This window comes from Chrysemys picta, chromosome 2 (assembly GCF_011386835.1).
Source record: "Chrysemys picta bellii isolate R12L10 chromosome 2, ASM1138683v2, whole genome shotgun sequence".
In the NCBI taxonomy this organism is placed as follows: domain Eukaryota; kingdom Metazoa; phylum Chordata; order Testudines; family Emydidae; genus Chrysemys; species Chrysemys picta.
Window position 1 is genome coordinate 89,764,438 of NC_088792.1, and position 1,113,094 is coordinate 90,877,531.

Consider the following 1,113,094-nt stretch of genomic DNA (forward strand, 5'->3'; position numbering starts at 1 on the left):
AGGGAGCTGTTTGAATTCAGCTCACTGCTGAGACTGGTTCCATCCAGCAACTCTGATCCAAAACTGGAGTCAGATTTTTTGTATGGATTCATTTGCATTTATTTGCCGTTTCCTTTGCATAGATGGATCCACACAAAGAATCTAAAGTCCCTGTACAAGTGTACTATGATTTGGCTTTTAAGCTTAAGTTTTTGCTTTTGTTATATCTGTTTCAACTTTTTGGTCTGTTACACTAATTTTATTTGTTTTTTAAATGCTTTTTATGGGAAAACACACCTAAATGTCTAACTTTTTCACTAAAGTGAAGGCCAGTATATATGTAATAACTGAAATATAAATGTGAAGGGCTTTTCAAATACGAAATGTAATTAAAATACAAAAACTGTTTAGCTAACATTAAAGTCAAGAATTTAAACACTCAAGTCAGGAAACTCAACAGTTAAGGTTCTTGGAGTAATGTTTGCATGACCCTCCCATAGATTTATAGTTTACAGTGAACAACAAAAACCAAAATCTTAAGATACAAATTTAAAAAAAATTAACGGACTGAAATTTCAACATGCAGTATGTGCAAAATAGCCAAGAAAGTTACTGAGAATCTTACCTTTGTTATTCTTTGACTCAAGAGTATTTAAACACTTGACTTTAATGTTACAGGAATATAGGCTTTAAAATATTAATATTCCTATTTGTTTGGCAGGGTTGGGGGAGCTAAGAAGAAAACAAAACACACCTTCAAGGTTACTAGCTGTACACGTGCACTAGATATACAGCCCTGAAAGCTAAAGAAGGAGCACACAGAGTATGGGCAATGACAGATAGGTTTTCTCCCAACTCCACCGCCTCGGCACCTTCACCCCAGCCTGGATGTACCACACTTAGAGCAGAACGAGTAGATCAGTTTTCATGACCATTCCCAAGTTGCCAACTGTGATAGTCTCTGATGGGATGTGGACACCACCTCAGAAAAAAATCAAAATGAGACCGATCCACTCATTTCATAGACCACACTGAAAATGCCATCGGATAATACATTTTTCTTCTTGTGATGGATGGGTGGTTGGTACTTGATAGATGGCTATTATTGCTGCCCATATTGCCCAGGTCCACGCTGATGTTTTGCTTTTATCAATGCAATGCATCCAATTTCCAAAGCAATGGGCCCAGGGGCCCAGAGGAAAATGCTTAGGTAGCTACCAGGGTGAGTGATGGGAAAAATAGAGGGTCAACTGTACCAGGGCCCCTGCGGTCAGTACCCACCCCCCAAAAAAGTCTAATGTCTATGTAACCAAAGTGAAATGGGAGAGGGATCATGAACCCTATGTATCAGGGCCCCAAATTTCTCTTGACGGGTCTGGTAACTACTAAAACAATTTGATATGTGAAAACAAAATAGCTACCTTTTCAAAACTAAATATCTCAGCCACATAGTAACACATAATTATTAAAAATACCAAAAACATCCTAAGAGTATATAACAGAGATGTGAACTGCCAGAAATTGCAGTGGTGGTGAGCACCATTACACATTCTGTACTTTGTCCCAAATACCGCAGCTCTTTTATATGAGCAGTTCTATACGGCCCTTGCACAGCAATTTAAAAAAATGACACAACATCAGGCTATAACATCAGTCTTGTTGGCTTTATAAAATGTACTACATGTAAAGATTTTTTTTTGGCAAGTCAAATCTATAAAATAAGTAAAATGTATAAACAATCTTTAACTTTATAGAATCATCAGATGTTTTTGATATGTACAGAGCATAATCAAATCAAGAACAAATAGGAAAAAAAGACTTCTTGTCCATATCTAACTAGAGATGTATACAATGGTGATAGAACACACATACAAATGTGTTTAGAACTCTCTGTACTCACCATTCCTGACTCTGGAATTAATAGAAGAGATATTGCAAGTTCCCCCAAGGAGATTTAAGTTCCTCCAAACATGGCTAGTTCACCATGGCTATCTGAAACCATGTCCTCCAGGGACAAGCTGTCTTGGACAGTCCAAAAAAAAGATATTAAAATCCTCCAAGAAAAAAAAATCAGAAATCATCTTCCTCCCCATGAGTGTTCCAGCTCAGCAGGATGGCAAAGATGCAAATTAAAAGCAGGAAAAGGAATAGATGGAGAAACACCCCTGAGTAGAGGCAGAAAAGTGCTATTCTTTCCACTGGCTCATTTCAAATTAGTAAGGCTACGTCTACACTAGCACTTTTGTTGGTATAACTTATGTTACTCAGGAATGTGTGGGGGGCGGGGGGAGGGAGGAGGAACACCCCTCTGAGCAACGTAAGTTACACTGAGAGAAACACCAGTGTGGACAGCTGTATGTCAGTGGGAGACGCTCTCCCACCCACATAGCTACTGCCGCTCATTGGAGGTGGTTTAATTATGATGACAGGAGAGCTCTCGCCCATCGGCATACAGCGGCTACATGAGCGATTTTACAGCTGCATCGGTGCCGCTGTAAGCTTGCTAATGTAGACATGACTTAAGTTACATGCTGGCGTTTGTCACTTCTGAGTTGCCCATTTGGTTCTGCCTGAAGTTTGTCCTGTTGCAGTTTATTTTTTAAAATACATAAATTTATAAAATAACTTCAAGCAGGTAGGTCACTGTTCCCCCACAATAAATGATTAAAAACAATCAAAAGTAAAAAATCTTTGCTGGTATTTTTCACATTTTCCCCCTTGCTGTCCCTATCCCGTTATATTTTTTTTCTATTAAAGCCTTTAACAGTTTTATTCCTAAATTACAGAGGTACAGGGTGGGATAGTCATATGCATATTTTTCAAATTATTATTTTCTACGTTTTCCTTTTTTTCTTGAAGACTTTTTAGGGATTAGTTCTTCAAAAGCTGCCATTTCATCCTCTCCTTCATTTTCAAAGTCTTTGTCATCTGCAAAACCTATTTAAAAAACAACAAATTGTTCAAAAGTGTGTAAGATTGAAACTTTCTTTTCCTAAAGGCATTACCAAACCCACACTATAGCCATTTCCTATTCAGGCCCCAATTCAACAAAGCACTTAAGCACAAGGTGGTATGGAACTTGTGCTTAAGACCAACTGACTTCAAGAAGACCTAAGCATGTGCTAAAGTGTGTTGCTGTATAAGGATGAACTGGTGAACCAATCTTATATAATAAAATAATTTACAACCAAATAAATAAAATCAAGTTTAATGAAATACCACTATTAAAGCTAAATATGGGAGGGGGGAGGCAAAGTTTCTCTGAAAGCTTTCCTAGCAACAATAGTTTCTTAGCAGTTTCCTCTTGCATATTTACATTTTATGATTGCAAAATTAAGAACAAAAGCATCTTAACCTAAGTGTTAAAATAATTACCTTTCTTGAGTAGACTCATTAGCTTCAACCAATGAATCAATTACAAGTCATTTTTTGGTATGAACATTACAGTCTCTGTTGCTTCGATATACCTTTTGCATTGAAGACTTAATTTTATTTATGATCATGACTTCTTTTTAATAAAGTATTTTTCCTCTATTAAGTTTTGACGTGAACAGAAGAGCATATCTTAATGGCTAATCTGTGAGTCAAAGTACTTATTTCTCCCTTGGATACCTTCTGCTAATGGTGGACAGACACTCAGGACCGATTCTGCTACCACTGGAATCAGTAAGCATTTCCCCATTGACCTCAAAAGAGAGCAGGAATAAGGCTTTAATGCTGTTTGTAGAACTAAGAGCTCACTCATACTATGTTTTAATTATCTCTTTCTTTGTATTGTCAGAGGATAACAGGATATGTAATGGTGATCAAAATCACTGGTCTAAAACCACAGCTTTAGATTAGAAAAACATGACATTCAAGAAGCTTTATTACTGGATACTGCCTCCTTTCTCAACATCATTATTATTGCCCTAATCCAACACTTAGGTGCATGCTTAATTTTAAGCACCAAAGTACTCCCAAGGAAGTTAGTAGAACTACTCCCATGCTTAACGTTAAGCTTATGCTTAAGTGTTGTGATGGATTAAGGTACATATGCAAATCACTAGGTCTTATAGAAAGAATATTTTACAGGTAGGGATCTTTTTATTTCCCTTTGACTTGTCTTTCTTCTGTCCTGTACCCAGATGAAAAGAGAACGTAAAAAAATGGTTAAGAACAATCACTCCTATTAGAAACCACTGACCTAAGAACTTGGGGTTATACAGATACCAGTCCATAAACATACTGATGCTGTAAAGTTCTGAGAAACAAATTCCCTAGTGTTTGGTGAAGAAGGTTCCATTTCCCTTCCCTTTTAATAGTTATTTGTTCTGTTCTGAACAGCGCACCTGACCCACCACTACCTGCGTACACAGCTTACTCAGTCCTCTTTGGCTACGCAATAATGGTAGGGGCCTTGATAAAACCTAGAAGGTGAGTACCTCCAAATTAAAATATAACCACATAATTTCTGTGGATATGGAGACTTGCATAATTTGATGACGTACCTTCCTCCTTTACCATGTGTGACTCGGTGCTCTTCAGCCATTTACAAGCATCACCAAGATTAACGGATAAACTGCTAACAGGCTTGGCCATTATTTCTTCAGCTGAAATAGATAAATTGTTAAACATACTAAGGTCGTGCTTATTATCTGAGGGCTGGATAGTGACTTAGAAAGACAGCCCACTCTAAAGGAGAGGTGTTATAGGGCCATGCTGCGCTGAAAACTCTAGGAAGGATTTTGTCTGAATCAACAAGAATTCTTCCTGGGGGCTTCCAGAAGTACATGCTGTAGGGGAGAGAGAGACCACCATGGAAGAGGATAGAGAATGCACTCCTCTCCGCATCATCAATCAACTCTGCCGGGGGGGGGGGGGGGGGAGAGAGAGAGAGTGGTCACAGCCACACCCTCACCCTGTTCCTTTTAGAAAGGCCATGCACAGCCTAAACTCCCCATCAACATTATGGCTAGCTCTGTGCAGGGTGCAAACGTGAAGATTCCTTGAATTCTCTCCTCAATCCCTTTAAACTCTACAGGTTCATGCACAATACACTACAAATGTAATATTACAGACTTAACAAAAACACTTTAAAAAAAAAAACACTTCAGAAGCAAAATATAAACTTGTATGTAAAGTTTCCTCCAGGATGGAAAAACAAAGATAACAGGTACTGAGATCTTGCAGCTAAATCTATCATTAACAATTAGGTATGTGAATAATTAGTATTACAATAATAATCAGAATTTTTATTGAACAGAAGTACTCTAGTTGGCAGATGACTTCTTAGACAAATAACCGATGATAGGTTTGCTACAGTTCCCAAAGAAACAGCTGTGTTGACTTCACTGGAGCTATGCTGACTTACGCTAGCTGACGTTGTGGCCGACTACTTAATTATGTTAAAACAGAAGTCAAAACATGTCAGGGTCTGTTAACTAACAGAGATTTTTGTACTTGAAATAAAGGACTCCCAACCTGAAGTGAAATCTTCAGCTTTCCGCGGTTCTGTATGATGCTTTCCCGCAGGGGAAAACTGCTTTGACATCTGTCAGCCAAAATCTGCAGCAGTGAGAGATGTTTGTATTTCCAGTGCACATAACAATACATCTCTCTGCTACTGCGAAGATTGTGTATATTAGTTAAATAAATAAATAAATAAATAAATATAAAATAAAATTATCTAGTAAGTGTAAAAAAAACAACAACCCTTAAACCATGACATTTGAATATGGTTTGTTCTAGATAAAAATCAGCAACTTTCAACAACGTAAAGTCACAGATAGGCAAGCCCATAGCATGTGTAATAAACTGACTTTATGCTCTTTACATCTTTGTCTGTATATAGCAATTTTCCAAATAGTATAACATTCCCAAGAGAGGAGTAACATAAGACTTATGTAACACACTGGTGAACACAGGCTTATGAATGACACAGTCTTGCAAAATTCTATTCATCACAGCAAGCAGGGTTTTTTTGATGGGTGAGTGAAATATCATTCGTTTTTTCATTATAAGTCACCTTAGACAAGTGGATGTTATGCCACAGTTGATGAACTGCCATGATGCTTTTGAAGGCTGGTCTAGAGTTAATGGCAGGGTTTTGGTTTAAGGTGCTAGTTTTTTTCTAGGAGCAGTTAGTCCATTCTATTCTGTTCCGAGATCATCCACCCACTCATTACTAATTTAATTTTTCCTTGCCAGAGACAGTGCAAAACATCAAATATATGTAAACAAATATGAAATAATATTTGTATCAACATATTTATTTCCTAAGATATAAAATGTAATACAACTCCTGTTCAGTCACTGTTAGCAATGCTTTTTTGCCTTGTCCACACTGAGGATCTTTAGTAATGCTCCCACCATTGGTCTAGCATCAGTGTAGCTAGCATTGTGTAGCTAGCAACGTTGGGGGTAAAAGTGGAGACTAACTGCAGGTGTTCTTACCCAATGCACAGTCTAATCTTGACACTACCCTAACACCAGTGCTCCCATCTTGCTAGCACTAGTGGAGCTGCTATACCAAAAACTGAAGAATTCCTAAAACTTCTCAGTGTAGACATAACCTTAGAGGTGTTTCTAGAAGTACACTTCAGACAAGTTAGAAACTACCACAGAAGCATGACAGCAGCACCTGATCATGTATCTAAAATATTAAAAAAGACTTTAACAAAGAGCTGAACTTGAGACCCTATTAGAACTATTCATTTTATCTGCTGATTGTATTATTTAAATACTCTTCTGTGTGTTCATGAAATATAAAATTTTAATAAATAAAATATGACTGTCAATAGCATCCTTAATTTTAACTCGTTTCATTTGGCAAAAACTGAGAGGCAGTGTAGATCTTTCTTTACAAGCAGACTTTAACAATATGGGCCTGATTCTCCATTCACTTGCACTAGGATAAATCAGGAGTACTTCCACTGAAAATCAGAATAAATAAAAGGAGAAATCAGGGCCTATATTATTACCGCTGCACAAAAATATTTATAGACACTCCCATACTTATATCGTTGAGACATCATTCAAGTGTTGGAGGAACCTAAAATACAAGACCATACAAGCAACAAGCAATGATGAGATGGCAACACAACAAAAAAGTCTTACCATCAGACCAAGCCTTTCTCTTATAGACGTCCTCTACTATGTCAGAAATCTTCTTAATGTTCTCTTGAATTTTTTTTTGCACCATATTGGAATGTTCTTTAAATATCAAGTGACTTGTGAACCAGGTATTTTGTTCAATTGTGTCCACTACATCTAACCCTTCACGTAATTTTGGATCCACATTTCTTTTGAAAAATTCAAAATAATTCTGGTAGGCAGTGTATTTATTTCTATGCTCATCCAGGTATATGTGCTTTACATAAGTCTCACTCGCCACAACAGTTTCACTCCTTTTCATGCTCTCCTTTTCTCCCTGATCAGTCTCTCTTGGTGTCACAGCTTCAGAAGTTTCTCTCTCAAAGTCTTCGGTCTGGTTAAAGTAGTTTTCAGGACCCTGAATAAATTTGACTCCACAGAGGTCACATTGTGTTCGGTCAATATCTGCTTTTTTAAAGATTCCTGATACCAATTCTTTCATTTCCATCCCACTGGGATCTGCTTTTGAACAGGAGTTCCTCTTCCATTTTATGCAATAATAGGCTAAAAGAAACAAACGCCACAATTTCCGCTTAGCATGAGCTTTCTGCTGTTGTTTCTGCTGCTTTATGGATGCTATGGCTGTTAGGGGATCCTCTCTCTCTTCCACATACAGATCCCTTTCGAGTTCCGTTTCTGGTTCCTCAAAATATTCCAAAGGATCCAAATATGACTCAAATCTATCTAGGTTTACTTGCTCATAAAAGATGCCCCGTATACTTGCTCCTTTAGCATACATAGTGTCCCACTTCCAGTGGCAGTCAGCTAAGTACTCCTCATCTCGTTCAATCAGCAGCTCCTGCAGGCCTTCTGCTATTTTCCTCACATTTACAGCATCAGTCACTCGTTCCACAATTTTAACCAATCTTTCAGGCACTTTGGATGGATAATCTTTTTTCATATTTATCAACTTTGCCTTGATTTCAGGAAAGTGTTCATGTAAAAGGGATTTACATCTAGGACTAAGCACTTGATTGGCATTGACTAACATCACTAAGCATAGCACCATTGTACGCTCTGCTTCCCCTGACGTAATGCAATCGCTGTCCCCAAAAGCATCAAGAAGAACATTAAAATTACTGTTTTTAGCGCCGCACAAAACTTTTGCAACATAAAGGAGATGAAATTTGAACTCTTTCAGAGCCTCATTTGTGTCCTTTGGTTTGTACTCCTGTATAATGGAAAAGATGTCTCTAATCTCTCTCTTCTGGTCTCTTTTTCTGAACAAAAACTCCCAGTAATGAAAGAGAGCGATGTAACTTTTCGGAAGACACAGAGTAATGTTCTTGCAGAGGCGCATCAGGACAGCACAACAGAGAATATACTGGAATTCCAGCAACATCACTGTATTTCCTATGCTAGGAATCAGAGGTTCAATGCATTTCTTCACCAAGACATTCATAAAACGGAAAAACATCCACTTACAGTCTTCTGGGTTTCTGTAAACATAGAGCCGCTCTAGTGAATTTTCAAGAAGTCGAATGAAACACAAGTGTGTGTTTTCTGCATTTCCAGAATACTTATCAGGTATCAACATGCCATATCTGCCATCTACCCCTTTGGGTCTTCCTCCTCTGCCTCTATCCTCCTTTTCATATTTTTTAGCTTCTAGTAACTTCAGTTCTTTGTTATAATCATCTTCCTCCTTAACAAGGAGCTTCTCAAATTCTTCAGGATAACTAGAAGACAAGCTGAAAACTTGCATTGCCCTGAGCCATAAGTCGGTTGATTCTCTTCTATTTATGGCATTTTCACTTTTAAACTGAAATATGATGTACTCCTTCAGCACCATCCTACAGGGTTTAGAAAACTGACTGAGTCCCAAGATATCTTTGCATGCCTTTGGGTTTTCAGACACCACTCTCAGATGAAAATGTTTAGGGAAAACAAAATCTAATAGGGATTTGCATAATGCATACTTATCTGCAGTCAAAATTTCATCAATGTCATTAAATTCATGCAACAGCTCTTTTGGGAATACTCTCTTGGCCTGTAACAACAGTCCATTTATTGCTGCCAGATGTATTTTACACTGAAGTATAGATTTTGCCTCATGACGCAACAAAGGTCTATGGAAATCTTTACAGGTTTTATCCTCACACTTCAAGCCAGCAATGAACTTCATGCAAATATCAGGGTAACTCTGCTCAAGTATACTGCATGTAATTGAACACAGCCTGCTTAAAAAGTGCTTATTCAGTGCAGACTTTACCTCTTCCAGGCCTACAAAGAAGTGATCTTTAGTTTTCTTCTCTTTCAAACTAGGATTATCGGGCAAGAATTGAAGAATATGTCCAGCTTCATTTTGAGACACCTGGCAAACACTGCCATCTATTGGCAAAATCCCAAAATAATCAAAACATGACCTGACCATTTCTTTCTCAGCATTGGTGGTTGCTTTTTGGAGAGCTCTGACCAGATTTAGAAGGGCCTCTAAACCACATGATGCCAGAACAAAGATGTCCTGGCTTTTTGGTTCGCAGTGGGTTGATTCAAAGAGCGCTTCCACCACACCAGCATAATGATTCAAAGGCGAGAACTTGTAGAAGGCCTCTTCAAGCTTTCTAAAATCTTTCTTTAGAACTCCCTGCAGAAAAGTTGCCTCAGCAATGCTGGATTTTTGATTTGTTTGCTTACAAAGCTCTAAGGCTTCTTCCAGGATGGTGTCTCTGTTTTCCAATTCTGAACAGCCAGTTACGGTAAAACGGACCGCAGTAAGCAGACATGATGCTCGAAATTCCTTTTTGGTAGTAAGCTTGGCTGCTTCCAACACAAACCCATGCTGTTTCATCAGCATAGCAGCCTCTTCCTCTCGACCCTCCCTCTTCAACAGGTCTGCTGCTTGGACCAAGCATTTGCGTGATTTCAAGAATACAAGCTGGTCCTCGGTGTCAAGTCTGGAGAGGACTGCCATCATTTCCTTGGTTTTGTTTTCACGCAAGTATTTTGCAGCTGCTTCCAAATAAAACTGGTTTGCAGAGTATGAAAGTTTGGAAACTGGTTGCCTTTTCATCCTTAGTATCTCTTCATATCTGGAATAAAGATACATCAATGTCACGTTACTACCATATATGAATGAAACAGACACAATCTAGCATTTTTTAAAAGATCACACAATGTCGAGCAAGGTAATAATTCTGTGCCAGTCAGGTCTACTCCAGACGCACGTCAAATGTTGTGCATAATGATAAGAGGTCTCAGAAATATGAAAAAGTATCACAGTACTTTAAAAGGTCTATAAATCATTTCATTACAATTTAAAGCTGTCTGAATTAAGACCACTAAAATTTCAATCAGGAATCAGATTAGAAGCTCAGATCATCAGTGGGTCTTGCTACAAACTGCTTTAAAATCATGATGAAAGTGAGATTAAAGTAATTCAAACCACAGCGGTATGAACTCCTATTAAGATACATATGATAATTATGAATCTGCTACATGAACAGTCAGAATTTTGAGACTAAGACCCTCACATTATCAAATATCATTCTTCAGGGGTCAAACTTGGTAAATCCAAACAAAAGCTTACATCAATCACTGATCACTTTATGATTAACAGAATACATGTGCACCATAGTACGGCATATAATATAAATCTTTCTCCCATTTGTTGCTTCTGAGTGGCAGATCAAGGTTCCTTTTTCAACATTAGTTCTGACATTCAGCTGGTTAATTACTGTTATATGATGTCAATAAATTAGTAAACTTGTTTCATAGCCAAACTTCAACCTTGCAATAGTCTTCTCACCCACTCACCGAGGGCAAAGAAATGTTTTTTGACAGGTGAGTAAGTCATCATTAGCTTTTCATTATCATTTTTTTCATGGTAAGAGTGAAGGAGTAGATTTTGTGCCTGGGATGGTAAATTTGCATATATGATTTTGCAAGGTTGATTTAAAATAAAACATTAGATGTTAAAAATAATTTTAAGACTTCCAATTTTGAATCAAACTATTTCTATACATTTGGTAAATGCGATTCTTTAAAAAAAAATTCCCAAGTACAGTGGGAATAAGAGTTATTTTCCAAATTACCACATTATAGAACATAAGATTTCATGCTATGTCATACAGAATATGAACATTAACTATGCTGTTTGAGGAACATACATACTTTACTGTGAAGTTTTAAATTGTTAATTAAACTGTGGAAGCTCCTTCACTGGAGGATTTCAAAAGGAGGCTGGATAGCAATCTATCTTGGATGATTTAGACTCAACAAATCCTGCATCTTGGTAGGGGGCTAAACTAGAGGACCCTTGAGGTCCCTTCTAATCCTATGGTTCTAGGTGGGGCAGGCAGCACTGTCTATTATTAAGGTCCATCACTAGCACTTTTTAGATGGGATGTTTTTCTAAAAGATATGCTCTACTAACTATTTTGGGGGAGTTCTATGGCCTGTGTTATACAGGAGATCAGACTAAGTAATCTCAATAGTATCTTCTGGCCTTGCTATCTATGTATCCATGAAGGTTGCCCAATACTTCCCATCGTAAGACCCTGTTTTCAGTTGCTCATAATTCTGCCAAACTTTAATCATTTGGGCTGAAACTTTTCATGCTGGGTATCTGATTCAGGTTGAATTTTATTTGAAAATTTCAGCCAAAAAGGTTCAATCATTTCCAAGAGCAAAGCTGGGGAAAAATAATATGTTTTGTCCATGTTAAAACATCCGGGAAAACATTTTTTTTTTAAAGGTCTAGTGTCCCCACCATCAGTGTTCCCTCTAATTTTTTACATCCATGTGCGGAATGAATTTTGTTATGTGCACCAATATGAGGTGATGTGTGGCAGGGGTGAGGCCGAGGGGTTCGGAGTGTGGGAAGAGGCTCGGGGCTGGGGCAGAGGGTTGGGGTATGGGGGGTGAGGGCTCCAGCTGGGGGTGAAGGCTGTGGGGTGGGGCTGGGGATGAGGGGTGGGTGCGGGTGGGGGTGAGGGCTCTGGGGTGCAGGCTGCCCCGGGGCTGCAGCGGGGAGAGAGGACTCCCCCCAGTCCTCTCCCCGCTGCAGCTCAAGGCCGGGGGAGAGGCACCTCTCCCATGCGGCAGCTCCGCCAGGTCTGGGCTGGTGTCTCTCCCCAGCTGCAGCAGCTCTGGCTGGGCCAGGCCAGGGGAAGGGCGCCTCTCCCCGGCTGCGGCAGGGCTGGGCTGGGCCAAGCCGGGGGAGGGGTGACTCTCCCCAGCCACGGCAGCTCCGGCTGGGCGGGGCGCTTCTCCCAACCCATGTGGCCCTTGATAGCCCGCTGTGCAGCCGGGCAGCTTAGAGGGAATTTAGCCCACCATATTTTTGAGCAGTGACTTAAAATTTGGCAGGGATGAAACTTTTGCTTTCCCTATGAAAATCCGTTAAATTTGGCCAAGATATGAACCTGTTGTGAAAAGTTATAAACCAAGTTATGAAAAACTGCAGTTCACACATGCATAGAAGATTTCTTCAAGTTTAGCTGCTAAATTCCCCGAAGATTCTGTCCACGTTGGGCGTGGAGTAGATGACCTCCTGAAGTCCCTTCCAACCCTGATATTCTACGATATTCTATGCTCCTGCCCAGGGATGAGCAGGACTTTCCCTGCAATTGCAGCCCTCGGCTGTGTCAGGTTGGGCCTGGGCACCTGAACTGACAGCAGATAACCCGTCTTCCCTGAGCTCTCAATAACTCCTCCTGCTGGGCTCAGGCAACATGGAAGAGAAAACTGCCTTACTCAGATGCACAAGGAATAAGAGCAGGACCTGTTGAGGAGAGGGTGGTAGGGACAAGGACCCTGGTAAAGGGGAGAGACTGGTCTAGAGGTTGGGAGGTGAGGGGAGAAGAATATTGGGACTGGGAGTCATGATGTATGAGGTAGGGGGAGGGGCTGTGACAGGTTAGGCAAAGAGACTGGAACTGGGAGCTGGGAAGAGAAATGGTAAAAAAGGACTGGGAGCCAGCAGGTGTGTATAGGAAGAGAGGGAGCAGGGGGAGACTGAGATCAAATAAGGAGCCCAGGGAGGAGTGAGGGAGAACACTGGGACTGGCTGAGGAAAAAGACTGGGATTGAGAACCAGTGGGGTGAGGAGAGGGAAGGGGAGTCAGATCTGTTGAGGAGCTGGGGAAAGAGATGGGATCCTTAGATAAAAACAAGGAGGTCACGGAGAGAGTTTGGGAGTGGGAGCCAGTGGGGATGGGTAACTAGAGGCCAAGGTGATGGAGAGAGACAGAGTGGATGAAGAGCCAAGGGAAAGGGGCACTAGGACTGGATGGGCAAGGAGACTGGGAGTTGGGGACTGGTAATATGAAGGGGTGAGACTAGAACTTGCTTGACAAGGAGACGGGGACTGGGATGAGACGCCTGAGTGATGGCAATTGGGCATGGCGATGAGAAGAATGGGACTGTGACAATAGGCAGGGGTAGGGAAAAAGACAGGACTGTGACAAGGACAGGTTAGAGGGATGGGATAGAAAGGTCTGTGCCAAGTAGAGCACATTCCCCTCCAGAGCCTTCATGCATCTCACCATTCCTCTGCTATCTGCAAATATCTGTGAAACCCATCAGCAAAGTGCTCCATTTCTCTCTTGTCTTTATAGAGGATGACAATCAGTTACTCCATTAGCTCAACTGACAGAAGTCTGTGTGGTGGATCTAAAGCTTCTATGTGGTATCAATCTGATGCCACATGATGGAATTTGTTTTTTCGGTTTGCTTTAAAAACTAATAATAAAAAAATTAAACCTAGAAAATTGCACACAAAAACCTATGTTAAAATAATGTCATCAATGTTGCAAAGTCAAGCACTAAAAGTCAGGAAAAGCAAGAATTAAGGTTGCCTGTGCAAGCTTAATTTGGTGCCTCCTTATGCAGTCTTTAATAACATGACTGTATACTATGTTTTCCTCAAGACCCCTATGTCATTCAGTGCACAGTCCTGCTCCGGGAATTAATCAGGGTAGTATAGTGAAGGAGGCTGTTGTCTTTAGGACCCCTGATTCATATCTTGCAAAACTGGAATGTGTGTAGTGAATGAGGCAAGAGACTGCAGGAAGAGAAATGATGATCCCACGGTCGAATGCTACCCTGGAGAATTGGATTTTTTCCCTGCCTCAGCTAAACAGCTTCTACATAATGCTAGCAAGTCACTTAAACCAAACTTAGAGGTGGTAGCTAGTTGTGTGCTCCTCATTTTCTGGGTGCCTGACTTGAGACCCTGGGGTCTGACTTGCAGAAGTGCTAAGAGAACTCACAGCTGCAACTGAAGTCTTTGGGAGTTGCGCTTTGAACATATGAAGTGCTATAAAATGATAAATACTCTGAAAAATAAAGGTCCCAATCATCTCAGATTTGGAACTCAATATGAATGGATGCTTTTGACCTTAATCTCTGTGCCTCGGTTTCCCATCTGTAAAATGGGAAAAATACCACTTCCTGATCTCACAGGAATGTTGTGAAGATAATTCCATAATATTTCTGAAGCATTCAGACACTTACAGAGATGAGTGGCATAAAAAAAAATCCCATGAAGAAATTAATAATTCTGTCTTCAGAGCAGAGTTTGAATTGTGTGCAGTAAAAAAGGCCTGAACATTAAGAAGAAAACAAAATATTGAATTTTCTCATTAAGGCTACGTCTACACAGGGATAAAAAACCAGCAGCTGGCCCGATCAGCTGACTCGGGCTTACAGGGCTCGCTCTCTCCGGGGCTGAAAAATTGCTGTGTAGATATTCAGGCTCAGGCTGCAGTCAAAATTCTTGGACCCTGCGAGGGTGGAGGGTTTTTTATCCCTGTGTAAACATACCCTTTGTGAGCAATCATAACGCATACCCATAAGGGGGCCAAATTAAGGGGAATGAATCTGTTATTTTCTTGAATCTTTCTGTGATATCTACCTTAGGGATCTAGTTGAGGAGACCAGTCCAGATGGAGAACTGAAGATCTGACATGGCTGACATTAAGGGAGTGAAATAAGTCCTGGGAAAAAATCAAGTTCTCTATTACAGTTCAAGCTGGAGGGAGTTCTCATAAACCAAATGAATTTGATCTTGGTGCAAAAGTAATGTCATCAACTAAAACCCTTGTCAAAATCCGTGGAGAACCTACTTTACTATGCTCAAGCAGCACAAGGAAGAAGAGAGATTTTTTCCTCTGCAGCATCCTCTTTATGAACATACCTTTCCACTAAAATAGCTGCTTCCTCATACAGTTCCTCATGGCAACACATCTTAAGCGCAAGATCAAACTCCTGGATTTGTTCATAACATCTGGATGCATCTCGGTAGCACTGGCTTCTTTTATAGAAATACGCAGCATCTTTTATCTGCACCATAATAACTCTTATTAATATTGCAGTCTTCTAAATATTTGAACAATACCAACAGAAAAACCATGGTATTTTTATCCATACAATGGAGAGAGAAATGGATGCAGCCAGTTCCTATGACCTTCTATTGATAAATCTATTTTAACAATATTATCTGAATGGGAATGGTTATGTTTGTAACGATAAATGTATTAATTAAAAATAATCAGAATTAGAATGGTGAATTGTTTTAAAAACTCAAACATTTTAAAGACAAGAAATTGGAAATTAAGGTAAAAAAATATACTAGGATTGGATTTTCAAAAGTGCTCTGCATTGGCTGAACTCAGTGGTGGGCAACCTGCAGCCCATCAGGGTAATCTGATTACAGGCTGTAAGACATTTTGCTGACGTTGACCGTCTGCAGGCACGGTCCCCCGCAGCTCCCAGTGGCCGCAGTTGGGAGCTGCAGGAAGCGGCAGCCAGCACGTCCCTGCGGACCACTGCTTCCCGCAGCTCCTAGTGGCCGCACTTCGCCATTCCTGGCCAATGGGAGCTGCGGGGGGCTGTGCCTGCGGACGGTCAACGTCAGCAAAACATCTCATGGCCCGTGATCAGATTACCCTGATGGGCCACGTGCGGCCTGCACGTTGCCCACAACTGGCCTAACTGTTCCTACAGAAGTCAATGGGAATTTTATCACTGACTGCAACGGAAGCAAAGTTAGGCTAACGCGGAGTGTGTTTGAAAACTCTTATTTTGAACCACAATGTTTTGGTTTTTTTTAATTACTGAGATATCGGAGCTGCAACCTGGTTTTTATTTGGGGTGCATTATTCCATCACACAGTTTGAGGTGTTTCTGCACTTTTCCAGCAAATGGATGATGACAGAGTTCACAGGCAATGGTTTAAACCATAAAATTATAATAATTTGTATAACTCTACATTAGTAATGGATTGTTATTCATGTTAGACCAGTTCAGGCAGAAACTGTCCACTTGGCACATAAATTGCTGACACCAGCAACACCTGAATGGTTATATCAAGTAATAATTTCAGTCTTAACTATCAAACAAAAATAAATTTTTTCTCCTTCCCCCGTCCACTGGACTGTATGGAGATAAAGGTTTCCGAGTTAGAAACACCAACAAAGCCAAAGCAAGAATGACTACTCTTTGGCATTGTGGGGAATGGTAAAGAAACCTAATCTTTGAATGCCGAGTCCCTGCTATTGCCTCCTCCCTCCTCTTATTTCTGTTCTGTGATGTATGTTGCTCTTGGACATACGATCCACCTGAAAAACACTGTATTTTACTTATCAGAGGGGTAGCCATGTTAGTCTGAATCTGTAAAAAGCAACAGAGGGTCCTGTGGCACCTTTAAGACTAACAGAAGTATTGGGAGCATAAGCTTTTGTGGGTAAGAACCTCACTTCTTCAGATGCAAGAAGAAGTGAGGTTCTTACCCACGAAAGCTTATGCTTCTGTTAGTCTTAAAGGTGCCACAGGACCCTCTGTTGTATTTTACTTATGAGTCTACCAGTATGCCATGGAAGAACATTTATCTAATCTCACCAATACTAATATGAGATAACGAATACAAATTTTAAAGCGTCCTGTCTAGGACCATGATGTTTAAAATCCCTACATAGATCTAAAAATCCCAAACTGGGTGGGGGAGGGGGAAGAGGATTTTAATACCTTGCCTAATTTTTCACATAGTTCTGCACAAAGCTGAAATTCTTTTGCGTAAATCAGACATTTCAGGGATAGTTTTGGTTCTCCACATTCCAAATAGGTCTTTGCCAGGTACATATAGTCCATCTGTTTTTCTCTATTTAAAACAAAAAACAAAAAAGATCACATATGCACAACCAACCCAATTTAACATTATTTTTTACAAGTCTGGTATACTAGCAGTTCCATCAACAAGAACATGTTGTTCCCTGTATTTTCCAAGAAACACTACTAATAAATTCAGTTATATTTCAGCACTTACTTGGGGCTGCTTTTCTTTGATTGCACATTAAGTACAGCATCATGCGCTAAGGCCAGTTTTTCCTTCTCAATTGCTCCTCCTTTTTGGTAACATTTGGCTGCCACCTGAAATTAGATAAATGACATGCACATATATGTATGTATGCATTCATGCATGTGTCCCTTAAAGCTTATCACACATTCATACAATTTTCTTGGTGGAACAACCCATCTACCTAAAAAAGTGTTACATTTCATTTTACAGTGACATCAAGGGAAACATTAACATCAGAAAAGCACCTGGAGGAAGGGGAGGGACAGCGTTTGAGTACATTTTTAATATGAAGACAAGCTTCAAAATAAGTTCACGCACAATTTTAACTAAGAATGTTTTTACAATTAACCTGAAAGCAGGGAAAGCTGCATTTCGGGTGGACTGGCAACACAAACAATACTTTCCTACTATATCAGACTCTAAAGGGTTAATTGATATGTCAAAGGGAACTAGCCCCATTTGCGTAAGTCAGTAAACCCTTCCTTGCATATTTCCCTGCATCATCATGGGCCCTGGGCTAAACTCAGATGTTCAGTATTCACAACCATATAGTTAAAAAATATTCAACACATGCAGTAATTGATTTTTCAAAACATACATAGGCAATATGAACTGCCTGAGATTAGAAGCTGGTTCTCCAACATTTAAACTATGCAGAAAGCAATTCACACAAAGTTAGGGAGGTGCTGCCTAAAAAGCACTTATTCAGTTCGATCACTGTAGGATGAAAAAAGATCTGTTCAATGTAGAGCAAAATCACAGAACATGGGACTATTTGTTTACATACAAGGTTAATATACCAGTACTGTCCTGTGACAACAACAGGGGAGTTTGAGAGGGAGATCCCCTGCTGAAGGAGGAGTGAGCACTAATTCTTGGCATGAGTGGGCAAGTTTGTCTGTCTGGTTTTTCTTTCAGTCTGTTAAAATGTATAGTGGTGGTCTGTCGGTGACTATGTGAGAGTGTGGGCCAGAGGCCTGCTAGTTGAGTGGTCACTAGCAAGGCTCTAGCCTTCTGTCCTTTGAACCTTGATCATCCTTGTGATCACCATTCCCATTTGTTAACGAGGGGGAAAGGCTGACTTAGGAGACGGGGCTTAAAAGCCAGATGCTAAGTGACCACGGGGAGCTAGCCAACAGAGGGCAGCATACAGAAGAGTCTGAGAGGGAGCTTGTAGGAGGGAGAAAGAATCAAATCAGCATGGCTCGGAAAGGCTCCACCGCCAATGCTTCTGGCTCCTCCACCTGCACCTGTGTCCAGACAGAGAACCCAACCATGGATCTCTACCCAGGTCTTGGTATGGATTTGCAGAGACCTTGACCTGCATTTCCCCTCACAGAAAGCCAGGCTGGGAAGACCATCCAGTGTGAAAGGTGTCTACTGGTAGAATCTCCCAGGAAGCATATGGGAGAGCTACAGGAGGAGGTGGCTAGGCTGAGGAGCATGTGTGCACAGGAGGAAGACCTCCAAGGTGAAGGAAGCAACTGGCTGGAGAGGACTGCAGTACTATCACCAGGAAAGGAGGAAATGGCTTCTTCACAGGGATGAACCTGGCTGCTGGTTACTTCTGGCAGCAGGCAGTGCTCCACCCCTGCTCCCAACCTACTGTCCATATTTAAAAAAATGGTACGCTGCCCTGGCAACAAGGGATTTAGAATCTCCCCCAGACCACTGCGGGAGGAGGAGAAGCCATGTACTTCCAAGGCTGAGAGGATCATGACCACCACTCCCAAGAGGAAACAGAGGGTGGTGGTTGGTGATTCCCTTCTAAGGAGGACGGAGGGATCAGACTACCTGTACCTGTCAATAATGGGGGGACAGAGTGAGGGCAGTGGTTTCAGCAGATGTTACTGAGCATGCTCAGTCCATGCGAGCATGCTCACTACAAGCAAGCAACAACTTGGGGGATGTGACCCTGCATGCCCCCCCACACATCGCCTCTAGGAGCATCCACCTGTTGGCCTGACCTGGCATCCTGGGAGTGCTCCAAAACAGCCTCCTGAATGCAAATCACTCCCAGCTACGTCTGTGTGCACCTGCAGCCTGCCAGTCACACCTAGGCTCTTATCAGCCTCGGTTATACTGCAGGGTGACCCCAACACACTTCTAGTCACAGATTTCCTCTCGGAAAGGTATGTCCTGTACTGCCCAGCCCTCTCCTGGACAATACAAGCTTACATAAAGTCCATCATTTAATTAATAGAAATGATATGTAGGAGCTTCAAGGATCTCTGTAACACAGTTGGCACCAATGTCTCCCGGGTGCCTCCTTTCTGGTAGGATATAGTCTCTAGTTCTTTCTCATGGCCCTGGTATGGAGCCGTAGCACCAAAGCTTCCTTCCTGGAGGCACTGCCTTCTTTAACAGTCCAATAGGGGCCCACCTCAGTACCCTCAGTTGGCATCCTTTTTGGCAGCCCTCCCTGGGCTCTGTCTTCAACCAGACCCAGCAGGGCCCATCACGATAACCTCGCCTGATCTGGGTAGGTCCTGAGCTCAGTCCTCCCTGCAGTGAGCTGTCCACAGTCCTGACGCTCTTTCACCTGGCCAAGCACCCAGTCTTTAGCAGCCTTCCCTGAGCTCAACCCTTCCTGCAGTGAGCTGTCCACGGTCCTGTCCTATCCAGCCAGGCACTGGTTCTCCCTCTTCAACCTACAGGCAGCAACTGACTGCTCTGCATCTGCTGCTTCCTTTTATATGGCTCTTCTGGCCCCTGATTGGTCACTCCAGCAACCCCTCCTCAAATTGGCTGCTCCCCTTCAGCTACTCTAGGCTGCCTGGAGGACTTCTCCTCTGCTCTTTACTGGGGCAGGGTGAGGCAGAGCTGTGAGGCCTCCAGCAGGGGACCTCCAGACCTCCTCCACCCCATCACAATCTTCCCACATTTTCCTTTGCTTTAAGTTAATCCCCTTTCTTACAGCCAACCATTGTAGCCAGAGATATGGAAGGATCTTCCGCTAACTTCCTCACTGGTCTAAGGAATCAGTATTGGATATAGATAATCCCATTCCTTCCAGAACACACCGTCTTTATCAGATTAGGAAGATTTTTTGTGTGTGGCCTGTATGGCAGGAGTACTGAACACACAGTTTGTGCTTCCATAGAATTTTTTTTTTAAACAAGAACTCTATATGCTGCTGTCTTCAGGAAATGTAATGCACCATTCTGATACCCATCACAGAAACTTAGTCTTATAGTTATTTACTTAAGAAATAGTCAGAACATTTCCACATTATCAACTGACCAGACAGATCAAATTTGGACGATATTAGCTAGCAATCTAGCAAATAACAGACTTTAAAAGTCAAGAGTTCTAACAGGCCTTTTTAATAATATTGTGCACACTTTAAAATGATGGTTTCATTTTTTATTATTTAATATTTTATGTGGACTTTTGTATTGCAGCAAAATCCTTTGGTTCTCAGATATTACTGCTAGAAAGAGATTAAATAGATACAGACATAAACCACACTGTGACCTTAAAAGGCTCTGGGCTCATCACCCAGATCATTATGCTTCCAAGAAATTGAGTGTCTTGCCTACAACACTGTTTCCTGAAATAAAATTTGAAATGGTTCAAAGTCACAACTTTCAACTGACTCATATTTTTGTTACTGTAAAACAGCCAAACGATTCTAAAGTGACTTTTACGGATACAAAGAGAACAGGGTCTCAAAACTGAGATAACATGACTTATCTCAGATAAACATATGACTTTACCTTCCAACACTGATGCTTAGCATAGTATTCTCCTTGTGCAATCCATTCTTCTGGGGTTGAAGTTTTAACAAACATGCTATCATCAAAATCTGGGTAGTGGAGAAGATGGAAGACAGTTACTTTATGTTCGTGATATGGTATAAGAGAAGACACTTAATATATGTCAAAGCTAAGGATTATCATCATTTTACAGTTTTCCAAAATCCCCATGATTTACACTCAAATCAACTGATCACACCAAGGGGTAAATTAGATTTTTCCTATTTTTTTACTTACCTTTAAAATTGACAATTCAAGTTTTATTTTAAAAGGCCTCTAAAAATTGTAATTACTACACAGGCAACAAAGATTAGAGTAACCTTACTGTCCCTTAATAATAAATAGGTTCTTTCATTTGCTAACAACAAGTAGTTTCATTTAACTGAGTCAGTTTTTCATAATTAATATTCAGTGTTTATAGGTTGGTTGCATACCTTCCTCACTTGTACAGGAAAGATAACAATGAGATGTCTCACAAATATTGCAGATATTTTAGAGCTAAGAAAAGTATAGTATTTTACTCTTAAATGTACAACATTAGATGCAAGCAAACACACACACACACACACACACACACACACCATTCATCATATTATGATAATTCAAAAGCTAGAAATATTTGCTAAGAACATGGGAATTTTAACTGGTTTAAAACAAACAACAAACATTTATTGGATTATCTTGTTTTCAGAGTTTTTATAGGAAGTTTTGATGTAGCTTTTACCTTTGTTTTCATCTATTTTGACAACTTGAACAAATTCCCTTTTGATGAAATATTTAAAAGCCGGAGCCCGCTTGTCACTGTTTTCATCAAAGATCCAAAGATTGACCCTGGCTCTTGTAATGGCAGTATACAGCTGCTTCAGCTCTCCATTGAGCATCTAGGATAGAGTGATTAAATAAGACAAAATGACATGATATGTGCAGGAAATTATATGAGTGCATGGTAAAAGGAATGCTATGAGTACATACAGAATTAACTATTTAAAGTAAAGTATCTTAAAATAAGCCACTTTAAATATTAAGGGCCTGATTTTGAATTATGCCTGCAAAAATGCATGTGCAATTTTGCATCTAATTTGTGTGCAATTACTTGTACTGCAAGTTAGATAGTTTCATACACAAAGAGCCAGTTTTGTGTCTAAAAAACATTTACAAATGAAGTCATTTATTTTTTGCACACAATTATGGACACTTCAAGTACAAGTTCAACATGCAATTTCTCTCACAATTTTGAAAAATCTGGTATTAAGAGTCTGGTTCACTACTGCATCCCTCATGTAACTTCATTGCTTTTAATAGTTACAACAGTAAAAGATTGGAATAACAGAGGTCAATTAGTCACTAACTCTTAATTCATTTTTTAACCATAACTACTACAACTAAGAGTTAACTATATAAGATCTTTGCCTTCCCACCTGCTATATGTCCAAAAACATACAAACTTCTAAATCCTCCCAAGAAAATCATGTGTTCGGTAAAAGCCAGAAAAAAGAAAAAATATTGATGGATCTGGGATTAATTAATTACAGTATGTAATATTACTATATTATTGAAAGAACTGTTATACATGAAAATGCCAAATAAGATTTATTAGGAGTCTTTCTTGAACTTTGAGATTTTTCTTAGTTTGTTGTGTGCTTGCTCTCTCCAAACAATGTGTTATAAAAAAAACCCCAGAGTGTATCACCTTGTACATTTCTGGATTAAGCACCAGAGATCTGCTCTGAGTAGCAATATTTTTCTCTAAAGGTGTTTCGATCACCAGCTTGCTTTCTCCTAGTGAATCAGAGGAAGGGGTAAAAGAAGAAATGATCTTCCACTCTTTGTAAGCCTATAATTTGAGAAACATACAAAGACTTCAGGTTAGCTGATTCTACTGTGTACCCAGGCCTACATATACGTACACATATGTAACATATTTTAAAACCCCATGCACACACATCCAAGATTTTGCATGCAGCACTCTACCTATATCCTAAAAGTTGTGGATTGGGGCCTTAATTTGTAGAAATACCATACATAATTCTCAACTCAGTGGTTTGAGCATTGGCCTGCTAAACCCAGGGTTGTGAGTTCAATCCTTGAGGGGGCCACTTAGGGATCTGGGGCAAAATCAGTACTTGGTCCTGCTAGCAAAGGCAGGGGGCTGGACTTGATGACCTTTCAAGGTCCCTTCCAGTTCTAGGAGATAGGATATCTCCATTAATTATTCCCACAGTATTCTTGCCGCCAAGTTAAAGAAGTATGGGCTGGATGAATGGACTGTAAGGTGGATAAAAAGCTGGCTAGATCGTCGGGCTCAACGGGTAGTGATCAATGGCTCCATGTCTAGTTGGCAGCCGGTTTCAAGCGGAGTGCCCCAAGGGTCGGTCCTGGGATCGGTTTTGTTTAATATCTTTATTAATGATCTGGAGGCTGGTGTGGACTGCACTCTCAGCAAGTTTGCAGATGACACTAAACTAGGAGGCGTGGTAGATACACTAGAGGGTAGGGATCGGATACAGAGGGACCTAGACAAATTAGAGGATTGGGCCAAAAAAAAAACCTGATGAGGTTCAACAAGGATAAGTGCAGAGTCCTGCACTTAGGACGGAAGAATCCCATGCACTGCTACAGACTAGGAACCGAATGGCTAGGTAGCAGTTCTGCAGAAAAGGACCTGGGGACACAGTGGACGAGAAGCTGGATATGAGTCAACAGTGTGCTCTTGTTGCCAAGAAGGCTAACGGCATTTTGGGCTGTATAAGTAGGGGCATCATCAGCAGATCGAGGAATGTGATCGTTCCCCTTTATTCGACATTGGTGAGGCCTCATCTGGAATACTGTGTCCAGTTTTGGGCCCCACACTACAAGAAGGATGTGGAAAAATTGGAAAGAGTCCAGCGGAGGGCAACAAAAATGATTAGGGGTCTGGAGCACATGATTTATGAGGAGAGGCTGAGGGAACTGGGATTGTTTAGTCTCCAGAAGAGAAGAATGAGGGGGGATTTGATAGGAGCCTTCAACTACCTGAAGGGGGGTTCCAAAGAGGATGGAGCTCGGCTGTTCTCAGTGGTGGCAGATGACAGAACAAGGAGCAATGGTCTCAAGTTGCAGTGGGGGAGGTCCAGGTTGGATATTAGGAAACACTATTTCACTAGGAGGGTGGTGAAGCACTGGAATGCATTACCTAGGGAGGTGGTGGAGTCTCCTTCCTTGGAGGTTTTTAAGGCCCGGCTTGACAAAGCCCTGGCTGGGATGATTTAGTTGGGAATTGGTCCTGCTTTGAGCAGGGGGTTGGACTAGATGACCTCTTGAGGTCCCTTCCAACTCTGATATTCTATGATTCTATGAAAACTAGGCAAATCTTTAGATGAGTTGATGTACCCCCTGGAAGACCTCTTTGGTACCCCCGAGGGTACACGTACTCCTGGTTGAGAACCACTGCTCTAGCCTATACTGCTGGTCTGTCACTTTCCTGAACCCAGCTCATATCACAGAAAACTTTTTAAATGAGAAAAATAAATACCAGAAATAAACCAGTGCAACAGAAGATGCAGCAACCCATGTAGGGATGAGCGAGCAGTAGCTCAATTTGCTTACTGGTGAGCCCCGAGTCCTATTCTGTAGTGGAACTGACGATCTCTATAGAGAACTGTATATATTTCCTCAGCTAGGATAGTTAGACCAACAGGAAGAAGCAAAAGGGGAAAATAAAGTGCAATTAAATACCTCAGAATCTGTGAAAAAGTTGTAAAGGAGGACATCATCAAATTCCAAGCCCTTTGCTTCATAAATTGTTAGCACAAGTGCTAAACTAAGTTCCTCTGGAATCTTATCCTTCACCATTTCATTCGCTACCAATATCACCTGCCAAAACATAAATGCATTAGTGACACATGAATCAAAAAGACAACATATTTCATTTAGAGAGTGGAAAATGAGCAATTAGTTATTGCAATGCAAAGTTATCTAAGAAGTAGACTACAGTAGGTATCAATGTTGTATTAAAACTATGTTAACTCCATGGATACTTCAGCACGTTCCAGAAAAGGGGTTGCTAAGCTGCTTTCTGGCTGCCAGAACAGTGACACACTACCTATTATTATGAGACAGATGGAGTATTAGTGGAAGAGAAAAATCTGAATGAAAAGTGGGGCAGGACTGAGCAGAAATTACAATGAGAGAAAGTCAAATATACCTGTTTTTAAAAAGGTTCTGAAGCAGAAATGAGAAAGGTAAGTCCTGAATTTGTACATTATAATTTATCAGGGAGCAATATGGACACCAAAAGAATGTTGCAAGCAGTCAGGGGGTTGGTCCTTAAGAAAAGTGGATTCTGCTATTACATCTGGCTACAAACCAAAAAACTCTATATAAAACATCATAAAAAAAAGTAAAGCCAACCTGATGTGCTCCAAATTCAATTGGCTGTGTTTTTCTTTTGTTGCCTCTCAGTAAAATTGCCAGGTCACTAACACTACAAGACTCTAAGACAGTAGGTTTAGGTCCGTCAAAGAGGCCAGAATCCCTAGGAAGACGATCAAAAGATTCTGGGAAATAGTACTGAAGTAAATCAACCACCCCAGAGGCCAGATGTAGAATTCCTGTGATGATCAAAAATACATATTACAAACGTAATATATACCTCACATAAACATAACTATAATAAAAATGAATGTTGTTCAGATTGCACAGAATCTGGAAATGCCAGAATAAGATTGTGATTAGGAGGAGACAGCAGCTGTAGGATACACTTTGAGCATCTCTGATTTGCAGGGCCACCACAAATCAGAACATAGGCTACGAGACTAAGCAAAGGTTAAAAACGTGAAAAAACCATCAAGAGCAGAAGTAGGCCACTTGGCCTCAAAATTGTGAATTTTGGGAGGTGTGGAAGCAGCAATTTAAGACAAAAATATTAAAAAAAAAAATCATCCTAAATGGGTCAAATACCCCAAACAAAACATTCAGTGAGGAAAGACTTTCAAGAGTGACTGATGATTTTAGGAGGCTTCATTTTTGGGTGCTCAACTCAGGATACCTTAAAGGGATCAGATTTTCCAAAAGCGCTGAGCACCTGCCCGTCTGAAAATCAGTTCCCTTTAACAGTATCTCATGTTGAGCACCCAAATATTGAGACATCCACAATCACTACTGCCTTTTGAAGATTTTGTCCCCAAAACAGAACATAGTAATTTCTCTACCTGAATGAGATCTGTAGTTCTGATATAGCTGATATATCCTTTTAGGTTTTCTAACAACACATTGTTTCTTGTCAACTGAGTTCTTGCTGGCGTAATGGAATAGTGACCTCAGATCACTAAAACGAAAAGCAACTCCCTTCATTATGCTTTGTGCAGTGTCACCAGTAAGGAACATTGCATTAGGGTCATTGATGCATTTCATTAGCAGTGCTAGCTCAGCTTGAGTGAAGTCTTGAATCTCATCACCATAAAGCTCATGGATGGACCACGGTAGCTCCTCAAGCTTAGAGAGTCTTTGAGATAAATTATATAGGACATCTTCCTCATCAAAGTAACCTCTCTGTGACCTTATTTGCTGATAAAGACAAAAGAGATGATAGATTTCACTCCGGTCTTCCTTGAAGTTTGGTGATCTCTTCCGCCCTAGTTTTTTGTACTCTTCTTCTGTAAGTTTACCCTGAGGACAACTTAGTGCTTCAAAAGACCCTTTCAAAAAAGATTTTATTTCTTTCCAAACCAATGCAGGGTTATAGGAGTTTTTGCCTTTCATCATTTTTGGCCACATTTCATTAGCGAACACATCATAAGTCACAAAAACTCGAGGGTCATTTTCTCTTGAGTGAGCTTCTGCAGCCTTTTCATCCTCACCATATTCTACTTCAGCGTTACCTTCTTCCTCTTCATCTTGCCAATTTGGTATGACCAAATCTTCTTGAGTGGACCAACCAACAATGGTTCTTTTAAGACTTCCATCTTCATTCCTAAGAAAAAATGGATCTGGTATGGATGCATCGAGTAATAGTAACAACTGTTTTGAGGTGACATACAATGGGAAATTTTCATCTTTAACGTCTTGTAGCTTGTAAACATTTGGCTCAAGTGGCTGGAAATGACTTGTTGACTTAGAAGACTTACTGAGCTCAATAAAATTCCTCTGAACCTCTTGGCACAGAACATGATTTTTAGTAACAAAGATCTGATGCAAGTGTTCCAATTTGTCCGATTCTACTGTGCTATGCTCTTCCTCCTCTTCACAGTCACCTAATAAATTCAATTCAGCGTCATCTGCACTTGAATATTGTTCACCTTCATCATCTTGTTCTTGTTCATCATCTATGCTTTCCAACTCAGTTGACTCACTGGAGTCATTGTTGTCTTGCTTTTCATCATCATCCTCCCCTGTGCTTTCTTTTTCAGATTCAATTTCAAACTTTCTTCTCTGCCACATTTGTCTAACCAGCAAAGGGGCTTCTGCCAACTGTGCTTTCTCCCAGTAAGAATGGAATTTCTTCCATAGTCTATATAAGCAACAAGTAGTCTTTCCTGTTCCACTCCGTCCAATTAAGATTATTGGCTCCATGGGTTTGGGACTGAGGTCAATCACTGCATACTCTAACTCACCAACTCTGAAGGGGTATTCAACGGCAGAATTCATATCATTTATGATGTTAAGTGCCATGTTAGTACTGAAGCTGTGAAATTTCATTATATTATATTCCGTTTCCACTGCGCTGGCTGGAGGGAAGTATTCAGGTATGATGTGTTCTTTTGTTTTTTCTGCCTCTGTGTCTTCAACATAACAACGAGGAATGCGCTTTTGCATTTTCAAGTTAGAAGACTGCTTGATTTTACTTATACCCTTGAGTTTTTTCCTCAAGATGCAGGACAAGCCACGGTTGTACGCAGTACATATAGTGCTGATAGCACGGTCGAGTTTGCAATGATCAAGAACAATGTCCCATATTCTAATGATTTCGGTGTAAACTCTCCCAGACTTCTCTAGAGGATGTATAGACTGTTCTGTCTCTATAATCTTTTCTGCAGCCTCACTACAACGGGGAGAAAAGTCTATTGCAAGCTCCCATAACATCCTTGCTCCTTTGTCCAGCTTAGCTTCGTACAGCTGAATATCAGCTTTCAAATGTTTTAGCCGCTTTTGGAGGCCCTGGGTCCATTCTCCATTTCCCAGCTGCTGAACTGCCAGTATAATTTTCTTTTTCATATAATGAGGTACAGCTTTGCTGCCTAGCTTCTTCAGCATTTCAGAAGTGCACTCTATTTCCCATGTCATGTTATCAAAGTCCTGAATATATGCCTCAATGTCCTGAATCTGCCCACTAACTTCCATTGTTTCTTCACCTACGCCATTAGGCATGGGCATGTCAGATTCACCACACTCCTGAGTATCCTCCACTTTCTCAGGGTCAGCACCCTCTCCTTTACTGTGAGCCAAACTCTCATACCCACAGGTTTGCTGGGGCTCGCTCTTTTTACCTTCAACGCCGGCTGGTGCTGAAGATGGGTTTGATACCTGAGAATTATCCTCTATCGGGTTGTCACCCAATTGAAGACACTGGATTAAATCTGTGATTGCTTTCAGTAGGCTTTCCCGCAGAGTTAAGGGCTTATTTACTTCTCCAGTTTCTTGCTTTGTCAACCGAGCATTGTCTGCTTCTTCCCAGTTATCAGGAACTGGCTCTGTATTTTGGATATTAGCAGGTGCCGAGTTGCCAGGTGACGCTCTCCAGACAGATGCAGATGACGAATGAGCTGTGCTTTTTGGCTGTGATGTGTTACAGACTGGAATGGATTTAGGCAGCTTAACTACCTGCCCTACTGTATCTTGCCGGCGCCTCCTCTTCTCTGACACAGCTGTATTCCAAGTGAGTAGCCGAGGGTCATTTTTTTTTATTCTGTGCCTCACATCTTTTCCTAATTTATTTTTCAAGTTAAAGTTAATGTCAAACTTTGCTAACGAATCCATTATTTTCTTAACCTGCTTTGACTGAGCTTTCTGAAATATAATATGCATCACTGTATTTCCATTCTTATCTTGGCTGTTTGGATTAAGGTGTGGGAAAGTGGATGGGTTTGAACCATAGAGATCCAGTAGATAGTTCAGAAAGCGTAAACCAATGTCATCTGAAAAAAAATATAACAACAAATCACTAACTTAAACATACTTTCTCCTGAGAACCAGAAAATGTATATTACTAATCTCTTTGCTGCTATTAACTGAAAATAAATGTCCTTTACAATAATAAAGTGAATTTAGTGCTTCTAACACATCTCATTTTGATAGCCCTAAAAACGGAGGTTTTCTATTTATTCAGAAAAACAGGCACAACAGCAGCAAGGGCAATAGAAGATTTGCCACATTCCCCCCACCATTGTGCTGAATTTTTCTTTTAACCTTCTTGGGTGAGAGACTTGTTTAGTCTCCATGTCTGCTCAATTAACAGCTTCTCCCCATGCAACTGCCAACAAAAGTGCCAGCTCTTTTGATTTTTCTGATGTTGGACATTTGTCAGCTTGGTAATGAACTATGTTGGGTGACCTACTGAAACGAACAACGTCTGATGTTGGTAGCATTTGGTCACTATAAACCGAGTCCAACTTCAAACCATTTTCCCAAAGCTGAAGTTTCCTGAGCCATCTACATGCCTTCCAGAAGAATAGAGATATCAGATATTCTATAGCTTTTTTAGTCTTAGTCAAGTGGCAATTTGAGTACACATGAATTTTTTTTTTCTAATTTGTAAACCCTGGATATAGCATGACTGCCAAAATTATTATTAAAAATTTTCATCTTAAAAAAATGTATACAATTGTAAGAAAAACTTCAGTAAAGACACTGCTTTAATCCTTTGGATTTACAAAACCATTTTTATACAAAACCTGAATTTTGAACCTAACAGTTTATCGGAACATAAGAAGGGCCATACTGGGTCACAACAATGGTCCATCTAGCCCACTACCTTGTCTTCCAACAATGGCCAATGCCAAATGCTTCAGAGGGAATGAACAGAACAGGGCAATTTATTGAGTGATCCATCCCTGGTCATCCAGTCCCATCTTCTGGTAGTCAAAGATTTAGGGACGCCTAGAACATGGTGTTGTGTCCCTAAGCATCTTGGCGAATAGCCACTGATGGACTTATCCTCCATGAATTTACCTAGTTCTTTTTTGAACCTCGTTATAGTTTTGGCCTTCACATCATCCCCTGACAATGAGTTTCACTGTGTGTGTGTCAAGTAATATTTCCTTTTGTTCATTTTAAACCTGCTGCCTATTAATTTCAGTGACCCCTGGTTCTTGCATTATGTGAAGGAGTAAATAAACACTTCCTTATTCACTTTCTCCACACCAACCAAGATTTTATAGACCTCTATCGTATTCCCTCTTAGCTGTCTCTTTTCCAAGCTGAAAAGTCCCAGCTTTTTTAATTTCTCCTCATTTGGAAGCTGTTCCATACCCCTAATCATTTTTGTTGCCCTTCTCTGTACCTTTTCCCAATCCTAATACATCTTTATAGAGATGGGGTGACCAGAACTGCATGCAGTATTCAAGGTGTGGGCGCATGGATTTATATAGTGGCATTATCTATTCTTTTCCTAAAGATTCCTAATACTCTGCTAGGCTTTTTTTTTTTTGGACAGCCGCTGCACACTGATCAGAAGTTTTCAGAGAACTATCCACAATGACTCCAAGATCTCTTTCTTGAGTAGCAGCAAATTTAGGCATCATCATTTTGTATGTATAGTTGGGATATTTTCTAATGCGCATTACTTTGCATTTTCATCTGCCATTTTGTTGCCCAGTCACCCAGTTTTGTGAGATCCCTTTGTAACTTTTCACAGTCTGATTTGGACTTAACCATCTTCAGTAACTTTGCATCGTCTGCAAATTTTGCCACCCCACTGTTTACCCCTTTTTCCCATATCATTTATGAATATGTTGAACAGCACTGTTCCCAGTACAGATCCTTGGGGAACACCATTATTTAACTCTTTCCATTTGAAAATGACCAGTTATTCCTACCCTTTGTTTTCTGTCTTTTAACCAGTTACTGATCCATGAGAGGACCTTCTCTCTTATCCACTGTCAGTTTACTGTGCTTAAAAGCCTTTGGTGAGGAACACTGTCAAAGGCTTTCTGAAAATTAATATATAACAAAATATAAAATAATCTGTATTATTTAATTTATATTAATTTCTTTTGGACCAAGCTCTAAAATGTTTTACTCAGTTTTTATTCTGTTCTTATTCAGGCAAAGTTCCCATTGAAGTCAATGAATGCTTAGCTTGGTAAGGACCGAATAAAAATAGAGTAAAGAACTTAAGGGGCGAATTCTGGAGAGTCAACAGTTGTAACTCAGTTTTCGACATTTCTCTTCCTTTTCTGACCCTCCACATTTTTTTGGTTCCTATACAATATTAGTCATTATGCAGGTGTAGAAGTAGAAATAATAAATCTTCCTTCCTATAATAATCAGAATAAATTAACATTTAGGTGGACCTGCGCACCAAAACAAAGACTTACCTCTTTTATCTAAGCAGATGGAAACAGCAGCATGCAAAGGAGTATCGCCTTCGACAAGAGAAACACTCCGAGGATCTGCACCACTGCTCAGCAGCAAATAAGCCAATTCAAAATCATTATTTTTCAAGCACATCTGCAGTGGTTTTTCAGGGATGGCTCCAGTCCCCTCAGGTGAAGCTAGTGAAATAGATTGGCATATTTAAGATTAAATTTGATACAATTGATCTGTAAACTCAAAAAGAGCATCAAATGTAAGACATCAGCTTCAGTTGTTGAGAGAGTAGATGTTAAAAAAGAATATACGCATTGTTTAACCAGCTGATCACATTTATACATTTAACAGACTATTAAGGAAATTCAAATATTAAGCCAACCTCATATGAACTCTCCCAAAACTGAGTCAAATTAAAAACAATTTCTCTCTTCAAATATAAAGGCCAGGATTTCCCTCAACATACCTGTTTCAATAAATCAGCGTAGAAGTCAAATATTTGAAGAAAAGAATGTGAATTCTTCTGGCTTCAGACATACACAGAGTTATAACGCTGCTTGTACACATTAGTGGTACACACTAAGACTACTTTCCCCTCTCCACTTTTAAAAATATTAATTTATCCCCACTGCATTGGTCAGAGGGGGAAAAAAACATGTCAGAGTAATCCCAATTTTCAGACCTAGCAGAAGCAAAGGACTAAAACAGAATAGATCCCAGAGTGTCACAACTACTAACTGCTCCTCTTCTCCAAAAGCCCTCATATCTGGTGAGACATAATGGCTATTTCATCTCTTTTCTCTCTCTTTAAAACTTCAGCTACTTGCATTGAACACTCTTTGGAGAATGGAACTTGTCTTCATGCTTACCTTAAAACACCTAGAATACTGTATAGGAAGGTGTGTGTTTATATAAAAATGCATTTTGCCATGAAAAACCTTAAGGAAAATAATATGGGGGTCCAAAGTGAGGTTAACTGTGCTTATTTACATTCAGAACAAAGAACACAAGCTCTTTACAAGTATCAGAGGGGTAGCCGTGTTAGTCTGAATCTGTAAAAAGCAACAGAGGGTCCTGTGGCACCTTTGAGACTAACAGAAGTACTGGGAGCATAAGCTTTCGTGGGTAAGAACCTCACTTCTTCAGATGCAAGTGATGTCTTGCATCTGAAGAAGTGAGGTTCTTACCCACGAAAGCTTATGCTCCCAGTACTTCTGTTAGTCTCAAAGGTGCCACAGGACCCTCTGAAGCTCTTTACAGTTCTCCTCACCCAAAGTGAGAAAAACTGATTTCCCATTCAGATTTAAAGTGGAAACTTCAAAATGGATAAGCGTGGTAGTGTCTGCATGAAGAGCCTCCCAAGAAGTGAATAGCTAAAGCAACTGTGACACACCAAGGCAATGATGTCAATTCTGCTCTTTTAAGCAGGAAGAAACTGAGGAAAGGGAATGAGGAAGTAAAATAAATAAATAAAATAAAATACAATTAAAAAAAAATCAAGCAAAGCTTACGGCAAAAATAATACTTGACCATTTCCCCCCAAATACAATCCTATATCCATTTCAGATCAGATTCTGCCACACTTACTCAAGCTAAGTAGTAGCTTACTCCACAATCAATCTAGGGGATAGAATCAAGCCTTTAATAAAACAGCTACTGCATTTACATTGGGCCAGAGAGTCAGGTTGTGATATTTCTAAACTAATCTGTTTCAGTCAGCAAACAGAAGTTTCAAATCTTTTAGGACATTTTAATATCTGTGAGTTTTCACCTCCTCTTTTTAGCAAGCATCTTACAAGATGCACCCGTCGCTTATCCAATCTGTCAACTTGTTTGATAACACTGCCAATGTTGAGGTCTGAAAGACTGCAGTTTCTGATGAGTCCACCACATGATGGCATTTCCCCATTGGCTTTCCGTGTTAGCAATAGCAAAACTTCATGCCACATTTGCTTCTCCAACAAAAGCTTTATGAAACTGCTAGCACAGGTATCATAAATGTCACAAACCATTTCTTCAGGAATTTCTGCAAGGAAGCAAAGCAAAAGATAATTAAATAGAAGCAGGGTAGCAATAAAATAATGACCAATGCAAACTGATTCCAGAATCAATGACTGAAAAAAAAATCCCCATTAAAATACAGTATATGTAACTGGCAGTCTTGCATTAATACTCTATATCCAGCACCATGGGGGAGGGGGGGGGGGAGATAAACAAAATCAATGCTACCTTAGGTAAGCAAGAAGGTTCTTTTCTGAGATCAGCTTAGGAGGCTTGAAAAAATATGGTCAAACTGCAGCTTTATCATGTAGTTGATGGCCTTCTAAGGGTGGCCTTTGTTATCAGGACTTCAAACCAGATGTTCATAATAGTCCCTTCTGGCCTTAAAATCTATGAATCTAAGAAACTCCATTATTTAAATTAAGGTTACTTAGATTTTTTTTAAGACAAAAGATTTAGGACTTCATGAAGGACTTCACAAACTAGTGGTAAAAGAGTTGCTATTTTAGTACCTCAAGGAAACAAGAAATCACTGGATAACTCAAAACTACCAATCAGACAATTCCCATTCTTGGAAAACGGCAAAGCAGTAACTTGGGTTGTTATTCCCTGAATGGAAGGTGAGTTGTAAACCACAATGACGCTCCAGATACCTAAAACCTTCTCACAAAGAATGAAAGGACTGACTGGACGTGGTACAGACAGAGAATGCAAAATCAGACAGCAACTGCATCTAATTGTCCCAATAGTGCAAGTTCTTGACACTTGAAGAAAAAACCTTCATTTCAGAACAACTCCTGGTGTCAGGAAAGGAGTCTTCATCAGGCATCAAATATGCAACTGTGGAATCTTCACTGTTAAAGATTAGTTAATGTAGGAGCCTTTGGAGGAGAACCCAAAGGGTTACGAGTAAAGCACCTTTGCTATTAAACTGTCTCAATCTACATACAATGGTACTGAATATAGACGGGGCTTCCTATACTGAGATCAGATAGCAGGTAAAGCCAGATAGAATTGGACCAATTAGTTTGGATTTAAATAAACCTCCAAAAAGGAAGGGAGACCTGAACACTGATCAATATAAAAATCAAGAAAAACTAACACAAACAAAAACTGAAGGCAGACACAGACTCACTGTTTCCAGGTCAGAAGAGAGTTCTAATTACCGCTTTACAGAAATAATTCTACTTTGCTTAACAACATGTATCACCAGAAGCTGCTTGGTTCCCTATGAGAAGAGAGTTGGTCTCCGTCCACGTCTTAATGGATAAGGGTGTGCACGTGACAATATATCACCACAAATGTCACTAACTCTCAACCAGTAGAGGACAAGGATTCATAAAGGCATGAAGAGTGAACTACACTTTTAGTCCTAAAGGTGACAGTCTCCTGGAAAGGGCTGAGGCACTTGGTGAGGCAGTATTGAGAAGTTTGCAGTGCTGCTGCCTCTGCTATATCTGTTAAAGGACCTCCATCTCTGGGGCTCTCAGTCTGGCACCTTTATCAAAAGGACTAAATTCATGGGAATAAAAGAGCTTTATTCTCCTGCTCTCATCCCTCAATTTTCTGAAACAAACCTCAACTGCTGCACTCTTCTGGACCCTTTTTATCCCCTCCTGTCCTTAGGACATCATTTCTCTTACGGATTCTAAGCTTCTCCCAGCAGAAAGTGTGACTATGCTAATGGACATCAACTTTTCTTAGGGAAGGTTCATCACAGCTATGGCCAGACACCTTCGTCTCTAACAGAGAGATCAATTTACTAGAGTCCAGACATAGACACTTAGGGCAAAACCCAGCCCCCTTAGCAATGGAACTGGTGTGGTTCTGCTGTGCAGAGAATGTGACATACATGGTGTATGCACCGCACAGCAACGCACAGCCCCACACCACTCAAACTCCCTGTGCAGCAGTGAGAAAGAAAAGGGCACAGGGCTTCATCAGGAAGCAAGGCTGCTGCAGCAAACACGTTCCTGTCCTCTCCATTCCCATTGGGGCCAGGCAGACTACTTCATCCCCCTCTTCCTTACAGCTGCTCAGCCCAGGACCCAGGCTCTGGATTTAGATCTTAACACAGTTCTATTCTGAAGAGTGACTCTAAACAATATAGCAACGTGGGATTCCGTGTTTGCCATCCACCAATTATTTCCAGATCAAATTTGCTGAGTTTATACAAGTACGTACATGAGTTTTCTGACTGCCAGCTCAGAAAGATCTGAATAAAAGATTCTGCAGACTAAATTCTGCTCTCAGTTTTCAACTGTGCAATTCAGTTGTCTTCGAGTTCTTTAATTGGATTGCTCTGGTGTAACTGTGGGCAAAATTTGTCCCTATGGTAGGAACTAATTTAAATAATTCTGCTGTAAGCCAGAACAAAACAGTTTCTTTCCACTCTGTTGGCTTTACAATTCTAATGCTTATTTTTGTCACTAACAGCACTATACACAACTCTGACACAGGGTGCAGCTCTGTTGAATAAGAAAATGCCATCATTTTTATGCTCTCTTTTCTGAGAAAAAATTTACTTGAACGTGTTCACAAATCTTGAAAGCCTTGGACTCTTTTGGAAATTTTTTAAAAAAGGGGGTTTAGAAAGAACCTACTCAGGAGGAGACTGGGCACAATGGAAAGATTCTATAAAAATGAAAAGAGTATCCTGAAAATCTGCGTGAAGAAGAGTAGAGTAGAGACTCAGTGGCATGGTCATGAGTGAAGCATAAAAGGCTAGACAGATAAAGAGTAGACCAGGGATTACTCACCTTTTTCTGATTACAACTGATTACCTTTTTTAAATGCCCATTTAATCACAATTCCCTTACAGGCTTTCATATTTATAACAATACATTTCAAAACATGCTGGGGATTACCCAGTTAGAGTAGCAGAGCCTTTGTAGCATTCCCATCACCAAATTCCCTTTCTGGTCTGACTGACTGCTTGCCAAGCAGTGTTCCCTCTCTCACACATCCAGCACGCAGCCATAGGATGTGCACAGCTTTCTAAGATCAAGATAGAAAACGGTTTGATCAAATGTTAAGTTTCTAGTTTTTGTAAAGATGAAAAAATTTCCCATTTTTAAATCCCATGATCCTTATGCTGAAAAACTACCATGATCCGCCACCTCTCACCCCCTATGGTATCCCAGCATATCACCTACCCAGCACTGAGTTCCAAAGTTTGGGAAATACTGCAGAAGGGAAGAAAAATTAAAAATGCTTTTATCTTTTAGAAAGCAACTGTTAGCCAAGTGTTGAGTTTTAGGGGGACATGTGATAGCCCTTAAAGGAATAACAGATCTATATTTTGCTTTGCCCCCCAGGGAGATTCAGAGACAGGTGGCAAGATGCTATTGGCAGCATCAGCAATAAACTTGGTACATACCATCTTAGAGCTGGGCTAGAAGGCACCTCCATGCCTGCCATAAAGCTATCACTTTGGGGACCTGTAAAACAGGGATCTGTCAAGGATACCTCAGGGAACCTGGGGCAGTTTGTGAACCCAACCTCTTCCAGGATGGACATCCCTGATGCAGAGGCATCGCGGTGAAGATAGCATGTGGAGACCAGCACTCCTTGCAAGCCCAGCACTATGGGCTGAGTCACCAGCCATGGTCAGTCCGACTCTTGAGCCACGCCTCAGGGTTGGTCTGATCTGGTAGCCATGACCTGGCAGGGGGCGGAGGCCTGGCAGGCTGTGAACTCCCCACACCCAGGGATCAGCAGACAGCAAGGTCGTGAGAAACTCAAGTTCAGCTAGAACATCTGTCTGCCTGTGAGCTGAATACTGGCTCCCCATAGCAGCTGCGGTGGGAGGGGACTGAAGAGAAAAGTCCCTCAGAGCACACACCTCCACTCATCCCTTCTAGACCCAGCATGTGATTTAGAGAAACCTATGCGGCCTGGAGAGGGCCAATAGGAGCTGCGAGAACTCAAAGGAAGCATGACACCATTCAGACAACAACACTGTTTGATAAGCAGGTGACACAGCCAACACCCCTTTCTATTCAAAGCAGGAGCCCAGCCAGAACTCTCTAGCCTGAAGGATCCAGATTTCTAAAGGCAGAATCCAGGCTATTTCTCTTAAGTGTCATCAGGAAGGAAAGGTGAAGTAGGGCAGCACCTGAGAGAGAGTCAGCAGCTTCTGAGAACAGGGGGTTGTTGCTACTGAGGAAAGTCCGGCAGTTGCACATGTGGTGGGGTGGGGCTCACATAACTGGCGCAGGTAGACAAGGAAGAACATACGGAAGGGGTGCCTTGCGGTCTCCACACAAAAGACAGAAGATGGGGGAGGTGCACTGAGTCAGCAGGGGAGAAGAGCAGCTCTATATTCCCTGCCACGAGGATAGTGACAGCTGCTCTCCTACAAGTGTGCACAACTTAACAGTGGAAGCGCCCATCTCCTGTCAGCCCTCACCAACTTCTGCCATCCTCCCTGTTATCTTTGGCCCTCTCTCTGCTATGGCTAAGCAGGTGGAGGTGAGCAGAAAGTGGCTTCCTAGCACCATGACACCCTTCCCCCCTTAAGCCTTTACATTGCATCCTAGGCTCACTCTCCTCCAGAGGAAGTCCCTGCCTGAAATGTGTCTTCTCTATTCCACGGCTTTATTCTCAAGAGTCCCAACCTACCTCCCTTAAATCCTAGTCATTTAGGGCTTGATCCAAAGTCCACTGAAATCAATGGGAGTCTTTCCATTGACTTCAATGTGTTTTGGGTCAGGTACTTAGAGAAAGGGAGTCAATGCAACTCCCCTTCCATTCCAGACATAATCAACAGGGCTTGGCCACCGCTCCCATAGCCATTGTTTTTTGTGTTTCAATGGGAAAATACTCGAGCTCTGAGTTCGGTCTTCACAGTGGTAATGCCGAAAAGCATTACCTATAGGTAGGTTTCAATATGTATGTAAAATACTTTCTGTGGGTAAATGATCTTTGGGTTTACAACTCTGAGACTTCATCTGCACACCAGATAAACAAAAGCAAATTCATTTAAAACAGACTGATATGTACCTCACTCAAACATCCATGGGAAAAGCTTTTACCATTCTCCAGGGGAGGGTGTTAAGACAGGTTCCCCTCCACAAAGAGCTTCTCTTTCATTACCCTAAATAAAGTTAACAAACAGTTTTCTCAAGCAAGGAAGCACCCTGAAAATATGATAACTTGTATTCAAAATGATGTACGAATCCTAACTTTTTTCCAGTTCTTCTCTCTGCTCGAGAAATCCCTTTTACAACAATGGCTGGCCACATAAAATGACCATTGACCTGTATCTGAACTGGTAGAAAAGATTCTGTAATACTATCAAACCAGCTTTCCAGGATCAGGATCATTTCCAGGATCATTGCAGGGGAGTTATTTCTCCTTAGAGGCTGCTACTTCTGATGCTCACATCGACGCTCTCAGGGTATAAATCTACACTTTGAGCTGCGAGGGTGTAAATCTCAGATCAAGGAGACATACCCATGTCAGCTCTGATCAAGCTGATGTACCCCAAGTACATATCTGTACTAGGCACATAGTTGGGCTGCTAGCCCTTCCTGCAGTGGCTACCCTACTATTTTTAGTGCACTAGTTCAATCAGAGCCCTTGTGGGTATGCCTCCTTGAGCTGGTAATTGCACATCCAGCTCAAAGTGTGGGCATTCCCAGTGTCACAACAAAAAGGCAAAAGGCACACACTTCTTCCTTGTTGAGGTCGATACATTTATAAATTTTTAAAGAAAAAAATGAGATGTGCATCTTAAACAGGTTTCATACCAGAGAGTCTAACATTAAGCAAGTTTAGTTAACCACAGAAAATGCCGAAGATGTTACCAACCATCAGCTAACCTGTCCTATGTAATTTTTTCTTGCCAGAAACTACCATAAAAAGCAGAATATATGCATAAGTCTTTCTGCAGTTCTGAATACAAAGATCTGACCCTCTCCAAAGTCGGTATATTGGAATTAGTAGAATAAAATTAAATCTTCCAGCAAACACCCTGGAATAGGTACTAACAGGTCATTAATAGCATAATGTTTAATAAGCAGAAAATGGAATGCTAGCGCACCTCCAGTTTATTTAGTATGATTGAAAAAATTGTCAAATGAAGCTTTGATTAAGGTAATTTACATTGATGACAAAGTGGTGGAAAATACACTAATATTTGTTGCACATAGATGCATTAATGCAGTTATGATGTAACATGGCACAGACATGATATAATTATTAAAACAACACCTTTTAGATTTTATTTGAAACTAGTATACACAGGATCATGCACTGGCCCTTTCCCCGTGTCAAAATTAAAAAACAAAAACAAAAGAAACCCACAACAACAAACACCACAGGAGTTAAAAGCATAAAAGAACAGACTTGGTATGTTTACATTCTTTTGCCATGGCATTAATAATGACTGTATAAATTTAAGTATCTTTTCATTGTACTGAGATTTTTTTTTTGTTTCTGTATTCTTCAAAACGTTTAAATTAAAAAAGGCAAAACCCTCCAACAAGAATAGGAAGTAATATTTTTTCTGTAATTATTTCTCTGTTACAGATACTTGCGGAAAGCACTCTACGTGTTAACATCAAATATATTTTTCACATCTATTAAGTTTGTGAAGGGGAGAGATGGGAATTCACTTTACCTTTTACAGTAGACAAAAGCTTCAGAAACCTCTGAACCGTCTCATGCTTCAACAAATTTTTATGCTGTGCTTGGTTTTCAGGACTGCAAAACATCAAGAACTGATCAAAAGCATCCAGAAGAGAGCTGATTTCATCAACTGAGGCTTTGCTTTCGCTCCTTCCTGAAAAAAATATCATTGAAATTGGTAATTCTGTTACTTATTTGTTTTTTGTTGTTGTTGGGGGGTGGGGGGGGGTGTTAAAAATATTATATAATACATTTTATTGGCAGCTTATGGCGTGCTAGCATGGATAAAAACACATTTTTAAAAATAAAAACATAGTAATGTAATACCTCCCAATTTATCCCATACTCAGGATAATGTACAACGACAGTGTGGTTTACATTAGTTAACAAATGCCCTAAAAACAAAAGTCCATACTCAGCATGAGTTTGCCAGCAGCTTTGTGGAATGTAACTTTGTCCACATGACAGACCACATAAGAATGACAGCTGGAGACAGCCCGAGAAAGCTAGTCTTCTTCCAGGAGATCCAGAAGGGAGGTCAGACAGTTTGCCACAAAGCAGCAACTAAGGCTTAGCTCACCTACTCCTGCACTAAGCCCAGAAAACCTTGCCATTCAGAACCAGGCCCTTCAGAATGGGAATGAGGTGTAACAGTGCCAAGGCAAATGGAAAAGAAATTTTTGAGAGGAACAGGCAACCCTGGACCAAACAATGCATCATATAGGACCCCAGCTCAATAAACTTATGCCCATTGTTACTACAACCCAGGCTGGAGGAATTAAGTTGATCTTTTCATTCTGAAGCCACCAGCATAGGGCCAGGGAAGACAATAATACAGAGAGAGAAATGTAGGGACCACTTTTCCAGGAACCAGAGATAGAGGAGATGCATGTGAAAGTAAAACCCAGGACACTACATTATCTCTCTATACGCAGGCTTTGAGGTAGGCTCAAGCCATGACTGACTTTGCCCAGGTCAGAGCTGAGACATGTCTCCTCTGTTTCTGAATCTTGTGGTCCTTAAGGAACTGCTTGCTCACTTAGGTGTTCAGCTGTGCTCCCAGGTAAATGCCCATAGTGACCTCTCAAAGGGCCTTTTAGTACTGACACCCCACCACCACCACCTGAAGAGTGTTTTCGATGGCTTTCCAGCAAGCTGTTCCACCTATTGAGACAGGAAACAAAACTTGAGGGCTTCGCTGGTTCTGATCTTTTTATTTGGGGCCATTATCACAAAGTTTGTTTTCCCATCTTCACCCGCTACGTGGAGGATGAAGTACCCACTATTTGGATTGACACATTTAGACACTAGAGTTTGCTACTTTCATTACTAATAGTTTAGCAATTATTTAGAGAGAGATCTGTTATTTGACTAAATTTATCAAAATCTAGTTTTAAGTTTTGTTAAAAATGGGAAAGTCAGAATTTCTGTTAAAGCAGGTTGAAAACCAGTTTATATACTCATTTCCTGGAATTTCACATAAACATAGTCACAAACATCATCAGTTTTTTTAGCAAGACCTTTTTCCCTTAGCAAGTTGTCTAGAAATATCAATTGTGATTAAAAACATTTTAAAAATGCATTTCAAAGTTCGAGCATGGTAACAAGTGCTTTGTACTATGCAAACTTAATTTTAGCTCCACTGCTTTGGTGTAGACAATAGTTTTATTGTGATACTAAACTTTGCTATTCTTTTTTGCGTTATTGTATGCAGTAGTTAAGACTTTCAGAGCAGCGCAAGGGATTTAGCCATACATCATCCATTAAAATCAGAGCTGGTCAAAATTTTTGAAACAAAGTAGAGCTGTCAAACAATTAAAAAAATTAATCATGATTAATAAACAAAAGAATACTATTTATCTAAATATTTTGGATGTTTTCTACATTTTCAAATATATTGATTTCTATTACAACACATAATATAAAGTGAGCATTGTACACTTTGTATTTATTTTTTATTACAAATATTTGCACCGTAAAAACCAAAATAGTATTTTTCAATTCACCAAGTCTTGTAGTGCAATCTCTTTATCATGACAATTGAACTTACAAATGTAGAATTATGTACCAAAAAAAAAATCTACATTCAGAAATAAAACAATGTAAAACTTTAGAGCCTACAAGTCCATTTAGTCCTACTTCTTGTTCAGCCAATCGCTCAAACAAGTTTGTTTACATTGCAGGAGATAATGCTGCCCACTTCTGGTTTACGTCACCTGAAACTGAAAACAGGCATTCACGTGGCGCTGTTGTAGCCAGCGTTGCAAGATATTTATGTGCCAGATGTGCTAAAGATTCATATGTCCCTTCATGATTCAGCCACCATTCTAGAAGATATGCATCCATGCGAATGATGGGTTCTGCTCGATAACGATCCAAAGCAGTGTGGGCTGATGCATGTTCATTTTCATCATCTGAGTCAGATGCCACCAGCAAAAGGTTGATTTTCTTTTTTGGCAGTTCGGGGTCTGTAGTTTCTGCATCAGAGTGTTGCTCTTTTAAGACTTCTGAAAGCATGCTCCACACCTCATCCCTCTTAGATTTTGGACGGCACTTCAGATTCTTAAACCTCGAGTTGAGTGCTGTAGCTATCTTTAGAAATCTCACATTGGTACCTTCTTTGCATTTTGTCAAATCTGCAGTGAAAATGTTCTTAAAACGAACATGTGCTGGGTCATCAACCAAGACTGCCATAACACGAAATATATGACAGAATGCGGATAAAACAGAGCAGGGGACATACAAGGAGTTCGCTCACAAATTTAATTAATGCATTATTTTTTTAACAAGCGTCATCAGCATGGAAGCATGGTGGAATGGTGGAAGAAGCATGAAGGGGCATACAAATGTTTAGCATTTCTGGCACAAATACCTTGCAATGCCGGCTACAAAAGTGGCATGTGAACGCCTGTTCTCACTTTCAGATGACATTATAAATGGGAAGCAAGCAGCATTATCTCCCGTAAATGTAAACAAACTTGTCTGTCTTAGCGATTGGCTGAACAAGAAGTAGGACTGAGTGGACTTGTCAGCTCTAAAGTTTTACTTTGCTGTTTTTGAGTGCAGTTATGTAACCAAAAAAAAAAAATCTATATTTGTAAGTTGTACTTACACGATAAAGAGATTGAACTACAGTAATTGTATGAGGTAACTGAAAATATTATTTCTCTTGTTTACAAATATTTGCACTATAAAAATGATTAACAAAAATAATAATATAAAGTGAGCACTGTACACTTTTTGTTCTGTGTTGTAATTGAAACCAATATATTTGAAAATGTAGAAAAAGTCCGAAAATATTTAATACATTTCCATAGGCATTCTATTGTTTAACAGAGCAATTAAAACGGCAATTAATTGTGAATAATTTTTTTGAGTAATCATGTGAGTTAACTGTGATTAATCAACAGCCCTAAAACAAAGTGTTTTCATCAAAAGCAAAACACAAATAGCCAACACTTTTTGTTTTTCAAGAAAAATGTAAATTGTCCCCCTTTACCATCACCACTTTAGTGATGACGACCACTATCACTCTCTTCTTCCAGCCTATATAGGAAAACATCCTGACCAACAGCATTGGGTCCCCACCTATCAGCAAGTAAGCTGACTAAAAAGGGACTGCTTGACACTGCTTGTATAAATAGCTCAACTCTACTTCCAAAACTGATACAGATCATATACTCGGGATGGTGGGAGGAGGAGGAGGAAGGTAAGGAAAGAAATACAAGAAATAATTACCAGCAGGTAATACTTCCTTGTCATGTGTCTCTTCTTCCCCCAAGAATTGGGGAAGGGGTTATTTTAAAGAAATACTTCAGAGAGTTTTGATGTGTTTTATTGGAACTACTGTTTGTATTTTAAGCCTGTCAAAATACGTGCTGTCAGGTTCTGTACTTAGCACGGGTCTGATTCACATTGCTCGGCACCTTGCAGCGCCATTCCACTGCAAAGTGAATATAAAGTGCTACCAAATCATAAAGAATCAATGAGGATGGAAGAGAAGCTATCCTGTCTCTGCTGTCTATACTGATTTCAAAAGAAAGATTTTGATCCTCTGGTTTGAAAGAGAAACCACTTTAAAGGCAGAGGAAATTGGAAAGGTAATGTAAGGCAACATCTTAAAACGTCTCCAACTGTGCCAGTTTTCAGAATTCCGTCTGTCTTGGAGGGAAGTACGCCTCACCATGAATCTGAAATTTCTTGTGTGTTTTTCAAAAGGTCAAGTCATTCTATACTCACTCCTCGAGCTAGGAGAGATTTCCACCCACTGTGTTTTCTCCCACAGCGCCAGGGCAACTTAGGTAAACTTCAGACTGACAGACATCTGCAATACATCTCACATTTTTGGCTAACTTCAAGGAAAGGGGGCATCTGTAAAAATCAATACCCTGTACTGGAAGTGACCATCTGTCCTATAGTTTAAGAACTATTACTTATTTAGTGCCTAGTGTCCAACAACATATATCCAATAAGGAGCCACTAGGAAACATTTGATCAGATGAGAGGTATATTTTCAAGCAATGATTATGTAAAGGATTATGCAGTGTGACATAAATGTTGGATTTCATATTATCTCTTAAAGTACTGTGGGGTGCTGCTCTTTCTCAATTTCATAGTATACAGAGCTGGAAGGGACTTCGAGAAGTCACCAAGTCCAGCCCCCTGTGCTGTGGCAGGACCAAGTAAACCTACAACATCCCAGACAGGTGTTTGTCCAACTTGTTTTTAAGAGCTTCCAATGATGGGGACTCCACAACCCCCCTTGGAAACCTATTCCAGAGTTTAACTACCCTTATAGTTAGAAAGTTTTTCCTAATCTCTTAGCTAAATCTCCCTTGCTGTAGATCAGGGGTCAGCAAGCTGATTTTCAGTGGCACCCTGCTGCCGGTCTGGGGTTCCGGCCGCCCGCACCTTGCCAGCCGGGGTCCTGGCCGCTGGCCCCGCTCAGCCTGCTGCCTGCCTGGATGGACATAACCCCAGGCCAGGAGCGGGCTGAGCGTGGCCGGCAGCCAGGACTCTAGCTGTCAGGAGCTGGCGGATAGAACCCCAGACCGGCACCAGCCTGAGCCGGTCAGTCCGCTGCCAGTCTGGGGTTCCATCTACCAGCGCTGCTCAGCCCACTGCCGGTCTGGGGTCCCGGCCACCAGCCCCGCTCAGCCCGCTGCCAGTCTGGGGTTCCAGCCACCGGCCCTCTACCAGCCAGGGTCCCGGCCACCAGCCAAGCTCAGCACACTGCTGGCCCGGGGTACCAGCCGCTGGCCCAGGGCTCTGCAGCCAACCCCAGCTGTGGCCCACTGGCCTCAGCCTGAGGCAGTTGGGGTGCAGACAGGGGCAAGAGGGGGCACAGCTCAGCACCCCCCCTTAAAAATTGTTCCAGGCCACTGGGATATTTTTAAGTCCTGGTTTGCTGCTTATATCAGACCACGTGGAACAACATACTGCATCTGACCTTGTGCGTGCCCCCTGTTGCCATTTTTTTTTCCCACTGTGAGTTGAGGGGTACATTTGACAAAATGTCAGCTCCTAAGAAAGCAAAGTTAGATGTCCGTTCATTTCGGCCTTCTTGGACAGACACATTTGGATTTATTCAAAAGAAGGATTGTGCTGTTCGCGCTCTCTGTTATGGAAGTGTTGTTTGTCGCACATCAAGTGTTCGACGACGTTTTCAAATGAAGCACGAGAAAACCTTTCTTCACAAAGCAGACAAGACTGAATCGATCAAAAAGGCAGTAGAAGGATCAGAGAAGCAAAGCAGTGTTTTTAAATGTTTACGTGTAGATAAATATCAAGCTACAGAAGGAAGTTACAAGATTGCACAGTGCATTGCAAAAAATGGAAAGCCGTTTACAGATGGGGAATATATAAAAAGTTTTTCTCAGCAGTTCGGAGGTTTTATTCAATGATTTGCCAAACAAAGATACGATCATATCTAGAATAAAAGAACTGCCTGTCTCTACCAGAACAGTTGAGAGACGCATACGTGAAATGGCAGAAAACATTAAGCAGACGACTGCATTAAAAGGCACAGCAGTGTTTAGCGTTGCAGTTGATGAGAGCACGGATATAAACGACGTCCCACGTTTGGCAGTTGTTGCAAGATATCGTGCTTCTGATGAAATCCAAGAGGAACTTTGTTGCCTAAAACCCCTGCATGGCACAGCAAAAGGGGGAAGATATAATGGAAAGTTTTGTAAACCATTTTGAAGAACGAGGCGTTGACATCAGAAAAATATTTTGTGTGACAACAGATGGTGCTCCTGCCATGGTCGGAAAACAGAAGGGATTTGTAAAGTTACTTGAAGATCAAATTGGCCGCCCGACAGTCAAATTTCACTGTATCATCCATCAAGGAAACCTGTGTGCTAAAATTTCTAATTCAGAGCTTAATAATGTGATGAATACAGTGGTGCGAATAGTCAATTTCCTTGTTGCTTGATCTGCTTTGACTCACAGACAGTTTCAAGCACTGCTAGAAGAGATGGACAGTGCTTATAACGACATTCCACTTCACAGCAACATTCGGTGGCTAAGTGGTGGCAAGGTTTTGGTGTGCTTTGTAAACTGTTTTGATGCAATCGAGGCCTTTTTGTCAGAAAAAGGACAAAACTACCCCGAACTGGAAGATAACAGATGGCTGAATAAGCTCATGTTTCTAACTGACATCACCGCTCACCTAAACAAACTCAACCTCTATCTCCAGGGTGCAGGGCAAACGATTCTGGATCTTTATGAAGCCTGGAAGGCATTTGTTGTAAAACTAGCAGTTTTTTCCTCGGGATATTCGAACTTCTACTTTCCGCTACTTCCAACACATAAAAGAGCTATTGACACGTTGCCCTGTCAGTGTCGATGAGATTGGAATGTACATGCAAGAACTGGAATCAGAATTTTCTGACAGATTTCCAGCGATTTGGCCCAATGCTTTCTTTTCTAATTAAACCTGAAAAGTCCTGCCAAAAAATTTTTTAGAGGAGAGCTTGCTGAAGCTTATGAGAAGACAGACCAGAGACATGAGGGACCGCATAAGCAGCAGCGACATTGGAACTGATTGCAAAAAAGAGCCACAGCACTCCTAGAGGGAAGCTAACCAAACCATTGAAAAATCTCTCACCAGCAGCAGGAACATCTTCTCCCCAGTCTTGTATGTAACAAACTCTAAGTGAGGAGGGGAATTCAAAACTGACTTAGAGGGAGGAAAAAAATGTTAAAAAAAGAAATATAAATATAAATATCTACAAATATAAAAGGCCCCCTTTCCAAAACTCCACCCTAGCTACACTGCATGGCCATTGAAACAGGCATGGGACTGAAGGGGCTGTATGCATGCTAGCCTCCAAAGCAGGTATAGTAGCACACATTTCCAAGATAGTCAAGCAGGATCAACCTGAGGACATCTGGAATGCGGACCATTTCATCTTTGTATTGGTCGAAGTGCTGAAAATAGCTGTAGTGCTATTGGACTCCAAATGCTTCTCCTCACAGGATCCTTTCCCTAAATATTCTCCAAGTTTTTCTTTTATAGAAAGCCCGGCTGAGTTGCACTAATGACTATGTGACCCATTATAGATTACCTAATTTTGCAAATTAGCACTATTTTTTTTAAAAAAGCAGGCTTTGTAACATAGGATCTAATAATGGGACCTGCTAATAAATCTGAGTGGAGAAATGGAATTAGATCCTTTAATTCTCACTTGGCTAATCTGTAATTTCAAATGAATTTATTTTCTCTCTCTCTTATTATCATTTCTCTCTCTTCCTCTTCTAGCTGGAACATGTACGTGAAAAAGGAAATGAGGATGAGAAGAGTACAAAAAGATTTGAAGAGGAAGTGTGGGGGTTAGGCTATGAATACCAGCAGCAGAACTCATCCTTTTGGTCCTTCTTGCTCCCTAGTAGATGGAGGTTACAGGTCAGGATGTTTTCCTTTATTGAAAGGAGAATAGTCAAAAAGATCCAGTTTTCTTTCCCGTTGTTAACAGTATGGAATGGTAAGGTACTGCTCTAGAGTGTTAGCTCCTAATCAGATATGATTTTTATTTTACTAATTTTATATTGTAATTATGTGCATCTTCTTTATCCAGACATCTAAGTGAATTTAATTTGGCAGGTCCCAACAGCATCTGAGCCTATTCACTGATGACAGGTCAAACTGAGTTCCAATCTTGGAAAAATCAGCTACAGAACTGGCTCACAGAGGCACAATAGCTGAATTTACACATAACAGAGAACAGGAATGAGTCCTTAGTCTCTACTCTTAGCCTCAGCTTCACAAAACCATCACATAATGACTGGCACAAACGATAAGCCATTGTATCTCATTCCATCGCTATTTTAGGACTATAAAAAAATTGAAGGTTATCACTTCTACAGCACCCAGGAGCACAGTGGACACTTTATAATAAATAGGAAGACATGACCCAAAAGAGTTATTACAATATTTAAGCATATATGTAACTTTAATTAGATGAGTAGTCTCACTGATGCTTAAAGCTAAGCACATAAGTAAGCGTTTCTCAGGACTGGGGTCTGTTTTTTGCACAGGAGGCAATGAGAGGGGCTGACTAACATTAGAGAAGGGAAGGAACATGAAACGAACAACAATTGCAGCAATAATTCAGTTTGGATGTAAACAACTTGGTGGTAGAATTTTTGTTTTTAAATAAAAACAATGATGTTAGGATTCATCACAGAAGCAGCAAGACTTAAGGAGGAATCTGTACAAGGCCAAAGTAATAATTCAGCAGGTCAAGGCTAAAAGGGCATTCTGTGCATCAAAGGCAGTTTGAAAAAAACACAGAGATGGCTGTGGGAGAAGCAGACAGCAGGGCATCGAAAAGACATCACTGGCAGAGCAGAAAGGCTTCGGGATGCTGAAGTTAGAAATGTCAGCGCGGGTGTTATGTAGGCCTTTGTAGACATGGACAAGATGTCTAACTTGATGCAGAAGACAAAGGGGAGGCAGGGTGACAAAAATAGCACACTTTGATACACTTCCACCAGAGAAGAACCCTATAAAAACTTACCTATTACAACCTATGAGAAGTGTAACATTTCTGTACATAAAGAATGTCATTTAAAACGGGGAAAGCAATCAGTACCTGGTGATTCCTTAGAGGAAGCAGCATGTCTTGCTAAGTGATTGTTGATTATATCTACTGCCTTGAAGTTTTTGTTTTTTTTCAAGATATCTGCGGCACACCTTGCTTGTGTGTCTGGAATAGTGGGGTCCACCCCAGCATTTAGGAGCATCTGCACATTTTCTGTCTGACCTGAAACATAAAATAAATACAGTAGAGAGTTAGCACTATCCTCTTGTCCAGAATGAAAGAAAAATCACTGCCATGGTTTCAAATGCTTTTTTAATCAAAGAAAGAACAGCTCAATTTTATAGAAGCTGTTATACTTGGAGTTGGTCCTTACAGGAAACAAAGCATTTTATCAATTTGTTTTGGGAGGTGTATTTTTGATGCTGGGGTTTTTGTTGTTGGTTTTTGTTTTTTTTGTTTTTGGTGGGTTGGTGGGTGAAAGAGGAAAGCATGTTCAAAAGTATCTAATATACTTAGCCTGAAACCACAGCTAGTCACTAGGGGTTTTTTTCATATCAGGAGTGGCATAAAAATATGATTACCTAATAACAAGCTTTGCCACATACGTTATCTCCACTTCGATAAATATGACAGTAATACCAGTCTCTTCAATGGAAGCTAGTATCCTAATATAACTGCCTCTAAAACACTGCAGAACAAACCTAATTGGCCAAACCCTAAAATATAAATTCTGATTTGACGCTTGACACAATATCTTCAATATACCACAAGGCTCTATACTCCTGTCTCACTTTGTCACATTCCATTATGATGGGCATTGTGCTACCCTGAGAGAAGGAGATGTACTCTCTTTGCCTCAAACAGCTGAACATGTGCTATAAATCCTAGTCAAAGAACAGCAAGGAGGAGCATCGGAGAATCAAAGGATCAGCCAGGCAAGTGAAAGGAGCATAAAATGATTGCTAGGAAAGCTGCATCAAATTATTTCCACTTTCCTCAGATACAACTGCAAGTTTAACAACTTGAATCGCTGTATGTGTCCCGCTTGCTAGAATACCAGGCAAAACTTGGAGAAGAAAAGGTTGGGAAGAAGTGAGACACCTTTACACACAACACAGTTTTCTTGCTTTTGTACACGTGTGCCTTGCCATTCATGTTATTTTAACTGAGTTTTGTCAGCAAGATGGCTCTGAAATGTCTTCCATTATCTGCTCTGCAAGAACTGTGCTCGCTGTGCAACAGATGGGACAGCAGTGAGAGAAGAAATGTGACTCGTCTACAGCAAAACTAAATTAAATAGTATGAATGAAACTCACACAGATAATCAAAGGGAGGCCCCAGAATGCCATTGTGTATAATGAACAAAAAGCCTAGGATAACTTCAGGACTGATGCTTACTTCCTGTTTCCACCCAGTGGATTTATTAAGAAATGCAAATAAAAAGCAAACCAGGTTTCTATAGTTATAAGATAAAAGCATCCACAGAGATGGCAGAGCTATTTGACCCCCACAAGAAAGCTAAAGAAAAGCAGCTCTCAAAGTTTACATGTCTAAGCCAAAACACACTGCTACTGACATCAAGGGAAGCTTTTATTTGGTTCTCCTCTACAAGGGAGAAAAAACTCAGACTAGTTTGAGGCCTAATTTTCTTCTAATTTCTGAGAGCATCAATACATAAATGGACCAAGAAAGATATAAATACATTGCAGCAAGTTGTGGCTAAATCTTAATCCACCAAACAAAGTAAAAGACCGTACCCAGAGTAACTATGCAAAATGACACAAATTGTCCACCAAAGCAGTGCCCTATAATTTTTTAAGTTCCGCTATATTTGCTAGTTATAAATGTACACTGAGCCTGCAAGTCTTTTGTCATTCTCCTTCTTGGCATGAAATAAAGAATATCAGTGTTTGGAGTTTTTTTCTTTCGCCATAAAAAACAGAAGTCCAAGTTGATGAAAAAGTCCATTTGGAATTACATACGTTTCGTAGGATATCCACTGGAATGAGAGGCCACGACATGCAAGACTGTGCAACCATCCTGGTCTTGCTGGTTGATACTACCCTTCAAGTCTGGTATCTCATCTAGTAGCCATCTGAAAAGATGGTTCCCTTCTGAAATGATTATAAATTAAAACCACATGTTATTAAACAGCACACTTTGTCCTGTTAGGACAGGATAGGGGGAAGCATTATTGCTCCCCCGCACCCCTGCCAGAGGTGGGCAGACAAGCTATCAAAGACTTTCTCTTTAAAAGTTAAGGGTGACAGAGAGGAAAGTATAGTGTAAAATACCAAGCAACAAATGGTGTCAAGTGCCAGCTGCATTGTCGGAGATAAACAACCAAATTTTGCCCTAACACATGCAGCTCTGAATTTGGACCGCAAATTTTAAACATGTACCCTGATCCCCAGACAGGTTTTTCAGAGTTGACACATTCAGGGTCTGAGATGGTCACATCAGTTACCCTTCAGGTTTGAATCAAAGAAGAGAGGGTCATTATTAGGCTCCCAGGACTCCCAGGTACACATGAACTGAACACATTTTTAAGAGTAATGACTAAAGCTGTGTAAGTAAAATATATACTTTAGATTGTTAAATATGAGCTTTATCTGCAAATTCTCTGTAGGTTGACTACGGTTGCTTTTGTTTTATACTGACATGAGATGTCACTCACTTGCTTTGATACAGAGGTTGATAATTGCATGAAGTGGGTATGCTCCAATGCTCCCAACATTTGCTCCAATGGTGATCAGCCACTCCACCAACTCTGGTACCCTTTCCATTCTCTCATAATGACCAAACAGGACATATTTCTGATAACAAAGAAATAGAGAGATATATTACAGTTATATTATTTTATATATGTGAAAGAAATCATCTTTTTAGTCCTGTTACCTTTTCAGCCCAAGCAAAGTTTTTGACTAACACTGGGAATTCAGTGTTACAAAGGCAAAGCAAATGAATAAATATTGGCCACTTTCCTTATCCAATATTAAATTTAATTACACATATTTATATTACGGTAGCAACTAGAGCCCCAGACCAGGTTCAGGGATCTGTTCTGCTCCATCCCTGCTCCAAAGAGCTCTCAATCTAAAGGATTTTTTTATTTTTATATATTATACATACGTACACACAGAGTATATTGTATATTATGCATCTCTATTTATTCTTTTTTATATTTATTTCCCATTTTTGGTTTTTAAATAGTGGCCTCCACACATATTGCAGACATCTGCAACATTAATGTTTAAGAATTCTGATTTGCAAGAGTTACTGTTTGTGCAAAATCCAAAGTGAAAATGTTATATACACCTGCAAAAACAAAAGCAGCACTGAAAACTCCAGCAGAAAAAGGCACTTTTTTCTCTTATTTCCTCCAAAGGAAAACAACATCTGGGAATTTTCCATCTTGAATTTTTTACCCTCTTCCACATATACAAAAATTCCATAGGAAAATTTCAGGAGCAAAAATTGGTAGTATTAGAGTTAAATTAAACTAAACACTGTGTACTTTCAGTCCTCTGGTGTCCGTGCCTTGTCATGGCGGAACAGCTTGCATGCTCTAATGATCCCCAGGGGCTTTTTTCTCCTGGTAGGTTCAACCATGCTGGATTGGTCTGTGGGGGAGGGGCCAGACAAAACAGACACCCTGGTTCTCCAGGTTGGGAGTTAGGCAACAACCCTGTCTCGTAAAAAAACAAAATATGTTACGGAAAAAGTGACAGAGAAATCAACCATTACTGTATGTGATGGCCTTCAGGAGTCAATGACCTGTATGACTGCCAGTGGTGAGAGCCGAAAGGAAGCCACTGGCATGAAGACTGAAGTGCTCAACACCAAGACAAAAACCAAACTTGGTTTTTGGAACATACAGACAATGTACGAAGCAGGGGAGCTAGCTCAGGTCATAGCAGAGATGAGACGCTACAGCTTCCACATCCTGGGTGTCAGTGAGAGTAGATAGACGGGATCAGGAAGATTAACAGCAGCCTCGGGAGAAACTTTGCTGTTTTCTGGACAGGATGATGGACAACACCATGAAGGTGTTGCCATCCTTTTGAAGACATTCCCTGCTTGAATGGAAATCCATCAGCAGCAGACTTATTATGTTTGCCTTTCAGCCTGGCTCTCATATCACCACCCTGATTCAGTGTTATGACAGTGATGAAGAAATAAAGGACAAATTCTACCTTACACTACAGGCAGAGTTAGAGAGTACCACACCATGACCTAACTATCCTCATGGGAGACCTGAATGCCAAGATCGGTAAGGACAACGCAAACAACGAAAGAGCAATGGGAATACGTAGGTGTGGCACTATGAATGAAAACGGAGAAAGGCTTGTTGATTTCTGTAATATGAATGACAGTCATCGGCGGAACCCTATTTGACCATTGTGAAATTCACAGACTGACACTGTGTTCTCCAAATAGCAGAGATAAGAACCAGATTGACCATATCATGATCAATGGCAAATGGCGATACTCACTGACAGATGTGAAAGTAAGGGGTGCAGATGTTGGCAGTAATTACCACCTTGTGACAGCCTTCATCAAGCTAAAATTGAGAAGTGTGGGTCCACCAAACAAGGGACATAGACGTTATGATATTGACAAGCTAAAGTCCCTTGAAATACAGAAAGCCTTCGTTCGGCAGTTAAAGAACAGGTTTCAAGCACTTGCAGACCTTGATGAAGAGGAGGGAAATGCAGATGAGGAGATCAACAAGAGGTGGGACAAAGTAACAGCAATTTATAAACAGAGCGGTGAAGCCTGTCTAGGCTACAGGCAGAAGAGAAGAAAGGAGTGAATTACACCCGGTACATGGAACACCATAGAAACCAGACAAGCCCTGAAGGAAAAAGTTTTAGACACAAAATCCCAGAAGCTAAAGGACAAATACCACGAGCAGTATAGCAAGGCACACTGGGAGGTCAAATGCCTTGTGAGAGTGGACAAATGGCATTATATTGATAATCTGGCAACACAAGCAGAGGATGCAGCTGCTTGTGGTGAACAAGGAACCATCTACAAAATGATGCAGCTTATCAGTGGTAAACGGCAGACACCAACAAACACTCATCAGGAACAAACAAGGACACCTACTAACAACCAAAAAAGAACAAGAAATGCACAGAGCATTTCAAAGAATTGCTCAACAGGAGCCACCTAAAGAGGACGGAAACATCCAGGAGGCAGAAGAAGATCTTGATATCAACACAGACACCCCAACTAAGGAAGAGATCATTCAAACCATCAAATCCTTAAAAAATGGGAAAGCTCCTAGCAAGGATAACTTGAATGCAGAATTGTTCAAGGTAAATCCTAAATTAGCAGCATCTATCCTGGCACCTCTATTTACATCAGTCTGGGAAAGGGAAAGTGCCAGATGAGTGGGCCAATGGGGTTATAGTGAAGATACCAAAAAAAGAACTTTCAGCGATTGTAATAACTAGCGTGGTATCACACTTTTATCTGTGCCAAGCAAAGTATTTTGTAAGATCATAGTCCAGTGTATATCAGAGGCAGTTGATAGCGTTCTCAGAAAAGAGCAAGCTGGTTTTCGGAAAGGGCATGGATGCACAGACCAGATCTTCACTCTACGAAACATAATAGAACAGTGCTTAGAATGGCAACCGCAACTCTACATAAATTTCATAGACTTTGAGAAGGCTTTTGATAGCATCACAGGACCAGCCTATAGCACATTCCGTGGGCATGTGGAATTCCTTTCTGTATAACCAACGTCATCAAAAGCGTCTATTTCAACTTTTCATGCAGTGTTGATCACAGTGAGCTCAGTTTTGAAGTCAGGAGTATGTCAGGGGTGTGTCATGTCTGCAATCCTCTTCAACATTCCCATCAACTGGGTAATGCGCCACACAACAGAAGACATGCCAAGAGGCATTAAATGGACACTCTTCTCATACCTTGAAGACCTGGACTTTGCAGAGGATGTCACTCTCCTATCACATACCCAACACCATATACAAGAAAAAACAACTCGACTCAACGCATTCAAACAGCAAACTGGACTGAAAATCAACCGCAATAAGACAGATATCATGACCTTTAATATTGCCTCACCATCACCAGTACGGATAGAGGATCATGTTCTCACCAATGTAGAAACATTCACATACTTGGGCAGCACCATCAGCCAGGACGGTGGAACAAGCCAGGATATCCAGAACAAAATCAGTAAAACCAGGAACACCTTCAGGAGCTTAAATACACTCTGGAAATCATCAAAATACAACACCAAAACCAAACTCAAGATTTATCAGAGCTGCGTACTTTCAACACTACTTTATAGTGCAGAATGCTGGGGAAGGAGGAAGTATGACAAGTCTAATTCCATATAACCTGCTGTATCTTTTGGCCCAGAACAATCTCAAACCAAGATCTGTTGACACAGTGCAGCCAAGAGGATCTGAGCACCATCATTTCCAGCAGGCGCTGGAGATGGATCAGTCATGTGCTTCAGATAGAAACGGATTCCATCACCAGAGTAGCAATAAGATGGAGGCAGGCGAAAACGAGGCTGCCCGAAAACAACATGGTGAATTGCTGGGGAAGCTGAGCTGAAAAACCTGGGGCACAGCTGAGGAACCATTGAAAGACTTGCCAGAAACAGACAAGAGTGGAGGAGCTTCGTTGCTGCCCTAAACGCCAGAGGCGTAATAGGAACATGATGATGATGTGTACTATTATTTCATAAGGACAATCATGCTAGTAAGGAACACAGCCTTATAAGGTTTACCAGCATCTCTTTGTATCTGTAGGCTTCAGTTCAGCCATCTGAGAAGTATGGCTCCTAGATCATGGGCCTTTTATAAGAGTCTTCTGCACCATTCACATTAATTAAATACAGACAAGTTTTTTCCGTGGCAACTAATAGCTACGATTAGCCAATGTGGTTAAATGTCTTTACATTTAGTTTTGCCTTCCCTTCCTTCTCAGAGCTTCTCCTCTTCCCTGCACCATCCATGGAACAGGTTTCCACCAACAGGAGTAAAAAACAGCCCCAGTTTCAAAGATGTACAGTAAAAATACTAACTGTGCTGTTGAATTACAGGATATGTGGCAACCTGTCACATTCCATCAGATATGCCGCCCTACTACAGTGTTAAACTTTTAGCCAGTAAATGTAGCTGTACAGAGCTTACTTTATAGTCCCCTAATTTATATATTTTCTTATACTTTTCAATATCTGATTTCAAACCACTGAAGATGAGGCATTTAACAGCAGTACAAAGAGAACCTTAAGCATAAGCTCACTGTAAAAACTCACATCAACAGCAGATTCAGTACAATTCCACAGCAGAAGGTTTTTAATCCTCTTTTAACATCATATTGCACAATTTGCACAGAACAGCTATATGAAACATAAGTGATCTGATTTAGGTTAAAAAAAACAAACAGAAAACCTATGGATGGCTAGTTTCATAATTCAAAACAGATTCTGTAGTCCCTGTTTTGCCTTTGCAATTGCAACTCATTAATTAGCACCTGTCATATGACAGGGGATGTTAAATTATGCCCTCTTGTGGTTTCTTTGAAACTGAGATAACCTATGGACAGGGTCTGATCCTGCACTACTAAAGACAATGGGAAAGTGGTCATTAAAGTCAACAAAAACAGGATCAGGACTGCAGAGTTTATGTAGGCAGAAACCCTCCCTGCGGCAATAAAGCTTTGAAAGACCTCAAATGCAGCAGAATCTGTGGGATTTCACAAGGAAGGGAAGAGCAAGTCTATGGAGATGTCATATGAGGGTGAGGGCAGCTGCCACACTCTCACAATAGATTTAGCAACTTGATTGTATAGTGCTGGTTACCAAAGCTCATACAAACAAGACTCCTATTTTTTGTTACAGAATTAGTGTATTATACTGCTCATTGAAAACATTCTAAATTTTTTGACAAAAAAGGGGGACAATTTCAGACAAAATGTTTTGACCAGCACTAATGACATATTTTTACAAACTGATGTTTGTTTAATCTGTGCTCACTCTTATTCACAGAATATTAAGTCATTTAGTAAAACTGTGAAAAAAAAAGAAAAAAGACAGTCAGTCATCTTGTTAAATAAAATGTATGCGACAGCACAGTACCTCAAAAAGATCCTTCAGTGATAAATGAGTGACTCTCAGCTTTCTCGGCAACTTGTCTCTCTCAGCTGCCACCAACATCAAGGACTAGGAAAAACAAATATTTATGAGCCTACAAGCATTCAGATACTAATTTTAATGTTTGTTGATGCATTTAAACGAACTTTAAAGGGAAAAATCTGACCAGTGCTCTCTACAGATATAATTTTTTTATTACTGCCTATCGTTTGTGATAACCTATCAGAGTCTCAAAACACTAAAGCTTCCTTTTTCTTCTCATTCATTAAATCCTTTGCCAAATTAAACACTTTCCCCCACCTGAGCTTCTCATCAGGCACAAGTTACTACAGTGCTGCAGCATTTGCCATCATGTTTATGCTCCAGCATCATCAGTGACAAAAGCATATCTCTGGCAACATGTGTTTGCTTAAGATTCAGCTAGTGCTCTGAAACAGGAAACAGTGCTACTCAGACCTCAGTGGTTCAGAAGCCAAATTAGCGATCAACATTACGCAAAAGAGCCACAGTAGTGTGACTTCATTGTTTCATTTACTATAGTGCTATATATTCATATTTAAGCAGTATGACAGGGGAAATATTTAGTTTATGTATATCATTCTCACAGCAAAATGACTGACCAAGTATTATTCTTGTATCAACTACAATTGGTTAACAACATAGCAAAAGCATCCTGACTGGTTAATAATTATATCACACAATGTTTTAATATCATGCTACCAAGAGCCACTTGCAGCTCACGAGCCTCAGTCAGAGTATCACTGCATTACATGATCTGTCTAGATGGTTATTACATCATTCAGAATTTAAAGAAGTACCATCAACTTCAAATCTGGTCAGTTAAAAAAAAGTGAGACTTAAATTAATTTCAGACACTAATCACCTGCTAGTGAGTTTTCTAGATAGTTTTTGTGGTTTAGCAATCATATATTCCTATTTTTGTTCTCCATTTCTCTGTTGCTTGGTTAAAGACCCATACAAATCAGAAGACTGACTGGTCATACCAAAGAAACAGTAAAACTGACCATAAATGTAAATGAAGATAAATATTTTTTCTCTCATCTCTTTCAGAGATTAGTCATTTGAAATGTCTTGTAACCACAACAAACAAAAGGAAACAAATAAGTTTTTGAAGTTGACTGTGTTCCTTTCAAAAGGGAATGAGAATTTTAGAAACTATTTTATACTCAGTTTCTATTTTTTCTAATTCTAAAAATCAAGACATTTGCACAAGAGAACAATAATTTCAGATTTTAAAAGCAATTTAAGAAAATTAAAGCTTATTATTGAAAAAAAATCAGATTAACTAATATTTCTGGCACAGCAATAAACTTACCTGCCACATTCCTTTCTTGGCTAATTTTTCTATTACCACCTGCCAAACTAATGCATCAAATCTTTCATCCAAAATGTTCTTGAAAATGGAAAGAAAATATGGTGCTATATATTTTTCACCTAAAAAAATAAAAAAAGAAGCTTAAGAAAAGTGTTTAGCACATGCAACTTTTACAAGCTGTGCTCTCCAAGTACTGCAATTCATTTCATATGGTCAGTTCTTCAGTAGTGATTAATACATTGAAACATTTTAAATTAGAACATACAATTCACATAACTAATACTAGTAAGATGTCTATTTAATAATTAGTAAGGGTGCATTATTTTAAGATGCCACAGATTTCACGAACAATGTGAAATTAACCATTTGCTTTTGAAAAAATCTCTGAAGCCCAAGAAAATCTAAAACCTTCCACCAGTTTTTCTACTTATGTGTATGAACAGAATGATGTAAGTGACCAAACTGACTAAAACAGGAATGAGAATGCACGAAGCAAGTGAGAGAGAGGCATTGTCGGAAACCAGATGGCATGCCCTTGGGCTCACTCAGGCAAAGCTTGTAAACCAGACCATTGAGCAACAGTGGAGGAGGGAATGTAGGATCTTAGGAGAAAGGGGTCTGACTCTGCCACAGAAATAAGTAGTTAGTGGGATGGGAAAAGCCGAGTATCCTTTCGCATGTGTTTTTTCCCCCCTCTTCCCACTGCTGCCATCACAGGCCTTTCTATAATTTGCTCTGGGAGAGTATTCCACAACTTAATACATCTCACTATAAGTTTTTCCTGATCTTAAGCCTAAAATGTTCTCTTTCTTCATTACTCCTAGCTATTCCTTGATCTGCCTCACTGACAAGGAAAGTGCGTGGGCTGGAAGAAACCAGTACAGCATTATGATTCAGATGGTCCTAAATTCTAGGCGTGGCTCTTCCCGGACTTTTTGTGGCCTTAGGCAAGACACTTCACCTTTCTGTCTCACCTTCCCCATCTGTAAAATGCTGGGGGGAGAGGGATGTTGTATAAATTTATCAGTTAATGTATGGTGCTTTGAAAATACCGTAAAAATGCTAAGTATTATTAAATGATTACTCTGCTTCCCTGGTGCTTACATCATTCATATATGTGAAGAATTTATATCCCCACAAGTCTTGCTTGACCAAGATATACATGTTCAGTTCTTTTTATTGTTCTCCATACCTCCATGTCACCTCCGCTCCATAATCATTTGTAATGTTCATTTATAAATTCTCTTCAATTTGTCACAATTTGTTTGTGTGGGTGTGTCACACCAGCAGGGTAGAGGACTATTCTCCAGCTCTGTGATATGACTTGGAGTATGCAGCCCAAAATTGAACTGGTGCTTTGCTACCAGATAAAGATTGCAAACTCAAGTCTAATTGGCTGCTCACTGCCACTGCAGCTCCCTTAGTATTAATGCTTCCCACTGAGTGAGCATTTCTAATTATTTTTCCCCGGACGTGTTGGCTTACATGTACTATATAGTGATCTTATTTTGAGATTTTCTGCTCATATTTCTTTTACTCTCCAGGTACTTTCTCTGTCCTAACTGTGTTTACAACTCAGCCCATTTTTGTAACAACTGCACATTTCACTGACATGCTGTCATTCCTTCCCCCAGTCACTAATAGAGACGTTAGCCAAGACTGAACCACACTACAATCCATGTTACAACTGTTGAGCAACCATAACTCCAGCTGACATCAGTGGGAGCTGTGAGTGCTCAGAACATCAGAAAAATTAGGCCCTAAATCTCCAGACTGCACTTAGTTAAATTCATTGCATATATTGTTAAGCCCTAAGACCCATTAAATTAATCGAAAGATTCCCTTTCAATGGGCTTTGGATTTAGGTTTTTTGGTCAGTTTTTAATACACATGACAGTATTCGTTCCAAGCCATTCTGAATTAAACTTACTGCATTCTTTACATCCACTAATTTTGTAATTCTGTCCAAAAAGGCAAGCAAGTTTGCCTGGGAAGATTCATACTGCTCTTGGTTGTGTTTCCTTTTTAAACATTTTGTGATTGTTTCTCTTGATATCTGTTCCATTGTTTTACTAGGGATGGTAGTTAAAGTTAAAAAGTGGCAATTGAGAGGATCAATCTTCTTTTTTTTATTGCAAAATCAGTACAACATTTGCTTTTTCACCAGCTTTGTGCTGTCTCCCAGGTTATCCAAGTTTTCTGAGGCCCAACCAAACCATATTATAATTAGAGCTGGCTAAAACCCACTATCACTTCTCCTCCTTTACCCTCTCACTAAAATAATGGGAATTTCCAACCATTTGAAAACATTTTCCTTCCAATAGTGTTGTAAATTGACTGATTTTTTTTTAAATCTACAGAATTATTTTCAAACGATTTTTCCATTTTTTTAAATCTAACTTTTTTTAAAAAGGAATTTTTTATATTTTGAATAAATCCCTCAACGTGGCTAAGGTGACCAATCAAAATTGGCAACAAACTAAAAAAAAAAAAAAAAAAAAAAAACAATTGACTAAACTTGGCAAAGGAACAACCTGAACTGTTTTTGTATACATTTTCCATCAAATTTTTTCAATTAGCAGGAAGTTTTTAAAAAATTTAAATGGTTTCATGAAGTTTTTCCTCTTCCACACAACTTTTCATTTTTTAATGAAAAATTTCAACCAATTCTAACTGTAACACAACTGGGGCACCTGTGTGTGACAACTCATTCATCTACATGGCAGTGGTGGTGTTTTGGGAATGTGGATATTCCTCATCTATAAACAGGATTAAGACTATCCATCCCACTGTACAGCTATCAGATGTTAACAATTTTCAAATCTGATCCTGGTCGGTAGACACCAAATTAACTATTCCAGGAAGAATGGCTCCAAATCCCATACACAAGCCCCTCAACTGTCCTGTCCCTATTAAATGAGTCTAAATAAAATACAAGCCTCCATTCCAATTTACCGTTAACACTTGTGAAGATTCCAACTATAAAATCAGCAATTTGAGATTGGTCCATAGAACCACACAGAAGAGTCAAACCACGAGAAAATGTAATAACTGCATCACGAGTTCTCGACAACTGCAGCAGTGAATAGCCAGATCTATAGTAGCCCTAGTGGGAAAAACACAACAACAAAATTGTCATCAAATCTTGTTACTTCTAATTTTAGGAGATTAGGAGCCCATTTCTGAAAGCCCTACAGAAAACTATCAGTAACTTTACTATGGGACGTTTTCCCTGAATAAGACTTGCAGGATCTGGTCTAACTGCATACAAAAAGTTATCAACATTTTAAATAGTTGAGAGAATTACTCACATATCTACAGAAAAAAGCTGTAAAATATTGTGGGCATCTGAATATGATAATGTTTTAGTCTCCTGAAGGCCCAATATTTTTTGAAAATTAAATTAAATATTTCTGCAAACAAAATTATTATTAAGCTAAACATCATTTTCTAGTCCCAAATTACTAATCATGCTCCAAAATGTACCTCATGTATGGGTTGTAATACTACTCTCTCAGCTCGTTACACTCAAACTCAAAGAATTCTGTAAGAATAAATACACCTCTACCCCGATATAACGCGACCCGATATAACACGAATTTGGATATAACGCGATAAAGCAGTGCACTGGGGTGGCAGGGCTGCACACTCCAGCAGATCAAAGCAAGTTCGATATAATGCGGTAAGATTTTTTGGCTTCCAAGGACAGTGTTATATCGGGGTAAAGGTGTATGACATTGGCACTCATTGGTAGGGCCCCGAGAAAAATCACAGATTTTTTTTTTAATAAAATTCACAGCAGTGTCACAGGCCAAGTAATGAATTTCACAATATATGCATGGGATTCAGTCAGCGAAAGCAACAAGGCACCTTAAAGACTAACACATTTATTTGGGCATAAGCTTTCGTGAGTAAAAAACCCACTTCTTCAGAGGCAATGAGAGATCACTGTTGCATTCCTTCGCATAAAAATCGACTGCCGAGTTCCCCCCAGACTGCTGAGATTTTTTCCAACAGCGGAGAGGCAGAGGTGGGCATCCGTGCATACTGGTCTCGTGCCGATGCAATTTGCAGCATGTGTTCCAAGGGGCAGTGTAACTGGCTACTAGGCCTCGCATAAAATTGGCCACAGGCCACACCAAACATGAGACTGTTGCACGCAGATATCTGCTATTGCCTCCACCTCCCCGCTGAGGTAGTAGCAGTGCTGGCTACCAAGCCTTGCATAAAACCGGCCACCAAGTCCCTGTCAAACTACTGCTCTGACATGATGCTATGAGCCACACCGAGCACAAGACTGTTGGGGAAAGGGGGGGGGGAGGAGGGAGGAAGAGAGGCTAAACACAGGTTTATGCTCATTAAAGTGTCTAGAAAGAAAGCAGAGAATTCTCAATCAAGACTTTGAAAAATAACCAAAGAACAAAACTAGCAAATATATTTCAACCCTCTCACAGTGCAGCAAAACTCTTGAACACGTGCTTATGTCAAAAATCTAGTACCACTTTTCAGTATCTGTTGAAGTATTTAAATGGCTTCGACATAGGGCTTTAAGCATACATTTAATTGCTTCACTGAATTGGGGTCATAGTGAAATCATTTTTCACAAGACAGCTTGCTGTACTGGAATTTGCATAGTGCAATGAAACAACATGGGAGTTTCATTCTACAACACTTAATTATGGTTTCATTATACCTGGGTTCATGGTAAGCTAGTTCCATGTCATTCAAAATACAACTGCCATTGTAATTTTTTTTTATGTCAAAAAATATATTCGGCTACTGATTAGGGACCCTGAAGTTACTATTATTCTTCTTACAAGGTGGTGTATTTGTGTACTAATCTTTTTTAAACTAATTTTGAATCTTGTTTAGAATAATAAGGCTGGCAAGCATTGCTGAGCTGTTGGATTAAACATGCCGTACCTTAACATAGGACAAATCCCACTGGAGGCTCTCCTTGGCACAGTGATATGCTTCTTCCCACTTACCAAGGCTGTAAAAGGCATTTGATTTGTTGCACAATAACACAGCCACATCTCTCTGAGAAACCCTACAAAAATTAGCAACATTAATGTTTAATCAATTTTAAAGAGATAAATGGTACTTTATAGTGAACAAACATTTGACAAAACTCTTCAATTTATTCCACCAAACAGAATTATGGTACAAAAAGATATCCTCTGGAAAGAAAATAAAGATCTTGCAAATTCAGTTAACACAATTCCATAACTTATAGCAATATTCCACAGGGGAAAATACTACTTTAAAACAACATTAATGTTACAAGGTGAAGTAAAGAAATACAGTTATGCTCATACATGCCACCATAACTCTATCCCACCCTTTTCGGGATATGCATTAAATACAGTCTATTTTATGACTGCATTCTATTTTTTTCATTTAATCTCTGAAGGAAAATATTGAAAGTACATTGGTTCAATTAAACAATTTGGATGGGTTCACGATCAGGCCCAAGGCCTGAGTGGAACACTGAGGGTGTGACCTGCAGGTGGTAAGGAGAGCAAATGTGCTTCAGCAACCAAGAAACGCTAACTAAAAATACAGGGCTAAATCCTTGGCTGATGTGAGCTGGCATAACCCCAGGGAAGCCGAATTTATACCAGCTGAGGATCTGGAAGAACATTGATTTAATTCTTACTTGGTTTTTGAATATTGATAATTTGAATGGTGGGGATCTGACCCAAACCAAGACAGTATCTAGGAAAATTTATACTAAAGATCCTGAACTTAGACACCAAAGCATTGGACTGGGTCGGAGGAGGAGCTGAGATACAATCCTGGCTTTGTCACAAAATCTCCATGCCTCCATTCTTTACCTCAGAGGGATAGTGAGATGATAAATTCATTAGTTTGTGTGAGGGGCTGAGATACTACAGTGTTTGGGGGCTGGGATGAGCATAAGTACAGCAGATAGACTCGAAGACTTTAAGACCAGATGGGACAATCATGATCATCTAGTCTCATCTCCTGCGCATTACAAGCCCCAGAACCTCGCCCAACCACTCCTATAGTAACTTCTGGCTGAGTTACTAAAGTCCTTAAAACTTGATTTAAAGCAGGAGTTCCCAAAGTGGGTCGCGACCCCATTACAATGGGGTCACCACGACTGATGTTAGACTTGCTGGGGCCCGGGGCTGAAGCTGAAACCCGAACCCAACTGTCCAGGGAGGAAGCCTAAGCCCAAGGGCTTCAGCCCTAGGCAGTGGGGCTCAGGTTACAGGCCCCTTACTGAGGGGTGAAGTCCTTGGGATTTGGCCATCCAGTCCGGGGCAGTGGGGCTCAGGCGGGCTCAGGCTTCGGGCCTCCCTCCTAGAGTAGTGTAGTAATTCTTATCAGAAGGGGGTCACGGTGTAATGAAGTTTGAGAACTGCTGGTCTAGCCCAATGCCAGTAGAAAGAGTCAGAGTGAAAGAAAAAACGAAAAATAAGTAAGTCACAGTAAATAGTAAAATTCAATTGAATTAAGCTTATTTTAATTTACAATAATTCTCAAAACTTATTTTGGGCTTGTTCAGGTAATTTGATTAGTATCATGCCCATTTTACAGATGGGGAAAACAATGAATCAGGGATGTTAAGTGGCTTGCCAAAAAACAAAAAAAAAAGAGTCAGTATCGGGCTTGAAAACAGAGCTCAAGAGTTCCTGATTCCTGCTATCCTCAGATAGCTGGATCACTTATCTTTAAAATTCTCTTATCATTTACTCTGTCATACATTAGCTGAATACTTACATCCCCCACTGGAATAACTGAAAGAGCACACGTATGGCTTCATCGTAGTTTCTGATGGCCAAGAAATAATTTCCATTTTTAAAGTTCTCATTTCCAGCTTTTTTCATAAACTCTGCATAATCCATGGGATCCATGCTAGTTGAAAGGGAAAAAACAAAACAAACAAATGAAAGCTCTATGCTATGGTGCTCCTCCTTCCCCCCCGCCCCAAAAAATCACAAGAATAAGCCTGTTTCCTTCATAAAGGACCTAATCCTGAGAGGTGATAACCAGCTTGTAAGGACTTCAGTGAAAATTATGGATGTTCTTGGGATCAGACCCAAATTCTCTTTTGCAACAACAATTCACTTTGGTTCTGAAGCCAATTTAATCTCATTTTAGGTAGCAACTTCTCCTCCCACCAGACATTAGGAGCAGGACAGATAAAAACCATCTTTCCTATCCCAGCAGCTGAAGATGGTGAGGTGAACTTGGACCATAGCACTGACTTGAAATTTACCCTCTTAATTTTTGTCTCAACCTTTGGCTAGCAGATTTAGTCCTTTGGCTGGTAGGTGCTTGGTACATTTCTCAAATCTTGTTGGAATCTTATTTTTAAAAATGGTATTTAAACTAATTTATTTAAATGGACACACACATATACATACACTGGAAAAAACTGAGACAACTACAGAATTGGTTAAAAAAAATCAAATTGAAAGTTTAATTTTAGTTGGTTGAAAAAACAGGAAACATTTCTGAAAAAAACAAAAAACCTGTTAATTCTCCTGGGGTTTGACCAGCTTTTCTGGTTATACAGTTAGGCAGACAATTACACAGCAAAACTGCATAACAATCTGACTACAGCCTGAAAACATTATCATACAAACACAAGAGATATACCCAGCTCAGAAGAGATCAAAATCTAATTTAAGACAAGATACAAGAAAAGGGGGTAACAAACACGCCGAGGGAACATAAAGGGGACAATGACAGGAACCAGAATCATTTTTGCAATTTAAATTGCAAAACAAAATTACTTACACAGAGAAATTAAAATAGTCACAACATCCAACATGTTTGGGGAGAAGGGATTCAAAAACATTAAAACCAAAAACATTTACTTTGAGAAATGTTACTTCCAAAAAAATAAAAAATAAAAAAATAAAATCTCAAAAGTGAAAGAGAAAAGCAAGTTTTGAAGCTTCAAGTAAAATCCTTTCCCAAGAATGAACTACCAATAAACAAAAAAGTGTTGCTAATCATTCCTATCAGTTTGGAAATCTTGCATCAAGAAAAAGCAGAAAGCCTACGAGGAGTGGAAGATGGGAGGGATCAACAAGGAAAGCTACCATATTGAGGTCAGAACGTGTAGGGATAAAGTGAGAAAGGCCAAAAACCATGTAGAGTTGGACCTTGCAAAGGGAATTAAAACCAATAGTAAAAGTTTCTATAGCCATATAAATAAGAAGAAAACAAAGAAAGAAGAAGTGGGCCGCTAAACACTGAGGATGGAGTGGAGGTTAAGGATAATCTAGGCATGGCCCAATATCTAAACAAATACTTTGCTTCAGTCTGTAATGAGGAGCTTAGAGATAATGGCAGGATGACAAATGGGAATGAGGATATGAAGGTAAGACATTACCACATCTGAGGTAGAAGCCAAACTCGAACAGCTTAATGGGACTAAATCGGGGAGTCCAGATAATCTTCATCCAAGAATATTAAAGGAACTGGCACATGAAATTGCAAGCCCATTAGCAAGATTTTTTAAATGAATATGTAAACTCAGGGGTTGTACCGTATGACTGGAGAATTGCTAACATAGTTCTTATTTTTAAGAAAGGAAAAAAAAGTGATCTGGGTAACTACAGGCCTGTTAGTTTGACATCTGTAGTATGCAAGGTCTTGGAAAAAAATTTGAAGAAGAAAGTAGTTAAGGACATTGAGGTCAATGGTAACTGGGACAAAATACAACATGGTTTTACAAAAGGCAAATCATGCCAAACCAACCTGATCTTCTTTGAAAAGGTAACAGATTTTTTAGACAAAGGAAACGCAGTGGATAGGACCTAACCAAGTTTCTAGAATTATGCTAAAGCCTTAGACACAAATCAGAGAAACAGATGCATTCATAGTGAAGATGGAACCTTAGTTTCATTTCCCAAGCTGCAAAAAAAATATTAAAAAAGCAATAAACTGTGTAAATAATAAAAACGAGTAATATTTTAAAAACCAAATTCTTACCTATGTTACAAAAAAAATCCTTAGACTTTTTCAATTCTTTCAATTTTAATCTATGATTTTTAATCCACGTGTATCCCTTTAACATCAGGAGCAAGTAAAAAATGATTACAGGAAGAAAAATATATTCTGAAACAGGTTCAGCTACCGAGATGTTTTCTTAATATGCATTGTGCATGTGTGTTTGGTTCTGTGTTGATCAGAGTACATATAACGCTTGATATAGCTCATCTTATCAAGGGTGGACTTTGACTGTTGTTGTTTTTTCAAGAATTAAGGTGGAGATTGTAGTGAGGGTGGGGTCTCTGGCTTTTGCCCAGAATTAAATTTGGTTATTATTTTAGGTCCGTTTAAAATAAAAATCAACACTACAACCAAGTTTCACAGACATGTTATGGAACAATATAGTGAAAGATCTTTGGTTACAACATTTGTTTGCTTTTTGTTACTGATTTTTCTAATAAAATACAATTAGAAAGAAGGGGGGGGGGACGACAACCAAACATGAGTATAATGATTACAGCATTTATCACAAGAAAGATCAAATTTAGAAACCAACAGAAATTTTAACCTCTTTTCACAAGACAAGAAAATGAAAGAGGAAGTATGCTGGTCTGTAGGACCCAATTCTGATCTCACTTGCACCATTTTACACTACTGTAAGTTACTCCTGATTTACTCCAGCATAAGTGAAATTCCCCCAGAAAGAAAAACAGTAAATGTAAAGAATGGGAGACTGACCAGTTAAAGTCAAGAGGCTGAGAGGAACACAACTATCCTTCCTGCGTGAAAAGCAAATGGAGACTTCACTCTCATCAGCCCAGCTGGAGAAGGGGAAGGTGTGGAGATCAGAGCTCTCCCTTTGGTTTCAATCTACTCGGTAGAGCTGACCCAAAATGTATTCCTCGACATTAACCATTGTTTGGCATTTGCAATAATTTTACCATCTTCCTCTGGCCAGTTTTTAATTTTTGTGATCTCCTGCATTTCTGGATTCTGTCCAGAAGAAGTAGTGATGAAATACAGCAAAAGAGTCTCTTCATGCACTACTCCAGCACAACCAGAAGCAGAACTAAAAAGCTTGTGGCAAAGCCTATTCTTTTGACCTTGCCAGCCAAGGGCCTAAAACAGATACTAATGAAATCAATGGGATGATTGCTGTTGACGTCATTGGGAGCAAGGCTGGGCACAAGAGCCAAGAAGTTTGGATATCAAAATTTGACAGCTGAGTGCTTATTGAAACAGAACCACTGAACTAACTGCCAATTGCTACATAAAACATATTGCTCTAACTTCTTCCTGAAGCTTAATTCTCTCTCAAAGAAAGCTAAATATCTCTCCATTCATAAGAGTTCATAACAAAGATATAATCTATTATTCTGGCTTGAATGAGCATAATTATTTATTTCATGCAACATAAATGGGCAAAATCAGAACCATAAGAACATACAATCATAAGTAACCAAAGGCCTTGGCTTTCCTGCTGGCAAAGGCCTTGGCTTTCCTGCTGGGGAAATACCAAGTCCCTCACCGGGTGGAAATCTTCCTTAAGTCACAGAAATACAGAGGTCTGGGGGCAGGGAAGCCACAGAGACCCTTCTCCATGCTTTCAGAATAATTGAATGCAAATAACTACATCAATCTAATATCAAGACCCTGATCCTGAAAATAATTAAGAATGGGCTTAACTTTTCTACTGTGAAGAGACCCAATGAACTCAATGGGACTACTCATTATAGCAAAATTAAGCATGTGTGTAAGTGTTTACAGGATCTGGACCTAAGTATTGTATACAATAGTAAAATCACTAAGGTCTGATCCTATTCCTATTGAATCAAAGGGCAAAGCTCCCATTGACTTCAGTGTTGCCAAGTCTTTGGATTCTGTTGAGACTCTCATGATATTTGGTGTTTCACCAGTTCCTGGAGATGTGATTACATGAAAGTCCCAATTTTCTCTCTCTCTTTTTTTTTTGGGGTGGGGGGGGGGAGAGGAGGTGGAGAGGGAGCCTTGTGGTTGTGGAGAAAAACTTGAAACTGATCAGAGTGAATCCTAAAGGCTCAATTAATTTTTTTTAAATAACATCCTCTTTAAGCCAATCTTCTTTTTTTTTTTTTTTGGAGGCCTGACTTGTGATTTTTGAACTTTTGGGGTTAGCAATACTGAGAACTGGATCCGATAATCAGGAAATGTGAAAGTTAAAGGCCCAGACACATTGTTGAGCCTGCATGTTCTGGGGTTATACATTTTGTAAGACAAACAATATGTTAAGCTACTTATTTAATGAGAAAAACTAGAATAGCAATCTACATTATGTAATGTGGTTAACTTAATGCTGCTGTTGCAAGTTTATCTAGAAGCTTCACCTTATAGCGACAGCTGCTAGGGAGAAAGTGCCTTTTCTCCCTAAGGCATGTCACTTCCTCCAAAATCCAGGGAGCAGGGCTACACATATTTTTTTTTCTTTTTTTTAAATGAAAGATGTTTTGGGGGAGGGGAGATGTTATTTACATCTGGATGATAACGTTATCAGCAATGGTGGGAAACGAGAAGCCTCTCTCCCAGCCTGAGGAAATTCATCATCCAGAAGTCTTTGTGGTCACCCTTCCTGTCATGCAAAAAGAATGCAACTTCTTACCCCTGTCCTCAAAGACAGACATCACCACGTCAGCAGAAAACACAAACAATCAAACTGTAGAAGAGTGACTGCCAACACCTTCAACAGCATTCAGAGAGAAAGAAAATAAACCCATTCCAACAGGCTACACGAACATTTGCCAAAGAAGCAGCCTCTCTTCCTTCCGAAAGCAAACACTGCAGCTGTCAGGCAGAAAGATGGAGTCTTCTCCACAGACAGATGGAATGCACTAACATCAGGCCCATCGAATGTTACTGTTGCACTGAAAGGTCCCAAAAACCACCCAAAGGAGGTTGCAGCCCTTTACACTTTGTTCCCTGGATGCTGCACAAAGAAGCTTTCAGCCTGCATTGAAATAGTTGTTGTGTGCGAAAAGTCAGAAAACAAAATAGAACTTTTTTTAAAAAATGTGATTTGGCTCCGCATTAAATGGTAAAGATGGCAAAAAAATCTTAAAATTGCAGAATGTACTGTTATTTTTGCACCTGTGATGTTCCAACATTCTGGCTCATAATGCTGGCACTTAAGCCTGGTCTACACTTAAAAATTAAACCGCCCCTAGCTATGTCGCTCAGGGTTGTGAAAAATTCCATGCCTGAGTGCCATGGTTAGGTCGCCCTTACCCCAAGGGTAGGCACAGCAAGATCAACAGAAAAATTCTTCAGTTGACCCAGCTACTGCCCCTCAGAGAGATGCATTAACTACATCGATATAGGAAGCGTCTACACTGCAGCGGCGTAGCTGCAACGCTGTGGCTATGCCATTGTGGTGCATGTAACGTTTAATGTAGACATAGACCAGTGTTTCTCAAACTGGGGTCGCCGCTTGTGTAGGGAAAGCACCTGGCGGGCCGGGCCGGTTTGTTTACCTGCCCCGTCCGCAGGTCCGGGCGATCGCGGCTCCCACTGGCTGCAGTTCGCCGCTGCAGGCCAATGGGAGCTGCTGGAAGCGGCAGCCAGTACGTCCCTTGGCCAACGCCGCTTCCAGCAGCTCCCATTGACCCGGAGCAGCGAACCGTGGCCAGTGGGAGCCACGATTGGCCGGACCTGCGGACAGGGCAGGTAAACAAACCGGCCCGGCCCACCAGGGGCTATCCCTACACAAAGGCGACCCCAGTTTGAGAAACACTGACAGACTATCTAGTTGTGACTCAAACAAATGAAAATTTCAGGCACAGGAAAAATAGACTTGTCAAGTTTGGACAGGGCCTTCTCTCCTGTTTAGGCTAGCAAAAAAAAAAATTTAAAAAAAAGTGTTAGGGAGCACACTTTAATTGCTATTTAAAATACCTTTAAAAATGTGTTAGCTGGTGTTTATCAGCCCAAAACTCACCCATAATCTTGAGAAGATCTAAATTTTTTGAGATTCTGTGCAAATATGTAACATGCAGGGCCCCTGGGTGGCTCCTGGCAGTCCACGACTATTCTTTGACTGGCTTTGTCCACCCTCCCACTTCCACATCACACACAATACAGTAGAACCTCAGAGTTATAAACACCAGAGGTCAACCACATACCTCATTTGGAACCGGAAGTATGCAGTCAGCAGAAACAAAAAAATAAATAAAGCAAATACAGTACAGTGCTGTCTCAAATGTAAACTACTAAAAAAAAAGGGGGGGGGGGGAGTTTTAATAAAAAGATTTGACAAGGTAAGGAAACTTTCTGTGCTTGTTTCATTTAAATTAAGACAGTTAAATGCAGCATTTTCTTCTGCATAGTAAAGTTTCAAAGCTGTACTAAGTCAATGTTCAACTGTAAACTTTTGAAAGAACCATTATGTTTTGTTCAGAGTTACGAATCACCTCCATTTCCGAGGCGTTCGTAACTCTGAGGTAATACCGTAATTCAAAAATCAACCCAGACACACAAGCTAAAAAGTAAAGGAATATCAAGACATGGGGGTAGGAGGAAAGCATGTGCCGGTAGGGAAATTGTGTTGTTATCCCACATGTGTGTTGACAGAGCTATCCACCTGAAAAAAGTGCTGGGCCACGGGCAGCCCAATCCCAAATACATAGTCCCTGATCCTGTGCATGACAGCAGCATGACTTGCACATGCATGACAGTCCATACTCACACTATTACCTGCAGTATCAGTCAGTACATTAGTGCTCATTTTCAAGAGGATGTACAGACACCGCAATTTAAGTGCCAAGTATTATTTTTCCTCTGTCTAGGGATGACCATGACTTTAGGATCCTACAACAATAACTTAGCTAACTTTTTTTGCCCTGAAAAGGAAGCAACAATTCTAGTCCTTTCACAGCTAAATTAATTATTCACATCCAACTCAGCATTGTGTTGCATTCTTTAATGTGACTTGCAAAGATTCTATTAAAAATTAGGCTTGTGCTCTTTTGTTTTATCGTGTATGAAAGTGCATGACCCAAAAGATTCTGATCTCTCCAATGCTAAATGTACCTCTCCTCCCAGCCAAAATAATAATAATAATCAAGTTAATTTCTGCTTGTTTAGTACCTTAGAAATATCAAGATTATCCAGTCTGATCTTCCCCAGTATTGTGGGAAAAACTGCTGTATATCTCAAAGCATGTATTTCACTAGTTCGTGTTTTAGTTGAAAGAATAAGGGTACTGAATCTTTATTAAAGACATATTCTATCTAAAATGTTAGTCATTTACTAAATTATTTAATTTGTTAAATAAGTGGGCTTTTTCAATAAGTGGTTGAGATTTTTTAAAATAAAAATAAAAACTAAAAATTAAGGCTGTTGATTAATCGCCGTTAACTCACGCGATTAACAAAAAAATTAACGGTGATTAAAAAAATTAATTGCGATTAATCATACTGTTAAACAACAGAATACCAATCAACATTTATTAAATATTTTTGGATGTTTTTCTACATTTTCAAATATATTGATTTATATTACAACACAGAATACAAAGTGTACAGTGCTCACTTTATATTATTTTTATTACAAATATTTACACTGTAAAATGCTAAACAAAAGAAATCGTATATTTCCATGCACTACAGTACCTGTGTGATGTGAAATTGCTTTATCATGAAAGTGTAATTTTTTTTTGTTACATAACTGCACTCAAAAACAGAATAATGTAAAACATTAGAGCAAGGGTCCGCAACCTTTGGCATGTAGCTCGCCAGGGTAAGCCCCCAGCGGGCCGGGCCGGTTTGTTTACCTGCCGCGTCCACAGGTTCGGCCGATCGCGGCTCCCACTGGCTGCGGTTCACCGCTCCAGGCCAATGGGGGCTGCAGGAAGCAGCACGGGCCGAGGGATGTGCTGGCCGCGGCGTCCCACCGCCCCCATTGGCCTGGGACGGCGAACTGCGGCCAGTGGGAGCCGCGATTGGCTGAACCTGCAGACACGGCAGGTAAACAAACCTGCCTGGCCCACCAGGGTGCTTACCCTGGCGAGCTGCATGCCAAAGGTTGCCGACCCCTGCATTAGAGGCTGCAAGTCCACTCGGGCTACTTCTTGTTCACCCAATCGCTAAGACAAACAAGTTTGTTTACATTGACAGGAGATACTGCTGACTGCTTCTTATTTACAATGTCACCTGAAAGTGAGAACAGGCATTCGCGTGGCACTTTTGTAGCCAGCGTTGCAAGGTATTTACATGCCAGAGAGGCTAAACATTCGTATGCCCTTTCATGCTTCGGCCACCATTTCAGAGGATATGCTTCCATGCTGATGATGCTCGATAAAATTAATGCGTTAATTAAATTAGTGACTGAACTCCTTGGGGGAGAACTGTATGTCTCCTGTTCTGTTTTAACCACATTCTGCATATATTTCATTTTATAGCAGTCTCGGATAATGACTCAGCACATGTTGTCCGTTTTAAGAACACTTTCACAGCAGATTTGACAAGACGCAAAGAAGGTACCAATGTGAGATTTCTAAAAATAGCTACAGCACTCGACCCAAGATTTAAGAATCTGAAGTGCCATCCAAAATCTGAGAGGGATGAGGTGTGGAACATGCTTTCAGAAGTCTTAAAAGAACAACACTCTGACGTGGATGCTACAGAATCCGAACCACCAAAACAGAAAATCAACTTTCTGCTGGTGGCATCTGACTCAGATGATGAAAATGAACATGCGTCGGTTCGCTCTGCTTTGGATCATTATCAAGCAGAACCCATCATCAGCATGGACGCATGTATTCTGGAATGGTGGTTGAAGCATGAAGCGACATCTGAATCTTTAGCGCATCTGGCACATAAATATCTTGCTATGCCGACTACAACAGTGCCATGCAAACACGCCTGTTCTCACTTTCAGGTGACATTGTAAACAAGACGTGGGCAGCATTATCTCCTGCAAATTGTAACCAAACTTGTTTGTCTGAGCGATTGGCTGAAGTAGGACTGAGTGGACTTATAGGCTCTAAAATATTACATTGTTTTATTTTTGAGTGCAGTTACTTTTTGTACATAATTCTACATTTGTAAGTTCAACTTTCATGATAAAGAGATTGCACTACAGTACTTGTATTAGGTGAATTGAAATATACTACACCTCTACCCTGATATAACGCTGTCCTCGGGAGCCAAAAAATCTTACCGTGTTATAGGTGAAACCGTGTTATATCGAACTTGCTTTGATCCGCCGGAGTGCACAGCTCCGCCCCCCCGGAGCACTGCTTTACCGCGTTATATCTGAATTTGTGTTATATCGGGTTAGAGGTGTATTTCTTTTGGTTTTTTTACAGTGCAAATATTTGTCATCAAAAATAAAGTGAGCACTGTATACTTTGTATTCTGTGTTGTAATTGAAATCAATATATTGAAAATGTAGAAAACATCCAAAAATATTTAAATAAATGGTATTCTATTATTGTTTAACAGTGCGATTAATCGCATGATTAATCATGATTAATTTTTTTAAGCACTTGACAGCCCTACTAAAAATCCTGCAACACCATTTTACTAGTTCTCCAGTCACCACAGACTCTTCCAAGTCAGACAAAATTTGAATTCCTAATGTAAAACAGAACAAGAAAAATAATAGCATAACCATAGGTGCTGGAACTAGGGGTGCTGCTGCACCCCCTGGCTTGAAGTGGATTCCAGCATATACAGGGTTTACAGTTTGGTTCAATGGCTCTCAGCATCACCACTACACAATGGTTCCAGCCCTCCTGAGCATAACCCTACTTTTTGCCCCGCCCACTTTCTTTGCAGCTCAGTTTTAAACAAAGATTCATCTGGAAAGAGGTACATCATTTGGACATTTCTCATACCACAACATAACCTATTAGCTGTCCTTGCAGCCCGCTGCTTCCCGCAGCTCCCATTGGCCTGGAATGGCGAACTGCGGCCACTGGGAGCTGCGGGGGGGCCGTGCCTGCGGATGGTCAATATCAGCAAAATGCCCACCACTGTCCTAGGTGTTATCTGGGAAATTAACAATGGGAGGGATGGTTGGGGTCACAGAAATCAGAGCGATAGGGGGCATAAGGGATTTTGAGATGAAAAACAGCCTGGAGGTTGAGGCACTGGACTGGGACTCAAGAACATCTGGGCTCAATGTCCAGCTTTGGTACAGCCATCCTGTGTGACCCTGGGCAAATCACTTAGTCTCTCCTTTCCATCTGTACAACTTGGATAATCATCTTCCTTTCTCCCACCTTTTATCTGTTGTGTCTGTTTAGACTGTCAGATCTTCAGGGCAGGTCACGTCTCTTACGCTGTGTATTTAGTGCTTAGTGCAACGGGACCTCAATCTCTGTCAGGGCTCCAGGCACAACTAAAATGCAAAAAAATAAATACTAGATAGATATTTAGTTGATTTTCAGACAGGGAAGACAATGAGTGAGGGGAAAGCAAAACAATAAGGAAAGATGAAAGCAAAAGCAGTTAGTGGCAGACAGATGCCTTCAGATCCCCTGTTAAACCACAAATCATCTTTGTTACTAGTTCTTAAAGGACGGGAAGGATGGTTTAGTGATTAGGGCTCTAGCATAGAATTTGGGAGACCCAGATTAAATTCCCTGTTCCGCCACTGACTTTCTGTGTGAGTTTGGGCAAATCACTTAGCCTCTCTGTGTCTCAATTCCTCATCTGTAATATGGGGGTAATAGCACTTCCCAGTCTCACAGGGATTTTGGGAATTGCTGAGATCTACTGATGAAAAACTAGCTTGTGATATCTCTACATATGCTAAATAGCACCTATGACTGATTTGGAGCTGCTCTGCACTAAATTATGAATACTGTGTGTTGACCTGCTTATTGAGATGTTTACTGCATAAATACCAGTTTAGTTTAAGATGGGTGCGGTAAGGAAAACAAGCAGGAAGGAATCAAAATGGCTGAAGATAAGCCACTTCTCAGCAAACACTTAAGAGCTGTTAAAAGACAATGCCCGAACTATTAATTTTGACAATTCAATCTCCTGACTCCAGCCAATTTACAAAACTGGTTTTAATGAGTAGAGCCAAGATCTGGGAACCTGAAGATTGAAAAGCACTATAAGAGTTGAAAAATGGACTCCCTCAAGAGGAAAAATCAGAGTAATCCTCAGGACCTGCTGGAGTGTCTGCAGAAGATACCATGAGGGATGGTAAGTCTTAGATAAGATAGACATTTATGTAGACTATTTCAAAAGTCTTCTTCTCTAAATGCTTTGTTCCTACTGTTAAACAACAATTTGGTTTTAAGAGTGCTGTCTGACCACTATACACACATACACTCCTGAAGAGAAGAACTGCAGGTGCTGGACCTGTCATACCCGCTGTGTGAGCACAGTCAATACACAGGGTACTGTAGCTCAGAGCCTGGTGCATGGAATTCCATGATAGAATTCTCTATCATGGAATTCCACCCCATGATAGAGAAGTAAAGGTTGACACTTGCGGGGCTGCACTCAGAGAGACAGCAAAGGAACAGAGGTGCAGGTAGCTCTGAAACCATGCCAGGACCTTACATCATGTAAGAACTGTGAAAAATCACAGATTTATTTTTTAAATTCACAGGCAGCAGCACAAGTAAAGTATCCATTTTCACAGAATATGCACGGCCACCAAGTCCCTCCTGAACTGCTATGATTTTTCCAACATCAGGGAAGTGGAAGTGGGCATCCTTGCACATCGATCTTATGCTGGGTATAGCTTGTAGTGAACAGCAGCGTTAGTTGGAGCAGTAGTTCGGGGTGGGCGAGAGAAGAATTGGGAGCTGGTTTTATGCGAGGCACAAGTAGCCAGTGCCGCAGCTGCAGCTTAGAATGCAAACTAGCAGCTGCACGGAGCTTGAGACCAGAGAGCACAGATGCCCGCTTCCACCTCCCACAATTTTGCCAACAGCATGTCTTGGGCTAAGTTCACTATTTCCACCCAGTCCGTGAAATTGTGATTTTTCACAGGGCTCTAACCGTGAAATCTAGGAAACTAGTCACAGAGTAAGATACTACTCAGTATGAGTGAAGGTATCACATCTGTCCCTTTGAGATTACTGGATGAATGGGGCTTTAGATGTGGGAAACCCTGATCCACCACAGATCAGTTACGACTCTATGCTCCTACCCTGTCTTTTAATTATTTAAGTTGTATTCATCCCATTTAGACTATAAACTCCACAGGACAAGTACCTGTCTAATAACACATCTTGGGAAGCCCCTTGAAAACTTATAACACTTTACAAGATAATACACCCCTACCTCGATATAACGCGACCCGATATAACATGATATAGCAGTGCTCTGGGGGGGGGGGTGCGCACTCCGGTGGATCAAAGCAAGTTAAATATAATGCGGTTTCACCTATAACGCGGTAAGATTTTTTGGCTCCCAAGGGCAGTGTTATATCGAGGTAGAGGTGTACTAGTAAAATTCACAGTATTGCAGCTCCACCATTTAAATACAAGAATTAAATGTGTATCTGATTAATTTAATGGTGTAGTTCTTTGTCACAGAACAAGCCAAGAGCCATTGTGGGTTTATTTAAAAAGATAGATCTGTGCTTCACATTCTTCCTCCTCCCCTCCCAAGCCAAACTTACCACTATCATATGTGGCATGGACCTCCCTTAAGTTAATAATTACTTTTTTACACCTGTGTTGAATTTGGTCCTACATATTATCCAAAGTAGTGTTATCCTATCATTGTAACAGAATAGGATTTTTCCTTTTAATTTCCAAGTTATCGCCTCTTCCTCCCTGTAACAAGGGCAATAGCATGTCTTATCTCCAGGAGGATGGCTGTGTACATAAACCAGAGTTACACTCTAATAAGCAACTTTGTATTTATCTAGCATTTCCTGTCTCCATTAGGGAAATACTACAAATTGTTAACTCTGGTTTACAACCATGAAGGGGGAGGAAGGGGGACAGCAACTTTGAGAATCCTAGTGTAGAACAGCCACCAGTTCCCATCACACTTTAAGCACCACAAGATGTGATCCAGCGAAGAAAAGATCAACAGGGTACTTGAAACGCAGGTAGCTGTTTATACAAGGTTTCCCAGTCCTGCTGGCGGAGCTGAACTAGTATAAGCGATAGTGAGAAATCTCTGCAAGATTTCCCTGGTGTAGACAAGACCAGTGAGTCAATATCAGAGCTGGGAATACAACTCTACAAATCCTGGCTCCCTCGCCTATGCTTAGACTATATTCAGCTCTGAAGAGTCCAATGTATCTGTTTTCACAGACCCATGGGAAAACCATTGGACTCCTACTAACATATTTTCCAGGAGATTTGGAAACCTTTTACCACTTGCAATAAACCTCAATTATCTATTTTTGCAATATTGCAAAACTGCTAGTTTGTTTTGGAACAAACAGCCAAGAAAAGGATTAAAAGAAAAACAAACATTACCAGGATAAGCTATTACCAAAGTGCAGAGACCATTCACTCTACTTTTTAAACAAAAAACTTCTCAGTTCACAGAGAGATCAAAAAGCAGCTTCCTGGTGCAACAGTAAAAGACTTAATCCCAGTGTGGAAAGGGGTCCAACTCCATTAGAAAATGTGCTCATTTCCAGACTGCACTAAACGAGTCCCCCCACTTTTAAACACAAATCCATACAATCAGTCCCTCTTTTTAAGTACTCTTTACATGAGGGCACCACAAAGCACACACAGTCCAGCCCCCAGGTGAAAGAGCAAAGATGGCCTCATAATTCACCCCACATGCAGGCAAGCCTCTAAAATACTTATAACTGCACCCGTTATTTTGCAAATGTTGAATATAACAGCCCTTCCCTTAAAAGCAACATGGACCCTCCCCTGCATTCCTTGAGCACCCCCACTAGCTTCATGGAAGTTTTGGGTGTCCAACGAAGGTGGAATTGGGGCCCCTAAAGAAACACATCCTTCAATGCAACGCAGCCCTGCCGAATGCGGGAGTTGCAGTAGGGGTGGCTCTGGGAAGGCGATCTCTGGGCTCTCTCTCTACCTTTCATTCTGCGGGAATAAGGGGGGGGGGAAGGCGATGGGTTCGTGCATTAGCCCCGAGTGCACTCTGACTAAAGAGAGCTGCAGGCTGCTTTCTTCTGTAAGAAGTTCCCTGGCTTGCTGCACCGCCTATGGATGCAATGGCGACATGCACCCACCTACCTGAATCCTGAAGGGGCGGCAGCACGCCAGCACACAGAGGCATTTGCCGCTGCAGCTGCTCTTTGCTCCTCCATAGCGCGCAGCTCTACACAGCGGCCTGGCACTGCTCAGCTGCTGGCCGTAAACAAAACCCATCCTTGCGGGCGCACTACGCTCGCTGCACACCGAGGCCCGGGCGGGCCACGTTCTAACCACGCCCTCCCATCGACGTCATTTCGGGGAAACGGGCGGCTCGCGCTGGGGATAGAACCCTGAGCAGCTGAAACGTAGAAAATCGAAACCAGCCACTGGGCTGGTTTGAATCGGGACCGGGAGTGTCTGGCTGTCGGCTGAAGGCTACCGGGTTCGGGCAGCCCCCATGCCTCCGGACCCTGCGCTGCCGGAGCCCCGGGGGGGGAGTGTCTGGCCGGCGGCTGGGGCCCGGAGGCAAGGGGGCTGCCCGAAGCCGGTAGCGCTCGGGCAGCTCGGCTCTTAAACAGAGCCGAAGAGTCAGGGTAGGAGCAGAGCAGCCGCGGGAGGGGAAGTGCCCGGCCTGTATTTTCCCGGACATGTTCGGCTTTTTGGCAGTTCCCCCCGGATGGGGGTTTGATTACCAAAAAGCCGGACATGTCTGGGAAAAACCGGACATATGGTAACCCTACTATAGCACCACATGTGGGGAATTAGCAACTTTGCTATCACTGGAGATTTCTACCACCACATCATTTAACTCTGATCAGAGAAAGTCTAGACAACACATTGGCAAAAACACCTTGTGCATAGTCTACACTAGTGCTCCTGCAATTGTTAGGATCAGTGAAGCTATATCAGTGCTAGAACAACAGAGGAGAACTTTAGAAACTATTCGGTGTAATTTTATTTATATATATTAAGTGAGCTGAAGAAGGCGAAGTCCCTGGTTGAGATGCAGCAGTTCTTACTCGGGTAAAACTCGCACTAACTGGACAAAATGTATATAAGCCTGTTGCCGGGGGCTGAGTAATGGAAGGCTGGCTCATAGAGGTGAAGGCCAGTTCACTTGGAGTTTGGTGCAAACTGGAAACTAGACATCCATTCTGGGTCATCACACTTAAATGCAGGCACACAGTTTCACTTTACCCATCCCACATTAATTCTGATCAAACTTCTTGCAAAATTCTGCTACAGAATTCAGCAGGAACTACGACCTGAAACACCCTCACAACACACATGCATTACGGTATCTCCAAGAGAATAGTCAGACATTTGAAATGAGTCACGATAGCAAATGAAACTTAGTTTGTTTCTTTTTCTTCCACACCCAGCTTTACAAATGAAACTTGGCAGGATGCAGAATGATAGCCTATGTGAAGTCTTCCCCTCCCACTGAAAGTGAAAGGAACAATTCCAAATGCTGCAGCCCTACTCCACACAAGTATGCGAGGCTTCTGTGAACTGCTGAGTTTCACCTTTAAAGTTGAGTGTGGAAGAAATAGAAATTGAATGGAGATGGACCCTTTTATGGAAGCAGTACTGAGTGTCCAGAGGCACAGGCATGCTTGCTAGCAAGAATGGTGGTAGTGGCAACATTTTGCCAGTATAGCTTATTCCAGCTTCCCTGAGCAAAATGAACTATACCAGCAAAAGCATAATTTTGCCAATATACCTGTCTGCACTAGGGGGTTTTGCCAGTACAGCTATATCAGTCACAGATTATCCCTCGTCCACCCCTAACCAACATAGTTACGTCAGCAAAAAATTGTCATGTAAATCTGGCCTATGAGGCACCTAAATACCCATATAAGTGCATCCACAATAGAGGTTATACCAGCATAACTATTTCAATAAAAAAAATCATAACCCTAACTGAAATAGTACAAAAACTATGTATAAACCAGACCTAAGTGACTTTATAATTAGCACCCTTTGCTGGGGAGGGGGCTTTCACTCCCCTTCGGTCGGCCTGCACCATGATTCACAGCCATCTTTCAATGTTATTATTCATATTTGTATTGTGGCAGCACGCACAGGCCCCGGTGAGGACAGCCCCTACCCCAAAGTGCTTGCTATTTAAAAAGACAAACCAAACCAAAAGTGACAGAATGGATATGGGAAAGCAGTACAAGTTACTAAATGATCATGGTAGTTTTCTCTCTTGTGTGTTAACTTATTTGTTTCTATTTGTTTTGGAGAAGAGATTGTTGGAGTAAGAACAAAGGGCGAGGGAGACAAGTGAAGAGGTGGAAGAGACTTTGCAAAAAGGAAGAGAAGCATGGTGGTGGGGTCTGGGAGGATGAAGCAGGGTAGTTGAAGGGCAGGAGAGAGGGCAACCAACAATCCATGACTACAGAAAATGAGAAACAAAAATCCAGAGTCCACAGCAAATTAAGAAAATTAACAGCAGGTATAACTATATTGATGCCATTACAACAATGTAAATGTCATTCATGTAGACAGGGCCCTAATTTCAACTTTGAATGGATGATGATAGTGGTACGTCTTATGAAAACTCCTTGGCTACTGCTGTTGCTCTTCCCATAGAAGACTGCTGAGCCCAGTGCCCATCCAGTTCCTCTGACTCCAGTTACTCCTGGGGGAATTTTGTGTCACTGCGCGTGCGCAGAATTCATGGCCCCCACAGATTTCTTTGCTTCCTCACAGAAGCAATGACTTCTGATGGAGAAGCAAAGGGAAGCCGCAAGACCAGTCACACGCCCCTCCCCAGCAGTGCAGGCAAGTCAGTGTGGGCGCCCGTGTTGTACTTAAAGTACTGTGCAGGATCTTTTCAGGGGGAATAAGGCAAAACGCCACATTTATTAGTAATACATGTATTTATTTACACTGTATCATATGCATATAATATATTACACTTACACTCACACACACACAAACACACTCCGTCTTGTTGTTACCAATTAGTTGCTCCCCTTAACTTCACTGGCCAGGTGAGTTAGATGGCGGAGGGGGTGGAGTTGGGCTTCTGCCGATCCGGATCGATGCTCCCATGTTGACAAGACAAGACCCGGGGTCCTCTGCAAGACACCTCACTTTTATAGCAGCTTTTCTCTTATGCAAATCTATACCAGATTCAAACTCTGTGTCTGTGTCCATTGGTCCTTTGTGCTGCTTTCTTTTGAGTGTTGTCCCAATGCTGCAAAGAGGGTGTTTCCAAAAGAAGGTGCTTGCTTCTAACCCCTGAGGCCTTCAGTATGTCTGCTTGTCTTTAATGAGCCCACTTGACACGTTTTATTGTCCTTGGGTCTGGCTCCCAGCCCCTCTCCAACAGTTGAGGCTGTCTGGAGGTGCTGCCTTCCATGCCTTGCTCATCCACACCTCGTTCATTCAACAGGGCAATTGATTAAGAGTGCGGGGGGGGGGGGGGAGAGAGAGCTCTTGTTCTACTGCTAGCAAAAAGAATTTTTTCTTCTATCTTATTCTATCCTTAGGGGCTATAATATTATACCAAGGGCAATGCAAAGTTTCTAAATGAGGCTTTGATACAAAGTCCCATGAAAACAGAGGTCACACGTGGGGTAGACCCACCACAAGGTTATATGAAGAGGTACAATGTAAAGTCATATGAAAATTATCAGAGATTTATCTACACCCGGAGCAGCCGGTAGAGACATAAATCACCACTGGGACGGGAGAGCTGGCAGTCATGCGTGTGAGAGAAAGAGACACTCTGTCCCTCGCGCTCGCTATTACGGCACGCTTGGCGTGGAGGGGCAAGGCTTTGGGGTGTGTCTGAGGAGGTAGGCATGGGGCAGAACAGAATGTAGCAGCCTGCCTACTTAGTGAATTGTTCCCATTGTTCTTAGTGAATTTCCCCAGGCGTATAAAACAGGTGTAAAAATTCTAAGGCTCCTTTGCATTGCCAGAGTGGTGTAAAAGAGTCTTATTGTAAAGGACAGTGTGGACTTATAAATGCTTATGGTGCTTTAGTGATTAGAACTGGTCTAGATTTTTAGACTGAAAAAATTTCCTATCAAAATGTGCTCCATGAACTGTTTGCTACTGACCTGTCTGGAGATGGTCAGTAGCTAATATACATTGTGAGTTTGAGTCCCCAGCCCTCACTTGCTCTTCAGTTGCCTATGCTGTAACACTGAGCATATGGCTGCATATATTTGTTGACTAATAACTAGAAATAAAGGGTCAACATTAGGTACATTACTATTAGACAGAAGGGGTTTGGGGATTTCCTCCAATGCTCCCCACTCCCATTCTTTATCCATTGTATTATAGTCTAAATCAGGAGTCTCAAACACGCGGCCCGCGGTGCTCTTGCGTGTGGCCCGCCAAGCTCCCCGCCCCTCTGCCTACCCGGGGGATTGTCCCCTGTGGCGTTGCAAGTTCCGCGCCGCTCTCTGAAGCAGCTGGCAGCACGGCCCTTCGGGCCAGAGGGGAGGGGAAGGAGGCAGAGGGCACCTGCATTGCCTCCTTCCAGGCACCGCCCACCACAGCCCCCATTGGCTGGGAACAGGGAACTGCGGCCAATGGGAGCTTTGTGGGAGGTATCTAGAGGCGCGGCAAGAGCAGCGCACACACGGAACCCTGAGGGCCCCCCCGCCCCCAGGGGCTGCAGGGACACGGTTCCAGCTGCTTCCTGGAACAGAGTGGCATGGGGCCGGGGGCCAGGCCAGGGAGGCAGGGAGCCTGCCCTGGCCCCAGTGCGCGCCGCTGCCACCCCAGAGCTGCTCTAGATAAGCAGCGCCGGGCTGGAGCTCGCACCCTGCACCCCTGCTGCACCCCAACTCTCTGCCCTGAGCGCCCCCCTGCCACATCCCACACCCCTCCTGCACCCCAACCCCCTGCCCTGAGCCCCCTGCCACATCCCACACCCCAAATCCCTGCCCTGAGCCCCCTGCCACATCCCACACCTCAATTCCCTGCCTTGAGCCCCCTGCCACATCCCACACCCCTCCTGCACTCCCTGCCCTGAGCCACCTGCCACACCCCTCACCCTCTTGCACCCCACCCACCAGTGCCCTGCCCTGAGCCCCCTGCCACACCTTCACACCACCTGCACTTCAACTCCCTGCCCTGAGCCCCCGGCACACCCTGCACCCTTTTTGCACCCCCGGGGGCAAAGTTAGTGTGGGGACTTCGGGGAAGGGGTTGGAATGGGGCAGGGAAGGGGTGGGTAGAGGTGGGACAGGGGCGGGGCCTAATGGAAGGGGTGTAGTGGGGATGGGGCCAGAGGCAGCGAGGGGGGGTGTCAGTGATGCGTCCCTCGGTTCAATGCACTAGTCCTCATGTGGCACTTGTGATCATTTGAATTTGAGACCCCTGGTCTAAATAAATTACTAAAATAATTGAAAACAGCATGATTATACTTCGTTATTTTAACAAATAAAATATGCAGAATTTTAAAATATTGTGCGCAGAATTTTTAATTTTGTTGGTGCCAAATTTTTAATTCTGGGGGGCAGAATTCCCCAAGAGTAGTCCACTGTAGATGGGCATGGATATAAGGCACAAAGGATTTTTTTTTAATTCCTTGCCAGCCACAACACGTAGCCTACAGTGAAGTTTTTTTAATAAACTACCACACAATTTGTTAGCTTATTATTACTAGTTAAACAAGACTAAATAGGTGGCCATTGCTGTCCTTACCATCACAGGTGGGATAGAACTAACTCGTCAAAATGAATGTCTTAGCACTGTTCCTGGTTCTATTCTAGTACTTACCCTGATACTTCCACCAAACCTTGACCTGTCAAACATTTATGTTTCCACATTTGTTAGGGAAGCGAAAAGGGGAGCATCAGGTATAAACCACTATGAAATGGAATAAGCTGCAGTTGGCAACAGGGACCGTCCCTCCTAATTTCACCAAGTCTTATAAAGCAGCCCCCCAAATATCCCTCCCCTACAACATAATATGGATGTGTATGGGAAAGGCAGTCTTCTCAGTCCTTGCAAAGTAAAGGTATGGGTAACAAAACTGTAAGGACTTGACTTCATGAGAAACTTGCACCGTTTAACTAAAGGCACGATTTTGAACTAGTTTACTTAAGCCAGTGCAAAAGCCTGTGTGGATGTGCTTATTTCAGTTTAAACCAACCTTATTTCAGTTTAGCATAAATCAACTGGGAACAGGTTTAACCTAAACCAAAATAAGGCTAAGTCTACAGTACCCGCCTGAATCGGCGGGTAGAAATCGATCTCTCGGGGATCGAATTATCGCGTCTCGTCAGGACGCGACAATCAATCCCTGAATCGATGCTCTTACTCCACCAGCAGAGGTGGGAGTAAGCGCCGTCGACGGGGAGCCGCGGAGGTCGATTTTGCCGCCATCCTCACAGCAGGATAAGTCGGCTCCGATACGTCGAATTCAGCTACGTGAATAGCGTAGCTGAATTTGTGTATCTTAAATCAACACCCCCCCTGTAGTGAAGACCTGCCCTAAGCCACTTTTAAACAGAACTAAGGCTATGTCTGCACTAGAAACACCACAGCTGTGCCGCTGTAGCATAGACACTTACTACACAACAGAAAGAGTTCTTCCGTTGCTGTAGTAAATCCACCTCTTCAAGGGCAGGTAATTAGGTCCATGGAAGAATTCTTCCATAAACCTAGAGGTGTCTACCCCAGGCCTTAGGTCAGCTTAACTACATCACATGGCATGAAATTTTTCACAGCCCGAGCAATGTAATTAAGTCAGCCTAACTTTATAGCATAGACCAACCTTAAGTGTCCACACAGGGCTTTGCACTCGGTTAACTAAATAGATTTAAAAAACAATTTAAGTTAAACTATCAATTTCATAGGCAGACAAGGCCTAATTGTCTAGATTTACCTACATAGGGAATTTTTGCACTGGGGTAGCCACACTGGAGGAAACCTCTAGTGCAGCCACACCGCACTTACATAAAAAGTGATACCAGCGCATCCTACCAAGTGTCAAACTGAAGTAAGTTGTATGGGTGTAAGTCACATTTTACACTGATGCAACATGTTTACAGTAGGGGTTGCACCAGTTCAGCTCACCTCAATGTGGCTACATCAAGGCAAAAAAATAAATAAAAAATCAACCCACTGTAGATAAGCCCATAGGGATACTATACTGCACTTTGGGCATATACACCTATGTAAAGTGCTACCAGATCAGAATGGTAGCTTTTCACACCCACTTTACAGAAGTATAACTGACTGCACAAGATACAAAGTAGTGGAGAATCTGGCCCATAGTTATATATTTTTAATAGTATTCTCGTCTCCCTGTCTTATCTGAATACCAACTTTCACATTCCTGACTTGGAACCTGATCCAAAGCCCTGTGAAGTCCATAGAAAGACTCCTACTGATTGCAGTGGGCCTTTGTCCCAGGAACCACATATAGATGGGAACAAAGTAAGAACACCCACCTAATGTAGACCAACACTTTCAGAACCCAAAGTTAAAGTCATTCACAAACTCAACAGTATTATGCCCTCAAATAGAGTTTTACAAATAATGTCCAGATGGGGCAATCTGTTTTTTTGGGCTGCCATGTCCTGAAATTCTTAGTCAGTTTTTACCATCCCTTGCTCAAGGTGATCTGAGGTAGGGTGACCCTATTTCCTTATTCTGAATATGGGACACCTGATAAAATTACTCGTATTCAAGCAAGTTCAACGGCAATCAATCAGAACTATGCAGTACAAACGTTCAAATTAACATCAAGTTGACTGAGCCCCTGTTAAAAAGAAATACTGCATAGTTGGATTCTTTTTATTTAACTTCTTATCTTTAAGGCTTTAGGGTTCACACAGGGAGGAGTGACACACACACACCTACCCCCCCATCACACACATGGGGAGAGGTCACACACACACACACACACACACACACACATTCCCGTACACATCTCTTAGATGGGGGGGAAGAGACCGACCAACCCAACCCTCCCTGCCTGGCACTCTCTGCCCTCCATGCCTGGCTGGGCACCCAGGATGGCCACCTCTCCTGGTACCTGGCGCCACGTCTTCCTGAGGCAACCCGGTGGGGAGGGGGGGCACATAAGGTCACATGCATTCCCCCCCCCCAGATTTCTGCCAGAGTTCACACCAGAATGTGGCCAGCTGCAGCCTTTTGGCACTTGTGCAGGAGGGAAGGGAGGGAGCTACTTCCAGCCGCAGGGGAGGAGGAGGGGGGGACCTGGCCCGTGTCTTTACAGAGCTCATCTCTTCCTCTCCTCTCCCCCTCCCCGCCAAAAAAGCTGGAAGCAGCTTGTCCCTTCCTGTCTGCACTGTGTCGAAAGGCAGCTAACACCTCCAGGCTGCTTCTGGCCACCAATATAACCCAGATGCCTCCTGTCCCCCCGGCTACAGCGCAGGCAGCAAGGGGTTAAGCCCTAAGGATGCATTAAGAAGAACAGGAGTACTTGTGGCACCTACCAGGGCCCAGTGAACCTGACTGTAGGGGGTTCAGCCAACCCGCCCGGAGAGGTGGCTCAGCAGGGAAGAGTAACTAGCCCCGTGCTCCCTGGTGTGTGTGAAGAGGGTGCTAAGCCCTTGCCCCAGGGGTTGCTGTGGAGCCTGCAGGTTCAGGGCATGAACAGGCTGGAAATCACTCCACTCTGTCCCCACTCCAGAGCTTAGCTGAGGGGCGGAGAGGCTTCCCCGTGGCAGCACTGTGTGGGGTTTTGGCACATGTAAGGCTCAGCTCCTCCTTGCCAGCATCTTGGACAGGAGAGTCCAGGCTGGAAGGACGTCCAGTCCGTGAGTGGAAATACCTGAAGTTTCAAGCTGCAGACCAGTGCTGTTGGCATTTAAGACTCTCTGTAATCTGCCTGTGACAATATTTAGGGTGATAAATTACTATTTGTAGCCAGTTTCTTTAGTGAATCAAGCTTAGTTTGTGTGTTTTGTTTTATTTGCTTAGTAATCTGCTTTGTTCTGTTTGCTATCCCTTTAACCACTTAAAATCAGCCTTTCATAGTTAATAAAATGTGTATTGTATATTATTAAACCCAGTTTATGCAATTTCTAATGGGGGGGGCAAGGAGCTGTGCATCTCTCTCTTCACATTGAGTTACAGGATGATTTTTTATGAGCTTGCGCTGCGCAGATTTTTCTATACAGTGCAAGACAGTATTATTTTGGGTTTATCTCCCAAAAGGGGCATGCACATGAGTGCTGAGTGAGTCATCTCATACAGAGCTGACTTCAGTCTGTATCTGCAGCTGGGTGTAGCCCTACTTGTGTGTGTGTGCTGCAAGGGCCAGAGAGCCAAATTCAGCACAATAGGAAGAGGGAATCCAGGCTGGTGGAGTAGGAGAGGCTCAGTGAAACCCAGTACATCAGGTGGCATCCCGGATGGGGGGGGGGTCCAACCCATCACACTATTGATATGTAATGGGCTCTGAAGACGAACAAAAAGTTAATGATCCTGCATACCAAGTAAAACTGGAAGTGCTAAAAGCAGATATGCCCAAACCCTGTACCAAAGCAACTGACTGGAGATGAGTTATTGACAATCCTCAGCAGGCAATAGAAGTGGGGAGCAATAGTAAATGCCCCAAATGGAATGGAAGAAGAAAAAGTAAAGTGATGTGTAATTCTATAACTTTCAACCCTCTGGAGACTGGCCAGCCTTACTTGAGGGAGAGAACAAAGAAACCTGGTTGCTATAAGAAACACAGGACAAATCTACATAGGGAAATTTACCAGCCTAATTATACAGGTATAATTTTACCACTATAATTATACTGGTATAACTCCTTGTTTGGAAACTCTTATTCCAGAATAAGAATCTTTTTCCACTTTAGTTTATACCATTTTGGTATCTCACTGCGTTTGTACAGTTTTGGACTCACCCACATTTAGTCCGTTAGTGTCTTGAGCTAGTTAAAATTTCCCTGAATGCTTTGGAGTCATGCTAAGCTTTATGGTGGAAATTTACTAGCAGTTAAATTGTTGTAACATTTGTTCTTTTCATTTGCAGAATTTGTCAGATGCAAGATGTATGATCTGTTGAGATTTGTCAAATATGAACTGTGTGCAGGTACAGTTAGTGCATGTGTCTCTACGGTCTAGTGAAATCTGGAATGTTATTAAGGTTTGCGAAATATGAATTGTGTGCTAGGTACAGTTAGCGTAGATGTTTCTATTATCTGCTGCCATCTGGAATGTTATGTACAAAACCTAGATAAGAAAAGATGTGTAAAATTGGTGAATCTTCTACCCGTCATAAACAAGAGGAATATAAATATAAGCATAATTTGGAACAGAGTGAAGATGTAACCACTGAAAGACTGTTCTCCAGTTTGGTAATGTGGGGACCTTTCTGTATTAAGCTGACTTTATTTTCACTCAATAAATAGATTGAGGCTGATTATCTGACATCTTGCTCACTTACCATGGAACCCATATAGCCGACAACTCAGATTTTGTATTTATTTTGATTTCTCTCTAAAGTTCATACACAGTCCCAGTATTGTCAAGCCCAGCAGTTCAAAATTCATGAACTAGGCCCCTAGAATTCATGATATTGGCCTAAATATCATATGATTTTTTTAAAATAATAAATGTGGGTATATTTGTTATTTATTTACCTTCTGGTTTCTGATATTTTAGGTGCATTTGCTTCACATTTTCAAGCTTTCTCTGCAATCATAAGGGCTAAAAACTTACATTTAAAAAAAAATTAAACTGAGGTTTCTCACGTAACCAACCTTTTCTAGGAGGTGGGGCTTTAAGTAAAACTTCAAATATAATGAAACTCCCAATAAAATTCTGAGAGTTGGCACCACTGCATTCTCAGGAAAAAGGAAAACAAACTTGATCTTTTGTGGGAAGTGGAATCAGGGAACTGGATGTAAAAAGGTATGTAGCCTAGGGCATTCTCTCAAATGCGTGGGGCAGAGTGGCACCTTTCCAAAAGGCTGTTGAGTGCTGACTGTAGTCATCTGGAATGCTAGAAAAAATTCAGTGACAAACAGGGAGTGGTAGACACATGTGAGAATGTTGAGGACAAACTGAATGAGAGTTTCATCTGATCAAAGTCCTCAGAAATTTGGCCCTATGAGAACAGAATGGACAGTTCTTGACAACCTGTGCCTGAGTTCAAAAACCAAACTAACCAGTTCAAACATGGGCACAATCTATAACTTTTAACTGAATCCATAACAACTTAGTGGTATGATTGGCTCTAAGTGCAGTTTGTGCCCACTTAGGCCTTGTTTGCATTAGAACGGTCAGCAACAGTGTGGCTGCATTAACGAAAGCAAGAGTGTAAAAGTGCTAGCACAGACAGGGCACAAACATTTTTAGCACCATGATATGAAAACTGGCTCTGAGCAGGTCCAGCTCATCATGTGTCCAGCACCGCAAGGAAAAATGCATCCTTCCCCCAGACATGTCAATCACTGCTCCTATTCATTGGGACATTCCAAACAGAGCTCTGAGTAGGTTGTCATGACATGGTGGTAAATAAAAAAAACAACAACCCCCCACACAAAACAAAACAACCCACACAAAACTTCTGAACCCTGTCTATCTTAGCACTGGCAATGTGGCTACTCATAAGTGTTGCTGCACCATTCCTGGAATGAGAGTATTACATTTTTTATGTAGGCAATGCCACTGAGGGGAGAAAAAATGGGTTTGGACCCTGTTCGTTGAATCTTTAACTAATATAGCCCCTCTGTCAACTATTTATAAGGCATTTGAGTTAAATCAACAACAAAATCATAAATGCTTTTTCTACAAGCTAGTAATTGCAAACAAAATGAGCCCCACATAGCCCCAAACTCCGCTGGAGAGGATGGGGCAACGGGAATACCTTTATGGTATTCTTCCTCCTCAAAGCCCAAGTCACACAACAGGAGGGATACCGAGGGATTTATGTTTAATTTTTCTCCTCTAGGGACAATCAATATAGCAAATATGTAGCTGGTCAATAAAACCCAGGATCTGTCAGTAAATAAGTTCAGAGTGGTCAAGGTTTAGCCCAATTGTACATATCCTGTCAATATCCCTCTCCTTGTTACAGCTCCACCAATTACAATACTTGCCAATAATCTGTGGCTCACGAGGCTTTTGCATGTACAGTTTATAGCCCTTTCCATCTCCTAGTTAAACCCTTTGCCAATATGCAATAAGGTCACAGCAGGAAAACTTCTACAGGTCTGTCCCTCTGACAGTGCATCAGGGAACTTAGCTATTTGGATCCAGTATCACCAGTAGGAACAGCCAGATAAAGACACAAAATATAAAAACACTTCCGGAGTGGGTATTTGCAGGTCAAACATATTTGCCAATTCCCAGGCTTCTGTTATCTTTAGATCCTGCTTCTGAAGACTCACAAACCAGAATTCTAGGACTATATGGTATGTCATCTCCAGTCATCAGATGCCCCTGTCTGGGTGAGCAGAGAATAGGACTGATGAAATTATAATTTCTTTAGCTCAGGGATGTGCAACACAGTACTGGTGTACCATGGACATCTGTCTCAGTTCCATGACAAACTTGTCAATGTTAGACAAACATTGGTGTGGTTTGTGCGGTTGTACAAAATATAGATTTCTCCAGCTGCAGTTCAAGCCATTTCCTGCAACAACTGATCTGTCATGAAACTTCTAGCACATCTGTCAAGCACCACAAGACTCTGAAACTGAGGTACAGAGAAATGAGTGACTTACCCAAGCTCATTTGACAAATCAGTTGCAAAGATGTGGACAGAACCCAGGATTTCTGTCTCTCACTCCAGTGCCCGGTCCAGTGGACCATGTTGCTTCCAATTAAAGATAGTGATAAATGCTGAAAACATGATGGAGAAAAAGGTATAATTGTTAAACATGGTTTGGTAATTCTAAACACTTTGGAATGACATAATGGCAGAATGGGGATGCACCAGGGATAAAATTGGTCCGTTAATATTAATTCCTAATGCTAATTCCGTTTGCAATTACTAGCTTGTAGAAAAAGCATGTATGATTTTGTTGTTGATTTAACTCAAACATTGAAATAGCCATCAACATGGAAATAGCCATCTTGGCTCAGACCTGAGGTCTGTCTAGTTCAGTATCCTGCCTGTGAGAGTGGCCAGTGCCAGACACTTCCCAAGAAGAGGTGAGCAAAACTGTAGTGGGAAATTATGGAATAACCTGCCCAGAAGGAAAAATTCTCCCCAACAGTCATCACTTAGTGATTGGCTTATATCCTGATGCGGAGGGTTTTTTATCCTAAGGAATAAAACTATAGATGTTCTCATGCATATAAATAAGTGTCTACATTTTGGGGTGATAAAATGACCTTGTGATTAAGGCACAGTACTGAAACTTAGGAGAACTGGCTTTGATTCCCAGCTTTGTCACATATTGCCTGTGGGACCATGGACAAATCACTCCCTCCATCTGTGTGCTTCAGTGCCCTGTCAGTAAAATGGGCATAATAATACTTCTTCTTTGAATAGTTGGTTCTCCACTTTAGGTGTGCACACATCTGTGCACTTTCAATCAGAGAGTTTGGGGAGTGGTGCAGTTGTGCCCTACTTCCTTGTGCTCTGATCTGAGGGCATGTAGAGGAGGGCGGACCCAATGGAACTCCTGTTCCTTCTCAACCACCTACAGCTAGAGACAGAGTGCTGTGGTGTCCATTAGCTTCCTAGTTTTGGCAAGCTTATTGTTTTATTCTTACCTTTTTACCTTTTTATTTTGTCATTTTATTAATTTCCCCACACACTGTGTGCTTTTCAGGTCCCCCTTGTTTTTCCCCCACGGTTGCCCCACCCTTCCAATCTTGGTCTGTCTTTGTCTACGGCCTTCTCTGGTTTGGGGTGTGCCCAAAACCCCAGACTTCAAAGTCTCCCCAACCTGTAATAGAACTTTTCCCCTCAGCAAGGAACATTCCAGCTTCCTCCGCTGTCTTGGAGAGTTCTACATTCCGTCTAAGTGCAAGATCTGCACTGATGTTAAGAGCAGATCTAGGAAGCTGAGGGAAGACAGACTCAAGCTATTCCTCATGGACAGTTCCCTGAGATCAGCTACCACTTCTGACTCTGATCCCCCCCGAACCATATATCAGCTCAGACAGCATGAGCGCACTGGTGACTTCTACTGTTCAAATGATTGGAGACCTAAGGACAGCTTCAGAGACCCTGAAGACTTCTAAGAAAAGATCAAGATTCCCCTATAGAGAGACTAAGAAAAGGTAAAAGTCTCCCACAAATCAGGTAGCAAGGAGACCTCATGTCCCACTATGAGTACTGCTGAGGATCCTACATCCTCCGGTACCAAGCTCCACATACCATCAAAGAAGACCTCCAGCATGGTGCGCATCGAGAAGTCTCTCACAAACAGCCCCACTTGACACTGACGTTGGTATGCCCCTTGGAGTCCTCCAGGCACAGGGACTTCTCAAAGACACTATCTTTGGTCCTGACCCCAGCACCCACTTCTGTGGGTCCAGGGCATAAGGACCATATGGATGGTCCAGCTGTACCATCCCTGGTACCGCCAGTTGCATCGCAACCACCACTCAATGTCCTGTTTTGCCAGTACCAATTAGATTTATTTTGCAAGAGAATCTTTGAGTGTTGGAAGAACTTGAATCCCCTCTACTAAGTATCAAGAGGGATCTTCTGCAGATACTGCCATAGCTCCCAGATGCTGCCACACCCTCAGATGAAGGTATCGTAGCCAGTACCAACACAACTGCTGGTACTAACACAGCCACTGATGCAGACATCTTTTGCCCCCCAACTCCTCCTGCCCCTGCCTCTATAGGAACAGGAGCACATACCTCCTCAGACTCAGATGTCCATCCAAAATTTCACTACCTCCCTACCTGAGATGTCTCCCAAGGAAGAGACCCCATGAACCAGACAATGACTGATTTAACAACCTCTCTGGCAGGAGCACCCTTGGGGTCCCTCCCCCTTCCCTTATGCCTTTCTGGAATCCTTGGATCCTACACAGAGGCCAATTCTATAGGATACCCTCATGCAAAAGGTTCCACAAAGGGGCAACCTCTGGTACCACAGGACCCCCTCCCCTCTTCAAGAGGACCCTCTAGAAGAACAAGAACTCCCATCCTATACAGATAACTTCAAAGTCTTCCAAGAACTTATGAAGAGGATAGCTGAATCATTTCAGGTCCTTGGAAGAGGTGCAGGAACCACAGCATGCCCTAGTAGACATCTTACATATCTCTCCACATGGCAAAATAGCCTAACCTATAAATGTCACCAGCTTGAACAGTATGGCAAATACCAGTCACTATCCCATCTATTTGCAAGAGGGGTGGACAAGAAATACTGCATACCTGCAACGCCTCTTTTTCCAGCCCACTCCAAATTCTCTGGGGCTCAATGCCATAAGGAGAGAAACAGACAACATCACTCCAGATCTGCTCCTCAGGAAAAGGAGCTCAAGCGTCTGGTCCTTCTTGACCACATTACAGTTCAGGTTAGTTAACTACCATGGCCAAGTGGCAAAGTATGACTACACAAATTACAACAAGTTATCTCATTTTATTATGTGCCACAAGACCAGAAGGACCAGTTCCAGGCTTTCATGACTGAAGGTCAGATGATTGCCAAAGCCCCTTTGCAAGGCTCACTGGATGCAGTGAACACAGCTTTTTGTTCTATGGCAGCTGCCACAATTATGCACCGCCCTTCCTGGCTGCAGTTCTCTGGACTCCTAAGGGAGGTCCAGAATACAATAGAGGATCTTTGAGGCCCCACGCTCTTCAGCAGGGCTACAGATGAATCCCTTCACTTATCAAAGGATTCTAGAGCGATCCTCCAATCCCTGGGCATCTACATCTCTGCAATGAAGAGAAAATTCAGAAGGTAACAGACAGCACAATGGTTTCAACCTGTCCAGTACCAAACCTTCCAAAGAACTGTAGAACCATGCAAGAAGAGGACTAGATTCCTCAAGAAGGGCCCTGTCACCTCCCAGTCAGCAACTTCTTCTAACCAGCCGTTTTGACTCTTCAGTCAAGGTTCATTCCGCAATCTCACCTCCCCCTCCACCCGACAGGGATCATCTTCCTCATTTCTAACCTTCTTGAGAGTACATCACATCAGACAGATCGATACTAGAAGTCATTACATCAGACTATGCCATTCACTTCAGGTCCATTCCCTTCCATGCCCCCTTCCCCTTCACTTTTCAGGGGACCTTCTCATGAAGGTCTCTCAAGGCAGGAGGTACAATCCCTCTTGCTCCCCTGGGGGTGATTGAACCAGTTCCCCTCTCTTTCATTGGGAAACAGTTCTACTGCAGGTACTTCTTGATACCCAAGACAAAAGGAAGATGGAGACCAATCAGGGATCTCAGGAATCGGAATACATGCATCCAAAGACACATTCAGGATGGGAACCCTAGTAGCAATAATATTGTCATTCGATTCAGGTGACTGGTTTGTGGCCCTTAACCTTCAGGATGTATATTCTCATATAGCAATGCATCCAGCTCACAGATTCTTCCTGCAGTTCATCATTGACAATGGCCATCATTAGCACTGTTCTTCCCTTTGACCTTTCCATTACAGAGGTCCTCTTTGTTGTCGCAGCCTATCTGTGGCTGCAGTAGAGAGAATGAGAGCCTAGAGCACTGGGCCTGGTGCAAGATTTGAGGCCTGAACCACTGTCAGCAAAGTCAGGCCCTGTCATAAAGCAGACACTTGCTTACATGTTCACGGTCTGGTACGTGAACTTGGAAAAGGTACAGCAAGTACTTGGAAAAGGCACTCCTAATTACTGGATATCTATGTACACACATTCTTGGGAGATGGTACAGGAACACACTGACCCCAAGTAAGACAAGGATAGGAGGACAGAATAATGAATGAATAATGAATGTTTTGTTCAAACCAGCAGGTACAAGGTGTAGGGTTGGTAACTAACCACATCAGGAGTGTAACATGTAACTTGCTTATATCCATGTATCAAAGAGAAATCATGGGAGGGGCACTTTTGTCCAGCCTAGAGGGCAGCAGAAACTCTCGCTGCTGACTCAGCTGGTCCATTGTCATGAACATACATGTGGTAGTGTACTTGTAACCATGGAGTCAGGGCACTAGGATTGTGTTTTGTCAACAATAAACCTGGCCAAGCGCCTTCACCACTGAACCGAGTCTGTGGTCTTTCTGGGTGGTGCTATTGAGGTCTGCTGAACCACTTATCTGCGCGGGGATGGGACTGTATACCGAGAGAACACACACACACCCAACAGACAACATTGGTGACCCCAACTGCTGATTTTGGTAAGTGGCGAGCTGTCCGCTGTAGGGGTTGCAACCTAACATGGTGTGATTAATTTGAACAAGAGTGTTGTCAAGCTTAAAATGAACAACAGTATTGCCAGTGTTAGGCCTAAAACTTCTGGAAGCTTTAAAGAGCAAGCTTTGCAAAATTAAGCTGCAACTTGTGGTCAAAAGACACCTGCAACTAGACAATGTTTTATGCTGACTCCTATATGGTAAAATAGGTCATGCCCACGGGTTCGGCTTATTAAGACCACCTTTGAAACTTGTGGTTAAGAGATGCTGCGCCAAAGAATTGATTCCTATGTGGTTTTGAGGGGCTAGGCCTTCAGGCATAGATTATCAAAATAACCTTACCCACAATCAAGACAATAGCCCATTTAGAGATAAGTTATATCCTTGTAACCTAAAAAACTAAAGCACCAATTGGCTATTAGAAAAACCACAGTCGAGACAATGGGCTATATGGAAATAAGTTATCTCCTTGTGCATAACTTATAAAACTAAAACACAATTGGCTATCAAAACAACCACAATAATCACAATAAAATTCGACCTTCCCTAATTGGTTGACCTGCTTCAAAACATGGCGGGCAGATGAGATTAAATGTGTAGAGCCTCAGGTGGATTTGTGTGTGTGTCTTGGTCTAAGAGGTTATTCTCTTTGATCGGTCTGACCCACACCCCCTGAACCGAGGAAACCTGAATCACACTGACTATCTGTACCTGGCCAGTGCAAAGAGCTGTCGAATAAAGGGTAACGTATTCTCGGTAGGGTAAGGCTTTAAGGTAAAATAGTCTGGTTGCATGCAGAATAAGGTAACGGAGTAAAGAGGTCTGGGTTGCTCGAGCTGATTTGATCTCAAGTTGTACTGACACTATAGTATTAAGAATGGTAGTGTAGGGATAATTTGATCTCAGATTATATTAATGCTGCAGTATTCAAAATAGTAGTAAAAGCTTAATACTAGTGTTAAGTTGTTTAGAAATAGTAGAAAGTTATTAATCAATTTATAGTATCTGTTTGTACTTGTGTTTATTAAGGGTAGGAATAGTACTTGTAAGGTTAATAGTTAATGAGTAATAATAGCTTTGCATGTACTCGTGCCTGTCATCAGTAAAAACTGCCAATGTTAAGGACATGCTTTTATAGTAATAAGTAGCTAATGCATAACATTACCTGTACTTGTGCTTGTTTGCAATATAATTTGTCATTTATATTAATCCTTATTCAATGCTGGTCTTTAATTTTTCTTTTCCTAGTCTGTCTGTGTTGCATTTATAGCCGTAAGTCATTAAAAGCCTTTCTTGAGGAATAATCAGTAGTTTTAATTTCTTTATACGGACACCACTTAACCTCATTACAGCTGTGTTGGGTGGTGGGAAGCAGTGATCACCCAGAGCCCCATTTGGGCCCTGATGTGTGTCCTCTTCTTCCTATATCTCTGCACATGACAGAAAACTCCAAGCTAGGGAACCACCTAATGCCCTCCCTGAATATCCTCACAGAGTTTAATAAGGTTTGGACACACTGGGTAACAAAAAAAAGTGATCCATATGAATTTAAAAAACAAAGTGGGGAAAAAACATGGAATGGAATCTATAAGGCTAGGGCAGAGACTGTAGCCCTGAAAAATAATAATAATAAGAGTAAGAAATGTATAATATTGCAAACTATGACCAGGACTGTTAAATGGTTCAGACAACACACCATAAAATTGATGGGGCAAGTAACAGAAACAAAAGAAGGTGAGAAGAAACAACAGACGCAACAAAACACTGGAAAGCACAGGACACAGCAGTAGAGAATCTGCAAAAAAGAGAAGTACCATCCCCCATTATAAATCTTGTTAGGCAACAACAGACTTTGGGTACTTACATAGTGCCTGAAGAATGGGGACAGAAATGGAAAAAGATGGCCCTAGTAAAATTAAAAGATGGAACATGGGATGATTGGAATGGGTGTTGCAATGAGGACACGTGGCATGACCCAGACCAGCCACCTAACAACCCATAGGCAGGGTCCACCACATTGCGACCACCACTGTAGGATAAGAGCCAGGTTCTAGTAAATCCTAAACTAAGACCTAGATTGGTTCCTGTTAGAACAGGAGAAGTAAGTGCACAGGAGCGAGAAGAAGCAAACAATACTGTCCCTGGATTGGTAAATCAGATGAAGGACAAAATGGAACAGTTCACAGAGCACATTAGGAGATAGGAGCTGCAACATGATCGCAGGGGAGTGAATAAAAAAGAATTTCAAAGTGAAAAATCAAGAATGAGCGGTTTAACACCTAGAATTGATGCAGTAACACACAGAGTTGCCCAGAAACAGTTAACTGCAGCAGGCAAGGACACTCCTGCAATCCATTTGGCATGCAGACAAAAACAACAGAGATCAGGGGAATTCAGGTTTTGGAAGAGCTGATAATGACCCCCACTCTCCTCTCAGAGCAAGGATAAAAACCAGGGGTTATGGGTTCCCAACTGCTTTAACCCATGGAGCCCCACTCCTCGCTCAGAGCTAATAATATAACCTTCTTACTCAAATATTTTTACATACTAGTTAAGTTTTCCTTTATATCTTCTCTTAGTTTGCTAAACTGGCTGCTGCTGCCTGTCCTTTAAGATAACTTGATAAAGGTAATGAAGCTCTCTTGGCTCAGGTCTCCCTCCCATCCTAGGTTGCTCTTCCCTCCCCCCACCCCCTTCTCACTTCTGCCCTCTCTTTGTTTTAAAAATTAAATGTTACAGTTATTACAGAAATCTCCATTGCTAAAAAAAAAATGAAGCAACTAAAAACAAAGCAACACAACAAACAGAGAAAACAAAGTAAAATCTTTAATTAAGTCCAGCAAATTAATTATTTTAAGCCTTCAGGAATGCAACAGCTGGAAATACTCCTAACTTTCTTGAAGATATGGTTGCCTAGCAACAGAAATTCAGGTTTCTAATCCTAATCACTGACTGGCCTAAGCACATCCCTGTTTCCATATAGCAGAGTTTTTAAAATAAAGTAATGGAAAATGCCTTCAGTTACTAAATTAATATAGCAAAGTGGGCAAATAACTTAATTTTTAATTATTCTTATTAAAAGTTTTAAATAAAAAGGTAAATACTTGCTTTTTTACATGTTTAACTCTTTTGTTTACTTGTCTGTTTTCTAAAATACATTGCCTTAATAATTTTGAGCTCTTAATGCCTTATCTTGTATAGTTATGAATACAATTCTGGCACGATTCATCTTTAATCGTAAATTTGTCATGTATGTTGTCCTGTGTCCTTGTATGGTGTGACTTTTGTTTTTGTTTTTATTTTGTTGCAACAAAAATCAATTTTATACTTTTTTTTAAATGTAAGTGGTACCACATTATTTTAATATTATGGTTGGGGTATAACCATAATAATATTATTAATAACCAATTAACTTTGCAAACCTCAAAAAGGCCTCATTTATAAATATATGTATACGTATATTTTTGCAACTGCAAACAAAAACTATTTCTCTTTTATTAATCATGGGTTTTTTATTCAAAGAGAAAATTGCAAGGGGAAACCTCAACATTAATGCAAAGGTAATATTAACAAAATGTCAATTTCTTGTTTGGGTTTTTATAAAGTTGTTTATGCATTAAATAATAAGATATAGTTATAAGAAGGTTATAACAAAAATGGTTTAAAATATATTACAATATATACTATGTCTGGTTATGCTGCAAAATGTTAAAGCTAACCTTTGTCTCCCAAATACAACCTAGGGTGACCAGACGTCCCGATAAAATCGGGACCGTCCCGATATTTAGGTATGTGTCCCGCGTCCCGATTGATCTTCGGTCGGGACGCTGCACTCCGCTTTTTTTTTTTTTTTTTTTTTTTTTTTCTCTGTCGGCAGCACTCAGCTGTTCTCGGCTTTTTTTTTTTTCTTCCCCTCTGACTGCCGGCAGCACTCAGCTGTTCTCTGTTGGTTTTTTCCCCCCGCTCCTAAAAACCAGAGGCTGAAGGTATGCATACCTAAGGAAGGGTAAGCATAATCTCCACTGATTGCCTGCAGCCCTGGGCTGTTCTCAGCTCCCGCCCCCGACTGCCGGCAGCACTGGGTCACAGTAGGGAATTGGGAGAGGGAGCTGTTTGTGTCCTTACACCGGCAGCACTCGGTGTTTTGGTTTTTTTTGCTCCGCCAGTGACCCCCCCCCCCCCTTGTGTCCCGATATTTTCTTCCTGTCATCTGGTCACCCTAATACAACCAAGTGTCATAAAAGTTTAATACTCTCAATGTATTTGCATAGACCTGCATTTAAAATTAAGTTTGGTTTACTTTTTATACTCTTTTCTTTTATGTTATGTTAAAAGGAAGTACTGGTTGTTAACGTTTGTGCTTCTAAACAGTTAAAAGTGGAATTGGTATCACAAGCAAATTAACTCTAAAAAGCTTGGATAAAAATTCTGTTACTAATTCCTGCTAAAACAGAGTGCTCAGCAGGAGAGAGCGTTACACCTCAGAAGATTGTGAACATCAATTTTAGCAGTCAAGAAGTATATTTATTATGAAAAATTAATAATGCACATATTAAGTGAAAAGGAATGTCTATTCAACAACTGCAAAAGTATCTAAAACAGATTTATTTGTGCTAAAGAATTGGGAAAATCAGAACAAAAGCATAGCTTGTGTTATAAAAGACTTGGTCCCTATTACATTGTAAACAAACTAAATTAATCTGTGTATTAAATTTGGGTTACCAGAGTGTTGCCGGCACAGCGGGGTCCGTTGCCCGGTGTGTGTCACGCCAATAAACACACCAGGTTGGAGAAGCAATCAAAGTTTATTTGAGATCTCAAAGTGGTGCAAGAAGACAGGAACGTCTCAAATCAAGCACACCAACATAAGCAGCCTTTGTCTTTTATACAGTTTGTAACTAAGCCTTTCCCTTCTTCCCCCGTCCTTTCTCACCCCCCCTCCTCCATTCCCACCTCTCCCCCTTTCTCCCTCTGGCTACATTACACGACCTTGGCTGTGCAGCTTGTTCTCACTGTTTCTTTCTGCAAGTAATCTTGTCCTTTAGCTAGAAGCATGTAGGTTTCCCTTATCACTACTGCTTCCCAGCTGCTGGCCTGTGAGGTTAGTAAAGTTTAACATTCAGGGGCTGTGATTCACTTTGGCCTAGAGTGGGGGGGCTTCATCGACTCTCGGGTCTTCCAACCCCCCGAGTTACCTAGGGTGATGCCTAGTGACACCAACAAGAGAAATATAAAACAAACAAGCAAAAAACTTTATTATGTTAACCAACATAAGCTGTTTAAGGATGCATCCCACAGACTGAAGACAGCAGAAGATATCAGTGCACAGTGAAGAAACTCCTGAGCATCAAGAAAAGAAAAATGAGGTGCTTTATAAATAACAGACTGGTCAACTACACCTTAGTCTACCATATATGGACAATTAAGTAGGCAATCAGCTAGAAACCACTAGCTGGACCAGGTCTAACTGTCATTTAAACTGTATATTATTGAGCAAGTGAATTCACGTGCCTGTGGTTTTAAATCTTTATCACTGAAATATGGATGAATTTGGCAACTGTGTAAAAGCAACTGTAATATTGCTGTATAATTCTTTGTTAATTAATATACTAGCATCTTATCAGGAATGTACACAAGACTCAAGGGCTGGGCAAAAGACTATTCGCAGTCTGGTGCTTTTTCAGGCTGTCACAGAGTGTGGGGGAGTCAGGGCACTGCACCCCCCACTTCCTGCAATTCACCGTGACTCTCAGCCAGCCAGTAAAACAAAAGGTTTATTAGATAACAGGAACACAGTCCAACACAGAGCTTGTAGGTACAGACAACAGGACCCCCTCAGTCAGGTCCATATTGGGGGGCAGGGAGCTTAGACCCCAGCCCTCAGGCTCCCACCGTTTCCCCAGCCAGCTCCAAACTGAAACTCCCTCCAGCCCCTCTTCTGGCCTTTGTCTCTTTTCCGGGCCAGGAGGCCACCTGATCTCTTTGTTCTCCAACACCTTCAGTTGGCACCTTTGCAGGGGAGGGGCCCAAGCCATCAGTTGCCAGGAGACAGGGTGTCAGCCATTCTCTGTGCAGACACCATCCCACTGGCCCTCTAGGGCTCTGCAACAATCACACACCCTTATCCCACCACCTAGATACTTAAGAAAGGCATAGGGGAAACTGAGGAACCCACACAATATTCAGAGAAAACATTAAGAACATTCCCACTTTGTCACACAGGCTAAGTACCTTCATCTATTTCTCAAAATAGGAGACTTCAAAATCTAAGTGGAATTATGGTTACATTTCAAGATTATCTGAATCTGGACTATCCATTTGGAATGAGGGTAATATGAATATATATATATATATAGACCACCAGGCAATGGAAACTGTCTCTGAACCTGTAATTCATGGTATTAAGGTCCTGGGCTACTGAAGAAACAGTATATCACTTATAATGTGCATGACATTGCTGAACTGTTTAACCAAACACAAGAAAAATATCAAGAAACAATTTGCAGCAAACAATATGAAGGCAAGGAAAAAACAAATTGGTAAAGAAATTATTTGTAATGCTTATGGAAGTTACATGGTAAAAAATGTGTAGACAAATTCCCTCTTAGTTGTACCAATCATAATTTGGAGTTAATGATACCGCATGCTAACTGAGGCACATGTTATTCAAAACAATCTTGTTCGATGTCTGGTTACCAATATTGAATCCTGACACAGTATTTGATAAATTGGTTACTGTCCATTCAGTAGGTTATCTGAAAGACACCAGCTACAAGAAACAACTTGCAAACCTAGAAAGCACCGTACATGGCTTGTTATGCCAGGAATGTTGTTGACATCGCAACTCCAGTGTGTGGCCACAATGATTCAGGATGATCCATTAGAACACAGAAGTTAGCTGCTCCTGTCTCCTACCCAGCCAAGCTTACCAGATGGAGACAACCAACAGTAAGGGTAACCTATAACATGGATGGACAATGCTGTGTAGTAACTAAGGGCATAGCTACATTTGCAGATGTAGAGCGCTGTGAGTTAAACCAGCCCTCGGAGACAGCAGCAGGAAAGCGCTGCTGTGAGTTCACACTGTCAGCTGCAAGCGCACTGGCATGGCCACATTTGTAGCACTTGCAGCGGCATTGGGAGCGGTGCTTTGGGCAGCTATCCCACAGAGCACCTCTTCTCATTCTGGCGCTGTGGCTTGTGGGAAGGGGGTGGCAGGGTGCGGGGCATTCTGGGTCCTGTCCCAATGCCCTGTGATGCATCGCTTTGCATCCCAGCAATCTCAGGGATTCCGTCCACATTTGGCGCCATCTTTCAACGTTTTTTGTACTGCGCGCTCTGTCTTCCCTTTCGGTCTGCGGGAATGGAGCCCGAAGTGCTGAGGAATATGCTGATGGGTCTCACCAGCACGTCACGAACTGCAGTCGAGTTACTCGTTAACATACAAACTGACAGTGAGGAGTCCGACAATGATGTCGACTCACATAATGCTTACGACACGAGATTGCTTGTGGCATTCACGGACATGCTTCCCACAGTGGAACGCCGCTTTTGGGCTCGGGAAACAAGCACTGAGTGGTGGGATCACATCGTTATGCAAGTCTGGGTTGACGAGCAGTGGCTGCAGAACTTTCAGATGAGAAAAGCCACTTTCATGGGACTGTGTGAGGAACTTGCCACCACCCTGCGACGCAAGGACATGAGATTGAGAGCTGCCCTGCTGGTGGAGAAGCAGGTGGCTATTGCAATCTGGAAGCTGGCAACTCCAGACAGCTACCGATCGATCGCAAACCAGTTTGGAGTGGGAAAGTCAACGGTTGGAATCGTGTTGATGCAAGTTTGCAGGGCCATTAATCTCATCCTTCTCAGAAGAACCATGACTCTGGGTAACGTGCAGGACATTGTGGATGGCTTTGCACAAATGGGTTTCCCTAACTGCGAAGGGGTGATAGATGGGACGCATATTCCAATTCTGGCACCAGCCCACATAGCCTCCGAGTACATAGATCGGAAGGGATATTTCTCTATGGTTCTCCAGGTGCTTGTGGATCACCGTGGGCATTTCATTGACATTAACGCAGGCTGGTCTGGAAAGGTGCATGATGCACGCATCTTTCGGAACACTGGCCTGTTCAGGAATCTGCAAGCCAGCACTTTCTTCCCAGACCAGAAGATCACTGTAGGGGAAGTCGACATGCCATTGTGATCCTTGGAGAGCCCACTCACCCTTTAATGCCATGGTTCATGAAACCCTACATAGAGAGCCTTGACAGCAGCAAGGAGCAGTTCAACAACAGGCTGAGTCAGCGCAGAATGATTGTGGAGTGTGCTTTTGGCCATTTAAAGCACTGCTGATGCTGTCTGTATGGGAAGCTGGACCGGGCTGATGACAACATCCCCACGGTTATGTCTGCGTGCTGTACCCTCCATAACATTTGTGAAGGGAAGGGTGAAAGATTCACTCAGGCATGGACCTCGGAGGTTCAACACCTGGAGGCTGAATTTGAACAGCCAGAGAGCAGGGCTATTAGAGGGGCCCGGTGCGGGGCTGCAAGGATTAGGGATGCCTTGACGGAGCAATTTGAGGCTGAGACCACCAGTAATGTTTGGTGCCCTGCATGGGAGTGAAGTTCAGTGGTTCCAATGTTAGTAGGAATCTGTGTTTGCTATGTATGATGCACTGACTTGCAGTCCCTGTTGCTTTCCTGGGCTAAGGTATCCTTTACTTAATGCAATAATAAAGAATGTTTTCAAAGCAAAAAAATCAATTTCTTGAAAAGAAAGTGCATTTATTGAAAAGAAACACATCTGCTTAGGAAACAAAAAGGGCAAGGGGATGGGGTGAGGAACGGGACAATCACATATTTGCATATGTCCTGTTATCATACTCAGCCTTCCTGTCTGGAGTGCTGTGCAATGAGTGCTGCACTTCAGGCTGGCTATACTGCATGGCGAAGGGGGTTGAGTGCAGTGGGTAAGGGTCGTAGTTTTCAGGGCTGGGTGGTGAAGCTATAGGTGTTGGAGGCAGCTGGTGGCGATAAGAACCTAGATGTTGGGGAAAGTGGGTTGGAGGTGACATGGAGGCACAAGGGAAAGAGTTTTGGGACAAGGGCTGCAGGGGGGGCAGGCGCGGAAGTGCTCCGCCTGCATTGCTATGAGCGCCTGTATCGAGTCCACTTGGCGCTCCATGATGCTTATCAGCCGCTCTGTGCTTTGGTGCTGGCGATCCGCATTCTGCTGGCAGACCCTCCTTTCACTCTCCTGCCACTCCTGCACTTTTTGATTTTCTTTAAGGGAGTGCTGCATGACCTCATGCAGCATGTCCTCTTTGCTTCTTCGTGGATGCTTCCTGATTCTTTGGAGTCTTTTGGCCATTGATAACAAAGACAGCTGGGATCTCAAGGTTGCATCTGTAAAGCCAAAATGCAACACTTAACAGAGGCAACATTGTTCATACCAGACAGAGCAATGATTCCCTTGTACTTAAGGAGGGCAAGCACAGTGTACACAATAGCAGAAATTGCGCGTTCCAAAGCGAGCGCACGTAACCCACAAGAGCGCCAAAATGGTGAGTAAGCACAGGATCAAGGGGGACTGATTTTTCAGGGCCGTACTGTCCTCTGGCGTTCTGTGCCTTGGGGAGAGCCAACAGCTGCAGGGGGCCCCTATCCTGAACACTGTCCCCACGTTTTACACAGGATGAGTTAGTCCTGGAAGATATCTTGCTGCTGAGGGTGACCTGGGAAGCAAGGGAGGGTCTTCTACTACAATGCAGCTTCTGCCCTGGCCCATATGCAGCAATGGTCCCCCCGCCCGTCACAGCACAGTGGCACGGACATGTGAGCCTTACTGGGACAAGGAGCACAGTAGCTCTGCCAAGGAACCTGCGCAAGTGGATTGCCCAGCTTCCGCATGAGATCTTTGAAGAGATCACTGAGGCCGACCACCACGGTGCGAGAGAGCACATCAACACCCTCTTCTGCATCTAGGCATGCATGCAGCCCCAACCCTCCTCGCCCCAAGAGCCTGCACCGAACAACTTCCTTCCCAAAATAAAAGCCGTTTACCAGGCACCTCCTCTGGTGTTTTTTCTTCCCCAAGCACTGTCCACTGTGACTGGCTACCTTCTTCCTGACTTGAAAACAGCTCCTGGCTGCATGCATCTAGGGATGCTGGGCTGTCTCCCTCCTCCTCAGCACCCTCGCTCCCACTTTCCTCCTCCTCTTGCCCTGTGGAACTGGGCTCTGAAGTGTTGATGGTGGTCTTTGGAGCGGAGGTGGGGTCACCCTCAAGTTTCGCGTCCAGCTCTTTGTAGAAACGGCAGGTCGCGGGGACACCACCAGAGCGGCAGTTTGCCTCTTGGGCTTTGAAGTAGGCATTCTGCAGCTCTTTCACTTTAACCCTGCACTGCAGTGCATCCCGGTCATGGCTCCTTTCCATCATATCCCTTGATATCTGCCCGAAGGTATCGTAATTCCTACTGCTGAGGTGCAGCTGGGACTGGACAGCTTCCTCCCCCCAAACACTGATGAGGTCCAGCACCTCGCCATTGCTCCATCCTGGGGATCGCCTGGCGCGTGGAGGCATGGTCACCTAGAAAGATTGGCTGAGAGCACTCCACGCCTGGCTGAGCAAACAGGAAGGGGATTTTCAAAATTCCCAGAGAATTTAAAGGGCGGGTCTGACAGTTGGTCACCTGAGGGCAGGGCAGTAGACTTCAAAGTGATAACCAGAATGGCTAGAACAGGCATTGTGGGACACTTCTGGAGGCCTATCAGAGCGCATTAATAGACCAGGGTGTCCACACTGGCACCATGGCGCTCCAGCCAGGGCGCAAAAGCGTTATGCCTCTTGTGGAGGTGGATTACCAGGGGCGCTCCAGCTGCAGAGTCCAGGCGCTCTATGTGCTTCGCCAGTGTGGACATGTCATGCGTTAGGGCGCCTGGGGCTGCTTTAATGTGCTCTAACTCGCAAGTGTAGCCAAGCCCTAATTACAAGAAATTTATAGATGAAGCCCTCATTTGTGATGTCACTACTTGAAATTTCTGTTATACTCCTCATTTACATAGCACTGTGGCATAGACTGTAATAGTGCCTATTCCAGTATTTCAGAACAACTCTAAAACTCAACTAAAGTCCTGGACCTAACATTCCCAGACCCACTATATGGGACTAACACAACTGGAAAAAGAAAACTGTCCACCAGTTGTATCAGGGAATGTGAAGACCAAGGGACAGATGGGGCATGAATGTGTGGATTGTAATGTAAGGTGGCTATATAATAGTGGTGTTTAGCCCCTGGGTCATCTTTAATCCATGCATTATGCTTTTCCATGATGATGGGTAAATATCCTCCCCATAAAAAGACAAAAATCTGGGGAATGTAGAGAGAGTCTGAAGCAATGGGGCTGGTGAAAGACCTGAGGCCTGAACCACTGTCCGCAAAGCCAGGCCATGCTATGAGCCAAAGTAAGGCCATGTTATAAAGCAGACTCTTGCTTACAAGTTCACTGCCTGATACATGAATGTGGCAAAGGCACAGCAAGTCTTGCTAAAACACAGGCACTCCTAAGAACTACGGACTGGATATTCATGTAAACACATTCCTGGAGATGGTACCGGAACTCACTGATCCCGAGTAAGACAAGGATGGGAGGACAGAATAATAAATGGGGATGTTTTGTTCGAACCAGCAAGTACAAGGTGTAGGGTTCGTAACTAACCACCTCAGAAGTGTAATACGTAACTTGTTTGTATCAATATATAAAAGAGAAATCATGGGAGGGGCACTTTTGTCCACCTAGGGGGCAGCAGAAACTCCCGCTGCTGACTCAGCTGGTCCATAGTCATGAGCATACATGTGGTAGTGTACTTGTAACCAGGGAGCCAATAAACCTGGCCAACTGCCTTCACCATCGACCCAAGTTTGTGGTCTTTCTGGGTAGTGCTATCAAAGTCTGCTGCACCGGTTATCTGCGCAGGGCTGCAACAGCATACAGAGAGAACACACACACAACTGACAACAGTGGCAAATGAGAATAGTCATTTTCCTCTATCTGAACAACTGGCTCCTCAAAGGTTGTTCCATCCCAATGGTATAGTCAGCAACTAACAAGGTCCTAGCTCTCTTCCATTCTCTGGGGCTGTGGCTCAAAACAGAAAAGCCTACTTGGACACCTGTCGGAAGCCTCAGTTTCATTGGAGCCATGCTGGACTCCGCAACCTCCAGGACTAACTTATCCATGGACATGTTTGTCACTATGTCCAACCTCATCTCCACACAACATCCAGGTCCACAATCCACAGCAGAGGCCTGCCTGCAGCTTCGGGCCATATGGTAGCCTGTACATAGTAACATCTCATTCCAGACTGCATTCCCAGTGCCTCCAAGTCTACCTCAGAACCGTCTGTGCTCCCAACAAGTACAACCTGTCCAAGCAGGTGTATGTCCGTCAGAGATTTCTTGACTCTCTCAACTGGTGGAAGGATCCCCACAAGGTTTGTGGGGGAGTCCCTTTCTTGCATTCACCCCCCCCCCCCACAGAGACCATCACCACAAACATTTATCTAGTAAGCTGGAGAGTTCATCTCCAGGACCTCACGGCACAGGGCAGATGGACTCCTTAGGAGTCTGTTCTCACATCAATATACTCAAGGTTAAGGGTCACTCAGAGTCATGATGGACAAGAGAGTGATCATATATAATATAAACTGTCAAGGAGGAGCAAGAATTCAATTCCTGTGCACGGAGGCAATAAAACTTTGGAACTGTTGTATAACCCACCAAATTGACATCTCAGTGGCACATCTACCAGGTCTGCAGAACATCATAGCAGACTCATTGACAGGAATTTTTGCCAGGACCATGAATAGGAGCTGAGCGATCCTATCCAATGAAAAATTTCTCACCTAGGGCTTCCTGGGGATAGACCTCTTTGCAACACTGTCTAATGTGAAATCCTGGCAGTTCTGTTCAAGGGCATGATGCAGCTGCAGCTCTTTAGAAGGCACCTTCCTCACTCCTTGGGCCTGAACCTTGTTATGTACCTATCCCCCTACACAGTTGCACCTCAAGTTTCTGAACAAAGTAAAGCCAGAGAAATCAGTAATCATCCATATAGCACCAGCTTAGCTGAGGTAGGCAGGACCTAATTTGTCTGTCTCTGCAGCCACCTCTTCACCTGCCCCAGTAGCAGACCTACTAACCCAAGAATTGGGGACAATAACTAACCCCAGTCTCTTAACACTACATCTCAAGGCCTGGCTCCTCGATGGCTCTCAGGCACAGAAACTGATTTTTTCCTAAGGACAGAATGAGCTGTTGAATAGTAGGAAACCCTCCAAAAGAAAGACTTACCTGTAAAAGTGGAAGCAATTGCATTCCTGGTGCACTCTGTGGGTATTATCTCGCTCTAGGTCACACCTCACTAACATACTAGCATACCTGCTGAGTTCTAAAACCCTGGGCTTCATCAAAGTCCACCTAGCTGCTATTACAGCTGTTCACTTACCTGTTGAGGGATTTTCAGTATTCGCACAACTTCTGGGTCGTTAAAGTTTGACCACCCTTTTTCCTCATGTCAGAGAGCCTGCTCTGCTTTGGGACCTTAATTTAGTTCTCAACTTGTTGAGGAAACCATCCTTTGAGCCTGTAGCGAGCTACTCTCTCCTCCATTTATCCTTCAAAGCCTCTTTCCTTGTAGCCATCACTTCGGCTAGAAGGGTAGGAGAGTTAGGAGCCCTTGTGGCAGATCTACCTGACATGGTGTTTTACCAAGGTGAACCCAGATCCCCATCCTGGTTTCCTGGACAAAGGTTCATCAGACTTCCACATCAACCAAGACATTCAGTGCCAATCTTCTACCCCAAACCTCACACTTTAAGAGAAGAAGCTAGTCTTCACACTCTGGATGTAAGAAGAAATCTTGTTTTCTTCCTCAAAAGAACTAAGCCCTTCAGAGCTTCTCCTAGACTTTTTATCTCTTTCGCAGAGAGAATGAAGGGACATCTCATTTCCATCCAAAGAGTATCAAAATGGGTCTTGGGGCATTTTGGCATGTTACAAAGCTTCTGAAGTGCATCCTCCAGGCTAGGGTGACAGCCTATTCCACTAGGGCACAATCTACCTCTATGGCCCTGCTTAAAAACATACCCATTGCAGACATTTATAAACATGGTCATCTGTGCACGCTTTCCCAGAACTATGCACAATACTAGCTCCATCTCCTCTGCACCCACCATAGTAGCTTGGGCACTGCATAGGAGTCACCTAAAATGGAGCACCTGTAGGAACAGCTACTTGAAGAAATGTCAAGTTACTTACCTGCACAGTAACTGGAGTTCTTCACAATGTTTTGTCCGCATGGAGCTCCACTACCTGCCCTCCTTCCCCTCTACTTTTGAATCCTTGCCCCGATCAGTTGAGAAGGAACTGGAGCAGCGGCAGGTCCACCCTCCCCTTTGTGGCCTAGGACTGGAGCATGAGGAATATAAGGCGCAAGCATGGATTCTGCTACCAAAAATCTCTGAAGAGAAGTGCACAGGCGCCTGCACACCTGAAGTGAAGTCCGTAGGGACAAAATAGCTCGAAGAACTACAGTTACTGTACAAGTAAAACATGTTCATATCCATCATGAACAAAAACTTAAAAAGGCAGAACTAGAAGACATGTGTGTTCTTCACCAAAGCAAAGCTGCGCTAAAGGTTCCAAACATGTTTGGAACCTTTAGCACAGCTTTGCTTTGGTGAAGAACACACATGTCTTCTAGTTCTGCCTTTTTAAGTTTTTGTTCATGATGGATATGAACATGTTTTTCTTTGTGTACAAAAACTAAAATAAAGTCAATATGTACAAGTAAGTAACCTCTTCTTTCCTATGTGACTGGCACACAGCTGTGAAGATAAATTCATTAATATTAGTAGGGCACTCAAATATTATGGTGATGGGAGTCATATGTAACCTAGATAGATTTTGAACACTACTATGCTCTCTGCTTCATTGATATCTTGTGGTCATGAGCTACATTCACTTACTTTTCCTCAGAACTTAGTGTTGCTTATTTTAGAACACTGAAACAATGCACTGCAAACCAGATAATAAAAAGTCTTATAGGAGATTATTCACTGGCAAAAACTGATCCTTCAAAATGTAAATGCCCAAACCTATAAATAAAACAAAACAGTATATAGTGTTTTGATCAGCTTTCCTGTCTTTGGGCTTGTCTACACATGGAACTTAACAGACACAGTTACAGCATAATAAGTTATTCTGTAAGGCTGTTGATTAATTGCAGTTAACTCACGCGATTAACTCAAAAAAATAAATTGTGATTAAAAAAATTAATCGTGATTAATTGCGGTTTTAATCGCACTGTTAAACAATAGAATACCAGTTGAAATTTATTAAATATTTTGGATGTTTTTCTACATTTTCATATATATTGTATTATGTGTTGTAACTGAATTCGAAGTGTATATTATTTTTATTACAAATATTTACACTGTAAAAATGATAAACAAAAGAAATAGTATTTTTCAATTCACCTCGCACAAGTACTGTAGTGCAATCTCTTTGCTGTGAACGTGCAACTTACAAATGTACATTTTTTTTAGATAACTGCACTCAAAAACAAAACAATGTAAAACTTCAGAGCCTACACGTCCACTCAGTCCTACTTCTTCTTCACCGAATCACTAAGACAAACAAGTTTGTTTACATTTACAGGAGATAATGCTGCCCTTTTCTTGTTTACAGTTGTGATGGGTTCGGTCACAGAGACCCCCTTGGGACTGTTATCTGACGTGCTGGAATAACCTCTGAGCCCGTTTTCCACTGCCAGCGTGGGACTCCAGAACCCTGCCTTGTTGAGCCAGACATGCTAGTCTGCTGCAACCAAGACCCAGGTCTGGTCCATGCCCCCAAAGCTGCAGTTTTAATGAAAACTGCTCAGCAAGTTTCCTATCTCCAGCATCCAGATACCCAGCTCCCAATGGGATCCAAACCCCAAATAAATCCATTTTATTCTGTATAAAGCTTATACAGGGTAAACTCATAAATTGTCCGCCCTCTATAACACTGAGAGAGAGCTATGCACAGTTGTTTGCTCCCCCAGGTATTAATCATTTACTCTGGGTTAATTAATAAACAAAAGTGATTTTCTTAAGTATAAAAAGTAGGATTTAAGTGGTTCCAAGTAATAACAGACAGAACAAAGTAAGTTACCAAGCAAAATAAAACAAAGCGCTCAAGTCTAAGCCTAATACATTAAGAAGCTGAATACAGGTAAATCTCACCCTCAGAGATGTTCCAATGAGCTTCTTTCACAGACTAGACTCCTTCTTCGTCTGGGCCCAATCCTTTCCCCGGTACAGACCTTGTTCCATCAGGCATCTTAGGTGAAAAGCAGGGGATTCCACATGACTGGGACCCCTTTGTTCTGTTCCACCCCCTTATATATCTTTGGCACAAGGCGGGAATCCTTTGTCTTTCTCTGGGTTCCCACCCCTCCTTCTAAATGGAAAAGCACCAGGTTAAAGTTGGATTCCAGTTCAGGTGACATGATCACATGTCACTGTAAGACTTCATCACCCACTTGCTGGCACACACAGATACAGGAAGACTTACAAGTAAACAGAGCCATTTACAACCAATTGTCCTGGTTAATGGAAGTCATCAAGTTTCCAAACCACCATTAATGGCCCACACTTTACATAATTACAATAGGATGTCAGAGTTTCATATTCCTAGGTTCAGGTACAAGAATGATTCATTCATACAAATAGGATGAACACACTCAGTAGATTATAAGCTTTGTAATGATACCTTACAAGAGACCTTTTTCATGAAGTATATTTCAGTTACATCATATTTACACTCATAAACATATTTCCATAAAACATTATGGTGTGCAACTTCAAAACAAGGTCACCTGAAAGTGAGAACAAGCATTTGCATGGCACTTTTGTAGCTGACATTGCAAGGTATTTACATGCCAGATATGCTAAACATTTGTATGCCCCTTCATGCTTCGGCCACCATTCGAGAGGACATGCTTCCATGCTGATGACGCTCATTAAAAAAATAATGTGTTAATTAAATTTGTGACTGAACTCCTTGGGGGAGAATTGTATGTCCCCTGCTCTGTTTTACCTGCATTCTGCTTATATTTAATGTTATAGCAGTCTTGGATGATGACCCAGCACATGTTGTTCATTTTAAGAACACTATCACTGCAGATTTAACAAAACGCAAAGAAGGTACCAATGTGAGATTTCTAAAGATAGTTACAGCACTCGACCCCAGGTTTAAGAATCTGAAGTGCCTTCCAAAATCTGAGAGGGAGATGTGGAGCATGCTTTCAGAAGTGTTAAAAGAGCAACACTACAGAACCCGAGCCACCAAAAAAAAAAAAAATCAACCTTCTGCTGGTGGCATCTGACTCAGATAATGAAAATGAACATGCGTCGGTCCGCACTGCTTTGGATTGTTATCGAGCAGAACCCGTCATCAGCATGGACGCATGTCCCGCGGAATGGTGGTTGAAGCAGGAAGGGACATGTGAATCTTTAGTGCATCTGGCACTTGTGACACCGGCTACAACAGTGCCATATGAACACCTGTTCTCACTTTCAGGTGATATTGTAAACAAGCAGCAGGCAGCATTATCTCCTGCACATGTAAATAAACTTGTTTATCTGAGCAATTGGCTGAACAAGAAGTGGGAATGAGTGGACTTGCAGGCTCTAAAATTTTACATAGTTTATTTTTGAATGCAATTTTTTTTACATAATTCTACATTTGTAAGTTCAGCTTTCATGATAAAGAGATTGCACTACAGTACTTGTATTAGGAGAACTGAAAAATACTATTTCTTTTGTTTTTTACAGTGCAAAAACTTGTAATCAGAAATAAATATAAAGTGAGCACTGTACACTTTGTTTTCTGTGTTGTAATTGAAATCAATATTTGAAAATATAGAAAACATCCACAAATATTTATATAAATGATATTCTATTATTAACATTGCGATGAATCATGATTAATTTTTTTAATCGTTTGACAGTACTACTATTCTGTTATAGCTATGCCAGAATAAATCCCCCTGCAGACAGTATTCTGCCATAGTTTATTCTGCTATAACTATGCCAGTAACTGTCCTCATGTTGACAAGCCGTCAGAGGATAGTTTTTCAAAGTAAAGAAAGGTGGTTTTCATAATATTTGTCCTGTCTTTTGAAGGTGTTGCTCTACCATTAAAATATATAGCATGCCTTTAATAACACAATTTCAGTAATAGAAACTGAAACACTACGTTGTCCTGTATCTGAAAGTATTTATAGAATTTTTTTCAGAATACTGTAGATATATATGAGGTTTGTGGCTATCGTAGGACCAATTGCCCTGGTTTCAGAGGACAAAGGGTTAAAAAGGGAATGAGCAACACATTTTAGATGTTTATCAAGTTGTCTCAAAAAGAAATACAGAAGTCTATTGAGAGGCCTGTGAACCAAGGACATTCAGCCTCTGTTTGCATTCTTTCAGTTATCTCCTTCTAGCTAATTGGACAAAGAGTAAGGAAGCGCCTCATATCTTTCATGCCCTCTGACAGTAAAACCTGTAGGACAGAGGTGAAATGTTCAGAGCGGCTGACTAATGTTCAATTCAAGATTATTTGGGGGCCATTGAAAAGGCAGGATATGCAGCCCCCAAAGTTGACTGATGCTGGGGATTTTCTGGGATTGGAAATGCCAACCTCAAAGAAGGCAATTGACACTGGAAATTTAAACTGCAAAGCTGCCCAGCCTTCACCTTCAGAACAATAAAAGATTAAACTTTTTGCTGAAACTCTCAAATATCTTCATGCTGTAACTCGATCATATGCCTGGTTATCTGCCTAGCTTATAGTCAGAGAGAAACTCTTAATTGTTTTATCCTTTTAACTGTATTTTTCCACACTTGAAGCTCAGTTCTGTAAGAGGCCTCCCATAGATTCTTACAATTGGTACAATGTCACTTTTCCTGGCAGAGGAAACTCTGCTGCTCATGCCTCACTACTGCTCTGATTTCTTGTGATCTCAAGGTAATAATTAGTGTCCCATGTTTAGGTTGACTTAATTCATATGCTTCTGCAGTGATTTCAGTTTATTCTCAAAAGCCTAGATGCGATTGAAAGCAGAAGAGGCAAAAGCCTGGGGGTTCCAAGCTGTAAAGCAAGTGCAGCTTATCCTTAAGAATCTGCAGCCTGCTTTTATAATCTCTTAGGGTGAGAAACTGCCATTCCTATCTAATCTATTTAGTATATTAAGTTTAGTTTGCATTGTTTATTTGCTAGGTAATCTGCTTTGAGCCTTTGCTATCACTTATAATAACTTAAAATCTGTTTTTAGTAGTTGTTAAACTTATTTCTGCTTTATCTAAACTAGTGTGTGGGAATCATAACTCGGGGGCAAAAAGCTGTTGCATATTCCTCTCCACGTTGAGGGAGGGGGCAAACTTTATGAGCTTATGCTGTACAGTTCCCTGTGCAGTGCAAGATGATATAATCTTGGGTTTATACTCCAGAGGGGGTGCGTGCCTAAGGAGCTAGGAGTAGTTTTCCCATGCAGGGGATGGTCAGAGAGCCTACTTGTAACTGCAGCTGGTGTGTCTCTATCTGTAGGTATGTAGGTATGCTGGTGAAAGTGCAGGCTGGTAGGATTTGTAGCTTGTCACAGCAGTGCAGTGTAAAAGGGAGCCCAGACTGGTGGCTCAGAGAGCTCAGTGATATCTCAGATCCAGGTGGCACTCTGGGGGGAACCTGTCACACCCCGGTGCATCCAGACCTTCCTGCTGAGCCTCATCCTGCCACACCCAGAACCCCACCCTACTGAGTCTTATCCCCTGCATCCGGAACCCCCCTGACCTCAGACTCCCCCACTAAGTCCCACTCCTCCTTCATCCAGACCACCACTAAGCCCCCCCTGCATCCAGACCCCTACCCCTGCACCCAGACCACTCCACTGAGACACCACACTTGACCTCCACCCCGATGTGCCCCACCCCCCTTCACCTGAGCCACCCCAAGGAGCCCTCCCATCTGGACCTCCCACCCCAGTGAGCCCCAACTAGCTGCACCCCACCCCCAGGCCCACTTCCCCAGCACATAGACCTCCCTGCTGAGCCCCATCCCCCCCACATCCAGACCCACCCTGCCGAGCCCCAACCACCTCCATTTGGACCGACTTGCAGATTTCCATTTTCCCTGCACCTGGTATCCCCCCCCCCCCACAAGCCCTTGTGCATCGAGATCCCCCCTGCACCCAGGCCCCCACTGAGCTGCCCGCACCCAGATTGCCCCATACAGAACCCTCTCACTCCACATCTAGATCTACCCAGACTAAGCCCCGCCACACTTGGATCCTGCTGGGCTGAGCCTGCCTGCCTGCCCCACACCTGGTGCACCTGGAGTGGTTTCTGGGGCAGGTCTGGCCCTTGCGGTGTGTCAGGGTCAGGTGCAGCCTCACGGCTGAGTCTGTGTGGGAGGAGAGGAGGGGGCTGCAGGGTGATCTCCCACTTCTGTGCTGCCAGTGGCCTGTGCTCCCCACTGCCATGCTGGAGCCTCCACATTTATTTATTGACAAATAACATTTGCAGAATTTTAAAAGATTGTGTGCAGAATTTTTATTTTATTTTTTGGCACAGAATTCCCTCAGAGGTAATATTCATTGTTTCTGAAACTCTCTGTAATATATCATGGCTCTGGCCGTGCTCTTTTAAACCTGAGGACTCAAGGAAATTTCCTTGTCTATTTCAAGGTTTTCACAGGCACCACAGACAAAGATCAAAGCTGGCTACATCTACTGAAGTATGTGCTGCTGTAATCAATCACAGGGGCGAGAGAAAGAGAGAAATGCTTGCTTGGTACCAATCTCCAGTATGCACTGTCCTATGGTTGTGACTGATAAGCTAACGCTGCTGAAAGTTTCTTCTTATCAGGACACACAAACTCCTCCCTACCATACTGGGGTTCTCCCTTGACAAATGGTTTGCTGTGCTTTACCACATCATATGCCACATACGGGCTAGAAAGCACAGCGGTGCCACTCATCACAGGGCGTTTGTCTTGATCTGCCTTTCCCACACCTTCCCCCTCACACGATGGGTGTAAAGTATCAGAGCGGTAGCCGTGTTAGTCTGGATCTGTCTTAAAGGTGACACAGGACTCTCTGTTGCAATGGGTGTAGTTGGCTCATTTGGTTACATAGTGGCAGCTAGTACGTGCTTCCCAGACACCACTGGCAGACTGGACACTCCATTCCCCATCCCTGTCCACTGTTCCTGGAAGATGCATGAGTCCTGCCGCACCCTTCCTTGCCACAGCCACAGCCACACCAACACCGCCCGCTTGGAGTCGGGCTGACTGGGTCACCAAGCGGAAAGGACATGGCGGGCCAGGCCACCTATAAGTCACCAAGGACCGTGTCATGGCCAGTCAGGGGGAGACACCTTGTGGCCAGAGCCAGGTCCCCATGATGCCAGGCAGGGAACGGCCAGGGCCACCAGGGTGGGGGCAGGGGAGCACCATGGCCAGTCACTGGGGGGCGGGGAGCCCCCCTCCTCACAGGGCGCGGACGGGCGGGGTCTCGAGTCTCAGGCTGCGGCCACCACGCGTGAGCCTCTACTCAGGGACCCCCTGGCCTGCAGCGTCAGGTGGAAGAATCCGGGCCCCGCCCCCAGTCCCTCGCGCTGCTGTTTGGGTCCCCGGCAGCTCCCACAACTACATTCCCCACAACTCTCTGCGCTACTCAGACCCACTCGTAGACCGGTCCGTCAGCCCCCCCATATGGCAGGCCGCGACGGGGATCAGCCAATCGGAACGAGCTCGTTCGCGTGCACATGTAACCACCGCCCTCCTCCCCCACCACTCCCCGCCCCCAGGGTGCGGGCCGGGAACGAGGCCCGCGCCGATTGACACCTGCCTCTTCCAATCAGCAGCTTCCAAGGCTCTCGCCCGCAACTGTTTGGCGCGAGTTTGCTAGGTTCACGACCCTGCTGTGCCGCGCGCCCGCTGGAGCGAGGAGGGGCTCGCGCTACGATCCCCGCCCTTCCCTCCTCCCACTAGGATCTGGTGGTCTCCGCTCAGAGATCCCAGCCCCTCAGCATCTCCCCCCGCCCGATGGCGCTGATGGCGGGCGTGATCCGGCGGCTGGACGAGGTGGTGGTGAACCGCATCGCGGCCGGCGAGGTCATCCAGAGGCCGGCCAACGCCATCAAGGAGATGCTGGAGAACTGGTAACGCGGCCGGGGGACCTGCCCGATACACCCCCGCGCGGCGCACGCGGGCGGGGGGCTGGGCCGTTCGTGCGCGTGGCGGGGGCAGGTGGCAGTTAAGTTTAGCGCAGCCCGACCGCCTCGGGGGGGCGGGGCCGGTTTCGGTCCTCCCGGCGCCTCCCGCCCGCCGGCGGCGCTCCTGGGCCACAGGGCGCATCACTGCGGTGCCCCCGTCTCGCCACGGAAGTTGGGGGTGGCTGGAGGTGGCCGTGAACGTGCCCTGCGCTGCCCTGAGGGGGAAACGCCACCGTCGGTGTTCTCCTTCGCTGCCCCTTACTTCCCCTGGGGCTGCCAACTTCCTACTCACACTAAACCCAGCACCTCGGCCCCGCCCCTGCTCACTCCATCACCCTCTCCCCTCCCTCCCTCGCTCATTTCCACCGGGCTGGGGCACAGGGTTGGGGTGCAGGGGAGGCTCTGGGATGGGCGGTGGGACTGAGGGATTTGGAGAATGGGGGGGGGGCTCCAGGCTGAGGCAGGAGATTGGGGTGCAGGAGGGGGTATGGGCTCTGGGCTGGAGGTGCAGGCTCTGGGGTGGGGATGAGGGATTTGGGGTGCAGGAATGGGCTCCGGGCTGGGGGTGGAGCAGAGGGGTTTGAAGTATGGGAGGGGGCTCCAGGCTGAGGCAGGGGGTTAGGGTGTGGGAGTGGATACGGGCTCCGGGCTGGAGGTGCGAGTTCTAGGGTGGGGCCAGAAAATAGGGATTCAGGGTGGGAGAGGGGCTCCGGGATGGGGATTGGGATGTGGGGGGGGGGGGAAGCAGATGAGGGCTCCATCTGGGGATGCAGGCTCTGGTGGGGGACTAGGGAATCAGGAATTTGGGCTACATGAGGGGGCTCGACGCTGGGACCGAGGGGTTTGGAGGGTGGGTGGGGGATCAGTGGTGGGGCAGGAGGTTGGGGTGGGTGAGGGGTTCAGCTGGGGGTGCAGGCTCTGGGGTGCGGCTGGGATGAGGGGTTTGGGGTGGGAGAGGGTGCTCTGGGATGGTTCGGAGGGCAGGAGGGGGATCAGGGTTGGGGCATGGGAGGAGGTCAGGGTGCAGGCTCTGGGCAGTGCTTACCTCAAGCAGCTTCCAGAATCAGTGACATATCCCCCCTCCGGTTCCTATGCAGAGGCGCGGCCAGGCAACTTTGTGCGCTGCCTCATCCACAGGTGCTGTCCCTGCAGCTCCCATTGGCCGCGGTTCCAGGCCAGTGGGAGCTGCAGAGCAGGCGCTTGGGGCGGGAGCAAAGTGCGGAGCCCCCTGGCTGCCCTTACGTGTAGGAGCTGGAGGGAGGACATGCTGCTGCTTTTGGGAGCTGTGCGGAGCCAGGGCAGGCAGGGAGCCTGCCTTAGCCCTGCTGCGCTGCCAGCCAGACTTTTAACGGCCCAGTCAGCACTGCTGACCACAGCTGCCAGGTTCCCTTTTTGACTGGATGAATTGGATACCCGGCAACCCTAACTTAACTCCTCGGTGCCTGCGGGCGTCACACCCCCAGTGTGCTGCTGGGATTGGAGAAAATAGGCTAACAATCCTCGACAGCGTTAAAGTGTGTAAAAATACACCACCACCACCCCTTGGGCAGCTTTGGGCTGCAAGGGTATTATCAGTCAGAAAAGAAGGAACCGGCTCCCGGTGTCTTTGCCTTTCCGTGACCTGGCTCCAGAATGGGGGGAAGAGAAAAATAAGGGAGACTTGATGCCATGACCCCAAAAACCCTCATAACAGCCATGCTGAAAGGTTAGACTCGTAGTTAGCCGTTTAGTAATTGATATGAGGGAAAGGGGTGTAATATAAATTGCAGTATAATTGCAGACTAAATTTCTTTGGAAGTAAATGTCACTTAACTGGACACTGAGAGATGCTTTGCTTTTTGCAGTTTGGATGCCAAATCTACCAGCATCCAGGTGATTGTTAAGGAGGGAGGTCTGAAACTCATTCAGATCCAAGATAATGGGTGTGGAATCAGGGTAAGTAAACCTACTGGACAGGTACACGTTGGTGTAGTGCTTACTTGTGGACTTTGTTTTCAGACAGTCATGATCAAATTTTCCTTGCCTTAAGAAATTGTGGAAATAGAAATGAAATGTTAATGCGTGTCTGTCTTTCTCATATAGAAAGAAGATTTGGATATTGTGTGTGAGAGATTCACTACAAGCAAATTGCAAAAATTTGAAGATCTGGCTAGTATTTCTACATATGGGTTTAGGGGAGAGGTAAGTTTATGGTTAACAGCTTGTTCATTGCCACTATGCTGTTGTGAAGGGGTGTAGTTAATTTCTGATTCCTGAAGTCATTTTAAAAAGATGGGAGTTCCTTACGAGACTCCATCTTGGCGCCGACTGTGGTTGGTGTGCGTGTAGGGGAGCGTTTAGGGTGGAGGTATAGTGCAAGGAGAAGATGAGTGATGTGGAACCAGGAAGTGTGTGTTAACTGAGTGGGATAGGTAGACAAATCCATTTGAGTGATCTGGCGAAGATTAGTTTTTGGGGTCACTCTGGTCTTCTTCCCCCATTGATATTTGAGCAATAGGGAGCATGTTGGTTCTCCCCCAGAAGAGATGGAGCAGTTTGGTTTGGGGAGAGTAAAGAGGAGGAGACTGTTGGAATAAGACCTAAGCTGTGGAGCAGCTAGAACCCCTGACTGAGATCCCAGGGCTGGTGGTAGTGAAACTGACTGGTTTGCAGAGGTGCTTGGCCTCCTGGCAGAAAATTACAGTACCACCAGCAGGATAATTGTATCTGGGGTGGCAGAATTTTACATGTGGCTCTGTAGGGGGACCAAGTTGGAGATGGATGGATTAAGTGCTGTCAACTCTGAATCACCCCCTCTCCCATTTTGTGCCTATGACCCTGGTAAGTTCCCCTGCCACTGCTTCTTTTGTGAAGGATGTGCTGTGGCAATGTGCCTTCAGAAAGAACAAGAAGTAGTTACACCCTTAAAAATTGCCATCATAGGACCTATAGTGTGTATTTACACTCAGAATAAGACTAAAACAAAACTGAGGAAATATGCAAAATAAAAGCAGGTTATACAGGAAATGCATTACTTAAAAGAGGTACAGTGGTTTTGTTAATGCAGCTAAAAGCTTCTATGCAAAGGAAGGAATAATAATTACAATTTACACCTTGTTATCTCTGAGATCTTAGAGCTCTGACAGCTATGCAAACTGGGAGGGAGGGAGACAGCCACATGTCCTGCTTTTTCTATTCCTTGACCCACACTGTGAAGTTGCAAGCAAGTTAGTCTTCTCCTGTTGGCTTAATTTAAAACTGGCTCCCTTTGAGATCCACTCCCATGAGCAGTGTGTGTTTAAATGGATTCACAGGGAGTTCTTCCCCTTTGCCGACTGGCTGCAAAATGTAATAGTTATCTCTTTAACAAAAGTGATAGCCCTTCTTATCACAACTTAATTGTAATTAGCTCTTCCTAATTCCTTGATCATCCCAGCTCTTTCGAAGATCTAGGGTTTAGCCTTGTCTTTCAATCTCACACAAAATAATAAAATAAAATTAGAAGTTTTGAAAGCATTCAAAGAAAAAGCACTTCCTGTTGTAATGCAAATATATAAATATGTTGTAAGTATATTTGTTTCAAAACACATTCCTTGGTTATTTTCAAGGTAACCTGAAAGGGGGGAGGGGGTGAGATGGGAGTGAATTTATGCCCTTTTTGCTTTATGATGTATTAAGAAGACTATTTCATATTTAAAAAGTTATTTCTAGTGTTGTGAATTTTAAGGCCTGTCTTTTCTGTTTGGGTGGAGATCTCCCGTCAAGAACCCAGAGATGTAGGTTGGGAGCTCTTCAGCCCTTAATTTTTTTTTTTTTTTTTTTAAGTATTTCAGTTTCCATTTAAAAAAGAAAATTAAGACTGTAAAAAGTTATTCCTGAGTAGAATCCTTTAAAGGAAAATAGTGCATTGATTAAGAACTGTCAAGCCTTTAATTATACCAGTGTCACTGGTTCTGTGTTAATACTTAGTCTATCCAGTGTTTGCTATTAAAATGTTGACATCTACCACTTGCAAGTAATTAACAAATAGGGAATATCACAGTAACACAAATTACTTGCAAATGGTAAATGTCTGCATTTTAATGGCTACCACTGTAGAAGTATTAATTCCAAAATTAATATTTCCTTGAGTGAGGTTTATAAAAGTTCATTTTTTCCCCCTATAGGCATTGGCTAGCATAAGTCATGTTGCCCATGTTACTGTCACAACTAAAACTGCTGATGCAAAGTGTGCATACAGGTATGCTGTGTATTCACTCTCTAAAAAGTTTGTGTTGTGTGTAATCAATTATTCTCTTTTTGGAGTTGTTAATAATATGGATGGTATTTTGGATACAAATAAAGTTATGGAAGGGATGATTTTAAGAGGAGGGCATGGACATTCAGGATAGAGGAAAAGGGAGGGAGTTTCAGGCATATAGGTGGCTACAAAAAAAAGTGCAAAGATCAAATGGAAGAAGAATAAAATGGAGCATTGTGGAGGAAGCTGTAGTAGGACCAGAGACAACAAGCATGGGGGTGATAGAAGGAAGTGAGAGCAAAGATATAGGCAGAAGCACAGTTGTGGATTGAGTGCTTTTTATTCAGACCAGAGGTTCTCAAACTGGGAGGCGTGAGAAGCTTTAGAGGGGGAAAAAAACATACTGTGCACATTTTACCCACAGCAATGAATAACTAGCAAAGCTGATTCCTCCAGACATATAAGGTCCTCAGATGGCGCTGTACATTTGACTCTAGATGGTGCTGTGCCTTTTTACAGATTTCTGTTATGCTTGCATAGTATTATACAAAGTCATTGCCATCTGTACGTTAATCCGTTTGCTATGACGCGGTGTGCACATTTAATTGTAAGCATTGATCACGATCAAAATTTTGCTTTGCTCTTATTACAATGGATTGTTGGTTCAGTTTGTATCAATACCTTACTGTTTCTGATATTTAGTGAGAGTTGCCCATGTTGATTTTTTTTTTTTTTTAAATCGGTAAAAAATTGTGTGGTGGGACAGGGGTGTAAACTGCTACAGACAACAAGTAAGTTTTAGAACCACTTGGCTCAAACTATAGAGGTAGGTAAAGTTGCTGGGTTTAACTAATTTAACATAATATTTTTGAACCTTCAAATAAGATGAACAATTCCTTTAAAGGATTTCTATTTTAGAGACCAATCTAGGGCAAACTTTCTTGTCCATTTTTCACCTTCAGATAAAATGATATACGTAGAACTGATTACTTGATATTTCCCATTATAAGACCATGTTTTCATTTGCTTATGATTTTGCCAAACTCTTACCCATGGAAAATTTCAGCCCAAGTGGTTATCTGCCTCAGACTAAATTACTTGGAGAAACTTTATCCAAAATGGTTCAGCTGTTCCGAGAATGAGGCTAGGAAAAAAAATATTTTTTTGTCCGTGTTAAAAAAAATTCTGGCAACCTTTTCTTTGATAAGCTTTGGTGACCCCATGCTTTGGAGCAAGGAGTTCAAATTTGGCAAGGAAGTGGCCTTTGTAATGAGCCTTTTGCCATTCTGATGAAAATCTACCCAAATTTGGCCAAGTTATAAGCCTTTGAAAATATACAGTTTGTATACGCTCACTAGAGACTTCTTAGATTTTACCAGCTAAATTTCCTGAAGAGTCTGTCCACACTGGGCATGTTCCCCTTGTGCATATCAGTTATGATGCAGTCTCTAATTATAGCATTATATTTGAGGCTAGTCAGGGAACAACATGGCTTAAGACACTCCAAATACAGGTGGTTTCTTGTTCAGATACGGTTTTTTCCCCTTTCTAGGTTATGTCTTGCTTTATCTTATATAAACTGACTAACCCTTTTCTTAGAGAGACAAGGTAGGTGAGATAATATCTTTTATTGGATCAACTTCTGTTGTTGGTGAGAGACAAGCTTTTGAGTTTACATAAAGCTCTTCAAGTTTGGAAAACTAGAAGACCTGAAGAAAAGCTCTGTGTAAGATCGAAAGCTTGTCTCTCACCAACAACAGAAGTTGGTCCAATAAAAAATATTACCTCATCCACCTTGTCTCCTTTCTTCTTAATATCATGGGATAAACATGGCTATAACATCACAGCATTAATCCTTTTGTTAACATATTTGTTTTAATAATTATGACCTCTTCAAATAGCTAACTATTCTCTTCCTAATTTATTTTTTCTTCAACTAAAAAAAACAACCAATGCTTTGAGCTGCTGCCCCATCAATTAAAAATCACAACATAAACAAAGGACTGTCTATAAATATGTACACCGTAGCTCCCACCCTCCTCAGCAACCTTAATCAAGAGGGGGAAAAAGATGGGCTTTGCAACACATTTGGGAGGTTCATAAATCTGGGCTCTGGCAAACCAAACAGGAGCAGACTCTACATTGAGGATTCGTTACAGAGAATGCCCTGCCACCAGTCCCCTTTTGTTATGATGAAGGAACTTCTGCTCAAGTCCCTTACCTGCCCTTAACTGTGGGGCTGTGGGACGGGGGGAGAGGTGAATTCTCAGGTAACCTGGTTCCAAGCCATTTAGGGTACCTTGAATTCCACCCTGAAGCTTATTGGAAGCCAGTGTATGTCACAGAGCACTGTCTGATGTTATACCCAAGTTGAATGCCAGTTAATAAAAGTGCTGCAATATTTTGCATTGGGCTCAGCCTCCAAGGTGTAGCCCTGGGAGAGCACATTACAGTAATATAATCTCAACCAAGGCATTTTTACATGCAAAGTGTTTAGAATTAGGTAGTTTTTTAATTTAATAAAGTGATAATAGTTACCTAAATTCTATACCTGGAAAGAGATGTATATTGGTCTGTCCCCCGTATCTTAAAGTTTGTTAAAATTTATGGGAATTTTGAAGAAAAATATCTGGCCACTAGGGGGCAGTCATGTTGTTTGTTCACTTTTTTTTTTTTTTTTTTTACAATAATGAAAGTATAGCAGTTTTTCATCTTTTTGTTTTGCAAACAGCGTTGTGAATATTGTTCTAGGAATACAAAAATGGGACAATTAAGGAAAACCTGTACCAGTTAACTTAAGTGAGAATCTCTCCTGCCATTAGAGATAAAATTTTTGTTATAACTTAGAACTACTGTATTTCCTCTTAACAGGAAATAAGTTTGTCCTATACTAACTATAGAATACATAGGTAGGGACTAGAAACATATACTACATAAACTGATTAATCTGTATAACTCACTAAAGCAATTATATCATTCAAAGATCCTAACTATAATACTCCAATAGTGCAATGAATAAAGTGCACGTGTGGGTTTGTAAGATGCAAGGCAGGTCTGCTCATCTAACTTGTCCCTTGCTGACAGCACTGTCCTATGATCCTTAACGAGGAAATAGCTGAACCTCAAACAAAAAAGAATGAATTACAATATCCTTTGCTGTAGGATGGGGTTGGAAGATTCTGTTTTATTACCTGAGCAGGTGGGAGTGATTGCAAATAGATAAGAGAATAGAATACAATTGTGGCGCTTACTCATTCACAAGAAAAGGGAAAAAAATTGCAACCAGTATAAATTTAACCACATATAAGCTTGATTAATCGTGCAAATTAGTAATTCTTTTCACATTATCCATTTTATTTCCTCTTCAAGTTTTAGAATACTTAAGTTCTCATTCAAAGACTGATATCGGAGCCTAATGTTTTTTTGTATAAAAAAATTCTCAAATATGTGCTTTATGTTCATGTAAATATGTCAGTGACCTAGAAGTTCAAAAAATAAAACTTGGATCAACCTGAAAAAACAAAAAAAACCTCAACCCTGACTGGACTGGCTTATTTCCTGAAACCCCCTTGGCCCCCCCTGATTTTTCACAAGATTCATGTCCCATCTTACCACCCACCCCCCCCACCCGACCCCCAGCTACATCAATGTCTGACAACTATTTATTTTGTTTTCTATTAGAGCAAGCTATTGTGATGGAAAACTGAAAGCGCCTCCCAAACCTTGTGCTGGAAACCAGGGGACTCAGATCACGGTAGGTGGTGGTGGTGATTTGTTACTTGTATTACCATAGTCCTAGCCCAGATCATGGACCAGTACCCTACTGTGCTAGGTAAACACAGAACAAGATGATGATCTATGCCCCCCAAAAGGATTTAGGTTAGTTGTCTTTCTTTCTGGCCTGCACGTCTACAGCTTCATCAACTAAAAATTTATTTTATAATTGTCATGTAGTTTTTATGACCTTGTGGAGTATTTTACAGATTTTTACAACAACATAAGTGCTTTGTGGAATCTGTCCAAAGACTGTAGGGCAAATTGCACAGGCTCCTCTTCCTCTCTAGATGGTGGCACTGTATAGTGACATGGGAGAAATATTTAATTTTGTTATGTTTGGACTTTACATGTAAGCATTCGGAGAGTGAGGTGCACATCATATTTAAAACCATGCAATATTGAATTTCATCATAAACTTAATGTGACACTGGTTTCCAAATCCATTGTTAGGTCTAGTGTGTTAGTTGACGTAATCACCTAAATAAAGAATATGTACATAAAACACAGATCAATATTGTGCAGTAGATGTAGCAGTATGGGAACAGAAGAGTTAGTGTTTTTCCCCATGCTGCTCACACTTGGGAGGAGCTCCCCATGAACATATGTAAAGCTACCTCATTATCCTCCTCCAAAACCCACTTCAGAACTTTTTTTTCTGTGATGCCTACAAAATACTTTACAACAATTAAAGTGCTGGTGTGCTGAGACCACTGCCTATCATGCTGACTAATATTGTTTCCTTGTACTCTGCCAGCTGTCTATCCATCTTTTGTCTCTTGTTTCACACTTAAATTTTAAATTCTTTGAGGCAGGGAGTATGTTCTGTGTTTGTACAGTGTGTTACGCAAAGGTGTCTGGTCCATGATGAGGGCTTGCAAGTGCTATGTTAATACAAATAATTAATAACAATAATAGTGGTAGCAACTCTTATAACATAAAAACAGAAAACTGAACTTCCCCCTAATATTTGTGCCTTTAGGAGTCCAACAGTACGTTTAATGTTAATTTGGTAATTTCATGAAAACCTCAGGTGGTCATTATTTCAGTTGGTCCTAAATTCACACAAGGCACTGTAGCAATGGATCTCGTTACTTAATTTGTGTTGCATTAAAATACACTGTGTCTATAATTGTCAACTGCAATCTAAGGATTTTTACCTCAGAACTCTTCTTTGAGTGTCATTTGATCTGAGGACCAAACACTGGTGAAATTTGTGCCTTCTTGTGAAACATACAGTTATCAAAAGTTTTGTGATACTTCACTATCTTTCTCGAGAATGGCATTTTGTTAGGTGAAACTAAGCAGCTAGAGTACAGCTAGAACATCGAATTTGAGTGTTCATAAATTAAAAAATGTCTAGACCATTTAGGTGATTTTATATCAAGAAGATTGGTTCAAATGAAATAAGTTTAAGTATTATTTAAATATGTGATTTTTTTTTTTTATTTTATTTTAATGCAGGTTGAGGATCTTTTCTACAATGTAACTACAAGGAGGAAAGCCTTAAAAAATCCAAGTGAAGAGTATGCAAAAATATTAGAAGTCGTTGGCAGGTAAAATACTGAAATAAAGAGCTCCATCTTATTTTATCTGTTGGGTTGCTTTTTTGTGTTGGTTAATGTAGAACAATCCCAGTTTATATCCAAATATCTGTTTGATAAATTAGAAACCCAAAATAACAACAGAAACCGTGGAGATTACTTTCATGGTGGTGTCAGGCTGTCATTATATTATATCCCATTAAAGCCAGGTCAGAGTGAAAACTAAGCAAGGACCTTATGTTTTGGCCGATTGTGAATAAATGCATTGGGATTCTCACCTTCCCAGGGATAACTGAACAGGTCGACCAGTTTCCTTCTCCCTTTACCAGAAACTGAGAGTTTATTCCATTGTACTGAAAAAATCACTAAGGGTGAGATGGAGCTTTTGTTGTTCTTCATAATACCAGGCAGTTTGACACTGGAATGCTTTAGCTTTTGCCTAGAAGTGGTAAACTGATAATTTCTAAAAAGAACCTATCATAATTTCCTATACGTGGAGTAATCTAGGTTGATCTTTAAATTTCATGTGGTTTGGATGGGTCAGGTAATAGCAAACTGTTACTATCTCATGTGGCAGTTGGTTTGAACTGAATTTCTTTTAAACAAAGAAACTGTTGCTGTATAATAAGAAATGTAGTTATTTGTTCACATGGACTTGCTTGTTAACTGCTTTAGTAGGGTATGGAGGGACAACTTGTCATTTATTCTTTCATGTACTGCAGTTTTGTTTTGTACTTGTTTTTCAGGTATGCCATCCACAACTCAGGCATCAGTTTTTCAGTTAAAAAGGTATGTAGAACCTTTGTAACTTCACATACTTACATCAATTAAATAAAGGACCTGGCCTTTTGCCATGGATTTTGTAATGGGAATAGCCTGTGAGGTGGTTTTCTTTGCATGTAAGAGAATTTGTTTTTCTGTAATCTGGATAAACTACACATCAGTTTAAAATAATAAATCAAGATAAAAGCTGAGCATCAACAGTTCAGATTTTTCCTTGAGCTCACAAAGCTAACACTTATCCATTTTGTTTTCTGAGATGCTTCAGGGCGTAAACCAGTCTCTAAGGAGTTTGGATGAGACATGGGGCAGGGATAGATTATCCACACCTGCCTACTATGGGGTCTCTTGAATCTCCCTGTGAAGTGGTATTGGCCACTTTAGGGGACAGGATACTGGACTAAGTGGACTGTGGGTCTGATCCAATCTTGCAGTTTCTATGTCACCCCCTTGTTTGACTGCGTTCCCTATTACTGGGATTTGCATGTTTTTTTTGCAGTTATTTCTTTAGGAATTTTCATTTATTGTTACAAATCTCTAAAACAAGAAGTCTTAAATTTTACTGCTTCTTAAATTTAAAATAAGAGAGTATCATATTTTAACTGCTAGAAGCTAGATGTCTTTTTATCCAAATTGGAGTCAGGTTTTTGTAGTGAACTTTTCCCAAATAAGCATTGTCTGTACCATGAAACTTACTTTTTGCTGAACGTTGCCATCAGTAATGGGTACAGCTGAACTGATGCTGACCGTGGTTTAGCTGGAAGTGTAGCCAAAGACAAACCATGTTGATATGATGCTGAAAGTAGCTGCCATTTATAGTCGGGCTTCCAACATTGCTACCACTGGTGGTGGTGTAAAGTTTTTGTTTAAAAAATAAAAATCCCTACCGTAGATAAGATCCTTTTCTTTCAAATAGTGATGCAAAGGAGAAAGGAAAATCAGTCTATAATGAACACTAACAGAAACTTCATAACATTGAGGTCCTGCCCAATACTTCTTTATTAATAAAATCTTAGTTTTCAATTGACAAACACTTACTAGCTGCTTCTAAAATATCTTTGTTCTTGATTGAGTTTTAATTATCAGCCAGCAGATTTCTCAGGATTTGCTTACAAATGTAGCTTTCCTTTAGCTTATTTTTATTTATTTATACTTAAATAATGAAAAAGACTCTTTTTTTTTAAATGGAGATATCCTATCTCCTAGACCTGGAAGGGACCTTGAAGGTGATGGAGTCCAGCCCCCTGCCTTCACTAGCAGGACCAAGTACTGATTTTTGCCCCAGATCCCTAAGTGGCCCCCTCAAGGATTGAACTCACAACCCTGGGTTTAGCAGGCCAATGCTCAAACCACTGAGCTATCTCTCCCTCCATAAATAATGAATAAAGGCTTTAGTTACCCTGACAATTAATGGTACAACATAGCACCAAACAGTGTTTAAAAAGCAAACATTCTGGTAAGAGCAAAACTCAACTTGGTTAACTTAGCTAGATTAGTCAGCCAGCTAGCCAACCAATGACAAAAAAGCTCCTTTCCAGATCTGCACTGTTTTGGAAACATGCTCTCGCCTTTCTCTAAAAATCCTGTCAAATAGATGACTTTCATAGCATGCCCAGAAGGTCATCGAATTCAGGCTATTTTGGACCAAGCACTTATGCTTCTCTCTATATCATTTTCAAACAAAATAAAAAGTAACCAAAAGCCCAAAACCCTTTTAAAAAAAGTTGCACAAGCACATAGGAGCCTCACTCCCATCACTTTCAGTAAGGCTTGACTTTCAGTGGGATTTAAGCTTCTAAGTACCTAGGTCACTTTTCAAAGTAGAACTTTGGTTCTTAAGTCACTTAGGTAACTTTTTCAAAAGCACCTATTTGAAAATGTTACCTAAAGACTATTAAAATATTGTTTATTTGGCAAATGAATAAACCACATTTCTTGCACTCTTCAAACGTGCACCTGGAGCAGTTGCCCATTATCCCCATATTTTGCCACCACACATTCAGGCACTTCAATGTTGCCGTTCTAGCTATACCTGCAATACTCTCCTAGTATAGATGCAGTTTATACTGACAAAGTGCTTTTGTACTGGTTAGGCAAGTGAAATAAGCTATGCCTACTAAGCACTTTCTTGCTGGTATATCCGTGTATCCTAAGGGTTTTGCCAGCATATCCCTGTCCAATAGTGCTAAGCCAGCAAAAGTTTCTACTGTACACCTGACTTAATCTCCTCTTTGCATAAATATCTACAGACTTTTTAAAAAAGCAAACTCCCCCCCCCCCCCCCCCCCAAAAAAAAAAACTTCAGGCAAAACAAAAACAGAGTTTGTGTCCCATACATTTTTTGTCCCAAACTCAATAGAAAATGTCTTGCAGTTGTTATTGAATAGATTTCTAAAACTTCAATAATAATTGTATTTGTAAACATAGACCACTAATTTCTTTTCTCTTTTATTTTTAGCAAGGTGATACAGTGGCAGATGTTAGAACCCTATCAAATGCCACAACAGTGGACAATATTAGGTCCATTTTTGGAAATGCTGTTAGCAGGTATGTTGACCATAAAGTTGTTTTTAAATGAAATCTTATTTTGTAGCTCTATTTAAAATAAATAATTAAAAAGACCCAAAATCTCTGTGATGATCAGAGTATTTCATAGTAGGATGGTGCAGATAAATGTAGTTATTGAGAACGCATACTACACTATTTAAGTTAAGATAAAATAACGTAGGGTTTTACTACACAGCCGAGAAAAAGCTGCGGCTGGCTTGTGATGGCTGACTCGAGCTCATGGGGCCCTGGCTGTGGGACTGTTTCATTGCTGTGTAGACTGCTGGGTTCAGGCTGGGGCCCGGGCTCTAGTACCCTGAAAGGTGGGAGGATCCTAGAGTCTAGACTCCAGCCCGAGCCCGGAAATCTACACCGCAATGAAGCAGCCCTGCAGCCCTAGCTCCACTAGCCTGAGTTGTCTGGTACGGGCCAGCCGCGGGTGTTTAATTGCTGTGTAGACATATCTTTAGTAGCCACTGAGCTGCCCGTGAAGAGGCCTTAGACTGTATTAACTTTTCAGCAAATTCCTTTTAGGTTTAACGAAGATTGGGAAAGAACAGGGCTCTCCTTACCTATATGCAAAGTACTCAGCTGCGTAGGGCACCAGGAAATTTGTGGCACCAAATTTCCTGATGCTCTGCGTAGCTGTGTGCTGCTCCAGACCCTGCTCCACATCTTCCCCAGAGCCCCTGCTCTGCCTCCGCCCTGCCCCTGCTCCGCCCAACCCCCCCCCCCCACTCCACCCCTTCCCCAAAGCCCCCAGACCTGCTCTGCCCCACCTTGACTCTTCACGCACCGCCCCTTCCCCAGCCATGCCTCTTCACGCCCCTGCTCCGCCCCCACTCTCCTGAGGAGTGCTGCAGGGCTGGGCCTGCACTCATCGGCGGAGGGAAGTGCAGCAACCTGGCCCCAACTGTGCCACCGCTGAGTGCTGGGGGGCGGTTCCCCTCTGCCCCCCAAGCCAGTCCTAACCTCCCCCCTACACCCCTAATGGAGACCTGGGGGCCAGCCTCTTCCCCCACCCCCCCACGGAGGGCTGCCCCCTCCGTGGTGGGGCTGCGTAGGGCCCTAGAATAGCTAGGGATGCCCCTGGGAAAGAATGATGCACGTTGCACAGCTCTCTCTAACTCACAGAAGGGTCTTTCATATATCCAAGAACAGGGTCAGGGGGAACTAGGAATATTGCCACATAAGTGTCTGATCTTCCCCTCAATGTGCAGAAAGGGCACTGTCTGTACCTGGAGAGAATCTTCTAAACACTGATCTAGAGGACAGTTTGGCCCAATATCTTCTAGAAGTGCCCAGCCACTTCCTACACTGGTGAATCTCAGTAATTCCTCCTATTACACCTTACTTGTTAGAACTAGTAATTCCTTCAAATGTGCTTTTCTGAAATCTTAAATCTGATTTTGTACAGTGACTATAAATTCGAATGAGAGCTCTCATTGAACAAATCACAAGAAAGGGGTTATAAAAATATCCCCTACGCCAGAAAGTCTCAGCAGTAGTTGTAGGAAGAATCCCTCCCATAAAATGCTTAACTGCATACATTTCATAGAACAGTTTTGCAGAATGCTTTGCTGCCAACTCTGTTGGACTCCTGCCAATACTGATAGGAAGGTCAGTTTGATTCTGTTACTAACATTAGAAGTTACAGCTAAGGAATGGAACTGACTGTGTGACTTTAAAAATCACATTAACTCCTTTCTAGGGAGTTATAATGATAAATTACCTAGGCTTAATAGGATTTCCTTGGCCAATGTAAATAGGATCTAACTGGGCTATAAGAGTTTTACAAACTGTGATGGAGACTAATATAGTTAAGACCTGTCTGCACTGACCAGGGGAAATGTGTTTAAGCGCTCTCCACTCTCTACCAACATCCCATCCCTTAATGCAGATCAGGTAAAAGTGGAGAGTGAAAAAGTACGTAGGTCATTGTTTCAGGAAAAGTAATAATATTCAGTTATGGACCCAGTGACAATTTTATAGTCTCTCTTGGTCTCTCATGTGTCTTTAATCTTGAGAGTACTGAAATTCATGCTTGCCAGTGATGATGTAACAGTCATTCCTGGTCCTTGATAGCCACAGGATATTGGGCAATGTGGCATTTTAATTTATTGAAAAGCTACTCTGGATAATTTGGAGAGACGTTTGAACTTGTTCTTTCTAATTTTACTATCAGTTTGAGGGTACATGGTAAATAAGACTACTTGGCTTCATTATTTGTATGAGTAATAATTGTATGTACCGACAAAACATTTTAAAACTCTTTAAAAGGATTCTGATATTCGGTAATTATCACATAAACAAAACATCTGCACTATTGTCATAGCAGTGTTGTTGTAGCCATGTTGGTCCCAGGATATTAGAAAGACAAGGTGCGTGAGGTAATATCTCTTGTTGGACCAATTTCTGTTGTTGTGAGACAAGCTTTTGAGCTTACACATAGCTCTTCTTTGGGTCTTCGAAAGGTACTTAGAGTGTCACAGCTAAATACAAGATGGAACAGATTGATTAGTGTAAGGAGTTAACATGTATTTCAAAGGACCATTCAAGGTGAAGTGGCTCAGTAACACCCCTCCAGTCACAAGGGCAAAAGGAAGGGGGAGGGGGAACTGCAGTTGTGTGGGGTGTGAGTGGGTTATAGATTGTTGTAATAAACTATAAATCCGTTGTCTCTATTGAGTCCATGTTTTTGCTAGACACTAGAAGTTATGAATTTAAGCTCTCAGGCTCATCTTTTGAATGTGTTGTGCACATTTCCTTTGAGAATAAGGACTGAGAGGTCAGAGATAGTGATCATTTTGTGAAAACTGTTCTCCCACAGGTGATGTGGTGTTTGTCTTTTATCATTATTCTGTGAGAATTCATTTGAGAGTGTAGTGATTGTCTGGTTTCACTCACATAGTTGCTATTGGTAGAGACCTGCGTGGATACAAAATTTATATCTGCGGATGCAAATTGGTATCCGCAGAGCTGCAGGGCTCTACTGGGAACCGCAGCGGCAAAAACAGCAGCCTGGGAGGCTGCTGCTTCCAGGAGCCAGCGCCCTGTGCTGGCAGTTCCTCCAGCGTGGCTGTCTGCCCCCAGCCCCATCCACTCGGGCGGGCACCAGACTCACCTTTAGCTGTCCCTGGTCGTGCTAGTGCTGGGGGCTGTACAGCCACACTGGAGGAGCTGCCAGCACAGGGCACTGGCTCCTGGGAGCTCTGCTTTTGCCTCTGTGGTTCCTGGTAGAGCCCTGCAGCTCTGTAGATACTGATTTAGATCCACAGATATCCGCATCCATGGATATAAATTTTGTATCCATGCAGGGCTCTAACTATTGGGGCATTTAGTGCATTGGATGATATACCACATGTGAAAGGAATGTGCAGGACCCATGGATCGTGAAAGGTATATTGTGGAAGGTGTTGATCATTATAGCATTGGAGATATGTCTACAGGTTTTGCATCTATTGTTCTGGCAGGGTCTGGTGCTGCTTTGAGTTGGTGTGTCATGGTCTCTGTGGAACTTGCTTTTGATGATAAGGTTGAGGAGTTGTTCGAAGGCCAAAAGAGGGATTTCAGGAAAGATTTATTTCATTATGTGGTCCCCATAGAATATGGGTTGTGATTGTTCGATGCCCCGTATGCATTCCAGTGTGAGGTGACCACTAGGGATGTGCAGTCAGAGAGAGGTTTATTTCTGTAATGAAGCAGGTTTTCTCAGGCTATTTGGCCCATTCCATGATGCAATTAACTTCTCTATTGGAGTGTCCTTATTTGGTGAAGGCGGTTTTAAGTTTGTCAAGGTGTATGTTCTGTGGTATCTGAGTGCCTGGCTGCAGATAACAGATTTTTGGTGCGTTTGGGGTGCTTACTGGATCTGTGAAGGTGGGTATGGTGATCTGTGTGTTTCTTGTATATAGTTTTCTGTAGGGTTCCATTGTTGAAGTGGATCATGGTTTCCAGGAAATTGATGCTAGTGTGGTAGTTTAATGGATGGGTAGTTGTGGTGGAAATCTGAGGGAGTTTAGTTCATCTGTCCAGATGATGAAAATATCATCTATGCATCTCAGGTGTATCATTGGATTCGTGGTGTATTTGTCCAGAAATTTTTCCTCAAGGTGGCCCATGAAGAGGTTAGCATATTGCGTAGCCATCCTAGTACCCGTGGCTGTTCCCATGGTTTGGACAAAGTGTGTGGTGTTGAATGTAAAATTGTTATGGGTGAGGATAAAATGGAGCATGAGTTAGGTGGTGTGTTTGTGGTGGATATCTGACTACATTTCCTAAACAATCTGCTCCGCCTTATATTTAGCTTTGACACTCTGAATACATTTCCCAGACTTGAAGAAGAGCTCTGTGTAAGCTTGAAAGTTTCTCACCAAGAGAAATTGGTCCAATAAAAGATATTACCTCATCCACCTTGTCTCTCTATATAACCAAATTCATAATGGTGTATTTCTACTTGCTGGTAATGTAACTATCTTAAACGCATGTCAATAAAACCTTTGCACAGCACTGCATATTTTTATGTATTCTCTTTCAAAATAAATACTGTCTACAGAGAACTGATAGAAGTGGGCTGTGAAGATGGAAAGCTGGCCTTTAAAATGAAAGGCTACATAACGAATGCAAACTACTCAGTGAAGAAATGCATGTTTTTACTCTTCATAAATCGTAAGTGCAAAGAAATGTGTATAGTTTGTATATGCTTTGTTTCTTTTTGCATAATTTTTAGCAGAGTGTACATCCATTTCTTTCTAAAGAAAAGCAGCATCAAGGCTTTGAACGTGCACCTTTTTGAAAATCACATAAGGGTTAAATTCTGCCATTGGTGAGATCTTGTTGTAAGCAGGGAAGTCGAAGTCAAACCAAATGTTTACCTGTCTGCAGTGTTTTGTGGTCTGGAGTGTTATAGAGTGGCTGGAGCCAGGTCCAGACTATGGTAATCCGTACGTACCGTGACCGAGTTCTCTGTGGCTCTCCCTACCCCCACTTGCCATAGCCTTCTCCACCCAGACAGGTAGAGGTATGGGGCCACTTCCTTCTCCCAGGAGTGGGAGAAGGGGCCTTCCTCTCTTCTGCCCCCCATTCCTCTGCCCCCCACAGCAGCAGGGAGGCTTCCCCAAATACTTACTCTTGAACTGGAGTTTATCTGCTGGAGTGGGTGGGCAGATTGGGCCTGCTGTACTTTTCTCCTCCTGTCATACACAGAATCCTCTTCTGGGATAATGTTGGCAGTGCCACCTAGGGTAATGGGATTGTGGAGTTAACACTGCATTAAGATGCATGGGGCAGTTCTGAGTTATTGTTTCTATCACTGCGTCAGTTGCTCAAATCATGTTTTGAGGCTTTACTTCTACCCATAAACTTATTTAAAAAAAAAATGAAATTCTGATATAATCATGTGATTCCAGTTCCTGGTGCCTTAAACACAGGCCTACGGTGCCTATATCTTAATCCAGCCCTGGCCGGAGCAGGGGAATAGGTTTTATTCCTGTCTCGCAAAAGGATTAAACTGTTCCTTGTTTTGGTCACTAAGGGAAGACCGCTTTCTTATCTCCTTGCACCTGAATATGCACAGAATGTCATCCAGGCTAAGTGACAACTGCTTTATCTGAGTAACCTTGTTTGTGCTGCAGGCTAATTTCACATAAGATTAGCTCTGGCAGTGTTCTCCAAAAACATCACATTGCAAAAAGGTCAGAACTCTTGTAACTCTTGTGTTGATCCTCTCATAAAGTCATGTGTATGGTCACCAAGAAGATTGCTTTCAGAAGAAAGCTTTAGGGAACTCGTAACATTCGATGGACTGCTGCATGAAGGTCACTGAAGTGAAAAGCATTTCATGTGTTTGCCTTTAACTTGTGGGATCCCATTTAGGCTCTCCCAGCACACAGCTGAATATGCTACTGCATGAGATTTGGAAAGTGAAACTTAGACCCTGACTACATTGAATGATGAAAAGGAAGTCTGATTATTAAAACTGAAATAATCTTGAAAATTTTACTGTTTGTAACGTAGGTTAAACAAATCATATGAAGGGGGGAAAAAAAGGAAGGGAAACTGACCATATCCTAAGAGAACTAGGGAAGAGCAAGAATGGACTAGTAAATGGAAAGTGAGCAAAATACCTTATGGATCAATTTTTAACTACCGTAGATTTGTATCCGTGCTTAGACACAATGAATAGATGCTACTGGGGAAAAAAACTTCAGACTCTTGTACAGCATGAAGTTTTGGGTACAAGGGAGTACTTATGTAACATATAGTGTGTTTAGATGTGCAGTTTGGACAAGATGTCACAGAATGCTTTCCCACGATTGTCCCCCTTTTATTCTTCATTCCAGATCGACTTGTGGAGTCAACCGCTTTGCGGAAAGCTATAGAAACTGTATATGCTGCTTATTTGCCAAAAAGTACACATCCATTCCTGTACTTAAGGTAAAGTAATAAAAAGTCTTAGGGCTTGTCTTTACTATCCTGCTACATTGGCGCAGCTGCCAATGTAGCATATCTGGTGAAGATGTGCTATGTTGACAGGACAGCACAGTGTAGACAGTGCTTTAAGTCTATTTAACTTACATCGCTCAGTGATGTGTGAGCGACGTAAGTTATATTGAGTTAAGCAGTAGTGTAGACAAGCCCTTAATCTCTAATGCCTGTCTTGTAGGGCAAGTCAGAGTCATCAGTAGCTAGATAGAGGGGATCAACACAGCTAAGGTGGGCTTTAAGCTACAGCATGGGACAGTTTATTCCCAAGCACGTGGTAACTGAAAGTGTGTTTCTTTCATCCTTTATAGACTAGCAAGTCCAAAACACTAAAGAAAAGGCTTGATTTTTCAGAAGTGTTGAGCACACACAACTCCAGCTGCAGTCTGTTGGATTTGTGGGTTTTCAGCACTAAAAATCAGGCTCCCTGACCTTTTCCACAGCAAGAGCAATAGGGAACACTCATTTGTTCTATCCAAAACTCCATCTATCTGCCTCTCTGCTTTCTAAGAGATAGCAGGGAGCAAGAAGGCTCTTGCAGGGCCCTTAGTGAGCAGTGAGGAAAGCTTTTCAGGAACCCCATCCTGGAAAAGACCTTGGATAACCAAAGACTGGTTGAAGAGTCGCAGAGAGGGTGGACATTTTTTGTTTTTGTTGAAAGATAGTTTTGAACTTTAGTTGGGACAAGTGTGACTAAGGACTGTGATCTGGCCTGATAGATGAGTTACCTGACAGAGAAACCACCAAAGTGCTGGAGTGACCTTCAGCAGCGGCGCTAGCCCAGTGAGGGGCTTCTATATGCCAGGCCTTGTCGCAAAGAGGTGGCTAGTGGTGAGTGTTACATGTATCCACTGAAAAAGTGACAGCTTCAAAACATCTTTTAGAAATATCATATAATAAAATTAGTTCATTAATAGGCTGATCCAAAGTAAATGGAAAAAAATGGGTTTTGAATCAAGCCTCTTAGTATTTAATAGATATCTAAGTATCAAAACAAGTAAGACTCCTCTGCAATACCATTCGTTTTGCAGGCCCATTTTAGCTGCCTAAGGTAGACTTATGGCCTCAGTTCTGACACATCTTGTGCTGAGCATATTCACACACTCCTCCATCAGTGGGATATTTTTAGGTTAGTTTTCCTTTAAAATGTTTTGCAGCCTGGAAATAGCCCCTCAGAACGTAGATGTGAATGTGCATCCTACAAAGCATGAAGTCCATTTTCTTCATGAAGACAGTATCTTAGAGAGTGTGCAGCAACATATAGAGAGCAAATTACTGGGCTCTAACTCTTCAAGGATGTACTTCACCCAGGTGAGAATATAACTGTTAAGAGACGACAAGTCTTCACTGTGTTGATAGCCTGTGGAAGCAAGTATTCTAAGTTCAAGATTAGAATCTAGTCTGGGCCAGATACTCCTATTGTACTGTGGATCGTCTCTTGAGAGCTGTGCTGTCTTTTATGAAGTGTGTTTGCCAACATTTATTTTTTAAAGTGACAGTGTCTAATTCAAATCTAGTCAGTTTGGGGGAGGAAGTTAAAAGTAATTTCAGGTACACTGACTTTAAGTCTCCTTGCCATTGTTTTTTCTGTTTTGTTTCTGCGTGAAAGACCTATATAAATAATGGAAATGATTATACACAAAGTGCTGTCAAAAGCACAATGAAAACAGACTGAAAAAAAATATGGAAAAACATTTTTCTTTATCTTTCAGTCAGTCATCCTGGGTTTACAAATAACAACAAGATAAGATATTTTCAGACAGAAGGGTGACTTTAAAATGGACTCTTATTCATGTTTAATCTTTTACAGTATATTAAATTAATGTATTTACTGTTATACATTTGTTTAATTTAATATTTAGGTTTATAATTAAATACTAAATTAAGTAGAAGTATGTATTTATTTAACACTACCAATTTTTGTTTTTGCATAATTTTGTTAGTTTCAAAATATTGTATTTTAGATCAATACAAAATAACTATATAACCTAATAAACACACACACATAGGTTAGGGGTTTTTTACACTTCTAACACCAGGCAGGACTAATACCAAATATAGTATAGCATTGCTAGGGATAAAACTCTGTTTATTATAATAAACGGGCAAATAAAAACATGTTTAAAAAGGGATTGGATTATATTTCTATGATTATAATTCTTATGTAAGTAGACTATTGTAAAATAGTATCTATAGAATAATAATTTTAATTAAATCTCTTTTTCATGTGCTTATTTTTTATAATACACACAGGGGATTGCATCTTCAGAACATTTAAAGATTAACAATTTCTTAACAATAAAGATTTCATTAGGGTGAAATTCACCCAATGCAGAGGGGGCCCAGGCCCCATTTAAGCACTTAAATTGGGCTTAAATGATATTTAAGGGGCCAAACATACAAGGGTAAATAAGCATGTACAATCTCCTGACGACACTGACTCTCTCCTCTCCTTTCCCTCCCCCATTTTTGCAATGAAGACTTTGATCCCAGGAGTTGAATGCTCTTCCACTGAGGTTGTTAAATCAGCAGCAAGCTCCTCTTTCACAGCTAAAGGAACAGGTGATAAAGTCTATGCCCACCAGATGGTCCGCACCGATTCCCGAGACCAGAAGTTGGATGCTTTCCTTCAGCCTGTAAACAAACCCTTGAGTACAGTGCATACAGCGCTGACCCTAGACGGTGGTACAGGACTTTCTGATGGCAGATCCAGACAGCAGGATACTGAAATGGAAGATCTCAATGACTTCGATACAATGGTTGCTGCACAGAGGGATTCAGTGATGACACCAGAGGGACAGAAGGAAAGTGGAAGGCAGACTCCTGAAACAGTCCCTACTAGGTAAAGATGATCTATGCTGGATAGTTGTATTGTTGTGTTTTTATCAGAATGGATAAAAATTGATGTTTTTAAATTTAAAAAAAATGTTTTTTAATTTAAATCAGTTTTTTAAAATTTATATTAATATGTTTAATTTTAAGAAATAAACCCATTGAAAATTACATTTTAAATTGACAACTTATGTTAAGGTCTAAAATGATAATCTGTTAAATATTTTTTTGTATTTAATTTAAAAAATTTAAGCAGTGCCTGCTTGTTGCCAAGTTTTTAAAGAAAGGCAGACCACTTAACTGGTGGTAGTCACTTGCTAAGCACCTGGAATCAGAGTTGTTGAAGTGCTAAACCAGCTTTTGACAACAGTAAAATTTTCTGCAGGTGTAAACAACATTTTCTCAATTTTAGTTTATTCAACTAGTTCAGTTCAATGAGTAGTTACTTCGAAGCTAAGAAACCAGTTGCATTTGAAAAATCAGGAAAGCTCTTTTCCCTCTTCCAGTCTATGAATAAAAACTAGATGTGAGAGGATGAGATCTGCTAGTTCTAAAATCTTGATGGATATGGTGATGAGAAGCAGTCAGTTCAGTTCACTGGCTATAGTTGATACTACTTTTGTTTAGTAAATCCATTAGTTTTAAATGCAAAATATGTTTTTATAAGAGACAAACTTTTTTATCCAGCACATTTAAGAAAAAATAAATGCTGTTTTTGTGCATTTATAATTGAATTTTCATCCAAATAGAGTTTGCTACAAATGGCAAGTAAAACAAACTAATATCTAGTAAATAAGAGAAGTATCACTCACCATAAAAGATAATAAAATTTAGACTCTGAATAAATGTAAGTTAAATTCTATAGTTGCTTAAATAAATGTAATAGGTATAGTGCATCCTCCTGGTTAGCAAAAAAAAAGCACCAAATTTAGTGTAATTAGTTGCAAATCAACATGTTTTAATAGTTACCGACCAATGAGAATCAGCTTTTTTTTGTGAAAATAACTAAAATGTACAAATGCAAAACAATTAATATTGATTATTCAAATCAAGGTTTTCTGGTTGTTGATTTGAATCATTGTTAAAATAGGTGATTTAAATCAGTTCAGCCTGCAGTTTATGCAGGTGTGCAGTCAAGTTTGAGTGCTTTTTTTAAGAAAAAGGGATCAGGAAAGCTATAAAACCAAATATGAACAAATATTGTCTTGAACTTTCACAGAGGAATTAAACTCTTTATTAAACAATAACACACAAGCCTTGTGCTTCTGCTGGAGAATCAGAAAGTGAAAATGACCATTCTCCAAGGTGAGAGATGAATATAAAGGAAACTAACAGCATAAATGGTGAAAAGTAAATAGGGTATGTTTTATTGAAGGTGATCATGTATGAATCATAATCCCGTATGTTCACCTATGGAGGGTTAAGTACAGGGGGGAGGTTACACAGTGTTCCTTCTCCAGTCTTGCACACATTCTCTGGAAAAGATAGTCTGATCTGAGGCTATTTAACTATATGCAAAGCTCTTAAAAGAGGATCCCCAGAGCAGCCAGTCAGGGGAGGCCCTGGTAGTGCTGGTCAACTGGAGCTGCTCTGACAGTTTGTCCAGAGCTACCAGGGAGAGAGAGTATTTTTCATTATATTAAAGAAAATCAAATGTAGTTAAGGAACACACAGGATCTTTTGTGATATCTCCTTTAGGGCCTGGTCTAACTCCTGTTGAATTTGATGGGTGCTGAGTTGGGCCTTTAAACAGTTGATTTGTCCAATGTGATTAGTAATAAGGATCCCTAAATAGCCTTGACTGTTTGTCAAACAGTGCCTTGGAAATTAAACAAAACAATCTTTCCTTTGAAACTTTTTGGAGCTAGCTGGGTTTCCTGATAGCTGTTTAATGTAGGGTTACCACACTTCACTGCTGAGTATATACTTGTATATCATTCTAATGAGAATAGAAAATATTTCCTCTTTGTCTCTGTATTGCAGAAAGAGACAGTGGACAGGCTCTGATGTGGAAATGGAGGAAGATGATACTAGAAAGGGAATGACTGCTGCCTGTACCCCTAAGAGAAGGATTATTAACCTAACCAGTGTGTTGACTCTGCAAGAGGAAATTAGTAGCCAAGCACATGCAAGTATGCAAGCCACTTGTTCCTCAAGATGGTTATTTTTCTGACAGTTAAACACAATTGCTTGGACTACTTAAGATAATTTTATAAAAGTAGTACAAGAAGCCTGTTTCTGTTACACACCAAGAGCCCCAGCAAACTTTCTTTTGTATCTTGTTCATGTTTCTTAGCTTGCAGATTGACCTGCTAAACCAGAGCAGTATTGAATTAATCCAACTGTCTGAGCAAAATGTGTAATAAGTTTTTTAAACCATGATGACCAGCTTCTGCAGACATTTCCCACTTAGACAGGAGAGGTGTACGCTTCATATCTAAGGGCTGGTTTAGCCTTTAGTAAGCCTGCATATTAAACCACATTACTAAACAAAATGCACTAACTTAATGTAAGGCTTTTTTCCATTCCAAATACAGGTATTAACTCACCCCATAGATGAACAGCCTGCAAAATTGCAGCCTAAATACCAAGGTTCTATGTTTATTTGCTCTGGATACAGGGACAAAGTGAGGTTTCTTAAACAATGGAACTTTTGTAAAACAATAAGATTTTTTTCCCCCCTCTAATTTCCATGCATAGATGTTTAAGGGTAAGCCATGCTCACAGGAATTTTTTTTATTGCCTAGTTGCAAGTCTCTGAAAATAGATTTATAATGGAAACAATGATGGGACAGATTAATTAAATTGCTGTAGCTTGTGCACATCATTTTTATTTGAATGAGGAAAGGGGAACCACTTTCGCCGTGTCACTTAGGGCATGGTTACACTTGCAAATGTAGAGCGCTTTGAGTTAAACCAGCCTTCGTAGAGCGCAGTAGGGAAAGCGCTGCAGTCTGTCCACGCTGACAGCTGCAGGCGCACTGCATTGGCCACATTTGCAGCAATTGCAGCGGCATTGGGAGCAGTGCATTGTGGGCAGCTATTCCACAGAGCACCTCTTCCCTCTGACGCTGTGGCTTGTGGGAAGGGGCGGGTGGTGTGGGGCATTCTGGGTCCTTTCCCAATGCCCCATGATGCATCGGTTCGCATCCCAGCAATCCCTCTGCTTCCATCCACAATTGGCGCCATCTTTCAACGTTTTTTGTACTGCGCGCTCTGTCTTCCCTTTCGGTCTGCGGGAATGGTGCCCGAACTGCTGAGGAATATGCTGAAGATTCTCGCTAGCACATCACGTTTGGCAGTTGAGTTATTCCTTAAGATCCAAACTGACAGTGAGGAGTCCGACGATGATATCGACTCGAGTAATGCATACGACACGAGATTGCTTGTGACATTCACGGACATGCTCACCACGTGGAACAGCGCCTTTGGGCTCGGCAAACAAGCACTGAGTGGTGGGATCAAATCGTCGTGCAAGTCTGGGATGACGAGCAGTGGCTGCAGAACTTTTGGATGAGAAAAGCCACTTTCATGGGACTGTGTGATGAGCTCACCCCCACCCTGCGGCGCAGGGACACAAGATTGAGAGCTGCGTTGACGGTGGAGAAGTGGGTGGCTATTGCAATCTGGAAGCTTGGCAACTCCAGACAGCTACTGATCCACTCCAAACTGGTTTGCGATCGGGAAGTCGACGGTTGGAATTGTGTTGATGCAAGTTTGCAGGGCTGTTAATCGCATCCTGCTCAGAAGAACCATGACTCTGGGTAACATGCATGACATTGTGGCTGGCTTTGCACAAATTGGTTTCCCTAACTGTGGAGGGGCGATAGATGGGATGCATATTCCAATTCTGGCACCAGCCCACCTAGCTTCCGAGTACGTTACTCAGAAGGGGTATTTCTCAATGGTTCTCCAGGTGCTTGTGGATCACTGTGGGCGTTTCATTGACATTAACGCAGGCTGGCCTGGAAAGGTGCATGATGCATGCATCTTTTGGAACACTGGCCTGTTCAGGAAGCTGCAAGCTGGGACTTTTTTCCCAGATCAGAAGATCACCATAGGGGAAGTCGAAATGCCCATTGTGATCCTTGGATACCCTTTAATGCCATGGCTCATGAAACCCTACACAGGGAGCCTTGACAGCAGCAAAGAACAGTTCAACAACAGGCTGAGCTGGTGCAGAATGATTGTGGAATGTGCTTTTGGCCGTTTAAAGGGCTGCTGGCGCTGTCTGTATGGGAAGCTGGACCTGGCTGATAACAGCATCCCCACGGTTGTATCTGCATGCTGTACCCTCCATAACATTTGTGAAGGGAAGAGTCAAAGATTCACTCAGGCATGGAACTTAGAGGTTCAACACCTGGAGGCTGAATTTGAACAGCCAGAGAGCAGGGCTATTAGAGGGGCCCGGTGCGGGGTTGCAAGGATTAGGAATGCCTTGAGGGAGCAATTTGAGGCTGAAAGCCACCAGGAATGTCTGGTGCCCTGCATGGGAGTGAAGTGCAGTGGTTCCAATGTTAGTAGGAATCTGTGTTTGCTACGTATGATGCACTGACTTGCAGTGCCTGTTGCTTTCCTGGGCTAAGGTATCTTTTATTTTATGCAATAATAATGTTTTCAAAGCAAAAAAATCAATTTATTGAAAAGAAACATAACTGCTTAGGAAACAAAAAGGGCAAGGGGGTGGGGTGAGGAACGGGACAATCACAGATTTGCGTATGTCCTGTTATCATACTCAGCCTTCCTGTCTGGAGTGCTGTGCAATGAGTGCTGCACTTCAGGCTGGCTATACTGCATGGTGATGGGGGTTGAGTGCAGTGGGTAAGGGTCGTAGTTTTCAGGGCTGGGTGGTGAAGCTATAGGTGTTGGAGGCAGCTGGTGGCAATAAGAACCCGGATTTTGGGAAAAGTGGGTTGGAAGTGAGATGGGGGCACAAGAGAGAGTGTTTTGGGACAAGGGCTGCGGGCGGGGAGGGAGCAGTAGTGTTCCACCTGCATTGCTACGAGTGCCTGGATCGAGTCCACTTGGCGCTCCATAATGCTTATCAGCAGCTCCCTGCTTTGGTGCTGGTGATCTGCATTCTGCTGACGGACCCTCCTTTCACTCTCCCCCCACTCCTGCACTTTTTGATTTTCATTAAGGGAGTGCTGCATGACTTCATGCAGCATGTCCTCTTTGCTTCTATGTGTCCTCTTCCTGATTCTTTGGAGTCTTTCAGCTGTTGATAACAAGAACTACTGGGATCTCAAGGTTATATCTGTAAAGGCAAAATGCAACACTTAACAGAGGCAACATTGTTCGCACCAGATAGAGCAATGATTCCCCCGTACTTTAGGAGGGCAAGCACAGTCTACACAATAGCATAATTTGCCTGTCCCAAAGCGAGCGCACATAACCCATGGGAGCCCCAAAATGGTGAGTGAGCACAGGGTCAGGGGGACTGATTCTTTCACAGCTGTACTGTCCTCTGGGTTTCTGTGCCTTGGGGAGAGCCAACAGCTGCAGAGGGCCCCTATACTGAACACTGTCCCCACATTTTCCACAAGAATTTGTCCTGGAAGATATCTTGCTGCTGAGGGTGACCTGGGAAGTAAGGGAGGGTCTTCTACTAAAATGCAGCTTCCACCCTGGCCCATATGCAGCTTGCCTGTGTGTAGCAGTGGTCCCCCCACCCCTCATGGCACAGTGGCGCAGATATGTTTACCTGACTGGGACAAGGACCATGGTGGCTCTCCCACAAAACCAGCGCAAGCGCATTGCCCAAGTTCTGTCTGAGACCTTTGTAGAGATCACTGAGGCCGATTACCACAATGTGAGAGAGCACATCAACGCCCTATTCTGCATCTAGGCATGCATGCAGCCCTAACCCTCCTCGCCCCAAGAGCCCGCACCGAGTAAGTTCCTTCCCAAAATAAAAGCCGCTTACCGGCTCTGGTATTTGTCCTTCACCAAGCACCGGCCACCGCGACTGGCTACCTTCCTCCTGGCTTGAGAACCGCTCCTGGCTGCATGCATCTAGGGATGCCGGGGTGTCTTCCTCCGCCTCAGCACCCTCGCTCCCGCTTTGCTGATCCTCCTCCTCCTGCCTTGTTGGACTAGGCTCTGAAGTGTCCATGGTGGTACTTGTAGTGGAGGTGGGGTCACCCCCAAGTATCGCAACCAGCTCTTTGTAAAAACGGCAGGTCGCGGGGACAGCACCAGAGCGGTGGTTTGCCTCGCGGGCTTTGCAGTAGGCATTCCGCAGCTCCTTCATTTTAACCCTGCACTGCAGAGCGTCCCAGTCATGGCCCCTTTCCATCATGTCCCTTGATATCTGCCCGAAGGTATCGTAATTCCTACGGCTGGAGTGCAGCTGGGATTGTACAGCTTCCTCCCCGCAAACACTGATGAGGTCCAGCACCTCACCATTGCTGGGGATTGCCTGGTGCGTAGAGGCATGGTCACCTGGAAAGATTGGCTGAGAGCACTCCACGCCTGGCTGAGCAAACAGGAAGGGGATTTTCAAAATTCCCAGGGAATTTAAAGGGCGGGTCTGACAGTTGGTTACCTGAGGGCAGGGCAGTAGAGTTCAAAGTGATGACCAGAATGGCTAGAACAGGCATTGTGGGACACTTCTAGAGGCCGATCAGAGCGCATTAACAGACCAGGGCATCCACACTGGTGTTGCGGCGCTCCAGCTGGGACGCATCAAATGTTATTCCACTTGCCAAGGTGGAGTACCAGGAGTGCTCTAGCTGTGGAGTCCGAGCGCTCTATGTGCCTTGCCAGTGTGGATGGGTCGTGAGTTAGAGTGCACTGGGCTGCTTTAATGCGCTCTAACATGCAAGTGTAGCCATGCCCTTACTTATATAAGGATTTCACTGTGACAGGTAAAATACTATTCCCAGCTTGCAGATTCTTAGGGCAGTTTCCTCTCAGGTTGTTTCTCACTTTGCATCTTCTGCACAGCACAATCCTTGTTTGTTAGTGAGATTTAACTACAATAGGAGTGGCATCCATTCAAACATTCCAGCCCTATTAAGCTGGTCTAAGTATTGGAAATCCTATGGCATGACAGTTTTTGTCTAGCTAACTTTAATTGGTTGGTAACAAGATTCAGGGAAATTCCACAGCTAAGTAGGCCAGCATCTACAGATATCTACGTTGACTGCTAAGGCTAAGAAATCTTGACTCCTAGCAATCAAAAGGTTTAATGATGTTCTCTCTGAAACTCTTCAATGGCTGCTAGTACTGAATGCAAAATGCCATATCCTGGTGTATCTAGTTCACCCGCTCAGTGCTTAAATATGAAGGCATTGCAGTTGCAGCTATTCTGTAGCCACCAAAAAACTTCCCAGAATTTGAGCAACTGTTCCATTTTGTGTTACCCTTGAGAAGAAGCTAGAAGAATGTAACAATAGGCCTTTTTAATAGAATGGGTGGAACGGAGCTTCGTTTGAAGAGTCTCACTTTTTATTATAAGCTCACTTTTTCTAAACCATGAGGACAGAAATTTCTTGTGGGAAAGCAAATAAATAGCTAAGAACCTGATCTGCGTATATACTTAGTATCAGTGGGGAGTATAGCCTGAATAGGAACACCAGCAGGGTCAATTCTTAAATCTGATTTTACTCTGGAGGGTTTCTTTTGCATTACCAACTTTCTCTTAGGCACGTTTGGTATTTATTAATCTTTTTGGACCAGGAACTTCTCCAGTAAAACATGATAAAATTCAAGTAAAATATTCAAGATTTTTATTAATTGTTTTCATTCGTGGTTTGAATTTAATATAAAATTTCTCATTCATACATCATGTTTATCTATTTTAGGATTAAACTATTGGAGTGTTTAGAATTTCCTTTATGGTTTTTAGTGCTTGTTTATTTTGGACTGTTTGGACTGAAGTGTGATTCAAGTAGTAGTTTGAGATTTTCACAACTTGAATAATCAAGATACTTTGCAGACTATAGCAGATCTGGGCTGGGGGGAAGTTATATGACCTCATGTTGTTAGATGTATTATTCCAGGTCTTCAGGAGATGCTACGTGATCACTCGTTTGTTGGTTGTGTTAGTCCACAGTGGGCCCTGGCACAATACCAGACAAAGCTGTATCTTCTCAATACCACACAACTCAGGTAAACACACTGATTCATGCTGTTAGATGTGTTGTCAACAGTTGAAATAGCTGGTGAACACAACTGAGTAGTTAAAAATAAGAGTGAAAGAAATAATAGAAATGAGGTACAAAGGCACTGTGAATGCTGCTTTTGAAATCTAGCCAAATTGGTGATTTGAAGAGCACTCAAATGTTAAAGGCCTCAAATTTTTAGTCTATCTTAATTTTTTGTATTGATCCTGCAAAATTTATAGGCTGCTGCTACATAATTAAAATGCACTTTACTGTGTTGTGTCCCACTGACTAAAAACCCAGAGGATGAAAGGAATTTGATTCTACATCACACTTACCGGTACCATTCATTTGAATAGCTAAGTTATTGAAATGTCAAATAACCTAATTCTTTTAAAATCAGTTCTGTGCCTGATTACAGAGCCTGCAGAATATAGGGACAACACAAATTGTTTGTGTAAACCTACAAAAAACAACTACCAAATTTAGGCCCAACTGCCTCGAGGTGTCAAGTTATGTACTGTCTTTTATCAGCACAGAATCAGTCCTTTTCTCCCAGACTAACACCACACAGTTGAGAGATTAAGGGTTTGTCTACACAAACATTTAGTTCTTTGCAAGATGGGGTGTGAATCTACCCTGCAGTATGCCGATCTGATATGTGATATTTGTTAAGAGTGCTTTGGTCTAGTCCTCGTTGAAATGGGAGTAGATCAGAGTGCATTAATGAACTGTTAACCTGCACCAGCAGGATCCACATGGGTAGTTAGAGCACCACAGGGTTGAACTAAATGTTTATATAGCTCTAACAGGATGTAATAAGGTTCATTCTGCAGCTAAGGCCTTGTCTACACTGGCAAGTTACTGCGCAGTAAAGCAGCTTTCTGCGGTGTAACTCCCGAGGTGTACGCACTTAGGGCATGGTTACACTTGCAGATGTAGAGCGCTTTGAGTTAAACCAGTCTTCGTAGAGCGCAGTAGGGAAAGTGCTGCAATCTGTCCACACGTGACAGCTGCAAGCGCACTGGCATAGCCACATTAGCAGCTCTTGCAACGGCCACAGAGAGCAGTGCATTGTGGTAGCTATCCCAGCATGCAAGTGGTTGCAACGTGCTTTTCAAATGGGGGGTGGAGTGTGACAGGGAGTGTGTTGTGTGTATGTGGGGGGAGAGAGTGGGTTTTGGGGGGGCTGAGAGCATGTCAGCATGCCGCCTCTTTCTCTCACACACAGCATTCCACAGTAATGGTTGCTTTGTCTCGGGGCAGATAAGCAGCCAGCTGTCGGAAACGGAGCTTTGAAAGGGCATTTCCGCATTCCTACATTGATTACAAAACAATGGCAAGAGTGGCCACTTGACTGAAGGGGCGTATGAGACGTTTCCGGAGGCTGATCAGAGCGCAGTAATGCAACACTTCGTTCACACTGCGAGGGCGCAGCTAACATTATTCCACTCGCCGAGGTGGAGTACCAGCAGCGCTGTAGCCGCGGAGTCAGAGCGCTCTAGGTGCCTTGCCAGTGTGGACGGGTAGTGAGCCCGGGGCTCCTTTAATGCGGTGTAACTCGCAAGTGTAGCCAAGCCCTCAGTGCGCAGAAACTCCTCAATTGCAGCGTTGCAAAAAAAAATCACCTTGATGAGAGTCGTAAGCCTTAAAGCATAGAGGCTCCAGCGCGCTATCAGTAGTATAAACACGTTACAGCGCACAAAGCAATCAATTGGCCTCCGGAAGTGTCCCGTAATCCCTCAAGTGGCTGCTCTGCTCATGCGCCCTTCCCCTTTCAAAGCTCTTTTTCTGACAGCCCTTGCATGCTGTGCTGATCTGTCTGGGACACAAAGCAAACTATTAATGTGGAATGCTCGTGCTGTTGAACAGAGGCAGGTGGAGAGAGAGACAGAGAGCTGTGGAGGGAGGCGTGGGCTGATGGGATTTCCCCCACCCCCTGCCTCAGGACTGGTGGCGTCCTGCCACTGTCTGAACTTACAAGACAGCATGCTGACACACTCTGTCCCCCAAAACACACTGCCTCTCCTCCCCCCCCCCCCACACACTCCCTGTCACACACTCTACCCCCCTCCAACCCCTTCAGTTGAAAAGCAGCTGGCAATGTAGGAGGATGTCCATGGAACAATGAGATTGGGAAACCTGCATCATGTGATGCTGTGACTGCCCCATGAGGTATTGCAAACCCTTCCCAAAGCACCCTGCAGCCAGTTGCACAGTGGAATAGCTACCACAATGCACTGCTCTCTTTGCCTTTGCAAGAGCTGCTAATATGGATGCGCTCCACCATCACAAGGAGCACAATGTGGATGCACAACAGCGGTTTAATTCCAGCGCTTTAATAAAAGTGGTATAACTTGTTGTGCAGAAACTTGCCAGTGTAGACATACCCTAAGATCCACATACTCATCATCTTGAAGGTCTGTAAAGAGTGTGTATAGATTTTACTGACACTTATTTGAAAGAACAAAAGCATTCCTCCCTTGTTTTTATAAGGCTGTTAGTCACTGTATCTTAAACAGTACATGTGTATTGTTCCCATTTGTTACAAGATCTGTGGCTAGTACCTCCTCCCCTGTTCTGTTCCTCCTCAGCATTTCTTTGACTTGTAACCTGCAGCAAATGAATATGAAGGTTTAATGTATGATAAATAGGAACAAATGTATAGTAGCTGCATGTTAAGGGTATTTTAAGCTTTTTGCACCAGTATTGTGGAGACTACGAACACTAAGAAACATGCTCACATTTATTTGTGTATCTCATGTGCCTGGTGGTGCTATTGCTAGTTACAACATTTCAGTGACTTTTTTTTCTCTGTCTGTAAAAAAAACAAAACTATACAATGGAAGCTCGTTTATCTGATCTAATTGGGACCAGGCCAGATCAGATAACCAAAAATCTAGATAAACTGGAGAATAGGCAGCTGATGGTTCAGTTAATAAGGAAAGCTGGATAATGGAGGCTTAGTTAAATGGGGGTCTATTGTATTGCCAAAATCATAGTTTTATTAAAGGACAATCCATTCTTATTGTTGTTTCCCATAGGATGTTTTTCTCTCTCCTAAGTATACTGCTTTTTCCCCCACGATTCTGCCATTACAAAGTGGAGAATATGCACATGACAAAAAATTAGACAGAAATGGTCATTTCAATAATAAATTAACTCTTTTCCTTCCATTCAGCCAAGAACTCTTCTACCAGATTCTTCTTTATGACTTCGCAAACTTTGGAGTTCTAAGGTTGTCAGTAAGTATAACTTCCCTTCAACTTTTATATACAGGTTTTGGAGAGAATGATCTGATATAAAAGTTTTAACCTCACATATGTGGGGCTGGTAGCACATGTAATTAGTGACCACCTGTAAAAAGTTGGTCTAAGTGCATCACATAAGAACTCTTGGGCAGACACAGAGCTGGAATTCTCCTGGTCAGCATTCAACTGCCTTAATCATCCTTTCTCTTCCTGCAACCCTCTGCCTTATTCACTACATTACTTTCAAATTCTGCAACAACTGAGGCTGGGGTCCTACAAACAAATGCCTCCTTCACCCCTGATTCATCCCCAGAGCGGGTCCATTCTGACACACATGCACTAGGGGGCTGAATTAAGGCTACACAGGCAACCTTAATTTTAGCATTTCCTAACTATTAGTGCTTGATTTTGCAACTTTAATGTATCTTTTTGTAATTTATGTTCTATATGAAGTATGTTTATTTATACTGGTGACTAGGTCAAACTTCAGATATGAAGGTGGATCTCTGTTAAATGACAACCAGTATACATTTTTAAAAAAATGCATTCCCTTTGTGTGTAATCTCCTTTGCACTTACATGAAGTAGCACATTTTGATGATTCTACAGCTGCTGCAAGTTCTGATAGTGGTTGCTTTATTTATTAGTGTCAGATTCTGTTCCTTAAACAGCTTCATTGATGATGCACTAGATCAGGGGTCAGCAACGTTCGGCACGCGGCTCGCCAGGGTAAGCACCCTGGCGGGCCGGGCCAGTTTTATTTACCTGCTGACACGGCAGGTTCGGTTGGCCGCGGTTTGCCGTCCCAGGCCAATGGGGGCGGCGAGAAGCCGCGGCCAGCACATCGCTCGCCCGCACTGCTTCTCGCCGCCTCCATTGGCCAGTGGGGGCCACGATCGGCCGAACCAGCTGCGTCAGCAGGTAAATAAAACTGGCCTGGCCCGGCCCGCCAGGGTGCTTACCCTGGCGAGCCGCGTGCCGAACGTTGCCGACCCCTGCACTAGATTGTGTGTTAAAACATACCTTCTTTTTTGCTCTGTCTTCATCAGAAATGTATTGGGAAGTACCGTATTTTCCGGCGTATAAGACGACTGGGCGTATAAGACGACCCCCCAACCAACAGGGTGTAAGAGACAAGTTTTGGCGCATACGCAGGGCGCTTCTTTAGCTCTGGGTTTATTCCCAGAATCATTTATTCCCGGCCCTGGCTGCGCGCTCTCATCCATTAAAAGGCGGGATTCCCGCCTCTCTGCTCTCATTTAGCGCAGCGCTTCCCTGGGGCCACCCTGCGGCACTTCCCATAAGACTCCCAGCCCTGTGCTTCCGGAGAGCTGTAACAGTCGGCTCCAAATCAAGCCAGTCCGCCCCTTGGTTACCTACAAGCAGAGCCAGCCGCTCGGGCTGCCCTGCCCAGGACGTGCACCAGAAGAGGCGCGCTGGCTACTTAGGAGCCCTGGAAGCGAGCGGGCTGCGCTGCACAAGCTCTGGCCATGGGCTTGGACTTCAGTAACGTGCCCGGCTAATTCCCCCCTGCCCCGCGCTTCGCCGCAGGGTCGGTGCCGTGCCAGCCTGCACATTACACACAGACTAGAGCAGCCCCCCCCCCCCCAGGGTGCGGTGTCCGGTGCGATTGGGCACGTGGCAGTGCCCTCCCTCCCCCCACATGTGGGGCTGGTTCGCAGCCCTCTGGGCCCCGCGGGCTGGGGCTGCAGGGGACCCGGCTTGCCTGGCTTCCCGCACAACACGGCGTCCGGCGCACTGGCTCGGCAGCTGATAGGGCTCAGCGCTGTCTCTGGAGCCGGGACTGTGTTCGCTCAGCGTGGTCTTAATCAGCTGAGCCTCGATGGTCCCTGGCTCGCTCACTCTCTCTGTCCGGGAGCCGTCACCCCTTGGGGCAAGATGCCCTCCCGCCCCCCGCTGTTCGCCCCGATCCGCCCCTGGCCTGCTCCCGTGCGGATCGTGGCTCCCTTTCCCCGTAGGGATCCCCCCGCCCGGGCACTCCGCGGCAGCCGCAGCTGGTTCCCACGCTCCTGTCAGGGCGGGAGGGAGCGGAGGCAGCCGCAGCAGCCCGGGAGACATATGTGGTGCCGCAGATTCAGCTCGGAGGTTTCAGCACCCGGCGTATAAGACGACCCCCGATTTCGGAGAAGATTTTCCTGGGTTAAAATGTCGTCTTATACGCCGGAAAATACGGTACTTAAATATGCCATGGTATTTTGTAATGGGCTTTAGAGAAGGGCTTGCTGTAAAGATTCTTCTGTAGTCTTAGGGAAAAAAGTAAAATTGACTGCTGCATGAGGAACATCTGCATTTTGAAGGGTTGAAGTGTATGGGTGGTAATGATGATTGTATTGTACCTCGGTCACTTACAGGAGCCAGCTCCACTGTATGATCTAGCTATGCTAGCCTTGGAGAACACTGAAAGTGGCTGGACAGAAGAAGATGGCCCAAAGGAAGGACTTGCTGAATACATTGTTGAGTTTCTAAAAAAGAAGACTGAAATGCTGAAAGACTATTTCTCTCTTGAAATTGATGAGGTGATTACTGCTGTTGCTTCTATGTCATAAGGTTATTTGTATAACTCTTGGGTGTTGGTAATGCATATAGGAAACTGTATTTAATATTTTTGATTTGCTTTAAGGCTAGTACCAACCTGATAAATACTATCACTTACTGTACAGCAAACAGCAGTGTCTTGGGTTTGTAGATGTGTCTAGTAGGTAGATACATTATTATAAGACCCTAGGTATTTCACCATATAAAGAAAATGTTATGCTTACAGGATGGAAACCTTACTGGATTACCACTCCTGCTAGACAACTATGTTCCACCATTGGAGGGACTACCTATGTTTATCCTTCGCTTAGCCACAGAGGTATGGTGCTGTTCAGCAGTTAGTTAATGGGGAAGCTAACTAGTCTGCAAATGTTACCTTTTCATCATTGTCATTTATGAGAAAATGTGATTTTTAGATGTTCTCTAAAATGAAGTTACTAATAGACAGGCATGCAATAATTCAACCACTAAGAAATTCACCAGAAAGTGACGTGGGGAGAAGAGTTCATATATAATGTCATAGACCCAGTTCTGACAGAAGCAGTTGGTGCAAAAGTACAACTGCCAACATTCCTGCCTCCAATGACCACACACAGTACTTTTAAATATCTGCCAATGTAGTAATTATCACATTATAATGGTAATACAGATGCTGACATATGGGCAGTGCTCTAAACTTTTAAACTTCTAAAAGGAAAACTGCACCGATTGCTTAAGTCCATTCCTAGCTAAATATTCACTATATAAGAATACGTTAAAATGAATGTTTAGAAACTTTTGAAAAAATTGTACTTTGAAAGATAGGCAAACTTTTAGACTATTCCTTGCTTTCTCTGTATCCTAACCTTATACCACCAAATGGCCAAGACCGTAGCCTATTTTAAACTTTTAATTAACCGGGAAATAAGTTGACTCTATAGACTAGTAAGTAGCAGTAATGTTCCTTCAAAACTACTATTTCAGATACTGAAACAAATGTTTGCTCTCATCAAATTTCTGTTGTGACAGGTAAACTGGGATGAAGAAAAAGAATGTTTTGAAAGCCTCAGTAAAGAATGTGCCATGTTTTACTCCATTAGAAAGCAGTATATCGTGGAGGAATCTGACTTGACTAGCCAGCAGGTACAGTAACTGTATATGCTGCTGTAGTCACCTGGGTAAATCACTTGTATTGAATTGTAAAAACCTTTAAAGATGGCGTGCATGACTAGTCTCCCACTCTGGAAGTAGGTGAACTGAATAACAGTGCAGCAGGGTTCTGAAAGAATATACAGGCTTATCCTTTGGAGAAGGCTGCTTTTACAGGGCAAAAAGAATGTATGTATTTAGAAAAGCAACAGAGGGTCCTGTGGCACCTTTGAGACTAACAGAAGTACTGGGAGCATAAGCTTTCGTGGGTAAGAACCTCACTTCTTCAGATGCAAGTAATGGAAATCTCCAGAGGCAGGTATAAATCAGTGTGGATTTAGAAAAGTTATTAAATAAGACATTCCTATGTGCTTAGAAAGAAAACATTGTGAGAATAAGGTCTGAAAACATTGCCTCACAGCTTCCATACAGGCTGATTTCTCCCAAAGACTACCTCGTTCGTGTACTTTCAAAAAGTGTACATTCGGGCTGAATCTCTTAAATACCTAATTACTCTTTCAAAGTGCACAGATCAGTATCAACTAAGCACTTGCCAAAAGTTGATCAATCCTGTTGTGTGGAATTTGTTTCCTCTGAATAATGCAAAAGCAATAATAATAATAATACCACCTGTAATTTCACAGTTTCTCAAACCAGAGAACTAAGGCATCTCTAGCTGTTAGGACATTGAGCTGAGCTACAAGACAGCCTAATCCAATTTGGGCCCAGAATTTGTGGAAAAACTGGTGCACATTCTTGCCCCTCTTCTCTTCCCTCCCTCCCGGGCTGTGTATTGTTTTAATAGCACTACAATGTAGTGGATGTACTAACAAGTGTGCTATATAAAACAGGAAATAATTGTTCTGCTCTACTTGAGTGGGGAGGTATCAGGTGGAGTATTGTATCCAGCTTTGCTACCACACTTAGGGATGTGGACTATCAGCCAGAGGAGAGCAACACAAAAAAGTTTAGAAAACACGACCTATGAGGAAAGGTTAAATTGGGCTTGTTTAAACTAGAAGAGATGGCTGAGTTGGGGGATTATAAATCGTCAAGTATTTGAAGGACTGTTATAACCAGGGCTTTGGAGTGGAGCCTGGAGCTGGAGTGCAGAGCAACTCCAGAGCAGTGGAGCTGCAGCGGAGCCAGAGCACAGCTCCAAAGCCCTGCTTATAACAGTCCTTCAACTACTTGACGATTTATAATCCTCCAACTCAAAGTATTTGAAAGCTGTTATAAGCAGGGCTTTGGAGCTGTGCTCCGGCTCCACTGCAGCTCCACTACTCCAGAGCTGCTCTGCACTCCAAAGCCCTGGGTATAAGGATGGTGATGAGTTCTCCATGTGCAGGGAGGGTAGGACAAGTAGTAATGGGCTTAGGTTTGATATTAGGAAAAACATTCTAAGGAAAGGTTAAGCAGTGAAAGAGGTTACCTGAGGTGGCTGTGGAATCCCCTTACTGGAGGTTTTTAAGAGGGTAGGCAAACACCTCTCTACTTCTACTCAATCCTGTCTCAGCAAAGGGGGTGGAGTAGATGACCTCTTGAGGTCCCTTCGAGCTCTACATTTCTAAGATTGTTTCAGTAAAATCTCCACAAAAATTAGATCCTTTAAGTGATTAAAATGGCAGCAGATAACTCAATGGTGGCAGTTGTGCTGATTGTAAGGAAAAATATTTTCTACCTACTTCTTGCAAACTCAGCTTGAGCTGAAGAAGCATGTCTCATGAACAGTCCACAGCCCAAATTATGCTGACATTTGTCAACCCAGTCCCTTGCAAGTGAGTTACATGGGAGTAGATGACTGGACTTTCATAAACCATTGTTTGTACCAGAAAACATAGTCCAGTTCACACTCTTCCCCCCCCTGTTAGCTATGCAAAGTTAATTTCTTCTAGCACTAGCCTAAGCAGATCTGTTACAGAAGGAGCCTTTCAAGGTGAGCACTTCATATAAAGTGTGATAGACTAGTTTTATTTTCACACCCAAACCCTGCACTAGAAATTTTTGAAAGGTATTTTGACTCAACCCTTTTCTCTACCATTAAGAGAACTGTACTAGCTCTAAATTAAGCTAATGGGGGGCTGTCTAGTGGATTTTTTTAAATCAAGATAGTGAACTAATTTGTAAAGACTAAAGTAAATGATTTTATTCCCAGCTACAGCTGTTTTAGCAGGAAAAAGTCAAGGTTCTGAAAAACTTATCCAATCTATATTTCCATAAAATTGGTCTTAAGAATACTTGTTTTTTAAAACCAAACTTTTCTTTCAGACTGAAGAGCTTGGATCTGGTTCATCATCATGGAAATGGACTGTGGAACATGTTATTTACAAAGCTTTCAGGACCCACCTTTTGCCTCCTAAACACTTCACAGACGATGGCAACATTTTGCAGCTTGCTAATCTGCCAGACCTGTATAAAGTTTTTGAGAGGTGTTGAATATTTCAGTTGGATGGACTCACTGGTATATCCCATTGTTACATACGAGGGGGATAAAGCTGGATGACTGTAATGGAAGAAAGGAGTTTGTCAGACTGCCTTTCAGGAAAGAGTATTTCAGAAATAAAACTGTCTGTATTCAACTACTGTAGCTCTTTGCTGCAGTATTTCATTGTAAGTTACATGAGAGACTTTGCTATAGTGAAACTTTCCAGCCATGTTGAAAGCTTCCCTCTCACTCAGAATGCAGCTGTGGTGCCTCACAAGGGAGCAGATTTCCTGATAGACAGCTGTGAAGATCTGTAGGCTAGAGACTTCAGAAAAATAACAATTTTGATGAAGCTTACAGCTCTAAAAGTTAAACCCACCTTTTATCTGTACTTATAACTTAAGGTTTTGAAATAGCAAATGTAAGTACATTTAATGCCCTCCAAGATCAGGAATGTTTACTAGAGCATCTTACAGAATGTCACAGGTAACAGTGATCAGGTTGGTTTAAATGTCTATATAGAGTATATAGCTCCTGAAACACCTTTAAGATTGTATATAAAAAAGCCACTCATTTCTGGCTAGTACAGTGTCCATTTAATGAACTCCTCAGACATTTCCTTACCCCACCTTCCACCCCACACTTAAGCAGCAGTTGCTATACAATTTTACAAAGTAAAACAAAACATCTTCCTTGGTTAAAGTCCCTATTTTTATGTTACGAGTAGCCAACCTAGAACTCAGATGTGCTATCACCCATGCAAAAAAGCAAGTTTTATAATAGTCCCTATTTTATTTTTTATATAAATTTAAATATTACAAAAATGCACCTTTCCATCAAAATTTATAAACTTTAATGAACATAGACACCCCCCCCCCAAAAAAACCTGTATCTTAAAATAAATGTTATCTGCTTCCAAAGGTTAGATCTAACATATTTGAAGTCTAAATTGCACCATATAGAAGGCACTTGTGCTGTGTGATGTCTTGAGCAAGTACATTTGTTAATTTCTAATACAGTGTCCTCTTGAATTCATACAGTTGTCTTCAAGCACCAAGCATCATTAAAGCAGCTGAAAAAAAGTTTAAGTAAACTTGATTCCACAGTTGTGAAAACAAATGGTTTTCTAGTAATAAGTCAATCATACCGCATTGTGCTCCAGCTCTGACTCTACAATTAAACTGCTAAATAAAAATCACCATCATTCACATAGGAATTCAAATTTTTCATTCTCTCATAAGTTACAAAAGGTATACCATTTAATTCTGCAACTAAAATATTACTGAACAGCTCAATGTTCAAATAGTTTGTGCCAATGAAAGTCTGTATTAAAACAAGCTAAGGGCTAGTTACTTCAAGGAGCAGTGCACAATTTGTTCCATTTTCTAAAACTTCTACTGTTGAGATAGAAGCGCAGCAGTTCTGTTTGCCTTCATCTTCTCCAGCCTTTTTACCAAGTGGCTATTGGTCATCTCCATCTCTTCTATCTTGTCCAATGCTGTTCTTAACTAAAAATGAAAAAAAAAAAGTTACATTCTATTTCAGAATAATTGCAGCTGGGTTTCTATTGTTTTAATGTCCTGATGTGAGTAGCACAAATTAAAATCTAAGATGAACTTTGTGTTTAGGATCACAACCCAATTTTCTCTGTTGAAAGTCTTGATTATGTTCTTTATAAGACTGTCAGTTAGGTCAAGAAAAATGGAACCTGGCTCACTGCTAACCATGCAATTGTTATATTGTATCCAAAGGAAGCAGAACTCACTCAATTGCTGATATTAGCATAATCTAGAAACAATTTAAAAATAAAGGTGTATATTCGTTTGAGCTGTTGGGCACTCAGAGCTTCATATTACAACTACTCCCTTGGGGCAAAGTCCTGTGTCATCCTCAAAAACTGAGCCAGCTGATGAGCAGACGTCTGAGATAGCAGGGGTAGGAATCCTCATGCCTTGTACAGCAGCTCCCATTCCAGCCCATGGGCTAGCATAGTTTAATGCAATCTTAGTTGGCTCCCTATACAGTAGGCATTGGAGATTTGCATAGTGGTACATCTCCACACTGTGTACTGGTATGTACGGGCCCCCCAATACTTGAACACTATACAGGGAGAGTTTGCTCCCCCAAAATTTTGACAGAAGGATGAGCTCAGTATGGTAGAACTCTGTACTCCCTCCTGACAAAGAAAGCTTTGCACTGAGTTGTAATTAGCAGGACTCCCACTGCCTACAATTGTCTGGGAGAACATGGGACTTTGAGTAGTTTATCTTGAACACTAAAGGTTCTACCATTCCCCTGATAGCACAGAGTGATCCTTTGATTCCTGCCACAGCATAGCTCTTGATCACCCAACTGGTCCAGGTTAAGGAAACACATTTCACTTTGGGTAAAGGTGAGGTTTCTTCTAAAAATTTCTGGAATATATGCAGTGTGGACAGCAGAATAAAAGCAATACCCAAAATTTGTCTTTGCCATCTCCTCCTTAACAACTCTGAGAACTATCCTGTGCTTTATCTGTCTCCCTGTAGGTAGACAGTAGGTAATTGTCAGGTCCAGAGCATGTAGCCAGACACTTTGAAAGAGGCATGATTCCCAGAGATGACATTCTTAACTCTGAGAAAACACACACTGAGAAATTTGCCCTAACAGGAGGGCTCAAACCCATGCATTTTAAACATAATGAAATACCTGAATACAGTCCTTTTCTTCTATCACTTTTCTTTTGGAGCCAGGAGGGTTTGGATTTCCTGTAACATTTCTTTCTGGTGGTATTAGATTCATGGGCATTCTGAGTTGCAGTGCTATAGCAGTAACTTTGCAGTCCTGCTGAGGAACCATGTGTCTGAGAGAACCCAAGGTGGTGGTAAGATTAAAAAGAAAATTAAGTCTTCCTCCCACTGGAACATCCTTCAAGGATGAGATTGGCAGGCTGACTACAGCCTCAGGAGCTTGTAAAAAACTTGGAGGTTTTCATATGGATATGAGAGCCAAGCATCTTGAATCATAATCTGGGGTGTCATGCTGTGAGGTAAATCAGCTTTAGTCTGGACTATACCAGCCTCTAGTGCAGAAAAAGGGAGCCATAGCCAGCCCCAGCTAGGGACAGCCTTTTGGTTCTGAGTTTCTACAGCACTGAGCTCAACAGGGTCCTGGTTCATTACTAGGACCCCTATGTGTTCTAATACACAAATGATAAATGACTATGCCAAGTGAGTAGTGTGCTAATTGCACAGGAGGCAGTGTAACAGGCTGGAGCCCCATCAACTATCCATCTGAAACTATGACCTGTTCCAGCATCTTAAAAGTGTTGGTTAGTGCAGAGGCTCGTATCACCCCTGAAGAAAATGAAATGGTTACTTACTGTAACAAATTCTTCAAGATGTGATACAAATGTGTATTCCACTTATGTGTGTGTGCCCCTACCACAACAGAGCCAGAAAATTTTGCCAGCAGGACCCTTACAGGGGTAGTGCTCACACCCCAGCCCCTCCTCCCCTGGTTATGAGGTGGCACTGCTACAACCCCCTCAATTCCTTCACACTGAATACCTATGAGATGAGACTCCAAAGCAGAGGGGAAAGAGGGTGGCTTGTGGAATACACGTCTCCATCATATCTCAAAGAACCAGTTACAGTAAGTAACCATTTCTTCTTTGAATAGATGCAGTCATGTATTTCACTTAGATGACTCACAAGCAGTACCCCTTCCAGGAGGTAGGGCTCAGAGTCTACCTAAACAAGGATTGTAGGACCACCCTTCTGAAGGTTGCATCCACCTTAGATGATGACGTAATGGCATGTTGGTTCATAAATGTATATATGGACGAGCACGTAGCAGCCCTGCAAAGTCCAATATGGAAATGTCACTGAAGAATGTTACTGACATTGCTTGTGCTCTCATGTTGATATGCAGAGAAGACACCTGCTTCAACCACAGACCTTTGACTTTCAGTGACTGCAGATATGCTCCCCAGCCCATCAGGGAGGCGTCGGTGACAACAGTCCTGGTTTGTAAGGGCTGGATGAAAGGAATACCTTGAAAAATACTCTCAAGGAGCATCCACCACTGTAAGGAGCTGAGGACCAATGGAGGAAGATGGACCAATCTGTCCAAAGAGCAAAGAGTTGGACAGTAAACTGTTCTGAATCATATTTGAAGGAGGCGAAGGTTGCAAACTGGACCACCTGCATACAAGCAGACATGTGACACAAGAGCTTCAGGCACATCTGAATTGTCATGGAAGGCTGAGACAGGCGGAGCTGGTGAATCTCCTGAAAACAGTCAGCAGAAACACACACACTCAGACTCTATTAGGACTCCAATGAATTCTATTTTTTGAGTCGGAACCCAAGTTGACTTCCCAGTATTTAGGATTAGACCCATATGGAGAGCAAATGCAGTGTACTGTTGAAGTGAGAAAGGACTTCTTCTCTGGATCTGCCTCTCAGTAACAAGTCATCCAGATATGGGTAGATTTTGATCCCTTTCTGAGAGATCCTGTGACAATGGCCATATATTTGGTAAAAACCCAAGGGGCGGAAGAGATTTCGAAGGGAAGCACCGTATACTGGAAAAGGATGAATCAAAGGAAATTTCTGTGGCTCTGCAAAATGGCTACATGAAAGTAGGCATCCTGAAGGTCCCATGCAGCAAACCAGTCTTTCTGAGACAATGCAGGGAAGTTAGTCAATAGAGTGACTATGCAGAATCTCATGTACCTTGATATATTTGTTGAGGCCATAAGGTGGAGAATGGGTTTTACCCCTCCTTTGGATTTGGGCATCAGAAAGTACCGGGAATAGAAACACTGACCTCTGTGATCTTGTGGAACCTCCTCCATCGCCAGCAGAGAGCAAACCTACTCAAGGAGCAATATCTCATGAGTGGGATCCTTGAAGAGGAACAGTGAGGCGCAATGGCAAAGAACTGGATGGCATAGCCCAATCTGATGGTGCTTAGGACCCAGCCGTTGGTGGGGATCGAGCAAATGGAGGGGAAGAAAATGACAACTGGAACATTGCCTTGGACCAAGAAGTCAAAATGGGTGCTTTGGGGAAGAACATGTGGACTGTCTGAATCCCAAACACGACTGCTTCCTTCTGAGGGATCTATGCCCTTTCTGGGGTAGTCCCGCTGTCTTGGGAGAGGGAAAGGCTGCCCAAATGTGCACTGCAGATGATACCGCGGTTACTGTTGAATGCCGTGATGGAATCTCTCCACCACCAGTGTATACACCGCCAAGTACCAAAGAGTATCCCCGGAGTCCTCAAAGGAGTGCAGAATCTTGTTGGTTTTATCCAAGAATAGCTCCTGACCACTGACGGGCAAATCTTCAATGGTCTGCTAGACATCGGGAGTAATGCAAGAATTCTGCAGCCAAGACGACCTCCTCATGGTCACTGCAGAAAGCATCACTCTGGCTGAAGAATCAGTCATATCCAGCACAGACTGCAAAGCCATCTTAGCCACCAAGCAGCCTTTGGTGACAAATGCCCCAAAATTCCTCCCTCGAGGCCTTGGTCAGCTGGTCTGCAAATTTGGACACAGCTGGCCATTTGATAAAGTTGTACTCAGACAGCAATGCTTGCTGATTAGCAATTAGCATTTGCAAGAAAGAGGAGGTGTAAATATTCCTTCCCATCAGGTCCATGCTCTTAGAGTCCTTCTCCTTGGGAGTGGACTTAGAGCCCAACGGGGCAGGTTTATCATTCATAACTGTTACCACCAAGGAGCTTGGGGCTGGATGGAAATAAAAAAAAAAAACCCTGCAACTCCCTGCACAGGAACAAAGCAGCTCTTTTCCATGTGCTTAGCTGCAGGTGGTACTAAAGCTAGTGTGCTCCAGAGGACCTTAGTAGGCTCATAGAGCACAATGTTAACAGGGGGAATGACTCTCCCAGGGGCAGACAGCTGCAGGATATCCACTAACTTGTGGGTGTTCACCTACAGGAACTCTGCTTGAATACCCAGGGAGGCAGCCACCACAACAGGTCCCAATATGCCTTGAAATTCTCCAATACTGAAGGGAAGGAAGAGCATGGCACCACAGAATTGTCTGGGGATGAGGATAAGGCTGTTAAGTATGCCTGAGCCAGATCCTGATCCAAGGCTGACCGGCCTGGGCGAGACAATTCGGGAGGCTCCGAGGTAAAGCCTCGGCAATGCCTGGATCTGTGGCTGATCGATGGTCACCACCACAGACTTGGCTGGTGATCTCAGGCAGGCTGAGGAGCAGGACTTCCATGACTGAGGAGAGTCCCATGAAGGCCACTGGTATAGATAGGGCATTGGTGGCCAGTAGGCACCAGGCCAGGGGCATCCTCCTGACCACGAGATGAACACCAGTCCTGGTACCAACAGTGCTCCTTGAAGGGCCCTCATCCAAGGAACAGGAAGAGAAAGATCTCAACTTGGACACCAAGGGATCCCGGGCTTCCGGGGATGGCTTTGGGACCATCCCTGAGGGTGCAAGCAGCTGGACTGACTCATCCATAGCCCAGAATGACAAGAGGGGTGGTGCCAATGGTGAAAACAGTACTTCCAGCAAAGTGCATGTCTCTGTCACTTCTAGTGCCTGGAGTGGTGTAAACTAGTGGTGGGCAACCTGAGGCCCATCAGGGTAATCAGATTGTGACATTTTGCTGACGTTGACCGTCCGTAGGCACTGCTCCCTGCAGCTCCCAGTGGCCTTTTCCTCAGCACACTCAACAGGGAATGACTCCTCTGTCTCTTCGGAGAGGCACCAGCTCAGAATGTGAAGCAGCAGCACTTCTCACACCTGAGGGCGATCTCTAATCCGAGGAGGGACTTGGTGCCAAAGTAGGCTGCATGGTGTGTTCGAGCAGGTGCTGCTTCAGATAAAGATCCCTTGCCAGTTGAGTCCGTTTCATGAGTAATCTGCAAAGCAAACACTGCTCCTTGACGTGGGCTTTACCTAGACACAGCAAGCACTGTGTGTGGGGATCGTTGTTGGGAATCACCCCCACACATGATGGACAAAGTTTAGATACTAGTGAGGACATCACCAGGGAAAACTTAACTAAGTAACCTACAGGTACTAATTAACTATATACAATCAGAAAACAGAGTCACGAAATAGAGGAATTTGAAATAAAAACCACACAGAGCTCTAACTCCAGCCACAGGTGCTAAGAAGGAACTGGGGGAGGTTGGGGTGGTGCCACCTCATGTAGCCAAAGGAGGGGCAATAGCCACGACCATCACCCCTCTACGGGTACTATTAAGCAAAATTATCTGATGCTGGTGCGCTGGACACGCACACATCTGAGTGGAATACATGTCTGTATCTACTCGAAGAAAATCTTCATGTTAAGAGGTACATAGATGGACTCTCTCCTATCTAAGCACTTTACAAACACTAATGGATTTAATCTCAATTATCTCCAATTAGAGAGGGAATAAATGCACTGAGTGTTTAAATGACTTTCTCCAAGTTACATAGGAAGTTTGGGACAGAGCTAGAAATAGTGGAGACCCTTAAAGTAAACTAAAGAGTATCCTCCTCTCCTGCTGCTACATCTTAGAATCCATTGGCTCAGTTACCCACGCAGACAACTCAGAGGTAAACTGAACTGGTTGATTTCTACCGCGTACTTTGGCAGACATAATGCCTCCCATGAGGAGGAACTGTGGCAGAACATATAAGGCGTGAAGCACTCAGGCAAAGGTTGAAGTTTAGCTTAGAAACGCACTCTGGTCTTTGCTCTGAAATCAAGCCTTTAACACTTCAATCAGATCTCCCAGGAACAGGCTGATGTTCCAGAGAAACTTCCTGAAAGTCCTCTGATCACTAGATCCCCAAAAGCGTCTACACTGTAGCTAGGAGCAAGACCCCCAGCACAGGTAGACAGACTCTTGCTAACTTCACACAAGCTAGTGTGCTAAAAATAGTAGTGTAGGGGTGGCAGCTTGGGCTAACCACCCAAGTCCAAGCCTGCCCAACTCGCTGGGTCCATGCTCCCGGGTACAGTGCAGACATACTCTGAGACCTAATATTCCAGGGTGACATCTCTCACCCTGGTCATTGCCAGACAATGCAGTAATAAAGCCTGCTGCTGAGTAACAGGGCTCAATTACAGTCCAGAAGCTTTTTGAAGTTATCAGGAGGCCTTCTTTCTACCACACCTTAAAATTAGTAACAAAATATTATACAGTTTGGAGCTGTATCTCAAAGAGTCAAGGTCTGGAACTGGAAGAAGACAGTACTTAGTGAGTCAGAGAGAGTGCAATGATGTTCACAATGTAACATGCTCCAGACTGGGAACAAAGCGCAAACAAAGGTGGAGTAAGTCAAGGCCTCAATGAAGACAAGGGCTTCAGAAGCTCAGGAGGTCAAGTATCTTGTTGCTTCAACTGCAGGGGAAAACAATAAAAAAAACAGGCTGTCAATGCACGGATAAGAAACATTTACCAGTGCTCTCAGGTTGGCTTCAATTTGACAGCAAAGATAAAAAGGTGGCAACAATGGAAGTAGATAGAACTCATTCAAGGAACCAACGCAATGAGGAGGATGATAAACAAAAAAAGTATTATAAGGAGCATGTCCAAGAACTTAGAGAAAAGGGTTCAGAGGAGAGGCTGCTGCAGAACAGGAGAGCATTGCTGTAAGCCAAGATAATTGCCAATGAAATGCTTGCAGATCCTGCAGAACTCCTCTGTCAGCTGCATTCAGAAAAGACATGATCGTGAAATACATTGGGCCAGCCTCAGGTGAATGAGACATCATACTGAAGAAAAAGTTCTCTATATATGATCATTTGTAGTTCTTATCCCCTTGTTGAAAGCCAACAGACTGCTCACAGAATTACTCCCATAACACTGCTCTACAACCAAAATGCTTCTGAAATAAATGTAGTCAAACTTTACTAATTCTGGGTCACTTAGAACGAAAATGATGCTTAAAATTGTTGATTGGCTCTAGTTTTCAAGATATGCTATTGGGTCAGTATATACGACCCTTGACTTGGGAATGGCGGAGGATAAGTGAGTTCTAAAGGGAAGGGATCTCAATTTAAACCAGAAATGACTAAAATACATCTTTGACTGGATCTATGAATAAATCTATGACTGGGTTTGGACAGTACTTGCTTTTTAGGCAAAACAATGAATGATGCAATCTGAAGCTGGTATTGCATCATACATGATATGAATTGCATCATGTTATTCCTAGAAGTCATGGATGATGCAATCATAATGAAGCTTACATCACTCTGCTGAACAAACTGCCCTATATCAGCTCTAGAAATCATACAGTGTCGTGCTCTCTTATTTGTCAGTGTTTGATTTTGCAAAGGGCCACATTTCTATTTAGCCAAAGTGAACAGAGATGCCTCGTACTTGTGTGAACAGTGCAGATAACTTCTGCTATGTTTGTGGTGAAGTGACTTTTGCATCACAAAAGTGCAGTATAACCACTATGGTTAAGAAAGCCTATCACCTTTATTTTGGCTGCAAAATTGGAGATCAGGACAAGAGGTGGGCCCCACACATATGCTGCAACACTTGTGCAACAAATCTTCGCCAGTGGTTGAACAGGAAAAGGAAATCTATGCCTTTTGCAGTGCCAATGATTTGGAGAGAGCCAACAGATCATACCAGCAATTGTTACTTCTGCGTGGTGCCTCCAGTTGGGAAAAGTGTGTCAAAGAAGAAAAAGTGGACTGTGCATTATCCAAACATTCCATCAGCTATACGCTCAGTACCCCACGGAGAAGGACTGCCGGTTCCTGATGCACCAGAATCATTCTCACTTGAGTCAGACGAGGAAGAGGAAGAGGATGAAACTTCTGGTCCTGAACCATCAGTGTCACAGGACCCACATTTTCTCCCATCCTCCTCCTCTGAACCACACCTCATAACACAAGGTGAACTGAATGACCTTGTCAGGGATTTGGAACTACCCAAGAGTAAGGCAGAGCTGTTGGGCTCCAGACTACAGCAGTGGAATCTCCTAGCAGGTGATGTTAGGGTTTCCATGTTCTGTGACCGTCAAAAGGATCTTGTCCCATTCTTCTTCATGGAAGGTGATCTCGTAGCCTGCAACAACATCGATGGTGTGATGGCAGCCCTCAACATCGTTCACGATCCAGATGAGTGGAGACTCTTCATCGATTCATTGAAGACAAGTCTTAAAGCTGTTTTACTGCATAATGGCAATGGTTTGCCATCAATTCCAGTTGGTCATGCAGTCCATATGAAGGAAACCTATGACAACATGAAACAACTTTTGAGGTACATAAACTATGACCAACATCAGTGGCAGCTTTGTGGCGATTTGAAGATTGTTGCTCTCTTGCTTGGTCTGCAGACTGGATACGCAAAGTACTGCTGTTTTCTCTGCGAATGGGATAGTCGTGCAAGAGATTCCCACTACATCAAGAAAGATTGGCCACTCCGACAGTCATTGGAGCCTGGGAGGAAAAGTGTTCAGCATCCACCACTTGTTGAATCAAGGAAGCTTTTGTTACCACCCTTACACATCAAGCTGGGTCTGATGAAGAACTTTGTCAAGGCCATTGACAAAACACAAGCAGCTTTCAAGTACCTCCGTGGAAAATTTCCAAGGTTAAGTGAAGCTAAGATAAAGGAAGGTGTCTTTGTTGGTCCTCAGATTCGTGAACTTCTTCGAGATGATGTATTTGACCATGCACTGCGTGGCAAGGAAAAGACGGCATGGAAAGCCTTCCAGTTAGTGGCAATAAATTTTCTCGGAAACAGCAAGACAGACAACTTCAGGTTGTTGGTGGAAAACCTCCTCAAGGCATACAAAAGCCTTGGTTGCAACATGTCACTAAAGATACTTTTTTTCACCGAACTGCGGAGCAGTGAGCGACGAGCACGGCGAGTGATTTCACCAGGACATTGCAACAATGGAGAAACGCTATCAGGGCAAATGGAGCCCATCAATGCTTGCAGACTATTGCTGGACAGTGACAAGAGATGCTCCATTTAATGAATACAAGAGACAAGCCAAGAAGCGCCAAGTAGACACTGAATAGGACTAAACTATGTACATAATAGATTTTTACCTTTTGTTTCATAATAAATTTTATTTATATAACCCTTTTGCTGATTTTTAAAGTGTTACATAAACAGGACAGGTGAAATATCATGTAAAGCAACCATAAACACATGAAAAGATCTAGGTTTACAGTTTAATATACATAGACATAAAATGTAAAAACTTAAATATCTTAGAAACAGTAGCCAGTTGTTTTAATTGTCATATTTGAATTCAGCACATCAAAATACATAATAAATAGCACATTTTATCTCTGACGGACTTCTCCTCAAAAATTGTAGACCAGTGTAACAGCTACAAAGATTAAATGTTCATAGGCATTTGGTTTTATTAATGAAAACTCCATCATGTTTACTTTGAAAGGAAAATAGAGTTGATTACCTCTCGCTGAAGTTTCCTCTTTTCTGCTTTGAGATCGTCTTCCACTTTTTCTGCATTCTCTGCTGCAGATTTATATCTTGTCACCTGTCCTTCAAGTCTTCCAATCTGCAAACCAAGTAAACCACAAAAAGACTGCTGACTGCTTTATAATGGGATGGGCTACCCATCTGTCTGTCCTTCTCCTCTCCCCTATGTGGCACTGTTCCCTGTATTATCTGTGGCACCCTCAGAAGGAGAGAAGGTGGTGAGTGTTAATGTGCAGAAGCAGCTGAGATTGCAGAGAAGGGGAAACATCAGAGTTTAAAGAACAGGGAAACAGGAAGAAGGGAGACTCATGGAGGGTAGAAACACCAGAGAAGGTCCCACTGTCTGTCACTCTTCAGGGCGAAACAGCAGGGAGTGGATTGAGGAGAATGGAATAGCACTGGCAGCAAGGAGAGTGGGAAAACTGGGAGGGGAAGATAGAAGGAAGGGAAAGTAAACTGGGAAACAGAGGCAGTGGAAACAAGAGAGGTGAGACATGGCAATGGGTCAGGGTATGATGTGAGAGGTCATGAGTCCAAGCCCAGCTCTGTAACAAAAGGGGATGGAGCGCCAAACAAAATATGAATAGGAACCCTAGCTTTAAAGCTCACTCACCACTCTCTAGGTAGAATGCAAGAGTTATGACCTGTTAATGTTCTACAACTGTTCAGAGTAATGATATCAAATATGTAGCATAGTGATAAAAAGCATTTACAGAATTGCACTATGTAACTCAATTATTTGCCAAGTGCTGAAGTAATCCCCTTTTACTGAAACACTAAATCGCTCTCAGAGCATTCAATTATTTTGCTATTTATAAACTATGGAAACCCAGAAGAGTTTCTCAAGTAAATTACTGCCTTGTTTACTACATAAGAATATCTAATTTTCTTTATCTCCCTAAGTCAAGGGTACCTTTTGCACAGATAGTAATTTAAGAAAGCAATCCAGTTTACACAGTAAAAAATGTGGTGAGGTTATGAAGTAGTATTGATTTGTAAGAAAATGGTAACACAAGTATCAATTTAGTGCTGCTGGTAAAGTCATTATGGTGAATCACAGAACAGACATGAAGAATCAATTTTGAAATCTACATCTGAGAAAAATGATTTTATAACTAGAGTATACTATGCATAAAAATCTCTGACTGACTTAAATTTACTATATAAAAAAATCTAAAGACAGACACACTTACGTTTTGTTCCATGGTAGTTATATCTTGTTCAGCTTTTGAAAGCTTAAATTTGTATTCACTTATTTGTCTGTTGGCATCTCCTAAATAAAATCAGACATTAATGGATTTCTTAAAGTGTCACTAATAAGCAATTCCTATTTTAATTCAAATGAATTTAAAATATGACTCCATTGAGAAATAGAGGTTACTTACCTGTAACTGGAGGTTCTTTGAGATATGTGGTCTCATATTCCACATGTGGGTACATATGCGCACCATGCACTTGAGTCTGGAATTTTTTTAGTAAGCAGTGCCCCACTGGTCCACACGTGCTGTAGCGCTCCTCATGCTCCAAATCCAGATAATCCGTGAGAGAGAGCAGATAATGGAAAACAGATAGGGACCACACAGCTCAAAGAACCTCCAGTTACAGGTAAGTAACCTCTGTTTCTTCTTCAAGTGATGGTCCCTACCTATATTCCACAGGTGAGAGATTAACAAGCAGTGTTCAAACAAGAGGTGGTTGTAAGGACGCAGATGTGATAGCTAATACTGCTGTCCCCATAGCTGTATCTGTAACAGAAGACTGGACCAAAGTAACATCTTGTGAAGGTGAGCAAGGAGCTCCAGGTAGCTGTCCTATGTATCTCTACCCATGGCATAGGCTAGCACCTGTCCCTTGGCAAATCATGCCTGGCCAGAAGATATAACCCTGATGTTCTAGGCCTTCTGTGCAGGGCCATCTTTGCTTGGTACCACAGAGTCTCCTGAGGAGCTTCCAACTCATTGTAAGAAAACACCAGATCACCAGCAGTACATAACAGTACCAATGATTTTGTACAGAGACTTGCAGGTGGGAGAGGAGGACTAGCCTCCTCTTCTGAAGTAATATCTCTGAATAGAGATGGTGTGTGTGTGTGTGTGTGTGTGTGTGTGTGTGTGTGTGTGTGTGTGTGTGTGTGTGTGTGTGTGTGTGTGTGTGTGAGAGAGAGAGAGAGAGAGCGAACGAGCAAATTAATATGAGGATAGGAGCTTCCCTGGTCACAGTAGAAGTTGGATCCTTCTGGGGCTGTCTCGGTATAGGCACTGCATCAGCTCTGGAGAATGTTTGTCCTGTGCTTTGGACATCGGAACCGGTACCAGAACAGGCATATCTGTACCCTTATGTGCCACTTTCTCTTGCCAAGAAGATTTATTCAGGCCTAAGTCTTTAGTGTCTGTGGCGCAGGCTCTCCTAACTTTGGTGGGGTTGGGGAGTGACGCTCTCTCTTCGGATCAATTTTGGATGAAGACAGTTTATCCCTATACTTATGACCAGGCATCTTACTCTCATCGGAAGCCTTCTCTTCAGGCTTAGAATTCTTAGCTTCAACTCCCAAGCGTGTGCTCAGAGGGATGCTTCCTGTCCGATGAGGCTGCTGTACAGAGGGATCTTCCCAGCCTGGATCTGATTGGGGTCTCATCACCTTTTCTTTTCCTGACTCTCATGAGTTCTGGGGGGGGAAGGAGCAGCAAATACTGTACATTGCTGAGATATGATACTCGCCAGAGGCACACTGATGTTGATTGCTCACAGAAAAAGAGCGAGGGCAGGAAACAAGTTTTGAACTTGGGACAATCTCAGCCTTCCTGGGAGGGGCAGAGGGGGAAATTCTGCAGAATGGGGGAAAAGGGGGGACAACTATCTAACTCTACTATACTGGAGTCTAAAAAGGAGAAGAATACTAAAAACAAACTAATTTTAGTATATTTATAGAAATGAGACAGTAGCAGAAGGAGCTGAGAGGACAGAAGACTCCCTCAGACTTCATGGCAACAAGAGGGAATGGGAGGTGTGTCTGCACTATTCCTTATACTTTTGGTTCAGAGCAGAACAATGCTATGGATGGACACTGCTTACTAAAAAATTCCAGACTTGCATAGCCCAGGTGTGAAACACACATAGAGAGACCACTGCTCAAAGAACACTACTATATTCAGGACTCTCTTGTGGTGTAAATATTCTTTATAGATTCTCTTCTCTTGGAGACTAAAGAAGCTAGAATAATGATCCTATCTTTTACATATGACCACATAACAGACCCATTAAAAGAGACTGAAAACACCAAGCCTGCATTAATCACTTCATAACCCCAAGATATAGACACTTTAAAATGTGCACTTCAGACAGACCAAAATAATTGGTAACATCAACAAACCATCTCACCACCAACAGATCATCTCCTTGAAAAGCAGAATCACTATATTAAGACTGGTTTGAGGACAAGAATCCCAAGGTAAATATAAATTCTGGAGGTTGAGCACAGAGATCTGAAAAAGCATTTGACCAAAAAGCAGAATAAAGCTTGAATTTGCTTGGCAATGCTAATCCGAGAAAGAAAAGAATTAATTTCCTGCAGGTTTGCAAATCATTTTTGGTGGTACTGCTCAGAAATTGCCAATTGACACAATCACAGCTCTGCTTAAGATAGCTTTGGCACATCTCTCAAATGACTGTCCTGTCAATGACTAGCAGCTCTATATGGGTGCGGACAGCAAGGGAGAAACAGTTTGCTTGCTCAGACTCAAGCTAGCCTGATCAGTTTGCATGAAGTGAAACTGAACATGGGGCAGGATTTTAATAAGTTTTGTTTGCTCTCAGATAGTGACAGAGAGAGTCTTTCAGACTGAGTTAGTGGATCAAGCTTCAACACGATAAGAAACCAGGGAAAATACTAGCAAAATAATTCAGGTGAAATTCTATCTAATAATGAAATTTGGCAAATATTTATATCAAAGTTAGGCAAAGTTGTCAACTAAGAAAAATTAACTTGCCAGAAATTTTATTAAGCTCCAGAAGCAAACACAGACCTTTCATTAACTATTGTATATTGAGGAATGCACTGAGAGGAAGTTTGCCAACAAAAAATAAATTTAAAATCGTGTGTGTGTATGTATATATATATATATATATATATATATATATATATATATATATATATATATATATATATATATATATATATGTGTGTGTGTATGTGTGTACACACACACACATATACATACATATAAATATATATAAAAAAATAAATGTATACTTACTCTGCATTTCAATTAACTGCAAATCAGAACCATTCTCTAATCCTATTATATCTGGATTTGTGCCATCATTTTTAGCGTTTTTCTGTCGTTCCTCTTCCAGTTGCAGCTTCAGTTTCCTAATCTGAAATTAAAATGTCATATTATGAAGAGTAATCTACTAGAAGTTATATTGTGACCACAAAACATTTTTCCCTTCATTATGATTCTCAGCATGAGGTGCCAATTGAGCTCTGTGTATGGAATATTTCATGTATATTTTACATTTCTAAAAGTTTACAAAAACTATGGCTCAGATCCCAAGATGTGCAAAGGCATACCAGGGCAAAGCCAGCATTATGATGTATCTCTGTCCCTCATTCCCTGAAGTGATGGCTGCCAAACTGGTCACCTGTGCAGAGTTAGAGTAGTCTCAAAAGCAGCTTAACTTTGTGTTACATGTCAGCAGTTCCTACAGGTATTTCCAGAAATCAGGCCTCATCAGTATGTAAGAAGTGCCCAGCCATGACCCCTATAGTTGGGGGCTGGTAAAGAAGGTAGGAGCTCTTATCTTCGCGCTACACTATTGGAAAATTCCTCCATAGCTGAGTGGAATGGTGTAGGGAGTTTGAATCTCAAACAGGAGTTTACATAAGCCACCTCAAAATAGAATGATTTTTACAACTACCATGCTCTAAAAAGTGATTGTATTTTTATGGTCTAGCCAGTATTTGGCTTCTATTTTGGCTTGAGCCCAAAACATCGTTATTTGATATTCATCTGAATATTAAAAATAAGGTATCTGGTACACTCTCAATGAAAACAATGGCTGATAAGAATGGCTAGATCTGTGTCCTGTGCAGCTATACTCCGTGCCTTGCCTTAGACCACAAGTTCACAAATTGTGGTCTGTGGATTAGTAGTCTAAGGAACACCTGCTGGTGGGCCACTGGTCACTTGCTAGTCACCAACTACTACCTCCTCTTTTCTAGTTGCTAAACTGCATTAAAAGCTAATATTCATAATATTTTCCCTTTAAACTAACTGTAGTTATCACAGGAATATTGTGACGATAAATTGGAAGAATCACAACATGGGAGGACAGATTATCTATGAGAGACTCTATAGTATGGAAAAGTTTGAGTACTCTTGTCCTGGACAGATCTCTCAGAGCACATAACGACCCTGGCTTCTGCTCTCTCTCAAGTCAGCCATACTGGTACTGTTCAAAAATGACTCACAAACCTTGTAAGATTTTAGTAACTTCTTCTTGCTTTTATAAAAAAGCTGTAATGGTAAGATGCAAATGAGTCAATCATACAGCACAATGTTAGTATAAAAAAGGAGAGGTAGGAAGCACCTTCACAAAGATCCATATATACTTCCAATTAGGATCACTCAGAACAACCATAAGGGAGACAGCTTGAAGAATCCACCACTCTAGCTATTGCATAAGACCAAGTTCATGCTGTTCAGGGCACCAATGGGAGGAGCTTAGTAGTTTTTGGCTGACCATCAACAAAGTTGGAAGTTTTATTAAAGCTAATATTTTGGTTTAGTTTATTTTACATACAGGTTTAGTAGCTTTTTATTTATTATTAATGTACTAACATGTTTTTCAGGGGCACTTTTTTAAACCTAACCTATCCCTTTACAGAATATTTATGAAAAACAAGCAAACACATCTCTACCTGTGACAATAATTCCTCCTTTTCCCCAGCCAGTTTTCGTAGCCGAACATCTAAAAGAACCAAGGAAGATTTCAATTAAAAAACAGATGGCTTTAAAACCAAAAATTTAATGTTTATTTTATTTTCATTAAGCTTAAAAATAAAAATATTTTTTAAACTTAGCAAAAGCTGTGAATTTAATGACACTGAAAATGATTATTTGAGTTCTTATGGTTTATTATACTTGCCTAAATGGTAGCAAACATCAATATTTCAAACACATCACTATATTCACAGCAACATGTAGTTCAAATATATCTTTGTAACATATAAAAAGGTAATTATTTTCTTTACTTTTTAATATATAAAAAGTTTAGCAGCAATAAAGACATCTGAGACAGACAATTCCTGGTAGTTAATGAATGGCTGAGGGACAACTGGGGACACTTTATACATTTAATAAAACAAAACCATCTCCCACTTCCTAAAAATACTCACTTTAGTAAAAATACTCAAGACATGGCTAGTTACTACTATAACCATTTTACCTGTATGTGTACTCCTTTCCCCAACCCTTTATTTCTGTCTTATCTTTCAGATTGCAAGCTCTTCAGGGAAGGGACTGTGCCTCCCTATGTTTGTAGAGTACCTATCATGCTGTGTTACTAGAATACAAACAGTAGCTTGGTTAATGGCCTAAACTGAAGCTAAAATAAATTAACTCATCCAGAAGATCATTAACCACTAGAACATACCCTCCCACTCAGTCAGTAATAAAATTAGAACAGGTCTGGCAAGTTCTCAGTTTCTTAGAGAATTATTTTAAAAATAATGTAAACAAAGCAACAGTGTGTGAGAAGTACCAAATAAGAGTATTAACAATTCTTTCTGTCCATTTTAACATGACTGGGCAATATCAGGACTATTTATTAAATAAATGGTTTAAAACAAAAAACATGTAGCCTTCCATTTAAAATGTATAACAATTTGTGAAGTTTAGCTAGGAAAACAAAATTAACCAGGAGCCTGGGAACAGAACCCTAACTTTGTCCACATACAGTAGTTGTTTGACTGTGCTAACTGGAACTAGAGCAAACCTATCTATTCTAAGCAATTAAGAGATACAATCAATTTGCATGAATACAGCATAAAAAATATTTAAAAGGACATGACAGGACACAATATATAGTCCTATTTCTTGTACATTTGACTTTTCACAAATGGGCTCTTTAAATAGTTCATGTTTTTAAAGAAACATTTATTTCATAACAAAGAAAATGTGTTAAAACACTTTACTAATCTTGCATTTTTATCCAATTATTTCCTAGTTTTCTTAGCTCGCTCTAAAGTTACCTCAAAAACAATAAAATGGAGACTGGAACATGAGAATTAACCAACTGCAGATGTCCTCATCGCACCTGCATATTTTTTTTTTTATAGTCAACTAATATGCTGTTAGGTTAGTTAAACAAAGATGGGGCATTCAGCTTGGCAGTGGCACATATTTCATAAGTAACGGAAATATCTGTGTATAGCTCTAAAGTCACAATTTTGGATGTGAATGCTGGGGGAAACAAAAATCCAGTAAAATCTTTAAAAGACATGTATTTAGTATATTTTTACCTAGTGGTCCTTCTCCTGCAGATTCCAAGACTTGAGCAGCTTCCTGCGATACAACTGCTATTGTACCAACCACTGGTTCATGGTTTACATCACCATTTGGAGTACCATCTGGGATTATAACTAACCCGTGTTTCTGAAAAAATTAAAGGAATTTCACTCATACAAAAGAAACCTTTTCTATCCAATTACATTTTACATTTTCTGAAGGGTTTTCAACTTGACTGAAACAGTTGCACCAAACTGAAATGTTCCATTTAACTTATGAGAGGATTGGGGGTTTTGGTCCATATTTGGACCAAGCAGTATTACTTATGTCATTACCAGAGTCAAACCTTTATTTGGATGTATTGGAGTAGTAACATACTGCTTTCTGTTTTGTGTTTACGATGGTTGAACCCCCATTTCTGTATGTGTATTATTGTATACTACTGCTACTGACATACCTGTCCTGTCTTCATTGTTTCCTTCAGGTCAGCCAACTCATCTCTGAGCTCATCTCGCTCATGCTTAATGGAATCAAAGTACTCTTTCTGTCTTTCTAGGGCCTGGGTACAGGCAGATAGCAAGAAAAAGAATGGCACAGAGAGAGAGAGCAATGTGATAGGCAGTAGAGAGATCTTATACAAATAAGGCAAGCAGCTGAATAAAAGTAAAGAAAGGAGAAGGGGGATATAAAATAATTTGTACAACTTCAATAGCTACCTTTTACAGTCATATGTTTGCCTCAGTGCTGCATGCTTGTCATGAAACAATCTACCTACAGTAGGCTCAGCAGACTCTATGCAATCCAATCATTTGATTAATTACACTGTTTACCAAAATGAATACAGTTCTTCCAAATGTGTCCATTTTAAGGCAATCTCTGCATGGTCTTTTCTGCATAGTATTTGTGTCTAGCTGAACTATCCTAGAAAACCCTCAGAGTGGGAACAGCTTAGCGATAAGGTATTTTGACAAACACTTTGGTTAAGTTTAATAAATACCTGCCTCTGGCTTTAAGAGAAACATCTATTTCAGTCCAAATATACATTTATTTACTAAAAATTGCATACTACCACTAAACAGGCCATCACACTACTACTGAACAGTCAAGATTCCACATCCTTCTCACAGGCCAGAATGCTCGGGGATTTAATTAGTAGAAACCGTAGAATATCACATCCATTACACTAACTACTCTGACTTGTACAGGTGCATAGAGTAGAAATCTTACAATCAAGATCTGTATATTTTAGTTCCTTTTATCCATTTTTACTTATCTGCTTCTCTGTTACTTGCATAAATATTTTAGCCATTTGGTTACTAACAAACATTTTTAGAAACACAAAACTAACGACACTACATTAGCACAAAAGGGGTCACAACAGAAAACACAACAATCTCATAGAGCTATGTTACCCAGAGTTAAGCCAGACATTCTCAGCCAATTAGGCAGCACTCCAATATTCTATTTAAGTTAATTACTACATGCACTATAAATAATCCTGAATATGCGACAACTGCATTATAAATAATCCCAAATAAACAACACACATTTGCCAAGAAAACTCATCTAACAAATGTTTTGTCATGCATGAATCTTTAGGAACAGACTGATATAGAGGAAGAAATGAAGGTAAATAGCTTCAAATTGTATTTTCTCCACTTCTCAAATTTACTACAATAGAACCTCAAAGTTACGAGTGTCTTTCATAACTCTGAACAGAACGTTATGGTTGTTCTTTCAAAAGTTTACAACTGAACACTGACTTAATACAGCTTTGAAACTTTACTAAAAAATAAAGGGAAAGCAGTATTTTTCTTCCGGATAGTAGTTTATGTTTAACACAGTACTGTATTTATTTTATTTTTGGGGGGTCTTCGCTGCTGCCTGATCTGTGTACTTCTGGTTCCAAATGAGGTGTGTGGTTGACCGGTCAGTTTAACTCTGATGTTCTACTGTATATTGTATTTTAATTATTATTTATAGTTTCTAGGGAAAGAATAATATTTTATAATGCACTATTCTGTTCATTTATTTATTTCAACTGGAATAAATGAAACATGCAGTTGAACTGGATTTCATAGATGGAAAAATTAATCTTAACCAATGTATACTAAAAATATAGGAGTGGTCTAGAAGCTACCCTCTGATGGATATAGGATATTTAAAAAAAAATCATTTTATTATTTATCTACTGTTTCCTCAGGCACACTAGATTTCTACAACTAAAATTATAAACTTAAAGTCAAGCCCCTTATTTTTTAAACTCTGTGAGTGCTTTAATTAGGGCTTGAAAAGTTTACCTGATGCCTACTAGCCAGAGTGCCAAGTGCCACTGCATGTACTCAAAGGTGCAATCTTTGCATTTTAAAGGAATAAACAATGTTTATTGTGTATGCTACTAAAGTGTAAAATTATCAAATTTCTATTTAATATATTTTTAAACATATATTGTTACATATCTCAATTTAGTTATTCACGTGCAAAAGAGTCCTTAAACATGGAGTTAGGCTTGTAGGCACTCTGCACTTCCCAGGACTCCTTGTGACTTTACAGAACATGGGAGTTTAATTCCCAAAACCCAAATCATTGACAAAAACAGGAAATTCAGAGTTAAGGTTTCCCTGCACACATGGTATAAGGTGGTTAGCATCGCAAAAAAAAAAAACCCAAAACCACACACACCACACAAATATTGAAAAAGAGTTCTGTTACATTTCTCACACAACACAGGCACACAACCATAACTCTGCCTCCCCGCCACCCCACGGGGTTGGCATTAAAAACTGGGAATATTCACTACCAAAAGCTTTAGTAACAGAGGTAGGGTTGGTTGTATTTCACTCACCTCCCGCCCCCCCCAACCATATACCACCAAATTTGCAAAACTACTTCTTCCACAGCCCCTCTTACTGTCAAAATATTTTCCAAGACAGCTGAGCTCTGCAAGTGCATTGTAGAGAAATTTATTAATTAAAAGCAGGTTACTTGGGAGGAGGAAACTTTGCTTCAGAATTCCCTTGACCAAATATCCCCAAATTTGCCCCACAAAGTCTATCCCAGACCCTGATATGGCATAGCAGGTGCACTTTGGAGCACTTTGAATAATAAAAGCAATTCATGGGGGAGGGGGGAAAATGGAGGGAGGAGGGGGAGAGGGGAGGGATGTATCTCAGGAGACCCTGAATAAATGACTAGATAAATTGTACCTCAGCCCTCAAACTGACATATTGAGTTTCAATCTTATTTGAATGTGCCTGTGAATTTGAGAGCACTTTGAAAAATAGACTTGAACCTGACATGCTGTTTCTATCCTGCTTGTGAACCAGATTTCTGGTTTGCATCAGCCTTGCAAACAACTTCTTAGAACCAGAATAAAATTCTAATAACTTACAAAATATAGTGCATTGTACAGCTGCTCAAAGGAGACTTAAGATGGGATACAGTGAAAATAGACCAGTCTTGACAAATCCACTAGAGCTTATCACCGGGGAAGATGACAAAAAATGAAAGCTGAGACAAAGATGAAGTCATGGAAAATAAAGTGCTATAGGATCATAGGGGAGGCAAACAGAGAGGAAAAAGGTTCATTCTCCTTTACAGTGGCAGGGTGGGATTGGACTTCAATTTTGAGACATAAAGGCTAAAAACTCTGTTTTTAAAAAAGTTATGGTTTAGATTCTGTAGACGTTGATGTCACTGGTCTCTACATTCACATAGGCAAGTTTCATATTTGCCATGAACAGGTAGATTTTTCAAGCCCTGGCTACAGGTAAAAAAAAAATTCTTAAAAGTTAAGGGACTGTATGCATGACAAACTGAAGTCTTATGTGCTTAAGTGTTATGAGCGCTTAGATTTCTCCTTTCTTAATAGAAAATGTATAACAAGTTGCTTAATGCATATATAATGCAGTAAATTCAACATCCAAAATGAGTGTAGTAAGCCATATTTTCAGAACTGAATAGGTGGGTTATGTATTTTTCATTTTCTGCTTGAAGTATTAGGCACTGGCTCCTGCTAGATGTATGACGACTGAGTAGATGGCTCCTATGGTTTTATCTTAGTATGGCCAAGCCTACGTTCTTAACCAATTTCTTAGAAGGATAAAATTGTATTTTATCCCTTTCACTTACTGTATATGTAAGTGAAATTCAGTAATATGAAGTGAAGCTCATTTCTTTGTTCCAGCGGGGGCGCCTATGTTACAAATATCAGATTGCAACTGTGTTTAATTGGCTAAAATATACATGGCCTTCATTTCTTTGGACTGTCCAGAATCCTCTAACAATACCAGTCTATTTCTAAATCAATGATCCCTTTCCCCCCGTATTAGTTTCATACCCCAATTTTTTTATCTTTCCAATTAATTGTCTCCTGGAGGTCAAACACCTCTCTGGTTATGGAGTCTATTTTCTGCTGCATGCGTTGATTCTCCTGTAGTAAACGGGAGGAGGAAAAGAATAAAAGAGGAAAAAGACAGACTAGTAAAGGAAACAAAAAACAGATAAAGGAAACTAAATAGTAAAAAAAATCAACCAAAGAGTCTGTAAGGATGAGAGTTTAAAAACATAGATGACATCTTAGGCTAATATGACACCTTCCTCTTTCAATCACACAAGGATATTGTAACTAGCTTTATTTATACACGAATGTTATATGGAGCAGGCAATATATAAAATAACTTTTTGATAATGTATCAGCTGTATCTGTGCATTTCCATGATAGCAATTTCCACATAATTTGGATGTAATATTCTTTCTAGAGAAAAAAATACCTTCATGATAGCTCTTCAGCAGAGATTGTCAAGTATCACTTGGACGTGACCTTGTTTAAAAATTCTTTTCTCTATGGACTGAAAAGTTATTTGGCTATTAAAGATGAGCCCGGAACCACAGGCCTAGGTATAAATTAATGTAACCCCTTTTTATGTTAATGCTTATAAATTATGACAAATGCAATACATTAAAAAAGTTCAATGCCACAAAATTAATGAAATTTAATTAAAATACAGCATTTATGCAAGATATTAGAAAACAGGTTAAAACACTGACTTTTACATTTCCTAGCCTCTGACTTACCCTTGCAGCCTCATTCACCATAACAACAGAAAAAGGTATAAACATAACAATTGTCCAATATCAAAATGTTTGCAATGTATTGGATGCTAGCTATAGAAAGTTGAGAATAACATCTGTACCAGTGCAAAACAAGTGTATTTTGGTTGTAATATGTTTGGGGAAATGTAATACATCCCAAGTCGGTGGTCGGGTATGCAGCAAACGGAATACAAAACAGGATGATCAGGAAGAAAGAGCACGTTCCTTTGAAAAGGTGTATTATTTATGTATTCTGCTTTCAAAACATGGAAACTCTAGGACATAGTATCTCAGACTATGGATAAGTGTTCCATATCTTTTTTAGAACAGTCACACTGCAAGATTTAGGGGTTATTTTTGGCCCAGGACACTTAGAAAGTTAACCAATACATATTGAAGGTAATATGTGAATTAGTGTAAAAATTTCAATTTCAGCTCATGAGGTATTTGTATTAGAACAGTGTTTTTCAACCTTTTTTTCATTTGTGGACCCCTAAAATATTTCAAATGAAGGTGTGGAGCCCTTTGGAAATCTTAGGCATAGTCTGCAGACCCCCAGGGTTCTGTGGACCACAGGTTGAAAACCATTATATTAGAAAATATGTAATAACACAGTAAACATATTAGATATTAATGCCCAACAAAACCACAATTTCTAAAGCAATCTCTAAGAAATATTGCAAAAAGTACTTCTGTAACTCAAAGACCCTTTTCTAACTTTTACACTTGTGTGTGTTGACAGAGTATTAGGTTTATCACCTCATGTTATAAAATGGAAAACAATAGAAAGAAGGAAAGGAAAGAAGAAAGAAAGAAGGAAAGAAAGAATTGTGTATTTAGACAAGATAAAGCATCCAGCAATGAAATGCCTGTCATTACATTCTAGGTAATGTACAGTAGAGTCACATCATAGGCGCATTTAACTTACGCAATTTTAACTATACGCGCTCGGCAAAACAAAAAACAACAATTTAAATACCGTACCTGTAGTGCGGGTGATTCCGCCCGCCATTCCACTCAATGAGCGTTTGACTATACGCGATTTTCGCCTTATGCGCTGACTTCATAACCTAACCCCCGCGGAAGATGAGACTCCCCTGTACTACTGTGATCAGAGGTGGCCTTAGCATTTTTGGTGGGCCTACTAAAATTTTTCTTATGCCCTCAAAATATAACCGATCCCAATCTGTTATAATCATGCCCCTATAATCATGTCCCTGGGCTAGCCTGAGGATTCTGGGGACAATTAGAGAGAATTCTTTGATATCCCAACAGATCAACTCATTTTGCATCTATGAGTGGAGGTGGTGTCTGTGCTAAAATCAACCTTTGGCTGATCAAGGGAACCCCATTGGTTGTGTTAGGTTACGTGCATAATGCCAACATTTAGAAAAGTATTACAATGAATAACTGTCTGAATAACCTGCAAGTGTGGGTGCCCTTTGGCCCCCATTTTGTGAAGTGTCCATATGCATCTGGTGAATATAAGCATTTATGTGCTGTTGCACTTTACAAACGTTAATAATCCAGACCTTCTGAGGCAGTTAAGTATTCCAGATAAAAAAGCTCAACCAGAAAGGTTCAGTGACCCAACTAAGGCCACAGAGGAAGTGTCAGACCCAGGATTAGAATATGCAAGAGATCCTTGCTCTCAGTGCTTAGTACACTACATGCTGTGAAAAGACAGTTACCTTTTTTTGTAACTGGTGTTCTTCGAGATATGTTGCTCATGTCCATTCCATTGTAGGTGTGTGTGCTTGCCACATGCACCGGTTCTGGAAGTTTTTCCCTCAGTGGTATGCGTAGGGGACCAGCTCTGGGGCCCTCTGGAGTGGGGCACATATGCTGTGGTTTAAGGGGCACTGCCAGCAGGGCAGGCCTTTGGGGTGGGCGACCAGGATGGCTGCCGAGGGTGGCTCGCCAAAGAGGGTGACGTGCGCTGGCCCAGTGCTCCACTTGTGTGCTGCGGCCAAGTGGCTGCGGCGCTGGTTCCTCTCCACCCAGCCCAGCCCTGCTCCTCTCGGCCAGTGGGCCCAGGGCTGCCTTCTCCCTTCCCACTACCCCTACCCCCCAACCCACTTGGCTCCTCTTGGCCAGCCAGCCACCAGCTGAGGAGGACTCCTGCCAGTGAAAGGGGTGGAGAGGAGCCCTCAGCCATCGCGGCTCCGCTCCGGCCCCACCTCTTCCCTGCAGAGGCTTGTATCACTTGGTGGACGGGGAGCCTCGGCAGCAGGCCCAGGGGTTTCTGGCTGCCGTGTGCAGAGGACAGTTAAGCTCCCCAATGACACAGCCCCTGCCTCCTCCCTGAGCTCTCAGGCCTCTGCTGGGCCTGGGGCAGTGTTGAAAAGAGGGTGGTGTGAAATGCAGAAAACGTCTGTGCCCGTGGAATATTGATATGTGAACGTAGGCATCCTTCAAATCAAGGACGGCATACCAATCTCCCGGATCCAGAGAAGGAATGATGGAGGCCAGGGAGACCATGCGAAACTTCAACTTCTTGAGATACTTGTTGACACCTCGCAGGTCCACAATAGGGCAGAGACCATCCTTGGCCTTTGGAATGAGAAAATACCGGGAATAAACGTCTTTCCCTTTCCAATGAGTGGGGACTTCCTCTATGGTCCCGACTTGCAGGAGAGCTTGTATCTCTTGGGTGAGAAGTCACTCGTGAGAAGGGTCCATGAAGAGGGGATCGGAGGGAGGGGTTTTAAATAAACTGTAGGATGTACCCCACTGCCACCATGCTGAGGACCCAGCAGTCCATTGTTATTGCAGCTCAAGTGGGGAGGGAGGAAGGAAGGCAGTTTGAAAACAAAAAGAGGGTAGGATCTGTCTGTAGACTGGGATGTCACCCTTGGGAGCAACCTGAAAATGCCTGCTTGTTACCCTGGGGGTAGTGCGAAGAGCCTGACTGGGAGGCAGAGCTGAATTGTTGGCCCTGACGGTGCTTATAGGCCTTGCCCTTCTTGCGATAGGGCTCTGGTCTGGCTTGACTGCTAGATCTAGGAGGTTGTTTGGGTTAAACCTCTTTCTAGTGGGGGCCAGCATGCAGAGGCCTAAGGAATGTAGGGTAGCCCTAAAGTCCTTAAGCCCACGTAATTTTGTGTCTGTTTGTTCCGCGAATAGGGCCCAGCTGTCAAAAGAGAGGTCTTGGAGTGAAAGCTGAGCCTCTGTTACCAGCCTAGAGGACATTAATCACAATGCCCGCCTCATTACCATGGCCATGGATCTTGCAGCCGAATCCACCACATCAGAGGCAGCCTGGAGGGAAGCCTTTGCCACCAATTTTCCCCTCACCCAGGATGGCAAGGAACTCTAGTTTGGACTTCTCAGGTAATGAGTCTTCAAATTTGGAGATTGACTGCCAAACATTAAAATCATACCTCCTAAGTAGGGCCTGATGGTTTGCCACTCGGAGTTGTAGGCTAGCAGACGAGTAAATCTTTCTCCCAAATAAGTCAAGCCTCTTGCCATCCTTATTTTTGTGAGTTGGGCCTGGTTGCCCTTATCTCTCTTTCATTGGCCGCTGAGACCACTAGGGAGTTCGGGGCCAGGTGAGAGTACAAATATTTGAACCCCTTTGCGGGGACATAATACTTCCTCTCTGCCTGCTTGGAGATGGATGGGAGGGAGGATAGGGTTTGCCACAAAGTTTTTACAAGCTTTATCACCCTATCATGCTCGGGGAATGCCACCCTGGATGAGGCCACCGCAACCAAGATGTCAAACAGCCCATCAGTGGGTTGCGCCAACTCCTCTGCCTCTAACCCCAGGCTCGCTGCCTTTTTAGCAGCTCCCAGTGTGCCCTATGGCACTATCTGTGATAGTCCCGCCACTGCCTCATTTGGTGAGGAGGTGAGGGCAGGAGGAGAGGTGACCTCCAACTATGGCTAGGGGAGGCTCGTGGGCACCTTGCTTGGACCCTGCGTCCAAATCCGGGAGCAGGCGGGAAACAGTAGCTGACTTTCTCTCTGACGCAGTACCGAGGGACCCAGTACCGAGGAGGAGGAGGAATGGTCTTGTCTTGGGGACAACTGCGGTGCTGACGTGGCCCTGAAGTCCTCTTCCTGCTTGCTTCCATGACGCTTGTGGTACTGAAGCTCCAAGTCCTGGAGCTGTCTGCTCGGGACACGGTGGCGGAGCTCAGTGGATCGGCAACGGGCATCTGGCGATTGACACCTAGAGCTCTGGGATCGGTGCTGTGAGTCCAATGACCAAGAGCGGGATGGCGAGGAGCGCTGCCTCAACCCAGGTGATTGGTGCTGCGTGTCTGGCAATCTATGCCTCAGCACCAGGGATCAGCCACATCATGACTCCAATGGGGTCCTTTGTCTGGAGACCGGTGTCATTCTGGGAACCAATGATCCGTTGTGGCCCTGTATCGGCCATCGGGTGAGCGGCGCCATCCCATGGGGGACAGTTGCTGAGAGTCCTGCGAATAAGGCCAGGAACTTCAATCGGTCTGGCCAGGTCAGAAGCGCCTCACTGGGAATCGTCACTTTGACATCGACCACCGTGTTGCTAGGGAGCAATGCCACACCAACAGGGACCGTGGTACAGGTCCCAGTGCTGACTTCCCCCTGGAGCCGGCCACATCTTGGCAAGGCGTCAGGGGCACCAGTAAAGACAGTATCTTTTGCAGCCTGGAAGGCCTCCAGTGTGTACAGGACTTCCATGTGCAGGGGGCCTCTGCCACTACCTGGGGTGGGCGGTGGGTCCCTAGGAGGGCTGGTTGGCCTAGCTGGCAATGTCAGTGTCTGGCTGGGTTCCAGAGACTTACTGCCTCGCAAGGGTCTATACTCCTCCCCAGACTTTCCCTTTGCTACACAGGAGGTCGGGGAACGCCTCTCCCCAGGCACTTCTTTTGCTTCTTACCTGGTACAGGGGACTGGGACAGGCGCCGGGAGGCTGATGCCGGGGGTGCACTTTGCACCGATGCTGCCATACTCGGTGCAGAGTCTGATTTTGGTGGCTCAGAGCCTGGCGCAAGGGCCGACTCCATGAGGAGCGCTCTTAATCTTATGTCCCGCTCCGTTTTTGTCCTGGGCTTGAAGCTCTTACAAATGCGATACTTAATTGATATGGGCTTCCTCCAAACACTTTAAGCAACTTTGATGAGGGTTGCTAATTGGCATAGTCTTCCGACTGCCATCACCAGGCTTAAAGCCTGGGGAGTGGGGTATGCCCCATCCCCGGGTTAAGTCCCAGAGGGAACTGTCTAAGGCTGTCTAAGATGGGGCGGGCAAACTTTTTGGCCTGAGGGCTGCATCAGGTTTCAGAAATTGTATGGAGGGCCAGTTAGGGGAGGCTGTGTCTCCCCAAACCTCCCCAAACAGCCAGGCATTGCCCAGCCCCTACCTCCTATCGCACCCCCCCCTGCTTCTCGCCCCCTGACGGCCACCCCATCCGCCCTGCCCCTGCTCTCTGTCCCCTGACCGCCCCCGGACCTGCCCGGCCCTAACTGTCCCGCGCCACCCCATCCAACCCCCCCCCCTTCCTGACTGCCCTCTGGGGACCCCTGCTCAATCCACCCCCACCCTGCTCCCTAACCACCCCCGGAACCCCCTCCCCTGACTGCCCCCCGCTGCCCCATCCAACCCCCCCTCTCCTTCCTGACTGCCCCCCCTGCACTCCTGCCCCATCCAACCACCCCTTCTCCCTGACCGCCCCCAGAACCCCCGATCCCCACCCTCTGACCGTCCCCACCTCTGGCCCCTGACCACCCCCTGAACTCCCCAGCCCTCTATCCAACCCCCCCGCTCCCCGCCCCCTTTCTGCACTGCCTAGAGCGCCGGTAGCTGGCAGCGCGGCTGCACCAGGACAGGCAGCCACACCGCCCGGCTAGAGCCAGCCACGCACCGTGCAGCACAGAGCACCGGGTCAGGCCAGGCTCTGCAGCTACTCTACCCCAAGAGCTTGCAGTCCGCTGCCCAGAGCCCACGGTGCAGTGAGCTGAGGCTGCGGGGGAGGGAGGACAGCGGGGGAGGGACCAGGGGCAAACCTCCCGGGCCAGGGGCCAGGTAGGAGGGTACCGCGGGCCATAGTTTGCCCACCTCTGGTCTAAGCTATCTAGAACACTAACAGTTAAGAAGACAAAGAACTACTTATCTATTTACAACACTAAGAGAAAACCACTGGGAAAGTAAGCGCTTGCCGAAGCAAGGAGACATTCCAGCACTGTCACTGGTGGAAAGAAGGAACTGAGGGTGTGGGGAGCCGGCAGCGCCCTTTATACCATATGTTCACCACTCCAGAGGGCACCAGACCAGTCCCCTACGCATACCACTGAGGGAAAAACATCCAGCACCAGTGCATGTGGCAAGCACACACATCTACAATGGAATGGACATGAGCAAGCCCTCAAAGAACAACCCCTTCTCCTGGCCAGAGGTCATATTGGCTGCATACATCAGTCTTAGCACCATAAGCTGCACCCCCATCAGTACCATATCCTCCCACTACTGATCAGGGGTTTTCTCAAAAGTCTTCTGAGTTTCACAGGACCCCAAAGACCGACCGACCCAGGGAACTGGTAGGGTAGTGGAGGAACTGGGGGACGGAAGGGGGGGAAGGAAAAGAATAGGAGGAATGAATAACTTTCAAATGTTATAGCCTTGATTGGTGTATCTAGTTAAAAGAGCTAGAAACTGACATTCCTTGGACCTACAATTTAATATGGGGTTTGCAGACAAGAAGCTGGCACTGATTTTGAGAACCAGTACCATGCCAACTGAAAACAACACATTCATTTACACCTGCGCAAACATAAGCCACAATGCAAACCTAATTAGAGGTCATTCACAAACACTGAAATTCCCCCCATCCCCTTTTTAAATAAACTGTAAAACAAACGTTTTTGGGAAGGCAAAGAAAGTTAAATTCATTTGAGGCTGGTGTCTGGGATTGGGACAACAGCCCAATATTTGGGTGTGGTGATAGAGCAGGAGTTCGAGCTATGGAAAACTGCCAGTCTATGAACCCATGTTTTGCGAATAGAGGCATTAGACTTGTGTTCACAAAAAGAAAATATTGGTCTGAGGCCCAGTAATTAGATTTTTTTTTATTTTTATTTTTTTAAGTATTTTACCATATCCAATATAAATTTTTGTAAATTTCATAGGAACATTCCTAACTTTTAAATAAATTCATAAAAATTAAGATAGAATGGTAACTCATAAAATACTGATTGGATAAGTTTATGTTCCTGTCACTACAACTGGACTTTTTGTTGCTCAAAAAATATAATCTGATATTTGTGTCTATTTTGTATACGGGAAATACGTACATATCCAAACTTGATATAGTCTATCTACATCAAAACAAAAGAACATAACAGCTATACTGGGTCAGACCAAAGGTCCATCTAGCCCAGTATCCCGTCTTCCGACAGTGGCCAATGCTGGGTGCCCCAGAGGGAATGGACGGAACAGGAAATCATCAAGTGGTCCACTCCTTGTCGCCCATTCCCAGCTTCTGGCAAACAGAGGCTAGGGACACCATCCCTGCCCATCCTGACTAATAGCCATTGATGAACCTATCCTCCATGAATTTATCTAGCTCTTTTTTGAACCCTGTTCTAGTCTTGGCCTTCAGAACATCCTCTGGTAAAGAATTCCACAGGTTGACTGTGCGTTGTCTGAAGAAATACTTCCTTTTGTTTGTTTTAAATATGCTGCCTATTAATTTCATTTGGTGACCCCTAGTTCTTGTGTTATGAGAAGGAATAAACAACAACATTTCTTTATTTACTTTATCCCTCACATATTTCCATAAGTACAGCTATATGACATTGAATGTGTACAAACCTCTATTAGTTCATCTCTCTGACGAAGGCCCTCTTTAAGTTCATCCATCTTATACTGTAGAACATTGCACATGTGTTTCTGCCTTTCCAATTCCTATATTAAATAAATATCAGTAAAGCAGTGCATGCTTTGTTGAGGGTTTGACACATACATTTTCAATATAAATTAAAATAAACATATTATGAACATCAGTAAATAGCAGTATTAGCAATGATTTTCTCTTGCATTTCAGACTCCTTAAAAGTTAAAATTTACAGGTTCAGGGTCTGAATAGTTTTTCAGACACTAAGTAGCTAAATGACTAAACCTACTAGCTGGGAATGTGGGCAACCCACCAATAAGGTGTAAGTGCAATGAGCTGGTGAGAAGCCCACCCAATTATTGAATCTGCACAATGCTCTTTTTGTATTATATTTTCTAGCTAGTGTTGAAAAATTTGGGGCCTGGACCTTTGTGGAAAGGAGGAATCTAAGTGACTGACAAAATAATTATTGCCTCCCAACACACACACTTCAACAGAATATTCCGGTTCTTAATAATTTTCAATCATGATATAGCTTCTCTGTCATATCTGCTTAAAAAATAATCTCAATATTCAAGGTAGCTACTGACCATCAGGCTCTATATTCATTAAAAAAATCAGGCTTTTATATTACAGTTTAATACACAAAATATCAGTACCTTTGACTTCTCTTCATTTTCCCTATAGAATTCTGCCATCTGCTCTTCCCTTTCCTCAATGACATCCTTTAGCGTATCCACTTGATAAATCAAATTGTTTTTCTCATTATCTAGCTGAGCATTAGAAACCATAGCTTTCTTATACTTCTCTTCAACTTCAGATAGAGAATCCTGCACAGATGTTAGAAAAATTAGCATTAATTTAACTGTTTGATGAATCCGTATAAATGCTACCTGTGGACATAATACTGAAGAGCTTACATTTGTTTTGAACTAAAATCATACCAACATTTTAATTTATTAAGTACTGTTTGAGGTCTTTCTGTAGAAATATAAATTAATTACAATAAGTTTCTATTATTTAGTTGATAGTGTTAATTGCACTGCAAAATTGTTGCAAATGTATGCAACAAATTACAGAATAACTTTTCACCTGCATTTTTTCCTGTGCCACCCCCGGAACTTAGAATCTTACTAATATGTCTAACTTTGGAAGATGTAGGAGCTATTGCCCCCTAACCTATGCATTTTCGTTTTTCTGTCAATTTGTGTCACAGCCATAACATTTGTTCAGTGTTTGCAGGTGTAAACGTTTTTTAGGAATTTAGTAAAATTACAAAATTGATAAGAGCTGAAATGATTAACCAAATAAATCACCTAAAAGTATGAAAGAAGATCTCTCAATAATTAAGAATGATTTTAAATGATAAGTTTATTTTGGCAGGTTAAAAATCAGATACTTTAACACATTAACACCACCACAATCACTTATTGTTTTATAGCTCAGAACCTAAGTTTTAATATGGTCACAGACATTTTAGTAATCATCCCCTGTGGTTTTGGAGAAATCAGTGTTTAAACAGTTTTTGTGCCTCTAACTGCTTAGCTCTTTTACCAGTTGTGGCATATGCATCTCATTTACTTTTTGGAGAACTCCACAGTTTTGATTCATATACTTGATACTAATCTGTCTAAATAAGGTCTTTGGCTAAAGAGAAGGTGCATGTGCACAGTCTGCTATGCACCTAGTCAACCACTCTTACCCAATTCTTCTCTGCCCTGAGGGTAAAAATCAATCATGTAAACACAATTTTCAAGCACAGTAGCAAATGTCAATTATTCACATAATAGAGAAACTATTAGCCTACTTGTATCCTTGAAATATGCAGTGATCTCAATACAAGATAATTTTAAAGTGCAAAATCTCAATATAATAGATTCATATAAATTAGAGGTGGCCTGTTAGATCATCAAATCCATTTTCTTGCCAGTGTAGGACTGTTCCCCCACTATACATTCTCTAGTGTTCTGTTATCTATTTTTCAAAGTTGGAACTGATGGCGTTTCCACCAATTCCACTTTCTGAAGGAGATTATTCCATAATCTAACACATTTTCAGTAAGCTGTTCCTTACAGCCCAAATCTTCCTTTTCATAATTTCATCTAATTATGTCTACTCATACCTCCTTTTCCCACTTCCAGGATCCAGAAGCCCTGTGCTGGAGAAATACCGTATCTCAAGCACCCTTCCCAGGACAAAAACTTACAAATGCCATACTGAATTAGAATGACAGTATTTGGAAGAAATTGGTAGATAGGGTCTCAGAATAATCGTGCATGGATAAATTAATAGATTAAACTTGCAGAATATGACGGTTTATGAGCATGATGAAAAAGCATTCATTTGTTCTATGTTCCACCAGAAAATAAAGGACATCTTCAAAGTGGAAGTCATACATATCAGAAGATGGAAAACCATAACAAATAAAAAAATTACAGGTAAGGAAATTTTTCATGTGTCTCTATACTCTGGGAAGTAGCAAAGAGTAACCAGATATTAAAGTCAGAGTGGGACAAAGAAAAACAATTAAAATATAGATAAAAACTTTATACAACTATATACAAAGGAATTTCTAATTTTAGATTAAGAGAAGCACAAACACAACTTCTGCTTAGGTCACTATAACAATTCTGCAATGAATGGTGAAAGCATTAATTGTTGAAAATTAAGTGTCTGCCTTGCAGATCTCATCAAAAGTAGCTCTCATCTCTTCTGCTTATGAAGTGTTTCAGGGTAGCAGCCGTGTTAGTCTGTATCCTCAAAAAGAACAGGAGTACTTGTGGCACCTTAGAGACTAACAAATTTATTAGAGCATAAGCTTTCGTGGGCTACAACCCACTTCTTCGGATGCATATAGAGTGAAACATATATTGAGGAGAAATATATACACACATACAGAGAGCGTGTTTAATTTATCCCATCTGTTCATGCTCTCTGTATGTGTGTATATATTTCTCCTCAATATATGTTTCACTCTATATGCATCCGAAGAAGTGGGTTGTAGCCCATGAAAGCTTATGCTCTAATAAATTTGTTAGTCTCTAAGGTGCCACAAGTACTCCTGTTCTGCTTATGAAGTGGTTGTTCTTCTAGTTGAGTGTGCATTGAGTCCCTGACAGATAAATTTATAAGCCTTAAGGTGTGTTTGTGCCCATGAAAAGAACATTAGTTATTCCATTCCATAGTAAGATCAAATAAAGTTTTATGGCCCTTAGTATTTCCAAAGGATATGTAGATTTGGGGGGGGGGGGGGCAGGGGACGGAGCTTAAATGGAAATTAAAAGGAACAGACAAGAGTGAAATAGCTGCAAGCTGCAAGGAAACGTCTGAAAAACACGATAATGGAGGCTCACACAATATGTACCCCCCTCCCAAAAACCCACACCAAAACAGAAAGAGGACCAACAAAAGAAAAGTACAAGAGGTGACTAGAGATAAAAAAAGGACATTTTAAAAAACTAGAAGTTAAATCCTATTGAGGAAAATACAAAGTGTAAAAATATAATTAGGCAGGCCAACAAAGAATATGAAGACCAACTAGCAAAAGACAAACATTTTTGCTCTTAGTTTTTAAGTACATCAGAAGCAAGAAGCCCACCAAACAATCAGTGGGACCACAGGATAATTGAGATACTAAAGGAGCACTCAAGGAAAACAAGGCTGAGGAGAAGCTAAATGAATTCTTTGCATCAGTCTTCATTGCAGGGGATGTGAGGAAGGTTCCCACACTTGAGCCATTTTTTTAGGTGACAAATCTGAGGAACTGTCCTAGATTGAGGTATCAATAAAGATGATTTGGGAATAAACTGCTAAATTAAACAGTAATAAGTCACCAGGACCACATGGTATTTACGAAAGAGTTCTGAGGAACTCAAATATGAAATCACAGAACTACTAACTGTGGTATGTTACCTATCGCTTAAATCAGATGACTGGTGGATAGTTAACGTAATGCCAATTTTTAACAAAGGCTCCAAAGGTGATCCTGGCAACTACAGGCCAGTAAGCCTAAACTTCAGCACCAGGCAAATAGGTTGAAACTATAGTAAAGAATTATCAGAAACATAGATTAACACAATATGTTGGGGAAGAGTCAACGCGGCTTTGTAAAGGGAAATCATGCCTTGCCAAATCTATTAGAATTCTCTAAGGGTGTCAAATATGTGGACCATGGTGAAATAATGGATTTAGTATACTTGGACTTTCAGAAAGCCTTTGACAAGGTCTCTCACCAAAGGCTCTTAGCAAAGTAGGCAATCATGGCATAAAAGGGAAGGTCCTCTAATGGATCAATAACAGGTTAAAAGATAGGAAACAAAGGGTAGGAGGAACAAATGGCCATTTTTCACAGCGGAGAAAGTTAAATAGTAGGGTCCCCAAAGGATCTGTACTGGGACAAAGTTACAAAGCGATCTCACAAAACTGGGTGACTGGGCAACAAAATGGCAGATGAAGTTAATTGGCAATAAATGCAAAAGTAAAGCACGCTGGAAAACATAATCCCAACTATAAACACAAAATGAAGGGATCTAAATTAGCTGTTACCACTCAAGATAGATAGGAGTGATTGCAGATAGTTATCTGAAAACATCTGCTCAATGTGCAGCAGCAATCAAAAAAGCTGAATATGAAGAATCATTAGGAAAGGGATAGATAAAGAATATATCATAATGTCACTATATAAATCCATGCTACGCCCATACCTTGAATAATGCACGCTCTTTGGTCACTCCATCTCAAAAGATGCACATTAGAATTGGAAAATAGTACTGAGAAGGGCAACAAAAACGATTAGGGGTAAAGAACAGCTTCCATATGAGGAGAGATTAAAAAGACTGGGACTGTTCAGTTTTGAAAAGAGATGCCTAAGGGGGGATATCATAGAGGTCTATAAAATCATGAATGGTGTGGAGAAAGTGAATAGGGAAGTGTTATTTAACCCTTCACATAATACAACCAGGAGTCACACCCAAAGAAATTAACAGGCATAAAAGAAACAGAAGTATTTCTCCACACAACATACAGCCAACCTGTGGAACTCACGGCCAGGGGATGTTGCAAAAGCCAAAAGTATAACGGCTCCAAAAAAGAATTAGACCTATCTTCCATGAATTTATCCATCAGTGGTTATTGGCCAAGATGATTAGGGATGCAATCCAATGCTTTGGGTGTCCCTAAACTTCTGTCTGCCAAAAAATGGGACTGGATGACCAGGGATGGATCACTCAATTGCCCTGTTCTGTTCATTCCCTCTGAAGCATCTGGCAAGGCCACTGTCAGAAAACAAGATATCAGACTAGCTGGACCATTGGTCTGAACCAGTATGGTCCTTCTTATGTTCTCATGTTAAAGTAGAAAGATACTCTATTGGGGACAAATTCCAGAGTGGTACAAAAACCACAATTATCTCTGGAAAAAACTGCAACTACAGGTCTTTAATAAAAGGGGTCCCTTTGTTCACTTATTTTTCTAGTTGAAGTGACTGCTGAAAATTTTTTCTTCTTCTCATCATGAGGAAAAAGCAGGTGCCAACAGAAAAAGAGTTGGTGAGAGCTTGGAGGACCAAAGTTGAATTCCATTGTACAACAGGTTGATTTTTAGTTTCTGATGCCTTAGAGACGAGAAAATCTGCAGAGAAGAGGTTGAAGAGGTGACTTTTCAGACAAAAGAGAAAATGTATTGTTTGTAGAACAGACACCTGGCTTAAAATAACTGAGGCACAGGCCACTTTGAAAACTGGACAACTGAGACATTAGTATTCCTTCTCTAGTGGCCTAAAAGGTGTTTATTGTCCTTTGATCATATCAGGAAAACCATATATTTCACATTCTTTTATATATACACTGAACATGCACAGCTTTCTTGATATAAAGAGGAAATCTACTAGTTCTCTGGAGTAATCAGGTGAGACAAGGCTTCAGTTTTGAGGTTCCAGCTAGGAAGAGCAGTCTCCATGAGGACTTTGATGAATTAAGTCCTTCATAATTGGCAGCTCCCAGTGGTCTGATTACAAGACTTACTAAGGCACAGTCCTCCCAGATATTTTAAATTGTATTTTCTCTGTTGGCAATGGTAAAGTTGAAGACCCATCCAAAGGAAAGAAAAAAAAATACCCATCTTCGAAGGTGGTTGATGCCAGTGTCTGGAGTAAGATAAAAGGACCTGTTTGTTGAGTTGATTTGAAAAGTGTCTGTTTAATTAACCATTTCTGGATTAGAAGCTGAAATTTTTTTTAACTCAGTTTCTATTCTCACAGGAAGAGATCTTTTAAACTCAACCAGTCTGTTTTGGTGGTGGTTCTTCACAATGACATTTGAGGCCCACATAAAACAGCCCAGATTTTCCAGAACTGTAGGACTTCTTAAGGTCTGTCTGTCTCTCTGTTTCTCTCTATATACATCTACACATACATACATACGTGTGTGTGTACACACACTTTTTTGTGTGTGCAAGTAGTGCCTCCCTGCCTGTTGCAATAAGTGAGGGTGAAACCACTCTTTTTTCTGTATGTAGAGATATTTTGGAGATGGCACAATTTTTGGAAGGAGAAACTTGACAATATCCCTCTGCACTCTCAGTTTCAAAAGGTGAAATGGAATGAGTTTATCCTGGAGATCACTGGACTAAGTGATTTCCCATCTCAGCACGGTAGCCAGAGTGGCTTGCCTACACGGTTATGCACAAGGAAGGAAACATGCCACTTGAGTGAGCTATGAAATGGATAAGATAGCCCAATCAGCTTGTTCATACTCTTGTATTGCTAGTTTCAGTTGCCAGGAGGAAGTGCAAAAGAACTCAGATATATTATGGCTCAATGGACTATAACTGCACAGAAGATCATCAGAAGTTGCAGGCACTAGAGGGCTAATACTTAATGGGCTTGGACCACAGGAAGAATCAGAATTGATCTTCTGAAACAGATTCTGGGGTGGCAAGATCGCTATATCAAGTTGGTCACAAACTCATGTTATTGAATTAATCTGGTGGTCTGAAGAGAGTCCCAGGCTATTTCCCTTGTTGGAGAAACATATCAGTACATCATCCAAATTATATGAGATCTGAAATACTCTGGGAGCTGATGACAATCTCAAAGACATTACTACAAATGGGAAGTAGACCTTGAGATTAACTGAACATACACAGCCCCCTGGTGATATCTCCCGAGTCAGTGCTATGGGTTCCATCCAGAAGTTCACCTTCCTGACTGCAAAATTCAGGTCCTTCACTGGACAAAAGCCACCCTCTTTCTTGGAGGCCACAAAACATTTTAAGAAAAAACTGTTCTCCTTACTCCAGAGAAGAGACACAGATGATGGCTTCTACAGGCAGCAGATTCTGTAGAGGTATCAGTATCATAGATCTGTTGGTCAGGTTCAGAAATAATACTGACTTGGAAGAATTTTGGAAGGAGACACTGAGAATTCTAGGGGGAAGTGGGCTGGAAAATGGAAATAATCTACAGGCAACTCAAAAGAGCTACTCGGAAATAAAGTCACCTCAAATTTTAGCTGGAAATCTAAAATGGAGAGGCTATATAAATTAGTCAGGCTGACCTGAGGAGGTCAATGGAGGCAGATTGCACACTTGTAGAGCTAAGTCCAAGAGTCAGAAAGCCTGAAAAAGAAGGAAGGATTCCCTTCAGACTGAGTTGAGGGTAGATGGCACTGGTGGCAGAAGCCACACATAAAAAACGGTTACTCACCTTTGTAACTGTTGTTCTTCGAGATGTGTTGCTCATATCCATTCCAATTAGGTGTGCGTGCGCCGCGTGCACAATCGTCGGAGAATTTTCTACCCTAGCAACACCCGGTGGGTCGGCTGTGGAGCCCCCTGGAGTGGCGCCTTCATGGCGCTGGATATATACCCCAGCCGACCCAGCGTCCCCTCAGTTCCTTCTTGCCAGCTACTCCGACAGTGGGGAAGGGGGGCAGGTTTGGAATGGATATGAGCAACACATCTCGAAGAACAACAGTTACAAAGGTGAGTAACCGTTTTTTCTTCTTAGAGTGCTTGCTCATATCGATTCCAATTAGGTGACTACCAAGCCTTACCTAGGCGGTGGGGTCGGAGTGAGACATCGCTGTGTGCAAAACCGCTGATCCGAATGCAGCATCGTCTCTGGACTGCTGTACAAGCGCATAGTGAGCGGCGAAGGTGTGGACCGATGACCAAACTGCAGCTCTACAAATGTCCTGGATCGGGACATGAGCCAGGAAGGCAGTCGAGGAGGCTTGGGCCCTCGTGGAGTGGGTGGTGAGGCACGGCGTCGGGGCACCGTCCAGGTCGTAGCAAGCATGAATGCAAGACGTGATCCAAGAGGAGACACGTTGCGAGGAGACCGGTAAGCCTTTCATCCGGTCGGCCACTGCAACAAAGAGTTGCGTCGTCTTCCTAAACGGTTTTGTACACTCAATATAGAAAGCCAGGGCCCTGCGTACGTCCAAGGAGTGCATACGCTGGTCTTGACGGGTGGCATGCAGCTTAGGATGGAAGACCGGGAGAAATATATCCTGGTTCACATGAAACGCTGATACTACCTTGGGAAGAAAGGCAGGGTGGGGGTGAAGCTGCACCTTGTCTTTATGGAAGACTGTGTACGGGGCCTCAGACGTGAGTGCCCTTATTTCAGAAACACGCCTCGCTGAAGTGATGGCTACCAGGAAGGCTGTCTTCCAAGATAGATAAAGGAGCGAGCAAGTAGCCAATGGCTCGAACGGGGGCCCCGTGAGCTTGGAGAGAACCAGGTTAAGATCCCACGCTGGAACGGGTTGGCGTTGCTGTGAGTATAGCTGGTCTAAGCCCTTGAGGAATCGGACGACCATCGGGTTAGAGAAAACCGAGGAAGCGTGTTCTCCTGGGTGGAACGCCGATATAGCAGCCAGGTGAACCCTGATTGAAGATATCGTCAAGCCTTGCTGTTTCAGGGATAGGAGATATTAGAGTATAAGAGGAATAGATGCCTGCAAGGGGGGCGTGGCCCGCTGCTCGCACCAACAGGAGAACCGTTTCCACTTGGCTAAGTAAGTGGTCCATGTAGAGGGCTTTCTACTTCCCAGCAGAATCTGTTGCACGGGATGTGAGCATTGTAGCTCTGTCCGATTCACCCATGGAGCATCCACGCTGTAAGGTGGAGCGATTGCAGGTCGGGGTGACAGAGTTGGCCGTGGTCCTGAGAGATCAAGTCTGGGCACAAGGGAAGCGTGATTGGAGTTTGTACCGATAGCTCCAGAAGCGTGGTGTACCAGTGCTGTCTTGGCCAAGCTGGAGCGACCAGAATCATACGTGCCTTGTCTCTGCGTAGCTTGAGCAGCACCCTGTGGACCAGTGGGAATGGAGGGAAAGCGTAGAACAGCTGGTCTCTCCATGGTAGGAGGAAAGCGTCCGACAGGGAGCCCGGAGATGGCCCTTGGAGGCACTTCCTGTTGGCTCGTGAGGCGAACAGGTCGACCTGGGGAAATCCCGACCTCTGAAAGATGGAATAGATGATATCCAGGCGAATTGACCACTTGTGCGTCTGGAAGGATCTGCTGAGACGGTCTGCTAGAGTGTTCTGGACTCCAGGGAGGAACGATGCCATGAGATGTATCGAGTGGGCAATGCAGAACTCCCAGAGTCGAATGGCCTCTTGGCACAGGGGAATCGACCGGGCTCCTCCTTGCTTGTTGATGTAAAACATGGCCGTGGTGTTGTCTGTGAGGACTGACACGCAACGGCCATGTAGGAGACCGAGAAATGCCTGACAGGCTAGGCGCACCACCATCAGCTCTCGAACGTTGATGTGCAGAGCTAGTTGGGATGCGGTCCACAGGCCCTGGGTATGGTGCTCCCCGAGGTGAGCGCCCCAACCTAGAGATGAAGCGTCCGTGACCAGGTGCAGGGAAAGGTTGTGGGGCGTGAAATGGCACTCCTGCGCAAACCGCCTTGTGATCCAGCCACTAGGTGAGAGAGGTCAAGACCGAGTGCGGAACCGTGACCACCATGTTTAGGCTGTCCCGATAAGGACGGTACACCGACGCTACCCAGGCCTGAAGCGGGCTAAGCCGAAGTCTGGCATGCCTGGTTATGTAAGTGCAAGAGGCCATGTGTCCCAACAGGCCGAGGCACGTCCTTACTGTGGTGATCGGGAAGACCTGGAGTCCCTGGATGATGTTTGCGATGGTATGAAATCAAGTGTCTGGCAGAAGAGCTCGGGCGAGACTGGAGTCTAAAACTGCCTCGATAAACTCTATTCTCTGGGTTGGCTCCAGAGTGGACTTTTCTTTGTTGAGGAGAATGCCTAACTCGTGGAATGCTTGTAGTATTATCCGGACGTGAGCCTGAACTTGCTCCCTGGTGCGGCCGCGCACCAGCCAGTCGTCTAGATAAGGGAACACCTGTATCCTTTGTCGACGAAGGTATGCTGCCATGACAGCCATACATTTGGTGAACACTCTCGGAGCCGCGGACAAGCCGAAGGGAAGGACGGCAAATTGGTAGTGCACATTGTTTACCACAAATCGAAGGAAGCGCCTGTGAGGGGGGTAGATTGCTATATGAAAATATGAGTCTTTCATGTCGAGGGCGGCGTACCAGTCTCCAGGGAAGGGATAATGGTCCCCAAGGAGACCATGCGGAACTTCAACTTTACTATGAATTGAGTCCACGTAGGTCTAAAATGGGTCGCAAACCCCCTTTTGCTTTGGGGATCAGGAAGTAGCGGGACTAAAAACCCCTGCCCCTTAACTCTGGGGGAACCTCCTCTATGGCCCCCATAGAGAGGAGCCCCAAAACCTCCTGTGTAAGGAGATGCTCGTGAGAAGGGTCCCTGAAGAGGGATGGGGAGGGGGGGAATGAAGAAAACTAGAGAGCGTATCCCCTCTCCACCATGCGAAGGACCCAACGATTGGAGGTTATAAGGGACCAAGCACGGTGGAAACGGAAGAGGTGATCCCGAAAGAAAGGAGATGGATCCTGGGTAGTGGCTGGCGCACCGTCCTCGAGCGCCCCTTCAAAAGTTTTGCCTAGGTCCTGAAGGTGGCCTAGAAGGGCCTTGGTTCTGACCAGGTTGGGGGCCGGTCGACCTCCGTCTACCACCTCATCCCCGCCTTCTGGGGAAGTCCTGTCTCGGACGAGGAGGAGGAGGGTAGAACCTTTGTGGCTGGGGTCTAAAGGGCCTCTGCTGGGGTCCTGGGACATGCATTCCCAGGGAGCGCATGATGGTTCTGGAGTCCTTGAGGCTCTGCAACCGAGAGTCCGTCTTGTCCGAGACCACAACCCCTGGCCCTCGAACGGCAGATCCTGCAGGGTCTGCTGCAGTTCTGGCGGTAACCCCGAAACCTGGAACATGGCTATTCCAGATGCTAGTGTCCTGGCGGCCGAGTCCGCAATGTCCAAGGAGGCCTGCAAGGAGGTCCTAGCCACCATTTTTCCTTCCTCCACTAGGGCCCCAAACTCCTCCCTCGAGTCCTGGGGGACCAACTCCTTAAATTTACCCATGGAATTCCATGAGTTGTAATTGTACCGACTCAGGAGCGCCTGTTGGTTTGCGGCTCTGAGCTGCAGACCCCCCGCTGAGTAAACCTTGCGTCCAAACAAATAGAAGCGTTTAGCGTCCTTCGCTGCCGCCTGCTGACCATGGCGTTCTCTAGCGTTCACTGAGGAAACTACCAATGAACACGGCGGAGGATGTGTATAGAGGTACTCATGGTCTTTAGAGGGGACAAAGTACTTCCTCTCTACACCTCTGGCAGTGCGAAGGATGGAGGCCGGGGTTTGCCATATGGCATTAGCGTTAGCCTGGATCGTACGGATAATGGGCAATGCCACCCGGGATGGGGCATCAGCTGAAAGGATGCTCACCACCGGGTCCTCCACCTCCACTATCTCCTCAACCTGTAAGTCCATATTTCGTGCCACCCTACGCAACAAGTCTTTGTGGGCACGGAGGTCTATTGGAGGTGGGCCTGAGGCTGTTGTACCCGTTACCGCCTCATCCGGGGAAGATGAGGACGCCGCCTCAGGGAGTAAAGGATCCATATGAGGGTCCATCTCCAAGGGTCCCTGATGTGCAGGATCCCCTGCACCAGGGTCCGGGGCCTGCATGGGTGTCGGCACCGAAGCCTCCATGCCCCCCGGGGGAGGACAGGAGATGGTGGCCTCAGGAACCCTGGGCTCAGAGTGTGCCGAGCAAGAGGCCACTGGTGGAGCCCCTTGACCTTGGTGATACGCCCATGGGGTCCAGAAAGACCAATGCGCAGGGTCCTGTCTAAGGTCCTCTGCCCCCTCCTGCCAATGACCCAAGTCGTCTGCAGCCTGACCCTGAGCAGGGTACGCTGAACGGGAAGCCCGATCTCAAGGGCCAGGGCAGTGCCGAGCGTGGTTGCAGGGACTCGTTCTGGTATGGTGCCGAGCGGTGCCGGTCCACCGGTGAACGGTCTCTGCGTGGTGCCGGTGAACGGTACCGGGATCGAGAACGGTGCCGATGGCCATGTCGGTACCGGGATCCAGATCTGGATCGGGAAGACGAAGACCGTCTGTAGACTCGGTGCCGGGAGCGGCCTCGCAAACGGGAGCGGCGCTCATACCGGTGCTGAGAACTGCGTCTGGACTCCGACTGGTACTGATGCTCAGGTCAGTGCCAAGAAGTAGACCGGTGCCGGGAGGAAGATCTGGGCCGCGAGTACGACCGGCGCCGAGATGAAGATCGGTGCCGGGACTGCGAGTGGCGTCAGGACCTGCTCCGAGACCGGGAGCGGTGCCGCGAGTCCACACTCGGAGCTGGCGGGCGTATCAGAGCAGGCTTGCCCCTGGATTGCACAGAACGAAGGGCATGCGGTGCCGCAGGTTGAGACAGCACCGGCTCCGTGAGGGCGATGAGGTCTTTCGCTGTGGCAAAAGTCTCGGGTGTAGAAGGGAGACAGGGCTCCACCACCGGACGAGGCGGTGAGCCAGTCCGCACCGGACTCAGTGGCCCTACACCCGGTGCTGGAGTCAATGGTGTTGACGAAGCCTGCCCCCTCTGGACGCGGCTCTATCACCGGTGCGGGGGGAGCCGGTGCCTGTTGGACGGCAGCGTTCTTGGTCTTGTGGGATCTTTTATGTCCTGGAGACAGGGACCGGCGCCGAGGGGCTTGCGGCGGACGCGGTGCCGAGAGAGGACGGTGCTGTGGGGCCTTATCCGCGTCTGCTCGCGGTGCAGTACCAGAGGATGCGGCTGGGGCACTGCGCACCAAGGCACTCGGTGCCGGAGCTTGGCGCGCCGAAGGAGGATCTGGGCTAAGTGCCGCCTCCATAAGGAGCTGCTGAAGTCTAAAGTCACGCTCCTTTTTGGTCCTGGGCCTGAAAGCCTTGCAGATCTTACACTTGTCCGTCTGGTGAGACTCCCCTAAACACTTCAGACAAGAGTCATGAGGGTCTCCTGTTGGCATAGGCTTAGCACAGGTCGCGCACAGCTTAAAGCCAGGAACCTTGGGCATGAGCCCGGCTGTGCGCCGGGGGGGGAGGGGAGGGAGAGAGGATAATAGCCCCCTTAACCCCCGCTAACTACTTACAACTATCTATAACTACTCTTCAAACTATTAACTACAAACTACTAATGTAAGAATACACTTAACTATCTACAAGAACTAATAAAGCTAATGAGAGTGGAGAACAGTTATGCCGTGCTCAACAGTTCCAACGACTGTCACGGGCAGTAAGAAGGAACTGAGGGGACGCTGGGTTGGCTGGGGTATATATCCAGCGCCATGAAAGCGCCACTCCAGGGGGCTCCACAGCCGACCCACCGGGTGTTACTAGGGTAGAAAATTCTTCAACGATCATGCACACGGCGCGCGCACACCTAATTGGAATCGATATGAGCAAGCACTTAAAGAAGAACTGATTTAGACTGGGTGGAACCACAATCTGGACATTTTCTATCCCTTGCACAATTTTTTTAATCTGTATATTTCTCAGCTATCCTAGAGATCTTGAAGGGTGAACACCAGCCTTAGGAACAAGAAAGTGGTGGGCTGGCAGGTCATTACTCCTCCAATACTGGAAAAGCACCCATGGGAACTGCAAAGCTGGTATGATTCCCAGGCAGCTCTGAAAGGTGCCCAACAGAAAACTACTAGGCAGAGATCAAGAAAAATAAGATAATTTCCCTGTTAGGAGGAGGAAGAGAGCTACAGAGAACCATTACCTTACAACTGGAGGCAGAGTAAACAGAGAATATAGTGCAGTGGAGAATTTCTCAAGACGACATTTCCTGAGTCTTGAAAGGGGAAAAAACATGTAGTGCCACTGAGCCAAAGCTGTAAGAAGGGCGCAGTAGTAATAGCACGTCAGGGGATGGACATTCATAAGAAATAGGCTCAGACTTAAGAAGTTCTTGACTATAGATGCAAAGATTTCCAAATACTTATGAGAATATTTAGAACGTATATAATAAATATATTGACTTTGAGTTGCAGATCACCAAAACGTATGTCACTCTGAGTATGATCATGCTACTGGAAAAAATCCATTACAAAATCATAATCTTGGACTGGTGCTTAAGTATCTTAAAATTAGATCCCTTAAGGATTCTTAAAATTACAATAGTAATAACAGCAATCAACTTTTTAAATCTGATATCAGTCAAGCAAAGCTTCTAGAATGTTAATTTCTATAACTTGTGCTTTATGGTAAGTGAAAAGCAATCACATTATCTGCAAATAAAACATTCCTAATGATTCATAACATCACTTATGAGATGCAGACAAGCATGCACAAAGTACTTCATGTTTATTAGCATTAAGCCCATTTTGAAAATATTCTTTCAGGTGCCATGCAGAGTTAACAAAAAAGGTATCTTTTTCAAGCTGTTAAATGATAAAGGCCTGTGGATGCAAAGTGTTTTGACAAGATCAAGAAAATAGAGGACTTGTCAAATAATAGATATTTTGACAGTTAAATAAGAACTCCATATTTATATTTGAACATGTAGTTATACATCATTACAGAATTTTTGACATCTGCATCTACGGTAATATGAGTTCTTAAAGTCAGATATCCTCCAGCTCTGCCCCATTAAGGAAATTCATAAGACTGCATCAAGAATTCAATAGGCTACAGAAAAAAAACAAAAAGTATTTTGACCATTTTACTATGAGGCCCATTAATACACTAACATCAAGGAGATACAAATTATGTACTTCATAACCTCAAACCAGCTATTCTGATCACTTATGCACTCATTCTCTGAAAGGGAGATGGGCTAGTGTAGAATAATGAAATGCTGACTTTAAAACGTGTGACTTCCCTTTTATCAGAATATATTACATATTCTCTTTAAATCCCTCCAGAAGGCTACTAAACAAAACAAAAATCGCTGTAAAATGCAATTTAGGTAAGGTTAGAATTCTACTTGATCATTAAGAGCATCTTAAATGGGTGTAAGTGTGTGTGCATGCAACAGAAATAATTACAATTAAGAGCTCTTCATATTTAAATATTACTATTCACAAGAAATTTGAATACAGGCATCTGGATAAGAATATAGTGAAAAAGACAGATCAAATTCTCCTCTGCATCCAGTTTCTTCTGGGCACAGCCGAGAAAGGGGGAGGAAGGCTTCAGAATATAAATTAATTGTAAGTTATTTCTTAAATGAATTAATTGGACAGAAAACAAAGATGAGATTGCCAATTATAAGTAAAGCAAATGGGAAAGTAATTGTACTTAACAATGTGCTGCTTAATATTTAAACTATGACAAAGGACTAGGACAATGAGAACCTTGTGTATATGACAGAAAAAGATGAACAGAGTGCAAACAAAGTATACTAAAAAAATCCACCTCTCTCTCACTTGATACTAGTCTATCAATAGGCCATAAAAGCCTCATCTACTCCTGAATCCAATACACATGACACAGTGTATTTTTTAAAAAATATTTTTCGATTTTTAATTAACATTTTCTGAAATTTATAAGTTTAATTCTTGACAATTTCCTTGGTTAAATTATTTTGTTTGTCAGAACTATTTCCCATTTCTGTCTTTTTTCACACATTGTATGAATTTTTAATGTGCATTTATTTTCCATTAAAATATTAAACCATATATAAGGCTTCAATTAGTTTTCATCTTATTGGCACTTGATATGAAAACTGTAAACATTTAATGCTATTTTAATGTGAGACTAATAAATAACTTTGAATCTACAGGGAAATAGTATATTTTAGTAATTTACACATACAAAAATCTGATCCATCCTATGCATTGCAGGTTAAGCACATGCTTCAGAGAAATATTAAAAAAATCTAGTTAGTAAAGCTGTGTACAGTTAGTGGAACTGATAAAATCTCCAATACCAACATGTGTCCATATAAAATGCATGCTTGGGATGGTGAGCCCTTATACCTTTAGTTCTTTAAGTCCCTGTATGTATCTCCCCTCTACATCTTGTATCTGGTCCTTAAGATCATAGATATCCTGCAGGACATAGGAATGAACCATTGCATAAAAGAGGGAAAATAGTTTACAGTTGAAAATTTTGTGAAGAAAATAGGACTTTAGCTTTGCATATTTTTCAGTCAAATGCCAGAGTGCAAAATAAAATATACAAAACATTTTTAACACAGAGAAATTGAAAACAATCCTCAAATCAGTGAAAAATTCTGACTATTTTGTTATGCAACCATTGTTTGAAAACTACTAGTATTAAAAATTACTCAGTCTAATTTTTTTAATCTATCCAACAATTTCTAATGTTATTAAAATAAAATTTGTTTCAGTACTCAGCTTCCAGTGCCACAAACATTTATATATGTAAGTAGTAACATTGCTATAACATGCATCTATATTTCCTCACCGTCTTAAAATGATAGATCACATTTTATTTTTCTATGTCAAATAAGCAGAAATCCCATCTCCCTCTCTACCGCCCCATCATATTAAACAAACCCTCCTACTTTTTCAAATCAGTAACAGAGTTTACCCGTAATTCACTTAACGAAACATCAGGATCCACCAAACTGCTTGTATCCCCACTTCCTCGTCTGGATGAATTCCCACTCAGAGGAGTTGTACTTGCTGAATTGCGAGATGCCGGCTTAAAAAAAAGAATAAACTATATCAGGATTCATACTATGATATGTTCTGAGGTGGTAGCCTCCCACTTAGTGATATCTGTCACATTTCTCATAATAAATTACTTGACAATTAAAAACTGAAAACATACATTTAAAAAATCCTGTTTTATACCTGACTTAAAATTCGGGTTCTATAATATCATACTTTTGACCAAGGTTGATTTCCAGAATCTAGTTTATATCTTGGTCTGCTGGCTCCATATGCATGCTATGATATATGATCAGTTTTGTTGATGAGATGTTTAAAAAATACTTTGGTTGAGGTGATGTAACAGTGAAGAGAAAAACTAAAATAAGTAGCTTATCATATTTTTACTTATATCCTACAGAAATTTGAAGTTCTATACTTAGGTACATGTTGCTAGTGGGCTTGTTGTGCTGGAACGATCTCAAAGTTTCCACACTTTTAATAGTCATTTTAATCCCTCCCACACAAGGACTTGGAGCAATGTCTGCAACAGCAGTTAAAAAAATCTGAGTTTTTCCAGTCCTGTCCCCTTCATATTCAATCTCTTTGCTCAACATTTCCTGACATATGGGGATGAACTGTATAAATAAAATAGCTCCTTTAAGAGACATTCCCTTCCTATGGGAAATAAAGGGACAGGAACAGGAATGTTAAACTAGGCTTTACACAGAGCTTTACAAGTGTCGTTTTGCAATTAACACTGTCAAAAAGTATTAGGATACAAACACTACTAAAACATATGGCATATAAACTTTTGGAGATATTTCAAAATTGACTATAATTAAAGCAAGAAAATTGACTTTCAATCTTTTAACAAACAAACATACCCTGGTGTAAATTTCAGAATACGGTTTGTCACACTTCTCTTCCAGCTGGAGAGAGAAAAAAGTGATAATTATTCATTTTGTGACTGAACAGCTGTAATACCTTTGTGTTCACCAAGCATAATGAGATGTACATAATCCACAGGATTACAAAGAATGGTTTACAACGCTCCACAACTTAATTTTAATTGTAGCATTTACAAATAAATTCATGATTATAATTAAAAATAAAATATAGGTTATCTAAAATTTCTATTCAGGTAAAAACCTTTGTTAATATTAGAGAACTGAGAACAGAAATTATTTTCAGTATTATAAATCTCAGCATAGCAGTGATTGCGATGGTAAGCAGAATAGCAAACACTAACCTTTTTGGAAGTCTGGTTTAGATCACAAATGAAATCAGTTTTGAGTGTCTTAATCTAGTCACCAGAAAACACACCACACTATTTGTTAGAACTGGCAGTCACATCAAGACAAATAACAGAGGTTGAAGAAGGCATGATCGAAGAAGGCTAACTATTTCCAATAGCTTACTATTTATTTCAGACAATATTTTAATTAATCAAGCTTGACCAGAAACACACACATCTGTTATAGGAAGTCTCGATGTACTAAACTTTTGTGTGAATGTGTTAATTTTATTACTCAGACTTATTTCAACATTTTCTTCAGTCAAAAATCCAAATGAAATGTAAGCTTAAGACATTACAAATCTATACATTTTTAATAAGTATAAGTAGCTTTTCCAGAACAACTTATCCAATAATTGTCTTCAACACAAATATCTAATTCTTTTTGCCCTAAACTAATGGAGAAGAGTTAAGAGGATTTGGCATCACAGCAGAAGCAAAGTTCATACAATTGTGAAGACAACAGTTCTCCATGTCTCACGTTCTTTCCTGGTTTCATCTTTAGAGCTGCCACTGCAGCATATGTTACTACCAGAAGCAGATACCCATTATTAAGACAGTCTACTGATTGATTATCTGATAAGGACTCTGTCTCAAAGAGTTGTAACTTACAACTCCCTTTTCCCACGATCAACTGTGAACCTGCACTACATTGACTGAATCCAATCTTCACTATAGAGTATCAATTAGAAAATTTTAATTATGTAATTTTTATTGCTACCATAAAAACAAGAATTAAGAATCCATTCACACAACAGCAATTCTAGTAAACGAGAAAATAATGCTATTAACCATTCTCAACACATTGTCACGTCCTTGTAACAGAGAACGCTAATATCCGTAAAAGTAACTTTATTTAAAAAATTACAAGCCTAAATTTCAATTTGAAACAGAATGCACACTGCAACTGAGATCTATTCATGCTCTGAACATACTGCTGCCAACAGTGATGGTGAATAACATACATGGTGGTGACAATAATACTGCACTATGTTTTTTTCATCTGAAAAGAAAAAATATTTTGCTAACTTGAAGTGTGGTTCTACTCTTACAAGTAATTGTAAATTGGGTATTGGGGGGACTAGCTGTTCATTGTATCTGAATGATTGGGACAGTCTACTAGAAAAAGGAGGGATTTTGGGCACCAAATTCTTAGCTCAGTTAAATAGGAATAACAGGTGGTAGAACGTGGCCCTGCAATTGGAATTAAGATAATTCTGTCAATATATGAAAAAGGAGTAGAATCCAGTTTATACTCCCATAACTGTGTGGCCATGGGATGGCTACCAGCACCCCAAACTCTTTTTTGGGGGGGGTCACTAAAGCACGCAGATACTCTTTGAAAACACTCAGCAAATAAGGTTTGTGGAATAAAAGGGTGCCAGTTTTGCACAGTAACTTGTTATTTCATACCAAAACCACAGTTTACTCTCAAAGGTTTTTAGGCTTATTATATAAAGGACATCAGACATTGTACATTCCTTACGTATTTATAGCATGCAGTGTTGCTGTAGCCATGTTGGTCCCAGGATATTAGAGACACAAGGTGGGTGAGGTAATGTCTTTTACTGGACCAACTTCTGTTGGTGAGAGAGGAGCTTTCAAGCTTACACAAAGCTCTTTTTCAGGTATACAAAGCACTCATACAAATGGATGCATAAACTGTTAATGATTCCAGTACATGATTATATATTATACACAATACAATTAGATTGTTATAAATTCATGTATAGCTCAGGCAAAGGACAAAATAATTTTCTGAACTGTGTTAAAAAATAGCATTCCAAGGGATAAGAGATTTGTTTTTATTCAGTGCACATTCTGTTATTTTCTAATAAGAAAACTGGCAGTTAGTTTAAAAAACAGCTACAAAACTCATTCACTATTGAGTAAATTCTACTGTTCTGAGGTTTTTTCCTTTTTCAGGCAGTTATTCTTTTTTTCAGTAAAGTAAGAAAACTCATCATTAGTAGCCCGTTGTATTCATTACAATATCATAATATGCATTACACTCACACTATTTAAATCTGGGATACTGACATCGTCCACATCAGAAACAATACTCCCCCTGCGATTGGAACGACTAAAATAATCAGCTGCAGTTTCACTTTGATCAGAAAAATCAGTTGACTTCAAAGCCAGATTAAAAAAGAAAAAGAAAAGATGAATAAAGGGTAGAATGGAAGACATTTTCATTGAATGAAGATAAAGCCCTTTCCACTATAAGGTACAATTATATTTCAATATAAATCAAATTAAAAATATCAACTACTGCAATTTGCTCTTGGCATTTCTCACGTTTAATAATGATACAACGACTCAATTCCTCTTCTTACTGTTTTTGGTAATTTAAATGTTCCTATTTAAAGACTTACACATGTATATTAGTTTTAAGTGCACAATACCAATACATTTGTTTTTGTCAAAAAAGAATGCGTCTCAGATCTACCACTACTTTCCCTGTGACTATTCAACAGTTTGATTATATTCTTAAATTATGATTTACAGCATTTCTAAGGTTACTGATATCTTCCTCTGAAATGACTAACATTTATGAATTTTACCTTCCCATTCCAATTAATTTAAAATGGGTTTTGGCACCAACATTGTGCCAGATATGACGGATAATGAATGACAATTGCAGTTTAACACTATTTGAGATCCTTTTCCCAATCACAATAAAAAAAGAGAGCTTTATAACAGTAAAGAGCAAACTTTCCAATCACAAGTATAGCTCAGAAAACTGTACAAAATTAAGTACAAAGTATCTGCAAAAATAACAAACAGAGCCTGGTAACAGAACAAAGTGTGCATTAGAACAAGTTATAATTATCCACATTACAATCTGGTGGACAGAGCCCTGTGCGGATACAAAATTTATATCCGCAGATGTGGATATAAATCCGTATCTGCAAAGCTGCAGGGCTCTATTGGGAACTACAGTGGCGAAAGCAGCAGCATGTTGGGCCGCCACTCCCAGAAGCCAGTACCCCGCGCCAGCAGCTGCTCCAACATGGCTGTACCACCCTCAGCCCCGCCCACTGAGGTGGGCACCAGGCTGACTGGCAGCTGTCCCTGGTTGTGGAGTCCCAGTGGGTGGGGCTAGGGGCAGTACAGTCATGCCAGAGTTGCTGCCGGCGCAGGGCGCTGGCTCTGGGTAGCAGCGGCCCAACATGATGCTGCTTTTGTTGCTGTGGTTCCCAGTAGAGCCCTGCAGCTCCACAGATACCGATTTATATCTGAGGATATAAAGTTTGTGTCTGTGCAGGGCTCTACTGGTGGATACTGCCCTAACTGAAGTGAAATATTTCTTTAAACTGATAGTATTCATATTAAATGTAATATGTTCAATGGAAAGTATTTCCTTATCATGCGTTCCCTGATGTTAATTATTTTGTCACAGAGCTGCAGATGTGGTCAGAGCTATGAACGTTACATGTGTATAAAGAGTGCTGATATGACTGAAGGTATCTAAATTAAAAAAAAAAAGGTATAAAATACTATTTGATCCAACATGCTTATTCTCTCTTGGTTTGTCTTCATCCCATTTTCACAATTTTTAAAAATAACCCTTGATAAACAAGTCACTGATGTAATCTGACTTCCTTTGTAGTCTGTGTCAATTGCTTTTCTCATTTTATGTTTATGGCCCTTCACATACAATATTTCTGTCTGAACCCCTATGTAGTCAGTTATTTGTGCTTTGAATATTAGAAGCTGCATTTTAGTCATTGCTACACGGAGTCCATGATTTTTATGGCTTTTAAAAAAAATCCACGGCTTCATATCCATGACTTAAACTGCTGGGATTTAATTTGTGAGTAAGTGGGTAGATAATATAACAGTGAACCAATTTCACTGAGAACCCTGAAATCTGTAAAGTTGAAATCTGGACTGTACAAGAGCTTGAGAAAATAGGAGCTCAGGATTAATATGATTAGAAGGACCAGTCAAGTTAACTTTCTGTGAAAAATTTAATGATGATTAAACGTGGTACTAATTGATGGTCCCAATCAATGTCTGACTGCACATACACACTGAAAGACCATGCGCTGGCTCCAAAAAGTTAGCAATCTAAATATCACAAGAACAGACAAATTGCATGTAATTTCTTAGGTTTTTAAAAAAGCAAACCCACATTGGTCATCAGCAGGGTTGGAACATTTAGATCCACTGTACAGACCTCTGACACTTCAACTAACAGAATAAGTGATAGTACTAATAAGTTGTCATCCTCTAGACAGACCAGCACTAAATGGTCACTTTAGTGAATGGAACACACTAAATGGAACACACTTTACCAGTGAGTTTCAAAGACCACCCAATACCTTCACCCATCCAGTCCCAGTCTCTCAACCTTGGGCTCCTTTATCCAATTTCAGTCTCACCCTCAGATTCCCAATCTCCTTGTCTAGCCAGTCCCAGTCTCCTCATCTGGGCTCCTCCAAAAGTCCCAGTCTTTCCTATATCTCAGCTCCTCACCCAACCTATCTCCACAGAACCCAGCTGTGTCTTGTCTTGTCCCACTGCCTTGTCTTGTCCCACTCTGAGGCTTGTTACCACAATCTACTGTCTCCTCTGGTGTGACTCTTCTTCATGTCCCCTCACCATATTCAAGTTGGCTCACTTCTTCCTTCACGCTGCCCGGGTTTAGCAGCATGAGCATTGAGAATACAGGAGAGACAGTCTTCCTGCTTTCTCTTCCTGTATCCATCATCACAGTAGACCAAAACAGCCAGAGCAACAGTGGCACAGAAAGTGCTGCTCATTCCCTGCAGCCTTGTGCTGTAGCATGGTCAGTACAGATGGACTCTTCTGAGAATTTATCTGCTTCATTGTAACAAGTCTCTACTGAGTATATGTGAACTGGGATTTTTTCCAAAGGATTATGACTTGGCCAATTTTTGGTGGCTTTTCATAGGAACAGAAAAAGACATTTTTTTGTTACAAAAGCCATCCTCTGCCAAATTTCAAATCCCTACTCCAAAACATGGAGGTTCTAGAGCAGGGGTAGGCAATAATTTTCGCAGGGAGGCCACTCCACGAATTTTGCTAAGTCTTCACAGGCCGCATATTTCTACTATATTAATGGGGGAGTGCAGGGTCTGGGAGGGAGTTTGGGTGCAGGAGGGAGCTCTGGGCTGGGGCAGGGGATGCGAGGTGCAGGCTCTGGACGGGAGGTGCTTACCACAGGGGCTCCCTGCTGGTGGCGCAGCAGGGCTCAGGCAGGCTGCCTGCATGCTGGGGCCCCACGCTGCCAGGGGTGGCATGTTTATAGAAATTTTGGTGGTGCCCAGAACCCGCCCCTGCCCAAACTCTGCCCCCCACCTGCCCAAGGCTCTGGGAGGGAATTTGGGTGAGGGAGGAGGTCTGGGGTACAGGCCCTACGCTGGGGCAGGGGATTGGGGTGAAGGCTCTGGGAGGGAGTTTGGGGATGGGAGGGGTGCAGAGGGATGGGGTACAGGGGTGAGGGCTGTGGCTGTAGATGAGGGGTTTGGAGTGTGGGGGGCTCAGGGCGAGAGTAGGGGTGTAAGAGGTGAGGACTCTGTCTGGGGCTGGCAATGGGGGTTTGGGGTGTGGGAGGGGCTCTGAGTGACAGTAGAAGGGGGGGCATGAGGGCTCTGGCTGGGACTGGGGATAGGGTTGTCATAACTAGAAAGGGCAGGGTAAGAACCCTCCTGTATACAATACTATAAAATCCCTCCTGGCCAGAGGCACCAAAATCCTTTTACCTATAAAGGGTTAAGCAGCTCAGGTAACCTGGCTGACACCTGACCCAAAGGACAATAAGGGGACAAGAGATACTTTCAAATCTTGGGGGCGAGGGAGGAAGTCTTTGGTTTGTGTGGGTTTTTTAGCGTGGGTTCGCTCTTGGAACTAAGAGGGACCGGACATCAATCCATGTTCTCCAAATCTTTCTGCACAAGTCTCTCATATTTCAAACTTGTAAGTAACAGCCAGGCAAGGCGTGTTAGTTTTATCTTTGTTTTCTCAACTTGTAAATGTTCCTTTTGCTAGAGGGTTTACCTCTGTTTGCTGTAACTTTGAACCTAAGGCTAAAGGGAGTTCCTCTGGGCTCTTTAAATCTGATTACCCTGTAAAGTTATTTTCCATCCTGATTTTACAGAGATGATTTTTTACCTTTTCTTTTAATAAAATTCTTCTTTTAAGAACCTGATTGATTTTTCATTGTTTTAAGATCCAAGGGTTTGGATCTGTATTCACCAGGACTAATTGGCGAGCGGATTATCAAGCCTACCCAGGAAAAGGGGTTTAAGGGCTTGGGGGGCTATTTTGCGGGAAGAGGAACTCCAAGTGAACCTTTCCCTGTTTCTTGTTAAAGCACTTGGTGGTGGCAGAGGAGTACTAGGTTTTAACCTAAGCTGGTAGAAATAAGCTTAGGGAGGTTCATGCGGGACCCCACATCTGTACCCTAGAGTTCACAGTGGGAAAGGAACCTTGACAAAGGTGTTTGGGGTGCTGGAGAGGCTCAGGGCTTGGGCAGAGGGTTAGGGTGTATGGGGGGGATGAGGGCTCTAGCTAGGACTGAGGATAAGGTGTTTGGGGTACTGGAGGGGCTCAGGGCTAGGGTAGAGGGTTCAGGGTATGGAGGGGGGATGAAAACTCTGACTGGGGGTGTGGGCTCTGGAGTGGGGCAGGGCTGGGGATGAGTTTGGGGTGCAGGCAGGCTGCTCCGGGACAGGGGCCAGAGAGGACGACTCCCAGCCCTTTTCCTGCCGGCAGCAGCAAGCTTTGGGGGAGAAGCCCCTCTTTCCTGCCCCCCCAGCAGCACACTGTCACTGCACGTGCTCCTAGGGCCCCTCTCAGGTTCAGGAATCTCCCTCGCCTCCCCCGTAGTGGGTGCCGTGGAGTTCTGCATGTGCCTCCTCCCCTGCTGTTGCCACTGACTGTAGCCTCACTGGGGGGTGAGGGATGGGGCTGCCTCCTTGCCCAGCATGGGGCAGGAGCGGTGACTGCAGGCAGGGAGGCTCTGTGCTGCCAGAGGGTCCTGCCAGAAAAGGGAAGGGTCTGAGGGGGAAGGGCAGGCTCAGAGTCAGTCTGCCCTGGCAGTGGAGATGGGGGGCACTAGGACCCTGCAGCAGCAGTTGCTGCAGGGAGGCAACATGGAGCTGCACAGGGAAGAAACAGTCAGTGACTCTCTGCGGGAAAGGCGAGCGGGGGCAGCAAATTGGTGCCGGGGGACATTCGGTGGAGGCGCGGGGAGGCTGCAGGTGGGACTGAGTCTCCCCCCCCCCCCCCCACCAGCCCCAAATATTGGTGGAGCTGGGCCCCTGGCTCTGAATATTGCTGGCACCTGAGCACCATGTGGGTATAGAACTCGCTGCCTATGCACGCTGCTCCCAAAGCGGCTGTGGCTGGCTGCTGCTGGCACGGTTTCCGGCCAATGGGAGCTATGGGGACAGTGCTGGGGGCGGGAGCAGTGCACAGAGGCGTGCCAGCAACAGCCAGTTGCCTCCAGGAGCGGCGTGGGGCCATGGCAGGCAGGCAGCCAGCCTTCCTGAGCATCCCACTGCACCACGGGACTTTTAACGGCCCGGACTCGGAGATCGCAGAGGAGTCTGGACAGAAATGTTAGTCATGGCGGACTGGACAGAAATGTTAGATGGGTCAGATCCGGCCCCTGGGCTGTATTTTGTCCACCCCAGTTCTAGAGCTTCTCAACAAAACTTTTTTTTTTTAATCTGGTAAAACCATGCATTTCCCCCTAATCTCATTGTCTGAAACAGCTGAACCAGTTTGGCTGAAATTTTCAAAAAATATTCAGCCAGATGCAGATATCTGGCATGGAAAATTTCAGCCAGAAAAGTTAAAATTTGGCAAAGTTATAAGCAATTGAAAACAGGGTCTTATAATGGGAAGTAACGTTTGGCAACCTCAAATATAGGTGGCGCTACCAGTTCTGCCTATAATTATGTTTCTTTAAAAATTGAATTAGCTGAAAAAGCAATTCAAAAACATTCACCCAGTACAAATAAGGTCAGCTGTCTTATTTGAGCTGCATTATAAGACATATATAGAGACGTCATACAACTCTGCCCAAGTAATGTAATGGATTCCAAGAAAACACGACTCAGTGTGCAAACAACCAATGGGTGCACACAAGTTGTAAGTGAATAGGGGTGTCTACTTTCCTTCTCTCACAAGCAGCCCTTCATATCTGTGGAACAGTATGTGCTATAATAAATAAAATAATTAGGGATCTTAAAAAAAGTTAAGATGCCACCAAAAGCATCAGACAATTGCATGCAACCTGGCTCACCATGCTATCACTCCGCCCTCGGATGGCACGATTAGAGGATGTGGTACTTCCTGTTTCATTGTCTGTAAACTACAAAGATTAAAATGCATGTATTTACAGCTGATTGACTGCAGTCCAAACAATTTCTATCTTGAAATAAGTAATTCACAGAATATCAGTGAATGAGGCACACACAGTACATAAAACACAAATTTAAAGAAAAAAGTTACCTTCTCGTAACTGTTGTTCTTCGAAATGTTCTTCGAAATGTGTTGTTCATGTCCATTTTAATCGTGTGTGTGTGTGTGTGTGTGTGCGCGTGCATGCATGGCAGCTGGAAGATTTTTCCCCTAGAAGTATCCGTTGGGTTGGTCCAGGCGCCCCCTGGAGTGGCGCCATCATGGCACTCAACATAGGGCCCTACTGACCCACCACCCCATTAATTCCTTCTTGCCGGGTACTTTGACAGAGGGGTAGGAGGCAGGGTATTGGAATGGACATGAACAACACATCTCAAAGAATAACAGTTACGAGAAGGTGAGTAACTGTTTTTTCTTCAAGTGCTTGTTCATGTCAATTCCAATCAGGTGACTCCCAAGGCTAAGTTCAAGAGGTGGAGTCGGAGTTGTCCACTGACAGGAGCACTGCTCTAACAAAGGCCACATCATCTCTGGCCTGCCGGGTGGACCCACCTATTTGGAAAGGACCAGATTGAGGTCCCAGGTCAGAGCTGGTTATTGAACGTGCGGATATAACCTGTTGATACCTTTCAGAAAACAGCTGATCATAGGGTTGGCAAAGATCGACCGGACCTCTGCGCCTGGATGGAAGGCAGAGACAGAAGCCAAGTGAACCCTTATTGAGGACACGGACAGTTCCTGCTGCTTGAGATGGAAAAGGCAGTCCAGTATGAGTGGTATAGAGGCAAGCGTCAGGCACAAATGGTGCTGTGCTGACCAGATTGAGAATCTCTTCCACTTGGCAAAGTAGGTAGCCCTGGTGGAGGGTTTCCTACTGCCAAGGAGGACTTGTCTAACCGGGTCCAAGCAGGAGAGCTCCAGGGGGTTCAGTCATGGAGCTTCCATGCCGTGAGGTGCAACGACTCGAGGTTCAGGTGCGGGAGACAGCAGTGATCCTGAGTTATTAAGTCTGGGAGGAGCAGCAAGATGCCTGGGGCGTCCATGGACATTTCCACGAGAAATTGTACCATTGTTGGCGGGACCAGGCTGGAGCTATCAATATCACTGAAGCCTTTTCCCTCTGTATCTTGAGAAGCACCTTGTGAATGAGAGGGATGGGTGGGAATGCATAGAGGAGACGGCCTCCCCATAGGAGGAGGAACACATCCACGATGGAATCCAGGCTGAGATTCAGGAAGGAGCAAAATTGCTGGCACTTCCTGTTGCATCATGCGGCAAACAGGTACATTTAGGGAAAGCCCCACCGTTGGAAGATGGAGTTTGCGACATCCGGGCATAGGGACCACTTGTAGCCATGAAATGACCTGCTGAGACCGTCCGCCAACTTGTTCTGTACTCCCAGGAGGTACGATGCTTTCAGGTGTATCGAATGAGCTACACAAATGTCCCACAGCATGAGGGCTTCCTGGCACAGGGGAGAGGAGCATGCACCTTCCTGTTTGTTGATATAGAACATCACCTGGTGTTATCAGTCATAACTGATACACATCTCCCTGTCAAGTGGTCTCGGAAAGTCTGGCATGCCAGGCACACCGCTCTCTGATATTGATGTGGAGAGTGAGTTCCACCTAAAACCAGAGGCCTTGTGTCTTGAGGTCTCCCAGATGTGCTCCCCAGCCCAAAGCTGATGCGTCCATCACTAGTGAGTGGGATGGCTGAGGACCGGTGAAGGGAACCCCTGCACACACTACCTGCGGGTCCAGCCACCACTGGAGGGAGTTGAGGACTGGGCAAGGCAGAGACACAACCCTGTCCAAACTGTCCCGAGCCGGCCAATACACCGAGGCTAGCCATGATTGGAGAGGCTGGAGTATGAGCCTGGTGTGTTGCACCACAGGTACAAGAGGCCATGTGTTCTAGACGTTTCAGGCAATTCCTTGCTGCGACGGTGAGAAACTACCTGAGACTTCAAATGATGTCACCTAGGGCCCGATACCTCGCTTCTGGGAGGTATGCCCTGGCCTGTGTCAAGTCCAGTACCGCCCCTTTGAACTCTATCCACTGGACAGGGGACAGAGTTGATTTCCTCATGTTCAGGAGAAGGCCCAGTTCGTCGAACATCGTTCTTATGAAGTTGACTTGTGCCTCTACTTGAGCCCTGGACCAGCCCTTGATCAGCCAGTCATCGAGGTACGGGAACACTTGTACCTGGCACCTGCATAGGAATGTGACCACGACTGCCATACACTTGGTAAACATACGCGGCACTGCTGACAGGTTGAATGGGAGGACTGAACAGGTAGCATTTGTTGCTCACCACAAACCGGTAGTGTTGGTTGCTCACCTGCTGGACCTCGTATGGCAGACCTGAGACCTGGAGCCAGGAACCCCTTCTCATGGCAACCCTGGTAGCCATCACTCGAGTGGCTACATCAGCCCCGCTCAAAGCGGCCTGCAGTGAAACTCGAGAAATAAGCTTGCCCTCCTCAACCAGGGCCAAGAATTTGGCACGGGAGTCATACGGCTGCAGTTCTGCAAACTCTGCCATTGCCCCATATGTATTGTAGCAGTAGCTGCTGACAATGGCCTGCTGATTAGAAATGCGGAGCTGCAAGCCACCAGTGGAGTAGACCTTTTTCCCAAAAAGGCTGAGTCGTTTCGGCTCCCGATTCTTTGGGGAGGGGGTTTGGTAGCCCTGGTGCTCATGTTGGTTAGCAGCGTTCATGACCAGAAAATCTGGTGGAGGATGGGTATACAAAAGTGCTTGTAGCCCGTGGATGGCACAAAATAGTGTCTTTCATTGCGCTTAGCCGTAGAGGGCAACGAACCTGGGGTCTGCCACACGGTTTTTGTGGTGTCAGCAATGGTCTTTATGAAGGGTAGGGCAATACATGCCAGTCTGGAGGAGATAAGGATATCCACCATTGGATCTGCATCCTCCACTACCTCCTCTGCCTGAATGCCCAGGCCCTGGGCATCCCTTTTCAGCAATTGCTGTAGGACCCTATTGTCCTGCAGAGCCGGGGATACCGAAGTGCCCGCCAGCGCTTCACCCGAAGAGGGAAAGGAAGAGACCCCCTCAAGGAGTGGCTGCTCTCTTCCCTCCACGCCCAAGGGGTCCTGAGGCACTTGGGGATCCTGGGCTGGAGCCGACAGAGTGCAGTGCCCCTCAGTGCTGCAGTTGTATGTGTTGGTGCTGAGGCTGCCGGTGCCGAAGTTGTCGAAGCCGGAACCAATGGTGTTGGGGCTATCGGTGCAGAGGTCGTCTGAGCTGATACCACTGAGGCTGGCGTAGGGGTTGGGATTGTGACGGCAAGGCGCGACGGAGCTACCCCCAATCCTGTCAATGCTGATGGTGCCGGAGGGAGTACGAAAGTGGCTGAGGCACCGATGCCGCCCTGGAATGTGACCGTTGGCTCCACCCTTGGCCTTGGTGAAAGGCCCAGGAAGTCCAAAAGGGCCACTGTGCCAGGGGCTGCCACTGCATAGGCCATGGTGCTGGGTAAGGGTGCTGGTCTCGTGATGACCTGGACCGTCTACTTCTGCTCCTACGAGATCGATAGGAGGCCGACTGACTCCGAGGTGTCCAAAAAGGAGGAGCACGGAGGAGTGGTATTTCGAGGAATGGAGGGTCCGCGTCGAGGGCTCAGGGACCAACAAGGCTGCTGACCCTGTACTGGCGCTGCGGAGCGGTGCACCGGGGATGGAGACTGCCGGGACATAATTGCGGGCTTTCCCCTTGACAGTGCCAAGGGAGCAACCGGTGCCGGTGACCTATCCCGTCTCAGCAGGGAGAACGGTGCCATAAGCTGGAGCAGGTCCCGGGCTGCCTCAAACACATCCGGGGTCGACGGGAGATGTAGTTGTCGGTTCAGCCTTGGCGAGCAAGAAGGCTTCGGATCTGACTGCCCTTCCACGGGGGCAGGAGTCAACGCGACCATCTCTGGCAGTGGGGCCGAAGTAGTGTGGCCCGACTTAGGTCTCACAATGGCCAGCTCCTTGGGTCTAGCCGGGGTGCGGGAACAACCCCTATCTGGCCTGCTCTTCTTCTGCGGCACCGGTGATTAAGACTGGTGCCTGCTTACGGCACGTGAGCCGCGAGTGGAGCCATGACGGTGCTGAGAGTCCTTGTCTTTACTCAGCACCAATCTCTGTGCCGACGGTGCCGGGGCTCTGCGTACCGAGGAGAAGGTACACGGCGCCAGGTCCACTGACCCGGGGTTGGACTGGGGCCAGAGTGCCGCTTCCATTAGTAGGATCTTCAGGCACTGATCTCTATCTTTCAGCATCCTGGGGCGAACCCCCCTGCAGATCCTACAGTGACCCTTTTGATGGCTCTCCCACAGACACGTCAAACACAAAGTATGAGGATCGCTTCTGAGCATACACTTGTTGCAGACCTCACAGGCTTTGAAATCAGGAGACCACAGCATCCCCTAGTGCTGGGATAGAACTGTAGGGGAAACCCCTCCAAAGGAAACTTAAGAACTAAGGGTATGTCTTCACTACCAGCTGGATCGGTGGGCAGCGATCGATCCCCGAGCGCTCTCCTGTCAACTCCTGTACTCCAGCTCTGCGAGAAGCGCAGGCAGAGTCGACGAGGGAGCGGCAGCAGTCGACTCACCGCAGTAAAGACACCACAGTAAGTCGATTTAAGTATGTCGATTTCGTAGCTGAAGTTGTGTAACTTAGATTGATCCCGCCCCCTGCGCCCTCCAGCGTAGACCAGGCCTAAGTAAAGTACCTACTAACTACTTAACACCAACTACAAAATCTAATTAATAACTATATATAGACTGACAAATGTGCTTGTCACGACAAGAGCAAGGGGAAGTTCCAGCTAACCATCACTGGCGGTAAGAAGGAACTAAGGGTCGGCAGGGCCCTATTTTCAGCACCATGATGGTGCCACTCCAGGGGGTGGTGGGACCGACCCGATGGATACTGTTAGGGGAAAAATCTTCCGGCTGCCGTGCAGGCATGCACGCGTGCACACACCTGACAGGAATTGACATGAACAAGCACTCAAATAGGAAATTAGGTTTGTAACCATTAAATTCTAAAGGATAGCAAAATCTGAAAATAAGAAAATGAAAGTTTCATACTGGCATGAAAAGTGAAAGACTTGTAGGTAGGCAAATAAAACTGCTAAACATAAAACTATTTTTGAAAAGGAGTACAATTAAGTCAAAAGGCTGGACTATTAGATATGTTCTCTACATTCACCTACCAGATAATTCTCAAAAACAAAATCAATGGATGCAAAAAAAAATCACTTTTATAGATTTAACAAACATATTACTCTCCCAGCCTCAAACATAATGGGGTACAGTACATGAAGCTGACAATGAGAGCAAAAATGAGTGTTCCAATTTTAATGGTGACCTGCAAAGAAAAAGAAAAAATTCAGCTTACTGCCTTTTTTTGCTTCTCTCTGATGGACAAACGGGGTCCAAATGTTTTTTTATTTTACTTATTTTAAAATAGAAAGGTAGGTGTTGTCTACCCTGGAAGTGTCAATGACGACTGGTAAGAGCATCACAAACACATGCTGAAAACAGCAGCAGGTCTTCCAACCAAGTCACAGATGTCAGACTTGAAATTAAATATTTCTAACTTACAAAGTAATCAGAAAAAACATTTTTTAAAAATCCAAAACAAAGCTACTCGACTTCTAGCTTTATATATATAGTAAAACAACACAAGGATATAAATCCTTTTCTGTCTCCCAGATCCTTTGCATGTCACTTTTGAATTTCACCATGAGTTGTTTTGCCAGGAATTGGAAGTCTTGCTAGCCAGAGACATACTTGTGGGGGTTTTTTGGCTGTTGCTGTTGTTTAAATGGACAATTTTGGGGGGTGCATGGGCAAATAAAATAGAACGGACTAATACTCAGAAAAACACTCAAAGAAAACCAAATTGATAGGCCCTGAGTCTGCATGACAAACATGAACCAAATTCTGCTTTTGGTTTTGCTCTACAAAGTCCACTGAGCAGAATTTTGCAGTTATTCTAAGAATTCAGTATGCCATAGCTAACTTATTTTTATAAAAAAGTTTCACAATGTAGTAAACTTGAAATTAAAATTTAGATTTACTTGATCTATATTTTTCAGCCTCCTAGTTACTATTGAAGATGGTTTTTATTTTAAATAAAAACTCTCTCTCCTCTTAATCCCATCTTTTCTCTAGCTAGGAACTACAGTGAAACTTCAATCCTCCATATAGAAGGCTTACCTAAAATAAGTGTCATATCATCAGTTTCAGAACTACATCTTCAATGCCGGACCACAAAGATACATAGTATGAAGCTGCAAAGTTGCTTAACGATATAAAGGCAATAACACTTCTTTCATATTTTAATCAAACAACCATTTGTCTAGATATTTATATGGCCCTCGTCACCACATTATTCTCAGCAAGTGCTGGAGGAACCAACTAGGGGCAGAGTTCTTCATGACCTGCTGCTCACAAACAGGGAAGAATTAGTAGGGGAAGCAAAAGTGGATGGGAACCTGGGAGGAAATGACAAGGAAGAAAGGAGAGCAGCAAAATACAGACTCTGGACTTCAGAAAAGCAGACTGACTCCCTCAGGGAACTGATGGGTAATATCCCCTGGGAGAATAACATGAGGGGGAAAGGAGTCCAGGACAGCTGGCTGTATTTTAAAGAATCCTTATTGAGGTTGCAGGAACAAACCATCCCAATGTGTAGAAAGAATAGTAAATATGGCAGGCGACCAGTTTGGCTAAACAGTGAAATCCTTAGTGATCTTAAACAAAATAGAAGCTTACAAGAAGTGAAAGATTGGACAAATGACCAGGGAGGAGTATAAAAATATTGCTCAGGCATGCATGAGTGCAATCAGGAAGGCCAAATCGCCCTTGGAGTTGCACTAGCAAGAGATGTTAAGAGTAACAAGTAGGGTTTCTTCAGGTATGTTAGCAACAAGAAGAAAGTCAAGGAAAGTGTGGGCCCCTTACTGAATGAGGGAGGCAACCTAATGACAGAGGACGTAGAAAAAGCTAATGTACTCAATGCTTTTTTTGCCTCTGTCTTCAAGAACAAGGTCAGCTCCCAGACTACTGCACTGGGCAGCACAGCATGGGGAGGAGGTGACCAGCTCTCTGTGGAGAAAGAAGTGGTTCACAACTATTTAGAAAACTGGACGAGCACAAGTCCATGAGGCCAGATGCGCTGCATCCGAGGGTGCTAAAGGAGTTAGCGGATGTGATTGCAGAGCCATTAGCCATTATCTTTGAAAACTCATGGCGATCAGGGGAGGTCCCGGATGACTGGAAAAAGACTAATGTAGTGCCCATCTTTAAAAAAGGGAAGGAGGAGGATCTGGGGAACTACAGGCCAGTCAGGCTCACCTCAGTCCCTGGAAAAATCATGGAGCAGGTCCTGAAGGAATCAATTCTGATGTACTTAGAGGAGAGGAAAATGATCAGGAACAATCAGCATGGATTCACCAAGGGCAAGTCATGCCTGACTAACCTAATTGCCTTCTATGACGAGATAACTGGCTCTGTGGATGAAGGGAAAGCAGTGGATGTGTTATTCCTTGACTTTAGCAAAGCTTTGATACAATCTCCCACAGTATTCTTGCCGACAAGTTAAAGAAGCATGGGGTGGATGAATGGACTATAAGGTGGATAGAAAGCTGGCTAGATCGTCGGGCTCAACAGGTAGCAATCAATGGCTCCATGTCTAGTTGGCAGTCAGTATCAAGCGGAGTGCCTCAAGTGTCAGTCCTGGGGCCGGTTTTGTTAAATATCTTCATTAATGATCTGGAGGATGGCGTGGACTGCACCCTCAGCAAGTTTGCAAATGACACTAAACTGGGAGGAGTGTTAGATACGCTGGAGGGTAGGGATAGGATACAGAGGGACCTAGACAAAATTAGAAGATTGGGCCAAAAGAAATCTGATGAGGTTCAACAAGGACAAGTGCAGAGTCCTGCACTTAGGACGGAAGAATCCCATGCACTGCTACAGACTAGGGACTGAATGGCTAGGAAGCAGTTCTGCAGAAAAGGACCTAGGGGTTACAGTGGATGAGAAGCTGGATGAGTCAATTGTGTGCCCTTGTTGCCAAGAAGGCTAACGGCATTTTGGTATAAGTAGGGGCATTACCAGCAGATCCAGGGATGTGATCATTCCCCTCTATTCAGCACTGGTGAGGCCTCATCTAGAGTACTATGTCCAGTTTTGGGCCCCACACTACAAGAAGGATGTGGAAAGAATTGGAAAGAGTCCAGCGGAGGGCAATGAAAATGATTAGGGGGCTAGAGCACAGGACTTACGAGGAAAGGCTGAAGGAACTGGGATTGTTTAGTCTGCAGAAGAGAAGAATGAGGGGGAATTTGATAGCTGTTTTCAACTACCTGAAAGGGGATTCCAAAGAGGATGGATCTAGATTGTTCTCAGTGGTACCAGATGACAAAACAAGGAATAATGGTCTCAAGTTGTAGTGGGGGAGGTTTAGGTTGGATATTAGGAAAAACTTTTTCACTAGGAGGGTGGTGAAGCACTGGAATGGGTTACCTAGGGATGTGGTGGAATCTCCTTCCTTAGAGGTTTTTAAAGTCAGGCTTGATGAAGCTCTGTCTGGGATGATTTAGTTGGGGAATGGTCCTACTTTGAGCAGGGGGTTGGACTATATGACCTCCTGAGGTCCCGTCCAACCCTGGTATTCTATGATCTGAGTACCTGCCAAAAAACCAAACAACACGATTCTTACCCCCTACCCCCTCGGTTCTATTAAAGGAAGTAGTACTTTTTCTAGTGGCTATGTTTTAAGCTTGGTTTAATTGGAAGCCTTTTGCCAACCCTCAATTATGGAAGAAATCCTTAGTGTTAAATATTAGATGTAATTTTTGTAAAGGCCAAGGCATTTGTTTATATTAGCAACTGTGATCTACAAAAGGCAACAGATAATACACACTGTATCTTCCTGCATCAAGCCCAATTTCATTCCAATCTGTACTAAACTATGTCAGATTATGTTCTAGGACATCAAGCTGTAACATATCAAATACACCACTGAAAGTTGTAATGGTTCATAGGGAAATGTTTATGATCTCACTGGCAATGAACTCTTCCATTTTTCCTCTGAGAAGACAGCTACCAGTTTACAAGTGTAAGGTGTCACCAGCCTATTTCCTTTCTGATGCATAGGAATGCTCTCTCAACCTCAAATACGGGTAAACCGGAGAAATGGGATATCTACTTCTCACAATATGCAGGCACCAAGCCACACCACAGTTCTCTTCCTTATGAAATGTCCCTTTCAATAGAAATGTAATGACTCTGTCACTCCCCTGCTCCAGCTATTATACTAATGTTTATATTTGGCAACACTGTCTTCATGCTTCTAGCTGAACTTTTTAAAGTAACACCTGGTAACAGTGATGGAGTTCTATATATGTACTCTTTTTCAAGATTTAAAAAAAGTATGTCATTCATTTTCAACTTTAAACCGTTTTTTAAGGAAGGAAAACCTTGTACAGCAACTTCTACAGTTGAACTGTTTGAGCAAATACTCATTTTTTAAATTTTATTACAGCTGATTTAATTTTTCTGAAGCAGAAACAAAAATCTACAGTTCATGTATTTATCACTAGAGTGACCTACAGTGCAACTGCTCACGATAATTATTGAGAATTAGTCAAGTAAGAAAAAAAACCCCACAAAATCATGCAAGAGGGCTCACCACAGGACTACTTCGAGCTGAGCTTGCTCTTGAAGAATAACTGTATTCAGATGGCTACAGACAGAAATTATGAGGAAGTAAGTTTTTATAATTTTCAATCATCTTTACATTAGTAACACAAATGTTTTCAGAAAAGAACCTAATTACACTTACAGTGTGAGAGTTATATGAGCTATATAATCCATCGCCACACAATGATGCCTGGGAAACAAAGGAAATGGATCGTTTATATCTAGTGTCAAAGTAATTAAAATGTGACATCCTCAAGTCATACAAGATAATAATTCTACTCCTGTGTAATCCAATTTCATGCTTATGATAGTCAGTTTCCATGCATTTTCCACCAAAGGCTGTACTTTTTGAAAGGGGGTAGGGCCAAACTTGTATTTCCTTTTGGCATCATTTCCTCCCATCATGCAGGGAATTCTCTCTCTAAGAGGAAATATGACTATTCTGTTAAAGCTATTTTTAAATAGTATTTTAAACCGTAACTATGTTTAACCAAAACTGAAAATTTAAAGTGTAATTTAAGCTTATTTAGCTGTTTATCTTTTTGAATTTCACTCAGCTTGAACAAAAACTAGACGAGTGTTTCACTGAAGATGCTACCTATGCCTACAAGAAGGCTTCTCCCATTGGCATAGATAATCCACCTCCACAAGAGGCGGTAGCTATGTTGACAAACGAAGCCCTCCTGCAGTACAGTAACTCCTCACTTAAAGTCATCCTGGTTAACGTTATGTTGCTGATCAATTAGATTGCAGCTGTGCAATGCTCCCTTATAAAGTTGTTTGGCAGCTGCCTGCTTTGTCCTCTGCTTGCAGAAAAAGCAGCCCGTTGGAGCTAGCTGGTGGGGGCTTGGAACCAGGGTGGACTGGCAGCCCCCACTCCCCTAAGTTCCTTGTGCAGCCGCCCAGCAGGCTATCAATTACTAGCAGTTCAGCTCCCCCCACTGCCATGTGCTGCTCCTGCCCTCTGCCTTGGAGCTGCTCCCGGGAGCCTCCTACTTGCTGTGTAAAGGGGGGGGATGAGGGCGGCTAATGTCAGGGTGTCCCCCTCCCCACTGCTCCTGCCCCTCGCTTACCCCATCTCCATAGAGCGGGGGGACAACATGACAGGGCTCAGGACAAAGGAAGCTTTAAATTGTTTGTTTAAAACTTATAGAGTGTGTGTGTGTGTGTGTGTGTGTGTGTGTGTGTGTGTGTGTGTGTGTGTGTGTGTGTGTGTGTGTGTGTGTGTGTGTGTGTGTGTAATATATATAAAGTCTTTTGTCCGGTGAAAAAAGTTTCCCTAGATCCAAACCCCCCCTCCCACCCCGCATTTACATTAATTCTTATGGGGAAACTGGATTCGCTTAACATCGTTTCGCTTAAAGTCGCATTTTTCAGGAACATAACTACAACATTAAGCAAGGAGTTACTGCAATGACAACTTCAAGAGATCAAAAATCATGAGATTTTTTAAAAAGATTGTATTGTTTTTCTTAGGTCAGTCTCTTGATTTTTCAACTGCCCCTGCCCATCCCCAGAGTGTGTGCATGTGACAATTAGTGTTGCTCACTAGATGTACTAGATAAGTTGATTTTGGCCCCTGCTGCAGGAGCTCTCACCCCCACATCTGCCCATCTCCTGCCCAGCAATTAATCCTGTCCTCTAAAAGAACAGGAGTACTTGGGGCACCTTAGAGACTAACAGATTTATTAGAGCATAAGCTTTCGTGGACTACAGCCCACTCCTCTAGTCACTCATCAGTTCTGTCTCCACCCAACTCCCCTCAATTCAGCTCCCCTTCAGTTCAGTTCCCTCGCCCCATCACCACCATCCCATCAGTTCAGCCCCTGACCCCCATTAACCCCCACTGCCATCAGTTCAGCACTCACCCCATCTGTTCAGAACCCACAATCAATACAGACCCCTCCCCTCCCCATGTCAGCTTCCAGGCCATAGCTCCAGCCAGTACAGCTACTTCTAACTAAAATTAATCCTGACTCATGATCTGTAGCTAGAACTCTCAAATGTCAGGATATTTTTTCCTTAGAAATCATGACTCTCACAATTCATTCACGAGAATTGTCTCTCTGCTCACGTTAACAGCACTGTCTAGACGGGCGGTTAGGTCAATATAACTACATTGTTCGGGGTACTATGTCACTCAGACGTCATTATACTGACCTATCCCCCTGTGCAGACCATGCTATGTCAATGGGAGGGCTTCTCCTGTCAACATAGCTTTCTCCTTGTTTGGCTTACAGCTTGTTGCTTATTGTAACTTGTTGCTTTTTTTTTTTTTAAATCAGCTCCAGGCAAGCAGGGGTGGGGGTGGGGGGGAAATAGTGAGGGGTGCCCAGCGGTCCCACCACAGTCCCAGACGGCACACCGGGGGGAATCTAGTCACAGAGTGTTGGGGTTCTTAGGGATTGGCTTGTTTTGGCCTTGTTTTGAAATGGGATTAGCTTGATTTTTGGCTTATTGTGAAAGTCAGGGTGCTTATTTACCACATGAAAGTTGGCAACTGTGCGCCTAACTCTCTAAACAACTTAAACAGTATTCTGATCCTCAGACCTTCTGCGAGGTTATATCACAAAAGGAAAATTTCAGAGTTCTGGTCATATACTGCTTACATTATGCTGAAGAGGAGCTTTTCTCTTAAGATATGTGCCGACATTTAAAACCGCTTGACAGTACTGGAGACAAAGTTTTAAAGCAAACTCATTTTTAGGTTGTGTGGCAGTAACAAGGGAAATAGTAAAGGAAGAGTGTCAAATATCAGAGGGTAGCTGTGTTAGTCGGTATGCACAAAAACAACAAGGAATCCGGTGGCACCTTAAAGACTAACAGATTTATTTGGGCATAAGCTTTCGTGGGTAAAAACCCCACTTCTTCAGATGCATAGAGTGAAAGTTACAGATGCAGACATTATATAATGACACATGAAGAGAAGGGAGTACCTCACAAGTGGAGAACCAGTGTTGACAGGGCCAAGTAAAGGAAGAGTGACTTTCATATTTGGGACCTGTCATCCTTTACTGTGTGCCATTAAATCATTAAAATGACTGAAGAAGAAATAGTTTGATGCACAGCAATTTTGTTTTCCTTTATCTTTGGAATTTCATAGTATTTTGCAAGCTAATAATTAGCCTATATTAACAATTAAGAATATTTTGGCAGGAGGAGGAATGGGGAGAAAGATTAAGGTGACATTTAAAAGTGACTCATTTTGCTCTGAACTGAATGGTATAACAATCTGATTAAATGTACACCAGTTGTGTTAACACACAGTCAAATCACCATGTTAGTTTTTTTTTTTTTTGCAAGGTGATAGTTGGAAGAGATAAATGTGCATCCAAAATCAGGATAAGATCTCATGTATCATATGCAGAGCTAGTGGCTTCGGGAACAAATTAAAGACTTTTAGTTATTCTTTTTATTGTCCCAAATTCTCAAAGAAGCTTAAGGCCCTCTTGTTCTAGGTGTTGTATAAATAACTGAAACACCAAATAAAAAAGTCACCACAAGGTAGAGCAGTTTGAAGTTGTCTCACCAATTTAACATTACTTAGACACACTTTTTTTGTATGTATTATTTAAAGGCGGCCAGCAAAGGAAACAAAATTGGAGGCCTGAGGGGGTTTTCTTAAAGAAAAAGTTAAAAAAAACAAAAACGAACGCAGGGGTTGTGTGTCACTTTTAACACTGGAATTTCATTCTTTATATAGGCAGTAAGATGGGGGAAAAAAATCACTAGAGAACTAATGAAATGTGACATCAAAAGATCAAAAACTGAAAGTTAATCTACTGGGAAAAGAAGATGATCAGGGTTTAAATTTTCTTTTTACGAATACATTAACTGCAATGACTAATTAACATTTTGGATAAAGAAAGGTTTTGTTAAAAAAGCAGCAGCATTGCTCCTTAAATTAAGAGGGTAGAGTTGGCAATTAACATCCCTAACACTCCCTAGCAAAACCAGAACAGATGACGTTTGATATCCCTGATATTTCTAAAGTAAAACACAAGCAGAAAAAAGCCTCCTGCATTCCAGCCTCTCTTGATAAAGAAATGAGCCGCAAGCCCAATTTAAAAAAAATCTTGTGGAAATCACCTTTCAGAACATCTTCTATATTCCTATACATTTCACATTATCTGAGTCATGCAAGCTTTAGCTTTATTTTAAAATACAGCAGGAATGCATACGCAGTATGCTCAAACCACAGTCATTTGAATGCAGGTTTAAGGCAACCATGCAAATGGACTCATACAAACCAAACTAGCACTTCTTATCAAACCCGTGTTTACAGTAGGAGACACCTATAAAGAAAAGCATAATTATTTTTATTTAAAAAAAATTATTAACATACCAAAAGTTAGCCAAAAAGCTTTTCCATACTGTACTAACCCTGTAGGTCTTAGTACTTGCCAAAGGATCACTGTAGAGAGAAGAGGACTGTGATGGGGGGGAAAAAATAACAATTTTGGCTGCAGTACAAAGAAAGGTTTAAATCCATTGTTTTAGATTTGCAATGAAGCTCTTGAAACTTAATGAAACAGGTAAAACTTAGATCTAGTACAATAACATTTTAAATAAACCACACATCTTGACGTACAGAAGTCTATAATATGCTAATTAAAAAGTTACTATTTCTATGGTAAAAAAGTGGCAAGAAAAAAAAAGCATGAAACAGAGGACTGAATGGCTCGGTCATGCAGTTTCTCCCCTTGGTATGAATATAAATCTGACCAAAGTCTACAATAGACAGAAATTATCCTCTGATGGTAGACCAGAAGTTTATTATTTGCATTATGATAGCACTTACAGTCCCCTATCATTGATCTGGGCCCTATCATACTATGCTCTGTGTAGGGCATGTGTAAAAAGTTCCTGGTTTCAGAGTTCTGCTACTAAAGAAAAGACAGCTATCTGTATAGTAGCTGTTTGAGATGTGGGTGCAGACACTTATTCCACTCAGGTGTGTGCACGCCCCATACACAGAAGCTGAAGAACTTTGCCTAGCAGTACCCGTAGCCTCTCTCCTGGTTATTTAAAGGGCAGTGTCACCCCGATCCTCCCAGTTCCTTCGCACCGAGCATCAAGAGATGGGACTCTTATACAGAAAGCACTATGGGTGAGTTATGGAATACACATCTCATCCATATCTCAAAGAACAGTAGTTATCGTCCAGGTAGGTAACCATCTTTTCATCTTTGATTGGTTCAGTCGCAGTATTCCACTCAGGTGATTCACAAGCTATATCAATGGGAAGTGGTCTCAAAATCTATTTAAAGAACAACTGCAGAACTGCCTTCCCAAAGTTTGCATCTGATGTAAATGGAACCATAATAGCATAGCATTTGGTAAAAGTACATACACAGGAGACTAGGTGCAGATGTCCAATATCAAAACATCATTGATAAATATTATTGATGTCGCTTGAGCCCTAGTTGAATGAGCCCATAGTCTTTGTGAAGCCTGAACTACTCCATATGCTGTCATAATACAGGAAGTTATCTGGAAATAGTCTGTGTGGAGACCACGTGATTCTTCATCCTGTCTGCATAGGAGACAGAAAGAAGTTGAACAAATAAATGGTTTAGTCCTCTCCAAATAAAAAGACACCGTCTCTTAGCCAACAAATGAAGGTACTGCTCTTCTGCACTTGAATGTGGTGGCTTAGGAAAGAATACCGGTTATTTGTGAAACTACTTTATACAAAAATTTAGTATGCAGCCCTGGGACTACTGAGTCTTTGAAAAACTGAGTAAATGGGTGGCTCTGCCATTAAAGCCTGCAGCTTACTTACTCTTCCTGCAGATGTGAAAACATGACAGGCACAGGAAAGAGGGAGAACAAGTGCCAAGGGCTCAAACAGAGAACCCATAAGGGCAGCCAGCACAATATTAAGGTCCCACAAAGGAACTGCTTCTTTCACCAGTGTGAAAAAAACAAATGATTTCTTAGACACCTTACCACTACAGAGTTTGAAAAAATTGACTTCCTTTGGATCGGAGTATGGAATGTCGAGATCGCTGCTAAGTGGATCCTCAATGAACTGAGACACATACCAGAAGACCGAAGGTGTAATAGATACTCTGAAATGCCCTGAATGCAGGCTAGCATCAGTTGATTCCCCTCGGCCAATGACCAAACCAAAAACCGTTTCCACTTGGCCAAATAGGTAGCTCTAATGAAGGGTCTTCTACTATTGAGTAGCACTTGTTTAACAGCTTCCAAACAGCATTGTTCTTCTTCATCTAGCCATGCCATGAGCTGCAGATTGCTTAATGCTGGAAAATCAAACTTGACCATGGTGCAGAGTTAGTAGGTTGGGATAGAGAGAAAGAGATATGGGATGTCAAACAGATAGACTGAGGAGGTCGGATAAACAACTTTGTCTTGGCCAACTTCATGCAATAAGAATTAGTTTGGAATGATCCAGCTTCAGTTTGAGAATAAGATGAGAAACAAGTGGGATTGGGGAAAAGGAATACATCAGTGCTAGTCCCCAATTCAGGTGGAAGGCATCAGTTAAGGAGCCTGGACTGAGACCCACTTGAAAGCAAAATTGAAAGCACTTCTTGTTATCTCATTACAAACAGGTCAATAGCCAAGATGCCCTATTCTGCGAAGATGGACCTCAGCAAACTGATCTTCAGAGACTATTCACGATTCTTGGAGAAATTCCTGCTGATGTGATCAGCCAAATGATTCTGGACCTCTGGTAAATGAGATTCCATGTCTTCGCCTCCATATTTAAGCATCTCAGGATGAATGCCATCCAAATAAGGTGACTTCTTGTTTTTCCATCTTCTGCAATGCTTTTTTTACTTCTTCGATTTTTACCTCAGATACATCTATATCTAGGTCTCATGATTTATCATTGTTAAATTCCAGTCTTGTAATTGGTTCTGATTGGTTTAGCACGTCTTTGAGGTGTTCCACCCATCTAATTTCTTGTTCCTTCAGTGTTTTCAACATTTCTCCTTGTTTCCCTTTCCCTGGGTCACTTCTGAATTTTGATCCATATCCTATTAACTGTTTCAGGATCTTGTATGGTTTCTTTACCTTGATTTTTCAGCTTCATTAGCCTTACTTTCTATCCAATTTCGCTTATCTTTTTTGCATTGTTTCTTTACTGCTTTGTCAAGGTTTCTGTAGGTTTGTTTTGTTTCATAAGTTGCATGTTTTAGTACTAGAGCCTTTTGTTTTCTTTTGTCTATAATTGTCAATGTTTCTTTTGAGATCCACTATTCTTTATTGCTTCCTCTCCTTCTACCAATTATCTTTTCAGCTGCTTCTAGCACAGCTGTTTTGAAAAGATCCCAGTATTTTTCCCCTTTGTTTTCTTCAAGATTTTTAAGAGCCTCAGACCTATTCTTGACCTCTATCTGGTACTCTTTTCGTATCCTGCAATCTTGTAGTTTCTGTGTATTGAATAATATGAGTCTGTGTTCTCTCTTTTTAAGTGCTTTAAACTTCAATTTGATGTTTGCTTTCAGCAAAATAGTGATTGCTCCCGATATCTGCTCCTCTGAATACTCTTGTGTCTAACACTGACGTTTTCCACCTGACTAACACAGATATAGTTGATCTCATTTTGTGTACTGCCATCTGGTGAAGTCTTTTTGTGTATGTTTTTGTGTTGGAAGAAAGATTTGCAGATGCTAAGATTATTTTCAGCACAACATTCAAGAAGTTTTGTGCCATTGTCATTGTTCCAGTTGTATGTGGGCCGATGACTGTTTCCCAACCTCCTCTTTAGTTTCCGATCTGGGCAAACGAAAGTAAAAAAAGCATTGCAGAAGCTGAAAAATAAGGCACCTGGTTCGGATGGCATTCATCCTGAGATGCTTAAATATGGAGGTCACGACGTGGAATCACTCAGCTGTGCAACAAAATATGGACGAAGGAGAAAGTGCCAGAAGAATGGACCCTCGGTATCGTAAGCAAGTTACCAAAGAAAGGTGATCTAAACAATTGTTCAAATTGGAGGGGAGTAACACTTATCTGTCACAGGAAAAGTATTAGCAGCAGTCCTCCTGAACAGAAAGAAAGGAAAGATGGATACCATACTACGTGAACAACGATCTGGATTTAGAGAAGGGAGTTCGTGCACTGTCATTATTTTCACCCTGAGACCGATTATTGAGAACACAATTGAATTCCAAGGCAGCCTTGCCATCAATTTTGTGGACCTTCAAAAGACATTCGATAGTGTAAACAGAGAAACAATGTGAAAATTGTGTAATATGGAAGTCCAACAAAATTAATTATGAAGGCATTCTACACGAACTCAAAATGCTGAATTAAAATGGAAAATGGATTGAACAAGCCATTCAACATCAAGACAGGTGTAAGGTAGGGGTGCATCCTGTCTCCTTTTTTGTTTATGCTAGCCATCGACTATGGATTAAAACAATGGCCTAAAATGGAACAATTCAAGGCTATTTGATCTAGACTTTGCTGACAACATCGCTCTTATCAATGAAGATGCCCACAGACTACAAAAATGGACAAACCAAGTAAAAAGTAATGGAGAAGGTAGGTTTGAGATACAATGCAAAGAAATGTAAAGTCATGTTAATGGGGACTATAGGGACAGAAATCAAAATCAAAGACGAGAAACTGGAGAAGGTAGACAATTTTACATATCTTGGAAGTACCATCAGCCAAGATGGTACTAGTTCTGAGGAAAGAAAGAAAGAAGAATCGGGAAGGCAAACGCTGCATTTGGATGACTCAAAAACATCTCCCTCAAAACAAAACTGAACATGTACAAATTGTTTTCACCATCACAACATATAGCAGTGAGACATGGCAATTTACCAAGAAAGATATGCAAAAGCTGGATGCATTTAATCACAAAATGTCTGAGAAGAATATTGTGAACAACATATAGAGATAGGAAGACAAATGAAGTCGGAAAAATTACTGGACAAGGTACCCTCTCACAAATAATCTACAAAAGAAGTCATCAGTGACTGGGACACGTGCTGAGAATGGAAAAAGAACGCTTACCAAATACCGCCCTTGAACGGAAGCCAGAAAACGCAAGAAGAAAGAGAGGAAGACCATGAATAACATGGAAACGAACAGTTCTGAATGACATCAAGTACCTCGACATAAAATGGAAAGATTTGGAGAGAAGGGCAGTTGACAGGCAAGGATGGCAAGTGTGGTTAGCCCAATGTGCAGCAAAGCACGGGATGGACTAAGGTCTAAGTCTAAAGGTAAATGAGTGGCTGTGGGAATGTTGCTCTCCTTCATGCAGCACTGCCAAAATTTTATTGCTTCCTGACAAAGCTGGTTGGACCGTACTCCTCCCTGCTTGTCCACATAATACATTGTGGTGTTATTAGTAACTATATGAAACAGTGTCCTTGATCTGTGACCAAAAAGCTCGGCATGCATTGTAAGCAGGGCTTTGGAGTGGAGCCCGGAGCTGGAGCGCAGACCAGTAGGTTTTTGCCCGGAGCTGGAGCGGAGCCGGAGCAATTCAAAAATTTGATTGCTCCAAATCCCTGACTGTAAGTGGCTCAAAGCTCCAGGATGTTGATACAAAGGGATGCTTCCTGTTCTGTCCACAAACCTTGAACCTTCAATGTCCGCAGGTGCACTCCCCTACTTAGCATGGAGGCATCAATAACTATGGTCCTGTCCAGAGGAGGATGGGCAAAGGAATCACCCTCACCAATATTGATCTGATCTGTCCACTGCTGTAGGGACTTGAGGATGGCAGTGGCACCTGCAGTAGGCCATCTAGATAATACTTAGTCCTGCCATGAGTGCAGGGGATTGGACTAGATGACGTCTCAAGGTCCCTTCCAGTCCTATGATTCTATGATCTAGTAACTGACAATTAAGGCGATATACCAACTTCAACCAGCTCTACAGAGAACAAAGGCGCAATCTTGCAAGCTGGACCATAAATTCATGCCACATTATAGCCTAGCAATCTCAGACATACATGTATCATAGTTGAAAGATGAGAGCAGAGCCACATGCATAGGTGACAAACTTCTTAAAATCGTTCATTAGGCAGAAACACCCTCAAACTCAGATTCTAGTAGGGCCCAATGAATTTGATTTTTTGTGTTCGTATTAATGTTGACATCTCTTTGTTCAAAATCAGATCCAGATGATCAAAGAGATGCAACATGAACTGAACATGACAGAGGATTTGGTCTCTGGACTTGCCCGTCACTAAACAATCATCTAGGTATGGAAAAACATGAATTCCTCTTTTGCTGAGATATTCTTCTACAACAGTCACACATTTGGTAAATACCCGTGGAGCCAAGGAAAAAGGGAAGCATAGTGTACTGATAATGCAGACCGGTTACTACAAATCTGAGAAACCTCCTATGGCTTGGGAAAATAGCCACATGGAAGTAAGTATCCTGAAGATCAAAGGTGGCAAAACAGATATTGTGATTCAAAGTGGGGAGAGTAGTAGCAAAGATAACCATGAAGAATCTCATGTAGTTGATGTATTTGTTGAGACCGCGGAGATCAAGGATAGGTCTCACCCCTACCTTGGACTTGGATCAGGAAGGATCATGAATAGAATCCCCTTCTCCGATTCTGAAGGGGAACCACCTCTTTAGCCCCTGAAGCCTGGAGAGTCTGCACCTGCTGCAGGAGCAGAGATTCGTGAGGGGTTCCCCAATAAGGGACAGGGTGGGAGAGTGGGAAGAAGGAATGGACAGGAATTGAATGGCATAACCCAGAGTGCCTAAGACACACTTGTCCACGGTTATTGACTCGCAAGCCCTGTAGACATGTGATAGCCTGCCCCAAGATGGGAAAGTAATTACTTGAAGCTTGGTAAATGGAATGTAAACCTTGAAGAGTTAAATTGACTGCTTGCCTGAAACTGATTGAAGACAGGCTGAATGGTTGAAATTGAGGCCATAAGACCTTCACCTTCATGATGCGCGTCCCTCCTGTCTAGTGAGATAATTCAACCTAAAGAACCACTGAGGTCAATATTGTTGCTGTTGCCCTGGGAAGCAAAGCCTCTTTATTGCCTGAGTAAAAATCCCCAATGAGCGCAATGTATCTCGAGTCCTAAAAGGAATGTAGTGTTTCATCAATTTTCTCCAAAAACAAAAAAATATCAATCAAAAGGTAAGTACTCAATCATCTATTGAACCTCAGAAGCTATACCAGAGTTCTGCAACCATGATGCCCTTCTCGTTGTTACAGTAGAGGCCATAACTCTAGAGGAAGCATCTGTCATGTCCAAAGCTGACTGTAGTGATGTCTTCACCACTAAATGGCCTTCCACAATGGAAACCTTAAAACTCTTCTCTGGAGGATTCTGGCAACTGATCCGTAAATTTTGCTATCACTTCCCAATTATAAATTATATAATTTTATAATTCGATAAAAGTGCTTGCTGATTGGCAACACACATTTCTAAGGATGAAGTAGAATAAATTTTCCACCCTGAATAGTCCCGTCTTTTACAGCCCTTGTCCTTTGGTGTCGACTTGCATCTCTCCACCTTAACCTCTCATTATCTGCCCTTATCATAAGAAAGTTAGGTGCTGGATTTGAACAGAAACACTCAATTATTCACGGGCATGCAGTACATTTTACTGTGGGTGGTAACATCTCTGGGGTGTTCCATAGAGTCTTGGCAGATTCCAGGATCAGTTCATTTATTGGGAGAGCCACTCTCCCGAGCTGAGGACTGGAGAATATCCAACAATCTATGGGTGTTCTCCTGAACAAACGCAGCCTGATTATCCAAGCCTGAAGCAAGCTGAACCAATGGACTCTCCTGTGGTGCTTGTAACAACGGCTTAGGCTGACCCAGTTTAGCAGGAGCAACCCCCTTCTCTCCTGCTGAACCTCCAGTGCTGCAGCCACAGGCTACCAGCAGAGTAAGTGACTTCACTCTGGATTAAGCCAAGGATCGGGACCTTACTAACCATGGAACTTCCCAGAGGCTCAGAGGAAGCCACTCTGGGTAGGGGTATGGTGTGGGTGGTCATAAACCTCCTCCCTGCTATGAAAGCAGTGCCAATCTCAGTACTGATAGTGATGCTCAATGACCAGCAAGAGCAGTATCAAGAAGGTGAGGGAGTGGAGGAAGATGTCTCTGAGACCAACCCTGAAGAACTTTCCAAGTAGTCCAGAGATATTGGAGGAGCCACACCCTGGAAGGGCCTGTAAATGTCCAGACTCATCCAAAGTTTGGAATGTAGGATGCATCATTACCAATAAAGATAAAGCAGTTGGAGCTTTAAGGAATGATAGAGGCCTCACACTTGGTACAGGAGCAGACATCAGTACTGAAGTTCAAGCTGGCACCAATTCCACAGATGCAGTGTGTGCTGGAGTCATCATCAGCAACAAAGACAGTACCCTGTGCTGACAAGCCCCTGGGTATCAAAAAGGCAGGCAACCTCAACACTACATCCTGAATTGGAGGAGTCGCAGAAGACGGTGCCGACAATAACAAGTCTGCAACCAGATGGGGATGACAACACCAAAAAGCCATCACAGCTTAACATTCCTGAATTAGTGGAGAGTCAGGAACAGACAGGCTAATCAAGTCCAATGCTGCCTGATACACCACAGGAGTTGAAAGAGTCAGTGCAGACACTGACACCATCAGTACTGGACTCAATAGATGCCCCACGGATGATATCAGAGTCAATGGTATGGAGTCCACTTGCTTTCGTCTCAATATCAGAGAGCAGCCCTGCTCTCTCACATACCGGATAAATCATGGTGCCAATCTGCAATCCTCTTACAAGGGGAGGAATCTCTCTTAGCTCTGGAACAGCCCCAGTCTGTTTTATGAGACTGTTCTTTAGAAATACCTGAGGGAGAAGAACAGTCTCTCTTCCTCCTGGGAGAGGAATCCAAAAGTGGCCAAACAGCCCATGTCAGCTCTGATGCCCTTGGGCATGGGAGCTGAAATTGTGGAGGTCCCCAATTTTGAAAGCAGGCCTCATGGCCTGCTCCAGAAGGTACTACTTCAAGCAAAAGTCTCTGGCCATATGCTTTCTCTCGAACTCACAGATGGAACAACTTTCTTTGATGTGCCCTTCCTCAAGGCCCAACTAATAGAGTATTGGGGTCACTACTCGGGACAGTTACTCCACATTACAGGCAGTGTTTAATCCCTGGAGAGGGCATCTATTAATAAACTAAAACTAACGGTACTACTAAACCAAATACAAGTAACTATATATTGGGGGGGGGGGGAAATCACATACAGCCCTGTGAAACAAAGCGTGAGGTAAAAAACACATTGAGCACTCTGATTTAAGCTGGAAGCAGGGCCGGATTAACTCTCCTGTGGGCCTGGGGCTATTAGATTTTGTGGGGCCACTGTATACAAGTCTTTTTCCTAATTTAAAACTAAATGATCACAATTATAGCATCGAGGCTATTAACGCTATACTAAACTTGCCTTTTAATTAACAAAGCCATTCTGTGGTAACATTTCAGTCTTAAAACATGTAGAATGTAGTTAATTCAAAATAGCCTACTTCTTACCTTAGAACAGCTGTTATATTAGTTTCTTTCTATGAGGGAGTTTGGGTGCAGGAGAGCGCTCCAGGCTGGGGCAGAGTGTTGGGGTGCAGGAGAGGGTGAGCGGTGTGGAGTCTGGGAGGGAGTTTGGTGCAGGAGGGGATTCTCACCTGGGGCAGTGGGTTGGGGTGCAGGAGGGGGTGCAAGGTGCAAGCTCCAGCTGGGAAGCGCTTACCACAGGCAGCTCCTGGCTGGCAGCGCAGCAGGGCTCAGGCAGGCTGCCTGCTTGCATGCCATGGCCCCACGCTGCTCCCGAAGCAGCCGGCTGTTGGCATGTCTCTGCGCACCCCTGGGGGGGAAGGGGACAGCATGTCTCCGTGCACTGTCCACAAGTGCCACACTGGCAGCTCCCATTGGCCGAGCTGCAGGGATGGTGCTGACGGTGGGGGCAGCACAAGGAGCTGCCCCTCCCCCCCAAGGGGCCGCAGAGATGTGCCAGCAGCCAGCCGCTTTCGGGAGCGGTGTGGGGCCACAGCATACTGCCTGACCCCTGCTGCGCCACTGGACTTTTAGCGGCCTGGAGATTGTGATCGACTGGCAGCAGCTCCAGGATCGACCCGTCGATTGCGATCGATGGGTTGGTGACCACCGAATTGTATACGACTATGGATTTATTTTTGCCTTAGCCAGAGGCCCTGGGCTGCAGCCCCTAAAGCTCCTGTGTTAATCTGGCCCTGTCCGGAGGCAGTAAGAAGGAACTGAGAGGGGTCAGTGTGGTGCTGCCCTCAAATAGCTAAGGGGCTAGAGGGCACAAGTTTCACCCCTATGGGTATTAGTAGGCAAAGTTCTCTGGCTTTGGTGCGCACATACCTGAGTGGAATACACGTCTGTAACCACTCAAAGCAGCACAAGAAGTGTCACATCTTGGGAAAGTCTGTTGGGCTAGTTACAAACTTGAGTATTAATGTTTTTCCAAGATAAGGAAAGATGAGCAGAAAAGTTTTATTTTTAATACCAATTTATATTTATGAAGCTGTAAAGAGGTTGGATCAAGTAAAATAGACTAATCATAAGGGCTTATGATAAATAATAGAAAGGTTATTTAATTTAGGCACATTTCACAAATCAAAATAATTACTTTACAGAAAATTGTAAAAAATTGAACTTTTTGCCTCTCTTATTATTCTGAATGATTTCCCTAGTTTGCCTGGGCAATTCAGTAAAGCTGGCCTTGAAAAGCAAATAAGTAAACTTAAAACTCAATTTAAAATCAAATATGTAGTAATAATTCATGACCTAAACTACTTAAAATTTATCTCAAAACTTGCAGGAAACAAAACTGCTTCTATGTTATTCATCAAGCTCTACAGTGACAGAGAACAGTCCCTCATAAATTAATCTGAGCAGCAATGTTAAAAACTAAGCAAGCATTTCAAGTTATGCTAATATTAGTTTTAATACTCCAGAATCTTCAGAGGAAAAAAGCATGCATCATAATTAAGCAGAAACCAAAGTACAGACAGACCCGAGTATGGTAGGAAGAGATTGGTTTGCTATGTCTAAGGCTGCTATAATTTCTTTGGTCATGGTAAAATCCACTCTGTAAAAAATAAAAAATTGTACATAAAGTTATTATGAACAAAAATTAAACCACAATGATGCCCAGACATCCCCAAACTTGTAAACAGACATTAAAAGTTCTCTCTCATTTTTTTAGGGCTAGGGCTCAAAATTGGTGCAATTTTCTGAAGGAAAAATGGCACACAGTTTTTTTTAAGAGTACTCTTTAAAAAATTATGGAAAATGCTGACATTTAAAAAATGCCTCATCCAGCCAGGAGAAGAAAATATGGGTTTGTTTTTTGCCCCACGCAAAACCGAGGAATGTCCCTGAAAAACCTGACAAGTGAATAATTATTACTTCAAAATCTTGACAACGTCAAATAATAAATCAGAACACATTTATGCTTATTTGTTTAATCTGTTTCCATTAGATAATTTGTTGAATCAGAATTTGAAAGAGAGAATTCATAAGTATGTAATAGTCTGTATCTTCACTACATCTTCAAAACACTAGTGAAAGTATTTAATAAACCAGACACCAATCTGGCAAACACACAAGCATATGCTTAACTTTACAACTGTGAATAGTCCCACTGACGCTCACTAGTGGAGTTAAATGTGTTAAGTGTGTGAAGGATCGGGGCCTACCTTTCTTACACCACTGTTCTCAGAGAAAAACATATTGAAAGCTTATTGATTACATTTCTGATTATCTACATTGTGGAACTTAGCCCCCTACTTTCTTAACTATAAAAGTGTGTGTGTTTAAAGGGATCAAAAAGCACTGATCTATATTTTCATTGGAATCAGTGCAACTCAATGGGGAATAAAGAACAATATATGCACATCCCTTTGCCAAATTGGCTATATCTGTGTGCATGCACGCACAAAGAGACAGCATGCAAGAGCACATGTATTGGGATGTAGCAAACTGTGGCTCTTTGGAAAGAGTGGTATTTTGAAAAATGTGGCAGAAACTATACATTGCTGTGAAAATAAGAAAATATTTCAGTCGTGAGAGAAAAATATGGATTCAAGGTGGGATTTTTCAAAGGTGGCCTAACTGGCCTAACTCTGTGCCCATTTAATCAATGACTCATTTATCAGGGCTGGGACCTTTCGAAAATACCATCCTAAATATACGTATTTTTTAATTAAAGACTTCCTGTGAATATCTTATTTTTTAAATTGTATACTTGGACATTCTACAGCCGCTTTCTGGAGATCACAATAATCCCAACATCTTTTCAAAAAAGGCACTGATATGGTGTTAAATGTTAATGGCAAACATTACCTGCACAACAGAATTTAAGCTAAAGACACTCCCCGACTTCCGGAACAGAACACTTGCGTAACACCTTGTGTAACTCAAATTTTGCGTAAGTTGGAAACGTATCTCTGACCATTACGCAAAAAAAACCCCACAACCCACTCCTATTTGTAGCTTGCAGAACTTTTTCTGTAAGCTAGGATTTGTGTACATCGGGTTTACGTAACTCGGGGAGCAGCTGTACTCACTACTGATAGATCTACAGGGGGGTAGATATGAAGTAGGTTCCTCTGTCCCCACAGAGCAAATGAAATGAAATCAAATGAAAAAGCTGAAAATAAATTTTCATCCACAAGTATTACTATTGCAAATATTTCCAAAAGCTTAGCAAAGACCTCTTTGTATAGGATTTAAATTCTGCTCTGAGTAGTACACACAATTCTGCTGACATAATTGGAGTTGCAATCAATTCAGATTTGGTATGGGCCAAATTCAGAGCAGAATTTGGCCCATACCGTCACATAGGTCACCTAGATTTCTTTTACTATAACAAAGACATGCATAGCCCCAGTATAGTAAACATATATAGAATTTACTTGTAGAAGACCCTCTGTACTTATTTGGTATATTCATAACAAATAGTGCATGAGAACACTAACCAAGAGTTCTTTATGGGAACTAGAAGACTTCTTTATTCCATGACAGTCATTGTAAGCAGGATTCTATAAATAAAAATTTAGAAAGTAAACACTAACCAACAACAGCATCTTCAACACCAGAGCATAATAAAAGAAGGAACATGCAATTCTTAACAAAACGCTTACTATTCTAGAGGAGCATGGCCATAGAAAACACTGACCTACCTACTGAGAGGAATGAGGATTGGACCAAAATACCAGATGCAGGTTGCTCATATCACTAAACCCAAAAGAAGGGTCAGATGAGTGTGACTGCAACTTTACCTGTCTTGAGTTATCCAGTAAAGACAACCAGTGTTCAATGTTCACAGTACACCTCTACCCAGATATAACGCTGTCCTCGGGAGTCAAAAAATCTTATTGCATTATAGGTGAAACCGCGTTACATCGAACTTGCTTTGATCTGCCGGAGTGCACAGCCCCGCCCCAGAGCACTGCTTTATCGCGTTATATCCAAATTCGTGTTATATCAGGTCACATTATATCGGGGTAGAGGTGTAGTTCTCAAAAAGGTAAAATGTGCAAAATTGAAAAAATAAGCTTAAAACATAAAAGTATATTAAGAGTTTATTCCTTTCACCCACTTAATCTATTTCATAGTTTATTCAAAGTTGATGGGTGTTAATTTAGTTTCTGGTTTGTTTACAGGTTCACGTTAATAACAAAAATGTTTGATTCCTGTCTTTGCTTAAAAGGGATCTGCACAAACCCAGTTCAACATACTTCCGAGCAGGAATGGTAAATGAGATCATTTTTTAAATTAAGGGATCAGAGACCCTGATCCCTGTGTTTGAGAATTTAAGATTTTTTGGGCTTGTTGTATCTAGTCCTTATGATTTTGTGACCCAAATGTAACAGATACTATCTTTTCTTTCTGCATTTACAGAGAGTCTGAATCAAGAGGCATGAATTACTTACAGCCCAAGTCTCAGTAGCAGCAGATCAACTAGTCTTGGCCCCAAATCCTTGCTGCACAATGGCAAGTCCTGACAGGCAGGGCTCTGTGGTGTGTGAACTTCCTCTGTCGTATTTGCCTCAGGATTATTTGCCCCGAACTGATGTATGAAGTGCCTTCCTGTCATCAGAACACCTCTCCTTATGTGTATACTCTATGTACATTTTTTTTTAAAACAGATTTCCTACCATTCCAAATACCACTTCTGTCCCACTGATATAAGCAACTTTGCGAGTCCCAGTGTATATGAGCTGACAGATCACCCCACTATTTTAGGACCATGCAGCAGCCAGTATGGGCGCAGGGTTCTGCCTAGGTGGAACAAGTTGCAAGATCAGGACATTAGCAGCTATCATAAAATAGTATATTTTCATGCACAATAATAGTATATTAGTTTTTGAAAATGTATGTTTCCTCAGTCTAATTTGTATGCCAAGTTAAATGGAAGTAATATTTTTTAAATGGCAGAGATAAGTAGAAAAGACTTTAAAGGACCCCCATATGCCAATACCATGCTCTTCAGAACAGTAATTGTAATACTATTATAATATTACCTTAAAATAGAAAGTAATTTAACAATGAATGACACATACAGATGGTTATTTAGATTTAAAATTGTATATTCTATAACTTCATTTTGTCAAAAGTAGTTATACATGCACCCTTCCAAAATAGTTACATTTGTAATCCTATCCTAACTGAGAACACAGTAGGCAAGATCAATTTAGTGATAATTTTTTAAGAGCTCACAATCATTCAAAATTAATGTGATCAGGTCTTTTAAAAGTAGCCGTTATTCATATAGAGACATGCAAATTATCTACGTACTGAGAGTGAACGTCTTGTAGATCTATCCTTCACCCCATCACACTAAAAAGGTATGGAAAACCAATGGTGAAGAAAGAAGAATTTCAGAATGCCAAGACAACAGGAAATCAGGACAGAAAGAAATAAAAATCTAAAATGGTTATATCAATAAAGCAGTAGTCAAAAATTAAGAGGATTAAGAGAATCACAGATTTACTGAGTACAACAGTCAAAATTCACACTAAGGAATATTATGCATCACAAACTGGCATTTTTGAGGGAAAATAGATTTTTTAAAAATCAGAATGGCTATTTCTTAGCACATTGCTAAAAATCTTCAAATTTCTGAAAAGTAGGGATGTCGATTAAACGCAGTTAACGCACGCCATTAACAAAAAAATTAACTGCGATTAAAAAAATTAATTGCGATTAATCGCACCGTTAATAGAATAGCAATTGAAAATTATGAAATATTTTTGGATGTTTTTCTACATTTTCAAATATATTTATTTCTATTACAACACAAAATACAAAGTGTACAGTGCTCACTTTATATTATTTTTTATTACAAATATTTGCACTGTAAAAATGATAGTATTTTTCAGTTCACCTCATACAAGTACTGTAGTGCAATCTGTCATGAAAGTGTAACTTACAAATGTAGATTTTGTTTGTTTGTTACATAACTGCACTCAAAAACAAAACAATGCAAAACTTTAAAGCCTACAAGTCCACTCAGTCCTACTTCATATGAAGGGACATACGAATCTTTAGCGCATCTAGCATGTAAGTATCTTGCGATGCCGGCTACAACAGTGCCATGCAAACACCTGTTCTCACTTTCAGGTGACATTTTAAACAAGATGTGGGCAGCATTATCTCTTGCAAATTTTAGGCAAACTTGCTTGTCTGAGCAATTGGCTGAAGTAGATTTGTTAGTTCTAAAGTTTTACATTGTTTTATTTTTGAATGCAGTTATTTTTTGTACATAATTCTACATTTTTAAGTACAACTTTCATGATAAAGAGATTGCACTACAGCACTTGTATTAGGTGAATTGAAATATACTATCTTTATCATTTTTACAGTGCAAATATTAGTAATTAAAAAATATAAAGTGAGCACTGTACACTTTGTATTTGTGTTGTAACTGAAATCAATATATTTGAAAAAGTAGAAAACATCCACAAATATTTAAATACATGGTATTCCATTATCATTTAACAGTGCAATTAATCGCATGATTAATTTTTTTAATCGCTTTACAGCCCTACTGAATAGTGAGATGATTTGTGACAACAGTCAGCTAGCCTTACATGACCAGTTTTCATACTGCTTGAATATCAGAACTTTAAATATTTACACAAATTCTGTTACAACAGCTGTATGAGAATGCAGAAACACTCTGGAAAATGACTCCATAATACTATTGTAGTTGTAGGGTTCCGTGCTTACTGTCTCGTAATACCAGACATCAAATTTGCTCAACTTACAGATAAAAAAATATTTTTTTAAGTGTTAGTCTGAGGATGTAAAAGTAAATCTGTGTTCTTTCTGGGTTATAAATTTTTCAAGATTCCACAACTGTAACTTAGTTAACCAATCTGTTGGTGATGCATAAGCCACAAAAGCATCCAGGTCCCTCTTCTATGGATGTTGGCTTTGCAATGCTGTCAGAAATAAAAATTTATTCTTGCTAGTGAAGCAAGCAGATAGATTTTTAGTACTCATAGGAAGCAGAATTCTTGAGAATGCTGGTGTTATTTAAGTGTCACTTTTCTGACTGTACCAGGAATTTAAAAAATGGAAATTGGTTTCAGAACCATTCTGTACACCAGTAGTTCCCAAACTTGTTCCTGGCAGGGCTGGCCGGCTTGTGTACCTGCCGTGTCCACAGGTTCTGCTGATCGCGGCTCCCAGTGGCCGTGGTTCGCTACTCCAGGCCAATGGGAACTGCTGGAAGCTATACACTATTAATGCTACAACTGAAGCCAAAACTTGCATTTTTTTTTTCCAATAAGACGCTTAAACTGCTAAGAGGAGACTTATAAGGATAACCTCTTGGTTGTTAATTTGATTCTCTGAATATATGTCTTCCCACCCAGACTCAGGTCTGTTTTTTTTTTTTTTTTAAGCTGCACCATTTTAACTAAAAAAGTGTTATTTTAAATGCAACACATGGAGACAGATCAGACTGAAGAGTACTGTTGCCATCAAAACCCTATATATGGGATTAAAGTTACGATTTAATCACGGGTATCTTTAGTAAAAAGTCATGGACAGGTCAGGGGCAAGAAACAAAAAGTGACTTTTACCAAAAAATATCCCCAACTAAATCTTAGGTGCTGGGAGGAGTGGGGGGCCAGCCACTGCTGCTCCTGGACCACTGCTCTGCGGCAGCACCCAGGACTAGTGCCGGAGCAGCGGCCGGTGCGGCTGCCCCAGGGCCACACTAGCCGCTCAGGCAGCCCTTGGGTCAGCCGCACCAGTTGCTGCAGAAGTCCCAGAAAGTCACAGAATCCGTCACCTCTGTGAAAGACTCACAGCCTTAATTATAATTAAAGCTACAATTTAATCACAGGTATTTTCAGTAAAAAAGTCATAGACAGATCAGATGTAAGAAACAAAAAAATCTCTCCCCGTGACCGGTCCATGACTTATAAATACTCATGATTGAATCTTTTTTGGGGGGGGATGGAGGGGACGTGCAGCACCAGCTGCTGGGAAGGGGAGAGCCCCAGGGGCCTGCTGCCGCTTTGGCAGCTGCCATGGGGGAAGCCTCAGGGGGTCAGCCACTGCTCCGGCTGCCCTGGGACCACTGCCAGGAGCCACCTAGCTGCATCAGGTCCTGTCAGACCCACGATTGCTGCGCAGGCGGTCCCCAGGTCCAGCCACATCGGCTGTTGCTCAGGCAGTCCCTGGGACCAGCTGCCCAGGGCCACCAGAGTAGCAGCCCATGCAGCTGGCCCCAGGGCCAATGCTGCTCCAGGCGGCCGACTGCAAAACTGCTGCAGTAGCAGCCAGTGTGGCTGTCCCCAGGGCTGCCTGAGCGGCCCAGGGGTCAGCCACACTAATTGCTGCAGAAGTCACAGAGGTCGCAGAAAGTCACAGACTCTGTGACTATCGTGACCTCTGTGACAAACACGGAACCCTAATCATAATTCATTAACAATTCAACAACTTCAGAAAATATTAAAATCTGCATATAAACATTACAGATAAAATTGTCTAAGCTAGAATAATAGTTATCCTTCATTTTCTTATTTCAGCCCAGATCATGGGACTAAAAGTGCAGTATCTACCCCAAAAAGATATGGCTTGAGCAATCTACAAATTGAAGCTTGAAGCAGTCTCCTGCCAAAAGCTCCAGCAGAGAATCTGCATTTAATTTAATGCAGTGGTTTTCAAGCTTTGTCATCTCAACACATTTCTGTTGAGGAACTGGAAGACCACCTCTTCCCACAACAATGTTCCCACATTGGTTTGCTGAGCCAAAACAAAAAACTTAAGCCACAGATTTCTTAGAGCCTTCAAATACATTTTCACTGGAAGAAACCTGTATTATACAAACAACACATTCCAGTAACTACTGTTCTCCATTAAAATAATGTGTCCTAGCTGAAATAAGTGCTCAGTATTTTATTACTATTTTTGATCAGTAGGCACACAAAATGTTATTACATGAACAAGTCAAAACATGCTCATTTCCAGGTTACACACCGCAAGATCTCTCCTTCTGGAGGCACTTGTTCTGCTGCTATGAGACCCACTGACATCCAAAGATGAACTCTTAGGAATTAAATTGTAGAAGATTATGAATTTCAAATATATAAACAGTAAATAAATTAAAAATAAAAAACTGCTTTTAACGTAGAGATATATATAAATCTGTACTCAATGCATGGTGAGCAGCGTAATAAAGCTAATTTTATGCACTAGGAATGACAGTATAATTTAAGAGCGAGTTGTGTGATCACCACTGACAAGTACTATGGATGACCATCTCATGTGCTATTTCTAACCATACTAGTTTGTGCTTTCTTTAATTGTGTTTTATTTCTTAAAGAATGAGAAACAACATGACTGCTTTGAGCAAATTATTTTCTCTTTGGAAAAGATGAAGAAAGGCTAACGTTTATCTATCAAATTAGTTTCTCTAATTTCTGGTGTGGGTAGGTGCATTTATTAATGCTTTTTATCATGGAATACATTCATATACACTTTTCAAAAATACAGCATAAGACGACCTGCATACATATTATATGTGCACGTTTTATTTTATATTAATTTAACATCTAGCATTTCTGTTTTCTCATTAAGTACCTCAATTTCTTTGCCCTACTTATAATCTATAAATACAGATTTACAGCAATTTCATATAAAAGTCCCAGTGACATTTTATACCAAAAGGTAAGTTATACCATATTACAGATATTAACTTTAAAACATGACCAAACATAAAGGAGACCAACATTCTCGATGGTTTTGAATGTAAAATATGCCATTATTAATCTCATTTAGGGCACAATTTAGCAAAGCACTTAAATAGTGTGGTAGCCCTAGCCCCATGAGTATGTAGACCCAGGCTCTGAGGCTCACTACCATTGGCTGCCTAGACTACATGAGCACTATCATAATATAAATAATAAAAGCAAAGACGACTTGTTCTTATTTTCTGACATTTGGTACCTAGTCTTTAAGGTGCCACCAGACTCCTTGTTGTTTTTGTAGATACAGACTAACACGGCTACCCCCTGATACTTGGTACCTAGTCATCTTCTAGCTTCTAATGATAACAACAAGATTTAAGTTTGTATTCCAAAAAGAAGAGTCAGAGACCGTCTGCTTTAGAGAAAAGCATATTGAATATTAACCTCATAAATGAAGTGTTGTTTGCATTAACTGAGGAACCAAGCTTGACTATTCTTAAACTTGAAAGGGATTAGATTTTTATCGGTACATGTCACTAAACATTGATTTCATTGTACACACAAAAATAGACAAAAATATTTCCATCAATATTAATAAAAATGTAATGATAGACAAAGTAAGAAAAATGCTGCTTGGGAACTTATTAGATTTTGATTTAGGGATATTTACTTTGTATATTTTGACATGTGATATTGTCTATTTGAGTTTTAATCGTTAGAAACCTTTAGTTTTTAAGCCTCAACATCTACTATCATTAAATAATTATTGTCTGACCCCCCCATACTCTGACCCTCTCCCATAATTTCCTGCAACTGTGAAAATTAAAATAAAATACAAAATATGCATAAAATTATGACTTTTAAGCAAGTATGAACACAAATGGATAAAACTAGAAAAACAGTTTAAAAACAGTTCTGTTGAAATTATGAAAAGTAAAAATCAAATTCTGCCAACCCTATTTTGTACAGAATTTATGTAATTACATTTACACATATACATACATATGTCTATTATAAGTAATTGATGGAAAACAGGTATATCAATGTATATTGCAACAATACTTTATCAAATGTTTGACTAAAATCCATTTACCACACAGTTATCACTTTCTCAGTAGTAAACTTCTAGTCATTTTTGAAAAATGTCAACTTTCTCTGACAAGATCTGTTCTTTGTAAACTCACATTGACAATTTCTTATGTTCCAGTTCTGTCCACGCAGTAAGTTGCTTTAAAAAAGTTTACTGAGATTGAAGTTAACCATTAGTCTGTAATTAGCCATTTCTCTCCCTTAATATTGACATTACAATGTTCCTCTTTCAGTTTTCTAGAACTCTTCTCTCTTATAGAGTGATGAAAACAGAAAAGCTAATAATTAGATAAATAATTTATTTAATATTACAACTGAGGTGAATCATACTTAAGGATCTTCACAGTATTACTGGATATAAGAAAAGTTCAAAAAAAATCTTTAAGATACAAAATGCTCTGATGGAGAATTGATTTTCAGCTCTAAACACTGCCCCTTTCCTGCTTTTGTCTGAGTCTGGGGGGCAAGTGTCATAAGACTGGGGGGAAAGGATGGTCAAGGAAATGGAAACAGATTGAAGGAAAAGAGCTGTAGATGTTGGTGAACTGCCACACACACACCATCTTTACAAAATTGTTCTTTATGGAGCTGAAGCCAGTGAACAGAATAGCTTGCAAGTCTCTTTTGGGTGGGCTGCTGCTAAAAGTGAATGATGAAGTAACTTAAGAATGCATGTTCTCCACTTCTGCAAGAGTGCAAAAACAGAACATAGGAACACCACACATCTCTCTCTTAAGTGTGAAAGAAAAGCCACCATAGGAAAGAAGGAGAGAAAAATGCAAGGGTAAAGAAGTAGATTTGAGCGGTAAGAAGTGAGTAGAGAACTAGAAGAGAGGGAAGCAACTCTTAGGCTATGGCTACACTGGCGCTTTACAGCGCGGCAACTTTCTCACTCAGGGGTGTGAAAAAACACCCCCCTGAGCACAGCAAGTTACAGCGCTGTAAAGCACCAGTGTAAACAGTGCCCCAAGCTAATCCCCTCGGGGAGGTGGAGTACCTGCAGTGCTGGGAGAGCTCTCTCCCAGCGTTGGCGCCGTGACCACACTCGCACTTCAAAGCACTGCTGCGGGAGCGCTCCCGCGGCAGCTCTTTGGAGTTTTGAGTGTAGCCATGCCCTTAGGGTAGAGGAAGAGAAGGTGAAAGGGAAGTGGAAGGGAAACAAAGAATGAATGAGAAAGGAAAAGGAAGGGGAGAAAAAGAAGATAGAAAAGCAGCAAAGCGAAGAGAAGGAAGAGGCGAGGGAACGAGGAGAAACATTTTTAGAACTACTTTTCCTTCAAAAGCACTACCACCTAAACAAAGCATTCTAAGCAATTATCAAGAGCAGCTTCGAATCTGACCTCAGTGCACAGCTGGTGAGTGCTAGCAGCTACAGACACAGCTTGAATTATCTTAATGTACAGATAACATACATATGCATGACTATGCAAGCTTTATAATTCTCAGCACCTGTTTGGGAGAAGAACATGTGATGCTCAAGTACAATGACTTGACCTAAGTTTTAAATACCGTCTATTTAAAGTTGTACTGTACATGTGCTAACACCAGGATGGATAAAAATCAATGATTTAAAAAAAAAAATCAGATTTTTTTATTTAAATTAGATTTCTTTGATAAAATGCCTTTTGAGGAAAAAACTTATCTAAATAGTTTTAGATAAGACACATTATAGCTCAAAGATATCTCATCATGGAATAGGGATTATAGATTCTAATTCTATAGTATGAGACAATAAACTCATGTAATGTTTAAGAAAAGTTTTGTAAATAAGTTCCACTAGTTCATGAATTAGGGCAATCCTATGAGGCTCCAGGGGCTTCTGTATATATTATTTAGGTTAATCTTTCTATCTACCCAATGGGGCTCAGTCTAGAAGATACCATCAGAGATCCTTAGTTTTGCAGTTCTCAAACTGTGGATTTGTGTCTCCAGAGGTAACAGGCTTATTAACAGCAAAAATGTTTTTAAATACATACATAAATAATATACAGAGGTGAGAAATAACAGACCTCAACCCTATTGTCCTTCTGCAAATTTGTGTACACTGAGTCAATCCCTTACATCTCTCTAAAAGTGCAAAGTTGCAAAAAGTTCAATGAATAGAAGATTGTTGGGGGCGGAACAGATCTGGACAAGGAGAAGTCGTCTGGAGATAAATGTGAGAAGGGAGGGACAGGCAGTAGAAAACAAAAGTGAAACTGTTTGAGCAGCGTATTCCAGAAGTCTTGAGGTCTTTCTGAGTGTAGCCTTCATTGATCTGAGATCTACCATACCATTCTCTCACTAGAAGGGAAAACCTATAATAGCAGCAGGCCGTAAAAGAGACCCAGTTTGGGAATATTTTAATGAAGTTCCTCTACCTGTGGGTAAGACAGGCATGCATGCAAAATGCAAACAGTGCAACAAAGAAAAACTTGAATGTTTAATTAAAATCAAAAATTCATATGCTTGTTGTGTTAAAATATTGTATGTTCGCTGTTGAAGAAAAAATCCAGAATACATAACCTTGTTGTTTTACTTAAATACAACAATATACATGTCTGTCTGGTGATGTTCTCCTCCTAATACAGCATGGCAAGAAAATCCTCCAAATATTAATGAATAACTTGTTGAAATGGAGATAGTTCACTGCCAAATGACTTCATAAACATCTGCTTTGGTAAATGAAATAACCAAACAAGCATTCATTTTCTGATACAGCGGTAAAACTAATCTGAAAAGTTTTCAGAATAAATCACTTAAAAATGTATAGTGTGTACCTTCTAAAAATGAAATCTACATATACCTCTGAGTTGTGAAGAATATGTATTAAGGTTATAACAACCAAGAAGAATGCACTTTTATGTAGAAATACATTATTAAATCAAGTTTTCCTGTCTACTGATTTAAATCAATTTGATCAAATCCACCCTGGCTAACACTAAGTACAGTAACTCCTCACTTAACATTGTAGTTATGTTCCTGAAAAATGTGACTAAATGAAACAATGTTAAGCGAATCCAATTTCCCCATAAGAATTCATGTAAATGGGGGGGTTAAGTTCCAGGGAAATTTTTTTTGCCAGACAAAAGGCATTATATATATTTTAAACAAGCCATTTAATACTACGCTGGGATGGGGGGGGGGCGAGTAGTGTGCACATGCTGTGTGTTTACAAACATACGATACATACAGTACAGTACTATAGTTGGGAGGTGCCCCTGCCTTACCCCACACAGGCACAGCCCACTGGCACTGGAGATGAGGCAGGCAAGGAGGCTGAAGGTGCTGTAGGCTAGTAGAAGCATGTTGTGCAGCAGCAGCAGCTTCCCCTACTCTGCAAGCACCGGGGGTGGGAGAGGGGATAAACCCTCAGCCCGCCTACTCCCCCCTTCCCCCAAACCCCCATCCTTGACCTGCCTCTTCTCCCCCCCCACCTCCTCCCCCGTTACTTCCCACACTGAGTCCTCGTTCCTCCCCCCTCCCTCCCCTCCCTTCTAAAGGCCGCAAGCCAGCTGATTGCCGCCAGCAGGGGAGGGACGGGGAGCCTGCATGCCGAGTCCTCGCTCCTCCCCCCCCGAAACACCGCAAGCCAGCTGATTGCCGCGGGCGGGGGGTGGAGGAGTGGGAAGGCACAGATCCACAGGGTCTGCTAGCTGTGGAGAAAGCAGGCAGCCAAACAACCTAAGAGTGGAGCATTGCACAAGTTTAAATGAGCATGTTCCCTAATTGATCGGCAACGTAACAACAAAACAATATTAACCAGGATGACTTAAAGTGAGGAGTTACTGTATGTGATTTTTTTTAGTTTGCTTTCAATGGAAGTAAAATTATTCTATGTAATCAATATCTGAACTGCTTATGTTTTGGGGCTTATTTCCAAACTCACACTAAGTTAATTATTTTAAGCTACTAAATTATAGTAAAAACATAAGTGTTGGGGGGAGGGGGGAAATCAAGGTATCTCATAGTACAAACACCATGAGATTTTAAAGATTTATTTAAAAAGATTCCGATAAATTGATACAAGATACAATTAAAATGTTGACGTGAACACACTACCCCATTTATATTGATTAAAACAGATAAGTTGCATGTAGTATCAAAGTTCATACAAACTATGTACTAACCCTATAACTGCCAATACTTCGAGCAGACACCAAGTCATCTGCTCCCTGATAACAAAAATGAAAGCAAAATTAAGTTAAATGTTTGTTTGTTAAAGTAAAGCCTAACAGGGAGAAGGGAGAGTTTATAGATTAGCACAAACCAGATAGGAATGACGACTAGACCGGAGAGAATACCTGGCTCTCTCTGAATCTTCCTGAGAAAGAAGAAATGTAAAAAGTTATTTAATGAAAAAAAGATGAACAAAATCAAAGCAAGCAAACAGAAGAGCATGCAGTACTTATTTTCCACACAGATAAGAGTTTGGAAAATCAACTGAAGCAAATGAATCGATTCACGTCAGATGAGCATGGCTTTCATTTCATTTTGACTCTAAAGCAGATGTCTACCACACTACGTTGTTAAGAAAGTGCAGTTGAAGTGATGTATTATTTAATTAAAAGTAAAAAATGGAAAATCTTTTGCTGGTTGGGCAGAAATATGATATATCTAGAATAAATGTAGAAGAATCTCATTAAAGACTAAAAACAAACAAAAGAAACGCAAGAATTACACTCTAGAGAAGTTTGTCAAATCAAGATTGTGAAAGTTGATTCCAAAGTTACTCAAGGATTGGGGAGGGTTTACTATAACCTGGAAATAAGGGAACCTTTATGGGAAAACTGGGAACAAAAAATAAAGGAGGGAAAAAACTATTGTTTTAATTGCCAGAAGCATCTTAAACATAAAAAATGTTTAGTTACAGCAGGGGTTTGCAAACTGGGGGTCAGGACCCCTCAGGGGGACTTCGAGGTTATTACAAGGGGGGGGGGAGGGTCACGAGCTGTCAGCCTCTACCCCAAACCACGCTTTGCCTCCAGCATTTATAATGGTGTTAAATATGTAAAAACAGTGGTTTTAATTTATAAGGGGGTGGGGTGTCACACTCAGAGGCTTGCTATGTGAAAAGGGTCACCAGTACAAAATTTTGAGAACTACTGAGTTACAGGGAATAAATACACTATGAAATTCTGTTTCAGTTTAAACCATTCAGTATAAAACTTCATATTTGAACTGGAACCACTTGTAAAAAACTAAAAGTCCTTCCAAAAAATGTTCTTGCCCTCTCCAGTCTTCCACCTCTCAAAAGGTCATAAAGTGCTAGCAGTCAGACCTCACCTATCAACAGGGTAAAGAAGGGGTCCATTCCAGCAACACCTTTTAGACTGTACATAGAGGTGATAATAGTTTGGGACTTAGGGTCCCTCCTTTATACTACACTTTTAACCAAAGTTTTCAACCACATGGTTGACTCCAAAAATGATCTGTGCCCACATTCAAAATAGATAATACATGATAAGTAACCTATGTGGCTAACAGTGGCCTGCCCTTGGAAGCAGCCAAATGGTTGCCACCCTCCTTAAGGCTTCATAACACTTATTTTGGTGTGTACAAAAAAAACTTCCCCAACTATGCCTGTGCAACTGTTGGCCAACATTTCTTTTCCCTGAGCACTTCAGTAATGTATTCCAGAGTGCATTATCCTACATGTGCTTGGGCATTCTGTGGCAATTTTTACCTCTACATAACCCATCATAAAAGGCTATCCTGCCTACATAACCAAGAAATGGCAAGCAACTGTAAAGTAGTCAGCACTCTCAATCACAGGCCTTAGTGAACACTGCAGTGTCTACTACAGGCAGATTGGTCCTCAACGCGGTGCTCGCGGGCGCCCTGGAGCCCGCTGGGGCATCCATGTGCACCTGCCTACTGGCCGCTGGATTTTCGGCAGCATTTCGGTGCCGATGCCTCTTGACGTTGCCGCTTCATGGTGGCATTTCGGCGGCAGGTTGTCCGGCGGCCACGGTCCTCGGCAGCTCGTCGTCCGGTGCCTGCCACACCGAAAAGGCTGGGGACCACTGGACTAGACTGAATTCTTAGGATAAGGCAGGCCATCACACAGTGGAACAAAAATGGAAATCTATACACGCTCACCCTAGCATGAGACCAGAGATGACAAAGAGTTGGTATGGCAGCACACGTACACTGTTGGTGTTTAAGGCTATGTCATCACCATAGAGTTAACTTTGATTATCTACACTTGAGCTAGGTTAACTAGAGAAGAATTAACTCAAGTGAATGGCCACACTGCAAAACACTTGATCTGCACACAATGATTGTATGAGCAGCTGGTGAGCTGTGCTAACTCTAAATGTAGTCTATACCCCTGGATAGGTTAGGCAACTCTCGTTAATAGCAGCATCACACTCAATTGAAGGATTTGTGTATATAGAGATGGGACTCCTGGTGGGGTTGCACTAGAGTTATATCTCAAGTTAACTCTCCAGTGAAGACAAACCCTAACAAATAAATTAAACAATAATGAATAATAAGCACATGGACCCTGAGATAACTGCTTTTTAAATAAACAGTTTGTGGAGGATTGACAAGATAAAAGTCAAAGTAAAATTAGACTGATTCAGTTGCAATTTCAGCAGGATATGAAGTCAGTGTGATGTTTAATTTGTAAATCAACTTTGAAACTACAATGCATAGAAGCCAAATGATATGGTTACAATATTCCAACAATCAAATAGAGTAAATCCCTAGCCTACAAAATTGTTTGACATTTAGAAGCTAATCAAAGTTTTAAAAAACATTTCTTCTAACTTAATAAAGGTAACTTCCTTTTCCTCTCCAAAACCCATCCCATGCATTATCTCAGTTCTATTAAGCATGTAACAAACTGGGGAAAAAAAATCAACATGGCATCTGGAGAAGTACTCTTTGAACATTAATAGCATAGCAATTTTTATTAATAGGTTACAATCAAGCCAAAAATAAAAAACAAAGTTCATGCTCTTACACCTTTACTTTCTGCAGGGTTTTTTTCTTATTCTAAAGAAATATATTAAAAAGTTAAATGCCTGAACATGTTTCAGTTTTTCTTGTTAAATGGATTACATGCAATTCGGAGTGAAAAAATCATTCCTTCAGGCTATAAACTCAATTTGTAAGGGTTAGCATAAAGTTGTGAACATTTAACGCTCTGAAAACTATAAGACTTCTCTATAGAATTGCTGAAAATATCCCTGATTATGTTGCTGTTTTTCATACTTTGAAGTTACATTCTGCTAAATTATATTTGAACCTGATTTACTTTAATCTTCTTTATACAGGTCATTACATATTAAGAACTTTTCATAAAACAAATCATCATATCTGAATTTTGCTTTTAGAAAAGCAAAGATAGGCCTACAAATTTGTGAAAACAGTTCTCTAATTATACAGCTGAATAAAATTAAACAGACTGAGGAGCACTGTGCTATAATTCAACTCTTATCTCCATGCCATCCCATTTAGAGGAACCAGGCTTGCATTCTTTTTCACCCCAAAGTCCCACTGGAATCAACTGGAAGTTTGGAGTCCAGAATGCAAGAGTAAGCTGCCTCTGCCTGTCCCTCCCCTCTTATTTTTAAAGGTAGAAAGAAAAGTTGAAAGGTACAGTACAATCAATTTTAAATTTACTTTTTGTTTGTTTAAAGAAAGTATTAGCCACTGAAAGATAGCCTGGACTATCTGTGGAAGGAAACACCTGCCAGTCTAATCAAAGAAGAATATAGAATAAGGCAGGTCTACAAAAAAGATAAGGTAAGATGTGGAAGTAAGTTAATGTAGAAACATTTACAATTTTAAAAATAAGCCTTTGCCAACATAAAGCTACTTGAATTCCATTCTGAATGTAATTGTATAAACTTTAAACAAACTCACTGTGAAAGAGAAAATGGCACACTTCCAATGTTTTTTGCCTCTGTACAGTGTCCTATATGTGACCTTATGTAAGGATTTTTTTCCATCAGTCATAAAATGTGTTCACACTTTGCAAACCATTAGTAAATGTATTCCCCTCCAAGTCTATGTTAGTTCTGCAAGTGTAAACAACATGCACAACAGGCAGTCCTGGCCTACCATCCACTTTTGGATACGTCCCCATTTTCTATCATATGAGCGATGAGAAAACTACAAAATGTTTAAAAAAAATTAATACAGAACAGGCATCATAGAGATTACATCATCTTTACAATTTACAATTCAAAATCACATGTAATTGTCCACAGAATATATGAGATCTGTAAATTTATTTTAGGTAATTTAGAATAATTAAAGTGAAATACAAAAGAAGTTCCTCAAGAAGTTCTGCCTTGATTTTACTCCATACCATCACACCAAATTGTCAAATTCTCACAACTCTATGGAAGAATTTGAGAGAGACTGCCATTTTTTAATTCACTCATTTCAAGTGAATGTCATTTTTATTATTATAAATGAAAGAATATCAGAATAGTCTTCAGAACTAACTAGTGTGTTTATTGTTTAACAGACAGACAGGGAGGAATGAAATCCGGTTCTGTTGCAGTCAAAGGGAAAACTCCAATTCACTTCATTGGAGCCAAGAGGCATACAATCCCACAAGAACGCTAAGTGAAAAGGCAGATTTCTGTATACATTTCACCACAGTCTATGTATCAGTTTTAACTAGTGCTCCCATGATACCCATTAGTGTTTTTCATTTTTTCATCCTAAACATGGAGTCTTGTTAAAAAAACTTTTCAATGCACTGTTTTATCTTATGTCCAAACCCTCTTGTACAGATTACTCAGCCAGGTACCATGGTTGTAGATTTGTTCTTTTCATGTTTAAACAGAATACCGTCAACTTGGGAAAAAATTCAGAGAGAACTGCGAATTATTTTTACAAGTAACAACCAGGAATATTATAAATAAGATTAGAGAAAAAATATTTTCTCTATTTCAGTTTACTTTGAACAATTGACAGCATTTTGGGTGCAATCACTCAGATACCGCTGCTTACGGCATAGGTTTTCCACAGCAACAGTAGAGAGAAAAAAAACATCTAAAAACCCAAGAAAATGTCCTTGTAAAACAATATGAAGTATCAGCTGACACAGGGGTAGGTTTAGTATTTTAATGTTTTTTTTTAAATTCGTTTTATAAAATTGTCTGGATTTCAAATTAAAGATGTTCCTTTAATGAAAGCATTAAAATAGCCTTCTTGTATATTCAGAGTTAGTTATATGGGCACTGGCTTTTGCATGTTGCTGTTGTGCTATGTGCTGTTTACTGAAAATAAATTACCAAGTTAAAAGGACAACAGTCCATTTTCAAAGGAAAACATTTAGGTCAGTTTAGGTCTTTGAGCAGTTTTGTTTTTAAGCAATTAATTTATTGCATTTGTTCAAGTTATATTATACAAAACTGTTTATTACAAAAACATTCCAACAACTGGAGTCCCATGCCAAATTAGAAAAGACATAAGTTTCAAAAGGTATTTTTATAGTTGTATCGTAAACAAAAGTGTTACAGTCATATTTAAATAGCTGATCCCCTTTTTCCTTTAGTATTCTTTGTTATTAATGAAGTTTAAAATTAACATTTTAATATGACTACATACATGCAGTGCTATCCACGCATGTGCAGAGACAGGAATGGAGCAAGTTAGTCATTTGACTTCCAACAGTACACTGGAAAAAGCTATAGCAATGGCTACCCTATTCAGGAAATGCTGACATATGGCTATACTATACTGAAAAATATAAATAAAGCTTTTCTTAAGAAACATAATACAAGGCAATTCATTAAGAAGTTTAGTACAAAATAATAAAGCATAGCAAAATTGACATTACCTCTTTCTGTTGTCGCTCCAGTTCTCTCATACGTATGTCTCTTGCTTCTGCTCGAGCAGCCCGTTTGGCTGCAAGCCTTGCTTCTGCCTATAAGTTAATTGAAAGTAATAAAAGTTAGGCAGTTTTTTAATCACTTAGCTTTGTAAAATGTGTTTGAATACCTGATTCAAGAGTTTCCCCACAAAAACAGATCCTGATTCTAATGAACAGCTTGTACATATTAAAAAAAAATTATTTGACAGCAAGCAGCAGTTGTAAGGGCAAGAACGAAACCACAAAAGGGAGTACATATCAGAATTTTTAAAGATACCACAAAACATTTACAACTGAAAGCAAGTGTTGATAAAGGCCTAAGCCTACAAACACTAACAGATTTTAATTTTATACACATGAATAGTTCTATTGCCTTCAATTAAGACTGTTCACATGCATTGTGTTAAGCACAAATGTGTTTGCAGAACCAGAGACCCAAGTTAGCAATGTTTTGAGTTAAAACATAAGCAGTAACAAACACAATTCAAAGACCTTACAACAGATGCATACCATAGGCCAAAGCCCAAATCTCATTTGCAAGGATTTATAAAAAAACAAAGCTTAGTATTTAGGGGGAAATTACCAAAGTCAACTATTATTGAAAAATGCAAAATTCTTGGAGGAAAAGGCACAAGATGAGTGTCCCTGCTGGAGCCCTAAATTAAATCCCCATTTTCCCCCATTTTATTCCTTACCCTTATGGACAATACACTGTAGCATGATTCTAGATGAGTAATGGGGTCTTTTTCAGACACTTAATGCCACTTCTGATTTAATCAGAAGGGTCAATGAATGATGTATTGATTTTCAGGAAGCTAGAGGCTTAGGAGTAGAAATCAAGTTCAAATTTCTTACATTGTTGGATAGTAACATGAAAAAACATTATTCTTACTGTATGCCAGGTTTATCATCACTAGAAATCCCAGACATATCATTAATTGTTTAATGTACAGTTAATTGCTTATTAGGAACTGAAAATAGGTAATTAATTGTATCAGACAACAAATAATATGGTTAGGATTTCTAGTAATAAAAATTAAGTTTCTTCATATATCAAAATGTAGCATTTAACAACAAAACTAACAATTTAAAGCTGAATAATAAAAGCTATCATTCATTCCATGAAGGGAATTAGGTAAATATGAAATGTCTCAAATTAAATTAATCTGTGGTTAACATTTTATTCCCACTCTAATTTTCCCCACCTCTCCCACACCACTTAACATTAACTCCAAAGTTTCCAAGGGATTTTATAGTATAACAGTTAGCTCTTTCCCCTGCAAATGGCATAAAAATACCAGTAGTTACCATGCGGTAGTCACTATTTTGCTGACAAGACACCCTATTTGTAACATTAATCAGATGTGGGACAATCTCATTTTACACTAATTTGTGTGGTTTTAACATTAATATAAATTAATATGAGTTTTGTGTTCATTAAACATTTTGTCTCAAATGTCAAACCTTCAACTTCTTCTAAATGTAGGCAAGTCTAAAAACAAGATGTAAATTGTTATTGGATAAACTTTTACAGAGTCACAGCAAGCTTGATAATTATATATACTTTTAAATAAAGAGGTGATGTATACATGTTTTAATAAAAATTAAATGTGTAATTGACAATGTATCCAAGTTATGGGCTCAAATGTAACTTTTCAGAATGCTGAAGTGAGAAAAAATGGTGCACCTCTCTTTATGGGTGGGTTATAAACACCAGAAAAGTGATTTATAAAGGAAACACCAAGAGAGAATGTTGCTGAGTGCAGCTATATGATCTGAACAGGACAGGGTTATTTTTGGGAAATGGAGTTTAGGTGACCTTTGTACATCTGAACCCACATGGAGTAAAGTTTTTTGTTCGCAGTGGTATACATGAAAGTATTAATCAACTTTCCCCTTGCCCTCAACTCCAAGCTTCCTTCTACATCTGAAGCTGACATCTGCCAGAAATCAAGCGACAGTACTACCACCCAACACATCTCAAATCTTATGGACTATTATTAAATCAACTAGTCTAAAAGTTGTAGACACCAGATAGTTATGTTCATGCAACTTATTCTCAGAGCCTCTTAATGCTGTAAATCCAGCATTGGCAAATTCAGAAGATGGATTCTGCAAGATACAGATCTCTCTGGGCGAAGTCAGTAAGTGTGGTTCTTCAAGATGACTGCCTCTATGGAAACCCATTTTTAGAAGACAGTTCCCTAGAGCACTAATTTATAAATTTTAGCTGATGAAATCACATGCGCAAACACCCTGATGTGACCTGCCAAAATCTGAAGATTGAAAAGGGGACAAGGCCACAAACGCCACTCAGTTCCTTCCACTAATTCAAGAATCAATATCAAGATTCTGAAGAAATGGAGAAGGTGGGTGAGGAGTATGAATTATAATCTGAAGAATTACAAATTACCTGAAGAATTATAATTAGAACGGTTATTCCCCTGGTTTCTTCTTCAAGAAGTGCTAAGTGCTAATATGATTCCCCACTGCTGTGAGAACAAGCAGGTGGGTACCTGAAGAATATTAACTAAATAGAGATTGCAGGACTGTTCTCCAGAATTGGGCATCGAACCTAGAAGCAAAGTCAAGGGAGTAACAGACTACAAAATGACAGTGATGGAAACACTACTAAGGCATGCAATCAATCAACATTACTAAGGCATGCAATCGAGGCACCTCTGGACTTGGTGGCGTGTGTTCTGATATTTTCAGATGCTTGAACTCCTATCAAGGCATAACAAATTAGTATGATTACTTAAATCCATTCAGACAAACTTCTGAAGAGACAGACTAACCCCTGGACCCACATGCCAGAAATTCTTAAGGAGACTTACAAATGGTTAATATTTAAATAATTAAAGGGCCTTCTCTTCAATTCTAGAGTGTGTCGCCTTATATCTTCAGGATGTGAATGAGGTTTAGAGAAAAATACAAAAAATTTATAGCCGGAGATGGAAGTTAGATCACTTTAATAAGGAGTTTAGGATGGGGACGTAGGACCACTTTATCCTTATGAAACTGTGAAAGGGAACACTGTGGTGAGGGTAAGGGTCGCCATCAAGGCTTGGATCTCACTAACCATCCATGCAGATGTTACAGTTGGGAAGAACACCATTTTCACAGAGTGACAGTTCAAAGAAAAGTCAGACAGGAGGTCAAATGAAGGCTCCGTAAGTCTCATTAGTGCAAGGTCAAATTCCATGACAGAATTGGATGTGGCTCATATGTCAGAGGAACTATATGGACAATGCCTTTCAGAAACCTGGTGACTGTAGGATGAACAAAGATAAGTCCTATACTGGAGAAAGAAATACCAAGATGGCAGCCAGATGGAATGAGACAGCTCAATGAAAGTTCAGACTGTTTAAGGGACAGCAAAGAGACCAAAACTGAACAGATAGAAGACTTCTCTTGGTTCCTTTTCAGGAAGCTCAAATAGAGAATCTCTTCCATTTCATCATGCAGATTTTCCTGGTGACATTTCCTGCATCTAAGAGGCTTTTTAGACATAAATGCTCCATTTGTTAAACATTCATGACCACTTTTATTGAGTGGATAAGAGTTAAAGACCTTGTTAGTACTAAACCCTCAAACCAGTATTAATGAAATGGGTCTTCAGAACCAACTCTATCATAAAGAGTTTAAAGCAGACCTCCCAATCCTTTCAGGTTTTTGCAGTGAAGGCAAAATGAATAAACATTTGTCAGAATTATGACTAATTCAATCACTGAATATTGTCAGTGACCAACATGGTGATATTGCAAGGAAATCAAGTTTAAAAGCCTATACTCTTGAAGGTCTTGGTCATGTCACCAAGAGACTCCACAAACTCAAAAGCCATTGTGAAAAAGCATGGAACAGCCTAATGGGGCTGACAGCAAGTGAAGGGATAAACACAACAGAGCTATGTTCACAATGGTTCAGGCAATGAAAAAGCAAGGATATTTTGTTTTGTAAACTATTTATTACAAAATGACTAAACACACAAGCTGAGTGTATGCTCAATGAGCTTTTACTTTTGTCTATTGGCTGCACCTTCTGATCCAAAAATCTTAGGACTTATCTACATGAACATTTAGTTTATGGCAAGCCAGGATGTGAAACTACACTGCGCTAGCATGCTGCAGACTAACTGTCCCTGCGGACCCTGCTGATGTGCATTAAACTGTTAATGGCTAGAGACTTTTTTTTTTAAATAAAAACTTATGCCATGTCTACATGAAATCTTGAGTTTGCGGTAAGCTGAGGTGTGAATCTAGCCTGCTGTGGACTGACTGTGTGAACCCTGCTGGTGTGGGGGGGTTCACACAGTCAGTCCACAGCAGGCTAGATTCACACCTCAGCTTACCGCAAACTCAAGATTTCATGTAGACATGGCATAAGCTTTTATATAAAAAAAAGTCTCTAGCCATTATGGTTATAAAATTGAAGTCTGCCTTGGTCTGCTGGCAGCCTCAAAACAACAGCTCTAACTTAAGTATGAACTACTCATATGCTAAGAGTGTGACCGTTCTGAAGCCAAATTTTAATGCCAGCATTGTTATTGCTGATAAAAGCCTGCAAGGAAGGACTGGAGAAATCCTATTATTAAGATCAGACCAATCTAATGTCTCATCTTATTTTGTCATAATGAAAAACACAGTTTGAAAGAATACCATCAATCTCATCACTGTTTGTAGATGACTTTTAGCAGGTGGTAAATAAACTGAGATTAAAAACAACAAAGACACAGTGGAGTCTTGTTCTAGTATAATATACATACACACACACACAAAAAGCCAAAATGTTATGCAACTCAGAAACAGAGAGTCTACTGTGTAGAATGGTTTCCCAAATAAAACCAATGAAAGATTACTCTAGGGCAACTTCTTTTCAATGTCTAATTTCTCTGCACCAATTTTCTAAAAGTTGAAAATAACATGTTTACTTTTGGTATACCAGTCAGGCTATCTGCAGCCACTTCAACAATTTTCTTAACATAAGGATTATTTTGTTCTGCATTTTTATTATTTGTCCCTTTAACTCATCAGTAAGGTAAAGATTTTGTCACCCTTATTTTTAGTAAAAGAAATGGACAGGTTGCGGGCAACAAACAAAAATTCATGGATGCCCATTACCTGGGTTTTTACTAAAAATAGGGGGTGGGGACTGACACCCGACACCCAGGAGAGAAACTAAACAGCTTCAGGGTCCTTGACAGCTTCAGCCTTGCCGCCCCGAGGCTGAAGTAGAAAATGTTACGAAGGGTCTCTGAAAGTCACGGAATCTGATCTCCGTGACAAAATCTTATCCTTACTTATCAGCATCAGGAAACCATTGAGGAAACTGGATGAATCACAAATCATCCAAATAATTAGATTAAGAAAGTCTTATTCTTGCTTTAAAATGTGATTCACAAACACGCTTTAATACCCTATAACCACATAGACTCAAACAAGTTTATGGTGATCCAGAAACATTATTAAGACAGACAGTTAAAGGATTAATGTTCTAACAAAGTGAGTCTGTGGTGCAGAAGGGTAAGCAAATGTGCAAGGCTTGCTTTTTAACATCCGAAAGCAAATATAAGAAATCATCTGCGAAGGAAAATGGGTATATGTCCTTTTTAAAAAAGTATTTTTTATATCTTGTATTTGGCTATGTGACTGATGTTATTTCTAAGAATACACATTCATCTGCATGGATCTAAGCAGAAAGAATTGGAATATCACGTGAACTGGAAATGCTCTGATTTTTCTAGTGGAATTGGAAATCAAAAAAGGGACATTGCTTACTGTAAATCACATCATCTTAAAAAAGTGTTTAAAGTAGTTCCAGGTATTTCACTTGCCTTTGAATCCCTCTACCAATTTTGTGTTTTTACACACAACAATTTCCTGTCTTTCTTTTTTAAACGCTCCTATTACTGTGTGGAAAAAATACACGGTGTGCTGTCAAATACATAAAGTGAACAATGTAGAAAAATAGGGAATAAAATTTTCTCTACTCAATTACAAAAAAAAGTCACAGTTACAGGTATCAGTAAGCAAAAAAAATTAGGTTGAAGCCTGATTTTTAAATTGACCTTTAAATGTGCCTTTTAAAGTACAGGTAACCCTTTGGTCCTTTGCATTTTTGCACATTTTAATGGCCCACAAGAGTTAATACCTAATCTGAGTTTTGCTCAAATAAATTTTGTAGTTAAATTTTAGAACAAGTTTTGGAATTAATGAGTCTCTGTTTGAATTTTTTAGTACACACTGTGCTCTGGAAGAGGGTTACCAATAATAGAACATAAGAGAAGCTGCAGCTATGCCAGGCAGCTGCTGGTGACAAACTCCCAGCTTGGTGTTGTGAAGAGAATCCCTCCCCCGCCCCGCTCCTTCAGAAGCTTCAAGTATCCAGCAAAGAGATGGAGAGAAGGATGGCGGCAGAGTCCCAGCAGCTAAAGAGACCATCATAACTAGTCCCAGGAGTGGACAGGAAACAAACAGCAGCAGATTCCAACAAGCTGCTAGCTCCTATGATGGAAGTTTGACAGAGTAAAGAAAAACTCTCTAGTCTATTCCAATAAACCAGCTGGCTGATACTAAACTGGATCTCATCCAGACTGAGTAAACTATGCCAGCGACCCTTCAATCTACCAAAAGCACAGCTCTTTTGCACCTGCGGAGCCAAAAGTTGAATCTTTCTTTGGTAATGTCAAGGTGGCCCAATGTATGGTTTCATGAGCCAGGGGAGCAAGGAGTAGGCTGGTTCCCCAGAGCCACTATTGGCATTTCCAACATTGCAAAAGGTAATGCACCAGTTGGGGAAGACTATTCCTGCATGCAGCTCTTTGAAAAGCTGTGTGTTCTTAAAAATGCAAGCATCACGTCCCTTCCATAACTAGCCCACATTAATATCAGTGAAGCATCCTTGGTGAACTACTATTGCTGGCATAACTATAAAAAAAATATCCCTTTGTTGTACTGAATAGCTAGGTGGGCTGATGCCAGAATAGAGATATGTGTGCCATCTATTGCTCCACCATGGTTTTGGAACCCCAATGCTGCAAATCTATCCACTATTCTCTGTACGTTACCAAGAGTCATAGCCCTGTGTAGCAGGAGGCACTTAATGGCCCTACATGCTTGGATGACACAGGCCCCCACTGTGGATTTACCAACTCCAAACTGATTTCCCCACTGACCGATAGCAATCTGGTATTACAAACTTCCAGGGCGTGATTGCCACTCATTTCTCCAATATCAATGCAGCTCATTTTGGCGTGCCTGAACTGAAGGTCTGAGATAAGTTTGGTGCACAGATCCAGAAAGTGGGCTTTTGCGTCTGAAAATTTTGCAGCTACTGCTGGTCTTCTCAAATATGCATTATGATGCAATCCCACCAATCAGTGCTCATTTCTCAGGCCCAGAAGCAGCAATCCACCAACTGCAGCTGCTCCATGAATGCCCGAAGGAACCTTGCTCTGCATCTTCCTCATCACACTCCCTGTTGTAGTAGTACTCCTTCAAGTTCTTCAAACATACAAGAAGCGTACGTCCTGCATTAGCAATGCTCATGATAATTGCACTGAGCTCTACTGGGCCCATGTTTCTGCCAAAGAGACCAAGAAGGAAAAAAGGTGCACGAGACTGTGGGAGTTTAAAAAAAATAAATGGGGAAAGCATTATATTAAGGGACAGAGAAAGTGGCATCGTGGGAACTTGATCCCTAGCTCCCAGAAATCCCTGGACAAATAGCTAGAACCCTGCAAATCCATGGATATCGGCTTTACATCCATGGATACAGTTGTATTGGTCAGCATGTTTGCAGTTCGTGGATTGGATGCAAATATAATGAAATTCCTGCGTGTACTTCCAAGAGACACGAAGTCCTCCTCCCCCAAAAAGAGAGAAATGTGATATAGACCAACACACACAGCGAAGTCTGCCTCCCCATAGAGACTAAATATTCACTCCGCCCCCACTCCGCCATATACATAGAAAAGGAAGGTGATAAATGAAGACAGGCTGCAAAAATCCCCATGCTCCTATCGCCACAATTAAGCAGCCAAGCAATTCAGGAAACTTCACCCAACTTCAATATTGCCGTATCAGGTCAGTTGGAAAGGGAGGCAGATGCTTCTGCAAAGTAAGTCGGTATAGCTTTCTCATTCAGCACACATTATAATACCATACTTGAGCACATTACCAAACCGGGAAACCAGAAAGAGGAAGCAGTAAACCAACCGATACACACAAGCCAAAACCTCATTACTTACTTCAGGAGATCTGGACTTCAAAGCAGACTACAAAAGTCTCTGAAAGGAGATGTAGAGACATGATGGAACAGCAAGCTACTCAAACTTAAGACAATCGAGGAGCAGTGGGACAGAATATAAGACATTTTTACAGAAAAGGGGGATACTCAGCTCATTGATAGCATTGACCACAAGCCCTTGAACATCTTAATATAGTTCCTGAAGCTCTTCAAAGAAGCATCAGATGTGCTAGAGCAGTCATCACAGCCCACTCTCCACTTGGTGCCCATTTGGTACGAAAGGTTGAAAAAGTATCTCCATCGTCTACCACTAATGTAGATAGTCGAAATCTACACAAATCCCAAACCTTGCCATGTCTCACTGAAAAGTTTGAAATCAAGAGACCAGCGGTTTTCCTGCACCAACAAATGAAGGGAATGAAAGTTTTCACTGAAGAGGAGAGAAGTCTTTATCACTTGGGGCGGCAAAAACCCTGGAGCCGGTCCTGAGTGGTTCTCAACCTTTCCAAACTACTGTACCCCTTTCAGGAGTCCAATTTGTCTTGCGTACCCCCAGGTTTCACCTCACTTAAAAACTACTTGCTTACAAAATCAGACATAAAAATACAAAGTATCACAGCACACTATTACTGAAAAATTGCTTACGTTCTCGTTTTTACCATCTAATTAGAAAATAAATCAACTGGAATATAAATATTGTGCTTACAGTTCAGTGTATAGTATATAGAGCAGTATAAACAAGTCATTGTCTGTATGAAATTTTAGTTCGTAATGACTTCACTAGTGCTTTTTATGTAGCCTATTGTAAATCTAGGCTAATACCTAGATGAATTGATGTACCCCCTGGAAGACCTGTGTGCGTCTCCAGGGGTACACGTCCCCTCGTTGAGAATCACTATTTAGAGTATGATCAGTTTCAGTGAGCTCTTTATCAGCATCTCACACTGGATGATGTATATAATTCCCTAGTCTAGGAGACTCTGATCAATTAAAAAACCCAAGCAGCTCACTACAGGAACTAGTACTCATGGCATTTTTTTCCTCAACATCACTGGTAACATATTGCACCACATGCAGCAAACAGCCTTATTGATTGAGACCTAAGTGAGGCATTAAATCAATGGAATATTGCAGACCACAGCAAAAAGTGTTGAGCAGGAAGCTTGGGAGGGGGGAGCAGCAATACTTTGAAGGATAGAGCTAAAATTCAGAGGGATCCTCATAAATCCGAAAACTGGGCTATAGATAACAAAATGAAAATTCAACAAAGGCAAATGTAAGGTTCTATACTTAGGGAAGAAAAACCAAACGCACAAACAAAGAATGGGGAAAAATTGGCGTGGCAGCATAACTGCTGAGAAGGATTTTGGAGCTGTGGTGGATCACAACCTCAACATGAGTCAGCAATGCACCACTGCTGCAAAGACAGCAAACGTAATTTTAGGTTTCATTAACAGAGGCATAGCATGGAAGTCACAAGAGGTGATAGTACTGCTCTATTTGGCGCTGTTTAGGCCTCAGCTGGAGTACTGTTATCCAATTTTGGTCACCAATGCATAGAAAGGATGTAGAGAAACTGCAAAGGATCCAGAGACGAGTGACAAAGATGATCAAAGGGATGGAATGCAAACCAACACGCTCCCAGTGGCCGCAGTTCGCCGTTCTCGGCCAATGGGAGCTGCAGGAAGTGGCGGGGGGCTGTGTCTGTGGACAGTGAACCTCAGCAAAATGTCTCATGGCCCGCAATCAGATTACCCTCATGGGCAGCATGTGGCCAACAAACCGCAGGTTGCCCACCACTGGTTTAGACACAACAAATCCTGCATGTTGGCAGGGGGTTAAACTACATGCGGTACGTTCTAACCCTATCGTTCTATGAGATTAGCTAAAGTGAATGTTAAATTTGCAGTAAATTTTCACCATATATAAAAAGGTTGTGTGTCCCGTTATTTCACATATGGCCATGGCAATCTGTTTTTATCAATCATATTTATTAGGTTGTCCAGAAATATTGCTTATCCACCTTTATTTTTGCATTTTCCTATTGTTTTCTTATAAAAAAAATCCAAGAGATGTAGCACAGGTTGTGGAGCACTGATGTGGTACATTTAGCTAAGGATACAGATAGCTGTGTTGTGCATTAGTTGCAGCTTCTTTAAGTTTCTTATCTAGACCAAAGTAGAAAAAGTTGCAATAGTCCAGCCAACAGGGAATGAATTCTAACCACTGTGGCTGTTTTTATTGTGTCTCCCAGGCATGTACTGAGCCTTTTTGTTTGCTGGAAGTAAAGAGAGGCCCCTCCAGTGACTGCTGCTTTCTCTATAGTCCTTAACAAGTCCAGCAGAACTCCCAAAAGACATTTGCTCTTGACTGAGGAGAGTTGTAGCATTTTCCATCTCACTGAGGACTTGCCTCCTCTTACCTCACTTAGGCCTTTCTAGGTTCCATTTTAAACCAGCTGCTCTTTATTCAGGCTCCAATCGGTGTGTCTTCAATGTATTATTGATAGTGCAGCCCATACCGTCATATTATTCCCTTAAGGGTTGTACATAAATGTTAAAGGATTGAACCCTGGCTGAAAGGCTGTCAAATTTATTCAGTGTTATCAAGTAGGATGAAAATTCATCACAACAGGAAGTCACAGGGTTAGAGGTTGAAAGGAGATAAGCTGAGTCCAAAAATGGAGTACTTGGTCTACTAGTTAAAGTTGGAAGAATTTCTTTTCAAAATTTGGTGAGTGCTATAGTTGTGAAGGAATATCTGCTGGCTTGGGTCATGACAAGACCCTCATTTTATAAAAATTCCTTATGCTGTAATCTGTGAGATTTACATGACAACTGCAGATGAGTTACTATTTCCAGATTAGTTTATCAAAATCAAAGAAAAGAATAGGTGCATAATTATGTTTTTAGAGTTTGATTACACTACAGCTAAAGACAAAAATCATCATCAAATGGTGAAGGAATAAGGAGGCAAATTAATAACTATTTATACTGCCTGCCATATAAAAATGCCATGCCCTAATTTTAATTAACTCTCACCAAGACTACATTTCACATGTTTTACATACTCAGTTGAAATGGTTTCATATCAGTGCCAGCTCCACACTAATAAGACACTTTTCAAAGCAGGAAGAAAAGGTACAGAAAATCTTATAATACAGTCAGTTACTTTTTGACTTAAAGCCCTACTGTGTAAATTATCTGTAAACATAGCATGCAAACACACACAGACTTGGACACATTAGAGAAATCAAACAGATTCAAACAATTACCGGTAATCAGTCTATCAATAGATCTAAAGGGGGGCTGGGCATAATTAAAGAAGTCCGGCAAGAGACCGTACTATTAAAGATAGAAAATTAGGAAATTTACTCTCTCATATCCAGAACTCCCAGTTTTCCTAAAAAAAAAAGTCAAAACCTGACCAAAAAGTGATTTTTCCACAAAAATTATATCCAAAATTCAAGAGAAGTAAAAAAAGAAGTTCTAATTTTCAGTAAGATTTTAAGCATCCTAAGTACTCTGATGTTACCTTGACATTTAATCTGTGCAACTAACCTCCCCTACAAAACTGAAGACAGACAAGTGGACTACTTGTTCATTGTGTAATCTTGCACAAGTTAATCTTGTTGTACCAGTTTTACTTCCTGCAAAATGGGGATAGCATTATCCACTTCTGTAAAGAACTTTGAAATCACATTAAAGTTCTTATAGTGCCAAATATCATGGGAGATATATTTTAATACATTTCTCACAAAACCTAGTAACTTTTAAAAATATTGAAGTTATTTCAATTAAAACAACTGAATGGTGGTTGGTGCGCTTTGCCCTTTTATGCCCTTGACATGAAGCAGGAAGGGCCATATGCATCCTGGAGATGGTGTGAAAGCAGGGCTTCTGCTTCCTCAACTATGGGCCGCTGTTCCAGGAAGAAGCGGTTTGCTGGAAACAGATGGGGTCCACCTGACCAAGAAGTCGCACACTGACTTGCCAATCTAGTCAGCAGGGCTTTAAACTAGGTTCAAAGTGGGCAGGTGACAAAAGTCCACAGGTAAGCATAAAAAAGTGGTCTAAACAGAGGGATAGTTGTTTGGGGTGACATTGAACATTACAATACGGTCACAGGAGCAATAAAAAGGAAATCAGTGGGGGAAACTGCTTAACATCTTAGATGTCTATACACGAATGCAAGGAGTATGGGTAATAAACAGGAACTGGAGCATTAGTTTGTAAAATAAATTGTAATTTAATTGGCATCACAGAGACTTGGTGGGATAAGTTCTATGACTTGAATATTGGCATAGAGGGTTATGGCTTGTTCAGGAAGGACAGGCAGGATAAAAAGGGAAGAGGTGTTGCATTTTACATCAAGAATATATACACTTGTTCAGAGGTCCAGAAGGAATTGAGAGGCAGACCAGTTGAAAGTCTCTGGGTAAAAATAAAAGGGGTAAAAAAATATATCTACATGTCATGGTTGGGATCTACTCCAGAGCACCAAACAAGGAGGGAGGCGGCAGCAGTGGTATTTCTAGGACAAACAGAAATATCCAAAACACAACACCTGATAACAAAACATAAAATTTCCAAAAAGTTCTTGGACTGTATTGGGGACAACTTTTTGTTTCAGAAAGTGGAGGAAGAAACCAAGGGGACTGCCATTTCAGCCTTGATTGTGACCAACAAGGGGGAATTGGTAACAAATCTGAAGGTGGAAGGCAATTTGGGTGAAAGTGACCATGAAATGATAGATTTCCATGATTCTAAGAAAAGGAATGAGTAAGAGCAGCAGAATAAGGATAATGGACTTCAAACAGGCAGACTGACAGACACAGCGAACTGGTAGGTAGGGTCCCATGGAAGAAAAATCTAAGGGAAAAAGGAGTTCAGGTGAGCTGGCAGTTTCTCATGGCAAGAATATTAAAGGCAAAACTGCAAACTATTCCAATGCAAAGGAAAGACAGGAAGAACAGGAAGAGGTCAACATTGCTTCAACAAGAGCTCTTAATGACCTAAAAATCAAAAAGGAATTCTAAAATAGTATAAACATGAACAAAAATGCTAACAAGGAGTATAAAAGAACAGCACAAGAATGTAGGGACAAAATCAGAAAGGCTAAGGAACAAAATGTGTTACCCTTAGCAAGAGAAAGAAAAGGCAAGAAGAAGAGTTTTTTTTAAATACATTAGGAACAAGAAAAAAGACAAAGGAAAGTATAGGCCCTCTGCTTAGCAGGGAAAGAGTTAATAACTAGGGCTGTCACGTGATTTAAAAAATTAATCGTGATTAAAGTTTTAATCACAGTGTTAAACAGCAAGCACAGTGAGCAGCAGGGGCCCCTGGAGCTGTGAGCCGCTGGTGGACCCCACAGCTCTGAGCCGCTGGTGGCACGGGACCCTGGAGCTCTGAGCCCCCAGGAGCTCTGAGCTGGGGTCCCCATAGCTCCTCATTTTGTCATGGATATTTTTAGTAAAAGTCAGGGACAGGTCACGGGCTTCCGTGAATTTTCTTTATTGCCCATGACCTGTCTGACTTTTACTAAAAAAAAAAAAAAAAAAAAATCCATGACAAAATCTTAGCCTTACTGATGACATCAAGAAGGTTGAGGTGTTTAATACCTTTTTTGCTTCAGTTTTCAATTAAAAGCTTAATAGTGACCAGATACTCAATACAATTAATATTAACAAGGGGGAAGGAACACAGGCCAGAAGAGGAAAAAATGTTCAAGAATATTTAGATTATTTGGACATATTCAAGACAGCAGGGTTTTATGAAATGCATGCTAGGACACTTAAGGAATTAGCTGAAGCAATCTCACAACTGTTAGCAATTATTTTTGAGCACTCATGGAGGACAAGTGAGGTCCCAGAGGATTGGAGAAGGGCAAACGTATCTTTAAAAAGAGGAACGAAAAAGGACCCAAGGAATTACAGACCAGTCCACCTAACTTCAATACTTGGAAAGATATTGGAATAAATTATTAAACAGCTTGCAAAAACCTTAGCAAATACAGGGTTATGAGGAACAGTCACTGTGGATTTGTCAAAAACAAATCATGCCAAATCAACCTAATTTCCTTCTTTGAGAGGGTTACTGGCCTAGTGAATAGGGGAAGAAGTAGATTTATATCCCTGCAAGCCCAATGTTTTTCAACTGAATTAAAAAGGTGTGCACGTAGTCTTCTTTCTAAATGCCCCTGCTTATAGACTGTGATATTGGCAGGTACATGTAAACCATATTCATGACCACACTGTAATGTCACAAAAACAAAATGTTGTCTTCACTACAGCATCCATAAGACTGAAATTGGAAGCTCCAGTGCAATCCAAAATATCTGAATTAATATTCTATCAAATTCAGGGCCCCATAGAAGTTGGCAGTTAATTTGCCATACACCAAGCGTGATCACAACTTCAAGTTGACAGTTGGGAAAGTGCAAAACCTCATCTCCAAAACCACAAGACAGCTTAAGAGAAAGGAGGATCTTCTCTAGCTGTTTGCAAAGTGGGACCCGTTTTTCACATATGAGGCCAGATCTCTAAAAGAAGTCAGCTCTTATTTAGGCACCTAAATAAGATTAAGTATATCTTGATTTTAGTGCAGTTCCACATGACATTCTCATAAGCAAACTAGGGAAATGCAATCTAGATAAAATTAATAAGGTGAATGCTTATACAGTTGAAAGACCATACTCAGAACAGAAATTATCAATGATTTGCTGTCAAGCTGGGAAGGTGTAAGCAATGGGGTCCCACAAGGGTTAGTTTTGGGTCTGGTACTATTCAACATTTTCATTAATAACTTGGACAATGCAGTGGAGTGTGTGCTTATAATATTTGCAGATGACACCAACCTGGGAGGGGTTGCAAAAAAAAAAAAAAAAAAAAAAAAAAACCCACACAACAACAACGACGACAACAAAAACCTGGGCATGTTTAGTCTTGAGAAAAGACGACTGAGGGGGGACCCGACAACAGTCTTTAAACATGTTAAGGACTGTTATAAAGAGGATGGGGGATCACTTGTTCTCCAAATCCACTGAAGGTAGAACAAGAAGTAATGATCTTAATCTGCAGCATGGGATATTTAGGTTAGATATTAGGAAAAGGTTCCTAAGGGTAGTTAAGCTCTGGAACAGGCTTCCACGGGAGGTGGTAGAGTCCCTATCATTGGAGGCTTTTAAGAACAGGTTGGACAAACACCTGTCAACCATGGTCTAGGTTTATCTGGTCCTGCTTCAGCAAAGGGAATTGGACTTAATCCTTTCAACTCCTACATTTCTATGACTATATGAATCTCAGGTGGCAGAGAAGGGGTAATGGGTAGCCAGGACCCTGTGCTAGGTCCAAGGAGCCTGGCTGGCTTAGCTCTTTTTACTCCTCCTCCCAGAAAGGTTGCCTTCTCCTGGTATTCCTAGTCAGTTTCTTGCTGCTGCTTTGATGGTAGCACAGCCTTTTAGAATGCTCATGTTCAGTTATTTTAACATGCTGACAACAAGGAACAAAGGGGAAACGGCAATTTTAAAAAGTCTCTCTCAAACTTGAATTGAATTTCATGAGGCCAAGAAAAGGCATGTTTCTGATCCCCAAACTTTATCTCTGCCAAATTTCAAAGGCCTGCTGTAAACAATGAAGGCATCAGAACTTTTCTTAACACAGTCCCCAGAAACTTTTGTAGTGGAAAGTGTTGGACAACCTAAATATAGGAATCACTGTAAGCTCTCCTATTATGCTCATTCACTACCCTACAAGTTTAGGGAGCATTATTTTACTTCAGCTCTTTCATGGCTCAATATTTGATAGTGAGAAACTGCTACTATAGTGCCAAAGATGTGATTATGTAACTATTTTATCTTATTAAATGTAGATGTTGTCTGTTTACTATGGTTTCACAGTATAAAGATGATCAAATTCTTCCCTCAGATTACCATTGCAAACCCAAAGTCAACAGGATTGCATGGGTGTAACTAAGTGCAGAATTTAGCTCAATCTTTCTCTATTCCCTTCTGCACTATGAGCACTAGGGTCCTTGCCTTCCAATAAATCCCAGTTCTTTTCATACTAGATCCAGTCCGAGTCAGTAAATCCTAGTCTCCTATTTATATATCTCCAATACCTGATGCTTGGTAGGACCAAATTCCTCCCTGCATCAACTTCTTCTTAAGACTCCTATCAACTTCCAGTTGCTTGCCTCTGGCAAATATGCACCTCCCCAGTCACCTACAAATGAAGATATTTTCAGCTAACAACTGTGGTCCAGAAAATTTTAAACCCAACCTATATTCCTGAATAATTTTGAAAATTATGAACTTCCCCTGAAAGTTATAACACAAAATTTCACGTGTAATATCCACTAGAACTCAACCAACAACCCAAAGCATGGTATGAATCACAGCAGAGATGAATATAGATTTTCAAAACATTTTTGGACTAACAGCCATTTCTTTGGAAAACACGTAACCAATTACTTAGAATAAATGAGTAACATCTAGAATACACTTTTAAACTAAGCTAAAATATATGACTAACATTTTATTCAAGGTACTACATATTTAAATACTTCATTTTTATAACAATTGTCAAATACCTGCAACTAGTTATTGTTACCACTTTAAGAACTATGCATTAAACAGTTTTAATTTTTATGGTTGCATTCTGAGTTAAACAATTTTCATTTGTACTTTATATGTTAGATAATTTAATATTTACAGACCTCTCTGGCAATGTGACTCAAGGCTTCATCTTCTGCAGAGAATCTATCTTTTACTGGAGTTCTTTTCCTCCCAGATCCAGGAGTCCCCATTTTTATTCTCTAGTTTCTAGATTTCTTTTGCAAGAATGAACTGGTCAAAACTCAACTTTCAGATCTGAAATAAAAAGCATAAATATTATCAGGTTTATTTTTTGATTCTTTATATGTAACACACTCAGCACTTAAGAAGTCTACCTGCCATGGTAAGATTTCTCTGGCATTTTTTTCTGAGGAAGGAAAAGAACAGGGGAATTTCACCAGAAAGTCACCACAGGTCTTGCAGAATCTCAGCTTTCATTTTAGAAAAATGTCTTGCCCTTATGGTCATAGAAACTACATTCTATTTGCAGTCAACAGAATTTTTAAGTCTGCAGGAAGCTCCAATACCTTTGCTGATGCACACAGTTTTTCCAAGCAGCAACTTGTCATTGTCAGTATCTTGCCACATTTCGCTACTACTATTCAGAATCCCATAGGCAGTAGTTAAGCTTTCACAAACATTAATTTCATTCTACTGCTGCTAGGAAGAGTCATAAGCAACAGTAGTTCCAAATATTGAAGCTATTCGCTGAGGTGGGGGAGGTGAAAAAGGGTTAGGGACTAAAGTAGAAAAACTGCTCCCTTCACAACAGGCTAGAAGTAGGCTACTAAACATACACACACCCTTCATTGCAGCCAGAAGACGGGATGAGAAGATAGACATCATGGCTGCTCTGATGATGCAAGAGAAAGAGAACACTGCTTTGTTTCAAGCAGACAGAGGGGCGGGTTTGGGGAAGGGATTAAAGGGGGGAAAGCTCAGATACCTACTACTTATTATATATTTAAAGTTTAAGATTTTTTGGTCAAAAAGTTTGCTCTGGAGCAGGAGAAATTGAATATGCGAAGTAATGGCTCACAAAATATTTAAATTGTAAGTTCCCTTTAGTAAATATTTTTCATTGGAACTGCTGAGATGACCTTAAGTTAAATGTTAAAGCTATCATAAAATCATTGTAACAGGGAAATATAAAATAACATGAACTTTGTTCAAGGGGGTGGAGCATTACATTTCTTAGCTGCTTTTCTTCTATGAATTGCAGGATTAGAGAAGGAACTTTAAACTTACTTTTTATTGTATACAGCATAAATAGTATCCTATAGTATACACCATGACTATAGAACTTGCAGATTAATCTTGTTTTAAAAATTCCTGTAATTCAGATTTATTGAAATTATATGAAAGATGTAATGAAGTTTCCATTTAATGCTCTGATGCATTTAGAATTCAGAACACCTGAATTACTATTTTATATATACAGCATTTATTATAGGCATTATTTGGCTGACTGGCAAAGCTGCATTCCACCTTCAAACCTATATTCAGGTTTTAAATAAGGTGACCTGGGAGCGATCAATCTGTCAAAATAAAGATTGCAAGTGCCAGTAAAGCAAATACAGCAAGCTGCTCCTCTCAACCAACAGAACCCTCATCTGTAATGGCCCAACACGCTTAACTTTTCTGCCCCATTTATTCCATGCCCTGAAATGCTTCTGCAGTTTTAACAAAAACAGAAAGAAAAATCTCTATTAAATGTTAATATTCTCCCATACAGACCTTTTACTTCTACAATGCTTTCATAAAACCTTGAAGAGAGGAGAGGCGGGAGAAGGGGGATAAACTATGTAGCACAACAACAGAACTTTTGGTGCTACAATAACATTCACAGAAGGTTTCTCAAAACAGCTGTACAAAATAGATACTAGTAGCACCCTGATTATATAGATAGCTATTGAATGGTGCTACCACTTCTAACACACAAAGCCTTTAACATTAGAATGTAATTTACTGAGAAGAGAGTTTGCCAAGACACCATGGCATTTTCCTATTCCAGTAACAGAAAGTCTTATCAAGTGCACCCTCAAAGATAACTAGCTTGGCATATAAAAGGGTAACACAAATATCAACTTTTCCCTACAACTATTTCATGTTATCATGTTGTTCATTTCTTTTTCTATTCCTTTACATTCTCTCCTGATATATCTACATGTATACACTTAACCTACTAACACCTTCCACCCCACTTCCCTGGGGAAGAACCCTACTCTCAGTCCCACATACTATGATCTTCTGATTCCAGATTAGACTGCAAAAGCTCTCTTCATGATATTCCCTCAGGATACAAACATTATATTTTAGGCCACACCACTAATCACCTCCAATGGTGCCACCTGTTCTGATGCCTGGATCTATGCCTAGAGATTTGGTACCACATACATGCAAGGCATTTAGATAGTGAGAGCATTCTATAAACAGACAAACCATCACTTGCCTTAACTCTTTTCAGAGAATGCCCCAGGGTCTTTAAATGTCATCTGAACAGAGTGATTTTTGTTTAATGTCAGAAACCCCACTATATAGCACTGGATTGTCAGGATTGTCAGTACAGTTCTTGCTTTGGGATAACAACAACCAGCAACAATATGGATCTCAAGTACCAAGCAGAAGACACAAAAAAGTAATTTGCATCTTAAAAAGGTCGAACCATTCATTCTTGGAGAGCAGAGCTGTGCTATTTAAACATTCTTCACATGGTATGAAGCTTCCTTCCAGCGAAGCCTCGTAGTTGAAGTGTGGAGAGGTTAGCAATTCAAACACAACAGGAAGCAGAACATTTGAACCACAGGGTGTGCATGATCTGTACAGCCTACTGATGCTTTCACCTGTCTAGGTTTGGGTGTGGCGTTGATTTTATTTTGGGTTTGTTTTTGTTTTTTTGAGAAAGACATGTTCATATGAAACCTACATTGACACGTTAGTTTTGAATGTATAGGGAGAGAGTCTGTATAACCAAGCACCTCTGTAGATAAACAAAAAATAAAATTATATTCATAGAGTCATACATTTTAAGACCAGAGGGAACCACTATAATCGTCTCCTGTACAACAGCTTTGACAGAATTTCACCAAGTGATTCCTGCTTTACACCCATAACTTTTGGTTGCACTAAAGCATGCCTTTTTGACATTCATTCTTGATTTAAAAACTCCAAAGAGAACCCGCCACATCCCTAAGTAGTTTCAATAGTTAATTACCCTCACTATTAGAAACGTATGCCATATTCCCCATCTGAATTTATCTAGCTTCATCCTCCTGCCACAGAATCTTGTTATGACTTTGTCTACTAAATTGAAGATCCTATAGCATCAGAAATCTTCCTCCATGTACTTAGACTGATCAAGTCCCCTTTCTCTGGTTCAACTAAACAGACTGACCTTCTTTAGTCTATTACTGCAGCACAGGTTTTCCAGAACTCAAATGTTCTTGTCAGTCTTTTCTGAACTTTTTCCAATTGTCAACATCATTTTTAAAGTGTCAACACCAGAAATGGGCACAGTATTGCAACACTGGTCTCACCAATGCAATATTTAGTGGTAAGAGCATCTCCCTACTTCTGTGATATTCCCCTCAATTATAAATCCAAGGATCACATTTGCTCTCTTAGCCACCCCACCATACAGGGAGCTCATGTTCAGTTGATTATCCACCATGACCCATAACGTTTCTCTTGGAGTCACTACTTTCAAATATATAGTCCCCTGATCCTGTGTGACCTACATTCTTTGCTCCTAGGTGTATGCCCTCACATTTAGCTGTATGACACATAAAAGTAAAAGAACATTACCTCATAAGAAGATGCCTAAACTATGACGGGAAGAAGGTGAGTAACACTCCAGTGATAGCTTTAAAGAAGCAGAATTACAAGGCAAGTATTTTTCCTCTCTCTCTCTGCAGATACCATATGCACCAGCTTTCCACTCTTGCAGAATAACTAGTATGTGGGATGTTCCAAACTAGTGTGACAACAATAGGGCAACAAGTAAACTAAGCAAGACAGTATGGATTGATTTAAATCAAGCAATTTAAATCACCAAGTGGAAAGCTTTGATTTAAATCTATTTAAATCAAATTTTCCATTTGTACTTCAGTTATTTTCTAAAGAAAGATGCATTCTTATTGGTTGATATCATTAAAACATGTTGATTTACAACTAAACAGAGCCTTTACACTAGATTTAGTCAATCTTTTTGCTACCTAGGCGGTTCGCTATAATGATATGTTTATTTAAGCAATTGTATAGCTTAATATTTTCAGATTCTTATTAACTGTATACTTTTAGTATGTTAGAAAATGGTGAACGATACATTGCCTAATTACTAGAAAACTTTTTGCTCATTTGTGTCAAACTGCATTAGGATTTAACTGGAATTAAACAAAATAACCTTAAATGTTTTGGATACAAAACATAATTAAAATAAGTTTCATATTTATAACAATGATTTATTAAACAGATGGATTAACTGTAAGTGAATTAAACTGATTTCAAGTCAGCCTAGGAACATTGTCAAATATGCTTAAGTGAAAGTGCCTGGAGCTTAAGTTCCTGCTCTTTTGAAAATGAGAGCCTCTTAAATTACTTAGGCTGACCTATTATGCCGTATAAAGTTTAACCTGAAAAATTAAATTTTCCCCTGATTCTTTTTTTATATAGAAAAGCAACCTTTAACTCAAAGTTGTTAACAGAGGCTCATGGTTTCAGCATATTTATTTTTATTTAAAAGTTTTAAGAGATAATAAATTTAGTCCATAACAGTTTGTATTAAATTCATATTTCATTTTAAACAGTTTTTAAAAAGAAAAAAAGTAAAAAAATTTCTTTTAAACAAAAAAACAATCAATTTTTATCCATCCTGTTGAATATAGTTTAAACACAGGTGTGGGAGCCAGGACTGGTGGAGTTCTGTTCCCAACTCTGCCACTGACTCTCTGGCCTGATCTACACCGGGGAAATTTTGCAAAGATTTCTCACCACTGCTTATACTAGTCCATCTCTACCAGTGACAACAATGTTGAGAAACTTGTGTAGGCAGCTAACCGCATTTCAAGTACCCTGTTGACTAGACCTTCTCCGGGCTTGGTTAAATCTTCCTGTGCTTAAAATGTGATGCCAACTGGTGGCTGATCTACACTAGGATTCTCAAAGTTGCTACTCCCAATGGAGGTAAACCAGAGTTAATTTGTAGTATTTCCCTAATGGAGATAGGAAATGCTATATAGATACAAAGTTGCTTATCAGAGTGTAACTCTGGTTTATGTATACAGACATCCTCTTGGAGATAAGACATGCTATTGCCATTGTTGCAGGGAGGGAGAGGGGATAACTTGGAAATTAAAAAGGAAAAATCCTATTCTGATACCATGACAGATAATAGGGCCAAATTCACCACTGGTGTAAACTGTGTAATTATTGACTTCAGTGAGGTCCGAGCCACATATGCTAACAGTGAGTTTGGCTTGAGAGGGGGAGGAAGAATATCAAGCCTAGAGACATTTTTTTAAATAAACCAACAATAGCTCTTTGCTTATTCTGTGACAAAGAAATACACAATTAAATTCATCAGATTCACATTTAATTCTTGTTTTTAAGTGGTGGAGCTGCAATACTGTGCATTTTACTAGTATTATATTTTACTTGTAGCATGCTATAAGTTTTCATGGGGGCCTCAGAAGGCCTGTCAGACAAGTAACTGTTCTGTGGAGTTTACAATCTAAACTGGATGAATACAAGTTAGATAATTAAAAGATGGGGTAGGAGCAGAGAGTCGTAATTGATCTGTGGTGGATCAGGGTTCCCTTCCAATATCTAAAGTGCCGTTCATCCAGCAATCTCAAAAGGAACAGATGCGATATCTTTACTCACATTGAGTAGTACTATACCTTACTCTGATTAGTTTCCTTGATTTTAATGGAACATGGTTGGAATTTGGAATTGTGATTTGTCACATGGTTAGAGCCCTCTGGGGGAAAAAACCAATTCCAAATACTAGGTGGAAATAATGAAAACAGCTCAGTATCTACTGTTAGAGAAATTGTGAGAGGTGGAAGCCAGCATCCATGCACACTGGTCTTGTGCTCAGTGCTAGCAGTGCATGTTCCAAGCGACAATGCTGGCTACTGTGCCTTGCAAAAGACAAAAAGAAGAGATGGAGTCAGACAACTTTAGAATGGGGTACATAAAGGGGTCCCTGAGGGCTGTTTGTACCACACTGCAACTTTTCCCCCCACTTGAAGCTGCATGTCCTTCTGCTAGATTGCTTTCATGCAGCCAGGACTCAAGCCACCTGGCTGGATATGCCAGACCTAATAATTTCAACTGTGTCAGTAATCAAACTGCTACTGAGAGGGCTCCTGCACTGGGACAGAATGAGGTACATTTTGGGGATGATCCAAAGCCAGATTCTCAGCATGATGGTATAAGCATGGCTAGCTATAAACACAAAACAAACACACACAAATACAAATCTGTTTTATGGGCTAGCATTGGGCTACGAGGATCACTTAACATTTACCATGCCTGAGCTTTGCCAGAACTTAGCTACCAGAGGTATCTGTAAAAAGCCCACCGGAGCCTTTTTCCACAAAGGATGAAGACAACATCGCCTGTTAATACTTTCTTGTTACAAAGTGCAGAAGATGGCTCAGCCTATTGTTCAAGTCAACGGCTAAGAAATTCACTGTCAATGTGCCCCACTGGAAGACGGTCTAATACATCACTCTCACTGGTCCTGAGACCACTTGTCCTAAATCATGTTCCCTACCACAAGAATCTGTGCTCAGTTTTATGTACCAGTGCTTCCCTGAACTATGCCAGTCTCTGAGAAACAAGGCTAGTCTTTGGATAACTGATCATGAACCCAAGGATACTTGGTATGTGCTGGATAACACAACAAATGACAAGATGCAACATGTTCATAGTGGTAGATTTGTTGCCTTAATAAAACCTGATATACACCGATTAAAGCTTGCCCAATGACTGGTGTCTAAATGAGGGTATGGAAGTCACAATGCCGCAACAATACTGGTCAGTAGGTGTTGAGACTATAAAGGTGTTTAACACACGGAGCTTTTGGCTGAATAAGGTTAAATCTACCATCATTGACCTAAAAAACTCAACCTGGAAAACTGGCTTAAAAATATTCACGGCCCCACATGAAACTCCAGCTCCCATTGGTGCTGTCTGCTGGATTCTAAATTGTAGTTACTGATTAGCTAGTACTCTGACACCCTCAGCTGACAGCACCAACTGCACTAGCAAACCTGATGTGCCAGTTATCTTACAGCTCCACAAAGGCATGAATATGCTGGCATAGCTACAGCAGCAGTAATGTATTCTTGTGCTGAGAGGTGTACAGAAATTGATGTCTTAAAGAATTGGTACCTGGATGGCCACTATCATGTCAGACAAGGTGCAGAGGCTCACTTCACCCAGTGAAATCCTTTATAAACTAAGATGCGATTACAAAGCACAAATACTTTGAGAGAGGCTTGCCGAGTTGCACTTTATGGGCACCAATACTCCATAAGGTGTTAACATAGCAGCAGATCACAGTTTATATTTTACTTTGGGCTCTTAGATTTATTCCTGGAGCTCTGAAGCTGTTCGTGCCACTCAAGCCAAAAAACATACCATGGCACTATTTGAGGCATCTGTGGTTTGATGGGAGATGCAGGGGAAGAAAATAGCTGGAATTTCAAAAATCAGTGCTACCCAAAGTAGCTAAACATGCTGGAGATGCAGGAGAACAGAACTGCCAATACTTTGAAACTCTAAAAGCAACACCAGACTTAGTTCAAGGTAACAGGTTTGTGTATTAAATTATGGACAAGACTAGAGCTTGGGATAGGCACCAGGAAAACTGAAACAAAAGCATAAAACCAAACCAAAAATTAAATTATTCTACAGAATTACATTCTTACAGTAAAGTGAGATTTAATAGGAGATCAGATTTTTATTTCATAACTAAGTGAACAGCATTATAACAACATCACCATCTTTTCACACTCACATTTTAAAAATAATTATCTTCTCACCAAATGACATAAGGGAAAGATTCATTCACTGAAGATACATATTGCTATTACAGACCAAGGCTCTATTGTCTAATGAATTAAAAAAGCAAAAAACAAAAACCCACATACAAAATCCATGGTAAACAGCTCACATTCTGAAACAGTGACTATACAATAGTATGTATTAGAAACAAACACTAAGAGCCTCAACATTTGATAACTGAAGTACTTAACAAGCTCAAAGTAGTTCATTCTGTAAAATGACAGTTAGGAAATTAAATATTTTTAAAATAGTATAACTTGAATTTGTCAGCATCTTTTTATACAGAGAATGTTGGATCTTGGGTTTGGTATGTATAGCACACCCGCATACTTCCCTACTATTTCATTAAATTATACAATATATGCCTAATACACAAGAGCAAAAACTAAGTTATTTCAAATATACCTATCACTCTAGTACCTAGGCACCACTACTAATATGAAATATTTTATCACACTGAATGCACATGATTATCTATATTTTTAAAGGGCTTATAAACAGACTAACTATCGATTACATACATTTACACTAACCTGTTATCTAGTTTCAAGGGGATTTTCTATATGTTGCAGTAAATACTGTACAATAGAGGTATGAATTCCTTTCTTTAGGAGTCATTAAAGTATAATTTTGTAACCACTAAACACAAAACTCTTCAAATTAATCAACTAGATTACTTTCCCCAAAAATTTCCTGGGCTTGGCAACAAAAACCAAAGCTTGAATTGTGACACTCTATTATTTAACACATTGCACCACATTAAACATTTACTACAAGTATCAACCACTATATCAAACCTCCTTTTTGTTTTTCTCCTCCTCCATAGGTTCTACTTATAATAAATACCTGTTCAGCAATATGTCCTATCAAATTACAAGTTTCTCAAGAGGCTGTATCTAGTAATGTTCAGATAACAAGTTGTACATTAATTGTGAGTTCTGCTTTTGCTGTTTATTTTTAAGACCTTTGTCATATCCAAAACTCAGTGACTTGGCTTCCTATCTGAATCACAATTTCCAAAATTCACATGTTAACACACTATGTCATCTTCTATATATTGGCTAAAGAGAATCATGATGAAAATGAATTCTTTCCTTTGAAGCAATTCCAGATTGCTCTAGAATGGACATTACCACTATTTTGCCTGATGCACCTTTCACAGAACTTCCTTAAGTCCTCATACTTAACTACTCCCAGATCCGGCTCAAGAACATCGTCAGACCTGACACTATCAGTGAGCTTCTCTCAATTCCTGTTAATTCTGTATTCTCTTTCTGAAATGAAGAAACAATTATACAAGGCCCAAGTGATACCTTGTATTTCTATAGCACCTTTAATCAGTTCTGATATCATGCAACTAGCCAGTGAAGCATTAGGGAGACAATATTGTTACCACTGCTCTTCAACTGCTAGCTCAAAAGGTATTTTAATTTTTTATTTAGAGGCATAGTAGACAGTAAAAAATAAAAATAGCAGCTAGCAAGTGATTTAACTTACCTCCTCACAGGAGAGTTAGAGATTTAAGACAGTCTCCCAAAATGTTGGAAACTAAGCCCTGCTCCCCTAGGAAAATGAAGTCAATCATATGCCCCTCTTCAACCCAACCATGTGCTGTTAAAGACCTACCCAATATAATTGCACAATCAGATTAGATTGTGTAGATCTTTCAATATCTTCGTCTGCTCTCAAACTTCAGTGAAATACCTGAAATGTCAACAATGCTAACTATCATCATTTAAATGAATGGGGTAGCCTTACATCACACCTTTCATTCCAGGCTCTCTGCAAATACAGGCAGACACTGCATCAGTTACACTGTGGTCACATTTTTAAGGTTTTCCATAACAGCTAAACAGCACACTTTTTTAAATGAAAGCTGAAATCACAAAGAACAACAGAGAAGACTCTCTGAACCCCTGCAATAGCCCTTTGTGCCCACCGTAGGGGGGCAAACTCAACACTTTGGGAAACCATGAATCAGGGTGTGTTGGTAAAGTGCACTGAAATACTCATCTCAGCGGTGCTGCATAGAAGGATTCCGTTTATTAGAGAGAAAGAAATAAATGTAAACAGTAGTAGTAATTTAATCCCAGCACCTCAACACTGAGGACAGCATCTCATGGACAGGGCATTGCCCCCTCCCACCGCACCTGTGAAACCATCAGTGGGCATGTGGCATCTGAATAGCACTTGGGGATCCCACACAATAAATACACATAAGTACATGAGATCTATGCAGTAAACACATATACCAACACCCCAGATATATGTACACATACCACATACATCTAGACTACATAAATATTCAAATGTATTGCAGGCTGCAGTGGGGGTATTTGAATATTTGCCTTCTTTTTCCTCTCAGGTCTTCAATTACCACCTCTCTTCCCCCGTAGGGTCAGGGGCTCCGGGTCCCTCTGCCCCCCCACCCCTTCGCCTCCCCCACAGGAGCGGGGGCTCCGGGTTCCTCTCCCCCCCGCATTCCTCCTCGTGACCGGCAGGGTCATGAGCTCCGGGTCCCTTACCTAGGACAGTCCACCGCAGGTCCCCAGCGCCGGGAGAAGAAATGACCGGGGGCCGCCTGACACCCACCCCGCGAGCCGAGCGCCTCGCTGGTCCCGGCTCCAGCCCAGGCTATTGCCCACAGGAGCCCCGGGAAAGCGGGAGGTCTGGAGCCCACACCGAGGAGCCGCCCTGGGTGAGCGCGGTGCTGCCGGGCGGGGCACCCCAGGCCCCTGGCAAGGAGCTGCTCTAGCCGAGCAGGAGACAAGAGAGAGTAGCGATGCCCAGGTCCCCGCGCCGGCGGTTACAGCCACATCGCCAGGCCACAGGAACAGCGGTTATTTTCAAATCGGTCTCAGGGTTCCATGGGCGGGGGGAGCGCGAGGTGGCGGTTACGGGGCTGCGCCGGCGGTAGAACACCGGCGCTGCCGCTCTAGCAGCTGCACGGGCTCTGTAGCTCCCACCGCGCGCATGCGCGCCGCGCTCCACTCACTACTATCTACAGGGACGGGGTAGTGCCACTACGGCTACAACCGTAGAGCATGCGCACAAGTAGCGGGGCGGGGGCCATGCTTTGCAGGCGCAGCTGCGTAATAGGCAGGGTTTCTGGGCGGTGAGCCTGGGCAGATCCTGCTTGCTGGCATTGCGGAGGAGGCGCAGCTTCTAACTCGGACTCTGCTCCTGTTGGCTGCTGAGTGCACTAGGAGCCGGCTGAGGTGTTGCTGCTCAGCCGTGGCGGAGACTATTGGCAGCGTGAATCGCTGTAGCCTCTATGACAAGTCAGTCATCTGCCGTTCAATACAATGGGGGAGGGGGAGCGTTTCTCTCCCTTTTCATTTGCCCAGCCCGCACGGGAAGAACTGGGTGCTGGGCGGAGACCGGCGTTTCTGGGAGGAGGCGGCACACCCAGCGTGGGCCAGCTTGGTGTGTTTTCCCTCCGCGCCTGTCCCAGGGTAACGAAGGAGAGTGACACTAATGGCAGCAGCCTGTCAAAATGTCCTCGTCACCGCCACTCAGCCAGCTGAGGTTGCACACGCTCCCTGAAAGGGACAGCAGGATCCGCCAACGGCAGGGCTCTGTTACATGCCAGCTGACCCGGGAGATGCCGGGATAGGCTGCGCCACCCCCCCCCCCCCCCAACTTACCCATTAGTATCAGCACTAGACTATATGAGTCAAAACTGTGGCTGGCAGAGGTAGGTTCGTAAATTTTTTCCGCCTTTGGAGGTCATACGAGGTTGAATAAAGTAATCTGGATTATCATAATCTTTCCCCCAGGGAACAATGTACCCCGAGCCTTAATCAAGGCTTTATCCCGTCACCTTGCCCTGCAAAATTGATTCAGCCCTGGTGTTTTCAGTACCAACTTCCCTCTATTTCACTGCCCAATCCTTGAATTCTTTTTCTTCTAAATAGCAGCCCTTCACAAGAGTACTGACAGTTTTGGGGATGTTTGTGACATTTCTCAGGGCACCCAGTGCTGAGAGTCACCTTGTTACTACCTGCCTCCAGCATGAGGGAATCTTAATTGTGCCAGCTGAGTGTTAGCTCCCTACTACAACTAGACTGTCAAGCACTCTCCTATGGACCAGGCCCTGATTTTGCCTTGCTGGTTGACAAAAGATGCACCCCAGGCCCGAGTCCCTTCAGTGTAGCTCCCTGGAGTGTATAGCTCCTGATCACTTGATACCCACACAAATCCCAAATCCTCTATTCTCTAAGGAACAGTGTATCACAGTTTACACCCCTACTCCTGTATTAGGCACAGGACTTGAGTTTAACTATAAAACAAACAAAAATTTTTTTAAAAAGCATGAGATCTATTGGTCCCCCAGCCTCTGTCTGGAGGAGTTGGACTCAAGCCACTCTACTTTTTTGACGTACACACCTAGAGAACATAATTTGTAGTATATAAACATAAGTCCTCTAATGTTCTCCATAATACATCTCACTATGATTATATGACACAGGTTTTCAGCAGACACCTTACATGACATTCTTTTAGTGAACCCAGGGGGTTCCTATACTGTTAGACACCCCATTGCCCTCTGCCAGTTGGCATCCAGAGGTTCTTGGGTCACAGTGCTGGTATATGGGTATAGGTCCCTCACTTGTATTTACATCATATAACAGTTTGCAGAACCCCCAGACAAGAGTGGAGCACCATTGTTCTAGGTACTATACAAACATAGTTCCAAAGAGTTTACTTATCTAATATGACATGTAGGTGGTAGGAGGAAAAGGAACACAGTCAAATATATACCATTTTTATATACACATAGGGCCTGATCCAACACCCCTTGAAGTTAATGGGAATCTTTCCATCCATTTTAATGGGCTTTAGCTGAGCTCCTTACACACTTACTTTACCTATTTACAATAACAAAAACAGCTTGTATCTACTATCCTCATCTGCCCTTCAGCTTATCATTAACTGGCCAATTTCTCATAGGCATCGGACAGATGTGAGGAGAGATCTGGAGAAAGGATAATGATCTCTAATGGATCAGTTCAGCGAGGGCATTCCATGTGTTAAGGGCCAGTGTGGAAAAAAGACATGGGTGAAAAAGTATCAGAGGGGTAGCCGTGTTAGTCTGACTCTGTAAAAAGCATCTGAAGAAGTGAGGTTCTTACCCACGAAAGCTTATTCTCCCAATACTTCTGTTAGTCTTAAAGGTGCCACAGGACCCTCTGTTGCTTTTTATGGGTGAAAGTGCGGAATGGGTAAGTAAATTAAGTGGCAGTCCTAATGATAAGGCCTCAGTTACAAATACCTCTAAAGCCCTCAGTAGAAACATAATCCTGTACCACTAGAAAAAAAACAAAACAACACACAAGAGTAGAATGAGGAAGGGGCCAGAGTAAAGGAGCTTTGGCAGTTACAAAGTCAATATTTACAAAAACAACAAGGAGTCTGGTGGCACCTTAAAGACTAACAGATTTATTTGGGCATAAGCTTTCGTGGGTAAAAACCTCACTTCTTCGGATGCATAGAGTGAAAGTTACAGATGCAGGCATTATATACTGACACATGGAGAGCAGGGAGTTACTTCGCAAGTGGAGAACCAGTGTTGACAGGGCCAATTCAATCAGGGTGGATGTAGTCCACTCCCAATAATAGATGAGGAGGTGTCAATTCTAGGAGAGGAAAAGCTGCTTCTGTAATGAGCCAGCCACTCCCAGTCCCTATTCAAGCCCAGATTAATGGTGCTGAATTTGCAAATGAATTTTAGTTCTGCTGTTTCTCTTTGAAGTCTGTTTCTGAAGTTTTTTTGTTCAATGATAGTGACTTTTAAATCTGTAATAGAATGACCAGGGAGATTGAAGTGTTCACTTACTGGCTTATGTATGTTACCGTTCCTGATGTCTGATTTGTGTCCATTTATTCTTTTGCGGAGGGACTGTCCGGTTTGGCCGATGTACATGGCAGAGGGGCATTGCTGGCACATGATGGCATATATAACATTAGTGGATGTGCAGGTGAATGAGCCCTTGATGGTGTGGCTGATGTGGTTGGGTCCACTGATGGTGTCCCCAGAGTAGATATGGGGACAGAGTAGGCAACGAGGTTTGCTACAGGGATTGGTTCCTGGGTTGATGTAAGCGAGGACTGGCCTGCCTCCCAAGGTCTGTGAGAGTGAGGGATCATTTTCCAGGATAGGTTGTAGATCGTGGATAATGGGCTGGAGAGGTTTTAGCTGGGGGCTGTATGTGATGGCCAGTGGTGTTCTGTTATTGTCCTTGTTGGGCCTGTCCTGTAGTAGGTGATTTCTGGGTACCCGTCTTGCTCTGTCAATCTGTTTCCTCACTTCCCCAGGTGGGTATTGTAGTTTTACGAATGCTTGATAAAGGTCTTGTAGGCGTTTGTCTCTGTCTGAGGGGTTGGAGCAAATTCGGTTGTATCTTAGGACTTGGCTGTAGACAATGGATCGTGTGATGTGTCCTGGAGGGAAGCTGGAGGCATGTAGGTACGTATAGCGGTCAGTAGGTTTCCGGTATAGAGTGGTATTTATATGACTGTAAGTGATGGTCACATAAACACCACAGATTGACAGAGCAAGACGGGTACCCAGAAATCACCTACTACAGGACAGGCCCAACAAGGACAATAACAGAACACCACTGGCCATCACATACAGCCCCCAGCTAAAACCTCTCCAGCCCATTATCCACGATCTACAACCTATCCTGGAAAATGATCCCTCACTCTCACAGACCTTGGGAGGCAGGCCAGTCCTCGCTTACAGACAACCCCCCAACCTGAAGCAAATACTCACCAACAACTACACACCACACCTGTCAACACTGGTTCTCCACTTGCCAAGTAACTCCCTGCTCTCCATGTGTCAGTATATAATGTCTGCATCTGTAACTTTCACTCTGTGCATCCGAAGAAGTGAGGTTTTTACCCACGAAAGCTTATGCCCAAATAAATCTGTTAGTCTTTAAGGTGCCACCAGACTCCTTGTTGTTTTTGTAGATACAGACTAACACGGCTACCCCCTGATACTTGAAAGTCAATATTTGCCAACCCTTAAATCTGCCATCAGCTGTTACGATCTTCATTCAGAAAGTGAGACTTTGTTATAGAGAAGACAATTTTCACACATACTTAAAGGGTAACCTCCTTAGAAGTTTCACTAATGTTTCATACTTTTTCTTTAATAATTAAAGATATTCAGTTTTAAGGAAAAAAATTATCCTGATCCTGTCCCACCCTCTTTCCTCACTTGATCATGCAGTGCAATCATCATGCTTTATTTGTAATATGTTAATTTTTGTGATAATAGATGGTGATCTCACTGCAGGGTGAAGCATGGAGAAAAAGGCCCTCTCAAATACAAAGTAAAAGCAAGAGAGAAAGTGACTGGTCTTGAAAATGATATGTAATTTCTTTTTTGGGGTTTTTTTTTTTTTTTAGTTGATTCCTGTAAAAAAAATTCACCTACCGATTTTGTGGAATTGATTGTTTAGTGGGAGTCTTCATAAAAATATTAAGAGCATTTTGGTTTGGTTTAGCTGGTGAGAACAACCTTCTAACTTCTATAATATCCTTTTTAATATGAGTTCTTCCCAGGTCTGTTTAGGCTGGCTATGTAGAATCTTCTGAAATGTTCTAGCTCTGTGTGGGATGGCTTCTCTGGCGATGTACTGCTAGATGTAGGAAAAAAGTTTTCATTTGTGTTTGTACATTTTTTTATGATGAAGTATTGGTATTTGCGTAATGTTGTTCTCTTCATATCATAGGCAGCACATTTTTCTTTAATGATGCAGTCAAAAGTGTGTCCACTTGAGAGCAGACATGCATTTTTGTGGTTTAAAAGGGGCAATTGTTTACTTTTCTGAGAAGCAATACACAGTATCATATGCAAACATTCTGTAGCGGTATGACATGCAACAATACCAATTCATAATACAATCTCGCTGATAGAAAAGTGGCTGTTCAGCCACCTAACAAACATTTAATTAGAAGCATGCAAATTAAAAGATCATGTTTGAATCTCTGTTTTGAAAAGGCTGAAAATACTGTACAGAGAATGGTCTGAGTCTGTAAAACTTCTCAAATTGCCACTGAAGTAGCTTCCAGTGTTATTGAATTATCAATTTTCCCCCACTAAAAACTGCTGGATGCTCATGCTTAATTGTATGTTGTGTTTAATACTGCCTGTAATTTTTGTGGTAATTTGAAAGGTGGATCTTTGGAGAGATAGGGATAAGGAGCCATATGACCCCCTGGTTCCAAACAGGAGAAATGGGATTCAGCAAAATTCTGAACACTTTCTAAAATATGTTGACTTTTTCACAGAAAGAATATAGCACACTCTCTCAAAAAAATCCTTCCAGTGTCTGGAATTCTAAGTTTCTTTTGTCATCTCATTTAGTAAAAAAACTCAAGAAAGAAAGAAAGACTGGAAATAAACTCGCAGGTCAAACAGCATATCAATTTCTCCCCCCCCCCTTTTTTTTTTTTAATTAGAGATTTTCAAGGTGAACACGTGTCCAATTAAGGCCTTGTCTACACTAAACATTTTTTCTGGAAATTTCTTACTGTAAATACTATTGTTTCATCTCCACTGGGGAGAATTTGAATGTAGACCAACTGCTGCTGGTGTTTTGAACTATCACATCATCGAGGCCTGTTCTGAACAGCACCAGATAAGACAGTGGTGGCTCATCTACACTAGCAATCTCACTTTTGCTACTGCCAGTGGAGAAATTTTAAGTTTAAAAAAGCTAATGTAAAAACAGCTAAAAATACATTTGGAACAAAAACATCCATATGCACTTCTACCACTACATGTATGTGAAGAGCCTAGCTGTGACCCTAAGAACTGCCTTTGGGAGGAAGCTATACTGAACTGCTATGTTCTGTTTAAGCATTTAAAGGGTGAAATCTGCATTCTGCTTAAACAGAAGATCACACTGGGAAAGGTATCCTGTAGGAATCTTGTAATTTGATTAGTGGGATCAGTTTCAGTTATGACTTGGTGTCTGCTTCCTGCAATAAAGTTCTGATCCCATGTATACAATTTTAAAAAGAGACTTTCACAGTGAAGCAATTTTGAATAGAGAGAACATACAAAGAAATACATTTGCCTGGGGTTGGTTTGCTATTAATCAAAATACTTGATTTTGGATGAGGGTTCTCTGTCCCCCTCACTTTGGCATTTCTCTTCTTGCAGTGAAGCTTTAGCTCTGCGTTCTGATGTTATAATTTATTGATAAAGTTATTGTGATGTCACACATTCAATAACACTGGAAGCTACTTCAGTCCAGTCTGTGAATTTGGTAGGGCCCTAATCATTGGAGAGTATGAAGTAAGTGTTGGAGGCAATTACACACAAGGTGAAAAGCTGTGATCAAGATATTATAGATATAACATAAAATCATAGACCAAATATTGGAAGAAGCATGCAGCCTGGTATCTGAAAGTCAAAAGCTGTTCTTTCTACGTTGTGTGTCAAAAGTAAGAGATTTTGTAATTGCTACTCGGTTGACAATTTTATTGATGATACATGAGTCAAAGTAGAATCCAGCTTACTGTTCCATAACAAATCTCTTTAAGGAATAAGTCTCAAATGAGTCTGCAGGACTAGCAGGAGTAAAAAGCAGTAACAACTTATTTTTTTCTCAGAATGAAGCAGACTTGTCTAAACACACAGATCTTTTGAGTATGTACATGATTTTTATTTCATAGTTGCTTTTCAGACCATAATCACACTTATGTAGGAATTTTATTACAACACAGTTTAACCTGGCTTCTCAATACAAGTGGGTTTTAGAATGTATTGAAAGTCTAGTGGATCTTGTTATTAGAGATAGCCTAGCCCCATAAATGAATGTAAGCCCAGTGTAATATAATGACTATATTTTAGTCTTATAATATTATATAAGTCCAAATAATATAAATTACTTCCACCCAATGATGGAAGAGCACTCGTAAATAAACTAATAATCAGCACACACGTAAGATAGTTCTACTGTTTCTTTAATCCCTCCTTTTTGTATCTTACAAATGGACTACTGCTGTACAATTCTCCTCAAGAAATAAGTCTGAAATGCACACACTGTTTGCTTAACAAAATACTCTCAACCAACTTAATTTACTGCCCTTTGATTTCAGTGGAGCTTCCCTCACATACTCCAGCCATGAATCTGGTTGTCCAATGTATTTTACTTTAAAAACAAAATAAATCAAATAATTTTTAAAGGTGTAAAGCTCACCTTAGACAAGAGGATATGTTGGTTTCCCATTAAATATATTGTCCAGGTTACTCAACCTGATTGCTACATGTTGTCTCCTTTTCACACTATATATATCTGACATTAATTTACAGCAGATTCCCTGGAGGTAAGGTAGATACTTCATTTATACATTTGGTGTTAAATTATAGGAGCTACAGTAAAATATTTTAATTTAAAATTTGTCAGGGATTGAAATGCATTTCCCTTGTGAGAAATATTAAAAGCTGAAAACTCCCAGAGGCTAAATCGGTTTCATCTTCCTAACACTCTTGGCCATTCTTCATGCTATAATCATTGGCACAGGTTCAAATGCTTATGGGACTGATTTTCACATGATCAGTAAAGCCAACTGAAACTGTGAAAACTCAGCACACTTGAAAAATCAGGTCATTACAATTGAATGCCCCATTCCTACTAAGAGGTATGTAGGAGTTTAAGCATGTGAGTAATTCTGTTGATTTCAGCTGGACTACTCATGTTAGAAGTTAAGCATGTGTTAAAGTACTTGCAAGACAGGGGCTTTAGAAGGTAAAATTTACTAATAGGGTACATAGGCCAAGGTCTAAGACAACAGCAGTATTGTCAACCCATTATTTTAATACATGTCCTGCAACATTTGATATTTTCTGAAAGTCCCAGCTCTTGAAATTATGTGAAGCTAAGAATTGCAACTTTTTTTTTAATTAGGATGTTTCTGTCCTTCATGCGTTCAGAGAATTGCTGGAAAACATGAACCCTAAAGACTCAAACACCAGAAGTCAAATAAGAAGACCCCAAAATAGTTACTTTAGGATCTCAATATTTTTTAATCTAGTCTCCTGATTTTGAGAGCCTGAACCGTGATTTTTGAATGCTAGGGATTGTCACTATTGTAACAGTAAACAAATGTCAACATTTAGAGATCAAGAGGAAAAAAAAGTCATACATATGATTATTCCTAACACTTTTCCCCATTCCATTTATATTTAATGGGACTTTCAACTTAAGATAAATTTCTCTGTAAAATTTTACCTACTGAAGTTAATATGATATGTTAACCTATAATATGTTAATCTATAATGGTAAACAAAAGAAAAAAACATATATATTGTTTACATTGTTGTGAAATATGCATAGTCATTTTCACTGTTTATTGAGGGGCTTCCCCCAACTACAGGGAAGAGAAGAATTTTTAGAAAACTAGTAAAGTATAATCAAAATACAAGAAGTTTTGGTAAAGGGACTCAAAAACATGTCTAGTACCTGAAAATATTTTAAGCAATTTTTATTGACTAGCTTTCAAGTTGACAGTTTCCCTTTAACTCAACTGAGTATTGAATTATAGTGCCCCAGTAACAGACTACTTGAACTTTTGTATCCAATGAATTTGTGTGTTTATTTCAAGTTGTATCTGTTTGTAGAATTCTCCACCCCTAAACTGGAAAGTATAAAAAGTGTGAGGGCAAGTTTTTACATTCCTCGCTTAAAGTGTAGTTTTACTCTAAAGAATGATTTATTTAAATTGCATGTGGGGTTGCATGTCTATCTTCTCAATTATTCATGTATCAAATGTTTAGTCTGTAAGATGTTTTTTCTAAGTGCCAGCCATGTAAATAGAATCTGGGTTTTGAGTGGTAAAGTGCATTTTTTCCATCTCATGCATCAGCATTAATAAGAGCTCTGTAGGCCAAATTATGTCCTAAATTATATGTATGTATTACCATTGTTTTAAAATCTATGGCCTCACTGACACCTGTGCAATTCCATTGCCTTCATTGAAGTTGCCTATGTGTAACTGATTGAAACTTTTAGTAAAAAAGTCTGATGGTGCAAGAAAAAGGAGCTTAGGGTTTTTTTAGTTGTGTGACAATATTTTTACTGATTTTTATTCTTAAAGCCAACACAAGTCAGCGGATCTGACTCAGCATATACAGTGAGGTTTTACTATGTTTAGTATGATTCTGCTCTGAAAAGTGGCTATGCAAAAATGACACTTATTCAAACTTGCTTTCTTGTTCAAAGAGCTAACTTTAGTGATACATTTTTAATGCTTTTTACTCTGGTTAGCACTGCAGAACCAGCACAACTAAGAGAATGAGTTGGATTATATTTCTGGTGTAGATTTGTTTATCAACTTCCAATTAAAAGCCTATTTGGTCACTTACGCAACTCTGTTGATGGCAATGGAGTTGCACATCTGTCATTGAAGCCATAATTTTTAAACAAAGAGAACGCACAGGTGTAATTAGGACATATTTTGGTCTGCAGAACCTTTATTACAGGTGATGATACATGAAAAGGAAAGAACTCTGCTTGACTCAGAGCCCAGTCTGATTTTTAAAGGGCTGGCAGCTGTAAAAACAGTTTTTTACTTGTAAACAGAACACATCTGATATAAAAACGATTGAGACACACTAAACATATAGCCCTACAATGCTATTTTTACAGTCAATTTTCAGAACAGAACTACATTTTGAGCCAGATCCTAATTTGTCATATATCAGCATGGCTTTACTATTTTGTTGCTATGTTGATTTACACCAACTGAGAATCTGAACTTTAAGTAGGGTTGAGAGCAATATTTTTAGTCTTTGCTTCAGATCACCCAAAAAAGGTTAAACTATCACTGATTTAAGGCATCTTTCAAAGTAGCAAAAATAATCCCTAAGCATTTAAATAAACAGAGCATCTAAATCTTAAGTACTAAAAACATTTTAAAAAGAGGCTTAATATCTAGTGACAAACAATGTTTTAAGCAATTATGCGTACACTCTCTGTGGTTACTCACTCTTTGAAGATATGACAGTATTCCATTGACTACCCATTACTACTTTCCTTGTTTCAAAATCTGCTATAAATAAATTGAATTGTCAACTGATCAACATAAGTAAGATGAAGGCTGCCTGTTCAAATAGTTGCCTCATTTCCTGGAGGTAATGCCAGAGTTGCCAACTCCTGATAACAAGAGACAGCTAGGTTCATTTTTAGAACAACCAAGCCTGCTGTTGTGTGTTTCCTACTTTTGCGTGTTGTGGAGAGGACGTTTGGCTGGGTTGCTTCTAAAATATGATCCCAACATAGCAACTTAAAAAACAGGCAGTAATTCCTGCTTTAAATATGAGAGCTCTGGGAGCAGATTAACTTAAGGTGGCTATTAAGTACATGTATGTTACAATATGGCTGCCATAACTGTTAACTGTGCTCCAATCATTTCTATTACTCTACTCCAATGTATTTATGATCATAAATATCCATATTTTCAACATTTGAACTGAGATTAGGGACACTCTGTGTAGGACAGGGTGGATGGAGAGAATCAGTGGTTCACTCATAGCTATGAGAATGTGATCTCTCCTCAGAAATACAAAAAGGAAAACATAATTAGAGTTAAAAATACCAGTTGAAAGAAAGGGGAAATGCAGTAAGGCGCAGCTAGTTGCAAAATAGCCACTTTAGGGATGCAGCTGCTTGTGTCTGCCAGCTTTAAAGGGCCAATCCCCAGAAAGGCATGCTGGGAGAAAGTTCCTATAAGAAGGACAACCCTGAAATTGAGGGGATTAATAGGGACCAAATAGCTACAAAGGAAGATCCTTTTTCTAAACTACTAATCAGCTGATGATATATTATTAGATGACATAAATAGCTTTAGATACATTTCAGCTTTTCTTATATACATTTATTCTACTTGTTTCTATATTCTTTTGGAAAACTATTGCCATATTAAATAAAAGTTTGAGGGGAAAACTCCTTGCTGATATCCATCGTATGGGCCAGAGCCACAAAAATACTTAGGTACATACCCTCTAGACGTTGGCACCTAAGTCCCAGTTTAAGGCTACACTTTGATCCACAAAATTCTTGCTTGGCTGCTGCTGAACCCTGTAGGAGCCTAAACTCCTTTGACATCTACATTTTCAGAGTAAAAGTGCCTGAGGTGCCTAAGTTTGTGCATCTGGAAATGTGCAGTGCTACCTCACTCTAGGTGTCCAGACTCCTATCTCTTGCCTAAGCCCCAGTGTGATCCACAAACCAGGGAAAGATAGGCAGGTGAACACCTATCTTGCCTGTGGGGTGTGATCCAATAGGCATGCTCAGAGGCAATCTACCAGAATGGGTTCCATTCAGAATCTGTCTGGAGGAGGAGCTGGGAGCAGCAGCACCCCTCTCCCCCGCCCAACTTTCAGCCTGGTGGTAAGTCTGCCCAACCCCCCAGAATGTGGGAAATCCAGGTTCAATTCTTCTCTTAGGTAGAGAGCGAGAAAGTATTTAAACAGGAGACACTGATGTTTGTTAGGAGAGTGCTATAACCCCTGAGCTATGAGGCCTCCCTCAATCTCTCCTACTGAAGCACTTCCATGGTGTGAAAATAATTAAATAGTCTAGTCATTGGAGCAGGGGGACTGGACCCCAGATCGTCCATCTCCCAGGTGGATGACCTCACCATCAAGCTACCGAATCTTTCTTGCACTTGCTCTCTGGCCCAATGACTTTTTAATTATTAAGTCACAATGGAACAACTTCAGCAGATGAAACTGAGGGAGCCCATCCTCACATCAGAATATCCCCTAACTCAGAGTTTAGACCACTCTCCTGTGAGGTGGGGAGACCCCTTTCCAAGAGAATTGAAGCTGGGTCTCATCCCACGTGAATACTCTAACCACTGGGCTAAAAATTATTAGGTGGATAAACCCATGCCCCCCCCCCCCCCACACACACACACACCTGTTACAAGAAATGCCTTAGGCAGCTAAGCTGTCTGACTCCAAGAGAGGGGTTTCTGTTTATGGATCACACACAGAGATGGGCACCTTCCTGCAGCCTGGACTTAGGTGCCTAACTCAGTGAGAGGGGTAAGGGTTAGGACATATCCTTGTTAGTCTCTCCCAGAGGCTAGCTTAAGCAGCTCCTCATCCAGCAATGCCCCTCTGCCATGTACACTGGCCAAACCGGACAGTCTCTCCGTAAAAGAATAAATGGACACAAATCAGACGTCAAGAATTATAACATTCAAAAACCAGTTGGAGAACACTTCAGTCTCCCTGGCCACTCGATTACAGACCTAAAAGTCACAATACTACAACAAAAAAACTTCAAAAACAGACTCCAATGAGAGACTACTGAATTGGAATTAATTTGCAAATTGGACACCATTAAATTAGGCTTGAACAAAGACTGGGAGTGGAAAAAGTAAAACTATTTCCCCATGCTTATTCTTCTCCCCCCCCCCCCCCCCAGTTCCTCATATCTCCTTGTCAATTGCTGGAAATGGGCCATTTTCATTACCACTACAAACAGTTTTTTTTCTCTCCTGCTGATAAAAGCTCACCTTAACTGATCACTCTCCTTATAGTGTGTATAGTAACACCCATTGTTTCATGTTCTCTGTGTATATATATATCTTCCTACTGTATTTTCCACTACATGCATCCGATTAAGTAGGCTGTAGCCCACGAAAGCTTATGCTCAAATAAATTTGTTAGTCTCTAAGGTGCCACAAGTACTCTTGTTCATTTTGCATGCTTGTTTTTGTGCCTGTCATTCTAAGGGACTTATCTCCCCCCATTCATTATATAGGGACCCTAGTTACCTAATTCAGTCTCTATGAATTACACTGTTGTTTCAGTGATTTCCTAGGTGCCTAAAAGTTAGGCATTCCAGTGCTTTGTGGAGGCAGGCCTAAGACTTTCCTTTCTTTTGGACTGATTTGAGTAGGTTATGAGCACCCTAAACTCTTGCAGATTTGAGTCTACTGCTGCTCCCATCAAAGTGAATATCAAAAGTCCCTTTGAATTCAAGACAGAGCTGAGAGTGCTTTTTAAATTCCAGTCATGACTGTTCATAATTTTACATCAATGGAGTCTCAGTAAGTTTATTCTTATGTTCTTATGGCTTTGCTTAGGGGATCCCCACCAGATCACCCTTCCTTTTAGTTGTTCCTTATTTTATCTAGGTTTTGACTAAAATTTATTGCCTTACTTGGCACCATTTCCAGAATCCAAGGTCCTGACCCTCGCTGCCTTCCATCTTATTTCTCGCTGCCTTCCATCTTATTTAGTTATTTCTCATTCTTTGCACTAATTTAGCCAAGGTGTAAATGATGATATGAGATATAGGGAATGGAGAATCGGTCTTTAAATTATTTATGCTGGTTCTCGAATACTGCACATAATATTCTAAGGACTAAATTCTGTCCTCACATGCATACATGAGACTTGCATTGATGTTAATGTGTCTGAGGGCATTATTTGTCCCTATATATGTTATCTCAAGCACCTTGTAAAGAAGAGTAATTTTCCAATACTACTTTTCTTTATGTTCTAAAAAAAAGTGCCTGTTTCGCTGATGCTGAACATGTGCTACTTAACTATACAATCAGAGGAGGGCCAGAAGGACCATTTGGCCTGGGCCTCAAGCTCAAAGGGGGCCTCAAATTTTTTTCAGTTTGCCTGCATCAGTGGCTTCAGGTGAATGCACCTTCAACGTGTTGAAGCAGGTAAAGAACTATCATCGTTCAACTATGGGTCAACAGCCTCTGAATGGGCTCGCCATGCTTAATATCAACAGTGACATTGCACGAAAGCTAGATTTTTTCCTCTCAATAATTAGTGCATTTGCACAGAAAAAGGCTAGATAAGCATTTGTTAAGTAAAAAAATATGCAAGTTATGTCTCACTCTTTTTTTGGTGCCTTATTTTGTTTTAACATGTCATCATTTTTTATTTTTATTATGGCTAGGGGCTCTCAAAAGCTGGAGGTGCCCTGGGCCTCTCTGGACCTCTGAGAGGGCCTCTATACAATTAAGTATCGATTAACTCAGTGAGACCACTCATGGGGAAGGCAATCAGGAAAAGAAAAATACTACATGAAACATTTTCAGTATAGAAAATTAGAAAATACATTCTTAAAATCAAGAATTTGAGTTCTTGTATAGCAGTGTGACAGTGGACAGCTTATATATTCAAACTAACAGTTAGAAAAGCATTTTCTGTTCATATATCTGAGTTTAGCCAAAAGGAAGTTGTGCTCTCCTTACAAGTGATAAAAGGCATATTTATAGTACTGTGATTATGAAATATTGACTGGTTGCAGCATTTTTCTCTGGCCTTCGTTATTTTTTCTGCACTCAGTATGCTAGTAACTAATGAGAAATGAAATGGGAATGGAATTGTAAGACTAGCTTGATACTGTGTCTCATGGCAGTTTGAAATGGATGCATTAGAGATCCCCAGAAGTGTACAAAATTATAACCATTACAACTGGTGTAAAATGTTTTGAGATTTATAGTGGTTTTAATGGGGGTACAGGTGCTAACATAAGGCCCTACCCTAAATGTCACTTAAAATAAAAACTACCAACATTTCCTCTTGGTCTTGTGGCAGGGAGGGGGGTAGAGAGTGAGGGAGGGAGGGCAAGCAGACAAAGGGGGGGAAATCAATATATCCAAAATGAGGATTGCAACAGAAGATTTAAAAGCCATCTACTTAGGTGGGCAACTCACCAACAAACCCAAGAGCTAGGTGTGTTTGTAGGGTACATATGTGGGTATGGTACTATTCCTCCACTTTGTCATTGTGATTAGAATAAGCAGAGAACCACTTATGCAATCAGTCCATGATAAGTGAAAAGATACCAAGGTAGTAGTCCTGAAATGATCTAATAGGACCTCCCTCCTCTCTGGTATCTCTAGAACCCATATCACTTTCCCTTCACCAAGTCCATACTATATTGAAAATGTGCCAGACAAGTATGGACTTTTAGGCCAATAAGTGTTAAGTGGATTTCCTGGGGAATCCCTGGGGGGAGGTTAATGCAAATCCCCCAACTTCAGTTATGCAAAAACCCAGCCTTTTAAGCTATTCCCTGAGGAGAGGGTCATTGTCTGCTGACTACCTGATACAGAAGGCCAAGCTCAAGGGCCCAAGCTTATAAAAAATAGCTGATCTACTTGCAATCTGTTCTGAAGCTAAAATGGATGAATTTGTAACCTAGGGGAAAACCTAGTTGTGGGTTTTGAAGGAGTGACACCCACCAGAGCCTGAAGCTGGAGTTGCAGGGATATCTGGTAAGCATTTGGTGTGTTTTCTCTGTAATGCTTTTACTTTACGAATAAATATGCTTGCTTAGAAAGGGCTGTGTGGTAACTTATAACTGCAGGTAATACATTGCTTTCTCTCTGAGGGCAATGACCAAAGTGCAGATACTGGCCTTTTTAGGCAGTCTGGCTTGCTGGGGATATCACAGTGTAAGGCAGGAGCTGTGCACCCTAGGAAAACCTTGGTCAGGAGTGAGTGAGATGTGGCTCTTGTTCCAGGAGAGATGATGGCTGTGAGCCAAAAGTGACTGCCCTGGGTGGACCATGGAGGGGGATTACAGGTACAGTTACCCAGCATCATAGTTTCAGGGTATCCATTAGTTATTTGCTTATTAATAATATTTTGTGCTTTTAATAACATCTACCATCTCAAAGCACACTACAAACATTAGTGAATTATGTCCCAATCCTGTAGTGAGCTCCACATCGGTGGATCCAAGCATCTGCCAGGGGGGCTTTGCGTCTGCCACAGCCCTCATACTTGGAGCTCAGTGCAGGATCGAGGCCCTTATCGTTGCAGGACCCCTACTAGTTAAGTATTTTATAGATGGGTAAATATGAGAGATGTGCAGAGCGTTAAAGGGCCAGATCGTAAACCCTCTAGTGAGCAGTGACTAAGCGACTTGCACCATTATTTCCTTTGACTTCAGTGGCACTACTTACATAAGTAGCTGCTCACTAGTGGAAGTAATGGGCTCAGAATCTGGCCCCTTGTTTCACAGGAAGCCTTGGCATAGCTGGGAATAGTATCAAACTGCCTGAAACCCCAGTTGTGTGTTTTAGCCACATATAGTATAAATAAAGCAAAACTTCATTTGCTTTTTTATGCCAAGTTAGTTTACAGTATGTTTTAAATGCTGTAGCCTTAAACTGAAACTGGTGAAATTGTCAGCATAATTCTAAGAAGGTATTTTCACAGTCTGGATTTTCTGATCCTGGCCTCTACTTGTTTGTATGCAGTGCACACACATACTTTGAGAGAATGATTCTGTTGCCTTATCATTAGGGTACCTTTCTGGGAGGTGGGAGACCCTGGGTCCTGACCCCCTGCACCAATCATGATTTCATTATTTATCCATGGGGGAACAGCTTCAACAGGGGAGACTGAGAACACCTTTCATCAGAATGTCTCATAGCTCAGTGGTTTGAGCATGCTCCTGAGAGGTGGGAGACTAGCTGTTCAAATCTTTTCTCCGCCTCTGGCAAAAAGAGGGGAAATGAACCTGCATCTTGCACATTCCACCTGAGTGCTCTATCTAGGGGCTAAAAAAGTTACAAGATGAACACCTCCTCCAGTGAGATTCTGAATGAGACCCAATCCGGTAAGTGGCCTCCAAGCACACTACTGGACTGAGCACACACGACTTAGGCAGCTGAATGCCTATCTTCCTGACATTCATGGATCACTCTGGAGTTTAGGAGGGACATAGGCATCCAAACGTCTAGAGGGAAGCAGCAGTGCACATGCCCAGAGGTAGAAACATAGGTGCCTAGGAAACTTGTACCCTGAAAACTTAGGCACTGAGAGAGTTTAGGTGCCTACCAGGTTCAGCAAAAGTTTTGTGGATTTGGAGACAAAACTGGGCCTTGGGTACCTAACTCTGGGGTTTAGGCACCTAAGTACCTTGATCTGAGCCTTAAACTCTGTGCTCAGTTTATCCATCTGTAAAATAGGTATACTATTTATTTCACAAAAGTGTTATGAGCCCTAATTAACTTGTGTTTATAAAGAACTTTAAGATGATCAGATAATAAGCACAATTTTAAATTATTATTTTTACAATACTGCTCCTGTAACAGGTCAGCAGAAGCTATACAATATAAACCAGGGGCTCTAAAGAGACATTTAAAGAGTAGGAGATAGATTTACCCCACACCTGACCCTCCTCTTCCCCTCTGAGCCCACACCCCACCACCAGGAACCTGCTTGTCCTGGCCCAGGACCCCTATACCCACCTCCTCCAAATTTGAACTAGTGGCGTTGTGACCTGGAACATGGGGTTGTAGCATCATTCAGATTTGGCCCAGCTCTCCCTCTGTCATGACAGAGGTACGGCCAGTCCAACTTGAGTGAGTGGTGTTTTGACTTGGTGTGCAGGATTGCAACACCACTGAGGTTTGGCCCAGCCCATCTACCATGACAGAGGAGCAGTGCGCCAAATTTGAGGGAGTGGCATTGCAACCTGGATGTGGGATAGCAGCACTGCTCAGGTTTGGCCAGGCCAAAAAGCGGTTGGGCTGTGGCCCCTTATCTTCTAGTGGCTCTGCAGCATATAATATAAACTATATTTAGCTGCAATATAGGTAACCCTACATTTTATGCAGGAGTATCCTGTGGACCTGTCACCCAGGAATAGATCATAAATGAAAGGAATTTCAGCCTTAAAACCTTTAGATGTATCCAGCTAGATATTTCACCCCACCCAGGAAGATGGTAATGATAGTGGACAAATTTGTAGTAAATACTTGAAGGGATGAGAGCAAGAGGGATGACAGAGGATAAAACAATAATAAGAGTCTCCAGTCAAAAACACGTTTTTAAAATTAAGAGTACCAAGTAATTTGCATGATTGGTAATTTCCAGACTGCAATATCAGATAATAAGGATATCATATTGAATGCTGACAGCTTCCTAATCTGAAACTCCCCAAACAATATGCTGGACTCCATTACAGTCATAGCCTTCTGACATCCTGCCTTAAAGTACTAGTTAAAAATTTTAGGAACATGAGCTTTCATATATTTGTGCTTGTATGGTTTCAGTGTACCTACAGAATAAGATGTTTTTTCTTCAAAAAGCTTTTGTTCTCTATGGCAACAATAGATTCTGTACACTGCAACATATAGGAAAATAGGGTTATATCACTAAATCATTCATTCATCTAGTCTGCATCCATCACTGTCTCATACTTGATACTTCAAAGGAAGGTGAAAATCCTCCTTAATGCACCTTCCTAATTGTACAATGATGTAAGGGGGGGGGGGAATACTTCCTGTCCCTCTCCCATGATAATTTCATACCCTGAAATGTAAAGTTTGATTACCCATATTTTAGTTTAATAGTTACATATGTTGTTGTCATAAAAATAGCCATCTTTTTAAAATCCAGCCATAGTATGACTCTGACTTTCCGCAGCAGTGAATTCTGCTTATACTGGCATTTTCTCTGATGTGGTTTTAAATGTACAATCCTTTAATTTAATTTGTACAATTCCTTTGGCTAAGATAGTTTCTTAGCTCCTCCCAACTGTACTGAGCTCACTATCTCTAGCAGTTAGTATACTTTTGTAGATTCACCAAATGGGATGTTTAAAAAATGGATGGAATAAATCAGCATGGAATAACTTAATAGAAAAAAGGTCACAGTAAGGTCTTCTTTTAAAGAGATAGTATTTATAGCAAGGAATAAAAAGAAGTCAATATAATCAGAAACTAACAAGAATAACTCCCAGCTTGGGGTTCTATCTGATGCTATGACCCTATGGAGACCCAACCTTCCCAAAGGCATTCTCCCAAGCATCCATTCCTGTGTCCATTCCCTAAACACCTGTGCAAGAAGATAGGGAAGCTGAGTTAAAAGTGCATCTCTTGTTTGCTAAGAGTCAGGTAGTGCCCCAGTCCTCTCTAAGTGCTAATGACATTTTAAGTGAATTGCCACTTTAGTTACATTGAGTCACCCCTTGGGCTCACTTAATGTCTCCTAGCTCATCCCAACAGGAAGAGACTACTATCTCTGTGTACAAAGCTCATTATCTCTAGCCATTGGTGTAGCTCCACCTATTCTAATCCCACTGGCTGTACCCATTCAACAAGTTCTTTTGGACTCAGGTCCCTCGCTTACCCCTTTAGACATACATAACATTAGATATTGGCAACTAAAGTTGCTCAAGAGACCCTCACTATTAGCTTAAAGTAGAATCTAATTACTGGCTAACTTCATTGCAGAAGTAAAGGATGTGCGCTCCTTATGGCACCATATGCTTTGTTCTTTATGGTGGTGGCCCAAGGTCAAAGAAAGTGCCGGGGGGACAGTGCAGTGTGAGGCATCACAGGCCTCCAACCCAGCCCCACAGTCAGTGCTCTGACCACAGCCGCCACCCATCAGCATACCTGTATGACTGGAGAAGAGGGGCAGCAAAGCTCTAGCTTGTAAAAGGGCTGCCCATGAAGTTCCTGAGTGGGTGAGACATCCAGCCCTACTGATTGGCTGAGAAGCTTTACTGAAACCAAAAAGAGGCACAGGAAATAGTTTGACTAGAGGAACCCCTGGCTTGCTGCTCTTATGGACCCTGACTCCTAAGCCCTGCCTCCCAGCTTGTTCCTGTCCTCCTTTCCCCTGTCTGTTCCCAGTTCCTGCTTTCCTGCCTCGCTCTAGGTCCTTGCTCCTACACCCTACCCCTGACGCTGATTCTGGTTTGGCACCTGACTCTGTCTCTAGCTTTGACCTTTGGTTTGTCATCTAATTGACCATGGTTCCAGGCCCCCCTGACTGTAACCGTTAGGCCTGACCAACCAGACCTCAGTTCCTACATGCAGCTCTAGTGATTAAAGTAGATTGAAACAGGAGGGAGGAGTCCTAACTGCACTAATCAAGGAGGAGGTGGGTACACCATTTATCCAAGTCAGAGAAATGTGAGGGAGTTGTAAGTTGCTTTTAGCTTTCCTACACACTCTTACTTTAACTTGCACACAGCTCCCCTGCCTCTCCAGTTTGGGGGAGCAATTCCCTGACAGTTCTTCTCCATTTCAATCTACTTTGCAACCAGTGATGGTGCCTATATCCTTGCAGTTCTTAGGATCATCTCCAGCATGCTTAGCAACTTCCATTTTTCTTTTTAGATCTCGGTGTTCTTTGAACATCTTCACAAATACAGCCCTCTTTTTTCCTCACAGGTCCCTTACTGACCTTTATTTAAATGGCCATTAATTAAGCCTTTTTGATCTTTGTTTTTTCCTTTTTTTAAAAAAGGGAATTCACTGCAAATCCACCCCCCACTTTCCCAAGTCTGTGTTAATGCAGCACTGTGGGTGAGAATTTAAATATATATTATGAAATTGTAAAGGTGTGGTTTCCACAGCAAACATTGTCAGCCATATTGTACAGAAATATATGCTGTAGGTTATTGCTAAATATTATATGGTAGCGTGCACACTATATACACTCACAAGGGAGCTGAATTACTATATTTTTACAGTTCATGCCATTAGTATATTTAAATTCTCTCTCATGTTGCCATTGACATAATTTTGCATTTATAATAGTGACAAGGTAAGACAATTACATTCTTCTAAAACACCAGCATCTGGTGGTAGTTTACAGTCACAACACCTAGATATAATATTAAAAATGGAAAGTATGCCAAATAAAACACAAATTCTGTCTTCTTTTAGCTTTGATAATAAAAATCCCTTTTGTTTTGAAGTAGTAAGGCTTTTTCAGCCACCATGAGGTGTTGGCATCCTTTCCTCTGTGAGAGACGTGGGAATTGCAGCCTATGATGTAGATAGTTTACAATGTCTCATGTGACTGAATTACAAATGTATGTATCTTGGTGGGAGCTGCTTGCTTCCTACAGCTCTTTTCTCTTCAAGTTGTACGAGCCAGCTCCTCTTATGGACTTTGATGCCCTGATGGAGAAAATGGCACCACTTGTTACGGTCACTTGCCAAAATTTCCCATTGGTCAGGATGGATTCGAAATTCCTTCGTATCTTGCTTGCATGTGTCTTTGAGCCACAGTATTATAAAAAAGAAATTCCCCAATTTCTCCCATCAGAACCCCAATTTCCTTGCTATTCTGTTTCTCATTTTGTGTGCTTTCTGTACAATTAGTGCCTTAACTGTTTTAATTTCAGTGTTAGAATTCATTTTGCCATACATAGCCTTCATGCTGAAGTAAAAACCAAATTACTTTCCAAATGATTGGAACACAGAGGGTCTGATTTTCCACAGCCTTGCAGCTTTCATGGTCATTTATCCCTTTTTGAAGAGGAGTTAAATACTGCCAAGTCAGAAATGTAGTGTTCTATGTTCACTTTGTACTCACTTACACAGATGTAAAGGACTACACAAACTGGAAAGTGGTGAAGATTCAGGACCAGAGGATCCACAACCTACTCAGCAAGGAAATGTTCTATTTAACCAAACTGTCTTTTTCCTAAATACTACCTAATCTAAGATTCAAATTCCTTCCCTCATTCTCAAATTCGTCACTTTTGTTTACTAGTTGCTTGGTGTAACAAGTCACACTTGTAAACACAGAGTTTTGCTATTGGCTTAATTGTCATCTGCATGCTGATGAAGCCCTGTAAATACGCAGGTTTTCCTTGTTTCTAGAAATTCTATTTTATAATAAAAATAAGACATTCTGAGCAGTTGTTTCTGATGAACACCACCACATCAAAGTATAATATTACTAAGCAGAAAGTGCCCCTATAAAATAACAGAAAGTAGCTGTCTCCTCTGTGCATGTACATATGGTACACTAACCCAGTTTTAATAGCTACAGGACTCTGTCTGATTTTGCACAGCAGGAGTTAGAACTATGAGTATAGAATAAGTATAACATTCCATTAACTGTAGTTATCAAAGTGTGAAAAGAATATTGATTGCAATATAAGAGAGGTGTCACCGGTCTATCTTATTTGGTCAATTTTTGTTTTTTGTTAGGACAGTCTACTATAGTATTCAGTTTCTATTTTTATTTTCTTGGACTGTCATTTTTTCCCTCTTTTCTGGAGTAATTGCTTTAATTTTTAATATTATCCAGCAGGAAAACTAGAGATACTTTGTAAGAGATGAAGTTATTTTGACAACACTCAGAATAAGAGATATGAAAATTAAAATATTATTGATGGCAAATATTCTCCAAAAACTTTCATAACATAAACAAATTACCAGAAATGCTGCATATTCTGTGTTGCTTTTTCTTATGTCACTTCATATTTGCAACAGAAGATTGGTTTGAAAGATCTAGCCTTTAGCAAACTCATACATTTTTCACAAAGTAATTGGAGTTGTGGGTTTGGAAAGCAGTGCTGAAAGCCATATTAATAATTTATATCTATCTCCCAATGAGTGGCTTTCCTGTGATTTCCAGAAAGTTGTTTCAAGTTCAAGATAGTGTTTTTAAAATCAAATTAGACTGGCAGGAAGCCACATGTGTGAATACTTTGCCTACATTAGTTGCCAAGGTAGTAAGTGAAATAGTAATTCTTCCAGTATTCAGCTATACAAAGCCAAGTGTAGCTTGAGACTAACATTAGCACATGCTAACTTTAAGCACAGGAGTATCCCAAAATAGTATTATAGTGTTTAAAGTGTGGCAAATACTTAAGTACATTGCTGAACTAGGACCATACTTTCTAATGTAGCCCAAAGTAAGAAAGTCACTTGTACATTAGTGGTCCAATTCTGCTCCCACTGAAGTACATGGCAAATTGTGACTCATTTAAATGGGACCAGACTTGTACCCTTAATTAGCTGACATGAGCAGTACTGCTTGCAGAGATTTTTTAATTTATCCTTCACAGATGAAGCAATAAATGCAAAAGCTGTATTTGCCTTTATTAGAGCTATTTTAAGGCAAATATAAATGCTGTTGTAATGGCCTACATTAACTCTATTAAATACTGTAGATGAGAGAGATACAAACTTATTGTGAACTCCTTGCCCACATTAAATAGTGTAATTTCAATGGAACTATTTGTGAAGTGAGGTAAGGAACTCACAATCTAACTCCTAGAAAAGCATGAAAATACTGAATTTGGCCTGAGCTAACTTCCTGTTGACTTCAGTAGGAGTTGGATCAAGTCCTTTATTAGTGCATAGTGCAGTATCTTTTAACTACCGGTAAGTCAGGCACTGCAGAATGTACTGCCTTTTACGTGAAAGACTGTTGACATGACAATATGTATCATTTTTCACAAATGTAGAATATTTTCAGATATTTTATACATCATTGCTTTATGTGGGATTACTTTATATTGCTCAAGTAACACACTAGACATGTTGCTGGGTATAATAAAACATTTTATACTAACTTCAGAGTACAGTAATTATAATATTGATGGCATATATGTAGTATCTTTAATCCGAGGCAGTGTACAAGGATTACTTCACCCTTCACTCATACGCAACCTCTCTGTCATGGAACATGGCAACTCTTCAGCTGTGTACAGGAACACTCCAATTAAGAACAGAAAATGATGGCTACCCTATCCAGCTGAAATAATAGGAGGTAATTATCCGAACTGGAATATGGCCAGATAATATACCTACTTTTGTGAAAAGTGCTATAGAAAATATTTTAATAACCACTCTATCACAATACTGGGGCAGCAGTACAACACTGACTCAGAAACAGTTTCTTTCAATGAATCACCGTGCTACTTTTCGCAGCAACAAGTTTCTCAATACAGAAAATAACTTCTTGTTCTCCATTTGCTCTTAGTATCTCATTCTTCTTGCTCTCTGTTCTGTAACCTTCAATCCTACTAAATCCACCCTCTACCTCCAAAATCCCCCAAATCCTCTAAACATTTAGGACATCTTATACAGGAGAGAGCAAGTAACTCATGATTCTGCCAGTAGTATTAGGAGTATTCATCATGCCGCTTTAAAGACACTAGGTCAGCTTTTGCTGTCCTCCTTGTAACTGATATTCTGTTCCCTTCTCTCCATGTTCTACATAGCAGTGTAGAGATAGAAACGCCAATCTAAAGGAGCTGGCCCCATGGCATTGGAGAAGAATGAAGAGCATTACCTACACATGGGGAAATTTGAAGCACTATTTCCCCCCGGACCCTCTAGCTCCAACACACACACAAGCACATGCAGACGAACTATTGGAGCACCAATCTGGACTGTTCCAGCCTATGATAAAATATAAGTTGCAACATAAGCTACACTGTATAGAGGCTACACTTAATATAGACTGCAGTATAATTTACACCTAAAATATGTAGGTTGCAGTATCCATACTCAACAGCACAATTTAAAGGTCGACTAATATCTTTGTGAATTTCTCTAATTTGTATGCACAAGTCACATTCTTAATGAGTTACAAGTGAACAGGGGTCTCATTTCCCTCTCCTAAGCAAAAGAGACCTCTTTCACCTCCCTGATATGTCCTTTCCTAACTTGTACGTGTCAGCCTCATGCTCCCTACTTACCTCACCCTGCTGCTGGCTCCCATCCCAGTTCTTTATCTATCCCCACCCTGAGTTTCCAACACAACCTACAGATTTCTAAGGCCAGGGTGGATACTCAGCAGCAAGTGGAGATGGGCTGCAATTGGAGCAAAAGCCAGGGAAGGGAGTGATTCTAGAAGCAGGAAGATAAGCCAAGTCGGAATGCACTCCACTGGAATTAGGAAACCTTCCTGCCACCCTGCATCCACAAACCTGGAAATTAACTTGTTCCCAGGGAACTGGGAATTAGCCAGTTTCCTAAAGTTCAAGGGTAACATTTTGAGAAGTGCCTCAGTGATTTAAGTGCCTAACTCCCATCGATTTAAATCTAAATACCTTCTAGGATATGGGCCACAGTGACTTTTGAAAATGGGATGTGGCCTCCTAAATCAATTAGGCACTTTTGAAAATTTTACCCTAAGATTCCAAATCAGTAACAGTATTTGTTTAGACTTAAAATTTCCAAATTTGTTTGTTTTCCTTGTAAAAATTGATTACCTCTCAACCCTATACAAATGAGAAGAATGCTGCGGTTGTGAGCTTATCAGCAGTAGTAGGACAATTATGAAACCTGCAACTCCACATCTAGGCCCCAATTCTGCAAGCACCCCCCCTTATCTTCACGTCCATGAATATTAGAGAGACAAGTTGGGTGACGTTATATCTTTGTCACCAACAGAAGCTGATCCAATAAGAGACTTAGGCCTGGTCTACACTACGACTTTAATTCGGTTTTATCAGCGTTAATTCGAATTTACCCTGCAACCGTCCACACAACGATGCCATTTATTTCGAAATAAAGGGCCCTTTAAATCGATTTCTGTACTCCACCCCGACGAGCGGAGTAGTGCCAAAATCGATTTTAACGTTTCGAATTAGGGATAGTGTGGCTGCAATTCGATGGTATTGGCCTCCGGGAGCTATCCCACAGTGCATCATTGTGACCGCTCTGGACAGCAATCTAAACTCGGAGGCACTGGCCAGGTAGACAGGAAAAGCCCCGCGAACATTTGAATTTCATTTCCTGTTTGCCCAGCGTGGAGAGCACAGGTGACCACAGATAGCTCATCAGCACAGGTAACCATGCAGGCCGATAATCGAAAAAGAACACCAGCATGGACCGTGAGGGAGGTACTGAATCTGATCGCTATATGGGTAGAGGATTCAGTGCTAGCAGAACTTCGTTCTAAAAGACGAAATGCCAAAACTTTTGAAAAAATCTCCAAGGGCATGATGGAGAGAGGCCACAATAGGGACTCAGATCAGTGCCGTGTGAAAGTCAAGGAGCTCAGACAAGCCTATCAAAGAACAAAGGAGGCAAACGGTCGCTCTGGGTCAGAGCTGCGGACATGCCGCTTCTACGCCGAGCTGCATGCAATTCTAGGGGGGGCCGCCACCACTACCCCACCGGTGATCGTGGATTCCGGGTCGGGGATAGTCTCATCAGCTACACCTGAGGATTCTGCCGATGGGGGAGAGGAGGAGGAGGAGGAGGAGGAGGATGAGCTTGCAGAGAGCACACAGCACTCCGTTCTCCCCAACAGCCAGGATCTTTTTCTCAGCCTGACTGAAGTACCCTCCCAACCCTCCCAAGCCAGTATCCAAGACCCTGACCCCATGGAAGGGACCTCAGGTGAGTTTACCTTTTAAAATATAAAACTTGTTTTAAAAGCAAACGGTTTTTAATGATTACTTTGCCCTGAGGACTTGGGATGCATTCGCGGTCAGTTCAGCTACTGGAAAAGTCTGTTAACGTGTCTGGGGATGGAGCTGAAATCCTCCAGGGACATCTCCATGAAGCTCTCCTGGAGGTACTCCAAAAGCCTTGCCACAAGGTTTCTGGGCAGTGCAGCCTTATTCCATCCTCCATGGTAGGACACTTGACCACGCCATGCTTGCAGCAAGTAATCTGGTATCATTGCCTGACAAAGCCTGGCAGCGTATGGTCCCAGTGTTTGCTGGCATTCAAGCAACATCCGTTCTTTATCTTGTTGTGTAATCCTCAGGAGAGTGATATCACTCATGGTAACCTGGTTGAAATACGGGAACTTAATTAAGGGGACAGAGGTGGCCGTTCCTACTGGGCTGTTTGCCTGTGGCTGAAAATAAATCCTTCCCTGCAGTTAGCCAAGCGCAGATGGGAAATTGGCCCTGAGCTTTTCGCGTTTGGCTAGCAGGGATCTTCCCTGTTACCAGCCACGCGGTGGGAGGAGGGGTACAGCGATCATCCCAGAGAATTCATGGCAGGAGGGGGTGGGGTGGTTAGTTTGTTTTCTGCTGCTGCTGAATGTTAACAGAAAAACCGCAGCACTCTACGGGCTTTGCTTGGTATGTGGGAAAGGAGGGCGCAGAAGCCGTAAGACAATGGCTTACCATGGCCGCATGCAAGCCGAATTCTGTTGCCCGGACCTGTGATCTCTAGCAGCAAAGCCACAGGCACTCAGTATTAAGAGGCAAAATGCGACCTTGCACAGAAATCACATGTGCTATGTAATGTGAATAGTGTTGGTCACCGTGAAATAGTATAAGCATTGTTCTGCAAAATGTATCTTTTTAAACAATTCTCTCTTTTTTCCCCTCCCTACAGCAGCTGCAAATTCCTCAAGCCTCCCTCCTCCATCGCGAAGGCTATCACAGATAAGGCGTCGTAAGAAGAAGACGCGAGACGAGATGTTTGCAGAAATTATGGAATCCAGCCGCAGTGACAGAGCTCATCTGAATGAGTGGAAGGAAATGGTTTCAAAGTATAGGAAAGAAGCCAGTGAACGTGAGGACAGGAGGGACCAACGTGAGGACAGGAGGGACCAACGTGAGGAGAGGAGAGACGCTCGAGATGAGAGGTGGCGGCAGGAAGATCAGAGGAGGCAGGATGCAACGCTGGGGCTGCTGCCTGAGCAAACACACATGCTCTGGTGTCTGGTGGAGCTTCAGGAACGGCTGCAGGAAAACAGACTGCCGCTACAGCCCCTGTACCCCCTTCCCCCCTCCCCATGTTCCATATCCTCCTCACCCAGACGTGTAGGAACGCAGGGGGGGGGAGGCTCCGTACACCTTCCCATTCCACCCCAGTGGACAGCCCAAGCAAAAGGCTGTCATTTTTTTAACCTTTTTTTAGTGGCCTTTTCCTTCCCACCGATCCTCCTCCCAAATCCCACCCGGGTTCCCTCCCTCTTTTTCTAATCTATTAATAAAGAATAAATGATTTTTAAATGATAGTGACTTTATTTGGTTTGAAAGCAAGCTGGGGGAAGGGGGAGGGTGGGTTCCTTACAGAAAATGAGTCAATAAAGGGGGCAGGTTTTCATGAAGGAGAAACAAACAGATATTTCACACTGTAGCCTGGCCAGTCATGAAACTGGTTTTCAAAGCTTCTCTGATGCACAGCGCTTCCTGGTGTGCTCTTCTAATCACCCTGGTGTCTGGCTGCGCGTAATCAGCAGCCAGGCGATTTGCCTCAGCCTCCCACCCCGCCATAAAGGTCTCCCCCTTACTTTCACAGAGATTGTGGAGCATGCAACAAGCAGAAATAACAATGGGGAGATTTCTTTGGCTGAGGTCAGAGCGAGTCAATAATGAACGCCAGCGACCTTTTAAACGGCCAAATGCACATTCTACCACCATTCTGCACTTGCTCAGCCTGTAGTTGAACAGCTCCTGACTCCTGTCCAGGCTGCCTGTGTATGGCTTCATGAGCCATGGCATTAAGGGGTAGGCTGGGTCCCCAAGAATAACTATTGGCATTTCAACATCCCCAATGGTTATTTTCTGGTCCGGAAAGTAAGTCCCTTGCTGCAGCCCTTTAAACAGAGTAGTGTTCCTGAAGACGCAAGCGTCATGAACCCTTCCCGCCCAGCCCGCGTTGATGTTGGTGAAACCTCCCTTGTGATCCACAAGTGCTTGCAGCACCATTGAAAAGTACCCCTCGCGGTTTATGTACTCGGTGGCTTGGTGCTCCGGTGCCAAGATAGGGATATGGGTTCCATCTATCGCCCCACCACAGTTAGGGAATCCCATTGCAGCAAAGCCATCCACTATGGCCTGCACATTTCCCAGAGTCACTAACTTTCGTAGCAGCACCTGAGTGATTGCTTTGGCTACTTGCATCACAGCAGCCCCCACCGTAGATTTGCCCACTCCAAATTGATTCCCGACTGACCGGTAGCTGTCTGGCGTTGCAAGCTTCCACAGGGCTATCGCCACGCGCTTCTCAACTGTGAGGGCTGCTCTCATCTTGGTATTCTGGCGTTTCAGGGCAGGGGACAGCAAGTCACAAAGTTCCATGAAAGTGCCCTTACGCATGCGAAAGTTCCGCAGCCACTGGGAATTGTCCCAGACTGCAACACTATGCGGTCCCACCAGTCTGTGCTTGTTTCCCTTGCCCAGAATCGGCATTCCATGGATAGAACCTGCCCCATTAACAACATGATCTCCAAAGCACCGGGGCCCGTGGTTTCACAGAATTCTGTGTCCGTGTCCATGTCCATGTCCTCATCATGCTTGTCGCTGCGCTGCCGCCGCCGCTGCCTCCTCGCCTCGTTTTTCTGGTCCTGGCTCAGCATAAACTCCACGAGAACGCGCGAGGTGTTTACAATGTTCATGACTGCTGTCTTGAGCTGAGCGGGCTCCATGCTTGCCGTGGTATGGAGTCTGCAGTGTTCACCCAGGAAAAAAGGCGCGAAATGGTTGTCTGCCGTCCGTTGCTTTCATGCAGGGAGGGAGGGAGGAGGTGAGGCTGTACCCAGAACCACCTGCGACGATGTTTTTTGTCCCATCAGGCACTGGGATCTCAACCCAGAATTCCAATGGGCGCAGGAGACTGCGGGAACTATGGGATAGCTATGGGATAGCTACCCAGAGTGCAACGGTGCAGAAATCGACGCTAGCCCCGGTACTTGGACGCACACTGCCGAATTAATGTGCTTAGTGTGGCCGCATACATTTCGACTTTATACAATCTGTTTCCCAAATTCGAATTATATAAATTCGGATTAATCCTGTAGTGTAGACATACCCATACACAGCTTGCACAGAGCTCTTCTTCTAGCCGGGAAATGTACTCAGAGTATCACAGCTGAATAAGATAGAACAGATTGTTTAGCATAAAAAGTTAACACATATTTCAAAGGACCATTCAAAGTTAGGTGGCCCATTAACATAGCAATAACACTTGTTTCCCAGACCTGAAGAAGAGCTCTGTGTGTAGCTCAAAAGCTTGTTTCTCTCACCAACAGAAGTCGGTCCAATAAAAGATATTACCAGTATCCTGGGACTGACAAGGCTACAACACTGCATGCTATCATTTATAGTCCCTGTGATTTAAATAGTACTACTCATGGTAGTAAAGTTAAACACAGGTGTAAATGCAGGATGGGGCCATGTTCTGTTCCCATTACTTAAAAAATTAAATTACAAGTTAAAAAACATAGTAATAAAATTTTTAAAAGTGCCACCGTGGTTAAACAACAAAGTAAAAAAGGCAAAAAGTCATCCTTTAAAAAATGGAAGTTAAATCTTATAGAAGAAAATAGAAAGGAGCATAAACTCTGGCAAATGAAGTGTAAAAATATAATTAGGTAGGCCAAAGAAGAATTTGAAGAACAGCTAGCCAAAAACTCAAAAAATAACAACAATTTTTTTTTTAACCCTACTAAACAACCAGAGAGGCCACTGGATGATCAGATGCTAAAAGAGCACTCCAAGACAACAAGGCCATTGTGGGCAAATTCCTTGCATCGGTCTTCATGGCTGAGGATGTGAGGGAGATTCCCGAACCTGAGCCATTCTTTTTAGGTGACAACGCTGAGGAACTGTCCCAGATTGAGATGTTATTAGAGGAGGTTTTGGAACAAATTGATAAACAGTAATAAGTCACCAGGACTAGATGGTATTCATCCGAGAGTTCTGAAGGAACTCAAATGTGAAATTGCAGAACCACGATCTGTGGTATGTAATCTATCATTTAAATCAACTTCTGTACCAGATAACGGGGATGCCAATTTTTTAAAAAGGCTCCAGATGCGATCCCGGCAATTACAGGCTGTTAAGCCTGACTTCAGTACTGGGCAAACTGGTTGAAACTATAGTAAAGAACAAAATTGTTAGACACATAGATGAACATAATTTGTTGGGGAAGAGTCAACATGGTTTTTGTAAAGGGAAATCATGCCTCACCAATCTATTAGAATTCTTTGATGGGGTCAACAAGCATGAGGACAAGGGGGATACAATGGATATAGTGTACTTAGATTTTCAGAAAGCCTTTGACAGGGTCCATCACGAAAGGCTCTTACGCAAAGTAAGCTGTCATGGGATAAGAGGGAAGGTCCTGTTATGGATTGGTAACTGGTTATAAAATAGGAAACCAAGGGTAGGAATAAATGGTCAGTTTTCAGAATGGAGAGAGGTAAATATTGGTATCCCCCAGGCGTCTGTACTGGGACCAGTACTATTCAACATACAGTATTCATAAATGATCTGGGAAAGGGGGTAAACAGTGAAATGGCAAAATTTGCAGATGATACAAAACTACTCAAGATAGTTAAGTCCAAAGCAGACTGTGAAGAGTTACAAAGGGATCTCACAAAACTGAGTGACTGGGCAACAAAATGGCAGGTGAAATTCAATGTTGATAAATGCAAAATAATGCACAGTGTAAAACATAATCTGAACTATACATATAAAATGATGGGGTCTAAATTAGTTGTTACCACTCAAGAATGAGATCTTGGAGTCATTGTAAATAGTTATCTGAAAACATCCACTCACTGTTCAGCGGCACTCAAAAAAGCTAACAGAACGTTGGGAATCATTAAAAAAGGGATTGATAATAAGACAGAAAATATCATATTGCCGCTATATAAATCCATGGTATGCCCACATCTTGAATACTGCGTGTAGATGTGTTTGCTCCATCTCAAAAAAGATATATTGGAACTGGAAAAGGTTCAGAAAAAGGCAACAAAAATTATTAAGGGTATGGAACAGCTTCCATATGAGGAGAGATTAATAAGACTAGGACTTTTCGGATTGGAAAAGAGATGACTAAGGGTGAATATGATAAAGGTATATAAAATCATGATTGGTGTGGAGAAAGTAAATAAGGAAGTGTTATTTATTTCTTCTCATAACACAAGAACTAGGGGTCACCAAATGAAATTAATAGGCAGCAGGTTTAAAACAAACAAAAGAACACAACACACAGTCAACCTGTGGAACTCCTTGCTAGAGGATGTTATGAAGGCCAAACTATAACAGGGTTCAAAAAAGAACTAGATAAATTCATGGAGGATAGTCCATCAATGGCAATTAGCCAGGATGGGCAGGTATGGTGACCCTAGCCTCTGTTTGCTAGAACTGGGAACTGGCAACAGGGGATGGATCACTTGATGATTACCTGTTCAGTTCATTTCCTCTGGGGCACCTGGCATTGGCCACTGTCGGAGGACAGGATACTGGGCTAGATGGATCTTTGGTCTGACCCAGTATGGCCGTTCTTATGTACTTCTGACAATAAATTTATCTGTTTCTTGATTTAAAGGGACACTGCCAACTTGAATGTTTTTAACTGACTGATTTTGAAAAAAAATCCAGTTTCTAATAGAACACACACTTTAAATAACACATCTCGAAATTTCTTTTTTTTTTTTTTAAATATGAAGTTATTTTTTCTGCCCCTGACAATGTTCATAAGTATCAGCGGGTAGCCGTGTTAGTCTGTTTCCACAAAAACAACAAGGAGTCCAGTGGCACCTTAAAGACTAACAGATTTATTTGGGCATAAGCTTTTGTGGGTAAAAAACCCACTTCTTCAGATGCATGGAGTGAAAATTACAGATGCAGGCATTATTATACAGACACATGAAGAGAAGGGAGTTACCTCACAAGTGGAGAACCAGTGTTGACAGGGCCAATTCAATCAGGGTGTGGGACTGGGAGTGGCTGGCTCACTACAAATCAACTTTCCCTCTCCTGGAATTGACACCTCCTCATCAATTATTGGGAGTGGACTACATCCACCCTGATTGAATTGACCCTGTCAACACTGGTGTGACGTTGTGCAGTCTATATGGTTTTATAAAAACTTGATAATAAGTCAATATAATGTAACTGAGATAGTTTTAGAGAAAATACGGTAATAAGTGAATGTAAGTAACTGGGATATGCCTCATGCAAAAGGTCTCTTGTAAGGTATCATTACAAAGCTTATAATCTACTGAGTGTGATCATCCGATTTGTATAAATGTACCACTCTTGTATCTAAAACTAGAAATATAAAATGTAACTCTGAGGGCCTATTGTAATTGTGTAAAGTGTGGACCATTAATGATGGTTTGGAATCTTGATGACTCCCATTGTCTGCAGATGGCTGTATTTACCTGTGAGTCTTCCTGTATATGTGTGTGCTGGCAAGTGATTAATGAAGTCTTGCAGTGACATGTGATCATGTCACCTGAACTGGAATCCATCTTTAACCTGGTGCTTTTCCAGTGAGGGGGGGTGGAAACCCAGAGAGACAAAGAGTTCCCATCTTATGCAAAAGATATATAAAGGGGGGAAGAGAACAGAGAGGGAGAGGAGCCATCATGAAGAATCCCCTAGCTACCACCTGAGCTGCAACAAGAGCTGTACCAGGGGAAAGAATTGTGCCCAGGCCTGGAAGGTGTCCAGTCTGAGAAAAAACTTACTGAAGCATCTCTGAGGGTGAGATTATCTGTATTCAGTTTGATTAGGCATAGATTTGCGCATTTTATTTCATTTTGCTTGGTGACTTACTTTGTTCTGTCTGTTACTACTTTGAACCACTTAAATCCTACTGTCTGTATTTAATAAAATCACTTTCTATTTAGTAATTCACTCAGAGTATGTATTAATACCTTGGGGAGCAAACAACTGTGCATATCTCTCTATCAGTGTTATAGAGGGCGAACAATTTATGAGTTTGCCCTGCATAAGCTTTATGCAGGGTAAAACAGATTTATCTGGGTTTAGACCCCATTGGGAGTTGGGCATCTGAGTGCTAAAGACAAGCTGTGAGCTGTTTTCAGGTAAACTTGCAGCTTTGGGACAGGAGATTCAGATCCTGGGTCTGTGTCTGGAGCCAGACGGGAGTGTCTGGCTCAGCAAGACAGGGTGCTGAGGGAAAACAGGAGCAGGGGTAGTCTTTGCACATCGGGTGGCAGCTCCCAAGGGGGTTTCTGTGATCCAACCCGTCACAACTGGTTCTCCACTTGTGAGGTAACTCCCTTCTCTTCATGTGTCTGTATAATAATGCCTGCATCTGTAATTTTCAGTCCATGCATCTGAAGAAGTGGGTTTTTTACCCACGAAAGCTTATGCCCAAATAAATCTGTTAGTCTTTAAGGTGCCACCAGACTCCTTGTTGTTAATGTTTATAAGAGGCTTTTCATGAGAAATTGGCAGACGATGAGGGGAAACAGTGAAACTGACTGTACGCAAAATGCTGTCAAATGCACAAAATAAATAAACTGGAAGGTAAAGGGTTATTTTTTTTGCTAAGTTCTTCAGTTTTAATAATTATAGATGTTACTTGTAACTGTAGTAGGTACAAAATTTTCTGTAGAAAATTTTAAGTTTACTTTTGCATTTGTCCTGCTCTGTGCTTGAGGAATAAGGCTCTGATCATGTTATACATTTATGCACATGCAGAAATTATACTCACATGAGTAGTCCCACTGGCGTGCACGGGCTTAAAGTTAACCATGTCTATAAATGTCAATGGAATTATGGTGGTATGGGAGTTACCACCTCATATTACTGACTTGTGCATTTTAGTTTTGATGCTGCCTTTGTCAATCTGTCTATAAGGAAACCAAAGGTGGTAGAGGCACGACTAGCTGTCAGTCAAACAAAAGGTGATCTAAAAAAAGATTAATTTTACCAGTTTTCCTTACGTTTTACAATATGTAAAATACCAGGCATCTTTAAATACTCTATATATATTTACCAAACACTGGAAGCTAATAAAGATACATGCTGCAGAGTGGAAACCCAGGCCTTATTTAGATTAGAAAATTTCACTGGTTTAACTAAATTAATTTTGAAATGGATCTAGTGAAACCACTGCAAACCCCTAGTATAGATACACTTATATCAGTTTAAAACTTGCTTATGTCAATTTAGTTTATTTCAGTTTGAATTGGTTTAAGCAGATTGATTTTAAATATCAATTTTAATTCACCTGGTGCAATTTTCTAGTTTAGATTAAAGCCTCGATACAATTGGTAAGCAATTAGGGGCAGGGATTGTCATTTTGTTCTGTGTTTGCACAGAGCCTACCAAAGTGGGGTCCTAGTCCATGTCTGGGGCTCCGAGGGGCTAACACAATACAAATAAATAAAAATGGATATCATGAAAACCATCTGAACTCAGTACTCCTATAGAATTCAACTGGACAGTCATGTACACTGAGAGCTTGTAGACTGGACCTTTAAGTTGTGTTAGTGTGACATTCCTCAGGGTACAATCTGGACTGATGGACAGCTGTGTTACCTCAGTTCTCCAGCCTGGGGTGCCTTTTACACTGCTTTGCTGTGAGAGCAACTACTCCTGGTCTGCTCACACATGGCCTCCAGCATGTAAATCACCCCCAGCTAAATTATATGAGTACTATAGCCAGGAGCCATCTATCCATGAATGATGCTGCAGGCAACACCAGCAGACTCCCAGTCCCAGACTTTCCCCCAGAAATGTGCGTCTTGTACTACCCAGCACCCTCATGGACATTACAAGCTCATATGAAGGCTGTAATTTCATTAATAGAAAATGATATCCACAAACCTTGTTATCTCCAATGGAGTTCCCCAAACAAACACACACTGGTGTAGATAAAACAAGATTATTAACCAGAAATATTTATTTTAAGTGATTATAAGTAATGAGGCATCAAAGTCAGAATTGATTACAAAGTAAACAAAAGCTAAAACACATCTAATACTTAACAAGTTAATTGAATTTAAAGCAAAGGTTTCTCTCACCATGTGCTTTAGCAGTCTTACTGGCTGGAATCCTTTCGACCAGGAACTCTCCCAGAGTTCAGTGTTACTTTCCTTGTCCTTCAGGCGTTGTTGATATCATGAGTATTGATGAAGGGAAAGACCTTTTGGGGCCTCTGTTCTCCTTTCTTACTGCTCTCTTTTTCTTTGAAAATAATCTCTAGCTGAGGTTTTGTAGACAGCAAGTCTATGGAGATAGGAACCTCCAGCTATTCGTTGCCAAGATGTAAATTTCTTGCTCACATCCTTTTTCCTGCCAAAGAATGGCCGCTTTCCAGGTGATAGTCCATTTGATTCTGTTGACACTTGGCTCAGGCATCAGTTTGCTTTTTGTCTCTGAGGAATTGATTTGTGGCTGTTTCCCCTGATTTAGAATATGTGTTAATAACATCATATAGTAGAATCATGTAAGTTTACATATAATATTACCACATATATTTTAATAGGACAATAATGATCAGCAAATTATGAGTTTTCAAATGACACCTCACAAGGTATACTTTGAACAAAATCCACAATAGTTTTGTAAAAAGGGTGAGCATAGGGATACAAGTTGTCACAGAGAAAAAAGTGTGTAAGTTACAAGCAGTAGCAAAGTAGGTGTGGTTAAGAAGATCACATACAGTCCATGAGAGATCTAGCCGTTTGGAGTGGTAGGGGAATGTCACTCTTTCCCTATTTGAATGAGAGTCACCTCTCACTTTTGTACAGCACATTCCCCTGTAGTACATACTCTGTGCTACTAGCATGATGCTGACTACAATTGCAGTTACGTTTGGTTGACCCAGAGCACCTATTATAGTAAAGGTGGTAGTGAAATAAATATTATTTGACTATAAAATATTACTATACAAAACCTTGATAGGAAATTCCCCATAGTAAAGATTTAAATGGAGAACTTTGTCCAAAGGTTATAGCAGTTGCAATCAGATAACCATTAATGGTATTTTGTGGGTTAGGCACTCTCTTCTGTCTATATGAAGAATAGCAGAATAGCCAGCTTCAGGGAAAACCGAGTAAGCAAAAATATCTGAGGAGTGTCTGTGTGTTGCAGAGGAACTAGGCAAAAAATGGCCAACACCTAAGTCCACCTGAAATAACCCACATACAGTAAAGAGACTGAGGACCATGTGATTTTGGGCTGAGTGGTTTTTAGAGTAACAGTTCAGATGACAGGTTTGACAGGAACAGGTAGTATGCTGAAAGCAAGAGATAGTAATAGAAAACACTGCTTTCTGACTATAGTGCTAGAAACAGTAGTGACTTACTTGGGTTTTCTGCAAGTGGAACTCCCAGTGTGCAGTTCTTTTGGGTTTGTTTGTTTTTTTAAAACACTACTGAAGGTAACTAGGTGTTGTGTGTGTGTGTGTGTATATGTGTATATACTGTGAAAAATACCATGAATTTGTGTCACCAGTGGGTACCTGACCCACTGAAAATCTCCAAAAACTGCTCTCTCTCAGTAAAGGGTGATACTCTTTTTGTTCTATACTATTTGCACAGGATTTGACAGATACCATCTTATGACTTGGCTGAAATGGTAACCTCTCTGTGGAGCGTGTAGTGAGAAGATTCTAGCTACAACCTGGTAGGTTTACGAAAAATTGAGGAAAAAGAAAAAGGAAATTAAGAGGCACATGGCAAAATACTGTCTACTTTGTCAGGAACAATCAGAGCACAGAGACTACCTCAGGCTTCAATTTTTCCAAAGAAAGAAACATGACTTATATATATATATATATATATATATAATGCAGGAGTGAGGAAAATTCCAAACTTGATAAGGGGGGGAGGAGGAAATGAGGAGAGGAGGGAGAAGACACACAGAAAGAAACATAAAGAAAAAGATATTACTGACATATTGACAGAAAATCCACCAGGACAATCAGGGCCGTCCTTAGGGTTATTAAACTGGTGCCCCTATGCCCAATGGCAGCCCGAGCTCACAGCCCAGCAGGGGGATGAGGGGGAAGGCAGCAAAGGATAACAAGCTGTCCAGCCTGCCTCACAGTGGCAGAGAGTCACGGTTCCCCGCAGAGACCCCGGTACCCACTCCCTCACACAGAATGGACATGCAGAAGGTACTGAAGGGTATGCTTGTGTTCATTTTAAACAAAATGTGATTTAGAAGGTACTTATGCACAGTGATGAGCTGCCAAAATATTAACAACAGGTTCCCTCCTCCTCACCCCTGAGGGGGTCGTGGGCCCCCCCACGGGACCCCTGCCCCATCCACCCCCCTTCCTTGTCTCCTGACTGCCCTCTGCTGCCCCATCCAACCCCTCCTCTGATTCCTGATGGCCCCCCGGGACCCTTACCCCATCCAACCACCCCTTCTCTCTGTCCCCGACTGCTCCTGGAACCCCTGCCCCTGACTGCCCACACCGCCCAATCCAACCCCTGCTCCTTCCTGACTGCCCCCCCTGGGACCCTTGCCCCCATTCAATCCTGTTCCCTGCCCTCTGACCGCCCCGACCCCTATCCAACCCCCCCCACAACCCCCTGGACTCCCCTGCCCTCTTCCAACACCCCCTCCCTGCTCCCTGCCCCCTTACCGTGCTGCCTGCTCCGCTGGGCCGGGTCCGGGCCGGAGCCGCTGGGCCGGGTCCGGGCCGGAGCCGCTGGGCCGGGTCCGGGCCGGAGCCGCTGGGCCAGGGCTGGGCCGGGCCAGGCTGGAGCCGCTTGGCCGGGAATACGGGGCCGCTCGGCTGGGACCACGGGCCCCGAGCCAGGCCGGGACCCAAGCCGGGCCAGAGCCGCTCGGCCGGGACTGGTGCCCGAGCCGGACCGGAGTCGGGCATGCTTGGCCAGGGCCGGAGCCGGGGGTGCTCGGCTGGGGCTGGGACCGGGCCAGAGCTGGGGCGCTCGGCCGGGGCCAGGCTGGAGGGAGCCACTTGGCCGGGGCCGGACTGGGCTGCGCCACGCCTCCCTAGAGCCCGCCCCAACTTACCTGCCTGCTGCTTGTTTCAGGCTTCCTGCGAACAGCTGATTTGCGGGAAGCAGGGGGAGGAGAAGGGGGGCAGAGCGGGAGCATTCAGGGGAGGAGGGGGAAGTGAGCTGGGGCTGGGGTGGACAGCTGCCGGAGCTTTTGTTAAATTTAAAAGCCCTTTTAGAACTGGTTGTCCTGGCACAACCGGTTCTAAAAGGGCTTCTAAATTTAACAACCGGTTCCTGCGAACCGGTGGGAACCGGCTCCAGCTCACCACTGCTTATGCATAAAGAAGCATGCTGTGGCTCACCACCCTAGGAACATTCTAGAAAAGGCCAAGGGGAGGTGGGTGAGCTCAACATGTGGAGTGGAGAAGTATAAGCATGTGATGAACAAATCCATGAATGGAAAGGTTAAATATGATTAGTTAGATTAGCGGTTTGTGTTATGTAACTTATTATGTAACTGCCATGTGCTATAAAATAACAATGGGAGGGGCTCCTTGCTGGAGGGACTCTGGCTGATTTTTGTACCAGGGGCTCTCCCTTTGTGCACATTGAATAAAGTCTTGTTGAATTGGATTGAATTGAATCGAAGACCTTTGATTCTGCCCGGCATCTGACTCATTTGGTTATTATTGGGAACCACAAAATCCCAATAGTACCTAATTAAAAGCACTAAACTTGGGAATAAAAATGTCAGTCACAGGTTTTTTGGTATGCCCTGAAGTTTGTCAGACATTTATTTGCAAAAACTTTGTAGTAAGAGTGAGTCAGCTGTCTTGCTGAATACAACATTAAATATTAGGGAATACATGATGCAGCTCTTCTCTGTTTTACATTTTCTTAATCAGTATTTCTAAGCTGATTTTATATTTTAAATGTACTCTTAAGCCTTCATAAAGTAATCATTCCAGATTACTACATATTTAACTCACCAAAACAAAGACATTATTTTAAATTAATCAGTCACAGAGGTTTAGTGTGTTCATAACAATGTTCATTGCTTTTAGAAAAAGGGAACACTAATTTACTTTGTGTGAATAACACAACAATAGACATGTTTATGAAATTTCACCAACTTTAAAAAATATGTTTCCAAAGATTTTAGGCATAACAAAGGATTTTATATCTTATTAAGGTACTGATTTTGCTGGAGGGTTCTCTTAAAACTAGTTGATCAGAGAGTCAGAAGTAAAGAAAGGGAAACTCTTTGTCCAGCTATCTGGAAGGAAAGAGGTGTTGTCTCTTTAAGCTCTCTCTTTAGTGGGGGCGGGGAGGGGAAGAGGGGGTGAAGGGAGAAAGGGGTGGACAGAAAGGACAGGAAGACTTTGGAAGCAAGTTTTTTTTTACTATAGTAATTAAAATGTGTATTTTAGATAAGGGTGGTCTTTTGAAGGATTTATTTAAAAAACTATTATGTCTGAAGATCCAAGCATTTAAGGCTAAAGATGATTGTGCATCTAAAAATCTATGCAAGGATTTTTTAGAGATGTGATTTTATAATCTTCACCAACACACTAATTAAATATTTTTAAAGCAAATTTTAAACAAAGGTCCTGTAGACTGACATGTTCTGAGTAAATATTACAGTAATGACAGGTTTCAGAGTAGCAGCCGTGTTAGTCTGTATCCGCAAAAAGAAGAACAGGAGTACTTGTGGCACCTTAGAGACTAACAAATTTATTAGAGCATAAGCTTTCGTGGACTACAGCCCACTTCTTCGGATGCATATAGAATGGAACATATATTGAGGAGATATATATACACACATACAGAGAGCATAAACAGGTGGGAGTTGTCTTACCAACTCTGAGAGGCCAATTAATTAAGAGGAAAAAAAACGTTTGAAGTGATAATCAAGCTAGCCCAGTACAGACAGTTTGATAATAAGTGTGAGAGTACTTACAAGGGGAGATAGAGTCAATGTTTGTAATGGCTCAGCCATTCCCAGTCCTTATTCAAACCGGAGTTGATTGTAGGGTGACCAGACGTCCCGATTTTATCGGGACAGTCCCGATATTTCCTTCTTTGTCCCGCGTCCCGACCGATGTTCGGTCGGGACACTGGACAAAAAAGCAAATTTGCCCTCCGCTCCGGCGCTCACGCCCCCCCAACCCCGACTCCGCCCCCTCCTTCCCCCATTGGATCTCTCAATGGAGGGAGGAGGTTACTAGGAGCCTGGGAGGGGAAGGGAAAGTTGCCGCGGCCCCGCCGGGAAGGAGCCGCTGGAGCGCAGCCGAGCGGGAGAGGCGCCGGGCTCCCTGCCGGCGGCGGGACGCGCCGCATGTGTCCACGGCGGGCTGGGGAGCGGGAGGCTCTGCAGGGCTGGGAAAAGCCCTGGCTCCTGCCCGTTGCCCAGCCTGGAGCCCCGGGGAGCCCCTCAGGAGACCGGCCGCTGCTGTGGAGGCAGCAGCCGGGGCTGGCTCTGGCCCGGGTGGGCAGCGTGGGCCGCCGGAGACACGCGGCGAAGAGAGGCTGCGGGGACGAGACTTGTCCCAGGAAGGGAGGCCGGCGGACAGGGGCGAGGGGCCAGCCGGGGTCCCCATAAACTTCCCCGCCGCTGCCAGGGAGCCCCGCACCTCTCTTGCTCGGCTGCGCTCCAGCGGCTCGCCCCGCCGGGAAGGAGCTGCTGGAGCGCAGCCGAGCGGGAGAGGCGCCGGGCTCCCTGCTGGCGGCGGGACGCGCCGCATGTGCCCACGGCGGGCTGGGGGGCGGGAGGCTCTGCAGGGTTGGGAAAAGCCCTGGCTCCTGCCCGTTGCCCAGCCTGGAGCCCCTCAGGTGACCGGCCGCTGCTGTGACGCGCCGCGGCCAGCCCCGGACTTTCTTCTTGTCCCCCCCCCCCTGCCCTCTTTATCCCTAGGCCCCTCTGCATCGGGGCCAGCTTTTGCCCTGGGGTGGGCAGCACGTGCGCCCGCCTGCTAATGCCCCCCGCCCCTGCGAAACTGTTTTTTTTTTTTTTTGCTCCGCCGCCATTTTTTTTTGCTCCGCCCCTCCTCCGCCCCTCCCTGCATCCCGATATTTCATCCCTGTGATCTGGTCACCCTAGTTGATTGTGTCTAGTTTGCATATCAATTCTAGCTCAGCAGTCTCTCTTTGGAGTCTGTTTTTGAAGTTTTTCTGTTGTAATATAGCCACCCGCAGGTCTGTCACTGAATGATCAGACAGGTTAAAGTGTTCTCCCACTGGTTTTTGAGTATTTTGATTCCTGATGTCAGATTTGTGTCCATTAATTCTTTTGCGTAGAGACTGTCCGGTTTGGCCAATGTACATGGCAGAGGGGCATTGCTGGCACATGATGGCATATATCACATTGGTAGATGTGCAGGTGAACGAGCCCCTGATGGTATGGCTGATGTGATTAGGTCCTATGATGATGTCACTTGAATAGATATGTGGACAGAGTTGGCATCGGGGTTTGTTACAAGGATAGGTTCCTGGGTTAGTGGTTTTGTTCAGTGATGTGTGGTTGCTGGTGAGTATTTGCTTTAGGTTGGGGGTTGTCTGTAAGCGAGGACAGGTCTGTCTCCCAAGATCTGTGAGAGTAAAGGATCATCTTTCAGGATAGGTTGTAGATCTCTGATGATGCGCTGGAGAGGTTTTAGTTGGGGGCTGAAGGTGACAGCTAGCCCAGTACAGACAGTTTGATAATAAGTGTGAGAGTACTTACAAGGGGAGATAGAGTCAATGTTTGTAATGGCTCAGCCATTCCCAGTCCTTATTCAAACCGGAGTTGATTGTGTCTAGTTTGCATATCAATTCTAGCTCAGCAGTCTCTCTTTGGAGTCTGTTTCTGAAGTTTTTCTGTTGTAATATAGCCACCCGCAGGTCTGTCACTGAATGACCAGACAGGTTAAAGTGTTCTCCCACTGGTTTTTGAGTATTTTGATTCCTGATGTCAGATTTGAATAAGGACTGGGAATGGCTGAGCCATTACAAACATTGCATATGCATCCGAAGAAGTGGGCTGTAGTCCACGAAAGCTTATGCTCTAATAAATTTGTTAGTCTCTAAGGTGCCACAAGTCCTCCTGTTCTTCTTTTTGCGGATACAGACTAACATGGCTGCTACTCTGAAACATTACAAACATTGACTCTATCTCCCCTTGTAAGTACTCTCACACTTATTATCAAACTGTCTGTACTGGGCTAGCTTGATTATCACTTCAAAAGTTTTTTTTCTCTTAATTAATTGGCCTCTCAGAGTTGGTAAGACAACTCCCACCTGTTTATGCTCTCTGTATGTGTGTATATATATCTCCTCAATATATGTTCCATTCTATATGCATCCGAAGAAGTGGGCTGTAGTCCACGAAAGCTTATGCTCTAATAAATTTGTTAGTCTCTAAGGTGCCACAAGTACTCCTGTTCTTCTTATTACAGTAATGCACAACTGTTTTTGTCAGTAAATTCAGAAACTGACAGTATATACCTGGGGTTTGCCAAATGCCTGTTAAATGGCTTCATTACCCCTTGAATGGCTCTTTAATAGTTTCAATGTTGTGCTAATAGGTTTGGCAGGCTGGAACGCTTTTTCACTTTTAACTACTAGATCCTCTCCCCAGGAAGACTCACCAGGATGTGGCAGCCAGTTGTGGGAGCCTGCAGGAAAGGGATAGGAAAGTCAGGAGGGTGGACACTAAGACCCAGTGGTGCCCCAAATTTTGAGGTGTCCTATGCAGCTGCATATGTTGCCTATGCCTAAGGACAGCTCTGAGGACAATGCTCTGAAAGAGAGGAGGAGACAGCTGCAAACTCCACAATTCCATTTGATACCTCTGGGATCTGTATTCCTTTCAGTTCATGTCTAAGTATCAAGCTTACATACTGCATTTAATAGTTAGATTATATATTGGAATGTATGCAGATTCTTGAGGATATAAGAGAACTTGAGCTTGTACCATTAATGGAACACAAAGATGAAAGCTACCAATTTCTTGGGGAGTTAGGATGTGGTTCTTAGAGAGTCCACCAGAGTGTTCCATGTGCTACTACAAGACCTTTCTTGCTTACGAAAAGTTACTTTGAATTGTATTGTACCTTGCTCGTGTATATAAGATTCATAAGAAAGAGAGACTATCTGGCTGAAGTAAATAATTGGGTGCTTGCTATGGTCTGCAGCAGGCAATGCTGGGCATTGTAAATCAGCTTCTTGGCTCCATAGGTGCCGACTCTGTGGGTGCTCTGGTGCTGGAGCACACACGGGGAAAAATTAGTGGGTACTCTGCGCCCATCGGCAGCCAAGCTCCCCGCCCCACCTCACCTCACCTCCGCCGCCTCCCCTAAGCGCACCACGTCCCAGCTCCTCCGCCTACTTCCCAGCGCTTGCCATCGCCAAACAGCTGTAGCAAGCTCTGGGAGGGAGGCAGGAGGAGCAGGAATGTAGTGTGCTCAGGGCAGGAGGAGGGGGAAGAGGCAGGGCCTGGATTAGCCTTCTGTGGGCCTGGTGCCAAAAATATTTGTGGGCCCCTATGGGGGCAATGGAGCATGGTGTGGGGAGATCGGTCCCCAGAGCGAGGGGGATGTCCAGGGGCATGACAGGGGCGGCCCCGTTCCGCCCAGCCCAGTGCCAGGGCACTATTTACAAACCAGCAGTTGCCAGATTCAGTGTCCTGCCTGCCCTGTGCTGCCAGCATGCCCCTTCCTGTCGGGGGTGGGCCCATGCCACGCCACACAGCTCCCCCGCCCAATACCTGCTCCTGACTCCCTGTGGCCAGCGCCCATCCCCAGACCCTCCTACAAATGCACAGTGCCTTGCACAATATCACCCCTGCACAGCACCCCCCTGCCCACAACCCCACTACTGCCCCAACACACACAGTTCTTCCCTACCTCTCACAGCCCAGCACCCCTCCCAGATGCCCCTCCTCCCCAGAGACCCACTCCCTGCCTCCTGGCTGCACTCACTGGCCCTGCTGGGAGGCAACTGTGTCTGCTGAGCTGGCAGAGCAGCCGTGGCTGGTCACAGGGCATGGAATCATTACGGCCCCTCAGGAGTGGTGTGACTAGCCAGGCCAGCGTCTGCCCCCGCCAGGCTGCCTCAGGACCCACTTGCCTGGAGGAGTCCAGCCAAGCCCCCCACACTGTTGTCCCCCCATGATTGCCAGAGACTGGCCAGGCTTCTGCACTAGTCCCAGGTGGCTCAGGTCTGGAGAGACAGGCGTGGCCCCACGGGTGGCGGGAATCAGAGACTGCCCAGAGCTGGAGGTGCACTGGGGGTTGGCCAGGGGCCAGAGAGGAGCCAAGAGCAAGCCAAGAGGAGCAAATGATGGGCAGGGGAAGCCAGCGGGCTGGCAGGGTCTCGGGGTGCAGTGGAAGCAGAGCAGGCTGGGGCTCCTGCTGAGCATGGGCCCGGCTCCATGGCGCCACTGGCCGGTATTGCCTGTAGGCAGGGCCGGCTTTAGCAAGAGTGGGGCCCGATTCCTGGGGGCTGGGCTTGCAGCAAGCCCCGCCCCCAGGAATCGAGCCGCACTCCGGCCCTGTTCGCCGGGCTTGGGTCTGGCCCAGAGGGGGCCGGGCCGGGCCGGGCGACTGGAGCTGCGCCGCGGGGGCCGGACCCGAAGCCGCGCCGCGGGAGCCGGGCCGGGGGCCGGGGGACTGGAGCCACGCTGCAGGTTGGACCGGCGCACTCGGCCGGAACCGGGGCCGGACTAGGCCGTGCCTCCCCGGAGCCCTCCTCGCGCCCCCCCCCCCCACGTTATCTAGTGCTGCCTGCCCGCCCCTGCTTCTTTTCAGACTTCCCGCGAACCTCTGATTCGCGGGAAGCAGGGGCGGGGGAGGAGCAGGGGGCGGAGCGAGCAGGGGAGGGGAGGAGGGGGAAGTGAGCTGGGGGCGGGGTGGAGAGCTGCGGCGCGGGGCCCAATTCAGCCGAATCGGCCTAAAGCCGGCCCTGCCTGTAGGCTGCAACCTCTCTTGCCTAGCTTCTCAGATGAAATACATAGAAAACAATACCCATTTCCCATCAGTTTTTTCTTTTTTGATTAGTTAAAAATGACAGCAGTTTGTAACCTGGCAGAAGCATCAAGATTTCTGCAGACATTTTTGGAAGTCCATTTGTGGTTGAGGAATGAGAAGTATGACCAGCTACATTTCCAGGAAATATAGAAATAACTGTGTGCAAACATATAATGCAAAGCTTATTTTTAAAAAGGCACACCATAAAGTTTGGAGTGGCCATAAAATTGCATGGTTGCACCAGCATCTGATCATTGCTGACAGAGGGGAGACAAAGTGTTTCTTGTATCAACTAGGCACAAGGCTGGGGACATTTAGGCACCAAATACAGGAAATAGAGAGAGTAGCTGGGTGGATGGATGGATTGTGCTCATTCTACCCAAATGTGGCCAAAACCTGTGTGATAAAGATCCAAGATGAGTGACACTCACAATTATCAACAAAGGAAAAGTCAAGGGCTGCGGAGCCGATTCTTTTGGTGTAACTATTTCTAGAACATCAGTTTCCTGCCTATTTCTCCTTTTCAACAATAAAACGGAGGGGACGCCACGTGCACGGGGAATGCAGGCCCCTTATGGGCTGAAGGGACAGTCAGCTGTCGGGAAGGGTGGGGCTGCTCAGCTATCTATGAGGGTGGATTGGAGGCGTCCGCGAGGAGGGTGTTGCCCATTGTCCTAGAAACTGAAGGTGGGGGGAAAAAAGGCCGATTAAATCCCATCTAGTCCAGATTCTCTTCTCCAAGGGGCTCAGGTAGAACGGTTCCTTACAGGGCATTTCTCAGGGCGTTGCTCAGGGCAGAGGGAAGTGGGGACTGAGCCGCAGAGCGGCTGCCTCTGCCCTTCACCCTGTCATTGCTGGGCACAGCGCGCCCGCCCCTTTGGGAATGACACTAGCAGGGCTGGGGCACGGGGAATGCCCCCAGGCGGTTTGTCCCTCGCTACTCGCCGTAGCGTCCCGTCGTCTCAGCTCCACGTTGGCCGCGCAGGCGCAGTGGCTCTTCTGTTCACCTGCTGGGGAGGGGGATCCGGGAAGGAGCGGAGGTGAAGCGGCGGCGGCTGATCCGGGGAGCGGAGTTACCGGCGCTTGCGGGAGGAGCTCGGCTCCCAACCACCCCTGAGCCCCAGGCTGCCGGGAGAGGGGACGGGGCGCGGGAGGGAGGGAGACTGACGCCCCGTCCCGGAGCGGGGACCGGCAGCGGCTCCCCGTGTTCCCCTTGCCGCCCCCTCCTCCCCGGGGCGCTGGGGGGCCGCCGCCATGTTCAAGAAACTGAGGCAGAAAATCGTCGAGGAGCAAACACAGCCGCGGAGCCCTGGGGGGCGGGCGCCCCAGCAGCCGCAGGTACCGCGCACCGGGGCCCTGCGCCTCCTCCTCCTCCTCCTCCCCCCGGGCTCGGAAGGGGATAAAGCAGCGGGGCTCGGCTCCCCTCGCTGCGCAGTGCCGGTGCGGTGATAACCCCGCTGCTGTCCGGGTGTCACTCGTCACCTGCAGACAGTGGGGCGGGGTGCTCCAGTCCCAGTTTTTCTGCCACCTCTGGAGGAGGCAGCCCCGGCATCGCGCTGTGGGTCTGTCAGAGCTGCGTGCTCACGACTGACTCCTTTTACATCAGTGACACCTCCCCCACCCCCACTCCCTCATTAGTTCCTTTCCCTGGTTGGAAGCTCCCATTTATTATCACAAAGACGTGTTATAACTTCCTGCAGCGCTTCAGGGGACAGGGCACTTCTTCTCTAACTTTATGTCTTGCCCGCTCTGTCCCGGCGTTAATGTAGGACATAAAATACCCAGATCTCTACTTCTTGGTATGATTTTGTATCTTGGATTAAAAGAGAAATCGGATAAAGCACAAAGTCACTATACAAGTTGTGCTTTGGCTGTCAGAAACAGAAACTAGTTCTTATTCAGGCAGGACTCCTATTGAAGTCCTGAGAAATTATATAGAGCTCTATATATAGCACATTAACTGTTGTGCTCTGTTTTTTCCTCTTACAAAGTGAGCAAACTGCTGCCCCCAGATAAATCAGTTATTTCCCAGGAAAGATGTGCAGTGTGCTTTAAAAATAAAAGTTTATGAACTTGGTGCTTTTGAAAGTGAGACACCAACATCTTTACTTGGGCACCATGCAAGGTAGGCACAATGAAAAATCCCCCCCCCCCCCCCAACATACAACATCTGCTGTTGTTATAGCCTTAAATAGGGAGTGCCAGTCATGCTGAATTATGCTAAATTGTGCGATCCTCCTCAAGTCTTCTAGAGACTGCTGAGAACTGATTTTCATGTTAACTCTGTTTCTAGAAGTATCTCGTTCAGTATTCATACAAAATCTTTTTGGTTGTCAGGATAGCGAGAATAATGTGGGTGATGAAGCTATTGACTTTTTAGCGTTAAAAGAATTTCATATGATAACATTTTAGTTTACATCAGATCTCACAGTTCAGCATTGCGGTCATTGGTTATAATATAATATAATAGTATATTCTGCCAATAACCATAGTTAGAGGTGATTAAATTTCAATATAAGCTGCTAATGACATCTAAACTATACAGTGAATTACTTTTGTCTGACTGCATCTTAATGTTGAACAATATTTGATAAATGAAGGAATCATTAACTATTTAAAAATTTATGTCTTCATCCCCTAACAAACCTTGAACTTCAGGCTTTGGGGGTCTGTTTTTCCCCCCCCCGTCCCCATGTATTCCTGGAAGTCTCTCTTCACTAGGGTGACCAGAGATCCCGATTTTATAGGGATAGTCCCGATATTCAGGGCTTTTTCTTACATAGGCATCTATTACCCCCCCCACTCCCATCCTGATTTTTCTCACTTGCTATCTGGTCGCCCTACTTTTCTCCCATGCTGCTTTTAACTTTAAAGAAATTAAGAAAAAAAAAACCCCTGCATTTCAGAGACCATTTGGTTACTTAATCTTAGAAATTGGTACTTCTTGGTTATTTAAATTGCTGTTAATATTACTAAGATTTTAAAATATTATTGGATTATACTTGAATTTTTACATATAGAATATCTGGAGTCTGTGGACATTTATTACATTCTCTTGCAGATTAAACAACTTGACTTTATTTTGTCCAATATGTACTTCAGTAAAGGTAAAGTTATTACAGGATTTTAAAGATTGCATGCAACAGCAATTTGTAAATTATAATAATACAGAATGTATACTTGTCACAGACGGCAATAACTCAAAGGGCAAAACTAAAAAAAATCATTAAGTACATGATAGGCTGTGCAGAATGAGCAACTTCTAGTAAGTATTTTGGGTAGGAATATTTACACTCAATTTCATCCAAGATGCTGATCCTTCAAGTAGGGAGTGATCTTTTTGTTGAGAGTTGTAAACAAAGATCTTTATAAGGTTGTATAGTGTATTATCACATTTCATTTTAAATTCTTTCATATGCCATTAGTTATGGGTCTCTTCACACTTTTGTAGTGGTAAAGGATTGCTTTCATCAGGGACAGATCTGAGGCAATATATTTATATGCATGTTTTCAATAAATTATAGAGTGATTTAGCTATATGACTTCAGTTTAATTTTAAGGAGACATTTCAGCTAAATCATTGTGCATCACACTGAAAATTTTATCCCATTTAGCTTGGGACAGTCAGTATGTATTGAGGAATCAGTACTTATTGTGAATCAATGTTGTGGATAAACTTGTGCCTGAGTGTGGTGGTGATTTTTTCACTATCATAATGTACAGTCTGGCTTTATTTCTCTGTTGAAATATTCATTGGCAAATCTTGTGAAACTGAATCAAACAGTTTAAAGTAAGTTAAATAACACTTTATTTGTTCCATCATACTGTCAGTTTCTGATCTGTCAGTGATCTGATATACTATATTGTCACTTTGAAATGAATTAAAAACCCAAAGCCCCACAATGAAAACAGAATGTTTAGTTTTAACCATTATCCTGCAACGCTGACAACTCCAAAATTGCACCACTGTGTTAGTGTGTGAAATCAGAGTGAAATTTGACTTTGAATAAAACTGGAATTGACTAATGTGCTAACTCTACATTTCATACACCTTGGACAGTGAAAGCAAATGACATAAATCAAAAGAAATGGCATCAGCCCTCAAAAAATTTACACAAGATCTCTCAGTCAGAGTGAAAAGTACACCTCTACCTCGATATAACGCTGTCCTTGGGAGCCAATAAATCTTACCACGATATAGGTGAAACCGCGTTATATTGAACTTGCTTTGATCCACCGGAGGGCGCAGCCCTGCCCTTCCCAGAGCACTGCTTTACAGCGTTATATCCAAATTCGTGTTATATCTGGTCGCGTTATATCGAGGTAGCAGTGTATTTTTTCCTCCCCCACTCTCCTAAAGGAATAAAATAACTGCAAGCAGTTAATTGGATTATATTATGTCAATCAATTTTCGATTCAAGACAACTTAAAAAAAAAGAAACTTACAACATCTGTTGCTTTAGATTTTCTTTCCCTTCATGGCTTCACTCACTTTCACTCTTTTCTTATATCCTGTCATGGTGCATCTTTTCTTGGGCTGTCTTCACTGTCTGCTCTTTCTTTTTTGGCATATTGTCTTTACCTCTTACACTATGTAATCTTTCTCCAGTCTCTCTCTACTCCATTTACTCTCCCACTGCACACACATCTTCTCACCTTGCAGATAAGCCTTGGTGATTTTACCAGTCACTAGAAGCTAGAGGACTAAATATTCTGGCCCAAGATTGATTGATAGGCTGGTGCCACTTATTCAGGTACAATGACTAGGTAAGAACCTATTACTGTTCCTGGGCCTTGCTTTGCAGTTTCATCTTTTCTAAGAGTTGCTAGCTAGGTGTCAGGCATCTCAACTTGGAGACCCCAAATTTCCTCTGCTCCCCAAGTCCCCCTTCTTCCCCCCCCAATTCTCTGGCTGTATAAAGGGAGAAGGAACATGCTCTTGCTGTTCCTCTTCCCTTTCCAGACCCCGCTGCTGGTCTCCATATTCTGCTCCTTCCCAAGCCTGAGGATCCTCCTGTCTAGTGACTAGCTTCAGTACCTTCCTCTGCTGCTGCTCCTTCTAGTTTTCAAGAGCAGCACTAGAATGAAACTGACCATGGTTCTGAACACAGCAGCAAAAACTGACCAGACTTTGGTTAGTTACAGTCTTCTGAAACTTGAGAAATTTATTAGAAGCAGTAGGGATGCTGGAGTATTGTCTGTAGACAAGTAAGATGGCACTGCATCAGATAACACTTGGTTCATGTTTAAAAGATTATTTTTTGCATTCATAAGGACCAGAAAACCTTTTCCTTTAATTTTTTTTTTTTTTTTTTTGCACTAGCTTGGGGAAACTTTATATTTGCAATGAGTGAGTAGATTTTTCATTCTCTATGAAAAATAAATATCTTGAAGTCTTTGGAGCTCAATTTCTCAGCAACATATATTGCCTCCATGGTTGCATGGTCATTTGATACTAAATGAGGTGTTTGACTTTCTAGCAGTTTTTATTGTGAGCTGAGAATATCCTACTTATTTGGTAATGGCAGTACTCATGGCTGTGCCAGAAATTGGAATAATCCATTGTATTTGGTTTGATATTTCACGTGTTGGCTATTATCTATCAGCTCTTTTATATTAGTTGTTCTCAGGCAACTGGTAGGCAGAGTACTATTAGTTATTACTCTTTCCCATCATACTACAGGATTAGACTAGAATTGTGCCAGGTCTTTATACATACAAAACATTAAACTCCTTCCGCTTTCTAAAAATGACTGATTTTACTGGGAACATAATAACTATTTCTTTTCAGTGAGTAGATGTTCTATGACATGGATAGTAGACTAGCAAATATTCAATGCCTGATTCTTCTGAGCCATCCATTTGGAAAATATAGAGAGGTATTGAAAGCAAGATGATGCTACTATCCTCGCATGTTTCTGGAAGTCAAACAGTAAATTTGCGACAAAAGTAATTGTACATTTTTGGTATATTGTCAACAGTAGTTAGACATGTACGATGAGATCTTGTTAATTAGTTTTATCTATAGCATAGAGCTTTTGGTATTTTAATATTTTAGTTAGTTCATAGTGATATTTTATATTTGAGTGTGATGAGAATAAAAAACTACATCTGAGTTGGTTATGGTATAGAGAGGACTCAGGAAAAGTTGTGAAATTTGTCTTTTGATTATAGCCATTCAGTGCAATAAAGTTTGTTTGCTTTGTTGACTTCATAAAAACTGTCTTAAATTCTTCTGCTCACTTTTCCTTGTGCAGCTTCTATTTTTCTCTTGCTTTTTGTAAACGTTCTTGTTTAATTATTTCCTTGTCATCCCCATCCCCAGCCCTGAAATTTCCTTTTGAGCCACTCATTTTTGACTGTGTTGGCAAAAGTTAATAATTGCCTAAACCAAAAAGTTTGTTTAATTTACACATGAAATTTAAGATTTCTTTGCTATTTAGAATTAGTGTACATTTCAGTAATTTTACAGCACTTGCAGCTCTCTGGAGTCGTTAGCCACATGACAGCGTACTTTCCTGACTTTTGCATATATTTACACGTGTAGAATATTAAATATATAATGTGATGGGTTACTCAGCTAACAAAGTTATCTCGGTCTGCAGAAAATTAATAGTATATCCCAATAAAAACCTCCAAAATGATAAATATCTCATATCACAGCCTTAATTAACGTTAATGGGGGAAAATATACATTGAGAGGAAAATAGACTTTTTTATATTTCTTAAAAGATAAAATCCAGAAAAAGTATGAGTTGCCTTTAAAAACTATGTTCATTCAAGTTTAAAGAGAGTTTCTGTACCACTTGTATTTGTGATCCTTTAAACGCATAAGTTAAGGGAACCAGAAGACACTACCCATCAAAATGATTGAATGAATAAATATATACACACACCTCTACCCCGATATAACGCTGTCCTCGGGAGCCAAAAAATCTTACTGCGTTATAGGTGAAACTGCATTATATCGAACTTGCTTTGATCCACCAGAGTGCATAGTCCCGCCCCCCAGAGCACTGCTCTACAGCATTATATCTGAATTCATGTTATATCGGGTCGCGTTATATCGGGGTAGATATATATAAAAGTAGTTTTAGGTTTAAAGGTTTGTGTATATATATCTCTATTTGTCAGGCCTCAGATCTGTAGTACTAAGTGTGAACTGTGGTTATAAATTATTAAAATAGCTAATGTAGCCTCACTGCAAGTTCTTGGGACTGACTGGAGAAGGGTGAACTTGAGTGCCCGGTATTCAGTGAGGATATTGATATAGGCATCTCAGAAACTTGGTAATATGATGATGATCAATGGGACCCTGTAATACCAGGGTACGGTATATATAGGAATGACAGAATAGTTTGTGCTGGTGGGGGTGGAGGGTGGCACTCTATGTGAAAGAATGCATAGAGTCAAATATAATAAAAATCTTAAATGAATCAAACTGTACCATAGAATCTCTATGGATAGAAATTCCATGCTAAGAGTATATCAGTAAGAATATACTACCAACCAGCTGACTAGGATGGTGATGGTGTGAAATGCTCTGGGAGATTAGGAAGGCTATAAGAATAGAAAATTTAATAATTATGTGGGATTTCAGCTATTCCCATATTGACTGGGTACATGTCATTTTAGGACAGGATGCTGAGATTAAGTTTCTAGACACCATTAATGACTGCTTCATGGAGCAGCTAGTCCTGAAACCCACAAAGAGAGAGGCAATTTTTGATCCTAAGTGGAACACATGATCTGGTCCGAGAAGGGAATATAGCTGAACTGCTTGATAATCGTGACCATAATATAATTAAATTTAACATCCTTCTGGGAGGGAACGTATCAAAGTCCATCACACTAGCATTTAACTTCAGAAGGGGAACTACTTAAAAATTAGGATGCTAGTTAAACGGAAGAGAAAAGGTACAGTCACAAGAATGAAATGCCAGCAAGCTGCATAAAAACTTTTTTAAAAATACCGTCATAGAGACTCAAATTAAATATATACCCCAAATTAAAAAAACATAGTAAGAGGACCAAAACAGTTCCACCATGACTGAACAACAGAGTAAAAGAAGTGGTTAGAGGCAAAAAGGCATCCTTGAAAAACTGGAAGTCAAATCCTACTGAGGAAAATAGAAAGGAGCATAAACTCTGGCAAGTCAAGTGTCAAAGTATAATTAGGCAGGCCAAAAAAGAATTTGAAGAGCAAATAGGCAAAGACTCAAAAACTAGCAGCAATTTTTTTTTTAAGTACCTGGTCCTGCTAGTGAAGGCAGGGGGCTGGACTTGATGACCTTTCAAGGTCCCTTCCAGTTCTAGGAGATGGGATATCTCCATTATTATTATTATTATTATTAGAAGCAGGAAACTTGCCAAACAATCAGTGGGGCCACTGGATGATTGAGGTGCTAAAGGAGCACTCAAGGAAGACCAGGCTGTTGCAGAGAAGCTAAATGAATTCTTTGCATCTGTCTTCACTATAGGGGATGTGAGAGAGATTCTGCCACATGAGCTATTATTTTTATGTGGCAAATCTGATTAACTGTCTCATTGAGGTGTCAGTACAGGTGGTTTTGAAACAAACTAATACATTAAACAGTAATAAGTCAGCAGGACCGGAGGTATTCACCCAAGAGTTCTGAAGGAACTCCAGTATGAAATTGCACAGCTACTTAAGCGTGGTATGTAACCTAACACTTAAATCAGCTTCTGTCTTAGATGACTGGAGAATAACTAATGTGATGCCGATTTTTAAAAAAGTTTCAGAGGCGATCCTGGCAATTACAGGCCAGTAAGCTTAACTTCACAGTACCAGGCAAATTGGTTGAAACTGTATTAAAGAACAGAATTATCAGACTCATAGATGAACATGATTTGTTGGGGAAGAGTCAACATGACTTTTGGAAAGGGAAGTCATGCCTCACCAACCTATTAGAATTCTTTGAGGAGGTCAACAAACATGTGGAAAAAAGTGATATAGTGTACTTGGACTTTCAGAAAGACTATGACTAGGTCCCTTACCAAAGGCAAATAAGCAAAGTATGCAGTCATGGGATAAGAGGGAAGGCTCTTGCATGGATCAGTAACTGGTTAAGACAGGAAATAAAGGGTAGGAATAAATGCTCAGTTTTCAGAATGGAGAGAGGTAAATAGTAGTGTCCCCTAGGGAGCTGTACTGGGACCAGGGCTGTTCAAAATATTCATAAATGATCTGGAAAAAGGGATGGCAAAATTTGCAGATGATACAAAATTACTCAAGACAGAGAAGTCCAAAGCAGACTGCAGAGTTACAAAGGGATCTCACAAAACAGGGATCTCAACAAAATGGCAGATGAAATTCAGTGTTGATTAATGCACTTTGGGCAACATATTCCCAACCTATATATATAAAATGATGTGGTCTAATTTAGTTGTTACCACTCAAGAAAGAAATCTTGGAGTCATTGTGGATAGTGCTCTGAAAACATCTGCTCAGCATGCAGCAGCTGTCAAAAAAGATAACAATTTTAGGAATCATTAGGAAAGAGAGGGGTATTAAGACAGAAAATATAATGCCACTGTATGAATCCATGGCACACCCACACCGTGAATACTGCATGCTGTTTTGCTCGCCCTATCTCAAAAAAGATATATTAGAATTGGGAAAGGTATGGAGAAGAGCAACAAACATGATTAGGGGTATGGAATGGCTTACATATGAGGGGGGAGATTAAAAAGACTGGGACTGTGGAACTTGGAAAAGAGAGAACTAAGGGGGGGTATTATAGAGGTCTATAAAATTATGAATGGTGCGGAGAAAGTGACTAGCACTTTCTTATTTACACCTTCACATTACACAGAAACTAGGGATCACCCAATGAAATTATTGGGCATCATGTTTAAAATAAACAATAGGAAGTACTACTTCACACAGTGCACAGTCAACCTGTGGAATTTGTTTCTGGGGCACGATGCGAAGGCCAAAACTATAACTAGGTTAAAAAAAGAATTAGATAAATTCATGGTGTATAGGTCCATCAATGGCTGTTAACCAAGATGATCAGGGATGCAACCCTATGTTCTGGGTGTCCTAAGCATCTAGCTGCCAGAAGCTGGGTGTAAATGGATGACTGGGGATGGATCACTTGATGATTGCCCTGTTCTATTAATTTCCTCTGAAGCAGCTGGCATTGGCCACTGTTGGAAGTCAGTTTTCTGGGCTAGATGGACCATTGGTCTTACCCAGTATGGCCATTCCTGTGAATTGTGGCCATTTGTGTGGCATAGGTTTTGAGTCAAGATAAGATCTGTCATGTAGGCACTGGGAAGAGCTGTGTTTTTCCTTTTAAGAAAATCTTATGGAATGCTTTAGCAAAGCTATATTGAGCACTGTAGTTAATAGTTGTCATTTGAAATATTCCAACACTGGAGAATTGTGTGTGAAATTAGTTCAAACTACTTGCTGATTTGTGCACTTTCTCCATGCAGACTCACTCCAAATCTTCCCCACCACCACCAGGCAACAGGAGCAGAACATCTTCACTTACAGAACAATCTGATGAAGGCACTTTAACACCAGACAAAGAGGTCAGTTCAGAGCTCTGTTTTCTTTTCATAAACTTTTTATCTGTAGCATATTACAAAATATCTAAGTGTATAATCATATTTATCACTTTACACAATACCTTTTTATCTAAGAAGGGGGAGGGATAGCTCAGTGGTTTGAGCATTGGACTGCTAAACCCAGGGTTGTGAGTTCAGTCCTTGAGGGGGCCACTTAGGGATCTAGGGCAAAATCAATACTTAGTCCTGCTAGTGAAGGCAGGGGGTTGGACTCAATGACCCTTCAGGGTCCCTTCCAGTTCTAGGAGATAGGTATATCTCCATTTATTAAAAAAAAAAAATTATTAAGAACTCTTTATTAGTATTCTCAACACCTCATCTGTATATACAAATTAAACTGCATTTTTTAATATCGGTAAAGCAGGGCTTCCTAAACTTTTCAAGCTGATAACACTTCAAGGCTGAGAAATGTTGTGACCTTTTCCATGACTTCTAACCATAAGCAGGTGAGGTTTTGTAACTATAAATGAAGTAACTGAAATTTCAAAAAGTGAGCTGTAATGGTGAAGGAGATGCATTTTTATATAACTCATCCATCACACTGAATTGAGCTGGTCTTGCTGATGAGGTTGAATTGGGGAAATAATCTCAGTTTTGATCAGTGGACAATTACAATATTTCATTTTTATCACAACCACCAAAGAGAAACCTGGCTTAATGGTACATGGAGGAAAATGGCCTAGTCAGTGCTGCTGAGTTCATAGGTTCTTGAGTTGGAGGGGTTGTTGCCAACTTATTTGCATCATTAGATCATCAAGAAAATAGTCCCACAGCTAAATCTGATGTTTCCCTAAAAGATGCTGACTTACAAGTTTCTGATAGTTCCTGCCTGATTCCTTGGTTCCCTCAATGAAGCCTGAAACAAGAGGAAATTACTGCAAATTTCCTTTGTGCTTGGAAAGACTAATTTAAAAGTTTTCCGATTAGTTTGTTTACCTCACTGAATATAGATAGAACAATCCACTGCTGTCCCTAGAGAGAATTTCAGTTCATATGTGCTCCAAAATGTCAGCAACCAGTGCCATCCAAGCTAAATTATTAACGATATCAAGGGGAGTTTTGTAATAATTCAGGGAAAACTGTACTTCTGCTCTTCATGCAGACTGTTCAAGTAGCACATTACCTCGTGAGAGCCACCTCACTCCTACATGAAAGAGGAATTGTTGGCAACTGGAACCCATGTCATCGATGACCAGCGCAAAAAGTAGAGAATCTGTTGGCTGACTTTTTATTAATTAATTTCATTACTCAGCAGCTTTGAATGACTGACACCCGTTTTCAGGCAGTTTCTTAATAGGAGCTTGACAGTATATGTGTATGAAAGAGTGAAAGCATAAGGCATTAGTTGTGGTGATGTTATTTATGTGTGTGACCAGCTTACTAATTTTCCAGTCTTTGACAACTTTATATGGTTCTTGTAATACCTTTAATTTTCTTGTTTAGTTGTGGCACAGCTTTATAAACAAGTAGAACTATCAGAAACCTATTAATGATGAGGCAGCCAAAGTGGGGATGTTGGGCATCCAAAGATAGGGATAATCCCTAGGATATATTATGTATTCTAAACTGAAAATAGACTTTCAAGGAGCCCTGTAATTTTTCAACACCTTGAAGTTATTTCCCTGATGTTTCAGAGTAGCAGCGGTGTTAGTCTGTATCCGCAAAAAGAAGAACAGGAGTACTTGTGGCACCTTAGAGACTAACAAATTTATTAGAGCATAAGCTTTCGTGGACTACAGCCCACTTGCATCCGAAGAAGTGGGCTGTAGTCCACGAAAGCTTATGCTCTAATAAATTTGTTAGTCTCTAAGGTGCCACAAGTACTCCTGTTCTTCTTTTTCCCTGATGTTATTTATCTTATTCTATAGCACTGCTGAATTCTTGTTCCCCTTTCTTCTAACATCTCTGTACAATGGAGAGAAGAATGTGGATGAAAGTTGAATAACCTTTCTAAGAAATAACACCTTGTTGCTTTACTGAAGTTAGAAATTAAGTTAAAAAAATCAAAAAAAATTGAAGATTAATCAAAGTTAATCCCTTTACTGGCTTGAACCCTCTTCCTATCTCAAATTCATGCTCTTCATCCCTCACTCTTTAGACTCTGCACAACTATTTCTCTGCCTCCATCTGTACCCATCTCCTACAGCACCTTCTCTACTATACATTACTCTCATCCAAAGAAGCTTATGTCTACACTGCAGTTACACACCCACAGCTGGCCTGTGTCAGTAGACTCGGGATCACAGGGCTGTAAAATTGCGGTGTAGACGTTTTGGACTTCATAAGGAGGAAGAGTCCCAGAGCTTGGGATCCAGCCCAAGCCCATAAGTCTACACTGCAATTTTACTGCCCCGCAGCCTGAGTCTCGAAGCCCAAGTTGACTGACATGGGCCAGCTGTGGGTATTTAATTGCAGTATACACATACCTTCAGTTACCTGCGGTCTTGTCTTTTTTGCCCACCTTTGACTTCATGTCTTCTGTTAGGCTGCTCTTTATGCTTGGAACAGTATCCAGTTAATGTTCACCAGCCATCCTACCTTTCCTTTAGAAAAACTCTTAAGACAAATTTCTTCCTTGAATCGGCCTAGCTTGTAAAAACCTGTAGCCCGCTTTAGGTCTAATCTGTTTTGTGTTGTGTTTATTACATATCTGTACACTTTTTTTTATACAGCAATTCTCTGGAGCTGGGACTCACTTATTTGACACATTGTACAATGTTGTGTACAGTGCCATGACAATTTAAAAAATAAAGATGGGCCTAAACCAAAACTTAGAACTGATGTTAAGGTATATGTCCAAATTTTGCACCTTGAGCCCATCTCTTAAAAATAATTGAAAATGAAAGCCTCCTTATAGAAAAGTTATTTTTAAAAAATATACATACACTGTCTGGCTTGTAATGTGTTCTCTGATTCATTTCAATGCTACTTGCAGCATTAAGATTGTTCTTAATAGAACATAGAGTCCATCTTGCTGTACTTCATTTAATCAATGTTGCCTTTGACCTTTATTTTCTCCAGTCTGCACAATAACGCACACACTCTACAGACAAATAGGAGAATCAAAGGCAGCCCACAGGATGTGCCAAGTTGCATTACCCATGCTCTAAATACAGTGGTTAAGTCTGGGAAGAGGCACAGAAGCAAGTTAAGCTATTTTTTTGTGTTTGTTTAGGCAGGGAGGGAGAGAAGGGGAAATAGGACAAAGGGACGGGAAACAAAGAGGACCATAAGGGGGCTCAGGTATACGATTGTCTCTCAGTCTAGAAATTCTCATAGCAATTCTGTTGTGAAGCATATTCTGTAATTAGAAATGCAGAAAGTAGAACAGTTGAAAAGAGATAATAAATCTCCGAGATTTATTTAGAACCATTCTTCTTAATATTACATGTAAATAAGTTTCTCTGTAATAATGTACATTAAAGAAGTTATCTCAATCAAGACATTACAATTCATTTAAATATTCATTTTTATGAAACATGATTAACAACAAAACAAGCTTGTATATTTTCATTTTAAGTGTAATTGGACCAGATATTCATAGAATACAGTTTAAGTAGTAGCTTTTATTCTTAATCACATGACTGAAGAATTAGACCAAATTGTACAATTAGTTTTTGAACACACATGCCTGCCTTGGCATGTTTTTCAAGCAACATTTTAGTTTGGCCAAATTAGGTGCTTCTCTTTAGAAAAGAATTGTCAGTGGAGTGTTATTGTAGCTAAATATAATAGGTCAAAATACATTTAGTAGCGTCTGGAGATTACTTTAAAGGAACTTTGTCAGCTAAAATATCTCTTTGCAATACATGGGTCTTAAAATATATTACTAATATCTTAGATTATTGGGAATTGTCTACATTTTAAAATATTGTTCACTATACTTATTCTTTGTTTTGCATTTCTCTGATTTAAAAATGAAAATCAATGAATTAAGTGTCAGTGTTATTTCACCCATCTTGTCTCTCTGATATCCTGGGACCAGCACAGCTAAAATTGTTTGCAGTGTTGTTGTATTTCTAGTCAGTTTAACTTACAGGTTCTCAGTGCTGCAGTGTTCAACTTGCAAACCGTGCATGGGAATGTTTTTATTTAAAACTTCAAATTTTTTGAATCATGGAAATATTTCCAATGTTCATAGGTTTTGTGACAACTTCTTTTGAAGAAATATCTTAAATGTTGAGAGAAATGTAGATAGTCCCTTTGTAACAAATGATACATTTATATAAAGTGTTCTTTAATATTGTACTCTTACATTCCACTTAGTTTGAAGGGATTTTAAGTCTGAGATAATGTTTTGAAATTTTGAAAGACTTGCATACTTGACCAACCACACATTTTTGGAGAGATTTTTACTTTCTGGTGGTTAGTTCCCTTTCCTTTTCAGCCTCCCATTTGGTTAGAGTAGTGGTTTTCAACCTGTGGTCTGGGGTCTGCAGACTGTCTTAAGATTTTCAAGGGAGTCCGCTCCGCCATTTGAAATTTTTTAGGGGTCCACAAATGGAAAAAGGTTGAAAACGACTGGGTTAGAGGGAAGAATTGGCTCACTCTGGATACAGTCATCATTGCAGAGCAGTTTATGATGGTCTAAGGATCTCAGCCTGGTTTTCAGGATGTGTTTTGGAAGTAAGTGATGTCCCTTTTTCTCCCAGCCAAGGAATCTTGCAAATTTCTTGTAGAGTGTAGAAATAAAGCTAAGCCACCACACCTGTACTTGTGCATTTTATTTTAGAGTTGCAAGATGTTTGTGTTGGCATATAATTTTTTAATATTATAATAGGTTTTAGATTAACTGCAGTCTTTCCCAAGGTGGTCTAATAAGAAAGTAAGACAAATGAAACTGGCCTTTCCAATCTAACAAAGGCACCTCATCTTAATACCCTTGCTAATGCTGCTACTTCAGTTCATTCGTGCTCTGCTTCATCTGAAGTGCTTCTAATAGACATTGTCATGCATGGATACTAGGTACTCATATATAACTGTTTTTCCTGTCAAATGGCCAAGTAAAATATCTGAAAATGTTGAGGGATATGTAACCTGGTATTTGTTTGAAACCTAGCAATGTATACTTTTGGCAGTTATGCATACTTATACAGACATGCTTAGAGTGCACACTATAGCACAGGGGTAGGCAACCTATGGCACGTGTGCCGAAGGTGGCAAGCGACCTGATTTTCAGTGGCACTCACACTGCCCGGGTCCTGGCCACCCGTCCGGGGGGCTCTGCATTTTAATTTAGTTTTAAATGAAGCTTCTTAAACATTTTAAAAACCTTATTTACTTTACATACAACACTAGTTTAGTTGTCTATTATAGACTTATAGAAAAAGACCTTCTAAAAACGTTACAATGTATTACTGGCACGCAAAACTTTAAATTAGAGTGAATAAATGAAGACTCGGCACACCACTTGTGAAAGGTTGCTGACCCCTGCTATAGCAGAAACAACAAACCAGAAAAAGGCTGTTCTTGATACAGATGTTTACTCTTTCTGAAACAGAATGCAAAACAAATATACACCCTTCTGTTTTATTGCAGAAGAAACTCTTGATGTATAGATCTTGACTTGCTGGACAACTTGCTTTTTATATTTCCAACAAGCTCAAGAGTTGTCTCTGTATATGTTAGCTGGAGGGCACTTATGTCTTGGAGATAGGTCTCAATGAGAAAATGTGTCTGGTGGGAAGCAGTTCTTACTAATTATGTCATTTGTTTTCCCTTTTGTGGCTTGCCTTTAGAAGGTTTTATCTGTAATGTTATTGCTTTGTTTGAAGGTATGTCAGATCGATTCCTATTCTACAGTTAGGCCATAAATATGACCGTCAAGACACTTGATGTGCTATTGTAACGTTAGATCTTTACGTTTAAGCCCACTGCTAATATTTCAAAATATTATTTTTGAAGTTCATTGTTAGCAGTTAACCTGTCATTCTTACGATCTACTCTTTAGTTATTTTAATTTTTAAATCTCTACTCATTAGAGGTTTTCCTTCAGAAAATGGTTTTGTAATTTAGTTTTTTGAATTTTTTTAGTCCCTACAGGAGTACTACATATAATTAGAAACCTTAGTGGTTTTCAAAAGCATCTATCATAATAGTAATGTCTAATTGTTTTCTTAAAAATCAGTGCTGAAGAAAAAAATTATTACAGTATTTTGAATACTAAACTACAGTGAATTTCCAGTGCAAGGCTTAATGATGTGATTGTGACTAATATGAAGAAAGGGGTTGTAGTAATTTGTATAGTAGATTACATCCGAAAACTGAGTCAAGAACCTTAGAATTAAGAACATTAAAGTTGCTAAGTCAAGCATCAGCAAGTTAGAAAATGCTGGAATTAAAGCTCCCCATGCAAAACTTAATTTGTATGAGTGTGTGTTATGATAGTTTATCTGCATTTCCTACACACCTGTGGTAGAGCCAGGAACAGAACCTAGCTATCCTGGGTCCTAGTCCAGTGCCTCAAACACAAGTAAACATTGTTATAACCCTGAATGAGTTCCATCTAGTAGTCACTAACGAGGTCGCTGAACATGGATGCACCTGCTGTATCCACATGCTCTTAAGCTTTCTGTGCACAGTTTAGGCACTTGCTCACTGCCAAGTGCAGAGCCAGTGTTTGACACCCCTCTTGGACATGGGGACTCCTCAGACCAACTACCTAGGCCCAGAAACTAAAGCCAGCTCTCTCAAGCCTCCCCATAGCCCTTGCATGCTCTCAGAGTTCCACCAAAGCTGTGGAGCTTCCAGTACACAAAGGGACTATGTGACAGTGAAAGAAAGTAACACATAGACTGTACAATGGAATTTGTAAACTGATCACACTTTACTCGCATACAAAAAACAAGGGAGATACATAGGGTGACCAAACTTCCCTGTGCGGAATATGGGACACCTAGTAAAATTACTCATATTGAAGCAAGTTCAACGGCAATCAATCAGAACTATGCAGTACAAATGTTTAAATTAACATCAAGTTGGCTGTGTCCCTGTTTAAAAGAAATACTGTGTAGTAAGATAAATAAAAAGAATCTAATCTTTAAGGGATTAGGGTTTATATGGGGAGAGGTCACACACACACTCCTGTACACTTCTCTCACGGAGGGGGGAGGGAGGGTGACCAACCAACCCCATGGTCTCCGCCCTCCATGCCTGGCTGGGCCCCCAGGATGGACCCACCTCTCCTGGCACCTAGTGTCACATTTTCCCGAGGCAACACATCCGGGGGAGAGAGACGCATGCCAGGGTCACATGCCTCCCCTCCCCAGATTTCTGACAGGGTTCACACCAGAATGGGGCCAGCAGCAGCCTTTTGTCACTGTGCAGGAGGGAAGGGATTGGAGCTGCTTCCATTGGGGGTAGGGAGGGGGAGGGAATGACCTGGCTTTCTTTCCCCCTTCCCCCGCTCCCCTGTGGCTGGAAGCAGCTTGTCCCTTCCTGCCTGCACAGTGTTGAAAGGCAGCTAACACCTCCAGGCTGCTGCTAGCCACCAACATAACCCAGCCGCCTCCTGTCCCTCAGCTACAGCGCATGCAGGAAGGGGTTAAGCCCTAAGGATGCATTGTGCACCAGGGCCCAGAGAACTTGGCTGCAGGGGCTTCAGCGAACCCAGCCAAAGAGATGGCTCAGCAGGGGAGGGTGCCTAGGGGATGGAGCAGCCCCACGTTCTCTGGGAGCAGGACCCAGGGCAGGGACGTGGGGGGTGAAGAGGGTGCAAAGCCCATGCCCGAGGGACTGTTGTGAAGCCTGCAGGGTCGGAGCGCAAACAGGCTGGAAATAGTTCCCTTGCCGCTACTCCAGAGCTTAGCTGAGGGGCAGAGAGGCTTCCCTGTGCCAGCGCTCTGTGGGGCATTGGCACATGAAGGGCTCAGTTCCTCCTGGCCAGCGCCCTGGGCCAGAGAGTCGTGGGCTTTCCTGGGGCGCTGGCCTAGCCAGAGGCAGTGAGGGAAGGAAGGAGCCTGCCAGCCAGGCTGGTGGTGAGCTGAGCACTCCTACCAGAGACTGGTTCTCTACACAGAGCTGGGAGCAGAATGCGCCCTGCCGGGTTGGGGGGGATGAGGAGCAGTGGAGCTGGAGGAGGGATGGGAGGGGCTAAGCAGGGAGAGGACAGCAAGAGGGAGACCATGTAAAGGGCCAGTGGGTGGGTAGCAGAAGCGACACCCCGCTTGGTGCCTGCCTGCACTCACCAGCCATCGCAGTTCACAGTGCACAGCCAGTGCTCGCTGGAAATGGGACGTGGGTGGGGTCTTGCTGGCCAAGAGATGGCACACAGCGGGGGCTGCACTGATGGACCAGCAGGGGGAGCTGCCGGCCCTGAATGTTGCAGCTTTGCCCCACCACCCACTCTCATTGTTGACTACTTGGTGCCCCCGCTCCTCCGCCCACTCACTGCTGGTAAGCGGGCGGCTGGTGAGCAGGGATCCAGCCAACAGCAGGACCTGCCAGTACTGATGGGAGGGAGAGACAGAAAATACGGGACAATTTGCCCGTTTTTAAGAACAAGTCCGGACACCTGCAGGAGGGCTTAAATATGAGACTGTCCCTTTAAAAACGGGACATCTGGTCACCGTAGAGATACAGGTCCAAGGAAAACAATAAAACCTGTATGCAAATTCCTGCCTCAATTTCTTCACTTCTCTGAGAGCCTCTTAGTATTTAGTCAGTGTCCTTGCAGAATCCCAGGACCTTCCTCCTCCTTCTCCAGCACAGCCTTGTCTTCTGGTTCTCGTCTGTGTGTGTGTATGTGTGTCTCTCTCTCTCTCTCTCTCTCTCTCTCTCAAAAAAAACAAACAAACCAACCACCCAGTGAGATCCAGTCTCTCTCTCTTTCTTGCCCCTGCCCCAAGGTCAGGTGGCCTCCCTGACTGACATCAAGTGCCTTGTCAGGTGGCCCATTGCTTGGGTACCAGCTTACCTGAGGGAATTAGTTCACCTAGGCCGCAGTCAGCTCATTCTCCAAGCGTGTTTCCATTTAAATGGAGGATTACCTAAATGTAACACCCTTGTTTGCTCTGCATTATTAGTCCTCTGCCAATTCTTCCTGGAATTCTAGTCCACGATGAAGTAAAAAGACAACAATGAAGGTATAGTGCAGTTTTACAATCAAAATGGTACTCACAAAACAAAATAGAGTTTTGTAGTTTGATATAGAGGCATACAGACATTCACTAATCTATCACATTTGTCCCTTTTCTTGCAAACCTCTTTTTCAGTATCATTCTATGTACTGAATGGCAGGGGTCTGGTGGGGGAAAATTTATACACAATCATGTTATTAAAGACTTTTTCATAATACATATGTATATAGTGACCGAATTATGGCTCACCTGGGCAGCCTTATTTCTGGCATTTCCTAACTATTGAGTAATTGACTTTATGACCTTAACATTCTTTTAACTTAGCTTTTTGTATTTAATTTCCTTGCTTTTGTAAAAAGATAAGTGAACACATTTTTTAATGTAGAATCATGTTAACATCCTCCATGGATCCATCATCATCATTGTAACCCTAAACCTGTAGATTCACAGCTGACATCTCTACCACTTGAAGTAAAGGAGGAACTAATAACAGTAGTCAGCTCTTGTCTCTTTGTGGATCAGCTACTATAAGAAGTTATCTTATACTTAGGCTATGTCTATACTACCACTTACGTTGATATAACTTATGGTGCTCACGGATATGAATAAAACACCCCCCTGAGCGACACAAGTTATACCGACATAAGTGCTGTGTGGACAGCGCTGTCGGTGGGAGAGCTTCTTCCACCAACGTAGCTACTGACACTTGTTGGGGGTGGATTAACTATGTCAATGGGAGAGCTCTCTCCATCAGCATTGGTACAGCTGCGCCACTGTAAGCTGTCTAGTGTAGACATAGCCTTAGACTGTAAACCCTTCTGTCTCTTTGTTCTGTTTGTATAGTGTCTAGCACATTCATTTCCTAATCCATGACAAGGGCCTTTAAGCGCTACCACAATACAAATAAGTACATGACACACAATATACTGGTGGTTTACACAACTATTTGCTAGACAGCAGAGGAATGCAGGTAATCAGGAATCTTGAGTTCTTGTTTTTGTTGGGGGTGTGGTCTAGTGATTAGAAATCGTGCACAATCAAGCACATATATTTGGCACATTCTGAAAGGCAGTGTGGGTAAGTGGAATTTAAGTCAGTTTCTAACCTGATTCCCCTTTATGCTGCTGGAACAGCGTAAAAAGGCATAGCCCCATAGGGAATTACCCCAGTGCCGGGGTAGCATAGAGCTGGTGTACATGACCCTGTGGTACCCCTCCTCACAGCCCTGGCATAAGGAGTGCTATGGGCATGGCATGTTAGGGGCAGGATGGGTATTGGCCAAGATGCTCTGCACTCCAGCATTTCTGGTATTCAGAGAAGACTACAGGGTGCAGGTAAGGCTTTAGTAAGTTAGAGCAGCACCAGCCCATGGATCAGCCTAGAATGTGGGTGATAGAAAGTTGGCTTAAAATAATCTTTGCATACCCCCTATGACTATACTTTCTGTGCCGCACTTTCTGAGAGGTGCAGCACAATTTGTGGTCCCTGGATTCTATTGTTAGCTCTGATAGAAATGACTGTGTTCAACCTCTTAATTACCCTGTCTTCTAAAGTGGCCTTGGTTGGTAATAACAATCAAGTGTGCACAGAATTATTAATGTCATTGAAAGAGCACAGGCTAGAAATAGTGATTTCCTTGTGCTTAGCAGCCTTCCTTTTCTGGCTCCCGGTCAGCAGCGCAGCGGGGGTGCTAAGGCAGCAGGTCCGGCTCCTAGGCGGAGGCATGCAAGCAACTCTATGCAGCTCTCGCTCACAGGCACCGCCCCACCCCAGCTTGGAGCAAGCGCAGTGTGCAGAGCCCCGAGGCCCCTCCGCCTAGGAGCCGGACATGCTGCTGGCCACTTCCAGGGCGCAGCATGATGTTAGAAGGGGTAGGAACTAGCCTACCTTAACCGGGCAGCACCACCAATGGGACTTTTAACAGCCCGGTCAGCGGTGCTGACCAGAGCCAGCGTGACCCAGTGCCTTATGTTCCACGATCCAGTACTGGGTCGTGACCCACAGTTTGAAAACAACTGATATAGACGACAAAATGAAATTCAACAAAGGCAAATGTGAGGTGCTACACTCAGGGAAGAAAAAACAAATGCACAAATACAGAATGGGAGATAACTGGGTTGGCAGCAGCACTGCTGAGAAGGATCTGGGAGTAATGGTGGCTCACAACCACGTGAGTCAACAATGCAATGCTGTTGCAAAAAAACCTAAAGGCATTTTTGAGTTGCACTAACAGAGGCATAGCATGCAGATCATGGAAGGTAATAGTAACGCTCAACTCGGCGCTGGTTAGGCCTCAGCTGGAGTACTGTGTCCAGTTTTGGTCACTGCTGTATAGAAAAGATTTAGAGAAACTGTAAAAAATCCACTGGTAAGGGACAAAGATGAGCAAAGGGATGGATTGCAAGCCATATGAGCAAAGGCTGAAGGAGCTGGGTATGTTTAATTTGGAAAAGAAGAGATTAAGGGGGGACATGATAGCGGTCTTCAAATACTTGAAAGGTTGCCATAAAGACAGTAAAATTGTTCTCTCTTACCACAGAGGGCAGCACAAGAGGCAATGGGTTCAAACTACAGCAGGGGTCGGCAACATTCGGCACGCGGCTCGCCAGGGTAAGTAAAACTGGCCCGGCCCGTTAGGGTGTTTGCCTGCTGACGCGGCAGGTTCAGCCGATCGCGGCCCCCACCGGCCGCGGTTCGCCGTCCCGGGCCAATGGGGGCGGCGAGAAGCAGCGCGGGCGAGCGATGTGCTGGCCGCGGCTTCTCGCCACCCCTATTGGCCTGGGAAGGCGAACCGCGGCCCCCAAACCTGCCGTGTCAGCAGGTAAATAAAACTGGCCCGATCCGCCAGGGTACTGGCCCGACCCGCCAGGGTACTTACCCTGGCGAGCCGCGTGCCGAACGTTGCCGACCCCTGAACTACAGCATAGAAGATTTAGATTAAATCTCAGGAAAAATTTCCTAACTAAGAACAGTAGGACAATGAAACAAACTGTCTAGGGAAGTCATGGAAGCTCCTTCACTGGAGGTTTTCAAAAAGGCTGGATAGCTAGGGTGACCAGATGAGGGGAAGAAAATATCGGGACACATGGGGGGCAGAGCAAAAAAAAAAAAAATAGCCGAGTCCTGCCCCGGCTGAGCAAAAAAACAAACAGTGCTGCCGGCGGATATCGAGACAAAATGTGTCCCAACCAATCTTTTATTGGAACTTCTGGTCACCCTATAGCTATTTGTCTTGAATAGTTGACTCAACAAATCCTGCATCTTAGCAGGGAGTTAGATTTGATGATCCTTGTGGTCCTTTCTAACCCTATGGTTCTGTGATTCTGTGGAAATAGATTACTCAAATAATGCCTTGGTTGAATTTAACTATTTAGTATTGTGAGAAACAAACACCTAATATACCACTACTGTGCAGTCATTATTCAGAACTATCTGATTCCTGAAATTCTTGACAATGTAAAATCAAACTAATCACATTTTAAAATATAATGAATCAACTGAGCTACAGTTAATATACATTTCATTTTGGAAATCTTCATAAATCTTTAATTATTGGCAGTTATTGCTTTCTACTTACAAGTTTTACAATTTGCATTTCATTGTCTTAGCTGATCTTGTATAAGCACAAAAGAGAACTAGTGTAAAGTGTAAAGTCACTTTTCTCTGTGATAGTTTTAGCTCTGCTGGTTATTTATACAAATAAATAAAAAAAACCTGTTAGTGAAACATTGATGGTTGAGATTTTATGCACCCCAAAGTCATGAAACCGTGAAACTCAAAGTTATGGTTCCCACAGCTATTGTAAGTTGGCCACTTGTGCATATGTAATGTTTGCCATTGGTCTTTTTGCACATATATGTTAAACCAGAAGAATTATCACCAAAGTTATGAGGGCTGTGGGAACTGTAACTTAGAATTTTATGCTTTTTGCTTGTGTAAAATCTCACTCATGAACGTTTTCATGTAATGTACCCTTTTCTTTTTCCCTAGAAAGGGAAGATGAACAAAAAAAAAGAGATGAAAGAGACGCTTCCTTGGCTTTTTCACACTTGAATAAGTTTACATTTGAAAGTGTTCTCTAGCAACTCTCTCAAATGCAAAAGTGTATTTAGCTGAATGAATGGGTATTAGACTGTGCTTACAATTGTTTGTGTCCTTCTGGCCCTGCTACTGTAAATACTGTGCACTTTGAGAGTCTTTGCCCTGTAATTTACTGTTTTCAGCATGTGAACTTTGAAATAAGGGTGTCTCATGTCCAAGACAGCCCTTGATAAATCATCCAGTAGGTTACTAGAGATAATATTTATCCTCTATTCTAACGTGCTTGAATTACATCTCAAGTGTGACCAACATTGAGACAGTTGAAGCCTTTACTGAAGTTAGACATTTACAGCATAGTTCTGAGAAGTAAAACTAAGCAACATATTGGTTTCAGAATGAAACCCCACTGAGGCATTGGTCATAGCAGCAATTCACAATTTTCTAAGTGCTGAGTCCTGGTCTCCCCTCCCTGGCTGCAGAAGATCTTCTAGTAGAACCAGTGAGGTTCTGCTATATAGAGGGTGGTATAATGAACTATATGTGTGATTTTTTTTCTTTCTATTGGCTGATGTACTGAGAGGGTAGTGCATCTACTGGATGGGAGGAATCTTCTTTAGCTTTAGGGTTTTTTGGAGGACCAGCATTCAAGGCTCAGCTCCTCAGACTTGTGTGTGATTTGTGTCTCCAAAACATGGATACATTACAAGAGAAGATTTGGGGAGCTAATAACGCAGATGGGCACATGTTGCAGAGTCCAGCTTCACTGAAGCAGATCAGTTGGCTATTCCTCTTGCTTAATGGGAGCCATGAGAGCATGGAGACTACTCCAACAAAGAGATTTAGGTAGTGGTTCTGGTGTTGAAGAGTGGTCTCAGGGCAGGGTTAAGGATTCTTCTCTTCCTCCCTCCCTGCCTCAATTTCTGGAGGAATTCTCCAGCAAATAGTCTGGTTGTTGATCTTTATGATGAAAAGGCATGTACTAACTCAGACATGCACATGCTGGGATCTGTTGAGGCTCTTGTTTATATTTCTGTTGCAAATGTTTGCCTTAAATAACAGATCCAAGGGATGGGAAGGAATAAGAACTAAGCCTCTTGAAATTATTATTTTCCTAGCCCTGATTCATGTTGTAATATCCAGAGACCACCAGATGTACTTATTAATACAATAGTAAGCACGTCATCCATTTTCTGTAATAAACAGTAATTATAAATCATTATGTTTATGTATGTGTTGTTCTAAATCTTCCCATAGATCAAATTGTGTCCTAATTTCAATTATAAACATAGTAACAGGAAGCTTTATGTATCCATTTAAAAAAGATCAGGAACCTAGTCATTTTGCAATGGTGTCTCTCCCTAGAAATAATACTTAGGACCTTGAAATCGAGAAATGGTTTCCTTCTGAACCAGTCGCAAATGAAAAGCCCTTTAAGTGATTCACTCAGCAGATTACTCAAGTCTAGAATTTCTGAATTGATCAATATGGCGATAAGATAGCCCGGCCTTTGGTTTCTGAATGTCAGAAAAAGCCTGAAATATATTAACACATATATATTAATATATATTAATTATAGCAATATATTGAAACATGTTATACCATTCTAACAACATTAAATAATAAAACACACTTGAATTCATAATAGCGGATTTGAATTGTTATTCCACAGTCTCTCTTCATGGATGCTTTTACTTTCTGTGAGTTTACAAACTCATCTCCTAAGCTGATTCAAATATTTTAAATGTAAACACTACCAGTTGAGTTAGCAATTTCTTGTATCATTTTGTAACTCCTAATGATTCCAGTCATTATGTATGGATGTGATAGCTAAAGTACAGTTTTGAACACATCCTACATAATTTAGCATTCCAGGATTTAAGAACTTTTTACAATCTAATTAATAAATCTTAGTGGAAAGATCAATATTCAGAAGTACATAGTTTATTTTAATATTTGTATTAGAGTAGATATAAAAAGTACCGATGTTACTTTTCAATATAAATATATTATGTCATAAGCAAATTAACATATCAGGACAAGATGTTTGTTTTGTAGATGTTTATAAATAAAACTATAGTGTCAATGCAAAATAGTACTTGCTCATGCAAGGCTAAATTAAGGCACACTTTTGCTACCACTTTCTTTCCCCTCCAAATAATCAATATAATAGATCTTGGCTGTTATGACAATGAATGATCTAATATATTTCTGTTCTTGCTTTGTATTCCTCAGTGGGTTACGTTTACCATATTGTATCTTTTTGTAGACCCTTTTAGCACTGTGCAGAAATTGAGATGGTGAGATAAACGTTTGCAACATTCTTTGATTTTTTTCCCCCTTTCTCATTACTTGTGTTTTTCATCTCCCTGCTTTTTGCATTGAATGACACAGCTGCTAGCCGGGATGATAGCAGAGCCTGCTTTTCTCTCTGAGTATACTATCTTTGCTTTGGATCCCAAACGACCTAAACCACAGAGTGACAGTGTGGTGAGTCCTCCTGCCCTTTTCAGTGATGCCTTTAGCAGGGGGAGGAGAATACTGTTAATTCTAGAAGGCAAAACTAGTGCTGCTTATGGCTTATAGTCTCACAAAGGCATCTTGACTACCCTCTTGCTAACCCTGCACTAAAATTCAGGGGTAATACCTGATAGCTCATGGCTGGTGTGCTGTATGATGTGAACTTATTTTAACACAGAAAATTAACATTGTTCTGTTATACAGGAAAATGCATTCTTCCCAAACTTTCAACAAACAATCACCACATAGGTTCGTATGTTCCTTGCCTACAATCCATAAATGCTGCTGTAAGTCACTCTGCTAGTTTTTAATGTCTGTCTTTGGATATTTGAAGGAAAATGGGTATGATAAACATTGATGGTAGTGCTTTTTCTGAAAAAGAACTTTAAAAAGTATGCTATTTGCAGCATATATTGCTATATAGCGTATGTACTCGTTCATAAGCCGAAATTTTTTAATAAAAAAGGGAAGCACCAGAGAAGGGGGTTAGCTTATGAATGGGTATAGAGAGGGAGAGGTGGGACACAGCCACTTCCCCCAACAGAGGGAGCAAGGAGAGGCAGCACAGCAAGCAGAGCCAGAAGGGAAGAGGGGGGGCCAGAGTCTCTCCGCTTCTGGCCATGCTGCTCTCCCCCGAGCCTCCGAAGCAGCTGTAGCTCCGGGGCTGGCAGGCTGCAGCCATGTCGCTTGGCCCCACCCCGCAGAGCAGGCTCCAGCCGTGCCGCCTGGCCCCCCCGGAGCACGCTGAGGCCGTGCTGCCTGGCCTGGCCCGCTGGAGCAGGCTGCGGCTGCACTGCCCAGCCTGCCAGAGCAGCTCCAGCCAGGCCAGAGACATCCTCTCCTGGCCCTCCCCAGATAAGGTGGGAAGGGATGGGATGGGGAGAGTGTGGTGATCCTGGGCTAGGGGTGGGGTCATGTGGGGGGTGGTCACAGGGGTTACTCCCCTAACTCCCAGCTTCTCTCACCCCCCCCAAAAAAGTTTCCCCACCAATTGCTGTCCCGGCTCGTCAAGGTAAGCAGCTGGCACATCAGGACACTTTGTTTACTTAGGTTTACCTCCGTGCCTGCGGATGCTCGAGGTAATCAAATCATCTTGGCCCACCAGCGGCTTATCCTGATGGCCCGGGAGCCAAAGTTTGCTGACCCCTGAATTATAGGGTCAGCTTATGAACGGGTTATACATTTTTTTTCCATTTTTACTTATCCATCTTGGGGGGGGGGGGGGCGAGGGGATCGGCTTATAAACGAACCGGCTTATGATCAAGTATATACAGTATAATGGTAGCAGAAAACCGTTTTCTTACATACAAATTCAGCCATGTCTAACTGGTGGCATGACTGTTAGTGCAATAGTGTGCTATCACTCGGGCAAATACACTTAACTCATACTTTTTCAAATGTATATTCCCTTGTCTTGTGCATTGTAAAAGCAAAGTTTCCAGTCTTGGAGCTGGGTGAAAAGCAAGAACAAGAAGAGTGGAGGAGGAAGAACAAACACACCAAGGAATGCTATTTCCAACCTGAACCAAGGTTTCCTTTTAACACATCCCTCTTCTTTTGACTGTTTCACGTACTTCTATTCCCTCAGAATCAGAAGAATGGCTGCCTTCTATGATCTAGTGTTACGACATTTCTGGATATATAGTGACTGGAAAATATAACATTTTCAAGGGGCTCTGGTTTCCCCATTCTTCAGTATTTACACTTGGCATCCACTGAAATGGCTGCTTTTTGTTCCCCATATAGAGGGGAAAAGAAATATGAGAAGTCACAGAAAGTGTTAGGGGTGAATAAAGTATAGGAAAAGAATTGGGATGTGACCTGCAGCCATACCACTTTGTGCTTTTGATCCTATCTTGCAAGTTAAGCAGGACTGGACTGGAGGTGGTCCTTGGAAGCTTCACAGATATTTGAGTTCTATGTTGATTTAGTATGTGGAGTAGTTCCCTCAGTGTTAGTACTAAATTAGTCCTTTACTATGGTGCTAAGAGGACAGTGAGATGCTGGAGTGGTGCCCTGTTTCTGCTGAGATATAAACCAGAGATGCTAACCAACTGACATTAGAGATCCCATGGAACTTGATCAGTACCTCACTCTCCTGGCCATGTTCAACTCTGGGCCATGTTCCAGTTTAGATACTTTCTGCATATCTAAACTCTCCCTGCAGTTATAATTAGATTCTGTATTCATTTGTGCTTCCAGCGATAGACTGTTGTGCACAGAAAAACAGCACACTATGTAGTATCCTAGATGGGCTTCATTTTGGAGCATATATTTCTGTGTATGCTGAAGTGATGGCTGTACATGCCCTCCCTGGGACCCCTAGCTGCACAAATACTCCCCTCTCCCCCTCAAAAAAAGATCATGTGAGGTTTAGCATTAATGGGTATTGCCAGTGTTTTTAATAATGCTTCATCTGTGGCTCTGCCACTTTTTACTTAATCCTTTTCTAAAAATAATACAGTGTGCCCGTGGGGGGCAAGAATGAGAGGGAGAGGAGGTGATCATGAGAACAGTTTTTCTTGACTCCCTTTGATATAGGGAACGGTAGGGACAAAATTAACAGTTTAAATAAGAAATACTTATTTAGATGAGTTCAGGACACTGGAAACTAAATGTTAAATTAGAGCTCAACTTCCTAGGTTAAATTAAAAATGAAAGGAGAGTGTTTGGATTTTTTAAGGCTATTTAAAGGGTGCATCTGATATAGAAAACTGGAGTATAGTGAGGAAGCTGTGAAAGTCTGGCAGCTCTGAATTAGAGAGAATTCTTTTATTCCTTATGTTCTATTGATTCTGAGAAGGCTGTTCAAGGTGAAATATTATTCTCAGGTGAAATTCTTGTGTGTATGAGAAGTCAGATTGTGGGGGGGAAATGTACACTAACCGCTTCCTACCCTACTCCCTCAATTTCAAAATTTACACACAATCCCCAAATAGCTGGATTTTTCTGAAAAATGACTGGTAATAAGATAGTTAACAATTTAGACACTTAAACTACCTGAACTTTCAGATTTACCCCTCCATTGAGGTATATGGATCAGTTCACACCTCTCAGGCTATATTTTCAGGCTGTCTGTGCACTCAGGCATGCTGCGGTGCATCAGATCACACTCAGGACATTATCTTTGTAAACATAAAGAAACTTAGAGAGAAACCGAGAATTTATTTTTTCTGTGTGCATGGAGGGAAACCTGATTGGGTTGGGGGCACCAGAGAAGTTCCATTAGGATATATCCGATCAATGTGGCCCCCTCATTTATATACAGTGGAACCTGACTAATCTGCACTAATAAAGATGACCTCATTTGTGGGTTAATGAGGTCTGCACACAGAGCTTGGTTTGGTGATGTCATGCTTGCTATGGATCAGTGGGAGAGAGCCCTGGCATATTAAGTGCTGAGACAGGCTATTTGCATTATTACTGCTGCTTATAGGTTCCTTGTATTCTGCTGGTGTTACTTACCTGAAGATGCATGGGTCAGAGTTTCTTTGCTCCTGCGTGATTGTGTTTGAGTCACCATAGGAGTAAATAATGTGAGGGGAGCTGGGGTTATTTGCTATTCGAGCCTGAAGCAGCAGTAGCAGTAATCAAAGTAATCTTGATTCAGAGCTTCAGTCAGTGCTAGAAGTCCAGGGACTGGTGTGGTGCTTCTCCAGTGGCCTGCAGGAAGCCTCACCTCACCTGCACTAAGTTCAAGCCTATAGAAATGTCAGCAGAGCCTCCTTGGTTCTAGTTTTAATAAACCTAAAGTGTTGAAATCCACTAACATTAAAGAATGTTAAGCTTGTGACTTACCAAAGAGCAAAGTTTTGACATAGCACCTTCCATCCAAGGATTGCAATGCACTTTACAGATATTAAGATATGACCCTCAAAACATAATGTATTTAAATTACTGTAACATTAGGGTTACCATCCGTCCGGGTTTCCGGGACACGTCCGGCTTTTTTTAGCTTTAAATGGCTGTCCGGGGGGGATTTCTAATAAGGTAGAAATGTCCGGAATTTCCCCCTTCCCCTCATGCAGAATGCAGCACGGCTGATTGGGTGGCTGTGCCTGATTGAAAGCCGCTCGCAGCCACTGGGGCCTCTAGCAGCCAGAGTCCCTCCCCCGCTCCCTTCTCCCCCGCAGAGCAGCGCCTTATTTGTTTGGCTGCACGTGGAGCCCGCAGCTCTCCCTCGGCCTGGTGCGGGGGAGGGGGGGCAGGCAAGGGACAGGGAACGGGGGGTTAGATTGGTCGGGGGTGCGGGGGGGGCTGTCAGGAGAAGGGGGTGTAGAGAGCGGTTGGGGCAGGCAGGGGACGGAATGGGGGGGTTAGATTGGTCGGGGGTTCTGGGGGGGACTGTCAGGAGAAGGGGGTGTAGAGAGCAGTTGGGGCAGGCAGGGGACAGGGAATGGGGGGGTTAGATTGGTAGGGGTTCTGGGGGGGGCTGTCAGGAGAAGGGGGTGTAGAGAGCGGTTGGGGCAGTCAGGGGACAGGGAGCAGGGAGACTTAGATGGGGTGGGGTCCAGGGGGCAGTTATGGTGGGGGGGGACAGGTAGGGGGATTCTGAGGGGGCTGGGGCGGGGCTAGGGCGGCACCCCGTGTCCTCTTTTTTGATTGTTGAAATATGGTAACCCTATGTAACATGGCACTGTGTGTAGTGGTCCATCTTTTGTCCTTAGGTGGTACATAAAATTAAACCGCTATTTCCATTCACTACTACAAAACAATAATTTGGTGTATATTCTTTGAGGGCTGTGTGTGTACATTAGAACAACCTACAAAAAGGTTAACAGAATTAAGATTAAATTGTTAATTGTATACTGTGATGGGGGATAGCCGGTGTGATGCTTCTGGGGTTCACCTAACACCGGGGGTGTTTCTATGCTCAACAGCTTTGGCTCAGCCCTGGCACCAGCAGCCTGCTTACAGTACACCTTGGCTTCTGCCAGCCTGGTTTCTCTTTGCAGGGTGATACCAATAGCCCTTGCAGTCCCGAGTCTTCCCAAAACTATATCCTTTGCAGTGCTCCACCCCTCCCACTGTAGCACTCACAAAGCCGTATGAAGTTCACTGCTTCTTTAAAAAGACAGTACACAGCACCAGCCTGTTGGTTTGGCCGAGATTTTATTCTTCAGTTTGAAACGCTGCACTGAGATGGTTTTGTAATAAAACATGATTAAGTTTATTAACAAAGAACAGATAATTGTGATACCAAATAGAAGAAATTGGGATAGACATGGGGTTACAAATAAAAATATGCATCTAAGACTAAAATCTAATTTAACAAACTAGAGTCTTCTGTTTTCTCACCACAGTCATTCATCCAGCATGGTTGGCCAATCCTTAGTCAGGCTCCCCCACAGAGCCCAAGGCACATGGTTTCTTTGGGCATCCTTCACCTGAGGAAAAAAATAGATTTCTCTGTTTCTATTTTTAAAATTTCTTTGGTTTCAAAGTCAGAAAGACCTCCTGGGAGCTCAGCTTGCTGCCCACCAAAGAGCTGATGCCATGTTAAATTTTGTAGTCTTCCTGTTGTGATAGTTAAGTGGTTGTCTCCTCCACTTGCTAGTTTGATGGCTTTGTTTACCTAGTATGTACTTTTATTGTCTCTCCTTGCCCAATTTACATTGGAGACACATTCAAGTGGGCAGAACCACATTCCTTTGTTTATTGAGAGGTGATTTAAGCCCCACCTGCCAAATACGTTTTAAGAACGTATTTTCAGTATATAGTTATAATCTTTCATATCACATGTAAATACACCACTCATAATATTAATGACTGGTTTGTTACAAGTTCGCATGTGATACCTTACATGACATCTTTTAGATACAGATTATGACAGCAGTGAGTTGGGGTATGCTGAGTTAGTCAGGCCAGCTGAGCCTCTGTGCCAGATAGCAGTGAGCCCTTTCCCCTCTGGCATTGGGGTGTTCTTAGGGTCACAGTGGTGGTGTATTTTGGTTTCAACTTTGAAACTACATTTCACAATAATCTTTATAGATGCCGTTCTTGTGTCAGTTCATATGTTTTTAATAAATATAAATACCTGATTGAAACTAGTAAATACTGTTGCTTCAATCTAAAAAATGTTAACATACTTGTTTATGAAACAGACATATAAAACCTTCACAACTCTGTGCTAAATCCATGATATGGCCACCAGGTGCATCTTGTATCTGATGTGTGTTGCTTACTTAGGCCAGGTCTACACTCAAACTTAAGTTGACCCAGCTATGTTGATCATGGGTGTGAAAAGTCCACACCCCGAAGTGATATAGTTAAGATGACCTAACCCCCAGCATAGATAATGCTAGGTTGACACAAGAATTCTTCCATCAACCTAGCTACTGCTTCTCGGGGAGGTGGATTAACTATGTCGACAGGGGACCCCCTCCCATCTCTGTAGTGTCTACACTGAAGCAATACAGCAGCATGGCTGCAGCTGTGCCATTTTAATGTGTCAAATGCAGACAAGCCCTAAGCCTGTAAACTCATTGCAGCAGGGATTGTCTGAGCATAGTATTGGTACTGCACAAATGATGAATCAGAAGTTTATATTTTTATTTAGGTCTCCCTAATTACTAGCTTTCTAAGCTAGAAAGTGAAAACTGAGAGCCAGGGAGGCAATTGTGAGTAAAACCTATTGAAAGCTATGACAGCCCCATAAGTGGAATACATAGGGACTGTAGGGAAGCAATAGTTGTCCCAAGAAACTTGATATTTCCTTTAGCAGTGCAGTCATCTTAAGGAGTGCACAGATTTTGTGCTCAGTGTAGACAGAATACAACTTTCAAAACTAAACAGACTTTCTATGTGGCTTTTATTGCTCATTTCACTCAGTGTCAGTTTGGATGTGCAATGTGTATCGCTCTCAGGCTTCCTTGTCTGTTCTGGATTCCCTTCTTCCTTGGCACCCTGAGTCCATCCATCCCTTCTGAATCCATCGGAAGCCCTTTTTAGCTTATAGGAGTACACTTCCTCTTTCCCGTGCTCTTCCTTTTAGTTTTTACAGTAAATATATACAATATAATTTTATTGTAGACATATTGTGTTAAACCCAACACATTTGCAATTATAGTAATATCTGAATACTTTAACTGCCCATGTCTTGCATGTGATGGCTTACGTACAAATGTTTGTGTTAAATTAATCTGCCATACCTTGATTTAAAAATCCCTTTTATATAATTTTAATGTTTCCATTATAATGTAATTCTTATTTTTTGGCTCAGTTTAGATACATTGCAGTTCTTAGCCTGAAAGATCCTCACTTCCAGGTTTTAGCATGTTTATCACTTCAACCTGCATTGGGTTGAATACCAAAGAAGTATTTGAATTTATTCAGGTCAAGAAGCTGCTGAACTCATGTAAACAGAGGGGGAAGGAAAGGAAATCATCTCTTAATAAAAAAAAAAAAATTGCTTTCTGTTGACTTTTCATTTCGTAGTGGAGGAGGAATGTTTATTTTAAAAAGTTTTGCATACCATAACTTTTCTTTCTCTGTACTTAGTCATAAACTTCTGAGTGTATTGATATGAGGGATGGTAATATGGGTATTTGCATACAATCCATGTGGTAATAGTGTAATACTTGTTGCCAGTCAATCACACTTTTCCTGCTATCATTTCCATTTGTTTTTGGTACCTTTGTTAATGAATAAATATTACAAATGTAATGTGAGTAATTTAAGAAGAGATGTTGGCATTTGAAGTTCTCAGTGTATTAATCAGTGCACCCACAGCAGCTTTGTAGTTCTATATATTGCAACAATTTGTTTTTTCAAAACTTAACATACTAGTTGCAGTTTGCATGAAAGCATTTAAAAAAAGAAAAAGTACTAATTATATTTACTAAAAACATTTACAAAGCCACAGAACAGGGATGCTGTTTGTAACAAGTGGGTTTCTTTGTGCTTTATAATGTGTTCCTTTTCTTGTAATATTTTTATTTTCTTCCACCACAGAATGTATCTAAACAAACAACCCCCAAATCCACAGACAAAAATGGAAGTGAACCACCTTCCCCTCAGGTACTTTTTTCTGTAGCATTTTAATTTCATTAAAAATGCTGTTGACTAATTTAGCCTATATTGATACATTCACGTGACTCAATATTAGAGTAGAGGTGGCCAAATATTTTGATGTGTAAGTTGCACAGTTCAGTGATTGCCCGTTAAGTCTGGGCAGCTTAATCCGTTGGATTGCTATTAATAAATGGTAATTTTGTGGGAAATGGAGATTTAGATGTGTGAAGCTGCATAAACCTTTCTTTCTTTTCCAATGGGCCATTTTAATAAAAAGTGGTGACATGTAGGTAGGCCCCCAGTCTTACCCCAAATAGCATGGCTAGTTCAGTGTAGATGGGTATTACTTTCAGGCTTTTGTAAAACAGATTGTGTTGCATGGATGCAAAGTGAGTTTCTACTGGAAGAAAAAGTTTTGGTAGGGTTAAAAAGAATTGTGGTAGAGTACTGACTGAGTGTGCAGGATATGTTTAGTATCATTATAGAACTTCATTTGTATAATTCAGTAACTATACTCTTTTGCGGTGGAAAGTTCTATATTAGAACTAAGTATTTGAAGTGAGTATAAAGAACTAAGACCATCAGAGAGTTAACCAGTGGTTCTCAAACTTTTTTACTGGTGACCTCTTTCACATAGCAAGCCTCTGAGTGCAACCCCCCCATATAAATTGAAAACATTTTAAAATATATTTAACACCATTAAAAATGCTGGAGGCAAAGCGGGGTTGGGATGGAGGTTGGCAGCTCATGACCCCTCCCCCCATGTAAAAACCTCGTGACCCCCTGAGGGGTCCCGACCCCCAGTTTGAGAACCCCTGGAGTAAACACTACGCTTATTTACTGTAGAAGTACTTGTATAATAAACTTACTATGTAGGTCATAGGAAACATACTTCAATATCTTTGAGATGTTTAATGACTTATAAATCTGTTGAAAAATATTGGCTTCTATTTAACAATATCTGTTTGACTTCTTTTGTAACTTAAGAGCAAATATGATATTTATGCAACTATTAGATTTTTGTTGTTAGCTGCTTTTTAAAAAAACAAAGTAACGATCATTTAAAAACCTGTTTAAATGATTGTTAGGATGCTATTAATTTAAATTCTTTACCATAGAGTTCAGTACAGAGGCTTATTTCAAACTGTTTCACTAGATATGTAGTTTTGTTTCAAAGAAAAAGAAAAATCACTATGAAGGTAGTATTTTAGTGTGTATATGTACCTGTATTTTTAATTGATCTTATTTATTGAAGTGCCAAAGTAATCAATTCCCTTATATTTTTGCAGTTAAGTGACACTCAGACTTTTGCACAGAAACTCCAACTCCGGGTTCCTTCAATGGAATCTTTGTTTCGAAGTCCAGTAAAAGAATCCCTGTTCCGCTCTTCTTCTAAAGAATCCCTGGTACGAACTTCTTCAAGGGAGTCATTAAATCGCCTGGACTTTGACACACCTGGTCCCACATTTGATCCACCCTCTGATGTTGAAAGTGAGGCAGAAGAGTCACTGGGAAACATGGACAGCCTCAGCAAAGAACAGCTTTTACAACGATTGCGTAGAATGGAACGTAGTTTAGGCAACTACAGAGGAAAATATTCTGAGGTAAGTAAATGTTTATTGACTTTCCTAAAAGTGGGAGGGAAGAAAAGAGGCTGAGAAGGAGGCAGGAGTGACGGACTGAAAAAGTTGAAGAAATTTATCAGTTCGCTATTCAATAGCTGTGTATTTGGGACCAGGGTATTAATTAGTGGCTAGTAACTTGAAACTTCGTTTTTTTAATTTCTAGATGAATTTTTTTGATTTTGGTAATCTGAAGAACATTGAAATATTTAACTTCTCTTGTTTATAAACAAAACCATATTACCACCAACTGAGTTGGATTAGTTGGGGTCTCTTGAGTTATATGAAAAACATACTTGTGAAAGGTTTCCTGAGCTAAAGATCATGTTGAATATAATTGAAATATTGCTCAAATCTGCAATTGTAATAGTGTTTCACAGTGAGTTTAGCATGGGATTGCGGTTGCATGGCAGTAGATTGTACTTCTCAAGGAGAGCATTCAGAGGCAAAGTACAAAAATGTATGTTTACATGTTCTGATTGATGTATTCCATGTACAACATACAAATGTTTGTTTCTATTTTGCCTCCATTGGACTTTGATTTTAAATCACAACCCACAAATTTCTACTTAAAAGCAAACAAAATTTTCCTTGTTTATATTCAAGGACCATAGATTTCACAGTTTTCAATGAAAATTGATCACCTTCATTTTCTAATGTTGATCTGAAAAGCCATCCCTCCCCATTTTTTCTTTAAATACATTTTTTTTACTCAGAATTGAACATTGCAAAAGTCTTTATGGTTCTCTGAATATACTCTGCCTGTGAATATAGAAATTCCTATGCAAATCTGGTTCCTGATGTGACAATGAAGGGAGTAAAAATAGGCGCATATCTTTATTTTTATTGTTTCATGTGTGTGTGCAGGGAGACATCCTAGTCTCTCAACCTTATTGACCAAATAGATTACAATTAGAATGAACAAAACAAGTCTGACAAATTCATTTTCTCTCCTTTCACTAAGAATCTGAAGGCACAATTATATACTTTTCAGTGTTTTCTAGCTGGTCACTGCAGTATCAACTGTGTTAATATACAATAAACTAAATCCTACCTATGTAAACCCAGTGATCTTTGTATAACTCTAAAGAAAGTGCTACTAAAGAGGTGGTTTTCTTCAGTGTCCTGATTTTGAGTATGGTCTATTAATTAGTTCCTAATTCTCTCTAAAAATCTGTTAGTTTATTCTATGGAACAGATTTCCTTTTCTTCCTGAAACTGTTTTGTTGTTCAGGCATGTACATTGGGATTTCCATACAGCTACAATCATTATTTTTGTGCTTCTAATAATAAATAATTTAAAAGGGGAGTTGGCTTCGTGGGCTACCTATTCCCACAAAATCCTTGAATGGCTGTTGTCATAACTAAATGTGCTTTTAAAATATTATCGATTGTTTTCTTCTGTCCCAAGAGTTTTTTTTTCTCTTAGACAGGACTATCACGTGTGCTTAAAATTGCTAATTGCCGCACATTTTCTCCAGCATGGTATATTAGGATTTCATGTGGCATCTCAGATCTCTGGATGCACACAAAGTTTTGGCTAAACAGAGTACTGTTTAACCAGTTTCAAAAGTTTATGCTCTGGCACCCGAGTGCCATTATGATATTGTAGGCCTGCCAGCTTTGCAAATGGTAGGGGAACATCCCCAAAGTTTAATTAAACTGAGTTGTGCTATTATTCATTAAGTCTTTGTCAATTTACAATGAGAAACTTTGTCCATTTACAATCTTTTTGTCCACCAATTCTGCTGGGTGTATGTGAGGCGAATGGGAAGAAGTTCAGTGCTTCAAGAGCCTCTCTTTATAAGGGTTATATACATTCTGTCTTGTACATCCTCATATTATAAAATGAAGTTTAGTCTATCTGGGGTTTAGAGGCGTACATAGAAGCACAGGGTCGTTTTTCAGGTGTGTAGCTTTTCAGCCATACTCCTTATTCTCTTGTCTGCCAGCATGAAACTTATTTTATCACCTGTGCTTAAAGGCTTTTCTCTGAGGGGACAAATGGTACATGGCATGCTGAGTAACCTTCCTGTTTTGTTTTTGCCATTCAGACTTTGAAACCTAAACACATTTGGTATTGGGAAAATATTTTATTAGAAAACATTCCCCTGCTGAGCTTTGGTATGTATTACCCAAAGGAGGAATGTTCATGAAAAAGGTATCTGTAGGGGCCTGCGTGGTGAAGTGAGGAGTTTGAGAATTTAGTTAAAACTTTATAGTTTAAGCAAGTTAACTTCAAATTAGATAATTCTGGATAGAGCTGGACTTAATTAACCAATATGTTTGCTTTGTATATTTTTAGCTGGTCACTGCCTATCAGACTGTCCAGAGAGAGAAGAAAAAGCTACAGGTAAGAAGAGGTACAATTTTTTCCTGTATTGCCCAAGCATATTTCTGAATTTTAAAATGTTCTTCTCTTGCACAGTAAAATATGTAAGTGTTGTACTAGTAATTAAAGAAAAAGAAGCCAAGCAGCTGAATCTCTTTATTTTAAAGGTAACATTCCTTTTTCTTTTGGCATCTTAAAAATAAGTCATACTAGCACTAAAATATTTTTAATACTAAAATTTCAGATTAGGGATTTTTTTGTGGTTCAATCTTTTCTTCTGTAATAGTTTGAAATGTATTCTCTTCTTTATTTTAAAAAAGGCAAAAAATAGCTCATGCTAAATAAATTGAATAGTCTGTAATACATTTTCTAAATAAAGTGGTACTTGTGTGTATCTTGTATGCAGTATGGATTCCAGAATCACTTAATTTTGTAGTTTTCCTTTCACTATCACATATACCACCACCACCTTTTCTTTAAAGTGTTCTAGGCAGAGTGCTTGTGTATTATATGCTATATTAGATCTAAAGTCTCTCTTACCCCCCTGATTTCTGCAATGTCCCGTTGCTGAATTCTGTGCTAGTGTTAACACATTGCAAAATCTTTCCAGAATGATTTCAATGAAATCCAAACATTTACTATCCATTTCATTACTCTAATTTAGTATTGCCATAATTTTCTGTGTGAAGGGACACAGTAATCATTTCACACACTTATATTTGATATAGCAAAGGAATACCAGGTATATGGGCTCTACAAGCCTCTTTGTTGCTTGCATATGAAGTAGCATTCACAGCTTTTTGAAACCCATATAGCAGGTACAAGAAAAGCAGGGGGGAAATGAAAAGCCATTGTGTCCTATGGGTGAAAAATACTCTTATGAAGGTGTAGGGGTGGCTAAACACATGGAACAGCAATTTGAAAAAAAACAAAAAACAACTTAGACAAACAGTAAACTTAAAGAAATCCTTTGGAGAAAGACTCAGAGGATGTAAAAATGGGTAAGAAAACCTACAGAAAGTGGAAAAATGAGAGGCCAGTGTTCCTTAGGGGACATAAAGTAAGTGAGCATTCTGAAAAGCTAGGGAATCAAATGAGAAAATATCATATTGCAAGGTTAAAAGTTAAATTCAAGTAATAATAATAAAAAAAAAATAGAAACCACAGGTTATAGGGGAATAAAAAGAGGCTGTGTATTTTCAATTGTGACTCTTCAGTTGGGGATGCATGCTACACTTCTGTGTGGTTTGTTTGTTTGTTTTGTTTTTTTAGCAGCCGCAGCCAGGATCAGGGCATAGGGATTTTAATGCTCTGTTTTATAATTTGCTAGTAATCCCTTTTGTACTAATACTTTGACAAGGCAAGGTAATCAGGCAGATTGATTTGGAAGAGAGATGCAGAACATAAGTACCCTCTACTAAAGTTAAGTATCTGTAGCTTCAGTGTGAATACTTTAAGTAAAAATTTGAATTTACTTAAACATATTCTGCTTTTTCTTTTTTATTAAGGGTATATTGAGCCAGAGCCAGGATAAAGCACTTCGTAGAATTGGAGAACTACGAGAGGTAACTTCGATCGATGGTTGAATGTTTTTAAATTCATACAAAATACACTGATGATTTATCCTTTGATGTGCAGTTTTTTTAGTTTGTAGTTAACAAATTCCATAATACCACTGCCATAAACCTGGAATTCCCTTCACCATTTCTGTCCACCTTTTTTTGTATTATGTTCTTTCCTATCTTGCTTATTTCCACATCAACCACTGCTGTCTTGATCTAGGATAAAGCACAGTTCCATAACATTGTGATAGAACTGTGTTTGCCTGTTGACACTATTCTTCTTGTCCCTGCCCCAAATGAGTTAAAACATCAATACCCCCAACTGTGACAGAAAACTGAGGCTAGCATGTGGTTCTTCTTGCAGCTTAGATGAGGCTTAACAGTGGATGAGGATATGAAATCTGTGACTGCTTCAGTGGTTGGAAATGGGATTGCACATCATTTTAGTATACATTTTCCAAAGATGATCTGCAAATAATTTCAGAGAATTTTGTGACAGATTCCTATCTGTTTTAGATTCACTGTGCTTAGTTACTACAGGCATAAGCACTATAGAAATACCTAAAATCACCTTTAAGCAGACAATAGAAAAATATTAAGTTATTGTAAAAAACTGAGTTGAATTTCATAACTTTCTCATACAGTGTCTTTCCCACCTTGATGATTTTTGAAAAGTCATTTACTTTAATTTGTACTCGTTTATTATCCTGCCTTTTGGTATTGAGCAAAACCAAACAATAAGCAGAACCCAGTTGATGAAGAGGCATTATCTTGCTTTAATTTCTACCGTATACGACTCTATTCTTTAAAACCATGCCAGGGTTTTGAGTTATTTCTTATTTACAAAAATATTTTTATCATGTAATATACAATATAATTAAAATCAGGATGAGTGGACATAAATATGATAAACTGATCAAATTAAAACAGTCCTGTCCATTTGAAATCGTGAACCTATGCTGTATATAGTTAAGTAGCATGTTAGGTAAGTTCATTGGCAAGTATGCCTCCTTTTAATTTAACTTACACGGTATTTACAAAGTGTATAGGGATCATGTCACAAGTTTAACCAATATCTGCAACCTGGTAGAGAGAGAGAGAGAGAGCAAGGTATACTGACTGTTTTACAAAACCAAGGTAAAGATCCCTAGTGAAATGCAATCAGAAATTGAAGCGACTTACCACACAGGTATTGGATACCAGAGTGAAATGTCAACTCTGCTTTCACACAGAAACATTAGTCTTCAATTTATACATGTTCCTAACTCTTCATAACAAGCTCCCACAGAAATCTAGACCCCCCCCCCCACTCATTCAAAACCAAACACCTTCTCCTTAACTGCCATTCTGATGTAACTGGGTTCCACACACTGCTTTCATCATATTCTCACTTGTTGCTATAGCTCTCAACACTGTTGCTAAGATCCTTAAAATGTCATTGTATCATCATTCTGATTTAGGAGATTTTAGGTGGTTAAACTCCTATGTTTTTTGCCAAACAAATGATCTAGAAGATTATTTAATAAAGATAAAAGGAGTTTCTCAGGCATAATCTTACTAAAATAAAGTGGCCGTATTTCACATTCATTGGCAAGAAGGGGCTCACAGGTTTCCTTGTGTGCCAACCTTCTTTTAAACTATTTTTTGGCTTGTAATCACAAAGGGCTGTTCCGCAACAATGTGGGGTCTAATTCAGGTGAGTTAGTAGAATTTTAATTGTAACTCTCAGTAATTTTGACTCATGATCACATTCTGTATTGTATAGCAAATTATAATGTTTTTACAAAAGATAAAGGGAGGTGACAAATTAGCTACCCCCTTCCCTTATTAAAAAAATTAAGTTAAATTTCCATGACAGTCATCTTATAACTATCTGAAATGAAACATCCTCATTTGGGTCTCTACTGAGAAATTTAGACAGAACTTTCCTTAAAAGATACTTTGGTTCTTATCATGCTTTTTGTAAAGATAATTTACTCTAAATCTGAGTATATCTTTACTGAAAACCATAGTCATATGCATAGCTTAAGACTGATGATAACCTTACAGAAGGGTTACTAATTATGTAATATTGAATTTATTCAGTGTTTTCCTAATCTGCATCAAATTACATTTGCACCTCTGGAAAAGATTGTCTAAAACCAGATCTTGAAAAAGTCAAAAATTAATAGGAAGCTGTCTGTTGGTCTAAGCCAGTGATGGTCAATTATTTTTTTGTCGAGGTCCCAATTTCTTGGTCAAGATATAGTCAAGGTCCAGAGAAAATAATAATTAAAAAACCCCCCAATAATGATAAGTAAATAAAAAGATTTTGGAGTCCGTTCAAAGGAGTCTGGCGGTCCGTATTTGGCCTGCAGTCTGCCTATTGACCCCCCCCCTTCCCACCCCGCTCAAGCCATCAACTTCGGTAGAGTTTGATTCCTAACTTTCCAAAAAAATAATCAAAGGTGTTACTAGTAATCTAGATATATTTCTTGTAAACAAAATTTGTTTTAAATAAGTGTTCTTTCTTAGAAAGAGTTGCCCCTTACTGTAGAAATGGAGGTTAAATTGAGTCTCCTCTGAGGATAAGTCCACAACATAACAATGCCCTGTAAATGAACACTTCCCTGCCTGCCTTTTCTGTTCTTTACCAGTAATAATTTCAGGGCTTGCAGATACAGCAGAGGAACATTTTATCATCTGTAACTTACATCTATAGCAGTAGAATTCTTTGGCATTTGTTGTCACCTGAGATTTTTTTGTCTTTGCCAGCTTGGAAGTATTGCAGGTGAGACTCTCAATGCAGGGAACAGGGTAATCAATAGATAGTGAGAAATGTAAAGCAAAGCGAGGCTAAAAAAGTGAACTCAGTTGAATGGGAAGTGAAAGGAGCAGTCTGTGTCTTGGAACTCTCCTCTTAAACACAATCCTCCTGTCTCTGCATGGCTCGTATGGTAAGCTCACAAAGATGCTATTCTTTATAGGCAGTTGCTGTTCTCAAAGCTGACATCAGGGAGGGAGGGTTCAGTTATGACATCTGGAACTCATCCATGAAGGTAAGGGGTAAGCAGTAAGACTTAGAGCCTAAAAGTGAGGTTAACAGTATCAAATGGGAGAGTGAGCAGTCAGTGTCCAAGGTCTTGCCCCAGCTGTCTTGCTTTGTCTCCTTCTGTCTCTGCATGGCTTGCACAAACCCAGACTTACAAGTGCAGTTCTCTTATAGGTAAATGCTTTTCTCAAAATAGGCACCTGTGAAATGGTAGATTAGATTCGGTCTACTAGCTCTACCTGGTAAACTTACTTTTAAAATGTCTATCATTGTATATCATTGGGGGCATATATGTTGATGAAAGTAAGTTTTTAAAAACTAAAGTCCTAGGAAATGATTTTCCATGGATGCATGTTTAAATGCATTCATTTCTTACAGTCAACAGAATATCTATTAAGTCTTGCTCCAGTAGAACTGTTTAGCAATTGACCACTTAAAGAGGTTTACAGATGTACCCTTCCACACTTGGAGCACTGTTATACTGTAGTTGCTGCTCTGTAATATAGATCTTGAAGCGTTTAGGAATATTTACTCCTTTCAGAGGAGAATAAAAAGAAACCAAGAGAGACATGATGGCTCAGGGAATTGGTAGTGATGTCCATAACTCTTTGGTGCAGGATCACTGATTAACATTGTCGGAGAATAACACAGTTCTCACTCTTTGTTTGGGTACAGCAAAGTCAGATACTTTATTCTCTCTCTATCAATTGCATAGAGGGAGAGAGTGCACTAGGACACAGGGTCTCCCCCTCCTAGGCAGGTCTCTCAACAGGTAAACAATTACAGCAAGCATTTATACCTTTTTTAACAGACAATGAAAAGCAACAGCTGCATTTTGTTTATACATTGGTCTTTCTGATATCTTGTTTTTCTCACTTATGTAGACTCTTAGTCTACATTCCATATTGTCTGCACATTATCTACACAAGGTCGCAACAACTTCTCACACAGTTCTTTCCCACCTGCCTCACACAATCCTCGCTTTTACAAATCTCGCGTTATTAGGGTTACAGTTAGTCTGACTCTTGCTAACAAACTGTCATTCATTGCAATCCCCTTCCTGTCAGTTCTTTCTCTGCTTCCACAACATTTAGTGTAGGTTAGTAGTCCATTATCTTATGTCCATTCAGGGAAGTGAATAGGTAGTACCAATATAGTTTGTAGTGGCCAAATGTTGACAAAGGCACTGTCATAATTAAAATTAGTTGGTACTCTGTTAGCCTTCTCATTAGGGAGTCAAAGGAGTGGAGACTGACTACTGTCTGCATTAGAAGTGGTAGTTCTCTGGTCAAAGTAGAAGCAAATTGTTTGAGCAGTGAGGGAAACTTGATTTAATCTATGGATAAATTAAGGATTTTAGTCTCATGAGGCCTAGTCTTGTGAGGGCCGTGTGTTCTCAACTCCAAAGGAACTGAAAGTGTGTGGCAGCTTTCAGGAGTGGCCCTAAAGTGATCCCATCACAAGCATTAACTCACTTAACTTTAAAGAGAGGGAAAAACCATGCTCTTACATCAGATCTTGTCTCTTTTGTTAATTTTGAAGGGTGGTACTGTATGTGCAAGCAGATATGCCAAATATTTTACATACATGCTGTATTGTAAAACTGTTAACTTTGGTTCATATTCTGGACACAAAATTGCAGTCAAATTTAAATCAACAAAAACATTAGTACATTTTTAAATATTGTATTGAGATTATTTCATCATAACATTTTGATTTAACTTTTAAACAAACTTTTCATTTTGCATTGAAAACTTTTCTCTGTGTTCCTCAGGAACTCCAAATGGATCAACAAGCTAAGAAACATCTCCAGGAAGAATTTGATGCATCTTTAGAAGAAAAGGATCAGCTTATCAGCGTCCTGCAGACTCAGGTAACATCACTGATCTAAGAAAGAGGCTCTTGAATCAGTTGAGGGAACAAAAGAGAAATGATCGCCCTCTTTCCGAATACTGTAGTATACAAGGTTTTATAAAGAAATGGCATGGGTTCATTTCTTTAATGGTAGCATTTAGTTCCACATGTCAGTATCTTTTATAACAAATAATGTTTGTTATGTTTGTGGTCTGTAAAGCTTCCTGTACACATGTGGTATTGAAGAAATAATACTTAAGGATGTATACTACAGGTGATAAAGAGCAGTTTTGCAAAATCATTCACACAAGAAATGCATTTGTTTTCTAATGGCAAGTAAAATATCAGAACCATCATTATGGGCCTGGTGTGAGCAGATGTTCTTTGAGTGCTTGCTCATATCGATTCCAATTAGGTGTGTGCGCCGGATATATACCCCAGCCGACCCAACGCCCCCTCAGTTCCTTCTTACTGCCCATGACGGTCGTTGGAACTGTGGAGCGCAGCTTAGCTGAGCTCCACCTCTCTAGCTTCTACTGTAGCACTCGTTCATAGTTGTCAATAGTTTTAAGTAGTTGTTATTACTTCTTTAGTAGTAGTTAATAGTTATTGTTCTTAGTGTAAATAGTAGTTTGGGGTAAGGGGCTTCTCCCCTCCTCTCCCTCCCGGTACCCGGGCTGATGCCGAGGTCTCCGGGTTTCAAATCGTGCTCAGCCTGCCTTAAACCAATGCCTACGGGAGATCCCCACGACTCCTGTTTGAAGTGCCTGGGGAATCCCATCAATCTGACAAGTGCTGCATTTGTAAGGCATTCAAGCCTCGGACTAAAAAGGAGCGGGACTTTCACCTGAAGCAGCTCTTTATGGAAGCAGCACTTAGCCTGATGGCCCCATGCCAAGACCCGGCGCTGACTTCGTCGGTTCGGAGCGCGCCTGCGGAACCGGAAGGGTCAGCGCCAAGTCCAGACACCAGCAAAGACTCTCGGCACCGGACGTCTTCGGCACCCCTACCAGCACAGCGTTGCTCCCTGTCTCCGGTACCGAAGAAGCAGCACAAGCAATCTGCTGTCCCCTTGTAGTCGCCAGCGCCACCTGTGCCTCCCTCGGAGCCGCGTCCCGTGTTGGAGCATCTGGCAAAGGCACCAACCCCGGTACCATTGACTCCGGCGCCCCAAGGGTCGTCAAGTCCGGTGCACGTAAGCTCCCTGGTGCATACCGTGGTCGAGCTTGCGCTGCCGTCCACCCTGGAGACATTCCCCACGGTGCGCGACATGATTGCGCTCACCAAGCTGTGACCATAGCAGCTTTTGGTACCGCCGGTATGGGCTGGACCCTCAAAAGGAAAGCCCTCTATGCTCCGTCTTCCGTCGCAGAGTGAGCTAGGACGGCACCGATCCCGGTCACAGTCCCGATCCGGACGCTGGTCTCGTTCACGGCACTGCTCGCAGTCCCGGCACCAATCACCATCTTGGCGCCGGTCGCACTCGCGGTGCCGTTCTGCCTCACGAAGATCTACTTCTCGGTACGGTCGGTACCGGTCCAGCTCCCGGCACCGATCCTGACGCCTGTCTGAGTACCGATCTACTCGGAGTCGATCCCGGCACCGTTCCACCCATAGATGTTCGTCGAGGTCCAGATCCAGCTCCCGGCACCTATATGGCCACTGGTACCGGTCGGAATCGCGGTACCACTCGAGACCATGGCGCCGATCTCCATCTCCACGGCGCAGGGCGGTACCGCACGACAAGGCGACATAGCAAACGCATTCAGCTCCACCTTGGCTGTCACTCTCCGCCTTGAGGTCGTCCCAAGCAGGAAGTGGCTACCATGTCCAGGACTAAGATGTGGACAGTGCTAGTCAATGGCAGGATGAGGGCCAAGATCCTGGTCATAGACCTCCGCAAAGGTCCTTTTGGCCACTTGGGCTTACCATCAGGCCCAGGGTGTCCCCTCAGGGGCTTTTCGCTCTGCCCACTTGGAGCCCTGGGTACCAGAGGCCACTGTGAGTCACCCTCCCCTGGGTGGCTCGGAGGCGACGGCTCTGGCCCCAGTTCAGGCCCATGCTCCTAGCATGGTGGACCTAGGGCAGCTGGACCCTCCCCAGCAAGACCTTCCCCAGGACCCGTTAGCCCCAGGAGTATCCTCCTCGTCTTCACCCGACGAGGCAGTAGTGGGTACTTCCTCCTCTGGCCTCCCACCTATAGACCTCCGTGCCCACCAGGAGTTACTCCGCAGGATGGCACAAAACATGAGCCTCCAGGTGGTGGAGGCAGGGCCGGCTCCAGGCACCAGCCCACCAAGCATGTGCTTGGGGCGGCGCCTGGAGGGGGGCGGCGCAGCGGGGCGCTCTGGCCTGAGAGCGGGGCCGTGACTGGGCTCGCCGCCCTCCCCGCGACGCTCCGGCCGCCGGGAAGAGCAGAGCCGCAGCGGGCTCGCTGCCCTCCCGTGGCGCTCCGGTCAGGGAGAGCGGAGCCCCGGCCGGGCTCGCCGCCCTCCCCCCGGCATTCCGGCCGGTCGGGGAGAGCGGGGCCGCGGCAGGCTCGCCGCCCTCCCCCTGGCGCTCCGGCCGGTCGGGTAGAGCGGGGCCGCGGCGGGCTCGCCGCCCTCCTCCCGGCGCTCCGGCCGCCGGGGAGAGCGGAGAGCCCCGGCCGGGCTCGCCGCCCTCCCCCCGGCGCTCCGGCCGCCGGGGAGAGCGGTGGGTGGCTTTTTTGCCTAGGGCAGCAAAAAAGCCAGAGCCGGCCCTGGGTGGAGGTAGAGGATCCGGTAGTGGACCTTCTGTCTGTCGAAACAGCGACCAGAATAGCCTTGCCCTTCATCTGGACTATTCAGGCTAATGCCAATACGATCCGGCCTCTATTCCTACTACTGCCAAACGGGTAGAGAGGAAGTATTTTGTCCCCTCCAAAGACTATGAATACTTGTTTATTCACCCCCAGCCATGCTCCCTAGTTGTACAGTCTGTTAACGAGAGGGAAAGACATGGCCAGCAAGCTCCCACTCCTAAATCCAAGGACGCTAGACGCCTGGATTTATTTGGGTGCAAAATTTATTCCACTGGCGGCTTGCAGCTCAGAGTGGCTAACCAGCAGGCCCTCTTCAGCCGATACAATTATAATACCTGGAACTTGATGCAGAAATTCAAAGAGCTTATTCCTCAGGAGTCCAGGGAGGAGTTTGGGGCTCTACTAGAGGAGGGCAAGAAGGTAGCCAGGATATCTTGACAAGCCTCAATAGATGTGGCAGACTCGGTGACTAGGACTCTAGCCTCGGGCGTAGCTATGTGCCGCATCTCGTGGCTACAGGTCTCCGGTCTCCCACCGGAACTCCAGCAGACTATACAGGACCTACCCTTTGATGGCCAGGGTCCGTTTTCAGAGAAGATGGACTCCAGGCTTCAGAGTCTGAAGGACAACCGAGCCACCATGCGTTCACTGGGCAACCCCAACTGCAGCGCACCTACCCTAACCCCCGGCTGAGACAGGACTTCTCTAGAAGACGCAGCCGGGGTGGTAGGCAGAGACAGTCTGGTCCGCAGACAGGCCAGAACCAGGGTCCCCCCAAACCATCGGCGGGGCCCAAACAAAATTTTTGAGGGTGCGCCTGAGGGCGGAGCACCAGTCTCCTTCCAGGATCCTTCCCCGCCTTTCAACAACCGCCTCTCCTGTCTACTCCGTGCGTGCTCCCGTATAACATCAGACTGCTGGGTCTTATATACGGTGGAAAGTGGATACCGCCTTCAATTTGTTCCCCCCCACCGCACCCTCCCTCCCCGTCCCTCTTCAGGGACCCCTCTCACGAGCAACTCCTTCTACAGGAGGTGCGAACGCTCCTAGCTATCAGAGCTATAGAGGAGGTTCCAAGGGAACTGAGGGGCAGGGGGTTTAACTCGCATTATTTCCTAATCCCCAAGGCAAAGGGAGGGCTACGGCCCATCCTGGACCTGCGCGGACTCAACAAATTCATGGTAAGGTTGAAGTTCCGCATGGTTTCCCTGGGGACCATTATTCCTTCTCTGGATCCTGGAGACTGGTACGCCGCCCTTGACATAAAGGATGCATACTTCCACATAGCGATTTACCCACCGCACAGGCATTTCCTTTGATTTGTAGTCAACCAACAGCACTTCCAGTTTACCGTCCTTCCCTTTGGTCTATCCCTGGCACCAAGGGTCTTTACAAAGTATATGGCCGTCATAGCTGCCGTCACTCCATTGACATCGGATCCAAGTGTTTCCGTACCTCGATGACTGGCTCATTCGGAGCCGCTCCAGGGACCAGGTGAAATCTCATGTTCCGTTCACCATGAGCTTGTTCAGACAGCTGGGCCTGCTGCTCAATCTCGGGAAGTCCACTTTGGAGCCAACCCAAAGAATAGACTTCATTGGAGCAGTTCTAGATTCGAGACTCGCCCATGCGTCTCTACCACACGCGCGCTTTCAGTCTTTGGTGAGCATCATCCGCGGCCTCCGAGGCTTCCCGACAGTACGGACGTGCCTGGGTCTCCTGGGACACATGGCGTTTTGTACCTTCGTGACCAGACACGCCAGACTGCGCCTCCGTCCACTTCAGGCCTGGCTCTCAACCGTATACCACCCAGGCCAGGACAGCATGGGCACAGTGGTCACGGTACTGCCAGAAGTTTTAACCTCCCTGGACTGATGGCTGAACCCCAACTCAGTATGCAAAGGGGTACCATTCCATGCCCCACAACCCTCCCTGGCCCTAACTACAGATGCATCATCTTTGGGTTGGGACGCTCACCTTGCGGATCTTCGCACACGGGGCCTTTGGTCCACACAAGAGATATCCCTGCACATCAATGTACGGGAGCTGAGAGCAGTGCACCTGGCTTGTCAAGAGTTCCACAAGCACCTTCAGGGCCGTTGTGTTGCAGTTTTCACAGACAACACAAAGGCCATGTTTTATATCAACAAACAAGGGGGAGCGCGATCGTTCCCACTCTGTCAGGAAGCCATTCACCTGTGGGAATTCTGCGTAGCCCACTCGATCCACCTGTGGCGTCATTTCTCCCAGGAGTACGGAACACCTTAGCGGACCACCTCAGCAGATTCTTCCAGGCTCACGAGTGGTCGAGTCGCCTGGATGTCATCCACTCTGTCTTCTGGAAGTGGGGGTTTCCCCAGATAGACCTATTGGCCTCTCGCGAGAATCAGAAGTGCCAGGTGTTCTGCTCTCTCCAGGGACGCTCCCCAGGTTCCCTGTCAGACGCCTTCCTAATACCATGGAAACACCACCTGTATTACACCTGTCCTCCATTCCCGTTAGTCCACAGGGTCCTGCTCAAGTTGCGCAGGGACAGAGCCCACTTAATTTTGGTTGCCCTAGCGTGGCCCAGGCAGCACTGGTATATCACTCTCCTAGATCTGTCGGTGATCACTCCAATTCCCCTTCCGTTCTGGCTGGACCTGATCACTCAGGAACACGGATGACTCTGCCATCCCGACCTGCAATCCCTCCACCTCACAGCTTGGATGCTACATGGCTAACTCAATTTGAGCTACGTTGGTCCCGCTCAGTACAGCAGGTCCTTTTGGGTAGCAGAAAGCCCTCTACCAGGTCCATGTATTTGGCCAAGTGGAAGCATTTTTCCTGCTGACGTGCTCTGAGCAATACTGCCCCCTGGAGGCGCCAGTACCTACCATCTTAGACTACCTCTTGTCCTTGAAACAGCAGGGCCTGGCAGTTTCATCCATCAGAGTACACCTAGCAGCGATTTCGTCCTTCCACCCGGGTGAAAATGGGCGCTTGGTCTTCTCCAATCCCATGGTCAGCAGGTTCCTCAAGGGATTAGAACGTCTGTACCCGCCAATTTGGCATCCGGCCCCTACGTGGAACCTCAGCCTGGTCCCTATCCAGACGCATGGGTACCCCGTTCGAGCCGATGGCCACCTGCTCACTCCTGTACCTTTCCTGGAAGACAGCCTTCCTCGTAGCTATCACCTCGGCGAGGCGTGTGTCCGAGCTTAGAGCCCTCATGTCGGATCACGTATACGGTGTTCCATAAGGAAAAGATACAATAGCGACCACACCCTGCTTTCCTTCCTAAGGTGGTGTCTGCCTTCCATGTCAACCAAGACATCTTCCTCCCGGTCTACTATCCGAAGCTGCACGCTTCTCGACGGGACCAACAGCTGCACTCCCTAGACACTCGCAGGGCCCTCGCCTTTTACATCGAACGAATGAAACCTTTTAGGAAGACAGCTCAGCTGTTCGTAGCTGTGGCAGACCGGATGAAGGACCTTCCAGTCTCCACCCAGCGCATCTCGTCCTGGATCACATCATGCATCTGTGCGTGCTGTGACTTGGCTAGTGTCCCAACTACGCACCTTACTGCTCACTCCACTCGGGCTCAAGCTTCATCCTCAGCTGGTGTTCCAACTACACACCTTGCTGACCCACGGGATGTTGCTAGGGTAAAAATTCTCCGACGATCGTGCACGCGGCGCGCATACACCTAATTGGAATGGACATGAGCAACACATCTCGAAGAACAACGGTTACAAAGGTGAGTAACCGTCTTTTAGGGCTGGTAAGTTTTCACAACGCTTACGCAAAGATGATATTGGAAAAATGTCCCATTTTGCTTCACCACCTATAAGAATGATAGTATTTATATGAGCGGAGAAAAAACAATGATTATTGTGAAATCTTATCAAAGAGAATTTGTCTTTCTATGGTATGGCGATACCAATTTGATTAGAGCTTCTTTCCATTTTGAAAGAAAAACATGTAAGGATGTACATGTATCATAATATTGCTTCATTTTTAACAAAATGGATATTTTATTTAGGTATCTTTGCTGAAACAGCGATTACAGAATGGCCAGATAAGCACTGAATTACCTGAGACAAATACTGAAACTGAACCACAAAGTCCAGCAAAAGAAATCAATGCAGAAAATGTTTTGGAGCCAGGAAGTACTGGTAGGTGTTTTTCAGAGAAATTTTGGAGAGGGTGGGACCAAAAGGATGATGCAGTTATGACAGCGTATCAGCAGGTGCAACTTAGGCTAATGTAATAAAAAAAAATGCTTTCCAGAGGAAGATAGTATGCCTCAAAATATGGCAGCTAAGAAGCTTGAGGAAGTACAGAGGAGTAAAGTCTCAAGTTCAGACATGTTACTTGTCAGTCATCGAAACTTTGAGAAACTGTACAGCTGAAGTCATGTGTAGCCCGATTAATCCAAACTGCCTCAGACCATAGTAGAAACTGCCTCATACCATAGTACTTCATCCATTTGGTTTACTGTGGTTTTTATGGTATTGTTCTTGGATAAGTTTGGCCCCAGGCTTTTCTTTCTTGGCCTTTTGACTTCAGAAGGGACTGCTTCCCCTGGGTTGCATTTGACCTGCTCTTGAGGAGTGTGTCAATGGTTGTACAGGTTCCTTAAGTTCCTGATCCATCTTGGTTTCTTAAAACATTATTGACAGGCCGTTGTTAGCAGGGGGAGAGTGCTGCCCATCCTTATTGTGTTGAGGTCTTCTTTCTGGAATCCATCAAGGAACCCTTTCTGGGATTCTGGAATGGTTGCCAGGTACTACCCTGTGTCGTTTCTCCACTTCCTGAAGAAGGTGAAAAATTATACGAATTTATCTTGCTGCCTAGGTTCATGAACGATCTCCTGATTTGGTTTTTCTGAACTTCTCATCTGCTTTTGAAATGATTGCCACTGGCTTGTAATTTTTGTGACCAAAAGACTGGTTTTCATTTGCTATTTTGGTTTTTATTTTCTTTAAAAATTCCCTTGAGTAATACTGCCAGCTAGATACTTTTGAGCTACATCATACTCCACCCTGAGAAAACAGGAGTCTGGTTGGTTGGAGCTAGAGAGAAGTCCACCACGTGAAGTGGTTTGCTTCTCATTTATATCTCTGTGTGTTGAGGATATTCTACTTGAGGCAACAGGCCAGATTAAGAATCTTGGTGTCATTCAATCACACCATTTGCATGGCAAATCTTGTTGGATGTGGCGCAAATATTTTTTGAACTGTGCAACTTGTGTAAGGTTTGCACCCCTAAAAATCAAAATGTGACAGAGGTGGTCTCAGTGAGCCTTGTGGTCTCTAGAGCATTGTTGTTCCTTTTTCCTCCATTTTTGATGAATCATACCTCTCAATTTAGTTAATTGTTTAAAAACATCTTGTTAAAAGTTAATGATTGCATATTATTTTAAAATATTTTTATTATGTTAAGGTCTCAGGAGCCTTTGTGGAGGGCTGCTTTAGAAATAAATATGTGGTTTAATTATGAATGCAGTGCATTGATGGCTCACTCTATGTAATGAAGGTGCATTCAGCTTGACTTTGTGCGCTTATTACAGTCAATGAAAGAATCTTCACATTTGTCTGATCCAGAATTAGTCCTCATTGTCAAGTGGAAAACTGGAAAAGAGCTTTGAGGAAAAGACTATTTGCCATTTTGTATCTATATGCACATTTACGGTTGGATCTTGAAAGCATTCAGGTTTTGTAGATGGCTAAAAGTAACTCTAAATTCAGTTGTAATGTTGCTGATTTGGAGTTTATTTGAAAATGTACTCTCCTCTCACACTCCCAGAGGAATAAACAGTTTAATTTCTATTTATAGTTAAAAATCACTGTTGCCGCTTTTAGGTGCATTATGCTGCTTCAGTGGCTTTCCCTGTTGTCTGTTTACTTCTATCAAGTAGTCAGTCATTTTAGTATTATTACAAGGAGTCTTGACATGAGAGTATGATAAAAGATCTGTATTTTGAAAAAGCAGTGCTTGTAGTAATGGGGTTATGTTGTCTGTAGAGGGTGATGGAGATTCTGCAAAAACACTAGAAACTCTGATTAAGAGAGTGAAACGTCAAGAGAACTTGCTTCAGCGGTGTAAAGAGATGATTCGATCGCACAAGGAACGCTCTGCACAGCTAACCAATGAGAAAGAAGCACTGCAGGAACAACTAGAAGAAAGACTTCAGGAATTAGAGAAAATGAAGGTATGGCGAAATCCCTAACTCTTGATAGATATCAGCTAATGTAGTGCAAGAGTTCTGGTATCATTTACTTAATTTACACACCTGTTCTGATATGGTGTGGGTCATTAAACTGATTTAATACAAAATACTGTGTGGCAGCTGTGCCAAGCTGCCACAGGAAACAAAGATGTAACTTTGTAACATACAGACTCAGAAATTTTCCTTGTAAGTCAGAAGTTTAATCACTATAATATTTGGCTGAAAGTTCCCCTATTTTAATGTTTAAACAATTGTGTCACTGGAAAAGCTAGACATCTGTGGTAGTTGGGATAGAATACTGCAAAAAAAAACAACAAAAAAATAAAAACCTACTCGTACATGTCTGAAAGAACATATCAAGATATAAAACAAGTGTTTTTAGTAGTTCACTAACAGCAAGAACACAGCGATGTATTAAGAAATATTTTGAGGCTTAGTATAATGAAGGGAACTTCTCACATAAAGATAGCTTGTATGAAGAAAAAAATGGATAGATATAAAGTTCCTGTATTCAAATTTTTTAAACATATCAAAATAAACATGGGATTTCTTAATAAGTGCAGAATGTGTTCATACTAGTTTGCCTGTTTTGATTCAGCATTTGAATCTTGTTTCCATTTCTTGGGTGAGATTCTTATCCTCACCCTGGCATATACCACGTAAAAGGGCTGGAGCAACGTAAACTGGCTTTTGTGCAAAGAAAGGATTCTCCCAGGACAAGAACTGTGGAAGGCAGCTGTAATGTTGCCTTCTTCAGACCCACTTAAGAGCTTTGGGATGGGGGTGGGGCTGGCGTGTCTGGGGTGGGTTTGCATCATGTGGCTCTGCAGATATTCTGGACAACACTGCCACCCACAGGATAGCCTGAGGAGGCTACCATCATTTTAGACCACCCCTCAGAGATGTTAAAACTACAACAGGGACTGGCAAGTTCCTTGCCCTGGCTTGTGAGTTGTATGATGGACTACTTAGAAACAAAGCACAAAATCTCGTTTCTTCTCTGTCTCATATTTAGGGACTTTTGCTTACATTTATCCAGACTTGAAAAAGAGGCAACTTTTTCTTATTGTTGGGAATGCTTTAGCTTTTTTTCATCTCTTGTGGTTTTTCAGGAACTTCACATGGCTGAGAAAACAAAACTGATTACTCAATTGCGTGATGCAAAGAATTTGATTGAGCAGCTAGAACAAGATAAGGTAAATAAGTCAATGTTTTTTCTTTAAACTTTCAGTATGGCTAGCACACGATTTTGGGATAAAATTTGTACAAGCTCAAACTGTCTGACCTCTATTTCTAGTTCTATTACAACTGCTTTTAGTAGTGGTTTGGTTTTATTTTACATTCCAGATTCATAGTGTTTTGTTTGCTTGTTAAAAGTTAAACAGTTGTTAGAAGGCTATATTTTGTAAATGCTTTGGTATGGTTGACTAGTAGTTCAGATTTGATGTTGCAAGAGCTGATTGGGACATGTTTTTAAAAGACAGCTTAGTGATTAGTAGTCTAGGTGAATTTCTAACTAATAGTTATAATACTAGGTTATGAGAAAAATAGTATCTAAAATGTAATTTGGAAATGTACATATATGGTAAAAAGTGATCAGTGAAGAAGTAATACCCATCATGTGCTTGAGATAGGAAGAGTTTTAATAGCTTCTATTTTATATAGGTTCTTATACTGCACTCATCACGTTAGTATCGGAGTGCCTTCCAGTAGTGTATTAAGCATTGTGACTTAATATCTGTCACGTTTTTGTTTCCTCATCCTTTCCCTGGAGGAAGATGTATGCAGTGGAGTGCTTTGGGTTTTTATTTTTACATATATATATAAACACACACATGCACATACACACACATGCTCTGCTATATGTTGATTAGAGAATACAAGGTCTAAGAATGGAAGGTGATGAGGTTTGTGATGATCCAGGATTGTGTCCTGGTGTGTAGTTGTTTTTGGCACATGCTATGTATTTATGTATTAGCCTCACCTGAAGCATTTCTTGGCTAGGGCATGGTAATAGCAGAGACAAAACGACAAATGCATGAAACAATGGAAATGAAGGAAGAGGAAATTGCTCAGCTGCGTGCTCATATCAAGCAGATGACTACCCAAGGCGAGGAGTTACGAGAACAGAAAGAAAAATCTGAAAAAGCTGGTAAGAAATTCTGGAGGTTATTGGCTTTTATGTTTGAATGAGAAAAAGCTTCGGCATGGTCTATCTGCACTCTCTCATCAGTCATCTCATCTTGGTATTAAAACAATTCCCTGTCCTGCCAGTGTTCCTCTACCGCTTCCTACTAACATCACTGCTATGTAGGGGAAGAAAGTTCAATTTGGTCTCTGCCTCCCCAGATAACTAGAGATTGAGAACATTTTATATTGTTTTCTTTAATATCCAAATTCACTAATCCAGTGATGAAATGTTGCTGAACGACAACCATACCTATCCCTTTCTGCACGAGGAAAGATTGCTGTGATTTGGTGGGTTTGTATAGTTTTCAGCAGAGAAAATTGGAGGGGAAAAATATTAGTGCATTTTTGTCAGAAGTGTAGTTCATATTTTCTGTAACCTCAACCGTAGGAGAGAATGTACATATGGGAGTGGAGTGGGGAAGAGGATGAAACAAGTTAGGCTTTTACATTTTTAGGGGAAAACCTATGACTGTGCCTCAAAGTATTAGTATCAGAAACATCCACTAATTTATTTCTAGCTGAACATAAACACAAAGCATAATTTATTTGTTCCAGGCTTTAAACTGTTTTGTTATATAAATACACATATCAGTTTTCTTTACAAGAAAATGGGTAACCTACTAAATGTGTGTGCGAATGTAGTACTAATTTAACAGGCCAAACTATATTCCTTGGAAAACAAAATGCGACCTTGTACAGCATAGCTTATAGAAGGTTTAGTTTTATTTGCATTCAATTTGCTTTCATAATCATTTTGAGAAACCTCACCTGAAAGTTGCATTTAATGCAGGTAATAAAAAATGAATAGTTTAATTTGCATAAAATGCACATTACAAATGTATTCTGTTGCTAAGATCTAATGAGAAGTTCAGATTCAGAAATTTTATTGCAGTTCACTTTATATTTAGGTAAAATTAAAACAGAACTTTACACTATAAAGATGGATTTACAACATGAGTAAATTATGTACGTTCTGAATGATGCAAAGAAACTGACTGAGCATCTAAAGCCAGAAAAGGTAAACAGAAAAGAAATATAATTCCATAGATGGTCTATTGGCAAACCTTTGGAAAACTTGTGAAAACACCAAACATCTGGCTTAGAAAATCCAGTTTTCCAGTTGTTAGTTTTTTTTTTATTTTTAGCTTTATAAAAACCAGATTTCAAAACTAAGCAAATATTAGCTTCAGGGTTTTTTATAAAATTAGCCTCTGGTAATGCAGAGACTGTAATGTTTAATTTGTAGTATTTGCTTTCAATAATGTTTCTTTAAAAATAAGTGCATACAGGTTAGTTGTTAGAATTTTAACTTCTCTTAGCAGGAAAAATGTGCTTTAATTAGTACACCTGTAGGTATGAAGTATTTTACCTTAGCTATCTGAAATAGAACATTGAAGCAATCGAAACCAGTTGCATGTCTCGTAGCATGGAGAATAGTCCATAAATAACTTCTTCTTTTGGCTTACTTAGCGCTTCAAAACAGAATAGAGATGATTCCCTTTGTACTTTGCAAAATTAACTGTTGTGGTTATACACGCGATTTGACTTACGGGGTGTGTGATGCTGACCATCACGTTTTGGGAAGTCGAGATTTCCACCCCATATCTCTTTTTAATCAAAACAACAACAACAACAACCAAAAAAACCACACCAACACCACACCCACAAACCACTTTGATGTATCAGTCCTGTCAGCATCTAAGTACAGTATATGCACCCATTATAGTGACCTTTCTATGGGTTTGAGGGCACAGTGTTCTACACTGTTGAACATGCTATTAAAATAAGAATGGTTTTGGCTTCTGGACCATTTGCTGGGTCATGTTGGATCCTAGTTTTCAGTGATAGAAAGTTAGTAATCAAATTAGAGTACAGAAAATTTCTGTTAGTAGCTCTGAGAGGTGTTTCTGTGCTTTTTCCCCTTTATTCAGTTTTCCTTACTACTGCCTGGCTTTGTGCATTCTAGAAAATCATTCAGAATGAAGACTAAAATCAGTCATGTCGAGATATAGCTTCAGTTTAAGATGAAAGTGTCACACACTATTTAAAATATAGTTTGATTCAGCAGCATTAAATTACTGTAATTGTCAGTTGTAAAACTGCTTTATTACTAATTGTAATAGAGCAATTGACATGGCTTTTAGGCCACAGCCCTCTGCTGTAATGACTGTAATATTACTGTTACATGCATTTATCACAGGCCTCTACATTTTGTTTAGTACACTAAACCCATATCTTACTCTTTTCACCATGTCACCAATTTTGGTGAATGTCCGTATTCCTAGACTTGCTTATCTTCACAAAGTATTGTTACTTTATCAAAAGGGAACGTGAAAGTGAATATTTATGGAAAGAAAATTTGTTTTAGGTTAAGTAAGTTATGGCTAAGATATGTGCAAGCTTACTTTCATTACACTTGGATAGATACTGTATCATTCATAGTGACATTTTATCTGTTTAAATACAGCATGTTATATGTCAGGCTGTATTTTTAACTTACCTGGAATCATAAATCTGTTCACTTTCTTTCCTTTGTAGCTTTTCCTTTATACGTAAACCATCATTTTAATTAGGTGAGCTTGATGAAATGGGCCATTATTTCATTTGATACAAATAACTTAAACTGGTGAATATTCACTATTATGTATGGTTATGTAGCAACATGATATATAAGCTTATTTTGTAAATAAATATTACATAAAATCACAAGTATGTAAATCTCCCTATTTGATCATTACAGTTCAACTTTTTGTATGCATTATATTGAAATCTCACAAAGCATCTTTTTTTGTGCATCCACACATGCCAATAAGTGAATCATGGTGCCTTTCCCAAGCCTTGTATGAACAGGACTGGGGTAAGGGCTCTCTCTTTCTTACATCACACAATGGGTGCTTGAACCAGGCTCTACAAAGTAAATTCTGTGCTTCTCAGGCAATGTCTAACTTCAGTCCTTTTACCTAAATGAATTGTAACTAACTTTCTAAATCCTTGCAATATTTGACTATCAAGTTACAATTTATCAAAAGTAGCCAGGATGTTTGTAAACTTGCACTTGAAAACCTAGGCTCTTACATATTATTAAATACTTGGCATAAATCCTCACTATTCAACATTTTGAACACTGTAGATATTCATTTAATGTTAAAGACGGTAATCTATTTTAGTACCAAGTAGAATAATGCAATTATTTCTGCCTTTATTAGGCAAATTATATTGTGTTTTATTTTGCCATCTCTTTGTAGGCCATACTGGTATTCATTTTGACAACTTAAATAATTCTCCTTTAATTTATCCTTCATGGTTTACAGAGAGCAAGAGCATGCTTAATAAGAATTCTAGTATATGCATTTCTTAATATTAGGTTAAATGCACAAAACAACCACTATAAGTATATCGAGCTTAACTGTCATATTGCTTATTTGAGTTGCCTCTTCTCTACAGTTGCATTTTGTGAGTTGGTTGAAACAGATGAAATTTATATTTCCCCAGTTTGTTTCATATCCATGCTCAGTGCTGTATTCCCTTGTTTTCACCACTTGGTGGTATTCTAGTTGACGATTACCCCGTCAGTACTCTTGAGATATTGGTTATCAGGAACCCTTCACAGTACAGACTGACATTAAATGAAATTTTAAAAAATTAGATATTTTTACCAGGTGTACTAACTGTTGTAGAGCAGTGTTTAAAAAATTGTCAAGAACTTGCCAGTGCAAGGCGTGGTGGTGGTAAAAATAATAAAAGTACCCTACTTTTCCTCTAACATTGATGGCAGCATTGATGGCTTTAGTCATACTGGACAGAAAAGATTCCTATTTGACCAGGGTGAGCAGATGAATTGGATTTTGCAAGGCTAGATTATAGTATTGTTTGCTATATTCCTTGGATTTTTGTTTTGCCAAGATACGTTAGAGAAGATTAACTTGAACATTATTCCAAATGTTTGTATTTTAACATGTCTGTTTTAGCAGTCACTTTGCTAGTGGAGAGAAGGACAAAGATAACCTAGTTTCTAGGTTCAGCCTAGAGATGTTTTAATGAACAAACAAGGCTGCTTATTACAGTTTTATAGCCTCATAAAGTCCTGATAGATGCAAAATTAGTCAGTTTTGTTTAACTGGAAGCATGCTAGTTTAACCTCCTGCTGGTTTGAAATTATCACTTGAGTGTCATATTACACTAGAATTAACTACCTTGAACAAAAATATTAGGTTCTTGCTTAAATACCAAAAGTGCCTGAGATGCATATAATTTCACTTTTAGAGAACAGAATGTCTTCCTGTGAAGTGTTGCTTCTTTGTGCTATCATGTACTCTTGACCTTTTATCCACCAGCTTATCTAACTTTCCCCTCAGCATTGTGCTTGTGCTTACGGTGATGGAGCTGGCCTACTGCATGTTGCTAAACTGCTACATTTTAGTAGTCAGTCCTAGTGTGAACTTGAAACCTTTTATTTGATGGATTTGCAGGCTATGGCAAATGCACTTTTCCCCCCATTAATTAACAAATTGCTTACATGAAATTGCAGCGTATATTACTCAGCCCAAGCGTTGAAAGTGTGAGACGCTCCTATGAATAAAGAGTTAAATAAATTTGAAATTTTTAACAGTAGTTTTTATTTCTGAATCTACTTCTGGTAAAAGCTGTTATGTTTTTAAAAAAGTAATTTGTGACACTGGCAGTGTGGATACTCTGTGTAAAGTACTTACGGACAAACTATAGCCGGCTATACATAGGTTTGCAGGAGAAAGTGAGGGAGATCACTCTAGCCCCTGCAAGTGCACAAGTGAAGCCTGTATCCATACTAGGGTTCGCCAGGTGCCCAGTTTTTTTAACCAGAAAGTCTGGTTGAAAAGGGGACCTGGCAGTGTCTGGGTCAGATGTACTGATCGGATACCAAAAGTAGGTTTACCGTGGGGCAGGGGGAAGCACTGGGTCATTAGCCTGCACCAGCCCCTGCTCAGCCGGGCCGCCTCCTACCTGCAGGCAGGCTCCTTATCAGGCTGCAGCAGCTCCTGTCCGAGCCCTGGAGCAGAGGGAGCCCAGCACATGGGGTGGGGGGTGAGACGGGAGGCAGAGATGATCCAGGAAGCGAGGGAAGGGGGGGAAGGAGCACGCAGTGGAGCAAAGCGGGGTGGGGTCTTGGGGGAAGAGGCAAAAAAAGGGCCATGGCCTCAAGAGAAGAGGTGGAGCTGGGGAAGGGCTTTAGGGGAAGAGACAGGGTAGGGGAAAGGGCCTCGGGGGGTCCATTTACCAGCAGCTAGAAAGGTCGCAACCCTAATCCATGATTTATAGGCACTGGCAAATGTGGAATAGGGGATATGGATTACTGCTGAACCCAGAAGGTGCTTGCCTGGGTGGGCTGCGGGGTTGTGCACTAGCAGAGCTGTTTGTCGTAGAGCACTGCGTACCTTTTTTTAGCAGCGCTGACTGAGCAGAGTGTACGTTTCCACTCTGTTTTATATTGGTTTACTAAATATAAAAAATGCACAAAAAACATCTCCAGTGTTTTTAACGTTTATAATGTATTTAAACACTTCAGTTCTTTTGATCATTAAAGCAGGAGGGAGGTTTTAAAAAAAAAAAAAACTGAGTCAGTGTTTTGCTACTGTGAGGACCCACGAAAAAGCTTCCTCGAGAAATTAACTCCAAAAAGTCATAATTTGGGTGAACATAATTATTTTAAGAAAATAAGTCTCCTGAAAATGCAGGAGTAGGCTCAGATTATAGTTAAAAGCTTTATTTTTAAATGTAATTCAAACACCATAAGTGCAAAGTGTCTTTCACCTTTCTAACTCATGGGCAAGTAAAACACCTGGAGGGTTTTTAATACATAATAAAAATATGTAACCATAAGTGCATAAGAATTGTAACTACTTAACAATATGTAATCGTTTGTGTTGTCGCAGAATAAGAGGCATTGTAATGATCAGTCTGAACCAGAGTAGATTAAGGGTGAACCGAAGAAACCTGGAGAGCTCCCGCCCTGTTGAAAGGAAATTACTATTAAGAGGAAGAGAAGCTAGAACTCTGAATTTTTTGAAAATCATTATCTCTTTATTTCAAAAACGGTATCCACGTATTTAGTCACGCTTGTAGTTGAGCTATAGGCTTTTTTTTTTTTTTAGGTATTTTGGATTAGAAATTTCTGAGATTTTCACCTTGGAGTTGAGTTTTACAAAAGTGCTGAAAAGAAGGTTCTACTAATCTGTACCAACAATTAGCTATATACGAACCCATTTTTAAAATGGGTTTTCCTTTTTATTTGCCTTTGCAGCAGAGAGAGCCCCATACTCATTACCACAGTCAGAAACAGGGATCCCCCCAGTAAAGGCCAAATCCTAATCCCAGTGAGTTGGCTTAATTTACTTGATTTTAAAGGAATCCTCGGCATAACCGGTTGTGATTATTCAGTACTATTGTAGCATTTTAACACAAAAATATGACTTCTTGGTATGTTTAAATTATTATGTATGAAGGAAATAACTGTGATATCTTTGATACTTCTGTGCCTTAACAGTTGGCAAATGTTTATTTTTTAAATCGTGACAACTCTCTGTATTTGGACTATATAACAGATTCAGAATTTGTTCCTGAGAATCAATTAACATGTACAAATTTAAATAACTATTGTATTTCAATATTCTGTGCTGGATGTCCATTGTGGGCATATTTTTAGTATAATCTGAGTTTTTTGGAGGTAAAACATCAGTTAAAAGTAATGTTTTACTCTAATATTTAATTTGAAAAGTTTAAAAATACTTCAATTTTACCACAGATATCTGTTGATAAACTGACAAAAACTCTGTGATAAATGAAATGTACCAGAATTGTTCTTCCTTATTCTAATAGGACAGAACTCTTTCTATGGTTAAATAAAAGTGGATATACATTCCAGTCATTCCTGGCTTTCTACTTATTCTACCAATAATTTTAGTGGAAGATTTCTTTAAAATAAACTGGTGATAAGTTACCTTTTCTTCATGGAGCATTCTTCAGTCTCTTTCATCTTCAGTTAGTCAGGATATGAAGCTAGAGGAAGAGTTGTGGTTTTATATGTTTATAGTTGGTGCACTTCATTCTGATTCTGGGTGAGCAAAATATATAGTAACCTAAATGCAATACTGGTCTAGGAAGTAGCAACTACTGTTCTGTTCTCTTCCCCTTCCCGATTAATGAGCCCATGTGAGCATACGGTGGATTGTTAGGGCCAGATTCTTCTGTCTGGTGTGTAACTTGTAGTTAGTGGGAGCCCTGTATACATGTCAAGGAAAATAATTATTTCTGGAATATCAGATATCTTTGTTTTGTTTCTTGCAGCATTTGAAGAGCTTGAGAAGGCTCTGAGTACAGCCCAAAAGGTAGAGGAAGCACGGAAAAAGCTGCAAGCAGAGATGGATGAAAAAATCAAAGCAATAGAAAAAACAAGTGAGGAAGAACGTGTAATTCTTCAACAAGAGTTAACCAGGGTGAAGCAGGAGGTGGTTGAGATTATGAAGGTAAAAGTTAAGGCAGAGTATGTCTCATTTGTTTTTAAATTAACGCTTTAATTTAACAAAGGTTTGGCTGTAAAATGTGTTAACATATCTGGGCTTGTTTTCAAACTCCTCACTATTTAATAGAAAAAAATAAATGTAAGGAAAAATGTTTTCAGTAATAAAGTATTGCAGTAGTTTAAACCTTTCAAAATTCATCTGTCCTTTTCTCTGGCAGCCTGTGGAAGCTTAAAATAGTATGTTAAAGGAAATGCACACAAACTGCTCAGAACTGACCTCATGGTTGCACACTGTTTAATCAGCAACGAAGAGTCCCGTGGCACCTTATAGACTAACAGATGTATTGGAGCATAAGCATGCGTCTGACAAAGTGGGTATTCACCCACGAAAGCTTATTCTCCAATACATCTGTTAGTCTGTAAGGTGCCACGAGACTCTTAGTCTGGATCTGTAAAAAGCAACAAATACAGCTACCCCTCTGATATTGTTTAATCAGTGTCTCTGGCCGTGCACCTGAAATAGTCACAATAGACACCTCTTTTCTACTGGCTTCTTAAAATATTCCAGTGCTATTTGTGACAAAGGAAAACTAAGTATGATTAACATATCGGTTCTACTTGTCTCTATTATGGTTATGATTTTTAAATAAGTACTTTTTATTTAGCATTTTTAGTCTTAACAAGTCTGAAGATTTTAAAAGTCTGCCACAGTGTGTGCTTTTGTTGAATGTGCTCTCATTCCATCCACTGTATTCGGATATGAATCTGTGTTCCTCCATCTTATTCTTCTAATAATTTTCAATTTGAACAACAATTTCTTGTGTTTATTTGTTACGTTATTAACTTTGCTGTGGTAATAGATTGCCACACTATAGTTCTAATATAGTGTTTTAGGTGAATGGGGTTTGTCGCTGGGGGAGGATTTGTAAACAAGTTTATATAAATAATTTACCTACCTGTGTAGGCCTTCAGATTTGACTAAACAGTATCTCTTACGATGATTTCACCAGTTGAGCTTTGACCTATATGTTGGCTCATGAAACTGACTTACTGAGCATAGAAAGGGAGCTACAAACAGTAGCTTATATCGTAAAGCTGTGAGAAAATTTTCTCCAATTTAAAACAAAATTAAAGCCGTAAATGGATTTGGGAGCACTGTTGGGAGAGACCTCAGAGTTTTTGTTATTCTGTGACTAGCACTATGCATGAGGTGAGAGAGCACGGAAAAGCATTTCGGAAACTTTAAAATAACTTCTTATTGGGATTATTCTTTTAACATGTAATTTTTACTTATGCATGTTGAGTAACATGCTGCCTATTAAAGAGAAGCAATTAGACAATTCCCTTTGTAACTCACACTAGCATTGTTCCGCCACTGTATGAGAAATAATGCAGGGGATGTTTGTTTATTGAAAAATCAGTAATTTCTCTGACTTGAATTTACAGAAGTCTTCAGAAGAGCATGTTGCTGAACTAGTGAAATTGCATAAAAGAGAACTGGCTACCAAAGAGCAGGAGCTAAATGAGAGATTACAGGCTCAAGAAAAGGAGTTCCAGGAGAAGATGAGGGCAGCTCTTGTAAGCATCCCTAAAATGTTCAAAGTTACTTCTGGCAGAGCAGGGTGGGAACAGAAGTCTGTCTGTATGGCAAACCCATGTCCCATCCCCTAAACCTCACCATCTTTCAGTAATCCCTATTGTTACTTCTTCTCATAACACAAGAACCAGGGGTCACCAAGTGAAATTAATAGGCAGCAGGTTTAAAACAAACAAAAGAACACAAAACACAGTCAACCTGTGGAACTCCTTGCCAGAGGATGTTATGAAGGCCAAGACTATAATAGGGTTAAAAAAAGAGCTAGATAAATTCATGGAGGATAGATACATCAATGGCTATTAGCCAGGATGGGCAGGGATGGTGTCCCTAGCCTCTGTTTGCCAGAAGCTGGGAATGGGCGACAGGGGGGTGGATCACTTGATGATTACCTGTTCGGTTCATTCCCTCTGGGGCACTTGGCATTGGCCACTGTCGGAAGACAGGATACTGGGCTAGAAGGACTTTTGGTTTGACCCAGTGTGGCCGTTCTTATGTTCTAAGCTTTTGAGCCACACACAGCCCTACTTCAGGTCAGAAGTTGGTCCAACAAAAGATATTACCTCACCTACCATGTCTCTCTAATATCCTGGGACCGACACGGATACAATTACACTGCATTAACACTCAGTTCACGTTTTTAAGATTGTTTTCTCAATCATAAAGATTAGAAGCTTAATTTTTATTTTAAAGTATAGATTATGCAGAAGATTATGCAGAAGATAAGTATGTTAGCTTGTAGCTATTTACCTGGAAAAACTTTCTATTTACTCCTGGTGTGGGGATTTTGCAAAAGATCTTTAACAAAATGTTATGTTTATATTGCTATGAAAAACAAAGTCGATTGTGGGTACAAAATGTAGTTATATAATCATTTGAAATGTGATTTCCTTTTCTCTTGCTAATTGTTTTGTAGAACCATCTCATGATGTAAAAAGTTATTTATTGGAGGTTTCTTTTGTACAATATTGTTTTATTCATAATTTTTGACACAGGAAAAAAGTCAAAGTGAGTGTTTACAGACAGTACAAGAAAAAGAGCAACAGGAATCTCTGGCATTAGAAGAAATAGAACTGCAGAAAAAAGCAATACAATCAGAGTGTGAGAAGAAACTTCAGGACATGCAGCAAGAAATACAGACATCTAGAACTGTGAGTAAAATTTTCAAAATGTTAACTAACCACTTTTCTGCATATTAACAGCTTCATGCTAGTAGACATGGTTGACTTGTGTGAACTGGCTATGATGAAAGACTGTCACACTTAAAACATATATTTTTGTTACCATGTTGTGCTGCAGTTTATAATTTTGTGGAGCGTTAAATGGCAGAACATGGAAATATACTTTTTTCATGTTCAGGCCTAGGGCATGTACTTGTATTCCCCATGCAGAATTTTTGCATACGTTGCCTAGCACAAAGAGGTCAATCTTTTTGGTTTATGATATAAACCATGATATAAATGTTAACAATAAATAATGATCAAGTGAATAAGACTTTGCTTGAGTGAGAGTTTGAAGGATCTGACCCTTTAGGTCACAAGTAAAACAATTTTATCTACACCTCTAACGCTGTCCTCGGGAGCCAAAAAATCTTACCACGTTATAGGTGAAACCGCGTTATATTGAACTTGCTTTGATCCTCTGGAGTGCGCAACCTCCTCCCTTCCCTCTCCCCCCCCCCCCCCCCTGAGCGCTGCTTTACCATGTTATATCCGAATTCGTGTTATATCGGGGTAGAGGTGTACTTGTTACCTAATGGATATTTTATACATTACTAAACCACTACAGAATTTTTCTAGATTGGGGGTTTCTGCTCAAAGCAGGTCTAGTATTACAGTATCAACAGTGTAAAGGCCAGGAATAAGGTACGTTAGCAGATGTGTGCGAAGACTACTGCGCACCTGTCGACACTCAAACTACTGGAACCAGAGCCATCAGCCTCTGAAGCTCAGAGCAGTTGTGATGAATTACCTCATGTATTTATTAAATTATTTTAAAACCTTTCAAAGAAGTTATCACATCTAAATTTTTAATATAAGTGAAATAGAAGGTCTTCTTTTATTTTATTATTACCATATAACTTAGTGGAAACAAAATTAATAACAAATGACAATACAATAAATGGCTTACATAAAACAAATTGATTGTTTGTTTTAATGTATTGTTGATTATTATTATTATTATTTTAAGTGGGCTACAGTTGGAATTTGTAGAATTTGAATCTGGTAAATAATTAAGCTGGCATTACAATTCTTTATATTAAAAATTGTTTATTCATACCACTTTTAAAAATCTTCTTTCAACAGAGAATTCTGGAATTGGAAAGTTCCCTTGCAAAGTATTCACAAGATGACAAAAGACAATTGGAGGAACTAAGTACTTTGATAGAGTCTGAAAAAAACAAGTATAATAAAGAAATCACTGTAATGGTTGAAAAGCACAGGGAAGAGCTAGAAAATGTGAAGCAGCAGGAGGAAGCACTTTGGACAGAAAAACTTCAAATTTTAAAGCAACAGCATCAGTCCACAATAGAGAAATTGAGAGAGAAACATGAGCAAGAAATGGATATAATGTTGAAAGAAAAAGAGACAGTTTTCCGTGCACACATAGAAGAGATGAATGCAAAAACATTAGAAAAGCTTGATGTGAAACAAACAGAGCTAGAAGCATTATCTTTCGAGTTATCAGAAACACTAAAAATACGTCATGACCTAGAACAAGAGCACTTTGTATTGAAAGATGATGTAGATAAAATAAAGCAGGAGTCTGAGGCAAAACTGGAACAACAGAGAAACCAGTACCAGGAAAAAATTGACTTGATGGTTAAAGAGCATGACATATCTGTCCAAGGAATTGAGAAGGCACGCACAGAAGAAACTAACCAACTCAAGGTACAGTTGGAAGAAAAAGAAAAACATCTGGAGGAATTAAAAGCACAAGAACATAAACTAAAGGAATCACTTGAAATATCTGAAGCTGAACTTAAGCAAGTGTCTGCTAAACTAGGAGACCTCTGCCAGTCACACCAAAATAATTCCAGTGAGCAGGCAAGGGTTTATGAAGGACAGTTAACAGAGCTGCAACAAAAGTTGACAAATATGGAAGCTGAAAAATCACATCTTAAAGAACAGATTGTAAGAGCTGAATCACAGCTGAATGAAGTTAGGACTGAATTAGACTCTTACGTATCCCAGGTACGTGACTTGAGGCAGCAGCTGGAAGAGCAGAGCAGTGAAAATATGCAGAAAATAACCTCTCTAAAGCAACAGTATGAATCTCAACTGAAAGATCTCGGTACAGAGACTGATCAGGCAAAGAGAGATGTGGTTGAGAAGGAAAATCAACTTGAACAACTAAAAAAGCAGCAGAATCAACAAGTGGAAGAGCTCAAACAGAAATTATCAGTCAAAGAGGAGAGAATTAGTGCTTTACAAGTTGAATATGAAAATAATTTAAAACATCAGGGAACAAAGATGGAAAAAATCAAACAAAAAGCAAAAGAGATGCAAGAAATGTTCAAGAAGAAACTTTCAGAACAAGAAGCTAAATTGAAAAAAGAATTTGAAAACAAGCAGTTGGAGTTCAGTCAGAAAGAGAAACATTTCAATGCAAAAATGCTGGAAATGGCACATGCCAGCTCAGCTGGAATAAATGATGCTGTGTCAAAACTGGAAATGAACCAGAAGGAGCAGCTGGAAAGTCTTGCAGAAGCTCATAGGCGGGAACTAGAAGAAGTTGAACAAACATGGGGGAAGAAACTAGATCAGCAGGTTGAAGAGCTCAAGGAAAAGCACGAAATGGAACTACATAAAAAAGAGAAGGAAGTTGAAGACCTGAAGCAGAAGCTAGACACCTTCAGTGCTGAGAAAGAGGGGACTAACATAGAGATCACCCGGCTGAAGGAAGAACAAGTGAAGAGAGACGGATCTTGGAATGAATTGCAAGAACAACTAAAGCAGTTATTGGCACAGGTGAACAGCTTGTCACAAAGTGAAACTGATCTCAAAGCACAACTTGAAAAACTAGAAGATGACCTCAGTCAGTCTCTGAAGGACCAGGCTGTATTACAGGAACAGCTCAGGGAGCAGAAAATAATGGAAGAAAAACAGAAGATAAAAGTTACGGAACTGACAGATATGTTGAAAACATCTGATGAAAAACTCCAAATTCTAGAATCCTCACATTGTAAAGAACGTGAGGATTATGAGAAAAAACTAGAGGATAAACATTTGGCGAGTCAGCAAAAACAAATTGAATTTGAGAGGTTGTCAAGCGAACTAGCAGCACAGCTGGATATTTACTGGAAGGAAGCTGACATTTTATTGAAAACTAAAACCAATGAAGTAATTGAAAAATGTACTGAAAAAATTAATTTAGTAATCTCCAGAATTGCACATTGTCAACATCAAACTACAAAAATTAAAAAAGCAATATTAATTAAAAACTGTAAAATTCCTGAACTAGAAACACAGCTTAGACAAATAACAGAACATCATACTACAGTAAGTAGCTCTTTGCAGGAGTCAACACAACAGTTACAAGATAAGGAAAATGTTCTTATACTCATGAAAGCTGACATTGAAAGACTTGTAACAGAAAAGGAGCTGTTACAAAAAGAAGGCGGGCATCAGCAACAGGCTGCAACAGAGAAGGAAACTTGTATCACACAGTTACGGAAAGAGTTATCTGAAAATATTAATGTTGTGACTTCAATGAGAGAGGAGCTTAAGGAAAAAGAATCTGAGATCTGTGCTCTCAACAAGCTTGTGAATGAACTAAATGTCAAACTTGAAAACAGCATAGGTTTAACAGAAAAAGAAGCAGCCCTATCTTTGTTAAGCAAGCAACACCAAGAGGATCAACTGCAATTATTGAATCAGGTGCAGGAATTATCTTCCAGGGTTGAGTCACTGAGTCAAGAAAAAGCATCCGCTTTGGAGCAGGTAGACCACTGGATGAACAAACTGTCAGAATGGAAGAAAAAGGCACAGTTAAGGTTTACCCAGAATCACAATACTATTAAAGAATTACAAAGCAAGCTTGAATTAAATAATATCCAAGTTGGTGGAAAGGATGAAGAGATAAATCAACTTAAGGAGGAGTTGGATAAGCAAAGCAGGAATTTAGATAGTTTGAAAGATGTAATGGAACAAAAGCAGAGGAGAAGGGAAAAGCAAGAAGGAAAATTAACTGCAGAGTTAAAAATCCAAACAGCGAGAATTGCTGAGCTAGAGGAACACATTGCTCGGAAAACAGCGGAAAATGATTCTTTAATGGAAGAACTTAAAAGGCACAACCAGCGAAGAGAGACTGAGCAAAAAGAGCTTGTTCTGCAACTTCAGCAAGCTGAGGTTGTAGTTGTCGAAAAGGACAACAGGTTCAAGGAGGCTGAAGAAAAAGTGCTAAGTCTTGAAAAGCAAATGGATTCAATGAAAGCTGAACTCGATACAAAGCAGAGAGAATTTGAACAAATGAAAACTGCAGTGATGAAAAGCAAAGAAGAAGAGTTGAAGGTGCTGGAAGATAGGATGATTGCAGAAAACACTACTAAATTAGCAGACCTGAAAAAAAAGGCGGAACAAAAAATAGCTTCCGTTAAGAAGCAGTTTACCTCTCAAATGGAAGGAAAGGAACAACAGTTTAAGCTAGCTATGGAAAATCAGTTAAAAGATTTAGAACAAAAAATGCAGGAAAAAGAGGCCAAAATTATGGATTTAGAAGAAAAAAATAGATTAATAAGAGATTCAGCAGACTTGGAAAGAGAAATGATGCAAAAAGTAGAAAATGTAAAAGCTTCCATAGAGCAAGAAAAAGCCAGTGTGCTAGAGAACGTACGACAGATGTATGAAGAGAAAATAAGTGCAATACAAAAAGACTTAATAGATAAGGATGGATTATTGCAGAAGTATGAGAACGAGCAACAAGAAAGTAATGACTCTAAGCTAAAAATGAAAAGCCAACAGGAGGAACTCTTAAAAAAATTGGAACGTACTGAGAAAAATCTAAAAGAAGAACAAGCTGTGATTGAAAGGCTCCAGAAAGAAATAGAAGAAAAAAATAAGAAATATTCTTTGTTGCTGGATCAACACACAAAAGATGGTGATGACTTAGCAAGTATCAGAGAAGAATTAAAAGCCCAAGTACAAAAACATCATGATATGGAAAATGTGATTGGGGACTTCCAGAAACAGTTTCAAGAAAAGGATAAAGTGAGTCAGTCTTTGGAGCAGAAGATAAGAGAGTTGGAGGATGATACAATAAAGAAGAAAGAAGCATGGAAGGTTGAGATGGCAGAGGTAACTTTGAAATATGAAGAAAAATTGCAAGGGCTCCAGCAACAGTTGGGTGAAAGAAATAGCCAGCTGAAAGTTTTTGAAGAAAATGCAGAAGAAAAGACTAAATCTGATTTGGAGCTGCAGAAATTACTTGGTGATATGCAGACTCAGCAAAAGGACTTGCAAGCTAAACTGGAGGAGGCTGAGAGAGAGAAGCAAAAACTGCGCAAAGAAATAAGCAAGGTGCAGAAGGATTTGCGTACTTTGCGGAAGGAGCATCAGCAGGAACTAGAAATAATGAAGAAGGAATCTTTAGACGAAATGGAACAGAAAATCAGGTATCTTCTATATTCCTTAGTCCATTAAACTATTTTTTTTTTTAAAAAGTGATCTTTAGTTACTTTAACCTGAAGATGAATACATATATTTTTAAGCTTATTTTATACCAATACAATAGAGATTAATATTTTACTAAGGATTTATTTAAAAAAAAAATAAAGCACTTGAAAGTAATCCTTCACAAACAAGTGAAAAATAAGTTTTAGTTCGTAAACCAAAGAAAAGTACAGTAATTTGCAAAACAATATATATCACTCTTGGTTTGGGGTCAGTGATGTTTTTTGCAGCTTTCCTATACAACTTACTCCTGGTGGAATTCTCCAACAAAAAAATAAAAATTCTGCACACAGTATTTTAAAATTCTGCATATTTTATTTTTTCAAAATAACACAATATAATTACACCAGTTTCAGTTATTTTTGGTCATTTATTTCAAAATACCTGTCAGCAAGTATGTCTGTAACAATATAGACACCAAAAAAGATTCGGGAAATGTTTTTTGACAAATAGATTCCCTACTAGGTATATTAATACAGAACTACGAGTAATAATTAATTTAAACTACAATACAAACTATTTCTTGCACCCCTCAGAAGCAGTGCAAAGGCTTTGGAGAGTCAGGGATGGTGGAGGAGCTGAGGGAGAGGGAAGTAAATTGCTAGGAAGGAGCCTGGGTGTGAACTTCAAGGGTTGTTGGGTGTCGGTGGGAAAAGTATGGAACGGGTTTTTTAGGGGTGTGGGGAGGGATGTTAGGGAGCTTCCCCCATGCAGACCTTGGCTGACCCCCTAGCCTCTCCCATTCAGTCAGGCACATCTGCCCCTGTCCCCATGTGCCCTCACCCAGCCACTCCCCTATCCCTATGTAGCTCTGCATCCCTTACCTCATCACCAGGTGTCTCTGTGCTCCCACCCAGCTGTGTAGCTCTGCAGCCTCGTCCCCATGTGTCTCTGCACCTCCTTTACCCCTGTGGCCCTGTGCCTCCACTCCCATTCAGCCCCTGCCCCAGTCTGTCCTCCCCCACTAGCCTTTATGAGCCCCCTGTCTGACCCTCCCAGCAGCCCCACACTGTCTCCCCATAGCCCTGTCTCCTGCAAAGGCAGCTCTCTCTCTTCCCTCGCTGGTGGGGAGCTGCAGCTTTGCTCTGTCACCACATTGCCCTCTGGTGGGGAAAAAGGTGGAACTACACCAACATTTTGGCAGAAGTTTTTTTCTGCACACAAAAATAGAAATCTGCAGAGCTCATTAATTATGCATGCGTGCAATAGTGCAGAATTCCCCCAGGAGTAACAAGTACCTCTCAATACACAGCTTAAAATATACACACAGTTTTAATTTCCTCAAAATGGAGAATGGGGAAAGGATATTAAGAAAACGTGATACTTAAGAAGATTTAGGCAGAGTACAACTATGGGCCTAAATTTGCAAAAGTAATGTGATTTTTGGATGCTTCATCTACCTTCTGAAAGGTTGCCCACCTTTAAGGTGCCTCAGGTTGTACCCAAAATCCAGTTGAGAATTCAGGCAGTGGACTTCAAAGAAAGAGGTACAAGCTGATTTAAAAAAAAACCCAAAACTTCTGTGTTTGTGTGTGTGCACTTGTGTGTCATAAAAACATGGTATACTGTTGAGAGCGCTAACAGTTTCTCAACCCAGGTTTTGTCTAATAACACTGTCTACATGCAGAGCATTCCTGTCTTGATCTTCCCTGAGCAAAAGTCCCAGGGCACATTTTTATTGGTCTCTTCCATTTTGGCAAAACACCTGAGCCTTCCAGGTGCATCCTATAGGAAAGGAGCAAATAGCCTCCCTGGGCCCCAGGGAATTAATCCCAGTGCCAACCTTCCCCTCAATTCAAAACCATGCTTAAGTAAGAGTCTTGGAGAAACTCTAAACTACTTTTGGTCTTTCCTTTATACGCCTCAGATCAGTAATGAATTTCTTGACTTTTTTTGTTCTGTTGTACAGAATTGAACAGGAAGATATTGAACTAAAGCACAACTCCACCTTAAAGCAGTTGATGAGGGAGTTTAATACTCAGCTGGCTCAAAAGGAAAGGGAATTGGAAACAGCTGTACATGAAACAATCAGTAAGTGAAATGTTGTTGTTGTAATCTGGATTTGTTGTTTTGTTGTCTGTTACAAATAAAAATTGTCAACATTTCAGGTTAACTTTCGTAGGGTCAGTTTCATATGGGTATCATAGGCTACATCTACACTACAGGGGGGAGTCGATTTAAGATACGCAAATTCAGCTACGTGAATAGCGTAGCTGAATTCGACATATCGCAGCCGACTTACCCCGCTGTGAGGACCGTGGCAAAATCGACCTCCGCAGCTTCCTGTCGACGGCGCTTACTCCCACCTCCGCTGGTGGAATAAGAGCGTCGATTAGGGGATCGATTGTCGCGTCCCGACAGGACGCGATAAATCGATCCCCGAGAGGTCGATTTCTACCCGCCGATTCAGGCGGGTAGTGTAGACCTAGCCATAGAGGAGGAAGAGTCACAGATCTGAGTAGTAGCCATTGTTGTGTGAAGTTAGCCCTGCCTAGAGAGCTGAAAACCAGGTCAGGAAAAAAACCTGCTTCTGCAGTGGGGAATATTATTCTTGCCTAGGGAGCAATTGTAAAGCTTATAAGATGTACACTGGAAATTTTGTGCTTTTGCAGCTGTTCTTTCTTATACCCAGAGATTGGGTTCCCTAGCTATTGCTGTGGACTTCTGCACCTGCCAGTGTATAAGACACCTGACTTGTGCATAGTTAACTACCTTTTTGGGAATTTCTACAGGTAAATTGTAGGTATGTGAGATGATTTGTATCCTGTTAAATGAGATGAAAGTCAAAGTACAGTAATTGTATTTGATTGTTGAGTTTGCATTTTAAAACTTGTGTTTTCAGCACAACAAACTTATAACAAGCATTAGACCAGGGTGTCTGACTGTAGCCTTTGATGGCAATTGATTAAGAAAATGTATATTTGATTATGAATTGGAAATTCACCCTGCAGCTTTTAGCACTGAGAGTCAGTCTAACTTGTGCCAGCTGAAAATGGTCCCAAAAGGATCACATGCCAGCTGGGAATAGCTGGAGCACAACATGCTTCTTCATCTACACCTTGCCTGCCCCTGTGCCTAAAACTGTGAGGGGAGAGGGAAGCATAGGAACTGGCTATTCTGGCTCTGTGCTTGCTAGAGATGCCCTTGTACCTGGGGAATTGAGACAGGGAATTGCAGGTGTTTTCTGCTCCCTCATGCTGGCAGAATAAGGCATCTAGATTCAGGCCAGGACATGGAACTAAAACTGCTACAGTGGCACTCATGGATGATATCCTGTCAATGGATAGAGGGCAGACCTTTGTTCTTATCCTCTTGTACCTCTCTCTAGCATTCAGCACTGTTGACCGTGAGATACTGCAGTCCTATCCAAGAGAGGTGGCAAGGGTCCAGAGTAATATGCTAAAATGGTTGGGTGTATCCCTAGAGGGACACACCCAACAAGTAATGATGGGAAACTCCACCTCCATCACTAGATCATTCACTTATGGAGTCTCAGAAGGATCAGTTGTCTCTCTAGTCCTTTTCAACATCTACATGCACCCACAAGTTGAACTGGTCATACAAAGTGGACTCAAATGCCAGCACTCAGTAGGTGAGTCATGCAGCTCTATCTATCCTTCACCACATTTGGCCATACCACTACCACCAAGATGATCCAGTGTTTGGGCAAGATAGCGCATGAATGTAGAACAACTGGCTGAAGCTGAATCCAAGCAAGACATCAGTGAGGCTGGTATTTTGAAGAGTTTGAAGAGTATTTTGAAGAGTTTGCAGCTACGGTGCAGTCTCCTTTGGTTGAAGGTACACACTCACAATTGGTCAACTGAGTCTTTAGTTTAGGAGTGCTTCTGGATTCTTTGCTGATGGTAAGGTCTTGTATAGCAGCATTTGTGGGTAACACTTTTGACCATCTCTGGTTGGCTAGGAAAATCTGTTCCATCCTGGTGGATAAAGACCTGGCCTCAGTTATTCTTGCCTTCATCACCTCTTGGCTGGACTAGAACAATCGGATATACCTGGGCACAAAGACTGCAGTGCTTAGGAAACTCCCAACTAGTACAGAATACTGCAGCGCTTCTCAGCAATACAGGCTACTGCGAGCACAACAAACCTGTCCTCTGCTCGCTATGCTGACTTCCCATAGAATATCAAGTCAAGTTCAAGGTCTCAGTCCTTATCTTCAAGGCTCTCCATGGCTGGGTCCTGGGAGACCACCTAAAGCCCTGGGATGAAGAGCATGTCAACGACTTCATTCCCTGGAACAGAGGAACTCTTTAACAAAGGTAAAATTCATCTGTGTGAGACAACTTTCTCGGGGCCAGTCCTGAACTGTGGAATGAACTTCCTGAGGACCATCACAAACCTCACTGCCTTTTTATTGAAATGCAAAGCACACTTCTTTGACTTTGCCTTCTTTAACATAAATACATGTATATATTTAAAAAAAAATCCTCTTTCAAAACAAACACTCCAGGGATGAGAGAACAAACATGCAGCAGATATTAGTCACGTTGCTTAATGCACAACTGTAAGGCAGTCAGTTACTATGTCCGTGTGCATGGGATAAAAGCCTACATAGTATGGTAGCTTTGAATCTGCTGCTAAGTATTGTGACCTTTCATCTTCTTGAAATCTGTTCGGCCCTCAGGCTGAAAAAGAGAGACACCACTACTTTTAGATCATGTATAGCATGAATTGTTTGATTCATGCTTGATTTTGCCTCTTGAAAGATTTTTTTTCTCATACACCTTTATAGAAGTGTCTTCAAATCTTACTTTTTAATCCTGTTCATAATGTGATGTTGTTTTTTATTTGGTAAAATATAGCTACCTAATCAGTTGTGATATTTCTTGACTTTTTTAAAAAAACAGGTAAAGCCCAGGATGTGGAAACTGAACTGATAGAAACCCATCATGCAGAGACAACACAGTTGCATAGAAAAATTGCTGAAAAAGATGACGATCTAAAAAGAACTGTAAAAAAGTATGAAGAAATCCTTGAGGTATCTTTCTTGAGAGTGTTCTGGTTCAGTACATTTCAATTCTGTTTTTTAAACTTCCCAATGGGTCCTTTTAGGCAAAAATTTTAATCTTTATAGGAGATTTTTAAAAACACATTATTATATACATGCTTTTTATGGGTTTAATATTTCAGATTACATTTTTTTATTTAGATCTAAATATTCCCCTGCATTGTTTGCACTTAAAATCTTTCTGCATTTTGCTAATCCGCGAGAATCCCAAAATAAACCTGGCTAGACACAAAAATAAGGCTAGTTTACTTTTAGTGCTCAACTGAGATCTTGATCCGGCAACGAAGTCCATAAACTCCGGAGCCCGAGTAAGTTAATCAGGGCTCTGCTTAGTGTTGGGGTGGCTTCTGACAGCTTATCCACTCAGTAGCCTCCAAGACCTTATCCACTCAGCTCAACTCCGAACTTGTCACTGAGGTTTCTTTATTGGCATACAATCAAGCTACTCTTGAATTGAACAGGCTCAAGCATAGTGGGTGGGTACCAGACATAATACACATCCAAGGTTACACAGAAATCTTTCATTTATATACACATTACACTCACATTCACTATACATTGCATTACATGTTTTGGGACTGGTTTGGTTATTTTACAGGAACCAATCACTATACAACATTCTCTGTCCACTTGCTGTCCATGTTCTTGGACTTAGTAAATGGTTCCCTCTCCCTCCGCCCCCCCATCTTAGCTAGCTCAGACATTATCTGTTTGCTTAGTGACCTATTTACTTATCTTGGCACAAACATTCTGTTTTCAGCCTTCTGATCTAGTCCCCTCCCTAATTCTGTCTACCAAAAAATGAGGCCTACCTACATTTACTTACTCATGTCAAGCCAGGCCTATGCTTTAGGTTTAAAGGTCTGCGCACACATCTGAGTGTAAGAGCAGTTTCCAAAGTGAAATTCAGAAAGTAAACAAATAGTATGAAGTAGCGTGAGGTTTTAAAAGGATTGAAGTTTAATAATCAAAGGTGGTGTTGGTTGCATAGTAGCAATTAAAAAACGTAAATGTTTTTGTCCTGTTAGTGTTCCTTCAGTGACCAATGTGAAGGACTGCATATCAGGCAAAGTTAAGAGGACTATGTTCTATTTTAAAAATAGAAAGGAATCTAAGGGCAGAGGACCATATTCTGATTTTATACCTCATGCATCCTGAAGAGTTCAGTGGACGGGCCACGTGTGTAAGGCAGGGTAGAATTTGGCCCAGAATCACTTTCCCTGATTTCATTTTCTAATTTATAACAATAAAGTTAATCCCTTTGTGTCATCATTCTAATTTTTGTGTTTTGGGAATATTTCCACCTTTTTTTCATCCACTCTCTTATATGGTTTAGACACAACAAATCCTGCATTTTAGCAGGGGGTTAGACTAGGTGACCCTTGCGGTCCCTTCTAACCCTATGTTTTTATATAACTTTTTGTGAATAGGGCTCTACTTTCAAAGTCTGCGTAGAGCTTCTTCAATGTTTTTAAAATTCCTTTTGTTAAAATTTCTCTCAGGTTTCTGACATGCATTGTTCCTATCATGTTTTGGTATTTACACTATTTTGATTGCTGTGCAATTGAAATAAATGAAAAATATGAAGAGCTTTGTGTAGCTCGAAAGCTTGTCTCTTTCACCAACAGAAGTTGGTACAGTAAAAGATATTAACTCACCCATCTTGTCTCTTTAATATCCTGGGACCAGCACAGCTACGACACTGCAGACATGAATTTTACATATCCATCTCTTCTTTTTCATGAATTTTATAGAAATGATGGGTACCACTAGTGTATATAACAGAGCAGATGTTAGAGAAAACTACAAAAAACTGTCTCTGTGTGTTCCAGATCTTAACACCCTCACTTCCAGGCAGCATGGTTTTGCTGTATTTAGCGCTTGAAAGTTAGCTTCCATTACTTTGTTAGAACCAATGAATAAAGTGTTTGCTATCTTGCTTCTTAGATCACTTTTTAAAAAGTAATCATATATCAACAAAATATTAGATGGGGAATGTGTCAACTCTATTCTTCTTGGAATAGGAAATATGGCTAATTAACTTTATAATAGGGAGAAAATGGCTATCCATTATTGCCTATCCATGTTCCCCTTTATTAAATCATGATTTGAGCAATACATTTCATATCAACTTTCTTGCAGTATAAAAATGTGCAGTGTTCTTTAACAGCTATACATGTTATGGTATGAAGACTAAATAAGTTACATTGTTTACTGCTTATGAACTATATACTGTAGAACTATTATGTATGCTTCTGCCTATATAAATCTGTGATTACCTTTTTAAAACTAGTTAGAGAAATTTAGTAATCTCAGTAAAGATTGTAATTTGACATCTGGACAACAAAGAAATAGATCAGTCTACTAAACTTTATATGATTTTATTTACTTTTTATTCTGGCATTTTTCATCAGGTGTCTCCTTATCTTAATGAGAAATACTGTGTGATAAAGGTTTATGAAAGTCCCCCAAATGCGAGGATTTACAAGTCAATGGTAGTCTATAATTTGTGTTCTGTGATCTTCAAAACACAAACTAAAATATCTCATTAGTGGAAAAATTGAATGTTGCACTAGAGCTAGGTTAATCTAGATTTGTGTGAGAGTTAAAAATGAAGGATCTTGTTTAACGTGTGTAATCTTTCATTTGTCATAATGCCTCCCATGTGCATGCAGTGCAGGCTTTGTGGTTAAGATTTGAGAAATTACAATTTTATTGATGTCTTCATCTATCATCATTATGAAATCGGAATAGAATTTGGTTTTTATATTGCCAAAGTACAGCCAGTGCTTTACAGAACAGTGAGACTACAGTGTAGGCTGTGTGGCATGCATAGGGTTACCATATTTAAAAAAAAAAAAAAAAAAAGAGGACACTCCATGGGGCCCTGGCCCCGCCCCTTTCCCACCCTGGCTCCGCCCCTTCTCCACCCCTTCCGTGCCCCTTTCCCAAAGTCCCCACCCTAACTCCCCCTCCTCCCTCCCAGCCACACGAAAAGGGCTGCCCCAACGCTACCAGCTTCACGGTTTGCCGGGCAGCCCCCAGACCCTGCGCCCCCGGCCGGCGCTTCCCCAGCACAGCTGAAGCCCGGGAGGAGAAGCGCCCAGCTGGGGGCGCAGGGTCTGGAGGCTGCCCGGCAAACCGTGAAGCCGCTAGCACTCGGGCTTCGGGCAGCCCCTATGCCTCCAGACCCTGCGCCCCCGGCTGGGCACTTCCTCTCCCGGGCTCCGGTGGCTGTGCTCCTCCTCTGACTCTTCGGCTCTGTTTAAGAGCCGAGCTGCCTGAGCGCTACCGGCTTCCGGCAGCCCCCATGCCTCTGGACCCTGCGCCCCCAGAGCCCGGGAGGGGAAGTGCCTGGCCGGCGGCTCAGGGTCCGGAGGTATGGGGGCTGCCCGAAGCCGGTAGCGCTCGGGTAGCTCAGCTCTTAAACAGAGCTGAAGAGTCAGGGGAGGAGCACAGCAGCCGCGGGAGGGGAAGTGCCTGGCCGGTATTTTTCCCAGACATGTTCGGCTTTTTGGCAATTCCCCCCGGACGGGGGGTTGATTACCAAAAAGCCGGACATGTCCGGGAAAAACCGTACGTATGGTAACCCTAGGCATGCATTAGAACCAAAGTCCCCCTCTTGGTGGTACTGACTGAGCCCAAAGGTTTGGAACACCAAGACATTTGAAAGCCAGTGCAGCTGTAGGAGATGCCAGAGAGCAGAGCTGAATTGCAGTGCCAACTTCCTGCTGCTTTGTCTGCAGCAGATTTGGTCAGGATTTTCTTAGCCATTGGTCATCCGAGAACTGGCGTGGAGGCAGAACACGAGATTTAAGCAGAGTTTTGTGAAGTAGATGTTCTTAAAACCATTTCTTAATGTGGTATTCTACAGGGGTCTGAGGCCCAGATCCCTGCTCTAGCCCTCCATTTTCTTCCTCGTTGCTTATCCCTCCTCATCTTTGCACTCTTCCTCATTGTGTACCTTTGTCCTCCACTCTTCTTTGGGCTTGTCTACATGTGGAAACTGACCGGCTATTGTAGAATAATCATTATAGCTATTCTGGTTTAACTCCCCTGTGTGGACGCTCTCTATTGTGGAATAAGTGACTTTATTCTGTAATAATTGCTCTGTTAATTTTTCTGGAATAAAGTCATTTTTATTCTGGAATAGTGTCCACATGAGGGAGTTATACTGGCATAGGTGTAGCTGAATACATTATTCCACTTTAGCTGTGCTGGTCAGTTTCCCTCTGTAGGCAAATCCTCAGTCTGTCCCCAAAGAAGCTCTTGGCTCCTGCTTTAGCATCTCTTCAATGCTACTTTATTAGGTACTTCTGGGGATGGATAAAATTTCATAGTTTTCAGGTATACTATTCATCCCAATTTTTCAGAGTTTATTAACATGGGTTGTAATATGTTTTCTGTAAATTTGGTTTCAGGACCATTAGTATTGCTTCATGTACTGTTTATATGAATACAAATTCTGTATGAAACAAAGACTATATCAGTTAATGTATCTGGATCTATGGTGAATCCAGTGAATTTAGATTAATCAGTAAAAGCACAGCTCAGAGTTGTGGGGGAGGGGCAGCACTGACTTTGTTCTACTCTGCTGTGTTATTAGCAGTACTCAGGAAAAAATATTGTAAGGGTATGCATAAGCAGTAGCTATTCAGTGAGGTTATGTGTTTTATAACTTTCAGTAGCAGAAGGCTAGTTTATATTTTTTAGGGGGGGTGGATGGGGGGTGGTTGTTTTTTGTTTTTTAAGTCTGGTGCACAGACCCAAAGAGATTATAGTTACGTGAGAGTAGATAAAATTGGAGATGTAAACTTAATCGTTGCCCTTTACTAAATAAAATAGGCTTAAATATTTGTAGTATCTTTTTCCCCCTCCAGAAATTTCTAATCACTGCTGCTAGTTGCAATTTTAGAATTAAGATAGATCCAGTGTGCTCTATTTTTATCTCTTTTTGAAAGAGGAGATACTGTGAAAACATTTAGCCATGCTAAAAAGCCACCATCACTCCATCCCAACCTCAGTTTCTTTCAGCCATACAATTTCTCTGATCCTAATACACCTCTACCGCAATATAACGCTGTCCTCGGGAGCCCAAAAATCTTACCACGTTATAGGTGAAACCGTGTTATATCGAACTTACTTTGATCCACCGGAGTGGACAGCCCCGCCCCCCCCCCAAGCACTGTTTTACTGTGTTATATCAGGATGCGTTATATGGGGTAGTGGTGTACCTTTTTTCCTTGCCTATGCTCTCAACTTTATGTTGCTAGGAGCAACTCTGCACTTTCCAGTGCCATACTACTAATTCTTTTAAATATGGAGATACTCCTTTCATCAGAGAAGACAAGTTGCTTTGCAGTGTGAGGAAAAAATGGAGGGCAGAGCTCAGGCAAAATGTATTTACTGGTATGCAGAGACATAGCCACAAAGTGTACATCATAGTTTATGATACACAATATTGCAATCTTGTCTAGAGTCTTCTCTTGGTAAATTGTTATAATTGAATCCTTGCTCTCATTTTTCTCCCATATACAAACTGTTGCCAAATCCTGTCTGTTGTTTTTGTTTGTTTGTTTTCATTGGTAACATCTCTAAAATACATTCTTTCCTTTCCATCTCTGCAGCTAATGCTTAGTCCATTCCTTGGTTATCTCTTGTCTAGATTACTATAACCCGACTCTCTGGTTTCCAGTTTGTCTCCATGCCCCACTGCACTCTGTCCACAATGCTGCTACCAAAAAAAAGAAAATGCTTTTGTTCTGTGTGACAAGGTGGGTGAGGTAATATCTTTTAATGGCCCAACTTCTGTTGGTGAGAGAGACAAGCTTCCAAGCCACATAGAGCTCTTGTTCAGGCCTGGGAAAGGTACTCTGAACGTCCACTCTAAGTGCACAGTGGAACAGATAGATTAACATAAGTACAGTAAAATCTGTTTTAACCGACATGTTGGGGAAATGGGTGGTGCCAGTACGTGAAAAATGCTGGTTAACTAAAAGGGAGGGAGTTTGGGTGTGGGGCTGGGGGTTGGGGCACAAGAGGGGTTGTGGGGCACAGGCTCTGGGAGGGAGTTTGGGTGCAGGAAGGTACTCAGAGCAGTGGGTTGGGGTGTGGGAGGGGGTGCCAGATCAGGAGGGGTGCTCACCTGGGGTGGCTCTCCGCAAGTGGCAACCTGTCCCAGCTGCTCCGAGGTGGAGGCGCAGTTAAGCAGCGGCCAAGCAGCTCTGCGCACTGCTGTCCCCGCGGCTCCCATTGGCTGCTCTTAAAAATCTCCAATGATGGAGATTCCACAACCTCACTAGGCAGTTTATCCCAGTGCTTAATCACCCAGACAGTTAGGAAGTTTTTCCTAATGTCCAACCTAAACCTCCCTTGCTGCAAGGGGGGATGGGATAGCTCAGTGGTTTGAGCATTGGCCTGCTAAACCCAGGGTTGTGAGTTCAATCCTTGAGGGGGCCATTTAGGGATCTAGGGCAAAAATCAGTACTTGGTCCTGCTAGTGAAGGCAGGGGGCTGGACTCGATGACCTTTCAAGGTCCCTTCCAGTTCTAGGAGATAGGATATCTCCATTACTTTATTTATTTATTTATTTATAATTTAAGCCCATTGCTTCTTGTCCTATCCTCAGAGGTTAAGAAGAACAACTTTTCTCCCTTCCTGTAGTACTTGAAAACTGTTATCATGGCCCCTCTGAGTCTTCTCTTTTCCAGACTAAACAAACCCAATTTTTTCAATTTTCCCTCATAGGTCATGTTTTCTAAACCTTTAATCATTTTTGTTGCTCTTCTCTGGACTTTCTCCAGTTTTTCCACATCTTTCCTGAAATGTAGTGCCCAGAACTGGACACAGTACTCCAGTTGAGTCCTAATCAGCGCAGAGTAGAGTGGAAAAATTATTTCTCATGTCTTACTTACAACACTCCTACTAATACATACCAGAATGATGTTTGCTTTTTTTGCAAGAGCGTTACACTGTTGACTTATATTTAGCTTGTGGTCCACTATGAACCCCAGATCCTTTTCCGCAGTACTCCTTCCTAGGCAGTCATTTCCCATTTTGTATGTGTGCAACTGATTGTTCTTTCCTAAATGGAGTACTTTGCATTTGTCCTTATTGAATTGCATCCTATTTACTTCAGTCCAGATTTACTTTCTCCAGTTTGTCCAGATCATTTTGAAATTTATTCCTATCCTCCAAAGTATTTGCAACCCTTCCCCACTTGGAATCGTCCACAGACTTTATAAGTGTACTCTCTATACCATTATCTAAATCATTGATGAAGATACTGAACAGAACTGGACACAGAACTGATCCCCGCGGGACTCCACTCATTACGCCCTTCCAGCATGACTGTGAACCACTGATAACTGCTCTCTGAGAATGGTTTTCCAACCGGTTTTGCACCCACCTTATAGTAGCTCTATCTAGGTTGCATTTCCCTAGTTTGTTTATGAGATGGTCATGTGAGACAGTATCAAAAGCTTTACTAAAGTCAAGATATAGCACTCGGGCGGGGGCAGTGTGCAGAACCGCCTGCCGTGCCTCCATCTAGGAGCAGCTAGGACAGGTCCCCACTTGTGGGGAGCCGCCCAAGGTGAGCGGCCCCCGGATCCGGCACTCCACACCCTCTCCCACACCCCAACCCACTACCCCGAGCCCCCTCCTGCAGCCAAACTCCCTCCTAGAGCCTGCGCCTTGCACTCCCTTCCACACCCCACCCCTCTGCCAGCCCCACGCCAACCGGACTATAAACCGGAATTTCAATGAAGATCAAAAATGCTGGTTTATAGAACTTTCTGGTTGGTGAAGTGCCAGATAACACAGCTTTTACTGTAGTTAGCACATGTTCTGAGGGACCATTCAAGGTGGAGTGGCCCATTAACACTTCTGTAGTCATACAAAAAAAAAGGGGGAGCGGGTTAGTGGATTACATATCATAGAATCTCAGGGTTGGAAGGGACCTCAGGAGGTCATCTAGTCCAACCCCCTGCTCAAAGCAGGACCAATCCCCAGACAGATTTTTGCCCCAGATCCCTAAGTGGCCCTCTCAAGGATTGAACTCACGGCCCTGGGTTTAGCAGGCCAACGCTCAAACTACTGAGCCATCCCTCCCGCCAATACAGATTGTTCTGTGTGTCAGGCTTTGTCTACACGGGACTTTCGTTGGTAAAACTTTTGTCGTTCAGGGGTGTGAAAAAGCACACTCCCCCCACCCCCAAACAACAAAAATTTTACTGACAAAAAGCGCTGGTGTGAACAGCGCTTTGTCGGCAGGAGAGCTCTACTGCCAACAAAGCTACCGTCGCTCGTTGGGGGTGGAAGGTTTTTTTGTTGGTGGGAGAGCTCTAGGTGACGCAGTTATACCATCCTAATTTCTTCCCCCTCTCCCCCATTAGACAGTCTGTGTCGAGGGAGAGCTTCTCCCATTGATATAGCTATCACCTCTCAGGGAGGTGGATTAGCCAGCCAATGGGAGAAGCTCTCAGGCAGTGTCTTCACTGCAGTGTTAACTCGAGCATAGGTAACTCGATTTAACTCCTCTCAGTAAGCCTAGTTCAGCCACACTATAAATTAATACTTGAACTACACAGACTCATTGGATTGCAGAGTGATTGTATTAGCAGTTGATGTGTTGTACCAACCCTAGCTGTAGCTTGTCTCCCCTTATAGGTTAATCAGCTTGAATTAAAAGCACCACCACACTCAAGCTAAGGGGTTTTGTGTGGGGACAACTTAAGTTATAACGTGAGTTAACACTGCAGTGAAGACCAGCCCTTACAGGTATAAGTGCGTTTTCAAAAGTGACTTAAGCTGTTAGGACCCTAAATCTTATTGAAAGTCAATGGGACTTAGGTGCTTTTTAAAATTTCACCCCATGTGTCTCTTTTGTAAAGTGCCAAGCATATTGGTTAGAGCTGGGTGGGAATTTTCCATCAGAATGGCTTCCTGAAGGAAAATGCCCTTTTTGCAAAATCAAAATTTTTCTCTGGGAAAATTTCAATTAAAAAAATAAATCTATTTTTGGTTAGGAAAATCAAAAAGATAACACATCAGCTGCCTTCCAGGCAGGCAGCAAATAAAGTTAACAAGAGCCTTCCAGGCAGGCAGCTCGCAAGCCAAAAATTCCGTTTGAGTTCTTATGAAATAGAATCTTTTATTAAAAAAAATTTTCTATCCTGTGGAAGGTCCGGAAATGGGACAGCTTTTTTCTGATCCTTAAATTTTCAATGGGACAAAAATTCCATTTTCCAGTCAGATCTAATATTGATAGTATCCCGGGGGAGGGATAGCTTGGTGTTTTGAGCATTGGCCTACTAAACCCAGGGTTGTGAGTTCAATCCTTGAGGGGGCCATTAAGGGATTTGGGGCAAAAATCTGTTTGGGGATTGGTCCTGCTTTGAGCAGGGGGTTAGACTAGATGACCTCCTGAGGTCCCTTCCAGCCCTGGGGGGGAAAAAAAACAAAAAAAAAAACAGTTAAACTATATGCTTCTGATTCTGCCATATTGATAAAATGCTTTGTATTTACTGGCCATCTTTATTGGAGGCAGATTAAATAGTGAGAAGTAAATAAGTGATTTATTGACATTGGGACCATTAATTAAGTCGACAAGCTAAAATCATTAAGGAATTCGGAACAGAAGAGTCCCAATCTTTTTTTCTAAGTTAGTGATGTTCCTTTAATGAAACGGAAATAGTTTTACTTAGTCTATAGTCTGATTCATGCTATCATAGTGCACTATTCTATGACTGCGTCTTTACTGACATTTTAATGTTGGAATTGTATTGTAATATGTATGAGACAATTTCAGACTTCTGGGATACTCACTCTGGGGCAAAGCATGAGGTTTACTGGTGTGTACATCTTGCCAAAAAAAAAAGGGGGGGGGGGTCAGGGCTAGTAGCTAAGGGTGTGCACTGCTACACAAAGGACCTTGAGACTTTTATTCTGCTTTTCAAGCCAGGAAAAGTATTTTGAAACTCATAATAGGGGTGATCAGTTTCACTGCTACACAATGATGTTACTTGTCTTTTCAGTCTTTGGTAAGTGTGATGAGAACAGTTGCTTAATATATACTTAATCCTGCCTAAGCACAATGGGATGGACTAGATCAGCGTTTCTCAAACTTTGTTGCACTGTGACCCCCTTATGACAACAAAAATTACTACATGACCCCAGGATGGGGGGGCCGAAGCCAGAGCACCATCACTTCGGGGGGGGGCACCAAAGCACCGCCACCCGGGGCACAGGGACCAAAGCAAGGGAAAGATACAGAAGTTTGGTGTCAATTTTATACTGGAGCAAACAGATTTGATTGCATGGCTTGATGGGTAACATTTCAATAGCTCATAGACAAAGTCTGGAGCTTGATAAGTGGGGCACAAAAGGAAAACCCCTTTTCCATCAGCAAAAAGTCATTGGAATGGAATAGACGAAACCGATATTGGAGGAGCAGAATGAGCAAGTGGAGAAGTGGGCTATATGGTCAGAAAAGTAAGGGAAAGGAAAAATAGAGAGCACTGAAAACGAAGATGGCAATTTTTAATTAAATTCAGTGGATAGAGAATCATGCAGTCTGAAAAGAGGTCCGATGGTCTAACTTCCTGAATCAAAAATGGCTTGACCACAGCGTTAGGGCCTCATTGAAGTTCCAGGTACAGAGATTTAGTACAACTGTAGAGAGAATTAAAACGTTTGAGACAAGACGTGATTAAGCCCCAGTCTTTGCCAATAAATTGGAGATAGAGTATAGAAAATTTTGTTTGCATGACATGTCACTTTCACAAAATCTCTATTTGCTTACATTGATCTACCTACTGTACACCTTCTAGAAATATTGAATATCATTTAAATGCCTTTTTTGTACACATTAAAGATGTATAATCCTTACTAAAAATTTTCAAAAAGCTAACTCATATATACTCGTTCATAAGCCGAATATTTTTGGTTAAAAAGTGACGCATCAAAGAGCAGGGGCGGCTTATAAATGGGTCTACACCAAAATTTGATGATTTTAAACTCTATGGAATCATTGAATTGAATATCTAATACATTGTCGTTTTGTTTACCTGAGCGTCTGCAGGCACAAAGCCCCTCGGGTCCTAGTGGCCGCGGTTTGCCGTTCCCAGCCAATGGGAGCTGCGGGAAGTAGCGCCACTTCCCGCTGCTCCCATTGGGAACGGCAAACCACGGCCACTGGGAGCTGAGTGGCTCCATGCCTGTGAACACTCCAGGTAAACAGAACGTCCCAACCCGCCAGCGGCTTACCCTGACAGGCTGGGAGCCAAAGTTTTCCAACCACTGAAATACAGGGTCGGCTTATGAAAGGGTCATACAGTTTTTGCTATTTTTACCTATCCATTTCGGGGGGCGGGGTCAGCTTATAAACGAACGGGCTAATGAACGAGTATATACAGTAATTGTTTTTGTGTTTGACAATTGAAGTTTTGCCGGTATTATCTGGTAAGTCCCTAAATGTCATTCTTCATTTTCATGGTAATATAAGTTGAATAGTCCTAAACTTTCAGTGAGAGCCTTCGCATTTCAAGTTGATTATTTTCCTCTCTGTATGAAGCTGAGCTATATTTTAAGTGCTTTTTGTCTAATCCACTGAGAAGGTTTTAAGTGTTTAGACATTAACTGTGTATTATGTAAATTAATGCACTTATTTTTCATTCTGAAGGCTCGTGAAGAAGAAATGACAGCAAAAGTAAATGAGCTGCAAACACAGCTGGAAAAATTGCAGAAGGAATACAAACAAAAGCTCATGGCAGATGAGGAGAATAGGCACAGGGAAGAAGTGAGTTGACATTAATATTTATACTTGTAACTTTAGGCATTAGTTTCACAGTTTTCATGAGACCCTGTAGTAGCTGTTAATTGACGTGGGTTCTATTTATATATCAGGTCTTGGCTTTCTTGTGCAATTCTGAATTCTTTGACCAGTCTGTTTGCTACAAGTTGTGCAATATTTAATTTGATCTTGTTTTAATAGTTTGCTTATTGCTTGTTTTTTCCCTCTGCTCCTTTGTTTTTAAACATTGACTTTACACTGGAAGCACTTGTAACTTGTTCAAGAGGATGCAAAATAGCCCATTTTGATTATATGAAATTTGGAATTGGAATTCAAAAGGACATAAAAATGTTTCTCTACTTCAAATAGGGGCTGATATTAAAGCAATTTTTTGTTCATGGAAAGATGGATGTACACTTCATAAAGGCAGATTAACAGGATCAAAATGTAATTGAGTTATAGAATATAAGTATTAAAACTAGTATTACACTTAATAGGGAAAAATACAAATTATTGAGAGGGACAATTTTCCTTTTTTTCATCTGACAAAAAATGCTCATTTTGCCTGTGAACCAATGGGAGGCATTAGAAGTATTTGATACCTCAGACAGAGCTTCATAAATTACATCAGTGATGTTATTAAAATGACTTTGTGTGATTTTGAGTGGAAGATAAAATACATTTTAATTTTTTCTTTCCCTTAAATTAATTTACAAAAATAGTATAAAAAGCAAAAGGCCTTGAATTAAACTATTGTAAAACAGCCCTATTGCACCTATTTATAGTAATATGCCAGATACCATAATTTTTTTTAATACACTCTTTAGAAAGCCCTAAAGTATTGAAACACAACAGAAAAATGTATCTCTAGGTCTCATGATTTTGTTCATCTAATCCAATGATTTAAATGTCACACAAATATTCTGCAAATAAGCAGTCATTTAATCCTATATAGCAATGGTTCTCAAAGCCGGTCTGTTGCTTGTTCAGGGAAAGCCCCTGGTGGGCTGGGCCGGTTTGTTTACCTGCCGCATCCGCAGGTTCGGCCAATGGGGGCTGTGGGAAGCGGCATGGGTCGAGGGATGTGGTGGCCGCCCTTCCCATAGCCCCTTGGCTTGGAGTGGTGAACCAGGGCCAGTGGCAGCCGCAATCGGCTGAACCTGCGGACACAGCAGGTAAACAAACCGGCCCGCCCCGCCAGGGGCTTTCCCTGAACAAGCGGTGGACTGGCTTTGAGAACCACTGCTAAGCAGTATATGTCATCATGTTAATTTACAGATCATGCAGATTATATCAAATCCCTGTGCCAGCAACTGTGTTTTTTTACTTACATTTATACATTTAACTTTACACAGAAGTGCAAAGATGGCATAGAGATGTAAAATCTATTTTGTTGCAAATTGTCTCTACATAAAGATATACCCACTTAGAGTTTAAAAAAGAGCAACATGGTAAACTACTAATTTTCTCTCTCTTTGGAATCTCCTCCACAGTTCCTCACTCCTTGGAGTTTCCATGGCAAGCCTTGGAGAAACTCAAAGGAGTTGTCCCATCTGTGGAGGAAATAAACCAATTAGGAGAACTCCAGTAGCTGGTAAATAGCCTTGTTGTTTAACCAATAAATAGTAATGTGTCCATAGGAACAATAGTCTGGGTCTTTTTCAAAGTGCCTGTGTAAATACAATCATTGTATCTAAGTTTACTTGCAGAATAAGGATAGGATTTTTAAAGGAGCCTGAGGTAATTAAGTGCCCTAATTCCACTGAATTTCAATGGAGTCTGGGCACCTAACTCCCCTATGCTCTTTTGAAAATCCCAGCTGAATTCTTTTCTGACAATATGTATACAAACTTCATGTTCATCTCTCCAAGCTGATGACATATGAACTTTTTATTTACGTACATATTGGTACATATTTGTTCATTCATAAGTTATTTGCTGATGCATTGAGAGTGAACTTTCATTACATAGTTGTTATCCTGATGGAGAAATGCTACAATTGTTTGTACAGACAACACTTGATGATGATCTATTCAGATGAAGACATTTTAAGGTCACTGATGTTTAATTTTTGTTTTCATGTATCATATTAATATTTGTAATGCCTTCCTTTTGACCTTGTGTAAATGGAGCTCCATTTATTTTGCAGATGTATAGTTATTAGGACACCATTCTTTCACTCACTGTCCCAAAGAGTGGTGTGGCTGTGAGATGTATATTGGGGGAGTGGTTTTTCCCCCTATTTGGTTTAAAAGTTGTTTTGCTGTTGCCCTTTGTTCTTCTTCCCAGCCCCTTTCGCTTTGGAGTTGCTTTCCTATGAAACTAGTTTTGCTGTTTACCTAATGTAATGGTGTACCTTTGCAACATTGAGGGGTTGGGTAAGCAAATTGTGCAGGGCCAGTGGGCCATATATATGTATATAAATTCACATGAATTGTGTACATATTTGCATAAATTTAAGTGGACTTTTTGTCAGATTTATACTCCTCCATGATGCATTTAGAATAAATGGAACCTGGATGAGTAAAATATTTTATGACCCTTACTACCCTTCATTTTCTCTTGCTCTTTCTGTCCTTATCCATATTCTTTATTCCAATTTTCTTTTTTGCTGTTTTTTCTGCTAAGTTAATAAAACTTTTCAGTCTTCAGGTTCAAGTAAGTTAAAACTACTCTTTATTAGGAATTAATATTTGTTAGCTGTTGTTCTGTTGGCTTTCTTGTAACACTTCCTACACTAGGTAAATGTAGATCTAAGCCAAAGCTTGCACATAGCATAATTAGTTTTAAAGTAAGTATAATATTTTTGCCATAACATTTGTTTTTATTCTCTGACATGACAGATAAAATAATTATTCACCAAATGCCAACATCTAAAATTTTCAACTGGGGTGTTTGAAACTTTTAGAAATGAACTCTAACAGAAAAGAGATGGTGCTTGTTCAGGCAGGCTCCTGCTCCTGTTGAGTTTGAGCTCCACAGGGATCACACATTCCCCAAAAGCACATCTTTTATGGAATGCAAAAGGGGAACTTCTCACCTGCAATCTGAATGTTAAGGAATCTTGTCTTGCTGACCTGAAGGGCCCATGAAAGCAGTTGTTTCCCTTCTGCATTCCATCCTGGGGCACAGTTGAAAACCTTATGTACTTATTATGTATGTAAGGGTCATCTAGTGTCCTCTGTATATTCCTACTCTTGGGGGATGTACTGGTAAGTGGAGCTGAGACATTGAAACCTTCTGGTAGAAGTGCCTTTTAGGGCTAGTCTACATTGGCAATGCTAAAGTGGCTTGCATAGTCATGGTGTTCTAAAAAAACCACCTCCACGAGAGGTGTAGCTACCTGCGCTGGGAATGTGGCTACCAGCACTGGTGCACTGTTTACACTGGCGCTTTACAGTGCTAAAACTTGCTGCACTCTGGGGGGGGTGCGTGTGTGTGTGTGTTTTTTCACCTGAGCGAGAAAGTTGCAGCGCTGTAAAGTGCCAGTGTAGACAAGCCCTTACAGCACTCATGCGCCCCTCCCACCCTCACCGTCAGTGTTTGCCCACATTCTGACATAATGGCTATAAAAAAGGATGCGGTGCCTATTGCTGCTCTAGTTGCTTTCACTTGCAGCAGTGAAAGGACATGAATCTCACCAGATCTTGCAGATTCATAGTAATATAAGTGCCTTTTTAGATTAGTTATTGTTAAAAAGTTTTATAGTTAGGATAGTTTTAGATTAGGGTTTTATCTTGGAATAGGAATACTTACTAGTTCTTTTTGGTGGATCCCAGTGCAAAGCAGCATGGGTTTAAGAGGTGTGTCATGCCAGGCTGTCTTTCAGGCCATCTGTTGTCCATGTTTGGTGTCTGAAATGACAAGGTGAGAGTCATTCCCTGGCACGCTGTGCTATCTGCAGCACATTTACTCCTTAGGCCAAAACGAATGACAAAATTGACTTCAAGTCCTTCTTTTACAAGAGGATCCAATAATTCCAAGCGATCTGAAAAGGAGAGGAGAGCTGAAAAAATACAATTTTAAGTGAAAAAGATTTGTTATATGGATGTCAGATAAGAATATTGACCCATGTTCAGCCTCCATGCAACTTATTTTAGCATATTTACTATGCTTGAAAGCACTGGGTTTGTCTGTCTCCTCCATTAAGATCCACTTAGCCACAATAGCAGAGTTTCACACTCCCATTAATGGAAAATCCATTTTCCGCACATGTTGAATTTGTATCTGCCAGTATGGGACAGTCTACTTCCATGAAATTTGAACTTTGAATTTTAATGCAACTAATGTTTCCCCCGTTTGAATCTCGGTGAGCTGCTCTTTGTTACATCTTCTATGAAGACAGCTCTTATGATAGCAATCACTTGTGCTAGAAGGGTTAGTGATCTACGTACCCACATTATACTGCTTTTTATAAGGAAATGATGATACTTAGACTGCATCCCAGATTCCGTCCTAAAGTGATATTGGAGTTTCATGTAAATCAAAATATTAATTTACCAGTATTCTTTCCTAAACCTCATACACCTGTAGGGTACATTCCTTAGGCACAGAAAGAGCACTCTTACATTATCTGGCTACAACTAAAAACTTCAGTTTCTCTCCTGAGTTATATATCTCATATGTGAGTAACTCTGAAGTTCAAGCCATTTCAGCACAGTCTTTTTCTGGGTGGGTTAGACAGTGTTTGAAGAGTGTTAGAGAGAGACTTCACTCTCTCCTCTTGTTCGTCTTAGAGCTCGTTCTATTAGAGTGATTGCTGCATCTGTAGCATGCATTAAACATATTCCCTTACTGAAACATGGAAAGCTGCTATGTCGAGTTTGGTTCACAGTTTTTCGAACCATTATGCATTGGATTTGGCAGCCAGATCTGGCACTCCGTTTGGCAGTGGTGCTCTCGTCATTCTTTAATAAGGACTGATTCTCCCTGCATCCATCTTATGTACTGCTTGCCAAACTTCCTAAGAGTAGGAATATGCAGATGGGGGCCCTTGGAGAAGAAACCAAGGCTATTTATTTCCATGAGTATTTGCACTCCCTGCCTGCCTTCCCCACTCTGGCGGAGTCCTAATTTTGGTATTACTTGGAATTCCACTTTAACAGTGGAAAGAACTGAAGTAGCAGTGAGTGTACATCCCCTCGAACAGTGCGGGTAGGGTGACCAGATCACTGACAGGAAATATCGGGACGCTGGGGGGGGGCAAAAAAAAAAAACGTTTTGCAAGTGCTGGGGGAATTAGCAGGCCCTGGCCACGCCGCGGACCCGCCCCCACCCTGAGCCGATAAACTTTACATGGCCACTTGTGCAGCCCCGAGCCGCTCTCCCCTGCTGGGGTCCGGAAACCCCCGTCGCCCTCTTGGGGGAGCAGCCCCCTTGCCAGCCCCCCTGCCCGCCCAGTGCTCCTACACACCAGCTCCAGGAACTGGAAGCCGGCCACCACCCCCTCCCTCCAGGCTTGCCGCCATTACAGCAACAAGCCTGGGAGGGAGGAGGAATGCCACGTGCTTGGGTAAGAGGCGGGGCCAGGGTGGGGATTTGGGGAGGGAGCCAATGGGGGAAGGAGGGGGTGGAGTCGGGGGGGGGGGGCGAGAGCCCCCAGGGAGGGCAAAATTGGTTGTTTGTCCAGTGTCCCGACCGCACATCAGTCAGGACACGGGACAAACAAGCAAATATCGGGACAGTCCTGATAAAATCGGGACGTCTGGTCCCCCTAATTGCGGGTGGGTGGTCAGAGGGGCATCGGGGCACTCTGATGGACACTGCTACCAAAAGGTTTCATCCTCTCAGCTGCACAGGCTGGCGCATCCCCTGAGAGTGTGAATATGCATCTTGAAGAACTCCAGTTACAAATAACTAACCTTAGTTTTCCTATATTGCCATGATTTACGCTTTCAAGATCTGTATTTTAAAAATTACAATAAATTTCACACACGTGTTGACACCCAGTTAAGGTCACTGACATTTAGTATAACCCAATATGCAAAATGTATAACTAATACAGCATTATCAATTTAAAAAAACCCCTAAGCATTTAAAAAGATTGGAAGTAACCAGCTCAGGTAATTTGCATATCTACATAAATGTACGACTCTCAAAGGTAACAATATTTTGGATAAGGAAGCTATTGTCATATGAAAATTTACCTTACGCGTTTCCAGTAACGCCCTGAGTAACACTGAGCCAAAAGACCTAGTTTAATTTACATAATTAGATATAAATATATCAATAGCATGTGTGTATAAAGTATATAGTATTCCCAGTAAGGTTAACAGCAATTAGAATTTCTTTGAACTGTATTCTATGAGCATTCAGTTACCATTATTACACAGTATCTGTTTTGTAGAGATTGGACATATTAGCTTCTTCGCCTTTACATTAAAATTAAGTTAATTGGCCATAGCTGAATAAATTGGTTATACTCCTTCCAATGTTATTCAAAGCGTAACTTACATTACTCATTCTAGCTACATGTAACAGTAATGAAGTACATTTACAGGATTTTATTTTTAAATTTGAGTATATATGTAATGTTGTGATTTTGATCCTTATTACTGTCATCAGTCACAAACACAAAGAACCCTGATTGGGTGACTGATTAATTCTTAATCAACTGCTACTATCTCTTAACGTCTGTGTATTCTTGTCCAGTGTAATTCTCCATGCTGGCATGAATTCTTTTAGAAAGATATTGTGGTAATTTTATATTTTATATCTAAAGATGCAAATGAAAAGCATTGTGTTTAATTGTGTCTTTTTTGTTCTAGGTAACAATAACAGAGCTTCAGGTAAGGTTTGAATTTCATTGGTTCATAGTGCTATCTAGATGTTTAATTGTGCTCCTCAGTGTCTTGTGATTAGAAGTGGTGTTTTTAGGATTGCATATATTAACTGATGAAGGGGGGGGGAAATGTTTAACAAGAAAAAAATGTACTTGCAATGCAAAAATGTGCAGTGTATGTACAATACTTGATTGATGAATCCCATATGTGGCTTTTCTTTCAGATACAGCTAGCACAGAAGACAACTCTTGTCAATGATTCAAAGTTGAAAGAGCAGGAGTTCATAGAGCAGGTAGGGGTCTTGTTTGAATAAGAAGAAATAGTGTTCATAAAGTCATAGAGTTTAAGCCCAGAAGGGACCACCAGATCATTCAGACTGACCTCCTGTACATCACAGCTAGCACCAGCGCCACACATGCACTAAACCCAACAACCCACATTAAACCAAAGTATTATAGCCTGCAGCAGGCTAAACTATTATGTGCCCCAGGCAGACAGTAGTGGGGACTGCGGTGCACCACTGCTTGAGGCCCCTGCAGTGGCAGGGAATTGATTAAATAAGAACTCAGATAAGTCTGGCAAGTGACCCACACACAGTGCATCAGAGAAAGGTGAACCCCGTACCCCTCCAAAGTCACTGCCAATCTGACCTGGGGAAAATTCCTTTCCGACCCCACATATGGTGATCATTTGTACCCTGAGCAAGAATCAGTCAGATAAACATTTGAGAAGGAATGCTTGGAAGAACCTCAGAGTACTTGCCCACCCCATCTAGTGTCCCATCTCAAGCCATGGCAATTTATTCTTTTTTTCCCTCCCACAGTAGAGCTAAATGCTGTTTAACAGCTAGCCTTAAAATGTAATTTTCATAGTTTTGTACTCTTTAACCTCTGAATAGTCCTGTATGGAAACAGTTTTTAGTGTTTTCTTTCTATACAAACAAAGCATCCCACTTACATGGATGGTTGAGATGTTCATGTTGCATATCTGAAAGCCATTTCAGTTATGTTTAATTTTAATTGTTTATATTCATCACTCGTCCTTTTGTGACTGTTTAGATTCATATACTTAAAGATCAGTTGAAAAATTATGAGAAAAACGTGTATGTCACAGCTGTTGGATCGCCATACAGAGGTAAGGAAAACTTATTTCCCCACATAGTAAATAAAACAGTTCTTCAAAGGAAATGGTCACACTTCACATAGTTTGAAAATGTTATATTAATCTTTTTGTCTAACGTGACATTCAGTAACTGCATAATGGCTGTGCAAGATCCTGCGAGATTTACTATGGAATTTTGCTCATATTTTGTCCTATTAGAGCTTAATAGAGCTGTCACATGATTCCATGAACATTTTGTGATAGTTATATTTATTGTGTCACCACTATAAGAGCTTTGTAACCTCTCTACCAGAGCGATTGAGAGCTTTATTTCTCTCTACAGTCAGGAATAAACAGAACAAAAAAGCACAGTAATCAGTGAAACACGCAAAGTTGAAAGTATGTGATTGTAAATCTATGGTCTGATTATGGGGTGGCATTTTATTATATAGCTTTATACACATGCATGATGTAGTGCAATCAGTAAACCATAGCCGTGCCTCAGGAATCTCGTAGGTTACTTTGGACAGATAAAATACTGAGGTGAACTGGGAAATATTTGTTTTTTTGAATGAATATGGTGCATGTCTTTGTGTTTGTGTTGTTACTTACTATGAGGTTGTTAAAGTAACCAAGCAGGAAAGGTAAAATAATGGTCTAGGTATGGAGCATCCCAACTAATACTCAGATATAATAGCCAGGTTTATAGTGGTGAAGAGGTGACTGTTTGGCCCCAGCCAGGTGACAGCTGTTTTGCCAAGGCGGGGAAGAGATATCAGAGGGAACACAAAAATGTTAGAGGTCCCTAGGTCTAGAAAAGGGTGGGGATTGGATAGCCACAGACTGCCAGGGAGTGTCAGTGAGGGCTGACACTTGGGCAAGAAAAACACATTGACCGAGAGACATGGGGACTATAGCAAGCAGACTGGATTTCCCAAAAGAGAGCTGGGATTAGGCTGGACCTACCTGAACTATGGATAGAGAGGTTAAGTTTAGGTAAGGCCATGTGTTAACCTGTTTTCCTAAATGCTGTGTTCCTTTTGGTAATTAAGTGCTACTTTATTTTGAAGAAGCTGGTTCTGAGTCACTTTAATTAGCTGCTGTCACAGGTTTCTGGAGAAAAAGGCTTATAGGTGCCAAACACAGTTGGGCCTGTTAGATTAACACAGTTGGTAAAGAGGGGAGCTGCAGCCCAGAGCTCTAGTAATAGAACCGTCATAAAGTGTAGGAAGCCAAGCCTATCACCTGACGGATGCACTCAAGACTAATAGGGGTCTTAAAAAACTCAGTAACCATGACAAAGAAAAGGTCAGGAGAGTGGGAGCAGACAAATAGGGGGACAGTAACTAAAGGCTAAACAAAAGGAGAAAAGGAGAATTTTTAGAGGGACGACTCTTCCCAAGAAATGAGGGTGGTATGAAAAAGTTCAGTACTTAGCACTTTCTCGAGTGTGTGAGAAGTAATAGTCACATCCTGTTCAGGAATACTAGAGACATAAAAATGGGCAAAATTTAGGCCTTCTAAGGCCAAGTGCTGAAATATAGGTGGTAGGAGATCTGTGTCAAGCCTTGAGAGTAGAGGCAAGAAGTTTGAATTTCTTGCAGAAGGCACGCCAGTAAAAAAGACTTGCAGGGAGTGATATGATCAAAGTCAGGAGAAGAGGAGAACCACCATTAGATAATTTAATATGTTCTATCATTTTCCATAAAATGTTTTCTTTATTTAAAAAGCCTTGAAAATAATTCAAAGAATTGTCAAACTCCGCTGTGCTAAGCTAAAACTATATTGGTGACATAATGAGAAAAATATACTAAACTTTGTTTCATGTGGATGAGCTAATGAAGCCATGCTACAGCATGGCTCATACATTCTATTATCAAAAAAAGCATCCTTCAGATTAGATTTTAAATAGTTACACTGATTTTGTGGTAATGCGGTGGCCCGTTCCTGTATCAAAATTTAAGAACAAACACAAAGGCTAGAAGTATAAAGTAATAGACTTCAGCATTCTTTTGTCTTAATATGAGTAATGTTTCTTGTGATAAACATCTTGTTCTTCGCATTGGCTGCTTCCTTTTGGATTTGTTTTAAAATAAAATAAAAAAACTTCTTACAATTAAATTGGAAGTAAAAATACACACTTATTTTTTATACATCTGAAGTAATTAGCTTTTTGGAAAGTTGTAAAATATATTTTCACATTTTGGGTAAATGCACAACTCTTTGTGGGTTTCCTGAGAGCTGCTCATTAAACTTGGATATGTAACTAGACAAGAATGATTATTCTTCAAGAATGTAGGTTTTTTCCTTTGTCCTAGATACGGAGATCAATGATTTCTAGTGGGTACACTTTGTGGAAGTTGCTCCTTTCCTTATGGCTCTCTGAAGCTAATTTTTCTGAAATGTCCATTCTGTTGAGCATTTGGGAAAGTGCTGAAAAAAGTTAAGAAACAAGCTGAATAAGAGTGGCATTTCCAAAGGAAGACCTTGCTTGTGTCTAGAATTAGGTCTGGTCTAAGCACACCTTTGTTGTTACTATATCGGATTAGAAATTGATATAGTTAAAGCAATAAAACATCCAGACCTGGATGCAAGTATGCTGGTGTAAAAGTGCTTATATTGATATATCTTAGTTAGACTAATCCTCAGTCTACAATACATTATAGTTTTGTTTTCTAGTCTTTTATCTTTCTTGGTATAGATTTTTGTTATTAAAAGATTTAAGGGAAACGAGTATATCTAGATTTTAAAGATTTACTGATTAGTAGGTGAAGTTTGTAACACAATGTGAACCCCAACCCGGTGTAAAAAGATAACGTACTTTGAACATACTTGATTTTAATGGTGATTATACCAGTATGGCATAAACTGTGATAAACACACACAACTGGTAATTGTGTTACTGTAATTGAGTGGATTTTGCTGTTGTACATTTTGGATTCACTCCAAATGAAGTAATACTTTAAAAATGCTGAGTCAGATTAATTGTCAGATGATGGTGCTTGAAAAGGCACAATTCAGACAATCTGGCACATATCTTTCCTTTCATTATAAGTAACTTGCTCTGTATTTGATTAAAGCCAGGAAACTATTACATTGGAGAAGAAAAGTACTCTAAGTAGAAAGCAAATTTTGAGTAGAGAAGGAATATGAAAATACTGCCAATGCATGTAACCACACTGAGATTGAGAACTTCTACCACTAATGCAGCAACTTAAACTTGATTTGGGAAACATCTGAAAGCAAAGTGATTTATAGGTGTAGACAGGAATATTTTATATCTGTAATGACAAGATGAAGATGCTGCCAACATATAAAGTCTGCAGTTGATTCTAAATACAGACCAATAGGATGTGGGTAAGGTGATCTCCCTGAGGCTCCAGTAAAAACCAAAGCCTATAGGTCTGGTGACACTTAAACAGTAGTTGAGCAGTTAGTCACTATACTATTTCTAATCAGGGGAGAAGCTTTCATCTCTTGGATAGAGAATTTTGACAGATCTACAGTGACGGGAAACCACTGAACAGCTGTTTTAAATAAAGACTTCTTTTAATTTTGATCAGTATTTTGAGTTGCTAAAAATGGTTTCCTTATTCCTTATGGATGGTGAGCATATGGAAAATGAAAGTATTACAGTAATCTTATGAGGAATTCATAGGTGACCATGTGTACACAATTAATAAATTTGGACTAAGGAAGTTATCACCTATCTGCCACTCTCCAATGGCTTTTGCCACACCCTTCTTCTGCATCATAACATATGCCATCATCCCTCTCTTTCCCCCACTCCATTTTCCCCTTCCTGACTACCGTTGCCCCTCTACAGTTCCAACCAGCTCTACCTGCTTCTCTTCGCTTCTCCACCCAATCTTCCCCTCCTCCTTCCATCAGCACAAATGTAGCTCCTACATCTAATAAAAAAAATAATAATAAATTAATGGAGATATCCTATCTCCTAGAACTGGAAGGGACCTTGAAAGGTCATCAAGTCCAGCCCCCTGCCTTCACTAGCAGGACCAAGTACTGATTTTGCCCCAGATCCCTAAGTGGCCCCCTCAAGGATTGAACTCACAAGCCTGGGTTTAGCAGGCCAATGCTCAAACCACTGAGCTATCCCTCCCCCCCTCACCTCGGGTGACATGTGCCTCAGCCCTCCCCTATCCCCACCTCTCCACTTCCCATCACATCTGCCCTCTCTCACCACCATTCCTGATCTCATGCCCGTCTCCTTCCCTGCCCCCCAGCACCTTCCCCTTCTTTTGCTGTCTCTGGAACACCTACTCCATATCTAAAAAGCTCTGTGATCCTCTTCATATCTTGCTGCCTCCCACTCCTGGCTCTCACAGATCCCTTCATCTGACACTGCTTCTGCAGCTGGCCTATCTTACAGCGGTACTGCCCTGGATCAGACCATGATTGGGGTTATTGGGCTTTCTTCCATTCTAGCTGCTTCGACCCTCTGCCCGCTTTTCTCTTCCCACTCTTTCAAACATCACTGCATCAGACTCTTCTCTCCTTTCCCACTCCATGTTGCTTTCATCTACAGTCCACCCAACTCCTCCCCATCAGCCTTCCTCTGATTTTGACTTCAAGTTCTCTCTTCCTCAACTCACAGTCTCCAGCGCTCATCCTCTGTGACTTCATCTTTCATGTGGAGGTCCCCTCTGAGTCTTTAGCTGCACATCTGCTCACCCTCACCTCTTCAGCCTACCTGCAGTCTGGTTCAACTTTTATCATTCATCTAAAGGGCTGTTCAAGAGACTTGGTCTTTACCAAGCACTGCTCTCTCTTTGATATCTGTTGCTGAGTTCTTTCTCGCCAAACATCATCTGGTGTCTTTCAGCATCGCTCATCAGCCCCCTTCCTCACACCTTGTCACCTGGCCTTTCTGTGATTTTCAGTTCATCAACACTGATGACTCCTTGTCTGCTCTTAGCCCTCTCCTCCCTTTCTTCCGTTGATATGGTTGTTAATGCTCTCTGTTCTTCATTCTCCTCCACCCTTGAGTCTTTTGACCCACTCTTTAATCACAAAGTTCACCCTTCCCTGGCTCCCCCTATTCCCCCGACCACCAACAGCAGTTCTTCTTCGAGTGCTTGCTCATATCCATTCCATTACGTGTGTGCGCGCCGCGTGCACGATCGTCGGAAGATTTTTACCCTAGCAACACCGGCGGGTCGGCTGTGGAGCCCCCTAGAGTGGCGCCTTCATGGCGCTGAATATATACCCCAGCCGACCCGGCGCCCCCTCAGTTCCTTCTTACCGCCCCTGACGGTCGTTGGAACTGTGGAGCGCTGCTTAGCTGTTCTCCACTCTCCCTAGCTTAGTTCGTTATTCGCAGTTATAGTTATAGTTTATAGTTAAATAGTTCAATAGTTTTAAGAGTTGTCTAGTTGTTATAATAGTTCAGGGGATTAAGGGGGTCGTCTCCCCCTTTCTCCCCCGGCCGCGGGGCCGGGCTCATGCCCAACGCTCCCGGCTTCAAGCTGTGCGCCTCCTGCGCTAAGCCTATGCCCACGAGCGACCCGCACGACTCCTGTCTGAAGTGCCTGGGAGAGTCCCATCAAACAGATAAGTGCAAGATCTGTAAGGCCTTCAGACCAAGGACCAAGAAGGAGCGGGACTTTCGGCTCCGGCAACTCCTGATGGAGGCGGCACTTAGTCCGGACGCTCCATCTACAAGTCAGGCCCCGGCACCTAGCGCCTCGGTGCGCAGTGCCCTGGCGGCACCGGCCATGACGACCACGCGAGTGGCGTCAGATGAGCCTTCCCGGCACCGGACCTCGTCGGCACCGCAAGCACAGCAAGTGCCTCGGCGCCGGTCATTATCCCCAGGGCATAAGAAAGCCCATAAGACGGGGACCTCCGTGCCGAAGACGCTGGCTCCCCCAGTGCCGGGGGTAGAGCCGCGTACGCCGGTGGAGCACCGGAAACAGGTGCCTCCAGCACCGTCGACTCCGGCGCCGAGGCCGTTGAGTCCGGTGCAGACGGCGTCTCCACCGAGGCCGGCGGTGATACAGTGCCTCCCATCGACGCCAGAGACCTTCGCGGCGGCGAGAGACTTAATAGCTCTCACGGAGCCGGCACCGCCTCAACCACCGGCACCGACGGCACCGTTGCCTCGCCCGGTCCAGTCGAGGGGGAAACCTGCCTTGATGCGCCCTCCATCGCAAGGGCTGGAACCTCGGCACCGATCCAGGTCCCGAAGCAGGTCCCCACGCCGCTCGCAGTCCCGGCACCGAATATCGCCTCGGCACCGGTCGTACTCGCGGCCAAGATCTTCTTCGCGGCACCGCTCTACGTCTCGGCACCGCTATGATCGTCGGCACCGATCAACGTCGAGACGTAGTTCTCGGCACCGCTACGGTCGCCGCTCGACGTCGAGAGGCCGCTCCCGGTACCGGGCATACTCCAGGTCCTCGTCGAGGTCCAGATCCGACTCCCGGCACCGACGAGGTCATCGGCACCGGTCGCGGTCCCGGCACCGATCGCCGGCACCGCGTGGAGATAGATCATCTCCAGACCGGCACCGTGCGGCACCGCAGCCCACGGGAATCGTCTCGACGCTCTCGGCACCGCCATGGCCATCGAGATCGGGGTCTCGCTCCTCGGAGGACCTCTCGAGATCGGCATACCCCCCTCAGGGGCAAGCCGAGGAACAGGACTTGGGCCATTGGCAGAACATAAGAGAGGACCATTCTCATGGCCCATCTCACTGGTCGTTTTGGACCCCGTGGGCGTACCATCAGGCGCAAGGGGCTCCAGTTGCTTCGACCTCTCGCTCCGGTCACTCTGTTAGAAGGGCCCCGGAGTCCACCATCTCTCGGCCTCCGCCAGGGGGCATGGAGGCTTCCGTGTCCGCACCACCTGACGCCCTGGACTCAAGCGCAGGTGATGCTCCGGCCCAGGAGCAGGGAGACCAGGACCCTCCCTTGGATCCTGTTCCACCGGAGGCATCTTCCTCTTCCTCTCCGGATGAGGCAGTGGCGGGCACATCGTGCACAGGTCCACCTCCAATAGATCTTCGGGCTCACCAAGATCTTCTGCGTCGGATGGCCCGTAATATGGACCTGCAGGCGGAGGAGATAGTGGAGGTGCACGACCCTATCGTGAATATCCTCGGAGCGGATGCCCCATCGAGGGTGGCGTTACCCCTGATCCGCACGATACAAGCCAATGTATCTACGATATGGCAGACTCCTGCCTCTATCCCACCCACAGCGAGAGGGGTGGAAAGGAAATACTTTGTCCCGTCTAAAGACTACGGGTACTTGTATACCCACCCCCAGCCGTGTTCACTGGTGGTGGCATCAGTGAACGCAAGGGAGCGCCACGGTCAGCAGGCCGCAGCGCCCAAATCGAAGGAGGCTAAGCGCCTCGATTTATTCGGCCGTAAAATTTACTCAGCCGGAGGGCTGCAACTTAGAGCGGCTAATCAACAGACGCTCTTGAGCCGCTATAGCTTTAACTCCTGGAACTCTATGGGGAAGTTCAAGGAGTTGGTTCCCCAAGAGTCCAGGGAGGAGTTTGGAGCCCTGGTGGAGGAGGGTAAGAAGGTGGCTCGGACCTCCTTACAGGCCTCCTTAGACATAGCGGACTCTGCTGCGAGAACCCTGGCCTCAGGTATCGCTATGCGGAGGATCTCCTGGCTCCAGGTTTCGGGTCTGCCTCAGGAACTGCAGCAAACCCTGCAGGATCTGCCCTTTGAAGGACAAGGGCTGTTTTCAGAAAAGACGGACTCTCGCCTGCAGAGCCTCAAGGACTCCAGGACGATCATGCGTTCCTTGGGGATGCATGTTGTGGGCCCTCAGCGCAGGCCATTTAGACCGCAGCCTCAGCGCTTCTACCCCCCCCGCCTCGTCAGAGACAGGACTCGACCCGGAGGCGAGGGCGAGGTGGTAGAAGAAGGTGGACCGGCCCTCAACCTGGTCAGAACCAGGGGCCACCTAGACCACCTTCAGGCCCCAGGCAGAACTTTTGAAGGTGCGGTCGAGGACGGCGCCCCAGTCATCCCACAGGATCCAGCCCCATCCTTTCGGGATCGCCTTTCCCATTTCCACCGTGCCTGGTCCCTTATAACTTCGGACCGTTGGGTCCTTCGCACGGTGGACAGGGGATATGCTATCCAGTTTTCTTCAATCCCCCCCTCCTCCCCCCCTTCCCCGTCCCTCTTCAGGGACCCTTCTCACGAGCAACTTCTTATACAGGAAGTTTCCACGCTCCTTGCTATGGGGGCCATAGAGGAGGTTCCAGTGGAGTTAAGGGGCAGGGGATTCTATTCCCGTTACTTCCTCATTCCCAAGTCCAAAGGAGGTCTGCGACCCATCTTGGACTTGCGCGGACTCAACAAATTCGTAGTAAAGTTGAAGTTCCGCATGGTCTCTTTGGGGACCATTATCCCTTCCCTCGATCCTGGAGACTGGTTCGCCGCCCTCGACATGAAAGATGCATACTTTCACATCGCAATTTACCCGCCTCACAGACGCTTCCTGCGGTTCGTGGTAAGCAAGGTGCACTACCAATTTGCAGTCCTTCCCTTCGGCCTATCCTCGGCCCCAAGGGTATTCACGAAATGTATGGCTGTCGTGGCAGCGTACCTTCGTCGGCAAGGGATACAGGTGTTCCCGTACCTAGACGACTGGCTGGTACGCGGTCGCACCAAAGAGCAAGTTCGAGCTCACGTCCACATAATAGTGCACACATTCAACAAGTTGGGCATCCTACTCAACAAGGACAAATCCACTCTAGAACCTACCCAGAGAATAGAATTCATCGGCGCAGTTCTAGACTCCAGGCGTGCACAAGCCATCCTGCCAGACAACCGCTTTTGCACCATCACGAGCCTCATTCAAGGGCTCAAGGCCTTCCCAACTACCACGGTGAGGTCGTGCCTTACCCTGCTGGGTCACATGGCTTCCTGCACGTACGTAACCAGGCATGCCAGACTTCGGCTTCGCCCACTCCAGACCTGGGTGTCATCAATATACCGCCCACATCGGGACAGCCTGAACATGGTGGTCACGGTCCCGAACTCGGTCCTGACCTCCCTCACCTGGTGGCTAGATCGCAATGTGGTTTGCGAGGGGATGCCGTTTCACGCCCCACAACCCTCTCTGCACCTGGTCACAGACGCTTCATCTCTGGGTTGGGGCGCCCATCTCAACGAACACCATACCCAGGGCCTGTGGACTGCACCTCAGCTAGCCCTGCACATCAATGTTCGGGAACTGATGGCGGTGCGCCTGGCGTGCCAGGCATTTCTCAACCTCCTACGTGGCCGCTGTGTGCTAGTTCTCATCGACAACACCACGGCCATGTTTTACATCAACAGGCAAGGAGGAGCACGTTCGTCAATTCTATGCCAAGAGGCCATTCGCCTGTGGGACTTCTGCATCGCCCACTCGATCCATCTCACGGCATCGTTCCTCCCTGGAGTCCAGAACACTCTGGCGGACCGACTCAGCAGGTCCTTTCAAACACACGAGTGGTCTATCCGTCCGGACATCATACATTCCGTTTTCCAGAAGTGGGGGTTTCCCCAGATAGACCTGTTTGCATCTCGAGACAACAGGAAGTGCCACGTGTTCTGCTCCCTGCAAGGTCGAGCTCCGGGCTCCCTCTCGGATGCGTTTCTCCTTCCCTGGAAAGACCACCTGTTTTATGCCTTCCCTCCGTTTCCTCTGGTCCACAAGGTACTGCTCAAATTGCGCAGAGACCAGGCACAGGTGATTCTGATCGCCCCAGCGTGGCCGAGACAACATTGGTACACCACGCTGTTGGAGCTCTCGGTTCGGACACCGATCCCGCTTCCATTATGCCCGGATCTCATCTCTCAGGACCACGGCCGCCTGCGTCACCCCGACCTGCAATCACTCCACCTCACGGCGTGGCTGCTCCATGGTTCACCCAGGCAGAGCAGCAGTGCTCGCACTCTGTCCAACAGATTCTGCTGAGCAGTAGGAAGCCCTCAACACGGACCACATACTTGGCCAAGTGGAAGCGGTTCTCCTGTTGGTGCGAACAACGAGCCACATCCCCGTTACAGGCACCTATTCCTCTCATATTGGAATATCTCCTCTCCCTAAAACAGCAAGGGTTGGCGATATCTTCAATTAGAGTTCACCTGGCCGCTATATCGGCCTTTCACCCAGGAGAACTCGCGTCCTCGGTATTCTCTAACCCGATGGTCGTTAGATTCCTCAAGGGCTTAGACCGGATGTATCCACAACAACGTCAGCCCGTTCCGACGTGGGACCTCAACCTGGTTCTCTCCAAGCTCACAGGTCCTCCATTCGAGCCACTGGCCACCTGTTCACTTCTGTACCTATCCTGGAAGACAGCCTTCCTCGTAGCCATCACCTCAGCAAGGCGCGTTTCTGAACTCAGGGCGCTTACATCCGAGCCCCCTTACACAGTTTTCCATAAGGATAAAGTGCAGCTTCGCCCACATCCTGCCTTTCTCCCTAAGGTGGTTTCTCCATTTCATATCAACCAGGATATATTTCTCCCGGTCTTTCATCCTAAACCACATGCTACTCGCCAGGACCAACGTTTGCATTCTCTGGACGTGCGCAGGGCCCTGGCTTTCTATATTGACCGCACAAGGCACTTTAGAAAGACGACGCAACTCTTCGTTGCAGTGGCCGACCGAATGAAAGGCTCACCGGTCTCCTCACAACGCCTATCCTCCTGGATTACGTCTTGCATCCGGACTTGCTATGACCTGGCAGGTGTCTCAGCACCGCACATCACCGCTCACTCCACGAGGGCCCAAGCTTCCTCGACGGCTTTCCTGGCTCAAGTTCCGATCCAGGACATTTGTAGAGCTGCGGTTTGGTCATCAGTCCACACGTTTACAGCTCACTACGCACTAGTGCAACAGTCCAGGGACGATGCTGCCTTCGGATCAGCAGTTTTGCACACAGCAATGTCTCACTCCGACCCCACCACCTAAGTTGGGCTTGGGAGTCACCTAATGGAATGGATATGAGCAAGCACTCGAAGAAGAAAAGACGGTTACTCACCGTTGTAACTGTTGTTCTTCGAGATGTGTTGCTCATATCCATTCCAAACCCGCCCCCCGTCCCCACTGTCGGAGTAGCCGGCAAGAAGGAACTGAGGGGGCGCCGGGTCGGCTGGGGTATATATTCAGCGCCATGAAGGCGCCACTCTAGGGGGCTCCACAGCCGACCCGCCGGTGTTGCTAGGGTAAAAATCTTCCGACGATCGTGCACGCGGCGCGCACACACCTAATGGAATGGATATGAGCAACACATCTCGAAGAACAACAGTTACAACGGTGAGTAACCGTCTTTTTCCTTTGCTCCTGTGGTCACACTGAAGAGCTTCTTCGATGGAAATTCTGTGACCAGGCCGATTTCCTCTGCTACAGATTCATTCTGCCCTCTTTCAATTCTGCCATCTTCCTAGCTAAACAATTCTACTTCTCACAACTTACTTGAATCCCATGTCCTCAGTCCCAGCTGCCTTTTTGACACATTTGACTTGCTCCTCAACCCTTATTTTATCCTGCCTCTACTTCTTTCTCTGCACAAGATCTTGACTGTATCCCACGAAAGCTTATGCTCAAATAAATTTGTTAGTCTCTAAGGTACCACAAGTACTCCTATTCTATTTGCAGACACAGACAAACCACTGCTACTCTGAAACTCATAACCTGGGCATTCTGTTTACCTTGGGTCTCTGTCTAGGTCTTCACATCTATTCTATGTCTAAATCTTGCAGATTCTTTTTGTATAACATCTCTAAGATATGGCATTTCCAATCCATCCACACAGCTAAAACTGTTATCCAGGCTCTCATTGTCTCGTATCTCAATTACTGCAACATGCTCTTCTCTGGTCTTCCCAAATGCATTCTTTCCTCCACTCATATCCATTCAGAATGTTGCTGCAAAGATTATTCTCCTAGCCTGTATCTTTGCATCTGTCTATTGGCTCCTCTTTCTCTATTGCATCAAACATAAAGTGCTTGTCTTCGTTTTCAAGGCCCTTCACTACCTATCCACTGTCATTCACTGTTGAAATGTTGGCTCCCATCTCCATCAGTCAATAATATCAGCTTCCATTACCAATTATTAAATTTTCAAATGAGCACCTTCATGCTCTCTTGCATGCTCCTCGTGCTGGGGAGGTGCTCTCCATAAACATCCACAAAGCAACCTTGTTATCCTCCTTCAAATCTCTTCTTATGACTCTCCTTTGCCATGATGCCTACAAAAAACTTGACAATGGTTAGGCTGCTGGCTTCCAGACACCACTGTCTTTCACACTGACCAATATTGTCTCCTTGTTTCCTTGTACTCCCCTATTGATTTATCTGTATCCATCTGTTGTCTCTTATCTTATACTTACGTTGTAAGCTCTTTGGAGCAGGGATGATGTTTTTAATTTGTTTGTACAGCACCTAGCACAGTGAGATCCATGATTGGCGCTTGTAGGGAGGGAGATGTAATTGGAAAGAATATTAAAAACTGGAGATATATTCTGTCTGCCTGGGTGGGAGGGATAGCTCAGTGGTTTGAGCATTGGCCCACTAAACCCAGGGTTGTGAGTTCAATCCTTGAGGGGGCCACTTAGGGATCTGGGGCAAAATCAGTACTTGGTCCTGCTAGTGAAGGCAGGGGGCTGGACTTGATGACCTTTCAAGGTCCCTTCCAGTTCTAGGAGATAGGTTATCTTCATTAATTTATTTATTTTATTAACCACCCCGTCACCTCCACTTCCTCAGCCTGTTTGCTCGCCCTTTTAAATTACACAATTTTTCTATATCATCTATATGAAATAAAACTAGGGCTGTCAAGCGATTAAAAAATTAATCGCAATTAATCGCACTGTTAAACAATAATAGAATACAATTTATTTAAATATTTTTGGATGTTTTCTACATTTTCAGATGTATTGATTTCAATTACAACACAGAATACAAAGTGTACAGTGCTCATCTATATTATTATTTTTATTAGAAATATTTGCACTGTAAAAAACAAAATACATAGTATTTTTCAATTCACCTAATACAAGTACTGTAGTGCAATCTCTTTATCATGAAAGTTGAACTTACAAATGTAGAATTATGTAAAAAAAAAAAATTGCCCTCAAAAATAGAACAATGTAAAACTTTAGATCCTACTCAGTCCTACTTCTTGTTCAGCCAATTGCTCAGACAAACAAGTTGGTTTATATTTGCAGGAGATAATGCTGCCCACTTCTTGTTTGCAATGTCACCTGAAAGTGAGAGAGGCATTCACATGGCACTGTTGTAGCGGGCAATGCAAGATATTTAAGTGCCAGATGTGCTAAAGATTCATATGTCCCTTCATGCTTCATACAATTCTTCCCCAAGGAGTTCAGTCACAAATTTAATTAACACATTATTTTTTTAATGAGCGTCATCAGCATGGAAGTATGTCCTCTGGAATGGTGGCTGAAACATGAAGGGGCATACGAATGTTTAGCATATCTGGCATGTAAACACCTTGCTGTGCCGGTTACAAAAGTCCCATGCAAGCTCCTATTCTCACTTTCTGGTGACATTGTAAATAAGAAGTGGGTAGCATTATCTCCCGTAAATGTAAACAAACTTGTTTGTCTTAGCGATTGGCTGAACAAGAAGTAAGACTGAGTGGATTTGTAGGCTCTAAAATTTTGCATTGTTTTATTTTTGAGTGCAGTTATGTAAGGAAAAAAAATCTACATTTGTAAGTTGCATTTACACGATAAAGAGATTGCACTACAGTACTTATATGAGGTGAACTGAAAAGTACTATTTCTTTTATCATTTGTACAGTGCAAATATTTGTAATAAAAATATAAAGTGAGCACTGTACACTTCGTATTCTGTGTTGTAATTGAAATCAATATATTTGAAAATGTAGAAAAATATCCAAACATATGTAATAAATTTCAATTGGTATTCTATTGTTTAACATTGTGATTAAAACTGCAATTAATCGCGATTAATTTTTTAATTTGTGATTAATTTTTTTGAGTTAATTGCGTGAGTTAACTGCGATTAATTGACAGCCCTAAATAAAATCTTTGCATTTAGAGGTCTGATCTTGTGAGGTACTGACTAACCCAACTCCCAGTAAGATCAGAACTACAAAAGCTTGTTTGAGGCCTTTAAGATTAAGAATCCTAGTTAGACTAATTTATTCAGATTTTTAAGTAAGCAACTAAACTGGTATAGTTTCTTGATTCAGATGAGCTGACACAAGCTTCTGAATTTAATTGGAAGGGAGGAAGGTAGCAGCAGCAATCAAGCAAATTCTGTTTTAAATGTATCTATTGCTGTATGTTGGTGTAGAAAAAAGATCAAGGAATGTATTCAAAAAACAACTTGAGAAGTGAATATCTTCTATATAGATGTTCTGGAATATTGTACATTCAGTTACAATTAAATTTTAGGCATTTGACACAATTGTTCAGATTAATAAAATGTTTCTCCACTTGACTATATTTTATTCCAGTCATTTTCTAAGCAAGAATAATTTTGGATTATATGAGTGACTGTCAGTATAAATATAGTCTTATTTTTGTTTACACAGATGGGAATCTCTGCCATGCTGATGTCTCTCTCTTTGGAGAGCCTACTGAGTTTGAATACTTGCGGAAGGTGCTGTTTGAATATATGATGGGCCGAGAGACAAAGGTATGGAATGCTATATGCTGTGATTTGACATGTGGCTTGAATTAGAATTGAATTTCTCACTCTTGCTGTGTAGGATTTGAGCACTATGTATTTGCTATTGATGGAATGCTGTGACGGTAGCTGATAGTGTGTAAAGAACTGGGTTTCAGTCCTGTTCAGAGTTTGAATGATAGATCTTTGTTGTCTTTTTTTTTTTTTCTTCTCGTGAACCTATGACATTGTTTTGACACCAAATTCCAGCAATAACAATTGTATTGAACTATATCTTGTGACTAGTTTTGAAGGTTCAGAAACATCTTCCCCAAAACCCCAAGTATCCTATTTCACTAGGGCATGTATCTTTTCTGGGTGGTGTTTTTATTTTTTTGATGTATTTTGAGTAATAGAAGAGAGTGACTGAAAGCCAACTTTGTCAGTGTAGAATGTCAGCTAGTGAAATCCTTTTTCAGTTGGAATTTTAAATAACTAGTATGAGTAGCTATATGTAGAAATTGGTCTGGTTTGAAAGAGATAATGTCATAATGAGGTTTATCATCTAAGCAAGATGTTTGTGTTATTTAGATGAAAATCTTTCCTTCCTGGGCAAAATACACCTATCTATAATACTTCCACTCTTCCAGTTACATCTTTCAAATGGGGCTAATGTTAAGCACTACAGCTCTCAGTATTTCATTAGAATTCTAAATGAATCATATTTGTTCTAAAGTTTATTGTTGGATGTAATGGGCGTGGTTATGACATGTAACAAACAAGCACAGCCTAGCTTTGAGACAGCACCAGACAAAAATCCTGCAATTTGAGTAACATGCCTGCATTCAATGAAGTCTAATTTGAAACATCTCTAGACTAATTTTAATGTTAAACTATATTTAGTAAGGCTCCAGTTCTGTGTTACTGATTAAAACTGTTTCTTGTTAAGTGTCCAAAATATCACTATACTTAAATTGGGACTTTGAAATTGCAAATGTGAGTAGTTTGGTAGTAGTAACACATTAAAGCTGGGGTTCTCAAACTGGGGAGTGTCAAGGCTATTACATGGGGGGTCGTGAGCTGTCAGCCTCCACCCCAAATTCCACTTTGCTTCCAGAATTTATAATGGTTAAATATATAAAAAAATGTTTTTAATTTGTAAGGGGGGTCACACTCAAAGGCTTGCTATGTGAAAGGGGTCACGTACGAAAGTTTGAGAACCACTGCATTAAAGCGAAGCTTAGTTTCAGCAATCTTTCTAGGAAGAAAAGAAGCCACAGAAGTTTTGGGTGTAAAAGTGAATAACCATATATATTGCTTGTGATCTGAAGTAAGAACAACATTCTCATGTGACATGCAATCTGCATTACTATATAGACATTAAAGTAGATTGACTTTAAGGGTCTGGCTTCCATCCAGGGTGCAAGTTGCTTCATTTAAAAAAAAAAAAAAAAAAAAAAAAAACACTTTTGAAAGTTGCATCCTCTCTCAACCAAAGACAGAGTTAGAAGCCAATCTTAGAGGTGGTTTTCTAAGATTGTATACATATCCAAAATGAAAATTAAATTGCACTGAAGTAAAGACAGATGTCTAGCTCTTAAACTTGCTTAAAAAGGTATTTTTATTTTAATGGAGAGAGGCATTTTATTCAATGCAAATAAATGAATGAAGAGAGACATTTTCAAAGGTTTTAAAGATTTGGTAGCTACTTTTAGATTTGATAGGTGATGGGAAATTGTAGAGTCCTTTTAATGCAACTTTTTGCAAGTGTCTGATTGTGCTCTTTCTTTAGTATTCATAGTTATTTGGTTGTCTGTTAGCACCAAAGAATCAAGGTAGCAGGACTAACAGAACATAAACAAAATTTAAAGAAGTGATAAATTTCTGAGACAGCCCATGCTTTCCTCATTAACAGTTCAGATCACAGTAGTAATGGGGTTGATTTATTTTATGCGCTTGAAAGCTAACCATGAAAATTAGACTGTTAAGGTAAAAATCAAATGAAACCTGATATTCTCATTAAACATAGCAATGTTCTAGTTGTCTCCTCCTTGTGCTTCAGAAAGTACATGTAGTTTGCAAGGATATCTCATCTACTCAGTTTGCGTCAGTCATGAACTCGATGCTGATAAAAATCTCTCGCCCACTCCTGCGTGGCTTCCCTCCATCTAAACCCATGTCTCAGCCTGGTTTCTTTGACCGCTGCTTCTGGATGGCTTGCAGGCAATTTAACATGGCCAAGCATTTAATTTTTCTTTCCCTCCAAAATCCACTCCTCACATTTTCTGTTACCATTGATAACATCACATCCTCCTTGTCACCCAGGCTTGCAACCCAGGAATCATCTTTGACTGATCTGCTCTTCATATCAGGCAGTATCCAATTCCTATCTCCCTTTCATCTGCAACATTTCCAAGATCTAATCTTTTATATGTATCCAGACAGCAAAATGTCATCCAGGCCCTAGACATCCCCTATCTTATTTACTGCAACCTCCTCTTTCTCTGATGTATTTGTCACCTCCATCATTTCCCTACCCCCCAAATATAATGCAGCAGCTAAGATCTTCTTGGCCTATTGATATGATCATGCTCACCCCTAATTTGAATTTATGCATTGCTTCACATTCAAATTGTGCTTACTTTCATAGCACTATATAACACCCCCTGCCTACTTAATTAGCCTAGGCTTTTACCACATTGCATCCTACTACCACTTTGCTAATGATACCCAGTGTCCAAATTGCTCACCTTGCTCATAACCACCTATGCACCTTTTGCATATCATGCCTTTATGTGGAATGCCTTCCGCTAAGTGGTTTGCCAAGCCACTAGTCAAATCCCACCTTGTGAACACCAACATAGAAATGGATCTTAAGTGAATTATCTAAGACATTTTATTTCATATAAATAAATGTATATATCATATATGTATACTTAATAATGTATATTTCATATTTATAAGTACCGTATATACTCGTTCATAAGCCGAATTTTTTAGTAAAACAGGGAAGCACCAGAGAAGGGGGTCGGCTTATGAACAGGTATAGAGAGGGAGAGGTGGGACACAGCCCCTGCCCCCAACAGTGGGAGCAAGGAAAGGTAGCACAGCCGGCAGAGCCAGAAGGGAAGAGGCGGAGCCAGGGTCTCTCCGCTTCTGGCCATGCTGCTCTCCCCCCAGCCTCCGAAGCAGCTGCAGCTCTAGGGCTGGCAGGCTGTGGCCGTGCCGCTCGGCCCCACCCCCCAGAGCAGGCTGTGGCCGTGCTGCCCAGTCTGCCGGAGCACGCTGCGGCCGTGCCACCCGGCCTAGCCCGCTGGAACGAGCTGCAGCCGCGCTGCCTGGTCTGGCCCACCGGAGCAGGCTGCAGCCGCACTGCCCAGCCTGCCGGAGCAGCTCCAGCCAGGCCAGAGACATCCTCTCCTGGCCCTCCCCACATAAGGTGGGAAGGGATGAGATGGGGAGAGTGTGGGGGTCCCAGGCTAGGGGGTCATGTGGGGGGTGGTCACAGGGGTTATTCCTCTGACTCCCAGCTTCTCCCCACAAAAAAATTTCCCTACCAGTTGCTGTCCCGACCCGCGCCAGGACACTTTGTTTACTTAATTACGTGCCTGCAGATGTTCCAGGTAAACAAACCATCTCGGCCCACCAGCGGCTTATCCTGATGGCCTGGGAGCCAAAGTTTGCTGACCCCTGAATTATAGGGTAGGCTTATCAATGGGTTATAAAAATTTTCTATTTTTACTTATCCATCTTGGGGATCAACTTATAAACGAATGGGCTTATACGGCACTTGTTCAAAACTACAAAAATAAATTGTTCAGTCACACTACACACACCTTTGAGTAACCAGTGTAATTTAACTGTCTTCCTACCCTACTTAATCTGGTGCCTCTTTACTGTGTCGTGAAATTACAGTGTATGTTTTTCTGGGAACACACCTTGTTAAGTTTATTTGTACTGTGAGATGCATAGCACACTCTATGGTGCAGTAAAATAATGTTCTTAATCACCATGTGAATAACTGAATTAACCAAAAAGAACAAGGAGTACTTGTGGCACCTTAGAGACTAACAAATTTATTTGGGCATAAGCTTTCGTGGGCTAAAACCCGATGAAGTGGGTTTTAGCCCACGAAAGCTTATGCCCAAATAAATTTGTTAGTTTCTAAGGTGCCACAAGGACTCCTCGTTCTTTTTGCTGAATTAACCAAGTATACTTATACTGCATCTTTAGGACATTGTGTTGATGTTTTGTTTGTCAAGCACGGTAAAAGCCCAGTTCTTACAGAAATCTAGAGCAGTGGTTTTAAAACTTTTTTTTTCTGGTAACCCAGCTGAAGAAAATTGTTGACGCCCACGACCCAACAGAGCTGGGGATAAGAGGTTTGGGTTGTGGGAGGGGCTCTGGGCAGGGGCATAGGGTTGGAGTGCGGGGGTGAGGGCTGTGGGGTGAGGCCAGGAATGAGGGGTTCAGGGTATGGGAGGAGGCCCCGGGGTGTGTGTGCAGGCTCTGGGGTGGGGCCAGGATGAGGGGTTTGGGGTGCAGGAGGGTGCTCCGGGCAGGGGATTGGGATGTGGGCTTACCTCCAGTGGCTCCCGGTCAGCAGCACAGCCGGGGTGCAGAGACAGGCTTCCCGCCTGTCCTGGCACCACGGACCCCGCTCCAGGCGCCAGCTGTTCGGCGGCAATTCGGCGGACGGTCCCTCACTCCTGCTCAGAGCGAAGGACCTCCTGCCGAATTGCCGCCACAGATCGCGATCGGCTTTTTTTTTTTTTTTGGCTGCTTGGGGCGGCCAAAACCCTGGAGCCGGCCCTCCCTGGAAGCAGCCAGCAGCAGATCCGGCTCCTACACGGAGGCACGCAAGCGGCTTTGCACGGCTCTTGCCCGCAGACACCAGTCACCCCCACCCCCAGCTCGCGTTGGCTGGGAACTGGCGAATGGGAGTGCGGAGCCAGTGCTCGGGGCAGCGCACGGAGCCCCGTGCCCTCCCCTCTCCTAGGAGCCGGACCTGCTGATGGCCACTTCTGGGATGCAGCGCGGTGTCAGAACAGGTAGGGAGTAATTTGCCTTAGCTGGGCAGCACCGCCTATGCTGACCAGAGCCGCCGCGACCCAGTGCCTTACATTCCACGACCCAGTACTGAGTCCTGACCCACAGTTTGAAAACCACTGATCTAGGGCATTGCTTTTACTGATGCTCAGACTCACAATTCCATTATACAATTTGGAGTCTGTTCTAGAGTCAAATTGCCAATCTGTGTGGTGTTTGTCTGCCTCGGATGTGTGCAGTTCATGTGTTGGTTACATAGGCTGCTTTGCAAATATTGAAATGGAAGGGTGGTCTGTCATAATGATTCCAGATTTTGTTGATTTCCAGCCTATATTTCTGAATTAGTTAAATATATGCAGAGCTCTCAGGGAACCTAGACATATTTTTCGCTGTTACTGGCTTGTACACTTAAGCATGGGAGGTGGATAGCCTTGGCAATCATACTGAATCATGTAGTAACAAATAGTGAATTGTGTGACAGCATGGGACAGTTATATGCAGCTTTGCGGTGAAATTTGTGGGTTCTGCTTGTGAGCAGCAATATTGTTCAAATTATAGAGTGCCTTGATATCTTTAAGAAATATCTATACTCCTTGAAAGAATTGGCAGTAAGTAGGAATGTAAACAATCAGCTCTTTTATTAGAACTTATTACTGTGTATGTGAGTATATGAAAGATAGGGATTATTATTATGCTTCACCTGGATTTTTCTAGAAAAATATAATCAAGATAATAAAGGCATAATCAGGTAAACACTTTGTAAAGCATATAGTCTTAAATTCCAAAATGCTTGTAAGTTTCATTCACGTTATTTGCAATCATTTGGACCTGAAATAATTTTATTTCTAAATCTCCCTTGTGACTGCAAGAACTTGAAGAATTTCAAGGCAATGCTAGTGATAAATTACAAAACATACATTTTCAAGAAAGAAGGTTTTAAGAATGTTTGTTTGAGTTGGCACATACTACATGAAAATACATATATGTATTTGCAATGCATGTATATTTTTTTAACTTACTTGTGCATACCATTGTGTCCTGTTGAAATTAATAGTGAGGGCTTCAGAGGTAGCTGTCCTGTAAGTGTGGGTGTACGTTCCGAGTTCATTGCTTTGTGATCTTTCAGTCCTAAGTGGTGAATGAGGGGTTTGACAAGAGAAATTAGAAAAGTTTGGTGCTGATTTGTGTTATCAGAGATGTTCCTCAATATCTTTCAGCAGTTCTCAAACTGAGTTGGGACCCCAAAGTGGGCCACAACCCTATTTTAATGGGGTCGCCAAGACTGGCATTAGACTTACTGGGGCCTGAGCCAAAGCTGAAGCCCAAGCCCCACTGCCCAGGGCCAAAGCCCAAGGGCTTCAGCCGTGAGTGGCAGGGCTCAGGTTACAAGCTCTTCCCCTGGGGCTGAAGCTCTTGGGCTTCAGCTTTGGGCCCCACCCAGGGCAGTGTAGCTCGGGCTTTGGACCCTCTGCCCAGGGTGGCGGGGCTGGGTGGGCTCAGGCTTCGGTCCCCCCTCGTGGGGTCGTGTAGTAATTTTTGTTGTCAGAAGGGGGTTGTGGTGCAATGAAGTTTGAGAACCTCTGAGTTTGAATCATGAACAGTAAATAGCTTAAATTAAGCTGATTGAACAGAACAGTTAGCAAGGGGAATTCTTTCAGTTTTATAGCCAGGTAGAAGCTATATCTAAATATACATGAGATGAATTAATCTGGACTACCCTTTCATCTTTATAATGGTTGTGGTCAATTCTGTCCTCCAGTTGCTTCCTTATTGTTCCTGCTGTCACCTCTTCACTCAGTGATCTGTGTGGAGCTGGTGGGAAACAATAGCAGTAGATGGGCAGCAATCTTGTCACCACTGCATTGTGTGAGAGCTGCAAGTATGACTCTTATAGCACATTCTGTTAGAGCTGTACCTACAGCTGTTGCAGCATGTGGGAAAGCACCTGAGATTTCCTGCGCAACCACCTGACCACCTATATTCATCCATGTTACTGCACCTTCTTCCCCCTTACCTTCTATTGTTGCTGACCAAAATGAAAATGGAAGCGTTGGTCCTGTTTCAGGTGGGAGCATGTTGGTGGCTAAAACATTCAAATGAGAGTTACAGAGGGTCCTGTGGCACCTTTAAGACTAACAGAAGTATTGGGAGCATGTTAGTCTTAAAGGTGCCACAGGACCCTCTGTTGCTTTTTACAGATTCAGACTAACACGGCTACCCCTCTGATACTCAAATGAGAGTTGTAATCCTGGCTCTGCCACCTAATGTGTAACTATTGATATGACCTTTTCTGTTTTGTTTTCCACATACAAAATAGAGGTAATTCTTACCTACCTCATACAGATATCGTTATAGGTTAAATTAACATTAATAATAATGCTTTCTACTTATGACTCCTTTCATAAGAGGATGTCAGAGCACTTTGCTGTATCAGTGCAGCATACTACACACCTGCCAATAATGTTTCCACAAATGAAGTTCTGCTGTTAATCTTGGAACCTGCTAGTGCAGTAGCTTATTTGTCTGGATGTGTTTTACAAGATGTCAGGCTGATGTGAATGCAGTTGAGCTGTAGAACATTATTTCATGTGACTAAAAAAATGTATCATGTAGTGACATACAGATTAGATTGTTTATAGGAAGAAATCTCAGGAAGGGTTGAATCTTTTGCAACAGTAGTCAGTAGCGCCATTTTATGAAAGAGGTTAATGTGTTTGAGCTTTGTGCTAACTATAGAGCTTATATTGCAGTTTGTGATAATATAAACTGAAGAATCTTCCATAAAATTCACATAACATGCCATCTGTCAAGCAAATGAGATGTGAAACTAATGTGCATGTCTGACTTTTTTTGCAATGGCTTCCATTGACATTACTAAAAACATACAGAACTTTGATAAATGAATACATTTGTAACTGTTAAACAGCAGTTTAATCTTTTCTTATGCGTGTTAAGTTACTTACAGACCATTAACTTTTTTTCTTTAGACAATGGCAAAGGTTATAACCACAGTGCTGAAGTTCCCAGCCGACCAAACGCAGAAGATCTTAGAACGAGAAGACACTCGACCATTGGTAAGCCTTATAAATAGACTGGATATATGAACATGGGCTGCTAGACATAGGTGGGTGAAACTTGGATGTTTAACATCCCTCCCTTCCTCAGGAGAATTTCCCATTGTAGAAGTAGGCTTGAGTTTATGACAAAAGAAAAAAGTAAGGGCTTTGTCTCCACTAATATGTCCCACCATTGGTCTAGTACTGGAGCAGTTCCACTGGTGGTATTGACAATGGGAGCACTGTAGCCAATGTGCAGGCATTTTTGCCACTGTGCCATCTATCCTTACTAAAAGCAAAAATGGTAACAACTCCTGTGCCTACTTGGCTTTGCTTAGTGTGTACAATAGCAGTTCTGCTGATAGAGCTTTCCCCTAGAACAACAGAGGGGAAGAGTGCTGAATATAGCCAGTATAGCTGCATCCTTGATGTAGAGTAGAATGCCTTTTTTAAATTGACAACAAATATTGAAAGCCTGCTCTGCTCTCCCAATATTGGATATGTCATGTGAGCATAGAGAAGTCTAGATTTTGGGAGGGACAGAAAGGAACTCATACTATACTAGTTTCTTTAATAGTTCCTCAGGGCTAGATTTTCAGTTATTTAAGGAATCGAGGGGTGCTTTGCTTTACAAAAAAATTTCCAAGTAGATGAAATGCAAGACCAGGAGCAGAGTACTTTATGCTCTCAGGGAAGCAAGATACAGTGCTAGTCAGAAAAAGCACTCTTTGCACAATGATTATTTTATAAGTGTAAAAGGCATTTTATTAATTGAAAGGCTGTGAAACACAATATCTGTACTCAGTAGGATTATTCATATTTTTGTGGGCCAGTAAAATAAATAGTTAAGAGTTTATTGTAGCTTGTACTTCCCCTATTGGTCTTGTTTCTTCTCTCCTTCCCTCCCTACTGGTCTTGGCTATCTCTGATCATTTTAGAGGCAGATAAGATTATTATTTTAGGTAGTTGTATGTTTCACTTTACGAAACCACACAAACACATTGATCTCTTTGAAGCAAACTTTAAAAAAATCTTCAGTTACTGTTAACATAGAGTTGAACACAACAAGCAAAATTATAGTTTTTTGTTGAAGGTATTTTGTTTGAAGGAAACTATACTGTAAAAGCAACATTGGTATTGATAAGTATTCTATTCCAGTCCAGGCTCTTGGCCAGTCCATCCCAATCTCCAAATATTTATTTAAACTCGTAAAACAAAAAGAGTGTAACTTCCTGTCCCAGCTAAGCAGTCCTTGCACTGAAAGTCTCTGCACTCTGTTCTCTGAAATGATTAGCAACATGCTTGTCTTCAAAGGTAATTTAATCAGATATTAAAAGAAATAACCATTACCTTTTTAACCACTTCCCAAGCCTTCAAAATTAAACATTTCTAACCAGTTTGTTGTTCTTTTTATTAGCTTATTACTCTGCCTGGAGTAGCACCTATTTAGATGTTTACTAAACTTTTTGATGTACTTGTGTGTAAGAGATGAACAGATTTAGGCTGCTGGGATTAGACTAAACTATCCAAGCATATTATATTAATAATCAGTTGATGTAGGGCTTCTCCCTATTTCATAATAGAGTGATGGTGGTATTTGAAAAACATTTATTAAACACTTACATTTCCTTTCTAGTGGTATAAATTGTCTAAATTAAAGCATAAATTTATATATATTTTTTAAACAAGTCAGGAATGCGTTGATTAGTCTGATAAGGAACAATGTGATATTCCTATTAACTTTTGCCTGAAATATTTACAGATTATAAAAGTATAAATTGTCAACTTGTTTTGCTACTGAAATAAAACACATTTACATTGTAGTAAATTAAGGATACTTGTCAGTTTTATTTACCATTTTAGTGCCCAATCTTTCCCTTACCTATACAATGGGCATATATCTAAGTCTCTCTTGAAAGTTTAAAAACAAATCACAGATAAATTGACTTGGGATATTGACCTTGGTATATTAGTATTTACTTCAGAGTGTTGTTTCTGTCTAATCCTCTCAGCCTCATATATAAGCACACGATGTCCACTGAGCTCAAATTTGTGCTATTAATAAAATATTCCAATAAGGTGTTTTCTTCCTGGCTTTGTAGTTTACCTCACCTCGCAGTGGTATCTTCTGAATATTCCATCAGTCTGTGCTTAGTTAGCATGTGGGTGAGTGAAGCCTAATATGTGTATTGTGTTTTATTTGAAGGTCAAATCTATAGCATGCACTTCATTATCCTTCTGCTAGATTTTTCTTTCTCTCCTCCCTGGTTTTGTTCATAATTACTGAATGCTCTTTGCAAGACAAGCTTGTAATATACCCCTAAACTAACTGTTTATCTTGTTTTGCTTTACAAAGCTAAGTTTGTAAGAAGTAAGCCTCCAGTTTCAAGATTAATTTATTTTCTGATCTGAGGACAGTTTGCATCTTTTCAAATACTGATTCAGAGCTGTACAAACCTCAGATATGTCAAAAGGGAGTAGAAAAAGATTCTTAATCAAATAACCTGTAATACAAAATATATTTAACTTGGCTTTATTCTATTTGTGCTTCTTATTTGAATAAGCAAATAGGTAAGTCAAATTACTGGAATATGCTCACTTACTTTCATGCTTAAAATGGATCCTAATGCCATATAAAAATCAAAAGGGATCCTAATTTAATAAAATACTTAAAATGAAATATTGCATACATGGGCCCTGATCCAGTAAGGCACTTATGCAAGTGCTTAACTTCAAGTTGGCTTCAAATTAGACTTCAAACCTACTTAAAGTTCAGCACATGCTTTAATATTTTGCTGGTTCAGGGTCATGGGTTGGTAGTAACAAGATGACAAAGCAGAGATGGGGAGGAAAGACCTTTTTGATTGGGGACATCACAATATTTGTTATTACACAATTTGTTACAAATTAGTTTGGATTCATTAATGAACCTGTGCACAAATAACTCTAGTGTTAGAGACAAAGTGGCTGGGTTGGCTTACAATGAAAAGGCTGCATCAGACCACTCAAGGTAAAAATTAAAACAATAATGATCCACAGTAATAGGACATGGAAGTAAATAGTCACAACATTCTACATAATCTAATGTGATTAGCACTCTGATTGAAAATGTATAATATTTCAAAACAAATTCTGTGGGACATGTTGAGCTTGCCTTAATTTTTTTTCCCCCTTAAAACTAAAACCAGACAAAACTTGGATGCAAAATATATCTGAGTTCTATAAAGAGGGAAATCTATTCCTCTCTACCAGTCCTTAAAGTTTCTTCTCTTATCCGTATTTCATACTCTCTTAAATGTTGCATTCTAAGCCCAATATCTGAAATGTCTGTCTGTCCTCTGGTCCTTACTTTTTTGGGATATTAGCGTCAACAGACTTTTCCTTTGCCATGGCTGAAAATGGTTGAAGGGTCAGTATCGACAAGGTGAAACTACTTTCAACACCATTATAGAAAGTATGATTGAGATGTAATCCCTGTTACTCTTTCTGTGGCCCTATTGAAAAAAGGTTTTGTCCTTTCTATCAGTAAAACAGTTTTCAGCATCATTTCGGAGGAGCAAAGAAGGGGCTTGACGCTGACCATGGTGTCAGCAACAGGTCATTTTACTAACGTAAATGAGGTCTGTGCATGTAAATCTTGTATAATCTAGTAAAATCTCGTTGCAAGAGTAAATTGTGCTGTCCTAGTTTTTCAAAGCTTTAGTGGATTGTGGCAGTTTATTGACCTCAAATATGACATTCTTGCCTCCAAGCAACTTATGATCAAGCTGATGCTGACTGCATTGCGAATGTGAGGTATACACTTCTTGATTAGGTACAAGGGATTTATGTCCATGATTGGCCAAGGCAGGAATTGTTTTGAGTTGAGGTATTGTTACTTTCCTGTCATTTTAACTAGATGCCTTGATAGGAAAGAAGGGGGAATAACATTTTGTCTCATTCTAAAATTCAGTTTTGTATTTTACTTAACTAGGCACGATGCTCAGATGCAGTATGTAGTTTCCAGTGAGATCTTACTCTTTTACTCAGCTTCAGTTGTGTTGTCTGAAAAATATAGAAATTGAATTACTTGCCCAAGGTCACAGAATAAGTCAAGTCATTCAGCCTGACCTCAAATCCAAGTTCTTTCTGTCTCCTATTGCTTTTCTCCAGCAATCAGATTCAATTGCTCTCCTGATTGATTTATTTAAATACTAAAAGTGCTTGTAATTTTCTCTTCACAATGTAACATTCATTTACTGGCCTTTTTTTTTTCCTCCCTAGTCATGGCTACGACCATCTTGAAGAAATTGTGATAGTAAGGTCTTATGACAATGCTGCTTAGAAATACATTCATATCTCCGTTCTCCGTTGAGAATGGACAAGAGGAAAAACTATTATTCAGGGTCCCAGATGGAGCAGCAGGACAGAAAAAATCAACACACACTTTGGACCGTGAATATAGTTAAAACTGCCTTGAGAAGAGATGCTAATCAGTGGTTATCTGGTGAGGAGTCTTTTTTCTCCTCATATTGAATACTGTCTTCTATTTTGTGTTAAAGGTTATTTTTTTAAAGGGGAGAAAAAAGACTGTAACCTAGAAAGACTTTGCCCCACTCTTGTATCTCAGTACAGGTTTCACTGGGTGTTTTTAAGAGTTGAACTTAACGGTTTGTATCTTCTATTTATTTTTGATTTCTTGACTGAATGAATTGTGCAATACATTTTTGGGTGGGTAGCAGTTAGTGGGTGATTCCTGGTGAATTAGGCAATTTGTTTGAATATTTTCTTCCAATTTGATCTTTTGATTGTTTGCTAAAGGCTATTTCTTTAAGCTTTTGCTTACAATAAATCCAAATTTTAGTACCTCATTTATTTACTCTTAGCTTTTGTACTTATATTTTCTGGAGAAGAAATACACTACTGTAAATTGTAAATAATTAATACATAACTGTATCATATGCTGATCTGTGACTGGCAATGCTAATCTGGCAGGAGCTGAGATGAAATAAAGTTTTATTTACTATACAGTTTTGGAATTGTGTGTATTTTTTTTATATTATACATATTTTTATGAGGAGGAGCCACTTTGTACTTGACCACCGAAAAGACCATAAGGCAACGTTTGCTTGGAATGTTTACAATCTAAGGCCATGATCCTGCGAAGACTCATTTAACTTCAGGCATGTAAGTAGTTAATGGGGTCACTCCAATGCATAAATCTTTGGAGGATCATAGCCTCAATGACAGACGTAGAAAACATGATGAACTGGAAAGCGAGGGAGTCACTTGGTATATTTTCTTATACCCATATGGTTATTGGAATTCAAAAAGGGTCTTGATCCTCTAAACCCACATCAAAGTATCCCCATATGGGTAAAGATCAATTGTCCTCTATTTATAGGGGTATCAGGCACAGTACTGTAGATCCAGATGAAGGTGAAACTTACACCCCCAGTTCCCCATCCCAAGTGTTTATAGTTGTGGGAATAATTCTCATCTGTACTTTGCCAATTAGTTTCTCTCTGCCAGGATTACCTCTAACATTCCGTGCATGTAGGTAACTTCAGATTTTTATTTGTTTTTTAGCTCACCATCATTATAAGATACATACCATTTTACTTGCTAGAGCAGTATTTGCACCATGGCCCAAGATGGGACACTCCTCAGTCCTGTACCAACAGTGGGTAAGAGCTGATTGCTTGTGATGCATCAAGACTACAAAAAAAGAGATTTAAACCATACTTGACAGCTGCCATATAGAATGCCAGCAATACAAGATGCACGTTGGAAGCCCTGTTAGACTGACATATTAGTCTTTATATAAGGAAAAGTTATTTTCTAAAAACTTCGTTTTTTACTTTCACTTCAAGGCTTGTATAGCTGGACACACAGTAATTAAAGAATTCTGATTTTACACGTAGAGTAAACCAATAATTTTGTATACTGCCTAAAATATTTCTGTAAAACACATCATACAGCACCTACCACTGTGGGTCCTGGTTCATGGCTAGGGCTCCTTGGCACTATCATAATAGAAATAACATACAGAATAAATGATGGGGTAGAAGGAGGATTTTAATGGCATCAGTTTGGGGTGGTCTCGTAGCTTCATTGTTCATGAGTCATGCGGAAAATGTGTAATTCTCACGCACATGGTGGGACTCAGTGCATGCTTTCCAACATAAACAACATAGTGCAGTAGTTTAGGAGAGAAAATGAAAAGTGGCTTTTTTTCACCTTGGGGGCATTTTTGTAGGGCAGAATGTAATTACCCACAGTTGGAATTAAGCCAAAATCCTTTGAATATTAAATCTGTGGGAAAATACTATGAGATCTTTAATGACCTCAAGTTGTCAGAGGACCTGTTTTAATCTCATCTGAGAGTCCGACTTTAGAAACATAGATGCATACCCTACCTATGAAACAAAAACCTAGAATACACAGACACATTTCTACGTTACAAACAAATGAAGGGGAGAGAAGATCAGTCCCTCATTGGTTTGGTTTTGACAAGTGATTTTTCAGGGTTAAACGAAACATTTAAAAACATCCTCGCAGTGTTTTCTGAAGTTGAGTAGTCCTTTTAATAGCCTTGAAAGATATTACTGAGGATTCTTATTCAACTAAAGAAATCGATGGCAAAATGTTTGCAGGTAGAAGGAGACCCTGTTATGCGGTGTTTAGTTGCAAGAAATGCACTTTGCATTCAGTTCATCTTCAAAATTTTGTACCCTAGTGCAATTAGGAAAACAGCAGAGATCATTCCATAATGTTCACTATTATACATGCTTAGATAGCTAGTGGTGTCCAGAAGAGCTCTTGAATCCTTCTCTTTTGATCCTGAACAATCAAACATGACATGAATAGAAGAGTATTTCCATGTTGCTTGCTGTGGTAAATCTCTGATACTCAAACACCCAAAGTCAAATATCTCCAACTCTTCTGTTACCAATAGACTCTCTGACTACACTGCTGCTTCCCTTTGTTCTTTATAAGCTTTTCCTTCTTTGACTGTATATGATATGCTTGACACTTTCTCACAGAAATATTCATTTTAGTAGTTTCTCTTTTAAGAGTCTTTTTTGGCTTTCTCTACTGTATGTTCTGTATTGTGTATGGGAATCTTGTCCTCCAGAATATTGGCTGCTGCTCATCAGTAACCTTGAACAGGTTTCAGATTTGTACGTGTGGATCTGTACAATGTATGTTCTATTCTTTCTTGGCTGGCCTTCTAGGGGTTTGTATAATTTTGCTATCAATACCATTACAAAAAGTTTAAAATACACAATTCAAGCTTAGGTTTCCATATAAGGTATACATCTTATGCCATGGGAAATTAAATGCATTAACAGCCTATTACCCTGACACTGAAGTTTATAACCACTTGTATTTTCCAGTGTCTTGTCTCATTCTTCACCATCTGGACATTTTTCATGAGGCTTTGATCACATTTCCCCCCCCTTTCTCACAAGATACTACATCAGGGCAGTTATTTGTCAACCATGATTCGAGTGCAGTGAACTGACCTGAAATTGATAGTCAATATACAATTGAAACAACATTACTACAGCTTGGAGCAAATACATTAATTCTTTTTTTCTAACCTCTGTTGCTATCACATCTTAAGTGATCTTATTTTTTTTTAATTACATAATTACCATCCAACTCTCAATTATTTACAGAGGAAACAAAAATGCTCCCAAAATTCACTATTTTTGAAAAGCTTAAAAAAAGTTCTATAATTCTTCACTCATCAGACAGCTATTTCTTAGCATAATGATAATAGAAATGGTGTTAAGCACAAGGCTCTGATACAGTTTGAGTTTATAATAAAACTCAAGAAAATTAATTCCAGAACTTTATAAAAGAATGTATAAACATGCAATTATTTTAGGATTTTAAAAAGAAAAATGTATACGGAGCATGAGTGTGGAAAAGGTGCTGCCTTGAGTGTTTCACCTTAAATGTGGTGGCGTTTGTTTTTCTTAGAGCATACTAAAACACTGCTAGTAATGCCAATGTAGATATAAATTACCTTGGGATAATGGATGATGGTGTAGGGTATGAAGACTTTCCTCTCTGGGCTACAGGTTCCAGACCAGACCAGACCAGGTCAGTTGAGACCAAAAATCACTACCTGGCTGTGAAGTATGAAATGAGTTGAAAGTCTCTGTTCAATTCCTACTCTGCTGATGTCCCCATCACAAAAGCCAGCACTACACTTACACTCGTAACCAATGTGGGGGGGCTAATGATCTCAGCAGAGAGACCAAGACTTGAATGGGCATGGAGACTGAGCTACCTCCATCTCTCTTGTCCTCCCCCTATAGGCTAGGGTTGAAGCATGTTGGCAGGGCTGTTTTGGAGAAGCCTTCACTGTTGGACCAATATCTCTCTTTGTGGCTACGTGACTTTATTCTCAAGTGCTTTTCACAAGCATTTAAATTCACTAAAATAAAAAGGGGACAAACAGGGCAGCATATACCATATTTACCACTGGTTATATGATGGCAGCTTTATTAGCACTAGAAAGGACTTAGCCCTGTGTTATCTAGAATCTAGATATCACATCTAGAATTTCTACCCATTGTCTTCAAGAAAAATAGCTCTTGCATTGAAGGTATTATTCATTGCCCAGCTTTGAACAGAAGCACTTAAAGGTTGGTTTTTTTCACTAGAGTCAGGCAGTATATCTTTTACAGAGTAATCAAAACAGTCAAGCAAGCAGTATTTAGAAGCTTATAAAAGTCATTTTCTATGCACCAAAGTTAGCATACATTTATGGTTAAAAACTTTCAGTTAATGACCTGAAGAAATTTTCTGCAGCTTTTTATTGAACTTGCTGATCTTTCTCACATCGATCTGCTGTTTCTGGAATACAATAATTCATGGAGAAGCTGTGCTGAAATTTTAAAATTGAAAAATGAGGATTTGAATGGGGAAGAAATGAATTGGCTAAGTAGGAAGTTTGTACAAAGGGAAATAGAAGTCAGGATAAAAGGTTCATATCATGGCTGATCTATAAAGGTACTATGCAGAAAAATTTCTTCCCACACGGACTGAAATATTGTCATATTGGATCAGACCAGTGGTCTATCCATTCTAATAGCCTGACTCTGACAATAGCTGTTACTAGGTGCATCAGTGGAAGGTGCAAGAAATCTTGCAGAGTGCAATTATAAAATAAGCAACCTCTTGGGGAAGATTCCTCCCAATTCCTTCCAGTCTGGTTTATGCCCAGAAGTGAGTTATTAAAAATAGTATCCTATCTAATGTAATTGTTGGTACTTTGGTCTGTTTACATGTCTAATCCTCTTTTTGAATCCTACCAAATTCTTGCTGTCGGTGATGTCTTGTGGTAAATTGTTCTGCAGATTAATTATGAGATTAAAATCAAGGACTCTTTCCCCTACATCTTGATATAAAATTCCTCTTTTCACTTCAAATAGAACTGTCCCTAGGATTTGTGATACTTTACTGAATTAGAGCAATTAAGTAGATGCAGATATTGTTCCTAAGCAAGCACAGGAGGAAGTATACCACCCAGCACATTATATACAATATCTGCAATAGTATATACTGTCATTGTGGGTGCTTAGTGCGTCACATGTGTAGTAACATGCCCTTAAAAGAATGGAAGAACGGCCCTCCCCATAGTGAAGGCTGGGCTCAGAGACCAAAGGTGGCACTAAATGGAGAGTGCAAGAGGGGAGTGTATTGGAATTGCTATGTAGAAAGGTCTTCTTTTAGTAGTGTCCCTGTGGGTGCTCCATGTTAGGATGTGAGTGTGCCCAGGCAGTCTTGATGGGAGATTTTTGGCAGCAATGTCCATAGGTCCACATCTGCACCCTAGACACCGTCATGCTCTGGTACTAGGGCATACAGGGACGGGTGGACCTGCTGCCACTCCAGTTCCTTCTCAGCTGCCTATGGCTTGCAACAGTGTGTCGCAGTGTTCACTAGCTAGCCTCACCACTACAATGTCTTTATTTTCTCAGTATTTTTGTTTAGCATAATTTGTGCTTTTGAATAGGTTCTCCCCCATCCCATCCCCGACCTTCCTTTTGCCTGATTGAGGCTTTTGATCCCTGGTCTTGAGCACAGGTTATGCCCAAGACACTAGGCTTCAATCCCTGCCAGACGTGCCATAGGTCTTTCCCTGCAGTGATAGACATGCAAGCTGCTTCCGCTGCTTCAGAGAGTCTCACATCCCCTCTAAATGTAAGATCTGCCCAGGGTTTGAATAGATCTAAGAAATTGAGGGAGGAATAATTTCTAGTGGAAACTCTGGATGGTCTGTCCCTTTCCTCAAACTACAGGACACCAAGTAGGATTTCACTGCACTCCCTTTGGAGCCTTTTAAAGCTGTCCTTTTCCAGGCAGAGGACACTTATCTATGGGAAGCTCACCTGCTGCAGTGCTAGTCTCTTTGGCCTTATCTATACTGACTTTTGTCTTTAAGTATTCTTCTATTGCAGAACCAACTGCTCAGCTCCACTGGAGGGGTAGCATTACTGTAATCTCTACTATAGAGAAGGTACTGGTGGCCACTACTGTTCTACCACTATATCATTTAGGCTTTGAGCGGAGTTAGATAACATGGTTGTCAAAAACGCCAACTCCTTGTCTTCTCTAGAACTCCTACCTTTGTTACCACTAGTGGAGTCGCAAAGGTAAGAAACTTTAAGAAAAACTCTGAATAGACACAGCCTTCCATTTCTGGGAGCAGGAAATTGAACTTAAACCTCCTGCATGGTGGTGCAGAGTCTCTGAGGAACTAGTGGTCATTCTAGAATTCTCCCTTGGGACCCAAATGGTCTCCTCTCAGTGAGGGCAGTGCAGCCCCAGGCATTCGTTGGGTAACAATTGACTTTCCATTCTGCATGCATTTATAGATAACTGTGACAAAGTGTGGATTTTCTCTTGTTATGTTGTATGTGAGTCTTTACTGTTTTGCATGAATACTGTGTGTGCCTCAGTTTCCCTGTATGCTGCACCAATACCTCGGTGGTGGGAATAGGGCTGACTTTGGCTGAGACCGAGGAGGGGGATGCGACCAGGTGACTCTTTGCCCGGGAAGCGAGACAAAGACAAGGAGGAGGAGCAATGGGGATGTCTGAGGTTGGGTTGCTGGAAGCTGGCAATCTGCTTGTGGGGACAGGAAGAGGGAGAGTCTAGGGTTTCTGGCCCAGCACTCCCCAAGATGGACTTGGCTGAAAGTCACTGATTTCTGTGAGAGGTACTGCATTCAGACCAACAGCTGTTTTCCAACCAACCTTGGCTCACTAACTGAGCTGTCCACTGGGTGAAGACGGGAGCTGGCCCTCCCATCAGGTGTTCCGCATTCAGAGTAACAGGAAACACTGCCCAGGCCCTGGAGGGAGAGGTCAGAGACATACTGGCTTTAGGGGTGATCCAGCCATCCACCAGTCCCGGGGCTTCTCCCGTGGTGCTTGTTCCCAAGAAAGATGGGTTGATCCGATTCTGTGTGGCCTATCGGAAGCTCAATGCCATCACCATGTCTGGTGCCTGCCCCATGCCTAGGCCTGATGAGATCCTAGACAAGTTGGGGGTGACTCGGTACCCCACAACCAGGGATCTCACCAAAGGCTACTGGCAGGTGCCTTTGGATCCAGATGCCAGATTGAAACCTGCTTTTGTCACCCCTTTGGGGCTGTACAAATTCCTGGTCCTACCTTTCGGCCTCAAGGAGCTGCTGGTCACCCACTAGCACCAGGTCGATCAGTTACTGAGGGGGATGGAGAATTTTACAGGTCATTAGCCAGACCTGGGAGGACCATGTGTCCCAGGTGAAGAGGGGGCTGAGTCGCCTCCAGGATGCAGGGCTGACTGTAAAAGCTGGAAAGTGCAAGCGGGGGATGGCAGAGGTGTTGTACTTGGGCCACAAGGTGGGGAGCAGCTGCCTAAAGCCAGAGCCGGACAAGATGGAGGCGATCAGAGACTGGCCTGCTCCCCAGACTAAGAAACAGGCCCAGGCCTTTATTGGGATGGCAGGGTACTACCAGAGGTTTGTGCCCCGCTTTAGCTCTGTGTCAGCTCCCATCACTGAGTTATGCAAGAAGGGTAAACTAGACAAGCTGGTCTGGACTAGGCAGTGCCAGAGGGCTCTCTGCATGCTGAAGGAGGATCTGGTCAAGGGCCCAGTGCTGGGAAACCCAGACTTTGACAAGCCATTTATGGTGTTCACCCATGCCTCAGACACTGGGCTGTGCGTGGTGCAGATGTAGGGTGACCAGATCACTGACAGGAAATATCGGGACGCTGGTGGGAGGGGAAAAAAAAAAATGTTTTGCAAGTGCTGGGGGAATTAGCAGGCCCTGGCCATGCCGCGGACCTGCCCCCACTCAGGCCCCGGGCACATGCAGCACATCCCACCATCCCGCAGGGAAGGAGCCGCTGGAGCTAGAGGCGCGGGGCTCCGGACCCTGGCAGCGGCGGGGGAGAGCGGCTCAGGGCCGCATGAGTGGTCACGTAAAGTTTATCGGCTGGGGGGGGACCCCGGCCGGCTCCTCGCCCTGCGCCAGCATGTCTCGCCAGCCGCCGCAGGCCAGGTAAGGAGCCGAATCTCCCCTCCCCCGTCATCCCGGCTCCTCAGCTGAGCGGCATTCCTCCTCTCCCCAGGCTTGCAGCTGGAATGCCGGCACAAGCCTGGAGTGTGGGGGGAGGGTAGCCAGCTTCCAGTTCCTGGAGCTGGTGAGTAGGGGCACCAGGCGGGCAGGCAGGGGGGCTGCTCCCCCAGGAGGGCGACGGGGGGGCTCAGCTGAGGAGCCAGGATGAGGAGGGAGGAGTGGACGCTACCCCCCTACAGGGGCGAGGAGCTGGCCGGGGTCCACCCCGAGCCGATAAACTTTACATGGCCACTTGTGCAGCCCCGAGCCGCTCTCCCCTGCCTGGGTCCGGAGACCCCCGTCGCCCTCCTGGGGGAGTAGCCCCCTTGCCAGCCCCCCTGCCCGCCCGGTGCCCCTACTCACCAGCTCCAGGAACTGGAAGCCGGCCACCACCCCCTCCCTCCAGGTTTGCCGCCATTACAGCAACAAGCCTGGGAGGGAGGAGGAATGCCACGTGCTTGGGTAAGAGGCAGGGCCAGGACGGGGATTTGGGGAGGGAGCCAATGGGGGAAGGAGGGGGTGGAGTCGGGGATGGGGGGGGGCGAGAGCCCCCAGAGAGGGAAAAATTGCTTGTTTGTTCAGTGTCCCGACCGCACATCAGTCAGGACACGGGACAAACAAGCAAATATCGGGACAGTCCCGATAAAATCGGGACGTCTGGTCACCCTATGCAGATGCACACTGATGCAAAGCAGGAGAAACACCCCATCATGTACCTGAGCAGAGCTATGCGGCCATAGAGAAAGAATGCCTGGCCCTGGGGTGGGCTCTTAAAAGGCTGCAGCTGGATCTATCTGGGTGCCACTTCGCTGTGTGCACTGACCACTCGCCCTGCTGTGGCTGCACCAGATGCAAGCTGCTGGTGTCAAGCTCCTGAGGTGGACTCTGTCCCTCCAGGAGTATGAGATGGAGGTGGTCCATGTTAAGAGGAGTGCAAATGTTATAGCTGATGTTTTGTCCCGGAGAGGGGGGACTGAACTTCCCCAGGCCACTGGCTAAAGCGACCCCACTCCGTTCCCTCTCAAAGAGGGGAGAGATGTGATGAAGTGGGGATTTTCCCTTGTTATGTTGTATGTGAGCCTTACTGTTGAGCCTATGTGAGTTTTACTGTTTTGCATGAATACTGTGTGCGCCTCGGTTTCCCTGTATGCTGCACCAATACCTCGGTGGTAGGAATAGGGGTGTGTGACTTTGGCTGAGACCTCTGGGGCAGGTGAGGCTGCTCCAGCTGCCTGCACGTATGCTATGACCGGTGCCCTTGATAACCTGAGACCCTGAGGCGGATGCAACCAGGTGACTCTTTGCCCAGGAAACGAGATAAAGACAAGGAAGAGGAACAACGGGGGTGTCTGAGGTCGGGTTGCTGGAAGCTGGCAGTCTGCTTGGGGGGACTAGAAGAGGGGGAGTCCAGGGCTTTTGGCCATGGGCTCCCCAAGATGGATTTGGCTGAAAATCACTGATTTCTGTGCTAACAAGTTCTGTCCTATGCTGTGTTCCTGTTGACTAATAAACCTGTTTTACCCGCTGGCTGAGAGTCACATCTGACTGCAGAATCTGGGTGCGGGACCCTCTGGCTTTCCCAGGAGCCCGGGCGGCCTTGCTGTGGGAAGAGCACGGTGTAGACAGCGATGCTGAATGGTCCAAGGTCAGATTCAGGAAGGTCGAAGCTGTGTAAGCTTCTTGTCCTGGTGACAGTATGCTCAGAGAGAAGAGGAATGCTCCCCCAGAGTCCTGACTGGCTTCATATGGAGTAGTTCCAGAGCATCTCCCAGTGATTCCGTGACAATAACATAGTCATTTCAGTTGGTATTTTAAACACCATTTGAAATTCAGGTGTCTATTGTTTTATATTAAATGTTCTTTGCTCTTTCTCCTCTTTGACTGTTCCCAGTGTTTGTGTCATCATCACACTGGAACAAGCAGTTGCCCGAGGAGAGGATGGTATGCATAAAAGCCACAAAACACAGCTGCACTGCTGGGTGCTTCATATAGTGGGGAGAGACTGCTAAAGAGGGGAAATGCATTCAGACATTATTGACTGAGTTTTAGGTTTAATGTAAAGGATGGGAGAGATGCTGACTGGGAGGAAGCTGAAGTTGGTCTTTACTTTAGATAAGCTTTTCTATTGACTACTAGCAAAATTCAATGTATGTATTGTTATATACATCCTTCTGTGGCTGTGGGAGCTTGATGGTTTCCAGCCAGCCCCTTCAGGAATGGAATTATAGTTAAGGAACTGAATAAACTCAGTAGACAAAAGGAGGTAAAAATAACTCCTGTTCATGCTCTTTTGACAAGGTGAGAATTAACTTGTCATGTCAATGCTGTTGCCAGCTAATCATGAGCGTGGCAAAGTTTGTTTAATATCACGTGTTGGGATGGACGTGAGCCTAAACCAATTTTTCATTTTGCCAGGGAAGTAATTAAATGAATCCCCTGAAAATAGCTTCATGGACGTTGTTACTAACTGTGGCCCTGATCATATGAGCTGTTCTGTGCAGAGGTCCCTCCCTTCCACTGAAGGTGGAAGCGTGGCATGTGGCTACCATGCCATAGTCTGGGATATGCAACTTTATTAACCACACACAAGGAGGAGGGATTGATTGCAGGCACATCATTTGTCTAAACTGTAAAGGCTATAGAGTCAGTGATTGGGCTGGAGTTTGAGCCATTTGTTGTTCCCTGCACCTTGGTGTGATAGTCAGTGGCTGCATTTTGAAACGTTTGCTTCAAAAAACCTACCTTTGCAGCTGCCATTTGGGAAATCTCCACAGAAGCAAGTGGAGGATCAGAGGAGGTTCAGCTCTGTTTAGTGTTGCTAAAAACATGTCACTTGAAACAGGCAGACAGTACTGTTTATTTTCACTTTGCACTTTTTGGCCCATTAGTGCACAATCCCATCTTCTATTCTATGTAGAAAACCCAGGCATTTTCTGAACTCAGATTTAAAAATTTTGTTCAGACTTAAGACAAATTTCCCCAGCATAATGTAAAAATCCAGTTTTAATTTCTGTGTGAAACCGGACATTATATGAAAGTTTCACAAAAGGCAAAATGGCTGGGCACACAAAATTGCAACCTTTACCCAAAAATATTTGTAATTTTCTTGCACCACTAAGCTAGTCGTCGTTTCCTCCCAGAACATTGCTTGTCTCTCTGGGTAAACGAATCAAAATTGGAGGTGAGCTGGGAAAATAGATGCTACAATTGGATTATAATCAATGCAGTTAGGTAATACCCCAGAGAAATTGCAAAATGGTTGGATCTCAGAATCGATCCTAGGATCTATATTTCACACTGCCAGCGGTGTGACAACATCTCTCTTAAATTATAGTCGATTATATGTTTTGCACTTTTCCTAGTTCCCCTCACACTCTTTGCCTATATGTATTTTATCATGGGTATGGTGAATAGGGTATTCTGTGCTGGCATAACCTCATTGACTTTAGTGGATTTACACCACTAGAGAATTTGCCTCTGGAGGTTTTCTTTGCCACTGATAGCACTGTCTTCCCATCATCCAGACTCTCCAATTCAATCTCCTTCCTAAGCCTGGTAACAATGCCTCTCTTGGCAATACCTTTTCCACATGCTGGCAATAATAAATCCTATAGAGTCTTACAGTTTCTGAACTACTGTATATGTGTAACATACCACAATTTAGACATAACATAATAGGCAATTTAGGAATAAATGGGTCACAACAGGATCCTGTATGTCCCAAATTACTTAATTAAGGAATCAAGCTTAGTGTGCACATGCACAAAAACTGCAAAATGTGTCATTTTTTTGGTGAACTGGTTTGGCTGTTTCAGACTTGATAAATAGGTTATTGTTCATCTGAACTTTTCACACAAGTATTGTATGATAGTTAACATGTGAAATAATAAACATTGCATGGCTAGCTAATAAAAAGCAGATGTGATACAAATTCCCTGCAAAATGTTTGAAAGCTGTGTTGTAAATTGGATCTTTGGACAAGTGGCCCAAACTTGTCATGTGATCAACACTGTCTCTGGGTAATTAAGTTAGAATTAGAAGTTAGCTGGGAAAATAGAGGCTCTGGTTGGATTATGAATAAATGAAGTTTGATAATACCCAGGGTGATTGCAAAATGGTATGATAACAGGATCCATCATATAATCTGTATTTCACAAGCTTTCTGTATTCTATATATGTATCTGTGTAGTGATTGTCCCTTTGCTTGTTATCCTTTTGCTGTGGTTTACTGGAATAAAATAAACAAGTTTGGAATCAAGCACTGCTTAATGATTAAGGCCCTGAACAATCCAACTGCCACTGAAGTCTTGTGGAATCCTTTATTTCAGCTTCAACAGAATTGGATCAGGCCCTTTAGAGTTAAATACTTTTTAGTTTTCATGATTTAAACTAGAATGAATTTTAGAAATCACCTTTTTCCTTTTAAAAACATAAATCAACTAGCTTTTGTCTTAAGCTGTAGCCCACATCTACTGTTACAGAAAGCCATGTGATATATCAGCTTAAAAGCTGTGTAAGAAGAATACAAGCAGTATGTGATGGGGTGTCCACCCCACACAGGACTGAATGGAATAGGCCAATTAACTCCAGAGGCTGCACCTGGAGCAGGAGTCAGGGAGCAGGAGATTGATTAGGAACAGGCTCAACTGTGCAGGAACAGGCAGAGCCTGTAAAGCCAGGTAGGGGGCTACAGCCTATGGGCTGCTGGGAAAGGGCAGTCACTCTCTGGGGAGAGAGAGGAGTGTTTGAGGGCTCCTTGGAAAGGGTCCAGTCACTAGTCACTCCTTGGGAAAAGGGAGGAGGGGTTTTTGGAGCTGGTACTCCCAGGGAGAGAAGGGGAACCAGAGTGGTGGGAAGGAGCAGCGAGGGTAAAGAGAGGAAGCCCAGAACTACTAAGTTGAGCATCCTTAGACTTCACCTCGGCATAGAGGGTGGGCCTGAGGGAGTGGCAATGGGGTCATGGGTGGCGTGTAATGGAGGTGAGGGGAGGCTAAGCCTCGTGCTACTGGGGGTGCAGTGGTGGATTTGAGCCCCCCTAGAAAAATCTCCCCCCACCACAGCCCTGGGGCTAGAGGAGCTCTTGCTCCCTGCCGTGGTCCTGGAGCTGCCACAGGGACACAGACCTTTTCTGGTCTCAAGACCACAGTGGAGTGGGGCCGGGGCCTGAGGTATGTGGGAAGAAGTGGAGTGGGGGCAGGGCTGAGGGAGGTGAGGGCAGAATGGGGGCAGAGCTGTGGGTAGAATGGGGTGTGGCCATTGGGGAAAGGGGAGGAAGGGGGTGGGGCCATATGCAGGGCTGCAGGCAGAAGGGGCAGAACAGGGGAGGGGCTCGGAGCTCCAGTCAGGGCAGAGAGTTCTCCCCCCAGCTTGGGCCAGGGCTATGGTGGGTGCTGAGAGCAGAGGTGGGGCCTTGACTGGAAGAGGCATGGCAAAGGGAAGCTTCACCTTCCACCCATGACTTGGGCAGTGAATGGGAGGACTGCCTGGGACTGTTGATGGACTGAACCCTGGAGGACTAAGGCATGAAGAGGACACTGTTGGTCCTGGAGTGAGAGGCGCTGCAGATCAGAGTCAGAGTGACGGTGTGCAAACTGCAGATGGAGATGTCAGCCTTGAGAGGTAATCCCTAGAGTGACCAGGAGGAGGCGCCAGACCAGCGGTGAGTGGAGCACCCTGTGACATGGTAATATTTTAAATGTCCACTTAATTACAGAATAGGGCTCCTGTCTCTCTTGTTAGAACAGGGTAGGAAATGGTTTACGATCTCTGATAGTGGGTTTCATCATGTCAGAGTCACGTGCAGGACTTGGAATAGAACAATAGCTCAGATAGTGGGATGGATTAGTTTTTTGTAACTAGCAGTTCTATAGATTCCTATGGTAGCACTACAGAGATATTGGATGAGTCACGGAGAGGGTTGCAATGTGGTCTACTCTGCCTGCACATAACAAAACGGAACAAAGTCAATGGGAGTTAGGATTTCACCCTTAGTTTACAGGCTGAAATTTGTTTTCCTTCCAAAATTGCCTATTGTCCCAGGGATTGTTGGGGAGGGGAGGAAGCAGCTGTCTGCAGAGAGCAAAGGAGACAACAGTTGTGGACAGGGAGGTTCCGTTTGGGTTAAAATGATTAAGAAGGTTGTGGCAAGAACTCCCAATACCTGGATGTCTCAGCGACTCGAATCCTTGTCAGTCTGGGGTTGGTATGGAAAACGTGCTTTTTGTGGTTTTGGCTGATCCCCTCCTGGCAATGGATGAAGAACAGTTGTCCATAGTGATACTAGATTTATCAGCTGTCTTTGGTCCCATTGGTCATTAGGTGTTGACTCTCCACTGGTGTGTGTGGATGGGGTTGCTTTCAGATGGCTTTGTTCTTTTCTCTCTGTGAGGTCCTATAGGGTAGTATTAGGCAGCTGTTCCTCTAACCTGAAGGCTCTCTCATGTGGGGTGCTACCCGGTTCATCTCTTCATTCAGAATGTGTACGAGACTGTTAAAAGGGTTAGTAAGCATAGAGCTGTGCAAATAACAGATTTTTTTGGTTCACTAGCTGTACCAAAACATTTTTTAAATTGTTTTTGGTTGAGCTGAAACACTTTTTTCTTTTTTTCTTTTCATTTTTCAGCAAACCAAAAATAATTTAATTCTGGTTGAGCAAAACACTTAATTTAATTTGAGGACTTTTACTTATTATTTTTTTCATAGTGAAGTAAGCTTCAAATCAAAGTAATTTTGAATAGAAAATTAGTCACAATAAAATATTTCAATGTTAAAACAAACCCTTGCAACTTTTTCTAATTAAGAAAAAAAGGTCAATCAAAACAACTTTGTGAATTTGACACAAATTTCATGAAATGTTTCAGTTGACCTGAACCTGCATTTTTTGGGGGGGAGGGAAATTTGCTCGAACAATTTGCCCATTTCTGGTGAAGAGGTAATGGGTTAATGGTGCCTTCCGTATGCTGATGACACGCAGCTCTGTCTCCATCTCTGGTGATACAGATGATACATTCAACAGATCTTACCCAGTGTCTGTTTGAAACTGAGACATGGATGAGAGCTAGCTAGTTATCTTACCAAATTGGGCCAAGCAAGATTGAGATTATGATAGCAAATGAATTTGCTAAATATTCAATCAGCCATTTTGACTATATGTGTATGTGTATGATATTTGTTATATAAGTTGGCAGTTTGGGGTGGTTGTTAGATTGCTGGTTGCTTTTCGATTATCATATATTATCTGTGATCAGGATGGCTTTTTTTCATCTGCACTGGATCAGAAGTTTGCTAACTTTCTTCTTGGATACAGATTTTTGCTACCATGATCCATGCCTTTGTCACTTCCAGATTAAACAGCTATGACATGATCTTCATGGGGCTGTACCTTAAGTCATCTTGGAAACTGAAACTGGTGCCGAATGTGGCAATTTGTTTGCTGAGTCAAGTATCTTTCTGGGATCACATGACACCAGTTCATGAGGATCTGCACTGGTTGCTTATTGGTTTCCAGGCAGAGTTTTGAGGTCTTGGTTTTGACCTAACAAGACCAGACTGATTTCAGACCTGCGTACTTGAGTTACAGCCTGTCTCCTTGTGCAGTACAACTGCAGTCATGATCAGTGGAGGTGGTATCCCATCTCCTAGAACTGGAAGGGACCTTGAAAGATCATCGAGTCCAGCCCCCTGCCTTCACTAGCAGGACCAAGTACTGATTTTTGCCCCAGATCCTTAAGTGGCCCCCACAAGGATTGAACTCACAACCCTGGGTTTAGTAGGCCAATGCTCAAACCACTGAGCTGAACTAGATTCCCCTCGTTCCCACTCCAGTTTAAAAAGAGATGGGTCTGCTGGCATGTCATTGATTTGGGAATTAACTCTCTCCCACTTTGGTCTAATATATCCCAAAGCTGTTGACTTTCAGGGCATGCACTAAAGCAGGCCCATTTGTTCGTGCCTCTGGGGAGGGCTGAGTTAATCACAGATTGGGTAGGGGGTGTCTCTGAGAAGGCAATGCTGAACTACAGACTAGCTGATTTTTTTTTTTTTTTACATGTATTTTTGGAATACATTGCTGGGTGGTTTGTTTTTTTTATAGATTTTATCTGTAGAGCCTGGGACAGGCACTTAAATAATATAAATCAAAAATAAAGGGTTCTATTACAGTATGTTACCAAATAAAAAATGTCTACTCAGATTGTAATGATAAAAGCTTTTTGATCAATTGATCCATGTGCTGTGGTAATGAGATTCAGTCAGCTTTGAGTGCCTAAGTATCTAATACCACTCATGTCAATGTGAAATCAAAATGTGCTTTTCTAGTTAGCATTACTACTGAAACCACTGCTAGTAAACAGAAGAGCAATTCGATATAAATGTTTCTCCCATTTTATTTTTATATTACTACTATGTTTACTACATTATACACATTTTGTATTTCCAGTATGATGTGTGAAAATGTACTCTGTGTGTTGTTTATACATAAAATACACTGACCCATGTTGTTGGGAATCAATTTGAGTTCCAGGAGTTATTTTCCATTAGCAACCCATGGAGTATACACAGATACTATGGTCCCCAGCTCATTAAAGTATTTTAAGCACATGCTTATCTTTAGGCATGCCCTGAAGTCCCACTAAAGTCAATAAAACTTAAGCAAGTTAAGTAAGTGCTTGATTAAGCACCTTGAGTAAGGATGGACTGCTGAATCAAGGTCTATTAAGTGAGTGCTGAAATGCAGGATCTGGATTCACTGAAGAAAGCTCTATCAAAGGAAAATAATACCTGATTGGGAGATCTTTTTCTATTTAGTTCCAGCCGAGTTTTGGGTCTTACCGATGTGTGGATGATAACAAACATTTTAGAAATACACTCTACCCCGATATAACACTGTCCTCGGGAGCCAAAAAATCTTACCGCGTTATAGGTAAAACCGTGTTATATCGAACTTGCTTTGATCCACCGGAGCACGCAGCCCCGCCCACCCCCAGAGCACTGCTTTACCGTGTTATATTCGAATTCCTGTTATATCGGGTCCTGTTATATTGGGGTAGAGGTGTATAACAATATGCTGTATAGTATAATGTGTAATATTTTAATTATACAGTTATGTAACAGGGTGTCTGGCCTGGGGCTGAGCCAGCTCTGATTACAAGAGGAGCACCTTCCCTGAGGGGAAACCAAGCGATTTAATATAAACAGCAGCAGGAAGAGGTAGGAGTGTGGCTGATTGAGAGAACTGAGGCAGGGCAAGAGGGCTGAGTGAGAGCTGGGAACCGATGGCTTCAGGTAGAGAATACGGTTTGGGACTTTCTCAGCGTTTACTGCATCCCTTTGTGGGGCTGGTTTAATACTAAATACAGTCAGAGTCCTTTGGCATGCTTACAGGGCCATTCAGAGGGAGGCTACCAGAGGCAGGGCACTGCAGAGGCATCCCCGCCCACCAGGGGGTGCTAGAGTGGCAGCTACCCCTTTACAAGTTTCTTTGGGGCAGAAGTGGGCCCCAAGTCACAGTGGATCAAACTCACCCCTATGCTGAAGGCCAGTGCAAGGCCTATCCACTACTTAAGTCCCACTTAAATAAAGAATTTTCAAGAACAATTGAAGAATAATATACCTGGCTCATAAACTGGAGCTGATACTGCAGAAACAAGACAGTTTAGAATAACAATTATCAGATGCTTAAAAGGGACAATTGATTTTCACCTATGAAAATTGAGGGTTTGAAAATATTGCTGAACCGCCAGATGTTGTTTTTTATTGAAGGACTTTGAGGAAGAGTGGTTTGCTTAAATTACTGCCTCCTATGCTGGCTAAAGGTTTGTCTTGACCCTCTCTTGAACCTAGAAAAAGCTTTTCGAATTCAAAATCCACATGGGAAAATCTGTGGTAGAGCTATTCAAGGAAGATAAGGGCAAGCAGTCAAAAGAGCGAACATCAGGAAGTAACAGTACCAATAACGTGATAGTTTCTTACTCTCACGTTTGCTCTAGAGAATTAGCTGCAGCCAAATGGAACAACAACCACCAAGTTAATAATATTATGCATTTATTTCTGGCTCTAGAAAGGTTAATGCAGGCACCCCATTAAATGTATGGTATTGAAACCTGAATTCCTTAATTATCTAAAACAATTGATTTTATACCCCTGCAATACGAAAAATGAGGAGGCCCCTGTAGACCAATGGGGACAATTTGTGAAGGTGTTAGTCACTTGACTGCTGTGGTGCACTGATTCTAGAGATCTGAATATCTCTGTTAGTGACAGAGCACACCAAGGTTCTGATAATGATTTTCTGTTTGGTGAGTAGGATGCTGAAGGGAAGACCATGATCAGAGTTCAAATGTGACTAGCACTCTAGCTCTCTGATTGACATGATAGGAATGACTCTGCACACACAGTTGTCATCACCATTTACCTTAGCATATGTCTACCTGCGGCTGGGAGGTGTGATTCCCAGCCCGGGTAGACCGACTTGTGCGAGCTCAGCTCGAGCTAGTGTGCTAAAACTAGTAGTGTGGATACTGCAGCATTTGGTAGTGGCTCGGGCCACTTACCCACGCTTGGGCCCAGGAGGTCGGGTGGGTGTAGTCTTGGACAGCTAGCATGAGCCACCGCCAGTGCCATAACATCAAACCTCCTATTTTTAGCACACTGGCTTGAGCTGAGCCTGGACTGGAAAATGTGCCTTAGGCTAAAGGAGATCCATGTAAAGTGAAGGTTTAAGGGGTGAGTCGATCACAATTTATAATCACCCCTCCGAGGGAGTAGTAGATATCTGGGGATAAGGTATTCATTAATCTAGCAGACATAGGCATAACAAGGTCCAGTAAGTGGAAGTTGAAATTGGCCAAGTTCAAACTGAAAATAAAATTGCAAATGTTTAGTAGAGTTGAACAGAAGGATATGACTAACCATTGAACAGACTGGTAAGGTAAATCTCCATATACTAAATCCTACTTCACTTGGAGTGCTTAAATCAGGACTGGATGTTTTCCTAAAGAAGATTCATCTAGCTCAATGACTTGTGGTAGAATTAAAGCAAAAGTGTAATACAGAGTAATAACACTAGTTCTCCTTTTGTGATTCATGGAGACACCACAAGGCTATAATTATAGCCTTGATTTACAGGTATGATTTACCTAATCTGCTTTTGTATCTATCCATATGTATATGGCAGTTAAGTAGGTACTTAGAGATCTATAAACAAGAAAGTTTGCAGACAGAATAGGTCCAGATGGATGTAGATAAAGATAGTTAAAGCCAGCTCTACTAGTTTCATGATAAAGGTTTGGCACATGCGCTCAAGGTGTTAAAATATGTATACCTTTTTTCTTAGTCCTCATTTTTAGCTTTATACTCATTCAGTGGCCATATATTAGGTGTGCCTGCAATAGTTAATGTTTAAATTCATGACAGGTTTTTTTTTTCAGACTAACCTACAATATGAGTTTTCCCATCTCCTTTAAGAAAATGTCCTTACTTGGAGACACTGATTCTTATCATACTCCCACTGAAACCAATGGCAAAACTCGTATCAGTTTAGATGTTGCAGGATCAGGCCCCAGCCATGCAAAATCACAGTGCCCCCCACCCCTCCCCCCAAAAAAGGTGGCTGGAAGTCAAGTGTCTAGACCATGTTCTGAATAGGTTTCCTTGCCATGCAATGGGAGCTGATCTCTTTTATGGACTGACACACCTCCAATCATGCCATTTTTAGAAGACAAGCTCTCCTGTGAGTTCTACATGGTGACAGGCCAATGTTTTGTTCACCTAATCCAGCCATGTAGCTTCTCTCTTCCCCCTGGAAATGGAGATGTCCAACATTCTCTCCACAGAATTAGTGTGTCATCTCCCATTTCCTCTAATTTGATTGGAGAGCTGTTTAGCCTTGTTCAGTAATCAGATAATTAATTGGAAAGCCCTGTTGCTTTCCTGCTTCAAAATGCAAAGAATTTGGCTTGGTGTTATTAATGGGATTGCATGTCGTCTGTGGAATTTGCCTGATCAGCGTATATTGACTTTCCTCCTCAACCAGATTACTTTTATCCATACTGGTCGCACAGTTCTGAAAGTCCTGTGATAATCTTTTCATGAAGTTCATTCTTTTCAGGTTTGAATATAGTTAATATGATCTAAATGAGCATGGTTTTTACTGAAAAATAAACTTTTTTTCCTCTAACATTTTAAATAAGCTTTTAAAAACAGAGGTTTGATCATATGCTAAAGACTAGAGGTGTGGAAAAGTGTTCTCTCCACCCTATTTGTTAAGCATTATGCTACTCTCAAACAATCTTAGAAAACATTCATTGTCTGTCATATCTTTGCCTTTATATACATGGAATACAAAATATTTGTATCTATGAACATAATATATTAAATGGTCATACACCATAATAAAGGAACAGTGATAAATACATCATTAATGAGGGCCTGCTTGATCTGCCATTGAATGGGCAAGAATCGCATTCTGTTCAACGAGACTTGGATCAGGCCCCACAAAATGAAGCCTACCTCATGGTGCAGCTAATGCCCCCCAATGAAGGATGCAAGGAACAGTGGGGGAAGTTTAAAATGAGGCAGGAGTAATTTTTTAAAACATTTTTAGGCCCTCCGTTTTCTGACTCACTCTTTCTTTCTCATATCAATTCTGCACAGTTCTTCCTGGGATCAGTCCAGCTGTGTGTGGGTGATTGATAGTTGTAAGCTTGAGTGTAAAATGAGCAGCGGGAAAAAGTATATGAGGTGAAGACAGGACACAGATGAAGTGACTGACTTGAGCATGAAGGGGAAGTCAAGCAGATTGGCGTGCAGGTGTAAGGATCTGGACAGAATTGATATAAACATGGTATACTACACCAGAGGTTTGACAATGCAAATAGCATAATATCTAAAGAAGAGGGCCACATTGTCTGGACGGGAAGCTATTAAACATGTACAATCGGGGAGCCGATAATTAAGAGGGAGGCGGTTTTTCCATGGCTTCCTTCTACAAATAAACTGCTGCAGAATGAATGCTGCTGCTACTGAAGTACCGCTGGCAGTGGGCTTGGCACAGGAATAGAAGCCAGGAATTCTGATTTTTTGAATCCCAGCTTTGCCACTGATTCCCTCAATTGTCTTTGCAAGTCACCTAACTGCTTGTTGCTTCAGTTCCCCCATTTGTAAATCAGGGTGAATGTGCCCACCTCACAGGGATGTTGAGATATTTGAGCTCATAGGTCTTTCTGAAGATTAAACATGCTTTAGAATTGCCAAGTATTGTTGTTAATGAAACAACTGAGAGAGGGAGGAAGAAAACGGGCTGTTGAGTGTAATTCCTCGATTAGGGGAACTACAACATGTTTTGGATGCTGAGGGCTGAAGTAAATAGTGCACCTTGATGTACAGAACAAGTGATAATGCAAACTCCAGAAATACAGAAGGAGCAGTGGGAAATCATTCCCTGAAGGGGAAGCTTTCGAGCATCAGGGGTGTGTGGGTGGGTGGGTGGGTGGGTGTAAGTAAAAGGGGATATGGAAGGAGAGGGAGAGAATTTCCGTGGGTCCCCTCACCAAGGGGATCCATCCCCTTAGCTAGCGAAGGTGCTGCGTTGCTGAGGGAACGAGCCGAGGCTGCGGCCGCTAGAGGGCGCCGCCGCTGTAGTTTTGGGGCCGGCGCTGTCCCAGGCAGGGGAGCGCTGCCTCCACTCCCTGCGCCCCGGGGATTGGAGCGAACTGGAGCGTCTCCGCGAGGCGGCCACAAAAGTCCCTGGCTGCTCCAGGACTGAGTCAGAATCCCTGGCTGCAGCCCACCCAGCCCCTCTGCTGCAGGCTTCAGCCGGACCGGGCGGGCTGCGCGGCGCTTTCCGGAGCTCCCGGGACTCCACGGGCTGGGGCTGGATTGTTTGTTGTATGCTCGTTTCAACTCCAGTTTAACACCCCGCACCCCGGGCTGCCTGCAGTGAGGGGGGCAGGCGCTGGATTTCCCCAGGACAGAGGCGCTCCCCCGCACACGCGCTCCCTGCCCTGCCCCGCAGGATGCCTGGACCCCAGTGGAAGGCCAAGCGGAGTTGGTTTAAAGTGCTGGTGGGTTTGATAGCAGTGGCCTTGGCTTATTCCTACAACGTGGACCTGGATCACCCGGTGGTCTACCAGGGGCCCAATGGCTCCTTCTTTGGATACTCGGTGCTGGAGCATTACTACGATAATACCCGCTGGTGAGTAGGGCAGAGGGACTGGCTCTGTGGCGGGGAGCTGCTGCTGCTTTCGTTCCACGTGAATGTGCCACTTGGAAGTGGCGCTGGCACCTCTCAGCCGCCTCCCCTCCGGCCTCAATCCCCCACCTTTTTAGATTCCCCGGCTCCAAGCCAGGTGGAGTCCATTTCTTCTCTCCCCGCTCCCCAGTAGATAGCTCAGGATATTGCAGCTGTCTCAAGGTATATCTGTGACCACTCGAATGAGGGAGATTTTAACTGCCTGGTTGAAACAGGGCAGCAAAATCCTTGGTGGCAAGAAGGGAGAGACATCACGCTGTCTTTAACCCATAATTTGAGGACTCCAGTAACTCAGCCAGAGGTTAGGGGTCTATTGCAGGAGTGGGTGGGTGAGATTCAGTGGCCTGCAATGTGCAGGCGGTCAAACTAGATGATCACGATGGTCCCTTCTGGCCTTAAAGTCTATGGGTCTAATGCCCTGCAGGAGGGGCTGCCTTCCCCAAAACAGTGTGCCTTGGCAGGTCTGGGGGCCTTTATCACTCTGAGGACGGGAGTTTCTCTTTCTCGGCAGCATCCAGAGGAGCCTGCTGCAGGGGGAAGCTCTCCTATAGTAAAATGGTCCTGTGGTTGGTTTGTGGGCTTTTGGCCTTTAATTAGTCTTCTCCGTTTCCCAAGTGTGAAGTGTCACCTCAACTCACCATGGAGGTTAAACTCTCGCTCAGTAAGAAGATTACTAGTAATTTTCAGTTAAATATATTGCTTTCCTGCAGACACTTTAGCTGCTATGCCTAGTCAGAACATGACTGGACTGGGATATGCTGTATTTCTTCTTAGAGCACAGTCACTAGTGCATAAGTTTGTGTGTGTGGGGCTTCTTCTGAGGACGAATTGACAGCGGTGGTGGGGGACTAGAGAAGTAGTGAAGGCTGATTTAACTTGGCATGGACTATCTTACTGCTAAAGATTAGTGGTGGGATAGAAGTTCAGGGTGAACTTCTGGCTTTTGAAGTCAAAAGTCCCATGGGCTTCAGTGGGGCCAGGATTTCACCCTAAATATTTAGAGACCCTCTGGCTTCAGACAGGACAATGTCCAGTCTCCAAATATCATGTTTCAGTTAAGACACCGGTTTAAAATCCCATGCTACAGTAAGAGGGAGCATCCTTCTTTTGGCATTGAACTTTACTTTGTTCCTCCCTGCAATTGGATTGACGCAGAAAAAATGGAGCTAAACTGAAGTTGCTGCTGTCAAGGGTGTGTTTATTACTGCCAGTAGCTTTTCCACTGCTTGTTGCTGGAAATTGGGAGAGTACTGCAGGACCAGATTTTCTGATTCCACCGCACCCACTGATTTAAGGCTTCTAGTGTCAGCCAACATGATCTTTAGAGAATCAGAATAATAGACTGTTGTCTTCCTAGACACATTCTAGAGGAGGAGTTTTTAAATTAAAAATTAGTGTTTTAAAAAAGTGTAACGGGACACGTTTATGTCTGCATTTCAACCTTTGCTGAGTAATCTGTAGAACAGGACAGCACACAGAATCTGTCAGCACCTTCAATACCTTTCAGCGGGTACTAAGTAAGCAGGCAGTGATTTTTTTGTTTTCACAGCAAAGAGGAGGAACATTTAATCCTGGCTTTAAGTCCTTTTCTTTAATTGCAGAAATGCTGCCTCTTACTGTGGTTTGGGAACAGCACTGGAGCTGACATTTTTGTTTAAATCTCCAGTATAACTGAGGCCAGCTAATGTGTACTTAGAATGTATTATGGTAATAAAGTAATTTTGCTCTGCCTTGGATGCAGTCTGATGGAAGAAGTTTGTGTACTCCTGGAAAAGCAACAGAGGCACAAACTACCAGGCACCATTTAAAAATAAGCAAGGTTTGAACTTCAGAAGGGCCATTCAATGTAACCAAATCTTCTAGCCAGGTATTAGTTTCTAAGTAGTCCAAGGTGATGTGCTCTGTGGTTTCAATTCAGTTACAGGTATAGGACACTGAAGAAAGATCTCTTCCCATAGAATCTATTTATTAAGTTCGTCTGTTGCCCTGAGTTCAAATGCTGCCACGAAAAGAGGAAATGCAGCCCTGTGAGTCTCTGTTTCCACAAGCCGCAGATTGGGATTCTATCATACTGTAGTCCACAAAGAAAGTGCTTTAGACTGGTGGTTACGCTAGTGAACAGTTGCTGCTGGAACATGCAGGATATGTACTCGGTGAAGTGAATGAAATGTGTGTGGGGTGTTGAATTAGCACTTCATCCCTGCAGGTGCATTCTTAAGAAACCCAGCATCCATGGGGATTAACTGCAACTGCTAAAACCATAATCAATGAGTGCCTTTTTATATTGATATACAGTTGTTGCCGGTCCTGGTGACATTCTGAACTTAGTAGGTAATTGGGGGACACCATGTACTAGGGGCATCACTTCAGAAAAATTCAAGGGGGGAGGGGATGGTCAAAGTTGGGTCAGCATATAGAACATTGTGTGATGATATTTTATCCTGCAAAGTCCGGGGATGGGGGGAGTAGAAGACACAATGGAGCATATAAGGCTTATGAGAAGTTGCAGGGTCGTGCCATAGCCCCTGGCATGTACCCCTTTTCTGCAGTGCAAAACTGCCAGTTGTGTTTTGTTTAGTCCTTTATATAATCCCCTTCTTTGCAGGAAATATTTAATAGCTCATCTTCTTGACAGCAAATTCATGTGATATGAAATATGATAGGTTATGATGTGTTAAATGGGAAAACGTTTAGTAGCAGTGTCTCCATGGCGTGAACAATAGAACATTGATAGGTTTGATCTGTTTGTAAAGAGGAGTTGTCTGCATTCCATATAGAAGTGAGGCATATGTTCTGAATGATTAAAGCAGTTTGCAGATTGCGGGGGTGTGTGTGTCTTCTATGTCTATACAGAATGTTTAGAGGGAAGGGCGGTGCATTTTGAATGATAAATAAACATAGAACATCTGTATGCATCTCATAAAACTATGTAAACTAACTAGTTTACTTCTTTTCTATTGTTCTGTCTCTCTATTTGCATCAGGGGTTCTGTTAGAATTAAACAGGGTTCTTTTAAGTTGACCTAGCTGATGTCACTTTTAATGTGCATAGGAACAGTAAATGCCAGTAAACAGTCCACAAAGCGTCTCTTTATCTCCATCTCTTAGATATGGACAGATTACTTAGCAGTTGAATTTGTAACTGTGGCACACTGTGCATTAAATAAATGTATTCAGCCTTGGTTTTAATCCCTTAAAATAAAGTTCTTTCACACTCTTTGCTTCACAAATACTTGTTTGCTTTCCCTTTCTGCCCGCCGTGCCCGGTGACTTTCATGGAGCATTCCTTATTGAGGAGTTATCAGTAAGTATCAAGAAAGAAGCAAGTGCTTTGCAAATAAAAGAAACCCCTCACTTTAAAACAATGCTAATCTTATCACACAAACCAACAAAAGATAGGAAAAGCAAAATTGAAAATTACTCATTGTCCTTAACACGCATTGATGGGGAACACACAATAACTGGAATGAAGTGCCAATCTAAAGGAATGCTGTTGAGATGAAATAATATAATTTCTTGCTTGAGTGTGGGAACAGTGGCTCAGATTATGAAAACTGATATAAACAAACATCATACATGGTTAAAAGTGTTTTGGCATTTCACTCTGCTGGGGGAATGAAGCAAGGCTGGTCAGTTTCACTTCCTGCTTCTCCTGCACTAACAAAATACTGGTAGGTTTGGTTAATAACACTGCAGAGGGATGTGGGTCTACAGAAAAAATAATAATTTAAAGTAAAAGTTTCCTGCAGACTTTTTGTGTAGGTCTTTTGTTCTGTTTGTACAGCACCGAACACAAGGAGGTCCTGGGCCATGACTGGGACTCCTTGTCACTACCATGATACAAGTCATAATAATAATAATAGGGCCTTGTAACTCCCTGTTTTATTTTACAGAACTCATTTTTATCCTGAACTAAACTGACTCTATCCTTTTCAGTTCAAACTATTTAATAACAACTGGGGTCAGAGAAGGGACAGCTCATTGGAGGTATTATATATGACACATGAACAAAATTTTAAAAAGTCTCTAGTGATTTGGGGTGGTTTCATTTTTGGGCATCCAGCTGGACATCTCAAGGGGGCCTGAATTTCAGCAAGTGCTTCACTCCCACTTTTTGAAAATGGGGGGGCCCTTTTGGTGTCTCAACTTGAGCACCCAAAAATGAGGGTGTCCCAAACCACTAGTTGCTTTTGAAAATCTTAGTCATAACAAAAGAAGCACTACAAACAGTGATACACTTGACCAGAATCAGTAGGGGTTTAAGCCAATATAAACCCTGGTGGTGGGATTTTCATTGGGCGGAGTGGGTTGCGGATGGTGCAGAGTGGCTGCAACTTTTCCTTAGTGGGGACAGTAGCATGTGAGAAGCAATAGCAGCCCAAAAGGTGGCGAGAGGATGAGAAAAAGCCACAGAGGCTGGAGATGCAGCTCCTACAAGTGCAACTCCATAAGATTTTTCAAGGTGCCTATAAGCTGTATGGAGGATAGTGGTGGTAACTTTCCTGCATCATCTTTGCTGAATCCAGCCTAATACATGTAACACCATGATCTTAACATATGTATTAATTATAAAGGTCCAGGAGCAAATGCCAAATTTCGTTTCTCGCAGTGTATATTAAATCTTTTCCAGCTTTGCCAAAGATCCATATTTGTGTACCAGTCAGGCATGTTCAAGATGTGTGGGCAGTTTTATATTTTCTTAAAATAGTGCTAAATGATATCAGCTACTAGATATTTCAAGAATAATAGAATTACACTCAAGAATTGTCTTTCAAATGAGGTCCTAATCCGGGTTGATGGGGCTATGGCCTCTTGTGATATTTAATATGCCCTCACATATTGGATATGGTTGTCAGCTTCAATCTCTATGGCCTGGTGGTCCCATATTCCCTTAATTTGGTCCTGATCATAAAAGTCCCTTTATTGAAGTGTATTACACCTGTGAGGCTTTCCCCCATGTGCTAATATCTTTATACATTTTTGCCAATTCGTAAACCTCCGTAGTGGCCATTCATTTTCATATAACACAAAACACTAGTCTGTATTAAGTCCCTGCATGTTATCGGTAAAGGACATTTAGATTCATGAGTCAAAACCTGAAACATTGTCTTAATCAACTAAAGTAGCATTCATGTATCATTCTAAAATACGATTGAAAGCAACAATTCTCAAACTATGGGGCGGGCCTCCCAAGAGAGGTGCAGGAACATGTCAAGGGAGGCACAAGCTGTGTGCGTTTTTTCTTTTTTTAAGAGCTCTGACTGTCAGCCCCAGTGGATGGGGCTTGTGCAGAAGGGCCATGTATACCCAGGAGACAGGGATAAACGGGACATCCGGAGCTCCGCCGTGTGGGGTCTCCCTCCCCTCCGTCCCCAATCCCTCACTGGAAGGCAGCCTAGGCTTGGGCTCTCCTTCCCCTCCACCCCAATCCCTCACCTGGAAGTGGTGGAGCTCCTGCTGCCAGCCCTGGGGTGGCAGCAGCAAGGCACATTGCCCCCATTACTTTTGTGCTGCTGCTGGCATGGCACTGCCTTCAGAGCTGGGTACCCTGGCCAGCAGCCTCTGCTCTCCCTTCTGCCTTCAGAGGGGGCTGGCGAGGGGTGGGGGCGTAAATCACAACAGACACGAAGGGGGGCCACATTAAATAAGTTGAGAACCACTGATCTAAAGTATCATTTATATATATAAATATTAAACAAGATCAAATTTAGGAAAATAGCTTGGATTAAAATTTTGTGCACCAAATGTGAACCCAGAGCAAACATGTATGACTATGTTTACACACTCTCTCTCTCTCTCTCTATATATATATATACATACATACACACACACACACACACACACACACACACACACACACACTCTTTCTCTCTATATATATACACACACACTCTACAATGGAATTTGGCTATGCAACCTTCACTAGAATGTCATGAAAAATGTCTTTGCAGTAAAAGGAACGCACTTGTTGATTGTACTGAGATTTCCACTTTGGAGTTATTTTTACATGATTTCAAGATGGAGAAGAATTTGTCTTCATCACATGTTCTCAGGTTATCGTATTTTCTGATGACGTTTCTTGTTTTGCTTTCTTAAGAGGATTTTTTTGAGTATAAGTCTTGAAAGATTTACACAGTTCCTCCTCATTACTGTTCTCAACTGAGCAAGGAACCAGGTGGTTAGCTGCTGCTTTCATTTGGAGCCTAAACAAGCACGCATGCTCCTAGCCTTTAGCTATAGTTTTGAAGCTTTGAATAAATCTCTGCAAATAGCGATAAAATACTTATTTTTCCTGATTTTTTTAGTTTTTGGAGAAATTATTACAAAAAACAATAACTTGACCCTTACAAAAATTTTAATGATCTAACATGAATCACTAGCCGATTCTTTTTATTTTAAAAATCCTTTTATAATTCCTTTCTCTCCCCCTTCCTCCTCTTCCTTTCTCTCTCTGATAGTTTAACGTGGTATAATAGCCTCATCCTTCGTGGCAGCATGGCCGGGCACACGTAGGCAATATGGTTCCATGGCTACTGACTGAGAGCTCTTATCACTGGAATGACCCTCTATTTTTGTGCTTTTATTTCATTTGTTGCTTCCTGCTTTTAGCCGCAGACTGTGGTTATCTGAAACATGCAGGGTGGTGTTACATCTGATGGTTGATTTGATATATTGTTGTTAGTACATGACTTAGTATCCCGAGACTCTTTTTATGTGATCCAGAGTGAAATAGGGGAGGAGACCCACATGAAGGAAGAGTGTCCTGTTTGTCTTGGTGTATTGCCTGGACAGACCACAAACACTGAACTGAGAGCTGCTGTTGGTGCTCTGGAAAGGCAGTACTGATTTGGTGCTATAGTTATAGGTTGTCCAGCAGTGGATTCTGAATTACTGCCCTGTCACTTAAGACCCTGCATTCAGTGGATTTACCCATAGATGAACCAATTGAATACTTCCCCCCCCCCCCCAGTACATTTAGGGAAGGAAGCCTTTGACCAGAAGGAATCAAAGTGGAATCCTTGGATGCATCGGAGCAGTATGTGCCCTGTTGCTGCTGCTTATTTTAATCTATTGTGATATAGGATGTTTCATCTCTGCCACTTAAAATTGCTGTGAGGTGCAGAGGACCTGCAGCGTTTGAGTTATGGCTGTCTAATTGGTGCTGGCACGCTGTAGACAGATTCTAATGTGTTTGGCATCTTTCCGTGCCATTGGGACCACTCAATGCTTCTTTGTGCATTGTACTTCCAGCTAGATACAGCGCTTTGATTTCTGAAACTGTTTATCCTTAGGGCCATTCAGCAGCAAGGTGGTGGTTACTCCCTGTGGGAGGTAAACATAACGCAGGTGCAAATGAGGTTGAGATCATGAAAAGAAGGATATATAGCCTCATTGCCTACTGGCTAGTTCTCCACACTCTCATTCTGGAAACTGGCATCTCCAATAAGAGAGGATCTCCCATCTGATTCCTCCAGACATAGCCAGTAAAGGGTTGGTAGGCTCTAAGAGATTTGTGTTCATCTCGGTCAGAGGTGGCTGTGATAGACTGTCCTGAAGCTTTGTTTGAAAGGAGCAATGGGGAAGTTCCTTTGGGCTCCAACATGAATACCGTGTAGTAATGGGCAAGACTCCACAGGCTCCCATAAACCTTTCACGATCGGATTCTGATTCTTGTAAGAATAGTAAATTCATTCCAAGAAGCCACCACCAAGACCAGGAACCTCACCTCCCCCTTAATGAAACCAAAACATGCTACTTCAACCTTGCTTTCCTACAACAAGATTAAAACAAAATCCCTTTAACAGGGGTGGTAGGAGAGAACTTGAGAACTGATGTCTGTTCGAGATTCAGGTATAGTGCTCTGGTGAGGTGTAGTTGTAATGCCTAAATCGATAGACCCCAACAACTGAAGGCTTTTAATCCTTCCCTTTGTTTCCTCCTCTTTTCTGTTACATCTACCTTGTTGAATTCCTGTACTAATATTGAGGCTGTCACAAAATATTGACTCAGACTCAAAGGCAACTGGAAACGTAGAGTCCTTTCTTTCCCTCGCTGGGCTTCACTTTCCAATGTACCTTTGTGCAGTCAGTCAGAGGGATCCCAGAAACTTCCTGCAGAATGTTGTGGTTGTGATGAGAGCCCATGCAAATGGGTAGCTCTTTGCAAAAATCTGCCCACATTGTGACTGTTTCGGCTTGGGGAATGGAACTGCGCTGCTTAAAATCCAAACAGTGCTGCAAAATCATGCTATGCCACAAAATTGGACTATTTAAACCCAAGTTGTTTAAATTGGTTGGGCGATGTTGGAAGGCTGCCTAGCTCTAGCAAAGAAATGAACAAAGTTATTCTTTTATGGGCTGTTTACATATTCACTATGTTTAGGCTGGGGCAGGATGAAGGAATCCATAGTACTGAAATGCTAGATTACCACATTTTACCTCTGGAAAAATTTCCATATGTACAGTACACTTTGGGAGAAACTTTCAAGCATTTTATTGTGAGTTTAGGGAACTTTCAGCAGTCCTAGTAATAATTTAACTGGATTAATTACTGATATGCATCACATGCTGTATTTGCTTCCTGTCTGATTTTCCCCCATCAAATAGATTTAGTATCTAGTTGTGTTCTTGGAGATATGATGTCTTTCAAAAACACAGCTGATGAATGCGTATTTTCTCATGATCAATTTGAACATAGAATCAGTGCATGGAATCCTGCTCACACAGTTCAATATTATTCCACCTCTCCCTTCCCCCCCCCCCCCGAGCTTTTTAAAGAGAGATTAATGATTATTTATAAATTAAGCTCCTTATTTTCCATCTCTCATTCCGAGATATCATTAGATCTTTTTGAGCATTATTGAGTCAAATTCACCTCTGTTGTAAGATGGGCACAGCTCCACTGGAGTTGCACCGCTTAAACCAGAGCTGAATGTGGTTTACTGTAGCTTATTGTAATAGCTGGTTTTAAAAACACTTTCTTGACACTTGCAATTTAAACCATTTCTCCTTAAGCTAGCAATATTCCCCCCTTTGTTTATTTTGTTAGACCTCATGAATGTCAATAAGTGAATGACATTCATTCATCGCCTGTGTAAATGAGATGATTGGCATTCTGATTTCAGCCTGCCTGTCTGTCTGTAGAGATTTCCATTTGGAGATATTATTTCAGGCTCCCCTGTGCTTGCTCCCCAACATGTGTAGGCTTTGTAGCTTTCAGCAATTTAGGTATTTCAGGCATTAATTTTTCTCACTTGTGAAAATATGACTTGCATTATAGAGTGCAGCCCCCTGCCAAACTCCTGTGATACTACAGCTTAGCCCATGATATTGGGGAGAAAATGATCCTTTAATATGGATTTCTCTCCCCCCTAAATTCGTTTTTGTCACATCAGCCAACGGAGCACATGTTAAAGCTATGAGGAAAACTTAACTGCCCAAGTAATTTCTTAGAACAGCATAGATTCCTGATTATAGCTCCCTCTGATAACACAATAACACTCTCTGCTTCTCCTTCCCACATAGGTGGAATTGAGATTTCAATGGTTTTTCCTCCATGTTCTTACACTGAGTCTGGTGGGGAGTAGGTGGTGATGGGATGTAGAGGCTGGTAAGTAGGATGAACAAAAGTCACTGAAAACCAGCAATATCCCTGTTTTCTAGGCCTGTATTGAGATCTCTGTCCATTTTTACATGATGTGATCCACACTTAACACAGTGTAGCTTTTTAGCCCTCTCTAATGACTGGACTATGAATAGACTCCTACCGCCTCTAAGATAATGGACCTGATTTGTTAGCTCAAGCAATACAAGCCCATGCTTTTAGAATCAGTGGTCTTGGGTTCAATCCCCACAGACCTCCTGCACAGGGACATTGTTACATACAAAAGCCAGTGACTTTGTCTGGATTTTGTATCCCATTGTGGACTGGCCTTTGCAAGGGCCAGCGGATAGCAAACTGATAGCAAATTGACTAGGTGCATGTGCCATACCTTGTGAGGACAGGTGTTAGCGCTTTGGTAGTCCCTCCCCCCTAACCACCAGAGAGGTGGTCTCTCACATTCCGCTCAACTTGGGATATGTCTACACTTAAAACGCTGCATTGGTGCAGCTGCAGCACTTCAATGAAGACCCTCTAAGCCAATAGGAGAGAACTCTCTTGTTAATCCACTTCCCTGAGAGGCGTTAGCTATGTTGGGAGGAGACGCTCTCTCGCCAACATAGCGCTATCTACATGGGGGATTAGGTTGGTATAACTACATTTGCTCAGGGGTGCGGGTTTTTCTCATCCCTGAACAATGTAGTTATACCGATACAGGAATGTAGTGTAGATCAGCCCTCCTCCCTGGCACATGTGTTCAAATTTACAAGATGGGAAGGAAGAAGTTGGAAGGACGGTTGCTTGGATGAGGAAATGATGGAGTGGGCTCATGTTACAAACACTCTCATAGTCACCTGATTCCTGCCAAAACATCCCCTCCCTGTACTCTTCCCACTCATGATGGCAGGTGGCCCATTATTTTCATGTCACCTATTGATAACAATATAAAATTGTCAGCTAAACTGTGGTCCTCGTGAATCATTTGGATCATTAAATTGGAGCATTGTATTAATATGGTTTGATCACTTTCTTTCAGGAAGGAGTTCATACCTACAATCACAGCTGTTGATTTGGTACTTCCCCAAGATGTTAGTTTCTCTCACACCGTATCAATAATATAGATCCAGTCTTTGCAGCCTTGTCTCTAAACTGTTGGTGTGGCAACACATCATGCAATAATTCTGGATTTCTGAAGGAACATTCATATGATAAGATGCCTTGAGCTTCAGGGATTAGGATGCCTTCAGGTTCTGATCAACTTTATTGACCTTTGTTTTGATGGACAGAACGTAGCTTTCTTCCCTTTATGGCCATCCATTTTGGGCTATTGTGGATTTGGAGTTGACAAGATTGTGGTTAGAACCTAAAGAAATTGGATGCAGCTGCTGTTCTCTGTCCTAAAACTTTCCTAAATTGCTTATTTGGGGGTGAAGAATTGCTTTAAATGTGTTCTGCTTCAAATGGAAATTTAGCTCATTCAAAGAATTCCTGGATTCCTTGAAGGAAAATGCCTTTACTGTGTCTGTTTTCATTTTGTGCATCATTGGTGTTATTTTACCAGGCCATCAGAAGAAGTCCTCTTGCCAAAGGTGCACTGGCAATGTGAGTGGGGTTTTTTTTTCCCCCTCCTGAAATTAACTACTTGCTACTTTGCTTTTGGTTTCCAGGGTCCTGGTCGGTGCTCCAAAGGCAGATTCTAAATACAGCACCTCTGTTAAGTCCCCAGGAGCTGTCTTTAAATGTCGAGTGCACACCAATCCTGAGAGGAGGTGCACAGAGCTGGATATGGGTCGAGGTGGGTAAATCTAACACTTTTTTAACTTACCGGTGACTGAAAGTTCTAGCAAATATCTTAGGGCCTGATCCAATGTCCCTTGAAATAATTGGAAAGACTCCCATCAACTTCAGTGGGCTTTAGATCAGGGCTCTAGCTCACACAGGTATAGCACTAGGAACTTGATCCCATTGAAGTCCAGTGGCAAAGCTCCCATTTACTCCAAATGGTTCACGATTGTGTCCTACCTGAGGACTGGAAGCAATATCTTCTTGATGGAGGTCTCTGATTGCAGTCTGTGCTCTCTCTGGGCGACTGCGTCAGGCTAATCTTTTTGGCCAAGCTTTTGCCAAATGAATGTAAACTAGGCTGTTGTCTTTTCCTTTACCTGCTTTGGTTTCTTTAGTTTCTGGAGAGGGATGGTTAGAAATGTTAAGCAGTTCTGCATTGATTTTTTTTTTCTTCCCCTTCCATTTGAAGGGTGAATTATCTACTGTGTTATAAACCGAGTAATCTGTGTGTGTTTGCTAATGGAATAATAACTTTGACTTATCCTATTTGCTTCTTATGCAAAAGAAAACAAAAACTCATCAATGAGAGTAGTATGTTGTTGCATATGATCAGGACTAAGGTTGTACAAGATGCTGGTCAAACACATGTCGAGACATGGTCCCCTTCCTTTCCAGGGCTTCCAGGCTAACGCCCTGATCCTGTGATCTAATCCTTGCGAATGGGTCCTTATGAAGAATGATACATATTTGATCTCTGTTGGTGAAAAAGAGTTCATAGTAATATTGCTGTGTTTTAGTTAACATGTTTTATTTTAACATCACTGTATGAACTTTTTCCTGACATCGGAACCAGAGAGTGCTCCATCGTAAGTTAATATTTAGGCTATTTCTACGCTGATGGCGGTGTGCAGAGTACATACACTGCGTGCCACCCTAGCAGTGTAGACATGAGGTAGACCAGAACTCTAGAGTATGTACCCTACACTGCTCTCTACATGCCCAAGCAGTGCCTCCCATGTCTACACTGCTATTTTTAGTACTGCAATATCCCACTGCCTCCCTGCTGCTGGAGCCTTTCCTCGCTGCCTCCTCTGTGTCAGAGCCTTTTACTGTTGAGTGTAGCAGCCCACTGCAGTGTGGATGCAACCTGCTTTATATTGCAACGTATAGTTACACGCACCATACACGCTGACGCAAGTGTAGACAAGGCCTTAGTGAAAGAGGGTTTTTGGCCAGTTATGTTTTGTTTTTATCAATAAAATTCTATTTAATTCTACATGTAAGTGTTCGCAAATGTCTGTCTATATATTTAGTTTTGCTAAAAGAAACACTCATCCCCCCCGCCCCACTCCTCGACACTACAGTAAGATGAGTTAATGGATGTAATGACAGATCATAGAAAGAAAGAGTTGAGCCACTTTTTAAAAAAATGCCCAAGTCCCATTTTCTAACGTGAATTAAGCACTTGTGAAAATGTTACTCTGCCAACACCACAGTACTTTCCCCATGGTCTTCAGTGGGACTGATCATGTGTCTGAAGTTAATGCACATGCTGAAAGGTTCACTGGCTTGAGCCCTTAGATTTTAAACTCTTCGAAAAAGGGACTGTCTTTTACAGTGTGTTTGTATAGCACGCACCCAGCACAAGGGGGCTCTCCTCCTGGGCACTGTCCTAATGTGTGAGAAATAATAGTGAGAGATGGGAAAGAGCGTTTTGATCAGCTAGCATATCTCTTACAAGGGCACATTATAGATATTTAAAAAACTAAATGCATCTTCCTCACCTGTCCCTCTCTCTTTTAAGGCAATACTCTGGGCACGCTCTGTGGAAAGACCTGTAAGGAGGATAGAGATGATGAATGGATGGGCGTAAGCCTGGCTAGGCAGCCCAAGGCTGACGGAAGTGTGTTGGTAAGTCCACCTTTTCCCTTGAGCTCAGTAGAGTGATCACTGCTGTGCTGACACTAATGATGAACATGTTGGGATTAATGTCTTCACTAATGACTGACAGAGTCCAGGTTTATAAGCAGCGAACTCTGTAATCCCTTCCTTGAAGCGGATAGAAAATGAACCCCAACCAGAAATTGGTATTGAGAGAAAGAAGACTTCAAAGCAGTAGCACCTGACTTGTCACCTAAGGGGCTTCCTCTTAAATTTCTGAGTGTTTAGGTCTTTTGAACAGAATGAATGGAACTTTGTTTTTCTCTGAATGCGTCTGCTAGTTCATTTGTTTTACAGATTGTGTGTGTGGAGAGTGGGGCATAAGTCAATGAATATAGTGTGTGTGTGTGTGTGTGTGTGTTGTGTCAGAACTTGTAAAAAATGTCAGATTTAGATATGCAGCTAAATTCTGCTCTTGGATGTGTGCATAAATCTTCCATTAATGAGGTAGCAGAGATGGGAGTCAAAGTCGCTTGTTTGTTCATCTTTGTGGTACAGTCAACAGGCAAATATTGAGGGCCCTGGGAGTTGATGTGCATGTTTGTTAAAGGGAAAAATTTGATCCTAAGGATGTGGAATTTATCTTCACAGGACAATGTTTCAAATCAGGTGAACCTTCAAATAAATCACAGAGAAAGCTGGGCAAATACTGCAGCAAAAAAAAAAAATCTGTAAATATTCATTGACATTTTAAAATGACTTTGGTAACTGTGTTTGCTCCTCCCTTGGGTTTGCTCTTGGTGAGTAGTCTAGCAACCTCACTGAAATGTTCACTGAAACAGCAAGATTTGAGAAAATATTGCAGAATATTTTTGAAAAATGAATTTCAAGATTGTACTTGAGAATCTCCAACAGAAACTTTTTCTAAAGTAATCCAATCAGAAAACAGTAACCTATCATGTGACCTATGTTTCCAATCCAATTTGGAATACTGAGTATATGGAACACATTGTCAACAAATATTTACAGATTTTTTTTTTTTTTTTTGCACTATTCAGCCAGTTACTTTAAGCAAATCACAATCAATTTGTGGGCAGCTTCTGAACAGAAAAACCTGAAATTGATAGAATAAATTGTTACAGATTATTCTGCTGTAATCATGAGCATATGAGCCAAGTAAGACTATTTGTAATAGCAGATAGGTAAGGAGTCCTCAAAAGTAGATATATTTCAAAATAAATACATATCAAATCAACTTTTAAGACAGGAAAGTTAATACCAATATTCTGTATCATGCTACTGCGTGGTGATGAGCATGGTCCACACCTGTGCAAGCCAATAGGAATGGAGGATGGTACAGTCCTTGGCAGGAAGTACATCAGTAACTTGCTAAATTGGGACCTAAATTCCCATAGGCAGGATTTTGTACCACACATTGAAGTCAACGGAAACTGTGGCACTGACTTCAGTGTGTGCAGTATCAGCCCCTCAAAGAACCACTCTCCTATTGGACCAAAGGTAACTCTCTGTTTAGGACATGAAGACTAAATAGAAAAGCCTTTTATAAAAAGATTTGACGACCCTATTTCCTAAATGGGACACTGTAAGCCCCCTCCCCACCCTGAGCGTGGCCTGAGCCACTCACCCTTGCTCCTCTCCCCACACAGGGGGAAGGCAGGGCTCCTGTGAGCAGCGATGCACATGCTAGATAGGGTGACCATATTTCCTAAAGGCTGGGACCGGCATTGCTGCTTGCTCAAGCTGCCCCCCCCATTTCTCCCCACCCCGCTTTTTTTTGACAAAAGTGGGTATTTGTCCCGTTTGCTTTTGCCAACTGATCAAGTTGGCAAGAGCAAACGGGACAAATGCCCACTTTTGCCAGAAAAGTTGGGACAGGGCTTAAAAAAGGGGACTAACCTGGCCAAAAAAAGACACATGGTCACCCTAAACAAAAATAATCTATAGACTGTAGCTAGACTTAAGTGCAAACTGCCCAGCATACATCTTCCTGACCTTGGATCTCATCATGAGTCAACATTCTCAATAATCTGAGAGTTACGACAATACAACTTGGGTTGCCAGTTCTTTTCATACTTAAACTGTAAAATGCGTTCTCTTTCTCTCATTGGGAAAGGAACCAGGGACAGTGCATTAAAGCTTGGAGATAAGCCATGTCCCTTAATCTCACTCTTCCCAAATACCTGTCCCATTTATCATGTGTATTGTTTTTCTCCAAAGTGTTGCCATTTTTTTCATTTTAAGTAGCCAACTCACTGATGACTTTGAATCCTGCAGTATGGAAAATAAAATACATGCACTGAAGCTAAAGCCCACATGGTAAATGGCGGGAGGGATTTCAGTCAGTTATTTGTGCATTTAAAAAGTCGCCTGCTGGGCTCCAGTCCTGCAGTGAACTCCACAGAACCCTATTGACTTCATGCAGGACAGTTTGCAGGATCAGTGTTTTAGTTTGTAAACTCCTTCAGGCAAGACTTGTATTTCCTGCTGTATTTTCTACCACACCAAGCTGGCATTTAATAAACAATAAGGCAAGGTTGCATTCATATGCTCAGGGCTGGCTCTGGCTTTTTGGCCGCCCCAAGCAAAAACAAAAAAAACAACAACAAAAAACAGGGCGGCCAGAACGGCAAAGCAAGCAGCACGGCCGGAGTGCGGGTGCGGGGGACCGGCTGGGGGGGGGGGGGGGGAGAGGCAGGAGGGGGAGGGAGCGGGAGAGAGAGAGAGAAGGGGGCGGCCAGGGCTACAGCAGGGACGCTGCCACACAGCCCCTCCCGCTGTGCCACCTCCTGCTGCGAGGGCTCCGCTCCAGTCGGCGGGGAGGGAAGGAAGAGGACTGCCCTGCAGGGTGCTCTGGTTCTCCATGCCGCCGCCCCCTACAGGGCGGCCGGAGCGGAACAAGAACAAAAAAAAAAGTGCCCTAGGATTGGGCAGAATGCCGCCTCCAACAATCTGCCGCCCCAAGCACCAGCTTGCTCAGCTGGTGCCTGGAGCCGGCCCTGCATATACTCTATTTGTTTTGCATTTCTATCGTGGTTCATTACTGCACCACTTTTCCTTTGTATTATGCAGGTCCCCACAAATTTCGTAGTGCAATGAGACCAAAATGTGTGACCGCAACTCTTGAATTCCACAACAATGTTCATTCTATTGCTATTCCCTCAGCCTCTAGCTCATAGCTAAAAACACTCATTGATATGAAATTTGTCATGGTGATCTTCCAGGGTGGATTTTTCACTGTGATCTCCAGCTGACCCATCTCAACTCACAGGACTCAGCTCCTGAGATGCTCAGGCTCTCTGGCTTGGAATTCCTTTCCCATCCATGGGCCAGTGAAGTCGGGAGCTTGTAGCCAGCTTCAGTGGCTCATCTTTCTGGCTTCCCAGGCCTCAGCTACACTGCACCGTGCAGGGAGCATGCACTGTAATCAAATTAACTCCCTTTGGAGGGGCAAGCAGAAGTGCAAGAAGCAGCTAGAGGCAGGTCCTGGTATGGCAGGAGGCCACAAATGAAAAATGGCAGATTCCTTAACAAAAATGCCAATTCCATGGCATCTTGGAAAAATGCCAACTTCTGCAGCCACAAAATTGAGTAGTCTGAGATGAATGGGGTAGACCACGCCTCTTAGAGCTATTGTTTCAGTCTCTCTGCAGACTCAGGCAGGCAACACTGCATCGCTTACACTCAGCTCATGTTTTAACAGTTTGCTTCATACCCATAAACTCAAATTTAAAGAATGGAAAGCTGAGATTCTGGAGCAGAATTGTGGTATGGGACAAATTCTGCCATGGCTGAATACACAGGGCCTGTGATTTTATAGAAGGGTTAAATTCTCCAATAGAAACATGGGCTGGAGCACTGGAAAAGGCTGAAGCAACCCATATATACCAGTGAACAGAGTGATGTTTGTTCTTTTTTGTTTTCATTCATTCATGTGAAATGCTCATACCTTTGCAAAGCTTTCAGCCCTGAGTCTGTTTTAAATATCCATGTTAAGCGGCAGCTCACTTTCTTGATCTCTCCCTCTTTCCTGCCCTCAGCATTTCACCTTGGCTCATTCCTGAGCAAGACCTACTGCTGCTTTCCCCAATTTTCAATCATTTGTGCTGCTTTGGAAGAGATTAGCGGGTTAATATATGCGAGAGCAGCTTTCGGGAGGTAAAAAAATAACGGAATTTATAATATCACAACCCTTTATTTATCTTTCTATAGCTTAAAAAACACATTCATTTTTTCCCCTCCACAATTTATATCCGGAATAACTTTTTTGTTTTTCAAATCCATTCTTTTCCATGACATTCTGTTCTCTGGTTTCATAGCTCAACTTGAATGTCAGCCTAGAGCTGTGTCTGTATGACACACTCTATGCAAATGTATATGGGTGCGTTTTTGCACTCCTAGTGCAAATGTTTCAGAAGAGAAATAATTTCCTGATCACTCTGAAAGTAAATATTATGCATTTTTTAAGAACGCTGACTGAAGAGTGCCCGGAGATTAAAATCACAACCAAGTTTGCTTAAAAGAGCAAGTAATTAAGTTCAATAAGCTCTTCCTTATGAGCCTACTAACATACATCTGGCTGTCAGAGTGCCATTATAAACAGCCTTCATATAATGCACGTTTCTCTGTAACATAAAATGTAGTACAGAGCTTTCCAAAGCTCCTTGAGTGCTTCATTATGCCTCTGTGTTAACTATCCTATCCAGTAAATACATGCATTTGGTTGAGTACTGAAGATTAGAACAGCAATAAATATCACTTAAAGCTGATGATTCGGCAGAGCTCACTGTTGGTGGTGGTCCAGTCCATTAAAACGAAAAGAAAGCAGTGGGGATTTTTAGTGCTTTTCTACGGGTAAGAAACGGTCTCGACTCTGGTCCAGATTGAGTTTTGCTCTATCCATTCCCCGGTAGTTGGACAGGGTGGTGCGCCTGTGCTTGTTTTATAATGCGTTCCTAGGAGCATTCAGAGGCTCCCAGAGGCAATGTGCTCAGCACTGAGGTGGTAAGATGGGGATCGGGATAGAGTGTCTTGCACCCTTCAACAATATGCTCTCCAGGCAAGTGCTGGCCTCCCAAAGGAAGTGCTGTCTTGTCCCCCTTGACCGGAAGGGTTGTGACTGGGATGTGAGGCTGACAGTGCAGCGAGGGGAGTCCGTTGGTTCTAACAGACACAAAAGAGACTCCATGAGACTGAGCAGGCCAAGTTTGTGATCTGTATGAAGGTATGTGTCTGCGCTGCCTGCAGTGGAGCTATGCTGACTTACAAGTTCAAATTCAAAGCTCTTGCTGTTTCCCATTTCATTTCCTTTGATTCGTATGAACTCTTTGGGGGTGAGGAGATTGGTGGTCTGTCTGGTGGCAATGGTAATTCTGGGAGTGAAGGGGAGCTGGGGTTATGTAAGCCAGGTGTTTGCATGCTCTTATGCTGAGATTGAGAGGAGTGCAGCGTCCTGGGTTGACTGTCTTGGCTCTCGTTGTGGAGGGGTGATTGTGTTTTTCCCCAGGAAGGGGAGGCGGATGGGAAGATAGAGGGGGAAAAATGAAATGTTAATTTTGTGCCTGTCATCCTTCCACTCTTAGCATTCCCTCTACCTCCTTCTCCCCTCACTCCCATCTTATTCCACTCCCCCCAGCTTTCTTTTATTCCATTAGATTCTACCCAGTCTACCTTTGCTTAGAAAAGGTTCTCCTGGTGTCACCTCCCTTCACCACGAGGTTCTACTTGATACATTGCCTGGCACCTAAAGTGATAAAGGTATTGAGATCTGCTGTCTGAGCTGCCCTTGCTCCAAGGAACACACATATCTGACATGGGTGGCTAGGAGGAGCCTCAAAATTTGAAATTTGTGGTGCCAACATTGGCAATGTCAAGTCTTAGCAATGGAGGAACATGGCAATTGGAGTAGCCTTTTTGTAGCAAAGGTAGGGTTCAGAGAACTAAGGAAAGGTGGAAGAGTTAGGTGGGAGAAAGATTGGGGTGGGTATTTTTGATACAAAGAGGTGTCCTGCTGCCTCACGTTTCAGTAACACATGTGATATGATCCATTTAGGCCTGTGCCCATCGCTGGAAAAACATCTACTATGAGACAGAGTACGTCCTCCCCCATGGTTTCTGCAATATCATTCCACCCAACCTCCATTCCAATGGTCGAAAATTATTGCCCTGCTATGAAGGTAAGGTGTTATTTCTCTGTCATTATGACCAAGTAGGTTTTCCTGTTGTCTCCAAAAATATCTGATAAACCTTCATTAATACATTAAAAAAAGTACTGCTGACTCAGGCATAATTTGGCAGACGGATGATCTTGAATTTAAAAAAGGGGGTCAAGAAGATAATTGGTTTCCATGAGTAACTGTGTGTGGCCATGCTTAACTGATAGAATAAACAACTTTTTTGGAACAGTATCATGAGAAAACCATCAACTCCCTTATCTGGATGTCACCAGGCATGTGACATGAGTACAGCCACTCTTACTTGTTTGCCTGTTCGGCATTATTGATTAATAGGAAATGATCGCACCCATGTTTAAGAAATATTTTCAGTCTGACACTGTCATTTATAGGAGGGGAGAAATATTGCTTAAAGCCTAGATTTTAGGATACCAGTGTAACAAATAGAATAAAGTTGCCTCTTTCAGTTGCTGCTACTTTCAAAATGTCCAGCAGCGTCTGATGATTTTTTTCAGTGCCTCTCAAAATATTGCTGTCGTTCAAAATAGATCCGGAATGGCATTGAGAGCGAAAGGACTTGTTTCAGAGTTTTGAACAATAGACAACTTTGCTCATTGTTTGCGCTCCAAGTCCTGGGTGCTTTAATTTTCCGGTTTATAAAAAGAATAGTCTTCCCTTGTGTGCTTTGTATGTGAATTTATATCTAATTTCATTCTTCAAAGGCTCCAAAAGAGAGCCTTTCCTGAACCCAAAGCAATTAACCAATCCAGAATGCACAGGTATGTCATTAGGGAAGATGGGGTATGTCCAAGGTTTTGCAATAAGCCCTGTGAGAAATATTCAGGAAAACAGCTGCTTGGGTTTCCTAGGTTGGTCTTATGCATCTACGCTAGTAGTTCTCAAACTATGGGCGGGCCTCCCAGTTCCAAGAGAGGCGCAGGTATGTGTCAAGGGAGGCGTGAGCTGTGTACTTTTTTTTTTTTTTTTTTTTTAAGAGCTGGGGCTCGTGCAGAAGGGCGGTGCATGCCTGGGAGGCAGAGATGAAGGGGATAGCTTGAGTTCCTTCTTCCCTCGCCCCCCCCCCCCCGACCCAGCCCAGTCCCTCACTTGGGAGGCAGCCAGGCTTGGTTCTCCTACTCTTTTCTCTTACTTCTGCAGCAGCAGTGCAGAAGTAATGGTGCCAATGGGGCACTAAATCTGCTGTGAAAAGTGATATTGACAAATATCACTTTGCCACCCTTACTTCTCAGCTGCTGCTGGCGTGGTGCAGCCTTCAGAGCTGGGCTGCTGCTCTCTGCTCTGCCTTCAGAGCTGGATGGCGGTAAGTGTACTCTGTGTGTAAGTGACTACAGACACAAAGGAGGGGGAGGCCCAATCAAATAAGTTTGAGAACCACTGGTCTACACTAATCCTCCCTCCCTCTTCAAGGACTGAAAAAGCACATGGGTTTGATGTGGGCAACACTTCACTGCCTTTGATTTCCAATATCAGGAGCAGTCAGTGACAGGCTGGCTGCTGACATTAGTAAGTGGGGGAGAGTTAACACAGTAGATGTCTGTCAATTCCTCAATTGCTAATGGATGTGTCTCTTGCTGCTTTAGGTTTTGCTCCAAACCTAGAGATTGTTCAGACCCAGTACATTGAAGACAAAGCTCATAACAAAACTGGCAAACTTAGATAAACTGTATATTGCAGTGTGTGTCTGGAGAATTGTTTACCCACCATGTGCCCAGCTCTCATAGGCTGCATTGGAAACCCATGTAACCAATCTCAAAAAATCTATGCCCATCTGGAGACAGCAAACATTTGTGCTTTGAGCATCAGTAGAAGGTCCCAAAAATATTCATCTGAAACTTGTATGGTTTTGATTCCATATTTAAACCCACCGCTTCACTCGATCTATAACAAAATGTGAGGAAGCCATAAAATCCTCCTATCCTGAATACTGTCCTCTTTCATTTGCTTGTCTTCCTGTTGGCAGGATCAGGCCAAGACAATACTTAAGCAATGCATAGTTTATCCTGCAATATTAACTTTTATTACCCCCCTTTTCCTCCTCCACTCCACACACAGAATCACTTCCAACATTTCCTCTGAGTCCTTTTTACCACCCGGGTGTTCTTTTAAAAACTGTCAGTCTGAAATAATTGGAGAGAGGCAGCTCCTGGAAGAGACAATCGCTCGTGTTTCTCCGTGCATCATGGCTTCAGAGTGAAACGGCTGCTAGTCTGACAGGCTATTTGCCAGGAATTGCTAGGAAATAGAAATGTGTGGGCCCAGTATCTGTGAAGTGGCCAGTGGAAAATTGGCAGTTTTAGTGCACTATGCTATTGGTTTAATTTCATTGCATGCTAGAACGAAAATGGGAGGTTTGGGATTGATTTGTTCGTTCCACTGTTAGGCATCAAGTCACACAGTATCACCAAGGGTGACTGAGTTTGCTTCTTGTTTACCTCTGTGACTTTCAGGTTTCTATAAAGTAATTTGGCTTATTCTTCAAACACAAGGTACTGCTGTGATCAGTCATTGAAAGGATTAACTGGAACCCTCCCTTCCTATGGTCTTATTGTTTTCCCCCTTAGGCCTTCAGAAAGTACAGGAAAAAATCCTCCTTTTAGTGAACAGCACAGCCAAACTGAAGGAAAGAAATAAAGAATGTGGTAGAAATAATATATGCACAATGTAATTAAGGTATTTGGAGAATAAGAGCCTCTTCCCACAAACACTTGCTGTTAGGGGCAGTGCTTGAAGCCAACGGGAATACTCATGTTCACAAGCACCATTCCAAGTTATAAGATGCGTTTGCAAGATCAAGCCCTAGGACTTCAGTTATCTATAATTGGAACAGTATAAGATACAATTATATAGGCAGTGCAGTATTTGCCACATAAGCTATAATGAAAGGCATCTAACCGCTGAACATGGAGCAGATGTATCGTTAATGTATGCTATGTATTTAGTAATAATTCGCCATATAATACAGATTCAATAATTGAAAACAAAAGAGGAAATGGAAACTTCCTTACTGGAGGGCAGTCATGAAACAAGATAGTAGTCTCGATGTGTCTTATTCTTCTCCAGTCTCCCTGAAACAGCTGACAGAAGTCTGGAAGCTATTGAGAGCTAATGAGAGCAGCAGAAGGCCTGCTAGTTAAGTGGAATCTTTCTGGCTAGGAGCTAATCTGATTTGTATGAACTGAAGTGCTTTGTGGGGCACAAAGCTAAGGCCTTCCAAGCTATACTCTGACTTGATTGTCCTTGCTTTTAATGGCTGCCAAATGTGGCCTACAAGGAAATTAGGACCCCAGCCATCCTGTCCCCTGACTCACTTAATGGGCAGAGATAAAGGGCTGCTGCTGCTATAAGAGACAATTTAACAGAGGTGGGGACAGACCGATGAGATGGTTTCCTAGTTCTGTGGTGTAAGGATCAGAGGGAGGGGAGGAGAGAGGTGGGGAACTTAAACAATAATTTCTGGTGGCTAAAGAATATAGGAACAGTACTCCTCCCCACTCAGTCCATCCAAAGGAATAGAGAGATTTTCCCCTCTGGGACATAGAATGGCCAGTTATCTATTACCAGTTTTCTGAGAGCCATACTCTGATCCCCCCTGGCTTTGTGGTATAAACTCAATACCAGGGTGTTAGGCCATAAAGACAACTAGCATTCCATCCAATGTGGTGAAATGCTGAAACACAGGAAAGAAGAGGTTGGGATTAAATATGTTGTCTTTGGCTCCCAGTGCAAATGACTGAGGACACGTCACAGCTATCTGTGTTGCTTTAAATTCCTATTGTGTGGTTTTTTTTGGTGAGGGGGAGCTAATGCTTTTAAGCAATACTTTGTTTCATTTGGTTTGGGGCAGGAAGGGCCAGTTCCTCATCCAGCTCTTTTTCTGATTGTGATTTAAGAGTCCTCCTCCTGGCTTTCTGATGCGCACCAAACCGGTCAGGGTTTATCTTTTCTTTTGTTGTTTTATCTTGTAAGTTTATTGATTGGCAGGAGGGGAATGGAGGCTTTTCAAAGGGCGCTTAGGTACCCGACTCCTATTGAAAATCAGCCCAATACTCTCCCTTTTGCCTTTTGACTATCTCCCCCTTAATGAATTTATCTACTCATGGCTCATGCATTGAGCAAGCTGCTCTGCCCAGCTCTGTAAATATTGATTAATTCTGTAGCACTATAAGGGTGCACAGTGCTTTACAGATAAATGAGAAACCTGTAGGTGCTTACAACCGAAGGTCTAATCCTGCCAACAGTTATTACTTCATGTGACTAGGAAGATACAGGAGCAGGGGTTGGAACCAAGTTATCCCCCAACCTCCCGGCTATGGGATTGTTCTCGCGTTCTGTAGCCGAATGACTATTTAATTATTTATAGAAAGTGGAACAACTTCAACAGGCGAGAGTGAGAGAAACTCTGCCCAGAATACTGTCTAGTCCACTGATTAGGACATTCGCCTGCAATGTGGGAGACCCAAGATCAAATCCCTGCTCTGAATCAGGCCAAGTGGGGATTTGAACCCAGGTCTCCGATATCCTAGGTAAGTGCCCTAATCATTTGAGTATAAGGGGGGAGCCACCAGTGTGTTCTCCTCTGGTTTTCTGAATGGCACTTAAGTCACACACATTTTTTTTGTTCAAAACAATCCAGTGAATTCATGTCATAGTCACTAGAAGTTTCAGGTTGACCCAAAATTGCATTTTTAAGCAAATAAACTATTTGTCTGAAACCTTTCACCCAGCTGTAGTGACAAGCATGCATTGAGGTGAGGGAAAGCACCCCCATCAAATCAACTTTGTCAGACATTAAAAATGGCATTATATTGTAACTGTCAACGTCTTTTGAAATCTTGAACCGGCAGTAGCAAGATTTTGTGGAGAGAATAAGGGAGGCCAATGCTAGATAAGCAGAGGGAGCAGGGAAGCAGAGAGGCAAGATCTGTGAATACAGGAAAGAAATGTTGAGCTAGATTCTGGATGAAATGGGGAGGCATTGGAGCTTTCTGAGGATAAGGGTATTATGACTGAGCCTGTCTTTATTTGTGAGAGGCAGGCCGCAGCGTTCTGCACATGCTGGAGTCTGAGAATTTGGGTGTATGGGGACCATAGAGAAGGCAGTTTCAATGGTCGAGGGAAGAGGAGATGAAGGCTTCTACGAGGGTTTCAGTTACAGTGATATCAAGGCAGTTGCATTTACTAACAGTGCTTCACAGGTGGCGACAGGCAGCAATTGCAGTTGAGATGTGATGGGGGATGGGTGACCTGCAGAAGAATGGCTTTGGGGTAAAGGCATTGGGCTGGAAAGTGGGAGACCTGAGTGCTAGTCTCAGGTCTGCCACTGACTTACACACACTTGTACTGTAGACGCCATATAGGATATGTCTACGCTACAGCTGGGAGTGTCTCCCCCAGCCTGGTTAGATACATGTGCTAGCTCTGCTTGAGCTAGAGCACTAAAAAGAGCAGTGTGGATGGTGTGGCCCGAGCAGAAGCATGGGCTAATCTCCTGAGTACAAGCCTGCCTGAGCTTGGGTGGGTAGCCCATTCTTAGGGTTACCATACGTCCGGATTTTCCCGGACATGTCCGGCTTTTGGGGGCTCAAATCCCCGTCCGGGGGGAAATCCCCAAAAGCCGGGCATGTCCGGGAAAATCGGGAGGGCTCGGCTGGGGCCTCTTTGGCCGGGGCCGGTGCGGGGCCGGGAGCCAGGGGGTCCGCTGGCCCGCGGGGGCCGGGAGCCGGGCCGGGGTCGCGGGGGCCTGGCCCGCGGGGGCCGGGAGCCGGGCCGGGGCCGGGGGGTCCGCGGGGGCCGGGAGCCGGGCCCGCGGGGCCGGGGGGCCGGGAGCCGGGCCCGCGGGGCCGGGGGGCCGGGGGCCGGGCCCGCGGGGCCGGGGGGCCGGGGGCCGGGCCCGCGGGGCCGGGGGGTCCGCGGGGCCGCCGGGGGCCAGCAGTGCTGGGCGGGCCGGGGGTGGTCGGCCGGGGCCGGCACCCCAGGGCCCGAGCCGACCCAGGCTGGAGCCGCCGGGGGGGCCAGCCTGGGCCGCGCCTCCTCCCCCTACACTCCCCCTTACCTGCTACAGGCTTCCCGCGAATTAATTATTCGCGGGAAGCAGGGGAGGGGGCGGAGACTTTGGGGAAGGGGCGGAGTTGGGGCGTGGGCATGGGCGGGGCTGGGGGCGGGGGCGGGGCCCGTGGAGTGTCCTCCATTTGGAGGCACAAAATATGGTAACCCTACCATTCTGCTACTTGTTCCACCATGTCCACACTGCTAATTTTAGCTCCAATGGAGCTAGTGCATGTCTGTCTGAGCTATGGGAGGCCTGCTCCCAGCTGCGGTGTAGACATACCTTAAAGTCTCCATGCTTCAGTTACCCTTCTATCAAATGTGGCTAATACCACCTTATCTCACAGGGTACTGTGAGGATAAGTTGAGCTACACATATGGAAGTGCTAAGATAACACGATTGTATGGGGGCACGATACAAGTATGGTGGTAGGTAGAAGAGAGGACATAGCTCTATGCACTGCAAGGCTACTCTTATGAAATGGTCCAAATCAGTCTGGTTTTGAACCCACTTTATTTTTTCCATGTTATATTGTCAGAGATGTATGTAGTATTCATTCAAATTCAACTGCTTTAATGCCCCCTTTCATTGACAACAGGCAGTATAACAGTCTGCTGTGGTTATATACAAATTCAGAAATTACTTGACTAGATGAGTTCCCCAGTGCCCACTGATGTAAGGAGAGCATAACCAGTTATTTGTGTGAAATATAGACTTACTGCTTGGAACAGACAGTATTGGCCATATAAGTGAGTTGGAAACACTGAACTCTGCGCATCACATAAAGCTGTACAGTGCGTTCTATTAAAATGTAAGCCTCAGTGGACGCAGTCCAATGTGTTGCAAAATTATGTCTATCAACAAATCCTACCCACTGTTAACTTAGAACTAATTTTATGTTTTCAGTTCATTAACAATAATAGGTTCTTCATTTCTCCCCTAATGCTGTATATTGAAGTATATTTTTTTGAATGTTTAAAAATGTACATTGCAGGCCAAAGTCAGCCCTGCAGCTCCATTGACTTCAAGGGATTTTCAACTAAAGCTGGACAAAACTAAGTTTATTTGCTGAAAAATGCAGTTTGGCTGATCTGAAACTATTCATGAATTTGACACACATTCGACAAATAGTTTTTGGCCAACTTTTTTCCTGGCACTTGGGTGCCATTGACAAAAAAGGAAGAGGAGGTGCCATCACTTCCTTTATAAACATTAGTCCAGTGGTTAGGACACTCCCGTAGGTTGTGGGAGACCCCGGTTCAATTCCCCACTCTGCTTGATGTGGAGAAAGGATGTGAACTTGATTCTTCCCCCTCTAGTAAGAGTGCCTTAACCTCTGGGCTATGGGATGTTCTTGGGTGGTGTATAGTCGCTCACTCTCCTTTTGAAGATGTTCCACTTTATATATAAATAGTCATTAGAGCAATGAGACTGGGTTTTCCACAGCCCAGGGAAGTGCCCTAACCGCTGAACAATAGAATCATTCTCTCTGGCCCAATGAATATATAATATTTATACACAGCAGAACACCTTCAACAGGCAACTGGGGGTATGTCTACACTGGAGCCAGAAGTTGTAATTTCCAGATCAAGTAGACATAGCCATGCCAGCACGCTAAAAATAGAAATGTAGCCATGGTGGCGTGAGTCGGCCTAGTCGCCTGAGTCCATACCTAGATCGTACTTTGGATGGTTAGTCACTTGAACCGGCGCAGCTGCACTGTGCCCAAAAATCTTTCTGGAAACATCTAGAGGTATGTATGTCAAACCTGAGTAACTTCACACACCTATTGCTAAAGCCTTTATCTTTCCTCATCTTTCTCTTGTTTTACATTTGTTTGTGGTCCCTCATTTGCAGTTAGGACTTGGTCTTGCAAACACTTATGCAAGTGAGTACACGTCCCCTTGAGCCCAATGGGACTACTTTTGTGGATAAAATCACTTATGTCCGTAGGTGTTTGCAGGATTCGGCCTTAAGCTCTTTGGTGTGGCAACTGTGGGTGAAATCCTGGCCCCATTGAAGTCAATGGTAAAACTCCCATGATTTCAGTGGGTGCAGGATTTCACCTTTTGTCTTTTTATTTGTCCTATACGGGTCTGATGCAAATTCCTTTGAAATCAATGGGAGCATGCTTTTGGGTGCTTTATAAATAATAAAGAGCAATAACATTTTTAAACCCATGACAGATTGTGTTGAAAGGTATCTCTGCAATCTGGACATAACTGAGAAGAAGCAGAAAAAGGAGAAAATATTAGAACTGGAAATATTATGTTTTAATTGACTTTCATCCTTTGCTGTGCTATTGGGGCTAATTCATATCCTTATCTGCCTGAAATCTTCTAATTTAATTTTGTGAACATTTGGCAATGTTTGGTTTTTGAAAGCTGAATTGTACAGTGACTTTCCTGGAGAACATGTTCAACTAAACCATGAGCCAGCTCTATTAGTTTTATAGTGAAATAAAACATTTGTTTATCAAAATGTCAACAGGACTGGCATGCAGCAGTTGTTCTAGCTCCGTAACAGGAAGACATGGAGGTTGGCTGTGTTTTTAAAAAAAAATAAAAAATTTTTTTTTCATCTGCTCTCCTAAATGAAGGGCTAAACCAATTTTTAAAAGTCTGAGGCTCGGAGAAGATTGTTTAATGAATAGAGTGGGGTGGGAAATGGTGTTCCTGTCATGAATGTTTTCAAGATTTCAAAATTTTCATGTTCATCAAGACAGAACTAAGACGTCCAAAACATGTAAATGAAAAAGAGAGTGACTCTAGATAGGACCCTCACTTGGGATGTGGGAGAGTGAGATTCAAGTCTCTGGTGTGGAAAGAGGAAGAGCGGCAATGTAAACCTACATCCCAGGTCTGTTCTGTAACCATTGGGCTATTAGCTATTCTGCAGTGGATCTTAATCTCTCCTATAGGAGCTGTTCCCCTTGGTGTCAATAATTAAATATTCATTGGGCCAGAGGGAATGACTGACTCTATAGCCGGGTGGTTAGGGCCTTCACTGGTGATGTGGGAGATTCAGGAACAAGTCCTTGTATCTCTTGACATCTAAGGTTAGTACCCTAATAACTGGGCTATTGGCTGTTCTGGAATGGGTGGTGCACACTCGTATGCGCGCTCTCTCTCTCTCTCTCTGACCTGAAAACCTGTCCCAACAAAAGTTCATCGAAACCGATATGTTCCCGCAAAAAGTTTGTTTCAATATATTGGCATTTTCTGGCAAAAATCATTTTGTTGAAAATTTCCCGACCATCTCTATTAATAAGTGATTAGTCTTTCATCTCCAAGTCACTGGTCCTGGTAGAGTTGGTAGTGCCTGAAAGCTGTTACTTGCCTAGTGAATGATTGGTGGCCTGTGTGCACAATGAAATGATGGTCTCACTCCAGTTATGAGCACACTGGCATTGGGCCAGGTCTTCACCAGGTGTTAATCGGTGTAGTTCTGTTGTGCTCAGTGGAGCTAGCCTGACTTACTCTAGCTAAGCACCTGGGTGATCCATTTTAGCAATCTCAGCAGGCCAAAGAGTCAGTGAGTTGAGATGATGAAATAACTTATCCCTCATAGAAGTGATCCCTCTAGATTAGAGCCGAGGCACTAGCGTGGGGAATTTTGCGTTCCCTACATGAGCTGCATCTGTCCTGTGGATAAACAACAGAGATCATTTTCCAGGGCTACCTATCTGGTACCTTTCATCAGCAAAAGAAGCTATATTTTAAAATAATAAAGAAGACAGCTATCTTCTTCTCAAAAGGGTTAGGTGTCTACATTGCAAAAGCCTATGGAAAGCTGTTGAAGTCTTGGAAAATTGACACTTCCTGGGAGCCAGATGTATAGGATATGGAATCAGACCATAAGTGGGTGACCATGAAAAATTACAGGGCAACTTTTCAGGTACAGAGTCAGGGTGAGGAGAGAATTTCCACAGGATGAGCATGTCCCATTTAAATAAAAATACGTTACTGTGGTGGGAATCAAAGGGTTCGAGTTGGACAGATCAAGAATATGTGACAGACATTGGCACAGTCCTATTTAAGGATGAAAGACTCTAACAAAGAAGGGCTCTTGTGACATTCCTGCCTGCCTGGCATCGTCCCAGAAAAGTAATTCTAGAAAGAAAAAGCCGTGACTGTTGGTCCTCATCACATAAAAGATCACTTTTTAATAAACAAATACAAAATTCTCCCTTACAAGCAGAGGCTAACTCCACAAATGACTGTCTGTACAGGGCTAGTAATAAAGTGGTGGGGATACAGGTGAACTGCCCTGAGAACTTGAGTTTTAAAGTAAATTTTCATATGTTCCTAGTGGAGTTGCTGCCTTAAACTCTGAACCTGAAAGATGCACCATGCTGGTGGACCCTGAGCCCACATAGAACCCCACTGTGTGGATCCAGGGGTTATCTATACATGTGTTGCACCATGAGGCTCAAGGATGTACTTTGAATTGATTATGTCATCAGACCTGTCACTCTCAGCACTATCTGCAATTTTAGCAGATTCTGAAAAATTGAGAGAGCCCTCAGCTGTGACAAAATGTCATTCATTTCCCTACTCAACTGTTTAGACCTTAGGTGTTTTTACTAGTGTGAAATGCTAAAGTAATTACTTGTTAGTCCTGTCACTGTTTCCTTTAGTACATGTTTTAAAAAAGGTTTCCATGAAGAAACCAATGGTTTATTAAGTTCTTTTGGTCTTCAGTAGAATAACACGCACCATGAGGAACTGATTTGGTTCTAAAGGGGTAACATGCCAAGCAGTTCCTTGTAAATTCCTTTGTAATTTAGCAAGGAGTTAATGGTTACTTATTGTGAAGTGTTACCAGGCTATATGGCCAATGTTTTTAGAAACTCAATTACTCTGTTTCCCTGGAGCCCCCTTTATCCAGGGGAAGATGTTGTAATATGCAGGAAGTGGCAATATGTTGCAATTGTACATTCATTCGTTTGGTAAAGCTTGGAAAATAAAGCTCAGAAAACTGAGATGGGCCCACGTGTCAAAATTTGGATTCAGATCTGGGTTTTAAACACTCCAAAGTTCAGGGTGTTTTGGATGCCAGGTTTTGATTTGGCCCATTGTGAAGATTCCGGTTCAGATTTTGAGAGTTTGGGGGTGTTTGTTTTAGGAGATATGGTTCCTGTTTGTCTCTAGAAAATAACTGGAGAGTGTTTTGAATAAAAAGGGGACAGATTAATTTTTAGCAGTAAGAGGCCTTGGTACAGCAATAAATACTTCCTCTGGCCCAGGTGGAGAGCGAGGAGTTTTGGTGTTGAAGCTGGAGCTCGTGGGAGGGAGTTGGCAGTGTGGAGAGAGGAACTGAAAGATAAGGGCTGAAGAACTTGTACAGATTGAAGAAGCACTCTGTACACTTCAGGGGTCCTGCTTCTGATTCAAAGACTGAATGGTAATAAATAGTAGTAGAGAGGAGAAATTTTTATCTGGCCACCCATGCAGCTGCTTGGTTTATTGTGTGGGCAGCACTGCTTCCTTTGGAGTTGTCCCACACTTTACAGATGATCTGAGCAATTTTGGCTCTGAAGCTCAAACAGGCAGCCATTTTACATTCCATTTCTTCCAAAAAGGGTAGAGGCCAAGTACATGTAACTTGCATGCAATGATAGCTGCACCATAGTTAAGGTTCCTAAGCCATTACAGAGTTCCGTTTAAACCTTGACAATGACTTTAGCAGCAGTACTGGGTTTACCATGGCGCCGGGCCCAGAGTTAGAAGGGGTCCCGGCCAGCCGGATCCCCTGGCCAACTCAGCTGGCCAGGAAAACTGCCCCTGCCCCCACTCTGCCCCACCCCGCCTCTTCCCCAAAGCCCCCGCCCCTGCTCTGCCCCAACCCCGCCACTGCAATGGGAACCGCCCTGCACCTCTTGGGCTGGTGGCCATGGCGTCCACCTGTAGGGTTTCAGGCTCCGCTCCAGCTACAACAGCCATCAGGTGACGCAAGGGAGCCCAGCTAGCCTAGGGCTGGTGGGTACAGTGGCGATTTAGGGGGAGGAGGAGCCCCGACTGGAGCTGCGCTGGGGGGGGGGGAAGGGGTGAGGGAGGAGGAGCCCTGACCCCAGTGGGAGATGCAGCGCTGAAGCCCCCAGCTGCCCTAGTGCAGAAGATGCAGGGCTGAAGCCCTAACTCCCCTCTGTGCGGAGCTGGCCTGAGCCCCTCTCTCTCCTGTTTCCCTCTATGTGGAGCTGGCTCTCATTCTCAGTCTGTGAAGAAATTCAGCCCAAATCAACCAACCTGGGTATGTTCCTTTCCCCCATCATGACACAGCCATGAATGGATTTAGCCTAGGAGGCAGGGTCAGCATTAGCCCCATTTGGCAGGTGGGATCTAAGGCACCCAGAGGTGAAGTGACTTTCCCAAGGCTAAGCAGGGAGTCTGGCAGAGCAGAGAACCAAACCCAGAACACTTGGCCCCCAGGCCTGTGCCTTAACTACCCACTGGCAAAACCAGAAGTCCGCACCTATGATGGGATGGGAAAGTGAAGGGGATAGGGGAAGTGGGGGCCCAGCATTCAGATCCCCTTGGCAGCAGCTGGGGCTCCCCTGTTAAGCATGCCCATCAAACCCTCACCCTGACAAGCCTCACCTCCCCTGCATCTGTACCACCCCTGCAGACTCCCATTGCCCCTGCACCTGGAACTTCCCTGTGCATCCAGATCCCCCACTGAGCTGCCTGCACACAGACTGCCCCACACAGAACCCTCTTACCCCCATCTGGATCCCCCCCATACACTAAGTCCATCTGCACTTGGATCCTACTGCCAGGCTGAGCCTCCCTGCCCACATCTGGTGTGCCTGGCACAAAAGGGGCAGGGCCCCAGGGTGTTTCTGTGGCAGGCCTGGCCCTTGTGCTATGTCAGGGTCAGGTTCAGCCTCACTGCCAAGTCCCTGTCCCTGGGGGGGCAGGGGAGGCTTCAAGGTATTCTCCCACCTCAGTGGCCTGTGCTCCCCACTGCCATGGCGGAGCTTCCACATTTATTTATTGTAAAAAAAAAAAATTGCAGAATTTTAAAATATTATGCACAGAATTTGATGCAAAATTCCGTCAGGAATATGAGGCGCCGCACAGCTGTGCTGGTGGGACAGTGAAGGGGGTGCTGGACAGTAGGGGATCTGTAGGTGGGGGAGCTGGGCAGGGGGTATGGTATGCAGGGTGCTGTGCAGTTGTGGTGGGAGGTCAGCGGGAGGGGTCTCTGGGCAGGGGATGCTGGGCATAGTGGGACCGGGGGCATTGGGCATAGGGATCTGTGGAGGAAGTCTCTGGGTGAGGGGGTGCTGGGCATAAGGGCAGGGCCCTGGCCAGGGGGGCAGTGTAGAAGGGGCACGCTGGCAGCGCAGGGCTGGGCGGACCAGTATGTGTCTAGCAGTTGTGGGTTGTAAACTGTGTCCTTGTGCTGAGATGAGTGGGGCCACTCCCGCTGAGCTGCGCCCCATTGCCTCCAACCGGCCTCTCGCTCTGTGGACCACTCCCCATCACATGCCCTATTTCCCCAATGGGGGCCCACAAATATGTTTGGTGCTGGGCCCACAAAAAGTTAATCCGGCCCTGCTTACCAGTGTTACAGCAGAATAACTCCTCAGCTGTGTGAAGCTGTGACAGTCAGTATGATGTATGATTGACCTGTTAATCCAGAAGCATATGAAGTCAATGTTAAGGTTTTGCATTGGAATGTAAGTTTGATGAATTTGAGGTATATGTTTTTTGGTATCTCTTAGAGTTGGAAATGAAACCTTATGAAGGGATGAAGTGGGTTATCAATTGCATTGTAGGCAATATGAAAGTGGGAATGAATGCACAGGTCTTTCCTCTCAGCATTCTTTTATTGTTTTGGGTGGATGCAGTGTCCTGCCACTAGACCTAGATTTTATTTGTTAATAAGACTGAGATGAGGGTGGTTGTGATTAGTTTGGTTTGCTGAATACACCAGTATTGTAATACTTTGTTCTTTTATATAGTACCTCTTAACCGTGGCGCTCAAAGCACTTTATAAATACTAAGCTTCACCACACTATGTTGCATAAAACTACACCGCTATGTTATAGTTGAGTATTACTATACCTATTTTACAGATGGAAAATCTGATGCACAGGAGAGGTTAAGTGACTTGCCTAAGGCCACACAGCAAGTGAATGACAGATCTGGAGAGAGAATCCAGGGGTCCTACTCCCTTTTGTAACTTTTAGCCAACATTTACAGCAATGTGGCTGGACAGCTCAGCTGGGAACAGAAGAGTGTATTGCCTTAAACTACACAATTATAATTTAATAGGCAATATTGTTGCTGCTGGTATATACCACTGAGACCTACAATTCCTGGGTCTGCTTTCTTGCCCTCTTGCTATAGTCCTGCTATTCCTGTCCTGTCGCTGAAAGTTTGTAGCCATTTATGATCACAAATGGGATTTTTTTGTTGCTGCTGTTCCTCTTCAGCAAAGACTGCTCAACTGTACATTTTGGCCATATACATGTACTGCGGAAGAGAGGCCTAAATTTCCGAGGCTCACTGAATTCCTGAGTTTTTCCTCCTTTGGCTCCAGTTAGTCTTTTTTGTGGCTCAGCACTCAGCAGTACATGTGGAATGAAGCAGGGAGCTCAGCGAACTGTGAGCCGCGCACAGCTGGCACGGAATGACATGACTGTGGTTTGTTTTCTTCCTCCCCCTCCAATCTAGAGTATAAGAAGAAATACGGGGAAGAGCATGGCTCGTGTCAGGCTGGAATAGCGGGCTTCTTCACTGAGGTGGGTAATGGTGGTTTTGATGAAAAGTTCAAGTTTGAGGATGCATTTTCCTGCTTGTTTTGCCATGTACACTGGGAAGGAGTGTGGAAACAGAAACGTGCCGTTAGCTGCATTCAATGCACTTGGCATATTTCTTTTTATAATGTTCTGACTTCAATAATGCAGCAAACAAACACCCACCTTTTACAATGTCTCTCCTCCCACAGTTCTGGAAATGCGTCACTGTGAAGTCTCATACATTACATAATACATATGAACCACATGAATGGATTTATGCTTGAGTACCCCCAGGGAAGAATGAATGAACTTTGAAGACTATCCTGAGGGAATATTTTAACCATATAGGTCCCACAGTTTCTGTCTCGGGATTTACACTTTATTTATTCTCTTAAATTTTGTTTTAAAATCCCCCCCCCCATGAATGAAATGATTTTTAATAGTCCTTAAATTTAGAAAACACACCATTTTCTGATGCCTTATCCATTCTTGCTGTCTCAAACTGGTATTGTGGAATATGTTTTTCAGAGCCGTGGCTGGGCAGTTACATAAATGCTGGGTCAAATTAATCCCTGATTTAACATCATTGATCTCACTTCAGTGACATTAGGGTTCATTATTTCTGCAATGAAAATTTGTTTTTGAACTTCCAAAAAATTAGAACATTTTACCCTAAATTTCTCAGTAGCATTCATATCAAACACAAACTACCTTCTCCTAATGGTACACTCATCTCTTTTCAGAATTTCTTCATTTTTTTCCTGTTAGTTTTTAAAGCCAAAGATACCATGGAGGAAAGAGTCTGTTTCTCTCTTCTTATGTGATTCGGTAAGGGCTGAGTCCTATAACCCTTACTCACTTGAGCAATTCTTACTCATGAGGGTAGCTCCTTTACTATTAGTGGGACTACTTGTTTGAGCAAACGTTACATGATCAATGTTTAAGGCATCAAAATAGATTTTTACCTGTCTCATGGTCTAGAATATTGTTTGCTGTATGTTTAGAAAGATAAAAACAAATATTAGGCCAACATTTTTCAATAGTGACTAGTGATTTTTGGGTTCCCAATTTGAGAGTTTTTTTGGAAAAAAGGCCTGAGGTACAGAGAGTGGATGCCCAACACATTCAGCATATCAGATCCCTTCAAGTTGTCCTAAGCTGGGCATATAACATCTCTACGCATGTTTGAAAATCCTGGCCTTTGTGACTAATGATGATGACTTTACATTGATACAATATCAGAGATGGGCCTGAGCTGCGAAATTCAGACCTAAGATGAAACTTTCCTGAAGTTCCACTGTTTAATCCAATGGTGAGATGTCTGTGACTTCTGCTGATGCAGTGAAAGGTGGAGGATAGCATGATTATTAACAGTTCATTTAGTGAAACACTGTAGATAAATTAAGCCCCTATTCAATATCCCGTTTGATTAAAAAGAAAGAGGAGGCCAATAGAAGGATGGAATAGGATAGGTGGGATCTGGAAAGCGGCATAAACTTAGGGCCTTCTCTTCTCAGTTCTCCCCTTCTACTTCTATTCATCTTTCTATTCCAATCAACCCTCTGCCCCTTCTTCCCTGGGTCTGGTTCCTTCATCTTTAAAAGTAGTCAGTGGTTTTCTATTGTTTTTACTTCAGTGTGTGCCATTGCCATTAGCCTGCTAACTCCTGGGCTGTCCTAAATCAGTTACTTTGGAAGCATTGCTTCCTGTTAGTGACTGCCAGAAGGTATAGCTTTGAATTGCCAGTTCAGAGTGCTTGAGAGAGAACTAATAGATGCACAGCAAGAGGAGCAATAGCAGATGCAGTAAGAAAATTTTAAAATTCATGAACCTCAAAAGTGCTGGAGACAATGGAAAAGGAGAAGAAAAGAAGGTAACCACTAACCTGAGAGGTCCAAATTCTGATGGGAGTCCAAGTGACTCCAAGCAATACTAGAAGGGAATCTATGGGCTTAGCTACGCAGTGCAGCAATGTGCACTATATGGTTGTGGTTTCTAAACCACACTAATGTATTGCACAGTAACTGGTCCGTATAGACCCTGCTGGTTTGCCCTAAGAGTTCCCTAGTGTGCTTTTAATGTAGATCTGTTTGAAACAGCAATATATAAAAGTGCACTAGGGAATTTTCAGCAGCAGGGCCTACATGGACCAGTTAATGTGCAATACACTTCTACCCCCATATAACGCTGTCCTCGGTTGCCAAAAAATCTTACCGCGTTATAGGTGAAACCAAGTTATATCAAACTTGCTTTGATCCGCTGGAGTGCGCAGCCCCGTTCCCCCGGAGCGCTGTTTTACCGCGTTATATCCGAATTTGTGTTATATCGAGTTGCATTATATCGGGGTAGAGGTGTATATCAGTGCGCTTTAGAAACCACACCCACATAGTGCGCATTGCCTGCTGTGTAGACAAACTCTGGTGTAACATTTTCTTCCTGTCCCCTGAGTGTATATATCACATAAACTTAGCCATCCTTAACATGCAGTTAGATTCACTTTGACTTATTTATTTAGATTCCTGTAGATGCAGAGGGTCAGACTTGGAGGTGATGTGTAAGTTAGAGCCCCTTACACTGAGTTAGACTCCCTTGGAGTTGCTTACGTTCTTTTCGGGTTCCTAGTCTATTGGAGTCTAAGCTAGTAGAATTTATGTGCCAAGGAGGTGGAATTTAAACGAGTCTCTTTATGCCTTCTGGTACGGAAGGTAGAGCTCTCCTAGACATCAGCAGAGTGGGTGTAATCGGTGCGAGGAGTTCAAGGTAATGTGAGAGGGATCTAATTTACACACCACCATCAAATTTGGCCCAGAGGGTTTATTGTCTTGGTTGATATAAACAGAATTAGGGTATGCTGCATGAAAAACGGGAATGAGATATTCCCAAGTAGACTGGGAATGGGTGGCAACCCTTATGACAATGGCAGTGTGTCTGGTAACAGGAGCCTTGTCAGCAACAGCTGTTTCCTGGCTTGTCTGTACTATCAAGGCTGTTTCTTTTTCCATGCTGTAAACCTCCCTCACCAGCCTAGTTCAAAAGATGTCTTTGAACTTTTAGTGCTCCTGCCTTATGGAGCTTCAGCCTGAGCAGGAAATGTAGATAAACGACTTCTGGGTCAAACAGGGAAGCCCCTACTGTACACTCATGCACTCAGTCCTGCTGATGCTAGTTGTTTCTGCCCAGGGAAAATCCATTGTTCTCAAGGGCATAGCCACTCCCAAGAAAAAAAACCTGTAGCTTAGTACACCCCTCTATTTAGCTGCGTATTGCAATCTATGTCCTTGTGTATCACCATGAAAAGCCTGTATTTAGCCTCCGCTGGACTGGAACTCTCTAGCACAGGAGTTTCACCACTCTTCTGGTAATGGGGCTGTGTTACTGGCATGATTGCTGGGTTACAATTTCCTGTGACCTTTTTTATAAAAAACAGGTGAAGAAAACCAGCTGTCTGTCAGCACAATGAAAAGAAACAAGGAAACTCTGTACCACAGGCTTCCTGGATTTCATAGTATAGCTGCATGAGGCACAGATTTACATATACATTCACACAATTGTACAGCAATAATTCATGGCTGTGCTGCTCTGTCTTGTCAGAGCTGAGAATAATGCTTATTATGTTCATCATTGATGTGGCAGAGAATTCCCTCCAACGCCCTGTGGTTTGGAGTAAAGTCTCTCTGGATTTAGGGAACCGAGTATGGGATTTCCTTCCAAAAGCTCTAGCTGCCTTATTTCACATTGTACACAACAGATCTTCAGTGACCAAAACATACATTTAAAAAAAATCCTGGATGAAGGGCTTTCAAATGACAGCACACGATATAAGAATCCCAGGTGGGATTCTGCCTCATCGTTATATATGGTCCCCTGAGAAAAGAAATGATCTTCCATTTCACCATCCTGAGGTGGTCTTCCGTCATACAAGCAACAGAAACACAACTGCTTAGATTTTAATTAAAAGATGCACATAAAAAGCTACAGGTCAGTGCATCATTTTTTCAATCTGCTGTGCTCAGAAATGCCTATTTTATATTCTAAGAGCATCCTAATGTGCGGTTTGCATGTCCATATAGAATCCCACGTTTGAAAACTGGGCCTAGACTCTGGCACTTTTCCCAGAAGTGTCACTCTTTAAATCCCTTTACTTTGCCTTGCAGCTTTCCTCCTTTCCCCCCGCCCCCAGTCTGCCTCCTGCACCAATTTGTTTCTACAGAGGCACATTTCTACAGTGGCTTCACTTTAGGTGGTCTGAAGCACTTAGACATAGTCTTCTCCTTTTAGGAACAACATTCATGATGTTGTAGTAGTGATATTCCTACACTTTGATCAAACTTTGATAAACTCCTCAGAACGAGGCAAGCTTCATATAGGCATAGACCTTAAATGGGGAAAAAAAAGTTGGTTCCTCCCTTTCCCTATTGTGCTCCTCTGGCAAACCAGCAGAAACAGTGACATTGTAACTTAGTCAATTCCAAGACTTGTACAGTTTGCATGATGACCACGATTCATGGCTTGTGCCAAGGTAAAAGGAAAGAGTGTGGTTTTCCCCAGTACCTGTGGAATACAGCAAGGTTAGTCTCTCTCACCAGCAATGAATTTGAATGCCTCATACACTATTGAGGGGTGAGGAAAATAGAAGCCAGTTTTCACTCAGTTCTCTTACATCAGAGACTGTCCAGTTCTTATGATGAGCTTATATTAACTCCTATTCTACCCTTTCCTAGTTCAGCTAAATCAAATCCTTCAAATGTGACACTAGTTTTTTCAGCTGGGCTTGGCTTTCAGCCAGGGATCACCATCTCTATGATTTCACTCTGAGCTCAGCTTGTTTTGTTTTTGTTTTTCTTTTCCACCACTACCACTGTATATTACATGTTTGTGGTTCTCATTGATAATTAGAAGGCTCCCCTTCTCTCAAATGGAATGATGGGAAACTCAGTGGCTTCCACTTGCACGGGTCCATTTGAATCTTTCTTTGATTTTAGTTCACAAGACTTTGTTCAGCTTGAGTTTTGCTTTGAATGTCAAGTCCAAGAAACTCAAAGCAAAACTCAGCTGAAATGTTAATACCATCACATTTTTCCTGATTTCAGATCAAAACAAAGTATAACCATCAGGTGCCTAGTAGTTTCCACCTGAAACTATAAATTGTCCCAGGTCCCTTTGAAACTCCGCTGAAGTACATGACTCTGGTCTGAGTTTTGCACAGTTCCACCCTCAAAACACAGCCTTAAACAGACGGGGACAATCTACATTTTTAAGGTCCTCATATAATCAATTTCTCTTAAATACATAGGTCCAAATCCTCAGTTGATGTAAGGATCAATTGACTTACAGCAGCTGAGGATCTGGTCCTTCAGCCTGTTTTGAACCATAGACTTTTTGTCTACAATGTCACCTGGAAGCTGTGAGCCGTTGGCAGCAGGTTGGGAGGTAGATCCAGGGTGCTTGTTGAACAAGTGGATGGATTCTGTAGCTCAGTTTTGATGCTTCTTGGGGGTAGTAGGAGGACGCTGGGAGGAACAGTTGTTGGAAGAACATGTTTGTAGGCATGTTCAATAGCTTGTGAGATTGATTGGGGATGCTTCTTGTAGAGGTAGCAGGAGGGTTCAACAGAGGTGTATTGATTCCTGGTATCTGTGTGAAGGGCAAGGGTTGGAGGAGAGCTTAGGTATTTTAATAGTGGGGTGAAGTGCCTCCAGTATTGGCAAAAACTTGCTTAGGGGGATGTTTGGGATGAAAAGTACTGTATAAACATAGGAATAATTCTGACTCTTTTCTGTGGGCAGATTCATGCGTGAAGCCTTGATTTAACTCTCCCCTGGCCCTATAAAACATAACGATTGCTTGCTGCGATTAATTCTTTCATATTTTTTTTCTGGTTCTTGTCCATCTCTGTTTTCTTTTCTTTCATAGGAGCTGGTCATCATGGGAGCACCAGGGTCTTTTTACTGGACGGGAACTATCAAAGTGTTGAACCTCACTGACAACACCTATTTCAAACTGAATGATGATGCTGTGATAGCCAGGCGGTACACATACTTAGGCAAGTAGCTGCTCGGACCCCGATGTCAGGCTGGAAATAGGTTAAAATAATGGTGCAATTGTTTTTCAGTGGAAATAATGTTTTGTTGGTGTAAAGTAAAAGAGTAAAAGAATAAGTGGCTAGCTTAAAATGGTTTGAGTGGCTGGTGGGTTACCTGACAAAATATATAGGAAAAAAGCAGTGAAGGACTTTCACTAGTTCATTTCTTCCCCCCCCCCCCCCCCAAACATTATAGCTGTTGGAATATAGAAAACAGGTTTGCATTGTGAGACTGTATGGTCTAGTAGGCTAAGTAACAGACGGGAAGCCAGGAATGCCAGAATTCTAGTTGTGGCCATGCCATTACTTACTATGTGGTTTGGGCTAAGCAGCTCCTCTGTATCTGTAGAATGATTAGTTTACTTGAAGAAACAAAGCACTATATAAATGATTTATTAGTAAGAGACTATTGAGGGATGGGCTAGGGAGTGGAGCAGATTTTGTAGGTGTTTAACAGACTAGGCTTTAACTTCTAGAGGCCTTGCTTTAAAATCAACTGATGTCACAAGTGAAATTAATTTAAAGGCTTCCACCTAATCCCCAGTGTTTAGGAGTGTCAAGACTTGGAAAACTCAACAGGCAACAGTCTAATGCTGTTTGACTAAAGACTCAGGCTGATTTTTCTTAACCTGCAGTCTTTTATAAATATAATTTAGCGGGTGCCACTCAAGGATAGTTAAATGAACAGTGTGTGTATATATGTAAAGTCATATATAGATTTTTCCACTGATTAGACTTGAATTACAGTGTTTAGCATGTGGACGGGAGAACCATAATTCACAATGGAGGGGCGAGCTGAATGCAAAACATCCTTAAAAGGAAAAGAAACCCAGTTCTCTCCTTAGACTCCTTTAAACTTATTATATATCATTTTTAATTTAGCAAACAAGATAAAACTTTGATCTACCTGTTTCAAATACACTTTCTTTATATACTGTTTCAAATTCTCTCCTGTTTTTTCTTTTTCAAGCATTAATTTTGTTGACCTCTTCATCTAATGTTTTGTGTTTTTCCCTATGAACTGAAAAGGCACTTGATTTTTCCATGCCATGATGGGCAGTTGCTTTAACGGAGGGAGTATTATTCTCTTTGACATACATGAGACTGTCATTCACAGGCATAAACAGGGCGGGTGCAAGGATGTTTCGCGCCCTAGGCAAAACTTCCACCTTGCGCCGCCCCCCCCCCGAGCCCTGTGGCAGCTCTCTGCCCCCCCGTGCGGCAGCTCCCTGCCCCAGCTCTGCTCCGCTTCCTCCCCGAGCACGCCGTCGCCGCTCCACTTCTCCCGCCTCCCAGGCTTGCGGCACCAATCAGCTGTTTGGTGCTGCAAGCCTGTGAGGGAGAGAAGCAGAGCGAAACAGCGTGCTCAGGGGAGGAGGCGGAGCAGAGGTGAGCTGGGGCGGGGAGTTCCCCTGCGTGCCACCCCCCCGTTACTTGCTGCAGGCGGCCCTCCCCCCACCCCAACTCCCTCCGCCTAAATGCCGACGACGACCGGGGTGGCCGAAGATCCGGTTGCCGCCGAAGGACCCGAAATGCCGCCTCCCAAATGCTAGTGCCCTAGGCGACCGCCTAGGTTGCCTAATGGGTTGCACCGGCCCTGGGCATGAAAGCTGTTTCTTTCTGATGATATGGTCACTTGACTGTGTGCAGGTTTCTGTTTTTATTGCTTCTCATTCTTCTCACATCTGGATTCTTAACTTATTGTCCCTCTTACCTTTGCCTATCCTTCACCGGGCTCCCACCCACACCTTCACCTTCTTGGCTTTTGGAAAAACAATTGAATGCTTACTGTAATTTCCTGCTGTGATGTACACTTGAACTGAATGTTGGCGAGTTCCTGTATAAAGTGAGTGCCTGCTGCTTTTTTCATGACGCTGGGATATTTATACTCCAAGAGGAACTGTGGAACTTGATTAGTGTGATCCAGATGGCTAACCTGTTTCTCACGTTTTTCCTTTTTGGTTTTTTTCCTTTCTCTTCCCCATCACCCCACCCAACCTCCTGCACAGGATACGCAGTGACAGCAGGTCATTTCTCCCAGCCAACTACCACGGACGTCGCAGGAGGAGCTCCCCAGGATGGAGGCATCGGAAAGGTGTGGCTTTTAGTCAAACAATGATACAGTCAGATGTGACTGGGTAAAATATATTGACTTAGTTCCTGTAAACTTAATGAACCAAGAGATTTTGTCTGAAGATTAATTTTTGAGCACTTGCCTGGAAGAGGTGAGGAAATTTGATGAGGTCCTCAAATTTACCCTATCTGCCCCTTGTGGTGCTCCTTCCTCCCCCCCCACCATTTTTAAAATCTTTTTTTTTAAAGAGACATCGTTAATTCAAAAATCACTCTTCTGTCTGAAGTTTTTTTAAAACCTATTTTGCTTAAAATAGAACTAGTTTGGTTTTGGTGGCCTTGTTGGTATGGAGTTATCAGAAGGGAAGACCAACGAATTGTGAAGCTGTGTATGAACAAGTGCCACTGCACGGCTGGTGACCATGCAGACACCAAAAGCGTTGGTGGCTCAATAAGGTTGCCAGTGATGGATATAAGTTGAAAACACAGCCAGAGCACCTGGCCAGAGGTTGAGCTGGGTAGTGCTTTTGGGATTTGCCATGATGACGACTTCCCTATGACAGGAATTATAATTATCTCCATTTTGCTGATGGGGTAACTAAGGCTGAGGGGCTTAAGTGACTTGTCCAAAATTACAAAATTCAAGTCAGCAGCAAAATTGGAGTTTAATACTCAGAACCCTTGGCTCCTCATCTCCTCTGGACCAGGCCATTATGAAACCCAAGGTAATCTCTGTCTTCATGTCATTGTATCTAGATTAATCTCTTTCCCCTGCTCCCCTTCCCCCCATGTCCAAGGGTAATGTTCGCAATAAGGTACAGTATTTGATTTGCTTCAGAGAAATATACAGCACCTTAAAGCTCCATGTGCACGCAGCTATTAAGTGCCCATTAATAATTCACTATATAATTTAATACATCAAGTCCTTGGCTCCAATGATCCGCTTTACAGATGAAAGGATGCCTGGTCCTATTAACTACACTGACACCTGCTGGTCAGAAATGGATGAATTGACTTCAGATTTTACTGTTGCTGCTGCTCTGAGCTAACAAGTGACTCAAGACTTCGGTGGAGACTTGTTCCTCGTTGCAAGCATATGGGGATTTATTAAATGCTAGGTTCTTTACTCTTTCTGGTTCTAAATGCTAAATATTAATGAGCTGCAGTACTGCTCTGGGACAGTAGGACAGTACTAATACCCTACATTGTGCCAGGAGTGTATTGGCCTCCTGAGGAGCAGAAGATCTAATAGTCTTTAGTAGCTTTTTTGATCTTGCATTTCTGTATTTACCTGTATTACAACCAAATCAATTAGACAGTCAAAAACAACCAATAAGTGGCTTATATTTGAGTATATATGCGGGCAGGGGACTGGACTCGATGACCTCTCGAGGTCCCTTCCAGTCCTAGAATCCTAGAATCTATGAATCTATGTCCAAATCACTACGTTATAATGACTCTCCACTGCTACTAGCCTTGTCTATTTTGTCCACAATGAGGAAGGTATAATGTTTATTATGATACAAATATCTCTATATTTACTTCAAGGAAGATTTTTCATTTCGTTCAATCTTCCACACTTTCTACTGGTTTAATGACCCAGCTATCTACCCTCAAGGTTGCTCATTGTGGCTTGTTTGCCATCTTGTATGAATCAGTCATAACATCCTGTGAAACAGTGTGAATGAAATGGAAGCCATTTTTAAACAAGATTCTCATTCAAAAGTGTACTTTCTGAATGAGTAACTGTAAACAATATGAAAATTCATCTACATGAAAAACAATGGAGAGAAAAGGACCAATGTCAGAAAACATTAACGTGGAGGCTGATTCACCATGTAAGCGCATGCAGTCCAGGACATATTAAAAAGGGTATTCTAAGAGTAACTTGTATGAACACAAGTTAGTGCTGCTGCTATAGATTGTAATTTTGTAACATTTGAAAAAAATTTGACTGATAAGGTGTTAACACATTTACTGGTGTGATTTCAGTTTTTACCCTGACCTTTGCTAAAACAGCTTGACATTTGTCTTGCTACCTAGACTGCACACATTTTTGAGGCGGAGGGGGGGCAGGGAGGAGGGTGTTGGAATTGGCACAGAAGGTAGGGGTGGGAAGATCCCGATAACCAGTCAGATTCTCATCCCTAGTTACTCTGGGGCACTTTGCTATTCCTTTCCAAGAGACTTTTGCTTGAGATTATGGCTTTTGTGCAGTGGGTCTTTTTAAACACACACACACACAAAGCAGCATTAAGATACTATTTAAGTACTTGTAATGACAAGAGACCTCTAACATCTGGTACTAAAATGGGAATTTCATCTTTTGTTTTAGAAAAGGCAGGAGGATCACCTTGAATTCGGAGTTTGGCAAATATTAATAATCACTTTATTACAATGAGTAAAGTACATATATACCCAGACTGCACTGATGAATTCATAACATTATAAACTACTTATCCTGGTGGTCAGTGTTTGTAACTGCTTTTGTTTTTGTTTCCATTTGATAGGTTTATATTTTCAGAACAGACAGGCGATCAGGCTCCTTAATAAAGATTTTTCAGGCATCAGGTAAAAAGGTGAGCGATTCTTGACAAAAAATAATGTGGCTATTTCAATTGGTATTATTTTGAATTAATAGCTTCTTAAGTGTCTGATTTAGGTGTAAAAATCCCCAGAAGTCCTAAAGCCATCATTTAGACCAACCATCTTTTCTATCATAGTGGTAGCATCTGCTCAGTGCTGGAATTGTGGAGTAAAAGGTCTGGTAATATTTGCGATTAAAATTCCTGTTAGAGCCGATAAAAACTTACTTTGTTTGCATGGCGAGTTACTCCTAAGCAAACCAGGCTGTGAATCTGCAGTGTACCAGCTTGTCGCACTCTGGGATTTGACTGCACTGTAGCAGGGTTCATGTGGGAGGTTGCTGTGCAGCAAGCCGGTGCACTGTAGAATCACACCCTGGCTTGCTATGCATAACTTGCTGTGTAGACAAGGGCTTTAAGGGAAATCCTGTTCCTGCCTTCGTAACAGCAGAGAGTTCACTATGCCAAAGTGCAAGGTTTGGGGTGCCCTACAAAGCTCAGCTGTGGAGGACAAACTAGGAAAGAGGTAGATCCTGTATAGCAACTGATTCTCATATGTCCAGAGCTTCTCTCCCTATCCCTCTGAGGAGGAGGCGGCGGGTACATTAGAGTTATAGTAGCGGGCTGTGGAGCAGCTGCATTACGCTGAGGAAGGATTGTTTCCCTCTTCCCTCCATGCATCTACCCTGGGTGCTGGTTTGAGGATTCGTTCCTTAGAGCTAACCATTGGTCCTTTGTTTTAATATTCTAGCAGTACCTAGTCAAACTCCACTTCCCTGTGTGAGGTCATGCTGGGGTAGGGAGAAGTACACCTTCTCCTTGACCAGGAGCCTTGGTGGTGATAGGTGTTATGTCCTCAGGAAAACAAATACATAGCAGATCCAGCTTTAGGGAACAACAGGAATATGCTTTATTTAGGGATAAATCTCTGAGGAAGAGACTGTCTGCCTAGCTCATGGCTGTCCAGAAGGAACCGCTTGTATTCTCACTCTGTGCTCTGGCTGCAGTCAGGCTCTAAAAGAGATGAAGACCTTGAACAGTATACAGTACTAATTAAATTTGGCTATACTAGGTGATGCGATTATCAGCCTGTCATTGGGACACTTTGCCAAAGTCTCAATGAATCATAAGCACATTTTATAGAAAGTTGCTTAAACACTGGGGACAGGAGAAAATCCCCAGGATGAATAGGTGGTGGATGAAGTGATTACGTTTTTTAGGTCTCCACTATTTTGTTTTGCACCGATAGGTCTTTTTCAGCTCAAATTTCTGTGATGCTATCAGTTCATCCAGTATATCTCCCTGCTGGTGCCTGATTGTTTCCTCTAGTGCATTTTCTTGTGTTTCTTCTAGTCTACTTTTAAATGCCCTGAGTGATGATGCTTCCATCAGTTCTCTTGAAAAACTATTCCTGAGCTTAACACATAGAACTATCGGGAAGTGTTCTGGCTACTCAGCCAAAACTTTTCCTTTCTTAATTTAATCTCACTATTCCCATTTATAAATACCATTAATAATTCTGCACCTCTTTAGTGATTATATCCTTCAAGTATTTGTAGATTGTCATGTGCCCCATCCTTCCATTTCCTGTAAAATCGGAGCTATAATTTATTAAAAAATAAACAAATACCTGCCTGTCTTTTTCCATAGTGAAATGTAATTTGATGTGCAATGCTCACTTAATGAGTATTGCTGGAAACGAAATCAAACCAAACACTGTTTTAGCAACAAAGGTATGGGTTCGTGCCTCTCATGTCCCATGCACACTTGACATAATGCACAGGCAGTTTTTCCCTCCTCTCTTTTCGTAAGGCGAAAAAGGTTGGGAAATCAAATATGGAAAGAGTTAATGCAATCCTGTGGTTACAAATAAAAACACAGGCAGAAATGTAAGGTTCTCACAGTAACATGAACTCACCCACACTGCACAGTTGGGTAAATAACCGCCTTTTCCTTAAAGCTGCTTGAATACATAGTGAAATGTTTTTCATAACTCTAACTCACTGCCCATGAGAATTTTATTTTAAAACATTACTGGATTTTAAAAAAATAAACCAAAAAAATCCACCAGGGGAATTCCACTACAAAATAACTAGCGAGTCAGATAATTTTAAAGGTCTGACCTTAAACCCAAATAGACACAAAAATCAGAGTTACATGCTGAAACGCTATCCTTAGCTCACCCCGCTGTCCTTACAGCTTCCAAACAGTTCACGGAATCTTGTAGATGTAATGTTACATTCTCAACTTGAACACCAGAGTGGCTGTTGCCTGTTTCCCATTATGCCTATAGGCATATCTACATGGCAGCTGGGAGCATGCTTCCCAGCGCAGGTAGACAGGCATGTGCTAGGTCTGCTCAAACTAATGGGCTAAAAAGAGCAGTGTGGCGGCTGCAGTTTGGGCGGGTTTTGTAATTAGGCAGCTAGCCTGAATCACCGCCCTTGCCACCATCAACATGCTGCTGTTTTTAGCACGCTAGCTTGAGCAGTGCTAGCACGAGACTGGGTATCTGTGCTGGGAAGCAAGCTCCCAACAGCAGTATGGATATACCTAATAGGTTGGCTCTGTTTCATACACTGTAATCTGTCAAGGCCCAAATGCGGGACTCCGTGTGTGATAAAAACCCAAAATGAGACCCTAAAATCATGATGTATGTAGCAAATGTAATATGCGTTGAGAGTCGTAATTAAAAAAAAAAAGTTTAAATAACTTTGTAATCTCAGTTTCATGCTTCTCCATTTCTGATGTAAACAGTTGTCAACAATAAAAGCGAGGGGTGACCAGATTAATGTGGAAAGCAGATGGCTTTTGGGCTAAAATGTGTGATGTCCGTCGAAATGAGACATTTGAGAGCTATGCGCTAGTGTGTGTGTAGTCCATCGGTTTGCCGATGACATGTTCATGCTCTGTCTTTTTGTGGATTCTGGAATGACTCTGAAGTCCAAAGTGTCAGGCTTTGCTCGTGAGCAGATTGGGCAGACAAAGTCATTGGTGAGCATCTTGGTAGCTATAGCAGTAGAATGTGCTGGTAGATGAGCTGTAACTGTGCCCTGTGAAGTATGCACTGGTATATCTTGGCCAGTGGGGGGAATTAAAGACCATGTCTGGTTTTGCCTTCAATTTTCTTACTTGTATTTTAAATCAAACCTCAAGTGTGGTTTAAGCATAGGTGTGTGCAGCCTATTTCATTAGGGTGTGCGCCCAGGGAGCCCCACCCTAGCCCCGCCCCTGCCCTAGTCACGCCCCCATCCACTCCCTCCTACTTCCTGCCCCCTGACTTCCCCCCTCAGAACCCCCAACCTCCCCCTGCTCCTTGTCCCCCCCAACTACCCCCTCCTGGGACCCCTGCCCCTAACTGCCCTCCAGGACTCCACCCCCTACCTAAGCCTCCCTGCTCCTTGTCCCCTGACTTGCTCCCTAGGACCCTACCCCCTACCTGTTCCCTGACTGCCCCGACCCTTATCCACACCCCCGCCCCTAGACAGATCCCCGGGACTCCCACGCCTATTCAACTGCTCCTCACCCCCTGACAGGACCCATCCAACCCCCCCGCTCCCTGCCTCCCCCAACCCCTCTCCACACCCCTGCCTCCTGACTGCCCCCTCATAACTCCTGACTCATCCAACCCCTCCCAGCTCCTTGTCCCCTGACCACCCCCTCCAGAGACACCCCCCCCAGGGCCCTCCTTGCTCCCTGTCCCCTGACTGTCCTGACCCCTATCCACCCCCCGCTCCCTGAGAGACCCCGGGACTCCCATGCCCCATCCAATCCCCCCTGCTCCCTGACTGTCCCCTCCAAAGACCCCCCGCCCCTAACTACCACCACCCCCTGGGATCCCACCCCCTATCCAACCCACCCTGTTCCCTGACTGCCCCCACCCCTTATCCAACCCCCCTGGCCCGGACCCCTTACCATGAGATGAGGCTGCTAGCCTCCCCGCGGAGTCAAACATTGCCCCACGGGAGTGCGCAGCCCCGGCCCCCAGAGCACTACGCGCGGCGGCATGGCTCCAGGGGAGGAGGAAGGCGGGGGAGGGGCCGGCAGCTTGCTGCGCTCGGCCGGGCGCTCAGGCCCGGGAGCGCGGACCCCGTGGCTTGCCCTGCCGGGGAGTGGAGCTATTTGCCCACCCCTGCATTAGGGTGTGCCTGGGCACATCCGGCACACCCCGTGTGCACGCCTGTGGGTTTAAGGGTATATTTGGGTGGGTGATTAGTATTTAATGTTCTACAATAATAGTTATTTGAAATAAATCTGATAATACACCTAAGTCTTTCATTCTCTCCTAAATATCTCAGCCTGATATCTTTCATTGTAGATAGAAATTGACAACACATTTAGGGCTTGATTCTGCAAGTTCTGGGCATGAAACTCCCACTGAAACCAATGGGAGTTCCGTGTAGTAGGGGCTGCAGACTTAGGGCCTTAGGCTGATTAGCTTGCAGTCAGAGCCTGTATGGGTATGTCGACACAGCACGCCAAGCCCAGGCTCAGACTCCGGTTCAAACCCAAGCCCGTCTTCCTTCCACACAGAAATTAGTCTGACTTAGGCTAGTAACTCCTCTTGACTTAGGTCAGTGGCCCATGCTGGAGGGGTGAGTCAGAGAGTCTGAGTCCTTCTGTAATGTGGGACAGGGCCCAGGTATTTTGCAGTGTGGATGCAGCTCAAATCTGGGGTGCCAGACTCTGGTCTGGGGAGTCTGCCAATGGTATCCTACAATCCTCTGGGGCTGTGCTTCCCAGCCCGTCAGTTCCAAAACTTGCCCCTCACGTCTCATGAACTGGAAGTAACCTCCTGATGCAAATATAGCTGCTTAGCATGGAAAAAATCCTGCAGTCAGCCCACTACTTTTCTTTCTGGTTGATGGTGAGAAATTTAAAAAGACCAGGAAAAAGATTTTCAAGAATGACTAGGGACTCCAGCTTGAGACAGCTTGAAAAGTGGCATGATTTTAGCAAGTGCTGAGCACCACCCTCTGAAAATCAGGTCCCATTCAGTTGTGTGACATTAGGCCTCAAAAATCACCAGTCACTTCTTGGCCCAGGCTGCTAATTCTCCTCTTCCTCATTTTAGATATTTGCCAAGCAAAAGCTGTTCTAATGTAAGGCCGTTTAGTGCCTCTTTTAAGTATGTCTTGGAGTGTGAGTTTTATTCCTTCTACAAACTGTCTGAGCTGATGCACAGTTATAATAAAGTGCCTAATTCTTGCCAAAAAATTCCCTAAGGTTTCTCCTTAGGGCTGCTAGTGTGAGATAAAGCAGCAAGTCATCAGTTGATGTTAAAAAAACATAAATGATTTCCTCCTGTGTGTGGGCAGATACTGAATGCTTTGTTGTGACTCGGCTTGGTTACAGATGGGCTCTTACTTTGGCTCCTCCTTATGTGCAGTTGATCTGAACTCGGATGGACTTTCAGACCTGCTGGTTGGAGCACCCATGTTCTCTGAGATCAGGGATGAGGGTCAAGTCACAGTCTATATCAACAGAGGAAATGTGAGTATGCAAAGTGGATGAGCATGTGGCGGGAGGGTCAGTCCAGCTGTGGTTTACCATGAAATTTGGTGTCTTACATACACGGGGTGTGTGTGTGCGTGTTTCCAACAAAACATGAAGCCAGTCAAAAATCATCTGGTATCATGTTTTTTTTTACAAACTCAGGAATCTAGTCATGAAAATGTGAATCTTTTGAGGAAGCTTGGCAAAATTTATGGTTTTATGTTGAAACTTGGTGGTACTGGTGGTTTTCCATGCTTTTGATGTCAAAACCAACTGAAAATCAGCTGCTTTGACCAGAGTTATTCTTTGTGTTTTGGATGGTTGTTCAAACCCACAACTCAAAACAAAACACTAGGGATTTGAAGAGAAACTAATGAATAGATTTGTATTATTACTTGATGCTATTTATCGAAAGTCTACAGTGGAAAGCCCTTTCGACTGAAACCACTGAATTTCACATTGCACAACTGTAGTCTTGGGATATTCTGAACTTTGACTTCCTGGAGTAGGAAAGAAGATGATTAGTACACAGTGTTTAAAGAAAAATAAGGCATATATATATTTTTAGGGAAATGTGTTTGTGAAAGTGCCTTTTTAAACTGACTCTAAGAATTGAGCTGTATTTTTTTTACATATAGGTCCCAATTCTCCTCCCTTTAAGTCAATGGGAGATTTTTCATTGGATTCAACAGTAGCACTATTGGATTCACATTAACTTTCTTTTTATAACTTTAATAATATATTTTTGCTGGAAATAAAATTTACCTACAAGTCCTACAGACTGTGTGTGAAAGAAACCAGACTTGCATTTGTGTTAATTCAGTTGTCAATTAACAATCCTTGAAATGAGCCCTGATTTCCCTCCCCCCCCACTTTGATCTGCTGCTTATTCAATGTTTGATTGCAGTAGTGCTGAGAGGTCAACCGCTTTGGGATCCCATTGTGCTAGGTGATGTCAAACCTAGAGTAAATGACAATCCCTGCCCCAAAGAGCTCATGGTGAAAAGGTGAATTATTTGTGTCTGTAAATGATGTATTAAATAAAACAACTTGAGGTGCTAGTAGCAGTTTCTCCTTCCTTCAACCTTGACTTCATTGGGGCTTCCCGTGTGAAGTAAAGTAACATGAATAACTATTTGTAGGATTGGGATTTTTGTGGTATGGATGCCAGAACAACACTTCATTTCAGTTATCTCACCCACACCACTCACATGACACATACACCATAAGAGATAACCCTGATGGCATGTAGCGTATTACTTTATAGCATGCACATACGGCATTATGATAGATTTGATACACTTATATCTAATCACTGGCAGTGTGTGCTCTAAAGAAACAAGTAACACATACAGGGCTGTATGCTTTCCCCTCCCTCCCCCCCCCATACTCTGTGTCCCAACTTCTTCATGTAGGATTTTTTAATGTCGGCAGCTCCCTGCAGCCAAGAAAAAGACTGTATTACATGTGCTGCCCTCATTCACAAAGTGGGGAATAAAAAAATCTGAACACTTGAGGTGAGCTCTTGAGGTTGGCTTGAGTAATTAAGTTTTTTTTTTTCTTGTGGAAATGTTCCTTTCCTCTTGAGGGTTCATTGCAAGAAATTAAAGCTCACTCAAATGAGGTTGGCTAGAAAGTGGGTGGGCATGAGTTGCCATCTGTTGGCATGTGAATGCAAAAGTCAGTTTGTTCTGGGCTTTCTCTCTCTCTCCCATATTAACTCTAGCTATTCTTTATTCTTCATTTTACATTCGTCCATTCTTTGCCTTGCTCTCTAACATGCAAAGTCTAGGGCTATCTACACACTACCACTTTGGTGTAACTTATGTCGTTCAGGGGTATGAATGAACCACCCCCCTGAGCGACATATGTTACACCGACCTAAGCGCTGGAGTGAACAGCGCTGTGTCAGCGGGAGAGGACCTCCCGCTGGCACAGCTACTGCCACTCATGGGGGATGGAGTAATTAAATCGATGGGAGAGCTCTCTCCTATCGGCTTAGAGTGTCTGCACTAGCAGTGCTATAGCGATGTGCACCATTGCAAGCATGGTAGGCATAGCTTAGGAGTTTTCAAATCTTGTGACACAAATCCTGCAGTCTCTGCCCAGGGAAATCTCTGCTAAATTCAGTGGGAGCTTTGGCTGAGTAAATGCTGATTAGAGACTGCATTCTTTGGATACAACATGCCAACAGGACAAGAACTGAATAGTGGTGTTTAATGTATGGATAAACTCAGTGAGCCAAACAAGTCCTCTGGCTTTGGCATATTGATTACATCATTCATATTAGTCCTTTCTCCTGGGTATAAAGAGAAAAAAATTGGGATTCTCAAAAACAGTCAGTATAGTCCTAACCTTGCTTCCATTGAGTTCCAAGGGAGCAGATTTAGACCAAGACTGAGCGCTTTTGAAAATACCATGCAGAATTCCTAACCTTGTTCTTGAAAGAGATGAGGTAAGATCATCACTGGGGGATTTTTGGAGCATGGAGAATTAATTAATATGTGGTGTTTCTGTGTTCTTAAAAGCATTCTCTTCTTTCCGACTTCAGTTTTAAATTCAGAGGAGTAGTTATCAGCTAGCATAGTCACTTAATTGGTGCCTGTTCTACCCTAGTCATGAAAAATCCAGGGCTCTTCACGTGAACTCACATATGTGGGTGTTCCTGTAGAACATAGTTTCTTGAATTATGTGATATGACTAAGGAGTTTGGCCTGTGGTGTGTCCTGTGTAGTTCAAATCACTTTTGGGGTCAATTAGATTGATTGTGTTTAACCCTTTTGTTTTATATATCCAGGCAAGCTGCATTCACTGGGGCTTCGATAGCAGTGCAGAAGTCACACTGCAGCTCTGCCCCAGGTGTTTCCTGAGTTTCATGTGTTCCGGCAGGGAGGCCCTGTAGCTTTCAGCATTCACTCTGTTTTTCTTAGCCTGTCCTTTTTCCTGTTTGCTAGGGAGTCCTGGAAGAGCAGCTTGTTCTGAACGGCGACAATGCCTACAATGCACACTTTGGGGAAAGTATGGCCTCCCTAGGAGATATTGATGATGATGGATACTCAGGTCGGTGCATTTCCATTCTACCATGTTCTGTTTCTAGCCAAGTCTGACTTTTTAAAATGTTATTACAGGGACTTTACCATCAAATCCTGTTTCAAAATAGAGGTGGAAACATCATTCTAATCCACATCGGAAAACCTTTCAAATGGATGGCCTGATTTGCCACAGCATTACTCCTCTGGAAATTATCTCTTCTTAAGACTGGAATAATACTGTGGTGAATCAAGCTCTAGATGCCACTTTCTCGTAAAGATGTTTTTACTAATTACACCTAACGTGGGTGTAAGTCCCATTGATTTCAACATGAGTTATACCTGGGTAACTGAGGGCAAAGTTGGGCATTTGGTCTATTTCCTTTCTGCTTTTTTTTTTAATCCTATTGTATATGTCTTACTAATGACTCTTAGGTTGTCCCTAAACAAAAAGAAAACCACATCATCTTTTGTGTAACATTTGGCATCTTCTGTCTCAGGGCTATTCCCATATCCCATTTATTGGCGTAACTGGGGCTTCTTATCAGAAAGTACATTTAACATGTAGCTCTTACTGCCTCCTATTGTATATTCTATTTATTGTCACTTGCCCCTGTAACCTACAGTCCAGTTTCTTTCATGGGCTGTCTTGTACAAGGACGTACACTATGATAACAATAGGTGAGAATGGAGTGTTGACACCAGCAAGATTGCTGCAGTGATTTCTGGCAGATTGAGGACTTCAAAAGGACTGGTTGGCTTAGCAAGTGTGTCTGAATATACATCCTCAAAGACACTCAGCAGCCCTTTCGTTCCCCTATATGTTTGAAAAACAACCCACTTGACCTAACTTGACTTTGGAAACTTGGCATTTCAAACATGGTTGTCACAGTGCAGAGTGGGTGGCTTGTACTTCGAGCCAGTGGTGTCTTGATGCGCAAGGCTGATCCACTCTGGGTTGGTCAGATGAAAGGACTGTTACATGGCTTTTTGAGCAGGCTGGTGGGAATAAACACATTTTTATAACTAAGAGACATGCTTCTTATTAGATGCCAAAATAGGTATAAATTAAAAAGGAATTTAATGAGCTGTTCATTAAACTGGATAACTATTTGTAGCTAAGTGGGCACCAGTAATAGCATGATCCTTTTTCTCATGATGAATTGTTTCAGCCTGGGGCAGTGGGCTTCTGTAAAAGGATGACATGGGAAGAGTGGAAAGGGAAAGGACTGTGACATGTTTTCAATTCATATTCTTTTACATATGCAGATGTTGCCATTGGGTCCCCAAAGGAGGATGACTACGTAGGAGCGGTGTATATCTACCATGGAGACGCAGGTGGCATTGTTCCACAGTATTCTATGGTAACTTGTTGTTTGAGTCACTCTATCAGGTCTCGCAGAAATGCACCACACGTATGGGTAAAGCATTGTGACAGGAAGCAGTAATCTCTCTCCTCACCACACTGTTTGATTCCCTCTTCTTCTGTAGCTGGTGTGTCTCTGTATGTGCAGTCTGCATCAATTCAGACTCCGTACCTGAGCCTAGTTAGGAGCTGAGACTTCAGTGTTCTATTTTGCGCATAGTTTCTAATGACGTTTGGCCCCATCCTCTCTGGCCAGGCAAACAATTCCAGAATGGGTCAGCGTGAGCAATTTTTTTTAAACCATGTTTTAATACAGTTCTCAGATGTAGCTTCCTTTTCCATGTAGATGAAGTCTTGGGGAGGGGGTATTTCAGTGACAGCAGACCTTGAAAAGGACAAGCACAGGCACTGGAATGGCAAAGCAGACTTCTGCTGGGGGGGGGGGGGAATCTGGCACTGCTCTCTTCCCAGCAGGACCAGACTTAGTGAGAAGGAAAAGATTCTAGGGACTCCTTCTGCAGAAGCACACTTGACTACTTTGAGGTGCTCCTCCTCCCAGTAGGAGAAGGTGTCAGGAGAGCAGTCTTGAAATTCCACTTTACCAAACCACCATGAAGTAAAAACTGCTTACGTATGCCATACAAGCACTGAAGCATTGAATATAATTCCAGGGTAATTTAGTCTTTGCATCTTGGGAATTAAGAAGATAAAATCCCATACATCCCATTAAAACATGCCCCATAGTCTCTAATATTTGTCTAGCAAGCTTTTGCAAAGGCAGATTTCGCACCCCCTCCTCTGGCTGTTTGAAGGTCTGATCTAAATATTTTGTTGTTGCTGGGAGAGATCCTACATAGTAAATCAATTTAAGCAGAATAAAGGATTTAGTGGTTATAGTGGAGACTCTTTAATAGACTGTAAGGGATTAGTCCTTCTGCCTTTTACTGTATGTACAGTATGCATTGTTTTTTACAAAGAAAGTTAAAACTATTTTATGATACTTCTAAAATGTGATAATTTGTGGCATATGGATGGCTCAGCTCTGCACTCTCTTCTCCGCAATAGTTGCTGGAAGTGGGGAATCTTCTCATTTGGTAGGAGACTCTGGACTTCTAAGCTCCTGCATGTCCAGATTGGAGTTTTTGTTTTTCATTTTCAAGGAAATTTAGTGCGTTAGACACATTGACAGTGCTGCAGATTGAAGTTCTTGTTCCTCCCCTCCCACAGCAAAGTGGGCAAATGCAATACACCTGCCCCTCATTCCTGGGAGAGACCACTTCTAGAGGATTAAAGGATACCCATTGTTCTGTCTTGGTGCCCTTTTCCTTCCTTGACCATCCAGGATACCAATTGTGGCACTATTTTTACAATGTATCCTAGTACCTATTCCAAAGGGATTAGACTGAAGCCACCAATTCATTTTTCATATGCCACCAAACAGCCATTAAATGCTTACAACTTTTGTTCCTTACCTACCTGGCCTGGATTTGAACCCGCCATCTTGAGGTGAAAGGCTTTGTGTATCCTATTACCATGCCCCTGAGCCATCCAGATGCCCTGGATTTCCTCTTTTAAACAAGCTCTGAGAGGAAGCGGCCCCTCATCATATAAATTTTCACCCTTTTCGTTCCCTTTTCTACTTTAAATTGTTATCTATATCCGTGCCTCACTCCCCTACAGCAACTTTAGTGATGGCTCTGAGCTAAAGCAGCTTAATTGGCTTGCAACGTAATGCATGTGCTAAATAAATAGTCTGTCTAAGCTTCATGGCTTGCTGTTTTTATTCATGGCACTTAAAGGAGAACAGCATTATACCTCAGCATTTATACCATAATAGCCTGCAGATGTCTGTGGGATATCTGTAGGCAGAACTTACCACCCTATTAGGGACCCCCCAAAAACTTAATCATGTTCTATGATGTAAATGTAATGTGAGGAGCAAGTTTCTTCCAATTGCCTAATGTTAACTGCCCTTGATTGGGAAAGTTTAGCTCTGTTGTTTTAAAGCATAGTTTCCCCTTTAGAACTGGCTGTTAGGATCACAGGTTAGTTTTAAGGATCTCTTTTCCCCCATCCCCCCCCCCACTACTGTATTGGTTTTGAATTTTCTCTTTCAATGAATTTCTTGTGTGGCATTTTGGCTACTATTAACGTTCTTGTATGGGCCGGACAAGGAAGTATTGTAGCCTGTAAAAGGCTGTGAAGCACCACTAGCAACCCTGTAATAGGTCTTTTCCATTTAACTTCTGTGATTGGATCCCTTTTTGAACTCAGATCTCCTTTCTTTTGCATACACAGGAGCCTGTGGGCCATGTGGCTGGCTTGGAAGATGAGGTTTTAATATCTTGATTTGTTCCAGATAAAACATTTGCCTCTTTAACTATTTAAGGAAAGTTCCTGTGTGTTAGTGATTTTTAAGAAGTCCTTTGGGTTTGAGAGACAGAAATGAGATATGGCATCAGCACTGGTACAAAATACTGTATGATAGCTGATGGAAAAACAGAATTTCCAACTGGCTATGGCAATGAATCTCCCTGGTTTTGACCTTGAACATATTGACAAACTTTTTTTTAGAGTAAGTGGTCATGTTGGATTTGATGTTTCAATGAAATTAACCATTTTTTTTGAGTGATGCTCCATAAAACTCTTAATCGTGTGAGTGCAGGTGATGGAAAAGGTTTTGCGGAATACAAAATTAGACCCTGTTTTCTATAAAGAATATATTTGATATGCTGTTCATTTTGTGTGTGTGTGTATGTGTGTATTTGTATTATTTTAATCAACACTAACTTTTAATTCAAGTCAAGACCAGAAAACACTTTCTCACATAAGAGATCATGGGACTTACACATATGAATAGGGTTTGCAGGATTATGGTTTGCAAGGTTAGGTTCCAATAGTGCTCTGGCAGTAAAAAGAGGCCTCAGTGTACATGAGGATCTGGCCTTGAGAGAAGAGCCATGTGGTGCTTTATATTAATTTTGATTCCTTTCGGTGATTCCACTTCTATACTATCTGTTGCAGAAACTGTCTGGGCAAACTATAAACCCAACGCTGCGGATGTTTGGCCAGTCCATATCAGGAGGAGTTGATATGGATGGAAATGGTTATCCGGGTATGTTTACTACAATTATAACAACAATAAAAAAAGCAGCAGATAAATATAGTATATCAAGTAGTTTCCATATTGCTTACTAAAGAGCCTTCAAATCAGTAACAGGAAAGCTTACAGTGTGAAGTGTAGGTGTCTGCTTTTTTCCTCGCTCAGTGAAAGCTGCTGACATGATTAGTCTATGTCACAGACACCCCAGGTTCAGTTGTCTGGGTTTAGAACCTATGGTACAGGACTGAGAAACAAAGTTGAGAATTTTTGCTTCCTAGGAAGGTAGTTACTTTCTAGAGAGTAGTTTCTATTTAATGGAAAAAAATTGAGCTGAGATGATGATGATGATGATACAAAAAGAGAGAACTGGAGTGACCTGAAGAACCCAATTTTGCAGTTCCAGTGGAGGCAAAACAAACATTGTGATGTATTGATCGGCAGAACTAAGTTGGGAATGGGGAACTATTTTATTTATTAGTACATATTTTACAACTGAAAAATTGTTATGAATAAACAGACTACAAGGGTTTGGGTCTGTGTCCTTCAAATGCCATTGTAACAGTAAAAGTTATGAAACTTTGTTTTCAGATGTGACCATTGGGGCCTTCATGTCAGACAATGTGGTGCTTCTAAGGTGAGAACAATTTCTTCCTTTTTTTATGATGTTTTTCTGGCTCCTGTTTATTGGTTATGTGGTTTCTCAGTCTTCCTCCAATAGTTTTTATTTTCTCTTCATTATGGTCAGAAGAAACAAGTTAGATTATTTTGTACACTGTACCCAATAGGGGTGCCTGGTACCTTACAGAATAAATAAAAGGGACCCAACCCCAAAGAACTTATTATCTAATTTAGACACACACCATGGGATGCCAAATAAAAAGATGGGTGTTGGGAACATGGGGAGAGTGTGGGTTATAGAAGTAACAGATTGAGATTCCTTTATGGAAAGATAAAGTTGTTTATATAGTCACTTGAATTTGTGTGGCTCTTTTTTTGTTTTTAGCTATATAAAATAATGTTTGATTTAAGGAAACAAAATTGGGCAAGAGAGCAGCAGTGGATGGTGTAGGACTGTAGCTCAGTGTTGGAAAGTTAGAGTGAAAGAAGTGAGCCTGGAAGAATTTGAAGGAGAGTGAGGTTGCAATGCATGCAGGATCTGGACAACTATTTTGAGGTGTGCAGGTGCCATGGAGTTGCTTGTTGGAGGTGGAGACCAGGGAAGCTACAAGGTGTGACAAATTAGAAGAGTGAAGGGGATGTAGTGGGGCTAGAACTGAGGCATAGGCAGAGTAGAGCTTTGAAGGGAAGGATGAGGAATTTGAACTTTGTGTGGCAGGAGACTGGAAGTCACTGCAAGGACTCAAGGAGGGTGTTGAAGCGGTCAGAGAGACAGGTGAGGAAGATGGTTTTTTTCTGCATTTCGTTGGGTAGACTTTGCGGGGCACCATGTAAATATCAGGCAGCCACAGAGGAGGAGGAGGTGGTGGGGTTGTAGTCAATATGATAGATGACTTGTGCAATGGTTAAAGCTCATGTGGTACAATATTGAGTGCTGCTAATATAGGTGTCTATCAAATCTCCAAAATCATGTTACTAAATATGGAATATGATACCTGTAACACGGCATTAGAAAAGAAATCAAGAGGCTACATCAAGAGGTTAGATTGCTGCAGTCTTCTTGGGGCTCCCCTTGAGAGCTCTGGGTTCTGTTACTACTTCTGATACTGACTTGCTGTGTGACCTTGGACCACTCACCTGAACTTTCATGTCTGTTTTTCCATCTATAAATGGGGTTCATGATACTTGCATACAGAACCTCGCGGGAATGTAGTGCAGCTTAATTAATTTTTTTGCAAAGTACTTTGACTTTCTCAGATGAAAGGCGCCCTTGGAAGAGGAAAGTGTTGGTTTTTATTTTGATGCTGATTTATATTTTGGGCTATTTTTGCCAATAACTACATTCTGAATAAACACTCTAATGTTTAATAAAACAACAGTGTCAAGAACTAGATGGAACAGTCATTTGAAGATTTTGTGGAATGGTCATTTTAATAGAAGAAATATGGGGCTGGGGAAATAATTAAGAGTTGTAGAATGAGTCTACCCCCCTATGTGTCCTGTTAGATACTGTTTCTGTTCCCATTGAAGTCAGTAGAAAAACTCCTGTTGACTTCATGGTGCAGGTGCTGTGTTCTTTGAGAACCATTAATATTCTGTTATTACTCAGACAAACAGAGGAAGCCAGTAGCTTTTCCACCAAATGTTGTGAAACATCAACAGATGGAATCTCTGAGCTCTGTTCCTCAGAAATAGCTTGAAAAGGAAATAAAGGTGCAAACACTTATGCTGCTTTAGTGTTGTTGTAAAGAGATGAAACTGGATGTAAGAACACATGGGCCTAGAACCAGGGATTGCAGGTTTTAAGGCAGATGCCCCTTCCTTGTCACCACCACAGGCCTGGGCATGGTTGCCATCAAGATAGGGTAGGGTTACCATTCGTCCGGATTTACCCGGACATGTCCTCCTTTTTGCGCTAAAAATAGCGTCCGGGGGGAATTTGTAAAGCACTCAAAATGTCCGGGATTTCCCCCCTCCCCCGGCAGAGCAGAGCGAGCGGCTGGGAGGGCTGCAGGAAAGTCCCGGGCTGGACTCTGGAGCAGCTGTAGAGGAGCCGGATCCGCCCTGCATTCTGAGCCGGCAGCTCTCCCCTGCAGCCCGGTCCGGCAGCACTGTGCAGGGCCAGGGACCGGGTTTTGTTGTGCTAGGGAGCGCAGCCACGTGTCCGGCTCGGCTCGCACAGAGCCCAACACCCTGTTCTGAGCAGCAGGGTAAGGGGGCCAGGGGGCAGGAGAAGGGGCAGGGAGGTTCTGGAGGGGGCAGTCAAGAAACGGGGGGGGGGCTTTTTGGGGGGAGTGGAGAAAGTTTTGGGCAGTCAGGGTACAGGTATGGGGTAGGGTCCTGGGGGGCAGTTGGGGGGGGTCTTAGGAGGGGGCAGTTAGGGGACAAGGAACAGGGAGTCTTAGGTAGGGGGTGGGGTTCTGGAGGGCAGTTAGGAGCAGGGGTCCCAGGAGGGGGCAGTCAGGGGACAAGGAGCGGGGGGGTGGGGGGCTGGGAGTTCTGGGGGGGAGCTGTCAGGGGGCAGGAGTGGGGAGAGGGATCGGAGTAGTCAGGGGACAGGGAGCAGAGGGGTTTAGATGGGTCGGGAGTTCTGAGGGGGGGGGCTGTCAGGGGGTGGGGAGTGGTTGGATGGGGCGTGGGAGTCCCAGGGGTCTGTCTGGGGGTGGGGGTGTGGATAAGGGTTGGGGCAGTCAGGGGACAAGAGGCAGGGAGGCTTAGATAGGGAGTGGAGTCCTGGGGGGCAGTTAGGGGCAGGGGTCCCAGGAGGGGGCAGTCAGGGAACAAGGAACAGGGGGAGGGTTGGGGGTTCTGGGGGGGCGGGAAGTGTGAGGGGCAGGGGCGGGGCTAGGGCGGGGCTCCTCCCGTCCTCTTTTTTGCTTGCTGAAATATGGTAACCCTACATCAAGAGGAACTGAGAGACTAAGCTCTGCAGGAAGTTCTACTCTAAGGGGCATGTGCAATAGCCCTCTGTGATTCTCTTGATTGGCTGGCACTCCACATATAAACCATTTCAGGGAGTTGCCTAAACAATGCAGACCTCCAGTGTGCCTCTGCCTTAGATGTCACTTTCTGTGTCTTGGCTTGATTCCAGACTCCTGGCTCTTGGCTTAGGCTGAGCTCCCAACCCTAATCTTGGTTTACTATCTCTGGCATAAGACTCTTGCTGACTCTGGTGAAAGGCGCTGGCCTGGCCCATCCCCAATGCCTGCCTCATGTTCTCAATTTGGTAACAGACTCTGAGTTTGTAGTTTTGACCTGGCCTGGCCCCAGATTGATCTCTGACCTTCAGACCGTATACTGAGCAACTCACTCCATGCCCACAGGCCACACATGAGCTGGTCCTGATGGTGGAAGGTTTCTTGTGACATCAGCAAGAAAATACACACAGTGTAGCAACCTGAATCCAATCACTAAATCAATGCCTGTTTATTTCTTTAGAGATTAGTGCATTATGGACTAATCATGTGTCTAGGCTAATTAATTGCAGCTACTGCCGGTCAGGGAGTGTGCCATGCTTGCTGTTTGGATTCAGATTAGGGTAAAGGAAAATACTCTTTTTTCCCAATAGTTCTTGTAAAATCTTTTGGCCAAAAACAATATATGTCTTGCCAAATGATATTAAAAAGCTTTTGTGGAAGCCACTTTGATTTGGGGCTGATGATGGTGCCTCTGTGTGCGTTGCAACTTGATATATACCCATTAAATAGGCTAATTTTAAAGATATCAGGCAGCGCATAGCTTGCAAAATAGTATGTTTAGGTAAATATACAAGTTCATCTATTTTACCCCCTCCCCAAGCATCTGAGTGCAGGCACTTCCATGATGTGAGATGGTCCTGGGAAGTTTTCTCTTTCCTCCTCTTTTCTATGAATACCAAACTCCCATTGTTAGTTTTAGATACTGTTAAGAGAGACTGAATTGCCATCCAAGACTGATGTTGATCTTGCTCCAGTTAAGTGCCTATAACCACTGCCACAAGCCACAGCCCCCAGATGTAAATGGCTTGTGGAGGGACTCCTAATGTGGTCTGCTCTATGCACTGCATGGCTCCTTAGCCCACCTTAGAACTGAATCTGCTGTTTGCTGCACATTTTTTGTGTGTGTGGGAGGTTTATTACTTGAGTTACCTTTGGAATATTCATACTTAAGATCTGCAGAACTGAAAGCATTAAGAATAACAGTTCATGCATTCTTGGGCTCTGATCCTGCATTGAGACGGGTTCTCATTGCAGGACTGGGGCCTTGATTTCTTAACCACTTGCTCCAATAGGGTTACCATCCGTCCGGGTTTCCCCGGACATGTCCGGCTTTTTCAGCTTTAAATGGCCGTCCGGGGGTGATTTCTAATAAAGCAGAAATGTCAGGGATTTCCCCCTTCCCCTCATGCAGAGTGCGGCGCGGCTAATTGGACGGCTGGGCCTGATTGAAAGCCGCTCGCAGCCACTGGGGCCTCTAGCAGCCAGAGTCCCTCCCCCGCCCCCACTCCCTCCTCCCCCGCAGAGCAGCGCGGAACAGTGTTTGGGTCCACATGGAGCCCGCAGCTCTCCCTTTGCCGGGGGAGCAGGGCAGGCGGGGGGTGTGTGCAGAGGCTGCAGGGCGAGGAGGAGCAGGGCAGGCAGGGGCATAGAGGCTACAGGGGCAGGGCAGGCATGGGGCGCAGAGGCTGCAGGGGCGGGGGGGTGCAGGGGCTGCAGGGCGAGTGGGGAGCAGGGGGCACAGAGGCTGCAGGGGCGGGGGTGGTGCAGGGGCTGCAGGGCAAGTGGGGAGCAGGGAAGCACTTAGCAACCCCCAACCAAGATCAGAGCGGGAGGGAGGCGGGGGAATGCAGGGTGCTCAGAGGAGGGGGCAGAGTTGGGGCAGGGACTTTGGGGAAGGGGTTAGAATGGGGGCGGAGAAGGGGCGGAGTTGGGGCGGGGCCGGGGGCAGGACCGGGGCCCTGTGGAGTGTCCTCTTTTTTAAATGTTTGAATATGGTAATCCTAGCTCCAAGCCTTCTGCACTTACTGTGTCATGTGGCACAGAAAACCAATACCTTGCCCCCATGGCCCTCTGATTGCGAGGTGACTCTGGCTGAACTCTTCTTCAACCTGAAATAACCATAGCAACAGCCCAGGCCTCAGGCTGCAAAAATGGAAAGCTGTCATTCGTAACACACAGGGGGAACTGTCAGAACTTAATTTGGTGAAGTCAAAAGAGTACTGTAAATTGTCAGTGCATGGCATGGGGGAATTAGCTGAACATTTCCCCATCCTAAATGATAGCAGTGTAATGCACCTAATGCATCTGGCACTACTATGAAAAATTACCCCACCTTTGTTTTTCCTAAAGTTTAGCTTAATGAATGCTGCTGCTAGAGCATTATATGGAACATTAGTGTTCACTTACCCTTTCCTCATGGCCCCAGGCCTTTTTCTCTTTTGAGCTCCCTAGCCAGTGAACATGCATAAGTGAGGTTATTGTCTTCGGTCTTTAATGCGCTAATCTCATTACCCTCCCCTCTCATCATGAAGTCTCTATACACCTTTGACTAGAGATTATTTATTATTGGTCACATCTGGTCATGCATGATGTGCTCAGATATTGAGAGTACAGTTTATTAACATAAATCTGATGATATCTCACTTCAGCCACTGATGTAGTAGGATATGGGTCTCCCTCGCTGGCTGAGGGAAGGGCTAGAAGAATGCCAATTCTGTTCTAATGTTCACAATGTTGTTTTTTAATGTCTACTTGATACTAAGTATTTCCAATTTTGCTTTATTTTCATCTGGTTGAGAAACATCCCTCTAAAGCCAAACTAAATTATACTTCTTTATTGGTCTCCAGATCTAGACCTGTCATTACAATGGACATCTCCATTTTCCTGCCAGCTTCCATCAATATCACAGCTCCCCAGTGCCATGATGGCTTGCAGCAGGTGAACTGCCTCAATGTCACAGTCTGCTTTCGTTTTAACGGCAAACGTGTTCCAGGAGAAATAGGTAATGTGCATCCATAAAATGGTTCTCATGCCATATGTAACTCTAGAGGAGGCTGGGTTTTAGTGATACATGAGACATACTTAAAAGATTCTTCAGTTTAATTGCTGACACCAATTGCTGCTTTGGGCAAATACTTTACAGTGCCTCAGTTTATTCATCTATGCAATGGGTATAAAATAAAAATTCTTACTCTACTAACAAGGATATTTTCAAGCCTCTTTAATATTTATAAAGAGCTTTGAAAATGTTGAATGAAAGGAACTGTGTACGTACAAAGTAGTATTATGATCATGTTGAAATATTACATATCTATTATGTTATAGGTACATATAATGCTTAATGTGCATGTGAGTATATTTATGTGTGTGTGCATAAATAATACAATGGTGTGGTGTAAAGTTTGGATTCGATCATGTGATTTTGGCACAGTCCAGCACCGGAAGTGGTGTGGAGCTGCGCTGCTTCAGAGGGAACAACTTTTATAGGGCATATTCATAGAATCATAGAATATCAGGGTTGGAAGGGACCTCAAGAGGTCATCTAGTCCAACCCCCTGCTCAAAGCAGGACCAATTCCCAACTAAATCATCCCAGCCAGGGCTTTGTCAAGCCGGGCCTTAAAAACCTCCAGGGAAGGAGACTCCACCACCATTCATATTTGTCGCATATTCTCCTATGTGCCCAGCCAGCAGGAAGAGGGGGCAAGCCATGGCCAGGCACCTTTGGGGTGCCATGGATATAATTAGAGGCAGCGCCTGTGCTCCCCTGACTGTACAGAATGAAATTCTTCTTGGACCTTATGTGGGCCACACAAGGGGCAGACAGACTCTTTATTCCCTCCCCTGTACTGTGCACAAGTAAGAAGCAGCTGCTAGCCAGTAGGACTAGCGAGGATCTACATCATTATCACCTGAGTCTGGGATAGTTAAACTTCTCAAAGAGAACAAAATTGCTCAAAGCTTAATCTCTTTTGGGGTTCTAAGACATATACACATTCTAGGCCAGGATTTGTATGGCTGTACCTTTCCTTTCTTAGGAGTCTTGCAAAATCCCACAGATGAATGTATAGTTCAGCAAAGCACTTTTATCCAGATAGGATAACTCTGGTTCATCCAAAAATGTTAATTCCCATCACTGTTTTAGGATACAATTTTTTAAAGGGCCTAAGTCCCATTTTCAAAAGTGACTGTAAGCACTTTGTGGCCTAAATCTCATTGGCTTTCTTAGCCTCCTAAGTGCCAAAGATCGCTTTTGAAAATAGGACTTTGGCCCTTTTGAATATTTTACCCTCACTCTCATTTTGTATAGCTCTACCGGGTGTTAAGAAACGCACTTTCCTTTCTCATTCAAGTGCATTCTCATATTTCTGGAGGGAACTAATCTTCTTGCAGCATACCACAGATGAGAGCCAGTTTAATTTCACTGAATGATGATACAAACCATACCCTTTTGTAACTTACTGCAGTTAAAAGAACATTTGAATACTTTTGGCAAATGTTACCCATCCCCTAGTAAAGAGTTCTTTGTTAAGTAGATAATGATATAACTCTCAGACATTGTCTTTTTATACAATGCAGCTAATCAAAGCAATTTGTTAGAAGAACATAGCCAGCATTATGTAACTGTGTAAAAACTTCTTGGGATACAATTTGGACACAGTGCCTCAAATAAGCATTTAATTTGGATTATACAACACAATGCATTTTAATTTCTTTCAGGTTTCATAGTAACAATATTTTTTTGGGGCGGGGGAGAGGGGGCGGGTAGTGGTAATGTGATACCTCTCACATAACTGGTTAAATCTTAGGGAACGGTTTAATTAATACCAAAAACTTCTTCAGCTAAATATGTTTAGATTCAAAAGTCTTTCAACCCAATTTATGCATTAAAAGATGAGTTAATGTGTACAGCACCTAACACGATGGGGTCCTGCTCTATGAATAGCGTTCCTAAGCGCTGTGGTTATACAGACAGGAAATAATTATATTATGTATCGGAGCCTCATGGCCAAGGTTTTCAAAAGGGGCTAATGATTTTGGGATGTCTCCGTTTTAGATGCCTTGAAGGGGCCCGATATGCAAGAAGTTGGTGCTCAGCACTTTTTGAAAGTCAGGCCCCTGTAGGACATCTGAAGTTGGGCACTCAGAGTCACTAGTCTGTTTTGAAAATTGTGGCCGTTGTACTTATCTCATGCTGTCTAGAGTGGCTCACGCCCATGAGTGCCTACTTCAGGGCACACGGTCAAAAACAAGGCAGACACCGCAAACTGGTGGTGTGTTCCGTCATTAGATTTCACCAAGCCAGTATCAAATGTGAACTCCTGGACCACTATACCAGCCTGGAGAGTGTAAGGGGACTGTCTAAGACTATCTCAGGCAAGCTGGACTTAGTGATAAATGGTCATTTACATCAAAAATCACAAAATATTTACATTGCTTCCAGTCCCAAGAGGTCAGTCACTTACCCCAGATCAATTGGTACCCTAGACCTTACACCAAAGACAATGCCTGTAGCCAATCCCGTAAGATTTATTTATTATAAAATAAATAAAGGTTTATTAACTAGGAAAAATTAGTTATTTACAAGTTAAAGCAAAAATACATACACACAAATGAGTTACCATCTCTGATTCCTACAGATGACAGAGATGTGGTAATCTGTCAATTCAAAAATATATTTCAGGGCAGACTCAGGGGTAGCCTGTGGGGATCTCTGCCTTCATTTAATGTCTCTGGCCCTGTGAGAGTTCAAACAACAAAGAGATGAAAAATCTTCATGTCAACTACTTTTATTTCCTTCTTCCAGCATTCAGATCGATGGGACAAGGCCTTCTGCACGTACTTCTCTGTGGGTGGATGGGGCAATTAACAAAGTGTTTGTCTTATGGCCCACTTAATTTTTGATAGCTCTCCTGAGTGAGTGGGGCGATTCCCATGCTTGGATTCACAAATTCAGAACAAACATTTTCAAAGTTATAAAGCATATTTCCTTTTAGCATGGAATACAGATGTTACAAGTGAGATTAATACATGCAGCAGCTTTCAAGCATTTCATAGTCTAAACACTAAATGCATTCTTATAAGACTAATACCTATTTTTAACAAAACTAACATACTATATAGGTGAGCTGGTTTGGTTTCCAGCTATGAGTTTGTCAGTTCTTAGCTAATGCCTATAACCTTGGCCAGAGCTGGCACTTGGTTTTCCAGCATCACATCCGCATGCAAGTTTTACAATTCTGTACCGAACATGCAGTCACTACCCTATTCTTTCTATTATAAACTCGTATCTAAAATGTTTATTTTCATGTATTGCTATTTAATTCAGCGACCCATAAAGAAAATCTGTCTCCAACTTAATTGGGTTGATCAAACACATTTTAAATATGGACCTTTTTCTCCCATTTTTTCCCCAGCACTATCTGCAGTACTACTAGTACTTTCACAGCTATTTGTAGACCAGTGTTTATTTTCACAATGCACTGTGTCATTCGCAAAGTACAAATCCTATCCATTTTATAGGCACTTTGCAGACTGAAATCTTCAGCGTCTTTTTCAGCTGAAATAGTTAGGGCTGAGTTAAAGAGGCATAGGATAGCGAAATGTGTTGCTTTGCACGGTGTGGCAGTCATTGTCTGACCTTTCTCTTTGCTGCAGCATGCGCTAGAAGGCAAGGCGGTTGGTTGTATTTTATATCCAGACAGAGCATTACCTCACAGGGTTTTGGATGTGTCAGAAATAGGAAACTTATTTTTAGTTATTTTTCATAAATCCCAGCGTCTGGCTTAGGCTGTTCCTTGCGTCCCTGGTTTGTGACCAGAAAGCTGCTTCAGGCGTGGCTTTGGTGTTCCATCTTCCAGTGCGTTTTGGGGCCTTCATTTTTTCTATATAGTCCTGAGCAATCCCTCATTCGATAGTAGCTACCTTTGCCTTGCTTATTCCCTAGGTGACAGAGCAAGGGAACAGTTTTCTTTGAGAACTAAGGGCAATACTACTGCATATATTGTAAAAAGGGGAGGAGCGTAAAGAATTGACAGATAATATCTGATTCCCCCTCTTTGGCTTTGCCTTGTCTAGTCTAGAAAAAGTTGAGTTTAGGTCCTACCTAGGGCAGGTTTACACTACAGACCTATATTGCTATAACTATGTCCCTCGGGGGTGTGAAAAATCCACAGCCCTGAGCAATGTAGTTATACCGCTGTAACCCCCCAGTGTAGAAATTGCTATGTAGACAGGAGGTGGATTAACTACGCTGTAGTGCTGTATGTGAATTCAAGCCCCTAGCTAATGTAAGCTAGATAAGCCTGACCTTTAAATTATGATTCCTAGTGAGACAGGGTAATAATTCTAGCTTGATGTTACCAGGTTGAATTGCAGCTTAGGCTGGAGCACTGTTCCTGGCCTGGGCATGGCCTTTCCCTGCATAATCCACAGGTCTGAGCACAATACCTTGTCAGCATGCTTCCAAACAATACCCCTTTCCCAGCTGAAGGCCCAGAACAGGAAAATGGAGGCTACTTGGGTCTCCCATATTTCAGGGCACTGTGCTACTCGCCTAGCCACTGGCAAATGAAAGGAAACTTGCTATGCTCGCAGACGGGATAATTTATTTATACAGATTAAAAAAATACCAAGCTACAATTTAATTTAAAAAAAATGCTTTTGTGTGAATTGGATGATTTTCAGTGCTTCTAAAAATGACCGGTTATAGGGCTGGCTGGAGCTAGGCATTGTGTACGCAGATGCTGCGGAAGCTTCTTCACACAGCTCAGTCAATGCACTTGACTTCTCCCCTGCATCACCTCAGTCTAGTCCACTGCAAGAGAATTCCCTAGGTAGACGCAGCTGATTGTGCCCAATTATAGAGTGGTTTTGTGGGTGGAACTACACTTTGTTTGAACTTGTAATTGGTGCGCTTCAGGTGGTTCAGAGTTTCTCTTCAGTTTGGATAAGCCACCGGGGTTTAAGATACCCTTAATACCCTTAATCTAAAATACGTGATGTTACGCTGAAAGTAGGTGTTTTGCTGCTTGTGTATTGAAACATAACAAACTGGAGCAGGGGTACCTAATGCAGTTCTTCTTAGCGTATGTACAATGTGACCGGGATTGATCACTGAATTTGGTCCATTGGTTGGATCATGAGCTATCTCGACTTGGGCCATGTGCTGACGGGGCGTGCGACGTGAATACTGATCCATGCCCCCCACCTACTGCGGTGTGTAAGTGTGTATGTGACACTTGAGAATGAAAATCATGCGGTGTGTCTGCTACTCCTTATTCAGCAAGTATCTTACTATGGCATTAATTGGCACATCTAGTCTGCTGTAATGGTGAATGGCCTTGTTTACAAATGAACGAAATATACTTCTGAATGCAGTTTTGGCAAACCTTTATAAAGATTTAGTTTGAATTCTGGGCAGAGAATTGGTCATTTCAAAGTTTAATCTAAACTGATCGCATGCATGCCAAATTTTTATTCACTTCTGAAGTCAAAGGCCAAATCCCATAAACATTTAAGAGGATGCATGTGTTTGAGTACCCCTGGCAGACTCTGAAAGGTTACTAGTGAGAGTTAATTTAGTAGCAAAAACTTATTACCCAATACTCAGAGTGAATGGGAATAAACTCTCCCACCCTGGTTCCTTTTTTGTTTTGAAGCAACAAAGAAAAAAATCTTATTCGTGGTATTTCAGCTTTTCCACTGATGTGACATCATTGGATGTAGCATAGGAATAAGTTGCCAAAAGAAAAGGGAAAAAGATGTGAAATGTGCTATTTAAAATATATTAATCAAAAACATACATGGTTGCTATAGAAGGATGGTAACTGGAATGGTTTTGTTTAGAGGCTCTGTGCAATGTTCTTATTAGTATTTGGGTTGCTTATTATGCTGTTCATCTAGACAAGAGCTGCTAAATGTTGCATTTCTACTTAAGAATTTTAAAAGGTTTAGGAAACACTCATGAATTGAACTTCCCAACACCTCAGTGAATTAGGTAGCCATTCTTATCCAGCTTTACATCATTTGGGGTCTAGGGAGCTTGTCCTGGCCCCGGAGGCTGGTGACGAGTGTCTGCAGTGCCATGTGTTCTGCTTGCACAGCTCTTGCATTTGCCCACAGATTTTCTTATCTTTTGCAGCAACAGTTGTTCCTGCAGTTGATATCATAGGTGTAGTCTCAGCAACGGTAGGAGGGGAGGGTCTCCTAGGAAACAGAAAGAGGAGACAGGATTGGGTATGGGGTCTGTATAGGGTGACCAGACAGCAAGTGTGAAAAATCAGGACAGAAGGTTGGGGGTAATAGGAGCTTATATAAGAAAAAGACCCCAAAATCGGGACTGTCCCTATAAAATCGGGACATCTGGTCACCCTAGGTCTGTACAACCTAAAATCAAAAATGGATTTTTTTGTCTTTAAAAATAGGCCAAATTTTGTGTCATGCTTGACCTCAGTTTAGGTCTGATTCTGTGTTGTGTTGGGCACACACAACTCCCATCAGCTATAGTGGGAATTGGAGTGCTCAGTGCCTCACAGGATCAGATCCTTTTACGCGAACTGTTTTTTAAAGTGATACAGAGGGTTGGAGGGACACACTCTTATTTTGGTGTAGATCAGGCTTATTTTGGTTTAGTTTCAGTCGTTTAGGAATTAATTTAAGCCAAACTGAAATAAGTCTGGTTTAAATTGAAATAAGAATGCCCACAGAGCCTTTTGCATCAGTTTGAAAAATGATTTAAGTTAAACCGATCCAACTACTGTGTATAGACAAGGCCTAAGTGAGGCCAATGACAACAATTGTGTTTTAAAGAGTCCAGAATGTTCTCCTATTTTAAAAAAAAAATTCACATACCCTAATTTCTTCTTGGATTGAAAACTTGTAACAATTTTAAAGTCTTCTAAAAAGATTGTCGTTTAGAGGTAGCAGTAACAGTTAGCTGGTTTAAATCAAAATTGATTTAAAAAACAGATGTATACACTTTTAAGGAAATCATTAAAATTCTGCTCAGATAATCAGTGTTTGGCCTAATTATGTAATAATGCACAGAAACAGACATGAGCTAACTGTCACGTACATCACATGCCAACTAATTAAGCCCCGTGTTGCTGGTCATCTACTGATGTTCCCTTTATTGTATTAACATTCAGCTGAAATCATCCTGCACATCCTGCAATAGGATCCACTAACGTACGGGCCTCTGTGCTTTGTGTAGAGTCCCACTGACTTTAGTGGTACAGGCGTCCACTAAAAGGAAAAAGCAGATTTCATTGCTGGTTCAGGACCTCAGACATTGTTGCATTCACTTGTACGGCAGGTAGAATCCATCTGGATTATTCAACCAGTAAACAGATTGTTGAGTAAACAGATAAGAAGCCTTCTCAAGGGCACAATAGTATCAAAATACAAAACAGCAAACTTTACTAAACTACGCACCAGATAGAAAAGAATGAAAGAAGACCCCCCTGGTGATAGTTTATTGGTCTATGAGCGCATGTTCTGTAGTTTTCAGGGGAATAATATTCATAAAGGGAAATGAAATACAAACAACTTCCTCTAGTTAAATTCTAAATGCTAATAAGATTATAACTCAACCAGGAAATGGCAAGTTCTTGTTGACATCTGGTTCTTAGTTTATGGTGATGTGGAGGGAAAACAAAGCATGTTTTTCTTTCAACAGGGTGAGTAAAATATCTCTAGAATTTTTTGAATTATTTTTTACTAGTGCTTTCTCACATTCCTGGTAAAGGGCCTCCTCATCCAAGGTGCTGAACATCATCTCAGTAAACATGCCAGAAGACAAACTGAAAGGCTGCTAGAAAAGAACCACCTTGGGCTAACAGTCATGGAATCTTTGTTTTCTTTTTTTGGCAGGTTTGAATTATATCTTGACTGCAGATGTGGCAAAGAAAGAAAAAGGCCAACAGCCCAGGGTTTACTTTGTGTCTTCTGGAGAAACAATGGGACAGGTTGTGGAGCAGTTACAGCTGTCGTACATGAGGGAAAAGTGTGATCACTACCTAGCCCACGTGAAGGTCAGTACCTTCCATCTCTTCTCTGGCATTCACCTTTTTGCAGTTCCATCTGTTGCTTTAAGTATTTATTCTATAAGCCGTCAAAGCAGTTACGTTTGACTTGGTTTGGGATGCTTTTGCTTTTTAGTTTCTGGGGTTGAGCTTTCCTGGATCAATGGAAGGGCCTTCTCAGTGGAAGGTTTTGAACTTCCCCCCCAAGGGATCTGCCCTAGGAGGCAGATATGGATTTGATGGCCTTCAGCACACAATGTAAGAAATATTAATTGGATGGATTGTGTTTTTGTTTTGGCTGTTATATTTCCCCCAAATATGGATGCTAAGTTACTATGGTGGTACAGCAGTAGTTGGATAGCTTTATTTCATATGTATGTTTTCGTGTCTAAGCAGTGGGCACTCTCCAAATCATTTGCTTACATTGCCATGATGACTATGGGAGTCTCCCAGGTGGCTGCTGGTTCAACTTTCAGTTCTGGGGCACACTCTTGACTTCATTTTGGGTTGAGATTGGAATTTTTATCCATGTCATGGATTGATTGTTGCCTCCTTTATTCAAGACTGGGGATGTGTGTCTCCAGCCATGTTTCTGGAAGGATGATATTGTTCCTTTGACAGAGTACGCGACCAATGGGTTGGTAGGAAATGCTAATGATCTTTGGTCTACAGCTGTTACTGAAGAAATGTCCCCTAGTTGTCCTCTTAGTTGAGAAGTAAATAAAAAAGCAATAGAGAATTATAATTCTGTTTATAGAAGTCTAGAGGATGGTTAAAAATAATCCATGTAGTAAGGAATTATTCTTTTAAATTGTATACATGACTTTTGTGTGTTAATGTGTAAAGCATCATGATGCAAATCTGTGGAGCAATATGCTGAGATGATATGACTGGCCTGGTGATGCAACTGGCCTCTTGTTTCAAGGACACGTCTCCATAAATTAAACTGACCTAAATTCACTTTGCTTCACATGGCAGATACTGAGACAGTCCCTGTTTTTAAACTCCATGTTATCTTTACATTTCCACTGACAAGCCAGTGTAGCCAATAATTCTCATAAGAAGGAACTCTTTCAGGAAGCTGCTTTGTACCTAAAGACCCTGAGCCTGGGAGATGAAATTAATCCTTGACGTTATTAGCATTTTTGTGCAAGGTTGCTGACATAATTGAAAACAAACATAGTGACCACCAAGAAAGCAACCATATGCTATTAAGTTGCTTGTGTCCCTGGATGTAGACTACGTCTTCCAAGATTTTCTGCTTATGGTGCAGCTCCCGGTTTCTGCTGTGGAAAAAGCTCATTACAGAAAATGTAAGCAAATTAGTTTACCATTAACTGGAATATCTGGATGCATGTTTAATAATTCTGGCCTTCCTCAAAGCAGCATGTGTGATCAGGCTTTAGTATATAATATTACGGAATTCTTGTGATTAAAACAGTTCAGGGAATATGCTCCTTTATTACTTAGGTCTTGCATTAAGAAATACTTAATTTCATACTAGCCCTGTTGTGGTTTTTGGGTGATGGATAGAATTCACTAGGGGGAAACACATGTCTGGAAAGCTATTGTATTTGTTGTAATTATTGAAAGAGAAACTATTTGCCTGCAAAACACTTGGGAATTGTAATTGCTTATGTAAAGGAAATATATAAACACATTTACATTTACCAGCAGCTGTTTATTAATAAAGTGAAACAGCTGTTTAACAAATAACATTTAGTTGTTTATAGAATAGAAGCAAGGCCAAGGTTTTTTTTTCCAGTTGGGGAAACTGCAGGAAAGGTCATCAGTTTGCATAAGAAAGGATGCAAAGTAGTAAGGAATGATGATCCAGGGTAGTCTGTGCCCTCATGGGAGGAGGTGATATGATCCATAGAGAATGACATTGGAAACATCAAAGAATCTTGCAGACTTTGGAGGAGTGGAAATGGAGGTCATGATCCTTTATTGTTCTCAATCCTTGAGTAGGAAGCTAGTAAAAATTAAAGTTCTTTGATTACATAGTTTTGTGAGATAGCTGGTGATGAGATCTGGGTTTTAAGGTTTGCACTGGAATGATTTATCAAATATTCTTTGCTTTTAGTTTTCCTTTCCCTCCCCTTTGTACCAGGTGCTCTATGAAATTACCCACTTTTCGCACTGTGGTGTTTGAGACTGTGCCTAACCCATTCACTTTATTACCATTCATTTCAATCTTCTGTAACAGAAGTCTTAATGTAGCAGCGTTTCTTTTTGCAACTGCAGTATGTGTGGAGTATGTGTGGTCACGATGTAGAGATAAGTGCTTACGAAGACCAAATGAATTGATGTATTAACACCTGAGATGGGTCACCTAATCCTGGTGGGTAAACAAGCTACCTGAACCCACTGGCAGACAGCAGAACTGCGGGTTACATTGTTCAAATGACAGTATAGTTCTAATTTGTCTAGTTGGGATTTCTCTGTTTCATTGTATAGTTGATAAGCCATGGCTTTTGGAGACAGCCACTCCACTAAAACATACTGTAGGGCTGTTGGCCTGTCTCCCCAGGAAGCACTAGTGTCACACTCAGCATCTGTTCAGGCCCTTCCTTCAGGGCCCAGTTTATTCTTCAGACACAAAACTCACAAAATAACACCAAAACAAAGCTATTCCCCTGGCCAAAGCAGGCTGAACGGGTCCAGAGGCCTTTCCCCTTCTCTCTCTCTCTCTCTCTCTCTCTCTTCTCCCTGCTCCACTGCCTGCCACCGGATTCACCCTGCTTCCTACAGCTGCACTCTTCAGCTGAGCTTTCATCCCTTTACAGGAATCACTTGACCCCTTCCCAGCTGGCTGTGATAATCTCTTCCCTCAGGCCCAAACACCTGTTCTGAAGAGACTTTGTCTCCAAACAGAGCTGGCTAGCCCCAGGCCCCCTGGCCCTTAGATGCATTCATTACACTTTACACTTCATTACACTGTTGCTGAGAGAGACCATTCACTAGTCGGATGACTCCTCCATTAATCTGAGCATGAGCTATCCCTCTTATTTCTATTATTGACTCTGAGCCTGTATAAAATTCTCTGGCTTTTTAAGTAACCGAGTTACGGACGGTGAGTGACTCTCAAAAGGTTTGGAGTTTGTGTTTGGTCTGGACAAGGCTTTAGAAATTTGTAATCTCAGATGAATATTATTCAAACTCATTGAATCTCTCGTGGCTACATAATTATGTTTGAAATCTCATGAAACTCCCAAAAGAATCTGTTTTCAGTCCATGGTGGAAAGCAGAATGAAACCGTTGCAGAGCCATGGACTGATGTGAGTGTGGTTCTAAAGTTAGGTGGGGAGAGACACTGCTGCCGTTTCTGGTTAGATGACCCTTCGGTATTTGGAATCAGAGGGACCCCAGGTGATACGCTGTTCGCCATGATATGTAAACGATCATCTGCTGCAAAACCTAAAGTTCTTTTTAGTTAAGCAGCTCTTGGAGTTTTAAAATTCTTTTGTTCAGTAGAGAATTGGGAGACTGCAGGTACAGTTGAGCTCTGATTGTGACAACCAGTGACACTCTTGAACTTCTCGGGTTAGTGTTTAGCATTGATGCCGTGCTCTTCATGGAGAGGTGCTCATCTGCTGGACAATTCCTCACGTGACACTGAACATAACAGCATGGATAACACTAGAAATAAACTGACGTATAGTAAAAAAACAACAGAGTCCTGTGGCACCTTATAGACTAACAAATGTATTGGAGCATAAGCTTTCGTGGGTGAATACCCACTTCGTCAGACGCATGTAATAGAAATTTCCAGAGACAGATATAAATATGCAGGCAAAAATCAGTCTAGAGATAATGAGGTTAGTTCAATCAGGGAGGATGAGGCCCTCTTCTAGCAGTTGAGGTGTGAACACCAAGGGAGGAGAAACTGCTTTTGTAGTTGGCTAGCCATTCACAGTCTTTGTTTAATCCTGAGCTGATGGTGTCAAATTTGCAAATGAACTGAAGCTCAGAAGTTTCTCTTTGAAGTCTGGTCCTGAAGTTTTTTTGCTGTAGGATGGCTACCTGTAAATCTGCTATTGTGTGTCCAGGGAGGTTGAAGTGTTCTCCTACAGGTTTTTGTATATTGCCATTCCTAATATCTGACTTGTGTCCATTTATCCTTTTACGTAGGGACTGTCCAGTTTGGCCGATGTACATTGCAGAGGGGCATTGCTGGCACATGATGGCGTATATAACATTGGTGGAGATGCAGGTGAATGAACGGGTGATATTGTAGCTGATCTGGTTAGGTCCTGTGATGGTGTCGCTGGTGTAGACATGTGGGCAGAGTTGGCATCGAGGTTTGTTGCATGGATTGGTTCCCGAGTTAGAGTTACTATGGTGCGGTGTGTGGTTGCTGGTGAGAATATGCTTAAGGTTGGCGGGTTGTCTGTGGGCGAGGACTGGCCTGCCTCCCAAGGTCTGTGAAAGCGAGGGATCATTTTCCAGGATGGGTTGTAGATCACTGATGATGCGTTGGAGAGGTTTAAGCTGAGGACTGTAGGTGATGGCCAGTGGAGTTCTGTTGGTTTCTTTCTTGGGCTTGTCTTGCAATAGGAGGCTTCTGGGTACACGTCTGGCGGTGTTCACACTTCAACTGCTAGAAGAGGGCCTCATCCTCCCTGATTGAACTAACCTTGTTATCTCTAGACTGATTTTTGCCTGCATATTTATACCTGCCTCTGGAAATGTCCATTACATGCGTCTGACAAAGTGGGTATTCACCCACAAAAGCTTATGTTCCAATACATTTGTTAGTCTATACGGTGCCATAGGACTCTTTGTTGCTTTTTACCGATCCAGACTAACACGGCTACCCCTCTGATACTTGACCTATAGTAGACTATCATTGGGTTTCATGTCACTAATCCACAGATCCCACAATAAAAACCCACCAGCCACATCTCGCTTCTCAGCGAAGATTTAATACCAGATTTTGTGATAAGGTCTCATACTTCTAAAACTACAAAATACACTGAATTGTGTTTACTAGCATATAATGAAGCATTGTCATAAATAACTCAACTACATCTTTTCACAGTAAATTAACTAATCTATTTTAGAATGCAAATGGCTATAATTTTATAGTCTCCTACTTGCAAATGCAGAGATTTTTTTGCAGTGGGACTCTCAGTACATTATGGAGATTCTGCTTTAAATTATTATTACAGTAATTGCAGGTCTTGTGTCAACAACAGAACTTGTTGTTGTAGTAATTGTGGGGCCATTAATTTTCTATTTCCTTATTCTGAGGATGCACTGTCTCTTAGTTGTTGCCAAGGAGCAAACTTCCTGGCGATGCATATTGTAATCTTTGTCTCCATTGTGGCTATGCAGAGATTGCAAAACTTGTCACAATTTGTAATTGGTTGCTTCATGGAATATCTATTGATGTCACTTCTTGTACCATATCTTATATAGTTTTGGCATACCAGCTGATGTCCAAAAAGCATCTCAGTTCTTATTTGAAGACCTAGCATCAGAGGAAAACAGAATGCCATATCTATTTCAAATACCTTGCTCCAGTTTTCAAAACCTTGTGATTTTTTTGGCCAGATCTCTGGTCCTCAGAAAGGTCGGAATTCGGCTCCTTCAATAGAAGTAACTTTCTTTGTGATAGTCTGTCATTGCTGACTCTCACAAGTGTAGGATTGTCCACCGGTGGGAACCTTTCCCAGCATACCTTGCTATGGGGTTCTGGGGTATGGTTCTGAAAACTGCTTAGCACCTTCTGAAAATGTTGAGTATACTCAATATCCATTGACTTCAGTGGGAGCTGAGGGCAATTAACCCCTTGTGGAATCAGGCCCCTGGCTCATAGAAATTATGCAGGAAATTATCAAAGATTGTACAAAGCTTATCATTTCGAGAGAGTCAGAAAAGATCAATTATTGCTTCATTCTCCACTATCTGAGCTCAGCATCTGCAGGCTCCCACTAAAATTTTTTTCTAACGAACACCAGCTGGCATCAAGCTATTAAGACACCACTTTACAATTCTTGTAATCAAACTACAGGTCAGTACTTAAAATCCCTTCACAAAATGTTTTTCTAGGTTGTTTAATTATTTTAAAGGCCACCACTGTCTTCCTTCTGCGAGCTTGTCAGAATCAGTAACAAAATACATCTACTTTTACCCTGCGAGCCTCCATCAGTGTTACTGGATTAGAGGAAGCCAAAAGAATTTTTAAGCCAGTTTGTTTATTTTCTAATATATGTGTATCATTTTCAGTAGTATGCGCAGCAAACACAAAAATTAGAGAAATAGGAACGTGACAGGAAAGAGAGAAGCAAGAGTAAAGAGAGAGGCTCCAAAAATTGAAAAGAATAAAAAGTTAGATATTTTCTTCTATATTTCTCTAATCTTAATCTTGATTGGGCTGTATACTATGATGTTCTACTTGTCCTCACCTCTACTTAGAGACCATGTGAGTTGAAGGTACTCAGCAAATCCCACAGATGGACCCATAAGGTGTTTAACGTGCATTCTGACCAGGGCAGTTTTACACCATTGAACCCCTTATAGGATTTTGTTTCCAGGTTGTGGCTGCTGTTACTTCCTCCTTTTCTGAATTTCCCTCATTTAGAAAAATGTGAGAGGATGGGACAGGAAAATCCACCAACCTGAATTCGAAACTGAGAGCAAACAGTATAGTGCTGCACATTTGTTAGGTCAGATCTTTTCTTCATCTTATTTTCACAAGACCATGATGATGATGATGATGATGATAACCCCTCATATGATCCCTGTGTTTATTATAGGTGACCATTATAGGTGACCCGTGTGGGTTTGTATCCAGCTGAAGGCTGGTCAACTGAGCTAGCTATTGCTATCAATCACTGCTGTCGCTGTTCAAAGCCAGGGCCTTAACAGCCTCACCTTCATGGATGATGATGCAAAGATGTTATAGGCATTGATAATACATAAACAGGCTTGCTCATCCTTGAGACAACTCCTCCCTTTTATATTTATTAAAGATATTCTAGTGGAAACAGGTGTTGGCTATGGTTAGTAATATTACAATAGTTTCTAGGAATCCCAGTCATGGGCCATGGCCCCACGGTGTTTGTGTCTGTTCAGTCTAGTAATAAAAGACAGTCCTGGTCTCAGAGAACTCTTAATCTTTGTGTCAGACAGGACACAACAGGTAGACAAAATAGGCAAATAAATTGCAGGTGGGTTGAGAGGACGAGGTAACAATAAAATAGAGTTTGGCAGAAACCACTGCTGCTCATATCACTTCTAAAATCCAGCAGTTGGCTGCCTTTCATTGTTTTCTCCTTTGAAAGAATGAATGACCTTCACAACTGATTTGAAATTCTGATTCCCATGAGTTTATGGGCTTTCTGGTCACTGACAGAAATTCATTGCCTAATCCTGTTCTCCATTATTGTAGATGTTCTCCTCTTCTTGATACCTCGCAGTATTATTGAAGTATTGCATTTGTGCTTATGTTTGCTTGTGTTTAAGGATGTATAAGCATTTCCATTATACGCCTCTCCAAACCTTTACCAAAGTTTATCACTTTGGGGGAAGAAAAGAAGTCCTTTGTGCCTGGACTTGTTATGCATTTGTCTACAAAAATTTTTTGGAAATGAAGAATCACCAACACTGTGTTTCAAGGATCACATTTTTCATGGTTCTTCACCACCAACAAAAAAGCAGCAAAAGCTGACTTCCTTTATACTGCTGTTGCTGTTGTCTGGCCTTGTTAAATAGCTGTAGCTGGATTGCTCAGGATTGAGCCTGCTTGTCCACAGTGGTCTGGGAGCCAATTCTGAGACCCTGACACTTTGGCTGATGAAACGTGAGTCATGCAGCTGACCACTCCAGCCTTAGAAGGGTTAACTGCTCCATTGAATCCCTCCCCCCTACTTCTCTTAGGCCTGGGCTACACTAGCGGGGGGATTTGAACTAAGATACGCAATTTCAGCTACGCTATTCGCGTAGCTGAAGTCGAAGTATCTTAGTTCGACTTACCTCGCTGTCCTCACGGCGGTGAGTCGACTGCCGCAGCTCCCCTGTCAACTCCGCTTACTCCTCCTGCTGAGGTGGAGTACGGGCGTCGATTCGTAGATCGATTTATCACGTCCAGACGAGACGCGATAAATCGATCCCCGATACATCGAACGGTACCCGCTGATCCAGCGGGTAGTATAGACGTACCCATAGAATCAATCTCCCATTGGCTTTGACTGTTCTCCCACCCTCATAGCCTAATTGGAGTGAGTGGCTCTGGATGGTTTTGGTGTGCTTTTGTGCATTAGTGCAGAGGCTGATTTCAGAGCTGCAGCAGCTATGAAAATCAGTCACAGATGCCAAGAATTTCAGTGGATTTGGACCACGGGGTAGACAAAGAGAGTAATGACCTAGTGCACTGGTCAGCAGGAAGTTTACAAGTATTGTATGTAAGACCAAAGGCTCTGTGCAGCTTTGCTAAGAGTGACGACTGCAGTGAGAATCAGAGCTACAGGCCCATGGCGGGGCTTATATTTTTGGGTTTGTTTCTTTCATTGTCCTTGCTGAGCCAACTAGTGAGTGTCAGAATGAGCCAGGCTCAATCGCATCACAAGTTCTGCCTCTGAGGCTGGTGGGTGGGTGGGCCGATTTATAAAGCAAAGCTTTATTTGTATAAATGTACTGTTTTGGACAATCTTGTGTATCGCTGCTGGCCAGAACAGTGTGTGAAACATGCTAGGAGACTATTGTACCTAACATTTTCCATTGCCTCACTCTGATGTGAAGAGTTCAGCCTTGTCCCCTTGGATACGCACTGGCCAGGCATGACTGTGCATTGTGGGAAGCTCCTCTGACAGTCTGAGAGGCGCACGGTGCTTAGTTGTGCTGTGCTGTGCTCCATTATGAACTGCAGCGCAGTACAGGGTTCCTTTTCAATGTTTCTCTTAAATACAGGGATTTAGCTGCGTTTAAAAAGGGTAGGTTAGGAATGTGTTGCCGGGGAGGAAGACGTTTGAGCTAAGTGTGTGGTTTGCCAGAGATCAAAACACTATTAACTGTTATTTATTTGTTTTTGGGTTTCCTTTGCTTTTGCAGAGGTTTTGCTATTTGCCAAAGATCTGATCCAAAGCCCATTAAGTCAATGGGGAGCCTTTTTACTTTGTCTCTGGAGCCTGACCCAAGTCTGGCTTGGGAACTAGATGCTACCTAAATTCTAGTGTCATCTTCCTTCCCCCACCTCCTGCTGCCATTAAAGACAATGAGAGCCTCTGGAAACCTCCACAGGGCTGAGTCTTTCATGCTTATTTAAGTTGAACATTCATCCAGGCCTGTGCTCTCTCTTGGTTTAAGGGAGAGAACGTTTATAGGTTCCCACCTCTGCCAATCTTTCTAACTCTCGAGGAAATTATCACGTTTTCCCTCGTAGTGATTTACGACTTGGCTGTAGAAGTTCAAACTCTGCATATCTCTGTGGTGGGGAAGGAGACTCCTGGTGATTGCATCATGGCACAACTGTGTAGTAAAATTTTACCTTTAGGTTAAAGGAGGCCTTAGAACCCACCATGAAAATAGAATGCTTTTTAATTTCCAAACTTCTCTACTCATCAATAAAGCCAAATTGACACGAGCAGGTTAGCATTTAACCACATACATTTAATGGTGTGTTTGGGGGGGGGGAGAGGGGAGGGGAATGGAATACAGCAAATCCACATAGGAATTATGCAGCACATGATTATTTTTTTTTGCTTGAATGTATTCGTAAATATATTTTTTTAATATTGCTTAACCTCCCTGAGGTCATCAGGATATATAGTATATGTTCCATGAAATGAATGTACAATATGGGTCTCATAAATTCTGCTAAAAGCACTGGATGTTCCTTTCAAACGATGGCTCTTGGTATCAAAATAATTAACTTTACGTATTAACCTGCAGGCAGGCTTCACCACTGGTGACATATATGCACAAGGCAATGTGGGTTATTTATAGTGCAGGCAGAAATACTATTGCTCCAGAGGGACTACTAGGAGGGATCCTGCCAGAGCAACCCTGGGTTTATTCCTTCCCGTCTGTAGTTGAAGCCCATTTGTCTCAAAAGAAAACAAATGTTGGCTTGAAGAAGGCTCACCCAGCAGAGTGCCCAATGCTTTGGCTGCTGAGGTTGCTTCTTCATTTTTCCTGCCAATTTCAACAACTATAATCCCTAGTAAACCATAAATGGAATCTGTTGCGCCAGATTTGTACCTTAAGCCCTTTGATTTACTCCTGGCCCCTTTTTGACTAATTATCTGGTTCCTCTAGAGATTTGCTCTACAGTTGTAGGGAAATGCAATTTTTCCAAGAGGCTTTCTACATGCATCTGTTTGTGTATATTTTAACCAAGTTATAAATGGTTGTTTTACATGTAAGAGACTATGTATCCGTGTGATAAATAGAAAAGACATGCACATGTCTGGTCAGTTCAGTGTCTACTACCATATTACCTGTTTACTCATCCATCCCTCATGCACATCTGCTATGAGCCACCAAATCATTGATAAATTGGAGAGGGTCCAGAAAAGAGCCACGAGAATGATTAGAAAACATGCCCTGTAGTGATAGACTCAAGGAGTTCAATTTATGTAGCTTAACCGAGAGCGTTAAGGGATGACTTGATTACAGTCTGTAAGTACCTACATGGGGAACAAATATTTGATATTGGGCTCTACAATGTAGCAGAGAAAGGTATGACACCATCCAATTACTGGAAATTGAAGCTAAATAAATTCAGATTGGAAATAAGGTATAAATTTTAAACAGTGAAGGTGATTAACCATTGGAACAATTTACCAAGGGTGGTGGTGAATTCGCCATCACTGGTAATTTTAAGATCCAGTGGAGTTTTCCCCCCTCACAGATCTGCTCTAGGAATTATTTTTGGGAAGCCCTATGACCTGTTTTGGACAAGTGATCAGACTAGATAATGTTCACTTCTGGCCTCCGAATCTGTGAATCCATGAATATGAATCTTGCCCAGACTTATTTGCACAGGTGCTCATATGCTATGGTTTGGGATTTACAGGACGGGTTGAGTCAGTTGTGGGCCTATGGCAGTTTTTCAGATTTTATCTCTTCTCTCATGGTCCTGCAGGGCTAGAAATGTGACCTTTATCCCAGTAGGCTATATAACATTTCTCAATGGGCCATACAAGATTTCCTCTTAGCAATGGAAGGACTGGACATGAGAGATTTGAACAATATGTATTTTTATGTTGACAGGCTATTTTAAGAGGGGATTAGGGTCAAGGAGTGTTTTGCATTTATTATTTTTGATTTTTCTCTTCTGGGACTCATGGTGTAACTAAGGCACTTAGCTTTACGGGTTGAAGAATACAAATAATCAGTAGATCTCAATGTGTTTAGAAAGTTCAGTATCATTATCCCCTTTTTACAGGTGGGGAAACTGAGGCACATAGGGGAAGTGAGTTGCCCAAGGTCACTCAGCAGGCCACTGGCAGAGCTGGGAGTAGAACCAATGTCTCCTGAGTCCAGTCCAGTGCTCTATCCACTACACTACCCTATTGGATTTTAGAAACTCTGTAAACCATTCCTAAACTAGTTTTTTGTGTCAGGTAGTGTAAACCAAACATCATATGATGGCATATTGTGCTTTAAAGGTAGATCAGCACTTGTTTGGGGGTGAACGTACATAATTCACACTTGATTTTGCCACTCAGGAGTACTATACCCATCCCAACTGAATCCCAAACTCTTCCTACAAAACCATATAGTAACGAAAGGTTGAGGGGGACCATGTGTTCTCCTTTAGTCTCAGTTTAGATCAGTGGTGGGCAATCTGTGGCCTGCGGGCTGCATGCTGCCCATCAGGGTAATCTGTTGGCGGGCCACAAGACAGTTTGTTTACATTGACCATCCGCAGCTCCCAGTGGTCGCGATTCACCGTTCCTGGCCAATGGGAGCTGCAGGAAGTGGCGTGGGCCGCAACTCCCATTGGCCGGGAAACGGCGAACCACGGCCACTGGGAGCCGTGGGCGGCTGTGCCTCCGGACGGTCAATGTCAACAAACTGTCTCGCGGCCCACCAGAGAATTAACCTGATGGGCCACGTGCGGCCCATGGGCCGCAGGTTGCCCACCACTTGTTTAGATTCTCTCCTTGCAGCTTGTTTGTCTCCGTGGTTTTCCTGTTTACAACACAAGGAGGAATATCAGTCAATGTGGTGACTGTGGACCCGCAGCTTGCTTATCCAGTCCAAACTGGGGAGTGCCTAAAATTATCACCCTTTTATTTTGTTATCCTTTGGAAGGAATGAGCAAAGCACTTTAACAGGAAACATTAGAGACAACTTCCAGCGTAAGACTCCTGTCTATGTGAAAAAGAAAACAATTAGTTTGTGAAGGATGTGGCCACTGGGTTTATTCCAAAACTATAACCTTTCGATTGTTGGCAGACTCCTGAAATCTGCTGGGGAAGTTATATGTGGAGTGTACTTGGTTTGTTTTGGATGGTGAACAGGTAATTCTAAGCTAGTGCTTTAGTTCATAGTGTAAGTATGAACCTGGTAATGTGTCTGAAGGATTGTATTTGTAATGCATTTCAGCTAGGGATGAACTGATGCGATAGAAAATGCTCTCTCCCTCCACATACACCTTGAACTATCACCCTTTCCTTAGCACTAAATTAAATTCAAACTTTTGCAATTCAGTAATGTTTGACCAGGTACAGAAAAACACAGCCTTCCTTCATTCCCAGAGAGAGATGGGGTAATTACAATTGGTGTGGTAACTATTTATTAAAAATAATTTTAAATGTCACTCTGCAAGCAAACCTCACTTCTGCGAGCTGTTCCACATGGACGGCTCCCTGCACCTTCCCAGAGCCTCATCCACTTTAGAGGGTGGTTAGTACTCTAAATCCTGATCCTGCAAGTTGATCCACATGATTTGGATGCCTGTGCCCATATAGAGCCCATGTTAATGGGGCTCCATTATGGTTCAGGGCTCCACCCTGTGGAACAATTTGCAGGAGGTAGGGTTGCCAATTTCAGTTGGTATTCCTGGAGGTTTCATCATATGACATAATCTTTAATTAAAGATTGATCTTTAATTCCTGGAGACTCCAGGACAAATTTGGAGGGTTGGCAACCATAGCAGGAGCAGGGCCTTCGAATACCACAAGTTTCAGGCCCACAAGTGTTTTCAGTCTAATACAGATGGGCAGTGATGAGCTGCCAGAATGTGAACAACCGGTTCCCTACCGGGTCTTGGGTGGCACTTCAGCGGTGGGTCCTCACTTGTTCTGGGTTTTTGGCGGAACTTTGGCGGCGGGTCCTTCAGTGCCGCCAAAGACCCAGAGCGAGTGTACGACCCGCCGCCGAACTGCCGCCATCGACCCAGTAGGGAACCGGTTATTAAGCACTGCCCGGTGAGTACAAGCCCGAGACCCCCCCACCCTAACTGCCCCCCGGGGCCCCACCCCCTACTCCACTTGTCCCGCTCCCTGTCCCCTGACTGCCTCGACCCCAGCGGTGAAAGTAGAAATAGGGACTTACTGGTATGGGGCTGGGTTGGGGCCAGCTCTGGCCCCCAGAAGGGACGGGGCCTCGGGCGGAAAAGGGCGGGGATGGGGGGGGTCAGAGCCAGCCCCGGCCCACCCTGTACCGGTAAGTGCCCTCCCCCTCCCCCGCCGGGGTAGCAGTGGCAGCCGGGGGCTCCGGCAGCAGTTTAAAGAGCCCAGGACTCGGCCGCTGCTACCGCCCTGGGCCCTTTAAACCTCTGCTGGAGCCCCCAGCTGCCGCTGCTACTCCAAGGCTCCGGTGACTATTTAAAGGGCTGGGGCCGTAGAGGCAAGGGGAGCCCCGGGCCCTTTAAATAGCCCTCGGAGCCCCACTGCTACTCCAGGGCTCCGGGGCTATTTAAAGGGTCCAGGACTCCCCTGCTTCTACTGCCCCAGCCCTTTAAATAGCCCCCGGAGCCCTGGAGTAGCGGCGCCCGGGCTCGGTCGGCTATTTAAAGGGCCCAGGGCAGTAAAGGCAGCGGGAGCCCCGGCCCTTTAAATAGCCCCCGGAGCCCCGCTACCCCTCCTCCCAGCCCCGGCCCAGCCCCCTTACCATGCTGCTCAGGGTAGCGTGTATGGATGCTGTGCGGCCCGGGGGAGCTCTCAGCCCCACCCCCTTACCATGGCACTGAAAGCGGCAGGAGCTGCAGCACTGCCCAGGAGCGGTCCAGAGTGCTGGCGCCGGGCTCTGCGAGAGGGGGGAAGGCAGGGGAGGGGCCAGCGGAGCCTCCCCAGCCGGGAGCTCAGGCGGGCCGGACAGGACGGTCCTGCGGGCCGGATATGGCCCACGGCCCAGAGTTTGCCCAGCCCTTTAATAACCGGTTCTAAACCGGCTTCTAAATTTAACAACTGGTTCACGCGAACCGGCTCCAGCTCACCACTGCAGATGGGGAAGAAAAGAAGACAAGACATGGAGAATCTACATTGAAGTTTATACCTTCTTCCCTCAGCCTGTACATTGCATAATTATAGAATCCCGTAGACTGACTTAGAAAAATGCACTTGCTTAGACTTGCTCCTACTTACTGATGAGTAATGTATACTCTCTGCACTCAGTTACACATCCCTTCTAATTTTAGTATAGATTTAAGGAAGCCTACGTTGGTGTAACTCACACCTGGGGTTCCAGAAGAGAGGAGGGTAGTAAGAAAAGCAGCTAACAGAAAGATGTATGAAGATGTAAATTAAAACTGTCCATTTGCTATGTGAATTTATAGCTCCTTACATCTTCTGGCCCCTTTGCATGCAAGAGATCCACAGGTCTCCAGGAGGTATGTAGAAGTCAAGACACCAAAGGGAAAAAGAAAATAAATATTCTATAACTTTCCACTGTTCAGGAATTGCTTTGCAAGTGCTCAGAGTGACAGAGATGCTCAGCTTTGTGGATCTGTCATAGTATGAAAACACAAGTTGATCTTCATGCACTTGAAGAAAAAAAAAGTTTGGCCATTAATATATCCAAGGTCCCACTCTATCATTTATCGTTTTCACTGTAGTATCCATTGGAATGTTGATACTTCACTTAAAACATATAATGCACTTGGGGTAGGCCTTAAGATGGTTTTAATGTGCTAGGCAGTACTAAAGCTATTAGTAGGGAGGAGGGCGCAAGGAAATTCACGTTAACTGCTTTTTGTAAATACACTGCAGCTGGGCGGGAGCAGAATTTTCTGTTTTATGGGGAATTTGTTTTTTATTTTGGAATGGAATTAAACCCCCCCCCCCTTTTTTTTTTTAGAAATTTCCCAGGAAATGAAATTCAGTTTTTTACCTTTTTAACTAAACAAAAAAATGTTTTTCATATAAAATTCTGTTTTGAAAAGATTTTGGGGGGGGGGGGGGAAATCCAAAATGCTCCTTTTCAAAATGTTGAAACCGAGCATTTCAACGCTATCAAAACACTTGGATGAAGTTTAATTTAGCAAAACATAAAACAATCAACATGCTCAAAAATTTAGATTTAAAAGTAATTTTTCACTGAAAAAGATTTAGACAAAAAAATTCTGACCAGCTCTAAAATACAGTACTAGGATTTGAATGCAAAACCAGAAAGCTTTAAGAATTCCCATTTCAAGCTCCACTCTCTCTTTCATGTGCAAAAGCTCCAAGAGACCAGAACTAAAAATTGTAAAGCTGAAAAATTTTAACTGTCATTTGCCTTAAAGGATTTTATTTTTTACGCAGAGAAAACAGGTGCTTTCATTTAGCTATAAACTAAAACTAAACTAACACTACTCCTTTTTAAGTCATGCTGGAGGAGGTCACTGGGTAGTGTTCTGAATTATTCTTTTGGTTACGTGCCATTGAAGGAAACATAATTTCATATCTTGGTAAAATTCAAGAACCTGACAAATTAAGATGATTGCAGAGCCTGCATCACAAATTGGGCAAATAAGTCCAATCTCTGTCAGTGATGGGGGAACCCCAAAAGGTTTGAGAGAACGTCTCAGTGTTAATGGAATGTTCCCGAATCTGAAAAATATTTTTGGTTTGATTGATGGGTGAATGTTCAAGTTGGTTCAGATCAGGCTCAGACGCCTCATCTTTGGAGAGCTGCTAATGACACTGAGATTTCTATGATGCACACTTACTCAGATCTGCCAAAATGAAGTGGAATGTATTCTAGTGAAATGGAGCTACTACTTAAAAGTTGCTTTGACACTGTAGCCATCACAAGCAATAAATATTATCCAAAAGGCGGAGAGATGGCTGCTGTTTATTTGTCTCTATAAAGAACTGAAGGAATGCCAGGATTTATTTTTAAACTTTATATAACCAATTTTAAATATTTGTGTTGGCTCGAATTACTTTTCTTATTATTTTGGGAACACACTGAATTTGTCCTATGTTGTTTCTAATGTTTTTATTTAACTTCAGTCCTTTCTCTGTCCCTTTGTAGAAAAATGATATGATATACACAAGTCATTTGGTGGTTAGTTGGTTACCAGCAAGAATTGACACATGCTTCAGTTAATGTACAGCTGATATGTTCACAAGAAAACATATTGAGAGAGCCTCCTGTAATCTAACTTTTTTTCTGACTGCATAATCAGGACACACTTTTTTCCTCCCAGTGTTAACACATATTGTAGCAATCCTCAGGAGTCCTGTGTGTGTGTGTATCTGGAAAGGATTGACAATGGGTTTGGTTGGGCAGAACTATGCATTGGACACCTGGCATAATATTTGCCTGTGTGTTTGTTACTATCAGTCCCTCTCTCATGAGCACTAACCCCACCCAGTTCTCTAATGCATTTTTCATGCAAAAAGACATGAACAGAAGCTGACTAGTTAACTTACCTCTGCCATGATGCCTACTGTATTGGTCAGGCTGCTAGTTGACTACTACTACTTTGACTGCTTGCAAACACATCTGCCATTAGTATTATCTATCTCCCTTACCTCTATTTATCTATATATCCAGTTTTGGTTTTTTAAATAAACCTCTAAAAATGATCCAAAGTATATCCAAACGGTCTAAATCTTTTGAGAATGCAAAACTAGGTTGGAGATCCCACGAGAGAAGACTTTTCTGGAGGCACTCTTGGTACTTGCTTCCAGCATGTGTGTAAATAACTTTCTTGAGGTATATGTGTTCTTCCTTTCAGGATCAGCTGGAACCAGGAAGTGCAGTCAAATATAATAAATAAAAAGTTGTTTTGTTTGAAACTAAAAGATGCTCAGTCAGAGTTTTGGGAAAATCTTGGTCTGGGTTCGTTTTTTTGGATTTAGTTAGCTGTCCCCCTGCAGTTTTTGCTCTCCAGAGAACCAGGAACTGAAACTGACGGGTCTGTTTAACTGTACAAGTTGAGCAAAGCATGAAATGGAAACAAAAAGCATCAGTGATAAAGAGGAAATTGGATTATTACAATTCGTTCCTTTTTAATAGGTAAGGACTTTTTAAAAAATACGAGTTTAAAATCTGCTGGTATGTCTTTAATTTAATTGGTTAAACTTTCTTCCCTTTTTATCCTTGATTTCTTTTCTGTCTCTCAAGGATTTATGATGAGGTGTTTTAGGGTGGAAGGACTATCTAAAGATGCTTGTGCTATACTTGAGATGCCAAGCAACTTAATTCTGCAGTGCAAGTGCTGGTTCTCTTCTACATTATGTCTTTAAGGACTACTTCTAGAAAATAGAATATCAAGATAATTATTTAAAAGCCTTTACTCCTCCACAACTAAATTGCTTTTGTATGGAGTGTAAGTTTTACCACTTTTAAAAAAATCTTTTCTTTTCTGCTAAATTCATCAGCCCTTTGGGGCCAGCCCACATGATAAGGATAGGCAATGAGGTGAGTGTTGTACATCAATATTCACATGTTAACGGACAATCCAGGGATGGCTCAGCATTACAGACAGATACCTGGATTTATGTTCCCTCAATGACAAGAAGCCATTGTATGAAAGTTGGCTTTGGTTGCCAGACAACACGCTGTCAGATTTATCACACTATCAAAAGGTCCATGCTGGAACTGCCTCGATTTTTCTACCTCTTTTTTTTTTTTTTTGGTTCTAAAATATTGTCCTGTGCACTGTTTAAAAAGCATCTTCAGAGGTGGCTGCATGGTGGGTAAAGTTCTTATTTGTATTTTGCAAAACACTTTAGGACCCTGTAAGGTGATTTTATTAATGTATAGTAATGAAATCTGGGAGCAAAACAAAGAAAGAAGGGATTATTTTATGAGCACACTGAATATAGATAAGTGTTGGAAAAAAACTGTGATCCTTGAGACTTCTGCAAGAAACAACAAAGATATAGGAATAGGATTGCCAGGCATCCGGCTTTCGACTGAACGCCTGATTGAAAAGGGACCCTGGTGGCTCCAGTCAGCACTGCTGACCGGGCCGTTAAAAGTCCTGTCCGCAGCACAGCGGGGGCCCGGGGCTCAGGCAGGCTCCCTGCCTGCCCTAGCTCTGTGTGTGTGGCTCCCAGAAGCGGCTGCCTAGTCTCTGCGGTCCCTAGCCCCTCCAGGGACCTGGTGGCCACTTCCTGGGAGCCGCGGTAAGCACCGCTGGGACCCCTCAGTCCAACCCCCCCCATGCATTCCAACTCTCAGCCCCAGCCTGAGACCTCTTCTGCACCCAAGCCCCTTGTTTCTGGCCCCACTCCCCTGCCCCAGCCTGGAGTCCTCTCCTGCACCCCATACCCCTGATCGCCGGACACAACCTGAGCCCGCACCCCCTCCCACACTTCAAACCCCTCAGTCCCAGAATGGAGCCCCTTCCTGCACCCCAACCCCTTGACCCAGCCTGGGAGTCTTCTCCTGTACCCAAATCCCTCATCCCTGGGCTCACCCCAGAGCCCCCCACCTCCAGACAGAGCCCTCACCCCCTCCCGCATCCCAACCCCCTGCCCCCAGCCCAGTGAAAGTGAGTGAGATTGGGGGAGAGCGAGCGATGGGGGAAGGGGGGATAGAGCAAGCGGGGGAGCGGACTTGGAGAAGGAGTGGGGGCGGAGCCTCAGGGCAGGGGTGTTTGGTTTTGTGTGATTAGAAAGTTGGCAACCTATTAGGAAGGAAATAGTTTATTGCTAACTACTAACTAGAAGTATACAAACGTTACTTTTTTCCTTCATAGATTAACCCCGAGGCATTTTTTAGAAACACAAAGGATCTGTAGAAAACTAATCTTTATTTACTATTTCTTCAGCATGTGTTTTGAGATCATCCACTAATTCATATGCTTCTGAATCATGTGTAGGAACAAATTCTAGACATCTGACCAACAGAGTCACTATTGCCTGTTTTGATTTTTTGTCCTTGATAGTTTATGTTTTGGGGGAAACCTGTGTGTGTGTGTGTGTGGTTTACAGTAGCCCTCCCTGTGCAAAACTTACCTACCATTCCAAACAACTTTTGAGTCATTGTTTATAAGTATCAGGGGGTAGCCGTGTTAGTCTGTATCTACAAAAACAACAAGGAGTCTGGTGGCACCTTAAAGACTAACAGATTTATTTGGGCATAAGCTTTCGTGAGTAAAAACCTCATCCGAAGAAGTGAGGTTTTTACTCACGAAAGCTTATGCCCAAATAAATCTGTTAGTCTTTAAGGTGCCACCAGACTCCTTGTTGTTATTGTTTATAAGTGAGCTCTGAGAACATATGCCATGAGAAGAGGGGGTATAGTGAGTATTCTTTAATATTTATATTACACTAGCATCCGGTAGCCCTAATTAGGCCTTGGGCCTTATTTTGCCAGGCACTTTACAAGTGTAGAGAGAGAATCAGTCCTTACCCCAACAGAATTTACATGTACCCTCCCTGTCTGTCAGAATTTCAATTGGTATTCGCTCTAGGTAACCACAAACAGAGAAACCTACCACAGATATGAATGTGAGGTGGCTGTAACTTTTGCACACAAAGTGGCACATATGAGAATCTTCCCAGGTTGAGCAGTCGCCCTCATTCCAGCCATGGGTCTGGTGGATATAACCACAAGGGTGGTGGTGGGGAGAAGGAATATCTGCAGCCTTTAGCATCTCAAGGATGAGGTGGCTGTGCAGTCAGTCTTGTGTGCGGCGGTGGTGGTAGTGGTGGTAAGAGTGTTACTAGTACATCATAACCACTGACCTGTGGCAAAGACCTGAATGAGGAAAGTTGTTGGATGCATCTCAACAGCTGTGTCTGCTAGATAAAATATGTGGATGTATTTTTTTTTTTTAATGGGCAAAGAAATCCAGCACAACCATTTACTTGGGACTTTCAGATCAGCAATTTCTAAACATTCTCTACTCCTGACTTGCATAATCCAAATGACCTTCACAGGTGACCCAAACTGTCATTCAAGGGTAGGACTATATTTGGTTGAATCTTTTTGCCCATTTTTTAAATATGAAAAATGACTTTTTGGTGGCTTTTTTTTTTTTTTGAAAGAAAATTCTGTATCCATTGAACATTTTTATGCTTTTGTTGAACTGAAAACCAATTTTTTTATTTTGGAGGGGAAAAACATTTTTTTCGGGGGAGAGGATCAGTATATATCTTTTTTTTATGGAAAAACCTGTCAAAATTTTCAAGAAAACAATTGTTTCAATTTCATTTTTTCTATGTTTTTCATAGAAATCAAAATACATTTCCTGATCAGCTCTACCCAGGAGATTTGCACTATGGCCATGGACTGTGCAATTGTTGAACTCCTTACAGCATTTTGCCACTAACAATTGTTTTCATATTCAGTTTAAATATATTAAGCATTATGAGGGGTGAGTGGGAGTTGTGGCTAAATGACTAAAGCAAGCAGAGAAATGAAAGAATGCAAACCACGTCTAAAACATCTGGACATGTGTGTGAACCAAAGTTCAAGATATTTCTAATCAGTGTTGTCCAGAATGAAAGTGGTGATGATCTAAGGGAGAGAGAAGGGCTATTTATTTTGGATTATAAAACTAAAACCCAGGAGTTGAAGAATGACAGTCATCGCAAGAGTCATCATGAGAACAGTTTGTCTATGCAAAGTTCATGTACACGATACAGTGAAGGCATTTGAACTGAGGTTATATATAAAACGCTTCCCCTTTTTAGTGTAGTCTTTTTTTTTTTCTTTTCCTGATTGATGCAGAGGACTTGGACTATATGACACTGAATCTCCTTTATTCCAGCTCAGTCATCATGATTCTATGGTAACCTTGCAGATGGAATGTTGGCAAAGAACAGTGCATGCAGAACTGAGATGCCGCATGCACTGCATCAGCAGGCATTGATGCGTGAGGTTCTGCTTAATAGGAAAAAAAAATATTAATACATGAGGAGAAATTTGTTTGTTTTTTCTGGAAGCTGGTGCTGATAATGTTCAGTGCTGAGAGACATACAGTGATATCAGTGCAAATGAGGCTGATAAACACAATTCACTCCAGTGCAATCTGACGTCAACTGAAATTTGAAAGAAAAAAATTTGCATTGATAAAAATGCATTGAATCTATCTTAATATTCCATTTATTAAGTAAATTATCTTGGATTTTAATTAAGAACTGAAACAAAGGTTTGATGAATGTAGTGATACAATCAGAAAATGACCTTTTGCCTTCACTGTCAACTGAACAGAAAATAGGGTTACCATATTTAAAAAATAAAAAAAGAGGACACTCCCTGGGGCCCTGGCTCCACCCCTTTCCCACCTCTGGCCCTGCTCCAACTCCGCCCCTTCTCTGCCCCAACTCCGCCCATTCCCCGCCCTTTCTCCAAAGTCCCCGCCCTAACTCCCCGTCCTCCCTCCCAGCCATGCGAAAAGGGCTGCCCCAGCGCTACCGGCTTCACGATTTGACGGGCAGCCCCCAGACCCTGCGCCCCCGGCCGGCGCTTCTCCAGCACAGCTGAAGCCCGGGAGGGGAAGCATCCAGCCGGGGGCGCAGGGTCTGGAGGCTGCCTGGCAAACCGTGAAGCCAGTAGCGCTTGGGCTTCGGACAGCCCCCATGCCTCCGGACCCTGCGCACCCGGCCGGGCACTTCCCCTCCCGGGCTCCGGCGGCTGTGCTCCTCCCCTGACTCTTCAGCTCTGTTCAAGAGCCGAGTTGCCCGAGCGCTTCCGGCAGCCCCCATGCCTCTGGACCCTGCGCCCCCAGAGCCTGGGAGGGGAAGTGCCCGGCCGGCGGCTCAGGGTCCGGAGGTATGGGGGCTGCCCAAAGCCGGTAGCGCTCGGGCAGCTCGGCTCTTAAACAGAGCCGAAGAGTCAGGGGAGGAGCACAGAAGATCAATGGTGATCTTTCTATTGATTTCAATGGGCTTTGGGTCAGACCCCACGTGAGCAGCCCAACAGCTGTGGAATAGATTAACTGAATGGCTTTAAACAGCTTATATTACTGTTGCTGAAGAGTGGAGTGGTAGCATTGATATGCTGTACTTGTGTTTCATGTTGGAAGTGACTGCAAAGTCACCCAGCATTTGGGGCCAGTCATATTTTACACCTTATCTCCTGAAAATCAAGAGGGCAAAAGGGTAAAACCTGATCTTTAGACCAGCTTTGTACATCCGTACAGTAAGTGTAGGCCATTATGTTCTTTTTGTCATCACTTAACAGTTTGGAGACCATACATTGTGAAGTTTAGAAAGGTGATTATACAACTTGGAGTTTAATGCAAAGGACCAGCTGAGATTTATATTTGGACTTTGCCAGGATGAAGTGCTGGAAGTTTCTTCTTGTTAAGAGTCTCCACAGTTGCATTAAACAGTTGGGGTTAAAACAACAACAACAACAAAAAACAACCCATAAGGCTCCAGGGGTTAGTTGACACAATAAATTCATTTACTAGCTCTACTCTAGTCTAAGAATTATTAGGTACTCGTATGTTGGTAGGGAGGAGTAGATTTCCTTTTCTCTAATGTTAAAACTCTTTTCTCGCTATCGTTTCTTAGGATGCTGTAAGTGTGGATGTATTGATTACTTACTATTGATGTGGAATTTTAAACATGATCATTAGATAGTGTGTAATACCTTATGCATTTTTTTTATCTGATAACTTTGAGTATCTAGTGTCTCAAAGAATAAATTTTCGCTTGGGCCCTATGCTTTGTGGACAGCAACACCTTCAGAAAGTTGCATTATACTTTCTAGGCACCAGTTGTGTTTGGAAAAGGGGGATGTCTCTGGCTGAACAAGGACTAAGGTGTTAATGAAAGCCTTATTTACTGTGTTCAGCATTAAAGAGTTAAACGTGGTCCAGGGTTTCGTGCAAGTTATCACTGGCTTTCTCCCACTGTAACAATCACAATTAAAAATATTTTTATTCTTCTCTTAAAGACACAGAAAAAAGGAAAAATAGTTACATTTAATGCTTTAACGTGTTAAGCCTTTCATTTTAACAATATCTCTTGCTCCTGTACTTACTTTATCTGTCTCGAATTATTTTTATAGGAAGAACTCAAACTCACTGTTTGTCTTTTAGATGGTATTGACTAAAGCCAGTTAAAACATTTTTCAACTAAATGAAATATGGCATTTACATTTAAAAGGTCTTTTGGTTCAAAAGAGATTCTCTCACTCTTTACAGCCTGGTGGTTTGGGCACTGGCTTGCAGTGGCGCTGGAACATTTTTAATCGTGGGGCTGCTGAAAGCCAGCCTCTTTACCCGTCCATCCTCTTACTCTTCCCCCCTCCCCCAAGAGCTGAGGCCAGGAGCAAAGCCACGGGGCCGGCAGCCCCTGAACCCCTAGTTCCCGTGCCTATGGTAGCTTGGGATTTGAAAGACCCATGTTCAAGTCCCTGCTATGCCTGATTCAGAGGGATTTGGGATGAAAAATTCTGCTCTGAATCCGGTAGAGCAGGACTTGAACCTGGGTCTCCCCCATTAAGACATGTTCTTAATCACCAGGCTATGCACACTCTTGTTTTCATTGCAAGGCAGAATGAAAAGAGAAAAAGTTAGTTGAGATTGTCTGGAGCTGTTATTGTTTCTGCTCTTGAAGCCTGATCCTGTTTTACTTCAGACAAAACACACACCCAGAAGGGGAGAGAAAAGAACAGCAAAGATAGAAAATGCAGCTTGTATCTCTGGTGCTGACTCACTTTGAACCTTGCTGCTGGAGAGAGACAGACTCAGCACCTGGAATGATCCGCCACTTCAAGACTTGACAAACTTCCCAGTCTTGGAACTAAAAGTAACCCCTAAAACGGTCCAGCTTTGGTCACAGTCTCGCAGCAGTGTTGCAAAAGATGGAGTTGTCTTTGCCAGCTAAGTCAGACTCTGATTAGATTGAAGACAAACCGAGAGAGAGAGGGAAGAGGAGAAATGAGGTGGAGAAGGAAAATAACACACAAAGGAGGGGTTGACAGCAGGTGATCAAACTTTAGCTGAAACGGTTGAAAGTGGCAATCTTACTGGTTCCATCTTTGGCCCAGTCTAGTCAGGACACCTTTCAGGATCAGGTGAAGACCCAGTAATGTTGTGGTGGATCCCAGAACCCCAGGAGATGGTAGGGTTGGCAGTCATGGTGGTAAAGCTTGCCCAGGCCAGAAAGGAGTGGTAACGTGATTCCATTAACATTAAACCAATCAAAACACATTCTGCCCATTTCTAGCCTTTTTGTCATGCCAACCCATGACTTTATCAGGAGCTAAAAAAGACCCCATATCAGTTCTTCTAACCTAAACACTCCAGCTATTTGTTTCCAACTTTTGCCAATTTTCATAAACAACTTTGTGACAGGATGAGTTGGGTTTTTGTTACCTTGGATGACTTAAACTACAGGCCTCTGTACAATAGCTGGTTTAGGAGAAAAATGGTAGGCCTATCAATGCTCCTAGTTCAGAGCATAAACTGATCACCAGATTGGGTCAGGGAAGAATTGTCCCTTATGGTATAGTACTGAATAATTAGGTGTGCTTTGGATAGTTATTAGAGCTGGTTGACAAACATGAAACATGTTCTGCGGAAATTTTCATACTATTTCCCCCCATTTTTTGACTGAAAACATTTTCTGATGAAACTTTCAAACCCGCTCTGATTACTACTGATTGTTTTAATATCCAATAGTAGGCGAGATGCACTTGAAAACAAATAATAATAAAGACTCGATCCCTGCCCCCAAAAGGCTAGGCCTAAGTTTCCAGCATTGGCAATAATCAGCCATTGTGCTAAGATCTCGGGTTAGGGTGCAGCTGATGGTATGGAGGCTTGTATGCTGAACAGCTAGAGAAATATCATCTTCATACATGAATTTCCTTGACTCAGTCACTGGTATATCTGCGGTGTATAGATTAAAAAGTACTGAGGTCAGGACAGAGCCCTGAGGGATGCCTGAGTTAAGAGTTTTTGGTCTACTGATCTGGCCATTAAGGTGTTCCTTAAAGCAGCAGTCTCCAGTCATTGCTGCCAAGAGGTGGATTGTTCACCGGCAGTGAATGACGCGGGTGACCTTGAGGAGGAAGCCCTGTCTCCAGACAATGTCATGAGGACAGATCAACAAGGGTGATTCCTGTCTTCAACGGCGTTGGAATCCTGCCTCAGTGTGGCTGGTAAGTGAAGCTACTTGGTCACAGCAGTACCTCTTCAGGCAAAATCCTGCCTGCTCCACTGGGAGGATGTCTTCAATAATATCAGACAGACGGTGGAGCAGCACCCGTTCCATGAGCTTGCTGGTGGTTGAGAGGAGAGAGAAGGGGCGGTAGCTGGCTGTGTCCTCTGGGGGTTTCCCAGGCTTCAGTAGGGCAACTCCTGTTGCCAGCTTGTTGGCACTTCTCTGGTTCTATGCACGGTGGTAAAAAGTGCCGCCAGCCATTTTCGTCCCCGTCCCCCCCAGATTCTTGAGAAACTCTGGAGGAATGCCATCAACCCCTGTGGCTTTCCAGCTTTTGCTTTCCAACAGCGCAACATTGATCTCCTCGACAGAATATGGGAAAGAGAGTGGGGATTCCTCCGGGCATTGTTGGAGGTTTCTGCAGAGTTCTTGCTGGACCTTCTGGCATGTAATCTTGTCTGATGGTGTCTTGCTGTTAGAAAGAAGATGAGAGGCAACAGCATTTGCGGTCACCTTTGATAAATGTTGCGTTACTGGCTGGGATCCTCCAAGTTGCTGCAAAAGAGTCAATGCCTTATGGCTCGAATGGGTGAAATCAAGGCTTTCAACGGTTTCTTTCCACCTTCCCAGACACGCCAAATTCAAGGACTCAAGCAGCACAGTGGCTTTATCTTGGTTTCCGCTCTTTTCACATTCCCTCAGGAGAGATTTGGATTCTTTTGTCCAGAATGGGGTGAAAACCTTGCGGTGACCATGCAGGATGTACTTCTCAGTGGTCAATTTTAGGCTGTTTGTAAAATGACTGAAGTTTCTAGGTATTGGTTCGAGCCTTGGGATCCGAGATTCTGTTTCTGAAGTGTAGGCGGGCCAGTCAGCCTTGCGGAAATTCCAATGCGGCTTTGGCACAGACTGCAGAAGAGGCACTTCCAAGCCAATCTGGAGGATGATTGGGCGATGTTGGCTATGCAGGAAGTGACTCAGGATGGTTCTAGTTGTGGCCAGTGGGACACCTGGACTATTACAGGTCACAAAACACAGGTCAGGGTTGTGACCCATTGTCCACCTTGCAGACCGAAAAGATCCATATTGCTTCAGATCATAGAGTAGGTGAAGGTCTTCAAGGGAGGCCCATTCTGTGATCTGCTCCCAGGCTGTGTCATTTGAGCAGTATCTCCAGTCTTCATGATGGTTGTTAAAGTCACCTATGTAGATGGCCGGATGAAGAAGGTAAGGTAAGATGGGACCAGGCCACATGATGTTAGCTGGCTTTGTATATGTTTACTGTAATGATGTCCCTAATTCTAACCATCTCTCCTCCACTGGTTGATGATTCTTCCAAAACTTCCACATCCTCTAATCCATTTCACATGTACATTGCTAGCTCACATTTTGGATGGTTGACAGCAGTGATTTTGGTAAAGCCATAGATTTTATGTCTGGCAGCTTTATCTTCTTTGACGTGTGTTTCTTGGGGGGCCACAATGTCAATGTGATGGTCTTTGAGGGTCCTCGAGAGGTAATCCACTTTTCCCCTGGACATTCCTTCTATATTAAGTTGGTATAGCCAGAGAACTGGCCCAACTGTTCTTTTTTGATCCTGGAAAGGACAGTTTGAGGAAGTATAATTGTTGCTACGTTCACTGGGAGGTCGGTAAAACTGGGAGGTCAATTGAGCCATTGACATCTTTATATAAATCAATGAGTAACTACATATTAAAATGTTTACGCAAGGGTTGTGGCATGCTGATAATACAGGTGAAGGCAACGAGGCATGTTGGGTTGCATTGGGAGACACACTCTAATTTCTAGAAAGCTCATTGAAGTCAATGGAAAGACTTGCATTGATTTCAATGGGCTTTGGATCGGGCCCTATATACTGCAGCAAGAAACTGTTGCTTGAAAAGGGGTATGAACAATAATAAATCATTATGATTGTTAAAAATATCAGTTCACAATGAGTGACATCGCTTTGCTGACTTGTTCAGTTTTTGCTGCTCAAGTTGTGCTTAAGCAATTCCCTGCATTTCACCACAAGCCCCTAGCATTCTTCTTTGATCAACAATTGGCAGAAGTTGTCTTGACCCAGAGATTGGCTTTATTGCATTATATTTGTTCCATGATTGAATGAGCTAGGCCAGTGAGTCTGAAAAGTTTCATGTACTTCTCCAGACAAAGCAAGTCCATTTGCCATATGCTTGGTTTTTTTAACTTCCCAATTTTATGGTAAGGAAGTTGTTAAAAACATACTCTCTTTGTTTTTGTTTTCTGATTTCCAGCCAATGCTGGTTTTAAAAGTTTTGGATGTGCAGAGAGAGACTGAGACTGTCCAGACATATAGTGAGTTCTGTAGTTCTGTGCCAGCTTCTCACCAGCCAGGCTGTCATGATAAAAAATAAATTTCTGACTGTAAATCAATGTTTCAAAGGAACATGATGGCACTTTTCATTTTCACGTGTGTAACACTTCAGCTTCTATGATGAAATGTAACTTTCCTCACCATTTTTGGCTGTAGCTTCTATTGAGTTCATATCATACTTCCTGATTTAAAAGAACAGCAAAGAAAAGATCAAAGGGAATAATCAGAGATGCTAGGATTGTGGCAGCAATCAAGAAAACTTGGTAGTTTGCTTTTCATTGCAAGAACATTTTAATTTTCAGTGTCTTCACTGACGGGATTGTGCATGGACTGTGAAGGATCAAACAGAGTTGTTAAACAACATTCCTATTTCTCTGTGTACCAGTTGGTGTTTGACAAGACTTTTTGGCCATAAAATATATTCATATGCTCAGTACTATGTGCTTGAATCTAATTTGCCATCTCAAGAGTGGAAAAGTTAATCTCAGTGAAGGTTGTTTATTTTCACTTTGCTAAGCAAGAAAAAAATAGGAAAAGGAGAGAGAAAAGCTGTCTCCACACAATCATGGTGTGACAGGTTGCCCTTCTTAGGATGCCACCTGATTTGCTGAGATACCATTGAGCCTGTCTATTATGCTAGCCTGGGTACCCTTTTTACCTGTCTTGCTGAGCCAAGCAATTCTGTTAAGCCTCCTTCAGCACACACACAGGGCCACACCAAACTTCAGAATGAAACACACTGAGGCCAGGTCTACACTAACCCCCTAATTCGAACTAAGGTACGCAACTTCAGCTACGTGAATAACGTAGCTGAAGTTCGAAGTACCTTAGTTCGAACTTACCTCGGTCCACACGTGGCAGGCAGGCTCCCCTGTCGACTCGGCGGTACTTCTCTCGTCTAGCTGGAGTACCGCAGTCGACGGCGAGCACTTCCGGGTTCGACTTATCTCGTCCAGACAAGACGCGATAAGTCGAACCCAGAAGTTCGATCGCTCGCTGCCGAACTACCAGGTAAGTGTAGACCTACCCTGAGGATCAGTTCTGTGAAGGCTCAGCTTAAGGGACTTGCCCCCAGCACTCATGTGTCCACCTCCCTTGGGGTGCAGACCCAAAGATGGGTGAAATCTGCCTCCTCCCTCAATGTGGAGGAAGGTATGCATGGCCTCTTACCCCCCCCTCTCTCCCAATTGTGAATTGTACACTCGGGATTATGTTATAAACAAGAAATAAATTTATTAATTACAAAAGTTGAATGTTAAGTGAATACAAGAGATAACAGACAGAACAAAGCAGATTACTGGGCAAATAAACCAAAGTATGTAAGCTAAGCTCAATATACTTAAGAAGCAGGTTACAAAATACAATTTCTTACCCTAAATGTTATTTTAGGTAGGTTGCAAAGTTTCTGTGGTTCAGAGTTCGTTATATTTCTTTTCAGACTGGACTCCTGTCTCAGTCTGGACTCTCTGTTAGCAGTCTTTCCTCTTGGGCAGACAGGCCATGGAGAGGAGGAGTCCTGTTTGCCTTCCTCCCTGCCCTTAAATAGGATTTACATAAGTTGGGGATCGTTTGTTTCCCAAACTTGACCCACCCTTCCCTTCCAGTGGAAAGTTACAAGAAGCCCCAGGTAATGTTTAGTATCAGGTGACAAGGCCATCTGGCATAGTAGTGTCACAGTTATGTTCCCGGATGCCTCCCAGGAGGGAAAGAGATTAGTTTCTTCATGGTTTGGTTGTTCCTTCCTGATGGCTCATCGTATTTGATGGCCAGTCATCTGGTGGGTGTCTTGCCAATACATACCCAGTTGTAGTTGTTACATAGTCCATATTCCTAACTTTAGATACAGAAATAATACATGCATACAAATTGGATAATCACATTCAGTAAATTATAACCTTTCCAATGATATCTTACAAGACCCATCTTGCATAAAGTACATCTCAGTTATGTCATGTTCATATCATAAGCATATTTTCATAAAGAATATGGAAAACGTCTCAGATGGGTGTAAAATTCTCATTTAATGTTTATTAGAGATTTTGAAAGTTTATTTTCAGTCTCTGTTGCTTTTTTACAGTAGGCATCTTTTAAAACTAAACTTAAAAAAATGCTCAGAACTTTTTGTTTTAGAAATGTCTTCACACCATTTTAACTCAAGTACGATCAGGACTTGGAAGATATCCTGATTAAATAAAGAATAATTGGTTCATTCCCCAAAGCCAACAGCAATGCTTCTTCTAGGATGCTATTATTATTCTGTTACACTCCCCATCTCCACAATGTGTGGAGGAGAGGCAGTTCTCCTCTTGTATTGGCCATTTCTGGTATTTTTAGAAAAAAAGGTGAACTTCAAAAAGTTCGGAGCTTAAGTGATGTTCAGATGTCAATTTGCATTATCAAAACCCATTGAGTCTACACATCTGGGCTGAAACTGAGGAAACTGAGGCTCACATTAAATGAGTTCATACAGGACGTCTCTGGCAAACCTGAAATGGAAGTCAGATCTCTTGAGTCCCACTTCTGTATCCCCCCCACAAGACTTTACTTCCTCCCTGTTTATGAGAACAGCTTGCTTTCAAGATTTTCACTGCTAATGCTTGGCCAGAAATACAGAGAGAATCAGCACTTCTGGTAATAGTCTGAGCAAGAGCCTGGAAAATGCCAGGGGAGCACAAAAATGGGGTGGGGGGAGGACACATTTAAGCACCTTTACAAATGTTTGCTTGAGTTCAGTTCTAAGCAATGGGTGAAAGTTCAGTTTGCATGTCTGCAGTTTAAGCCCGGCCTTTGGTTTTGTGTTATGCTCACCTGAGCAGCTCCGAATGAGATGGCTACTAGGGTAGTGACAGATCCAGTATGAATGAGTTGTTGATTTTAGCTAGTTGGGAAACTTCCATGAACAAGCAAGAATTTTGCCTCTTAGGCCAAGTGACTGATAGTTTTGTGCTGGTGAAAGTGAAGCCCTCCTTTTGTCCATAGAACAGGTATAGTGGCAGTGCAAGCTTCTCTGAATTGTATCCCTAGTGTCCCTCAACCCTGTATTAGAGGAATTGGTGCCCATTCTGATGATGGCTTTTGTTATATGAATACTTGTCAATCGTGGGCTGGACCAAGGCGTCAAACTAAATTTGCATGAGCTATAGGGCACAGTTTGGGTGGCAGTGACCTTTTTTCACTGCCAGATGGGACCAGTTTGAGTCAGTGAATTAAATGTGGAAGATTTAGTATCCTAGTAATTAATAATCTAAGCCATACAATCCTCATAACAGTAGTCAGTAGCCATAGAACATAGACTGACTGATGGAAGATGAATGTTGTCACTGTGAAGACTGGCCCCCATTTACTAAAGTGAGCAAAATTGGACCCAATGATCCCCTACCAAACAGATCACATTGTCATGGTGAAGATTATTTTATAGCAGTGTAATCAAAGATCCTTCAAATTCTCATGGATGTTATTCTAGGCATCACAGTCACATCTATCAAAATGTGAGGGAAACTGTGCAAGAGCAGGAAGCTAAGATATAAACTCTCATATCCATGAAAACTCAGGGGGAGTTGAACAGGCTATATTCATTAGGATAGTGCAGCACACTCCCCTCTCTGTGCTCAGCCAGCTCTGCTGGGCAGAGCAGAGGGGAACATCCACCTCTCCCCTCATCCACTCTGAGGTGATTTGCACCATCTGGGATGCCTGAATGTACTGTGCCTGATGGTGGCCTGGTCCTTATATGGTGGGAGGGAAGCCCCAGCTTGGGACCTCTAAATAGGAGGGGAGTGTGCACATACCACACCTTAAGCCCACACTGCTATTCTCACCTCATCCTATCCTCATCCTTCTCTTGCTTACATTTTAGCTCTAAAGCTTTATGCTGCCTTCTACCTGACCCTTCACAGGCGGCCTCCTAGGCCTTTCCAACTGTGTGAGCCACTCCAGAGCTTTCCTTCCCCTCTGGAGAGATCCACAATAGGGGTCTGGTCTTTCTCTCACATTGTTTACATTCCTGCTCCTTTCCTAGCATACATTGCTGCCATGTCTACAGCTCCAGCCGTCCCTGTAGACTACCTTGCCCAGAATGCCTTTTTTTGTGGCTGAACCAGCACTAGGCCAGCAGTCTCCTTTAAGGGCCACACACCCATATTACAAGTGCCCTGTTACAGCCATGCAGCTCAACCTTTGGTCTGCCAGCCTAGTGTGCAAATATGTATTTTCCTTTAAAATGCCCCTGATTTCATATACGTATAGCAGCCATGTAAGGTGCATCGCCTGCAATACCATAGAATAGTAGCCTTATGCCTGCCAGAGTGGGTTCTCGGTCCTGATTGGAGCCTCTGGACATTAAATGAATACAAATAATAAACTAGTTGATTTTCCTTGGAATCGTGGAATGCCTTGCAATGATGAGTGTAGAGCTATGGGAAACCATTTGTGGAAGTAGGAGGGGGAAACCCTGTGTCCTAGTGCACTCTCTCCCTCCACGCAATTGCTAGAGATAATAAAGTATCTGACTTTGTTGCACCCAACCAAAAGAGTGAGAACTCTGTTTTTCTCCAACACGTTGCATTCTCATTGATATTAATAAATATCTAGCACATAATGTACATGGCTCTTTACAAATCATAGAATAAGATATTATCCCCTGCACTGAAGAGCAGTCTCTAATACTTCTGTTGAAAAGGATTGAAAATAATGTTTTTGGTAGATTTATTAAAAGATAAATACTAGGCATTTTTTGACAGACAAGAATACCTTTTCTAGCTAAAGAAATGCATCTGAAGAAGTGAGGTTTTTACCCACGAAAGCTTACGCCCAAATAAATCTGTTAGTCTTTAAGGTGCCACCAGACTCCTTGTTGTTTTTCTAGCTAAGAACCCTTTCCCCTTTTTGTTACTCATATTACCTGTAGCCTCGTCTTTTGTGTGTAGTAAATAATGGGAAACGTAAGACAAAGTGAACCAATCTCTTTTCATTTCTTTCCTCCCCACCCACACTCCGTTGTGTGCCATACTCCCATTTAATCCTGGTAGCTGATCCCTGCTCACTGCCCTGCTCAAGGTTCCTTGTCCCTGCCAATGTACTATAAGGAAAATATCTGGGCATTCCCAAATTTGGTGAATAGTTTATCCCTTTGCATGTGAGCAGTAACTATCCAGCTTAATGATCTAATCCTATTGATGTCCTGCAACATCAGTGGCGAAGCATGCTATTGCTCTTTGATTCTCATTTCTCAACAAAGTACTTTCTGCTGGGACTTCCAAGTGAAGAGGATTCCCAATGTTAATCACTCAGCTCATTTTACTGGGGATCCCATGGGCAAAGCAGGCATACAATTATATTATAGCAAACTTCAATACAATACAAACAGCGTGACTCAGGCCACTCAGTCTGAAGTTGCAGTTAACACTGATCACTTAACGATTTCAGTTAATTTTATACTAACATGATTTTCTTTCATAAAAGATTATTTTTTTCTGAAAAGCAGACAACCTGGGTGTCTCTTTCTGTGGAGTGGGCCGCTGACTTGAACTGTGCAGGGCTGCAGATCTAAACCCTCGCTCTCATAGTCAACTTTGGCTTTTATTTAAATTCTGTCAATAATGTGGTTTTCTACATAGCAATGTAACATTTTATTACACCTCTCTTTAAAAATAGTTACTGGAAAAAGACCCCACTAAAAGGAAACTAAATTAGACATCCTATTCAATTAGCAAAGATTTCAATCTCACTAAAGTGTCTGGGTGGGTCAAGAAAAGTTCAGCCTGGGAACATTTTCCAAAAGGAAAAGATACAAAAGGAAACAGAAGGTTAAAAGAGACGGGGGAAAACCGTTGAGCATGGAAATATTAAAACAGTAAGGCATTGCTCCTTTCTGAATAGAATAATTTTGGATTAATTTATTTAGCATTCATAGGATATATTCCTAAACTAAAGCTGTGATTACTGAGTTGTTGTTGAATATGGGTCAGTGAGTCTCTTGTGTTGCATCAGTGATACAATTTTGTATCTAAACTACAGTATTTGTAGTGTTCCATCCCCCTGCCCCCAGAGTTGCTCTTGAGAGTCTTAACTTTAGATGCAATAGCAAGTTGTGTATGTAGACAAAGTGTAGAATGGCAGCCAGAGTGCAATATCCTTTCACAGGGATGCTGTATGACAGAGAGGTTCATCATGAACCGTATCCTGCCATCAAGCTGTATGTGGAATTTCCATTGAAGTCAAATGGGAGTCTTGGGTGAAAATCATGAGGCAGGATGGTATTGTGGTTAACACCCCAGACTCAAAATAGCCAGGTTCACTTGGCTCTGCTGCAGATTTCCTGTGTAGTCGGTCAAATAAGCGAAGGCTTATCTACATTGTATTGTATTTATTGAATCTGTGTTGCTACGCTGATGAATACATATTTTATTCATGCTGTCTTTGTATTTCTGTAGACAAAGTGTGAGCAATTGTGTGAGACCATTTTTGAAAACTGGAGCCTGTGTACATTGTCACAACACTCACCCACCCACCAAATTGTTTTCTTCTCTTTGTATATGTAGCAGTTTGAGAAAATGCTTATTTGTTTTTGCTTTTCTCACCTTCTACCTGTCTGCTTGTTTTGTATTGTATAATTTTTTCAAGTGGGAAATCCATTACTCACCTCTGTGAGGGAGTGTTCCGTCTCCTCTGCACTTTCACCTCTTATCTCTTCCAAGGATCAAGAGACTATGTCCAGGAATTTTAAATCTGCACGTCCTACCTCAAAATATAGAAGGCTTCTATGACACTACAGGACTGATGTTTGACTTCAAAAGTGAGTTCAAAATGAAGATGGGAAATCAGTTGGCAACTAAGTCTTTTACTATAGGTGCTGACATATAATGTGCTCAGTGTAGAAGTCTTCCATCAAACTAACCCTGAAGCTCATTAAAAAATACAGGTAGTCACATTGCAAAAACAGTTTTAGATCCTTATCTATGTATTTGTTCCTATTCCTTTTCTCAATGTACTTGTTAACAATGAAAATATATAAAGTTTGTCGTCATTCTGCCTGGAATTTCTCTTCAAATCTTTTGAGTTGATGAGATTTCTCATCACAGAGAAGGAGGGTTTGGTAATTTTATTTTTAGTATTTGTGGAAGGGAGGGACTAAAAGCACTCACTGTCATCTGGCATACTGCCTGCAACTACTGTGCAAGCTTCCTCCATCTCCTCTGTCAATGCAATTTCCAACTCATGATGCCTTTGCTATTCTAATTCCCGTAGAGACTAATAACTGTGCCATGTTTGTGAACCAAACTAAGAACTGGATCAAGATCGTTATACTCATTTCTGCTAGTATCCTAAAGCAGGTTGAACAGAGGCCTCCTAAAGTGAAATGCCAGTACTTGAATCCACTGTGTTATACAGCCCAGAGAACCTATTTTTAATGATTTTTTAAAAAAATACATTTTCAGTAACTTCATAAAGAAATATGTCCTATAGTTTTTAAAGTTTTGAACGAATCTGTCCAAATGTATCTCCAGTTGAATTTTCTTCTCTAGTTATGGGATCCACTGTTACAAAATGTTAATGAGCCTGTGGCAGAGCCAGTGAAGCCACGGTCAGGGTCTTAAAATCTTACTATGCATATAAATGTACAATCTGAGTAATGCAGCAAAGTCCTCTGAAGATAGTCCTGAACCAAAACCCTGGACCTCAACCCACTGAACTTTGAGGTAATTCATAGCCAAATCTTTTCCAGTACAAAATCTAGATCGTAGCATTGAGTAGGACAGATTCTGCCAGTTCTTTACTTGGAAAACTTTACTTTAGCCAAAGTCACAAAATAAAACACAGACACAGTGAGAAATTCATTACCAAAGTAGAGACAACTGGTTCACATTCTTAAAGGTCGCTGTGCTTTCACACATGACAGGAACTCTGCTGAAGTAAATGTATTCTGCATCACCATCTCTGCCTTGAAGAAAGTCTCTTATTTGAAGCAGGATTTGCTGATAGGGTATGAATATCAAGAGTGTACAGTAGGGTGACCAGACAGCAAATGTGAAAAATCGGGATGGGGATGGGGGGTAATAGGAGCCTATACAAGACCCAAAAATCGGGACTGTCCCTATAAAATCAGAACATCTGGTCACCCTAGTGCACAGTTTGTTTTAGCCTGGTCCTTCTTAGTACATTATAGATTAAAGAGGAGCTGAACTTACTGTAGGTTTCAGTTATTGGGTTATTCATTTTGTATCTTTTTTTAAAACTGTAAATAAACATAAAGTTTCCATATGGATAAAGGGTAAACAACTGTCACTCTGATCTTGTTTCTACCATATTAGTAAAGGTCAGGGTAGTTGAAGTGTTGGTGTCACTACTAGAAATAAGCAAATATATTGCTGTTTTTAGAATTCTTTCTGATCTTGTGAAACAAGTAGCAAATACACCTCTACCCTAATATAATGCTGTCCTCGGGAGCCAAAAAATCGTACTGCGTTATAGGTGAAACCGCGTTATACTGAACTTGCTTTGATCCGCCAGAGCGCTGCTTTACTGCGTTATATCCGAATTCGTGTTATATCGGGTCGTGTTATATCGGGATAGAGGTATAATATGTATCTTTCCCTGTAGGCTTCAGTGTTAATTTCTGTCCCACTCTTTATATATCCTAGCAGCCTGTTTCCTTTTTTGACCACTCTGCACATTAAGGAGAGGGTTTCCTTTGAGCTGTCCACAATGACACCCCAGTCTTTTTCCTGAGTGGTTAAGTTATTTAGAATCCAGCAATGTGTATCAAATTATTCCTCACAAATGTACATTACCTTGGATTGGACAACACTAAATTTCATCTGCCACTTGCTTTCCATTCATTTAGCTTTCTTATGCTCTGGTTTTGACTAACCCAAGTAAATTTGTGTCATTTGCACATTTTACCACCTCACTGCTCATCCCTTTTCAGATAATTTATATTAAACATTGGTCTGAGTTCAGAGTCTTGGTGCAGTGCACTCTTAGCAATTTGCCATGTTGAAAACTGACTTCTAACTCTCAACATATTACGCCACTAATGGAAAACTTATGAACCACATTTGGAAACCAGATGATGTGAGAAAGAGAGGCTGGAGGGTGGACACAGTGAGATGAAAACACACAGAAACAATAGCCCTTCACCAGGAATTAGTCTTCATAGAAAATTAAAAGCAGTCAATGAATCAGTCAGAAGGCAACAGAAAAACAATTAGTAAAAAGTCATTAACGTCTTGGACCTTAAAGTATTTTCTTGCCAAAAGGAGCACTTAGTAAAGACTGGTTGATTTCAAATCTTTCTCTTCCTTCTCTCTTAACAATATTCCATTATTTAAAAAATTCTCTTGGAAATGTTGGAAAAACCTTGTTTTAAAGAACTGAGATGGGCCTTGTTGTTTAATCCAAAAAATTAAAAAAACAAAAGAGAACCCACAAAGCCAGCACCTTGGAATGAGTTTATTTTGACTTGACATGTTTTTTCTAAGGGCAGGTCTACACTAACCCCACAATTCGAACTAAGGTACGCAACTTCAGCTATGTGAATAACGTAGCTGAAGTTCGAAGTACCTTAGTTCGAACTTACCTCGGTCCAGACGCGGCAGGCAGGCTCCCCCGTCGACTTCGCGGTACTCCTCTCGCCGAGCTGGAGTACCGCAGTCGACGGCGAGCACTTCTGGGTTCGACTTATCTCGTCCAGACAAGACGCGATAAGTCGAACCAGAAGTTCGATTTGCTTGCCGCCGAACTACTGGGTAGTGTAGACCTACCCTGAGAGGCAGTATCATCTGATGCTTCAGGCAGTGGATTGGTACTGAGGAGATCTGGGTTCAGTTCCCAGCTCTGACACAGGTTTGTAGTGAGATCTTGGAAAGTCATTTAAATTTTGTGCTTCAGTTCCCCATCTTTAAAATGGGAATAACAATACATACCTTCTCCCATCCTTTGTCTGTCTTATCTATTGACACTGTAAGCTTTTTGTAGTATGTGCTTGCAGCCTAACCTCTATTTTGGGTGAAGCTTCTAGGTGCTACTGTAATACAAATAATAATCATCATAATTTGCTGAATCCAGCCTAGTGTGTTTTGGGTAGTTCTGCATGACAAGTTAATTTACACTGTTTCTTTATACTGTATTTCTCCCTGCCCTTAAGGCATTTTGGCAAACACAAGCATTAACAATCTCATTCAGCATGCACCCTTCAGCATACAAAGGACTTGGTGAAAGTGTACAGATTGCTTCCTCACAACTGCCAATGGTGCCGTAACGGACTGAGCACTCCAGGAATTGATAGTTTGTTTTAAAATTCTTCCACGTGATTTTCTTTTTTTGGTATGTGCCCATGTCTGCCAGCTGGAACAGATCAGCGTCATTCCATAAACACTTTTTGAACAATACATTCAACAACATTTTCTCTCTGGGACCCTGTGTGTTGAGCTGCTCCAGCCATGTCCATTTTAGAGCCATCCCCTGTTAAGGCAAAAACCTCCTGCCCTCCATTATAAAGGTCAATCACTATTTTACAACATCAGCAGAGCAAATATTTATTTGGCTCATTGATATCCAAAAATGCACCATGAGACTGAAGCTATAACACTTCAAGCTGTGATCTTGTCAGATTTCATAAGAAAAGCAAGGTCAGGCAGGCTGGATCAACACTTGCATGGGAGACTTAACAGGGAAAATCCCAGAGCTGCAGACAAGTGGTATCAGTGTTTTGTTTATTTCCATTCTTCCCTCTATCTAAGAGCTAGTCTATACTCTAATCGCTTCAGCGGCGCAGCTGTACCGATATAGCTGTGCCAGTGTAGTGCTGCTAATGCAGACGCTCTCTGTCGACGGGAGAGAGCTTCTCCTGCCGACATAGCGCTGCCCACACCGCCGCTTAGGTCAGTGTAACTTACATCACTCGGGGGGTAGCATTGCCACGACCTGGAGTGACTTAAGTTATACCGAAGTAAGCGCTAGTGTGTACAGGCCCTGAGTCCATAATGAGCTGGTGTCCCAGTATGATGATAGGGAGTGCTGTACTGCTGTAGGTGCTTGTTTCAAATGAAACACAAAACTAAGGGCTTTGGTGTTCGGCTTTTTTTCTTTCCATGTGTTAAAGGGATGGTGTTTGTTAACCCCCATGTCCTGGCTACATTCCAGTTTGAGTTCATTCACTCATTCTACCTATATTCCCTTTGCAGTTTCTAATACCTGAGGTACTATTCACTTCCTGCCCTAAAATACTGCATTGTTTTTTCAGCTGCTGTGTCTCTCCCAAAGAGTGGCTAAACTTAAATGCTGGTTGAAGTAATTCCTATATATGTGGGGGCTTACAAGGGGCGTTGGGATCTTTCTGGATGACCAATATACATTATATATTTTGGCATAGCACCTAGAAACCCCAGGCATGGATCAGCACCCCACTGTGCGAGATGCTGTACAAACAGAAACACAGTCTCTGCCCCCCAAAGAATTTACAATCAAAGAAGGGCCAAGATTTTCAGAGGTGACTCGTGATTCTGGGTGCCTCAATTTTGGGATGCCCAAAATTAAAGAACTTAAAGAACGGAACTTTCAGAAATTCTCGAACAGCCACCCTCTGAAAAGATGTCTCAAATTGAGCTCTCAGAACCATTAATCACTTTTGAAAATCTAGGCTCAAGATCATTCTAATTAGAGGTCAGTCATCAGTGAGAAGATTTTAGGAAATAGGTTTTGTTAGGTATGGGAATATCTATGAGGCTTGCTCAGTTCAGGAATAAGGAAGAATCTTTTAATTAATTGTACTGCTAAGCTTTCCTGTTTCTAAAATCTTTGCTTATCTTCACCTCTGATAATTAAACAGCAATACCAGGATAACTAAAAAGTAGAGATTGCCCCTTTGAGAAGGATGTTCTAAAGCACGTCTTAATTTTTTTTAAGAAGAGCCTTTCCTACAATATCCTATAAACTGAATGTTTGCTTCACTTGCTCTGCTTGTCTCATAGTGCTGTTGTAGGGTTACCATATTTTGAGCCTCCAAAAGGAGGACACTCCACGGGGCCCCGGCCCCGCCCCAGCCCCGCCCACAACCCCACCCCAACTCCGCCCCTTCCCCAAAGTCCCCGCCCCAACTCCGCCCCCTCCCCTGCTTCTCGCGAACATTTGATTCACGGGAAGCCTGAAGCAGGTAAGGAGGGTGTGGGGGGAGGAGGCGCGGCCCAGTCTTGCCCCCCCGGCGTCTCCAGCCTGGGTCGGCTCGGGCCCTGGGGTGCCGGCCCCAGGCCCGGCCCCTGGCCGAGCACCCCCGGCCCGCCCAGCACTGCCGGTCCCCGGCCTGGCCCCCGGCCGAGCACCCTCGGCCCGCCCAGCACTGCCGGTCCCCGGCCCCCGGCCCGGCACCGCACCACCGGCCCGGCCCCCGAGCCCCTGGCCTGGCACCGCCAACCGCCGGCCCCGCATGTCCCGATTTTCCCGGACATGTCCGGCTTTTTGGGATTTCCCCCTGGACGGGGATTTGGAGCCCAAAAAGCCGGACATGTCCGGGGAAATCCGGACGTATGGTAACCATAGCTGTTGCTACTAGGGAAGAAGAATTATTACTGCTATGAAACTGAGGTTTCGAAAACTAACTAAAATATATACACAAAGCTGTTGAATTTTTTGTTTCAGGTTTAGTAGAATTTGTTTTTGAAGTTTTGTAGGTGCAGATATTGACACACACATGGTGAAATCCTGGCTCCATTAAAGCCAATAGCAGAACTCCCATTGACTTCAATGGAGCCAGGATTTCACTCACAATCTCTCCCCCACAGCTTCTGGCACAAGCTTAGTCCCTGAGAGCTGCAAGGGAGGAAGAGCTGGTCTTTTGGCTGAAACACTGGGCTGGGAGAAGTGATAGCTGGGTGTCCTTCCTGGCTGTGATAGACTTCCAATGAACAATGGGCTCTGAGGTCTGCTGCATGATCATGTGAGCTTATTAATTTAGCAGAGCTGAGTGTACCTGGTTGAAATTATTTGTTTCTACCAAGCTTAGTAATTAGTTATTTTTGACCCAAATATCTGGTCACAGGAGATTCTGCAGGTGCATTTGATTATTTTAACATACCTGCCCATGTTTCAGTCTGAGACTGGGTAATAGGCTGGAAAAGATTAGATTTTTATCTGTAATTGTTGTTAAACATCGATTTAGCCGTATAGGCCCCTCAACAACAACAAAAATTCCATCAATAACTGAAGTTTACAGATAAGCAAAGCGAGAAAAATGAGAACTCACTAGTGTTTGATTTAAAGATATTTACTTCGGATATGTTGACGTGGTGTTGACAATTTGTGTTTTAACAATTATAAAGCTTTAACTTTTTGAATCTCAACATCTACTCTTATTAATTATTTCCTGAGCCCCGTGTTACTTCCTGCAGCTGTGAACATGTAAGTCGATAAAAATAAACACTGATGTTATCCACTGAAATGATTAAAAAAATAAAAGTTGAATTCTGCCAAGCTTAGTTCTAGCCTTTGGAGCCGCAAATAACTGACAGGTTATTACCCAGAGCTCTATTTTGAGATACAGTACAATTTTATTTTGTGTACACTGTCTTTCATACAGGCTCAAATCCCAAATTTTAGGTAGAAAGCTGTTCTGGGCAGTAGGAGCTGCAGAAGAAAAGTCCCTTGCATGAAAAAGGGTCAGCTTGTGTGAGGAGGCAGAGAAAAAGCTATGTGAAAATGGACATGGGAGGTGGGGAGGAGAAGACTAAATCTGTGCTATAACCTGACACAAGCATTAGAAGGCTTTAAAGACAAAGAAAGTAATTTTGAACTGGATGTGGGAATGAATGAGAATCCAGTGGGGTTGGACTAAAACAATGGGCCATTTAAAAGTACATTTTCCTAGCCAATCTTCTATTAATATCTCATGTAGTTAAAAGTAAGACTTGGGAAAACTTCTTAAGTATCCTGGGTGTGTGTGTGTGAGAGGTGTATGTGAGCACTTGTCTAACAACGTGAGAAAAAGCACTATAGTGAGTGCATTGTTATCAAACAATCATACGTTTTTATCACTATTTGCTTTTAAGAAATCAGCTTTTTGCAGTTTCCTGTTTCCATATACAGCTGGGAGAAGTCAGAGGAAGCCTCTCTTATTGACAATGTAGGAAGCAAATGCTTCACGAAGTTACAAGCTTCATTGCCTGGATGAAAGAAAGGCTGTTCTTAAAACCACTTACTCCCCCATGCTTAAAATTTCCTTCCTCCCTCTCAAATTATTGTTGCAGAGACTCTGGACAAACCTCTTGGCAATTTAGCGAACGCATGTTAAAATATGTAAGTTGTTTCTGTGACTTCTTGGAGGTTTTAAAAATAGCAGAAATCCAGCTGTGTTTGTGTTCGGTCAACAGGTTCCCTGACAGGCTAAACAAATTATTTTATTTCACTGGCTCTAAAAGCACTTGTCTCTTTTGATAAAAGGGAAAATACACTTCCAAATAGGGGCTGGCCGAAATCTGGAAACCTTTCTCTATTTGAACATGTAGTGCTTTAAAAATGAGGGTGAAATGTCATTCCCCTGGGTTCAGCAGGATGAGAGAATAGCATGATTTCAGACCATATCATTAAACAGCGGTAGTGTTTTCAAGCAGTTGAAAGATATGCCAGAAAAGAATTCTTATTTTGCATTGGATGGCATAGAGCAAGTCCAGCGGATGGCTCTGTGTGTATGCGTGCCTCTAATTCTCAGAAGGAAAGAAGAAAGAAATAGTGACGATTGGCAATGCTGAAACATCTCAGCCCATCTGGCTCCCTTGGATTATGTTGGAGAAGAAGGGGATTTTTTTTCTGGTGTACACAGGCGTACTGAAGACAATCTGCAGAGCAGCTCAGGGATTCCGAATGCTTTATGAGGATTTTCATCCATTGACTGCCATCAGTTCCTGCCCAGAACATTCATTAGTTCCTGCAATAGGATGATAAATGGAGAGTCAGAACTCTGCAAATCCACGTCTGTGGATTCTGGTTCTTGTTCAAGTTAGAAGGAAAAGCATTTTTCCTCCCTCTGTGCAGACACAAATGTTGAGGAAAGCAAAGGAACAAAAGTGTTTTGATTTTGTTCAGTCAATCTGCAATGAAGAGTGTGTGATGAATGTGTGAAGTATCATGAATCCTCCTGAGAAGGTCGTTTGAAAGAAAAAATAGCAGGGGAGCGAAAGCGGAAATGGAGAGGAAGAGAATAATGCAAAGTTTAGAGTAAACAATTTGCCGCTTGAATTCAGCTCAGTATTACTATGTCCTTCTTTGCACTGTAAGTTGCACATCCCAAAATAAACTTCCCTCGGGTACAATGAGAATGTTATCTAGCATGTGTGTGTATATATGTATTGTAGAGTGTTTGAGTCCAAAGGACATAAAAAACTATATACTCACCCAACACTGAAATACAGGTACCTCTTCATTGAAAAGTGCCAGCTGTTGAACACAGCAAGTTTGCATTGCAATGACGGAGAACAGGAAGGATGCCATAATAACCAGGTGGAAATGCAGGTAGGTAGAATTTAACTAGCCCAGCTGGAATTTGGACAGAATGCTAGGACTAATGGTCTAATTGTCATAAGATTTTAATGAACACAGTGGTCAAGATCTTGGTTTTCTGACTCACCTGAAAGACATCATGGCATGGTATCCCCCTAACTTAATGGGCAATGATTCATTAGTGACCCAAGAAAGAGTTCCACCTATTGTTCAATAGCATCTAATTGACCCTTGAAGATCTCCTAGCCAATTACTGATCTGATCTTGCTTAGCTTGAGAAGTCTGAGAGGATCACAGTACAAAGTGCTAGAGTGCAGACATCTTTTCTTCTTTGTTTAAAAATTATAAATGTGTCACAAAAGCTCCCCAGAAAAAGTTAACTAAAATAAAGCAACAGGTTAGTCCACATTTTGTTTTATGGACCAAAAAAGTGTGCACGAGAAGAGGAAGAAAAGAAGTGTGCGCGCATGTATGCGAGGGGAGAGTAAAGTCCTATTTCAACATTGTTGACGTTACAGGCATGAAATGTGACTGTTTATAGTATCTGGCAGGGGATTTCAGAGCAGATTGTCTCCCTTCATCCACAGGAGGTATGAAGTGTTCAAACCATCACTGCAGAAGTTGGAAATATTAACCTCATTAAACCAGCAATGAAACGCAGCAGAATCCTGTTGAACCAGACCGTGGAACTCATGTACATGATTCCTACTTACACACAGCTGAATTATTAGCTTAAAAAAAATAACGCTAAACATTGCTATATGGTGGGAGCTCAACAACTTAGTGGCAGAGTTAAGCCTAAATTGCAAAGCTTATGGAACTTCCCCAAAGCGTGGGGATGTTGGGGTCTAGGATTTTGGTTCAGACTTGTCTCTGGGAGAGAGAGCTTCATGCTTAATTAAACTCAAACTCATATATTTGTATTGCTCACACTGTGCTAAAATACTTGCTTTTATGTTTTTCAGTCACTAAAAGTACCTAGTTCAGGAAAATATCAAGGGAGAGTGAGAATTCAGTGTAGTGACTGCTAGTTTGGGAACAGACTAATTTTGTACATTGACATTAACCATAAAGTTTAGTGGAGGAAGGTTAAAAGAAGGAGGTACAGTATATGCATCATTTGCAATAGCTTAAAAGGCCTGTATTTCATCTTCTGCAAATGCATTTGCTATGCTGAAAGGAATAGAGTTTTCAGTGGCTTAACATACTTTCTGGCTTTTTGTTTTTTTCCATGCAAACACTATTTTTTCTAACTGTGAGAAGATCCTGCATTGCAGCTTGTAAAAGGCATCACTGTGCAGTTGACATATTTAGGAGATGGGAGGTCACACCAGTTGCTCTTCGGAAAGTGCAACAGATGTTCCTTCCTAAAAAGGACATGCTGTACTCTTTCTCCGGGTTCTGGTGTCTCCAAAATACTGTATATCAAATACTGTAGCTCTTGCGCTGAAGACTTGGCATTAGGTATTTATAGTTACTCCTACACTAGATGACTCAGCCACTACTTCTACACAAAAGGACATGATTGATTAAATTGTTCCAAAAATTCCAGTGGGAAAACTTTACAATTGAAATAGATCATCCTCTAGGGATTTCACAGCTGTTTGTTTTGGTTTGCTAACAATGTTCCATGGTACTATGGTTACTACTTGGTCTTGGAAAAACCCTGTAGATGATCTTCAAAGTAATACCTAGCTCTTATCTAGAGCTTTTCATCCATAGATCTCAAAGTGCTTCACAAAGAAGGGTCAGTAGCATTATGCCCATTTTACCAATGGGGAAACTGAGGCACAGGCAGAGGAAGTGGCTTGTCCAAGGTCATATAGCAGGTCAGTGGACTGAGAGCACCAGCAGCTTTCAGATGTGAGCAATCTTTGGTCAACACCAACCTTGGCTCCATTTGAAATAACATGCGGTGGAGAAGAAATCCTCCATGTCCTATTACCAGCTTCATGAGCTGCGAGAGACAGGCAGTATTAAATGTACAAGCTATATCTATGTCTTCACCATTTGTGATAGGTGCACACACAATTTTGTCGACAGGCCCTTAGTCCATGCAGGAAGTAAGCTACTTTATTGGTCGTAGTCAGTACTTACACTTTTATCTCATTGGGCTGAGAAATTGATATGCATCTTGTTTTAATGGGGTAGTTCTAAAACTATCACTGTTTCCAGGTAGGAGGTTTTTCCAGTGAGGTTTTACTATCCACTGCTGGTACAAGTAGCAATCACATTAATTTAATTGCATTGTAATTCATCTGAAGCTTGCAGTCAGTGGATGCCTGGTAACTTCCATTCTTTCTTAATTGGCTTCCCGAGTCCATCTGAACTGGAGACAACCATAGCTATAGAATTTCTCTCCATGTGCCCACTACATGAAGGCAAAAGTGCATACACTGGAGTGCTTCTATTTCTCTGAGTGACACAGGAGGAGAAGCTTTACTATTCAGTGAAGTGCTGAAAAAAAATTTGAGCTCACATAGGATGGGGATATGGTAATATTTCTGTTTCTAATCAGAGTTAGTCTTAAGTGGCAGCAGTGCAAGTGATTGCTTGACTCCCTTGTTGTTGTTTATTATTTATTTATTTATTAATAGAATCATAGAATATCAGGGTTGGAAGGGACCTCAGGAGGTCATCTAGTTCAACCCCCTGCTCAAAGCAGGACCAATCCCCAGACAGATTTTTACCCCAAGTCCCCTAAATGCCCCCTCAACGATTGAACTCACTACACTGGGGTTAGTAGGCTAATGCTCAAACCACTGAGCTATCCCTCCCACGTAGAAGCCTTAGTCATAGACCGGCACTTTTGTTCTAGGCTTTGTATTCTGAAGTGTTTGGGGCCCCATTCACGCTTCACAGATTCAATAGGCAAACTCGTTATCTCCTTTTGGTGGTGGGAACAGGAAGGCAACTCATTCTTGATCGTCCACCTTTAGCAGCTCAGGGCCCTGGAAATCATAGTCAGTCCTGCTCCCATTTTATCTTTAATCCACATTACTGCACTCATCATTTGAAGTGTTCCTTCAACATACCCTCCCTACGATGTGTTTGCTCTGTCCATTCATCCACAATTGACATCCTTAAACTGCACGAGGGCAAGGCCTTTATCATCAAAGCGCACCACATTGTTGCTTTCATATTCTACTCCACCTACATTTTTACACAAATTTCGAAGGGGCCGGGAAGACAGAACTGACATGATAGCCAGGCCCAGTACTATGGCAGATAAGTAAGTGGGTTGAGCAAGTGCGTCATTGAATGGTTTTGAACATTTCTTTGAGCCAATAAATGGACATGTTAGAATTTGGATTTTCTTCAAATTGTGGGGGTTATCATCTGAGTATTTTTAAACAGCAAATGGCACATCTTGTCATAGTATCGTGTTCAAATTGGTTCAGCTGCTGGTTTATTCTGGACGTTGACTAGCTGTGTGATATATGTGCTAAATGATGTGCAGTCATTTTTATAATATTAGAGACAGTTTAATATTTCTTGGTGCCTCAAAAGATACTTTAGTCTAATGCCCATTTTAGCTCAGATATTTTTCTCTAGTTAATACACAGGGAAGCTTTAGGAATTTGATTTAAATGATAATATTACTCAGCATTTGTATAGCATTTTTTTCTGCAAAGCATCTTACAGGCATAAACTAATTAATCCTCACAATGTCCCTGTGAAATAAGTAAATCATAGAATCATAGAATATCAGAGTTGGAAGGGACCTCAAGAGGTCATCTAGTCCAACCCCCTGCTCAAAGCAGGACCAATTCCCAGCTAAATCATCCCAGCCAGGGCTTTGTCAAGCCGGGCCTTAAAAACCTCCAAGGAAGGAGACTCCACCACCTCCCTAGGTAACGCATTCCAGTGTTTCACCACCCTCCTAGTGAAATAGTTTTTCCTGATATCCAACCTGGACCTCCCCCACTGCAACTTGAGACCATTGCTCCTTGTTCTGTCATCTGCCACCACTGAGAACAGCTGAGCTCCATCCTCTTTGGAACCCCCCTTCAGGTAGTTGAAGGCTGCTATCAAATCCCCCCTCATTCTTCTCTTCTGGAGACTAAACAATCCCAGTTCCCTCAGCCTCTCCTCATAAGTCATGTGCTCCAGACCCCTAATCATTTTTGTTGCCCTCCGCTGGACTCTTTCCAATTTTTCCACATCCTTCTTGTAGTGTGGGGCCCAAAACTGGACACAGTATTCCAGATGAGGCCTCACCAATGTCGAATAAAGGGGAACGATCACGTTCCTCGATCTGCTGGCAATGCCCCTACTTATACAGCCCAAAATGCCGTTAGCCTTCTTGGCAACAAGAGCACACTGTTGACTCATATCCAGCTTCTCGTCCACTGTGACCCCTAGGTCCTTTTCTGCAGAACTGCTACCTAGCCATTCGGTCCCTAGTCTGTAGCAGTGCATGGGATTCTTCCGTCCTAAGTGCAGGACTCTGCACTTGTCCTTGTTGAACCTCATCAGGTTTTTTTTGGCCCAATCCTCTAATTTGTCTAGGTCCCTCTGTATCCGATCCCTACCCTCTAGTGTATCTACCACGCCTCCTAGTTTAGTGTCATCTGCAAACTTGCTGAGAGTGCAGTCCACACCATCCTCCAGATCATTAATAAAGATATTAAACAAAACTGGCCCTAGGACCGACCCTTGGGGCACTCCGCTTGAAACCGGCTGCCAACTAGACATGGAGCCATTGATCACTACCCGTTGAGCCCGACGATCTAGCCAGCTTTCTATCCACCTTACAGTCCATTCATCCAGCCCATACTTCTTTAACTTGGCGGCAAGAATACTGTGGGAGACCGTATCAAAAGCTTTGCTAAAGTCAAGGAATAACACATCCACTGCTTTCCCCTCATCCACAGAGCCAGTTATCTCATCATAGAAGGCAATTAGGTTAGTCAGGCACGACTTCCCCTTCGTGAATCCATGCTGACTGTTCCTGATCACTTTCCTTTCCTCTAAATGTTTCATAATTGATTCCTTGAGGACCTGTTCCATGATTTTTCCAGGGACTGAGGTGAGGCTGACTGGCCTGTAGTTCCCCGGATCCTCCTTCTTCCCTTTTTTAAAGATGGGCACTACATTAGCCTTTTTCCAGTCATCTGGGACCTCCCCCGATAAATATTATCCCTATTTTACGAATGGGAAGATGAGACAGCAAGATGAAATGATTTGCTCAAAGCCACAAAGAAAATCACTGTCTAAACTGGGATTAGAATTTAATAGTTTGTGGCTCCTGGCCCTATATGCAAATCAGTAAACCCAAAACCAGCAGAGAGAGATCCTCACCTCAGAGATAGATGGGTTGTTAATTTCAGCAAAATGCAAGAGTAAGAAGGAAGCCAAAAGCCTTAATCTGTGGCTCTTTGTGATTTGAAAATGAAGCCACAGCCCAACCAGGAGTGATCTTATTGTGGTGTCCCATGTGGCTACTGCGTTCAGGTAGTGTCCTTCAGGATAACCCATTGACATTAGTAACTACCGCAAGACTAGCTGGAGATGGACACTGGAGTCAACTGTGTAGGCCTCTTTTTATGCTTGTTTTCACCTCTCCTAGAAACTCATTGCTGTTGGTAGATAGATTTTTTTTCCTCCCCAGGCCATTTCTGTGTGGAAAACCAAAGATATTTATTTGTTTTAAATGTTTGTTAGTCTAATGTCGGAATTTGTTTGCTGGAGAATTTTCCTGTTTGTTTATTTCAGCTGTAGCCAGGAGGTTAGTAACCTTGAGGGTAGACCACAGCTCTTGATTATATTAATTTTTTAAAAGCAGGGAGATGATTTCTCCACAGTTTTCTCATTTCTTTTGTGGACTGGTGGAGAAACCACAGCTTGGGGAAAAGAACAACCCCCCTCCTCAAAAAATAGGCCAACAAAGACAACGAGCTACTTGTATTGTACATAGAAGCTGTGACTTTGTTTCTCTTAAATATGGGGTTGCCTGCAACACATTGATTCTACTTCTGAAGTCGTATGTTCTGTCCCCAAGTACATAAAAGCTATTCTCCACTCCCTCGTTCAAGCACTATTAGTTCTGCACTAAAAATGATGCCCTACCCTTACAAGAAAAAACATTTAAACCATTGGATTTTGTTAAGATCTTGGTGATTTCTTTGTTAAAATTAGCTCCTAACATGTCCATTGAGGTATTAACAATGGTTTCACAGTGAGTGCTATAACTCAGTCTGAAGTATTTGGCTGCAATTTTCAGGGCTGGATCCCACTCTTCTTGAAGTCCATGAGAATTTTCCAGTTGACTCCAGTGGGAACTGCTGGGTGCTCAGCACTTTTGAAAAACAGGCCACTTATTTAGATGCATAAATATGGATTTACAAGCTTAACTTTAGGCACTTGTTTTTTAAAATCTCGGCCTTAGGATTTATCTAATCAAAAAGGTCCTTATAGACATACAAGGTGCCAACTTTGTTTGTAGGCATTCCCATGTTACACCTTATGGGGGTACCTCGACACCTCAGGCGTTATACCAGAGATGAATTTGGCTCACCGTGGATCACAAAGTAATTAAAAGATCTTATTTTTTTATTCATTGTTACACTGTATTTATTTGTATAGCTCTGACAGAATACTAGGCACCTTTTCAAAGCAGCACTACTTTATTCACTCATCAAGTCAAAACCAAGTAATGGATCCCTTTCTACTGTACACAAACAGGGATACAGCCTTGGCCTGGTTGCTGTTCCAAACTATTGGGTATGTCAGACAGGCAGATGAACTAACAGATATAGTGCTGTCTGCTTTTCCTTACTGCTACCTGGAAGAATATAACATGATTCCCAGTAATGGCTGCAATAATATGGTGGAAACTGTAGAGGTTTGAACCATCATTGTAAAATACTCTAGTTGTTGAAATAAAAACACTGTCATCCCTGTAGCCAAAACCTGACACTACCCTGGAATTGCAGTTCCCCTAGACTGGCCCCAAATCACACATAATGAACTAAAGATCCTGGTATGGTTTAGGCATGGGCAATCCACAGTAATAAATTAGGGAGGGAGGCATGGGTAAAGTTAAAGCACAGCTGACTTCATTGTCAAAATCCTCCCTCGGCATGTGCTGCTGGAAAGTCGTTCCATGCAGCATCAACAAAAAGTTCATTACTTGAGTTCATCAGATTTCCCGTTGCTCAACAAATGATCATTCCTTGGAGAGAATGTATGTGTGGGAGAGAGCAGCCGTTCATGACCGAGTGCTGTGAACCAGAGTCCAATCGAGCGAGGACAAATGGTACTGTGTTCTAGGGAACGCTCTCACTTCTAAACAAAGTGGAGAAATAAATATTTAGATTAGTTTATAAACCAAAAAGCCTGTGACATCCCACACTGGTCTTTCCGCCCTCCCCCCCCTTGACACAATAAAACCCTCCATTTCTTTTTGGGCAATTGGAGGTTTTGTGCACAATTCTCTAGAAAGACTTGAAAATATGTGACACTGTGAACATATCAAGCTGGATTTTGGTTCTTTAGTTATGATGCTGTAGGTAAGGCCTGTCATTAAAACAACCTTTTAGTGAGGGGACTTGGGCTTAAGTATTGTTTCCATGTAAGGCAGAGCATGCCTGAAGCTGCTCCAGATAACATTTAAATATACTTTTTTCCATTTTAGCAAAACCAGTTTCCCACAATTCCACTCACCCATATCTGCATGTGAAGCTTCATCCATGATGGGATGGGTCAAAATCATCCCTGGTATAACTCTATTGGTATCCCCAGCTCCAGAGGACTGGACAGTACCCAGGTACTTCCACTGAACTATTATGGCAATTAGACAAGTTCTTCTTTGCGCAATTGTACATGTGCATTCCATGTTTCTTGTCTGTGCACACAGCCTTTGGAAACTTTCCCCCTCAGCGGTACCCATTGGGTGACTCGAGCTCCTTCAGTGCCATGCTTGCAGGTATAACAGGCAAAGCTGCCCCTTGCCCCACCTCAGTTCTTCTTACTCCCCGCGATTGTCTTTGGAACCTGGTTCAATTCCAGAGCAGTTCTCTCTTTCAGCTTTGCGTATAACACTGTATATAATATAGTTACTCTAGTGACCAGTATACTTAGTATGCTTGAGTTGTGTTAAAACATTTTTTTTTCAGACTTGTTTTTTTCTCTCTCTATTTTTTTTTTCTGCTTACAGTACCAAGGTATGCCCTAGTCACAAGGCTTCAAGCAATGTTCTTCTTGCTCAAGGCAACAGCCAGTGAGGAACCCACAAGAAATAAACCTAATCTCTTTGTGTAGGTCCTAGAGCAGACCAGAAGCTATCCCATGAGTGTTGTCTGCAGAGCTTTCCATTCCAAAACCTCTGTGATACACTTGGAATGAATTATGAGAGTTCTTGTCATTCAGATTGATCGATGACTCAATAAATCCAGCATGATTTATTTCAGGATAACGTTGGTGGTGCTTCTGAGCACTGCCTTTGGAGGCAAGCATAAAGCATTTCAAAATGTGGAAGCAGTATTCCATGATGATTAGTTGGGCAAACAAGAAAACAATGCTGTTTCTGATATTGCTGTGCATGATGTATGCAGTGATTGCTACTTTCTGGTCAAGAATATGCAACTGTTTTTAGCATGCAGACATTTGTATGGTTGAATGAGCTTTTAAAAATAATAGGTTCTATCTGGTGATGTCTTGACAGATGTAGGTAACTAGTTTTATAGGTAGAATATATTCTGTGTAAGTTTTCCCATTAGAAATTGATTTTGGTAAAAACTGGCTTTGGTTGGACAATTTGGGGTCATTAAATAAGAACTGAACTTGTTTTTGGTCAACTTTCAAGGATTCAGGAGGAGGAATTTCACAATAGCATAAAGCCCTCTGGGATGTAATCTCCAGAAACTTCCTTCAGGACTCCTGAAATATCCTGTTTTTTCATTTAATCACTCAAAACATGTATGTACTCAATGGAATTTGCTCTGGGTTTATCAGGAACAGATAGTTCAGTGGCATGAGTATTCTGCATGATGAATGGTGTTTGGAGAAAAGCTGAAAGTGTCGACATTATCAAAGCTGCTCCTTTGCTCAAAGTGAATGTTAATAACGCTCGTTCGTCAGTGTTTCATGATAAACTCATTCATAAACTAAGTCCCTGGAAAAAGAAACCCACTCTGAGAAATATGCATATGTCATTGTTGAGTCAGAACCTGGCAGCAGAGAAACAGCACACATTTTTTAAGAAATGTACTTGTGTCCTGTGCATGATTTTGTAACCTTAAAAACATTGCAACAAAAGTGTCTTGGGTTTTTATATTAAAAATAGGGTCACCTTAGCTTCAGAGTACCTTGTAATCCTCAACTTAGATAAGCCAGACCCCTGTGGAATAGTCACTAGATTCCACATACCCAGAAGAGGGCATAGGGTGCTAGTTTGGCCATGGAAAGTGACTTATGTGGACTGGGAGAGAGGGCTGCCAACCTGTCACCCACTAGAGACCTAGAGTAGGAAACTAGGCTCCCTGCTTTCATTCTGAATAGGAGGCACAAGTATCATTAACAGGCTCCTAACTATCTCCCTCAGCAGCAAGGTTATCTACCAGGCCTCAAGGAGTCCATATAGTAGAAAAGGAAAAAACTAGGGCATGTTAGAAGCAACAGAGTCATGAGGCCTCGTGGAAAAAGGGAATTTTACAGAATCGAGAGAGGAGGTTTGCTGGACCTTAAGTGTTCAGCTAATCCCGACAAGCTTTTCATAACAACCCAAACTTTTGGGTGTATATCCCAAACACATCCAAACCTGGAAGCTTCTGAGGTTTGCAGGTCACTGCACTCCTGCTGAACCCCATGAAAGTCATTGGGGCTCTGTGTAGGCATAGCAATATAACCCATGCAGAGCTCATTGCAGGATTGGGGTATTTCCTTTGTATTGAAAAGCCCATTTGATTCATTATTTAACTGGGAAGAACAGGGACACAACAGTGTTAGTATTTCCCATGAATCACAAATATTCTCATAGTGGCTTGATTTGTTGGAGTACTGAAAAGCCCCCGCAATGTATATTAGTGTAACATTCACATATAGGAGGGCATCCTGATTGTGCCCTACATTGTCTTGGTTAGAGAAAATAACCTCCCTCATAACTTTCCAAAACAATTGCAATACCGTTGTTTCTTTCCCTTTAGTTTGGCTTGTGAAAATTATAGGGTTTACCTGGTGGCAACTGCTATAATTAAAGTTGCAAAAGAATTCCAGTTATAGCACCCTGTTTTCACACTGTCATAACTTTGCAGAAAATTGACCTTTTGGTGATGAAATTTTCCATGCTTGGTGCCTCTGTGGGAAGTATGAGTAAAATCTCTTCAATAGTGTTTGAGTTCCATCAGGTTGGAAGAAAAAAACTTTTCCGAATTAAAAAAGAAAATGACATTCTTTTCTATTTCTACATAGATAACCCACTAATAGCTGAATGTATAAACCTGAAATCTGACAAGGAAATAGCTTTCATTGAGGAAGTACCCTTATGATCATGTTTTAAAATTATGGTAGGCTAATAAGCAACTGATAGGCAGCAGCTAAGGTTTTTTTAGCAGAGCCTAATGAAGCCCTGCATGTCTTGTAACATCACAATATACATTGTCCCTGTATGACTTGGCTAGACACCTAGCATGTGTAGTGGAAAGTGCTCTCATGATGCTGTGGGGACAGTTTACGAGTGACAGATTGTAAATCTCTCATGGAAACAAAGGTAGAAAGCTGCCTTTATGTCAGGAACTGGAGGATATCAGTGAGAAGTAAAATATGAAGATTCCACAGTATTTTAAGGAATTTCCATAATGGTTCCTGCCTTTGGTAATATTTTCATGCTGCCATTCAGTTCTGCCCATATGGAAAAGTCCTACAAGTTTAAACAGATGTATGACTAACAACAAATGTGAAGGAAAAACTTGGACCTCACAAAATTAAGCAGAAGCCTTCAAAAACTCCGGAGAAACCTTAAAATTTCAGGATCATAATTTTTTCATGTCTAGAATTTTCTCCTGTCTCTTGTTTTTATGGAGTTTGCTTGGATTTAGAGATCAATCACAGGGAAGAGTTGAATTGTGATCCTCTCATATGTAGCACCTGACTTTGTGAAATTGGTAGGAGATGCTTGAACTCTGTACCTTCCAGGATGAGGCCCTGAAAAGCTGTATGGGAATAGGAGGAAGTCTTGGAAGGACTGTCTTCTAAACGTATGTTGTAAAGGTTATAATAAAGTTTGTAGTAGGAGACAGTTGGTACAGCTGTTTTGTAAGATTAGGCGAGTAACTAAAGATCCATAGGGCTGCTGTGACCAGGGTCCTAGTGGGGAGCCAGCTGTGGTCACTCAATTAGGGTGAACTGCAAAGAATGGGGCAGACAATCCCCATAAAGCTGGTGGATATTCCCATACTTAGATTTACTAAACCAGCATAAAACAGCTTCAGTATTACCTTACTGGTTCGTCAGAAGTCCAAACAACACAGTTCCCTTTCCTTCTGCAATATCATGCATTGCAACAGGTTCTTTCTGAGCTTTATTTATGTCCAGAACCAACTTTGGCACAACAGACAAATCACCAAACTCCTTCTGAGTTTCACATACATCCAGAATCACCACTGGCCCTTCAGGAGGATTTTCATACAACCTCCTTTCAGGTAAACCGTTAGACTTCATTGTCACAAGATTAGAAGCTTTCTCTTCCTTGTTACAAGTTTCCACACTGTTAGCAGGTAACATAGTCAAATTATCTTCATGCTTTCCTTGTGCCCTGGCTATGATATCACACCGATCAGACAAAGTTGTCATATCTTTACCCAGCAATACACTAGCAACAGGCAAAATAGAAGCACCAGAATCACTTGGTCACTGGGAGCTATTTATGATATTAACTGGATGCACCCTAGTTACAATATGATCCCTAGCAGACACAAATTCAGGACCACTTCCTTCCTGGGCTTTAGTTATATCCAGAATCAACTCTGGGTCAACTGATAAATTTCAGCCATCATAGGCTGGCAGGCTTCTTCTGTCTGCTTTACCCTTTAACAGGCAAAACCTATGACTGGTTTATGTCATCAACTTGATTGAACAAAGTTTTAATATCATCCCCAATCAAAAGATCCCTAGGCAATAACTTCCTTACACCAGCTATAACTTCATGTTTAATACCATTCCATTCACGATGGATTCTGGCTAAAGGCACACTTACAGTAAACTCATAGAGAATTACAGTATTCACACTCTGATTTGGTAAATAATCTTCCTCTTTGAGAAAATCTGTTTTAACAAGAGTGATGTTAGAAGCTGTAATTTGCCCTAAATAACTTTTAGCACTGACTTTCTACATTCTCTGCACAAGTTATGGGGTTACCTTCACCTGAGCTAACAGTATGAAAGCATTTACATAAAAGGTGGCAACGTTGGGGTAAATTTGGTTACACACAGACAACTGCTTAGTCAAACAACATACCAACATTATTACAAACTGGATAGATTCTATCCCCATCTTTGTTGTTAAGAGGAACTGTTTTTTCCGCATGATACAGTTCCTGTTGTTCCTTTATTCTCTTGAGTTGGAGCTTAAGTCCATCCACTTTTGCCTTAGCTTGTAGTTCCTGCAATCGAATATCTGCCATTTTTTGTTCATGTTCAAAACACAACCATTCTCTTTCAGCAACTTCTCCTTCCATAGCAGCTATTTTTTGCTTTTGTTCAAGTTCTAGCTGCTGGTTTCACACTGCAAGCATTTTCACTGGGTCTGCTTCCTTATCACGGGCAATTAACAGATTTTTCAGTTCCTGCTCTGGGGACTTTTGCTTAAAATACAACCTCTCTGTAAGCACAATTCTTCCAGGCTTTTTCGGTCATGATCTTGATCAAGGGTCACTCACTGTAACTGATTTTTAACTCTTAAACTCTCCAATATCAATATTAAATTTTGACAAGTGTGTGGTTCTGATCCAAAAACCCAATTAACCTGTGGTAATGTGTATCCAAGCACGACTACGCAACTGTGACTGGGGTCACTCAATTAGGGTGAACTGCAAAGAATGGGGCAGACAATCCCCACAAAACTGGTGGGTATTCCAATACTTAGATTCACCAAGCCAGCATAAAACAGCTTCTTTATTACCTTGCTGGTTACTCAGAAGTCCAAACAACACAGTTCCCTTAAAGTGATCCAGCCTCAGGCCTCCATCCAGGTACCCACGTCAAATATGGTGAAAATTTCTGTAAATCTTATTTCATCATATAAAAGAAAAGGTTCTACCAATCCCAAAGGATCGGACACATTACCTCCCAGGTTAATGAATGTTTCAGCTCTTACCCAAGTATGCGCTACAGCCAATTCTTATTAACGAAACTAACGTTTATTAAAAAATAGGAGAGAGAGAGAATCTGGTTAAAAGATCAACATAGACATGAGTTCAATTCATTGAGGTTCAGATTCACAGCAGAGATGGTGAGCTTTGTAGTTTCAAAGAGTTCCTTTAGAATTCAGTAAATAGGTTATAGTCCAATGTCCAAATCTCATATTCAGGGCGTGCCAGCATAACTGGGACCTCAGTCTTGCGACTCAAACTTCCCCTGATGAAGCGTAAGCAGATCTGAGATAACAGAATCAGGACCCCAGGATCTTTTATACAATTTCATGTCCTCTTTGACAAGTTGGAATTTCCTTGTGGAGCAAAAGGTAATTAGGATGACTTTGAAGGAGGTCCATCACCGGTACTTAGCTATACGAATTATCATAAAGCCAATTGCTTTTTCCTCCACCATTCACAGTACATTTAAAGAGAGATGAATACTGAGATATCGCGTGTTTACAATTAATTTAAATGATATCAGAATAAAGCATAGACAGGGACTGTTGATTACATTGTCGACCCTACTCATACATATGTAAATACACAAAACCACAAACATTATCTCCCCACATATCTTCTGTGGGTTATTTATTTTGCAGGATATTTAACCCTTTCTAGCCACGCGTCATGTGGAGGAACCAGAGGTCCGTAGGGTTGCCAGTTTTGTTTGGACGTATTCCTGGAGGTTTCATCAAATGACATAATCTTTAGTTAAAGATTAATCGTTAATTCCTGGAGACTCCAGGACAATCCTGGAGGGTTGGCAACCCTATCTGGAGGTGCTCCCACACCCCTTGGCTTGAAGTAGTAATAACAAACATCAAATACATGGTTTCCGTGGTTTTCATCATCGGCACCCCCACTATACAAATGGTCCAGCACCCCTGTTAGATGATCAATCTGATTTCTGGCTGCCGTCAAAATGAGCAATTACCATCAAGGTATTTTTGAATAAGGTTTTAGCCGTTCAGTAATGTGCCGAAGGATCTATTGTCTTACTAAAGGATTTAGGTTTTGCCAAGTCGATAAGCAAGGCTGATGAAATGGGGATAAAAGACGTTGTGGTGCTAGACCACAGGAATACCACACCTCATTCAAATCAGGCCCAAAGGCTATGTGCATTATCCTAATTCGTTCAATGCTAGAGCTGAAAGTCAAATGCTCAACGCTTCTTCTGTGGGTCTAATCAGGAAATACAAAAAGCATATGGTAATACACATGAATTTTTATTGGGCCTCTGGTAGATTTTTATGAGATTTGCTTAAAATCACTACAAAAGTGATAGAGCATGGCTAGAAGTGCCTGTAATTGTTTTTTTGAAGACACTGGGGTCTTTAAATATATCCTCAATAAGATTAGAATTGGCTATGAAGCTAATGAAAAGGAGTAAAGATCAAACTTCCCATAGCAATCCAAATGTGGATGAGATTCTGACTGATATCTGGAGACAAATACAAAAGATTGAATCCAAATCTGTCCCTTTTCACAGTTGCTTGACAAATTTATGGCAGATAACATATGCTTAATTGTTTTGCAGCACAAAGGCTTAATGTGAAGATGTTGGAATCCTAAACTATGTTAGGTTATTATCTGATGAGGATATTGATTACAGCTTGTAAAGCCTACCAAATATTTTTCTCCCAGATGTCATGGGCTGAGTCAGAGGACTCATATAATCTAATGTGGAATGGTGAACTCTGTAACCATGACAAATAGGAGAGCAGAACAGTGCAAGGTAATTATTAAGGGCATGATTGTGAAAAGTAGAGTCCCACTTGTCTGTCTGTTTTTGCACATGTTCATGCACAGAATGGGCAGGGGGAAGATTTGTGTGTGCACATGGATAGATAGGCATCTGTTTTAGTCATGTGTGTACCCCAAAATACATGATTTGTGCGTACAGATGTGATAAATGCAGGCACAAGGAGTAGGCATGGATGTGGGCATCACTTTGTGAAATGAGACCCTAAAGGTCTACAAAGAAGTGTGCAGAATAATTTGTGCATTGGAATCAGGGACCAGTTACCTTTAGAGATACTGATGAAAAGCAGTATATAAGAGGTAGGTGGTGGTGGTATTGTTGTTGTTATTTATTATTATTAATTATAATAATAAAAGTGACTGGAGAAGAGGGAAGATAGGTAGTGTTTAGAAAATATGAAAAAAATATTCCAAATCTAAGACAAAACTTGGGTTGTAGCATGCTCTGCAGAATTGATCAGTAGAACCTCAGAGTTACGAACACCTTGGGAATGGAGGTTGTTCGTAACTCTGAAGTCTGGTTATTCTTTCAGAAGTTTATAACTGAACATTGACTTAATACAGATTTGAAACTTTACTATGCAGAACTAAAATGCTGCTTTTAACCATCTTAATTTAAATGAAAGAATCACAGAAACAGTTTCTTTATCCTGTCAAACCTTCTTTAAACTTTCCCTTTATCCTTTTAGTAGTTTACGTTTAACACAGTACTGTACTATGTTTGCTTCTTTTTTTTGGGTCTCTGCTGCTAACTGATTGTGTACTTCCAGTTCCAAATGAGGTGTATGGTTGACTGGTCAGTTCATAACTCTGGTGTTCATAACTCTAAAGTTCTACTGTATCAAACTGTGTTGCTTTTAGGAATTATGTATAAATCACCTGGTGCTCATGCTCTTTTCAACCTGTAATTATGCTTTATTCTCATGCCCATTTCTCTCCAAAAATCTTACCTCCCTTATTGCACTTCAGAAATAAAAAGGATTCTATTTATTTTTGACCCAGATATTTAGATACTTGCACAATATGAAAGGAAAAAGTAGTTTCAGAAAGTAGAGCTGGATTTGCATATAGAGCAGTCCAGAAGTGGGGATATAATTCTAGACCGTTTTATTTCCTCTTACATGTTAAAAATAAACCCTGAATATCCTATGACATTGCAGATTGGTAGAGTAGTTAAAGTAGAGATTAAGGAAAATTTAAAATAGTATTAGGAGTATTTAAAAATAACTTTTAAAACCAGAAAGTTTTCTCCCCCTTTGTCGTTTACATTGTGTGCACAGTGTATCTACAAGTGTTTTATGCATAAACAATGCCTGACAGCTCCGTGTTAAATTGCTGTAAAGGTGCTCTTTAGACTGACCAAAGGCTAAGTGCTTTCATTAAACAAGAAGTGCTGTGGAAGATTTAATGCAACATGCTGTTTGTCTGCTTCTCCCACAGCTGTCTCTGTGGTTTCTTCCATGGCTCTCAGTGCATGGAATGCCCTTCCTGAGGTGCTTCTCAAGGCCCCTTTGCATTCACTTCCCTCCTGGATACCATCTTTACAGGGATGCTTACAAGAAATTAGCTGACTAAGGGCTGGTCTTCACTATGGGGAGATCGATGCTGCTGCAACAGGGGTCGATTTAGTGGGTCTTGTGAAGACCCATTAAATCGATGGCAGAGCACTCTCCAATGGACCCCGGTACTCCAGCTTTCCGAGAAGAGTAAGAGAAGTCGACCAGAGAGCGCCTCCCATCGACCTAGTCATTCACGTAGCTGGAGTAGTGTAACTTAGGTAGACGTATCCCCGTAGTGAAGACAAGCCCTTAGAATGGAAAGGTTGAGGGGTGGTTGGAAATCATCACTAGACGTCTCTCTGACATTTTGTTTGTGTTGTTATGCTGTATGCTCTGTATTATTATGCTGGGCACTTGGCACACCATCTTGTTGAAACTAGTGGGTGTAATAACTACCTTCTGTGCAGGCTAAAGGAGGGAACAATTACATGCTCCTTTGTTTAGCACTAGCTGAAACAATGGAAAATTACTGTCCAAGGGCTGCAAAATGCATACATGTAGACATAAAATAATAATTCCATATCTCATCAGTTACATAGGTAATTGTCTACTTTGCATGTGAAGCTGCATATTTTGCATGCATACTTATGCTCTTGCACCCAATGTACATATTGTGCAGATGCAATTTGGGCAGAGATTTTCAGAGAAGCCTACGTTTGACAACTGAGCTCGACAGCTTGAATTTGACAACTCTTTGAGGCTCCTTTGAAACTCCCTTCTTTGTGCGTCTATTTTTGACCCCCATAGTCAACACTCAGGCTATTCAAAAGCTGTACTCAATAAAAGCAAATACATTAGAGACGGCAACAAAATGTTTGTCTTTTGGTTACTTGGTGGTTTAAAAATGGGTTTGGGGAATGAACTGAAATGAATTTTTTGTAAAATCTAGAAATCCCTGGAGGACATTCAGGGTTGACATGAGTGGATAATAGTGGCACAGGAATGGAAAGTCTGTTTAACTGGATAGATTCATTGGTGTATCGTTGTGAAGGGTCCCACTGACACACAGGCCAGTGTGGGCCTCATAGCTCAGCCTGGTAAATGGCCACGGTTGATTGCACTGTGCAGCAGGCTTTCATTTCTTTCTTTGCTTGTTTCCATTAGGAATTGTGCCCTGCATTTTGGACCTTCCAACCCTCTCTGCAGGTTGCTGTTCTAAAGTACTGCTTCCAACAAAGGGATTAAGTCTCAAGTTGTAACTATTAGTCTGAATAGCTGGAATGTTCACCTACAGCAACAATACCCTCTTCTGAATAGTAGATCTCCATTTAAAATTCTCGGTAGATTCGCTATTAAAACCTGTGTAATTTTGCTTTTGCAAGTAGATAACATTACCGTAGTGTATGTGGTATTCCCTATATTTCATATGTGGAATACCACAAATACCTCAACTAGTTACTTGCAAAAACAGCTGCAAAGATTTTAACAGCAACCAGTGTGCATAAATATGTATCACTTTTTTACTTGATTAGTTAATTTTATTACAATAATTCACTGAGATGGAATAAACTGTAAAATGCCTGCACTGAAAATCTGCTTCTTAGAATCTTTGAGGTGACCTTTAAAGTATTTTTGTCTTTTTTTAACTGTCCTTTTCAAAGAAAAGATGCAATCGTTAATTTGGTCAGCTCTGACGGTAGACCTTGGAGATTATATGTGCTGTAGAACGGCAGTTAAAGGAATGGAAAAGTCAATTGAGGCTATTTCTACATAACGGAAAGGGTTTTCCTTGCACAGGCTTTGGAAAAACTCGCTGGAGGTGGACACCTACCAGCGTAATCTGATCTATATTTTTCCCTTTTGTTTCCTTTTCAAATGTCATATGCGGAGAGAAAACTCTTCTTTATTGAGGGATAGTGGTAAAAGCCAGTTTCCTTGTGGAAAAGAGAATTCCACACACTTTTTTTTTTTAATCTTTCTATATTTTTAACATAATAGGAAGAGGTAAATAAGCTGCTTGTTTTTTCATCCAGTAACTTAAGAGGTCTCATTTTATTTCTCAGTAGCCTGGCTGAGGTCTTTCCAAAAGGAGACAGCTCACCTGTGGGCGGTGTAAATCATTTTTGCAGTCAAGACTCAATGCCAACCATGTTGCATCTGAGTTTTTTAAAGACATTTTTCCATTCCAGTAAAAAGCTTCTTTTTTATTGAACCTCACCATAGCATTAAGTTCAGGACATAAATACACCTTTAGGCAGTTACCAATATTGTGAGTTTTTTATAGTGTGTTTTATGAGAACAGGACATATTTTAGTTATGGTTATTTCATGAGTTCATATTGGGAGAGAGTTGAATTAGAAGTTCAAATTTTAAACCACATATGAAATCAATCTTGAATTGGAGTGAACCGAAGGAGAGATTGTTCTTACATGTCCAGTTCACTTTGCAGACAAGGTGCTGGTGCAGTGCATTTCCAGAGGATTGTCTCTACTGACTTGGGTTTATATACTATTCCTCCTAAGTTTGGCCAAATGCTCCTGAAATGTAAGTTGTTAGTGTCCCTCATTAGTCCATATCTCTTCAACCAGAGCAGCATCATTCATGGTGTAGCAGTCCTATTTTTAGGGTTCAGAATTTGCTATGGGAAACATTTCTGTGTGATATTAGCCTCTGTAATGGCTTATTGTATTTAGGAGCAAAAGAGATCCTAGCAATGGTACAGGCCCATTCCTAGATGGAGATGTTAAAGTTTATTAATGATGCAGAAAATGCAGAAGTATTCAATAAATATTTCTTTTCTGAATTTGAAAAAAATCCCAGAATAATCTACTTGTATCACATGAGGATAATGAAGGACTTTCCAGTCCATTAGTAATTAAGGAGGATGTTAAACAACAACGTCTAGCAATAAACATTTTAAAATCAGCAGGGTGGATAACTTGTACCCAAAAGTCCTAAAAAGAGTTGACCAAAGAGATCTCTGACTTGTGGATGTTACTATTTTGTAAATCTTGGAATACCTAGGAAATTCCAAAAGACTGGAAGAGTGCTAATATTGTTCTAATATTAAAAAAAGGCAGGTGTGATGACTTGGGTAACTATCGGCTATTTAGCCTGATATCAATCTCAGGCAAAATTAATGAAAAAGCCGATACAGGATGCAATTGAAGAATTAAAGGCTAGGAAGACTATTAATGCCAGTCAGTGTGGTTTTATGGTACTTGTCTTGTCAAACAAACTGATTTCATTCTTTGAGATTACAATTTTGATAAAGGTAACTGCATAGATGGGGCTACTATAAGGTGGGTGCATAACTGGCTGGATAACCGTACTCAGAGAGTTGTTATTAATGGTTCCCAATCCTGCTGGAAAGGCGTAACGAGTGGGGTACCGCAGGGGTCTGTTTTGGGACCGGCTCTGTTCAATATCTTCATCAACGACTTAGATATTGGCATAGAAAGTACGCTTATTAAGTTTGCGGATGATACCAAACTGGGAGGGATTGCAACTACTTTGGAGGACAGGGTCATAATTCAAAATGATCTGGACAAATTGGAGAAATGGTCTGAGTTAAACAGGATGAAGTTTAACAAAGACAAATGCAAAGTGCTCCACTTAGGAAGGAAAAATCAATTTCACACATACAGAATGGGAAAAGACTGTCTAGGAAGGAGTACGGCAGAAAGGGATCTAGGGGTTATAGTGGACCACAAGCTAAATATGAGTCAACAGTGTGATGCTGTTGCAAAAAAAGCAAACATGATTCTGGGATGTATTAACAGGTGTGTTGTGAGCAAGACACGAGAAGTCATTCTTCCGCTCTACTCTGCTCTGGTTAGGCCTCAGCTGGAGTATTGTGTCCAGTTCTGGGCGCCGCATTTTAAAAAAGATGTGGAGAAATTGGAAAGGGTCCAAAGAAGAGCAACAAGAATGATTAAAGGTCTTGAGAACATGACCTATGAAGGAAGGCTGAAAGAATTGGGTTTGTTTAGTTTGGAAAAGAGAAGACTGAGAGGGGACATGATAGCAGTTTTCAGGTATCTAAAAGGGTGTCATAAGGAGGAGGGAGAGAACTTGTTCACCTTAGCCTCTAAGGATAGAACCAGAAACAATGGGTTTAAACTGCAGCAAGGGAGGTCTAGGTTGGACATTAGGAAAAAGTTCCTAACTGTCAGGGTGGTTAAACACTGGAACAAATTGCCTAGGGAGGTTGTGGAATCTCCGTCTCTGGAGATATTTAAGAGTAGGTTAGATAAATGTCTATCAGGGATGGTCTAGACAGTATTTGGTCCTGCCATGCGGGCAGGGGACTGGACTCGATGACCTCTCGAGGTCCCTTCCAGTCCTATAATCTATGAATCTATGAATCTAGATGTAATAATATATTTTGACTTAGTACTGCATGACATTCAGATTAAAAGTTAGCACTATGCAATATCAATAAAGCACCCATTAAACAGATTAATAACTGTCTGACATCTCAAAAAGTAGTTGCCAGTGGGGAGTCGTCATTGAATGTGGGGATGTTTCTACAGGAGTTCCGCATGGATCAGTACTAGACTCAATGCTGTTCAACATTTTCATCAAGGATCTCCTGCTTTGAGCAAGGGGTTGGACTAGATGGGGAGGGATAGTTCAGTGGTTTGAGCATTGGCCTGCTAAACCCAGGGTTATGAGTTCAATCCTTGAGGGGCCACTTAAGGCTATGGGGCAAAAATCAGTACTTGGTCCTGCTAGTGAAGGCAGGGGGCTGGACTCGATGACCTTTCAAGGTCCCTTCCAGCTCTAGGAGATAGGATATCTCCATTTATTTATTTATTAAGAGTGATAAATAATGAGGATGACACAGCAGTCATACAGAGCAGTTTGGATTCCTTATAAACTGGGCCCATTCAAACAAAATGTGTCTTAACACAGCCAAATTCAAGGACATCTGGGACCAAGGAATGCAGGTCAAACCTACAGAATAGGGAACTGTATCCTGGAAAGCAGAGTCTCTGAAAGGGTATGGGCATCATAGTGGACAGGCCACTCAATATAACCTCCCAGCGTAATACTGTGGTAAAAAGGTCTAGTGTATTACTTGGATGTATAAACAGTGGAGTGGTGAGTAGGGGTGGGGAGTTGACCTTTATATACAGCATTGTGAGAACAACGCTGGAATATTATGTACGGTTATGTGGTCTACATTTTTAAAAAGAATATTGAATAATTGGCGAGGGTGCAGAGAAAAGCTACAAAAATAAATTGAGGGCTGGAAAAAATGCCCTACAGTGAGAGACTTGAAATGTTTAATTTGTTTAGCTTCTCAAACAGAAGATTCAGTGGTGACTTGATTATGATGTAATTTGAAGTACCTTCACCGGGAGAAAATATCAGACACTCAATGCCAGGGCCAGAAGACTGAGCTCCAGCTAGGAAGAGCTGAGGGGACGGGCTGTGAGAATAGATTGCGACAGAAGAAGAGCTCTGGCTGTGAGAGAAGACACCAGAGCTAAGTAGGGACTTCTGTGTGGTGATGGACTTTATTTTTGACCCTAAGGGCTGTTAAGAACTATTTTTGCTACTAAACCAGCCCCAAGCAGAGGTGGTGGTAACCCAGAGAGAAACTTGTGTGTGCAATTGTTAAGGGGCCCTCAAGAATGGGAAACAGAGGCAGGGTGCTGCAGAGTGACCTCTGGCCATGAGGGAGTGCTCAGGAAGGGCTCAGGAAACGGCTGACCCTGTGATAGCCTTGCACGTTTGATGTGAACCTTGAGAAAACTTGAAATAAATCTTGGTTTGAGTTTGCCATGCATTAGTGATCCGTCACCAGTTCATTAAAACTCTGTGTCAGCAATTTGTCCATCAAAGCTTTCTGCAACGTTTTTTTTCTTTCGCTTTCTCTAGATATCTATAAACATGTTTAGACTTCTCATTTGGGGAATATGGGAGTTTAGCCTAGGTTAGGTTACCCATTTCTTTTTTTTATCACTACATCACAAGATAGACCTATGATTTAGCGTAGGCCATGCCAGCTCCCTCTTAAAACTTCTGAGAACTCACCTACTCTAAAAAGCATTCTAGCCACCAGTTTACATTAAAGGAAATTAACTGCTTTTTTTGGTTACTTTTCTGTGTAAATAATTATTATCGCAGGGATATAATGAGTCCATAAATGAGAGAGGACATGTCCACGAGACAATGTTTCTAAGATGATAATCCCTGTTTCACTGGATTGTGCATAAGTACCCGAAACCAACCAAATTTCAAGTTTAAACATGTAAATTGGAAATCAAACAGCATCACTACCTAGAATACCTTATGTCAGTAATAATGGTATAGTAATTTTATAGTACCATTTCACTCTACAGAATTACAGCCTTCTAGAGTTACACTCTGGTCTGATAAAACAGTGTGACTGTTTTATTAATGCTTATTTGTGGAAGTTTCTGTCTGGTTTATTTTTAAAGTCATTGGAATTTTAAGGGAAAGCTGTTTTGTTTTTCTCCTGTTCCCACTGAGAAACACCCATTCTTCCTGTTCCCTTCAACTTTTTGAACCAATTACTCTTTGTCATATCATACTATGTCCTCCTAACCCAAACATCTCAAAAACCCAGTCCGACTGTTCCGGTTATAAGGCTGTGGAGCAAGAGAATATTACAGGATGTCTCTCTTCATGATTGTCCCTTGGTGGGTGTACAGAGAGCAGTCCTGCGAACTAAAGGAAAAATCTTAACCCTTTTGAACTCAATGGCAAAACTTCCTTCGACTTTAGCGCGGCCAGGATTTCACTCTAAGGCTTTGCAGGCCTTAAACTTTATGAACCATCTAACGTTTCTGAAAAGTATTTTGATTCATTTTAACAGTGGTCTATTTTCAGTTAGATTTTGTGTTGGTTTGAAGCATATGATGGAATTAAGAGGCTGTAGTGAGAAAAACATGACCATGTGACTCTTGCGACAATTAGGAAACAGAAGAAGCAGAATGGAAGGCAAAAGGAGGCAGGAGTAGTAGTGCAGAATGTTGATGAGGTGTTGATCACTATACAGGGACTAAGCTATGTACAGTACCTAGTCCTTGCAGTAATCTGTGAAGAATGTTCTACACCATACACTACAGATACATTTCCTTTTGTTCTTATTTACATTTCTCTTCCCAGCATTATTACCTGGCAGGTAGGATTACAAAATAGTGAATGAGGATTGTCACTTTAGAGATCAGTAATTTCAAATGCTAGATGGTTTGCCCTCCCTTCCAGTGTCCTGAGTCATAGGCACATAGTAAAACCACAATGCAAGAGAACGAGCAGTTCATGGTGGAGGTGGAAAGCTCAGTACCTCTCACTGAGGATAAAAGGCGCCCTTTGTATATTTGCACTGTGTTCCCCTCATAAGGTTTCATTTAGCCTTGAGCATTTAATTGCGTATGACGTGATTAGATCTGTCATTGTTCTGGATATGCTGTACGCTTTAAATATCCAGGCCTTTTAAAAATCACATCTAAACAATCAGACTCCCTTCCCAATCCAATTTTAACAGCATGAATTTATCACTATGGTCAAAATGTAGCCTCAAAATTAACACATCCGTCTTACAAACACAGCCCTTCATAATTCTGGAACTGAAGTATGTATATAGTGAGTTTCTAGGTGGGATCTCTATGGTTAAGGCTTTAAGGCGGTTTTCACTTTAACCTATTATCATTTGCTCATATAAATGAACAAACTGTTTGTAGTAAGCAAATTACTGACAAATGCTGCCTTGTCTGCTGACAGGCTTTGATTTTTATGAATTGCTTCATTGTTCTAAATTTATTCAAATACTTCATCTACCAAAATTTCAGCCTGTCGATGGGTTGAGAATTTGGATTACTGCCTGTGTCCACTGTTGGTGATAGGGTAACTTGATATGTTGCTTCTCTTCTTTGATTGGTCGAGTGTAACTAATACGGAGGGGGGAGTCATGATCATGTCACTGGGCCTTTGAGTCTCTCTGGGGAGGGGAGAGTCATTTGTGGAGATAGAAGCCAGGTTGGCTGGTTTAGATAAACATGAAGAGATCTTAAACTTTTTTCCTTTTTTGGCCACTTGGGTCAGGCCTTGCCTGAAACATCACTAGTAGATAGTCTATGCAGTGGGTTAGAGACAGATTTAAAATGAATACTCTGAGTGCATTGAAACGAAGTGTGGGGGTGTAGTACACAGCAAGGTTTTTATGTATCTAATTTTATAGCTCTGTACCAAAGTTCTGTCCGGAGGCTTTGCATGATCCTGTGTGTGAAGAGTCCAATCTCATACCTTTTTAACCCCATTTAACTGGTTAGCAATGGGTCTTTGGCCTAGGGCTTTATAGTCTTTGGCATAAGGTTTTCCCCATGGGCATATAATAAATATAATATAATATATGGAGATATACCTATCTCATAGAGCTGGAAGGGACCTTGAAAGGTCATCGAGTCCAGCCCCCTGCCTTCACTAGCAGGACCAAGTACTGATTTTTGCCCCAGATCCCTAAGTGGCCCTCACAAACTCACAACCCTGGGTTTAGCAGGCCAATGCTCAAACCACTGAGCTATCCATCCCTCCCTCCAGCTATCCATCCCTCCCCACTATATTGGTTGTACAGCAATATTTTTCATATATCTACCAAAGTCATTTATTAAATATACTGGTCTCTAATTTTTTATGACCATTCACTGCAGTCATTGTCACAAACAAATTAATAATTGTGGCATAAGTGTAAACGTACAATTCCTCTTACTCCCTCATTGTCATGGCTCTGGTCAGTTCTTGTGCTGTGTCATGAAGTTTCTTGTATAGAACAATAGTTCTTCTATACCCAGGCTATTTTGTTTTTATTGACTGGTCTCTAGTTTACTGTCAGCGTTCACCACAGTGACTGGCACACAATACCTGTGCTGTGAATATGTGCTCCCTGTCCTAGTTGAGAGGGTGTGGCTGGATCCCTACGAAAGCCATTCATCAGGACTCTGACTCTGAAGTCTGGGAAACATTTTGTCAGATTGTTGCTTTGTTGCATTGTAGAATTTTTCTATTTTTAGCTGCCTTTTACTCGGCATCAGCACACAGTGAACAAGTGAAGCAGCATTGATTTTAGACCCTGTGCAAAATCCAGGGGACAGTCCTAATATAAGGACGCACGTTCACAGTTTCACTGTTGCAATGAGGCACTTTTGCTGGCACACCATGGTGATCTGCTGCAGATAAATATTCTCCTTGGGAAAGTTGACTGGGAAAATCAGGATGTTGGCTAAGTAGATGTTGGCTACGGACTTGAAATTTGTTATCTGTGCACATTTAGTATGAGCAAAACTTTTCACATTGTGAACATGAAAATTGATTTCTAATCTGCTGAAACATTCATGAATATTTTTTCCCTGCTATTCATTTGGATCTAATAATTCAGAACTTTCAAAAAAGGTTCACCTTTTGGGTTTATTTTCTAACCAAAGCTGATTTCCTTGCATATAGTTTGAGGGCGAAAAAGCACAGCTATTTTTGGATGAGAGGAGAGTAACTAATAAATTGTAACTATTATTTAAAAAAAAAGAAAAGAAAATATTTTATCTTTTTCTGAACAGCTGTACCACACAGGTGGGGTTTGAATGTTGATATTTGGCATGGAAATAGCTCTCATGGGCAACTGCAATGGCTTTTAAAATATAAACGGTAGAAAGACCTTTGTACTATCTAACTCTAGCTATATATTTTTCAAATTCCACTACCAAAATAAATTATGATAATAAATATCTGCCACCTCCATTTAATAGTGGAAGAAAAGACACATGGTATCTCTTTCCCCCTCTCACCTCCATTCCAGAGTTTGTTAGGTGTCTCTACTCCCATGGCTGAAGGAAGGAGCAATATTTTTGCATGTAGATCATTTCAATAGTGGTAATTTCAAAAAATAATCTTTCTTCCTTTTGGTAGCATGCCAATGGGAGATGATAAATGCCATCCTTCTGAAGTAGTCAGACTCTCTTTATCTCAATTACATTCATAGAAACATGCTTCATCAATAAACTCTTTCTTTGCACATCGCTTTCTGTATAAGATTTCTAAGGGCTTTACTGTCAGCTGCTAAACTGAATTAAAATAGGATTGGTGACGATGTCATGGTTGCCATCTCTTCACCCGTGCATATCCTCCTGACCTGTAGATTGTTCTCCTGGCTCTTATTCCTGACTCAGAGCTATGTAAAACTTTTTTTTTTCATTCAGCTGTTTTATTTATGACATTGGGATTAAACAGAACCCTTATATTTGCCCTGTACATGTGTTTTTAGTAAAGCAGTATTGATGGGAGGCTTTTTAACACAGCAGTGTTATAGAGGTCATCAACTGGGTATTGTCAAGGATCCAGATCTGGGTCTCATTTTAAAGTAAAGCTGTATTCAAAATGCTTTAGTTGTGTTTCCTAGCAGTCTAGACTTTTGCCTTTTTTTCAGATTTCAACCATATCTTCATCTACCTCAGACTATCTCTGGAACATTTTTAGTATCAGTCTTTGGATAAGTAAACTGCCTCCAAAAATTATGAACTCATGTTTTTCACATGTTGCAAACTGGGGAGACAGGTTGATCTTGCTTGGTCCATGTGGGTTTAATTTACTGATTTTACTGTATGTCAGTCCAGTGACCTGCTGAATATGTCTCTCTATTTGTAATGACTCATTTAATATACATATAAATATAGGCAGAGAGCAAGATAGAGACCAGGCAGTATATTAACACTAAAGGTTGCTATGCTATTTTGGAAAACAGCACTGTTTGCATTATACATCCTGATCATGTATCAAATCTGTCATTATACAGAATGACCGAAGAGCCAAGGATGTGAGACTCCTTATTACTGGCTTTGTATAATCAGGACTGTTTGTGTAGATTATGTAAAAGCAGCAAAGAGTCCTGTGGCACCTTATAGACTAACAGATGTAGAGGAGCATGAGCTTTCGTGGGTGAATACCCTCTTCTTCATGCATGCATCCGAAGAAGTGGGTATTCACCCACGAAAGCTCATGCTCCTATACGTCTGTTAGTCTATAAGGTGCCACAGGACTCTTTGCTGCTTTTACAGGTCCAGACTAAAACGGCTACACCTTTGATGTGTAGATTATATATTTCATCAGTTTTTTTTAAGGAAAGGTAGTTTACAAAGAGATATGTCGTTAGATTATAAATAGCTGTATAGTACAGCATTTGGTATTATTTTTAAACAACATTAAAGATATACTATATAAAGAGAGATTGGTGGGTCTATAGAGAATCTTTTATTAGCAGTATATTAAATGTGGTAACTTCCCATAAAAAATAAGTATACATGTTAACACAGGCAGATTCTGATTTAATTGTCTTATCTCAACAGATGCTTCCAGCCCTAATCAGAATTTGTGAAAGCTTAAGAAAGGGCTTAAAATAAATATTGTACTATCTGTGTTCATTCCTGGAGTCTCTTCCTTTATATTTTTCCCAGGTTCAGGCCTGATTTTGACAAGTGCTTATCACCTTTCAGACTCTCATACAGAACCAACCTAACAAAGGATCTATCTGTCTACATAGGTAGGAGAGGGCAAACTGTACAATGCACCTGGTATCGCTACCAAAACCAGCTTGAGCTCTGAAAGGAAGCTTCTCCAGAAAAGACTGAAAAGTTTCAAAACCTCGAGGTCAGGAGATGTTCCCTTTCCTTGGTACCTTATTTATTTATTTATGTTAAAAAAGAAGCATTCTCTCACCGAGTGGGCTCCAAAATGGGGAAAAGGTAGGGATGACAAAAAACTTGCTAAAAAGAAATTTGCGCACTGAAGAGACCTGGCATTCAAAGAAATTACAGGTAGGAACATTGAAAAATAACGTGAGCAGCATCCAGAATTTAATAAAAAGTCTTCAATAATGAACTGTAAAGTAAAAGTCAGAATGAATGCACTAACTAATAGCAAAACTTAATAGTCACCAAAAACCAAAATCTACCTGCATTGACATCAGCAGAGTTGTATTTGGGGCATATTTGGCTCACTGAGTTTTCTCCTTATTGATCATTTTTTAAGAACTTTCAGTGATATGCAATTGCCAAGTATTAGTAATGCTTTACATGTTATAACAATAACTAACTCTTCCTCTCAACTCTACTGGGAGGCAAGTATGTAAATATTATCATTATCATCCCCAATTAGCTGATTGGGAATCTGAGGCAAAGGGTGAAGCGACTTGCCCAAGTTCATGGAGTAAGTCTATAACACAACTGGGATTAGAACTCAGAACTAGAACTGGTTGAAATTTTTCATCAAAGTGATAATCTAATGAAAAATGCTTTCGCAAAACTGAAAATTTCCTCCCTGGCTGCTTGCCTGGCAGGCTCTTGTCAATTTAACTTCTTGCCGGTGAGACTAACAAAAGCTGTCCTGGAGCTCTGCCAAGGCAGAGAGCCTTGACACTCTGCTCCCCCAGACAGAGCGCCCGGCGTCCCAGCTGTCTGCCTCTCCAGTTCCCAGAGTTGGGGTGGAGGCAGGAAGGCTTGAGCGCCTGAGCGCTCTACTCTCCAGCTCCCAGAGCTGCTTGGGGCCAGGGAGGCTGAAAGTGACCAGAGCCTTTCTGGTGCACAGCTGGGAAGCCAAACAATTCTGTTTTGGTTTTTCCAAATCAGATTTTTTCTTGAAAACCCTTCCTGTGAAAAATGTTGCATTTTTGCCCTTTTGTCCTGTGTTTGGGATGACTTCCCTCCCCCAACCATGACATTTTTCACAGGAAAGGATTTCCATTTTCCAGCCAGCTCTACTCAGAACTTCTCAACTCTCCATGTGCTTTTTCTTCCAAAGTGTGACATAGAATCATAGAATATCAGGGTTGGAAGGGACCTCAGGAGGTCATCTAGTCCAACCCCCTGCTCAAAGCAGGACCAATCCCCAGGCAGATTTTTGCCCCAGATCTCTAAATGGCTCCCTCAAGGATTGAACTCCCAACCCAGGGTTTAGCAGGACAATGCTCAAATCACTGAGCTATTGCAGAGCTGTCTGGTTTACCAAGAAACATGATGCAAACATGCATGAAAACACCCTCGTTCCGCAAGGGGTTTCCTTAGTGAATCGATCCAGAGGGTCTTTCCTCCTGTTATACTGAAACCAACCGTTTGTTCCTATTCAGAGACAGGGCAAACCCCTGTCTTGTTGTAAAGTCCCTTTTTTATCTTCAAGTGGTTTCGATTGTTTGCAGTTGGCTCTGATGGTTTCCCATTCAAAGTCTTACTATTGCACATGGCCCAGTGCTTATGATGTTACCGTTTGGTTTCAGTTGTATGTGTAATACAAGATTCTCCTTCAGCTTCTCCTTTTTTTCCAATGATGCCCATACCCACATTTGTAAGGATAAGTTGCTGCCCTAATGGAAACATCTGTGTGAAAGACTTCCACATTCCGGGAAGAGAATAGGAAACATTCTGCTTTTCCAAACTGCAACTCCGAACAGCTTTTGGGAATAGGATTCCTATAAGTTCTCTTTTCATTTGCTATTTTAAACTTCAGAATTCTTCACAGTATGTATAATGATTAAAGTGTAGCAACAAAGAAATGTTTGTGTACTTTGACTTTGTTAAGCATCACAAGATCCTAAAAGAAAACAGAAGTGAGTATTATTGGAACATTAGGCCTCTTGATTGAATTCAGATGCTATTAATTACACACAAAGTAGCCAAAAGTATACTAACTGTGATTTAGCCTACTGTATTAGCCTTTTAAGTTCTACTTCACCCTTGGAGCAGTGTGTCTTTTTTTTTCTCCTTGCCATGCCAGTGTCTTACTGTACACTATATGAAAAGAATAGCTTACAGCTACAATGAAGACCACATCGTTTCTGAGGAATGTGTGTAAACCTGTGTTACATCTTCCACTTGCTTGAGAGATGCCCGATTTCAGGTGTCCTCTGGTGGGCATCTAAGTGGCCTCCTGAACTTAGAGTGGGAGGCACAGCAGTATAGATATGACAAAGCTGGAACTAGCATCCTAGAATTCCATTTTTCAAAAGAGAATTCTGTAGGGAGAGGGCCAGGGCACCTAGACTGGTGTTACAGACTCCCACCAAATAGGTCAGGTGGAAGTGGGAGGGAAAACTGGCTAGTTGATAAGGGAGGTGGCCCAGGAGAGTGGAATGGATAGATTGTGGGGAGCAGAGACTTGTATGTGTGTAAGTGTCAAAGTAAAAGCTCCTGGGAGTGAGTGACATGCCAAGGGTTTAAGATGGGGCTTGGCACTGAATGACATACACGATCACGGGGAGTGTTGCATTCACCAGGGCAACCAAGTTATTTAACCATTTATTCATTTTATTTAACCAGCTGCTTGAAGGAGGAATAAACATTTATTCTTTTGCTCCATTTGCTCTACTGAATTTTGTAATTGGAACAGGCTTAGGTCCCAAATGGCTTATCTGGATATAGAGAATTTTGGGGCATTCTGAATGGTAATGATCATTCATTATAAATTATCATAAATGATCAGATGTAATGTGGGAATATTCAGTGCAATGCTTTATTGTAGAACTATGCAGTGTGAGATCATTTATGCAAATATGAACATGCATATTCATAAAATATGCAATTGCTATTTTCTTTATATAGAATCATAAAATTGGTGGATTGTGGCCTTAATAGGTTTGCCTTTGGGGAGGAAGTGAATGTAGGCCTTAGATAGTAGTGACACATTGGTTAATTATGGATATATGATTACTGTGGTGGGTGGACATTAACACAATTGCATTGTACATTATACCATGGCCATTACATTATTTCCTATACTTGTATGGAAAGTATTGTTTTGCATATTTGAAACTTGTAAAAGTGTCTAGAACCTGGGATAGGTGCTTTTTTTAGCGATAGAAGGCAATAAAAGGCAAATAAACATTTCAGAGTTGTGTTTTAAAATTAGGCCCTTATTTAGGCACCTAAATCAGAAGGGCACTTTTCAGAAGCGGAGAGTAAGCAAAAATTCCAGTGGGATCTACAGGTTTGGGGAAGGTCTGAAAGCCACAGAGGAAATTGGGAGTTGTTGCAGGGAAGGAAATGCAGAAGGAAGAGAGCCTGGAGCATCACAAAGTTAGGGAAAGGGGAAAGAAACCGAGAAAGAACTTGAGGAAGGAAGAGGAACAAAAGGCAGAAATAGCAGTGGTCCTAACAGTGAATATATTTTCCCACAGAATGATGCTGAAAGTGACTTAATTTTAACAAAAGATTTTGTTACTATTTAAGAGTCATATTCTATCCTTGATCGTTGTGGGAGTCCCCTTGTAGATTGAGGGGGGTATATATAACCGTAAATTTACACCCCAGCCCATGGGTTGTAATTAAAAATGGAATTTGGTGTTCTCCAGTACTCCTGCTGAAGACTTTCACATTAAGGAGGAGTGGGTATAGCAGAGTGTGGAGTAGCTATGACGATTGATTGGTTTCGTATATAATCCCGTAATTGTACTGTGGCAGTGAGCTAAAAGAAATTGGAATTATATGCCTTGGCAACTGCTCTTACCATGAATTATCTGATTGTGAGAGTGTAAATCCTGTTCTTTAAATAAAACTGTGGCCCATTCCATGTGGATTTGTCTGGGATGTCGATATATGTGTGCTTTTTGTGGCAGTGACTTTAGTTTTGAGAAAGAAGCAGATGCAATAGAAGGCGGTGTTTCTGGAGAAAGTGGAGTGTGTTCCTTTATTTATGCTGCCTGAGGTGTCAGGCTGTGCATGTGAAAGGCTCAGAAAGAGTAATCCCTTCTAGCCACCACCTGCTGCCCTAGAGAGGGAATTTTTTTAAAATATATTAATGAAATTACAGCTACTGGGGAATGTGTTGAAATCAAAAGTTATGTGTTCACAGTCACAGTGTGATTATCGAGCTGCAGTTGCGTTCCAGCTTTAGTGACTTTCCCCATACAAATGATGTATTGAAGCCAATGAAAGTTTCAGCTATGAAAATGAGGTGGGGTGTGTGTGTGTGTGTGTGTGTGTGTGTGTGTGTCTGTGTAATTCACTTGCTTTCTCCTGCTAAACCAGAAAAAATAATGTAGAAATATATGGTAGTGCCAGATTTCAGATCTTATCTCACCATTTTTATATTTCCCTGAGGTAGCTGTTTTGGGAGAGGAAAGAGCAGTCTGCTTTTCGTTAGTATGAGCTTTCAGGAACATAATGTTATTTTGAAACTACGTACTTGCTACATTCCTAAATGCTCTGAAAACCAGGCTATGGTTCTTTGAAGTCTAAAGTTCTCATCAGTGAGCTAATGCGTACAAGGAATAAATCCATGTGCACCATACAATATGCTGTAGAACAGTGCATGTCCACACCCAGTCTAACTGAACCTCCTCTTTATCCAAATATGGGGATGTCCATAGAGGAGGCAGCCTGGTTTGCAGGAAAGAGCAAAAGCTGGGAATTGAGATTTTTGTAATCTGAATTTGCTGTGTGATCTTGGGCCAATCAGTTCACCTCTCCCATGCCCCATCCACAAATATAACTAAAGATACAGACCTAGCTTTGTTTTTAGGGTTTACTAGATAATTTTGGTATAGACCTTTAAAAATTCAGTGCTGTATCAGTAAGCAGAGTAATGTAGAGCTATTAGTAGTACTGACAGGACCCCGTTGTGCTTGGCACTGTACAAACATACAATGAAGAGATGGTCCTTGGCCCCAAAAGTTTACAATCTAACTGTGGGTATGTCTATACTGCAATCATGGTGTATTATGGAAGGTCATATAGACATACCTGAGCTAACTTTAATCTAGCTCTCTTGGATACCAGTAGCAGTAAAACCATGGCAGTGTTGGCTTCAGCATGGGCTAGCCACATCCATATTTACCCAGGATTCCAAGTGGTTTTGTACATACCATTTGTGTGCGTGTGTATGCACTAAGTATTGTTAACTAGAGGGTTTGTGATTGTGATTACGTTTTTAACTGATAAACACTGATAAAACCGCATTGATTTTAGAACAATGAAATTGGTGTTTATCCAATAAACAACAAAAATGGTTATTTGTCTATACTGAGCAGTAATGTGGACTATGGGGTTGTGATTTCTAAAGCACACTGACATGTTGCGCATTAATTGGTTCATATACACTCTACTTGTGTGCACAAAAAATTCCCTAGTGTGCTTTAATTCAGTGCTGTTTGAAACAGTACTATGTTAAAGCTCACTAAGGAATATTACAAAGAGATTACTCATTGCAGTATATATTGTAAAACGTGCTATAATATACATTGCTCATTACAGTATAAACAAAGACGGAGCCCTGAATCCCCCCATTTTTTGGACATCTACATACAACTCAAAAATAAACTGAAAAATTAAATTAATAAACACAAAAAAAACCAGAAGTCCTAGTTATTTCTTCTTCTTCTTCTTCTTCTCTGAATCCCAGTTACACAGTTGAAACCCTGTTTATCACTGTGGTTTTGATGTCCACTGAAACTTTTTGGATTTTTTTTATAGGCTGTGATTTGTCAGCAGTTCTTTTCAAGATGCAAAAATGGCTGTGCCTTTTGATACTTTCTCAGCATAGATGTGTCATGGTGAAAAATGGTAAAGCCACAGAGCTGCTTGTGGCCCAGAGTTTTGTTAACAAATAATTGAAATTAGAGCTGTACAAGTGATTAAAAGAGTAACATAAATGAAGCTGATTTGACTTAAGGGCTTTGGAGCGTTTTCCTCGAATTTGGCTGTCATCAAAATTTCCAAGTTTCCTTTTAGAAATCAGAATCACTTGGGGTTTAATGGGAACCTGAGGCATGTGCCATGAGTGTATGATTCAAGTGCCAGGAATGAAATGTTCAGCTGGACCAAAGTGGAGGAGCAAAGTGAGATTATATCCGAGAACAGTATCAGAGGGGTAGCCGTGTTAGTCTGGATCTGTAAATAGCAACAGAGAGCCTGTGGCACCTTTAAGACTGACAGATGTATTGGAGCATAAGCTTTCGTGGGTGAATGCCCACTTCGTCGGATGCATATCCGAGAACAGTAATCTTTCTAATGTACTTGGGCACATTTTTCAAAGCATCATTACGTAGTTATGTCCCAGAAAAATACACGTGGTATCTGAAGAGAGAACTGCTTTCTTGCTGTGTTTTGAATGTAAGTATCCTCTAGGAGATCTTTTTAGTGTCTCTGTAAGAATGAGTAGAAAGAGGAGAACATGTGGTGTAATTAATAGCCGGGCAGGATTCACTCTATCAGCTTTAATTAAAGACAAGTGGGTATGTGAAATATATTTCCCTGGGGCTATGCTGAGGGAATATCCACACATAATTATATCCACACACATAATTAATCTGGCTGCTGGAAGCCACAATTTCATCACTGAAAGAAAGCAGAAAGAGACCTCAATGAACAATAAGGGCACACTTCAACATCCACTGAAGTCAATGGAAATATTTCCAGTGACTTCAAAGGGCATTGGATTGGACCCTCAAGGTTCATGTTAATGTTTTGAAGTCATTAAGAACTTGATTTTTCCATATTGCATTAGTAGGGCTGGAAGAAATATAGGTTTTATCCCATTACCTGTGCTGTTAATTGGTATGTGTTTACACAGGTGGTTGGGTACATTCTAGTAAGATTGGTGATTTGGTTGGGAATTTGTGTTTTGCTGTTATAATATGGATTTATTCTGTATAGTCTCCTTTTACTTTCTTAGATGTGTATACAGTGTGCCTGTATGTTCATGCAATATTGTTTTAAGAGATATTATATATGTGGTGTTTATTAAAACTGCATTAGCTATGCAGGTTTGGGCACTCTTATTATTTAACATTTTGTATACACTATAGTACCATAGGCATTCATGGTGATCTACAGAAAAAGTAAAGGAATGGTCCCTGCCTCAAAGAGCTTACAGCCTCAGCTTAGGGTACTGTAACTGGACTCTGCAGGGGATACTTGTAGGGGTTGGTAGCGAACCAACCGTTGCAGATCTTATTGGAGGTTTGGATGTACAGTAGAGTATGCTGTATGAATGCCCATCCACCCAGGTCCCTAATGGTTGTGGGTATGAGCTGATATTTTGTTAGCTTGGCTAGAGTCTAAACTCTGACTGATTTTTAGGAGGTTTCTGGGTTCCAGTCAAAGGATTTGCAAAGCACTAATGCCTGCCTTGAAACCGATGTTGAATAGGCTACTTGGAATGCTGGGTTGGTGCACTGACTCTTCACCTCTGGAGAGCTAATCACATCACATAGCTACATAATTTGTCATTATTGGCAGCCCCTATTCAGAAAAGACCTCTTGCCACTTGCTGGTCAGGACTGGAAACTTGGCCTGTCTCTAAGCTTTGCTTGAATGTGCTCAAGGGAGTGTATTTATTTTCTCAATTTCATATGCATCAAATTCATAACTAATATTTTAATTAGATAGACAAATATTTCTCTTGAATGTTTATGAAAATCTGGAATGTTTGCCATTTCTTTACATACACATATTCAGAAGTCTGGTTTCAGAAAACTATATTAAATAGTACGGTAAAGAGTGTTTAGTCCTACCTTTTCACAGAAAACAGAATTCAGGCTCCATATGATCTGTGTCAAGGTGGTGTGAATTTGGTAGCCTTGGTTTAATGCCGAAGGGAAAGCAATCCATATTAAGGAGCTGTCCCTCCAAATATAAGTAGTGTGGCACAGTTTAGTACAACTGGCAAGTCTTTTTTTGTAGTAAAGCCAAGAACTTGGTGGTTAAGGAAGTTGAATCACCCCCCTCTCTTTCCAGAGGCGGTTTTTCTGCCAGGCTAAGGTCGATTTCAGGGCAGTGTGTGAAAGATGAAATTTCCAGCACTGCACTTGCGAAGACTTCACATTTGTAGCTCTGTCTGTCCACTTATTTTCCCAGCATGACCAAAACAAAGTTTTCTCTTTTTGATGGGAGGGTCAGCATTACAGATGTGCTGCCTCTGCATCTGACAGGTTTCAAATAGAGATGACCCAGACCCAAAGCCCTGGATCTGAAAGCCCCTGAATATCACAGAATTTATGGTTTGGTTCCATATGTTTCATTGTTAATGTCAGATCCTTAGATTCCACCCAAATGGGCTGATTGATTTATTTTCTTAAGTGCAAATTTTGATTCCATTGAAGTTAGTAGCAAACTCTCTGTAGGTTTCAGTAGAACAAGGATTTAGACCATGAAGCCCTATTTCATAGCTTTATAACTGTTTTGATCCTCCACCTAATTCTGGTAGAATGTATCAATTAATTTTTGGCAATGAAAAGAATGGGTTGCCTGTAGATGCCAGCTACCTTTCCCAGTATCATCTTCATATAAGTTCTGAATATGCTGTTCTCTTTCTTGCTACTTAACTGTGCACATATGCGTTATTGAGATGGTCACAGGCAAATAATTCTCTTGTTCATTTACTTTTACAGAGACGAGTCAAAGATGTGATATCCCCAATTGTGTTTGAAGCGGCATACAGTCTGGGGGAACATGTGATGGGAAAGGAGGAGAAGGAACTACCTGCTCTTAAGCCCATTCTCCGCTGGAAGAAGGGAGAGAAGATAGCGCAGAGAAATCAGGTCAGGCCTTGATGGTTCTCCCCTCCCCCCCACCCCCTTCGCCATGGCTCTATTCCAAGTAAAGGAAAGAGATGTTATCTATTCTGAATTGGCCACAGAATTAAACATAGGAAGTGATCGCTGATCTAGAAGTGTTACTGTTGTCAAAGCGTTTCTTATTGCCCAAATCATTCAGATTTTAGGTTGTGCTGGGTAAGTGTATGCTACCGGAGAGACATTTGTCCACGCTACGGTCTTTTCATTTTTTTAATTTCCTAGTGTTGCTAGTATCAGGGCAGCTCTACCATGTTGTGTAGACCTGCTCTGAGTGACTTTAGGTAATCCGCCCCCATTCCAGCCCCTTCATGCTGTGTAAAAGAGATGGAATAGTGAAAAGGGGCTCTAAAAGCCCTGGTTCTTGCCAGGGGAGGATTTCCACCCTTTCACAGGCAGCACAGAAGACAGCTGTAAGGCTGCTCTCTGAAAACCCCCTAACAAGCCGTAAGAGTTGAGGGGCGTGTCTGGAGTGAGGCTGCATGTGGCAGCCCTGTCAGGACATACCAGGGAGCCTGTAATTTAGACACAACTTCAGAGCTGTCTAAGTTATGCCAGGGGATCTTCAGCCCTCAAAGCAGCCGGGGATTGGGAGGGTGCAAAGATCATTTAAATCTGCTGTAGGCCCTCTCCCCTTGGACTGTGTGTTCTGTGCTGTACCTGCTGGAGGAGCAGCACCATATTGTCTCTGTGGTGCATAGAACACTGGCAGCCACTATTTGCTCCCCACAACTATCCCTACCTGTGCTGCATTGGTTTGACAATGGTGGGACTTCCTTCAGAAAAAGTCACATGTAGCCATATATTGGTAGGGCCCAATCCTTCTCCCATTCGGTGCCACTGGACTTTTTACATTAGCCTCACTGGGAACAAGAGAAGCCCCTTAGTTTTCAAATACTCTTTCTTTAGACAGCTAAGATCCTTTAAATACATCTTTATATAGTTATACTCTGAAGGATCTGGCATTTATCATGAATGTAAAGCATTTGTTTTATCAGGAAGCCTCTCAGCATTCTAGGCATTTAACAATGGATTGTCAGATCTGGCTTTAACCTGTGTTGGAAAGTTTATCACAAACTATATATTCAGTGATGCATTGTCATGCATAATGTTTCCTTCTAACTAATAATAATGGTGATATGTTTTTGAAGTTTTCATGGTGCTCAAATCTACAGGCCCCTGAGTTGAAAGGCATTCAGCTAAAAGTTAACTGAAACTAAAATATTCCAAGATACGTTCTTTAGTACACATAAATGTGTGTTTTGACTTGATCTTCCATTTCACCTTTAGCGCTTGTATTTATGAATATGCAGTATTCAGATAGGTGCATTTTACTTTGAAAAGTTAATTTAAAAAAATTGAATTAAATCCAACGTTATTTAGAAATATTTTTCTAAAGGGGCTTTGCATGGCCAATATATGCATATTGTACTCTTGCAGATATAAGGTGGGAATTAGTTGCATAGCGGAGAGCTCTTACACATACAGTATGGCTGAAAACTGAATCATTTATTTAAGTTATGTCGGAGAAAAACACAGTTCTTCCTTTTTTGATTGGGTACAGCAAAGTCAGATATACTTTATTCTCTTAGGGTACGTCTATACTTACCTCCGGGTCCGGCGGTAAGCAATCGATCTTCTGGGATCAATTTATCGTGTCTTGTCTAGACACTATAAATCGATTCCGGATCGATCCCGGAAGTGCTCGCCGTCGACGCCGGTACTCGAGAGGAGTACGCGGAGTCGACGGGGGAGCCTGCCTGCTGCGTGTGGACCCGCGGTAAGTTCGAACTAAGATACTTCGACTTCAGCTACGTTATTCACGTAGCTGAAGTTGCGTATCTTAGTTCGAAGTGGGGGGTTAGTGTGGACTAGCCCTTAAGCAATTGCGTAAAGGGAGAGAGTGCACTAGGGTCTCCCCCTCCTAGGCAGGTCTCTCAACAGGTAAACAATTACAGCAAGCATTTATACCTTTTGTTACAGACAATAATAAGCAACAGCTGCATTTTGTTTATACATAGGTCATCTTGATATTTTATTTTTCTTACTTATTTAGACTTTAGTCTACCATGTTGGCTACACATTATCTAGACAAGGTCGCAACAACTTCTTACACAGTTCTTTCCCACTCGCCTTACACAATTCTCGCTTCTACAAATCTTGCGTTATTAGGGTTACAGTTAGCCTGACTCTTGCTAACAAAGACTGTTTGAATTTGAAATTTCCTTCCAATTCCTGTCAGGCCTTGCTCTGCTTCCACAATTACATTTTTTTTAAACCTGTATTTAACTTGAGAAGGTCAGGTCTAACCCCGGTGGGAGGGGGCTGGGATGTAGTGTCAGATCAGTATTAAAATAGCTAGATATAGAGATTATGAAGCACAGAGAGAAAATATTTTGAGAATTTTCCTAACTTGTTTTCTGCTGCAAATTGGATGGGGAAGAAAGAGCTAGTTTAACAGTCCCTTCTCATGTGCCTTCCAGATGTTGGATCTCTTAATTGAGGAAGACAAAGATTTGAAGTTAGAGTGATCTCAGCTGATAAATGGGGCTGAGTTTCAGATCTGCTATGTCAGTTTCAGTGATAAAATCCTGCTGAATAGCCTCTAGGAATAGCAGTGTAACTTAAAAAAATGGTATCATGTCCCAGTTACAAATGATCTTTGGAAACAAAGTAGGATAATAGTAAGGGTAATATCAAACTAATCTAATGAAAGGACCTACTTTTTCAAGGGAACTTGTGACTTTGGGTTCCCCAACTTTTGGGAGTCCAACTGTTTAATGCTTAAAGAGTGGGTCATGCCTGAGACTAGAAGGATCTATGTTGGGTACTTATGTGGCCTGCATTACTATAAATTAAGATTGCGAGGCACTCAGATACTAATGTATTTATCCTTGCAACTCCCCATCAAGGAAGGCGAGAAGTACTCTTATGTCCATTTTGCAGATGGGAAATTGAGACACAGAGAGACTCAGTGACTGGTCCAAGGTCTCCCAGGAAGTCTGTGGCAGAATAGGGACTTGAATAGGGACTGGTCATCTGAGTTCCAGGCTAATACCCTCAGCATCCTTCCTCACTATACAGGCTGCAGAACTCTGTTCCACTCTTATTGTTGCAGAGCTCTCAATCAAAGGTTCCTTTTGCTCCAGGAGCCTCTCCCCTTGCTCAATTAAAAATATTTTCCCCTTGGTTGGGTGGGATTCCTAAAGCAATCAGTCCCACCCACCTCTAATTATCTGATTTTGCACTGTTCTATAGACATGGTTTTCAGTGGTCAGTATCCAACTTAAACTGGCAGTGACTGGGCACTGTCCATGCCAGGAAAACTGAAAAGGACTCCACCCTGAGTATGTACTGGCTCAGGCTGAGATTGAATTGTCCTGTTCTTTTCTGAATGGAAAAAAAGGGAAAGATTCCAGTTCAAAGCTGAATTTGACCAGCAAGTCTCCAGTTGTATTGTAACTTTGAAATATCTGGCATTAGTTAACGAACTTAAATAATAATTAGTGGAGGCCACTGACTGCAGCACATGACATGCATATTTTGGTAATCTTATTCTCATGTAATGATGGGCAAGGCCAGTGGTTTTCCATTGTTGGGCCCTCCTCCCATTTATCAATATAAAAAAGGGCAACATGCTTGAGATCCCATGATCCAGCCTGTTCATGACCCCCAGGTTGAACAGTCATGGGCTAGACCCGTAGTTCTCAACCTATTTACCATTGTGGGCCACATCCAATACTACCTGTATGGCCCTGAAGATGTCATATGGGCCACAACATTGGGCTGATTGGGCCACAAGTTGGGAACCACTGGGCTAGACCAAGCACAATAGCCTTCATGCTCAGCAATACTATGTGTGTATGCAGGGAGACAAAAACATGATCTCATCATATTAGGGTACAGGATTTAAATCACCTAGAGCTTTACAATTTTTCCAGGGCATCGTGGAAAGAATCAGCTGAACCTTATCTGGATAGCTAAAGATTTTTACTATGAGGATTTATGAGGTGATGTATTGGAGGGGGGGCAATCCTTTGGGAAGGGTTGGAAGGAATTTGGCCTACTTGCGGCCCTGGGGGTGGAGTTTGAAGGATAGTTCATTGGCCAGAGCCCTTGTTTTGAGTAAGGGGGTGATCTCTGGTAACCTTATCAACATGTGCAGATTATTTTATTGTTTTTAATATGTTTTCTCTGTTATGATTTTACCTTAAGAATTAAATGTGCTTGTTTAGAAAGACGTGTGGTAACTTAACTATGGCAATTACACTATGTACCCTCTCTGAGGAGAAACACACAGCAGGCCTGCTTAGGCAGAATGTCTTTTGCTGGGGATATCACAGTATAAGCAAGGAACTGTGCAGTCTGGAAATAACTTCTGCACCTCTGACTGGGGTAACTAAGAACAGAAACAGAAGGAAGAAAGCAACAAAGGTTGCAGGATCTCTTCAACATGCCACTCTTCAATGCCTCAGAAAATTTCAGCTTTGACAAGCCTTCAGAATGGACAGACTAGAAACAATATTGTCCCAGATTTCACACTGCATTCAAACTCCACAAAGGTATTTTCTTTAATTTGTGTTACGGGGAAACAAGGAGAGCATATCTTTAAATCCTTTGGCTTTACTGAAGACAAGCCATAAAGATAACCATGAAAGGGTTCTGATTATGTTTGATGTAAACTTTATACTTCAGAGAACTGTGGTTTATGAAAAAGCATGTTTTTTCCAGAAAATTCAAGAACCAGGGGAAAATGTTGAATGTTTTACAAGAGCTCTGCATACATTGGCTGAAAACTGATTTTAGGAATGCAAAACATAAATATATCAGAGGCAGGCTGGTTATTGGGTTAACAGATTATAACCTTTCACAACAGCTACAGCTGAAGAGAAATTTAACCCTAGCCACAGCTATACCGATAGCAAAGCAGTCCGAATTAGTCAAACAGAACAAAAGGCAGGAGCAATTTGAAAAAACCTGAAACTAGTTTAGAAACTGTGAACAGACACTTAAGTATTAAAAGTCATTGGCACATAATCCCTGAGGCAGGGAGAGAACTCCTAGACTAAGAGGGGCAAAGTCCAGCCTACATATATAAGGTGTGGAAAAAGTGTTATCCCAAGAGATGATGCATGTCCAGCTAGAGGTATACAGTGTGTAATGCATGAAATATGGACATTTTGCAGCTGTTTGCCACACCAAAGCAGTTGGGGAGTTGACTCATATTGCATACAGTCAAGACCATTGTTTCTGGGATCTATCACTTGTGATGACGTAGAACCTGCCTGGAGAGAGAAACTGAATATTCGTGGCAAGACTATTGGCTCAGGGGCTTACATCACAGTCATCTCAGAAGGGACATACAATCACCTTCAACTCCTTCCAGAGCTGAAGTCACCTGACACAGCTCTGGCTAGTTTGACTGCTGTATTTGGGAGGGGCAGAGCACACGTGCACACACACATGCTCACACGTGCACGCTGAAGCCAGTTTCCTTGGCTCAGGAGCTGCAGAAGCGCCCTGAAAGTTGAGGGTTCACAGGTGCCCGAACCATGGCTCCGCCCCCCCATGCTGCACTGCTCCCCACAAGCCCCTGCCCTCATGCCATCCCTTCTTCCCGAGCCCCCACCTCATGCTGCCCCTTCTCCCCAAGGCCCCACCGCTGCACCACCTCTTCCCTCCAAGACCCCGCCCCCCGCTCGCTCCTTTCTGCCCCTCTCCCCATCGCTTGCCCTTACAACTGGTAAAAAGTGGGAGGGACATGGCCCCTTGGCCTCCCCCCACCCCCGGTTCTGGTGTCCCTGCCTTGGCTCACTGGCGATTTCTCTCCCCACCTGCCGTGGGTACCTGTGCTACCTGTGCTATGGGGGATGGGCTGGCTTGAAGAGGAAGACACAGCTGCTGCTGGTGGCCACTCCAGCGCCGGCTGCTGCAGCGATGTCGCTGCTCTGGTGCTGCTGTGGGCACCTCCCTGCTGCGGCTGCTACTGCTGCTGAGGGGACGCCACATGCTTCTCTTCCCCATTCCCTCCCCATTCCTTTTCCCATTGTCCACTACCCATCCTCCTTCCTCTGCTCACTGTCCACTACCCCATCCCATCCCCGTCTCTTCCTCCTGCCCTATCCCACTGTCTTTTCTCCCCATCCTTCTTCCCCCAGCCCCTCCCCCCCCCGGGCACTCACCATTGTACAGTAAACAGGCAGGCACTAGGATGCAGGAGGCAGCGTCCAGCTGCTGAGGCAGTGGCCCGGAGCACAGAGAAAAAGCTGCTCTGTCATGCTCCTCTGAAACTAGGCGGAGGGGAGGCACAGCGTGGGAAGGACAGAACCCCCCTTCCTGGCAGGCCGAGCAGAGCAAGCCCTGCAGGGCAGCTCACTGCTCGCAGAAATGGGGTAGGGGGAAGTGGCACATAACCCTGCATGACCTCCTCCTCTCACACACCTCCGCTCTGTTTGGTGGGCAATGCCCCCCAACATTCCTCCAAACTACACCCAGGGGCTAGCCCTGGAGGTATTCAGAACAGCATGGGCCAGTTCATCACAGAAACCTCTTACAAGGACAAAACCTTTGCATTCAGAATGCATGTGATCAAAGGATCGGAGACAGACAACCTCTCAGCCTCATCATGGCAGCCATGATGGGCCTAGTGAGAAAGATGGAAGAACTTGACAGAGGATTTGATGATATTGGACTTTTGAGAAGAGATGCAGTACAAATCAACTTGAGACAATGCTGTACCATACAATGTTCAAACACCTCTACCTGAGGCACCTTGGAAGAAACTAGCTGCAGATTTATGCAGATTCCAGGTATATCATTACCTTGTTGTCGTGGACTATTATTCTAGGTATGTAGAAATAATGTACTTGAAAGACATAACATGTTGCAGTGCTATCGAGAAACTTAAATACACTTTTGCTCACTTTGGTATTCCAGAACAACTAGTAATGGATAATAGACCACAATTTACTTCAGCAGAATTCAAATGATTCCAAAGGAAATATGATTTTGATCATATAACTAACAGCTCACATTATCCACAAGTCAATGGAGAGGCTGAGAGAGCTGTACAGGCAGCCAAGAACTTCCTGCAGCAGATCAACACCAAGAGCGGCTAATGGATATAGTTCAGCACAACTCCTGACGGGAAGACAGCTCAGAATGACTGATCCAACTTTGCAAAAGAACCTGTCTCCAAAGTAACCAAATCAGATAAAAAGACTAAAAGAGCTTACAAATATCACTCAGTTAGAGACCTGCTAGGTCTAGAACCAATGACTGGGTTCATGTCAAATTGGATAGAGAAAGAGGATGGACAACTCCTGCTGTCATAAAGAAAAAGAATGTGGTACTCAGATCATATGTGATTGAGAACGACAGTGGAGAGTTCAGCAGAAATCGTTGACATCTACACTATGCTCCTCGGAAACTACAATCAGCAGAGCAAACTCTATAGATGGCAGATGCAGAACAATAAAACGATGACTCAAGTATTCCAAGCCAACCACAGCCAGTCATTGCACCTAATGAACAGCCAAATGACCAAGTTGTTACATGTTCGGGTTGTGTAATTGGAAAACTAGTATGATACAGAACTGCTTAACAGACTGATATGTACGGAGTTTCAAAGACAGTGTGATAGTGTAAACATTGTAAATGGTAGGAATATAGAAATTAAAGGGGAGATGGAATGCAAAACTGTAGCAAAATGCTCAACCACTAGGTGTCACTGTGCATAAAATACCGTATTTAAATAAACTTCAGCCATACCTGGCAGATCATTAAAGGATCTTATGATTAAGGGTAAGATTATGTCATGAAGCTCATGGAAGTCACTGATCCCATGACTTTCAGAGACCTCTGTGACATTTTCCAGCACTGGGATGGTGGGATGGAGATGTCAGCTAATGGGCGGGACCCTGGAGCTCCTTGGCGGGTGCTAGACCTCTCCACCCCACCCCCCGCTCGGGCTTCAGTCCTCCCCCTGTCAACCCCATTTTGTGTCAGTTATTTTTAGTAAAAGTCAGGGACAGCTCACAGGCTTCCATGAATTTTTGTTTATTGTCCGTGACCTGTCCATGATTTACTAAAAATAACTGTGTCAAAATCTTAACCTTATTTATGATCATCCCATCTGGTGTGGATAAGCAAGCTCTGTGACCAGTCCATATTTGGTCCAGAAGAATATGACATACATTTATGCTTATTAGTTTTCAGTTGCTAGATAGCAACTTTGTTTAGGGAGCTTTTTCCAGACAGCTGATTTCCTTGGGGAGCACCTCTTCCTCTTGTTTGTTCAGTTTTCTATCTTTTTCTTGTTGCTGTTAGATAGATATGTCCATGTTTAATATATTATTGCTTCATCAAAAGAAACAGGGCCCTGCTGAAATCTAAAGCCAGCTTTTGTGGAAAGGAGAAATGATTGCGTTTGGCTTTAGATGATATGATAAATGGTAGTATATTAGTACTGAGCCTTAGGTACAGAACTTTCCTCTCAATAAATTCAATGAGCAAATTCATTTCCCTCCACCTTTCTCCAATTAGAGAAGTTCTTATGTGCTTTAGTTTAATAAAATAATTATTGCTGGCCATCCCCCCCCCCATTTTCCTATGCTAATCCATTGTAAATTGGAAGCTCTTTTCTTTGTGTAACACTTCTTCATGGGAACACCTGGAGCCCCGGGTGAGCTCCCTAGCTGATTTCACCCCTCCCCGCACCCACCGCCCACGCTGTTCTGACTTGGCTGTTTTGTTTAATAGCAGGATTCTTCTGATCATTTATAGCCCCTGTGGAGTTCACTCCCCTGGATTGAATTTGCTTGAATATTTCCTAGACATATTCTCTAAATAATTTGTTCTTATTTTAGCCAGTGTATGTAATTAAATCCTGGAAGGCTTTCAGGAACGTTAATTGCTTCTCTTGAGGGAATTGAATTCAGGCTTTTACACCTGGCTCTATGGGATATTTGATTTAATAGACAAGTTTATCATAGGGACATAGAGTTTAAGGCCAGAAGGGACCAGATCAGTCTGACCTCCTGCGTATCACAGGCCACCAACACCACTGAGCACTCGCACACAAACCCAACAACCAAAATTAGACCAAACTCTTACAGTCCTCAGTAAATTAAACTATTATGTGCCACAGGTAGAAAATAGGAGGAACTGAGGTGCACCAATGCCTAAAGTTCCTTCAATGATAGGGAAATGATCAGGTGGGACATAGCCAGATGGTCCTGGCAAACAACCTGCATCCCATGCTGCAGAGAGGAAGGTGGGAAAAAAACCCAGGTCACTGCCAATCGGACATTGGGGGGGCTGAATTCCTTCCCAACCTTACATATGGCAGTCAGTTAGACCCTGAGCATGTGAGCAAGAATCAGACTGCCAAAGTTCCACAGATAGTAGCCCACAAAAGCTTATGCTCTAATAAATTTGTTAGTCTCTAAGGTGCCACAAGTACTCCTGTTCTTTTTACAAATAGCTATAGTCTGGTGAAGCGGAGGGTGGCTGGGCGGTTTCAGTAACTAGTAGTTTACCTTGTGATCAGTAGATATTTCAATCTAATAGCTTCGCTTTTAAGGGCAATTTGAAAACTTACAGCTAAGATTTAAAAAAATTAAGGCCTAAAATTAAGCTTGTAAGGGCCACATTTCGGCACCTACGTGCATGGCCTGATTTTTAAAAATCCAGATTGAATTTCCAGTCACTGAAGATTGGATTCTGCTACCTTTACTCATCTTGAGTAGCATCATGGGACTACGTGTGGAACAAGGTGTGTTGGCTCAAAGTGTGTAAAGGTAGCAGAATCTGGTTCTGAATGAATTTACCATTGTCTGATCCAAACCAAATGAAAAGGTTGGGTTTTGAGGAGTTACTCCTGTTTGTTTCTCCCCAATCTCCTCAAGACTCCCATGTTAGCTGCCCACTTGCCCTCTTGCTGTGGAAGGAAGGAAGGACACAGCTCTTTCTGAAACCTAACACCAAGCACTTTAAGGTCTTGGGGCTTATTTTGGAGAAGGCCCCAGCTTTCCAGATGCTTCTCTGAATTTCTTGGGGGTTGAAGATCTCACAAGAATTCATTTATTTTTACGTTTTTATTTGTTGCAAGATTTGTGGTATTTTCGCTTTCTGATTTGGCCAGAAATACTACAAACACAGACTTTCTCATGGTGCTATATTTAAGTTGTTCCACTTCCATTTGTAGAACTAGGAAGTACAGAGGAATATGCAGAAATGCTAAGTGACTGGGGAAGGGAAGAGGGGAAAGAGTGCAAACTTTCTCAAACTTCTAAACAAAAATTTGGCTAGCTCAAGGTTTGAGTCCATCCTTGTTTTTATCCAACTTGGTTGGTTCATCCCTAACTACTGCACACTGCTTATATGAACTGGAATATTGGTCAGGACTCCAAGGTTAAGTACTTATTCTGTTTTTTGAAAATGACATGGAGTTTGGTTAGGGCACTAGTCTGGGACTTGGGAGAGCTGGGCTCATTTCCCTGCTCCTCCACAGACTTCCTGTGAGGCCTTGGGTGCAAATCACTCTTTGCCTCAGTTCCCCATCTGTAAAATGGAGATAACAGCACTGCCCTACCTCAGAGGGGTGTTATGAGGAGAAATACTAGAACTGGTTGGAAATTTTTCGGTGGAGTGTTTTTCTGCTCGGAAATGCCAGTTTGTTGAAATTGATACATTATGTGGGAACGTGTCAATTTCAGTGAGATTTCCACAAAAGCCACCCAGATCCTCAGCAACCGCAACCTGCCGAGACTGCTTCTGTCTGTTTCAGCTTGGAAATGTTCCTGACTCACATGGCTGGTTTCTCACTGGAAACTTTTCCCTCCCAATCCATCATGACTTGCAGGGAAGGTGCTGCATAGGTCTTAGTGTCCCCACCCCCCAAGGGGAAGGGGGGGTGTCACTTCTGCACAGTTCTATGTTGGGGAGCTTGGACCATCTTTCCTTCTCCCTCCTCAGTACTACAATACCTGTGAAGATGCGTCTGGCATTTAACTCCTGTTGGCTTGAGTTTCTCTGGCATAAGAAAATGTTACTAATGTTTGCAAGGTAGTTAGGCATCTGATACGTTTTAGGTTTGAATGGTTTAGATGGGCAACCATTTATCTGATCAATAATTGTAGGAAACTTAGTATCTGCTCTTTTGACTTGAAGAGCCAAGCCAATAGATGTAATAACAAAAGTCCAGGATTGTTACCCTGTTCCTTAAATTCACTTAAAATGCTATATTTTTAAAATACACTTGATATCTTTGGACATGCTGTGTTTTTGGTAAGTTACTGAATTTTACAGAGATACAATATACAAAAAATAAACTGTAGGGTGAGATGATTTTTATAGTTAATGCTCCTTTTTCCTTGAGAGCTCAAACCGCCTTTAATGTACTTAGACATATCAGCAGTTAGGGCCAAATTCTGAGCAGAGGAACAAAACCCATGGAAAATGGTTTTTCTCTGAGGATAAGAGGGACATGCCTGTCAACTGTACCTCATTTTGTGGGACACAGCTCATCTTAGTCACATAATTCTGTACTTTCCACACAGATCCTGTGTACCCTTACATTTGTTGTTGAAAATTATTTACTTCAGAAATAATATATCATGGGATTGAGGTACCAGAAAATGTTGTTTACCCTAACGGAAAGAATCCACAGCATTTTAAGTGTCCTGCATGAATAATTTTTTGAGTCCCTCTTTTTGGGTCTTTGTCTTTAAGTGGTTGGCATGTTGAGAGATGTGTAAAGTGCAGGGAGATGGAATCCTTTCCCCCAAATGGCCTGGTCATCTGTGCAATTGGGCAGTACTCTCTGTTCCAAGCAATGGGAGAAATAGTCATCATGTTCTCCCAATCTCTTTAACAGGATACAGGTTCAGTGGATCCATGCTGTTGTCGGACACTGTGGACATGTTCCTATCATATCCACAGCACGCCCACCACTGTCTTCCACATTTAGATGTGGAGAATTGCCAGCAAGCAGTACTTGGCCACACTTAGGGGAATGTGGCATTCTTAAGCAGGTACCCTCTCCTGCCTGCCCCCTCTGCCATTACGTCGTGGAAAGGTGCCATCCCCATTGCCACTGAAGCTTTGTGTGCCCATGCACAGTGCTGTAGAATCTTGGCCTTTTTCTTTCTTCATTTCACTGATCCATTTAATTTGATAACTGCATTGTCAGCTCCCAGTGGGTTTTACAAACGTTCAAGAGGTTTGACTGTAGTTCTGTTATTTTGGGATTATTTTAATGCTCAGTAATCTGAAAGTCAGAATTGCATGCTTTGCTTAAAGGAATGGCGTATTTTTCCTAGTATAAACAACATGATGACAAATGGGTAAAATTTTACTTTGTTTATAGATGAGTGAAGAGGTTTGATGCATATGTCCTGGTACCTCAAACTCTACACAGACCCAAGTCTTTTCCAGGGTTATGAAAGAGTTTAGTTCAATTATTTCCCACATATATCTTTTTTTTTTCATTCATACTATTTGGAACCAGAAACAGGAGTGCCAAAAATATGGGGTAGGAGGTCATTATAGCCTGACCAGAAACAGGAATGCACTGAAGAAAAGACATGAGAGTCTGTTTCTGGTGAGCTTTCCAGTTCAGTCTGACAGAGTCTAAAAGGTCTAGATAAAGAGAAGATTTGACTGCCTCTGAATTGCTTGAACTTTGCTCCTCAGTACTTTGTATCATGACCTTCAAGTGTTCTTAATTTTACTGAAACACATTGCTTTAGGCAGAGGAGTCTGATTATACCAAAGTCCCTCACTATAACAGCTTTCTCCTCTGTTTTTCACAGACTGTTTTTGAGAGGAATTGTCAATCAGATGATTGTGCTGCTGATTTGAAACTTCAGGGTAAATTATTGCTGTCTAGGTGAGTGAATTAAACTTTTGTCATGTTCTTACTTCTACATACTACTATATAATTGATTTTAATTAAGGGCACAGCGAAAACCCAAAATAGAGATCCTCACCTTGTACATGCAACTTCTTTCATGACATGCTGATTATTATTGATATTATGATAGTACCTAGAGAGACTGATATCAGGCCCCTGTTATGCTAGGTATTATGCATGCACAGGACAGTCACTGCTCGAGAGAGCTTACAATGTGAACAGACCAAGGAGGGGAAGGGGAATTAGAAGCACAGAAATATGAAGTGACTTGTTCTAAGTCCCACAGTAGGTCAGTGTCAAAGCATAAGTTTTCTGTCCAATGCCATCTCCACTAGACCGTGCTGCCTCTCAAAGAAGGTGATGACAAAGTAAAGCTGCATGAAGCTTCTCCATTTTCCTTAATAAAAATGTGAAAAAATCTCAAAATATTGTCATAAAATCCTTTGTGGTGTTAAATTTTATCCTACTCCCCTTTAATTTCATAAATTCGTAGTCTCTGCGAAATTATTTGTCTTCATTTGTCAGTTTCACAATCATTTTGTCAATATTTAGATAGTTTTTCCTTTTAGCTTCACTTTTCATCTCACATGGTAAAACTTGCCAAGTGGCACTATGTGAAGTTTTTGTTTTGTCTCATTTGGCTTATGATCCAAGAAAGAGGCATATTATATTGCTTGGTCAGGATGTGCTAATTTCATTTCTGGATTTTTTCAGGTTAAAGGTGAACCTTATGTATCACTTCTGTTTCCTTTTCCCTATCATTTTTAGCACGCTTTTAGGGAGTGAAATGCTGATCTGAAATATTTAACCATGTTTCAGGTGTTTTGCTGTTTGATGCAGATGCTGTCTGTGAAATCCGTAGCTTTCAGGCCAGGAAAGAATACGTCAAAAACAGTAAAGTCAGCAGATATAAATGCATTTTGCACAACTCTACAGTGTTTTATAGTTGGAACTACAGATGGGCCTGAACCAAAACCCTAAAAGCAAACTTTGAGAAACTATGACCAGCTCCAGCTCCCATTGAAGTAAACAGGAGTCTTTCCATTGACTAACTGGGAGTTGGATTGGGTTCTAAAGCTATGGATTCCAAGCTTGCAATTTGCCTTTCTCCCCCTCACTCCCCAAACCTGGACTTGTTACCTTATACAGAATGTTAGAGGTGTACAAAATGCACACTGGAGCAAAACTGGAGAACTGTTTTTTCCCCCTATTCTTCAGACGAGAGATAATCCAGAAAACTAGGGGACAAATCCTGAAGACGCTTACTTGCTATGAGTTAAGCCTCTGAAGTCATGGCAGTAAGCAATATAGTTAGTAGTGTTTGGGGGACTGCTAGCTCCTTCAGCTGTTTAGATTTAAACCTGATTTTTTTATTTGAAAAATAAGCTGTTGATTTCACCTAAACAAAATAAAAATCATGACTGTAGAATGAGTGTAGGGTTTTCTAATACAATACAACATTGATACAGCAAGTGCTGATCAAACCACTCAGTTCTTCATTTTAGTCCATCTCTGAGTTACTATTTGAAATATACAAGATGTCTTCAAATAGATAACATATTCTGTTGATTTGCTGTTGTTTTTAATCTCCGAGACTGTCCGTTTCTGTTTTTAGAAAACACCTATAACATTCTTCAATCTAAAGAAATTAGAATATGTATTATTATTGCCTGTTTAAAATAAAAAGGCTACTCTGGATTCTGGTTTGGATAGGTTGGGAAAGATGCCTATCCTGTATAGTACGACTAATTTCTCATACATGCAATGCCATATGCTGAAAGATTGTGTATATAAGCATTTTTTTTTGTAATTCTATCTGTCTATGTAACAGAAGTTGTTACAAACCTTCAGTCATTTCCAGTGCTTATACACCAGAATGAATTGAAGTATTTCCAGGATCATTACATTTTTGTACTAGACAAATATATTGGACCTGATTCTGTTATCACGTACACTGGAAAAATTGCTCCATTGATGCCTATACAGTTCCATCAATGTAAAAAATTGATGTAAGTGGAAGTCCATTAGTTTCTCATTGTAAATTTTTCTGGTTTATATGCTGTCCAGTTACCTCAGCACTTCAGAGTCATCAGGTATACACAGTGCTATATGCTTTACAGTACATTGTTTTGTATCGCATCATATAATGCAAATTTTCTAAGCAGAACATCTAACTCTCAAAGATTAGGTTACCATCATGAGAATTAATTGCAGTGATCATCATTATAACGTTAGGTACCACACAGCAACTCTGTTCTGGGGTTACACAAGGAATGAATTTGACCCAGTGAGAACTACGTAGTAAAAACGTCATCCAGTGCTCTGGAAATGTACCCCTGGATGGCATACACTTAGCAAGCATATTGAACTAGGTAACAAGAAACAAAAATAGCAGGTCTGCTCTGAATTTCTTTGTAGCTTTTTATTGACTAAGATGCTTTGGGTACAGATTATCTTCCCTTGTTCAATATTTAGGCTTAGCAGAATTCAACGGTTAACATTGCATGTCAAAATATACTAAGTAATTTTTGTTAGGCAAATTTAGAGTTTGATTTATCTGTGAATTTTGATTATCAATGGAAATATATTTTCATTGATTTGTATGCATGTACAGTACAATTGATGTTTGCTGACATTTACTGAAAAAAATCAAATACCAACCAAGCTAGGGATGTTAAGTATTTAAAAAAATTAATCGCTATTAATTGCACTGTTAAACAATAATAGAATACCATTTAAATATTTTTGGATGTTTTCTACATTTTAAAATATATTGATTTCAATTACAACACAGAGCACAAAGTTTACAATGCTAATTTTATATTTATTTTTGATTACAAGTATTTGCACTGTAAAAAAAAAATAGTATTTTTCAATTCACCTAATACAAGTACTGTAGTGCAATCTCTTTATCATGAAAGTTGAACTTACAAATATACAAATGTACAAAAATAACTGCATTCAAAAATAAAACAATGTAAAATTTTAGATCCTGCAAGTCCACTCAGTCCTACATCTTGTTCAGCCAATCGTTCTGACAAATAAGTTTGTTTACATTTGCAGGAGGTAATGCTGCCCGCTTCTTGTTTACAGTGTCACCTGAAAGTGAGAACAGGCGTTCGTATGGCACGGGTATAGCCAACATTGCAAGATATTTATGTGCCAGATGCACTAAAGATTCATATGTCCCTTTGTGCTTCAATCACCATTCCAGGGCACATGTGTCCATGCTGATGATGGGTTCTGCTCGATAACAATCCAAAGCAGTGTGGACCAATGCATGTTCACTTTCATTATTTGAGTCAGATGCCACCAGCAGAAGGTTGATTTTCTTTTTTGATGGTTTGGGTTCTGTAGTTTCCACATCAGAGTGTTGCTCTTTTAAGACTTCTCTAAGCATGCTCCATACCTCGTCCCTCTCAGATTTTGGAAGCCACTTCAGATTATTAAACCTTGGGGCGAGTGCTGTAGCTATCTTTAGAAATCTCACATTGGTATCTTTTGTGTTTTGTCAAATCTGCTCTGAAAGTGTTCCTAAAATGAACAACATGTGCTTGGTCATTTTCTGAGACTGCTATAACATGAAATATATGGCAGAATGCAGGTAAAACAGAGCAGGGGACGTACAGTTCTTCCCCAAGGAGTTCAGTCACAAATTTAATTAACGCATAAAATTTTTTAACAAGCATCATCAGCATGGAAGCATGTCCTCTGGAATGGTGGCCAAAGCATGAAGGCGAAGCAGATACGAATGTTTAGCATATCTGGCATGTAAATACCATGCTGTATTGGCTACAAAAGTGCCATGCAAATGCTTGTTCTCATTTTCTGGTGACGTAAATAAGAAGAGGGCAGCATTATCTCCCGCAAATGTAAATAAACTTGTTTGTCTTAGCAATTGGCTGAATAAGAAGTAGGACTGAGTGGACTTGTAGGCCCTTAAGTTTTACATTGTTTTGTTTTTGTAACAAAAAAATCTATATTTTTAGTGGATCTTCACTAGACTCGCTAAATCGACACGGCTGCATCAATCACAGAAGTCCCGATCTACTCGTAAGTGTAGACATAGCCTTATGCTGGAAATGATGCTGGGTTTCTGGCATGTTCTACTCCTACTGCTCTTTTGCATGTGGGTCAGGTGTGCGGTACACCTGGAAATGATGCTACTGCATATATCAAGGCCCTCCACTGGGGATGGGACTCGGCGGTGCAGGGGGAGTGCTTGAAAATGATAAACTATGGAAAAACTCCAACCATTTCAAAAAGTTTTGGGTTTGATTTCATGTCTGGGCATGGGCAATTTGTAGAGTCTGGTGGCATTCATATGTACTGGTTCACTAATGCCTGAAATAAACTAAAAGGTTAATTTAGAACATCCTCAGAAACATGTCTTGAGGGCCTGGGTAAAGTCCTTTATGTTGAGGCAGAGAAGAGACATTCAGTTGTACTAAATAGAAAGGAGATTCTTTCTGAGGCTACGGATCATAGACAGATTCCTCTCTCTCCCCCCTCCCCCCCGCCCTTGCAGCTTTCTAGCTCCCAGAGTAATTTAACACAGCCTGTGCAGTTAGTGTCACTTCAGAGGGTCTTTATAAGTTCTGGCCTGGATGAATCAGTCATGGAGGGGGCTGCCTGCACTTCCTCAAAATTGCAATTTCCAACCTCATTGGTGGTCGGCCTTGTGCTCTACTTCCTTTGACCACAGCTCTAGAAAGCTTCTGTAAAAGCATACCTTCTTCTGCATGTTTGATATGACTCCACCACTGCCATCGTCATCTTCTCAATTGGTACAGGACTGCAATTTGCTGGGCTCGTCTAAGTATCTCCTCTCTACATACATGACCCCACTTCAAATCTATTTTCCTTAAACTAAAGAAACAAAAACATGACCTTTTAACATCTTGGATGGGAACGGTCTCCGCATCACCGTCTTAGAATTACTGTGTTAGTGAGACCTTGTGACTGACTGACTGGAGACTGCAAAATCTGGAAAAGGGTTGCATTTAAAAACTGATGGGCTGATAGTATTCATACCATATAAATACTTTGGCAATCCTAGTAGCACAACATGCAACCCTAAGGAGAACAGGAATAAAATATTTTCCAGTCGAATTTATTTTTATGGCTACAGCCTTTTGGATAGCAATAAGAAACTGGCCATGCATGCCAACCAACCAGCACTAAAAATGTAATAATTTAAAAAGCAGATTACAGACCCACTGTAATAGTTATATTGAATCTAAACTCCAATAACTTTTATATGTGGACTAGTTCCAACAGAGAGAGAACATTTCTCCTGATATATTTTTAAAAATACATTATTTAGTATTGAAAATAGTAGTCATAGATCATACACAGTATGAGAGATTTCAAAGGAACACAATGAAATCTGTTTTCTCAACAGAGAATGTCTTTTCCATCAAGTTTAGGTAGCAAGTCTTGTGCTTTCATTGAGTCTCTGTGTACCTGCTCATTTAGAACTTGAAGTGCATCTGTGTCCCCATAATGTGCTGGGTGAAATTCTCCAGCCTCTATTATGCAGGTGGTCAAACAAGATGACCACAATGGCCCTTTCTGGCCTTAAAATCTATGAATCTATGTCCCCCTGACTATATATGAGGAAAAGAACACTCTGGCCCTTTAAGATAAAACTGCAGTCGCCAGAGTAGCAGGATGATGAATGGGAACACACATCTTGTTTGACATACTTGAACTGGCTTCAGGTTCTGGTGTGATACCTGGCTATCTGGTCGTAGATTGATGCACTGAGTCATGAGGAATTTGGGAATATGCCTGTCTCCATGGGGCAAACCTAAAGACAACATGTCTAGGAATCCCATTGAAAAAAGAGTGCATGAATCCATATGAAAATGCTGTCTAGCATATGTTGCAGACATTGGAGCTTTCATGCACCTGTCCCAGTATGTGAGCCATGATCGGCGTGTGTTGAATCAGCAAATCCTTCTGACCATGTAGGCTGGATTTAATATCAAGATTGTCTTCTCTCTCAGGCTACTGTTTGGGAGCTAGCTTAGTGCTAGGCACTCAGGTGTCTTTTCAGCAAATGTAATGATACGTTCTAAATAGAGCCTGATAAGTAATGGAAACTGATCTAAAGTCATGGAGAATATTTGCTTTTGCTTGTGTATCAGAGAAGGTGTTTGGAAAAAATAGGCTATCCCATGAAAATCAAACAAAAGTTTGGAGGAAGGAATAAACAAAAGTCTGTTCTTAGAGCAGAATAGACTGGTGCCTTCCTTAAGAGATGCAGCTAGAGAGGAAATCCTGCATGGCTGTGTAAATGTAGTGGCAATCTGTGTACCATAGGAAACATAGTAGCATTACTATTTATAAAACAAAATAGTGTTGCTGTGGCTTGTCATATGGCAGCTGCATTACCCACTGGTGATGATTGAATTGACTCATATGTATAGTTTGGAAATCAGTTTTGGAAAGACAGAGGACTGCAAGAATCCTTGGATAAAAAAATGCTATATAAATAATTATTATTCATAAGAAAATTTCAAAGGCAGCTTGTGTCCCATATAATTCTGTGACATAAAGTTACACTTCATCTGTCATTAGAACTAGAATTGCTCACCAGCTAGAATATGTCTAGTTATATATCTGCCCTCAAGACCAAACTGTTTGGAGAATGAAACAAAGTTATTTTCATGTTGGCTTATACCCGATCTGCTGCTCTTATTACGGACCCAAATTTACCTCCCTCCCACACAAACCTGTTGTTCTCACTCTTTAGTACTGTAAATTATTTACATTGGAAATACAGAATTGTGAAATGAAACGTGTAGAACACCGGAGACGTTTGAGGAATGATAGTCCTGTTATATGAAGAATTTCAAGGTTTTGAAATTTTGTTTTTGTTCCTCACTGAATGAAAACAGAATCTTTCAAAAGTTTTTGCAAAATGCAATTTTGTTGAAAAGTCTGTTTTCAAATTGTAAAGGTCAGGTTTTGATTTGTGTGTCTCTTATCTCCGGAAAGGATCAGAGACTCTACCTGGGACCTCAGAAGCCTTTCCATTGAAAACTTAATTGAATTTGATACTTTTTGGCAAAATGTTTTAATTTCTAGGAAATTTTATTTTCCAATAGAAAAATTTTTCAACCAACTGCATAGAAAATAAAAAATTTTCTATAGAAATTTTTTCTATGTCAATTTGAGCAGCTAGGATGTGGCCAGAAAGAGCCTAATTCTGTTCCCACTAAAGACAAAGGTAAGACTTCCATGGGCATTGGATCAACCCTCAAATTCGTAGGCATTTCACTTGCACCAGTGAAAAGAGTAATTTCTTATAGGTGCTTAATCCCACAATCATTTGAGAGTTTTGTGGGTGCAAACTGTAAATGCAACTTATGGACACGCTTCTGCTCCCATTAAAGTCAACTGTAAAATTCCCTTTGTTTCAACTGGTGCAGGAACCTGTGCTTAAAAATGTAGCCCTGATAGTTTCACTACAACCCGTCCAACTGTTACAGAACCTGGGCAGAGAGAATCCAGAAGTAGCAGATAAATGTGTATTATGACGTACATTTCCTTTTCACCAATAACAGGGAAATAGCATAGAAAGTAGTTAAATATTTTAAGAATACAGATACTGTATGAGCCCCCCAAAAAGAACAAACAATATTTTGAAGATCAAAAACTTTTATTAGTTAGAGTCCATAGCCTTTAACTACAGATATTGTGATTTTTTTTTAAAAAGGTTTTTACATTGGTCAGATTTTGTAAACCAGCAGAGAAAAGCAGCAAGCTTGTGGCTTAGTGTAGGAAGTAACATGTTTCATAAATTTGACTGAGCTCATGGTACAGAGCTTATCTTGCTTTGATCAGACAACAGGAATTGGTTTTCAGTGAGGCCCCATGTTTCATGGCCTGCGCTTTGTGGTTTTCTGCCTCTACACAGTGTCTTAGCAAAACAGTGGTGATGAGGAAAAAAATATCCTTTCATTTGGAGCTTAATTACTTGTTCTGATAGGATCTATTTTTTCTTGCTCTGTAGGCCTTTATAGCAGATGAAGGGTGTGACGGGTTAGATCACAGAACCCCCCTTGGGAGCTGCCACCTGATGTGCCAAGACTACCTCTGGCCCTGCTTTCCTGCCCAGTCAGCTTAGGAATTCAGTTCCCTGCCTGGTTTGAGCCAGACTCGCTAACCTGCTGCAAACCCAGACCCATGTCTGAACCACGTCCCCTAACAGCTGTAGCCTTACCTGAAAGCAGCTAACAGAAGTGTTCTTGGCTTTAACACTCAGATGTCCAACTCCCAATGGGGTCTAAACCCAAATAAATCTGTTTTACCCTATAAAAAGCTTGTACAGGGTAAACTCATAAATTGATGGCCCTCTATAACACTGATAGAGAGATATGCACAGCTGTTTGTTCCCCCCCCAAGTATGAATACATACTCCGGGTTAATTAATAAGTAAAAAGTGATTTTATTAAATACAGAAAGTAGGATTTAAGTGGTTCCAGGTAGTAACAGACAGAACAAAGTGAATTACCAAGTAAAATAAAATAAAACACGCCAGTCTATGTCTAATACAGTAAGAAACTGAATACAGATAAGATCCTCATCAGTTCCAGAATGCTTCCTTTTACAGACTAATCTTCTTTTAGTCTGGGCCCAGCAATCACTCACACCCCTTGCAGTCACTGCCCTTTGTTCCAGTTTCTTTCAGGTATCTTTGGGGGTGGAGAGGATCTCTCTTTAGCCAGCTGAAGACCAAATGGAGGGGTCTCCAAGAGAAATAGACTTTCTCTTGTGGGTGGAGACCCCCTCCTCTCTCCTATGCAAAGTCCAGCTACAAAATGGAGTTTTGGAGTCACCCGGGCAAGTTACATGTCCATGCATGACTGAGTTCCTTACCAGCCAAGCCACATTCCTGGGAAAGTCCAGATGTGGATTGGTGTCTCCAAGTTCATTGTTGTCTTAAGTGTTTCTTGATGGGGCACTTACTGAGAATAGTCTTTTCTCAGAAAGCTGACCAACTGCTTCACTACAGCCTACTTAGGATCAAACAAGTATGCAGTCAATACTCATAACTTCGAATACAAAAATGATACATGCATACAAATAGGATTAATAGATGCAGTAGATCCTGACCTTTACGGAGATATGTTGCCTGGTATATGTAGCATAAAACACATTCTAGTTATGTTTTATTTTTATTTATATATATAAAAATATATATATATACACGCACACATTCATAAGCATATTTCCATAAAGCCTTATGGGTGGCACCGTCACAAGGGTTTTTATTCCATTTATTTTATCATGCCTTAAAAAAAACTTCATTAATCAATATTTTTATACTCTGTTTATCCTAGTCAGTTTATTCAGAGCAAGAGAACTTGCCAAATTATCTGCTTTACAGAAACCTAAAGAAAAATTCGTGCACTCTGGAATTTTATCAATCTCACTATTAGAAAGGAAGGATCAGTGCTCTCAGGGTCTGATCCAAAGTCCATTGAAGTAGGTGCTGTCACATGAAGTACATGTTCCAATATGATAGTAATTTACTGGGTCAAAGGACACGTAGAGTCTGTGGTCAGTTCCTAGGAATATCCTAGGACAGTATTAAGATTTAAGAGGCTCCTTTGTCTTTCCAGTTAGAAGAAGAAGGGTAAACGTGGGACATGCGGGGATTTATAATTTCCTATATGATGTCTCTCAAAATCATGCTGCGACACCACACTGTAATAAGAACAATTTCATAGCTTAGAATTATTTTACTGTAGAATAACTGACTGTCATTCCAAAGCAATTTGGTGTAACATAAGGCATAAAATGAAAATGCCTACTTTAATATTTTTGTACTTGTGTGTGAAGTACATTTCAAATATCATAGTATATATGTAACTAAATATTCATAGTTCATTGTTTCAAAGAAGCAGTCTTTTTATTCTTAGCCTCGCTCTATTCTTAGCTATAATCTGTTGCTAATGAGGTGCATATTGTATTTATGGATAATTTTGTTGCATCACATCAAGGATCTGATTTGCAGTTTCCTGAAAGGACTACCAGCAGAGCCAGTGATTAATCAGAACATAATGTAAGTTGCAGTAGGAGCATCATCTTAGGGAACTAGCTGAATGTTTTCCATTGTTGAATGTGCATTGGGATGAAGGAATAGTTCCTTGGTTTCCATCTGGCCAGTGGCACTCAGAGCATCATAAATCTATCACACGCGAAAACATCTATTGCAATGGCCAGTCCTGTGCCTGCTGAGAGTACAGTGATTGAAGCACTCCAGATGGTAATGGAACCAACGAGTAATGAGTGATTACAGAGCTCAAAAATCCAGTGGCAATAAAAGAATATGGATTCCTACTCTCTCTTTGCAATGGGCTGTTCTCTTCCAGTTAGGGTCTGTGTACAAATGAGACTTAACACAACTTTGTTCTGTAATAATCACCAGGATACATCCACTGCAATATGACTGTCCTGAAAATTTGATTACAGCAGGGCTTTCAAGATATGTGGCTAGTTCCCTTTTGAAGTGACTACTGAACTAATATAAAACCCTGCATTCTTCATGGACACCTCTGCATTGGTAGCCCATTCACCAAAGAGGTTGTAGGGCAGAGTACTGTTTCTTGGTCTAATAACCAATTATGTCAGGCTAAGCAAAGAGAAGGATTGAATTACTGCAATATTGTCACGTTATTTTAGCTGCCATTGAGAAATTGAAGCTCAACAGATACTGCACAGATTTACCAGCAGCTAGACAAATTTTCTTTTTTACTGCAGTTTACAAAATCCAATAAAGCTGAGCAGCTCTACAGATCAGCCATTGAGTTGCTTTGTTTGCGGAGAGTAGCAAAACGCTTGAAACAGAGGAGTTGCTGGTGGTAATGTTGTATGTGCTGAGTTCCATATTGATTCATTTCTCAGTTAAAAATATCTTAATTTAGCATATTTTATTCTTGACATAAATCACCTGCTACTGTGTAACAAATTCCCTGTTGCAACAAATTCCATACATTTTTATGAGTTTTCCTCCTTGGTTAAATACCCATTGGTTGTGATCTATAAACGACTGGTGTACAGGACTTTTTGTCCCCTTTTCCCTCTTCTGTGCTCAACCGAGCACACTAATTGATTCCATATTTTGCTCCTGCATTCCAGGAAGAGAAAACAAAATCCAACCTGTTTTGTCAGATTTCACTTGGAGTTCAGTTGCTAAAAGATTCATTTTTCCTCAGGAAATGTGTATTGCATGCTGTCATTGTTAAAGATTTAATCCATAGAAATTTCATGCCACAAAGTACTAAATTTCTCCTCAAAATGTATTACAGTACTTCTACTAGGCCTATCTATGCTAATCCACCATTGCAACATAACTCATTCCTCTGACCTTTTAAAATAATAATAAGCAGCTTTTTTTTAAAGTAACCAGTGTGGGATCCACATTGCATGTAGCACCTACCTCTTGTTCAGTGGGAGTAATTATTCCATCCTCTTATTTTACTGCTATCTGTGATCAGTTTCCTCTATCTCTGTTCTCATTTTAGGGCCTGATCCTGCACACCCCCACGTGAAAATCTTAACTCGTGTGCAATCCCATTGACTTCAGTGAGCCTGCTTATGAGAATAAAGTTACCCCAGGATGTGTGCGCAGAATCAGGGCTTTTGATTATAGATTCGACAGGGATGTTGTGCCTAATTCTCCTTTCACTTACCCTGTTCTTAATCAGCAGTAACTCCACGGAAATCAAGAGAATCCCACTGATGTAAAAGCAGCATGAGTGAGATAAGAATCAGGCCCCCTTTACCCTTTTTATTTCTGCCTGTAAAAGCTTACACATATCTGTGGCTCTGTAGAAATAAGTAGTAATATAAGAAAGTTACCTGTTTTTTGAAGAGTGTAACTAGAGCGAGGGGTGGGAGGATTTGCTCATATACTGCACATGTAATTTAAAATGTAAAAAATTGAAAGTGTATGTTGCTGAACACTGGCATGTCAGTTGGGATGATGTGAGATTTATTTGAAGAACCTGAATTTGGGAAAGAGGATCTATTTGGCATTCCCAGAGAAGGGCTGAGAACACAGTAACTAGCTGTAACCATTTTCCTTAATCCCACAGCAGTAACCTCTCCTTTGTTGCAATCCCCCGGTAATGAACAGGGACGTCAGCCAGACAGTATGTAATCTTTTGTGCCTTCTTCTCCTGGACCATTAAACTGTGTTCTTGTTTTTTTTTTAAAAGTGGACATGGAAAAATTGGATCAGACTTTCACTTTCTGTGACCTAATCCTGGACCCCAGTGTGTGTACAGAGTAACTAGCCTGTGTGACAGGATTGTTTCCATAGGGACCAGGGGAGTAAAGAATCCCCCTCTCCTCTTCCTCATCATGCAACTGTAGTAATATAGCCCCCATGCAAAAAGTGCTGCTCCTTCATCTGGAGAATGGTTTGATAATCAGCTAGCCACCAGTCTTCCCTAGCATACCCTGTACACTGAAACTCTCTGCCCTGGGGCACAGGAAGTCCTGCAGAGCTCTATGGTCCACAGAGGCTGTAGATCAGAGTCTCCAAGTGCTGACTCCTTCCTTTCTGGAGCAGATCCCACCAGTGGGGTGTGTGTGCGGGGGGCTGCTGAGGAGACAGCAGGATTTTGGCCCCCCCTAAATTATGTTAACAAAGGACCAATCAGTAGCTCCTCCAAGCAGACACCCCAGCTTTAGTCCAGATTGACTTTCGGACTGTGAGAAGTGACCTCGAGTACTTGTGGGAATGAAAGGGGCAATAACAGAGCTATGCAACATCCAGTGGTTTTGCTTCATGTGGGTTTGTGTGAACTTTTTTTTTTTTGGTTTGGATTTGTTATGAGTCTGCTACCCCTAAACTTTGCAATTCCCCCCAAATCAAACACAATCTAAACTGCCGATCTTCATATGTTTTCCTGTCAAAGCCAGGTGAAGCAGCGAGTTTCGTCAACTTTCAGTGCAAAACCATAAGTTGGTCATGGTTCGCCCAAAGGCTTTGCAAATTTCTCTAGAGAGTCTTGTCTGAGTTTAGAGTTGGTAATGAAATCCCAAACGGGATGAATTTTGCATAGTTAGGGTGTTTGTTACAATCATTTCCTACAGCTGTAGTTAATATTCAGTGCCTTGTTATGAGTGAGGCTGAACGGTGGCATTGCATGCTTGGAAGCGCTCTGCTTTTTGCCTGTTGCAGGACAAATGCTGTTTACTCACCTATGCCTTCTCAGCATTAGCAAAAATGGGCCCTTTAATTCTCCATTGGTGCAGCTCCACCCATAGAAGTTAGGACTCAGATGGGTTTAGCATTTGTACCTATGTGTTGTCTGATCCTGTTCAGTTGATCCTGTCTGCACTACAGCTTCTACTGTGTGAGGGATATAAGACTTGGAATATCAAAGGGGAAAATGGTGACACAGACCAATAGGGTAGGAGAAAGTCCTGTTGCATTCCTTCTCTGCCTTGTGAGTAATCTGCAAAGGTTAGGGAGGTTAAGCACAATATGTGTTTTTTACTGACTACTAAAGGAAATTGGGGGATGAGTCCAGGCTTACCTTTTTTGGAATGTAGATTATGTCTCCCCAGATGCACAGTAACTAAAGCCCCATCATCTTGGGGGGTGAGGGAATGAAAGTTGTAGATCTTTTCTGGTATCTCTATCCTTTCCAGTCTTTCTTTCCCAGATGATTGCAGCATAACGGTGTGAAGGCAATGCAAAGGGGATCAAGGATTGGGACCGAAGATGAGAGCAGGTTAAAAGAGATACCTGTCATGTCCTGACATTTTAGAATGGTTTCCTTTTGTTAATAACTTTAGGGGGGAAAAGGAAAATATTTCCTTTATATACTTTGTGCTAGAGCCAATGAATTAAGAGTCAGGGGAAGGTTTTAGTTAATTAATCTAAACCTGATCCCTAGAAAAGGGTAGGAGCCTGATTTTTTCCTAAGGGCTGACCATCACACATCCCATCCTCTTTAAATCAATGGGTCTGCAGGTATTCAGCACCTCTGAGTCTTTCATACAACTTTTACCCAGCTCTCCACTTATACATACTGTGTTGCATAATTATATTCTATTCTTGTTTTAAAATTTGCTTAGTGATTGCTCGTTGATGTTTAGGTTTAGATCTATGCTGTCTTATTTTTATATGATCTGTCTTGACTTGACCCACGTATCTGGGGAAAAAGGTTAGCCACTTTTAAATTTTTCATTAAATGAAAAATAAAACAAAAGCCATTGTTTGATTTTTGTTCCTTAGATTGTCTTAGCTTGTCGTAATGAAGAATGGCTTAGTTTGTTTTCTTGTTTCCATAGGGTGACAACATAGCTTTACTGACATATTTTGACTCGGCAGCTAGCCTGTTTAATGTTCAGCAGATGCTGGAGAAGGATGGCATCATATTGGTAGTACAGTTCATACATCACAGCAGGCATTCCATGCTCAATGACATCATGCCCCAGAGCAGTAAACAGGGCTCGGGAGCTCCCCTGCCAATAGACAGATTCTTTTTCTTAATCCATTTCTTGCTGAAAGTGTACCTGATTCATTCCAGATGTACTCAGATTTAATGATTCAGGAAACTAGTCTCTTAAAATGAGACTTAAACACAATCTTCTGTTGCATTTCTGATGAAGATCTGAATTCCTGTCAGCTTCGAACCACTGGGGGTTTTCACAAAGTTCAGTAAGGCTGTGAATTTGATGTTGGTGCTGTAATCAGTGATCAATTAGTGCTATCTTAAAAATCAGGTTTTCCTCTTCTATGGAGGAATATATTGTGAAAGACTTGTGGCTAATTTAACATCGCCACAAATGCCTTCCTTCAGATATAACTCACTGTAACAGATAATGGCATTGTGGAAAGTAGTAACATTATACTGACGTCCAGTACTTATTTATTGTTATTGCCTGTGTCTTTAATCTTTTATTAAAAAATCATTCGGAACAATTGTTCTACTATTCAGAGTTAAATGACCACATTCTTTGATTGTGACTGTGTTAAATCTGTAAATGCTACAAAATCAGAGGAATCTTTTTCCTATTGTTTGCATGAGCAGAAATAAAAGTAAGTTGTTTATAGGACATGGAGTCAGTCCTAACCACTCTCCCTCTCAAATAATGGCAACTTCTAGACATTAATGATTAGAGAGCATTGCAGCTAGCATGTCCTTCACTTGATGAATCCTTTGTTAGTTTTCATCACTTGCTAAAGCAACACATACATCCAGATTTTTTTCTGTGTACTTGTGATTACTAGATGATCCTAGTAGTTTGCCATTTATGTCTTGGTAGGAGAATTTGTTTGCCTTTCAATCGTAAATGTTTAAGATTGAAGCATTTGGCCTCTTGAATTCAGTGCCTACTTGGGCAGAAGTCCCATTGACTTCAGTGGGAGTTTTACTGATGTAAAAATCACAAGATTAGACTCTAATTGTTTTGACATTTTAGTTTCAAATTTTTAGTGGGGTCCCAGCCAGGGCAAAAGTTGCACCTTCGTTTGTTTGCATCCATAATTGTGAGAGCAAATCATGCCATTTATAAGGTTATGTACCTGCAAATCTGTTACTCAGCCATCTCAGTGGTGGGATTAGTGCTTGCAATTAACTGCAGCCATAAAAATGCAGGCACAGTTTTTGCAGTTTGTATCGAAACAGTGAGAAGCTGTCATTTGAAATATGGGCCTTAATTTTAGAATGTGGTGAGCAAATAAAGATTCTAAATAAAATGGGCTAAGAAGATAAATGCACTAGAAATACCTCTTTATTTTGTGGACAAGTCCTGCAGAATTTACAATGATGAATTCATAAGGATCAACTTTCAAGAAGGTGTCTAGAATATTTTACCCCAAATTTACTGCTCAATCACAAGTTCCCCAAACCAATTTGGGGAACTTGTGATATAACTGTGGATACCAGATTCTAGAATCTTCTTTAGCTGCAGATGTGTGAAGCATAGTGTCTTTTCTCGTGTTAGTTTGTGTTACCACTTCAATACCAGAGGGGTAGCCGTGCTAGTCTGAATCTGTAAAAAGCAACAGAGGGTCCTGTGGCACCTTTGAGACCTGAAGAAGTGAGGTTCTTACCCACGAAAGCTTATGCTCCCAGTACTTCTGTTAGTCTCAAAGGTGCCACAGGACCCTCTATTGCACTTCAATACCATTTACCAGGTGAGCCTGTTCCTATAAGAAGCAACAAAGAGTCCTGCGGCACCTTATAGACTAACAGATGTATTGGAGAAACTGCTTTTGTAGTTTCTTCTCCCTTGGTTTTCACACCTCAACTGCTAGAAGAGGGCCTCATCCTCCCTGATTGAACTGACCTCGTTATCTCCAGACTGATTCTGGCCTGCATATTTATACCTGCCTCTGGAAATTTCCACCACATGCATCTGACAAAGTGGGTATTCACCCACAAAAGCTTATGCTCCAATATGTCTGTTAGTCTATAAGGTGCCACAGATCCAGATTCAGATCCAGATTAACACAGCTACCCCTCTGACACTTGTTCCTATAAGCTCATCATGTGTGGAAATCAACTTGAGGTCTGGTGGGCTCTGTGTAGTACATTGAATGGATTGGACTCTTAAACAGAGGTAAGCTAAAGTCAGAAGTGAAGGTGCAAAATCACATTAGATAAGTCCACTCATGTAAATTAGTATTGTTTGAAGGTTTCCTTCTGAGTTGGGATTGAGTAAAGCAGAATGTGCAAACATAAGACCCGTGTAAGTCCCAGGCACAGTGGTTCCTTGATAGAAATCCTAGTAGACTCCATAGGAGTTCTTATCATTTAAACTATTTTCAGTGTTGAAACGCTGCTTGGTCAGACAGCAGACTTCTCGACGATACCGTGTGTGTGTGCATGCTGCTGCAGGCATTGGTGATACCTACCATGGTGTGGGTGCATGTTAAATTAATGGTAATTAAAGGATGTTTTTGACTTTGCTGCTTGCACCTCATCTGAAATTCCTTATTGGCGCTTTTCCCTGACATGCCACTAGAAGGCTCTTTTCTGAGCCACCACACAACTCCTTCCCAGTGACATCCTCCATCTTTTCCATGGTAACTAAAGGTATGGCTACACTATAGGGACTATAGCAGCATAGCTACAGTGCCATAGCTATGAAGGCATAATACTGTAGTCTGCGGTGTAATATCGCCTAGGCCGACAAGGCCTAGGCCTAGGACAGCAAATTTGCAGGGGCGGCAAATTTGAGCACCCACGGAGAAGATCCCCTCCCCGCTCCCCCCCACTCCAGTTCGCCTCCGCGTCCTGTTTCTCTCCTCTCCCTCCCAGTGCTTGCACTGCGAAACAGCTGTTTCGCGGGGCAGGGAGGGAGGGGGGCAGAGGGGGAACATGGTGCGCTGGGGGAAGAGGCAGGGCCAGGGCGGGGATTTGGGGAAGGGATTCAATAGGGGCAGGAAGGGGGCGGAGTTGGGGCGGGAACTTTGGGGAAGGGTTTGGAATGGGGGCGGAGCAGGGGTGGAGTCGTGGCGGGGCCAGGGTGAGTGGGGCGGCAATTATTTCAGGGCCTAGGGTCGGCAAAATCATTAATCTGCCACTGACTGTAGTGTAACAGCCTATGCTGATGGAAGGGGTTTTTCTGTCATTGTAGGCACACCACTTCCCCAGCAACAGTAGCTAGGTTAATGGAAGCATTCTTTGATCAACTTAGCTGTCTCTATGCTGGGGGTTAAATCAGCCTAGCTACATCACTCAAGGGGTGGATGTTTCATACCCCTGAGCCATGTAGCTATGTTGACCTACATTTTAAGAGTAGACCAGGCCTAAGTGGAACTGGATTCCTTGTACACTAATGATCAAATCCAGATTGGTTATGTTTAGGCTGCTTTGGCACCTTTGTTTATTTTCTAAATTACATTCATCATACAACCTTTTACTTCACTCCATTACCTCCATTTAACTCCTAGTACTATGTTTTTGGGTGTATTAACACTTTATCTTATGCTTATTTAGGAACTTTTCTGGTTCTAGACTGGCCACTGCCTAAATGTACTGCAAATACCTAGTGACGTGGTGTGGGTGTGAGAGAGAGAGAAAAAATGTGGGATAGATGTATTTGCTTTGTGTTAGCACCTAGGAGCCCCATATCCTGCTAGTTCTTTCAAAAACACAGACCAAAAAGACAATCCCTGCCCCAAAGAACTTCCAATCTGATTATTATTCAGTGGATGGTTATAACGTCTTAACGTTCCTTTTCAGCATATAGTTGATTTCTAGATGTTGACTAGCCCTCTTTGGTTTTGTCCTTTTCAGCAGAGGAGTTCAAAGTAAGAGGATTTTCAGAAAGTTACTATAATGTTAAAATAACTTTACATTTTTAGGAAACAAAATAGAAAAGCATTTATCTTTGAATATTACTATAACAATACTTAGCCCCTATGTAGCGCTTTATTGTCAAAGCACTGTATAAGCCATAACTATTTAATCCTCACAATAGCTCTGTGATGGTACAGTAGGTTAAAATAAGGTTTCAGAGTAGCAGCCGTGTTAGTCTGTATCCGCAAAAAGAACAGGAGTACTTGTGGCACCTTAGAGACTAACAAATTTATTAGAGCATAAGCTTTCGTGGACTACAGCCCAGCATATGCATCCGAAGAAGTGGGCTGTAGTCCACGAAAGCTTATGCTCTAATAAATTTGTTAGTCTCTAAGGTGCCACAAGTACTCCTGTTCTTTTTAGGTTAAAATAAGTATCTCAGTTTTACAAAGAGGGGTTAAGTAACTTGCCTAGGGTCAGCAAGATAGCCCGTGTCAGAACAAAGATTAGAATTCAGACATTACTGGCACCCAGTCCTAAACTGGTACCATTATGTACACATCTCACATGTGATATGCATTTTAATATTGATTTTGGTCTCATAAACAATTGAAGGTGGAAGGAAGAAAGAAAGGCACTAACTTGTGTACTCACTTCTGATTACAGTGTTGATGAGAAAACCCCCTATCTGGCATTGGGAGCAGTAAAGAACATTTCACTTAATATCTCCATCTCTAACATTGGGGACGATGCCTATGATACCAACGTGTTCTTCAACTTTTCCAGGGAGCTCTTCTTTATCAAAATGTGGCAAAAGGTAAGAAAGGACAATCTCCCTGAGGACAGGATTTATAATGTTACTGCTAACATACCTAATGGATCTGGGGACAAATTGGGACCCACTGTTAAATAGCCACATCTCCAAGGAACTCTGAGAGGTTGTACCTGCTTATCTTTACTTAAGCTATTTGTTTTGTGAGTTTAATCGGTGTTGATAATGGACTTTGTATTTCTACACATCATATCGGACTGATGTATTGCTGGTGCTGAGATGGCTATGGGAATGAAAAAGAAAGGTGGTTGTTTAGAAAGAGGTTGGTTGTTTTAGAATTCACAGTAGAATGTATGGAATTGAAAAACAAAAAGAGTCTGAGTTTTGATTTCTTCATGTTTAGATTTAAGCCTTTTTCTCATGGGCATAATTTGATGTAGGAATTAAGTTATTTAAAAATCATCATTTAAATCATCTTTTAACATAGAGGTGTGCCAGAGATGGTTCTGAATGGAAGTAACACATGTTAAAGAAATTGTGAAGAGCAGAGACGGTAAAATATAAGGGGAATTTTTATTATTTACTTTTATCCCAAATGGCTTTCACAATTGTTCCCTCTTTGCTGAAGGTCTGCTATTGCTTATTGGTCTTGTCATGCTGAGCTAACATAGAGAAGTTAAAAGCTACACCACTGGTGGGGCAAAAATATATGGGTGAAATCCTGACCCCATTGAAGTCATGGGGCCAGGATTTCACCCATATATTTTAAAGACAGATAGTTTTTGGTTATAAGGAAAACTCTTCCACTCTAGGATGAGGAGGTGGGGAAACACTTCTAATGGACAGTAATTCTCTTAGCCTTCAGTTTTGAGCATTATATTCCATTTCAGTTACTTTTACAAACTTCAGAGCAAGAGTTCTGTATTGTAATGCTCCACATCAGACAACGTACATTACATGTATGCTGTAGCTCTTTGTCTAAACAAACAGAAATGACAGCTGCCAGTACACACTGTGATGTAAAACTCCCGTTAACATGTAGATTTCTAGGGATTGTCCATTGGAGTGTTTCCATTGACTTCAGTGGGAACAGGACCAGGACTCAATAGATGTGCTTTGAACAGTTATATAGTTTCGTTCTGTAGCTAGGGTTGAATGTCTTTTACACATGAAATAATTAGACTACTAGAGGCACTTCATTTGTTCCTTTTGGCAAGTACTGTCTGGGAACAAGCTAAAGATGATACTCTGTTGCCATCAATGATCTAGCTTGCATCCATGTCTTACGCAGGCCGGAGGTAGATGTGAGGAAGCAGTTTCTGTAAGCAAATGAGAGATTGCTTTAAGGTTTATCTCACTCTTTAGTGAATCTTTCTAATATAAATTAGCAATTGTTAAGAAAATGTGCACCACAGATCAAGTGAGCGTATAGTTTTACATTTTCAAAATCCCTTTGCTATACTGGTTGCAGTGTAACCTCTGCTCTTTTTTTTTTGATGCGCCTGCAGTTCGTTCTCTCTCTCTCTCTCTCTCTCTCTCTCTCTCTCTCTCTCTCTCTCTCTCTTTAAACAACTAACTACTTTGAAGAGTCTCATTTAAAAATGATAGAGTGACAGGAGTGCTGTTGTGCAGTTTTACTCTACAGCAGTCTCTTTCACTCAACTCTCTCATGAGCATAAAATACTCTGCATTTGGCCTCATAGTTTATCCAGATGGGAACTGGATTATAGCTGTGCAGAGACTGCATCAGTACCAATGTTACTTACTCACTTACCTCTGTGGATAGAATTTGTCTGAAATATTCTTAATCACAAATTCCATGGTCCACTCCCATCTTCTGACATCTATACTCAGTACACATTGTAATACTTTTAAAAAAATACATCTTTTGTTCCTGGTTGAAAATTGCCCAGGCAAAAATCCAGACATAAAATACCAAATAAAAATGATGACTCACAAGAATCCCCCTAGTGGAGCCGTTTTGGAGTGAAAGAGTCTATTGTTGCACAGAAACTTTTAGCAACAACTGCCGTTTAATGAATATCACCCAAGTGGAGAGGGACCAACTCCATGATATTCTTTCTCAGCAGAGGGGAACTTTAGGGTAAAGAACACATGGCTAGCATGATGGGCTTTAATAATCTTCCTCTGATATTCTTCTTGATGTACTGTTAAGTGTCTCTCTGGTTTGTTTTCAGTGTGTCTCCAGAGTAATGCCTCATAGATTTAAATACAATGAACTTGCATATGGTGGTTATAACTACAAGTGAGAGGACAATAGTTTGAGGCTTTAAAACAGCCACCATCTTAAACAAAACAAAATTGGTGTATAAGGGACATTGAGACAGAATGCCTAAGATTATGGCTTAAGGAAAATGTTGGCCTAACTCCGTAATTATTAAAGTAACATTTACTTAAACAAATGTGTTATTGTTGCTGCCTTTTTTTTCTTGTGGAAGCTGAGCATGCATGAACTATGACAGTGACATTACTTGGCGGAGCTACTGTTGCTTCTCATGGTGTGAAAAAGGGTACACTGACTGATATTGAAAAGACCTCATTTATTCCCCTGTCTGTTTTTTCCTTTTTCCTCGACAGCCAGTTGTCCTCCGTGCCATGGATGAAAGCCCAAAGTTTTCTTTCCGTAGCTTCTGACAGCCAGTCCTTTTAATTGGGAGACACATTAAGCAGAGACTACTATAAGGGATTGGCTTTTCAAGCCTGTACACTTACTTATTATTTTACTCCATCTCGAATCCATTGCTTCTCACCATTATTAAACAGACTCAACAGTGAGTGTCAGCATTGCTGATCACTTGACACACCCTTTTTTTAAAATATGGAAAATGTTCAAACATAGACTGTAGTCACAGTATGCAAAACAAATAAAATAAAAATATAAAGTTGCATAGATATTATATAACTGCTAATAACAGATTTTTTTATATATTTTATATATTTTTTTATATTTGATTTAAAAGAATTTTTAAAAATTCGTCTCTATATCACTCCCTGTTAAGGTTGTCTGATCTTTCTCATGATAAAACCCTGGTTTCAGTTGCTTATAGCTTTGCTAAATTTTAACCATTTGGGCTGAAATTTTTCATTCTAGTTATCTGTCTCAAACTGAATATTGTAGGAAAATTTCAGCCAAAAGGGTTCAGCCATCTAATCTGGGACATGGGCTCACCACCTCTAGGCTGAGTTACATTGGCAGGAGATTGTCCATGTGAACCTGTTCTGAGGATAATTAGGACATCAGTCTCCAGGGCTATTAAAATGAAACTTTGCAGTTCTGAATTTTTAAACTGGAAGGTTCAATGAAGGTGTTTTTGGTTGGTTGGTTTTTTTATTTTTGTCTGTTTTGAAGTTTGACATAAAATGCAGGTTTTAGAGGAAACCCCCCACCCCCCAGCCCAGCTGCCTCTGGTGAAGTGCATCCCCAGGACGTGGGGTGCAGTGTGCTCCAGCGCCCCCTGGAGATCCTTTATCTCTGCCCCTATGGCAGCCCAGGAGGCAGGGATAAGGGATCCCTGGGAGGCAGAGGGGAAGTTTGGGGGCTGGCTCCCACTCACCGCCCTCCCAGTGCATGCTGCCTGGGTGCCTCTGCACACAGCCCCAGGGTGGGCAGGGGGGCCCAGGAGCAAGGGACAGAGAGCAGAGCAGGAACGAGCAGCTGCCCTGTAGGGAAGGGGAGCGGCAGAGCTCCCCGCTCAGCACGGCCAGAGGAGGGATGATTCCCAACATGCTGGCAACTGGGAGCTGCCCTCACACCTCTCAGGTTTGCTCCCTGCTCTGGGCAAGCTCTACACAGCAGCGAGGAGGAGCCGGAGCATTTGGCCAGGCAGTAACGGTGCTTCCAGTCACTGTGCTGGCTGCCTGCAGAATGGCTCCTCTGTCAGGAGCTCTGGGATACATCTGCAGGACTTCTGGGACCCAAGTGCACTCTTGGAGCCATGTGCACACAGGAAAGCAGTAGGGCTGGACCCCTTCAGCTCTGCAGCGTCCTAAGACACTAGGTCTGAGCCCTAGGTTAGCACAATTGGTATGTGGATGCAAGGGGCATTAGAGTTGAGCTTAGGCTCAAGCCTGGGCTTACATTGCTGTGTAGACATACACTATGAGGCAGACACCTGGCATGTAAGATTTCAGTCCAAACAATTAAAATTTCCCTAAGTTATAAGCAACTGAAAACTGGGTCTTATAATGAGAAAAGGCAGCCAACCTTAATAATAGTTGGAGCTTCCAACCCCACCTATACTGAAATTTCAGAGGCAAGCGATCATTTAGCGATAGCCCATTCGAAAACAGGAAATTATCACTCATGATAATATCTAATGTATTTATAGCACCTTTTATCCAGGATCTCAAGGTTATACATAAGGATATTATTGTTTATACAGTCCCACAAGGATGCATAGCATGGCCCTTCATAGGTAAATAACTCTCCTGCCCCAAGGTGTTCACTCTCCAGGGATTAGATTGAAGTTTTTGCTCCTAAATCCTGAGTAAGGTGTGAAGGACAGCTGTGATCACCCAGAGAGACCTGTGCAATGGAATAATGACTCACGCTTATTATTCATTTTCATTACGGTGGTACCTGGAGGCCTTACCTTGTGCTGGGCAGTGCACATGCACAATAAGAGACAGCTCCTGTCTGGAAGAATTACAATCTAAATAGACCACACATAGGGTGGGTGAAAGGAAGCATGATTATCCCCATTTTATAGATGGGGAAGTGAGGCACAGAGATTAAGTGACTTGCTCAAGGTCACACATGATATCTATGGCAGTACCATGGGAATTTAACTCAGATCTCCTGAGTCCTACTACAGTGCCTTGACCACAAGACTAACATCTTTCCTCCAAGTATGTAGAAGCACATTAACTCATTAAACCTCACACCACCCTGTGTGAAAGTTATTTTACAGATGGGAGAACTGAGGCCCAGAAGGGTTAAAGAGCTTGTTCAAAGCTACCCTAATGTGTAAGAGGTAGAACAAGGAATAGAACTCCGGAATCCTGGCTCTCTGATGCATGAGACAATACAGCTTTACAGCTGTGTACGGGTGTGAGAGAGCATGTTTTCACATTGATGAATAAATCATATATATTAAAATGCATCAACTGATGAAATGATTCAGTGTGAGGATTAAACTTGTTGTCTTCATAAAAAAAAACATCTCACCTCTTGATTAAGAATGGTATTTGTTACTGTTTTTGACAAAGAAATTTCTTTGACCCCTTTTCTCTGTCACTTCAGATCATGAACTAAACTTCCATTTTCATAAAACTAAAAGGGAATTAGAAGATCTATATTTTATTATCCAGTGCTCTTAATTATGTTTCAGAGAAAACGTTATTATTCAGAGGTTGAAAAATCCCCTTAACAGTGATGATCAGAAAGCTTTTGCTGGCACATATGTGTATGGGACAGAACACTGAACCATCAATTTCTGCATAATTTAACTTTCATGTAAACTGATGCAGTGTGCTCCTTGAATCTGTCCACAAGAGGAGAATGACATTTGCTGAAGATGGTTGTCAGCAGCAAGCATTTCCCTAACCATTCCTCAGCTGGTGTTGAAAACGTTTAGCTGCTGATGTAGACAAGATAAAAACGTTTTCAACAAAGGTACAGTAAGAGTGACAGAATCTGGAGGCACCATGCCATAATTTCTCTAGCAGTGTTGGAAACGCACTCAAAAGTAGTAATAATAATAATGCTTCATTCTTACATAGCACCCTCAGATCTCAGTGTTTTATAATGAGAGGTAGGAATCTAGGCACCTAAACTGTTTGCAACACTAGATGTGGGGAGAAGAGGTCGGGGAAGCCCATTGCTGACCATCATTTCCCACTATGGGTCATTTCTTCATTTTAGGCAGACCCCATGAGGCCATAATCAGCCACCTCTAATGCCTCTGTTGCTTCTCATAGTTTTCCCAAGCAACAGCTGAGTGAAATTAACAAGCCTCGGTCCTAGAGCAGAGCGAATATATTGTGAATAATGTATTTGAGAAGTTTAGCCTGTTTTTTCCACAAGAAGGCCATGATTTCTTCAGTTTTCTTCATTATTCATATTCATTTAGTGAACAGGTTTCTGATTTTTTTTTACACTGATTGTGAATATTCTAAATTCAAGCCATGTTTCTTAGTTCTGATTGGTCAGATAAGTTACACGATGTTGTTTCTGTTCCCTGGTTAGCTGAGAGCCCAAACATTTCTGATGTGAATACTGAAATTCTCTCTCTATGAACATTAGTGGCAGTAAATTTGATTGCTCTCAGGTGTATGGAATGAGAACACAAAAGGGGAGCAGAGATTGGTAAATCAAATTATTTCAGTATTGGTGGAAATGTTCTTGTGTTAATTTCCTAGGTCTGTTTCATGGCTGCTATTCACACTATGTAGGCTGCAGTTAAATTGACAGGAATCAGGTCAATTCCACTTTGCTGATATTTGGGAAAAACTCATCAGCAAAAGCAGGGAATGAGAGCTATTCAGGAGGGAGGAGGGCATAAGAAGGGGAGACTGGGATAAAGGAATGTGAGGGAGTAATCTGGAGCGAGGGAAAGAGAGAAATCCTTTTCCTTGGCAGTAGCCAGAGAGCAGTTCTGGGGGCTTCAATTTTATCATTCACTTATTAGCCAGAGGCTGAAATGAAAGTAGACTATCTGTTGCTTAAAGACACAACTGTTGGTTATCAAATGCAAATCTCCAGTTTGTTATCAAACTTTAAACAACCAATAGGGTGATCAGATGTCCCGATTTTATAGGGACAGTTCCGATATTTGGGGCTTTCTTATATAGGTGCCTATTACTCCCCACCCCCGTCTCGATTTTTCACACTTGCTGTCTGGTCACCCTAACCACCAGGCACAGGCACCGACTTTCACTTTTTCTGGGTGGGTGCTCCACCCCCACTCCGCCCCCTCTCCTAGCGCACCCCGCCCTCGTTCCGCCTCTTCCTTCCCCCACTCCACCCCTCCCCCCAGCGCCTTCCGCCTGCCAAACAGCTGATCAGTGGGTGGCTGGCACTCAATTTTTTCCGTGGGTGTTCCAGCCCCGGAGCACCCACGGCGTTGGTGCCTGTGCCACCAGGTTTAATTCTGCAAATTATTTTCTTTTAAACCACCACTTCTCATTTGCATCTTATTTTTAGTTAACTTCACCCCAAATGTATACAAATAGTAGATCTCTGCCATTAGAAAAGCTCTCTGTAGTCCCGATTCTACTTATCCTCTTAAAAACAATTTAATAAATGTCCAATGTAAAGTTTTGTTACTTTTTATATCTGAGTTTAATTTGAAATTTAAACCCCACCTAACTGGGGTTTAAGTAGGGCATAGGCTATCTACTGGCCCCCTACACAGAGGTGAATTTCACCTATATATATTTTTTCCCATTACTTTTAGAAAAATGTTTTCCTCCCATTGGCCAGTGCTGACATGTAACATCGAATCCAGTGCATATCCACTGAAGAGAGTAGTTCTCAATGTATTATAAGCTCATTACACTTGGTCACAGTTGTTTTTACATAGTCAGTCCTCCAGAGGACAGATCATTCTGCCCTGTCTTTGTGGGGAGCAATTTACTCCTATTTCTTCTAATTCTTTTTCTTGCATTGATTAAACAATGTTTTTCTAGGTCTCTTCTCCCAGTACCCCATTCATTAAGTGCCTTGTAAACAGCATAAGTTCAGTATGGGCAGTTTAGATGGCGTTAAGGTTATACATTTCATGGGTCTTCAAATATAATAATAGGCCTGTAAAGACACAGAAATGGTTAAAGTGAGAGGAAGAGGATCAACTAAGATCATTACAGCTTTTTCTTTTGTGAGCAAATATACATTTATTTTGCAAAATGCTTAAGTAATATCTCCTCCCCCCCACCAACTTAAATTCCTGGTTCTACTCTTAGCTAGCACTGCTTTTAACACTGAGGTTTAGCAATAATATAATAGCATTCAGAGTGACACACCTTTTGGAACAAAACATGTCCCCGGTCTCTTTTAGGAGTGCGGTTTAAATACCAAATTAAACCCAGCTTAATGACCTTTCTAGAGGCCATTAAGGAACAGTCAGCTTTCAATGGCTTATTCTTTATAGCACCAGGCAGTTGGTTCTTCGCTTGTTTTACTTGTAACTTGAATCTAGAAGTTTATCAGCCTTTGCTCCAAAAGGTCAGTTCCATTCTCTTAGGAGTTTCTTTTGCTCACTTTTAAGACAGGCGGCTCAAGATGGTGCCAGGAGATAAATGGCATCCTGAACCGAAATTCCAATAGGATTGTAACCTTATATTTGTTTAAGTGGTGCTTGCCCTGTGGCACATTGTATATCACTGCTCTGTGGCAGGAACTGATGGTAATTGTTTGCTTTCATCTACTTGCTCAAATATCTCCTGTGGTGTTAATAGGATCTATAAATAAAACTGAATCCCACTCATTTAATTTTTTTTATTAACATAGGGCATGCCCCCCTTTTGCAAGCAAAACTCCGAAGTCAATGGGTGTTTTGTCTGCATAAGGGCTGAAGAACCAGGGTACACCATGTAAAGATGTTCTGAATATTGCAAAGAGCTTTCAGAAATATATAGATTCATAGAGTTTAAGGTGAGAAGGAAAAATTAGATCATCTAGTCTGACTTCTTTTATATCACTAGCCCTTAACATTCACCCAGTTACCTGTATTGAGTGCAAAAGTGAGCTTTTAGGTGCAAGTTGAAAAAGCAGGGGCTAGTGCTATTCAGAATACTGTAAATGATTTGCTTTCCTTTTGTTTTATTCCGCTGCACCAGGGCATTGATGATGCTGCCTTGAACTTCCTGACTAGTGCCAGTGTGAGAAAAACTTCACTATGCTTGGCTCCAGAATGTTTCTTTCTTTCTCCCTCCTCTGTTCTGTGTTACTCAGACTTTCCTCCCTTCCTTTGAGAGTAAAATGAAATGCTCCCTCAGAGGTGCCTTCATTTTTCTTGGAAATTAAGTAATGCACAACTCTTTTCTCTCCCTCCCCGTCCCTCTGCAGTAACCTTTCACCTTCAGAAGGGGTTCAAACAGGGTCCAGGTAAATTCATGTTATCAGAGCTAGGTATGCTTCTCTCTGACACAAAGGAGGTTTCTGACAGGCTGGTAATCCGTTCTTTCAGTACAGAAAAGAGCGGGAGCACAAGAAAACACTTCTTGTGACATTTCATAGTGCATGGAGGAGCGAAGCACAGAGATGAAAGTTTCAAAACATAATTCCTTTCAAATGGGGTGTTAGGTTGGTTGTTTTTTTTTTTCCAGTGCATGATTCTGAATTGATAGTTGTGAGTAAGCAACATTCTCTCATAGTAATGTCAACAGACCCATAACAACCAAGCTGTGTGAAGTTTTAAACCAGGCTGATTCCTGGTCCACAGAAGTTTTGCAGAGAAACCTTACTGTGGGAGGAGTGCAGGAAACCTGTGTATGAATTTGACTACAACCATCTGCAGAATAGTAATTGAATAATTTCCACTTAGCAGCGGGAAAAAAGAGCCTGTGCTACAAAGCTCTTCCATAAAACAAGGCAGCACCTCTTAAAAATAAAGCCTTACAAGTGAACTGCTAAGCTTTTATTTTAAAAAAATCAAACCTGTTTCAAGATATCAATTCAATAAGTAATGGATTATATATGTAGACTTCAACATTACCATTAGTTTATGCAGTTTTCATTACATACTATGCTCTCTCCCTGCACTGTTTTAGGGATTGACAATGTCCTCAATTGTTGCTGTGCAAAACCTGTTAACGTGTCTTGAGTTCAGGATTCTGTAGATGAAGGAGCTGAAGTAAATGAATGTGGCTCTAAAAGGCATTTCCTGGAGATTAATAATTGACTTGGAGGGATTTGGCTCTAGGTTGACTTAAAATTAATTAATCCCTGGGAAATGCTCTGTGTCAAAGTTATTATTACTATTATAAGCTAAATATTATTTTTTACACTTTAAAAATTACCTTTGGGGGCTTTTTTCTGGCTATTTTCTATCACATTTTCTGCATCCAGTTAATCTTTTAAAAGGTTTTTCAGTTACAGGGTTTTCTATTAGATTATTTTGTAGTACATGTAAGAACTGATACCAACTATATTTGCTTATGGTATTTAATATCTTCCTTATAAAATTAAGCAGCGGTGAATTGCGGTATTTAAATAAAGTTTGAATACCATATTGTTAGTGTTCATGAATCACTCTTGTGTGTTCTTTTGGTCAGTTTACAGTATGAAAACACAGTGGAAAATTAACATCTTTTTTGTTATTCCTCTATGAAATTAATACTGATTCTTGCATTTTATTTTTGTCATTTTGAATTTTTTTCTGCTTTTAATTTTTAAAAACAACTTTTGTGGTGGTTCCTTGTTTCTCTGGTCCAGGAGCCTTAGTCTTTCAGGCAGGAGGGGCCTGGGGACCCTGGCCTCCCATTCCACCAGGTCCCAGCCCAGGGTCCTCTGTGAGTTGACCCCTGAATAGGGGGCACGCTGAGCAGGAAGTCTAAAGGCATGTCTATACTTACAAGCTTACAGCGGCACTGATACAGCTGCGCTGCTGTAAGAACGCTCATGTAGCCGCATTATGTTGTCAGGGGAGAGCTCTCCTGTTGTCATAATAAAACCAGTTCAAGGAATGGTGGTAGCTGTGTTGGCGGGAGAGCATCTCCCAATGACATAGCATTGTGCACATGAGCTGGCAAAACTTATGTTGCCCAGGGGGATGTTTTTTTCACATCATGAGTGACAAAAGTTTTGCTGACATAAGTGCTAGTGTAGACATGGTCTAAATCCACTGCTCTGGGCTACTGCGTATCAGTGCCCCTTCAGTTTGGAGTATGGCCCTTATAGTCCAATTTGCTGGAGTGTTCTGCCTCCCATGGCACCCTCTCATGGATCTTTGGTGGCATGGTCCCAGGTTCCTTCAGGCGGGATAGCTGTAAGTTTGGTGAAGCTGAACCCCACAATGCCTCTGGGCTGCAGTCACCTAGTTATCTTGGTTGCTAGAGGCTCCAAGGTCTTTTCCACAGTCTCCCTTGGCTGAGAGACAGTGCTCTGGTGCTCACTAGTGGCTGCCTTGGCTGGCAGGCTAGTGATCCTTCCCTTTAGGTAGGATGGTAGCTAGCTCCTCCCTCTTTGCCAGTCAGCTCTCTCCTTTTCTTTCCTCTCCAGGCCTGGCATTGGCTACAGGTATAATGGGGTGGGGCTAGCTGGGCCCAAAGGCTCTCCTTAACTCTACCGTGCTGGTGGGTAGTTTCTCCTCTTCATCACATGGATGTATTATTTTAATTATTATTACAAAACATATTGGAAAGCATCAATGCACAAAGCTGGAGGGTGTACAGTTTGTAGGGGGAGGGAAATTTAGTCACGCATGATTTCGCTGTACAAACTGTTAATCTAACAGGGCCGGCCCACAACATTTTGGCACCTGAGGCGGGGAGCTCAAATGACGCTCCCATGTCCCCTCACTTGGGCCAAAACTTTGAAAGGTCTCAATTCTGCCTTCTTCCTGTTCTACTCCTCTTATGCTACTGCTCTGCTACCTACCCCAATAAAGGAGAACTAACAACTTAAAATGCCTTGTTCAAAAATTTTAACTAACACTTAACTTTCAAACACCTGAACAGCAAATGTAACTTTTCTTGTCTGCATAGTAAACACTGGCATTTTTATCTGTTTGAATAATCCAAGTAGTGCTTTCCGTGCCTTCTTGGTTGCAAAGATTTGAACTGCTTCCTGAAGGTCCACAGTCTGGGCCAGCTCATGCTCTACTGAGATGGTTGCAAGGCCGACCAGCCTCTTCTGTGTCATTGTGAAGCTTAGATGTGTTTTTATTAACTTCAGCTTGCAGAAGCTGCATTCTCCACTGGCAACTGTTACAGGAAGTGTTAGAAGTATGCGCAGAGCAACAAAAGCATTTGGAAAGAGGGTGGTTGGATATACACTAATTCGGATATAACGTGGTAAAGCAGCGCTCTGGGAGGGGTGGGGCTGCGCACTCTGGCGGATCAAAGCAAGTTTGATATAACTCGGTTTCACTTATAATGTGGTAAGATTTTTTTGGCTCTCGAGGACAGCATTATATTGGGGTAGAGGTGAATGTGGAGGAGGTGACCTGCAGATCTGGACTGGGCTAAGGGTATGCTAATTGCTGTATTCTCAATAAATGTAGGGTTACCATACGTCCGGATTTTCCCGGACATGTCCGGCTTTTTGGACTCCAAATCCCCGTCCGGGGGGAAATCCCAAAAAGCCGGACATGTCCGGGAAAATCGGACATCTGGCCGGGGGCTCGGGGGCCTGGCCGGCGGTGCCGGGCCGGGGGCTCGGCCGGCGGTGCTCGGGGGGGGGGGCCCGGGGCCGGGCGGCTCGGCCGGCGGTGCTCGGGGGGGGGGCCCGGGGCCGGGCGGCTCGGCCGGCGGTGCTCGGGGGGGGGGCCCGGGGCCGGGCGGCTCGGCCGGCGGTGCTCGGGGGGGGGGCCCGGGGCCGGGCGGCTCGGCCGGCGGTGCTCGGGGGGGGGCCCGGGGCCGGGCGGCTCGGCCGGCGGTGCCGGGGGGGGGCCCGGGGCCGGGCGGCTCGGCCGGCGGTGCCGGGGGGGGGGGGGCCCGGGGCCGGGCGGCTCGGCCGGCGGCTCGGGTGCCGGGTGCCGGGCCGGGGGCTCGGCCGGCGGTGCTGGGGGGGCCCGGTGCCGGACTGGGCCGGGGGGCTCGGCCGGCGGCTCGGGTGCCGGGCCGGGTGCCGGCGGTGCTCGGGGGGGCCCGGTACCGGGCCGGGCCGGGGGGCTCGGCCGGCGACTCGTGTGCCGGGTGCTGGGCCGGGTGCCGGCGGTGCTCGGGGGGGCCGGGTGCCGGGCCGGGGGCTCGGGGGACGGGCTGGGGACCTGCGGTGCCGGGGGTGGGCCGCGCCTCCTCCCCCCCACACCCACCCACACCCCCTCACACACACACACACACCCCCTTACCTGCTTCAGGCTTCCCGCGACTCAAATGTTCGCGGGAAGCAGGGGAGGGGGCGGAGACTTTGGGGAGGGGGCGGGGTTGGGGCGGGGCTGGGGGCGGGGCTGGGGCCCCTTTAAAGTGTCCTCCTTTTGGAGGCACTAAATATGGTAACCCTAATAAATGTGGCATGTTACCTTTGCCCCTATAAAAAGATCTTGTGTGCTTTGTTTAAGCATAGCAAGGCTTTGCATTCAGTAGCAATAAAATCTCGTGAGCTGCTCTTCAGAGAATGGTAAAAATCTTACAAGTCCAACTGATTCTGTGAAATTTCCAACTGCATCCAGTTACTCCTCTAGAGATTAGTGATTGGGCTTCAGTGCTAGAGAGGACGACACTGGACCCTAATGCCCTGAAACAGGTCTCTGGTGTGTCTGGAACGTGGTGAGCAGTTAGTGTGATTGGCTGGCCTGCTTTTCTCCCCAGCTATGGTGATCCTGCTACTTGGAGACTGCTTCCTGGCCAGGTACCTGTGTTTGCTACCCACATGACCCCAGGAGACTTCTAAGGACTGCTAATATGAGCTCTGAAAAAAGTCTCTGGATTCCTTGCAGGAAATGCAGAAGTACAGTTCAAGTGGTTCTAGCCAAGAGTATGTTTTCTCATGTGGGCAGTTAATGGAGCCATTGGGAAAATGAGCCGGAAAGCTTTCTAACTGGACTGGGGGAAGGTCTACACCTAAAACCCTGCAGCGGCACAGTTGCACCGGTGCAGCTGCGCTGCTGTAGTGCTTCACTGAAGACGCTAATACAGATGCTCCCTGGGTTACGCAAACCTGACTTACGCAAATCTGCACTTACGGGAAAAGTTCCGTAAGTTCCATAAGCTAGAAAGTGGTGGGTTTTTTTTTTTTTTTTTTGCTTAATGGCCGGGTATACGTTCCCGACTTACGCAAAATTCGAGTTACGCAAGGCGTTCTGGAACGGAACGCTTGCGTAAGTTGGGGAGTGTCCGTACGCTGACAGGAGAGCCTCTCCTGTCGGCGTAGTTAATCCACCTCTGCGAGAGGCGGTAGCTATGTTGATAGGAGAAGCCCTCCCACTAACGTAGTGCTGTCTGCACTGAAGGTTAGACTCTGAGTGCCGTAGTTCTACCAATGTAAATTTGTAGTGTAGACTTGGCCTCAGATATGCAACACATTTTCCCGCCATCTGTCTGCAGCTCTGTCTGGCTCCTGAAGTTAGATATCTTATTCCACATGTTAAATTCCAAGGGGTTTTTGAACACCTGAAAAACATTTCATTAATGGTGAATAACTTCTACAAATGAATGAATCTTAAAATAGTTTTGTACAGTATACGCTACTTTAACAAGGCCCTACAGACATTTACCAATTTTGATTACATTCACTATTAAGTTAATTTATTTTTATTTTGTAAAAGAATGTGGTGGTAGAAACAACACTGAGATTAGAGTTCACTTTAGGAACTATGGTACAGTCCCTTTCCATACTTAGAGGGGAAAATTGTACTAAAGTGAATTGTTATGATCAAACTTATAAACAGACTCAGCAAACGTAGTTCCACTTTTGTCAAGAGTGAAATGTGCACATGGCTGGCTTTTTCCCTGGACTTTAATATTCAGTAGTGGTTATAACCTGCATCCCACAAAGTACCTGCAGTAAAGGGGCTATATTCTGGCCATTTGCAGCATGTGAGAGATATTAGTTTTGGCTCTAGGAAATGAGGTTTCTTTTGCTTGGCTGCAAGTACACAGTTGTCTTTTTATTTTGGCTCACTAATGAATGGGGGGCACTGTCTCTCTCTCTCTCTCTCTCTCTCTCTCTCTCTCTCTCTCTCTCTCTGTGTGTGTGTGTGTGTGTGTGTGTGTGTGTGTGTGTGTGTGTGTAGCAAAGGGGTTGAATATGTTCTAAAATAACCCCAATATGAATAGATGTACAATATAAAATCTCCCTCCCGATTGACAATGTCCTTGTTGTCCATAACCATTCTTTCTACTGATGGAAGTTTATTCTAACTGCTGTTTCCTTACATGAAAGTGAAAGGAGATCATTTTGTTAATCTCTTGTGATGTGTCCATTAATACTTTTGCATACCATTCAGTTAGGTGGCAAAGGAGTAATGAAGGTAGTAATGTATGAATTTGTCTGTGGTCCTGAGGCTTGCAACAACAAGACTGATGCATCTCTGTCTACACAATAGTGGTGACTGCAGTGCACATCACAGAAACAACAGGCTAAACTGGGTGGCATTATCAATATCCTCCTATAGATCGGTAATTAGCTCCTGGCTGGAAGGAAGTTAGTGTAAGATTTCTGGGTAGCAGAGCAGAATACTTGAAAGAGGAGAGAGAATACAATTGGATTAAGCCAAAAATAACTGTGTAAATGTTCTCCCATTGAAGTCAATAGGATACTTATGGGTGCTCAGCATCTCTGAAAATCAGACCACTAATCTCCCCAGTCACCTTAGTTCCCTGATGTAGGGAGAAAAATCTTAGTTCTTGGGTTAATTTATAAGCCAATAAACCAATGAATCCTGTTTGAAATTAATCTTGATTTTGTTCATCAATATTTTCTTAAGAAACACGCATACCTTCTGATTTATGTTTATAGGCCAGTGAGTTTAGATGTGAAGGTGACAGATGTTTTGGAAGTATCCAGGATGAATAGATTGCTCTATACACGTGACTATACAAAGAGTGTACATTCTGTATGTGTGATATTTAAATTCCTTTACCTAGGAAATCTCAGCATCTCATTTCCAGTCATGATGTAGTTTTTACCTGTTTCTCAGCTGTGCTGACTGAAGTACAAGGCAATAAAAGTTATTTGGTCAAGGTTATGAAGTGAGCCAGTGCCTTACTCCGTAAAAACCCAGGGTACTGTTGGCACCCTAACTCACCTAGAGAACAGCGTGTACAGAGGGATAAGTAATAGACCTCAAATGAAACTTAGTTTTATTTTGTTCAGACTGTTCAAACTGCACATAGTTTTTTGCATGTGAAGGATTTTGAAATGCTGGATGCAAAGCACAAGTCTGAACAATGGGCTTGTTTATTGTTTTGGCTTGCTTTCTTTTTCTCTGTATGGGTCCATTCTAGCCTATAATAACTCTTCTATGTCAAAAAGTACTTGCAACATGCAAGATGTTTGTAAAGCGCCTTAATGAAGTTGAGCCAGAGTATTTAATGAGTGAGCTTTATAAAGGACAAGTTAAAGCTGTGTGCAAAAAAAATCACTGGACATTTTCAATAGCCTGATTATACAGGTTGAGAAAGATTTATTTATCTTTTGGTAGTGTCACTCCTTGATGATATTTCGCCATTCAACAAGTAAATAAAGCTTATGAGACTGTCCTGTATTTTTAGATCAGGTTTACACTAGTGGAAGTTAGGGTAACTCTCCTTCAAGTTTTCAACAATTTATTTTGATACTTTGACTGAATGACAAAAACAAAAAACGTATACTGCCCCTCACTGCTTTGTTACAAGCAAGCATCTAAATAGTCCATGGTCTCATCTATTCATTAAAGATGATACGATAACACAGTGAACAATAAGTGCAACCTTATAAAAGGACGTACAACTTGACCTTATTTTAATGATGTCATCCTATTAACATTATTTTTTTCATAGTTTGGGATTCTTAAAAAAAAAAAAAGACAGCCAAAATGGATTTCAAAAGAGAGAGAATAAAAACGAATCCAAGTGCAAGCAGTGCTTTCTGCCAGGACCTGCTTAAGAGAGTCTCTGTTAAAATACCATGAAGGCTAGAGGATTCCAGCTCAACCTTTCCTGTGAAGGGGAACAGTCTTTTCCTTTTTTGGTAGAAAATGAATGAACTGACATTTGTGCTGATGATAATCTTACTTCAACATTTCCCAGAGCTTTCTTCTCCAAGATGTAGGCAAATGGAACTCCAGAGGTAACCCCAGCATGATTGCTAAAGACATTTAAATAGTGATGAGCGAACGTTGGAAGGCTTTGGTAGTTTGGTTCAGATAAGTTTTCAGACATTCGGATGATTATCCAGACATTATCCAAAGCCTTAGATTTGCAAAATTGGTCTGGAAATTGCATGAGAACAGGCTTCCTTTTGAAATTTCCAGTACTTCCTGCTTCCAGAGAGGCGGGAGATATTTCTCATGCAAGCCTCTCTTGTAGCATTTGATTCCAGACCCAACTGGAACTAGGAAGTGGTAGACGTGCAAGGAAATGAAGGAAGGGAAAAAGTCATTTGAACTTTTTGACACTTAAAAAAAAGTTCGGTTTTTGGTTCTGGTCAAGATTTAGACAGCAATTCAAGAGTCGGCTACTATTCTGACTGGTTTGAGTTCCCCTATGTGTAGTCTACACAGGGCTGGGCCACGATTTGGCCCTTAGTGAATAAACAAAATAATTTGCTATTTTACCTTGTCTCCTTTTGATTGTTGAACCAGTATTAGCATAGGTTGGGGGTTTAAGAACTGGTTGGTGTGTGATCTCTGACACAGAGCTCCCACACCGATGGTGTCGCAAATGATGTCACTTTTCAGATGCTAATCACTACCAGCAGGTACCTTATAAATGCCAACTGTAATTAAAAGCTTTATTCCAAAACAAAGTTTCAGTTTATATATGGCAAGAAGTGTTTCTCATCCTGTGAACTTTCAAACTACTGCGTATAGTGAAATAGGCAGAAACCCTTACTTTTATTGTGCATGTTAGAGATGCCACAAATAATCTGAGCCGAAGACCGAGTGAGATTATGACAAAACACTAAATCTTGAGCAACTGAGGGGGGAGAGGATTTTTATCAGTTAAAAAAAAATTAACACCTGTTTAACTCAAACTCCTGCTGGGAGAAATGCTGACTTAATAAAATAATGAATACCCCTGTCCCTTCAGTTTGTGGGCTAACATTTCCTCCCCACCATCACCACCAGTTCTCCACTCCTCCAGCAAACACAGGGAAGGTGAAGACTTGCCATATCTAATATTTGAAAGACAAAAATCAAGCAGAAGTAAATCTAATTGGTTTGTTCAGCTAAAATGGGGGCAAAGGAGGAGAAGACGAGGTCTGGTAGCAAAGCAGTTAAACTTTCTCAGAATGGGAGTGCTTTGGTTTAAATAACAGAAGTGCCTCCCTCCACTCCCTCATGCTACACCCACTCCCACACACTTGTATCTTGAAAGAGAGAGTTACAGAAAAGCTGTCATGTTTTGTAAGCCTGTTCCTGAAACTCTTGGTTTGGATCAAATACTAATACTTTTTTTAAGATGTTTTAACTCTCTCTCCATCAACATTTAGGTTTTCTTAGTTGCTGTATTTGAATATGGAATTGTCGCAGTTAAAAATACACTTACAGAAGAGAGAGGGGAAGAATAAGAAAGATTTAAACATCCAATATATAGAGGGCTGTTTTTTAATATATATTTCTCTCCCTCTTCACTCAGAGACTTCCTGTGTAGGTCAAGATCTGTGATCTCATGATCCATAAATAGCCTCAATTAGGGAGGAGGGAGAAAATTTAATTAATGACCTAGAAATAGTCACTTTCCCAAAATAAGCAGAGAATCCAAGCTGTGGAGCCAGGGTTACTGGAAGTTGGGGGTGGGGTGTGTCCACAACATTTACTAATGAGATCATGGAATAGGACAGGAAATCTGTGTCTAATGCCAAAGAAAACTTTTTTCTTTATAAAACAACTGTTGAGATTTTTTTCCTCCAATATACTTTTAAATAGAAAAGAGAAGGACAGATTCATTCAGGTGTGATCCTGCAGATATTTACACATATAAATAATGTCATGCATGTGAACATACGTGTGTAAAGTTACTAGTGCATGAGCATGTTTTTAGGATTGGGATCTTGTTAAACACTCACTTTTTGAGCAGAAGAATTTATCATTTACAATACAACTATGAACTGGTTTCAATTGGTTGTGGAAATATGTTTGTCTCTAATGAGTAAAGGGACAATGCCAGTTCCCTAAACATCCTTTTTAAAAAAAAAAAAAAAACTTCTGTAAGCCAAAAGTCTATTTATTCTATCCCACAGTTCTTTAAATTTACTACTTGATTTGATTCCTAAGTAGAAAATAGTCTTCAGTCCAACTGCACCAAAAAACATAAGTAGATATTGGAACTTTAATCATGAAAACATCATAGAATCATAGAGTATCGGGGTTGGAAGGGACCTCAGGAGGTCATCTAGTCCAACCCCCTGCTCAAAGGAGGACCAATCCCCAACTAAATCATCCCAGGGCTTTGTCAAGCCTGATCTTAAAAACCTCTAAGGAAGGAGATTCCACTATCTCCCTAGGTAACCCATTCCAGTGCTGCACCACCCTCCTAGTGAAAAAGTTTTTCCTAATATCCAACCTAAACTTCCCCCACTGCAACTTGAGACCATTACTCCTTGTTCTGTCATTTGGTACCACTGAGAACAGTCTAGATCCATCCTCTTTGGAACCCCATTTCAGGTAGTTGAAAGCAGCTATCAAATCCGCCCTCATTCTTCACTTCTGCAGACTAAATAATCCCAGTTCCATCAGTCTCTCCTCATAAATCATGTGCTCCAGCCCCCTAATAATTTTTGTTGCCCTCCGCTGGACTCTCCAATTTTTTCACATCCTTCTTGTAGTGTGGGACCCAAAACTGGACACAGTACTCCAGATGAGGCCTCACCAGTGCCGAATAGAGAGGAATGATCACGTCCCTCGATCTGCTGGCAATGCCCCTCCTTATACAGCTCAAAATGCTGTTAGCCTTCTTGGCAACAAGGGCACACTGTTGACTCATATTCAGCTTCTCGTCCACTGTGACCCCTAGGTCCTTTTCTGCAGAACTGCTGCCTAGCCACTCAGTCCCTAGTCTGTAGCAGTGCATGGGATTCTTCCATCCTAAATGCAGTACTCTGCACTTGTCCTTCTTGAACCTCATCAGATTTCTTTTGACCCAATCCTCTAATTTGTCTAGGTCCCTCTAAAAAACATCTAATTGTGCAAGTCCTTATCTGCGGCTATTTCCCTGGGATAATATTTCTCCTACTGAGTTATGCTTAACAGGTCAATTTGCACACTTTCAGTAATTTATACTCACAACAGTGGGCATTCTCATTATTATATCACTCATGTCCCTCATCGTAGTCCCTTGAGGTATGTCTATACTGCACTGAGTTTGAGCCTGGGTCAACTTGCGGAGCTAAAAGTGGCTCTGGTCAGGCTCTGAAAATGGGGGTGGAGGGGAGGGGTCTCAGAGCTCAGGCTCCTCCCTGAGCAGGAACGTCTACTCTGCTATTTTTAGCCCCACTGCTGCGTATTTGTTTTTTTCCCCCAGTGTAGATGTGCCTGTGGTTACCTATATTCCACACAAATTTGGTGTCCCCTCACTTTTATTGTTGGAACTTATTTACACTAGCATAAGAATCATGAAGTTGAGGTTATAGAAAGCGTTTTTACACTTACGGGAACCAAGACCTTCTCGTTTTAAGTTTCCTGCATGGGTAATTTTGTGTCCCTCATCCTGGGTCTTTGTCATGCATTTTGATCTTGGCGGGTTGAGAACTGGGCACATTGTTTCCAAACGGTGAAACAAAAGCAGTGTTTCCTGAGGCTACTGAGTGAACTTGGTGTCAGAGAGTGGATTAGAATGGAGGTGATCTTTGCTTCTAGTTGTCTGCTCAGACTAGAAGTCCACATCTAGTTTTACCAAAAATTCATTGAAATGCATATGAGAATTTTTCTTGGACCTTGCATTGCTTTAAAGTTATGACCTGCTGCAACTGTAAATGGACCAGCCTGCAGCTATGGGTAAGAAGATTCCTTGTTTCTCCCAGTCCACTCTATATATTAGAAGCAAGAGATTCATCCTATGTCCTCTCATGTTGCCGGTATGTTCTGCATACCCGCTGTAATGTCAGCAACTGTGGCTTTGTGAAAGAATCTTGTGATTAGATGGGAGTGGAATCAGGGCTGGCTCCAGGCACCATCGAAGGAAGCAGGTGCTTGGGGCGGCCAATGGAAAAAGGTGGCATGTCCGGGTCTTTGGCGGCAGGTCCCTCAGTCCCTCTCTTCCTCTTTGAGGTGCCGCCGAAGAGGAAGAGAGGGAGCGAAAGACCCGCTGTCAAATTGCTGCCAAAGAATGAAGCGGCACGATTGAGCTGCCGCCGAATTACCGCCGATTGGCTTTATCTTTTTTTTCCCCCTCTTTCACCACTTGGGGCGGCAAAGAAGCTGGAGCCGGCCCTGGGTGGAATAGAAAATTGGATGTTGACAGTACAAAAAGCTTGGGTGTAAGTACTTTTCTCACTCACCTGTTTCTTGATTTAAGAATGCAAAACTTACTTTATCAGGACTATGGGCCCTCATCCTGTGGGGTGCTGAGCCCCTCCCATGAGCTACTTGCTGAATGCTCTCAAATTCCAATGAAATCAAAAGAAGTTGAGGGAAATCAGCAGCTGGCATGATAAGGCCTGTGGACATAAACGAAATATTAACTATCAGTCCAGAAACTAAACAATGCTGTTGATGAGGGGAGGAAAAAAGCAGACATTCAGCTTCCAAATTGTAAGTAGAGAAGAGAGAAAGAGAACAGCATTCAGGGTGACAAACTAGACAACATTGAAGATGCACTTTAAGATGATTAGAATCAATACTTAAATAATTTCAAGTTGGATTATTGTACAGTGCAGACAGGAATTCTCATATATAAATACTGCCAATTATCTCTTAATTCTTGCAGGGTTTTTTTTGTTTGTTTTTTGCTTTTTAATCCCATACTGCACAAAAATGTAAAACGCAGGTACTGTAATTGTGCACTGAAAATAGTTCTGTTTGGTGCCTGAGAAGGGGCCTCTCAGATTAAATAACTCTGTGCTGCACTTGCTCTGAGTGTAGATACTCAGCCCAGATTGGTCGACTTATAAAAGCTTTGAAGAACTACAGCATTTTCAATTGCTCTCTTTCTCTCTATGTAAAGTGTGAGTCACAGTGACGGAAGTTCTTCAGTGACTTTTGTTTGGTGTTACATGGAAGAAAGCCAGATAATATTCCCCGGTGGTGTCTGTAAGCCATATTAAATGAACTTGAAACTGCTAACATCCAAGACATTTAAATGAAAACATTATGAAGAGTGTGGGGTGATGAGAGTTAAAGATGGAATTAAAGCAAAAACCATCCCCTTAAAATCCTAGGAAAACCACAGTTAGGGAGGCTGTCGATCAGCATGGTTGGAAAGCCAAGGCAAGAGTAGAAAATAATTAAAAAAAACAAAACCCTCAAATATCATCAGAGTTGAGACTTCCTTTTAAGGTAGGGTAATGAGAGGCACTTGCCTAGCCAAGTGTATAGTGGCTAAGGGCTTAGCAAACTGTTTCACTAGCTGTGAACAGACACATTTTCAGGTATACTGCACAGAAGGCCGAGGCTATTAATATTAATTACAGATCTAAATAATTGACCTGATTATTGGAGAAATGTGTTCATGTAGTCAGGGTAACATCCCTATTCAGCACAGCATACGTTGAAGACAATGGAGATTAAGCACATGCTTAAAGTTAAGCATGTACCATATATCTAAGTGCTGTCCTGAATCAGGACCATAATGTGCAAATATAGCAATTAAAGTTTACTATTATTTTCCTTAGTATGTCCAGCCATGGCTTCTATGGTGAGAATCGAATCAAGGTCCCAACTGGTGCCAATTCTGCAGGATTTTTGTGCTGTGTGGGGGCAGACCTGTTCAGCGGGAATTGGTTTGAGACCACAAACATGCTGCATTTCACATACGCCCATAGTTAATCTACCTTGAGAACCCATTTTTCTCAACGGTGATTTTTTTTCTAATACAGTTCTTCCAAAGGAATTAATCAACAGAATTTGTAGTTTATCAGATATAGTCAATCAGGAATGTAAAATACACCTACAATGTAATAGTGAAGCAATTATGTATGAAAGTTTATTATAATAACCGTTAAAGAGTTGAAAAAATATTTCAGATTAGATACTACAGTTTTTTGGTTTTTTAGTCCCTACTTTTTCTTGTATCCTCCATGATCAAAGTATGGTTACTAACCTGGGCCTCAGTCCTGCAAGCACTTAGGCATGAGTATAAGGGTTTGTCTACACAAGAGGGTGCAAATTCTAGTGCGGATTAGTGTGATGCACACTAACTGGCCTGTGTGGAGCCAGCTGGCATGCACTAAAAGTTCCCTGTATAGTACTGTTTAATACAGGACTACATCAGTGCACATTAAGGAACTTTTGCCTGAAGGGTCTAGTCGGGCCAGTTAGTGAGCAACACACTAGTGTACACTAGAATTTACACTCCTCTAGAGCAGACGAGCCCTAAGTGATTGCAGGATCAGGACCTTAAAGTGACTTCTCAGAAACAAAACTTCAAAAAGAAGATTATAGTTGTTCATTTCCTTACCTTGTGTTTGTTTTATAAATAGTGTTTTAGGGACCCAATCCCACAAGGCGGATGGACTACAGTGGTGGGGGGCAAATTTTTTGGCTCAAGGGCCACATCTGGGTATGGAAATTGTATGGCAGGCCATGAATGCTCGCAAAATTGGGGGTTGCGGCTGGTGGTGCGGGCTTTGGGGTGGGGGTGGGGATGAGGGGTTGGGGGTGCAGGAGGGTGTTCCAGGCTGGGACTGAGGGATTTGGAGGGTGGGAGGGTGGGAAGAGGATCGGGGCTGGGGCAAGGGGTTGGGGCGTGAAAGGGGGTCAGGGGTGCAGGCTCCGGGCGGCGCTTTCCTCAAGCAGCTCCGGGAAGCAGCGGCATGTCCCCATTCCTGCTCCTACACGGAGGCACGTCCAGGCGGCTCTGTGCCCTGCCCCATCTGCAGGCATTGCCCTTGCAGCTCCCATTGGCCATGGTTCCCAGCTAATGGGAGCTGCAGGGCCGGCACTTGGGGTGGGGGCAGCGTGTGAAGCCCCTTGGCTTCCCCTATGCATAGGAGCCAGGGGGTGGTCGTGCTGCTGATTCTGGGAGCCGCGTGGAGTGGGGCAAGCCCCCGACCCACTCCCCAGCTGGAACGTGGGAGAGGGGCAAGCCTGGACCCAACTTCCCGGTTAGAGCTTGAGGGCTGGATTAAAACATCTGAAGGGCTGGATGCGGCCCCCGGGCTGTAGTTTGCCCACCCGGGACTACAGTGTCTGTTCTAAGCTGCAATGTCTTTGGTAGGGATATGGGCATAGCCAGTGGTCCGTGTGTTAAAAGTTGCAGGATCAGGGCCTAGCTTATTAAAACTGAAAGAATATTAAAACATCAACTGCTTTTCCCCAGTTCGGACAATAAAAGTGAACTAAACAAGTTCACTGTTGTTTCTGCCCAGTCTTACTTTCTGGTTTGCATGCAGAAGTATGGTGCTGTTGTGTTTGGGTTCACGACACTACACAGGAGGGATATTGTTGATTTAAAAATAAAATCAAGCACACATGTCTGTGAATTATATTCAGATTGTTTTCTGGTACGCTCAAACAATAGATGCCACATGACCACCAAAGCAACAAAACTGTACATTCTGGTAATGTGTGCCAGATCTTTTGACGTGTTGCTTCAGTCGCTGTCCTTTTGTACATTTTGAAAGGAGTGGAGCATTATCATAAAGCCTAACAAGTTAAACAACCTCTAAACATCACCCAAGCCATGAGGTTCTGCCAATATTTGGTCAAGGGGGTTCCACAATTTTTTCCCTCTGTGCCAAAGGGTGTGTGTATCTGTGTGAGAGAGAGACTGGGAATCTATTAATTTGTTTTTTTTCCATCTAAACAAAAATGTTTTACTTAACCATAATCAAAGAAGGAGACAGCATCAGGGGACAAACAAACTTTTGTTAAGTGCACTTTCTAGAAATGTTTGTATTTTGTTCCTGAAAAATAAACTGAGCATATTGCTAGAACAGTACAGTCCTCAGCTTGTGTAATTTGAAGGCTGTGTATCTGTATGTGTGAGTCACTGGAATAAAAACTTCATAGGGATATTGGGGCATCTCCCTCCCATGGGATCTCTTTCAAAATACCTTATGTTTGGTCCAGTTTGATCAATTCAAAAGATAAAATATTTGCTCATCAGAAGAATTTTTAAGAGGGTTAAGTCATCCCTGCCAGGGACAATTTCCTAGTATCCACAGAGGTGATGAATTTCATCAGAGGTGAGGAAATGAGCCAAACTCTCTCTTCGATTTGGTGGTGTAATATTAACAAGGAGTCACTAAGAGCCCTATCCAGCACCTCACTCACCAGAACCTAAAACCCATGTATTGCCCATGTTCGGCTTCCTGAAAAATCTAAAAGGTGTGTGTCTTCTAGTAGCTGTTCTCTTTGAAAAGGAGAGAGCCAGCAGGGCACAAATGGAAGCGGAGGATAGCTTGGCTATATTTCTGAGTGCAGACTATACCAGTGTCATATGAGTAATTCTAATTCCTACACATGTACAATATTGCCCATTGTATTAACTTCCCATATGGTGCTGCATCAGATATCAAGCGAAGAGTGTCGTATTTCCACCTTCTGCCGAGAGCATTACAGCTGACATTCTCAAACATGAACACAGCTCAGAGCAGTGGCCAATCAGTAGGACGTGTGGGTGTATGACAAGGATGATGATGGACAACGGTTGTGTCCAGTGTTCTCCTTAAGAATGACTTTGGTCTGCATCAAAACATCTATTGGGGCAATATCAGATGAGGTGTGCAAGGCATTCAACACCATTGCTTTTCTTCAACAAGTTTTTGATGCAGACATGGAGCCTTGCTGGGATAAAATGCACAGATGGTTTCTCCCCTTGTCTTCTGACTGAGCTTAACATGGCACTGTCCTTCATGTAGGTCCAGATTGCCACTCTTTCGTTTCCTACGGACTTTACCTTCATTTCTTTCCTTAGTCGTCCTTCCCTCCCCCGCCCCCACGATCTAAGTTTTGGGTATAAACTAAATTGAAAATTATCCCTATAATGGGCGTAGGGGGGAAGAGAGAGAGAAAAGATAATTTTATAACTGACGTATATTTCAGAGGAGGGAGGGCAAATCGGAGCTCTTTGTGCAGGGTTTTTTCTAGTAATGATGTCCTCCAACATCTACCTAATACACTGGTCTACAATTTTTGAGAAGTCGTCTGCTTCAGAGATAAAATGTGCTATTTATTATGTATTTTGATGTGCTGAATTCAAATATGACAACTAAAACAACTGATTGGCTACTGTTTCTAAGATATTTAAGTTTTTACATTTTATGTCTATGTATATTGTGTAGATAGAGTTTTAATCATAAATTGTAAACCTAAGTCTTTTCATGTGTTTATGGTTGCTTTACATGATAATATTTCACCTGTCCTGTTTATGTAACACTTTAAAAATCAGCAAAAGGGTTATATAAATAAAATTTATTATGAAACAAAAGGCAAAAATCTATTATGTACATAGTTTAGTCCTATTCAGTGTCTACTCGGCGCTTCTTGGCTTGTCTCTTGTATTCATTAAATGGAGCATCTCTTGTCACTGTCCAGCAATAGTCTGCAAGCATTGATGGGCTCCATTTGCCCTGATAGCGTTTCTCCATTGTTGCAATGTCCTGGTGAAATCACTTGCCGTGCTCGTCGCTCACTGCTCCGCAGTTCGGTGGAAAAAAATCTAGATGAGAGTGCAAAAAATGTATCTTTAGTGCCATGTTGCAACCAAGGCTTTTGTATGCCTTGAGGAGGTTTTCCACCAACAACCTGTAGTTGTCTGCCTTGTTGTTTCCGAGAAAATTTATTGCCACTAACTGGAAGGCTTTCCATGCCGTCTTTTCCTTGCCACGCAGTGCATGGTCAAATGCATCATCTCGAAGAAGTTCACGAATCTGAGGACCAACAAAGACACCTTCCTTTATCTTAGCTTCACTTAACCTTGGAAATTTTCCACGGAGGTACTTGAAAGCTGCTTGTGTTTCATCAATGGCCTTGACAAAGTTCTCCATCAGACCCAGCTTGATGTGTAAGGGCGGTAACAAAATCTTCCTTGATTCAACAAGTGGTGGATGCTGAACACTTTTCCTCCCAGGCTCCAATGACTGTCGGAGTGGCCAATCTTTCTTGATGTAGTGGGAATCTCTTGCACGACTATCCCATTCGCAGAGAAAACAGCAGTACTTTGTGTATCCAGTCTGCAGACCAAGCAAGAGAGCAACAACCTTCAAATCGCCACAAAGCTGCCACTGATGTTGGTCATAGTTTATGCATCTCAAAAGTTGTTTCATGTTGTCATAGGTTTCCTTCATATGGACTACATGACCAACTGGAATTGATGGCAATACATTGCCATTATGCAGTAAAACAGCTTTAAGACTCGTCTTCGATGAATCAATGAACAGTCTCCACTCATCTGGATCGTGAACGATGTTGAGGGCTGCCATCACACCATCGCTGTTGTTGCAGGCTACAAGATCACCTTCCATGAAGAAGAATGGGACAAGATCCTTTTGACGGTCACAGAACATGGAAACCCTAACATCACGTGCCAGGAGATTCCACTGCTGTAGTCTGGAGCCCAACAGCTCTGCCTTACTCTTGGGTAGTTCCAAATCCCTGACAAGGTCATTCAGTTCACCTTGTGTTATGAGGTGTGGCTCAGAGGAGGAGGATGGGAGAAATTCTGGGTCCTGTGACACTGATGGTTCAGGACCAGAAGTTTCATCCTCTTCCTCATCTGACTCAAGTGAAAATGATTCTGGTGCATCAGGAACCGGCAGTCCTTCTCCGTGGGGTACTGGGCGTATAGCTGATGGAATGTTTTGATAATGCACAGTCCACTTTTTCTTCTTTGACACACCTTTCCCAACTGGAGGCACCATGCAGAAGTAACAATTGCTGGTATGATCTGTTGGCTCTCTCCAAATCATTGGCACTGCAAAAGACATAGATTTCCTTTTCCTGTTCAACCACTGGCGAAGATTTGTTGCACAAGTGTTGCAGCATATGTGCGGGGCCCACCTCTTGTCCTGATCTCCAATTTTGCAGCCAAAATAAAGGTGATAGGCTTTCTTAACCATAGTGGTTATACTGCACTTTTGTGATGCAAAAGTCACTTCACCACAAACATAGCAGAAGTTATCTGCACTGCTCACACAAGTACGAGGCATCTCTGCTCACTTTGGCTAAACAGAAGTGTGTTCCTTTGCAAAATCAAACACTGACAAATAAGAGAGCATGACACTGTATGATTTCTAGAACTGATATAGGACAATTTGTTCAGCAGAGTGATATAAGCTTCGTTATGATTGCATCATCCATGACTTCTAGGAATAACATGATGCAATTCATATCATGTATGAAGCAATACCAGCTTGAGATTGCATCATTCATTGTTTTGGCTAAAAAGCAAGTACTGTCCAAACCCAGTCATAGATTTATTCATAGATCCAGTCAAAAATGTATTTTAGTCATTTCTGGTTTAAATTGAGATCCCTTTCCTTTATAACTCACTTATCCTCCGCCACTCCCAAGTCAAGGGTCGTATATACTGACCCAATAGCATATCTTGAAAACTAGAGCCAATCAACAATTTTAAGCATCATTTTCGTTCTCAGTGACCCAGAATTAGTAAAGTTTGACTACATTTATTTCAGAAGCATTTTGGCTGTAGAGCAGTGATATATATCAGCACAGTGGTTCACATGGCACTGCTCCAATTTCATATCACCAGAGTGTCCACTAAAGACTATAAAGGGGAAGACATATTTTCCAAGTGCCAAAATCTGTGCGGTGAGTTGCTGATTTGGTGTGACCTGCTGTAATGCTGGACAGCAATTTTCTTAATGCTAACCAACTTTATATTGCCTAAAAACCCTGCTGTTCTACTGCAGTTCAGTTATGGTTCACTTTGACTGGCAAAGAACAAAATTTGAATTGTTCTGTCTGTATCCCTGGATGATGACTTGAGTGTAGTCAGCAAAACAGTATTGCTCTAATGTTCTTCCATTGCTTCCTCCCAAACCTCTAGTGTGGCATGGCAGGTAATAATTCCACAAGCCGACACCTCCTTTTCCTGTATAATTCAGCTATAGTTAAAACGAGCTGTTTCCATACTGAAATTCACTATAAACCCAACAAACGGCATGTGTGTACATTGTATGTGGTAGGGTAGTTTATAGCAACTAACTGTTGCACTCTAACCTAGTCTCCTCTGGTACTGATCCTGAGTTGTTAGGAGCAATAAAAGCTAGTTTGTGCCTCTGTAGGAGTAGGGGAAGGAGCTTTTACCTCCCCACCCTACCCCCTCTGCATGGAAGCTAGGGTATAGTCACTGTGAAAGTTCAGGGAAAATGCGCCCGTATTCCCTCTCTGTGGTCATGCTAGGGAACTCCCTTTAAGCTCCTGGCTTCTTAGTCATCACCTCTCTTGGGACCTGCACCTCTCTCCCTCCTGAATGTGAGAGAGGCTGCACAGTTCTCTGCCTACACTGTGTTATTCCTAGCAAGCAGCAGTGTCTGCATTTTTCTTTCCAGAGTCTATAAACAGTAAAACTGTCCACAGTTAAGTTACCACACAGCTCTTTCTAAGCAAACACATTTATTCTTAAGGTGAAAGCATATTAAAAACAAGAACCTACATGCACGTTAATAAACTTACCGGAGATTACCTCCTACAAGGGCTCTGGTGGTGATCAGTCCTTCAAACCTCACCAAAGGCTTTTTCCTGTGATGACAAGCTCATAATAGGTTTTGCTCAGAACAATAACAACCAAAAATCATTTTTTCCTTTATACAGCCTGGGCCTTTTATCTTGCTCTTATGTAACAGGAGACTAGCAGATAAACATTCTTTCCTCAGAGTGTAGCTTCAAAAGATTGGGTCTGGAAGTGGGAATTTGCATTCGCCTCCGCCCCAGGTGTTTCCTAGGAAATGCACTTAATTTTGTCCCAAAAGGTCCTTCTTGTCTGGCACATTGTTTAAAATAGTCCTTTGACGTTCCCTAGCTCTTCCCAAGGTTTACACTAGTCATGTCTTCCCCCTCACCTCACAGAAGTTAGATACAATCCCACAATAATATATAAACTTTGCATTTAATACAAGGGACTCCAAAGATACCTAAATGCAATTCAATAGGGATTTTCAAGGGCCTTGCAGGAAATTGTACTGTCACAGTTCTGCCAGTCAGCAGCCATTCCCTTTCACTGCCCATGGGGGCACATACTACCCAAAATGGTGTGAGGAAGGGATGGACCATGGACCCCCACCAGCCTGTAGCGTTTGCCAAGAGGAATAGGTTCCAAGAGTAGGAAAAAGATGGGTAGATTAGGGCAGAGCATGAGTGTCACTTGTGACATTTTCCTCCCTTCTCAAGCCTTCACTAGGCAACACAACATCCTCCGATAATTTCCTTTGTTGTATTATGTTACGGTGGTTATCTGAATTACTGGATCGGCTAAGCAGCGGTTTTCAACTTCTTTTCATTTGTGGGCCCCTAAAAAAACTCGAATGGACATAGTCTGCAGACCCCTAGGGGGTCTATGGACCACAGGTTGAAAGCCACTGAGCTAAAGCAACTCATTAGTTGCTGCACTTTCAAAACAAGCGCACACTGTCAGGCTAGGGCCCAGACCCAGCCACTACATTGATTCTGTAACTGTTGTCAGCAATTTTTTTGATGCTTAAAAAAAAAATGCTGACTTCACCTGGTGAAAAATAACTCTCTGGAAACAGGGCCTATCTAGTTGTGAGCCAACCTGAGAACAGTGTTTCTCCCAGCAAGCACTGCACATTGCATAATAATAGAAGAGAGATTTGTCTGCCTTGCTGTCCCAGGAATGTGACGTGCCATGGAGCATTTCCAAAGGAAAGCAACGTTTTCCAGCCTAAGCTCCTTCACCATCCAGCTGGACTGAAAACTTCAGTTGTGTTAGGCTGTACATTCTAAGCAACCCCAACAACTCTACAACATCGTCGCAAGGAATGGGCTGGATTCTTAGCGGGTGTAAATTGTCATAGCTTCATTGAAGTCAATGGAGCTGTGCTCCTTTAGCTGGCCCAGCGTGTTTGTTTGAATATACAGGTAATCAGGGTCTTCACTGTTTTCTATTTTTTGTTTAACAACCCTTTCCAAAATGTATACAGAATTAAATGCAAAATAATTTTCTGAGTAATGCATAGAGTTCGAGATTTTTAAAATCCATAAATATCAGGTAATTTAAAATTATGCTTCCTACAGCAATTGTAAGCAAATGGCATTATTCCCAAATATTAAGGCATAATAGGTAACACCCTGTATTGTGTATTGTGCACGTGGGCCAAAATTTTCAAATGTGAATGCTTAATGTTAGCCACCAACACCCATAATTAAACACTGAAGCGCAAGTAACCTGACTTTCAGAAATGGTGAGTACCTTCAATTCATGGACCTGCCCTGCGACTTAATCAAGGTTGAGTAGTGACAAAAGCCGTTGTCTGTAGGATCTTTGCCGTGTTTGTTGCTGAAGTTGGAAGGGGTGTAGCAAACGAAGCCGGGGACAGCAGGAAAAGGAACAGTCACATGATTCAGGCAGTGGAATGCTGCCCTGGATAAATGGATTTTATCCTTGCCTCTGCCACAGAACTCCTAGGTGCTGCTGGGCAAGTCACTTAAACCCAACGTTTCACAGGTGGTCACTAACTGTGTGTTCCTTATTTTCCGGGTGCCCAGCTTGATACCCTGGAGTCTGATTTACAGAAGTGCAGAGCACCCTCACCTGCAACTGAAGGCAGTGGAGCCAGGCTTTGAATATAAAGTGCTATATAAGGCTAAGTACTCAGAAAAACCAGGTCCTAGTCACCTTGAATGGGGGACCGAAAATTAATGAAAGCTTGATCTTAATCACTGTGTGCCTCAGTTACTCATCTGTAATATGGGGATAATGCCATTCCCTCACCTGCAAGGAGTGTTAGGAAGATAAATTAATGTTTTTTGAAGCACTCAGACACAGTAATGAGGAAGACCATAGAAAAGCCTATGAGGAAATTAATAATTCCATCTTCACAGCAGGATTTGAATAGTGTGCAGTAAAAAAGGTCTGGGGCCACCCATTGAAGCATGATGAGAAAACAAAATGTTGAACAGCTGCTCGTGAAGTGAGTACCATCCGTCCTGTGCACTGAATTAGGCAGAGGTCATGTGGAAAAATAGTATGTGATCATGTAATTAAAGACTATGCCTTAATGCATACACACAAGGGAGCTGAATGAAGGTTGCACAGACAACCATCATTCTGGCATTTTCTAACTTCTGAGTACATTACTTTGTGACCTAAATAATGTTCTTTTAATGTAGTGTTTTTATGTGCAATATTAAATAGAGTGGCGTGCTGATTAAGTTAAGGTGTCTTCCAAATCAAAATATGCAACATATACTGAAAGAGTTTTAAACAAAACAAAAATTTGCCAGTGCAACATAATTCATCATTTCCTTAATAGGCTACTCTAAACAACTGGGATCTGGACACTAGTTGTCAATAAACAAAAGGTCTGGAAGAATAGGCCGCAGCCAGCTAGAAAGGCAAAGAGGTGACTGGATTTTTGCCATTATCAGATCATGGAGTCCTCCTGGTTATCTTGTTTTTGAGGTCTCTAGTGATAAGGCCTCTGAAGTAATATTTGAGGAGAAAAGGCAGCCTCTCAGGTCTATCTGTGCACTGTCACCAGCAGACAGCTATGTAAATAAAAGTCTTCCTTTAGCCACTGGAGGCTGGCAGATTAAGGGAGTTTATATGTTAATACAGTTAGATAGCAAGTGAAGTTCCACAACGCAGAAATGAAAATTTCCCAGCTGAAATGTCTGAAATTTTCTCTTGGTTATCCAGCTGTTTGTTTGGGTTTTTTTGCTTGCATTCTTTTGATCACTAACATAAACTTCAGATTATTCACACAACTTCCCAGCCTCCAAATGTTGATGAATGGAAGGAATGCTTCACTAAAACTACCTGTGCTGTAAGTGTTCTGGTAATAAATAGTTAAATATAGTAGTTAAATTTGACACAGCATCTGAGCAGTGGTGGATTAGCCACTGGGTCAACTGGGCCCTGGTCAATTGGGGGCCCCTGGAAAAATGGGCATCCCCACGCCCTGACCCATTCTGCCTGCTCAGTGCTCCTGCTGGGGAGTGGGGTTGGGGTGCAGGGGCTTGCCCCACTCCACCTACTCGGTGCTCCTGCCACGGAGCAGGGGAAGCCCCAGACCCCGCTTCCCGGCAGAGTGCTGGGCGGGGCACCGGGGAAGGGGAAGCCCTTGTGCCCCGACCCCATTTCTGGGGGTGGGGGGAAGGGGCAGACTGCACGTGGAAGGGTTGCTGTGGCCCAGGGCCCCACACACTCCTAATCTGCCTCTGCTTCTGAGCATGCTGCCTTTGCACAGTGTAAGGTAGATAGTAGTTCATCTGCTGTGCTACATAGCGTTCATGGGAATCGATACATAGTAAGAATTACAAGTAAAACAATCAGTTAAAAAATTAACCTTGAGGGCACAGTTCTCATGTAAATTTCACTGATGTAATTCCAGTGACATTAAGACATCTCAGAAGTATTCCAGTGTTTCCTTTTCTGTGAAATCAGTGGTGGTGAGCTTCTGAGTCATCTAGACAAGAAAGATAATATTTTTGCCTGTTTGGGTATTATTTTGTATTGGCATATTTTGCTGTGTCTGTGATACCAGAGATGATGATCTGACCTTCAGTTATCACCAGAAACAGCTGAAGAATTAACAGTCTGTATGGTGTCAGATTGATAGTGACGATAATGATGATTCTTGAGCACTGATCATGTACTCCGCTCAAGATGTGATCCCTTCTCAGAGGAATTTACAATTTAAGGCCCCAATTCAGAAAAGAACTTAAGCACCAATCCAGCAAAACCCTTAAACACGTGTTTAAGCTGTGTCAACTGAAATCAGTCAGACTACAGTAACTCCTCACTTAACGTTGTAGTTATGTTCCTGAAAACTGCGACTTTAAGTGAAACGATGTTAAGCGAATCCAATTTCCCAATAAAAATTAATGTAAATGGGGGTGGGGGAGGTTAGATTCCAGGGCAGCTTCCCCTACTCTGCAAACACCAGGGGTGGGGGCCTCAACCTCAGCCCGCCCACTCCACCCCTTCCCCCAAACCCCCACCCTTGACCCACTTCTTTCCCCCACCCCCACCTCCTCCTCCTTTACTTCGCATGCTGCATCCTGGCTCCTCCTCCCTCCCCTCCCTTCTAAACGCCGCAAGCCAGCTGATTGCCGCATTCGGGAGGCATGCCGAGTCCTCGCTTCTCCCCCCTCCCTCCTGCCCAGGGCAATCAGCTGGCGTGCAGCGTTCGGGAGGCAGGGGAGGGAGGGGGAGCCTGTGCGCCGAGTCCTCGCTCCTCCCCCTCCCTCCTGACTCCAAAATGCCGCAAGCCAGCTGATTGCCGTGGCCAGGAGGCAGGGGGAGGAGGGGGTAGGGGCTGATCCGTGGGGTCTGCCGGCGGGTGAGAGGTGCTGGGAGGTGCTAATTTTCCCATAGTTCTGTCTGATCACAAAAGAGAATATCTTTTATTGGGCCGACTTCTGTTGGTGGAAGGGGCTATCTTTTGAGCTTCACAGAGCTCTTCTTCAGGTCTTGGGAAGATAACCAGAGTGTGACGGCTAAATGCCAGGTGGGACAGATTGTTAAGCATAAAGGGTTCACATATGCTGTAGGAGAGCACTTAAAATAAAGTGGGCAATTAACATTTTTGCAGTCCTAGGACAAAGGAAGGTAGTAGGCAGTAAGGTGTGTTTATAAATTGTTGTATTACTATTGAGCCATAAAACTAGTGACTCTGTTAAGGCCATGGTTTTTAACGTCCAGCAGAGTTATCGATTTAAGTTCCCAGGCTCATCTTTTGAAGGAGTTGTGCCGGTTTCCTTTGAGGATGAGGACTGAGAGGTCAGATATAGAGTGATCGCTTTTTGAAAAGCGTTCTCCCACAGGTGATGTGGTGTGTTTCTTTTATCACTTTTCTGTGTGAGTTCATTTGCGAGCATAGTGCATATCTAGTTTTACCCACATAGTTGTTATTGGGGCATTTGATGCATTAGTTAAAGTACACCACATGTTTGTGATAGGCATGTGTAGGAGCACGTGTGATAGGCACATGGTGTGTGTGTGGGGTGGGAGAGAGGGGAGTGTTGATCAGAATAGCATTGGCAGTATGTCTACAGGTTTTGCATTTGAGTTCTGGCAGAGTCTGGTGCCTGCTTAGAGTTGGTCTGTGGGGAGCTTGCTTCTGATCATGAGCTTGGCAAGGTTTGAAGGCTGGATGATCTGAACACTTTTGGCTGCTGATAGTCCCCTGACTCTAATATGTTTCCTTCTCTGGGATATGGAGTTTCCCCTTTGTCTTTCTTCACGAGGAATTGTAAGATTGTTATTTTTCTTGCACTTATTAACAGTATCTGAGGTTCACAGACACTATTATGACGTGCAGTGCTGTATATTTCCTTTTGACTTGACTGTTAACCTTCTGGGAACTGTGCAGCTAGGGGTGGCAAAGGTCGCACGTTCCCTGTGTATTGTTTCTTTTCATCAGGATTGTTCCTTGTAATCTGTCACCTCTTTCCACCACCACCCTTTCATCCACATGTTTTTTCCCCCCCCCCCTTCCTTCAGGAAGAGCTGGGCATTGCTTGTGAGCTGCTGGAGTCAGACTTCCTCAAGTGCAGCGTGGGATTTCCTTTCATGAGATCGAAGTCCAAGGTAATGTGCTGACTGACTTTCACTTTAAGGAGAATAGCTCATGAACCCCTCTGTGCCAAGGGAAGAGGCAGGAGTAGACCTGCAGGGGAAAGGCATTATGGCTCTGTGACACCACTGAGTTTTCACAGCTCTCCCATAGGGATGCTGTGGCTGCCTTTCGTAATTGCTGTAAGGTTGGGCTCTTTGTTCCCACTGAACAAAGTCAGCAGCAGTGCTATGCCCATTGTAACATGCGTGCAGTACTAATGGAAGTTAACTGGTGCTTTGCAGCTGCCAGAAAATGATAGCGTAATGCTTCCTCAGCAGAAAGTTAGAAGAGGGCTCTCCACCCAGTCTGTTTTTATTGCACGGCTTTGTTTTTATTTTGTGTCTTCTCATGCTATGAAAAGTACATTTAAGTGCAGCTATGTTTAGATCAGTGCCTACAAAAATGAGATCATGAATTTCCATATTGTCTCTCAGTGACAGCTAAATAGAATTTTGCTCAATTACCCGGTGGGTCAGAAGACAAACTGGGATCTGAAAATCCAGTTGTGTTCTTTCTGCTCTGACATCGCCAACAAAAAAAAGATTGCAGTCAAAACTTAGCTTACAGTTTTATTGCTCATGGAATGGACAGAATGGTGAAAGCTGTCTCATCTGGGGAACATCTGACCCTATGACTATTGGCTAATGCTCTAATAGGTTAGGGCCTCCTTAATACACTGACAAATGTATGGCAACTAATATTAAATATATAAAAATAGAATATTTCTGCATGGATAGATACAGTATGTAGCTCAAGTGGAGAGGAGGATGGACATGAAATTCTAGATTAGGGAACGCAATCTATAATACTCACTAAATTCCACTTTTTCTTTCCATAGTATGAGTTCAGTGTGATCTTTGATACAAGCCACTTGTCTGGGGAAGAGGAGTTTCTTACATTCCTTGTCACGGCCCAAAGGTAAGGGTCCCTCATCTGGCCATATTTCTTGGTGGAATGTGCAGAATCTTGGCCATATGAAATATATGCTATGAAATACACATGTTGCATGATGTATAATAAATAATTGAAATTTAATTATTAGGACCAAATTAATATATTCTGGTGGCCACAAAGCCAGCTTAACCAGCATACCAAGTATCCTGGGTAAGTGGTTAAGCCTGATACAAGGAGGTGTGTTAGGATTGTCTTTGCACTCTTGCTGCCAGATGGGTGCAAATTAGAGCCGCTCTTAGTGTGCTCTAAATTGTATTGGAGGGCAGACCAGCCCATAGCTGACTCCAGGATCAGGGGATCACAATGTGGCATGAATCCATCTTTCACCACTCATCCCTTTGAGTATTGCACGTAGCGCAAGTCAGCTGCATCTGAGCATTTGTTCCAGTGCTTGAGTGAAATAAGTGATTGGACTCAAGTCAAAAAGCAATCTGGATTCATTAGATGATAGATGGCCAGGGTTCTTCTCTAACCTGTTGAAAAGTTGAGCACACATTTTTTTCTCCTTCTGATCTTTTGTGTGGTGTGGCTGGATGTATGAGACAGCTGAGCAGTGTTCTGCCCACAAAACATTGTGAAACTTGTTATGAAGTGAGTTAGGCTGAATATCGCTTTGAATACAGAATTCTTAGAAATGTGTCCATAGGGATTTGATCTTAGAATCAGTGAAAACCATAACATGCCCTGTCTGTTTTCTAAGATGATCTGTCATAAAGAAACAAAATATAACTGTGATTAGGTCACAGGAACTCTCTGGATTCATATAGGAATTGATGATAGTGCGGCTTTATTACCCTAATGTGCTCCTAATGCTGCCACTGCTGAAATGTGATTAGCTGGGGCTTTCGCTTTCTGTGCTGTTGGGTGTGACTGCAGATGCATGAAGAGGCCCATTTTGGATCCTTCCATGTCAAGATGGACATAATCAGTCTTAATCCCCCCATCCCCACTTTCATGATGAACCCCCGCCCCCAGAACTATTGGAGATGAGAGATGAACACTAGCAGTTGCTCAGTGACTTTGTTCTCGTAAAGAGTAATCCCCCCAAAATGACAGGTGTGTGGAACAAGATCCTGTAGCATGTGCTGCTGCTATGAAATACTGTAAGAGAGCCCTCCACATCAGAGGGTCAAGACTGTTTGTGTCTAATACATTAGAGAAATTTTATTATCCATGAAGAGCAGTTCATCCGCCCTATAGTGATCTTATGTGTAAGTCATAGTTGTTGCATGAGCTTAGTTCCATGGAGGCTGCTTTAATTTCACTCAGTCTGTGTTTTCCAGAACTTATAAGGCATAATGAAGAGGAATATACATATAACTTTTTCCCTTGGGGTCGGATCCATCAATATACTTTAGTAAATTTTCCTTGGTACCTACCCTTATTTTACAAGGAACCTAACATAACCTATGAAGAGCCTCCCATTAAATCATGCATTCAATACTCCACATTGTTGTACAACATATAAGGAGCCTAACATGTTCTCCAAGTTAGTTTTCACTTTGTGTTTGTAAAAGGGGGATTTGCAGGGCTGGCTCAAGGAAACCCTTGTCCTCCTTCACTACAAAGCATAGGTTGTGGTGTAGATGTAAGGGGTTGTCAGTCCCTCTGGGGTGGGAGAAATCTATAGTACACCAAGAACTTGGATGTGCATGCACGTAGATAGTATATAGAATAGGGTAATTAGAAGGAGGTTTTTTATATAAAGGAGGACAGAAAGGAGTCTTGTGGCTAAGGACTTGGACTGAGTCTTGGGAGGTCTGGGTTCATATCCTGTTTCTCTCATTTTATATATGTGATGGAGAAGTTAAGTAACTTAACCAGCAAGTCCTAGGTCCCCATCTAGAAAAAGAGGATAATAATACTTCTCTGCCTCACAGGGGGTGTTTTTTAGGCACTTATATGCTACAATATTGAGAGCTATAGAAAAGCCAACGAGTAAAGAAAATAAGAGGAGAAACCTGTGATGTGCCCTAGTCAGGCTGAGATGAAGAGGGACATCCTGTATTCACAGGGTTCTCAAGCCAGTACTGTAGCACTGTCTTAGCACAGAACAGTTCTTCCTTACTTCCCACCAGGGCCGCCCGGGGGGGGGGGAGGGAAGTGGGGCAATTTGCCTCAGGCCCCGGGCTCCACAGGGATCCCCACAAGAATATAGTATTCTATAGTATTGCAACTTTTTTTTTATGGAAGGGGCCCCCAAAATTGCTTTGCCCCAGGCCCCCTGAATCCTCTGGGTGGCCCTGCTTCCCACAGTGCTGAAAGTGTAGGAAGTACATATCTCTATAGCAGTTAAACCTGTTCCTGGTAGTAGGGGGCCCCCAGTGGGCTCATTGCAGCTGCAAGTTGGGCGGCATAGTCTGAAACAGCCTAACAGTTGGCAGGGCCGGCTCTAACTTTTTTGCCACCCCAGGCAAAAAAGAAGAGAGCCGCCCTGCTGTACCCCCCACCCCCCGCGAGCGCCGCCCGAAGCCCTGCCCCCTCCAAGTGCCGCGCCAGTCCCCGCCCCCCCAAGCACCACAGCGCCCGAAGCCCCTGCCCCCCCCGAGCACCACGCCGCCCAAAGCTCCCGCCCCCTGAGCACCGCCCGAAGCCCCCACCCCCCCTCCGAGCACCGTGCCGCCCGAAGCCCTGCCTCCGAGCACCGCCCGAAGCCCCCGCTCGCCCTCCGAGCACCGCGCTGCCCGAAGCCCCGCCCCCCCAGCACCACGCCGCCCGAAGCCCTCGCCCCCGCTCCGAGCGCCGCGTCGCCAAATCAAAAAAAAATATATATATATAAAAAAAATAAAAAATCGAGCACCGCCCTGCCCCAAGGTGCCGCCCCAAGCACGTGCTTGGTCGGCTGGTGCCTGGAGCCGGCCCTGACAGTTGGATAGTCTAATATTTATTGTACAAAAACATGCACTTTTTGGGGAAGCAACATGGGTCGCTAGCCTTAGTCTCCTGTCGTACCCTTTGCTGACAGAAATGTTCTTCCTTTTTCAGAGGGCTAGACACACACATGTACCCCTTTGAATTCCACTTGCTCACAGATGACTAGTTCCACTTGCAGGCACTGCATCTCCCTTGGTATTTGTGACGTGCTACAAAATGACAGTTTTGGAGACTTAAAACCCGTGCAAGAGGAAAGGCTACTGTAAAGTGTTTGTTGGGTGTGGTGGGGTATTTGGAATGCTCTTCTGCCGTGTGCTTTTGTTTATTGGCAGTCACATCAAAGGAGCCAATTACAGAAGGCTGTGCTGTATGCCTGTTTTTTCACAGTCCTATTGAACAAATGTAGCCACCTGAAAAGCCAGCTTAGCACTTTATACAGGGAGTCCCAAGGCTGCCTGCTATAGCCTCAATAACACTGCTCAAAAATCAGAGGGGTTTGTTTGGTCAAACTTTAAGGTTTGTGAATGAATCTAAGACCTTCATAGCAGAAAGCCAAAACTGGTCCCTTAGGTTACATTGCTGAAATCTGAAATAATACTTTAAAAAGATAGAACAGGATTATTTTTCCATCTTTTGGTGGCATTCAGGCTCACCATCAGATTAAGTATCTTTGCAATTTTGACCTGCATGGGTTTGCTCAGAATACAGCATTCTCCACAAAGGCATAATATAATACTTTAAATATGCGGGCATCGTTTGTGGAGAGAGTCATTTTATATACTAGTATTGATTTAATACAGCACCTCCTACAAGCTTTAAAGCATACTACAGAATCATAAACTGTATACATATAACCATCATTTTACCCACCTCTTGAGTGGAATGTCACAGCTATTTTTTGTTGGCACGAGCAACATTCCACACTGGGGATAGGACATGAAGAATTATGTGTTGGTTTAAAGCAATGGGGAATTTAGGAAAGCAATGATTGATGTTGGGAATTGGCCACATTTGAGGCCCTTACTCATGGGAAATATACCATGGGACCTTCAGTGACCTGAAGTAAGCAGAAAGACCTCAGTGTTTGTGTCATTCAAAAGACAGCAGCACAGTGTTCCCTGCTATCAGGAGCATTGGCTTTTTTCTTACTTAGAGGGAAAAGTGCTATTCGCAAACTGTGGAAACAGGCCAGATTCTTAAAATTTGGATCTAGATCTGAGCTGTTCCAAAAGTACCCTTTGTGGCAACTTTGTCCATTTTAAGACGCTCATCCACACCACTTGAAATTTCAGTAAATGACATGTTTCTCATGGCGTGACATGAAGTCAGTGGTACTGATTTGGAGTCATCTTCAAACCTGTGTGAGAGGAAAGGGTTTTGGGGGCATTTAGAGTCTCAGCTTTGGTTTGGCCCATCTTGGGGTTAGTGACATGGCCACAAAATTTGGATTCAGATTCAAACTTTCTCAGAAATCAAAGATTTTTAGATCCACAGCTTTGCTCAACTCCATTTAGCTTATGAGAGCAGATGAGTTCATAGCCCAAGGAAATATAGTTGGCGATACATTTCTTATTGATAAAACCTGTGACTGAAGCTTCTTGACTGTCCTTTTCTTATGTCAAGAAGAGGTAATCTGAAGTAGGGCTATCTACTGAACTAGCGTTGAAATGTTTGGCGAAAACTGAACATGGTGTCACATTTCTACTCGAGGGTTTTATTATCCAACACCTCTAAATTTGGGAGATCAGAGAGATTTCCAAAAACAATACATCTCTATATATCCCATTGAAATAAATGGGCATGGTTGTGTAAGTGAATGAGAGGTGAATACTCCATCTTTTTTTGCTCCATATTTTGGGACTTTTGCCAGGCCATGTAATAGCACCTAATAAAAACCTCTCTCTCTTTCATTTTGACAAGTGATTGACTGTGATATGGGCTGTTTTAGAGGACACGCCTCAGTCAGTGTGCAGGGGGTTTAGGCACCTAGTTCCCGGTAATTCTATTTTGAGCTACTTAGCTACAGCCTGGTTTACTGATTTGAGAACAGTAGGACCACAAAACTGTTCTAAGACCTCCTGCAAGAGAGAGAGGTACAATCTGGCAGATAACGAGTGATTTTAAATTATTGATTGTAAATTATTTTGATTATGTCTGAGATGTAAGATGGAGACTTGCCATTATTTTACTACAGTAGTTTTCCATGTCAAGTGAATTTAGATGGATTCTCATCTTATGGGTACATTTTCAGCGTATCTCTTATAGTGTATGTCTGCATTGCAGCTGGGGTTGTGTTTCCCAGTGCACCCATGCTAGTGCACTAAAAATAGTGTAGCCGGGCAGCTGCCCGAGTACAAGCCTTGCTGGACCCTCTTCTGGTGGGCTAGCCCAAGATGGCACCTTTGCTACACCGGCTACACTGCCATTTTAGCATGTAGAGCTAGCGCAAGTCTGTATACCTGCACTGGGAAGCATGCTCCCAGCTGCTGTGTAGACTTACCCATACAGTACATGCACAAAGGCAGTCCACAGAAGACAAGCTTTGTGTGTAGGTCCCCTCCAGGGCACAATTTACAAATGTAACCCTTGATCTTTAAAAGTCTCTGTAATGAGCCATCACTCAAACACAGAGGTTCAGAGTAAAAGGCCGATATGAGATAGTAGCTGCTGACTGCACCCGTGTAATTCAGTGCAAAGTCTGTAGGTTTACAGTATGCTTATTTTTCCTTTCTGACACAGTGGAAACCTAGAACACTCTGAATCGCTACATGACAACACTCTCACCCTGTCTGTGCCCCTGATGCATGAAGTGGACTCATCTATCACTGGGTAAGCGACCAATTATCAAATGACAAAAAATACAAATAAAATCCTAACAAGAACATGTGAATTTCATCCAACGGAAAATTACATTCTTCTCTTTGTTTACATGTGGCCAGAAAGCTGCTTTCTTCTAGACTTGTTTCCCAGACTTTGAAAACAGGACATCGTCATTCATTATCTGGGATGTATTTATTGCACCCCATCCTCCCCCAGCCAGTAACATTAGATATTTTAGTCATTGATTTAAGTTGCTGTAATTCTGTGAATGTGATGGACCTTTAAAAAAAAAAAAGGGGGGGGGGGAAGAGAGGAAGACTAAATTCATCAAATCTCATTCCAGAGGATGTGTCTAAAGATATGGCTGAGAATTGCCAGGCCAAAGGTTAGGGTCAAATGTTCTGGAATTCTTGGAATAATGGTGAGATCTAACTATTTGCCTTTCTGTTTAATTTCATAGTCAGAACTAACTTGTGTTTATATTTTAACCCCCATTCTCCCTGGTATGAAAGGAGTTTGAATAAAAATAGAGAGCTCCACATCACTATCAAGGCTGAAATACTTGTAATATACTGGACAACTGTGTCTCTGTAGATAAATTCATGGAGGATAGGTCCATCAATGGCTATTAGCCAGGATGGGCAGGAATGGTGTCCCTAGTCTGTTTGCCAGAAGCTGAGAGTGGGCGACAGGGGATGGATCACTTGATGATTTCCTGTTCTGTTCATTCCCTCGGGGGGCCCCTGGCATTGGCCACTTTGGAAGACAGGCTACTGGGCTAGATGGACCTTTGGTCTGACCCGGTATGGCCGTTCTTATATCCCTCTCTACTGGCTGGACCTCATAAAGAGCTATTGTCTATAAACTAATGGACCTGGAGCTTTAGCTCTGCCATTTGAGGCTGAACCTTTTAGATCCAGAGATTCCAGGTTCAATCCTAGCAGGCGACCGAGGCAGTAACTGACTCAGAATTTGGTGATCCAGACACCGAAGAGGAATAATGATGTATGCTGGGCTAATGTGGTTTACATGTACTGCCCACTTGGGGAAGCACACCCTGAGCATCAGAGGTCTGCAGAACTTCAAGTCCTGTACTAGCCACCATTTGTAACAACTTCCTGAATGGATCCTTTGTGGTGACTGAATCCATGCAGCATGAGCATCTACTGCCTGAGCTAAGGGCCACGGCACTACTATACCATTAGTAAAGGACCAAGACACACTTAGCCACTGTTAAAGTTGAGAAAATAGATACCTGTGCTTATTTGAATTCAATGTGTGAGTTAGCAGAGGATGTGGGTAAACCTTTAGATTCATGGCCAAGTCTCAGTTTGACCATTTAGGCCTGTATTCCTGTCACACTACACAGGAATAAAGTCACATAACTCCCATTAGCGCACAGAGTTGTCATGCATGTGGAAGATGTGGGTGAGTCTACTCAGAGAAAAGAAGAATGCCATCAAACCTCAACGTAAATCTCAACCTCTTTTGAGGCGTGAAAAAGTCTGGCTAACCTTTTTCATTCATTTTAATTTTTTAACATGTCTGCACTTACAGGCTCCAAACCGGATTTTGTGCCAAAATACTACAAGAAAGACTGTCCCCATAGTATTTCTGTCCTTATGGGAAGCACGACATGCTGGAAATTTTAAGAGAGAGCCTGTTCTCACCACGTTTCTGGCCCAGGTTTTGCAGACCCCAGTAGTTTGGATGTGTGTTTATTTGACCTGATCCTCTGAACTTGTTAAGGTTTGCCCATGACTAACAAGTACAAAAATTTCCAGATACTGAAAATACAATACTTAGCAGTACTGAAAAAAATCCTTGTATTTAAATAATGGAGTCAAATATGTCTGCATGGAAATCAATCTACATTTAAACTTTAATCCAGTCAATCCCTTGCTCCTTGATGAAACTGATGATTCTCAAGCACAGAAAAGTTTCATCTATTATTCTAGGACTGCTGTATTCTCCCTGTTAGTGAACGAAGATCCTAAAAATTCCAAAAAGTTTGACGCAACTTGGGCTTCTTTCCTTCTCTTCATAATATCTCATTTAAAAGACGAGTCTTGAAAACCCCGCCTAACTGATTTTATGGATTACTTTCTTCATTCAAATACATTAGGTGCAGCTAACTCCGGAGCATGACAACACTTTATCTGATTACCAGGACTGAGTTTACTGATGGTTTCATCAGAGGAGATAAAGTTCTGAGGCATGATAACATTAGTGATGCTCTATTTTGGACACCATATTTTAAAAGAATATTTTCATTTATTATTAAGGATCTGAGTCCACGATAGAGATCCTTAGCTCTGCCCCTAGGCTACGTAAAGGGATGGAGTGGCATAAATAGGCCCTGAAAGCTCAGTATCCAACAGGGAGAGGACTTTCCTTGCACGGGCACTGTAGAAGACAGCAGTAAGGCTGCCTTCTGAAGACCCTGTCATGAGCCCCAGCATAGGAGGCATGCTGGGGCAGGAGGGGCATGTCAAATGCAGCTCTTTGGAAATTCTGAGTACCACTGCCACCTATATGGTAACCTGAGGAGGCTGCTGTAACTTAGGTTCCCAGGGCTGTCTTAAATTACACTGGGAGCCTTTTCTGCCCCTGGAACATCCCAGGATTAGGAGGGCATTTTGGGAGGATTAGCCCCATCTCCCCCCCAGGGTTGTGAGTTTTGTGCTGTGCCTCATAGTCCTGCTGGTAAAACAGTGTTGTGTTTTACACGGTGATGAGTGATGAGAGACTGACATTCAGGAGTCCTAGCTTCTATTCCTAGCTCTGCCACTGACTTGCTGTGTGACCACGGGCAAGTCACTACATCTTTCCTGTGCCTCAGTCTCATGGTCTGCAAAATGGAGATTACAACCCCATAGTTGTTGAAAAGTATAATTAATTAATGTTCATAAAGTGCTGTGGAAACCATAGACAGAAATCCATATGTAAGTGAAAATTATTACTGTTATTAAAACAGCTTTCTCAGATTAATTTAATGTTATCAATGACCCACCCCCTGCAAACCTAGTAAAGGAAAACTTGCCTTGTTTTCAGCAAAGAATTAGAAAGTTCTGCAGGACTGGGACAATAGCAAGTGACATTTTTACCTAGGTCTTTTGTTGCCATTTTAACAATAAATACTAGTTGTATTAACTGTTGATAAATAGAGCGGACTGATAATTCATAACCAGTAATTGATCAGACAATTTTAGGTCCTCAGTGGAGATACACTGGCATAAAACTGGAGTCTCTTTTTCTGTTGCAAACTATGCAGGAACAATTCCTTTAATTTCTTCTGTGAATTAATTTTTTTCTCTCCAGAATTATGCTGATTAGGACAGATCCTCTCAACTGTTGCAGAGCAGTATAGCTCTACTGTAGTCCATGGAGTTATTCTGCTTTACACCAGCGGAAGATCGGGCCTATTGTATTTTTTTTTTTAAATCTTTGTGGGCCAAATGCAAAAAGTATTTGACATTCCAGCTTTGTGGGTGAGTTGTGATTGGTCAGATAAGTCAGTTGGTATTAGTTTTACTTTCCTCATTGGATGAGCATTTCTGATATGAAAACTTGTGTGAACAGATTTTGATTTCCACAGAAACTCATGTGGCTTTGAAGTTAGCTTTCTGCAAACATTGCTACCTGTAAAATTTGATTATATAAATGGTTACAAAAAATGAACACAGAATGGGGCATGTGCATTTAGAGTAGATCCAACTCTCACAGAAGTCAGTGGAAGTCTTTCCAATGGAACATTTTTCAAGAGCAAGTTGCATGCTTAGAGCTTTGAGAGTCTGGAAAGAAAGATTTCAGTTCTGAACATGAGAGGACCAGGACATGGACAAGAAGTTTTGTCGTAGGCATGGGGAAGAAGGGACAGATTTTAGATATGATGTTAAAAACATCTCACATTATGAGTGGGAATAGCAGAAAAAAGACCCAGTTGAGGATCCATTAAGGTTGTATTTGTCTGACCTACTGCTGAGAATAAAACAAAGTATAGACAATAGGATGGGAAGGAAAGGGCTCCCTTGAGTCACCTCTCCTAAATCTCTGTAGCCAGCTGTGTGAACTCTGCACTACCCTTTCAATCCACAAATGTATCTCACATTGAAGACAGATAGAGATGACTGAATTCATGTCTTAACCTTTCAGAACTGTCTCCCCGACTTCCTTTTTGTATGGAGGGTCTGTGGAAAGATCCAATTTTGTTCAGCTGGAGAATTATGAATGTCTTTTTCAGCCTCTCAACTTCACTCTTCAGGTAAAGTTGATCCACCTTTGCAACTTCTTCTCTTGACAGCACATTTTTTTGTGGGGAGATTGGTGAACATTTCCTTATCTCAGAACAGTGTGTCATACATACATTTTAGGCTGCTGTATTCACAGTGGACTAAAATAGTCTCCAGGGATGGTGTTTTTCCTTATCTTAATATATTATTAACCGATTTAGAAATAGGGCATCACAGTTTCATGGGCAGGGAGCGACCATTGTTTGATTTGGTCTTTTTTCCCTTTCATCACATGCAGAGTGAACAGCTCTGTTCATTCAAGTGTCACATCTCAGATTCAGTCCCAAGTTTCCAAAGGGAAGAGACATTATTTTCAGCGGCATTACGGTTAAACAGAAGGATAGGCAGCATTAATTCATGAGGCCGAGCAAGTGCCCTCTCAAAAGAATCAAGGCTTGCTGCATGTAAATGTCAACACTACAGTGTACACAGTGCTCCCTACTACAGAATAGTGCAACGAATGGGCCAGAACTGTGCAACTTGTTTGTGTCTGTGTGGGATAGTGTGACCAGATGTCCCGATTTTATAGGCACAGTCCCGATATTTGGGGCTTTGTCTTATATAGGTGCCTATTACACCCCACCCCCGTCCCGATTTTTCACCCTTGCTATCTGGTCACCCTAATGTGGGAGTTTAACAAAGGGTAGAGGTGAGAAGGGTTCATTTTAGATACGTCACACAGAATCTCAAAATTACCTGTGCAGGTCTATGGGATCATCCTTTTCATGTGGATGACATAGGCTACGTCCTCACGGGGGAGAGGGGTGTTGATTTAAGATACGCATATCTTGACGTATCGGAGCCGACTTACCCCGCTGTGAGGACGGCGGCAAATCGACCTCCACGGCTCCAACGGCGCTTACTCCTACCTCCGCTGGTGGAATACAAGCGTCGATTCGGGGATCGAATGTCGCGTCCCGACGAGACGTGATAATTCAATCCCCGAGAGATCGATTTCTACCCGCCAGTTCAGGCGGGTAGTGTAGATATAGCCATAGCTTCCTGGTGCAGTGTAACATGTGGGATGCATGTTAAAACAAGATCTTTTGATGGGACCAAAAGGCACTCATCTCACTACCGTCACTGTGTTTTATAGTTATCTTTACAAATCCTTTTTGACCACTAGATGGAAGTAGGGGATGACAAATCATACAGACATGGGGGGGGGGGGATCATTTATAGAATATTGTAAACAATAGCTTTTCATTTTCCCTTCTTTCCTCTCTTCTCCTAGGCATGATGCCACTTAACTCATAATGGGTAACACATGTCTCCATCTAGGGGCAGGCTATAGTCCAGAGCAGTTAAGCCCCTCCTGTCATGCACTGCCCGTAGCTATTTATTAAAAAGGAGTAAAAGCCGGGTGTTCAAACTGGGATTTCAGGATGTTAAAGCTCTTGTGAACCAGACTTCTAGTTCCTGTGACTCTGAATTTATTCTTGAGGATTTGCAGTTTTTCCATAGTCATTTATTGGTTCGAAAACAGATAAAGACCAGATGTACTGATGCTTTGACTAGATGATTACTTTCAATAAAAGAAAATTATATAAAGTTTAGGGATAGAATTTATACATTGATAATATATCCCTCCCTCCCTTCTGATCTCTCTCATGCAAACACAAGTTGCAATGTAAGAGAGTTTTCATATAGAAATTGAAAATGATACTATAGCAAGTCACGGATCTGCCCTACAGTAAAGTGGTAAACCTCGGACTCTCTCTCTCACACACACACACACACACACAGACACACAGACACACACACACACACACACACACACACACACTAGGGTAGGGTTTCATAATGGGTAAAGCATGGTTGGTATCACAATTTGTTTAATTGTTTTTAATGATTTTCCCGCTATTTATTAAACTTCTCCAGATGGAGAAAAGTAAGTAACATTTTCTCAACAGAAAAAAGATGAATTGGTAAAAATACATAGGGTTTGGGGCGATTTTTGTATGTGAAATCCTGAATTGAGTCAAATGTTTTGTTGTGAATAATGGGTTGTGTAATCCAAATACCTCTTATTCATGAACTGTTTTTCCTTATCATGGTGGGATTATCCATTTTTTAAATTTCTAATTTCTTACATTAGGCTCACATTTCATGCAGTATTTGTTCTGCTCCATTGTAGTTGGAGCCTCCTCTCCTTTCTTGTGCCTCAGGGCTTTTGTAAAGACTTGGCATTCTGCACCAGTCCCCTTTATCATTCATGCATTCCTCAAAATATATACAATGCCTCAAGAAAGAAGACTTGATATTTTAATATTTATAGTCCCTTGGACTCACAACAATGCTGGTGTGGCTCACTATATATTTAGACAAAGAAATCTCAACATAGCTGAATGTTTTTAATTGGATTGTTTAATATTTTGATTTATAAACATTTATATATGTGTATGTATTAGCAATGGTCAGAAAATGTTTTTTCCCTCCCTATGAAAAATGTAAACAAAATATTTTAAAAACTGAAATTTTTCATGGATATCTTTGAATTTTTTGGGGGAGGAAAAAAGTTTTGCATTTTATGCCTGAAACTTTTCAGTTTGGGGCTGGAAACTCTTTGGTTTTACAATGAAAAGTCAACGTGTTTCCAAGAAAAATCTTGTTCTGTTGAAAGCCCCCAAATCTTGAACTGAATTAAGGTTGCTCAAGTGCATTTCCTATCAACACAGTCAATAAACCCAGAATTCCAGTAGTCATGTTCATCATTCCATTTTGGTTTGTGCTCTTTAAGAAAAACACACACAAAATATAATGCAATGGTTACCATAATGGAAAAGAACAACACTGGTAGGAAAAGCAATGCTCTTTTCATTCTTCTGGACAACATTATTGAAGCATTCAAAATGTAGTCATTGACCGTGTGTCCACAGAATGGACAAAAGCCACATGTAATTTATGTTGGTAACTGGCTTTTTAATTACTTACCATTGTATGTCAATGCTGTTCACTGTATAGTACACACTGTGGGTGAAAATACTAAATGTCAAAAACGCAAAAATTAAACTAACCCCTGCTGCTGTATCCCATACTTTTATATAACAGTTCTTAGTGGAGACTGAAAAAATTAGGGACATGAGTGAAATTTGGAAATATATCTGTAATCCATGTTCACTCTGAGTAACTGTGTAATGTCAATGAAGAGAATTACAGTTCTGCAATAATTTCATATTCATGATCTTTTATACATGTACTCGTATTTATACATATTTTCACACTTCAAGGTTTACAACACTGGACCAAGCACACTCCCCGAATCTTTTGTTGACATTTTGTTTCCTAACCGCCTCTCTGCCAGTGGGGCTGAAACTTTTCACATTCAGCAGATGATGGTGAGTACTTTGTAATGTTTCCTCAAGTGGTGAAACTCTCCGTATTTCTCACTTAAGTAAGATCCAACGTTAACTGTATTCTGATTAAATAGTTTGCTCTCTGGTGGAGTCTGATATAAAGCCAATCCATGTTCATTTACATCAGTTTTTTGTACAATCACCTTTAAATTGGAAACTTAAAACTGAATATAACATTTATATCATATTATACCTCATCATTAACACAAACAGGGTTTTTGACTGGTTGCTTACAAATGTTAGTAGCCTAACGATTAAAAAAAAAAATTCTGTGTCTACCACCAAGAAAACCATCCCATGCAGGTGTTCTGACATAGGATTCACTTTTGGGGTTTGGGTTTTTTTTAAGTTTGGGTTAATATGTTAAAATATGTTTTGTATTGATGAGACATTGAAAGGAAGAGTTGGCTAAGGAGCTGATTCACTCCTCCCCTTTACAAATTCATAGTAATTGGATGTGTGTGGGAAACTGTGCAGAAAAGGTACTCCCCAACTCACAGGTAAGTCGGGAGGCTGCATTTGTGGCTGCTTTTCTAGCCTTTTGGCTGGAAAAGTAGCTGCAGCCGTTCCACGCCCCAAATGCAGGTGTTTATGTCACTGGAACCACGCAAATGTATATCCAATGACCTCTTCTTTCGCACATATCCGACATCCCTGTTCATGCCAATCAGTCTGTGGCTGGTGCAAAACAATAGCAGGTGGAAAAGCCCACCTTGCATTGCTGCTTTGCTTGTGCCCCTTCCCCAGGCTTTTTGCCTGGAAGAGTTTAGATATTTGTAGAAGCATCTAGAAACAGGGAGGGAAGAACCAGCATCATGTTACCTGCCAGAGTTGCTCAGATTGAGCCCATCCTCCAGCCCTTGCAGGATTTTTTTACCTCCCAGGCCTTTTTAATGCTTTGTTCAGACTAGTTTAAAATGCAGAAGACAGTCCAGCCTCAGTGTCGCGTTGCTCACTCTATGCAATGTGGCATTTTTCTTTTGGCATTTACAGGTTTATGCCCATAAACTTTAATACTTGCTCCCCAAGGGACTGAGTTATGGGTGCCAGGGCAGATGGTAAGGTCATGAAAGCCTTTTAGAACAAAGTTCCAAACTTAAGTTTCTTAGGATTAGGCCCCGTGATGTGTTGGAAATGTAGGCACTTGTTTAACACTAACACTCACTTTCCCCAGCTGTCTAGCAATGTCCTCTTGTGGGATTGTGTGGCATGTTTTCACTGATACTGCTATTCTCTATCTATCTGTCTAAGAAGATTATGGTATAGGGCCCCCATGTAGTATTTGAGCTTCTCATAAGCATTAATGAATTTATCCTCACAAACTCTCAGGGAGGTAGGGAAGTGTTTTACAGATGAGGAGTTGATGCACAGAGAGATTAAGTGATTTGCCTGAGGTCACGCAGGAAGTGTGTGTCAGAACTGAGCATTGAATCTGTCTCCTAAATCTGTGTCCAGTGCCTTAAGCACAAAACCACCCTACCTCCTTGCCGAGGTTTTATTGACTGAAAAGGGGAAATTAAGCCATTGAACTTTTGAGGCATCATACTGCAGAACAAACATCCTTTTAAAAAACAAATTATATCCAAAAGCAGCAGACTGGAATGAACTCTGGAAAATGGGTCAGAAGTAGCCACTTTGCAAAAAGACTTTTGTAAGCACATTTACTAATGATTCTCATGTTTCTGATCAGTCTGTACTTCCCGTAGCACAAACATCAGCTGATGCAGTTGTGCAGAGGAATAGTGTCCCTTTCAGAACAATGCATAGCAAAGTTACCTGAAAGTTATTCTTTTGCTTTCACATTCTTAGAAGTCAACTAGGGTGACCAGATGAGATGAAGAAAATATCGGGACACCGAGGGGAGGGGAGGGGAGGGGAAGCTGAGTGTTGCCGACCAAGAGGGAAAAAAAAGAAAAAAGCCAGCACAAAATATTGGGACAAAAATTGCATCCCAACCAGAGATCGGTCAGGACGCAGAACAAACAGCTCAAAATCGGGATGGTCCCAATTTTATCGGGATGTCTGGTCACCCTAAAGTCAACATGATCAGACCTTTCAAAATGGATGAAATTGCGATTATAATAAGAATGTTTATAAAGTTGCATAAACAATGTGAATAATCGGTGGTTAATTGCCAGGATTTACTCTTAAAATTCATTTCATCGGCATCTTAAGTTTTGATGGCATAAAATTTTTTTCTGAAACCCATTTAATACTTGTGCCTGCCTCTCAAAGTTGATTTGACCCATTTAATGTACACTACAGCATTGCAGTTTATGGATGCAAGCACACAGAGTAACTATAATGCACATTTGTGTTCAGTATGCATATAGAGTACAGCGTAATCTATATCCATGGTCTCCAAACTTTTTTGATCGCGCACCCCGTTAGTAAAAAATTTTTGAGCACGCACCCCCTGCTCCCGGCCAAACTCTCGAAGCAAAAAAAAAAGCCGCTCAGACCCCTGTCCGAACTGTAGAAGGGGGGTGGGGGGGGAGGGGGAAGTGGCGCTGCTCCGGTGGCGCTCCTCCTGCCGCGCACCCCGAAGGATCCCCTTGCGTGCACCCCACTTTGGAGACCACTGTTCTATATTGTGCCATGAGCCAATCGTTCTATATTGTGTGGATTGGGTTCTTCTTCCATAATTCAGTCACAAAAATAATACGAAGAGAGTTGGATACAGCCCATTAGAACTGCTTGTGTCTACTGGAGGCATTTGTAGACAAGATTATCTCACTCCCTTTAAAACAGATAGCATGTTTCTCCTGTCTGTTGCTCTGAGCTTTTTGCTTTATTGCAGAAACTCTTCTAAAAGATTTTATTTCCCAGCAATACAGTAATGATCTCAGATACCAAAGGCTAGAATGCTTGCTGCAGCTCTCTGCCTTTTACCTCCCAAATCACCCAAATAACACTACTTGTTTATCCTTGACCCCCTCCATTGTCCTCTTTTCCCCTCCCATCCAGCAAGGAAGTGCTGGTAAGTGCTTCCTTCCTCATCAGCGGGTTAATTACAGTTTGGAGAAGCAAATACAGCAATAAGCAGAGGGGAAGGAAAGGAGCCTGCATTACATACTGTTCTTAGCAACAGAGAGTCCTGTTGCACCTTTAAGACTAACAGATGTATTGGAGCATAAGCTTTCGTGGGTGAATGCCCACTTCGTTGGATGCATCCGAGGGTTACCATATTTCAGTAGTGCAAAAAGAGGACACTCCACCAAACCGAAAACTCACTGCTGCGGAAATAAACACTCAGGGCTAGACTCTGCTTGGAGACAGCAGAAGCTGCTACCATTTGCTGCTCTGAGGTGTACAGTGCCTCACAGAGCTGGGGAAAGGAGGCAAGACCGTGGCTGGCAGTGCAGGAGAGAGTAAGGTGCATCGCTGGCCTCCCCTCTGCGCTGCTATGGTGCTGAGAACCCCCTTTGCCAGGCCCCCCAGGCGGGGGGGTGAGGTGACACTCCCACGTGCCCCAGGCCGGGCCAAGCCGCGGTGGGGTCCCTGTCACTTTAAGAGTGGGGCTGGGCTGAGCAGAGCTGGCGGGGGGGTCGCTCCGCTCCCGGCTGCAGGCTGATGCCGGAGCCTGGGCTGAGAGCCAGGCTCGTCTCCTGCACCAGCTCCGGGCGAGGCTTTGCTGCGGCTCCCTCAGTCCCCCCGGGCTGGGCCGCCGCACGGTAGGGGCGGGTTGCATGAGGCAGGGCAGGACCCGGTGGGGGCCGAGGGCTGAACAGGCCCGGCAGGGAGCTGCTGGAGGCGGGAAGCCGCAGCAGGACCCCAGCCCTCCGGGAGAGGGGATCTGGGGCCAGTCCAGGGAGGCAGGAGCAGCCCCGGGGGTGCTGGGCGCGTGCAGGGCAGAGCCCTGGGAGAGCCACAGCCCGTGGCGGGCAGTGCTGCAGAGGAGGAGCCCGCGCCCCCGGCGGGCGAGGGGGAGCCCCAGACCGGGGCAGCCGGGTCACCCACACCCACCTCTCGCGGCCGCTCCATGCTGCTCCCAGTACCGCTTTCTGCCGGCGCGGCTGCCCTGTCAGCCGCTTTTGGATTTTTAAATAGCCGTCCGGGGGAAATCCCGGACAAATTTACAAATTCCCCCCGGACGGCTATTTAAAGACCCAAAAGCCGGACATGTCCGGGGAAACCCGGACATATGGTAACCCTAGTTAGTCTTAAAGGTGCCACAGGACTCTCTGTTGCTTTTTACAGATCCAGACTAACACGGCTACCCCTCTGATACTGTTCTTGTGTTTCTTGAAGAGGCAGATCGGTTGGTCATCATAACTAGTCTGTCCATTTTAGAGATGTTAATTTCCCCACACCAGACTGTGCTAAATATATCTTGATTTCCAGTTACCATAACAAAAGGTTGTCCAAAGGTCATAAGCCAAGTCTTCCGCACAGTGAAGAAGCATTTGTGCAGAAGTCAAATGTTTGTTAGGAAACTGTGTCTGCTCTCCTATGTGGTCACCAAGCTGGAGGATTATTGCTGATAGAACAAATAGACTTTTGCATAGTTTGTTTGAGACTACTATATAACCCCAGACAGAGATTCACTAATGAATGGGTTGCAGGAGAATTCATTTTAGGCAAACATTTATGCATCTTATATTGTATTGCCTGACTGCACAAAAAGACTAAGATGAATACAATAAGACAATTCCAGAGTCTGTCCAGCTTTAGGAAATTCTGAAAAACCTTCCTCTTCCAAAAGGCTTTACCACCACTAGAATGGAACTCACAATATTCCTACTCCTAAAACCCCAATCAATCAGCCTGAAATAAATCAACCTAAACAATAAAGCCAAAACCAAAATTAGAATTATACTAAATGTAAAATATCAAAGCCTTGAATTCTAACTGAGCAGAGTTTTTACCCCAAAAAGGGAGACATGCCAAAGATTCCCATGAAGTCCATTGGGGACATTATTCTTGCTATTGACTTTGTGTGGAAGGTGCTCAGATACTACAGTGATGGATGGTAGTATCAACCCTAAGGTAGATAAATAGAAAACATATTTAATAATACTTTGTACTTATGTAGCACCTGGCTTTCAAAGATCTCAAAATAACTTACAAACATTAAAGTGTCTCAACTCCCCTGCGAGAGTGTGTATGTATCATACAGGTGGCTACACACAGATAGAGAATAGCTTATCCCAAATCATGCAGATTAGGGTTAGAGTTAACAGAACTCTAGAATTTTGACTCCCCGGCCCCAACTCTAGCCACTAGCTTACATACTTTCCTACAAAAGAAAACATTGCTTAATAAACGTGTGTCTTTTGGTTTTAAACTGAAGTAATAAAGAGCTTCCAACAATTGTGTAGGAGTGGAACAGAGAGCTAGTTTGACTTGTCAACCAACAAGCCTTCATCTGTATGGATGGTCACATGGGCATCTGTACCAAATTAACCATGGGATTTCCTGAAGCTGTTGTTAAATTAACAGTCCTGGATTACTCTGATCAGACGGCTCTATGGAGTTGGATCACATTGCTCGTTTCATATTTATTTTATTTTTAGGGAAAGTATGTATGCTTATGAAAGTCAAGAGACTAACAGTTGGAAAATGAGTTTGTCTGTTTAAACTGGAAGCCAAATCTGGTGCAGGCAGAACCTTCATCCAGAGGGACCATGCTTTGTAGGATTGCCAGATTTTTCAGTCTCCATTCAAGTGATTCCTAGAATCAAAGCAGAATTGTTTTAAACTGGAGTGAGCTGTATGTATGTTTTTGGATTTCTGGGAAGAGCTAACTGTTATGAGCAACATGCAGGCCAACAAAATCATGTATTTAGAGAGCCTGTTTGGTTGGATTAAAATTATGACTATGAAAAGTACTATTATTGTTATTACTCAGATTGAGGCCCAGCTAGGTGTTAAACATGCATATAGTAAGAGACAGTCCCTGCCCAAAGAGCTTGTAATCTAAATAGACAAGACAAAGGGTGAGAAAAAGAAATGACTATGATCCCCAGTATGCAAATAAGGAACTGAGATACAGAGAGATTAAATGATTTACCCAAATGAACCGAACCCAGTTTTCCTGAGTCTTGGTCCAGTGGTTTAACTGCAAGATTGTTCTTCCTCTCGAGTTCCTTATTCCTTTCTGATATGCAGTTCCCTTTGCCCTTCAACAGGAACAGATATAAAGCCCATACTGATTAAAAGAACAAAATTACAAAAAACCTTTGAGGAGTTACCCCATGGTTGCAACTTCATTTCACAGAAGTTTTTGGTGTTCTGTGATTAGGTGAAATCTTTATCATACCATTAGAAGAAAATGGATGTATTTAGGATTAAAAAAAAATAGAACAAATTAATTGGGGAAGAAATTAATAAATAGCCAAAGGGAAACAAACAGATATTGTATTCCAAGATAGCATATTAATTTAGCAACAAAAATGTTCATTTCAGCATTACTCTCTTCATGAGAAAAGTGAAACACAAAAACTCAAGTGGAATAAATCCCAGGATCACACGTCTTTGCTGGTTGATGCCAGGTTACTTTTTAAAATCCCTTTTTGTACAGTATATTGCTTGTTTCCTTGCATTTATCAAGGCATAAGTCAGGCAAGGCCCAGAACACTCAAAAGGGAGGAGTTAAATTTATTCACTCATCCTATGAAGAGTCCAAAGCAGGTTCAGACTTTTCTTCATTTACCCTGTGAAAAGAAATTTTAGAATTCTAGAAACTTAAACATAGTCATGGTCTCTGGTGTTGATCTTGGACTCGCTCCCATTCTGTGTCAAGGATCTAAGGTTTGGCAACCTCACTGCAGATGTTCAAAATCTCAAGTGATAGGAGAATATTAGAGCATCTTAAGTTAAAGTGGTTGTGCATATCTGAAAGCTGCATTAGGAATATGAATAGACTGTTAGGATATGTTACTGGACACCACACCTTCATAGAGTAACAGAACTCTCTCATATGATCCCCAGGCAGAAAACCTCTTGTTTGTTGGCAGCCAATTGAAGATTTGTTTAGTTTCTTTTCTTCAAAGTTTCAAGACTTGGCTCTGACTATATGCACACAGCGAGAGAATGCCAGGACATAAATGTCACTAATAATACTCTGGGTAGCTCATTGTCATCATGACAGCTATTTACTCTGAAGCTACTGGCCACCATTGAGATGAGATTTGTATATGGAAATTCCAGAGTTACACCAAGGATTAATTTGGTCCATTGCGCTGATCATCTCTTCAGCAGCTAGCTTATTGCAATGACTGCTGCACATGCACACATGTTTGGCATTTGTCCTTCCTCTCTGGTTCCTCGAAATCACAGGGGTCTATGTCCATAATGGAAGAGGTTATTCACTCAAGGGAGTATATTGGACAATAGTTTGTTGACCCTCTTGCCTAATTTAATTTAACTTTTTTGGAGACAGAAGGCAGTTGGAAATCTTTTCCTTTCTGGAGCCACCCCACATCATCTTTTGAATCTCCCTTTGCCTCGGTACCCTTTAATCTAGTGGAGGAGTATAGCATGCCTGCCCTGTATAGCCTGTTCTAGACTGGCCAGGAGGGGTTCTGTGAGTGTATGCTGTTTTTATAGTCATCCCACAAGACAGGCATATAATGTCTTCCTCTGAGCCTGGCCCTTATGTGCTAGGGAGGAGGATCCCAAAGGTAACTCTCAAAGATCTCCTAGGAGTGTGTTCCTACCATCAGCATGAGGAGCAGAAGCATGTGTCAGTATTGAAGCAGGTTCTCTCAGGGTATTTGGGTGGCCCATTCCCTGATGAGATCTACTTCTCTGGTGGAGTGCCCTTGTTTGGTGAAGGCAGTTTTAAGTGTGCTAAAATGTGTATTCTGAACTTTTGCCTTGGAGCATCTTCTGTGATATCTGAGTGCCTGGATGTAGATAACAGATTTATTGGAGTGTTTGAGGTGATTACTGGATCTGTGAAGGTAGATGTGGTGATTCATGGGTTTCTTGCAGATAGTTGTCTGTAAGGTTCCATTGTAAAGCTGATTGTGGTGTCTAGGAAGTTGATGCTGGTGTGGGAGAGTTGTACAGAGAATTTGATGGCTGGGTGGTGGTTGTTGAAATCGTGGTGGAAATCTATGAGGGAGTTTAGATAGTCTGTTCATAGGATGAAAATATTGATTTAACTCAGGTAGAACTATCATGGTGCATTTGTCCAGAAATATTTCTTGACATTTTGGTTTACTGGGAGAATCTGAATAGTTGTTTACCACCATACAATGTTGGTCAGATTTGCATGTACTGATGCAGAAAACAACTCTTGCATACAGTGCTCGGTAGTGCTTTCATTAGAGAGTGGAGATGGATGTTTGCTTTAAAAAGTTCTCCATGACTATTCGTTTTAATTTTTAAATGAAATCCCTTTGAATGCATTTTCTACTCTTGTTGTTCATTTTGTCCAAACACTCTAGTGAATGAGAGTGCTGACAGAATATTCGTGGAGGCAGCACATTTTAAGTGAATATTGGCTAAATAATTTTTGTGTGGAAAATACATTTTGAATGTATAAATATAAGTACTTACACCAAAAAGACTGATTACTGTGAGTCATGCTTATCCAAGCAAGGAACGGGACCTATGTATTCAATCAAAACACATCACCAAAGTTCAAATTGTGAGTATTGAATATTCACAACAAACCTTCAAACTGCTATTGGTCAGTTTATAGACAGAAAAAGAAGTGACATTTGTCAATCACTACAATTTTTTCAACAGACTTTACTCATGACCTGAAGATATTGAGGTAGTTTGGTATTCGGATTAACACCTTGGGTCAGTTACACTGTGGCCGTTTTCTCTCTGGAGAGAACGGCACCTTCATGGCTGTAGAAATATATGGAATCCCAGAGCCTTGGTAAAGGGAGCTGATTTGCTTCTTCCTATGTGTGGATTTAGATTTCACTCAGAAGGAAGCAAGAAGTCTTATCAATTGAGATAGATCTATGCACCAGCCTTTCTCGGATGCATGAAGGAAACAGAAGGCTGTGAATATATCATGGCAATCAGGAGTTTTATTGAGGTCTGGTGAAGAACGTATAATAGACTTTTTGTAAGCTTCCTGGCCAGGGAATTCACCCCTGAAGAACTACTGAATCACAGGAGGACAGAGTCAGCATTTTTTGTTTGTTTCAGGGAGTGTGAGAATAATATCCTTTTCCCCATTCTCCCATTGGTGGAGCTTTAACATGCCAAAAATAGTAGGGAAGAAAACTTGAAATGAATGATTAATTATTTTAACATAAAAATTTCCTGTAAGTTTTGATTTATGAGTCAGCCTTTTGTTTGTAAATAATTTGCTATAGTCTAGTTTGATGAGATTTGGGACGGATGTACGTTCTGCAGCTAAAAGTAGGGAAGTGGATCATAAGATGATTGTGATTGTGTAAATAAAGTTCCTCCTTGTTTGGCTGGATAGGGTTAAACGCCTATGCCTGAATAGGAACAAGAGGGTCATGTTAGATGGCTGTCCTAACTGTTGAAATCCAACCTTGTGAGAATGTTCCTGAGTCCATAAAATGAAACCATTATCAGGTAGTGTTGAACAATCCTAACGTATAAGGTAGAAGTTTTAGGGGGTTCTCTCTCTCTCTTTCTGACAGCAAGAAATAAGAATTTAAAAACATTGCAGGTTAAGAAGGATCAGTTTTTTGTTTAATCTAGGCAGAAAGATAGCGTAGTGAGTTATTAATTCCATGAATACTGAGTCCAAGCCAGGACATAAAGAAACTCTGTATGGTGATAGTAGGCACCATAGACTATGCCATTTGGTCCGAAAGCTAGAGAGCCAGGGGAGAACTACAGGGTCTTACCCTCTGTCCTGTAGCCTAAATAGAGTCCTTACCATGGAGGCCTGTCTCATCTCTTTGTTGCATGAAAATGCTATTGGTAGTTTTCTAGGTCTTTCAGGGAAAAACAAACACCTGTTTAAATATAACTCAGCAACATTTGGTTCAGCTGCTCTGAAATCAGGAAAGCTGTACAATAGAGACTCTCTTGGTTCTTGCAAAGTTTCTCCAGTTTATCAGATATTGATCTCTCCTTTCACAGCACTGCTAAAAGTTGCCCGGTGGTGCTTGGAAACATTGTGAGGTGCTCTAAACCCTGGCAGATTGAGAGTTCTGAATGCGCCCTAGAAGTGACCTTTTCAGACACCATAAGGAAACCAATTTTTCTGCTTTGTTTTCAGAGCCTTTTGCTGATCACCCAGCCAAGTAATAACATTAACACAGCAGGTTTAAAAAACACCATGGGCTTTTATGCCATCTAGGAAAGGGATTGATTCGAGTTGGGTAGGAGCTGGGATGAAGGGGAGGATATCAAAGAAGGGTCAGCTCCTAGCTTGCAGGTTATAGAAGAAGCTCTCTAAAAGAAATATACCTTAAACTTTGTTCAACATGATATCGTGATTGGGTTTCTTACAATACATAAGAGGAAGGAAGAACGTAAATGTCAGTGCTTTCCTCCTGGATTTCAGCGGCTAAAGACTCGTGTGTATATATACAGCATGTGAATGTTAGGTATAAACTGTCCTTTTGGTTGCCATGTATGGCATTGCTCAGTTGTAGGCCTAAACTTCGTGTGGGCATTAAAAATAAATCAAACTAATGCTTGCTGTTTCTTCTCTCTGTTTATGTAATGGTGCCCTCTGTCTCAGTAGGGAACCTTTCTCTTGTGAGAGTCACGGACTTTAAATCTGAATATTTTTGCTATTCTTACTCAACTAGACATGTGGCGCCAGTTCTTGGATTAAATACTTCTGTGGGTGGCTGCTTAGTATTTGCAAGCAAATGTCAGGGCCAAATCCTGCCCTGGCCAGAGCAGTGAGAGGCAGCAGAAAAGCTGCCCAGTGCCTCAGCTGCTACAGGATTCCTCAAAGTGGGTTGAGGGAACAGAAGTCCAGGTGTGCACTTAATTGCCTCTCTGAGCAGGAGCGAACGTGTCCCAAGCAAGCACTTGCTGCTTGACAGTAACATGCCCATTAGTTAGCTGGGGATGGCTGGACTTGCTTCTTAACCCACAAGACCAATGTGATAGCAAGGCCCACCTCTTAGCACGTTTTACGCACTACCAGCTGCGTCTGTTCTAATTAGGGCTGGGCAAATGACTGGTTTTTAGGTTTGCTGTCAGTTCAGGGAAGAAAAAGTAGGTTCAGCTTGAACCTCTGATACCTCTGAAAAATTTCAATGAACCAAAAATGTCAACAGAACTTCACTTTTGGGTCAAACGAAACATTTTGTTCATCAACCCATTTAGTGTCAGGACACTTGTTGACATAAGAAGAAATGAAGGGTTGTATTCACAAAACATCTTGAGGAGCAGGTGGTGATGCCCACCTTCCAGTAGTAGCGCATTGGTTAGGGCACTCCCCCGGGATGTGAGAGATGTGGGTTCAGTTCTCCCTCTGCCTAATGTGGGGAAGGGATTTGAACGTGGGTCTCCCACATTGGGTCTCAGTCTTTCCTGTTGAAGCTGTTCTGCTTTGCATAAAATACTTTAATAGTCATTGGGACACACACACACACACACACACACACACACACACACACACACACACACACACACACACACACACACACACACACACACACACACACACACCCCATGGCCTGAAAAGTTTTGCTCAGATCTAGTTCTAACGTTTACAGAGGATGAACAGGATCCTCTGTCAGTCTTTCTTCCTCTTCCCACTTCCTGGAACCCTAGAACAGAAGATGGGTGGATTTACCCCAAAAGGAAGGGTGATTGTGGTATGGTTAAAGGAGGTTGATTGCCAGTATCCATTTGTTTAGCCAGTTATTAACCAGTAAAGTGACTAAAACTGCAGGAACATTTCATTGTGTGGGGTCGGGGAGAAGGGGCAAGGTATATCAGTGGAATCTAATAATAGACTACATTGGCTCTTATTTCAAATCTTATAACCTGTTATACACACTTCAATAGTTAGACCATAAAATAATGGCCAGGTAATATAATTTGATGAAGCTCCATTGACTTAAGCTGAGGATTGGGCCACATTACTTTTGGTGATGTGTGGTGGAATGGATGAGGCTTAAGGATTCATCCCTCTGACTGGTGGTCAGAAAGGTTTATTTGCTTGCAGTTTGAGCCAGCTGATGTAGATCAGCATAACTCCATTGAATTCAATGCCAGTTTATGCCATCTGTGGATTTGGCCCTTTAACTATTAGCTGAATAAGTAGTACACAAACCTACAATAGAATTTTACTATCAGAATACATTGTGTGTTCTGTAGAATCTCCATATAGTAATTTAACTTTGCAACTTTTAATCACTATTTAAGGACAATGTTTGAGTTCTTAGATTACCCCTTTGTCTTTAGCAACATTGCTGTTATTGTGTTGGTTGAATTCTTCCAGGGTTAATTTTTTTATCCTTTTCTATTGTTTCAGAGGTTCTTAATTTATTGCCAGAATCAACAGACTGTTCTGATTCAAATATATTTCATTATCTATGAATATTAAACATTTTTGGCAAGTACAACAAGTGCTAAGATAACATGCTTACATAGCTTATTTTTCTACTATATATAGCCTGACCTGGTCTGGAATTTTTTTATGCTCTTTAGATCTGAACATGTATGCCTTTTTCAATTAAGTACTCATATCAGTTTGTCTATATAAAATTAACACCAATTATGAATGAGTTGGGTCACTTCCATGAAACAATTTTCCCCGATACTAACATATACAAATTCTGCTTTACATTTCAGACAAATGAAAGGGGATCTGTTATTTCTTATTTAATTTGCAGACTTCAACCATTTGTTATGCACGCATACATAAAGTAACTTTAAATGGTAAAAAATAAAGATACATAGAAGCTATCTGGCAGCAATTTCAAGAGGGAAGGTTTGGCCATAGTCACTGGAGCCAGGATACCCTGGGACTTATGAGGAAAGCATCCATTTTAGGGATGAACAGTATTAACAATTTTGTGAAACAACTGACCTATGTTCAGACCACAAGTGTGTTTTCCAAACCTTTATAATTTGTCATTCAGAAAATGTTATGACTCTTGATGTTTCCCTGAACTTGCTGAACCATATTCCCCCACAATCACTCAAATGTGGATTTGGTTCCATCATAGACATTCAAGGCCCGATTCTTGTTTTTATCTTTGAGGGCTGGTCCACACTAAGCCCCCAGTTCAAACTAAGATACGCAACTTCAGCTACGTGAATAATGTAGCTGAAGTCGAAGTATCGTAGTTCGAACATAAAGGTACTTACCGCGGGTCCATACGCGGCAGGCAGGCTCCCCCGTCGACTCCGCCTACTCCTCTCGCGGAGCAGGATTACTGGCGTCAATGGCGAGCACTTCCGGGATCGATTTATCGCGTCTAGACAAGATGCGATAAATCGATCCCAGAAGATCGATTGCTTGCCGCCGAACCAGCGGGTAAGTATAGACGTACCCTGAGCGCAATGAAGCTGCTTCTGTTTGCCATCAGTGTAAGTCAGAGGGGAATCAGACTTCTGGAAGGGACCTGGGATTTTTGCTTTACCCCTTAGGTTTGATATAATGATGAATTTCTTTACAGGGACTGGAGGCTGTTCCCAGGATAAAAAAATGGGCTGGAGATCTGTATTTGCTTGCCAGGTTTCGTTTGTAACATGTGTGCACTAAGCGTGGTATTAGTACTGAGCTGCTTATTTCTAAGATCAGACTTATGTTGGGTTGGAAATGGTGGCAGCCTTCTTCCTCTGTCCCATTCCCCCATGGGCCTTTTCCCATATGCATACACTTGAGCCCCCATGCCCAAGCCAGAGCATCGTTCCTGCTTCCCTACCTATGGTCCCTAATTGATCTCCCCAGCTCCCTCCTTGGAAAGTTGCACATCACCTCCACCTCCTAGTGTGCCAGCCCATGCAAGGTGGCCTTGATAACATGTGAAACCTCATACGGCTTTTAAAGCATGCTAAACTGTCCAACTTAAAGTCTAGAAGGGATACGAGCTTTAAAATGACCAGTTTAGCATGCGTTAAAGTCAGTGCAGCCTGGACTTTTAAATTGTCAGTTAGCACGTGTTAGCTAACACATGCTAACATCACACCTTAAAATCCTTATCTAGGCAAGGCCAACAACAGGTGAGGGGAAGAATTACTGCATCTGGGTGGTGGGGGAGGAGTCACAGATAGGCAGAGGTGGATGTTTTGGGTACTCTGAGGTGGGAGGTGCCTGATGAGGTGCCACATATTTTACTTCTCCTAAGCAAACCCTGGGTTAGACCCAGATTAGAAACCGGCTCTCTTCATATAGGACAGGAGTTCTCAAACTGGGGGTCGGGACCCCTCAGGGGGTCGTGAGGTCATTATGTGGGGGGTCGCGAGCTGTCAACCTCCACCCCAAACCCCGCTTACCTCCAGCATTTATAATGGTGTTAAATATATAGAAAAGTGTTTTTAATTTATAGGTAGGGTCGCACTCAGAGGCTTGTGATGTGAAAGGGATCGCCAGTGAAAAAGTTTGAGACCCACTGATATAGGTGCTACTTATTTAAAATGTCTGGACTGCAGTAGCAGTTCAAACTCTAATTTCGTTGTCTCTGTTACCCATTCTTGCTTTGCTAGATGGGGAATAACATTCACATTTCACTGGTACCATCTTCTACCATTCCAAGCATTTTCATAATCCCCAACATGTGTGGAAAACTTGGAAAGGATGAGCCCCATTTAAGAAATTAAATCAGTGCACCAGTTCCACACAATGGTATTAAATATCCTACATATTTTTGAAGCATATGTTGTGTATATGCAGTGTATCTGAGCGGTTACATCCAGAACTGTTTGACCCCATAAGTGACTTTATTTTTGTTAAGGATGGTGCAATTTGATATGACTAACATACATTGCTACTTTATGCCTTTGCCCCCTGCTCTATGAGACTGTTCAAGTATGCAAAGACTATTAAAGAAATCCTATGGGAATTTCTTCTTCTGTTGCAAATACAGCATTCTTGAAGAATGAAGTAATCCAAATTTTTTCTTCCGTGGTTACATCCTGTCTCTGAGGAGCTTTGTGGTTTGTGCTGACAACAAAATGCTGGCAGAAATACCCACCGAATAAGCTGTCATTTAAATGTTGTCTATCAAACATGTCTATGGGCTCTTTAATGGAGCAACCGGTTCTAATAAATTTACAAAGCTAGAGACTGACTTGTCATTCAGTGTATGCCATTTATAAATGGAAGTGCTGGAATAAGGGACGCTTGGCTTTTCTAGCTGCTTATTCATTATTAGTAGTAATAGAACTATTGTGGCAGTGCCTTGAGGCTCCAATCGATGACCAGAATAATGCTTGGCACTATTTAAAGTCTGATACAGTTCTTGTCATATGTTCACACCTGTATACATATTCATATATATGAGTATGTCCTTGTATATAGTAATATATGTACAAAAAATAAATATGTGGAAATATACCTATCTCATAGACCTGGAAGGTCATCAAGTCCAGCCCCCTGCCTTCACTAGCAGGACCAAGTACTGATTTTGCCCCAGATCCCTAAGTGTCCCCCTCAAGGGCTGAACTCACAACCCTGGGTTCAGCAGGCCAATGCTCAAACCACTGAGCTATCCCTCCCGCAATGTATACACACATACCCCCTAGTGATTTTGGACGTTTCCGTTTGTGGGTGCCCAAGTTGAGAAGCTGAGATCCTTTAGAGGGGATGATTTTCAGAAAGTGTTGAGTGCCCACTCTTTGAAAATCAGGCCTCGCTAATGTGTATTAAGTTGCGCACTACTCACTCTTGAAATTCTTGGAGAGGCATGCATGCGCATTGAAGAATGCCAGTGAGAGATGAACAAAATTTGTAATAGTTTTCATCACTCTGGTGCATTCACCCTTCACCTTATAGCTGAGTAAACTTAAAAGTCCATTTGCAAATAAAATTGGGAAAGAATAAAAGACACATTGCATTAGTCATAGTTCAAGTTTGCAGTTCAGGAAAATGTTTTTCTAATGGTTAGCTATCACTCTTCTGTCAGAATAGTCCAGCAATAAACCTCAAAGATTTTGGATCTTGTTGGAGAAAATGTTGCTTTGTTCTTGGTGTCTGTTTCATTTTGAAAGAAATGTCCATTGTGGTAAATCAGCTAAGTAGAGCTGGTTGGACAATCATTTCTTTTTCCCTTAAAATTTTTTGATGCAAATAAGTTTTAGCTGTTGAAAATTTTCTTCAATTTTTTTTCAGGTTTTAATTAGAAAAACAACACACCTCCCCCCACAAAAAATTCAGTTTAAAACTGAAAACCCAGAGCTGGAAATTTTGTGAAAATTTCCATTTCACAAAAAAAAAGACATTTTTTTCCAACCGCACCTAATACTGCTGGGTAGCAGGAATGTGTGCAGTTCTAAATTGAAGGTTTCATAATTCTTCCATTTGTCTGTCACTGTAGATTATCACATATAGCTGCTGAAATAAAAAATAGAGAGAACATGCATCACTATCCCTTTAAAATTTTCATCTTGTAGAAAATTTTACAGGAACACGGTGTTATGCCATGCAATTCACCTTGTAGGGTAAGAAACCCTGGGCAAGAAACCGTGTCTAGCCATGAAGGAATTTGAAATGGCCAGGATTGTTTTATAGTCAAGAACAACTTGTCTCTGTAGAAATAAGACCATTCTATGAATTTATGATTATAATAATTCACTTAGAATAAAATGTTCAAAGAGCCCTTTGATAGTGTGCATGGGATATGTCAGCTTGTGCTTTTTCTCTGTCTTCAGAATGATGCCTATTTTTCAAAGATCTTTGAGTTGAAAATTAAACTTGTCCAAAGTGCACGTAAGGTCTGTGCAGATACAAATTTTAGATGTGTTTTTTGGCACAGGGGTCTTAATAATGATTTTGAATGTGGCAAGGCTCTGGCAGTCAGGAGAGCAGCCAGGGTATCGCTTGACTGTTCTTGGACTCAACCAGCAGTTACCTGTTCCCTGCAGCCCCTTTCTCATTACAAAACAGTCCCTGTATTCTAGAGAGAAACAGAAGAAAGATGATAAACCCATTAGTTCACTTTATAAAATTGGTCCCCAATGTCCAGCCTCTTCATACCTCCCCTTCTCAACAAGTACTGCAGACTCTGGCTCATGGAAACTATGAAAAACATCAATACATATCCTATAAGTAGGGCCCTACCAAATTCACGGCCATAAAAACTGCATCATGGACCATGAAATCTGGTCTCTCTCCCACCCCCCACCCCCCGCATGAAATCTGGTCTTTTATGTGCTTTTACCCTATACTATATAGATTTAATGGGGGAGACCAGCGTTTCTCAAATTGGGGGCCCTGGCCCAAAAGGAAGTTGCAGGGGGGTCGCAAAGTTATTTTAGGGGGGGTCATGGTATTGCCACCCATACTTCTGTGCTGCATTTAGAGCTGGGCATCCGGAGAGTGGTGGCAATTTGCCAGGCACCCAGCTCTGAAGGCAGCGCCCCACCAGCAGCAGCACAAAAGTAAAGGTGGCAATACCATATCATGCCACCCTTATTTCTGCGCTGCTGCCTTCAGAGCTGGGTGGCTGGAGAGTGGCAGCTGCTGACTGAGGGCCCATCTCTGCACGCAGCAGCGTAGAAGTAAGGGTGGCAATACCATACCGTGCCATCCTTACTTCTGCGCTGCTGCTGGCAGTGGCTCTGCCTTCAGAGCTGGGCTCCTGGCCAGCAGCCACCGCTTTCCAGCTGCCCAGCTCTGAAGGCAGAGTCACCACCAGTAGCAGTGCAGAAGTAAGGCTAGCAGTACCGCAACCCCCCCACAATAACCTTGTGACCCCTCCACAATTCCTCTTTGGGTCAGGACCCCTACAATTACAACACCATGACATTTAAGATTTAAATAGCTGAAATCATGAAATTTACAATTTTTAAAATCCTGTGACTGTGAAATTGACCAAAATGGGCTGTGAATTTGGTAGGGGCCTACCTATAAGTTACAGGTGCTTGCCTTTCTCAGCACTGCCACCCAAATGTATTGAAGGTCATTATGATTTACAGTGGTCCTCCAGACCCTTTAGGGAGGATGGGGGGAAGCGGGAGTTAGGGAACAGAGGGAGAAGCTCCTCTGTGTTGTATGGCATTGTATGAGGGCATAGAGTGGTTTGCAGGACTCATGCCAAACTGCAATCAGGACAGAGCAATCACTGGAAGAAACCATTTGGAGTAGCTTAGTATAAGGTACTTGTTGGCAGGTTTTTGCTACTGGTTCTGTGGCTCTGCACAACCTTGTGATAAACCAGTTCTCAAAAACATGCTACTCAGCCTGCACTGCCACACCCTCTCCCAGCTGCATGTAACACACGCTAAAGAATGAATATGATTGACTGCATGGCAATTGCTGTGCACTCCAGTGCTCGCAAAGTATGCCAGACAAATGTATCACACAATTAGGAAAAGGATGGGGATTTTACACCTTATTATGAAGCATGTAGTATTGGCCTTTGTCTGATACAGGCTTTCAAATGAGAGGATCCATTGGCCTGTTCCAGTATAGAAATTTCTGGGTTTAAAGTAGACACCAACTTTTCCTGATATTTTAGAGAAGGAAGGATTGGACTTTTATATTGCTTTCGATATCAAACCATGTCAAGTTACATTGTTATGTGACTTGTATGTGCAAACACTTGATCACACTTTATAAGATATAAATGAATGTGTACTTCGTACCCCTGTTATCTCTGGGCACAATCATGCCAGATCTTTCCTTTTTCTCTTTTTGATTACTTCTCCTCTGGCAGATTTTCCCAAGTGCACACTATGTTTTATCTGTGTGAAATTTAAAAAGCGGAGATAGAACAAGCAGGATGGGATCACTGGCTTTCATTTGATACTGTACAAGACACTATTTATGGATAAGAACCCTGAAAGTGGTGTGTTAGGTGTGGTGAGTTTGTCAGGCCTGATAGGAATTGCTGTTATAGAACAGTGAACCCTGTGCAAGTTGGCTCTTGAAGTGTTCTAAGGTTCACAGACACATATTACGCAATGTTGTAAGTGCTGTAAATTGACTCTTCACATGTCTTGATGATCTTCATTGTGCTTTCAGGTTGCTCAGGAGAAAGGAAACTGCTCTTTTCAGAAAAACCCTAACCCATGTGTCATCCCTCAAGAAAATGACAATATTTTTCATACGATCTTTGCTTTTTTTACCAAGACTGGCAGAAAAGTACTGGTAAGAAATTCCATATATGACTGAAATTTAAAAGGGTCACATATTATAAATGTGTTTTAAGAGGAATGTGAAGAAGTCAACTAATTTTTTCTTTTCAGAGTAACTTTCATGTAATCTAAAATAAGAATTATATTTTATTTGTGTTGCGGTAGTCCTCAGAGATCTCACTCCCTCACTGAAAGCTTTGATTCTACCAAAGTACAGATAATAAAAAATAACACAAGTATTAAAAGTTGCATAATATCTCCTGATACTAAAAGAAAAAATACTGATACAGTTCGAAGAAATGCAGTGGGTGAAAAATTATATAAAATCAACGTAACCAGCTAATGAGCTGATGCAAAGCCCATTGATGTCATTGGGAGTCTTTCCATTGTTTTCTTTGCACTTTGCATCAGTGCTAAATGTAGAACTTCAAAGCGTATTTGCAGCTAGACTTGGAGCAATGTAATGTATATACAATAGAAATACATAGATTCTTGTTGAAAATGTTTTTCTGCAATACATTTTTCTCTAATCCTTTTATCTCAGTGGAGGTATTCTGACCAGGAGTAATAGATAGCAGGGTTTACTTGCCATGGCTGAAATTTATCCCTGTGTAGAGAGGCCCAGTACAATGCATATTCTGAGTTCAATTTCAGCTTAAGTGCACTGACCTCAGTTCAGGGATGAATTTCCTGTGACACGTTTTTATGAAGTTCTGGAATGATTATGATTCTGCAGATTCTGAAAACAGACACTGTTTTGTATAAGGGACGTATACAATCAGTTTTATTGATTCATCAAATGACTGTTTTCATTCAATCAGTAGGAATGTTTAGTATTGCTAGTTAGTTTTAAAATGAATGATTTCCTCCCTTCCTAATACATCTTACAGCCTTTTACTTATTTCCCTTAGGACTGTGAAAGACCAGGCAGATCCTGCTTAATTGTACGCTGTAACTTAAGCTCACTAGCAAAAGCAGAATCTCGCAATATAGATGTTTACATGCTGCTTAATACAGAGATATTAAAGAAGGTAAGTGCTTCTGCCTCTTTCTAGCTCATATGCTAAATCTAATTTAAATATACGTATATTTTGAAATATACATGAAGCATTGAATATTGCCTCCGTCTATGTCTAGTACAACTAGTTTAAATTTTTTCACTGAAAAGTTTTAAGTTTATCAATAAAAATTTCCATTTGAAATTTTCATTGTGGTCAAAATTTTCTAATTGTTTTTGTTGAAACCATAAATTGAACATTATTTGTGTTTAAAAATTTCAGATTTTGGTAAAAATGTTCAGTTGTTGGTTTTTCAAAAACCAATACTTTTTACTGAAGCCCACAATTATTTACTGAAGTGAGTTTTGAAAACTTAAATTGTTTCAGGTTTTGGTTTTTCATTGAAAAAATAAATAAAAATGGCAAGAATTTTAGAAAAAAGTAGTTTCTATTCTAAATATCCTATGAAAAACAGCTGGCACTTTTCAACCACTCTAATTGCTGTATATCTCACTATAAGATGGCTTTACTGGACACGTCATCCTATACTGTGAATGAATAAGAATTTCATAGAGAAGCATATGAGAAGCCTTTTAGTCTGAGCTGGGATTCAAATGACAGTGGAGAAGTTTTTATACTTGAAAAAGCTCTTTCCCTCATTTCAGAAGAATGGGGTCTGTGTATGTGTGTGCATATGCGCAGGTGGAGTCAAGGGGGAATGCGCAGGATTCATGGATAGTTCCTGGAAACTCTTATTTAAGGCCTTTATACTTTATTTTTAATCCGGATCACTGTAAATTGTCAAATATTATTGCCAAAATGCTGATATTTAGAAATTAACTCATTTTGGGAACTCTGGCACACTTGGAAACACATTACTTTATGTAAAAGTTCAGCTGCAATGGCAGTGGCTGGAAAGTTCCAGAAGAAGGTAACTGAAAGATGTCAATCCTGGAGGGTGCTCTGAGGCCTCAACTCTCACTAAATTCAATGGGAGCTGAGGATGCTCACCCCTTCATGGGAAGCGCTCATCATATTGCAGGATCTGACCTTAAATCAAATCACCTGTGTGTTATAAACAATTATAAAGTAAGACTTTAGGCTTTGTGAACAGTAGATCTGGAGGTGTAATCCTAGATTTTGCTGACTTTTCTGAAGTACATTAAAAAAAGAAAAAGAAATAATTACATTTAGAAATTAATACATTTAGAAATAAAATCAAACAAAAACAGCCATATGTGCAGTGTTAAAGTTATGAGGTTTTTAAAACATTCAGATAATGAGCAGAGTAAGTGTGCATAAACTGTGATCCGTGTATTTATCGTTATCTGTTTGTAATTGAGATACAAGGGTAGAAGCCTGATAATTTTTTTTAATCTGTTACTTCAAATATTTGTTATACAAAGAGAAAACATCCTAACCATCATAAGAAGGCTCAAGATAAGAATAAACATGACCTTCATGGTGAGAAACATGATAGCAGGCTAAGCAATGTTCTGTTGTGTCAATGAATGAAATAACAGGATTTGTAAACTTTAAGAAGATTTACTGCGTTTCCACTTATTTTGTAGATGAGCTTTTTTTTTTGGATATTCTTTTAGCTTACAATTTAGGTACAGCAAGGTTTGTCAGATCATGTATTGTAAGATAATCAGAGTAGGAGGATAATAAAATGAATCTGTTAGATAAATCTGTTGGTGACAGCTATTAGATTAAAAACAAAAATGGAGAGGTCTTTTCCTAAAGATTAGGTAGACACCAGTTGATGTCTTCACGGTCTTTCCAGCTGAAATCACCTTGCATGCTGCTGCTTGTCCATGTTTGAAGAAAGAGCACATAGATGGAGCCAAATGTTTAAGTTGTGCTCACATACAATACACCCACATGTGCAAGCAGGTAACTGAGTACACTAAACATGCATTTGTGTACACTGTCAAATTCAGCTCTGTTCAGAAGGTCTGCACCAGGCCCACGGGATGTCCGGTGCAGATCCTCTGCACACGTATCTGTCACAGTTCAGGGCAACTGCACCTGTATTTCCTCCTCTAATCCCCAAGTGCACCCATTCTCAGACTTCCAACTCCCCAGCTGTCACCTCTCTTGAATGGAGACATGGGTCTCCCTTCTGATAGGGGTTTTTTCCCATTCTGCATAGTTCCCTGCCTGTACTGTGAATTCCCCCAGAATGCAGACTGTCTCAGCAGGCTGCTTTGCCTTTCTTCTTTAAAGGCTGTAGAGAGCCTGATTGCCACAGTTAAGTTACCACACAGCTAAGCACATTTATTCTTAAGGTAAAAGCATTACAGAGAAAAAATATTAAAAACAATAAAAAAAATCTACATGCATACTAATAAGCTTACCTAAGATCACCCCAACAAAGGCTGCCAGGTGACCAGTCCTTCAGACCCACTGAAGGTTTTTTCCCTGTGATCACAAGTTCATAATAGCTATGGCTGAGAACAAGCACACCCATGAATCTGTGAGTAACTGTTTTATCTAGTTTGGATCTGTGCTTTTGCAGAGACCATGAACAGGTAATCAGTCAGACAACTGGTTTCTCCTTAAAGCCTAGTTTCTAAAGGATAGGTCTGGAGCTGGGTAATTTTCATTGCCCTCCTCTCCGCTATTTTCTAGGAAACCCGTTTTAAATTTGTTTGTCCCCAAAATTTATTCTTGACTGGTCTGTTGTTCAGTATAGTCTGCTAGAGTAGTTACATACAATCCGACAATAACACATACACATTAATTCAAGAAAAATTGCCGAAGAAAGTGCAGGAAATTGTCATATCTGTCATGGTGTCACCCACATAGAATAGTGAACTTTGCATTTAAATGGATACTCATGCCCCCAACCACCAGTTTATTCTTGCAGTGTTGATGCTAGTGTGGTAAAGAGTTCATTAAACTCATTTGAGCTGTAATTATGAGAATACGCCACTCTATTTATTCACTAAGGGCCAGATTTTTCCCTTACCTTATGTGGGTGCAAACTGAGAAGGGAGGGAGTTAAGAGTAGCCCTTCACACTTGGACAGCCCTGATGCTTGGGAGGAGGGCAGAGGCTACATCCTAAGTGCTTCCCCTTGGGATCAACTTGCCAGAAAGGGGGCGGGGTTTAGGTGGAGCAGTGGTTTCCTCACCCCCCAGCAGAGAGGGCTGCCTATATTGGTGGTGGGTGCCTGATGCCCCTCAGTTTTCCACCTGGGCAAGATGGCTGTGCATTATCCTCAGAACACGGTAATGCCGCAATCTAGTCCTAAATCAAAAGCAACCTTACATAAACATCTACTGTATAAGAGTAAACAATGTGTTTAAAAAGGCAACTGGTTGGAAAATTTGTGTTTAAATGTTCTGTATAAAATACAAGGCAAAGTCACTGTTACTAATGGAAATATAAATCAAATACTTAAGCTTTATGCAGTGTGCTGTGTCTGGAATTATTTTAAATAATTAAACAATTTTATCATATACCATATATAAGTCTATCCCAGCTTCCAAATATCTGTTTCTAACTACTTGGGAACCATTGTGGTTAGATTTAGCTTGTCTATGTTGATTGGCAATGTGCTGTGTCTTTCTGTTGTGAGGTTGGGGTAGCCTTAAAAACAGCCCAAATCCAAATTAAAAAAAGAAAAGTCCAAAGTTTTGTGGGATGGGTTTAATTTCAGTCTGAGATAATGCACTGTACTTTGTCCATCCATGTCCCCAGCTCAAGGTGCATGTGATTTCAAGCAGTATTAATCAGTGTAGCACTCAATTGCCAATCTAGCTGCCCTGGAGCATAAGAATAGAATATAATGTTATTAAATTGAAAAAGGTTGTTTAACTACTTCTGTTTTTAATTCTCAGGACAGTTCATCGGTTATCCAGTTTGTGACAAGGGCGAAGGTGAGGGTGGACACAACACTCAGGATTGTGGAAGTGTCTAATGGGTATTCTGAAGATGCAAGAGTAAGTGACTGAGTCTGCAAAGAAAGGTCCCCATGTCCCATTAGTATGGAATCCATTAGGGGAGTTAGGCAACTGGAATTTGTGGGTTTGGCCAACAAAAATGAGCGAGTCTGACTTCCTTTGAATTCACTAGCAGCAGTACTTCATAGTGTTTCTGTGGTTTGACTTGCTGTGATACCTTCGCCAGCATTAAGTTAGGCTTCTCACTGTGAGGTTGATGTCAGCTTTAAGCTGATTCAGATTTTCCTTGAAACTCCAATGGGGTTTTTCCTCAGCAAAATCTCATCAGATATGACATTTTGAAATATGTCAATGTTTTAATAATAATTTGGGGTCAAAGACAATAACCAAAAGGGTATCAAATTAATAGACAAGACCACCACCTTTTCTTTATCTCCACCTTTTATGTCTAGCTATTTCAATGTGCATACGATACAAGGACTGTAAATTCACTCATTTTATATCAGCCCTTGATGGCGAGAGAGGACTATTGCTCCCTTTTTGTTTAGCCCCAGCAACCTGAAAGTTTGCATCTTCAGAGAAGCCCTCCTTAGCAGGAAGAAATTTTAATTGTACAGTATTTGAAAATAGATGGTAGGATTTTCAAAGTACTTAAGTGACGTAGGAGCATACTTTCAATTGAAAGTTGCAGGCACTTGTGTTCCTAAAACACTTATGTGCTTTTGAAAATCCCATCCAGAGTATTTAATTATCACTGATGTTACTGAGCCTAATTCTAATGGTTCCATCTTGCTTAAAAACTATCCATGTTCATGATACAAGCAGTCTGGGAGCCCTGTGTTTAAAGATTGTTTATAGCTTTTTCTAATTTGCTTAATATTGGGTTAATGACCATAAAAAAGCCTTTAGGCTGAGATTTTCAAATCCTCCTAGTGGATTTAGACACTTAATTCCCATTATTTTTAATGGGAGTTGTGCATCTAAGTCCCCAAAGGCAGCTTTGTAAACCTCAGCCTTAATGTTTAATATACCATGTACATAAAGTAGCTAGGCCCAAATGTATAGCCAGGCTTCAGACCAGGTTTTTGCAGGTGCATACCTATTATGCAGAATATGCTAATACTGTTCTGATTAAGCAGCAGTTGTTCTTCATTATCATTAGGCTAAATCAGTCTCCAGGGCATCCTCCTATATAGCAGTCATCCTAATTCAATATGTCCCAATTAGAAAGAGTAATATTATTTTTACATTTATATAACACCTTTCATCTGCAATCCCCTTACCAATTATATACATAATATATACTGCGCGTGGTGGAGGGCTGCAATATGATCATTAGCAGAAAGATGTGGATTTAATGCTGTACAACAGTTATTCTTTTAGACCTGGATTCAACAAGGCAAGTAGTCCCATTGACATATTCAGGCCTTACAGACCAGGATTTTGGACATTTCATTGCACCTGAATTCTTCTAAAACAAAATTCCACTCATCATGCAGAACCTGACCTATTGCAAGCATGTATCTTACACATACCATGTATTTTTCTTACATCTATACCAGTCAGCATGAAAGTGATTTCTTTTGTCCTTGAAGCATTATTGGGTTTTCTGAAAATTGTACACAATTATTATTTATTATTACTTGTATTGGTGTAGCACCAAGGAACCCAGTTGTGGACCCTGCCCCCACTGTGCTAGGTGCTGTACAAACACAGAAGAAGACCATTCCTGCCCCCAAATGAACTAAACTTAGGAAGTATTTCAGAGAACAGAAATAGACGTTTGGTTAGAAATGGGAAAGAAAAGGAAATATTCTGTTACTGTAGAGTATCTCAGTACTTATTGCATGGGTTAAATTACTCAATTTTTACCTATCAGTCCTTATCCAAACAAAACTCTTTGTGGCTCAATGGGAATTTTGTCTGAATAAGGACTTCAAGATTTAGCTGTATAAAAATAGGGCTCATACCGTTGGTTAGTCAGTCACGTTTCCCCAAACCTCTTTGCCAGTGCACCCCCATAACTGGCCTGCAGCACTGCCTGTTGGCCTACCTCTAGGTCTCTCTTTAATTCAGTTGGGTGGCACTGAGTGATTCTTGCACTTCTGTGGCTGCATTTAATTGATTAGTGGTGCTGTACTTGAGACGAAATCCTAGCCCCATTGAAACTTACGGGACCAGGATTTCACCCCTATATGTTACAATCTGTAAAGGTTTTGGGGATCCTTCCCAATGACTGGCACTTTATGAACTGTAGGGGGTTGTTTTTATTTAGTGCTCAAAATTTAGACATGATTTAATCACAATGTGAGGTCTGCTGTATTTCATTCTTATCAAATGCTTGGAAAAAATACTGTCCTTTTCCTGTCCCTGGAAGGCCTTGGGTTGCAGTGATTATAGAGTTCATCGTACATACTCTGAAAAGACGTGAATCTTTAAACAAAAGCTTGCTGCTGGTTTCTGAGAAGATGAAACGGAAGGGGAGCATGCTTGGCATATTTTAGTAGTGTAAATCAATTTGTGATTTCAGTCTTTTCTAATGTGAATGCTATTTTCTGTCTCCCTTATGCTATTTCCATACGTTTGCTGGTTTCTCCACTGTAGTATGTTTTGGATAGGGTCGTGTTGAGAGAAAAATTTAAGACATGTGGTTTGGCTCAAGGTAGACATATTTTTTCTTCCCTTCTCCTTCTTCTGGTGGAATGCAGCTGAGAACAATACTTGTTGCAAACCACAGTTATTTAGTTGTAACCAGAAACGGGGTGGAGGGGGATATAATTTCTTTGTCCATTCCTCTCACTCCCTTCTTTTAAAAAATCCCTTTCTCTCTCTCTTTTTGTTGTTGTTGTTGACCACTGAATGCTGTACCATATCCATTTGGCCACTGGCTCCATCTGAGCTGCTGTTCATTGACATGCTTTGGCCACGTCTACACTACCCGCCGGGTCGGCGGGTAGTAATCGATCTATTGGGGATCGATTTATCGCATCTCGACTAGACGCAATAAATCGATCCCCGAATCGACGCCCGTACTCCACCTCGGCAGGAGGAGTAAGCGGAGTCGATGGGGGAGCCGCGGCGGTCAATTTGCTGCCATGAGGACTAAGATACTTTGACTTCAGCTACGTGACTAGCATAGCTGAAGTTGCGTATCTTAGATCGATCCCCCCCTAGCGTAGATCAGCCCTTTGGGTACGTCTATACTTACCTCTGGGTTCGGCGGTAAGCAATCGATCTTCTGGGATCAATTTATCGCGTCTTGTCTAGACGCGATAAATTGATCCTGGAAGTGCTCGCCGTCGACGCCGGTACTCCTGCTCTGCGAGAGGAGTAAGCGGAGTCGACGGGGGAGCCTGCCTGCCGTGTGTGGACCTGCGGTAAGTACCTTGTAGTTCGAACTAAGGTACTTCGACTTCAGCTACATTATTCACGTAGCTGAAGTTGCGTATCTTAGTTCGAACTGGGGGGGGTAGTGTGGACCAGCCCTTTGAGTCAGCTGACAGAGTTGGTATCTAGCAATGAAAGCAGAATTTCCTCAGACATACTATCACACTAATTTCCATAAAGCCAATAAGACTTGTTAGCTAAGACTGATTTAGACAGTCCTGCTGACTTGCTGTCCTGATTTCATTGGTTTATTTTTTGCAGTTTAGCACCCAGTTTCACAGCTCAAACAATTTTAAACAGGAACACTATGAAACAGGAAGCGAGAGGGTCCCAAATTAATGTACTAAATACTTATGATAACAAGTCCATTAATGTGGTTTCATTCGTTTCCCAAAGTCTCATAGATTCTCTGCAAGAGATGTGCAAAACCCTAAATAAAGGCCAATTAGATGGCAAGAGGATCCTCTATTACTGAATGGATGGGATATCCCTTTTTTTAGAACAGTTGCATTTATCAGTAGATATCCATTTTAAAGGCTGTATCAGGAGTTTTTCTGAGTTTTGTTGGCAGGGCTTTGGAGCGGAGCTCGGAGCTGGAGCGCAGAGCAGCTCTGGAGCAGTGGAGCTGCAGATTTTTGCCTGGAGCTGGAGCGGAGCCGGAGCACAGCTCCAAAGCCCGGTTTATTGGCTTCCTCCAATGTGTTCTCACTCCGATGTCAATGGGTCAAATCCTGCTCACTTTGTTCACGCAAGTAGCCCTGTCCAATCATGTGAATAAGGTGATCAGGATTTGGACTTGGCTTAGTGCCTGCAATGATAAGACTCACATAATTTCATAGTGGTTGAAACTGATGTTTATAACTAGTAGTTTCACAGAGGTGAGACTTGCAGTCTTTGAGGCCATGTGGTGCATGTAGATGATACTTCTCCTCTGGAAGTGTCTCACAGAACAATAATTTTAGTCCTAGAAGACTGTAGTGATTGACTTGTTAGATCCAGTGACAGCCTCATGCAACTGCTTCTGTACAGGAGAAGGAATTCCATTATCTTTACTGTAATCCTGTTCACTTATGCTAAGCATCCCATAATACCTGGCATTTGTTGAAGTCAGCTTTGGTTTAAGTAGATTAGGAAACTGTCAGGATTAAGACATAAAAATATTCTAGTCTGATGCAAACCAAAGAAGTGTCTTCATGCTCTTGGGACCTGGAGTGGGTGTGTTATGAACAAAGATATAAGGGGGCACACCGTGAAAAATCAAATAGTTGATTAATTAAATCTAGATTCAGATGGTGTACACTGTAACTTTTACTTATAAATGGGAAAGGTATAAAAAGATGGATTTAGGGAAGTAACTTTGGGAGCACGCATGAGATGGCTTCCCAGAGACTGGTGTCATATTGAACCTTTTTCCAGCCCTATATTATTATTGGCTTAGAGCAATAAACCTGACTGATATTGGTTATTTGGTTGCTTCACTATATTTCGTAATGAACCAAAGCGTAGTCAAGCAGTTGAAATATTAAATTTATCAGTAAAGCAAGAAGGATCTGGATGGAGGGAAGGATAGGCTGAATTTCATCTCACTCAGACCAATCCAATAATTGTCAGCCCCTCTCAGGAGAAAGTGAGAGCCCACCTAGCTGGGTGGATGAAGGAGAACTCAAACTGACATGCCTGAAGCTTCTGCAGCAAAGCACCCCAAAAAGTAAGGTTTGTCTTGAGAAAGAAATTGGCAAATCCCATGGAGGTGAACAGGTAGTGAAATATCTGACCCCAAGCACTGCCCATAAGTGTCTTATGTACATTCAAGCTTTCATATGGGTATCTCAGTGTCTGATACTTAAACCTCCTGTGTGTATGACATCTCTACTGGAACTCCCCTAAAATGGTACTCAAAAGAACAAGTTATTCAATTTGTTAGTACTGTTATTTTAAATAAGTATGCAGTGGTTCAAAACATTACCTCTCACAAGTGTTTACTGAAGAATACAATATTATTTTTAATAATGTGTGTATCACCAAATGTAGAACAGGGTATGGTACCCAGATTGTATTGTGCTTCTCTGTTAGGAATATGGGTAAAAAGGAATGCAGTCGAGGCAGGACTACTGAAGATTTGACAATTATGCCTTTGAAATCAATTTTCATTGTATTATCTTCCTCATTCTTCTATGTCCTGATTCAATAGTCCATCCCTATTCAGCAAAGAATTTAAGTACAAGCTTAATTTCAAGCACATGCTTAAGTACCATTAAAACCTATAGGACGTAAGAACATGTTAAAATACTTTTCTGAATTGCAATGGTAAAGAATAAGCTTTTTAAGAGCAACTGATTTCTGTAGTCCCCTTTTTGTTCACAAAGATAGTCAGAAACATAAAACTCTAATTTGGTAAAGCAAAATGTTGAGCTGATAAAAATGTCCTTGGTCAGAAGAGTTCAAAATTTCAGAGAGCAATGAAATTGTGCAATTCCGCGTTACTGTAAAGGATGAGGATGAAATTGCTCTTAAGGAACAAGAGCACTTTCTGCATGGCATCCGTGCACACTGGGTTCAACATACAGTATGGACAATGAAAAAGGGCATTTCAGCTTAGAAGTTTCCCCCTTCTCATCATTTAAAGTGCCACTTTGAGAATCCATAAGCATAGTGTGAAATTTAAAAGAGAAATATAAAGATCAAAGTCCTGATATTCTAGAGAGAACCTAGTTTTTCACTGCATTTCCTTGGCATTTGTTCAGAGCTCAAAAGTAAACCTTTAATTCACTCCATATTTTATGACCGTTTCATGTTCTTTTCAGATCAAGTCTGCCCCCACCCCCAACACACCCTTGTCTCCTGTACAAATAATGTATGCTTCAAGACTGTGTGGGAAGTTTGTCAGATTTGAGACAGCATTACATTACTCTTCATGATAGCTGTCCTAAAGAAATTGTGCTATCAAGCTGGACAGGAATGGGAAGTCTAAGGGCTTGTCTATACTTACGCGCTGGTTCGGCGGCAGGCAATCGAACTTCTGGGTTCGATTTATCGCGTCTTGTCTGGACGCAATAAATCGAACTCAGAAGTGCTTCCCGTCGACTCCGGAAATCCTGCTCGCCGCGAGGAGTACGCGGAGTCGACGGGGGAGCCTGCCTGCCGGGTGTGGACCGCGGTAAATTCGAACTAAGGTACGTCGACTTCAGCTACGTTATTCACGTAGCTGAAGTTGCGTACCTTAGTTCGATTTGGGGGTTTAGTGTAGACCAAGCCCAAGATTTGTTCTCTGACATAGTTTTCAGTTGTAAGCATTTCAAACCAGGGAGGCAGGTTGGCACAGTAAAGTCATTGCCTGCCTCCAAATTCTCTATAGAGATGAATTGCTTCTTTTTCTCCCAGCTTCCCACAGTTCAGTTTTATGTCCTCTTGCTGATAAGGATTCTAACGTATGATGTATTGATTATTTGTTTTTGTTTTTTCTTCACTAGAACTCTCATGGCCATGAATACGATAATTGTAGGCTTAATCATTGTTGTGCCTATAGATTGGTTGTGGTTAGTATTTGAGGGCTTCAGAGGGATCAGTAAATTAAGATATACAACTTCCTCACTCCTCTCCAAACCACAAAACCATAAAGAAGATAGTAATAAGTTTTTATTTTTAGGATTTACAGTTGATTTAGTGCCAGAAGACACCAGATAATGAATAAAACAGTTCTTATCCCCCCACCCACTGAGCAAACATAGTTTGAGCTGTGACTGTGAAGGCTTCTCCCAATTATCCCAGCCTCAAACCTGATCTAAAGAGTTTTATCTCTAGAGAGGTGATCATATAGTCCATTCTCCATCTCCATTAAGTCCTTGGTCTCTATCCGTTGACAAAAGGCCTATTCTGACAGTGATTTTTGGGACATGGACATTTGTACACTATGAAAGGGCTAGAGAACACCACCTAATTTTGCAGACAGCCACCACTGAAAAGTCAGCATTTGCCAAAGTTCCTGCCCAACAGCATATGAGATAGTAAAGTTTTTTTTCCCTATAGTTACAATGGGAAATAACTGTGGTATCGGTCTTTTAAGCAACAGTCAGCTGGTTTATATTGCTAGAGGATAGAAGCACATTGTAGCCACCACTAGAAACCAGCTGCCTCTGACACATTGTATCGTCTTTCCAAACTGGCACAATGATACAAGGAAGATTAAAAATAAAATGTTTGGTTTCTCAAGGTGGCATTTTCCTAACACATACAGCCCAAACTCGACAGGAAATTCTCCATCCATCCAGACATCTCAAAGTACTTTACACACACTTTGTGCTAATGTTTAACGCTAAAGCTTATCTACTTCTGAGGTGAAAGGTAATTACCACAGAGCACGGACATCTCATTATTATTATAATTTATTATTTGTGTTACCATAGCACATAGGAGCCCCAGCCACGGATCAGGACTCCATTGTGCTAGTTGCTGTACAAAAACAGAACAAAAAAGAAAGTCCCTGCCCCAAATAGCTTACAATCAAAGTATGAGACGAGAGAAAACAGATTGACGTAGACAGAGTACAAGGAAATAACACAAGACAGCTACAGAGTGTCAGACAGATGAAGGCTGAACAATGCGATTGTGGGAAATGTCATGTTAGTACCATGATGTTTGCTGGGAGATGGGGAGGGTATTACTTAGGAGGTGATCAGCTTAGAACATCTTTAAATCTTTTCCAGCACTTCTGTGCTTAGCAAAAAGAAGTGCTTGGGGTAATTCATCCTTCAGGGGTTATTCTGAGAATTCAAACTCATAACCACACACGATCAGATCCAGGTTCTACATTTGAAACTTTAAACTTGGGATCAGCTATTCTGATGCTCTTCCCAAAGGAGGGAGGAACAGTGTATGATACCTGCTGGTTCACATTGATTTATTTTCCTTTAAAGGAAACATTTTCTTGAATTTGGATTAATTTTTTTGCTAAAGTAAAATATTCTACCATATCCTCTGTAAGCCTAAAGAAGTGAACAGTTCACTAAAATTTCTGCAATATATGAAAGAAACCACAAAGAATTGTAAATGTAACCACTGCTTCTCTCCAAGATGATTGGCATTAGAGCAGGGGTGGGCAAACTTTTTGGCCTGAGGGCCACATCGGGTTTCCAAAATTGTAGGGAGGGCCAGTTAAGGGAGCCTCCCCAAACAGCCAGGCGTGGCCTGGCCCCCACCCCCATCCAACACCCCCTGCTTCTCACCCCCTGATGCCCCCAGGGACTCCTGCCCCATCCAACCCCTCCTGCCCCCGACGTCCCCCTGGGACTCCCACTCCTGACTGCCCCCCACTGCCCCATCCAACCCCTCCTCTCATTCCTGACTCTTCCCCCCCCCCCCCCCGGGAACCCTGCCCCATCCAACCACTCCTTCTCCCTGTCCCCGACTGCCCTCAGAACCCCTACCCCGACTGCCCACACCGCCCCATCCAACCCCCCCTCCTTCCTGACTGCCCCCATTCAATCCCCCTGTTCCCCGCCCTCTGACTGCCCCGACCCCTAACCCTAACTCTATCCACACTCCCGCCCCTGACCACCACCCCGAACTCCCCTGCCCTCTATCCACCCCCCCTGCTCCCTGCCCCCTTACCACGCTGCCTGGAGCACTGGTGGCTGGCAGCGCTAGAGCTGCACCGCCCAGAGCACCAGGACAGGCAGCCTCACCACCCGGCTGGAGCCAGCCACGCCACCGCGCAGCACAGAGCACTGGGTCAGGCCACGGCTCGGCAGCTTCGCCACCCCAGGAGCTCGCAGCCCCGCCGCCCAGACCATTGTGCTGGTGGCGCAGTGAGCTGAGGCTGCGGGGGGTGGGGGAGACAGCAGGGGAGGGGCCTGGGCCTAGCCTCCCGGGCCAGGAGCTCAGGAGCTGGGCAGGAGGGTCCCGTGGGCCATAGTTTGCCCACCTCTGCATTAGAGGAACCTCTCACTTCAAGGTGATATTAGTAGTTTGGAGTTTTTTTAATACAAAGTGGCATTTATGTGTTGTTGATTTTATTCTTTTGCTCATTTGGTTGTTTCCTTTTTAATCCATGAAAAATAAGGAATCTCAGATTTAGAGAGAATCAGTTAGTCAAACCTACTTCCCCCACATTCTCACAGAGCAAACTGTATTTAAAATAACAGGTCTGCGTTTTGCTTGCCTTGTGTATGCAGTAGAGAGATGTACGGTTTCATGGATCTAAGTTCCAGACTGTACTTGAATTCTCTTCCCAGTGCAATTGCCTGCTGAAGAAAAGTGTAGCCTTGAACTGCTGTTTGAACAGTGCAGAGAAGAGGGGAAATGGGCCTTGCTGATGGTTACAGAACTCTGTGTGGGTTCTGGTGCAATTGGTTGTGGGAAAATATTTTGAAAATGGCAGCCACCGATTAATATGTTTCAGCTTCCCTTATGCATTTGCTGCTGTTCATGCTACATTCAGATCAAACATCTGGTGCAGGGGTCGGCAACCTTTCAGAAGTGGTGTGCCGAGTCTTCATCTATTCACTCTAATTTAAGGTTTCGCGTGCTAGTGATACATTTTAACGTTTTTAGAAGGTCTCTTTCTATAAGTCTATAATATATAACTAAACTAGTGTTGTATGTAAAGTAAATAAAGTTTTTTAAATGTTTAAGAAGCTTCATTTAAAATTAAATTAAAATGCAGAGCCCCCCCAGACCGGTGGCCAGGACCTGGGCAGTGTGAGTGCCACTGAAAATCAGCTCGTGTGCCACCTTCGGCATGCGTGCCATAGGTTGCCTACCCCTGATCTGGTGGATAGATAGAATTACCAACTGGTACAAAAACTGTTTGCATGAAATGTGTGTAAGTTTTGCCGTATTCTTATCATTCTTCCACAAATGGTATGGTCCAGTCTCATTAATATCAGCCTGTGGAATGCTGGAGTGCTGAAATGAGGAGTTATTTATCAGGGCACTATCAAAGGTGGAAGGCCCCAAATTTTAGCTTTCTTTTACTTGTGTATCTAATTTCTACAGAGAATTTCTTTAGCCATGTATGTACATTTGTATGACATCACCCCCCCCACACACACACACACACATATACCATTGCTGGGTCATAAATGGTGCTGTTTCAATGACAAGCAGCAGAAGGACGGGAGGGAAAGGAGGAGTTGGAAAAGCACCACTTTGCCCAACCCATGAATATTTCACAGGTGGATGCATGTCATTTATATTCTCTTCCCACAGAAATATCTTAAAGTTGCGATGGTTATTAATTCTAACCCCCTGTTTTCAGTCACTTATAATTTCCAAAAATTTCCTTTCTGGCTAAAATGTTCCAGTCAACAATTCCTAACCAAATGTGAATTTTTGAAAAAGTTTGAGCAAAAATGGGTAAGCCTGGGTTGGAGGAGGAACTTTCTCTTTCCCCGTTTTAAAAAACAGTCTTAGCTGTTTGAGGTTGAGGTTAATGTGATGAAATACCCTCCCTTGAAGAGAACCACTTCTGAGTTTTCCAGTGAAAATTGGTTTTGAGTTGACTGAATTATAAGCCTTTGAAATTCACACACAGTGTAAGAGCAATACATTTTGCTCACCTAAATGCACAGCTAAGCAAGGCCACACATGGGACATGTGCATGGTTGACATTGCAACACAGAGAAGTATATGTAGACAAAAGTGCACAGTGAATGAAGTCAGGGATCCTCAGGAGTCCTTTCCTCATTCACTGTGGACCTGTTAAAGTGCACAGGGAATGGGTCTGGAATGAGGAGGACCCCACTGAAAGCCTAGCTTCACTCGAACTGCATATCTCGTGAAGTAGGGCAGTGAGTGAAGCAAGGAGGAACGTGAAAAGAGTTTATTCATTCAGCATATGCGGTTTTCCATATGAAGTGTCTGGGAGTTTGGCACCACTGAAAAATTGATGAATGAAGTGCAAAATGTTTTCACTGTCATGGGAATTTGTACCAACGGGAGGATAAAGTGTTCTTTGCAAACCTCTGTTCACTTTTGAAGGCAGGTACAGGAGCAAGATCCATATCTGGGGGTAAATGACAAAGCAGGTATTTGTTGAATGATATTTACTGAGATTCAAATCCAATCGTTGCGAAAAATAGTCTGAAAGCACAAAATTGAGGGCACATTCCATGCTTCTCATTTTAAACAGTTATGTACATTTCATCTCAATATTTGTTTACATTAGAAATATGATCAGTGAAACTAAACTGCTGTGTATTTAATAAGATGAGTATCAGGGAAAACTATACAGCTTCCAGTTGTAAACCATCTTTTCTAATTGCTTTGTAGGTGATCTTTGAGGCCTTGCACAATATAGAGGCTCGTGGTTATGTTGTGGGATGGATCATTGCTATTAGTTTGCTGGTGGGAATTCTCATCTTCCTGTTTTTGGCTGTGCTGTTATGGAAGGTAAGACATCAGTCAGACACAACACAAACACCAAGGTTAGCCCCTGACCTTGGCATAAATTGTACATCTGTCTTCCTGCATCCTGATTATCTGTTCATTTAGTATCCATTTACTTTAATAACTAAACAGCCATCTACACCTAAAAAGCCATTAAACATCAATAGAGATTTCATCAGGGGAGATGAAATAGAAAATTGGCATCTTCACTGAAGGACATTAAATATTGAAAGCTGTAATAGTGATTCCTGACGGAAGAGAGTCCTTCCTTATACTCATCACTAGCTCGCATTTAAATTTGAGATACTTTCCCCTGATTTTTACAAAAGCACGTTGCTCACTGATTTCAGTGGGAACTGCAGGGTGCTCCCCTAAAAATCAGGCTAATTTTGCTTATTGTGGCAACGGATTCAGTATGTACCTAACAGAAATCAGTAGGTGCTTATTCTTTTGGGGGAGGCAAAGGCAAGGAAAGAAGAGAGGGTGAGGGCCAACCAAGCTTGAATTCTTAAGGACCTTCCCTCCAATATGTTTTTCGAGGTGGCAAGAACAAAATTACTTGATGTTCCAAAGCAAAATCCAGTGGTGGTAGTTAAAGGTCAGCATTTACCCTCCTTAAAATAGGAAACACCTGTTGTGTCTCAGACATTATAATGTAGTAAGGGTGGTCAAGATGTTGACATTTGAAGGATGACTGCTCTACGTGGTACATCTGAAGCATGAGGAACTTGAACCTTTTATTCTGATTTCCTCTTAAAATCCAGAAATATAAAGGCCACTGCCAAGGCTATCAGTGGGTGGGGAACACACACAGGAACAGGCCCAACATTATTTTACTGGAGGTGAGAGAGCTCCAGTCACCTGATTCACACTGTTTAACAGTGTGTGTGTGCTACAGACGCATTCTACCAGCTGTAGCAGGGTTCTGGGGCTACAGCTGTATAGTGGTCTAAAAGGACACATCGCTGTGTGTTGCTAGGCCCAAAATGTGACTTGCAATTCCATGTTAAAAATGGCCACACAAGGATTATCTTGTGGCTATTTTTTTTGTTTGAAAAGCAATGATTGGCTGTTCTTTATGCCCAATTTGGGGTATATCTGAAGTATTTTTGCCCGCCTTGGCACAGAATGTTTAAAAATCTCTATGATTGAGATGGCAGAATAATCATCAAAATATAGAGGTATCTGGTAGGAAAGGTCTATGGCTTGATTCTGGTGATACATAACTTTGAAATAAGGACCATTGCTGCATATAGTTATATCTATAAGACTGGTTTCATGTAGTTAGAGACCTGAAAGTGAAGGTATCTTTGTTACTAGGGATAACAACTTTCACAATGTTTTTTCAGCACTCTCTGGTGCCATTTTGTACCTTAGAGTACCTACCAATTAGCACTCCCTTGCTTAAAATTGAGAATCAAGCTCTCTGAACCTCGTAAAAAAATGAGATTTGTTAGCCAATCAAATGCATGCACAGAAGTTGCCATTTTGTCATTTGATGCTTTGAGGAACAATGTCCCAAATGACAGCAGCAGGTAATAATAATAATACCTAGCCCTTTTCATCCAGAGATATCAAAGCACTTTATAAAAGAGGTCTGTATTTTATAGAAGGGGAAACTAATGCACAGAAAGATGAAGTTGCCTGCCAAAGTTCAAACAGCAGACCCTGGGCAGAGCCAGGACTAGAACCCAGGTGTCTAGAGTCCCAGTTTAATAGTCGGTCCACTAGGGAATATGGATTATTAAAGCTACAGATAATTTGGGGTTTTGCTGTAGAAAAATGTGACTAAAAAAACATTGATGCAGTCTGTAGCTGGCTTTTAATTCTGCTTTGAAACAATAATCCAGTATTAAATATTTTAATATTCATAGCAAGTAGAGAGTGAAAAGTGACTGGCAATATTAAAATGCTGTGAGATAAAACTGACATGGGAAAATTGCATTCCTTTGAAGGAAATCTTAATTGCCTGATTGTAAAGATTTATTAGCTAAAATTGGCTTGGCACACCCTAAAGTAATTCCTGAATTTTATACATTAAAAATCCAAATAGATTTATATCAAGTTTTTTTTTTTTAAAGCTTGGAGTGAAGTAATAAGTTATAACAATATGTTTTGGCCCAAATGTGAGTCAAAGATTTGGGTGCTTTAAAAGTCAGTGTCATTGTTTGGACTGTTATGACTGCCTATTTCACTCAGAATAAAAACTATTTTTACAATTGTGAAAGAGCATTAAGATGTTTTTACAGACATAATAAACTTTATAGCATGAGATCAGCCAGTCTGGATTTGCTTCTCTGATCATTGTTTTAGTATTTGGTTTATACTCCGTGGGTCAAATTCACCTCTGGCCTAAGTGAGTACAACTCCATGGAAGTTCTTAGAGTGGTGCCTGGTTACATTGTGATGAATATGTCCCTGAACATGGCTGCTGCTCTAATGATTTAGGCCAGTGGCTCTCAACCTTTCCAGACTACTGTACCCCTTTCAGGAGTCTGATTTGTCTTCTGTACCGCCAAGTTACATAGGGTTACCATACGTCCGGATTTTCCCGGACATGTCCGGCTTTTGGGGGCTCAAATCCCCGTCCGGGGGGAAATCCCCAAAAGCTGGGCATGTCCGGGAAAATCGGGAGGTCAGCCGGGCCGGCGGGGACCCCGGCCGGCGGGGAGCCGGGTCAGCCGGGCCGGCGGGGACCCCGGCCGGCGGGGAGCCGGGTCAGCCGGGCCGGCGGGGACCCCGGCCGGCGGGGAGCCGGGTCAGCCGGGCCGGCGGGGAGCCGGGTCGGCCGGGCCGGCGGGGACCCCGGCCGGCGGGGAGCCGGGTCGGCCGGGCCGGCGGGGACCCCGGCCGGCGGGGCCGGGAGCCGGGGGGTGCGCCGGGCCGCCGGGGGCCGGCAGTGCTGGGCGGCCGGGGGTGGAAACGCCGGGGGGCCAGCCTGGGCCGCGCCTCCTCCCCCCACCCCCCCTTACCTGCTTCAGGCTTCCCGCGAATCAAATATTCGCGGGAAGCAGGGGAGGGGGCGGAGACTTTGGGGAGGGGGCGGGGTTGGGCAGGGGTGTGGGCGGGGCTGGGGGCGGGGCCGGGGGCCGTGGAGTGTCCTCCATTTGGAGGCACAAAATATGGTAACCCTAAAGTTACACCTCAGAAAAACTACTTGCTTACAAAATCAGATATAAAAATACAAAAGTGTCACAGCACACTATTGCTGACAAATGGCTTACTTTCTCATTTTTACCATCTAATTATAAAATAAATCAATTGGAATATAAATATTATACTTACATTTCAGCGTATAGTATATAGAGCTTTATAAACAAATCATTGTCTGTGTGAAATCTTAGTTTGTACTGACTTTGCTAGTGCTTTTTATGTAGCCTATTGTAATCTAAGCAAATATCTAGATGAGTTGGTGCACTCCCTGGAAGACCTCTGCGTACCCCCAGGGATAGGTGTACCCATGATTGAGAACTACTGATTTAGGGCACTGATCTCATTCTGTTCAGGATTAGGCCAGATCCTTCTCCCTTTACTCATGAGAGTACACTAGTTCAAGGGGGCTTCTTGTGTAAGGCAGATGAGCAGGATGTGCCCCTTTGTTTGTAAAGATTTAGTTAAATAGCTATCTAAGCCCTACTCTGTCTCCCTCTTCCAAGTTTGGTATGCCCCTGTTCACCCATGCTGGAACCCTGTGCCCTATTTACCACGTCGTCTCCTGCTTTCAGCAGATCTACTTCTTATCCCCTGCTACCTCCATATATACACATTGAGTTCTTTCCTTGGCCACATCCAGCCTGATGATCTTTGTTATGCAGGGCCACCTGGGAGCTACTGTCATATTATTGCTCATAACATCACATTGTGCTTCTCAATTGCAGAGAAAGGGCAGCAATTCCACTCCCATGACACCTGCTGAGAGGCTGCCAGCTGCTTGGGGCTGGGAGGGAGGGGAGGAACGAGTTTCTGCTACAGTACTGGCATACTATCAGTTGCACTGCTGTGCTAGTACGGCGTTGCTGATTCAGCAGCAGGGCAGGGAGGTAGACACACACCGAAACTGGATTTTTTTGGGTGCTACCTACCTGGATTATGCCATCATTGATAAATAATAGATTGAAACAGTCAAGTTGGTCCATATTCTGTACCTCTGCATAGTGTCCTTTAATAATAATAATCATAATAAAATTTATAATAATGTTTTAAAATGCTGTGGATTGAGGGATTTAGATGATTCATTGTTTAACTGATAAAAGTTAAAAGCAAACAAAGCCCCAAGCAACATAAAATCAAAGGGCTTTATGCTCAGCTGAGGATATAAGTGAAGTTTCACAGACTGGAGCTATGTTGATTTACACAAGGAGTGATTTGTAAAATACAGGTGTAAAATTAATCATGATTACACTATTTAGTTTCTCAGGAATGCATTTTACATGTAAACAGTTTTCTGTCTAATATGAGCCAGGGTGTTTCTAAAGTGAGCCTATCACCATGGTATTCATGTGCCAATTTATATATAAATACGGTTACTGTTACTCTCTTATAGTCTGTGTATTCTTGATACACTGGAATGGGCTCTAAACATTGTGAATGTTCCTTTTACAGTAATGAACTCCTCTTTCTAGAACTTGGATCTTTGACAGGATTGCAAAGAAAAGCCTTTTAGCAGAATAGTATCTCTGATCAGGCAGGGAAGTCCTAGTTTTCTATCTGTACTAGGGTCAATTTCCCCTCTTTGTCGTCAGATGAGTGTTTGAGAACCCTCCTTTGTCTTCTAGGAGGGTATAGTGGTTTTCATCCAGGAAAGGATGATATCTTAGGTTTTCTTTTAAGAGGGTATCATCTTAGGCTGCTGAGCTGATCATTGTATCAATAAATCCTGCCTTTGAACTGCCTCAGTGACAGAGGCTTATTCAGATACAGATTAAATCCAAATAAAAATGTCAGACACATTAAATGTTTGCTTGTGCAGCGGGCTATAATCTAAACTCGTATTGAGGGATTACAGTATCTTGCCAGTCCTGTGTTAAGGGACAAACTTTGAAATATGAAGTTCCTTTAAAAAAATTAAACAAATTGGATATTTTAAATGTGTGCATGGCTATATTGTTTGGAGAAACACAGGCCTTATGTCTTCTTGCTGTGACTGTATAATCCTATTTAGAAGAATGTTTAAATATTCTTGTGCAGTATCTATAAATACTTTACATCTTATTTGAGCATTCAGAAAATGCCTTAAACTGTCTAAGGACAAAGCCAACTTGAAATTCACCTAGGTAGTGGAGACTCATTGTAAACATTGGCTTCCCCTTTTGGAAAGAGACTCTCCCTTATTTAGGGCCTCATACAGTATAAGTCGTCTTTATACAATGGGCCAAAACACACAGCTCACCGGTTGCCAGAAGGAAAAACAAAACAAAACTCTGCGCTTATTCTTTGCCAGTGGTTGCTTTGTATCCTGTGTTACAACTCCAGAAAACATTCTCTCTCCCTCTTTTATCTGCAGCTGAGATACCTCAGGGAAGTGGGATGCTAACTGCCATTTCCTGGCAAGTCCTTATACCAACATCCTCTCCTGAATGTCTGTTTTAAGAATATTTGCTCCGCAAAGGAATAAAATTGCCAGTCCCTTGCAGAGGAACAAGGGTACATATAAGCATGGCGCAAAGACCAGTTAGGATCTCAGTACGTGGCAGAGGCCATACTTTCCTATACGGGTTAAAAATAGCCCTTCTTACATAACCTTTCATGCATGAGATTTCTCCAACTAAATAGCAAATTCTTCCAAGCAGGAATCACAGGAATTGTCCTTTAAATTTACAGCTCCCGAAGCAGAGGTAGACAAGCCTATTTAGATTCATTGACATTTCATACTTTTGATAAACTTGCCATGTCAATCGCCAGCTCACCTGTTTTCACATCATTTCAAGAACAAAACAATAGTTATGATGGCAGTGCTTCAAAATTAAAGGTCATTGAAAGATCTATGGTGACACTGGAATAATTAGGGTTTAGATAAACAGGGGAGTTGACCTAACAAGCTTCAAAGTCTCTGGTCAGGGTCTCATAACTGGGAGCACAGATATCAAAGCACATAAAGATTTAATTCCATATAGATGTAAACATACCTACCCATCAGCGAAATCTACCTCCTGATTTCATATAGAGAATTTTCCATTTTGCTTCAGTGGAGTCTCTCTCCATTTTTAAACAACCTAAAATATTCCCTCCCTCTTCCTCCACATCAAACACAAGCTCCTTGCTTTCAAGTCCCTTCAACATTTAGCTGTTCTATCCCCATCAGATCAGCTAATATATGAAGCTACCATCTGCCTTTACTCTACCAGCGATGGCAGAGACCTTAGACCTTTTAGGGATGGCATCATTGGAGTGGTTGTTTTTAGGGGTCAAGAATGAAACTTGTCCCAGCACAAGGCCTGTGCACCACTTGATTTCCACTTTTTAGCCCTTAGAATAGTGAGTTTCACCCAGTGTTTGCAAAACTTTGACTTCCTGAAACCACAGGTTCATATTCTGGCATCCTGGATCATTTGGGTGGCATGCAGCATATACTGTATACTGTGTGTATGATAAGACCCTAGAAACCAGATTAGTTGTGGACTTTGTGTCACTTTTTATACAAGTAAAAGGTTAGTTCTAATGTCCTGGCCAAAAGTTCCCCTTTCCCTAATACTGTTCTGGGTGAGGTGTACTATTTTTCTACAACCCTCTACCTACTGTGCATTTCAGGGGTGGTATATGCATAGAGCTTATGAAATGCAATTTTTATCTTTGGGGATAAAATGCGCAATATAAATATAATGTAATAATATTGCGCGTGACTGTTTCGCTGACTTCAGGGTCCTCGAAAGGAGACCTGCGCTTGCCAGGGCATTTCTGTATGTTAGAACCATTAAAGCTCTGTAGCTTTCATCCTGGCACCTATCAACAAATTTAATCCCCTGGCAAGAGAAAAGTCCTTTTGGGGTTCATAAAGTCTCTTTAACAACAAGAAAAACAATCATCGTTCTCCAGAGCCCAAACTAGAAACACACGGATGTGTAGACTTAGAAGTTGCAAATAAATATATATGATTCCAAAATTCCTAGATACCAGAAAGGGAACATGCACATTTATTGGAAATCATGGTCATCCCTCAGAATCAAATGCTTGAAAATAGGGAGAATATACCTTGTTTAGTCTACATTCTCATTCTTCGCTTGGTGTCACAAGGGGAAATGCTATGTAATGACTTGCACCAATCAAAGCCTTTTCTTACTGGTTCAACTAAGCATGTAACTTATGCTGATAATTAAGGAAATAATACAACTTTCAGTCAAATATTTTTGGCAGGTCAAGTATATCAAAATACAATTGTATAGTTACTTTTTGCTGAATCCAGCAACAGTCTTTAAAGTTTAGCCAGGGTTTGGGTTTAAAACAAAGCTAAAAATCTTTCTTGAGTTTTTCTTTTTCCTTTAGAGAGGAGATGTGGATTGAGATGCATCTTAAATAAATCGCTCTTTCAGGAAACATATAGCATTTAGCTACTATTGTGTTCCTACTGAGATTTAAGAAATCTGAATATAGTAGCAGGTTATCCAAACATATTGGCAGTAAGTACACAGTCTATTCTTTTCCCTTTCTGAGAATGGGAAAATGAGATGAACTCTTCATGTTGTTGACCACATTCATTTTAATAGTTTTTAAATTATAAACTACTTGCTAGCATTATATAATAGAAAACTCAACCTCTAAAGTATTCAAGAAGGTTTACAATATTTGATATTGATAATTAGACTTTTTGATTAAAATTATAGTGTTTTAATATGTAATTTTTTAGGTAAATTACTCTACACAAGAATCTTAAGTAACTCAGTCTTGAGTTCATTTCTTCATTACACTCAGATTATCAGAACAGTCAACTTGTTGCTTGTCAGTTAAGATTCTGCAAGTGCTTAGTTATTGATTACAATTCTCATCATTTCCTAAGCATATAGGTTATAATGTAGGAGGTAATCTATTGTGCAGGCCTACGTGAAGTGAATTCTAGTTTCATATCAATTCCATTTGAGGCAATTAACTCTTTTCTGGCAGAGACTTTCCAAAATATGATCCTGATCCTTCAAAGTTTACTCACTTCACTGACACTTATATGCAAATAGGTCCATTGAAGTCAATGGAACTACCCATGTGAGTAAGGACTCCTTGTATGAGTAAGGATTGAAGAGCAGGCTCTTTAATGTCACCCCCTTGAAAAAGCTAGAACAAGGCCCATGTCCAACATACAATCATAAAAATGTATGGCTGGAAGGGCCTTGAAAGATCATCTAGTCCAGCCCCTATGATGAGACAAGACTAAATATGCCTAGACCATCCCTGACAGGTGTTTGTCTAACTAGTGCTTAAAAATCTCCAATGACTGGGATTCCACAGCCCCTCTCGGAAGCCTATTCCAATGCTTAACTAGCCTTATAATTAGAACGATTTTCCTAATATCTAACCAAAATCTCCCTTGCTGCAAATTAAGCTCATTACTTCTTATCCCTACCTTCAGTGGACATGGAGACATGAACAACAACTGATCACTGTCAGCCCTTAACATATTTCCTTTCAGTTGTCTTTTTGTCCAAGATTAACATACCCAGTTTTTTAATCCTTCCTCATAGGGCAGGTTTTCTAAAGCTTTTTTATCACTGTCTCCAATTTGTCCCAGAATTGGAAACAGGACTCCAGCTTAGGCCTCCACCATGCCAAGTAGAATGAGACAATTACCTCCTGTGTCTAATATATGACATTCCTGGTGATCCACCCCAGAATGATATTTGCCTTTTTAGTAACTGCATCACACTGTTGACCCATTCAATTTGTGATCCACTATAACCGCTAGATCACTTTCAGCACTACTACTGCCTAGGCAGTTGTTCCCCATTTTGCAGATGTGCATTTTGATTTTTTCTTACTAAGTGAAGTACTTTGTTCTTTTCTTTATTGAATTTCATTTTGTTTATTTCATTTTTCCAATTTGTCAAGGTCCTTTTGAATTCTAATCTTGTCCTCCAAAATGCTTGCAACCGTTCCCATCTTAGTGTCATCTGCCAGTTTTATAAGCATACTATCCACTCCATTATCCAATACATTAATGAAAATATTGAATAGTACCAGACCCAGACAGACTCCTGTAGGACCCACTAGATACCGCCTCCCAGTTTGACAGCAAACCATTGATAACTACTTTTTGAGTATGGGCTTTCAACTAGTTATGTAACCACCTTATATTAATTTAATCTAGATGACATATCCCTAGATGGCTTATGAGAATGTCATATGGGACAGTGACAAAAGATATGCTAGAATTAAGATAAATCATATCTACTGCTTTCCCCCTACCCACTAGGCCCATAACCCTTTCAAAGAAGGAAATTAGATTGATTTGGCATGATTTGTTCTTGACAAATCCATATTGGCAATTATTTATAACCCTATTATCCTCTAAATGCCTAAAAATTGATTGTTTAATAATTTTTTCCAGTATTTGTCCAGGTATGAAAGTTAGGCTAACTAATCAATAATTACCCCAGGTCTGACATTGTGCACAGGTCTTGACATTGTCTCTCCCGTGGAGGTGAATTCCACCCAATATACATGAACGTTGGAATTCTTCTGTAGTCACCACTTAACTTCTATGTGCCTCAGTTCTTCATCTGCAACATGAGAAATATATAGATGAGGAACTGGGGCACAGAGAATTGACTTGCCCAAAGACACACAGAAAGTCTGTGGCAGACCCAGTAAGTGAAGTCAGATCTCTGGAGTTCCCATCCAGCGTCTTAAGCACAATATCATCCTTCTCCCAAATATACAATTTCTCTATTAAGTATAGCCACATGTATACTTTCCAAACATGCCTCTGTCCTTACAAGGAGGCCCACGTATTGGCAGTCTGCCTGGCTGCCACAGAGAAATTTGATACTGCAATATCTGAATTTGATTTCAAAACACGGCAAAAAAGACCAAAGTGATGTGACAATAAAGGTTTCATGAAGTACATGAACCTAGACCACAGCAGTTCGCCAACTCTAGAAACAACGGCTGTATATTGGCTATCACTAATAGAGAAATTCTGTTTTTGAGGAAAGATGACCTTTTGTGGCTAAGCCACTGGATGGGGATTTAGGAGATATGGGTTCGGTTCCCAGCTCATGTCTGACCATGGGCAATGTATTTAATTTCTTTGTGCCTCAATTCTGCATCTGTAAAATGGGCATGATAATACTTCCTTCATCTCTCTTGTCTATTTAGCTTGTATGCTTTTTGGAACAGGGACTGTCTCTTGCTATGTGTTTGAACTGTGTTTGGCACCATGGGGTACGTTGTATTAATTTAGATGGACTAAAGGGCCCAAAGAGTTAAAGTTGTGAACATGATTCTGAAACTGTCCAAGATTAAACAGTTTTAAAAAAGATTTGGGGTTTGGTATACAGAGACGTCCGCCTGCTTAGTACCATGGCAAGCACACCATTAAATATCCATTGAAACTTTTATTAAAGATAAAGAAAAGAAGTAAAAACAGTTGAAGCTTTTGAAATGTAAAGTGTAAAATAAAACTGTCATTTGAACAACATGCCTTGTTCCCTTTCTCTTTAACTAGAGAAAGGAAAAACTCCCCTTATTTGATAGTTTTTTAGATGGTATCGAAAATGGTGGCAATTGTCCTTTCTGGAGAAAAGAGAAGTTAGTTGAGATGGTCTGGAGCTGTCATTGCTGCTGCTGCTGCTGCTGTTAAAGTCCAGTCCCGTCTTCTAAGATAGGAAACAAGACAAATACACGCAAAAGGGGAGAGAAAAGAACAAAAAAATAGAAAAATGAAGCTTCTGTCTCTGGTGTTGACTTTCACTTGCAACCTCACTGCTGGAAAAACACAATCACAGCACTATGGATTGGATGAATGGACTATAAGGTGGATAGAAAGCTGGCTAGATCGTTGGGCTCAATGGGTAGTGATCAAAGTCTTGATGTCTAGTTGACAGCCGATATCAAGCGGAGTGCCCAGGGGTCGGTCCTGGGGCCGGTTTTGTTCAACATCTTCATTAATGATCTGGATGATGGGATGAATTGCATCCTCAGCAAGTTCACAGATGATACTAAGCTGGGGGGAGAGGTAGATACTCTGGAGGGTAGGGATAGGGTCCAGAGTGACCTAGACAAATTAGAGGATTGGGTCAAAAGAAATCTGATGAGGTTCAACAAGGACAAGTGCAGAGTCCTGCACTTAGGACGGAAGAATCCCATACACTGCTATAGGCTGGGGACCGACTGGCTAAGCAGCAGTTCTGCAGAAAAGGACCTGGGGATTACAGTGGATGAGAAGCTGAATATGAGTCAGCAGTGTGCCCTTGTTGCCAAGAAGGCTAATGGCATATTGGGCTGCATTAGTAGGAACATTGCCAGCAGATGGAGGGACATGTTTATTCCCCTCTGTTCAGCACTGGTGAAGCCACATCTGGAGTATTGCGTCCAGTTTTGGATCCCCCATACAGAAAGGATGTGAACAAATTGGAGAGAATACAGTGGAGAACAGCAAAAATGATTAGGGGGCTGGGGCACATGACTTATGAGGAGAGGCTGAGGGAACTGGGTTTATTTAGTCTGCAGCGAGAGACGATTGGAAGACGTGTTGTGATCGGCTCAATCTTAACTGATGAAGGACTGACAGTCTACGCAGTCTACGCAGAAGAGAAGTGTGAGGGCGGATTTGAAGGTAGCTGAAGGGGGTTCCAAAGAGGATGGAGTTAGGCTGTTCTCTGTGGTGGCAGAGGACAGAACAAGGAGTGATCATTTCAAGTTGCAGTGGGGGAGGTCTAGGTTGGATATTAGGAAAAACTATTTCACTGGGGGGGGAGGAGAGGGTGAAGCACCAGAATGGGTTACCTAGGGAGGTGGTGGAATCTCCATCCTTAGAAGTTTTTAAGGCCTAGCTTAAAAAAGCCCTGGCTGGCATGATTTAGTTGGGGTTGGTCCTGCTTTGAGCAGGGTGTTGGACTAGATGACTTCAAGAGTTCTCTTCCAACCCTAATCTTCTATGATTCTATGATTCTTATCAGCCATTCCGAGCAAACTTGTACCAGCATCAGGCTGTACCAGCATCAGCATTAGGTCATTGCTTTTAGTTGCCTCTCTAGTCACAGGATCACAGCAGTGTACTCTAGCCAACTAAGTAGGATTCTTATTAAACAGAAGGCAAAAGGAGAGAGAGAGGAAAGAAAAGAAATAAGATGGGAAGGAAAAGCACAGGGGAGGGATGGGGAAGTCTCCCATTCCAGGTGATGTTTGAGATTTAGCTGGAGCCAGTGGAGGTGGTGGTGTGGGTCTCTCTCTCTCTCTCTCTCTCTCCTGGTCTGGTCAGGACATCTCTCAGGAATCAGGATTAGGACAAGGAAGGCCTAGGGTCCCAGGAAATGGTAAGGGTGGCAGCCAGGATGATAAAGTTGTTGGCAGACAGTTGCTGCTTCTGTTAATTTTTCCCAAAAATATTTTTAAGAAGTCCAAAAGTGAGTGTTGGGTAAAATAGTCCATCCTCTCATTATTTTGTCCACCAATGGACCTAATTGCCAGCACATCAGTTTTGGTTCATTAGTTTCCGGTCCTCTACTTTTCTTATTTACCAGTCGTAATCTTAACATGGTCCTTGAGTGGTATCAGTAAACCCCTGTCTGTTTAAATTAATTCAGTCCTCCTGTCTCTTCCTTACATCTTTTCTTGAACAATTTTATCTAACAAGTCATTGTGACAATTTATGAACTTTCACTTATTTTTTACAGTTGAGCTTATAATTAGGAAAAATGTGTTGGTCCTGTTATCACAACAGGCCCCTATCTCTGTGGGTACTGTAATATAAGCCATAATAGTTTTAATATCCATGCCTACCTGTCTATATCTATGTTACTTTTTTTGCTGGACTTTTACTAATATGTGATTAATTGGAAAAAACAGTCCATTTTTTCTAGAACTATATTAATCAGTACCTTATTTGATAACGACCAAAATTGCATTTTTTTATTGAGATCAAGTCTAGTTGGTGATCAAAGAAACTCTATATAAGGTTACTTTGCAGTAAATATCACAGCGTCACCTATTGCTAGCCGTATTAACTCTATTTTTTCAAGTGTGAGAGAAAGCTTCATTCACATTTTATAATTTACTTGCTATCCAAACATGCTTGTCACTGGCTTCCTGGTAGGATAACCACAGGATGATACCATAGGAGATACCATTTAAACATTTGTGTTTACTGTTAGAAAAATACTGAGTTGCAATAGGTCAATGATTTGACCTTTTCTGTTCTTGGGAAATAGCAGAAGGGAGAACGGAATCAAGCAGCAGAAAGAAGGTAGCAATTTATCATTTTAACTCACAGGAACAGCTTTCATTGCTCTTTTCTGAGTGTCTCCATGCTCACGTAGGAAATCCATGTCAAAATGGATCTTTAAGCAAATCTTGCCAGATATGAGTTGTCTGTGTTTTTCTAAAAGGAACACAAGCCTGACTTGACAACAAGCTGGAGCAATGCACTTTAGTGAAAGACAAATCTCAGAATTGCAGATGATGTCAACAATTTGACAGTGCAGTGGAGCGACATGAATAAAGTTCAGAATTAACTTGTGTAATTCCCCAGCCTGTTGAGAGCATTGATTCTGTATTGCTTTAAATGGAAAATTAAAGTTTTATTTCCACAAGGTACATTCAAGTTTCTGCTCAGGAAATGCTGTAGAGGGCAGCATGACTACAGAAGACAAGAGACATACTCCAGTAACTAAATAGACCTTGCATTGGAAAAAGTGTTGACAATCTCCGACTGAAAAACCCAAGCACCAGATTTATGCAAGCTTCAGTTCCAGGATGTATGGGAAGCTGCTAGGGAAGAAAGTGGGATGGACTGGACTGCAGTGTCATCATTATTCCATGCTAGGAAAGCCTGGCTCAGCATTTTTTATTTTCTCTGGAATTGTCTGGGAGTTGGATGAGAACAAGTTGGCTGACCCTCAGTCCGTATACGGCAGAGATGATACTGGTTGGTTCACAGAACCTTCAAGAAGAGATAAGAGAGTGATATCTGCTCCTTCTGTTGGGAAGGTGGCTGCACCTATTGCTAGTGAGATTTGCAATATGGGGAAACTTTTGGATTACGCCAAGATTGTCAAATTCTTCAAGTCACCCTCTTTCTCCACCACACTGGATGAAGACTATACTGCACATTACTGATGCTGGCATGAAAAGCAATCTACATCCACACTGCAGTGTGTAGCTATACATCGGTGAAAGGATCTGGCATGGGGAGGCAGCAGGGAAAGGCTTTACCTGTTGCCACCCCAGCTAGAGACTTTCCCCACTGCTGGAGTCTTTCCTTGTGGCAGGGAAGGGCTTCAGCAGTGGGGAGCTCCTGGAGCCTTTTCCTGCTGCCCTCCCCATCCCCCTCCAGAGTCTTTCTCCACTGCCGGAGTTTTTTCCTGCATGGGGAAAGGCTCCAGCAGCAAGGAGGTAGCAAGACACGACAAGGCTAAAAATAGCAGTGTAAACAGGGAGGCTGACTTGGCTGAGTAGACGGCTTTGTAGGGTATGTATACTAGTACATACCCATGCCCTGTAGGTGTGTCTTTACTCTATTCAACGCATGTATGAGTTCTATGTGACACCAAAAGAAACATTTGGTGTTGATGTATCTTTAGAGGAGACAGCCTATTGCACTGGGCCATGCAGCCTCCCTTTACTCTCCCCACCAGCTGCCAGAAGATGGAGGCTGAGAAGCCCCAGACTTTTGGGGTTCTTTTTCCTAAGCACCCACCAGCTGAAGGCTCTGAAAGTTGTCTGGGCCTTCCGGCCACCCCACTTGACCCAAAGGGACGGACCCAGAGCACTGGACTCAGAAGGACCTTCACGGATTCCAAATATCACATTCACTCAACTCTGAAACTTGGGCTCTGGATTTTCATTTTCCTGTACAGTCATTGGTGGTTGTTCTCTCGTCGTTCGACCTCTCTCCTGCCATTGTGACGCTTCAGCTGCCCCCCCTCCCTGTCCACTGTACTCCTCTCCTGTATTCTTTCCCCATAATTTGTTTCCCCTTTTCTCCTCTCACAATGTGTTTTCCTCTTCTTTACATTCCCCTATATTATTCCCAGAATCTGTTCTCCTCCCCACCACTCCTCTCTTCCATCTCAACCTCATCGACTGCATATCCTAAACAAACAGTTCCCGCCAAACTGAACTGGAGCAATATATATAAAACAGTCTGATCGCTCTCCTGCTTCCACATGAGACCGAGGCACAACCTTTACTCTTGGTCCCAGCAGTGCTCTCTCATAGAATCTTCCTCCTGCACAGGGCTTTCTGAGCTCTTCTGGAAGCCCAGGAGCAGCCACAGAAAGCAAAAGAGAGGCAGCACCTTCGGAAGACAAGCTCTTCTGCCCTATGTTGTTTGCAGGTTGTAGCCATGTTTGTCCCACAATATGAGACGCACAAGGTATTTGAGGTAATATCTTTCATTGGACCAACTTCTGTTTGTGAGAGATCAGTTGAAGAAGAGCTCTGTGGAGCTCGAAAGCTTGTCTCTTTCACCAACAAAAGTTGGTTCAATAAAAGATGTTACCTGACCCATCTTGTCTATCTCTTCTGCCCTAGTGACACAAGAGCCAGCAGAACATTAGAGCTCCTAGTGTTTCCACTAGCAACAGCCAATGACTTTGACTGTTATCACCTCTCTGCCCTTCCCCACGTTGCCCTCTCACCTGGATCCTTTACTTCTCCTTCCTTTTCCCCATACTTCTCCCACCCAACCATTATGAACTCACACTCTCTGTATAACTCATCACATACCTAACCTATACACATATGTCAACCATAAATGTTGGCCAATGTTGCTGAGGTTTTAACATGAGGCAGAAGAAACTTCCTTGTGATGATGTGGAGTGTTAGCATGTTTCTACTGACAGCGATATGTGGGTATTAGCATATATTGTCCCATAACTTGGTATTTCTTTACCCTTTAGGGGATGTCATACTTAGCCAATCCCTAACCCAAGTCTTTTTAAAAAATGGTCACATCCAGTCTGCACATCCAAGCTTTTCTTTTTCCTCCCAATGTGTTTCCGTTTGTTTTAATTCATTTTCCTCCCATGATTTTGGAGCAGTCACATAGACTTACAGCAAATGATATATATACAATTTCATACATAGGTGCTGGAACTAGAGATGCTGGGGAGCTGCTGCACCCCCTGGTGTGAAGTGGTTTCCATCATATCCAGGGTTTACAGTTTGGTTCAATGGCTCTCAGCACCCCACTATACAAATTATTCCAGCACCCCTGATTTCGTAGAAGGATAACCTGTGGATTCTGGGTTTCATGCTTTAATATTTATTAAGGTTTTCAACTCATTCTATTCCTGCTGGAAAGCCTTACAAAAATGTTCCTTATGCAGTAATGAAATAATAAAATACCAGAACTATCACAACTTTTAAAGATAATTCCTGAAGCAGATGTTCACAAACAGACAACTTTTATTAAAATAACAGTGGGAAGGAGTTTGCTTTTGTTTGTTTGGCCCTGGAGGAAATTAAAAAGCCTTTCTATAATTTTGATTATAACTTAAAGTGTGGATTTTACTGTTCCAGTGATGTGGTTGTATGAAGGATTGAAACCTTTAGGGTTTAAAACCTGTTTTAAAAAGCTATAAATTGAACTGTCCTTGTTAATGTTAGGAAAACCAATCCCATGGCAATTTTCTCTTCTAGAAGTTCTAAAGTGCTGAATGTGTAGGTCTGCGCTGATAACTAACTATATAAAAATGGCACCCTCTTACTCAACACATCGACTCCTTGGTATATCTACTGACTTGTGACCAAAAAAAGTACCCTTACTGCTAACTCTTGTTAACTCTGCAGAGCCAGCACAACTGAGAGAGAGGAAAGTGGATTCTATTCTTTTTTGTGCATTATCAACAAAAATGTTCATTAGTACACTGATCCTGCACCATTTAAGTCAATGGGAACTTTGCCATTGATTCCAATTAGGGCCTGATCCAAAGATCATTGATATCTGTGGGAAGATTCCACTGGGTTTGCACTGTTGTCACGGTCTTCAAGCTGTGCTCTCAATGTGGTTGCACTAGTGACTAGTGTAGATGAAAGCATAATTGCAAAACATTTATTACTGGCAATGATCTGCGAAAAGGAAAGAACTCATCTTGACTTTCAGGTCATAGAATGAGTTTGAAGGACAGGGAGTTAAGAAAAAAAGTTGTGGATGTTTTTGTTTTGTTTTGTTTTAACCTGGAAGACCGTAAGAGACAAGAAACACCCACAATGCCATTTTTATGGAGTCATTTTTCAGAATCGAACCACACTTGTAAAATAAGCCTTCAGAGAACCCCTCCAGAAGTATGAATGGGTGGATTTTCTTTTAATGAATGTAAGTTGATTCGTCTTACTGAGCACAAGACCTAACACTTTGCTGATGATAACTGAAGGGCAGGTGAGATCTAGTGCACTGTGCACAAGGCTAGGAGGTAGGAACTTTTGAGTTCTAATTCCAGCTCGAACTGTAAATCTCCATGTGGCCTTGGGGAAGTCACTTTACTGATCTATCTCAGTTACTTTATCTGTAAAACTGGGATAATATCAATTTATCCACCTGTCTGTCTATTGTGTGTGGGGGTTGGGGGTGTGAGACTTCCAGATCCCAGGGGTTAAAATATATTTGTAGAAAATACAGTTTAGTAAGAATTTGAACTAGAAAGCTACATTTAACAGAAATGTAGCCGTGACATAATAGTGCAAAATGTTCTTAAGTTAGTTTGTGAATAGAGGATGTTAATAACTGACGAGCATCATTTTTACCCTGCAGGAGTTGAGAATACAGCTAGTCAACTCAAGGAGTATACATTAATACATGCACACCAGTGGAGGCTGGTGACCTTGGAAGTGGGGCAGCAAAACTGACACATGACATATTCAGAACAGGATTATGCTGTAAACTGGTTCTGAAAATGCCATTTGTCAGGTTTGCTTCCCCACTTCCAGCAGTCAACAGCCTCCACTGGTGTGCATGTATAAATGTGTATGCCTTGTTCAGTAACCTAGGATCACAGGGTAATGAACTACCTGACTCAAAATGGGCAGGGATTACCATATTTACCCAGGAAAGCCTCTACTGCTGACAAATTCAGCAATAAATATTGACAAAACTATATTTTTATACATAGGTATTAGATCTGGACTGATTCCAGAATCTGGAAACTGAACCACTTAAGATTCTGATTTCTGTGTCTGCAGGGCCGGCTCCAGGGTTTTGGCCGCCCCAAGCAGCCAAAAAAAAAAAAAAAGCCACGATCGCGATCTGCGGCGGCAATTCGGTGGAAGGTCCTTCGCTCCACGCGGGAGTGAGGGACCGTCCGCCGTATTGCTGCCGAATAGCTGGACCTGCCGCCCCTCTCCGGAGTGGCTGCCCCAAGCACCTGCTTGCCAAGCTGGTGCCTGGAGCCGGCCCTGTGTGTCTGACCCAGGCCCCAAAAGGCTTATTTTCTGGTTTGGATACAAATGGAAGCTTGTGAAAGTAGTTGATCTTGTGAGACTTCCATCACATAAGAGGATCAAATTAATGCAAAGTCATCTGATCTCACAAGATTTGTGCCATTTTGGCCCAGAATCACCAAGGCCAGTTCATGCTAGGGTTTGCCAAAATCTCTCTGATTTAGACTCATACCCAGATTCTAGTCCAGTTCTGACCTGGTTCTGGATCTGAATACTGCCTCTTCAGCCCACTTCTAGTATTTTTTTGTTTTCTGAAAATATTTTAACTGCTTTTTTTAAAAATTGTGTTTTATATAAGTGGAGTCTTCTGTCAAAAGTAGTTAAGATAAAAGGAAGCTGAGAACTCATGAAAACTTGGACCTGATACTGATCTCATTTACATTAATGTAAATCAGGCGCAACTCCATTGACTTCAATAACCTTTCCAGTTTTACACCAATGAGATTAGAATCAGAGCCAAATTGTTTATCAAAACCAGAATAGATTTTAATTCATGACATCATTATTTATAATGATACTTCTTTTCAATTTGCAGCTGGGCTTCTTTCGCAGGAGATACAAAGAAATCATTGAGGCTGAGAAGAACAGGAAGGAGAATGAAGATAGTTGGGACTGGGTCCAGAAAAATCAATGAACTGCCAGAAAAAAGGGTCATGTGACACACACTTGCTAGCCTATTGGTCCTGCTCTTGTATCTTCCATATGTGGAAGAAGGAATCTTCTCCAGATTTTTCGGAGGCCCTGTTGATGCTGTGTTCTTCATCATCCTAACAAGCTAGGGAACATATCCTGAGGCAACCACTGCAGCCATGTCCGGTGACTGGAGCGATTTACATTTCCTGTAAGAGTTGAACTTTGAACTTTGGTAACCAAGCTGCAGTGCAGAGCAATATTTATGAATCCAACATATGTGGTATACCCTCAGGGGAAGACTGATACCTAAAAGTATTTTTATAAATATAAGCTTTTTATACTGATTATGTCTTTATATTTGTATCAATGTTTTATTGTTTCTATTGAATAGCTATATAGTTCACTCAAGCACTGATATCTGGCTAAAACCTTGGAAATACATATATGTATATATAAATCTTATTGTACTTTTGAACTTCAATGCAAAAAAAAAAAAAGACTTTCTGATGAAACTAGCTGAAAAACCTCACATGGCAAATTCGCAAGGCTTGGTAATGTATATAGACCATTTAATGGCAATAAGCCAAAGTCTTTTCACATTTTTTAAGCTGAAGTTGATTTTTGAGTTATGAGCTAAAGAACCTAAAGTATTACTCACATATGATTTTCCGCATTTGAATTTATCCGTTACTAATCTGAGTTGTGGGAAACAATTACTCACAGCCAAGTAACAAGAATTATAGTTCCACATTGCCTCTTGTATTTCAGGAATATAACCTTTTGATCACGGGGCATATTGCACTGAAGAAAGCAGTGAAGAATGTCTTCCTTTGGCCAACTCTGTCTCCCACAATCTGTAATCCTTTGACAATGGGCAACAAGATACTGCAAGGATATAATTGGGCCAACCACTTAGGCATCAACTAATTACTTTGGGTTAAAAATGGAATTAATTATATCAAAATTCATGATATAAAAGATGGTTTTTGATATTGTTAATGGTCATAATCTGTTTCACATGTTGCTGTCCAAGCTAGTGATACATAGCTACGCGGTCTGACCATTATGCCTGCCATCTACATTTTTATATATCCAAGTTACAAGACTGTTTACATGATAATCTTTAGAATAATGGCTGTATTAGATAGATGAGCAAATTAGATGTATTTCTAAATCTTGAGGTTTCATATTTGGATGCTTTTAATACAAACTATCATTCTTCATCTAGTATTAAAAACTGAGTTGAATTCTGGCACAGGCCTTGCTAAAATGCAGACCCACACTCTCAAATAATTCTTTAGCAGATTTCTTACTGGGCTGGAAGAAACTTCGTGCTAATGTTCATAGAAAGAGCTGTTTGGTGTCTGACTAGAAATAGTGCTACTGGTACACCACTTGTTTATAGATGTTATTGGTCTGCTTCTGCTCTTACATTTCAGCAGCGTACATCAGGAGTAATTACACTGATATGCTGCAGGGCCAGCTCCAGGCACCAGTGCTGCAAGCTGGTGCTTGGGGCAGCCAATGGAAAGGGGCAGCACGTCCGGCTCTTCGGCGGCAATTCGGCAGCTGGTCCCTCAGTCCCTCTCGGAGGGAAGGACCTGCCGCCGAATTGCTGCCGAAGAATGAAGCTTGGGGCGGCAAAAACGCTGGAGCCGGCTCTGATATGCTGGTATAAAATCAATATAAGGGAGAGAAGAATCAAGCCCCATGTGTTAGAAGGAGATGAAAAAGGAGCAAGATCATAACTGGTGTCATACTGCGGCATGATGAAAGAGTACTGCAGGAACACTGAAGACTTGAATGCAAAGAATAAACAAGAAATCTGCATGAGTACTTGCCTGATCCTTACACTTGTGAAGAGGCATTTTCTTTGCAAATTCTCTATCATTTCCAACTACAAAATATGAATCGTGTCCATACTCATGCATTTTTTATGTGCCCCTTATTATTTGGATGCAGGTTGATACTTTATGTAGCAACTGTATCTATCTTAACCTCTAGGAAAGGAGACAGAGATAATGTTGTATCCACTCAAAATTTGTCACTGAAGGGCCTTCTTATCTACGTCAGATTGGAAGTATGGTCAACTGCCTTTCCCAAAATGATGACAGAAGTATAAATAGGACAGATGTAGGTCTTGTCTACCCTTACAGCACTGCAGCAGCTCAACTGCACTGAGATACTCCACCTCCCCAAGAGGTGTCTACACCAGGGGGTTAGGTCAGGATAACTACGTCGCTCCGGAGTGTGGATTTTCCACACTCCCGGGTGACGTAGTTATACTGACATACGTTGGTAATGTAGACCAAGCCTCGGTGTAGCAAATGACCATGTAGCCAGAACGTGAAAGGATCCAGTAATCAAGAACATTGCTATAATCATGTATAACAAGCTACAAATTATTTTTAATGAGCACAAAGCCAAAGGATAATTGTCTCCTATTGCACTATTTAGCATCCTAGACTTGAGCCAAATTCATCCCTGGTATAATTCCACTGACTTCAAAGTACTTTTTCCAGGAGTGTATTTGGCTCAGTGTGTCTGTTTGTACTGATAAAGTACTGAAGAAGGCTACAGACTGTGAAAGGTGTTTTGTTGTAAGGGACTGGATAAAAGAGAGAGAATAGGTGCAGTATAAGGGATTGCCTAGGTCAAGTCAAGATATGGAGGAAAGGAGAGAGATCCTTATTTATAATAAAGATATTTAATATGTGTCTTGACTCATACAAAATGACGTTGTTTGGCTAGATTAGTGACAATATACCATAAATACTCAATAAAATCATAGAGGATCTCAGCTGCTGTGTGGTGTTAGATATTTTGTGGTTCAGATGTCACAAAAGGTTTAGTTTTTCTATATGAGCTCATCATGAATTTCCCTATCAGTTTCTTGGCACGGTCCACTGTGACTGCTCCCTAGTTCCACTTAGGATGGTAAGATTTAATCATGAAATACACTAGGACAGAGCATATTTAAAAATAGTATATTCAAATTGCATTAAACCTACAGGTTTTGATCAAGTATCAGTTGGTTTTAATCAACTTCTGATAAGAAAACCAAACCCTTATGAAAATGTAGTACACTTCAAATATGTATATAAAGTAGATGTGTGCTAAAGGTGTGCTGTTTTTTCACAAGGGAGCACAAAGATATAAATCACTTACGGCTGTTTCTGCCATGTTCAGGGTGCCCCCCAAGCACCCTTGACTCTCCTTTACAGTCAGAGGAAGATTTGAGACAAAACTCAGTGAATAAAATTCACCTCTGTGCAGAGGGTAATGTGGGGCCTATGCACTGCTTAATACCTACTGAATCCCTGTCTTGAGCGAATAAGTGATAGAGTGCATAGGTCTTGCCTTAGGGCAAGGGTGATGGGGGAAGAGACGATTTCTTAAACGCTGCAGGAATGGCACCCAATATAAAGGGTAACAAAATCCTTACACTTTGAAATGTCAACAAATAGTGAAGGACCCTCTTTGAAATCAAGAATGTTCAGGTAAATTGAATTGACAAAAGCAGCAATGACTCTAAGTGCAAAGGCTGCATTTGATAATGCTTAGTGCCATCTTTCTTTGAATGTCTTCTGTTTATGGGCACGTTTTGGAATCTTGCACAATTTTCATGCATGATATTATCTATGTGACATGGGAATATATATGTTGTTTTCACTAAAGGATTTAAGGGAATCATAGACCTAACTTCTGCCTTCATTTAAATTCATACACTCAGTGGGATTGCTCGGATGTAAATGAGGGTAGGAATTGGCTCACATTGTACATTGATTAAACTGGCATAAAGAGTGTAACTGCTTTGGAGCATGAAATTGCATATACAGCAGGGTATCTGCCCCATTTTCACTTTTTTTTTCTTCTTAACATTTCACTCTTTGTGTATTGCAAAATTGTAAAAAATGTTGTGAATTTTTGGTGGAAGAACGTGTCTCACTATTATCAATGTCACCTGTATTTAGAAGCTATGTGTGCACCTGTATTCTGATTCACTTGCACTGTTTTGGAAATGTCAGGTTTACAAAACTACAACTTTTTTTTTTTTTGGAATAAAAAGTGGCTACAAAATTATTCAAATAACATGACTATTTTTATCACTTTTGTCCAACTCAAATATTTTGCTTTTGATTAGTTAAAAACATTTCCATTTTGTGTTTGAAGGAATTGTGTACTTATTTATTTATTTTTGATAATGGTAGCCTTTTATTGAAGTCTATGCATGTTTTACAAATCAGGATTGGGCTCTGATCTTGTAAACACTTATATACTTAATTTTACTACCCTGAGTAGGGTACTCAGGGTAATGAAGTTAAGCAAGCCACAGGCACAAGTGTTTGCAGGATTGGGTTCAAAGTTTGAATGTCTTGTATTACTGTTAAGACAATAACTGTTGACACTTAAATTTAAGGTAATCTTCTATATTTATTTGATGAAAAACTGGGAATTTGACTATGTTATGGTAAGTCCAATGAAATGATAATGCCCATTGCCATTAATTTTATGTTTGATAATATCACATTAGCTTCATCAAACCAAACTCTCATTGGAGAACATGCTGTATTCTGGCTGTTCAGAAAGGACAACTCTGTCAAATGATGCAAGGCATTGCAGCAATATTTTAGTCAAGTATGAACTTGGATCAAATTTTAAAATGATTGTAGTTTGCTTGTCAAGACTTGTACCTTAGTCCAGATTTAGGAAAACAGTGAATCTAAAAGCAAAATTTTCTTTAGCTCAATCTACCCTTCTCCCTTCAATGGCATGGTATATGAGTAAAAACTGTTTTTGTCTGGCTTATCAAGCCAGTTTATTCATTTGGTTGCCCTGTTTCTCCTTTCTAGTACTTTTACTTTTCTTTCTCTGGGTTTTGTTTCTCATAACTTCAAGGAGTGAAATCTATTTAATAAAATAAAAACTGGCCTTAATCTTCATTTAAAAAGACAAAAACAAAATGAAAAATCTTTGAACTGAACCTAAAACTGTAAGGTCCCAAAAGGGGGGGAAAAATCCCTGTTTTACAGAAGGCAGCATGTCTAGTGGTTGGAGCAGGGGATTAGGATCAGGAGTCTGCACATCTGTTAAGCTGGGATAATATCTCTCTTTTGCAACACACTTTGAAAGCCTTGGATGACAGGAGCTCTATGAAATCCAATGATTCTGTAAACAGAAGACAAAAGAGAAATACCAGCATTCTGTGACCAATACTGTGCTTGCAGACACAACCAGAAAGTCCTGGAAATCTCATGAGTGCCTGGTCTAGCCAAAAATTCCAGACTAATGCAATTAGACTAAGCATCTACATTTATAGACAATAACCTCAGCTGAATCTGAAAATTTCTTTAGATTTGTTCATTACTGCTAGTGCAGGAACTCATCTGGCTCCCGGTGCGGTCTTCTAGCAATCGGCTGGGTCCAATAGATCCTCACTAAGTGACTGTGCTCCCTGATTGGACAGAAGAGCAAAGAGATCCCTATTTAAGCCTGGCAGCAACAGCAACACAGTGGCTGCTCAATGCATTCCACCCTTGCATTTGCGCCAAACTTGCTTCCTGTCCAGCCCTTGCTCCACTCCTTGCCTGCTGTGCTCTAGCCCTAGTCCCTGCCTACCTCTGAACCCCTCACTGTTAAATATTTGTAAATATTAAATGTTAAAAACTGTTAGGTCCTGTGACCGCTGCACCCATATGAAGAACCTGCAAGCCAAATCTGTGGGCCTCCTTCCACTTCTCCCCAACCCTCCGTGGCCTGGGTCCACCCTCTCAATGGACTTAGAGTGGAGTTACCATGCTCCTAAGGTTACTCAGTTATCCTGACTGTAGTGGACCTCCCTACCAAGATGGTCCATTTTATTCCCTGCCACACCATGCCATCTACCTGTGAAACTGTGCAAGCTTTCCTGGAGCAGGATTTTTAGTACTATGGCATACTGACATGCATCATTTCAGATCCAGGCCCTCTAGTTATTTCTCAATTCTGATAGGAATGTCTTCACCTTTTTGGCACCAAGCCCCTAACCTCTACAGCCTACCATCTGCAAACTGATGGTCATGATGGTCAAACTGAAAGAGTCAACAAGAACCTGGTGCAGTGTGTAAACTGTTTTCTGAATTTCCATGAGGTTGATTGGCTCCCACCCTTTAACCCATGTGACAGACCCAGACCAGTGGGGTACAGGAGTCTGGTAGAGGGCAAATATACTGGTCACTGGATGAGTAGTTTTCTGTTCCCTGAGTGACCAGAGCAGGGGCTGCACTAGAGTAATCAGGAACCTGCTAGAACCAGTTAAGGCAGGCAGGCTAATTAGGACACCTGGAGCCAATTAAGAAGAATCTTCTAGAATCAATTAAGGCAGGCTAATCAGGGCACCTGGGTTTTAAAAAGGAGCTCACTTCAGTTTGTGGTGGGAGTGTGAGGAGCTGGGCGCAAGAGGCGCAAGGAGCTGAGAGTGAGAGGGTGTGCTGCTGGAGGACTGAGGAGCACAAGCATTATCAGACACCAGGAGGAAGGTCCTGTGGTGAGAATAAGGAAGGTGTTTGGAGGAGGCCATGGGGAAGTAGTCCAGGGAGTTGTAGCTGTCATGCAGCTGTTACAGGAGGCACTATAGACAGCTGCAGTCCACAGGGCCCTGGGCTGGAACCCGGAGTAGAGGGCGGGCCCGGGTTCCCCCCAAACCTCCCAATTGACCTGGACTGTGAGTTCTCCTAGAGGGGAAGGTCTCTGGGCTATTCCCCAACCCACATGGTGAATCTCTGAGGCAAGAAAAGCCTCCAATAAGTGCAGGACCCACCAAGATAGAGGAGGAACTTTGTCACACCCACCAGACCCTATTCTTTGCAAATTTTGGTTTTCACTCCTGATTCCATCCAGACCTACCGGAAAGCTCTGCCATCCCTGCAACCACAGACCTGGTCCTTCACCTCCAGAAAACACACCAGGAACTTAAGGAGCACTTACTTGCTACTAAAGAAGTAACTTCTAAGCATTGCAGTAGAGGGAAAGGTTTGGCTCGCTACTTGGAACCTGAGAACAGACTGTCCTTCTACCAAGCTTGACCATCAAAACTCGGGTCCTTTTCAGATCATCGAACAAACAAATCCAGTGGCCTTCAAGCTTCAACTCCCAGAATCCCTCAAGATTTACCTCATCTTTTATGTTTCTTTCCTCAAGCCATTCATCGACAATCTTTTTCCTGACTGGGTAGCCCTTCCTCCACCCCCAGTAATTGTCCATGGACAAGAGGAATACAAAGTCCATAGATCCTCAACTCCCAGCAAGTCAGAGGGAAGCTCCAGTATCTGATAGACTAGAGCAGCAGTTCTCAAACTGTGGGTTGGGACCCCAAAGTGTGTCACAACCCCATTTTTATGGGGTTGCCAGGGCTGGCATAGACTTGCTGGGGCCTGGGGCTGAAGCCCGAGCCCCACCGCTCAGGGCCAAAGCTGAACTCAAGGACTTCAGCCCCAGCCCTGGGCGGCGGGGTTACAGGCCCCCTGCCTGGGCTTCAGCTTTGCCCCTCCCCCCCCCCCCCCCCCCCCGCCATGCAAGGCTGCGGGGCTTGGGTGGACTCAGGCTTCGGTCGCCCCTCCTGGGGTCCTGTAGTAATTTTTGTTATCAGAAGAGGGTCGCAGTGCAATGAAGTTTGAAAACCCCATGACTAGAGGGGGTATGGGCCAGAGGACCAATCCTGGCACCCAGAAGAAAATGTTCATGCTCTTGATCTCCTGAAGGAATTTCACCAAAAATATTCTGAGAATAGGAGGAGCCCTCGGGGGGCGGGTACTGTCAGGAACTCAGCTGCCCCTGGGTGCACCTGCCTAGTAACCCAATGATCTCTTGGCCCAACAAACTCTCACTAAGTGACTGTGCTCTCTGATTGGACAGAAGGGCCAACAGATCCATATTTAAGCCTCATAGCAACAGCAGCACAGTGGCTGCTAAGTGTATTCCACGTGAGCAGCTGTGCCAGACCTGCTTCCTGTATTGGCCCTTTCTCTACTCCTTGCTTGTTCCTCTGCCGCCCTAGTCTCTGCCTATCTCTGAACCTCTAATTTCTCGCCCTTGGCTCGGACCCCTGGCTTGTCTCCTGCCCACGACTCCAGCTCTGTTCTTTGGTTCTGTTCTGACTCCTGGCTTTGGCCATTGGGTAGTCTCCTGAGCATGACTCTGACTCTGCCCTGTGATTGTACTGCAGTCACTTGGCCAGCCCCCTGTTCTGACCACTAGGTTGCACTGCATATACCTCTGTGTTCAACAATTAGTCCTAATATACTCATTAAAAGCGCTAGCCCCAAAACAGGCTCATTATAGAATGCATTAAGGAACACTGTCTAGCCTAGATGTTACGGTTACTGTACAATGAGCAATACTACTGTAGAGAAAAGGGCCATGGGCTGTGATGTACAATCTCTGTCAAGCTATATTTGTAATGATTAACACTGTACATTTTAAATAAAAGATATGTCATCACAGTTCTTTTTCCCCTATGTTTTTCTTCCTGTTTTTTTAATAACCCAATGACACTATTCCAAAAGTACAGACCCTACATTTATAAATGAAAAATGCAATTTAGACTTGCATAGATTTAGTTATTCAGTTTCTAACTGTGCCTACTATCAGCTTCTTGATCTTATACTTAAAAGTATAGCTAATATAGCTTACTAATATTTTCATGGCACATCTTTTTTATTTAATAATGATAATCGAAGTTAATCTTAACTAATAACATTAATTCATCCATAAATATGTAATAATGTCCTGTAATTTTACCTATTTATACATAGTATATTTGTAAAGCCATTATCTTTGAGAAAGATGAAATAGAGATAACATTCCCTTGCTCATTTTACAATTAAATATCGGGGCCCTGATCTTGCACCGACATTCATGCAAGCACAGGGCTCACAGGATTAGGGCTCAATATAGTAAAACTTTAACAAGTGATCAGGACATGCAGGCAAATGAAAAACAGACACATGGGCTGGATTTTAAGTGTCTGACTGCAACTTTACTACTTTAACCCAGGGAAGGGCGTTAAGCGCCCAGCTCCCTACTCTTACATATCAGGCATTTAACTGGGTCCAATGTGGTGTTCAGGAATCCTATGCTACAACCAATAACTTGGCCCACCACTAGGATTCAGAGCACTTCTGAATCCTCCCCAAAATAGTAAAACTTTAACAATTGTATTTACTTTTCAATGTTGATGCTGTTTGTTGACATTTGGCACTTATTTTATTTACTTTGTTTACTCTGCTTTGACAGTTAATTTAAGTTTTACTTTCTGTTTTTAGTTGCTTTTGCTCTTCAGGTAGTATCGCCAATTAATGCTTTTATGATTGGGGTCCCAACACTTCAGTGGAGAATGTTTAAATAAAAAAAACCTATAAAAGATTAAAAAATCAAGAACATATTTCTATTAATAAAAAAGGTTTGCAACCTCCTTTTCTTTCTTTCTTTTTCTTTTTCTTTCTTTTCCACAGAACCTAAATTTAGGCCCAAATTTCCTAACAATGTTCCATTAAAGATATATTTAGATTGTTTTGACTTTCAGATATTTCTATCTAGCTAAGATACTTACATGGTCTCTGTGCTTAAGTTTCTGAGCACCTCACAATCTTTAATGTATTTATCCTCACATCACCCTATATGATAGGGAAATACTATTCTCCCCATTTTACAGATGGATAACTGAGGAAAAGAGAAGCTAAGTGACTTAGTGCTGAGACCCCCTTGTGCTGCAAAACCACTCACTCAAATTTGGCATGGATGCCCCTCCATCATGACGGAGAGGCAGTCCAGCCAAACCTGAATGGTGCTGTGATTATGTGCACCAGGTTGCAAATGCCTGAATGGGAAGCCAGGCCCAGCCCCATGGGACAAGAGCTGCAGCTGTGAGGTGAGTGCTGGGTGGGCTGTCTCTCCAACCATCCCCTTCCTTTGGGGTCTCAGTTTTGGGGATATGTGCTCAGTTTCAGGATTTGGCCCAAAAAACCTCTGTGTGGCCCTGCTCTTGCACTGGTATAAATCAGGATTAACTCGACTGGCGCTAATGGAGTTATACCAGTCTAAAACTGGTTTAAGGGGGAAGGAGAATGAGGCTCAGCAACTACAAATTTAGAGTGGAGCAAGAGCTAGCATTTTAGAAATCATGACATTTTCGGGCTAAGGAATGAAAATGTGAGAGCATTAGTTCTGAGGTCAAGGACATGTTCATTGAACTCTGCATATATTGAGGATCCACACTGGTTTTTCAATGGCAGTAGAGAACGTAACTGAGTGGGTGAAAGTGAGACGTCACAGAACATGCCTCTAATGGTGGAGGGATGGAAATCAAAGCACTGTACTAACAGCACCTGAAGCAAGATGCATTTACAATGTTTAGGTACGTGAGCCACGTAGCTCCTGAGGAAGCAGTAAGGTTGCAGTCCTGCAAAGGCTTATGACTTCCATGGAATTTGCTGGGCTAGGGAGCCTAAATATGGGTTTAGGAGGCTAGGTTTAGGCCACCATATTTTAATATTGACATACGAGACCAAATATGGTGTACAGTATTTGCTGCTGTCTATAAGACTGCCTGTCATGAGTTAGCCTGAATAAGGAGTAAGACTGAATTGGACCCCAGGGTTTAGTCCATTGTACCCACGAAATGAAGGGCTTAGATAGTTTTTGCTATCATTAAGTCATTAACTCACGGGCAACAGGAGAGAATCAAAGTTTATAGTAAAATAAATAAAAAATCGATAGTTGTCCTTTCTCACGTAAAATGTCGTGGTTCTAATGCAAATAATGAACCAATCCAAAATTCCTGCAAGCTGTGACACAGTGGCAGACAGTTGCCTCACATAGTGGGAGTGGTACACTTCGACATAAAAAAAATAATGGGAGTTTGCTGATTTGTCAAAACTGAGACTGCAGAAAAGGGTTATTTTTAACAAATGTCCTGTTTTGAAATGGTCAAAATGGGACATTTTTGAAATGAAAACGTTCCGCTTTTCAGGTTGAACCGACTTTTCAGTTTGAAATGTAAAGTTCATTTATAATAAAAAGTCCAAAAATTGAAAAGGTCAGAAATGCAACACTTCAAAATATTGCCATGAAACATTTCAATAATTCAGATCCGATCTGCATTTTTATCAGACTTTCACTTTGTGAAACATTTTGAGGTTTCAAATTTTTGTCCTGATTCAGGTCAGATTTTTTTTAAATCTCAAATTCTCACAGGATGGGAAAACTTTCTCTCCCCTCCCCCCCCAGCTCCAATGAGGACCGTGACAGGCCCATTGATTTGAATGGGAGTTGAAGGTGCTCGGTGGCATGCAGTATCATGCCATCTGGTTCTATAAGCTGATTCTCCAACGCATTTTATAGTTGTAGTGTAGAACTATAACAATCAATTGAAAATTGCTAGCTGAAAACAAGTGTGAATGGTTAAAGATAATACAAACAGGAGTAACAGGAAAAGATGCTTTGGGTTTTAGCCCTCTGTGTGAATGTTTAAAATGATCTCAAATTACACAGGAACCTTCAAGCACCTGTGGTTTATAAAAGGGAAAACTATCAGGTAAATAAAAAAGGACAGACTGAGTTTAGTTAGTATCTGAACTCTGAATCAAAGCACATTTTTACTGGAGAAAGACCATTGCTTTATGTAGTGCAAGGCCAAAGGAGATATGAATACTCAAAATAGGTCTGGGCCATGACATGTAGCTATCACCCTTGAAAGTAAAAACAAATGTTCTCTACCAGGAAAGCTTTCTCCAGGGGAAAGAAAACATTCTGTAAGCAAAGCAGGGTATGATGACACTACTGCAGAACAGGAATTCAGCAAACATTTTGCTTTTGAGGATTAGTAAAAGCTTTAAGTGAAGCAGCAGCTAAAATAATAACCAAAAACATTTGGGTCTCCTAATATCTCTCTTGTTATTGTGTGAATGTGTTTATTTATAGGATCTAGCAATGGATTTCCTGTCCCAAGAATGCAAATTGATGATTTGATACTGCCCTCTGGGGGTCACTCTAGTCCTTTTTTTTAAAAAAGCAAAACACAGAACAACAATGGGTAAAGAACAATGAATAAAGTGTGGTGCTTTTAACCACACCTTTTGGGCCTGGTCTTGCAAACACTCAGCACTGGGTGTGGTGCATACTGCTCTGAGTGGTTCTGTTTTTTTCTGATCAAAATTTTAAGCACATGTAACTGTCACTATAGTTAATGCCATAGTGTTTGAGGAGAGGACACAGTGAAAGAAGCCATGAAATACCTAAAGAGATCTTGCACTGCTACTTGGGGGGCCAGTCACAAAAGCTGTACATGGGCTAGCCTTCCCAAGCTACCTTAAATCCAACTGGTGCGAGTAACAATAGCAGTGAGACAGTGCAGTGTAGGCTTCAGCATGACTAGTACAAGCCCACATGGACCTTGGATACATACTTGGTTCGCTAGCCATCTCTGAAGCCAGCGCTGCTGTCTTCATTGCTATTGTCACCCGTACAAACTGGATTAAAGCTAGCTCAGAGAGAAAGGGAGACGGGAGTGGTTTAATTCCTGCTTCCTCCTAGAATCTATATGAGTGTAGTCTACCTGAAAGGGGTGTGGATGATTAAGAGGACAGGGTCAACTGAAGGCCCATCTTCCCTGCCCCAACTTCTACCCTGGTGAGCAAAATTGGCTGGGTGTGGAGTTGACTGAATGCTGTAACTTCTCCAAGTCTGATTCAATGGCCACATTGGTGTGAACAGTCCAGGAGCCTCAGGATGGAATTCTGTCTAAGCCAGACTGAACTCCTCCTGGGGAGGAATTGCAATGCACCTGAGGATGCAAAAGGAACAAACTAGCCCACAGTCTAAAATAATTACATTATTTGCTTTATGAACAGCTCTTCCAGACCTCAGACTGTCAGGCCTCTCTAAGACGATGTCTACATTACAGACTGGCAGCAGCACGTAGTGTGCTTGTAGCTACACACCGCAGTGAAAAGCACACTGTGACTACATTGCAGCGTGCAGCTACACGTCAGTGAAAGGCTCTGGCAGAGGGCAGGCAACAGAGGAAGGCTGAGCTTTCCTCACTGCCAGTCTTTCCCTGCTGTGGGGAAACGCTTCAGCAATGGAGAGCTGGCAGAGCATTTTCCCGCTGCCAGAGCCTTTCCCAGTGGTACTCCCTGCTGCCAGAACCTTTCCCTACTGCAAGGAAAAGCTCTGGCAGCAGAGAGGCAGTGGGGAAAGGAAGGCTCCGCAGTGTGGAGCAGCCTGTGCATTTCCCCACTGCTTCTCCCATGCCAGTGCCTTTCCCTGCTGTGGGAGTCTTTTCGTGCTGCAGGAAAAGGCTCCAGTAACAAGGAGGCAGCAGGATACTACACTGCTACAAATAGCAGTGCAAATGGGGAGGTGCAGCTTGAATGAGCATAGAGCTGTGTTGGGTCTGTACTTGAGTATATACCCACACCCATAGGATGCGTCTTCACTCTATTTGCCTCAGCTGTGGCTTGCAGGCAACACTGCTATTTATACCCCCAGGGGGTGAGGGGGCTATGCAGGTGTGTACTCCACATGCCATCAAAAGAAACGAGCAGTGTAGATGTACCTTAAAGGGCCAAGATCCTTGGCCAGTCTCAGGAGGTGTAGATTTACACCAGCTGAGAATCTGCACCACTAGGTTTTACATTTTTTCAAGTGGGAAGCTCATATTACTAATGTTTTATTTGCATTTTTTTTTAAATGTATTTTGATCTTTAGGTCATAACTGCTTGTTGGAAAAAGTTTAAATGCAGTTTTGAAATGTGCTGATATCTGACTATTACGATTTTTGGGCCCCTTAGCTAACTGCTATACTTTCAGGCAGCTTGGTGCCAGAATTGCAATGCACTAGATGGCATCTGTTTTTCAAAGGATTGGTGTCATATTCAAATGCACAAGTGGATTTCATGGCCTACATCTGCTCATATTTTCACTTCCAAGGTTTTAACATTTTAAACCTGGGTATGAATGGAGGTTTTCATCTGAGAACTGTTTCAGTGGAAGTAAATCTTGAAGGCAGAGAAATGAATTGTTTTACAAAAGGGCAATGGAAATTACATGTACAGTTGTAATGACCTAGCCATACTATAATTACCCATGTGTGTCTGAAGGAATTAACTTATAGCCGTATCTTTCACTGCAATTTCATATCTCCCTCCGTTTTAATGTAGGTTGTATCATTTGAAAACCAGCAACCTCTACATGTGCAATGTTTTTTAAAAGTTAGCCAGCAATTCAGGTATCATGAAGAATATTTCATACCTGATGAATTGGTGACCTTGAAGAGTCTTCACAGGGCTGAAGAACCATCATATTAACATAAACTGGTACAATTTCCCTGACTTCAATGGGAGGTAGTGTGGTGTAGTGGATAGAACACCCAGCTGGGACTCAGGAGAGCTGGGTTCTATTCCCACTTCTGCTGCTGGGTGACCTTGGACAAGTCATGTCCCCTCTCTGTGCCTCAGTTTTCCCATCTGTAAAAGGGAAATGATGATACTGACCTCCTTTATATAGTGCTTTGCCACCAAGGGCCAAATACTGTGTGCCTTAAACCAAACTGGTGGCTGTGCGTGGCATGTGTAAAGAGATCAGGAGGGGTTATCCCAATGTTTATCTAAATTGAATAAACATGACTGTGCAATGTGGATTTGTTTTTAATCCTGATGGATATTTAGGTGTTATTTACTATGTTATTTTTATGATGGCAGCAGACAATAGAAAGCTGAATAAAAATGAAATGCTCGGTTATTAGCTGGGATCAGAATACATGCTTCAAGTTTTAAATTCAGTAAGAAGACTGCAACAATTTAAAGTTTGTATATATATTATATTTGAGAGATTGCTGAAAGATAGTTAAAAGCAGGGCTAAAATGTTTCCCTGCCTTCTGATTTTCAACAGGAAAAAAATTATCAAGAAAAAGAAATTTTAATTTAAAAACATAAGAAATTACAGTCTTTGGGAGGCCAAGATTAAGTGGCACATAAAACAGAAGGAACTCGAGTTAAAATAAAGGATCTTATATCCCTTATACCCAGGCACTGTGACTCCATGACTGTGAGCTTTATTGAGGGAGGAGGTTATGCTAAAATACAACTTGCTTTGTCGACACCAGAGCTTCAAAAGGGGTTAGTCAGGCTGTGGGATATGACACCTTTTTTTTAAAACAAACAAACAAACGTTTAACCCTAATAAAAACAAACCTTGTGCTGCTCAGCAGCCCAATAGTTGCTGATTGACTTCAGGGAGGGAGAGTGCAGAGATTAAGCACTGCGGGATACACCACTGGGCACTGCTGCTCTCCTGTCCATCAGATGCCTTCTCCCCTCTTCCTCCTCCACAGAGTTGAAAGTTGGGGAGTTGAGGGAAGTACTGCATGAAAGTTGGACTTGGTCGAGGAATGTCGTTCCCCTCCCTGAACTTGTACTGTGGCCCATAGGCTGGGAATTGTGCTTTCTGCTTTTTGTGTTGCTGTCTGTAGTATATAACCTGGCCCAAGATGCCTGCCTATGGGCTTGTGCCTTTAAAATTAAACTATACCAGTTCAGTGTTAGCTCTTGGACAATGTTGTGCACTGAGACATTTGTGACAAACTAGGCTGGTCTTCATTCATGCTCAGTCTTTCATGTGATAAAACAAACATTTTTAACATAAGTATGGAAAAACTGAGCTCCTAGGAACAAATGCACTTAAAGCAACATTAATTATTATCTAATTACCTATACCAGCGTGGCATGGGCAGAGGAGTGCTCTGAGATGATGAAGTTGTCAATTATAACTGATAATTAAGGGGCCAGGTGCATGTTCAATTTAACAAGATAAATATCTGCCCAGATGTTGTGTGTCTGGTGGTACGTAATCAGGTAGGTAGGTTAGAAGGTTTCCAGGCACTGCAAAACCTATTAAATATACAACTCTGGTATGCCAAAAACACATCCACTCCTTTAGCAGGTATTCAGTTAAGAGGGCTCTATTTTTATGTAATAGGTTTGGGGTTAGCATATGAAGAATGTATTTATTTAACAGATCTATGTCCCTATGGCTGCAGAGCTGATTTGCCTTCATATGCCCTGTACATCGAATTTTGACGGTTTTATTTTGTTAATTATCTGATTTGGCAGAGGTGCAGTATATTTCTGAGTCCTGGTGTACCCCACACAAAATGAACTCTTTCAACAGGTTCATAGGCCGTGTGACCATTTTTTAAACTAACGCATTGTTCAAGGGTATGTCTACACTACGGGATTAATCCGAATTTACAGAATTCAAATTTTGGAAACAGATTGTATAAAGTCGAATGTATGCGGCCACACTAAGCACATTAATTCGGCAGTGTGCGTCCATGTACCGGGGCTAGCGTCGATTTCCAGAGTGGTGCACTGTGGGTAGTTATCCCATAGCTATCCCATAGTTCCCGCAGTCTCCCGCGCCCATTGGAATTCTGGGTTGAGATCCCAGTGCCCGATGGGGCAAAAAACATTGTCTCAAGTGGTTCTGGGTACAGCCTCACCCCTCCCTCCATGAAAGCAACGGCAGACAACCATTTCGCGCCTTTTTTCCTGGGTGAACACTGCAGATGCCATACCACGGCAAGCATGGAGCCCGCTCAGCTCAAGACAGCAGTCATGAACATTGTAAACACCTCGAGCATTCTCGTGCAGTTTCTGCTGAACTAGGACCAGAAAAACGAGGCGAGGAGGAGGCGGCGGTGGCAGCGCAGCGACAAGAGTGATGAGGACATGGACACGGACACAGAATTCACTCAAACCGCGGGCCCCGGTGCTTTGGAGATCATGTTGTTAATGGGTCAGGTTCTATCCGTGGAATGCTGATTCTGGGCCCAGGAAACAAGCACAGACTGGTGGGACCGCATAGTGTTGCAGGTGTGGGACGATTCCCAGTGGCTGCGATACTTTCGCATGCGTAAGGGCACTTTCATGGAACTTTGTGACTTGCTTTCCCCTGCCCTGAAGCACCAGAATACCAAGATGAGAGCACCCCTCACAGCTGAGAAGCGTGTGGCGATAGCCATGTGGAAGCTTGCAATGCCAGACAGCTACCGGTCAGTCGGGAATCAATTTGGAGTGGGCAAATCTACTGTGGGGGCTGCTGTGATGCAAGTAGCCAAAGCAATCACTGAGCTGCTGCTACAAAAGGTAGTGACTCTGGGAAATGTGCAGGTCATAGTGGATGGCTTTACTGCAATGGGATTCCCTAACTGTGGTGGGGCGATAGATGGAACCCATATACCTATCTTGGCACCGGAGCACCAGAGTACCCAGTACATAAACCGCAAGGGGTACTTTTCAATGGTGCTGCAGGCACTGGTGGATCACAAGGGATGTTTCACCAACATCAATGTGGGCTGGCCAGGAAGGGTTCATGATGCTCGCGTCTTCAGGAACACTACTCTGTTTAAATGACTGCAGCAAGGGACTTACTTCCCAGACCAGAAAATAACCACTGGGGATATTGAAATGCCTATAGTTATCCTTGGGGACCCAGCCTAACCCTTAATGCCATGGCTCATGAAGCCATACACAGGCAGCCTGGACAGGAGTCAGGAGCTGTTCAACTACAGGCTGAGCAAGTGCAGAATGGTAGTAGAATGTGCATTTGGATGTTTAAAAGGTAGCTGGCGATCGTTACTGACTCGGTCAGACCTCAGCCAAACCAATATCCCCATTGTTATTGCTGCTTGCTGTGTGCATTTGTATATAAGGACTTGTCCATTTTGTCAGTATTTAGTTGCTTTCCTTCATGTATTATGGTTAAATGAGTCTTATGTTTAACTGTTCCTCACAGCTCCTACCTGTACTTTACCAACTTATTTCCTATCCTCTGTACTAGGATATAGTTCCCTCTTTAATAAATTCATCTGTAGGGGATGTCTCTGCCTGACCCATGTGCTCCTTTGCACCTGTAAACTTTCCCCCAACCCTTAGCTGTAGTGTACTGTGGCCCATTGTCTGTGCATAGTGTGTCAGGTATGCCATACCTTGCAAAATGTGCCTTCAGTTTCCAGATCACAGACCTTGCCTGAGTGTCCTACAAACAGTCCTCCTCCCACAAATTAGAGTAATAATTTACTGTGACCATGTAGTGTCTGTCATTAAAAGTGATCAGGTCTTTTTAATCCTTTACCCAGCGTTGGGCTGAGATTTCATATGTCGGTAGCGTGTCCCATTGTTCCTCACTATACAATTTGCACCTCTCGCACTGTTCCAGGTACTCTTTCAATGGACATTCATTCATGGCCAGTAGATAAGCTCCCTGGCTCATGTCAGGCATGCCTCTATCCCTGGGTGTGATGTGTGTATCCATCTCCTGATATCTGCTCTTAAATCTGTTGTGATTACTGCCTAGTTCCTTTGAAACAAAATCCTGTCTTGTACACACAGCTCATCCCTCATTTGGTAGTAGGAGGTAACCTGCTGAGACATTTGCTCCTTGTGATGTATCTTTTTAGTGCTTGTAGCCACCCATCCTATTCAATGCTCTGTCGGACTGGCAGGAGCCTTCCATTGGAGATGTTGACATGTTGACAGACTGTCTCCTTTTCCACAGAACCACCTGCATTGTACTCTGGAATGCATGAACTGCTCACTGTATCTGCCACCGGTAGTGACTGCCCTGGGAAGAATTTTATCCCCATCTCAGAGCAGTGGAGTCTCAAAAACATGTGTTGTAGTCACTTGGGGGCACTCAGCAGTTACTTCTTTCTGAGGCTTTCTCATGGATTGTGATCAGACTGCACATCTGCCTTGTGAAGAGATGGGATCATAAGAACAGCCATACTGGGTCAGACCAAAGATCCATCTAGCCCAGTATCCTGTCTTCCTATTGTGGCTAATGCCAGGTGTTTCAGAGGGAAAGAACAGAACAGGCAATCATCAAGTGATCCACCCCCTGTCGCCCATTCCCAGCTTCTGGCAAACAGAGGCTAGGGACACCATCCCTGTCCATCCTGGCTAATAGTCATTGATGGACCTATCCTCCATGAATTTATCTAGTTCTTTTTTTAATCTTGTTATAGTCTCGGCATTCACAACATCCTCTGGCAAGGAGTTCCACAGGTTGACTGTGTGTTGTGTGAAAAAAATACTTCCTTTTGTTTGTTTTAAACCTGCTGCCTATTAATTTCATCTGGTGGCCCCTAGTTCTTGTGTTATGAAAAGGAGTAAATAACACTTATTTACTTTCTCCAAACCAGTCATGATTTTATAGACCTCTATCATATTCCCCCCTTAGTCGTCTCTTTTCCAAACTGAAAAGTCCCAGTCTTATTAATCTCTTCTCATACCCCTAATCATTTTTATTGTCCTTTTCTGAATCTTTTCCAAGTCCAATATATTTTTTGTGAGATGGGGCGACCACATCTGCACGTAGTATTCAAGATGTGGGTGTACCATGGATTTATATAGAGGCAATATGATATTTTCTGCCTTATTATCTACCCCTTTCTTAATGATTCCTAAAATTCTGTTCACTTTTTCTGTCAGCTTGGGACTTCAGAACTCTGCCTTGTTGAGCCAGACACACTAGCCTGCTGCAAACACAGATCCAGGTCTGAACTACAGGCTTTAATTGAAAACCCCCCAAAACTGCAGGCTTTAAGTGAAAACCACTTAGCAGTACTCCTGTTTCCAGCCGCAGATACCTAGTTCCCAATGGGGTCTAAACCCCAAATAAATCTGTTTTACTGTGTATAAAGCTTAGACAGGTAAACTCATAAATTGTCTGCCCTCTATAACACTGATAGAGAGATATGCACAGCTGTTTGCTCCCCCAGGTATTAATTACTTACTCTGGGTTAATTAATAAGCAAAAGTGATTTTATTAAATATAAAAAGTAGGTCTTAAGTGGTTCCAAGTGATTACACAGAGAAAAAAGTAAGTTACCAAGCAAAATGAAACAAAACACGCAAGTCTAAGCCTAATCCATTAAGAAACTGCATTCAGGTAAATCTCACCCTTAGAGATGTTCCAATACGCTTCTTTCAGCTGGACTGCTTCCTAGTCTGAGTCCAGCAATCACTCACACCCCCGTAGTTACTGTCCTTTGTTCCAGTTTTTCAGGCATCTCTTAAGCCAGCTGAAGACAAAATGGAGGGGCTTCCAGGGCCTTTTATACTCTCTCTCATGGGCAGAAACCCCTTTGTTCTTCTGTGCAAAATCACAGCAACAAGATGGAGTTTGTAGCCACCTGGGCAAGTCATATGACCATGACTGATTCAGCTTTTTGCAGGCTGACATCATTGTTTACATGTTAGTTTGAACGTCCCCAGGAAAGCTCAGATGTGGATTAGCGTCTCCCAAAGTCCATTGTCAATTAAGTGTTTCTTGACTGGGCACTTACTGAGAATAGTCCTTTCTCAAGACGCTGACCAAATGCTTCACTGAGGCTACTTAGAATCAAACACATTCAGATACAAGTACATAGCCAATATTCATAACAACAAATACAAAAATTATACACACATACAGACAGCATAATCATAACCAGCAAACTACAACCTTTCCATAGACACCCCATTTCACCTTCTCCATACAAGACCTGGTGCAACCATAGGACCCTGGTTGCAACAATGACCTATACGGTTACGGTTCATGTCAATAATATCACAAGGTCCAAGAGGTGAATATAGCTAGACCACTTGGTAATAGTGACCATAATATAATTAAATTTAACATCCCTGTACTACAGAAAATGCCACAGCGGCCTAACACTGTACCATTTAATTTCAGAAACAGGAACTTCACAAAAATGAGGAAGTTATTTAAACAGAAATTAAAAGGTACAGCAGCAAAAAAAAAAAAAAAAAAAATCCATGCATAGAAACTTTTTAAAGACACCATAATAGAGGCTCAACTTAAATGTATACCCCAAATTTAAAAACATAGAGAACCAAAAAAGAGCCACGTGGCTAAACAACAAAGTCAAAGAAGCAGTGAGAGGCAAAAAGGCATCCTTTAAAAAGTGGAAGATAAATCCTAATGAGGAAAATAGAAAGGAGCATAAACTCTGGCAAATGAAGTATAAAAATATAATTAGGAAGGCCAAAAAAGAATTTGAAGAACAGTCAGCCAAAGACTCAAAAAGTAATAGCAAAAAATTTTTTTAAGTGCATCAGAAGCAGAAAGCCCGCTAAATAACCAGTGAGGCCACTGGATGATCGAGATGATAAAGGAGCACTCAAGGACAATAAGGCCATTGCGGAGAAGTTAAATGAATTCTTTGCATTGGTCCTCACAGTTGAGGATTTGAGGGAACTGTCTCAGATTGAGGTGTCATTAAGGAGGTTTTGTAACAAACTGTTAAACTAAACAGTAATAAGTCACCAGGACCAGATGGTATTCACCCAAGAGTTCTGAAGGAACTCAAATATGAAATTGCAGGACTACTAGCTGTCATCTGTAACCTATTATTTAAATTAGCTTCTGTATCAAATGACTGTAGGATACCTAATGTGATGACAATTTTTTAAAAGGGCTCCAGAGGAGACCCTGGCTATTACAGGCTGGTAAGCCTGACTTCAGTAGTGGGAAAACTGCCCCCACTCTGCCCCAGGTCCCGCCCCCCCCGCTTGGCTCCCCCACTGCACCCTTCCTCATCCCCCGGCCTGCCGCTGGCTTGCTGCGTCCCTCCTCAGTCCCCCACCCACCGTTCACCTCCCCACCCACTCGCTCGCCCACCTGCCGCTCGCCTCTTCACCCCCCGCCCGCCACTCACCCCTACGGTGCTGACTTCCTCTCTGCTGGGTGGGTGCTCGCCCACCCTCCACCTCTTCCTGCCCCTGCACCACCCTCACTCCGCCCCCATTCCACCCCCTTCCCCCAAGTCCCCGCCCCTGCCTGGCTCTTTTCCACCTCCTCCCCGAGTGCACCGCGTACCCACTCTTCCCCCCTCCCTCCTGGAAAGTGCTAAGTGCCACCAAACAGCTGTTAGGCAGCAGGAAGTGCTGGGGGGGGGGAGGAGCGGGGATGCGGCACGCTGGGGCGGGGGAGGAGGCGGGAGCTTGGCTGCAATTTTTCCCCCGTGGGTGCTCCACGGGTTCAGCACCTTCCTCCTGCTTGCCTCCTTACCTGAATATTGGACAAATGGTGTCCCGATCGTACATTGATTGGGATGCGGGACAAAGGGTTAAATATCGGGACTGTCCTGATTTTATTGGGATATCTGGTCACCCTAGCGACAGGGGATATGGATCACTTGATGATTGCCTGTTCTGTTCTTTCCCTCTGGGGCACCTGACATTGGCCACTGTCAGTGGACGGATACTGGGCTAGATGGACCTTTTGTCAGACCCAGTATGGCCATTCTTATGTTGTTGTTATGTTAAGGGTGGATCTCTCCAAATTGCTCCGTCCTGTACACGCCCCATGAAGCTCTGGTACTGGCCACTATTGGAGTCTGGATATTGGGCTAGATGGACCATTGCTCTGACCCGGTCTGGCAGTTTTTATATTCTTAAAATAATTTTGATTTTTTTTTCATGAAAACAGATTTTCAACCAGCTCTAATTGGCCCTCTCAATGTGAAGCTTATCATCAAAGGCAATTTCATCCCTCTGTTTTATTTCACTTTATGGTATGGGTGTGATAATAGTAACAATTATAAGGATTGAAGAGCCCAGCTTTAGGCCCCCATGTTTGAAAATCTTGGCCTTAGGTCTTTATTTTATTTTAATGGACACATTCTAATATTTGTAATAACACTTCTCTTTCCAAAATTATTTTGGAATAAAATAAATACTACAAACTAAAAACTATGATAGATCCTAACTTTTTCATGTGCCTTCTTAAAACTCTCCTTTTAAGGTATTTTCCCCCTTAAAATATTCTCTGGTCATTTTGGTAGGAATGTTTTTCGTGATTTAATGTTTCTTGTTCCTTTTGGCATAGCTCTTAGTAATTTGTTTTACTGTGTAGTGTTCTCCCATCATATAGCAGAAAACACACATCATTTCTGCTCCCCCCCCCCACCCTTATTGAACATATGTTACTCCAGCAGAACATTTCAGATATTCCCAGAGGAAACTTGTCCTTCAGATGCCAATCAACAACATTAACAACAAAGAGATGCAATGTGCTTTGCTTAGCTCATCTTGAAAGCTAAGGAGCTTCTAAAGGCTAGTGAGCGACATGAGTGTTTGAAAGTTAAAGTTATCCTCCTAAGGGACATTAAAGAACTTTAATTTCAGAATGATCCATGAAATAGGGGACGACTGTCTCTCCCAGGTCTTTGTGTTTAACCATCCACTGTAATGCGAGGCTCAAATAAGTATTTATACTTTGTTTTTCCTTTCTAATGTTTATTGTTTCCAAAGAATACTTAGTTCTGGTGAAAGATGCCAGGCTGATGGCTCCGTTAAGTGAACTCCTCTATTTTATACACACAGCAGGTACAGCAAAGGCAACAGCAGTACAAGCTTCCCCCATATTGCCCCATGTCAAGTGCCTCAGTCATGACGTGAAGCGAGGCCCCTCTGGGAATGGGAAGACAGATCAGTCTCCATCCCCGTTCTGGCTTTGATCCCAAAAACACACATGTGCTTAACGTACTACCGTGAGAAGCTGCATGGTCTCAATGGCCCTACCAAGGTAAGAATGTACGTACGGGTTTGCAGGATTGGGACCTGAATTCTTGGCTTCTTTAATGAGTGTGCCCACAAGGAGACAGTTATAACGGTGATTTTTGTAATGTGACCATTGTCCACTAGGAACTGGACTGAGATCATTTCAGATAGGCCACCAAAGAGTCATTACATGGAATTAACTTTTAATAACTACAGATCTTGGCCAATTTAAATGGGTAATTTACAGATGAATGACTCCATATTCTAGTACTAATCTCCCAAACCGCCATTGTTGTTATTACTGTTTGTTTATATTAATAACAACTGCACCTAGAGGTCTCAAGGAGGATCGTGCTAGAAAAAATGCAATCTAAAGCCTTGATCCTGCAGTGTTCAACATGGAGGGAGCCTGGTGCACCTGCATGGAGTCCTGCTGATTTAATTAGGGCTTTGTTTGTGTGTGCACCAGTTTGCCAGTCATTGTAAACTTCAGGATCGAGGCTTAAACACACAAAACAGAGAAAGGGTGGGGAAAGGAATGTAACATACAAGCAGACTGAAAATCATGGTGATTGGCAAAAGTACGGTTAGTTCCATGATTTTTAAAAAATGGCTATTGTATTGTACAACATAAGTTTTGACACTGCTGCATCCATCTCAATCTACTTTAACTACATACTTTAAATGACAAATTAATATAAAGGTTTGACATCAGTTGACACGAGCCATTCTTTAACTTTGAATTCAGATTTTAATAGACACAGCTGGAGTTCTGAACAAGCTCTTTTAGCCTTGCAAAGAAGAGTCTACTTGAAAGTCCTCACTTTTCCCATAGTGGTGCAATATAATTCCATTGAATGATAATCTGATTAACAGAAATGTGGGTTATGCCTTCCAATGTAAAATTTCCCCATTCATCCCAAACCTCACTCCTGGAAATGTTTTTGAGACATCTCTAAAACCTTCTCAGATAGCCAGGTCTGTGCTGCAATAGAAACAGTAAGGTTGGTCGTAAATATGTATCCTGCTGTAATTCGGTTTCATGAACTAGAGGAGGAGCACTTCCATTTAATCTGACCTTTCTAAGTGTATTAATTCATTGTATGATAGAGCCTACAAGGTGTAGAGCAAAGCAGATATGCCAGGCTTCACTTTAAGTGTGTGAGTAGTCCAACTGAAGTCCTTTGAGCACATGCTAGTGATGTGCTCCATTGGGGACAGGCTATTCAGCACTTTGTAGGATCAAGACCTCTGTAAGGTACTAGGTCTCGTTCTTGAACTACCCAGGTTCTTAATTTTTGTGAATGATTTCAATACTGATATTCAGCCATGTAAAGTGCTATGTGGTTAATTATTGCCCAGTTCACTGAATCCCAAATGATGCCATATCCTGAAATAAGATATGGACAATTGTAAATTTCATGCAGGTAGATTAAAATGGATTATAGAAAACCAAGGGCAGACTGTAAAGTAAAGAAAGGGTTAAGGAGAAAGAAATGGGGGTACAGATCTTCAGGTGTGTGCCTCAGCACATTAAAGAAGATGGATGAGGACAGGACAAAATTAGTGGAACTACTTGTGTGAGTAAAGATTACTCATGTTAATAAATTTGCTGTGTTAAACATTTATTGAGAGAGCGAGCACTTAAATTACCATTGAAATGCAGTCACCTGTGGGATAAAACCCGGCATTTATTTGTTTATTTATTTAGAAGCATGTACAGCCATGCTATGCATCAGCTTAGGATCAAAGGTGAAGAGTATGTATCTAATATAACTTACAATTTAGAAATTTTCCAGAGGCAGAATGTAATTAACCAAGCTGGAATCTGACCTAGACATTGGCACGTGCATCCTTATTTTGGTGAAAGTATCATGGAAACTTTAATGGCTGCATCTTCTATTATACAACAAGTCAAGGTAGAATGCTGCCCCTTATCCTTGGAGGAGCTCCCTATACATTTCTACAAAGCCACCTCATTGTCCACCTTTCAAATCCCTCCTCAAAACTTTTCAGTGATGCATACTGACAATGGTGTGCTGCAACAGCTGCTTAGTGGGCTGTCCAGTATCTTCTGATTGTTTCCTTGGGCTCCCTTCTTCAACCCCATCTGTTCATGTTTGTTTTATCCACCTCGTGTTTATGACTATGGAGATTCAGGGCAGGGATTGCAATAAATGTGATGCTGCAGATGCAAAATCATTGGCTCTCAGTCTCCACACTGAATCATGAACAGAAAGGTGATGTTAGAAACTTGACATTTTCTCATCGACTTTGAAAGTCGTCATCTAATCTGTCATCTTTTTCTTTAACGTAAGTGCAGGTTACTTTCAACAGAGCCTTAAATGTGAGCAGAATATAGCCCACTAGCTATAAAGTGCATGAATGTAATTGAGTGCCTGAGTGTAATGAATAATGTGCCTGAGTGTAATGAATACAGCTATGAAGTGCATGAATGTAATTGAGAGCAGAATTAAGCCCACTACCTGTAAAGCTAATATAGCTCACAACCAATCCAATTCATTATCATCATAAGCATAGGGACTGGAGCAGCCTGCCAAAGAAAACCTGCCGGATAATGAAGACAGGACTTAGTGATCAGACCAATTCTTCCCTCATGGTTGTAAAGATTAGCTGTTCTGCTTTAGCCAATTGCACTTAAAGAGACCGTGGTGACATTTTTACCTAAAATATATTAGGAAATAAAGGTATTTAATTTAATGTTTTATTGGGAATTAAAATAGCTGGAGAAAGAAAGAAGTTGGAAATGATTTTGGAAGTGGAAAGGAATGAGGATTGCCCACTGGCTTGCTGTAAACATTCCTTGCCTAGTTTTTCGCAATATTCAGCACTGGAATCTCTGAGCGAACATTTTCTTCCCACAAAACTTTATTTGTCTACCTTACAGTCCAATGCTAGTGCTGTCAAGCACTACATGCCAAATGAAACACGAAGTAAAATTCAAACCATATAAACTCAGAAAAGCCAAATTTATATGGCTATAAAAACAACTCACTGCTATTGAGCAAATCTTCAGCAATAGACAGAATATTATAGTTACTGTTTTATTTCATGCCTTCTGTGCCAATTTACCATTAAAAAGTAGAAATGCCCTGTTAGCAGTGTACAGAAATTATATAAGAGGCTAAGAGTCTATCCAAGAAAGCTATTAGAGATAGAAAAGAAGATTTAAGAACATGGACTTAGTGATCCAATTTTCCTTATAGGTTGACTACTATATAAAAAGGTTATTCTTTATTAACTCATGTTTCTGAGCAGAAAAGCACTCCAAAAACAAGTAAGTTCAATACTTTCTTCCCTCCGCACCCACTCTTCTGATTTAGATCTGTCATGATAGTTTGTCATAGTATAACCTCAAGACTGGTGTCTGATCTTTATTAGGTTTCTGGATGCTACTTTACCATGTTCACTTGTAGTAATCTCTGTTATATAAATTGGTTTGGCCTTAACACTTGAGGCCACAGGCAAAAGCCTCTGAAGGACTTCTTAGCTGGCAACAACAGTGGTTTTGGATTGATTACACATTTCATGCATTTATTGTCTTTGTGCAGACTTCAAAAAGAGTATTACAGAAACCTAAGGTGGTTGAAGTGCTGTACTTTTTCTGATGTTTTTAAAGAGTCTTCAATAAGAAATGTCTTTTATTGCTGCCAAATTTTTCCATGCAGTTAAATACTACAAAGAAATATCTCTTGTCTTCCACCCAGGGTTCCAGCTAAAGTACTCCATAAAATTACAAAAGACTCCCTGCACTATTCTCTGTAGCTTACTTAGGGACACTTCCCAAGTCCATGTAAAATTAATCGTTGTTGTTATTGAATAACACCACACAGAAATACTTTCTAATGTATCTGAATAAACAGCGGGGAAAAGTGGACGCCACCTGAATGTAGGAGAACTAAGACTGATGAACAAACTGAACTTGTGCCCAGATCATCTTAGCTTGTCGTTGCTGTTCTTGTTATTATGGTAGTGCTCACAGCTCCCCATCTAGGGTCTATTGTGCTAGGTGCTGTATAAAAATATATGACGACCTGGGGCGAAATCATGGGACCAAGATATTACCAGGCCCCTCAAGTCATTTGGTCTGGAATTTCACTGATGATCCCTGTCCTGAAGAGTTTACAAGCCAGATTTTCTCCTTAATATTAAATGAATATTACCTGAAGAGTGGCCATCTTTTAAAAACATGACATTTCTTCCCCCATGTTATGTTTCATCAAGAGACATTTTCTACTGCTTTTTGGACTTTTACTGTTCCTTGCTTTGCTTTTATTTTTATCGGTGGATATTCTATTAAATCTTTGTTTATCTTTAAAAAATTCTATTCCCAAAATACCTTGGAATAAAATTGGGCCTGCAAACTGAACAGGAAAAAGATAAATCTAATGGCATGTAGGGCTGAATTAGGGCTGGTCTGAATATACCTATATTTTTTCCATATGAAAATTTTTGATGAAAATGAAAATTATGCCGGTGGGATTATTTATAGAGTTTCAGGTCAGAAGGGATCATTAGATCTCCTAGTCTGACCTCCTGTATATCAGAGGCCGTTAACTTTCATCCAGTTACCCCTGTATTGATGGAGGCCCCCTCACAAAGAAGTATTAATTTAGGAAAGGGAGAGACTAGATCCACATAAAACCAATACTAATATGGGGCCCCAATTTCAGCCCACGTTTTTAGTATAGCACGTGACATCACAAGCCCACATAGATCCAGCATGAAGCCAGAAGTACTGCAGAAACTTGTACTCAGGACCACAGGCCATTATTAGATTATACCACAGTAAATATGCGCCAGTTGCAGTTCCACCAGCTAGGACAAACGGATTTTGATTTTTCTTTGCAGCTGATTTTCAAGCCACTGTGAGCATATTAACAAGTGTGAATTTTACAAACAAAACAATAATGGCTTCAAAGAAAGTTCGTCATATGTTGAATAGCCTCCCAAATTTTAGGGAAGATCCCCAGTGGGAGTCAAACAGCAGAGCTTCATTGACTAGAATAGAGCTATGCCAATGACTTGATCACTCAAATGTTCATAGGAATCAAATGTAAAAGGAGCCAAATGTAACGGAAGAGAATTCATTAAAAAAGGCAACTCAATACGGTCTGATTCAAAGCTCATTGAAGTCAATGAAAAGACTCTCACTGACAGTAGGCTTAGGTATAAGGCCCTATTTCTGGATTTATTTATTTTTGGCATTATTCATCCACTCTCCATTTTCCATGATTTGTTAGGTGATTGAAATGCACTATTTGCAGTGTGGCTGCTTGGCTTATATGTGTGAATACCATAAGTCAGGGGTTCTCAAACTGGGGGTCGTGACCCCTCAGGGGGTCATGAGGTTATTACATGGGGGGGTCATGAGCTGTCAGCCTCCACCCCAAACCCCGCTTTGCCTCCAGCATTTATAATGATGTTAAATATATTAAAAAGTGTTTTTAATGTATAAGGGGGGGTCACACTCAGAGGCTTGCTGTGTGAAAGGGGTCACCAGTACAAAAGTCTGAGAACCCCTGCCACAAGTAATCAGAGTGAATGAAAATAATCATGAACATGCTCCACTTTCCACTTACACCATTTAGTTCTACATTGGGGTAGCGTCATTGACTTTAATGAAGTTATTTCTACCCGTGTCAAGGAAGAATAATATATTAAACTTTAAATGGATGAAAATAACGGGTACGAGTGTGAAATGTTAGGCACTAAGGGACAGAAGGCAAAATTCATGCTGGTGTAACTTCATTGCATCAGGGTAAATTTGCCCCAAGCAACTTTGTTACCCAGATGGATTAACAGGAGCTCTGAATGCTAGTAATCCTGTTCTAGGCTGACCTCTAGTGTTGTCTGGGAAAATTACTACCTGTATTATTGGTTTCTTCTATGCAGTTACCATTGAGCTATGGAAATGCAACTGAATTGGTTTCGAGCCACTATCCTGGCTTTACTGTCTGAAGCAATACCAGCAAGTGGAGTTACATTTTTTCCTGTTGTCTGGTGCGTAGTCAAAGTATAGTATTTCACTGACTGTTTTCTGAAATCATACCAGGAGCATTAGCAAGAGGTTTTTCCCCGCTCTTTTAAATTAATTTTCATGTATATTCATTTCTATTAAGAGTCTTTACCTTTCAGTCAAATGACCAGATGTCTCCGAATGCCTGGAGCAATACTGGCATCAGGATATGTTGCCTCCATCCTGAGTGGATAGAGACTGGGATGTCAATATGTTCTGGTTTGTAATGGATGACTGATTTGCAAGGCTGCTTTGCTCTGATTCTCCCCTGCTTAAAGAAGCAATGGGCCACTTCTATACAAAGCAGCATTTTCCTGTGACTGGTCTGGTGACCAATAAATCTGGTCATATTACCTAGCTAACAGGTTGCTGTTTTTTTTAGTGATCGCTTTCCTGTAAAGTGTTCATATTTGCTGAAATTTCAGTACCAGTGAAACAATTTGGGGACACATCCCTATCTCTGTGAGTAGCCCACATATCCTGACTGGGCACTGGGGCTCTCTTCATGTGGGACAAAGTGCAATGAGCCTCCCCAACAAGGTCCTGGAGAGGCAGCAGCGATATTTTACTGAGTTCAACTGTCTAGAGTAGCCTCCTTGGGTTTATGATGTTACCTCTGCAAGGGGAAGAACTGTGTAGTAGCATCAAATCCCCTATCCTCATGGCCAAACCTCTTCATGCCTGGGAACCCCTTTATATAGGCCCATGCACCTTCATGCAGTGAGACCACGCAGAACTTGCCCCTCCAAATCCTGTCCCACAATGGCAGCTAAATTGCACTGGTGCTACTGGCAGACAGCCCTCCACACCCCTTAAAGAGACAGGAGATTTGTTCTTTACTGCATACTTTCTGTTGTTTAGGTAGGATTAGACTCCCTGGGGTGAAATCCATAAGGATGATGATTACTGAAATTCTAGTGCAGGCCAGACCTCTGTGGAGAAGCCTATTGAAAACTATAAGCCATAGACTGGAACCTGCTGACAGTTGGAGAGACTGGAGCTGGAGGATGTTATAAAATTCCATTTATTGTCCCCTGCCCATTCTTTAAGAATTTGGATGGAGTTTGGTCCAAAAATAACTCATTTACTCATTAACCTTTTCCAGCTCCCAGGAGATTTTAGTACATGGTGCAAATTAACTACACAACTTCTACAAACAATAGCAACTGAACTTCTAATTCTTCATGCATTGCAGCGTGCACTAAAACTTAACCCATGTAAGTGTTTATATTTCACCACTTTATGGTCCATTTACATTGCTCTGGCAATGTAAAGGGGCTTTAGAGTAAATGGGAATCAGGCTCTTACTATATTTTAAAGCCAAAAAAGGAGTCACTTTGATTCAGAACAATACTTGTGAATGATTTAATCTTAGGTACCAGAAGTCTTAATGCTGTGTTGCTTTTTTCCTTTTAAAAGACTTATTTTTAATTAGAAGGCTATTGCTAGATTTCGTTTTGGGAGTAATAGATTTAACTGCCCAGTGGCTGGCTCCTTCTTTCATTGAACTAAATTGATGTTTTACCACTGAGGTCAATGGAAACAAGATTGGCTCAAATTCTCTTAGTACTCTGTAATCATAGGTTTTTATGCCCTTATGCTATTTATTATATGAATCCATTTTGCTGGGAAACAACCTCTTCGTGTCAAGTTCATATTTGGAAATACATATTCAGAGCTTGAGGTACCTGACAAAGGTAAATAATAGGGGAGATGAATAGTAAGTAAAAAATGAATCTTGGCATTTCCATGACTGCATGTGAGAGCAGGATTTTTGGATGGGCCCAAATGGAATCCTCACAAGGTTCTTTTTGTGCAGAATAATGCTTTTCATCCGGAAAAAGGAAAATCCTGCAGATGTTCAGGCTGCCCCTAGAGGTCACTATGATCCAGGGATTTTAATGACTCCTCCATGGCACACAATGTGGTTTATATATGGAACATTCATAAGAACAATGTGACTTCCTGCAGGCTTGATCTGGGTGTAAAATCTGCAGGTATTTCATAACTTCAATATAATTCCTTTCTCTGCCTCTCACTCGTCAAGCTTACAACTGGGTACCAGCAGGTAGTTTAACCTTCTGTTTTTTAAAGGACTAAGGGCTTTGTTTTATGCAGTGATGTCATAGTCGTGTTGGTCCCAGGGTATTAGAGAGACAAGGTGGGTGAGGTAATATATTTTATTGGACCAACTTCTGTAGGTGCGAGAGACAAGCTTTTGCGCTTACTCAAAGCTCTTCTTCTGGGTTTCGTTTGTTGTTTTTCATTTCTTTTTACAATTCTAAGGCCTGGTCCCCACTTAGTCCGGACTTCGGACTAAGGTACGCAAATTCAGCTACGTTAATAACGTAGCTGAATTCGAAGTACCTTAGTCCGAACTTACCGCGGTCCAGACGCGGCCGGAAGTCTCCCCCCGTCGACGCCGCGTACTCCTCTCGGCGAGCTGGAGTACCGGCGCCGACTGTGAGCACTTCCGGGATCGATCCGGGATCGATTTATCGCGTCTTAACCAGACGCGATAAATCGATCCCAGAACATCGATGGCGTGCCGCCGGACCAGCCGGTAAGTGAAGACTAGGCCTAAAACTAAAGAAGAAATGATATTTCCAAGTTATTTTAATAATAGTTAACTATTTTTCATTATGTGTCAAATTCACCTCTGTGCTGAGGACCTTGAGGGCTCAAATGATGCCTAGCCCTGTACTGGCCCCCCTCTCTCTAAGGGCTTGTCTACAAGGTGCAGTAAAGTATATTAGAGGGATATGATTTGTGAAGCGCTCTAATTTGCTGCACTCACTGCCCCATATAGACCTTGCTGGTGCAAACTAAAAGCTACTTGGTTTGCATTACCTTTTAGTTCATGCCAGCAGGTTCTACACAGAGCAGTTATAACAAAGCACGTTCGCGCACTCTAGACATCACACCCTTCTAATGCACTTTAGGTGTGAGTTTTATCCTAGTTGATTAGCCTTGCACAGCTTAGATTGCATTTGGCCTAATCTTCTGACACTACGTGCTGTTAGCCTACGGTTAACGTAAAATAAACTCCTTGGATCCAGTCTACATTTTTGGTTTCCATGAAACTCAAAGTTCTTCCTTTAGATTGCATATTTTGTAAGCAGAGCTGCATGAAAGTAGTGTGCATCTTTGCAAGGGGGCATGCAAACACATTTTTGCTTTGTGTGAATTCACAGTTCCTGACTTCCTCTTTGACATTGGCTTTCAAAATAGTTCACCACTAACTTGAAGTGGGCCCAGATACACTACTACAATCAGCTGATAGAATTATTCCTTTAGCTCAGGTGGCAAGAGGACATGTTTTTGTTGAAGGACCTGGGTTCAATTCCTGTTGTACTTGCCGTGAGATGCTGTCTGTGACAGCTAGTAACCCAGAGCCGCACCTGTTGGCTGGGAAGACAAACTGAACTAGCACAGAGAACTCTGGCCTGCGAGTCAGGAGACCTGCGTTCTATTCCTAGCTTTGCTACTGACCAGTTGTGTGACCTTTGACAAGTTTACAACATGTCTCCATTTCTCCTCCCTCCCTTTGTTTGTCTTGTCTATTACCAGTGTAAGGTCTTCAGTGCAGAGACTACCTCTTACTGTGTGTATTTACAGAGCCAAGCACAATGGGGACCCAATTTGAATTGGGGTCTTTAGGTGCTACTGTAATATAAAAAATAACAATAATATATAGTAATAAGTTTCGTTCACAAGGACAAAACACTTATCAAGATATAGACATTATGAAAGATGTAACGAGTGCAGGTCTTGGCGATAAAGCTCTCCAAGCTTGGGAGGTTAGATCAGGCAAATTCCATGTACCCCAGTGACCTAATTTTCAGCCACACATTTACCATACATGTAGCAGTAGAGTCATGCCAGCATGATGGGGAGTGCACACTTCACCAGATATAGACTTGTTGCAGCCTATTTCTTCTCTGAAGCATCAGAGGTTTCAGGAGGAAGATTGTGACTCCTGGATTCACATTCTCCCTTCCAGGCTACTCCAGAGGCAGCTCAACAATGGGCTGCTCCTGGCTTGGAGCTAGATCATAATGTCATGATTAAAGCTGGGCGGGAATTTTTCACGGGGATGATTTTTTGATGGAAAATGCAGTTTCTGCAAATATCAAAATTTTCTGTGGCAACATTTTGATTTTGCTGAAAATTTTCAATTTTCCTCCAGGAAAATTACCTGAATCAGAATATTTTGGTTTGTTGAAATTACCCAGAATGCTTTGTTTCAAGTAATTTCAACATTTCCCTATCATGTGCATGTTGCCTTATGAAAGCTGTAGTTCTGGGCCATATTTCCCACTATGGGTCAGTATCTCTTACATCTCCCATAATGCAACATCGGAAATGAGCTGCATGGTGCATCATGAAAGTCACATGACTTTCACTGCATTATGGGAGATGTAGTCAGGGTGGGGACCCTGGAGAGACTAGGGATAGCAAAATACAGTTTATTTTTTAAAACAAAGTGTTGTGGGTCAATTCAACAAAACATTTCTATTTTGGGGATGCTGAAATGTTTCATTTTGATTGAAAATATGGAAATGAAGCATTTCAACATTTCTGAAGTGATTTTTTTTTAAATTTCTGTTTTGTGGAAAATTTCAACTTTTTTTCCCGATCTGCGATGAAAACAAATTTCACAACGTTGGAATTTCTTGGAAACAGAAATTCCATTTTTTGATTTGCTCTGATCATGCTCTAGCTCTTAGTGAGTACTGAAAATTCACGTATGTATTCATTGCAATTTGCCTGAGTAAATTCTGCTTTATAGTGTATACTTATATTTATAATAAAGATGATAGAAATTCCCTGTAATCGCATCCAGGAACAGCCTGTTACAATGGACGCAGTTTAAACATGAAGAATATCCTGCCATGGGGGCAGGTATAGAAATGTATCTGGGTAGGCTATAGTCCTCTCTCTATGACATCAGTTTTAACTGAGGATAACAGTATCACATTTTAGCATCATAGTGCAAAATATGGAAATGTCAATGAATAATGGATTTAATCCTATTAGAAAAGAGATTAAAAGTAGTTAAACATGTCAACCTTGATTCCACTCTGACTTATTAGCACAGTCAGAAGTGTATGCTTAGCCAGTTGCTGAATCATTGTGGCACCAATAGCCACAAGCCTTTCTTGAGAAACCTATTATATTTCACCTTACTTGAACCGTAGCCTTTTAATCTGAAGTGAAATCTTTTTAATAGTCTTAACGCTGGTCTATACTACCAGGGTAAATCAACCTAAGTTACACTATTTCTGTTACATGAATAACGTAACTGAAGTCGACGTAGCTTAGGTCGACTTACTACACTGCGCCAGGAGTTGTTCTCATGCCAACTTCCCTTACTCTTCTCCGGGAGGTGGAGTACACAAATCATGGGAGAGAGCTCACCATGCTTGCTAAATTGACACCCGCTGAATAGAGATCTACTGGTAAGTGTAAACATGGCCTTAGCTATTGATACTATTTATTCCAATTATAATCTTCCATTGATATGCCTTGTTTTGGAGCATGTCTAGTGGTTAAAGCAGAAACCTGACAGGACTCCTGAGGATTTATGCCTGGCTTTGCCACGGACTCATAGTATATACTCTGGCAAGTCACTTAACCTCTTTGTCGCTTGATTTCCCTATTTGGACCGTTCCACAGAACTGTAGCAATAAAGAAGCTTTGTTCATATGTTGTTGAGGTGCCCAGTTATTTAAAGAAAATTAGATAATGTTATATTGCAAAATGCAGAAATTATAGGCATTCAATTGCCACAAGCCATATGACTAAATATCTGTGGTATAATATCACACTAATGTGAAGTAGATGTACTGTAATGTGTGTGGTTGTTGCATGGAAAGTGGAAGAAATGCCCACTATAAACAGTGCATTACTTTTAAATAAATTCCCCCAGATTAGTTGGGTGGTAGGGGGTATCGCTGATATCAGCTTCGCAGGCCCCAAAGGCTGGCTTTGAACAGATATGCCATGAGAATGTGAGAGGGTTTGCTTCAGAAAGGAGAAACATATGGCCTAATGGACAGCTGTGGATGCCTTTTGTTGTTTATTCTAAGAAGAAAGGAAATAATGTAAAAACTTGAGATTTTTTTTCTATTGACTGATGATTTAGGGCCTCCTTCAGCAAGATACTTAAGCATCTTCCTAAATGTACACGTTTGACTAGTCTTATTGAGGACAATGAAACTCTTGGCATGCTTAACGCTGTATGTGTCAGTAACCTTACCTAAATGTTAGATGGTGTCATATCAATTTAATTGAATTTTTAAAAAAATTTGAGGGTGCCATCCCAGTAAATGACATATATATATATATATACACATCATGAAAATGAAACTTGCTAACATAAAAGTAAAGTTGTGCTAATAATAGAATCTCTGACCGGATAGAACTATTTTCTCTTTTGTGTTTTCAATATCATATATTTAATATTTTGTTGTTATATAAGCAAAAACATTTGCAGTCCTACAAATATAACTGTAGTCCTGTTCCGGTGGGCAACTACTACAGAGCCATGGGAAGACTACTCAGTAGCAAATGTCCCTATCCTCTGTTAGGTATTGAAAGCTATTTCCCCTTCTGGGCTGGGCTGCATTGTGTGACAGACTCCTCACTCTGATAAGTAACATGGTTTTTATTAATTGGCGGCATTACTTCTGGTTGACATGGTAGTATCAAGGGTATCTAAATGAAGGAGGCAAGACCACATAGTTTTAAAAATCCAGCAGTTCTTTAACACAGCCAGTGCCCTTTACATAGTAGTGTTAGTGATCCCTCCAAACCACACCATTTCCAAGACCACTATGCTTCTCTTTCCATTGCCCGATCTCCCTCAACCCACACTGCCTGCGACCCAGCTAGTGGGAGAAGGGAAACCCATTGTACTGTTGTTTCCTTGGACAGTGGTGTCACTTTTTGTAACCCTGACTCATGATATATGATGGCTGGGAACTAAAGGGCAACTTCTCAGAGCTGGCAAGTTTGGTACAGCTCCATATGTGACTTTTCTTACCAGTGAGGTCGCATGTGGAGAGGTACAAAACTCCTCCCCTGTCCATATAGGTCAAACCACCCCCAGGCAGGCCTGTAGCATCCAAACAGAAGTGAGGAGCTATGGGAAAGCAACAAAATTTTGAATGGCAGGAGACCATTGGCTATCTCCAAGAGCATTCCAAGAGCCTCTGCAAGACCCAATCCCAGAACAGTCAACTGCAATTAACTCCTCCCTCCCAGAAACAATAAGTGCTTCCCCCTACATCATTTGGTGCCTTCCTGCTTTTGCCATGTTCCTGCTGTCCCCTGTGTGTGGAGAGACCCTCAGTTGGGGAGGGGCACTATAGCAGAGGGCACAGGTTCTTCACTTACCAGGAGGAACAGCAGTAGCTGTGGGAGACAGGGAACCCTGAGGAGGCGCAAAGACGCAGAGGATTTTGGTGGAGGTGGTGATGTCAGAGACTATAGGAGGCAGGTTGGCTGCTTTGAGCCAAATCAGCAGGGCAATGGACAGCTAATTGACAAGGCAGAACCCCAAACACCCCTGAGCCTGGGCTCACCCCTGTAGGTCAGGGGAACAGGTCAGGGAAGGGGATCAGCTCATCCCCCTGCCTCCCCGGACAGCAAACAAAGTTGTGAAGGAGAGGAATGTTTCCCCAAAGGATCTATGTCCAGGGAAGAGAGGGACCTGAAGCTTAGCCTGGAGTGGCCGCTCCATCCAGTGGCAGGAGTTTGCCATGCCCACACTCCACTAGCGTTTTAGAAGACAGGACTTAGTACTCAGTGGGCTCAACTCAATAAATGGGCTGGTCTAACAGGAAAGGCAGGGGCCTCGAAGATGAAGTTTCTCCTGGGAGCAATGAAAGCCTACAAAAGTGTAAGATGGGCTTTGGGGGCAGCCTAGCTGGTCATCCTCAGAAAACAGCATAGGGAAGGGGATTTAGGGTAACAGCTCCTCACCATCTTCGTCCCTACTTACCCCCTAAAAGGATTAGTAATCATTCGCCTTTGATACCATACTCTGTTCCACAGCTGGGAGATCACAGCTATTGTGTGGGATAGACTGACAGTACCAAAGGGAAATGCATGTGTCACGCCAGATGAGTGACACTTACCAGAACTGCTTTTTTACTAGCACTCCTGCATGTCATTGCACTCAGCCTATCAGGGAGCGGGCATCCAGTCCCTGCCTCAAGAAAAATATGGCTTCCTTGCAACCACTGAGAGGTGAATGGGAAAAAAACCCAACAACAACAGCATGGCAGCTCCTGGGACAGCTGCTGTTTTTGTTTCAAAAGAAGGGTGAGAGCCTATTTGGTGTGGCTTATCCGTCTGGCTTGTAATTAGTGATAGGTAGATGGACAGAAACTGGCTGAGGAAACTAATAGTAGCATTTCCTTCCAAGACAGCTCCATTGTGTGCACCACCTGAACCCTCAAGAGTGTTATTTTTCCTTGTTGCATGGCGCAGACTTATCATATCATGGGTAGAGACTGTGGGGTTAGTGCTAAATGTATATCCTTTGTTTTTGCCCACCATAACTTACTGTTCATTGTTACTGCAAATGGTTATCAACCTGTTTTACCTTCTGTTTATGTACTGTATCCAGAGACGTTCTATCTCCAGTATTGATTCCAAACAAAATCTGACCCTGTGTCCATCACGTGTTGAGGTGGGAAACACCAGTTAGGCAAGCCAGGCTCTCTTATTATCCTGGACTACAGTGCAGACAAGGAAATGGGCCAGAGTCTCCCCTCATTTACTGGTTTTACATTGACTTCAATGGAGTTATATCAGTGTGAGATCAAAATCAGGCCTGAGGTTTCTAGATTTTGGTTCTAACCAAATTATTACACCGCTACCTCGATATAATGCTACCAGATCTAACTCGAATTCGGATATAACGCAGTAAAGCAGTGCTCTGGGGGGCAGGGTCTGCGCATGCCGGTGGATCAAAGCAAGTTCAATATAATGCGATTTCACCTATAACATGGTAAGATTTTTTGGCCCCCGAGGACAGCATTATATCGAGGTAGAGATATAGTTAGATAGTGACCTGTGACAGAGTTCAAGAGTGCTTTGTGTATGTTCAACATACAGGTGGCTGGCTGGTAGGGTGACCAGATGAGGGAAAGAAAAAGTCGGGACACATGGGGGGGGGATATCGGGACAATTTGCGTCCTGACCAAAGATCGGTCGGGACACGGGACACGGGACACACCCCGAAATATCAGGACCGTCCCGATTTTATCGGGACGTCTGGTCACCCTACTGGCTGGCTGTTCTTTGGGGCTATGCACTGTACGTTGCTACTAGTGTGACAGCCAGTGTGAAAAATCGGGACAGGGGATGGGGGGTAATAGGAGCCTATAAAAGAAAAAGACCCCAAAATTGGGACTGTCCCTATAAAATCGGGACATCTGGTCACCCTAATTGCTACAGATATTTTCATTTGATCTGGAGAGCAGACTAGATCAAAAGGATTATGAGTGTAGTCTCCTCTCAGAGAAATGTATTAATGTCAGTGGGCCAAAATCAGCTCTTGGTTACCCCAGAGAAAGCCCATCAACTTCATTTGGGTATTTTAAGTCCCACTGACTTCATGGGATGGCACTAAGGTAAATGAGATTGACCTCAGCCCCGGGGGATATGTGTACTGTACGTGTTGAGTGAAGTACATATCCTTAACCCAGAGTTTCCCAAACAGCGGTCCAAGTTGTGCCGTAGTGAGGCTTCAGTGAAAGTCTCACAAACACACGCATGTAGGCACTGGCTCACAGTGTTTCACCATTAAGCTAAAACATTTGTTCAGCCCCCTCCATTTTTAAACGGGTGCAGTGACAGAAAAAGACAATACTGGCAGTAGGTTTCCCTGTTCACTGGGCTACAATGGTTTGTAGTTAGCTTGATTTTACTGGATAAGTGTATGGCAAGACATAATAGCAAACATAAATGAATCTTCTCATATACTTTGGTGGTCTGGGAACGTATAGGATCCCTTAAGAACTTACAGTCCTTTGTACTGGAACTCAATGTTATGGAACTGACCCAGCGAGGACAGGAAATCCCACAGTCCACTAACATATAGCATGTTAAGCAGAATTGTAGAAGTCACTATGGAAATCATAGTGATGGCTGACCAATGCACAGCTGCTACTGACAAATAAACAGTATAGCAATAGTCTTGGTGGAATTATTTCCAAATTAAAGTGCAGTTAACATATTAATCATTTTATATGAATGATCGAACTGGTTATTTACCCTTTTAAAAACTTTAAAAGTTTGCTTTGATGATTATTATCCAGCTGGCAATAAGTACCCAAGTATACATATAATACATACACAAAGTTACTGGCAGGCATGTTTATAGAAACAGTGAATCTGAAGAAAATATTCATAGAAAGTGAATTTAAAATATGTCAACAGGAACATTCATTGGAGTCAGTTCCATTTTTTGATTGATTCTGAGAGTCAATTTAATTGAATCAAAGTAAAGCAATATTACCAGGTGACCTTTGTGTTCAAGAAATGCTGTGCAATGTTGCTCAAATTTGGCATCATGAATATTTGTGTCAAATGGCTTGTGACCAATGTACAGTCTGAGAATTATTAGTAGAAATTATTCAGCAAACTATTTTGAATATCAAATACACTTGAGAAAATAACGGACATAGAAAATTTCAAAGAATGGGTGATTTTGACCAAAAATGGGGAAAAAATTTAATGAATTTTCCCCCCTAGAAAATATTAAACTGCTCATAGACAAAAAAAGACACTACATTTGTTAAGAGCTATGAATTACATTCTCAGCTTCATTCAATCCCCACCCTATAAGAACTAGATGAGGAGAATCTACTCAGTGCCTTTATTTGTTTACCTCTTTTTGCTGACAGTGAAAAATTCCTTCTAATGGGGTAAAAAAAAAATCTACACTAGGTACATTAGGTTTTCATCTGATTTGTGCCTAGTACATGGGAAAAACATAGCAGATTGCATGTTGTGTTGACTAAAGAACATACACATGCATTTAAATCACTTACAGATTCCTTTTTTTATGATGCAATTGTGAATTATGTTCTTTTTGCACTTGTAATTAGAGGGCAGAACAGATGCGAAAGCTTAGTTTAAAGTGATATGTCCATTAAAATAACCTATGCTGCCAAGTAATTGTTCACTATAACAGGGGAATATTCCCCCTGTAATAGTGGTTTTGTTCCATTTAAATACACTGAAAGGACAAGCCTTCCGGAAACATTCCCCATATTGTGGAAGTCCCAAAAACAGGGTTGTGCTGGATTAGTTTGGATTTGTTTGCAGAGGAAAAATGGTGCCAATGACACCATTTCTGACTCTGGAATAGAGCAGAATGACTGCTCAAAATCACAAAGTCCTAAGCAGTTTAGTGCTTTTTCACAAAAGCTTTTGTTTTCATTAACTGAACTTTTACCCACTACAGAATATATAATCCAAAAATCTTTTAAAATATGAGCTATTGGGGTCTTCATTTTGAACCAAGACTAAACAAGGACTCATATTTTGATCAAAGACAGCTGCCTGGTAATCTGTAGTTATGCTTGATTGAGATAGGCTCTGACAGCCAACATAATAATAGACAGACCATTCTTTAACATATTAACCCTTGTGACCTAATTAGCCATCCAAAAAATGCAAATCAGAGCCTGTGCAACCTTTTTAACCATTCGGTTCTCAATGACATTTGATTTTCCTTTTGCAATGTCAATGCACTTGTGTTAAAATTTTAAAGACGTTTAGCCTTTTTGCAGAACAGATGCACACATTAAGCTCTTGCGCTGCTATAATTGGAAACCTCTGTCTTTAACCACCAGAGCTCACAGCAACATTCACAAGCTCAAGGTTGAAGATCTTAGTCTAAATAGAATATTAACCATCCACACTACATGGTTTGCACATTTTCTGATAATCAGTAACACATCTGAAATTGTAAGCTGGGAATGTGGGGAAGGCAGAGGAAAGGCTCAAACCGTTTGTTCTCTGTTTACTTTTCCGAAGGATCTCATATTTCTCTAAGTCTACGCCATTTCAGGTTTAAATGGAAATAAACATAGGATAATTCATGTGATATAAAATCTAATACATGAGAATATCTCCTTCCAACAAATTGTTATTTTTAACTGGCATTATATCACCAGTGCATGTCAAATGTGATACAGTCTCAGTGTCTCTCTCTCTAAGAACAAAGCCATGAAATCCACCATAAATATCCATGGTTTTCTAGCCAAGGAGATTCAGATCAATAGCTGCAATGAAAGGTTTGAATTCAAGTCAGAGAAATCCCAACATGGTTATGCTTAATTTTTCCCATTGTATTTCTCTAATAATATGATCATTTACAAATGCTGCTGAGCCCCTTGCAATTGCATGCAATTAAAGTATATTTGCATGTGCTGTTTGTCTGTCTCCTTTAGAGCTTCACCTCTCTGTGCCCTTCTGGTGTGCTCCCCCTGCTTCTGTAAGAGTACAGGCAGTTCTGGGAAGCCATGAGTTAGGCTGGAAATCTTTCTATGTGTAGTACGCTTCAGTATCTAATCCTTTATCATCTAAACCTGAATTTGCTGTGCAATAACATACAGGCCCATAACAACTAGGTGATGAACCTGATATTCACTCACCTTGCATTAAACTTGAGATGCTCAGCCACTGTAACAGAAATTTAAAAAATAATCCAAGTCGTTTTGGCCATCATGCAATTCCTTTTAATGCTCTTGAAGAAATATCTTTAAAAATTCTAGTATATGTAAAAATACATGAGAAAGCAACAGGGTAGAAAGCAATGCATAAAGGGGTATTATTTATAATATTTCCAAACCTAATTATTCAAAAATCATGAGTCAGGCCCCCCAAATTAACTGATTGGCCTAAAAATCATGAGATTTTTAAAAAAATACTAAAGTTTGCAGTTCTTTTCATTTGCCTTCTATTTTTTGAGATTTAGGGCATGCTCAGAACCAGCTCCAGTCTGTAACCATGAGGAGTAAAAACTTACTTTTTTTAAAAATGAAAGCTGAGATACTCATATAATCCAATGACTCCCTGAGGTGGGGCTTTAAGAGAAACACCAAGTATGGCAAAACTAACAATAAAATCATGAGAGTTGGCAATACTGTCTCTTCACCTAACAGACCTGAGAGGGAAACTGGGAGTAGATGAGACCAGGCTTATGATGTTTACTCACTATAAGGAAAACTGGTGGTGATTCCAGGGTTATGTGAGGTAAAAATCTTAGTTAAAAGTTTGTTTTTTTATCTCAGTCCCTGAAATGAACAGAGCTTTCTCTTACAGTCCTTGGAAATTTTGGGTCAAGTACCAGACAGTGATCACAAAACCAGGGGCGGCTCTAGTTTTTTTGCCGCCCCAAGCACGGCAGGCAGGCTGCCTTTGGTGGCATGCCTGCGGGAGGTCCCGGTCCCATGGATTCGGCGTACCTGCCACCGAATTGCCACCAAATCCGCGGGACTGGCGGACCTCCCGCAGGCATGCCGCCGAAGGCAGCCTGACGGCCGCCCTCGCAAGGACCGGCAGGCCGCCACCCGTGGCTTGCCGCCCCAGGTACACGCTTGGAGCGCTGGTGCCTGGAGCCGCTGCTGCACAAAACATATGGTGGGATACATTTTATGTTCAGTGGTAAGTAAATTTACACTGTTTTTTAATAAATGGTAGAGGGGACCAGCATTTGCCAACAGCTGCCACATAGTGCTAGCTGAAATTAACAGCTTTTCCCTATGCTTAGGCGAGGTCTACACTAGGAGCATTTTGCCAGTATAGCTATATCCTATAGTGGCAAAGCACTCTTGGTGGGACGGCAACTTGTATCACAAAGCTGTGCTTTTACTGGTTGGCCTTATTCCACACACACACCCTCCCCCGCCCCAAACAAAACAAGCTATACAGGTAGAAATGCAGTTTTGTGCAGTATAACTGTGTGTGCACTGGGAGCTTTTGCCAGCACAGCTATGTCAGTCAGCTATCACATCCTGCCCACTGTACCTATCCCAGCAAAAAATCTGTAGTATAGACCTGGCCTTGGTGTCAGATGTGAATGGAGTGACTATGTGGTATCCACTGGCAATTGTTGACTTTTGAATGGTGACTACTCTGGTTTCAGAGCTCCTCACTTCTTCTTGCATAATTACAAATGTGAAATATTTAGAGTGACAGAGCATTAGCAAACTTCAGAGCCTATCTTGGTGGTGTACCTCAAAGGGGGTCGGGGTGGGAGGTTCATTTTCCCATTGGTGTATTGTTAGTGCATTTCACATGATAATCCCCAAAAGCATTCTGAACATATATGTCATAATTGGCGTGGTGTATGAGTGCAATGCAACATTCCCCACAGAGGGAGCGTGCTCTATGGCATAGCAATAGAGAATGGGCAACGAGATTAATTTTAAGACGGCAATAGGATTAGGTTTAGTTTTGTAGTATTGCCAGTCCTACCAGAACCAAACTCTACCATGACTCACTCACTTAATAATAGTACCATTTCCTTCCCCCTCCCCTCTTTTTTTTTTTTTTTACCATGTTGATTTGAGTAAAATAAGGTGACCAGATGTCCCGATTTTATAGGGACAGTCCCGATTTTTGTCCCAATTTTTCTCATTTGCTGTTTGGTCACCCAGACAATATTTTATTGTTTATAAAAAATATAACAAGGTCAAATTCTGCTCTCAGTGATACTGGTGAAAAATCAAAAGTAAGTCTATTGAAGTCAATGCAGTTATTCTTGAGCAATGTATTTACATAACTCGTGGCAAATTTAAACGTTATTGCAGGTGTAGTCTCCATGCCAATTTGGTGGCTCGAGAAACATGGATCCCAACAGCTCACATAGACAGCAGTAGACACTGGGGGAATTGAAAGTACCTGCCTCGTTTGTGCTTGAGCCTTGATATGCACAAACTACTTGTGGAGGCCAGACTAGGAGCTCAGCTGACAATCAGGGCAGGGCCAGCATATAGCTTGGGACTGCCCAGGTATGTGAACTGAGCCTGGACAGACACCATGTTTGGGAAAAGTTGTTACTGGGCCACAGCCTGATTGACATGCCTGGTTGACCAACTGCAGCCCTGGAGAACTTGCATGTGGCCGGGACAACTCCCCCATGTGGGTAGTGTTTGTGGAGAGAGCTGTCTCCAAGGAGTTGGGTTAGAGCGGTTGGAAGGGATACAGCCGAGGTGTTGCTTCCTGCAGCAGGAGGCGAGAGATGCAATTTTCTCTCTCTTGACCTGAGGGCTTGTGACGACCTAGAGCTTCCAGCTCCATAACGGGGATACTGATCCCCAGTACTCTGCTCTACATGTGAAGACTGACTGCTAGCTAAGCCCAGTAGGCCACCTCTGCACGGCAGCGAGGGGACAATGGGGGCTTGAGACAGCCTGGGGTCCCTCTCCAACTAGGAGGGAGAGAGAGTGGCTTTCCAGTGCAGGGCATCATGCCTCTCATTGATCTCCAGCTCCACCAGCCAGCTGAGGCTTGGGGGAGACTTTGGGGGCATTCTTCTTGTTGTTCCATACTTGTGGTATCTTAAGTGTTAAATTGTTGCTATGTGATTGGTTAGTCACTCATTTGTTTGTTATCCCTGATTCCCCTGCTTTTTCCTTTGTCCCTAGTTCCTCCCCTTTCCTCCTCTTTTTTTACTTCCATCTTTTCTTGGAACAAATGTTTCTTTATCTTTAACTGCTGCTCCTTGATTTCCTGTAATTATCTGTAATAGCCTAGCATTCATAAGGGTTGTCTATTAGTTACTAGCCACAAGGTGCAAGCACTGAGCACACAGAACATAGGGGCCCAAAGTGGGTCTTGAGGAGGAATATGGGACTTTACCACCTTTGGGATGACCCAGGAGGGGGGCTACACACGTATAAGATTATATTGTCATTCATCTTTTCTAATTTACCAGTGCTGTTATTGGCTTTCCCCAGGGGCCTCACTTACTGGACTGGGCTCAATAACTCTGCCTGATCTAAGGTTGGTTCTTGGACTATTGGCAGGCAGAGTCCAGGTTCTCGGCCGCGCTGTGCTCCACTGGCACAAAGTGACCATAAAACTGGCAGATCTACCATTGGAGGATTCCACTGTAGCCGTTACTATGCCACTAGAGTAACTTTTGTAACAGCTCCTAGGCCAGCCTCCTCCCACATTGGGGGTATAGGTAAGGAAAAGGGAGCATGGCCAGGGCATTCACGTTATCCCAGTAATTCCTCACTGCAAGAAGAGCTCTTGGATGCCACTGGCAACTGGGGTAAAGTAGAGCAGGCTTGAGGCTGCTTTGTTTTATGCGGGGGACTGGCCTTGCACCTGAGCAATCCTAAAATAAGGGAACATGAAGATGGCTTAAAGCCACCTTTGTCTTCTCCTCCTCAGCTGCTCCAAGTGCAACTTGGCTAGATCTGGCCATCAGAGTTGAATAAGAAGTTTTCTCTTAAATAGCACAGATATTGAACCTGAAGCAGGAATTAATACAGGGAAGTCCTGTAGCTTTTATACTGGAGGTCAGGTTAGATGATCACAATGGTCTCTCCTAGCTTTAATATCTATGAATCTATTAATTTCTTTTTAAAATCAGTTTTGTAGGTATCATAGTATGTTTCCTTTTTTCTTTTCTAATCTCCAAATGCTAAATGCATTAGAATGAAATAGTATTTAATACCCACAAGGACAAGCACATCTGTAAGAGCAACTGGCAGTGGTAATACGAATTGAATTCTCTCTGTAACCTGCATAGCTATGAAGTTCAGTTCATTTTTATTAGACCAGATGGGTCAATTTGAGATTGCTGAAAGATTTTGTATTAAATTATTCCAACATCAAATAAAAATACTACCTTTAGAATGGATACTGAACTGAGTACCTGAAAGGGTAATATGTGCCTATTCTTCATTAGTAAATCCTTTCCTGACATGAATATAAAAAGGGGGTAGATTAAATATTAGCAGGGGCTGCTGCCATATAAAGATACATATTTGTATCAAGGCCCCTCTATAGCCGCTGTTTGTTGAACACTTACATGTAATTATTTGGTCCCTTTAATTTATTTCTTCTCTTTGATCATTATCCTTTGACAATTTTTGTTGCTATGTTAGATATTTTCATCAACTTGACATTCCTCACTACAGCTAAAACAAAAGTAGTTTGTTCAAACTGTAGGGAATAGAGTGAATTAATAACTAATTACTTTTACCATATTCCTGTTAACTAAAAAGACAAGTATTTTTTTAAAAAACAATTAAACTCTGTTATGTTTCAAAAACCTAGCAGAAAAAGACAGGACAGTGCCGGACACCTACTGTCTCTCAACCATGGTGTGAGAGAGACATTATGATGAGAGAATCTCATACATCCTATATTCAATATGCTGCTGTCAGTCATTGGTGACTGAAGCTATCTGAGGTTCATAATAATGCACAGCTGCTATGCAGAAGAAGTACCATAACTAAACAAACATGGTACAGCACTAATGGTTTGATTTGTTTTTAACGTCTTAAAAAGCTGATGATAATTTCCTAAAATATTAGACAGAATTTCGCTTTCCAATTTATTAAAGCAATTTCAGGGATTGTTTCTGCAAGTAGTCCGTATTCATGTGACTGGTCCCATTCACTCCCAGGGTTCTCCTGCCAGTAAGGATTGCAGGATTGGGGCCTTAAGTATTATGCACTTTGATTGTTGCTAGCAAATTTGGAAATACACTGATAACATACTATTTTCATATTTCTCATGATAAATTCTACTATGAACCTTTTTTTTAAATCTCAGACCAGGGAAATATAGTTCCTAATCATCCAGCAAAATGAGAACTTAAGAAACTTGTTTTTGATTGGTATGCAATGTATTCATCAGCCCACTGGGCAAAGGTTACAGATTCAGAACAATACACGGGGAATTGCTTCAGGTCAGAGCACTGGAAATTTGATTGAAAACAACCAAAATAGGGACCACATATAGCCATCAGTTTTAAAGCAGAACTCCCCATTAAAGTCAAGCCTTTGAAATCAACACATTAATATTGATGGCACCAGAGGGTCCCCGAATTAAAAGACACAAAAAAGCGCCCAATATTACCACCGCTGAGGAGTTTGCCATTGATTTCGATAGGAGCAGGATTAGGTCCTGACATATGAGAGGAGAAATATGTGTCTGCAAGAACAACAACTGATGAGGACTGACAGTCAAATTCTTTTGGGATGAAATCCTGGCCCCACTGAAGTCAATGGAAGTTTTTGCCATTGACTTCAATAAAGCCAGGATTTCACCGTTTGTATTTTTTAGACCATCTTCCATTTAAAAAAGCAATCCCTTTTTTTTTAATACATTCATGCAATATGCACACATGCACATCAAGTGTTTTCAGTAACTCTTATTTCTTGCCTTTGGGCTTGCTTTCAAAATATTCAAATATATTTGGCTTTTGTAACTTTCACTAATTAAACCATCTAAAGCAGATGGAATTACAGAAATTACAGGGTTTAAAATATCATCCTAATTGGTTTACGATCTATGTGACACTGCAGTGCCATTCAGACTGTGTAATGTTTAAGGACTGCACAAAAGAGAAATCTTGCCAATTAATTTTCTTAAACTCCATTATCCACAATTTTCTCGTCTTTATAATCCTTTTTCCCTCAGCTTTGCTCAGAATAGACCTTGTTGTATAGAGGCACAAGTAACTCCACATCCATACTGGGAGGTTCTCCCCGTTTGCTGAGGAGGAAATTGCTTATTTTTCATGTGCAACAGTATATAAAAATAAGTGAACTTAAGGAAGCCCAACATAGATAGACACTGTGGAGATATATAGAGAATTATATATATATTAGAAATGTAAATGCTGCATTATGCACTTCTGACACATCTTCAGATTATGGGAATTTGAAAACAGAGAGTAAAATGTTCCAATCTTGAGAGCTTAATCATGTGAAGTTCTACCAATATCATGATTTTCTTTTTGCAGAGATAAAAAAAATCCGCTGTTTCTTTAAAGTATCTCATTTTGCCACTTAGAGATGATTTTAACTCACTATTCCCTTTTGTTGCTATGGTTACAGGTTTTGGCCCTCATGGTGACAGAAAAGTATCTCAGTCCTTGTTCTGTTTGAATGCATATGTTTCTGTGTATCACTGTACAGTGTAGGGAAGAAAAGTCTGAGAAGATCACACCTTTCAGAGCAAGGTAACTACTTGTGCCAAATAAAACCTGCAACTGGAGAAATAGCCTCTAGCAGGCACAGATTTATCTCTTAGAGTCACTGCGTGGAGTAGTTCAGATTCCAGTTTTAATGATTCCAGAGAGGTTTGAGGTTTTTTACCCCCTCTCCTATGTGAAATTTCAGGGACATTATATATATATATATATATATATATATATATATATATATAATATCAAGCAAATATTTAAACGAAGTGTGGTTTCGGAGATTTCTGTGGAGCTGGCTATAAGCATCTTTCAGCATTGCACGGGTCAGCTAAGAGAACCAATCATCTCATATTCGAACTTAAAAAGGAAAGAAAGAAAGAAAAAAAAGAAAAAGTGGGCAAAAAGTAATGTTAAATAGCATGGAGCATGACTAATGGCACAAGCATGTTAAAATCATTGGGAAAATGTCCTTGGAAGACAAATGAATTTTCAGCAGAATAATTAACTTAATTAACAAATTTGCATGCATATTCATCAGGCTATTGAAGTCTTTCCAGCACAGCTTGATGAGCATTGGTGTAATAATTGTCTCATTTACATTCTGCAATCTACTACAATTTGGGGCATGCAAAAAAAGCCGACCTCTTCCCTTTGACTTTCTTTAGGACCCTGACCCTCCTAATAAACACATGCAAACAACATGTAATGTCCATTCAGTAGCCCTTAGTTCAGCCCTTTTAGCAGAATCTTTCTCAGACTCTACCACGTTTTCCTCCTCTCTCAGTTCCTTTGCTTTATTTTTTTCCCTTTGGCCCAGGTTCTCTGTTTTGCCTCTGCTTGCTCTCCTGGGTAAATCTTGGCACCAGTTCTGACTTCAAATCTCCTGGGCCGCCAGACTGCATCATGTAAAAATTGCCATTTTCCTCTATCTCTGCAGGGCAATCTTTAAAGGCAGTAAGGTGTGACGCTCCAGACTGGCAGCTTGGCAAGAAAGAGCCCATGGATACCAGCACAGGAATCTGGAGGGCTCACTCTGACAGCCAGTCAGTACTGGGAACAAAAGGAATGTTTTTTTTTAAAAGGGGGAAGCAAATGTATTTTTACATATTGTAGGCATATGGCCACAAGACCAGCAGAACAACATTTAATTACTAGTCTCATGCATTACAGAAGAAAAACTATACCAACAGTAATAACGTGTCTGCATTTATTTTTTCCTTTAGATAAAAAAGTAATGAAAGGAGCCTTCCAGGGCAGAATTGGTCAGCTGTTTTAAATATAGGCCCTATCCGCACTGTGGCTTGACCCTTTTACACCAGGCTTGACAACCATTTGTCAATACAATCTGTTAGTGTTATTCTAGGTTAGCTTGATTGTAGCATGATTTCCATGTCAAGTGTGTACAGTATGTTTTTTAATGCAACTTTGCTATTTAGCAATGGGATTCTTCCTATTGACGTCAGTGGGCTTTGGATCAGGTCCTTAAACCACGCTGCAAAGCCTTTCACCGCTAAGCAGTCCATACAATGTTTTCTTCATTCAGTTGGAACACAGTTGATAACTAAATTTGGTGTGGATGCAAACCAGGTTATCTCTGTGTTAGTCTGTAAGTCAATGTGCTGGAAGGAAATTTCAAATTTGATTACAACACAAGCCTTATTATGGTACGTATGTTTCCCTATTCCCCAATATAAGTCAGTTATATAAAAATGTAGCCCATGGCTGCTGACTAAATTGTTAAAATAAAAATGGTAAAAGAACAGAGAGAGAACAGTAGCTGTCATATAAAAAGCCAAAGTCAATACAAAGATATTGGCTCCAATTCAGCAAAACACTTAAGCACAGGCGTACCTTTAAGCATGTCCTCAATTGGTCCTAGATAACTATTTGCTTAAGTGCTTTGTTGAACAGTGGTGGGTATAGAGAGGAAAGATGCTCTTGCAGTTAAGGAACTGGACTAATATTTAGAAGCTCTGGGTTCAGTTCGCAGCTTTGCCACAGACTTCCGTGTAACCTTAGGCAAATGACTTAATGGCCCTGTCAAAGGGGATAATAGAACATCCTTCCTCCCACCCTTTGTCTGCTTGATTGATTTAGGATATGCGTACACAGCAGCTTGGAGGTGCAGTTCCCTGCTTGAGCTAGCACCTAAAAGTAGCAGTGTGTCTCCTGCTAGCTGTCTGAGTACAATCCTGCTCAAATCCTGGGTATTCGGATGGCTAGCTCATGCTACCACAGCCATACGGCCATTTTCCTGAGCTGGAAATTATACCTCCCAATTACTGTGCAGATATACGCCTAGATTGCAAACCCTCTTTGGAAGGGTCTGTCTCTTATTGTGTGTTTGTACAGCACCTAGCACAAAGAGGTTTCACTCTCAACTGGGGAGCCTAGGCACTATTGTAACACAAAAAACATAACTATAATACAGCTAAAGTAAAAAGCCCTATTTTGAGGGTGTAAATAGGATGTAAGTGGCTAATAAACCTTGTGCTGGCTTATTACACTGGGGTGCACCCCCCCTTCAAGTTACAATCTTTTGGATATGCCTATTGTGAGATAGTGGAAACATTTCCTCTTGATACATGCATTCAGCTGTATTTGATCTGACTTTCTAAAGTTTACATGATTCATTTTTCATACAACATACATATGAATATTGACTATATTAGCTAAATAAAAATGTGTACGACAGGCTTGCAATATTATCATTAGAATTTGTCAGTTCAGTCACCAGATCTGCTTGCCCGCCCATTCTCATGTGGGTCATAATGAAAAATCACAAGATGTAAACTAATAATAATACTTAGTATAATGGAAACCACAGTCACAACTCCATAGTTAAGGCTTAGTGCTGTTTTGCACTTAAAAAGGGGATTCCACCTCTTTGTTTTGTATGAAAAATACAATTTAGAGCACTTTTTCTTTGAGTACAGAATTAATTCCTGAAAATTACAGATACATTCATTAATTAGTGTGGTTAAAAACTGTGTCCTTTAAGAAATTTAGCATCTATGCCAGTATTTTCCTTGTCCCAAATGACCTTAACAAAATAATAACACAGACACTTCAAACTTTCCATCTAAAGTTAATTGAAATCTTGTGTATAGGCTGCATTTGAAGAAACGATGTTTGTAATTAGGCTAAGTTATTTTTATCTAATTGTTGTTATTATATAGGCTATAGAGGGGCCTTGGTCAACAGTTTAGATAACTCTTAAGTGGGGCCTTTGTAACATCAGAGATAACTCAGTCAACCACTTCCCTTCCTCTACAGCAAATTTCCATGCAACAATTCTTTTGTTTGTAATGACTCTGTGGCATAAGGGAGATTGGGGCACATCTCAAGAGAGATTACTGTCACTGCCCTTTAAGATCAGTCCTTTAAAGGCTCCCCAGGGCTATTGCTACCTCTACTCCAGTAAACATTGAGGTATCGCTGCTGGGGGTAACTGAAGAAAGAGTGGAGGGGATGTCTTTAAAAGACAAATACATTGAGATTTAAGGTGTACGTTCCCTCCGGCACAGTTAAGGCATTTAAACAACCTTAACTCTGCCCTGTAGTGATGCATTAATGGAAAAATTTTAATGTGTCTTTAAAAATCAGTTAAATCTAATATGGACCACAAACACTACAATGCCTATATCATGAACATATGGTTATTGCCTGATTTCACTATAGGGCAGAGATAAGGTTGTTGAAGTAACTGTATTTCTCACCTTGAAATGTTTGAATTTCTATTAAGTGTAACCTTAACACTGAATTTCCTGAGTTTGTAATGCTTGGTTTTGGGGTAACTGCATTATCCCTGTCATGATTTTTACCCTTAAGTTACTGATATGTACTCTCAACTTTAACTCCCTCTTAACTGTTTTTTTTTTTTTTTTTTTTTTTTGCGTGGGGGAGATGTATGTTGCACTTATCTTCAAATTGTTTTACAAACATTAAGTAATTAATTAACCCTCACAAGAACATTGTAAGTATTAGATTTATTTTCAGATGTGGAAACTGAGGAGGATACATTTGCCTAAAGAAAGAGGGAAGGAGTTGGGAACTCAGGATTTTCTGGCACCTTGTCCCAGGCTCATAGCCACTAGATCAAACCCCCCCTCTTTCTCTGAACAGGCCTCACCTCATTCTCACAGCAAAAAGCAGACCTCTTCATTTGGTATGGTAAAGGGTTAAAGTATTGGCACATAGTTTTGCTGAAGTCTGCAAAATATAATTGATAAGAAGCCTAAACTAGGCAATATTACCCATCTCTTTTAGGCAGAAGGAAAAACAGCAAGTGTCTTAGGGAAGAAGAATGGCCAAGAGGAAGAGAGATGGAGAGACACTTACAGCAGGGCAAAATTATTTTGTCAGACATGCCAGAAAGATCATGGTTTGTCTCCAATACTCTGCTCCCTCTATGTGTGTTAATATCAACATGAGAGTTCCATACAATTAGGGAGAAAATAATATTGGAGTCAAGATTCCCTGTGTGGATCTGAGAGGAAATTTTTGCCTTTAATCTCTTTCAATGTTAATTCATTTGCTGCCCTCTGTCTACCAAAGGATTTTCATTTTGTTTTCTAGCTAATTAAAAAAAATCCACTTCATCACCATTAATGGCCTCATCTTCCTATGCACTTAATGAAATTAAGTTTTTGGAGAGTTAGAGAGGGTTTCATTTGTCCAATACATCATGTTTTCTAAAGTAATGTTTTTTTAAAGTGTGCAACATAAATTAATTAGCAAGAAAGTGAGACTATTTAGGGCTCACCTCTTTGTTAATTTTCTGAGAGAGAAAATGGGACTTCTTTGCATGGGTAAATGGTCTGAGTTGATGAATCAGTCTTCATGCATTTGAGTTCTTTATTTGAATTTGCCTTTCCTATAAAAAAAAAATCTGCATGAGCGCAAACACTTATTCAGTTGTTTTACAGTATGTTGGACAATTTTCATCTCCTTAAATGTGTGGCTGGCCAATGGGAAATGAACGAAGGAGAGAATACCGGGTCTTTTCCCACAAGTCAATCATCCATAGGGTGACCATCGGTCATCCTTACTTCTCAGGGATGTTGTAAGAATTAGCTAATGCTTGTAAAGCACTTTGAAGATGAAAAGTTCTGGGTAAATGCTCAGTATTACTGCAGTTTTCCCTGGTGAGTATGTTTTAAGATTGCACATCTTACAATATAGATATAGATTCATTTATTAACAGCAGACAATCTTGTTAGAGTTCTCATTACCGAATGGCCTTTTCCCAGAATCATCTTCTGCAGAACCCCTCATCTTTGCCACTCTCCATTGATTTGTAACCACAAATTTGCTTTGTTAAATGGATTCTGACTCCTCCTTTTCTGATACAGTTCCTCCTTGCTGAACCTATGTAATATACTGCTCAGCTTTGTACATGTGATGTTTCAGGTCTTGAACCTGGGCCTGGGAACCCAGACAGCCACTAAATCCTGCCCTCCACCCAATGTCTGCTGAAACCTGGTAGGCTGAGAAGCCAGAAGGACTACAGCCTCAGCCAAGGTACTACCCATGGGAGCCCTGATTGGAGGATTGCCCAGGCTTCAGCAGTTGGTTCAACCATGCTATTTAAGCCAGAAGGAGGCACAGGAAGTTGTCAGAACAACAAGGTGGTTTCCTGTTGTGGCTGCATTGGACCCTGCTTGTGCCTCCCTCCTGTACCAGCCCTGTTCCTGACTCTGGCTCTGCTCCTGGCCCCTGCCTTACCTCTCTCTTTGCTCCTGTTCCCACTATGCTCCTGCTCCATGCTTGATCCCTGCCTCTCCTTCAGTTCTGTGCCTCACTTCCACCATCAGTTACCAATCCTGTCTGTGACTCTGCCCTCTGACTTCTGACTCTGGCTTGACCCTTGGCTGACTCATGCTCTGACTACTAGGTCACATTTCTGGTCCATAAGAGTACATGACCTTTAAAAATACATCTTATTTCCAGGTTTTACACACTTGTTTTGACACAGCATTTGTGTTTTTAACTGTATTTTCTTTCCTGAATACATTCTGCCTATATAATACCTGCAGGCCTGGAGTTGTGTCTCTGGTGATACATATTTTAATATCATCGGATAGGAGCATTTAGTCTCCCCCTCCCCCCCCCTCAGGCACACATGCTCTGAAGCATCCCTCTTTATTTAGCACCAGGCTCACCTACGTAATCCAGTAAATGTTCTCAACAGTCCCTGGCATGCTTAAGGATTGATTCTTGTATCACGCATAAGATTCAGGGTATATCATTACCTAACAAATAACAGCCACTTTATCGTTATTAGAAAGTTATTTATTTTGAGTGATGGATCCAGACTTCCTTCAGTTTCTCTGCCTGCGTGTCCTTTCCCCTCACCCTTGCCACCCAGCACTCAATTGTTAATAAATAACATTGACTTAGTCTTTGACAGAACATTGTGTTCGGGAAGTGGCACCATCCTACCTGCTGGCTGGTTCTAAACATCTGTTGCAGCTGTGGTAGCCTATCTACATGACCTCTTAATTTATTCCAAGGATCAGTCCACACATGAAAAGCATGTGCACAAAGTATTGAGAAGTCTCTGCCAATGTGCAAAGGGCAGTGTCCTTTTCCCCTCAGGTTCTTCACTCCAGCAACCCAAAAGTCCCTTTAGCGTGCCCATCCCTTCTTTGCACTCCACTCACAGTTGCTGTCCTTGGTCAGTGCAGACCCAGAGTTCAAAGATGCATCTGCAGAGTTCACCTCCCACCCTGGGTGGAGGTAAGAAGGCACCTTACTCACTCCACTGCTCGGGCACTCATCCGCTGCCCCTCTCTGCCAGCCACCCTGCTGGCCGCCCTGCTGGCTGCTTGCTCTGCCTGCCAACTGTCAGGCATCTTCTGATGCCATCTGCCTCTCTGCTCGGACCTCTGCACATCAGTCTCTTACTGATTTTCAGCTCTTTGCAGGCTGGGCAGAGACACTGCACCATCTCAGGTGATTTCAGCTCTCAGTGATGGAGTATTTAAAATAACAAAAGAGGCTTCTAATGAAATCTATTTAGTTCTTTCTTTAAACAGTGGGGAGAAACAGGTCAAACCAGTCTGGGGACTCCTAGGGAGAGACCACACACCTCCTGGCTGGGACATCTGTGCCCACCCCTCTTACTTTCATAGGGCTCTGGCATTCGAGCCCCTGGCTTAATGAGGTCCTTTCAGATGAAGGTGACCCCCCTCATTTAAGCACAGTCCTGCTTCCCTGTTTTCCTACAATAATTACAACATCTTGGTAACAGCATTTCACTACCCCTGCATTCAGTACTAAAGTGATTTGTATCCAACACCAGCCAAAATTGATTAATTTGACATCACTCTATCTGCTGAATATCTGAGCAGAGCAGGAGCAAACTGTATTTACATAAACACACGCAAAGTCTCTCCCCTTCCCAGCTAGCTGTCAGGGGAGCATTCATTCAGACCCTGCTTACACATCCAACATACCCGAGAGTAGTTAAAGCAACATCTTTAGGTGCCTAAAGCAGAGTACAAGCATTATAATGACTGCCACCAACAGGAAATGCAGAGGGAACAAAGGTGTGGCTATTGGACAAACACCCCAAGACAGTCTGACCTATCTGCAAAGTAGACCACAGTACATGGACCCTTACCAAATGTGCAGACAAATCAACCCAGTGATGGTCAAGCTTTGGTTTCTCCAGTCCCTCAAGGTACATCCTTCATTTTCCCTCCTGAAACCCTTCTCAGACAATCACTTTCCTAATCTATAACCCCCCCCCCCCGTCCCTCCACCCCCCGCTGATTCAGATTCAGGGACAAGAGGAGCATCTCATCCATGAGATCATGGATTCCCAGATATTACGAGAAAAGTTGTGATACATCATTGATTGGGAAGGATAGGGGCCTGAGGAGTGGATCTGGGAACCAGCTCACCATATACATGCCCCTGAAAAAAAACTCAGTGCCTTCCACAGGGCACATCCAGTGACCCTAAGGTCACTCCAAGAGGGCAGGGGGGGTTGATGTCAGGTTCTGGTATGAAACCTCTGGTCTTGAACCCAGGTGCATTGGGTTCTTGGGAAGCAGCGTTTGTCATTGCCCCTAAAAGGAGTGATGGGCGGAATAGCCCATCCCCTCATTATTTTATTCACAAATTAGGCCTAATTTCTGACACACCAGTTTGGTCCATTGATTTCCAGTCCTACATTTTTCTTGTTTACCAGACATGATGGTGACACAGCCCTTGAGTTATATCAGTAAACCTTCTTGTTTAGACTAATTCAGTCTTTCTGTCTCCCTTTTACATCTTGTCCCACCATCATTTATTGTTGTAGGTTATTGTGATATTTTATAAGCTTACATCCACTTTCCTGCCATTGAACTCACAACTAGGGTAAATTTGTAGGCCCAATTATTATAACAGTGTCTTATGGCTAATCCCATCCATTTCCTCTGTGGGAGGCTGCCACGTCATGCCTCCACTCTATAGTGCAACAGGTATCTTTTTAGGTTTGACAGCCAGCTTATGAGCCCTCTATTCTCCCAAAAGAGCAGTGGACAACAGTATAATCGTTTCCACGTTTCTAGCATTGGTCTCTGTGCCAGCAAATCCCAGGATCTCTTGTGAAGATGCTTCTAATAGACTTTTGCCCTTTTCATTGTGAAACAAGATCCAAATTTGGATCCAGCCTGTTGTCAAGATTTGGTTAAAATTTGGAATCTTGACTTCTAATTTTGCCGGCATCGTGATCCATTGTTGGGTCAGCCCATTTCTAGCCTTAGTGCCAGTGCTGGGATGGTGAATGGTAAAATAAGTTATTAACCCGAATGAGCCACTTAAACTTGATTTCTGTGCATTTACCTATCACAATTTAAAATCGTAAACAGCACTGTCAACGAATGTAAAAATTGTTGAGATGTGCGAATGGAAACTAAGTTTATGTTTGCAAGTAGAACTTCTTGGAGAATGGGTTTATTTTTCCTTCTATGGAAAATTTTAATTTTTCTATGGAAAATTTTGACTTTTTATCAAAAAACAAAACATTTTCAGGCTTTTGTTTTTTGACAAAAAATCAAAATTTTCTATGTAAAGTAGACATTGTTGGCAGAAAAATTATTGTAGTTGAAAATCCAATTTTCTTTGAGATGCCGCCGAAGTGCCGCCGAAGAGGAAGAGAGGGAGTGAAGGACCCGCCGCCGAACTGCCGCCGAAGACTGGAGTGGTGCGACTGACCTGCCGTCGATTGGCTTTTTTTTTTTTCCGCCACTTGGGGCGGCAGAAAACCCGGAGCTGGCCCTGGATATGATTTCATTTTCAGGCAAAGATGGAGCTGGCCTCGGAGGACCATTTGAACAGTCCCCAGATTGCTTTCAGGCAAACTTGATAAGCCTAAAATCAGATCAAGTGCAGGCGGCTGCCTTTCAATTCAAGTCAATGAAGTTGCACCCACCTACACAGGTTCTGAATTTGACTCTATGAATAGATATGTACTAGGCCACGATATTCAAATTCAGTGGTTGCCAAAATTAGACATCTGTGTCAAAGCTTTTGACAAGTGCACTGATATATGGCAGCAAACTGTCTTTGATTCTTGAGAAAAAATGACAGGAACTTTCTTTCCCATGCTGAAATACTTCATCTATACAACCATTAAAAAGTGGCAAAATACTAGAAAAAAATCCTCAAAATTTAAGTGTGAATTATACGCAGACATTAAGTCCTCAAGTTACATATTATTGACTGCTTAGTTATAGAAGGGGATGAGTGTGCTGAGGCCCAAATACTTGACCTTAAGCCATTCCTAACTGCCAAGGCTCTCAGTGCAGACCCAGGGCAGGGAAAGGAATCATTCCTCCAAGTTACATAGCCACTCCATGTCCACTGTTGTCCAGTGTGCTCCCTTTATGCAAAGGGAATGGCTGGGGCATATACTGCCCTGACTGCTTCTCTGGTTTACCTCCAAAATTCTCCTCCAGACAGGCAGAGCTGTGCAGGTACCTGTGGTGTTAATTGTGTGTGTGTTAATGCAGGTACCTGTGGTGTTAATTGTGAATTCATTATTCACTAGGGGCCACAAGATTTTTTTCTTATGTTATGAACGCGATTTATTCAGTTATTTATGAGCTATAGCTATCAATTTCCTAAGGGGAAAAATCCATCAGTCCTTACTCAAGCAATAACTCCCATTAAAGTCAATGGGAATTTTGCCTGACTAACAGCTGCAGAACTCAGTGTATGTTAAATAAATCTCTAAGATTTAGCGCTATATTTTTATTAAAATGGCAAATAGGCAGATAATAGCACAATTTAATATTTATGAATTGCCCATCTCCCATAAATATATAAATAATACAAGTAGTTCTGCAATTATCAGTTAAGCTTCCAAAGAAAGTAGATTACAACTATGGATGGCATTTGTTTGTTAAAAGTATTAAAAAAATATATGACACATGCTTGCTTAATTAATCTAGTCCAGAGAATCAGCAGAAAACGTACTCTGTCCAGCACAAGGGTTTCTTTAATTGTGGTGCATTAAGAAATTTCACAGTGCTTAATGGAACTCAAACTCACCCTTCCTCTATACTATAGCGATCTTCGATGGAGAAATGCCAGAAGGCAGTCTGTAGCATCAAAGGCAAAATGTGATCCTGCTTGGTTGGCTCACACAAGTAGCTCCACTGAAGACAATGTGCTCAGTTCATTCCTAATGTAACTTCAGTGCAGTCACAGGAGGGATTAGATTAATTTGGCCCATTGTGACCACACACTTGTGTTAGGCAAGAAGGATTTAGACCACAATACTGTAGAGGTCCAAGGCATGGTACTTGGGGCCCAAACCTGTGAGGTGTTGAGCATATCCTGCCAGCTGTTGAGTGCCCTCAATTCTCAGTGATTTGAGAGTACTCTGCCCCGCATTGGAGGTGCTCAGCAGCACGTCACAAGATATCCAACTAAGGCCACCATGCCACCAAAGACACAGGGTCTATAGGCCCCAGATCAGCCCTGTATTTAGCGCTTTGCTGAATTAGGACCATAGTCAGGTAGGCATCCATGTGTGAATGGAGTGGGTATATAGGGAACAAACACTCCTTAAAAGTTATCATTCTGGAAAATAAATTGGATTGGGTTTACAAACCCTACAATTTTGGAATGAAACCCCGAGAAGCAAACATATGCAACTTCATCCAGCACCGGTGGGCACAGCAGTATAGTGTAAATACACAGCCTATAACACAGAAATTAATAAGAATATTGGCTGATAATTGCACTTCCTATAAAAACGTATCCTATATTAAAAGAAATACACTTGATTCTCAGTGACAGATTGATCAATTTAGTGGAATGAATTTAGTGATAAAATCTTAATTTAATTTTGCTCATTGAGACAGTCTCACAGGATTCATATATCTGATGTTTGTGATGAATTCCTGCTGAAGACCTGGATGGGCCACCCCAACAGCGGACGGAGTGCCATCCCTTTGTATTGGCCGCCCCAAGCACCTGCTTCCTTAACTGGTGACTGGTGCTGGCCCTGATTATATCAAATGTATCTAGGGCTTGCGAAAACAGCAACAGTTTGAGAAGGAATAAGATGCCGAAACGGATGGGTTCTTTACACCTGGTCTCATATGTAGCAGTGAGTCAGCTGTATTTAACACCCACATTTTTTAATTGAATCATCAAAGTATGTAGGAGCCTAAAGTGTGTAACCATGTGCTTTTACTGCCTGTCCCTCCATGCTCTGTAGCCTCGTTACCACCCCTCCCCCACCACTCAGTATGTCACCTCTAAAGTTAGAGCGTAAGCAGGGATGGACTATATCTTTCCAGTTGTTTTATGAAGTTCATGATGTATTTTTGGGTGCTATAAATATATTAAATAATTATAAGGACTCTGATGTCAGCTATTCCTATAGAGAGGGCAAGAATCTACACGATTTTTCATTTTGCAGAGTTTCCTACTAAACGTCAATGGGAGAGGAAGGTAGAATTGGGCTTTCACCCTTACAGAAGGAATAGCGTGTATGGCCATTCCAAAACATAAGAGAAATAGAAGCTAGGGACAGTGATGCAGAAGCCCTATGTCTCCGTGTCACCAGGCCGGAGCTTCTCCCCAGCTCCAAAGCATGTGCTACCATGCCCAGTCTTTTCAAGGAAGTTTATATCTTGCACAGAGCATAGCACAGAAAACAGTCTTAACTCAATCCTTGGCTCGAGGCTTCAGGCCCACCCCTGCCCAGAGGTCTCTGGCACTTCCGTTCCTGGCAGCTTTCCAGCCTCAGTCAGCTCTGCTCCCTTCTTGGAGCAGCAACCGCAAGGCTGCTTCCCTGAGCCTCGACCCCTTGCCCCAGGGACCTAACACAGGAGCTAGCTCCAGTCCAGTGTAGCTTTCCTTCCCAAGGGCTCAGCCTGTCTCAGTCCTTCCTCCCCAGCTGCCCACTAGCAGCCCTTTGTAGGCTCAGGTGTAGCTTAGCCCTCTCTAGTTGGATTGGGCTCACTGGTCCAAGGGAGCGGGGCTTAGTCTATCCACAGGGACCAGCTACCCTGTGACACTCTGCAAGTGGTCCAACTCACCTCTGACCAGCCACTGTACTGCTAAGGAATATCCTGCTACCCACTGTCCCTGGAACCTCTTCCAAGAGAGTTTGACATTGCAGAGAGGACAGACAGGAAAAGAATGCTGACAGGATGAGCCACAACGTACCTACTACTGCCACATGTTTGTGGTAGATGCTGCTGCCTCTGCAACTGTCACTCCCCTACTTATTGATCCTCCACACTGGAGCCTCCCTTGGGTCGCTAGCAATCTCCCTTACGTCCTGCCCAAACCAAGGTCCAGCAGGTTTTCCTCCTCTCTACCTGCAGAGGTAGAAAAGACAATAGGGCCCCATGACTGAACATTTTAATCTGGAGCATGAAAGCCAGTGTGTTAATATTCCCCAAGAGGATGTAATTTACTGCAAGTATCAGGATCTGACTCTTGACAATGATATAAGTGTAAGAGGGGAAAAAACCCACCCCAGTTTGTTGTAGATATATTTAGGATGGGAGCACAGGTGTCACAGTACAGCCAAATGTGTCCCTGTATATCATGTCCAAAGAGGAGTCTTTTGAGATTGTTATAGAGGACTGATACTCAGTGTGTTAACATACTGTCTTAGCATAATCATGACTTTGAGCTGCATTACTGGTATTAGCAATACAATGTAAAATACAGGATTATATTGCAGATATCCTATTTTACTTTGCTTGGAAGATGACAATGTTCTTGCACACCAACACCCACACTTGCACCTTAACAAGCCCCCAAACATTGATTACAAAACGACCATAATACATCTTTCACACACCACCCCCTTTTGTTCACTAGCTATAAAATTGAACAACTGGGACTGAGAGACTTTGGCTAGGGTCCAAGAAGCTAGCTAGATGCATCCATACTTGGCTCTGTGCCCAAACATATAATATTCAAATGTGAGTTGTCCTTAATTTTTGTTTGAATCATCCTTTTTGTACTTGTTTTTTTTCTAGGGAGGGTGCAGTGCCTGAAACCTGCTTCCCTATGGCTGTGTCTGATTTTACTGCCATTTCTAGCTTCTTTTTCCCCCCTGCGGAATTCAGAAGAGATGAAACCAGCTGGATTGTATAGAAATTAAATAGGATCCTATCAAAATTACTCTTTTAAAAACACATAATGTCATAAACAATTATTTCATTTCTATAATTTATTTTAAGCCATCTATAGAATATAGTAGAGAACATATCCCTGTGTAAAAATTTCTATATAAGGATTTCATTATCTATTACTTTCTGTAGGATTTTTCCAGACAAGCAGATTCCTTTAGCTGACAGAGAAGTAACTGACATACTGCCAATTAACAATTATAGCAATGGATTCACACCAAGGGCCTCCACCCTCACAGAAGAAATAGTGTGTATGGCCACCCCAAACCAGCAGAGTGATGGAAGATAGGGCCATTGGTACAGAAGTCCTATGTTGTAAGGGCCTAATCCAAAGCCCATTGAAGTGAATGGAAAGACCCCACTGATGTCAGGGCCCACTAGATTTTTGTCTGCAATTGAATTTTACTTGGACCATTCCTGTGCTATATAGTTTACGTTGCTTGAGACTGAATTAGGGAAGTACATAACATGTAACCTTTGAAAGTGTATCAGATATGAGTTCAATTCTGTGCTGATTTGCACTTCTTCTCACCATAGTCAAGTCATTGTGGGACAGAGGATAGGTCACCATTGAAGCTGATCCTTGGCCTTCAGCTGGGAAAAACATTTACCATATTCCCTGTGCTTTAGTGCAGTTATTAATGATAATAATGCTCAGCAACAGTACCAATTATATCAGTGTAAATAACAGATTATAATGCGGTTAGGGATAATACAATTGACAATACCTGCATTTAGTAAACAAGACTGACAGTATGTATAAAACATAAGCAACATGTTATAGCTTGATATTTCATAAGACAGAAGAGCATGGGGAGTGCTTTGAGACAGCAAGTTGAAAAAACATTTCATTTATAAATGAAACGTGTTTCAGTGTTATAAACCCCAGCAGGCAATTCGTTCATTGGGGCTAATCATTTAAGATCTGCTCTTCTATGGTAACCAGCTGAACACAAGAGAGAGAGAGAAACATTTTCAGAGATGTCAGTGGCTCTTTTTTATGTCCACAGGACTGAGATTTCTTTATTTTGATGATTTTCCTGTTGAAACATACTATGTTCTCTAGCTGCAGAATGGTGCTCAAAGTATTGATTTATTAATATTTTACACATCTACGTGTATTTCATATGCAAATAATGAAAACTAAAAATACTCACTGGCATCAAGCAATTTCCGTTTTTTTATTGTGAACAAATTTAGTGGCATAGAAATATGTCTCCAAATCTGCTATCCCCCTTTACCCCTTCCTCCGGCCTGTGCTCTTTCTATGCTGCTTGCCTGGACACTCCTTTTGTTCCCCTTCTCTCAGCATCCTCTCTGCAACTTCTTCCACGCCATTCCCTATATTTCGAACTCTTTATAACTCACAAATAAATTCTGTCCTCAAATTCAAGTCCTCTATTAAAAATGTGCTTCTCCCATGAAACCTTTCGGTAATTACCTATCTAATATTATATATAGTTTTAATCGTCTGATAAAATGAAGTTTCAACCTTCATATAGGTATTGGGTTTGTCTTATGTGTTTATAATATATTTGAACTGGAGTGCTGGTGGCTCGTTTTAGATTGCAAGATCTTTGGGGCACAGGTCATGTCTTCCATGTTTGGTACAGGTATGATCACACCTTTGGTATGTAATGGTTATTAATAAGGAGATGCAATTTTTCAACATCTTAGGGTTGCACATACCAATAGAACTGAACATTTTGGCTAGCTGATTTGTTCTGGGCAGTTCTGGTCTATTCACAATGTCGACTCTTTGATTTCTTTAGAGACAAATCCAGCCCCTCACACTATGCCTGAGTAGCCACGCTGGGGAAAAGGTTCTTCTTCGGACAAACAACTCCTCCTGCAGCACTAATTGATCAGCAGGTATTCCTGCAGCCCTCAGGCTGCAATAGCCCTTTTCCTCTTGTCCTTCCCCTTGAGATCATATGAGGTACAGAGCTCAACAGATTGCTGGGAGTGTGGGTCCCTGTATGACGTCTGCAAATCCGTTCTTAGCAGTACTGGCACTCCTAGGGACATCGGAGGCTGTAGAGATACTCATGTTATTCCAATCAAGGACAAACATAGATTGTCCATTGTAGAACGTGGCTACACTGTTCGATCAGAGTCCGAATGTGACATTTTAAAAATTGGTTTTAAGATTTAAAGTTATTATTAAGAAGAAACTGCTTATTCATTCAGCGTTTTGAATCTACGGCAAGATCACAATTTTTGATAAGCGTAATTTGTCTGTTTCTATAAACCTAAGGGTCTAATGCTATGAAATACCTCTTTTAACTGAGAGGGACACTGTGCCAGATATAAAGACTCATTACGTTTGGTTTCCTCTATCTATCTGTGGCAGGTTAGAGAGCTGTATGTTCTTTTGTCTGTGCCAGAGCCGGGGCACTGTTCTCTGCTGCCCTTCCACAGGAAAGTACATTCAGTCTCTCCCTTGTTTGAAGCACATGAGCAGCCTAAGCATTTCTAGACAGCCATCAGTAATAAGTAATACCCCCAAACAGGGAGATCTCTCTGTGCCGCTTCTTCAGCAACTCTAGGCACAAGGGGTATTCCTGAACATGCCAACAGCTGAGCCTGGGCACGAGGGGATCAGGGCTGGAGTAGTATTGCTGGGGCATTCTTACACTGTAACTCCTTGTCCCTGTAAAGCTCCATCCATAGGGATCACTGAAATAGGAGCTAGGCCATGCAGCTGCTGACTAAGGGAGGTGTAAGCTGCATCCTCTTTGTACCTGCTTTGGTGCCAGCACAGGGACGGATCTGACTCTTAGGGTCCAGATGCTTGTCCTTTTTATCCCTAACAATCCGTTTATATCACTTTACTCTTTCAAGGCAGTATCTGCTAGGAAAGGGGCCATGAAATCACTTTTTAAATGAAACTGAGAGTCTCTTTACACATCTGGTTCTCCCAAATCAGGGGAATCATAGGCCAGCTCTGCCATAGCACCTCGTTTCTCTTGCATTTTCTGTGTGTATCTCAGTCACTAGGTTAGATTTCAAAAGTACTTTAACGCTGCTTTATCACAGCTGACACTTAGCACTACGGCTGATACACAAGCATCTGACCACCACTTCATTTCTCTATTTTCTCTTTGATATTGGGATCCTACAGTCCATTTGGCTATTAAAGGGACCCTCAGACTGTAAAGGACGTTTTTCCTCTGTAAATCCAACCTCCCTTAATATTTCCACAAAGTGTGGCCTCAGAGTAGATTGTCACTCCGAGAGGAAGGTGGGGTTTAACTTTTCACAATCCAAATGGAGTATTATGAATGTTTGATAGGCGGTGTTCACTTGACTTTGTTTCTTAATTTACTTTAACACTGTGACGTACATTTTTCCCTCCAAAGTGGTGAGTGAGAGGTAAGAGTGCAAAAACCTGATAACGAAGCATTCACAAATCCACGGAAATCATTCACAAATTTAGTGCCATGTAAGAATGAACTGTAGCTATGGGTGTTAGTCAGTGCAAGTATTCTGTGATACTCTCAAATGAGTGTGGGACTGGATACCTTTAAGGTACATTCTCAAGGTTTCTAGGCTTAAAATGTCTGCATTGTGTCTCAACAGGGGTCCCAGCTAGAAGGTGAGCATTCTTTCCTTGTATCTCTTTTTCAAAATGACCCATGCCAAGGGAATAAATGCCTGAGTGGGTTCAGAATGGAACCTTTCACCTTTAGGCTGATACAAAAATAGCCTTATTGTGTGGTGACTAAAGCCTATTACCAACTCACTGTCTTCTATTAGGTTTAACTCATCAGCTGGGTAGTAAACATTAGTAAACATTTCTACCGCTGGTGGACTTGAATCCAGCTCATTCCTTAGTGTCTTGGCTCTGCATATTAACAGGGGTGAAAAAATTAAACACTTAATTTTGTTAAGAAAGTTTTCAGTTGTAATTGAAATAAAGGGAGAAGAGCTGATGATCAAGTAGTACCATTATTATATAATTAGTTTTCAGAATAGAATCCCACTTTAAGTCTGCTTTATTCCAGGAACTTCTAACCAACAAAGATTGTGCCACAAACAATCACATTATTATAACACTACCTAAGTGTGTTCTCTCTACCGCTAGCTAATGCCTAAAATAGCTAACATCACCACATATTCCCTCCTCTATGAAATACGCACTTCCCACAGGATAAATAATAGAATTTCATAATAACTCTGTTAAATTGTTTGCAGGTGTCAGTCATAAATACAGAAATGAATCAACCAGAATAATGGCTCATAATATTAAAGCTTCATAAAACAGCAAATACAGCATGAATAAAGTAAAACAGCCAGGGAGTTCATATACAGTCACAGTCTTTTGTCGCGTACAGTAACAATCTCTGGTCCATGCCGCTTCTAATGCCGCAGCAAGGTGGTACAACTTCATTTTGTTGGGGAGCAGCTGTAGGTGCTAAGCAAACACCAGAGTCCAGTCCAACGAAAGAATCAAGAAAATGATTCCTATGTTCTTGATATACTGCAAGATGTATGTCATGTGAAAGAGTGTATGGGGGGGAAAAAGGGTACTATTCCTTTAAGGGATAGGCTGGAGGCTAAAGCCTGAGGATAATCAAGGAGGCCCTGACCTGCCTGGTGGGGCTCAGCCATATGAACTGGAAGTGGAGCAAGGAGAGAGGGGGGTGCGAAGAAGCTGAGCAGGTTGCAGTAGGTGGCAGTTGCTTTCTCAGGCACTGGGAGACTGGCCTAACCTGACCCAGAAACTTGGGTGTGAACTATAAAATTGGGTGCCCTAGGGCCTGATGACCAGTTTGTTGTAAAGATTCCTGGCCTGAAATGTGGTTAAAAGGAGCTGGTGTTTTGTTAATGTGTTGGCTTCTTTTTGCCCCTAGGCTGTTAAACTGAAATTGGTTGTTGCTGCGCTTGGGGAAATTAAGGTGGGGCACCCCTACAGCGACTGCCCACACTTTTACAGTTATGATGTGTTTTCTCATATGACGTCAAAGACCTTTTGGTTCCAGAATGTAAAGTCCATCATTGAACTTTCTTCACACATCCAGGTTTAGCCACTCTTACCACAGACCACTCTGGAATTGTGGATACTCAGCATGACAGCAAATGCCTGTGTTTAATTTTATTTTGATTTTGTAACTGCTCCCCTTACAGACAAAGGCAAATATCCCAGCTTCTTTTGTATGGTGGTGACTTCCTGTTTAGGGTTCAACAGTTGCATTGTCTGTTGTGTCAGATTTAAAGTAGTCTGTCACAGAGGAGATGGAGATTAAACAAGTTCATTCTGTGCAGAAGTGGGAAAAAGACACATCCCTTGATAACCTGTAGTTTAAAGCCATAATAGGGTTATATTAACAGTAAGCCATAATAGCCAAAAATAAGGACTGTCAGCTTTCATAATATAGAACTCTGCAGATTCACAATAATAGTCTTCCAGCACTATTGGTTTGCTTATTTTGATTTATTTTAACATGTACCTGTTCAAAGCTCTGTGCACATGTACACTTAATAAAATATACACTTTAGGACCAATGTCCAAATTATGAGATAGTTAGTGCATCACCCAGGACAGACATTGCTTGCTTTCAGTAAATCACCAAATAGAGTTTAGATTTTGTAAGCTGTGTACTTTGAATCAATATCACTTCCATTCAGCAGACCAGCCATACATGTACAGAATTACACCCATCACCATAATACTTAATCACTTGGGTGAAAATGGTAATATAGCAGACTGTTCATGAACATGGGTGAGATGGACTGCAGCTATTTATGCTCAGGACAGGAATATCAGAGACCAGTGTAGCCTTTTATTTTATTTAAGGTGAATTTTGTAATGTGGTTCAGCTCTGGTGGCTACAGTTTCAAGTTCACCAGAGTGAAAGTCACCTCTGCTACTTGTTTCAGATTTAGAGTCTCTAGGAACAAATGAAGACCAAGGATAGTGACCACACATACATTTCACAAGTACAAGGTCTAGTCTATTTTACAAATTTTGTTAAAGTTATGATTACTCAAGCATATAGAAATTCTATAAAGACCTATGCACAAGTTACAAATATAGTTATACTCACATCCTTAAGGATATTCTTAAGGTCTGGTGGGCCGCCTTGCCAATTGATCATCAGTAGAGGGATGGTTCCTGCTGGAGTTTCCCATAGGGAACCCAATTTTCCTAATCTGGGGACCCTCTTTTTATAATGTGATTCTGACTATAGCTGTTAGCATTTATGCATATAGTGCACCCTGCAGTTAGGGCATGTGTTAGAAAAATGTGACTACTGGGTATCTTGTAAGCAGAAAATTACTTACGGTTAATTTTTAGCAGTATCACCCATTGGCACATCTTTTCTTGTAATCTTGTGGCATAGGGTCATTCTTTGGTCACTAACTTATGTCAAGCATTTCTTAAGCCTATGGCCTAGGATGGCTAAGCTAAAATTTTACAGGCCTCAGGTGTGGGCCTTGTGTTTCAGCCCTACTTACTTACATACCCAATATATAATTATCCCTTCTAACTACTAACCAATCTGATACTTCTATAATCCAACAATTTAACTCTGTTTAGCATACAATGATTATATATGACATAACATGTTAGTTAATCATAACATCACACAATAAATGAACAATAAACTGAAATCATTGGCTACAGCATAGAGCTAGATCCTCCAGCTCCCTGATGTGGAGCCAGCCCTGACCTCAGCGCAGATTAAACTTTTTGCCAGGAAGCTTTACATTCTCCCACTGATTTAAGGCCATTAATGGAACAAATGACGTTGAAGGGTTGCTGTGGAGGTGCTCCGCTGTGCCACACGTCTTCCCTACTCCCAACATCCTTACTGCTCCTGAGAGGGTGAGGGAAGAAGCACACAGCAAACATGCACCAGCAGAGAGTTCCCCTCCAACAGGGAATTACCTGTTGGGCATTCACAACCAGATCACATTCCCTTTCTGCCACCTTTGTGACACAAAGAGGCTGCAAAACAACTAGAGAATCTGGCCCAGAGAAGTCATTTCATGTACCTAATTTAAAGAACGAGAACACTATTAAATGAAGTGTCCCTCTGTCCTCACTGATGACACTGGGAAGCTCTTGCAGGGCATCCTACTTAGATCCAGAACGGATCCACAGTGGAAGCACAACTTTGTTTTGATGTAATATAGAATGCTGAGATTCATGAAGCTTATTAGATGTGAGAATTGCTTACCATCCATCATATTGTCTGCCATTCCTATGCTGGTCTGGCATTTGCACTGTTAATGGAGTGACTCCTGGTAGGTTGTCTGTAGCAGACTCAGTTTGGCCAGCAATAAAGGTGGATTTCTGTAAAGTTAGTTCTGGTTTAAGCTGTGACTGCTGGTATATACGTAACATGGCTGTTGTTATCTCCTCAACTGGATCTCAGATAATCAAACTAAATTCCCCTAAAGCACCACTAATGTATTGGTCAATAGTTTAAATTGCATCTAGTGCATGATGTCAAATTACAGTACTTATTGTTCTGCTGCTTACATACTTGGTTGCTTCCTGTACGGAGAAGATATCTTTGCCTGGGGTAGAGGGCCAGAACTGATCTTCTCGCAGGGGCCTAGATAAAATAGTTTTTTGTTTTTTTTATTGCCAGGTGGCAGCCCTCAGGTCATGCGTGGCTTGGGGTGTTCTGTAGGTTTCAGTTAGAGCAGTCTGTTTCAAGGAAGAGGATTCTTCTTAGTGTTGCAACGACTTTTTAAATGTATGCGTTTCGACTAGTGCAGTGTTATTTGTAATAGTCCCTTTTGTGTGTGGCATTATGTAAATAAGACTGTGGCCTGCACCTTCCCATAATGGCATAGAGTGGAATTAATTTTTAAGGAGAGTCTGTGTAAGCATGCCACAGTTAAAGTTCTTGATGTAAAGAAAGTCACCAATTCACAAAGGAATTTGATTACCTCTATCCATTATACACACACAGTGAGTGATCGTGCTACTAACCATCTGTCATCTATTTCATTTGCATCATCAACACCTGCCCTGTTTATCTGCTGCATTCTTTTCTTCACTGAATTCTTACACTGCTTTAATAAAATACAGAAATGTTATTGTTAAAAACCAATTAATTTACAATCCTCCACAGAGATAGTATTACTTATAATTCAATTTTGCTTCTAATGACCTGCTTTCTTGCAAAATGACTTAATTCTTGTGTCAAAGATTAGTTATTAGACATTACCCTGCTGTACCAGTCATGTACTGCTGAGACAGGCAAAGCAGCTCTAGGTGTCCCTGCCCATTAATCAGAACTCGAAGACATTTTCCCTTTAACTCATTATAGAACCTGGTTTCACATCTACCACTCTTAACTCTTCACTCTGTAGGCTGTTTTGAATCTCTCTCTCTGCAGATGTTCTTAACTTCATTGTCTGGACTGTCAGAGCAGAGCCAAAAGCGTAAAATGTCAAAGAAATTGCCCACGGAAGGACATACCCTGAACTTTGTGCCGACCCTCCACTGTGGAATTAATTTTACATCTCAACCATTATGTGCATGGGGCATGAAAAGCATTACTCCTTTTTCCCTACATCAGATTTTTGGAAATTAACACGATTGGATTCTCCACACAATTATAGCGCTGGGTGTACTTTCCCTTCTTATTACAAGAAACTGTATTATAAACATACATCACAGAAGCCAACCTGCTCATGCGTTACTAGTTTGGCAAAGCATACTATCTCTAGCCACCGCCTTCCCAGGCTTAACAAAAGGAATCACTAAGCATATGGCCAAATCCGGCAAATTCTAGAAACATCAGCTTGGCCCACAGGCTTTCAGAAGAATATCTATTCTTATAGTTTTTTCTACATTTGCTCATTTTTGTACAATACCTGGGTATTTTGCATGTAAAACTGACCCCCTTTTTTTGTTTTTTTCCAATAGTTTTGGCCAAATTCTTCCCTCGCTTTACACCCCAGACAAGGTTTGGCCTCTCTAAAACGTCACTAATGGGACAGAATCTGCCACTCTTGCTCATGTGGGGTAGTACCTTACCTTGTGAGTAGACCCATTTGATTTCTACCGGGTATGTGCAGAGTAAGGTATTATTGCATGCAAGTAAGGAGGCAGGATCTGGCCCTGTGCATTTAGGTTTTGGAAAATATTGCAAATTCTTTATTCTACCTTCTTGCATTTTTTGTTTCTGTGGTATGAGAGAGAAATACCTGCCACTAAACTAAATTAAGCCCCAAATTATTTCAGTGCCCCAGGAACATAAAATTCCATAGACAAGCAAGCTGATTTGTGTAGAAAAAAAATCTAAACCTCTCAAACAATTTATATTGATAATTGCACACAGAATTTTATATGCATAAAAAAACCCCTCAAACCTCCTAACCTTCCTTAAAACTTGAATGTATTCTAAAACGGACTCTAAACACATCCAGTTAGAATCTACATTGATGTATGTAGACAATAGAGATAGTTGTATTCTGATGTGGAAAAAGTTATTTTTTATGTTTGCAATTAAGTCCATATACTCCAGAGCTACTTCCATGAAATCTAATTTTTCACATATTGAACATTTTGCAACATGGATCTGCCAGCAATTTGTATTTTCATAAAATGCACTTGCTGATGGATTTGAAGCCATTCTGTAGAATGTGTGAAGCTACATGGTATTAAAAAAAGGTAGCTAAGGTCTGGTCCGACTTCTTGACAACTGCATGCCACACTGAAAGGATAAATGCTGCTCATTATTTTCCGAAAGCAAAAGAATTGGCTGTACGGTGTAGGTTGATGAATCTTGAACAGCTGTCTTCTAAGAAGCATTTTTTTTTATAATAGATTATCAAGGGACATGCGAACAGTACACCAGACTAACTCTTAAACAACAGGCAGTCATACAAATGATCAAACTCAGCTACGTGTGCCTAAGAATAACCTTCTTTGGATTGCAGGGAAAGATGTCGATTTCAGTGCAGTGCAAATACTGAGGCAATATATAAAATATCTTGCTTGGTGAATTTTCTGCTTATATGATATAGAATATTTACAGGTGAAATCCATTAGAAACATTAACATATTAAGTGTGGTGAGCTCTAGTCCTTTGGACAATATGGCAAATCTCTTTGTACGCGCATCCTTAACAGTAATGCTTTCAGAATGATGTACACTTGGGCTTCAATCAGATTAATAAATAATTTACATTTCTAAATGACTGTTGTCTATGCCGGGTGACAAAGCGGAGTGTGGGGGTGGGGTGGGAAACATCCATGTCGAGCGAAAAATGTCTTAAAATGTAATCCTAAAATAATCTTGTTTTCGAATGGTAAAAGTTCATGCCTCCAGCTCAGGCAGCGCATCATCAGCAACCAGATCAGGAGTTATGCCAAAATAGCTGCAATCTAATATGGAAATGAGATGTTGGTCTTGATATTGTGTCATTCTTCTGAATGGGATCACCTGCACCCATCTCTCCTAGGAGGAAATTTCAAACAGAGTTAGCTCCTTAAACCTTCTAATTAAAATGAGAAATCCCTAGGCTTCCATGACTCAGCCTCAGAAAAAGATTATTAGGAATTTAATAGGGAAAATATCGCATCTCAGACCATCTGTGACCCAGTGCTCTGTGAGAATTTAAAGAAAACTGGAGGGAGGAGGCAGCACACTCCAATGCACGCTCTAGGAGTACTTTGTTGGAGCTGCAATAAATCAACATAGTTAGAGTACAGCCTTTTTCAGATTTAATTACTGTTACATAATTATTAGCAAAGCAGTCTCCTCTGAAACTGTAAAACTCATTACATCAAAAATCCCCTAGCTCCTGATGGAATTTATGAACTAGTTACTTTCTTTCTAGCTCTGGGAAAATGCAATGGAATATATTCCAGTTGTCTCCAGCTTTTTGCATGCTGAGCTATTTTATTATTATTATTACATTTCGGTGAATGTTTCCTATGTGCCTTTCTTTCACTAGGAAAAGAGTTTCCTGTGTTCTTTTCTTGCTTCTGTCATGATAACTGGCTTATATAAAATAAACACTTTGGGCTGGACACACTCCTACTAGGGCAAGGTATTTAAATCACATCTCTCTATGCCCGGGGTAGCCACTGAACTAAAGAAGGGATTCACTCCCAGGGATAGCGAGCAGCAGCATTGTCACCACCCTTCCCCAGAGGTTCTGCTAGGGGTGGGTAGCTTTAAAACCCAGCCAAGGTTCTGTTCAAACCCTGCCAGGGGAGGCTGTCTGGGCGAAGTGCCAAATCAGCATATCTCCCAGCCAACCTGACCCCCATTCCCTCCCTGGCTGGCCCTGCCTATTTGGAGAGCTGGGACAGCTGGCTCCTGGTTCTCCTCTGGAGTGGGGGCTGTGGGCAGTTTGCCCTGCCCAGTTGCACTCCTTGTGGACTTCTGCTGCCATGGGCTCTCAGCACAGATTCCATGGGCAGAAGCCAAATGAATGAGTCTAGCCCATAACATTTACAGAGAAAACCCATGGCACAGCACAACGCTAGGCTCAAGATTTCTGCCATTTAAATGAATATGACTATTATAGCTGTCTTCAAGAGGAAGCTGGACTGGACCAATCACAACAAGACGGTGTAGACAGTCTCTCCACATCGCAAACGTAAATTCTCCAGCTCCCTTTCTCTCTGATGCAGAGAGGCTTCACATTCGGACAAATTGGTTTGCTGCTGCATGCAAAATTGCACAGCAGATCAGAGCAACTTTGGAGAGGTTGTTAACTGCACAGATGAAACCAGTGCAGTTTATGTACACACAAAATCTCTGTGATATAACTTTAATCCAAAGATTTGAGCTGTATAACTTCATTTGTTCATGGACAAATCTTAGAAAATTTGTTCAAGAAACTGCCTTAGATCAAGCAGACAGGGAAATTCAAATGCTTTCGCTCTGTCCTTAATTTCATCTAATCTTTCCTAGATATTACAGAACAATGGGGAATCTATGCAATACAATAAAATACTTCATTTTGCATAGCAATTTTCAGGTGATCTGAATCCTAAAATGCTTAGAGTTAAATTATATTATTACCGCAATAAGTAATAACAGGAAAATGAAATTGAGAGAGAGAGAGAAGTATGAGAGAATAGGTGCTTTCTTTGCTGAGGGAGTGGAGGGATCAGGAAGGATGTCTCAGATGGCAGACTGGAGAGAAGAGGGCTCTTGCACTAACATTGCTGAGACTGGTACACGATAGATGTGCAGATGGTGTTGGAGATCCAGGGTGGAAACAGATGAGGCAATTTTGAACTGGTTCATGAAATGAAAGAGGAGTTAGTTATATGAGGAGGAGATAAGGTTGAGCTTTTTGTATAGGAGAAATGGAGAGCTGGATCTTGGGGAGGCCATAGGAAGAAGAGATTTGAACTAATCAAGGTACATGGAAATAAGAGCATGAATAAAGAATCCCCCAGAATTGGATTGAAGGCAGTGACACACACAAGCAGAACCGAAGATGTGGGAGGAAGATATAACCCCATCAAGGACAACGGTAATGTTGCAGGCAGAGAGGTGGGGGATATTGGTAAGGGACAGAGATGAAATTGTGTTTGAGGATCCACCTCTATATATACTGCTGTACTATAAGTGCTGAGTTACCTAAGACACAACAGCAATAGCAGCCCTTTCTCTGAAATTTCTTCCTTTTGAAATTGAACTGGATCCATATCTCCTGAATTAGAAAATATATAAATGAAACAATGATCTTTAGCACATTGATATGTTGGAAGATATGTCTGGAATATTTAATTGGACCGGCATGCCATTTGGCCAAGGAACCACAGGGAAAGGCAGACAATCTGGGAAGGCAATGTGGTCAGATGGGTAGGATACCAGATTCTGAGAGAGGATTGGACTGTGTTCAGGTGAAAGGTCACCAAATACTCAGTGTCTGACCTTGGGCAATCACTCCATCTCACCATGCCTTAGTTTCCTCATGTGTAGAAGAGGAGTAATGATGTTAACTCACTTTTGTAAGATGTTTTGCTTTGCTATCCAGGCTCATACACACTCTGCTGCCGCGGCTTCACTGCTATCGTTGTTTGAACCAGTTAGATCAAAGCTAGCTGAGGTCAGTCTATATGTGCTGCCATCACATCTCTGATTGCAGGGAAGACAGATACTTCGTGTTTATTATTATTATCAAGTATAAATGGGGAGTATTTCAAGGACACAAGTGAACTTTGTCTATCTTTAATGACAAATTCTATTCTCATTCATACCTCTGTAATATTCCACTGAGTTTAAAAGGCACTGTATCAGTGTAAATTAGGGCAGGATTTTGCCCTAAGGATCTATCCTTCTGTTGATGAGTACATAGATCTTCCCCTTATATTTATGGCAATTCCTTGTGTGCACTGAGCAGAGCTTTCAGAAAAATGCGTTCTCTCCAACTTTTCCTTGTCACTTACATTTTCTTTGGGTGTACTTGAACGAACTGTGCATGTTCATAACCATCTGGTAAAGTTGCTAAATTGCCTATTTTTTATTACTGTATATTTATATATAATTTAATATTGAGAGGGTTTTTTTGTTTAAATTGAAGATGTTCCCCTATGGAAGGTCTTTTTATTTCATCTTTGTGTGTTGATCATAACATGTGGCACTCTAGACAGTCATTCTGTTCAGAACTGAAAAACGCAAAGCATTTTCTTTAATGCTACCAATAAGTATTTTTTTGGCTTTTTTCCCCTGCAAAGTGCTACTCTAAGCCCCAATCAGTTTTTCAAGTGACAGAATATTCTGGAGGATAAAGCAAAAAATGCCAGTCTTTACTAGTTACAATAAATATTTCCAAACAATTTAAAAGGCACAAAGTCCTAAAATATTTACTAATGCACATCAGTTACAATACTCTGCAACCATGTATTGTGAATCACATAATAAATGTATCTCAGTTACTATTGCCATGACAATTACTGACTGAATCACTCCATAATTAAAAAAACCCACCCATTCATTGTATCCATCATATTAATGAAATATTTGCCAAATAAATTATACTATACTAATGCAGGTGGTTCATATGTGTCATCCAAACATTTAAACCAGATAATTAAATGAATGCATTGCTGTAAAATGGTCAGCATGGTATTTCAGTGATATTTTAAGAAGATACAGGAGATGCGATTCCTGTCCATTCACAATTGATTTAGTGTCTTTTCTATCATGTCACAACTAGGTGCATCATGGCTTGTCCTGCCATTCACATATCGCAATGAGAAATTGCAAGAGATACAAATGTAGTCATGTAGTCTGCCAAAAATCTTGTAAATCTCCATAAAATCATCTGATATCATTATCTGTGTCTCTGGTAGATAACAATGTGCAGCAGCAGCACAAGAGCCAAAGATCTTAGTTTAAGTGTCTTGCCCCCAAAATATAGGCAGTCTCTAGTTATTCATCAGATTAAAGATTTTCAACAGAGCACAGCTACCCCCATCGGCTACTGCTGCTGGGCTGGCAGTAGCAGATGTCTCTTACCATTATGCCCTCAGGAAGCAATGGCATTTGCCAGCAAACTCCCTCTGTGTCTAACTCATTTCCTACATTCTCTTCTTTCATTTGCATAGTCAACTGGTCCTTATGCCTCAAGAAATTCAGGAGAGCATCTGAGGAATAAGTTGTTAGAAATGAAGTTTTAAAACATCACACCAGGAGGTGCATGCACAAAGCCTCATTATATTCCCAACGGCCTGCCAACTCATGAGAACATAACAGAAAAGTGAGACTCTCTGTACCAACTGACAATGCTAGAACAGAAAGGGCAGCTTCCTCCCTCATATTTCAGGAAATTAGTATATAAAACTCAGTGAAATATTTCTGCAAGCCCACTTTCCCTTACAGCATGCTCACAGTTGGGCAGGCACTTTCTCACACCACAAGTGCTAGAAGGAACAGGATTTTAAAAATAAGAGCTGCCTGCCTCTATTGTTTTCTTTCCTCCGTTTCCTTCCCCTCTTCCCTACTAGAGTATGCTGGGGAGCCTCAATTGGTCAAAATAACCAGACATTCATAGGAAATGTTAGGGCTGAGGACTTCTCCAGGGAGCCCTTTTTGGCATGAAGGCTTTTGTGTAATTGTTGCATTTGATCATTTGTCCGTGCTCAGTTTGGCATCCCCAGCTGGGAGAGCTGTGCAGCTCTCAAGGGCAGCGTTGTACTTCAGCCATTGTTGCTCTGCAAAGATCTGACACAGCTTGTCTTCTTTAAAGGATTGGTTGACACTAGGCACCACAGAGTAATAGCAGCCATTAGCCGCTGGAACCCCGCAAATATGGCAGTGGGTCAAGTGCCTGCATCTTTGCACAGGTTAGTTCAGTAAAAGGGTGGTTGTAGAGGTTGGTTGCTTTTGATTTTTGTTAGTCTTGGCCTCCTATTTACAGCTGATGATGTGCTCGTGGTTCTGCCGGTACTGCTGCTCTCCTTCACCTAAAGTTATACTTACTTGCCTTGGCACACTGTGGTTTGGTGATGAGGAAGTCTCCCTTCCATCTGAGTCATGTTACTTCTTACCTTGGATTTTCTGAGTATATACAGCTCTCGGATTGTGGTTGATGTAGTTTCCCAGCAATATGAGGAACCCATCCATCGATGATCAATTCTGCACCTAACCAGCTGTCAACTTGTCAGGCAAGTAGCATAAGTTCAACCACTGGTGTAAATGGAAAAAAAATACTCTCATATCCATGATTTTGTCCTTATTTGTTGTTCCAGGTATTGCACACTGTTCTACAGCTGGTGTTGGTTGCCTGTTTGCAGCAATACAAAAAGCACTCTGGGAATCTCCTACAATCTCTCTAGTCCCCGTAGCCTTTCTTATCCCACTGATAGAACTAGCTTCTTTCCCCCTCCCAGAAGGTATGTGAACTCTCACAAACTGGCCCAGTCGCCCCGTCTGGATTGGCACCAGCCTTTTGTGAGCAGACCCAACTGCTGGATCCCATGCGTTCCTAAGCCAATGGGGTCTAGGCAGCATTGGGGCATTGTTTCTCACTCTGATTCGCTAAGGGTATGTCTACACTGCAATCAGGAGATGTGATTGCAGCATGTGTAGACTAACTAGATCAAAGCTAGCTCAAGTGACAACAGCAGTGAAGTCACTGAAGCATGAGTGGTGGATGCTTAAGTATGTACTCAGGGTCCTGGCAGGGTTAGTCGTGATGCCTTGGCGTCACTGCTGTTGTTATTTGAGGCCTAGTCTTCACTTACCGGCTGGTCCGGCGGCACGCCATCGATGTTCTGTGATCGATTTATCGCGTCTGGTTAAGACGCGATAAATTGATCCCGGATCGATCCCGGAAGTGCTCACAGTCGGCGCCGGTACTCCAGCTCGCCGAGAGGAGTACGTGGCGTCGACGGGGGGAGACTTCCTGCCGCGTCTGGACCGCGGTAAGTCCGGACTAAGGTACTTCGAATTCAGCTACGTTATTAACGTAGCTGAATTTGCGTACCTTAGTCCGAAGTCCGGACTAAGTGGGGACCAGGCCTGAGTTACTTTAGGCTAGCTAGATCGAAGCTAGCTTGGGTATGTCTACAGGGGCCACAGTCACTCCTCCCAAATGCAGTGTAAATATGCTCTTCGGGTATGTCTAGAGTGCCAGGTGTGATTGTAGCCCAATTAGGCATAGCCATGCCAGCCTTAGTCCAGGCAGCACAGGTAACAATAGTAGTGTAGATGTGGCAGCATGAACTAGCAACCTGAGTACATACCCAGGCTCCCCAACAGACTTGTACAGGGGTTGTTAGTCCTTGCCATCACGTCTACATTACTATTGTTACAAGAGCTAGCTAAATCAAAGATGGCATGGGTATGCCTAAGCATGCTACAATCACACCTTCACTTGCAGTGTAGACATACCCAGCATCACACTCCCAGATGCAGTCTGTGTGTCTCTGCATCCTTCCTTGGGATATCGGGCTCCAGAGCTCAGCCGCCTTTACCCCGACTGGGCAAAGGAATTTCTTAACCACAGATACTTCAATCTTAAGTTGCACCAAAGAGTCCAGATCTTTGGAAAATAACAAACAGTCCTGAATACAATCTCCCAAGTCTGATTTCATCCCTCCTGTGAGTCCATAGGCTAAGCAGCCATTTCAGCCTTCTCTCTCCTACAGCCCTTTTCTTCTGGCATGTGGCAGTTGACTCCCTCGTGCTTAGAAAAGCAGCCAGCTTTTGAAACAGTCTCTGTCCCTCCCGTTACCCATGTGCTTTTGCTGGGGAAATAACAGGCTTCTCCCCTGGGTACAGAGTCATTCAAAATCAATGGTCCTACCAGTTGAAAACCCATTGTTCCAGAAGGGAAAAAGTTTTCAATGTAGATGGCTTTGATCAGCATTTGACAGCTTCTCAGACATAGTCTGATTACTAGGTGTAAAGCCCCCATCACAAACCGGATGCTCAAATTCACAATGTAAGTCACAATACACCATGAATGTTACAATCTAAAATGAAGCCCCTGGAACAAAATGGCATTCACAAAAAAAGATGGAGTTCACAGTCTGCCACAGACATACCCCCAATCTGTCACATGTAGCTTTTGGAACACTCTGAAAATAAGATGTGATGTCAGCAGCATATCCTCCTTGCCCTCTCTCTATGGAATTGCTCTACCTGTCAGCATTTCCACACTACATAGTTACCTGAGGGTGTGTCTCTTTCCCCATGCTATACTGCCGCAGCAGAGGCAGGGCTGGCTCTACGATTTTTGCCGCCCAAAGCAAAAACAATTTTGGCCGCCCCCCCCTTATTTAATTACCCCACCCCCGGCCCCGCCTCAACTCCGCCCCTCCCCCAAATCCCCAGCCCTGCCTCCTCCCCCCAGGCTCTCAAGCCTAGGAGGGAGGGGGAGAAGTGGCGCCGCGCCGCGGCCACTCGGAGTCTCCCCCTCCCTCCCAGGTTTGAGAGCCTGGGAGGGAAGGGGAGACTCCGAGTGGCCGCGGCGCAGGCGCCGCTTCTCCCCCTCCCTCCCAGGCGCCCAAGCCTGGGAGAGAGGGGGAGCAGCGGCGCGTGAAACGGCCGCTTGGGATCTCCCCCTCCCTCCCAGGTTTGAGAGCCTGGGAGGGAGGGCGAGTAGCGGCGCGCGAATCAGCTGATTCGCGCGCCGTGGCAGCAGCAGCGGAGGTGAGTTAGGGCGGCCGGGGCACATTTTTAGGGGCGGCATTCTGGCGCCGGCCATGCCGCCCCTAAAAATGTGCGGCCCCAAGCACCAGCTTGTTTTGCTGGTCCTAGAGCCGGCCCTGAGCAGAGGCACTCAAGCTGGATCCCCCTCCTTATAAAAGAGAGGGGGTGGCTGGAAGGAGATACTCTGTGAGGGCTCTGGGACTTTGGAACTTCCTCCCTCCCCACCCCCCCAACTCCCTCTGCCCACTCTGAAATAGCCTGAATCTGGTGACCTTTAGGTACACAGCAAAAGGGCTGAGGGCATGCATCCCACAACAAGGAAGGAATGGAAAGGAGATTTTGTAGGTGGCTGGCTGAGTTCTTGGTTGAAATGACTATTGTATTGCTGACAGGATTTTGTATTATTAGTTACTGTGAGGCCGCCTAGAGCCTGGAATAGGCAGCTTTTTATTATTTCAATCTAAATACATGCACTGCCAATCCCTACCATGGTATTTAGGTGTTCTACAAGGGTTCCAAAAGCTCACGAGTCCTCCCTTCTCTTCTTGTACCATCTGCCACTCCACAGGAAATGTGATGGCATTAATTTATTTACTCTGTCGTTATGGTCATCATTATCTTCACCTTTGCCATCTTCTCTCTTAGGAGAAGGAAAACCCGTCTGTGTGTCACCTGCAGGTAACCCTCCTCTCCAGCTTCACTGACCCCTGCATCTCCCCATGGTAACACAAGACCACTGCCCACATCAGCTTTCACTTCTACCATTTTTACACTGCCTTACATGCTTAGAGTGCTTTACGTTAGCTAATGCAGTCTCACAACTCCCCCCTAGTGGAACGTAATGCAGAGTGGGGCCAAGTACCTTCCTAAAATATATGTATATTAAAATTGTTGTTGCGAGGCAGTTAAGTTATTCAGACCAATTCTCACAAGTACTTTTTCAGCCTCAATTTGTATAAAGCATATTAGTTAGAACGTAGCCTTCTGTAATGCTTTTAAAATAAAACCAAGAGAGACATGGTTTCGATGACACACTACCATCAATTAAAAAGTAACAAAGCCCTGCACTTTGCCAATTAAGAATTAATGGGTTATATAAGATACTGCACATGACAAGAAAACGTCTTCCAAATTACTGCTGAATTTTCAAAGTGTGACGTGTGTGTATGTTTTGTGTAACATACGTACGTACAACAGGCTCCATTTTTAAATGATTGCCTAAATTTAGGATCTGAAGTCCATATTTAGGCACCTAACTAAATGGCCTGATTTTCAGAGGTGCTGAACAACCAGTAGCGCTCACCGAGTTCCAAAGGAGGTATGGGGTCCTCAGCAGTCTTGAATATCTGCCTCCTTATTTAGGTGACTCAATGTGGATTTAGGAGCTTAACGTTAGGTGCTTACTTTTGAAAATATCAGCTAGCTAAATGTATATAATGGCATTAGCTATACCTACACACCACACAATAGCTGAAGGATATTTTTATTTTACATTTTTATGTTGTGGTGCATATACAGATAACATCTCTTTATTTTTATTCTTTGTAATTGGCTATGCAGTCCAACAGTCCATTCCAGATGTGGCACCAAGTCATCTGTAGCGTCAATAACATTCTGTGAACTTTGAACAGGTGGAGCTTCATCCAAACCCCACTGAAGTCAATGGAAAGACAACCACTGACTTCAATGGGCTTTGGATCAGGCCTGTGGTGCTTACAATTCTGGAAGAAAAAAATAAATGGAGTCTTTCTTTTTATGGTTTTTAAACATGTATTTTAAACCGTTATTTCAGTAAACACTAGCTGACTTCACATGCCTACAGAGCATTCTGCAAGTGATTCTGTGGATTGACCGGGATCCTAAAATTGAAGCCATATGGAAACTTACTGTGCATATTAAATGGCATGCAGCCGTGTTAACAGCATTTTGATTTGTGGCTGCAAGTAATAAATGAATTATATTAATTTTGTAGCTGCAAGCTAATTTCTCCAGAATTACTTTTTAATAACCAGCACTCTGTTCACTAGTAAGATTTAAATACATTTATGAACAAATCTGTGGATTTTTTGCAAAAAAAAGTAATGCTAGATTATCATTTTGAGACTCTGAGTTTGTTTAATAATTCCCTCTTCTCCAAAACAGTTTTAGAGAAACTGCTGTACCTCAATGGAGTGACTTAGGGCCAAATTACCTACATGTGTTGCAGGAACAGAAGTAACCCATGTGTGTGGTGGATAAACTAAGCAAAGAAGGTAAATTTAGGTATACTCCACATTCTGTACCATTGCAGCTACACCTTTCAGTCTTAGTGAAGCTATCGAGCTGGCTGAAGGGGCATGTGGGTTTATCCCCCACGTGGATAGTACTCTTTGAACCAATGACCCATCCTTCCTAGTGTTTTGGCAGCTTACCAGGCACATAGACCTTGGCTACAAAGGAGGGCATTTAGTAATGCGCTTGCAGTTTGGAATTGCTACTGCCTGAAATATAGGCTCAAGTATCTTATCTTAGCATGCCTTAGTCACATGGGAACAGGATTAATATTTTATCAGTCTTATAACTTATAACTTGCACAGAACTAGGTTGAATGTGAGGGAGAACTTATGTTCTGCTAGTCTGGCACAAGAAGAAAATGCAGTGCATGACCCCTGTATAAGGAAGCTACTGCATTTGGGCAGATCTCATTGTCAGGCTCTCATGGAGGCACTAAGTAGTTAAACTAAACAACTGAAGAGCTTTTGCATAAGGCTATGCCTGTTGTAGAGGCCATTACTCATGGAGGATCCGCCATCTTACAGAACATGCTGACATCTGTGTGAGTACCTGAGGGTACAGGAACTCCATGATTGAGTAGGATGCAGATGTATTGTACAGCTACATGTCTCCTCTAGGGCATCTTTTGCAGGCTCAGCTGTGGTGAAATGCCGGCTACTCCAGCATGAAGGCTGAAGTAACTATTATAGGCTGGATGACCTGTTGTGCAAATCAAGTGTTTGGTACTGTGACGGGGTGCTGTTAACAGCTTCAAATTGGGCTCTATGGAAGCCAGCACCATGGTCATTTAGAACATGTAGGGCACTGGGTGTGGTTAAGGTAGAAGGGAGTACTTACACATGCTGGTAACCTGCTGAGTTAATGAGGTAATTAGTTCACCAGCTGGAGAACCCAGGAAGGAAAAGGGGCTGTATAAAAGGCTAACCCAGGGAAGGGCTCCTCATAAATTCTGCTAATATGGTTGTATTGTACCTGGAGTGTAAGAAGGAGACAAATAATAAACTCGTGTGGTGAAGGTATTGGTGTGCACTGCATAATTCCCCAAGAGGGCTTACCAGCCAGAGGTTTTCTGGAGAGGAAGGGGGAGCCTGTATACACATACATAATAAGGAATGGGGAGAGGGATGGCCAGGACATGCCTGCTGTCCATGCAGGACCCACCGAATATTCAGCCTGTGTACCTTGCAGCATTTGCTTCTGTGAATGCTGCAGAGATGGAGCTGTGTGCCTATGAAGCAGCTCTGACCGCACACACCCAAATTGCTTTGTTATTGGAAGTGATGAGCAGTGACTCTGCCTAGAGCTTTCATGGGGGCATTGGGTACATTCCAGCACTGAACTCCACTGGCATCTAGTCACCTCCCAGTTATAGAGTCATTGTTTTTTGATGGGCCCATAGCGATGGTTGCAACCTGTTTCCATCTCAATCCCTGTTTTTAATCATTCTGAACAACCACCAGAAATCACCTGTTGGCCTGAATTTATTTTCTGCCTCTTCATAGGGCAGGAGTGATATTATATTCTTACAGTTCTGTTCTATCTCTAAAAATAAATGCTAGGAAGAGGAGAAGGCCTGAAAGGCTGCTGTGATCATGATGGCTGTGGCTGGTTATAATTCTCTTGCTGTCAGTCTTTGTAGCTGAACTCTGGGTGGCTGGTGGCTAGGCATGCTCCAGGGAGAGATTCCGCTTTATTAAAATGGCTCTAACTCTCCTGCTATCAGGCTCTCAGATTAGTGCCCTTCAGGCACCAAAATTGGTGTAAGTGCATTTACTCAGTCAAACATTTTCCTGACTTTTAGTTGGGCTTTCCTACCTGCGTGGGATCTGCTTACTGGTGTTGGTAAGGTGAAGGCAGCCCAGTTGATTTGATTTGTTTATCTGTTCTGGGAAGCATTTCTCTCTGTGTTAATTTTTCTAAAATTATGCCCAGATGCCAAGGCAAAGGGCATCTAATACATTTTAATTAAGGGTGAAAATTGGGTTCCCTTTGCAAAAACAGAGAGAAGGCGTTGCATGGGTGATTGACACAGCATCCTCCCTCAAAATCTGGAGACAGAATGTGGGTCACCTATAGTACTTAGACAAGCTGTACCACCATTATATCAGTCTATGGACAGTAGTAGCTTCTCTGTCTGCTGTATCTCCCTTTTCATGGAGTTGTAAGTCCAATGTCTCCTGCCCATTCCCCAGCCCACTCACAGACATACTCCTTTTCTGGTCTCTGAGGGAGACCCCAGAGTAGGCTCTCTGTTTTCCAGCCCTCTGCCCAGCACAAATGTCATTTCAGCTGCATTTGAACATTATGTAGCTACTCACGTGTCTGTGAATAATTGACATCAAAGGTAAGGGAAAGTTTACCTTCCCGCCTGCTTTAGGACCTGGCTGAAATCACTGGCAAAACTCCCACTGACTTCAGCAGGACCAGGCCTTTAGTTTCTTCATCTTGTATGTCACAATTTACATTCTAAACCAGGGGTAGGCAACCTATGGCATGCGTGCCAAAGGCGGCACGCAAGCTGATTTTCAGTGGCACTCACACTGCCCAGGTCCTGGCCACTGGTCCAGGGGGCTCTGCATTTTAATTTAATTTTAAATGAAGCTTCTTAAATATTTTGAAACCTTATTTACTTTACATGCAACAATAGTTTAGTTATATATTATAGGCTTAAATAAAGAGACCTTCTAAAAAGGTTAAAATATATTACTGGCACGCGGAACCTTAAATCAGAGTGAATAAATGAAGTCTCGGCACACTACTTCTGAAAGGTTGCCGACCCCTGTTCTAAACCCTGGTTTTCAAGGGCTTATAAAATAGTATTTTGGGCTTAGCTTCCATTGATTATTGCCCTTTTGTTTTTCAAAAATACTATTTTGATCTAATAAAGCACCAAAAAACTTAACACTTCAGGCTTTACATTTAGACCAGTAAATTACTTCATGTGAAAAAATATAATTTGGTAAGTAAATAAGCTCCAATTCAGGAAAAATATCTGCTTGGCATCTACTCCGCAAACAAATGATTTTTCAAGGCTTCTGCGTGTTTGGTGCTGGTGGTGGGGCTTTCATGTTCCAGAGAAAAAGATGGATTTTAAAAATTGGTCTGTTGTTCCCAATATCAGATGCTTTAAAAACTTCCCCAAATACCTCCAAGTCTCAATGGACACCCAAACCAGAATATGATATAGGTGACAATCCAGCTTGGTTTTGTATGGTGTCTTCAATACTAATGGCATCCTAGAATTAAGTAGTGTGTGTAGTGCAGTCGCAAAGATAAATACAAACATAATAGTATAGGGGAAGATTAATTAAGAGGAACATCTTTGGAGAAAAGCCTTCCTGGAGAAGCTCTATATGCAACTATGTAACAACTTTTGTGGATGTGACTGAGACAATAGCCCACCTTAGGGCATAGATCATATGGCCATCGTTTGGTTGCATGGGGTGCCCCTCTCATTCCTCATTCTTGGCATAAATAAATAATTAATTATTCACAGGCTGTGTTGCTAACAAACTTGGCTTCCCCACTCCCTCCACATTATTCTTGCATATCCTTGGAAAAGGCTCTGGCCAAAGGGGCCAGCCTTTTACTGGCATGATGTGACAGAATTTTGAGAGCAGACCTGGCCATGTCTGTCTTGGAACACTAAAGGGTCAGGAACTGGGAACCTTGATCCTAACCCCTTATAATTTAGTTCAGCTTTGATTGGGTGAGACGTGGCAGGGCTGTCATTGAGATTCAGTGGTATTGTGCCAATTGTCCTCTGGGCTGGCCTGTTTCCCTCTCAGGTAAAACTGAACCCGCCTCTATTGTTTAGTTCTGGGTCAGATCCAAATTCATGTTTTCTGACTCTGATGAAATTTCATACAGAGTGATGGCCTCACAAATGTCAGGCCAAGATTTCTGTTGTGTTGTCCTGACATTTTGTGAGGCCATCTTGTAAGCTTTTGATACTGTCAAATAAAAAATGATTTGACCTTGACCATGGACTATAAAACAAAACCATAAGCTAAATGTAATTCAGATCATAATCCAGCACCTAAACCCACACAGCTAGCCTCTAATTTAGGGAGAGATCAGGTATTTGCTTCTGAGTTGAAGGATTCTGCCATGTATTTCAGTGGGATTTTCAGTCTCATTTAATTTGCTGCCATTTGAGAGCCCTAAGGGCAAAGGGGATAAGAGGAGAGTAAAACAAGTACAAGTGAGAAACGGAATCACTGGTATGAAAAAACTTTGCCTTTCTTTGTGTGTGTGTGTGTGTGTGTGTGTGTGTGTGTGTGTTCTCTCTATGCCTTTTAAAGATCTCCTTGCATGTATCTATGAAGACAAAGAGCACAGAAACGTCCAAAGAGAGTAAAGCCAGGAGGTTTCCCAAAATGGGTGCATGACCACGGGAGTGTGACGTGGGTCTAGACTCCATTCAGAGCTTGGCAAGGGAGGGATTAACCCTCTTTCTCTGACTAGAAGAGTGCAGGGTAGGCCAGCTGTGGGGCACTAATTAAATCTCACCCCAGCACACTGAGAGCTTGTCAACACGGTGGGGTAATGGGCCCTATGGGGGTCTGAGATCTAAAGTGACTAATGTGTCGTGCGTTAATCATTCCACGTACCCTGCTGGTCACATTAAAAGTTCCCTGGTGTGCTTTCAAGAAGTGATGTTTAAAACAGTACCATGTTAAAGTGCACTAGGGAACCTTTAGTGCACACCAGCAGGGTCTACACAGACCAATCAAAGTGCAACACATTAGTGTGCTTTATAAATCAGATCCCCATAGTGCGTATAACCCCACTTTATAGACATGCCCTATAAGAAGGATGTTAGAGGTAAAGGATTTTGGGAACACAGGAATTGCCATACAGAAACAGACCTGTGGTCCATCTAGGCCAGCATGCCATCTCTGACAGCAGCCAGTACCAAGGGGGAAGGGATAGCTCAGTGGCTTGAGCATTGGCCTCCTAAATCCAGGGTTGTGCGTTCAATCCTTGAGGGGGCCAATTTGGGGCAAAAATCAGTACTTGGTCCTGCTAGTGAAGGCAGGGGGCTGGACTTGATGACCTTTTGGGGTCCCTTCCAGTTCTATGAGATAGGTATATCTCCATTTATTATATTATTATTAAGTGCTTCAGAGCAAGGTGTTAGAAGAACCTTGGTAGGTAGATGTGTGGATTATCCGTCCCCTATATTAATGTGTATATGTGTAGGAGAGAGAGTCGAGGGAATTCCTTCCCCCAATATCTCTAGTCATTCAATAACTTACCAGCCAGGGAAAGTATTTTTCTGCTCCGCTTAGTATTCTTCTACGACTTGCTTTATCATTTACTGAGCCTTGGTTTTACAATTTGCAGTGCCTTCAGGAAGAGTGGTGCCCTCACAGAGCTACCAGAATGAGTAATCTGGCTGTGAGTTGCCTCTCCTCTGGTGCTGCTATGGAGTTCACTGAGAAGAACTGGGACTGGCATTGATTTTTCTCCCTCCCTCCCAGTTCTGTGGCCAGAAGGAAAGATGAACTGTCCCCTGAGTTATTGAGTTAACATAGCACTGGCCCCGCATTTGCTAAGTATATTGTGGCAGGCATTTATTTCCCATAGCTTCGGGGCATTTTTGTAACTTTCCCCACAACTTAAACACACACAAATTTTCACAAATACACCATTGTGGAAAGTGCACTTTGTAGTGCTCCCCTCTGCTCTTTGCTGGTGAAGACAAACACTTGAAAATCTAAATGCATAAGGCTGCTGCTTCCACCCAGCAGGTGAACACTCCACAAAGGTCATGTGTTTCTGGGTTCTTCTGCTACTGGCACAGTGTAAATTGTGGGTGCCTTTTCCTAGCTCCTGCCCTGCTGTGCAGTGGCAGGATGATACCTAGACATTGTGCCAATAACTGTGTGTTTCTCCTCCTTGCATTCAGCTCATTCTTCCTCAAATGTCCTTCTGTCACCTGCTTGCATTTTGTTGTTGTTAAATATTATTTGGTGTTCTTTATATATACAGAAACAGCTACCAGACAAAGGGTAGCTTCTCCCTCCCCTATTTCCCAAACCTCTAGTATATTTAATGCAAATTACCTCAATGTGATTTTTGAGGTGGTAAAAAAACAAAATCTTTTTTGGCACTTGGTCCAATATAAAAAGCTGCTCTCTGCCATTTTCCCTGTTTCCTGTCACTGATAAAAGATTGAAATGGGCCCTAACCAAAACTGTGGAACCAACAACCCTGAACTAAGGGGAGGTTTGGACGGCATCTCTACATCTATAATGGTAGGGTACCTATCTCTATTATTATGGATTCTGACAAAGCAGAACCCTGGATCTAAACCATGCTCCAATTTCAGATTTTAGGGCATTTGGATCCAGATCCAAACTTTGTGGTTTGGGTCCATTTCTAATTAAAGAGAAGCATCTAGCATTTAGCAGAGATCGGTCTAGACCAGTAATTGGGCATGTTAACAACTAGAGCTAGTTGTGAAATTAGGCATGAGGCAAACAGTGCAGATAGCAGGAGAAATCAGCCTGCTCCCTCCTTTTGGGAGCGGCATAATAAAGTGAGGGTCCAAAGTTCATCAGCCATTACCAAACCATTATCTAGGGCTGTGGTTCAGTCTCTGGTTGTTCTTGTAACTTGCTTGTGGTGTTTATATATGTATAGGATTTTTTATTTATATATGTATAGGATTTTTTATTTTCAATAACGATTCCTCACAACTCCTCATGTACACTGTACCAAGCAAAGTCATTCTGGTCCCATAGAAGTGAATGCTTGTCAGTAGAGTTTGTATTTACACCTCTAAAATCAGAGGCCTTGTCTACAGGCAGAAACTGCACTGGTTTAATTTCAATCAGTTTTTAAACCCGGTTAGCTAATCCAGTGCAAACTGCTGTGCTGACACTTAGTTCAATTTAAAAGGTTTTCTTTCAAGCCATCTGAAACCTATTCTTAATTGACTTAGCTAAAGTGAAATAAACCTGGTTTAAACAGAGCTAAGAGTATCCACACAGCCTTTTGCACCATTTTAACTAAATCAATGTAAAATTGCACTTTTAGTTAAACCAATGCAACTTTCTCATTAAACAAACCCTGAGTTTAACAGCAAGCAGTGGTCAGGGAATCTGTCAATCTATAGACCCTTCCCCGCCCCCTATTCCCAACATCAATTCCAGATGCCAGAGTTGCTAAAAGACACCTCAGTGCTATTTGTTCACTCAACATCCTTTGTATGTTTTAAGATCTGTCCCTGCATTGTACTAGGCTAGAAAGTTGTCTGGAAATACTACAGTTTACTATCTTTAATGAACATAGTTGCTTCTGTTTAAGGATATCTAAGGGGTGCCTACATGCTGGTAAAGTATGTGTTTGAATGTGGTATATAGTAAACCCTGATAATTGTCCATCGTTTCAAAACCCAAATGTAGTCAGTAAGACTGTCCAGAAAATAATGCTGTGCAAGAAAAAACAAAGGCACCTGTGTACTGTGCAATAATAAGTATCAGGCAAAATACAGTATCACAGCTAATAGATGTACTTTATGACTGGAAACATCTATGTTTAATTGCATTTAAAATATGTAGTGAAAAAACCACAGTAATACATTGTTATAACAAACCCTTACATCTGAAGTCAGAATAATACAAAAAAGTGCTGATACCATTGTATTATTATGTTAAAGTAACTGATGCAAAATTTTGACAACCTCTTCTAAAATGTTATGTAGCCCCTATCAGCAAACACTCCAAATTTTATGCAGAATAATTCTCAGAGGTGATCACCTATATTTTTCTTACCCAAGAACAAAACAACCCCCCCAAATCAAAGAAAATATTTTTTTTTTTTGCATAGCTTTAAATATTGCTGCACTAACTCCCCTGCATCTTGCAAGACCATCTCAGTTTAGGGACAGTTCTTTTAAAATTCTGAATAATTTTTTAAAATCCAGTTCTTCTCAAATACATAATATATAATTTCTAATAATTATAAATACATCATTTTTACTCATCTGATTTTAATAACATGCATTTGTATAGTTACTGTACAATTGAAACAGACATTGACTTTAGACAGTGTGTATGCGTTTATGTCAATTATATTGTTTAGACACACTGTTCAATGAATCAAGCGAATAGGGTGGGAAAAAAAGAATAAGCCTCTGGTAAGAAACAATCTCACAGTGTTTACAGACAAAAAAACAAAAGGAAAAATATGTATAAGAAAAAGGATTTATTAGTACATAGAAAATTCCCACAATAGTTGAAACACACTTTAGAAACTAGTAAACACGTTAAATAGAGTTGTGCCCATTATGCAGTGCACAAGCATCTGCTTTGTCTTAATTAGACGGGGAGGTGAATGACCACTGTTTATTTTCATTTTCCTCATTAATTATGAAAAACTGCATTTAATTCATCTTGCATGGTGAGAGACTGGCTGCGCAGATGTAAGTCGTAAGGGAAGTGGCTCTCGGTAGGCAACCTGAACATGGAGCTCTGCCCAAGGGGACCCCTGGGTGGCACTGCACAGTAATGCATGCCATAATTGTAATTTTTGCCATAGTCCAAGGCATCTTCTTGCTTCAGGGAAAATATCCCATTATAGTTAATTGGGGGAGGACTTAAGGGACCTTCAAACTGTGGGCTGGCACACTCAGGGGAAGTGCTTTCATAAAAGGATTCGTAAGCACTGCAGTAATTGTAGGGTTTCATAGACTTGGAATTGTCAAGAGTTCCATGCCCCGGGGGAGTACTGAGCTCAGGACTGTGATAGGGAGGATAGAAGCTGGAATATGGTGACCTTGTGTGATGGGCACTTTCCCCCGTCTGACCCATCAAGAAACTTCTGGCATTCAGCTGCAGGCACCCTGCCACCAAGTTTGTAGTTGGCTGGGATAGACCTTTGCACAAGTTTTGGACGAACGTGAGCAGGTCAGGTCTCTTGCCAATACGCAGGATTTCAGAAAGAGCCCAAATATAGTTTTTGGCTAGTCTTAAAGTTTCTATTTTAGACAGTTTTTGTGTTTTTGAATAACAAGGGACCACTTTTCTTAAATTGTCCAGAGCATCATTAAGGCCATGCATCCTGTTCCTTTCTCTAGCATTGGCTTCTTGCCGCCTGAATTTGACCCTTTCCACTCTTATCTTGGTTGTCTTTTTTTTCCTAAGGCCCCTCCTTCTAGGCAAACCATTCTCATCCTCCTCCTCTCTGTCTTCTTCCTCATCTTCTTTTTCTGTGTCTTCTCCAGTGGCCCTTTTGATATTCTTTCCTCGGAGTACAATCTGCTTTGAAAAGCTTTCTGGCTTCTTAATTTGCTTTTGGTCCTCACTTTCTCTGGAAAACTTTCTGCACATCTGGGATTCTGGCATTACAACAGACTCATCAAATGGTAGTGTTAACATGGTTCTATAATCTTAAGTTACCTGAAAGAATGCCAGCACAATGTTTAAATGTTTCCATTTGTAAAGCTTGTATAGTTACACAAACAGCGTCACATACCATTCACTTGTGTATATACACACGTACATGTATACAATACACAACACAATTTTCTAATAAAATATGTTTATAACTTGCAAATGTTTTTTCTATTTAGTTTTTAAAAAAATTTAGCTGCCAAAATTATAAAAACATCGAAACATGCATTATATCATCACTAATCTAAGCAAATTTAGTACAAGTAAATAAAGAGTAAAACTATGTTTAATAGTCATAATCAACTCCCTGCACATTTGTATTTTTTTAAACAAGCTTTTAGAATCCCCAACACTGTGGAATTTAAGCAAATGCAAAACGTGATAAAGCAATGCGGAAATTTCATTAATCCAAATTCCCCTGGGTAAAAAATGAGAAGGGAGAGACCAGCCTTAAAAATGAAAAGTGCTATATCTCTATTAACTGACAAATATTTTTTTAAATCACCTATTAACTTTTATTTTTAAGTTTGTCCAAATGCATTCTTTCATGAATTTATACATTTAAGTCCAATAAATTGGAATGGGTTAGAAAGAATTTAAATGGGAAAAACCCTAAGACAAATGAATCATTCAGTGACTTAATTAAAATGAAGTGAGGTTTTCTAATGATCAATGTGAAAATATAGGAAACAGAGTATTTATTTCCTATTAGAAAAAAAAACAGGAATGATCTAATCCTAAACGTATTCACATAAAAAAGAGTTAGAAAATAAAATCTTTCTCTCTCATTTTTTAAAGGAAAGATTCTAAATTAATAGTACAATTTTGTGGTTGGAATTAACTTGTTTTCTTTTCTTTTTCAATCAATCAGGGTTAAAAAACCCAACCACCAAAAACAAAAACAAAAAACCCCTCCACGCGTTAGCAGTGTTTATGTTCTGCAAGAATCAGACATCTCCCTCTAGCTAATATCTGACAGGAATGGGCTGTGGATTCTGACTGCAATTGTGCACGTGTGTTTAGAATCCAGAATGAAATGAAGAAATAATTTTCTTTTTGAATTGTTGTTTTTGTTTTCAGTCTTGAAGCAGCAAATACTTGGATCCACTGTCCTCAGAGACAAGCACAAACGAATGCAGAGACTTTTTAATAAAACAAAACTAAACAAAACCTCCTAATAAAAGACTAACTCTCTTAGTATTGCCTATACACTTGCAGTATTGCATAATTCCAGTGAAAGTATGCAATTACATCATAAGAATGGAATGCTAGGAGAAGTTATAAGTGGTAAATAGCATACATAAAATACAAGACAATGATACTGTATCTTTAAACACTTGCATGCACACACAGCCCCAACTGAAATATATCTTTATTTATATTACCTTAGCTTTTTATTTCATTCAATACTCAGTTTTCATTTTTTGCCTTCCAAATCTTTTCAGTCTGAATGTCGCATCGTCTCCTGGAGTCTAGATCTGTGTATCTCTGCACTATCTCATTGATCTCTAAAAAGTGACATTGATGCCAACTGCCAGAGCTGGTACCCATGCCATCTGCTAGTGACGTCACAGGGCAGAGAAAATCATGTGATCCTTTCTCCTGGGACCTTCATTCTGCACTGATCATCTGGCATCCCTGTAAGTGGGTACCAGCATTCATGTATCAACACAGAAGGTTAGACTGATAGGGGGAAAAAAATCTGTACCAGCATTTTACATACAGTAGGTGCATTTCTACTAGATCTGCTTTTATTTAACGGGCAATCTATATAGATAGCTATGCCAACATTCAGTTTTATCTATACCTTCAGGTACAGCTACTCCATAGTTGTTAATATTGTATTTCTTATAAAAAAAGGGCTGTTTCATATTGATCAGAATCCCCTCTGTGCCCCGGGTACCCATGAAAAAGCAATTAAGGGACAGCTGAAATCAGAAAGAAATGTATGTACTATGACCCACCTAAGCAGGTTTAGCTCAAGTGTAAGAAGTCAGAAAAGTAGTTCTTGTTAATATTATTGTGAGCAATCTATGTGTGTGGTTCAAATTAATGTGTGCTGCTCGAGAACACAAAATAACGGAAGAGTGTGTCCATCTGGGGTCTGTGTGAGAAATCCTCCGGTTTTTTTCTTCAGGGACTTTTTGCAATAATCCTGAAAAAAAAAAAGAAATTTGAAATCAGAATTATATTCTGAATATTTCAAAAATATAATATTCCAATGCAATGCATGCTCCCCGCAACATCAGAAATTAGTGTGTTGCCAAACACACACACTCACTTTTCCCACCTCTGATAAAATGCACTAACTGCTTTGATTGTGATCCTTTTGTAGTCTTTCAGGATAATCAGAAGATTTTTCCCCTTTGCTTACTTTCTGTGTGTCTTGCCTCCTACTAAATATTTCCTTTGAAAATTAAGACGTCTTTTCTGTCTTAAAATTTTAATTACAATTTTGTTCTTCTTTCCTAATTCTCTTACCTGTTTTTCCAACTGCCTCTTTTTCTACTTTTATTCATTCTCATGTTCTCTCTCTCTCTCTCTTCTTTCTCTCCTCCTGTCAGCTGTCTCTCCTGCTATCTGCTCTTTCTCCCTTTAACCCTTTTGTCTCTCTCATCAACAACAGACAAGAAACTATTAAATAAAGCTGACAAAGCCTCTCAGCTAAGCCTTGCTATAGCGCTTGTGACAAACTCTACCTCGTTTTTAGGAGAGAGGTGACACACACAAGCAAAATGTTATCAAGACTTAAAATAAGAACGGACTGTCTTATGTAGTATTTAGTCTTTACTATTATCACATTTTGTTGCTTTTTAGTGACTAAGTAAGCTAAAAAGTGAGATACTGAGTATGCTTTTAGTATTAAAGTAATCTCTAGCAGGGCTGCTATTGTTACGGGTCTGTGTCAGCATTTCCATTATAAATCCTGTATTTGAAGGGTTTATAACTCCTCTGCTTTAATTCACATTGGGCCCAAGCTTGGCATTAATGTTCTCAGCCCTGATCCAATTATTTTTGTTTTCACAAAGTTTCATTTAAATCTGTTTCAGACTTTTTTTTTTAAAGAAGAAGGCAGAAAAATTGTGTGTGTGTGTATGTGTATGTGTGTGTGTCAGTCAATTTCAGGAACCCTTTTATTTTCCCTCCAATTACAAAAAAAACCAAAACAAGACAAAACAAAAAAAACACAAGCAAACTTTTCTTTTTTATTGCTGCGAGAAATTGCAGGCCATTAGTTCTTAATTTTGAGTAGGCCTATTTTTAAAAATAAATATATTTGAAGTGGCGAAGGTCTTAAAACATAAGTAGCTATTGCAGAAGCGCAGCAAGTGATGTACTATTCACACACTCATTTCATTCTATATTGACTATTACAATCTGTATAATAGATCAGAGTGTAGCATCCCTTTATTCTCAATTGTAATTTATATATTAAGATTTATATTGTGAAAGGTCCTAGGTATTGTTAAGCTTTTCACAAATTTTGCATACTGAGATTATTACACAATGCACACTAAAAATACTAGATCAAATCTAAGAAAAGGTTGACATTGTAACAGCTGCGTGTTAGTGGAAGAACTGTAAAATTTCCGGTCACATCATCTAGTCTCCAAAACACACATTGTATATGATATTTTGCACCTCTTCTCTCTGTTACACTATTTAATAATAATAAAAAAAACCCTTAAAATGTAAAATCTATTTTTGGATGTATTTTATGCTACCACTAAAATTAAAATAACTGAATTAGGGTGTGGGGAAGGATTCAGTTTTGCAGATGCTTTATCCATCATTTGACCTCTTTAATATTTTCAAATAAATTGTTAAGAAACAAAATAGCTGTGATTCCAAGGTTTAAAAAGCATCCACTGTGTGTACATAATAACTTTTCCTAAGGATTTTTACTGTGCATTTTGTATAATGGTTCTATGATATGCAAATGTGTACTGGTGTTAATATGCATTCACAGCATACACCATAACTGCTGCGTTGCTGTCTACTGAGAATGCCTGTTAAGAATAATAGGCTTGTACGTGGTGCTAAGGCTAGCATATGTACTTCTGAGCAATATAGACTTTTTCGTCCTTTTGCTGGTTTAACTTATCCCTTTTCCTCTGGGATCACAAAGAACCAAGAGGTGTTTCTATAAGAAACAGTCATGTGGTTATGCCATTTTTAGAAACTGTAGTGGTGTGATGAGGATGTACAAACCCTACACTGGGCCCGGAAGGGTTAAAGGACAAAATTGCCCCTCCAGGCCTACAGAGCATGCTCCAGTTGGAGACGAAGCTTAAAAGGGAACCACTTATCTCAGAAGGGTGAAGGCTGGCGAGGATGACAGACCTATCCTGAGGTAGGGTGACCAGATGTCCCGATATTTGAGGCTTTTTTTAATATGGGCTCCTATTACCCCCCACCCCATCCCAATTTTTCACACTTGCTATCTGGTCACCCTATCCTGGGGGCTCCTGGAGGGCTACCTGCTCAGCCTGGTTGGGGCTAATGGTTTAGTTGTCTTTTCTTTTCTTTTGTTTTTTTATATTGGACTTGGAGACTTTGTGGGAGAAGGATGGTAGGAAGTGACCCAGGGAGGCAGCTCCTCAGGGTGCTCCCAATGTTGCTGTCTCTCATAGGGACATGGGTTGGAGCACGGTGGAGTGGGAGGGCCCAGGCTTCCCTACAAACTGTCCTTGTTGCAGAGGGTTTCCACCCTACCCCTCTAGCAGGGAGAGGGTAAGGATGTTGAAAACCCTCAGATGAGGATAAGCCACATATAAAAGTTAGGAACTGAACTGAAGGCCCTTCCTGCTGAGAGGCGAGAGACTGGAAACCAGGTGCGCTCACCACTAGGCCACCTGGCTCTCTGGGGACGCTACTATAAGGGAATTAATATCGTTACTCATTGTTTGTCATGGTACATTTGGAATTTGTTTTTTCCTTTCATACTCCCCAACTGGGGTTGTCATATTTTTGTTATTGTAGCTTACTGATACACTCAGAGCAGCGGGTGCCCATAAAAAGAAAGCCATTTTCAGAGGTGTGGTGCAAACACTTTGCTACGGCAGACACTGTAAATATATAGGTGACACTCTGATCAAATTAGCATTACAGGACAGTCAATGTTCACTTTGTAATGGCAATCAGTGTTGAAGAATTTAAATAATTGGAAACCTTAGTTGTATTTTTCACATTATTTTCACCTTAATTCATACAGCATTTCCAGTCTCACTGACTTGTTTACTCTGTGTACCCATTTGGCTATTTCTCTCCTTCTTTTAGGGTCCCAATTTTTTATGATTAGACAGAGTCTTTGCTCATTGCCCATTATAAGAAGAGCTGTGTAGCTGCAAACCCACGGAGGAGCCCTGGGATGGAATGGTGACTTCCTTTTCCAGCAGAAGTAATTAGTGCAGCCCTATAATGGTGCCGGTTAATTGTTGGTATGGAGCAATGATACTGCCCAGTCTCTGCCACCTCCTGCTCAAGGTGAAGGAGAAGAGTATAAGACATGCAGCTCCATCTCATCCACCATGCTTCAGCCGCAGTGTGGAGAGCAGTAATGTGGCCACACAAAGGTGTGTGTGAATAGATCTTACTCCCCTTTCCTCTGTGGCATTGCTACATTAGGGTCACACAATTTGCCCCTAAGTTTTTTTGAAGATTCAATAGTATGTTGGTGGTGTAATAAACATAAAGAGAGAATCTTCTAAGGCACTGATTGGCTAGGCCCAATTATCCCCACTGTTTATTCAAGCAGAGGGAATCATGGAGGGGGCAGGCTTCTGATGAGATGCCTCTTCCTCCATAAAACTGGAGCACTCATTCCCTGTGGATTCCCAAGAGCTGTGGGGCTGGCAAGCCACATTCCCTGCTTTTGGAAACATCTCCCACCTGATAGGACAATTACTTGGAAACTCAGCAAGGTCCAGATGTTGGTTTTCCTGGCCCTTCCTGTTGACTTCTCTGTGGGAGAGGATCGTCCATTCCCTAATGACTGACCACACACTAAGGACCAAATCCAGCGTCTGCACTTAGGCAAAGCGCCCCATTGGAATCAATGGGAGAGTTGACTGAGTAAGGACTGCAGGATTTGCCTAGAGGAGCACAACAGCACATGCTGAGATGAACAGCTTATTTAGAACTGCACAGCATGCTCTAAATTAAATGCAAGACACAAGGCTATAGAGCAGTTAAATTAACATTGAATTGATAGAACCACAGAATAAAACCTAACGAAAACATGACTGATGTCAGCTTCTGTTGGACAGGCCCATTTTAGGAGATTGTCTTGTTCATCATGGGTGAGCTGGTAGCACCCCTGTATTTAGATTTTCATTTTACACTTTCCATTATAAACGATTCTTGCAAACTCTTTTGAGAAGTTCTGACATTTCCATTATTTGCATCTGACCTTTGAAATTCAGGAGGGAGAAAATTCTCAGGCTAGAGAAGTGACTTTTCTTTATGCCCTGTAATTCCATTCAAGTTTAGCTGAGCAGTAAACTGTTAAACTGCCATTTCCTTTCTCTTACTTATATTCCTCAGGTAGCATGCTGAAATACTAACTGAACACCTAGGAAATAACATTTTTAAAAACTCTATGTTAAAAGAATGCTATGTAAGTTACTAAGTAAAGCACTGGAAAGTTAGCAAAAGTCAGATTTACGATTACCCATTCAACCTTAATTCTGCCCCTTGGGTGTGTGTGTGTACACTATGATACTCCCCCAACAAGTGAGATCAGCTGAGGTGTTTCTGTTTACAGACCCACAATTTTAAGTCTAGGATAGTGGGCTTCAGGGCATAAAGAATCCCTACACTTTGGTTGTCTTTAGTTCTCTTCAAATGTCTTCTGAAATTTGTGACATTTTGGGCAAAATCATGTGTTTCCTGAATTTGAGCAGGGGGTTGAACTAGATGACCTCTTGAGGTCCCTTCCAACTCTGATATTCTATGATTCTATGATTCTATGATTCTAATTTTCAGCACACTGAAGATGGGTTCAGTTTCCTTATAAAGAGCAGGAAAGTTATGGGACCAGGTAACAAGAAGGGTTTCTACACGTATGTTAGCAACAAGAAAAAGGTCAGGGAAAGTGTGGGACCCTTAATGAATGGGGGAGGCAACCTAGTGACAGATGATGTGGAAAAAGCTGAAGTACTCAATGCTTTTTTTGCCTCAGTCTTCACAGGCAAGGTTACCTCCCACACTGCTGTCCTGGGCAACACAGTATGGGGAGGAAGTGAGCAGCCCTCAGTGGTGAAAGAACAGGTTAAGGACTATTTAGAAAAGCTAGACACTGCACAAGTCCATGGGTCCAGATCTAATGCATCCGAGGGTGCTGAGGGAATTGGCTGATGTGATTGCAAAGCCATTGACCATTATCTTTGAAAACACGTGGCGAGCAGGGGAGGTCCTGGACGATTGGAAAAAGGCAAATATAGTGCCCATCTTTAAAAAAAGGGAAGAAGGAGAACCCGGGAAACTATAGACCGGTCACCCTCACCTCAGTCCCCAGAAAAATCATGGAGCAGGTCCTCAAGGAAACCATTTTGAAGTGGATAGGAAGGTGATCAGGAACAGTCAACATGGATTCACCAAGGGCAAGTCATGACTGACCAACCTGATTGCCTTCTATGATGAGATAACTCGCTCTGTGGATATGGGGAAAGCAGTGGACGTGATCTATCTTGACTTTAACAAAGCTTTTGATACAATCTCCCACAGTATTCTTGCCAACAAGTTAAAAAAGTATGGATTGGATGAATGGACTACAAGGTGGATAGAAAGCTGGATTGACTAGATTGTCGGGCTCAACGGGTAGTGATCAACGGCTCGATGTCTAGTTGGCAGCCGGTATCAAGCAGAGTGTCCAAGGGGTTGGTTCTGGGTCTAGTTTTGTTCAACATCTTTATTAATGATCTGGACAATGGGATAGATTGCACCCTTAGCAAGTTCGTGGATGACACTAAGCTGGGGGAGAGGTAAATATGCTGGAGGGTAGGGATAGGGTCCAGAGTGACCTAGACAAATTGGAGGATTGGACCACAAGAAATCTGATGAGGTTCAACAAGGACAAGTGCAGAGTCCTGCATTTAGGACGTAAAAATCCCATGCGCCGCTACAGGCTGGGGACCGACTGGCTAAGTGGCAGTTCTGCAGAAAAGGACCTGGGGATTACAGTGGATTAGAAGCTGGATATGAGTCAGCAGTGTGCCCTTGTTGCCAAGAAGGCTAACGGCATATTGGGCTGCATTAGTAGGGACATTGCCAGCAGATTGAGGGAAGTGATTATTCCGCTCTATTCGGCACTAATGAGTATGAGTACATATGGAGTATTGCATCCAGTTTTGGGCCCCCCACTACAGAAAGGATGTGGACAAATTGGAGAGAGTCCAGTGGAGTAAAACAAAAATGATCAGGGGGCTGGGGCACATGACTTATGAGGAGAGGCTGAGGGAACTAGGCTTGTTTCATCGGCAGAAGAGAAGAGAGAGGGGGGATTTGATAGCAGCCTTCAATTACCTGAAGGGGGGTTCCAAAGAGGATGGAGCTAGGCTGTTCTCAGTGATGGCAGATGACAGAACAAGGAGCAATAGTCTCAAGTTGCAGTGGGGGAGGTCTAGTTTGGATATTAGGAAACACTATTTCACTAGGAGGGTGGTGAAGCACTGGAATGGGTTACCGAGGAAGGTGGAATCTCCATCCTTAGAGATTTTTAAGGCCCGTCTTGACAAAGCCCTGGCTTGGATGATTTAAATAAATTAAAAAATATATATCTATCTCATAGAACTGGAAGGGACCCCGAAAGGTCATTGAGTCCAGCCTTCACTAGCAAGACCAAGTACTGATTTTTGCCCCAGATTCCTAAGTGGCCCCCTCAAGGATTGAACTCACAACCCTGGGTTTAGCAGGCCAATGCTCAAACCACTGAGCTCAGGGGGTTGGACTAGATGACTGCCTGAGGTCTCTGCCAACCCTAATATTCTATGATTCCATGAGTCTAACTTGTCCCAATAGAAATACTATTACCCCCATTTTACAGGGGATACAGAGGATATGGGGAACAGACACACATGGAGATTAAGTGACTTGCCCAAAATTACACAGAAAGCCTGTGCCAGAGCAGGGATTTTAACCCAGATCTTCTAAATCCCAGTCTAGTGTTTTTCTACCAGACCATCCTTCCTCCTCCCTCCATAGCTGTGATCTAATGGTGCAATTCCATCATAACTAGAACAGCTTTTCTAAAAGTCTTAGTCAAAAAGCCTCCTAGAAAGTGAAAGACAAGATCAAGTTCAGCTCTGGTGTAGACTGATGTTGAAGTCAATAGCAGTTGGGCCACTTTTGCCAATGGTGAGAGAGAGCTAAGGAGACTTGGCCATGGCATAAGATTTGAAGCCCAAGTAGTACTTTTCCAATGATGAGTTAATGATGCTATTCTTAGGCAATTATGTGATCCATTGTATCCTTCCATCTATCTGCCAGTGTCCAAAGTTTCATACCTTAAAAGGGAATTTATGTAATGTGTTTTTCATTAGATTTCTTGCAAGTCCACAAACTCATTCAGCAGGATTGTAAATTTCACATGTCCCCATTCAAAGAGTCATAATTTCCCTAGAAATGCCTGAGAGGCAGTGGCATGCCATGACATTCTCAGTAAAGCAGGGGTGGGCAAACTATGGCCCGTGGGCTGGATCCGGCCTGCCAGCCATTTAAATCCAGACCTTGAGCTCCTGCTGGGGAGCGGGGTCTGGGGCTTGCCCCGCTCTGGCGCGCCAGCTGGGGAGCAGGGTTGGGGGCCACTCCGCGCAGCTTCCGGAAGCAGCAACATGTCCCCCCTCTGGCTCCTACATGTAGGGGCAGCCAGGAGCTCCACACACTGTCCCCACCACAAGCGCTGCCCCCACAGCTCTCACTGGCTGGAAAACGCGGCCAATGGGAGCTGCAGGAGTGGTGCCTGCTGACGGGGCAGTGCGCAGCAGAGCCGCCGGAGGGGTGGGGACACGCCGCTGCTTCTGGGAGCCGCTTGAATTAAGTGCTGCCCAGAGCCTGCACCCCCGAGACCCCCTTCTTGCCCCAAGCCCTTTGCCCCAGCTCTGATTGCCCTGTGAAGCCCTCGGTCCCAGCCCAGAGCACCTTCCTGTACCCCAAACCCCTCATCCCCGGCCCCACCCCAGAGCCCACTCCCCCAGCCAGAGACCCGCACCTCACCCTTCCTGCCCCAGCCCGGAGCCCCCTCCCACACCATGAACTCAGCATTTCTGGCCTCACCCCGGAGCCTGCACCCCCAGCCAGAGCCCTCACACACCCCTGCAGCCCAACCCCAATTTTGTGAGCATTCATGGCCCACCATACAATTTCTATACCCAGATGTGGCCCTCAGGCCAAAAAATTTGCCCACCCCTGCAGTAAGGCATGCAATTCTACACTTGCAGGCAAGACATGACCGCTCACATATGGTGCGTATGATGTCATGCTGTGCTGAGGATGGCGGTGCGTTCGGGAGTTGTACAGAATTGTCCTGAGGGAACAGCTGGTCCTAGGGCATGCAGTGCAAGTATTGCATACATACACGGCCCACTACTGCTGAGAGGAAAAAACTGCGATGGGGGAGAATACTCTAAAGTATCTTCTTCAAATGTATGGTTTTTGTTGTTGTCTGTGTTCAAAATATCTACAGGAGAAAGTCCTTTTTATTTTTATTCTATAGGATCTAGACAAAGATCCCCAAAGAGGGTGTTATTTGATAACAATTCAGTGATATTAGCTAAAATCAGCAGCAGATCCTATTGCTGTCCAAAAGAGAGAAACAGTTATCAAATATTTGGCATGCAAGCTAATGCCAACCCTACCTGCAGTAATCTATGCCCTTTAGCGGGTGTGTTCAAATAATCCCTATAGGAATTGTCTAGACACCATAGTTTGTAAACCTCCTCATACATGGGTTCTAGTCTCGACCAGAGATGACTGTCTTTGGCTATCTCACTCAGTGAAGTTGAATTGATAACAGTTCTCTACAAAAGGGCATTACATTACATTATGGGCTGGATTCTCATCTGTGCTAGACTAACACTTGGAAGGCAGTCATGGCTATATGCTGCCCTTATTTCCCACTTGAATGCAGGTGATGGCCAGGGGCCAGTCTGTTTCCCAGCACAGTTTAGAGCAGCATTAGGTCAGCGACAATGACTAATTTAATGATCAACAGGAATAGACAACACTGAAGATACTAGATTTACACGCCTTTGCAAATTAGGAAAAATGTTTTGCAGTGTTTTAATGGCAAGTTTGCGTAAGTAATTTTCTCAATTTCAACCAGCTAAGTCTGGGGTTTGTTTTACTTTGTGTCTTTGTAATCATCTTTGATTAAATTTTCATTCCAAGCAAGCTGTTTCTTTGATCTCATCTGCAGAAAAAGTCCACAGCAGATTTTCAGAATATCAACACACAAGCCTAATAAGGAAAAAAGTAGGCTTGCCTTCCAGAATCCCATTTTCCTATCCGATTTAGTGAGCAGATAGATGAAAGTGTAATTTAGAGCTAACTTCCAGGAAGCTCTCTCATGAAATGTTCTCTTGAAGGTGCTAGAGTGGACTGTGTCTTTGCAGTGAGTAGTGGAAGAAATATTTACCAGGGACAAGGTTGTGTGACAGTGAAGGATATTCAACAGAAAGAACCTGGATATATACAGTGTTTTGTTCTTTGCTTCTTTCTGTCCTGTCAGTCATCCTCAAACCCTGGGAAATTGCAAAACAGAAGGAATTATCAATTGGGCAGAACCACTTCTAGGGATGTGCAAAGAATGCCATCCCATGTGGGGTTGGGAGGGACAATGATTCAAGCATGTGTTTTTTTTCTAAATAGTAATAGGGTGGAGGGGTGAGAACATACATTACATTGTCAGCCTCTACGCTACTTGGGTCTTATCCTGAGAAGAGCTGAATGCATTCAACCCACACTGAGGTCAATAAGTGTTAAGAGTCTTTAACACCTAGCTCCTTAAGATCTTGGAATGCCACGGCAATCCTATCCATTGGTTTTTAGTTAGTGTGGGAGATTAATTATTTTCTTGTACCACACATGGAACTCTTGTAGTATCAATAAGAGTTTGTTCAAAGATTTTTGCACGGCGTCTGCTTCAATGCACAGGCTTCAGTAATGGCAGAAATCTTTGATAATGTGATGTGGGATTTGACCTTGAAGCTAGAGCTGGTTGAAGATGTTCCAATGGAATGTTTCTGTTGGCAAATGCCACTTCATTGAAATTTAAACTTTTTTGCAGGACTGTGACGACTTAGACAAAATTTGGTTCAGAAAAAAAAGTCGAATAAAAAAAGTATTTAGAAACAAACCATTTTGATTTTTCATTTCAAAACAACTTTTTGTTTTGAAAATTTGTTTTATGTAACATTTTTAAAAGCTGCCTTTAGAACAAAATGTGTAGATTTTATCAAAATGAAATGTTTTCATTGAGCCAAAATTTAAAAAAAAAATGAATTTTTTTTCCATTGGAAATTTTTAAAATGTTTGTTTTTGTTTCAGATCAGAATGAAAACAAATTTCAAAATGTTGAAATAGAAATTACGATTTTTCAGCAGCTCTATAAGAAATCTTGTGCCGCTTGTGCTGAATCAGGGTTCGACAAAGGATAATTGTCAAACTTTTAGCCATTTATTTCTGGATTTGTCGTGGTCATTTATTAACATGTTCTGTATCACTTCATGTATCACAAAATGACTCCAGTGTACTACTATTTAGCTACAAATATAAAAGCTACTATATTCCCCCCAACCCTCCTCCTTTTTAATTTAATCATCAGTATTTCTCAGTAGTACAAGTTCAGTCTCCCCCAGTCTCAAATCCATTATACACCACACAGCACAAAAAAATAGCCTTTGTTAAAAAGTTTAATGTTCTTAATTAGTAGAATTGTCAGACTAATTAGAATACCAATTAGAATTGGCAGGGCTATCGTTAATTTAGAAGTGCTGTGGTCTACTGTTAATCGCTATTAAACCTTATAGTTTGTGAAAGAAAGAGAGCAAGGAGATGAATACACACACACACAGCCCTTCCCTCCCCTCCCACGTTAAATGTTAAGGGTCCATAACTATAATGATCTGTGCTGTCAATGTGTACTTAGGGAGTGTTTAATCCATAAAGACATTGATGAAAAGTTAATAACTACTTACGCACAATCGCACCACTTCCAAATAAAAACCTTGAACTTTTTGCCTATATCAAAAGAACAAAATCAGATTAATAGTTGCAAGATTCAGTTTCATATGATACTAATGTAAAGCCACTTTGAGATCTTTGGCTGAAAAATCCCAAGAGAAATGCAAGGCATATTATTGCTTATAGTATTGTTAATAATACTTTGCAGTTCTATACCCCCTTTCAGACAAAGATCTGAAAGTCATAGGTGCTGGAACTAGGGTGCTGGAAGTGCTGCCACACCTCCTGGCTTGATGTGGTTTCCATCATATCCAGGGTTTACAGTTTGGTTCAATGGCTCTCAGCACCCCCACAATACAAATAGTTCCAGCACCTCTGCTCAAAGTGCTATGTAAACACAAATTATGCTTCACATCACTCTTGTAAGATGGATAAGTATGATTATACCCATCTTAGCGATGGCCAAGTTCACACTGGGGAGTCAGTGGCACAGTTGGAAATAGATTTGAGAACTCTAGATCTAACCACTAGAACACGTTCCCTTCCAATCAATCCACTTTTAACTTATTCAGAATTATTTTTGTCACTTATGAGACTTTTCTTTCCCCTTGCAAAATGTAGACTTGTTCAAAATGTGTATTAAGAACATCTATTCCTGACTGAAACCTTCTAGAACAGGTTTCCAGTGGTGGGTACAATGAATGCACCAGTGAAATGTATGTGCACCAATTTCACATACAAGAACACATTTGCATCCTCCAGAAAACGAGTGCACAGGTGACTACTTAGACATGCAGTGGCATGCTCTGTGTACATTACAGGCCCAAATGTGTTTTCCAGGCACAACTATGTTCTCATCTTTGAACTGGGCCATATTCTGTTCTGAATCTATAAATGCAGTGCCTGTTGGTGATAAGGGGAACTGTAATGAGAATGTAATGCTTTTCACTACATGGTTATGTTACCTAGCCTGATTTTGAAGATACATATATCTTAGTTTTGTGCACCTTAGGTCTTACATTTGTGCACCTTACAAATTGCATTACAGTCAAGGACCCCTTGTCTCATCCATTGTGAATCTTGTATATTAAGGACTTATGTAGTCTCTTTTGTAGTAGCCAGTAGTAGAATATGCTACATGTGAGTCTAAGGTTATAGAGGGAGGGGGGAATAAAAAACATGTGATTATATGAGAAGAGGGCAGAGTTAAGGTTGCAGATATAACCTTAACCTTGGTATTTCTTGCCTTTTTAATGCTTAAAGCCAAATTTGATCCGAAGAGAGTAAAAATCTTAAAAATAAAAGTTAGTTAAGCAGTGAAAAAATAAATGTACTGAAATCAAAATGAATCATCCAAACAAATATTTTAATTAAATTTTTCAGAAGTAAATTTGAATTCATTAATTGTGCACATTCATCCCTTTATTCTATCTTTGCTGTTTAAGTTATAGATTCAGTTCAAATGTGAAAATATCCAGGAGAGCTAAAAATCAGGAATGGGCAAACAAAATTAAGCCTTCATCCTAAACCAAACACTTTTGCAGATTTGAAAAAGATTAGTTAAGTTCATAGGAGGGTTTTAATACTTCTATTTGTTTTTTGTTTTGTTTGTTTTAATACTAATATACTTGCATTTCTAGGTTTTGGTTGGGAAGAGTCTGTATATCATATGAAATACTGTCAACAACCCAGTATTTTCAGCAAAGTTGAATCTAATAAGAAAACTGATTCTCAAATTTTCAAGCCCCCTTTTCAGCTACGTGAGCTCTGCAGATTCCATTTCTGATTAAGGAAAGGTGAAGGATGCTATTAGCCTGGAAATTCTGCTGGGTCTTTTATTTTCCAGTCACATTTCTGGTGCTGCTTGTGCTAGTTTAAGAACTAATGCACAGATTCTACAAACTCTTAAGCAACCTCATAACTTTTTAATTCTGTGAGGTTAGTTCCTTTTCACTGCATGGTTAAGTTGGTACTTATATTTATATAGAAACTTGTAAGGTACATAGTGGATGATAGGAGTACACACGTATTAAGTTATGCATGTATTTAAGTGTTCGCATGTGCGGGACAGCAGTTGGTTGGGAATTTCTGCAAAATCAAAATTTTCTGAGGGAAAATTTCAGTTTTGTCCCCCCAAAACTAGGAAATCCAAAACAAAATTATTGGACACAAATTGGAATATTTCAGTTTGCTGAACTGAAATGAAACATTGTTTAGAGTCAGTACAACATTACACTGCATTTCCCTATTGTGGCACATTGCCTCATGGGAGTTGTAGTTTGGGCTCCTATTTATCCCTATGGACTGAGTGCCATGGCTTGACTACATCTCCCATAATTGAATGTAGTTTCCGCTGATTGTATGACATTTACAGAGTCTCACGGCTGCAGGTGCATCATGGGAGATGTAGTCCAACCAGGAAGCCTGGCCCAGGTGGGAGAATGAATGGGTACATTAGGCTCCTTAACTACAACTCCCATGAGGCAATGTGACATCATAGAGGAATGCAGTTTAATGTTGAAGTGATTTGAAATGCTTTGCCTTTGGTGAGTTCAAGAATCTAAAATGAACATTTAGATTCAGGAATATAAAAATATTTAATTTTATTTGAAAATGTGGAAAAGAAATACTTCAACATTTCCAAATCAAAGAATGTTGGAACTATTCATTCCCTGAAAAATTTGGGTATTTTAACATTTTGTCATGATTTCAGATGAAAACAAATGTCAAATTATCAGAATTTTCTCCAGGAGAGAAATTCTGATTTTTCTCTCAGCTGTTTTCAGGACCTAATAGTCAGAACCTAAGAAGCGCCAGCAACACAACTCCCTTTTTAACATACCACCTGTCGAGATCAAACCCTTCTCCTCGGTAGGACATGTGGTACCAGCAACTGGGCTGTGAAGAATTTTAAAAAATTAAAGTTGAAAAAGAAAGAAGCCTGCTCTACCCTGGGCTTTTATTTTGCATAGATGTAGCTACACTGATGTGACCTGCACTGATGCAAGCCCCTAGTGTAGCTACTGGACCAGTGTAAACAGTGACTTGCACCAGTTCTATTTACTCCATTTTGAAACCAAGATATCACTGGCATTGGTTACTTTTTACACTGAGGCTGTGCATCTATAGTAGTGCTTTGCAGGGTTTCAACTATGCTGGTGTAGCTACAGTGGTACAAAGCAAAACAAAGCAAACCCCTTGCAAGTGTAAACAAGGCCAGAGGGAGAGAGAGAGAGAAAAAAAAAACACCCCTTCTGCTTCTCCAGATATCTTACTACTAGGGCAAGAAGGTGCCCTTCTTGTCAGAGTGCCTGAAGGCGAAGAGCTGTGGTCATGGAGCTGCTCTATAGACAAATGATTTTTTCATTTTACTGCAATTTCCCCAATCATTATTTTTATTTTTTGCTTAGGTGGTTTGCAGTTACCATATTTATTCATTCTATTGTTTGCCTTTAGGGGATTTTGTGTGTTGTCTCCACCATTAGTCTGTTCGCTTTTTATTTTCTCCCCCCAGTGATTTTATGAAGTCTATTTTTTTAATCTAGCTTTTTTTAATCTGTCCTCTTGTCCATTGTACATGCAATCGTTTCTAAAGTGATGGACATTATTCATTAATTTCATTTTTGTACAAAATGCCTCATGTATTGCAGCACCTCTTCCTCAGATGATCAAAGAGTTTTTTGTTTGTTTTATTTTGCAAAAGGTTAGTTGGGAGAGAACAAGCCAAATTTCAAAATCCACCTACTTCCATGAGCGAGAGGAGAGTTTAAGGATAGACTCCATAGTTAGGAGCTCAGGAATTGTTACACTGTGCCGCTATGCCTCCATATATCTGAGCCCATTCCATTGGGGGGGTCTATCAAGTACATCCAATCTTTTGCCTCCTTCTCCATGGAGCCCTTTATTTCACTAATCTTTGGACAAAGAGGAATGAATAGGACTCTCATCAGAGCCCATAATTATCGTTGAAGAATTGGATAGCCAGAGTCAATTTACAGCACATTTCCTATCCCTGACCCTATTCCCAGGTCTTACTTGTGTAATGGGCATTTGAGGACAAGTCTGCAACTCCAATTCATTGTGTTATACCATGTGCTGCACCATTGGATCAGTGCAAAGGAACCAGGCTTGGCCGTATTATTTCTGGCCGACCAATTCTTTGAAAATAGGAGAATTACAAATGCTGAATAGTAAATAACAATTAGCAAAATACTGCTAATAATAAATAGCAAATACTCTTGCTCATTCATAAAAAAAATTGACATGTGAATATGGCTATTATCCTAATACATTCTCCAAACCCATTTAAGTAAATAGCTAATTATAGGGGGTACAAACATGGTCAATCCAAACAGTAATCTGAAATTCATGGTCAAATGCCGAATGGATCTTGCAATGTTAAAACTGAAGAAAAATCTTGAGTTCACAGCATTTGTAGACAAAGCAAATGTCATTTGAAAGCAATTGCAGGAACATAAATATGGAAAACGATTATTTAATTTTTCAGTCACGTTTCTGACCATAAACACCTTTTTAAGACCTGCTAACATCCTTTGGAAACAAATGGCAACAAGCCCTCCCTCTCACCCGCCCGGAAACTTTATAAGCAAGATCAAAACATTTAAGAAGTTACTTTTATTTGCAGTCTCTGCTGCAGTAAAACTTATTGTAATTTGCTGCTAATGAAAATGCTCTCATAGGTTTTTTCAATCAAAATAAAAAATTCAAAGGTTAAACAGATTTTGCCAAATTGGTCTTAAGTTATATCTCATGTTCAGATGCAGGGGCCTCGATTGGCATTCATGTCGTACTCCCCATCAGTACATGGCCTGGGCTGGGGAAGCTAATGATCCACCCAGCAGACCAAATTCAGTGCTGAATCCTGATCATGTGCCTCCTGAGGCACATTGCACATACGTTAAGAAGATTTGAAATTAATGTTTTGAAGAACACTTCCAACAGCCAGTACGGAGCCCTATTACCATCTAGTATCTATTAATTATGAAATAGTTACCTGTTGAGTTTTGTCAAAAGCTTGACATATTAGTCAATGCAAACTTGTAGTATTGCAAAGAAAGCCATTTGCTAATAGCAGGCAAATATCACTGCAGGTGGGGCTGACTGTAATGTAGAACAAATAGTCTGGGTCCCTTGTGACTCTGAGAGCTTTCAAACTTGGAAAAAGCACAAAACCTTTTAAATAAATATTTTAATTTGCATCATTTCTAAACAGTTAAATCATGCTTGTGCATTAGACATTTAAGCAAAGAAGGAAAAGTTCATACAACTTTAATCCAATACTTCCCTAAAATCTTCCCTCTCTATTGCTATTTAGACCCCTTTCCCAGGAGCTAAAAATCTGCACCAGACCTAAGGTTCTACAGCACCTTAGATCAATGTGTAGATAAGAGGTGTTGGAATCAGAAAACCTTCTCCCACGGCTGGAAAATATATGAAAAATATACAGATCAAGTTCTGGTTAAACCTAGCATGATAAAGGCTTTTGGAATTTAATTACCTGTAAACCACATTTGTTGTTTCAGTTTAAAGCACATAATTTAAAGCATAACGCAAAATGTTTGCTAATGGCTTCTTTATTTTTTATTTCAGATTAATTGTAAATGTTGGATGTCTGATGCTCCAGATATTAAACCACAACATTGTTGACTCTTTGAATCTGTAGCTCTATCTATTTTGCAGCCTACATCCACAATGTGGATTATCAAGGCTGACAATGTACAAACTCTCAAGAAGAAGCTCAGAATGTGTTATCCAAATGTATAACCATAATGATGGTATGTAACAGTGAAAGGGAAGTAAGAATAGGGGGGGAAATATTCCTCTGGTTGCAGTAGAGGAGAGCATGAATGAACAACACCATTCCTGATTAGTTACTTTTAATCTCATATACTATACACAGAAAAATATACTATGGTGAATCTTCTCCCATAGCTTTCCAAACCCTTTATGAAAGAATCCAGGCACTATATGCTTAAGATGAACTGTGCACTACAGTACTGCATAACGAGGAGCCATATCTTCAGGTGATGTAAATTGGTGTAGCTCCATTGACTTCAACTGAGCGATGCTGATTTACGCCAGCTGGTGATCTGGCTCATTGATTCTGCTGTTGTAATCCTGTGCTGCTGAATAGTTTGCAATACTGTGGTGAATAGAAGCTCATTCTAGGTATATAGTACCTGGATTTTTTTCACAAAGGGTTTGGAACAGTGCTTAATTTGTGCCAGGGTTGAGCCCCAGCATTCTAGGCTGGGCAGTTCATAGCCCCAGCACCTCTGGGCTTGCTGCATCAGTTATGAATGTAAAAAAAATTGCTTGAGCCCCGGTACCTCTTTCATTGCAAATTAAGCCCTGGTTTGGAAAGATATGAAAGAAGCTTCACTATCATCTTCATCAACTTCAAGGGAGTTATGCTGATTTGCAGCACTTGAGGATGTTGCTCAATGTGTGGAGAAATTTAATGATAGCGAACTCAGACAGTATTACTGTGGGATGAGAACTGCACTGAAAACTATACTACTATACATTTCAAACTTCAACAGCTGAATAATCTGTGGGTGGAAGGGATAGGAGAATGAAGAGTCTGGAAACCAAGAGTGGCCCCACAGTGGGACTGGGAGAACAGGACTCAGTAGCATGTTGGTCATGATGGTGGCTACATGCAGGAAAGGAGGGGAAAAAAGGAGTAAGAAGTGATATCAAAATGAAGAGCAAAAGTCAGAAGTTCCCCAACTATGTCAGCTCTGAAGTGTGGGCCAGGGCTGGGGAGGAGGAGTGTCCAATCAGCATCGTTTGAATTCCCTTCACTGCCTCTCTTCCCCTCTCCTGACAGTTCACTGAAATGGATATCTCCTAGCATTTAGTGAGACTCCAAGATAAAAGGGCATAGATCTGTAATGACTTCAGCATAAATTGCCTCTTGAGATCCAATTCTGATCCCATGGGGTCCACTGAGGTAAAGTGAACTGAATGCTTTCCTCCAGATAGTTATCTTTATTTTTATTATATATATAAAGAAGCATTTGCTGCAAAATGTGTGAACTACTGAGCTCGGAGTCACAGCCTGCAGCACAGCAAACTGGCTTTTTCTGAAGCTCATAATGTGATAATTAAATTGCTAACAGGCACCTTAGTGATGGCATTTGCTGAAGATGTGAAAGCCTTCTCACAATTGTACCTTTCTGTAGGGGACTCATCAGTAGAAGCAAAGTGATCAGAATAGATTTTATATTTTTATATATATATATTATTTTTTTTCCCTTCAATGAGTACATTAAATTTTTATGTAGAGTGAAATGGGACAGGACTTGTTTCCCTTCCACTGCACAATGATTTATTACCCAAAAAAGACCGCAGAACTAATTAGCAGAGTAATTAATTAATATAAATTTGCATATTTGCATTTGCAATTAGTGCAGCCGACTGATTAGTCTGAAAATGGGAAGTTTGACTCATTAGATGTTAGTGTCTGCTGGACTGGAAAACGGTTGCCAGATGAGGCGAAAAAGGGTGGAATAAGCGTGTGTGTGTGTGTGTGTGTGTGAGAGAGAGAGAGAGTGTGCACTCGTGTCTTTTGTTAGAAGAATGGATGATGTGCGAATATCTGGCCTTCGACATCAGAGCTTGCTGATATTTTTTTCTTTTTTAATCACTTTTGCATCTATTTGTCCCACTCACATGTTCCCTAGCTCTTTCCTGCAGTGAGCTACCCCAGCTATGAAATCCAGTAACGCTTCTTAAACAATAATGTTTAAAGAAGGAGAGCACCCATAGAATGGCTGTCTGGTTTTGGTGTGGATAGGGGAACTGAGGGGATCCCTTTGTCTTGTGAAAGACTGAAACAGAATATTGCCCCTGGCCTTAGTGATAATGTCTAACCAATTGCTAATGCTAGAAAATCAGGCTCAATGGTTCTCAGGAAAAACAGCGTCTGTGGGTAGCTTTCCAGGTTGTTCTGTGGTGTTTTTCCATTAGATTTTACCCTAATAATAGGAGACCTTGGTCCCTAAAATATATTTTCATGTATGTCTCTTCTAAATGTTCTTTCTGATTTACACAGTAGTACAGTACTTACTGAGAGCTACAAATATGTGCACATCAAGGGGGAATGTAATTTTCCTTAACTTTAAGGAGACTTTTGAGAACATATTGAGGTGATCTATGTATCTATCTAATTTCTGAAGTACCTAGTTGCTGCCATAATATCATAATATCTAGATGATGACTACCTTTAGGTGACTTGCCCATGGGGGCAACAAGAGGTAGTGCATTTGGAAAATAGAAACAAAGAAGTCTAGTTTGAATTTAACACAGAAAAATAGGCCAAATCCAGAGCATTTGCAATTCATATTGGAGGTGACTGAGTTTCTGAGCACCCTCAAAACCCGCAGCAATCAGGAGTTTTGGAATCTACTCCCAGCTCTGCTACGAATTCACCTTGGGCACATCACTTAGCTTGCCTTTGTCTCGGGCTTGTTCTACAGTTAAAGATTTTGCCAGCATCACTATGTTGGGTAGGAGTGTGCAAAAAAAAAATCTCACCTATAACCAGCATAGCTATACTGGTGAAAGCCCTAATGCAGATGCAGTTATAATGGCAACAAAGTCCTTCACTGCCATTTAGGGAACTGGTTTAAGCTATATCAGCAAAAGAATTTTTGTTTGTAGGTATAAGTTGTGTCTCCACAAGGGAAGGGGTTGCCAGCATAGCTACACCAATATATCTATACTGGCCAGCCCTTTTCAGTGTAGATAAGGCCCCAGTCAATGGGAAGTGAGAATGACCAGTGCCTCAGAGGGCTGGATCCATTGATTTCAGTGGGAGTTGCAGGTCTGAGTAGCACCTCTCGGAACTGGATACATTGGAATGTTTCATCTCAAAATGACACAAGCAAATTCACAATTAAATCACACCTGATAAACAAAAGAAATTGTATTTTTCAATTCACCTCATACAAGTACTGTAGTGCAATCTCTTTATCATGAAAGTGAAACTTACAAATGTAGATTTTTTTTGTTACATAACTGCACTCAAAAACAATGTCAAAATTCAGAGCTTGTAAGTCCACTCAGTCCTACTTCTTGTTTAGCCAATCGCTAAGACAAACAAGTTTGTTTACATTGACAGGAGATACTGCTGCCTGCTTCTTATTTACAATGTCACCTGAAAGTGAGAACAGACATTTGCATGGCACTTTTGTAGCCGGCGTTACAAGGTATTTATGTGCCAGATATGCTAAACATTCATATGACCCTTCATGCTTCGGCCACCATTCCAGACAACATGCTTCCATGCTGATGATGCTTGTTTAAAAAATAATGCGTCAATTAAATTTGTGACTGAACTCCTTGGGGGAAAATTGTATGTTCCCTGCTCTGTTTTACCCACATTCTACCATATATTTCATGTTATAGCAGTTTTGGATGATGACCCAGCACATGTTGTTCATTTTGAGAACACTTTCACTGCAGATTTCAGAAAACACAAAGAAGGTAGACACAAAGAAATGTGAGATTTCTAAAGATAGCTACAGCACTCAACCCAAGGTTTAAGAATCTAAAATGTCTTCCAAAATCTGAGAGGTACGAGGTGTGGAGCATGTTTTTAGATGTCTTAGAAGACCAATACTCCAATGTGGAAACTACAGAACCCGAACCACCAAAAAAGAAAATCAATCTTCTGCTGGTGGCATCTGACTCAGATAATGAAAATGAACATGCATCAGTCTGCTCTGCTTTGGATTGTTATCAAGCAGAACCCATCATCAGCATGGACGCATGTCCCCTGGAATGGTGGTTGAAGCATGAAGGGACATATGAATCTTTAGCACAGCTGGCATGTAAATATCTTGCGACACTGGCTACAACAGTGCCATGAGAATGCCTGTTCTCACTTTCAGGTGACATTGTAAACAAGAAGTGGGCAGCATTATCTCCTGCAAATGTAAACAAACTTGTTTGTCTGAGTGATTGGCTGAACAAGAAGTAGGACTGAGTGGACTTTCAGGTTCTAAAATTTGTTTTATTTTTGAGTGCAGGTTTTTTTTGTACATAATTCTATATTTGTAAGTTCAACTTTTATGATAAAGAGATTGCACTACAGTACTTGTATTAGGTGAATTGAAAAATACTATTTCTTTTGTTTTCTGATAGTGCAAATACTTGTAATCAAAAATAAATATAAAGTGAGCACTGTACACTTTGTATTCTGTTCATAATTGAAATCAATATATTTGAAAATGTTGAAAATATCCATTTTTAAAAAATAAATGGTATTCTATTATTGTTTAACAGTGAAATTAATCACGATTAATTTTTTTAATCACTTGACAGCCCTAACATATATCTATATCAGTTGATCTAGCTTTCTGTGATTTTAATGTGTGTCTAACTACATATAGGTGGAAAATACAATACAAAAAAAAAATAACTTTGTTTGCTATTCATCATTAAATTTAAGCTAGATTTTTACCAAGCAAAGTTACAAAGAAAGAAACAAATCCTCTACATGTATGGAAAAATCACATTTTCCAAATACAAAACATACTCATAATGTTCTGGGCAGCATGAAGAGTAGAGCTGGGCAAATAGTGAAAATATTTGTTTGTAAATGTTGTTTGATGAGGAAATGGCAAAATATTCAATGAATATTATTTGCAGGATATTATTAAATAGCTTAATAATGAGAAAAAGTATATATGAAGTTAATCAACAAAAAAGAACCAAATGTGCGACAAATATTATTTACAGCAAATTATTCAACCATCTCTGAAAAGGATTAGAATTTTTAATTTTGGGGCAATTAATTATCTTTTTAAAATAATGTATTTTAAAAATTCTGTGTCTTAAGCACAGTTTGGAGAAAATACTTTACTAATAAAATTAACATAAACATTATTTTTCATGCATTGTTGTCTTGGATTAAAATTTTCAAAAGTGCCTTAGTGACTTTGACTTTGGGCCAGATTTTAACAAGTATTTAGGTGCCTAAAGATCAGATATTCACATAGTGGGATTTTCAAAAATCTCTAGGCACTTAATTCCATTGACTTCTGTATCTGCATCAGCATCTTTAGGCACGTCACTTATTTAGGAGCCTAAAGTTCCATTTTCAAAAGCAACGTAGGCACTTGGGAATCCCACTGAGACATAGGCCCCTAAATCACTGCAGTGTTTTTGAAAATGCTACCCTTTGTCTACAGCTAAAGATGGGTCTGTGACAGCTCTTTGACTTGGATTCAAATAGTCATTCAGTAGTGATCCTTAACATCCACTGCTCAGTGTGTGTTACACATCCCCCTCTGTACTCAATCCACAGAGCAAGTGAGTTTGGCCTTGGCTACACTTACCCGCAAGTTCGACGGCTGGAAATCGAACTTCTGGGTTCGACTTATCGCGTCTAGTCTGGACGCGATAAGTCGAACCCGGAAGTGCTCGCCGTCGACTGCGGTACTCCAGCTCGCCGAGAGGAGTACCGCGGAGTCGACGGGGGAGCCTGCCTGCCGAGTGTGGACCAAGGTAAGTTTGAACTAATTCGAACTAAGGTACTTCGAACGTCAGCTACGTTATTCACGTAGCTGAAGTTGCGTACCTTAGTTCGAATTAGGGGGGGTAGTGTAGACCAAGCCTTTGTTACAGCTCTCAGTTTGAGAGACTGGCTCTCTGTCGAGCTGTAGAAAGTCATGCTGTTAGCTCTAGAGGTTCCTTGGTTCATTCCAAGATGGAGGTCACACTTAAACTGTCAATTTGTGGGTCATTAACATTGTTCCGGTACTTGCAGTATTCCGACAAATACTGCAGTAATATTAATGGGCAAAAGGCAAAGCTGAAAAGATTTGAATTGTGTGCACTCTACAGTACTTCACAAACTCCAGACAGATAACTCTGAGATCAGAGTTAGTGCCCTGCCCGTTCTATTGGCTCTCAGCTCCTGAACATACACACAGATTCATCCAAATGTCAAATTCATAAAATTACCACCTATGTTCACTCATTTTCTGCAGCAAATCTCTTCCGCAACTCAGGGAGAAGCATCACACTGGCTAGACTTGTGTGGGACAGGGAAACATTAATTAAGGAGGCAGATCAAGACATGTATCTTCTGACCACAAGATATCCCCTATGGAGTCCCCCTCTCACAACAACAACGTAGATAAGAGGACTTCCAAACAAGAGGAAACCTCTATGAAGTTGTCTTGCAACTTGTAAGGATTCATGGGACTAGACCCCAGTTCTGCAGAGCATGGGACAGCTGACATACCCATATAACCACTGGGAGGCCATGTAAAGCTATATCCAAGGAGCACTCTAGTGATTAGGCGCTGCAGGAAATACCGCCCAAAGGGTTTAGAGTGACAGCACTCTGTGGCCACACAGACATCTGGCCTGCTGTGACTGCAGACAGAACCTTGCTTTCTGATCTCTGGCCTCCAACCCCAGCCTGACTGACTCTTGCTTATCTATCCTGGCTCTAGCAATTTCTCCGACCCCTGCTTACAGACTACTGCTCCATGGCCATCCTTGGTTTGTGGACACCACCCCAGCCATGATCGCTAAGCCAGACTGCCTATGCCCCAGTCCCTGACAGTTTGCCCAGACCCATTTTTGACCCTTTCTGCAGAAGCACCTTAGTAGACATATGGAAGGGGTGGCTCTACCAGGACCCACTGGACCCCATGGGCACTTGATCTTCACGAGTGGATCACTCAATTCCAAACCGAGATCCATGTGCTGCAATCCCAAGTGCAGCTCCTAGCAGAAAATCAGACACTCTGCGAGCTGATAGCATGGTCCCAGGAAGAGAAGTCTATCTCCAGTGGCTGCCCTCTGAACAAGATCCTTCAGTACCACTACCCCAAGTATGTCATCAAGATGGATGACTACCGACTGGCCCAGGATGTCTCTAAATACGTTGTTCATGAAGTGTTGAAAGGTCATGGGACTGTTGGTCAGACCGAATGGCATTACTAAATATTTGAAGTGCCCATAGAGGGTTCAAAAGGCAGTCTTCCATTTGTCTCCTGACCTAATGGGCACTAGGTTGTATGCCATCCTGGAGGCATGCATGCAGACAGGCCCTTCAGCAATGTTCAGAGATGAAACTGATCCTCTTGTCTGTCCAGGAGATGCAAGGACTCTGCTGCGCCAGCCAGATGATGCCAAGAATCAGGGGAAGCATGGAGAATGGATCACATTGAATTGTAGCACTTCCCAATGACCCTGGAGTATGGCATCTAGGGGTACTGTTTCCTGTGCCAGTGGCCCTAAGGACATGAGTGACCCATTTATTGTCTCCATGAGAACAGATGTAGGCTTTAAATGGAGGGGGATTTGTAGTGCTTGAGATGCTTCAGCATCTATGAAATTATCTCCGGGAGGGCATACAACCTAGTGACAAATGGAAGACTTCTCACCATAAGAACATTAAATATCTGCTCAAGCCTTAACCCAAAGACAGCTCAGGTGGGTATTCTCTCGGTTCGATTTCATCATCACCTGTTGCCCAGGAACCAGGAAAAGAAAAGCTGATGCCTTATCTTGAAAGGGGGAACACTACCAAGAGGCCAAGGAGCCTGTCTGCTAAAACCTCACAACTTCCTTGGTGCCGCAGTACGCCAAGACTTGATTGAGCTAATTGATCTACTTTGTGGGGTGATCCATGAGCCCAGGAGGTGATGGAATAGCCTGAGCAAATGAGAGCCAGAACCAAAATGCAATGCTCCACACAGGATGGGATCCGATACCTCAGTGGGCACATATATGTTCCCCCAGGTGGCCCCAGCTATAAGTGCTTCATCTCTGCCATGACGCTCCATTGGCAGGCCATTTTGGCTGCCTTAAGACTTTCCACACAATTTCCTGTTTCTTCTGGTGGCCCTGTATGCAAGCTGAAATCTAGCATAACATTTACTCTTGTGAACTGTGTGCACAAGATGCCCCATGATAAGTCCATAAACAGTCTAGTAACTCTGGATCTAGACCCTGGCCCTCGATCACCCTGGATTTCATAGTGGAACTCCCTGACTGACGGCCATACGGTGGTCTTGACCATTGTAGACCAACTGACCAAAATAGTGCACTTCATCCCCTGTGACTGCCTGCCCTCTGCTGAAACAACGGCTCAACTCCTGGTGGTACATGTTATCCATCTTCATGGGCTTCCAAATCGTATCACCTCGGACCGAGACCCACAGTTTGTCTCATGCTTTTGGCATGAAATGCTCTGGTTACTGGTTGTTTGGACTTTTACCTCATTTATGTACCACTTCCAGACTGATGGGCAGACAGAGAGGGTGAACTAGAGTAATACCTACAGTGCTTTTTCAACTACCATCAAGATAACTGGTTCTCCCTTCTACCTTTTGCCAAGTTCTCATAAAACAACTCCTCCAAGGGGCAGAGTCCCTTTTTTTGTAAATTACGGGTTCCACCCTTGTTTCCACCTGCCTTCCTGGCTGCCCCTCTGAACCCAGGAGCCACCAACTGTATCCAACCAATTCATCATATCTGGGGGGAGCTTAAGGACCACCTCAAAGATGCAAAAAAGGACGACAAACGTTATGCAGACTATCAACACCAGGAAGGCCCAGCTCTCAGAGTGGACCAAAAGGTCTGGACCATGGCAAAACACCTCCATATGAACAGGTAATCCTGCAAGATAGATTACCAGTTCCTCAGACCATTTCAGTTTTGTCAGCAAATCACCCCCATCACCTTCAAATTTCAGCTGCCTTGATCTCTTAAGATAATCCTGTTTTCCATGGATCCTTTCCGAAGCCTTACACAGAGAATCCCTTTCCCTTTTGGTTTCAGCAGTCAGCCCCACCAGTCCAGATCCAAGGGCATGAGAAATATATAGTCCATGCCATCGTCAACTCTACTTACAGGGGGGAGACTGTACTACCTCATTGACTGGGAGGGCTATGATCCTGAAGGTCACTTCTGGGAACCTGCCGCCCATGTTCATGCCCCTGAACTGGTAAAAACGTTTCATCAAGCCCATCCAGACAACCAGCCCCAGTGCCAACCCAGAGGAAGGCATCCCTGAAGATGGTGGTGGGAGATAATGTAAGGATCCAGGGGACTAGAACAAAGGTCTGCAGGGCCTGGGACAGCTGACGTTACCACATCACCACCAGGCGGCCACACAGAGCCATCTCTGAGGAGCACTGTAGTGACTGGGCACAACAGGAAGTGCTGCCCAAACAGACCTGAGTGACAGCACCCAGCAACCCTCTGATTGGTCCATGCACACTATTTAACCCTGGAGGGTGCCCCAGGAAGATGTTTGGGCAATCACACAGGCTTCTGTACTCCTGTGACTCCAGACTGCAACTTGCTTTTTGATCTCTGGTGCCTGACCCCAGCCTGACTCTGACCCTGACTCTTGCCTCCTGATTCCAGCCTGGTAACAATCTCTGACCTCTGGTCTTCAACCCTGGCTTGACTTTGATCCGGACTCTTGTTTATTGATCCTGGTTCTAAAATTATTTCAGTCCCTACTCACTGACACCCACCTCATGGCCATTATTAACTTGTGGACACCAGCCCAAGGGTGACCACCTGTACCCTGGTCCTTTACACTATCACAGCACCAAACATCACAGTGGTTCAGGAAGGAAAAAGAGACAAGGCACTCAAATTTAAAGACAGTCCAGGAAAGAAGAATTGCTCAGGAGAATGTTGGCAATGGGATAAAGAGACTTTTCTCACTGGGCTGCTTGTTTTTATCACACCCAGATTGGGATTGATCAACAGGTGTTACAGAACCATCTGATGGCTATTTGGCATCCAATGTGAAATGCAATAGTTTCCACTAAATGGGGGACCTGACAAAATAACAAAAATCATTACTGCAACTGGCACTTATTGGCATCTCTGGTGATTGTTTCAGCAGAGATGCTTCACATTGAATGGGAATGGACAATAAGGGAATAGGGAATGGAGACTGAACTACCTTCTCACTGTTGGAGGTGTCTACTTTCAATTGGGATGAGTCTCATTGGTGATGCAGGGGAAACAGGTATTGAAGCTTGAGCCTTGAACTTGTGCGGACCTTTTTCTGTGGCTAAATACACAACTTCAGCTTCCAGTACTTACAATTCTGGCCTCTTTCATGAGCCAAAAAAACTGAACCAAAAAAAGAGATGTGAGGCCAAGTAGTGTTAAATTTATATTTTCCTTTAGGATAAGTACATCTTTTCCCCTACATTCCATATGAATGAAACACACATTCTACTGATTGCAAAGTGAAAATCTAGGCTGTGAGGATAAAAATGTAGAGTTTAATGAAAGAAATGACCACTTTATTGAAAAAACAAAGTGAAAGTTTGAAAAAATATCCAGCATACACATCTCCTCCTAGGACAAAGGAAGTGTTCAGAGGCCTTGGGGGACCATTAGATCATGCTGATAAAATAAATTAACACATTTTTAAGCTATTGTACCTACTTTGTGTATTTGTGTAGTGGGGACTAGTTGTAAATATTCACAGTGAATAATTATTGTACTGTGAAATGCAAAGTACATTTAGAATTGAAAATAGTACAGTTTAGAGACCAATCCAGTGTCCCTGCTTAGATTTTGTGTTAAAGGCGCAAACCAGCATCGCTGACAGCTCCAAAAATGTACTTTGTTAAACCTTCCATAGGAGTCCACCAATGAAGCAAGCTATTATCATAGAGGTGCTTGCAGTTCTAGTGTTAATATTGTGTTTCATATAATAATCTCCATGGTCCGAGATATGGAACATGGTTGTAAACATTTGATTTGAACTAGAACTTGACAAACAAGGTCGTGGTATGGTAGCAAGTGCTAGCTGTGAGAAGGATTTTTAGAGAGAGATTGAGTTGTATCTTTCTCCTACTTTAAATGGAAGGTGGGAGTTTCTAACGCATCTTCAAATGCTGCAGTCCCATTTCACATTTTGTTCAGTCTAAGCACTTTTCTATTCTGTTATGTTCTCTGACACAGGAGGTCTGATTCTCCACTGACTTGCAGCTTGTGTAATCTTTTACATTTGTGCGATGAGAATACAAAGTGGGTAGAAAATACAAACGTTCTGACTTGGTAATGTTTGACACTCACAAGGGTAAATATCTATGCAAGGAGAAGCAGGCCCATGATATTAGAGACAAATATTTCTACATATATTGTAAACCTACCTTGAAATATACTTCGCAGCATCAAGGTAATTAATTAATATTCACTATTTGTTTCTGGTAACAACCATAACATGTTAGGTATTGTACTAATGCAAAAGGAGACATGGACTAATGTTTTCAAAAATGCCTCAGTAAATTAGGCTCCTAAATCCCATTTTCAAAAGTAACGTAGGCATTTAGGAGCTTAAGTTCCATTGACTTTCATTGAGATTTAGGCTCTGAAGGGTCAGTTTTTTTTTAAAAGGCATTTTGACACCTAAGGATGCAGATAGGCATTTAGCAGGATCTTCAAAAGCACCTCGGTGCCTAACTTGCAGTGGGAATTAGGTGCCTAGGAATTTTTGAATATTCCAGTAGGTAACTATCTGAATCTTTAGGTGACTAAATACCTTAGGGTAAGATTTTCAAAGTGCCTGTGATTTTTCAAAATGGCACTTAGGTTCCTCAGTCACTGAGGAGGCACTTTTGAAAATTTTACCCATAGTGCTTACCCTGAAGAGCCTTACATTCTATAAAGACAGAACAGACAAGAGACAGAGGAAAGGACAATAACACATATGTAAAAAATTGGGTGACAATTGTCTATGTCCTGATAAAAACAATTTAAGAAAATGTATCTCACAATCTTGACGTGATGAGCAGGTTAGTTTCTTGTAGGTATCACAGCAGATGTGGGTCTTCTGGACTGGTTTTAATGCAGAGACAATTTGAGGGAGAGCTTAGAAAGAGGATTCCACACACAATGATGGCACAAAGAAAGAGCAGAGATGTTTGTGAGATTTATAGGCAATTACACTGCTCTACAGCCAAAATGCTTCTGAAATAAATGTAATCAAACTTTACTAATTCTGGGTCACTGAAAATGAAAATGATGCTTAAAATTGTTGATTGGCTCTAGTTTTCAAGATATGCTATTGGGTTAGTATATACGAACCTTGACTTGAGAATGGTGGAGGATAAGTGAGTTATAAAGGGAAGGAATCTCAATTTAAACCATAAATGACTAAAATACATCTTTGACTGGATCTATGAATAAATCTATGACTGGGTTTGGACAGTACTTGCTTTTTAGCCAAAACAATGAATGATGCAATCTGAAGCTGGTATTGCTTCATACATGATATGAATTGCATCATGTTATTCCTAGAAGTCATGGATGATGCAATCATAAAGAAGCTTACATCACTCTGCTGAACAAATTGCCCTATATCAGCTCTAGAAATCATACAGTGTCATGCTCTCTTCTTTGTCAGTGTTTGATTTTGCAAAGGGACACATTTCTGTTTAGCCAAAGTGAGCAGAGATGCCTCGTACTTGTGTGAACAGTGCAGATAACTTCTGCTATGTTTGTGGTGAAGTGACTTTTGCATCACAAAAGTGCAGTATAACCACTATGGTTAAGAAAGCCTATCACCTTTATTTTGGCTGCAAAATTGGAGATCAGGACAAGAGGTGGGCCCCACACATATGCTGCAACACTTGTGCAACAAATCTTCGCCAGTGGTTGAACAGGAAAAGGAAATCTATGCCTTTTGCAGTGCCAATGATTTGGAGAGAGCCAACAGATCATACCAGCAATTGTTACTTCTGCATGGTGCCTCCAGTTGGGAAAGGTGTGTCAAAGAAGATAAAGTGGACTGTGCATTATCCAAACATTCCATCAGCTATACACCCAGTACCCCACGGAGAAGGACTGCCGGTTCCTCATGCACCAGAATTATTCTCACTTGAGTCAGATGAGGAAGAGGAAGAGGATGAAACTTCTGGTCCTGAACCATCAGTGTCACAGGACCCACATTTTCTCCCATCCTCCTCCTCTGAACCACACCTCATAATTCAAGGTGAACTGAATGACCTTGTCAGGGATTTGGAACTACCCAAGAGTAAGGCAGAGCTGTTCGGCTCCAGACTACAGCAGTGGAATCTCCTGGCAGGTGATGTTAGGGTTTCCATGTTCCATGACCGTCCAAAGGATCTTGTCCCATTCTTCTTCATGGAAGGTGATCTTGTAGCCTGCAACAACAGCGATGGTGTGATGGCAGCCCTCAACATCGTTCACGATCCAGATGAGTGGAGACTGTTCATTGATTCATCGAAGATGAGTCTTAAAGCTGTTTTACTGCATAATGGCAATGTATTGCCATCAATTCCAGTTGGTCATGCAGTCCATATGAAGGAAACCTATGACAACATGAAACAACTTTTGAGGTGCATAAACTATGACCAACATCAGTGGCAGCTTTGTGGCGATTTGAAGGTTGTTGCTCTTTTGCTTGGTCTGCAGACTGGATACACAAAGTACTGCTGTTTTCTCTGCGAATGGGATAGTCGTGCAAGAGATTCCCACTACATCAAGAAAGATTGGCCACTCCGACAGTCATTGGAGCCTGGGAGGAAAAGTGTTCAGCATCCACCACTTGTTGAATCAAGGAAGATTTTGTTACCACCCTTACACATCAAGCTGGGTCTGATGAAGAACTTTGTCAAGGCCATTGACAAAACACAAGCAGCTTTCAAGTACCTCCATGGAAAATTTCCAAGGTTAAGTGAAGCTAAGATAAGGGAAGGTGTCTTTGTTGGTCCTCAGATTCGTGAACTTCTTCGAGATGATGCATTTGACCATGCACTGTGTGGCAAGGAAAAGACGGCATGGAAAGCCTTCCAGTTAGTGGCAATAAATTTTCTCGGAAACAACAAGGCAGACAACTACAGGTTGTTGGTGGGAAACCTCCTCAAGGCATACAAAAGCCTTGGTTGCAACATGTCACTAAAGATACATTTTTTGCACTCTCATCTAGATTTTTTTCCACTGAACTGCGGAGCAGTGAGCGACGAGCACAGCGAGCGCTTTCACCAGGACATTGCAACAATGGAGAAATGCTATCAGGGCAAATGGAGCCCATCAATGCTTGTAGACTATTGCTGGACAGTGACAAGAGATGCTCCATTTAATGAATACAAGAGACAAGCCAAGAAGCGCCGAGTAGACATTGAATAGGTCTAAACTATGTACATAATAGTTTTTTGCCTTTTGTTTCATAAATTTGTTTCATAAATTTTATTTATATAATCCTTTTGCTGATTTTTCAAGTGTTACATAAACAGGACAGGTGAAATATTATCATGTAAAGCAACCATAAACACATGAAAAGACCTAGGTTTACAATTTATGATTAAAACTCTACTATCTACACAATATACATAGACATAAAATGTAAAAACTTAAATATCTTAGAAACAGTAGCCAATCAGTTGTTTTAATTGTCATATTTGAATTCAGCACATCAAAATACATAATAAATAGCACATTTTATCTCTGAAGCAGACGACTTCTCAAAAATTGTAGACCAGTGTTATCCATCTCATTCATGTCACAAGTCAAAAGCCCAGAATATATGGGGACAGGAGAATCCAATGGGTGTCACAAATCCACATAAACATTCCTGACTCTTATGGAGCACAAACTTGAATGTGAGAAGCGTTGCACCCATGAGCAGTCACATTGGAGCAAACGGGAAAACTGGTATTATGAGTAAAAATAAAGCACATAATTAGAATAGTAGGGTTAGAAGGGACCACAAGGGTCATCTAGTCTAACCCCCTGCCAAGATGCAGGATTTGTTTGTGTCTAAACCAGTGATACTCAGACTGAGGCTTGTGAGCTGCAGGTGGCTCTTTAATGTGTCTCCTGCGGCTCTTTGCAGCACATAATACTGTGTGATTTAATTATTAACCAATCAGGAAGCTTTTACTATGTTACTAACCAATTGTAATTGATAAAATAATAATACTTGGTCACTGTGTATATATTGTGTAAATATGAATATATAGTACTATAGTAAATGAAACAATGAATTCACACAACTGTGGCTTTTTTGGGTTATGTTGATCGCTAATTTGGCTCCTGAACCACTGAGGTCTGAGTATCACTAAATTAGCCAAAACAGACGGCTATCCAGCCTCCTTTTGAAAGCCTCCCATGAAGGAGCTTCCACCACCTCCCTAGGCGGTCTGTTCCATTGTCCTACTGTTCTTATACGTAGGAAGTTTGTCCTGAGATTTAATCTAAATCTGCTATGTTGTAGTTTGAACCCATTGCTTCTTGTCTTGCCTTCTGTGATAAGAGAGAACAACTTTTCTCCATTGTTTTTATGGCAGCCTTTCAAGTATTTGAAGATTGCTGTCATGGTCCCATATTTTCTATTTGTAGCTCTAAGGGTACATCTACACTACCCGCCACATCGGCGGGTAGCACTCAATCTATCGGGGATCGTTTTATTGCGTGTAGGGTAAACGCGATAAATCGATTCCTGATTGCTCTCCGGTCGACTGCTGAATTCCAGCTCAGCGAGAGGCAGAAGAAAAGTCGACGGGGGAGCCGCGGCCATTGATCCCACGCCTCAAGGACAGGAAGTAAGTCATTTTAATTCGATCTAAGATACGTCGACTTCAGCTACGCTATTCTCGTAGCTGAAATTGCGTATCTTAGATCGACCTCCCCCCAGTGTAGACCAGGCCTGAGTTAGCTGAAAATAAACTCTCAAATACAGGAAGACTGAACCTTTTGACTGTGCATCTGGGCTCTGAGCCAAAGCCCAGTGAAGTCAGTGGGAGTCTTTTCATTGTCTTCAATGAACTTTGGATCCAGGACCTTGAAGAGGATTGTGTACATTGTTTGTTTTAGCAACCATATGGGATATATTGCACTTGTGAAACATGTTCCTGATACACCCGTTTCAGAGAGTAAGGTACAATAGAACTGCACTGAAATTAATAAATAAACTAATAAAAAAAGTCCCATGAATACTAATTGTGCTTGGATTGTGTTTGCAATCATTTTCAATAGATACTGTAGCAAACAAGTTACTAATACAGAGGTGGGCAAACTGCGGCCCACATCCTGCCCATGGGACCGTCCTGCCCGGCCCTTGAGCTCCCAGCAGGGGAGGCTAGCCCCCGGGCCCTCCCCTGCTGTTCCCCCTCCCCTGCAGCCTCAGCTCGTCATGCCACCAGTGCTCTGGGCGGCGGGGCTGCGAGCTCCTGCCAGGCAACGTGGCTGCGAGAGCCACCGGCCTGCCCTTTTGCTCTAGACTGCGTGGCAGCGCGGCTGCCAGTCCTGGTTCTCTAAGCAGCATGGTAAGGGGGCGGGGAGCAGGGGGATTGGATAAGGGGCAGAGGGCGCCAGGGGGGCAGTCAAGGGGCAGGGGGCAGTTGGATAGGGGGTGGGGTTCTGGGGGGGCATTTAGGGGCGGGGGGGTCCCGGGAGGGGGCGGTCAGGGGACAAGGAGCAGGGAGGGTTGGATAGGGCAGGAGTTCTGAGGGGGGCAGGGAAGTGGGAGGGGGCGGATAGGGGTCGGGGGCTAGGCTGTTTGGGGAAGCACAGCCTTCCCTACCTGGCCCTCCATACAGTTGCGCAACCGCGATGTGGCCCTCGGGCCAAAAAGTTTGCCCACCCCTGTGCTAACAGGAATGTTTTTGGCAAACTGGTAGATTTTAAGCATCTATTCTAGACTATCCACAGAAACTGATTTTTGAATATGCAATAGTGAGCATAACGAAGAGTTAGTTATATAGACAGAGAAGAGACACGTGCCAGGTGTCCTATGTATCCAATCAAAGCAGCAAGACTTTCATATACCCACAATGAAATGCTCACAAACGAACTTGAAAAGAATTATTCGCAGAAATTATTGTGGTGAATAATTTTGAATAAATTGCACTGAAAAAAGAGATGGAATAAAATTTGTAATTACAAAAGAGTTCTCGATATAAGTAACTGTTCCCCTACACACTCTTGGTCAAATCACACAGCCCTTCATGTAAGATCTCTGCCCCCGCCCCCACAGCTTGTTTATAGCACCCACTTGCAATGTCGTCAGGACAAATCTTCTACCTGAATAGGTCGGCCTGGTCTGTGGCTGGTTGTGTGTCCTATGTTGTCTGCTGATAGGGCCAATTGTGTTTAGAAACTGCAGCACTGATATGGTATGTAAAATCTCTGATCTGTAACATTTACCCAACCTCTAGGTAAAACAGTATCTTCTGAGGTCTAAGTGATATTCATACCTCTAAATTGCCTTTTTTTAAATTGTTTACAGTATTGCCAGCCCCAAGTGTTCAAAAATCAGGCATCGGCCATCATGAGACTGGCTTAAAGATCAGCCTGCAAGGGGAGCTAGGGATGAGAAGAGGACTGTGGCACCAGGCCCAGCTGCTAGAAGGTGCTCAGGAGGTGAGTGCCCCACCTCCGTCCCTCCCATCACAGTAGCCTGGAGGCCTTCAGATCCTACAGTGTAAGTGAAGATGACCATGTAGCATCAATGCTTCATAAACTAGAGAAATATGTTATATGGAATTATTTTGCATTGGCTGGGAAATGGACAGGCTGATCTCATAGGTCTTGTGCATCTGTAACTTCTGGGATACCGCGATAAACTTACTCCAGTATCACAATGAGAGCAGAAGAAAAATCTGTCCTAGTAATTGAAACTTTACATCAGGCAATCATTCATTTCAATGTGTCATATGTACATATAACATGAAACTATTGAGAAACCCAGACTGGAAAACCCCAGGCCAAACCATGTATCTCAAGATTGAAACCATTTAAATTCCAAGAATAAGTAGCTGACAAAACTAATTTTCGGAGATTAACATTTTTCACCTGGGTTTTATATTTCTGCAAGAAATATACACTGTGTTGGTTATGCATTGATCAAACTTTTATTGTGCCAGCTGTACTTCATAGACCTGAAAAAGTGATTCAAGCAAAACAAAAGAGAACATAAAAGCACAACTATAATGGTTTTAAATCCCAAAGAGGCAATTACAAGTTTGATTCCAGTGATGCAGCTGGACTACATTGGAAAACTAAACACTTTACACATATTAAGTAGATCTGAAGGCTAGGATAGGAGTTTAAATAATAAATCCACTCTGCAGTTACATTTGTAAAGTACAGCCCTTTTAATAAGTTGGGAAAATACGACAATAAGATTCACACTAATTCATATGCAAAAGATAGTTTTTACAAAGCTGAGATGTTAAAACAGGTTGGAAAAGACGGTAAGTTACACAATAACTAATCATTTAGATAAAACAAGTGGAAAGAAGATAAGAATACTGTGCAATGAGAATGAATTGTAATTCTTTAGTCACTAAGCATGTCAGCATGTTATAATGCAGCTTTTTGTATGCGGAGTGTTTCTTTGCCTGTTTGTAAGAAAAAGGAAGGTAATCAGGGCAGCGTGTACTGTCTCTCTCTCTCAAAAGGAAAAAAGAAGGCAAAGGAAAAGAGGGAACCCGGGGCAGGGTATCATGTGCCAAACCACACAATAAAAAGTAAGATGAGTTTGAGGGTTAGAAACACATAGGTCCAGATTGCAACAGGCCTTACCCAAGTGCACAGAGAGGGACTGCCCAAGCAGCCACCTTCCACTTCAGCAGCCACTCACAAAGACAGTCTTCAGAGTAGCAGCTGTGTTAGTCTGTATCTGCAAAAAAAACAGGAGTACTTGTGGCACCTTAGAGACTAACAAATTTATTTGAGCATAAGCTTTCGTGGGCTTCAGCTCCTGTTCTAATGGCAGTCTTGGAGATCAGAGATATGCAAGGGACAGCTCCCTTAGTGTGCCTTTAAGGGGGCGGAGCCATCACCCCACCTCTTCTCTGCACCTGCTCATGGAACAGGTGAACCACATTGGGTGAGAGCAGAATGCACCATCCTGAAGGATGGAACAGCTTGTGCAGGTCACCTAGCCACTTGGAAAAGATTTGTGTCTACCTGAAGTAAAATCCTTCCCTGAATGCTCCATGGGTAGGGTGGCTGTTTAACCATGACTCTTAAGGGCCAGTGAGTGGCAAACACCACAGCTTTGCTGAATGCGTTTTTATTCACAGGACAAGTGTACTCTTAGATTTGTTGGGTGCCAGAAATAACATAAAACAAGAAAGAAAAACTAAAACCCTGAATGAAGGGAAATGAAGGAACACAAAATTACAGGCAAGCAAGGAAGGTGGGGAAAGGCCTTTAAGTCCAAACAGGTTTTGGTTCAGACACCCCTCTTTGTCTTATGAGTTCACATAAGATTTGGCCATAGCTGGGTTTGGGGTTCTTGCATGCTCCCATGGGAGTCTAGTGGGTTTGCTGGCTCTCTGGGACCAGAGGTGAGACTAATGAGCATAGTGAAAAATGCCATGCAGTGTTATCCATGTGACCTTTCCCCACAAACATGATAACTTTGATATTTGTGAGCAATCTGCAGCCTTGGCATGTTGATGGATAGCCATATAATGCCAAAACATTCATATCCAACACCATTATCCTAATTGGTGGATATGAATATAATGTGTTTGCACAACTTCTGGTTCATGAGCACAGGTTGAATTTGGATGTGGGATGATTTTTAAATGCATGTGAAGTTCTAGTCTAATATCTCTAGTGGAAGCCAAGAGGAAACTAAAGATAGATGGTCCCAAAAATAAAATGTGAAAAGATATTTTTCTTGGGAAATACTAACTGAATTATTAATAAAACTAGTGCCACCTATAGGGAGAACTGAACAGGCTGTTTGCTGATTTGCATATGAAGGGCACAGGAGGAATGGCTGCTATATTTTGATGGTATTAGTTGATCTAATTTTAAAAGTTTATAAATTAGTTATATTTGTTTGATTTTCCTCTGGAAAGAACATGTATTTTGCTAGAGTTGGTTACCCTAACCTGTGGAGAAATGCAGGAGGATCAAATGAGAAGCTTTCATATGAGTCGCTTTCCTTAAGAGGAACTTGTGTTTCTGATCTCTTTCTCTATAACGCAAGGTTAATGAAGCTGAAGCAGTCTGGAACCATCCTGCAATAAGGCAGATATGACAAGGCTTATCACCCAGAGCTAGAGTAGGACCAGAGTAGGGTTGTGAGGAGACGCTGGATTGGGGCTTGCTAAGGAGGGAAACTAGACCATCCTACGGCCATCCTGACAGAAGCCAGACCATGTCAGGATGTTTGTATGGTAAGTTTCTGAAGAAAGTGATCAAGGACCTTCTGTCAGCGTAGTGGTGATTCAATAACAGTTCTAAAGAGATCTGCAGTCTGATATTCCTTTCCTCTGTTGTTTGTGATGATTATTTTAAACAAAATGCGCTTTTAGAATACTCAAGCCAGTGGTATAAAATTGCCCTTCAGAATAAAGTCGGAACAGTTAAAGGGCCATCGTCAACTTGAAATCTAGTCAAGTTTCAAAAAACAAATTAAAACAGCTTGAGGTCTATTCCTGTCCCTGAATCTGAGCCCTACCAAGGTATGTGATATAAATGACCATTTTCCTATTATATCCAAATGCTTCTTCACCTCCGTGGTGCTATATGGAAGACCCTGGTAATAAACAGGGGTCAGTGACTAAGGCACAGATCCTGAAGTTAAACCTGAGAAAGCGGCCACTTGTGCCTGCGCTGAGACCCTTGGAAGGTTGCATTAAAACTCAAGGGGTCAAATGCATGGATCAGTTGCAGTAACAGGGCCTAATTTGCTGTTCAGGAGAAAGTATACAGCCAGTTTTATTCTTTCTTGCTAGATGCTAGTACAGTTTTTAGAATTGTTTTGCAATGTTCTTCTACTGGCTTAGTATTGTTGCTGGATTATAATTAACTCTAACTCAGGTGTGTGTGTGTGTGTGTGTGTGTGTGTGTGTGTGTGTGTGATCCATCGATCTCTCTATCTGGAATGTGTTGTGCCTTCCTATGGAATTTTATGTTATCTTTCTTTGCTTCCTGATACTAATCTCTGGGGTTTTCCATTACACTGTTTTTGGGGAGGGTTGTATTTTGTTTTTCTGCTGCCTTTGTTGATGTGTGTATCTCATGCTTCATATTACTAGGAATAAAGATAAAAGATATTTCAGTTTTCTAAACCTCAGGACATCCTTTCTGTCTGATTCTTTGTGTGTTGTTGGCCTTTTATTATAAACTTGAAGTGAGTTAGTCGCCTAGGAATTAGTAGGAAGACAGAACCAGTGTGGCAAACTTCTTGCAGACCTCAAAGGCTCTGTTCTCTGTGTATCTTCTGTTCACTTCTGTCCCATGCTGATGAAGGTCCTAAAATTATTTTTCTAGCTTTTTTAAAAAAACCAAATCGAGCTATTATTTTGTTGCTGATGTTAATAAAATGTATGGTTTCTAATTTCCCAAATAATGAAGGGAAAACCTGGCTATCTGCAACGGCCATCAGTAATAATTTAAATACTGCTACCATTAAGTACCACTTCCTAAAAGCACCGAATTGAAATTTTGGACTAAGACTAGCCAACAGTACAAGAGGTAGCATATTGGAATATTTAACTTAGATTTATCAGCTCTTCGGGACAGAGAATGCCTTTTTATTATGTGCTTGTACCAGCACAAGGAGTCCCTGATTCCTTACTGGAGCTGCTAGGTGTTAATCAACACAGTTATTAAGTAATCAATGGTACAGCTAGGTGGGAAATGGTTTTCACATCCTGGGAATTTTTTTCAAGATTTTAACAAATTTTCCTATCTCAAATTGGGACAAAGAGTTAAAATCTTGACATTTTTTTGTGAACTAACAACAAAACTTCATTTTGCGTCAATTAAAAATTATTGTTTTGATTATTTTGAAACACTTGATTTTGATTTTGACTGTTTTTTCACTATAATAAGCTTAACTTTCTAACCAGAAAATTGTTTTGAACCAAACCAATTTGTTTTGAATCAAACCAAACTACAGGTTGTTTTTAAACTTTTTTCTGCCAAACTTTTTCAAAATGAAAAATTCATAGAAACTGACCCTTTCCTACAAAGCGTTTCAGTTTCAATAAGTTGGCATTTTCCGACCCAAAAAAAAAAAAGTTGTCAAAAAATACCTGACCAGCTCTAATCACTGGGAACTACTAAGCAACCAGAAAGAAATCAGACTCACTTATATACTATAGCATTTGGCGATTTGCTGGGTCATCATTAGGATACACAGGAGTGTGGATAATTGCGGGAATTACTGGACAAGTGATGCGCACCTTGGGGCATGATCAAGATTCAAATAAGAGGAAGTCTTAAACAAGGTTTGGATATGGAGATTTGTACTTTATACTCTTTTTAAATGTAAACTGTCTGTAAAATAGAGTCTACAGTTTCCAAAGACATCAGCGTGTGTAGTAGCACTTAGCCACTAGGGCTGACATGATCTCTAACATACTTGAGCTGGTCGGAATGACCTCCTACCAAGTAGCAGGAAAAAAGAGAAACACATTTTAGTGTTTATTGTACAGAAAAAAGTCTAACAAATAGTTAAACATCTGAGGGTAGTGGAACTATGATTGTAAGATGTGAAAACTCCGGAACAGGTCAGTTGAGAATACTGCTTATGCTTGCGCACATGTGCTCTCTCTCTCACTGTACACTGCAGAACAGTCCAACTGACAATAATATTGCTAGGTGGACATGTTACACTATATCAGGAACAAGTGATGCAAAAGACCATGTTGTGAAATCTGAGGCCCTGTTTAGGTCCCAGTTCTTAATTTTAACTGTTACCCCTGCATAGAAAAGGGCTGAGGACTCACCCCCAAATTTGGCAGATCCATATACAGATCCCAAGGGATTCACATAAGGTCAACCTTATGGAACTCCTATACCTCTGCACCAATTCTTGCTCTCAGCATACCCCTTCCCCCTTCCATGCTCGCTGGCACTATGCTTCCTCTGGTACCATATTACTAAGGGCTGGAGCTGTAGTTTCTTCTTTTACTAGTTTCTGCAAGGCCAGAAAGGGGCTGATGTACCTCCTCCTCCCTGGCCTACCCACTCTGCTTCAAGTGGCCCAATATCTAACCACTCCCCAGCACTGACCTGGATTGCTTGAAGATGCTTCTGCAATGTGAAGGGTGGGGGGAAGATGGTACTGTGAAGGCCACTAAGTCATCCTTTGGCATGGACAGGGGAAAATCCATGTGTCCAATTGTTGGGCTAGAAACAGTGGGATGGAAGACTGGATTGACAGGGTTTTACCCCATTGATTTAGTTTAAAATGAAAGCTTAGATGCAAACATTTCCAGCAGCGTTCATGACCAATGAAAAGTGCTTTGATCAAAGCACCAAGCCTAGTGCAAAATCTGCACAAGTCTTATTCTTCATCCAAAAAATAAATACAGAAAGCCACAGGCCCTGTCCACACTGGGCTCAGAATTGGGCTATCTGCAACCATGTTGCTACTGATAAAACCCAACAGGGAAACATCTGCAGCCTCTGTTCACTCTTAATCCATGTAATAATGTATTTAATTATAGTACTGCAAATGTGCAGTAAATGACATTTTTTACCTTTATATTAATAATAGGTATTATTTATCCTTTATTGCCCTGAAACATTTTAGGGACCGTTGTTAATATTTTGTAGAAATAAATGTTTATAGAATCATTAACTCTGGTTTTATTGGCCATATTTCTTGAAAAGATTCTGAGTCATGCCTTCAAGTCTGCTAGAATTTGTGAGCCTGTTTTTTGTTTGGTTTATATGTTTTGTCTGATTATGTAATTTGAAGAGAGAATTGTACAGTGTAAGGTGGAGGCAAGTCTTCTTTATTTTAATTAAAATGCTAACATAAGAAATTATCTTATTGAGTGGTTGTATTATAGTAGAGCCACTTGTTCTGCCATACAGTAGTTAAGTGTGATTTGATGCTTCCATTATAAACCTCTATTCTCTGGGGCTTATAGAGTAGCCAAAAAAAATTCTCTTCAGGCTGAAACTTGGCACACAAAATCTCAGCCTAACTTCAACCATTTGTGTTTGAAATTTAAACTCCAAAACTTTGTTTTTCCTATTTTTGAGTTACTTGGGAAATGGCATGTGAAGGTCTTCAAATCATTTTTGGGTTAACTGCATGGCTCAGAAGTGGTTTTGATATTAAACGTGCAATGTTGCTAGTTCATGATGTGAATGAATCGTTGCTGATGGAGACAAAAAGAAATCAACAACTGGCTGAGTTATTGATGGTTACAAATGATATCCTGGCATGTGGGGTAAACATTATGGCAAATTCTTTGGCAAATGATAACTGCATTGTTGGGCCTGATTTTCCTCTCATTGGTTTACACTGATTGAGTTCAATGGAATTACTACTGATTTACACATGGATGTGAGAGGGGAATCAGGCCCATTATAATTTGAGGATACTCAGAGATTGAAGACTCCATGCAGAGAGATTGTAGGACAGGGGCCAATATATGTATCGAACTCTTTTCAATCAATTGTGTTTGTGACTCATTTCCTTTCCTTTTGGTAACATCTCTTCCCCATCCCACTAATATAAATATGATAGTTAGACCTGATGTTTTGAGTACACTTGACATGGTGCAGAACTTACATGCAAGAACAGCCCTTTGCAGTGCCAAGAGACCCGTGTGGACCTTTCTGACCCTTTCTCTCTGTGCCCTGCCTTCACTGTGATATCTGAGTGCAATACAAAGCTATATAAATCTAAAAGGAAACCTGACTTTAGGTTCACACCCCTCCACCCTTGCACAGGTAGTGGGGTCCTTTCTCCTTTCTATCCAAAGTGTTTGGATGAGTAACTGTCTCCATTCTTATGGCATGATCCTGCAATGTGCTGAGCACCGTGGCCCCAGTCCAGTGAAGTGCTTTCCCATGTGCTTAATTTTAAGCACATCAGTAGTTTCATTGATTTCAATGCGAAAGTTAAGCATGTGCTTTGCAGGATCAGAGCAGGGTGTTCAGCGTCTTGCAAAAGCAAGCCTTTAGTTTTCACCCTGTCTGGTGTGGGGAGGTGACCAGAAACCAAAGGGGTACATAAGATGGTAAAAGGATGTTAAGGTAGCCTCCTTCTTCAGCATGAAGCAGATAGAGTCCTGGACGTGACTTCTCACAGGGCCTTGCAGAACTTGGGATCTCGCCTTACTGACGTTGCTCAGCTGCATATGAGGAATGGGTTGTCAAATGCTGCAGCAGATCTAGTGGTGTTTGGAGGCCAGAAAAGAGAACTCTGAAAGTGACATTAGTGGCCAGATTTTCCAAATGGGAAAAGAATCCAACATGCTGAGCTCTTCTGTGAATCTAGCCAGAAGTATCACCCTGGGAGCTGCGAGGTGCTGAGCACGTCTGAAAATCTGACCCTAGCAGTCTTGCTGAACCTCCAGCGCCATGATTCATGTATTTTAAGTCAACCTCTGCAATTCACAGAAAAAAAGCACATGAATTAGCTATTTCTTTTCCTACTGTGATGCTGACAGACCAGCTCAGGCCAGAGCTGTAGGCCAATTCACGTGTGTGTTAATGGAGATCAAAGGAGATGTTAATTGTATTGTCTGCACCTATTTATAACCTGTTGCTTACTATTACATTACATTTACATTATGCATGCCTGGTAATTAAATAACCCTAGATCAAAGTGTGTGTTAATGTAACAGCGTAGTCAGGTGTCAGAACTTCATGAAAACTAATGGAATGTTACTTGTATTGTTTTCACATATCTATTCCTATTATAATTTAATGACAGGCATTTACATTATGTACATGCCTGACTAAAACAACAAGGAGTCCGGTGGCACCTTAAAGACTAACAGATTTATTTGGGCATAAGTTTTCATGGGTAAAACATTACTTCTTTCTTCAGATGCATCTGAAGAAGTGGTTTTTTACCCATGAAAGCTTATGCCCAAATAAATCTGTTAGTTTTTAAGGTGCCACCAGACTCCTTGTTGTTTTTGTGAATACGGACTAACACGGCCACCCCCTGATACTTGATGCCTGACTAAATAACTCATTGAATGCAAATGAAGAAGAATGCTAAATTCAAACCAATTGGTCATTGTGTGGGTACAAACACTTAGATGGCTGTCTGGAAAAGAAGAAGCTATAAGTACTGAATCAAAGGAAGATCCTTTATCTCTCAACTGTTTGGATCCTAACAGGGCAGAATAACTGAACGAGAAGATGGAGATCCCCAGAATTATTCTGGGTAGCCCTGGCAAAAACTGTTGGGAAACTATCAGATTACTACATCTCTGCTATCATTTTGGACTTGCAAACTTTGACTCATTGGTTACAGTTGACGCTTGTTAGTAGCAATAGCTCTTTGGCTACGTTGCTCCTAAGCAGCTGTTGCTGTTATAGGGAGTGTTGTCTGGCCAAAGGCAGCCTGCTTTTTTTGATACATAAAACAACTACCTCTCATTCTAACAATGCTAATCCATAATTGTAATAGTGCGATGTATGTTTATTATCATTGCTACGGCATTAAATTAGTAAACCTACTGTACATTTTAAACATGGGCTTTGTTCTGCATTTGTAGCCTACTACCATCTTGTATCAAGAAAGCGGTATTTAATTGATTTAACGTTATAAAAGAATCAAGTTTTATATTTTATGTTTCAAGAACAAACATCAACCATGACAACAAACACAACCTCTTCTCTTACGTGAAAACATTTTTTGAACACGCACTTAACTGTAATATTTTATATGCACTGTAAGGGTGTTTGCTAAGCAAATGAATAATAATAATACTGTAATAACCTAAATTAAAGTATTATTCCACATCAAAGTGTATTCTATTTATACAGTATCAACATGTAAATTAATTAAGAATAGATAAACTCACTCATTTCAGGTGAAAGAAATCTGTTAATTTGCTCTGCATCTTCTCAGTCACAATTTTGTTTTGAAGCTGGGATTCAATGTCCCAACGAGGCCCATAGAACCTGTCACCAAGTCCCTCTAGCAGTGAAAAGTGCCAAAGTGTGTTCAAAGCCTTCAACGGCTCTGAGTTTGTCAGAGGTGAAACTTCATCAAAATCATCCTCCCTCTCTTGATTAGCTTCTCGATTATGATACGTTTCATCAACAGAAGCTCATTTCTCTGACCTTGCAGCAACTGCAGCCCTCAGTAATTCCTCATCGGTTAGCTCTCCACACGTGAGCAAATCCTCATCCGCAGCAGCTATTAAGTCCTCTTTTTCTATGTTAACTAGAAATGGATCATCGTTCAGGGGGTCCTCAAATTCTTCAATATCCTTGTCTTGCACACCTTCCTCTGGCACAACAAATTTGCCTTTCTTGAAACAGTTGGAATTTATTGTCGGCTTTACCTCTTGCCAGGCCTCGGCAACAAGATGAATCTAGCAATCTAGCAAATTCACAGTTTTCAGGAGCATCTGAACATCTGTGTCAGGTTTCGCATCAAGAGCAACAATAATCCAGTTTGCGATTTTTGATTGGTAATGTCCCTTTATGTTCTTAATCACACCTTGATCCATAAGTAGTATCAAAGATGCAGTGTTAGGGGGTAAGAATTTGAGCTGGTCAGAACCAGTCCTTGAGGGTGTGTGGAGCAGTTATCTAGGAAAAGGCATATTTTACAGCTCTGCTACTGAAGCTGGCAATCCCACTTTTTTAGCCAGTTGATGAAAATCTCACCTGTCTTCCAGGCATTTGCTGAACTGACATAACTGAGGGGAAGTTTACTGAAATCCTTCAGAAAGCATCTGGGTCATTTAAACTTCCCAATCATGAACACCAGGGGTTTGTCACTCCCATCCATACTAGCACAGATGAGCACAGTTACCCTGTCCTTTGAAGCTTTTCCTCCTTCTAGCTTTTCATTTTTTCTCTCCTACATGTCCTCTGTCCTAGAGTCCTTTCATATAAAGTCCTGTTTCATCAGCACTGTAGATGTCAGCCGGGAAAAACTTTTTAAGAATGTGAGGAAGTTTTTCGCATTGCCACTGCTCAGCTGCTGGTTTGTCTGCTGTATGTTTTTTGCCATGCTCTTTTTTGTAAGCAACATTGAAGCGTTTCTCCCATCTGGTAAACCAACTGTCACTTGCTTTAAAATCGTTTAATCCAAGTGAAACGGCAAGCTGAAGGGCTTTTTCCTTGATTGTGGGTCCAGCAAGCAGTGGTCCCTGCACCCTCTTCTCCTTGAACTGTATAAAGAGAGTCTGGGCGATATCAGGGGCTTTTCCTTTGCACCTGTGCTTAAGGCAGCTATTCGACTGTCCATCTTCATATTTAGCCAAAAGCTTATCCTTCTGCTTCCACATTCTGCATACAGCCAACCTGTGCAACTCCCACTTGAGTTCAACTTGAGTAGCCCCTAGAGTCTGACAGGCTTGGATAGTCTGTACTTTTTCTTTCAGTGAGAGATTTCTTGGTCAAAAAGACAAAAATGTCACTGTTATGCGGCGGTTATGCTGATGTTACCGAGTGGACAATTCAGGTAGGGAAAGTGTTCCCAAGGGAAATGTTGCTCATAAGCGGCAGTTGCTCTTACAAGGTGTTGCTGCAAATAAGTGTCTATTAGATTATATTTTACCTGCTTTAACCTCTCAATAATTCGCATTCTTTTTCTTAGCTAATAAGCCTATAGTTAATTTACTATAGAATTGGCTGCCAGCATTGTCTTTGGTATGAGATCTGGAGTATCAATTGATGTGGGGTAAGTGACTGGTCCCTTCGGACTCAGAGACACCTGATGTGGCATGATTTTCAGTTTTAATAACCTTTTATCACATAGTTCAGTTTGTCTAGGTAGCAAGATAGACTGGAGAGGCTCAGGGGACTGTCCGTGACTCCATGATAAGACTGGTATAGTGATCTAGGAGTTCACATTTGTTACTGGTTTGGTGAAATCTAATTATAGAGAATACCACCAGTTTGGGGTGTCTGCCCTTTTTTTCTAACGGTCTGCCCTGAGAGTGACACAGTTGTGAGCCACTCCAGACAGCGTGACACCTACCATCAGGCCACTGTCTAACATGTTGTTCTGGAAATGCCAAGAATTTCTCGCCACTGTGTTTCCTCCAAGTTCTGCTGCTGGGGCTGTGGATAGCATTTGCTATCCTTCGGCTATGCCCTATGAAAAAATCCTGTGGAATTTAATAGACAATTATAAGTTTCCTGTAGACTTTTTATGTTATTTCCTCATTTAGAAGATACTTTGGGACTCTTTCCTTATTTTGTCCCTTGTTCGTGCATTAAAAGTTGTCTTTATGTTGTATATTTAATGACTGTTCATGGATAGCCATGTGATCTGTGATCTCATTGCATTTTTCAAACTAAGCAGAGGCAGTCAGGATAGGTCAGTGCTAAAATAGGTGATCTCCACCTAGGTGCTAATCAAAGGAGCACTGGTGTTTCAGGAGGTGGAACTCTTATTTCTGAGTCAATACTGAGCCTGGCATGGCATCACTGTTCTGCTGGGGTTGCCATCTTGCAGAAGAGAGAGAAAACAGAAGATCTGTCTACTAGTGGTCATTAACAATCATATGACACTAAATATATGTTTTACTCATTGTTATTGTTATCTGCATGATGGACAGTAGGTACCCTTTGGGACTCATAGACAGACCTTCATGGACATATTATACCATATCCCAGATTTCCTAAAGAAGGGAGGCAGCTAGAGAAGTTCCATGAGCTCGAATGAAGGACGTAACACAGCTGCACCTAGAGTCTGATCCAAAGCCTACTGAAGTCAGTTGAGTATTTCCACTGACTTCAATGGGCTTTGGATCAGGGCCATAAAGAGGGCAGCCTCCTAGGAAGGCTGCTGTTGCTAGGAAAATGACAACTGACCACTCCCAAAGAGATTGGTTAAACATATGCACTTTTGGTAAGCGGATTGATGAATTGTAAGACCAGAAGGGACTATTATGATCATCTAGTCTGATTTCTTGCATAAGGCAGGCCATCAAATTTCACCCAGGGATTCCTGCACCTAGTTCAGAGCTTGTGGTTGAGCTAAAGTATATCGTTTAGAAAGACAGAAAAAAGTGTACTTATTTCTTGTTATGAACCTTGTTTTGAATGTGCAGACTGAGAAACCTTTATGAAGGGACTTTTATTTTGTGCTGTCTTTTTAAAAAGAAAAAAGTTTGTTTTCCATACCAAAAAGTCTTCTGCTGATTTGGGAAGGATTTTACAACCAGGCCCAGCCACAATCTCGTTGTTTTTATGTATATTTTTTTGGAAAAGACAGACTAACATAAATAACTTGCTGCTATTGTTTGTGCTAAAATTGTGCACTATGATTTTACTGAAGATGAGTTAAGCACTTGTACATGGAAAAAGGATAGATGTTAAGTAATAAAGCCAAAAAGCCTGATTCTGATCCCAGTTACTGAGTAAACCAGGAGTAATTCAACAGAAGTCCATGGAGTGACATGTAGAACTGGCTAAGGGTACGTCTATACTTACCCGCTGGTTCGGCGGCAAGCAATCGATCTTCTGGGATCGATTTATCGCGTCTTGTCTAGATGCGATAAATCGATCCCGGAAGTGCTCGCCGTTGACGCCAGTAATCCTGCTCCGCGAGAGGAGTAGGCGGAGTCGACAGGGGAGCCTGCCTGCCGCGTGTGGACCTGCGGTAAGTACCTTTAAGTTCAAACTAAGATACTTCGACTTTAGCTACGTTATTCACGTAGCTGAAGTTGCGTATCTTAGTTCGAACTGGGGGCTTAGTGTGGACCAGCCTTAAGTGAGGTCAGAATCTGGCTCACAGGTTTTACTTCTTTAGTATTTCCTTATTTTTGCAAGCAGAGTGAGTGAACAAGGTGTGTCAATAGTACATAAGTAAAATTGAAGCCTACAGCAATTTAAATTAAAAGCTAAAAAGATTTGGAATGATAAAACTGAATACATTTTAATTGAACATAATTTTATTGAAGACTATTAAATTACCACAGTGGAATAGAAGCAGAAAAAAACATAATAATGAGCTACCAAATGAAATTTTTAAATGGATAAACTGAAAAATTACAGGTACCCCGGTGTAAGACATGCAGAGTGCTCATGATATGAACATATGAATTATTTATATCATCTTTAAAATGTAGAATGTAAATTTGTGTTGAATTAATTTCTGTTGGGAAATCACTACACAGTAAAACTGTCTGTCTCCTAGGACAATATTTTTTCCTTCTAATTATTATTGTTATTATTTTATTTGATCATATTGTTTGGGGAGGAGAGGAAAATGGAAAAATGTATGGTAATCTACAATTAGGTTATGGTTAGATTGGAAAATTAAGCACTTTATTTCTTGGCAAAGTTAATCAGAATCTAGACAAGCATAAGGTAACTTAAGAGCCAGATTCTTAACTATGACTTGTTCCCATTGCACAGCTCTGGTGGCACAAAAGTGCAAGAAATTAGTTACATCTTCCCAGCGGCAGAAAGCTAGTATAGCCACACGCTGTAGGGGGCATCTTAAGGATAGAAAGGGTCGGTCCAGAGCTCTACTGCTCCTCTGATCCCTGGGTGGTAGACAGCTCCTTGGGAACCAAAGCCAGGTGGCATAATTTAGAGCAACCTGAAGTCTGCTGTAAATTATGCTGAGGCCAGCACAAGCACAGAACTGGCCCTAGAATTAGGGAGCCTTTGAGACACTGACCATCATCACTGTAATGACCGATTTATTCTTATATTTATTTGTATTATGGTAGCACCTAGAGGCCATGGTCCTATTGTGCTAGGTGTTGTACGAACATATAACAGAGATAATCCCAGCCTCGAAGAGTTTACAATCTAGCTAGCTAACTGTTAGGGACAAACAGTCTTCCACACAGCTTATGTTCTAGCTTTGTCTTCATTGTTTACCAAGGACCACACACTGTCTGGGATATTCCATACACTGAGTGAAATGGCTGGAGCAGCATAAAAAGGCCCTAAAAGACCTGGTTTCTGCTGGGGGAGTATTCCCCTGGCACAGAAAATAATTCTGCCTTCCAATGACCCCCCACAAGCCCTGGCTGGGGTTGGGGGTGGGAGAGGCATGTTGGGAGTGGGGTTGCCCATAGGACAGCCTCAGGAGACTGGCATAACTTATGCAGGTTGCCAGGGCTATTTTTACAGCTTACCAGGGATTCTGGTAGAGTCTCCATCACTGACCATTTTAAAATCAAGATTGGATGTTTTTCTAAAAGACATACTCTAGGAATTATTTTGGTGAAATTCTATGGCTTGGATTATACAGCAGGTCAGACTAGATGATCACAATGGTTCCTTCTAGCCTTAGAATCCATGAACCTCTGAACTCCAATATCTCAGCCTATAATTGTATCCTGAAAGCAGTGACTTAAGACCACATTTGAATGGAAAGCTCGTATTGGATTTTCACTAGGCATTTTCTGTACTATGGTATTAACCCATCTTTCCCTTTTCTTTGCATGCATTGCCTCGACAGTGATTGTACAGTAAAATTCTGACTTTAAGTTGAAAACAGTAGATTTATATATATAATTTTGTTTTATAAACTGTACTGATTCTTTACGCTATTTCTAGCTTTGACTGATGACCCATCTGGATGTGAAGCTCATTGCTAGCTTTAAAGCATGCTCTGCCCATTCTCAGTCCTCTGACAACGGGGAAGATGATGAGCTAAAGATGTAAAGATTTTTGTTCTTATTATTTTGGAACAACTGTTCTTCTGTTTTCTGCTGTTTTCTTTTCATGGACCATTAGCAGCTTCCAAAGGCAATATCCTTTCACTGTCACACTATGCCATAGGGTGCCATTTCAACAACTTCAGATGAGGGCATTAAGTACAATTCTGGATGAGAGTCAGAGCATAACCAAATAAAAATAATAAAGGAAAGCTTGTACGAGTAATTTGGAATGCTGTCCTGTGCTGAATTCATTTGCAACTTAGCAGAGAGCTACCAATCACGGATGATCAGCACAATACTCCACAGCACCTTATTTAATTGTAAAGTATTTCATATCCTAAGAAACATCACTGCTCATTTGCTTTTCCTCTTTCAGTGATCATCTTTGCTGAATATTGAGCCACGAATCAGTGGGAGGGGAAGAAAATTTGTGTTTCTAATTCGAGGAGAAAAAAATGGACTTCTTATTGCTCTTCTTTCCTTCCCTTGCATGAAATCTAGAGTCACCCATTCCTTAGAATAGCTTTAAAAAAAACAGGGGGAAAAACAACCCCACATAATCTTTCAGTTAAACTTTTAATGCCTAAGGGCTGAATTCTGGCAGGTGCTGCATAGAGGTACGTGCCAGATAATCCTCCCGATCCCTGCCCAGCAGTGGAAGTGTGGAGCAGAAGCTATATGATCAATCCTGTCCCCCATCAAAACTCAGGAAGGGACCATTCTACAGGTCCTTCACAGCAGCCTAGGGGTTGGGGAGGGCATGGGCTGCATGTGTATACTCAAATGCCCCATGACTTGGCATTGCTGATTTGGCATCAATTTCTGTGTACAGCCCTCTACACAGATCATTCACGCTCCTAGCGGGGAAAATCTGTGAGGTGCACTATGAATGGACTGCTCAGAGCTACAACATAGGCAGACATTGACTCTGATTTTGCAGTGCCTCCCTGCACCTATTTGGAGGTTACAGATATGCCGTTTCCTGGCTGGAATTTGGATGCAGGGATCTATATATAGCATAGCAGCTGGAGAGCAGATCAGTTGAGAGGGTTACATATAGACCTGGGAGACAACAAACCTGGGTTCCAGTCCTGGCTCTGCCACTAACTCATTTTGTGGAAGTTACTTAACATTTCACTTTCAGTGTCCTTAAAATGGGGATAGTAATCTACCATCTGATGTATTTTAGGGTTTTCTCTAGCACCAGTCACTGTGCTTAGCTATCTTAGCTCCAACACTGAGGGCATGGTGAGGATTAATTAGTTAATGTTTGTAAAGTACTACAAATATTCTTTGATCTATGTGTTATTTATTATTAACAATGCACTAGCTTCTTGCCATAGGATAATTTAAATTTGATTTGAGTCATATGTAAGATGTGGTTTTGTACTCACCTCCTGTCCATTGATCACCATTAATCTCTCAACATTTGCCCAATATTACAAAACCTTCATTCAGCCTGGCATGACAATTGAAGTCTTTGTAATGGAAAGGTCTAGGGTTAAAATAAAACTGGCATTGCAGACCAAGATGCAATGGAATGTGCAGAGCTGTATGAAGAAAGCTTGCAAAAATAAGGGCAGGGATTGTCATTAACTATGTCTGTACTGTCCCTAGTATGATGGGGCCCTGAGCTGGCTGGGTTGTAGGCACTACTATACTATAAAAGTTAAATCATAATGAAGCTCTGGACAACACCACATTTAGCTTTGACCTTAGCTGTGCTGTATATATGGAAATTTCTGATACACTGGTGTTGTGAGTGTCTTTCATAGTTACTGTGGGCAGAGTTGGGCGACATTTTTCAGTTGAATAGTAAATTTGACAAAACAATTCAGAAACTATTTGTGAATTTGAGTCAGCTTTGGCAGTTTGGGCCAAACAAAAATGAGGAACCTTCCCCCACCCCCACCCCCACCCCCGTCAAAACGGTTCATTTTGACATTTTGTTTTGAAAATGTTAATTAAAATAGACATTTTGTTTAAAAACACGTGAACATTTTTTTTCATTTCAGCAAGAAAAAAAAAATTCAGTTTGGGTTCAAAACTAATCAGTTATTTTTTTTGGGGGGGTGGGGAAGGTTGGTTTGGCCACCCAAATGAAAAGTCATTTATTTGCTCAGCTCTAATTGTGGGCTAAACTAAATTGTGGTGTTTAGCTGCACCACTTCTAAGGGGGGGGGGTCTTCCATCCCTTCAGACTGTGACTGTGGCTAGTCCTTCTTGGGTTTGCAAGTGGGATGCAGGGAAGTCTGCTTGCACCATTGCCCATGCTAGGGCTGGAGACAGATTGACCCTGTGGGTCTTGCATCACAGAATCATAAACCATTGTGTCAGTCATGGAAATAACATAGCAGCTGTGACTGGGGTAAATGGGGATTAGTGGCATCCTATTTTCAGGTGACAACGCTGTAATTAATCCATATAACCACTTTATGTACATGCATGAAAACAAGGAGCTGTCCAGACTAGTGCCGCTTCCTCTCTGTTCTGCCTCTAGTTTGCCTCTATGCCTGCTTTATGACACCCCACATTTTATTTGACACCTTCAGTCATTTTCCTCTTATCGTACATTCGCTGGAAAAGCAAAAAAAACCTCTCTAAAACTGCTGGACTGAAAATGAAATATGCAATGGCTGCAGGCTATGTTTTTCTTTGCTGCAAAGCACTGCCATCGTAATTGTTTCTACAAAAAGAAACTACTACTATGGCAAAAACAAAACAAAACAAAAAACAACCAACAACAGGCATCCTCTGTTTGCTTGAACCAACCATAAACTATTATGCTAGTAATTATAGAAGCCAATTGCACAACAGCTTAGTTTGACTTAATTGGCTTTTTTTTAAAGGCTGAATCACAATAAATAGTCCACAAACTCAGTACACAGGTTCCAGAGATGGTAAATTTCACTTTAGTGAAAAGCCATAGATCTCTGTACTTGACTGAAGGTGTTGGATTGTAAATCACTTTAGTCAGATATAATGTTTAAAACACCCTCTTATTTCTTTTTTCTCTGCAATAAATGGAAATGTATAGAGGTCTCTGAAAGCAGACTAAGCTTTGTTTATCACTTTGAATACTGGTTTCTAAAAGGAAAGAAATATTGCATTCTGAAAGATCAGTCGGGGGGGGAGGGAGTTCATTTGTCAACTTTATTATTAGTTTGTTTGTGGCCTGCTTTTCCAAAAGTGACTAGTTTTGGGTACCTAGACAGAGAAAACTTACAGCAGCAGGATTTTCAGAGGGTAGGGGCTTTGTGCCTTCTGAAAAGCAGCCCCTTTTAACAGGTCTCAAAGCGGGGCACCCTAAAACATTAATCACTTTTGAAAATTTCGGCCTATCGCACTTTTTTGTGTTAGTGCCACAATGTGCTAGGCACTCTTCAAAGAGCAAAGGTGGCACGGTCCTTATCCTGAGGAGCTCACAATCTACAGACAGGCATGCAGACCTATAGACCTATCAGCTAGGGGGAAATGGTACAACATATGAGTGGTCAAGGTTGTGTTTGGTCAAGTCTGAGTTATGACTAGAGGACTGAGTGAGTCAATATTGTATTTGTATAATCACAGCTTTGGTAGTAGGAAGTATGGTAATACTTTACATACTTTGGAAGTATGGTAAAATGTAAAATGCTGGATTTTTGTGAAGATTAAATGTATAAAAACTGTACAATTTTACCCTGATTAACCATGCAAAGCAGGTAATTGGGCCTGCCAATAGCTAATTAGCTGTATACCTGGTTCAGACAATGCTGGGGCCAGAGTTATGTAATAGAATTCAATAGGATGTTTAGCAATCTTTAAAAAGGATCTCAGTATCTGTTAAATTCTACAAATTTGTAATTTCTATAGGACCATAATTGGTTGCATCCCTATTAAATTCTATAGGGCTTTCCTGTATGCTCTTTTAATCATTAAACAGGTATTTTTAAAATAGTTTTAAATGATCTTCCTTAAGGAAAACCAGAACATTGAGAAATAAATCAAGGGGAATGGATGGCAATTGTGTTGCAACCTTAGGCCCAATCCTGCAAACTATTCACCGAGGTGGTCCCCTGCACTTACATAGCGCACCAATGACGTCACTACTGAAGGTAGTATAAGGGTCAACCCACATGGCTGAGCCTGCAGCACTGGGCTTTAAATAGCACACATAGTTTTAACCCATGATTAATTTCTGTCAGGAATACTAAGAGTTAGACATTTAACTCCAGGGGTGCTGGAAGTAAGAGTGCTGGGGGTGTGGCAGTAATTACAATCAAAGACATGGTTTCCATTTTTAGTACCCCTACTATAAAAATTGTTCCAGCACCCCTTGTTCAGTGTTTCCATTGTATACAGGGTTTACCGTTTTGTTCGATGGCTTTCAGCACCTGACTTGACATGGCCAAGTTGCACGGTTCTGGTGGAATGGGGACACACTGAACAGCGCACACAAACTCGTCACTACACTGGGACTGGAGTCTTGATTTGATGGCTCACCCAAAAGATGGAAGCCCCAGGGTTTAGTACTGAGTCAGAGAGAAATGTGGCACCTGAAACAACAATATCATTCCTCAGTTCTAAAGTCATAGGCTATGGCATTTGAGGTGGGGGGAGGCATTACAGGACAATGACCCTAGTCTCTCTCCATCCCCTTGGTTGGAGGCCTGATTCCTGGTGGATGTAGAAGGAGCCGTGCCCTGCACTCCACCTAACACAGAGGCTGTTATTACCAGAGGCTCTTGTGCAGCCACACAAGAGAGAAAGCATCTTGTTCATCATCCATCCCTCTGTTTGAAATTCCCTATGTTAAGTCAAAGTAGAAAGAAATGCAAATAGCTGTGGTCAGTTTAGGAGTTCATCATCTTGGAGCATGAGCATCTTTAAAGTTAGAAAACAAACTGACAAGTATATTTATCTGCCACTCATGCTGTCTATGCACAGATTTGTTGGGAATGATCACACTGTTCCTCACATATTATTATTAATATTGCAAAAGATTAAACGCCACGAGTCAGATAAAACTAGCACTGTTTCATTTCAGCGGTTTTGTGTAGCATTGTTTCCTAACCCGCTATACTATAATGAGGTGGCACTGCTTTAAACAAAGGCATGGCTTATTTTTGAGCTTAACTGCAAATGCTGGATCTCCCACTAACAGGGCTGCCCAGAGGATTCAGGAGGCCTGGGGCAAAGCAAATTTGGGGGCCCCTTCCATAAAAAAAAAGTTGCAATACTATAGAATACTATATTCTCATGGGGACCCCCGCAGGGCCTGGGGCCAGGGGCAAATTGCCCCCCTCACCCTCACCCCCCGGGCAGCCCTGCCCACTAACAACTGAGAGGGCTGACAAGTTAGCACCAAAATTACCAGTAAAAGCTGGTGGTGTTGGAAGCATGCAAAGCTGATTTAATGTTGGTGTTTGGCTGGCCTTGGAAGAAGAACTATTTGATTTCTCCATATTGTAGGTAAATTCTGACATCATGTGGTGAAACATACATATGTACATTATTGCTCTTTTTAAAAAAAACATATTATCTTCATATGGAGACAAGAACCATCATCAGACTGTGGATGAGCATAATCTTGCCACCCATTCAACATTTTAAATAAGCCAGATTTCTCTAATGCTTTGCACCTCGTGTAATCACTTAGACCAGGGCAAAGTGGCATGAAACATTAAATCAAAATGGCAGCATTTTGCACTCACTTTGCACTTGTTTAAATGATACAAAGTGCAGGGTATTGGAGAATCTGGTGCAGTGTGAAGCTACAATGAAATACTAGTACAGGAAATGAGAAAGAGAGAGAGAGAGAGAGAGAGAGAGAGAAGGTTGCACCTGACTAATCACTTTGAACAATAAATCTTAGGTCTACTCCAACTTCTCTTGCAAATTGTGATGTCAGTGTGAGCAAAATTAGGCCTTTAAAGTCACTAAAACTCCCATTGTCACACTTACTACTGTTATGAGAGCATTGGACTTGACATAACTTGCAGCCATCTTGTGTCCTTAGCTACCATAAGCTGGAAGCGAGGACACCACGTAGCCAAAGAATTTGTCCTTGCTTTTTAGGCAGACAAAAACAACTGCACAGTTAGTAACCGTGTGTTACTAACAAGGATAGATACAGTGAAGTGACAGATTCATGGGAAAGGAAGGCAGTGTGGCTAACTGACCTTGAGTCTCTGTAAGTAGCCAAGAAGGCTAACGGCATTTTGGGCTGTATAAGTAGGGGCATTGCCAGCAGATCGAGGAACGTGATCGTTCCCCTTTATTCGACATTGGTGAGGCCTCATCTAGAATACTGTGTCCAGTTTTGGGCCCCACACTACAAGAAGGATGTGGAAAAATTGGAAAGAGTCCAGCAGAGGGCAACAAAAATGATTAGGGGTCTGGAGCACATGACTTATGAGGAGAGGCTGAGGGAACTGGGATTGTTTAGTCTCCAGAAGAGAAGAATGAGGGGGGATTTGATAGCAGCCTTCAACTACCTGAAGGGGGGTTCCAAAGAGGATGGAGTTCTCAGTGGTGGCAGATGACAGAACAAGGAGCAATGGTCTCAAGTTGCAGTGGGGGAGGTCCAGGTTGGATATTAGGAAACACTATTTCACTAGGAGGGTGATGAAGCACTGGAATGCGTTACCTAGGGAGATGGTGGAGTCTCCTTCCTTGGAGATTTTTAAGGCCCGGCTTGACAAAGCCCTGTCTGGGATGATTTAGTTGGGAATTGGTCCTGCTTTGAGCAGGGGGTTGGACTAGATGACCTCTTGAGGTCCCTTCCTACCCTGATATTCTATGATTCTATGAAGTTTCTTACTGGTGTCTGTAATTAAAAGTTTCTTGCTGAAGTTGCTTTGCTGATAAGTAGAATAATGAATTATTATTTGCTGTTGCTAGGGACATTTTTAGCTTGTTAGGAGCCATTATGAGTTATGTACCTATGTCTGGAAGAAAAACGATAAAGAGTTTAGTGATAGTGTGTACTTCAGAGAAGCTTGGGAGAGAAGTTTGAGAGGATTTCTATGAACTAGGAGACTGGCATCAAACTCCGGATGAAGGCTGGCCACCAGAACCCTGTTTCAAACTCACTCGACACCATCTCAGACTTTGGGTAACTATATCTATCTGGGGTGCACTAGACTACTGCTATTTTGATGTGTGCTTGGTACTCAATAAAAACAAGGATCTCTCAGTGGAAGCACTCTTTTGTGTACCAATCCTTATCAGACGGAGGTTCTATGTTGCCCACTGATTTATTTCCTGACATTGCCTGGAAAACAGAGATTAGTTACCATAGCTTTGGGTTCAGGTAACACTACTTCCCATAAGCCAATCAAACCAACAGCAAAGTGAGATTCCAGGCAGCGCTTAAGATGGTTGGCCATCTGGTATCCTCACTTGCAGCTGTTCAAATCTGACACACAGGGCTATGTGATCAAATGAGGAAACTCAAAACTTTAGCATGGAATTAAATGGAGGGGCCCACTTCACAGTCTTTCTTGAAATGTTTCTGAGGACAGTTCCAGATGTTAATGGTATTGTAGTGAAATTAAATTTCTGCGAAGTGCATGGATAGAACAGCACAGAGTAGCACCTTTGATAGTGCAGTCACATTGTGAAAAGTATCTTTATTGAGCCTGTGAAGGGACTCAGCCAGCGAAAACCCTAATTTATCAAAACTATACCTTCTGCCAAGAGTCTGATCCTGACCCCTGCTTTGGCCCCACTCTAGAGGCAAAAGGGGACAGAAGACTACTTTAAACACCAGATTGGGACTCCCCAGGTGACAGAGAGCCGATGTAGCCACTTAAATCTCCCCTTCACCCCAAGTCACAATGCTTTTTAATGTGATTTCTAATCTTCCTTTCTTCCAGGCTGGAAGTACCGTGAGACCTGAAACTAGGAAATGTAGGGGCACACAAAAAGAAGTAAATACTTATCTGAACTTTCTCAAGCCTCATGAAAAGTGCTGTTTTAGTTTTGAGTAAAGGTATATGTGAGTTTCATTTGATCTGAATTGGCTTTCCTATCCATAGCAGGAATATTCTAATTCCTACACAAGGGCAACATTGGAATTCGGGTTCATGAAGGGCTTCATAATCACTGAAGACTAATTTACATATTGATTTGCATACTTTTACTCTTATTTCCCATTATATTTGTCTTTGAAAAGTCCTTTTTGTGTGTGTGGCTCCCTTAGCCTAAGTACTCATTTCTTTCCCCTGTATGTTGACATTGCCTTTGGCTAAGGTAACAACTGCATAACACCAATGTGCACACAGAGAGGCATACAGAAGGTCTTGACTTCCTGGTTGAGATTTTTTTCACACTTAGGGTTATATTTTCTTTTCTGACAGGAGTTACATTCATGTGTTAAAGCATTATCAGGTTTCATGTACACCTATCCAAAACCCCTAGAATTCCATAGTGTCTAGCCATTATGGGCCAGATCCTCAGCTGGTGTAAATTAGCATAGAATTATTATCTTAATGGAGCTATGCCAATTTATACCAGCTGAGGAGACAATCTTGCCCTCAATGGAGCTACACTGATTTGTACCTACCAAGGATCTGACCCTAACCTTCTAGACGAAAATTCTTTCAAGATGGTCCAACTTTTACTTCTGTCAGTGAACAAGCACTGTGAATAACATTCTGGAAACAAAGCACCAGTGTCATCCTTTTTGGGCCCTATAGAATCGACCCTGAGTGGTGGTCATGCGTAACCTGCTATGGGTGGCATAGTTGTTATCTTGCCAGGTTATCATCCTCTTTCTTGTTGAAATCCACTCCTCTCTCCCACTTGCATCAGCAAGAGCTACCCTTTCCCATTTAATTCAAATAGCTATCCACCAAGCTTGGACCAAGAATGATCAGGAATGTCATGTGGCTTCAGTGGTGGTTTTGCACTCTTCTTGCTGTATTTTTAGATTTCACACCTTGAGTAATTTATCTGAGATTGCAGAATTCATGCCTGGTCAGAATAGGTCAGCTCTGGTTAATGTTTTAAATTTCAATTTTTATCCAGATGGGCAGCACAGGAGATAATTTGTAGACTTTCCTAACTCATGCTGTGTGGTGTTATGACATGATGTCCTTTTTCCAGAACCTGTCATTTGTCACATATCTCCTCAATAGTACCAACCTATTTTCATGCTTGAGATGTCTGGACTTTTTCTGCTGGCCATCTATCTAGAATTGTGCTCTCAAGACATAGTAAGTTTGAATAATTTTGCATTTCTCACTTGAGCTTGCCAAATTTTGTGCTGGAAATGAGTAGTTCTTGCATCATATTTACTTCCAGCTGTTCTTTGTATCGCTCCTTGCTCTCACTACTTACAGGAACTCATGAAAGCATGGCCGCTATATGAAGTTTCTTATTATGCTTGTATCTCACATTTAACGAGTACTTTTGCAATTTCATGATTATTTTCTGGCGTGTAGGTGGTGCTCTCCATAATGTTTTTTGTATGGTGGCTTCCAACAGTTTATGGGTGATTTCTGCCTTGACCAGCTTCTGCCCATAAACATATTTACTAATCTTCTCCCCACAGAAACAAGTGCGAGCATTCCTTTTGCAATCTGAGCATCATTCTGTTCTGTTTTAGTCAGTCCATTGTAAGCATATGCTCTGAGGTGGTTAATATCTTGCAGACACAATGCATTGGGGCACCACCTCAGATTCTGAATCTATGAAAAAGGGGAGTTGCTTAAAATGTGTCTGATAAAGTGGGAGCCAAAACTGCAGTGTGGTGCATTTTCTTGTATCAGGGCAGATCATCCCATATCCTAGATTGAAACAAAAATTGAAAATACTTTTATATTTTGAAGTCTGGACTTGAGCTCCTCAGCTGTTCTATGGGGAAATGCTCATGATTGATGGCCTTATTCAACTCTTTTTAGTAGGGCTGTTGATTAATCACAGTTAACTCACATGATTAACTCAAAAAAATTAATCACGATTAAAAAATTAATCACGATTAATTGCACTGTTAAACAATAGAATCTCAGTTGAAATTTATTAAATATTTTTGAATGTTTTTCTACATTTTAAAATATATTGACTTTAGTTACAACACAAAATACAAAGTGTACAGTGCTCACTTTATATTATTATTTTTATTATTTTAATATTTGCACTGTAAAAATGATAGACAAAAGAAATAGTATTTTTCAATTCACCTCATACAAGTACCGTAGTGCAATATCTTTGTTGTGAAATTGCAATTTACGAACGTAGATTTTTTTTGTTACATAACTGCACTCAAAAACAAAATAATGTAAAACTTTAGAGCCTATAAGCACAGTTGCCAACTTTCACACGGCAAATAAGCACCCCGACTTTCACAATAAGCCAAAAATCAAGCTAATCCCATTTCAAAACAAGGCCAAAACAAGCCAATCCCTAAGAATCCGAACACTCAATGTGACTAGATCCCCCCCGGCATGCCGTCTGGGACTGTGATGGGCCCGCTGCGCACTCCTGAATCTCTCCCCCCCCCCATTGCTCCTGCTTGCCCCCCCTTGCCCCTGCTTGCCAGGAGCCAATCAAGAAAAAGAAGCAACAAGCTACAAGCGAAACAAGCAACGAGCTACAAGTCGAAAACTAGCCAACAAGCAACTCACAAGCCAATTAAACCAAAACAAGCCCAATTTCTCAGGGTTTTTTTTTTTTTTTTTTTTTGCAGTTTTGGCATGTCTGCCTACAAGTCCACTCAGTCCTACTTCTTGTTCAGCCAACCACTAAGACAAACAAGTTTGTTTACATTTATGGGAGATAATGCTGCCAGCTTCCTATTTACAATGTCACCTGAAAGTGAGAACAGACGTTCACTTGGAACTTTTGTAGCTGGCATTGCAAGGTATTTATGTGCCAGATATGTTAAACATTCATATGCCCCTTCATGCTTCGGCCACCGTTCCAGAGGGCATGCTTTCATGCTGATGATGCTCATTAAAAAAATAATGTGTTAATTAAATTTGGGACTGAACTCCTTGGGGAGAGAATTGTATGTCTCCTGCTCTGTTTTACTCACATTCTGCCATATATTTCATGTTATAGCAGTCTCGGATGATGACCCAGAACATGTTCATTTTAAGAACACTTTTCACTGCAGAGTTCACAAAACGCAAAGAAGGTACCAATGTGAGATTTCTAAAGATAGCTACAGCACTCAACCCAAGGTTTAAGAATCTGAAGTGCCTTCCAAAATCTGAGAGGGACAAGGTGTGGCGCATGCTTTCAGATGTCTTAAAAGAGCAACACTCCGATGCGGAAACTACAGAACCTAAAACAACAAAAAAGAAAATTAATCTTCTGCTGGTGGTGTCTGACTCAGATGATGAAAATGAACATGCATCGGTCCACACTGTTTTGGATCGTTATCGAGCAGAGCCCATCATCATCATGGACGTGTGTCCTCTGGAATGATGGCTGAAGCATGAAGGGACATATGAATCTTTAGCACATCTGGAACATAAATATCTTACAATGCCGGTGCCATCCAAACCCCTATTCTCACTTGTTTGTCTGAGCAATTGACTGAACATGAAGTAGGATTGAATGGACTTGTAGGCTCTAAAGTTTTACATTGTTTTATTTTTGAATGCAGATTTTTTTGTATATAATTCTACATTTGTAAGTTCAACTTTCATGATAAAGAGATTGCATTACAGTACTTGTAATGGGGGAATTGAAAAATACTATTTCTTTTGTTTTTTTACAGTGCTAATATTTGTAATCAAAAATAAATCTAAAGTACATTTTGTATTCTGTGTTGTAAATGAAATCACTGTATTTGAAAATGTAGAAAAAATCCAAAAATATTTAAATAAATGGTGTTCTATTATTGTTTAACAGTGTGATTAATTGTGCAATTAATTTTTTTAATCGCTTGACAGCCCTACTTTTTAGAACTATACAAATCTTTCATGAGTTTTTGTGTTTTTCATGGTGGCCATACTGTTAACCAAGTCAGTTAGTAGTATCTTAATAGCATCTGATTTTACCATCTGATCAAGTTCAGCTTTTACTTCATTTCTTATTGCTAATGAGATTTTGTACAGTGCCTGTATTTTGCAAATCCATATCACTGTGATGTATATCCTTAATGCATTCCTGTCTGCTAAACATCTCATAAATTCATTAAGAATATATTTTTCATCCTGCTCTGTGGACAAGTACCTGGCCCTTCAAAGCCCCCTTCTGGAGGCCCTGCGATCCTACCACACCCTACCCCATGAAAGGAGTAGTGAAGGTGTGTCCTCCAGGGCTGCCTAGAGAGGCTGCATAGAAGCAGCCAACCAGAGCTCATCAGGCTTAGATAAAATGAGCTGTAGGGTCTGAGCAGGACAGTTCCTGACTGAGACCAGAGGACGGAGGGAGCAAGCTAGTAAGCTAACTAACTAACTAACTAACTTCCTGTTGGGCATAGGAGCTCTAGAGAGAATCAGAAGATACGTCCAGATGGTATTTGCAGTCAGTGAGGAGGAAGAGGATCTGAGAACTTCAGCCCTGAGGTCAGGGTGAAGATAAAGAGGCTAGGTGAGAAAAGGCCCAGGGAATAGCAGCAGCGAACTGGAGGCAGTGGTATGTGGCTGCTCTTGGTAGGGTCCCTGGATTGGGACTTGAAGTAGCAGGCCCGGGTTCCCCCAACTGGCCACTTCAAAGTGGCCCAAGAACCAAGAAGGGGATAAGACTTAATTAGAAGCCCAAGCAAAGAGCAGGGGTTAAAGGGCCCAGAGACGGGGCTGAAGACCCTGGTGAGGGCAGATAGTTCTGTTGGACTTTTGCGACCCCTGAAGGGGCTTATCCATTTAGCTATGTGACTTGGTCAGAGGACTGAGCCACTAAAGACCTGCCTAATGAGGTTGACAACCTACAGGGGTGCCAGGAGAAAAAAGATTGCAGCACCACACCCAGCCCACAGGAGGCACTCAGGAGAAGTTATACACAAGAAGTTATACATGTTTGATCATTTGCATTTGCTGACCATTTTTCAACTCAAGCACACATGGATCTAACTGTTCTACTGTTTCAAACTTTATTAAGTGGCATTTGGCCTTATGCAGAGAGGCCAATGTTTCTTTTGTCACATGGGTTCATTTACTGTCATTTACTGTCTGCTATATGAAAGAAGCTTAGTTTATATTTTAATAGCAGATGGACACTAATTGTGTTGTATATGCCTGCTGCGGTTAGGATGCACTCAGTTCTAGTATCTATTTGAAATTCTTTTTGTACATTTAAGTCTATTATTACAAACAAATCTCTTGTTGAACCCGCCTTGTCACTGTATTGAGAGACCCAATCAACAATTTTTAAAAAAATGAAACCTACTATATTCTAAGTTCCACATGGTTAGACAGTATCAACTTTGGGTTTCAAAGGAAGTTGTCTAGCTTTCTTACCTGAGCTATATGTTTCAGAACAGATAGGTTCTGCAGATGCACTTTTGTTACTTATATATCCTGGAAGACATCTCTTTGGGTTTATAGTCTCTAGGACCTTCATGAAGCCCCCACAGGTTCAAATGTTTGCATCTAACTCAAAAAATGTTCACCCCTTTTGTTAACAATAACTCTGTGTGTACTGCTCATTGACGACTAATGCAGAAAACAAAGATGAAGGTTTCATATCAAGGTTCTTTTGAGATATAATTTGAAGAAGTTAAAGGATTTTTCCAAGTGTTAAAAACCAACTGTGAAGCTGCAAGTGGGAAAGCAGTTCTGTTCAGAAAGTTTGGGGGTATGTGAGTCAAAATCAATCTCCAATAGGAACCATGGCTCTGTTAACTACAGAAGAAATATTATCATAATTCCAAACTATTGGTATTATACATGCAATATTTTGTCAGAGTAAACTACCTTTATTCTTCACAGTTTATGGTAATGACACTGTGAAGACTATACCCTGCAGCAGTAGCAGAGTGTACACTATAGCAAGTATTAATGAAGTGGTGAAATATGAGGGGGAAATGAATCAGATAAGAGGATGGCAGTCTTGTGGTTAAGTTACTGAACTAGGACTTGGAAGACCTTGGTTTAGTTCCTGGCTCTACCACAGACTTCTTGTGTGACCTTGGGCAAGTCACTTGATCTCTCTGTGCCTCTGTTCCTCACCTGTAGTGTAGGGACAATGCTCCTTTTCTTCTGCCCTTTGTCTATCTCTCTTGTCCATTTAGAATGTAAATTCTATGAGATAGGGACTGTCTCTTACTGTGTGTTTGTACATTGCATAGCACAATGTGGGAACTCCATCTCTGCTGGATGCTCTATGCACTATTATAATGCTACTAGTAATAACATAACCAAACTCTAGATTTGCCATTTCCTAAAACCTCACTCAATTAAATGAACTACACCTTGAATTCTAAAGGATACGCACATCATGACTCTGTGTGTGATCTGAAATCTTGTGCAGAGACCAGGGGTAGCTCTAGCTTTTTTGCTGCCCCAAGCATGGCAGGTAGGCCGCCTTCGGCGGCTTGCCTGCGGGAGGTCCGCCGGTCCCGCAGCTTCGGCGTACCCACCGCCGAATTGCCACCAAATCTGCGGGACCGGCGGACCTCCCCAAGGCATGCTGCCGAAAGCCCCCTGCCAGCTACCCTCGCAGCGACCGGCAGGCCGCCCCCCCGCAGCTTGCCACCCCAGGCACGCGCTTGGAGCGCTGGTGCCTGGAGCTGCCGCTGGCAGAGACAGACTGAAAAGTTGATATTTTAATGAAACTTTAGATATGAGGAATAATACATTGTCATATCAAATGGCTTGATAGTGAATTATTTCACTGATTTGCAAGTTGCCATAATACTGTAAACAAAACTAAAACCTCTCACTCATAGAAGCCTTTGAAAAAGACTGAATCACAAAAAAACCTTGTGTATTTGAGACTAACCCACATATAAGTGTTGCAATGTTATCACAATGATTTCAAAGTAAAAGGATGAAGAAAGGAAGCCAAGTATTTCATAATGAATGCAGCATATAGCTTTTAAACAGGAGTAACATATGGTCCACTAATGTGAATGTGAATGCAAATTAGATACTTTTGATTGCTTTGAAATAAAGTCAGCAGATTCCAAGCTTCAAAAAACAAATTGTGCAGATTTAACCACCTGAGTGCCACATCCAGAATACTGTTCATACAACATTTCCATATGAAACAGGGTAATTAAACTATTTTTTTAAAGGAAACCTGCCCTAGGTAACTTGAAGTGTTTGCTTTCTCTGGAAATATCTATTTTTGGTTTACCTGGTTTTGTAACCCCTGTTTCTTTAAATGTTGGTGGGCTACACTGCAGGGATTTCACTGTGCATATCTGCAGCAGTTCCATAGATTAGCTGTCATTTGAAGAGGCTGTGCAGTGCAGCTTGCTTTTGAGAAGAAGCAGCACAACTGGTGTGTAGCTGGAAGTAGCAGTTGTTGGGAATCCTTCAGTCAATGCAGTTGGAGAAGAACTTAGCAGATGTTGTGCTAGGGATTTTAACATAGTCTGATTTAGATGACTAATGGAAGGTCAGAGGCTAGCACAAAAATCTTGGAATTGCAGATGCAACATGGATCAGCACGAAGCAATGACAATTCACTACACACTTAATCTTTCTACCGGAAGGAGTAGGGAAACCTCAGGTCATTGCTGTCCTTGAGAAAACAGTTGATTTGTTCTTGATGAAAAGGAAAAACAACAGGGCTGCCCAGGTGTCATGTCTGCGGCATGACATTCACAAATGGGGCAGCCCTGTCAAGTCTGCTTGCATCTCAACCTGAATCTCTTGCCATTGGCAGAACTGCAGGCAGGAACTGCACTTCCAACTGTGGCTGCTAGATGCTGCTGTGAAGCTTGGCTTCAGGCCACATGTCTGCCTGGCCTCTGGCTGCTCTCCCTGCTGGATCTCCGGGGGAAGAAGCAGCAGCAGCAGTCAGGGGACGCCCCCAACCCCAGTGAGAACAGAATGTGAGAGGGCTCACAATCTTGGCTCCAGCCTTATAGCTGCCAAGTGATGTGCCACTCAGTGTCTGATCTCCCCCATTGCTTGGGAAGGCTGTACTGACCATAAGTTGAAGTTTACAGCCAGATGCAAATTATTTAATCAGCTAATTTCCACATTTGCAAATATTTAAATTCACTCATTAAATGATTTGCATAAATGGTCACACCTGTGCAAAACTTGGCAGCTATGACAAGAAGATTCTTTTTCAAATTAATAATTGAAGAAAAAGGAAAGTAAGCAGAACATAAATACCTTTGCAGTTAAATTAGGGGTGGGGAAAGCAATTTTGAACTCACTTTAACATGGCTGGACAAATTGAAAACCTGGCATAAACACATGCAGTCCCATCAATGTCAATAGCATGCTACCCATTTATATCATGGTTAAATTTGGTTTCATGCTTCAAAACCTTGACTTGAATGTTACTGAAGTAGCACTCTGCTGAGGGGAGACTATTCAAAAGAGGGGCAGAGAGGAAGAGCGAGAAATTCTAATGAAAAAAGAAAAAGGAAAAAAGGAAATGCACCGGGTAGGGCTATTTGAACATTTGGGGGCGGTTCTATCCTTTAAACCTACTACAGGCTTTAGCCAAGTCTCTGTGGATGTGTCTACACACCAGCTCAGGTAGAGGTTCACATGCGAACTCTGCTCTAAAAATAGCAATGTGGCCTCAGCAGCACAGGTGGCAGCTCAGGCTAGCCACCTAAAATATGCACTGTACTTGGATGGCTAGCCTGAGCCCCGCTCATGTAGCCCTGGCTACACAGATAATTTTAGTATGCTGGCTTGAGCAGAGCTAGCGCATGCATGTCTACCCCAGCTGGGAGTGACGCTTCCCAGCTGCTGTGTAGATATACTCCTGTGTGTTCCACAGCCACAGTATCCATGTCAACTTGTAAACTGAGAGTATGTCTACACTACCCGCTGGATCGGCGGGCAGCGATCGATCCAGCGGGGTCGATTTATCACGTCTACATGATAAATCGACCCCCAAGCGCTCTCCTGTTGACTCCTGTACTTCACCGCCACGAGAGGCGCAGGCAGAGTCGATGGGGGAGCGGCCAGGGCCGGCTCTAGGCACCAGCTAAGGAAGCAGGTGCCTGGGGCGGCAAATCTGAAGGGGCGGCACTCCATCCGTTCTTGGGGCGGCACTCCGATTTTTTCTTTTTTTCTTTTCTTCTTCGGCGGCAGTTCAGCGGCAGCTTTTTCGTTTTTTTCTTTTCCGGTGGCACTGCTGCGGCCGCTTTTTTTTTCTTTGCTTCGCCACTTGGGGTGGCAAAAAAGGTAGAGCCGGCCCTGGGAGTGGCAGCAGTCGACTCACCATGGTGAAGACACCACGATAAGTCGATCTAAGTACGTCTACTTCAGCTACGTCATTCACGTAACTTAGATCGATTCCCCCCTCCCGTGTAGACCAGGGCTGAGTGTAACCTACATGGTTGTGGGAAAAAACCTTCAAAGTATAAAGCAAGTGTAAATTAATGCAGTGCCGTCTTCATGAATCTGTAGACAGACTGAAATAGCAGCTCTGAGAATGGCCTCATTCATCTAATAGGCTTTTAACTCTGAAACTGAAATATTACTCACTAAGGCTACATCTACACTACGAGCTAGGGATGTGATTCCCAGCTTGCCTACTCATACCTGTGCTAGCTTGATGAGAGCTAGTGTAAATATAAATAGTAGTGGAGCCATGATAGCACAGGCAGCAAGCATGCCAAGTACGTACCCATGGGGTTCAGGCAGAGGTGAAAGTAAGCCGGTACACCCCGGTACAGCGTACTGGCAAGAGCTGGTTTGCCGTACCGGGGCGGCCCAGCTTCCCCAGGGGGCAATTTAAAGGGCCTGGGGCTCCCAGCAGGGGCTGGAGCCCCAGACCCTTTAAATTGCCACCAGAGCCCCACTGCTGGAGCCCTGGGGTAGGGCTGCAGGGCTCTGGGGGCTATTTAAAGGGCCTAGGGCTCCAGCTGCCTCTGCTGCCCTGGTCCTTTAAATAGCTGCAGTAGCTCCGCCACTTCCCCAGGGCTCCCGTGGCTATTTACAGGGCCAGGGCGGTAGAAATAGGGGAGCCCCGGGCCCTATAAATAGCCCTGAGAGCCCTGGGCTGCTGCTGCTACCCCGGTGGGGAGGGGCACTTATCTTACAGGGTAGGCTGGTTCTGACTCCCTCAGTCCCGCCCCTTCCGCCCTAGGTCCCACCCCTTCCAGGGGCCAGAGCTGGCCCCAGCGTACTGGTAAGTCACTGGACTTACTTTCACCCCTCAGTTCAGGCCACTGCCCGTGCTGTTGTGGCTACATTACTTTTTAAGGCCTCACTAGTTCTCATCAAGCTAGCACCAGTATGAGTACCATAAGCAAGAGAATCACACGCCTAGCACATAGCGTAGAAGTAGCCTAAATATCTACACCTGTCCCTATTTCACTGCTGATCATTTGAGCACAAACATCCAGCTAATGTGCTTATTCCTACAATTAGGAACTCCTTTTTATGCCTTCCATGGTGACAAAAGCTCCATGTATCCACTACCCAGTGACCAAAACCATAAACATCCCCCAACAGTTTCTATGGTTCAGGCCAGGTCTACACTACAGACTTTTGCTGGCATAGCCATATCAGTCAGGGGTGTGCTGAGGTGTGATTTGTGACCGACATAGCTCTGCAGGGAAAGCCCCCAATATAGCTACAGCTATACTGGTAAATCTGTGTTTTTATTGGGATAGCTTATTTTGCTCAGGAAGACTAGAATAAGCTATGTCAGCAAAGTGAGAAAAAGCCGTGTCCACAGTAGGAGTGCTTTGTTGGTATAACACACTGATATGGCTAGATGGGCAACTTGCTCTTAGCATAGACCTGGCCTCAGTTATTCTTTGTCAGCACAAAATTCTGTGGCATAATTGAGAACTGAAAAGGTGGAAGCATGGAAAATAAAGTTAATTTTAATATCTAAATTAGATCTGGTCAAAACATTTCCACTGAAACTGTTTTTTGACAAAACGTGGATTTTTGCCAAGACAAAGATGATCCATTTTGGTTTAAATGTTCTGTTTTTTCCCAGGGAAGGCAGGAAACCAGTGAAAAATGCAGCTTTTTATGTAAAAATAAAATAGAATAAAAATTCGACTTTTTTGGTTAAAGGTTTTTTGGTTTATGTCGACCTAAATTTCAAATGGAGCCCAGGCCTAGAACTAGTTCTGTCTACCTGCAAAATATCCAAAGAGGCTTGCAACCCTCAAGCTCCCAAAGGTTCTCTCCACGTTGATTTAAATGTCATCCAGTGTGCTGTGTACTTTTGGGTGTTACTGACTACATTGTAGTCGGTAGTAATTAATTTATTTGCGTTCCCCTTGGCATGAAGGATACAATTGGAAATCTGACCAGGTAGAGAAAAAAAAGTCCAGAGTAAAAAAAAAAACAAATAAAAAAAGGTGACCCAGGCCTGCTCCAATTTCACAGAATTTAATGCCAGAAGGGACCATTGTGAGTGACCATGCAATCTGACCTCAATTTCAAAGTAAAGAAAATGAAAAGAACTGCAACAAGGAATCAAGAAACGGTGGCAGAGAAATATTTCTTCTCTTCAGGAATAGCAGGCTTGTGTTCCTCTATGTCAGCACAATTCTTTGTTTTATTTACTTATATTTTATATTTAGAATCTCCAGTGAACAAAAGCACAATAGTTCAAATATTGGCAATACCATTAGGGAAAAATATTTACATTGCACGTCCAGCATTGTGTGTTGAATTCAGAAGCATGCACTATGTTTGCACATCCTCACTTGCCCGTATCACTGCTGGAGTGTACCTGAGTAAAACTCACTTGTAGTCAAATTCACTTTGTTTGAACATGCACGTGATGTTTGGTGAATATAATTCTATTGTGTGTGGGCACCAGTGACAGAGCTCAGTCATGCTAAGAGTCAGCTGTTCCTGTAAGGTACTGAGCACTCTCAACTCCAGGTCAATGGGAGTTCAGGGTATGCAACACCTTGCAGGTTTCAGGCCCATACTATGTAAAATTGTGCTTGCAAAGTGGGATGGTCACATTTTGAGAATTTGGCCCTGTACATCTTGCATATCTGGATAGATTCGCTACTATTCAGAGGGGGAGGAAGTATGACCTAGTGGTTCTGGCAATAGCTTAGAACTGGAGAAACCCAGCTTCAATTCTCTGCTCCAGCATGGACTTCCTGTTGGACCTTGGGCAAGTCATTTTAGCTTCTTTGTTGCTTCAGTTGCCTATTTGTAAAAGGGGGACAATGGTATTTCCTTGCCTCACAGGGGTGTTGTGAGGAGAAATACATGAAAGACTGAAAAGTGTTCAGATACTGTGGCAATGGAGGCCATATAAGTACCTAAGATATAGACGATTTTATATATAAAACTTAGTACCTATGTAATGCAAACTTCCTAGTTTACCTTTCAGGTATCATGATTTCTAGAGCAAATAGGTTTGTATGTATAAGTTTAGCTCAGCTTCCAGATTTCGGGATGCTTTTCAGAACTGTACTGATTCTCCAAGCCTCTTGCGTTGTGTCTATCACTCATCACACAGGATGTCTTCTATACTTAGGTCAGGATTGTGCCCAATCTTCCAATGATGTATGCGGTAGATGTGCAGCTGCTATGTCATAATCTCAGAATTCTGATCTATAATAATTTTATGAATATTGTATGTGACCTCATCAGCGAGGTAGAGTTACTGTATATTTGTACCGAGTCATTAGACTTTTCTGTATGGATGTATTGATCTAGCTTAATGGGGGCGGTGGGGGAGGGGAGAGAACAAGCAGGAAAGCAATGCAATGAATCTAGATAAGCAATCTCCCAACAAACACTTGGAGGACAATTACTAGAAAATGGCTTACTTCCAGTCTCCAACCTGAAGGCACATCGTTGTTTTGCTGAGGTTGGGAGCTTAGAGGTCAAAGGGCTGTACACAGTGACTTGTTCTCTGAAAATGGAAGTGATCAAAAAGACTGAGCAACTTTTAGAGATGACCCCCTGAACGGGGACGGGGGGGGGGGCAGAAAGGGGGAATGGTTTTGAGTTAAAGAAAGAAATACAGATCTTAGCAGTCTTCTTAGGGTGCCTGTAGTAAGCTTAGACCTATCAGGATCCACATGTGGAAGATGGATAGACGCCTTGCACACTAGATATGCATATTGTCTGTTTTGTTGTTTTAAGACCTATGTTCTCTTAAATGTCTTTGCTCTAAATAAATCATACATTACTGTAAGAAGGCTGTTTCGTTGCTGTGTTCACCACTGGTCACTGCTCCCGGAGGGGACAGAACTGCAGGTACTGAACGCAAGTCCGGTCTGATGAGCTAATCACAGTTAGCGCCCGGCACTGCAGAATTGAGAGAATCATGTGTGTGACAGAGAAGTGACAGTCTGAGGCCCGAAAGGGGGTGCACGCAAAGAGACCAGTAGTGTCCTGTACAGTACTTATCACAGAAGAGTTTGATAATGTTTCTGGTACTTCATGGTTCTTGCTTAGTCAGGAACACTACAAGAGTTGGTTTTTGCATGCATGACAGTGCTGGCCCTTCCAGTCTTGGCCACGGCCAGAAAGTGCTGCAAATAATGAAAACAAAAACAGGAAAAAAAAACAAACCAAATCTTTTGCGCTTCCTAGAAGGTACATTTTCAGATTTGGTTCAAGTTTTGGGTGAAAATTTGAGTCATTTCTTATTTTAGCAGAACTGGCTTTCCCATGACTACTTAGAATTAATGCATTATGGAGGCAGAACTGTCTTTGTATCCTTGATCATATTTTATCCTGTTTATGTGATGTACACTACTGCGGTGATGTTTAATGATACGTACATTTGTCTTGAGACTAATGGGATATTGAATTTATCATCTTTGTTCTCTAGAGTGAATTTGTAGTTACTCTATGCATGGTTTCTGTGCATCAAAGGTAGGCCAGATAATGACAATTTCCCTGATTTGGGAAAGAATCTCTGTTCAGGACAGTACTTAAGCACATGCTTCAATCCCAAATCTAAGCACAAGTCTTAAAGTTAGGGTGACCAGACAGCAAATGTGAAAAATCGGGACAGGGGTGGGAGGTAATAGGAGCCTATATAAGACAAAGACCCAAAAATCGGGACTGTCCCTATAAAATTGGGACATCTGGTCACCCTACTTAAAGTTAACCATGTGCTTAAATGCTGTCATGAATAGGGATGAACTTAAGCCCATTTGTATGTGGTTTTCTGAGCTGGAGCAATGGCAGATGATACTACTCAAAGTTTAGAGTTTGCTTCAGTTTTGTTACAAACGTGTCTGGGTCTATGTTTGTGGAGAAATAAGTTATTGAAAGATGAAACTGGGCCTATTTGCTAAGCGAAGATGACTTTCCTAGCAAAACTATACAAAAACGCATGTTAACAGAAAGCACAAATTCAGTGTAAGAAGTAATGAGAAATGAAATAGGGCAACAAGTTTGTTTGTGCAGCTCCATTGTCTGCTCTTCTGATTACACTAATGCAATTTTAACCCTAGTTCACGTCTTTTAATTTCTGCTAAGAACAAATGTAGAATTAAAAAAAAAAAAAAAAACAGTGTATGTTGAGAACTAAAGATGCACAGGGATTCTGTACCCTTCAGAAAGAGTCCCCGAGGGTCCTATGGGGCAGAATCAGTGCGGCTATTGCTAGCATTGCTAGAGGAAGCTATGAGTGTCACTAGCACACAGCGTTGAGGGGTTTTTCAAAAACAGGCAAAATTTTATTATTACCTATGCAGCATCCAAAATGTGCAACTGTAGATGATTTACAGGAACAAGGACAATGTTTCTCCTCTGATGGTCTTTCAATCTACCTAGAATCTAAAACTGCACATGTGGGTGCAGGCAGGCACAGTATGCAAGTGGAATGGATCGAATGAGTGACTGTACATACAAACAGGAACCATTACTTATTTTGTGCACTCAGCTGCATATCTCCCCCACATAAATATTGGATGCATGAAAGCATATTTTGCATACGCAGCTTGGGTACCTTTTTTTCCCCCAATCCACCACTGAAAGTCTGACATTGGAGAATAGTTTGCAATGAAAGTGACTCTCTTACTAGACATTCATTACCTTACCTCACAGCTATAACACGCATTTTTGTCCTCTACAAAATTCCACAAATGAAATCTATTTCCTTGTTAAGCCTTCAGTAGAGCAAGCTCAGAATGGCCACATGCAGCTATGAAGTTTGGTATAATATGTGAAAACTGCCGTGTTTCATATTTGTTTACTCGTGTACTTCATTTATGTAGGTGTAGCAACCTCCAGACTCTACACACACGAACATTCCATTCTATTCAATTATCAAAACACACTGTTATGAAAAAACCCACATTGATACGGCTGACAATGAGAAACATTCCCCAACTTACACAACCCGGAACCTTCCCACCCCAGGCCTACCGCATCAGAGACAGTCTGGGAAAAGAGAGTGTTTACAACAGGCCCTAAAGGTCAGCAAACTCAGCTTCTGTCAGACCAAGGGTGTGTAGGCAGGTAGCTGGGTTGCCAACAGTCCCTTAGTGCAAGAGATGTCCCTTATTTTTTCATCTCTGTACAGCAAAGTCTGGAGTTGCTGAGTGCTGCAGAAAGCATCAAGAAATGCCCCTGGTGAATGTAGGTGAGTGCAGATTATTATTATTATTTTATGTATTAATGATAATAATTATAATAATACTGGGAGGAGTGGTGGGGCAGGGGGTGCTAAGAAAAAAGTCCCTTATTTTTTAAATACAATATTGTTAATCCTAGTGGGTAGAGAGTAAGTGACAGAGCCAAGAGCCAGTTACTGAGAAAGCCCTGCACTCCCTTGTATAGGAGTGAGTGGGCTGGATCCTGAACTCTGCACAGGGCAGGTGTGGGGGGCAGAGGCAGAAGTGAGATAAAGCTCACCTTTGCACTCCCCAACCCTGAGGATGCTCTGTGTAGGGCCAGTTCCCTAGCCTACAAGATGGTATTGCCAACCCCAAGAATTCAAAAATCACAAGTCTGGCCCCAAAAAACTCACGAGACTGGTTTAAAAATAACAAAGTTGGGTTCTTTTTATATAATTTCTAGATTTTGAGCTTAGAGGGGTCTATTTTCCTAGCTTTTCTCTGCAACCATGAAGATTAGAAACTTTCTTTTTTAAATAAAAGCTTTGTTTCTCACATATTCATGTGACTCCATGTGCTGGGGCTTTAAGAAAAATACCAAATATCACAAGATTCATCAGAATATCACAGGAGTTAGCAACCCTGACATGAAGCAGCTCAATGAACTGAAATTGCAGTGTAGGAGCATCCCAGCCACCCCCACTTTCCTCCAGCCTTCCCCTCCAGTTATCAGAGGATTTGCCCTGCGTGGAGATGATTGCTCAGGTTTTTGGGCCAAATTTTGCCAGTGGTTCAGCAAAAAGTGTTCCCATTTTAGCAGAGGATCTTGTCCACACTCTGTACATGTGACAAAGGCAAACCTGTTCTTACAGATACAATGTTCAAAAGTGTCTTCTAAATTTATACTTGCAAAATTAGGTGTGCCAAACCTGCTTTTGCACGAGTAAACATGTATTCAGATCAGGTAATCAGACAGTGATTTGCTTGGGCAAATGCAGATGTTGCACGCACAGACTGGTACCCATGCACTATAGCAAGAGCAAATTTACCAGCCCCCTTTGGAAACGTGCACATGTAAGAGGTAATCACTGAACAGCAATGAAAATTGTGGGCATAATTACTCTCATACCATGATGACCATTTACTTTTTATGACAAGATCTCTCTGCAGAATTAATTATCAGCTTTGGGGAAATATGGGTAGCTTTTTATAGTTTGATAATTTATCAGCTTCTCTCCCACATTCCTTTGCTAGCTGGCTGCTCTAAAAGCACACAGTCAACAAGAGAGCAGCGAACAGAAATATTTTCAAGAGCAGATGGGATGTACCTTCAAAAACCAGGATTGTCCCAGTGCAACTGGGACATCTGGCGATCCTAAAAAAAAAAAAACTAGATGAAATAAAAATTATGAGATGGCGGAGCAGAAAAATATGTCTTTGCCTTGATTAGCAGGCAATGTAATTAATCTCCTTCAATTCCCTTTTCAGTCCTTGGACTAAAATGAGGAGAAATAGGGACCTTATTGCTTTACCAAGCATTAATTATCATATAGTAATTTCAAAGCAATAAGAGTTTTAAAACTTAGAAGAAGGCATAATTCATTTATTTTTTCTTCCAAACATTTACTGTAAAGTGCCTGCCACCGTTTTAAGAAATAAAAACAACACCTTTATATCCAGAGCCCATGTAGTCTTTCCATGGATTTCAATCCACTTTGGATCAGGCTTATATGGAACAAACAAAAATACATGGCTGTTCGGAGAGAGATTGTAAAATAGCACTAGCTGCTCCTTAGTTAAACATGAAATCGGCATCGCATTCTGAGACAGATTTTCAACTGGCCCAAATCCATCCCTCAGAAATTTCATATGCCACATCTCACCCCAGGGTAGTCTTTTTTCTGGGAAATTTACAAAAATATAGAAAGGGAGTTTTTAAGTTGTAAAACACACAAATCAGTCACTCCAAGTCATTCATACTCCACTGACACATCACACAATGGGAATTTCTAGAACTCTGATGTAATTGAATGTGTCCTTGGACTTTAATAATTTTGAAATATTTATTATACATATAGGATGCAATGTATACATGTAACAATCTACATCAATTATGTTTGTACAATGTTTAGCACAGTGGTAAACCTGATTGGAGTGCTATCATAATTGAATGTTGACCTTTGAATGTAAGCTCTTTGGGGCAGGGCCCATCTTTCTATTCAGTGTTTGTACAGGGCCTAGCACAGTGAGGTCCTGATCTATGAGCGGGACTCCTAAGCACTACCACAATACAAATAATAATACAGAGGATAAAGATATGTTTGGTTAGGCAGTGCAAACTTCTGAGGATGTTTGTAATAATGGAAATATGGGAGGGGAAAGTAGACCTCTTTAGACATCATCATGGCACAGTACATTTTTATATACTACAACCAGAATAATCAAAACTCCCTGTGATCCTAAATGCATCTATGTGTCCCAAAGTGATTGTATAAGAGTCAATCATTACCCGTCTCCCTTATGACCCAAGCTTCTGTTTATCCAAGTAGTTTTGATGCTCCCAACATCCATTTTGGATAAATGAGTTTGTGCTATATTATTGGGCTCTATAGCTTTTCTCTATTTTTTTTCTTATGGTCAGCTGCTTATACTTCCCCAACTTCATCCAGCAACTGCACTTTACAGTCCTTTCTGGATTTTTCATATCTGATTCCCTTTTAAATGTACATTCTCACCTTTTCTAAAGCTAATAATAAAGAAAAACCTCCCATAAATCTAAGTATCTATCAATTGCACAGGGGCATCTTGGGATGAACAGAATATATTTCTGAGAAAGAACATTTATGTCTGTGTGTCTGCAGGCATACAGTATATGTGCCAAACGCTGTCATCAGTGACACCCACACAACTTAGGTGATGTAATGGAAGCCAGGATTTGGCCCTCAATGAAGGGACTTGCAGACAATGGTGCTGGAAACATCCAGGGAAAGAGGGGACACAGATGGGGCCCATTTAACCATAGCATTTATACTGAGATTTATAAGATGCTTTACTATCGTATGGACAAATTTGCTTAAGAGAAATGTAACTTCTCAGCACAAATATTCAGACTGTCCCGGTTGCTTAACAACTAAACTATGCCATATGCACTAACAACATAAACAATGGAATATTGTTGATACTTCACAGCACATATTGAATTTGTTTGACCAGACAAGTATAGTTTAGTAACCCTTTTTAAGCATTCTTCTTCACCCATCCCAGGGCTATTATCTTTGGTATGGAATAGTCAAATCATTCATACAGTGTATCAAGATGTTTCCTTAGATAAAAGCAGGCCTTTCACGAAGCTACTTAACTCATTCTTGGGCCAAAATGACCTCTGCTGGTGGAATTTTGCATATCTGTTCAATTGATAAAGTATCAAATCACATGAAAATCTTCTCATGAATATTTGCCTCAAAATGTATTGTGTATGTTTTTTAGTACATTTCCATTATGATGTGCTTGAATATTTTAGAGGCAGAAAATTGTAGACTATCAACTGTCCTTAGTACCAAAAATGTACAGGATAGAATAGGTGTGAGATAAAACTTGACTGCTTGAAAGTCAGATCAGGAGGTTATTAAAGAGAACACTTGGAACACAGACTGATTTGTAACTGATGTCCAAGACTGACTCATGATATTTTTATCAATTTTTAAAAATAGCTGATTACATCCCAGCTTTTCAACAAAATCCTGCAACAATGACTCCCATTCCAGCGATAACCTCTCACATGCATGTTAATTTATGTGTATAATTAATAAGCACTAGTATCACTGGATTTAGATCAAGGATGATTTTGGCCCAGTTAGATCAGCTATGTTAGAATATAATCAGTGTAACACTGTCTATATAGTGGATGAATTTCATATGAAATAATATTATATTACATTTACTAATTTATAGCGCACTTCATTCCACAGCACCACAACACATTTTCTAGTCTTAGAGCCTGATTCTTATTTACACTTAATCCACTTTACACCACTTTGGAATCTAAAGGGCCCTTAAATTGAAAATAATAAAATGCAGCCACCTTTGGATGTAGGGTGGCAATCACCCAAAGCACAGCACATCATATAACGATGGAAGAATAGAAAATGTTGGCCAACGATACCAGGCAAAACTTTATTCTTACAAAAAGTGTCACATGATCTTTAGTCCCCAAGCAGAGCAGACAGGGCCTCAGGTTTAAAGCTTTCATCTGAAAGGAACAAAAGACAACTCCTTTATTAACATATATAATCATAATGAATAACAGTGACACTCACATGATGCCTTTCCTCTGAGGATCTCATAACTCTTTACACACACTAAGTAAGCCTTACAACTCCCCTATGAAGTACAGCAGGTATTATTCTCCCCATTATACAGGTGAAGTAACTGTATGGTGGTTCTCACAGAGCATTTGTATTTACCATTGAAATTATTTTTATTTAAATGCTAGAGAACACAGCAACCAGAGGCTGCTATAATCGGCAGTCAGCACTGTCTGTTCGGCCCCCTGCAGTCCAGAACTTGCCTTCCAAAATGGTGGATGGCCTTGAGGCCTTGCCTACACTGGTAGCAGGATGTAGGATATGTATAGCTACAAGCTGCATTGAGAAGCAGGCTGTATCCTCACGGCAGTGAAAGGCTTTGGCATGGGAGACTCTGGCAGCATGGAGTTGCCAGAGCCTGTTCTCACTGCCGGAGTCTTTCCTTGAAATGGGGAAAGGCTCCAGCAGCAGGATGCTATACTGCTGAAAATAGCAGTGTAGACATGGGAGGCACCCCAGGGGCATGCAGAGAGCATTTCGTACTGGTACGCTGCACCAGCTAAGGGGGGGGGGGCACGTGACCCCACACATGACTTTTCACATGACCTCTGCCCCTCCCCCAGCCCGGGGCCCCGCGCTGTCCACCTTCCCTCCCCATGATCCATCCTATATTACTGGGGGGAGGGGCCGTGCTCCCAGTGGGTGGACACAGCACAGCTGCTGTGTGGGCTGCTAAGAGAAGAGCAGGGCTTGCTCTCTGGAACAACAGCCAGTTTGCAGTCACACCTGCTTTGGGAATTGCCAGCAGAAGAGTTTCAAACCAGCTTCCTCTGACAGCAGAGAATATTTTTTTCAGACACATTGGCAACCGAGCCCCGCGCTGGCCAGAGCCGGCTCTAGGCACCAGCCAAGGAAGCAGGGGCCTGGGGCAGCAAATCTGAAGGGGCGGCACCCCATCCGTTCTTGGGACGGCACTCTGACTTTTCCCCCCCCCTTCTTTGGCGGCACTTCGGCGGCAGCTTTTTCTTTTTTCTTCTTCTGCGGCACTGCTGCGGCCACTTTTTTTTTTTCCTTTGCTTCGCCGCTGGGGGCAGCAAAAAAGGTAGAGCCAGCCCTGGCGCTGGCAGCTCCTCCGGTGCGGCTGTGCCATCCCCAATCCCGCCACGCAGCTGCGTCTCCTGAGTCCTGTCTGGGGTCTGTACAGAAGTCCTGCTGGAGGACAGGCTGGAGTGGGGCAGTAAAGTTGTGCCAGAGGAGCTGCCGGCGTGGTGTTCTGCTCCTTTTGCCGTTGCAGTTTCGGGGAGAGCCCTGAACCACAGAGCTCTCCCGGGGGCCACAGTGGCAAAAGGAGCAGAACATGGGGCAGCTGGGCGACCCCATGCCGGCAGCTCCTCCGGCGTGGCTGTACCGCCCCCAGCCCTGTCCTCCGGTGGGAGGACAGGCCCCGGACAGGAGAAGCAGGCATGCAGCTGGGTGGAAGGGCTGGAGGCAGTACAGCCACGCTGGAGGAGCTGCTGGCGTGCGGCCGTCCAGCTGCCCCACATTCTGCTCCTCCTGTGTCTTTCCAGTACGTCGTACCGGCTATAAATAGCTTACTGGTATGATGTACTGGACCATACGGCCTACTCACCATGTAGAGAGCCATGTAGGGTGTATATTCTACGATTTCCGTGCGTCTTTACTCTCCTAAGCTGTACCTCGCTGTCTACACTACTGGGAGTGTGCAGTGTATGTACTCTACACACTGCCTTAAGTGACATAGTCTGAGTCACCATCCTCGCATTACAATTGCAGCTGTTTCACATAGTAGCCTTTGTCTACACTAGAAAGTTGTACCATTTTAACTATACCGGTATAGTTCCAGCAGTACAATCTCCTGAATGTAGATGCAGTGTTTATATTGTTACAATTGATTGCTGTAAATTTGGGAAAATAGCTGTACTGATATGCCTTCATACTGGTTATAACAGGGTACTGGCCCTTTAAGGCCAAAGGGGTAGTGAAAGAGGTGAGTTATCCTGTTCCATGGGTCCAGGGAGGCAGAGGACAGGCACAAAATAATTGAAGCAGTAATTAGGAGAGAAGAATATGGTCCCAGGGAGCAGTCAGTGGCTGGCAGAGGAAAGGTATGGGACCATGCCAGACCATTGTTCCTTTAAGGGCCTAGGATCTGGAGCCTGGTACAATGGGCAGGGCAAGGCTCCCCTCTCTCCCAACCAGTATGGACAGATTTGGGGGGTTATCAGACCCACCTGGGAAGCATCAAGAGCCTGATTAGATGACTGGGCGGGAGAATTCAAAAGACTGTCCAAGCCCAGCTACAGAGAACGGCTGAAGGGGAAGCTGCTGAAGCTAGCTAGGAAGAAGAACTCAGCCAGGACACAGCCCCAGAAAGGATGGCTGTGAAAAACCTGAACTTTAGGGGGGAATGTTCAGAGGCTGAGACTTGAAAGCAAAGCACACCATCCTGGGAAGGGGAGCTCTGCAACCCCTGAGTTTGCTGGGGAGAGTCTACAGGCCATGGAGACCAGGACTGAGGAACACAAGTTTCAAGAAGGAGGTCTGTGAAAGCCCTGAACTTAAGGAGAAAAGTACAGTCCCTAGAAGGGGGACTGTGAAAGCTTGAACCTGAGGGAGGAGGGTATTTGGGGCTCTTTGGGGAGCCAGATGCTGTTTAATAAATTAGACCCTGGAGAGGGGGAAATTTTAGAAATTTTGGGTGTAAGTGGAGTTGTTTTTAAAACCTCAGTGGGAAACGGAGGCAGAGTTCCTGTGAAGCCAGCCTAGGCCATGAAGGGATGCAATGGGAAGGCACCTGTTTACACCAACATAACTGTATCCACATTACGGGTTGAACTAGTATACCTAGTTTGATGAAAAACATCACACTCCTAAGTAAAATAGTTATACCAACACAAAACTGTGTGTAGAAACCAAGCTTAACTGTGGCACAGGAAGACTGTTACACATGTGTGTCAATGACAGAGCTGGGAATAGAGCTAGGGTCAGATTTTCAAAGATATTTAGATATCTGAAGATGCAGATAGGTGCCTACCTTTGAAAATCTGGCACCTAGAACTAGAACTGGTTGGAAAGTGGAGGGAGAGGGAAATCCAGCAAATTTACGGGGGGGGGGGGGAGGGAGGGGGGTCTGAAATGTTGGGATTGAAAAATTATAAATTGCTGTTGTGACTTTTGAAGCAAAAGGTACATTTTCTTTCATTGCAAATTCCCATCCCTAAATGAAATATTTTTTTAATTTTATTTCAACTACAAGTGTTCTCTTTTGATTTTTCTAACCCCCGCCCCAGTTTTTTTAAATTGGAGTTCCCCCCCTTTTTTGTGTTTTTTTTTTCCTATTGAAGGGAAAAAAGGAAGAAAAGGCAAAAATGAGGGGAATACCCGTCTACTTATTTGCCTTTCTTTTAAACAGTAAAAAGGTGTGAAGAAGGTAGACTTTCCTCCACTTTCTCATGTTTTCTTGTAGATCCTTAACTTCTGCCCATGTTGAAAGTGTTACTTCACTTCCAACACTTAGCAGGATCTGCACATTTTGCCACTCTTTTCCAAGGAACAGAAGTCAGGAAACAGGTAGAAAGTGGTGGGGGGAAAAGTTACTTTTCCATACTTTCTGCCTATTTACCAACTTTTGCCAGTTAGAGAATAGTAACAGTGGGGAGAAAGCCTATTATATCAAAATGAAAACTTTAGGGTTTCTATCTGAAAAAAAAATTTAAATTGAAAAATGTTGAAATTGACATTTTCCTTTAAAAAATGCCACTATTTTCTGATTGAAAAAAGTTTCTTTGAAAATTTTCTCACCAGCTCTATCTAGAGCTCTTTAATGGGATTGGGCTCATTGTCTGTATTTTTTTTTTTCTTTCTTTTGCCTTGGTCATGAGACTGTGTCCTATATAACAGAGATGGGGGGAAGGAGGAAGGAACAGAGGATTCACAAAGAATTCTTTGTGACATAGGTGGCAAGAGTAAAATATACTCTTCTGAATTACGTTCATCACCATTTTCCAGCTAAAGTCATTCAGGACACAGGAGAAATTCAGCTTCAACAGTACCACGTAAATTTCTGCACAGTCACACAAACGTGCCTACATGCACACACGTTCTCAAATCCCTTCCTTATTAATGACTGCCTTGTTGAAAAATGTTCTCTTGTTTTTTGCATAGTGTTCCAGAAATAGCTCTGTCAGGAACAGTTTTGCTTGAAAGTCATACATCATCAATGGGACTTTCATTTATTATTTGTATAGAAGGTGTATGTGTCCTTAAATTCTCTATGCAGCAACCAGCCTATTTGCATTTTTGAAAGGGAGGAGGGAGGAAGTTTGCTTTACTTGAAATATGTTGTTCAAGAAAATTTAACAGGCTGATTCTCAGACTAAAGCCCCAATTCATGCTTAATTTTAAGCATGAGTTTAGGTCTAGCTCTAGCCAGCAAAATACTTAAGCACGAGGGCTAGCCAGAAAACAAGAATTCTGTGTTGAGAAAAATCTGAAGATTTTGAAATGTCTTTTCATTCTGCAGTGGAAGAAAACTGAAACCTTTAGAAACTTTTGTGAAAAAACAGAGAAAGACCCACCCCCCCAGCACACACCCCGAATAGCCACTAGTCTGGTGGCTAGGGCACCGTGGCGGGAGATGGAGCACCCAGGTGTAAGTCCTTGCTGTACCTGATTTGGAGCAGGAACTTGAACCTGGATCTCCCACATTGTATGTGAGTGCCTCAGCCCCCAGGCTGTCGGCTAGTTGGGTGGGTTCCCTCTCCTGTTTTGATCAGAAATTCCATCCTGGATTTGAGAAACCTTGAAAATGAAAGTTGTGTGTGAAACCAGTATGTTGCTGGGAGATGTTTCAGTTCCTATGAGGGGCGGTGGGAAACATTTTGTCAAAAACGTTAACTGTGTGGTCTGCTGAATCAGAGCCTAAATCCTGTCCTCAGTTACCTCAGTGCACCCAGTGTAAGAGAGCAGAATTTGGCCCTGCATGTTTAAGGGAACACCATATCTACTGATCTTTCTCATGGTCATATCAACAACAAAACTCAGTGTGAGTGGGCATGAACTGTTATTGCACCCACTGTGCTGCCAGTATTTTAACATGGGGCTCCCACAAAAACTCTTCCCTAGCTTGTGTGAAACACCTCTGTTGGAGTTGTGTGCTCTTGGGGTGAAATTCACTGCTGTGCAGAGTGCCAGCAGATGGGCTAGGCACCACTTAATCCCACTTAAACCTTACTTTGAGAAGAGGGAAAGAATGTATGTCGGGGAGGGGGGATTTCATTCCTTTGTGGTTTTGTTTCCATTTACACAAAGATTTCCTTGTAACCATAATGAAGAAAGGAGGCTGCAATGGTTGGCAAGAACACTGCTATTAAGTATATTTGCTGGAAATGTTTATACTTTCCAATGCACTTGTTCAGGTACAAGTATGAGACTCTGTCCAACTTGTGTAAAGTAAGATTGACAGGTGGGCACTGGGCGGGGAAGCGGGTAGCTGTTTTGAGAGGAGCCTAAGGGAACCTTTCTCTAGGAAAGCTTATTTTAAATCTCTGCTATTTGAGCTAATCAGGTGCATTCCAAAGGGGAAATATGATTCTCCAAAATTACTTTTAGGAGCCCCAAAAATAGATCATGGCAGGGATGAGTTAGAATTATCCAGAAAGGAGGTGAGCTGTATTACGCAGGGAAATCAGCCCAAACTTCCTTCCACTTGGTGGTAGATGTTTAGGAAGCATTACTGAGAACCTCTTCCTGCAAACCACCTCCTTTGACTCATCATTTTATGGGTTACTGGTTCCTTAAAATTATTTAATCAGGTTGCAAAACCCCTCCAAGTTTCAAAATATCTTATTTGTTTTTTTAACTCTACTATATCAGCAACAAATAAAGAAGAGAATGAAACAATAGCCATCCGCTTTATGTAACACACAGCAAAAAATATTGAGCCAGTTTCTCAGTGGATGTAATTTGGCATAGCTCCACTAAAATCAATGAAGCTGCACTGATTTATACTAGTTGAAAATCTGCCCCAGTGTCGGAGGTTCCTTCTGTTGGGTTGACAGCAGCAAACAAAGACACACTGGCCCTCATCATGAATCATGTATCACCGGGAGTTTAGTATGATCATGCACCATTCTGTCAATGTGAGCAGGATCGTGTCCATTGTCCCTAAATGTTTGCCCATGTCATTGATGATATGGTGAGGCTGATATCAAAGAGATTTTGCAGCACAAGTGCACACTGCTAATCCATTGCTGTAGTTGTGTGTTGTGTACATCTGTCGTCTCGAGGGTTGGATTTCTGGCTTTGGGTGGCAGAGGATTCTCAACGCTGGAATTCATTCCCTTTTGCTTCTAATCAAAGCCCATGTCTGGCAATCTTTGGGATGCAATGTAATTCCACCTGGCTTTTTTCCGGTTTTGGTCACTAGCTGGGAGACTGCTGGTGGGTAGGAGTGGCAGAGGTCAGATAGACTGAGTTTACTGGGAATTGATTGGACTTAAATGGCTTTAAATTCTGTCTCTTTATTCCTGGTTCCCTCCCCATAATGGCCATAAATATCTCTTATCCATAATGGCATCCACTAGAAGACTATACGTGGATTTGTCACATGTCTAGTTAGTTTTTTGTGTGTGTGTAACATATTTATAAAACAATGTTAAAAGAACATTATTGAGATTGCAAAGTCGAGCATGCCAAATGCCAAAATGCCTGTGCCACCTTTATTTAGCCACCTGCCCATGTGTATCCATTACGATAGTCTTTAATTACATGATCACATACTACTTGTTTCACATGCCTCTGCCTCATTCAGTGGCTTCTTGCCCAAGTCTTTTTGCCCATCTACTTACAGTTCTCCCCCTGGAAGCAGCTCCTTGTCAGATCTGTCTCCCCTCCTGCCTCGTCTCTCTTCCCTGGTCCCAACCACTGATTTCCTCATCCCTGTCTCCTAGTCAGCCATTCCCTTCTTCCAGCTCCCTCAGTTCCTCCCATGCCCCTGGCAGCCAACTGGGTCCCAGTCCCCCACCCCCACCCCACATAGCTCTAAATCCCAATCTCATTACCCAACCTTTCCCAGTCTCCTTGTCCAAGCAGTCCTGGCCTCCTCTTCCTCACAGCTCAAATCTTGTGACCCAACCTGTCCCACTCTCCTCCCTAACTCCTAGTCACAGTCTTTCTCCCTCTCCAATCCCAGTCTCACCAGAATGCTTGTCCCAGTCTACCCTTTTCCCTCACTCATCCAGCTGTTGTCCCCGTTGCATTTGCATCATTATTACTGTAAGCCAGAGTCTGAATGAGCTCTCCTGGCCATCTATTGATAAATTGGGAGGAAAGACTTTAGGAGCAGACAGTTTGTCTAGTGACACCTACCTAGGTAATCAGCAGACAAATCTGCTTTGCCAGTGTTTTGGGTTAAAATTCACTTCAGTTTTGAGTGCAGGGGTAATAAAATGTTACCCTTCGCTTATACAATAAGGATAATAACAGAACTGAACTTAACATGCCCTAATTGAGGGGCTCGCCCTAACTTTAACCTCACCCACTCAGCCGAATCCATGTGAGAGTCAGCGGTGGCATGGGCTCTGTTTAAAGAGTCCTAGATACCATGTGTCTGTCCCTTTCTAGAGTTTCAAGATGGAACTGATATGACCTTGTTTTTGTTCAGTGATCACTATAGTTGAAATCCTTAATGAGCAGGTCTAGGGGGCTAAGCCTTAGATGTGTTGCAGTGAAAAACAATGCAGAGGGTTCAGCAGTGTACAGCAGTGTTCATGCTTTTCTCGTATGGCTAAAAGGGAGCAGAGATTGAAAGTCAGATCTTTATAGGATTCCAACAGCGTTATATCTTTGTGAGCTTTACCCCTCTCTCCTTCATAGTCACCTGCTCCTTTGTTTTCAGCAGGCCTGTCTACTCCCTTTGGAAAATGTTCTTACAAATGGATGTACCATACACATAAATTGCTTCACAACAATTTAGGGCCTAATTGTCATGTACAATAAGCTCCATTCCACCACTCTGGCACTGTAAATGGCAATTAAGCCCATCGTCTGACTGGATTAGACAGTTGCTGAGAAGAAGCTGGTTTATTGGTGGCCACCTGTTTAATTTGAATTTTTCATTTAATCACTTTACTACAACACGAAGGGTGGGTTCATGAAGGGACTTAGACGCCTAACTGCCACTTTAGGCACCGCAGTCCACCATTCCGGCGCCACTGGCATTCACAAAACCCCAGCTCAGCTGCCACTTAACCCCGTAGGCACCTAAAGTGCCTGGGCACATAAGTTTCTACTGTAAAAGTCCCCAAGGAACCTAAATTTTGGCAGCTGGGTGTTCACACAGCTGCCTAAGTTCTGGCACTACCAGGTAGCTCAGCACATAACTCATGCCTAAGCCCCAGAGGGATTCACAAACTAAGGGGTTGTCATCACCTGAAATACTACATCAGCATAGCTGCACCTCTGTAGTGCTTCAGTGTAGATACTATCTACACTGACTGGAGGAGTTCTTCCATCGGTGTAGGTAATCCACCTCCCCGGAGGCAGTAGCTAGGTCAACCGAAGAATTCTTCTGTGGACATAGCGCTATCTCTGCTGAGGGGTAGGTCAACTTAACTACACCAGGCAGAGGTGTGGATTTTTCTAGTGTAGACCCTAGCCTAAGTGCTCCCCCGCTTATCTTACCTTGGGGACTGATCCAGTAGACATGCTCAGAGCTACACCCACACAAAAGATGCTGCCAATGCTACCAGAGAAGGTGATGCCTCCACTCCCTTTATAACTTGTACCCCAGTGATTAGGACACACCCCTGGATAGCTGGTGGGAAACCTAGATTCTAGTCCTACTACTCTCATGAATATCCAATAATTTATACATAGGGCACCAGCTCCTATAGGAGAGCTTGAGAGAGCCTTGCCCTGGAATATTCTGTAGACCAGTGGCTAGAGCATGGTGATGGGAAACCCAGGTTCAAGTCCCCACTCCACATCAGGCAGAGTGGGGATTTGAACCCACCTTTCCCACATCCAGGATGAGCACTCTAATTCCTCAGATAAAGTTTATGGGGGTGAGGGGAAGGGCATCTCCTTCCTATTTCTCATGAAAAACCACTAACCTGACTTAAGCATCTAACTCCAGAAGAGGATTCATGTTGTGAATCCTGAGCAGAGGCAGCATGGAGCTAGGCATCTAATTTCCTTTGGGGGTGAAAGCTTGGGCCACACCTCTGTCCTCAGTATCGCTTACTCACTAGTTTAGCGGCTTCCTTGCTCAGCCTGCTGCCAACTCTCCCCATGTATTATATAGGGGCCTGGGCACCTAACTTGGCTGTGAATTCCAGTGAGTGGCAGGGTATCTAAAAATTAGGCACAGGAACACTTTGCATTGCAGCTCCTAAATCCTCCCTGTGCATGCCACCCTGATGGTGAGATTGCCTGTACCATAAACTACAATTCACTTGGTGAACTCATCCTGGCCATCTTAGAGGCTTAGGAGGATAACAGGATTTTGAAACACAAAAGTCATGACAGACAGGAGCTGGAATTGGAGAGGCAGTGAAACTTAGAACTTCCAAAACCAGAGGCTGTGATTGTGAACTGCTATTTGAGGAAAAGGGTCAAAGGGATATACTTTGAAAGACTGGGGCCTGGTCTACACTACGACTTTAGGTCGACTTTAGCAGGGTTAAATCGAATTAAGCCTGGACACGTCCACACGACGAAGCCCTTTCTTTCGACTTAAAGGGCCCTTTAAACCGGTTTCTTTACTCCACCTCCGACGAGGGGATTAGTGCTAAAATCGGCCTTTGCGGGTCGGATTTGGGGTAGTGTGGATGGAATTCGATGTTATTGGCCTCCGGGAGCTATCCCACAGTGCTTCATTGTGACCACTCTGGACAGCACTCTCAACAGATGCACTGACCAGGTAGACAGGAAAAGCTCCGCAAACTTTTGAATTTCATTTCCTGTTTGCCCAGCGTGGAGAGCACAGGTGACCACGCAGAGCTCATCAGCACAGGTAACCATGATTGAGTCCCAGGATCGCAAAAGAGCTCCAGCATGGACAGAACGGGAGGTACGGGGTCTGCTCGCCATATGGGGAGACGAATCAGCTGAACTCCGTAGCAGTAAACGAAATGGCAAAATATTAGAAAAGGTCTCAAAGGCCATGAAGGACAGAGGCCATAACAGGGACGCACAGCAGTGCCGCGTGAAAATTAAGGAGCTAAGGCAAGTCTACCACAAAGCCAGAGAGGCAAACGGAAGGTCTGGGGCAGAGCCTCAAACATGCCGCTTCTACGCGGAGCTGCATGCCATTCTAGCCACCACTACCCCAATCGTGTGCTTTGACTCCGTCAATGGAGAAACATGCAACAGGGAAGCAGGTTCGGGGTATGCGGAAGATGATGATGAAGAAGAAGAAGATGATAGCTCACAGCAAGGAAGCGGAGAAACCGGTTTCCCCAACAGCCAGGATATGTTTATCACCCTGGACCTGGAACCAGTAACCCCGAACTCACCCAAGGCGTGCTCCTAGACCCTGAGGGCACACAAGGGACCTCTGGTGAGTGTACCTTTGTAAATATCACACATGGTTTAAAAGCAAGCATGATTAATTTGCCCTGGAAATCGCGGCCAGTACAGCTACTGGAAAAGTCTGTTAACGTGTATGGGGATGGAGCGGAAATCCTCCAGGGACATCTCCAGAAAGCACTCCTTATGTACTCCCAAAGCCTTTGCAAAAGGTTTGCGGGGAGGGCTGCCTTATCCCGTCCACCATGGTAGGACACTTTACCACGCCAGGCCAGTAGCACGTACTCTGGAATCATTGCATAACAAACATGGCAGCGTATGGTCCCGGTGTTTGCTGGCATACAGACAACATCCATTCCTTATCTCTCTTTGTTATCCTCAGGAGAGTGATATCATTCACGGTCACCTGGTTGAAATGGGGTGATTTTATTAAGGGGGCATTCAGAGGTGCCCGTTCCTGCTCGGCTGAACAGAAATGTTCCCCGCTGTTAGCCACGCGGTGTAGGGGGGAGTGGTGAAGGGATCATCCCAGAGAATTGGGTGTGTGTGTGTGTGTGTGGGGGGGGGGGATAGTCGGGTTTGTGCTGCATGTTAACCCGGAAACCCCAGCCCCTCCTTTTACATTGCAAACCCATTTTAAATGGCCAACCCAACAGGTCCTTGGTATGGGAAATGAGGGCGCTACTGTTTGAAACCATTCCCACATGTTATGAGGGTTAAAAAAGCTAAAAGACTGTGGCTTACCATGGCTGCCTGCAAGCCGAATTCTGTTGCCTGGCACCACGTGAGTGATCTCTCACACCAAACCGGCAGGCCCTCAATATAAGAGGAAAAATGTGACCTTGTAACGAAAGCACATGTGCTGTGTAATGTGAACAGCAAAATTTAACGTGAAAGAGTGTACCCATTGTTCTCTAAAATGTGTCTTTTTTTTAACCACCTCTCCCTTGTCCTCCACCAGCTGCAAATGTTTCTCCTTCGCAGAGGCTAGCAAAGATTAGAAGGAGAAAACGGCGGACTCGGGATGATATGTTCACGGAGCTCCAGATGTCCTCCCATGCTGAAAGAGCACAGCAGAATGCGTGGAGGCAGTCAATGTCAGACTACAGAAAAGCACAATATGAAAGAGAGGAGAGGTGGTGGGCTGAATCGCGGGATGAACAGAGCAAGTGGCGGGCTGAAGATGATAGGTGGCGTCAGCTTGCAGACAGAAGGCAAGAGTCGATGCTCCGGCTGCTGGAGCATCAAACTGATATGCTCCAGCGTATGGTTGAGCTGCAGGAAAGGCAGCAGGAGCAGAGACCGCCGCTACAGCCCCTGTGTAACCAACAGCCCTCCTCCCCAAGTCCCACTGCCTCCTCAACCAGACACCCAAGAACACGGTGGGGGGGGCCTCCGGACACCCAGTCACTCCACCCCAGATGATTACCCGAGCATCGGAAGGCTGGCCTTCAATAAGTGTTAAAGTTTTAAAGTTTTAAAGTGCAGTGTGTCCTTGTCCTTCCCTCCTCCCCCACCCCTCTCGGGCTACCTTGGCAATTATCCCCTAGTTGTGTGATGAATTAATAAAGAATGCATGAATGTGAAGTAACAATGACTTTATTGCCTCTGCAAGCGGTGCTCGAAGGGGGGAGGGGAGGGTGGGGTGGTTGGTTTACAGGGAAGTAGAGTGAACCGGGTGGGGGGGGCGGAGGGTTCATCAAGGAGAAACAAACAGAAGTTTCACACCGTAGCCTGGCCAGTCACAAAACTCGTTTTCAAAGCTTCTCTGATGTGCACCACGCCCTGCTGTACTCTTCTAACCACCCTGGTGTCTGGCTGCACGTAATCAGCAGCCAGGCGATTTGCCTCAACCTCCCACCCCGCCATAAATGTCTCCCCCTTACTCTCACAGATATTGTGGAGTGCACAGCAAGCAGCAATAACAATGGGGATATTCTTTTCGCTGAGGTCTGAGCGAGTCAGTAAGCTGCGCCAGCGTGCTTTTAAACGTCCAAATGCACATTCCACCACCATTCAGCACTTGCTCAGCCTGTAGTTGAACAGGTCCTGACTACTGTCCAGGCTGCCTGTGTACAGCTTCATGAGCCATGGTATTAAGGGGTAGGCTGGGTCCCCAAGGATCACGATAGGCATTTCAACATCTCCAACGGTTATTTTCTGGTCCGGGAAGAAAGTCCCTTCCTCCAGCTTTCGAAACAGACCAGAGTGCCTGAAGATGCGAGCATCATGTACCTTTCCCAGCCATCCCACGTTGATGTTGGTGAAACGTCCCTTGTGATCCACCAGGGCTTGCAGCAGCATTGAAAAGTACCCCTTGCGGTTTATGTACTCGGTGGCTTGGTGCTCCAGTGCCAAGATAGGGATATGGGTTCCGTCTATGGCCCCGCCACAGTTTGGGAATCCCATTTCAGCAAAACCATCCACTATTGCCTGCACGTTGCCCAGAGTCACTACCCTTGATATCACCAGGTCTTTCATTGCCCTGGCAAATTGGATCACAGCAGCCCCCACCGTAGATTTGCCCACTCCAAATTGATTCCCGACTGACCGGTAGCTGTCTGGCGTTGCAAGCTTCCACAGGGCTATCGCCACTCGCTTCTCAACTGTGAGGGCTGCTCTCATCCTGGTATTCTGGCGTTTCAGGGCAGGGGACAGCAAATCACAAAGTTCCATGAAAGTGCCCTTACGCATGCGAAAGTTTCGCAGCCACTGGGAATCGTCCCACACCTGCAATACGATGCAGTCCCACCAGTCTGTGCTTGTTTCCCGGGCCCAGAATCGGCGTTCCACGGCATGAACCTGCTCCAGTAGCACCATGATTTGCACATTGCTGGGGCCCGTACCTTGTGTGAGGGCTGTGTCCATGTCAATTTCCTTATCACTCTCGTCGCTGCACTGCAATCGCCTCATCGGCTGGTCCTGGTTTTGCTTTGGCATGTCCTGGCTCTGCATATACTCCAGGACAATGCGCGTAGTGTTCATAGTGCTTATAATTGCTGCGGTGATCTGAGCGGGCTCCATGATCCCAGTGCTATGGCGTCTGGTCTGAAAAAAGGCGCGAAACTGACAGAGGGAGGGAGGGGCGACTGACAACATGGCGTACAGGTACAGGGAATTAAAATCAACAAAGGTGGCTGTGCATCAGGGAGAAACACAAACAACTGTCACACAGAATGGCCCCCCCCAAAGATTGAACTCAAAACCCCGGGTTTAGCAGGCTGTTGATTTCACGGAGGGAGGGGGAAGCAAATGAATACAGAACAAATCTGGTCCATCTATTTTTTACATCTTAAGCTGGCAGCAGACGGTGCAGCATCACTGATAGCCCTCGGCATCTTCTGGGTGCTTGGCAGAAGATACTGTACTACGACTGCTAGTCATCATCGTCAAGACGGTTCAATAGGACTGCAGGCAGGACTGAGTCTCCAGGAGACAAAGCATGTCTGCCCAGGTGCCTATGATTGAACTGGAGTACGACAACGACGGATACTAGTCGTAATACACCATCTACTGCCAAAAGGCAATTAGCTGCTGCTGTGTAGCAATGCAGTACCACGTCTCCCGGCACCCAGATGACATATGGTGACGGTGAGCTGAGCTGAGCGGGCTCCATGCTTGCCATGGTATGTTGTCTGCACAGGTAACCCAGATAAAAAGGCGCCAATCAATTGTCTGCCGTTGCTCTGACGGAGGGGTAGGGGCCTGACGGCATATAACCAGAACCCCCCGCGACACTGTTTTGCATCATCAGGCATTGGGATCTCAACCCAGAATTCCAATGGGCGGCGGGAACTGTGGGATAGCTACCCACAGTGCAATGCTCTGGAAGTCGACGCTAGCCTCGGTACTGTGGACGCGGTCTGCCGGCTTCATGCACTTAGAGCATTTTATGTGGGGACACACACAATCGACTGTATAAAACCGATAGCTATAAAGCCAGCTTCTATAAATTCAACTTAATTTCGTAGTGTAGACATACCCTGGGAGTCAGAGAGGGGAAAAGGATAAATTACTCCCAACAAAAGCACCTTTTATGTGTGTCCCCCCGCCCAAATTCATTGTAACTAGACTTAAGGTGAACCTATCTGCATAAGCTTTTACAGACTGTCAGACTAGGCTCTTTTGTTTGCATCTAATCTTCTTCTTCTCTTGTTGTTCTTCATAGTGTTTTTAATTAGACCCTTGAGCCTTAGCATGTGATTTGGGAATTTCACACAGACCATCCTGGAGAGGTTGCAACAACCTTCAGCCTTTAAGATGAAGTAGAAAAGGAAGAGAGGCAGGAATCTGGGTCAGAAAGGCTGGCCTATGGAGTGGCTTCTCACAGGTGCATTGTGCACAGAGCTTTCGGCCTCTGATTGCAGAGAAAATGCCTCACCACAAACAAGACTTGAGTTTAAGGGGGTACAGGTAACAATTTACATAATGTATTGCCACTTTCAAGTGCTACAAATACATTAACAAACCAATCCTCAAAACACCCTTTTAAGATAAGTAAAGTATTATAGACTATTTTTACAGGTGGTGAAATGGAGATACGGAGAAGTCAAGTGATTGCCAAGTCCACAGAGGGAATCAGCAGCAGAGCCAGGTTTAGAAATGCATCCCACCCACATCAGCAGGTGGGGGAAATTGATGGGGCTGGTGGTGAAAGGGGGGGGGACAGTCCCCATAGCAAGGGAGGGAGACGCTTGCCAAGAGACAATAGGTAGCTCCTCCCATGGGAATCTCTGGCGCCCATTGGCTAACTGGGGGAGAGGGGTGCTGGTTGGCCAGCATTCCCCAGCTCCCAGGATTTAGCCCAGTGCCAGGGCCATGTGGAGCCTCTTTTGGCTCCGTTCCAGCAGCACACCCTACCCACCTGAACTAGGAATGAGAACCCCGCCTGGCAGAGGCTGTGGAGCCGACGGCCTGTTTAGGGGGTGTAAGAAGGTTCGGACTCACCCCTGCGGCGCCCCCTACTGGTTGCTTCGGGGAATCAGCTCTCCAGCCTCTGGAGCGCCCTCTGCAGGCCAGTGATCCACCTGTCCTTCTCAGCTCCCGTATCCCGCCCAGGACCAGCTCCCAGTGCCCCTTGCTCTGGGTGCTGCCCCCTGGCAGTACCCACACGCTAGGTCTCCCCTCCCAGGGGAACCCCCACCCACTATCCCCACCTTGCCTCAGCACTAGGCCACTGCCAGTAACCAACTAGCCCCTGCTCCCTGGGGCAGACTGCAGTATAGGCCACTCATCACTGGCAAGGAGGGTTTGGACCTGCTGCCTTGGCCTAGCCCTGGGCTGCCCTCTACAACCCCTAGTACCCCTTGGCCGCCTGCTAGGCCACAGCCTGGGCCTATCCAGGCTGGAGCTCCCCAGCCTGTCCCCAGCCCTGCTCCACTCAGGTACACTATCCCTAGCTTGCTGCAGCCAGGCCCTTCTCTCTCTGCACTCAGAAAGAGACTGCTAAGCTTCTGGCTGCCCTGGCCTTTATAGGGCCAGCTGAGTCTGTTTGGGGCATGGCCCCAGTTGCAGCCACTTCCCCCAATCAGCTCAGCCTAAGAGCTGCTTTCTCCAGCCACAGCCCCCTCTGGACCGGAGCGGGGTTACCATCCCGCTACACAGGGTCAGGAAGAAATTTTTTCTCCTAGAGGCAAAATTGGCAGAGGAGCAGGGAGTTTTTTGCCTTTCTCGCAGCATCAGCAAGCTGCAGTGGGCTAAGGAGAAATGTGCATGGTGCCTAACTGAGGCACTGGGGTTATGTTGCTTACACGCCACAACTCACGGCTGGTTTCTTCTGCGGTTAAGAAAATAAAATGAATGGTTCCAAGAGATAAAAGACCTGGGATTTTGGTGATGGGCCTTGTGCTTATATGGCCTTTGCTGGCCGAGGTCAAACCTTGTGGCCCACGTGGGCTGAGATCCCTGCTCTGCTGTACCCTCTGTCCCGTGTGCATGTGTGTGCGCGTGTGTGCGTTAGGACTCAGAGAGAGCTGAGTCTTGGGGAGTAGACTGAGGAGAGTCTACCCCGCATTCTGGGTTATATGGTAAGGAGCCCTGTAACCTCCCATCTCCCACACTAGAACCAATTAAATTCCTGATGTAAGGTTGTATGGGTGATGGGCAGGTAGTGCCCCGCCCTTGAATGGCAAAAATGTTCACACATATGTATTTTATAATATTGTATTACTGAGAGTAGGTTTGTGTGCTTTGGTTTTGTCGTAGGTCTGGCTGTTTTTTGTTTTTTTTAAGTCTGATGAGAGCAGCTTTGTATGATTTGGCTTTGTTGTTATTTTCAAGGGCTGGGTCTGTTTTTGTGAGCTTGTCTGTTTTAAAAGTCTTGTTCTTCTGATTGATGTTTGAGAGAGCCGAGTGTAATTTACAAGTGTCATGAAGGCATCAGGATTTTTTGTCCCTCAATGAACTCTTTCCAGCGCTTGGCTGACAGTTCCCCAGGAGGTTACTGTCTTTTTGGGAGTATACAGATCTTTGTGCCTCTAGGAGATGATGTTGATTTTTCAAAGACAAACTCTTGGGCATACGTGACAAGATAGTGTGTGTGTGTCATCATACTGCCAAGGATTATTATAAGATCTTGATACTATAAATATCCTGATTTTCCTTGAGGAGTTACGTATAATAAAATCGTATTTTAAATTAAGTTTTTCAGCCATAAACTTTACAGACATGTAAATGTTATGCAGAAGGCCCTACTTGAATTGTGGGATGATTGTCAAAAAATTGCGGCTGAGTTGCGGACAAGCCATGGAAAATTGTAGAAACGTAATAATGAACCTTATTATTTGTGATAATAAAGTCCATTATTACTTTTCCGCGATTTTCCACTGTCGGCTGCATGGGGCTGAGAGTGGGGGGCCCCCTCTGTCAAAATTGCGGTGGAAACCGCAATTTCTGCAACATCGCAAGTTAAGTGGGGCCTTACTTACGCACAGTTAGGTCATCCTAACAATATTAACTTTGCTGACAAGGAAGGGAGAGAAAACAACAATATCCTAATGGGCCTTTAAAAATCAGTTTAATGCAATTTGGGACCACAAACTCTACAATGTCTGAATAGTAACCATATGGTTATTGCATGGTGTCATAAGAGGGCAGTGTTAATGGAAATGCTAACCATGCCATTGCTCAATATGTCTGGGTTTCTTTAAAGTTTAATCTTAACTCTGGATATTTTTGTGGTTGGAGGGAGAGGAAAAGAGGGGAAAGATAATTGCAACATCCCTGTAATTGTATTTTACCCTAAACTATTGATAATGGCATCAAACTTAACTCCATCTTGACACCGCTTTGTCTGGGGATATAAAATATGTGCTCTCTTGTACTTTATAATAATCACATGCTACATAAATGATTATAGTGTAACTGAAATTACAGGTGGAAAAGGTGTACTAAACTGCTCCCCCTCCCACACGTGCAGGATAGACCCAGTCAGAGGATGTATTGGATAATAAAGGGCTACTATATTTGATCTTAGCCAAAAGGCCAAGAGGTAGATTCACTGGAAGATACTACCAGAGTCTAGCTGGATATAAGAATGCATTTTTAAAAATCTGCAAAACCAATTTTTACTTTTTCCTTCCTTTATTCCAGTGCTTTTATACAAAATCTTGTCATCATCACCTGAGAGAACACACTCACACAAGTCAGCCTCTGGGCACACCTCCTCCTTTATTCCTCCTTGTTTTTAATCTGTCCCCCTGCCCAAGACAATTATGAACAGGGATTGATAGGTCACAACGGTTTTTTTTTTCTTCCCCTCTCCAGTTTGCATGTTGAACAGTTTAGTCAGCTCACTGAACACACCATCCCTTCCTGAGAACACTTGTGTGACAGTAGGAGCAGATAAGGTGTATCTGAAAAACAGGTTTCTCTTTAGAATGAATGGGTGGGGATATGAAAATGTCAACATAGATTAGGCAAATATTTGTCCTTTCTCCTTTCTTCCATTAGGAACTGTTAAAGCTGTGTCAAGGATTTTTAAAGCGTGAAAGCTGTTGAGCTAAAATGGGAAATTCTACTGGAGAGCTTTATCTGTTAGTTTTCTGCTTCTGGATGAGCTTTAGAAAGTGGTTTCTGGATTTCATACTTCCATAGGTAAGGCTATTTCTCACTCTCTCTCTCTGTATATATATTATTTAACTATTATAACCTTCTGGTGTAGGACTATAAAAATGAGTGAGCCTCGCAGTAATGTTTTACTACTTTCCCCTAACCTTTATTAAAGCCATGTTTGTCTTACAAATATATTATAGATATCCCACAGCTGGCAGAAAGGTGATCAGGGCCGGCTCCAGGCACCAGCTTAACAAGCAGGTGCTTGGGGCGGCCAAGGGAGAGGGGCGGCACCCGCGGCAATTCGCGGGCGGCAGGTCCCTCACTCCCTCTAGGAGCGAAGGACCTGCCGCTGAACGGCTGCCGCCGATCGCGGCTTTTTTTTTTTTTCCAATTGCCGCCGGCGATCGCAGCTTTTTTTTTTTTTTTTGCTTAGGGCGGCAGAAATGCTGGAGCCGGCCCTGAGGGTGATGCCAAGGAAAATACTTTTTGAAAGACCAAATCCTTTGTACACTAAAGTGTGTTATGCATCTAATGGTGCAACCAACTCACTAGTGATGGGAAAGACTGACTCACTAGTGATCTCACATGCTGTCAATTAGTTGTGTCTATTGGAAATTGTTTATTGTTGTTTCTATCTCAGATCTCTTTGACTGAGAAAACTGCGTCGCCTAGTGATTAACTCCTGGTGCTAGTAATCAAGCACACAGATTTTTTGACTCTCCAGCAATGCATTATTCCTTTTTTATATAGCAGGTCAAATCCTAAATCAAACCTGTCTATTGTACTATTTTTTCTCAGTTTCCATTCAGTCCTCACTCAAGCAAATTCTCACTGACATCAATGGACATTTGACTGAGTGAGGGATGCCCATAATATGGAAGATGTAAGCAAAGTTGATTAGACTATACATATCAAAACAGAATAAAACCCTTGCCCTAAGAATTTGCAATATAAATTCACAGACAGCAGAGTTCTATAGAGTCATTAGCACATGTGGGGCCTGATGCAGTGAAATGTACAGCAACGGGCAGCTTTCCACTGACTTCAATAGGCTTTGGATCAGGCCTGTAGTCTCTCAGATAAACTGGGAATGATTTAGGGAAAAATCCTATCTACTTCCTCACTTAAACTCAAAAGGACTTTTGCATGTGTAAGATGAGCAGAAGTTTGACTCCTGAGGGGGAAGAGGGAAGGTGCTCGTTAAATATTCACGAGAACAAATCTACCACATAACTGTAGTATTTAACATCTGATTCTGCCACTCTTACTCACATGGAGTAGGGGATTAGTCCAAGGACTGAATAATTCTATCCTTATTCAGATAGCCTTGCTTAGACTGAAAAGTATCAGAATTCAGATAAGGCTATCTTGTTCCACATACTCTTATTGAAGCCAGTGGAGCTGCTTGTGGACTGGGGTGCATGAGTAAGATCAGAATCAGGCCCAGTATGAGTAAGGATGGCAGAAACTGAGCGTACATTTCCTGCCTTATTCATTTTGGACACCAATCAAAAATAGTTATATTCACATAGCCAATGCTGATTTTTGTACTGGAGATATAAGCCAGTGTTTGCATGCAATGGGGCAGTGGGAATAGACTTGGCAAGGAAATAGAATACTTTCCAAAACTTTATTATTATAAATATTAATGAGTGCAAAAATATTTTAAAATTAAGTTCTACTTTGAAAAGCAGCCCTATAAAAATGACATTGCAGGGTTCTACGTTTATCTCACCGTAATTACTGGATTAAATTTTATTTTTCAGTTCTGTGAATTTAGCTTGGGCTTTGAGAGTCAAATTGGGTTCTTTCTGACTCTGGCAGCACTAAAAATAAAAATAACAGGCCAAATCTTCAGCTGGTATAAATGTGTTTAGCTCCAATGAAGTCAATGAAACTACAGTGATTTATACCAGTTGGGAACATGGCTCTCTGCATGTAGAATTTAGCAAGTGCGTTGATTTCAGAGAGACTGGAATACAGTGACAAAGAGTCCTGTGGCACCTTATAGACTAACAGAAGTATTGGAGCATAAGCTGTAATATTAATATTTAATATTAAATATTAAAGCTTATGCTCCAATACTTCTGTTAGTCTATATGGTGCCACAGGACTCTTTGTCGCTTTTTACAGATCCAGACTAACACAGCTACCCCTCTGATAGAATACAGCCTTTCCCATAGAAGTGATGCCTCTGCAGGACTAACAGAATTAAAAAGAACCAAACATTTTTTTTCTCTCACAAGTAAGTGGATATATCTCTGAATACACACAGGGAACTGATCTATTGGGTGGAGGATCTAGACGAAAGTTATTTCAGAGGTGCTGGGGTAACACCTCTCTCAATGGATTATTCACTCAGAATGACTATTTCATTTAACTAATTTGCCATGCTACTAGAGTTTTAAAAGTTTGTGCTACCATCTGGTAAATTTGCCATTTAAAAAAAAATGCCTGCAGGAGCATTTCAAAATTAATTGCATAGCAATGGAAAATGGGGAGGAAGGAAAGGACTCTGCTTGTGGGACAGGAGTAATGGAACTGAAAAGTTGAAAGTATGAGCCCAATAAATTTTCAAGCACCTATGTTAGAGGGCCAGGTTCTGCCTTTGCAGACAACAGTCAACACTTGCCAATTTTGCCTGCGCTATATTGAAAAGTTTACCTCAGTATTTACTATACTTCCCTGTCCTTGCTAGAGGGAATACCTGGAATGCTAAAAACACTGGACTAGACATGCCTGCTAGACCTAGCTGTGCATTGGGGGTGGAAGCTCTGCTGCACTGCATTGGGGGAGAATGGGGAAGCATTGTGCAATAGGGAACTCCTTCGTAGGCAGGGGGAGCTCTTGTCCTGCTGCTGTACCCCTTTATAGAGTCCAGCCTGCCTTCCTCTGCTGTCTTGTCCCGATTTATGGGCCAGTGTGAAGGGAAAGGAGGGCCATGTCCTCTTTGCAGTGCTGTGTGCCTTGGAAGAATAGCAACAGAGTAACTACCCTGAATGCAGTGTCTAATTGTGCTTTACTCAGGCCACACAAGGATGGAGGAAGGGTCTTTGGGCCCATTCTTCTGCACACAGTGTGCTCATCTAAGGGCCTGGCAGAGGGAAAGTCCTACTGAGGGGAAGTTATCACTAAGGCCATGGGAGGTGCCTAAAATTGGCACTGGGGTATCTGAAAGTCTTGGTCCTGTAAGGTGCCAAGCACCTCTTGAAAATGGCACTCAGCATCGCATGAGGGACATTCAACACCTCACTGGATCAGGCCCTAAAGTGAATGTTTCAGCAACCAGGTAGATGCTCACATCTGAGAACTGGGCCCACAATGTAAAGTAAGAGGTCAGCTAAAAAACAAACAATAAAACCCCAACCCTTTCGCAGAGCTTCCTGCTCCTTATTTTCTTGCTGTATTTTCTCAGTAATACAATAGCAGTTGACTTTAGCTTTCTGCAAATATAGTTTTAAAAACACATGCTGGGCTAGGCATGGTGCCAGCTCCCAGGTTTAGAAGAAAATGAAAAGCAAAACGTATCTGGATGGGGAGGCGGAAGAAACATATTGGGTCTGATTCTCCTCTCACTTGTACCAATATAAACAGAGAGCAAATCCCCAGAAGTCACTGGAGCTACACTAGTGTAAAACTGGTTCCTGTGAGCGGAGAATCAGACCCACTCTTTATATACCAAGCAATTCTCTCCTCTCCCCTTTCTAGCTTTTTCCATGTCAAATCTCAGTAGACCTGCTGGGCTGGATGAGAAAACTCAGTTGTTGCAGATAGTGGTGATCTGGATTCAGTTGTGGTACTGGGGACTGTGTGTTTGAGGGCTAAGTTTCCCAGACAGACCATACAGTAAGTGGCACTCTACCCCAAGTCAGTATGGAATTAATGTCCTAGCATGGAATTAGGGGTCCTATTCTCTCTTGGCATATTCATCAAACTGGAATCCTGACCTCTTCTGCTCACTGAAGATCCAATGACACATTTTATTCAAGTCTGGATGTCTATGCCTCGTGTCCTGGTCAATTTCCAAGTCTGGTAATTATATTTTACCTCCCTGAATCTCCCCAGGAGTTTCACATGTACACAACAGTCCTCCTTATCTGTCCTAAATTGTTATTCCTGGGAGGAATTCTGCGCCACTGCGCATGCACAGAATTTGTCCCCTGCAGATTTCTTTGCTTCCCCACAGAAAAATGACTTTCTGATGGGGAAACAAAGGGAAGCCACAATAGCAGTCACGCGACCTTCCCCAGCAGTATGTTTCGGGTGCCCAGGGCAGCAGGCGGAGAGGTAAATCACTGTGGGGCAGGGAACGGGACTGGGGAAGACCTGGCTGATGACTCTTATCCTGCGCTGGGCTCAGCTGCTAGTCCCAGCTGGGCTGGGGAGGAAGGGACTTCCTCTTCCCCTGCACGACATCTGGGGCCAGTTCAGACCCACCCCCAGATTTCTTCCCCAACTTCAGGAAGCTTCCTGCATCCATAACTCCTCAGCTGCAGGGGGAGGGATCCCTCTGCAGGGAGCTGCTCCCCCATCCACCCAACCCCGTGCATCCAGACCACTCATACACAGACCCTCACACCGAGCCTCATGCCCTCACACTCAGTACTTATCCTTGAGCCCCATTCCCCATGCACCTGGACTACCCTGATGAGCCACCCAGATTCCCCCCCCCCAAGTCCCAACCAGCTGCACCTGGATCCCCACCCCACTAAGCCCCACTCCCTCATCTGGACCCCCCCACACCCAGACCCCCCTGCTGAGCTCTATCCCCCGATACCCAGAACCCCCTAGCTGAGCCCCAACCGCCTTCGCCTGGACCCCCCTGCAGAGTCCCATTACCATTGCACCCAGAACCCCTGAATGAGCCCCTGTTCATCCAGATCCCCCCCATACCCAGATCCCCCACTGAGCTGCCCACACCCAGATTGCCTCACACAGAACCCTCTCAATTCACACCTGGATCCCCCCACACTTGGACCCTGCCTTGATGAGCCTGCCTGCCCACATTTGGTGCATCTGGCATAGAGGGGCAGGGCTCTGGGGTGTTTCTGGGACAGGCCCAGTCCTTGTATTGTGTCAGGGTTGGGTGCAGCCTCACCGCTGAGTCCGTGTGCCAGGGGAGAGCTGCACAGTGATCTCCAACCTCTGTGCAGTCAGTGGCCTGTGCTCCCCAATGCCATGCTGGAGCCTCCACATTTATTTGACAAATAAAATTTGCAGAATTTTAAAATATTGTGCACAGAATTTTTTTTTTTTTTTTTGGTGCAGAATTTTTAACTTTTTGGTGCAGAATGCCCTCAGGAGTAAATAATTGTGATATAGTCTTGCTTTACATTCTGAATCAGCTGTTCTTTTCCCAAGGCTAGATTCTGCACAGCTCTTCTGTGGCTCCAATGGTGTATCTGAGAGGGAGGGAGGAAGGAAGGTGCCTCCTCTGCCTTGCATGGCATATGTAAGGCTTGGGCAGAATTGCAGCCCTAATTTACTCCTCTGGGGGAAGACAGTACCTCAAATGGTGCAGGGAAGGGGTGGAGATTAGGCAGCCATGGCTCTGCCCTCCTTGCTCCACCTACATTTAGGTGACCAGACAGCAAGTGTGAAAAATCAGGACGGGGGTGTGGGGGGGGGGGGGGTAATAGGAGCCTATATAAGAAAAAGACCCAAAAATCGGGACTGTCCCTATAAAATCAGGACATCTGGTCACCCTACCTACATTGGCAAAGCTGGCTGGCCACGCAAAGGAGATCATGCTGCAGCTATTAGTGATGCAACAGTTTGTGTGCTCCCCTATACATTGGGGAACTCAAGGCGGCCCCCTCACTTTCTTCTTCCTTTGGGGTGATCTGACTGCTGTGTTCCCAGTGCAAAGACGGCACGATCCAACCCCAAGTGATTAAACAGCATTTTTAGCCAAATGTCTTTATAAAGTTCCTTTTTAAACTGTATCAGATCCTTTGAAATGAGAAACCCTTAATAGGTTCTTGTAATAACTGACATGGACTGACAAATTTGGGACCCAGTTCTGCTCCGGCTGAAATCTATCGGAATTTGGCTATTTACATCAATGGGAGCAGGATTGGACCATTTGTATCTGGTATCACATGGAATAAAAATGATGTGCTGGACTTAATGACTATAATGATGGCTACATTTTAGTTAATAAACAGAATTACTAGTAATCAATTATGTGCCATTCCTTTTTGGGGCAAATGACACAGTTTTTCACTTTGCTATTTGCTACTATGCATTCAGATTGGATCCCTGTAGCTCTGTTTAAGGGATTTTGCATTTATTCTTTTAGCTCGCACAGCATCTTGCACACTGGGGTCTTGGTCTATCTCTAGGGCTCCTAGGCATGATGTTAATACCAATAACAAATAACAATAATAAAAATACAACTTTGCCACTTTCATTTCCATTCCAGTATTGATAGAAATCTAGTACTTTGAAACTATCAAATGATTTATATAACCTTGGTGCCAAGTAGCTACTAAATTGGGGGAAAAAAACAACCTGAAACTACAATTCAAAACTAGATATCAGTAGAAATGTCATTTGCTGGTTATAGAGTCTCAAGCACGATCGAATGTACCCATTACTTAAGAATCTGAAACCTAAATCCTTTATTTCAACTTTTGTATTCTAAGTACCAATGCAGGTCTACAGGTCTGGCTTTTTTTACTTGTGAGCTTTTACACGGAGGTTCAGGTGCTCTGCATCCTGAATATCAAGTTCTGTGTCCTTCATTGCTTGTGATTGTTTGCAATGCAAATGGGAGGGTTTGTATCAAAGAGAACCATATCCATGGTAACCAAATGAAGACAAGTTTGCATTACTTCCTTAGTAAAGTGTAATCCTTCCCCTTGTGCATATGCCAAAGGGTCACACTGTGTTAAAGAGACAGGAATACATTTCTTAAAAATAAAGGCAAATAAAGCAGTTTCTACTTTTTTTATTTGTCTCAGTTCTCTCTCACACCCCCCTTCACTCTGTGATTTTTTTTTTTAAGTCTTCTCATCATTAGAACCTAGACTAGACATTGTTCCTACATTCCTTTGGCAGGGAGGATAAGCAAACAATCATCCATCTTAACTGTCAACTCAAACACCACTTGTTGGCAAACAGCCTTTCTTGGCCCTTCATGTTGGTTTTTTTGTTTGTTTGTTTGTTTTGTTTTTTTAGTTTAATGGGGGCTGGAGAGCCGACCCATGAGCACAAGTTCCTGTATCTTGGTTTTTCAGTCTTTGAGGGAGTAGCACAGCACAGATGTAGATGCACCCAGACACCAATTCCATTTTATTAACAGCTGGAGCAAGCAATACAGGTTAGATCGCAGCTAACTGTTTTTATTATACTACAAAATGCCTTCTGTTCTTCCAATGTAATGGAAAAAATGCTGTTTTGTTTTTATTTTTCTGGTTTATGTTCCAGTTAAAAGAACTGTAGCCTTGATTTCTTTAGCTTTTTCCCAGCCTTGTAGCTTGTACTTGTTTGACCAAGAAATGTTATTAATGAAGGCAATAGAATCTGGTCAAATGGAATGAACTGCTAGACCTTTGAGGTTGTTGCTTTTGTATAAGTTGTTCTAGTTAACAGGTTGTATCAAGTTTCATGAGTGATGAGCTCTGTGCTAAATTTTCAAACTTTCCCTTTTGTGACAATATTAAAGAGGTTTAAAATTCAACTATTTCTCTCTGTACAGTTTTACATTGTGTTTCAAATGGAAAATTTTGGGGAGTGAGGGTTCTTATCATCTGCTATGCTTCGTTTTCTCAATTAAGAGCTAAATCATTATGATTAAAATTTAACATTATGATATGATTCAGCTTCCGTCACAGAATTCATTCACAAAGAGCCGCATTAATTGTCTTACATTGCACTAGTACTTCTACTTTAATAAGAACAGGAGTGAAATCCTGGCCCTACTGAAGTCAATGGAAGTTTTGCCATTGACTTCACTGTGACCTGTAATTCACAGCAGATTTTTATCTACAAAATCATAATAAAAATAAGGCATTATTTGAACTTTTTTTCCATTTTGAGTAACTGCTGTATTTTTTAAAAAGTTTTCTATTTCATACCATGGAATTATTTCATATTATTATTATTTTAGTCCCCAGTATATATTTTAAACTTCTACACCAGCATCACATAGGGATTGCAATATGCTTAAGAAACAATTAATTAGCCTCACAATGTCTCTGTAAAATAGTTTAGTATACATGGGGAAATCGAGGCACAGAGGGCTAGGTTCACAAAAAGACATATCTAACTGCCGCTTTAGGTGCCTAAACCACAGAATCAGGCCCCCCCACTGGGAATCTCATAGCCCCTGCTCAGCTGCCCCTGAATCTTGTAGGCATCTAAAATCACTGAGCCTAAATTTTTGTAGTAAACAGTCCTTAGACACCTACTTTTCTGCCTCTGAGCGTGTGCACTGCAGACCACACCAGGTATCCAGACACCTAAATCCCAGAGTGATGCACAAACTGGGAGAAGATAGGTGTTCCTATGCCTAACTCACTTGTGGGACAGACCTGATCACTGTGCTGTGAGCTCACCTACTGGATCAGGCCCCTGAAGGCAAGCGTACACAAAATGGCCTGGAGGTTGGGGGAAACAAGGAGGAGTCGTCCCTCATAACTTTTAGCCCAGTGGTTAGGGTACTCACATGGGATGTGGGAGATCCCAGATTCAAATACCCCTTCTGCCAGAGGGAGAGAATGGATTGGAACAAGGATCTGCCACCCCTCAGGGATATTCTGATGTTGGGCTCCCTTAGCCTCTCCTTCTAAAATTGTTCCACTGTGTATGTAGATTGGCTGTTGTCACAAGATTTCCACCATCTTGGTCCACCTCCAAACAGGGAACAGTTTCCAGAAAATGAATCCCTGCCAGTTTTAGATATGAACCAAAACTGTAATCGTGGGTTCAAATCCAGAAATTTGAAGCTGAACCCCTCTTCCAATTCAAATTTGGCAGAGGGAGGCTTGAATTTGAGATTCCAGTGTGATCCCGTCTCTAGGGCTAGATTGTGACCAGTTCTGCACAGGTGCCTGGGGTGGGAGGGGAAAGAGGGTGCAAGAAATCTTTTTTTACCCCCACCCTCCTGGGACTGGTCACTGCTGGTGCTCACCTCCCTGGAGCTGGCAGGGCTTTGGTAGAGGAAAGTGCATGCTACAACCTATGTCGCTCCCCTTCTACTCCTGACGTTGTGCATCCTGTGTCTTCTTTCTTTTTTTACTAGGTTATGTATATTGTGCTCCATTCACCTGATGGAGCTATATATTGGTATATAGAGAAGAGAGAAGACTCAGGATGATGACCGTGATTCTATTCTACAAATACGTTCAAAGTAATAATAGCAAAGGCCATCTTTGTGTGTGGGTTTTTCTTTTTTTTTTAATCCTTCCTAAATGCAGGTGATCAGTTTAGAACTATATATAGTATTCCACTTACACATCCCAGGATATACATAACTTGTTGTGCGATCCCAACACATATGTCTGAAAATAGCATTGGCTTTTTCCACAATGGTGTTGGATTGCAACAGTAGGCTTAGTTTGCTCTTATAATACATAAATCATTCTGGCCCCAAGAACATGCTCGAGTGCTTTGCTGAATGGAGATGGAATTACTAATGTGTTTAAAGTTAAGCCTGTCCTTAAGTGCTTAGCTGAACTGGAGCGTCTATGACTTGCTGCTGTTTTCTAATCTGTATCTGTGTGATGTATGTCACTTTCCTAGGAGCTTAGCTTTACATTTATCAGTACTGATTTTCATTATGTACAAGCCACTGAGTTTCTCTTGTCCTGTAATTTGTTTGTGTCCTCCTGTGTTTTATGCAAACCTCTCCATTTTACTGTTATCAGTTGATTTGATGATTGTTGAATTCTATCCTTTCTCTGGATGGTTAATAAAAACATTAAATGATATCCATTCCAGAGACTGACCCTTCCGGCACATTACTTTTCCATTTGGAGATCTTTACATTAATAATTAGTTTCTATTTGTCAACTAATTTCTAGTTTTCATACCTGGCAAGTATTTATCTAATTCCTTTAAATGTTTGTTAACGTGTACGTATCGCACACCATGATGAATGTGGTGTGATGAAAGGAATTCCAGAGTAACTTGTTTTTGTGAAATAATCATTTAAATATTTCAGTGGCAAGGAGAATGGGGTTGCTAAGTGCTGGCAACTTTAAGTGAGACTGATCATTCTGAAAACTTGCCATAAATTGTCTACATCTTATTTCAGATGTATTTATTTGTTTATTTATTTACTTTGTGTAGTTAAGAACCTGTGTACATAGCTCATTCACAAGAGTCTTTAACTTCTACCTTGTTGCCTTCCTTGTGAATAGAGCCTCCAAGATGTTCCCAATGTGTTTATCAAATGAACAAAATACACAGAACATGGAAACTAGCCAGTCATTCATTTCTTCGACAGATTTGCAGAGCTAAATTTACTTCTGGAGATCAATTAAATTAAAACACACAGATGATGAGTGGCTCTGGCACCCAAACTGTGATCAAGAGGACACTCTTGTCTGAAAAGATGTATCTTATCAGATTAATTATTATGTCTTATAATTAATATGAAATCAAAAGGAGCTCTTGAGTTGTGAGTTCAATCCTTGAGAGGGCCATTTAGAGAACTGGGGTAAAAATCTGTCTGGGGATTGGTCCTGCTTTGAGCAACGGGTTGGACTAGATGACCTCCTGAGGTCCCTTCCAACCCTGATATTCTATGACTCTATGACTCACTATCCATGGAAAAGAAGTTAATGTTGCTAAAAATAATTAAGGCTAATGGGAGTTACCTATATACATCTCCAGATGTAAGGCTTGATTCTCTATTGCCCTGCACCTTGTGTAGTCATTTACACCAGGGGGAAATGGGTACAATACACTCCAGTTTGGATTTGGTAGTATTTTACACCCATTTTGCCCAGGTAAAAAGGACAACACAAGGTGCAGGAGAATCAGGCCCCCAGATACAAAACTTGAAAATAGACACATTAAACTAAGCTACATCTGAATGTTTGTCCTTCGTCCTCAGACATTCCGTGTCACAGCATCTCACCTTCTGTTTCTGCTGAAAATGGTGAGAAAAAGGAGATCTCCTCTCCACATTGTAAAAGGTGTGGATTTGCATCCTTTGTGTGTCCTACTTTCCAAGCATTTTTCACAGTATTTTTTTTCCTGATAAGCATAAGATTCCACTTCCTTGCAGGCAGTAGTTCCTGTAGTCCCATATCTTCACTATGGGCTCAATAGCGAGGCAGGCTGTGTAGCCTTGCATGAGTGTAAGGAGAAGTTAGATCTCCCTGCCTTATAAGCTGGCACATCCTCTATGGAGGTTGGGCCTGTAGGCATAGGGCTAAGGGGGCACTCCATGCCCTCTTCTCTGCCTCTGCCTCTGCCTCTTCCCCTGCCTAGCAGGTAAGCAGAGATGGAAAGGCATACATAGCTCTGTCCTTCACCCTTGTCTCCTTGCAATGTGTTGGCCAAAACTGCTCACATAGAGAAGACCTCACATGTATCCCCCCCCGGACACTGCTATGTTTCCAAGTAGAGAGAGAGGGAGGTCACGCTGTACCCTCTCACAGAGTGCCAGGACTGGGACTGTGCACAAGGTGTGAGTGTGTGGAAGAAATGCTTCCTTTGTTCTCTTCTTCCCTCTCTCCATTCCCTTCCCCCACACTACGTCCCTCTCCGTTGCCTGCCATAATCTGGACAAAAGGAGTCTGAATGGACTAGACTCCCTCCAAGAAAAGGTAGGAGCACACTGGCAGCACAGCATGGGGAAGCTCACGCTGGCACTGTCTGTACTAGGTCTGTTCTCTGCATAAATAGAGGACTTCACTCTCTAGTTCTTTCGGAAGCGCCCAGGTCACCTTAGAAAGGAAAGAACTCTATGGGTAGACCAGGCCATATAAGCCAATATTCCATGAATGAGCTTCAGCCAACAAAAAAAAAGTGGTTTCAAAGGATGTTAAGAATCCCAGTTCATTTACCTTGAAAGCATCCACAAAAGACAGACAACAGAGGGATTTTTTTACACCCTAGTTACCGACACTTTGCTGGGTAGGCTCCTGCCTTTTCAGTTACATTCAGTTCCAGGGTTATTATGTGTAGTTCTAACAGAACAAACTTTGAAAGGGATCTTTAGACTTTGAAACTATAAGCGTCACTAAACTGCCCCACTGTTGGCTGCTATGCCACTTGCTGGGCAGATTCTCTGCACGAGAAGAGATTGGATTTCCTGGGGGAGACCGTGGATATGAAGTGCCTTAGCAAAGCGAGGAGGGGAGACTTTCCCAATGCCTGCTAAACTGTGCCTTTCTCAAGCCAGTTTTGTCATTGACAAAGAAAAAAAATCTCCAGATTAATTTAAAAAATGAGAGAGACAACCTAACCAATGTTCCCCTTCCTCTCCTTTTCTCTCTGTCTCTTATGATAAAAAAAGCTTTTAAAAGCTGCTCTTATGGGGCTTAATCCTCTCTCCTCTCTTAAAATTTTTGATGCAGTCTGGCCTCCATCTGTCATCTCACACACACAGTGAAAAAACAATCTTGTTGAAAATGTGATTCATGACTACAGTGATCTTTGTTAGAATGTTGCTGCATTGGAGCGCTGTGGGCAGATTGAACGGCAGCATTTGGAAGGTTGAGTCAGGACTGCTTGTTTTTTTTTTTTACTGCAGACTTAATAGGTGATTTGCTGGACTGAAATGTGGAAGGTTAACAGCTGAACCATGCTAAGCTTGGTAGAGAGTAAGATGTGCCTGCAATGCCCATTGCAAAGATATTTTAAATTTGTATTACAGTAGCACCCTACAGGACTATCTGAGACCAGGGACACATTGTACAGGACACTGTACAAACACATAGTAAGAAACAGTCCCTGCCCCAAAAACCTTCCAATTCAAACATATCCACATTACAGACAGGGAGCTGAGACGCAGAGAGGTGAAGTGACTTGCCCAAGTTCATACAGGAAGTCTATGGTAGAATCAGGCATTGAACCCAGGTATCCTGAATTCTAGTCCAGTGCCTTAAATTCACTGCTGAAATGCAGGCCTCTCCCACTTGAGCTAAAGGATGAGCTCTGTCTATAGGTTGCTATAGTGTAAAACAGCCTGGATTTGTTAAATGTATTAAACATGATTTTCTTTGTATCTGTTTTCTTAGCTCACAAACTTGCTCCCTGTGATGGCTTCAGAGTCTTACTGTCATGAGACCAGCAGTACCTTTGAAATGAACAAGAGGGATATCCTGTTATTTGCCAAAGCATCATGGACTCACCTGGATGAAGATTCTCTGACTCCAACTGTAGTAGACAACCCTCTTCCTCTTTCACAGCTTGGTGAGACCTGGGAATGGCATTACTGGATTCTTAAAAGCCTATTATGACAGAGGATAATGGCATTTTTCTTGCATTGTAGTGACTGCACTAATGACATGAGTACTAAGGCACACACTGCACTAGAAGTAAGATCAGGCTTATAGTCACATGGCTACCTTGAAATAATCATGTCATTTTACAATAATTCCACGGTAGACAATATGCAAACTCCAGTGGAAACAATTACACAGTAATAAGCATTAATACTATTGCATTATCTCCTAATAACTCTGGTGATACAAGTTATAACCAAGAATGTCACACAGTTTTTCAGTACCAAAGAGCCTTAAGTGGGGAGTATATGACTGTACAATATAAAAGCAGTCCTTTTATTTTTGTTGAGTTTGCCTGACTGCTATATTCGCCAGTTGCTCCCATTAGATCGATCCCCAGTCTTGTCCCTTCTCTATTCTATATTTCATTTCTAGTTATTTTAAGGTTTTATACTGTCAGCTATCACCATAGGATTTGAGCCCCTTCCATGTAAAACTGAGAGGAATAGCAAAGTCCATAGTGGGATTCATGTAGTCCCTGGCACTTCTCCTTTTACTTTTTAAGGCTGATTTGTTTCAGAGTATTTTTTGGTTGGTTGATGTTTATTGACTAAAAGAGGTATCAGTGTTTTATCTACTATTTTAAAACTATTTTGTTAACCCCAAACCTTACACTGCGGAAATGCAGGCCTCTCCCACTTGAGCTAAAGGATGAGCTCTGTCTATAGGTTGATATATTGTGAAACAACCAGGATTTGTGAGATGTATTAAACATGAGTTTCTTTGAATCTGTGTGTGTTGTTTTGGGGTTGGGTTTTGTTTGTTTGTTTGTTTTTTGTTTTTTGTTTTTTGTTGTTTCCATTTTAGGCCCTGATCTGTTAGTGTGTGTGCACAGTGGGAAAAGATGCAAAACAAACCTTGGTCTTCTTTACATTCATGTTGCACTGAATAGGCTTTAAACTGATTTAGGCCTGGTCTACACCAGGAAATTAGGTCAATATAACTATGTTTCTTAGGGAGTGAAAAATCCACACCCCAATTTCTGGTTTTGTTAAAATTTTATTTTTGTTGTATTTTTCTGACCATCTCTTATTTATATTTTGGTGAATGCAGTGTCTAACATTTGACAGCGCACAAACTTCCAGGGAATACTCTTCCAATGAACTTTAATCCTAATCCCCTAATTAATTAAAGACTCAGTGGTGACAGCTAGGCTATTTTTTAAACTGATGATTTATCTGAACATCAAGAAGCAAAAAACAAAAAAAGCATTAATACATATCAGATTTTCATTGTAGCATTTTTAGCAATTAAATAATTGTCTCTCTGTGCCTCAGTTTCCCCATATGTAAAATAGGGATAATAATCCTTCCTTTCTCCTACCTTTTATTCATTTTCTCCATTTAGATTGTACCATTTTTGGGGCAGGGACTGTCTCTTACTATGTTTTTGTATAGTGCCTAGTACAATGGAACTTCATTTAGAAAGAACTCAAGTTATTGAAATGAAATTACTGCCAGTCTTTCCCTGCATAGCTTTTGCAAATTCTGGGATTAATGGCACTGGGAAATGAAGCAGTTCAGTCATGTGGTAAAGGGCTATAAACCAATCAGCAACTGTAGCCAATGATCCTATATCTTTTTTTTATTGTTATTTTTAGAAGATTGTAAAGAAGAAAATATTCGCCACTGGCTGGATTCTGGGTTCTTGTAAGTTTTGGTCATGTTATTGAATAAGTATTTCCTGCATCCTCGAATTATGCCTGTGCACTTACTGATAGCAACAGTAGAGCTGGCCAGGAATTTTCCATTGGGATGATTTTCTGACAGACAATGCAGTTTCTGAAAAATTGAAATTTTCTGCAGGAAAATTGAAATTTTGCTGAAAAATTTTAATTTTCCATTAGAAAAATCAAAACTAAATATCTGATTTTTAGGTGTGTTCAAAATGTTTTGTTTTGAATCAATTCAACATTAAACTATGTTTCCCTATTATGGTGCATTGCCTCATGGGAGTTGTAGTGCACTTTCCCATTCTCTCATATGGTTTAGGGGGGCTACACCTTCAATAATGCAATATGGATAACCCTCTGACCAAACTGTGTGATGCATCATGGGAGTCATGTGATTAAGGTGGATCATGGGAGATGTTCTCTGCTGAGGGAGTTTGGTTTATAGAAAAGAATAGAGGCATCAGACTTCAGTTTCAGGAATGTTGAAATGTTTTGTTTCTACAGAAAATGGCAAAGTGAAATGTTTCAACATTTCCAAATCAACATTTTTCAGAATGTTTTGTTCCATAAGGTTTTGCTGTTTTATCCAATTTGTGATGAAAACAAATATTGGAATTTCCCATGGGACATAAATTCTGAATTTTACTCAGGTGTAGCCTATAGCACTGTGGATACGGTATTTCAGTAGCTAGAACTACATTCTGCCTCTTCTTAGGCAGAATTGCACCAGGGAGAAGGAATGGCACAGCCTTAGGAACAGTGTCTGGAGACCTGGTGATGAATATAAAAGGATGTAAGAAGCATGCCAGCACCTTCTAGGCGTAGCGTGGGCAGGACCATTACCATGGCCTGTGCCACCCAGCCTGTCCCACCTAGCCATGCCCCACTTGGTCATTTAGTACAGTATTGCAAGCTAGTGACCACCCCACCATACATATTGGATCTAGTGGGAACTAGATTAGGGCTGCCTCCGGTGTGGGTGCACTAAAAAGGGTAAGGCTTTGTTCAACCTCTTCACTCACTAGTCCATGTGCACAGGGGAAGAAATAATTTTAGTCCTTGATAGATTTATGGCCATAAACTGCAAGCTTTACTTAGGCAAAATTTTCAGGGCCAGACAGCTAGAGGCTTTGTCTGTAGCAAGGACTGCAAGATTGGACCCTTAGTGCTTAATTAAGGTCTCTGAATGTTGGGGAGCGGGGGAGGGGGCATGTACAGGTGGAAATTAAGTTGGGCAAAGGGAGCATTTTCCTCACCACCATACATACATGGCAGCTCTAATATACATTGAATGCCTAGTGCTGTACTTTTCTATGAAACTGCATCCCCCTACCATATCTATTTAATGAAGGAGCAGCTGAGTATCATGCTTTTTATGGCGATTAAATTCCTTCTTTTTAAAAAACACATCTTTTATTTACAGTTTATCTACAAGTGAAGATTTACAACAAGACAGAGAAAAAGCAGGTAAAACAATAAAAAATCTGGGACATCTGCCTCTCTGGGCAAAGGGTTAACTTTAGTCAGTAATGGTAGATATTCTACATCAGATAGCACATCCATGATTAATAAATAATCAGTAAACGTTTCACCATTTGTCTTGTTCCTCTGAAGAATTGTTCATTTGTATAATACTAAAAGGCACAGCTCTCCATTTGTCTTTGCATCTGCTGTGTAGAGCCTTTCATCCATAGGTAAACTCTCTGTTCCTTCTCCCTCTGGAGTCTCAATCAGAAGACTCCCAAACTAGTACTCAGCAGAGACCTCTTTAATTTCCAGATCCTCGATGGATGTAAACTTGTGTATCTCCACTCAAGTCAATGGAGATACCTATGCAGATTTTTACCAGTGGATGATCTGGCCCACCGAGTTTTTGTGGTTTTTTATTTGATCTGCTTTAATTCTTGCTTTGATTGTAACATCTCTCCTAATGTACTTGTTAACTGAGGGTAATAGATCTCTGGGTTATGTCAGTGACGGGGGAACATGAAGGGGAGCCAAAAAATCCAACCCCTTGTTCCCTTTCAGATATGTAAGTCCACCAAAGCTTTCAAATCTTGAGTACCTGATGTGGATCCAAATAACTGCTTAATAATGCTGCTCAGATTCTAACATGGTATTCTCAACTTCCTATTTGCTCAAAATTAAGGGTATGTCTACACTACGGGATTAATCCGAATTTATATAATTCGAATTTTGGAAACAGATTGTATAAAGTCGAATGTATGCGGCCACACTAAGCACATTAATTCGGCGGTGTGCGTCCATGTACCAGGGCTAGCATCGATTTCCGGAGCGTTGCACTGTGGGTAGCTATCCCATAGTTCCCGCAGTCTCCCCTGCCCATTGGAATTCTGGGTTGAGATCCCAGTGCCTGATGGGGCAAAAAACATTGTCGCAGGTGGTTCTGGGTACAGCGTCACCCCTCCCTCCATGAAAGCAACAGCAGACAACCATTTTGCGCCTTTTTTCCTGGTTGAACACTGCAGACGCCATACCACGGCAAGCATGGAGCCCGCTCAGCTCAAGACAGCAGTCATGAACATTGTAAACACCTCGCGCGTTCTCATGCAGTTTATGCTGAGCCAGGACCAGAAAAACGAGGCGAGGAGGCGGCGGTGACGGCAGCGCAGCGACAAGCGTGATGAGGACATGGACATGGACATGGACACAGAATTCTCTCAAACTGCGGGCCCCGGTGCTTTGGAGATCATGTTGTTAATGGGTCAGGTTCTATCCATGGAATGCCGATTCTGGGCCCGGGAAACAAGCACAGACTGGTGGGACCGCATAGTGTTGCAGGTGTGGGATGATTCCCAGTGGCTGCGAAACTTTCGCATGCGTAAGGGCACTTTCATGGAACTTTGTGACTTGCTGTCCCCTGCCCTGAAACGCCAGAATACCAAGATGAGAGCAGCCCTCACAGTTGAGAAGCAAGTGGCGATAGCCCTGTGGAAGCTTGCAACGCAAGACAGCTACCGGTCAGTCGGGAATCAATTTGGAGTGGGCAAATCTGCTGTGGGGGCTGTTGTGATGCAAGTAGCCAAAGCGTGAGGTGCAGCTATGAAAGGTAGTGACTCTGGGAAATGTGCAGGTCATAGTGGATGGCTTTGCTGCAATGGGATTCCCTAACTGTGGTGGGGCGATAGATGGAACTCATATCCCTATCTTGGCACTGGAGCACCAGGGTACCCAGTACAGAAACCGCAAGGGGTACTTTTCAATGGTGCTGCAAGCACTGGTGGATCACAAGGGATGTTTCACCAACATCAACGTGGATTGGCCAGGAAGGGTTCATGGTGCTCGCGTCTTCAGGAACACTACTCTGTTTAAATGACTGCAGCAAGGGACTTACTTCCCGGACCAGAAAATAACCGTTGGGGATGTTGAAATGCCAATAGTTATTCTTGGGGACCAGCCTACCCCTTAATGCCATGGCTCATGAAGCCATACACAGGCAGCCTGGACAGGAGTCAGGAGCTGTTCAACTACAGGCTGAGCAAGTGCAGAATGGTGGTAGAATGTGCATTTGGCTGTTTAAAAGGTCGTTACTGACTTGCTCAGACCTCAGCCAAACCAATATCCCCATTGTTATTTCTGCTTGCTGTGTGCTCCACAATCTCTGTGAAAGTAAGGGGGAGACCTTCATGGCGGGGTGGGAGGCTGAGGCAAATTGCCTGGCTGCTGATTACGTGCAGCCAGACACCAGGGCGATTGAAGAGCACACCAGGAAGCGCTGTGCATCAGAGAAGCTTTGAAAACCAGTTTCATGACTGGCCAGGCTACAGTGTGAAATTTCTGTTTGTATCTCCTTGATGAAAACCCGCCCCCTTTATTGACTCATTCTCTGTAAGGGACCCACCCTCCCCCTTCCCCCAGCTTGCTTTCAAAGGAAATAAAGTCACTATCATTTAAAAATCATTTATTCTTTATTAATTGATTATAAAAAGAGGGAGAGAACCCGGGTGGGGTTTGGGAGGAGGATCGGAGGGAAGGAAAAGGCCACTAAAAAAACGGTTAAAAAAATGACAGCCTTTTGCTTGGGCTGTCCACTGGGGTGGAATGGGAGGGTGTATGGAGCCCCCCCCCTGTGTTCTTACATGTCTGGGTGAGGAGGCTATGCAACATGGTGAGGGGGGAAGGGGTTATACAGGGGCTGTAGCGGCACTCTGTTATCCTGCTGCCGTTCCTGAAGCTCCACCAGACGCCGGAGCATGTCTGTTTGCTCACGCAGCAGCCCCAGCATTGCATCCTGCCTCCTCTGATCTTCCTGCCACCACCTCTCATCTCGAGCATCGCTCCTCTCCTCACGTTGGTCCCTTCTGTCCTTACGTTGGTCCCTCATGTCCTCACGTTGGTCCCTCCTGTCCTCATGTTCACTGGCTTCTTTCCTATACTTTGAAACTGTGTCCTTCCACTCATTCAGATGAGCTCTTTCACTGCGGGTGGATTCCATGATTTCTGCGAACATCTCGTCTCGAGTCCTCTTTTTTCGACGCCTTATCTGAGATAGCCTTCGGGACGGAGGAGGGAGGCTTGAAAAATTTGCAGCTGCTGGAGGGAGGGAAAAAAGGAGAGAATTTTTTAAAAAGATATTTTGCAGAACAATGCTTATACTCTTTCACGGTGACCAACACTATTCACATTACATAGCACATGTGGTTTCTGTGCAAGGTCGCATTTTGCCTCTTAATATTGAGTGCCTGTGGCTTTGCTGCTAGAGATCACAGACGCAGGTCCGGGCAACAGAATTCGACTTGCATGCGGCCATGGTAAGCCATTGTCTTTCGGCTTCTGCGCCCTCCTTTCCCACATACCAAGCAAAGCCCATTGACTGCTGCGGTTTTCCTGTTAACCTTCAGCAGCAGAAAACAAACTAACCCCCCCCCCATCCAATTCTCTGGATGATCGCTTTATCCCTCCCCCCACCGCATGGCTGGTATCAGGGAAGATCCCTGCAGGAACCAAACTAACACCCCTCACCCCGCCATGAATTCTCTGGGATGATCGCTTTACCGCTCCCCCCACCGCATGGCTGGTATCAGGGAAGATCCCTGCTAGCCAAATGCGAAAAGCTCTGGGCCAATTCCCCCCCCACCCTGTGCTTGGCTAACTGCAGGGAAGGATTTCTTTTCAGCCACAGGCAAACAGCCCAGTAGGAACGGCCACCTCTGTCCCCTTAATTAAATTCCCGTATTTCAACCAGGTTACCATGAGCGATATCACTCTCCTGAGGATTACACAGCGAGATAAAGAATGGATGTTGCTTGAATGCCAGCAAATACCGGGACCATACGCTGCCAGGTTTTGTCATGCAATGATACCAGATTACTTGCTGCAAGCATGGCATGGTCAATTGTCCTACCATGGAGGACGGAAAAAGGCTGCACTGCCCAGAAACCTTGTGGCAAGGCTTTTGGAGTACCTCCAGGATAGCTTCATGGAGATGTCCCTGGAGGATTTCCGCTCCATCCCCAGACATGTTAACAGACTTTTCCAGTAGCTGTACTGGCCGCGAATGCATCCCAAGTCCTCAGGGCAAAGTAATCATTAAAAAACGCTTGCTTTTAAAACAAGTTTTATATTTTAAAAGGTAAACTCACCTGAGATCCCTTCCAAGGGATCATGGTCTTGGATACTGGCTTGGGAGGGTTGGGAGGGTACTTCAGTCAGGCTGAGAAAAAGATCCTGGCTGTTGGGGAGAACGGAGTGCTGGGTGCTCTCCGCAAGCTCGTCCTCCTCCTCCTCCTCCTCCTCTTCCCCGTCCGCAGAATCCTCAGGTGTAGCTGATGAGATTATCCCCGCCTGCGGCCCCCCCTAGAACTGCATGCAGCTCGGCGTAGAAGCGGCATGTCCGCGGCTCTGACCTGGAGTGACCGTTTGCCTCCTTTGTTTTTTGATAGGCTTGTCTGAGCTCCTTGACTTTCACGTAGCACTGATCTGAGTCCCTATTGTGGCCTCTCTCCATCATGCCTTTGGAGATTTTTTCAAAAGTTTTGGCATTCGTCTTTTCGAACAAAGTTCTGCTAGCACTGAATCCTCTCCCCATATAGCGATCAGATCCAGTACCTCCCATACTGTCCATGCTGGTGCTCTTTTTCGATTATCGGCCTACATGGTTACCTGTGCTGATGAGCTCTCTGTGGTCACCTGTGCTCTCCACGCTGGGCAAACAGGAAATAAAATTCAAATGTTCGCTGGGCTTTTCCTATCTACCTGGCCAGTGCATCCGAGTTCAGATTGCTGTCCAGAGCGGTCACAATGGTGCACTGTGGGATAGCTCCCGGAGGCCAATACCATCGAATTGCGGCCACACTAACCCTAATTCGAAATGACAATATCGATTTTGGCGCTACTCCGCTCGTCGGGGTGGAGTACAGAAATCGATTTTAAGAGCCCTTTATTTCAAAATAAATGGCTTCGTTGTGTGGACGGGTGCAGGGTTAATTTGATTTAACGCTGCTAAATCCGAATTAAAGTCATAGTGTAGACCAGGCCTAAGAGGTATAGAACTTCAAAATGAAATTTCCTCTTATCGTCTCTAAATATCCAGCATCTTCTGTGCTGCTAAAGTGTCCTAGTCCCTTTCAAGTATTAGATACTACATTTAACCCTGCAAAATGTATTCTTTACTGCACATATGTAAGTACATCTTTGCCTGTGAACACAGCACCAATTAGCACTGTTGTTGGCTTAGAAAAACCTTTTTGTTTTGTGTTGTTGTCATAAACTTTTTCTGACTGATTTCTAAAGGGCATTATTTTCCCAAAAGTATATTCCAGCTCAGTAATCAGATGAAATGTTTTCAGAGTCTAGAATACATGCATTTTTAGAGATCAGAAAGCGTACCTACTGTACCATCACACTACCTTATGGCCTCTTAGTTTGAGAATTTGTAGGTTTTCTTTCTATATATCCCCTTACAATCCCACTCTGCTGGTTTGGGGATCTTCTGATTAAGGCTCAAGAAGGAAAGGGAAGTGGAGAGCTCACCTATGGATGAAAGTCTACTCAGCAGGTACCCTCAGATGCAAAGATAAATGGTTCTATGTTGTGTCTAAGCCTATTGCTGACAGACTAGTTATGTTCCATGGCTACTCAAAACACTGAAAGCTACAACCATTTCAAATTAACCCGCAGCAGCAGCTTCCACAGTGCTGTATTTTTACATTGGTGGTGCATGTGTTTGTTTCAATCCCAGTAACACACACTATTGAGGAGTTTACTATAATGTTAAATTTCTGTTGGCAGGGCATCAAGTTCTTTTGGAAGGAAAAATTGGCAAGCCCTATCAAGGAAGAATTCTAATAACTTCCAACATTTTTTTTCTTTTGCCTTTGACAGGCACCCAACATTTTTATAGTGCATCTCCAGCTTTTGATTGCATGAAACCGGAAAAGAGTATACGTTGTGTCATGAGACAAGTAGCAGATTCTTGTGCAAATGGAGCACAGTTTTCTATTAGAGGTTCTGGTTTATGTTGCCATAGCAATTACAGAATGCCAATATCCTTTTTGTTCATAATTTTATTGGTTATCTTTGCAGCGAGTAAACCACAAGAATTTGTGTTAGGATTTATGAGCAGGAAAGTAATCCAGTAGAGAACATGAAGATGCTTTTTCCTTTCTTTGTAGACAAAGCTTTGTTAATAGAAAGCAAATATTTAAATCTCGAGAAAAGAGGTAAAAAGATATTGGCATGTGCCACAGAACGGCATCTATTGTTAACCACAGGAAAATATTCTGCCCCAACTTCCAAGCAGCAAGGAAGATTTTGAATCCATGAGTGTGTTATTTCATTGTTGGGAGGAGCAATGAGTTATACTGACACAGCACACTGTATCCTAATCTCACTTATTTACACTAGTGAGCAAGGTTATTAGATGGTATAAACAAAGTGTAGCTTATAACTTCTAACTGTAGCACCCTGGAACTCCAGTAACCAGTGTTCAATACTTCCAGTTCATAGCCAGACTATTTCTCTAACAAAAACTATTTCAGCTGCTCTGTGACTGTTTTAGCTCCTCCCCAAACACATTACAGATTTGATCCAAGACCTAGTGGAGTCAATGGAAAGACTTCCATTGACTTCACTGGGCATTGGATCTGATGTTACGAGATTGTCTACACTGGAAAGTTATACCAGTATAAGATAAAGTGTGAATTTAAATAGATATAGTTATGCTAGTATAACCCCCTGTGTGGATACTCTTGTCCCTATGAAAATTTAGCCCTCCTGATTCAGGTGAAAATCAAAACTTCAACAAAGCTTGGGGATCAGAATCTTTACAACAAAAAAGGAAACTCATTTAAGAATTGTTCCACATAAATATAGGAGTTTGGTATATACTGTTAATGGTGCACCACATCCAAAAACATCTCAACAGTCAACCTGTGGAATTCTTTGCCAGAGGATGTTGTGAAGGCTAAGACTATAACAAGGTTCAAAAAAGAACTAGATAAGTTCATGGAGAATAGGTCCATCAATGACTATTAGCCAGCATGGGCAGGGATGGTGTCCCTAGCCTCTGTTTGCCAGAAGTTGGGAATGGGCAACAGGGGATGGATCACTTGGTGATTACCTGTTCTGTTCATTCCCTCTGAAGCACCTGGCATTGGCCACTGCTGGAAGACAGTATCCTGGGCTAGATGGACGTTCAGTCTGATCCAGTATGGCCGTTCTTATGTTATCTATTTTTCTTACCACTGAACCCAATTCAGTGCTTAGGTAGGTTGATCATCAGTGGCTAACATGCTCTGCGGGGTCCTATGTCACATCTGTGTGACAATGAAGTTAAAGTTTTCACATATTTGCTGCTTTTGCTAAAATAACATGGTCATACAATAAAATAAATCTTACGTTTGTTCTAGTTTGACAACATTTCTGTCCTGAGAGGCATTAGGAGTACAAATATAAATGTATTTTCTTATTTGCAGTTTCCTTGGCTAACCCAGGAATGGTGCAAATGACTGTGCAAAGCTATATGAGGTAGGTTTCAGACAATGCATGGCTATATTAGATATAAAGGAAGGAATTTTATATTTAATATTTTCAAAGAAACCACAAAGTTTTTTTCTGTAGATACACCTCTACCCCAATATAACGCGACCCAATATAACACGAATTCGCATATAACGTGGTAAAGCAGTGCTCTGGGAGGGGGAGGGGCTGCGCACTAAGGCGGATCAAAGCAAGTTCGATATAACGCAGTTTCACCTATAACACGGTAAGATTTTTTGCTCCTGAGGACAGCGTTATATCGGGGTAGAGGTGTAGTTGTTTTGGTTTTTTTAACATTAGTACGTTAGTACAAGACATAAGCAAAATTTAAATCTTGTTTAAGCTGTATCTTGTGGGGCAGCTTGGAAGGATAGAGAATGGACCAACTTTTCATCCATAACTATATTAATGACCCTAATCACCTTAGGTACATGTGAGTAAAACAAAGTCCATCTATTACAGAAGCATTAAATTTGTGCCTTAGAAAAAGACTACCAGATTACAGAATGTTCATTCTACAATGAATAGCTCCTTAAAAGCAAGCATTATTATCCAGATTATTCGTTACAAATACAGTCAGAAACCTTAACGATGTAAAGAACTGAGATGTAATTTGAAATGTAGTTTCTGCTGTTGCTACTTAGTGAGCCTATTCTATCTGAAACTTTGTTAACAGCAATTATATCCTTTAGAAGTAGGTGGCTAGAGAAACTGTGCTCCCTAAAGGTTCCCCAAAGATTCACCATCTGTCAAAAGCGAGACATTCTGCCACCTTTATAATTAGCATTTACTGGTACCTAACACCTACATTCTAACACCTACTGTAACATACTGTTCTTGAGAATAAGTGTATTGCCATAGTATCATACATGCTCTTCTTCTACGGCCTTGATATTATGTATCAATATAAACTAAGACAAAATGCAAATGTTTACTCTGGAAAAAAATCATAATGACATCCCAAAGGACCCCAAGAGTAAACACACTTCATTGTTACTTTTTCCAACTCCTGTAGATCTCTGCATCAGTTTTCAGAAACTCCTGTTATGTCAAGATGGAACAGTTTCAACTCGTCCCATTCTCTTCCTAGTGCACCGAAAAGGTTAGTAGTTTCCAGATATTTTCAATCCAAAACAGTAGGGATTAGTCCTGTTTAGAGACTGACAAATATATGAGGATTAAAAACCCAATAAATGGAGTGTAAAGAATAAAGATACATGACACCCAATCCTGTTCCCATTGAAGTTAATGGGAGTTCTCTTATTCACTTCAATGAGAACAAAATGGCCCTCCACTGATTAGTAGGCACCTTATACAAAGCTTTCCATTGACATCAGAGGTGAGTATTGAGGCATGTTTGTAAGGCAATGTGAGGAAGGCTGAATTGCTGTAGCATGTGTCTTATCTATTCTATCAAGGATAGAAAGAGGATTTCAATCTGTAGGAATATCAACTTCTACATATGTTCCTCTTTCTGAGTACTCTAGATCCACCTTATCTTTCCAGTCTAATGCATCCCTGGGAGAAAAAATCATGTGCCTCTGAACTGTAAGAATATAACTACCACTAATGGAGTAGTGTGGGGAGAGTGAGATGGAGGAAGGAAATAGAATTTCTGAGCAAAGGCGAACCATGTAATAGCTAAACAAAAAGAAGGGTAATGTCAGGACAGTGATATGAATTGTCTTTGTTTTATCCACAGCATCACTGAATGGTTGCAGCTCTGGGAAAAGGATCCAGTTGAGATTCTGCTGGATTTGGGGTTTGGAACAGAAGAACCTGACATTTGCACTAAAATCCCTTCTCGATTCATCAGTAATGCTTCAGTAGCAAAAGGAATCAACATCCGAGTCTTTCTGGAAGCTCAAAAGCAGCGTATGGACATTGAGAATCCCAATTTATATGGTAAGTGTTCGTCAGAGATGCAACAGCAGCAAATAAAGTGGGGGTTGTGGAGGCAGGGAGAGGACCTTGAGAGGGAAAATTAATGAGACCTGGGACCATATTCGGGGGACATAAACACAGTTCTGCAAACTTACAGCATAACTTGTTCCTGACATGGTTAATACAACTATGATTTTTTAAATGTATCTAACCAGGTCTTCTAACATAACTGTTTTTATAGGGTAAACAGGCCCTAAGATGTAATATCATCTACAACTATGTTAAAATTTGCTATCTGGGCTGTTATTTTTTAAATTCCATTTATTACTTATATAGAATCAACAATACACCGTGCACTTCACAGACAAGTTCTTTACACCAAAGGAGAACCATGATAAAGCCATGTTAGAGATTTTTTGTTTTTAAGCGTATGTCTGGGAGACACATATTTGGACAATCAGTGTTTTAACATATTTGCATCTAGTGTTGTTCTATCTTCCAAGGATATTGAAAATGTGAAAGGATTCAGAAAAGAGCAATAAGAATAATTTGAGGACTGGAAAACCTGGTTTAGAGTGAGAAACTTAAGAAGATCAATCCATGTAACTAATCAAAGAGCAGGTTAAAAGGTGGTTTGATCACAGTCTAAAGGTACATATGTGGAAGAGAAGATTTCAACAATCTACCTACCAATGTGGTATTTTGAAGTCTTTAAATGAAGATTGAAGGGTCTTTCTAAAAATATGTTCTAGCTCAAATTGAAGTTATGGTCTTGATGCAGAAATTACTTGATGAAATTCACAGGCTTGTCTTGACTAGATGATCATAATGTTCCCTTCTGACCTTACAATCAATTACTCTTTAGTATAGACAGGATTTTAGGATTATGAGCACACCGTGTAATCTCTATGGTCCAATTTCTAATACAAATTCCCCCATATTTATGCTGAAGACTACCTAACTCAGATAATAGTCCCACTGAAGCCAATGGAGTTACATATGAAAAAGTGTTAAAGTATCTACCATGAGTAAAGCTACCAAAATCTGGACCCATGTTTCTTAGTATAATTCAAGAAACTGGTGTTCTGTGCCCCATAAATACCAGAGGTAGATAGATTACTTCACTACGTCACTTATCTTTACTCATTCTTGTCTTGCTGCCCTTTCTCATGCAATTAGGAATGCTCTGTGGTGTCAAGATACTGCAATCCATCTTCTTCCAACACCCTCCCAGCACTACACCCTGCCACTAGCAGAGCAGTGAGGATCTGTTCTTCAGGCTCAACATTAGGACTGGTTGACATTTTTCAAATTTTAAAATTACAGATTTTGATTTTTTCAAAGGAAAGGGGGATTTTTTTCACACTGCCCTCCTTTTTTCTACCAACTTTATTCAGTACATATGCCACACACAACTGATCACACCATTCCCTTCCTCCTCCTGTTGCTCAGACACCCCTTCCATTTTTAAAAAAAATCTGGACTACACTTCCCAAGTCTGCAATTCTTATTCTTGTACAGCTTCCACTCCTGTCTGGTGCACAATGATAGCCAGATGACCTCAAGAACTTCAGTTTGCTCATGAGATGCTCATTGAGGCAGGATCTCATACATGTTGGCTGCCTTCCTATTCAGAAACTTCATCAAGTAAGCCGTACATTATTGAATGAGAAATGCAACAGAAATGTCCACCCTTACAGAAAATGTTTCATAGACCCGTGTGCCCATCTAAATGTTTACAGCAAACCCACACATCAACAAGATTGTCATCCCAGATGGAGGAGAGGAGAGGGAAAGAAGAAAATCAATGAGAGTGAAAGGAGTGAGTGAGGAGGAAGGGCAGATTAAAGGAGGAGAAGAAAAGTGAAAGAGTGAAGGAGAAGAGGAAAAGAGATCAGAACGAAAGAGCAAAGGATTAAGATCTAGCTTGGAAGAGAGAAAAGGAGTGGATGACAGAGGAGGAAGAGATTTGTCTGTCTGACTAGGCAGAGTGGTCTCTCTAGGGTTTGTTGTTTTTTCTAAATCTCCCAGTTATTAATTTCCCAGTGAAGTCTTTTCTATTTGGGTTTCCCTGTTGGTGGGAGAATAAACTGCGGGTTTGGCTTCCACAGTAAAGTTAGATTTATTATTTTCCTGGGTTTCTAGATCAGTTTAATTGCTGATCTGACCTTTTCAAATGCAGTTGGTTATTATTTGTTGATGCTTCTGTTTGATTGGTGGTAATTGATTTTTCTGTATAGTCACTGAGCCAGATTTTCAAGAGCTCAGCAATCCTTTGGGCATCTAAATAAAAGCCAGAGGTGAAATCCTGGCTCCATCTAAATCAATGGCCAAACTCCCATTCGCTTCAATGGAGCCAAGGTTTCAGCTCTGATTTTTCAGAATAGCTCAGCAGCCAGCAGCTCCCATTGTGACACAGATGGCCTGATTTTTATAAGAGCTAAGCACCAAAAATGCTGAGCTGTTTTGAAAATCTAGCTACTTATTGCGGTATCTAAATAGGAGCTGAACTCTTTAGAAAATCTAGCTAGTTCAAGTCATCCTCAGATGGGAAAGGACTTTGCTGGGAATGAATAGCCAGAAAACACAAGTCTTTAGAAGAAGAAAAACATGTCAGTCAAATTTCTCTCCTTTCTCACTCACTCCATTTCCCGTCTGTTTTCCTCTTCCTCCTTTTTGATTCTCTGTGCATGTCTGATTTGAGAAACTTTATAGTTTGTACTCATGGATCATCAATCTGGAGGTTCCCCAAGTTATTCTGTATCATATTCTGCATTTCTGAAGCTCTTCTAAATATCCCTGAAAGATAGTTTAATATTTTGACTATAAAATCCAGAGTGCAATATATTTATTGTGTGACTCACTGGAACAGAGGAAAGGTTGCTTAAAGAGAAGGAGGGCATATATGTTAAGATCCATCATCAGTTTCTGTTTTGTTTTAAATTCCTAGAGCTGTTCAAATATTAGAATTTCTGTCCCAGGGAAAATCACAATACACCAAAATTTGTTAATGTCAATATTTTTTGTGAGATGGAAAGTTCAAAAAATTAGGATTCAGAACGGTCAAAACATTTCAGTTCAACATATTTGATCGAGGGCTGTCAAGCAATTAAAAAAATTAATCGTGATTAATTGTGCGATTAATTGCACTGTTAATAATAGAATACCATTTATTTTAAAAATGTTGGATGTTTTCTACATTTTCAAATATATTGATTTCAATTACAACACAGAATACAAAGTGTACAGTGCTCACTTTATAGTTATTTTTATTACAAATATTTGCACTGTAAAAAAACAAAAGAAATAGTATTTTTCAATTCACCTAATACAAGTCTTGTAGTGCAATCTCTTTATCATGAAAGTTGAACTTACAAATGTAGAATTATGTACAAAAAATACCTGCATTCAAAAATAAAACAATGTAAAATTTTAGAGCCTGCAAGTCCACTCAGTCCTACTTCTTGTTCAGCCAATCGTTCAGACAAAAAATTTGTTTACATTTGCAGGAGGTAATGCTGTCCGCTTCTTGTTTACGATGTCACCTGAAAGTGAGAACAGGCATTCTCGCGGCACGGTTGTAGCCAGCGTTGCAAGATATTTATGTGCCAAATGCACTAAAGATTCATATGTCCCTTCATGCTTCAACCACCATTCCAGGGGACATGCGTCCATACTGATGATGCGGACCGACGCATGTTCACTTTCATTATCTGAGTCAGATGCCACCAGCAGAAGGTTGATTTTCTTTTTTGGTGGTTCAGGTTCTGTAGTTTCTGCATTGGAGTGTTTGTTGTTTTTCTAAGACTTCTGAAAGCATGCTCCATACCTCATCCCTCTCAGATTTTGGAACGCAGCTCAGATTCTTAAACCTTTATCTCCTGTAAATGTAAACTAACTTGTTTGTTTTAGCAATTGGCTGAACAAGAAGTAGGATTGAGTAGACTTGTAGGCTCTGAAGTTTTACATTGTTTTGTTTTTGAGTGCAGTTATGTAACAAAAAAAGCTACATTTGTAAGTTGCACTTTCACGATAAAGAGATTGCACTACAATACTTGTATGAGGTGAATTGAAAAATACTATTTCTTTTGTTTATCATTTTTGCAGTGCAAATATTTGTAATAAAAATAACATACACTTCGAATTCAGTTACAACACAGAATACAATATATATGAAAATGTAGAAAAACATCCAAAATATTTAATAAATTTCAGTCGGTATTCTATAGTTTAACAGTGTGATTAAAACTGCGATTAATGACAATTAATTTTTTTAATCGCGATTACTTTTTTTGAGTTAATTGTGTGAGTTAATTGCCATTAATCAACAGGCCTAATTTGATCCAAAGAAAACATTTCAACATTCACAAATCTAAAAAATTTTCTTTCATTTTAACATTCATCTGTGTCCTCCTGAGCTTCCGTGGTGCCTCATGGGAGTTGTAGTTTGGGTGCCTCATGCACCCATTCTTTTTTATGGGCTGGAGTCCCCAGCCAGACTACATCTCTCAGATATATTGTTGTCTTATGACTCCCATGATCCATCATAGCAGTTCAATCAGAGGGGAGACTGCAGTGCATCATTGAAGAGCTGATCTGAAATGAAGCATTTCAGTTCAACAAACCAAGATGACATGAACCAAAATTAAATATTTCATTTTGATTTTCAAAAGGGTAAATAAAAATTTAGATTTTGCTTAATTTTTTTAAATGGAAATATTTTTGCAGAAACCGCATGTTCCATTTAAAAAACATTTTGTTGGAAAATTTCCAGTCACCACTAAAAACGCCAAAGGCCCCGTATTCATTTCCGTGATGGCCACTTATGAGATTCGAAATCCTTATAGCACAGTCTTCTAGACAATTTACCTTGGGACTTAGGTAAAGATAAACTAAAATGTGGTTTTTTTTCCTCTCAGCTATTTAAGACCTGACCTTACAAATTCTTAGACACTGACCAAATTACACATGCAATATAACTGAGTCAGTGGGCTTGTTTGCAACATAATTATCCTGAGACAATTACAACACAACTGCAAATTCTGGTGTCTCATCTCTATTCCTTAAGGCAGGGGTAGTCAATTATTTTTTTGTCAAGGTCTAAATTTCTTGGTCAAGATATAGTCAAGGTCCAGGCTCCAGAGAAAATAATAAGAAAACAATAACAATAATGATAAGTAGTAAATAAAAAGATTTCGGGGTTAATTCAAAAAGCATCTGGTGGTCTGGATTTGGCCCGCAGTCCGCCTAATGACTACCCCTGACTTAGTCTCATCTATATTACAGATTTCAGCTGTGTTGTACATAGCTGTGAGGATAACTGTACTGTTATCAGGATCTCACAGCTATAATGTGAATAGGCCCCGATTCACATGAGTAGTCTAATTGTCTTCAGTGGGATTGCATGCCTGGGCAAGGATTACTTGAGTAAGGATTGGCAGAGTTGAGTCTTTAGTATTTAGGAAAAGAGCTAAAAGCTCTGTAAGTAATGTGGGCTAAATTCAGACCTGCTCATCTTATTCACGTTTAAACATTACTCCTGGGAGCGATCCCACTGAAATCAATGGGGTGGCCTGCATGGGGAGGATTAAGCAATGAAGCAATGTTAGCCTGATGTGGTTCCTCCAGTGACTTGGTTGAAATCGGTGCAGTTACACAAGGGATGGATTAGATTGTGCATTGATTTCATTCACAATTAGTGAATTATTGTTTGCTTCTCTTTTTCCTCATCATTTGATTCATTCATTAGCTATCAGAAACTGAGGTCGTTTTTGACACGTTGTTTTGCTTTTGCAATCTATATCAAACTATAAAAGGTGGTTCTGATTTAAATTAGAAACGTTAGACCATTCTGTCACTAATAATTCAGAGGAGATTAGAAGTTGGCATTTTTACATCCTGACACGGTTAACAGCCTAACAATGTACAATACTGAGGATATATGTTTTATTCGGTGAATATGTGATGGCATCATTGATATGCAAAGCCATGAATGGCTCATACCATCATCCCAAACTCATGCCAATAAAACCTTTATATCACAAAATACCACTCTGTACTCTGTCTACTGATAGATCCAATTACTAGTTTTTAACCAGAGCTAGTGAGAGCTTTGTCATCGTCCTTAAAAAGACTTTGGGATGGCAAAATCCTCCTCTGAAGTTAAAAATCAGGCAGTGTTTGGAAAAACATGAATCTTAGAGAGAAATGGTAACAGTCAGGAATTATATGTCTTGATACTGGTCCTCATGCACAGGCCCAGCTCAGATCCATGTTAAATATCCCCTTGTTGTCTAATCATCAGTGAAGCGGCTTCAACAGGCAGCATGCAGAATATATGCAATAAATTTGGCTGCTCACTATGAGAACCGGAAGCCAAGAATGTTAGAACTTTGCCATCTATTCTCCTTAGTGAATTTCTCAAGGAATCAGGAGCCCTTTTGACATTTTCATTGCCTCAGGAAGGGTTTGGGGCACAATATACAGACAGAGGTGTTGTAGCTCCTTTTATCAATAACCTGACAACATTTTACAATAATGGAAAACTCCAAAATTCTTTGGTTATTTTTTTTTTTGTAAAACAGATGAAAAATTAAAACATTTCCCTTTAGCTGTTATGCTGTGGAATAATATTCGCCAGCAAATTACAGAGACTTAATAAGCTTAACAAGCTGTGGGAACCTTATGAAACTTCTGTGTGTGTGCATTCTGCTGTGTCTGTGGAGGACAATGCACTTCTTGTTTTCTGTTGCTCTGAAAACAAGAACAGAGCCTTTAGGGATTGTATTGATTAATACAGTGAACTATTTATTGAAATAAATTACAGTACTTAATCACTACCAGCTAAAGGGTTTATACACTTACGGAAGTCTTGGATGACAGTCAACTGTAAATATTTGAGAACTGATCTGATACCTTTATTCACAGTGAGTAGCACCGTACTCTGAGTGGACCAATTGAGCTCAGTGGGGTGACTCATAGTACAAATTGCTATTCAGTCTTAATACTGGAATCAGATCTGGCTTATGGTATTTGAGAACTTGAGGCTTGATTCTGCAGTGCTTACTTATGCTGAGTAGTATTAACACAAGTAGATCTAATGAACTCAGTGAAACTGTTTCTATAAGTACTACCTGATTTAAGAGTTGCACAATCAAGCCATTATAACCCTGATCCTAAACCCATTTGAAGTCAGTGGAAAGACTGGTTGATTTCAGTGAACTTTGGATCAGGCCCTTAATGTGTTCATTAACAGTGAAAAGTTTTAAAATTAATTATGCTCCAGAAGGTAGTCAATTGTTTCAAATATACAATTCATCTTAATTCACATACATGTAACATGCATGGCCCCAATTTAGCAAAGCACTTAAGCACATGTTTATCTTTAAGCATCTAAATCCATCCCTTTTCAACAAAACATTTAGGGAGTGATTCTCATTTACATTAAGGGCCTTTTAAGTCCGTGTTAACTGCCAGCATGGAGTATAGGGCCCATAGTGTAGTTCATAGTGTAGGGCCAAAGTTCAGTTTAAGCACGTTTAAATTCTTTGCTGAATCTTTGAGTCTCAAGTTAGGCTCCCAAAGCCATATTCATGCATCTCTCTCTGTACGCCCTGCAAATTTGGGTTGCAGAACTTTGGAAACCACTCTTCAAAATTTGGCCTTTAAAATATGGATAAAAAAGAATCCATAATAAAGGGATCTGGAGAAGCCCTAGCATTCATTTCCCAAAGCAACCTGTTATTTGAAAAATTCCCAGCCTCTCTGAAGAAAAGCAGAGGGGAAAGGCTGAACCACCGTGACAACTGTGTGTAACCTGATAGCGTTAGTTTAGGTCATGACCGCATTATTCTTTTCTGTTTTAACAATGGGTCTTTTCATCCCTTTCCATCAAACTGAAGGACGTTTTCGACAACTGGAAGTCTTGGATCATGTGACTAGTGCCTTCTCCTCTTTGCTGAATGGTGTTAACACCCAGCAACAGAAATCAGAGGAGAGTAATGGGGAAGAAAAGAGCATGACGGACATTGAGAGGAACAAAGCTGAGGCCACACGAGCCAAGCGGAGAAGGCTAGGTCATCTTCTGAGAAAAGCTTCTAGACAGGCAACAATACTGCAAAGGAGCGCTCAGGCTTCTGGAAATTCAGAGTCATTCAAGGATAGAGAAGAACAGTCTCCCACCTATGCTGAGATGGACCGGCGCACAGCAATCAGGACAGGCTTTTCTGAAAATAATACCTTGGTGGGTCTGACAGAGGAACAGTCTTCCACTGAGGATGATGCACTGACATTATCACAGCTGCCACAGGCGCCAACAGGGAAATCTCAGGTTTATTCATATATACCTATAAAGCAGCCCCAGCTTCCTTCTGCATCGGAGATGGCTGTCAAAGACAGACCAAGGAAAGAGTTCAATTTGCTCTTGACCCACACACTCAGAAGGGTGTCTGGTCTAAAGGGCAAGCCTCCAGATTCATTTGAAATGGAAGAGGTAAGGCAGATTTCAATGTACTGTATAAGGACAATGTGCATGTACAGATGATAAATACAAGTGTAGATCTGGCTTCTCTCGTCCAGGATGAGAGCTAAAGTATAATGTTTTCTAACATCATATGCCCGCACCAGGGAGAGAAGCCAGATCCCTTTCTCTGTGTGTTATAGACTGTTTAAGATTTTCAATTTAGGTTAAAACTACTGTCAAAAAATTTGGCACAGGTGTTTCATAAAAAAAATCAATGGTGTCAACAAGTACTGTTGTATAAAATGCCAACGTGCTTTCCAGCAGTTGTTCCTTAAGCTGTGTGTCCTAAAAACAAGCTCATTCAAAGCAATAGCTTGTCCTCTGATCCACATTCCATGGCATGGCTCTAGTCCCTGATATTCTGCTGTCAATACATTTTAGGAGCAATGGGAAGCAGATCAGAGTCAGTATGGTGCAGCATAACCTGAAATGTTTGTCAATCCTAGTCTTATATAAGAACAGTGTGCAGTTGCAACAGTGGGATCAGCTGGAGTGTGTCTGGTCCCATTGCTGCAGAAAGAGGTCCAGAAAGGCTACTGCCCTATACTGGCAATTCTAATAGGATGCACAGAGGAGCAGGCTTATCTTTCCAGCCACCCAAAGACTAAAGATAGGGGAAGGAGGCCAACAATTAGGGTCTCCCTGAAGAACCAAGGAAATGGGGAGAGGAAACAGCCAGCAACCCACTACCGACATTTGGAATTTGAGAGAGAGAGAGAGAGAGAGAGATGGCATGCCTCCTCCGTAGAAGATGGCAGCAGATTAAGGAAGGTTTCCACTTTCAAGGGTCATCTTGGGGAGGTGGGATTCTGGATCCATGGAGAGGAGGCTCATTCATCCGAGTCCTGTTTCAAGTTTTTCTTTTGCTACAAGAGTTTTGTCCCAGCCTACGTTTATCTATATGTCCTACAGTGGCTAAGAAAAATGCTAAGCCCTGACTGCAAGGCTGGGGTCGTGGTGTTGTCCTCCCCCATCCAAGCTTGCAGAGAAACACATGAAACACTATTGTACCTTCTGAGGCAGTGTGGTTCAGCACAGTGGATTAAAAGGTCCGAACTAGCCGCATACATTTTGAAGAGCATCTAGCACAATGGAGGCACCAATCCCTATACGGGAGGTTTGGGTGCCTCTCTAAATACATTCTCTGAGCAAAATCCTGCCCTTCCTTACACCTCATTGCAAGAATTGCGCCCCATAGTCTGATTTATGCTAATAAAGGCACATTTTCTGAGGGGCATTTGTTTGAGCCAGTTCAGTGGCAAGAGCTTGAATGTATAGTATAGGCGTAGGGGGGCCTTTGTGCATTGATAGTTAAATATGGGAGTTGGGGGGTGACCAGGACTAGATCCTGGCTTAAAATACTAAACAGTAATACAAACAAGAGCCACCAAAAGAAGACTTAACAATATTTCAGTTGGAAATTCTTAATTCTAAAAGGGAAAATAGACTTGTAATAATAAATAAGCTGGTTTTGCTTTTGTTTGTTATTTTTGTCTCAGATCCAGAGCTTTGAGGATGAAACTCCAGGGGGAAATCTTCATGACAGCACTTCAGGTAGGTATTAAGAAAAAATGTAGCTTTAAAAAAAATTATTTTTGCTGTGTATTTTTTCTAATTTCTCATCTCTTGCAGAAAGCATTCTCTTGCTGCTCCTACCATCTATGCAGTTTGGCTGCACAACTATAAATGTGCCAACCAAATGAGCATTCCGCGTAATAAAATAATGTGACTTGCAAGTACGCACACCAAGTCAAAGGGGCTATATGTGTGTATGCCTAGAGGTCTGCTCATACACAACTCATTGCCAGGCTGGGGCCTATGTTAAGTGCTTAAAGGGTTAAAGCACAAACTGCTGGACCGACGTAAAGTGGAAGTGTGTCTTGACATCCTGTGGGAGGACCTGAGTTTGAGTCCTGAGTTCTTCCTGCTAGAGAGATGGATGGGAAGTACTGGAGAAGCAGGCTGTTCAGCTTCCAGAACAGGGAATGTCTAGCAGGGTTCCTCCCTCTAGTTGTAGTCAAAGCAGCAATGACAAACTCCAGAGCAAGGGAGAGTCATTATGTGATTGAGCTTGAGAGTGGCAAGGAACAGACAGCAAGGAATAAAGGGAGAAATCCTGGTGGGCCTTACCATATCGTAATAGAATGATATTGATGATTTAAATGCAAATCCATATTTAGTCACATAAATAACTAGCCTGATATCCATAGATGCAAATCATCCATAGACTCATAGACTTTAAGGTCAGAAGGGACCATTATGATCATCTAGTCTGACCTCCCGCATGATGCAGGCCACAAAAGCTGACCCACCCCCTTTCCCTTGACTCAGCTGTTAAAGTCCCCAAATCCTGTGATTTAAAGACTTCAAGTTGCAGAGAATCCTCCAGCTAGCGACCCCCACCCCATGCTGTGGAGGAAGGCGAAAAACCTCCAGGGCCTCTACCAATCTACCCTGGAGGAAAATTCCTTCCCGACCCCAAATATGGCGATCAGTAGAACCCCGAGCATGCAGGCAAGATTCTCTAGCCAGACCCTCATTGACCATTGATACTATTTACCAGCGATGGCACGCTGTTGATTAATTGACTAAAATCGCATTATCCCATCAAACCATTCCCTCCATAAACTTATCTAGCTTAATCTTAAAGCCAGAGAGGTCTTTCGCCCCCACTGTTTCCCTTGGAAGGCTGTTCCAAAATTTCACCCCTCTGATGGTTAGAAACCTTCGTCTAATTTCAAGCCTAAACTTCCCCATGGCCAGTTTATATCCATTCGTTCTCGTGTCCACATTATTACTGAGCCAAAATAATTCCTCTCCCTCCCTGGTATTTATCCCTCTGATATATTTAAAGAGAGCAATCATATCCCCCCTCAGCCTTCTTTTGGTTAGGGTAAACAAACCGAGCTCCTCGAGTCTCCTTTCATACGACAGGTTTTCCATTCCTCTGATCATCCTAGTGGCCCTTCTCTGTACCCATTCCAGTTTGAGTTCATCCTTTTTAAACATGGGAGACCAGAACTGCACACAGTACTCCAAATGAGGTCTCACCAGTGCCTTGTAAACGGAAGCAGTACCTCCTTATCCCTACTAGATATACCTCGCCTAATGCATCCCAAGACCGCATTGGCTTTTTTCACATCCCATTGATTTACCCAAGAGTTGACATCTCCAAAGGTGACATCTTGGTGGCAGTATAGTCAATAGCACAAGTCCCGTTGACTGCAGTGAGGCCAGGAGTTCACCTCAAGTGCATAAGCTTCACTTAGTAAATGCTAGAGCTGATCAAACTATTTGCAGTGAATAATTTATCAGACAGCCTTTCTTTCTGTTTCCAAATGATCTGTGAGCAGGTTTTTGTTTGAATGGTGTGTTAGTTATACATAATCGTTCAATAAACACTGTATGTGGGTGTATTTCAGCTTACGGATTGTTCGTTTTGGTCCTGTCTTTGGCTGTTCACGATAGGCCTGATCCAAAACCCATTGCTATCAATGGAAAGACTCTCAAGGGTATGTCGACACTGCAATAAAACACCCGCAATGGCCCATGTCAGCTGACCAGAGCTTGTGGGGCTAAAAAATTGCAGTGTAGACATTCAGGTTCAGGATGGAGCCTGGACTCTGGGACTCTCCAATGACCAGCCTGAGTCTAAATGTCTAACCGCTAATTAAACAACCCCACAGGCCAAGGCCTGTGAGCCCTAGTCAGCTGACACAGGCCAGCAACGGGTGTTTTTATTGCAGTGTAGACATACTCTCATTGACTTCACTGGGCTTTGGATAAGGTCCTCCTGTTTGCTATTCATGGTGTATTAATCACCTCAGTTACATGGTATTGTTTTGTTTCTGCTTCCTGAATGACAACTGACTCTTTATAAATCGAGACATGCTCCCACACCAATGCACAAATAATCTGCATACTGGTATTCACACAAAGAACAGTCATTCCCCAACATTTGTGCAAAGAAAACCTCATTTGCACAAGTATTCACAGAGAGTGACCACATCCAAACCAATTCAGGATTTGCTAAAATGCTCACAAATAGAGTTTCCTACTATTTGTCCAGCTCCAGTGAATTACTGTACCATGCAATGACAAATAGTATTAATTTCCGCAGATCACATAATTATACTCTTCTCACTAGGTACCCTGCATTCTGGCCTAAAACACAGAAATAAGCATGGTCTTAGTCGAGATTGCATGGTACAGTATGTAGAATGTGATTACTTTGCCTATACTGACAGCAGTGCTTTGTCATCCAGTTAAATGGCCAACCAATATCATATAAGTAAATAGTACAAGTATTATACTAAGCAGGGGTTGGCAACCTTTCAGAAGTGGTGTGCTGAATCTTCATTTATTCACTCTAATTTAAGGTTTCGCGTGCCAGTAATACATTTTAACGTTTTTAGAAGGTCTCTCTCTATAAGTCTATAATATATAACTAAACTATTGTTGTATGTAATGTAAATAAGGTTTTTAAAATGTTTAAGAAACTTCATTTAAAATTAAATTAAAATGCAGAGCCCCCCAGACCAGTGGCCTGGACCCAGGCAGTGTGAGTGCCACTGAAAATCAGCTCATGTGCCGCCTTCAGCACGCATGCCATAGGTTGCCTACCCCTGTACTAATGTCTGTGACACAAGGTGTAGTTCCAAAATGTTATTTCAGCATGTGATTTAAATTCTGGTTTTTCTCTGTTGTTATGGTATTATTGATACTTGTCTTAATTTCAAAGAAGACAATGTAGGGCCAGATCCTCTAATGTATTTAGGTACCTAACACGGAACTGTGGATTCCACTGGGGGCAAAGTACCTAGAACATTGTACCACTGAATCTAAGTCCCCTTTGTGGATCTAACCTTAAGGCCCCAATTCAGCAAAGCACTTAAGTATATGCTTAATTTAAATTGAATAGTGATGAACTTAAACATGTATTTAAAATTAAGTATGTCCTTAAGTGCATTCCAGGACAGGGACAGACTTAAGCACATGGTTAAAGCCACATGCTGAAGTGCTTTTCCAAATAGGAACCTAATTATGGAAAACAGCCCCAAAAGTGAATTCTAATGTAGACTGTAATCTCTTTGGGGGCAGGGACTGTCTGTTACTGTGTTTGTACAGTAACTAGCACAATGGGACCTCTTTCTCAGTTGGCCAGCAGGATCTATTTTAAGAAACGTAAGTTACAAGCATCTGAAAATAGGGATGGAATGGAAACTGTTCCAATCCATTACCTCTGGATGTAGTGCTAGGTGCTGAAGAAGTAGGGCTAACTAGCAACAGAGTATTTTGCATAAATGGAGCATATTAGAAATGGGTGACTTATTGAAGTACTTGCCCTAAATGGTCTTTTCCCTTGGTTCTGTAGCCTGGCCTCAATTTTAGTCCAATTGCTTAATTTTCTACACTCCCCATGAAAGCCAATTCCCTGTCTGCTGCGTGCCTTCTTTATATTTCTCCATAATGTAGCTTTTGGCTGTTTAAATGCAGCAGGCTTTATGATAAAGCTTTTTTTCTTCTTCTGTTCTCTTTTGGCAGAATGCTGAGACTTAATTTTAAAAGACACTCAAACCCCCAAACATCCCTGAATGACTTACAAGGAAAACAGTGTTTTCTAGCTCTGTTTTTAAAAAAAAATACAATTTTTTATTAGGCAATTTTATCATTGTTATAAATAAGTAATTGTACTGGGGAGAAGGGATAATCCTTATTTAATTAAATTCATCTATACTCCCAGGTTGGCAGCAACCAGACATATGTGAGACTAATACCCACAGCCTGCCTGTATGCATGTGCAATTAAAAATTCGCTCTACAGTAGCACTGGCAGTTTAGTGTTGCTTTTGGCATTTACAAATTCTTTTATTTTGTGACTTTTTTTTTTTACCATACACATATGCTGGAGCAGATGTTGCTTATTTGTTGTTTATTCAAATCTGTAGGCTCTGGCAGCTAACTCCATTGTTCTGTAATGAAGCTTTATTCACTGTCCTGTATTAGGACCCAGCAAATGCATGACAGGCAGAGTTAGCTCCCAGCAGGAAGCTATAGTTATTGCTCTTACTTATTGGCTGTTTATATTCTAAAGCTCACAGTTGAGAAAGCTGGCTGGGCAGTGCAAGGGACTGGTGCTGTTGTGTTCTGAGGGAAATAACTCCACTGTATCTTTGCCCTGATGAGGTGCAGGCTTGCATGTAAACTCATCTGTTGCAGGGATTTCATATTCGATACTTGACAATAGAGCTGTTCTCTCTCTCTACCCCCCATCGTTCTTTCCGTTTTCAATTAGCCTCTGTAAAGTATTGGGTTTAACTAAAGGATGTTTCGGTGTTGTTCATGCCCGTTAACTCAGCACGTGTCTGAAGATTCATTTGCAACAACGTCTATTATGGATGCAAGGGAACTGAGGTTTATTTTTGTACAATATTGTATTCGTTCACTCCCACTTCTTTCTTCTTTACTCCTCAATGCCTTTCCCCATTAGGGGAGCCACACTATTGCTATGCAAGGATTCCAATGTGGTATTGACCAAAGAAGGACCTGCTGATCCCTGAAGGTTGTGTGCCAACATAAAGGCATTAGCCTGCTGGAAAACCTCTTTGTAGCCCAAGAGGCAATCAATCAGAGAAGTAACCACCTCCATCTGGCACACTGTGACATGGAAACTCACTATTAGAGCATTCGTGATTCATCTTGTCCCAACTAATGGTGCCAGGGATCAAACTATACTCCGTCTTCGCAGCAGCTGGGAACATTCTAGCTTCCCAGCATGCTAAGCTAACACATTAGCTCCTGTGACTTATCAAGTAGCAATTCTTTTAATTATCACACCTTCACTCCTCCTACCCACCAACTCCACAGACAGTGTGGCACCATGGGAATATTTCCAGAATGCAATCAGTATTTTTCTTAATTGACTGTGTTCCAAGAGTGTGAATCCTGTTTATTCTTCATTGTAACGTGCATGGCATTGATTGCTCCATGCCACCACAAGTACGGGAAAGGAATCCACATTTATTTCCATGTTTCTGCTAGCATCAGGATATTCCTGTTGCCTCTCATCATTTTTAATGTTTCGCAAAATAGTAACAACATAGAGCCAGCTACCATAGGAAAGATTCCTTCTCGCCAGCAGAAGGGGGTAACAAGGTAATTCAGAGTCCTGGTTACCACTAGAACTGTCACACTGTAACCATTTACATTGTGGTCCTTAATTGTCCCTACTCTGAACAGTCCTGACAGGTCACCTTAGTGTAATAATGACTGCCAACAAATGGGGTGAGAGAGAGGGAAATTAGAGCATTGCTGGTGGAAATCCAGTGATGGATCTTGTTGCCTGTGACCTAAAGGGGGCTGATTTTCCACTCTGCTACATGGGGTTTACATTGGTGTAATTCCCTTAACTTCAGTGGAATTATATCTGCGTAAGTATGGCGTAACGGGGTGACTTGGTCCCAAATATTTTCTATACTACTGTTACTTTGCTGTTGTGGAAGATAGGTCCTGTCGTCTGTGATGACCACTGTGGAAATGCTGAACAGTGAAACTCTTCTGGGTGGCTTCTTTCTGCTCTGAGGAACTTAAGTTCTTCACAGAGAAGTCCTGACTGATTCAGAACAACCTCTGTGGAGCTAAGGTCAAAGTGGATACTGGAGGAACAAGGATTTACTGTGCTGTCCCACCCTCCAAATGAGTCTTATGCAGTATTCTAGTTAGAGGTTTTTAAGCTATTGTAAGCTATTGTGATTTGGACCTAATCCCTCCCTCAGAGAGGGAAAGCTGCAGGGAAGTTGCAAACAAATTGTGGTCAAACATACTTAAAAAAATGGACACCAATATTGTTACTTATCTGTACAGTGGTAATGCCTATGAGCCCCATTCATGTCCTGAGCCTTTTCTTTCTGGCTGAGATCACTGAGAAGGCCATGATGGGTCTAATCCAAAATCTGATATCCTGAAGTCCTTAAATCCCCTTCTAGTCAGGCTTCTGGCTGGACTATAGCATGGAAACAGAGCTAATAGCATTGGCTGATGAACTTCACATCAAGACATCCATGCTGACCTTTCAGAGGTTTTTGATACCATTTAGCAGAGAGTGTTACTGGACCTGGCAGGGAAGTGGGGGATTTTCATTCTGTTTGGGGTGATTCTATAGGATGGTGTCGAGTGACTCCTCCTCCTTCATCAGGGCACTCGGCTGTTGAATCCCACAGGAGTTCAGTCCTGTCATTTCTTTTTATTCATGTCTCTATGCAGTTGCCACTTGGGGAGATTGTGAAATAATATCTGCAATGTCATCTGTATGCTGATGACACTTAGCTCTACATCTCATTTTCATCAGAACCAGACATCACCAGGCTCTCTGAAGTTTGGCAGGGATTGGAATATGGATTAAAGCCAATTGGCTGAAGCTCAATCACTAATAAGATGGAGGTGATGCTGGCTGGCAAGGAAAAATACTGGGAGGACCTGGCAAAGTCTGAAGCTGTTCCATCAATTGAAGGAGGATAAAAGACCATTGCCAAAGTGGGCTGTAATCTCAGGGTTTAGCTAGATTAATCACTTCTCTTAGACTCCCAAATTGTATCAATGGCTAGAAATAATTCTGATCATGCATCACTAACTAAAATATTATGCCCTTTCCTCTAAAAGGCAGATCTCACATTGCTCATTCACACCTTCATTATTTCTAGACTTGCCAATGCAGTCTGTTTATGACTAAGCAAGAAAGCCACTCAGAAGCTCTGACTAGTGCAGAAAGCAGCTGCCTACCCTCTGAGTGAGATCGGTTGTCAGAGCATATCACACCTGTGCCCTGGATTATTCCCAGTGAAAATGTGTGAAATTCAAAGTGTTGGGCAGTATCACCACACATAAAATGACCCCAACCCCTGATACCTTAAAGACAATACACTCTCGCTCTGACTCTGACCCAATTGCCTTTAGGGTGTGGCTGCTGGAGCCAAAGATGAAGCATTCTCAGTAAAGAACCCCCACCTCTGAAGTTTGCAGAACTCAATTCTGGCCTTTCTAGTAAGTTGCAACATTTTGTTCACTAGAGATTGTTGAGAAATATTTTTCCCCCATCAAAATTTTTAATTAAACAACATTTTTTCCATTTTCATCTCAATTTTTCTTCTCCAATTCTAGGGGGGTTGGAAAACACACAAAGGAATACATTCATTTGTTTTTTATAGAAAACAGAATTTTCTTCATTTTAAAAGTTGTTCTAGAGAAATTTTTCACCCAGTTCTGCTCCTCACCAAGGCTTTCTACTAAATGTGAGCTATGAAAGCATGTGCTCTTAGATAGAGAGAGCTCTAGCCATTTCACTATTTTCTAAAGCATAGGGCTCATGAGGAACATGATGCCAAGCGCCTAATTTCTCAGGTGTTTTGGGTGGGAATAGGTTGAAGGCTGAGGGCTATGGTGATGTGCTAGTTATTCTGCGGTTGTTCCATGGCTAGTTTAGAGGATGTTTTATAAATTTATTTTTATTCTGCATGATGTAATCTTATGAAATGATTAGAGCCTGGTATAATCACTTTTAAATCAAAATAACTAAATACATTTTGTTCCTTTTCAAGTTATGTGAGGCGTGCCCCTATACCACAGTGATGGGTGCCTTATAAAAATGTGATAATAAATAATAGCATGTACAGTGGGAGGCAGAAAACAGGAGAGAAAATTGCACAATTATCTACAATATAGGCAGCATATAACTGAAAATGTACATCACATCTTAGATGTATCAGTGTTATCTGTGATTACAGAAAGATAAACAGGCCAGACTGTCTGAGAAGGAGGGTAAGAGGGTTCTTCTTTGGTAAAAGTAGAATAATTATACAGCAATATCTCTGGGGACCCTGGGTGCCTTGAAGTTTTCTGTTCTTGTTATAAGCTCTCTGGGGGCAGGAACTGTCTCTTTGCTCTGTGTTTGTACAGGCCCTAGCTCAACGGGGTTCTTGCCTATGACTGGGGCTCCTACGCATTACCAAAATGCAAATAAATAATAATAATAATTGCGTTTGGTACAGGATTTTGTATGTTACCAGTAATTTGTGGTGGATCACAACTTCAACATGAGTTAACAGTGCAATGCTGTTGCAAAAAAAGCAAATGCAGTTTTAAGTTGTATAACAGAGGCATAGCCTGCAAGTCACAGGAGGTGACAGTACTGCTCTGTCCAGAGCTGCTTAGGCCTCAGCTGGAGTACTGTGTACAATTTTGGTCACCAATGCATAGAAAGGATGTAGAGAGAATGGGAAGGATACAGAGGCAAGTGACAAAGATGATAAAAGGGATGGATTGCAAACCATATGAGCAAAGGCTGTAGGAACTGGGTAGTTTGGAAAAGAGGAAATTGAGGGGGAACATGTTAGCAGTCTTCAAATATTTGAAAGGCTGCCCTAAAAAAGATGGAGAAAAGTTGTTCTCTCTTGCCACAAAGGGAAGGACAAGAGGCAATGGGTTCAAACTACAACATAGCAGATTTAGATTAAATCTCGGGGAAAAACTTCCTAACTGTAAAAATAGTAGGACAATGGAACAGGCTGCCTAGGGAGTGGAAGCTCCTTCACTGGAGGTTTTCAGAAAGAGACTGGACAGCCATCTGACTTGGATGATTTTTAGACACAACAAATCCTGCATCTTGGCAGGGAGTTAGACTAGATGACCCTTGTGGTACCTTCTAACCCTATGATTCTGTAATATGTGTATGCTAATTTAAACAAGAATCTCACTTAATCCAAATGGAACAGAAGACATGGAATTTATCTAGCTAACCTGCATTTTGAATAAGATGTAACTAATGCATAGTGGGGCACATAACCCAGTTTCCTATAATGTGGGTTTCAGATTAAAAGATTTATCTAACTTCTACTATAGTTTTGTTTAAAACAAAGATCAGTGGAAGGGCATTAATGAAAACTGTAGTTTATTCCAGCACTGAAAACTGAAGTTATGGTTTGTCTGCTGCTGCCACCTGGTGATCATTCTCCTATGCTGCTGCATGTTGTTCTGTTTGTCAGGTCTAGTCATATGGCGATGCGCCTAGTTGGGCAGCCCTTACTCCAGTGAGAAATTCCATTGAAATGGGCATTCCTAGAAGGCGACAGACTATAAACATGAGAGAGGGTTGTAGAATTAGGCCTCATATTGTTTCTATTTAAAAAGTAAATATAAACAAAGATTTGCTAGCACCATCTGATCCGTACATTTTTACTTCGGCAGTGGGGAAAATAAAGTTTTTAAATGCTTCAGAAAATATATTTGAATCATAAACATACTGTTTTGTATTTCAGTGACACTAAGTGTGCATGGCATGGATATTGATAATCAGAACAGCTGAAAAACAGCCCTTTAGAATAAAGGCAGAATGTGCAGTTGTGGTAGTTTTGCACTCCACAATTTTGGCAGTGATGTGGAGTTGCCCTGCAGATGTGCAACACAGGTTAGCGCAAGACATTTTGGTCACATACCTGCAGGGCTGGCCTTACCATGAGGCGAACTGAGGTGGCCTCCTCAGGTGCCAGACTGTGTAGAAAATTGTGTCTGCTGCTGGTGCACATGTATTCTCTCTGCTCTAGATGCACAGAGGTGGTGGAGTGCTGTGCTGGAGGAAGGAGGGCACAAGAGACATAACAGCAGGCAGGAGAAAAGGTGAGAGGGAATAACAGAAAGCAGCAGGAGCTGCAGGGAGAGAGAGGAGGAGGAGCCTCTTATGTACCTCTCTAGCACCCCCAGGAGCCTGGACTGATTAACACCAGCTTCTCAGGGAGCTTCCTGTTTCCTGCTGCTTCCCTGAACCCACTTGAGGAGAACAGGCAGTCAACCAAAGTAGTAGGAGCCAGTTAGGCCCTTAAGACGCTGATATCTTCCCTCACTCAGGCCTGCTACCAGCCTGCTTATTTGTCCCCTTCAATGGAGTGTTGAGAGCCACTATAGCTGGCACAGAACAGCAGTCATGAGTGAAAGAAGAAAACGCCCCTCTGGGGCAGCATTCAGAAAAAGAAAGAAAGCAAAGGAAGCTTTTCTATCTAAGCAGGAAGGCGCTCTCCTGAGATACATAGACACAAATGTTCACAGTGAGCCTTCTGGTCCCAGTGAGGATGTGAGTGGTGAGGAGATGCCTGATCTTCCAGTTAGTCAGAGTGCAGGTGACCTGGCAGTTACTGCAGCATCCATATCTCCATCTCAAATGGATGTAACCATGCATATTCCTGAAGAAAAGTGTAGATCAAAGAAGAGTGTGGTGGAGGCGCAAGAAACATCTGCTGTTGAATTTAGTTCCTTAAGTCTAGATGATCCAGGACTGTGGACCCACTTGAGCAGTAGCCTGAGGGACTTCCTTGTACTGCATGGGCCACAGCAAGTGAAAATTGTTCTCCAAAGACAATGAAAATAGAAGTTTCCATCCAACACATTACTGGTGTGAAATCCCCAATGGTAACAAAGTATAGAGGCTATGGCTTATGTACTCAAAAACCCAGAATGCTGCATACTGTTTTTGTTGCAAACTCTTCCCTCTAATGTTCCAGCCACATTGGATTCTACAGGAACAAAGGACTAGAAAAATCTGGCATGCCATGAGAAGGCAGCAAATCACCAGAGAGCATTCTATAGGTGGTGGAAAGAGATTGAGATGAGACTAAGGTTAAAGGCCACCATAGATGATCAGCATCAAGAGAAGATTGCATCAGAGTCTCTTTACTGGTAAAATGTTCTGAAAAGGCTCATTGCCATTGTAAGAATGCCTGCTACCCAAAACCTAGCACTGCGTGGCACTTCAGATCAGCTGTATGTGCCAAACAATGGAAACTTCCTTAAAATTGTGGCGCTGATGGCCGAGTTTGATGCTGTACTCCAGGAGCAGCTAAGAAGAGTCACCACCCAAGAAATGTACACACACCATTACCTTGGAAAAACAATTCAAAATGAGATCATACTGTTACTGGCAACAAAAGTCAAACAGAAGATTGTGGCAGACCTGAAGTCAGCAAGATATTACTCTGTTATTCTGGACTGCGCACCTGACATCAACCATACGGAACAAATGACTTTAATGGTGCGTTTTGTAACAACAACAGAACCTAGTGAAAATGTCCCTACAATAGTGACTGTCAGAGAGCATTTTCTAGAATTTATTGACATTGATGATACTACAGGAGCTGCTATGACAAATGTGCTTCTTAAAAAGCTGGAAGATAAGGGAATAACGATAGCTGACATGAGTGGTCAGTGCTACGGTAATGGTGCCAACATGAGAGGAAAGAACAGAGGAGTGCAGACATGGATCTGAGAGTTAAACCCTTGAGTTTTTTTGTCCCATGCAGTTCTCATTCATTGAACTTGGTCGGCAGTGATGCAGCATCAGCTTCTAGTGAGGCTGCTGAATTTTTTAATGTAATTCAAAGCATATATGTATTTTTCTCTGCAGCAACTCATCGATGGCAAACTTTGAAGCAACATCTGGGAACATCCTCTCTGATACTGAAACCACTGAGTGCCACACGATAGGAAAGTCAAGTGGAGGTGATGAAGCCTATCCAACACCAAATTGGGAAGATAGATGCCATTATGGAGGATAATGCTATGACAGGAACTGTTTGTGGGAGAACAGTGGCAGAGGGAAATGGAATCACCAGAAACATACATAACTTCAAATTTCTGTGTGGTTTAGTGTTGTGGCATGACATATTGTTTGAAATAAATAGTGTAAGCAAGAGACTCCAAGGTGTTGACCTTGATGTATCTGGAGCAATGGAACAACTGGACAAAGCAAAGTCATACCTACAGTCTTACCGGTCAGATGAGGGATTTCAAAACATTCTGAAGAGTGCACAGAAGTTGGCGGAGGAACTTCACACTGAAGCTATTTTCCCACCCATTCAAGAATACAAGAGTCACCGAAGAAGATGACATTTTGATTACGAGGCATGGGATAATCCCATAAGAGATCACCAAACAACAATTCAAAGTTGAATTCTTTAACCAGGTGCTAGATTGTGCAATACAGTCAGTTGAAGAACGTTTCATGCAGTTGCCAGTGGAGAACGCAGCTTCTCCAAGCTGAAGTTAATAAAAACAAATCTACACTCCACAATGACACAGGAGAGGCTGGTTGGCCTTGCAACCATCGCAGTAGAGCATGAGCTGGCCCAGACTGTGGCCCTTCAGGAAGCAGTTCAAATCTTTGCAACCAAGAAGGCACGGAAAGCACGACCTTGATTATTCAAATAGATAAAATTGCCAGTGTTTACTATGCAGACAAGAAACGTTACATTTGCTGTTCAGGCATTTGAAAGTTAAGTGTTACTTAACATTTTTGAACAAGGCATTTTAAGTTGTTAGTTCTCCTTTATTGGGGTAGGTAGCAGAGCAGTATCATGAGAAGAGTAGAACAGGAAGAAGGCAGAATTGAGACCTTTCAAAGTTTTGGCCCAAGCGAGAAGGCATGGGGGTGTCATTTGAGCTTCCTGCCTCAGGTGCCAAAATGTTGTGGGCTGGCCCTGCATACCTGAGGACCCATATGCTCATTTGTAAGCTGTTTATATTTTTGTTTTGTATCCAGATGCTTAGATTAAATATTTTCTTGTACTGTGCAAAAATCCAATGGACTGCAAAGAGTCCTCTGCTCAGATAATAGTTGGAAGCCCACTGTATATCTGACAACAGGTAACTATTCCAGGGGAATTTTACTAGATTTGGTTTAGCAGTTCGGGGAACAGAAGTATGTGAAGTATCAATCAGTCCAGATACAGGTGATTCTTTATCCTTTATTCTAGTTACTTTAACCTTCTCCAAATGATGTTCTGATAGCAGTTAGGTTAGTGGTTTCACTGAGCTCCCTGCCCATCATGCTGAGCAATATTGTCTCATGGTTTCCTTGTAGTCTCTCCGTCGGTCTGTCTGTATCTCTCATCTCACAGTTAGACAGCAAACTTTTTCGGGCGGGACAGTGTTTTTGTTCTTTGTACGGTGCCTAGCGCAGTGGGCTCCTGGTCTGTGACTGGGGCTCTTATGCACTATGGCAATACAAATAACTAATAAGAATAATCTGATCTACTCAGCCCTGATCTAGCAGGTTGGTTCGGAGATAGTGGGACTGTAGAGGGGCGGACTCACCCCTGCGGAGCCTCCTGCTGGTGACTCTGGGAATTAGCTCGATCCAGCCTCCAGAGCACCCTCTGCAGACTGGTGATCCGCCTGTCCTCTGGCCCTGTCTCCCTCCCAGGACCCCGGTGCCCCTTTCTCTGGGTGCTGCCCCCTGGCAGTACACTCCTCAGTACTTGGCTTCACAGGGGGCACTCTCACAGTTCCATATTGTCCTGGGTGGAGCCTCTTTGCTCCAGTTCGGTAGGGGCACTCCCTTCTCAAGTGTCCCCGTCGCCCGCAGGCGAAAGAGTCTTTAAGTCCAAGCCCTGGCCTCTTGCCCCGGGCGCCTGGTCTCTTATAGGGTCCGGGTGCCCACTCCCATAGCAGCCAGAGCAACGCCCTCTGCCGCTCAGCCAGATGAGCCACCCAGGCCCTCCAGTAACTGCTCCTCTTCTCCACCATTTTAGACTTGATCCTTCTTCCAGGCTCTCAAGTCTCTGCTCCGGGCAATAGTCTACAGTCCTTGCCCTGGCCCCTTGTGTCAGGGGCGGACTGCTATGCTCACATTCTCCACCACGTGTAGAGGGGCGGACTCACCCCTGCGGCGCCTCCTGCTGGTGACTCTGGGAATTAGCTCGATCCAGCCTCCGGAGTGCCCTCTGCAGACAGGTGGATCACCGGCCTGCAGAGGGCACTCCAGAGCTGGAATGAGCTAATTCCCGGAGACGACCAGCAGGAGGCGCCGCAGGGGTGAGTCCAACACCTTACAGGGACATAACTGGGTAGGAATTTCCTGTTGATAGATGCTGTAGGTAAGGTTGTATTGTGGAGAAAGATGACATACAGACCTAGCCAACGGTATAACGGAACATAAATGGGGCAGAGACACCACAGGAATCTGCAACATCAGATGTTGTCAGTAGGGTTGGGGGGGTATAAATGAGGAGTAGTCAGTACCTATTCCAAAGTTAATCCAGCTAACTTTAGTAGACTCTTTTGTCCATCCTTCAAGACAAAAATCTGAATTTTAGGTATCACAATGTTGTGTCTTGACATCATGAGGTGCAGTCCTGCGGGTAAATATTAAGACTGACATTTTCAAACTTTGTACCTAAAGTCAGGCACCTAAAGTGACCTGCTTTAAATAGGTTATGGGGGGTGGGGGAGTGAACTAAAAGTGACCTGATCTCCAAAGGTGCCAAATTCCCAGTTTCACAGGTGCTGACTTTCCAAAGTGCTAGGGGGTGCTTGACCCCAAGGCCCCACCACGCCCCACCTCTCCCCACCCCTGCCCCACCTCTTCCCACCCAGTTCCATCCCCCTCCCCCGAGCGTGCCATGTCCTCGCTCCTACCTCCTCCCCCACCCCCCAGAGCCTCCTGAACGCCGCGAAACAGCTGATCGCGGGAGGCGCTGGGGGTGGGGGGAGGGAGCTGATCAGGGGGCTGCCAGTGGGTGCTCGGCACCCACCATTTTTCCCCGTGGGTGCTCCAGCCCCAGAGCACCCATGGAGTCAGTGCCTATGCCAAATTTCTTCTGTTAGAGTTTTGATATTTGGAACCTTTGAAGATAGGCTTCTTAATAAAAGTGACCTATATATGGATTTAAGTGCCTACGTTAGGCACCTAAAGTCAGTTTAAAACCTGAGCTCTGATTTTTTACAAGTCACTCTAATTTGTTTTCATGCTTGTTTGGTTTTTTATATATACATTTTTAGAAATGAGAGCATCCAATCTGTAATCAAATGTTTCCATTCAAGATCCACCACCACCATGTAATAGCTGCAGGAGACCTGAGTCTCATCACAGTGGTAGCTTACCATAGTTGCACTGGGACTACTCACTGCTTAGGCCTGGTCCCCACTAAGCCCCCACTTCGGACTAAGGTACGCAAATTCAGCTACGTTAATAACGTAGCTGAATTCGAAGTACCTTAGTCTGAACTTACCGCGGGTCCAGACACGGCAGGAAGGCTCCCCCGTCGATGCCACGTACTCCTCTCGCCGAGCTGGAGTACCGGCGTCGACGGTGAGCACTTCCGGGAGCGATCCGGGAGCGATTTATCACGTCTTAACCAGACGCGATAAATCGATCCCAGAACATCGATTGTCTGTCGCCGGACCCTCCGGTAAGTGTAGACATACCCTTAGAGTTAGGCATATGCTTAAGCATCCTGCTGAATCGGGCCTAAAGGAGGAGAAAGTCATGATTTATAATTATGCAAAGACCTTGAGAGTTTTGTGTGAAAGACTGCAAAGTGCCTTCCAAATAAAGCTGAATGAATAATTCAGAATGACTCCTTCAGCCTTCCCCCCCCCCCCGCCTTACAAAATAGCCATGATCTCTGTTTCTCGGAATGTATTTATTATTCAAATATACGTGCTGGATATTTTTTAGAAAAATGTACTCTGTGTGGGTTGATCACACATATTTACAATTTGAGCCACATTGCTTACTTGTTGTTGGGCAGATAAGTCACCTCGTATTGTTTCTCTTTTGTGACTGGATGAGCAGGTGAGCACTTCGATGTGCATTTTTACATGTGTGAATTTAAAATTCAGTTTCTTCAAATACTCAATCATCCAGCTTTGAAAATTATGAATATCTGTGCCAATAAATCTTAAGTATTCAAATGCTCATGAAAGACAAACGAGTTGTGATCATGGCCCAAGCGAATTTATTTTAAAATTCATGTGAATAGTACTGGATACTTCTTTGCTGCATTCACCCGGCATTATTTGCATTATTAAACACAACATCCGTTTGAGGTACGTTAAATATTCACTCGGTTTTTCAGATTAGAAACCAGGTCACAAAGAGGTTAAGTGTCTTGCACAAGGTCAACAGAGAACCAGTGACAGAACTTGCAGCTAAACTCAGAACTGGAGCCCGGTCATGTATTTTAACCACAAAACAGTACTCCTCCATTATGAGTAAACATACAGACACAATAATTTCAAACAGTCTGTTTGCCCTAATCTTATGTGCTGGAGATTGCTGAATTTGCAAAGTACTGTATCCACTGCACCCCCCCAAAATTGGGAAATTAAGTCTCTTTATGAAACTATTGGACTGAATTAAACTGATAAAGTAGCTCTGAGTGGTTAATGAGCTTTGGGACCTGGAAAGCAGTCTTTCTTATGGGAGACTAAATAGGTGTGGAGCAGTCACAGGATTAATAAATTATCCTAATCTACTTTTATTTACAACTCTTGCAGAACAGAAATGGGATTTAAGAGCAAAACCATCCTAATCTGAGCTATCACAGCAAGGCTAAGAGCCAAGGCTTTCTAGCATCTTTGGGGAAAATTTTCAGAGGTCCCCTTTCTACCATGGCCAAATGTGTTCTCTGCACAATTCTCTGAGTTGTAATTGTTAATTCATAACTCAGAAAAGGTCTCCTCTCGAGCTCCTCTTCAAAACACACTTTAGCTCCCCTTTAAGCTCTGCATACATGCTGAAAATCTCTGCAGGTTTGGGAGTCTCTGTACACTAGGGGCTTGTCTATACTTATGCCTAAATCGCCACTGCTGCAATTGATGCAGCCGTGTCGATTTTAGTGGGTCTGGTGAAGACGAGCTAAGTCGATGGCAGAGCACTCTCTCATTGACATCTGTACTCTAGCTGCCTTAGGAGCGTAAGGTAAGTCAGCGGGAGAGCATGTGCCATCAACACAGTGCGGTGTTGACACCAGTGTAAATCGACCTAAGTTACATTGACTTCAGTTACATAACTTATCTAACTGAAGTAGCATAACTTAGGTCAACTTACAGCTTTAGTGTAGCCCAGCCCTAGGAGAATGACCATTGCCGGCAACAACTTGTGCCCTTTGGGTGACCTTCAACTATTGTTGAGAAAGTTTAGCTGCTAATGTGGAGTGGGCCAAACTATCTTGAATACTGAATCTGTATGCTTGAGAGAAACCTGGTGTACTGAGTAATTCTGATTTAAGGGACTATCAAAGTGTCAGTGTCCTAGCGTAGGCCAGCATTATTATATATGATAAAGGAGAATTTATTGAAACGCTAACAGCTTGCTTACAGTGGTAGCCACTAAATACTTTTACAGTTATCACTGGCAAGAAAGTTAGTTACCACAGTGTTCATAGGAAGTAAAATCCACTGCTGTGCAGAGAGCCAGCATAAGGCATATCCTCAACTGAGGGCTCACTTATCAGCCCTGTTTTGAAGGTTGAAGTGGAATTGAAGTGATGCATACGCCTAGAGTTGACCCACAGTACAGGGACCAAAGGGTGGATGCCCTCCAACTGCTCACTCAAGTGTAAAGGTGTTAAACTATGTCTACAGTAAGTGCTAAGTGATGTTTCACATGGAGTCAGCTACCTCATAATAGCTACTTAAAGCAAATGCAATTTTAGGTTACATTAACAGAAGCATAGCCTGCAAGTCACGGGAGGTGATAGTACCACTCTACTTGATACTGGTTAGGCCTGAGCAGGAGTATTGTGTCGAATTTTGGTCACCAAGGTATAGAAAGGATGTAGAGAAACAGGAAAGGATCCAGAGGTGAGTGACAAAGATGATTAAAGAGATGGAATGCAGCCATGTGAGCAAAGGCTGAAGGAACTGGGTATGTTTAGTTTGGAAAAGAGGAGATTGAGGGTGGACATGATAGCAGTCTTGAAATACTTGAAAGGCTGCCATAAGAAAGATGGAGAAAAGTTTGTTCTCTTGCCACAGAGGGCGGTACAAGAGGCAATGGGTTCAAACTACAGCACAACAAATTTAGATTAAATCTAAGGAAAAACTGTAAGAACAGTAGAACAATGGAACAGACCACCTAGGGAAGCCATGGAAGTTCCTTCACTGGAAGTTTTCAAAAGGAGGCTGTATAGTTATCTGTCTTGGATGGTTTTTAGACACAACAAATCCTGCATCTTGGCAGAGGTGACCCTTGCGGTCCCTTCTAGCCCTATGGTTCTATGATTCTAACTTTTTTTTTCACCTTTTATCAAGCCCAGAGACTGCAAAGCAACCCCTCTTCCCCAAAACAATAATACGTCCCAGTTCTCCCAATTGCATGATGTGTAAGTTAAAATGGTTTGGAAAAAAGTCCGTCCTCACCTTGAGCCTGTACCCTGAGTTTCATATTCAGATTTTACGTAGTCTTGTCATAGGCAGACTGTCACTGAAGAAAAAGAGATATTGGCCTGAATAAAAGCAAAGAAAAAACCTGAGTAGCTGACCAACAAGAGAGAAAGTCTCATCTTTTCAATGTTTTCTGTCTTTACTTATAGAACTTCTGCAATAAGTATGTCATTGTCACTTCAGTGGTTTGATGTAACCTTACCTGAACATGCAGTTCTTTCCTCCCCGTGCCCCATTCTGTCCTAAACAAGCCATGGGTGCTTTCAAACCACAATCCTAAATTTATTTAAATAAGCTACAAAACAGTAGAAGACGGAATCTGAACACAAAATGGACATTAATACTATGTCTATATTACAGTTTGTAACCACTTAGTGACATGGTTGGCTCTGTCGCCACATCCAACATAGTTAATACATTGTTGGAAATCATGGCAGCTAGGCATGTGTAACCCTTGCCTACAGTCTAGGGAGGCACATCGTTGTCTTTCTGTAGCTAGGTTGTAATGCTGTACTTTGATCTGTAGACAGCTCAACCAGTCTTCCATCCTCCTCTTGTGCATTAAGATGCTTCACATCTGGCTGGTGCGTCTCGTGTGCATGCCTTTCAGGGACTTTTAGATTTTTCATGGATACAAACAAGGGTAGGTGGCATAGTAAGTGGTGATGTGCAAACATGATTGAGTATTTGATGGCTGTGTTGTGGAAAAGTGCTGTGTGGATGCAACTCAATGCAATCTGTTGGAAATTGGGTCATACAAGAGTGTGATGACATTGTTACAACAAACTTAGTAGATGGGGGGGGCTAAAAAGTCTAGTCTTCTATTAATTTTCAGAAGATTCCACATGTAACTCCAAATAGCAATGAGTTGCCTATAAAACCCACCTGCAACAGCAGAAGAATAAACATCTTAATCACCACCACTCCCAAACAAATACAGGTAACTAATATGTTCTTCTAACAGCAGTGTGAATTTCCAAACTTACAGTAGACTGACCCTATCTGAGATGTGGAATGTTTCTCATATAGGACATCAGTTTGAGTCTAATGCAGATTGGGAATACAACAACTGAAAAATTACTACATTTAAAAATTATGCTCTGCTTTTGTTTCTTTATTGATAAATGTGAATGGATGTAGGACAGCAGGATACATTGTCAGCAGCAGCTGGCTAAGGTGCAAAGGGTAATTGAAACATCTTGTAAAAAAAAGTTTAGAGATGTGATGGAATATTTTTCTCATGGGAGAAGTCGAACTGTGATTTTGAGACCACGCATAAAACAGAAATTTTGGAGCAATCTTGATGCAAATTATTGATTGTGCAGGATACAAGCTGGCAATTCCCATAAAAAATGAGGCAACAATTGCTGAATTGACAGTTTATGTGCTGGTGACAAAAAGACAGATACTACAGTTTATGAATTTGTAATATTTAACCAATGGTCTGGTCTTGATTTTACAGTTGCCTTCATTTACAAATGTTTTCCACCCTTTATTAGTTCAAGCGTCAAAATGGAATATATGTAACACATTTCATTGTAGGCTATTGGGTGAAAGCATCCTTTTGTGTTCTGCTTTTTATGTTTCTTAATGCACACAAATGACTATTGATTGTTCTTGTCCTGTCTTTTGAATTAACCCTTAGATAACTAGCTTCACATGCAATGGGATGAAAATGGTTGATTTCCACAGGCTGTGGGAAGTGTTGTGTTAGACAGAAGGGAGGATTACGTAGCTGTTGGGAGGCTGGGCTGGAGCCAAATTGTTGCCTGGAGTAAGTCCAGAATGACTCCACTCCTGGGAACCCCATTCTGCCTTGGCATGCAATCCTACTTTGACCTAAGAATAAGAACATAAGAATGACCCTACTGGCTCAGACCAAGGGTCCATCTAGCCCAGTATCCTGTCTTCTGACAGTGGCCAGTGCCCCAGAGGGAATTAACAGAACAGGTAATCATCAAGTGATCCACCCCCTTTCGCTCATTCCCAGCTTCTGGCAAACAGAGGCTAGGGACACCATTCCTGCCCATCCTGGCTAATAGCCTTTGATGGACCTATCCTCCATGAATTTATCTAGTTCTTTTTTGAACCCTGTTATGGTTTTGGCCTTCACAACATCCTCTGGCAAGGAGTTCCACAGGTTGACTGTGCGTTGTGTAAAAAAATACTTCCTTTTATTTGTTTTAAACCTTCTGCCAATTAATTTCATTTGCTGACCCCTAGTTTTTGTGTTATGAGAAGTAGTAAACAACACTTCCTTATCTATTTTCTCTATAGCAGTCATGATTTTATAGACCTCAATCATCTCCCCTTAGCCATCTCTTTTCCAAGCTGAAAAGAGTCTTATTAATCCAGTCTTATTAATCTCTCCTCATATGGAAGCCGTTCCATACCCTAATCATTTTTGTTGCTCTTTTCTGAACCTTTTCCAATTCCAATATATCTTTTTTGAGATGGGGTGATCATATCTGCACACAGTATTCAAGATGTGGGTGTACCACTGATTTATATAGAGGCAACATATTTTCTGTCCTATTATCTATCCCTTTCTTAATTATTCCCAGCATTCTGTTCGCTTTTTTGACTGCTGCTGCATATTGAGTGGATGTTTTCAGAGAACTATCCACAATGACTCCAAGATCTCTTTCTTGAGTGGTAACAGCTAATTAAGACCCCCATCATTTTATATGTATAGTTGGGATTATCTTTCCCATTACTTTACATCGATCAACATTAAATTTCATCTGCCATTTTGTTGCCCAGTCACCCAGTTTTGAGAGATCCTTTTGTAGCTCTTTGCAGTCTGCCTGGGTCTTAACTATCTTTAGTAATTTTGTATCATCTGCAAATTTTGTTATCTCACTGTTTACCCGTTTTTCCAGATCATTTATGAATATCGACTAGTCCCAGAACAGACCCCTGGGGGACACCAGTATTTATTTCTCTCCACTCTGAAAACTGACCATTTATACCTACCCTTTGTTTCCTATCTTAACCAGTTACCAATCCATGAGAGCACCTTCCCTCTTATCCTGTGGCAGTTTACTTTGCATAAGAGCCTTTGGTGAGGGACCTTGTCAAAGGCTTTCTGAAAATCTAAGTACACTATATCCACTGGATCCCCTTGGTCCACCTGCTTGTTGACCCCCTCAAAGAATTCTAGTAGATTGGTGAGGCATGATTTCCCTTTACTAAAATCATGTTGACTCTTCCTCAACAAATTATGTTCATCTATATGTCTGACAATATTGTTCTTTATTATAGTTTCAACCAGTTTGCCCGGTACTGAAGTCAGGCTTACAGGCCTGTAATTGCCGGGATCACCTCTGGAGCCCTGTTTAAAAATTGGCGTCACATTAGCTATCCTCCAATCATCTGGTACAGAAGCTGATTTAAATGATAGGTTACAGACTACAGTTAGTTGTTCTGCAATTTCACATTGAGACAGTCAAAAGTCAACAATTTTAGTAAGTGAAATAACAAAGCAATAGGACAAGTGGTTTATTGACTATTTACATTGGTTTATGTCGAGTGTTCAGATGATGACATTTGTTTTACACATATGTAAAATGGAACTTACAGGTGGTGATTATACTGTGGTTAAATTGATGCCTGCCCTGGTATTTACAGCTACGCTGGGCTCACTTTGTAGTTCATTCTAGTTGTAGATATATAATCGGATTCAGAGCAATACTCCTAGGACCAGGAATATACTTAGCACAGGAACGAACATTTAAAGTCCATCCACTGCAGGATCTACTGGGAAGCATTTACTGATTTTTATACTGGCTTGCTGTTGAATTCTCTCCCCTACTTTTCTCCCTGCAGAAGTGCTGGTGACAAGAACAAACAGCTGCCAGTCTGACAGCAGTGGATTTCTGGAGGAACCACCGGAGCCCTTACCTTTACAAGTAAAGAGCTGCTGATATTCTTCAATGAGATTAATGAAAAGTTTGAGCAAAACTAATACCCAAAAGTTATCCGGTTCATGAAAAACAAAAGCAATACAGGGGGATGGAATTTCCCTGAGATTCCCTGTGGGGAAAACAGGGAGTTTTCATAGGCAAAAAAAACTTTATACCCCAGTGGAATAGTATGCAAGGTCCAAAATTATATCTTGTAGAACTATTCCACTTTGGCTACTTATATCCTATCTTACTGTATTGTATTGTTGCCCCTTTGGCTCAAGTGGTCAGCCAACATTTAGGGCTTTGCTGGGTTGTATCTGTTAGGAAGAGATGATTTGAGTCAGGTATATTCTTTGGTGTAAACTAGTTTATTTACAAAAGAGCTACAGAAAGTCTTCCCTGAACACAGCAGGCCAACTCCTCGCTCAGAAATAGCTCAATGTGAATCTCCATCAAGCTCATAGCCTATGAAGCTCTGTCTCTCTGCATCCCCTTAGGGCCACATTTGCAACAGCTTCTCTTGCTTTCTGCCTCCAGCCTACACTCAGCTGCAATCAATATTCTAGCTCCTCTGTTTGTATCCAAGGAAGACCCACTGTCCATACAACTTAGTTCTGACCTGCCATGTGACCTAGTGCACTGAACAGTAGCCTCCATTGCTTGCAGATAAATGAGCCACTGAGCCTGAAAATGAGTGCTTGGTACAAGTTTGTTTTTGGATCAAAAAGCTCCTTAATGGCAGCCATTAGCATCTCTCAGCATAACGTTATCTAGGCAGCAGCACAATTGGAGGTTTCCAAATCCCCTATATTCAAAGACTTGCAGTAAGATGTAACTAGAACTTCTAATGAGAATTCAAAATAGTGGGTGGAAAGTGACATTACTCCCTGCGCCAAAGCTCAGTGAAGTCCTGGGGGAGGGATAGCTTAGTGGTTTGAGCATTGGCCTGCTAAACTTAGGGTTGTGAGTTCAATCCTTGAGAGGGCTATTAAGGGATCTGGGGCAAAAATCTGTCTGGGGATTGGTCCTGCTTTGAGCAGGGGGTTGGACTAGATGATCTCCTGAGGTCCCTTCCAACCCTGGGGAAAACAAAAAAACAGTTAAACTATATGCTTCTGATTCTGCCATACTGATAAAATGCTTCGTGAGGGGAGGGATAGCTCAGTGGTTTGAGCATTGGCCTGCTAAACCCAGGGTTGTGAGTTCAATCCTTGAGGGGGCCACTTAGGGATCTGGGGCAAAATCAGTACTTGGTCCTGCTAGTGAAGGCAGGGGGCTGGACTTGATGACCTTTCAAGGTCCCTTCCAGTTCTAGGAGATGGGATAATTAATTTATTTTTTTATTATTTTTTTATTAAGTCAACAAAAGTCTTTTTATTTACTTCAATGAGCTGTGAATCAGGCCCATATAGTGCAGACTTCAGTAGGTGTGAGGTGCAAGGGTTGAAAATTTGATTGGCCCTGTTGGTCTTGTCTTCACAATGAAGTGTCTAGTCTTTTGCTCAGCCTGCTAACTCATATGAAAACTACAGACCATCTGGTTTTCACAAGAATGTTAACTTGAATTATGAACACACCTTTTTTTCCCCAGTGAAAACAAGGCTTTTGTGTGGAATTGGTACAACATTTAGGAGGAGAAACCTCATTCTGCTCTCCTGACCACCCAGGGACCAACTGACCACAATCGGCCCTTAACCACGTACTAAACAAAAGAGTTCCTTTTCTATTTAAAAATTCTTCAAGATAAAGTCCCATTATCCATCTCATCAAACTAGTCCATGGCATTGCAATATTATATTCTTAACGTCCTCTCATTTTCCTTGCAGAATCCACCTTTTCCAGGACACCTGAACCTCAGCTGTGATACCCATGACCAAAAAGTAGCTCTGCCACATAGAACAGCTCTCGCTGTGTCACACCAGGATTTTCATCAAAAGCCAAAGGGCCCTGTTGCTAACACCTCCACTGCAGATTGCAAGAACATTCCAAGGGTGTCTAGTCCAGATAGAGAACACAAGGACCAGAGGGAAGAGACCGCCCTCTCACTAACTGTGGAAGCTGGTCTACATCAAGTCTTCAGTGATCAATCAGAGGGTTTTGTCAAAGAAATGGTGTACAATGCGAATAAGCAGGAGATTAAAATTGGAAGAGGGCAATTGGAGAAAGAGGAGAGCTGCATACCACAGCAAACTCCATGTTTTCAGGCTGGTAATAAGGATGTGAGAGATATTGTCACCCCAGAACCTGACTGTCATTTATACTTTGGTTCAGTACCCAAAACTCCAGCTCCATCTCACGCTGAAGAGAATGGCACAACTCCCATTGACTTCACTGGCAGTGGAGGCTGTGCCAAACAAGAGGCAAGAGAGGGACCTTTGACTGAGGAGGATGCTGGGAAAGTACTTAAGGAAAATATCCAGGAAGGTATTACAGGACATGTAAAAGGAAAGCAATGTGATAAGGAGATTTTCAGTAAAGTTGATACTCTGGCTCCAGTCACCAAGGCCACAAGTGGTCAGCAGTTTTGCAAACCGGACATTGATATACACAGTATAAGCCGCTCTTGTGAAACAGGGACACCAGAGACCCAATGGCAGGTCTCACAAGTACAAAACGAAAGCAAGGTTATTTCAAGCAGTTCTTTACAAGTGGCTAATTTTTCTGCTTACTGCAGATCTGAATTTAGTTCCCAGGAAAGCACAGAGACTTGCTGTTTGGGTAAAATATCAGAAGCCAACAAAACGGAGAAGAATGATTCTGTCCAAAACGCTGAAATACACACTAATCCCTCTAAGTCTGTTACTGTTCAGATGTCTTCAAGGCTGGTGTCCACTGTGCAAAAAGTTTCCCTGAGTGAAGGCCTTGGCAAAGGCCAGTCTTTAGAAATTAAATCCATAGGGTCCCAATGCTCTGAGGGTGAGCCAGTAATTACTTCAGAACTGGGTATTTTGAAGGAAAGTCTAAAGGAGACAAGAGAAGCTTCGATTCAAACTGACCCAATTGGAATAAAAACAAGAAATCGGTGGCCTGACCCAAATCTTCTCCCTCCATTTTGTAGACGTGGTCACCTCACAAAATCAGTCTCCCTAGACACTGGGCTTCATGGGAAATACAGATCATTCTACCATGAAACATTGGGTGCCCAGTCTGCCCAGTGCGGTCACAGCTGTCATTGTGTTTGCTGCCATCATTGCTGCTTTCAGTGGGCCTTTCCCTTCACTGCTTCCTCCGAACACCTTGGGGCCTGTTGTTCAAATCACAGCACCGTAGAGTTACAGCTTTTGAAAACGTTAGAGCTCCTGCAGGATACAGCAGTGAGGAGTATTTCTCCAGTAAGTATGTTTCTTGCTGAAATAATACATAGAATCTGGCGCATTGAGAGTAAACTCCTGGGGTGTTCGTTTTTTCAAGGTCCACTCAAGCGCTGTTCAGTGTTGCGGAGAAAGTGTCAGGAATGTAGTTTAGGAAACAGATAGGAAGAAGGGACAGTCCGTCCTGGACAAATTGGAGGAATGTCAGAAATATACTTTGACTCAAATTAGGTTGTGTTAGACTACGTCTCTTAGTGCTGAGAGTGTTTAAATGGTACCTGCTAAGTTAACAACTGACCAAGATGAGCTGAAGGACTAAGGTTTATACAGGTCAAATTCAGAGGTGAGAATGAACTGCTGTTACTTGCTGCTTCTTCCATTCTCTTCGGTGTATAAATTCTACCAATCTGGGTTCCCTTAGGGCTTCTCTACATAAAAAGTTGTATTGCTTTAAACTACACCAGTATATATAAAGCAGTACAACCTCCCCCTCCCCAATATGGCTGCAGTTATACAGTGCTTATACTGATACAGCTTTATTCCCAGCCAGGCAAGGGAATAAACTGCACTGGTACAAGGCAGTTTTATATCAATATAACTGCATCCACACTAGGAGCTGTACCAGCATAACTGTTTCAGTTAAAAAAAAAAAAGTCATACCCCTAAATGAAATAGTTATACCAGTACAAAAATGGTCTTACACGCTCTCAAACCCACTCAGCCTTGCTTAAACTCACACCTACCTATCAATATGTAAATTGTACCCTCTTATGCGCCATTCTGCTTTTGGCCAAGTGAGTTTGAGTTCCAAAAAAGAGCCTAAGTAGTTGTGATTTCCACACTGAAGGGGCCAGCAGATGCCATAAGTTACACTAGTTCAGACTCACCTCACTTTGACCCTTACTTAATTGGCTTCTCAGAGTTGGTAAGACAACTCCCACCTGTTCATGCTCTCTGTATGTGTATATATATCTCCTCAATATATGTTCCATTCTATATGCATCCAAAGAAGTGGGCTGTAGCCCACGAAAGCTTATGCTCTAATAAATTTGTTAGTCTCTAAGGTGCCACAAGTACTCCTGTTCTTTTTGCAAATTTATGTAGTAATACAAGGTCAGCCAGTGTTTTGAAACCAAAGGGAAACTTTATGGTTTTCTGTGAACTTATACAGCGTAACCACTTTATGTCTGAAGCCGCAGAATGCCCTCCTTTTGGTATATATACATGCTGCTATATACTTAGTAAATAAGGATGAAATCACATATGACCATTGCAATCATCCCATGAATAGACTCAATGATTTCAATAAAATTGATACGATACTGTATACCCCTGATTTTCAGAAGGGCTGAGCAGCCAAAACTCCGACTGAAGTCAGTGGATGGGGAGTGCCCAGTATCTCAGAAAATCTGACCCAGGTAGAATAGGGAACATTTTAGGATATATCTACACTACAATTAAACACCCGTGGCTGACCCAGGTCAGCTGACTCACAGGGTCCCAGAGCCCGAGTCTAAATGTCTATACTATAATTAAACAGCTAGGTAGCCTGAGCCCCACGAGCCCAAGTCAGCTGACATGGTCAGCTGCAGATGTTTAATGGTGTAGACATACCCTTAGCCAACCTAAAGCTGTGTTTGCAGTCGGAACCATGTGAAATGTTTGCAACAAGAACTGAAACTACAAAAAGTCACCAGGTTTTGACTTTGTTATGAACTCAAAACTGAGGATTCAGGGTCCCCCGGGGGATGGAGGGCCTCACTTGTTTGAGAAGCACCCCAAATCCATGGAACAAATGATGCAGAGCAGCTGGGGTAAACTAGTGGGTGGCATTGCAACCTGGCACTCAGGGTTGCAGCACCGCTCAGGTTTGGCCCAGCCACCCCTTGGTCATGACAGAGGGTGGGGGACAGCTGGGACAAAATTGAGTGAGTGTTGCTGAGATCTGGTACACAGGCTTGCAGTGCTACTATAGATGAACCGGCCCCTGCATGCAGTGTGCCACATGCCAGGTGTTCATCTGCTGGCTACCAAAATCATGGTGGCTCTCTCAGCAGTGGGGACTGGCTGGGAAGCAGGATGGACCCAACACCAGAAGGCAAGTCTCACCAGCAGGGAGGGGTAAGCTAAGGAGTGGGCTGGGGAGGCAGGGGCTCCTGGAGGGGATGGCAGGAGAGCTCCCTGGAGGGCTGAGGCTCCTGTGGGAGGGCTGGGGGAGGGGCTCATGTGCCAGGGGGTGGTTGTCAGCCTTTTTAGAAGGGTTGGGGGGCCTCCATTTCAGATTTTGCCCTAGGCCCCCATAAACCGGCCCTGCTAGGATTGTCGGAAAGCTCACAATGCTTCTGAGAAAAGCTGGGCCAATGGATATTTCTGCACCATGAGGAATGTGCGTGTTTCTCCTGGTTTTGTGTTGAAACTATGGAAACTTGATGGTTTCAAATGAGTTTCTTCCTTTCTTTCTTTCTTTGAACCTGAAACTCAAAGTGAAACTTGGGACTGTTGTAAACACAAGTGGGTGAAAGTGCAGAAAACGGTTAGATTAACCCCTATGAAGTGAAACTGATGAATTTCATGTTATTGACTATATCAATGCTATGGGGGCTTTTCTTTAAACTATTTGCTGAAGTGCTATGAATTTTGTGAGATGTCTCTCAATTGCCACAAGATGTCAGTGTTTCAGTACATTACAGTTGAATTTATATTGTCCAACTTATTTTATCACTCGTCTGATGGTGGTGAAGGATTAACAGTGATGCTTTTTCAGTAATCTGAGACTGAGGATACTGCAGGCATTGACTGCACACTACACCATTGTTCAAGCTCTGTTGTTTAAGCAGGGCCGGTGCAAGGAAGTTTCGTGCCCTAGGTGAAACTTCCATCTGGCACCCCGCCCCAGCCCTGCGGCAGCTCCCTGCCCCCCGCCCTGAGATACCCCCCCTGCAGCAGCTCCCCGCCCCCTGGGGAGCCGTGCGGCAGTTCCCCACCCCAGCTCACCTCTGCTCCGCCTCCTCCCCGAGCACGCTGCCCCCGCTCTAATTCTCCTCCCCTCCCAGGCTTGCGGTGCCAAACAGCAGATTGGCGCCGAAAGCCTGAGAGGCGGGAGAAGTGGAGCAGCGACGGCGTGCTCGGGGAGGGGGCATAAGAGAGGTGAGCTGGGGTGGGGAGCCCTGCGGCAGCTCCCCCCCCCCCCGCCCTGAGGCACCCCGCCCCAGCGGCAGCTTCCCACTCCAGCTCACCTCTGCTCCGCCTCCTCCCCGAGCATGCCGCCCCCGCTCTAATTCTCCTCCCCTCCCAGGTTTGCGGCGCCAAACAGCTGATTGGCGCCGCAAGCCTGGGAGGCGGGAGAAGTGGAGTGGCCGCTGCGCTGGGAGAGGGAGTCTGAGCTGCACGTGTCAGCGTGCCGCCAGCAGCCCAGCCCAGGAACGCTGTAAAAAAAAATTGGGGGCACCGCTTTTTGGCGCCCCCAAATCTTGGCGCCCTAGGCAACCTCCTAGTTTGCCTAAATGGTAGCACTGGCCCTGTGTTTAAGCAAAGATGTGTTAAATCTGGCACTTGTCTGTTGTTAATCATGTGAAATCCAGCCCCTGCATCACAGAAGGACCCAAACGACTGGGAAAGCTGTGATTGTGTGTGTTGGGTGCAAGGGACATGTAGGAAAGCCCATATAGGGGGGTCAGAAAACATTCCTAGTTTTATGTACAGTGGAACTCCATCCCCATCTAAATTGGAAAGCATTTGGTATGCTGGTGTGTAGTCAGTGGGTCTGAGGCTTTACTGGCCTAAAATCTGGACGAGTTGCAGGGAGAGCAGCAGCAGGTTGCATCTGCTGCTACATCCTGTGTTTTAAAATTGTGGGTATTGCTCCACTGCACTAGGTTGAAGATTCTGCTCCTCACTTCTTCATATGGAGAAAATCCTGTGTATGTAGGCTTTATTCCACATGACAGGATTTGGTCCATAATCTTTAGTCCAGCCTGTCAAGGGATTTAAGCATCAAACATTTGCTAGAACAAGAGAAAATCCTGAAAGTAATCAAAATCTATATTAACTGCAACATTGTTCTTGACAGAAGTCAGTGTTAAAACACAGAAAGAGCAAATAGCCATCAGATTATATTGAAGTTGCATGTTTTTATTTTATTCGTCTGGGTATGACATTTTCTTGTACAAGGAAATTATTTCCCAACAGAAACACTTTATTTCCATACCTTTTGGAGGCTCAGTTGCTGATTAACACAACTTTAAAAAAAATTGTTTTGGTTAGGTTTTCCAAAGTGGCCATAACATCATTCTAATCTATTCATGTTCTTATACCATATCTATCACTAAGGTACTTGAGTGATCTCCAGCAGTGAATTAGGGGACATGACCAACATTTTTCATGTCTGGTTCTTTCTTTCTCTCATCCTCTCCCTAGAGGGGGAAATTACATTTTTAACATATGACATGCTATGTCTTTATATTAGCAAAATCCAGGTAGGAGAAATACACCTTGATCTTGGCATGGAACGTTGTGAGGTTTGAGGTAGTTCGGAGATCCCATGGGAGTTGGTTCCACAACCTTGAACCAGCCCTTGAGAAAGTTCTGTCTCATGCACAGACAAGCTTTACTCTTGTGGATAGACCGTTCCATAACATCTTGATGTGCAGGAACCTCCAAAGCAGAGGAGGCCAGTGATCCATTTATTATTTATTCAAATGTATAACTGATCTAAACAATTAGTCTAGAATCCCGTTTCTAACTAAGGCCCATGCTAGAGTCTTAATGGGAAAATGTAAAGTCACCAGAGAAATACTATGCTGCGGGGAAATTACTTCCCAATACAAATCAATGACCACAGTAGAGATGAAACACTGCAGACATTATTTCCAAATATTTATTTGAATGTTTAAGGATATAAACATCTGAATTGCCACATTAGAGAAAGACAGTTCATTCAAACCAATACCTTGTGCAAGAGAGATCCTGGAGTGGACGATTGGGGAATAACCTGCCCATAGAAATTTCTTTCTAACTCCTGTCAGTTAGTGATTGACTTTTTTGCCATGAAGTAGGAGAGTTTATCTCCTGTATAAATAAATGTGCTTTGGCCGTGTTTGTATATTCTACCAAGCAATGTTACTGGCAGGAATGTTCCCCAAAACATTGACTTGTGAACAAATATTGCAAACTCTCTGCAAAAAGCAAACTTTGAATTTGTCTTGGAAACCTGATTCCAAGACTTACACTCATCCAGTCTGGGGACAGAAATCTTGTGTCCTGTGAAAACAGCTCAAATTTTAAATAGTTAATAATGGATATTCGAAGCAATATTTGCGAAGGACAGTTGATGAGCAATCTATAGGCTGAAATATATTTGTGCCAAAAGTCTGCAAACATCACAATTCCCACAGATCTGTTCATTTGCTCAAAACTCTTCAAATAATGTGTTATACAAAGAGAACTGAACTATATATGTCATAGTGCCAGCTCGAATCCCAAAAGAATTGTATAGCCTTTGCAATTTTATCCTAGCTAGTGCAATTGCAGTTGCTATTTTTATTCTTATTAATCCTTTTACCTCCACTAATAATGTAAAAGTCAGCTAAACGTTAACATCTACAAATAGTGGGTCAAGAAAATGTGATGATGGTTCTAGAGGTACAGTGCTCAACCTGTCTTTCAAATCAGACACATGGAGCAAACTTCTTCATTCAGTGATGCTGGTGTAAATCCGGGGCAACTCTATTCAATGCTAATGATTTACATAAGTGTAACTAAGCTAAGAATTTGACCCATTGTGTCAAAATTATGGGCAAAATCCTGTCTCCCTTGAAGACAAGGGCAAAATTTCCATTGACTTCAGGGGAGGCCTATGTGACTTAAAAAGAAGAGCTGATAACTAAATGCGACATTTATATTCTTCAGAAGTCATCTCACTTGTTATCTGGAAGCTTGTACCTACTAATGTCTGACAAGCCTGCTTATGATGTACCTGTTCTGTTGATGAGAATAGGACTGCTGCCTCCTGAGCTGTCAGTATGACAAATATTAAAAGGAAAGTAATGAAATAGTCACTCTTCTTGTTCTTCTTCGTAGTGCACAATCCATGAAATAGAAGCTATGAAGAGATCTTGCCAGAGTTTCCGGGAGAAGCTAGATGAGATCGAGCAGCACCTGGTAGAGCAACATGATCTTTTTTCCAGTGCTATGTCAGATGAAGGAAGGTAATTATATCACTACAGAAATACACATATTATAGTCATTAAAAAAGCAACATTTTGGACCCTGAGTGCGTGTGCAGAGCATCTTGCTGTATGTGCCAACACTCAGACTTAACATTTTTACTGTATAACACAGAAGTCAGCATTCAGTTGTTCATCACTTTATTACTATCCATTTATCCAACCAATATTTTCTAAACTTGACCATGGCAGTGTATGTTATAAACAATTTATGCTGCATTAAGGTTAGGTGTACATAAGGGATTTATAATATATACCAACGAACATACACTCTCTTTGATACTTCTCAGACTCAATGGCTGGGATTCCTCATGAGTATGACATCCCCAATCATGAAGGTGCCATCATGGGTATTGTGCATGTCGTGTGCCCAGACTTTTTCTGTAATTGTGTCCATAGAAAAGTATGACTTGTCTCCATTAATTTCAATGTTCAGAAACATTAGAATTAAAAATATGGTCTATTTTAGTTTTAAATGACTTAAAATACTATGGAAATACAGGCATAATTTGCAATAGATCTCATTTATTTTAACCTCAGCTTTCCAGATGAACATAGGTGGGGGTTTGTGGGGGGAAGGTGGGGTTTGATGATGAGGGCATTATACTAGGGTTACCATTCGTCCGGATTTACCCGGACATGTCCTCCTTTTTGTGCTAAAAATAGCGTCCGGGGGGAATTTGTAAAGCACTCACAATGTCCGGGATTTCCCCCTCCCCCGGCACAGCAGAGCGAGCGGCTGGGAGGGCTGCAGGAAAGTCCCGGGCTGGACTCCGGAGCAGCTGGAGAGGAGCTCCGCCCTGCATTCTGAGCAAGTGTCTCAGCACAAAGTGCAGCCCTCCCCTTTTGCAACTGGGAGCGGTTTCTGCCATGCAGCGTAGCAAAACGGGAGCGAGAGCACTTTGTGCTGATACAAGGGCAGCTCTCCCCTGCAACCCGGTCCGGACCAGGGACCGGGTTTTGTTGTGCAGGGCCAGGGACCGGGTTTTGTTGTGCTGGGGAGCTCAGCCACGTGTCCGGCTCGCACAGAGCCCAACACCCTGTTCTGAGCAGCAGGGTAAGGGGGGCAGGAGAAGGGGCAGGGAGGTTCTGGAGGGGGCAGTCAAGAAACGGGGGGGGGGCTTTTGGGGGGGAGTGGAGAAAGTTTTGGGCAGTCAGGGTACAGGTAGGGGGTAGGGTCCTGGTGGGCAGTTGGGGGGGGGTCTTAGGAGGGGGCAGTTAGGGGACAAGGAACAGGGAGTCTTAGGTAGGGGGTGGGGTTCTGGAGGGCAGTTAGGAGCAGGGGTCCCAGGAGGGGGCAGTCAGGGGACAAGGAGCGGGGGGGGTAGGGGGCTGGGAGTTCTGGGGGGGAGCTGTCAGGGGGCAGGAGTGGGGAGAGGGATCGGAGCAGTCAGGGGACAGGGAGCAGAGGGGTTTAGATGGGTTGGGAGTTCTGGGGGGGGCTGTCAGGGGGCAGGAGTGCGGAGAGGGATCGGAGCAGTCAGGGGACAGGGAGCAGAGGGGTTTAGATGGGTTGGGAGTTCTGGGGGGGGCTGTCAGGGGGCAGGAGTGCGGAGAGGGATCGGAGCAGTCAGGGGACAGGGAGCAGAGGGGTTTAGATGGGTTGGGAGTTCTGGGGGGGGGCTGTCAGGGGGTGGGGAGTGGTTGGATGGGGCGTGGGAGTCCCAGGGGTCTGTCTGGGGGTGGGGGTGTGGATAAAGGTTGGGGCAGTCAGGGGACAAGAGGCAGGGAGGCTTAGATAGTCCTGGGGGGCAGTTAGGGGCAGGGGTCCCAGGAGGGGGTAGTCAGGGGACAAGGAACGGGGGGAGGGTTGGGAGGTCAGGGGGGGCGGGAAGTGGGAGGGGCAGGGGCGGGGCTAGGGCGGGGCTCCTCCCATCCTCTTTTTTGCTCGCTGAAATATGGTAACCCTAATTATACAGATTGGGCCATAACCAAAGGAAGCACTGTATTAGAATCATAGCAGTAACACCATCATCATCACTTTGAAGTGTGGAGGGGGGGGAAGGTATGTCTTTTTTTGTTCGGTTGTTTTGTTTTTGTTTTTTTGTAATGTCATAACTCAAAATGCCTGGCTCCAAAATCTGTTTAGTTGGGTTGTCTGCAGTGAGAACTAGTGCCCAGGACTATTTTTGTACGACTGAATGGTTATTCCCTATGAATTAATATGGGGAAAGGTTAAAAGAGAAAGGGAGGACACACACATGGATTCAGTTTATTCAGAGTTCTGTGGCCTTCATAGTGCAATGCAGTAAAGGAACTATCTGATGTTGGTACTGTTAGGTTATTATTTAGACTGTTTTGTGGTGCTATGTCTGAAACAACACTGCATTAATGGCATGAATGAGAAATGGATGCTTTGCAGAGCATCACTATTCACCTGATTGTTTTTCTTCTGTTGTCTACTACAGGGAGGAAAAAAGACAACTGCAGATCTTACGTCAAGCTGTTCGTCGTGAGGTTTCTGAACTGGAATTCCAGCTGAATGATCGATCTCGCCAGGCTAGGGAGGGAATTTTGATGGTACGTTGTATAAGCAGCTATTCTTGTGAAACGTAGGAAAAAGGAATCTAGTTTAAAGACGCTTTATCCTATTGCCTTTACTGGCGCAATGTCACAGTTAGTGGTTGCCGTATGTGGATTCCACATGCATTTGCTGTCTAGGGTTACCATATTTCAACAAGCAAAAAAGAGGACGGGAGGAGCCCCACCCTAGCCCCGCCCCTGCCCCTCCCACTTCCCGCCCCCCCCAGAACCCCCAACCCTCCCCCCGTTCCTTGTCCCCTGACTGCCCCCTCCTGGGACCCCTGCCCCTAACTGCCCCCCAGGACTCCACTCCCTATCTAAGCCTCCTTGCCTCTTGTCCCCTGACTGCCCCAACCCTTATCCACACCCCCACCCCCAGACAGACTCCTGGGACTCCCACGCCCCATCCAACCACTCCCCACCCCCTGACAGCCCCCCCCAGAACTCCCAACCCATCTAAACCCCTCTGCTCCCTGTCCCCTGACTGCTCCGATCCCTCTCCCCACCCCTGCCCCCTGACAGCTCCCCCCCAGAACTCCCAGCCCCCTACCCCCCCGCTCCTTGTCCCCTGACTGCCCCCTCCTGGGACCCCTGCTCCTAACTGCCCTCCAGAACCCCACCCCCTACCTAAGACTCTCTGTTCCTTGTCCCCTAACTGCCCCCTCCTAAGACCCCCCCAACTGCCCCCCAGGACCCTACCCCCTACCTGTACCCTGACTGCCCAAAACTTTCTCCACTCCCCCCAAAAAGCCCCCCCCCCCGTTTCTTGACTGCCCCCTCTAGAACCTCCCTGGCCCCCTTACCCTGCTGCTCAGAACAGGGTGTTGGGCTCTGTGCCAGCCGGACACGTGGCTGAGCTCCCCAGCACAACAAAACCCGGTCCCTGGCCCTGCACAGTGCTGCCGGACCGGGCTGCAGGAGGAGGAGCTGCAGGCTCAGAATGCAGGGAGGGAGGGACGGGGGGTGGGAGGAGGAAGCTGCTCCGGAGTCCAGCCCGGGACTTTCCTGCAGCCCTCCCAGCCGCTCGCTCTGCTCTGCCGGGGGAGGGGGGAAATCCCGGACATTGTGAGTGCTTTACAAATTCCCCCCGGACGCTATTTTTAGCAGAAAAAGGAGGACATGTCCGGGTAAATCCGGACGAATGGTAACCCTATTGCTGTCAGTTGAACATGTGACCAAACCAACAAGGTTAAATTGTGTCACCTGGTACAACCGTGGGCCGACATTTTCAAAAAGGGACTAGTGATTCCAGGCGCTTCAGTTTTTAGGTGCCCAATTTATGACTCCTTAAAGGGCTTTGATTTTCAGAACATTCTGAGGTCCAACCTTCTGAAAACCAGACCCTGGATACACTCAAAATCACTAGTGGTGTTGGCCACACTGTTGCTCTTTCAAAATCTAAAAAATGTTAAATCCAGTAAGTATTTTATTAATAAACTGCTGTCAGATGCAAAGCAAAAGTTTTCTCTTTGGAAAGAGAGAACTTTATATTTTGCCAGATCTCCAACTGATCACTTGTTTCTTGCCATTTGTGATTTTATAACCAAAAATGTCATCAACTTTCCTCCAAATCAACCACTGTAGTTATAGAATTGCTGCATGACTTACAGTCACATAAGCGTACACACAAAACAACCATTTTGATACTAACTTCACAGTGCAGAAATTTTCAATTACTGAAGGCTGATAAGAGCCTGTAAAAATTAACATGGCTGGTAGGTGCGGTAAGGATTCACCTGGCATGGATACCCATCGTCTGCAGTTAATATGAAAGAAGTAAAACAACTGCTAGGAGCAGTCAGTAGTGAAACAGTTGATGTACACAGAATACGTATCGTAGCTATGGAGCGACTGAAAGCTGTTGTTTGAGCAGTAACTAAAGCCAGCATGAGAGTAAAACCCCAAAAAGATTTAAGTGCTCCTAAATTATTTGAAGGGTATCCACATTAAGCATAATTGTCATCCCCATTAAGCAACAGTTGCTGCTATAAAGCATTGTACCAACCCACCCACCCCCTTCTCTGTGCTGGACACAGGATCTGGTAAATGTCTGGAGGTAGCATGTCTGCACCTGTTTCTCTTCAGGTCAGGCACAGACCTGGATCTGGAAACCCCTGCCACAAAAACACCCAAGTGCACACAGAGTTCTGAGACCATTTAATTAGGCCGGGAGAAGTGGCTGCTCAGTCTGGGCCTCTGTCCTGGTGGGATTTGCTGCTCCATGGCTACTCAGTCTTCCCTTGCCCTCAGGATACGTGCAACCCTAAGTCCCCAGTGCTCATCACCAGTCCCAATCTAGCTGTCCCTGACAGTCCTGTTCTTGGGCTCATTCACACTGCGCCAAGGGCAACACATTCCTTCTTCCTCCCACAGAACTCTCTCACCCACCCCCAAAACACATGCTTCTGTCAGGATGGCAAGTCTCTCCAGCTCCTCCCCACAGTCATGGAATCCTCCAGTTTCTTGCCCCTCTAGGCCGTTGACTCACATAACGTAGCTGTTCACATTTAGGTGCCATCTGCTGGCTTATTACATTACCCTCCATGCCCACCTTCTAAGATGATGTGCCTCCGCATCCTGCTGAAGCTACTTCAAATAGTCCTTAAGCCAGTCTGTGCACCTGCTGCAGTCTGCCCTGGGATTCTGAGACTGGTGGCAGGGGTGAGTCTTCGGAATGCCCCCCTGCTGAGCCCTACCCTGACACCACCTCAAGTGTTTGCTCACGATCCCCATCTTCATCAGGCCAGGGTACCCATTCTAGGCTTTCTGACACAGGAACATTCCTTGTATGTAGGAACTGCAGATGAGCTGCGATACAGCACTCCTGAGAGTATTTTGCCTGAGGTTGGGTGGTCACCGAGGGCTCCTGTGTGGGCTCAATGTCCCTGCCCTCAATTCACAGAGGGCTTCAACTGGTTGTAATCTGCCACAAAAGTTTATCCACGAAGCACCCCAGACAATTTCCTGATGCCTGTAAAAGGGACCATTAAGCTTTCTGCATAATTTTGGACCCTGCCCCTTCCTGGTCTCATACCCACACCGACTTGCTTAGCTCATACACCTCTCTGGTGACCCAGACATCATAGTATTCTTTCCGTCTTTGTGTGGCCGTAGCCTGATTCCTCTTAGCAGCTTGACTCACAGAACTCAAGTATTCTGCTACCTGTGTGACATAGTTGGATGGATTGCTAAACTTGTTTTCTCCTAAAACTTCAGCTCAATGTGCAACAGCAGTCAAAAAGGCTAACCATGTTAGGAACTATTAGGAAAGAGAGAGAAAATAAGACAGAGAGTATCATAATCCCCATTATAAATCCATGGTGCTCCCACACCCTGAATACTGTGCTCAGCTCTGGTCTTCCCATCTCAAAAAAGGATATAGTGGAACTAGAAAAGATTTAGAGAAGGGAAATAAAGATGTTCAAGGATATGGAACAGCTTCCATACAAGGAGAGACTAAAAAGATCAGGGCTGTTCAGTTTAGAAAAGAGATGACTAAGGGCATGGGGGGGATATGATAAAAGTCTATACAATCATGAATGGTGTGGAAAAAATGAATAGAGAAGTGTTATTCACCCTTTCCCACAATACAAAAACGAAGTGTCACCTGATAAAATTAATAGGCAGCAGATATAATACAAACAAGAGGAAATGCACAATTAGCCTGTGGAACTCATTGCCATAGGATGTTGTGATGGCCAAAAGTATAATTGGGTTTAAAAAAGAATTAGATAGGTAATGGAGGATAAGTCCATCAATGGCTATTAGCCAAAGATGGTTGGGGCTGCAACCCCAAACTTGAGGTGACCCCAAACCTCTGACTGTCAAAAACCCGGAGGGGAAGCCTGCTGGATGTCTCCAAAATTGTCCTGTTGTGTACACTTCCCCTGAACCTCTGGTAGTGGCCTCTGTTGGAGACAGGATATAGGGCTAGGTGGACCATTGGTTTGACCCAGTATGCTAATGTTTTAACTCTCCCAAAACATCTACCCCAGATATGCATTCAACAGGCAGGCAGATCTTCCACCAAATAACACCATAAAGGGTGTATATCCTGTAGATGACTGGACAGTGCTCCACTAGGCCATCCTAATGTAGGGGACAAGCTCATATCACTCTCTTTGATTGTTTTGAATCAGGGAGGGCAGCATACCAACACACACGTGGTTGAATCATTGAACTAACCTATCAGATTAGGGATGATAAGGTGTAGTGCAGGTTTTGTGGATCTCCCAAAGGTCACACACCTCTTCAAACAAAGGGAATTCAACATTTCTTCCCTGATCAGCATGCAGGAACTGAGGCATGTGTCTATGGTAGCACACAACCTATTGACAAATGCTACTGTCGGAACTTCCTGATCAGGAAGGGGATATGCTTCTGCACTCCATGAAAAACAGTCAGCCACTAGAAGCACATATTTATTCCCTTGGGGTATAATGGACAAAGGCCCCAAGATAGCCAATGCCATTCTTTCATTCAATGCCTGGCCTGGGTAGAGACCATTGGAGCTCTGGGTTTACTTCCCATTTCTTTTCAAGCCCCACACACCCTCACAATCCCCAGGACCTCCTTCTTTGGCACCACGCCTTGAATAAGTTCAGACCTTTTCCAAGATCCTGGCAGTTTCCGCACCAGCATTCCCTGTCTAACACTTGGCTCAGGCCACATAGTCCAATAGCTTTTCAGGCCTGGACTATGCTGAGCTTCATCTGGGAATTCCCCACTACCAGTTCCCTTCCTACACCAATCTATTGGCCCTATGGGAAACTGAGGCACAGAGAGATTAGGGGTAGAATTCACAAAGGTATTTGGCATCTGATGCCCATTGATTTCAATGGGAGTTAGGCACTTAAATACCTTTGTGAATCTCATCTTAAGTGATTTGCCCAAGGTAACACAAGAAGTCTCTGACAGACCTGGGGACTGAACTTTGTTTTCCCAAGTCTCTAGTTAATGCCCTAACCTCTGAACTATCCTTCCTTCCTAGCCTATGTTGCCTCCCTAAGGACTTATCTATGCAAGGAAATTGACTGGCATTGCTAGAGCTCAGTAATGATAAAAGTGACTTTATTTTGGAATATTTACTCTGATAAAGTCACTTTTATGCTGGAATAGTGTTCCCATGGGGAGTTACTCCAGCATAGCTGTAGAGGCTTACTTATTGTGTTATAGTTGTGCTTGTCATTTTCCCCTGTGTGGATAAGCCCTAAAACACAACTCAAATTGGGGACAGGGAAGAAGGAAGCCCTATCTTCATTTGGTGCAGAGTAGGGAGATGGCCACCAGAGTTGTATCTCCCCAGGGCTGCTCTGCCTGGTTTTAGTGTCGCTTACAGTAGCTGAGGAAGAATAGTTGAATTGACAATGCAGCACTCTGTGCCTGCCCCAACATCTCCACCAGCTTTCTCCTCCACCACAGGAATTCTCCATTAGCCATTTCCAGATTGAAGCCATTCATTTTGCAGTGCCTGCATGACACACAGTGCATGGCGCACTGCTGAATCTGGGCCACAAATTGTTACGATACACCCTTTTCAATCTAGGGCTGCCGCACACATCCACAGAGGTCTGCTTGGGGGGTTGTACTTAGGGTACGTCTTCACTACCCACCAGATTGGCAGGTAGTGATCGATCTATTGGGGATCGCTCTGCTGTCGACTCCGGAACTCCACCGCGGTGAAAGGCGGAAGCGGAGTCGACAGGGAAGCAGCGGCAGTCAATCCCGCGCCGTGAAGACGGGAGGTAAGTCGAACTAAGATACGTTGACTTCAGCTACGCTATTCTCGTAGCTGAAGTTGCGTATCTTAGATCGATTCCCCCCCTTTCCCCCCCCCCCAGTGTAGACCAGGCCTAAGGCAACTGTGTCAGTCAATCACAGTAAAATGGGATTGAAATTTATGTTACTGAAACGTGAAAATGGGATTGAAATTTATTACTGAATTCTTTTCACGGCAGCATATCAGCTGCCAAATTATACTTTGTTTTTTTGACCAGCAATAAGAAGTGGGCATGCTTCATAACCTCTCCTGTGTATCACCGTCTGATACCTTTTATAATTTTTTATTACTACAATATGCATGTCTTCCCTATTTTCTCTGCTGCAGCTGGACCAATTACTAGGAGAACAATCCCATCTGTTTTCAGAGCTTGGACTCCCTGATTGGAGGGAAGAAAGAAATGCCCAGAATAAACAAGTTGCTCCAGATGCCACTGACACTACACATCCTAGAGCTGGGTGCTCAGAAACGGTAGTTCCAAGGCGCCTGAGCAGAAGTGAAACATTCCCATCAGCTCCATCAGCCTCAATGCCAGGAATGCCAGAGATACAGTTTCCTGCTATGGCAACAGCGGAGCTAGACCCACAGGAACTCCCCAGCAGTAAAAAGGAAATAAAAGGTCCTCCCCAGCCAAAAATTGACTTTAAGGCTTTTCTACAGAGTGTAAGAATTCATTTTATTCTGGTTGCTTGCGTATTCCAATGTCAGAACATGCTGACACAAGATTACTATTGTTTTTATTACAGTAGTGGCTAGAGGCCCAATCAAGGGCCCCTTTGTGCTAGGTGTTATACATACCCCTACCAAGCTATAATTTCTGCTCTAAATACCTTACAATCTAAATAGATAGGGCAGACAAAGGGTGGGGTAGCATTCTCAAAATTAACTGCAGCGGTTACTCATGGTAATGTGGGCAGTATTATTATGTGGCTGGTGGTATCAGCAATGCCTTGTCAGTCTAGAACTCCGAGTGTGATTGGTTGAGATCTATACCAAACTGTGTGAAATTAACAAGTAGCATTAGCCTGCAAAACAACTTCAACTAGTTTACATGGACAGCCAAGGTAATGAATTTAGGTATCAGAGGGGGTAGCCGTGTTTGTCTGTATCCACAAAAACAACGAGGAGTCCGGTGGCACCTTAAAGACTAACCGATTTCTTTGGGCATAAGCATGATGCATCTGAAGAAGTGGTTTTTTACCCACGAAAGCTTATGCCCAAATAAATTAGTGAATTTAGGGTTTCACCGGTTTTGTGTAAAAGTGAAAATGCTCACCTTTTTGACTGATCTGCTTTTACAGTTTCACCATCAATAAGAAACAGATTTTTTTCTTTATTGTTCAAGATACAAAAACTTAGTAAAAGAGATTAACTAGAAAGTGGTCTACCTAAAAAGTCAGATGGGTAATGGTCTTGGTCTTTCACTTTTCCACTTAAGAATATGGACCCAAATCTTTAGGGCTGGACCTTCTCTTAAGCAAATAGATAGAGCCAAATTCTGCACTACCTTCATATAAGCCTCAGTAAAATCAGTGGATTTTATTCTTCTCACTTTTAGGGTTGCCAGGTGTCCGGTTTTCGGACACTGTCCGGGCCATTAAAAGTCCAGTTGGCAGGCTCCCGCCTGGCTCCGCATGGCTCCCGGAAGCGGCGACATGTCCCTCTGGCTCCAAAGCGCAGGGGCAGCCAGGGAGGCTCCATGCACTGCCCCTACCCTATGAGCCAGCTCCTCAGCTCCCATTGGCTGGGAACTGCAGCCAATGGGAGCTGCGGGGGCGGCGCCAGTGCACGGTGGCCGCATGCACCCCTCCTGCACCCCAAGCCCCTCATCCTCACCCCACACCCCCAGCTGGAGACCTCCCCCCCCCAAACACACTCCAATGCCCTGTCCCATCCCAGTGCCTGCACCCCCCAGCCAGAGACCTCTCCCCCCACACCCCATTCCCCTGCCCCAGCCCAGAGCCCTCTCTCATACCCTAAACCCCTCATTTCTGGCCCCACCCAGAGCCTGCTCCACCAGCCAGAGCTTTCACCCCCTCCTGTACCCCAACCCCATATCCCAGCTCGGTAAAAATGAGCGAGTGAGTGAGTGTGGGGCAGAGCGAGTGACAGAGGGAGGAGGGATGGAGTGAGCAGGGGGTGGGGACTCAGAGAAGGGGGCGTTCAGAGGGACATGTCGCCGCTTCCGGGAGCCATGAGGAGCCAGATCGGGACAAGGGTGTTCGGTTTTATGCGATTAGAAAGTAGGCAACCCTATTCTCATACCAGTTTTACACACAGGAGTTATCCCTGATTTATAGTGGTAAAGCAGAATCACGAAATCATTTCCAAGAATGAAGCCCCTGGCTTAGAGAACCAAACAAGCAATTAAAGATTTCTTTTAATGTATTGTGTTCCTTTATACCAGATATTTAAAGACTAAGACTGTTTAGTTATTTAGAAACTAGTTGTTAGTTGATTACTAGTTTTTAGTTACTTAAAGACTAAGACTTATTTTTCTTTTGCCAGCTGAAGAAATCATTCCGAAATTTTCAGTAATGACATAGCAGAATGAAGAGATTGAAGGAAGACTGACAACTGTGGACTTTTAAAAAAAAAAAATAGTTGTGACTTCTTCCTACAACAAACACTTTAAAGCATCTAAGGCTTTACAAAAACAGAATGAAACAGCTGTCATTTGCAGCAGGGCATTCTATATATTTTCGCAGTGCATGGACTGCCCTGAAAGGAAACCATTTATCTCGATGAGGGTGCCATGTATTGTGCTGTTCTGTGGTCATAGGCAAAAGGCCTGCAGTAAATTCTATCCTTTGGCACACTATTAGACGCCAGATTGTAAGCTGTCATTTCAAAAAACAGTTGAGCCCTCATAGTTGTGAAGAAAATCTTGGAAACGTGAACCAAGTAAACTGATGTTGCACTGTCTTCCTGTACATTCACCCAGCCTGAGAAAATAACTTGGAAAGGTATTAACTGTATAACTGCTGGTCATTTGAGTGAAGCAGCTAGCTAACATTCATCCTCAACCCCAAACTGCCTCGCACACTTTCCCTATCAACCACTAAAACCTCCATCTTCCCTGACAACTTCTATGATGGATGTATCTATCATCGCTATAAAAATCTGCAGCACAATGCCAATGTGTGGACAGCATACAATGTAGATTGAATTGAGTACCAAAATATATAACACAGTGAGTATCGTACTGATTGTATTAGTCATTTTCATATTTAATTCATAGAAACCTAATTTTAAAATAATATAACTGAAACCACTGCAAAAAAACCTGCAGAACCCAAGAAGGCTGCAGGATCCAGGGCCACTGCCTCAGCATTCTGGTCCAGTTTGCCGTGGAGTACACAGGGCTTTGATTTAAACACAAAATCTATTAGCTTGGAAAGCATGCATAACTTCTGAGGCACCTCTGGGTCTACCAGCTGTGTATGGGATGGCAATACATAAAGTGTTCAGTATTAGAGACATGGTATTTTGTCTGACTGCTTTTTAGCGTAGTGCTTTACAGCTACAAGGATTGCCAGACATCTAACCATTTGTTTAATGCCGTGAAAGCGTTTTTGTGTCATTTAGGCCTTCATCTTCCAAGTCTTTACCCAATGGAAGTGCAAGTGAAGGCATCACTTGCTCACCAGTAAGATTAAGTGCTGAATGGTAGTAAAGATCCATTTTTCTCCACTTACAGTGCACAGGGTAACAAGCAGGGCAAGGCTGTCATTGGCTTAAGCAAAAGCCTCAACAAGTTAATGGGGTGTTTATTAAAGCACTCCTGGTGTAGAATAAAATTCATCCCTCTGCAGATGGCCAGCATGGGACCTGTGCACCACTTACACCCTATTTGAAGGCATAATAGGGACTTAAAAAAGGTGCTTGGGACTTGTAGCCCTCTGCACAGGGGTGAATTTCACCTGCCAGTTAGTAGGCAGGAGTAACCAGTCACAGCAACACCCTTTAAAATGTGTGTGTGTGGCACATCACTCGCTCATCATTTTCTACTTTGCACTGACACGTTCCACCCTCTGAGGGTGAGGATATGTCCCGTTTCGGACAGGACAGGACAGTCCCTTTTTTAAGCCCTGTCCCGGTCGTCCTGACTTTTTTGGCAAAGGGAACATTTGTCCCATTTGCTCGGGCCAGCTTCATCAGCTGGCAAAAGCAAATAGGCCAAATGCCCATTTTTGTCAAAAAGCAGGCTGCGGCGCAGAGGAATGTGGAGGGGTGGTGGTGATGCCAGCACCATGCAGCAGGGGGAGGCAGGATTTGCGCGGGGAGGGTGGGGAGTAAGTCAGGGCTGTGAGGATAAGCGAACTCAGTCTTGTGCAGGGGGAGGGGGACGGAGCAGGCAGGGCTCAGGTGAGCTGCAACCCTCAGCCTCACGTGGGGGAGGGGGACAGGTATAGCTCCTGTGAGCTGTGACCCCCCCCCACCCCCCAAGCTGTGCATGGGAGAGGCAGACAGATAGGTTTCAGGAGAGCAGCATCCCAAGTCTCATGTGGGGGCGGGCCGTAGGCAGAGCTTGGGCAAGCAGTGACCCCAGCCTGAGGTGGATGGGGGAAAGGGGCAGGCAGGAGTTGGGGAAGCAGCCACCCCAGCCTCGCACACAGGATGGCAGGCAGGGCTCTAGTGAGGGGCGATCCCAGCCCCGCTCGGGGGAGGGAAGGGTAGGAAGGGTTCAAGTGAGCCGTGACCCCAGCCTTGAGTGGGGGAGAGGACAGCCGCAGGCAGGGTTTGGGTGAGCAGGCACCCCCACCTCACATGCTGAGTGAGGGGCAGCGGCAGACAGGGCTGGGGGGGGAGAAGTGACCCCAGTGTCACGCAGGGGAGGGGAACAGGGGCAGGTATGCCTTGGGCGAACAGTGACCACAGCCTCACACAGGGGGGGTCGGTCAGGGCTCAGACAAGCAGTGGCCCCAGCCTCGTGCGTGGGAGGGAGCAGGTAGGGTTGCCAACTTCTTAATCGCACGAAACTGAACACCCCTGCCCCGGCCCTCTCCACAAGACCCCACCCCTTCTCTGAGGCTCCATCCCCCTCCCTCTATTCCTCATTCTCCCCCACCCTCAGGCATTTTCATCAGCCTGGGGCAGGCGGTTGCGGTGTGGGGTGGGGCTGCAGTCTCTGGCTGGTGGTGCGGCCAGAAATCAGGGTTCAGGATGGGGGAGAAGGCTCTGGGCTGGGGCAGGGGATTGGGGTGTAGGGAGTGAGGTCTCTGGCTGTGGGGTGCAGGCACTGGAGCGGGGCTGGGGATGAGAGGTTTGGGATGCAGGAAGGGGCTCCAGGCTGGGGCTGAGGTGTTTGGAGTGGGGGCGTGGGGGCGGGCTCTGGCTAGGTGTGTAGGCTCTGGGGTGGGGCTGGGGATGAGGGTTTTGGGGTGTAAGAGGGAGCTCAGGGCTTGGGAGGCGGGCTCCAGGAGGAATTTGGGTGCAGGAGGGAACAGCAGGCTGGGGCAGGGTGTTGGAGTGTGGGAGGGAGTTCAGGGTTACCATGGCTCTCAGGAGGCGGCCGCCAGCTCCCTGCAGCCCCTAGGTGCATGGGCATCCAGGGAGGCTCCACCCACTGCGCTCGCGCCCGCAGATCCTGCCCCTGCAGCTCCCATTGGTTGCGGTTTCCAGCCAATGGGGCAGCACATGGCACCTTCCTTGCCACCCATGCGCCTAGGCGCCGCAAGGACCTGGTGGCCGCATCCAGGAGCTGCACGGACCTAGGGTAAGCAGGGAACCTGCCTTAGCCTGCCCCGCCCCGAACAAACTTTTAACAGCCTGGTCGGTGGTGCCGCCAGGAGCCGCCAGGGTCCCTTTTCGACTGGGCTTTCCAGTCAAAAACTGAATGCCTGGCAACCCTAGGGGCAGGGCAGGCATGGCCTGGGCGAGCAGCGATCCCCCAGCCTTGCATGAGGGCAGGGGTTCAGGAAGGGCTCGGGCAAACCATGATCCCAGCCTTGCGTGGGTGGTGGGGAGCAGGGGCATGCATGGCTCTGGTAAGCATTGACCCCAGCCTCACGTAGGGGTAGGAAGGGCTTGAAGGATCTGTGATGCTAGCCTCGAGCGGGGGTGGGGAGCAGGGGCAGGCATGACTGAGGCGAGCAGCGATCCCAGTGTCACATGGGGGCAAAGAGGCCAGGGCCAGGAAAGGCTCGGGAGAACAGCCATTCCAGGTTCACCGGGGGGTGGGGACAAGCAGGGTTTGGGTGATCTCCAACCTCACTTTGGGTGGGGCCGGGGGGGGGGGTTGCAGGCAGGGCACAGGCAAGCAGTGACCCCAGCCTCGCACAGGGGAGAGGGGGATTGGACTGGCTTAGGCAAGCTGCGCCCCCAGCCTCACAGGGGGCACGGCAGGAAGGGCACAGACAGGCAGTGACCCCAACCTCCCACTGGAAGCTGCAGGCAGGGCCTGGGCCAGCTGTGACCCCAACCTCACTTGGGGGGGAGGGGGTGGTAGGAAGGGCTTGAGTGAGCAGCTATCCCAGCCTTGCACAGGGGGCTGCAGACAGTGCTCGGGCGAGCAGCGACCCCAACGACACACAGGGAGCTGCAGGCAGGGCTCAGGCGAGCAGTAATCCCAGCTTTGCACGGGGGAGGGAGTTGCAGGCAGGGCTTAGAGGGGAAACAACCCCAGCCTCGCATGGAAGGGAGGCAGGCAGTTCTTGGGTGAGCAGCAACCCCAATCACACAGGGGCTGGGGGTGGGAAAGGAGGCAGCTAGGGCTCAGGCATGCAGCAACCCCAGCTTTGAGCTGCAGGAGGGGCAGGCAGGACTCAGGCCAACCCCACAGTGGGGGAGGAGGGCTCAGGCCCCACCTAGTTTTCCCTTTGGGAAGTTTGGTCACCGTACACCCTCTGAACATGTATAGAGAGGATCAAACTCTTGTCAGTAGAACTTCTAGCCAGACACCACCTCTGGCCCAATCATACTTGCCTTAGTGACACAAACTCCTAATGACTTCAGTGGGAGTTTTATGTGACAAAGGCAACAAGATCTGTCCCACCGTGGCCCGTATTTCCTCTTTGAAAAATCTCTTAAAATATTGATGCAAAAGCTGTTTTTAAATAACAGAATCCACAGCACCTGAGCCAGAGCACTTTGTTTACGAAAAATGTTGCTTCAATGTAAATGTTTTCTGAAAAACTAACAGGCAGGTGCAGACATATGTCGCTGTAACAGGATAGATAAAATCGATTTTATTGAGGAAACTAGCAATGGAAAATTGAAACTCCTATCCCTTTTAGCCATTCATGGTTGATATATGAACTTATTGACCTTTTCAATTACAACTCAAAAGAGCACTTACACTGAATTAATCTTACTTTAAAAACCATCCTCTTCAAAACTCAAGGTGGGCTCCTTTAAAGTGTGTGAGCCTGTGACAGGAACCCAGGGATGCAACCTGGGACTGCTGTGCCCCCTTAACTCACTAATCTGGGTTGTCTATCACAATGCCTTACTGGTGACAAGCAGCAACCCCTCCAGGTGCTGTTACCACTCAGTACAATTGCATGTGAAGCCCCACACCCAGCTAGATTGCATGAATGCTCCCAGAGCCACTCACGAATCACACAGAGAAAGGCACCAGCCAAATCCTCCCTGCTCCCAGTCTTGTACTTCAGGAATATACCCTCTTGCACTGCTCAAGACCTTTTCTTGAGCAATGCAAGTTTATTAATTGGTTCACCACTTCATCAATGGAAAGTGGACATACACTAGTCTTTGTAACCTGAGCATATTTACCAAGCACTTCAATCAAATGCACTGGTAATGATAAACATTAGAATAAGTTTATTGATTACAAAAGATGGATTTTAAGTGATTGGCAAAAGTCCCTGCAGCTCGCGGCTTCCCGCAGCTCCCATTGGCGGGGAACAGTGAAGAATAGCCACTGGAAGCTGCGGACGGTCAATGTAAACAAAATGTCTCACGGCCCGCCAGCAGATTACCCTGATGGGCCGCGTTCCGAAGGCTGCCGACCCCTGGACTAGGCAATAGCTGGATTAAGCAGTTTTTCTCATGCCATTGGATACTGCAGTTTGGTTACAGTCTTTCATATGCAGGTTCTCCCTGTTAGCCTGGGGACCAGTCTCCTCAGCTCCAGTGTTCTCATTGCCTTCAGTGTAGGTGGGAGAAAAGACAGGCCAAACCATACAGCCTCTGTTCCCTATATTATATCCTTATTCCATGTGCTTGAAGAACACAAGTCCAGACACGTCTGGTGGCCATTGATGAGTCACGAGGCAAGGTGGAGCAATTCCCCTGGTGTGGCCTTGTGTAAGGGAGTCATCGAATTGCAACTCCCTTGCTGGACAATGGCTGCTCATAGTTGTTCGACACCCACCCAGGCGCTGGTTAGCTCCCTTGTTGTTGTTTCTGGGGAGCTAATATTTTGGCGATTCCCCAAATCACAACATATTTTAGTGACAACAATACAACACAATCTCAGAACTTCACATGCACTAATGATATACATATTTAGATAGAACAATGGCTTTCAGCAGATCATAGCCGTTCCCATGATACCTTACATAGCGTGCTTTATCTGAAATATCCCAGTTCTATACAAATGATGAATATGGGGGTTACAGGGCACTCCTCCAAGGTATGGAGTGTCAGAGAGCCTAATCCATGAAACAATACTTGGAGTGTACACTGGGCCAAATTAACATCTGGTATAACTCCTCTGACACCCGGGGTGAATTTGGCTCAGCCTTTTCCCACGCTCTCTAGTGCAAGAGTGAGTGACAGCACAGCTGTAATAAACTGCATCAGTACTACATCGCGGTGTATAGAAGCTGCATAGGCAAAATGGATAAGCAACATATGAACAATGCCGATTTGGGCCACAGAAAGAGAAGTCAGCTTTGCAAAGTTTCTTTATCGAGCCCGTACAAGGGATGTGGCTCCTCCCACAGAACGGTAACTAGCGCCTTTCCAGCAGAATCCAAACATAGTTCCACAGACAAGGCAAGCTACATGAGAACATATATACTGTGTTACTAAGCTACACCCAAATCTCAAGATCGGAGTAAAGACCTCCAGCTTTGGCACAAGAGGTAAAATGTATCCCTGAGTCAAGAGGGCACATGTGGGCTATGCACCATTTAAATCCTAATCTAAGGGGTGAATTTCATTGCTAGTGAATACACCTTTCCATTTTAGCAATCTTTGAATGGTATGGCCAGTTCATGGTGCTCAATACCATTCATCATTTAAATTTAACAGAGGCATATCATACAAAATAGTTTGTTTTCTCACATGGTGCCTAGAATTCCAAACATATAACACATATCTATTTATATACTGAAACTGTACAGAACTTTTGTGCATTTAGGGCTAGACCAGTAACCAGGGCCGACTCTGGCTTTTTTGCCGCCCCAGGCAAAAAAGCCTCCAGCCGCCCTCCCCCCCACACACACCCCAGCGCAGCAGGGGAGGGCGCGGGGGGGAGGGCAGCGAGCCCCGGCCGGGGCTCCGCTCTCCCCGGCGGCAGGACACCGGGGAGGAGGGCAGCTGGAGCCCTGGGAGGAGGGCGGAGTGCCCGGCTGGGGCTTCGCTCTCCCTGGCGGCCAGAGCGCCAGGGGGAGAGCAGCGAGCCCGGCCGTGGCCCCACTCTCCCCGGCGGCTGGAGCCGGAGCACCGCACCGCGCCGCCCCCTCCAGGTGCCGCCCCAAGCACAAGCTTGGTGGGCTGGTGTCTGGAGCCGGCCCTGCCAGTAACTGGATTCTTTTAGCAATAAAAGTATTCTGAGCAACAAGAAATAGAAAAAGGCGTCAGCTCTTTCTAATGTACAATAATAATAATAATCAAACTTTGTTTTCTAAAATGCAACTCAGAGCATTTTACAAATATCACTAGTAGCTAAAAACCCATGCTGTCACATGGGCATGGCAGCTGAGTCAAGTAATCCACCATCTATGCAGTTCCTGTTAGACAACCAATGAAAATATTGCATGCAGATTAGCTGTAGAGTAAGAGTGATGATTGATTGATATCACAGTGGTCTGGGACTCTTTGTATGGCATATATACACGCCTTACTGTGCTGTCGTACGGTGTAGCACATTAAGTCAATAATGGCTGAGACCTTAAAAATTGGACGATGATAGATTGTGAATCCCAGTTCTGATTGAACCAGGGCCGGCTCTAGGCATCAGTGCTCCAAGCATTGACTTGGGGCGGCACTTTCCAAGGGGTGGCACTCTGGCTCCTTTTTTTTTTTTTTTTTTTGCACTTGGGGTGCAAAAAGCCGTGAGCCGGCCCTGAGCGGAGGTGAGCTGCGGCAGTGGGGGAGTGCGGGGAGGGCCGCAGGAAGTAATCCTGGGGGGGGGGGGGCAGAGGAACCTCCCCCCACAGCTCACCTCCGCTCCACTGCCACCTGCTCCCCGAGCGCACCGCCGCTCCACTTCTCCCCCCTCCCTCCCAGGCTTGCCTCGTGAATCGGCTGTTTTGGGGTAAGCCTGGGAGGGAGGGGGGAGAAGCAGAGCGGCAGCAGCGCGCTCAGGGGAGCAGGTGGAGCGGAGGTGAGCTGCAGCGGTGGGGGGGGGCGCAGGAAGGGCCGCAGGAAGTAACCTTGGGGAAGGGGGCAGAGGAACCTCTCCCCTCCCGAGCTCACCTCCACCTCCTCCCCCGAGCATGCCGCCACTCTGCTTCTCCCCCCTGCGAGGGAGGGGTAGGAGGGGAAATGCGGCACACCCGGGGGAAGAGGTGGGGCCAGGGATTTGGGGAAGGGGTTGGAATGGGGCGGGGAAGGGACGGAGTTGGGGCTGGGCCGGGGGGCGCGCGGGAGAATTTTTTTGCTTGGGGCAGCAAAATACTTGGAGCCGGCCCTGGATTGAACCTAGTGATAATCTAAAGAAAAAAAAAGGGCTCTCAACCATATTGGTGGTTATTTTTTCACTTCAGGTTCATGGCTGCATGAATCCATTGGTCCAAACTTCCCAATTTAGTAGATTGCAGTAGTAGCCCTGCTGAATTGCTATGTAGATGCTATGGTACCATGCTAGGGTCTCCCATTGGTGGCTCTTCCAAGTATCTATGCAGTACACCCTGGAGAGTAATGGATGGTTAAACATCAGCACATCTCTGACACATTAATGTATGTACTGTGTGACTGAGTGCCTCCTACAGAATCCAAGAAGGAGGAATCTTGGGGTTGATCTTACTCCCTCTGAAGTCAATGGTAGTTTTGTCACTGACTTGAGGAGAAGGAGGCTTGGACTCATAGTGGTGGGGTTGGAATGAACACTTGTCTGAGGGCCACTTTACACCAGATTCATCACTGGTATAAAGTGGCCATAAAAGCAGCTTGAAGATTTTCAGGGAACAACTGTGCATGGGAGTTTCCCTAGGAAGCACAGAGTTGGCAAAGCATGCTCCATCCCCATCCTCCCTCCTCCACGTGAGTGCCCCATGTAGGGGGGCAGGTAGGGCATGGTCAGGTTATTCCTATACTCCTCCTATAACCTGGCAGCAAAATAAGCCATGTGTGTCATTGCAACAAAGTGCAAATTTGCTTAAGCGGGAGCAATGTTATAAGAACCACAGTGACCAAAGTTTAGAAATATTATTGAATTATTATTAAAATTATAACTACTACTTGCAAAAGATACTTACATGCTGCTATATATACTGCTGTTCATAGCATGCACACCAACCTGCAGCAAGCACAACAGAAGGTGAACCTATTATTAAAATAGTCTTTGATGGCGGATGAGCAACCATCCCAGAATCAGTGTTTTTGCAGGCTATTATCTTTTATAAAACAGTAGCACATACATTAAGGCTGGAACCTGATAGGCTATTTTAACTGTATCTTCAAATCCAGACTATGCAACTCCTGCCAAAAAAAAGGGTCCGTTGATTTATTTATGATGCAACAGTTCCGTTTTTAATCAAATTCTTGTCATAAGCCAATGTGAATTCTCCTTTTCAGGTGGATCATATACGAAATGCCATGCACTGGAAAGTAGAAGGGTGTTGGTGTCTGATGACCTTTACAGCACCTTCCACCTGATGATCTCCAAGCACTTTGCAAACATTAGTGAATTGAGTCTCATAACACTCCTCAGAAAGACAAGATGGGTGAGGTCATATCTTTTATTAGAACCAGACAATCACTATGCTTGCAAATGAACTCAGACAGAAAAAATGATGAAAGAAAAAAAAAAAAAAAGACACCGTATCACATGTGGGCAAACACTTTTCACAAAACAATCACTCCACATCAGACCTCTGTGTCCTCATATTCAAAGGAAACCTGCATAACACTTACAAAAGATGAGCCTGGGAGCTTAAACTAAGGGCCACCCCTACCCATACGCAAAGTACGCAGCTGTATAGGGCACCAGGAAATTTGGGGCACCACATTTCCTGGTGCCCAAAGCAGCTGCGTGCTGCTCCAGCCCCTGCCCTGCCTCTTCTCCAAAGGCCCTGCCCCACTCTGCCCCAGCCCCGCCCTCACTCCACCCCTTCCCCAAAGCCCCTGCCCTGCTCTGCCCCAGCCCCGCCCCTTCCCACCCCTGCTCTGCCTCGACTCCCCTGAGGACTGCAGCGGGGCCGGACCTGCACTCACCGGCAGCCGGAAGTGCAGCGACCCACCCCAGCTGCGCTGTTGGTGAGTGCTGGGGGGTGGTTCACCCCTGCCCCCCCAAGCAAGCCCTGCCCCCGCCCCCTGCAGAGGCCTGGGGTCAGCCCCACACACAACCTCCGCGGAGGCCTGGGGCCCCTCACACACACCCAATGGGGGAGGCTGTGTAGGGCCCAGAATGGCTAGGGACGGCCTTGCTTAAACTCATAACTTTGCTAAATACTAAAAATCATGGACTCAATAACTGGGGTTATGACTCATTACAACAATCTGTAACCCATTAACCCTTTTTTGTCCTACAACTGCAAACGTATTAACTACCCACTTCACCTTGAATGTGCTCTTGCAACATGTGTTAATTCCTTATGCTAAACAATCTGTTCCACTTTGTGTTTAGCTGTGACACTCTGAGTACATTTCCCAGACCTGAAGAAGAGCTCTGTGTAAGTGCTAAAGCTTGTCTCTCACCAACAGACATTGGTTGGTCTCTCTAATATTATGGGCCTAACATGGCTACAACAACCCTGCAAACATTTCTATGGGGTAATACTTCTTATATATGGGGAACAGAGGGACAAAGCGGTGAAGCAGCTTACACAAGTTTACACAGAAGGTCTGTGGCACAGCAAGGATGTGAACCTCCTGAGTCCTGACACTCAGTTTGTACCTTATCCACCAGTTTATGGTCTCACTTGTGGAGAAGTTCACAACAATAGATAAATCGCACATTCATTTGCAGTGGGAGACTTGCCCTACAAATCCAAGCTATTTTTCAGTGGGTGTCACTATAAAAGCCCAGTGCCAAGTTCTTTGCTGGTGTAAATGGCTGCAATAGCTAAACGGCTAAAAGTCAGTTTGACAGGTGAAGCAAAACCTCAAGGGAACTCATAGCAGCAAGTAAAATTCTGGCCTCAGATGCATACGGCTGCATTGGGCCCCACAATAGGCAATTTATACTGCCAGACCAGCACAAAGTGATCTGAAAGGGAATAGCTGAATATTCTCCCAGCACTAGCCCTACATCCCACTCCTCAAATGCAGGGGGAGGCATGTCAGGAGTGAAAGTGGGTATGATGGAGGCCAGACGGAGTGGAGCTGCAACGAGAAGCTCTCCACTGATCCCCAGCCTTACTGTTGCAAGTTAGAGCAGGCCTGTTTCAATGTGAATAGAGCGCAACTGGGGATTGAGCCCTGCATGAATTAGATTTGAGTTGCACATATCCTCTTGTTTTGCTGAAGCGAATAGTCCTGCATTGGCAAGAGATGGATATTGTATTTTCCATTTCTAATTCTATTATTATTTGTTAACAAATGGATGGGATCAGAGCTTAAATGGCCAGCATTGTCATGATCTGTTTTTAACCCTCCTCTTTTCATATCCCTAACCAATTATTGTAACAATGTTCTTCCATCATCAGTGGAAACCCTGAGCTGAGTTAAGGAGTTTACGTAGTGTAACATTATGTTGGATGTGGTTGTGCCATCATCAGAAATAATCTTAGAAATGGGCCCAAACTGGGAAAAGACCATGTGTACATCTGAAGGTGAGATGGACGGAGAGAAACCACAAACACAGGAATCATAACATCTGTCCCTGAAATGTCGACACCTTTATGGTAGAACAGAGCAGCTATTTAGCAGTACACAACAATACAGTCCTCCTAGAGTTTAGGGCACCATGTTAAGATAAGAATACAGTATAAAAGGGTTTGAGTGTCTATCTGTGGTAGAAGTTGTGACCAGGTGCCTGGGATGGACCACTCTGAAAATACCACACCCAGGGCAGACTGCAAAAAACAGGGCAGGCTATCCCCCCGTTAAGGCTGATTCCCCACTCTGGCACTTGGAGTGCAGAAGGTGGGGGCCCTCAAGGATTCTAAAAATTAATACTGGCCACTCTAGGCTTGTATTAAACTCCCAATGTTACAGCTCTTTTCTGACCTTGGATGGGTAGATGCTGCCACCACCCAAGTGCAAAAATCCCTTTGACAACCCAGGAAGGTGCACTTGGGAATTCCTTCATGTGGGGTACCCTCAAGCCCTTTCACTCCCCCCACTCCAGGGAAGAGCTGAGAAAGAAAACAAAGGAAATCAGCTGTTGCCACCAACTAATTAAACAACATATGCACAAACCTCTTAGGACACAAAAATCCAATCCTGTTCTTAAAAAAAAAAATAGGTACATTTTATTAAAAACAAAAGAAAGAAAATACATTTGGAACTTAGGCTTTTTGCTAGATTTAAAAAAAAACAATTACAAAGATTAAGCATGAAGATAGCTCTCTTGCAGTCCAGCTTAAAGGTTACAAGCAAAACAAAAAGCACCTGGGGTTAGCATAGGGGAGTCCACAAGCCATAAAGAAATAAAAGAGATAAACATAATCACGTCCGCCTAGACATTTCCTGATCTACTTACATATCTGAGGTTTCAGATAAATAGTTTCTAGGTATTATCTGATGATTTTTCATACCTGGCCCAAACCTTTGTACAGCATAGTTCCAGCACTGTCTCTGCTCTCCAGGAGAGCAACACAGACAGACAAAGGGGAAGTTTTTTCCCAATTTTAAAAAGTTCTAGCCTTCCTATTGGCTCTTTTGGTCAGATGCCAATCCCTTCCTTTTACCTATGTAGGGAGCCTTTTTAACCCTTTACAGGTAAAGCAAGCAGAGAACAACTACCAAGAGGGATTTATAGCTAACGGGCTGGCTGGGTGTCCATAAAGGGGAGCTACCCCCCTTTCATTTATCACACTCCCAAACTGGCGGTTTATTCTATAATTAGATTAATCAAACCAGTAACAAAAGTGCTTCTGCAGTACCACAGTAGTTAACCAGAAGCCAAACACAGTCCCACAAAGCCATGCCAGCCCTTGGCTCCCATCCAGACAGATAGGTCTAATATAGTGAGAGGATACTGAAACCAAGGTCATCATATGTGAGGTTATACCAATCCCAAAGGATGAGACACTTACCCCCAAGTCATTATGTATTTCAGATCTTACCCAAATATCACACTGCCTGACAATCTTTAGTAAACTAATTAAAGATTTATTAATAAAAAATAGAGTTAAAATGGTTAATAGATCATATACATACAAATGATTGCAAAGTCCTTATATCAGGTTTGTGGCAGTGATGAAATAGACTACTGGCTTGCAAAAGTCTCTCTGGTATTTTCCAAAAGCTTGGTAGGTCCTCAGTCCATAGTTCAAAATACTCCTATTAGTTGTAAATCGACAGTCCAGAGAGTTGGATCAGGAAAAAGGCAAAATGGAGGTGTCTCAGGGGTCTTTTATATCCTCTGCCATGTGCATGGAAATTTACTGCGCCAAACAAAGCCCACAGCCCCGTGTATGGAATGTTACTAGCCCAAGATGAAGTCCGGGGTCACACATCCACATCACATGCCCTTACATGTTTTGCTGAATCACAGGGGGTGGCCACTGGCTCCTTGCTGTCTGAGGCATCCACAGGCAGACCTACTGGGCAGGATGAGTTTCTTCAATGGCCCATTGTGAGAGTGGAGTGTCTTTAATGGGTCACCAACACATAGATATCTAACCCTGGTGTAAATCTATCTTCCTGTCACCCAGGAATACAACGCATGCTTAAGATACAAGTACATAGCCAATATCCATAACTTGAGATACAAAGCTGATAGATGCATATAGGGTGACCAGATGTCCCAATTTTATAGGGACAGTCCTGATTTTGGGGTCTTTTTCTTATATAGGATCCTGTTACACACACACACACACACACACGTCCTGATTTTTCACACTTGCTGTCTGGTCATATAAGCAAGATAAACATACTTAACAATTCATAACTTTTCTATGGATATCTCACGTGACATACTTTGTACAGGATTCATGGTAACCTTGTAACAGTGGTAACAACAGTGATATAAATGGTCACCCTTCTTATACACAGCATCACAGAATTAACTAGGGGCAGGGAAAGGTTTTGGAGGGAAAAAAACCCTAAGAGAAAAGCTATCTCAAGAGGAAGCTTAGAATGAAGGCTACATTTCTAATTATTTACATTAGTAATAAAGACCAAGTAGTAAGGAGGTAAGCATGGACCCTAAACACTGTGTACGAGCAAGAGAGGAACTTCACCTGCCTACACACCACTATTTTTTTCAGGGCTTAATGAAAGGGAAGAGTGCCAGCTGCTGGGTTACAAACAGCATACCCTGCAGCCCCTGGAGCCTGAACAGCTCAATATTATCTCAGCTGGAGGTAAGGACGTAAATATGACTCTTCAGTCTCCATCAGACAATATGTCTAAATGCATCTTCCATTCTCTCATTACCATATTATCACAGTTTAGCCAATTTCCTTTTCCTAGCTATTTCTCTTACCATGCAGAATTGTAGGCTGTCAAAAGTTGTTTTTGTCTTTCACGACAAGCAGGTTGTGAATTAAAAACAACCCGACGCAACACATTCAGCCAGTAAATCAGACTGAAAATCAACCGCAATAAGACAGATATCATGACCCTTAATATTGCTTCCCCATCACCAGTACGATAGAGGATCATGTTCTCACCAATGTAGAAACATTCACATATTTGAGCAGCACCATCAGCCAGGACGGTGGAACAAGCCAGGATATCTGGAACAGAATCAATAAAGCCAGGAACACCTTCAGGAGCTTAAATACAGTCTGGAAATCATCAAAATACAACACCAAAACCAAATTCAGGATTTATCAGAGCTGTGTACTTTCAACACTACTTTATAGTGCAGAATGCTGGGGAATGTCAAAGTATGACATGTCCAAACTGTCTTAGTTCCATACAACCTGCCTCAGAAAAATTCTCCGTATCTTTTGGCCCAGAACAATCTCAAACCAGGACGTATTCACACAGTGGAGCCAAGAAGATATGAGCACTCTTATGACCGGGGTCCCAGTGGGGACCAGCTATGGTCACTCAATTAGGGTGAACTGCAAAGAATGGGCAGACAAACCCCCAAAAGCTGGTGAATATTCCAATACTTAGATTTACTAAGCCAGCATAAAACTGCTTCTTTATTACCTTACTAGTTACTCAGAAGTCCAAACAAGACAGTTCCCATAAAGTGATCCAGCCTCAGGCCTCCATCCAGGTACCTAAGTCAAATATGATGATTTCTGAAAATCTTATTTCATCATATAAAAGAAAACGGTCTACTAATTCCAAAGGATCGGACACATTACCTCCCAGGTTAATGAATATTTCAGATTTTATTCAAATACACGCTACAGCGAATTCTTATTAACTAAACTAAATTTTATTAAAAAACAAAAGAAAAAGAGAGTATGGTTAAAAGATCAATATACATACAGACATGAGTTCAATCCATTGAGATTCAGATTCATAGCAGAGATGGTGAGCTTTGTAGTTGCAAAGAGTTACTTTAGAATTCAGTTCATAGGTTATAGTCCAATGTCCAAATATCATATTCAGGGCGTACCAGCATAACTGGGACCTCAGTCTTGTGACTCAAACTTCCCCTGATGAAGCTTAAGCAGATCTGAGATTAACAGGATCAGGACCCACGGGTCTTTTTATACAGTGTCCTAGAATCCACTTGACCACATAGTTCTGGTTAAACAATAGGCTTTTGTTGTAACCTTTTGCTTTCTAAAACACCACCCGTCATCTCTGGAATTGGCACTCTCACTGAAGGACTATCCCAATATGTAGACTCTCTGCTCAGACCCTATGCCACCAGCACTCCCAGCTATCTCCGTGACATCACTGATTTCCTGAGAAAACTACAATGCATTGGTGATCTCTCAGAAAACACCATCCTAGCCACCATGGATGTGGAGGCTCTCTACACAAACATCCCACACACAGATGGAATACAAGCTGTCAGGAACAGTATCCCTGATGATGACACAGCACAACTTGTTGCTGAGCTCTGTGACTTTATCCTCACGCACAACTATTTCAAATTTGATGACAATATATACCTCCAGACCAGTGGCACCGCCATGTGCACCCGTATGGCCCCACAATATGCCAACATTTTTATGGCTGACTTGGAACAACGCTTCCTCAGCTCTCGTCCACTCACGCCCCTCCTCTAACTACACTACATTGATGACATCTTCATCATCTGGACCCATGGGAAGGAGACTCTGGAAGAATTCCACCACAATTTCAACAGCTTCCACGCCACCATCAACCTCAGCCTGGACCAATCTACATGGGAGGTCCACTTCCTAGACACCACAGTACAATTAAGTGACGGCCACGTTAACACCACCCTATACCGAAAACCCACCAACCGCTATGCCTACCTTCATGCCTCCAGCTTCCACCCCAGACACACCAAACGATCCATTGTCTACAGCCAAGCACTGAGGTACAACCGCATCTGCTCCAACCTCTCAGACAGAGACCAACACCTACAAGATCTTCACCAAGCATTCTCAAAACTACGATACCCGCACAAGGAAATAAGGAAACAAATCAACAGAGCCAGACATGTACCCAGAAGCCTCCTGCTACAAGACAAGCCCAAGAAAGAAACCAACAGAACTCCACTGGCCATCACCTACAGTCCTCAGCTTAAACCTCTCCAATGCATCATCAGTGATCTACAACCCATCCTGGACAATGATCCCTCGCTTTCACAGACCTTGGGAGGCAGGCCAGTCCTTGTCCACAGACAACCTGCCAACCTTAAGCATATTCTCACCAGCAACCACACACCGCACCATAACAACTCTAACTCAGGAACCAATCAATGCAACAAACCTTGATGCCAACTCTGCCCACATATCTACACCAACACCACCATCACAGGACCTAACCAGATCAGCTACAACATCACCGGTTCATTCACCTGCACGTCCACCAATGTTATATATGCCATCATGTGCCAGCAATGCCCCTCTGCTATGTACATTGGCCAAACTGGACAGTCACTACGTAAAAGGATAAATGGACACAAGTCAGATATCAGGAATGGCAATATACAAAAACCTGTAGGAGAACACTTCAACCTCACTGGCCAGACAATAGCAGATGTAAAGGTAGCCATCTTACAGCAAAAAAACTTCAGGACCAGACTCCAAAGAGAAACTGCTGAGCTTCAGTTCATTTGCAAATTTGACACCATCCAATCAGGATTAAACAAAGACTGTGAATGGCTAGCCAACTACAGAAGCAGTTTTTCCTCCCTTGGTGTTCACACTTCAACTGCTAGCAGAGGACCTCACCCTCCCTGATTGAACTAACCTCGTTACCTCCAGACTGATTCTTGCCAGCATATTTATACCTGCCCCTGGAAATTTCCATTACATGCATCCGACAAAGTGGGTATTCACCCACAAAAGCTTATGCTCCAATACATCTGTTAGTCTTAAAGGTGCCACAGGACTCTGTTGCTTTTTCCAGATCCAGACTAACAAGGCTACCCCTCGGATACTTGACACCAGTAATTAGTTACACAAATTAACATAGGGCAATTTATCCATTAGGCAGTCTATTACAAACTTCAAAGAGACATATAGACAATGACATTATTTTACCCAAGATTCATCCAAATGTTAATATTCCCTTTTGATCTCTGAATCAATAATTATAGTGACAGACAGGGGTAGCATCTAAGATACACACAATTAGTATTACTTCTAACAATATAGGTTTGCATTTCAAAGTTCCAGCCTATTTAGCATGAATGGTCCTAATTATCATTCGCATACCTTTCTAACATGACTTTAAAGGTGGGCTTTGGGTCATTCTGCCTGAAAACTGTTTAACCCTTTCTAGCCATGCATCACAACCATCATTATCAAGAGGCGTTGAAGATGGATTGGTCATGTGCTTTGGATGGAAACTGATTCCTTCACCAGAATAGCAATAAGATGGACACCTGAGGGCAAGCAAAAACATGGTTGCCCGAAAGCAACCTGGTGAAGAGCTTTGGAAGCTGAGCTGAAAAACCTGGGGCACAGCTGGGGAACCATTGAAAGACTTGCCAGAAACAGACAGGTGTGGAGGAGCTTCATTGCTGCCTTAAACACCAGAGGCGTAATGGGCACTAACTAGCTAATTAACTAACTAACTAACTAATAAGAAGGTTGAGGTTTAGCCCTACATTTTAAGATATTCTTATAAATGATTAAATATTGCTAAGAAGGCTAATGACATTTTGGGCTGTATAAGTAGGAGCATTGCCAGCAGATCGAGGGACGTGATCATTCTCCTCCATTTGGCATTGGTGAGGCCTTATCTGGAGTACTTGTGTCCAGTTTTGGGCCCCACACTATAAGAAGGATGTGGAAAAATTGGAAAGAGTCCAGTGGAGGGCAACAAAAATGATTAGGGAACTGGAGCACATGACTTATGAGGAGAGGCTGAGGGAACTGGGATTATTTAGTCCACAGAAGAGAAGAATGGGGGGGGATTTGATAGCTGCTTTCAACTACCTGAAAGGGGGTTCCAAAGAGGATAGATCTAGACTGTTCTCAGTGGTACCAGATGACAGAAGAAGGAGTAATGGTCTCAAGTTGCAGTGGGGAGGTTTAGGTTGGATATTAGGAAAAACTTTTTCACTAGGAGGGTGGTGAAGCACTAGAATGGATTATCTATGGAGGTGGTGGAATCTCCTCCCTTAAAGATTTTTAAGGTCTTTATCAAGCCTGACTGGGATGATTTAGTTGGGGATTGGTCCTGCTTTGAGCAGGGGGTTGGACTAGATGACCTCCTGAGGTCCCTTCCAACCCTGATATTCTATGATTCTTTGACTACGGAGAAGGTGACACCCTTTATGTGCATGTGTATGTGTGGGTGTATGGGGGTCAGGTCAGGAGGGAGAAGGGAATAGAAATAGTAGTGCTTGTGGGGACTAAAGATAGAGGAATTCAGAGGTTCCAGGTAGGCATGGAAGTCAGCAATGTAGCTATAAACTGCAAGCCATATGACAGAGAGTGGGGAACTCAGTCAGCACCAGGGCTTTTCACCACCAGTAATGGGATCCACTTAAAAAAAAATTAAAAAAGCAAAATAAAACCCAAGTTCTTGACATCAAGGATCAAAAATACCAAATTGGGGGCAACTGTTAGTAAGTCACAGAAAGGAGTCTATTTGTTACTCTTTCACCTCTAGAACTCACAGTTCTTCTTCACTGCCCTGAGGATTTGGGATACTCCCAACAGTTATCCAAGCCTTTCCTGCAAAAGCTAGCTGTTCCTTTGAGGGTTTTCACCCAAGTACTGTCCAGCTGGACCCTGCTTAATTGGTGTGATGTCAAAGCATGACGAGCTAATGGGCATCTTCCAACTCTGACATTTAGAATTTTATGATAGCATGTCTTCTGCACCTTCTGCCACCCATCATTAAGCAGCATGTCCTGTTTTAACAAATCTGCCACACAACAGATGGTTCCTGCTGCATGGCCCTTCCATTCCCAAACGCAGGGATGATGGTGGTGGTGGGGAATGCCAGAGGAAGAACTCACACACTCAGGTGGCAAATTTATGCAGCAGCAGCTGTGGATTTCTGGCCCGGCCACATCCAAGAGACCTCTACAAATAGGTACATGGGAAATATTCCCCTACTGTGTGTTCTCCTCTGAGCCAGGTGTCTCTTCAGTTTCTACAAAGTAGGGGCTCAGCATCAGGACTCCTGGGCGCTATTCCTGAGTGTCTGTCATTCATTGTGGGACCTCAGAGAGGTCAGTTTACCCTCCCTTTGCCTCAGTTTCCCTATCTGTAAAATGGGTTTAATAGTCCTGCCACACAATAGGGAGGAAGGCAGGATTCAGTCACTGATGATTGGTACAGGCTCAGGGATTCAAAAGTACTTTGGGGATTATTACAGAACAAGGTACTTGTAAAATATATCAGCTGGTAAAAGGCCATATTTTTGATGATCCAACACCTCTTATAAAGTTATCTGGAATTTCCCGAGTCCTTTGAACAGGGAGGAGACACTTCAACCAAAACAAGTTGCTTTAAAAATATTTTAATTGCTTGAAAATGGGGATTCCAAGTAAAGGTAACACTACCATGAGGTTCATGGGATCCAGTGACATTTCACTGCCTTGCTGGTCTAGAAGCAGCAGCAAGAACTGGGGAATATCAGCACATGGTGAGATGGCAGCTGTGCTAGTTACTACCACACCACATCATTTCACACCAGATCAAATTGTTTTCTGGGGCTTGGGTAGGCAGTGGTGTAAGGGGGGGATGTCCATATTATTAACCCCATTTTACAAATGGAGACACTGAGACTGACTCACCCAAGACCATGCAGAGCCAGGAAAATCCAGGAATCCTGATCCCCAAATCCATGCTCTATTCTCTAGACAACACTGCCCCCTCTGAGTCTTCTGTTTCTTGTTCTGAAATCAATAATCTGTGAAGAGGCCTGGGACACCACACAGAGTTGCATGGGGAAATCAGAAACAGCTGGGACCAACCTAGCCCTGAGTGAGCTCATCACAGGAGATGATGCAACAATGCTGTGATGTCAGCAGCTCATGTCTAGTTGCTATCTTAGCAGTTGCATAACATTCTGTCCTCCGAGAGCCTGGGAAAACTGACCTGACTATACTCAGCAACCGGATTGGGATCTGCAGGGGCAAAGATGAGTGATTAGAAACAGCAGAGAAAGGAAGTCAGAGACCTAGGAATGGGTGAGGAAGGGTATGGAAAATACAGAAAGATAAAGGAAAACAGGAGTAATAAGAGGTGGAAGAGGAGCAATGAGGGAAAGGAGGCACAATGAAGGCCAAGATAAGGGTAGTGACAAATGAGAGAGGAGCTATAAGACTAGAGGTAGAATAGACAAGGAAGATGTGAACACATGTAACATCCTTCTGCCAGGTGGTTAATAGCAGCAAGAAGGGCTGAGTTCACTATATCTAAGGTCTCTCGTGACAAATAATTAAACCAACTTGAGCCTCCCCACACCCAGAAACCTGAACTCATTCCATGGATGCCCTTATTAGGCAGAACTTCCCCACTCACAAGCACTGTAGGAATGGGTAAAGTCAAGAACATTTGTATTAACATAGGAACAGCCATTCTGGGTCAGAACTGTTTGCAGTTCACCCTAATTGAGTGACCTCAGCTGGCTCCCACGGGCAGCACCGTCACATGGGGATAGTGATTGAGTTTCTTGAATGGGATGTGCCAGGGAAGGGTAGGAATATGGTTTCTGTATGGCTGTAAAAGGGCCATCTCCTGGGGTTTGTTTCCCACTCTTAGGAGTTACCTTGGCTTCTCTGCTGTTTCACTTGTGAAACAGAGCTAAATACTCCCATTTCCAGTCTGGAGCCAGGAGCGATGTGCTACATCTCAGAGGTGGGGAAAAATTCCAAAAGTGCTAATATTACAGGAAACATATCTCAGCATTGCCATCCCCAAGTGTTCAAAAATCATGAGCCAGGCCCCCAAAATCAGTGGCTTGGCTTAAAAACAATGACATTTTAAAAAATACAATGGTTGGATTATTTCTATTTGCCTGCTGGATTCTGAGCCTTTACAGTGCATCTGGGGCACGGTTCCAAGCTCTTCCCTGCAACCCTGGGGCTAGAAACTTACTTTTTAACATGCAATCTGGGATTTTCATGCAAACTCTGGAGAGGGATATAAGGTGGGGGTCTCATGATAAAATCAGGAGAGTTGGCAGAAATGATATCTATAATTGTGTACATGGTCCAAGGCAAAATGGCCCAGATCATCAGAGGCATTTAGGCAGCTAATTCCCATTGAAATCAATAGGTGTTAGATGCCTAATTACCTTTGAGGAGCTGGGCCAATGAAAGCAACACTAACATAGGTGCCTCTCTTTCGCAGGGCATTCTCAATTCTCTTTGGCATGTTGGTGAAATATTTGAGGAGGTAACTTCCTGGCCTCTCCCATCTCAGCATTCAGTAATAGAGTGAGACCTCTAAGATAAAGAGGTCTGTTATCATTCTTCCTAGAAACCATCTGATCATCCACCTTTTCTCTTCTGTGCGGCTGAGTTCAGAGCTGCATGCACTGTTCCAAGTAGGGCCACATGCACATCTCTGAGCATTTCAAAGGGTAAGCTTAATATTTTCAGTTTGCATTTTAATAGTGTCCCGTTTTGATTAGGCAATTTCAAAAGACATGGTACACATGAGAAGGGCTAACTTTTAATATTGCTTCATATTTGTTATGCTGGGATGATGTTTGTTTTCAGAAAATGGAGACAGGAGTGTAACAGTTGATTACATTAAACATTGTAGGGGATGAAATGCACATGCTGATCAATGCCTATTTTCAGGGAGAGATATTGAAAGCACCAATTAAGAGCCTGGAAATCAATAATCCTAAAAAGCTATTCCCTATCACCAAAGATATGAAGTATAAAATGCCAAGTTTGCCCTCACATTGCATCCTGACACTATTATTTATCCCCTATTGAGATGCAATTTACAGATTTTCATTACTAAAACTTCCCATAATTTTACATGTTTTATACAGGAGCCAACAACTGGAGTTTATCGGGTTGGTGTGAACACAGTCAAACTCTGTTATCAGATTCAAGAAGATGAAATGTGTAAAATGTGTCCCACAGGACCTCCCAGATTACAAATAATACAATACAAATACAAATGGTTTATGCTGGTTCAGGACCCTTTCACATTAAGGCTAGTGGATTCCCAAAATTGACCAAAATGGAAAATTGTCAGGATGATGATCTTCCATCCATCTCTTATCTGAAATAAAGGCCTCTATGTGAAATAATTGGTGGCCAGCATCTTTCTCAACTCGGAGCCACCGGATAGAGAACTAAGTGCAAACAACTTAGGGTCTGTCTACATTGCAATTAAAAACCTGTGACTGGTCTGTGGAAGCTGACCCATGCTCACGGGGCTCAGGCTAAGGAGCTGTTTAATTGTGGTGTAGACCTTCGGGCTCAGGCTGCAGCCTGGGCTCTCGGACCCTGCCCCTCAGGGGGTCCTAGCGCTTGGGCTCCAGCCCAAGCCTGAAGTCTACACCACAATTAAACAGCCTCTTAGTCTGAGCCCCACAAGCCCAAGTCAGTTGGCATGGGCCAGGCACGGGTTTTTAATTACAGTGTTGATATACCCTAAAGAACAGCATAGGTGAATTTACAAACCTCTCAAGAGGATTTAATGTGCAGTGCGGTTCTTAAATATCACCGTAAAAACTGCACCATCTGAGTCAATAAACCTGCTCCTTGTGTGAGTGTAGAGTCAGATCGGCTGACTTTAATATCTCAAAATAAATTGTAATGCTTTTTACTCCTATTAGCACAGTAAAAACCAATACAGCTAAAAGAGGCTGAGCCAGTTTCCAGTCCTTCTTGTCCATCAGCAACAGCATTGTTGACAAAACTCCAGTTAGTTATACGTGTGCAATGTCACTGAAGGCAACAGGACTCCACAGGTGACACTGAGGCCCATGTCCTTAAAGGATTTGGAAACACCTCATTGACTTTAGAGGGCTTTGAATAAGACCCCAAAGTCATAATTTGGCCTGCAGAATCTTTTACTGCTCATGATGCATAGGAAGGAAAATCCCACCTTTTCTTTCAGAGCCCAGGTTGAATTTGCAAGCTGGCAGTTATGAATATTAACTTTTTATTTTGAACGGCATACTTTAAATCTGGGACCCTGCAATGCCATTTTTACAGAGTCAGCCTAAATCTGTACTTTGACAGCTTTGATTAGAATCATCACGAAAGCACATACAGAAGCGGGGGCCACATGCCGCATACCATGGGCAAATTTTTTACATGAGTAAGGCAAACAGGATTTGGCCTTGTGATTAAATTTGCAGCATGTAAATTCTCTTCAGATTTGTTAAGGATTTCCTTCCATCACGGTTCTTGAAATGGGAGGACGAGACTAAATAAAACTTGCTTGGCTTTGCTAGATCATATTTATGTAATGAGAACAGAGTCCTATTCAACTCATTTCTCAATAGCCACTTGCCAGAGGACTGAATTGCATTTTCTAATCTTTGATGTTAATTTCATGGCACTGAGGGATAAAAAGGGAACTCTATAGTCTTTTTTGGTGTTTAGTATTACAAAAAAAGGTTGCTTTCACGTGTATCTGCAAAATGTCCTGGTATTAACATTCATTGTTCTGCAGTTTCATTATCGATGAACAGAAAATATAGCAATGAATGGGCATTTAATTAAACTGCAGGCAAAGGAGCTACTTCATGCAGCCACATGTGTTAGGAGACTGCTTGAAATGGAATAGCCATTGTCATGGAAATTCACCAGGAATTTATCATTGAATTTCAGGTCCACAAGCACTTTTCCCCTCCATACATTTTATTCTAGCATTGTCTGTTTCACATGCCCTAAGCTGTTACCTTTCACGGTATGGCTATTACTTTAAAACGTGACCTTTCCCTACAATGGTCACAGTTATTTAACAAAAAACAGTTGTGTAACCCTCTCAGAGAATCATTGTTATAAAAGTAAAAAAAAAAAAAAAATCAAAGTGGGCTTTATCCTGCGGCTGTTTTATTTGACCCTACATACATACTTGAAATGTGAAGAGAGAGGGTTAGTTATATTGAGCATGAGCAGTTTGTGTACTCTGGCAAAGCTCTCGTTCTAGTGAGTGTCACTTCCTCAGAGATGCTGTTCTAGCAGGGCTGCTTAAAATGGTGGGATACCCACAGCAAAGCCAATACATGCTCAATTGGAATTTTGTCAGCGGCTTCAGTGGGGGAAGGATTTCACCTACAGTGACATGCCGGTTTACAATCCAGACCAGTGGGAGGGCTGTGTCATCCCTTGCTGCTGTAGCCTTCAACCGGGACTGCTCACAAATAGCCACCAGCACACAGGTCATTCCCAGATGTGTTTGTGTAACTGCAGCTGCCAGTCGCACCCTGGCTCTCACCAGCCCTGGTTATACTGCAGGGTGACCCCAACACAGTGTCCGTCCCAGACTTTCCCCCAGAAATGTATCTCCTGCACTGTCCAGGCCTCTCTGTCAGTCCAGAAATAATAAGTTCGTTATTCCTTTAGGGCAGTGGGTCCCAAACTGGGGTTTGTGAACCCCTGGGGGTTTGCAAAATGTTACAGGGGGTTCTTGGGAAAAAATTCCCTAATGGCCGACAGAGCTGTCCCTAGGGACCCTGGGCAGCACGGGACCAGCAGCCCGGAGCCCCTGGACTTCCAAGAGCTAAGCAGATCAAAGCAAGCATCTCTATCACACTGAGGGGATTGAAACTTCAAGACTCCTTATAAGTAATGGAAAGGGAGGTGGATATTTTTTGCTGTTTTTAAAATTAAATAGGCAGCTCGTATTGTTTTTAAAATTATTATGAAGAACAAGTTTAGGCTTTTTTGTAATATACGTTGTTTGCCTGGATTGCTCAAGACCTGAATGCTTGTGTAGGAGGAACTCTGAGTTGGCTTCTTAAATACCTTCATGCTGTTTCACATCTGATAATCCTTGATGAAACATAGGAGCCTTGTCTTATAACAGGCTTATTCAAAGTGATACAAGTACAAAAGTGAGATCTTGGAAGAGTGTTGCCGTTTTCATAATGTAATAAAAATACTGTAATGATAGATAATTAATAAATAGTTTGTAATAAGCATGTCATAAAAACAAATTTTATATTTCCAAGAACACTGCTTTTATAATTTATACTCAGATAAAGGAGAAAATCCCTGGAAATATTCCTTTTTACGAGGGGGTTTGCAAGACTTGACATTTTAGTGAAAGGGGTTCACAGGTTGCTAAAGTTTGGGAACCACTGCTTTAGGGGAATAACATGCACCAACGTATCATGATAAATGAAGTTACCAGACACTTTAACTTAAACACAGTGGATTAGATAAAACAATAAATCAAGTTTATAAACTACAAAGAGAGAGGTTTTAAGTGAGTACAAGTAATGAGGCATAAAAGTCAGAAATGGTTACAAGAAAAATAAAGAAAAAACACAGGTGCCTAACTTAACAAATTATGTTAGATTCAAGCAAAATTTCTCACTGTATGCTTCCAGCAAGATTACTGACCAAATGCTTCGGGTCAGGACCCCCGCCCCTCCCTCCAAGTCCAAGGGATGTTTCCTTTTGTCTTCTCAGGTGCAGAGAATGTGATGGGCAGGGGGAGGGAGAGAGAGAGATGCTTTGGGGTATCTGCCCCTCCTTTTCATCATTTCAATCCCCCCCTTGAAAAACTTTTCCAGCTGAGAACCAGGAGACAGAGTCTGTGTGGAAGGATGTTCCCTGCTGGAGTTTTTTTCCACCTGTTTGAGTCTCTTTTGTTTTCCCTTCCTGCTTGATGACCCTGTTTACTGCTTATTAAGCAAATTAAACACATTCCTTTGTTTAGGCCAGACCTGTTTGCCGACTTCAGCTTGGCAGGGCTGTGGGGTTTGAAGCATGTTTTAATAACATCATACAAGGGAATCATATAACTTCACAAACAATGTTGCCACTCATAGTTTATCAGAACAATACTGACCAGCAGATTATGAGTTTTCAAATGATACCTTACAATGTATACCTAGTACAAAGATTATTACAATAGAGTATCGGGTGTGAATACAGGGGTATATTATGTCACACCCACTACATGGCAATTGTACTGGAAACCACAGATTCTATATAGTATTTTTATTTGCCACTACCGATAGTGATGTCAGCATCTCAGTGGGTGTAAGCCCATGTGCAAATCTTTTCTTTGGTTCTTCATCCACATTTCTTTTGTGAAGCAAAGCATTGAATATTATATAGCTCTAGGGAGGGATGATAATAAACTGTAATGCGCTTGCATTGGGACATGTGTCTAGTGGGTTGCCTTCAAACTGGGCTGAGCTGTATTGAAATTATACTGAAGCTGATAACCCTGGAAAAGATAAAGGAAGAAGTGGTTCTGTGGTAGAATTTTCAGAAGCATTCAGTGTTTGCCTAACCGCCCACTGAAATGAATGTTTTACTGGTAACTTCAGTGGGACCAGAGCTAGGCCAGTGTTTGTTGCTTTTGAAAAATCCCATGCTGTAGGTTTTTATCTTTTAAACCTCTTATGTCATGTCATTTGTTTAACGCCTCTGTACAGCCAGCAGTGATGGAGAGATGATCTCCAAAGGAGTTCAGGCTTCTGAGCCTATTACCAGGAAACAGTTTGCTTAGAGCAGGGATTATGCAAGAGCTCTTACAACAGTTCCTTCCCCAATCAAATGTCCCTTCAGGTCACACTTACAGCAGGCTTGTGAAGATCATCAGATCTGAAATTGAAGAGAACTAGTGAGACTGTGGGGTAAAAGCAGTGCAAAAAATAGTATACACCTATTGGCTATTGCTTGCCTTTTGGCAGCATGAGATGCATTGTACATGCCTTAAATTTCTGTATTTCACCTAAAATAATATTTGGTCCAACATTGAGACCTGCCACAAAGAATGCATCAGTCGGCGTTTAGCATCATCTGGCATATAGCATCTGTTCCCCTAAGAGAATTCTCAGACAGAGATTGTTTCCTTTATGTTTGTGGTATAACTTGACAGGACTATTGAGGAGCAGGTGTGGCATTTCTCTCCCCCTCTCCCCCCCCCCCCCCTTCATACACTGTGGTTTGTCTCACGACATTTTTAGAAATTTGGGGAGTCCATTTTAAGGCTGAGGGTCGGTTTCTCTGCTGTGCCTCACAGGAGGTAAGATGTGAGCCAGAGAGCAGGAGGGCACAGATGGCCTTATACCACCTTTGCAGCCCCAAATTCTAGGCCAGGCCAGGGTGCTGCCCAGACTCTACTGCAGTTTAAATATCTCCAGGGGTGCAGTGTTCTGGTGACATGCAGCTACATCGAGCCTACTCTGGGACTGCCCCTCCCACTCCTGGACACACTCCTCATATGCTGCTATGCCAGATGTTGGCAAAGTGTGGCTCTGCCAACCCTATTATAGCCAGACAATCCCTTTACTCAGGCTTTTTCCCAAGAGTTGCTCTAAGTAACGGTGACCTTGCAAGGTTGCCAATGGGCCGCTCTGCATCCCACAGGAGCTGAAGCACTGTGTTCCAGCAACAACCCTTCCCTCCCACTGTGTAGGAGAGTAGCATAGGGCTCTTTGCCAGCCTTACAACAGCAAGGGAATCCCTTACTCAACTGGTATTCCCAGAGGGCCATTCTGCACCCTTTATGGCACCTTTTTCCAGCCAGGGCAATATAAGAAGGCCACAGGAGGGGACAGAATCATGCCTTTAACTTCCCAAGGAGCGTTCAGCAGTATGAGCAGAGAATCAAGCAAAAATGCATATCCCATCCATTTAAATGTGCCGTAAGAAGCGGGATCAGAAGATATCAACTTGAGTACAGATGCATTAGTCAGCACATTTTAGGTCTGTTTTTCACCCTTATTATATCTACTTAATTGAGCAATTGAAATGCCTCTGTTAAAGGTCCCCAATGCTAAAAAATTAATATTCATCCACAGCTTTAAATTGGCAATGACTGTGTGGCTTACACTTCTACTCTATAGCCCAGCCTAATGTCCAGTTTAAAGAGAGCAACTTCTGTTGGTGCTAGTAGAGGGGCTAAAACCAGCATAACTACACAGAAAATAACACCAGGGCAGTAGCTTTTTTTTTTAAAAAAAGCCTTCCCTAAGAACCTAAACAGATCAGAATAGAAACTACGGCCCTGATCCTCCTCTCATTGAAGTCAATGGCAAAACTCCCAATTGGGTAACTACTAGGAAATGGAAACCATGAAGTAAAATGGCAATGAAATGACAGCAATGAAACCAAAATGGAAACCAGAAGTAAAAATGGCAATGAAATGACAGCAAGAGTAAATAGCCTATGTATCAAGGAAAACAGTACAATTATTCAAACTAGCATACACTGCTATTCTAACTGGGCCAAGAAAGCTGTGTTTTTAATTTGCAAAAAAATTATAATCCAGGTTTGCAAAACCAGAACCAGAGGTGAGTTGGTTCCACATTCTTTTAGGTGTGTTTTCCTGCCCCCATAACCACCAAAGTTAGTGAAGATGGAATTTTTAAAAAAAGTGGTTTTGCCCCATCTTTAATTACCATGTTTATTTTTTTTCTACAGCACCACAGGGTTTACACTTTGCATCAGTATTGAATGACCAGGGGCCAAATTCATCCCTGATGTAACTACATTAGCTTCAGTGGAGTAAGTTGACTTTGGTCTGAGGTCATTACCCTCATGAGTTTACAATCTAGGGCCTTGATCCTGAAAGTTGCTCCCCCCACACATGAACACTCCCCTGTGCACAGATCCCCAGTTAAGTCATTGGCGCTCTGCCCACACGCAGGGTTCTGCCCTGCAGACCAGCTCACAGAACAAGGGCTGAAGTTTGTGAATAATGACAACAAAAAAAGTAGTATAAATATGGCAGGTGCGACTGCACCCTCTCTAGATCAGTGCTTCTCAAACTTTTCCAGGATCCATTAATCTATTACAGTTTCTTACTATAACCTACCTAACTTTGTGGGATTGCAGGGACTGCAAGAAATCCTGGCTAGTTTGGGGTGCTGGAACCCTTCCGAATCAGAGCTTTTATTGCTTTGCAAAATCAAAGGCAGATATATTTTGCATAACCCAAGAAGTGGAGGAGAAATAAAAATAAGACTGTTATCTCTTCCTCCAGAAAGGAAGGATGATCTTGGAAGGCAACTGAACAGGGATTCAGGACACTGGGGTTCAATACCCAGCTCTGTCTGCCACAGACTGTGTAACCTTAGGCAAGTCAATCTCTCTGTGGGTACGGATTGCAACCAATATGGATAAGCAACCATTACTCACGTTACTGACTCAGGCTCTCAGAGCTTGGGCTCCCGGCTGAGAAATTGCAACGTAGATGTTTGGACTCAGACTGGAGCCCAAGCTTTGGGAGCTTCCCACCTCGCAAGGTCCCAGAGCTCAGCCTCCAGCCTAAGCCCAAATATCTACACTGCAATTTTTCAGCCCACAGTCTGAGCGCTGCAAGCCTGAGTGAGCTGACCTGGACCAGCCATGGGTTTTTTATCACTGTGTAGATGTACCCTGTGCCTCAGTTACCCATCTGTAAAATGGGAATAACAATTTTGTCTTGTCTATTTAGATTGAACCTTCTTCAGCACAGAGATGATCTCTGACTAGGTGTTTCTGCAGTGACTAGCACAATGGGGCACTGATTTCAGCTGGGGCCTTTGGGTACTACCATAATACACATACCTGGTGAGGACTGGGGATTTTCAAAGAAGCCAATGCACAAAACTGAAAAAAAATTCCCATTGAATTTCAGTGGGAGTTAGTCCCTAATTCTCTGGTTTAAGCTCCTTTGAAAATCCCATCCTGTTCCTTCTATCAGTTTCACGCCTTACACTTAAAGTATTGTGGTCCAGTGTCAATCCATTCTGGTTTCACTGATACTTTCAGCATAACATTTTCTATATAACACACGTTCAAGTACTCTTTGCTGTGATTCTTCACAGATGCATAGGCTACAACCACTCCCTCTCTTTTTATTTTCTTGGTTTTAGGCAAAGGCTGGAGTTTGCTACTGAAGCTTTGCTTCTAGTTTGAGAGAGAAGCACATTTGGTATTCAGTGTGGTTTCTTACTTTCATGCATATCATTTTCATCCCGGTAGCTCAGTGAGCAGTATTCTTCCTAGGCTTGCACTCTGGTAAAACAAAGCAGACAGTACACATCATATTAGAGGACAAATATCAGAGGAGTTTTATAAACTTATTTTTAACTAAAAATGAATAAAGTCGATAATTTTATTTTAAAAATATAGAATTCAATGTGCATAACCAGAAAACCCTGCAATAAATCTCATTTGGAATGCTTTACAAGAAGAACCCAGTGTGCTGAAATAAAGGTAAAAAAACAATTCAATGCCTAATCCCACCACAGTAATTTATTAGGGAGAGGGGACAGGAATGAAAGAGGAGGTGAAGACAGAAAATGGATGTCAGGGAAGTTGCTCCAGGAAGTTAGAGAAAGGCATGGAAACAGGGAAGGCAGCAAAGGGGCCTAGACAAGATTAGAACTCCCCTTTGACTCCATGTCATTTAGGACCTCTACATTTGAGGTAGACTGTGAGCTGCAGGGGTCAGAGGTCTTCTGCTCCTGCTTTGCAAAGAGTCATTATCCTGATCTCTCTGGAGAATAGATTTCCATTACCATCTGCCGTTTAGTGGATTTTTACATCTGTCTTTCCCTAAATGTAGGCAGAATAAAAACTGACCCAAGGAAATATAAATGGGGCTGGATGGAAATAATAGAGTTCAAGGCTTTAGGAATCCCAAACTCATTTGAGAACCTTTTCCTGTAATTTGGAGCTATGTATTTTTCAAGTGTGATTGCTCTGGGAGTTTCAGGGAGACCTGTGCTTTGTGTCAGGGATAGGAGAAATCCCTCAAAATGTGAGGCTGGCACAAATGCATGTCTTGCACACTATATAGGTAGTGGGCAAAATTCTTCTCAATGACACCTTTTCATCCCCATTAACTTCAACTGGGGTGCCCAGGTGTAAAACAGTAGACTTAGGCCCACTCTATCTATATTTTCCTTGGGATTTTTCTTTCCCCCGTCCATTTCTTTTCTCATAGGGCTAGATTGTGCATCACCCCAGAAGTGGCTCCAGAAGGCAGCATGCCCCAAAAACACGCCTCTGAGACACAATTCCCTCCCTGCTTCCTCTTTGCTCTGGGAGGCAGGAGGGAATGATAGTTTTGCCGCTGGCCTGTGCCAAAAGCAAGTACAGCATCCCCTGCAATGGCTTAGCCCTGGTCCACACTACAGAGTTAGATCGACATAAGGCAGCTTACGTCGATCTAATGCTGTGAGCATCTACACTAAAATGTAGCTCCCACTGATGTAACTTGCTCGTTAAAACCGACTTAACTCCACCTCCGTGAGAGGCGTAGCAATTAAGTTGACATAGTTAGGTTGACACAGTATCAGCATAGGCACTACGTTGCTTACATCAACTCTTGCTGCTTTCAGAAGTGGATCAGCGGGTGGGAGCCATGGGGGTGGGAGGGAGGCGGGGAACTTGGCTCTCAGTGGATGCTGAGTACCCACGATTTTTTTTCCCATGGGTACTCCAGCCCTGGAGCACCCACTGAGTCGGCACCTATGGTCTGTGCAGTGATATATGGGATAAATACCAGCATTTGGGCTCTCTACAGAAGTAAGTGCATGAAATTCTATGCCCTGTATTATATAGGTCAGACTACACTATCTGGCCTTAGAACCTATGAATGAGTCAGATAACCATGAATTCGCTTTTAAAATAAGAAAAGAATCCACCAGGAGTTAATGTCTTCCCCTCAGTTATTGACTAACTCTGTCATATACAGTTGACTGCAATGGTTTGCAGTTATTTAAGGCCCTCCACCTATAATGTAGATTTGACTTTCAGGCTATAGTGCCTTCACAGGGCTTACCATAACCTGGCAGCTTACTGTGATTCTTTTCTGCCTCAACACCATACAGTAAGGCTGTGATGAAGAGCTGACTTAGAAACTCCATTTGTTCCTCCAGATTGAGTTGTGCTTTGCCAGTCTTTCAAGTCTCGCCTATGGTCCTGCTAACATTTGTCGGGGCAGTGGGGAGCTCAGAGGTATGTCTACACGGCAATTAGACCCCAATTGCTGGCCTGTGCCAGCTGACTCAGGCTTGTGGGGCTCAGGCTAAGGAGTGTTTAACTGTGGGATAGACGTTTGGGCTTGGGCTGCAACCCAAGCTCTGGGATCCTCCCACCTCACAGGGTCCTACAGCCCGGGCTCCAGTCAGAGCCCAAATGTCTACATGGCAATTAAACAGCCCCTTACCCCGAGCCCCAGGAGCCTGAGTCAGCTCGCATGGGCCAGCTGTGGGTTTTTAATTGCAGTGTAGACATACCCAGAGACTGCTCAGGCCTCAGTGGTTTCACTCAGCTTTATAACCGACACAGATGGTCTGTCTGCTGGGCAAATACACTTTAGGAAAATCTTTGCCATGTTCTGAAATAAAGTCAAGCTCCTATTTTTGAAGATCTGGACCTATATGCCTTGCTGCAGTGATAAAGTCAATTCGTATTCTTGTAGAAATGCAAAGGAAAATAGAGAAATATCATAACTTCTGTGAAGGTTAGGCATATCGGGCACGGAATCTAGTCTATCACATCCTAAATGTATATGAATAGCAAAGAAGCTATGAAGTTTAACACCAGGTAAAAACTAAATACATCACTTCTATTTGATGAAAGGCCTCATTATAGTCATTGATCTACTAGGTGCTGATTGCCTTTTACTATCACATTAAACCATCCTGACAGCAGTCACCTAAACTATAGGATGAATCATAGTTTATTACCTAGAGAAAATTTTCAAAAGTGCTTAAGTGACTTAGGAGCCTACACTTCACTAAAGTTAATAGATTTAATCTTCTCAATGCCTAAGTCACTCCTAAGTCACACAGGCACTTTTGAAAATTTTGCCCCATGCCATAAATTGATAAGATTTCTGTCTGCAATCAAACTTGTACTACTATAGCCTCTGATCATATTTCAGCAGAATGTCACCATTTGGATGGAAGACCATGATGGGAAACGTTGTTTCTGACGTTAGTGTTTGGTTTGGTTTTACACTACTCACATGTCCACATTCAGAATAAAATGGAACAGACAACTCTCCTATCACCACTCACCACCTGAGCTCATCTATTTGCTATTTAATGTGTTAACACTGTCTGGAGTGGCTGTGAGTGCCTACCTCAGGGCAGACTGTCCAAAAACAGGGCAGACACCGCAAACTGGTAGTGTGTTCTATAATTAGATTTCACCAAGCCAAACGACTGTGAATGCCTGGATCACTGTAACAGTCTTACCATGGAGTTACAGACAGGCCCCTTAGGCTCTCCGTCTATGTTGTCAGCCAGACAAACTGGACTTAGTGTAAATCATCACTTACACCAAGCCTCACCTAATATTTAGGTTGCTTCCACTCCCAAGAGACCAGTCACTTATTCCAGATCAATTGGTACCCTAGATCTTACACCAAAGACAACCCCTTTAGCCAATCCTGTAAGAAACTATCTAAAGATTTATTAACTAAGAAAAATAAATGAGCTATTTACAAGTTAAAGCAAGCAAACATATGCACATAAATTAGTTATCATCTAAATCCTAACAGTGACAGAGTTGTGTGATCTGTCAGTTCAAAGTGTCCTTCAGGGCAGACCCATTGGAATCTCTGGTCAGAGTTCAAACAGCAGAGAAAGATGGCAAATTTTCCTGTGGCTTTGTTTTATTTCCTTCATTCAGCTTCCAAGTCCACAGGATGAGTTTCCTTGCACGTAGCATTTCCCAGGTGGGATAGGGTCATTAACCAATCTTTTGTATTGCTATATTCCTTGATGGCTCATCTGATTTTGATGGGTCGGGGAGCAGAGGTGCTGGAACAATTTTTATATTGGGGGTGCTGAAAACCATTGATCAAACTGTAAACCCTGTATATGATGGATACCACTTCAAGACAGGGGGTGCGGCAGCACCTCCCGCACCCCTAGTTCCAGCACCTATGCCAGGGAGGGGGAAAGAGATTCTAGTGCCTGGTTTCACAAGTTCAGAGCTAACATTTTCAAAATTGTCAAGCAAAATGGACAGATTTTCTTATAGCAGAGAATACTGATGTTACAAGTGAGATTCATGCATGCAGCAATTTACAAGCATTCCATAGAGTCTAAACACTAAATACATTCTTATCAGACTAATACCTATTCCAGGGGTCGGCAACCTTTCAGAAGTGATGTGCTGAGTCTTCATTTATTCACTCTAATTTAAGGTTTCGCATGCCAGTCATACATTTCAACGTTTTTTAGAAGATCACTCTCTGTCTATATTCTATAACTAAACTATTGTCTTATGTAAAGTAAACAAGGTTTTCAAAATGTTTAAGAAGCTTCATTTAAAATTAAATTAAAATGCTGATCTTACGCCGTCGGCCCGCTCAGTCCGCTGCCGGTCTGGGGTTCTGTTCATCTAAGCCGGCAGCAGGCTGAGTGGGACCGGCGGCCGGGACTCCAGACCGGCAGTGGGCTGAGCGGCTCAGCCCGCTGCCGCTCAGCCCACTGCCGGTCTGGGGTCCTGGCCCTGCCCACAGAGTGGGTATCTATCTTCTCCCTGGTTCGAGCCCATTCTCTTCCTCTCTCTCTGCACTGAGCTGAGGGTGGGAGTGCACTGAGCACAGGGTTGGGGGTGAAGGAGCAGGCTGGGGGTTGGGGTGTAGGGTCTGGCCAGGAGCTAGAATGAGGGAGGGGGGCTCAGGGTTGGGGCAGAAGGTTTAGGTGTGGAGTGCTTATCTGGGCAGCTCCCATTTCGTGGTGGGGGTGGGGATGTGTGGGGTGCAAGAGTCAGGGCATGGAGTGTGTGGGGGCTGGGTATGTATGGGGGTGCTGGAGTCAGGGCTGGGGTTATGGGGGCTGCAGGGGTCAGGGCAGGGGGCTGGGTGTGTGTGAGGGGGTGCAGGGGTCAGGACAGGGGCTTGGGGGGGGCAAGGCGGGGATTGGGGTGAGAGTTGGGACTCCTGGGCTCCAGGAAGGGGCTGGTGTCTGACGCTTGGGGGGGGATTGCTGGGAGCCAGGACTCTGGATTCCTAGGTTTCCAGCTGGGCTCTACTTGTTCGAGGGGGTGGGGGGGCAGATGGAGACTAGGGCTCCAGACTCCTGGATTCTGCCCTCAATGCCAGAGGGGAGCGGGGTCCAGTGACCTGGAGTGGGGAAAAGAGCAGGGCCGCCCAGAGGGGGGGTAAGTGGGGCAATTTGCCCCAGGCCCCGCAGGGGCCTCCACGAGAATGTCGGAGGCTCCCCCTGCCTCTTTCTTTCCCCATCCCCTGGCGCCTCAGCGCGCTGTGTCCAGGAGCGGCCCTGGACAGTGCTACAGCGGCATGGCTCGGGCGGAGCCTGAGGTCCTCCCGCTCGGAGCCGCGTGGTAAGGGGACGGGACTGCGAGCTCCGGTGAGCCGAGCGGCAGGAGCTCCTGGACGTGGCTCGCTGAGGCTCTGGGAGAAGGGGTAAGTGGCATGGTAAGCCCCTCTGAGCCTGGCACCCCCTGACCCCATCCTCCCCCAGCCCTGACCCCCAGCTTCGAGCCCAGCCCCTCTGAGCCGGGCTCCCCACTCCCCCCTGCAGCCCTGACCCCTAGCTCCGAGCCCAGCCCCTCTGAACTGGGCACCCCCTGACCCAGAGCCCAGCTCCGCACCCAGCCCTGGGCAACAGTAGCACCACCCCCAAGCAGCGACAGCCCATTGGCACCAACCATCACCATCACCCAGCAACCGCCCATTATGTAATTGCAAATGTATACATACCATTAAAGCATTTAATGTTTTTAAATAATGTATTTAATGTATTTTCAAATTATTAAAAATTAATTTTTGAATGTATTTCACTGGTTATTTTTTACATTTCCAAATACATGTTACTATAGAATTGCCACTTTTTTTTATGGAAGGGGCCCCCAAAATTGCTTTGCCCCAGGCCCCCTGAATCCTCTGGGCGGCCCTGGAAAAGAGGCATGACCCAGCTGTTCCCAGGGTCCAGCAGGCGGTGAGCTGTAGCCCCCGGGCTCGGGTTCAGCCTGTGGGATGCGGCGTGCCCCAGTACAGAGCCGAGCTCATTCCGGCACCGGGGCTCCAACCCCAGGGCAGCCTGCCTGAGTCCAGGGAGCGGGGCCGGCCGTGCTCGGGACGGGCGCACGGCGCAGCTGGGACACAGGACCCTTCCCCACTTACAGCCTCGCGGGCGCTGCAACTCCTGTGGGGCTGGGTCCCTCTTCCTACCCCTGCCGGCGGGGCCGCTTCCGGGGCCGCTCAGACTCCGCGGACACCAGGTAGCTGTATGGACACGCTAACCCGGAAACACAACCTCCCACCGGAAGTGACAGAGGTCAGGAAAGCATGTGCAAATGACGGCGGGAGGGGTGGAGAAGAGCGGGCCAGGCTGGGCCGGGCAAGATTTTTAATGGCACGCTGCTGCCTGTCGGGGTCCTGGCCGCCGGCCCCGCTCAGCCCACTGCTGGTGGCCAGGACCCCAGTAGGCAGCAGCATGCCATTAAAAATCAGCTCGTGTGCCGTCTTTGGCACGCATGCCATAGGTTGCCGACCAATGACCTATTCTGATCAAAACTAACAAAGGTGAACGGGTCTGGTCTCAAGCTACGAGTTTGTTAGTTCTTAGCTAATGCCTGCAGCCTAGGCAAGAGCTGGCATTTGGCCTGCCAGCATCACAAGTACCACCCCCTCTCCCAATAATATCTGAGCACATATTTGAATCAGGAAACTAATTACAGGCCCAGACATATTGAAACATTTTTCTTCCTTCTTTCTGCAATGTAACTTAAACTGTTTGTGTTTTTAAATCCCCTTCATAATCTTCTGCAGTAGATTTGAGGAATTATGGAGTAACTGTTATACCATTATTTAAAAAATAGGTCTTATTTTGTGCATCACGGCAATGATGTTCTCCGTTATCCTCATCTCGTTGGAGAGGGTGTTCCACGGTTATGATTTCTATGGATAGATACACCATGGTATGAAACTTCTCTTTAACTCTCCATAATGTCTTGTCCCCTCATCCCCAGGCATACCGTCTGCTTCTTCTCCACAACAGACTGCTCCTCATGTTTCCCATGCATACTGTCCTCTCACGTATACTCATGTTCACTGTCCATTCCTCATGAGCAAGCCCCATAGCCATGTCTGCATTCATGACATTCTTTCCAGACCACAATGTCTATAAAAGAGACGTCATATTTTAAAATGAACTAGCACGGCAATCTGGCCTCAGTAAAACTATTTCAGTAATTAATTTGTGACCTATGGTGTGGGGAGAAGGGTGGAGAATAAGAAAACACAGACCACCACATTTTACAAGGTCTCCTGGAATCTGAGGTTTTGCTGCCCTCACAAGCTATTTCTTGCATTTGCAGGGCTCACATCTCTAGGCTGAGTTGATGAATCTCATTTACTTGTTAATCTGAAGCATTTTTCCCCATCAAATTTAATGTAAGGGTGATTCTAGCCAAAAATAAGCATACTTTTCCCCCATGCATTCCTTCCTACATATATTCTACCATATATAAGATACACTGGCTCCAGTGGATGCCATATATATCACATGTATAGGGTGACCAGATGTCCTGATTTTATAGGGACAATCATGATTTTTGGGTCTTTTTCTTATATAAACTTCTATTACCCTCCCCCCACTCCCTGTCCCGATTTTTCACATTTGCTGTCTGGTCACCCTACACATGTATCCGCTGGCCCAAATTCTGCTATCATTCACACCAGCACAAGCCTGTTTAAATCAAGTATGATAGCATATTTTGGATCACTTCTCTATTTTTTTCATGGTAAGTATTCTTTCTTCTCCACAGTCTCCTGGTTTCTTTATTCCCAGTCTCTCTTTAGCAAACATGAGCCTACAAATCTTTAAGAAGTGGCTTCTTGTTCCACCAGTATATCTCTCCAGTGGCTTCAGAGGAGTTATGCTGGATTAACACAGGTGTAAATGAGATCAGAATCTGGCCCTGGGCTGGACCCAGGGCCGGCTCCAGGCACCAGCTTGGCAAGCTGGTGCTTGGGGCGGCCACACCGGACAGGGGCGTCACGTCCAGCTATTCGGCGGCAATTCAGCGGACGGTCCCTCACTCCTGCTAGGAGCGAAGGACCTTCCGCCGAATTGCCGCCGCAGATCACGATCGCGGCTTTTTTTTGTTTGTTTGTTTTTGTTTTTTTGTGGCTGCTTGGGGTGGCCAAAACCCTGGAGCCGGCCCTGGCTGGAGCAGATTCAAAATTAGCTCACTGCAAACAAAGTTATAGTCAGAAAATTTTTTACAAATTGCTGTCAATGGCAATATATTAACAGGCCATTCCTTACATATGACAGCACTTTCAAGGGATAGGTGAATTTACATTACAAAACCAGAATATCTATCTACTATGAAGACGACAAGCACTTCCATTGGCACCAGGATGCCTTCAATAAATCAGCCAATGTATTGTTGTTTGGCTTTGGGGGCTGTTGCAGGTAGTCAATTTTTTTTGTAAAGGAGGAGATTTTAAAAGGACAAAGAGCAGGTAGGTGCTCAATCCCCTTTGAAAGTAAATGGGAGTGAGAATCCTAACGACCCTGTATGCCTTAGAAAATCTCCTCCTTAATTACAAGTCAAGTCAAAATCAAATAGCAAATATATTATAAATGTTTATTACATACTCCCTTTTCCCTCATAGGTGCTTGTCTTTTTAGGCCTCACGATTGCAAATAGTTAAGCACCTGCTTAACTTTAAGCCCATGAGTAGTTCCACAGACATCAATGGGAGTGTCCACATGCTAATTAAGGGGAGGGTCAGATTTACCATTTATTCAGCAAATTTATCAGGCCATCTTTCCCTGTAGAATAATCAGTCAGACAGTTCTCCAGAACTGGAAGGAGTCTCAATCTCTTTATGGCTCTCCACAGCAGGTAACAAGAAACATGGAGGCACTGAAGAGAGTAGCATCTGGGGGGTGCCAAATCCTGCTCCCACTGTGCCACTGATCTGGTCAAGATCCCCATGCGGGCAGCCCACCAGATTGCTGAAGTGGTATCTCCAGCCTCTGGATCCCTGAATATCTGAAGTCTCCAGAGTCTGTACAGGCATTGTCCCAGTCTTGGGGTCCCTAGGCACATCCTTGATCCATTGTCTATCACTCCCTCCTGAGAGCTGAAATCTCATGTTCCCCTGCTCAAGCCCTGGAACCAAGACTCCCTGTTAGCTTGAATGCACCCTCTCTGGGAATCCCATCAAAGATATGAGCTTTCTGGTTTTCCTCTTCAAGGGGTGACATGGTAGGTGTAGCATATACCACACACAGACACTCTGCATAGAATTCTACCATGCTGTTGCTCTTTACTTAATCACATGATCTATAAAAAAAATAATCAATTCTACACACATTTCCCCATCTTCATTTCCTCACTACTGCAGGGCATTCTTTGGGCAGGGGTAGGTGTCCTCTGGGGCCGTCCAGGTCCTTCTGCTGCAGAGTTTGCCTTGAGTTCCAAAACCTACAGTCTCCTCCCACAGCTCACCTGCCCTATTCTTCTTGGTTGATCTATGCCCTTCCTTCTTCCTTCCCGCACTTTCTCTGAATATCTCTCTTCTTGCGCCCTATGAATCCTTATTTAAACCCATAATTTGTCACCTAGCAGCTTTTGTTCTGTTCCTGGTAAATTTCTGCTCTCTGCTTTCCCCCTCTCCTCAGAGAGGTCAAGTAAAACTAGTTTCCCCTAAGATGCAGTTACTCGTTTGGTCTCCCCAGATAAGACTTACTCATGTGCTGATAGTCCTTCACAATTGACTTGATCTGGCAGAGACGTGTCACAAGCCATGTCTGTTCAGGGTGGCTACACATGCAGAGGGGCATTTATGGTACAACAGTTTCATAATACTTTCATCATAACCGCATGATATCAACCATCACACCCTGCTCATGTAAAAGTTCTATGGTAGACAATAGGCCAGATTCTCAGCAGGTGTAATGTCATCTCTGCCAATTTACACCAGTTGAGGCTCTAACCAAATGTGAGTACGCTGATAGGCTTTTCCCACTCTTGCACCCACAACTCTTGGTTAAGGGCTTTGGATAACATTTTCAAAAGCATGTACATGAATTAGGCACAGACCTGGGCAGGAAGAATTGCTGTGATTTTCCAAATATTTTCCTGTCCTGAATTGAGACAAAAAGTTGAAATCTTGAAAAAAATCTAAAATCCATAAAAATGTCACTTCAGGTCAATTAAAATGTTTCATTTTAATTATGACCTTTAAAACACACACAACTATAAATTTACTTAAATGATGTCATTCTGACATGAAAAATAGAAATTGTTTTCATTCAGAAAAGGTCCAAATAGGATGTTTCAAAAATTTTGAAACGTTTTTTTTTATTTGAAATGGGAAATTCATCAAAACGGACCCCTTTCTGCACACAGTTTTGGATTGGACCAATTGACATTTTTTGACAAAAAATGTTTAGTTGAGAAATCCCCAACAAGCTCTACTTCAGAATTTAAGTCCCATTTTCAGAAATGACTTGGGCATTTAAGTCCCATTAACTTTCAGTGAGACTTAAGATCCCGAGTGCCTAACCCACTTCTGAAAAATGGGACTTGGGATCCTAAGTCACTTAGGCACTTTTGAAATTTTTCACCCTGCGTCATCCTGGGATAAATGCCCATCTCAGCCAGTGAAGTCACTAGGAAATCTCATTCCTTGCGGGACTGGACTTGAATTTCACAGACGACGAGGACGCTCAGCAAATCCCAGGACTGGGAGCTAGCACCGAATATGTTTGGTCCCTTGGCACACTCCCCTTCTATTGTATGAAAGAAAACAAGACTAATTTAAACCATATGTTGCAATGCCATAGTGACAGCATGGGAATGGCAGTCCGAGTGTGACAAACCAACTGTCAGCAGTCACAGTTTTATAGAATGTTTTAATGAAAGGTGCTGGGAGAAGACTTTTTCATATGGGGATGAATGCTAAAAAGGGTGCGATTCATAATACCGTCAACTGAGCAGAGTGCTTTGTCTTGATTTTGCAAAGATCAGACATGTTTATATATTTTTCCCCCTTCCAAACAACAGTCCCATCTAAAGCAATGGGCTAAAATAGCAGAGACTGGGCACTGCTGGCAAGTATACAGCAGCCACAGAAGATTCCCTGCCTGACCCCCTAAATGACATCAGTGTGTCAAACTTGTGTAATGAGTCAAGGCCATATACACACACAAACACCACAGTCCTCAGCTAAACCTTAATGTTTATGGGCCTGCCTCCTCGCACCTTTTTCATCCACTGCACAGCTCTGTATACAGCAAAAAACAGTCTAGCGCTCTCTTGTCTGCATCCTAATTGACTCTTGCCATAGCTGATTTTTATCTCCAGTTGGTACACTTTAAGATTTACCATCCCCTGTTTAATTCCTTTCATTCCACCATCAAAATGTGTGGATCATTTCCTTTGATCTCTGGTATAAAAGGTTGTTTAATCTTAAACGTTTGTTTTTTTTTTAATTTCTGTAGAATTTATTTTTTTCCTTCATTCCAATTAAAAAAAAAAAAGCTGCAACCATCACATCATCAAAAATCTGTTAAGTGCACAGGCTAAAGGTTATTCTTTTTTTTCCTCCCCAGAGTACTCTTGAAACAAAGTATTACCATAGCAACAGCCACTGCTGCTCCCTAGATAAGGAGTGCAGGAGCACACGGCAGCAGCAAAGAACGTTCCTGCTTCAGTGAGTGCTGACCTTGTATCACACCCATCCCAGAGCCTTTCACCGGTCGGTAAGTACGTCTGCACACATGCACTTTACCTTTGCTTGAGTAACAATTTTTTTGCAGTCACCAGGACCAAGTTAGTTGCAGTCATTTGATATTTTCTAGTTGCACTTCTGTAGACTATTATCTATACCAATGCTGAGCTTGCAGTAAAGTTCGGAACTCCAAGTACTCCACAGGATAGATTTGGAAGAAGTAAACATATGATACCATATGGTGAAAGTTGGAGGTGGACTGAGCTGTGAATGGGAACGCTGGGATGGCGGATGAAGTGCTATAAAGACAAATGTGTCACTTTATTTTAATTGCAGCGTTATTTCATGGACAAATTGTGCAAATTGACAGAATATGAAAGATTATTAGGATTTTATCCAACTAAAAAGAAATGACATGTGTAGGGTATGTTTTGCTCCTAGAGGAATTAATTAGGCACGGTTTTGCATATTTAATCATCTCCAAGTATAGCAACTTTTTTTGTCAGAAACTCAGACATTTTATTCTGCTTTTGATCCATTGATTCAAGTTTAGCTGCTGCTACTACAGGGCCTGATCCAAATCCCCGTGTGAGTCTCTCTCCATGGACTTGGCAGACTGTTCAAAATCAATTTTGTGGGCTAGGTGCAACACACAGAGTTATTTGTCAGAGGTTTGGGTGGACAAAGAATGCACAGTCCGGATTTTAAACACATGCAGTATTATGTATCGTAGAGATGGTACATTTTAAGGCTGCTTTATAAAAACAAATTCAGACCACGTTGGTGGGAATTTTTGGAAACAACAACCTAGTGTCAAATGAAACTTTTAACCCTGGAGTAGAAACTTTGTATAATGTTATCAGGGCTCAAGTCGAGGCAAGTTACTCTGATGAGGTGGTATAAAACCACAGTAATCAAACTGCCAGTGAAGAATTTCATTTTGAGACCTCTTGACAAAAAATAGTCAGTCTCCTTGTGTATGACATACATTTTCTAATCTTAATGTGCTTAATTCAAAAATCTACCAGAGGACTTATTTGTGCGGGTGGCAGAATATAATCGGGGTATAGAAGAAAGAGCACACTCTCTAACGAAATCAAATCTTGACTTCTGATCAGAGGAGAATGGACCATTCTCCGCTGCCCTGCTCCTGGAATAGTCATTTTCAGCTGTGCGAAGTGAGTGCGTAGTAGGTGTAAAACACTCTTGTACTGGAATGGTCGCATTTTACACCCACTTTGCACAGATATAAATGGCTGCACTAGGTGCAAAACAGGAATGAACTGAGTCTCTGGCTCTTTTTTAGGGTTCAATCATAAGGTCTCTTGCTTTCCCATAGAGGGGACTACGGTGATTCCCCACTCTCCCGTATGCGCTACAGGCAGGCAGGGGTTGGAAGCCTGCCTACACCACCCCTTCATGCAGATGCCAGCACCTCGGAGTCGACAGAGGTGAAGCACTAGCAAAAAGGCTGGCACCGCTTATTTCCCCCTTGGTGTGAAAAAGCACCAGCGTGTGATTCTCGAAGTCACAGGCCAGGTCTACGCTACAGAAAAATCCACACACCACGAGCGACAGTGGGAAGGCTTCTCCCATTGAAGTAGCTACCGCCTCTCAGGGCGGTGGAATAGGGCTTGCACAGACTAGCCATCCTCCTGAGTGACGTAAGTTACACCGAAGTAAGCGCTAGTGAGGACAGCGCTAGGTCGGTGGGAGAAGCTCTCTCACTGACATAGCTACCGCCGCTTGGGGAGGCGGAGTAATTTTTGCTGATGGGAGAGTTCTCTCCATCAGGATAGAGTGTCTGCACTAGCAGCACTACAGCTACATTGGTACAGCTGTGCCGCTGCAGTGAGTCTAGTGTAGACTAGCCCTAAGTATGCCAACAGGAGAAGCTCTCCCATCAGCGTAGGAGCATCTTCACTTAAGCAGCACAGCGCAGCTGCACCGATGCAGCCTATTAAGTGCAGACCTTGCCCACAGTCTGATTCATGTCCTGCCAATGGGACAGTGCAGCCCTTCGCTTATATGTCCATTGGGCAACACCCTATCAAATATTCATAGTTACCACTTGCAGCTCTATAGTGCATCAATAGCAGCTAGAAAAGCATTGCTTACTTACATGCATACAAACACATTCGCAATCCCACCTCCAAATATAAGGCCCTAGCTGGCAGCCCTTACTCACACAAACAGTCCTATCAAAATAAGAGGATCTGATTCTGCTCCCATTAAAGTCAGTGAAGATTTTTCCATTGGCTTCAGTGGAAGCAGGATTGGGCTTGAAGGCACTGTTCCCCTGAGGGGGCCAGGCCTTTAATCTCTCATACCCTGTTTTTCTTTTCATCGAAATTTGATTGCTAAGAAGGGAAAAAACAAACAAGAAAATAATCGGCACACAGCCCTTTCAACAAGCAGTCCCTGTCCTTGTCTCAGAACATTATAATTAAAACTGCAAGAAAAATATTTTGGGTTATTAGTCAATAGCATTTTCCTTTTCAAACACTATACAAAAGTTCACGTTAATTATTGGCAAGTGTATATTTTTAATTAAGTGCACTGGGTCCAGGGGAAGTGTAAGTACCTTGCATTATAACTGTTTCTATGGTAATATTTTTATTAACTAGCAGAATAAATATTCATATTAAACCTGCATTACTTACCACAAAAGAGTCTTCTCAACAGCTGTTATTTATGCACCATCCATGCCAATGTTTCAAAGGTCTCTTCAACGATGACTCATAGATTACATGCTGGGGGGTTGCTCTTATTTTTCCTTGGTGACCACATTGCTTAAGGGCTCAGATGACCCTCTGGGTGAATAGAACATCCAGGGGCTAGCATGAGAGATGTGTGCACTACTGAGCCATTAGAAGGCGCACCTTGGGTAAAGCTTGCAAGGGTTCAACATACATTTTATAAATCTACACTATACATGGAAAACTTGCAATAGAAATTTGTAATAAATCACCCCCCTTAATGTGAAACATGGTCTATTGTCATCTACAATTTCAGCAGGAGTTCACTTTGTGACTATGGTTGCAATTGCTGTTAATGTTAACAGAAGCTAAGAATAGCCCTGCTGGTGTATCATCTGACATCTAAACAGTCATTTATTACTTATGCAACTTTTTAATCTTCATGCAGTTATAGTAAAAGAAAGTCTCAGCCAGTTTTAAGCAGATGTCATTTGGATGGAACTGTAGGGCATGATTTTCAACAATGGGCTGTGCACTGAAACATAAAAATAGCAGAATTCAGCATGCACGTTTTCCACTTAGATGGACACCTCTGTGCACAAACAGTACTTTGTTTGTACAGTCAGGCAGATGGGCAAGGCAACTGGGCACATGCAATCATGCATGGCTGTCTTTAAAAGCCAGGCCCCAAATGACCTAGTTATACTTATTTTGCAAGGTAACTGCTGTTGCAGCGCATTTGTCTATTATTGATTGAGAGGTACAGGTGCACTTTTAGGTTTCTTTGTGCGGTGACACTTATACCGTTAATAAAAGCAGCGATAGGCTAGTAATAAAACCTCAAATCCCCAAACCTTCAAATTCCATTTAAAGAGCCATTCATATTTGACACACCCCCTCATCCCCTCCATGAATCCAAAGCTAGCCCTACAGTTTTAGTCCCACGTCAGAATCAAAATGTGACCAAGGCCTATTTTGTTTTTATTTTGTTTCAAATGTGATGAAAATCTCACACAGACAGGTTTTTCTCATGAGATTTCAGTCCAGGAGTGTTAACATTTCACAGGAACAGTTGATTTCACAAGATTTCCATCTATTTGGGCAGAAATCTGTGAGAACAGCACTCTTGAATCTAACCCTAAACCCTAGCCTTTCTATGACCTAAAGTTAAAAGCTGAGCTAAACCAAATCTAGATTTAAAAAACTGCTTGCTTTGCCCCGTCTATGTAAAATACGCTTATCTAATTGAAAACTGGATTAAACTTCAGTGGAAGGTAATTTTCAATACAGGAACTCCTCACTTAACATTGTAGTTATGTTCCTGAAAAATGCTACTTTAAGCAAAACAATGTTAAGTGAATCTAATTTCTCCATAAGAATAATGTAAGTGTGTGTGGGGGGGAGATGGGGTTAGGCTCCAGGGAAATTTTTTTCGCCAGACAAAAGACTATATACACACACACACATACACATATACACAGTATAAGTCTTAAACAAACAATTTAATATTGTACACAGCAATGATGATTGTGAAGCTTGGTTGAGGTGGTGAAGTCAGAGGGTGGGATATTTCCCAGGGAATGCCTTACTGCTAAATCACAAACTGGCACTCGGCTGAGCCCTCAAGGGTTAACACATTGTTGTTAATGTAGCCTCACATGCTACAAGACAGCACGAATTGAGGGTGGGGAGACAGCATGGCAGAGAGAGACAGAGACACATACCATGTGTGTGAGAGACGCACATTGCCCCTTTAAGTACGCTGACCTCACTCTAAGTACATTGCCTTTTTAAGTAGATCAGCAAGTTGAGACAGCAGCTGCTTCCAGCAAGCTCCCTCCATCCTGAGCCCTATCCTGAGCTCTATGGAGATGGGGTAAAGGAGCGGGGAGGGGCAGAAGTGGGGAGGGGGAGGGGAACACCCTGACATTAGCACAGCAATGCACAGCAAGCAGTTGGCTCCTGGGAGCAGCTCCAAGGCAGAGGGCAGGAGCAGCACACGGCAGTGGAGGGAAGGACAGCTGAACTGCCCAACAATTGATAGCCTGCTGGGCGGCTGCCAGACAGGGAACTTAAAGGAGCTGATGGGGGGCTGCCGGCCCACCCTGGTTCCAAGTCCTCACCAGCTAGTTCCAATGGGCTGCTCTTCCTGCAAGCAGTGGAGAAAGTAGGCGGCTGCCAAACGAAGTTATAATGGAGCATTGTGCAACTTTAAACAAGCATGTTCTCTAATTGTTCAGCAACGAAACAACGTTAACTGGGATGACTAAGTGAGGAGTTACTGTCTAGCATTAAAACCTTTCAATTTTGGCAATTAAAGTAATCACTTACTGCCAGGAAGGTAGGCTTTTTTGTAGAAAGTGTAGATGTTTTCTTTGTGGTAAAAGAATGCACCTGGAACATCTGTATATGTACTTTAAGGTGTTTTAATAAAGTCGTCCAGTGAGTCAAATTCCTGGTCAAAAGGATTGCCTCATTTTTGCTGTGTTCGCCTTGGACCATTTAGCAATTTACTGACATCGAAGGAGGTGTTAGCGGGTGAGACGTTCCAGGTATTCTTCATCTGCCTTTCCATCCCCTGAACATATGACGGCCCAAAGGATTCTAATTATCATATGGCCATGACTCAGCAAGTGAGCTAATCCCAAGAGGAACTGGATGGCTTTTAGTAATCTACCCAGAGTCACTGTTTTTTTCAGCCTATCCGGCCATTCCCCAATCCTCCCCATCCATAAGGACGGTCATTAAAATTTTATGCCATGTGCTTTCACAACTAGCAACACATAGCCAACCTGCTCCAAAACTTGAACTCATTAATAGCTAAAAGAGAGCACTTGTTAACACTCCCCACCCCCCACCCCACCTGGTCTCAGCCTTTGCTAACCTAAGGAATGAGAATCTAGGTAACCCTTCCAACCCAAAACTCAGTCTAAATTCTTGCACAGTCCTAATTCTGATGCAAAACTCTGCATTCATACAGAAAATGTCTCGCGCTGGCCCAGATTAATCCCTCCTATAACTCTGCTGAAATCACTGGAGTTGCACAAAGGATGAATTATTCTCTCTACATATGTATCTATCTTAATCCATCATGTACAATAATTTCCTTAAAAGGTGACTGATGTCGAGCAGAGAATGCAGAATGTCGTAGCATGTAGTCCAGCTGAAAAAGAGATGCATTCAAGAATCTAAAATATGAGTTCAAGAAAATATGTGCTTCCATTTCAAAGAGGAAATTAGTGATTTGTATTAATTATCTTCACATTTTTCTCTTCTAGAATTTTTGAACATTTATTCAATAATTCACTTCTTGGGTGTCAGGATTTTATTTTATTGCTTTGTGAAAGCACATTTAGAATTCTTCAGTTATGTGTCGATAAACTGTGCGTGACTTTCTGTTCTAAATCCCATTGCACCTAGATGCTTTGAAAAAATTTACATTTCAAAGCAGCCTGCGAAGGTTTTGCAGCTTTCTAAAACTGAGACTAGCAGTGGGCAAACCTCAAAAGCTTGAAGGGTCAACCTCATCACTAGTAGCCACACAACCCTTTACCTCCAACGAAGTGGGTATTCACCCACGAAAGCTCATGCTCCAATACGTCTGTTAGTCTATAAGATGCCACAGTACTCTGAGATAAATCAATTAACAGCAGGATACCAAGAGAGGAAAAATAACTTTTGAAGTGGTAAGAGAGTGGCCCATTACAGACAGTTGACAAGAAGGTGTGAGTAACCGTAGGTAGAATTAGTATTGGGGAAATTAAGTTTAGGTTTTGTAATGACCCAACCACTCCCAGTCTTTATTCAGGCCTAATCTGATGGTATCCAGTTTGCAAATTAAGCCAGTTTATCTTGTTAGACTGACCTCACACTTGGTAAAGAAACCCCCATCCTTTCATGTATTTATACCTGCTCCTGTATTTTTCACTTCATGCATCTGATGAAGTGGGTTCTAGCCCACGAACGCTTATGCCCAAATAAATTTGTTAGTCTCTAAGGTGCCACAAGGACTCCTCGTAGATTTTACTCATCATTACGTATGGTTTCCAGTTTTCCAGTTCTGTCCTACCAAAAGTTAATGGCCCACCATTAATTTGAAACTGTCACACTTCTTTCTACATTTTTATTGTTGTTACAAACACCACCTAAAATGACTATAGCTGAAAGGGATTAGAGAAGCAACCAAAAAAAAAAAAAGTTTTTCCTTTATTTTTCCAGTGTGCTTAATTTATTCATTTGACAGCACTTCCTGCTCTATGGTCAGTTTCACTGTTTCCCCCTGTACAATCCATTTGTTAGTCAGTTTTCCCTGTCAGTGTGGATCTGTTGCAGCAACATGAATGAAAAAATCATTTGTAAAAACAGGAAACTGTTGTTGTAAAACCACTCCCCCCCCCCCCCCCAAAAAAAAATATTAGTATGTATTTACAGTGTCTACCACAGTGGTGCTCTGGTCCTTGAGCGAGGACTCTAAATTAGTAGCTCTCAACCTTTCCAGACTACTGTACCCCTTTCAGGAGTCTGATTTGTCTTCCATACCCCCAAGTTTCACCTCACTTAAAAACTACTTGCGTACAAAATCAGACATAAAAATACAAAGTATCACAGCACACTATTACTGAAAAATTGCTTACGTTCTCATTTTTACCATAGAATTATAAAATAAATCAATTGGAATATAAATATTGTGCTTACATTTCAGTGTATAGTATATAGAGCAGTATAAACAAGTCATTGTCTGTATGAAATTTTAGTTTTTACTGACTTCACTAGTGCTTTTTATGTAGCCTGTTATAAAACAAGGCAAATATCTAGATGAGTTGATGTACCCCCTGGAAGACCCCTGTGTACCCCCAGTGATACACATCTAGGTTCCCTCTAAGGTGAACGCCTGCACAGCTGCGCAGGAGGCCACCAAGGGCCGTGCAGGCGTGCACACTGCACTCGGGCGTGGGGTGAGGTTGGGGGTGGTGATGTGGGAGCTTGGGGCATGCAGGGCTGCGACAATTCCCCCAGCCCCGGGGCTGCAGCACAGCGAGGAGAGAGGCCTCTTCCCCCCCACCCCCAGCCTGGGGCTGCAGAGAGGCAAGATGCCTTTCCCCCGGCCCCAGCCCCAGAGCTGATGTGGCCAGGGAGAGGCATCCCCGCCCCAAGGCTGCTGCGGCAGAGAGAGATGCCTCTCCCCCAGCCCAGGTGCTGTTGCGGGGAGAGAGGACTGGGGGGAATCCTCTCTTCCCACCGCAGCCCCTGGCAGCCTGCACCCCAAAGCCCTCTCCCCGGCCCCACCTCAGAGCCCTCACCCCCCTGCACCCCAACCCTTTGCCCCAGCCCTGAGCCCCCTCCTGCACCCTGAACCCCTCATCGCCAGCCCCACCACACACAACCTCTATATTGGTGCACATAACAAAATTAATTCCACACATGGATGAGAAAAATTAGATGGAACACTGGTACACGTACCGCCGGTTGAGAACCACTGCTCTAAATGAATAAATGAATAAATAGCATTAACACTAACACAAACAACAAATATCAGGGGGACTCAGAGACTGGTATAGAACCTGGAACTACTTTTAAGTTACAATTAGATTTCAAGTGGACTGTGTCCCTTTAAATAGATTCCTTCAAAACTAATTGTTAAAACCCCTCCCATCTGGCCTGCTCTTTTTGAGGCTGGCAGATGTTGCTTTAGAATCTGCAGTTTTGCATTCATCAGTGGGAGTGGGGGGCGGGGGGGTCAGAAGGCAGTAAGCCCATACAGCTCACAAGCGCTCCAAGATCAGCCAGGCCAGCAGTGGCTGTCTGGCAAAAATCACTTTGAAAACAGGAACTTCCCAGGGCTGGATGGAAGGAGCTGATTGGCACAGAATATAACCTCGGGAGTCAAAAAATCTTACCGCCTTATAGGTGAAACCGCGTTATTTCAAACTTGCTTTGATCCACCGGAGTGCGTAGCCCCCCCCCCCCCCCCCCCCCCCCCCGGAGCACTGTTTTACCACGTTATATCCAAATTCGTGTTATATCGGGCCGCGTTATATCAGGGTAGAGGTGTATATCTGTTTTATGGTATGCTTCTTTTTGTTGTTGTAGCTTCAAGAGAAAACCTTTTCAATGATGTCAACAGAGTGTGTGCAACCACTTGATATCCCAGAAGACAGATTGGACAAGCGAGACTCACACTGCAACCGTTTAGGTAAGTGTTATTATGGTGATGTCAGTGACTTGTAATTAGAGAGATGTCTTCTTTACATCATTAAGTACTGTCCACTGGCCTTTTCTTTCCAAGAGGTATAACTGAGCCCTCGTGAAACCCGATAGACTATGCCTTCTGGTAACACATCTGCTGCCAGATGGACAGGCAAAGGGTGTCTTTCCTGCATATAAATATTAGCTGAAGCTCTAGAAGGAAATTAATTAAAGAGAGGAAAGGAGAAAGAGTCATTGTTCTTTTTCGTGACAGAGAAAGAGAAGCGCTTTTATCGATTATACAATAATAAACTGGAAGCTAAGATATATCTGAGCCTTCACTACACCCACTTTCTATGTGCAATTTCAGTAAAAGATTTCAAATATTCCTTTAGCCTATATTTGGACAGAATTTTATTTTTTTTCCCCTTTATTGTCAATCTGTGTCCTTTCTGGAGCTGACTTTTTACATAACTTTTGCACTTGGAGTACCAGAGGCATCTCTGCTCATAAACATTTCTAAATATGAGGCTTTCAAGACTTTGATAGATGTGACTTTTGCATATTTTTGCATTTTGCATATTCGCCTTTGCTTCACATGTCATTACTTTATTCCAGCCTTCCAAAATTGTCATGAAGATTTGCTAACCCAGGCACAAAAATCTACTTGACTACCCGTACACTGATGGTAATAATGAAATACAAATGCTATTTTATTTGTCCCAAGCAAGTAGAATTTTGCAAGCCTGCTTTACTCACACACAATCAAGATGTCTGAGTGTGATTTCACCCTGGAAGCACAACCCAGGTCAGGGCTCTTTTATGATAGGAGCTATGTAGAAACAAAATAAAAAATGTCTCTCTTCTGAAGAACTTATCATCTAAATAGACAAAACAGACAAAAGATGTGAGAAAGGAAGAACTATTATCCCAATTTTACAGGTGTGGAACCGAGGCACACAGGAATAAATGATTTTACACAAGATCACATGGGAAGTCTGTGGCACAGCTGAGCATTGAAATCCAAAACTGCTGAGTACCAGTGCAGTGCCTTAATTGTGAAGTCATTCATCCTTACTTTCACTAGTCCATGGAAGTATGATGGTGTGAAATCTAGGACGTGAAATCAGAATCAGGCCCCTTTTGTTAAGCAAAGTTTCTAACTGAAAAGCAAAGCTGACAAATCCAACCAAAGCCAAATTTAAAAACCAAACCTCTGGTTTGTGTGCTATTAGTGATGGGTCAACCTCAAGAGACTCAATTTGTTCAGCTTGATTAAGCATCCAGAAATTTGGGTAATTGTCTAGAATGTACCCAGACTATCTAATGAGTCAAGTCCTGCTTCAATATACACTGGTGCAAATCCAGAGTAACTCCACCAAAGTAAATAGGAGCTGTGGGTAGAGAGGACCTCTTAAAATTAGTCCTATTATTTAGGTGTCTAAATATGGCATCTAAGATTGAAAATATTAGCCTTAACGTCTGTGTCACCCTATCTATAATATGGGTATAATTCTTCCCTTCTTCACTGTGAGGTTTAATTCTCTAAGGCCAGCATAAGGTACTTAATTCTCACTTATTCCCCGTTTTTAGTGGTATTAAGGCCCTTGTGATCAGGGCCGGCTCCAGGCACCAGCGCAGCAAGCAGGTGCTTGGGGTGGCCAAGGGGAAGGGGCGGCACGTCCGGCTCTTCAGCGGCAATTCGGCAGCGGGTCCCTCGGTCCCTCTCGGAGGGAAGGACTTGCCGCCGAAGAAGAAAGCGGATCGCGATCACGGCTTTTTTTTCTTTTTCCCTGCCGCTTGGGGCGGCAAAAACCCTGGAGCCGGCCCTGCTTGTGATGGCCTTCTGTGCAGAGGTGAATTTACTTTGTGTTTTAACCAGCTACGGTGTAAGTATTGTTATTAAAGTGAGCCCTTTTTTAAATTCTGTGATTCATTATTTTCTATTAGCGAGGTATTCTTTATTTTTTCCATGCAGATGACCTTTCAGAACAGTTCATTAAGAATTGTGACCTAAAAAAGAAACCAAGAAAGGGTAAAAATATCCAGGCTTCCCAGAACAGTGAGCTGGAACAGAAAAAGCCAAGGAGAAAGGATACACCTGCCTTACACACCCCACCACCTATACCAGGTAACACAACTTAGTAATATTGAAATCTGACAAACTTCTGATGTTTCCTGGTTTACTTGTATTCACTAGGAATTGAATAAAAATATTACTGTCCTCAATTTTCCTACATCTGTGTGTGCCTACTTATGGCAGGGAGGGAGAATAGGATTCTCAAAAGCACTCAGTGTTGAAATGTATGAAAAATTCACACCCCTGAGACACATAGTTAAGCCGACTAAAGCCCCATGGTGTGTACACACAGTTAGGTTGACAGAAGAATTCTTCCATCAACCTAGCTACCGCCCCTTGAGGAGATGGATTAACTACATTGATGGAAAATACCCTTCCCTCAGTGTAGCAAGTGTCTACACTACAGCACTACAGTGGCCCAGCTCCAGCACCATAGTTGTGCCACTGTAATGTAAGCATACCCTAAGTATATTAAGTTAGATGGGTGCAATTTTTATCAATGTAGATGAGATTTAAGTAATATTTATTGTGTGTCGTTCTCTGCAGGCATCCTCTCAGACTTTTCAGAACATTTAATTAAAAGGTGTGATATCACCGAAAACCCACAGAAGGGTAAAGTGAGTTCAGTCTCTCAGCTCACTGATCAGGAACAGAAAAAACCCAGGAGAAAAGATACACCTGCAATACACATCCCACCCCTTATACCAGGTAAGAGCATTAGCACAGCTTTCAAACGTAAAAAGTAAAGGGCAGTTAGTTTAGGAACACCCTCTGGAAATGTACGGGACACCATTTATCTGCCCACTCTGCTTAACTTGTCTAATCATGCCTACTTTGATCTACTTATTTTTCTTATTCCCAATTGGAATTATTGTTATTATTTGTGGTGCAGTAGTGACCAAAATATGCTAGGTTCTGTACAAAGATAGGATTCAGTCCCTGTTCTGAAGAGCTTACAATCTGAAAGAAATTGGGAAAGGGAGATCTCTTTTGACTTACCCTTGCTGAGAACTAAGAATGAGTTCAGAGTTCAAATTAAAAAAAGAACGGACCCAAATCTTTGCCCACAATTTGACTTGAATTTGACCACTTAGACTGTAAGCTCTTTTGGGGCAGGAGCAGTTTCTTGGTTGTGGGTTTGTATAGCTCTAAACATGATGGGGTCCTGGTCCATGGCTGGAGCCCCCTAATGCTGGCATAATACAAATAATACATACTAATGGCAAAGGTGAGTATTTGAACTCATCCAAGCCCCTGGAGGGTCACCTATCAATAAACGAATCCTCCAGTTTTTGTTGGGACCAGAATTTTGTTATCAGTTTAAATGTATCCAATCAGTCTTCTCCTCACTTCTCACCCATGTAGCAAATGGTGAAAGCTGAAGGCAGGAGGCAGCATGGTTTAATGTATAAAGAGGCAAGAACACCTGGCTTGTTATCCTGGCTCTGCCACTGACTTACAGTGTGGCCTTGGGAAAGTCACTTAGACCAAAATTTGGGTGCCTAAAATTAGGCAGTTGAATCCATCTCTAGGCATCTAATTAAAGCATGGCATGATTATTGGTTGTGCTGAGCACCTATAGTCCTGAGTGAATTTTAGGTCCTGATCCCTCACTGTGGCCAAGCACATTTCAGGAAGGGCTCTTGTGGCCCCTCTGCTGCCGTGCTGCAGGATTGAGGGAGGAGAAAAGGGGTTCAAATTATAGCCAGCCCCCAATGGTTCCAAGCATCCGTAACAGCAGTGAGGGACTGTCAGAAGGCCCCAGCGATGCCCCCTAATCCAGCTGCAGGGGCATAACGAGCATATGCAACTATCTCACTGGAAGATCATGATATACATTGAGGTGATCCGGCAGTGGTGGCCATCCAGACAACAATGGCTTCAGGGCCTTTTTGTGGCGGTGGTACAACTGGAGAGGCTATGGAGCAGCTAACTAGCTTGGGTATCCATATGGACTCAGCCACCCAAATTTGAACATTGTGCCCTTAATTACTTTGTTTTTTAGTTTTCCTATCTGCAAAAAAGACACGGCTTCTTACTTTCCCTACACCACAAATGTGTTGTTAGCCTTAATTAGCTAATGTTTGCACAGTGCTTTGAAGATGTAAAGTGCCATATCAGCGTCAAATATTACTACTGTTCAGGGAGGAGTGAGCTATTGCCAGTCAGAAGAAGCAATGTCTCAGCTGTTTCCAAATCACGGGGGAGGGAGGGACAGCTCCAAATCTAGTGTTAAATGGTTCATAAAGTAAGATACCACTGGAGAGGGACACTTACTAGATAGTAAGGTGCACTAGAAAAGAAAAGGCCTAAGGACCTGATTCAGCAAAGCATTTAAGTGCATGCTTACATTTAGAAACAGTTGGCACAGAGAGAGAGAGAGAGAGAGAGAAACCAAAGGAAAGAAAATTATAGAGGGGGACAATGCTAAGAGGCACCTTAGAAATATTTCCACCAGACTGATGGGGAAAAAAATCCAAACAACTAAAAATAGACCTGAGGAAATGTAAGTCCTTTGAGGCCAGATTTCCAATGGTATCTCAATGCCTAAAGTTACAGATAGGCATCACCTGGAATTTACAGAATTGTCTAAACAGGTTAGGCACCTAAATGTGTGATGCTTCCCAGGGGCACCCAAGCTTGGGAGGTACCTTACCACCACCAGCCTTTTGCCTGAGGAAGTCTTGTCTGTACCTGCTGTGGGTCAGCTCCCTGAAACCACCAGCTCTGGCAGCACAATCGCTTCTTTCCAGGCCTCCGCAGGTCTCACTTTCTGTATAAGCAGTGATAGGCACACACCAATCCCAGAGTACTGCAAGCATGCCCTATTCCTTTGAACACACACAGAACGAGATCTGCTGTTCCCAAAGGAATAGCACACACCATCTTGTAAGCATCTGCTCAGAGTCCCTGCTTTACTTAACACATAGCATTTAGATAGATAGATAATAAATTTATTCTTGTTCCCACTAATCTTATCAAAGAACAGAGATTCAAGTGATAGAGAGTGAGAAAAGGGCCGGCTCCAGGCACCAGCTTCTCAAGCAGGTGCTTGGGGCGGCCGCTCTGGAGAGGGGCGGCAGGTCCAGGTATTCAGCGGCAATTCGGCGGATGGTTCCTCACTCAGCCTGGGAGTGAAGGACCTCTCGCCAAATTGCCGCCGCAGATCGCGATCGCAGCTTTTTTTAGATCGCGATCACGGCTTTTTTTTTGTTTGTTTTGTTTTGGCTGCTTGGGGCGGCCAAAACCCTGGAGCCGGCCCTGAGTGAGAATATGGGAAACAAATGGTTACAGATAAAACAAAATAATAACATGCATTCTAGAGACTAAACTTAACTAACAAAGTATTCCTCCATATCCTAAGGATAGCTTACCCCAAGTTCTTTCCCCAGGGTTTTCTCCAGTTTGGCTAAGACGACTTCTTATCAGATCAAGCCCACTGGCATATTGTCCTCACAGATTGAAGGAATGAGGGTGCATCTCCTTATACCCCTGAAAGTTAATTGTCCTTACTTTAAACAGGGCTCTCCCCTACTGGTTCACTTCTTTCTGTAAATTTCTTCTCTTTGAAGATTTCTCAATCCTCCATTAGCATTCGGCTCAGACTATAGGTGGAGGCCCATTGTGAACCATAAAATACGTAATTTACATGTAAACAAGACAGACAGATAACCATTTCTTGCCTGAAAGAAAATGTGGTTTTCCCTTTCTGCTGACCAGTCCCTAGTTACAGTCCATAACGACATAATTTTCAGTATATATACACACAACTCCTTACTCAACATCCATACGTATATATGGTCATGATGAGCAGTGTGACACAGGCTTTCATTAGAAAACTTACATGGCATTCTTTTGGTGAACCCAAGGGACCCCTATACCCTTATATAACCCTGTACCCTCTGCCAGTTGCCATCTCGAGGTTCTTGGGTCACAAACTCCTATTCAAATCAATGGGGCTTAGGTTGCTTTTGAAAATCCCAGTAGGCAACTATCTGCCTCTTTAGGTGCTTAAATATCTTTGTAAATCTGGCCCTTCCGAAGGGTCCCTGGTAATTCAGGGCATCTGCTCATGTGAGTAAGGTTGAGACTGTTTGGAGGATTAGGTCATAGAGTTTGGCAAGTACTGGAAAAAATGAATCCACCAATATCCTACAAATTGCTCTGCACAATCAGACCTTAGCACCTGTGCCACCCCATTACAATCTAGTGTTGACTTACTTGCAGGATCAAGGCTTAAATTTGAATTTTCAAACAGATTTGCTTGTACTGCGTTTGCAAGCAATTTTGTCTTCCTTTCATTCAAATACTTTAGTTAACATGCCTGGGAGGTTGGGGGAAATCAATTTTAAGTAAATATTGGAATCATTAGAGGCACCTAAATACCTTTGAGGATCTGGGCCTACGTGATATATTTCCAATTGCAGCTGCTTCATTTTCAAATGTTAAATATCAAGTAGGACTGTCACGTGATTAAAAAAAGTAATCACGATTAATCATGTGATTAAAAAATTAATCACACTGTTAAACAATAGAATACCATTTATTTAAATATTTTTGGATGTTTGATTTCAGTTACAACACAGAATACAAAATGTACTTTAGATGTATTTTTGATTACAAATATTTGCACTGTAAAAAAAACAAGAAATAGTATTTTTCAATTCCCTTATTACAAGTACTGTAGTTCAATCTCTTTATCATGAAAGTTGAACTTATAAATGTAGAATTATGTACAAAAAAACTGCATTCAAAAATAAAAATGTAAAACTTTAGAGCCTACATGTCCACTCAGTCCTACTTCATGTTCAGACAATTGCTCAGACGAACAAGCTTGTTTACATTTTCAGGAGATAATGCTGCCTGCTTCTTTTTTTACAATGTCACCTGAAAGTGAGAACAGGCATTTGCATGGCACTGGCATCGCAAGATATTTATGTGCCAGATGTGCTAAAGATTCATGTATCCCTTGATGCTTCAACCACCATTCCAGAATACATGCGTCCATGCTGATGATGGGTTCTGCTTGATAAGAATCCAAAGCAGAACGGACCGATGGATGTTCATTTTCATCATCTGAGTCAGATGCCACCAGCAGAAGATTGATTTTCTTTTTTGGTGGTTCAGGTTCTGTAGTTTCCGCATCTGAGTGTTGCTCTTTTAAGACTTCTGAAAGCATGCTCCATACCTTGTCCCTCTCAGATTTTGGAAGTCATTTCAGATTCTTAAATCTTGGGCGGAGTGCTGTATCTATCTTTAGAAATTTCACATCGGTACCTTCTTTGTGTTTTGTCAAATCTGCAGTGAAAGTGTTCTTGAAACAAACATGTGCTGGGTCATGTGACAAAAAGTTCCTCTTCTGCCTTGGTGGGTCCTGCACTTTTTGGCGGATTAGCTCTCCTCAGAGGTTCATGGCAGCCCTCAGTTTGGCTGCTTCTGCTCAAGGCTCAAACCTGCCATTCACTCAGCTAACCTCATCACTGGCCAGCATGGGGGAAAAGGGAGAACAATCTCCGCTGTCTCTGTGTACCACCTAGTAGGTCGGGAACAGGCCAGATCCCTCAGCACCTTCTTTATCCTCATACCACAGGACTTTCCTCCTGAAGCCTGATCATGCTTGTACTACTTAGTCCTCCAGTACCACGCCTTCTCACTCCCTGCTCCTTGCACGCCCTCCACTAACTGATGGGAGGTCCTTTTTAAACCAGGTGTCCTGATTAGTCTGCCTCCCATAATTGATTCTAGTATGTTCTTAATTGGCTCTAGGTGTCTTAATTAGCTTGCCTGTCTTAATTGGTTCTAGCAGGTTCCTGATTGCTCTAGTGCAGCCCCTGCTCTGGTCACTTAGGGAACAGAAAACTGCTTATCCAGAGGCCAGTATATCTGCCTTCTACTGCTCTGCTGTACCCAACTGGCCTGGGTGAATCACAGTCATCATCCAAGACTGCCATAACACAAAATATATGGCAGAATGTAGATAAAACAGAGCAGAAGGCATACAATTCTCCCCCCAAGGAATTCAGTCACAAATTTAATTAACGCATTATTTCTTTTAATGAGCATCATCAGCATGGAAGCATGTCCTCTGGAATGGTGGCCGAAGTATGAAGGGGCATACGAATATTTAGCATATCTGGCACATAAATACTTTGCTATGCCGGCTATAAAAGTCCCATGTGAACGTCTGTTCTCACTCTCAGGTGACGTAAATAAGAAGTGGGCAGCATTATCTATCTCCCCCCATAAATTGCTATTTAAGTGGCAGGTATTTGGTGTTATTTTATCCACAGAACATGGCAGAGATGAAGGAGTTAAAGTGAAACTGAAAATATTTTGTTCTTGTTTTTAGTAAACAGCAATGTACTTCTTTTTATGAGCATTACAGTAAATATACACCTCTACCCCAATAATAACGCTATCCTCAGGAGCCAAAAAATCTTACCGTGTTATAGGTGAAACCACATTATATCGAACTTGCGTTGATCCGCTGGACTGCGCAGCCTCCCTCCTCCCTCCCTGCCTCCCCGGAGCACGTTATATCCGAATTCGTGTTATATCGGGGTAGAGGTGTAATATCTGCTATAGCAGGATTCAGCTAGGACTAACAACATTTGTCATCCAAATTCATTTAGTTTAATATTTACCTCTTTAGCATTAGCAATCTCTAGTGAGCATTTAAGTGAGAAATAGGGCCTCTAGTGGCTGTTTAAAGACCTTTACCATTTCTGCCCCTAGAAGACTACTTTTTTCGTTCCAATAGAATTTGCAAATGATAGAGGAAGTTAATGAAAGTTATATAGTAGTAGAGGCACTTGGTTATAATCCCCAGAGGATTTGCCAGCCAAGAAATACCAAAAGGGAATAAAGTAAAACAAGAAAAATGCAGTGGCTTTCAGGTCTGTAACAGAAATCGGTGCATGTGTCCAATTTCTGAGGAATGTGGCTGCTGATAGAAAATGAAACACCCCAGGCTTGATTTATCACTGCATTACTGAAGTTTTATGCCAGCATGACTCAACTGATTTTCATTTCATGAAACTAAACTAAGAAAGTGGTGAATGATCAGGCCCCCTTAGTCCCCTATGAATTCAATCCCAGTAGCCTGCTCATTGCTGCCTCTCCCTAGATACAGCATTCCCATCCCAGCTGCCTTTCTATGAGTACAGTTCTCCTGCAGAGCTCATCTGTCATCTAATAATCCCTGTGGCATATTCTGTGTGTGTGACATGGCTCGAGTGGCTTGTGTGCCTAGGTTTGAATGTCTCCCCTTTCAAAGAAGCATATTTTCTTTTCAGGTTGGATACTGGAGTACAAAAAGCTGATATTTAGATGTAGGCTGCAGTGGTGCATGGCTTGCAGTGAGAGAATGACTTGCTGTGGCTGCGGACTAGTCCACTATTTACAACTTATTTACTTTTAGGGTTACCCAGTAAGGCAGCAAGGAGAGAATAAATAAAATGAGGTCTTGTGGAACAGCTGTGCAAAACAAAATCTCAATTATAGGCTCAAATCCCAGATGCCCTAGCAGGGTTATTCGCACCAAACAAACATAAAAGGGCCTTTCTGTCCCTAGTCCTCTATTATTGCTGTTGCTGGATGTGTGGCCTAAGTAGCACATTCCATGCTCAGTGCTCTCTCAATAACTTGCACTGTAGGTTGTTCCAGTTTTAGGTTTTATTTTTCTCCCTAGTTGCTACTAAATGCCAACGCATCAAGCATTAACAAAACTACAAACCAACACTACCTATTTTAGCTTACTTAACCAATATTTTAAAAGCTGTCTTCACAAACATTTTCCCCATAGATAGAGCTGAAAATCATTCCCCTTGGCTCCTCCCTCCATTTTTGATGAGCTGTCCTTGATCACTTGAGATCAGTCCTATCCACTTTGGGGTGGCTAGAGACTCTCTAGGGACTGTTTCTGTCGCACTTCTCAATAGGACTGCTCCTGGAATGAGGGGGGCAGAATCAAGACCATACTACTTTACATCTTCCAAACACTTAACAAACATGGACTAATCTTCAGAACACCCCCATGAAATACATAAGTATTTACAGATTAGAAACTGAGGCACACAGAGGTTAAATGTCTTGCCCAAGGCTTCAGCGAGTCCCCAAAGAGGGATAGGACTCAGTCTAGAGCACAACGATCAATACCAGCAAGCTATGCAAAAACACAATAATGTCCAGAATTATTACTTCTAATACATCTAAACATCCCAATGAAGATCAGGGACCCATTGTCCTGGGTACTGTGCCTACACCTAAGAGAGAGTCCCTGCCTCAAGGAGTTTACAAGCTACGTGAACAAGACACGTAAACGTGAAGTGGAAAAGGGGAAAGGAAATATTATTACCTCTACATTACAGTTGAAGAACTGAGTCAGAGAGAGATTAATTGACTTGCCCGAGGTCACATAGGAAGTCACTGGCAGAGCTGGGAATTCAACGCCGGTCTCCTGAGTCCCAGTCTCATGCCTAAAGCATAAGACCATCCTTCCTCTGCAGAACAGGAGATACATTCAAAGGAATTCTGAGTTCTGGTAAATTTGCCATTCCTTCCTCATTTTATCTTAACCTTATAGTTAGAGATACATGTGCATCCAATCTACTCATGGGTAGGGGATCATGTGTGTTGCAATAAGTCCAAAGCATTTGATAAATTACTGTGGCATTCAAGATGCAAATCTTACTGGAGCAATGCTTTCATTTAAAATCTGTCTTTTCCCCAGTATGCTATGGATAAATGTAAGTTCATCATTAGTAAGTGACATTAAAAAATAATTAACAGGTACAAAACTTGCCCCACTAGTTGTTGTCACATGCTTGCATTTCAAAAACATTTATAGACATGCATCACTTTAGAAAAGCAAAAGCTATTTAAATAGCAAATAAATCAAATCAGCCCACATCTTGGACTTCTGATGGAATAAAGAAGGGAAAATGGCCCTGATCTCCATTGTTGTGAGTTTGGCACCTCAGTACCTTCAAGGATCTGGGCCAATGTAACCACAATTCTAATGTAGCTCCCACCCATGACCATAAATGATCTGCATCAGATTTGAAACACCTTTTATTGCTAGCCTCACTTAGCAGCATATTCAATTAACTTAAGGGTTTCTGAAGAGCCCTCTGCAAATGCAGGTTTTGACAAGAATGTAAATATTCGTGTGAATATGGCAAAGCTGTTCCTGACAAACGGATATTTGAGATAATTATAAAACCACACTCTCAAGCCCTCATCCTCTCCTTTGTCAGTATTTCTCAAACTGGGGCCACCGCTTGTGTAGGGAAAGCCTCTGGCGGGCCAGGTCGGTTTGTTTACCTACCCCGTCCGCAGGTCCGGCTGATCGCGGCTTCCAGTGGCCGCGGTTCACTGCTCCAGGCCAATGGGAGCTGCTGGAAGCGGGGCCAGTATGTCCCTCAGCCCACGCCGCTTCCAACAGCTGCCATTGGCCTGGAGCAGCAAACTGCGGCCAGTGGGAGCCACAGTCAGCCAGACCTGCGGACGGGGCAGGTAAACAAACCGGCCCAGCCCGCCAGGGGCTTTCCCTACACAAGCGGCAGCCCCAGTTTGAGAAACACCGCGGTACACAGAGGAAGTCTCTGCATGTTGTAGCACCAGCAAAGCAGCTCTACACCATCCCCTCACCAGCCTCAGTTTGACAGGAATTGCCCTATGATTGATAGACAGTCAGATATAAACACCCCGAGGAAGCTCTAAGGTGCACCAGGGACAAGACTGGCAACAGATCCTCTACCTCCCCTTGCTAAACTGTACTCAGCACAGCTCTGGCAAGGACCTTAGAGTCTGAAGCCACTGATAGCCTAGTGTTGGGTTACAGATTTCTCATCAGCACTAGGTTCTATTGTAAACTACTACCACTACTTTGTATTTATTTATGCGCTGCTTTATACTTCAGAGAGTATACTGGCTAATCTATTAATCCTTAAAACATCTGTATGAAGCTATGCTGAATGTTATGATGCCCATTTTTCAGATGGGAGAGAGGCTCAGTGACCTGTCCAGACACTAAATCAGTAAGCAGAGCCAGGATTAGCACACAGGTGTTACTAATCCCACCACTCTGCACATTCAATCTAGACCACACTATCTTGTGCTTTTGATCTACATAACACACTGTACCAGCTTCAGGAATCCCGCCAGGATTATATTTTGGGAGCACTCTCAGTCACCACTGCACTCTATTTTGGTGAGCATGTGATTATTGAATGACAACAACTCCTTATAGCTGGGCTGCTGAGTCCTGTTGCTACCCTCCAGCTGTGCCTAGCTCCCTGGGCCTTGAAGACAATTTCTGCTAAAATTAGCTGTGGTAGGTGGAATTGCTTCACGCACGGAGTAATTTTGATGCTCCTATAGTCTGGCTAGGAGCCCATTTGCTTTTTCCTTATTGTTTTGTAACTCAGATAAGAACCAAGAAGCACTGGAGATAGGATTATAGATCATAGCTCTAAACTTTAGTTTTGTTTGCTATACATTATAAGCTTCCATTGCAGGCAGGGAACATTTTGGAAAAGATGCAGAAATAACGGGATAAAAATAAATGTCTGTATTTTTGGAAAAATTTTTGCTAGGGGCTGAGTTGAAACCTGGGTGTGGAACATTTCTCTCTCTCTCCATCACTTTAAAATGGCTTCCCTGTTACCAGTTTCCAGTATTAGTCACTCAATGGCTGTTTGAAGGACACACCATTATATTTCACACTTACCTTTTGAAGTTTCATCCCTCCCCCAATAAAATCAACTAATTGGTAAAAAACCTCATACAAACAAAACCAGACCTGAATTCAAAATAGTAATTTAGGTCAATCATCTGTGTCCCTAATTCCTCACCTCTTGAAGAGTGTCCAGAATTGAAGAAAGCCTTCCTGTGTGGCATAGCTTCCTTTGCGCTATTTTCAGACTTCATGAACTGCTTCATTATGAGAGGGCTTTCAACACAGAAAGAAAGAAAATGGGTTAATTTGACAGAACAACTTGGCAGGTTGGAGCGCACTGACAGCAAACGGTAGGCGACTGACTTAAAGCGATTTGCTTGGCTTCAAGTCCGGGTTTCCCCTCACCCTGTTTATGGAATATTTTAGCCACCATACTAAAGACAGTGGAAATAAAACATACTGTGGAGGCTATTCATTGTTTTTTTTTAAATAGGAATGGGCAAAACAAACCAGTTCAGCTAAAATAAGGATTGAGTAGAGCCTTTGCCTGTGGGATTCCATTGGTTGATTTTAACATTTCATTTTAGGGGCATCATTTTTTAATTATATTTTATTATTTATTTGTATCACTGTAGTGCATAGAGGCCCCAGTCAGTAGTGGGGCCTCATTGTTCTAGGCTCTAGGTTTGTACATTCTAAATACACTAGACAGACAAAAGATGGGAGCTCACAAGCAGAGACACAGACACATTAAATGATAGGTCACATAGGCGTTCTGTGGCTGATTGAACCCAAATCTCTTGAATCCCAGTCCTGTGCTTTAACCACAAGATCATCCTTCCTCTCTATATTAAGCTGTACAGTTCTCCAGTGCCTTGGCAATGGGTGTGTGGTTTTCTTAATTATCCTTAGTATTCATTTACAGACAGATCTTCTTTGATGCATGTTCAAATTCACAAAGCTCAGTATTGCTTGTACTGGTACAATGTCTTTGGTAATGCATGGGAGCCTGTTCATATTTTTATTTACATATGCAACATGTTGCCATTAGATTCATTTCAGTGGGGATGATACTGGATGTGTGGGAGCTGGCTGTTAAGTCTTTCAGCATTTGCCCATTCTGGAATCTGCATTTGCAAAATCTAAGTAATAAACAGTCCAGAAGATTTCTGAGAATAAACCACAATGTGCTAGTTATTTGAACAGGTATCAGCAGTGTGTGAGAATGTCCAATAATTGTAATTACAAAGTACAAAAACAGACACGAGTTTCAGGTTTACTAAATATTAGGGGCCTGATTATCCAAATTTAATCAGAAGCAACTCCACTGAGTGTCAAACAATTGGAAAGGATAGGAAAATTAGGCCCTTGTAAACAATGAATATGTTAACCCGTCTAGTTTTTAGTTTGTTTTAATTTTTTTTTTCCTGTTTAAGGTACTAACTTGCTTAAAGAAGAAAAGCAGACAGTGATTGTGGAAGATGATGAAAAGGATGGCGAAAAAACCCTTATTTAAGATTATTGTGATATCTCCAAAACTATTGTAAATAATTCCAGATCATTCAAAATGGTAGCATATAACAAAGCCCATTTGTTTTTATAAATAATTTTTGAAAGCATGCACTGCATTTAAGCTAGTACCAAATGCTTATCTGTAAATGGCTAGCATTGGAAAAGATGAAAGTAAATAGACTTGTGGTTAGGGTTGGAAGAAAGATCTTGTATTATCTAGCCCTATCATGCAGAATTTTTCTACGCTGATCCCATCTGAAGACAAAAAAATTTTTGGACATCTCTAACAGTGGCCACAAGGGATGCCAGCTAGCACCACATAACAGGGTGGGAGCTGTGAGTGTGGGACACCCACTAACTAACAACAGGCTTCTCTTGAGAAGAGAGCTGCTATAGGTCTATCCCACAAAAGGACAGCACCGGGCAGAAGTAGGCCAGCTTCTACACCACCACCCCCTTTTCCCATGGTTGTGAAAATTTGGCTAAAGATTTTAATGTGTGTTTGTGTCCTGATTCTGTGTTTCATTACACCAGCTTTACTCTGGTGGAATATCAGTGACTAAGGTGAAGTTACACTAGCATAAAAGTGAACAATCAAGTCAACAGGTCCTAAAATTGAATCCAAATGTCTCTTGCATGTACAGTATAAGTTCAGTACCCATATTTGTATTTTTTTCCTTTGTTATAACCTGTGAGTTTGCTCTAATACCAAAAATTAGTACCTCATAAGAGCCATCAACTTTGAAACCTTAAATATTACAAAGCACACTGCTATCAGAAAAGAAGCTTCCTAGAAGTGCAACATTTGTAATTTATACTAGTATGTATTATTGAATTTTTAGCATCGAAGTTCTTTTTCCAAAGTTGGTGGAATATGAACTAGTTGGGTAGCTGATCTTTTAATCTGCATGTTTTGTTTTGGTAAGTGCTTTTAATTGAAACCTAGCCTGTTAGGGGGTGCTGTTAAGATTAAAAATCTTTGTTGGAGAATTCAGAGATAATCATACACAATGTTTTCACAATATTTTGTGGTAACAGTAATTTACAAGTTAATTCATATAAAATGTCTCACAGTGAGTCACAGACAATTACAATCAATATAGTTCAAACAAATAGAACTAGGTACCTAAAGAATGTGACACAAAACAGATGGTCTGTGTGTAAAAACTGGGTGTTCTCATGGTTGTTCCTACTAGGTATCCACCTGTACAAAGCTCCAACCCTATTAACATCAATCTGTCCTTTATTGAGTCCTTGACAATCTCAGCAGAGGGAGCAAAGACTGTGTAGCCTAGCAGACTGAATTCAATTATCCTCTTACTGTCCAACATGCTTACCTTTTTAAGAGGTAGGGTGACCAGACAGCAAATGTGAAAAATTGGGATGGGGGTGGAGTGTAATAGGAGCCTATATAAGAAAAAGACCCAAAAATCGGGACTGTCCCTATAAAATCGGGACATCTGGTCACCCTATTAAGAGGGCTGAGGAACGCTGGTTGTAAGGAATCTTACAATATAGCTACTTCTGCTATACCTGAGACTTCAGTTTCCAAAGCTATTGATCCACAACATTCATGAGCATTCAATTCATTAATAAATATTTAGAGGCAATGTATACCTTGTATGGTAAATCAGTGACAATACCATAAAAATTACATAGCTAAACTTGTACAGTGGACTAGAAATTATGAATTGGCTATTTGACAGGTATTTTTTTCTGAATATTAATGTATAGAGTAGATTAAAATATTAACAGAAACCCACATATCAAATAACTATTAATATATGGTGAGCAATGAGTGTATTTTACAGATAATGCTTTGCAATTCAAGTTACAATTAATTTCCTCATATGGTCTACCTACAGTGCCAATGCACTAATTGTTTTTGAGCTATTATTATGTAGGTCATGGTTGTGGTTCTTTATTCACAGTTTTCTTTTAAGTAGTCAATGAGGGACAGCAATATCTGTACCTCTGTCCTCTTTCTTAATGTAACACGCCTTTTCCACTGGAAAAATTTCCCACACCCTACTCCAATTGTCACAATCAGTGGGGAAATTGTGTATTTGATCCTAGAACATCACAGTTCAAGTAGCCCAAGCAGTGTGTCTGGATGAGGTGGCATGGCCTAGTGGATAGAGCACTGGACTGGGACTGTGTTCTAGTCCTGGCTCTGCTACTATCCTGCTGGGTGACCCTTGGGCAAGTCACTTTACCTCCCTGGGACTCAAGTTCCCATCTGTAAAATGGGGATAGCAATACCTCCTTTGTAAAGCACTTTGAGATCTACTGATGAAAAGCATAAAATAAGAGCTAGGTATTTTTAGCAGCAGCAGGATGATGACGTTCTCCCCATGACATGAAGTGGAAGCAGAGCTACTACGTGGCCAGCTCTGGCAGTTCAGGCCTACATATCGTGGGATCCACTTAGTGAATCAAGATGGATGGATAGACATCAGCTAGGCCATTTCCTCTCCTCTTCCTCCACCCCTTCTCCCAAAGCCTTGGAGTAAAGGGAGGCCCTATGAAATACAACCCAGCAGCATGCAGTAGCTCCAGACACCTGTATGGACTCTCCACACTTTTCTTGCCTGTTTAAGGGTTGTGTGTGTCATGAATTTACCTACCTGCAAGAAGCTTATAGTCTCCATACTAAACTCATTCCTGGTTTAACTCTGTTGATGTCAGAGATACAGCAGAGCTGCTAAGATTGCTGTATAACTGCTGATTATCCTGGAGCCTACAGGCTGTTGAGCACTGCTTGAGGATGTGCAGAGAGCAACAGCCTTCATGCAAAGTAGCTCTATTCCCACACTGATGTGAGGACTGCTGAGTAGGGGGAAAGCGAGTATTGAGAGGTAGAGGAAGTATGTGGCCAGGTCATAGGAACTTAAGTGCAATAATGTGAATACAAATGGCATCTGTAATAGCACTGCTAAAGTTTTTCAGCTCCTCCTGTTGCCAGTCAGGAGTACTGCCTGACCCGAGTGCACTCCAGAGCAGCCATAAAGGCCAGTCACTCACACAGAAAAGCATCTGGGGATTCTCCGAAAACAGTATTTCTCCCAGCCAGCTGCTGAATGCCACATGGCAATTGCTGGGTACAGCGCTGACCCTCCAACACTTGCTGGGTACAGCGCTGACCCTCCAACACTTGCTCCTCTCAATTTACATCATGAGTCAAAAGAGCTGCTTACCCTGCTTAGCAGCCGAGGGGTAACTCAGAGCTGCTGTCTCAACCCTCAGCTGCAGCACTGAAGACCTGAGCCCTGTGTCTCCAGGAAAGTGAAAGTTCCAGTCTCATTGCCAAACCCAGATATGTTGTTGCCAGGCTGCTGGGTCAAGTTCCGGGGTAGCAGTGTGGATCCCAAGACATCTCATCCAACTGAAAATAAATGTGCTTCAACAGTATCTCCTCCGCATGACTTCAAAAGGAACATTTTCATCCAATAATGCAGCCTTTCCTGATGTGTGGAGCGTGCCCCTTACAGATGTCTGTGGATTGGTCTCCCACGGAGCCGCCATGGCGACGAGGAAGATGTAGACATTTAGATGGGTAAGCCTTTAACACCACAGGGCAGGGGTGAAAATAGGGAGAAACTGGCTTCATTTTTCTGAAGGTGCCTGTTTCAAAAGCTCAGACATGTTAACCTAGTTCAACACAAGCCATTTACACTTTAAGCACTGTCCATATTTTAAGCAGAAGTTACATCCGCAGTGACACCTCACATCTAAATGTATCATCCCCATATAGACCAATGCAAAAGCTAGCAATAAAAAGCCACTGAATAAACCGCTAGGTGTAGTTCATTTTAAAAACTATGCATATTCATAAATTGTCAAATGTGCATTTACTATTTTCCACCTACAAAGCTATTTGAGCAACTGGAAAGTCATTTCCATTTGGGAAATTTCGCTATGTTCACTGGCAGGGCCAATATGTATGTAACCGTTTGCCAGGTGGTATCAGCAGCAACAAGGGCCGGGTTAAATATCTAGGGGTTCCTTTTAACAATACAAAACAGAACTGGCTCGAGCCCTCACCCGATAATTTGGGGAAATTAACCACAATGCCTGGATTCCTCAAAGGGGCTATACTTCGCTCTCGCAAACACTGAGTCTGTGTATACCAAAAGAAAACTTTCATTAAAAGGGAAAGGGAGCCCAGCATTAAATTGGGGATTCAGAATTCAGAGCTGCATTCGTGTAGGTTCACCTCCCACCCCTGAAAAGGTGGGGGAGAGGGACAAGCAGTTCCTCAGTTGCTGCGGTTTTCTTTGCCACTGCCTCTGTTGGCCATGGGTGTGCTGTTTTCTCTGCTATCGCTGGCCACTCACTGCCACTTCTGTAATGCTGCATTCTCAGGTTCTGTGAATTAGCCCACGTCTTAGTGATTTCAGATCTTAGCAATTACATTGGGTAGTGGGGGAACCTCACTGCTAGTGCAGTCCCTGTGTTCCCTGCACCAGGCGCAAGGCTTAGCCCCTAAACCTGCTCATCAGTAATTTTAGCCCTGGTAACCACTGAACAGAAACAAGGCCTTTCAATTAATTCTAATTAGCTTTAAACACTTGAGAAGGGAGGGTCAAATGGCATTAGGGTGACCAGACAGCAAGTGTGAAAAATCAGGACAGGGGGTAGGGGGTAATAGGAGCCTATATAAGAAAAAGCCCCAAATATCGGGACTGTCCCTATAAAATCGGGACATCTGGTCACCCTAAATGGCATCAAAGACTCTAAAAGCAGAGTTCCCACACTCAGTTAGGAATACCTGTCCCCATCCCCCCTCTCTTTCACTGGGAGTTGGCATCCCTGCCCCCCCGCTTAGCAAGTGAGGCTCAGATCAGGGTGACCCCCCTCAGTCAGGGTGTGCTAAGTACAGTCCTGCTGCTGTTTACTTGTACAATAAGGATAACATTTAATTACCCCTGCGTTCAATACTAAAGTGAATTGTAACCCAAAACCAGCCAAAATTGATCACTTTGGCAAAGCAGGTCTATCTGCTGAACATCTAGGAAGACTGGGTGTCTATGTGAATGCTTTCTGCTCCTGAAGTCTTTCCCTCCAGTTCATCATTAGATGTCAGGGGAAAGCTCATTCAGACCCTGCTTACGTGTATAATTATCTCACTGCTTTCAACTGCTACATTACATGAAGAGAAGTCACTTCAATATTACTTTCTATGGGAACTGGTCATAAATCTTTAAAACCTTTTAGGACTCACAAAAGCATGTCACAGTGCTACAAACTGTATGTGTATGTACGTAGCACTGTCCCCTTCTGAACGACTCTGAATCTGAACCTCTCCATTGCCACAGAAGGCCAGAGGCTGCTAGAGCAGCAGGGGGTGCTCTCTAACTCAAGTGGCAGCCGGTTTCCTTTTTGAGCCACTCCCCCCATGTGACTCCTCCCCTCCCTGCCCCCAGCCCAGTGCCCCCATGCTCTCCCTGACCCCTCCCCATGATCCACATCCATCCCACCTTACCTGGGAGGGGCTCTGAACTCCTCCTGCCAGAGACTTCTGCTTTACAGACCCCAGGCAGGAGGACTCAGGAAATGTGACTGTGTGGGGGTGGGGCTGGGAACTGGCTCCTCCTGTGTCTTTCCAGTACGCTGTACCAGAGGTGAAAGTAAGCTGGTATGCCCTGGTACGGCGTACCGACAAGAGTCAGTGCGCCGTATCCAGGCGGCCCGGGCTCCCCAGGTGGCAATTTAAAGGGCCTGGGGCTCCCAGCAGTGGCTGGAGCCCCAGGCCCTTTAAATAGCCCCCAGAGCCCTGCTGCCAGAGCCCTGGGGTAGCAGTGGCAGCCGGGGGCTCCGGCAGTGGTTTAAAGGGCCTGGGGCAGTAGTGGCATCCGAGCCCTGGGCCCTTTAAACTACTGCCGGAGCCCCCGGCTGACGCTACTACCCCAGCAGGGGAGGGCATTTACCGGTACAGGGCGGGCCGGGGCTGGCTCTGACCCCCCCCCATCCCTGCCCCTTCTGCCCCGCCCCTTCTGGGGGCCATAGCTAGCCCCAACCCAGCCCCGTACTGGTAAGTCCCTATTTCTACTTTCACCTCTGGCTGTACCAGCTATAAATATCTTACTGGTATGGCATACTGGACCATACCACCATACTTGCACCACTGGTTAGCTTAGGAAAATCACTTAAAACTTTGGCCTCAATTTCTCCATCAGTAAAATAGGGCTAATAATAATTTACTTGTAGGTGTAATAGGCTTTTGTGATCCTGGGTTAAAAGTTGCTTGCTAAAGTACAATGTTGTAGGGATAGCTACCTCTCAGGTAGTTAGGTACAACCTCCCACCCCTTTCCTTTCCCCTTCCTACCTCCCCAAAACCTTCTTAAAGCTTTTGGGGAGGTAGGAATTCACCCAGAAATCACTCCAGCTTCTTTTGCAGTAAACAAGCAACCCCCCCTATAAGCAACACTTATCTTTATCAGCAAACAAATTGTCCCTCAGCCTCTCCACTATCAGTCTCTTAGTCACCGATCAGAGCCCCTCTTTCCCTTTGGGTTCTGACTGATTCTTGTGTGCCGTGAACGCAGGCCCATAGTGTCTATACAGACAGGCTGTTCCCTGGGCTCAAACTCCCAGCCTGCTGCATTCTTGCAGCAACATGTGCAGCTCACACAGTTCCTTCTCAAATGGCATCCCCCTTCTATTAGAGAAGGGCTGGAAGCAGGATATAGGGGCTGGATTTCCCTCCTGCTCCTGGGACTATTAGGACTTTGGGGTAGTGTCCCTTTCACACTGCTGATGTGTAGAATGGGAGCTCCACAACAGAAACATTATTTGTCCAGTTCCACAGATGTATTTAGGTGCCTACCTCTGATTGAATGGAGAGGTGGGTTCTGAAATACCTTGTAGGGTTTGGGCATTTGCGGCTGTCTCAGAACCTTGTGTGGTTGCTGCCCTGTGTGCCATGGCGACTTGGAACTTCATGGGGAGAATGGGGGGGGGGAGGAGGAGGGGAAGGGGTCACATGGAGGGAGGGTGGTCACATCCTCCCGTGTGCCTCATGAGTACAGCATACCGGGAAGAAATGATTTCTACTCGCACCAC

At 42.3% G+C, this 1,113,094-nt stretch overlaps 10 protein-coding genes and 3 long non-coding RNA genes across 85 annotated transcripts; 7 read left to right on the plus strand and 6 right to left on the minus strand.

Moving 5' to 3' along the window:
• Positions 1-1,624: 1,624 nt before the first annotated feature.
• Positions 1,625-80,344, minus strand: TRANK1 (tetratricopeptide repeat and ankyrin repeat containing 1). Of its 4 annotated transcripts, XM_005302685.5 has the most exons (25): positions 79,980-80,142; positions 76,059-76,177; positions 65,579-65,713; positions 63,752-63,878; positions 61,784-61,934; positions 58,829-58,947; positions 57,478-57,561; positions 52,033-52,171; positions 51,338-51,469; positions 49,407-49,577; positions 40,301-40,462; positions 33,446-33,700; positions 31,683-31,859; positions 26,361-29,282; positions 25,561-25,760; positions 24,886-25,023; positions 22,862-23,005; positions 21,896-22,052; positions 21,133-21,221; positions 17,381-17,484; positions 17,083-17,215; positions 15,254-15,399; positions 7,078-10,145; positions 4,470-4,571; positions 1,625-2,916 (listed from the first exon to the last, which is right to left on the minus strand). In XM_005302685.5, exons 3-25 carry the CDS (start codon positions 65,710-65,712, stop codon positions 2,807-2,809), a joined length of 8,964 nt encoding a protein of 2,987 aa, XP_005302742.2. In that variant the 5' UTR covers position 65,713; positions 76,059-76,177; positions 79,980-80,142; the 3' UTR covers positions 1,625-2,806. The 4 variants fall into 4 exon arrangements, with proteins under 4 accessions (XP_005302742.2, XP_005302741.2, XP_005302743.2 ...); XM_005302684.5 differs by lacking the exon at positions 76,059-76,177 and having other exon boundaries at positions 79,980-80,344; XM_005302686.5 differs by lacking the exons at positions 33,446-33,700; positions 76,059-76,177 and having other exon boundaries at positions 79,980-80,344.
• Positions 80,345-119,118: 38,774 nt separating this feature from the next.
• MLH1 (mutL homolog 1) lies at positions 119,119-159,282 on the plus strand. 8 transcript variants are annotated; one of them, XM_008171176.4, is made up of 19 exons: positions 119,121-119,428; positions 121,327-121,417; positions 121,565-121,663; positions 123,628-123,701; positions 127,383-127,455; positions 128,940-129,031; positions 129,766-129,808; positions 132,258-132,346; positions 136,902-137,014; positions 138,688-138,781; positions 139,987-140,140; positions 141,310-141,671; positions 143,645-143,793; positions 149,668-149,776; positions 152,951-153,014; positions 155,392-155,556; positions 155,802-155,894; positions 156,584-156,697; positions 158,972-159,282. In XM_008171176.4, exons 1-19 carry the CDS (start codon positions 119,313-119,315, stop codon positions 159,137-159,139), a joined length of 2,262 nt encoding a protein of 753 aa, XP_008169398.2. In that variant the 5' UTR covers positions 119,121-119,312; the 3' UTR covers positions 159,140-159,282. The 8 variants fall into 8 exon arrangements, with proteins under 8 accessions (XP_042716230.2, XP_008169398.2, XP_065439766.1 ...); XM_042860296.2 differs by lacking the exon at positions 155,802-155,894 and having other exon boundaries at positions 119,119-119,428; XM_065583694.1 differs by lacking the exon at positions 139,987-140,140 and having other exon boundaries at positions 119,122-119,428.
• Positions 159,283-159,964: 682 nt separating this feature from the next.
• Positions 159,965-289,507, minus strand: LRRFIP2 (LRR binding FLII interacting protein 2). Of its 41 annotated transcripts, XM_008171178.4 has the most exons (29): positions 289,005-289,493; positions 278,508-278,661; positions 261,514-261,600; positions 259,779-259,829; positions 255,973-256,026; positions 255,833-255,877; positions 249,925-249,993; positions 246,226-246,267; positions 244,404-244,466; positions 242,438-242,512; positions 231,820-231,867; positions 231,687-231,731; positions 227,579-227,626; positions 227,426-227,479; positions 217,587-217,655; positions 211,322-211,435; positions 208,896-208,940; positions 207,947-208,060; positions 207,370-207,441; positions 191,665-191,835; positions 190,984-191,076; positions 182,424-182,516; positions 178,542-178,643; positions 178,099-178,231; positions 176,497-176,546; positions 174,830-174,950; positions 171,770-171,849; positions 170,551-170,655; positions 159,965-160,636 (listed from the first exon to the last, which is right to left on the minus strand). In XM_008171178.4, the coding sequence occupies exons 2-29, from the start codon at positions 278,595-278,597 to the stop codon at positions 160,523-160,525; spliced, it is 2,247 nt and encodes a 748-aa protein (XP_008169400.2). In that variant the 5' UTR covers positions 278,598-278,661; positions 289,005-289,493; the 3' UTR covers positions 159,965-160,522. The 41 variants fall into 41 exon arrangements, with proteins under 41 accessions (XP_008169400.2, XP_065439768.1, XP_065439770.1 ...); XM_065583696.1 differs by lacking the exon at positions 259,779-259,829; XM_065583698.1 differs by lacking the exon at positions 242,438-242,512.
• LOC135981398 (uncharacterized) lies at positions 201,629-204,622 on the minus strand. The gene is made up of 2 exons (XM_065583724.1): positions 204,271-204,622; positions 201,629-204,220 (listed from the first exon to the last, which is right to left on the minus strand). The coding sequence occupies exon 2, from the start codon at positions 203,108-203,110 to the stop codon at positions 201,845-201,847; it is 1,266 nt and encodes a 421-aa protein (XP_065439796.1). The 5' UTR covers positions 203,111-204,220; positions 204,271-204,622; the 3' UTR covers positions 201,629-201,844.
• Positions 244,884-245,573, plus strand: LOC135981400 (uncharacterized). The gene is made up of 2 exons (XR_010598390.1): positions 244,884-245,180; positions 245,329-245,573. It is a non-coding gene; the product is annotated as an uncharacterized LOC135981400 (long non-coding RNA).
• A 50-nt stretch (positions 289,508-289,557) lies between the features above and the next one.
• Positions 289,558-458,944, plus strand: GOLGA4 (golgin A4). 11 transcript variants are annotated; one of them, XM_065583689.1, is made up of 27 exons: positions 289,584-289,760; positions 304,695-304,767; positions 326,504-326,588; positions 345,346-345,444; positions 369,069-369,134; positions 370,418-370,732; positions 373,056-373,103; positions 374,591-374,647; positions 379,450-379,548; positions 386,339-386,471; positions 388,323-388,510; positions 389,641-389,724; positions 390,533-390,680; positions 398,039-398,217; positions 399,660-399,791; positions 400,803-400,958; positions 402,114-406,420; positions 408,388-408,509; positions 411,350-411,480; positions 423,194-423,310; positions 430,072-430,092; positions 430,310-430,378; positions 431,145-431,220; positions 445,757-445,860; positions 453,867-453,953; positions 456,038-456,101; positions 458,199-458,944. In XM_065583689.1, the coding sequence occupies exons 6-26, from the start codon at positions 370,469-370,471 to the stop codon at positions 456,065-456,067; spliced, it is 6,552 nt and encodes a 2,183-aa protein (XP_065439761.1). In that variant the 5' UTR covers positions 289,584-289,760; positions 304,695-304,767; positions 326,504-326,588; positions 345,346-345,444; positions 369,069-369,134; positions 370,418-370,468; the 3' UTR covers positions 456,068-456,101; positions 458,199-458,944. The 11 variants fall into 11 exon arrangements, 9 of the variants coding, with proteins under 9 accessions (XP_065439763.1, XP_065439762.1, XP_065439761.1 ...); XM_065583690.1 differs by lacking the exon at positions 304,695-304,767 and having other exon boundaries at positions 289,582-289,760; XM_065583687.1 differs by lacking the exons at positions 304,695-304,767; positions 326,504-326,588 and adding an exon at positions 360,990-361,085 and having other exon boundaries at positions 289,588-289,760.
• On the plus strand, positions 304,775-321,839 carry LOC135981399 (uncharacterized). The gene is made up of 2 exons (XM_065583725.1): positions 304,775-315,621; positions 316,576-321,839. The coding sequence occupies exons 1-2, from the start codon at positions 315,072-315,074 to the stop codon at positions 317,166-317,168; spliced, it is 1,143 nt and encodes a 380-aa protein (XP_065439797.1). The 5' UTR covers positions 304,775-315,071; the 3' UTR covers positions 317,169-321,839.
• LOC101945308 (uncharacterized) lies at positions 454,214-462,418 on the minus strand. Its single transcript, XR_256469.3, has 3 exons — positions 461,953-462,418; positions 459,529-459,632; positions 454,214-457,979 (listed from the first exon to the last, which is right to left on the minus strand). It is a non-coding gene; the product is annotated as an uncharacterized LOC101945308 (long non-coding RNA).
• A 17,815-nt stretch (positions 462,419-480,233) lies between these two features.
• Positions 480,234-771,486, plus strand: ITGA9 (integrin subunit alpha 9). Of its 5 annotated transcripts, XR_010598391.1 has the most exons (29): positions 480,234-480,737; positions 492,061-492,188; positions 493,983-494,089; positions 500,130-500,253; positions 515,002-515,069; positions 520,980-521,109; positions 523,158-523,243; positions 525,732-525,800; positions 531,162-531,299; positions 534,257-534,362; positions 535,601-535,695; positions 538,722-538,812; positions 539,389-539,434; positions 545,244-545,398; positions 553,269-553,429; positions 633,739-633,888; positions 646,737-646,813; positions 665,791-665,941; positions 701,471-701,557; positions 702,424-702,503; positions 708,153-708,242; positions 712,389-712,497; positions 715,756-715,863; positions 734,933-735,058; positions 735,957-736,076; positions 737,450-737,507; positions 739,892-739,993; positions 751,610-751,729; positions 770,844-771,486. XR_010598391.1 is itself a non-coding variant. In XM_042860327.2 (28 exons), the coding sequence occupies exons 1-27, from the start codon at positions 480,559-480,561 to the stop codon at positions 739,969-739,971; spliced, it is 2,919 nt and encodes a 972-aa protein (XP_042716261.2). In that variant the 5' UTR covers positions 480,234-480,558; the 3' UTR covers positions 739,972-739,993; positions 770,844-771,486. The 5 variants fall into 5 exon arrangements, 4 of the variants coding, with proteins under 4 accessions (XP_042716261.2, XP_005302769.2, XP_042716259.2 ...); XM_042860327.2 differs by lacking the exon at positions 751,610-751,729; XM_005302712.5 differs by lacking the exon at positions 737,450-737,507.
• Positions 771,487-861,320: 89,834 nt separating this feature from the next.
• Positions 861,321-865,807, minus strand: NEUROD6 (neuronal differentiation 6). Its single transcript, XM_005302714.5, has 3 exons — positions 865,707-865,807; positions 864,611-865,380; positions 861,321-863,231 (listed from the first exon to the last, which is right to left on the minus strand). Exon 3 carries the CDS (start codon positions 863,208-863,210, stop codon positions 862,197-862,199), a length of 1,014 nt encoding a protein of 337 aa, XP_005302771.1. The 5' UTR covers positions 863,211-863,231; positions 864,611-865,380; positions 865,707-865,807; the 3' UTR covers positions 861,321-862,196.
• A 95,593-nt stretch (positions 865,808-961,400) lies between these two features.
• Positions 961,401-1,041,201, plus strand: ITPRID1 (ITPR interacting domain containing 1). Of its 6 annotated transcripts, none has more exons than XM_065583729.1 (16): positions 961,402-961,540; positions 972,567-972,648; positions 974,701-974,875; positions 976,568-976,616; positions 978,063-978,106; positions 985,576-985,627; positions 986,655-986,741; positions 987,342-987,544; positions 995,425-996,014; positions 997,544-997,598; positions 1,020,080-1,020,162; positions 1,021,986-1,023,491; positions 1,029,549-1,029,676; positions 1,032,103-1,032,214; positions 1,038,324-1,038,659; positions 1,040,505-1,041,201. In XM_065583729.1, exons 3-16 carry the CDS (start codon positions 974,722-974,724, stop codon positions 1,040,532-1,040,534), a joined length of 3,429 nt encoding a protein of 1,142 aa, XP_065439801.1. In that variant the 5' UTR covers positions 961,402-961,540; positions 972,567-972,648; positions 974,701-974,721; the 3' UTR covers positions 1,040,535-1,041,201. The 6 variants fall into 6 exon arrangements, with proteins under 6 accessions (XP_065439800.1, XP_065439801.1, XP_065439799.1 ...); XM_065583727.1 differs by having other exon boundaries at positions 972,567-972,611; XM_005302717.4 differs by lacking the exon at positions 961,402-961,540 and adding an exon at positions 968,722-968,825.
• A 20,888-nt stretch (positions 1,041,202-1,062,089) lies between these two features.
• PPP1R17 (protein phosphatase 1 regulatory subunit 17) lies at positions 1,062,090-1,107,695 on the plus strand. Of its 4 annotated transcripts, none has more exons than XM_065583730.1 (6): positions 1,062,090-1,062,620; positions 1,082,751-1,082,900; positions 1,091,659-1,091,761; positions 1,093,733-1,093,885; positions 1,094,381-1,094,542; positions 1,105,952-1,107,695. In XM_065583730.1, the coding sequence occupies exons 3-6, from the start codon at positions 1,091,680-1,091,682 to the stop codon at positions 1,106,029-1,106,031; spliced, it is 477 nt and encodes a 158-aa protein (XP_065439802.1). In that variant the 5' UTR covers positions 1,062,090-1,062,620; positions 1,082,751-1,082,900; positions 1,091,659-1,091,679; the 3' UTR covers positions 1,106,032-1,107,695. The 4 variants fall into 4 exon arrangements, with proteins under 4 accessions (XP_065439802.1, XP_023963575.1, XP_023963576.1 ...); XM_024107807.3 differs by lacking the exon at positions 1,062,090-1,062,620 and adding an exon at positions 1,073,019-1,078,095; XM_024107808.3 differs by lacking the exon at positions 1,062,090-1,062,620 and adding an exon at positions 1,082,473-1,082,596.
• LOC135981401 (uncharacterized) lies at positions 1,065,847-1,071,980 on the minus strand. Its single transcript, XR_010598392.1, has 2 exons — positions 1,071,137-1,071,980; positions 1,065,847-1,067,796 (listed from the first exon to the last, which is right to left on the minus strand). It is a non-coding gene; the product is annotated as an uncharacterized LOC135981401 (long non-coding RNA).
• Positions 1,107,696-1,113,094: the final 5,399 nt, after the last annotated feature.

Bases quoted from the DNA above. Each gene is read 5' to 3' on its own strand.
- NEUROD6 (XM_005302714.5), bottom strand. From the start codon at position 863,210: ATGTTAACACTACCATTTGATGAGTCTGTTGTAATGCCAGAATCCCAG.
- GOLGA4 (XM_005302705.5), top strand. From the start codon at position 336,136: ATGTTCAAGAAACTGAGGCAGAAAATCGTCGAGGAGCAAACACAGCCG. The intron at 430,379-431,144 runs GTAGGGGTCTTG...GTGACTGTTTAG, and splicing joins AGCAGGAGTTCATAGAGCAG to ATTCATATACTTAAAGATCA. The intron at 445,861-453,866 runs GTATGGAATGCT...TTTTTTCTTTAG, and splicing joins TGATGGGCCGAGAGACAAAG to ACAATGGCAAAGGTTATAAC.
- LRRFIP2 (XM_008171178.4), bottom strand. From the start codon at position 278,597: ATGGGGACTCCTGGATCTGGGAGGAAAAGAACTCCAGTAAAAGATAGA. The intron at 256,027-259,778 runs GTAGGCCAGGAC...CTTCTTTCTCAG, and splicing joins GACGTATCCAAAAGTGGATG to GAAGATTCAGAGAGAGCCAG. The intron at 227,480-227,578 runs GTAAGTGTAATT...TTCTGTCTGTAG, and splicing joins GCTCATATAACTCTCACACT to CCATCTGAATACAGTTATTC.
- LOC135981398 (XM_065583724.1), bottom strand. From the start codon at position 203,110: ATGGAGGCTTCGGTGCCGACACCCATGCAGGCCCCGGACCCTGGTGCA.
- LOC135981399 (XM_065583725.1), top strand. From the start codon at position 315,072: ATGCAGGCCGATAATCGAAAAAGAACACCAGCATGGACCGTGAGGGAG. The intron at 315,622-316,575 runs GTGAGTTTACCT...CCCTCCCTACAG, and splicing joins CCCCATGGAAGGGACCTCAG to CAGCTGCAAATTCCTCAAGC.
- TRANK1 (XM_005302684.5), bottom strand. From the start codon at position 80,053: ATGGAGGAGCAAAGAGCAGCTGCAGCGGCAAATGCCTCTGTGTGCTGG. The intron at 52,172-57,477 runs GTACTGTGCTGT...CTTTGTTATCAG, and splicing joins CACTGAAGGATCTTTTTGAG to AAATATGTCCTGTTTGGTCA. The intron at 21,222-21,895 runs GTAAAAGCTACA...TCCACTACCCAG, and splicing joins CAAAATAGATGAAAACAAAG to ATTTTGATGATAGCATGTTT.
- MLH1 (XM_008171176.4), top strand. From the start codon at position 119,313: ATGGCGCTGATGGCGGGCGTGATCCGGCGGCTGGACGAGGTGGTGGTG. The intron at 123,702-127,382 runs GTATGCTGTGTA...GTTTTCTATTAG, and splicing joins GATGCAAAGTGTGCATACAG to AGCAAGCTATTGTGATGGAA. The intron at 153,015-155,391 runs GTAAGTATAACT...GGTCACTTACAG, and splicing joins TTGGAGTTCTAAGGTTGTCA to GAGCCAGCTCCACTGTATGA.
- ITPRID1 (XM_065583727.1), top strand. The intron at 978,107-985,575 runs GTAAAACAATAA...TCTTATTTGCAG, and splicing joins ACAAGACAGAGAAAAAGCAG to TTTCCTTGGCTAACCCAGGA. The intron at 987,545-995,424 runs GTAAGTGTTCGT...ATCAAACTGAAG, and splicing joins TGAGAATCCCAATTTATATG to GACGTTTTCGACAACTGGAA.
- PPP1R17 (XM_065583730.1), top strand. From the start codon at position 1,091,680: ATGATGTCAACAGAGTGTGTGCAACCACTTGATATCCCAGAAGACAGA. The intron at 1,091,762-1,093,732 runs GTAAGTGTTATT...TTTTCCATGCAG, and splicing joins CTCACACTGCAACCGTTTAG to ATGACCTTTCAGAACAGTTC. The intron at 1,094,543-1,105,951 runs GTAAGAGCATTA...TTCCTGTTTAAG, and splicing joins CATCCCACCCCTTATACCAG to GTACTAACTTGCTTAAAGAA.
- ITGA9 (XM_005302712.5), top strand. From the start codon at position 480,559: ATGCCTGGACCCCAGTGGAAGGCCAAGCGGAGTTGGTTTAAAGTGCTG. The intron at 515,070-520,979 runs GTGGGTAATGGT...TTTCTTTCATAG, and splicing joins TAGCGGGCTTCTTCACTGAG to GAGCTGGTCATCATGGGAGC. The intron at 751,730-770,843 runs GTAAGACATCAG...TTCAATTTGCAG, and splicing joins TGGCTGTGCTGTTATGGAAG to CTGGGCTTCTTTCGCAGGAG.